The 1153433-nt window shown below is 42.4% G+C and overlaps 8 protein-coding genes and 4 long non-coding RNA genes across 44 annotated transcripts; 8 read left to right on the top strand and 4 right to left on the bottom strand.

Annotated features, from left to right (window-relative positions):
- Nucleotides 1-135332: 135332 nt before the first annotated feature.
- Nucleotides 135333-142656, bottom strand: LOC309342628. 3 transcript variants are annotated; one of them, XR_014156932.1, is made up of 4 exons: nucleotides 142554-142656; nucleotides 140628-140859; nucleotides 136587-136645; nucleotides 135333-135505 (listed from the first exon to the last, which is right to left on the bottom strand). It is a non-coding gene; the product is annotated as an uncharacterized lncRNA (long non-coding RNA). The 3 variants fall into 3 exon arrangements; XR_014156933.1 differs by lacking the exon at nucleotides 135333-135505 and adding an exon at nucleotides 135945-136034; XR_014156934.1 differs by lacking the exon at nucleotides 135333-135505 and having other exon boundaries at nucleotides 136454-136645.
- Nucleotides 142657-226369: 83713 nt separating this feature from the next.
- LOC309342623 lies at nucleotides 226370-234990 on the bottom strand. Its single transcript, XR_014156922.1, has 2 exons — nucleotides 234932-234990; nucleotides 226370-226684 (listed from the first exon to the last, which is right to left on the bottom strand). It is a non-coding gene; the product is annotated as an uncharacterized lncRNA (long non-coding RNA).
- Nucleotides 234991-247295: 12305 nt separating this feature from the next.
- On the top strand, nucleotides 247296-286249 carry PPP2R2D (protein phosphatase 2 regulatory subunit Bdelta). 3 transcript variants are annotated; one of them, XM_081863300.1, is made up of 11 exons: nucleotides 247296-247581; nucleotides 247789-247878; nucleotides 263703-263786; nucleotides 265479-265576; nucleotides 267588-267753; nucleotides 270460-270572; nucleotides 271820-271997; nucleotides 279726-279890; nucleotides 280867-281036; nucleotides 281130-281221; nucleotides 283960-286249. In XM_081863300.1, exons 1-11 carry the CDS (start codon nucleotides 247575-247577, stop codon nucleotides 284237-284239), a joined length of 1443 nt encoding a protein of 480 aa, XP_081719426.1. In that variant the 5' UTR covers nucleotides 247296-247574; the 3' UTR covers nucleotides 284240-286249. The 3 variants fall into 3 exon arrangements, with proteins under 3 accessions (XP_081719426.1, XP_081719427.1, XP_081719428.1); XM_081863301.1 differs by lacking the exon at nucleotides 263703-263786 and having other exon boundaries at nucleotides 247303-247581; XM_081863302.1 differs by lacking the exons at nucleotides 247296-247581; nucleotides 247789-247878 and adding an exon at nucleotides 251020-251030.
- Nucleotides 286250-289240: 2991 nt separating this feature from the next.
- BNIP3 (BCL2 interacting protein 3) lies at nucleotides 289241-299576 on the bottom strand. Its single transcript, XM_081863350.1, has 6 exons — nucleotides 299119-299576; nucleotides 295119-295296; nucleotides 294133-294217; nucleotides 293837-293943; nucleotides 293584-293733; nucleotides 289241-291918 (listed from the first exon to the last, which is right to left on the bottom strand). The coding sequence occupies exons 1-6, from the start codon at nucleotides 299162-299164 to the stop codon at nucleotides 291864-291866; spliced, it is 621 nt and encodes a 206-aa protein (XP_081719476.1). The 5' UTR covers nucleotides 299165-299576; the 3' UTR covers nucleotides 289241-291863.
- A 13471-nt stretch (nucleotides 299577-313047) lies between these two features.
- JAKMIP3 (Janus kinase and microtubule interacting protein 3) lies at nucleotides 313048-428708 on the top strand. Of its 18 annotated transcripts, none has more exons than XM_081863185.1 (25): nucleotides 313048-313694; nucleotides 356511-356789; nucleotides 359435-359667; nucleotides 364520-365017; nucleotides 379020-379235; nucleotides 380920-381030; nucleotides 383443-383589; nucleotides 384160-384291; nucleotides 384722-384757; nucleotides 385531-385590; nucleotides 386502-386630; nucleotides 387555-387683; nucleotides 390376-390459; nucleotides 391485-391547; nucleotides 391788-391886; nucleotides 394620-394718; nucleotides 394822-394875; nucleotides 396615-396680; nucleotides 398198-398266; nucleotides 398359-398436; nucleotides 400714-400917; nucleotides 401455-401520; nucleotides 403804-403876; nucleotides 405436-406633; nucleotides 424764-428708. In XM_081863185.1, exons 3-23 carry the CDS (start codon nucleotides 359533-359535, stop codon nucleotides 403852-403854), a joined length of 2526 nt encoding a protein of 841 aa, XP_081719311.1. In that variant the 5' UTR covers nucleotides 313048-313694; nucleotides 356511-356789; nucleotides 359435-359532; the 3' UTR covers nucleotides 403855-403876; nucleotides 405436-406633; nucleotides 424764-428708. The 18 variants fall into 18 exon arrangements, with proteins under 18 accessions (XP_081719311.1, XP_081719323.1, XP_081719322.1 ...); XM_081863197.1 differs by having other exon boundaries at nucleotides 394822-394881; nucleotides 403835-403876; XM_081863196.1 differs by having other exon boundaries at nucleotides 380917-381030; nucleotides 394822-394881; nucleotides 403835-403876.
- A 3003-nt stretch (nucleotides 428709-431711) lies between these two features.
- DPYSL4 (dihydropyrimidinase like 4) lies at nucleotides 431712-462879 on the top strand. 2 transcript variants are annotated; one of them, XM_081863291.1, is made up of 14 exons: nucleotides 431712-432074; nucleotides 439634-439722; nucleotides 441116-441300; nucleotides 441548-441712; nucleotides 444569-444630; nucleotides 444729-444809; nucleotides 447416-447484; nucleotides 448442-448562; nucleotides 449331-449487; nucleotides 451020-451161; nucleotides 452386-452556; nucleotides 453645-453824; nucleotides 457499-457670; nucleotides 460898-462879. In XM_081863291.1, the coding sequence occupies exons 1-14, from the start codon at nucleotides 431727-431729 to the stop codon at nucleotides 460987-460989; spliced, it is 2034 nt and encodes a 677-aa protein (XP_081719417.1). In that variant the 5' UTR covers nucleotides 431712-431726; the 3' UTR covers nucleotides 460990-462879. The 2 variants fall into 2 exon arrangements, with proteins under 2 accessions (XP_081719417.1, XP_081719416.1); XM_081863290.1 differs by lacking the exon at nucleotides 431712-432074 and adding an exon at nucleotides 435134-435489.
- Nucleotides 462880-478248: 15369 nt separating this feature from the next.
- STK32C (serine/threonine kinase 32C) lies at nucleotides 478249-860416 on the bottom strand. Its single transcript, XM_081863318.1, has 13 exons — nucleotides 860406-860416; nucleotides 642891-643195; nucleotides 549991-550046; nucleotides 500884-501035; nucleotides 499201-499374; nucleotides 497558-497595; nucleotides 494173-494262; nucleotides 492486-492589; nucleotides 492237-492353; nucleotides 486497-486622; nucleotides 486190-486321; nucleotides 481795-481862; nucleotides 478249-480656 (listed from the first exon to the last, which is right to left on the bottom strand). Exons 2-13 carry the CDS (start codon nucleotides 642979-642981, stop codon nucleotides 480518-480520), a joined length of 1287 nt encoding a protein of 428 aa, XP_081719444.1. The 5' UTR covers nucleotides 642982-643195; nucleotides 860406-860416; the 3' UTR covers nucleotides 478249-480517.
- Nucleotides 589081-591564, top strand: LOC309342461. The gene is made up of 2 exons (XR_014156839.1): nucleotides 589081-589336; nucleotides 590932-591564. It is a non-coding gene; the product is annotated as an uncharacterized lncRNA (long non-coding RNA).
- LRRC27 (leucine rich repeat containing 27) lies at nucleotides 657083-697771 on the top strand. 5 transcript variants are annotated; one of them, XM_081863296.1, is made up of 13 exons: nucleotides 657087-657332; nucleotides 657465-657545; nucleotides 658484-658759; nucleotides 659016-659146; nucleotides 662609-662667; nucleotides 670280-670432; nucleotides 672575-672697; nucleotides 678565-678805; nucleotides 681297-681440; nucleotides 682536-682629; nucleotides 693225-693358; nucleotides 695789-695915; nucleotides 697582-697771. In XM_081863296.1, the coding sequence occupies exons 3-13, from the start codon at nucleotides 658550-658552 to the stop codon at nucleotides 697729-697731; spliced, it is 1566 nt and encodes a 521-aa protein (XP_081719422.1). In that variant the 5' UTR covers nucleotides 657087-657332; nucleotides 657465-657545; nucleotides 658484-658549; the 3' UTR covers nucleotides 697732-697771. The 5 variants fall into 5 exon arrangements, with proteins under 5 accessions (XP_081719424.1, XP_081719422.1, XP_081719421.1 ...); XM_081863298.1 differs by lacking the exon at nucleotides 657465-657545 and having other exon boundaries at nucleotides 657083-657332; nucleotides 695794-695915; XM_081863295.1 differs by lacking the exon at nucleotides 657465-657545 and having other exon boundaries at nucleotides 657088-657332.
- On the top strand, nucleotides 709645-748542 carry PWWP2B (PWWP domain containing 2B). Of its 4 annotated transcripts, none has more exons than XM_081863289.1 (4): nucleotides 709645-709874; nucleotides 714120-714521; nucleotides 733242-734883; nucleotides 747954-748542. In XM_081863289.1, exons 2-3 carry the CDS (start codon nucleotides 714379-714381, stop codon nucleotides 734863-734865), a joined length of 1767 nt encoding a protein of 588 aa, XP_081719415.1. In that variant the 5' UTR covers nucleotides 709645-709874; nucleotides 714120-714378; the 3' UTR covers nucleotides 734866-734883; nucleotides 747954-748542. The 4 variants fall into 4 exon arrangements, with proteins under 4 accessions (XP_081719415.1, XP_081719412.1, XP_081719414.1 ...); XM_081863286.1 differs by lacking the exon at nucleotides 709645-709874 and adding an exon at nucleotides 710562-710645; XM_081863288.1 differs by lacking the exon at nucleotides 709645-709874 and adding an exon at nucleotides 710974-711110.
- Nucleotides 754691-761475, top strand: LOC309342629. Its single transcript, XR_014156935.1, has 2 exons — nucleotides 754691-757795; nucleotides 760077-761475. It is a non-coding gene; the product is annotated as an uncharacterized lncRNA (long non-coding RNA).
- A 52302-nt stretch (nucleotides 860417-912718) lies between the features above and the next one.
- Nucleotides 912719-1149474, top strand: INPP5A (inositol polyphosphate-5-phosphatase A). Of its 4 annotated transcripts, none has more exons than XM_081863314.1 (17): nucleotides 912719-913706; nucleotides 965106-965147; nucleotides 984579-984679; nucleotides 988017-988104; nucleotides 1041751-1041814; nucleotides 1044589-1044692; nucleotides 1053076-1053128; nucleotides 1053943-1054062; nucleotides 1072265-1072349; nucleotides 1103171-1103270; nucleotides 1104450-1104505; nucleotides 1105803-1105877; nucleotides 1124216-1124289; nucleotides 1139002-1139113; nucleotides 1145481-1145549; nucleotides 1147203-1147239; nucleotides 1147506-1149474. In XM_081863314.1, the coding sequence occupies exons 1-17, from the start codon at nucleotides 913632-913634 to the stop codon at nucleotides 1147553-1147555; spliced, it is 1305 nt and encodes a 434-aa protein (XP_081719440.1). In that variant the 5' UTR covers nucleotides 912719-913631; the 3' UTR covers nucleotides 1147556-1149474. The 4 variants fall into 4 exon arrangements, with proteins under 4 accessions (XP_081719440.1, XP_081719442.1, XP_081719441.1 ...); XM_081863315.1 differs by having other exon boundaries at nucleotides 912726-913706; nucleotides 1147203-1147293; nucleotides 1147506-1147642; XM_081863316.1 differs by lacking the exon at nucleotides 1104450-1104505 and having other exon boundaries at nucleotides 912724-913706; nucleotides 1103171-1103266.
- The last annotated feature ends 3959 nt before the right edge of the window (nucleotides 1149475-1153433 follow it).

The following is a 1153433-nucleotide window of genomic DNA, read 5'->3' as shown; positions in this document are numbered from 1 at the left end:
GTTCCTCCATGACACCAACAGGTTAGGCACATCTAGAGTCGTCAACAGGAGAAAGAGAAGCTTTTTTATTAGGCATGCCTTGATGCTTCTAGAAGACATCAAATCTGATAGAAGTAACAGCAGTCACAACTGGAGGAGATGGTATTGATGGAGCAGAACCAGAAGGCAATTATTTTTAGGTACCATATTAAAGATTGTAGATCTATGACATGTCATAGCCCATGCCTTGTTAGCTATGGATGTGCTGGCAGCCAGTCATTTGGAATGACCCAGTCTCTGAAAACCTATAGTAAACATGTTATGTGGCTAGACAGACGAAGTTGTTTTGCATCTGTTCTGAAAGTGACTCCTCCCTCCCTTTGCTTCCATATGTTACAGTGCAGAAAACATCAAAGCATGATTCCTTTAAAACTGTAAATGTGTTCTGGGAAGAGCAGTAGCTCAGTGGCAGTACACATGATTTGCATGCAGAAGAGTCCAAGTTCTGGGAAAGGCCACAAATCCTGACTTCTGCTATGAGTCAGAATAGACAAGATGCACCAGATGGATGAATGTTCAACTGACAGCTTCATGTGATTTGGTGGGATAGCATACAGAGATTCCAGTACTCTGGGTGCCTACAATTTGTTTCCCTATTACTTTTAGATCTCGCTTGATGTTTTACAAAAGCTCTTGGTGACCTCCAGTTCTGTCAGATGGAGAATCATATGTATTTGCTCCTCTGCTGCTCAGATCTCTCCCACAGCAATGCAATGTCTGTCAAATGTTTTATTCCACATATATCTTCAGCATTTTTATGAGGATTAGTACCAGAGGTTTAGGAGGCTTCAGCTAATGCACTGACTTGCTTTTGAGATCTCTGACCATACTTGGGGAAAGAAGGCAGGCAAATAATAAGTACCGCGTATGATTGAAATCTAATCGCTATGTTCTCCCTAGCAAGATGTCAGGGGATGAAAAGGTGATGGAAAACTAGCATGCTGGAATACATGAATAAGATCAGGGTGGGCAGATGGCAATCACCAGGATGGTGCAACTGATTGCTACAGCAGGTCACTGCTATGGCAAACTTGCTTAATCAAAGGAATGCCACCGTCTTTATACTATATGTGGATTTAAAAAATAACAGAAAAAATCCACATCAGTATCCATTATACTTCCACATTTTCTCTTTTGTCATAGCACTCTGGGAAAAGTGAACATTTTTAAAGCTCATGTGATTAGTGCTTTATAAATATGATTTCTTGTACTCAGTCACAAGCCTTGAGAAGTCTACACCACTATGAAAATAATTTATTGGCTATGGGACTGAGCACTGCAGTTTATCCTTTAGTGGCAAGGGAAGGGAGAGAGAAGGAACACAGACCACATAAATGCCAAACAAGCTTTGTTTTATTATTCCTTTGTTTAAATGCAGTACCTCCCAGTATACATTTTAACTAGCATCTTCTAATGTGCAGCTTGGAAGTATCTAATTAAGCAATAGCTCATGGGGTGGGGGTGGGAATGGTGCTCATTCATGGCCTTGAAAACTTACTAAAATGCCATTGCAAAGAGCTAAAGAAAGAGACAGATTAATGCTAGATTGGTCCACATGTGTACTCTTCTTCTTGTTTGCGGAGGTGTGGTGAGGTCAATGTGTTAGGTCTGCAAAGTGCTGCCCTGGGGGCCTACATTATGTCTGAGTATTCCTTGCTCTGCCCCAAACAAATCTATAGCAAGTGCTCCTGGCCAAACTACCTTCAGTAGACATCTTTCACCAAGTTTAAAGTACCTACCCTCCAACATCCCAGTGATGCAAATCGGGACACAGGATGACCCTCAACACACTTAAAATCACACATACTCACATCACAAACACCTTCCCACTCCCTCCACAGATATATCCACCTCCCTCAGTGACCTCCATTTCCCACTGGACACCTCCACAGAGGCCCCCATCCCTTCTCAGTTGGGCCCCCTGTCACTCAGCTCCCTCATCCTTCACTCCCTTGGGCCTCACCACTCCCATCCCTGCACTATCCCACTAAGGGGATCTTGCACCCCTTCGCCTGCAACCACCACTTTGGTTTTTTGCTCCAACAGTCGCTCACTGGCCTTCTCCCCCACACCACCCATAAACACAAATGAGGGCTGTAGTGACTCCTGCCTCCACAATTTGTTTTGCTTCCAGCTGAAGTTCTGAGAGTGGGGACTTCTGGAAACCAGCTCCACATGAGAAGGAGGAGGAAGAAGAAGAAGAGAAGAGAAGTGGGCAGTGGGAAGGCCCAAGAATGTGGCATCAAGAAGCATGTGTCTTTTGGTCCTGTGCATAGCTCATCCAGGCTTGTTTCCCCACTTCCTGCCTATTCTTGAACAACTGCATCAAAGGATACAAATTAGTACAAGGGAAGATACATTGGTAGGCCTGATGGAGCCTGGGGATCTTCTGTTGCCTAGCTCTGGGTTACTTTAAAATATTTGCTAGCAAAATCAGAGGGAAAGATTATCTTAGCTTGGTCTCACTAGCATCAGGTTCTGGAGTATCCCCCAAGGAAGCTGCCATATACCAAGATCATTGATCCATCTAGCTCAGTATTTTCCACACAGACTGGCAACAGCACTCCAGAGTTCCAGACAGGGGACAATCTCAGTCCTACCTGGAGGTGTCAGGGATTGAACCTGAGATTTTCTACATGTAAAGTATAAGCTCTTATCAATGAGCTATGGCTGTTTCACACACTAGAAGTGATTGCTTGCAAATAGGCAATCTTGTGTGAGGAGTCACAATTTCTCTCCAACTTGTACATCACTTATATGACCAATATAGTTATGCATCAAGTTAAGACCTTCTTGGTAGTTCGGGGATTTTAATTTTCCTTTTATCAGCTGCATTTTAATTTCTGAACTTTTATAAGTGTTTATATTTTGATTTTATGACACTTAACATTTTTTGCATTCACTGCATTTATGATTTTTGTTATCATTGCACACCAACCTTGGATGTGCTTGAATGAAGGGAATTTTAGTTTAGTTTTTTAAAAAAAACAAACCCCACAAACAATTAACTTAAAATAGTAATAATAAATCAGAATAGGGGTATGAGTTTTGCTCATGGAATAGAAGCTCTCAGGTCTTGATCTCCCTTCTAGTGTAGCCATCAATGACTAGTAAAAATATTAGGGATGTACATAAGTTTCATATGGGGGTTGAATAATGAAATAAATTGGGGTGATAAAGGAGGTATCCCCCCCCAAGTTGAAATGCTATATTGATACAGTGTCAGATCAGGGCCCCCTATCAAGCTTTGGGAGGGGTGCTTGTGTCTGTAAATTTCATCCACTTTGTCAAAAGTGGAAAAAGCTATAGCTGATTTTAGCTTACCCATTATAGTTAATGGGGGAACACGGAACTTCATTTTATATAGAGTGGCTCAGAACCTGAAACAATGAAAGTGGAGACGACACAAAGCAACTCAGTAGCAAATTAGGATTTTACCAAATCACTCCAATTCTCCTCATAAATCAGGGCACATGCAGTACTTCTACTATGTAGCAAAATTAAATATACCTAGATACCCAACAGCATCTTCAATGGCCAGTTTCAACGCTTTGCCAGCAGTCATTATGGAAGGTCAATTTACTGGGCTCCCCTGGTGCTTGTGAATTTCTTCTTGCAACAGCAACTCAGTCAAAATATTCTCTTCCCTTGTCATTTTTATAGGGATAAAAGATCCCATTTTGTCTTCAAGATGAGCCACCAATATCCATGTTTTTGCCTGAAGTAACACAAGGGGATACATCTTAAGTGAATACAGCTTGGGGCAAAACCAATGAAATATGAAGATGGTGATTTACATTCTCTCCTTAAACTCTGAATGCCAAGTTAAAAATAAATCAATCAACTGCATACTATTTTCCAACTCATTTGGTAAATGTGAGCAAGACATGCAGTAAGTGGAATGTGATATTCTACTTTCTTTTATTTTTGTGTACTTGCTGCTTTCAGAGACAAGGCATGCGGTTAGACAAACAACACTGAACACAGGAACCAAATTGCATTTCAACTCTTGCAAAGATGTGTTTCTACATATGCTGTAAGGAGGCAGCCAGGGATTCTGGCAGAAGGACTCGCATGCTTTCATTTCTCTTTAGCATCACAACAGCTTGCCAGGAAAAAGAACTGGTTAATGATCAGTGTACTGCTGCCTTTATTTATTAAAGTATTTGTAGACTGCACTTTCATAAAAAAAATACAGCAAGGCAGTATACAGTGTACAAAATTCCAATAAGGTCAAGGAAAGCATCAGTAGAAACGTCTAGAAATCCTGCTGATTAAAAGAAATTCACATTGCAAAGACCTATCTGAACTACACAGTTTTTAGGAAATATCTAAAAGAAGGCAAGAATGATTCCCGCTGAACCTCTACTGGCAGGGAGTTCCATAGGGCTAGAGGCTCAGTCCCTTGTAAAGGTCGACTGAACCTTCAGAGCTAATTCGCTCCCAACTCAAGCCTGAACTCACACTGGCATGGAGCCAGATAATCAATCTCATTCAGAAATGTCTGCATTTGTTCCACCACAATCCTCTGAGTCAGATTCCCCAGAAAGGAGGCATTTGAGACTGGGTAGCAGCTATTTCAGTGCATTGGGTCCAAGGCTGGCTTTTCCAGTAGTGGCTGCACCACCATTTACACTCTGACAACTGGAGATCGTATGAAGGAGGGTGGTCTGCAGGGATCAGTTGGGCTGAGAGGTCAATGGAGGTTCTAATTCTAGGCATCATTCTCAGTCTGAGGAGCTTGTCTTTTGGGTGAAGACTAAGACCAAGCTGTATTCGAACTGCTCCTACCTGCCAAGGTACCTGCTTCATGCCTTGCTCACCAACTTCAACATTTGTCAACTTAGATCTGTGAAGACCAGTTGTTGCACAGTATGGTCTGAGGACATCTGAGGCTGCCCCCTTGCTACAGCTAAGCAGGTTGGGGTCTGGTCAGTACCTGGATGGGAAACTTCATGGAAACTCCATTAACACTTCCTTGAATTGCTCTGGAAAGAACATGCAATTGATTAAATACATATCTATCCCCATTCAGATCTTCAGCTTGCAGAAAGGTGTGGATATCTTTCTAAGAAAACTGGAACAATTTTGGGCTGCTATAATTGGTAAAGAGATCTGCAGCACATTTGCATGAAGTGATAATATGATTATAAAAAGGTAGAGATGTGGAAAGCTCATAGAAAAGAAACAAACCCTTATTTTGCTTTGCACTTTTGTCCTCCTTTCAGCTATGCTGGGAAATCACAATTACATTATGAGATGTTTTTCTCATATCTTTTCCACATCGGAAACCTAGAAACGGTGTGCAATTTAACGTGCATCTATCCCCTGCCCCCACTGCAAGTACTGATTTCCTCATTATAGCAATACACATTTTAAAAGTTGGATAATTCCTCGAACCAACAATGCACCCTCAGGAGGAATCACTCTGAACCTTTCTTTATTCAGACCTACCACATTGTATTAAAAGGGAGGAATTGTGGTTTTGTTTTTTTGTGGAGAGGGGAAGAAACAACTGTTCTGTTAGCTTGGCAGCAAAATGTCATTATTTTCACAATGTGGGGTTAAGGAGCCTCAGGCACAGTGGGGCAGGGGTAAATGCAGCCATCCAGCCTCTCTACCTTGCCGTCAGGCTCAAGGCCAGCCCAAGACACTTTACCACCTCAGGTGAACTGCAAACTGATACCCTACCACCCCACCAGGGAAGAAGAGTAGGGAGTGAAGATCAACAACAGGAACAAGGGGGAGGAATAAAAATCTACATTGGGCTTTGCTGCCCCTGTGGATACTGCCACCTGAGGCAGTTTTCTCACCTTGTCTCAAGGGTGAACCAGGCCTGCTTAGGCTAAACCCATTTCCCCCAACCTACATCACTTACCAGCCCTGCTCTGACCCCAACTTGAGTGTTTTTTGCCTGACTGGAATGAATGCTGATAATGCTTCTTCCTTGCCTGATTGGGGGAAAGAGGGACGTTTGAGTAACTAGCATACTGCAACAAAGGTAAAATCCATTCTCATTGTCTTGTTCACTTTTGCCTCTCGGCCTTGGAAGGTCACCTGGAAGGGAATGTGGCCCTTGGGTTGCAAAAAGTTGCCCATCCCTGGCATAGGTCAGAAAAGAGAAATTAACACAACATATAGAGTTATTAATGGCTACAATCTGACGACAGAATTAATTTGCTCTGAAAAATTCTATTTTGAATTCTCCTCTATGAAATCTAATTTTGGATATTTATAGGAAATTCTCCAAAGTCTTGGAAAATGTGTGCAGACAATACAACTCCCAGGTAAAGGACACAAAATAAGTTTTAGACAACAGAGGAAAAGCAAAATCCATGCAGTTAATGTATCACAGGAGATCAGCATAGAAATTAAAAACTGTGGGTTGCATCTAATATTTGTCATACTCAGAGTAGACCCACTGAAATTAATGGGTATGATTAACTTGGGTCCATTAATTTCCATTGGTCTGCTCTGGGTAGAACAAAATTAGATACAAAACCCGTGAATCAAATTTGGAAGCTAAGTCATAATACGTAATAAGGTAAAATAAATTGGATGATAAATTTTTACAAGTCTTGTCATCATTAATCCTTGTGATTGTGTTTCTTACTTGTTACTTAAGGTATCCATTGTGCTATATATCTTTAAAATAATAAGGAAATGAAAGAATACCTACCTGGCTAAAACCATGCAACCTAATAATATGTATGAATACTTCATATCTGAAATCAATTTTTGTTGATTAATCATTTGACTTTTAACCATTTATGTTCTGTTCACTCTTAACTGGGAATAGGTCCTACTGAAGCAACTGCTGTTGCTCACTTCTGAGTAGATAGGTATAGGATTGCAGTGTAAATTGATTAAATTTAAATACTACAAACACTTCACTGACTGTGCAATCCTACACATGTCGTCTAAGAAACCCAACTGAGTTCAGGTTACTATGACCAGCACATCAAAAATATGTCTTTTAAGAATAATTCATTTATTATTACACTTATTTAATCACCTTTCATGTATATGTCTCAAAGTGATGTACAAAGTATAATAGGAACAGGTTGAAATATAATAAACCAGGCTGAAATTATAATCAAAGCAGGCTAAAGAGAGTTGTCAGTGAGTAGGAAGGCGAAGAGAAGAATGGCACCTCCCGCTCCGCATTCTAGGTACAAAAACTGACTAGACCGGCAGTTGACTCTTTGACACCAACCAAGGAGCAGCATCTTCCATTACACCTGAAGGAAGGGGTCTAGCTTAGGGGTATAGGCCATATGGCACACATAGCTCTGTCTACACCCCTCAGCATCTGCCACCTGAGGTGGTTTCCTCATTTGATCAAGTGGCAAGGCTCAGCCCCATCAGTGAAGACTAGTGGATAAAGTGCTGGGCTTTGAGTGGAAAGACCTGGGTGACTTTGGACCAATCACCGTCCCTTAGCTTAACATTAGCAAGTGTGTTTTGATGGCAGAATCTTCCCATGTACAGTGGCCTCAGCTGCTCGGAGAGGAGAAGAGTACGGTATAAAGAGCTAGATAAAAAAGGATAACTAAAGTTAACAGGTGAGCAAGCATTCTTGAACTACTCTTCTATTTTTTTTATATATAAATATTTATTAGAGTTTTTGAATACAAATGCACAAATAATAAACAATCTTACTTATATCACAACGTGGTTTCATCACTTCTTTGGACTCCCTCACGTCTCCCGCTCCCATTTACATCGTTAAAAGGTTTTTCCAAGCAAATTATCAACTTGTTTACGATCTTATATCCATTCATTTAAATATAATCTAGCAATTCTCCAAAAAATTTATGTTTTCTTTAATCTCACTTATCATCAAATTCAAATCTAATTTAGTGGTGGCCAATTTTTTATAATCTAGCATCCTTCTTAACATTCAACCAAATTACAATGTTTTTGTAAATACGTCTTAAATTTCTTCCAGTCTTCCTCAATCCTCTCTTCTCCCAGGTCTCGGATTCTGCCAGTCATCTCGGCCAGTTGCATATAGTCCATCAGCTGCATCTGCCACTCTTCCAGTGTGGGTAGATCTTGAGTTTTCCAGTTTTTAGCGATGAGTATCCTTGCTGCCATTGTTGCATACATAAAAAATGTTCGGTCCTTCTTTAGCACCTTCTGGCCGACAATACCCAGAAGGAAGGCCTCTGGTTTCTTAGTGAAGGTATACTTAAATACCTTTTTCAGTTCATTATATATCATTTCCCAGAAGGCCTTCACCTTAGGGCATGTCCACCAGAGGTGAAAGAATGTTCCTTCATTTTCTTTACATTTCCAACATTTATTATCAGACGAATGGTATATTTTGGCAAGTTTAACTGGGGTCATGTACCATCTATATATCATTTTCATTACATTTTCCTTCAGAGCATTACATGCGGTGAAGTTCAGCCCAGTGGTCCATAACCTTTCCCAGTCCTCAAACATAATGTTATGCCCAATGTCCTGTGCCCACTTTATCATAGCCGATTTAACCATTTCGTCTTGTGTATTCCATTTTAACAGCAAGTTATACATTCTAGATAGTACCTTAGTCTTTGGTTCTAACAATTCTGTTTCTAACTTCGATTTCTCCACCTGGAACCCTAACTTTTTGTCATTTTTAAAGACTTCTTTAATCTGAGCGTAATGTAACCAGTCTCGCACTTTATCCTTCATTTTCTCCAAACTCTGCAATTTCCAATTGTCTCAATCTTTTTCTAATATTTCCCAATATTTTGGCCATTTGGCCTCCATATTGGGTCTTTTTCGGGCCTTAGCTTCCAGAGGCGAAAGCCACCTCGGAGTCTTGTTTTCCAATAAGTCTTTGTATGAACTACTCTTCTAAATGCCTCAAAAACGTTAATAGAAATACAAGGAAATGTGAAAGAAACGTGAAACATTCAAGTGTGTAGCATGACACACAGCAAGAGTCAACCTGGCTTTGCATATTGGCTCCCCCAATGACAGCTGCAGTGTGTGTGCTTCACTGAGACATATCAGGAAGTTGACATGGCTGGACAGCTTCCATGGCCTGTTGTTTGCCTTCCTTTATTTTCTTTGTGGATTCTTTTCTACACCCTTTCACCTTCGGACAACTAGGGAAAATAAGGGGAACATGTGGGTGAACAGCAGACAAAGTCAGAATGTGGAGGGTGTAATTTAAAATGTATTGTACTGGAAAAAAATAATTTATTTCCATGCAGTGCAAAATTAGATTACAGAAATTTGCAATTAGGATGCTCTGTATTCAAAACAGAACAGTAACTCGTTTATGAAATGAAGGATGCTTTCTTTTAATGTTTGTTAAACTCATACATTGTAGGTTAGGTATATTTGTATTAAAAAAAAAAAAAAGTTTGCAAAGTTCATGATTTAATCCCCTCCCCCTTCTATCTTATTTTCTCATAAAAGGCTAGTATAAGGAAAAAGAAAGCCAGCTACATGCTTTCTTTTCATTTCAATCACATCCCACCTTCTTTGCCTAGTGATAGGAGAATCTTCTGACTTCTGAACAGGCAAAGCCATTGTGCCCTCACAGGACATAGAGTTCTGCTCCAAGGAATGTGCTGGAGGTGGTATATGTGTAATAAAGGAAGACAGCTGATCAATGGCACAGCCCAATGGGTGTCCCAATTGATTGATAACCAATCTCTATACCGCTTACCTGTGCTTTTTTTTCTAATAAAATGTTTAGGGATACTCTCATTTTCCTACTCATATTAAAATACTGCCCCTCAATGAGGCCAAACTTAGATTCACAAAATATTTAGGGGTATGCGTACCCCTGTGTCCCCCCCTCAGAAAAAAGCACTGCTCCTTACTATATTAAAAATATCTCTAAGCAGTGTACAAATAACTGAAGCAACTACAAACAACTTTTAATTTTTTTTTACAAAAGTATGCCATTACATATAAAAATGTTACATTATTGCCAAGTTACTGATATATATGAATCAAGATCAATTCATTTTCCTTCTGACACACCCTCCCTCTCAACCTCTGGGTTCTCACCTCTAGGTCCAAACTCTCTTGTTCACCCTCAAAAGTCTCACAAGGAGAAGAGTTTCTGGAAACAGCAGGCATCATCAAAATAAATAGTGCCTGCTTGCAAGATGAATAGATATATAGATACAGATACGGAAAAATACAACAGGAATAGTGTGTAGTTAATTTATCCTGTGCTTATAACAAATGTTTCACAAGAGGAAACAAAATATGTACTTGTTTGGAAGAAGCAGGAGGGGAGAACAGCGAGAAAAGTGTCTATCCCAAACACCATCCAACCACACAAGAATTATAATTTTAGCGCCCAGCTGCCAAGATAAAGCTGGAAATATTATATCAGCAGCAACCAATTCTTTGGCAGAAGAGGCTGTGTGTCTGGCAGGTTAGATTTATCTCTGAGTTTTTCATGTGGTTAGACTGTTGATAGGCTTTCTGGGCTTCTTTGTCCACCCGAATTCCAATTCCCTTGACTTATCTTCCCTTCTAAAGAATTTATACACATTCACTCCCAGCAAGCTATGAAAAGAATATGCCTGGCTGTGCAGGAGGAATCTGAAAAAGCTGTAATTAGTTGCAGCACACAGAGATTTTATTCAGCGGATTCCATCTGAAAGAACAAGGGGAAATAACAAAGACATCCGGCGTTACAGTTGTACAATAACTAGGCAGATTAGTTAACAATGAAATCTACTTAACTACTTTTCCGAGATAAGTTTTATTGAATTCCCCTCCTCGCTCCAAATTAGGTTAAGCTCCTTTCCCCCCTGTCATAGTACAGACAAAGTCTGGCACAGTCTCACCTTCTCTCACTGGGGACGCACTCCTTAAATAGTAATTTAACAAGATTAAATGCTGTAGGCCACGTATGAAACAGTGACAACCCAGATAGATAAAATGTAATCCAGGCACCCGCAAGTGACCAAACTTGTACCTCACGGTGTGGAATGAGACTTGGGAGGTGAGACTGCAAGTGAGGGAGAGAACCAAGTGTGATGCCTGTGCAACGTTTTTGTAGCGTAGGTAGCAGTTATTCCCAAACTCTGTAGTGAGGCAAATTCTTCTTCTTCTTCTTCTTGCATTTATATACTGGATATAAAACCACAGTGTGGCATGAGAAAGAAAGGAACTATGTCATTCAGTGCTTCTGTGAGCCATTGGGTTAAACATCCACTAAGAATGTTCCCCTCTGTGTCTCTGCATGAGTTACTGTTCTGGCTTTGACTCTTTGCAATCGTCTTCTGCCATGAGGTTGTCTCAGTCACTTGTCGGTAATGAAGATATTAAGGGCAGGGGAAACATCCCAGAGGAGACTGCCTGTTGTATCTCTGCATGAACCAATGAGTGTTCCGAATGTGGCTTTTTCAAATCAGAAATTACCAAGGTCTGCAGGGGGCTCAACGCATCTCAGTATCTGTTTTCAGTTCTAGGGTAGAGTTTTAGAATATGTGATATATAATAAAAATAAAAATCTCATCCTAATCCATGTACATAGCCTCTTGCACTGTAGCTCACTGGTAGAGCACATGGTCTGCATGCAAAATGTCCCATATTCAATCCCTGGTATGTCCACCTAGGGCTGGGTAGGACTGCCAACATGAATAAAATATTGGGGGGGGGGGTAAGCTTCGCCTTGTATAATCAATCACAAGATGTGACACACATGCACCCATCCACCACTTGAATGGCAATGCCTATCAACTTGGGTGTTTCAAATATTTTATTGGGGGGCCCAAAGGGACGTCGGCCCATAGGAGTTGGCTCCTATGAGGCTGGGGAAGACGCATGTCAGTCAATATAGTTGACCAGACCAAGGTGGATGCTTGGTACGGTATAAGACAGATTCCTAGCTTCTGGATGAGAGACTGCTTGCTATATGCCTAGGGTTAAGGAACAAGACTCTAGGAGTCCAGATCTCGCTTTATTAGAAATTGAACAAATCACTTTAAAAGTGTTGCTGCCTCTCTCTATTTTGGAACCATGGTTCAGGAACAGAGATGCCATGGAAGGACCAGGGAGATCAGCAGTTAGACCTAAATTCAACCAACGGTACTGAAGTCAACTGAAACACCCACAGATGGATGTTTGGCAAGGACTCTCACGTTTTATGGACTGCGGTGGCACAATTTACTGTACATTTGAATGCAAGCATATGAGACTGTTTACATAGCAGCCACAACTGCACACCATAAGGCACATTCTGCAGCTAAGCGCAAAGGAAGCTGTGCATACAAATCCCCTCATTGACGTCTGCCCAATTTATCTCAATGTGCTAGAAAGTGAAAAACGCCTTTATTGCAGATGTTAGAGATGATTATAGGATTCACCAATCCAACTGTCCAGAATGAATGGCCAGTAATTCTTAATGGAGGAAGATAGATGAGTATAAACATACACACGCCGTGTGGGAATAGATAGCAAAGCCGATTTTGTGGGGAGGAGCGCTTGCTCATTATCTTATACCTACATTCGACACCCCACGCCATCTGTAAATTGGTTCCAAGAAGGACATTTACATGAGCATTTTTAGAAGGAAAGTTACAGCAGTAAGATTTCTGGAGCGTGGGCCCACATTAATGATAATATTGAATGATCAAACTCATTAAAAAGGGATCAATCAAAAGAAGAAAAAACAAAACTAGCTGTTTTCTCCCCATTCCCGTGCCCACTTTTTAAAATTTTGGATCTACATTCTGTTCAGTGCTATTTTTCTAGAAAAAGTGTTGCCGAAACTCACCATAAATGCAGACCCTCCAAGTGTCCCTATTCTCCAAGGACTTTCCCAGATTTACAGAAATTGTCCCCGGTTTCTAATTTGATCCTGGAATGTCTCGCTTTTTCTTAGGACATCCCTAATTTCATCGGATGAATGTTTATGTGTATGTGAATGCTCCCCTTTTCTCTTAGAATTGCAATGGAGCCCACCAGAGAGTTGCCAGAACTGAATTTTTCTGAGTTCCTGCTGAAAAAAAGCCACGATTCTGTGAATGTCTAAGAAGAAGAAGAAGAGTTTGGATTTGATATCCCGCTTTATCACTACCTGAAGGCGTCTCAAAGCGGCTAACAATCTTCTTTCCCTTCCTCCCCCACAACAAACACTTTGTGAGGTGAGTGGGGCTGAGAGACTTCAAAGAAGTGTGATGAGCCCAAGATCACCCAGCAGCTGCATGTGGAGGAACCCGGTTCACCAGATTACGAGTCTACCGCTCTTAACCACTACACCACACTGGCTCTCTAAGGCAGCTCAGTGTTAGCAAACACACTTCTCCATCACTGGCCCCTCCAGGTGTGGTATGAGAGGCCCTTGGCTGAAAATCCTATAGACAATACTGGGTGGCTAAATGAGTGTAGGATGTAATGTGATGCCTTATAAAGCTGTCAGCTTTACTTAGCAAATTAAGGTAATTGATTTCTGAACTTTCTTTTTTCAACTGATTTGAGCCTCCCATTCATTGATCCTCCCATTGTGTACTGAGCTAAGGAAAACAAAGCAAAGCACACTGGTGTCCATGCATGACTTTTTAAGATTGTTGATGGAAGGAAACCAGCACAGATTTGTCATTAGAGGAAGGAACATGTGGATGGGGAGCACTTTGTAACAAAAACAACACCTTATTTGTTGTTTGTAGTCTTGGCAGTGTTCTCTCTATGTTTAGCAACAGACGTTTTATCTGAGTGAAGTGGGGAATCCGACAGTGTAAAATATTATGGGCACCATTCTTGGATACTCCACAAGCAGAACAGCTTGTTGTCATTCTTCTTTGAGGGTATAATAATCTAGCAGGGTTGACTAACTGATTGGCAGACCAGGCAAAGTTAAGTTATCTTGCTGGGCAAAATAATTCTACAGAGCATTCTTAGTGGCTTCAATGAGACGGCCATGCTGGAAGCAGGCACAAGACGGATTAGAATCTCCTAAATGCCAAAGCGTATTATCAGTGGATTTTGTTTTTGTTTTGGTCTTACTCTGCTCCTGACAAAGTTCTTATTCCAAATGTGTTGGCCCCAATAAACCATATTTTTAATGCACCTTGGAGATTTCTCCTCCTCTTGTTTCCCCAGTTGGTGTCTTTCATTCATTAATCCATTAATTCCCCCACCCCAGAAGCTCCTCCTCCCCATGTTATCCTCACAGCAACCCTGTGAGGTGGGTTAGGCTGAGAGGCTGTGACTGTACCAAGGTCATCCAGTGATCTTCATGACTGAACCCTAGTCTCCCAGGTCCTTGCCTGATACCCTAACCATGACACTTACTGCCTTAATTTTTCTTCTCCATACAGAAGGGCAGAACAACCAAAATTTGCATGTTGCTTCTGGCATGATCTTCCTACATCAAGGATAGGAGCCTATGGTCCACCTGATATGGTTGGACTCCAACTCTCATCAGCCCTAGGCATCATGGGCAAGGTCAGTGAGTTGGAGTCCAGTGACAGCTAGAATGCTACAGCAGTGGTGGACCTGGGGCCTTGCCTTCCATTTTACATCACAGTTGTGGCGACTTCTGAGGTGACCCAGAGGCTCCTTACCCAGCGCGACCGAGCTAGTCGCACTCCCCTAAATCCACCTCTGGCCAAATGTTCACCACCACTGCTCTGCATGGTTTGAACTGTTTATGTCCATTAATGAATTATGTTACCTAAGTTCTACTGAAATGAAAAGATAATTAGATAATGGTGCATACAATGTAACATTGCACATCAAATCACAGAGGCCATGTCCTCTCCTTATTTCCAGCTGGCCAGCTGCATATCCCAGATAATAGCAAGTGCATACCTGTGCTCAAAAAAGCATTTCATTTTCTCCTGTTCAACATGAAATCTCAAAAGATAACTACTTCTTCAGAAGACGGGGACGTGTTGAGAAAGTGAAATGAGAATTTTCCATTATTTAAAAAGCTGACATTGAGAAGTGGAAGAGGCATTGGCCTCCACTGTCTTACGTCATAGGGAGAAAAATGTTCGTGGCTTTAACAGTAAGAAAGCAGACTCAGGTTAGATGACACCAGCACTTGATTTCTGCTTTTAATATTTATCGAATAAATCTAAAAGCAAAACAATTTAATTCTGAATGTCATTACAGTCAGACAGAGCTTGACAACAATACAAAACATCACATGATATCAAGAAAACTCTTCTTGTGGCTCTTTCAGAATATAAATCCCACAGAGCTCAGTAGGACCTAACTATTTACCTGATCTGGTCTGGCCTGCGAATGCAGTGGGGACCTGCGGAGGGCTTTGTGACTGACTGACTAACTGGCTGACAATGGGTGCATTATGTTTTATTTGCTCTTTACTGTGTTGCCATTGAAGCCTGCCCTTGGATCATATGATAAAGAGTAAAATCATTAAAATAGTTCTAAAGAAATGTAATTGTATTTAAGCTTTGCTTGTTTACGTTTCAGCCAGTAACATTTTCATTTTATCATTGTACAGCGTGTTCTCCTTCATGGAGAGCACGTGTTGCGGTGGGGTCTGCTGAGCCACCCCTCTGTTACCAGGCAGGGTCTCTAAAGATGGCCTGGGGCAGTGATTGGTTCACTGGGTTGCTGGGGTAAAAGTTATGTTGCAATTTTGGTGGGAGGGGTAAAATGTCTAAATACTCTGCACGCAGCCTGGAGCTTTCTCTTTGCTGCGTGCAACGGATCACCCGCCCACCCGCCCTTGAGTAAGGGGTTGTTGCATTGACCTTGCTATGCCTGTCATGGGGTCGTCTGCCATTGGGGCAGGGGCCTGGTAGGAATTTTGTCCATCTGGCTGATTGGCTGGGCCATTTGGTTTTTGCCTACTGCATAGCAAATCGTCACAACTTGTAAGGTTGCGGTTAAGCATTGGTTATAAATTGGTGGAGGAGGGATTAGGATAGGCTGGGCCTGCCCCTCCATGGTTGCTGCGGAAAGGGAATTCCGTTAAAGGAATCCTGGGGCTTGCCATCTTTTCGTCCAATCCCTGGAATGGGACTAGGGCCGGCAAGCCTTCGGGGAGCATGCGGGTGAGAATTGAGGGTCTGTGACTCAGCTCCATTTCTCCCCGACTTGCTTTCCCCTGCACTGTCTTTCGGTGGTGCCTGGAAGTCAGTTCTGTCCCCAGGCGGGGGGACAGATAGTCTTAACCAATGCCTAAACAACCACTCACAGTTTTGTATTTAAATAAAGTTGTGGCCAAAATTATGCCAAAAACCTTAAACAAAAATTAAGTGTGCGTTGTGAGTTATTTGGGGGGTGGTTTGGGGACCTTGACACGCAATGCAGAATGCCATTGTGAAAAACCTTCTTCAGACAAGACGAGTAAAAGAAAAGGGAAATTAGCAAAGCAGCAGTCATTTTTACTAGCATCACACCTAAATATGATAATTAGGAAAGCAATTCTCACAGAACAAAAATAGTTCAACAGAAAATAAACCACTATCTTCTTCTTTTTTAATTACACGAATATGTGTTTATAAAGTAGCCTAAGCAGGTTTGTAATGTGAGAGTACTTTTAGAGTCAAAATACTGCTGTGCACCTTAGGGCCTGTATATAGCCTTCTTAAATATGTGGTGATTATTTTAAGTGCAGTAGTGAGAGTCAGTACATCAACACATTACAGTTTTCATGACTGTAAGTTCAAGACCCACAGTGTCTCTTTGGTAAGGGAGCAATCTGCCAAATAAGTTCTCTGAGGTAATTATCATTAGTGATGGGTGTATGCAACCCCTAGTCTGACTGGTTTAGAAATAAACTGAGCTATTCCCTCTATATAAACACACCCCAAAATCAACTAGTCATTAACTTAGCAAGTCTTACATAATAAGTAAGAGTTGATGACACCATCCTATACTACCTAAGGGGGAAAGGACTTGCTAATACCCTTTTCAGCATAGCCATGTTCCCTTGTTATATTAGATTGCTAAGAAAATTAAAAGAGACTTTGCAATTAGCACGCAGAAAGGGATCAGGGTGCATATGTATAGGAATTTAATCAACATCAATTAAAGAGATGCAATCCAAGTTTCTTTTCTTCTTTATTATGGTTCAAATGACAAATTTAAAGACTACAGAAAAAATATCTAGGCAACTGAATAACAGACCCAGAGAATCATACTCTAGATGTTGGAATGACAGAATAGCATGCTTCAATACACAGTGCTGTATTACATTACATTTAGGTCACCTAATCTAGCCCTGCACATTAATCAATATCTGTTAAACTTATATGCAGAGTCAATCTGAACAAACAAGGAAACCATCCAACCAACGTTTGGTGATATGATGTTGTTTAGTCGTTTAGTCGTGTCCGACTCTTCGTGACCCCATGGACCAGAGCACGCCAGGCACTCCTGTCTTCCACTGCCTCCCGCAGTTTGGTCAGACTCATGCTGGTAGCTTCAAGAACACTATCCAACCATCTCATTCTCTGTCGTCCCCTTCTCCTTGTGCCCTCCATCTTCCCCAATATCAGGGTCTTTTCCAGGGAGTCTTCTCTTCTCATGAGATGGCCAAAGTATTGGAGCCTCAGCTTCAGGATCTGTCCTTCCAGTGAGCGGTGATATGATAGCAATGTGCAAAGAATTTGAAGCAGCCATGTGTCCCTGTCAGAGCAGGGGTGCTCTCCAGCAATGAAGAGAAGAAGGAAGGGTGATGTCCACCAGGAGTCTAGAAGTGTTTTAAGGAGTGTTTAAACATTACTTTAAAAATGCAGTTCCAAAGGGATCCCAACTTCACTAAAAAGAAATGGGCTCAGCTTATTTGCTCCCAACCTCAACAAACACTCTTTCTCCACCCATCCCTTTTCTTCATCGGTTGGTGAGGGTGTACAGAGATACGGATAGTATTGCATATGTGGTGGACCTGCGATAACATTTTGGGCAGAAACATTCAACACAGTAAGTCTTGTTTCAACCAGACAAGCCATGCTTCACCACAGTTAGCTTTATTGGCTGTTATCCGCAGAGAGCTAAAGGAGTTACCTTCTAAGGAGTTAATAACATTTCTACTTCTGGCTGTCCAACAACTGGTGGCATAACCCTGGGGAAAATAAATAGCGAACTTGCAACTTTACTTATGGAGACAGAAGGTATGGACAGTGTGTTAATGGAGAACCTTAGAAAATATATGAAAGCCCTAATTGGAACTCAAGTCTCCAACAATTCTGTGGAAATATGGTATCCTTTTATTACTTTCCTGTCTGCCAATCCATCAAACTGGCAACCTCCATCGACACATGGACAATTATGGTGCAAAGTACTCTCTTAAATACCTGGGTTCTCCCTCAGTGGTGCAGGGAAACTGTATTGTTTATTGATGTATTAACATAATTTTGATGCTAACTTTTGAGAAATTGAATGAAAACATAAAAAAGAGAAGAATGCCTCTGGCTCAGCACTGGATAGAACACATTATGTTTTGGAGATAGAGGTTCACTCAGTACACTAAACAGTACATTTTAGTTCAGTACATAATTCAGTATCTTTCTGAATTAGCCACCTCTACAAAGAAGCAGCTCACAGCTGTTTCTTGCAGTAGCGGGAATCACAGCAAAAAAAGGAGGAAAGAGGTCAATTAAAGAAGAAGAAAAAACCTGAAGTGGTAAATGCTGCTATATTTATTGTTGCATCATCAGCACTGTGTATATATATATATATATATATATATATATATATATATATATCCCTTTAAAACTCTGTTCTAGCAATTTGCAAGTGGCAAAGAGGTTTCCTTACACTTTTGTGACCTAGATAAAGTCAGGGCCAAACAAAATGAAGAGTACAACTTTCAGGAAAGGTTATTTCTCCTGTAACGGGTAAGCCCCCATAAGGCTTATAGGAAAGGATAATTATATAGAAGAAGATTTAAGAAGAAAATTGTAACACTATAAGATGGATGTTACTCTTGGGGTGGTGTGATCGTATGATTCCAAAATGGATATATATATATATATATATATATATATATATATATATATATATGAAAGCCAAGGAATAAAATTCCACATGATCCCCCCTTAATTCCTGCAGAACTCACTGTTGCTGCCAGAATAAAAAAGTAAGCCTTATATTTCCAGATAAGTGAGATGCAAGGCACTTAGCAGTAATTAAATACAAATATAGATTTATTACAAGACTATTGTATTTTATTATTTTGTTGGAAGCTGCCCAGAGTGGCTGGGGAAACCCAGCCAGATGGGCAGGGTATTATTATTTTTATTATTATTATTATTATTATTATTATTATTATTATCATTATCATTATTATTATCATCATCATCATCATCATCATCATCATCTCAAACTCCAACACATTTTGAGCCGTATGTAGCTTTTTGTGAAGTATAAAAGTAAGAAGAAAATTTGGCCACGAAACAGCTCATCTAACAGCAGCATCAATGTAAGTGACTGAGGCTGCAATCCTATACATACACTGACCTGGGAGTAAGTCCAACCCTCTCAGGTTTGCTTCTGAGCAGACATATATAGGCTTGAACAGCAAATGGCCCATTTCAGTGTATATGGAATAATGATTTTGAGGAAAAGCCAGCAAGGCATCAAACAAAGAATTTTTAAAATTTTAAGACAGCATACTCAATGAGCACACAGTGAATAGGATAATCTCCCCTTGAGCAAAATATGCTCTTGAGTTGAATGATCTCTGCAGCATTAGAAAGTATGCCAGGTTAGAGGGAGAAAAACGTGAGTGTTCATAAAATATAATTAAATAGCATTCTGTGAATCATTCTGTAAAATACTAATAAAACTAAGCCATCAGACACACTGACAAGTCAGTAAAACAGAGAAATATTTGGAGTGAAGGAAAGAAAGATTTGAAATGCTAGCAGTGAAATTTAATGCTAAGGAAAGAACTCTATTTGCTTACTTGCCTTGATGTAGAGACTCCAAGTTAACTATAAAAGTGTCTGTTGTTGATGGAGCACCTTGGAATCTGAATAAAGGTAGAGCAGCAAACAAAATCAGTGTTGTAATGACTGCACCAGCACAATATCTATCCCCCCCCCCCAGAATAATATTGCCAGAATCTCTGGATTCCTGCCCCTGCCCCCAAGCATTATTACAAAAATGTTGTGAAAGCTAATGGCACTTACAGACCTAGAACACTGACAAACAATTAAAAAAATTACTTCAACTCTCCCAAAGAATGTAGGGTTATATATATTGCAAGTCCTTGAATGGAGAGTACACAGCAGCCTTGACACAGACAAACTAAAGGGATATTGGACTGCTCCTTTTTAATAGTTTAGGCGAAGAGCACCCAAAAAAAAAAAAAAAAAAAGGATTCTGCCATTATATGCCTAAATATTCTATATCTTCTAAAAACGACAACACACCTACTGACTTAAAAACTTGATTTACCCATTCAGATGTGCCAAAGTTCCAAACAATCAGATGAAAATTGCCGCAAGTTTTAAAACTGCAGAAAATCAACACAGATGTCTTCTTTTGTTTCTTTGTGTGCCTTCACATGTAGAATGCTTTGTAGAAAAGGGGCCTATGGTGCCAGAAGAGTGAGGAACTGGTCATAAGGAGTTATTGTTCTTCTCCACATTACATGTTGTGTTGGAGAACCATTGGCTCTGCCAATATTTCATGTTTGCTTTAAAAGCTCCAGATTTGAGTGGGCAAACAATATTGAGAGGGTGCTGGATTTTAGCTCTTTCTATGGAATCAATAAGGGACACGGTTGGCGCTGTGGGTTAAACCACAGAGCCTAGGACTTGCCGATCAGAAGGTTGGCGGTTCGAATGCCTGCAACAGGGTGAGCTCCCGTTGCTCGGTCCCAGCTCCTGCCAACCTAACAGTTCGAAAGCACGTCAAAGGGCAAGTAGATAAATAGGTACCGCTCTGGCGGGAAGGTAAACGGCGTTTCCGTGCGCTGCTCTGGTTTGCCAGAAGCGGCTTAGTCATGCTGGCCACATGACCTGGAAGCTGTACGCCGGCTCCCTCGGCCAATAAAGCGAGATGAGCGCCACAACCCGAGTCGGCCACAACTGGACCTAATGGTCAGGGGTCCCTTTACCTTTACCTTATGGAATCAATGGACGTTTCCACCCTTCATTTTGCAGGTGGGGTTATTTTTTTAATCAAGTTCATGGCTGGGCAGTTTCATCTTGCATGCTGCAGTGCCGATCACAACTGTCCCCTGTGTTTGGTACTCAGTGAAGACAAAACACAATATGATTGCTAAGCACATCAACAAAGCAACAGCTAGTTAAGCCCTTGCCGCCCACAATCACATTAACTTTGCTGCTGCAGCAATAAAGCAGGCTGCTGTAGTTCACCTGCTATTGAGGGATGGGTTGATCTGTCAACTTCAGTTTCTTTCTGTTTCTCATCTTTCCGATCTTAAATTGAGTTCTACACATTTCCAGTCCATCACATTTTTTTAAATTTAAAATGTCCTCAATAATTTAAATACTGACCATCATCAACACTAAAAACAACAACTCCAAACTAATAATCACCATCTGTGAAGTGGGTGGTGAACATGTAAAGTTATATTCATTGCAGTGCACACACATTCAACCCAGAAAAAATATTTTTTTTAAAAAAATAAATGCATGATTCTTCATCATTCAGTTAAGTCGCAGCATCTAAAATGGAGCACTTCAATAGGTGTTAGACTGATGGTGCAATGTGTTTAATTAGACCACTGCTTGATATTTAAGATGCCATATGCAAACAAGTCTTCTTGCAAAGCTTCAAGATTCCATAATGATGGGTGTCAGGATTCCTGCTGTTTGCATAAAAGGAAGCCAATCTCTCTTTACCTTAGGCATCATTTTTGTTATTACACCACATGATGAAAAACATCATTGTTCTTCTTTTCCCATAAGCGATTGTAAACAAAAGCGAAAATATGTCTTTATTTCCAGTGAATATGTAAAATAGTGCTAATATTCAACTGTTGCGTTACTAGGCTTAGAAGCAATTTAACACAAAGAAAATTGCATTTAAATGCAGCATTAAGGCTCTATCAAAAACGCTAAGGAAGGTAAGATTAATAAACTTGTTTTCTTGTGTTCTCATTCAATAGCTCAAGGAAATGGGAGATTATGCACATATACACATCAGGTCCTGAATATGCACAATAATCACTGTGATGAGACAATAACTGTAAACAAGAGCATTACTAGGGCTCTAATGTGAGAAGAAAGTTACCGTATGCATGAGCTTCACATTCATCTAAATGGAGCTGTTGTTATTGGATGTCAGCAACTTTGGCGCTCTCCTCTGAGGGATACACTGCTGCTGAGTCTGCAGGTTGTTTGTTCCATGGGAGAAAAAGGGAGAGTACTATAGAAAATATTATGAGAAAGATTTTGGTGTCCCAGCAGTCTAGGACTTGAGATTTGGGAGGGAGGGGAATTCAGTGTACAGTGGTACTTCGGGTTAAGTACTTAATTCATTCTGGAGGTCCGTTCTTAACCTGAAACTGTTCTTAACCTGGAGCACCACTTTAGCTAATGAGGCCTCCTGCTGCCGCCGCCACGCCGAAGCATGATTTCTGTTCTCATCCTGAAGAAAAGTTCTTAACCCGAGGTACTATTTCTGGGTTAGCGGAGTCTGTAACCTGAAGCGTATGTAATCTGAAGCATATGTAACCCGAGGTACCACTGTACAGTGGTACCTTGGTTCTCAAATACCTTGTTTCTCAAATGGTTTGGTTCTCAAACTCCGAAAACCCGGAAATAAGTGTTCCGATTTTCAAATGCTTTTTGGAACCCGAACATTCGGTGCAGCTATCAGCTATTGTTTCCGGGGCACCTGCACAAATCAGAAGCTGTGCCTTGGTTTTTGAACATTTTGGAAGTCAAATGGACTTCTGGAACTGATTAACTTTGGCGCTTCTGTTGCTGCTATTTATTTTGCGCTTTTGTTTTTGAGGCTTTTTCGATGAATTTTTGTGTGTGACTGTGTTCAGCCACTGAATGATTGATGGTGTGACTGTGGAAATGGATAAACGTTACAAATGACTATCATCAGTGCACATAAGAATTTTTTTAAAAATATATATATCTAAAATACTGTATTATTTATTTTATAATACAGTACATTGACTATTGCTTTCATTTTATGGATCAGTGGTCTCATTAGATAGTAAAATTCATGTTAAATTGCTGTTTTAGTGCTTGTTTTTAAAAGTCTGGAATGGATTAATTCATTTTGCATTACTTTCAATGGGAAAGCGCGCCTTGGTTTTGGAATGCTTTGGTTTCTTCCAGAATGGATTAAGTTTGAGAACCAAGGTACCATTGTAGTGTTAAGTAGATTACTCCATCAGCACAACCAACCTGTCACTAGAAATATATTTGCTGTGATTCTTAACTACACTCCCAAGGAGGGTTGCCATATTTTGAAGAGCAAAAAAGAGGACACAGTTTCCAACTTCAACTTTTAACTATGGATTGCTATGACGACTCTCATTTTACATACCCATGAAAAAGAGGGTGTGTCCTGGAAAAAGAGGACATATAGTAGGAAGATTTCATCATTCCCTAATTTGCAGGCCCAAATGAATGTTTTGTTTTTAATTACTTTCGAAGTGCAGAATGTATTACCACCAGCCAGGCATTATTTAGCTGTGATACATTTAGTTACTGTGTGCAATGGCTTTTTGGAGCTCACAGAGGTTTTGTAATTAGGTTGTGTAACCAAGCAGACCTTCAGCTGGTGTTGGCTGCTTTTAAAACAGTTTTGTTCCATCTTTAGAAATGGGGACACACTACAATATACCATGGAAGCTACGGAGAATTCTTTCATCTAAATGCATAACATGGAAAAGGGCTGCTTGAGAAATGATTGTTCTATTTTCAACTTCTGGTTAAGTTCACAGCTGAAATGCCAAAATGGGTGTTAGTATCACTGTCGAAGGTGCCAGCCACTTCCTTGAGTGCTCTCAGGGTACTGTTGACTGCATTGCAGATTCTTAATCTCAGTTAGGAAGCAAAACCTTGTTCCATTTTATGCAACCATTCAAATCCAGGGTCCCACTCTATGCATGATGCTGTGCCTAAATTTTCCCTCCACATTTATTTTTTAATTGATATTCTAATGAATGTTTTATTTATTTATTTATTTAATGTTTAATTGATGTATCTCTGTATATTTGCAGTTATAGTATTTTAATATAGGGTTTTTATTTTTAAAAAATCTTATTTTGTTTCATGTAAAGCATCTGGAGATCTCACCTTTTACTGTGTTCAATGGGTTTTCAGTGTCTGCTAAAAAGATTTTTGTTTAGGCATACCTATCTGGACATGCAAAATGTTGACGTGTCTTAATCCTTTTTACCTTGCTGTTGATTTTAATTATGCTACTGCCATTTTATGCAAAGTTTTAACTTGAACTATTCAAGACAGTTCAGGCAGTGGTGAGCAGATGTCAAACTTGCCACCCCAGCAAATGCATACCTATCAAACTATTTCATGAAGGTTCTAACTTTGAAGATTACCCAGGTATGAGATGCTAAAATATCATTTGCCAAGGCTTCATTCCCTAGCTGTGACTGGTCCCTGTTGGGAAGCTGAGATGGGATACCCATGCAGTTGAAGTTGTCCCCTGTTCAAGTCACCTCACAGAGACAGCTTAATGGGCAGCTTAAGGTCCAAATAGTTTACTGTTGCAGAAGATAAAGACTTCAGTAATACAGTTCCAAACTTTGATATATAAACTTTGCAGATACAGATATAGAACAAAGTATTCTTGTTGCTCCAGCAGTTCAAGACATAATACAGACTCTGATTCAGGGACTGACTGACTAATGAATTGGCATGTATTAACCACTTCTATAGATGGCACTGGGCCATTGCCATATCAACTGGCTTGACTGACCTTGCACCCTGTTGGCCTATCTCATACACAGGGTGCCCATGAAGGAAATTAACTCCTTCCCCATGTCCAATTCTTCCAATATTGAAAATACCCCCTACCACAGTTAGGGATGGGGTTTTGGGGGGTGCCTATTGTGTATATACATTTGTCTGGGAGCGTAAGAGCTAGAGACTGAATAGGAGTGTGTGAGCAAATGAAGAAGTGTGAAAGTATGTACATGTGTGATGTGTATATGCATGTTGCATGTGTACCTTTCAGAAGTTTGCATGGGCCACCTTTTATCTGTGAATTTATTTATTTATTTAAAAAAAGAGAGATGTGTTTCTGCGCTGTCACTTCTTCAATCTGTGATCCTGGTTTCAAGCTGCTCTGCATTCTGAAGAATTTAAATATGGCTGTATTTTTCCCCTTCTGGTCAAAATGAATTTTGCAATCTACAGTTTGCCCCCAGATACACATTACTCAGCTGAAGAACAACATTGCAAAATTCAGGAAAGTGTTAATTTCAGTTGACGGCTATAGTCAGGTCTTGTATTGTTTCAGAAGCTGCAATAGGTTCACCTTTCAATGCAAGCTGAATCCCAGTTCTCTCTCATCCCTAACACCCAGTCAGATTTATCAACTGATAAAGACTTCTTACCAGCTGGCAGTTATTTTGGAGCAAGTGGTACCTTGAATATTGCAACCACTTCCACCTCTTGAACTGAAAGGAGGGGGAATCAATAAGCTTGGATCCTTCAAGTGTAACTATTTTAAAATACTGATTCCTTAATAATGTCCCATGTGCTTTCTCTGTAATGCTGCCTTTCACTCACTCTGAAATATTCATCAAAATTAGCATGCTGCCTTAAACCTTAAATAGCCACCGGAAAGCTGCAGAAAAGCCAAAAATGAACTATGCCTGAACAAATGCCTTATATAAAATTAAATGAATAGTGCACTTGTCATACAAATACGCTGCTTTGTGCCAGATGGGTTATTTAAATTAGATGTTTGCTCTACTGCTGGAAATAATTTAAAAGGCTGTCGTATGTTCACATAGCCATGAAATCCTGTTGCATTTCATCCTTCCCCTTCTCTCTCTCTCTCTTTTTCGCAAAGCAGTTTGAATCTGTAGGTTACGTACTGAATTCAGGCGAAACTTATGAGCTCTGTATAGGATGCATCTGTATACATGTGCATATGCAGCCGACTGTTTAGCTATTACTTTGTGATTCCTATTCTTTGAACTGCGGGAAAGTAGAGAGCAATATTTTGGAGAAGAGAGTACCAGTATGTTTATTGTGGTCAGCTTATGCAGAGTAGGTTTTATGGATGTGAATAGATGTGCAAACTGAGCAAGCATAAGTGGGCATGCAGAGGCTAGGAGGAGGCAATAGCTTATGGGTGGAAGCAAACATTCCATCAGTTCAAGGATTTTTCATTGGCAATGGAATCTGTTCCAAGGATTCCCCCAACCTTCTGGAGCAAATTGGAGGGTGGCATGGGGTGAGAATTATAGAATGCAATGCAAGAATCTCAGCTAGATCATACATTACAGATAACCATCCAACCTCTGCTTAAAAACGTCCAAGGAAGGAGAATCCACAACCTCTTGAGGGAGACTGTTCCACTGTTGGAACAGCTCCTATGGTTAGAAAATTTTTCCTAAAGGGCAGGAAAGTCCTGTTGAAAAAGTGGAAGTTTTGGTGGACCACATAATGATTTTTCTGCCTGTCGTACCAACTGTAGTGTGCCACGCTAGATGCTGCATGTTTTATTAATTCATATTCTTATTGCTTCTTTTGTTTCTCTTATCGTACTTTGAATTCCGTAGAGTTCAAATCGCAACATGGAATAATAAAAGAAGCGATAAAAATACAATTACCAATCAGTGTGGATATTTAGTGCAGACACAACATGGACCACCTAAAATGAAGCTCACAGTCCACAGACCTCTCCATTCAGAAGTGCTGCTAATGTGGTAGTGCTGATCTTCAAGCTGATTAAATTTAGAATTACATTTAAAAGGGGCCCCACTGTACTGAAAGAAGCAGTTCGGCAACATTACTGAATAGAAGTAGAAGCTCACTGTTTAAAGCTCAAACTCTTCACATTCAACCTCTTTCCTCACACTTCAGCTCTCAGTTCCTCTCTAGCAAAGCTCGCTTCTCAAGGCACAGCGAGCACAAGGCAGTGATGGGTCCATGAAAATAGTTTACATTTGCCCTCTTCTTTATCAATTAGGCTTGAATGAGACAAGTAATTCTTCACAAAGCATATAGTTATACCCAGTGCTTTTTTATATATATAAAAAAGAAGTTTAGGGATACTCTCATTTTGACACTGGAAACAGAATGTTCACATAGCTGGGTCTTGGTCTGATCTAGCAAGGTCATTCATATGCTCCTGTAGAAAACAGATGGGAGATCCTATGGGACACTTCATTTTGCTGGACCACAACTCCCTATCATTCATGGCCATCACCATGCTTGGTGGGGCTGATGGGAACTGGGGTCCAGCAATGCCTGGAGAGCCAGTGGTCCCTCATCTCTAAATATCTGGCTGGGTCAGAAGCAAAATCTGTGTCCACAGTGCAGCCTGAGCATCTCTTAAAAGACCTTTCACATAACAGGCATTGTTTGCATTGGTCTGAATAGATTTCTGTCTCCTTTGATTCATCTGTCTTTATTCTATGCTGGTTGCGCAGACACTCTCAAAATCAGGAATGGTGCTTCAACAGTGTGCCAATTTCCCCAGGACCTCGACATCTTTCTGTGCGGGGTTCTTCATATTTGTAATGCAAATTTTCCATCAGTTTCCCCAGAGGGGCTCACATTTAACCACTCCTTCACTTCACACAATGCAGGAAATGGTGCTTTTCACAGTCGATGCTGTATCTCATCAGGAAATCTAATATCAGTTCTTGAAAGGATCACCTAGTAGGGACAATAATTACAGGAATGACACCAAATATAGATTGCTATCTATTACCAGTGCATCATGCAAGCACAGGTTGTTGTTTTTAAAAGCCCTGCATTTTGCATACATAAACACAGACGTGTAATCTATATCAGCCCAGCAGCTGCCCATGAATACAGACAGGAATTTTTGAAAGTTTTCTGTTTTCTGCAGCATGGTAGGAAAGGAATTGTGATTTAGCAAAGGCTTCCTACTACAGCCTAGAAACCAAGTAGCTGTGAGAAAGACTTCAGTTATGATTGTTCCTTCCTCCCCCCCAAAAGTGAAGCAGAAAAGAAAAAGAAACAACAGTTGAAGATGATAATGCAGCACTTAAATTTTACTTTGGTGCCACTCTTCTAAGTGAGTGGCAAATACACAAAAGTCTGTTACAACAAGGGATGTGGAAGAATCCAGTTTGCATTTAAAGGCAAACTTAATTTCCACTTTCCGGAACAATGCACAAACCGAAACACAGCCATCCCTTGAAATTCACACTTCTCTGAATTTTTCAATGCAGTTCTCCAGCCGAGTAATGTGTTCACAAATGCTTATAGTAGAGTCAAACATGCTTGCAAATGAATGTATTAATGAAAGAAAAGCATTATATTAGGGAACACTGCTTTAAAAACATGGGTCTATTAGGCAAAACTGCATACAAAATTGTTTGGAGAACTGCGCACAATGTGAAATTTGGCTTTCCTAATGGTCTAAGTAGTCTACTGACCTGATTTAAGTCTCTTCTAGATATACTGCGCTGCTTTCTTTTGGTATTTGTATTTCTGTTATTTTTATTTCATTTCTTTGTTCTACTTACTTCAATAAAAAAAATAGAATGCTGATGAATTTTTGTGAGGACTGTTGTTGTTTTTTGATAGCAAACTGATTTGGAAATTTTAAAATGAAAAATTAAGATTAAGATTGGAAAAATGAGAAACCAAAATATATTTTGCCACCCCCTTGTCACAACAATGGTGAATCTAGAATAACAGGTTTGAAAATTGTGACAATGCCAAGGAAACAAGAAAAAAAATATGCTGGCCCAGACCTCCATGGTCCTGGCAATTTCAGCACAGGCTTCCAAGGGCACAGGCAGACAAGTTCAGTGCTGTGGTAACAAGGGAGACATTCAGAGGAAAAGATGAAAGGGTCATTATGGCAGGGAAGATGGGTCCTGTGTTGAAATACAGATCATGAACTAGGCATGCAATCCTAACTCCACTTACCTGGGACATATTGGATTCAATAGGACTTGTGTCTGAGTAGAGAAGCAGTCAGGTACTTGAGGAACTGGATCTTCTGTGAATCTGATCTATACCTAATGCAAAGGCAGGAACATAGCTGTTCACCCACTTTCCCATTTCTCAAATGTTACAACACAGTTCCAAGCTCAGATTGCTGTGGTCTAAACCACTGAGCCTCTTGGGCTTGCCGACTGGAAGGTCGGCGGTTTGAATCCCTGCGACAGGGTGAGCTCCCGTTGCTCTCTCTCAGCTCCTGCCAACCTAGCATTTTGAAAGCATGCCAGTGCAAGTAGATAAATAGGTACCGCTGTGGTGGAAAGGTAAATGGTATTTCCGTGCACTCTGGCTTCCATCATGGTGTTCCGTTGTGCCAGAAGCGGTTTAGTTATGCTGGCCACATGACCAGGGGAGCCGTCTGTGGTCAAATGCCAGCTCCCTAGGCCCGAAAACAAGATGAGCGCCGCAACCACATAGTCGCCTTTGACTGGACTTAACCGTCCAGGGGTCCTTTACCTTGCATCATTTTTAAAAACGGTATTTTGAGAAAATAGAATGTAGAAGTACATGTTTCGAGAGAACATATGTACAGAAATTTGAATTTAAGAATGTATTTTGAGATGTAAAATTTCATGTGAATATGTTTTAAAGTTTGCTGATGACCATGGAAATGAGATGGAACAGAGTACTAGATGGACACACATGATAGCAACACAGACAGGGAGGAGGCTGGTTCATCCATCTCACAGCAGAGTGCTTTTTGTAAAATGGCTTAAGCACCAGCATATTATTATCACAAGGGTATATGGCTTATAAAGTAGAACTAAGATCATGCTTAAGGGTATTTCTGAGACCAAAGTCAGATGTTGGAGCATGACAGAATGTCACTTGTGTGGGGAAGAGGAGAGTTTCCCCCCAGTAGGAAGAGAAGCAGATTGGAGAATCTGATTATCAGTGGAGAATATGAAGAGAGGGGAAAGTGTTAAGAAGCCTCATGCCACCTGCAGCCTCAGAACCCCCCCAAAAGCCACAAAGCTACTTGAAATGTATAGTTCTACTCCACACATCCAAGCTTCTGGATTTGTATGAATGCAAAACCCTCCACAGAATTCATTAATTCACTTCACTTAGATTTCAGACATTCATTCAAAGTTATCTGTTGTATCACTCAAAATTATTAAAGACTTGCACATAAGCTCTGGAAATTATTGCACAACAAAGTCAGTTCACCACAAAGCATGAGATTTACGGTGTTTGGGAAGTTTTGGTGTGCATACAATCTTTAAAAATATATAGCTGTCATAAAGGGATATACATATTCTCAGTTCCATTTATGAGGGACATTCCAGCCTGTTGTTGTTGTTGTTGTTTACCCACTCTTCACTCTAAGGTGGCAGGGTGGGTTACAACCATTTAAAGTTAGAAACCTACAGTCTAATTACAGTGACAATACTACCGGGGGGGGGGAGCATGTGCTGCCAGAATAGATTCAATCCAATGGATAAAAACGCTCTTTCAATTTCCTGGTACCTCTTCCTTCCCCCTCCCTTTTTCAGAGAAAAAGAAACTATGCCAGCCCTGGAGCTGGTATAGTGAATTTCTCTCCCATAAGGACTCTTGGAAGGAAAAATAAAAGGGAAAAACCAAACAGCTAATGGGAAGGGGGGAGATGCGGGTGGCGCTGTGGGGGTTAAACCACAAAGCCTAGGGCTGGCATAGTTTCTTTTCTCGGTTCCTGCTCCTGCCTACCTAGCAGTTTGAAAGCACAAAGTGCAAGTAGATAAATAGGTACTGATCCAGCAGGAAGGTAAACAGCATTTCTGTATGCTGTTATGGTTTGCCAGAAGTGGCTTAGTCATGCTGGCCACATGACCCGGAAGCTGTGCGCCGGCTCCCTCGGCCAATAAAGCGAGATGAGCGCCGCAACCCCAGAGTCAGCCACGATTGGACCTAATGGTGATCTGGTTTCACCACTAACTAGCAGTAGACGGGGCCCATCAAAAGTGGGAAGAGTTGGCTCCAAAGGATGGTGGAGCCAACGTTCCCACTTTGCCACCCACAAGAAATTAGGACAGAGGCTACATAAAATTGGGCTGAAGGCTGCAAGTGGTTTGTGGGTAAAAAAAATGAGCTGCCAGTATTCATATCTTGATATGGGTCATGGGTGCAGCATAAAATGGCTGCTAGGGGCAGCAACTAAAGTGGGGATGGTACAAAGTGGTATGAGTACCACCATACACAGAAAAAAGCAAAAAACTATTTTCAGATCTTCATGCTTCTACAAGGGGATTGGTGTAAGCAAGTGATGCTCATTTTGGCAACATTTGCAGCATTCCAATATCACCAGATTGTGGCTGCACTCTGCACAAGAGAAAATTAACTAATGAAGACTCCAGACATTGATTTTCACATACTTATGAGCTGGATACAAACATGAGGAACCACCATGACAGATTGTGTGGTAATAGTCATGTTTAATCCATGTAAATATTTTCAAGATGTTGGTTAAACAGTTCAGTAAAATAGTAAAAAGGAAGAACAAAGTGCCATTTTAAAATAGAAAACTTAGGGAGGGATAGTGCCAGGACCATGATGAAAAGGCACTTTGTGGAAAGTGTTCTACATAGCAGTACACCGATATGTTTTCAGTGCCTGGAACAGCAGGAAACATTTGTAGCTGAACAAAATGCAACATAGTAATGGGAAAGCAATCTGAGTATATTCCTTTCCCCCTCTCTATTTTTTTTTGTATTCATATTTCACTGCTGCGGTTTATGGAAACATATCACTTGGTACTTTCTGTAGTCTGGGGAATTCTAGGTCCCTATCAAGCTGAAGTTGATTTGTTTGCTTTAGATGCACATTAAATTAGGAAAAATGGTGCAGCAAAATGCCATTGAATGAAATCAAACTAAACAATATGTCCTACTGGTATATGCTTTACCAGGATCCTGCTGTGCCATCCATTTTTAAGACATTCCACTCAGTCAGGCCTTACTCCTGCAAATCCTATGGCACGAAGAGTTACAGGTTTTAAAATATGTGTGCATCTGATATGCCACTGAGACTTAGCAGTAAGTGACCATGTTAAATGGAAGGAAATAACTAACTCAGCTTTGCTTCAGGGAGTTTAACCGAAGGCATGAAAATTCCTCATCAAAGTGGCTTGTTTCTTTTGGAATACAGAAGCTAAGGGTTGCAACCAGCTAAATTAGAAAAGTACTGAAATCAATGGGCCTATGTTAGTACTGCCCATTAATGTTGATGTGTTTACAACCCTAAAATCCCTTCTACCTTTCCATCTCACATCTTGTAAATTCTACATGCTTCCCATTATTGCTCATTTCCCTATATTATTTCCTGCCCAAAGTTATCAAAAATAATTATTTATTTGCATATATGAATTGTTTTAATTGTTTTTAATATTATTCTAACCTACCCTGGAACTATAGGCTGAAGGGCAGATATGAAGTCATCATCATTATCATCATCCTAGGAGGAAGAGTTATAATGAGTGCTGGAGGTGAGTCACAAAAACAAAAGGAAGTAGGATAGTTGGTTTCCATTTAGGTCAAACTCAAATGACATCTGTTAAAAATAAGTAGGAAGGCATTAGAGGTCACACCCACATCCATGTAAAAGCACCTGGATCCCTCTCCACAGAGTCCTGTTTGGTATCCCTCACAGGATTACAAAGTCCCAGTACATTTAACAAACTACATTTCCCAGGATTCTTTGGGGAATGTGGGGTTTGCAGCCAAATCACAAATGCATGCTTTGCTAGGCAAGCACATGGCTAGTACACAGAGAGTTCCTGAACTTCCTAGCAAGAACCCTCTCTGTATGGTCAATTCATTTGCCTCCTCTGGGCAAGAACTCTATAACAAAGGAGATAATATTTTATATTTCCTTCTGCCTATGAGGAGACTATCTCTTTCCACCATGTTTCCAAGCGAACCAAACATGCATGGCTAAAGCACCTGCTTTCAGCCATGTTAGCTAGACTACTAACTTTTATTTTACTGTAACTTGGAAGTATTTTTTCTGCACACTACTTTGTGGTATTTGCTTCCTGCATTGAAATGTAAGTAAACCCTTTCTTCTGTTTATCTTACTAAAAATGTGTGGTTCATTCTCTGCAATGGGGGTGAAAAGGGCAAGATCTGCAGACCACAAATGAAAGGGATAACTGCCTAATTCCTAAGCTTTAATAAGCTGAAAAATGTGTAAGTGTTTTACTCTGCTAAAAAGGCTTCACAGCCAGTTTTTCCATTTGTATTTCTCCCACACACATGAGGTTTAGATCTAAATCTACAGAATTACTCGTCATCCATTTAAATGCATGGTGAGGATGTGACCCTAGTCTTCCTAAAAAAATAAAATAAGGATGACATCCTACCCCAATTGTAACACATGAACTTTGTATTCTTTTCAAACTCTGTGTGCACGGTTAAGCTGAGGAATTACTTTCCTCCTCAAGGTAGCCAGAAGTTTGATTTCTACAGGAGATGGCTGATAAGAGCTTCTTCTAGAAGAAGAAAAACACTTCCCCATCACTGGTACTCTTCTCTTCCTCAGAGGTGAGCTTCTCTTCACATGTCCAAATGGCCACAGGGCTGAGGTTAAGGCAGGTTGAGTCAGCCAGGCTCTTTTTGATAGGAAGGGAAGCATGTAGGCAAGTACATGAGGAATATCTATGTGAGAAACACATACTGAATACCCCAGGACAGAAGACCAGAAAGAAACACTTTTGAGAAGTATTTATCAACAGTCAGTTTCCTTTTATTATTATGGACTAGTTTGAGAGTTAAGGACTAAATTGCTTTGCCTTTCCAAAAGGTACAAACAAGAGGGGAACATCACAGCATTATGTGTGTGTTTTGAAGACAGGTATCTAAGCGGTCTTTGTGCCTTTAAAACCTTCACCTTTAAGGCATGGTGCTGCTTTGTAAAGTCTCTGTGGCTATAAAGTCACTTTGAAGTGAACCAATGTCACATGGATCTAGATTTGTCTCATTCTTAGTTTGCATTCTCTCCTCGTCTGTTTTTTCCTCCTGCACTGCCAGATCTGAAAACTCAAACTGGGTTCTAAAAAGCAAACTTATTTTCTTCCCACACTCCCCACATGTCACAAAAAATCCTCCCTGAAGCCAAACCATGCCCTAAATCAAGCAGCGTAACAAACCCATCGCCACCTTTGCATATAAATAATGGACATTCTTTGTGCAGCTTTTATTTTAAGGGAATCAATTTGCCTTCTACCTTTATCACTCAGTCAGTTGGAGAAGAAGAAAAACTATACATTCCTGATTGGGCATTTTACTAAGTTTCTGGCTCAAAAATAAATTGCTAACAAGTAAGTATTGCATGGCTATTTCACACACCCCGAATTTAAATTCAGCAATCCACATTCACCCATCCCCACCTCAGTGAACCCAGTCATTTGGGGCTAGAATAAGACTAGAATAATGCTCCCTTTCATACCTGCTTTTTATCAACCTCTAACAAAAGCAGGATGCTGTGTACCTGCACTAACTATACTGGGGTTTGTGGATAGCACCCTTTCTTGCCAAGACCTTTGGGAGCACCCCCTGTAAAGGATGGAAGAAAAAAGGCTGCTTCACAAAAACGAAACCTTCTGTGCCACATGAGCTGTTCGCATGAAAGAAACTGAATCCAAAAAAGAACTCAAAACAGCTCAGTTCATGTTGACAGCATCCCTAAGTTTTGCTACAAATGGTGTCTGATTATTATAACTAGAGCCGTAGAATCTGCCCTCCTTTTACCTTCTTAGCTAGCAGGGGGCTTTTTTTAGGAGACACAGAGAGAGAATAAAGGACGGTTTGAAACCGGATAAAATTAAATGAATCATTAAGAGAATAAATGGGGTGTTTAAGAACTGGAATAATTGCAGGATAGTGGATGAGCCTGGATAAGTGAAAAATGGACTACCACTAGCACTTGAACCCCAAATGTCTTCGTAATCCATTAACAGCTGCATTGGCCAAGGATGAGCAGACCAGGTGGTAGAACACAGATGCTGACAAATCAACCTATCCTCCTAAATAGCCCAAGAGGGAAAGGTTAGAGTAAAAATGTTTTTGATATTAATGGAAGGAAAAGAATATGTGAACCACCCAGGGGCATCACTACTGGGAGGTAAGGAATATGTTTCCCGCTGCAAGAAGCTGGAGTGCGTCTGAAATTAAATCAATAACTCTTATTTATACTGGGCTTCACTATAGTGAACAAATATAAGCAGTGCAACATGCAGCCTTCATTCAAAGCATTACTATAACTCGCCATGGGAGGCTCCCATTTTAAGCGAACCACAAAGGGCCCAACTGTGTGACTTCCTTCCAGTGCATCAAACTATATGAAGCCATCGTCTGAGTTCACGAACAAATAAGGCAGATCTAACCACTGAGCCTAGGGCTTGCTGATCAGCAGGTCGGTGGTTTGAATCCCCATGACGAGGTGAGCACCTGTTGCTCGGTCCCAGCTCCTGCCAACCTAGCAGTTCAAATGCACGTCAAAGTGCAAGTAGGTACCACTCTGGCGGGAAGGTAAATGGCGTTTCCGTGTGCTGCTCTGGTTCGCCAGAAGTGGCTTAGTCATGCTGGCCACATGACCCGGAAGCTGTACGCTGGCTCCCTCAGGCAGTAAAGCAAGATGAGCGCCACAACCCCAGAGTCATTCATGACTGGACCTAACGGTCAGGGCTCCCCTTATCTTTATCTCACTACCTCAGTGCATATTTTCATCACTTAAGCTAGCAATACTGATGCCATCGATTCTCTCCTGTCTTCATTTATTTGCCATTGTCCAACAGATGCATAATAAGTGCAGAAAGAACAGTCTGGAACTCTTGATAATTAGCTGGAAAAAAGTAACTTGGGAGAGTGAAAGTAAGTATACCAATACTGTAGTCAAAAAAGAATGATTTTGCAGGCATCTAGGGGAACTTGGTTGTGCAGTCGATTCAGCAGGCCTGAACTCATCAGTTCAGCCCTGCTTTCTGCAGGAATCGGCTGTACAATCAAGTTAGCCATGTTTCTATCTGGCATGTCTCACATATGATAAGTGTGGGGGGCAAGTGCATGTGGTTAGGGTTTCCTACCCTTGACATAAACAATCATTGGCTCATGCAGGCTTGTCTTCCTGGTGCTACATCAGTCTACCTGCAAACATGGTGGTGGTTGTGCTGGAGCAGGCATAGGCAAACTCGGCCCTCCAGCTGTTTGGGACTGCAACGTCCATCATCCCTGACCACTGGTCCTGTTAGCTAGGGATGATGGGAGCTGTAGTCCCAAAACAGCTGGAGGGCTGAGTTTGCCTATACCTGTGCTGGAGAGAGAGAGAGGCAAGAAAGGTCTTGTAACTGGTTCCAGGAGAAATGTAAAACAAAACAAAACCCTGCCATCCTGCATACAGAATACTGCAGCCAAATTAAATATATTAAGCGTGTGGAAATAAGAGGAAAGTACTTGTGAAATTTTTATTCTTTTTTTGGTGGGGTGGGAGTGGTGAGTACAGTAACAACATTTTGAATCAAGTTTGAATTTAGTGAAATACTTAAATTAAATCTGCCAAATTTCAAGTATGTAAGGCGCCTTGAAATGTTCTGTAACTCAAAACAGGAGGGAAAGTTAATTACTCAGAGGCAAAATTTAAAAGTGCCAGAAGGAGAGTTTCAAGAGGTCAATCTGCAGCAGTGGCGTAGCGTGGGGGGTGCAGGGGGGGCCGGCCGCACCGGGCGCAACATCTGGGGGTTAGGGTTAGGGGGCGCAAATCCACGGGTTAGGGGGCGCAAATCCACGGGTTAGGGGGTGCAAATTACTTGCCTTGCCCCGGGTGCTGACAACCCACGCTACGCCACTGATCTGCAGCCACACTGGATTTGTTTGATTTGTTCCCTTAGAGCAAGTATTTGCAATTACTCACCCTGTATCCCTTCCTTTTCTCAAAATTTAATGTGCCAATACACAGAGAAGAACAAATGGCAGTAAAGCTGTTCAGATATACTTCTTTGACTGCAGAGAACAAAGGTATTAAAAGAATTATTAAGTAAAAGAAGGGAGCTGTAACTTAGTGGCAGCCTATGCCCACTGCATGCAGAAGGTCCAGGTTCAATTTCCAGCATCTCCAAGCAGGGTTCAGAAACACTCCTAGCTGAAACTCTGGACAGCTGCTAAGAGTCAGACAATACAGATGGACCATTAGGGCAACTTCCTATGATCTTATAACAGGCACCAGTGAATATGGAGAAATGGGAATGCAGATAAATAAGGGAAACAGACTGCAAATACAGCAACAGAGTCAAAGCTGAAAAACTGCTAAACATCTACTTTTACATTAGCAGAGCAATATTCAGACATTTGACAAAGCATATAAAAGATAATGGACATAATTCTCACCCATCTCCCATTCATTCAAATGAAATATCCATGGCATAGCCTCCTGGAGAATGGTGGGCCATATCTTTTCATTGCTTCTCAGCAGCGCTGGGGTGACTTCCAAAGAATCCAGGTGACAAGTATGGCCTAACTGCCAGTAGGAGGCATCCTTGGAGCTAGGACAGCCTGTTTGTGCTGCTCATTCATAAGAGCTCTCCTGCTTCTGTTGGAACACGTGGCAACAGAATCCTTCCAAAGCACTAAACTCAGGGTATCCAGTATTTGACAGCAAAGCACCAAAATCCATTCAGCTGGCAGCATTCCAGAAGATAAAAGCAAGCAATCAATGTTCCCACAGCTAGGATTCAATCAAAATGAACTGACCTGAGAAAGCAGCAGCTTTGAGGGAACTCATAATCAGCAAAATGCAGTGCAGGTGCTGGCATTTAAGCAATAGCAGAACTCCAATGAAACAGAATAGATGAACAAATAAGAGAGTCTACACTGAGCAGAGTGACCTTCCTGTGGAAAATAAATATAGCAATTGTGTAGGAACTTGAGCTACCTTCTAAAATGCCAATTCACTTGTGCAGACCAAGCCCTGTAGGAACAATGGTGATGGAAAAAGGTTTTTTAAAAAAATGAACTGATGATGAGGCAACTTGGAGACTGAATTGTGGAACGTGCTGTTTTCTGCTGCTGCGTCTTGGCTGAATACATACGGAAGAAGTACTAAAGAATGCCAATAAGCCTTTAAAACCATTTGGTCCTACCACCAATGTAAAGGATTGTTCACCCACTCAACACATTGGCATTTGTGTACAGACTCTCAAGACCTGCCATTTGAGTTGAATGTGGTCTTCACCTTTTCTGAGTAGATTTTCTGGATACCCTGGTTTTTAATTATATAGGTAGCTGAGTGGCAATGAACAGTGTGCCTTCCCTCAACATCTTATGCAAGACAAGTGGGACAATCCTATTTTGTTGACCATTACGGAAGGAAATAGATGCCTCTCATTAGAGATGGCCAGCTTTTGTATCGACTCTAAAGCAGAGGTGGAAAACCTAATACCTATGGGCGAAATGTGGTCCTTATGCTCTCTAAAGCTCATGCCTACTCCCTAAGCTGCATCCCTCAATAGCCTATCACCAATCCATCCTCAGGTGCTTTTGCTGAGGTGGGATGTGTCCTTGAACTGTGATGATTGCCTTTCACTTGCTTGGAAGAAGATTTGTGCATTTGTCAGAAACTCCAACTCTTGTAGCTGACATGTAGAAATGTAGACAACTGTAAAAATGTGATGGAACCAACAGTTCCAGGGATGGCTCATCCCTTCTCCATCACCAAAGTGGTTCATTTCCTGGCTTTCCTCTAACTGCCACCTGCAGGGGGTTCCATCTGTTCACATTTCCCCAATCTCAGTATCCCTCAAATCCAAAGCAAAGAGAGTTTGGCTCATGCCCTAAAATGAGATCTGACTTCCTGCCCCATTCCCAGTATTCTGCACACCATCTGCTACTACAAGGAACAATAGAAAGAAGGGTAAGTAAGTAAGTGGGCCATCTCTTAAGGTATGCAGATCTCAACTACTCTAAATATTCACACCAGGACACAACACACATGAAATGGAAGAAAGAATGTGAGAGTTTTATTACATTATGCATTTTCTTAAGAAGTTCAGTTAATGATTTATTGTACTGTGAGAACCTCATATTTAAATAGTTCAACATATACATTTCTGATAGCAGCCTCCCGGACTATCTTGTGGTGGGGGGACTTGTCTTAAGGTGGTCAGTTGAACATGCATTAAAAATAGAGGACTTGGTTTGGAGTTCACAGATCACATTTTAAAATATAGATGAAGTGCTAGAGGCATCATGATTCACACACTTCGCAATTTTCGGGGGAAACAAAACCTTAATGCTGAAAAGTTCAGATTCAACTTCATTGCAAACCTGATATTTGACAAATTATTTAAGCCAGATATGCCAAGCCTGTCAACAAGGTCTATCATTTTATTTGCAGGAAGAAGTAAAGTCTGTTTAAATTTCTTTTCTAGCAACCTTTCAGGGAAAAGAACTGCTTCTTTTTCCTGCCTTCAAAATAGGAGGGGGGGATGATTTATTATATTGACATTTTATGGCTGAAATGCTCCAATCGCTTGCCTTTGAGTAGTCCCATTATTTTTAGTACTGCTATTTCAAGGGAAATGGTTTGGGAGCTTCTTAACCTATTTCTTCCTAAGCAAGGACATTCCATACGCAGAAGCAGGTTGAAAAAGCCCACAGAATGCCTATTGTGGGGGCTGGAGGATGCTGTTAAGCAAATCAGCAGCAACATCCAGGTCTCAAGGTGGTATCTCAACTTGAGTGTACTCACACACTGTAGAACATGTAGTCTGTCTTGTCTTCTCTGACAGCATTGATCAACCCTTACAGGAAGGAACTGACTCCAAGGACCACCCCTCTCCAAGTGATCAGAGCTAACAGTGCTGATCATCTGCTAATACAGGCCATATCCTTGCATGCAGTTGTAGGATACACACACACACACACAGAGAGAGAGAGAGAGAGAGAGAGAGAGAGAGAAATGCCCTCTAAGCAATGCCAAGCCAGCACTAAAACCACCAGACCTATATTGATAGTTATTGGATCTATAAAAGTTAGTTCCTCCTTCCTGTGGCAGATGGTTGAGGACCTACTGACCACTGTGTATTTAGCTATTTAAGAGAGAACTGAAGTCTCCAAAGAGAACCAGAGAAAAGCCATTTGATGCCCATTTGTGAACATGTATGGATCTCCTTGGAATGTTTCTGGAGACTTATCAGTTTTAGGAGCTTGTTGTAACCTTGCTAGAATGCTTGAATTCCTGACTGTGATAATAACCCAGAGGTTCTGGACCCAAAGGAGGGGATAGAATGGCTGAAATATGAGACTGGAAGGGGATGATGACACAAGTGCACCTGGGCTCTGCCTGTCTGCAAATTAGATGTTGGGATATTAAGCAGATAAGGAAAATGAATTAATGTACTATATTTGCTGTGTTCCTACATTCCATCCTGATTTATTATAGATCTGAAGAAATTGTTTTATTATTTTTAGAATTTGTGAAGAAGGGGAGGAATTCAACATTGTGTTCTTCCAGTCGTACTGTCAGCAAAAGTATTTCAGATTGTTCAACAGAACATCATTCCTTCTCTTTCCTCCATGTATGTTCATGGGGTTCTCCAGACCCTCGCTTCAGGCCAAAGGGGCCGTCGTTTGTCCACAGACAGTTTTCCAGGTGATGTGGCCAGCATGACTAAACCGCTTCTGGCACAACAGGACACCATGACAAGTGCCAAAGTGCACAGAAATGCCATTTACCTTCCCGCCACAGCGGTACCTATTTATTTAATTGCACTGGTATCCTTCCAAACAGCTAAGTTGGCAGAAGCTGGGAGAGAGCAACAGGAGCTTACCCTGTTGTGCGGATTCAAATCACCGACCTTCTAATCAGCAAGCCCAAGTGCATGGGTAGGCAAACTAAGGCCCGGGGCCTAGATCCAGCCCAATTAACTTCTAAATCCAGCCCATGGACTGTCCGGGAACCAGTGTGTTTTTACATGAGTAGAATGTGTGCTTTTATTTAAAATGCATCTCTGGGTTATTTTGGGGGCATAGGAATTCGTTCATTTATTTTTTCTAAATATAGTCTGCCCCCCCACAAGGTCTGAGGGACAGTGGACCAGCCCCCTGTTGAAAACGTTTGCTGACCCCTGTGCCAAGCGGCTCAGTGGTTTAGACCCCAGGGCCACCCTCTGCCTCAAGTATGTATAAGAGGAACAGGGGTCTCCTATATACTCTCCGAACAGTTCCCATGAGTCTTTGAGGTGAGCCATCTGTTTTAAAGTGGTATGATGCTGCTTTCCATGTATAGTGCAGATGGGGCCTCAGTGGCGTCATTTTAGCATCTTAAAGAACTGATCCTTGTGGTACCACTGGTGCAGCAATTCATACTGGTACAGTTCAGACAGGTACTCAGGAATGCCTCTCCAGGTGGCTATGATAGTTTCCTTGCAGGTGGGTCACTATCGCTTACAGGGAAGAAGGAGGCACAGTGGGATTGGTGGCCCCACACATGTCTCCACTTGGTTCCGCTGGTGTGTTTGACCTACGCTGACCCACCAGCCGCTTCATCTCCCTCCCTCCCCATAAGCAACAGAGGCCCACCTGTTGGGAAGCTGGTGTGATGGTTCCAAACCATCTGCTTTCACATGAACTTACATGGCCAGCACCTCAGGAAGATGTTCAACCAAGAGGGGAGACAAGTACAAATAGGAAGCTGTATCTTTTAAGTTATATTCCAGCACAGGGAGCTTTCTATCTTCAGAATCCAGATGTACGTCAAGGTTTTACAAATTGCTTTGGATCCACACATGTGAAATTTGAAAGACTGTGGTCGGCACTATCCTTACCTTTACCTCCTGCAGAGGAGAGAAGTGCACTTGCCTGATTACATGCTTCTCTATGGAGAAGATGGGTCAAAGGGAAGAAAAGCTTTGCAGCAAGAACAGAAGGGCACTTGGGCTGGTTGTTCTTTTGTCAGAAACTACTTCTAATGGACAAAGCCATTTCCCCCAGGGAGAACATATATGAAAATGTGCCCAGTTTCAGCTCATTAAAGTAGAACAAACTCATAGGAATTAAATAGTGTGACCATATTCACAATCTATACATTTCCACTTTATAAAACACATTAAGGTACATGAGGGTAAATATGCTTTGGACTGTAGCTTTTCTTGAAAAATAAATCCCATTCGAATCTAAAAGGACTTCCTTTTGAGAAAACATAAATGTGACTATGTACCTTTAAGTATGAAGTTTGTAGTTGCAAAATGGGTGTAAAGGAAAGCTGTTAAGGAGTGCATTTGACATATTGCCGCTTCCAAAATTTCATATTTGTAATCTACAGCTTGCACTGCTTTTGCTTCTTTTACTATGCACTGAGTTAAATCCTTTAAGAAGGAATCACGAAAGGATATTTGATATTTGTCACAATCGTTTCTGACAACAAGAAACCGATTTTATATTATCAGCCAACTTGTCGTACCTGAAAAGGGGAAGCTCAGCTACCTGCAAAACATTTAGCTCCACTTCACTCAAGACGTGTTTTATAGCTTTAAGTACTAAAGCTCACAAGCAGGAAATAAGCTGAATTCCCAGATCAGTTAAATACCCAGTAAAGCTCAGGAACATTTAGAGGCTGCAGCCCAGGATACATCCCAATAAAACTTAATGGAGGAGTCCTCAAGTGTGCATTCAAGCTCTTGGTCAAAGAGTGCTTAGGGATTTGGGAGGGTGGGGGTATGGGGAGCCTGCCCTTTCTGTTTATTTTACTGACTGTGCTTGATTATGAAATGCTGAATGAGCAGCAGGAAAATGAAGGTCTTCCACTGGGAATAACCCTTTGCATTCTCCAACCAATGTTTTTCATGCATGACCTACAGAAGGTCATTTCTTGGAGTAAAAGACAAATCAGTTTTTATAGCTCAGTTGTTCCACAGCCTTCCTATCCAAAGTGCCTATTGCTAACTTGGGCAAAACAAAGGCAACTGTGAGTCCACCAAATTCTTGGGAGGTGCAAGCTCGAGTTTCACTCCAAGAATGAAGATGCTGTATCCACTTATCACTTTTCTCCTCTATGATCAGCCAGATCACTGAATACCTGCAGTCGCTTTCCAGCAATAACAGCTAATTATACAAATTTCTTCGTAATTGTCAGTTCTTCTAACAACTAGTATAATACCCTAAAGCCTTGAGGCTCTTCAAATATATTAGATTTAATCTTCTGGATATTGAGCTCTTTTGAGTTAATCAGCAGTTTGGAAACAATGGATGAAAACAGATGTCATTGTCATAGATTTGTTTTAGGGACTGTGCATTTTTGCCTGTAAAGCCATTGGGTGCTTGCAAAAAGCAGTAGAGCAGCCAGCTGATTGCCAGACACTTGGGGAAAACTGCCCAACAATATTCTGCCAGCTCTGTGCTTTGGAAGCACTGTGCAAAGTGCTGCAGTTAGACGCATGTCAGTCTCCAATGTCCTTGTTATGTCAGATAATTGATTGGTATGTGGTCCCACCTATCTGTCAAAATTCACTCATAGGGATGGGAAGAAATAAGGTCTGCCCTGCCCTGCCCTGCCAAAATGGGTTATGGAGACTCTACCCCCAGAAAGCTTGTTAATGACATGATCCAACTCCAAACATAAGAACCTTCCCAGAATGACCCCAATCCACCTCATAATTCAGGGTACACATATAGTTGATGCACACACTTAGTATTTTTACAGGCAATTTTACCTCTGATGACATAAAAGGTACCCCTGACCATTAGGTCCAGTCGCAGATGACTCTGGGGTTGCGGCGCTCATCTCGCTCTATAGGCCAAGGGAGCTGGCATTTGTCCGCAGACAGCTTCCGGGTCATGTGGCCAGCATGACTAAGCCGCTTCTGGCGAAACCAGAGCAGTGCACTGAAACGCCGTTTGCCTTCCCGCCGGAGTGGTACCTATTTATCTAATTGCACTTGACGTGCTTTTGAACTGCTAGGTGGGCAGGCGCTGGGACTGAACAACGGGAGCTCACCCCGTCGCGGGGATTCGAACTGCCAACCTTCTGATCGGCAAGCCCTAGGCTCTGTGGTTTAACCCACAGAACCACCCGCGTCCCTTTGATGGCATAGTTTCATATAAATGTGCTTTGAGTCATAGTAATTGTGAATTTTCCAACCAGCCTTGGGAATTCCTGCAAAATTGTCCTAATAAAATGAGCAGTTCATATTTCAAAGATATAGGTACATTTCCTCTTCTGAATAGCAGCAGATGTCATTATTTGGTGCATATATAAACCATGTAAGGTTTTACCAACATCCATCTTGTTTGAAGTCTCCTTTTCATTTCAGGGAAGGCTTCAGAACAGCAACAGCTGTAGTACGAACTGTTTTAGCAAAGCAGATGGAGATTAGTTTCACTTCTCAACTTTTCTCACTACTTTTGTGGGGAAAACAATAATACCAAACAACACAGACACCATGTTGAGCTTCTGTTTTCTTTAGCATATACTCAGTGGTATAGCAGAAAACTGGGAGGAGGGGGAGGAGGAGAAGAAGAAGAAGAGTTTGGAGTTGATTTCCCGCCTTTCACTCCCCTTAAGGAGTCTCAAAGCTGGTAACAATCTCCTTTCCCTTCCTCCCCCACAACAAACACTCTGTGAGGTGAGTGAGGCTGAGAGACTTAAGAGAAGTGAGACTACCCCAAGATCGCCCAGCAGCTGCATGTGGGGGAGTGGGGGAGTGAACCCAGTTTGCCAGATTATGAGACTACCGGTCTTAGCCAGTACACCACGCTTATCATGACATCTCCTGTCCTTCATTCACAATTTATGGCTCCAAGGAGAGTCCAAAAATGCAAGCAGCTGTGTGGATCTATTATGTCAAACACACACATACCCCAAAAGCAGCAGCACACAGCATAATAACTGATTCATTAGGATCAGCATGAATGCAATCCTATACATGGTTTCCTAGTAGTAAGTGCCATTGAACTCCGTAGTGCCTAACTTGAAAAACACAGGGAATTTTAAGAAAAGACGGCTCACCTTTTGCGGTGGGCGGTGTTGCGACTGGGCATCCAGGCCCTTGCAATGACTCCGCTTGGGGGCATGGGATTGATGCCCCCTTCCACACCTGCCCCGGCTGCATCACCCCCACTCGGCCCCACCTCGATAAGGAGGAGGAATAACTGGGGAACTGCGGGGCACAGGGCCTTGGCATGCAAGAACTTCAGCCAGCTGAAATGCAACTATTAGTTTTTGAATAGAAATGCAAATAATAGCACATAGATGTGCTAGCAGTTAAAATGCTAGCATGAAATAAGAACTCCATCAAGCAAAAGGAAATAGATATCTCGGCTGTCCTTGATTATTTTCCTCATTCCCTGATTTGCTCTGTGCTAATCCATCATCAACTTCAAGGCCTCACCACTTGTCAAATAGCTTTGCACTCTGGCAGAGGATGTACAGAGGACCTTTTCTACTCTGAAAAAGAGCTGTGCTGCACTCTGTTTTCCCCTTCCATCAAGTCACAGTATATTGTCATCTAAAATGAAAACAAAGACTATGCTATCATTCATTCATTCATTCAATTTATTTGTATGTCACTTTTCCACACACACAAAAATGTGTTCTTACAACAAAGTGTCTTACAACAAATGTGTTCTTACAACAAAAGTGTCTTACAACAAAGAAACAGAGTTGTGGCTGAAAAAAAGCCCTGCTTTTATCTTTTAAAAAATCTTTCCATTTTGTTTTTTTAAAAAATAATAATAAATAAAAGTATCTCACTTAATAAGACAACAGCAACAATAAATAGTGGCATTCATAGATAAGCAGTCTCCCTGGCTGCCTCTAAACATCAGCCAAGGCCATCATGGGTTTTTCAAGAATGCAGACCACTGGAGAGAGAGTTTGCAAAATGAAAGCAAGGATGCTTACAAAACCCTTGTCACCTTGAAAAATGTCACACCCCATACGTGAGGCTGTCACCAAAATTGTATCTCCTGTTGGTAATTTTCAAATGCAATTTCTTCTCATTAAGAGGAGAATAGTTGGGGGGAAACAGAGGCAATTTCAGCACAGCATTACTCTTTTTAGCTCACACCGCCTCCCTCTTTTCCATTTCTATATCTTAACCAGGAAAAATATGTTGTCTACAGCTCCTTAGTGGTCTAAGCACCAGAGAGAACAGAACACAAGGCGAAACTTTCTGATTCTGATGTGTTTATCTTTTCATGCTTTTTTCTTGGTTGTACAGTGACTTTCCACGCCAATTCACACTCAGATATTTCTTTCTGCTATATGTGAAAGGAAAGGAGAGCCCCTCACCCAGAAAAATGTAGACTGACTGGACACTTCTTCCTTTTGTGTTTTATTAGAAATAGTGGTACAATGACATATATACTTTCTAAGAAGCTTGCTAAGGAACTGTTCGCTGCTGAAAATTGAGAATCTCTCAATTTTGACTACAGGACTGGGTTTTCACAAGAGATTTTAGAATTTTACATTCTAGAAGATTTCCAAATGGCAATTCAATGGTTATGGTATTTCTAGTAGGATCCCATCTGAGGAATGCAAAAATCAATAGAGGAGGCAGTCTGCTAGGTATCTGCATTCCAAGCTGTTGTTGGACCACAACTCCCATCACCCCTAATCGTTGACCATGCTAGCTGGGTCTCGGGTCTCGTAGGGATGCGGGTGGCACTGTGGTCTAAACCACTGAGCCTCTTGGGCTTGCTGATCAGAAGGCTGGCGGTTCGAATCCCCGCAACAGGGTGAGCTCCCGTTGCTCTGTCCCAGCTTCTGCCAACCTAGCAGTTCAAAAGGATGCCAGTGCAAGTAGATAAATAGGTACTGCTGTGGTGGGAAGGTAAATGGCATTTCTGTGCGCTCTGGTTTCCGTCATGGTGTTCCATTGCAGTTTAGTCATGTTGGCCACATGACCTGGAAAGCTGTCTGTGGACAAACGCTGGGTCCCTCGGCCTGAAAGTGAGATGAACACCACAACCCCATAGTTGCCTTTGACTGGACTTAACCGTCCAGTGGTCCTTTACCTTTTTTTTTTTTTTACCTTAGAGGGTCTCAGATTCCCCATCCCTGCCTTATATTTAATATTCAGTTGGAAGCTGCCCAGAGTGGCTGGGGAAACCCAGCCAGATGGGTGGGGTATAAATAAATTATTATTATTATTATTATTATTATTATTATTATTATTATGGCCTTTAATGCTACTTGTGCAGTGCAAATCCTATGCATTTTCATTCAGAAGCAAGTCACCATTGTGGCCTATGGACTTGCCTCCCAGAATGCACTGCAGCCTTGTGTGTGAAAATAGCTCCAAATGTTTAAGTTGAAAACAATGCCTATCAATAATATAAGGAGCAATTGCTTCTGTACAATGTTTCATAAAGTTGGCATTTGTGTAATGCAGAATGTGAACCTAGAAGGCTTGGGAAGCATATGAACTTTCCCCCCCTCAGGGACCATTTGAAAATTGCTGGGGGTCTTGACAGACCACTTCATGACTTCCCTTCCTGTGGTAGCAATTGCTAAATGCTTTATTATTCTTAATTGTATTTTTATTGCTTCTTTATTTGTTTGCATTTCATTGCTTCCTCTCACTCTGCCTTTCCAGCTCCCAATCCCTTCTATTCCTTTGTGCTATGTTCTTAAAACAACAGGGTAGCCTCAGCTCCTGCCGCTCACAGCTGCTGCTCCCACCATTATTCAAAGACATGCCATGGAGTACCTGAGTGAAGCTTGCGGATCACTTGTGGTCCAAGGACCATAGTTTAGAAACCCCTGCACTACTACATTCATTTCTAAAACCTCCTTCTCATTTGGTACTGGACATTATTTTCTGAGATGGGTAACTTAGCCAATGCTCTGACAGATTGCTGTGTAATTATTTTCTCTCTCTCTATTTCTCTTTTTAAGGAAAAAAAAAATTCCTGGTGACTGTTAAACAAAGAAATACAAAAGACCTTCCACAATGGCAGCACACAGAAGCCTATATTTAACTTTCAGTTCATTGCATTTAATCAACGAAGGTTGTTTCCCCTTAAGAGTGGTAAATAAAATGCTGCTTCTACCTCTCTAGCAATGCCGATTAATACATATCTTCAGGCTACGTGCAAAATATTTGAATAGAAATAAATCCACACTTTTGAAGTTACAAAACAGATGAAGTTACTTTTTTTTTTGCTGCTCATTTGAAACCAAGGAAATGCTAGATCCCAAGCACGGTGTTTTTAGAACAATAAACATGTATTTTGTCGCACAGGGAATTCTGTCTCCCACAGAAGCAAAGGAGGCCTTGGAGCTGAATAATTATCAGTATTTTATTTATACAGTTTCCTAGATGCAGCTGGCTCTCTACAGAATAACATGTTTCAAAACCTGCACTATAATCCAGATGGAATACTGCAAGTGGTTATAACTCGAAATGGAAAGAATGTGTGGGGTATATTGGGAGGTATAGGGTGGAAAAGGTGAGTCACCCAAGCCCTTAAATTTGCAGCTTTCAAAAAAAAGCAGGGTGCCAGTTTAAATGTGAGCCAATTGCCTTTCATAACAATGGCCTCTCGCTTCTTAAACACAAGCATACTTGAAGTATTTGAATAGATTTGATTGTGCTTAAAAGTACTGTTGCACACCATCCTAATCTCTGAGCAGTGCATGATTCCAGGGGTTGCAGGTGCACACCCAGCATTTGTGTTTCTTTATGATGCCATCTGTATGGTATATGGTTTATTTACACATATATACAACCTGAGCCTATGATAGAGGGGTTCACAGAATAATCACCCCAAGAGGGTCTTGCTTCTCCCTTAGGCATAGCCTTGAAACCAAACAGACGTTGAACATCATGCTCTGTCACATAACTCCCAACTCCTGCTACTCTAAGCTCTAGCTATATACTGCTCTTTCCTAGGGATGGTGGGGGGGAACTGACCTGTGACTGAGTCCCAGCAAGACTGAAAAGGGATGCAATCAGCTGCTCAGCCCATCCCTAATCAGCTTTTGTATGAACCAAATCCACAGCCCTCCAACCCAAGTGTATCTTTTCCTGACGTGAAGAAGATGCAATGATAGGAAAAGCTACCCCTATTGATTTTTTCTATTTTTTCATTTTGCTTCTTGCTTTTCACAAAGAGGTAAGAGCACAGCTACTCTAAGCAAAAGATACAGTGGTCGTAACCATAATCATTGTTCAGCCTGTCTAGAAGTCAATAAAGTAAAACCAGTGACTACTGGGTAGGATGAATCCCAGTTTCTTGCATCCTTCACTTTGTTGGCTGGTACTGGGCCTTTCCTGTTCTTACTTGCTGGTGAACCACAGTTGCTGCTTAAGCAATACGGCATCCCTGTACTGCAGCAAGTTTCCCCATTCCAACCAGTTACTCTTTTGCAGCTTTATAGCTATTCGAGTCCTCTCTCATCCTTCCTCCCTGACCTCTATTAAATTTAGTGACAACCTTCTAGCAGAAGTGCAGGGCTGTGCTGTTAAGCCACCCTGTCAGCTGAGACTAGAAGCCCTTAGATTTGCTGAGCTACTGTGACAAACCCAGATCATAAGCTTCACCCTAGTGGGAAGCGAGATGGACTTGCCATCTGGATAAACTGGGCTACAAAACAGTTGCGCTGTTGTTTGCTCAATTTTCAGTAAGGAAATCCTAGGTATAAAAAGGCTTCGCTAGCATTCACCATGCGGTGGCTTAAACTCCAGGAAAACATTGGGGATGCAAAGCAAATGCTTTCCCAGCCTTATCTGCTTTGAAGCTATGATATGCAATGACCATGATAAATGGCAGAACACAAGCACTGCTGTACTGGGTCATGCTAAGGGTTCGTGTAACCCAGATTCCAGTGCTAAATGCTTCAAAAGAAGAGCACAACAGAGAGATTACAAAGTAATCCATCTTCTGTCGGTCACTTGACATGTTTAGGGCACCTTGAAAAATCCATATAAACTTCTCCATTAACAATTGGCTACTCATAGATCTATTTCTTAAGAAACCAAAAAGTGTTATTGCTCTTTCAAAGGTCCTTCAACAATATATTAAGTATTTGCTACCATTAGCTGAGGTTATAGTTTTGCTGTGCAGCACAATGCTCTAAGCATGGTTACTCAAAAGTAAGTCCAGCTGATTTCTCAGGGCTGTTTGGATTGAAGCATGGGAACCTTAAAATCATCTACTGAACTCAGTTCAGGGTCAGCTCCAGATTTGACAGACTGGGAAGTGCCCTTTAGTGGCATCTTATATTGGTGGACTTCCAGTTGTGCAGTTACTTGGTAGTGGCAGCTGCAAACAGCCATTTTGACTTAGGGGCACCACTCCAGAATATTGTATAGGCTAAAATGACTGCTTACTCCTGCCACAGTCAGGTGAATCAATGGCTGGGGGTTGTCAGTTCTCATGGCCCATGCCAGGGAACTGGGACCCTAGCAACTGACTGAGGTTGCTTTGTATTCTTCTTATTCTTATTTATTAAATTTGTATACTGCTTTTCATCTGAAGATCACAGGATGGTTCACAGCATAGAGATTCAATATGAGAACTCAAAACATCTACTAAAACAAAAGCAATGTCATGAACTGGCAGGATGTTGGTGAGGAGGAAGAAGATCCCAGCGAGGGGCGTAGCCAGGCTGGGACACACCAGGGCAAGCAGGGGATGGGGAAGGAAGTACTCACAGGATGAGGGAGGATGGAGAGGGGATGGAGGTCATTGCACAGGAACCAGAGCCGTAGGACCCATCTCCATGAACACAGCAGGCTCTGGGGTGTAGGGAGCAGCAGGAGGGGCACTCTAGGAGGATGAGGCAGGCAAGGGCCCACAGCCCAGCTCCCTAGCTGGCCAGGTGGGGCTTGTTGGCTCTGGGAGGAGGCTTGGAGCAGGTGAGGGTCACATGCCTCATCAAGCCCAGATGCTGCAATCAGCATGCAAAGTACAGAAGGGAAGCAGTGCTGAGGTGCTGTGTCTGCCCATGTTGGTGTTCCTGGACCTCTATGGGACTGGGCTTGATTCTGGACTATATCCTGACTGGGGGAGTTCAGACTTGGCTACTTGGATTAACCCTGGCCTGTGTTTCCTGACCTTTGGGCTTTGAACTTTGGATTTTGGACTTCACTTGTGTGGCTTGACCCCCCCCCCCCGACTTTGAACTTGACATATCAACTTGCTGCCAGGTAAGCCAGGGGTTCAGGACAAACAAACCAATACCCCCCCCCCAAAAAAAACCCTCCACATATTTCAGAAGACTTACAATGTTAATCAGCCAAAGGCCTGGTTATAGAGAACCATTTTCCCTGAGAAGTTTAATCCTAGAAAGGGCTCAGTGGGTGTTTCTGGTTAGGAAATCTGATAGCCGCTCAGGGAGGGGAAAGTCTGCCTAAGACTTGGTTTGATAAGAGCTTCTCTATGCTGCAAAGATTTTGCATTCTAAACTAGGTTTGTTCCTCACTTGTGAAACCATCAAGCTTTAAACCCTCCTAGAGTGTAATTAGATAAATATACTGTTTTGATCCAAGTGCTTCCTCGTACTTTGAACCTCTGGGAGGGGAGAAAATGGATACTGGGCAGTTTTCACAGAAATAAAATACCTTTGCTGGTGTTCAACACTACCACAAACAGTTAAGACTAGACTTATGCTGGCAGCAACAGGGAGAGGTTTATCTAGTAACACATCCCAAATAAAGGCCATGTTACCCAGCACCCATCTTCAGAGAGGATGTCTGTCCCAAAGAGTGCTCAGGTAGCTGGAGCGGAGAGGAGGGGGAAGTTCTGTTGCATGTGCAAAAAAGTACCATGCAACTCTCTGTATTTCCCCTATCTTTGGGCTTTCACTTTTTCCAAAGACCAAAAAAAGTAAAAAAGAAGAGGCAGGAATATTATTTGTACAGTTTTCAGGACATGCATTGTAGAAAACTAATGTATTGCTTAGGAGCAACAAGCTGTAATTGGTTTAATTAGTAGGGGTCAATTTTAACCAGTGAGGATTAAGGCCAGGCTTGTTTGTTTCCTTTTCAGGCTATTTTGGTTCTGGTTGTTATGGTGATGGGGAGTGAAGAGAAAACCTCTCCCTCTAACATTCAGTGGTAGTTTTTTATTTATTAAGTTGTAATTTATCTTATAGTTCTCTGTATAACTCAAAAAGGCTCCTGAATAGGGTTTTGGTAATATGCAAATTAAACTAAAATTGTTTTAGATTTAACTGTATTGGGCTTGAACATTGAGAAGTTATTTCTTTTAGCTGTTACATTTACACTTTAATTGATGCCTTCATGACAGAGATTGCAACTGACTAAAAATGTGTTAATTACTCCATTTCCCAAGTGGCTTTCATTTCCTTTTTCTTGAATACTATTAGCACACACACACACACACACACACACCCCCTCAGATCGCAAACTTGGGTGCTTAGCAGTTTGAAGATGAAATGGGGCCGCCCCAAAATAATAAAGCATAATCAAATGAATTGTTTTAAAAAGCAAAAACAATGAAAACATCCCAACAGTAATCTTCCAGGATCTAAACTGACGAGCATGGGTGCCACAGAATGGCTGAATTCAGACTTCACTTTATTCCATTTTGCTGATTCACTACAACATTTTGTTGTAGGGTTTACTGACCTTTAAGGAGAAAGTTCTCCATTAAGGTTCATAGCTTGCATTATTCTCTCCCACTTAGAGAAAAATCCTTAGTATAGGAAGCCAGTAGGAATGTGGCTACTGCTAGCTGAGCCCACTTACACCCAAACACCTCCCCATGCCTCTTTTTCAGGGCTTACAGTAACTGAAAATTTTCTAGGCTTGGTTCAACCCTCTGGGTCCCAGCTGAGTCAGGAAGGGGAAGATAAGCCAGCGTATCTCTGGCTAAACCAGAGAGAGTTAAGTCAGCATAACCTGGGTGCACTAGAAATGTCCCAGCTCAGCCAGAAATCTGCTGGATCCTAACCCCACCCCTCCTTAGATTGTGCCCTAAGGGACTTAATAGCAGGTTCTTAAAATATCTGGGAGTGGGGAATACCCATCCATTTGCCATGCCTATAAAAATTAAACCATGCTCTAATAGCATAATTAGTATCATTCTGCCTGGACGCAGAGGGCCTTCTGACAGTTCCCTCACTGCGAGAAGCCAAGTTACAGGGAACCAGGCAGAGGGCCTTCTCAATAGTGGCACCCGCCCTGTAGAACGCCCTCCCACCAAATGTCAAGAGATAAACAACTACCAGACTTTTAGAAGACATCTGAAGGCAGCCCTGTTTAGGAAAGCTTTTAATGTTTGATGGACTATTGTATTTTAATATTTTGTTGGAAGCCGCCTAGAGTGGCTGGGGAAACCGAATAATCTTTGCCCTGTGCATCCCTTTCACAATGCTAAGGCAGCTTGCTGTGGGTAGGTGGGGGGTGGCGGGCCAAATTGGGCTGGCCAGTTTTGGGGTGTGTCACATATGTGACATCATGCATGTTCAATGCCCGCCCCTAATGTTGGGTGCAACTTTGTGCCACTGTATGTTATATAAAGAGGAATCAGCCTGCCACTAAGTTCTGGTTTTGGTCCATATTCCTGGCTGGTTTGGGGAGTTCATACATGATCAAAATACCTAATGTCTCAGATCTAAAGAGCACCAGGCATTATTGGAAAACACTTTCTTTCATAGCTTGTCAATTTCCCTTTTGCAGTTGCTACTATTTGTAGCCCCAGATCTCAAGAGCAGCTTTTCAGGAGAACAAGAGGCTGCAGTGGGAAGGGAGTCAGAAACATCCTACATGTGCATAGTTATTCTCACACTGCCTTTTGAAACCTGACCCATGTTTGTTTTTTGGTGAGCAGCTGAAAAGCTTTCTAGCTTGTGACTAAACAGAGTTTTGCTGTTGTATGCATCCATTTCAATAGATTTTCATAGAGAAAAGTTGAGGAGCATGGCTATGGAACTACCACGGGGCCTGAAATGAATGGATTCCTGACAGAATTCAGTAACCGCATGCACTCATGAGACCTTCTGGACTGTTGGGAATTCCTACTAAAGATGAAATCAAGATCCAGTTTGGAAACACATTCTGACATATCCATTCATTATTAGGAAACGAATAGTCAGATGATGATTTTGAGCTCAGATGATGATTTACTGAGAAATTTGGATTAAGCATGGTGTGCTTTATAAAACAGACAGAAGTGTAATCCTCATGTTTGAATTAGCATTATAATGGGTTTTTAATCTAATATTTATGGTTATATTAGACTGCATTTTTGCCATTTCAGGTATTTTTAAATGTGCAATTAAAAATAATAATCAATAACTGAGACAAATCCCTAGAAGAGGCTTCACTGTAGCAAAACCTCTGATACATGTATAATCATGCTCATTATTAAAAGCAATTTGAAGTCAGAGCCATTAGAAAATGTGATTCTACTAACATAGTACCCCTGACACAGACTTTCCAAACCCAGACCCCACATCCTGACCCCTATTTCCATTAACCCCAGTCAGCATGGCCTGTGGCCAGGCATGATGGAACTTGTAGTCTGACATATCTGAGGAGCTCCAGTCTGGGGAAAGCTGATCTCACACATATTTATATTAAAAATGTTTATATTAGATTGCTATCCATTTAGAATTATTCTTAGCAATAATACTAGCATTTGTTTATACTGTGTATTTTTATTCTTCTTATTGTCATTCTTACTAGTAATTGCAACAGTAGGCTGCAATCCTATACTTATTTACCTGGGAGTAAGCCCCAGGCAGCTCAGTGGGACTTACTTCTGAGCAGACAATGTATTGGATGACACTGGTAATGGGTTTTATTCTCTGGGATTGTGATAACACTTTGGATTATTACCTCATCACCGCAATAATTCTTGGGAACATTTTGTCTGTTGATTTTTACTAGCATGGGGCTTCGTATTTCATTACAATCAAATCTTTAGCATTGTTCTTGTGAGGCAGTATTTTTTTTAAAAAAATAATAATCAGAGAGCATCCATTATGCATGAGCTTGGGGAAAAACCGAGAACATCCACCAGTGAAATCAATAAGATGCCCCTGGTCCCCCCCCCCCAGCTGATAAATAGCAGCACCACTTCAACCTTTGCAAGGGAAAAAAAGAGCTTGAAATGGGCTGTGTTGCTTTGCAATTTGCACACCCTTGTTTAATGCAGAGCCATAAACCAACTGGAAGTCACTAATGTAGAACTAAATGATGAAATAACTGCAGGTTCTCTTTTGAAGAGCTATTTGCAGACCCTTTTAGTGATCTTTAGGCTGCAGCATCATGAAAGGCAAATACTATCCACATCCACTTACGTGGCCACATGTGTGCCATGGTTAACAACTCGCTGTTTCTGGCTATAAATACTTCCAACATTGTGGCCGCAAGTGAAGGAGGTGAAAGGGAGAGCTGCTCACGATATCCGTTGCCATAGATTAGCTCACCTTTGCCACCTCACACGTACACACAGCTGCTATTTTAGTGGGCTGCCATCCCATACAACAGGGTAAGGCATTTTAATAATGGGTCTTTCACAAGGAATCAGGAAGGTGCCAGTTCCACAAGAAAGGCCTACTCACATATGTGCATTTTGAAGTATGGGATTGTACCATATTATGGTGAAAGTAGCTTCCTGCTACTGTTGGCTATTCTTGTAAACCCTTCCTTCATGATATCTTCTTTCTTCCATTTCTTATGCATGCCCTTCTTAAATCTCAGTTCATCTGCAAGCTCCTTATGCTGCCACACTAGTTTCCTTAGGTGCCTCCCATTTTTCTTTCTGTTGGAGTTGTCTGCATTTGTGCCTTCCGTATATTACCTTTATAAAACTCCCATCTGTCTTTGACTCCTTTCTCTTTGAATATTTCTGACCATGGGATCTCACTCAGAAGTTCCTTAAGCTTTTTAAAATCAGCCTTCTTAAAGTCCAGAGTATATATCCAGCTAAGTTTAGCTTTCCCTTGTTTCTGTAGCATGAAACCTAAGACAACATTATCACTTCCTCCCAAGGTTCCCAGTACTTCCACTTCATCAATCAGTTCTTCTGTTAAAAACTAAACTCTGACCCAATTCCCTTCACTATAATGGGGAGTAAGTGGATGAAATTTGTAGGCATAATGGTCAAATTGTAAGCAGACACATCCAGGGGTTTCATGCAGGACATCTTTAAAGTTTGGTCTTTTAAACAAAGGAAAAGTTCCTAACTTTTTTTTTTCTGCCAGAATTGGTCACTCCTCCTGAGCAGATGAAACCTGTCAAAGTTCTCCAGTATTCTCCCACAATGGCAGGCTTTACTGTTGTGGGTTGGTGCAAATATGAATTGTAGGGTAGGAGTTGGTGGATAAAATAGCCCTGATCCCCAGGAAAGATTGGGGTGGGGAAATAAAACGTCTCAGCAATTACTCTTACCCTACACAGATTTATTTATTTTTGGAAGCATACAACAGGATTTCTCAACTGATCTGCATAGAGGGAGGTATAGATTAAAAAGGTTTTAATCTCCCAAATCACTATGACTGGAGTGACCTGGGAAAATAACTCACTTGGCCTGCCAACCCCCACCTGCTTATCAAAATGAAAGACCACCCCCACCAGCAGGAAAAAACACACACTCTTAAGCTCTGGGCAGTTTCCCAGTCATGCCAGTTTCATTTCTTGAGGGCGTTTTGGGTATTAAAGACCACAAACCTGCCTAAAAGGTTAGGAAGGCCCTCATCCACCTCAGGGTGCTTGGTTAATGGCACAGTTTAGCTTAGAAATATGAGAACATTCACTGAATCACCCTGATTCCCCACTGTCATTTGAAGTACACACAGAGTCAGTGCACACAGTGTATATGTGTGTTGTTCTGTGCCAATACACACTTATCACCACTTGTCTCAAGCGACCTTAATGCTGACTTTCTTGCACAATTATTTATGCATGATTGTCACGCACACAAAAGGAGAGAGCACCATGCTACATATTTATTACTAGTTATGATCACACTATTATTGAAACAAAAGCTCTTTCCTCAAACCTCTGTGAACCCGCTCTGTATTAGTTGGGAAAGAATTAGCTGTGCATCTGGCTGCTTGCCTGATTGAGATGCATCTTTTTGCTTCAGAGAAAATTTACTCCATACCAGAGATGCAGGTCTCTGCATTTAAAAATAAGCTAATAGCTACACACTATTTACTTGTGGGGGGCGCGAGTGGCGCTGTGGGTATAACCACAGAGCCTAGGACTTTCCGATCAGAAGGTCGGCGGTTCGAATCCCCGCGACGGGGTGAGCTCCCATTGCTCGGTCTCTGCTCCTGCCAACCTAGCAGTTCAAAAGCACGTCAAAGTGTAAGTAGATCAATAGGTACCGCTCCGGCAGGAAGCTAAACGGCATTTCCATGCGCTGCTCTGGTTCCCCAGAAGCGGCTTAGTCATGCTGGCCACATGACCCGGAAGCTGTAAGGTGGCTCCCTTGTCCAATAAAGCGAGATGAGCGCCGCAACCCCAGAGTCGGCCACTACTGGACCTAATGCTCAGGGGTCCCTTTACCTTTATTTACTTGTGGCAATAGAAGATAGTGAGATTTCATGCGTTCGTACATGCACAGTGACCCTGATATCTATCTTGAATATCCCAAACATATTTGATGATAATGACAATTTATTCAACGTGCTTATCTGTCATACTTCAGAGTAGTGTCTCGTGAAGGCCCAGAAACCTGGATGTGGCGAGTGATGACATATATAGGCTGCTAACAAACATGCATTATCAGTCACATACAAGAGTTGTAACTGTAAACTACAAAACAAACCCTTGTGTGTTGTTCTGTATCATTGTCTTGCCCTGTTATTACTCCCATATAATCCTTTGATTGGTTAATGTATTAATGTAGCTTCTCAGTGGTCAAAAGAGTCATCCCAGTTCTGTGCTACAGTTCCTGCATCCTGTTCCAAATCTGATCTTCAATCCTTGAAGGAAACTGTGATAACACAAGCTATAGTTTGCAGCATGTGAAAGAAGGGAGGAAAGCAAACTAGCTAACTCATCTTCTCCCTCTTTGGTCCTCATCATTGCCACCAAGTGGATATCTTTATTCTCTGGCTGCCTCCAGTAAATGGCTCTTTTATCTCAACATAACCATAAGAGCCAACCAAAATAACATAGGAAAACACATCTAGCTAAAACCTACTGTAGAGATTGTTCTCTGCCCAACTCATTACTTGGCAATAGACATTTCAATCCAGATTCTGGGTTGACTGTCGCCCACACTTCAACTCTAACTAATCCTATTGCCAGCTTCAGTTTTATCTTTTATTTTCAGCCCCCTTCCCAACATCTTAGCTAATCATAGGGGCAATAATTATAGGTGTCTTTCCTATAAGTGACAGCTTTTCCGGGTTGAGGTTTTGACAACACCCTCCAAAAGAGCCTTCTGTGTTTATCAGCCACCATCACACCTTATACTGCAACAGAATTAAAGTAAAGAAGAGCACACAATGTAGTAAACCTCTGCAGATTCAATATATTTCTGTGATATCAATCAGGTGCCCTTTAAATACATGTTTTGAGGTGGGGAAAAGATGGAAGATATCTATTTTCTGTTGCCTTCCAAAGTCCCATTGCAAAGCTATGAAGAGAACGAAGCAAAACTAATAAAGGTCAAAATACCTTTGGAAAAGAAACTGCTGTATCAGCCTTTTAGAGGTAACCCATCATCTTGTTATGACAAACAAAAACTTCCAAATAAAGAACATAGTTGCAATAGTTACATTAAATTAATCGTGTGCTTCTAGATTATTTAGTTTTCTATATTCCTTTTTGCTGTTGTGGGCATGTTAAAATATTTTTAAGTACTTCTTCACACAATGCCTAGTAGAAGCCAGTATGCTTCTGAATACCTGCTGCTGGAAACTGCAAGAAGAGAGAATGCTCTCATGCTTGAGTCCCACTTGCAGGCTTCCAACCACACCCTCCAGCGGTTCACCGATGAAAATAGGGACATTCTAAGGAAAAGTGGGACCTTCTGGGATGACATCAGAAACAGGGACAGCTTCTGTAAATCTGGGACTGTCCCTGGAAAATAGGGACACTTGGAGGGTCTGGTTTCCAACTGTGAGAACAAGATGCTGAACTAAATGGCCATTGGGCAGATCCAACAGCTTCTTAAACCTTTAATGTGGTATTTTCTCCCAGAGCACCAACAGGCCCGAACAGCACTCAACCAGAGCCAGGACTTTTTCATCTGTGGCTCCGATCTGGTGGAAAGCTCTGTCACAAGAGACTAGGGCCCTGCGGGACTTGACATCTTTCCGCAGGGCCTGCAAGACAGAGCTGTTCCACCAGGCCTTTGGCCAAGGCACAGTCTGACCCCCTCCTTTGGTAATCCTCACGGAACTCTAGCCCAATGGTTGCCATTAATTTGATTTGAACTGATTTTATAATGAATCGATTTTAGAATGCTGTATTATTTTACTGTTGTTAGACGCTCTGAGCCTGGCTTTGGCTGGGGAGGGTGGGATATAAATTATATTATTATTATTATTATTATTATTATACCAGCCTAATCAAGATTAAATTGATAGTTTAATTTCATCTGCTTTTCACAGGAGACCAACCCAATCTGATAGTCACATATTTGTCTGCAAGTCAGAATGCAACTCTTTGTTGGACTGTGCATGTCTCTGGATTTTGCAGTGCATTTTTGATGTGCAAATAAATACGGTTTTGCATTAAAGATGTGTGCTAAGCACATATTTTACAGTTAAAGATAGTCAAAAGAATGGAAAAGTGTGTATTTTACCCCCAAAGTGTCTTTTACATAAAAAATGGGCACACACAATGTGAGCATTGAGATGCCACAGAATAGAATGGAATGGGTATGTACTGAAGACTTCCTTATCCCAACAGGCCTATTGTTGAGTAACCAGTCATTTCATTTATTGTGCTGCACAATTTTGTACAGTTTTCTAAGTTATTTATATAGCCGTACACTACAGTGGTCTTTTACAAGAGGGCAGTATATAAATATTTTTTATAAATGGGTAAGTACAGCAAGATGGAACCGGTCTATGATTGAGTGCCAGCAGGACTGTAAGGGGACACAATTAGCTGCTCAGCCCAAGCGCATATGCATCCATAGCACCATATAACAATCACCATGAAAAGACTGTGTTATGATGAATTATGATGAATTATGCACAGGCCAAACATCTGAGATGTTTACCCACAAAAATGGAAATGCCACATTAGAATCAACACATGTAGGCCAAATTCCAAAAGTCTAATAAATGTATATGATAGCACAATTCAGAAGGAATTTAAAGCGATTATTGATTTATGGCTCATTCTGGATCACTGCCACTGAGTAAAGATTTTTTGAAAAAATTAGGCATATTTTATTCATAGGGATTTATGTTAAAATGACAAATATGGGCATTTGATCTTCAGAGGTATAAACTCTTATTACTATAATTCAGTTTAAAGCACTTTTCTCTTAAAGTTAATCCCATCATATCACATTAATCATCACTGCAAAGCAATGTATACTCCTTTTGGCCTTGACTATTTGGAACACTTATAATAGAATTAACTTGTAGACAATGTCCTAAATCATGAGATACAAGAAATAAATCTATAATTAAGGAATTATTTTTGGGCAGAAGGTATGCCTAGCATAGCAGCTAATCCATCAAGCCCAAAGGTATATATGACCTATATATTATTAATTATAACCTGGTTTTCCTCCAATGAAGTCAAAAGAGCTTATATCTTCTCCCATACAGGACCTATCCTGTAGCCTTTGGGGCTTGGTATGGTCTAAGAGGCATCTGAACCATGTACAGGTCCAAGAATTCACTATTTACCTCAGTTGGTTGGATGTCTCTGCCCACAAGGGCCATCGAGTCCAACCCCCTGCCAAGCAGGAAACACCATCAGAGCACTCCTGACATATGGTTGTCAAGCCTCTGCTTAAAGACCTCTAAAGAAGGAGACTCCACCACACTCCTTGGCAGCAAATTCCACTGTCGAACAGCTCTGACTGTCAGGAAGTTCTTCCTAATGTTTAGGTGGAATCTTTTTTTCTTGTAGTTTGGATCCATTGCTCCGTGTCCGCTTCTCTGGAGCAGCAGAAAACAACCTTTCTCCTTCCTCTATGTGACATCCTTTTATATATTTGAACATGGCTATCATATCACCCCTTAACCTCCTCTTCTCCAGGCTAAACATGCCCAGCTCCCTTAGCCGTTCCTCATAAGGCATCGTTTCCAGGCCTTTGACCATTTTGGTTGCCCTCCTCTGGACACGTTCCAGTTTGTCAGTGTCCTTCTTGAACTGTGGTGCCCAGAACTGGACACAGTACTCCAGGTGAGGTCTGACCAGAGCAGAATACAGTGGCACTATTACTTCCCTTGATCTAGATGCTATACTCCTATTGATGCAGCCCAGAATTGCATTGGCTTTTTTAGCTGCCGCGTCACACTGTTGGCTCATGTCAAGTTTGTGGTCAACCAAGACTCCTAGATCCTTTTCACATGTACTGCTCTCAAGCCAGGTGTCACCCATCTTGTATTTGTGCCTCTCATTTTTTTTGCCCAAGTGCAATACTTTACATTTCTCCCTGTTAAAATTCATCTTGTTTGTTTTGGCCCAGTTCTCTAATCTGTCAAGGTCGTTTTGAAGTGTGATCCTGTCCTCTGCGGTGTTAGCCACCCCTCCCAGTTTGGTGTCATCTGCAAATTTGATCATGATGCCCTTGAGTCCATCATCCAAGTCGTTGATAAAGATGTTGAATAAGACCGGGCCCAAGACAGAACCCTGTGACACCCCACTAGTCACTCTTCTCCAGGATGAAGAGGAACCATTGATGAGCACCCTTTGGGTTCGGTCACTCAGCCAGTTACAAATCCACTGAGTGGTAGCATAGTCAAGACCGCATTTTACCAGCTTCTTTACAAGAATATCATGGGGCACCTTGTCAAATGCCTTGCTGAAATCAAGGTAGGCTACATCCACTGCGTTCCCTTCATCTACCAGGCTTGTAATTCTGTCAAAAAACGAGATCAGGTTAGTCTGACATGACTTATTTTTCAGAAATCCATGCTGACTATTGGTGATCACAGCATTCCTTTCTAGGTGCTCACAGACCGTTTGCTTAATGATCTGCTCCAGAATCTTCCCTGGTATTGATGTCAGACTGACTGGGCGGTAATTATTTGGGTCCTCTCTTTTCCCCTTTTTGAAAATAGGGACAACATTTGCCCTCCTCCAGTCTGCCGGGACTTCACCTGTTCTCCAGGAATTCTCAAAGATGACTGCCAGTGGTTCTGAGATCACATCTGCCAGTTCTTTTAATAATAATAATAATAATAATAATAAATTTTATTTATATCCCGCCCTCCCCAGCCGAAGCCGGGCTCAGGGCGGCTAACAACAATCAACAATCAAACCATCAGATATTCACACATTCTAAAAATATTACATTATAAAAATCAATTAAAATCAAATTAATGGCAACTAATTAAGCAAGATTCTAAGCAGGTTGCCAGAGGAGGGAGTCAGGCTGCGCCCTGACCAAAGGCCTGGTGGAACAACTCTGTCTTGCAGGCCCTGCGGAAGGATGTCAGGTCCCGCAGGGCCCTAGTCTCTTGTGACAGAGCGTTCCACCAGATTGGAGCCGCAGCCGAGAAGGCCCTGGCTCTAGTTGAGGCCAGCCTAACCTCTCTGAGGCCTGGGACCTTGAGGATGTTATTATTTGCAGACCGTAGGTTTCTCTGTGGGGCATACCAGGAGAGGCGGTCCCGTAGGTACGAGGGTCCTAGGCCGTGTAGGGCTTTAAAGGTTAAAACCAGCACCTTAAACCTGATCCTGTACTCCACCGGGAGCCAGTGCAGCTGGTATAGTACCGGTTGAATGTGATCTCGCAGCGAAGACCCCATAAGGAGTCTCGCCGCGGCATTCTGCACCCGCTGGAGTTTCTGGGTCAGTCTTAAGGGCAGCCCCACGTAGAGCGAGTTACAATAATCCAGTCTGGAGGTGACCGTCGCATGGATCACAGTGGCTAGGTCAGGGCGAGAGAGATAAGGGGCCAACTGCTTAGCTTGGCGGAGATGAAAAAATGCCGCCTTTGTTATAGCTGTAATCTGCGCCTCCATAGAGAGGGAGGTATCGAAGATTACACCCAAACTCTTAACGGACGGTGCTGGCACTAATTGCACCCCCGCAAGAGATGGGAGTTGCCCCCTCAATCCCATATCATCCCGCCCCAGCCAGAGGACCTCTGTCTTCGAAGGATTTAACTTCAACCGGCTCCCACGTAACCATCCAGCCACAGCTTCCAGGCATCTCGCCAGTGTATCGGGGGCCGAGTCCAATACCGATCCAATACTCTTGGATGCAGTTCATCTGGCCCTGGAGACTTGAATACATCTAAACTAGCCAAGTATTCTTGTACTATCTCCTTAGTTATTCTGGGCTGTGTTTCCTCTGCTGAATCATTTGCTCCAAATTCTTCAGGTCGGGCATTGTTTTCTTTATCGGAGAAGACTGAGGCAAAGAAGGCATTGAGGAGTTCAGCCCTTTCTGTGTCCCCTGTTTGCATTTCACCATCTTCTCCTCTGAGTGACCCCACTGTTTCTTTGTTCTTCCTTTTGCTACGAACATACCCATAAAAGCCTTTTTTGTTGCTTTTGAACTCTCTAGCAAGCCTGAGTTCATTCTGTGCTTTAGCTTTTCTGACTTTGTGTCTACACGTGCTGGCTATTTGTTTGAATTCCTCTTTGGTGGTTTCCCCCCTTTTCCATTTTTTGTACGCATCCTTTTTAATCTTAACTCAGTTAAAAGTTCTTTAGATAGCCACCCTGGCTTCTTTAGGCACCTTCCATGTTTCCGTCTCATTGGTATTGCCTGAAGTTGTGCTTTTACTATCTCCCTCTTAACAAACTCCCAGCCATCATGAACTCCCTTTCCTTTTAGCATTACTGTCCATGGGATCTCACCCAGCACTTCCCTAAGTTTTATGAAGTCGGCTTTCTTAAAGTCAAGAAATTGAGTCCTAGTATCCTTGGCTGCTCCTTTCCGCTGTATAGTAAACTTCAGAAGAGCATGATCGCTCGTGCCTAATGATCCTTCCACTTCTACCCCACTAACCAGGTCATCAACATTGGTTAGGACCAGATCTAAAATGGCTGTTCCTCTTGTTGCTTCTCCCACTTTCTGGACAATGAAGTTGTCTGCAAGGCCAGTGAGGCATCTGTTTGACCTTATGCTCTTGGCTGAGTTTGACATCCAACAAATATCCGGGTAATTGAAGTCCCCCATTACTACTATCTCCCTTCCTTTTGCATGCTTGGCCATCTGTTCCAGGAAGGCATCATCTATGTCCTCCGTTTGGCTTGGGGATCTATAGTAAACTCCCACAATGAGGTCCCTGTTATTCTTCTTTCCCTTAATTTTGACCCAAATGCTCTCACTTTGGCTTTGAGGTTCTAAATCTTGGATCTCTTCACAGGTATACACATCCCTGACATATAACGCCACTCCTCCTCCTTTCTTGTCTGGTCTGTTTCTCTGAAATAGATTGTATCCCTCCAATAAGGTAAATGTAAAGTTACCCCTGCCAGTACGGGCCAGTCTTGACAGACTCTAGGGTTGTGCGCCCATCTCACTTAAGAGGCCGGGGGCCAGCGCTGTCCAGAGTCACTTCCGGGTCACGTGGCCAGCGTGACAAAGCTGCATCTGGCAAGCCAGCGCAGCACACGGAAACGCCATTTACCTTCCCGCCAGTAAGCGGTCCCTATTTATCTACTTGCACCCGGGGGTGCTTTCGAACTGCTAGGTTGGCAGGCGCTGGGACCAAGCAATGGGAGCACACCCCGCCGCTGGGATTCGAACCGCCGACCTTTCGATCGGCAAGCCCTAGGCGCTGAGGCTTTTACCCACAGCGCCACCCACGTCCCTTGTATCCCTCCATTATTACATTCCAGTCGTGGGACTTATCCCACCAAGTTTCAGTGATGCCTATTATGTCATATTTAGTTTGCTGTACCAAGAGCTCAGGGACGCAGGTGGCACTGTGGGTTAAAGCCTCAGCGCCTAGGACTTGCCGACTGAAAGGTCGGCGGTTCGAATCCCTGCGGCGGGGTGCGCTCCCGCTGCTCGGTCCCAGCGCCTGCCAACCTAGCAGTTCGAAAGCACCTCCAAGTGAGAGTAGATAAATAGGGACCGCTTACCAGCGGGAAGGTAAACGGCATTTCCGTGTGCAGCTCTGGCTCGCCAGATGCAGCTTTGTCACGCTGGCCACGTGACCCGGAAGTGTCTCCGGACAGCGCTGGCCCCTGGCCTCTTAAGTGAGATGGGCGCACAACCCCAGAGTCTGTCAAGACTGGCCCGTACGGGCAGGGGTACCTTTACCTTTACCTTACCAAGAGCTCAAGCTCATCTTGTTTATTTCCCATGCTTTGCGCATTAGTGTACAGACATTGAAGTCCATTAATCATTCCCCCGTGTCTCTTATTTAAGAATTTTTTCCTCCCACCACTAGGTCTGCGTGCTGTTTGCTCCATTTGGTCTATGACATTTGGATGATCATCTTCATCAATTGATAGACTCCTACCTTCAGGAGCACTGTCTCCCTCCCCCACATTAGTCAGTTTAAAGCCCTCTTGATGAGGTTTCTGAGATTTTTGGCAAAAACATTCCTCCCAACCGTTGTGAGGTGCAGCCCATCGCTTGCCAGAAGTCCATCTTCAAGAAACTGCAGTCCGTGATCTAAGAATCCAAACCGTTCCTGTTTACACCATTTGCGAAGCCAGCTGTTCACTTCCACTATTTTTCCCTCTCTCCCTGGGCCACGTCGTTCAACTGGGAGGACAGATGAGATGACAATTTGTGCATTTAATTGCTTCAATTTCCTGCCCAGAGCCTCGTAGTCTCTTTTGATCTTCTGGAGGCTATTGCTTGCAGTGTCATTGGTTCCCACATGAACCAAGAGGAAGGGGTATTTGTCAGTGGGTTTTATGATTCCTTGCAGTCGTTCAGTTACATCTTGGATCTTAGCCCCGGGGAGACAGCACACTTCCCGAGACATCTTGTCAGGCCCACAGATCACTGCTTCTGTTCCCCTCAGTAGGGAATCCCTTATCACCACTACACGCCTCCTCTTAGGTCTGGTCGGGGTTCTTCCGTGAGCTGTTCATTCCAAGGTCACCTGCACATTCCCTGAGGACTGATTTTGCTGCTTGTCTTCATATACCTGATCGACTGTAATGAGGGAGAGATCCTCAAATGGAGTCTGCTCTTCGTCTTCCTGAATTTCAACATAAGAGGAAATGGTAGTTTACTGTAAAATGAAAGTGATTATTTCCAATCTACTCATCATGGATACAAGAAGAGGGGAGAAGAGTGGGGATGAATGAACTCGACGCTCTCTGTAGTCTACATAATGAGAAACCGTGGTTTCCTGCTATATCTCAACTGGGCTCCTGCATTCTGTCAAACTTGCAAGGCATGGTTTTGTTTTCTCATCAATTGAATGATTTGTCATCCTGCCTCTTGACGTCTCCTCCTACTGCCATGCTGTGGAGATAAATGATCTGATGGTCCATACCTCCACAGCTGAAGTTAAGGAGGGGTGGGCTAGGGTGACCTGTGGGCTAGGTGACGTTGTGTACCTCCACCCCCAGAGGTTTCCTCCATGGAAAACTCTCCAATGGTGCTCTACTAGAGGTAGGAGAGGGAAGTGGTGGGACAGGGGCAGATCATTCAAAGCCCTTGTATTTTCCCAACACCTTCCTCCCCCAGTAAGGAAGGGAAAATAAGCCAGCCCTGAAGCTCATAGTTATTTTCCTTCTAGTTCCCTCCACTTCTCCCTTGTCTGCCATGAGGCTGGTATAGCTTTGTATTTAGTGGTTCCTCTCCCTGGATTCTCTCTTTCTCCCATCTCCTAGGATTGCATGGTTATTTGCTATATGTTTATGCAGTCAGTAGGGAGGGGAAGGAAAAGGGGAGATGGGAATTGTTTGTTTTTAAAATAATAAACATTTCAATAAAAAAATTAATAAAAAGGGATTAATGTAATTCATTAAGGAATTTTGCTCAGCAAATAAAATGCATGTCTGTTTTGCTGTACACTGTTGGCAATGTGAGGGTATTTTTTCTCTCTCCCTTGCTTGAAGATTGTCTCATCACTGCTCTAAAGTTTTCCAGGAGTGATGCTCAGGTACCACAGTGCCTGTGACATTCAGTGACATCTAAGAAAGGTCAGCTTGGTCACCTGCTGTTGGCTTATTACTAATCATCATTTTCAAAGCAATGTGTGCCTCTTTGGTTCATTTTGTGCATGAATTATTGGAACGCTGAGAACGGAGATTGGATGTATGCGAATTTTGGCCACTGACTTATATCAAAAGTGTACAGAGCTCATTTTTCTCTTCATTAGATGTCCTTGTCCTTTTCCTATTTAAGTCTATGAGTCACACATAAGTATACATGCCATTATAAAATCACCAAGGACTCTTCTTTGCTTCATGGGCGAGATTGCACTACAAATCACTGTGTGAGACCTATTGCATAAGTCAGAATCATGATGATCCAAGTATTTTGCATTTTCAAAAGAACACATGTTGAGTCTACAGCATTCTTCCAGAGATTATTATTTTTTTACATTTTAAAGTGCTTTTAGACCAAAGTTGCTTCTGAAAGTATCTTACAACCTTGTACAATTATAAATTCATTCAATCAAAACTTAAAAACAACTTAAAAATTTAAATAGCCCATTCCATACCAGGGACATACAAGCCAGCTTACCAAATCTGAATCAAGGGTATATCCCGAGATAGCAGGACATGCATGCTGCATCTAACTTTGCTCCAACATCCAGAGCAATCATTCTCCACGCACTTCCCCCACCAACACCCATATAACACCTCCTCCTTGCTTGTTGGTCCACATCCAACCCATGCACTGATTCAGAAGTTCAACAGCTTCCCTGGGACAAGCAGATGAAGCACTTGCAGTAGAGATGGGTGCCGTCTGCGTACTAACGGCATGTCAGCTCCAGGTGGCTTATCCTAGCAGTTTCATGCAGATGTTACAAACACAAACCTACCTGCCCCCCAGTCTTCTACTCACAGCCTGCAATCATTGCATACGTTCTGCTTCTCCATTCTGAGGTAATTCACAATTTCGCATGTAAGACACTGCCTGGATTAGCATGGATGGAACTATGTTGAACAAGCTGTTACTAAAAAGTGATGCTAAGAGTTATCGTGCTTTAAAAGACTCCAGACTGATGCCAAATAACAAGGTTGTGCACAGCAATCCTATACATGTTTACTCCATGCTAAGTCTCACTATGTCTAGAAGACCCTGACCCATAAAATCAATGTTTTTAGCCATATAAAATCTCTGAATTCCTGGTTTTATTTGTTTTATACTTTTATACTTCTCTGTTACAGTTTTCTGCTGTATTTTTGTTTTGTGTGGTGGGGCGGCGGCTTGTTTGTTGTGTTTTGTAATTTTTGAACTTTTGTTTACTGTTCTTTATGTTGTACGCCACTTAGAGGGGTTTTTAAAAAAATATTTTGAGTGGTTTCTAAATGTTTCTATTGACAGAGAAGGGGATGGGGCTGCAGGGGATGGGGCAAGGATCCACTGCAGTCAAGGCCACAGCTATACTCGTTCAGATTAGAAGCTATTGCTGGCTATTCTCCTGCCTGAGGTGGTTAAAAGGCTTCGCTCTTGAGCTTCCCTGTGCTATGCACACTTTCCAGGAAATCCATCTGAAAATGCAAAAGGGAATATAAAGGAGGGATATAAATTAACATGAAATAGCAAGGGAAAGTCTGATGAATTGCATGTTAATTTTTACTACAGTTCAATATACCGCAAACTTTGCAATGACTAATGTGTTAGCCAGAACGTTTACCTTCTTAGAATCTCCTATTTTGGATTTTGAAATACTTTAGCATATTGACAACTGGCTTAATTTGTTTCACAAGTTTAAAAATAGTCTGTTTACGAGAACACGTCGCTCACATTTAGATCATCGCACAGAGTTTTGTCCACACATTGCATTGATCTTTCCTTACCAATCCTGGATATTATCATTAAAGGCTTGAGTTTAAGGTGCTTCTTCCTGAATGCCTTTCAATTTGTCCAATAAGATTTAAAGTTCTTATTTTGAAAACAAGATTTGCATTTCAAGTGAGAAAGCGGTTTGGAAAATAAGACATCACTTGAAAGGGCATACTGAAAAGCAGATATGGATTTTCAAAGGGAACAGTGCAAGATAAACTTACTGAGTAAATGGAAACTGTTTAAAAATTAATCTTAATGTACCTTTTGATTAAGGAGTAGATTTCAGATTGTGTACCTCAAATTCACTCCTCAGTAGTACTTCTGAAGTTAAATGTAAAATCCACATCCCAGGTCCTGTAAAGACTGAGGTGTATTTAAAGACTTCTGCTATTAGGATAGAGATGTGTTTTCTACCTACACATCCCTGCCACCTTCCTGAATCTCCATGGTAACATGGTAAGTCTGGGGTTGCAGTGCTCATCTCACTTTACTGGCCAAGGGAGGCGGCGTACAGCTTCTGGGTCATTTGGCCAGCATGACTAAGCCGCTTCTGGCGAACCAGAGAAGCACACAGAAATGTCGTTTACCTTCCTGCTGAAGTGGTACCTATTTATCTACTTGCACTTTGATGTGCTTTTGAACTGCTAGGTTGGCAGGAGCAGGGACTGAGCAACAGGAGCTCACCCCATCGCGGGGATTCGAACCACTGACCTTCTGACTGGCAAGCCCTGGGCACTGTGGTTTAGACCACAGCGCTACCCATGTCCCCTTGCAAGGAGTAGGGATACCCTGAATACAATAACAGCAGGTCACGTGTTAGTTTTTTAAAATCAAAGTTACAAAAGGGGTGCCGCCACACTTCTTGCGATCCTTTGACTCTCCATTACCACCCAAATGATCTTCACTGCCACACAAATAAACTTCCCCTTCCTGTTTGCACTTTCTGTCTGCGCAGCAAAGAATTTACTCAATGATTGTGCCCCTTACTATTTCCTGTGTCAGTCCTTGCGCCCATGAACCGTCACATTGCTACCTGCTTTTCTTTTTGCTCCTGTCTGGCCTAGACCACCTCCAGTAAGGAAACGTGTAAGGAGACATATTTTGTTGCAGCTGGGGCAGGTGTGCTGCTGCAGAGGCAGCATGATGTTTCTTTTCTCTGCGCTCCTCCCAGTGGTCATTCCTCTTCTGGTCACTGCTATGGTTTCACGACCTGACTGTCTGCCTCCAGACACTGTCATAAGTAATACATTTGCGTGTGTAGGTCCCCAGGCCACCCCTCAAATAACTTCACACATAACACGTAATTTAGTTTTGGGTTTTTTGGGCACTATTTTGGCCACAACTTTATTAAAATACAAAATCAGTGAGTGGTTGTTTAGACATTGGTTATGACTATCTGTCCCCCCGCCTGGGACAGAACTGACATCCCGAGGTCCGATCGGTAGCCAGTAGAAGAGAAAGTCAAACGGGGGGTCATTTGAGCTAAGCGTCGGACCCACGCCGCTCACCCCAGCAGCTCCCCGAAAGCTTGCCGGCCCTGGTCCTATGACAAGGATTCCCATGACAGGGAATGGGCGGCCCTGGTCCCATGACAGGGATTGGACGAAATCGTGGCAAGCCCCAGGATTCCTTTAACGGAATTCCCTTCAGTGCAATAGGAGGGGCAGGCACAGCCTATCCTGACCCCTCCACCACCAGCATATTATAACCAATGCCTAACCGCAACCTTACAAGTTGTGACGAATTGCTGAGTAGTAGGCAAAAACCAAATGGCACAGCCAATCACCAAATGGCAAAATTCCTACTAGGCCCCTGCGCCAAGGCATACGACCCCATGACAGGCAAAGCAAGGTCAACCGGAAAAGAGGGCGGGCGGGCGGGCGGGTGATCCGATGCACTCTGCAAAGAGAAAGAGAAACCAGAGTGCACCAATATTTAAAGACTATGGACCCACCCACCCAATTTGCAACATACAATTTGCCCCAGCAACCCGGTTATCCAATCACAATGCCAGGCAACAACTATTAACCTGCCTGGCAACAAGAGGCCTGGCCCGGTGGCCCACACCGCAACACGTGCTCTCATTTATTGGAGAACACGCTTTCCCATACAGTGGGGTTAATGCTGCCAGCTTTCATGCCACGTTTGCAGACATCTTTGTACAGTGGTACCTTGAGTTACAAATGCCTCAGGTTACAAACGCTTCAGGTTACAAACTCTTCTAACCTGGAAGAGTTACCTCGAGTTGAGAACTTTGCCCCAGGGTGAGAATGGAAATTGTGTGCTGGTGGTGCAGCGGCAGCAAGAGGCCCCATTAGCGAAAGCACACCTGTAGTTAAGAACAGTTTCGGGTTAAGAACCGACCTCCGGAACGAATTAAGTTCATAACTAGAGGTATCACTGTAATGCAAAGTTAGGCTGCCATTGGGCCTGGTGCTTGAAGCCAGCTGCACATAGAGCACATCCTTGGAGATCCTGCCATCTTCCATTATGTGGACATGACCAAGCCAGTGTAGACATCACTGAGACAATTACCATTGAGCCTCTTGGGCTTGCCGATCAGAAGGTCGGCAGTTTGAATCCCCATAACAGGGTGTGCTCCCGTTGCTCTGTCCCAGCTTCTGCCAACCTAGCAATTCGAAAGCAAGCCAGTGCAAATAGATAAATAGGTACCACTCCAGCGGGAAGGAAAACGGCATTTCTGTGTGCTCTGGCTTCCGTCATGGTGTTTTGTTATGCCAGAAGCGCTTTAGTCATGCTGGCCACATGACCCGGAAAGCTGTCTGTGGACAAACGCCGGCTCCCTTGGCCTGAAAGCAAGATGAGCGCCGCAACCCCAGAGTCACCTTTGACTGGACTTAACTGTCCAGAGGTCCTTTACCTTGCTGAAACAATTAATTACCTTGGCAATTAAGCAGTACATAAATGAATTAATACTTCCAATAATAGCAACAATTCCTTTCTGAATGGATCACATTGTCAGATCCCTTGGCCTTATCCAAAGATATATTCCTTTCCCCAGAGGGGGGACCAACACAAGTGACGCCCCCCATGAATGGCAGTCACTCAATCAACCACAACTTACTTGAATAACTCATGCCACAATGACTACATCCTGGGAATACATTTTTAAGTTGCTCTCTTCCATTAAGTTGTTCCCATAAATATTAGAGAGTAAAAGACTAGTGGAGATTTATCTCATGGTGCTCCCAGAAATTAAATTCTGTGGTACTATACAATTTATTCTTTATTTTCCACTTCTTTGATTTCTATTCGCTTAATGATTCACGAAGACAGAGCAGCACAAAGTTTCTTTCCCATCTTTTCATTCATTTGCCACCAGCACATCTGCATATAAATGATAAATCAGGCTTTAGCATATGCTTCCTGGAGTTGCATTATTACAGTTTACTTCCTAGTCTTGCCTTTGCCTTTCAGTTCACATTCGTGATTGTCTGTTACTTCTGAATCAGACCCAAGAAAGTGACCTGCAGATACACCTTCTGCACAACTACAAAGTGCAGCTGCATGGGGAGGAAAGCCTTTTGCAAAGAAAACTGGATTCCTTTGGTTAATTACCCCATCATCTGTCTTTACTAATAATCTTGTTGACACAACACAGAGCATTGCACAAGCAGTCAAGTGAAGGATTACTGCATCTTTTCAAATTATTAATTATTAGAACAAGTAAGGTGGCTGTCACTTGTTTGCATGGACAAACTGGGGACAACATTGTTTATTACCGATGGTTTTGTTTACTGCACACCAATGTGATTAATAAGGTTTAGAAAATGGGCATCATTAAGCCAGTGTTTTGCACTAATGATAAAGATTAGCACCTGTGTGTCATACTTCACTGTCAATGACTCATTTCAGATCCATCACGTAATGAAGAAATTAGAAAAGGAAACCACTTTCATTTCATTCTGCTTGGGACTTATCGCAGTTCTACAGAGGAGAGATTTGTTTTTGAAGGGGAAAAGAGGAAACAAATTTACAACTTCCTAGCAATACATACTGGCAAATAAACATTTGACTAATAATCCACTGCTTCTCCCTGTCTCTAAAGAGTAAGATAAACTGGAAGGCTCTGTTTATCTAGTATGCAAAATTATTTTTTTCCCAACTCATAGTAATAAACTTTATTGCATTACGAAGCAGGAATAAGTAATGCACCTTTCCGTAAAACTCTACTTAGTCTCAATTCAGTAGCAGGGATAGAGAATGACATTTGATAATGCCACTCCAATTTAATTAAATTAACAATTGTGTAGATGGTGCCATAAAGAACAGGACTTTCAGCTCATAGTGTGCTCCTTGTGGACAACTCTCCCAGGGAGATTTGCCTAACTCTGCTTTTAGGGTAGTATTTAAAACTGATTTATTTGAGGCATGCTGAATGCTTATTATCCTTTTCTGAATGCTTATTATCCTTTTCTGCATCTATGTGCATTTATTGTCTATAACCCCTACACAATGGGTTATGTATATTTCAATACATATATAAGTATATGTTTCTATATATACAAACACACATACATGTATATACACAAAAATACATTTAAATCAATGTTGCATGTTTAGTGCATTGCGATGTGATTTGTAATTTCAGATGAAAATTCTCAGAGCGGTTTAACAATCAATCCCTCTTCCCAGGGAACTCTGAAAATTGTAGCTCTGGAAGAGGAATAGTGTCTCCTAACAACTCTCAGCATCTTTAACCAACTATGCTTCCCATGATTCTTTGGTGGAAACCATAGATGTTTAAAGTGGTATGATTCTGCTTTAAATGCAAATGGGGCCCAGGACTGGAGAGTCACAAAGCTCACTGGGGGACTCTGAGCCAGCTAGTCAGAGGCACTCTCATTCTCAATCTCACTTCCTCTCGGTTTAGCCTACCATCAGGCTGTCCCAGGGGGCAGCTGTCAGTTGGAAGGACACAAGACAAGGATGAAGTCTAGATCAGCTAATTAAGGCCAACAGCAAATGCACACTCAGGCAGCTGCTCAGGTTTCCAAATGTGGCACTCTTGGGGAAAGTGAAGTGTGGGAATGGATTGCTCATGCTAGAGAGCCAAGCCTGGATCAACAGTTATTTATAGAATGGTAGCCAGGTTCTTAATGGTTCCCCAGATCATCTGGTCCAGCTCTGCTGATGAGCTGCAGCACACCTCTCTGGCCATTAGCTGAGTGATGTTTCACCACAGTGATTCTCAGAACAGTAGCTCTCTGCTTGAGAGATGTTCCAGTGGTGCAAGACATTAAGTCTCTAGGCTGCTGCTAGAATCTGTGGTTCAAACCACCTAGTTTGCCTTCTACCTATCTCAGTAAGTTTTAATATGAACGTTAAAATGGGTGAAATGAGAAAAATATACTTCCCCGAGATCCTGGTATTAAAATGATATAAATAAGTTCCTCCAGACTTGTGGAATAAGGAATCACAAAGTGCATGTTTCAGATTGCAGAATCCCAACTTTTTAACTCCATTTTTAGGGAGAGCACGGGCATTTGGAGGACTGGACCAAATTCTTCTTTGCTCAGCCCCATCATACCATCACTATCTGGCCTGCTGATCCCACTGACTCCACTGCCCCCTCTTGTATTGATGTGTAAGTGAAATCAGTGGATAAGTTAATGTCTGCTAAGTGTTTTTCTTTGAAGTGTGCAAAAGATCAGAATTGATTTTTGTCCATTTTGCAGCTCAGATAGTTACATAAAATAATGGCTCCAGGACACAGATCTTTGTATGACCCATTTTATAGCAAAGTGGAAAACGGTGGAAAACAGAACAACTTAGTGTGCATGCCAGTTTTCTATCTGGCCCCAAATTCTCCCGCTCTATATTCTAAATGAAGTTAGATTGGTGACATGATCTGTCAGGCTGTTTTCAAAGAACCAAGCAGCTATCTGCCCTTATAAGATCTGCTCCCTAATTATTTTTGAGTGGTGAATTATATCAGGAATCATAGCTCATACCAGATGTGCCAGGATTGTGACAGATTTCGAAAGAAGGGTACTGAACTGTTTATCCTCATCTACCTTTCTCGCTTTCACATGGACACCTAGCTGCTAATTCCAGAGGATACAATTCTGACTTAGCCATTGATCCTGAATTCCAAAGGCATTTTCTTGTGTAAAGAATGCCTTCCCCATCATTGACAAATCAGTAGGCTACTTAAGAGTCCTCCATTTCCCCACAGATTTCATAAATGTGTCTGAGAGAAATAGCCATGTATTCTGCAGACCTAGAGATTTGACTGAAGAGGGGGAGTACAAATTCCTATACTTGGGGTTATAGCCACTGTTACTCCTGGTAGACCCATTGATGTTAATAGATATGGGTAATTCAGGTTTATTTATTTTGATGGGTCTACTCTGACTGGAACTTATTGGATACAACCTTAAATTAAATTGAGGCCAAGGGAAGGCTTTACCAAAGATATTTTGCTGTCTGAGCAAAAGGATCAAATGGTGTCCACCTCCCTATTTCATATGCAAAAGCCAACTAGCCTAATAGCTGTATCTTATTTCAGCACTAGCAATGGGACAGTGTCTCTCACTGCACCTGAGGTCAGCAGGCTAGCTGAGGGGTATGGAGCAGACAGTGCTGCTCACACGTTTCTGTCCACACTCTGCCTTTCTGCTGCCTAAGGAAGTCACCTCATGTTGTCTTATGGTAGAGCTGGCCCTACCAAGGGAATAGGAGCAGGGTGAGATTGCATTCAAAAACAGGGTTTATTGCATTAGTTTTACTGGTTAAAATGCAAGCACTGACTTCCAACATTTCTTTTACACTTCAGTTGCATTATGGAACTATGACTTTGGACTGCCACGTCATGCTAAATTTTAAACCACAGGAAAGCACTGTATGCCCGGATGCCACCCCAAATTTTATGGTGTGGAATTGCAGCATGAAACTCCCACAATATTCTAGCTTAACAGGGCTGTAAACATATTTCTTCTGGAAACAATATGGAAATGAGCGTTGTTGTTGTTGTTTACTGAAATTTGTACACTTCCCTTCATCTGAAGATCCCAGGTTCACAACTGAAAAATACAAAAGAAGAATATACAATAAATATTCCCTGTTCCTAGGGGCATTCCCAGAAGTGGCTTTTATACCATGTGAAAGATAGCATAAAATGCAGGAATTATCCAAATAAGGAAACATTAGGAAAAGGGAACAAAGTGTTGTCTGGATGCCACATGGGCAGGCTTCCTCAAACTTGACCCTCCAGATGTTTTTGGCCTCCAACTCCCATGATCCCTAGCTAGCAGGACCAGTGGTCAGGGATGATGGGAATTCTAGTCTCAAAACATCTGGAGGGCCGAGGTTGAGGAAGCCTGCATTACGGAATCCATGCTTCCCCATTCTTGTTGTTGACACTGCTGGGCTTATATTTTTGGCAGCTGTTCATGCTGATTCTTTGTTCACAGAGGTTGCTCTTCCTGTTCCCAAAACTGCTCTGGGTCACACGGTACAACTAAGATCAAAACCGGGATTGGCTTTTTCACAGCTGCATTGGTTCCTACCACTCCTTCATCCACACAAAGTCCAACCCTCCCCACTCCTTGACTCTTGACTCCTTTTATGGGACTAGAGTAGATTGCAAAAGCTGTAACCACCTGCCACCGACTCTGCCACCTCCAACCTGGAAACTCCAAATGGCAGGTTTGCTTCCAGGTCAGTAGGAAGGCAGTTCCCAAGGCTGCAGTGCCTCATCGCAATGTGCTTATGGGCATTTGTAGTCAGGACTGATGGTAGCTCTCAAATACATTCTCCTGCTGACCTCAGTTTGCTAAAGCATATTCTTTTGTGGGCTTTGACATCAAAAAGATAGTTGTGTGCTCTGCCATTATAAATTTTGGAAATGTGTTGTGAGGACCCTGGGAGACCCTGAAGAGTGTCATCTTCAATAGCCACATTACATAAATTCTGTTCATTGCTCATGTGACCTTTTTGATAACTACCCAGATAAAATGCTTCCCTGTCTCTCTAATCAAGATATATTCTAATTCACCTCCCAAAAGTCTGGAAGGGTTTTGTCTAGGGATTTGGTATTGTCAGTTTTCTCTGTAGTGTATTATACTCATGTATGGAATGTCAGAAAGCTCTTGGTACGGTTCTTCAATTAACAACGGGTAAACTCATTGTTCCAGAGATAATTGAGTCAGAATCTCATTCTTCTCATGGATTAGAAACCATAAACTTCCAGCTGCAAGAAAGATTTTTATCTCTCTTTTCACAGAGGTTCACCCTTTCAATAATTAATCTCTTCCATTTTAGGTAGGTCAAGGTTACCATTTGAATGTAAAACTCTGCAATTATTTAGTTAATGAGTGCACAAATTAAAAGACTCGGGCCTCTACATTAGGGTTTGGCCAGCCTTAATTGAAGACTTTTCTCATGGCCAATAGTCTCTTCATTAACCTCAGCCAGCATCTGCACATAGGGAACCAAAAAATATCATCAAGGTCTTTGTGGAATCTGAAACTTGCATTTAATTAATATACTTTTTCTGAAAATACTTGCAAAAGCCAAAGTAGACATGATGGTGACAGAACAAGGTTGCTTTCAATTCTTGATCAAATGGGCTATGGATATTTGTATTTCCCTCTTGGGTGGCAGGAAGGGAGAGCTGGACCCTTCTCCTACCCATGCTTTTTGTCAAGGAAATAAGGAAAACCCTGCTGGACCAGGCCAAAGGCCCATCTATTCCAGCACAGTAGCCAACTAGGTACCTATTGGAAACTGTTGAGCAGGGCCGGTTTCTCAGCAACTGGTATTAAGAGGCATACTGCCTCCAACAGTGGAAATAGAACATAGCTGTTGTGAATTTGCCACTTGATTTGGGAAGGGGAGAAAACCCCTTTAACATGCATTTAAAAAAATAAAATAAACATAAGCCAGACCTGAAGAGAAAACCCACAGTTTAAATATGTGGATTCAAAGGTCTTTAAAAATACCCAAAGACAATATGCAATTCTTACAGTTGGAATATAATGATGGGATAACATACTGCCTTAAAAGCAAACAAACATCTGACTGGGTCATCTAGAGCGCCAAATCATGGGGACCAGTGCACCCAGTGGAGTGTTGTCAGATCTTAACTGCTAAGCATCTAGGCACCTGCATGTGGGGTTAGTTTCATGGTTCACTGGCCTTTAGTTATATTGCTGTCATGTTCTGATTTGTGGGCACTGAGCATCCTGCACATATCATCTCTTCCCATTGCTGGCTGTGCTCTTGAATCACAAAGCAAAACTAAAATGACAAGAACAGAGAGAAAGACGAAGTGGTATACCCTCACTGGATTTTCTTGGATAACCTTCAGGTCATAAGAACATAAAGAGCTGCCATGCTTGGTTAGACCCGATGGTCCATCTACTTCAGCATACACTCTCCTGAAATGACCGACCAGATGCCACAATAGACCACAAGAAATACCAGAGCCATAATGTTTTTGGCATCACAACGGTCAATAAGTTACAAAAGGAGCTGCCTTAGACCATTTGGCCATCTGCTCCAACATTGTCTACCCAGTATCATCTAGGAGAGCCAGTGTGGTGTAGTGCTTAGAGTGTTGGACTAGGACCTGTGAGACCAGGGTCTAAATCCCCACTCAGCCATGAATCTCACAAGGTGACCTTGGGCCAGCCACTGCCTCGTCCTAAACTACTTCAAAGGTTTGTTGTAAGAATTAAATGAGATGAGAGAGAACCATGTGACCACCTTGAGCTCTTTAGAAGAAAAGGTGGGATGTAAATATGATCAATCAATCAATCTGTATGACTGGCACCGGGAATTCAGCCTGAAGTCCTTCCTAACATGGGCTACTTGATCCTTTTAACAGGACATGCCAGGAATTGCACGTAGGACCTTCTGCATGCTAAACTATGACCCCTCTTTGACACAAGTTGTGTGTCATATAACCAGCTATGCTGCACTGCTCTTAAATCTCCCTTTGATCCACACCCATGGAATGCAAAAGTGATTTGTGTTTATAAAGGAAATAGTTCTCCATCAGTCATATTCTCTGCCCATATGTTAATGCATAACCAATGGTAAAAATGCATCAGAACTGGGTAAACTAAATGAAAGGGTGGCCAGTTTCAGGGTTTCAATTTGCCTCAAAGCAGGGATGTTTCCATCTGATGAAAGGAACTGTGCAAGGACCAAACATAGGCAAGCTGTTGGGGAATATATATGTTATTTCAAAAGAGAGACATCTTTCAAAGTGTTCACATATACGACTACTTCCAAACTTTAAAAGCATCCTATGGAGTGTTCCTTTCAATCAATCAATCTGATGAGCAATGGTAGATTGTGTTTGAAAATCCTCGCCTCACTTAAGGCTGTTTATCATTCTCAGGATTCACTAGGTGTGATTGCCATCTGGAAGGTGTAATTTTCCATTCAAAATTACTTCTCACTCTTAACAGTGTTTTCCAAGTGAGTTTCACTTCTAATGACTTTCTCTTTCTTTAGAGCTTGTTTTAGCAGGCGCTAAAAAAGGCAAATTATGCTGCATACTTAATTCTTTTTCCTGAATACTATTCATTCATCATGGTTGCCAGACCACTTTTCGAAGAGCAACATGTTCACAGCTTCTGAAAAAAATATATACACCGATTATAAATAAGTATTGCCTACCTGATTTGGATGCATATGGGATTAGAGCAAGTTCACCATGCCAACGCTGAAGATGCAATAATCATTTCTGAAACACAGAGGCAAATTGGAAGGGCTCCTGGGGTCTCTGCAATGCAAAGACCATGAATTCAAATTAATACTTTCTATTTTAATAATTTTTATTGCGCTTTTTAAAACGTGGCTTTTGATTGATTTTATCTGTCTGTGTTTTCTTTCGTTAAGTCACTTTCAGGCACTTGTTTTGTATAAAGCGACTAGCAAAGGTAAATACAAATAATTGATTGCAAACAGTATGGTGGGCTGGAAGCACTTACCAGACCTCCCAGCAGGGAGTCACTGCTGTTTATCAGGAGGGAGAGATGTAGGGTGAGGCAATGGCAAGGATAGTACAATGCAAATGCACCCACAAGAGCATCTGATTAGCTCTGCAATGTGTTTGCACCATGCTGCCCTCAACACTGCTTCACCCCAACCAGAGAGGAGCAATGACTTGCCTGCCAGGTCAGGTGAGTGCCTCTGCCCCACCACACCACCTGCTGCTGATAAGAGTAGTGTACAGTGAGCACATTTAAACAAACCAACTATCCCGAAGGATATCACTGATTTTTTTTCTCTTCCCTTTGATAATTTTTGAATCCGATTTCATTCCTCATTAACTGATGAAGAATAGTTTAAAAAATGCAGGAGAAATCTTCATCTCAGCACCATTACATAATGCAGAGGAGAAGGGTAGACACAGTTGGAAGTATCTGGGTACAACTCCTCTTACACAGTAGGCTGATACAAGATTTCTTATTTTTCCAAACTCAGAGACTCAGTGTGATTAGATCCAGCATAAAGTGTGCTCCACCAACAGTGATTCAGTTAAGCTTCCAAGTTGTGTGCTAATGCCAAACACCAACGGGCACAAATGAGCTGAAGGTAGTGAAACCAGCGGCAAACTCTGTTTGCAGAGCTCCCTGTATCAAATTTTGGAAATAACAGCAAGCAATGGAGGATTTCTACTGCATTGGTTCCTCTTTGGAAATTACATCAGGCATAGGTGTCTTTAAGGGGTGGCCTAGAGGGGTGGATGCTAGTTCTTTTATTCTAGGCCCTCAATCTCCACTTTCCTTCCTTTTAAAAAAACCCAACAAAACTTATTTTTAATTTTTTTAAAAGTTTTTGTTACAGGCTGGATGAGCTCACTACAGTGCTGATGAAAACCAGCTACCACCATCTTAATTTGCAAACTTGTGGCATAGCCCCATACCCCGTGTCCTTTAAGTAGTGAGCAACACCCTCAAGACCAGTAATTTAGAATTCAAAATCCAGGGAAAATGTGGATGAAGGTAATTTGGTAGTATCCACAGTAAACCAACATAATAATGGCATATTTACAGCACTGCCATATTCTGATTGCTTAGTAGTCAGTCCTACTGCAAGGATGTGGAACTTCTTTCAGACTAAGGGCTGTGTTGTCATCTGAGAAACCTTCCAGGGAACAAACGCCAGTGGGTGGGCAGGGCCAAAGGTCAAAGTGCAGAAAGCAACTAATGCAATTTTTTCCATTGTGCAGTAGGCGACTTTCTATATATACTCATGCACCCCTCTCCAGCATCCATCCAGGCAGCCAGGTGGCATTATCATTGTAGCCATGCAAACACACACACACATAGTCAGGGGTGGTAACAGGTGTGGCCTTGGGCCAAAAAGAGGAAGGGCCATAGCTGGGCCCCTGGCCTGAGGTATTCAATTGGCCTACTCCTGGGTAAGTGTTTAGGGTTATAACCTTAACTACAGTACTCAACCTTATACAAGTCATTAGATTAGCACCTAGCAAGGTGCTTTGCCAGGAAGGAATAATAATATTCAGAAGCACCTTCCGTAACTACAGAAGCTCAGATGAAAAGCTATTTCTATAGCTTGTACGTCTGAGTGTCTCTTTGATTATAGGGATGCAGATGACGGTTACAAATTTTAATAAAGAACCTGACACCTCAGGTAATTGCCATTGTTGAGGCATGCTAACAGACTTCTAATGCGTTGTTTTGACCAACTGACAGGGAAATGGGTATTTCATCTTCACGGTGATTAAGAGAGAACCTGGAACTAAGCATATGCTACTCTCAGAACTACATCTTCAAAGAAGCAGAAGAACAGCGTTGGCTTTGAATTTCAAAGGCATTCTTTGTTAATTGAGATTGGCAACGGACCAGTTTGAATTTACTCCTTGCTGAAGACGCTTGCTCTCATGGGTGGACATTGCTCTTGCCAGAGTGATTAAAGCTCAGGGGGTGGGAGGAATGACTGCGTAAGAGTGGGAACAGATGTTAACACCCACCACTGGGTGCCACCAAAATAACATTCCCCGCAGAGAATTCTCGCCTTCCCTGCTGTAAGTTTTAGGAATGGTCACCATGCTGCATTATCACACTGTGATTTCCTTTCCTCCTCCTCCTCCTCCTCCTCCTCCTCCAAGCCACATGCTGAGGATTCCTAAACATTCTGGGGTAGGAGGGAATGGAGAATTCACAACAGAGTTGCTGTTTCAGCACCATTCTCATTATCCGCAGCATCTCGATGGAGCTGATGCCATCTGCTTCCACTCATGCATGATTTGCTGAACATATGGAGACCCCTGCTGGATTAGATTAGGGGTCCACCTTGCTGAGCATCCTGTTCCCAAGAGAGACCAGCCAGATGCCTCAGGTAAGCCCATATGCAGAGCATGAAAGCAACATACCTACACCATTGTTTGCCTATGAGCATATCAGAAACACTCTGAAAGTCTTGGAATAGATAGCTGTATATATCCTCCATAAACTAGATCCACCATAAATTTGTCTAAAGTCATATAACTTAATTGCCATCTCCACATTATGTGGCAGTGACTTTCATGAATTAAATAAACACACAGTGGGAAAATAGTCTAAACCAAGGATGAGTTCAGGGTTGTTGGACTCAAGTTCCCATCAGCCCCAGCCATCCTGGCCAATGGTTGGGGATGATGGGACTTGTAATTCAGCAACATCTGGAGGACCACAGTTACCCACCCTACTATTCTTCCTTTTCCTGTTCTCAAAACCCTGTCAATGAATTTTGTTGGCCAATCCCCACTTATATTATAACAAATGAAGAAAAATCTTTCCTATTCACTTTCTCAGTACAACTCATGGCCCCCTTGTCTTTCTTCTAATCCAAAGGAGTTCCAAATGTTTTAGCATTTCCTTATAGGGAAGGTGCTCCTGAATATTTATCAGGTGAAATGGTATGATTTTAATGTGTCTGGTAAAATTGAATTTCAATGAGATAAATAATATAACCTTGGATTGGACTGTCCATTGACTCCAATAGGCTTTGCTCTCTTGGCACATTGATGGGTCTCCCTGCTTTCAGCTAATACTGAGCATTATGCAATTTTGGACAGATATCCTGTTTTACCACAAGGCCAACTCTGAGTTTTCCTGACCGTTCCGTATTTTGGCCCTCTCTTCCTTCATGCTTATGCTTTGATTTTTGGTAGGTATCCATCTGAAAATAACACTAACTTCACTTTGGAAACAGCAGCCAGCAAGTTATCACTTGCATTAAAAAGAAATGATAACAGTGAAATGTTGCCTGGGACTGTAATCAAAAGCAGTGTTTTGTTTTGTTTTTATTACAGGCATAGAGCATGATAGTAATAAATAATATTCCCTTTCAATGCAGGTTGGTGCAAGTAATCAGAAGCCTGTTCAATATAGTTTTATTGGAAATACCATATAATTTGAAGAAACAGTGAATAAACTGTACCAGTCCTGTCATTTAAGCCCAAAGTGACCTCTTCTGAAATTGGCTGAAGCAACATAGCAGAATAGCAACAAAACCTACATTGTCCAGGTGGTGTCACAAGTCTACCTTCTTATACGAAATGCCATTTCTGCTCTGCCCATCCAGGTTTTCAGCATCAGCTCCAAGCTCATTTCTGAATTAATAGGTATATCCATAAATCTATCAGAGAAGCATAGCCCTTGGACAAGCTAAGTGAGATATTAAAAGCCAACCTTGATGGGTCTTTGAACACATTTGCTTTTCTGGAACATCCATTTTAAACCAAATCTTGGTGTAAGAACATGTAGTTCAACATTTTCCAAGGGTACTTTGTGGCAGATTTATGCCTCTTTTTATTTTTAAAAGGCTTAGAGCATTTAAGTATGAATTAAAGAATAGATCTTGATTCATCAGATTATTATATTGAAAGTTAACTGGGGTTGCGTCCTATATTACGCTTTTAATGGTATCTAGTTGTGTGCATTTGTGTACCCCTAAAATGTGATGGGTGAGTGCAAGAAATGTGCTTGGAAATTCATGCACCCTAAAGTTATATTCATCAGAGGCTTCCTGGGCCAAGGTTTGTTGTCATTTTCAGTACTGTGAATGATGTGGGATGGTGCTGTTGCATCCAATTGGCCCAGATTTTCCTGAAGGATGTGCATGGGTGATTGTGCATGTGCATGCATGTTTTACTTCCACATATGGTAAGTTTGTTGTCAAAAACAGTTGTGTGACACCCATATTTCATATCATTGCCCAGTGCGAGCAATTGTCAGAGCCGGGTCAAAATGGGCAGCTGCTAGAGTAGAACCAGGAATTCTGTCAGGGATTCAGAGCTGGGAGCCAAACACCAAGCAAGAAGTCTTTTGTAGCCTAAGTCTGTCTAAGAACCCCTGGTAAGCAGCCAGGGGGCAGGGGGCGGCAATCCAGAACCTGAGAATACTTTACTGCCCAGAAGATGCTCCAACATCTCATTCTGGTGGCCCACAATGTGGCATAGCTATGCAGTGAGCTGAAGGTTGCTGCCCTCTGGCAGGAATGTTTAATCTTCATTTTCTTGCTACAAGTCTACTTTTCATTATGCACTTTACAAATATGTAGACCTCCACAACAGTCCTAATAAATTGCCAGCTGTACAACGTTTCCAAATTCCATCCAGTTACCACTTACTATTTCCCTCCTGATAACATAAAGGCACCTTCAGCAGAAAATATCCCACAGATGCATTGGATTTTGCCATCTGAGTGTGTTTAGTACCCAGCCAATGTTTGCAGACTGGGGTAGTAAAACACCCCATCATTATTTCTCCCATAGACAAATAATCAGAGAAACGTTGGCACAAACTGTGTATGTTACTTGGGGACATTTCTCTAACCAAAGGCAGCTTTCTTGCAGATTTCTCAATGGGATTAGAAAAACACCCCTAAAACTGTTAGCATCAGTTTTCAGTTGGAATAGTGTGTTTTTTCTAGACAGTTTACAATATCTTCATGACATTTTTATTTTAAAAGATGAAAATGTTTGCAATTGAAAATAAAAATAATAATTTATGAAAAGAACAGAAATCATGTTTATTTGCTCAATATGCAGGGAACAACGTTTACCTCACAATTTTTACCTTCCAGCTTTCTGGCTCTGGGTGTTGGGGTATTGTGAAGCGCACCTCATTTGACACCACATGCACAAATGTTATCTGTAATCTAACCCCCACCTTGATTCATTGGAAATCTCATTGAGGTATTAAAACACCCCCAAAACCATGGGTGTGGCATTTTGGCAGGGGGGTCTCTTCGTAATTTGATAAAGGTTAATAGCAATAGAAGCCTATGGTTTTCACTTATTGATTAGAGCAACTGTTTTTAATACTTAAAAAACAACATCTGAAAGCTTTCTGGTCAGTTTGTAGTTGAGGTGAGAATGGAAACAGGGATAGCTACTATCTATTATAGCAACAGGAGAATCATAAATAAAAAGCATCATGACAATGAGTATCATAGTCTTGGTTACTAAATATAGAGAAGGTAAGGAAGAGGAGTCTAGGTCAAGGAAAACTTTGCAGTGAAGGTTCAGCAAACACTTTCTACCTCTCTCCCACCTCCTTTTTTTCCACCTCCAGCAACCAGATACAGTAAATAATGCTGCATAAGAAGATCATACCATTATATTGTGCTTTAATTAATCTTGGGAGGGGGGAGAGAACTCTCTGTGGTTCACAGTCAAGATTAATGCAGGATAGAGTTTCCACTTTGCTCATAACTATGCATCTGAAAGATAGGGAAGAGAAAATCTACCCACTCGCTGCCCTCATTGTATTGTTCATCAGGGTGGCAAAGGGTGTTTAGAGGTAATTAATCTTCATTAAGTGCTTTACAGTATGTGCCCTTAGGGTCATCCATCCACCATTTGGGGAACTTGGATTCTCTAGTGCACCCGGCCTGCTGAAATAAATGGGGCATTTGAATAAGCATCTTTGGGACTGCAGCCGAGATCCATTTTGAATGAAAAATACCCAGCATTTTAGGGACTGTTAATCAAACAGGCAGTTTGCCTCCTTTCACTCTTGCTTACATCTTTTGGCTCACACCTAAGCAAGGGCTGCATCTTGCTATTATTATAACACTGTGATCCTCACATCCCTTTTTTAAACATTCTCTTTCTATTCCTGTTTCCATACCTAAATACACATGGACAATGTTTGCTGCCAAAACAATCACCACTTTTCTGCATCACCCAAGTTTAATTTACAGTATACACTCTAAGCTGTTCAAGGAAGTTGAAATAGATAGAATCAGAAGAGACAGCAAAAGCTATTTTCTGCTCCACGAGATACAAGCCGTGTGCGTTATTTTTAGCCTTCCGAGTTGGATCCTGTGTTTATCTTTGAGAGTCCCATAATTCTGTAATCTTTGATTTTCAGTGTTCTTTAACATTCCCCCCGCTAATCCTCTTAATGCTGGCTGTAAGTATCTTCATTCAAATGCCATTGCCACCATAACGATGGGCCGCATCGTCTGTATTGAGCATCCCTGTCTTTGTAGTAGCAGACGACATTCCCCCAAGGCCCTCTGGAGAATATAACTGTTTGTTCATGCCTCTGCTTGTTTCATTCAAATAGGCCTGCATATTTCAGGTGGTGCAACCCTGTAGCAAAGCTGCAGAGGTAAGCAAAGCTATCAAGCGGCTTAAACAGAGCCTCCGGCTTTTCAGAACCATTTATCTAATTCCACCAACCAGGAGATGTTAAGACATGTTGACAGCAGCCAATTTTCACATTATTAGTTCTATGACATACCGAGAGTAGGTTGTGCAGTGTGCTGAACCTAATATTTGCTCTGGCATTCTTAAAACACTGAGCACCAAATGCACAATCCAGAATGTGTGTGTGTGTGTGTGTGTAGAATTCAGCTCATGGGACACTCTCACTAAAGGAAGGAGGGGCAGTTTTTGTCAATTCCCCCTCCCCCTCCCCAGCATCCCACTTTACCTTTTGGAAATCCGAGCAGGTAGGTTGGGAGATGTTCTAAAGCAGTGTGGGTGGTAGTAAGGGATGGATAGAAGTTCAATTCAGTTTGCTTTTAAAGGCAAAGTTACCCATTTTGCACCATCCACAATGATACAGAAACCCAAACATATCCATGCTTAAAATTGTTCACACTTATACTCAGCAAAGTGTGCATATAAATGTGTGCTCATGTAAGTGAAAATAACGTACAAAAATACATCAGGGAGGACTGCTTTGCAAAAATGTCTATTATCAGGCAAAAAATCATATGAAAGTGTACTAGAAGTCCACACTAAAATGCTGGTGAATTTTCATGAAGTCTTTTTGTGGGGGGGAGGTTCAATCACAAATGGAACCCGAGACTTAGACCATACACCCTTTCATAAGCTGGATACATTATCTTCCTAGTAAAATCCTAAAGTTTGAGCTACCTAGAGTCCTTTCATGCAAGAGGAGTGAAGCTATCGGCTTCAGGCAGCACTGTGGGGAGGAACTGGAGGGGAATATATGAAGCCAGGAATTGGTGCCACGAATACAGCAGCAAGACATATTTATGAGTGTTGGCCCTAGCAGTGAAGGGGAGGCATTGGGGCTCTGCTCCAGACAGATGGTAATTTCAGCAGGCACTGAGGTCAGAATGGCAAATAATATTGGATTCAAATAGCAATAGTGTGACTCTTAGCTGGCCTCTGGGTTGGCCAGTTCAGAAGCAGAATTGCATTGGTTCCACGGAATAACAGGGACCCTTTACTTCCAGGGCTTTGAGTCACTGTTTCTGAGCTGCTTCTTTTAATTATGATTTTCTCCTCTTCCCGGCTTTGACTGGTGGATCAAAAGGGATGTACAGACTGGTCACAGATGGGCCTAAGGTGGGTCACAACAGTGGCATTTTCTTTGCTTTCTTTTGTTCCTTTGAGATATTTTAAAGCAGAGATCATCGAAAGAGCAACAAGAGTTATTTCATTTGTTTTGGACATTTCACTAACCTTATTTCCAAACAGTGGTGCACAAATTATAATAGATCATAAAATATAAAGGGCAGACAAACTTATAGCAAAAAATCCCCAAATATATTTATTAAATTTCCATGTGCTAATTTATGAGAGTGGGGTTATATTCATTGTAGTGTTAAGCAGATTGTTCTGTCAGCACAAGGAGTTCTCTTTGCACAACAGAATAATCTTCCAACCCACCACCCTCTAAATATTTTGGGGGTTTTTTCCCCCCAACCCTCCAGAGCACTCAGGGGTAAAGGGTGGGGGGAAATCCCATTGCATTAGCTGTCTTTGCATTAGTGGAAATATTTAGTCAAATAGTGTCCACAGATACAAAATCAGAAATAATTACTATAATTTAAGTAGAAATACATCTCACCATCGCAGGGACCATGATGAGGTACTGTGTGTACCCCTGTTCAGTCTGTTGTTTGGTTGATAACTGTCAGTGGGCAAGTTCAAGGCACTTGCTCTCCCTTCCTATGATTCTTTTATCTTTAAATTGGACTTTGACTAGCCAGCCATCAAATAGATGGCTCCTTCAAATAGATGATGGACCTCTGAGAGCCCTTCAAATAGTGCTGGGTGGAGACTATTGTCTGGACTGAGAGCCGGATTCTAGGTTATCTTTCTGGGGGCCATGGACAAAAGTGGACAAAGCAATGAATGTAAATATTACCTTTCTGCAGTAGGCTAGTATCTACACACACACTCACCCTCTTGCTATCCTTCATTCAGGCAAGCAAGAAGCATTATCGGAGTTCACAGAAACAATCCAGCTAGGCAAAAACACTCAAGGAGAGTGCAAAGCAATGACGATGAGGAGCATGGCCTGAGTATAGGGGTGAGTGGGTGGAGAGTGGGTGTGGCCTTGGGATATTTCTGAGGGCCAGATGGTCCATTTCTAGAGGGCCTTTGAGAAGAATGAGCATTGTATGATGTTGCTGCTTTAGGATTTCTGCTGGGTGGTGGTAGTTAAATAAACTTAATCCAACATAAATCAATATGTTGTGTTTATACTATTGTGGGAACAATCCCGTTCCCATCTGCGTTCACATTCAGATGAATGCATGGAAAAGTAAAAAATAAAATAAAATAATATTGTGTATCTATTCGCATTGCTAGTCTCCAAGAAGAAAAACTCACTATTAGATGCCAAAACTCTTCCAAAGGGATAGTATACTGGAAGCAATAACCCTTAAAACCTTAAAAAAGCAAAACAACAAACAAAACAAAAAAACATGCAGCTGTACATCCAACCCCACCCCACCCGCTGCCCTGAACTTAGGAAAATAGCAAATAAATAAAGCATTTCCTGCTGTATGCTAGCTATGGAGTTGTGACAGTTTATATGCCTCTGTTGTAGCCTGAGATATGATTTCACTGGTTGCTTTTGTAAATAAGGTTTATGCAATCCATCCATTAGCTATGCAGTTTTGGTATACTCCAACAGTTCCCGTAGATTACTATTATATATGCTGACTTGAAAACAGCAGAGTGTCAAGGGGAATCCCAGATCATCCATTTCCATATTACTCAAACACGTTTGCTTTCTACTCGTCTTCAGGGTGAGAAACGTCTACTGTTTATGGTATGATTATGGTTTTAAATGAAGTATGATAGTGTGGAGGACCATCATTTAATGACTTTTTAAGCACAATGTGAGTCATTCTAGTTTAACTACAGTGTATAGAATGCAGTTTTGCTCCATTTTCTCATTACCACACAGCTAAATAATATTCTCGTTCAGATTCATTATAATCTGCAAGGTTGCTTTGGAAACTAAGAGATGCCTGTCCATAATGCATTGTAGAAACAATTGCTGCTTCTTTCTAACATAATTGGATAAAAGGGAAGAAAACAGGTTGGTTGTGAGTACCAACATTTGATTGCCTAGGATTTCTTTGTCCCAATCTTTTGACTTAATTAAAAACGTAGTATACTTTAATGTCTTGTTTGAAGTCTAGGAGTGATTGCAAGTCTAGTCTTCACTTTCAGTTCTGAATATGAATTTACAACATAGGTCTAATTTGGTCTTTCTGTCATGTGATTCTACTTTCCTCCAGCTACCTCTCCCTGTTAATCTATTAGAATGTATTATGCTAAACAAAACATAGGGACTCCTCGATTTAGTACATACTTCTGAAATCCCACATTGAGAATAAGAGGATACACAACCACTACTAGCACACCAGCTATTGCAGGCAGTCCACTAATATGACTTGTTTGGACATCATTGATAAAACCAACTTTGTGGAACCAGCCGAAACCACAAATGCACTGTTAATGTACAGTGGTACCTTGGGTTACATATGCTTCAGGTTACAGACTCCGCTAACCCAGAAATAGTACCTCGGGTTAAGAACTTTACTTCAGGATGAGAACAGAAATTGCGCAGCAGCAGCGGGAGGCCCCATTAGCTAAAGTGGTCTTCAGGTTAAGAACGGACCTCCGGAATGAATTAAGTACTTAACCCGAGGTACCACTGTATTGGGTTGAACCCAACAAAGTCATTGTGCGAACAATGCTTGCCCCACACTCCTCCACATACACTCACATCTACTCCAGAGCGTTGAGGAAAAACCCCAGAACATTTTTGGGAGATGCAGAGTGTGTGTAAAGGATGGGGATATTGAGGGGAAGTTGTGTTGCACAAGTTGTTCCACTCATGCAGTGACTTTGTCAGATACAACCCAAGGATAACAAAGGCACACAAGCAGTTCTAAATTCTACGCTGAGCTAACATGCATTTTGCATGTTAGCGGGAGGCTTCAAAACAGGAAGTGTGAGTTTATGTTCCCTCTTTTGCACTTTCAGGGCAATACGTGAAGAACCTGTGGGGAGATGCACAACTCTAAATTTCCCCTTAGGATGCTGACCCAGAAGCCCAAATGATTTGTTGCAATTTACTTGCACTTTCCCTTTCAGTGTATAATTAGTAACATGTAAAGTCACCCCCACCATTTACTGCCACCATTTAGCAGTTCCACTTAAATGAAATATGACATTTTTGAAGCTGAGAAGAATATGCCATCCCTTTGTAATTGCACAGAAATTGAAGGCAGGTAGAATCTACACTCTTCTTGACACTCTGGCAAATTGAGATCATAGAGTGGGATATTTAGCAACCAAGGATGCCTATCCCTTGATAAATTCACTGAATGTACTTGTCATAAAAAGCCAACAAATTTTATTTTGGGAAGCATTCAGAAAGGTCTAGAAAATCATTTGTATGCAGATTTCTACGAATTAAACCTCATCATTGTTCTAAATGAAAGTTCAGCGTTACTTCCCCTCCCTGCCATTATGTGGCTTCCCAGGGGGGAAAAAACACACCTTCAATTAATTAACTTTCCTAAGAAGAATATTATTCATAAAAATAAGACTAATTAATAGTTTGACCTCTGAGAGCATACTCATAGCATCTTAAAAAGAAACCTGGGGCTTCATCAGAAGGAGCAAAGTGTAGACAATGTATTCCTGACACAAAGGTAGAGTTAAGGTAACTTTGTGTTTAATGGCCAGCTGGGAATTGTCCCCATTCTCTGCCATGTAAGTTAAAATTGGAAGAAAACATTGTAGAGTCACATGTTAGTTTATAATAGAAGAAACATCAGCATTGTCCCTTAGTTAGTTATGCAAATGCAAATGCCTGGGCATTCTTTCTTTCTTTTTTTGCCTCATCCAATTCAAATTGTGTGAGGGAGAGCAGGAGCACATTAAAAAAACGCTATTTGCCTTGGTACATCACTTTCCCCTTGTTTACAGCCCTCCAAGGTCACAGTCACACAATACATTTAAAGCACTCTTGCAGTCAAGGCTCGGCCCCCCCCCCGGAGAATTCTGGGGACTGTAGCTCTCAGCACCCGTAACAAACTGCAACCCCCAGGATCCTCCTGTACTCTTGGAGCTTCCACATGTGATTTAAAACCAGGGTTCTAAATTCCACGGAGAACTTCCATGAAAAAAATTGAAAATGGGATGCAGTGGAATAGTTGGAGCTTGCCAATGCACCACCACTCTCCTTCATATGATCTTAAATTATGCGAGGGGAGAAAACACCTTGTGCCTGAGAATGCTTTGGAAGACTAAGTAAGCTGGCTTTAACAATTGAGCTCTGAAGTTCTTCCTGTGCCTGTTTTCTTTAAAACATTGCTAGGGGGCTGCTGCCCTTGATTGTGTTGCATGAAAACCTTGCCTACTGCAGGACAATGACTCTTTTCCTAACAAAAATATTATATAGTAAGAAGAAAAGCAAACCCACTTGATGATACTTTCCTTTTTTTATGAGGTAGACTGAATTCACCATGTGCTTATTTTCTATCTCCATATGAAACACAGAGCTGGTAAACACACCAATCTTTCCAGGAGCTAGCTAGCTAACTTTCTTTCTTTCTTTCTTTCTTTCTTTCTTTCTTTCTTTCTTTCTTTCTTTCTTTCTCCCTCCCTCCCTCCCTCCCTCCCTCCCTCCCTCCCTCCCTCCCTCCCTCCTGCCATACCTTACTTTCTTTGTAGGAAAGCTGTGAAAAGGTGTTGTTTACTCGTCAAGGTGCAGGTTCCCTGTCAGGAGGGAAAGAAAAGAAAAATATCTGACAACCTGTCCCAGGTTTACTAACAACCTAAGTGCATTAATGCTAACACTTGCAACAGCCCAAGTAGAAGATCTGGACATTATTCCAACCCTGCCTGGTACAAAGGTGTAGGTTCTAAAAGGAAGGCTACTTTGATGAGTAGGAGAATAAAATCAGCTCATCTCTGCCTCTCATCCATGTAGCTTCACTTACAACCTAGAGCAGTTGAATTCTTGTCTCTCAGGCTGTTGTTAAAAGCACAGGAGCTTCGCCAAAGAACTTGTTCCTGATTCTGCCACCTACTTTATCGACATTAGGCCTTCCTTCAGTACCTCTACCTTTGAACCAAGCAGGGCTGGCTCTACCATGCAGAAAAGTGGAACAACTTACTTCAGGGAGCAATATGACATCAGGAATTAAGAACATAATAAAGAGCCCTGGTGGATTCGGCTGAAGGCCCAATCTAGTTCAGGATCCTCTTAGTGGTCAATCAGATGCCCATGGGAAGCCCGCAAGCAGGGTGTGAGTACAACAGCACTCTTCCCACTAGTAATTCTCAGCAACTGATGATTCAGAGGCACACAACAGTGGAACATATCCATCGTAGCAAGTAGCCTTTGATAGCTTTATCCTTCATGAATTTGTCTTATCATCTTTTACAGCCATCAAAGTTTTTGGCCATCACTACATCCTGTGGGAGCATGTTCCACAGTTCAACCATGCATCACTTGGAAAATTATTTCCTTTTGTCTTCCCAAATTTGGTGTTGTGGAGTGACCCTAAGTCACTCTTAGTCTTGAGCTGCGATTTCCCAAAGAAACAATTTTCATGAGAACCAATAATGAAAGCTGGAAGAGTTGAGAGGAAAGGAACCTCTCATCCTATGGGTTAAGGTGCACATGAAAGCCTCTGAGATGAGATGAATGCAAAAACCAAGTACCCAAATAATCCCATCCATATGGTACAAGTGTAGTATCAGAGCAGCTCCAGTGTGTTGCAATTCAGTGCCACATAGACCAGTGTTTCCCAACCTTGGGCCTCCAGCTGTTTTTGAACTACAATTCCCATCATCCCTGACCACTGGTCTTGCTAGCTAGAGATGATGGGAGTTGTAGTCCAAAAACAGCTGTAGGCCCAAGGTTGGGAAACACTGACATAGACAACATATGGTCAAAGGGTTCTACCCAACACTGCCATTACATTCACACAACACTTGGGTATGTGTGATTGAACTTCTCCCTCCTCTCCACTACAGACCTCTGTGCACTCTCAACATCTGCTTCATAGGGTTGGGTGATCTCTGGAGCGGATGGGGGCCAAAAAAGAAGAGAAAGGAGAAGTCCCATTGTGCAAGTGGAATGCTGCTGCAGCAGCACTGAATACAACACAAAGAAACCATTTAGATCAAGGGAAGGGCATGATCCCACCTGTACCAGCATCGCATATTCCTAGGAGCCATTGATAATTTCCTTCACTGCCCTTCTGCCATAGGTGCAATATTATTTTTATTTTTAAAAGGAGGGAAATCTACTATGAAACCATAACAACTATGTTTGTAAAGGTGGTTAAAAGTAGAGGTGACCTCATTTTGGGTGGGGGTTCCCCTTTGTCTTTAAGAACTGCATGGCAGAAAAACATTCACCGGATGTAGCATTTCCGAGCATGAAGATGTAGCAGTTATACCTGTTGAAATTCTGTCTGCCATGTCGCTGTTAAAAGACCAGGAAAAAAGTGGAGAACCCCTGTGCTAAAGATAACTAATCCCATATAGACTTGAGGGGAGAAGGAAAATGCCGCTTATCTAGTATTAGTCATCTGAAAGTTCTAGACATTTTTCATGTGTACAGAGTGATCAGTATTTAAGTCAAAGTTGCAAGCTGCACTTCCCTTGTTTCATTAAATTAGTGAAGGGTTTATTACCCCAAGGTTGTGTGAACTCATCCTCAACATTTTACAAGACATTTAAGTACATGCTTAAATAATGAGATTCCAGCCTTTGTTTAAAGCTAATCATATTCTTGTGTTATTTGCTGAATCATTAATTAAGTACTAAAGTAATACCCGAAGTGCTGGACACCTTTATTAATGCAAGCGCCAGTATTATGCTATAACTATTGATAATTGTGTTTAATTGGTGCTAGCTGATGACTGCTAGGGGCAATAATCCAAGTCTTGTCTTGTCTTTTTTACATTTATCAGTCTAGGGAAGAGGTTTGGCAGAGAGGTTTGCAGCTCTTTTGCCAGCGCGCAAGTTCTTCAATTTTCCCTACTTTTAGTGGCTGCCCTAACCAGTTCTTTATGACTAGAAATATTTTTTTCCCCATCTCCACAAATCAATTCGGTCAATGCAATAAAAAGAAAATAACTATTTTTATGGTTAGCATGCTTTGTTCTCCAGAACAAATAACGTTAAATTATTTGTGTGTGTATCTATTTCTACCATAATAACCTCCATAAAACAGCATCCCATTTTCAGAACATGCAAGTGGAGATGGCTTTTGATTCTGGGGATGAACAAAGCTGTCATTTCAGGTTTTCTCGGTTTCTCATTTTTCCAATCTTAAGTTCAGTTCAGTGCAGTGCATTTCCACATCAGTTTGCATTTTTTTCTTTTTAAAGCAGTCTCATGAAATTACATCATGAGCAAAATTCTCCTAATGTACACATTTTAATGTTTCTCCTAATGTACACATTTTTGTATACAATTTTGCTCAATATTTATATTTTTGCTGGGGGTTTTGCCCCAGAATATAATGCATCTTGCATGCCATTTTTACGAATATGTTCATTTTTATGCACACTTTCCACCATTATATGCATTTTTCATACATTTTTGGCATGGGAACTGCATCACAAAATTCAGATGAGTGTGAATAGTTGTGCTTTGCTTCATACATTGTTTCAGAAAGAATGATATAGGTGGGTTCATATGTGTACTGAATCTCTCCCTCAACTTTATTTGGTACATTAAGCCTTTGCTGTAATCCAGAGTCTCATGGACACCATCATGCATGCATATGCAGTATATATGCAGCTTTCAGATTGTCAGCATCTCATTGTCAGTCTGGCAGTTTCCAGAAAGGTATGATTTGATGTGCTCAGTTGTCCTCTCATCTGATGTGAATCATGAAGACCTTCCACCTGAACATGGAGCGCCTGAGCTTGAAAGAGGAAAGCTAGCAAGATCTGCTTAATCTAGTTGTCATAGTTTATATTAATTAATTTCTTTGTCCCTTGGTTTGAAAGGCAACAAGCATACCAAGATGAACTTCATCTTACGAAAACAGAGCACCACTTCTTGTCAACTATAAGACATAGTTATGCCCCACGATGACCAACAGGAAAATATGCCAAGAGTATGTCATTTATTGCTAGACAGGAAGTGGGGTGGGTCTTGTATTCCTCAGAACTCTCTGTTGCCTGCCAGCCCCTTCTCTTGGATTGGGGACAGGAAGGCAAACAGGAAGTGAGTGTGAGGTGTAAGCCCAATGTGAGGCAGGGCTTGCTTAAACTGGAACCAAAGCAAATACGTTTGCATGAGTGAGTGTATCTACTTTGAATTATCATCTGCAATTCTGGTCTGACCTTAAATGGACCTTCTTTCTTCCATACAGGAAAACCTTCCTATAGCCCCTGGATAGGGAGGGGCAACATTTGAGTCACAACTCTGATGGTAAACAGGACTTCCCTCCCTCCTCACTATTAACCTCAAAAACATCTCAGCTATAAAGCTGACCTGAACTGGGCTTGGTATGAACCACAGCTTCCTGATTGGCACTTTAAAATAAGTGGATATACTGAACATGATTTTCAAGATGCATTCTTTTCTTTCCTAGTTGCTAAGTCTAAAATATGGATTCAACAGTTCTTGCATGACCTCAGAAAGATGCTCACAATGTAATGTAGAGGGCTCCTTTTTATTATACTTGGCAAAAGAATTTGTCTTAGATTTTCCACTCACCAGCAAACAATTGATAGGAGAAGGGTATCCATGCACAGATGATGTGAGAGAACGAGAGGGCACACAGGTCTCTTTACGTGCTCTGTGCAAATGCTGCTTGGCATTGGGTGCCATAAATAGCAGTAACTGCATCCTTCTTTGGAAAGGAAGAAGATGAAGATCACTGATACACACAGCAGCATCAAAGCTGCTTTCTTGTGATGTGATCCCATGCTGCTAAGGAATGTTGTGGCGCTATTGCAACCATGTAGACAGGGCATGTGAGTCTTTCCCATGTGAGGAGCAGCCAGTAGGGAGCACTCTGTAAGGATCAGGTGGAAAAATACATGTCATTGGCCTTGCTCAAGTGCATTGCAACATTTCCACATGTACAACAATATAAGACAGTATGAAATAGCATCACACAAGGCCCAGAAGAGTTGCTTCTTCTTCAAATGTACTCCATGTACACAGTGAAAACATGGAGAAAATGGTGCAGGATTGCACCTGTTAGCCACATTGCTGCTCTATATAATAATAATAATAATAATAATAATAATAATAATAATAATAATAATAATTTATTATTTGTACCCCGCCCATCTGGCTGGGTTTCCCCAGCCACTCTGGGCGGCTTCCAACAGAGATAAAAAATACACTAAAATGTCACATATTAAAAACTTCCCTGAACAGGGCTGCCTTCAGATGTCTTCTGAATGTCAGGTAGTTGTCCATCGCCTTGACATCCGATGGGAGGGCATTCCACAGGGCGGGCGCCCCCACTGAGAAGGCCCTCTGCCTGGTTCCCTGCAACTTGGCCTCTCGCAGTGAGGGAACCGCCAGAAGGCCCTCGGAGCTGGACCTCAGTGTCCGGGCAGAACGATGGGGGAGGAGATGCTCCTTCAGATATACTGGACCGAGGCCATTTAGGGCTTTAAAGGTCAGCACCAACACTTTGAATTGTGCTCGGAAACGTACTGGGAGCCAATGTAGGTCTTTCAAGACCGGTGTTATATGGTCTCGGCGGCCGCTCCCAGTCACCAGTCTAGCTGCCGCATTCTGGATTAGTTGTAGTTTCTGGGTCACCTTCAAAGGTAGCCCCACGTAGAGCACATTGCAGTAGTCCAAGCGGGAGATAACCAGAGCATGTACCACTCTGGCGAGACAGACCGCAGGCAGATAGGGTCTCAGCCTACGTACCAGATGGAGCTGGTAAACAGCTGCCCTGGATACAGATTTGACCTGTGCCTCCATGGACAGCTGTGAGTCCAAAATGACTCCCAGGCTGTGCACCTGGTCCTTCAGGGGCACAGTTACCCCATTCAGGACCAGGGAATCCTCCACACCTGCCCGCCTCTTGTCCCCCAAAAACAGTACTTCTGTCTTGTCAGGATTCAGCCTCAATCTGTTAGCCGCCATCCATCCTCCAACCGCTTCCAGACACTCACACAGGACCTTTACCGCCTTCACTGGTTCTGATTTAAAAGAGAGGTAGAGCTGGGTATCATCTGCATACTGATGAACACCCAGCCCAAACCTCCTGATGATCCCTCCCAGCGGCTGCATGTAGATGTTGAAAAGCATGGGGGAGAGGACAGAACCCTGAGGCACCCCACAAGTGAGCGGCCAGGGGTCTGAACACTCATCCCCCACCACCACTTTCTGAACACGGCCCAGGAGGAAGGAGCGGAACCACTGTATGACAGTGCCCCCAGCTCCCAACCCCTCAAGACGGTCCAGAAGGATGTCATGGTCGATGGTATCAAACGCCGCTGAGAGATCCAGCAGAACTAGGAAACAGCTCTCACCTTTGTCCCTAGCCCGCCGGAGATCATCAACCAGTGCGACCAAGGCAGTTTCAGTCCCATGATGAGGCCTGAATCCCGACTGGAAGGGATCCAAATGGTCCGCTTCTTCCAGGCGTGCCTGGAGTTGTTCAGCAACCACTCGCTCAATCACCTTGCCCAAGAATGGAAGGTTTGAGACTGGGCGATAATTGGCCATCGTGGCCGCATCTAAAGATGGTTTTTTAAGAAGCGGTTTAATAACCGCCTCTTTCAGCGGGTCTGGGAAGGCTCCCTCACGGAGGGAAGCATTCACCACCCCACGAAGCCCATCGCTCAGTCCTTCCCGGCTAGCTTTTATAAGCCAGGATGGGCAAGGATCCAGGAGACAGGTGGTTGGCTTCACTCGTCCAAGCAGCCTGTCCACATCCTCGGAGGTAACAGATTGAAATTGATCCCACACAACTTGACCAGACAGGACTCTAGCACTCTCCCGCCCCGGCCCTGCTCCCACGGTGGAGTCTACTTCTTCCCGAATCTGAGCGATTTTATCTGCAAAAAAATTTGCAAAATCATTGCAGGAGAACATGTGGCCCGTACTGGGCCCCGATGTTACAGGTGGTTCCGCTAAATTGCGAACCACCTGAAAGAGTCTCCTGCTGCTGTTTTCTGCAGATGCAATAGAGGCGGTGAAGAAAGTCTTCTTCGCCGTCGCTATCGCCACTTGGTAGGCTCGACGTTGAGCTCTAACCCGTGTCCGGTCAGATTCAGAATGAGTTATCCGCCACCGGCGGAACCAAATATTTGAAAAGAGATGTCTACACACGGGCAGCTAGGTGTAGGTGCTCCACAGAATTCAGAATCCTGTTTGTACAGGTTCCCAGTTACATGCAATTCCTCTATACATATAGCAGTATGTCCCAGTTCCACATGCAAAGGTCAAGGCATCTGGGCACATGACATCAAGGGTGAGATCACTGATGTGATCCCTTCACGGAACACACAGAGATGGCATGAAGAGAAGTATATGTGTTTATGTAACATGGGGATGGAGAATCTGTGGCCTTCCAGATGTTGTTGGGTTCCAGTTGCCATCAACCCCAGTTGGCATGGTAACTGATCAGGGATGATGGGGGTTGTAGTACAACAACTTCTGGCAAGTCACAAGCTCCCCATCTCTAATGTAACACAAAGAAGTGCTCTGTTTGCTATTGCTGCTGAGAATCTATTGCTGCTTAGAAGTAAGAGGTACTGAGCCCTTTGAAGATCACTATGAAGAGCAACATAGCAAGCTGCCTTATACCAAATCAAGCCATTGGTCCATTTAGCTCAGAACTGCCTATACTGCCTGGCAGCTGCTCCAGGGTTTCCGTCAGGCGTGTTTCCAGCCCTTTCTTTTTCTACTTTTAAATCTTTAACCCTACAGGGATCTGTGGTGCTCTTTGATTTATTCCAAAAAATAAAAATAAAAATGTTTGATTGACTAATTGAGTGACTGGGTTTCTTGGAGGCTTGTCACAGAATGAGGATCTTTCAGAGGGGAAACCATTTTTTTTGTATATAAAAAAAAGTTGTCTGGCTTTTAGTGACTGAGACAGAAGAGATGTGGGGTTTCTAATGTGTTATATATTTCTCCCGAAGGATTTTAGTAGACTTTTGTTCTGAAGTGTTATCCTCCACCTGATTTTGTTACAGTAGCGTGGGCTAAATGTTCAAATATATAAATTAAAATTACAGTGGTACCTCGGGTTACAAACGCTTCAGGTTACAGACTCCGCTAATCCAGAAATAGTACCTCGGGTTAAGAACTTTGCTTCAGGATGAGAACAGAAATCATGTGGCGGCAGCAGGAGGCCCCATTAACTAAAGTGGTACTTCAGGTTAAGAACAGTTTCAGGTTAAGAACGGACCTCCAGAATGAATTAAGTTCTTAACCCGAGGTACCACTGTACTCCTGCAACTGATGAAGAAGTGGCAAAACTTTCTTACCCATCAAACGTACCCAACACGTACCCATCAAAAGTGTAACACACACAACAACAACAACAACAACAACAACAACCCTTTCATTTTTGTTTCCCTTCTGTCTCTACTGACAGTGTGATTTGCTGCTGACACTCTGTCTCACTGACAGCCTCTGTTTTGTTGCTGTCTCACCACTGTAACTGGTGTGCCAGGCAACCTCCCTGTGGTGTGTCATGATTCTATGTCCGAGACTATGGGATCTGTGCCACTTCTTATGGAATGTGCACATTTCTATGTATGGGTGACCAAAGACTACATTAACAATGTTTTAATATATGTTTTTCTATAGAAAGGTCACCAACAGGTGATTTTTCCCAAGCAGAGTCTTTTGACTCAGTCCCATGTGGTAAGAAGATTGCCATTAGCTACTCGGGGGGGGGGAGTATTAATTTCTAAAGGTTTTCTGAATCTATGGTAGACAACAATTTCACCATGTGGGGGCAGATTCATGTGACCTCTTCACTGCATAAAAATAATAAATTTCATCAAGCCTGAAGGAATCCTATATGCATTTTTGTAGAGATGCCCTCATTCTTTCAGTATCCACTTCAGAATTCTTTTTGTAAACTTTAAATGCACTTTAAAAGGATGGATGACTTATCTGAGAGCATATCAAATACTAAACTCACTTTTTATCCCACAACAAATGCACTGAAATAATAGTAAAAGTAGAAAAGAAAAAGCTGTGTGTGAGATATGGAACATGTGGGTATGAGACATGTATATTCATGCCTTATGAGAAACATCCATCTTTACTTGAAATGAATTATCGGTTATATGCTCAGCCTTTCCACAGTTCAGACTTGCTTGTAGCCACAACAGAAAGTTCTGTAATGCGCACATTTTTAAAAGTTGCAAAAGAACTTGTGAAAGCGTGGCATCTTTGAAGAGTTAGCTGCCAAGTTCGCATTGTAGAATTCCCTTGAGAAATATCACTCTTTCCAATAAACATGTAAAATAAAATAAAAAAATCATAAATGGAGCTATGCTAGCTCTGCATGTTATCCACATTTGCCATTTTTTAAAGCTTTCCTTCTAAATTATGATACTCATATTTCTGAAGAAATCATTTCATTTGTACAATATTATCCTCCTCTTATGTAGTACAGAATGATAAAATAGTTCAATAGACTACCGCAGGGCACGGCTGCACGTATCTTATTGGTGTACATTTTATCAATGTTTGAACATTTTTCCTATGAGAAAATTAGATCAGCTTCTCCAGACATAGCAATTTTCAACAAGTATTTTTTCTCTCTCTATCCTTTTCTTTCCTTACCATTACAGTATTTTAAGAAATGGGTTGTAGTGTTAGCTAATCTCGCATGGAAACATATGTCAGAACTTGCTCTCGCAGTCAGCAGTCATCAAATGATGGCTATTCATCCATGCGTGAGCCATCACAGAACTAAATCCATAAGTGAAACTTCTGTACCACCCCAAACACAATAAAGCCAATAATATCAAATGCTCCAAAATCAGGGTATGTTAGTAGTAACACAAAGTATGCACGTGTGAATCAGCTGGAATATGAAATCTGCTACTACTGTGACTTCTTTCTTAATCTGCTTTAATGACCAGAAAATAATATTTTAGAAGTTAGCAGTAATTTAATGACATGACACTTCCAGATCTTAGGTGTAATTATCTAGAATGGTGACCTCTCCCAGACTACAGAGTTCATTGTACTGAGTCCCCACCTATTGATATGACTGAGTAGGGCCAAGAGTGATATTTTGCCACAGTGGAAGTCTAGGGGTCACATACATTCTCCGCTGCATTTCACTTTTTGGTTTCTTCCAAAATATTCAGTTTCATTAGGCTGTTGGGGTATGGTCAACTGAAAAATCACAAAACAAATGGCTACATTTTGGTCATATTAAGCGTTTCATGACTGAGCCTTCCAATTAAAACTCACCATTATAATTTCTTGCTAATTTGGATTCACACGGAAGAGAGCTTCAGTTTGAATATTTTCTGTTTATTTATTTTAAGTAGAAGTTTGAAAGGTTATTTCTCAACAGTGCACTGGAAATGACTGCATTTCTTAAAGAACTTCCAAGACGTTAATATTCAGTTCAGGTCCAAGGGGAAAACAGATGGCTTAAGGGATCAGTAGAAAGAATCTCGCAACTCACAGATATCTGAATGACCCAAGATATGAAGGCATTCTGACAGATTGTCTACGTGATATGACTTGAACTCTCCCCCCCACACACACACTTTCTTTCTTCTAACCCAATAGCCATTTCAGAAGGACCATTACAACACCTGGCACTCAACAGCATCACAATAGAATCAAAGAGATGTCTTGGAATGGATGACATATACTTTCAGATATGGAGAGGTAGGCCTTTTTTCATGAGTGCCATTTTTCATGGTGTAACGTGCCCTGGCAGAACATCATGGGGGGGGTGTACAATATTATTGTATTTCATCTGTTCTGTGACTGAATGCCCTCGGAGCTGATATTCTGGTCATGCCAAGGAGCCCAGTCTTTGAATGATATTCCTAAATTCTTGACAGCATTTCCTGAGTAATAATTGTGGGGGGGGGGTAAATTTCTGTCTCTTTAAACATTATTCAGTATACAGTCGTACACAGTCAAGAGCTGAAACATTTGGCAACTAAGCTGTTCGAGATCCAAGGTATGAATGTATTGATTTCCTGGCTTAAATTTCATTGCTTTTTGGGTAACATTGTGAAGGGTTACAGTTAAAGATCTGTACAAAGTGCAACTACTACTACAAAAGTCCTCCCAGCCGAAAAAATATATTAATAATGGTCTGCTTCTGAACCTTACCTCTTCTAAACAGTGGCTGTTAGCCATGATGATATTTTTCCAGAGGTTAAAAAAAATGATTTGGATAGATAAAGTTGAAACAAAAAAGTTTTGTGGTCATTATGCAAAATAAGCAAATATGGGCTAATTAGACATGAATTACATAGAAAAGAGAACAGTACTCTGTGGAATTGCATAGTTATTTCTCTGCGTTGTAGATTACAAATTTCTTGATAATTATTTTTTGCTTAACTTCAGTAGCTAGAAGCCTTTGACATGAGTTCAAGAGTTTTGTTGAGGTAAAGAGAAGCAAATTGGGAGCGTGTTTATGTAAGCTGGCATTTATTGTGCGGTTGAATCCAAACGTGACCCTGTAGATCAGTGGTAGCCAAACTTGGCCCTCCAGCTGTTTTGGGACTACATTTCCCATCATCCCTGACCACTGGTCCTGTTAGCTAGGGATGATGGGAGTTGTAGTCCCAAAACAGCTGGAGGGCCAAGTTTGGCCACCACTGCTGTAGATGAAGGTTTTGTGATGCTTCTGTGATTGGAAGTGAATAGGTTTTCTCATCTTGACCTGGCCACCACCCCCACCATCCTAGCAAGCAGCAGTGACACCATTTTTAGGAGGGTGGCACACAGCACTTTGTCACCTGGACCCATAACTTTGTTCTGTTTCTGCATTAAGTTTATGTTAACTTTCCTCAAGATACAGATTTTCCCTCCAGTCAGAGAATGAGGATTTTGGTATGCTTAAACTGCTGCAAACTGTGGCACAACATTCAGAAATATGTTCCGATCCACACATTAGTCCAGGAGGTACAGGCCAGGTCATTTTGTATAGGAATTAATAAAGATCAAATTACTCAGATATCTCTGTATGCACTGTGCTAACTAACATTTTTGCTCAGCTATCTCAGCAATATACACCTAGAGATGTTATTGTTCACAACCTCAGCACTTTTGCCTTCTCAAAGAAGTAGCTAAGAGTCCCACAAGCTGGGACTTCCTAGTAGTCTAACTAGCAATACACAAGTCATTCTTTATTTAAGGAACCAAATGAAGTCCGCAATCCTGAGAAACAGCACATATATCTAGGAAACATAAAAACAGCTGTCTGGAATCATTGTTGGAAAGACATTAAACATATATAAAATTGTACCGGAGGGATTCTGGTACAGGCATTTTATAGAGGAACCCTAATTAATAAAAGTTACTGGTGAAAGTGTTTCACTAATGAATTACTGTGCCTAGAGACATGGCAGATCTTACATTACTTGTCGGATTAATTCAGTAAATACAGTCATGAAGCTGTGAGGTCAGTGCTGAAATTTCAAAGGGAGTTCTTCAGATGGCTTTTAAGCATTGCTGCCTAAAAGGTATTAGGCGGAATCAGATGTTTGGCTTTGCGAGCGACTGTCTATGGTATGTTTTATGAGGTAGGTCAAGATAGATTATTTAAAAGTTCCCTGGTGGCTGAAAAGGCTTTTGAATATATTAATGTTAATAAATATGTACTAGAGCCCCAAGCAGGCCTATATGAGAAATGAAGAGGATTCTATAGAGGAGAAAATCTGATGTGCAATAAAACTTGAGAAGCTTCCTCCACAGCCATGAAAAATTGGCAAATTGTTTAGGATTTACCAGTCAGCAGTATTATTTTTAGTGGATACAGGCACTGCCGAGAAGAACAAGTACAGTATAGTTCAGGGATAGCCAACATGGTGCCTCCAGATGTTCTTGAACCTCAGTTTCCTATGACCCTTGACTCAAGGCTAAACTGACTGGGGCCAATAGGTGTTGTGTTCCAGCATCTAAAAGTCACCACATATGGTACTCATGGTGTATCCAAAAGGTCAGAAATGAATGGGATGTCTAGAATTGTCATCCTTTGCTTACTCGATTGAGAGGAAGGGAGGGAGGGAGGGAGGGAGATGGAATAAGAAATTTAACTTTTTTCACCCCTGCATTTATAGTTTGTTTTTTGTTTTTCCTACAAAAGAAAGTAGGGGAAACAAAACCAACAATGCCTCACTCTGAGTGATGAAAAGCTCACTATATAACTGGCAATTACTCACTGATCCACCAGCTGCACTGAACAGGAAGCCAAAAAGAAGCAAACATGCAAGGAAGAAGCTGGTAATTAACATTGCAGGGGACCTTTCCTGAATGAGTCTTACTTGTGAATAAACATTATAAAAGAATCATGGGCAAGGCATTTTGTTCCGTGTGAAATCAATGTTTATTTCAACTGATCGGAGACTAGCAATGTCTTAACAGCACTGATGCCCATAGTATGGAAGCAACTTTACGCTCTCTAGACTCTTAGCAAACCCAGCTCGCATGGATATCTTAAGAGATAAAATTGAAATTGTGTAAGAAACAAATATAAAACAGATTTCTGCTCTTTGCTTTTTGTCAGGGGATGGTTCAAAATCTGAGATGAGTCCTGGGACCAGCCAATATTCAGGGGGTGAGGAGAGAGTCAGTACTAAACAAAGGCAGGATTGAGAAACAAGTTAATATTAGCACCAAAGAGCAAGCAAGGAGGTTGAGGAACAAGCCAAAAGACCCAAACTGGAACTTTGGAGGCAGAAACATGCTGAAAGTTTGCAACAAAAAATAAACAAAAATACAGGACTACTCTAGTGGTCAGGGAAACCCTATGTCCACTTCTACTTCATGCTGTCTAGAAAGATTGAATGGTCCTAAATGTAATAGGCTGCCAACTGGAATCCAAATGTTCATCCCCCCCTGGGGATCTGCACATGGATCAAATAGTTCTAACAGCATCCTCCCACTCAGGCTTCCTGGGCCTGGTGTGTTGGACTTGTAGATTCAGGTGAAGACTTTTTGAAGAGATCATCTGAGGAATAAGTTGGGAAATTGACATCCTTCAGAACTCAGATAAGTTTCAGGACTTTGAAGCAACTGAATTTAGGATTTGGCTGTGGACTTTAACACAACAAGGACTTGGAAGTACAGAACCCTCTCTGGGACCAGAGAGAGAAAAACCTTTTTGTATGTATCTGTAACCTGTATATAGTGCACAAATATAGAGTGTGTGTTTCCTGTGTGCCAACTCCACTAAACCAACTGTTTAGTGTTGATGAGCTTAACCACTTTATGGAAGCTTCTGCGGTGTGCACATAAAGACCAAGATGTATAGGTTGAAGATAAACACACACCCCAACATGGTGCACTCCAGAAGTTCTGGACCACTCCCATCATTCACAGCCATTGTTGCCAAAGGTCAGGGATGATGGGAGTTGCAGTCAAAAACAGTTGGAGGAAACCAGGTTGGGGACATCTGATTCAGAGCTTACATATCCATAGTATACCAAAGAGATTTCCCAGTTCCTGTGTCAAAGTCTGTCAGAAATCTGAAAACACATAGCTTGGGCTGTCCATTAGGTGATTTTTTAAATATTCTAAACAATGGGCCACTTCCAAATTATCTCTGTATTGTAGGGCACTGTTGACAGAGAAACTTTTAGCTATATTTCTTGAGATCATTTAGAGGCTGAGGCCGATTCTGACTATGATAGCATTTTGCTATTAGTTCCATAGGCGAGTCCAAGCTCATTGTTAATGTCTGAATCATTTGACTTTGAAGTAGTTCCAGGCACAGTCAGGTAATCAATTCTTTCCCCCTTGACAGTGGATGTGTACAGGTTCTATAAACAGTTCATTCATAATTTCAAATATAATTGTAACCATTTCATTTTAAAAGCAAATCAATGTTAACGCAACTTTGAGAATATAAATTTCACATTAGGAATTCCCCTGTCTGTCTCTGTGTGGCGTTTGCTGGATTCATAGACCATGGGCATGTTTCAGTCTGTGCTTGCTTATTTAGATATTTTTAAGTAATCCTTCTGCAAGTTTGTGAGTGCCAAAGAGATTAATGGTAAACAAGGTTTAACACACAAAAGTGTCTAATTATCAACTTCAAATAAATCCTTTTTGTTGAACAGAAATGGCTTCACATTAAATGTTGCTGACATCCCTGAGAATGTTCTAAAGACATAACAACATTACCATAATTTTCTGACTTGGGTTCTCTCCGGACGGGATCACTTTCTTTCATTTTAATTACATTCTCAGGGCCAAATTTGACCTTCAGATGCTTTCATGCTGTCAGTTGGATTTCTTTCTGTCTCCTGGGAGAGAATTTGCCCCTTAATTTATAAACATTATTGCAACAGGGTTTTTTAAAATTCTGTGTTGGGAATGCACTTAATTATGGCTTTAAAATAAATGAAAGTAAGCTTCTCCGAAGAGTTTGTACCAGCCTAGGCTTTCTCTATAGACATTTTTTTTACGACTACTCACAACTGATATTTCACACAAATCAGCATGCAACTTCTTTTACTTGTATCAAAATTTGGAATAACTATGCCAATTAGATGGATGGTTTTGAATCAATTAAAGAGTCTAATCAAGGAATAAGGGATTCCTTGATTAGGCTCTTTAATTGCCAACCAAAATCTCATCCACGGTAATGTTTAAACACATGACGAAATGCTATTGCACTTGGCATTTTCTTATCCCCACTCTATGTTTCTGGCAGTTTTTTGCATTGTGGGGAAAATTCAGGATGAGATATCTCATTGCAAGTCTTCTTTAATTGAGCATTACATAATTATGGTAGGCCACCTCATTTTTTCACTAGCCCCCATGGGCAGGTATGACAGGTGGGTGGAGTCACTTGACATCAAAGTGCACCTCATGCACCTTGGAACTCCAACAGTCAGCTGATCATTGAGATTTCAAAGCACTCCTCTCCACATGCACCAACGATCAGCTGATCATCAGTGCTCGTAAACAGCCATACACAGGGCTTTTCAGGGCACATGATCAGCCTGCAACCCCCTGTTTGCCTCGGCCATGTCTTTACCGGCCCACACCCAACATCATATATAATGCAAGGTATATGGCAGGCCGGCTTGGCTTTTGCCAAAATGGCGTCATGAGACAAATGAGTAGGTCTGGTTCGACCCCTCGCCGCAGGTCCCCCATCACTGATATAGTATGCTGTATGGGCCTTTGTTTGAGTAGGAGAAGAGGACTAAATAAAGCTGATAGTGGATGGGAAATAGTAGCTGCAAGACAGTTATCTACTCAAAAACAAGAGACATTGTAGCAAAGGAAGTGAGGCCATGCTAGCACTCATGCCATGTGACCTTGAAAATGCAGCCAACCAGTTCAGGAGATAAAGTGCAAAATACATTACAGTGGTACCTCGGGTTAAGTACTTAATTCGTTCCGGAGGTCCATACTTAACCTGAAACTGTTCTTAACCTGAAGCACCACTTTAGCTAATGGGGCCTCCTGCTGCCACCGTGCCACCGGAGCATGATATCTCTTCTCATCCTGAAGCAAAGTTCTTTACCTGAAGCAATATTTCAGGGTTAGCAGAGTCTGTAACCTGAAGCGTATGTAACCCAAGGTACCACTGTACTGTCTTTGAAGCTCCAAACCATTTTCTTGCTCCTACGCCTAACTATACATCTATGCCTAAGTGCATCTGTCTGTCTTGCTGACTGGCTGATCCTCTTTATATTAAAATAATTATAAGATGTCTGGTTGCTTCTGCGTAGTGTAGGACTACATAATATTACTGTCAATGTTTAACCACAAAGTTGGGGGTGGGGAGCAACTTCCTCCAGAATTTACATCTCCTGCTGGTGACGGTACTTTATCTTGCAGCCTGCAAGTTTAATTAGTTTTTCTTGAAATATCCAATGCTTGGAGCTCCCTGAAAGCTGGAAGCGTAACTGTAACTGCTCAACAAAGGTACAGATTTTGCAGTAATGAAAAATGTCAACAATCTATCCAGCATTGCATGAGTGCCAGAAATTAAAAGGGACAAAATGGCATCTAAAGGAAATGTTATCTGCTATGGAAATTCAAAGGAAACTGAGGTTCCAAGTAATGCTAATGCTAATAATAATAATAATAATAATAATAATAATAATAATAAAAATAATAAAAATAATAAAAATAAAAAATTACAGGTTTTTGTTTTTAATAAACAGACATAAGATGGATACTTCTATATTTCTCCTTTCACATTTCTCACATTTGGTCCTCCAGATGTTTCTGAAATATGACTCCCATCATCCCTAGCCATTGAAAATGGCGCTCGACTGAATGGGCCCTTAGTCTGATCCAGCAGAGCTCTTGTTTATGGCTTCCCCTATGTGCATATATGATAGCTTGCTAGGGAACTAAGTCTAGACATTCTAGAACTACATAACTCCATTACTGCTTCTGCGCAATCCAAGTATCTGAGAAGGAAAGCAGAGATCGTGAACACAAAGGTAAACTGAAAAAGAGAGGTAGATATGGAGATTTTCTAAGCCACAATAGGGTTTGACAAGATAGAGTCCACTTGTAGAAAAAGGGCATCCTATGCCTAGTCAACATGCAGGTTACAAAACAGGCAAAGGCTAAAATTGTTGGCAGGTTTCTTAATTTCTTCAAGTTTGCTTAATTTCTTAAAGCTTTGTTGTGTCTGGGTTGAAGCAGTGCAGGGTTTCAAATTAATATGCAACTTTGTTAATGTACAATTTATGAAGTATAATTTAAAAGACTGATTCCTTTTCTACCCCCCACAAAACTATGCTCTGCATCATTTTTGCTTTGCTTTGATTTTAAAACCGTGGAGGGAGAACTCTGACTGTGTTACATCTGTTGCAAGATGATGATGTTGAGATTTAGAAATTAGGACATAGCAAAATACCAAAGAAATAAGTGGTTTTTGTATGTACATATGGCTTCTTTTTACCCACAGAACTGTAAATTTTGAAGTCATGATGAAATATTAAATGATGCCTATAAGTAGAATGATGCTGATTCTTTTTAGGATTAGAGCAGGAATTAATTATCTGGTTCATTTGAATGGTATCTGGTACTTTTGAGTTTGTAATATTTTCACGGTATTAGACATTCTTGGCACCTCACAATAAAAATGGTAATCGGCTCAGGCACGGCTAATTTATTTATTTATTTTATATCCCACTGCCTCCCAAATCAGCCCAGAGCAGCAAACAAAACATAAAACAATAAGAACTTCCTGTAAATAATTCTAGCACAGGATTTCCATCTTATCTGCCTTTTTTTTTTTAAGTAATAAATGTGCACATAATCTGTTCTTCATTACAATCCTGCCCTTGCACAGAGTTTCCCTGGACGTTCCCTTCATACACTGGCTTATTTAGTTGAATTGCTGGCTGCTCTGCTTTTCATGTACCTTGCGGACTGCCTGGTCCCAGATGAAGCTTACAAACACCTGAGATAATCTGCAGAGTGCCATTTTTGGGGCCTCTTCATCTTCAGATGTTAGGGAGGTGGCTTTCAAAGGCAGGACATATTCTGTGGTTTCATTCTGATTATGGAATCCCCTTCTCACGTATGTTCACCTAACCATCTCTTCTATTCTGCAGTTACTTGGCAAAATCAGTGATTCAAATGTCCAGTGGTGGCTAATATTGTTTTATTGGCAGTGCAGGTTGCTATTGCTCCCAGTGCTTGTTTATTAGTTAATATGCATAGGGGCTGCGTGTTTGCATTTTGAGCCCTCTTAGATTTTAGTATTGGCTTTAAATTTATAGTACCTGCTGTTTTTAATAGATATAGCTCTGTTTTATTACTGTTTTGTAGCTGTTGCTTTTTAATATTTGCATAAGTCACATTGAATGTCATTTTTTAGTAGAAAAGGAGTACACTTTAAAATTAAAAGAAATGTTTGCGTGTCTCAGGCGCATAAGGAGCACTGTGTTCCGATGGGGATTGCCAGAGATGAATAAGAAACAGTAGACAACTAACAGGATAAATTAGGCCACAATTTTATTGATTACAGGTGTAAACCTGTTTGGCAAAAGCATTGGGTAAGTATCCGCCCTCAACCAGCCCATCTGCTGGCTGAACTTGGTGATGGGTCAGTGGTGGCATGAAGGCCACCTATTGATACTGATCAAGTGTGATGATCCTGCCAGTTCTGCCTCTCAGAAGGGGTGATATGGCTTATCAGGCTCCATGTGGGCTCCTGAACAGCAGTACCCCTTCCAGACCTTTTAAACAGGATATCCTAATGTTAAAGGACACCAACCAATGCCGAAGAATTGATGCTTTTGAATTATGGTGCTGGAGGAGACTCTTGAGAGTCCCATGGACTGCAAAAATATCAAACCTATCCATTCTTAAGGAAATCAGCCCTGAGTGCTCACTGGAAGGACAGATCCTGAAGCTGAGACTCCAATACACTGGCCACCTCATGAGAGGAGAAGACTCCCTGGAAAAGACCCTGATGTTGGGAAAGATGGAGGGCACAAGGAGAAGGGGACGACAGAGGACGAGATGGTTGGACAGTGTTCTCGAAGCTACCAACATGAGTTTGACCGAACTGCAGGAGGCAGTGGAAGACAGAAGTGCCTGGTATGCTCTGGTCCATGGGGTCACGAAGAGTTGGACATGACTAAACGACTAAACAACAACAAACCAATGCCAACTGAATTGGCTGGTTGCAGCCAGCTTGCCACCAAACCATCAACATCTACAATCAATCTCTGAGTCCTGCTGCCATATTATGGAGCCTTACTTCATTCCCCACGGTAGACAAATGCACACCATCGGGCTAATGTTATTTTATTGGCAGTATGGGTCGCTATTGCTCCCAGTGCTTGTTTATCAGTTTATATGCATGGGGATTCATGTTTACATTTTGATCCCTCTTAGATTTTAGTATTGGTTTTAAATTTATAGTACCTGCTGTTTTAAATATATATTGCTCTATTTTATTATTGTTTCATAGCTGTTGCTTTTTAATATTGGCATAAGTCACACTGAATGTCATTTTTTTAGCAGAAAGGAAGGGCATACGTTAAAAGAAAAAGGAAAAAAATGTTTATAGATTTGCATTTTAGGTTGAAGCAAGTTAATTATGATAGATATCCTACACTTCTGGTGCTTGGGTGGCGTGTGACAAATCACCCTGTCCAAATTTTTTTTTTTGGGGGGGGGGGGATATTGTTTTTCCAAGTCAGGCTCAAGCCAGTGAGTGGAGAAAAAACTCTTCACAATTGTGAACCTGGCCCATGGGTTACAGAAGAGCCTTAAAATCTGAAAAAAATAATCATTTAGGCATCCAGGACTAGGGATGTACAAAGGTAGCAATTTTCAGTCTGGCCTGTCTTTGCCACATTCTTTCTGTTCTGCTGCATTTCAATTTCTGCCAAATGCTACATTATATGTCTCACTGTCCGCTATGTAACATAAATTGAGCAAGTGGAAAAGAAATTCACAGCCATGTTTCAAAAAATCATGAATTTTGTATCATTTGCATACTTAGAAAAATAACAACAGTTTCAATGAATAACAGCCATATTTTTCTTGATTGATTTGAATTCCTACCACAGATGGAACACACGAAATGCGCGAATTTCTGCTGCCTTTGCTGTGCTTTTTACTGGAGCTCAGAATCCCTGAGCTCACACAACTATGCAGGCAAAGGGAAATGCAGAGTAAACAGAGCAAGCCCTTCCCCTGAGTAGCTATGCCTTGTCCCTCGTTGCTCCTTGTTGCTTGATCTTCGAAAAAGAACTTGCTTCTTCTGTTCTTTAGCCAAGTGTGGTCCCAAACTCAGGTGCAGCCAGCCTACAGTATATAGTTGGGCTCTCTGGCCACTTGATTAGCTGATTCAAAAACTGGGCGATGGCAAGCTATCCCGCCCTCCTTTGTGGCCGGCTGGGGGAATTACTACAATGGAGAGCCCTTTTGTTCTGTTGGGCCAAGGGGCCTACCACAACAGGCTGCAACTGCCACTTACCCGGAGACTGGCTAAGCGGTCATTTCTTTTCTTTTCTTTCTGTTTTCATCAGAATTATCCCACATGGCAGTCATCAGTCATGCTGATCAGTCATAGTAATGGTGCCTGATGGTACAGAGGAAGAATGGTTTTCCCTAACAACAAGCTGCCTATAATGCAGCCTTTGGCAACCTGGTGCCCTCCAGATGTTTTGGACCACAACTCCCATGTAGCAGGAGTTGTAGTCCAAAACATCTGGAGGGCACCAGGTTGCCAAAGGCTGCTATAGTGACAGAGGAAAGTGGACCTGGTATCTTAATGTCAGGGCAGTGTCATCTGTATACAGTATTGCACTCCAGCTAAAGCATTTTAATTCTCAGTGGAGATTAATATGGTTGTAGTATGTTGATGGAAATTGTATCCACCGCCTCATGTTCATTCAATCAGGACTGATATGACAATTCAGTTACTGCCACAACCCCAGCAAATTACCTGCTAATAGCAATTAGGCTAATATATTTTCTTAATCTAATTATGTTGTCATTCCAAATCCTGTGATAATAATGTAACAATTCCTGTCTCCCTCCCTTTATATGTGACCCCCCCTTCATGTTAATACTTCTTCCCAAGCAGTGGGAAATAGTTTCAGTCATTAGCAAGATAATATTGCCAGCGAAGCACATCCTGCTCTGCACTTATATTTTTACACTGCAGACTGCAAGAGCTATTTCAGACCATGGTGATGATAATGGTGGTGATTTAGTCAGGGAGTAACCAGTTGGGCAATCAGGGCAGCATTGCTACATGCACCCCAAATTCTGAGCAGGGAGAGACTTCAGGGGTGTCACTGCTTCCTTTGGGTTTGGTTTCCTCATTTATTTGTTTAGAGCATCTGGTACCCCACTCTTCAACCACAAACAAAACTCTCCCAGAGTGGCTTACATTCAACCAGTTAAAATAATCCAGTCTCTGCTCACAAGCTCACAATTTGAAAAAAAAAAAAAAACGCAGTTCACAAGGGGAAAGGGACAAAAGAGGCAAAAAGGGGGGAAAACCAAACTCAAGCACTCATTCTTTAGTAGTTGCTCCGATAACAACCAGCTGGCATTATTATCTGTCAGGAGGTACTTAATACAGCAGGTATTTTGGAAAAGCTGATGGTTATTGCTAGAGTTATTATTAGCAGTAATAATTACAGTATTAGGTACCCATCAATAAAATTCTCTTGTTGGTTTGCAAAAACAAAAAACAAACCAGAAATCACACATGACTTAAAACAAAAAATATACAATAATTACGGGGGGGGGGGATATAACAACCACCTAAACTTCCACTAACCCTAACCCCAACCCTAAACTTCCACTAGTGGAGACAGAATAAAACAATTGCCATCCCTCAAGCTTCAGCTGCTATGCACCAAGTTTTCCAGAAGCTACATGTAGGGTAAGCATGACTCCATCTTGCCTCTAGTGCAAGTGCAGCTGTAAGGAAGGGGAAGCTAAACTGTAGGCATGTTGAACTCCTCAATGCAGCAATGCCTGGTCTACTTATCTAAGTCTTATTTACTTACTCACTCACTTACTCATTGCCTGAAAAGAGAAGGAAGCCAATTCTTTCTATGGGATAAAATAATCTGTTCTCAAGGTTGAGAGGGAAAGTCTGCCCAAAGCTCAAAATGCTTCAGAGCTTGGCAACTGAAAGACCATCTTCTCCTCCATGAGCATCCTAGAACCCTGCATTCTTCACTTGAGGCCCTCCCACAGGTCACCCAGCTGTCTGAATTTAGATGGCCAGTGAACAGAGACAAGCCTGCTCAGGTATGGCTCCTTGACTACTACAGCTGCTGCTGCTACTATTATCAACTGCCTCTTTCCCTGACAAGGGACTCAGGGCGTCTTACAGATAAAATAAGAACAACTAAAAACATAGAGGAGAGCATGAAAAAAATTAAACATAAATAGAATCAAAACTGTATAAGATCTATTTAAAACATACAGATAATCACAATACAAACAACACAGTGCCAGCTCCCTCATTAAAAGCAGTCTGTTCCCAAAGGCCTGTTGGAATAAGAAGGTCTACCAGCAAAAGAGAGCAAGGAAGGAGCCACTCTGGCTTCTCCAGGGAGGGAGTTCCAGAGTCTGGAAACAGCTACCAAGAAGGCTCTCTCCCACATCCCTACCCAGCTTGCCTGTGAGGGTGGCAGGACCAAGAGAAGGCCCTCCCCCTATAGTATGCCATCCCATGAAAGCTCAGTTGTTGCCAGATGAGGACTATTTGCCATATTTTCTAGTCTTGCTAGATTTTAGTGGCTTTCACTTCACTGATTTTATTATTTTTGAGGGTGGGTTGGGGGTTGTTTTTATATCACAAACCAGTCTAAGTGTCCTTTCTACTGAATAGATCTTACAGAATAAAAGGTTAATCAAGGATGATAAGAAACCTACTAAATTTTTGCCTAAATGCTTGAAGGTTTCAGGAAACACAGAAAGCACCTTGCCAACTTTTTCTCTTTATGCTACTAAAGCCTCTCCGTGATTCAGGGTGGGAATCTCAAGATAGTTGTTCCTTCCAAGGCCCATTTGTGTTTATAAAGTAGCTTTTAAATGTCAATAGGAATTACTGACTCTTAACAGACCGCATTCAAAGCATTGCAAGCCGTACTGTCAGTCTGCCTGTCTGTGATTAGTATCTCCTTGTATAAGTTCCACTGACAAATGATGCTTTATGAGCAACATCTGTGCTGGGATAGATTTGTGCTGTGCTTTATCAGGAAACGGAAAGCCGGTGTTTGGCAAAAGCAAAATAGCACATTTGCATGCCTGTCAATCAGGTGGCAGTTGTTTGTTAAATTCACATAAATGGACAAATGTTCCTTAGAGTTTTGCCTATTGTATATTTGCTGGGGGGGGGGGGACTTTTACTATAGACTATTCATCTCAACAATCAGGCAGCCATTCATTATTTGCTGTCTTTTGCTTCTTGGTAATCAGCTTAAATGTGAAGGTGGGTTCCCCCACCCCTTAAAAAAAACACATGTTTCCATCTGTTAACTCATGTTCAGTCATACAAGGGTATTCTACTGTTTGCTAGAGCGGAAGGTGCAATGCTATTAAATGTTTGGAAATGTTAGCAAAAAGCCTTTATGCTCCATTTTAGCAACCTATATATTTTTATTTCTTCCTTATGTTACCCATTTACAAAGCGATTTTCTCTATACAGTTGGGGAGGAGGAAGAGTGGTGTTTTGGATAACTCATACTGTTTTGAAGATTCACACTGACAGATAAATCTTTAAGGTAACTTACACATTAGCAATAAAGACTGGGAAAATTTTAAAAAATTACTATGCAGATTTGATACTGGGGAGAATCGGAAACTTGTCAACAGTCAACAGTGCAGTCCTTTAGATGTCTGCTCAAAAGACATATTGAAGTAAATGGGGCTTAGTCTCTAGTAACAGTAACAATCCCTAACCAAGTCAGAAGCAAGCCATTCAGTGCAATTCAGCAAGACATAGGAAATAATAACAAGGTGCTATGTTCCCTTACCATTCAGCATCATGTCTCTAGTCTTGGTAATCCATGACGTTCAACTCAAGTTCATGTGAGGTGTGTCAATATTCAGTGCTCTGCATAATTTCTCTCTCTCCTCATCCTCTCTCTCTTACACCCCCCCCCACACTATTTGAATCAAGTTAGAAAGATCCATGAAATCATTCCCAACCACAGACAATTGTAACATTCATATACATACCATAACCTTTGTGTGTATTGTGACAATTCAAGAGAAGATCAGTGCTGCTGAAATAAGCACAACACAATTATTTTCTTCAGAAGAGATTAATCTTTTGTAAAGATCAGAATTTACTTGAATCATAGAATCATAGAATCATAGAATCATAGAGTTGGAAGAGACCACAAGGGCCATCGAGTCCAACCCCCTGCCAAGCAGGAAACACCATCAGAGCACTCCTGACATATGGTTGTCAAGCCTCTGCTTAAAGACCTCCAAAGAAGGAGACTCCACCACACTCCTTGGCAGCAAATTCCACTGTCGAACAGCTCTTACTGTCAGGAAGTTCTTCCTAATGTTTAGGTGGAATCTTTTTTCTTGTAGTTTGGAACCATTGCTCCGTGTCCGCTTCTCTGGAGCAGCAGAAAACAAGAGCAGGTAGCCAGTAGAATTAGGGAACCACAAACAGATATTTTCCTGATGATGTGATGCAGTATTTCCAGCACACAGAGACGCACCCTAGTTCCAGATGTGCAGGACTTTTTCAGCTCTGAGCCACGTGGTTGGCAGAAACTGGTTTGAAGACAGGTTGTGCCATCATTACAGTAGGAATGAGCACATCACAGAGGAAGAAGTCCCTCAATGACCTGTGTCAATGCAGTGCCCAGGTTAGGGGCATCACCCTCTCAGAAGCCAGAAGAAATCAATCCTTCTGTGTACAAACTGCAGTGAGTCCAAGAGCCCTTAAAGCATCACATTATTCTTACAACTTCATTTACAAAACCACATTTAGTAAATCATTTATTTCATGTCAGCTGCTCTGAATGCTGGAGCCATGTCTCATAAATAAAATAACCTAATCCATTCCCAAGCATTTTTTTTTAATTATTTAAAAAAAATGCTATAATTGGCTACATTCAGATACATTTACATTTTTAATATACTGTGGCTTGGAAACTGAGTTAGACAGTTAACCCGCCTGAGCCACCTCCCTCATGCCTACGAGCTGATATTACATGCTGATTCCGCTAAGCATTTGATGTTGCTAAGAGAATCATCACTGTTATTTCAAACAATGTTTTTTGGGAAGTCAATGATAACAGTGATTGCCTGAGACATTTCCATCCCTCTTGCAAGATGCCTGCCATAGTGTGGTGAAATAGGCAGAAATATAGCTCTAAACATGGGCTATGGCTGGGAGTGTAGGTAGCTGCCAACCTCCCCAGTTCCCCTTGTCCTATCAGCCTTTTTTTCTTGGCTGCTGATTTCCCCACCCCTCTGCTCTCAGTTTAGGAGCTGGTATGGGGCTAAGGGGCAGAGAGGCGATGTAGCTGGCCAACGTGATTATGCCATTGTCCAGTCATTTTAATGATTATTTTACAGCTTTGGTTAGTGGTTTAGGGCATACCACTCTGCCCTGATATTTTATGATATGGCAATATAATAAAGACTTTTATAAATTAATAAGTCAGACCTCCACCATGAATTCACTAAGTTGGCCTTAAGCAAGCCATTGTCTCACAGCTTCCCCCTCCCTCAGCAACATAGAATCACAGAATTATAGAGTTCTGTGTCACGTCCCAAATGACTGGTCTCCAACTGGTACACAGGAGCCTCCAGTTGCATATCAGAGCCAAGTAACTTTTCAGTGGCTCCTAAACCGTTTCAGCACCACCAAGTATACCTGCTTGTGAGGGTGGGGCTGAGGCTAAGAATACTGCCAGGAGATTCAAGCAAGGAGGGCAGGGCAGGCAGTTATAAATTCTAAGTCCCTCCTCCCCCTCAACTTGTTTTGGGGCACCAGAAAATCTATTTCACATCAGGGGTTAAGCAATTGTTTTTCTACAGTATTCATGTATGCCCTTGCAGAAATAGAAATTTATGGTTATAACCTATTTAAGGTAGCTGTGAAATTAGCTCTTAAAGATATGTATTCCATAATCAGCTTCAAGCAAGAAACATAAAGTGGATCATTTGTTCTTGCAAATAAAAATGTTGAATATGTAGCAATTCACAAATTAATATTTTTTTTCCATGATGGGGTGACAAATTAATTTGGAGTGCATATCCCTTATGGACAAGGATACACCACGACATTCTGCTGCTGGCCAAATTTGTTAATCAAGGTCACGGTCACGCCATACATTAAAAGTGCTATGATACCATTTTAGACAGCCATGGACTCCCACAAAGAATATGAGGAGCTGTAGTTTGTTAAGGGAGCTAAGAGATGTTAGGAGACCCCAATTCCCTCCACAGAGCCACAAGTCCCAGAGTGGTTCAAAAGTGAATCCCACTTCCCACACAACTTCCCAGGGAAGTTAGTAGCAACAGTTACTGTTGTAGCTGCATCCGGAGAGAGTAGATAGACTGAGGCTGGATCTACACTGACCTGTTTCATGTTATTAGAACGGTATTGGATATGTCATTCTAAAACATCACAAGGCATACTTGTAAATTAAAACTTTTTTTTTTACCTTTTCCCCATCAAAACTCTATCTCCCTGCTGCTGGTTGCTCTGCAGCACCCTCTAATGTCACATTTTAATAACCCGTTATGAGTGTCAAAAGTAGGACGTCATGTGTCCATCTACGTTATCAAAACCATTCCTGAACCCCTTTTTAACATTAAAATCCAAGAGTGGAGATTCACCCCGACTCTGACAAGGAAAATACAAAGAAAATGTTCGACTGGTTCCACATTTTCCAAGTTTACTCTGACTTCCTCTTTATCCAAATTGTATAGTGTTGACTATGATCTCCTTCTTCTAATTTCTCTTCCAACCATTCTAATACACCCATATTTTCAAGATCTCTAAAAATAAAAGATAAAACTTCCTAGATAAAGCAAATATTATTGTGCCACGTATCACTTAAATTATAAGCAGAGGGTAATATAATGGAATAAAGCAAGAACTCATCTCTGGTGATGTAGAATAAGCCCCATGGGTTCAGCCAACTTGAAAAATATGGAAGTGTGAAGCAATTCACCGTGAGACTGAGGCTACATGCTAAATAAAGAAATGATGGGTTGTGCACAGCTATCTCTGCCTCATTGTTGCTCTGATTACAGCACCACTTTCCAGCAACAAACCACTGAATGTTAATGTCCTCTTAAATTTAGATGAAATTGTCTTGCCAAGAATCTCCTCTCTGTGCAGCATTTTATATTGCCATCTGCAAGAAATAAAAAGTTTTTTTTTCTAGAATTCTTGTTATTATTTTTAAGGTGGCTTTTCTTTTCATGAAACGAGTTCAGGTCAGGGTTGCTGAAAAGCAGAAAAGGGGCAATCAAGCTGGCAGTGGCTGTGCAATAAATAAAGCCCAGATCTATGTCCACTATTTCTGGCTTGCTTTTATACGGACAGGCAGGTTCTCTAGGTTGAAGGAATCTCTGCTACACAGACTTCCAGCATATTTCTTTCCACTACAGTTGTGTCCTATAGGCAGGGTGGGTGTTCCTTTTCAATATGTGCAAAAATAAATGAACTGTGCCTAATTTAGTATTTAAGGCTACAAATTCAAAACTCATTTACTCTACTGAACACAGTGAGACTTACTTCTGAGTAGAAATGCAGAGAATTGCACTGCAAAGTGAAAGGATAAATAATCCTGATATTTCAAAAACCTAAAACATTATTTTGAGAAGCACAGTGCTTTCCCAGATACCTGGTATCTTTTACCAAACATCATTTCTTGTGCATTTCCTTGAAGATGATTCTTTGGTGTGTATGTTTTCTTTTCTTTCTTTCAGACAAGAAGATGCTGTAGCTAAGCTTTTTAACCATGAGATGTAACTTTTCCTACATTGGCCAGATTTTTATATCATACTTAGCAACAGCACAGTAGCCAAGTGCTTGACCTTCTGAACTGCCATTACTCATAAATGACATTCTGCAAAAGTCTTTTAGACCTTAAAAAGGTAAAATAAAAAAGCAATAAAACTATTGTGGTAAATGGAAGCAATAGCAGAACTTCTCGTTGCTGCAAAAGAAAAGAAAAAACTATTCCCTAAATAGAGGAGTGTTTTCTCAGGGGATCAGTGTCACAGAGGATCAATGAATGGATAACACAGCTGGCAGACTAAAGGAGCAGTCAAGGTGTAGTCTAGGAAGCAAGGAGAGAATCATAGCTGAGTGCATTGTCCATGAGAGTGTAGAATGCTGTTGTGCTCATGTCTGAATTGTACGCTTCTCATGGAAGAGAACAAGGTGGACTAGGTGAGTGTTCTGATTTAGTAGGGTTCTTCTTATGTTCATCAGGCAAGGCAATACTTAGTGAGTATAGATGCACAAGAAACTCACTTAAGTTCAGATTGAAAGGTTAACCCACCTAATCTGCACTTTCTGAAAGAATATAAGATTCAAAACAGCCACTTTTCAAAATTCACAGTTCCCCAAATTTTGCAATGCAGTTCTCCAACCAAGGAACATTTACAAAAATGCATCTATTGGGATGAAGTATGCATAGAATTTTAATATTAATGGAAATAGCTTGAAAACTGCATTCTTTTAGGCAAGTTGCTTTGATAAAAGTGTGTATTAAGGGTGAAAATGTACATTTGGAGGAATTTAAATTAAAATGCTGGTGAATTTTCTTGAGAATACACACACACACACACACACACACACATGCAAAATGTTGTTTAAGATTGAAAAAAAAAGAGAAACTGAAAGAAACCCAGATAGTCAAATTTCCACATCCCTACTTGAAATTCATTTCCCTCACATTAGGATACATAAGAGTTAAAGTTTTTAGAGTGACGAATGACAAAGGGGCAAGTAGAAAAGAGACAAGCACAAGAACAAGAAATTGTAAGCAAGGAAGCAGGCATATAATGGTGCTAAACAAGAAGCTTGGCACCTACTTAATTGTATTTCTCAGACTGAAGACCTAGACCAGATTCTGATGATATATATAGCAAGGTGAAGCACAATTGGATCTTGGTAACAGCATAAGCATGCAAGATAGCACAGTGCAACTTGGGGAGGGGGGTAAGTCCCTTCTCCCTTTTCTAGCTCCATACTGGAGATGAAGGCTGCAGAGAGAACTTTTGGCTCTAGGATTCCAACGTGCTCAGTACCAAAACTGAGTCCCATCTCACCTTTCAAGTTTGGAGCTGCCAGGAGGCCAGGCTGCTGAGGTCCTCCAAAAGCCTCTGAAGCCCTGTGTTAACTGCAGGTAGCATCTCAGACCCCTCCTTGAGCAAAAAAAGGTGGAGCTGGGAAGAAAAACAGTGGGGTATCCCTCACCTCCTATGGAAGCACAGGACAAGGTCAGGGGCAGGCCTCAAATCTTGATGACCATAAGCCAATCCAAAATGTGGGTCTCTGAACAAAACCCTAGGTGCAGATAACAGGCTCCTGGCCAACTGCAGTGGGGGCACAGAAAGTAATGACTGCCAGATCGCCCACAACTTAAACATCAGGATGTTTTAGCAGGCTCAGGACTTTTGTCCAAGCAATTCAGCTTCTTAACCTGTTGATTAAGTTTTACAGATCAGAGGCTGTATTCTTCCTTGGCTGACCCTCCAGGGGCCCACACTCTCACATGCACACACACTGCACAGACAAGTGCAGGACACACGCAGATCAACTGCCAAAAGGGCTTGTTATTCCCCACTCCATTGAATTATCCATCTAGTGACTGGTGAGGGAGCATTTCACAACCTAATGGGGATGCTGGACTGGACAAAGAGGTTTAAACCTCTCCATTCACCCCAGAGCCATGTCTGCTTTCATTCCACCACCACCCGCCACCCTGCCAAATCAGTTAGGTCTTGGACTGCCAGATCATCAATACTTACTGTACACCATCTCTGATCAAATGCTAAGTAGTATGTAGTTTGCTGGATAAAGCATAGTTCATGCATCTGATATTGGGAGGCTGCATTTTAGCACTTTTTTTGTTCATTTCATTAACCGTCAGGTAAGTAGTATATCAAAATCGACTAGTAAGGCCACCCACATTTAAGTGTGTGTGTGTGTGTGTGTGTGTGTGTGTGTGTGTGTGTGAATACATTTGTTGTAATTAGAGAGGCGAGTCTCTAGAGAGGCTATGTCTCTAGTAATGGAAATCTTAATAGAGTCCCACACTTACTAATTTGTCTCACACTTTGAAAGTGAAGAAAGCTTAATGTGTTCATCCAGATGAACCTCTCAGCTTTCTTTCTGCGGAAGGATTCGTCAGCTCTTTCTCCTCAAGCGCAAACACAGAAGCTCTCAAGAAAAGGGGGAGAAGAGCACAATTACAGTAACTATTACTTCAATCTACAAGTTAGTCATATATGTCTGCATATACCATTCTTATATAAAGTATCTCTGAAGAAGCTTGAAGAAGGTGACTATGCTTCGTGCCCTGGGCAGTTTAAGGAGGTGCCCACGTTACAGCCACCTCTCTGACATCATATGTTAAAAGATAAAAGTGAATTCTGAAAATGCATATGTATCAGAGAATATATGTAAATGCAGTGCTTTTCCCCCTTTCAAAACCACACATTTATTTCCAATATTAAGGGTCAGTTTACATGTTGAAGACCAGTTTCCATTGAACTTTCTGCAGAAGCAGGGCTACCCCAGATGGTGCTCAGTGTTGTACATATCTACCCAGTGCCGGTGCCAGGCTCTTTTGCATTGTAGGCAAGGCTACCTATTTGTACCCCCACTACACCCCCCAAAAAACAATTGCTAACTTCAGTTTTCAAAAACAGACATCTTGTAGAAAAAAATATGTAAAGAACAAAACTTGAAACTGCTAAATTTCTTCTGAAATGCAAAAAATAAGTAATACAACCATCTTGGATTATCTTTATCAATTACAAAATAAAGTATTTTACCACACAAAAGGTTTTGAATAATCTTGTGAACTGTGATGCTAAAATTTAAGTATCTTAAAAGTTTCAATTTCAGGCAAATCAAACTGTCACTCTGCATGCCTTTATTTTTGGTTACCAGTTCCTTCAGGTCAAATTTGGTTACCAGTTCCTTCAGGTCAAATGTCTGATGCTTGGGTGTGTTCAAGTTGATATAGTTGCCAAGACAACTAATTCCTTTTGCAACATTGTTTTGAGTGTATGTAAGTTTTTATAAGTCTGAGCTTTGAGAAACTGCATTCACCACTTGCCATTGACACTGGAAATATGCAAAGGACCCTTAGGGCAACTGAAACATTAGGCACATTACCCAGGAGTTTTGGTTGCAGTATGGAGAGGCTGCACAACTATACAACTTTTCAGTTGTACCATGGAATGCCAAGTTTTGCATGCCAAGAATTCTGAACAAAGCAATCAAGCATTCCAAGATTTGTAGCCAATATTGTTCTTCTTGCCTAATTTTCTGCTAGTTAATGTCACCAATTGGGGTTTTATCCTCTTTAGATAAGAACAATTCAAGTTGCATTCTGTGGAAGCACACATTTTCTGAAACTTGCCTGATTTCTGATTTACCTCACCATCTTGCTGGTAGTTGACATAGATGGGGAAGTTGTTTGTTTGTTTGCTATGCATTTAGACACCACTTAAAATACTGAAATCAAATTTTGCATAAAAGTTCCTGAAATCAAGGAACAGGTTTTGTCTGTTTGGATACAATTGGACACCATTTTATATCATGATGGCAGACTGGACCTTTCAAAACTGCACTGTTTTGTTGCTGTTGTTGGTTTCTTGGAATTCCTGAACAATGCTTTGTATGAGTGTCAGCATCAGACCTGGGTATATGACAGTGAGTGCACCTGACCCAGGAATCCAGGTATGAACTTCAGTGGCCCTACAGATGTTGTAAATCTAGAGATTTTTATGATATACAGGAACTCAGATACAGTGGTACCTCGGGTTAAGAACAAAAACATTGTAACTTGGTTGAAAGTTAAGAAGGATGCTAGATTATAAAAAATTGGCCACCACTAAATTAGATTCAAATTTGATGATAAGTGAGACTAAAGAAAATATAAAATTTTTTGGAAGAAGTGCTAGATTATATTTGAATGAGTGGACATGAGATTGTAAACAAGTTGATAATTTGTCTGGAAAAAACTTTTAACGATGTAAATGGGAGCGGGAGACGTGAGGGAGTCCAAAGAAGTGATGAAATTATGTTTGTGACAGAAGTAAGACTGTTTATTATTTGTGCATTGATATTTAAAAACTTTAATAAATATTTATAAAAAAAAAAGAACTTACCGGTAATTTGTTCTGGAGGTTCTTAACCGGAAACTGTTCTTAACCTTAGGTACCACTTTAGCTAATGGGGCCTCCCACTGCTGCAGCCGCTGCTCCACCGCCACGTGATTTCTGTTCTCATTCTGAAGCAAAGTTCTTAACCCGAGGTACTATTTCTAGGTTAGTGGAGTCTGTAACCTGAAGCATCTGTAACCTGAGGTACCACTGTACAGTTTTAGCAAGATATGATTTGCCAACATGTTTTGCCAATATGACTTTCTCTTCTTTTGATTTATTCCAACAGTGACAGAGCTACTGATCAATAGGAATACAAGAAGATGCCCACAGGTTAGTCATGTGCATTAACTTCAATCGGTCTACTTTGAGTAGACTAGTGCCAAATAGCACCTGGTGCTCCATAAGAAAGTACTTTGTCTCAATGTTTTTCAGGAGTCTGAGTGACAAATGTTACCTCTTTAAACCTTGCATCTAGAAACAAAATTCTTCACATCTTAGACTGAACTTCAGATAAAACCTGGAGTGTGTCACAAGGCACAATTTCTCCTCTGATAAGGCTCGCCACCTTTCCCACTGCTTTTGATATCTCATCTGCACAGTTAAAAGTTAATCCTTTGCCTTACCCACACCAGAAGACTCATTTTGTTGCAGCTAATAAATATATGTTTGATTCTTTTCCTTACCTCTGGAGGTCTTTGAAGAAGGGCAAATCTTCCTCATTGAGCTCCCCTCTTGTAAAATCTTCTTCAAAAGTTTGCAAGGAATAGCCCGAAGGCTTAGATTAATGTAATTACTAAGGTTTTGCCATCAAGTTGCAGTCAAATTTTGTGTAAAGAAACATTTCAGGTGTACAACCTAAGACAAGTTCCAGTTAAAAGAGCCACTTCCTAGACTTTATGAATAATATTTCATGTTCTTTAGTATTCTTTGCTGTGAATATTTTAGCTCCTGCACATATAATCCTGCTTCCTTTGAGATGGTGCATTGGTGTTTTATGCATTCGAAAGTCTGCTGATTTAAGCTGTGATCCTGAGCATGCTCTTGTATAAGTCCCTTTAAAATCTAATAGAATATTCTGATGAACAGAAATTGCCTTTAAAAAAGTGGGTGAGGAGAAGATAGTTACTGCAGTGCAGATTTTATTGTCTTTGTCCTATGCAGAAATACTCATCTTTCCAATGATCAAATTGTGTGATTGTCTTAATATGGAATGATAGCTTTCTTTTTGTACTTATTTGTGCAGTGATTTAAGTGCCAAAGGGCATGTTGTTTTGGGAGACATTGCTTATTCTTTGTAGCTTCTTTACAGCTAGCCTTCCACCATTAACACTGGCATAATTCCATGGGGGCAGCACTCCCCCTTCCACCTACAGAATGTGTGGGAAGGTAAGGGTGCTGTTGGTGGAGGGTCCATTGGTGGTGTCCAGTAGAAGGCTGCAGAAAGGCAGGGCTGTGGAGAAGTCTATTGCTCTCCTGCTGTATATAGCCTCACTTATGCTGAGAGAGAAGCTTAGAACGTGCTCTGTCTCTTGCATAGGCACTGATTCCTAGGGACTGAGGCAGTTTTGCCCCCCTTAAACTGGCAGCCCCCTCAATATTCAGAGGGCATCATGTGCAGTCCCATCGGGCCCCCACAATTGTTTGGGAAGCTGGCACCTCTGGTCAGGATCAAGGGAATGAATCTGAATTTTCAAAAAGTGGTTTGTACTCAACAGCTCTCCCTAAACTGAGAAATATGGAAATAAATATATCATAAATAGGATCAGAGCACACCCTATTCCTGTGATTGTAATCTGTTTTAACTGTGTTTAATTTTTAAACACAGAATGTGGGTTATAAATATAAGTAATGGTACTACTACTAATAATAATAATAAGAGGGAAAGAGTGAAGAAATGATTTCTGTTTCTATTTTTGCATATCATGTTCAGAATGACTATTCTGTGTAAACAGGCAACTTGTGATGTGTGAAGGCTCATCCATGTTCAGTGACGGCTGTGAGTGTATTTTTAGCTTCTTCTCAGTTATGGAAAGGTGAAATGGATATTTAAGGGGTGAATGATTCAACAGTCTGACAGATTTTATGTATCTCTTGTACTGATATGTAGGAAAATTCTGTGTGTCATGACATTGCATACATTTTCTCATAATGCACACCTTCAGGTGGTTTGTTTTTTTCTGTGTTGTTCCTTAACTGGTAGTCAGAGTAGCTGTGTTATACATGTGAATGGAGGCTGCACCGCTGCCCCTGCTTGTGAGATCACACAGCTTCCTCATCTGCCCCTGTGATAGTCCACACATTTCAGGGGGAGTCTGGACACAGACTTCCATGGGAGCTGAAAACTACAACTTTGCACAAAGATGTCTATGCAGGTGAGCTTTCCCCCATAACAATCTGTTCTCAATGCATGGGCTGGGATCAACAGAATTAGCCTACTCCCCCTTTTCCACTCATGGACTCTTTCACACATATATACACTCCAGTGACATGTGGTGAATTTTTTTGTAGGGGAACAGTTAGGGTCAGAGGTGCCAGCTTGTGAAAGTGATGGGGCATCGTCGTTGTGAGTATGAGCACCGTGCCGCCTTCCCTAATCCTAGTCCTCCTAGTCTGCATGCCACTGATACACTCCTAGCGTAGATAGCTTAGTCTATGAGTTGGGTGTGTGTATGTCGGATTACAATGGCCCTACATTGTTTGTTGTTTGTCTTTTCTTGTGGCTTTTTGGTTGTAGAGTTGTTCTAAGAAGTAGGCATTCAGGGTTCTAGTCCTGAGCTTCCTAAAAACCTGATGACATCCTTGGCCGGGCTTTACTTTAAACATGAGAAGGTGGAAAGATTGCTTTTCTAGCTAAAATGGTACTGCCCACGCACAGGAGTCAGGTATTAGAAAACATGGGGGGATGACAACCCTGAAGCTTGCAGAAATCCAAAAATATTTTCGTAGAGAAAAACAGTCCCCATGAGAATTTCTTGTGCACATTGTCCAAAGAATGCTTGATGCTTGCAAGAGGGGAATGAAAAGTAAGTGGGAGGGAGAATGGACTGGACTAGGAAAGAACCTGGCTAGTTGAACTGAAACAGGGAACACCAAACACTCCACATGACAACATTGTGCTGAAGCTCTCACTTCTTATGTTTTATTTACCTTTTCCCCTTCGGGTAATAACATGTAAGGAAAGGGGAAAGTCCTTGAATGGCTGAATACTTAACCTCAAAGAGAGTGGGTTCTTTTCAGAATTATTTGCGAACATATTTCCGGATAGTTTTTGCATGTTGGCTCCTAGTGCATTTTGGTATTTATAGACTTACAGAGAAATAAAATATGTCTATGTGTTTTAGGATTTAAATATTGTCCCTGATACATTGCCTGATTTATATATCCCTGCAATGGAGTTTTCAGTTGCTCCTGATGAAGAGATATACTGTGCTGGACGTGCATTAGTTATCAGTACGATTCCAGAGTGTTACAACAAATTGAGGTGTTGTGTTTTTTTTACTGTCTTTGTGATCTTTGCTTTGCTTTAAAAAAATACAGGGTGTGAATAATATGACAATGTATGAGGTGACACAAATACAAGTCATCTTGTGAGAAATGTTACCTTTCCGTGTAAAGATTTCAGATCAGTACACCATTATAATGGATGAGAGAGAGAGAGAGAGAGACACAGATGTGAAGATGAGCCTGTATATTCACTCTGAGAAGACTGCACTGTATCATAAAATATCATTAAAACAGTCAAACCAAAACAGTCTAAAACCAACACAACAGCAGTATAAAAACACATGAAACAGAGATTCAAAGTTACAGATAGGTAGCCGTGTTGGTCTGCCATAGTCAAAACAAAATAAAAAAATTCCTTCCAGTAGCACCTTAAAGACCAACTAAGTTAGTTCTTGGTATGAGCTTTCGTGTGCATGCACACTTGGTATCTGAAGAAGTGTGCATGCACACGAAAGCTCATACCAAGAACTAACTTAGTTGGTCTTTAAGGTGCTACTGGAAGGAATTTTTTTATTTTGTAGAGATTCAAAGGTGTCAGATAATTCAAAGGACTGCAGTAAGTCACTTATATTTAAATCATTTGTAGTTTATTTATCCATAAGGGGCAGGATTCAACTAAATTTTTGCACAAGGGGACTTCCCCACACTCCTCCCCATGAATGCCACCCCCAAAAACAATATGTTCCAGAGGGTCTGGGGAAAACACAAAACAGATGTAGGGAGTGTGCAAGAAGAGGATGGGAAAATACTTCATTGCTCTAGGAGAAATCCTTGCACTGACAAAAGTTCACCTTAGCGCTACATGGAATACAACTCAAGATTTCTTACTCTTCGCCTGAAGGCCCCAAGGCAGGTTAAAACAAAAGACAACACAACTATAAAAATGGATAAAATCCTAACAATTATAAAATACATAAAACTATCCTAAATGAAACAGAGCAATATAGTTTGCTAACCAGAAGGATAAATTCCTGCAAATATCAATCTGTCCCCACCAAAAGTCTCTCAATAAAATAGACTACTCTTCCAGAATATAAATTAAGAAATCCAAGTCAAAGCTGTCATTTTATTACCATTTAGGAAACACAGCGGTTCCTACCCTGAGCATAAATGTGCATACAGGTATATATAAATTTGCAATATCAAATCACTTATTTATTTAAATAAAACAAAGTTGCAGTTAAAAAAGAGAAAGAATACTGGTCCTTAACTGGATGAAGGAGGGAGTGGAATCAAACATTTTACTGACATGGTTTTTTTAAAAAATATTTTGATAAAGCACTTTGCAGGGGGACAACAAAGCGCAGATAACTGTGGTAATAAAATTGACAGATTAGGAGAAAGATACAGAGCTATGGAGAAGCTAGCTATGTGCTTTTCACAGTGGAAGATGGAATTCTGCCAAGTTAGTAAATCAGTTCTCAGAATGACATTGCAGCCAAGAAATGCAGCTCATACAGCCGATAGAAGTAGTAAATATCTTTATTTTAAAAAGAAGAAGAAGAAGAAAAATTGCTGGACAGACTTGATGCAGATAAATAATAATTTATGGCTAACAAATCTAATAAAGTTAATCAAAATGACCCTAAAAATGGAAGGCACAGTTTGTTTTTATTTCAGAAGTGTTTCCCAATAACTTGAAGTGTAAATGGAAACTATGACTCTTGTATTTTTCCAGATGAGCAAAGATAAACATCTTGGCAAATGAAAAGCCAGCAGGTATAGCATCAAACATGCTGCCCAGCCTGAAACATCGCCAAGATGCAAAAACCGCTAGGGTAGCATCTTTCATTTAAAATGATCACCTAGGCGTTTGTATCTCATCTATTAGCATCCTTTAAATTGGTGTTGCTACTCTTATCATGCTATAGTGTGAAAGATTTCAAATCGTAATAGATGCTTGTGGCTGCTTACATTTTCACATACCTCTTGAAATCAAATCAACTGAACTTTCAAGGCACTTATATCTGTAACAACACATCTTCAAGTGCAGTATATGGCATAAAGGAGTGTAAGAAGCTGCTTCATACCTTACCAGATCTAAAACAAGGTCTCAGCCTAAAAGCATTGGGGCCCATGCGCAACAACTCTTAACACTGACTTTCTTGTGAATTTAGAGTTGCAACGTCTCCACCAAGTTTCTTTCTGATGCGTAAGATTGCTTTTGTAAATTTTTGGAGTTTCGGTAGTGTTTGTGCATACCAGGGGGTGTCAGGGTACGTGGTTGCTGAGATGTGTCTGGGGTTGCAGGATGCTTAAGTGTCAAGATGTGTGGGGTTGCAGGCTTTTTGTATGTGTTAGGGACCATGGAGTGGGAAGGGTATGTTTTTTTTGGGGGGGGCAGTTGCAGTGGGAGTGGAGTGTGTGTGAAGTTGCCGCTGTAGTCATGTGGAGGCATTTGAAGTTGTCAGGGTGGATGGTGATTTCTCAGGCTTCCAAATGTTAAACCATTCACTGTATCATAGAAGCCGACTCCCAAGGCAAGGATGTTTCGCCCCTCCATGTATTTTTTGAGGGGTCTGGGTCCCCTCATTTTTCAGAGGGTGTTTGGCTTTGCCCCCTGGCTCCGCATGATGTCACACTTGTGACGTCCGGACATCATGCATGTGATGTCAGGACGTTGCGTGACATCACATTGGGCCCCTCAATCCTCTGGAAAAGCGGGCACCTCTCCACCCTACCCAGGTATTGAGCCTAATAATAATAATAATAATAATAATAATAATATGTTTATTTATTTATACCCTGCCCATCTGGCTGGGTTTCCCCAGCCACTCTGGGTGGCTTCCAACAAAATATTAAAATACAATCAAATATAATCAAATATAATCAAATATTAAAAGCTTCCCTAAACAGGGCTGCCTTCAGATGTCTTCTAAAAGTCTGGTAGTTGTTGTTCTCTTTGACATCTGGTGGGACGGTGTTCCACAGGGTGGGTGCCACTACCAAGAAGGCCCTCTGCCTGGTTCCCTGTAACTTTGCTTCTTGCACTGAGGGAACCGCCAGAAGGCCCTCGGTTCTGGACCTCAGTGTCAGGACAGAACGAAAGGGGTAGAGACGCTCCTTCAGGTATACTGGACTGAGGGAGGCTAAATATGTGTAGGAGGCCAAGGCAGTGTGGTTGCCCTGCCCCAATATTCTTTGTGTAACAGGTCCTCCCCTACAACAACCTTCATGCATTTCCCCCCTTCCCATGCACACCCACTTTCATTTGCAATGGCCTGGGGGGGAGGTTCTAACCAATTCCAGCCAAATATAGCTGGAAGCCTTTACATGATCAGAACATTGACTTACCAGGATTGCCAATCTCGAGAAGACTTCAAACCTCATTCAGAAGCCCCTCCAGACCTTTGTACTAAAGGTTGGGTGTACCTAGGCCATTGGGAGTGGGGCCATCAGATACAGAGCCTCTTACACCCATTGAGCCCTCCTGTGATAAGGCTCAACAACTGAATAGGGCTACCAACATACCAAGGCCCACTATGAGGGCTACTTCAGAAAATGGATGAGATTATATGGAAGTGAGTTTTAAATGTCTTTAAAATAAAATTTAAAAACCCATTCTCTTTCATCAGGATCATAGAGTAATAATATGAACTGAGTTCTGTGAATGTCTTGGAAAACACTGCACTTTGCGAAAAGTACTTTATTAATGAAATGAAAGAACGTGCATTGGAATTAAGTTGTACATGTTCCATTTGCTTTGATTTATTTTGCAATCAGAACCGCAATTTTGAGCAATGTGACAGGCTACATGGCACAGCTTTAATAAAAAATGAACTGCTGGAATTGCTGAAATATTGAAGCATTTAAGTCGGATAATCAAAATGTTTCATTTCACTTTACTCATAAAATTATTTATTTTTAGTGTCAGGAGAAGCGCTGAGAATGGACAGAGTTGTGAAGTCATTAGGAATCTGCATTTCCTCCTATGACACTTTCTGAAGCCTCCTACACACACACTTGTGTACATGCACACACGTATACCGGGATTATATATAGATTATATAGAGGCTGCTGATTAGATAGAAAAGATCTCTGTGATTAGCTCTTCCCATTCAGTTTTATCAGTGAATGGAGTGAATCTCAGTGAATCTCTCACCACAGTGGAGTGGTTCCCATATTGAATGCAGTTTTCTTTGTGAAAGGCCTTTAATCAAACTGCTGTAAACAAGGTACTAGAAGCCAAACAGTTTTGCCCACTAGAAAACCAGTCCTCATAACCTCTGGTGTTCATTAATCTTTGGAACCAGACAACCTCCCAGTTTTGCCAGGCCCCCAAAAGGTCCCTGTCTCCTCAAAACTTTCAAGGGAGAGCCTGCTGAAGTCCTTAGGACAGGATAGCAGCTCCTTAGCTGGATTAAGAGAAAGGAGTAATAATGGATGAGAGAGTAAAGTTGGATACTCGGCTGAGCTTCCAGCAATGAAAAGTTCAGCAAACCTTCTTCACTGTCCCACTGTACCAATCCTTTAAAGGGCTTCTTTAAAAGGGAGGAGTGGGGGGATACATAAGCTATCCAAATTCTGGAGCAATATTACCCAATTAAGCCCAGTTCAACGTTCAATAGGAGATGACTTGTATTCTATAGATTAAAAGACCCAGACAGGCAGAGAGGGGGCCAGGAGATAAGTATCTATCAATAATGAAACACGTCTGTAGATATTTATAAAGGAATCACTCTTCATAATCAAATTTATGTGTCACATTCTGCCTCTTCTGACTTTTCTAAAAATTAGAAAGTTGTGAAAGGATGAAAGCAAGGGCCAGACCCTTAATAAAATGTGTCAAAAATATTAAAATATATTTCCATAAATAAATAATAGAGAAGGAGATGCTATTAACCCAGGGCTTCAGCTTAGTCATGCCCTGTGAACTGCTGGTCATTGATATGCAAATATTTTAAATACCTTACAGAATTTCAGAGCAGGTGTTGAAATCCTTGGTACGTGTATCTCCCCCCCCCCCACACCCCTATTCCTTCTCTCCTTGAATTAACTGAATTGACTTGGCCCCGTAGAAGACTGAGGGGGGAGAAAATCAGTTAATTTTCCTTTTGAAGGAGAACTTACCTAATTAGCACTTTCTGAAACATTATACGAACTGAGACACAGCCACCTTTTAAACTTCTCCAAATTTTGCAGCACAGTCCTCCAACCAAGTAATATGTACAACAAAATGCATCTCCCAAGATACAGTATGAATAAAATGCATGTGTGGGTGAAAATAATATACAAAAAATGTATTGTATTAAGGAAAGTGTTCTGCAAAAACTAGGCAAAGCTGCATCAAAAAAAGGGTCTATATTAGGGAAAAGTCACACTAAAGTTCTGTAGAATTTTCGTAAGAAACTCTGATCAAATTACTCTAAGGAAACCCTTGAGGAATGGCAAAATGGTGTGTAAATTAGGGTACCTGAATTTAAGATGTGAAAAATGAGAAATCACAATTGACATATTTACCCATCCCAATCATAGATTAAGCCTAATGCATATTTTCCAAGTCCTTTGGAGTATGAGGAGGAGCTATTGTTCTTGCCAGGTGGACGATCTGTATCCAGAAGCCAGAAATTCATTCTGAATTGCAGCACACTCATGGATCGCCAGGTTTTGTAATAAAGCTGAATCGTCCAGCTGCCTAGCTTTACAAGTGCAAGACCAAGACATTTTGTTGCCTGAAGTAAATGACAAGATGGCATCCTCACTCATTCCACATACCAAATCCAACCCCATGGGCAGCTGAATCTTGCTTGGTGATGGAGTAATCTCCTCCTCTGCACCTTAAGGCTAGAGCATGCAGTTCAAGTCACATGGCACACACAGCTCTAATCTCAGTACCTTGCCAGTGCTTCCCAACATCTGCTGCTGAAGGCAACCACTCCACTCTACCTAATGGTAGGACCAGGCCTGACAGATATGAAATCACATGCAGGTGGGTCATGGAAAGAGATAATCTTTTTTTAAAAATAATAATATTTATTAAAGTTTCAACAATTACAGAAAGAAAAAATAAACATACCACATTAAACAAAAACAAAACAACACACCACAATATAAAAAAGAGGAAGAAAAAAACCCCAGAGAAATAAAACCCATTAAACAAAAACAAAAATTCAAAAAAGAAAATGCATCAGATCTCCTCATTACCATTCTTTCATTAGCTTATTTCCTTGACCTCCTCACACCTCCTTTTTTTGTATTCTAGGTCTATTATCTATTTCAGCAAATCCTTTCCCTCTTTTGAAATTTTTGTCCTGTGAATTGTCTTAATATAATGTAGCTTTACTTTTCCTCCTTTCACCAATTAACAGTCAGTTATTCCCAAATCCTTTATATCCTTCCTGCTAAAATCATATAATATTGTTCCAACATCCTTCTAACAGTTATTAATTTTACAATGTTTCTGTAAATAGTCTTTAAATTTCTTCCAGTCTTCTTCCACCGACTCTTCTCCCTGGTCTCGGATTCTGCCATGGAAAGAGATAATCAGTTTGGTGTGGGGAATGAGGAATTAACCCACTATTACTGATGGGAAATTCATGGCCCTCCAGATGTTGTTGGACTCCAACTCCCATCATCCTTGACCACTAGCCATGCCGGCTGGGGCTGATTGAGTCCAACTAAGTCTGGGAGACTGCAGGTTCCCCATTCCTGCTTTAGATTATCAATGGTGCTCATCTAATACATACATAAGGGGTGACAAACACTTGGGACTGCTTTCAACATTGGGTCTCTCTCATCTTTCTGGAATCCTGCTCAGCCTACCTTCCACTTTTTCCTTCCCCAAATTGCTAATCTTCATCTAAAGAATCCAGCAAATATATAGTATTGGCACAAAGGATGTTTCTATTCAGATAAGCTTTGAATTTTTACATGTCAGAGACTTGTTCCTCAGAACGTATTTCAAGAATAAAGCAGAGATGTAGAGTGGAAAAATGTGAAGGGAGAGAAATCAAAACAAAGGGGGAGGGCACCCTATGATGATGTAAAGCATCTAGGTTAACAGATTTTATCTGTTTTGGCAGCTTTCTGTATTGCATTGCTTTATCAGTCCACCATATATTTCCAAAGGCTTGGAGGAAAAGACCAAACTCCTTACACACTAATATTGTTGTCTCTTAGCCTGGCATCTAGAGATAAATGTCTGGAGGGAAAGCAGTGAAAATGGAATACATTTTCTCCAGAGTACAGGCAGACCATACTTCTCCAGAAGTATCACTGGACAATTTTCTCTATGCCATTATAGCAAAACTGAAATATTTAGTAATGTGGTACACCGAGTGCTTATTTCCAGACATGTCTTTATCAAAAGAACTGTGCATCATATCGCTTAATGGGAGTTCAGAATGACTAAATTGTAGTGTTTGATGAAAGCTAGGAATGGAATCTAGACTAGAGAATCTGGGGAATCTATGAAAGCATTTGCAGCTGGGGTTTACTAGAGATACAAGATGCTGTGCCTTGAACTCTGTGACCGCAGTTCTTCATGGGAGGGTTCTCCCCCCCCCCACCTCTCTCACACACACCAGAATGTATCATTTCTATACTAATGGAAGTACAAAGACCTCCACCAAATGAAAAATGGGGAGCAGATGAAAGTGCCAGCTTGAAGAAGAGGAGGAAAAAAAGGTTCTGGGAGTATTATTTCCTCTCATCAAAAGGCCTCTTCATGCCTGGAAATAACGCTCAGATCATCTTTTCCCACCAGGATGGTGAAGCATATATTCAGATCCGCCCACCCCCAGTGAGACAAGATACTAAAAGTGCCATTCCTGCCACCATCTCTAGCATCCTCCTCTGTTTACTACACACTGCCTTTCCCACAGTAACTTGAGTTAGGGTAGAAGGCAGAGGAAGGCAGGATTGGGTATGAGCAAAATTGAGGCAGGGGACTTGCTAGAGGTGGGCTGGGCCTGCCTTGATTTTGCTCACTGTAATACAAGCAGGGATGCTATGCATAGTTAAGAAGCCCTAATTGAACGCCTACTTCCTCCCTAGTGGAATCAGCCACTGAGTTGGGTCTCTTCCCTTGATGATTAAAAACAAACAGTTCCTTAACCCATCAACCCAAGGTACCTGCTGTATATGCTGCTGTAAGAAATAAGAGCTACTTGCGTACAATCCAGTTCTAACTAGAAGGAAGCACAGGTGTTCCCCATGCAAGTTGCCCCCCTGGCTCTTGTAAACTTTCAGAGCAATGAATCCTCTTTAAATGCCAATGTCACCTTTGTTCCACTTTGTGCAATTCCAACTGTGTGCTTGCTTCACGATATTTCAAGGAGGCCTGCAAATAGACACAGATGCAAATGTATTCATCCAGCATTATTATTAATCTGCATCACATTAAAGGGTTTTTTAAAAAATAGAAAAGACACTTGCTGTGTGAGTCCGTTAATTTCTTGCTGAATCTCATTCCTGATCTGACACAAGGCAAAATACCTGTTTTGAAAAGGGACCCCAAAAAATCTTCTTTTAGTCCTCCATCAGCAAGCGGGGTCAAACACATTTAGGCAGTAAGGTAAAAAAGGTAGAGGACCCCTGGGCGGTTAAGTCTAGTCAAAGGCAACTATGGGGTGCAGCGCTCATCTCGCTTTTCAGGCGAATGGAGCTGGCATTTGTCCACAGACAGCTTTCCAGGTCGTGGCCAGCATGACTAAACCACTACTGGTGCAATGGAACACCATGATGAGTGCCAGAGTGCACGGAAATGCTGTTTACTTTCCCGCTGCAGCAGTACTTATTTATCTACTTGCACTGGCATGCTTTTGAACTGCTAGGTTGGCAGAAGCTGGGACAGAGCAATGGGAGCTCACCCCATTGCATGGATTCAAACCACCAACCTTCCGATCAGCAAGCCCAAGAGGCTCAGTGGTTTAGATCACAGCAGCAGGAGAATCATAAAATGTTTGGGTGGTATCCTATTAAACAGTTCCACTAATGCAAAGGGTTTTAGCTGTGGAATTGAACTTCCCTGCCCTCTTCTATCTCCACAAACCCCATAAATCTGTTCCAGGGTTTCTTCCAACCCTCCAGAGAAGATTTATGGGGCATGCAAGGAGATGAGAGGCTGGAGAGGGTCTATTGTGCAGCTAAAACTCCTTGCTTTAGCTGAATTCTTTAGTTGGATGCTGCCCTTTATGTCAGACTCCATGCTCCAGGAAGTCCTCAGTTGTTGAGGTCCCTGAGACCCCAATTGCATCTGCAAATGTTTGCAAGCAAACTGCACCCTGACTTCAGCTGGTGGCCATATTTAATGGCAACTGACAAACAAGGACCTTTAGATGACCTTTCTCTGTTTATGGAAAGGTCTTTGCAAAATGAGGGTTGCCTTCCACACTTCCGGTGCATAGTGTCACAGGTCTTCTTCAAAAGACTCAATACAGTCCTCAGATTTGATTATCAGCTTCAACTCTGAGCTATCAATGAGAGCTACAAGCTTGCCTTCTGTGCAGGAACTGTGGCACAGAGCTTGGTGCCATATGGAAATGTCACAACTTATGGACAATTAGTGCTGTTCACATAGGAAGAAGTCCAGTGCCATCAAAACCCACAAATTTTTATGTCATAAAATCATGGCTGTGTTGTGATTCCAGAGTGCCATACATCTATGATGCAGGCATATATGTGCAGAAGAAAGATGGTACCCCAGTAATTAAGAAATTTGATCAAACAGTGGCTGGGAGACTAAATGCACATTTTAGTCTGGGAGGAATATAACAACTGTTTCTTCAGCAGTGTACAACTGTGCCATGGTATTAGAAAATTAGTCAGAATATCAGTTTTCTCCCAGTTGGCACTCTGAAAATCAAATGAATCCGAAATCTCCCCAGAGTCCCTTGTCCACAGACAAGCATGGGACAAGCATCCAACTGCTTTATCTGTCCTGTTCATGCAGTTGTGAAATGTGGTTGTTGTGCATAAGTGGCTCAGGTAGTAAGTGTTATGGTTGCAAAGTTTGGGGGAAGTCCTACACAGATTAGAGCATCCTAGGACATATCAGAAGAATGCTGGGGCAATGTAGGAGCAATTCTCCAATTTACCATCATAATAAATGTTGAGACTTTCTCTCGGTTTCTCTTCTTTTCATGTTGACGCTATTCATATTGATGAGTAACTTGACTAGACATTTATTGTCTACCATCTCCAGCTTATACAAAATGTGATATTCTTTCTAAAGTAGACATTATTTTTTTCTGAAGTCATCTCTATAATTTCATTTTGCATGGTGGCAGTATGACGGTCTGTTCTGATATTCAATCATTTTTAGTTGGCCTACGCTAAGATAAATTAACAAAGTCTGAATGTTTTACTATGCTGGTTTTATTTAATGATTTCCAGATTCTGGAATCTGCTAAGCAATTCTTTATATATACATGTTGGTGGGTGTTTTTACATTTATAATGTGTTATTTACTGATTAATCTATTCTGATGATAGCATAAACTGAAATGGTTTCTCTGAAGCACTAGTGAGTCAAAAATTTGCTGTGTTCAAGGCCTAATCCATTGATATAGTGTATATGTAAGATCAATTATCTTACTGTGTATGTTTGATCTTTTTTGGCATCAATTTTCTTCCACACACTCATTCTGGAAATGATACAGAGGCAACTTCCCAGCAGCTGACACAATCACCTTAGTAGTTTTTGGGGGTGGTGAAATAGCAGAAATAATAGCAAATTTATAAGTGACAAAACCTGATAGAATAAGATTTTGGATCTTTCATTGACTTTCTAAATGTGTCAAATTTAACACAGGCAACAGTGTTATTATACCATGAAGTAAATCATGCTGAACTCAATGGGTCTTACTTCTAAATAGCACTGTTCTTTACTGAGCAGGAATTCAATATGAATGGCTTCCTTGTAAGTGCACTTAGGATCATGGGCATCATCACCTACAAAAAAAAAAAATGTGAATGCAATTTTACATCTCTTTATGAAAGAATAAATTCCACTAGCAGTAGTGAGACTTCTGAATCAAGGCTTTCAGATCTGCAGTAAGAATATGAGTAAGAATGTTGACGAAATGCCTTTTGTACTGATAGGCTAGTAGACTGCTGTGCTGGTAAATGAAATATTTTCTTCACTTTGACAAATGGCTCAGCCTGCAATCAAGATAAAACCTGCCGTTGCTAATATAAATCATTAAGTGTAAAACACTATGAGGAGGGCAGGAGGAGGAAGACCTTTGAATATCTATCTATCTATCTATCTATCTATATCTATCTATCTATCTATCTATCTATCTATCTATCTATCTATCTATGTATCTAGAGACTGGGCTCATTTCTTCCTGTGAAGTTTCATCAAGTCTAACACACAATACAGCCCCCACTGGATGCATAGAGATTCTGAAATGCCCCCTAGCAAAACAGTGTATCTTATGGGAAACAGAATAGTTAACTCTGTGCTTAGAGTCATAGCATGGCATCAAGGAAACATCATATGTCACATGTGTATTGATAGCACAACTCCCTCTTGGCAATAAAAAACAGGGAGACAACCTTAGCAGAATAAATCCATGAATAGGGGAACTAAAGCTCTAAACTGCTTGCATTCTGGATGGAGGCCAAGAAACTCGGACATAGATCAGTGGTACTCATCTGGCAGTACTGAAGACTTTTTTCTTTGAATCTCAGACTGGGACTGAATCCTTTAACCACAGAAAGACCTTCTGCGTAGTCCCAACATCCTGAGACTGATCATCAGGCCCCCTGTTGTATTGGACAATGTTGGCAGGAAAAGAAAGTAACGAAATGACGGGGAATGCTCCGATTGCTGGGTCCAGTATTGATATACATGGAAGAACTACAGACTGGAGGCCACTGACTTGATGATAATCTTGGTGGTTTGTAAGAAATCAACAAAATCAATTGCTAATTTGGAAATAAAGAGTTATAATTATCTTGATCTTTCCACTAATAATTTTTATTAATTGTAATAGTCCAAAGGATTTAGCTTTGTACCTTGTTTTATAATGTGAACATTTTGTAATACCTTGCCAGGGGTAGGTAAGGGAGACAAAGTGGACAGGTAACAATTCTTGTTACTATAGAGGTGGAATGTTGTGGTATATAGTTCAGGACACAACAGCTGTGCATCATTTTCCTGCCCAACAGTTTCCTTATTGACACAATACTCTTACACGGTGCTGGATTAATCTCTGGCAACCTGTATTCATTTATTTAGTTAGAATCCAAGCCAACCTCAGTGGATTTTAAAGATTCTTGCTAAACTAAGGGGTTCTTTGTCCTGAGTTCCAATACCTTGGCCTTGCAGAGTTTTCTGCGAGAACTTGCTGTTAGAGGGGTAGATTCAGAAGGCAGAGGCGGCACACTTCTTTGATTTATTATATTCAGCATAAATGCATTAGCCAACACACTACATTGCTGCAGGAAAAAACATGAAAGCAAACTGAAGCATTGCGGAATGAATGATGAAAGTTGTTCAATAGAGGAAACATCACTCACAGCTTCTTGGGGTGACAGTATGGGAGGCCTTTTGGAGAAAAAGATAGGAGGGAAATAGGGAAGTGGGGAAAAGAAATCCAGTGTCAGCAGTTGATCTGGCTGTGGTAAAAGACATCACAGTTCCCAAGTCATTGGCAACTGAAGCATTTTACTATCACAATGCCATTGAGTTTTTCTTCTTTATACTGTGAATTACTTTTGAGTTTCTGGAAACCAAGTGATAATTTTACGCTCACAAAAACTTTTCTTTTCAACTCTGTCTGAGTTACATCAACATTCTTCATTCTTCAACACGTAATACCATTGACTTAAACTTAATCCTACATTTGCTGACTTCCAGTTACCAGGTTAAAATAGTTATAATCAGCTGGACTGTGTATAAAGTGACCAAGCTCTCATTAACAGTTTTATTTCCGGTTGTCAGAGCTGAAGCAATAAAGATAAAACTTTCAAAGTTTGATGGGCTTTTATAATACCTGAATACTTAGCACTAAGGAAATCCAAGTGCAGTCCAATCCCCAACAGTAGGCCAGGATGGTGGCACTCACCTGACCTCCCATCGTCCACGTTGCAGCTGCTTACTGGAAGGTAAACGAGGAGGCAAAATCTGTGGTGAGGTCACTATGGTGCAAACACACCAGTAGAAGAACCAGATGGATTCTGCTGGTGCATTTGCACCAAGCCAACCTCCTCACTCCCCCCCTTCTACCTCACAGTAAGTGGCAGTGATGTGGTTGGCAGGAGGTCAGGTGAGCACCACCAGCTTGCTCACCTCTACTGCCAATCTCATACAGTGGTACCTTGGTTCTGGAACTCAATCCATTCTGGGAGTCTGTTCAACTCCTGGAACCATTTGAAAACCAAGGTGTGGCTTCCGATTGGCTGCAGGAGCTTCCTGCACTCAAGCAGAAGCCACATCGGATGTTCGGCTTCCGAAAAATGTTTGCAAACCAGAACACTTATTTCTGGGTTTGCAGCGTTCAGAAGCCGATTAGTTCGGCTACTAAGCCATTTGAGATCCAAGGTACAACTGTATTTCTCTTGGGTTGCCACTGAGGGATTGTGTGTGTGTGTGTGTGTGTGTGTGTGTGAATTTGACCCAGAAGCCTTTCATTGCAGATTCCCAAACTAGCAGATTGAGTGTTAAACCCAGCAATCGTGAATCAAATATCCATTCAGTCATGGAATCACAAGAAACAAAGTATTCTCTTTCTGCTCACTTTATCATCAGTGGAATGTGAAAATTTACAGCAACATGACAGACATGTTAAGCTGCTTCTGAAGACAAGTAGTGGGTGGTGGTGGTGAGTGGGATTCTATTAACTTTAAACTCCTCGAGAACTGCTCTTTGTAGTGTATCTATCAAGTTAGAGAAGTATGGTTTTATTTGTCCGGCAACCAAGCCATTTGAGAACCAAGGTACAACTGTACATGTTTATTTGGAAATGATTGCTCCTATATTCAATGGCTCTTACAGTTAAATATTTGGAAGAGCACAACCTTAGCAAGACTTTCCAGTTAGATCATTGAGGTTGTTTCCCTAAAACATAATCTAGAGGAGTTCCTTGCCAAATGTCAAAGCATTGTTTATACATCACTGTAATCAATAGCAATGACTTCCAGGAATTGAACATAATTAAATTAGCAATGTATAGACTTCGGTCTTCAGTTGTTTGTGAGGGAAAACGTAGCACTCAAGATGTCAATGTTATAATAACTCACCCTGGGGGGGAAATTGACTTGTTTTTCTCCTTTGGGAAGTTTTCAACATTACATTATTATGGCAGACATTGTGTCTAAGAATGAGTGCTGGGTTGGATTCCTTCCCTGCACGTTAATTGCTGAGGTCACAAAAGATGACATCAGAGTCAGTCAGAAGTGACCAGTCAGGGAAGGGCCATGGATGAGAGGTAGAGCACAGGGTTTGCATGCAAAATTTCATTGGTTCAGTATCTGGTATCTTCATACATATTTGGGGACTGTTTGTGTCTGAAACTCTGGCTCGCTATGGTTGAGTCACAGTGTGCTCTACCGCGAGGGTGTGTGACACCATTACATTACATTTTTAACAAACCAGCTTCAGTCCACTGTGTACCATACATGCTCAGGGCATGTCTCTGAAAAAGTCTGCAGACTACCTCTCATTGTTCAGAGAATAAGCTGTTGTGGAACGCCTGTGGCTGAGAAAAATTCTCAGAAATGTGGTGCCAAGTCATGGTTTGCCAACCTTTGTGAGGCTGTGGGCAAATTTGCAAACTAGGGTAGCTTGTGAGCACCATAGACACTCACACACTGAAGCCAAGAAACCTATTTCTATTGACTTTAGTAGAACACTTCTTTCGAATCTATTTTCAGCAGGGGGCGGGGAACACTGTGAACACCTGGGAAGGCCTCTGTGGACACCCTGCTTCCCAGTGTGACCCTGACTATATTCTAGAGACTATCTCCTGTCTGTCTGATAAAGCTGGATCAGTCTAGCACATTTTAGCCAGTACAAGGAGTCAAGTGTGTGATTTTGTACTGTTTAGTCAAGACCAAGAATAGCCAACCCAGGCTATTCAGGAGAGCAAAAAAGATTAGATCAGAACAATTCAAGAAAAAGACTAGTGAAAGTAGGGATTGAGAATGGATGATGGTGCTACAGTGCAGTGGAACTTCAGCTTCTAAGGAAGAGGAGGAGGAACAGGGGGATCTGCAGTAAAACTGAGGAAGGCAGGCAAAGAGAAGGGGGCAGCTTGCCATTTCACTGTAAAATGGATGAATCAAAGCAAAGTAAAGGGGTTGAAACCATTGTTACATGTGTCTCTAGGAACATGAGGGTGCATGTATTTCACCCACAACCCTTAAACTCTTAATCCCTCTGCACCAGGGATAGGGAAACCTATGGCCATCCAGATGCTGTTGGAGTACAACTTCCATCATTCCTGAACATTAACCATGCAGACTGGGACTAATGGGAGCTGGAGGCCAACAACATCCAGAGAGCCGGTTTCTCATCCCTGAGTTACAATGTAAGTCTCACTATGCTGCATCAATAGATGGCGCAAGGAATAGATGGCAATGCTCATATGTGAGCATCTAAGCTTGGGTAAGCATGTTTAATCAAGTACAGCGGTACCTTGGGTTAAGTACTTAATTCGTTCCGGGGGTCCGTTCTTAACCTGAAACTGTTCTTAACCTGAAGCACCACTTTAGCTAATGGGGCCTCCTGCTGCTGCCGCGCCGCCAGAGCACAATTTCTGTTCTCATCCTGAAGCAAAGTTATTAACCTGAAACACTATTTCTGGGTTAGCGGAGTCTGTAACCTGAAAAGTATGTAACCTGAAGCGTATGTAACCCAAGGTACCACTGTATAAGAGAAGGTGGAATACAGAACCTAAAGTTAATGGTGGACTCTTTCCTGTACGGGTTTATTTTTAAAAAGAGACTAGAGAAACATCAGCCAGGTGCAGTTTCAGACCAGGGAAACCTGTTTTTACTACTGCTTAGCTGAGGTGGCCCATGAAATCTATTCTTATTCTATGAATACTTCCTTCTGTTCCATAACACATAGCAAAATCCTTCCTCCCTGATCCCCGGTAGGGTATCTTTGCTGCCCCTTCTCGCTTCCCTCTGAATTATTCTAGCATTGCCCTGGAGACATCATTATGAATTCAATTTGCTCCACAGTTCTGGGTCAAAGGATACCCAGAAGGATTATGCTGCCTCAAAGGTTTAGGAATCCTTGTTTTCTTTCTGCCCTCCATTCCACATGGTATCCTTCTGGATTAAAAGAAATGGTTAAAAATTAAAAAGCAGCGCTTGTAGCTGAAAAACACCTTCTTTGGAGGTGCTGTATGAATTCCAACAATGCAGCTGATGTATTTTGCATTTGAAAACAATGTACTGCGTTTCTCAGCTTGCATATAGGGGTGTGTGTGTGTGTGATAGGTAGCAAAAGATGTTTTTGTTATACAGTTACTGCTAAACCTGTTGAAATAATAACAGCAATGGATCATGATTCACAATATTGTCAGGCAGGAATTGCAAGGCATCTACATCTAAATTCTAAAGTGATGCTGCCGCTGAAAACCTCTAACTAGCAAAAAAAAGTGGGGGGGAGGGAATGTGGTTTGCATGACAAATCCAAGTTTGCAGAATATATTTCATGGGGATTTCAGCAGTGCTGTGGCAGCAGAAGAAGCCCTCTATCGTTTCTTTTAAGTCTGTGTTTCAACTCTTCACTTAGATCATTCTTGCATCAGTTCTCCATTTCATAAATCTTCAACACAAATCCATACACTTGAAAATACATGTTCATTTAGGTTGCTTTGAAATTTACCTCTGACTTTAAATCGAATTTTTATTATAAGGCCTGAATGTAAGGCCAACCTTCCTGTAACTGCAACCACCTAAAAATCAGGGTCAGTTCATTACATGGCACTATACAGATAAAAAAATTGCTCAGGCTTCTGAGTCACTGTTGGAAAAGTAATGTCTGAAGCATGCCCTAAAATGAACCCTTAGATATGACCATGGATGAAATCCTCAAGGGGATGTTTCAGATGTCATGTGTTGAGCAGAGGCAGGGCATCACACTCTTATGCCAGGCCACATCTTCCCCTTATTAAACATTTTCTCTCCTGGCTGCTATTAAAGGAAACCTCTTGTGCCCTTCACTCTATCTCAGGCTCAGCTACTATCAAGTAACTTGCTACCTCAGTCCACATTTAAAGGCAAACCTACCTAATTTGCACTTTCGAAAACAACATGTGAACTGGAAAACAGCCATCCATTGAAAGCCACACTGAATTTTGCAATGCAGTTATCCATCTACCTAAAAATGAATGTATTATGGGATTGTTTCATAAAATGCAGATGTAAGTGAATACAGCATGCAAAAATGCACTGTAATATGCTTTGCCAAAATACATATATGATAAAATGCTTTGCAAAATGGGTGTATTAGGCTAAAGTGCATACAAAAATATGTCTTATTTGGAGAAATTCACACTAAAATGCTGACAAATTTTCATGAGGACTTTAAAAAAAATGTAAACTGAAGTGGAAATACAAAGATCTGAATGTTCATATTTGAAAAAAGAGAAATGGAGAGAAATAGAAATGGTTCATCCATCTCTAATGCTTGCAGAGTGGGATAGGACCTTTGGAGAAAGAAAACAACATGGCAGAGGGCTGCACTGTTGGGTTTAGGCCTGGATCTCACACGGTGTCTGCCAAGGACACCCAGACCTCCTCTGGTTCAACTGAACAGGAGGTGAGACTGTTGCTAGGGAACAGAGCCTCTTCACTTCTTATTCTCAGGCATTTGGAGGCTGAGTAAATGCCCCTCTCCACCACTTTCAAGTTTCTTCCTGGGTTACTCATACAAGCCTTGAGGAAAGCAACTAGGAGCAGGAAAAAAAGGCTGCTTTGAAGGTCTCAGAGATCACTGTGGGTTCTTTTCCACCCCACCCTCCAAAGTGCTATAGCAATTGTGGTAATTCAGAGATGTTTCCTTGCAAGAAACATTGAGGTGGGAGTACTGGAGACACTTTCTGGAGAATGATGTGAGGGAGTGAGCCTGGCTGGCTGAGAGGGTTCCAGAAGAAAACTAGTGTCTGTGGTAACTGATACTTAAAAAGACCACCATGTTAACTCTCATATCAAGATACCAACTCCAGATTTATTACAAGTGCCAAGGGGCCAAGCCACTGCTTATATAGTAATAGTTTATCATTTGTGCCCCACCCATCTGGCTGGGTTTTCCCAGCCACTCCAGGTGGCTCCCAACAGAATATTAAAAGCACAATAAAACATCAAACATTAAAAACTTCCCTAAACAGGGCTGCCTTCAGGTGTCTTCTAAAAGTCAGATAGTTGTTCATTTCCTTGACATCTGATGGGAGGGCGTTCCATAGGGCAGGTGCCACTACTGAGAAGGCCCTCTGCCTGGTTCCCTGTAGCTTTGCTTCTTGCAGTGACGGAACTGCCAGAAGGCCCTCAGAGCTGGACTTCAGTGTCCAGGCTGAACGATGGGGGTGGAGACGCTCCTTCAGGTATACTGGGCCGAGGCTGTTCATTTTACCAGCCACTTATGATGATATATTTTACAGATATATTATTATATATATTATTATTTATTGTTATATTGGTGGTGGTGGTGGTTGCAAACTGTTTCACTGCTTTCCAGAGAGTAAGGCAGTCTAGAAATGGTTTTCTAATTAAAGAAATAAACTGAGCAAGCAAAAATAATAATATTAGCAGCCACCAAAAAGTCCTGAAGTCACAGACTTAATTGAACTGCATTGCATTTAGCTTCAGCATGCTCAAGAATGGTGTTTGCCTCATAGCAGGCTTTTTGAGAAGCTCTCTGATCTTAACAGGCACCACACAGGCATATTTCATTGTGCCCTTGCTCCGAACACTTTGGGCCAAAATGGACAATGCACATTGAAAGAATCACCGTTTGGCAATAATAGCACTTGGACACATATCACTGTTATGCATTCCCCGTTTCTTAGCCAGTGGGCCCAATGTGACAGCACTCTCGTTTATTACAAGTATATCCTCCTTTTCTCCAAAGAGTTTAGGAGGAGGAGGTATATACTGTTGGGGGCATTGGGCAGGATTAATCTAACTGGTGCACTAGCAGAAGACTGCACAAGGATTCTTGTAGTGCAGTGAGGCTTCTCCCCATACTCAACTCCTGGCAAACTACCTTAAAGCCACTCTGGAGTGTCATAGGCACATGGAGGGGAGCGGTCATTCCATCTGGTAAGCAGAAAAACTTTTGCTGGTGGAACAGCTATATTAACATGACCTTGAAATCCACCCTGTATAGCTCTGAATGGCAGTTGCTGAAAATCACAAGGTGGGGAGAATGTTGTGCTCAACTTCTCCTTGCTGGCTTCCCATGGGCATCTAGCTGGCCACCATGATAATGGAGAACTGGACCATACAGGTCTTTGGCCTGATCCAGCAGGACTCTTATGTTCTTAGATGATTTCTCCCTTCCATTTTTTACCCCCCACCCAAACAACCCTATGAGGTTTGAGCTCATGCACCAGTACAGAGAAATCTTTGCATGGGTGTAATTTTGGGTGCATAAGCAATGTGAACCAAGCCTTTCTCCTTTTTCTTCTTCAGGTACCTAGGAGTGGCAACCAGTACCACACTTTGAATGCCTTCATATTCTAGGCATGAATTACAGAGAAAATGCCAGAGCAACTCCTTTCCCTTCCCCCCATGCGCCTGCTCCTTTATTACATATCAGCAGAGAACCTGGGCAACCTGTTACAGAATGTCAGTCACGGATGTGCAAGCAAAATCTTTCTCCACCTGCGCTAGAGGTGAAGGAAGAGTCACTGGAGGAAAATGTGAGAGGTAGACTAAATTCATAATTAAAAGGGAATTTCATGTCACCGAATACAAAGTGACAGAGTATTTCTGACAGTAACAAGATCTGAAGACCATGAAGCTGGTACTAATAAGACAGCAGTAGCTGGAGTCTTTAAGCAGGCTGCATCTCTCAGAAAACTGTTGAAACCAGCATCCTCAGAAAGTCAGCAACCAGTGACAAAGCTGTAGTGGTAAAGTGCATTTAATGAGCCTGGCTGCTGTTTCTCTGATGTCTCAGCATATTGCTTTAATTCTGGAAGATTATTTTTTTTGTTTGGGGGGGCAGGGTAGGAGGGAAGAACACAACATAGTTCAAATGCAGATCACTGTCGCGTGTAATCATTTTTTACTTCTGCAAAGCTGTGGTGAAAGTTGAAAAGTTCAGTGCACTTCTTAACAGAGTCGTACCTAGGGTTTCTTGTGCCCTTAGCAAAAAGCTGTATTTCACCTCCCTCCCGCTAAAAAAAAAAAACAACTTTACCACAATAATCACATTGGAAACTACTACATGTTAGGTGACCCAAGTACTTGAAGCATCCGGAGTAAGGGTGAGACAAAGAGTAGGGGGTGAGCATGCCTTTGTGCCATGGTATGCTCACCATGCTTTCAAAACAAATAATTAGGATAAGGTTCTTCCCCAGTAGAGGATATCTAACCAATGTGACTCTGAAATTAGTTTGCTCCCAAAAAACTCTCTTCAGAATTGTATTTTTACAATCAAGTGCTAGCTAAATGTTTGATATTAGTATTTTACAACATTTGGGGTGCTAGTCAGCTAAGTTTAATCAGAGTACATCCACTGAAATTAAGGAACATGACTAAGGCTGCACTCCTCTACCCACTTAGCAAGGAGTAAGCCCTATTAAGCTCAACTGAACTATCTGAATAGACACGTCTAGGATGTCATTGCAAATTAGTGTTGGAGTTCATAGTCTACGTGCAGCTTGGCAAGTGAGCACTTGGTGTTTTGACTACAGGCTAGGGAGACAGAGCATGGGAGAAATTTGCCTGGAGATAAGGAGACCTAGTAACAGCTCGGTGATTGGTTGAGGTCTCTCATATAGGCAGCATGACCTATGACATTGTTTCGCTAGTTAGGAGTAATCTGGAGTGCTTGGAGAGTGATGAAGTTCATGTATATAGCTTGCGAGTTTACTGCTGTATATAATAAACTACAAAATCAAGTTACTAGTTGTCAGCTTTGTTCCTGATCGTTGTCCTGACTGAGCGGTCTCGATCGTTGCCTAGGAAAAGCTGCACTACTCTGCTAAGTTGTGCATCATTGAAGAAGTTCAGAGGTGAAGAGACTGGTCCTGGTAGCCTGCGAAAGGCCTTCAAAAAGTGCTCACAAGCTTCGAAGTTTTAACAGTTAGGTCCATTGATTTCAATAGAACTATTCTGACTACTACCTGAAGATATTCGACAGAATTTGATATCTGATATTTAGAACTTTGACAGTATTTTATAGCTGATGTAAAAGGTGTTTATTATTTTATTATCCCGCTTGGACTACTGCAATGCTCTCTGTGTGGGGCTACCTTTGAAGGTGACTTGGAAACTACAACTAATCCAGAATGCAGCAGCTAGACTGGTGACTGGGAGCAGCTGCCAAGACCATATAACACAAGTCCTGAAAGACCTATATTGGCTCCCAGTACATTTTTGAGCACAATTCAAAGTGTTGGTGCTGACCTCTAAAGCCCTAAACGGCCTCGGCCCAGTATACGGGAAGGAGCGTCTCCACGCCCATTGTTCAGCCCAGACACTGAGGTCCAGCTCCAAGGGCCTTCTGGCAATTCACACACTGCGAGAAATGAAACTACAGAGAACCGGGCAGAGGACCTTCTCAGTAGTGGCACCCACCCTGTGGAATGCCCTTCCATCAGATGTTAAGGAGATGAGTAATTATATAACATTTAGGAAATGTCTGAAGGCAGCCCTGTATAGGTTTTTTAAGGTTTCATGTTTTGCTGTGTTTTTATATATGCTGGGAGCCACCTAGAGTGGCTGGGGCAACCCAGCCAGATGGGTGGGGTACAAATAAGTTGTTGTTGTTGTTGTTAGACAATATCTGAAAGGTGACGGTGACTATGTTTAGTTATTTGACAGCCTGTGATAGATATCAGACACTGGGATTCAATGACACTTGACCTCCTGAAATTTCATACTTAAGGGCTTCCAAAATCAAAACAGTCAATAGATGCCAAAATGGCTAATTGCACAAACCTACTCAGATGTAGGTTGCATTGCATATAATGGAGCTGGCTTCCAGGTTGAAGATTTCAGCCCAAAGTAGTCAAATTGAATTTTGAAGTTAAATTTCACATTAAAAATTAGGAAGAGTCTGATGAGTCTTGATTTTGCCACAACAGACTTCACACACCCACCTCTCTAGAAATTGGTGGATTAAAAATTATACTTCTGAACACCAAAGGAAGTAACACCATCCTTATGGGGTGGCCACCTAGATGAACCCATGATTGGGATGGGTTTGCATCTGTACTTCTGGAGGGTGGATAAGGGCAGGAGTCATCTCCACCCTCAAGGACAATCTGCACCTTCCTCTAAGATGGAGATACCCAAGGTGGGCTACATCTCCCATCCACCCCATCCAGCATGGCCAATGGGAAGGGATTAATGGTCCTAAGTTAGTCATAGGTCTGCTCTGAGTAAAACCTTTGTTCGTACCCACCTCTCAGAATTTGCTTCCTGCATTCCTATTTAGTTTCCCCTGTGTTGACATGATTTAGATCTGAAAAGTTCTTGATGCTAGTTAGAACCAAAAGTACCACAGCTTGGTCTTGCAGGAATCCATGCACTTGGTAAATCCCACCAATTACAGCACAACTTATCACTGTCTGAATGCCTAGTCAGGCTCCTGACAACAAGTAATTACATCAGCTAGTATACTAATGATGTTACAAACACTGCTTTAAAAAGGTGCATATATGAGACTTGTGTCGGGTTGTCTCATTTTAATTCCTCTATTCCCTTAGGTTACTTCCCATCAATCAGTATTGGTCATCAAGTACAGGTAAATTCAGTTTCTGGAGTGAAGCCCAGAACATTCAACTCCAATCCTTCCTAACGAAAGAGTGTTAAAATACTTTACTGCACTATTTATTTCTCAGGACTTTGAAGTAATTACTTGAGAAGACAAGATGATCTCATTATTCAGCTGACTCTATCTCTCACTTTATTTGCCCAGCTAACAATTTCTCTGCTTTATTTTCTCATTCATAATAATTGACCCGGCAAAGAATATGGCTATCTCAACTGACCTGGCACTTATCAGTGCCTTCTGAGAGAACTCTGGGGTAAAAAATGAGGAGTGTGGGTCCTGTAAAAGTATCTATTATGATGTGCTGAGATAATCTACACTTATTGGTGACTTCCTTTTAATCTCTCAGTTATGTTCTTTGAATACAGGCGTCTATCTTTCATGCATCTCATAGGCATCCCAAAAGAGGGAAAGTAGCTTTGACTACACTATGACTGGAAAATAAAACTTTTGATATACTGCTTAATAGTCAGTTTTTACTACAATTTAAGGAAGGGCTATAGCTCAGTGGTAGAGCATCTGCCTTACATGGATAACAGTTTACATTCAATTCATGGCATCAGATACAACCCATGGCATCTTCAAGTACAGCTGGGGAAACTTCCTTACCTGAACCCCTGACAGCTGCTGCCAGTGAGTGTGGATATCTCTGTATCTGCACAGTCATATGAACCATTTAGGTTAAAATGCAGAGCATGAATAACAAAGAAGAAAAACAGGCACTGCAGAATTTATCCAGTTCACCTGGGCATTTTACACAGAAGAATGGCTCATCTCCATTCCTACTGCAATGCCATATAATAACTGGGCCAACGGCTTTTTAATTTAATACCCTCATAGGTAGGGAAAGCTACAACTGCCTTGGGTATAATAGAAATGAACAACTGCACAAGGGTGCTACAATTTTCAAATTTAGGTGCATATTTAGATTATATACTCCATTTAGAATCACATTGTAAGTGGATACTTAAATTATTTAATATGTTCCAATGTATTCCCCTTTAATGTCCAAATAAATTTTCTCCATATTTTTTTTTGGGGGGGGCGTGGATTTCAAGTTTGACCATGCTTATGGTCAGTTAGCTTTTTTCACAATCACCTTAAAATGTTCCTAGCAGTTACTTTATACCAAGTTGGGTTTAAGGTAATATCACAGTAGCATCTGCATATAACAGCAGTTGTTATAATTTTTTGGGAGGGATCCCCCTTAAAGTCCTGGGTACCAGATTTTCCCACTCCACCCCCTAATTTCTAGAGTTAGTAAATGCAAGCGATTGCTGGGTGCTTTAATTATTCGCCTGGGTGCAAGACAGCTTAGCAATGTAGAAATGCAAACTGAATCAGCTTCCTGGCCAGGACAAGAAGGTAATGGGTCATTGACACAAACAGTTACCCTGTGCTTGGCAGCAGAGGAGTGCGAGCCCCTCCTCCCATGAGGGGATGGTGAGCTGAGACAAAGGCCAGGTTTAGGATTTCAGTGTTTGATTATGAAAGCTGGAAGAAGGGAGGCTGCCAGGGTGACAGGGGACATGATGTCACATGGGGGGGAGGTGTCCATTTAAAACAGGGTTGAAGGAAGGGGGGATAACTCCATGCATGCTGTCTGGGAGAGGCTGCACTAAGAACCCAGGGAGCATGGCTGGCTTCTGCTCTGAACCCAAGCTTGCTGAAGCCATGAGGGAAGCAACAAGAGACACTCTTGGGATGTAATGTTCTGCACTCCTTCCACTTCAACTTGGTTGTAAATATGTGTAAATAAACCATGTTTCTTAAAGACACTACAGTCTCTGCCATGCCCCACTCCAAAGGGACAGAAACCCTGGTTAAGTGCCAAGACCTTGCTTGGCAGAGATTGGAATCAATGTTGAAATTAAATGATGAACATAAAATTATTGGTGTGTCTTGGAGCTGAAGTCTTGTCTTAAACTATGTTTGCAAGGAAGGTTTATGGCACATACCATAACACAGCCAAGTTGTTTGTCTGTTCAATATGCATTTGAACACCTCTTCATATGCCATAACTGAATCCTGTGTGACGGTTCCAGAGATCAAGGTGTTCATCTATGTCTGGATACAAATGGGCACCATTTTGATTCAAGGCAGTGGATGAAACCGTTTGAAATTGTGCCAAATTTAACCATTGCTTTCAAAACTGCATTTATTTGTTTGGTTTCTTGGAATTCCCAAGCAAAGACAGATACAAGGACTGCTACTTTCAAATAAGTAACCATTCTCAAGCAAAGATTAACCTTTGTGTCACCACAAGTCAATAGTCCCTGTTACTGTGGCAGAGACTATGCTATTCCAGTAGCAGCTACAGTGGCATCAATGGCAAAGAACTGCCTTGTATCATGGGAAGATCTGAGATAGAATAGAACCAGTGTGGTATGAAAATCGGGAGCTTTAAAGCAAGGCTCCAATAATGTATGAGGAAGTTAATCTTTCACTTCCCGCTTCTGACAGGCTAGGTTATCATGTCTGTAAAACACATTATGGACCATTTTACCAACGCACCAAACCACTGATGGCCTCTAAAAAGACACACTAGTAATAACAGAGATAGTGAATCTTTCCTGGCTTTCCCCCCAGCATTCCGTGTAATTCTTCTTTCTTGCTAGAGCATTACCTAGAAAGTACTTATTACTTTTCTATACACTCATCTTCATCTTCTCTATCAGGCTCAGTTAGTGTATTTCTTCCAAGACGATCTCCGCTCAGACTTCAGATGAGGTTGCCTTATTACTCCGGCAAAGGGGGAGACAGCTTTGTTCTGCAAAGCACATTAAGGACTATTTAGGTAGGGAAAGGGGACTGTTTCTGGGTGGGAGGCAAAGGAACAGGAAAAGCTGGACTCATTGAGATTATTTCTGCTATTAGGGAGTGCTGATAACCTCTTATTCAATTTTCTCATCTGCAAAGTGAGAAAGATAATGCATCTCCAACCCATCATAGCTGAAATCATTGTGTTCAAAAAAAGCACAAATAAAAGTACTGCTTGAAGAACAAGCACTGTTGTTCTGATTTTTTTTTATAAAAGCAAATGCATTCTGAAGCTGTTAGTGCAAGGATTTATTATCTGAAACGATAGGCCTAAAATTCAAAGGTGGATCTGAATTTACTAAAGGACCTGGCATCATAACACTGGAATTCATTATATTGGGCTAGTGCTGAAAGGTGGTTCTGTTCCAGATCTGACATCTTCATCAAGACTGATCCTACTGGCTATGTGACATAGCACCAGGGACTCAGCTAGACTGGTGAAGAAAAAGAAATTTATATGTGTTGTATGTGCCATATAACATGGTGCTACCAGATCATGATGTGGAGTCCCATTTTTCTCTACCTGTTTTCCCTTTTTAAATTTACAATACTTTAAACTGAAATGCGTTTTTGATGTGTCTAGATCCAGCCCAGGATGCCAATGGTAGTAACATGTGTGCTGTTGTGGATGTTAGAGTCGTCCAGCAGAATCCCTGATCGGGACCTTGTGTAGAAATAAATGAGCTTTCCACCCCAAGGATGAGTTTCAAAGCTTTACTTCAGAACAGTCTTAAAACTAGCTACATAAAGATAAACATTTTGAGAACAAAATACAAAGTGACACATTGCACTCAAGTAGCAGGCAATGTGGTTCAGTCCCTTGTTCTGTTCTAAGGTGTTCTGGGGATGAAGCAGAAGAACAGAAGCCTCTTTCACAGGGGAAGAAAACTTTTGAGACACTAGAGAACAGGTTTCAGCACAACTGCAGATTACAACATATTTTAAAGGATTAAAAGCTCTAATCGAAGTAGAGGGGGAAAGAGTTGAATCAGATAAAAGAAACACTGAGATGCTGTCTACAAGAATTGCAAAGCTAGCATTGAGAGCCACAACAGTAAAGTTCTTTCTTTTCTAAAATATTAATTTTAGCGTTTGTAAATGCTAGCAAATAATTTGGAGCAGAGTTTAATGTTAGGTCTGGAGGGCACAAATAAGTGTAGCAGTAGCAGGCATCTTCATACGTTGCACTGAACAGAAATACAAGCTGTTTTTTACACATATACAAGTCTTTGTGTGAAGGAGTATATGTTCATTGATTTGTACAGCTCAGCATGAAAGGTAGGGTATAAATATATATATAATATAAATAATAATGATTATTTCTGTGCACAGGTACACAAATTGTACACTTATTGAATATAGCATGTGATAATATATACATGTAGGAATTAAAAGTTGCCAGAGCAAGCCTTTTTATATCCAAATAGAAAAATGTTTCCTATAGTTCTTTCCTATATTTACTAAATATATGAAATATACAGAGATATTTTTTCTTAACCTCAAACCAGGCATTCACAAACCCATATATCTGAATAGACATCGCTGAAGTGAAGCCTCCAATTCCATTTATGTTCTGAGATTAAAGCGATCCATTTTTCTCCAATTGTGATGAAATGTGAGAACACACTTTAAATTTAATTCATAATGTAAATCTTCCAGGGCTTCGGTTCATCTGTCAAATTAATTTCGCTAGTCCCTGGTTTAAACCTGCAATTTTCTCCATAATGAATTGGTTAATACATCTGATTATACCATTCATTGATGATGCTTGATGTAGAAGTGTCATTTTATGCCTAACTTAAACTTTTTCCCTGGGTCCAAATCAGCTGCGTAACATTCATGCATCCACCATCCTATGCACTGACATTAAGAACAATTTCATCAGTTGCTCCTTATGTGCAAATAACACTCTTTCCCCTTATATCTAGACTGATGATTTCTAATTAACCCTATAGCAAGATAATGTAACAGCAATTTGGCATGAATTGGATCGGCAGACAGAAAAAAGTGAAGTTAGGGGTGGGGAGAGAAAGCCTTACAAGCATCCACAGTAGAGAAACTCATGTTGTCTTTCCCTAAGGGGCAAGATGCATGTGACAGACACTGCAGTCACATGAACAAAGCTCCAATAACTTCTTCTCCTTTGCAATGTGCTCAGGAAGGGTGGGTACAATTTCCATCAGAGAAAGGAACGGAAGGAAGGAAGGGAATGTTTAACCCATCCCCAGCCAGCTTCCGTTCACTTGCTCTGAGAGTCCAGCTAGGGTCACAGCCACAGCATCCATATACAGTGGTACCTCAGGTTACAGACGCTTCAGGTTACAGACTCCACTAACCCAGAAATAGTACCTCAGGTTAAGAACTTTGCTTCAGGATAAGAACAGAAATTGCTCGGCAGCGGCGGGCAGTGGGAGCCCCCATTAGATAAAGTGGTACCTCAGGTTAAGAATAGTTTCAGGTTAAGAACGGACCTCCGGAACGAATTAAGTTCTTAACCCAAGGTACCACTGTACTGTAATGTACTGTACCCTGTAATTTTCTGATGAAGGGTAGTACATAAATTTAATAAATAAAAGAAAGCACTTTTGTACCTTTTAAACAGCCATGGTTTTCCCGCCAAATAATCTTGGGAACGGGTGTGTTAAGGTGCTGGGATTTGTAGCTCTGTGAGGGGGTAAGCTACAGTTCCCAGGATTATTGGAGGGAAGCCATGAATGTCAAAGTGGTGTAAAATAGATGGTACAGATGTGACCTACATGTTACTTTAACTATATGGCACACATCAGGTACGTTTTTCTTCACTGCCAAGCACTGCCCAATATTTTGCAGCAATCTATGGGCCCAAGCGCCACTGGGCAAAGGCATCTGTGGCGTTTGCCCTCCTAGGTGTGTGACATCATACTGTCTTCATAAGGAAAGGGTTAACTAATTGTAAAATGACTAACCAATGGGAACCCAAGGGGCAGAGTTAACTGTGTATAAGGTTTTAAGCACAGAGTTTTTGCGGGAGGAGCGAGAGTTAGGGTTTTTGAGAAGACAGTCTGGAGTTAGGAGAGACAGGGAAGATAAGTCTGTGGGTTGGGCTAGTCTGGTGTGAGAGAGTGAGAGAATTTGTTAAGAGGAGTCAGTCAAACAGTTGAGATAATCAGTCAGAAGGTATTAGGAAGGTATAGGCCGGTAAAGAAACTAAAGTTAAGATACTGACAGGAATATTATCTGAGATAATGTTTGTAAAATAAACTTGTTTTTTGGTTCACTTTTAACAACTGACTGGACTCAGTGTTTTACCAGAGAGTAAGTGGTTGGTGGCAGTGGGGAAGCAAGTACAGTGGTGACACAGGGATCAATAGACCGCTAAATGTCTGGGGACCCTATGTGATCGCCACAGCGTCCCACACTTATTGGGCACAGAATGAGGCTTCCAGGAATGGCTATACTTGCTTCGTCTTACAGCAATGTTGACTCATGACTGCAATCCTTGGAAGCAAGAGCGACCGTTCCAACTTGCCTTCCTTGCAAGTAATGGGGTTTACAGTCTTACAGCCTGGGTCCTACACACATTTCTCAGATGCAGGTCCCACTAAATTCAGTGGCAAAGGGCTCTCGGGTTTTCAGCCCAAAGTCGCAACACTAAGGCACAGTCCAATTCCATGCACACTTGGGATGCACTAACACGATTGTGTTAGTTTTTCTTATTATCATGCTAGCACTGCTGAAACATTTTCTAATGTTCCTTTCACACTGTTGTGTCTGCTGTGTTATAGAACTGTGGACTTTTGACCAATAAACCACCATGTCGTGCTAAATTTCATTCAGATTGGTAGGCGTGGTGTGACACAGTAATGAATGTCATTGAACAATTTTGCTACTCCCCCACTCTTTCCATGCATGTGTGCTTCTGTTCCCCCATGAAAAGCAGCAGGAAAGAATTCTATGCCAGTATAGAGCCCCAAATTTTGTCACTTTCTTCCTGCAATTTTCCAGGCTAAGGGGGTGGAAGCAGATTTGTTTTCCTGGAATCAAATAATATGGAAATGATCACTAGACATGCACTATGTCCCATTGGTTTTCCAGAAGTGGTTTTTAATGTTGTGTGAAAGCTCAGACATAATGCAGAAATTAACAGTTAGGGAAACAGAATAAACTGCTGTGTGAACACAGCCTTAGAAAAAGGTGCCATGGAATTCACATCTGAGCAAAATATGCTTAGGCTCATGCTGCATGAGTATTAACTGTATCAAAATCTTCAAATAATATTCTTCTTGGGACTAGTGTAACATTAGGCTCTGAAAATCAGGGTGTCCAAATACCATGTTGTGAATGTGGTTTATTGCTTGTAAAAAGCAAAATATGAGTTTACTGCAGAAGAGCCTTGCTTTTAAATAGAGCCTTTTCATTTTTTAATGATGACTCAATTTTAAGCCGCATGGAGGAATTAATGTCAAGACGTACATTTTCCTAATAGCAACCAACATTAAACTGCATTGCAAAAAGTTGCCATATTGAGCTCTGCTAGGAGCAGCAATAATTAAAGAGAAGAAAGCACATCATGTCTCTGTGAGTTACAGCAGAATACTGCAGGAACTCATTATATCAATAATGAAGCAGCAGCTTCTTAACTAACTAAGTAATGGTAATCTACACGTGCAAGAAGACAGCAGAATATTCAAGGTTAGTAGGAAGCACAGCACCCCAGCCCACAAAAAAATGTCAATACCATCTCTTTTAAACCTTTATTTACATTCTGGGAACCTGCCTCCCCTGTAAATGCTGGTAATGAACAGAAGCTGATTAAACTGTACATTATGAATATTCATGAAATCACCTGGACTTTCATGTTAATTTTATTCCTTGGAATGTGACTGTCTGTGCATAACAAAGCATTTGTCTCTTGCCAAGAATGCTAAATGAGTTCACAATAGATGGGGGGAGAGTTGCCTAAATCATGCTGCTCAGCCAAAAGGCAGAAAGAGAGGGGGTGGGAATCAAAATCTAAGCAGTCTAGAAGAACCCCACTTTTATTGTTTATTTGTTTCCTTGTTTTTTGTTTTTTGTTTTTAAAGTAGGCACCACAGCCATTTCTAAATTTATTTTTACATATATCTGTGGCTGAATGTGATAAATATTTTCTGTCCTGTTGTTCAATTATTTTTTAATTGATTGATTCACAAGCATGATAGTTAATCAGCTAATAACATTAACAGCAACTCAAATGAAGTGACGGTTTGGCAATATCTGATGGTGATAGTTTTTTATTTATTAAATAAAATTTACATTATTCTTAATTGTAAACAAACAAACAAACAAAAAACCCTAAAAGTTTTTTACAAAAGTGTGGGGGGAGGGGTAAACAAAACCCTGTTTATTTTCATGTACATATGAAAGCTTGTTTGACAAGAGAGACCACAGTTTCCATCTTCGAAGCCCTCTTCAAGTTATTTCCATAGAAAGGCTTTTAATCCAACTGAATGAAGCTAATCTCCTTGGCGTAGTTTGCTTGATAAAATAGCACTGTTGAATGACATCATGGGGAGGGAATATCTCAGATTCATTGGTTGAATCTAGAGAGGCAGAGCAGCTAGGGTGCTACTAGCCCAAAGATGGAAAGGTGACAAGATACCAACGAAAGAAGAATGCCAAGAAAAACTGATGGAGTACATGGAAATGGCAAAGCCAACTGGAAAATTAAGAGAAAAAGACAATAGAGACTTTTTAAAAGATTGGGAACCGTTTATGTTGTACTTACATAAACATTGTAAAGAAGCTGACTCACCACCAGGGTTTGACTAAACACTTACAATTAAGAAAACAAGTATAAAAATTAAGAATAATGGGGAAGTAATAAAGGGTAAGATGCTGTCAGAGCTGCCCCAACGTCCCAGCTCACAGAGGACCAACGCCAGGTCGTCGTTATATACAAAAGTCTTTATTGAAGTTCAGTTTCCATTTCAAAGCCATAGCGCGCAGCTCTACGTCTTAAACCCTAGACCGCCGAAGTTCCGTCTGAATCTCCTCCCCCCTGACACCAGTTTAAGATTCTAGCCCTGCTCCACCTCTTCCTCTGCTCTCTCCTCCTCTGGGTCCTCCTGTCCGCTGAGGCATTCCCCTTTCTGGACTCTTCTGACGCTGAGTCCCCTGACTCCTCCCCCTGCCTCCGGCGGGCTTTAGGACCTGGTTCCCAATCCTCGTTCTCTGCTGTCCCGCGCGCCTGTACATTTGAACTTGGCTCTCGCGCCAACCCAGTGACCTTCCTCCTGACCGTTACACTGCTTCTATCACTGCTTCCCTCTTCCGGGATGCTGGCTGGACCTGACCTCCCCTCCGTTGCCTGACTCTCCGATGGAGGCGTGGTCAGCCCTGACTCATCTTCTCTCCCTGCTGGGGGAGACGCTGGCCCCGATACCTGGGACTCTTCCCCCCCACTATGCTCTGGTGGGGAAGCTGGTCCTGATCTCCAACTGCTGCTCTGGGAGTCCCCGCTGGCCCCTTGCTTCTGGAGTGTCCCCCTTGGGACCCCCCTTGCCCTGGCCACCGGCGCCCCCTTCTGTGAATCTTCCAATTCACTGGAGAGGCTCATGGAATCTCTCGGACCACTGTCATCTTCTCCTACGCTGCCCTCAGATTCTTCCCCTTCGCTCTCCATTTCCTCCCTTCCCTGTGCTTCTGCTCCTGAGCCCCTGACAGATGCATTTTGAACAAATTGTACAAAAAGAATGAGAATATAATAATATTTAAGTTAAAGATTACGAAATTAAGGTAGAATAAGACAGGCAGGAGAAGCAAGTATTTAAAGAACCAGAGGAGGAAGTTGAGGAAGTCATGGGAGGGTGAGATTGGGATCCATGTATTTTCTTTGTGATAATAATGATGGTGTTGAATATAAAATTGTAAAACTCAATAAAACTATTTTTTAAAAAAATAATCTAGAGAGGCAGAGATTATGTCTATGAGGGAAGAAAATCCCTGGGGTCAGATATCAAGACAAAGAATGAAGTCCTATGCCCTTTGGGAGATTATATGGCTCCATCTTTCAATGGGTGAAGAGGGAAGATCCATCCTTGGAAGCCATCATACAAGGAACACTGCTGTTCCCCTTTCAGAGTCAGAGAGCTGACAGCAGAGAGGCCATTTCAGGGGGAACTTTGAGTGGTATTTAACTAAGTCTTAATGAGAGTAACCCCATTGAAATTAATGGCCCTAACCTAGTCATGGTCATTAAATTCAGTGGGTCTACTCTGAGCAAAAGTTAATTGACTACCGCCCTTTGGATCAGCTGCATCCAAAGCCCTTCCATCCCCCTGACACACATCCATGATGGAGGGACAGGGGAGTCTTTTCTTTCCATCTTCTTCCCAACTTTCGCCCTGGCCACCATTAGACCAGCAGGGCTCAGGATTTCCTTCACCATGTATTCTACCTCCCCTGAGTTAGAGAGTGCTCTGATGGTGTTTCCTGCTTGGCAGGGGGTTGGACTCGATGGCCCTTGTGGTCTCTTCCAACTCTATGATTCTATGATTCTATGATTGGATTGCTCTGTAAATAAAATGTGTTTTAAATACTGTTTTCATCTATGAGTAATGAATTAAGTGATTGATTGGTGCCTGTAGCGCTAGAAATCTATTTTCTAAGTGCAATGGAGGTGAGCAAGTAAAATGAGCATTATTTGTAAAAGGGATTTTCCAGAGCAGTTCAAAAATCCATAAACATCTCTACAGCAGAAACAAGCCTGTGCAGCAATATTAGTATAACCTGGAGGCTCAGAGTAGCTCACATCAGAGGAAAAATAAAATAAAATAAGAATTTTAAATGGATTCTTATAGTTTCATTGTCTATCATTGCAAAAGTCCAAATTTAGTTCGTCTATGCTGGCATATCCATCGCCTTGCTAGAGCTACATATTTGTTATATATGTATCTTTCTCCTCCTCCATGATAAGCAGAAGGCTTCAAGGTGGCATCAGATATATGTGCTAGTCAGACTCTAGCATTTATGAATAAAGTAAATTTGGACAAGAAGCTCCTGACGCAGCCTAGAGAACTCAGTGGGCCCAGACCCCTGTCTAGGAAGGCAGCAGTGAGGCCCTCACGGCAGTGCACCCACAGCTGAAGGAGAGGCAAAGTTGCATGAGGGAACAGGAATGTACCAAACCTGTCGCCCCTTCCAGTTCTCCCCAAAGAGCCACCTGAGGCAACTGCCTCAGCAAAGCTAATGGTAGGGCTGGCCCGGCCTGGTGCCCGAGATGTCCTCCATACCCTTCATTTTGGAATAGATAATATATTCGATCTGATTTCTTTTCCTTCTTCATTTTGCTTATTTTCCTGCTTGTCTACCTATTCAAAGAAGTTACCCATGTTGACGCCAGCTGGCGTGTTGTTTACATTCTGTTCTCCACCTCTTTCTAACCAATTTGTCTCTCCCTGGGTACACACTCCCATCTACTCTGCATCCAGTGCACTCCCACTTCCGGTTTGGGAAGCTGAGAACATATGACATTAATAACAATAAGCATCTATCCTGTATATATCTTTCCAGTTTTAAAAAATGAAGTACCGGTACTATGTTTTGATGCATTCCCCCCAAACCAGCTCTGATCCTCGTTGGGGGAAAATATAGCTACATTTTAAGCAGATAACATGTGGACACCCTTAGGCCAGAGTCATTCCATACATTTGAAGCACTATGATACCACTTTAAACAGACACAGATTCCAGCAAATAATTCTAAGAGCTGTAGTTTTGTTGAGGGTACTGAGAGCTCGTGTGAGGCTGCTTTTCCCCTCCTAGAGCTACAATTCCCAGAGTTCCTTCTTCACATGGAACTCTGGGAATTGTGGCCCTGGCAGGTTTTTTCTACAACCACTTTGTCCGTCCCCCCACCCCAATCAAGCAGTGTATAAATGTTATGAAATAAAATAAACAGTGCTTTAAATGAGGGTATGAATGTTCCTTGAGTCCCCTCAGCTCCTATTGGCCCTCCCTCCTCCTTATTTGGCACTCGGTTTGTCAGTCCTCAGCTCTCCTTCATGTCTTCTCCTCTTTCAACCCTCCTTCAACAGTTTAAAATAAATGCCTATCAGTCTAAACTGAATGTTCCCTCTTTAATCATTCCATTTTGGTAATAGACTGCAGATTTGATTGCTCTAAAATCTGGCTTCTTGTTAATGCTCTCATTAGAAAACTGAGTGTTTGCCACTGTGCACCACAGCTCATGGCCAAAGAGCCATGTGTATGCTGTTCAGGTGCACTGCAAGACATGCAAGGTCCTAGCAGATGCTATGACCTTCTGTCTCCATTCTTCTTCGCTACCACTACCTGTGTCCATGTTTATGGCAGTTCCATTTACCACAGAAGATTTCTCTTTTCAGTTTGTCTTTTCGACAGACTGTAGTAGTTCAGTTCCAAAGTGAAAAGGGTGAGTTACCTCAACGAGTGCTTTTCTTCTTTGTTCTTCTTTTCTTACTTTTGTCCCTGTGATGATCTGCTGTTTTCCAATTATTCAGAAGGAATTGGGAAAGGGATGATAAATCACTGGAAATGACTACCCTCTCATGCACCTGTGTATAATTAGGAGGACGACAAATCAAGGGAGATGCCTGGAAGCAAAGTAGGCGGCTGTTTTGATCTTTGTCTGGGTAGGTGGCTGTTTTGAAGATCTGTCACTCTAGAAACCTTTCTACTGCTTTAGTAGGTTTAAGTCTACTAATGAAAGAGAAAAGCAACTGCTTAGTGATTCCTATCCCCCACCCACCTCCACTCCTTCTCCTGGTCTAAAATGATCTATACATTTTCTTTTGAGGGAGATTGACCTAATGCCTTCTATGCAATACATGATTTGTCTTATTTATTGTGCTGCATTCCTAGGACACACTTACCTAGGACCAAGTTCCATTGAATCCTATAGGGCTTCCTTCTGAGTAGACATGCTGAAGATTGCACTGTTGCTAAGCAATGAGTTTCATACCAGCGCACCTGGTGGGACTTACTTCTAAGTAAACAGGATTAAAACCCAACTGGGCTTCCAAAAGCAATATTCTTGATTTCTCTTAACATTTGCTTTTAGGTGGTTGGTGGAAGCAGTTTTCTTTAAGTGGGTTTTCTTTATTCTGGTCACATCCACACCACGCATTTATCATGCCACTTTAAACAGCCATGTCTTCCTCACCGGAATCAGAGAAACTGTAGTTTTTTAGGGTTCAAAGACAGATAATGGAGTACCACACACCTGAGTTGGTATTGTTACACATGAAGGGTGTGTTGGGTGAGAACTAAATAAGAAATAAATCACTGCTGAGGTGCCCCCACAATTGTCAGGTCTGGGGAGGTTGTGCTGATTCTTCACCAGTTGTTGCCATTGGCTGTAGACTGCTGCTTAATTCTGAGAGTTTTTCATTCACTCTGATGGGAGCTCTTTCCCACTGAAAAGTGTGCAAAGCCCCAGTTTTTGAATGTAGGGACACAGCCAATTCCTTTGTTAATTGCCCACACATGAGTCAGATCTATTTTCTACCTCCACACAAAGTCCTATCAAGTTCCTTGCCAAGTTCTCTATCTGCCTCGCACACACCCTGAGCAGAATTCAAAGTCTAAGCTTGAGGGAGCTGTCCCAGTCTCTCCTTGCTCATTGTCTATGTCTGCTGAGGCCTTTGGGCTGACCACAGGAGAAAATCCATCAGAGTTATCAATGAACACCAGCTTTGGGCACCAAGGAGAGGAAGCGATGGAGGGGGGTGGGAGCTAGGATCTGTAGTTTATTAAGGGTGCTTAGGGTTGTTAAGAGATTCTTGTTACCTGCACAGAACTACAATTTCGAGTTTCCTGTGAAGAAGGGTTGACTGTTAAACCACTCTGTGAATTGTAGCTCTGTTAGAGGAATAGGGGTCTCCTAACAACTCTTAGCACCAAATAATATGCATATTTGTTCATTAGTTGTGATTCTGAGTTCAATGTAACTAGGCATGATTGCAGCGTCTCTATTCAGTATTAAAAAGACATCCTAATCCACTCAGGCAACACTGTCCAGGTCTAGGGGTATGAAATGCGCCATTCATATTTGCCAGATTGAGCATTTAGTCCCTGGCAGGACCAGCCCACCCATGAGGCAAAGCTAGGCGACTGCCTCAGGTGGCAGGATCCACACGGGCAGCAATGTCAATATGTCTTTTCCCCTCCCTTATTTCTGATGTATATCTTGCCTGACCCCTTCTTCCCTGGTACGGAAGGAGGTGCCATTTTGGGTTCTGCCTCAGGTGCCAAAATGTCTTGGGTCAGCCCTAGTTCCTGATTGTTTCAGACTCAAACATTTGCTTCATCCAGAGGAGCAAAGGTGGATGTGATTTGTGCATCCAAATCAGTAACAGATGTTGCATTGCTCTAATACAGCACCATGAATAAGGGGAAAGACAAGGGTGTGCGTGTTCTTGTCTCAGAATGAAATCAGAGAAGTTAAGCTCTTCATCCCACAGAGTCTGTGTGAGCACAGCCTAACTTCAGTTTACAAAGGAAGGTACGACCGCAGCAACAGCAGAGAAGATACAGGCATTTCAGAAGAAATCCACCCACTTTATAACTCTCCTCAATGATTAGGAAAACTTCATTGAGGTCATCCTGAAGTCTACTGCTTCTTGCCAATACAAATGTATGATTATTCTGTCTGTCATATCCTTTTAGTTGCCTTATGCTGCACCCTGTTGGGTATTATCAGCACTGCAGGCTACTTGTCAGACGTGATTGAAGAGGACATTATCAGCATATCAGAAAAACACTTGAGTGCAGAGTTAAGGCACATGAGCAGGACGCTGAAAAAGCAAAAAGAAGAAACCAGCAAAATGGAGTAAAACTCACCTGCAGTAGCTAACAAACAACAATAATTCCATGTTGCAATATGGAAAACAAAAAAACAGTATTTTTCTGTAGCCACACTGTTCTCAGACAGGAGATTGTTGTTAAGGCCTATTGGCTATAATGAGAAAGAAGTATACAGTCTCTTAGATCTATAGTTCCATGTTTACTAGAATGGGGTGCTCTCAAGTCTTGGCTTTCTCCTTCCCCACTAGTCCCTTGCACCATCTCCACCACCCAATGTGTGCGCTAAAGGGCAGATGGAGCCTCCTGAACAGTAAAGGAGGAAGGCCAATAGGCTGAGTGGGGAATCCACAAAATCCACTTTCCTTTTTTTTAATAAATAATATTTATTAAAATTTTAAAGGTTACAAAAAGGAAGAGTAAAAACACCATATCAAACAAGAACAAAACAACGCATCACAATAAGGAAGAAGAAGAAGAAGAAGAAGAAGAAGAAGAAGAAGAAGAAGAAGAAGAAGAACCACAGCTAATCTTCCCATAACTTGTCTTTCATTTGCTTGTTTCCTTGACCTCCTCACACCTCCCTTTTTTGTATTCTAGTTCAGTTAACTATTTCAGCAAATCCTTTCCATCTTTTCCACTTTTTGTTCTGTAATTTATCTTAATATAATGTAACTTTACTTTCCTTCCTTTCACCAATTAACAGTCTATTTTTTCCTAAACCCTTATAACATTTCTGCTAAAACCACATAACTTCATTCCAACATCCTTCTAACATTCATTAATTTTACAATGTTTCTGTAAATAGTCTTTAAATTTCTTCCAATCTTCTTCCACCGACTCTTCTCCCTGGTCTCGGATTCTGCCAGTCATTTCCATCAGTTCCATGTAGTCCATCACCTTCATCTGCCATTCTTCCCGGGTGGGTAGATCTTGTGTCTTCCAGTACTTTGCAATAAGTATTCTTGCTGCTGTTGTAGCATACATAAAGAAAGTTCTATCCTTCTTTGACACCAATTGGCCGACCATGCCCAGGAGAAAGGCCTCTGGTTTCTTCAGAAAGGTATATTTAAATACCTTTTTCATTTCATTATAGATCATCTCCCAGAAAGTCTTAATCTTTGGGCATGTCCACCAAAGGTGAAAGAATGTACCTTCCGTCTCTTTACATTTCCAACACAAAATCCACTTTCCATTCACAAAAGATCCAAGCCCCTTCAGTGAGTGGAAAGACACTGTTTCCATTGTCTCCTGTCAAGTACTAATTGCAAGGATTTTAAGTGAAGAATACTTGATTTGCAAATTGCTCTTGTTACTGTGAAATGTCATTTTCACGTTTTCTACTTGTCACAGTTTTGAGATGGATATCCCTTTCCATTTTTTGAATAAGTTCTACTCCCAGGTTGCACATAACAATATGTGTCCTGCATTTTGGTCTGCACGTTGTCAAGTGGTTTGTGAACAGAGACAGGATTTCATTGTAAACATAATAACAGCAGCAGCAACAACAACAACAACACCTAGTCAACCCAGGGCTAGTTGAAATGTAAAAAGGCCATCGTTCAGTGATAGATCACATGACTTGCATTCAAAAGTCCTAGGGTCAAGTCTGGGTTGTTTCCATTTAAAGTTGGAAAAGATCCCTCCCTGGTACCCTGGAGAACTGCTGCTGGTCAGTATTGAAAACACTGAGAGTAATGGTCCAGCAATCTGACTTGATATAAGGCAACCTCCTATGTTCTTCATATGATAGAGGGTCTACCCCAGAGGTTCTCTCCCCTGTGTTGTTGGACTACAACTCATTGTCCCCAGCAACCAGACATGTGTGTGGAAGTTGAAGTCCAACAGCATCTGGGGGGACCTTGTTGGGTATCCTTTGTCAACACCAAATAAAATGCTCAGGCACCTCAAATCTCTTTCCTCTACAAACTATCAGGATCATAGAGTGACAACTTCCAAAGACTCATCATGGACGTGAACCTCTTGCTCCTCTGAATCTCATATATTTTATTGAAGAGCTCATATGCTTGGTTCTGCTCAGTGGTCAGATTCCCGTAGGTTTTTTAACTCGTTCACGCAACTCTTCAAAAGTCTTGATTCTTTCTGCTGGCCAAGCATAGCACTTACTTCTCTTTCTAAAACCTGTCCCATATGAATGGAGGGGGAGGGTTCTCTGCAAGTTTTGAGACTCACAGTTAGAGATGGATGCATCTGTAAGTTTTGACTCTTCTCCATTTTTCGTTTTGCCAATCCTGTTGTGAATATGGGGACCTGAAACCTCTTTTTATACAGAGAGGATCAGAACTCAGGACATGGATCCAAGTAGAGAGTACACATAGATACTGAGAAACAGATTAGAATTTTTGAAAACACAGAGATACAGGACACCCCTAGTAGGGATGTATTTCAACTTTATCTCTTGGTATGTTTCTTCGAGATTCTCCTGACAGATTACTGAAAGAGAGAAAGATGTTGCACATCAAACACCATAGCAACAAGTATAAATTCTTTGTAGGTGGCACACAAAAAAGATTAAGAGAAAATGAAATATTCATATTTCTAACACTATGGTAAGAATGCTTTCTCTAACCCATCACAATTGTGCCCCATTGCATTTCTATGGCTCAGCCATTGTTTTGCTTGCATTTGTTTATTTTTAAATAATTGCATACTTTCTTTCTCTCATAGCTGGTATTCAAGGCAACTTAACAAAATCTAATGAAAATGCAACAAAAAACCTAAAGGTTGTATTTAACTAAGTCATATTCAGTGTACATCCATTGAGCTCAATGTACTTAGGTTGGTCATGAAGACTAACAGCTAAAACAGCTATGAAACCATTAAAAATGCCATTCTACATAGTGGCAATGGCAACAATAAAAGCAACTGCTAAAAATTCGCTCCCACAAGAGTCAGTGGTGGCTACCAATTTAGATGGTTTTATAAGTCAGTTGGACAATGTCCTTGGCTGGTGTGACCATAGGTGACAGCTATCCAAAGCTTCTCCCATCTCTAGGCCTGGAGTCCAGCATCCCAAGGTCCATAGAGAAGCACAGCATCAAAGCAAGCCAAGTAGCATATATCAAAGCAAGGAAATATAAACATATATGAGTTCATTCTTGCAACAACTACCAATTATTTCTGAAGTTACATTGACTACTAAGATGGCATTTGCAGGCCTTCCAGAACATTTCACTTTGGTTCAATGCAAGCTTGCGCCATCTTCCATATGACAGCCCTTTAGATATTTGGAGGTGGCTATCCTAGTCCCTCTGTGCATTCTTCCCCTGAGTTCTCAATTCATCTTTAGGAAGCACATGGAAGAAAAGCATGTACAATTGTCATTTGGGCATGTGCAACCTTTTTTTATATGCAACTATATAAATACAGTCAAATGTAGCATGAGCAACCAAGCAATTATAGCTGCAATCAAGGTTATGCATGCATATGAATATCTGTCATTACTGGTTGTGATTTGATGCTTTTTTTAGGCTTCATCATTTATTTATATTTTAAAATGCAAATATTTATATGCATGCAAATTGCATAACCTTTCCTGAAATAAGAAACAGCGTTTTTTTTAAAAAAAAAAAAAAACCACACTGAGTGATCAGCTCTATTTTGAGTTTAGAGAAAAACTTCCAAACAAGGGACAAAATGTTTTTAAGCAAGCTGTCCTTGAAAACAATCTTTAAATAAATAATAGTATTTACTTAGTGCTTTTCCAAGGTGTCAAACATACCTAGGAAACCTGGGGCTTCTTTTTCTCTTAGAAGCACACAATCTGAGCCAGAGACACGATCGCTAACAATATCTGACATTTCCTCTCTTACATAAACCACATGGCCAGGAATCAGAGCTCCTCTCCTATTACTAGCAAGTTTTCCTGCTACTATAGCATTCACTATAGTATGCCCTCTCTTCAAAACATCCCCCAAAAAGGCCATTCCACAACTTCCATGGTTCATGGCACAACCATTAGTACAGTTTTTAAAACATTCTTACGTTTACTTCTAATACCCAATTGGCTGCACTTCAGTTTGAAGCCATTACCTCTCTCCAATTCCCAAGTGGGTTTCTTGTTATTTCTAACCTAAGTTCCTTTAAGGCTCATTTTATGTTTTTAACCTTTCCAGTTTCAACCCAATGCAGTACTTACGTGCAGTGCTTTTACATTGCTTCCATATAGCCACAGTGAAAGAAATTCAGTGGCTCATCCTGTAGCCTTCTTAGGCTTTACCGATAGGTAGGGTGAGTGTTGCTCCCAGAGAGGGAGGGAGGAGTCAAAAGACACCAAGGCAGATTAAGAGAAAGGGTTCTTTATTTCTGCTCTCCGGAGTAGCAGAAAGGCACTTGCAGTAAGTCCGAAGAAAGAGAAATTTCACACAGTATAGATATCCTCCAGGCACCCTCTCCCCCCTTCCCCAGGAATCCAGCCTCGTACGTTCACGTAAGTTGACATCCATGAACATAAACAGATGTTCCTGTACGTAAGTTGACATCCATGACCATAAACAGATATTCCCATTCCTGTACTCTTATCTTGGGGTTAAGAGGGTCACTCAGCTATAGGAGTTTCCCTTGACGCCATCTCTATCTCCAGCCATGGGGGCTGACAGACCCTGTCTTGCAGAGTCTGTGCGTCAGTGTGTCAGGATATTTACAACCTACAAGATAAGATAAGTCCCAGCTCTGCCGTCCTGTCTCTACTTTGGAACTGACAAGGCCATCCATTAAGCGTCACGAACTGATAAAGGAGAGGACTTTGTTTATACAGCTGTGTTCTTGTTATACATTGGCTCAAGTGCTCAAGTTAATGCTTTTTAGCTAATGGACCCTTGGAGAAGGAAAAATGGGGATTTGGGGGCCCATTTCAGACTGACTGCACAGTCAGGCTTTAGATTTGGGAAACCCATTCCTTCAATCCACACCCTGGGAAATGCCAATCCAAGATTTTGTGGTTGTTTATTCATTTCTTAAAATTGCTTGCACCCTTCCTCCCAAATGAGCCCAGGGTGCAAGAGACAAGAGATCAAACTATTTAAAAAATCTTTAAAGCAATGTCAGTACCAAGACCTTAGGTTAAAAGGCTTGTGGAAATAGGAAGGTCTATGGCAGGCACCAAAAAGACCACAAAGCCAGCGCCTGTTGAATACTCAAGGCGAGGGAGTGTAAAGGATATAGGTTTAATGTGCATAAAATGTTATGTAGAGGTTTGCATGTCTGGAGAACTGTAGCACATACAGAAGGTGCTTGTGCAGCTAATGTTTGAAGAAGTTGGAGTCCTTGTTTCAACGTTATGTTTGGATCTCTCTGCCAGTATATTGAAGAAGTAACTTGCTTATCTGAATTTGTCTCTGGGACCAGAGAGAGGTTAGTTTTGTGGCTATACTAACAAGTAAGAAATTAAGGAAAACTGGACTGCATTGCTAGTTGTTTAAGAGCAATGTGTTGATTTGTACTTACAAAGTTTTGTAACAAGTTTAGAGACAATTTGCACTCTTTCTTGTGGTGGAAAGCTCTGCACAAGGCCCAGATTAAGGAATTCCACTAATACGGAGTTTCAAAGGGAAGGTGCCACAACACTAAAGGCCTAATTTATGCTTTGTGGATGTCTCACAGTTTGGATTAGGGAGGGATAAAATCCCCCAGATCACCCCAATTCATCTCATTATTCAGCCCCATCACAGAGCAGTTGCACATCCGTCTTACGTTCGTGCAAGAGAATGGGTGAATGTATGTGATTCCCTTGATACCTGGAAATACTGGCTTCTGTACCTACGACTGTCTGTATCTCAGCATGTGCTTGAACTTTGGCCGTCCCCCAAAGTTTCCCTCCCACTCCTGAGTTTTGCCATTTTGATTTTCAGAAGCAGTGTACATGAAACTAATTGTCAATAACATACAGATAACATCTGTGGAATCTTTGAAAGCAGATATACATAACCTTCATAGCTTTCCTGTCTGTCAGAAGAGTCAGCTATTCAAGATTTCTGTGCATGTACCTTGCCTAACTTTACAATCTGATGTTCCCTCCTCAGGTGAAGGGAGTCTAACAACCCTGTAAGAAAGATTTCAGTGTCAATTTGCCTTTTTTGTTGAGTCAAATCACAACATGATCAGTTCATCGGTTCTGCAGAGAGATACACTAAGACATTTTGCATAGTGATGGGAGTATGGAGTTTCTCTATAATCAAATCTCAGTTCTAGCAAACCAATCAGGACGAAAATCAAGCTGCAGAGAGCAGCAAATGAGAGACTGTTATTGAGGCCAGAGATTATTTGGGGAATGTAAATGGGTTGTTCCTTATCTGTGCTATTTGTTCGTAGGTAAGCGAAAAGATAGCAGGAGAAAAGTTCATCAAATAAAAAAGGTAATTCACTCAGTAGCTGAACTAAGGGTAAGAGCAGCAAGCAAACATATTCTACCGGAGGATAGCATGTATGGAAATTACATTGTAAATGTACATCTTTGACAAATAATACTATCAAAGCCTTCTTGTAATAATACAGTCTTAGAGGGCTAAAAAGAGAATTGCAACAATTGGGGGGGGGGCTACTTCTGATAACAACAATGATGAGAACCACTATTCTGCTTTAGGGCTCTATCAGAATGTTAAAAAACATATTTTTATCTTTAGCGTTAATATTAATCCAGTTGCAATAATACAATATCCCATTCCAACATACCAGATCAAAATAGCCATGGTTCAGATAGATTAGGCTTTGGTATTTTGGAAAAAGAGCCACAAAGATGTCTTATTCCTCCACAGATTATTGGGTTCTGCCATCTTGCGTAGCATCTGAAATGAAACTTGCTGCGTGTGTTTGATAGTTAGCTGCAAGGAAGTTGCAGGAAAATCCAAGGCTCTGGACGCTTTCACATATGTGTGATACATCCATCCAAGAACTGGTGTGAAATATTTATGGGCTGTCTTTTGTGTTCCTACCCTACTCCACATTCTTGGAGACCAGTGGGGTACATGGAGACTGATGGAGTGTTCAAACAGTCCTCTGGCACAGGGGTGGTGAACTTGTGGCCTTGCAGGACTACTGCAACTTCCATCATCCATGACCATTGGATATGCTGGCTGAGGTTGATGGGAAACAACATCTGGAGGGCCACAGGTGCCACACCTCTGCTATATGGCAAGTTCTAAATACACTGGTTGAGGTTGTGATCCACCTGGGAACCGTGACAAGATACTAGTAGTACCTTGTTTCACAAGGGGTTGTAGTTAGGAAAAACACCAAGAATAGAAGCCACTTTCTGAGTTGTCCAGTTGGAGTCCAGTTCTTTTGTTGTCTCCTTTTATCATTAATAAAGGTTGCATCAACAAATATAACAGACCTCCATCTGCCCGAAATCGATAGGGCTTAAGTGCATGTTTAATTGCATCTGTAAAGTGTCTGGATTGTGCCCAAGTGGTCCATATTTTTAGATGCAAAGTAAATGGTATTCCTTTGATGATTTTTCTGGATGGACTCCATTGTCTGAAAAAGTCATATAAGCATCGCTTCTGTGGTAGAAAGACAGAGACTGATGATGGTGATAAATATGATGAATTGATCTGTAATTAGAAGTCTGTGAAAGCTTATAAGGAGGCAACAAATGTGTCACTGTTGATTCACAGCTGAAAATGTACATTGCCTCGGCACCATTTACTACAGTACAAAGAAGTAATTAAACATAGGTTTTGGCCTACCGATAAAACCTTGCCCCAAAGCAGATGTTTTAGCAACTGATGAGTTTGACTTTTTGTATATATCACACTGGATATAGCTCTATTTCATACTGCAAATGAGTTTTGAAGAATCCAAACATTCTTTTTCAGCACAAGTTCTTCTCAGGTAAAGTAGCACAACTTTCATTTACCAATCACCTTTCATATAAATTTCTAGGAGATATACAATCATGCCATAAAAAGAGTTCAAAATACAAATGAATACACAAGGAAGACACACACACACACACACATAGTGGTATGCAAGGAGTAAACCAGTTTAGAGCTCTCTAAACATCTCAACAGCCAAGTAGCAAAGTGGGATACTTGCCGACAGAAGCTCTATTCAGGCATTTGACCTGATCATATTTTTAAATTCCTTCACTTAACAGGGCTCCTGGGCACATGCAAACATGCATCAAAAGAGATGTTGTAGTTTCCTCTCCCACAGTGTGATCCAACCTCCCTCCCTCTTTCAGTTTCCCAGAACATGATACTGGAGAAACAAGTTTTCTGACCAGAAGTGATCAATGTGCTTCCAGAGACTGCTGTTTTCCTATGGGTTTGCCTGCATCCCATTCATATTACACATTAGTGAACAAATTTGGTGCCACCAACTTTAGCATAGTATGACATGAGGTTAGCCATTAACAGGAGTGTCTGGTGGGGAAGGGTGCCTGCAGGTACCTGGCATCCCAGCTGTGGCATCATTGCCTCTTCCTAGAAGGGGCAAGGTGGTGAGGAGGTTATGCTGTGTTGGTGCAGCAGCAGAAGAACCAGAATGGCTCCCTGTCACCTCACCCCTCTCCCTCCCAGTAAGCAGCATTGATGTCACTCCCAGGAGGTCTTGTGTGCAACGGCATCCCTCCCCGCTGGCCACACCTGGCATTAATTTATCTGGTATGAGGACTACCCACCCATCTGAAGGGCAATTGGCATGAACACCTAGAAATCAACAAGAATGGATGGTGAGAACTCAGGAGAGGTCCTTCTCCACTGTAGCCCCCAAATGTCACTTGTTCCCTCCATATTGCCCCTTCTTTATAAGTCTCATGTCCTATGGAGAGCTTGGTCTTATTTGCTTGCCTTCTGTTTAATTTTCTTTTTGTCCCTGGCTGTGAGTTTTTAAACACCTTACTTTTTAAAATGTGGATAAAATTACACTCTGCTCTATTTTATGTTCCTTCGGTTTCTCATACAGATGTTGAAAGTTGGTATTCACAGTCAAAGAACATTTTTCTTAAGATTCATTTCCTAAAAGAAAAGTTCCTAAAAGCAAAACTTACATTATCAATCACTTTATAAATAATTGTGCATAAATTGAAAGAACAAGCATTCCATTTATTTCCTTTTTAAATAATATATAATGCTTTAAACCAACCAGCAGATATAGATATATATATATACCAGCAAATAAAATCATTTAAAGAGGACTGTTAAATGAATGTAGTAAAGGCACAATATATGGCAGTCTTTATTTCTGCCTTTATTGGCGTCAGTTTAGATGATCCACTGCTATAGTGAGCCGTTTAACTACCAAAGTTTTTGAGAGTCTTTGTTTCCCATTATTTTTTATACCACGGCAAATAACTAGCTGCTGTCTATTTCCAGAGGAATAGAAACCGAATAATACAGCCTTGACAACCATATGCTATTTCTTGACAAATGATGAAGACAAGCATAATATTAATAGAACAGTGGGCTGGCTTGGAAACATCCTCACTATACTCAATGCCAAGGCTATGGACAGCATTGATTGGCTAGCGCCTGTAATATCACTAATCCACCTCCTCTTCACCCAAACAAGAATAGTCATCTTTTGGGTAGGAACTGATATAGATAAATATGGATAGACAGATATATAGATATATATAGATGATGATAGATAAATGATAGATAGATGATAGATTGATATAGATAGATGATAGATGATAGATAGATAGATGATAGATAGATAGATAGATAGATAGATAGATAGATGTAGGTAGATAGAGAGATAGAGAGATAGAGAGATAGAGAGATAGAGAGAGAGAGAGAGAGAGAGAGAGAGAGAGAGAGAGAGAGATAGATAGATAGATAGATAGATAGATAGATAGAGATAGGTAGGTAGATAGATAGATAGATAGATAGATAGATAGATGATAGATAGATGATAGATAGATAGATAGATAGATAGATAGATAGATAGATAGATGATAGATAGATATAGATGATAGATAGATAGATAGATAGATAGATAGATAGATAGATGATAGATAGATAGATAGATAGATAGATAGATAGATAGATAGATAGATTAGATAGATAGATGATGATGATAGATGATAGATAGATAGATAGATAGATAGATAGATAGATAGATAGATAGATGATAGATATAGATGATAGATAGAGATAGATAGATAGATAGATAGATAGATAGATAGATAGATAGATGATAGATAGATGATATAGATAGATAGATAGATGAGAGAGAGAGATGAGAGAGAGAGAGAGAGAGAGAGAGAGAGAGAGAGATCTCCAAACCATTCCTATTTCTCTATTCCCCCACAGTGCATTTCAAAACTTCCTCATTTATATTCAGTAGATGTTATCTATCTATTGACACACACACCCCATATCTGTCAGGGACTAGGCAGAGGAGGAATGGTGGAGGCTGCCTCCCCAGCCTGACCCCTCCAGGGAGGAGGAAGGGGAAGACAGTATAGATTTACAATAGGGGGTTGAGGAGGCAGGTGAGGGGGAAAGTTGGGAAATAATGTGAGAGGAGGAGGCAAAACCGGAACGGCAGCTGACTGGTGTGGTGTCTTTAGAAAGCATTCCAGACCCACCCCCCTCCCAGAACCTGGAGAGCCTTAGAAGTAGGAGAGCTAAGAGCTCAAAGACAGAGGGCATGTAGCAGCACCCGCAGAAGTGACGAATGAGGAAGTGGGAGATTCACTCGGGACAATGCCATTATCTAAGAGGCTGGGTTCTATAGCCTCTCTCTGTAATATTGAAATAAAAAAGGACGGTAAGAAACTTTCCCTTGTCTTTCTACTTTCCTGGACAACCAGCCAGGATCCCCTGACAGCATCCTGACAAGATCTGTCTCTCTCACACACTACATATTGTGAAAGCATCTCTAGGTGGTTTATAACAAAATACAATAACAAAAATAAAATCCAGCAACATTAACAGCCAGTGGAAAAGTTAACCTACAAATGTATGGCAAATGGCTGTCATTAGTGCAAAGGCCTCTGTAAGTTTTCAGCATATGACAAAACCGAAGCGCCATCAACACAGACCCTACTTCTCAGGGGAGTCTTTTCCAAAGAGCTTCACCAGGTCTATGCAGGGTGGGGGCAGCTGGGTACACTTGTCCTGGGCCTCAGAGGGCAAAAGCCAGTGAGAGATGGAGCAAGAGTAACAAGCAGGGCGACACTCCCCATCTTCCTAACTGCTTTAATATAACCATGTCCACCCTTCATCCCAAAGCACACCCTCCTTACCTGACACCCCAACCCCCACTTGCCATGCCCTAACCAGGACAGAATCAGGAGGAAGAAGCTTCTATTTTCAGTAAAGTTTTTTTTTTAAGGTGTGATAGCTAAATACGTATGTAGCGCTTAAAAATATAAAGTAGGCAGGCAGCCCACACTAGACACCTGGTAGGAAATGCAAGACAGATGGTTCACCCAGTGTTCTGCTTGACAGAATGTATGTCTGACAGGCAAATTGTAAAGCCAGGAGGAAGCCTGTAGGGGAGAGACCCATTGTGACTTCTCTTTAAATATTATGATTGCCTTCAGCCTAAGCTTCAGTTTGTTATAGAATGTTACTGGAGTAGAAATAACATGAACCCGGTGTACAACTGTCAGTGTCTGTAATCGTAACTAATATCTCAAATACTTACTATTTATTTATGGCTGGATTTCTGCCCCACCCTTCCTCCCTGCCCAGGGCAACTAACAAAAAATATTATGAAACTGTATCCAATCGTCAATAGTGAAAATGGCAATTATAAAAATTACAGTGCCTAAATATATCTAGTAGTGGACTGTGGTGGGGCACCATCACCACTCACCTGACCTCCACTCAGTCATGCCACTGCTGCTTATTGGGATGTGGAGGGTGAGTGAAGTCAGAGTGGTACAAACACACTGGTGGAGCCAGTACGGTTTTCCTGCCTCTATGTTTTGTGTATTGCTCAGCAAGCAGACCAAACTACTGTACCAACCAATAAAGAAAAGAAACAAATCCTCTTGCACCTAGCAAGCTGGAACATCAGGACCATGTGTCCTGGCTTGTCCACTGACATGCTGCAGGTCAACAACTCACAGAAGACAGCTATTATTGACTATGAGTTGAAAACACTCAACATTCATATTGCTGCTCTATAGGAGACCAGACTCGCTTTGAATAGCATCCTCTGAGAAAAGAACGACTGGCAACGAGGGCATTCAGGAGAACCATGTATTCACGATGTTGGCTCCACAGTGAGGAGCTCTCTTCTGTCTGTGACAGAACTGTTAACCAATGGCTCAGAACACTTGCTTTCCCTCTGCCTCCCAACCACCTCAGTTCTGGTTAATATCGTGAGCATCTACACTCCCACTATGTGTTCTGACATGCAGGCCAAGGATCAGTTCTACAAGGAACTAGACTAGGCTGTCAGGAGGGTCCCAGCCTGCAAACATCTATTCCTGCTGAGAGAGTTCAGTGCCAAAGTTGAGGACGATCATCACACATGGGACAACTGCATTGGCAGAATGAACAAGAATGGACAAAGGATGCTTGAGCTGGGCTTGTATCACTGTTCTTCTCTACCAAGGCAAAACAGAGTGTGTCCTGGAGACATCCAAGATCAGGCCACCAGCACCAGATGGACTTGACTGTCACCAGGCGATCAGCACTGAACTGTGTTCATGTCACACAGAGATACCACAGTGCCAGCTGTGACATGGATCACTCCCTGGTGGCGAGTCAAAGAGGACTCATAGCACAAAGAAGAAAGTGCAGCCTTGAATCAACGCTGGCAGAACAGCCATACCTGAAATTTGTGAACACTTCTCTGATTCCGTCGAACAAGCTCTACTGAATTGCCCCAGAGGCATTGTCGAAGCAAGGTGGAACTAGATCAAACAGGCAGCCTCCAATGCAACAATGCCCTCCTTCAATATTTAGGTGTGATACAATAAAAGCCACCATATTTCTCTAGCTCACATTTTCAACCTCTTTGTTGAATGCCCACCCTTAATACACAAACACCAGGATCCTTGACTGGCTCAGCTCAGGTAAAAATCTGTTAATAAAGTACATCAAAAAATTTCCTCATCTGATCACATTCCATAGGGATAAATTAATCCCCATAAAATTTCACATTAAGAGATACATTTTAGCAATGAAAGTAATTTGAACTAAATGGTGCAGTGATATGAAATCAAATAGAATTTGATAGCAATAGGATTAGGAACGTGTATAGCATGAAGGAAACCTTTTCCTGGGGGGTTCAAGGCATAGTAGTGGTGGTGCTTCTTTTGTGTTGTGTTCATTTCCCAACATTTTTATAGAGCTTCCTTTTATAAAAGTCTGGAGTGAGATGAATGGCTGTCATGGGTTATTGCTCAACTCAAATTTTATCAGAGAAGACCCAGTGAAATAGATGGACTTAAGTAACTTAAGCCCATTGACTTCAAAAGAACTAATATGAGTTTAGGAGTGGACAAATCTATTTTCGTGAGTGAGAAAGATGATTTCAATCTTTAATTCAGTTCACATCTCTGTAGCAGGCTGCAATTTTATTTTTATTTAAAAGTGATCATGAAAATTGGTAAGCAGTTTAGTGTGATTTATACACATTTTTGCAGACCATTTTCTGTATTATGTGGGACATACTGCTGAGCAGACAAGAGTAGGGTTTCACTGTTAGCTACTCTTCACATACCCTCCAATATTCTTCAAATGAAAATGGGGACATTTCTCACTCCTCCTCCCCACCAACTGACCCTCTTGGGGCCCCCATTTTTGCACCCCACAAATATTTACTATCAGAAAAGGGGGGAGTGCCACTGTCACTCCAACCAACGGGAAGCAGCACAACATCCTCCACTGACTTGAGAAAACCTCTTAATACCGATTTTATTTCATTTTATTCTTTGGTAGATTTACAAAAAGAAAAACACACACAAATAAACTTTAGAAAAGTGGCAAGATCACAAGCGAATGCGCAAAGCATTTTTTAAATAAAAAGCATGACTTCTCACGTTATTCTCTGGTCCCCCTTTCTTCCTGCCCAGGGTGGCCCTACCCTCTGCCTGCCCTTCAGAGCTGGTGCATCACGCAGGCAGCTATAGCTTCTCCTCCTTGTCCGCTTTCCAGCAGCCGCTATGAGCTCCCCAAGGGAGGAGGTCAGCGGTGGGGGCCATGTAGAGGCAATGGGATGCTCCCTCACCACTACCACCACTCAGGATAAGAGCTGGCACATCCTCCTCAGCAACAGCACTGGTGGTGGGGAATTGTTGTTGTTTAGTCGTTTAGTCATTTCAGACTCTTCATGACCCCATGGACCAGAGCACGCCAGGCACTCCTGTCTTCCACTGTCTCCCGCAGTTTGGTCAAACTCATGCTGGTAGCTTCGAGAACACTGTCCAACCATCTCGTCCTCTGTCATCCCCTTCTCCTTGTGCCCTCCATCTTTCCCAACATCAGGGTCTTTTCCAGGGAGTCTTGTCTTCTCATGAGGTGGCCAAAGTATTGGAGCCTCAGCTTCAGGATCTGTCCTTCCAGTGAGCACTGATTTCCTTAAGAATGGAGAGGTTTGATCTTCTTGCAGTCCATGGGACTCTCAAGAGTCTCCTCCAGCACCATAATAGGGGAATAGGGGCATTCAAAGCAGAAGCCAGGATGGCTTTTGTCATTTTGGGACTGTTCCCCCCAAAATCTGGACACTTGGAGGGTAGGTCTTGAGCCAATTGTGGAGTTTAACTGGGACCCAAAAAAATGTAAAAGATCTTTTCAAACTACAAGATTGACGACCTGAAATCTGCCAGGTCAAAAATGCTATTAAGCTAATCTTTTTCAAAAAATTGTTTTATTAGACAAGTTCAGAAGATGTGAATTAAACAAGACAGGACTCTTCACAGCACACAATTATCAGCTTGTTAACTTGTTACTCCTTGTACAAAGCTCATGGCTCATGTGCCATGCTTTGTGGTTGCCTCAACTGAATGCAAATCCATATCCATACAGCAGCTTCCACCAACCTGGTGCCCTCCAGATGTTTTGGACTACAACTCCCATCAGCCCCAGCCAGCCATTGGCACCAGATTGGCGAATACTACAGTACCATAATGTATATTTACTTTTAACTCTAGCCTAATGGAAAGAAGACTGTAAGAGTAAAATAAAACATTAACAATCCAACTGAATAATCAAAGTGCACTGCCTTCTTCAGGTATAAGTATGAAGAGGGTTGGGGCCCTGCTCACTATTAAATTTTGGGCCTGCTTTGGGATGTGCAGGTGCTGGATATTGTTAAGTAACCTATTGCTATGTTCCATTTTTGATATATTTTACATGAATTGTTAGCTGTTGCATTGGTAGTTGTTGTTTTGTTATGTTTTGCGCTATTGTGATTATATTAATTATTGTGGAAAGTGCAGTACAGTGGTACCTCGGGTTAAGTACTTAATTCGTTCCGGAGGTCCGTTCTTAACCTGAAACTGTATTTAACCTGAAGCACCACTTTAGCTAATGGGGCCTCCCGCTGCCACCAGAGCACGATTTCTGTTCTCAACCTGAAGCAAAGTTCTTAACCTGAAGCACTATTTCTGGGTTAGCAGAGTCTGTAAACTGAAATGTATGTAACCTGAAGCGTATGTAACCCGAGGTACCACTGTATGTAAATAAACCAGCCATAATGATGACTAGCATTGGCAAGTTGCTCTTTTTTAACCTCAGTCCCTAATATTTAAAATGGGAATAATTGTCCCCAGTGACTAATCAATACTGTGGCTGAAATAAAGACTGCAAAACACTGTGGGAATAGAACAACGAAATAGACCATAGGTCTTCTGTACTATATCACTACACTTTGGAAAATTATGCAGTCAGGGAGCATAAAGTTTATTCTGCATTTACTGCTCCACTAATATAGTGAATAGCAGGTAATTGCATTTATTCCAATCCTTGCAACTGTTTCTAGTTCTATTAATCATATAATAGGCTGAGCTAGAACTCTCTTGTGCTAGAATTTATATCTGTTTAAAAGCCCCTCTTTGTCATGAAGGGTAAACTAAATCATTTCCATTCTTTTAAACAAAAGCGGGCAAATATCACATTCCAGTAAATTGTTTCAGGTAGTTACTTTCCCCCAGTGTTTTTCCAATTAAAGAACAATGCACTTCTGGATGAGACAGTGCCTTCAAAACAGTATCATCTTCTGACTTGCTTTGATGCAATTTATTAAGTCAGAGCTATTTGATGCTACAGTAGTAAGCACAAGCAAGTACCCTGTAGATGATGAAGAAAAACAAGTTTAGCAGTAAAGCAAATAGAAAATATTGATCTCTCTTTAGATGCTGTAACTGAAAATCTTCTGTAAGATATATCTTCCCTTATTCTCTCCTGATCAGTGCCCTTCACTATTTGCCATCAAGAGACACAGAGAGATGAGTGTAACCTTGAACGATACGAAACTTTCATGTAAGCACTGAGAAAAAGAAAGAACGAAAGACTGGTCCTTTCCAACATCAGAAAGGTTCGATAGTTGCATATAGACTGAGGAAAACTAAAAGGGTGGTTAATTCTCCTAAGTCTTTCTCCAGCATTGCTGAAATGAGTGCAGACAGCCATTCTATGCAGAATATGAAATGTATCTGATTATGTCTATAGCATAGCTTAATACAGACAGGAAGGATCTGGACATTAATAAACCATTAACTGATATTTTAATGTGTGAATACAAGTGGGAAGGCAAGGGTTGTGTGCCTTTGGAAAAAGTGCAAGCACGTTCCCCATGTGACAACTTCTGAACTCTTCTGAGTTCAAAAATGTGTGTGTGTTTACTTCACCAGTAACACTGCAGGAGGCCTAAGATGCTGAGAAACAGATGTTTAAGATATTTTCTGTACCACTGAACACTGTTCTTTTTCTGTGCTCTCTAGCATTGCTGTGCATTGGGAAATTATGACTTGAAATTCATATGTTGTTAGCTGCTGCGAAAAAAAATAGATATGCAATCTTGAGCTTATTATATAACTATAGCGCTGAAAGACTAACTGGGCAAGATGCCAGGGGATGTTAGCCTTTTTAAAGGAACTGAGCTCTGTCAACAATACCTTCGCCATTTCCTTACTGCCAACACATCATGGAAAAAGACTCAAGAGATGGAGTCATGGTGGAAAGGTCCCATGTATTCGCATATAACAACAGATCGCCTGCTGAAACAATAACCAAATGATGTAAGTAGGGGCAGGTGGGTTTGAAGTGACATATATGAGGGAAGCAGCCCTCCATCCCACTAAGTATGGCAATAGCCAAATTCCATGGCTCTCCAGTGAAAGGTTGGGAGAAAATTCTATCTACCTGCTAAGTGAGCCTTGGGTATGTAATTCCACCATATGCACACAGACCTTGCTGTCCAGTATTCACCAAGGTGCACATATCAGGTCTAAAGTGCAGCCCCAAAAACCTCCTAAGCCAGCCTTTCTCAACCTGTGGGTCCTCAGATGTTGTTGAACTACAATTCCCATCACCCCTAGCTAGCAAGGCCAAAGCTCAGGGGTGATAGGAGTTGTAGTCCAACAACATCTGCGGACCCACAGGTTGAGAACCGCTGTGGGACCTAAGCAAAGGCTGTGGAAGGTGATTCCAGGGTGCCATTGAATCCCATAATGCATTGGGGCATCTTGAGTTCTTAAATTCCCTTCCTTTCTCCCGCTAAATGCCAAACAGACCAAATAAGTACATACATCAAGAATAACCATACAGTGCAGAGTAGGCAAAAAAAAAAAAAAAAGACATGCCAATGGTCAATCAGGAACTCCACCCCAGAAAATTCCTACTCAGCCCCTGCAAGGAGTGATTAGCAAAAAAACAGAAATCCAAAGTATAGATGGCTGAAGGGAGAGTGCTGCAAAAGAGAAGGAGGAGGTGGAGAGTGGAGAGCAGACTTAAAGAGCAACCTGGTGGCTTCCCTCCTATTGGGCACTCCTGCCCATGTGATCCCACAGAAGACAATTCGTGGAATACTTATGTCTTCTCCCAAGAAAGGGTGTGTGGCAAATTCAACCCTGCTAAAAAGCAGAAGTGGCATTCTCAGGATTCTGTTTGTTGCAGTAGTTGACATGAAGTCTGCAGGCTCTTATCTGTTCTTCTAATGATTCTTTTAATTGACCAAGAAGCTTTCTTGAAATTGATGGGCCCAGTTATGAATTACCACATAATGACAGTGTGTTTAATGGAGAAGGCAAGGCATGTGGTGCTGTTACATATATGAATCTGGGTTACACCTATTTGTCATGCATTCACATGGGTGTGAAATAACCTAGTAAGAGCTGGTAAACTAGTGGAAAGCTTTCTACAACCAGTTTCTGTGCGATTATCATTTACGATTGTCTCCTAATAGGTTTTGGCAAAAATTTAACCATATCCAGATGGGTGCCAGAATGGGCTCCTGAGATCTCTGACACTGACATTAAACAAAACCAAAAATAACAACTGATATTTTCTGTAACAGCTTTCTCAAGCCTGGTGACTTCCAGATATTTAGACTATAATTCCCATCATCCCTGACCTTTGATCATGATCTCTAGGGCTCATGGGGGTTGGGCTTGTTGTTCATTTGGAAGGCCACAGTTTACCCATCAAGGAAAGCTTCTTCTAGGATTTTAACAGCTATTTAAGTTGAAATGGGACTTCCACAAGATTCATTTGGGGAGAGTGCTGTTGTGCTTATATCCTGCCTGGAGGCTTCCCATAGGCATCTGTTTGGCTACTGCAAGAACAAAACGTTGGACTAGATGTCCCTTTGGTCTGATTCCGCGGGACTCTTCATATGTTCTTACATTTGTATATAGATACAGGAACACTGGAAAATTGCCCCACTGAGTGTTTTGTTTATCCCCAAAGCAAAATAGCAGCAAAAAGCGAGCCGCATTCCAGGCACATTGTACATTTGTTTGTGACAACTGTTTAAAACAGCAGCCTTTATATGGTGGTAATATTGTGGTTCCTTGCCACCAAGGGCTCTTCTGCCTTTATATATATATATATATATATACATACACATGTATCTATATCTATATCTGGAAGGACATTTCCAGAATGTGCTATACCAGAAACCACACTGGTACCTTATAAACAATAGTACTTTTATCAACTTCCATTGAAAGAACTACAAATATTGCTTTGAGAAAGTCTCCCTGTTTTTCATTCCAATGCCCGGAAATGTTAAGTGTGTTCCAAAACCATATGTTGCAATGTATATGGCACCAGTGTTAATAGCAAAGTTGTAAGCTGTATTTTCAGTGGAGTAGAGCTTGTTCTTAAGTGTTCGCATAATAACGTACAGGGGTTGCTGTTGTTATTTTTTCTGGATGGGTATATTCAGCAGCTCTGATTCCAACCTCGATTAGGAGAAACCATCCAGATCTGGAGGACTAGCAGAGAAGGCCATGCAACAATTGACCCTGGAAAGGCTCAAAGCCAGAACCAAGAGAGTGCAACCCCTAAGCCTGAAGTTTTTAGAGGAACCACTCCTTATTGTTGCATCACTAGCACAGGCAAAGAGCCAGGGACTGAAATAATGGAGAGGTGATGGGCCACCAGTTCAGGAGATGCACTGGGAAAGAGGGGGCAGTCTGATCTGAGTAATATAAGGGGTCTTGCTTGGGCTTCAATCAGAGCCTGTTTATTTATAGAATTTATATACTGCTTGGCAGTTTTAAAAAGTCTCTTCCATAAGCTATAATAAAAAAGAATCAGTTCATATAAAAAATACAACAATAGCATTCAGATGAGTCTTTCTAACAATTCAGTAAAACTGAGTAGTGCATGAAAGAGAGGAATTTGTGGAGCTTCCGTTGCCTAAGCTATGTGGGAACTCATAGATAGACCTGATCATCATAGTATACAGTCGCTGGACAGCTACAGCCTTCAACTGCTATGACCAGGTAATGGCAGCATCACCTTAATGGAACAGGGTTGCTAACCTGAGCCCTCTGAGGTTTTGCAACTCTGGTCTCCATTGCCCCTTCGTGCCCTGTGGGATTCTGCTTGAGATCAGGAGGGCAGACGGGTAGCATCACAAGCAACACTTATCATTCAGGAAGTGGTTCAGGGGTTGTTTTCTTTCTTGCTATTCTATGCTGTATGTTTAGATGGGGGAATCTGTCAATTTCAGTTTGTCTCTTCATTTTTCAGTAAGAGCTGTTCGACAGTGGAATTTGCTGCCAAGGAGTGTGGTGGAGTCTCCTTCTTTGGAGGTCTTTAAGCAGAGGCTTGACAACCATATGTCAGGAGTGCTCTGATGGTGTTTCCTGCTTGGCAGGGGGTTGGACTCGATGGCCCTTGTGGTCTCTTCCAACTCTATGATTCTATGATTTTCCAACCTTAAGCTCAATTCTCCACACTGAGGTGCATCAAAGTCTGCTTCAAAATTAATCAGCATTTTAGTGCCCATTTCTCCTAATACACACACATCGGTATGCAATTTTGCCTAATATACACATTTTTTCAAATGCAATGGTCCAAAATGTAATGCATGTTGTATGTTATTTTCATCAACACTTTTTATGTGCACTGTACCCATGTATATTAATATTTGTCCACGTTGTTTGGCTGGAGAGCAGCATTGCAAACATCAGAGATGGGCAAATTTTGAAGGCAAGCAGTCCTTTGTTTTGAGGGTTGTTTTGGAAAGTTCAAATTGTGTAGCCTCACCTTAAAATGCAAAATGAATTGAATTTTTTTCCTACCCCATCCCTACCAAACGCTCATGGTTTTCTTCTGCTCACCGTAGAAATGGATATGCTCTCCAGGATTGTATTCATTCGTCAAAAGCCACACAACACTGGCAGATCTTTCTCCCCACTAATTCTTTTCTCATTCCCTTGTTATGACCCATGAAACAGACAAATCCGCAGGCATGAAGCTTTTATTACAGTCGACAACAGTTGTGTGTGTGTGGATCAAGGGAGAAATAGACCTTGAAAGGCTTTGCATCTCATCTGCCAATAATTTTCTCTTCTTTTGTCTGTGACACATCAGTTTGGTGTGCTGGCATGAGCAGGAACCTTCCTTACAACTTCATCTGGGCTTCACTGGCTTGAGGCACATCATGTTTAATTATTTAAACATTCAGATGTAACAAGAAAGACAATGGCACTTTTAAAGGCATGGCTTAATTTTATCAGTCCAATTTGGTGTTGCTGCAGGCCACTCCAATCTCTGCCAAGCAGTGGCAAGAGGTTCCACAGGGCTTGGCACTTACCCAGCTCCTTTGGAATGAGGCACAGCAGACACCAGTGTCTTTAAGACACTATGGTTTATTTTATGCATATTTACAACCTGGGTTTTGATAGAGAGAGACAGCATTTACATCTCAAGATGAATGCGCAATCCCTGTGTCTTATCAGGCTGCTCCAGCCAGCCAGCATCGCTTCTGCTGTTCTTCAGTCCCTGCATGAAGTTATACCCACTTCCTGCTCCTTCTTCCCAGAAAATCCCTGCAGTGACATCATGCCCCCTGTTGCCCTGGCAACCTTCCTCTCTCAATTCTCCTATTTCTGTCCACTTCTTCACAGGGGAAGGACAACATCTGCATGGTCAATTGTTCTCAGTACTTTGTTCTTAATGGCAATTGCTATCAGCAATCTCCTGAACAGAAGAACTGGTTCAGTCTGTACTTTTCACTGGCCTGGCATCTTCTCTTCAGACTCCAAAACCAGCTAAATTCTACCCCGCCCCCATACACACACACACACACATTCATAACGGTATTGTAACCCTAAGTTTGGAATGCTGTGTTACTTTAACATTGCCATTTTCAATAATACAAAAACTGTTTGCAAAGCAATACAACATCCCTCCACATCTAGTTGACTTAATCAACTGTTGCTTTGTTGGAGACTGAATAATTTATTTCTGAAATAAGAGCTCTCAGGAGCTTAAGAATTTTGAGGTAAAGGCATTGTGTCCTAATGCAAAGGAAGTCTTCTTGTATATTTTGGCTTGGGATGGTGTATGACCTGAGAGAATTCCAAGGGCCAAAGAAAGGGGGCCTAAGATACCCCAAACCTACCTTAGAATATTTCCACAACAGATGGAAACTGATGTTCAGTATGCATTTTCCAGGATACCTGATGATTAGGAAAGTGTGAATGTCTGATATCTGTATGTCTCTCCATCAGAATTCAGGGAATAATAACAAGTAGCACTACAGCAGAGAGAAAGCCAAACCACAGATATGACCATGCAGAGAGGTGAGAGCTCCCTAGCTTTGGACCGAGGGAGGGATGATTTAGAATGACAGCCAGAAAGATATCTGTGCTTGCAGAGCTCAAGCTGTATTTACTAGCATGGATAAAAGCAGCCAAATCGAGCCTAACACCATTACCATCCATTTTCACAAATTGATTTTAGAAAGAATGAGTGGTGCTTCAGATATTACATTTCCCAATTTCTATTTTTAAAAATGTGTGCAGAAACAGAGCCAGACTATGGACAATGCCACACATCTTTGTAATACTGGAAAGGTCAGGGATGAGTGTGTCCATTATCTTCAAGGCCAGCTCTGTCGTTAGGCAGAATGAGGCAGCCGCCTCAGGCGACAGATGCTGGGAGGCAGTGGCAGCATCTCCCTGGCTGTTCTTCCTGAACCCCAGCCACTCCTTTCTGTTGGAGGATGGAGCTATGTATGCCACATGGACTGCGTTGGGCCTGCTTAAACTAGTCCGGTGAAAGACACTATCCCATATTGCTAGTGTTGAGGTGAAATTCAGCTGCCACTAATCTGCTTGCACAGGTGGAATGGGGACAGACACCATTTTATTATTCACCACATTTCTTGGACTGGTCCTGTTTATCTTTCTGAGTTCCTGGGTGTTTGATCCGACTTCATCTCTTTGGCCTTTTCAAGCACTGCCTGGAAGATCTTGATACTTTCAACCATTTTGTGGCAACTTGTCTTTTCAAAACTCAAGTGGAGAAGCGCTAACATCAGAAGCTGCTCTAAATAACTTTCCAATCCATCTCAGTACAATGAGGTATAATTTATTAGTTGACATTGGAGACATTAATTTAACAGTGCATTGCAGGCCAAGTTAAGCTTCATATAAGTCACAAGAGGCCTTATCCAATCAGCCCAGATTATAGATTTTAATTTCTCAGCTTTCATTTATGGTAACGACATCGGGCAGGGTTGCTTTTTTACTGGAAACTGCCAAACCTCTGGTGAAAACATTTAACAAAGGTGATTATTACAATCAAACTTGTCAGCTTCCATTTATTATTTTGCCATGTGTGGCCTTTTCTCCCATCAGCGAGAAATTGTGCGCACAGTGAAGAAACGAATCAAATTATTTTCAGAACCAGTATGTTTACTATGATGAGCACAGTGTATTAAAACTTACCTGTTGATGAACACAAACTGAAAGGCAAACACAGAATTTATCAGAGTGGCTTAGAGTGCGAACGCACCTTGTCAGCTAGCCTTCTTCCTTGTTTTGCATTATTGCTTCAATGTTTGACTCTTGGTTTCAGTAAATGTGATGCAGAAGGTGTAGGTGTGGAATCATATTCCACAGTACAGCTGGAAACTTAGGTAGAAAAAGTTGGGTTCCTTTGTCCCTATGCTTCCCTTTGCTTAACAGTGTGTTTTAGTTTGTTTGAATCTGACTTCAATTGCCACCTCTCTCTTTTGTACTGCTGAGTCTCTAAACACCATTAAATTTTACACACCCATGTGACAGGTGGCAGAGGAACCAAGCCCCACAGCAGGTTGCCAGGAACAGATAAGACAAGAAAAAGCCCTTACCATCTGCTTTTTATTCTATATTTACAGAGAGAGGCTTGAGAATGTAGCCTCTTGGAATAATGGCGTTGTCCCGAGTAAATCTCCACACCCCCCCTTTTCTTCCTCATTCATCAACAGCTCCCTCTCTCCCTTTACTCTCCTACTTTTAAGGCTCACCAGGTTCTGGGAGATGGTGGGTCTGGAACGCTTTCTAGTGATAATGTGTCAGCTAGCTGCTCCAGCTCTGCCTCCTCTCCCATTATTTCCCAACTTTCCCCCTCATCTGCCTCTGAGCTGTGACCTCCCTCAAACCCCTGTTGTAATTCTGAACTGCCTTCTTCTTCTCTGAAAGGGTCAGGCTGGGGAGGCAGTCTCCACCATTCCTCCTCAGCCTAGTCCTTGACACCATGTCACTCAGCACTAATCAGCTATTTTTCTCATTAAAAAAAAAATAGACAAAAGCACTACACACCATTCAGGCTGCATGCTTATGTTCACTTCACAGGCATGTTCTTATTTCCCTTTCCGTGGAATAAAAACTATTCGGGGAGAGGGCAATGAAGTGGTTTTCATAAAGCAACGGGCCATTACTCTTTCCAGTTCTACTTTTTAACTCCAGAGGATTACAAATTCTCACAAAAGCTTTCTGTTTTCAGAGAACCAGATGGATGAAAGAAACTCCCTGGTGACAGGCCACATGCACATGCACGTAGACCACAAATTCAGTGCAAGTACTAGAAACTCTGGCTTCTTCCTTGGGAGGGGGGAGAAATTGGCGTCGGTTTCTATTTTAGTACAAACCTACCTAATTCCCACTCCCCAAACAGTACATGGTCTGAAACACAGGTATCCCTCAAAATTCACGTTTCTCTGAATTTTTCAATGCAGTTCTCCAACTGAAGAAAAAGCATACAAAAAGGTATGTGTTAGTAGAGAGTGTGCATTAAGATGCACATGTTAGGCAAAATAAAATACATATTGGGGAAAATTTTGTTTCACTTGCAAATATTAGTGGGGGGAAATGCAGAAATGTATTGTATTAGGGGGAAATGCTTGCAAAAATGTCAATGACTGTCTAAACAGCATACAAAAATGTGTTATGAGAAATTCGCACAGAAATGCTGATTAATTTTCATGATGGTTTTAAAAAAAGAAAGAAATTGAAGGTTGCTGCAGAGATGTGGAGAACTGAATTTAACACTGGGAAAATGGCTAACTGGAGATAAAACAAAACCGACAGGTTCACCCATCCCTATGCTCCATCCTCATACTACCGCCTCTCTCCTTGATGCACTGTGATAAGCCAGGAAGTCTTCAGTTAATCATAGTTTCCCTTTCTATCTGAGCCAGCGTTCATAGAGCCATCGTTTTGCATCCATACTGCGAGTGGGTAAAACATCGCAACTAGCTCTAAGTGCCAGCTAATACTGTCACAACTCTGTTATGAGGCTTGAAGCTAGTAGGAGAGCTGGGATCACCACAACCATCTAGGTTTTGTTTTTCCTGGGAATTGAGAAACTGCAGGTAGGCTTTCTCTAGTCACCACTGGGTGTAGGAGTCAGCCTGTGTCATTCTGCCCCCCCCCCCAAGCTTCTGTTTGCAGAAACCTGGGAGTGTGTTGCTAAACAGTCTGGTTCATGGCAAATAACATCGCAGAGGTCTAAAACAACCAGCCACCAGCCAGTATTCCAAACGATGAAAGAGTTTATTTTAAATAAGTAATGATTATTTAAGAAGGGGGAGAAAGATGATCAGAGTACAATATAACATAAAATGTAAATTCAGCCTATAGCTGAATCACTCTGGATTCCAATTATCACTCCTGGATTCGTGCCAGACAGATTTAGCTAAAGAGAAAATGGTATCATGTATTGGTGGGGGTGATGCTTGAGACATGCATCTTTGAGCAATGGAGTCTTTATTTGGTTTAAGGAAAATTGTGAATGGACAGGCAGGGGCTTGGGCAGGTCATCATGATACCAGGAAACCGTGCTTACTAGGTTCTGTATTAGAAAACTATGTAATCCATAATATGAAGCCAACTTAAGATCTTGACTTGTTCTAAAGCTGGTAACCACAGTTTCACCAGTCTAGATGAAAGAAGAAACTATGGAAAGTCTTCCTTTCAGGTTTGACTGTGCCTTTCTTAGAAGGGAAGAAGAAAGGGGTGTGTGCATGGATACTTGGCTTATTCACATCTCAGCTTATTTAAGTGTGTGTGTGTGTGTGTGTGTGTGTGTGTGTGTGTGTGTGTACCTGTCTGTTTGCCTGCCTGTGGCCCACACTTTGACTTCTACAGCAATGACCCATTCAGTTTGGCTGAGTCTCACATTCCTTCTTTTAAAGAAACAAAAACAACTTCCAGCAGGCTTGTATCCATCATTCACCTGGAGAAACAAGTTAAATTGGTAGTTGGTTGCAAAGCCGCAGGTTTCTCAAAGCAGGCAAGGCTACGTGCTTGTGCTGTGTGAGAAACCACTCAGCTGAGAACGTGAGCAGAATTCTCTTCAGAAACAATAGCAAAAGAGGCTTACGTTGATTCAGAGATATTGGTCAAGGCAATGTTTACATTTGCAATCGTAATGTTCAAAGGACCTAATCAGCTGTGATCCGAGCCCTTGAATGTTTCTTGGTTCATGCCTACACTGTCTTGTAGGATGACATCCCAAAGCAAATGTGAACATTACCATAGGTCATTTGCATATCCACATCTACCTTGCAGTTGTTCCAGGGTACAGGTTTCAAGGGAAGATCCTCAAGTCTAGGGAACCAGACACAAAAGGTTGTATCCAAAGTAGTGCTAAATAAGGGCTCAGCAAGACTGGCTTTTGTGCCGTATTTCTAGGCACAGGCACGAGTGTGTGTATTTTGTTTTTGTCCAAGCACTTTCCCTGGGAAAACTCATGTTTTACCAATGAATCAGAACAAATGGCAACAGCGCATAGCTGTCAACCTTCCCTTTTTTTGTGGGAAATTCCCTTATTCCAGCGCCGTTTCCCTCTGTTTCCCACTGCTATCCTGGATTGTTAGATATCCCGTAGACTGTCCCCAGACAGGTGAGGCTGTTGATCCCTTATTTTCGAGGCTGCTGATCCCTTATTTTCAAATCTGAAAGTTGACAGCTATGCAACAGCGTTTTCTGCTGTTTCCTGTTTGCACCAATCCAGCAGTAGAAGGAAGGTTTTCCTGAGGAAAGCTCTGGGACAAAAAACAACAACCACTTGGACACAGAACTGCTTGGACACAGAACTTCCCAGGACTTGTGCCTAGGAAGTGTGGCACAAAAGGAAGTCTGGCTGAGCCCTAAATTGTTCTGTTAGCACGAGGATTTAGACTTGCACAATGGAATTTTTTTCCATCTCCCCCTTTGCACCCACTATATCTGTTCTGGGGGTTGTCCCACCTCTCTGGGGCAGATTTGGGAAGGCTGCAGAAAATACACAGGAGGAGATGGTGAAAAGTTTTGTTGTGCAAGCATACCTGAAGGAGCATCTCCACCCCTATTGTTCAGCCTGGACACTGAGATCCAATGCCGAGGGCCTTCTGGCAGTTCCCTCCCTGCGAGGAGTGAGGTTGCATGGAACCATGCAGAGGGCCTTCTTGGTAGTGGTGCCTGCCCATCAGATGTCAAGGAAATAAACTACTATCTGACTTTTAGACAACATCTGAAGGCAGCCCTGTTTAGGGAAGTTTTTAACGTTTGAAGTTTTATCGTGTTTTTAATTTTATCATGTTTTTAATATTCTATTGAGAGCTGCCCCGAGTGGCAGGGGAAACACAGTCAGGTGGGTGGGGTATTATTATTATTATTATTATTATTATTATTATTATTATTATTATTATTATTAACAATAACCATGCATTACTCCCGTCATCCTTCACTACAGGCCAAGCTCAGAAAAACTCTGGGCACCCGCAGGTTTCCCGCCATTGGTGTAATGGAGCTTCAGTTTATCATTGTGTGAATTGCCAGCAATGCATTTCTTGAATTTTTATCTGTTTCTTTACATGTATATCCCATCTTTCCACAAAAGAGTTCAAGACAGTGTGCATAATTCTCCTTTCTCCATTTTACCCTCATTGCAACACTGTGAAATTAGGTTAGGCTGAGAGATAGTGACAGCCCAAGGTCTCCAAGTGATCTTCATAGCTGAGTGGGGGTCTGAAGCCATGTCTTCCCGGTTCTAGCTTGACATTGCACTGGCTTTCAGAGCCGAAGGAGCATCTTGTGGTTGAGCTGCCGAAATCTCTGTGTTGGTTTGGTAATGTTTGCAAGTGGAAAATTGCAGTTCTTGTGGTACACAGTTCATCAAGCCTGATATGAAAATCACCATAATCACTGCAAATTCTCAAAGCTTCCAAGGGAAAGTGAGGGGGGGATGGATTTCCGCCATGCTTTTAGCTTCCAAAGAATAGTATCAGAGAGTTTTGAGTAGCTACTGTTCTTTTTCTAGCAAGCTGTGGTGGGGAAAGGCAATTACAGAAACAAGGGGCCTTAATGCCAGTATCCAGTAGCAGCTACATGCTGTTCTTGGAGATGTTACAAATGAGCCGATAGTGCATTTCTTAAAAAAGAAAAGCCACAAGATTCTGCTTCATAGGAAGTGCAAAAGGAGACAAGTCATTTACGGCCCATTTTGTGGAGTGGCAGTGGTTGAAGAAGCATACAAACCTTGTACCGTGTTTCCTGATGGACAAATCCTAATTTTTACAGCATGAAGGTATCTGCTACAGCCCAGTCACAAGCCCTGCACAATAGTGGTCAAGACTTTTTTCTTTTACTTTTTCTGAAGTTCTCTGCCACAACCACACTCCATCCACTGCCCCACAGCCTGACCTACTAGTGCTTGTTTCATAGCCTATCATTCAGTTTAGCACTGCCTTTCGTATCTGAAGGAGTGTCTCCACCCCCACTGTGAGCAGTGAGGTTACAGGGAACCAGGCAGAGGGACTTCTTGGTGGTGGCGCCCGCCCTGTGGAACGCCCTCCCAGATGTCAAGGAAATAAACAACTATCTGAATTTTAGAAGACATCTGAAGGCAGCCCTGTTTAGGGAAGTTTTTAATGTTTTATGTTTTATCGTATTTTTAATACTCTGTTGTGAGCTGCCCAGAGTTGGGAGGGGTATGTATGTATGTATGTATGTATGTATGTATGTATGTATAAATAAAAAAATTTTTATTTAGGAAGCTTTAAGCTCTCCCATTTCACAATATTAAGACATTTTTCCTTTCAGCACCTAGGATCACTAAACGCCTCCGTCTCTTACTTCTCACTTTTCCATGTAGGAAATTGAGGGCACCTCACACATGAAACATCATGTTCCCACTTCACTGCAGGAAAATGCAGTGGGGAATTTTGATTAGCAATAGATGTGGCTCATATAAGAAACTGCTTGTTTGTGTGGCTAGTACATATTAAGGACCCTGACTCTCTGCAGCCAAAGAGGAATAGTAGTCACAGGGTTCGGTTCCATTTTTCTCCATTGCAAATAAGTAGGGCTGCACTGAATACCATTCTCACTAATTCTGGTTTTCAATTTCTTTTGGCACTATAGACATTTCTCCAGAATCCTGTTCAGTGACAGTGTTGCATTATCTACTTTTCACTGGCTGCTGCTTCCTCAATGAAGCACTTGGGGAATCCAGGTTGGGAATGTAATCACAATACCCTGAAGCCAATAAGATTTGGCTTGGTGCAAACACCACCAAGGGCAACTGAGAAGGAGGGCAACGCCAGCAACTTAAGGCTGCAGTGTAAGACAAATTTGCACCAGGCCTGGGGATGGTGTGTGCACTCACTTAATCTGTTCTTGGGGTTTTTTCCCAACTCTCTGGATCAGATCCACCCAGCTCTGCTGGCCTCCAACTTCAGACTGATGCCAGCATAATTCTTCTGGTGTGGAGCACCCCATTCCAGTGAAATAGGAATGCCCCCAAATGGGGAGGAGGAGAGGGAATGAACCAGCCTGGTATCCACCATCATTTGAGGCTGCTGCCCCAGCTCCTGGCTGGTGCAACAACTTGCCAGTCACACACCTGCAGCCAGGCAGATGCAGCAATGGCTTCACTTCATCATACTCTGTTATTGCCCAGCAGAGGTTGGGATTGTCACGTTCACAAACACTTTTACCCAAAGAAAAAGGAAAATGCCAAAAAGGGCATGATATTTTTTGCAAAGCCTAGTAAATGTTTACCGAGAGAGAGGAAAAACCCCCAATACCCAGTGAATAGTTTTGGCTGATCTTTACTCATAAGCCGTTTTGCAAATGATGTTTTAATGAATATTATCACACATGATCTCCTGTAATCTAGTAGACAGTAGGAAATGAGACACCTGAACATTTAGGCAAAGCAAGTAGGATGCTATTGGCGTGAGGAGAATAATGAGGCACTCAGGCACGGTGTCGTGAGTAGCCAGGGTGACTTGCAGGCTGCATTATTGAATATTCTCAAAAGACCCAAAAGGTTCAATTGAGCACAATAAGTGAAGTGCTTACACTTGAACCTGGGAACCCAAGATGAACCAAACAGCCTGCTTTATTAGATTTCTCCACTTTTATCTACACAGCATGAACCAGGAAACACTGCAGTGCATGACAATAAATATAAAATGTAGAAGGCAGGGTAGATTTTTAAAAGGGAAAAGAAAAAACAGAGCTAAACATTGCTCTCGGGAGAAAAGATGGGTAAGCCTTGAATACTTCATGTTGTTTAAAAGGTGAACAAATTCATCGTAGCAAAACAAGATAATTGAAAGACACCAGGCATGGCTGGGATTTAAACATTTATTTTCACCAATTTTTATGTACAAGGTATTCCTCTACCCTATAGCAATTAGTGATGTTCTGCAGCAGGTTGCACTTGAACATTGTTAAGAATTAGTGCAATAATGATTTGCAGGCCTTTACAGCACACTTACCCTCCAGCTATTTCCCATCAGAACATAAATTCGAAGGATATGATTACTGAGACAAAGCAGCTGGTAACTCCAGGATACAGTGTCGACAACATGTATGGTATCTCTTAGGTCTCAACACTGTTAGCAGACAGTCTCATTAAAACCAGAACTGCCATGTTTCATTACTGATGCCAATGAAATGTATCTGCATAGGAGAAAGTTTTCACTGGGGAGTGACGAGTGTCATTCAGTTAGTATTGTAAGACGTGAAAAGGGTGAATAGGAATGCTAAGAGAGTTGAGCAGTGAAGCTCTCTCTTTATGCTGTTCCTTTTTTCATGTAGGTTTCCAAAGCCAGTTGCCATCACATTCATGAGAGCTTTCTTTGTACATATCAGCAGAGAGGCTTGCTTGGTCCTACTGATAAGTTGATCAGGCCCTCTGACTTTGTAGACCCAGGCCATGTCCAAAGACCCTGAGCTAGGGACTATGAGAATGGTCCCAGGGACTTCTATGGCTAATTTCAGGCCTGATCACTGCTTCTCTCTAACACCACCACTGCAGGCGGCCAACGATGGTATTGCAATTATCACCAGCCTTGCTGATAGATTTTAGGTCTTAAATAGTTATGATGCTAGAGTGTTGTTGTTTTTCAATATATCATTTCCCTCCCAATATCATTAGTTTTTATTGTTGGTGGGTTTTCAAAAGTCTGGGGGGATGGCTGTTGATTTTCATATTTTAAGTTGCCTTTGCATGTGCTGACAAAGGCTCTTTGCCATTGTTTGCACATTCCTTATTTAAATCCTTGGACATGTAACTATAAGAAGAAATGTGCATTGTTGATTCCCAGACCATCGGATTCAAATTGTGCAGAGTTTGTGGATTTAGTGGGGTGGGGTTGGGTAATCAACTGATTAAAAAAAACAACTGGATTGAATTGCTAGAGTGACCATTTCTGCAAAAAGGAGTGTGTGGCTAGACTGTAAGGCATTAAGAGGACACTGGTTAACACTCTCCATTGTTTTAAGCCCCATCTAGACGAATCCCAGGCCATAACACTTGAGTGTTTTTATAAGGGGCAAAAAGACTAGCTTAAAAGCATGATATCAATTTGCTGACCCTTTAACAGCTCCCAATCTTCCCCAGCCTGCCTTTCCACAGTCTCATAAGTGCAGTGCCTCTGTAGCAGTTCCATACAGCCTATCCACAGGGATGGAGGCCATGAAATAAGGGCTTATAGAGAGTGTTCTGCTCAAAACAAATTAGCAGAGAGGAAAGCTGCAAATCTTTAGTTTGTATTTGATCAGGCTGTCTGGGCTCTGGGCTCTTGATTGATTCAGACCATAAATCTGGTAGACCAAAGAAGCTGGTTTGTTTATTTTCTTGTTTGTTGAGCAAAGCACTCTGCATGCAGTATTGCTCCTGGAAGGCTCAGTTGGTTAGAGGGTGGTGCAGATTGATAACACCATCGCTGCAGGTTCAATCCTGAGGGACAGCAGCATGTTCCTGAATTGTAGGGCGTTAGACTAGATGATCCTCAGGGTCCCTTCCAACTCTACAATTCTATGATTATATGTATGCCCTCACACACATATCTGGAAATTGTCCTCTGCAGTTAGGCTGTGCATTGGATAAATAACTGCTGTACAAACTCAAAATGATATGGCAGCAGCATTGCCAAGGGATAGGCAACATCCCTTGGAGGAGCGGAGATGCGAACCCGGTTCCCCAGATTACGAGTCTACCACTCTTAACCACTACACCACACTGGCATAGTGCTGGTGAGACGCCAGCAACCCACTTCTTAATCTATATATCTAAATTAGCATATGTAAATGGGTCTGTCTTCAGTGTCCTTTAAGTACTAGCAGCACCCTGGAATAATGATGGCTGGATATCTGTCTTGAACAGGCATGTGACTTTAACTGGAAATAGTATTAACTTAGGAGTGATCTACTTAATTGCCAGCTGGAAATCCTGTATATGTGATGGCACATTGACCTCCACAGGCTTTCCCTCTCGCCATGCTTATAACATGGGATGTAAAATACTGTATATGTATACATACCGAACATGTGTACACTGGATTGGGGTGATGGGAAAATTTGATTTGGTTCCTATTTAAAGGTAAATTTACCTAAGCTGTATTTTCTGAAACAATAGTCAGTAGAACATGAGACTCTTGACCTCAGGGTTGTGGGTCGAGCCTCATGTTGGGCAAAAGATTCCTGCATTGTGGGGGGTTGGACTAGATGACCCTCGTGGTCCCCTCCAACTCTACAATTCTCTGATTCTACGGTTCTATGAGAATGAAAACAGGACTGCATTCCAAACTCATATTTCTCCATATTTTGCAATGCAGTTCTCCAGCTATGTACATACTAGGGTATGGTGTGCATATAAATGCATATGTTGATGAAATTAACGTGGGAAAATGCTTTGTTTTAGAAGAAATCACTTTGCAAATATGTGTATATTAGGCAAATATGCATGCAAGCACATACATTCTGAGGATTTTTTTTTAAGTTTACAAATTGATGTGGAAATGTGGAGAACTGAAAAAGGAGAAGTCATCATATTCACCCATCCCTCTACTGGATTCACATGATCTTTCTCACCATGCCCTGCCCCTCTGCTTCATATGTTGGGCTATATGTTCCATGGGGGATGGGATAAGCAGGCCTGCTGCTCAACCACACCCACAAGTCTTCCAGCAACAATGCTTGTAACAAATTGAAACAATGCATGATGCAATGCATATATTTAGACTTTCCTGACACTTTTTCTTTGCTTCAGGGTTGTGTGTGTGTGTGTGAATTTTTATCTTCTCCCATAAAAGCATATGAGGGAATGCAAATCTAGCACAAATGTTTCTATATAGAAACTGCAGAACCTGAACATCTGGGTGAAAGAGTCAGTGCTAAAAGTGTAGCTATTTTAGGGGTTGTGCGAGTGACATTTTCATGTGCATGGGAAATTAAGAAGAATGTTTGCATGCCAAATGATAGCTAATTTAGGGCTACAAGACTGTCAGTCCCCTAAACTTTTCTATACATACTTACACAAAGTGGCAAGCACCACCATTAAGGTCATAACAATTCCCCCATAAATATGTCAGGGTAGATGCTTTTTAATGTGGTCCATTGGAAGTGAAGGACTCCAAGAACAAATGCTGGTGGGATAAGTAATCGGGATCTCTCCTCTAGGCTATTGTAATCTGAATCTTATTCAACCCATTAGCCTGATCTAAAAAGGCTCTTCTAATGTTCTTCTGCCAGATATGCTGTTTGAACACCTAAAAGATATCTTGGAATGGTTTGTTCTGCCAGAAGCTACTCGGGGTTCTTGCCTTCCCCATCCTTGTTACACTACCCATCCCATCTTAAACCATTTCTGAAACTGAAGGAAGAGTTGGCCACTTACCAACTTTTACCTCTTGCACCGTTCATCAGACTTCCTATCCAACTGGTAGACCAGTCTTGGAAACTCAGCACTGGTTTGTCCTTTTCTTCCTTTTAATATTTCATAATGGTTGCTGTCTCTGTGCCTTCCTTAAGAATAGAACATGCTCAGATTTATGCTCTGCCCACCTTCTAGCTTGAATTTCCATTGCTCACAGTTTCTTCTTTTTTTAATCTCTTTTTCAGTACCCTTTTCACCTGTGAAGAAGCCATGAATCATGACAGTTGATCACTACACGTTGATCTATACACACAGCCAACTTTGCCAGAGATAATATGGAAGGAAAGATTTATATCAAGTTGAAGAACTATTGTATCTAAAAAGAAGCTGACACACTAAAACCTTCTCATTAAAAAACGGTTGAGACTGGGAGGGAAATGCTCTGCCTGACTCTGGATTAATGGGCCCACTATGCAATAGGAAGTTTAAGGTTGCATCCCCCCCCCTTTTTTTAAGAGTCTCTGGGTTCCTTGGAGCAGAAAGTCTAGCTGAAAATAGAACTGCAGCAATCTATGATAGGCAAGAACCTACATTCATGTGACATCTATATCTAGCAGTGGGCACAGATGATGGAGTTTTTCCTAGCAGAACAGCAGTAAGGAATTAATGCAGACCTATTTAGGACAGACAGAGGTCCTAATTTGTCCCTGAGGCCATTTCCCCCAAACCATGGCTACCCAAACTGGACTAGTGTTGTGTAGTGGATAGAGTGTCAGACTAAGATCTGGAAGACCAGGGTATAAATCCCTACTTGGTCATGAAGCTTGCTGGGCAACCTTGGGCCAGGTTAGACCGAGTCAAAGGTCTAACTTCATATAAGGCAATTTCTGTGGCCTGCCCAGGCATACAAAGTTCAGTTATTGCAAAAGTTTTTTGTTGTTAATTTTATGCATTTTTAAAAATCGCCATGGTATTTAACAGTAATATCTTATGTCCTTTAGAGGAGAAATTGTGAACTGCAGAATTTTAAATACCCATCATCATCCTTGGCTTCACTCCATTTTGTTTACAACACTCTTCCATTTTCTTATAGTTGTGAGGATGGGGGATGGGGAGAGGCCCCACAACTGGAGTAGCCTAGGGCCTCTCTTCATCTAAATCCGGCCCTGGCCCTGGGATTTTAGGAAGAAGGGCAGGCAATAAATAATCATACTGGATTCAGGAGCTAACTTGACATGATGGCAACAACACAGTGCATTAGAAACATACACACAGTTGCATACCATCCCAAAATTTCTCTGACGAAAATTGGAGTGTCTTAAGGAAAAGTGGGACATTCCAGGGTCAAACCAGGAACTGGGATGGCTTCTATAAATCCAGAACTGTCCCTGGGAAATAGGGATACTTGGGGGGGTAAGCAGTTGCAGAGCAGAAGAATGAAAGCAAAAAAAAACAAAACAGAATGCTTCGCCCCCTCCTCCCAGTTGTGTTTCTCCCAGTCTGGCACTGGTCCCAGAAAAAAGCCTAGCTGATGGTTAGTGTTAAGAAAAAAGATCTCTGTGTGGCACATCCTGTGCTCTGAGTCACAGGTCATGTCACTGCCACATGTAGTTAGTACCTCAAATCAGCTCCAAATAGCAGCTTCCACTGAGACCTTTGGGCCTACACTGACAGGCAGCGAATCTCCGGGGTTTCACTCAGCAGTCTTTCCCAGCCTTACCTAGAGGTGGTAGGAACTGAACCTGGAATCTTCTCCATGCAAATAATGTACTCTACCACTGAGGTGTTATTGGTGGTTTTAAAATAGAGGTTGGATGGCCATCTGTCAGGGATTCTTCATCTGTGATTCTTGCACTGCAAGGAGTTGGACTACAGGACCCTTTGGTTTCTTTCCAACCCTACAATCCTGTGACTTTATGCCCTTTCCCCCAAATGTTCGTGAAGCAAAGGCTTTTGCAAAATTGACTTTGGATAAAATCTTACAAAGTGTGATTAGAAAAACTACCATTTAATAATCAGCAATGCATAGGCTCTACCTTTCTGGGAAAAGATGTTATTGTACAAACTAGTCGTATTAATTGTTCCAGCAGTCTTCCCATGATGGGGAAGGAGGAGGGGAAAAAGAGACATTCCTCAGTAGCAGCAAAGGCTTTGATCTTCAAAGGGCATTTTCCAACTGGGCTAATAAAACCATACTTCTCTAACTTGGTAGATACACTACAAAGAGCAGTTCTTGAGGAGTTTAAAGTTAATAGAATCCCACTCACCACCACCACCCACTACTTGTCTTCAGAAGCAGCTTAATCCCTGCATGTCTGTCACGTTGCTGTAAATTTTCACATTCCACAGATGATAAAGTGAGCAGAAAGAGAATACTTTGTTTCTCATGATTTAATGGCTGAACAGATACTTGATTCACGATCACTGGGTTTAACACTCAGTCTGCTAGTTTGGAGATCTGTAATGAAAGGCTTCTGGGCCAAATTGACACACACACACACACACACACACAATTGATCTCTCAGTTCCAACCCAAGAGAAATACAATTGTACCTTGGATCTCAAATGGCTTAGCAGCTGAACAAATCGCCGCAAACCCAGAAGTAGGTGTTCCAGTTTGCAAACATTTTTTGGAAGCTGAACTTCTGACGCGACTTCCATGACTTCCGATTGAGCGCAGAAAGCTTCAGCAGGAAACCAGAAGTTGTGCCTTGGTTTTCAAATGGTTCTGCGAGTTGAACAGACTCCCAGAGTGGATTACGTTCGAGAAACAAGGTACCACTGTATGAAGTGTCAAAGAGAATTGCATCAGTGGCAGGAAAGTTGGGTAGGTGATCGCTTGAACCCTGCCACCATCAACAAAATCTTAATTGTTGACTAGGGAACCAGGACAAACTTCATTTGAGAACCAGCTGTTAAGTATTCTGCAACATTCTTCAAACATTGCATTTTTCCTACATAGGCTGCATACTCACCATAAGCACATTCCCCCATCCCAAAAAAAGAATCTTAGAAACTTTAGTTTGTTAAGGGTGTTGAGAACTGCAACTTTGTGAGGAGTAAATTACAGTTCCCGGGTTTCTTTGCGGGAAGTGGTTCAAATGTGCGTTGTGTATACGTAGAGTACAGAGGTGACAGATGCATGTGGTGCATGAAAATTGCCTGGGTTTTACCCTGATTTATTTATTTATTTACCCTGATTTATGCTTGCTTGGGAGGTATTGTTGCACTTTTGCAAACTTCAGTGGCTGTGCTTGGTGGCAAACAGGGTCTCTGCTGTTAGCTCAGGTGCTTTGCTTTCACGCCTTTATGTTCTTTCAGGAAATTAGAAGTTTCATGTCGTTTGACTTCCTCCTACAGTGCCGCGAATAATATTCATCAAGCACCACTATTTTACCGTCTGCTCTCCGTCACTGACAATAACTCACAGTGAATGGATTTGGTTTACAATGGCCATTAAAGGATTGTTATGAATTTTGATTAGGGTAAGGGCTACTTTAAGCGATAAAGACTTTCCCGCAGGCATTATGTGAATGATGTTCGCTGTTCCCTTCCTGATGTAGCAAGCCTACAGCTGTTTTGTACTGATATCACTAATCTGACTCTTCGTTTTAGCAGTGGCAGGAGGGGGGAGGCGGGCAGAACAAATATCTGAGAAGCAAAGCAACTTGGTTCAGCTGGCATATTTCTTTTCAAAACACACCAAACACAAATGTCACCCTTGCCCATTTCATGAAGTGGGGCGTGAAGGGTCATTTTTCCTAAGGAAAGGAACCATATATCCTTTAAAAATATGCTTCCGTTTCTTATAACAAAGAATACTGTTGAAACTTTAATGGTGCTGTTAGGTAATTATGGATCCTGGGCCCAGGCACCAATCCTAACCCCACTTTCCTGGGAGTAAGTTTCATTAAATTCAATTGGACATAATTCTATGTAGACATGGTTAGGATTGCAGCCTTTAAGATATTACCAGGGGACACTTTAGATCAGAGATGGGCAGAAGAGAGATCATGATCTACTGTTAAGTGGTTTGCAGTTAGGGATTAGAGAATCCCTATTAGAGTTTCTCATTTTCCAATCTACAGCCAGTCGGAAGCGCGGCTTGGTTTTTGAACGGTTCCGGGAGTTGAATAGACTCCTGGAATGCATTCTTTTTGAGAACCAAGGTATGACTGTACAGTTCTTCATATTTCCACATCAGTTTGTGATTTTCAAAAAAAAATCCTCAAGAAGATTCATCAGCAAGTTCCTCTTAACAGAGTGAAAATTTCTTCTAAAATACACATATTTGTATGCAGTTCTCCCTTTTAAACATGGGAGACTTGCCTCTTTTCCCTGGCTTTTGTCGCTTGAGGTACATTGTTGGGACCCATCTTATTTTTATGTTTTTAACTGTTTTTAACATTGCGTTTAAATGTTGCAGCCCACCCTGGGACCTTAGGGTGAAGGGTGGGTAATAAATTAATTGTAATTATAATTGTTTTCAAAGCTGTTTTCCCTAATATAATGCATTTTTGCATGTACTTTTTGATAACACATACCTTTTCGTACACACGATTTGGTGAGAGAACTGCGTTGCAAAATTCAGAGAGTTGACTTTGGCTCCATCTGCCGGCATGGGTATCCAGCTCTGAGCCTGCCTTGCAGAATTGCTAATTGTGGGCAGGGTTGGGGGGTAGGAACCACCCAGGGGGCAGGCCTGACAGAGCAGATAGGCTTCCCTCAGGTCTGCTCCCAGGGCATTTTGAAGGATGGCTTTCAGAAAGTGAGAATTAGGTATGTTCACCTTTTGATGTGAGCTGAATCCGATTTCTCCACGTCCCTGTTTTCAGCACGTCACAGGGATTTCTGACTACCCTTTGCTATACAAGAGCAACAACAAAATGTATTTTCCGTCCCATCCTGCCCCCACCTCAAAATTAGACTGTAGGAATTAAGAAAAGCCTCCAGGTATCAGGAATGGATTTTGATCTGTAAGAACTATGAGCTCAGCTCAGTTTTGCTGTTCAAAACTCAGCCGCTGCTCTCTGCTGGTATTCTGTGCTCTGTGCTCAGCTGCTGCTCACAGGCAGCATATTCCTTAATTATAAATTTATGTCTTATACACCTGGCTCCAGGTGGTGGATCTTGGGCTGGTCCTGTCTGCAGCCTACATGCTGAAAACTGTTCCCTCCACCCAGCCTTCCCAAAAGTTTGAGAAACAGGTTGGTGGGGTTGGAGATGTACAGGGGAAGACAGTGTCATGGCTGGCTTTTGATGAAGCAGACAGCATCTCTGGCCAACACCTGGCAATCCTAGAAAATGCCCAGTGCTGACTTTCTGTTTAACAGATGAATGGATGGATGGATGTAACTCATTTCCTCTCCAGTAACACAGTAGAAGAATAGAAGAATAATGCCTTCTGACCCTGCACGAAAAGTAACAATTTCAACTCAAGCAGTGATTGTGCAAATGCTTCAATGACGACTGAAGCTATGATAACCCCTTATTTTATTTTATTTTAAAAAGCAGAAGTAAAATTGATTCTATCCCATGTTAAATTTATAGTGATATAAGCGAAGTCCACATCTTGTCACACTGAACATGTGACGGAAGGGTGACTGCTAAATGCAGTAAATCTGTTTCCTTAGCTTTTGAGAATTGCACATGGAATTAAAGGTTCATAGGAACTTGCTAGATAAGAACCTGCCTGAAGGTTTACTAGCAAAACTGAGAAGGTGCGCTGGATTCTGTACACTGTGTGATCCTGCCACTTAAAATATTAGCTCTCAACATTCCTTAAAACCATCTTGCTCCCTTTTAAAATAAATTATTGTCTAGGGAAACTGCAGTATGGAAAAAGCAGCTTCAGCAGGCAAAGGGTACCCTGATTTTCAACCCGCCCCGCCCCACTGAAAATGAGATTCTACATTTCAAGATGGAGCAAAACATAAGGGAGAAAGTGGATGCAAGACCGCGCTTGATCTCTTTCTGCCTTGCGAAATGTAAGGGAGAAAGAGGTCAAACACAGTCTTCAGGTTGCTTTGGGCAAGCTTACATGCTGTCATGTTCCACATGTTTCCACTCTGTTGCGCAAACGAATAAGGATGCATGCTGTATATTTAAAGAACACAAGCTTAGAAAGAAATGAGAGGTTGAGCAGAGGGGAAAAGGTGGCACACAAGCTGTAACTCGCAAAGAGTTTATGTCAGGGACTTTACTCTGGGGATGTCCAGCGAAAACAGAAATGGGAGCAGAAATTGCTGGTGTTCACTTACTCATCCAGGACAGAAATTAATCCAGAATATATCATCAATATTTACTTTCAGTCCACAAACTCTACATACGCACGCATACAATTTTCTTTGCTTTGAAATGAATGGGGTGGAATCATTGCTGGGCCGGGAGATTTTGGTGCCTGAGGCGAAACATATTGTGCCACCTCTTGATGCTATGGCCACTGCCATGCAGGAGCACCAGCACTACAGTGGTTGGCCCAGAGTGTCACCAGTGGCAGGATGTCTGCGTCACAATAAAGTGGGTTATGGGGAGAGGGGACAGGGTGGCTGCTGTCTGCAATGTCTCCAACCTGCTGCTGCAGCACAGTCTCAAAGAGCAAAGTCTCTTCCTTCTTTGTCTTTTCATTCAACGCCTTTGCTCACTCCTCCACCAGCATCAGCCTTCTACCGATGTGGTGAATCCATTCCTTGGAGGCCAAACCTTCTGCCCCTGTGGATCCTGCCCCCTGAGGCGGCCACTTCACCTTGCCCCATGGGTGGGCTGGGTGGAATAACATAATGTTAAAATGGGTGGGCTCTGGGTGGAATAACATAATGTTGATGTAACTTACACAATGTATGCAATTAGCTATGTAAGTTGCATGGTTCCATCACGGCAGATAGCAGGATAAGTAAGGCAGGTTTTGGTGGAAGGCAAAACAGTGCTGCATGCAACAAATACAGAGTGGAAGGGGAAAAGGTTTCTTCTTACATCCTGCTTCACTCCCATCTCGTTAGCCTTCCACCTTTATTTTCTATGAAAGCTTCCACTCCACTTCAGATCAATCATTTATCCAGTCGCATTGTGTCATTTTGTCCTCGGCACGATTTTAAACTGTATCTTTCAGGGGAGCACTTCAATTGCTTTGCCATAATTAGGTTATATTGGAGACCAGAAATCATGCTGAGAAGACCTCAGCCAGCTATTAAAACTTCCCTCCGGCATGCAAAGAATTCCCCTCTGCACAGCTGCTTTGTGACTCTTGAGTTGCAAAGTCCCTAATTTTTGTTTGTTTTCTTTAAAGGGAAAGCATATCATTATCAAAAAACTCCTGAAAGCTCAAAAAGAAAACTAATTTCTGATCTGTTTCGTTTCAGTTGTGTTTTTGGCAAATTTTGATTTGTTATTACTTCACTATCTGAAAATAAGAGTAAACCAAAAAAAATTCCCCCAAATGTACATATTGGAATGTTTTATTTGTTCATTTTCACAAGGCCTGTGTAAATCACATACTGGGTGATGCCACAATCACATAAGAATGGGATCGTGCATTTAGCTCCATCTACTGACAATACTTCCAGCAACAACTGAATATTGTGTGCAGTTGTCTGCAAAATTACTCCAGCACATAAGGTCCTGCTTGCTCCATGTTTAGGGGCTCAATGTGATGGGATCAGCAGGCTTCTCAGTCCCATTGAGCCCTTATCGTTGAGCTGGAAGTCACACTTTAGAGTTGCTTTAACTGGATAACTGCATTCAACACATGGTGCTAAAAGAAGCAGATGCAATGTCAGAGCAGGACTAAAAGTGCAGTCTTGCTCCTGTGGGAACACACCATTGCTCTACACGTGAGTAATAAGCATAAGGCTACTATGTCTAGACCCAGCTTTTTCATGTTTATTCAAAAGCAGGGCCTAATCTGTTCATTTGGGATTTTGCCTAGGTTAAACGTACCTATGACTGCAGCCTAACAAGTGTGATCTTGTGCTTGTTTACTTAAGAATTAATTCCCAGTGATGGAGCTTGGTCCAAAAATAAGTGTGCCCAGAATTGCAGAAGCAATATTGTAGCAGGTATCGTTTAGGCTTTTGAGGGCAGCAGTCTAAATAGCTCTTCTGCTTACCCACATAACTAACACCTGAGACTTCCTGGTTGGCTCTTTGATTGCTATGCAGGAAACTCATAAGATTGCAGTCAACTTCATGATAGGGGCACTATAACCAATTGTGCTGGTGACAAAGCCCAGCTGTACTCCACATGAGTGGGAAAGATTATAATTGCTTGATGGACGCTTATGGACATAATATGCTGCTTCCTGTCTGCACCTGTGCCTGTTGCTAGCTCTATAGCCACTGCAATCACAGGAGGGAAATCGTATGGGAAGGATTTAAGCATAGCATGTTCCAGTGAAGCCCGCACATTTCCTAACAAATGCAAAGACTGAGATTGGAAAAGGGTCTTACTCCTGACAGGATGTATTTAGGTGGCTGGAATATGAGAAAGATAGATTAGATAGATAGATAGATAGATAGATAGATAGATAGATGATATAGATAGATATACAACTGATGGTCCCTATAATATCAGTTATGGTGTAGTCAGATATACACTACTAGACAGAGGAAATAATACCATCCTTGACACAAGGATAGAAATTGGTGGCATGGGTATTGATCCTGCTACACACCACTCTGCTGAGTGATAGCAAGATTCTAGGGAGTTCCAGGTGCAAACCCAGGGTTGTGTTTCCGCTGGGGAATCAAGGCTGCAGTGTCTTTATGAAGTATGGTTTATTTGCACATATTTACACCTGAGCCTTGATGGAGGGAGTACAGAATATTGCACCCCAAGAGTGTCTCTTGTTGCTTCTCCCATAGCTCCAGCAAGCCTGGATCCAAAATGGAAGGTGGGCATGCTGCCCAGACGCTGGGTGCAGCTTCTCCCTGCCAGCCCACACAGAGTTCTTCCCACTTCGTGCTGCTGCTTCCCAGAACCCTTTGCCAACCACAACTTCCCCCTTCCGTTTACATCATTGCCCACTGTCACCTTGGCAACCTCTGTTTCAAAAACCGTCTGCAAAAGGACACTTTTTTCCCCCTGTGGTGACATCATGCCCCCTGTAACTCTGGCAACCTCCCCCTCCCAATGCTCTATCCACTACTCAGAGCTTGTGGACAGATGGTATTTGCATTGTCAATCACTCTTTATGGCTCAGTGCTTTGCTCTTTGTTTCTTAATGGCACCTCTATCTCCTGAACAGGAAAACCAGTATATAGCTTGTGTTTCTACACTGCACCTGGCATCTTCCCTTAGGTAAAGGGACCCCTAACCATTAGGTCCAGTCATGGCTGACTCTGGGGTTGCGGCACTCATCTCACTTTACTGGCTGAGGGAGCCGGCGTACAGCTTTCAGGTCATGTGGCCAGCATGACTAAGCCACTTCTGGCGAACCAGAGCAGCGCACAGAAATGCTGTTTACCTTCCTGCTGGAGCAGTACCTATTTATCTACTTGCACTTTGACGTGCTTTCGAACTGCTAGGTTGGCAGGAGCAGGGACCGAGCAACGGGAGCTCAACCCATCGCGGGGATTCGAACCGCCAACCTTCTGATCGGCAAGTCCTAGGCTCTGTAGTTTAACCCACAGAGCCACCCGCATCCCTAATACTAGCTTCCCTTAATCTTCCCTTAACATTAGCTAAATTATAACATTTACTAAATTTAAGAATTATGGAGACTTGCTCCCTCAAAACAATACTTATGGCATGGTGGCATCGTGGGTGACATGATACTTACAGTATCCTCATCAGTATGTTAAGGGTGCTGAGAATTGTAGCTCTGTGAGGGTCAGCTGTGGTTCTCAGAATTCTTTGGAAGAGGGAGCCTTGTGCTTCCTGTGCATGCCTTGGATGCAAACAGACTATATTTATTTTGTTGCTGAGACAATCAGTAATAAGGCAGCCCCTGCTCTTGGGCTCCTCCTTGCTGAGGACAGCCATAAAGGGACAGCCCTCTGGCTTGGAGTGCTCTTGATCTCCAGGAGCTCTTGCTGGGCACATTGCCTGCAAGGAGGTGAGCTGGACTGGTACAGTGGTGGATTTCAGCAGAGTGCCCTGTGCAATGCCAAAATTTGGAACCCCCCTCTTCTCTCGCTCCATTCTAAATCATAGCTGTGGTGTCCCCAGCTGTGCCCCTGAGACTCCAAGCCCAGTTTGACCAAATCAGTCATGCACCTCTAAATCTGCCTCTGGTTGGTGGAGTCCATCAACCCTTGGGGCTGAGTAGGGCTACCATGCAGTGGAGCGAGGCTCATAGAGGAAGGTTCAGATGCCTCAGGATTGGTGCTGCATCATTACTCTTTGGGTTCAGACTCAGTGATGGGGTCTTGGTGGGGTTCCCACGATCTCCTCATGAGCAACAATGCTACCTCACACTTTGCATCTGGGTTGTTATTGAACATAAAAGCCAAAACCATTAATTTATTGTCCTGTCCATTAATAAGTTTTGAAGTAGACAGTGATCAAAGCAATTGTTGAAAACCCATCCCACCTCCAAAAAACCCCTAAACCCCAGTCTAAAAGCTCCCATTGACCTCTGTGGGAACCCATCTCAATTCAAAGATATTAAAAATTAATCTAATCAAACATTTCCTATCAAGTACTTATGATAAGATAATTACTCTTTGATTTTCCAGGCAATATAATGCTGGCATTTTTCTGAAAGTTTGTATTTAATAATCCGAATCTTTCTAAATTAGTAATTAGGAAGAGGGGGGAGTAATTTCTGGCAATTCTTTTCTCTCAACTGAGTTGCTTCCCAAATTGCCTTGTACTGCAAGAAGAACAAATATTAAAACACTTTCGGTTCTTGCAAGCAGGAACGGGTGCCATGATTTTTAAATCCAATCTAGGCCTGCTCATTGAGCGCTTAACAAATTGAAAATGTTGTTTGTTCTTTTATTAAAAATCTTACAGATATGTATTTGATAATCAATTCCCAAAGAAAGAGTGCTGTAGGATGTTTCGATTCGTGCCTGAACACTGCCCTCTGCTGTTAAAGAACAGAAAACTACCATAGGAAATATAAGTAGATGTTTTATTTATTCATGCATTTAGAACAGAGGCCTCAAAACAGACTCTGGGCTTCCAGTGTGTTGTGTTGCTTTGTTTTTGTACAAAAGTAAGTCTCTAGGCTTCCTAGAAAGAAAGCTATAGGACAAAATGTGCAGATACTTTCTAACTGTTTTCTGTGAAATAAGAGTGGTATAGCTACCTTGTGTACTTTTCCCAGTACTAAGGAATGCTCACTGTTGTTATTAGATAGCCATAACATCAGTGTGTGTGTGTGATCTCCATAATCAGGACCAACAGAACATCCCTTGGCAAACATAAGGTTGTTATGCGACAGGTGTCCCTCTAATTTTAATACATGCTACACTGCCCATGATAGGAAATTTGTGTTACACCGCACCTTACAGCAGCCATTTTGTGCTCTCCCATGCCCTCTCCACGGCAGCCATTTTATGACTGGCACCCCCAGAATTCTCTCAAAATTCAAAATGTACCCAAATAGTCCAAAAAGGTTGCTACCCTAACCAATGGGGAACAGCCTGCCCTTTCTCCTGGGCAACCCTTTGCTATTGCCCTCCATTAGAGATAACAGCTGTGTATGCCACACAGCTTGTCTTGCATCCTCTAAACTCGTGGGACATCCTGAGCCAGGTACAGTGGAAGATGCCATCCCATTCACAGTGTCGAAGCAAAATCCTCTGAATACCATTATTGTCTGAAGCGAGGTAGATGGTGAGGCGTGAAAGCGCCTTTTGGCAATGGCACCACGATGATGGGATGATCTCCCCAGCTAGACTCAAGTGGTGCCTACTCTGATGAAGGCTGGGCCAAATCAGGGGTCAGCAAACCTTTTCAGCAGGGGGCTGGTCCTCTGTCCCTCAGACCTTGTGGGGGGCTGGATTATATTGGGGGGGTGATGCAAGAGCACCGCAAGCCCCTGTGGCTGCTTACCTGTGTCTTGTGAGCAACAGGGGCTGGCAGTAGCGGGACGATGAGCGGCAAACGAAAGGGATCCAGAGAGGGGCTGCTTAAAATGGTGGCCGCTTGAGCACTGTTGCTGCTGCTAGCACCAACAAAGCCCAGCCCCCTTCCTCCTCTAGGCAGGGCAGAGAGAAGCCAGGAGGAGGGAGGGAGGAGGAAGTGCTGCCATGAGGGAGAGGGAAAGAACATGTGTGCTGGCGATCCACGCAGCGATTCCCAGACTGTCTGTGGGCAGGATCCAGAAGGCAATTGGGCCTGATCCGGCCTTAGTTTGCTTACGCATGGGCCAAATCATATAATAATAACATGGGGGAAAACATATGTCCCTTGAGTCATGAAAGGAATATCTTTTGCCTCCTTATGCTCCCACCATCAACCCCAGCCAGCATGGGCAATGGTGAGGAATGATTGGTGTTGCGGTTCAGAAGCAACTGTATGGCACATCTCCTATGTTAACTAGATTTTGGAGTTTTATTCCTGAAGTGTGCTGGCACCTTATTTAAATCCAAACTGGTTCTGCAGTTGAGAACCTGAAATGCTTTCTAGGCCAGGTGGCTAAGTTGAGCACAAAATGAGTTTTAAAATGTGTTCCAGCCTTAGAGAGATCTCAGGTGCTCATTAATAGTCGGAAAGTGTGCGTTGAACTCAACAAGTACCTGTTGTGTTTTAATGACACCTGCGTTTTGTCCTATGGAGGAAAATGTATTGGAGGCAGATGGTGAGTGTGTGTGTCTGCCTTTGCTTTGCGGCGAAAGCAGCAATGTGCAGAGAGGGAAAATATCAAGGTGAATCTCGTTGCATGAAAAATACAGTGATGCAAGGTGCTCTTCCAGAGGCTCCTTGAGGCAACGGCTAGTATTTTCATTTGTTGTGATATCAGATGCCACATGCATTAACGGCACTTGTCTTGCCATGCATGTTCAACACATGTGTCTCTAGCACATACAGTGGCACCTCTGGTTAAGAACTTAATTCGTTCTGAAGGTCCGTTCTTAACCTGAATCTGTTCTTAACCTGAGGTACCACTTTAGCCACTGCCACACGATTTCTGTTCTCATCCTGAAGCAAAGTTCTTAACCCGAGGCACTATCTCTGGGTTAGCGGAGTCTGTAACCTGAAGCATCTGTAACCCAAGGTACCACTGTATCTGCATCTAACTATGAAGTTTGGAGGCATCTGGGGCTAGCCTGACCCCTAAACACACTGACCAGAAAGTAAGCCCCACTGAGGCTGGCTTAATAATTTCAAAATGTATTGACCACTCTATAGTCATCAGAGAAAACCCAGTTGGTGTACAGAAATAGAATATAGAGCATTTACTATCACAAAACAGTTTTAAAGCATAAAAAGCCACAAGAATTTAAAACTGCAGAAATAAATATTGTTGGACTCCAACTCTCAGCTAGCCTGGCCAATGATCAGAGATGATGGGAGTTGTAGCCCAATACACATGGAGAGCCACAGGTTCGCCATCCCTGGTTTAAACTGCTGGAAGGTGTGCCACAAGGTTCTTAGACGTGTAAATAGTTCCAATAGGTGCATTAGTCCAAGAAGTACAGTGGTATCTTGGTTCTCGAACTTAGTCCGTTCCAGGAGTCCATTCAACTCCCAAAACCATTCGAAGGCACGGCTTCTGATAGGCTGCAGGAGCTTCCTGCACTCAAGCAGAAGCTGTGCTGGATGTTTGCCTTCCAAAAAACGTTTGCAAACTGGAACACTTACTTCCGGGTTTTGTTCAACAACTAAGCCGTTTGGGAACCAAGGTACCACTGTACAGATCAGGTCATTTCACACTGGTATTTGCAAAGAGAGGGATTCCTCAGGCATCCCTAATTTCAGGAAATATTACAATTCCCTACCTGGTGCATCTTTTTCATGGCCAAGTAGACAAATTATCTCCTCCTGCTAACACACAAACACCCTCACCAAAAACATAAATGCATAGAGCCATTCTGCTCTATACATATGCCCCATTCTGCTGCTTAAACAGCATCGTGTCATCAACCCTTAATAAACTGTCGTCTGGAAAACATTTTTTTAAAATGATCGTGAACATGAAACAGTTAGATCAACTTGTCACTGAGGGACAGGAAAGTGATATCAATAGCCAATGCCTCAGACTATGCCTACCTCTCAGGGAAAATAAAATGTGAATATCTGGATGGCCCCTTGCCTGGATTTTCCCTCAAATAGCAATTGGCTTTTAAGAGTTGACAGGAGGAAAGTAAAAGGCTATGAAAAAAGAAAAAGAAAAACTTTTACCTTCCTAAAATAGCAAGCAAACAAACATTTCGGAGACACACTTCTTCTTTCAGAGACAGCCAGATGTGGGTTGTTGCTGTTGCACAACAGAGCAGAACACTTTGTAATTTTCGCCTTTTATACCAGCAGGCCCCCTAATGCATTTCTTTCATGAGGCAGTGTTCGGGCATTGATTGCAGCTATCATTTGTGTTCAGAATTGCCTTCTTTCAAGTGAGAACACTTCTGGCAATTCTGAATGCACCGTGTTCTTGACTAGCGTTAACCGTGGTACTTAGGCAGGCCGACAAATCAAACCGCAGTGGCAGTCTGTTTTAGGTCTGTAGGTGCTAGTAGTGCCCAATGCTTATTTCATTTCATTGACTTATTGCAATAGGCAGAGTAAGGCACAGACTGAAACGAAACACTGAATGGCATCCGCAAAAACATTTTTAACACCACATTTATGAAATCTTTGGAGAAAACAAATGCAATGAAACAAACGCAGTCAGCAAGCACCTTTAATGAAGTTGTATGGTGGCACTGTGGGTTAAACCACAGAGCCTAAGACTTGCTGATCAGAAGGTCGGTGGTTCGAATCCCCGTGACGGGGTGAACTCCCATTGTTCGGTCCCTGCTCCTGCCAACCTAGCAGTTCGAAAGCACGCACCAAAGTGCAAGTGCGGGAAGGGAAATGTCGTTTCCGTGTGCTGCTCTGGTTCGCCAGAAGCGGCTTAGTCATGCTGGCCACATGACCCGAAAGCTGTCTGCAGACAAACGCTGGCTTCCTCGGCCTATAGAGCGAGATGAGCGCCGCAACCCCTGAGTCATCTGTGACTGGACTTAATGATCAGGGGTCCCTTTATATTTACCTTTTAACACAATACATTAGATTATGGATCGAAAAAAAGGGCCATAGATTGTGTATTGTTGCAGGAACATTCCACTTTGTATAATTGATTTTACTCTTATATTGATTTTTTTTTCCTTATGCTGTAGTTAAACATAATGGATCTCTTATTGTATTTTTAGAGATATCAGAGAATATCCCTTCCTTTCTGAATTATATTCCTCATCAACTGGTTTGAAGTCAGTATGGAAACAGGAACTGGGGGAGGAAATTGATATGATGAAATGGAATAAACTCTGCTTCATGAAACCATTCTATTCAGTCTTAGCATCCATTAGAGAAAGTTCCATGAAAAGGGTGAATGCCACATATTCAAAACTCAGGGAATAAGTCCTGCTGGTGGCACTACGGAGCCATAGGGACTTATTGACACCTTTGGTGGATCTATCCAGTATTTGGGTAGCTGTCCATTATTTGGGTAGCATCTGTCTAGTATTTGGGTAGCTTGAATGAAAAATGGAGGATATTGACCCATTACACAATTCTATTAGACCTCAGTACCACACAAAATACAGTCTGATGCAATATTTTGCCTGTCTAGAGAGGAATTATCCGGTTATCTTATATAATTAACTAGGAAATTATAGATAGGAATAGCAGGATTCCTTAAAGTTTCCCTATGTCCATACAATATTTTTCTCCCTGACCTTTTCAATTAGCATACTTTTTTTGTTCCTAATTAAGTTATGCTTTCCTGAGATTTTTATTAGATGCCCTGCTTCTAACCTTCATGAATGCAAATTGGGATTGTTTTGTTAAAACCACGCTGAAGGTAGTTTTTATTTCAACAGCTGCCCTGTTTTCATGGTTCAGTATATATATACTTCCCACTCCCGAGCATTTTGTGCTCCAAATAGCTAAATTGCCTATAATAAATCACACTCTTTGCAAAGTGCATTGACTTTTCTATGTTCTGACTTATTAAAAGTTAGCAATTCACTGAAATCCCCACTATTTATACATAATTGGGCTGGGATTTAATCTTCCCTGATGTAAAAGGAAATGGGTGTTTCTCATTTATTGTTGTTGTTAGTTTTAATTAACTGCTTCACAAAATTAAGCAGTGGTGGTCGATATATAAACATATCTCTGCGAGCTAATTGTAATACATCTTTAAAGGAAATAAAGATCATGGGATTCCATTCTTCAGCTAGATTCATTGGGTTATATCCACTGTCCTGCTCACAGCAGGCTGTTTGACCCATTGGGGGCTTCTGTGAATAAAATGGGAAGGTGAGACAATTTCTCCCTTTTTCCTATAGCCCCACCCATGCCACTTCCTATGCCTTTCTAGAGATTCCCCATCCTCTGAAACAATTTTTTGATTGGGTACAGGGGGTGCAGAGAGAAGGGGGAATCCACAAAACTTCCCTTTACCTGACTTCATGGGAGCATCCACTGGACCAAAGAACATTCTGGACCAAAGAACATCACTCAAATGATGGAATTGATTAAAACCCACTGTTGTTTCATTTTCCTCCGGTTGCTTGCATTTTGACCAGTTAATTGCAAAAAGGCCACTGAACAACTGCATAAACTATCACCATATCAATACTATGTGGGGGGAATTCTCCTTGGGGGTTCAAGTATAGAGGCTCACAGCAAATACCCAACCAGACAGACTTAATAATAATATTATATTATATTTATTTTTATTACAAATTATTAGATTTTACAGTTTAATATTCAACACATTTATTATATATATATATATATTAAAAAATTAACACGAAACTCCCCTCATTTTGTGACTTCCCTCAGCTTCCCCTTCTGTTTTTTTAACAATTTGCTGCTTCTGCTTAATTTTTTATCTAATTTTTCATCTTTTAGCTGAATGTTCTTATATTCTTTTCATTTTTATATCAGATTTTCTTCAAATTACATCTTACATTTCATTAATTTCCATATTGTTATCTCTTAACCTTTACTCTGTTGTTCTTGTCGTTGTCGTTGTTGTTGTTTTTACTCAAGCCCTGCCAGTGAGTCCATTTCTTTACAACATTTCTGTAAATACAACATGAATGGTTCCCAGTCTTTTTAAAAGTCTTTATTGTCCTTGTCTCTGAGTCTTCCCGTGAGTTTCACCATTTCTACGTATTCCATGAGTTTAACTTTTTTTAATGAATATTTATTGGCATTTCCAAATTTATACAAAATACAAAAAGAAAAAGAAAAAAAATACAAAAATACAAAACTTAAAAACACATAAAATTTCAATTGCTTACTTTTCTTTTATCTTATTTCTCAGACCTCCTCGCCCCTCCCCTCTCTGCATTCCAGTTCAAGTTGTTAACTCAGCAAGTCCTCACCTAATTTAATTCACTTTAAAAACCAATTTTACTTTGTCTCATCTTAGCTCTCACCAAGCTTATACATCAATACTTATTCTTTAAACATTTTCTAAGATCGACCACAATTCCCTTCCATGAATTTCCCAATTTTCATACAAATAATAAAAAATAAAAATAAAACAAATTGTAATTATATACCCTTTAAATTCCCAATTTCTATTCCACCCATAACCCCTTCCCGGTTTCCGTCCCCAACAAATGTCTATCAGTCTCAACATGCAATCAGCCTGGAGAGCTAACATCTGAGGCTCTTAATTCTCTCTCACTTCCTCTCTGCCGGTCTTTTTGATAGTCCTTAATGTTGAACAGCAAGTCTCGGAGAAGCTCCGGCCCAACAAGGTCCATATTTCTTCCGGTCAGACCTCCATACTTAAAGGTGGAGCCTATGGGGTAGTCCAAATCTTGTTTCATACTCCTTTCAAGTCCAATTATCCCCACAGCTCCAACCTCCACCTTAATCAAATTTATAATCTTTAGGTCTTCAGATCTCCACCTAAGGAGATCTCTCCATTTTTCACTCTCCAATTCAGGCCAGACTTTCCACATCACATTTTTATTTTCCTTTGTTGCCATCATGTCATGCCTCAAATTGCAGCTCTCTTTTGACATCTGCAAAATTACGGCTCCTCCTTCCTTTTCTTTAGGGACAACATATATCTCCTTCTCCAAATTCTCAAAGCTCTCAAGTTTCTCTGTTTGTCCAGTTGAATAGGCTTCCTGTTCCAGATCCTTATCAAATTCAATGATGGTGTTTACTGTTGAGTCCAGAGTTGTAACACTTGTAGCCAAAACATCAATTTGGCCTTGTAACTTTCCCAAGAGAACAAATGCTCTGTTCAGCTCAGCCTGAATTTTCCCTCCTCCAGCCATTCTTGTAATGTCCCAAAACCCCCTCTAGGGGGATTTTAACTCCTTAATGTTCCTTTCAGCTCAAGTCCAAAAATCCAATTAGTTTGTATCAGCCCTTCCTTGTTTTCAACAAGTTGTAACAAAATATAACCAGCAAGAGCAACAGAAACAAATTTCTCTTTTTCCGTCTTGACAGCTAACTTGACAGCTGTCAAACTCTTCCGTAGCTCAACAGGCTCTCTCGCGGAACACTCCCGGGTCCGGGGGGGGGGGTGGCACTTCAGCTCCCAAGATTAATTCTTTGTCTGCAGGCTCCCCTGCTTCCAATAAAGTTTCATATAATGCCAAACCGTGAAATTTAAGTCTTTTGCAAAAAGAAGAAAGATTCTCTCGACCTTAGTTAGCAGGTGCTTTGCTTTAGATTGTTTACAGAGAGGGAAGGCTGACTTCCTGTTTGGACCTTCCCCGATCGTGCCTAATTCATAAAAAGGAATTTTTCTTTAAAGTTCCAATTTCCGTACTACTCACGGGTTGTTACTTTAGAGTCCAATTGCTCACAAGAAGAAGTCAGCGCTCTCCGACCACAGCTGTGCGACTTCACTCCGCGGGAGAAGCAGTCGACTCTCAGCACCACGCCGCTCACCCCGTACCATTCCGGAGCCTTTAAAAAGGCTCCTTTGCAGCTTGGGGGGGGCGCAAAAGGTGCCCGCCGAGTCCCCACGCTAACAGGCTTCCGCGCCTGTGATTTTTAAGGGTCCCCGCTTTGCCGCAGCGGCAAGACCCGATCCCGCGGAGCCGATCCCTCCGGAGCTCGGAGGGAGTCCGCCATTAGTCTGTGGCACCAACCCGGAAGTCTAACTTGCCAGTCTTCTTTCGTTGTTATCTTATCATCTTTCCATTTGGGGGCTAGTAAAATTCTAGCCGCTGTTGTAGCATACATGAATAGCTTCTGTTCTTTTGGCAATTATAGGGCAGGAATAATAATTTATTATTTATACCCTGCCCATATGGCTGGGTTTCCCCAGCCACTCTGGGCGGCTCCCAACAGAATATTAAAAACACGATAAAACATCAGACATTAAAAACTTCCCTAAACAACCAAAGAGAAAAATGGCAAGTTTTTTATCACATTTGCATGATTGTATCTCGGCTTAATAACCTGAGATACAAATGAGACTTGCACCTTACACATGCAGCCAGTGACTTTATTCAGTAATGCATTCATGGGCAAGAGTTCAAAGAGTCTGGAGGAGCTTTTCTATTGGGATACATGTCTATTAGGAGTCACGCTATATAGGGGAAATGCACCTCATCTTAGCTGTTCATCCTCTACCCAACCACCTGCTGCCACCCCAGCACCTCACCATCTCTCATCCAGCCACATTCCTTGAAAACTCATTGTGAGATGGTGAATAGGTGAGGCCCCATTCACTTCAAAGTCATAGTCAGGAGCAATGTGGATTAAGAGCTCAGTCTTAGGAGTGATGTGACTTGGAAACCAAGGCAAGCTGCAGGGCAACTGAGCAACAATGCTGCTGCATGTACGAGAGGGATGCCATTGCTCTGAACTCCTCCTTTGGAGGCTCAGGTTGTATATAAGTGTAAATAAACCATATATCATAAAGGCACCACAGTCTCTGCCGTGCCTCATTTCCCAAAAGGAAACACAGACCCTGGTAAGCACCTGGAACTCCCTAGAATCTCGAACTGCTGTGGAGATTGTGGGTGGCGTATAACAGTATGTTTGTAAGCACAGAATGGAAAATCAAGTTGCACTGCATACATAGCTTCAAACAACTAGATTACACCCAGGGCATCAGAAGGGGAGGCAGAGACAGTTTGAATACAGGTCAAAAACATTCCACACTTTTAATTCTCTACTGACATTGTGCTCTGAAAAGAGATTACAAAATACCTATGTATGAAATTATGAGAAAATATTAGTACTGTGTGTGACATTTGCCAGGAACGCTCATGTCCCAGAAGGAAAAACCCTTAGTTGCTCTTCATCAAGTACATTTCATGTCTGATCTGTTAATTTGTCTGTCTTTGCTCTGAACTGACACAATTCCCCTTCATGTGCTACAGAGCTACCTGAAATATAAATTAAATCATGGCCCCTGCAGAATGCTTCATACATATTGCACAGTTACCAGACGGCGTGTGAGGTGAGATCACGGGGATGGTTTCATCATCCTGCTCTTTAAAATGTCATATTTAAGCCTCTTGTTGTGACTGACATTGGGACCCCAATGGAAATTCAGCGAATGAACGGCGTTGCTTATTTCAGTGTTTCCCAACCTTGGGCCTCCAGATGTTTTTGGCCTACAACTCCCATCATCCCTAGCTAGCAAGACCAGTGGTCAGGGATGATGGGAATTGTAGTTCAAAAACAGCTGGAGGCCCAAGGTTGGGAAACACTGGCTTATTTCTTCCAAACAGATTCTAAGTAGGCAGGGAAATGGATTCTCTGGGCACGCAAAAGGAGAATCCCTCAGTTTTTTCTTACTGGGTGGCTTCTCAAGTGTCTAACACTGCTCCATCTCTTATAGAACAATCTAAAAGCACATTTGTGCTGGGTTAGGAAGTGGGGGTTGGACTGGGCGCCAGTCTCTGCCTGTGGGCTCACACCAGCATCACTTTGCTGAAGTCACTTTGCCCTTCCACCTGCCAAGTGGGCAGAAACCTGAGAGAGAGGACATTCCTGAGATAGAGGAAGCTGTCCCAAGATCCATTGGGTCCCAAGCCAGTCACATGGCCATCACATGACAGCATCAGGCCCAATCACCGTTCCAGACCCAGGGTGGCAGAGCAATCTGCCTGCCCCCAACTTTCTGCCCTAGGCAGCATGCTCAGCAGGGCTGTGGAGCCACTGGTGGATGCTACACTTCATAACATCAAACTACATCAAACTACACTTCATAACGCATGCCGTTTCATCTAAAAATGTGCCAACTCTGATACACAAAATCTGACTTTAAAACAAACAAACAAACACCAATATAGATATTTATTGGGCCTCCCCAAATCAGTTGCCCCCAAAGTGCCCACATCTCAGCTTACATCATAAACTTCAAGGCTGAAACCAAGGTTACTTCTTGTGTAAACATGTGACTTTGCACATGAAATACGGGCAAATACGCAGTGCAATTCTACAAATGCCTATTCACTGAGTTCTGGCTGCAGCTCTTGGAGCCTGTTGACGTTTCTGAGCACTTTTCAAAGGCAGCCCCACATGGAGCCTCTTGGGGGAAGGGAGAGGGGAATCTGAGTTGTTCTTAAGGCACAGGTGAGCCCTCCACTATCGCTGGCCATTGACCATGCTGGCTGAGCTGCTGGGACTTGGAATCCAACAACATCCAGAGATTCCCCATTCCAGTCTTAAGGGAACAGCGTACAACAAATTCCCTGTGCCTGAACACACACCTGTTTCTCCATTGCCAGACAGGTTGCAGAAAGATGCATTTTATTGGGCGCCCTGTGGATTGCATTCAGTCTGGAAGGTCATAAGTTGTTGGGGCCTAAATTACATGCATTGGGACTGAGAAGTGGCATCAGGTAAAGGCTTCAAGGTCAAGTACTGGGGAACCAAGGCTCAAATTAAGACCCGCTGCTGACTGACAATCCTTCAGTTGAGCTGTTCTCAGCATGATGGGGGGAGTCAGGTAGAAAAGGAATACTAATAGAGGCCTTCTTCAAAGCAGTGGGTTGTTCTTTTCCATTTTCTTTTTCTTTTGCCGAATACACTTTATACATTTGTTACCCCTGCACCTCATGGACTTGTAGTTACTAATCCATCACCGAGTTTTCTGAATTAGCAAGCAGCAATTATGCATGCTTTATTCGCTGAGTGCAAAAATGAATTCTTAACCTTTCAACTTGTGAGTAGAGGCTTTCCATTCAAAGCAGAGATTTGCCATATTACTAGCATTCTAGAGCGGGCGGCTGCTTGAGAACGGATGTGAAGACATTTCCTCTGTTTTACACATTTCTCCACATTTGAGAAACTAGCAGGGATGGGGAGCCAACAAAGGGAATCTAAGCTGTAATGATAAATCTCCCCAATATTTTAAGCATTTAAGTTACTTCATGTCTCCATTTTGATTCATGTCCAGAGGCTGATTCTAAAAGGCCTTGGAAGTTCAAATAGTTCTTATCTATTTGTTTTAAATGTCAAATGATTCTCAGCTACAGTAAAATTCGTGAAGGAGCAATAGCGCCACCCAGTGACTGTTTACGTAGACAATTATATCAGAGTAAATCCTGCGAGTTACGTTTACAATGGCTGTTGGATTTTGTTGCAAACATATATGAGGAGTCGTCATAACAACGCCATGCATTGAAAATATGCATGAGGTGTGTTGCAGAAATGGGTGGGGGCAAAATGGAAGCTGGTTTGAGGAAAAGTGCATCAAACAGGAGTATTTCTCAAGAAGCTATGGGATACCTACAGATTGCAGCTAACTCAGCTTCAAACACCAGCAGTGGGAGCACTCTGAAGCCAGAGTAAGTGGTAATGTGCACAGGGGGTTTTTTCAGCTGAAACTCACAGGTGGGGTCCATTCCCATTACCTTTACAGTGGTACCTCAGGTTAAGAACTTAATTCGTTCTGGAGGTCTGTTCTTAACCTGAAACTGTTCTTAACCTGAGGTACCACTTTAGTTAATGGGGCCTCCTGCTGCTACCAGGCTGCCATCGTGTGATTTCTGTTCTCATCCTGAAGTAAAGTTCTTAACCTGAGGTACTATTTCTGGGTTAGCGGAGTCTGTAACCTGAAGCGTCTGTAACCCGAGGTACTACTGTATAAGAGAACAAAGGAGGCGTTCAGGGTGAGTTCTGGTACCTCTTTTTCTAGAAAAATAGCAGTGCACACAGCCAAAGAGTCAAGACTCTAGCACAGAGCTTTCCAAACTTTTCATGTTGGTGACACACTTTTTAGACATGCATCATTTTGCGACACAATAATTCAGTTTTACTAGCAAACCAGGAGTAGTGAGGGAAGTGTTTGTGTGACACACCTACACAGTGCAGCCGACACACTAAACTGTCGCAACACACAGTTTGGAAAACTCTGCTGCTCTAGCACATACAACATAACAGTGCACATAAAGACACAGCAAATAACCAGCACAGAAGACCATATTTAGGGTTGCCGTGAGTTTTGTTGTCCTTGCATGTCTGTTAGATATTTTTTTTAAGGGTTTGATGTCAGATTTTGTTTTTGAAATGATTTAAATGTATTTGGTACATGCTGCCCAGAAAACTGTATATTATGGGGTGGCATACGAATGCCATTATTAATCATCATCATGAATTTCAGGCAGACCACAGTAGAAGGCAGATTACTGGATTGGTTCAGAATTGTTTGAGGTGAGGCAAGAAATAAAGATTCTGTTACCTGCAAGACTAGATATTGGTGCATCACAAATGACAAACCTGTGTGTTTTTGGAGGCAGGAAAGTCTTAAAGGAGAAAAGATAAAGCCTGGTTCTATGACAGATCATTGGCCAATTGGTCTGTACCAACCCATACCTATGGACTGCTGGAATGTTTGCAGAGAATGCTGGATTAGCTAAACCTTAATCTGATCCACCAAAGCCACTATTATTATTATTATTATTATTATTATTATTATTATTATTATTATTATTCTTTTAAGCAAGATTGCATACTCAATATAACTTTACAGTTGCCAGAAGTGACACCTCAATGCCTTCCCTATGTAATGCATCAGGGCATCACATGGCAGGAGAGATGCTCAAACAAAGATGTGTTCTCCCAAGATCATATCCTGTTTGCACTTCTGTCTCAGCAATGGATGCTGGCTTGGTCATGGAAGATGGCAGAATCCCCAAGGATGGGCTCTGTGAGCAGCTGGCAAATGTAACACAAAGGCTGGCGACTTTAACCCCAACCATATGGAAATCCCTTGCAAACGATCACAGTGGTTGGAGGTAGACAGTCAAGTAATTGTATCCACAGCAGTGACCACAGGAGGAACAACTGCTGCAGGTAATTAAGCGTAGGTAATTAAAAAGGAGGATTTATTGCAAAAACAAAAAGATAGCTCCGGACGGCTGTGACAAAGCCTCTGGCATCATTACTCAAGATGACCCTTCTGAAGACTCCTTCCGGCATCGCCAGAAGACATTGAACTTACAATCCTTACGTCTCTTGTTTTGCTTCATATCTAGCAGCCCTCCCATTAGCCAACTCTTTGGACTTAGTGGCTCAGCTCTAACCTCTTCCTTTTATGAGAGGCTGTCTCTGAATCTATTCGTTCCTATTTGTGCTTCCGGCGAGCTTTGGCTGTGTTCTAGCCTGCTTTCAGCCTGCCCGTCAAGGTCAGGAAGAGCCAAAGTCTGCAGCTGCCGGCTCTCCTCTGCCTGACTCACATCAAAGCCTCTCTGTTCCTGGCTGCTTTCCGCACTTGGCTGCAAACTTTGGCTTGGAGCTGGCTCATTCCTGACAGCCATGGTGCAGCTGTATCGGAAAAAGCGGATGTCTTCACCTGCCCCACCTGCAACAAACCATGTCTCTCCCACATTGGTCTCTACAGCCACTGCCATAGCTGCAACCTTCTAACAGTTTGACTTCGCCGGCAAAGGAGCACTCTTCCATTTCCTCCTGAGAAAAGATGGGTGTCACCCCTAGCCAAGGGGTGAGAAGCCTATGACCCTCTGGGTGTTGATGGACTATAACACCTATTTAGCCTGATCATTGGTCAGGCTGGCTAGGACTGATGAGATCTGGACTCCAGTAACTTATGAAAGCCCACAAGTTTCCCACTCCTGAGTTAAAGAGACCCTGAGGATGCATCTTGCATCATACAAAGTAAGCATGCTTGCTGTCAGGGAGTGGACTGAACAGCAGGGCTGGGAAGTTTCCCCTCGGTCTGTTTGGCTCCTCTCGGAAGAGGAGGGAGAGGGAGAAGGTTCACACACACACACACACACACACACACACACACACACACACCCCTTGTCTCCAGCAGTTTCAGGGGGAGAAGGAGACAGGGCTGATTTACAGCCGAGTGAAGAAATGCCTAGTTATGAGATAGTGGAGAAAGAGGGGGAAGTGAGAGAGCAGCCAGCAGAGACCTCCCTGGAGAGTCTGGGAGATCCTCCTTCTCCAAGAGCTCTGCATTCAAAAACAGAGTCCTGGGACTTCCTGTAGGTACTCAGAATATTGTTGGGGACAGAAGAGGAGGGACTCAGGGTAGCCAATGTCTCCTTTGGATTCTTTGTCTTGCAACCAGATGACTGAATAATAATAAAAAAAACAACCCAGAAAATATGAACTGCTTCTTCTTGCCTCTGATGCTACAGGGGGAGGAGAGGGTCCTCCACGCCTGACACCTGCAGACTATGAAGATTCTGGTTTCGTTTTGTTTTTGTTTTAAAAGGTAGGCAACTCAAAAGTGAAGTCTGCTTACCCCAGCATAAACATGATCAGTGGCAGAGTGCTGCCCTGATGGAGCTCAGCTGGTCCAGTTTTTACAGCACGACTCATCTTCCCCGCTCTAAATGCTAGCAGTGTGAAGAAGTGTAAAAGCCTCCTGCGTTTTTACCATTGATTGAAACCATTGATTAAAAGAGATGGCACAGGCTGTAAAGAACCCTTCTGAAAATATGTTTGCGTGACCATGAGAAGAGGCATTCCATAAGCCAAACATAGTCTTATATGCTAAGACATTTGGTCCATTTATCCCAGTACTGCCTGTGCATTGATCAAACTCAGATCTTTCCCAGCCATGCTACTTTCAACCGATGAGGTTAGAGAGTGAATGTAGGTCAAACTGCATAGGAAGCATGTGTTCTGGCATTAAGGTCACATCTATACCATACCAAGGGACTCTTATAACACTTTAACAGTCATTACTTCTCCCCAAAATCCTGGGAAGCATAGTTTGTGGAAGGTTCTGACCTCAGAGACCTACAGTTGTCAAGCCCCCTTAACAAATTGCAGTTCCCAGAATCCTTCGTGGCTGCTAAAGTGGGATAAGAGCTCTTCAAATGTATAATGGAGGTGTGACTTAAACAATGGGCTGTTTCTGAAAGATCAGACGAGTTCGCTTCCAGGTGATCTGTTTATTGTGCATTCCTCCTATTTTTTGTGGGGAGATTAGATTATTATACCAATTCTTTACTGAGGAGTTATTTGCTTGTGGGGAGGTTAGCTGATGCTGCAGCAAGCAAATGTTACCCCACAATTTCTATGGCATTTCCCCCATCACTTTCATTCTTGCAAAATGTCCAATCTTTCAGCGAAGAAGGTTTGTACAGAAGAGCTCTGAATCGACTTCAATTGTGCATCCTGAATTTGCTGGTACCTGAAAATAGAGACAGTCCGGAAGCACAGTTCAGGCGCCCACAGCTGTAATACCTGGAAGATAAATGAACCAATCAAGCTGGATTAATTCATTTCAAGGAAAGGTTATTGGAAAGGCAGCAACTGCTTAATGGTTATTCATGCAGGTTAATCTAACCATTCACTACAGCAAAGGAGCTTCGTGTGCTAATGAGAGGTTTGGTGTCAATGTGAAATGGGGTTCATCTGAAGGCAATGTTACAGCACTGCTTGCAATTTTCCATTCAGAAATTAGGTTTATCAACATGGTTAATAGCCTTAGTCCTCTGCTACAGATTCTATCATAGCTGACCATTGTCCATGCTTGCTGGGGTAGATCAGAGCTGAAGTCCCGTTATGTCTGGAAGGTACCACATTGGCAATCCCGACCAAATCTGATGAAGCGTTCTAGAGAACTCAAAAGCATTATTTGGTTTGACATGGTTGGCATAATAAAATGTATTGCCCTCATATGAATGTTGAGATATATCTTATGGGCCCTGACATCTACCTTCTGTTTTTGAGATAGGAGAGGTATTACCAGGGCCAAGAGGATGACAGCATGATTAACATGGAGGGTCAAAGATGCTATTAGAGACAAGGTGGCTTGCTTTAGAAAATGGAAGCCTTGTGCATATGAAGACAATGAAAAAGAACACAAACTGTTGAAGAAGAAGCATGGCTTCTGCAATAGCAAATTCTGTCTCGTTAACCTAGAGGTGTTTTTTTAGTGTCAACAAGTATATAGAAAGAGTTGATCGCATCAACATTGTGTGCTTGGACTTTCAAAATGTACCACATCAAATACTCTTGAGTAAGTTTAGCAGCCAGGGAATATGATGAGTACAGGCAATGACTAATTTAGGTGCATCCAAATGACACGTAATTGTGCACACGTGCATGGCGCCAAACCCAGAAGTAGCCCCAAAATGTCATAAAAGCATCACAAAAAGGGGCAGAACAGGGTTGAATGGGCTTACGCACGCTCCACCGATGCATACAAGGGTCCAGAATGTAACACCCATGCAAAACGAGGATTGCTTGTAGTTCACTTGTGGAGCATTAAATGATTAAGAAAGAAGAAGCAAAGAGCAGGAATATATGGCCAGTTTTCCCAGTGGAGGGATGAAGATGTCTTTCAAGAATCAGTATGGGGACTTGTTCATAAATGATCTAGAGGCAGGGGTAAACAGATAAGTAGCCAATGATACTAATTGTTCAGGGTGATTGCAAGCAGATTATAAAGATCTCCAAACATATCACTCCAAACTGGATGGTAACATGGAAAGTGCTGTTCAGGGTAAGCAAGCATGAGGTGATGAAAACTGTGGCAAAAACAACCACCTGGCAGTGACTGACTAGGAATGAGCCCTTAGATAGCTTGATGAAGATGCTGAACCAGTGTTTTGCCGCTGTGAAGGAGGCAAATAATTTGTTGCATGTATTTGCATGCAATGTCCACTTTGGTCCTAATATCCATCGTAGTCATGTGCCCTACTTTACAGATGACAGTCTTCTGTTTGAAGATGCCTATTTGAGGACTGTCCCGTCCATATCTGGTTAAAAAGCAGGAGAGCAGAAAGTGGGAGAGAAGAATCCTTGAAGTTGTTCATCAACAGTTAGCAGTACCTGGGTAGCAGATTGGGCAGACCTGGACACAGTATTCCACCCTATGTTGAGATGCATTACATTTCTACTTTTAAATTTGTGTCTGTACCTATAAATTACCATCTACAATTTTTATGCAAAGTGGTCTCCTCTTTTTTGGTGAGGCATAACTGGTTGTCTTAATAGCAGCTGCCAAATAGTGATTTCTTTCAGTTTCACAGCATCCCTTCTTCATACTGGATTGGTAACCACAAAACAGTAGAACAGAGAAATACTATAGAGGATGCGATGTTTAAAAGGAAGTTTTCCAGGGTTCTTTGTTACACAGTTATTGACTGCAGTGGTTGCATTGTCTGTGTCTCATTTTCTGAGCTACGTCTCTTGAAAATGAACCTGTAAGGCCTGTTTGTCTTAATGAGAGCATGTTTGCACATCGCCTGTGCCAACTGCAGAAGTATCATTACTGAATTGAAGTGCAAGGGAGTCTATTGTGCTTCATGTCATTGTTTCAAACATTACAGATTGTGGATAAAACGGAGTGCTTCCGGAAGTGGCAGAAAGATATATCTAAATTTGTCTGGCAGGGCAAAAAGCCCAGAATTAAGTTTAAGATATTAACAGATGCGAAAGAAAGAGGGGGCTTTGCCCTGCCAGACTTAAAGTTGTACTATGAAGCCGCAGCTTTCTGCTGGCTAAAAGATTGGCTACTTCTCGAAGACACTGACGTACTGGACCTGGAAGGTTTTAACAATGCTTTTGGTTGGCATGCATACTTATGGTATGACAAAGTTAAGATCAATAAGGCCTTTAAGAATCATATTGTCAGGAAAGCAGTGTTTAATGTCTGGACAAAATATAAAGACTTATTGGAAAATAAAACTCCAAGGTGGCTTTCACCTCTGGAGGCTAAGGCCCGAAAAAGACCCAATATGGAGGCCAAATGGCCAAAATATTGGGAAATATTAGAAAAAGATGGAGACAATTGGAAATTGCAGAGTTTGGAGAAAATGAAGGATAAGGTGCGAGACTGGTTACATTATGCTCAGATTAAAGAAGTTTTTAAAAACGACAAAAAGTTAGGGTTCCAGGTGGAGAAATCGAAGTTAGAAACAGAATTGTTAGAACCAAAGACCAAGGTACTATCTAGAATGTATAACTTGCTGCTAAAATGGCATACACAAGACGAAATGGTTAAATCGGCTATGATAAAATGGGCACAGGACATTGGGCATAACATTATGTTTGAGGACTGGGAAAGGTTGTGGACCACTGGGCTGAACTTCACCACATGTAATGCTCTGAAGGAAAATGTAATGAAAATGATATATAGATGGTACATGACCCCAGTTAAACTTGCCAAAATATACCATTCGTCTGATAATAAATGTTGGAAATGCAGAGAAAATGAAGGAACATTCTTTCACCTCTGGTGGACATGCCCTAAGGTGAAGGCCTTCTGGGAAATGATATATAATGAGCTGAAAAAGGTATTTAAGTATACCTTCACAAAGAAACCAGAGGCCTTCCTTCTGGGTATTGTCGGCCAGAAGGTGTTAAAGAAGGATCGAACATTTTTTATGTATGCAACAACGGCAGCAAGGATTCTCATTGCAAAAAACTGGAAAACTCAAGATCTACCCACACTGGAAGAGTGGCAGATGCAGCTGATGGACTATATGCAACTGGCCGAGATGACCGGCAGAATCCGTGATCTGGGAGAAGAGAAGATGGAGGAAGACTGGGAGAAATTTAAGATGTATCTACAAAAACATTGTAATTTGGTTGAATGTTAAGAAGGATGCTAGATTATAAAAAATTGGCCACCACTAAACTAGATTTAAATTTGATGATAAGTGAGACTAAAGAAAATATAAAAATTTTTTGGAATAAGTGCTAGATTATATTTGAATGAGTGGACATGAGATTGTAAACAAGTTGATAATTTGTTTGGAAAAAATTTTTAACGATGTAAATGGGAGCGGGAGACGTGAGGGAGTCCAAAGAAGTGTTGAAATTGTTGTAAAAGAAGTAAGATTGTTTATTATGTGTGCATTTATATTTAAAAACCTTAATAAATATTTATAAAAAAAAAAAATATTGTGCTTCATGTCAGCTTCACAATGATAAGTGCCATTAATGGCATGGTGAGTGTGCACACAAATATCTGCCTAGAATACCTCAGCAGTATTCCAATCGCAGGCCTATAGGTTAACAGTAGAAGAGAAGAATCATAAACAAGGGAGGAAAAATCACCTATAATGCATACATATGCCAGCCAGCAGGTGGCAGCATTATACCTTTCATATAACTACTGTGTTGCTAATATGGCTCTCTCAACATTCAGAAAAATATAAGAGACTTTCTTCCGTTGATGCTGATGAGAGAATGAGTTGATGGTGCATAAAATGCCTGCTTATATTGACTGTTCATCTCTCGGCTATCTTCCTTTATTTATTCATTAAAACAAAAACAAAACGGATTCTTCAGATCATATCAGATTTTTCTTTCGCTGCTAGGCATAAGACTAACCTATTTTTGTGTCCATTTGCAAGAAAACAGCTGCACGCTCTTTTCACTGATGCCACTTTCCCTTGGATTTTAATGCTCCTGTCAAAAGGTATGCAATAAACATTGAAATGATGCTCTGTTGCTTTTCTGCCGTCACAAGGTATTCGTGTACATGAGGAATTTCTGTGATAAACACATTTATGGTGGAAAGTTGCATTTATCACAGTCATATTGGTGTCTGTCCTCTGTCAAGCTGGGAGGTCAGTTCACCTCTTCATTCAAAATGGAACAATTGCCTCTGGAGCAAAGAGGCATGAGAACGTAAAAAAAACCTCTATTGGATCATCTACATAGCTGTCAACTTACAGATTTGAAAATAAGGGACCAGCAGCCAAAATAAGGGACCTGCAGCCTCGCCTGTTCCAGGCACTCCAGTCTTCCTGTCCTCCTGCAGTCTGGTCAAACTCAGGCTGGGTAGCTTCGAGAACACTGTCCAACCAACTTTGTAACCAGAGGTTCAGCTGAATAGAATCTGAATCACATGCACCACAAGGCCTATGCAGCCTCAACTTAAGATGGCTCCCCGGCCTGGCTTTGAACTGCAAAGTTTGCAGCAGCACGTGCAACAAAATGGCGTCCAGCATTCAAAAAACCCCTCAGCTTGCATTAACTAGCCACACACAAGGCATGCAAGCTCCACCCCCCAGTCGTTCTTAGACTTCTTATTGGGTGAGCAACACAGCCAAGCAACACAGTTGGAGCCTCCGTCCTCCCTGGCCGTCAGGGAGGGAGGGAGAGGAGCTGCTTCCTTTGAAATTTAAGGGACAACATTTAAGGGACATTTAAGGAACATCCATCAATAAGGGACAGCAGCGGGACTTGGCGCTGGAATAAGGGACTGTTCCTTCAAATAAGGGACACTTGACAGCTATGATCATCTAGCTCAGTACCCTATTCTCACAGTGGGACACCAGATCCCCATGGGAATCCTGCAAGCAGGACTTGAGCTCAATAGCCCTCTCCCACTCATGCTTCCCTGCATCGTATCTCTGATCCTGGAAGTAAGGTAAAAGTAAAAGGTAAAGGACCCCTGGATGGTTAAGTCCAGTCAAATACGACTATGGGGTTGTGGCGCTCATCTCGCTTCAGGACGAGGGAGCCGGCGTTTGTCCACAGACAGCTTCCCGGGTCATGCTGCCAGCATGACTAAACCACTTCTGGAACACCATGATGGAAACCAGAGCACACAGAAACACCTTTACTTTCCCGCCACAGCGGTACCTATTTATCTACTTGCACTGGTGTCCTTTGGCAGGAACTGGGATGGAGCAATGGGAGCGCATGCCAACATGAGGATTTGAACCACCAACCTTCTGATCGGCAAGCCCAAGAGGCTCGGTGGTTTAGACCACAGCGCCACCAGCCAGAATGACTAGTAGTCACTGGAAAAGGGGTCCTTTGGACTGATGGAAACAAATAGGAAATGGGAGAATGTGGTGATAGATAGCATCCAGTGAAAGGTTATCTGAGCTTCAGTGCATCCACCGTTATTTATCCTACCACATAACTAAGGCATAGGAATTGAAATGAATGTCTGCAGCAGAAAAAACCAAAACAATAGAGTGACAGCATAATCCTGACCATATTTACTTGCAATCAAGGCTCGCTGTATTCAGTGTAGATGTGCTTAGGGTTACAGCCTCAGGCAATTTTTTTTTATTAAGTTTCTCTCTTCCTTCCCCTGCCCCAACTCTGATAACCCTTTTCAGTATCCCGAATCACCATGTCATTTGATCACACATTTGATCTCAAAATAAGCTTTAAGGATTTGCTGTGGCTCAGGCTTTGGTGCATAAAAATCCCAGTGCAGAATACTACGGCATTCTCCAAGGAGCCAAAGCAAATAATCAAATGCTACATTAACATATAGTAGCAAAATGAGGATATAGCTCTCCCTATGTAAATCCTTTGGCCCGTTATCTCACCGAGACGGCTACGCAGTAAATCTATCATGAATATTATTTTTAAAAGAAATATACATTGTTAGTGAGGCTGAGTCATCTGAAAACACTATTGATATATACTAGAAGCACAGACAAATGCTGTGTGTCAAAGATCCCACAAACTAAACCCAGCAAACTCAGACTTCCTGGCTCTTATCCTAAACAGATACAGCACAGCACAGAGGGACTAAAAGCACAGTCCAGCAAGGGATTCTCATGAGCAAACACAACGGAAACAAATGAGAGTTGCATGAGAGGCACTATCGCTTTTTTACATCACTTCTGAGAAATGCCAAGGAGGATTCCATTCACATCATAAAGGATGCTGCAAGACTGGCAAAATAGGGTTAATACAGGGAAACAGCTGAAGCTCAGTGGCAGGGTAGAAAGTCCCCCGTTCAATCTCCAGGGAAAGCTGGGAGATTTCTGATCTCTGTGTGAAATCCTGAAGAGCTGCTACCAGTCATCATAGACTGAGGATTGGGAACCTGTGGCCCTCTAGACTACAGCTCCCATCACCCTGATGATTGGCCATACTGACTGGGGCTGATAGGAGTTTGAGTCCGACAGCATTTGGGAGGTGTCACTCCTGGTGTGGACAATACTGAGCTAGGTAGTGGTCTGACTCAGTATAAGGAAATAAGAAGTGCCTGCTGGATCAGGCCTATGGCTCATTTAGTCCAGCATCTTATTCTCACAAGAGACGAGATGGCTCTGGGAAGATTGCAAGAAGGACCTGAGTACAATAGCACTCTCCCCTTCAGCAATGGACTCAAACAAGCTGGACTCCACGGCCTGCTTCAGTTGCATTTCTCAGGGACATTGATGCCCACATGGACCACAACAATGGACATCTTCCCCAGCACCTTGGTATTTAACTGAGATGACTCGTGGCATCTGCAGTGTTCATATAGACCCAGTGTCACTGAAGACCTCGCTTAGGCAGCTCTTTCAGATTCTCTAGGCCATCCACTTTAGTCTTGATGGAAGTTATTCTGCGGGTGCCGAGAGCCCAAGCACACAACCAGAAGCAGGGCCGGTCCACCGATGAGGCAAGGTGAAGGAATTGCCTCAGGTGGCAGAATGCACAGGGGCAGCAGATCCCAATGTAGATCTTTATTTGCCCCCCTTGTTTCTGACGCAGGTCTTCACTCACCCCTTCTTCCATGGTGGGGAAGCACCATTTTTTGGTTGGCCTCAGGTGCCACAATGTCTTGGGCCAGCCCTGCCCAGTAGGAACATGGCCAAAAGAAATTATGTACTGTGAAAAACACTGGATTGCCCCTCACCCAGATGCTGTCTATTCTTCCTTTTGCAAATTACCGGTATTTCTCTCCCATTTGCATTGTGAGCAAAAGAGTTTATACTCCTCAAGCTTCTTCTTGCCATAGTTAGACTGCAAGAGTTTACGAGGCTCTGCTGCTGTGGCTGTGACACTCCATCACCAGAGTGCTGTTGTGCCTTCAAGATCCTACTTCTACAGCTTCTTCCTTGCCTGTTGAGATCGCTGTTATTCCATTTCCCGATCACAGTTCAAAATCAGGAGGCAGCAACCAAAACAACAGTGGAAGGATGGAGTGGGGAAGCAAGCTATAAACATATAAAGGGCCATGGAAAATGCCCAAAACAGCGACTATTGCTTTACTTGAACTAGTTTTCAACATAGCAGCAGCTACTTAGCCTTTCTCCGGAAGTATTGGGGATTCCCCAAGAGTGATGGACTTCCTGGCATTGAAAGAAGAAACGGCACCACATGCAGCTCATGGGATTCCCCAAATAATCTTGGGAACTTAAGTTTATTAAGGGGGCTGAGAACTGTAGTTCTGCAAGGGGTGAACTACAGATCCTGGGATTCTTTGGAAGAAACCTGGAATTGGCAAAGGAATGCTAGCTTTGTTTCATGATCTTTGTAAGAAGCATTCCAAGATTGCTTTTGCAAAATCTTAAAGCAGCTTCCTTTACAGGGAAAGCATTGGGCGTCTGCGAGCGCTAAACACACACACACGCACACACGCACACACACACACACACACACACACACCAGTGACATTTGTTTTGATTAACACTAAAGGAGAAATTATAAGCTCCTGTTAACAGCTACCAAAATAGAAACCCACAAGCAATTTTATTTTTTAAGAATTGTAGCTGTTTCTGACTTACTTACATTGTGATGGCTCTTCCCTTCCCCAGGGGCCTTCTGCTGATTCCCCTCTCCTCCCCAACTCCTGTTTGTTTATTTATAGCTGTCTCCAGAAGGAAAGACATAAGAATTTGTACTATCTTTAGAACATAATTCTGTCACACATTTCAGGAAGCAGCCACACTTCATATTCATTGGCTCCTTTTCAAACCCCACCTTAGAAAGGTTATTAATCCTTTCGTTCTCTGAGAGCAAACGGACTTGTTGGTTCACGTGAGAGATATGTGGAGTGACGAAAGGCCTTGAAAGGTAGAAATGCTGTCTCAAGCAGTGGCGTAGCGTGGGTTGTCAGCACCCGGGGCAAGGCAAGTAATTTTTGCCCCCTAACCCGTGGATTTGCGCCCCCTAACCCTACCCCTAACCCTAACCCTCAGATGTTGCGCCCGGTGCGGCCGGCCCCCCCTGCACCCCCCACGCTACGCCACTGGTCTCAAGTCAATTCTGTCCTCCATTAAAAAAAAGACCTATGTTTTAGAGTGAAAGGATAGACAGAGCATCTGAAACCACACCTAGCCTTCAAATCAAATGCAACCGTGACTCACGGTTCTTTTAATTTTGCTTCTGGAAAATACACACAGAGACATGCATGCGTGCGTTTCCACTGCAAGGTTAGGGTGACACTGCAAAGTTAGGTTGTCTCTGCCCTCAAGAGCTTATTGGTTTCCTCAAAGTGTGGGCAACATTGCCTGCAAAGTCCCTAACTGGTGGGCTTTGAAACTGTTTCTATGGATACTTGGGGGGGCGGGGTAGGCCACCATTGTAATGCCATTTGTGTGGCATTACAAACAGGATTTTCCAAACAGGTTTTACCCAGGGCAAAAAAGCTGGCTAGATCCCCTGTGGCTATGGCACTAGGTTACGGACATTTATTTCCTCATCCATGTCCGCAAACTAGTGCCATAGCTACAGGGAAGCTAGCCAGCTTTTTGTCCTGGGTAAAACCTGTGGAGGGGTGCCATTGAGGCTCCCAGTCTGTGCGTGTATGTACACAAATGTGTGTGAGGTTTGTGTGTGCCAAACTGGGTCTTTGACCCAGGTGAAATAAAGCCTAGTTTTGCCCCTGCGGTACAACTTTCATAACAGAATTTAAAGTTCAAGGAAGTTAGATTCTAATGATTTGTCTACGTTACAAATTGTGCTGATGGATGCCTTGTGGTGAGTGACCACAGATGGGCCTAGTTCATTCCCAGCAGCAAACTATGAGTATGAACAAGGCAAAGGCCGACGTGAAGCAGCTGTAAGTGTCACAATGATGTTGAAGGGAATTTTAATGTCAAGGTAACTGGATCTGTGCCTGGGTTGTTTGCTGGAAGTAGGGCATCAGCAAGAGGACAAGACAAGGCAAGTTTCTTGCCAACCTCAAAGGTGTGGTTTGCTAAAATAAACCAACTGGATAGGTCAATATCCTTGCCAAGAGTTACCAAGTACCAAATAATTTTGTAGATGACACATTTACACCCTCATAAAAATGTCATTTCTTCCATTTCTTGGTTTATCAGTTATTTTTCTACTCCACCCATGGCATCACACTAATTATAGTGGTCAAGGAGCTTATGAAGACAATTCCAGAAGCCAAATCATCTCCCCAGACTTCCTCCAGGTTCAACACACATGTGAACACCCTCTCAGAAGTTAGAAAGTAAGAGCTGTTCTTTCATCTGCATGCTGGTGAGACTCAGCTTTATGTTTCTTTTCCTTTTTTATAATGTGATACAGGCTGGCACTTCATGAAGTGCCTGACATAATAGAGTTTGGATGAAAGCCAGATGACTGCAAATCAGAAAGGAGTGGGGTGTTTTGCTGCAGCTAAAAAACAAAGCAAAACACCAGCAAACTTCATATATTGATAGCCACTGTGTTTTGTCATCCCAAACATTTCATATATAGGCAATATGCCCTCTTCCTATTGCATATTTTTAGACCGGGGTGGCTATCCCGAACTGGACTCCTAAGCATATTCTCTTGACCCACCGCAACCTCACTAAGTTTGTCATAAGCAGCAAAAGGTGGGAGACATGGCACTGTCCAGTGGTTTGATGGCAACACAAACTTCTTCCTCGCCAGTCATCACATTTGCCATTTGATAAGTTTGGAGGGGCTGATGATCCCCCCTCCTTTCAGCTGATCTACATGGATCAACGGAGGAGGAAGTGGCTGTGTGTCCTGCACAAGTGTGTGTGTAAGAGAGAGTTATTGGTGGCTGGCTACACCCGATTTCGTTCATACCGGCATGGAGCTGCAGGAAAGTTGGTCAGGTGTGAAGGCAGTCAATGGGCCCAAAACAAGTTACTGTAGTCACTCCAGTCTAGGCTCTTATTAGATTGCTGATTTGAGTAACAAAATGTTTTAGCCAGGCTGAGAAAAGAAACACACACACACACACACACACACACACACACACACACACACACAGACACAGACACAGACACACACACACACACACACACACACAAAGTACTTCAAGCAAAGCTGCAATTGAAGTTCTGGAAATCACATATTTCTCCAATTTCTTTCCCAGTAAAGATGAAACAATGGAAAACAGGCAAACAAACTGGCAAGCATCAATGAATAAGGGATCCCCCCCCAAAAAAGCTTGGTTTGTTTACTGACCAGATGGCTTTTTAAAGGCAGATTTTGTCCCTATGCTAACGTCCACTGTCCTCATGGGGGGTGGGGAATGAAATATTTATTGTCATTTTACCTAACTCAAATATGAAACTGAGTTGAAGCCCTAAAATATATGATACTCTTTTATTACAACCATTGGTGCTGGAAACTTAGTAATTCCTGTTTGTCTATAGTTAATGCAATTCCTGTTCTCCCTCCCTTCACTGTTCCGATATCCTATCAAGATATCGGAGGAGCAGTACACATAATTTCACCTGCAGCTGTTAATGGAATTAAGCCCTTTCTTTAATCTCGATCAGAACATTTTTCTCACCATTTTAGAAATATTAAAGCATCAAATTAATAGGTGAATTGTGAACTTGACAGGTTAGGTTTTTAGTTTTTTATTAAAAAAATCAAACTGTTAGTAAGTTTGATTTATATTGTTAAACGTTTGAGGAATGACTAGACAGACGAACCTTTCTCTTGAAGGCTCCACCTCCATGAGCAGCAAAGGGTGTTCCTCTCTTACATCTGAGCTCATGGAGGCTTTGCGTAATACTCTGTGCCGAGACTTGGAAATAACTTGTTGAACAGTTGAAAGACCAGCCTTACAAAAAAAAATCAGCAAATAAGAGAAAGATTCCAGAAAATGTTTGTTTCCTATAGATAAAAAGTGTCATATATGTAGAAAGAAAACTAGTTATTACTCCTTTGCAAGGTTTCCCCTTGGGCTACAAGTCACCACATTTTACTTGCTGCTAAATCACAACCAAGAATAGGTCCTGACAAAGCAATACTTCCAAGCACTCATTTACTCAAAGCTGGATCTGCAAAAGCTGACTCACCAAGTTTGTAATATCCTGTAGAAGTATGCAAGGAGTGTCAAATAACTGGCTCAAGAATTGTCATTAGTCAAAGGACTGACTAGGTTCTTTGCATACCAACCTACAAAAGCCACATCACTATTACTGTCAAGGTGGTGAAGCCTTTCGCCTTGCTTCTCAAGACTTCGGGGCAGATCCTCTGGGAGCTGATGACAATGTTTCAGGGATCCTAAGGGAGATAGAGCCTTACTCCCTATATACAGCCATACCCATTAGCAAAAGGTGGCTGGATTTAATAACTCCTGGCATCACACTACATTGGATTAAGTGGAGCAAAGAGTGACTCTCCCCACACTGTCCCATCATTCCAAACCAACTGGAGAAAAAGTTACATAAAGAAAAACTGCTGCTTTAAAAAACGCCAACACTAACCTTTATTTTCATGTTACATAAAATCACGTTATTAAGATAGTCAGAAGAAATCAACAACAGACATTAACTAAACAGTGTGGCTATTTTGTTGGCAATGATATGCTAGCAAAATGGAAATAATAATAATAATAATAATAATAATAATAATAATAATAATAATAATAATAATAATATACCCCACCCATCTGGCTGGGTTTCCCCAGTCACTCTGGGCAGCTTCCAACAAAATATTAAAAATACAATAAAACATTAAACATTAAAAACTTCCCTAAACAGGGCTGCCTTCAGATGTCTTCTAAAAGTCATATAGTTGTTCGTTTCCTTGACATCTGATGGGAGGACATTCCACAGGGCGGGCACCGCTGAGAAGGCCCTCTGCAGGGTTCCCTGTAGCTTTGCTTCTCGGAGGGAGGGAACCGCCAGAAGGCCATCAGAGCTGGACTTCAGTGTCTGGGCAGAACGATGGGGGTGGAGATGCTCCTTCAGGTATACTTGGCCGAGGCTGTTTATAGACAGTGATGTGGGTGGGACAGGGAGGAATGTACACTCTTTCCTAAACCTCTCCAAATCACAGCCCCACACCCCACTGTTGATGCAACTTTACACCAACCCCAGAACTTTTGCAAATAATTTCTTTCCTACTGACTTCAACTAAAGGGATTTAAAGCAAACCAACAGCCCTGCCCTGGAGTTTATGACATCACCACAACACAGCATAGGCTATGGTGTAACTCAATACCCAATTGCTACACATTACCAGTTTCTGTTGTGTGCCAGAAGCTCCTAAATAGGCACCTCACAGCTGATGCGGCAGAGGGCGAGTCCTGGAGTTGCTTCGCAGATAAATATCCACAGTAAATTATTTACTTCAAAAATCTCAGCGATGAAAAATAGGAATGAAGGGTCTGGGCAAGTTACTGCACTAGTTGAAGCAATTTATTTTTTTTAATTAAATTAAAAAGCATCTGAGTTGATTGACCACAGCTGTTCTTCATGCTATACAACAGTTCCCTCAACAAACGTCTCTTGACCAGAAGGCCCCCAAGCTGGGATTCACCATGGTGGAAGTCATGAGCAAAACATTGTTTAGCGTGAATTTACCCTAATATACATATTTTGGTATGCATTTTGCCTAATATACAACTTTTGGAAAGCAAATCCCCCTAATAGAAGACATTTCTGTATGTTTTCTCTAAAGTGTGTGTTGCTATGCACGTTTTACACAAAGCATGAGCAGCTTAAGAAATGAATTGCCAATGGCACAGCTATTACAGGTGCCACCAGATTCAAATTAACCTCAAATTCTGAGCATAACTGGGCCGATTCAGAAAGATTGGGACTAGTCAGAGGTGAAGCGCTTCCCTCGGAATCACTCCAGATTGAATCTAGGATCGCCAAAAGCCTCATGAGTGATTTAAGGATAAAGAAGCTGTTGCAACATTTATCCCCAAGCTTTCCCAATAAATAAAACAGCAGAGCAATGCTTCCTAAACCATTTTCACCCACGTACCACAAGAAATTTGGCGAACCACCTAATGATTTCCCCCCCACCCCCCGGCTGTTGTAGTAGTTATAAAGTACTGTGCTACATGCTGCATTTTTATTTTTTGCTTCTCTCATTTCTTATATTATATTTACAATCTGAATTCCATAAAATTCCATACAATTCAAACAGAAGGGGAAGACAGGTGATAGTATAGTTTTGTGACTGGTGGGCCTAGCTTCTAATAAGCAATATTCTAAATAACCGTACTGGCCCAAATATAAGCCACACCAGCAAATAAGCCACACCTTTAAAATTGAAGGGGGGAAGGAAGAAAAAAAGACAATACTTGGGCTGCTTTCTGGGCGGGAGCCGTGCTGCTTTGCTGGTGGCCTTCCCCCCTTCCCCCTTCTTTCCAGCGGCTCGGGGGAGGCTTGGGAGCGAGCGCGTTCCCGGGCTGCTTCCTGGTGGGGGGAGATGCGTCGGTTTGCCAGCGGCGTAAGGTCAGGGGGGAAAAGCCACACTTTAACTTTTCACAGTCAGAATGGGGGGGGGGGGAGTACGGCTTATATTCAGGCCAATACAGTATAGGTATACAACAACATTTGAAAACATCAGAAATCTTAAAAGAAACGTGATATTGTATTAAATGAATGTTGCCAGAACTTTTTCTATCATCTTTGATAATGTAGATTCGCCATTTAAGCTCATCGATTAATTATAGCCACAATAGGTAGGAACAGAACCTTCATGACCAGCAGTGGTTTATCATTGGTTTAAAACCTGGCAATAAACTGGGGATTACTGCCTCCACGATACCCTGCTTGTGAGCTTAGAGATATTTGGCAGGAGAAAGAGTGCTAGGCTACACGCTCTTTTGATCTTATCCAGAAGGACTGAATTCTTAAGGGTTTTAAGCTGGGACATGTAAATATAAGGGCCATTGCTTTTTGCAACTCAGCTTTGTTCTTTCTGAACACTTTTTACCATACCAAAAAATCAAACCACCCCACACAACAATTAGCAACATAGCAGTTAACAGAACGAGGCATGAGTTTATATACGAAAAGGTGTGTGCATGCATTAAATGTATGTAATGCTGAAATGCGTTTGCGTAATTTGACATCTACAAAGATACATGCCAAGGGGAAAGACACATAGCTATGATATGATTTTCTATTAAAAGACAGGCCTAGCAGAAGCCTAATCCTATTTTAAACAGGTGTGCAGTTAGAATTGCCAGAGGTTCTATTTTTAAAGCAATATCCCTTGTTTACGAACACCTTGCTCTGTCACACTCACAAAATAAACAAATTGGGTTGTAGCCAACATTAGCTCTGCTCAGAGTAAACCTGTTTAAATTAACCCATTTAAATTTAGGCCCATTATTTTCAAGGGATCTACTCAGAGTGGAACTAACATTGGATATAACTCAATAGCTCTACTTCTTCCTACTGGGAGTGAGGGTTGCTCTCCTTGTCTTGGTAGACGTCATCTCACAGGGTAGCCAAGTCAGTTTCCATTCCAAAATCAGGTCTATAACCTGCCTGAAACTAATATAGAAAGTCAGTGTCATCCAAGAGAGTCTAGAGCAAGCTGGCAATTGTCTGCTTGAATACCTTACCCAGTGTGGAGGCCACTCCTGTTGTATTTCTGCCTAGAGTTCTGAAAGAAAGGATATGGAATCCTATATACTTCCCTGAAGCTTCATGTTCCTTCTCATACTTAGAAACCATTAACAGATACACATCCCACTCCTTTTATAAAATGCCCTTCTCATTTGTATCCAAAGAAACCAGGGTGACGTAAATGAGATTTCTCATACTATCTTGACAAGAGCCCTGTGAGGTGGGCCAACTGCTACCTCTTTGCCTAATCTAAGACCACAGAGTATTACTGGTAGATACTCAGATCTAACAAGTACGGCTAGAAAAACCTTCCTGCAACAAACTACAGTGGTGCCTTAATTCGTTCTGGAGGTCCGTTCTTAACCTGAAACTGTTCTTAACTTGAGGTACCGCTTTAGCCAACGAGGCCTCCCACTGCCGCCGCACGATTTCTGTTCTCATCCTGAAGCAAAGTTCTTAACCCGAGGTACTATTTATGGGTTAGCGGAGTCCGTAACCTGAAGCGTCTGTAACCCGAGGTACCACTGTACTCAGGCTTAAGGGGATTCACACATGGAAAACAAAGTATAAAATCATAGAGTTGGAAGGGGCCATGAGTGTGGCAGATCTTAAAGTTTTATAGTAGGTAAAAGTAAAGGTACCCCTGACCTAAAGGTCCAGTCGTGGACTCTGGGGTTGCACACTCATCTCGCTTTACTGGCCAAGGGAACCGGCGTACAGCTTCTGGGTCATGTGGCCAGCATGACTTCTAGTGAACCAGAGCAGCGCACGGAAATGCCGTTTACCTTCCCGCTGGAGCAGTACCTATTTATCTACTTGTACTCTGACATGCTTTTGAACTGCTAGGTTGGCAGGAGCAGGGACCAAGCAACAGGAGCTCACCTGTTTATCCTGGCTCAGCTAACAGCAGTCATTCCCTGCCCTCCACCCAAATCGCAGCCTGTTTGAGTGTTGTCCCTGACGTCCAGTAAACTTCATTGCTACGGGATTTGAAGCCATTTCCACAGTCCAACATGCTATGCACTGAAGCTTATAGGGATTTTCTGAGGGCGATCACCAATGGGAGACCACTTTTCTTGAAAGGCGGCTTGCTCGTTCCTGCCAAGCATCTTCTACAATCAGCAGCTACAGAGAAAGTTGAACGTGTTCCAGGTCCCACTCTCAATTCCCATCAGCTGACAGCAATGCCCAGTAAGCACAGCCAATGTCCCATGTGATGATCATGTGATTGAACTGTGTGCATCCCAGAACATTCTGCAGTATGTAGAGGGCTTGTGTGTATAACAATAACATAAATTATTGGCAAGCTGAAGGAATTATCTTGGAATCTATTCACATAAAGACATTTTGAATGTCTTATGCTTGAGTTTCCTGCCTGGATTCAATTCTAGTAGGACTCTTATGCAGACTTGATACAGATTAGTCTGCCACAGTTCTGTATGCTGGATTTAAAGCACGTCTAGAATCATAGAATTGTACAGTGGTACCTCAGGTTGCATACGCTTCAGGTTACATACGCTACAGGTTACAGACTCCGCTAAGCCAGAAATAGTGCTTCAGGTTAAGAACTTTGCTTCAGGATGAGAACAGAAATTGTGCTCCGGCGGCGCAGCGGCAGCAGGAGGCCCCATTAGCTAAAGTGGTGCTTCAGGTTAAGAACAGTTTCAGGTTAAGAACGGACCTCCGGAACGAATTAAGTACTTAACCTGAGGTACCACTGTAGTTGGAATCTTGAGGGTCATCTATCTCAACCCCCTGCAATGCATTACTTTCCTTGATCAAACCATTTCACTTCTGTTGATGCAGCCTAGAAACGCATTAGCTATTTTTGCTGCTGCATCACAATGTGGACTCCTGTTAAGCTTGTGGTCTGCTACTAGATCATTTTTACATTACTGACAAGCCAGGTGCACCCCATCTTATATTTGTGTAAGATGGGGAGAACATTGGAACAAATAATGCTCAAACCAGCTTCTGAGAGCTTCTGCATCTTTTAAAACACTCTAAGTATACCTTACGGTGTCACTGCAAAACTATTATAAGAAGAGCCCTACTAATGATATCTTTCTGCATATAGCTAACTTATCAAAGCACAGCCAGGACAACCCTATGCTGAATTAAATGTATTGCTTTCTATTTTCATTGTTACACATGGGGGTTTCCCCTTTCCTTTTTCAGTTGCTTGCCCATAACAAAGCTAAATTTTCAAGGTAAAAGGGGGGGTGGGCTTTGCAACCTGCATAACAGGCCAACTTAAATTTGGCCCCCAACAAGTCAGGTTGCATGAATAGAGCAGGACCGTGTGTATAACCAACCAAGGAACAATCTGTTCTTTCTGAAGGAGTGGGTGAGGATTCAAATATTCACACTAAGGAGAAAAACAAATGCTTAACTTATATAATATTTAAAGCATTCCCTGCACATCTCAGGTGGCAGATATAACCAGCAACACTTTGCTTGCCCTTTAACCCCTGCCCCAAACCTAAGCTTCTCTCTCGTGCTCTCTCACAAACACCTACGCTTTTATGTTTATTTAGCAGTGTAATTTTTAGGCCACTTGGCATTTGAAATATCAAACCGGGCTACAGAGATAGCAGTTTCCGTCCTGCCTCCATTAGGGGCACAACCTTACAGTAGCCACGTGCCAGTGCTGGGCAGGGCCAGGCCAAAGACAAAGTGGGTTGGGCAACCAATACAGTGGTGCCTCGCAAGACGAAATTAATTCGTTCCGCAAGTTTTTTCTTCTTGCGAGTTTTTCGTCTTGCGAAGCACGGTTTCCCATAGGAATGTATTGAAAATCAATCAATGCGTTCCTATGGAGACCGTCCGGGGACAGAGGGGAAGCGCCGCGCGCCTTCCCCTCTGTCCCCAGACCTGTTTTAAAGCAAGGGGCAGCGGGGAGAAGATTGCTTCTCCCCGTTGCCTGCCCCGCAATCTCCGGGGACAGAGGGGAAGGCGTGCACGCCTTCCCCTCTGTCCCTGGGCCTGTTTAAAGCAAGGGGCGGCAGGGAGAAGATTGCTTCTCCCCGTTGCCTGCCCCGCAATCTCCGGGGACAGAGGGGAAGGTATGCGTGCCTTCCCCTCTGTCCCCGGACCTGTTTTAAAGGAAGGGAAGGGGCAGCGGGGAGAATCGCTTCTCCCCGTTGCCGCCCCTTGGTTCAAAAGGGGTCCGGGGAGAGAGGGGAAGGCGCGCTGCGCTTCCCCGCTATCCCTGGAGCTTGCGGGGCAGGGGCAAGCTTCGTTTTGCAAAGCAAGCCCATAGGGAAATGCGTCTTGCGAATCGGCTAAGAAAACGAAAAACTCCTTCGTCTAGCGAGTTTTTCGTCTTCCGAGGCGTTCGTCTTGCGGGGTACCACTGTATAAATGTTACCTTTGTACAGTAGGCTAGTTTTACATACACTCATATATCGCTCTCTATCCTTCATCCAGGCAAGCAAAGGGCATTAATATCAGGCTTCAAGCACACATTCCAGCCAGGCAGAAACACTTGAGGCAGATGCAAAACAGGGCAGGTGAGGGGTGCAGCCTAGGGAGAGGTGTGGCTTGACGTACAGCCTAGAGCAGAGGTCAGGAAACTTTTTCAGCAGGGGGCTGGTCCACTGTCCCTCAGACCTTGTGGGGGGCCGGACTATATTTTTTTGGGGGGGCGGGAAAATGAATGAATTCCTATGCCCCACAAATAACCCAGAAATGCATTTTAAACAAAAGGACACATTCTACTCATGTAAAAACACACTGATTCCTGGACCGTCCGCAGACCAGATTTAGAAGGCGATTGGGCCGGATACGGCCCCTGAGCCTTAGTTTGCCTACCCATGCCCTAGAGAGCCAGAGAAGTCTAGACAGCTGCACTTGGCCACCATTCCTGAGTTTCCACACCCGTGTTCTACTGACGTCAGCAGCATTAGCAACGGTGTATCTTGAGCTTTGGTATAACAAGCACTTGCTACTCAGCTGTCATACTATAAAAGAAATGCAGAGAAGGCTTTGGGTAAATTCGCACCAAGTATTCAGAATACCAATGTGGGAGCAAGAACAGGATGGCCAGGCTTGACATTGTGCTTGTGCATCTCTATTAAAGAATGGAAACAACTTTCCCTCCCCTGGGATGCAACTATCCATCAGCATGGACAATACTAAGCTAAATGGAGCTATGTTTCCTGGAACTTAGGCATCTTGGCAAATGACACATCGGGCTTCAGGAGTTGCACTGCGTTCTGTTAAGAAAATATGTGTGGATTATACAAAAGTATTATACAAATATTTTTGTTATTAAATTATGTAAGACTTGCAGCTGTGCCACAGATTGCAAGGTAAACATAGGCATAGACTATGGTAGGGGGAAAAGGTAGCTGGAAAGGAGAACATTTCATGTTAAAATCAGCAGGCGGAAGCAGGGTCAAGCATTTCTCCTTGCAGCCTCTGCAAAGCGCCTCCTGTGAAAATCACTCTGCGAAGAATGGGCAGATGAACAAATATGAGGATGTATTATACCCATAGAGAAGACGCAGAACTCACATCTGCACAAGGACCAAACGATCTGAGCCTCTCTGTAATCCCAAATACCTCTAGGCAGGCCCAGTAAATCACTGGTGATCAAAATGCATTCTGTGCATGCTCTGGAACCCTGTTTCTTGTTTCACAGGCAATAACCATGAATAAGATATTCAGTCCAATTATTTTCCAGATGTGTATCATGTTGAGTTTTAAACCCTGTTGCTTTAAAGGCCTTGATTTCCAAGTAAAGGCAACATGTTTAGCCTAACCTGCCTCCCTTCCTAGCTAGGCTCCTAAGATAGCTGAGGAAACAGGGTGACCGCACCAAAATCCTCCGCAGCCCCTTACCTGTACTTCCAAGTTTCCCATGAAACAGGACTGAGTTTCAAATGAAATGTGAAAAGCCCCATAAACAGAAGCCTTAGCCTGAAGCAGAATTCTGCTAAAGCCGAAAGCTCGCCTCACTATACCTGGTGTGACTGTTCACCTGGCCCTCGTTAAATGGGTTTTATTGGTATAGTTTGAAGGACTCTTCTAACTGCTGGCGTGTTCATCACCGAAGGGCACGAATCCCTGCTGGATTTTCAACCCCTATTTTTTTTTGGGGGGGGGAGAAGCAGCCCCATTCCCCCCCCCCTCCCTTTCGAGCAAACCGTCTCCCTCCAAGCCCTGCGAGAACCTGAAGCCTCCTCCGGCCTGGCGGGAACCGGCCTCCTCCAACCCACGCGAGAGCAGAGAGCCGCTTCCACCACCCGAGGACTCCCCTCTTCCTCCTCCCGCCTAGTCCTGCCTGCCTCTCCCTTCCCACACACACACACACACCCCATTCATTCAGGCCCATCCGGCTTCTCCCTCCCTCCCTCCGCCCGGCGGAGGCTGGCAGGGGGATGACGTCACCGGATCAGGCTGACCGGCAATGGGCGCCATTTTGAAACCCCCAAACCTCCGGCGGCGTCGGCGCTGGCGGTGGCGGCCGCCACAGCAGCAGCAGCAGCAGCAGCAGGGGCAGCGGCGGCAGCAGCTCGGGCACCGGCGTCGCTGGTAGCGGCTCCCTTTCCGGTCGCGGTCGGCTTACGTCTGCCACGCGGGCTTCGCTAGGCCCCGGTCTCCGCCCGCCACACACACGGCGCGACATGGCAGGTGAGGAGAGGGGCGCCCCAGAGGCAGCGGCTATGGGGCTGGTTTGGGTGGCCCTGGTCTTGGCGGGCGGAGGCAGGCCTGAGGCCTCGGGGAGCCGGGCTGAGGGAGCTGGAAGGCTTTGGCCTATTTCTCTTGGGTTGAGAGAGATACTGAGAGGCGAGGGTCGGGCTTCTCACTGCATTTCTTCCCTTTCCCGTCCCCTCGCAGGGGTGGCCGGCGGCGGCGGAGGCGGCAGCAACGATTTCCAGTGGTGCTTCTCCCAGGTCAAGGGGGCGATCGACGAAGACGTGGCGGAAGGTAAAGGGGGTGGTTGTTGTTGTGGTTTTAATTATCATTTTGGGGTGGGTGGGTTTAGGGGACGGAATGACCCTGGGCTCCTAAGGCAGGGCCTCCGAAAGGCCTCACTTCCTCTCGACCCGGCTTTAAAAACCTCCCGCAATGGGGGTGGGGGGGGGAAGGAATAATGGTGGAGGAGGCTCCTGCTAGTCCCGGAGCTCCCTCCCAAGGTTGCTGCAGGCCCTTCTCCTCTGCAACAACCTTTCCCCCCCCCCTCCACCCTTCCTGCAGGGTTGATGGGCCTTCACTTGCAAGGCATCCCGCAGGTCCCCAAGCGCAGGATGGGAAGAAGGAAGGGGCTGAGGATGAACCCTGGTTCACACCGCAAGGGTGCCCCCTCCACCCACCCCGGGCCCTTCTTCGGTCGCGAAGCAACATTGGTCTTGAGAAAGTGTTACCTTTTGCTTGCCTTTTTGTGGTTCGTCCCTTCTCTCCCCCCCCCCAAAAAAAAACAAACCACCACCATCTTCCTCCCCCCTTTTTTGAATATGTGTAGGGGGGATTGCAGAGTCTGACTAAGCTGCTGCTTGCTCTGCCCTCTCCACACTGTACAGAAAACTGCTGTCTTTTTTCCCCTTTTCTTTTTTTAATGTTCCGGGAGAAATGACAGACAGTGGAACAAGAGGAGAGAAAAGAAAAAAGAGGATTGGGAGTGGGGAGCAGTCTGTCAAGGTTGTCAAGCTACATTCTAGCCATACAAGGGAGGGGAGGAGGCAGCCTCCTCTGAAATTTAGTTTTTAGCAGCAGAAATGTGAAGTCTTCTTTCTGGCAATGCGCAGCTTTAGGTGTACTTTTAAAAATGATATATCAACCAAGGTTAGGTTGAACAAGTTTGTAGCAGAAACCAGCCCAGCCTGTAAAAGTGCCTTAAAAGTTCATTTTTAAGTATGTTAATTCCAAAGTAAATCTTACAAAGTTCTGTTTGATTTATTATCTAGTAATTAAAATTGCAGCCTAACTTGCTGCTTCATTAAAGTAGCTGGCTGGTACCCATGGTATCCTAGAGTTTTATCAAGAGTCTGCATTGTTTTTTGAAAGTGTACAGGTTGTATTCGTAAACTTATTAAATACACTCTTATTAAAAGTTTGGTTATTTTGGATTTTTTAACATTTATACTACTGTCCTTAAAAGCATTTTAATTTGAGTTTGTGTTGTATTCTTGTTGTAGTTTAAAAATAATTCAAAAGACAAAAGTTGTGGGTTTTCTCTTTACAAGAGTGGAGAGGCCAACTTAGGGTGTGGTTTGGAGGAAGATACTGAAACTTCTGTGATTACTAATACTCAGACTGATAATAGGTGACCCTTTAAACATAATATACTTAGAGAATTAAAAATGGTTTGCAGATAAGCGGTTTCCACACTTTCTTGAACCACTATTTGTTTTCCTGAAAGTGGCATGTTTTCCAAGAAGCAATCCAGTTTCATTAATGCTTACTTGGGTTCATTTGCCATTCTTTGTTTTATTAAGATGTTTATGCATAGTCAAGCCTTCTGAATCATCAGTGGGTTTTATTGCTGTTTGCATGTAGCATTATGAATAAGTGTAGTAGAAACATTAAATAATTATTGGTGAGATGTGAAAGAGTTCTGTGCTAGAATGGATAGTAGTAAAATAAATTCCAGTATGTGTACTAAATCTAGTATTGTTTTTCAACCTTGATAGTGATATTTGATAGTCTTCACACAGTTCTGTATCTGGGTGGCAGCCAGCTGCAAAACATTGGTAACAAGATGTCTACATGCTTTCATATTGAGCACAGTTAATATTTATGTAGAGAGTTGCATTTAGAGTTCTATTTATAGTGAAACAATTAGCCACACCCACAGTATGTGTGTCTGTCTCTAGCTACTTTGTGTAAGGGGAAGGGGTTACATGAATAAAATACCTGGTCTTGCACCAGGTGGGAATTTATAGTATTAATTAACGGCACTAAAATTTTCCGTAAATACCTTGATCATATGTTCAGTCTTGCAACTTTCTTGCTCATGGTAATAAATGACTGCAGTGCATATCAATTTATCCTGTTTTGAAACAGTTGTTGCAGTATACTTATTTTTGTTGTGAGAAAATAAATTTCTAACTACTTGCTAATGAGAATTATTTTTTATAAGATTGGCAATTGGTTTTAAAAAGTGGGTAATTTGCCATCTACTGTCCACATTAATTTTTCAGAACAGTCTCAAGGAAGAAAGAATATTGTGCTTATGATCAAAATTACTCTTCTCTGGAGGGCTCCAGAGTCCAGTCCCTCTCAAACTTTATAGACACCCTTCCAGATCATGTGGGAGCATCATTGTTTCCATAACAGTTTACAGTATTTCCTACTCCTGGGCATTGTGACCCATCACACGGCTATAAAAGCTAGTGTGGCTTAATTTAGAGAAGAGAAGTTAGAATCACACTGGAGTGCAGAATAGGACAAACTTGCTATTAAATGTGGGTTGTGTGCATGTTATATTAGTATATCGGAATATACTATACTACATGTACAAGGGCATGTTTTATTTTATGGAATATTTGAAAATATTTGACCATAGCCAGATAACAAATTCACTTAACCAGCATCTCAGCTCTAATTTTTGTCCTTGTTTATTTGGGCGTACTTTCACATCTTGCTTCCATTTCCCTTACCGCTATTTTTGAAACAACTTGTTCAAGAAGCTTTGTAAAAGAAATTGCATTTAGGTTGTTGGGCCTCAAAGAAGGGCACTATAATTGATGATAGTATGTTTTTGCTGTTTTGTTAGTAACATTTTATAATCTTTAGAGATAAGGCAATATAGAGAGTTATGCAACTAATCTTAAAAATAACAATTTTCTGCACTGTGCATAAGCAAAACTATCAACAAAAGTATATGCTAAAAAGAAGACTGACATTCAGGCAGCACATTTGAGAACTTAACCAGTTTTTCAGGATTAAAGTTAAAATGTCATAGATCATCAGAGTACTCCAAACACATGCAAGTAGTTGCTTGCATTTCGCAGTATCACAGTTAATAGAATCAAGCCTGATATATTTGTCAGTAACATGTTTTCCTTTCTGTTCTTATACCCTATCCAAAAAATTTTTTTTACTTAAATACCATGGATTTTAAAGGAACTTGCTTCCAGGTAAGTGTGGATAGGACTGTACCTATAATAGTTTTAGATAATGAGGCCTGCAATTTTTTATTCATATATTTGTGTAATGCCATCTCAATAGTGATACCCCCATGGTGAAAATTACATTGCCAACTTCCTTCTAGCTTTTGCACTAATCACACAATGTATGGAGGTGTGTATTTTATGTATATGTGTGCAAAATAGGCTTCTAAGTTGTGCAACAATCTTCTCCCTCTGAACAACACATAAATTCATCCTATAAGACCTATATTAATTCAGATTTTAGGAATACATTTTTGCATCAGAACCTGATATATATAGTATTTTCAGCAGTGGCATTCATGTGTAATATACATTCCACCATAACTCCATATAGGTAGGCAATGCTGGGTGAGAAAATTTGACAAGAATGTGACATCTCCCTGTTCATAACATTTTTATTTTCCTGTCAGTTTCTTGTAGCGTAATGCGAGCCTTGATTTCTCTCCTGACTGTTGACTTGCTGCTACTTGAAGAAATAATACAGAATTCTTTTCTCCGGGCCAAAGTCTTGTCTTTACTCTGTAAAGAACCCATCAAATTGAGGGTACTATATTTTTATAATAATACAGGCATCCCCCAACTTGTGTGCGATCAACTTTGCGCATGACCACGTATATGTGTGGTGCCAACAAATAACTAACTAACTAACTAACTAACCTAAAACGGTGAGAGAGAGCTGGAAAGTCCTTGTGGCTCACAAGGAAACCCTCCCCAGAGCCTGAAGAGGACATCAGTGAGCCAAAAGTAAAGAAACCCAAAAACTCCAGGGGCTCTGAAATGGTATGCAGGAGCTCTCACTGCTGCCGTGCTACCCCATTCAACAGCTGTTGGGCTGGAAGCTGTATGTACTGCAGTAGGCTCCCCACTTATGCATGTGGGGGCCTGAAACGTAACTCTTCATAAGTGGGGAGGTCAGCTGTACTGTACTATGGAACTGGGAATTATGGATTATAGTTCCCTGTTGTCTGTACATACTGTTGTAAACACATATTGGACAATTATGGATGCTTGTACCTGCTTAATTAATCAAGATGTGTAATAGACTGGTGGGTGTGCATCAGCCTCTTTGTTCCTTTCCTTGCACAAGTGAGCAAATAAACCAGGAAATCTGAGATTAACTATCATTTCTGGCTTTGTTTGAACTGACAAAGTGTTGTTAATGGCTCTGAAACAAGCCACAGTATGAAGTTCACAAATCTTAATGATTTATTAAGCTGACATGTGCACATCCAAACACAGCCATTATATATTGTGTGAAGCTGCCCTTAAGGCAGGGGTCGGAAACCTAAGATCCATGGGCCACTTAACTGGACCATGCACCCCTGCCGGTCAGTCGGCTCCCATGCACTGTGCTAAACCAGCGCAGAACACAGGAGGGACCGCCTTCCGCAACACTGGCTGGCTTCCCATTGGCTGCAGGAAACTCCTGCAGCCAATGGGAAGCTGCACACACTTCCTCCGTGCTGGAAGGAGCGCCAAAAATAGCGTTTGCGCATGCACGCACTCCGGTCCACCGCAGCGTCTGCGTGACCGTGAACCAGCCCAAGCCACAAAAACTTTGCCGACTCCTGCCTTGAGGTTATCGGCTACAAGTTGATAGACCACACCATATCTTGCTATGGCTTAATAATATCCTTTAAACTTGAATTTTAGATAAGCTATAAAGAACTTTATACTTTTATGTTATGATACTGTTTTTGTGCTGAAACATCACAACTAGTAACGAATCGGTGTTTGGGAGTGTTTCAATGCATTCTTATGAATTACCGTATTTTTCACTCTGTAAGATGCACCCGACCATAATACGCACCTAGTTTTTAGAGGAGGAAAACAAAAAAAGCCAGCAAGAGCCACAGACATGCTCACTTGGCGTGGCTCTTTAAAGATAAAGTGGCTCTTGCTGACTTTTCCAGGAGGTGGAAGAAGGGTCTGATGGGCTGCCCTCTGCCTCTTCTCTCACCGCCCTGAAAAGCCAGAGCAAGCTGTGCAGCTATTGCTGAAGCCAGGAAGCCAGCAACCCAGAAGCGCTGCGCAGCTCTCGCTCTTGCTGTGCTGGCTTCAGCGAAAGCTGTGCAGCCTGCATCTGCTCCATAAGACGCACACACATTTCCCCTTACTTTTTAGGAGGAAAAAAGTGCATCTTTTGGAGTGAAAAATACAGTATGTGTAGCCTTAAATAAGTGAAAATTTCAAAGCATTTATTGAAATGATCTCACATGCCACTTATTTTGTATTGATCTGGTACAGAAAGATGTGGAGCTATTAGAATAGTAATGGGCTCGAAAGTGCTGATTTGAGTATAGCAAGATATTTTGGTAAATGAGGCTGCAATCATATATACACCTTAGAATAGCCCATTGAACTTGGTGGGGCATAGTTCTCCGTAGGCATGTTAAGGATTGTATGGTTAAATACCACTTTTGCTTATATTTTAACTAAAAAACATTTTTTTTGGGGGGGGGGGAGTTTGATCAATGTTACTTCCTTATCCCAATGTTGTGCATAACAACTTTAAAAATGCTTTTGATTTTGAAGCTTTGTATCAACCAGATATGTAAACTGACTTGATCCTCAACATAGTAACTGAGCTTTGCAGAATCTTCCTTTCTTGCCCCATCACTTACCCACTCCCACTCTCCCTACGTACATTGTCAGCACTTTGTACATGCTGCACACCATTAATTTTGCCTTTGCTGTGTTCTTTGACACACAGTATGGTAGGACTGGTGCATTTGGACCTGTCCACTCTTTAAATGTTGCTAATGTAGATGGTAAAGCCCTGTTGTGCTTTCTCCCATCTTGAGGAATAGCACTGTAGCAATTCTATTTATTTATTTTAAAGCATTTCCAAACTGCTCCTTATCTTTAAAATCCCAAAGTGGTGTACAGTATACACCACTGTGTACAGTATAAAAGCATTTGTTGAAACAAAACTATAGCCTAAAATCAATAAAACGGTTTAGAAACAGAAAGGTATGTAAAAAGAAATAAAACAGATTCAGGGGATTCAAAAACATAAATATTGTGGCTGTGCATGCAGGCTCCTATACACCCTGGTGATGAAAAGTGGATGGAGGGGAGGAGCCATCTGTTGATGCATGTCTGTTCAGCCAGGGGAAACCACTACTTCAGGCAAGCAAGAAATTGAATCCCTAAGCTATATAAGAATGTACCATATCACATAAGATATGTCCAAGAGGCATAATATTTTGAGAAATGTACTCATTTCAAACCATCTTTCTTATTGGCAATACTAGATTCTCTGGTTTTACTTTTGAAGGATGTGACTAATTCCATATAGAAGCAACTTTGATTTTTCAGCAAACTCATTTTCAGCTGGGCAGATGTCTTGTCACTCATGCCTGTAATCCTGCACTGCAGAGTTTCTTCCTAACTGCATGGTTCAAAGTGCTTTAAGAGCATTGCTATAAGCAAGTGGTCTAACTTGCTTAAAAAGCAAGCTATTATTTGTTGTCACCATCAGGCCCTCCCTCAAGTCCTCTGGCATATGCAGAGAGGTTGGGGTCTTCCTGTCTGTGCATGGGTGGTGTAATGTAGAGAAAAGAAGATTGAAGGGACTCCTGCTATACCTTACCTTCTGAAAAATTGTACTGCAATTGGAAGACTCAAGGAACTATGTGTACTGCTGGTCATTCTGCTTATTTTCTTTGGCAAAATTGCAGTTCTTATGCCAAACCATCCCATGGCATGATTTTTCGAAACTTATGCATTTAAAGAGTTGTTTAGGACCAATTAATAAAAATCAAAGAGTTAGAAATAACCTCAAGTTCATCTAGTCCAACTGATCAAAAAAATCCAGTATGTTTTTAACTGGTTACCATTCAGAATTTACATAAAGCTGTGTGACAGGAATTGATAGGGATACTTATCAGTAATTTACTGGGGTTCATGTGCTTCCCAGGATCATGCCCTATATGTTAGGTCCACAGTGCCTCCTTTCAAAAGATGATTTTAAAAAAACAGATAATTTATATGTAGTAAGAAAAGCTTCCTAATGATTATCATACTATAATAAGAAAAGAAAAAAATAGTACACTCAGGTTGTACTCCTGCCTTCATGTTTCTGTGCAGTAAAGGGTTGACCAAGTCATCAGTTCATTGTATTTTTTTGTGGATAGTTGAAGGCACAGAAACCCTATCTAGTACACCAATGCACAGCTCCAGAATTATGAGCTTAGTTTGAAGCAAAATCAAATATGAAAGTTCATTTCATGCAGGCAACTTATTCCTACCACCAAACCTCCCTCATGTGTCTAAATACAGGCACAGGGCATTTAAGGTCAAAGCAATGTTGCTGACTGACTTTCTGCTTAGAGACAGAAGAACAGCAGTGCTGATCTGACGGATCCTCACCTTTCTTCTATCGCTGATTTGGCAAGCTATTGATTAATTCCTTCAATGCTGTAATGTGGCCTAGAAACAAAATATAGTACTACCATGCTGTCTTGTCATGACTGATTCTTATAACCTTTTGCTGCCTATTGAGAAGATATATGCCTAATCTTTGAAAATCTTAAAAGTATAAATGATTGTTATACTTTGTCATATTGTTAAAAATGGATTAGACCTGAGTATTGCAAATAAGTAACTGAAGAAACTAAAGGTCTAAATCTAAAAATGTTAGCAAAATCAGTATATTGCTTATAGAATTTAGCAGGTATCGGTATTTTAACTTTCTGAAACATCACAGGCATTCAAACCTACTTAGGCCACCAAGTGAACAGGAAATATGTTGAGTAGCTGTTGTATGTGTTGTCACTTGGGAACTACTTTTACCTTAACTGATCTAAATAGCTAGGAAATTCAATGGACTTTAGCTTAGAATTGTCCTCATTTTTGAGAGACAAACAGATGTAACACTTAACCATCCCAATAAGATGTTTGCATTCTAATTTAGGGATTTGGGGCGCTAGCTATTAAACTTTTTGCCAAAGTTGGAATCAGGATGATAGTCTCAAAAAGACTGGTAAGGATCCACATGTAGAAAAAGCATCCTGTAGAAAAAGTGAGCATACAGTACAAAAGTTATGAAGTGTATATAAATAGTTTTTCATGCATTACTTGTGGATAACATTGCTTATACAGTCATCAGGTAATCTTCCGTATTGGGAACATTTCCAGAGCAAAACATGTGCCCCTCCATTGCCTCAGCATTAGTGTTCACCATACCTCGCAGATATTCCATGCTTCCCTTCAAGTGTCTTGAGAGCAAATGTGTTAGTATTTGCTATTTATTTTAATATAAAGAGGGTTGTCTCTTCATGGGAACACTAATGCCGGAACATTAGAAAAAATAGCATATACAACAGGCTTACAGGTCATGTTTTAATGTCCCATGGGAATTTTAATTTGCAGCAAAACAGGAACAGGCAGAAACAGTGTCCAACCAGTGATTATTAGGGATTTGGGGGATTAGATTGTGGAATTGCCTCCTAGATATTGGTTTGTGGAATTTCAAAGGGTTCAGTGCCAGTTTTGCTAACATCTTAATGAAACTTCTGAGAAAGAACACCAACCTTTTTGGAGTGAGGTGCCATCAGTATGCAGATGACACCCAACCCCTTGCTTTAATTACTAAACATTGAGGTGCTGCTATTTAGGGTTGCCATATTTTGAAGAGCAAAAAAGAGGATGCTATGATGCAATTTGCCTCAGATTTTACCCCTGAAAAAGAGGACATGTCATGGAAAAAGAGGACATAGGGCAACCCTATCTGTTCTGAATATGTGGAAAGATGTAGCCATGTGGAGAAGGGGTAACAGATTGATACTGAATCCAAACAAAAAAGGTTTGATACTAGCATCCTGCAAAAAAGGTACATTTTCCTATAATTGATTGGCGTTTCAGTCTTCCTATCAGAACTGGAACCAAGAGTAGGACTGGGTTATCAACATATTGTCCCAAACTAGTCTGAAGTCTATATCACAATGTGGGGGAAACAATGAAGCATGACAATTACTCTACATCGCTTCATCCTTATTTCAGACATTGTGATATATCGGCATATTGCGATGTTTAGCTGATGCTATATCACAACGTTGAAAACCTTGTGATATATTCATTGTATGTTGATCACCCAGCTCTATTCAAGTGTTGTCCTGAACCTTCTCTTTGATGAGCACTTATCTGCAGGACCAAAAATAGTTCTATGCCAGGTCCATCTGTTGTGGAGATGCCACCTAATTATGACCTTGTGGTAGACTTCTGTTGAAAAATAATTAAAGCAAGTTACACTTTGATGACATAAAGGACATGGTTTGGAATAAGAAGAAAATGGGTAGTCATCATGCACATATTAACATAAGTTTGTGGAAGCAATTTTCCAAAATAGCTTCTAGACTTAGTCCTGCAACAGAATTCCATGAACTATGGCACCTATGTTTGTAAAATGTATGCTAAATGATACATTTTGTGGTGTTTATAATAGTTAACATAATGTTGATAATTCAAATAATTGTTAAAATATGTGGAAAAGAATGTCTTCCTGGTTGCATGTTATTGCCCACAACATATATTTGGGACAAAGAGGGATTTTAGTGTATCAGTGATTGGCCAATAGTGTTGCCTCCACATCAAAATACAATAGCAAAGGCTTTTTCTAACTCTGGTTCAAAGATATAAGTTAAGCCTTTTCTAGCATAGAAATGCAGCTATGGGAAAACTTCATCTGATGACATTGTCAGACGTCTTATTGCTTGTTTGTGGCCCCTGACACATGTTTGTGCCCTCTGTCCTACCCACAAAATAGGGCATATATTTGCATATATGATACAAAACAAATGCAGACCTTTTGTGGGTGGGATCGGAGACCCAATATGCATACAGTGTACTGTGCCTAGACAATCCTGTTGGCACTTCTGAAGGAACATAATCTAGTTCATCAATAAAAATGTGCTTCAAAGGGTTTTCTGAACAAGGCAACTTTTAGTTCCATACATAAGAAAGTCAGGTGGCCTGATTAATGTTATGTGTCTTATGACATTATCATGGTAGTATGAAACTGCTCCCAGATAATAGGACAAGATTGCTTACTGAGTTCTTCTGTGTTCTCTTAGAATCTCTGGCAAAATTATAAGTGTGTATTTTGTCTTGGTTGCTGAATTCATGCTGTTGGAAAAAAGGGGATTTTTTATAGCGGAAAACAATTGCTTCAAGAGGTCCATCTGTGCAGCTTAACCTTTCCATTCAGCTGATAGTAAACCATTTATAGCTATATGCAGGCAAACACAAGGCTTTAAGCATCCTGGGTATAAAAATATTTCCCATATGCTTGAATGAAGCACCACAATAAGAGGTCTTGTCTGATTGTTATAATTCAGTGACTGTGTTTTGAGTTTATTTTTTAAATTACAAGATCTGGATTATTTTGTTTTGAAGGGACTTTTTTGTCTTATGCTTAATCTTTAGTTTTTGTTCGTGCATAGATGCTGTTAATGTAGGAGCCTTAATTTGCTATTTGTAGTTTTATGCTAACATAGCTTCCCATAGCACTCTAGTTAGAGGCTGTCTAAGAATAGAAGTGATTATAACTTGCTCACAAAAATTCACATATAAAATCTTTCTAAATGGTGCATTTGCATTCAAGAACCTACCGTATTTTTCGCTCTATAACACGCACCTGACCATAACACGCACATCGTTTTTAGAGGAGGAAAACAAGGGAAAAAACATTCTGAATGAAACAGTGGATGTATCATTTTTGTGCTTCATGCTGTGGCCACAGACATGTGATCTGATGGTGAATTTGGGGTGACCCAATGCAAAAATCCTGAGAATCCCTGTGCATCCATGGTTTGTAACCACGTTTTTGCACCATTGCAGCCCCAGGCAACAGTGGGTGCGTGATTTTTGGGGGGCAGGCTGTAGCCATGGACATGCTATGTGATCTTATGGTGAATTTGGGGTGACCCAATGCAAAGATCCTGAGGATCCATGTGGATCCATGCTTTTTAACCACATTTTAAGTGGGGAGGGAAGGAAAAACACAGAACGGACAAGGAGCACGAGAGGGGTGTGCAGAGAAGCAGCTGGCTAAGAATGCAGGAGAGGGGTATAACTGGGAGGGAGGAAAGGAAGGCAAAAGTTTTCCCTCACCTACCCACCCAAGCCAGCCAGTTTGCACGCTCTCTCTCTCTCTCTCTCTCTCTCTCTCCCTCCTGCATGTTTTCCCCTCTGCTTGCCTGGAGGGGAGGGGCTTTCCCTGCTCTTTGTTCCGTTTGAGCAAACACAGCAAGGAAAAAGAGGTGGGTGGGCAGTAAGACCCTGAGGCAGAATGCAGGAAAGCAGCCACTTCCTCTTTTCAGCTTTCCCTTCTAGGAGAAGCGCGATTTTTGCCTGCTTTTTTTTTGCCTCCCCTCGCACCATTTGGCTCCAGGGACCACACATTCGCTCAATAACACGCACAGACATTTCCCCTTCCTTTTTAGAAGAAAAAATCTGCGTGTTATAGAAGGAAAAATACGGTAAGTTTTCCCTGTAGAGGGAAAGCATTTTTTGTCAAAATGCTTAGTGGTTAGAATCTCTTGGGTCATTATTTTCGGTATCTTATGGGAAGGTATAGCAGTTGCAGAAAATTAATGTTTTGTCTAAAATAAGTTGTACATGTCTAGTACCATCTGGAAAAGAAGATTGCAAAATAGTGTATCAGGTCTTGAACCTGAGTTGGTGGATGTGTGGCTAGCTCATGTGTTACGGGCTTGTGCCAAAGCTGAGTAGTTACAATATTGGTACAACATTCTATATCACTATTGAATTTCCTTTCACCATAGTTCTAGTAGAACTATGCTGAAGAGCAAGTGGTCTGTTCAATCTAATCTTCTTTGCTTGGTGCTCAGAGCCGTGAGGAACACTAGTTTATTGCACATTCGCCTCATCATTACGTATATTCTCCCTACTCTCTATGGGTGAGGTTCAACTATTGTTTCACTTTGATGTAGAAGATGTGCATTGGGGATGCTGGGAATTTGCTCCAAGGTGGATCTGGGCTCATTGACAAAACTTGCCAAATGCCTTCTTAGAATGCAGGTGTTCAAAAACCTCAAAACTGGTTGTCAAATCTTAGCTTGAGAAACCAGCTAGTAGCACTTGAGGCTAAATTGCATTTTTCACTTCAGCCTGGAATTCTCTGATCTATTGCTCTTTAAAAAAATCCTCTTGAAGAGGCCATCTACAGTATGGATAAGAGACTTAACCCCGTGTCTCTTAGTCCCAACCATGTTTTAAGTTTTCCGACCATGTTACTTACAAGTGCAGTTTTGGATCCCTAGCATGAACGAGAAGAAAGTGAGTGGCAAAGGAAGCACTCTCTTCTCTGTGCCCTTCTCTGATGCAAAATATCCTTTACCAAACTGAAGCTGTGTTTGACAACTTAGTGGTTGCAAATCCTTGTTTCCTAGCCTCTACCAGCACAGGATCTCACAAATGTGGAACTGTCCAGTTATCATACATAGCTACAATGCTGGTTCCCCAGCAATATCTATGCCTGTTTTGGTGGATGGGGGGCAGTAAAGTCATATATCGGCTTGTCCCTTTGGTTTGAGGGACACTTAATGACATACATTTAGATTCATGCAAGCCTCCCTGCCCCACAGCATATATATGATAACTACAGTGGTACCTCGGGTTACATACGCTTCAGGTTACAGACTCCACTAACCCATAAATAGTGCTTCAGGTTAAGAACTTTGCTTCAGGATGAGAACGGAAATTGTGCTCCGGCGTCGCGGCAGCAGCAGGAGGCCTCATTAGCTAAAGTGGTCTTCAGGTTAAGAACAGTTTCAGGTTAAGTACGGACCTCCGGAACGAATTAAGTACTTAACCCGAGGTACCACTATAGACAGAAATCTACAGAAAGGGAGATGGTAATTCTGGCTGCCGTTAGTCATTTCTGTGTCTTCTTCTAGTATGCCATTCTTAAGATAACCAACTATTACCTTTGGATCTGCTGGCATATTTTTTACTAGAATTTCTGATAAAATTCTAAAATGTCTGAATCTTCATACATGCCTAATAAGGTGGAATATATTTGTTCCAGGCATTTCACATTTCCATCAACAATCTGTAATTTCTGGGTATATTATTTAATCAGCATATATTGTTCCCACTTAGGCTGATATTTGTGTTCTAGAGACTCTAAATTGGTTAAGAACTTGCATATTCTACTCCCTTTGTTATCAAACATAATTCATATTTTACACTTTCTTGGGTCACTTAATGAACCACAAATCCATAAAAGTTTTAAGTATATCTCTAATTTCAATGTATAGTGCAACAAGGGTAAAGGTATAGGTACCCCTGACCATTAGGTCCAGTCGCGGACAACTCTGGGGTTGCGGCGCTCATCTAGCTCTATAGGCCGAGGGAGCTGGCGTTTAACCGCAGACAGCTTCTGGGTCATGTCGCCCCATAACTAGCAATTTCTGAAGTCTGCCTGTGACTAGGAATTCAATTTGAGCTAGCAGACTGAATCACTGCCAAAAAAAGGTTATAAAAAGTGGTAGCTCTTACTAGAGGTAATGAATATATCTTTCTAGAGAACTATGGATGACGCTATTTTTTAGTATGGAAGTCATTCAAAGAATATTCTAACCTAGTTCTCTAGGGTTTTCATTTGCGTAAAAAAATCACTTGTGTGGTAGAAGATACAAACCATTTCAGACAGCACAAGCTTATGCTCATTGGCTTACACTTCCTGTTTCTCGTTATTGCATCTAAAATTGTTAATATGGAGCTTTGGATATCCATGCATAACTTTGAAACAAGAATGATTTCCTCTCTAACACCATCCATTATTACATTTATATGGGCCAGATAAATTATCTCACTAACTGCCCAAAGGTTATGGAAATCTGTTTGCAGGTGGTTCGTTTTATTAATCTAAAATACTAATTTTAGCATCCCAAACCTGTTTTTCTCCAAAGCATGTTGCTATGTCTTCAGTAGAGACTGCTTCAGATTGCAGCCTAAGAAACATAAGAGTGAGGCCAGGGTCCACAGTGCTACACAACTGTGTAGTACTGTCTCCTCAAGTTGTGAGGTTCAGTTGTGTGTAGCAGCCCAAACACAAGCACATCCTATGCCACATAATTAGTTAATTTTGAAACTGAAGCAGTTCATAGTATCATAGAATTGTAGAGTTGGAAGGGACTGCAAACGTCATCTAGCCAGCCCCAGGAATCACAGCCAAATAATCCATGACACCCAACTTCTGTTTTAAAACCTCCAGTGAAGGAAAGTTCACTTCCTTCCAAGGTAGGTTTTTTTTCACTGTTGAACAGCTCTTACCATCAGAAAGTTCTTCCTAATGTTGAGTACACATCTCACTGATTCAACATACAGTGGTGCCCCGCAAGACGAACGCCTCGCAAGACGGAAAACCCGCTAGACGAAAGGGTTTTCTGTTTTGGAGGCGCTTCGCAAAACGAATTTCCCTATGGGCTTGCTTCGCAAGACGAAATGTCTTGCGAGTTCCTGCGGGTTTTTTCCCCTTTCCTCCCCTTTTCCTAAGCCGCTAAGCCGCTTATCAGCTGATTCGCTGATAAGCCGCTTATCAGCTGATCTGCTAAAAGCCGCTAAACCCCTAATAGCGCTAATCCGCTAAGCTGTCAATGGGCTTGCTTCGCAAGACGAAAAAACCGCTATACGAAGAGCCTCACGGAACGGATTAATTTCGTCTTGCGAGGCACCACTGTAGGTGTGTTTGAGTGTGCATCTGTGTAGCTACTTGGATTCTGCCCTATAGGTTGAGCATGATAGTGTGTACCTTAACTTTAGAAATCACTATTACCCTGCTTATACTGCTCACTAGAGGGAAGAGGAATTAAGTAAACTCTAGGAATACTGACATCAGAGTGTTACCTTATGGTAAGGGAAATGGGTGTGGGGGCATAAAAAGCACTGCAGACTTCATTCTCATTTTATTGAGATTTGCTCAAGTCTGCCAATATCTTAGCATGTTTCCTTAAGAAAAAGGAATATCTCCATTCTCTCCTCAGCTCTGTTATTGTAGTGTTTCAAATTTATTCACTGAATAATTCAAAATTTAGAATCTTAATGCTAGTAAGTACATCCAGTGTAGCAGTAATCTTTCTCGCACAATAGAATATAATAACCAAGCAGGCTGGGGAACAGATTACGTCTAGTTATTAGATAATGTTCAAGGAGCTCTTTCATCCATTGAAGGGCAAGACTGGATCCAACCCAATATGTTTTATCCCTTCCAAGCTGATAAATTAATGCCATGGTCATAGTGTTTGTAGCTTTCTATAACTTTGAGGGCTTTTAAAATGGAAAGCCACATTTTCAAATGTTGTTGTGTTAGAGTATTATTACAATCAGTCGTATATACATTTTGTCAAACAAATAAATAAAACACTGAGTGGCTTTCCATGTGTCCTTTAGATAGAGTTTAGGCTTAGACAACATTCATTACTAGGATTATTTATTTATTTGCATTTATATACCACTGCTCTGCCAAGGCATCCAAGGCAGTTTACCATTTTAAAATACTAAAGCAAATAAAGTATATCAAATGTACAGTAGTGAAGTCTTCTCGGGCCAACTGGGAGCTGATGGCACAAGCTTCCTGGCCTGGGCTCCCTCGCTTCTCCCTTCCCTCAGGTCACACAGAGCTCCAGGGAGTGTGGGAAAGGAGCTACCCCAACAGTTCTCTCAGACCGTTGATGTTTCTGTCAGGAGCCGATGGTATGTGTGCCCAATTTTATCCTAAATTGTCATTTGTCATATTGTTACAGTAGAGCTAGGTTGCATGCTTTTAAATGCAGGCAGTAGCTGTTGGTGCAGCAGAGCAGGGAGGGGAAATGACATTGTGGAGGCTCAGCGGCCTCTCAGGAACCAGCAGTGGCGCCAGGTGTTCAGAAGACCAGTGACCAACCCTGCCTACACTGCCCCACTGACCACCACTGCACATAGGCGGCCTTCTTTTTGTACTTTGAGCATCCATGACTGCCTAAGCTGCTTGTGAATTTCAAAAGGCATCTTGACATCCATAGCTGGTGCCCATTGTAACTGGTAGGGAGGAAGTTTAAACAGGAGATAGCGTCGGAGACAATGACTGCCGGAGCCACAGCCAATGGCAGGCAAAACTGACTCCTAGTTTTGTCCACATCCTTCTCCCTGCTGAGTTCTACAGTGGAAGCACAATAAATGACTTGGACGAAGGAATTGAAGGGGTGCTAATCAAATTTGCAGGTGACACCAAACTGGGAGGGGTAGCCAATGTTGCAGAAGACAGAACTGGGATTCTAGACTGTCTTAACAGATTGGAGAACTGGGACCAAACTGACAGAATGAATTTCAATAGGGACAAATGTAAGGTTCTACGTGGAGGCAGGAAGAACCAGCTGCACAAATATGAGAGGGGGGACACCTGGCTTGCTGGTAGTATGTGTGAAAAGGATCTGCAGATCTTAGTAGACCACAAGCTTAACATGAGTAAACAGTGTTATGAAGCAGTGAAAAAAGCTAATGCTATTCTAGGCTGCATCAACAGAACTATAGTGTCCAGATCAAGGGAAGTCATAGTACTGTTCTGTTCTGTGTGCATAGGAGGTTGGCCAAGATGACAGAGAGTCTGGAAACAAAGGCTTATGAGGAAAGGTTGAGGGAGCTGGGTATGTTTAGCCTGGAAAAGAAGCGACTGTGAGGAGGTATGATAGCCTTCTTCAAATATCTAAATGGCTGTCACATGGAAGATGGAGCAAGCTTTTTTCTTCTGCTCAGAGGGTAGGACCCAAACCATTGGATTCAAGTTACAAGAAAGGAGATTACAACTAAACATCTGGAAGAACTTTCTGACAGTAAGATCTGTTCGACAGTGGAATGGACTCTCTCGGGAGGTTGTGGACTCCCCTTCCTTGGAGGCTTTTCAGCAGAGGCTGGATGGCCACCTGTCCTGGATGTTTTACTTGAGATTCCTGCATTGTAGGGGGTTGGACTAGAAGTCCCTTCCAACCCTACAGTTCTGTGATTCTTTGATTTTAGAGTCATAAGAAGGAGGAACCTGACAGTCAGTGCTACTCCATGAAATGGTTGTAGGTAAGGCAGGCGGGTGGGGATTGGATGACAGCAGATTGGATTTGGTGGGGCAATGCTCCATTCACTGAAATGAGCCAACCTCCCCTGCATCTTGTTATCTTTAACATTTCCACACTCAGTGTTGAGTGCACAAATTTGAGATTGTTCTTCATGATGTTTGGACTACTTAAAAGGTGATGAAAGCTTGTAGAGAGAACCCATCACTTTTAATAGTACAGTTGAAAATCAGCCTGCAAATTTCATGTGGACCTGTTGTCCATTCAATTGTATACCCTGTTCTTAAGGTACTTGGCTCACTTTACACATTATAATACTTTTGTCTCTGTTTTCTGTTTACAGCTGACATTATCTCAACAGTTGAATTTAATTACTCTGGAGATCTTCTTGCAACAGGAGACAAGGGTGGCAGAGTGGTTATATTTCAAAGGGAACCAGAGGTCAGTGCCATTCAAAACAATAAAAAAGTGGTTCTTCTCCCTTGCTGTTTATGTTTAAAGTGAATGGTATCACAACATCACATCATCAATTTTAATTTATGATCAAGCTACTTTCTTTTAAAAATTGATCTTTATACTTTACCTGCCAACTATTTCAAGTACATTGATGTTTTCCCCCAGAATTCATTAAGTCACAGTCATTCTTCAGATTACTCATTTTCAGATGATGCTACCTACATTAGTTGTATGTACATTCGTAAGTAGGAATAGAATGGCTTGAGGAACATCTGTTCTTTATTGCTTGTTCAACCATTCTGAGAAAGAATGCAATAGGATGACTAAGAAAGGTTAAGCAATACATATATATCCTTAGCCACTGATGAGAAAGATTTTTGGGTTGGCTACTAGTTTTTATTTTACGTGTTTATTACATAGGTATTGTGTCAGTTGAAGGGGAAAGTGTGCACTAAGTCATACCATTGTGTTAAGGAATGCACATTTGTCTTTGGCAATCTTTAGAGAGAGGACTTAACAAAAAAATAGAGAAAACTTGCTGATACTTTTAGGAACTGCAAATAGAAAGTTACTAGAAAAAGCTGTCTGATTTATTCACACCATCTCAGGAACCTGTAAGTCTTCATTCCAACTAGGGCTGCAGTCCACTTTGTGCACTGAGAGGAGTTTAAGGTTCAGAAAATAATGAGGGCTTGCAGCACTGCAAGGCAAGAATAGCCTTGCTTTATTTCAGATTTTGTAAAAGGGGAAAAGCCAGTTGCCATACTGCTTACCTTACTATAGATGAGGAAGAAATTTTGATTTAAAACTTTGTGGAAGACACACATGCAAAGCTAATCAAGAAGAGCCTCGTTTTCAGAATAGTTAAAAATTAGTAGCTGCAAGAACAAGTGAATTGATTCCATACATTTGCTTTTTCAAAGCAACAACAAAGGAATGATACTTTTATTTTTAAAAAATGGTGCTTCCAGATATGTGTAATGGCACTAGGGTTCTCTGACTAAAGGTAATTTGTGACATTGCTCCAAGTTTATGAACAGTGAAACAGTCATACACTGACTTAAACCATTGGGCCAGTATTATATTCTCTGATTTGGCAACAGCCAGTGATTGGGGGGGGCGAGTTGGGGGGGGGATGTTGAGTTAGAAAAATTTTCCATGCAACTTAGGTCCATTTTACTTGTATTTGGTAAATAAATCTAAAAACTGCCCGGCTTGTCTAATATTTGATTGCTGTTGGCACCCATTCGTTGTTACTTATGAAACTTATGAAACAGATTTTTTTCCATTAAAAAATAAAGTATTGGAAAACTTTATGCCCCATATCACTGGCAACAGCTCTCTAATGTCCCAGGCAGTCGTCTCTCCCAGCCCATATTGTATCTGGAGATTTGCTACATGCATAGCATGTGCTTTATCTCAAAGCTACTTCCCCTTCTTGATCATAAAATGAACACTGCTATTTATTACACTTTTTGAATTAAATGAACAGTGGTATATGCCAACCTGTCATTCAGTAGGCCAGTTCTTCTGAATCTTTTTTTTCTCCCTTGTGTAAATTAATTCCTTTTGCAACTTGTATGACAGATAAAGTTGTAAAGGTCTACCTTTCAATAGACGTGGCTGTGATTCAAGACAGCTGTTTGCCAACATACAGGCAGGAGCTCTCAAGTTTTTGCTTCAAAACCGTTAGTCAAAGAGGCAGATTGAAAACAGTTTGCTTCTGTGACTGTTATATGTTGCAGCACAAACTTTGGTTCTCTCTTTGTTCACACACATGTGAACACAGCTTTGCACCCTTTCCGTTGCCTCTTTATAATGCAAGAAGCTCTTCCTGTTGTACTTTGCAAGCGTGAGGGCAGGTAGATGCTTTAATAAATTCGGTATATTTGTTTATTGAATAACTTCTGATATTGTTGGAATCTTTGTTAATTCTTCTGCTTAGTATGTGCATGCTACAAAAATTACTTTTTCACACATGTGTGTTCCCTTGCAGAACAAAAGCCGTCCTCATTCAAGGGGAGAATATAATGTTTACAGTACCTTTCAGAGTCATGAACCTGAGTTTGACTACTTGAAAAGTCTAGAAATTGAGGAAAAAATTAATAAAATTAGGTGGTTACCACAACAGAATGCTGCTCACTTCTTATTATCTACAAATGGTAAGTTTACACAACACATTTTTCTGCATATGTTCTAGTTGTATCTGATTACTTCTAGATCATTCATGTCTACTTACATATAGTATCATTTCTAATGTAACTACAGTGGTACCTTGGATCTCGAATTTAATCCATTCTAGGAGTCCATTTGACTCCCAAAACAGTCAATTGGCTCCAAGAGCTTCCTGCACTCACATTGGACAGTCAGCTTCTGAAAAACATTTGCAAACTGGAACACTCACTTCCGGATTTGTGGCATTCAGGAGCCGATTTGTTGAGGAGCCAAGCCATTTGACTACCAAGGTACCACTGTATAATTGAATTGTTCATGTGCAACACCAAATAACTGCTTGGTGCTACAAAAGCAAGATAATAATAATAATAATAATAATAATAATAATAATAATAATAATAATTGTTGTTGTTGTTGTTGTTGTTGTTGTTGTTGCTGCTGCTGCTGTCATAATCAAGCCTGCCATCTGGTGTTTCAATTTCTGCAGTCCCAAATCCCCACACTGGCCCATAAGCTAATAGCAAAGTGTAAATTTGCCATGACATTTAAACTGGTGAACCATGGGTTCTCTTGCTTTGTAAGCCATAGTTCACTAAGCTAGTTCAGTTGTTCTTTATGAAACAATTATCGTGCTGTGGACTTCATAATCAATTTTGAATGATATATTGAAAAATCGCCCAGGTCTAGACATAAGAGCATTGAGGCTATCAGCATCATGATGTAACCCTCCTTGTAAAGGAAACCAATACGCTTTCTCACTGTCAGTGTTCCCAACTGTTCTTTCCCAGGCACTGAAGAGAAATTATTTGTAAAGTGTTTACTTGTCCTGAGTAAGATTTTCACAAATGCCCAAATTATTTTGATAGCTTTCTGCAAACCCTTTGCATCATAAGATTTCTGATACATTAAGAGGTATCACTTGCTTGAGAGGGCAAACAAGAATATATCTTTAGATTAAGTGATTTAAGATGCCAAAAACCTTAATATTTAATAATTTAGTAAAAGATAAATCCTTGAAGACTCCACTCTGCTTCTTAACTATTATACAAGCTAGTATTAATAATTCATGGCTTAATAATGTACTTCACTGAACTGATACTTTTCACCCAAAGAGGACAACATTATAGTGGAAGGGAACTTGCAAGTGTGCTGTGTTTCTGAACAGAGTCTGCCCCCCACTGTATTGTTGAGGATCTCTGAATCATATTTTTCTGTTCAGTTTAAAATATCTCCAGAAACCTATTTGACACAATGGACCAAGAGATTTACAGCCTAGTTCATTTAAATTGTGCTGGTTTATTTTATTTTATTTTTGCACTGGTTTTCTTAGGTAAATTAACAGGGGTATTTTTTAAAATACTGTTTTTAGAAAACACAAACCGTACTTTTGTAATAACATGACTACATGTTATAATCAATACCTTGCATAATGAAAATATCTGAAGAAATGTTTTCTCAGTATAAAAGTATCTATTTCTCTTCAAATAATCTACAGCGTTTATCAGGCAAATATATCCATTTTATCAGAGTGTACTCTAGGCTGTTCATCATTATGATAGTGCTTTTTATATTTTAAAAAACTTGTGTAAGACTTTCTACTTATAGTTGAAAGAAGGTTCTTAGTTGCTTACTGAAATTGTAAATTCTTCAGTTGTGCAGACTGTTGTGGCAGGCACAGCTGAAACAAATGCTTATTGTTCAGGCTCTTAGAGGCACTCCTGACGTAATTATATAAATGCTAGTGGCCTAATGCATTTGTGTGCTTGGTTATACAGAAACTATGCATAAGTTCTTCATAAAAGTTGCAGCTTTGTAATAGAGAACGGTGACACTTCACATTGTTTGTTGCTAACAAATTGCTATATACAATGGTTGCCTAAATTATATTAATTTTACCACCACTAGAAAAACCAATGCAACACAGGGTTGTGTATGTGCCATCATTCTTCAGGAATGCATAAAAAGTGCAGCTTGTGTATCAAACAGAATTCAGTTTCATGAGAAATAAAACCCCACTCTAGCCCGTATGGTTACAAAGATATGCTTTGTAATGTCAGTACTTCTGAAATTTCAGGGAAGGGAAGGGACTGAATAAGAGTGGAAGCAATGCTTTGTGGCTCCTTACTCCTTCACAGTATTACCCAAAATAAAATTGATTATGGTATGGGCTTCAAAACTCACCAGTTGTAAGTGCCTCCCAATTCTCCGTAAAGTGCAAGGGTAGGGAGAGTTCAGGTCCCTTTTTCTCAACAATGCCATAGCAAACACAAGTATCACACTGGAAATGCAACAAGACCTAGCCCTTCCCACAAGCTTTGGAGAAGAGGCTGCTTTTACTGCATCTTCCCTTCTTTAAAACCCTGCTCACAGTGAAATCCAGCCCGCCTGCTCCCCCAAGTCCTCTACATGTGACAGAAACTGTGTACCTGGGTATCTCTGGGATGTGTGTGTAGCACATTATTTCTATACAACCGTTGCATAATATGCTCCACTTGCAAAGATTATGCATTTAGAATTGATTTGTCTGGGCAGAGTTCAGTTTATAAACAAACCATTCATTCAGTCTTCTCCACGTCCAAATTCTTAGTCCAGCTTGTATACCATACTGGGTTATTTGTAAGCAAAAATTAATGACAAAGTAGCTTTCGGTGTTGTTTGATTTCAACCATTTGAATATTTTCTCCTTTTTTCAGATAAAACTATTAAATTATGGAAAATCAGTGAACGAGATAAAAGAGCTGAAGGTTATAACTTGAAAGATGAAGATGGAAGACTTCGGGATCCATTTAGAATCACAGCACTACGGGTATTTTGTTACCTTTATTTAGAATTAACAAAATCTAAGCAATGTTACTAACTGTTGGGTCACAGTTGTATCATGCAAAGTAGAAACTTAATTATATACTTGATTTTTTTGAAAGCTTCTAAACATCTACTTAGAAAACTATGAGGTTGGAAAAGCGCTATAACTCATTGCACCATTTTCTCTGTATAAAGAGAATCTTAACTATAAAATCTTTTCTAAACACATAATTTTGCATGAAAAAGGTTGCAGCTGCAGTCCCTGTCATCTCCAGGTACACCTGGATAAGCTCTGTCTTTAAAGCCACTGCCAGTCAGTACTGAATAGAGAATACTGACCTAGATGTAGCCATAGTCTGACTTGGTAAAATGAAGCTTCCTCTGTTCCTTTAATTCAAGACGTTTAACTCCCTTGAAACGTCTACAGTTAACCTAGTCATTTCAAAGACAATTTTATATGTGTATTTAATGCTGTTCTTTCCTGGATGTTCTGGAACATTGTTAAGCTATTTGAAAACAGAAAAAGGTGATTCTACTTATGGTTGCATATCGGTTAAATTTGCACTTTTGGAAACTTGCACAATGTTATACCACTCTTGATTGTTTTTGAACCCTGAAGACAGGCTGCTAGAGAGCCTTTTCAGCTTAATCTTTCACAGGCACAGAACAGTTTGACAGTTGCCATTTAAAATATCAAGCTACTTTTGAAACAGTGATGTACAAATTAGCATGCCAAAAGTTAGAAAGCAAGATGTCAGAGGAATGTGAAAGGACTTGATACACATGTGGTTCTATAGGTCTGAGTCATGCAGTTTTACTTGGCATGCTAGTGTGTTTATGCCTTGTGTGTTGACACTTGAATTCTAATTTTTAGAATGGATTTGTGATCCCTGACTAGAGAAGTTTGTCAACTTCTTTTTACTTAAAGGGTGTTGAGTTGACTGAGATCTGAAATAGTACACCATTAGAAATATCAAAATCTTCAAAAGTAGGGGGTCTATGGCTTGGCTTTTGAAAAAAGGGGTCCACAGTACTTAGCTAATTGGGAATCACTGATTTAGGGTATATTCAGAAGTAGTTCTGCTTGAGCAAAGGGCTACTTAGTAGTATCTTGAATGCAATCCAATGCCAGATCATTCCAGCAACTTTTGTAGCTTTAAAGATTTTGTAACTTTAAGATATTGTAGTGATTAGCCCTTTAAATAAATATTTTATGTAGTAGTGAACTTCTCTCCCTTTCTCTATTTTTAGGTGCCAATATTGAAACCCATGGACCTAATGGTAGAAGCAAGTCCCCGAAGGATATTTGCAAATGCACACACATATCACATAAACTCTATTTCAGTAAATAGTGATCATGAAACGTACCTTTCTGCAGATGACCTAAGAATCAACCTGTGGCATTTAGAAATCACAGACAGAAGTTTTAGTATCCTTTTTTATATTAGATACATAGTAATACTTAATGCTTAGTAGCTTCTTACAATAAGTATTACTGGCCTCAATCAATTGTTCTGAATATGATAAATCTTTTTGTAATAAATTTTTATTGAAGTTTTTCCATAAAAAAAAAAATAATAAACCAATCCATTTATATATCACATATTTCACCTTGTTTGGACCTCCCTCAACTTCTCTGACAATCTTTCGTAGTTCAAATCCTCTCCTCACATTCCTTCTTTAGATATTGCCATTAAATATTATATTTCTATCCTTGCTTGCCTTTTGGCAATACTCCTTCTATTTTCACAAAGCTTCTTTGAAACACGCTAGCGTTGTGCTATCCTCACATATGTTTTTCAAATACTCTGTAAATTTCCCCCAGTCCTCAATGAATTTCTGGTCTTTTTGGTATCTAATTTTCCCTGTTAATTTGTCTAACTCTGCGTAGTCTGTTAGTTTTGACCTCCATTCCTCCAGAGTCGGAACCTCTTCTTGTTTCCACCTCTGGGCCAACAATATCCTTGCTGCGACGGTAGCATATTGAAACAGTTTACAGTCTCTCCTACTTATATCCGTTCTTGTTATTCCCAGCAGGAAGAGTTCTGGTTTCTTAACAAAGCTATATTTTAGCATTTTCTTTAGTTCATTGTGTATCATCTCCCAGAACCCCCTTACTTTTTTACAATCCCACCACATGTGCATAAATGTACCTTCCTTCTCCTTACACCTCCAACATTTATTACAGGTTTTGTACATCTTTGCTAATTTTGCAGGTGTCATATACCACCTGTAAACCATCTTCATTACGTTTTCTTTTAATGTAACACATGCCGTAAATTTCAAGTTTTCATTCCATATTTTCTGCCAATCACCAAGGTCTATGTTGTATCCTAAATCTTTGGCCCATTGAATCATAACTACTTTCACCTCCTCATCTATTGTGTGCCATTCTAACAAAATTTTATACATTTTAGAAATTGTTTTGGAGTCGTTATTCACTATCTCTATTTGGTATCTCGAATCTTTTTCTTTATACCCCTTTTCTTTCACATCTTTTTTAAACATTTCATTTATTTGATGGTAATGCAGCCAATCAAAGACGTATTCTTTAACTTGTTCGTATGGTTTTAGTCTCCACTTTCCTCCTTCTTTCTCCACCAAATCTCCATAGGTAATCCAATCACTTCTCATATTTTCTTTTTTGACCCCCATGACCTCTAACGGGGATAGCCAATGTGGCACCCCCCCTTCCAATATATTTTTATATCTGTCCCAAACTTCCCATAGCGATTTCCGGAAGATGTGGTTTTCAAAGGTTTTATATCCCTTCTTCTTTTCTTTCCAAAGATACGCGTGCCACCCGAGTCTGTTGTCGAATCCTTCCAGGTCTAGGAGTTTTGTATTTTTAAGTTTAATCCATTCTTTTAGCCAGCAAAGACACGATGCTTCGTAGTATAGCTTCAGATCTGGCAGGGCAAAGCCTCCCCTTTCTTTTGCATCTGTTAGTAATTTATATTTAATTCTCGGCTTTTTGCCCTGCCATATGTATCTAGAGATCGTCCTTTGCCATTCCTTAAAAATCGCCACTCCTTTTAATATTGGTAACATCTGGAATAAAAACAGCATCTTTGGTAGCACTAGCATCTTAATCATTGAGATTCTACCCCAGAAGGATAGTTTTAATCTATTCCATACTTCCAGATCCTTCTTAATTCCATTCCACACCGGGATATAGTTGTTTTGGAACAGATCAATATTTTTTGGGGTTAGCCATATTCCCAGATATTTGACCTTTTTGACAATTTCAATACCAATTTGTTGCTGCAGTGCCTCCATTGTTGCTTTTTCCATGTTTTTAACTATAATTTTAGTTTTTTTCCTGTTTATTATGAAACCTGCCACCTCTCCAAATGTTTCAATTTCCTTCAGTATCTCAGCTGCTGTCTCCAGCGGATCTTCTATCATCAAGACTAAGTCGTCAGCAAAGGCTTTGACTTTATATTGATTTTGGCCTACTGACACCCCCTTTATACTTTCTTTTTTCCTTATTGAGTCTAATAACACCTCCAGGACCAGAATGAATAGTAGTGGTGACAATGGGCATCCCTGTCTGGTACCCTTAGAAATCTTTATTTCTTCTGTTATTACATTATTCACTATCAGCTTCGCTTTTTGCTCCGTATATATTGCTTTAATTCCATTGAAGAAGTGACTTCCCATTTCTCTTTGTTCAATATTTTTCAACATGAAATCCCATGCGACATTGTCGAATGCTTTTTCAGCGTCCACGAACATCAGCATTGCTTGTTTCTCGTTTCTTGCAGACAGGTATTCTAAAATATTTATTACATTTCTCACATTATCTCTCATCTGTCTGCTTGGGAGGAAACCCGCTTGGTCGTCGTGGATAATTCCTTGTAAAACCTTTTTTAATCTTTCTGCTATAATTCCTGTGAAAATTTTGTAGTCCGTATTTAATAATGAGATTGGTCTATAATTCTTTACTTGGGTTAAGTCCGCATCTTCTTTTGGAATGAAGGTTATAAGTGCTTCCTTCCATGTCTCTGGAATTTCTTTCTCCTTTAATATGTTGTTCATTACTTCTTTCAGTGGTATCAACAGGGATATTCCCAATTCTTTGTAATATCTTGCTGTAAAGCCGTCTGGTCCTGGGGCCTTTCCATTTTTCAGTTTTTTTATCGTCACTCTTATTTCCTCTATGTCTATCGGGGTGTTCAGCCTTTCTTGTGCTTCTGTCGGGATCTTTCGCACCTCTTTCTCTTTTAAATATCTTTCTATTTTCCTCATATTATTCTTTTCTTTCTTTTTATATAATTGTCTGTAATATTCCAAGAATCCTTTCCTGATATCTTTGGGGTTATTTATCTCCGTTCCTCCCACTTCAATTTTATTTATTGTATTTTGCTCCTTCCTTTTCTTAGTCTGCCAGGCAAGCCATTTTCCTGACTTGTTTGCGAATTCGAAATTCTTTTGTCTCAGTTTTTTTATATTCCATTCCACCTCCTTGTTTATCATCATTGCAAATTGAGTTTGTAAAACCTTGATACTTTGCTTAATTCTTTCATTGTTTGGTTTCCTGATTAGTTTTTGTTCGTTTTCCATAATTTGTTTTAAAATTTCTTTCTTTTCTTTCTCTCGATTTTTCTTCTTGATCGAATTCTGCTGTATAAAAAAGCCTCTCATCACCGCCTTGCTTGCGTCCCACACGGTGTTCATCCTCGTTCCTTTATTGCAATTGTCTTCAAAATATTCTTTCAATTTCTTCTGTGCGTCTTGCACAATTTTCCGATCATCCAATAAATAATCATTCAGTTTCCATCTGAAAGTTCTTTCTTCAAATCCTTTGATTTCTAGTTTGATGGGACTATGATCTGAGATAACTCTCGGTTGAATTTCTACTTGGAGGATTCTTGGCGTTAATTCATTTGATATCCAAATTTGATCGATTCTAGACATTGACTGGTTTGGTTCCGAATAAAAAGTAAACTGTTTCTCCATTGGGTGTCGTAGCCTCCATATATCTATTAAATTGCAGTTTTTGACCATTTCAAAAAAAGTTTTAGGTAATTTTCCTTCTTTTGATCCATTATTTCTCAATCTATCCATCTCTGCTGATATCACTCCGTTCATATCTCCCATCACAATTATCTTCTGGTCTGCGTATTCCAACAGTTTTTCTTCCAAATTCTTGTAAAAATCAGTCTTATTTCCATTAGGTGCGTAGATCCCGACAATCACTATTTTCTCGCCTTGCCAATTAATTTGAATTGCAATAACTCTTCCTTCCTCATCTTTAAAAATTTGTTGGGCTTCAATTTTACTCCTTACATACAATATCACTCCCCTCTTCTTCTCCTTGTCTGATGATATAAATTCGTTTCCAAGTCTCTTGTTGATCAGAATTTTCCTGTGTCTCTTTGCTACATGCGTCTCCTGCAAACAGATTATGTCTAAATTTTTCTTCTTTAAAAGTTGTTCCACCTTGTTGCGTTTCTTTTTTTCGTTCAGTCCATTCACATTCCAATTCCATATGTTTAAAGCCATATTTTTCAGATTAAATTAATTTGAATAATATATTTTCCTAAATTTTATAATCTTTCCTCCTCTTCTTCCTCCTCTTCCTCTTCCTGCCCTTCCTCATCCCTTTGTTCTCCATTCTTCACCTTTGCAGCGGTACCTCCAGTTGCTCCTTTCATTTCTTCTTCTTCTTCTGCCGTCAGTTCTCTGTACTTTCTTTGGAACTTGCCTATCTCCGCTGGACTGTTCAGCCGGTGTCTTTTATTCTTGTAAGTAAAGGAGATCCCTTCCGGGAACTCCCATCTGAATTCTATGTTGTTCTTTTTGAGAATTTGTACTAGTGGTTTGTAAGGGTCTCTCCGCTTCAGCAGTTTGATTGGGATGTCTTTAAAGATAATTATGTAAAAACCGTCTATAGACAATCTTTTTTCCCTATTTTTTTGAAGAACCAAATTTCTCATATCTCTATCCTTAAATGTTATCAAGCAGTCTCCAGGATATTTCTTCGCTTTGGTCGTTCTTACCTTCATCCTGAAGGCATTTTGAATTGAGTTTGCCACCTCCACCTCCTGAAGCTCCAGCCATTGTGCCATTTCTCTTGTTAATCTTTGTTTAATATTCTCATTATGGGTTTCTGGTATCCCTCTCATCCTCAGATTAACTTCTCGTTGCCGAAGTTCATTCATGGAGATGGCATCCCACATTTCTTCTTGTGTTTTGTTAGATTCCATGAGACTCGCCCTGATTTTGTCCTCTTCCCGTTTCAGTTCCCTCATTTCCAATTTTGTCTTTTTCATTCCCTCCTCTAACATGTGAGTTCTTTTAGATACTTCTTTAATTTGTCCTTTCAGTTCATTTACTGTCTCGTCTATTTTCTTATCCATTTTCCCAATCTTTGCATCTAATTGTTCAATTTTTGTTTCTAAATTCTTTTCACTCTGCCTAATTTCACCAAACATTTTCAATATTTCCGCTCTGAAATCTGTTTCTTGTTTGGATCCCTTTCTATCTCCCGGAGTCCCCCCTTCACCACTTTTTTTCTGTATGTGTGACATTTTATCTATATATCAATAATCCTCTTCTATATACCAATAACCCTCTTCTATATATACCAATTATTTATCCCCCTTTCAACCCAAGAATCAAATTAATCTCCCCAGAAACAATCCCCAGTGCCCCTAAAGTTCTTTAGTCAGTTATACTTTTAAATCTATTTTTGCCCAATATAGTTATGTCCTTTAACCAGTCTCCCTAGTCAATGTTCCTTCTTCTTGCCCCCACTTGGGCTAATCCACTGGTTAAGATTGTTAATGATCGAGTTCCAAATCCAAATCCAAAATCCAGAGTACCAGTCCGATCAATACTCGGTCTAGAATCTTCCTGCCACCATTTAGGCTAATCCATATCGTATTGCATATATCCACCTTCTTAAAATTTTAATCCTTTTTGGTCTTCCTGCCCTCAATTGGGCTAATTCCCTTAAGAGTTCGGGCTAATGGGGTGTTCCGGAGGTTAAACACCGATAGGTTAAATCCCAATTAAATTTCTTCCCGGCAGTCAGAGATCCCACCTCGATGACAAGTTCGCTCAAAGAGACCAGCCAAAATCAAACAGAAAAAGAAAAAAAAGAGAAATCAAGCTGTAATTTTCCTTCCATCCACCAGGGGGTTGCAGTCGGTGGGGAGAGTCCAGAGGACACACACACACACGCAAAAAGAAAAAAGAAAAAGGGAAGAAAAAAAAACTGCAAAAAGAAGTAGGGAAGATACTAAGCAAAATAAAAGCTTCCCCGCTTCACAGAGTGAGATCTTCTTTAAACCGGTGACCAGGTTGTTTTAAAGTTTAAAGTTTAAAGTTATTTGGGTTGGTTAAGATAGTAGTGCCGTACCAAACAGAAAGTCCCTTTCTCCTCCTTCTTCCTCCTTCTTCCTCCTGGCACGTAGCAACCAAAGAGAGTAATGGAGTCTCTGACCCGATAAATTCTTTCGTTGCGCAGAGCTTTTAAAAGTGAAACTATCGCCCTTTTTTTGCCTCCCGTTGTATGGGGGCTGGGGAAATCAGGGACATATATACAGGCTAATCGCAATATAGTAACTTATTGCTCCCCTCTACTTTCCTCTTTTATCAGTTACTTTGTTTCGAGCATTCTGGAAAGTTTCCAAGGGGAGAAGAGTTCGACCGCTAGCGACACTCACGTTTTCCACTGCTTTGCCTAGATCTCTGCGTCCGCCATGATTTCAGATAAAAGTTGAGCTCTCTTTTTAGCCTCCTTCTTCTTCGAAATCTCTTAGTATCCACTCCGAAATTATAATCTCCTTATTTAGACTCGAATTTGCTTTTTCTGAGAATCCGGCGCTTCCCCCTCAGGCTCGGGGCTTCGCTTTCTCGAAGGGAGCTATGGCTTCCCTCAGCCCGCTTCTCCCCCCGTCGTACTCTTCGCTCCGATAAAACGGAGTTACCTGACGTCCGAGGGGTCCACGATTTCGGCTCCACGGGAACCAGTGTATCTGCACACCCTCCAGATACTTTTCAGGGGACCGCTGCGCCCTGCGGAACCCCTTTTTCCTCCGAGAAGCTCGGGATTCTCCGCAGTGAAGAAATCCCCGCCTGAGTCGGTGTCGCGCTGGACCGGAAGTCGTTCTGAATATGATAAATCATCTGTTTTATTTTGTTTAGTCTTTTAAGACAAGGGTAGGGAATCTCTAGCCCTTCCAGGTACTGCTGGACTATAGTTGCCATCATCATTAGCCATGCTGGCTAAGGGTAATGGAAGTTAAATAAAGTTTGGAGAGCCTACATGTTCTCCACACCTTTAGAATTTCAGGAGTTTTGAGTTTGGAAGAGCAAAAAACTGCAAGGCATGTAAAAATGGTGGACTCTCCTTCCTTGGAGGTATTTAAACAGGTTGGATGGCCATCTGTCATGGATGCTTTAGCTGAGATTCCTGCATTGCAGGGGGTTGGACTAGATGACCCTTGGGACCCTTCCAATTCTATGATTCTATGAAATGTTGGGGAGGAGGAGCATTCTTCGCAGCTGTCTTGTGCTGTCAAAATAATGAGCGGTAACAGTGCCTTGTAACTTCTTTCTGCCTTGAATTCTTCTGACTCCCAGTAAACAATTCTTCTCTGGGTTTTGCATTTTTTAAAATAATATTTAACTCTCATATGCTAGAGTTCTGTTTGGCAACTATATTAAAGGGAGCCCAGAGCAGTGACCAACATAGTGTCTGATAAGACCATAGCCAAATGATAGCTTTAAAATGTACAGGGCATTAATGTGTTTCTATCCCCTCCCAAAGGCCTGGACAAATTAAATTCAGTCTGAACATGGTCGGGGAAGCGGGTGCTTGATTCCCCCCCCCCTTCCACCTTGAGTCCCAAATATGAGGTGCTGCTATGAGAAAACTGTCTCTCATGTTCACATGCCCCAACTGTTGGTGGTGGTATTCTGAGAAGACCCCTCCCCTCCACCCCTGTTGTAAACTGCAGGTTGTAGAGAATGGTGATCCTTCAATTGTATATTAGATGATAAACTGAATGCTAGAAATGTCAATTCCAAATAATACAGAATTTGGGTACAGTTTTTAGATTGTTTATCACCCTGTATTGCATACTTTTAAAGTTATATTTTGAGGAAAACAAATCTATATGAACCTATACAAACAAACTTTCAGACATTGTAGATATAAAGCCTGCTAACATGGAGGAACTTACAGAGGTGATAACGGCAGCAGAATTTCATCCTCATCATTGTAATGTGTTTGTCTACAGCAGTAGCAAAGGAACTATACGGCTCTGTGATATGCGTTCATCAGCTCTTTGTGATAGACATTCAAAATGTAAGTATTTTCTCAGTTTTCTTTACCACTTCTCAGAAAAAAACAGGTATGTTTTCTGTAAAGGATGCGGGTGGCTCTGTGGTTTAGACCACAGGGCTTGCCAATCAGAAGGTCAGCGGTTCGAATCCCCGTGACGGGGTGAGCTCCCATTGTTCGGTCCCAGCTCCTGCCAACCTAGCAGTTCGGAAGCACTTCAAAGTGCAAGTAGATAAATAGGTACTGCTCCGGCGGGAAGGTAAACGACATTTCCGTGCACTGCTCTGGTTCGCCATAAGCGGCTTAGTCATGCTGGCCACATGACCCAGAAGCTGTCTGCGGACAAACACCAGTTTCTCAGCCTATAGAGCGAGATGAGCGCCGCAACCCCAGAGTCGTCCGCAACTGGACCTAATGGTCAGGGGTACCTTTACCTTTACCTTTATATTTTCTGTAAACTAATACAGTGGTGCCTCGCAAGACGAAATTAATCCGTTCCGCGAGTCTCTTCGTCTAGCGGTTTTTTCGTCTTGCGAAGCAAGCCCATTGACGACTTAGCGGATTAGCGCTTTTAGCGGCTTAGCAGATAAGCAGATAAGCGGCTTAGAAAAAGGGGGGGGAGGGGAAAAAAAACGCAGGAACTCGCAAGACATTTTCGCATTGCGAAGCAAGCCCATAGGAAATTCGTTTTGCGAAGCACCTCCAAAACGGAAAACCCTTTCGTCTAGCAGGTTTTCCGTCTTGGGAGGCATTCATCTTGCGGGGCACCACTGTATTAAGTTCTGTTTATTGGTAGAGAACATCCCAGTGTCTATCTGGGATCTCACCATTCCAATGGGCATAGAATACATGGTGTCTTGATTTTGTTGGGCACATTTCAGCAACTCTTGTGGGGCAGAGGTTGGAAACCACTGATATGGCTAAGCCTTGGTTAACTAAAAATGTTAAAGTATTAACCATAATAGTAAGCAGCTTTTCTGTCCACTTTCACAACTTTCAGTCTTTGAAGAACCTGAAGATCCCAGCAGCAGATCATTCTTTTCAGAAATAATTTCCTCAATATCGGATGTAAAATTCAGTCATAGTGGTCGATACATGATGACCAGAGACTACCTTTCAGTTAAAGTATGGGATCTCAATATGGAAAACAGGCCTGTAGAGACCTATCAGGTACAGTGTTTGTGTGTTATATTTTATAATAATAAAGATTTCTTCCCAAAATTCAACATGTTCTCATGCTCTTCAACACTTATATATTTTAAGGTTCATGAATATCTGCGAAGCAAACTTTGTTCACTGTATGAGAATGACTGCATCTTTGACAAGTTTGAGTGCTGCTGGAATGGTTCTGATAGGTAAGGCTGACTTGTGTAAGGAGACTCGCTTAAATGCTTGCCTGAACTGAAAATTGGTGGTGGTTTTAATTCAAGCAGAAGGAAAAGTGAGATCTATGATCCGCACTGGGGCTGGTGAGCAGGGCGGGGGACAGCCTAAACTTCTACTTTAGCTTCCACAGTAGTTCTTGGTGCATCTATATTAGTTATGTCATTGTGTACTTAATAACTTGCTGTAGGTCATCCTCAAAGTATATGATGGGTAGCATGATAAAAACAAATGTGCTGCCTTAGGAGGAAATATAAATTCAGTGATGGTACATTTGCTTTGTGTGGAAAAGAGAGGGGGAATTCCTGGGATCAGTCCTCGGTATCTCAGACTTCAAGCATGTGGCCTGGTTGCTCTGAGAAGAAAATTTTGTGTGTGAATTGAATGGTAACTTAGAGATGGTTGGCTGCTTGAAATATCCTTTAGTGTGGAAGTGGAAAACCTTTGTTCTGTTAAGAAGCATATTCCTTTGGGGGTAAACTGTTGGGATCCGCATGCCAACTGTGGGCCAAACCCCAAAGTGAGTGGGGCCCTCCTTTTTTCTGTCTTCCCACCCAGTGGGCTGCTAGTATAGAGACAGATTGCTCTTGCCAGTGGTCTGAACTGATCATTTGCTGCAGAAGGTGTTGAAATGAGGTAAAGCACCACACAAATTAAACCCCAAGGACTTTAGGTGGCCCATTGCTCAGTGTGTAGCACGATATAGCATAGATGCCACAACACACAAAGATTCAGCAATGCCTTCCTCCTGGTTAAGTGCATCTCCGCTGGGATAAACCCCACCCTAATAACGAGAGCTGTTGCCAATCAGTTGGTCTGGATCAGCTGCTGGTAAGAGACAGCTTATTATTTACATGAAAAACATGATATACCGTATTTTTCGCTCTATAGGACGCACTTTTTTCCCCTCCAAAAATGAAGGGGAAATGTGTGTGCATCCTATGGTGCAAATGCAGGGGGGAGGCAGGCAGGAAAAGCTTCCAAGTCACCTGAAGGTGACTGAACAGCACCTTGTTTTAGAGGGGGAGAACAAGGGGGGGAATTCTCCCCTTCTCTGCGCAGCACCTCCTGCCACTGGGGGCTGGGCAGAGAGGGGGATATTTTTTTTTCTTGTTCTCCCCCTCTAAAATAAGGTGCGTCCTATGGTCTGGTGCGTTCTATAGAGCAAAAAATACGGTACATAGGAAAATACTAATAAAATAGGAATGCCTCTCAAGCCATTGTAACTATCCATTAAGGTCTGCAGGAGAGGCCCATCTTTTGTGCGTCTACCGTATTTTTCGCTCGATAACACGCACCTGACCATAACACGCACATAGTTTTTAGAGGAGGAAAACAAGAAAAAAAAATCTGAATGAAACAGTGGATGTATCATTTTTGTGCTTCATGCTGTGGCCACAGACATGTGATTTGATGGTGAATTTGGGGTGACCCAATGCAAAAATCCTGAGAATCCCTGTGCATCCATGGTTTGTAACCACGTTTTTGCACCATTGCAGCCCCAGGCAACAGTGGGTGCGTGATTTTGGGGGGGCAGGCTGTAGCCATGGACATGCTATGTGATCTGATGGTGAATCTGGGGTGACCCAATGCAAAGATCCTGAGGATCCATGTGGATCCGTGCTTTGTAACCACGTTTTTGCACCATTGCAGCCCTGTTTTTGCATCAGATCATTGCTATATGATCTGATGGTGAATCTGGGGTGACCCAATGCAAAGATCCTGAGGATCCATGTGGATCCCTGCTTTGTAACCACGTTTTAAGTGGGGAGGGAAGGAAAAACATAGAAGGGACAAGGAGCAGGAGAGGGATGTGCGGAGAAGCAGCTGGCTAAGAATGCAGGAGAGGAGTTTAAAGGGGGGGGAGGAAGGCAAAAGTCCCCCCCCACCCAAGCCAGCCCCCCCCCTCTCTCCTGCATGTTTTCCGCTGCCTGCGAGTCCCTAGACGCAGCAGCAGCAGCACCGGAGCACGGAGAGGGAAGGACGCTCTGCTTTCCCCTCTGCTTGCCTGGAGGGGAGGGGATTTGCCTGCTCTTTGTTCCGTTTGAGCAAACACAGTAACGAAACAGAAGTGGGTGGGCAGTAAGACCCTGAGGCAGAATGCAGGAAAGCAGCAGCCTCCTCTCCTCCGTGACGGCGCAATATGATTTTTGCCTGATTTTTGCCCTGTACTTGGGACAGTCAGCTCCAGGGACCACACATTCGCTCAATAACACGCACAGACATTTCCCCTTGCTTTTTAGGAGAAAAAATCTGTGTGTTATAGAGGGGAAAATACGGTACCTCTAACTGAAGTTCAGGGAGCAGGAGCCTTTTCTGCAGCAGCACCTCATCTCTGGAGTGACTACCTGTCAGAGGCAGGTCTGGTACTGACACTGGTTCCTTTTCATTGGTTAGAAAAGATGCACCCCTCCCCCCACTCTTAGGAGAAGTGAAAACTGTAAGGAGCCACAGCAGTTTATTGCCTTCTGATGATCTTGCATATTTTAAGGAAATTTTAGACTGTTTCACTTACGTGTCTGTGGTTATTTTATTGATGTGTTGTTGTTACTTTTCCCTGAGACCCATTGTTGAACAAACTAGTAATAACAAATAAATAAATAGTAAGGGAAAGGAAATTGCGACCCTCCTACAATTGCAAGTAACTTGACATTACCTATCAGAAGTAACCAATGAATAAAAAGTTGTTATCTTCTCTTTTCCAATGCAGTGCTATTATGACTGGCTCATACAACAACTTCTTTAGGATGTTTGATCGAAACACACGGCGAGATATTACATTAGAGGCTTCAAGAGAAAGTAGCAAACCTCGTGCTATCTTAAAGCCCCGGAAAGTGTGCACAGGTGGCAAGAGAAAGAAGGATGAAATAAGTGTTGACAGTCTGGACTTCAATAAGAAGATCCTTCATACAGCATGGCACCCTGCAGAGAACATCATTGCTGTAGCTGCCACCAATAACTTGTATATATTCCAGGACAAAATTAATTAAAGACGGCTTATCTGAGGACAAAGTTGTCGTTTTGCATAGTTAAGCTCAGTTGTTTATCTGTCAGAGAGATGGCCTTGTTGTCCTCCCAGTAAAGAACATTGATGCACTTATTTCCCTTTATAGGTAAAGGAGAGAAGCTGGCCTGGACTTGAGTTCATGGTGTATTTCTGCCTTCAGTGAGGGAGAACGTGGAATTGAATTTTTGTAAACGAAAAAAAGCCCACTAGAAGCAGAATTGATGGACAATACTCAATAAAGGCCAATATTCAAAACAAATGTATTTATTTAAGTCTGAGCCTTCCTTTCCAGTTGATAGACCAAAAATCTAACACCCAAGAAACAAATTGTCATAAAAATGTAATTTCTATCTCACGTGCTCTTTATCTGCTGTAATATTTGGGCCTTTCAAAACATATATTTGTGCTTTATGCCTGTAAACATTCTTTCTCTGGCCTTCATCTAAGCTTTAGGTGTTTCTACCTTTGAGCATATAGGTAAGTCTAGAGTTGGGTGTGTAGACAGGTTTTTCATGTATATTTACTCACCAACTGTATCTATAACCACACCTTCCGGTGTAAACCACTTAATAAAAATAACAAACTATAAAAAGTGTTTTTAAATCTGAAAGTATGTATTCAGTCTTTTTTATTGCATGTATTGAGATTGTGCAAAATAACTCTGACGGAAAGATTTGAAAATAGTTTGTCCCAAAAATATTAGGTTGTATCCAATGCTAGTCCTGCTCTGAACAGGCCCATTGAAATTAAGACACATGACAAACAGGCTCATTAATCTCAATGGCTCTACTCTGAGTAGAACTTAATTGAATACTATCCATTTTTTGACAGTATAAGCAGTTTAAAGCAGTATATACTGCTTCGAACACTAAACTGATTTTTTTTCTCCAGTTGTCATCACCTTAGCTTGTATTAGTTTTTTGTGTAAGAAAGGGGGGGGGCATCATATGGTGCGCAGAAAAGACAAAGTGTAAAGTACTTGTTTAAAGTTATATACAGCCTTAAAGGAGCAAGATGGTCTTTTACATCAAAACCTTCAACAAATCACTGCTCTGGTTTAACAGTAAACATGCCTCAACATGTGAGAAGCATACCTTAATGTGCATTACTACTACTTCTTTTTTTAACCTTTAGTCCTTTTTGTTCCATAGAGTATACTTTTAAAAAATATTACAACTGGGCATAAGCATATGCATACAAAACTTTCCATTGCAGTTCAAATGTGTATGTTTTTAAACTTGATTATGCCAAACAGGAGCACAACTTAAACATGTTTTAACTCTTACTCCAGGTCTGTAAAACCAGGAGATCAAGCTGTCTTGAGGCTGAATACTGATGTGAAAATATATTTGTAGAATACTGAGTTTCCACTAGCAATAGGGGGCTGCAGAAAAGTTATGGGGTCTCTCTCGCTTCTAGAAGATATGTGATTAACTCCCAGTATTTCACTGTAAGCTTCTGTGGGAGAAAACTTGTACACACAAAAAGAGTGGGCACACTTTTAATAGCATCAAGTATCTTAAATACTAGTGCAAGTACTATCACTTGCTCCAGACTTCCTACTAAATGTGCCTATGAAATCCTCCTTAAAATTCAGGCCCTTTAAGCTTCCAGGGTGAAATACTTGTGTGTGGTTTACACTCGAATTTTAAAGAAATGAAGGTTTAATATGATTGCTAGAGTCCGATATGAATATGCAAGAGCAGCATGTCTCTGTTCCTACCCTATCAATTAACGTCCATAGAGTGCCACTCTTGTTCGCGATACAATAATAAATACTAATTTGGGGTTTCTAAAGATAAAGATTAAAAATCGTATACTGTATATCAGTTGTGACACTATTTGCAAATCTTGAAATGTGGAACGGTTAGGTCATTTAACCATTAGATTGACTTTGTTCCTTAAAATACATGAGGTAAATACAATGGGATTGTACATAATTGTTCAATTATTTTGACCAAAAAGTTTAATAAATTTTAAATGTTTACCTGCACTTGCTCTGCGTACTTTGAAACTTTTTCAATGTACTCTTCCCCCCTAAAATTGCATCTGAATTGTCTTTCGGTATGTTATTTTCACTGTACAAAGTAATCACCAGTAGCTGCTACATGAGAGTAGCTTACACCCAGAGATAGATGCCAGCCACACTTCTTTGCATAGATGTGACATGTCTATTGCTTTCTATAGCATTCTTTGGGGTTTGGGCCCATTTAGGTGTATGCTGGAAGATGCTATGATTCTGTATTTCAGATTTTTAAAAATGTTTTCAATGCTTTTAATGCTAGACTGTTTGCATGTCCTCTTCTTACTCCCCTACTAAATCGTAGCAGTTAATTGTTTTACAAAGCTGTTAGTTGAAATAGCTGAGAAACATGAAATGCTTCAAGAAGCTTGCTGTGACTAAGTCAGAGGTCTCTTGGTGTAAGGGATAGCTTTGAATTGTGCGTTTAATGTAAATGGGTTGGATCCTAAGTTTTTTCCTCAGTAAATGAAAGGGATTCTTTCATTCACAGAACAGAAACTTGAGAATCCAAGTCACTGTTATCCAGCCTGAGCAAGGTATTTAATACTCAATATTGAACATCTTGAAATTGGAGTTAGTATGATTGGAACCAGGAAAATGGAGTCTATCAGTCTTGCATGTATTTGGATTGCTTCGTATTATTAAAATGTGTGCTTAGGTTTTTACAGCACCTTGAAAAGTACAGTTGATTCACAGTGAAGATAGTTGTGTTCAGCTTTTTCATCTTTTCTGTAACATCCACCCATTTGAATGATAAAGCAATTGTGATGAAATGTAGGAACATTTAGCTTTCCCAGTAGAATCAACTTAGTAATACTGCATTCAACTTTTTGAATCTTAATTTTTAGGTCTGAGAGAGCTTTAATGCATAGGCAGTGCTGTACTATTTGACTTTGAGTTATGGTATAATTTCAGAGAATATAAACTCAGGCATATTGTGAGGGCTTCCCCTCCTTTTGAAGCATCTGGATAATCACATTCAGATCTTACCATGAATATGCAGATGCTGTCTGGCTGGCTTATGAAGAGTCATTTAGGATGCAGGCAGCTGTGGATCCCAATTTGAACTGGGCCAGGAAGGAGCCTGAACTTTGGCTCCCAATGTATGACCACAGCTGGCTGCATTCAGGGTGAGAGGCCTGCTGACAGTCTGGCACACATTACTTTCAAATCGGCTCTGTTTCAGCATCTACCAGTTTGGGTTTTGGAACTGATGATGGGTCACTGGAAAATGGGGGCATTTGTATCCTTACGATGGGCCGCTCAAGGGCCCTGGCTAATACTGTTTTGCAGAAGTGTGCTTGTTCACTTCCTTGCTTTTGTTTTGATAGGTGCTTGGAGTGTACTGGTGCTCATTTGTGGCCGCAGTTTGGTGTTTCTGGGTCAATCACAGGGTGTGGAAAGATGCTCATAGAATCCAGTTTGGGCTTGGCGAAAGTGCCTGTGTGCAGTGGGTTGGGTAGGCATGGTATACAATGAAAGTGCATTTTGCCAGCATTGTTCAACCCTGTGCTGGGGCAGCGCACTCATATTTTGGTCATTTACCTAGGTGGAAACTATTTTGCAGTTGCTGAAGATCACTGTTCAAGCCCATTTGGAATTCTGGGTCCTATAACAGTGGTGGCCCAGGGGGCTGAAGCTCCCCCAAGGTGGGTTTGGGCATGTCATAAGATAAAAAGGGAAGATACTATTCACCAGTATGTTAAGATGGGACTTCGTGGCTGAATGGGCTCACTTCTCCAATATGAGTAACAATATATATATAATAAAATATTTTAAAAAATATTAAAAAATTGTCCAGTAGCACCTTAGAGACCAACCAAGTTTGTTCTGGGTATAAGCTTTTGTGTGCATGCACACTTTTTCAGATACACTGAAACAGATGTCACCAGACCCTTATATACAGTGGGAGGGTGGGGTGGGGTTTTTCTCAGGAGGGTAGTAGGAGATGGGTGATTGACTCAAATCTGTTGACGACTGTTAACAACTGCAATTATTCCTACAGGAAAAAGCAAGGGATAGTATGCAGATGATTAGCATATGTAATGAGACAGGAATCCAATATCTCTATTGACCAGGTCTCCATAGTTTTCAGTTTAGTGATAAGTTGTAATTCAGCAACTTCCTAAGTGATCTGCAGTGTGCTCTGGGCAACGTAATTTGCTGCAGGTGGGAGAAGAGGGACCAAGTAGAGGCTTGTCCTTTTTTGTGGCGGGTATGTGTAGGACTTCTACAGATTAGGGTTTGGAGAGTGCTCTTGGTGAAAAGCAATTTGCTTTCTGTGGCCTGTAAACTCAGTATGGTTCCATTTGGGGTGGGTCTGGAAGACTTTTCTTACCACTTAAGGATGGAACTGACGGAAGGGTGGGCTTAAAACACCCCCCCCCCTTTCATGTGGCACGGTTGGCCTCACCTGATCGGTTAGCAGTTTGGTTCCTCCACAGCTAAAGCTGCAGAAAAGTGGCATAAAATCATGGCCCCATATTTCACCCCAACTTTACACATGTCAAACTTCTTTATTCACACAAAAGAATAGGGTTCTTGGTCTCCCTAGACTTCCGACATGTTGACACACAGGGCTTGTAAAAGATGAATATAATTCAATATCCGGCTTGCTCGTTTTTAAATGCTAGAGTTCTGAGAACTTGTTTCTATATAAAGGCATTTGGTTCCCAAATTCTATTCTACAAAGATTATTCTGCCTTTAGATAGCTATGTTCCATGCTAGTGACGACTGCACAGAAGTGCCTAACTTCCACAGCAGGGATGGGGAGTTTTTCTCTAGGCCACATGCCAATGGTAAGGGATGAAGCCCATGGCAATATTGCACTCTTCTCTGCTAGCAAGTCTGCCTTGCCTTTGGATTTTATTTTTGAAACGTTTGACAACTGAACATCCTTAGCAGCACCTCTTCCTCATTTCACACATCTTGACTACTGATAACACATAATTCAAAAGCAGTGAAATATTTACTCGCTTTATTGTTTTTGTATAGTAGCAATAAACTTGTAATATACATTCAGTGGAGTATTTCACAGCTTTTCGACTTTGTGAGTTGCCAGAAGATGAAGTTCTAGATGTTTTCCATTCATGTTGTGAAAGCCAAGACAGTACTATTCTAGCACGATAGTTGCACAAACTCCCACTAAATAAATGAGATTCGTATGCAGTACATACACAATGGCAACAGGCAGCTTCAATCAAGAATCCTTTTTTTTACTGCCTATCTCCTTTTGCTAAATCAAAACAAAGCTACCACTTCATTTTATGTACAATGTCCAGTTTAAAAAGATGGGCTTCTTTAAATGTGCTTTATCTACTCAAATTTGCAAAACAGTAAAGTAATGGTCTTTAATGATTTTACTAAAGCCCAGAAATACACAGCATTGTCCCCATACTTTGTATTAATTCCACCCCTGATTTTTTATTTGCAAATTGGGGGGAGGGGGATAAATAATTCAATAATTAAACCACTGCCAGCTGACATTAAGAATATTCCATTCATCCTGATTCAAATGTATAAATTAATATAAGAAGTCCAAATGGGTAACTGAACAAAATTGATGGATTTACTGTAAGCTATGCGTTCAGACACAGCAAGGAAATTTATGGAGTTTCTAGGAAAGCAGTTCTGCATATTCACTCTAGCAGGAGAGAGCTTCACATGTCTATATGCTTTTGTACTTGTGTGGCTGCTTTTTCCACTGATGGGCGTAGGTAAGTCCTTGCAAGCAGGAAAGTTTCCATCAGTTAGAATACCCACCTATTAATAGTAAAATGGCTTAGAGTCATCTTTCCGTATGAAGCAATTTGGTGACTGGCGAAACAAAGGCACACCAGTGGCTCACCACATTCATTTAATCAAGATATTTTTAGACTACTTACACAAGAGAATAACACCAAACTGGGAGAAGTTGTCAATGCTGCAGAAGACAGAATTGGGATTCAAGATGACCTTAACAGATTGGAGAAATGGGCCCAAACAAACAAAATTAATTTCAATAAGGACAAATGTAAGAATCGCCAGCCGCACAAATAGAAGATGGGGAATATCTGGCTTGCCATTGGTGCGTGTGAAAAAGATCTAGGGATATTAGTAAACCCTAAGCTTAACAGTGGTGCAGTAATAAAATAGGCTAATGCTATTATCAATAGAGTATTGGAAAATAAACTTGTCTTTGGAAGTGCTTGACTACCAAAATGCCTTGGTTGATCGTTGTAAATATTGTAGTACCATACGCAAGCATCTATTTAACTCATAAGAAGTTTCTGCAAAAACAACATTCCTTGCTGCTTTTCAGTAAGGCTGTGATGATATTCAAAACTTACTTAACTGGTAAAATCACAAACAACTGGAGTTTTGTATTTAAAACCATTGTTGAACTTGCAAAGATTCAAGATGGGCAAAAGAAGTGTAAGTTGCAAATGTTTAGCACATGTTCATCCTTGTGTAAAACTTGATTTCAAATGGGCCAATTGCTAAAACCTGCACAGAAGCCTAGTGATAAGCGTGCACTAAGGCACATGTGCCTGTAAAAAGTTCATTAATGGGTAATTCTCAAGAAAATTATTAAGACCAGATACCTCTGAGTATCAGACATGAGGGAAAACAAGGCTTTGGGCTCAGCGGGTCTGCCATTCTTAAATTGTGACTGGCTAGATAGCTTACCTCAGCAAGGGTAATCATTGGATATACAGTGGTACCTCGGGTTACATACGCTTCAGGTTACAGACTAGGCTAACCCAGAAATAGTAACTCGGGTTAAGAACTTTGCTTCAGGATGAGAACAGAAATTGTGCTCCAGCGGCGCAGCGGCAGGCCCCATTAGCTAAAGTGGTCTTCAGGTTAAGTACGGACCTCCGGAACGAATTAAGTACTTAACCTGAGGTACCACTGTATGAAATTAATCATCACCATCATTCCAGAGGAACCTTCAGAATGGCTGTTGGACTCAAAGGAGCATTGCATCACATGAAGCTTTTCCCAGAGGTACCACAGGCTTATTTACCCCACTACTTTTACTTCTGTTGCATATACATTTCCCTTTTTAAAACATAATGGAAAGATCCCATACTAAAACACACAAACCTGTATTTAGGATTTAGAGAAGTATCTTAAAGAAAATCACTAAACTGCTTCAGAGACTCCAGCCTTTAGAAATGTAAGGCCATAATACTCTTGACCAAATACTCTTGCTATGCAATCAAGTTGTACCAACAACAACCCAAACCAATTTCTTTTTTACAAAAGTGAAACAAGACGAACCGTTTAATCCCTTGCTACATAATTTTCAATATAGACATTTTGTTCACAAACACACAGTTCATTTAAAGACCTCTGTCAAAAATTTGCTTTGATGACTTGAGCGACAAGAGGTTAGTTTACAAAGGAGTTGTTTGGTGTTGGTTTTCAATCTTTCCCTCTACAATTAGAAAAAGCCCCAAGAGCACACAACATTTAGGGACCAAAACATACATAGCTGTGTCACTTCTGCACACACAGGAGTTCCTTTTCGTTCACCATTTTGCATGTCTGGATGAATGTAGTCATGGTTTTTGTAGGAGATGAAGATTTGTTCCCATCTTACAACGAACTGGTGCTGTAAGCTGTAGTTGTCAACCGTCTTCCAATATAAATCCTGAGACCAACATAAAGACAGCCAGTAACTGCTCTGCTTAATTTTGAAAGGTAGTTAAGATGGTAGGGAACCCCCCTTTTCCTCTTACTTTGACTACTCACTATGCTATAAAATTGGGGGGAATCTGGCAGGTAAATACACCTGATACCACAAAGGATCCAGCCTTCTAAGCAGCTGGTTACCTACACCGAGGAAGAATTTGCTGGGATAGTTTAAGCCAGGGGTAGTCAACCTTTTTATACCTACCACCCACTAATGCATCTTTCTTGATGGTAAACTTTTCTTATCGTCCACTAGTGCTCGATGGAAGGAGGATTCAGCTTGTGCCATAGAACCCCCTACCGCCCACCCAGAATCCTGAAACATCCACTAGTGGGCAATAGGGACCAGGCTGACAACCCCTGGGTTAACCGAAGGAAGGAAAGCTTCCCATCCTAACACACCTGGAGGGTTAGAGGGGCCTGCTGAACACTGTGGGATAGGGGGCTGGAAGCACATTTTCCTCACACACTTCCTGATGGTAGGAGCCTTATCATTTTTCTAGACAGTTTCAAGGAAGCCTTTTGTAAGCTTGGAAAACTTGGCTCCATCTGGGTCACGTCCATGTGAACAAGTAATAGTTGTGAGCTTACTTGCACGGCTGAAATAGCCTCCATTGGATGTCTGTTTCCAATGGATTGCATCCAGTGCTGCTGTGCCTACTGTGTATAGCAGATTTCTGCTTATATATCTGCTGCTGTGTATAGCAGATTTCTGCTTATAGAACAGATGCATGAGTGGTTTTGATGCATGAGTGGAACTCCAGATGCACAGCGCTGGACATCACTCAATACCTTGCACACATCCCTATGCCACTCGCATTAGATGACAAAATGCGAAATATCGAGGCACTGAAAAAACAAACTTGGGGGTGGGGGTAAAATCTGGTCCACTTCAAGGATCAAAAGCAAAGCTACTACAAAGTCAGATTTCATGTTTTATAGCTGTGATAAAATGTCACAGCTGCCACCAATCTGGGATGAAGGAAATGCCATTCCATTGCTGCCATTCACTCAGCAGCAATTATATTTCTGCACATTCCAATATCTGAAGACTGATCATCACCCTATATCTTTATAGCACAGATCTGTCTTCTTTTTGCTATCATCACTTTAAAAAAAGGAAGAGATTTTACCCCATTTTGTTTTATAATACCAGTGTCTACCATAAACCTCAGATATTACCCCAAAGGCTTATTGAATTATTCCCTGAATGCAGATCCTGTCCATGTAACCATATTTGATCGTGATGGGTAAATTACATTTTGATGGAGTTTTCACTGCAAGTTATCTTGTAGATCAGGAATGGGGAGCCTGTCTTCCAGATGCTGCACTACAAAAGACCCATCCAGCATGGTCAGTGGTGGGATTTGTAGTCCAGCAAAATCAGGTTCCCCATCCCTGCCGTGGATCAAAACATTTGGAAGTGGGCCAAAGCGTAGTAAGCCTAGTTTTTCAACTATAAAGCCATCTCTATGCCTTAAAAAAAAAAGAGCACTGTATTTCTGTGTTACTCTCTCTTCGTGTAAATTAGTCAACACATAAGTTGCTTATGTTTCTGGGTGAAGCACACTAGACTTCTGGACCCCTGCAATCCCCACACTGAATTGACTGAAGGACTCCTTACCCTAATCCAATGGCAAGCAGATGGGAAAGCAACAGAGATGGCAGAAAAACCTTCAAAAATTCTGCAGAGAAGATGCCCCCTTTCTTCATCACGCTCGTGTTTCTCATGCTGAGGGTAGCAGTGCGCTTGGGGTGTTTAAACAGAAATTCCCTAGTTTGTGACGAGGAAAGAAAGAAAGAATCCAATCTGTAAATGTCTGTCACCATATTCTGTACATACCAGTGGGAATCAAGGCAGCTTCTGTCACACTTACTTGGGTGGAATGTTTTCAGGCCTGCTGGACCAGTCCCACATCCAGTCAGAATTTTTCTTCAAAAGCTGTTCAACTTCTTTCCTTCTTTCCTGAAAATCCTCCTCAGACTAAAAGAATGAGAGATATAATCAGTTGGTTTGGATGCTATTTCTAAAGTGGGGGGGGGGGGGGTTTGAATACACCTATTCAGCTTCTTTGGTAATTTCTGCAGGTTCCCCATCCCCGCACCAGACCATTTGATGGCTTGTAAAAGGCTCTCGGCCATTTGGCAATCTTCAGAAAAGGCTCGGCTTTACCTGAGAGCTATTCTTTTCTCCGCTGCCACGGCTCTCGACTTCAGAAGCTCTGTGAATGTCCTGAGGCGTCTGGGATCGAGGAGGACTTGGTAAAGAGAAGTTACAGGGCATTAACCCACATGGAACAAGGTTTCAAGATTTCGTTGCTTTAGCTGCAGGATCAAGGCAGTTCAGATTCAGATGCCACAACTCAGCCACTAAGCTCACTGGGTGACTTGGAGCCAGCCACCATCTCTCAGCCTAACCAACTTCACAGGGTTGTTGTGAGGACAAAACATGCGGGTGGGTGTGCCTTTGTGAAGAACCTTGCCTTCAGAAGAAGATTTGGAAGATTAAAATGGAGGAAATAAATACTCTCAAGATAAGCATAGAAGAAGAATGCTGAAGTTCTGGGAGTGCATACCCTCCAACATTCCTCATTTCTCACTCCCCGCCAACTGACCCTCCTTGAGCCCCCATTTTGTGCGTCCCCACCCCCGCAAAGCATTTCCTATCAGACAATGGGCAAGTGTCACCATCACTACATCAACAGTACCCTAATCGCTTGTTTTCCATTTTGGGGTTAACAAAACACGGGCCACAGTAGCAGCATACATAAATAACCATTTTTGACACCTGGGAATTTCAGTCTGAATTATCCACAACATAAAGGACACTGGGGTTTTTAGGAAAGTACTTTTAAACATTTTTTTCCCAATTCATTATGGATCATTTCCCAATTGTCTTTTACTCTTATACAAGTCCGTAAATAGAGACATTCTAGGACCAAATCAGAAGCTGGGACAGCTTTCATAATTCCGAGACTATCCCTGGAAAATTGGGACACTTGGAAGGTATGGGAGTGGCCTCAGCTCTTATCCAGAGACCCTGATTGGATCAGGGCCACTTACATCATCTCACAGATCTGCCAGCCTCTTAAGACTACATGCAAATAAATAGGACAGCGCATCCTTTGAAAAGAGCAAGTGCTATCCCCTTTGTTGTACCTGTCACAATGGGAGCTCTCTCGTGAGCTGCTTCTTCCAGACTCATGCTGGGCATCTAGAAGGATTTTCTCCATGTCGCCATTGTGAATAGAAATCGAGGCTGGGCCTTGCTCCTGGCTTGTTGGCTGGGCACCGTTACCATTCCCGTTGCTGGAAAAGTGCAGCTCCACCCAGGAACCTGCTCAGCATATGTTCAGAAACAAAACAAAAGCCACACAAATGCATATTAGGAAGCCTTCAAGCAGTTTCATTTGCCGGCATTCTGTTCCAAGCCTGGCTTAATGGCCTCCTTCTTGCATTCCAGGAAATGAGCAGAGTACTGCCTGTTAATAATAAATTTCTGCTCTAATAGGATCCTGCAATGATAAAGCCTTTTCAATCACCATCAGAGCACAGGAGTTAGGTCTTCACCCTATGCTGTCTCAACACCAGCACCACACTTGATGGTCCTTTCATAGATCACCTAGTTCCCACAGCAGAAGACCCTACTGTGTAGGGACGTCAGACGAACCAGTCAGAAATGGGCTATCAAATACACTGACCTATCTTGATTTACTTTGTTTACAGGAGGGGTAGAAGAGGACCTCCAAGGGGGGAAATGATCCACAGGTGCAAAGTGTGAGTAGGATGCTTAGTAGCAGAAAATGCATTCAGTATTCCAAACATGGTAGTGATACTTGGCTTGGAATTTGGATTAACAAACTCTGTTTTTCTTTTTCCTTTTTAAGCACTGCAAGTCCCGGGCTGCTTTATACATTAATGGGTTGTCTTTCCATCAGCCACAGTGCCAGGAAAAGCACAATTTTAATTCAGCTAGATATTGACAAATATAAGGCTCTATGCACACAACATTATAGTCTCCATTCAATGCACACAAGGATATTGGGGGAGGGGGTTCCCTCTACCTAGCTGGCACACAATATAGACCTATTACATATTTCATGCCCCTGAAAAGCACTTTCCCACAAACTGACTTCATTCCAAAAATAAAAGCTGAATTGATTCTGCATTACCCACCACAGCGTCCATTTGAAAAAGGATGAAGGCAGCTGCCCAAGGACATTGTGGGCAGGCATATACCAATACCACAATCGCCACTTCCTTCTTCACCTGAGGCATATGCAGGGCAGAAAAGGCATAGCTAATCTAACCAAGGGGAGGGTTTTCAAGTCCATAGGACGTAACCACACCCACTCTTGTGGAGGGCAAGATGCAGAAACAATTAAATAGAAAGCAGCCTGTTCAAAACAAGTATTCATGGTTCTTTATTGAGCAAAACTACTTCTTTGCACCACAAATGAAATACGGGTGTCTATAGCTTAAGAACAGTATGTGAGAAATTACCACTTTTTCCCTGTGGGAGAAACAGCATCCGAATACTGCATGTCTCCAATGCCTACCATAAATGCTGGTTTTTAAAATTAAATGTGGATATGGGGGCTGAGACTAATTATACAGCATATTGAATCTTTCTGTTCAGATTCAGTAAGTCTTTATTATGCACTATCAAAGGCATCTTACAAATCAGTTCATTGTCCTTGTCTGTGGCCTGCTTCTGGGGACTAAAATCCCCAGGATGCTTAGTAGCAGAAGAAGGAAGGAAGTAAAAAAAGGGGAGGGGGGAACCAGCACAAACAACATGTCAAACAACCACAGCCATCCCTGTTGCCAGATTGAAGCTATAAATAGCCTACAGATTATATATTATACCACCTACTACATAATATCTCCTGAGCAAACAAGTCCCACTGGGTCACTTTGAAAAATAAACAGTCCCTGGGAATTGTGAAATACCCTCTTTCAAAACAAAAGTTATAAAAGGAACCAACAGTTTTCAGTCACATGGCATAAACAGCTGCCAGCCTGTGCTTCTGCCTGCTAGGTCTTGAAGCTTTCCCAAGCAACAGAATCCCATTCTGGGGGGAAGCTGCACCAGTTGAATTTCTGCCGCAGAAAGAGGGGAAGAGAAGCCAGCTAACAGAACTCTAAGAGAAGCACAAGGTGGCAGTCAGATTTGATATCGTCGTCATTAATGTATTAATTGCCTTCTACACAACAGTCCCAAGGTGATGTACAATAAAAACAATTTTAAAAAGTTAAACACACACACACAAACGAACAGTAAACACATTTAAAACAAAACGGACACCATACAAAACACACACAGCAAAGACTCAGTTATCCAGCTTCGGAAGTGCAGATATTTGGTGCCTGCCGTAGAGCAACAGGAATGCTATTTCACAGAAGAGGGCAGACACACTAAAAGTCTCCTATGAGTAACTATGGAGCAGGCTTCTGAAAAATCTGGAACTTGCAGGAGAAGTTCTTCCACAGATCATGGGAAATAAGCTGAAGTAGAGTTTAGAAAAGACTACAGACTACAACTTATTTTCTCCTTGTTTTGTATTTCAGAAAAAAAACTACAACCCAGCAAGAATTCTGCCAGTGTACCCTATACATTCAAAATACCAGCAAGCAAATAAAATTGAAAAAGAAATCTAAAAGTATGGCTGATGGTGCAATGGGATGTTTCACATACTGTGCAAGTTTTACATTTACAGCTGCTAGTTTGATTTCACTTCCCTTAAGTTTTTGGTGTGTTTTTTAAGGCGGATGGGGCTCTAGTCACTACAGTGTAGGTGGGGCAGACCTATATGAATGCATTAAGATCACAACGGTACAGGCTGGAATATTTTTGCTTCCTACATAATTATTTTTGCAGCGCTACATCTAGGGAGCTCGTATGCATTTTGTATATCACAGTCCTCAGCACATTTAACTCTGCATGTTAACTGCACATACATGAAATCACATGCTTCGCAAGAATCAGGTGATGTGTAGCTAAAATCATTTCAGGCTTGGTAGAAAGTTGACTATATAAAAATAATAATAATAATAATAATAATAATAATAAAATAATAATAATAATAATAATAATAATAATAATAATAATAATAATAATAAATTTATTATTTATACCCCACCCATCTGGCTGGGTTTCCCCAGCCACTCTGGGCGGCTTCCAACAAAAGATTAAAATACAATAATTCATCAAATATTAAAAGCTTCCCTAAACAGTGCAACAATAAGAATAATATAAATCATTACCAGCACATCTGCTTTGCAACGGACTTCATATTTAGCAATACACCCTGGTACTGTTATTATTACTTAATGATCCAATTACTGGTACGATCCACATCCCACTGAAGTCAACAGGGAAATTCCCTTTCATGTTACAATCTACCTTCAGGTTTCTCATTGTATGTTGGTAATAAAACCCAGAACTGCAGCTCCTTGAACAAGCACCGTATGTCAATAATTTCCGAAGGCCAATTATTTACAGCCACAAACGTTGCACAAAGTTCTGAGTAAAGGGCCTATGAGTCATGCAGGCAAAGGTGTCATGAGCACAGAGGGGAGAGAGCAGGGATGACTCTCGCAACAATAAAAACAAAGTGCCCTGGATCTGCCCGTTCTGCACTTCGAAGGCCTTGAGCTACACAGCCCTGAGTCAGAACAATACTTGCCCTCCTGGTTGGCAGTTCAGCTTGCCAGGAGCATTACACGGTCGGTGCGAGGCGAAGGAGGAGAAGCAGCAGAAGCAGCACGTTTCCAAATCTTACAGAGAAGTCAAGTTATCGACAACCCCACCAAACCGAAAGGGCCTTGGCCAGGAAACGGGGGCAAGCTTTCAGCCTGGCATTTCGCCATCCCATCCGTCTTATTCTCCTACCAGTGCCATTCCCCACGAATTTCAGAATCGCAACCACCGTTAGGGGGAAGGGGAGGAAAGAAAAACAAAGAAAGAGTGACTTGGGGAAATCTCTGGGGTTCAGAAACCAGGCGATCAGGAATGCCCAATATCTCTGCCTCTGATCAGCCAAGAAGAAGAGCTCCCCCCCCCCCCCCCAGCAAGACTTCTCCCAGTAGAGGCCCAATGGTAAAGGGGGACCTTAAGGATCATACTGATTTCATGACAAGGAGGCCGATCCCTTACCCTGCAAGTTCTCCTCTTGCACCCCCAGCCCCTCGCTCGACGACATGGCTCCTGGGAAAGAAGCGCGTCTATTTTGGAGTCTCTCTCTCTCGGCTGCTCTCTTCCCGCTGACGCCGCTGACAGTAGCAGCTGTTGCCTGTTTCGGGAGCCAGCCGCGCACGCCCAGCTGATCGACCCCAGGGAGAGATCCCGTCTGTTATTGTTATTGTTGCTGCTGCAGGTTCGAGGGAAGGTGACGTCGAGGGAGAACGAGCGGCCCGGATTGGCTGGCAGGCCAGATCTTCGCCACGCCTCCTCCTCCTCCTCCTCCTCCGGCTGGCGATGCTTGCAGTCAGCTAGCTGCAAAAAGCGAGCAGGGGTAGAAGCGCAAAGAGAGCAAGCGTGGAATCGGGAGGTATGTAAATAGCAACCCTTGCAGTGATCGCAGTATTTTGAGAGGTTCCCCAGCAAGGCGGCTCAGCTGTTCCCCGCCCCCCCCCCCCCCAGCAGGCCTGCTATGCTCGCGCAATGGAATTGTTATTCTTATTATCCGGAGCACTTTAACGCAGGATTTAAACCCTCGAAGAGACCCTGCCCACCAGACCATCAACTTGCATTGCACGCTCCGGATTGGCTGGAGTAGGTGGCAGAAGATAACCGATCCCGTATTGGTCGCTGAGCGTGGCTAGGCTTCTCTTTGATTGGGTGAGGAGCGGGGTGGGGTGGGGACCTCCAGGAGGATCCCGTCGCCACGCAGCCTCCTAGTTAATCTTTAGATGAACGATTGTGACCTCCTGTTCCAGCATCGTCTCGTCCAGCCCTTAAACTCGTGCGCTTGCTAGGCAACTTGTTGACCTGTCCAGCTTGGTCGTCTGGGAACATTAACCCCTTGCTAGCAGCAAAGGCTCTTTCGCTTCCTGCGCTGTTATCTATCACTTTCCTGGTGCGCAAAAAAAATGTGCTATTAAGCTTTCGCAAGCAAATGTCTCCTGAAAGCTCCTTTACCCCACTAAACTTACCTATTGCCTAAACTACGCCACTTCTGTTTCCTAAGCCTAGGGTAGCTGTGTAGAGCAGTAAAACTCCACAGGCTATTCTGAAATCTGCGAAGAACCTAGGAAGCTGTCTCATACCTTGTCAGAGCAGAAATCCATCCAGTGCAGTATTATCTACGCTTCTCTCCAGAGTTTGAGACTGGGGACTTTAGGGATTGAATCAGGGCTTTTGCACATAAGTGAGATGTTCTACCACAGAGCTTGGGCCCTTCCCCAGAGGTCAGTCAGCATATCAGCTGATACATGGCACATAGTGGCATTCCACCCACCTCTTGGAAATGCTTCTTCTCTGAAACCTTGTGTTGATTTTGCCTGCTTAAGAAAATGCTTTCTGAGAAATATGCCCAAGAGCCAGAATGTTCCCAAGCATGGCATCTTCAAGGTTACAGCTTCTGCTTCTCTGGCCTCTCCCATCTGAGAGCAAGAGCATCAGGGAATGGGTATAGCCATGTGGAAGTTCCGCCAGATGGACAAAGTGCAGTTTACCATGTTGCAGGAATTTATGTATAGGTGGGGGGGGGTTGTCCCTCCAGCAGATATGCACATGCAGCACACTACCAAAATTAGCACAATCACTTTTGTGACTTTTGTGATTTCTCCCCACAAAACACTTCATCACAGTTTCTTCCTATCTATTCAAAGGGCCTTTACTGCATGATACCAAATGTAAGAATTCACTGAAAAATGTATCTATGTACTGGCTCACTGGAAAAACTTCAGAAATTCATATAGACATGTGAGCTCAGCTACTCAGCAGCCCCTCTGCCTGAGTGATAATTCCTGGCATCCTGATACCTGAGTGCCAGACAGGTAGCCATTCCAGAAATAACAAACCCAGATGAAGACAAAAAGGTGTGATTAACTTGGCTGGGAAACAGGGAAATGTAAATATCTCTTTTATTACACTTGATGGGTGTTTGACGGAAGGCAAGGAGAACCATGGGGCAGGGTCCAGGATGCTCAGATTACTGCCACCAGACCTCCCCTTTCATGATGTAACCATGATGTATTAATGATGTAGTTGGGGGGGAGTAACATGGGGATTAGCAGCAAATAAAAGTTTGGGTGCTCTTTTGTTCAGGGCTTCCATCTTGTTTCACCTTGTGGCAGGTGGAAGTCCTGTCACGACAGTCTTCAATAAAGAGCAAGCCTACTCGCTGCTGTTTTGCTCTGGTATTCCTTGCTGGTGTCCTTGTTTTTTTGTCCAAGGGGGCACTCAGATTTCTCCATTAACAACCATTTCCAAAAATAGGCTGAGTCAGCATGCAGATATGTTTTCACCACAACACAGATCAAAACATCCATAATTGGGTCCACATAACTCCATACCCTCCAAGGTGTCTCTGATGAACACAGATACATCCTAAGGAAAAGTGGGACATTCCAAGATCAAATCAAAAACTGGGACGGCTTCTGTAAATCTGGGACTGTCCCTGGAAAATAGGGACACTGATGCTTTGCCCCCCAACCACTTTGACCTCACCCACTACTGCTGGTATGTGTTTCTCAACCACTTTCTCCTGAAGGAATGCAGTCCCCCCAACTGCCCAAAAGATTGCCCGCCTCTGCTATGAGGTGAGACAGAGAGTCCAAGAACTTTGTGCAGGGATCAATGTGAGCATGGGATTGTACCCGGCCTTCCCACTTCCAGATCCAGGAGTCTGTCAGCTGGACTCCTTTGGCACCCACCAGTGTATCTCAACTAGCAGTGTATAACTTGAGAACAAAAAAAGACACTGAGATGCCTTAACTCAGGTGGTTCCCTGTGGTAAACTCTGCTCTGTTGGTGTAATCCCTTCATCTTTATGCTAGTCAGTAGATACTGATAACTTTTCCCCAAAGAGATTCCTCTGAAAGTTCAGCGGCCTGATCAGGGAGCTCAATATAGAAATCCTGTCAAGCTGCGGTGTTGATGGTTTTCAGTTGGTCCTTAGCACAGATGAGTGAGTCATAGACTGTACTCAGTAACCTTGAAGGTTTTCACAATAGGCTTCGTAGCCAACCACAGAAGCAATAGGGAGGGAAGTTGGCCCATCTCTTCAGGAACTGAAAATAACTGGAGAGTAAAATAATTCATGCTTGTTCTGGGAAAAACCTTCATGTGGTGCAATGCTCCTTTGAGTCCAACAGCCATTCTGAAGGTTCCTCTGGAATGATGATGATGATTAATTTCATACTGCTTTATATTTTTAAGAGGAAAGAATCACAACACATTAAAAAATAGAAAAAACAATCCAGAATAAAACATGACTGAAGAAAGTCAAATATAAAGTATACTTTCAAAGCAACATAATTAACAGGAAACTAAAATATTATGTTAAAGGTTTCAAAATAATGCATTACAAAGGAGGTCAATTACAGAATGCACATTAACACAGCAAAGTTAACAAAAAGAAATCTTAAAACATTTCAGAATAAAACACTTCTAAATGAAGTCAAATATAAACTGCACATTTAAAACAATATAATTAATAATAAAAATTAATAAAACTGCATAATTAATAGCCAAGTCAGTGTCAAAAGTGGGTAGAACAGCCCTGACGAAATATTCCATGGACCCATCTTATTTTGATGCTTGCAAGTTGTTTTAAATTGTTTCTATTTTTTTAATGCTGTAACCTGCCACCGGATCTTAGGGTGAAGTGTGGGTTGTAAATAAATTATAAGTTATTAATTATATTAATAATAATGCTGAGATCAGGAACGGGCACCCTGTGGCTCTCTAGATGGTGTTAAAACTTCAACTCTGATCACCCCATATAGCAATATATATTTAAAATTTACTATTTTATTTTTATGAATGTATTTTTAACAGCAGCAACAACAATAGGAAGCCCATCAACATTTAGAAAGCCCCACAGGCTTCCCATCACTGGCTTTGAATAACCCCTAGTAACCCAAACAACCACAACTGCCTGACTCAGTGTAAGGCAAGCTTCCTTTGTTCCTACTTCTTGGGGAAAACAGCATCAGCATGAAATGAAATGCACTTCCCTAACGGGTGGTAATAAAGTGTCTTCTAGGCTGACTCCATTGAGCGTGCCTCATTTGTGCGTGTGCTCTCTGGTTCAGGCCAATGGGGAGCACATGATTTCTCCCAAAGCATCCTGGGAATTGTAGTTCCTCCCTCACGGAGCCACAATTCTAAGCACCCTTAATATACCACAGTTCCCAAGATTCTTTGGGAGAAGTTATACATGCTTTGACTATGTGGTACAGATTTGGGCCTTAGTTTACATGCTGCTGTGGTTCGCCAGAAGCAGCTTAGTCATGCTAGCCACATGCCCCGGAAGCTGTATGCTGGCTCCCTTGGCCAATAAAGCGAGATGAGCGCCGTAACCCCAGAGTCGGTCACAACTGGACCTAATGGTCAGGGGTCCCTTTACCTTAACCTTTATCTGCACTTTAAAATCCTTCTAAGTGACCCAGCAAGTAGACTGCGTTCCAGACATACTAATCCTTATATCTGATTATCCACATTTCCCCCATCCAAAGCAGCTGGTCTCAGTGACTGGAAGACCTGGGTGTTGCAATACGATTGTCTGAAAAGGAGAAACTTGCATTCTGGAGAATTTTGTTGATTGCTGTTATGAATGACTCAACCAACACAGTGAGATAGATGCACACACACACACACACACACACACACACACACACAGAGAGAGAGAGAGGGGGGGGGAGAGAAGATTTGCTTGGATTATCAACGATCTTGCCTATATCAACCAAGAAGCAAACTGTAGCCTTGAGATCAATCCCCACAATCTCTGTGATGACCCACAAACCCCAGGCTCCAACAAATGCAAACCGTGTTATCTTCCTTAAATATTGACTGAGACTGTAATAATCTCTGGAAAATAAGCACATTCTAAAAATAGGTGATTGCTAATTTAACAACACTACTTGGTGCATAGGAGCCAGAGAAAAGGCTGCTTTTGAGAACCGGGAAGCACATTTTAATGATAAAAAGGTGATTTCTGTGGCTGAAGATAGCTAGTTACAGATAGGTAGCCGTGTTGGTCTGCCATGGTCAAAACAAAATAAAAAAAATCCTTCCAGTAGCACCTTAAAGACCAACTGAGTTAGTTCTAGGTATGAGCTTTCGTGTGCATGCACACTTCTTCAGATACACTGAAGAAGTGTGTATCTGAAGAAGTGTGCATGCACACGAAAGCTCATACCTAGAACTAACTCAGTTGGTCTTTAAGGTGCTACTGGAAGGATTTTTTTTATTTTGTTTTGAAGATAGCTAGTCATTGGAGCTAAACCCAAGATTTTATAGACTCTTTATCTAGTTAAATGCAATCAAGTAGGAACGGACAGTTATCTGCCTCAACTCTCCTTTCAGTCCTATGAGATCCTGTTGCAAGTGAGACCATCTTGGCTGTGAGTCCTGCAAGACCTGTTTCCTGGCTTGCTAAGCCTTTTTTTCAACCTGGTTGGGAGGAGCAGGACCCTCACTGACTGCAGTTGCAAAAGCTGAGGCTGCAGAAGAGACTCTTCGGCTGGGGTATTGTTTGGGATTTTTTGTTGCTGTTGCTGATACTAATTTTCTTACACCTTCCTTTTTAGATCTGTTTGCAATTTATGTGGAAATTGTTCAGATATGGTTGTGTAGTTGCTGATGGTTGTCAAACCATAAATAAATGGTTTATGACTACTTTTGTTATGTTTGTAATTACCGTATATAAACTCTTTTGTGCTGTAAGGCGCCTTGAGCATGCTTTTTAACTATGGAAGTCAAATGACGATGGTGATGATGCAAAAACAAAAACAAAAAAACCACAGGGAAGGGGAACTCTGGAGGGAGAGGGGTTTATGGGAGGAAAGGAAAATCTATGCATATGCACACCCAAACTCTATCTGTTTCCAATAGTACTTAGATATTTCCATGCTACTAGGCTTCAACAAACATGATATTGTATTTACGCGAATCTAATGCACCATCGAATCTAATGCACACCTCAATTTTCAAAACCTTGAAACCAAAGAAGTATTTGCTAGTGAATGTAAATGTGCCATCAAGTCTAATGCGAACCCTACTTTTCATGACATAATTTGGCCAAAAATGGTGCACATTACAGTGGTGCCTCGCAAGACGAAAAGAATCTGTTCCGCGAGTCTCTTCGTCTAGCGGTTTTTTCGTCTTGCGAAGCAAGCCCATTGACGGCTTAGCGGATTAGCGCTATTAGCTGTTTAGCGGCTTTTAGCGGCTTATCGGCTTAGCGGATAAGTGGCTTAGCAGCTTAGAAAAAGGGGGGGGGACCCGCAGGAACTCGCAAGACATTTTCATCTTGCGAAGCAAGCCCATAGGAAATTCGTTTTGCGAAGCACCTCCAAAACGGAAAACTCTTTCGTCTAGCGAGTTTTCCGTCTTGCGAGGCATTCGTCTTGCGGGGCACCACTGTACATTCAAGTAAATATGGTAGGTTCTGGGATCCCTTTCTGGAAATGTGAACATGTACTAGCTGCTTATTGTATCAAGTCTTGTCCATGTCTGCCCAGGACTTAATAAACACCCTTCTGAATCTGTGCTCACACATACAAATGCAAAACTGCTCAAGTTGACCCATGTCTGATCATTCATTTTATAGCAGATTACACACTGGCATTCTTCCATAATAGCTCTCTGTTGCCCTCTGCCGTCCAGCAACACCATTGGCACCTGGGTGAGAAAATAAGGAAATCACTGTCCATTCTCCGTCTTCCTTCCCTCCTGCTGTGTTTACTATCTAGCCTCAATTCTAGACAACTCAAAAGCTTGCACAATGTGATATTTTTTTTGGCCTAGTAAAAGTATTGCCCTACAAAGGATATTGGAAGTTTCCAATGGGTCAAACCAACTACGTACTTTACCTTGTTGTGTGAACTCTGAAAGAGTAGCACTGCTGAGCTGGCTTTCCAGAGTCACTTTTCCATGGGAGGTGCAACATTTCTGTGCAACTTTCCAAGGAACAAGATGCTAGTGGTGAGCAGGGTCAGGGCAGGGGGGCGGAATGGGTGGAGCAAAACATGTACTTATTTCTGTACAGTGTGCTGGTTGCTATGCACACCCCTACCCACCAGCCAGAGAAAGGAAAATGGCAGGTGAAAACACTCAAGGAGGATGCAAAGCAGGGCTGGTGAGGGCATGACCTATGGAGAGGGGGTGTGGCTAGAGAGAATCGCAGTGACTGGAGAGAGTAGCTTAGAAGGCTGCATCTTGCTTCAAGTCTTCTGAGCAAAGAAACAAGAAGGCATGCTGCCCTTCATCCCATTCGTAATGTTTGGCACAAACATTCTGCACGTGCAGAGGGCTGGATCATGTGATCTTTTCCTTTTGAGGGGATAGGATTGTATGATTCGGCCTTCAGGCATGCAGGTATCAGGCTAGTGTACCTGTGTGACATTGGAAAACCTAATGGGAGCTGGAGGTCCAGTCCCCCCCCCCAACCCCGTGTTAGGAACACCTTTCATGGAAGATGAACTATGTCCCAAGTAAGCATCCTAGCCGGCCCAAAACAAAACATCATCTCAGAGTGTGACAGAGAGTGTGTTAGGTGCAAATATAGGACACGTTCAAATCATTTACCAGAACATCAAACCCTTCTGACAGCCAGGTACAGTTTGCGGTGGGGGGAGTTCTTATAATATTTATTTTGACTGAGAAATGATGCCTGGTTTCCTTGCTTGTGGATTCCTATTTAGCATTCCATTGTTTGTTGCATAGGGACTATGTGAGCAAAACAGTTAATCAGGGATGGCAAACTGGTGTGTTGCTGATCTCGACACCATACCCTCCAGCATTTCTCTGATGACAGTAAGGATGTCCTATTCAATTAATAATAATAATAATAATAATAATAATAATAATACCCCACCCATCTGACTGAGTTGCCCCACTCTGGGCAGCTTCCAGCATATGTAAAAACATTAAACATTAAAAAAAACCTTCCCTATACAGGGCTGCCTTAAGATGTCTTCTAAAGGTTGTATAGTTACTTATCTCCTTGGCTCCAGGGTCACATAACTTCATATCCTCCAACATTTCTCCATTGAAAATAGGGATGTCCTAAGGAAAAGTGGGACATACAAGGATCAAATCACAAACTGGGACAGCTTCTGTAAATCTGGGACTGTCCCTGGAAAATAGGGACACTTGGAGGCTTTGCAACACCTATCAGCTGCAGCCCAAGTATAGTCAGTGGTCAGGATGATGGGAGTTGTAGTCCAACATCTGGGCAGCCACGTTTCCCACCCCCACTATATATGAAGAAATTATATGGATTGGCATATTTGGTATTAGGCTCTAAGGCTATCAGGTGATTCCTGAAGAAAGAATTTTTTTTCTTTATTTTACTGACGTGCCTTAGGAACGTGAAATTTGAAAAAACACTGGTTTAAATGTCCAGATAGCATCGATATTGCTCACTGGATTGTACTACTTGGCTTGAAGCGTTCTGTCAAATATATGTCAAAGGCTAATTGGGCTGTGAGCCTTCCTTCCACAGTGGCCTACATCAAAGCTATGCCCCGGATCTGGCAACTGTAGATGGAACAGATATAAATAATGTAAAGGTCTATCGATCTGGGAGCCTGCAATGTTGCTTCCAAATGCATCTCTATGGGAACCAACTTGGTCTACATTTTCTTCATTCTGCATCCCGTGTGATACTGACCCACCTTTGTACAAGTGCAGCAGTAATAAGAAAAGAAAATCACCAGCTGAAATCAACACAATGACTTCCAATGGTGTTAAGACAAAAGTAATTACTTAATGGTTATTTTGATTGATCATTGAATGGCCACAGTGCCGGCCCTGCTAGGAGGCACATTGAGCATCATGCCTCAGGCAGCAAATTGGAAGGGGTGACAGAAGTATGTACACTGCCACTTGCCATTTAAAGCAAATGACTTCCTCTAAAGAACCATCAGAACTGTAGCTTCCCCATCACAGAGCTACAATTCTCATTACCTTTAACAAACTACAATTCCCAGGATTCCTTAGGGGGTGTCATGTGCTCTGTATGCTGGAGGTGCTTTAAGCATATGGTGTGGATCTGCCCTACGCGGTAAGAGGAAAAACTCACCAGAGACAAGAAACAAAGAAAGACAGCAAACAAAAAACGTAGGACTCCAGCACATGTCAGCATCTATGAACAAGTGCACAAATTGCAGCTTTGCTTGTAGTCAACCGCATTGATTAAGCACTGCTCAGACTTTCAGAAGCTTGGGCCCACGGGAGTATCTTTGTATTGGGCAGCTCAAGGCTTTTGCAGCTGCATACAAATAATCTTTGGATGCATCTGATGTCTGTAGGATGTCATTCTTGATGCTGCTGCTGCTGCTGCTTTCCCCCTCCATTCCTAACATTCCTAGTCAGCCCTGCCATTCTTCTCCTCCACTTTGAAGATGCATAAATCACACTGATACAATTAACTGCATCTAAGCCTGTTCTACCTGCAATAGCTACTTTTTCACTTATTAGAAGTCACAGTGTTCTATTGAGCTCCCCACTATCGTTATCTGGCCAGTCTCTTGTGTGTTACGCTGATCAGAGCCACATATTTTACTGCTTAGGCATCATCTGTCCTGTCGTATGCCTTACTGAGATTTTGAAATTAAAAACAACAAGAAGTCACAGTTCTGCCTCAGTGTAGTCAGATATAATGCTAATGTCACAGAAGCCAGGAAACCTGTGGGGTAGTTTATTAAGATAACCATTCAGCTTCCACCCTATTTACTTAGCCAAGCTGACAACAACTTCCTATCCATTGTTTCGATGGCCCAGATAGTTGTAAATGGGATGTAAATTATATCCACTGAGAGTGGATTCAACCACAACTTATGTTACATTGATTAGTTTGTATAATGCATATGAAGTGAGGCGCACGACCCCCTTCTCACATGAACCCAGGAACATGGAAGTCGCTTCCATGTGATGCAAAGCAGCCTTATGCTTTGGATTGTGTGTGTGTGTACATGTATGTGAATGGAGCAAACGAGTAAGCGGGACAGAGCCAGGGTTTGTGGGTCTTTCCCACCCAGTCAGAGTCCTTTCATTCAATGGGGTGTCAGTTGGGTGGGAACGACCTGCACAAGCCATGTGGTTGCTTCATTCACACACACACACACACACACACACACACACACACATGTCTCACCAGTGGAAGACCTCATTAAAAGGAAGTGACTCCCACACATAGGCACCTAATATTAAACATGATGCAGAAAAAGAGGAGAGAGAGGTGGTTTCCCCTCCTCTCTCATAACACGAGAGTGATCCAAGGAAATCGAATGTTGGAAGATTCAGGACAAGCAAAAGAAAATGTTTCTGCACACCACTTTAAAAGGTGGTTAGATAAATTTTTTGGAGGTGAAAGCTATCAGTGGCTACTAGCCACAATATGTAAAAGGTAAAGGTAAAAGACCCCTGGATGGTTAAGTCCAGTAAAGGCGACTATGGGGTCGCTGCGCTCATCTCTCTTTCAGGCCGAGGGAGCCGGCGTTTGTCCGTAGACTGCTTTCCAGGTCATGTGGCCAGCAGGACTAAACCACTTCTGGTACAACGGGACACAGTGATGGAAACCAGAGTGCACAGAAATGCTGTTTACCTTCCCACTGCAGCGATGCCTATTTATCTACTTGCACTGGCATGCTTTCGAACTGCTAGATTGGCAGGAGCTGGGACAGAGCAATGGGAGCTCTCCCCATCACGGGGATTCAACCACCAACCTTGATCGGCAAGCCCATGAGGCTCAGTGGTTTAGACCACAGCACCACCCACGTCCCATAAACACGTTTATGTACCAGTTGTTGGGAATCGCAAGCGGGGAGGGTGCTGTTGCACTCATGCCCTGCTTGTGGGCTTCTCGTAGGTATAGCTCCTGTGAGAAGAGGATGCTGAAAGAAAAGGGCATTTCTCCTGATCCATTAGAGAGAGAGAGAGAAGGGGTGTGTGCCCTAATTCATACGACTTTCTCCATGCGGTCAGATGTTGACCAAATGGAAGTTGATGCTATCTGGCCTCAAAATACTCAGATTTAGCGCAGATGCTCAGATTCACCACATGGCTGAAAGATTCACAAAACGTACCCTTATTGTTTAAGGCAGTGTTTCCCAACCTTTGGTCTCCAGCTGTTTTTGGACTACAATTCCCATCATCCCTGACCACTGGTCTTGCTAGCTAGGGATGATGGGAGTTGTAGTCCAAAAACAGCTGGAGACCAAAGGTTGGGAAACACTGGTTTAAGGCACCATTCCACTCTGTGGCTCATGCTGTGTAATGCTTCTCTCCTTCTTTTCTTCTGGGCTGAAAGGGATGACGTGTTGTTCCTTGATGTGTTTCTAAAAGTAATTTAATCAAATGCTTCCTGCTTTAATTTTACACTGTTAAAAAATCCCCAAGGCCATTTATAATACACATTCAAATGATAAAACAACCTAAAACAAATACCTCCCCCCCCCCAAAAAAAAGATAAAAGAGCAGTAGAAGTATATAAACCAGCAGAACTGCATGTAAAATTCTTAGGAGCACAAAATTTCAGAGAGAGAGAAGAAAGTAGTAATAATAACTTTTAAAAAATAGCATTCCCCTCCCCCCAAATCTCCCAATGTTCATGTGGGCAGACTGAGAAGCAGATTTGGGTGACAGCCAGTTGCTAGGGTGCCCTCTGCATGGGCTTTAGAAAGATGGCCGCTCCTGACCAATCCCCCATCCTGCTTTCTGACATGCTTGACACTCATTGGGCACCACAGCTGCCACTCGGGTAGGTCACTGAGCTTTCCCCCATTCTTTCCAGTCTATCAGCGGTTGGTTTAGAGGACACTTGCCTTGTACTGGGTGCTGGCAACCCACACGATGTCACTGCTTCTAAGTGTCACACAGGTTAGAGGTTGCACCAAGTTTTACTGGTAATGAGAAACACATCATGATTGATTTCCTACCTCTGGAAAATAGGAATTAGGTAGTTTTCATATTAGCAAAGTTGGAGGTCATCTTTAGGTGGTAGATAGATTTAAAAAATGTCTACCCAGACATGCAATTTTATTATGTATATTTGCTTTCAAAACTGTTTTTTTTAAAAAAATAAATGTTGATTTTATCAGTATTTTCTTATGATTAGTTAATATTTTATTAAACTTACATTGGGGTTTTTTCTTTTTTTGTTTGTTAAAAAAGAAACCTAACTAACATATAAATTTCATTAAATATAAATGCAATAGAAGCCAGATTGGGTAGCTTTATGTTGCTGCTGTCCCACACTCTCTATAGTGATTAAAAAGTAGACCCCACAGCCTAAATGGCACACATGTCTGATTTGGCTCTTAGGAAGCCTTGCAACAAATATATAAAACAATCCTGTATTATTAATCCCATAAAACAAATCATCATTGCAAGATAGTGTCATACCAAAGGCCACCCATATGAGCCTAGCTGAGATTTTGGTATTTTGCAGTTCATACCTACTTCACTAAATTACATCAACTCTCAAAAAGCACCTCCTCTGTTCTAAACCACATGGATGTAAAATCATTTTGCAGGAGATCTATGGCAAATTGCTAACAATTTTTATTTTATTTTATTTTTTTTATAAAGTAGATGCTTCTACTAAGCCTGTGCATCATAAATTAATGGCATTGCATCAAATACCCCATCTCATTGTAAACAGAAAGGGATAGCTGCCAACCACCTGTTACCCCATCTGTGGACCTTTAGAGTTTTGCCAGGCAACAGTGAATTAAACAAACACCATCAGAATAAGTGTCCAATGAGGCTTGCACAGCTGTGGTTATATATTAAAGATATTTATCAGATACACAGGGGCATATATGCATCTTTCCTCTTCAGAGCACTTCACAATCGAACAGTTTGGACAATGCACAAAGGTGCCTTTTGTTAATGGATGCAATGAGCTAAACAATTCAGGGAGCGACTATAAATGTCAAAGCCTACTAAAAGTAGAATTACAGAATATTTGAGATCAATTACAGAATATTTTAAATCAATTAGCTGTGGTACCCCTGTATTTGACAGAAATACCACTGTATTTGTATCATTGTGATATTACTTAGTAGGTTCAAAAATCCTAAGAATTCTTTCAACGTGGCATGTGGCATTTAGGTTTCCTGTTGTATGCTGGCTGGTTAACTTAAGGGGGGACTCCCTATAACAAAACTGAGTGTGCTCAGTGGCCAAGTGAGGGACAGAAAGGGAGGGAGGAAAATAGGGGTGGGGAAGAGAAAGGCGATGGAATGGTGAATCCTTGAAAAGGGCTTGGTTGGAATCTGGAACGGGAGCTCTCCATGATGCAACATTTTGTTGCAAGTTCCCTTGCTTAGTACTGTATCTGTTTTTTAGTAGCACAAGTCACAGCCCATTGCAGACATTATTTAGCTTTGGGCTGTGTTCTTCAGCCTAGGTTCCCCAATGTGGGTGGACTACAATTCCAATCATCCACACCAGTTTAGCCAAGGATGATGGGAGTTGTAGTCTACCCACATCTGGAGACTCAAGGATGAAGAACATGGGTTTGGGGGGTGTCTGTGTGTTCTTTTTCCACAGTGAGCTGTGCCCCAAAAGTCTTACAAAAAACACCTGTCTTATCAATATACAAACCAGCAGGGGTGTCATTGTTGAACCCAGTTTACAAAAGGTACCAGAATGTTCAAATAGGCCAAAGTCCAACCATTCAGTGTTGCAAATAAATAATTTAGACCTAACATGTAAGCACAGACCAAAAGGAAAGTTAACAAGCAAGCAGTACATAAATACAACTCAAAGGAACTGGGACCGTCTCTCTAGCTCTGGGCTTCCTACAAGGGGTTAAGGATGAGTTCTGTTATCTGCCATGCCCGGATACTTTAAAGACATTTGCAAAGACCCCAGCGCAATTTCCCCTTCTGCATTCTTTCAGAGCAGAGAAACAAGACTTTCAAAATGAAGATGAAGAGGTGATCGATTAATACCTGGCCCCGGACGGACCGCGTCTGCGGATGACCCCTGCAGGAGGAACTCGGACCATCTCTCTGGCTGCTTGCAAATGCCAGAGAGAGGAGCCACGGGGATTTTAAATGTCAGTCTCGGCTGGGTCCTGCTACATCCCTTACTTGGCAGCGGAGAGGAAGGGGAGGTGGAGAGGGAGGCAAGCCTCTGTAACCTTGGCAACGCAGAGAGTGGAAGCAACAATCCCCACCCTGCTTAGGATGCTGGAGAGGAATTTGTTTTCCGCTTTGAGAAAAGCCAGCCGCGAATTAGGTGGCTGCAGCTGAGGGCTGGCCTTGCTGCTGGATCGAGCGCCTTTGCCTTTCCCTTCCTGAATGGGAGGGCCTCCGTTTCTCCAAGTGAGCTCCTCCGATGACGTGCCTGGAGTCGGCTGCTAGCTGCAGTGTCACTGCAATGGCTGAGGGGCGGCTGTTGGATGCTCGCAGTGAGCTCATTTTTCCCAGGAGGAAGGCGAGCATCCAGAGCATCGCCCGGCAACTGCAACCTGCTGGTGAAACCCCTCTCTAGCTCTTTGCCTCAGTTAGGCTGGCTTGAGTCTCCACTTTCAGGGTGTGTACCTGGTGAGCAGCTTTTTTAAAAAACAAAACCTGTATGGTCGATTCCACCCCTCCTCCTCCTCCTCCTCTTCCCTCCCTCCCTCCCTCCCTCCCTCCCTCCCTTGCTTTCACCCCCCCCCCCAATAATAATGCTGGACTAGACTTGACGAATCATGCTTTCATCACATCTGGTCCTAAGCCGTTTGGAGAACAGCGTATATAACCTGCAGGGAGAGAACGGACTTTTGGATTGCTTGATTTTTGCAGTTAGAAAATGCTAAACCTCTTGCAAAATGCAAGGTGAATGGCAACCCCTCCCACTCCCCTCCCCGCGCAACCCCCCCCCCCCATGCTGCTTTAAACCTGCCTGCTAGGAACAGCCTACAGGTTTTAGGCTGAAGTGCACTGCAATACACGGAATGTTGTTTCCTTCAGGTAAAGCAGACCAGCAATGTGCCCATCATGATGGAACTTGCCTGTAAGGTCAGTCTCTCTGCATATTTTTGCCTCTTTCTGCACCCGAGTGGTATCGGTGTCTTTGCACACACAGTTATATAACTGTCTGCTTGTGCATTCTGGAATTAATTCATTGCCAGGTTCACGGGTGTTTTTTTTGCATGCTATGCTATGCTAAGCTATGCCATGATTTGTGTGATGTATCAGTTGGCTGTAGTCTGGGTAATAAATATAGGTTGGTGGTGTTATTTCTTTTATGGGAAAAAAAAATATTTTTAATGGGAAAGAAAAGGCTTTGCCAGATCCACAGCGTTATATTCTATTGCATAATGTAGGGAGCTGCACCCATTTTGATTTGGTTGCTTCAGATACAAATTCTGAGTAGAGCTGTTAGTTACAAGGTCCCACCTGCACTTTCACATATTGAGCATCAGCATTATTATTTGGGGTGGGGGGGGTGAAGAGAGAGAGTCTAGCAAATTGCACTGAGCTCCTGTGTGCTGTGGACACCTCTTCAATTCTCTTCTATAACAATAGAGCCCTCTGGGGTTTAATCTGCAGTTAAAAGGGAATTTCCCATTTTATCACCCCTGTTTCCCTGGTCGGTGATAAATGTCAGTTTGGCCCATTAAGTGGCTGGACCTTCCAGTTCATAAAAGCTCACTAGCTGCAGTCAGCATACAACAATGCAGGTGGAGTTTGGAGTACAAAGATAGCAGGTGCAATTTTTTTCCCCTTCTTTTTTGGGATTGTTACTTTCCCCCCTCTGAGCAATCCTGGTAAGATGGGACTTGGTACAATGGGATTCACCTCCATCAATGGTTCCCTTGGGAGAATTGAACAGTTTCTTTCTGCCTTCCATTCTGATTTGCTGCTGTTGGCCTTTACCTTACTGAAGTACTGTGTTGTCAGCAATGTCATCCTTTGCTTTAAATACAGGTTTGTAGGGAGTTCTCTCTGTGTATGTGAAGGACCGGGGTGGAGGGAGGCAAGGTTTGGAAGAGGGAGCTGTCGCTTCAAAGTTTAGTTTCCACTACTTATATGAAATTAACTGCCAGGCATCTCATAAGAAACCAAGGACAACACATATGACAGTAGGAACTGCTCAAGACAAAATGTTAGAAGAGCACTTGAGAAACAGAGCCACTGCAATGTTTAGGGCTGCAATCTGATAACTGCCTACCTGGGACAAAGCCCCACTGAAGTCCATGGGACTTACATCCAAGTAAACATGGATAGGTTAAAACTTCCCCCATCCCCAAAAGAATATTGACCCAGAAGTACAGATATAAATGGCAAGTGAATAACATTTTAGATGATTTTCTTGGTGGCCTCAATCTGCCGGACGAATTGAAGAAAGCTTTCATTGTGGATTTCTGTATGAAGATAATAATTTTAAATAACAACCTAGGCTTGCATTTTTTTCAAGCATTTTATCCCTTCTGTGTATCTAATCACCGGTATACATTTCAGCATTTTATTTCAGGAGATTAACTATACTGTATAAGCAACCTCATAAATATTTGCTACCATCCAGGGGAATTCTCAAGCTCTGTCTTGTTGGGTATACTAATACATAATATTTCATTTCAGCATTGGGTGGGGGGGGGGGCAAATAGATGAGTCTCCAGAATGATCTTTAGATGACACCTGAAAAGACACAACAGTCTTTTAGCAGTAACAGCATTAATTGAGCACAGCAAACTTCCCATGGGTTCTTAAACCACCCATATTCCAAAAACAGATTGAATTTTATATTGTGGGGTGGAGCCCACCAACATTTTAACAGCTGATTAGCTTGGTATTTATAATCCACAAGGGTTGTTTTCTCTTGCAAGAAACCTTGCAACATATATGGTCCATTACAATAACAGGATATGTAGATTGGTGAATGATTAACTGTTGCAGCTTAGATTGTGTGTTAACATAAAAGGTACTGGAGCATATTCCAAAAGGAACTGGAGCACAAAACAGACTCCCATTGATTATATAAAATAGCACCATTTACTGAATCTCTGTTGTCCAGTACCCCAGATTACCCAAATGAACAGTGTGTGAATATCCCAAAGGGGACAACCCTCCCATTTATTTGAATTTCTAAATATCCAAAATATTTTTCTTTTCTTTTCAACTTTCTGAGTACCGGTATGTTTGGTCAACACTCATTAAAAACTCACCAGCACATTAGACATTCTTTGCAAAAAAATAAAATCGAAAGTAAATCACCAATTCTGCCATTCTTACAAAAACCATTGCCAAAAGTTCAGATTCTGCATTTGCATCTATAGCTGAGACTTAGGTTATCCATATATCTTATGTCTACATATGTATAAGATATATACATAAGATTAGATAAGTAGATAAATAGGTATCGCTGTGGTGGGAAGGTAAATGGCATTTCTGTGCACTCTGGCTTCTGTCACAGTGTTCTGTTGCATCAGAAGTGGTTTAGTCATGCTAGCCACATGACCTGGAAAGCTGTCTGTGGACAAACGCCAGCTCCCTTGGCCTGAAGCAAGATGAGCACCGCACCCCATAGTCATCTCTGACTGGACTTAATCATCCATGGGCCCTTTACTTTTTTTTAATGTCTACATCCTTGAGGCTCCTCCTGATATCGCTGACAAAATACACATATTTTGTCAATGTTCATCTTTAAATTGTGAGAAATGACATTTTAAGAAGCTTTGTATACTGATCAGACTTTATGTGACTCATCCCATTGTGTATTTCTGTGTAAATTCCACTCGATGTTCCATTACCTCTTTTGTCTCCTTTGCTTCCTTTTAAATTTCACTAGGACTTGTTTAAGTTGTATTCAATGTTTTGTTTTTTTCAGGAAGAGCTAAATGAATGGTTCCAAATGAAATTTAAGTATCCTATGCATATTTACTAGGGAATAAGTTCCATTGAACTCAGTAGGATTTATGTTTGAGTAAATATGCTTAGGATCAGGCTATTACAGTGAAATTCTTTAGTATTTACTCAGGCCTAAACCACACTGAGTTAAGCTCAGTGGGGCTTACTTCCCAAGTAAGTGTGCGTATGATTACAGTAGAGCTGCCATACATCTGGAATTTCCCAGACATAGCCAGGCTTTGTCTGTCAAAAATGGCATCCGGGTGGAATTTTCAGGAAACGGCTATAATGTCCGGGGAAACCCAGCGTATGACAGCCCATATCACGAGTGTTCTTTTTTGCGGTGATTTCCCTTTTAAAAAAAGTTTAAAACTTCAATTTTCATGCCCAGATTTTCACTTTTTGAAATATGACAACCATAAATTACAGAATTAGGTGTGTGTGTGTTTTCTTGCTGTAATAATATAATGTGTGGATGAGGCCATACATGCCTTCTTCCTCCCATCTAAGCCTACTTTGGCCAATAACACAGCCAGCTCAAAAAAGCAGGGAACTGTGCTCTCAGCAGATCAGCTGAGATAGATGGAAGTTTTCCAGCTAATACTTGGCCATAGCTCAGAGGAAGATTACCTGTTTTGCATAGGAAAGCTCCTAGCTTCCATCACTGGCCTCTTCATGTAGAGCTGGGGATGACCCCCACCTAAAAACTTGGGAAGCCATTGCAAGCCCTGTGGACAATACTGAGTAGATGGACCAGTGTTCTGACTGAAGGAGCTCAATGGTCTGACTTTGTATAAAGCAGCTTTCTAGGTTCCCCTGTGCTTAGCCCATTCTGTTGCAGCACAGGTCTGCTTGATCCAGGCTGAGTTGTGTTGATGATCTGACTGGTATACTTGGAAGTCAGACCAATAGATCCAAAAGGAATTATTTCCAATTAGTGGGTTTGGCATTTGGTTAGGTACTAAATCTGAACAAATAACGACTACGACCTTTGGTGGAGATAGGAAAGCTTAAGATACTAGACTTAATGGGCTTCCAGGCATACCTTCTTTAGATGGGAAGAGCTGTAGCTCAGTGGCAGAGCAATTTGCATGGTATGCAGAAGGTCCCAGGCTCAATCCATAGGTCGTGTCTGAAACCCTGGAGAGCTGTTGCCAGCCAGTGTAGACAATACTGAACTACATGGACCAGCGGTCTGATTCAATATAAGGCAGATTTCCATGTTCCTATGTGATGTGTATTAGTTTACTTACTTAAAAAGTATGCTAAGCCAGATCTATTACATTTAGGGACCTTTTGCTGATTCTGCCCTGCGTCTTCTGCTCCAAGGTCCTACTCTGATGACACCACTGACTAGTGCTGTTGCAGCTGAGCTAAACTGGAACTATTTGTGCATGGAGCCTGCCCATTCTCTCCAAGAGAAATCTATTTTTCCTCCTCCCTTATTTTCATTTTAGATAGGGCCTGCAGAGCTTTGTTCAGGCTACAGTGGCTTCCAAGGACAACGAAGGCCATCAGAGCAAAGTGGTTCATATGTCTGGGCCATTAATGGCAGTCCTCTTCTGTGTAACGCTGCTACAAAAATAAAAGATCAATATTAAGAGGCTAAATATGGTTATATGCAAAACCCTATATAATTTGGTACTTGTAAAACCAGACAGTTTACTACTCTGTTCATGTATTTATTTTTATCACTTATAAAATAGTCTCAACCTTTTCTTTTAAAAAATGAACTCATTAAATGAGCAATTCACTAGCCTACAACTTTTATTAATATGCAAAGTATGTCATGCTTTTTCATTAGCACAGAACTTTATGAGACGCTGAGAGCACATTAAAAGAATCTCATTTCTTGTTTTATTACGATTATCTAGGGTTTATTGAACTTGTAGTTGTAGAGAGTTATAGCCAACAGTGGTGTGCAGCATCACTTTGAAGAACATTTATTTCCCAATATGTATAGGATTGTGTTGTTAGTTGTACCTACATCCTATTGAAATTAATGGCCACCTATGTCATAGAAAATTTGTCCCATTGACAATGGCACCTATTGTAAGTCCAGTTAACTTCACCCAACCCATGGTCCACAATAGTCCTTTCAGAAGTGGGTTGAAATGGGCAGCACTGAGGTCACAACTGTAGCCTGCTGAAAGTAAGGAAGAGGCAGATCACATTGCCACATTCAAATCTTCCTCAGCACCATTCTGTTTAGCTCTGGGTAAAAGCAACAGCAATAAGCTCAAGGCCTATTGGCTGTCTTTCTAATTTGTTAAATGCAGGTTTCAGCTAACTTTGACACAATTTTTCAGATTATTAATTACTGGTTACAGTGGACTGCTTGGGCAGCAAGCCTATCCTCACTTACCTGGAACTAAGCCCCACTTAATTCAATAGGACCTACTTCTGAATAGTTCCTACTGCCAGTCTTGACTTCACTTGAGTCCCACTGATTTCACTCGGTTCAGCTTATTTAGTCTGGATCCAGCCCAATGCCATAATTAACCAATTTTTGAATTACAAATAAAGCTCTGCTTCTGCAGTGCAATCTATGAAAATTAAAGTGCAGTGCACCAATTTCTTTTCCGTGGACTTAGTTCATGTCTACAGAATCCACACTGGTTTGAACCCAGTCCATTGGCTGGGGCTTACACAGCACGACTGCTGATGGATTGCACTCAGTAGACCATAACCCAGTACCGTTTTGCATGTTTAAACTTAATTGATTTTACATAGGGTTTAGGTGGATAGCACTGCACTGATTTGCAGCCCTGATGCTCTTTTAGTCTTTTAGATAGATGATAGATAGATAGATAGATAGATAGATAGATAGATAGATAGATAGATAAATTTATTGTCATTGTCCGTATATACACAGTATACACAACAACGAAAATCAAACACCCAAGACCGGATTCACATACACATTTGCACGTATCTCCAACACTCTCATCCTATTCAGACATAATCTATTAAAACATACATAATCCAGAATATAACACAACCTATTAGAAGCATAGCATAACCTAAAACCTATCTCATTCCTTACTACTCACTGCTTGCTATTTCTTACAACTGGCCCTGAGATCATTATTTAGTGCAATCAGAGCTCTTGGATAGAAACTATTCAGAAGGCGTGTGGTTCGTGTTTTCATTGTCCTGTATCTTCTGCCCGAAGGCAACAGTTCAAAGAGGTTGTGAGCAGGATGGGTGGGATCTCTCAGGATATTGTGTGACTTCTTCAAGCTGCGAGACGTGAAGATCTCATCCAGGGTTGGTAGTTGGAGCCCAATAACATTCTGGGCAATTTTAATTATTCTCTGTAAAGCTTTTTTATCCATTCCAGAGCTGCTCCCATACCATGATAATATACTATAGGTTAAGACACTCTCAATGGTACTATGATAATAGGACAGAAGTAGGTGCTGAGATAGATTCAATCCTCTGAGCATTCTCAGGAAATACAACCTCCCCTGCACCTTCCTCACAACCATATTAATATTTGCAGTCCATGAGAGGTCCTCAGAGATGTAAGTGCCCAGGTATTTAAAACTACCAACCCTCTCCACCTCCTCGCCATTTATGTGCAATGGTAAAAATACACTTTTCTTTCTCCTAAAATCAATTATGAGTTCTTTGGTTTTTTTGGTGTTAAGCATAAGATTATTTTCTTTACACCATTGAATTAACCCCTGTACTTCTTTCCTATAAGCAGCCTCATCATTCTCACTAATGAGCCCCACCACTGTTGTATCATCCGCAAATTTGATGATTGTGTTGGACTTATACAGTGGGGTGCAGTCAAATGTGTACAGGGAATAGAGAAAGGGGCTTAACACACACCCCTGAGGGGCTCCTGTGCTTAATACTAGAGTAGAAGAATAGTAAGGTCCCATTCTCACTGTCTGCGGCCTATCGGTCAGGAAATTCCTTACCCACAAACAGATCTTCTGATGTATACCTAAATTGGTCATTTTAAGGAATAACCTGTCTGGTAGAATTGTATTAAAGGCAGAACTGTAGTCCACAAACAACAGCCTTGCGTAGGTTCCCTGTCGTTCTAGATGACTCAGTACAGTATGGACAGCGATGGAAATAGCATCATCAGTAGATCTATTTCTTCTGTATGCAAACTGGAACGGGTCTAGAGTGGATGGAAGACCAGCCTTAATATAATCTAGCACCAATCTCTCAAAGCATTTCATAACGACAGATGTTAGGGCTATTGGTCTGTAGTCATTGAGAGATACCACCACTGACTGTTTAGGGACTGGCACTATAATCGATGTTGTCAGGGTTTTAGGGAGAGAGGAGACAGAGAGCGAGGGCGAGGAGGAAGAGGACGACAACGAGCCGAGGTTGTCCCAAAGTCCGTCTAGCGAATCAGAGGATTCCCAGAAGGGAGCCCCCCTGGTCAGGCCAAGGGGCAATAGACAGGGAATCAGTCAGAGAGAGGGGAACGAAGAGGGAATCCCCAGTGGGAGTGGCAAAGCGGGACCAGCTCCCCCGTCGGAACGGAGTAGAGGGGGGGGAGATGCCAGTGTGTCAGAAAGAGCAGGACAGGAAGGAGGAAGGGGGAGGAGTTCGGAGCAAGACGTCCTGCCTGAAAGGGAGGAGTGTAGTACCGAGAGCAGCGTAACTGTAGAAAGGAAGGTCAGAGGCAACGTACGCGCGCCAAGTTCAAATATAGAGGCGCGCGGAAATGAGGAGAGCTCTGAGGAGGAGCCTGGTGCCAAAGCACGAAGGAGGGGGGAGCAGGCGGGAGAAGACTCAGCCTCTGGGGAGTCCTGGAAAGAGGGAAGACAGGGGGGCAGGAAGACCCTGCGGAAAAGGAAAGAGAGGAAAAGGTGGAGCAGTACAAGCCTCTTAAATTGGTGCAGGGGAGGGACGGACTCAGAGGGGACTTCTAACATCTAAGGGTAACAGATGCGGAGCCACGGAGTTTGGATGTAATGACGACAATGATCTTCAATAAAACCTTTTGTATATAGCTTGGACTGGACTTTGGTCTCTTGTGAGCTGGGACCCAGGGTGGCTCTGACAGAAAGTCCCCTCCAAAGAACGCAAAATTTTTTTTTTTTGCAAAGCTCACGAACGGTGACAGCCATGACTGCGGAGGAGCAGTTGACAGCGCTGCGAACTACAGTTTCCGAACTCACTGCTGCAGTCCTTGCGTCTCAGAAGAAGCATGACGAAATGGAGAAGCGCTGCCAGGACCTGCAAACAAGGTGGGAACGTGCAAGCAGGGAAGGGTTCCCAGGGTCCAGATCAGAGGGGATTGGACTTGGACGGAGGGGGGGCAGCCTAGTCACCCACTTCGATGGGAACCTGAAGCACTACCCCAGTTTCAGAGCAGACGTTTTGTATGCATTGCACTTGCTTCGTCATGACTTTAAAGATGAGGAGGAGAAAGTGGGGTTTATTGTTTCTCACTTGCATGGGCCGGCCAGAGACTGGTTGCGCAATTTGTGGCGTGAAGATGGCCCTGCCCGCCGCGATGCAGATGAATTCATTAAGGCGATGGATGCCTGCTTCCAGTCTACTGTAGATGTGGATCTTGCACGCAGGGAAATTTTTGGATTGCGGTAAGGCAAAGCCACTGTGCGTCAGTACCATTCTAGATTTTTTGCTTTACTGACTGCGCTAAGCTGGGAGAAGGATTGTGCACCTGTGAGGGATTTGTTCTGGGAGGGGCTCAGCGGTCCCATTAAGGATGAACTTGCCAGGGGAGACAGACCCCAGACCCTGGAGGAGCTTGTGCAGAGGGCTTTGGCGATTGGGATACGGCACGAGGGACGTCCTTGGCACACTGAGGAAGAACGTCAGGTGCGTCCACCAGCGAGGACGTCTTCTTTCATCCCCAGGGAGTTCAGTCAGTCACATCCTTCGCCACTGGGAAGGCAGGGGGAGGAGCCCATGGAACTTGGTGGTGCTAAGGCTCAAGCAACAGCCAGAGCCCCAGCTTCCGGTGCAGTGAAGGCAAAGCCTCCTAGAGGGACCAGGAAGTGTTACATTTGCGACAGTGCACAGCACATGGCGAAAGAGTGTCCCCAGAGGCTGCAGAAACACACTGCAGCTTTAGCAACTGTTGCAGCAGAAATGATGCAAGCAGAGCAACCTCAGGGAAACGACAGTGCCTGGCTGGAAGCAGAGCTGCTGGGGCTCAGCCAGGCGAATCTGTAGAGCAGTCCCCAGCGCTTTTGCAACGCACAGACCCTTTTCCCTCATAGACCCATGCCAGCCGAGTACTTTGATGACTGGCTCTTTACGCCCACATGTTCAGGCAGCACTTTCCACGGCTTTTCTTCAGCTGAAGAAAGGTCGCCGGACTCCAACTCGCCCAGGGGATCGTGTTCGGGGGTGGACACAGAACCCTCTTATTGGTGGGACGAGCAACCAGAGGAGGACTGGCGCAGGAAATGGCTGACGGGACCTTGGCAGGCAGCACCGGACCAGGTACCAATGGAGGAGGGAGAAGAGAACACCTTGGGTCAAGAACCCGAATTCGAACACTCGTACAACGAACTGCAAACAGAGGAGATGGAGGTGCAGAATCTGTATCCTGCGTCCGCCTCCGAAGAGCGGCAGCTTCCACAACCTGCACCCGATGAGCGGAAGGGGGGAAGGGGGGGCTTCGAGGGGGGGATGGATGTCAGGGTTTTAGGGAGAGAGGAGACAGAGAGCGAGGGCGAGGAGGAAGAGGACGACAACGAGCCGAGGTTGTCCCAAAGTCCGTCTAGCGAATCAGAGGATTCCCAGAAGGGAGCCCCCCTGGTCAGGCCAAGGGGCAATAGAGAGGGAATCAGTCAGAGAGAGGGGAACGAAGAGGGAATCCCCAGTGGGAGTGGCAAAGCGGGACCAGCTCCCCCGTCGGAACGGAGTAGAGGGGGGGGAGTTGCCAGTGTGTCAGAAAGAGCAGGACAGGAAGGAGGAAGGGGGAGGAGTTCGGAGCAAGACGTCCTGCCTGAAAGGGAGGAGTGTAGTACCGAGAGCAGCGTAACTGTAGAAAGGAAGGTCAGAGGCAACGTACGCGCGCCAAGTTCAAATATAGAGGCGCGCGGAAATGAGGAGAGCTCTGAGGAGGAGCCTGGTGCCAAAGCACGAAGGAGGGGGGAGCAGGCGGGAGAAGACTCAGCCTCTGGGGAGTCCCGGAAAGAGGGAAGACAGGGGGGCAGGAAGACCCTGCGGAAAAGGAAAGAGAGGAAAAGGTGGAGCAGTACAAGCCTCTTAAATTGGTGCAGGGGAGGGACGGACTCAGAGGGGACTTCTAACATCTAAGGGTAACAGATGCGGAGCCACGGAGTTTGGATGTAATGACGACAATGATCTTCAATAAAACCTTTTGTATATAGCTTGGACTGGACTTTGGTCTCTTGTGAGCTGGGACCCAGGGTGGCTCTGACAGATGTCTTCAGGCAGGTAGGGACAGAACCCTGCAACAGGGATAGATTAAAAATGTCCGTAAATACACCAGCTAATTCTGCAGCACAGTCCCTAATAACTCGTCCCATAATTCCATCCGGTCCAGCTGCCTTCCTAATATTAATGCTCCGAAAAGCACGTTGTACGTCGGAGGTCTGTAATAAAAGTGGTTGTTTATCAGTAATAGTTTCTGATGATGTGCTGGTAGCCAATGCTGTAGTGACGGTGGTTCCAGTTCCCACCTCAAAACGACTGAAGAATTGATTCAGCTGATCAGCCAGGTGCGCACTGCTGTTAGCCAGTTCGTTTTTAATATTTTGCCCTGTAATTTGTCGCAGGCCTTGCCATACACGACGAGGGTCGGAGCTCTCAAAATGCTTTTCGATCCTCCGGCAGTACATAGCTTTGGCATCCCTAATGCCCTTTTTCAGTTTGGCTCTAGCTTCTCTATACTGTTGCGCATCGCCAGAGTGAAAAGCAGCATTCCTTGCCTTTAACAGAAGATACACATCCCTGTTTAGCCAGGGCTTGTTGTTAGGAAACACCCGTATTTGTTTGGTGGTAGTAACGACATCAATGCAGCTTTTGACATAGAACAGTACTATTGAAGCGTATGTGTCCACATTATTCTCCACAAAAAGTGACCATTCAGTGTTCCGAAAGCAATCTTGAAGTTGCTCGGGTGCACCTGCTGGCCACACTCGTATCTCTCTAGTTGATGGTCTAATTCTGCGTACGAGAGGTCTATATGATGGTATCATAAGTAAGGATATGTGGTCTGACTGTCCCAAATTGGGCAAGGGCTTGGTCTTGTATCCATGCATGATGTTGCTATATACTCGGTCTAGGGTATTTCCCCCCCTAGTGGGACAATCATGTGCATTTAGGATTTCTATGGCTGCCTAATTTAATTCTGAGCATTCCTTTAAAAAAATAAAGATATTATCAAATCCAGCCCTCAAATTTCCAAAGACTCCCTTGAAATGGAAACATAGTTTGGACCAATTTCTGAACATCTCATCACATTCAAACATCCACGTTTCTTCCAACCTGAAATGCAAAGCACTCTTCAGGGAGAACTAAAAGTGTTGGAAACAACTGAGAAATGGACATAAATCCCAAGTGAGTCCAGCCACTGAGTACTCTGAATGAGTTTTTGCCTGACAAGCTGAGTGCAAATGGCTCCCCCAGGGATCAAATGTAACATTGAGCATGGAGGCCTTTGTTTTTTATCCATTTGCAGCTGCCATCGCGAAATCTCCTTACACTGCATGTACACAGCCTCCGTGCAACACTGACTCAGAGCATTTCCGCTTTGATTACTGTTTCAATAAGGTTCAGTTCATATATTATCCTGGCACGTGGCTGCCTCCTGGAAATCAAATTGCATAGGCACCCAAGATGAAATGTTGAGCAGGCTTGGTGAGCTTTCCACAGGTAACTAATTGGCCACTGTAGTAAAGAGGATTCTGGACTAGACAGTCCTCTAGTCTCATCCAGCAGGGTTGTTCTGAAACAGTTAGCATAATGGGGCAGCCCCTTGGATCAGACGTCCTGGCATTGTGTCACTGCTGATTACATGGACAGGATGGGCCAGGGAACCAGCAAAGTCAGGGCTGTGTGGACTTACACACCACTGAAGAAGAAGAAGAAGAATACCCCACCCATCTGGCTGGGTTGCCCCAGCCACTCTGGGCGGCTTGCAACACACATAAAAAACATCATAAAACATCAAACATTAATAATAACCATCTGATCTGATACAAAAAAGTTACAATAACTTTAAAATAGACAACCTATATCAAACAAAGCAACACTGAACAATCCACAAAAATTCAATTGTAAACTAGGGTTGCCATATTTCAAAAAGTTCAACAACGGCAGCAAGAATACTTATTGCAAAGACACAAGATCTACCCACCCTGGAAGAGTGGCAGATGAAGGTGATGGACTATATGGAATTAGCGGAAATGACTGGCAGAATCCGAGACCTGGGAGAAGAGTTGGTGGAAGAAGATTGGAAGAAATTTAAAGATTATTTGCAGAAACACTGTAAAATTAGTGAATGTTAAAATGATGTTGGACTGAAAATAAGTGGCATTAGCGATAAAAGTTAAAAAGAGTACGCAAAAATGAATTAGAAATTTGGTGAAACTATAGGGTTACAATATGTGAAGATTTAGAGTTAAGATAAATGAAAGAGGGTAAGGATTTGCTGATTTGAATATTTTAATGGGAATACAAAAAGGGGAGGTGTGAGGAAGTCAAAGAAATAAGTTAATGAGTTCAAAGTTATAAAAAATGGATTTGTTTTAACTTTCTATTTTCTTTTTCTCTATTTTTCTTGTTTTTTGTATCTTGTATTTTTGTTTGAGAGTTTTCTTCTGTTTCTTGTTTTGCTATGCATTTTTGTATTTTTGATTTTGTAAAATTTTAATAAATATTACTTAAAAAAAAAAATATTTCAAAAAGTTGTTAAGTTGTTGAGCTTTTTGACTTGCCTAAGTTCCAGGACAGGGTGCCACCCCCCGGACGTCACTTCTGCCTTTGAAATCCTGGTAATGTCAGGACGTATGTCAGCCCTATAGTAAACAACAAAATTAAACATCAGCAAATAATAATCAAACAGTCCACACCCATTAATTAAAATAAAGAATTACCAAACTATAATCAGTAAAAAAACTGGCATATTAAACTATAATCAGAAAATATAGCAAGTCACAATGCATAAAATACCACAAAGAATACAAAGCCATTGTAAAAGGATCAAATTGAGAACCCAGGGCATACAACCATATATATATATATATATATATATATATATATATATATATATATATATCACTGGACTCCTCTTCTTTCTTTTCAGCTGCTTCTGCCCACGCAGCACTGATCTTGCCCACACAGCATCAGGGTGTGGGGCAGTGACACCACTATTGGGAGTGCAGAGCTGTGGCACCAGCCCCTTCTTCTTATGTACTTATGTCTGTGCAAAGGGCTGCCCAAGTGATTTGTTCTGATAGTAACCGTGCCAGGGAAACCATGCCAGTAATGTGTAGTTTCCTGGCATAGTGATTAGCGACCCGAATCAAAATGGTAGCCTTCAGTGCTAATATTCATTCAGCTTTTCGGCCACAACTGCACAACCTGATAATATAGAAAGTGGCCCTATGAACTGTGACCCATGTGATTATCTGCACTAGGCAAAAAAAACTCAAAACTTTCAGAGAGCGATTGAGTTCTGGTGCACTGTATCTGATACTGCAAACCTTAAGAGTTTCAGCGGCATTATCATTTCCATTCAGATATTCTGAGAGTGGTGATTCAAACTCCCTGGAGAGTGATCAGTGGAATTCTTAAATCAACACTATTTTGCCAGGGTACCGGTGAATTATACATAGTTCTATAAACCTGTCTCAGGATTCTTGTTTGATGTACAGCTGAACCTGCTGTGCAAAAGGGGCTAGGATTAGTCTTTGAAACACCCCATCACCCCATATATGAAGACTTCCAGCAAAGAGCTCCAATTCCCAGAGTGGTTTAAACAACCAATCCCTCTTCCCAGGGAGCTCTGGGAATTGTAGCTCTAAGTCCTGGTACCCTTAACAAACTACAGCTTCCGAAATTCTTTGGGGAAAACCATGACTGTTTGACGTGGCATCCTAGTGCTTTAAATATATGGTGTGAATGGTTATTGCTGTCTGGAGGAGCTGTGGTGCAACAAAAGCAGGACAAAAAGAAACCAGAAGATTTGTGGTACAAAACTTTATTGGATTTCAGCAAAACGTTACAGGACTTGCATTGATTAGAAATGAAGCAGTGTGACCACTTCAAAACGTTTGCAGGTGCAATGAACTACTGAAAGCAAGATTGCATATGACTGCTCCAATAGCTTCATGTGCACAAATCATCATGCATGCTCAATTAAAAAAAGGATGTCTGGAGGAGCCCAGTGGTAGTTAACCCACATAAATACAGTTTTTACTGCTTAGTAAATTAAGCTAATTTAGTGAAAGAGTTTTACAAAGGTATCAGCTAGTGAGCCTTTCAGGGTTTCCCCCCGCTGGTCAAGGGAAGAAGGGTTCTTAGGGATGGGGGAAGTATTTTTGACTCATGTGTCTAAGTGTCTTTCGCATACATTGTTATCCATTGTTATATTTGTAGCTAGCAGCACTATACCTTAAACCAATCATTTCAAAGTTCCTACCTGCAGGCCCAATTGATGCAGCTGAAAACTACTGAGGCCCAGCACTCACAAAATGGTGGTGGGTGGAGATCAAGTTTGACACAATCAGCTGACAATTACATACATCATTTTCAACTAAAATCTACGGTAATCCATCTTTTGAAGTTGTTCCATTTTTTGACCACAGCATTTTCCTCATGGCAAGAAGTTCCACTGCTCAGGTTTCCCTGAGCTAAATAAAAAGGTGTTTTGACAGCCTCCCCATTTTCAGCAGAATTTTCTGATCCAGAAGCTTTAAATGGAGAAGACTTTTTCTTCTCTAGTCTTCCTTCCTGCTGCCATGTACCCCTCAAAAGCATTTTTAGTCCTCCCCTGTACATTCATTTCCCATTCTCCTTTCACACTCAACTTGAACCTTATCCTTGAGCCTTACCTCATTTCCCCCTCCTAGTCCTTTTACATTCACTTTCCCCTCGTATAACACCTTTCTTTTCTTAGCCCCTTCTTTTCTATTCCCACCTTGTTAGTTATAAACATTAACATTTTCTCTCACTTTTTCATCTCCTTCAACACCTCCTCTGGTCCTTTTCCCCCAGTGGAGGAAGACTTTCCTTCCTCTCCCTTTCCCCTTGAACATCTGTCACCTGGCCACTTTCATTCAGCATGCAAAGAGTTGCTGGTGCTAGCATTGGTCTGACCAAAAGGTTATGGGCATATGCCGGCAGCAGGGCAGAGAGGTGAAGAGGCACCACAGCCCACCTGAAAGTGCCCAGGTGAGCCCTGGCCCACTGCTTCAAAAATACTGCCTTACACCCTTCCTCGTCCCCAGCAGGAGCAACCAACCAATTACTGTATTTTTCGCTCTATAAGATGCACCAGACCACAAGAAGCACCTAGTTTTTGGAGGAGGAAAACAAGAAAAAAAATATTCTGAATCTCAGAAGCCAGAACAGCAAGAGGAATCGCTATGCAGTGAAAGCAGCAATCCCTCTTACTGTTCTGGCTTCTGGGATAGCTGTGCAGCCTGCATTCACTCCATAAGACGCACACACATTTCTCCTTACTTTTTAGGAGGAAAAAAGTGAGTCTTATAGAGCAAAAAATACGGTATACCTAGAAGAAAAGGGCTCATCGCTTTTTGGATAAGTTTGCTCTCAGGAAACTTTCCACAGGTCCATGGGCTTTTTCAGGTCTTCTTTGTTATAATGACCTTGGATGTTATCAGCTAATTGGAGCCATTCTGCGATAAGTTACTGTTCCCAGACAGAATCTTGTTATTTTTTTGGCAATTAACTACACCTGGGGGGGAAAGCAGCCCTATCTCTGGGAATGAATTTCAGTCGCGAAATAACTCTTTTTAATCATCTACTGCCAGTGGCTCAGGTTTCTACAAGACAGCTGACAATGGATGGCTATGGGGATGCCATACATAGCAGCACTCATTCTGCGCTCCTAATGTGGGATGCAAAAACGTATGAGGTCCGGACACTGCCTGCATCCTTTATGGGACACCTTGGATGTTTGCTCATATACTACTGTATGCTCAGGAACATGTGCTAGGGATGTTTGCTGGGTTTGGGCTACCTACAAAAAAACATTTGAAAAGACTGAAACTGCCCTTTGTGCTTTTTTGTGTTCATGATGTTAGACACCACCCACCGACTTGAAGTTATAATAAGAGGGAGTTAAAAAGGTAAAGGTAAAGGACCCCTGACAGTTAAGTCCAGTCGCAGATGATCCTGGGGTTGCGGCGCTCATCTCGCTTTACAGGCCAAGGGAGTCGGTGTTTGTACGCAGACAGCTCTTCCAGGTCATGTGGCCAGCATGACTAAGCCTCTTCTGGTGCAATGGAACACCGAAACCAGAGCAGAGCACAGAAACACCCTTTAACTTCCTGCCAGAATGGTACCTATTTATCTACTTGCACTGGTGTGCTTTCGAACTGCTAGGTTTGCAGGAGCTAGGACTGAGCAACGGAAGCTCACCCCATCACAGGGATTCGAATGGCCGACCTTCTGATTGGCAAGCCCAAGAGGCTCAGTGGTTTAGACCACAGCGCCACCCGCGTCCCTCTAAGAGGGGGTTACTGGGAGCTTAAAAGGGTCAGAGCTGTGTTGTACTGAATAGTGTGGCTTGAGCTAGTGCTGGATTTACATATAAGCTAAACAAGCTATAGCTTAGGGCCCCACTCTCTTGGGGGCCCTCCAAATAAAAATTTAAAGGAAAAAAACCTGGATGTACATTTCCAAAATATAAGCTAAAAAACAAATAAAATAAAACCTACATACAGCAACTGTTTTTTTGTGTTGTGTAGGCTCCTATGTGTGATGTGCACATGGATTTAGATACCTATTAGGTCCATAAATTACCATATAGCATATATTCAACACAAAAAACGGTGACAATTTGTTGTTGACAGCTGGACATATAGCTTAGGGCCTCATCAAACCTAAATCCGGCCCTGGCTTGAGCTCAAGTTTGTTTTTTCCTGGCTGGAATGTGTCTTTGAACTCTGATTGTGACTCTTTTGGTTGCCTGGATGGAGGATAGAAAGGGTGTGTGCATGCAGAAAGAAGTGTACAAAGATAGCATTTGTATTTCTTGTTCTGCCCACTCTTGTCTCTGGCCCTGCACATCGCTGGTACGTGGTCCCTGCAGTCTTGCCCAGGTGGAAATATGGACCTCAGTCGGAAAAACATTCCCCACTTTACACTTTGGGCATCCCAGGGAATGAGCTGATATTCTCTGGGTAAAGGTATTGTTTGTGCTTGGACAAGCGGTTGGGGACTTGCCATATCCTTGCACAGGTGAGTATAAAACTGCAGCCTTAATCGCTACTTTTTATATAAAATAAAATATGTCATGTTATTAGCGGCCAAAGTTCTAGGTATGGTGCAGACTAATGTTTGAAAAAGAAAAAAGTCACAATGTTTATTGCTGTTATTAGATAGTTATAGGACAGTACCCGAGGGACTCTTTTGCCAAGCACAGTGTTCCTTATCTCAGGCTTTCCTGGTGCAATCTTGTGTGTTGTGCAATTTAAACTCCTGCATGTACACAGCCAAACAGTTGCCATCCAGCCCATTCTATAAAATATATGCAAAGGCATCCTCATTGAAAAGCACAATGCCACATGCAGGAGCAGGATACTTCCGCATACATGGTTATGTTTCTTAGCAACTGCAGCCATTCAGATGGAGAAGGCTTTAAATATTCAGTGATGTTATTTTTCCTGCCACTGCAAAGGCAAAATGGTCTCTATTTGTTTTGTCAGCATTTGTTCCCAGTCTCAGATTTAAAGAAAAGAATGCAATTCTTAAATTCTTAAATGGTACTAGGTGGGGTGGGGAAGGGTGGGAAGAATGAATAAATTGAATATAGCCATGAAATGGATTGAAAACAGAAGTGCCAATATTGCAGGGTTGCCATATTCTGAAGAGCAAAAACCCCTTCCTCGCCTGCCTGCTTGCCCCCTCCTTCCCTCTCCTCTCTTACCTTTGCTGTCTTCTGCTCAGGAGATGCTGCCCAGCCATGGGAATGTCATGCCAGGTCTGGCGACCGCCAGAAAAGGCAGGAGGCCGCACCCAGCCTGCCAGCCACCAGGAGCAGTGCAGGGCCTAGCGCAGCCCCCGGAAGGCCACCTGATGCAGTGTTTTGTGTTCTGGGGCACAGCGCCTTCTGAGCATGTGCGTGCCCCACAAAGAAAAAGAAAAATAAAATTTCAAAACCCAGTCAATCTATGAAAAATGCAAAAAATCCGCCCGGATGGGTGTGCTACCCCCCCCCCCCAAAAGAGGATATGTCCAGGAAATCCTGGACTTTGGCAACCATACCATTTTGTTATAGAATCATAGAATTGGAGAGTTGGATGGGGGTACTGGTGGTATTCTAGTCCACTTCTGCAATGCAGGAATATGCCCCTATGGGGATCAACCTGCAACCTAGTTCAGATTGCTGTATCTCAAGAAGAATATATGGGGGCTGAAGAGCAAAAAAGGTTAACCGCAATGATCATGGAGTAATTCCCCTATGAGGAAAGGTTATGATTCCGGGGGCTTTTCGAACTTAGAGAAAATGCAAGTAAGGGAGATCTAATAGATCTGTGTAAAATTAGGCGGAGTGTGAAGAAAGTTGATAGGGCAACATTTTTCTCCCTGTCTCATAATATTGGAACCTAGGGCCATCTAATGAAACTGAATGCTGGAAGATTAAGGATGGGCAAAAGGAAGCCCTTCTTCACCCTGTGCGTAGCTAAAACTATGCAGTTTGCTTGGATAGGCCTTTGGTCTGATCCAGTAAGGCTCTTATTAAGTGTTGCTCTTCTTTGAATCTATTCACAAATATGAGGTGTAGCCATCTAAACACTTCTGAATGCATCTCATGTATGCAGCTATGACAAATGATATTGCTTCAACTATACATATGTTCTCTTACAACCGATTCATTCCATGACGGAGTGTTCAGAGTGCTTAAGCCCACTGATTAAAGAAAACTTAAAGCTGAAATCATACTCACATTTACTTGAGAGTAAGTGCCACTGAACTCATATAATAAGCATGCATTGGATTGCAATGCACAGCAGTGCTGGATTGTGGCGTTAACTGAAAGGTTTAACTGATGAGAGACGATACTGCTGCAGAAATATTACATATGAGATCATCCCACCCCAAAAATATACACACGAGCTTGTTAGGAGCATATTAAAAGATAAATTAGGGCTGCGTATCAGAATTCAGAGAGAGAGAGAAAGGGAGAGATTGAAGCTGTGCTACCTAAAATAAGGGAATCCTTTTGCAGTTTAGTGAGCTGAGACAATAGTAACACTTACACTTGGCTTTGTATGCGAACACTGAAAGTGTTACACATCCGTTATCCCCCAAATATACAACAATCCTGTAAGAGAACTGAGTCTTATTTTCCCTTAACCCCGTTGCAAGCACTTCTAATTAACAGGATGAAGGATGTTATTAAAAGACAAGAAGGATCAGGGAAGGACCATTGCTCATTTGTAGAGCACATACTTTGCATGAAAGGTCCCAGGTTCAGTCTCTGGTGTCTCCAGGTAGGGCTGGAAAATGCTGTTGCCTGAAACCCTGGAGAGGTTCCACCAGTAACTGTCCTTGGTACTGAGCTAAATGGACCAATTTGCCTAACTTGGTATAAGGAAGTTTCCTGTGCTCCTCTAAAAACACTAGTCCTACCTGCTCAGATAACAGTAATGCATCAGAATAATGATAATAATGATAATAAATTTATTATTTATACCCCACCCATCTGACTGGGTTTCCCCAGCCACTCTGGGCAGCTCCCAACAGAATATTAGAAACACGCTAAAACATCCATCATTAAATACTTCCCTAAACCTTCAGACGTCTTCTAAAAGTCAGATAGTTGTTTATTTCCTTGACATCTGATGGGAGGGCGTTCCACAGGGCAGGTACCACTACCAAGAAGGCCCTCTGCCTGGTTCCCTGTAACCTCACTTCTCACAACAAAAAAATCCTTCCAGTAGCACCTTAAAAGACCAACTAAGTTAGTTCTAGGTATGAGCTTTCGTGTGCATGCACACTTCTTCAGATACTGTATCTGAAGATACTGTGTATCTGAAGAAGTGTGCATGCACACGAAAGCTCATACCTAGAACTAACTTAGTTGGTCTTTTAAGGTGCTACTGGAAGGAATTTTTTTGTTTTGACTATGGCAGACCAACACGGCTACCTATCTGTAACTCACTTCTCACAGTGAGGGAACCGCCAGAAGGCCCTCAGCGCTGGACCTCAGTGTCCAGGAAGAATGACGGGTGTAGAGACGCTCTTCAGGTATACTGAAGGAGAAAAGCACACACATACATGCCATTCTCATGCAACCAGAAGCAACAGAAAACTGCATCTGTCCTCCACAACAGGATGTAGATGGCTGTGCTCCAGCGTCACTGAAGTCTATCATGTTCAGAAGCCTCTGGCTAGTAGCTGTTCTGTTTGTACTGTTCCATATATAGTCAAAGGACTTTCTTCCCTGCCCTGGGCCTGCCTTTCATGCCCTGCAGCATACACCTTTCATCTCTGCTCGTCCTCGCTGACATGGGTCATTGTAAAGACGAACTGCTGATTTTGAGAAATGCTAATGCTTTGCAGTGGGAGAGACAGGCAGCCTCGGGGAAAGAGGAGATGTGAAGAAATCCTTAAATCAGATTGCACATGCAAGAGAGCTGCAGGTGTCTTATTCCCCCTGCCTCTGAGTTTTATTGAAGTTTACATTTGTGGTGGTGTTCCTACCTCACTATTAAAGACATTCAAAATGGCAGTTACCCACAGAGGGATAGCCATGTGTATGTGTTGTACATCAAGAATGGCCAAGAATCTTGTGGCATATTAAGACAACCACCAATTTAATTATGGCTTCTGCTGTAACAAACCAGCAAGATTTTCAAATGTTGCCAAAATTAGACTTCTACAGAGCCACATTTGACAACGTTTATGCGATCATAAAATGAGGGCTATGGCTTGATGAGCTGACGGTATAACAATGGCTTGCTTTTGTATTAGGAAGGGTCATAGTTCAGTGGTAGAAGACATGTTTTACCTGCAAAAGGTCTCAAGTTCAATTCCTAACATCTCTGGGTAGACCTGGGAATATGCCCTGTCTGAAATTCCAGAGTACCTCCGCCCATCAGTGTAGACAGTACAGTACTGAGCTACATGAAAAAGTCATATGCCTCAGTATTAGAGCAACTTCCTGTTTGTAGAATTCAGAAAGAAAGAAAGAAAGAAAGAAAGAAAGAAAGAAAGAGGGAATGCACCTGAATGTTCAACCAAGAAATAATTAACTTTGGTAGTGTGACACTGGAATGTAGCATTTTATATGCAGTACTACACAGAATGCAAAAGGGTCACATGAGTTTCTCAAGTGGAAGGAAGGCATCATAACAGGTGTCATAACAGGACTATAAGCAGTTATGGTTTTGGCCAAGTTCATATATTGCCATAGTAATGTAGGAGCTTCTCCCTGCAGTCTCTACTCATACTACTTCAATTATGTCTGGGTCACTGTTCTTCAGCTGGTGATCAAAGGTAGAGCACTACCACCATGCAAATATATGGCAAAGGGTTACGAAATGGGTCCCCAAATGCATGTTTGGATTAAAAGTTGGTCCTGGATCTGAAAAGGTTGAAGATACCTGGTTTAGGTGGAAAGTATCCAGTGGGGAAGTGGCAAGGGATGGATGATGTTGTTCATTTCAAGTGTTGTCCTGCTTGGGGACTGTGTGATGTTTGTGTGTTAAAGTGACAAAGGAGCACTTTAAATGTCTGGTGTGGGTGTGACCTCAGTTTCATTTTTGGGGCCTGATGGGCTTGCTTTTAACACCATTTCTGTTGAATTGTGTTGAAACAGGTTGTGTTTTGGGCTGAATTTTTAGTTACATGTATGTAGTCCAGAATAAACAAGAAGAGAAACCCTTTGCCTCATTCATGAGTTTTCATCCTTGTCAAGAAGTTACACAGTAACTGGAAATAGTTTCAGGGCAGCTAGGATTTGAAGGACATGCTAGACACAAGTCTGCTTTTCCACCTACAGGGAAAGAATGTTCCTTCTGTCACTTCTCTTTCCATTTTAATAGTGCTACAGAGGATGACAGCATCATGCTGCTCTTATCAAAAGTTTTCATCCTTCTGTTCTTTTACTTGCAAAGGGCCATGACCAGTGCTGCCGTTTTGCTTGCACAACAGACTTCCTCCTCATCTCATTTTCATTGCAGCCCCCTGGGCACCCTTGAAATCTGCTGCAGATGAGAGGACCTTCTGGAGCAGAATTTGAGGAGATGCTGGCAGAGGAGAGGAAGTCCCCTTGTGTGAAAATTTGCCTCCTACTTGATTTCACACTTCTCCAAAATTTGCTGCTCTCTGCTCAAAAACACATCCACATGTGTTAGATTATGTATGTTTTAAAAAAATAAAAAATAAAAATAAATCAAGATGAACACTGAGATGAAATGCATATTTAAATTCATATCTTGTGGTAATAAGTGGTAAAATAGCATATTATGATGACCTTTTTTATTCTCTGTGCAGTTTATTTTTATGTACACTGCTTGGAAATGCTAATGATTCAGTGGTATGCAAATGTCTTAAATAAGTAAGAATTTTTGTGCAGACCCCCCTCAATTTCAGATTAATGTGGCAGCAGGACAAAACTGACTTACAAAGGAACAAATGTGAAATAGAGTGATTTGTCCATCCGTAGTTAAAATTAACTCCAGTTTTTGAGTTTCAGACAATGTAAGAACGTAAGCTATGGTTAAGCTAAAACACAAGTGAAAGCTTCAAAACATCTCCTTGTGACTTCACCATAGGAGGAGCAGGGATCATATAAGTCCTGTGGCACCTCATCTTTGTGATGATAACTGATGATTTAGCATTACATACAGACCTGATTTTAGGGTGGAATGGACCACCATCTCTCTCTGGTTGATTTTGGCCAGTTAGCAAATTAGCACAGATTCTTTAAATCCCCCCTTCCCCCTGAATTGGCTCTTCGTTTCCTTTATCTCCAAATCCACAGTAGGTTATGCTGATATATTATTCCCTCAATTGGTCTTTATTTTGAGCTGTTTTTACCTGATATTTGCTGAATAAATACCATCTTCCCCAGTTTTCATACAGTAACATAGATGGGGGAAGAGACTAGCAAGGCTGTCTCAGACAGACAGTTTAGCAATGGATAGTGGCAGCAAAGCTTGCCTGTACTGTGCTAACATGTTGGTAAATTCCATCTGAAATAATAAATGCAGACCTCTTTGCTGAGTCATAGACTCTTCAGAGCTGAACGGCTGTAGCTGGAGTTTAGGAAGCCAAGAAATGGTTGTTTTTCTTAAGTAGAAGCAAAGGCGAGGAAGATACATTCTGAATTTATTGTGATGGATTTTGGATTTGATATCCTGCTTTATCACTACCCTAAGGAGTCTCAAAGTGGCTCACAATCTCCTTTTCCTTCCTCCCCCACAACAAACACTCTGTGAGGTGAGTGAGGCTGAGAGACTTCAGAGAAGTGTGACTGGCCCAAGGTCACCCAGCAGCTGCATGTGGAGGAGCGGAGACGCGAACCCGGTTAACCAGATTACGAGTCCATCGCTCTTAACCACTACACCACACTGGCTCTGAGTGTTTTCAGAATTAGTCTGTCTTTAAAACTGGTGTCATATATTAATCCAGTCTGTCTAATCTCACATTACTGTTGGCACTTGATAGACATTGAAATGCATGCTTTTAATTTTAAAGGAAAGCTTTATTTTCCTGGTGTCTTGAACCCTAATATTTCCCGCTTGGAAGAAGGCAGATAATAGACCTGAAAGAGGAATGTTTCAGGTGTTTTGCTGCTACTATGCTTGCAGTGCAGTCCTCTGCATGATTGCTTGAAAGCAAGTCCCACTGTGTTCAATGAAGCTTACTCTCATGTTATTGTGTATAAGATTGCAGCATTACTTAATGTGCACTAAATGCTCTTGTCATCTCAGAATGAACATGTCCATCTCTGGGTGTTTTAGGCTGCAATCCTCACCAAGTTTACCTGAGAGTAATCCCCACTGAATCCAATAGATTTTACTTCTGAGCAGACATACCGGGTACATAGGATTACACCGTGAGCCTATACACACTTATCTGGGAGTATTCATTGAGGCTTATTTGTGAATATATATTCATAGAATTCTGCCATTGGTGCATTTACCATCCAAATGAATGGCTGTGCTCAGAATTGTTGGGGTGTCTATTAAGAGGTACAACTGCCTAGAAAGCAAATGTACAGGATGTGTAATTTACGAGAGAAGATGCATTGCTAATCTTGCTTAAATAATTCTCCTGAGATGAGGGGCAAGCTCCCAACCCCCAGCCTCAGTTCTAATCCACCTGTCAGTTGAGAAGGTGTGGCTAAAGTTAGTTTGAGAATATGAGAATTCAGAATGATCAAATTTCTCAAGCACTCCTGGGGCAGGTCTTTCCTATGGCCACCCCACAGCTGGTTGGCTATTCATTGATTTCAAATATTTCTATACCGCCTCCTTTTTATGAATTACAAAGGTGGCATACAAAGAATGAAATGTGTTAACAATGTAGTAAAATCGCAGCCAAAAAGTCAAGGCAGGAATAAAATCAATGGATACAATGAGCTAATATTAGTAATCAGCAAAGTCCTGTGATAATATATTCATTTTTAGCAAGTATCAAAATAATAACTGGTGTCAGTGCCTTGCAGTGCCCCAATCTTACTATTATTTTATTCACCTTAATGCTGGCCTTCCAAAATAATCCTCCTGAACCCTAGGGCATTCATGGGTTGTCATGCCTTGCTTTGCCTAGTTCCCCCTGCAACCTCGCCAAAAGCTGATATTGCAATACAGGACTGCAGTCGTGGACTTGGCTTGCTTGTTCAGTGTGCTTCTTCACACATTTGCTCCCATTTACTTCCAAGTGTTTGGGGAAAACTAATGAGAGGATCAGTTATCTTCACTCCCTTATTGAACAACTTCTGGTTGTTCACCTTATTAGAAAGATTCATAATCTTGGCTACAAGCAGAGAGATGGAAACAAATTAGATCTCCTGCTACAGTCCAAGCAGTTACAGTTGCAAGCTGGTTTTGGTAATAAAATAACGAGATCAGGACCGGATTTAGGTTTGATGAGGCCCTAAGCTACTGAAGGTACTGGGGCCCTTTATATGTCCAGCTGTCCTTTGTCAACAACAAATTGTCGCTGTTTTTTGTGTTGAATATCTGCTATATGGTATTTATGAACCTAAAGGTAAAGGGACCCCTGACCATTAGGTCCAGTCGCAAACAACTCTGGGGTTGCGGTGCTCATCTTGCTTTACTGGCCGAGGGAGCCAGTGTTTGTCCGCAGACAGTTTTTCCAGGTCATGTGGCCAGCATGACTAAGACGCTTCTGGCGAACCAGAGCAGCACACAGAAACGCTGTTTACCTTCCCGCCGGAGCAGTACCTATTTATCTACTTGCACTTGGCGTGCTTTTGAACTGCTAGGTTGGCAGGAGCTGGGACAGACCCATGGGAACTCACCCCGTTGCGGGGATTTGAACCACCAACCCTCTGATCGGCAAGTCCCTATTTATGAACCTAACAAGTATCTAAAGCTATTTGCACATAACAAATAGAAGCCTACACAACACAAAACACTGTTGCTGTATGTAGGTTTGATTTTATTTCTTTTTTATCTTATATTTTGGAAATGTACACCCAGTTTTTTCCCCTTTAAATTTTTTGGGGGCCCCCAAGAGAGTGGGCCCCTAAGCTATAGCTTGTTTAGCTTATACATAAATCTGGCACTGAACAAGATAAAGGAACTTTTTTGTGATTGGTAGACCTGATCACAACATGAAAATAACTTCTGCAAGAGGATATTTTTCAATTAGATTATGCAGGGAGCTGGATTTCATCTCTTTAGAGGCATTTAGACCACAGGGAAACAGAAATAGAAATGGGTTCTGAGGCACTGTAATTTTCTATTTCATAAGAGACTGAATTCTGGGAAGTAATGCACTTTTGCTTCTTCTAATTATTTAGGAACAATTTTGCTGCAGTGCAACTTTGCACTGGTTGTAGTGGACAAATGCTACAGTGGTGTGCATGTACAGAATATGCCTTTCAGTGCACTGGCTGGGATTAAGTCAGGGCAGGCAAATTAATCGGACAAATTCATGGAGGATAAAGCTATCAACAGCTCAGAGTCATGAAGACTGTGTCACCCACTTTCAGGCAGTATGCTTCTTAATATATATATATATATTTATGATTTTCAGTTATATACATTTCAGTAGTTTTACAATCATTTTAACATTTCAAAACTCGACTTCCTCCCTCCTTTTCTGCTGTTCCTTAAATTTATTTTTATCATTTCCTGCATATTCTAAAGTAACTTATTCTTTTATTCATCTACTTTAATTATATACTCTACAGGTTATTACAATAATCCTGCCAATGTCCTTATCTGTTTACAATTTGTTTATAAATATTCAATAAATCGTTTCCATTCTTTTATTAAAAGTTTGTTATCTTGATTTCTTATTTTTTCATTACGTTTCACCATTTCTGTCCATACGTTTTTGTATCCATTCTTCTTTCGTTAGGACTACTTCTTCCATTTTTTTTTAGCAAATAACATTTTTGCTGTTGTAGTCGCATACATGAATAAATTTCTATACTGTTTAGGTTGTTCTACCCTTATAATTCCCAGAAGAAAAGCTTCTGTTCTTTTTAAAAAAATAATATTTTAAACACCTTTTTCAATACATTATAGATCATTTCCCAGTAAACTTTAACCTTACTGCAAGACCACCACATATGACAGAAAGTACCTTCTTTCTCTTTGCATTTCCAACACTTATTTGATTATGATTTATATATTTTCCCCAGTTTACTCAATGCTAGATACCATCTATATAACATTTTCATATAGTTTTCTCTTAAACTACCGCATGCTGTAAATTTTATATCTGCATTCCACAATAGTTAGGCAACATGCTTCTGAACACCAGTTGCTGGGGGCACAAGTAGAGAGAGTGCTCTTGCGCTCATTATCACAAACCTGGAGATTTGGAAAGGATCCCAAGAGTCATCTAGGCCAGACATAGTCAAACTCGGCCCTCCAGATGTTTTGGGGACTACAACTCCCCTGATCCCTAGCTAACAGGACCAGTGGTCAGGGATGATGGGAGTTGTAGTCCCAAAACATCTGGAGGGCCGAGTTTGACTATGCCTCATCTAGGCCAACCCCATGCAATACAGGAACCACAGCTAAAGAATCCCTGGCAGATGGCTACCCCATCTCTGTTTGAAAACCTCCAATGAAGGAGAGTCCACCACCTTCTGAGGTAGTCCATTCCACAACCAGTTCTTGTGTTCAGAAGGTTATTCCTAATGTTTAGTTGGAATCTCTTTTTTTGTAATTTAAATCCATTCATTTCGGTCCTACCCTCTGGATCTCAGTCCTATCCCTGGACAGGAGGTGTTCTTCCTTTTGTAGAAGTCTAGGGTGGAATCCAAAACAATGCTAAGTGCAGCAAGGATTTCTGCATCTGCAATAGACTGTTCTTTCGCTCTCTTCCTCCATCTCCCTTAAATCTGTTCTGGGGAGATTTGGGGAGGGCATGGGATAGGGAGAGGAGAGGAAAGGAAATTCAGATTGCACAAGTGGAAATACTTGTGCTGGTGGGATGGGTTACTTGAATACTTCCCCTATTCAGGATCCAGGCAGTGTGAAAAACCTAATTGCCCACAAACTGTATTCATGATTGTCCATGTAGGGTCCAGTTCTGTTGCATTCTTAAACAAACTTATCAGGAAACAAGTTTAATTAAAACAGCAAAAGGTCTTGTGGTACCCTTTTTGGCAATTTCTCATACACGGATGCCTGCCTTTATCTCTTAATATCTTTCCAGTATCGTCATGGAAATGCAGATGGGACAAAGATGACACACACAGGGATATTAATGCAATTATCCCTATGATAAAGCATTTATGTCATTGACTGTGCTATTTTGTACCCTTGCATAATTTTTTTAACATAAACTCTTAAATTGAAGGGATTTCTTGGAGACAGTAACATGTTTTTATTAGGGGACATGGTGGTGGGTAATTTGATCTCTGCTACAATGGAGATTCCAGGGGGGTCCTTTCTTAGTAACCTCTATAGTGCTATGCACATTAGGAGCTTGGGGTGAGATAATGAGATAGTTTGGCCTGGGCTGCTATTGACATTGTTGACAGCCATATCTGGTTTTTGTTAAAACAAAACAAATTCCTTCCAGTAGCACCTTAAAGACCAACTAAGTCAGTTCTAAGATTTAAGATTTAAGATTTAAAGGGTACCACAAGATTTAAGATTTAAGATTTAAGATTTAAGATTTAAGATTTAAGATTTAAGATTTAAGATTTAAGATTTAAGATTTAAGATTTAAGATTTAAGATTTAAGATTTAAGGTTTAAGGTTTAAGGTTTAAGGTTTAAGGTTTAAGGTTTAAGGTTTAAGGTTTAAGGTTTAAGGTTTAAGGTTTAAGGTTTAAGGTTTAAGGTTTAAGGTTTAAGGTTTAAGATTTAAAGGGTACCACAAGACCTTTTGCTGTTTTAATTAAACTTGTTTCCTGATAAGTTTGTTTAAGAATGCAACAGAACTGGACCCTACATGGACAATCATGAATACAGTTTGTGGGCAATTAGGTTTTTCACACTGCCTGGATCCTGAATAGGGGAAGTATTCAAGTAACCCATCCCACCAGCACAAGTATTTCCACTTGTGCAATCTGAATTTCCTTTCCTCTCCTCTCCCTATCCCATGCCCTCCCCAGATCTCCCCAGAACAGATTTAAGGGAGATGGAGGAAGAGAGCGAAAGAACAGTCTATTGCAGATGCAGAAATCCTTGCTGCACTTAGCATTGTTTTGGATTCCACCCTAGACTTCTACAAAAGGAAGAACACCTCCAAATCTCCCCAGAACAGATTTAAGGGAGATGGAGGAAGAGAGCGGAAGAACAGTCTATTGCAGATGCAGAAATCCTTGCTGCACTTAGCATTGTTTTAAGACCAACTAAGTTCAGAACTGACTTAGTTGGTCTTTAAGGTGCTACTGGAAGGAATTTGTTTTGTTTTGACTATGGCAGACCAACACGGCTACCTATCTGTAACTGGTTTTTGTTAGACCTGGAGCATGTTGCTTCCTGATTTCCTAATGCATTACTTCCCACTTAGTTAGGAACCCATGTACAATCAGTCATCTGGCTAATGGAAGAGAGAGATAAGAGATAAGATGGAAGCAGTGTTGGTTGTTCGATTAATATTGCAGCACTGATCAGTGAGATCTTGGAACTGCAAAGATCAGGCATTTTTTCTTCCTAGCCTATTCTGTGCTTGTTGAATGCTCGGCTCTTTGATGTGAATTTTGATGCAATTGCTCATGCATTTTTGGTCTCAAGTATAGATAGCCTCGGCAACTTTTGTAAGCAACAAGGAAGGGTTTGTTTACCCTTTGAATGAAGGACAATAAATCAGCAAATTGCAAATTGCTCTGGGATTCGTTTGATCTCAAGTGCATTTTTACAGTTAAATGGATGGCTTGCATGTGCATTCACAGTTGATCCTTTGAATAAGGAACTTAAATACGTTAAGGCCTCTGGTATAAAGACACACTGTGTGACCAACATGCTCTTTTATAGAGTGGAAGAGGGATTTGTAAGCTTTCAGATCTTAAACAGGCGGAGTCCAAATTTTTCATTGTTTTGAACACCATGCTATTGGATTGCTGAATTGTTTTATTGATTGTTTTGTAAACTGCTTGGCGACCTTCTATGGTGTAAAGTACTCTATAAATACTGAAAATAAATAAAATAATAATATAATTTTTTGACAATCATTACTTGCTGTGGTTAGATAGAACCTGTAGATTCATGTACACTTGGTCATAGAGTGTCAGTTGCTGAGGACTCACCAGGAGCCTGCTATAGCTGGTGTCTTCATACCTTGCTTGTGGGCTTCCTGAAGGCATTCAATTAGTTACTGTGAGAAGCAGGATGCTTGACTCACACTACACTGACAAACTGGAACGTGTCCAGAGGAGGGCAACCAAAATGGTCAAAGGCCTGGAAACGATGCCTTATGAGGAACGGCTAAGGGAGCTGGGCATGTTTAGCCTGGAGAAGAGGAGGTTAAGGGGTGATATGATAGCCATGTTCAAATATATAAAAGGATGTCACATAGAGGAGGGAGAAAGGTTGTTTTCTGCTGCTCCAGAGAAGCGGACACGGAGCAATGGTTCCAAACTACAAGAAAGAAGATTCCACCTAAACATTAGGAAGAACTTCCTGACAGTGAGAGCTGTTCGACAGTGGAATTTGCTGCCAAGGAGTGTGGTGGAGTCTCCTTCTTTGGAGGTCTTTAAGCAGAGGCTTGACAACCATATGTCAGGAGTGCTCTGATGGTGTTTCCTGCTTGGCAGGGGGTTGGACTCGATGGCCCTTGTGGTCTCTTCCAACTCTATGATTCTATGATTCTATGATTCTATGACTCTTTTGTCCCATTTCTTTTAAATGGGCATTATAACATGTGGCACATTTTACTGAGAGCTTGTCATACTTGCTTACATTGTAAATAAATAATGCATGGAATTGCGCCAGGGCAACCAGCAAATGCTTTGTTGACCTGGGCTAAAACGTATGAGTCATCTAAAATCAGATCAGAGATACAGTGGTACCTCTAGTTACGGACTTAATTCGTTCATAAGGTCCGTTCTTAACCTGAAACTGTTCTTAACTAGAGGCGTGCTTTCGCTAATGGGGCCTCTTGCTGCCACTGCACCGCTGACACATGATTTCCGTTCTCATCCTGGGGCAAAGTTCTCAACTCAAGGTAACTCTTCCAGGTTAGCGGGGTTTGTAACCTAAAGCGTTTGTAGCCTGAGGTGTTTGTAACTCAAGGTACCACTGTATTTTGTTTCTTAATATCATGCAATGGCTTTAAAATGATGGACCTTATAACTCTCCGTGCTTTTATTCAGCTAGTATTCAAATTACCTTGACAAGGTCATTGGTGACAGTGCAACCAAGCTATATATTTCTGTTCAACAACATGTGACTTATATGCTGTAGACAGAGGAAGTCTTTGTACCAGATGACACAAAGCATTTCTTCTGTTTTCAGATTTCCTACCTAGTAACTGATCCACAGTTTGCTTCAAGCATTTTCTTTTTCTGCTGTCTTTTATTAGCAAGATCACAACTATGAGAGTTGTCATTCTTTTATTAAAAGTACACAGAACAGAAGAAAATGTAAGAATTAAAAACAAAAAAGCACATTATTATTATTACTAAAATTTATTTACGTACCTATACTTGCAGGGCAAGGGGAGAACCGCTCAGATTCATGCTCTCTAGGCATGGGACAAGTGGGACGAGCCCAGAGACAGCCCTCCTCAGTTCCCCAGCCACATCTGTAGCTGCTGAGTTAGCAAGAATTTAGTTGTCTTGGTTACTGCAACCTTGTTCTCTCCAATCTCCCATTCTCCCATTCGCTGGAGGCTGCTCCATCAGGGCAAACAGCTGCGCTGCCCCACCAGCCTCAGTTTTAAGTTCTCCAAGCCCACCTGCCTTCTTGTTTACACCCATTCCAGCCATGCTTGTCTGCTTTCTCCTCATTCTAGTTTTGCCTTTGTAGATTTCAGCAGGGAGCAGGAATGGGGGCAAATATATAATTGGTTGGTTCTGGCTTTACCTATTGTTGGCTCCCCTACCTTTGGCCCTGCCACACTGAATGGGCACCAGTCACCACTGCTCTCACCTCAGTCCAGAATTCTAGTGCCAAAAAATATTCCCCTCCCTCATGGCCCTGATCAAATTACATCTCTCCTTAACTGTCTTTGCTGACTTCTTGGCTGCACTCAGATCAGCCAGCAAATGCCTTGTTCTTGCCTATGAAGTCTAGGAGCTTTGCAGCTGCATCCTTATCTCTCTCCTCTTGTATCCCAAAACATCCCTGCCTATGACCATCACTCCTGCAGATGCATCACCCTCAGCCTTTTGAAGATATCCTGCTCTGGCAAATGACTGCCCTTTTTCTTTCACCGGTGCTCACCTGGAACTGCCTCCTAGCAAACCTGTGTCGTATATTCTCCCCCCCCCCTCAAATCCCCAGTCAAAAATAATAATAATTATGAAACATAGCTAAATAAATGCATGTTTTCCCCTCCTCCATTTCCCTTCCCTTTCTTTATTGTCTCTCTTTGTCACATTTTATGCTAAGTCAGCCCTCACCAACAAGATGTTTTGGAATGCAACTCCCAATCAAGATAGTCATATAAAGCTGGGTGTGATTGGAGTTGTAGTCCCAAACAACTAGAAGGTAAAAGGTTAAGGTTAAGGTTAAGGAGCCCTGGACGGTTAAATCCAGTCAAAGGCATTGGTTTGACATTCCTGGATCATTGGGGAAACGCCAGCTTCCTATTTTCTTTTCTCTATTGTGAGCTTTCAAAGGCTATAGGACACTGTTTGGACCAGAATTTGTCTCTTGCTCCCCATTTAGTATTATAAAACCATTCATTTAAGAAAAGACAAAATTCTTTCAAATTATTGAAAGCTTGTCAATGTTGGTTTGGCTAGATGTTGACTTGTTTTTCTTTCTGACACCCAGCTGTGTTTTGTTTCTCAACAGGAAAGAAATTATGGAGTTGGAAAGTTAAGTACGGTAGTAATTTAGGCTTATTCTTGAGTTGTTTAAAATACATTTATGAACATCATTAGTGTCTTAGAATGTCATCTTTGTTTATATTGATTACGTTTAATTACTGAGTCATTGATTTCAAATGAAAGGGCTGAATCTTAATTTGATGTATTCAGATAAAAGGGAGGGAGAGCTATGGATATTTTCAGGGGCCGATTGTAAAATGCAGGCTGCCCTAAGGGGACAAGTGGTATCATTTCTTTTATCAAGAAACGGGGGGGGGGGGTAAGGAATTGTAATTGCTTTGTTTGTTTTCTACCTTGATTGATTTGCTGTGTGAAAGAAGCCTGCTGTTTTATATGTTGTTGATTTTTTCATTGCTCAAAAAGCAGACTAAGCCATTAGCAGATAATATTTTTAGTGAATGTAGGAGCCACTTCAGATTTTCAGATTTCAGACTAAGCCATTAGCAGATAATATTTTTAGTGAATGTAGGAGCCACTCCAGATTTTCAGATTTTTTCAGTTGCCTCCAGGTTGGCATGGATTTTGTTATATATTTTCCAGAGGCTCCAACAGGTAGGCACATCTAGTCCAATCCCCTGTAATGCAGTTTATTTCTCCCACCTTTCCTCAAGAATAGGCCCAAGTGCTCATTTGAACCTTACCCTCTAGAGCCTTACCCTCTAGAGCAGCCTTTCTCGAATTTGGATCCCCAGATGCTGTCTGACTACAACTCCCATCATCCCTAGCAAACAGGACCAGCACTCAGGGATGATGAGAGTCATCCTTCAACAACATTCGAGGATCAAAGATTGAGAAAGACTGCTCTGGAGTAACAGAAATCAAATCTTGCTCCATCCTCTACATGGCAGCCCTTGAAATATCTGAAGGTGGCAATCGTTCACCTTTTAATCATCTCTTCTCTAAGGTAAGCATACCTGGTGCCTTCAACCTTTCCTCATAGGACCAAGTCCCTGATTTTCTTGTCATCTTTGGTGCCCTTCTCTGACTGCATTTCCGGTTTGTCAACATTTATCTTTAACTGCAGGGTCCAGGACTGGATGCAATGATAATTATGATGGCAATGGACCATTAGTTTAGAGAATGCTCTTCCCAAGGATGTCTACCTGGCGTCACCCTTGTTAGCATTCTGGCACCAGGGAAGGATGCTTTTGTTTTCACAGTGCAAAGATATGTTCTACAAGAACATTCTGCATGACAATAGTAACTTAGCATGGTGCCAAGATTGCTCCTATTTCCAACTTGTAGATTGTTCTAATTGTCCTTTTTATTAAATCCAATAAGGGAGTTTTAACACAAAGGGGTAGGACTCTGTTGCTCTCAAGTCCTGTTTCCAGGCTTTCCGTTGGCATCTGGTTGGCCACAGGAGGCTGGAGGAGGTAGGTCTTTGGCATGATCCAGCAAGGCTTTTCTTATGAGTGAGATAACTATGATGAAAGGCACCATGATTTCTTGGATATGAAGAGAGGCAGAGACAAACAGGAGTGAGAGATGAGGGGGAGGGAAGAATCTGGGGCAATGTGGAGTGGAGAGGCTGATTGGCATAGAGAAGCACCATTTGGCAAGTTCTTTGGCTCTATTCCAGGTCATATGGTCATAGGGGATCCTTGCATGTGGCTCTTAGGGTTTTGGTACCTTGGCTATCCCTGATGCACAGCCACTCATCTGGAGCTCACACCTTTGAAGTGCTCACACCCTACTGTGGGTTGTGCAGTAGCTATGCCTGGCAGCACAGGAGCCCCACAGCCTGCTGTCTTCCACATTAATTCCACAGCTAGCTTTTTAGCTTCAATGGGTTTGCCCTAATGCAAACACACAAACGCACACACATCTACAGAAACAAATGATTCTCAGCTAATTTACAAAGCTGTACATATTTCGTATTTATTATATGCTTAATGAAAACTGCTGGTGAGCAATGCATTACTGTAAAAATGTACATATATTCGCTAAATGGATATATTCATTTTCCTGTCTGAAAAGTCTGAGCCTTGGGCTGAGACTTCTTGTTGTTTTACAAGAAAAGAAACAGCCTAATTAAAGATATCTCACTCAGGAAATTGCATGTTTACAATTTATTTAATAAGGGGGGGGGAGAGACACTAAAACAATATTGGCCTTTCTGTGTAATTCACGCTACCTACTCTCTCTCTAAATTGCCAGTAGGATTAATAATATGCACTGTGTAAATGTGCATAATGTACTGGGCAAACATGGAAAATGTACCATTCCCTGGTAATTATACATTGCTGGAAGGGACAATAATTACCTATCATGAGTGACAAAGTGCTGCAACCTAACAAAACTGCAACCTATGCAAATGTGAAACTAAGTGCTAAGTCAGATGAGCCAGAGTATTCCTCTTATTCTTAGATGCTAACCATTTGTTTTAATAAGCCAAAGAAATACAGAGACCTGGAGTTTTGCAGCTTGTTCAGAATACAGGGAAAGGACAGCTCCCCACCCCCCGAATTCTTAGCTACAGAGGGGAACAAATTTGATAAAATTGTGCATTGTGAATGTTTCGATGGGCCCTCCTAACTTTCCCCAAGAATTTGACTACTAGTGTACCAGCTCTGCATATGCTTCCACACTCGTATGGGACTGTTCAGTCTGCTCCTTCATTCACTTCAATAGGGGGATCAAATCCATACATGGAAACTGTGGCATGCCAGAACGGGAAGGCCCTAACAGGGTGCCTCATATGTAAAACATTCCTGGAACATACTAGTGAGCAAAAATGAAATGAATCTCTTCTATTATTATGCATATCCTTTATCTGCCACTACTCAGAGATTAAAAATATCAGTTATAAAATAATCACTTTTTCTTGCAACATTGAAAACCACTCTGGGCCAAAAAGTAACTAGAAATTTGCAGCTCTTGTATTTCATGGCCCTACATTTTTTGAAACTGCTCATGTGTTTAATATCTGCCAGCTGTGGGCTGTAGCCCACAAAAGCTTATGTCTCAATACATCTGCCTGTATTTGAGGTGCTACAAGACTGTCATTGTCTCTGTTAATCATACATGTAAGATGCCATTCCAGTTTTCATCATTTGGCTATCTTTGGCTTCTTATGAGCTATACCCTGAACTTTTCTGCACATGTGTGTGTATGCCAGAAGACCTATTCTGACTGAGCAATGGGGGGGGGGAGGATCTGTATCTCTAGAAACAAACTTAGTACACACTTATTGCCTCAGGGTGCCTGTCAACAGGTACTGCTGCTGCTGCAGAGCTACTAAAGTGGGAAGGATAAGTCCCTGGAGACTGGTGCCATCAAAGACCAAGGCAAGCCACAATAAGTGTCCCCTACCCTGATTTCTGCTCACAGGAACTTGCAAGGCTATAAGTTCTTTTGTTTTGTTTCAAATTATTTTGCATTTAGGTGTTTTGCAGAAGGGTCAGGAATCTATTTGCAGTTCTGCAAATTTGAGTAGATTTTGAAAAGAACAGCTGGGGATTTATTTATTTTTTTGGTAGAAAATTCAGGTCATTCAGGATCAAGCATGTGTCTTCCCAATGTGTTGCTGGGCATGTGCTAATCCCAAATAATAACTTTGACTAGACTTTCACCAGGACAGATTGATTGTTAATTACGTTATCTTAAGAAAGCCCTAGATAAGGGAGGCAGCACAGTCAGTGAGTTTTTCTGCACTCCCAAAGCAGAATTCCCAATTGTTTTGTTAAGCATTTCTAGCAGCTAGTTAGACCATGATACTTTCGATTCTTGTTTGGTTATTTATTTCAAGTATTTGCAGACCATTTTCAGAACCCTTTTACACAAAGTTATTGGATGTACAGTACGCATTAAAATAGAAGAAGCACAATATTAATGTATAACTGAAAACCAAGTGCCAAAAATAGAAAATGGATCCCCTCTGGCTGCAGTGTGCGGAGTGGCCATCCATTCACTGTAATGTGGTCATTCATAAATGTTTAGCTATACTAGAGGCAAGATGGATTGATTTGACTATGCATTGGGGAGAGAGAGAAATCCTGAAAAGGGATGATACATCTAGCAGCTTGCACTAATAGAAATTCATGAAGACATTCTGTCCCTCAAAGCAGTGATTTATCAGGGACAGGGGCAGAGAAATTAGGGATAGTAGGTACATGTGTCTTTTCTTTTAGTAAGCATTACAGCTTGTTAAGATTCACTTGAACTCGGGACATCTAATGGCAGCTCCAGAAATAAAGCAATTGGTATATTTAGTCAAATATATATTCCTGATTTCTTTCTCAAACATATCCCCTGCTTGCTACTCCTCATATACCCAGATGGGAAATGCCACTTTAGGAAGCCTGCTATAGTTATCAGATATTAAAGAGTACACAGATTTGCCTTTTAAAAAAATGCTTTTTTGGTTATTTTGAAGAAAAGAAAAGGGGGAGGGGCAATCCATGAAGTAAAATACATGTTAGCTATTAATTAATCTGTTGGTAAAGTCCTTCTTTTTTATTGGCTGAGTTGCTATGTTCTTGTGGAACGCGCGCAAACATGATATTTCATAAATTGTAAAAAGCACACACACTTATCTAACTTTTAAGGAGTTGTTTTGTTCACCGCTTGATAACTTGCAATATCAAGTGATGCCTTTTGTATGTGTGAGCAAGCACAGGTTGGTTGTGGTTGTTATGGTATAGCTACAAACGGAGGCATCTCATTAACTCAGACCTTCTACCCAACAATGCTGCTTTCTCCCATTTGTGTTCTGCACAAATCCCCACCAGGTATCAGCTCTGCTGTTTCAGGGGATCTTCTTGATGGTGAAATCCATTAATCAAATGGGTATTTTTCACTCAGTTGGAGCCAGATAAATCTAATTTACAATTCAAATGCTGACAGAGTTGAAGAGCAATTTTTAAATGGGTAGCATGCAGTGGACTATATTCCATGCAGTGAACATGACAATATTCCAGTCTTGGCAGAATGCCTTATGTAAGGAAAAATCATTTTCTTAGAATATTATACAAATTCCTGGCAAAGGAGATCCTAGGTAAAAGACAACTGCAGAGCGAGGAGAGATATTTATTTATTCATCATGCTTGTTTTCCAACTTTTACGGAGCTGACATATGTTGGGTTATGCAATTTTATATAGATGAAGTCAAGAGATGGTGAACTGGCTCAAAGCCATCCAATGAGCTTTTCAGCTGAATGGGAGATTTGCAGCCACTTCTCCCTGGTGTGACTCAAACACTCTGCAAGCAACATCACAATGGCTCTGCACAGCATTCACAAGCATAGCAGCATGTCTGAAATGGCAATTTGCCCTTCTACCATAATGTTCTTTTCTTCCTGCCATGAAAGAAACTCTTCAAGTAGACATAGTTCTATGATCATTTGCTGTTGCTCCCCATTAAAAGCTCCTGCAAAATATCCCACTCCTGCAAAATGTCCCTTTCCTGATCTCACTTACTGTTTACAGTCATACAACTTCTCCCTTAACTGTCCGCAATGAGTCTCTTAGGGTTGTATTCTGTCCCTAAGCCAAGCTATTCAACCTTTATATGAAGCTGCTGGGAGAGGTAGTTGGGGTTTTTGAAGTTAGATGCCACCAAATTACCCTGGGTATTTAGATACCCATTCAAGAGATGGGTTTTTTGTTTTTTAAGATGCTGCAGAATCTTGCCTGATATATTGCGTCCTTGAGTGACTTTTCAGGATTTAGTTGTACTGATATTCTTTTATTGCAACTTGTTGGTACCTGCCCCAAAGTCTTTGAATTAGGGGTAGGATATAAATAGTCAAATAAATATTTGAGTGTAGATTTGTGCATCTGGCACTCAGGCCTTTCACTTGAATGTTGATTTCCTTTTCCCGCCTCCTGCAAGTAGCCTCTGTACTTTGCTCCAACTTACATAATTTTTATTTCATTCATGGAAGTTGAGGAATTCCCTTTCTTGATGCAGAACACACACCTAGCCTTGTTTTACAATGCCATCCTATGTGCATGTTTACTCAGAAGTAAGCCTCCTTTGTGTTTGTTTGTTTGTTTGTTTGTTTGTATCTTTGTTTGTTTGTTTGATTGATTTAAAACATTTCCACCCTGCTCTTTAGTCAAAAAAGGCTTCCAGTGTAGCTTACAAGATGAGCAAAAAGACACTCCTTGTCTGCAGGCTTATGATCTACAGTAGAAGACACACAGCAGGGAAAATAGGAGGGAAGGGAGAAAGCAAACTCAGGCACCAGATTGTAAAGTTTTAGTTCAGTGGAAACTGAGAACCAAGTAAATATATATAGGATCAATGCCTTTAAACGAAGAGCAAATATAATAGCTATGTCTGCCTCCTATTAAGGCTGTTCCTCCCCCTTCCTTTTTTCCATTTATTACCTGCAGACAGGATATAACACCTTTGTCATTTGGTGAGGCTATTGCACAAAGTGGGCTTGGGAAATGTCTTGATGGATTTGCAGGAAAGGATTGATCTCCACTTAAAGGCAGGTGGCAAAAAGAGTGAATCTGACTCAAGGCAGTGCTGGGTGATGCATTATTCATGCCGCCATCTTTGACACAATGTGAGAGGCATTATCATATACATAATGTATTTTCCCTATTGCTGAGAAACGTACTGTTTTGTTTGAATGTCCTAAGGGGTAATACTGACGGCTGGCTAGGCTCCCTCCCTTGCATGACTCATTCTTATTTCTGTAAAATGAATTATAAGTGGAAATTGAGATAGCAGAGAAATGAAATTGGACTACTAATAGTTTGCTTGTGGTGGTCTCTTCATTGTCCAGATCTATGTATGCTAGGTTTGTCAATGAAAAACTTCTCAAGAGAAGTCTTGCTATACATTTCAGGAGTTTAGTCATGGCAAGTCTCTGGCATGTGGCATCTCGGAGCAATATTTTTTTATTACTGGCATGTGTCCACCAGTGTCCAGATGGCTTTGATTAATCATCTATGAGCGCAGACATGCACAAACAAACAAACAAATGGCACTTTCATTCTTCATATATAACAAAGCTGAGGCTTGAAGGAGAGAAAACAAAGTTATGCAGGGCGGGGGGGGGGGGGGACAAGAAAACACCAACTCTTTGATAGCTTCCAACAATGCTTTCCCCTGTATGCATAAAACTACATGTCCCCTATCAGAAAGATGCCTGCAGAATGCTTTCCCATTTTCCTCCAATTCTTTCTCCATATCTTCTATGGCTGACAATGCTGAATATTCCCATGCCAAAATCTGGGAACATGTTTTGGTGCGGTTTTTCTTGTGTCAACACCCAGAGCTGCGCTTCTTGGAAGAACGATGGGATGTGGATGTAATAAATAAGTAAATGAATATTGTATCCATATCTTGATTCTTGAGAACCAAGAGAATGCAGCTTTATGGGTTTACTTCTCATTAACCAAGGGGGTGTTTTATGAAAAAGAAAAATTGTGGAAGCCCAATGCATGCAGTCTTAGATCACTTATATTATATTATATTATATTATATTATATTATATTATATTATATTAATTATTATACATCAGCAGGTATTGTACATGGTGATATCCATGTATTCTCTCATTATATTCCATTCCTTTGCAAAAGGCTTAATTAAAGAGTTCCATATTAATCTTTTTGTAGGATTCCACCCCTCCACCCACTCACCAGCCAGGCATGCTGCTTAGCGAATGATAGGAGAAGCCAATTTCCTTAGTGGAAAATCTCATTATACAGTTAACATGTTTCTCAGCTTCATAATACCCTCTTAACATTGACTTTCTTGTCATTGTAATTGTGTGTGCCGGTATGAACAGGCAGGAAAAGAAATCCATTTTACGTTCGTCTTTATTGAGTATAACAAATTCGCATTCACATGTTCTCCAGGCCAGAAGCTTTCAAGCATTAAACAATGGCGGATTATTAGGTATTGGGTTTCCTGCATTCTGTGCTCATCAGGATGCACCTGAAATGCACGTCATTGTATATCTTATGGTCAGTTTTTTTCTTGACAGTGGTTAAGCCTTCTTCCATAGGTTGAAAATTCAGGGCCTGGCTTTTTGAGGAAAGCATCTGTAATGTTTGTAAGGCATCCATTCATTGATCCAAGCCAGTGTTTCAGAAAGCCATGGTTTAATAGCAGGTCAGTCTATCCCAGGACTTAACACTAGACTGAAAGGACAAGGAGAATCCTAGCAGCACAAACAAGACCCTGCTCATGGTTGTAGAGAAGACAAGAACCTGAACATTAAACTCTACCCCTGCAAAGCTTATTTTACATCCATTGTCTTATTCCAAGGAGCCCCAGGCCTTCTCATTACAATATCATCCATTCTAATCCAAGTCTAAAATTCATATTCCCAGGAACCTGGAAAAGCACATTTCTCATTGTGGTTCTGGGGAGAAACCCAGTTTTTCATATAGAATCATAGACTCATAGAATCTTGAAGTTGGAAGGGACCCAACCCCCTGCAATGCAGGAATTTCAACTTGATCATACATGACAAATGGCCATCCAACCTCTGCTTAAAAATCTTCAAGGAAGGAGAGCTCACCACCTCTCGTAAGAGTCCATTTCACTGCCGAACAGCTCTTACTGTCAGAAAGTTTCCCCCAAATGATATAAGGAGATGTAGCAAACTAAGAATATGAAATAGGATGTCAATGGGAGATAAGTCGGGAAGTCTGTGTAAGGTATGGCTTGTATAGATGTAATATGTAAAATGGAAAACGAATAAAGGAAAAAAAGAAAGTTTTTTTCTGAATGTTTAGTCAGAATCTCCTTTGTTTTGGTTTAATTGCATCATCTCTTTGGAGGAAACAGGATACAGTAGTACCTCGGGTTACCGATGCTTCAGGCTACAGACTCCGCTAACCCAGAAATAGTACCTCGTGTTAAGAACTTTGCTTCAGGATGAGAACAGAAATTGTGCTCCAGCGGTGCGGCGGCAGCAGGAGGCCCCATTAGTTAAAGTGGTACCTTAGGTTAAGAATAGTTTCAGGTTAAGAACGGACCTCCGGAACGAATTAAGTTCTTAACCAGAGGTACCGCTGTAACAGGAAGCATATGTATAAAAATGTAAGCATGCTTAGCAAGTCAAGGGGCAGCTTGTCCTTTAAATACCACTGAGAGTCATGCTTTCTCTCTAAAGTTTGTCATGGCCTGGTATTTCCCAGTGATGGGCACTGAATATCAGTTGATGGGCAGCAGATGACCTCATCCTATTCGAATTGTCAAGCACTTGGGATGCATTTTGAGGGCAGATGAGGCTGTCAGCAATTTCTCCAGCCTGAGTGACAGTGTGTGGGTGAAGTGTTGTAACCGTGTGGATTTGGCTACTGAAGAGCTAGTTTTGCATTTCAGGAGGTTAGACTGATGCTGCTTTTTAACAAGCAATGCCTGCCTGCCTGCTTGTTTCTGTGCCCCTATCACCCCTGCATTACATGAGCAGTGGTACATTAAGAGATCATAAAACTCCACCGCTTGCCCCTCTTTTTCCTCCACAAAGGAGGGAAGCAAAGGTGCTTGATCAGACTATCTAATCCTGCATCCTGATTCCAAGAGTAGCCAGCCAGATGCCTTTGGGAAGCCCATAATCAGGGCCAAACATTGTTTAGGAAAAGGGGAATGTTCCAGCCAATACCATTTTGAATGTGTACAAGGAAAGCAGACACTGAGTGCAATTGAGTTATTCTGTGCGAATTTTGTAACATGTGCTTTGTTTTCTTTTGCTTTGCTTTTTCAAGGAAGAACACAGGAGCCTAGAGATTTCAGCTGGGGCATGCACAGAAGGAAGCCACATCTCTCTGACCTATTAATGGATCATCATGGCTGGATATAATCTGACATTCTGAATGGCCTTTCCCAGCATCCTTTATGTTGCTATGAATTGAAGAGTGTTCCCTCTATTAAAAAAAACAACCCTGAAGTGTAATTAGTGGCCATGAGAAAGGAATCCGGTCACATGCTGGTGTTTTGCTGACAGCTTGTGCAGCAGAGGGATTTTCTTCCCATCAGAAGGCAAGGTAAATAGCAGCTTGCTTAGAAAGAAGAAAGCCTTTCAGTGTGGTCCATGTGGAATTGCAACTCATAAAGTAAAAACTCTATTTTCATTCCTGAAATTCTCATAAACTTGAAGACCGCTGGAGGTCATCCCACCATTTTCCAGTTCTTTGTGTCTTTCTTACCGTGTTTCTGCAAGAATGGTCTTGATGAAACTTTATTGGAGAGAGCTAGCAGTTGCAAACATGGGTGTGATGGATGTTTTGATGTTCCTGAGAAATGAAAATGGCATGATGATTGTCTTTCAAAAAGTGAAGGAGACATTCACCTTGGCAGAATTCCCTGGGAAGAGGGAAAGACTGTTAAACCACCCAGGAATTGTAGCCCTGTGAGGAGCATAAAGGTCATTTTAACAATTCACAGCCCCCTTAACAAACTACAGTTCCCAGGATTCTTGGGGAGATGTCATGACTGTTTAAAGTGATATGATACTGCTTTAATTGTATAGTGCAGATGCGTCCTAACTAACAGTCCTTGCTTCTGGAAAAGTATTTTGTCTTAAATACTTAAATACTGTCCCACATATGTATCACAGAGAGAGCCAAACAAATATGCTTAGTTTCACAAATGCTCCTTTGTCTTTGGGTATGCCTGTTATAGTGAAAGTGGCTTATGGGCTGTATCATCAGAGACAGTATGGTAAAGGCACAATTTCGCCTATAAACAACTCAGTTTGAATTGTTATCACAATTGATTAGCCTGCACATTTGTTCAATAAATATAGGCTTCAATGGAAGCTTGATTTGAGTTGGTTATTTTAAACAGCTTTTCCCCACTGGTGAATTAAATACTTTTAATCAATGATTTAAATTGCCTTGATTTAAATCAATGGTTTAAATCTAGCCTGTCATAAGCTGATGAGAAATCAATAATGTGCATGTATTTGTGGAAAAAAAAAATCACAGCTAATGCACCAACCAATATTGCAGTAATTCACATAACTCATACATTATCATACGGCTTGATATGTGGTTTGGGAGAATGTGGGTGTGCAGAGAAGCAAGCCTGTGATTCCTACTCTTTATGACCAGGTGATCAGATATTTTATGGAGTCACTCCCAGAGGCTTTGAATGGCTGGCCAGTGGTGAGGTGATGAGATGTCATCTTGTTGGGGTGGGAAAGGGGATAATGATTTGGGTTTGTCATGAAGTATTTGCACAGACATTCTGCTGCATCCCCAAACTCATTCCGCGGTTCATTTTTCTATTCATTTTCCATACGAGTTAATGTTGGACAAGGACCTGAGACAACAGGATTCAAATTCCCACTCAGCCATGAAGCCCAGTGGATGACCTTGGGCCAGTCACTATCTCTCAGAGTAAATCACCTCACAGGATTGTTGTGAGAATCAAATGGAGAGGCAGATAAGTGTGTTGAGCTCTTTGGAGGGAAGGTTGATGATGAGGATATATTTTAAAAGGAATAATAATAATAATAATAATAATAATAATAATAATAATAATAATTTTATTTATTTATACATACATACATACATACATACATACCCCACCCATCTGGCTGGGTTTCCCCAGCCACTCTGGGTGGCTCCCAACAGAATGAATAATAACAAAAAGCAATAAAACATCAAACATTAAAAACTTCCCTAAACAGGGCTGCCTTCAGAGGTCTTCTAAAAGTCAGATAGTTGTTTATTTGCTTGACATCTGATGTGAGGGCGTTCTACAGGGAGGGCGCCACTATGGAAAAGGCCCTCTGCCTGGTTCCCTGTAGCTTCACTTCTTGCAATGAGGGAACTGCCAGAAGGCCCTTGGAGCTGGACCTCAGTGTCCAGGCTGAATGATGGGGGTGGAGTTGCTCCTTCAGGTATACTGGGCTTTTAGGGCTTTAATGGTCAGCACCAACATTTCGAATTGTGCTCGGAAATGGGCAGATAAGCTTTCCCACTCCATCAATTAAGAAACATACCAGAATAGGGATGAAAAGGGCAGCTTGCACTTCACCAAATAACTGCAATGGCTCTTTAGAGTATCTCGTATGGTACTTCAAAAAGTCTAATGTATGGTTGGACCTTCTATGTGGTGCCACCATGTTTTCTAAAGCACACAAAAGCTGAAATTGCTGACCTTTCATTGGCAGCTGAAGCTACTCCTCCCCGTCTTTAGGGAAGGGGCTGAGATTTTGAACCAGCATGTATTTTATCACCCACTTGATATGTAATTGATGCTGTGTTTTTATTGAACTAGTCTTTGAATTTTGTCAGGTTTTATGTGATGTAGCTCCACCCTAGGATGAAATGATGATGAGTGGCTAAGGAAGAATCTGCAAAGTTGCTCTAGGACAGCAGTTCTCAACCTGTGGGTCCCCAGATGTTGTTGGACTACAACTCCCATCATCCCTGAGCTCTGGCCTAGCTAGCTAGGGGTGATGGGAGTTGTAGTCCAACAACATCTGGGGACCCACAGGTTGAGAAAGGCTGCTCTAGGAGAAGATGTATTGTTACCAATAAGGAAGTAAATGGAAGATGCACAATTCCTTAAAAGGGGCTTCTTTCTTATGTGCTTTGGTCCCTCTCCAGCTGAAACACCTTGTATTTTCTGCAGATTAATGATGGGACTCCCAACTGTTGATCTTTCTCTTATTTTGCAGATGAATAAGAAAATGTCGTGGAGCAGAATAAAGGACTAGGCGAGAGCAGGAGGTCCTCTCTGCTTGGGATTCTGCCCCTCTTGCCACGCCGTCTCACGATGTCAAAGAAGGGTGCCAGCTTTCGAGCTAAAGGAGAAAGACCGGATGCCTTAGCTGCTTTGCAAGCTGCTAATGAAGAGCTCAGGGCAAAACTAACAGATATTCAAATAGAACTCCAGCAAGAAAAGAGTAAGGTGTGCATCTTTTTTTCCCCCACCACTGCTAAACAAAACAAAAGCCATCCTGTTTCCTAAATGCACCCACTTACAATGTGATGGCAAATTAGGAGGCAAACCCATCCCATAGCTCTTTTCCTGTGCCAGGAAAAAACACACCACACCATGCAATTTGGTACACTTCATCACAGTACAGATGTGTGTTTTAATAAGTAAATGCACTTTTGAAAGATACCATGTGTATTAATAGATTAGGTCCTTCTTTGCAATGGAACATAAGCCTTGGGTCTGTAAATTGAAGAGTTGATCATGAAAAAAGAAGATGCTGCAAACATTAAACAAGGGTCCTCCTCTTAATATACTCTTGTGGAATGAAGCCTGAAGGTTGTTTTAGATCTTGTCTTCATACGAATGCGGGTTTTGATGCATTATTTAGAGACTTCTCTAATTGGTCCCCTATGGAGGCAAAAGCAGCTGTATTGTCAGCATGTACCATACACTAAGAAGCAAAACTGCCAAGAAGGGGTGGGGGACGATGGCATAAATCCATATGCAGTACACATTAAACAAGCTGATCTGGCAATTTCTTTTGAGCACAATCTAGCTTTTTAATGCGAAAATTAAATTAATCTTTGGTTACTGTGTGGGTGACAGCTGGAGCCTGCATTGGCTTTTAGGGTAATCTACCAAATCTGAAGACAAATTATATTTTGTCTACACTTCGCTTTGCTTGGAAACAGGGTTGCAGCCAATTAAGTACTACTCAGGGTGAACCTACTGAATTTTATGTTGACACTACTGGAGAACTGTACTGATGATGAACAGATGTCACAGGCAATCTTACATAAATGGCTCTTAATGTACTTAAATTCAGATACGTTGATTATTTAAATGTTAAACTATAAATTGAATTACATAAATATAGGATAGACAGAAATATATGGCTGTGAAAGTTTATGCTTACTAGTAGCTGTAAGTAAATATCCCAAGTTATTCTAACGTAATCCAAATAAAACAATATAAAAATAGATAGGTTTGGACATGGAGTTCTGTTCGTGGAATGGTCCACCCCTGTCCTCTCCTTGTGGACCATCAAATTCTTCTCTGCACACCCTAAAAATCTTCTCTGAAGGGCCCCTCAATCCTCTGGAGCAGATTTTGATGATGAGGGGGTCTTCATGGAAGAGGTGTGGAGGGGAAAGATGCATGGTGCAACTGGTTGCGCTAGCAGAACAAAGGTATTGAATAAGACTCATTTTATATAAGGTAATATAAAAATAAATACTTTTCTATATGGGTCTCCCACTGATATGAATGAACCCAAGCTAGTCATGTTCATTAATTTCAAAGGATCTACTCAGAGTAGGGCTAATGATGGCTACAACCCTTGGGTTTCTTTAAATTTATGTATTTAATTTTGGCTGGAATAAGTGAGGCCATATTTAGCCATGGCAAATTTGCAGTAGCACAAATGGATGCCTTCATCTGTGCCAGCTGCAACAAAACATGTCTCTCCTGTATTGGTCTCTACAGCCACAACAGTCGCTGTAACACTTTGACTTCAACTCCAAAGAGACACTCCTCCATTGTCTCCAGAGACAGATGGATGCCAGCTATTGAGCCAATATTGAGCCAACTGCACTGGCTAACAGGCCTTAAGGACCACATATTTCCACATTATCCTATCTAGGCACTCAGGTCATTCATAGAATCATAGATGTGTGTATACTGTACACACACACACACATACACACATTTCTGCTGTTTCTTCTATATAAGTCCATACGATTTTTAAAAGCTTCATTCCAGGTATGATGGTTATAACCCACAAATGCAAGCCAGTCCAGACTTTAGTATTGATTTTATTTGATGTTACCAATCCATCCCAGGCAACGTAAGCAGCTTGCACTGCAAACTAAGCAGTCGGTAATGAAATATAAGCAGTATGCTAATGTTAGACGTGGCCAGCATGTTGCTAATATCAGCTGCAGACAAGCAATTGCAGCCGAGGGTTCTGAATGGATGGCATCTCTTTGTAATTCATTTCTAATTAGGAGATTTAGTGTTACTCCAAAATTCTTGTGTAAATCACACATCGGAAAACAAGCCTGGAAGTATTGCATTATTGAATCGCTTGTACAGCAGCAGCTTCATTACTGGGAAGGCATCATTAAAAGAAGGCCATTTGTAAATTGTTCAAAAGTGTATGTTTGCGTACTGTCCAGGCAGGACATTTTTATTTATTCTTTACTTCCAACGCTGCTTAATTAACATCTTAAAAACCACTGAGCAAGCACAAAGCTGTTTTAGAATCATAGAGGGAATACCTAGGGCAGTCTGGTCCAACCCTGTGCAATGCAGGAATCTCAAAACACAGTCTCTCATCCAGTTTGAAACCATACCGGACCCTGCTTAGCTTTGCAAAGGGGTTGGAAGATTTTATTGCTGCACCACTACTCTGAAAATTGTTTGGGGATTTTTAAATTTAATTTGGTAGCTAAGAAAATTTATAACATGTTAATTTTAAGGGGCTTCCTGATGGGTATCATTTACAGATGGTGAATCTTGAGAAGCAGTTGCGGGGGGGGGGGGGCACGGCTGAAGCCATGGCACTAGCTTCCTAGCAGGTTGGTCCCTGTTGCTTAGCAGAAAGGAGAAGATAAAGGCTCAAAGGGGCGGGGAGGTCAATGTGGTGCAAACGTACTAGATTGGCTCTGTGAGTGTGTTTCCACCATGCCAGGCTTCCCGCCATCTTGCCCTCCCAGTGAGCCACTGTCTGGAAAGCTAGTTTAGCTGCTGCACCCCACCCAGCAAGCTGCTGTTGTGTTTCCTGTGGGTGGGTGCTCCTCATACATGCAACTTTTTTTGTATCATCCACACAACATTATTGGCATCAATATTGCCAGGCCATACCCCCCTACACACACTTAATCCAGATTTAACAGGGAGGATGGGGGATTCAGTCAGTAAACAAACTGCTATCAATTGTGATACCTGAATGACCCTTTACAATATTAAGTCCCCATTTAGTAAAACCCCTTTAGTAACTGGGGGTGCCTTCAGACTCCCCCTATTTTGTGGGAGGAATTTAAGCACACACTGGAAATTTAGGCTTGTGCAATTAAAGTGGAATAAAACACTTTGCTGCCCTAGTTCAATCAATCCACTCTTTTGTTTAATAACAACCCCCCCCAACCTTTTGAAGTTAGGAAAGTGGTGGAGAAACATGCCAGAAAATATAGGATGAATGAATAATGTGGGATTATTGAATGATGACCAGGAAGACATGTAAGAACCCTGTAAGCAAATCAGGATGAATGCTCAGTGAAACTGGACAGAGTCTAACCACCGAGTAAGCTTTGTGCAACCCAGTTAGGATGACTGCTGAATGAAGGAGCCCTGGAAGTAACTGGAACAATGTCTGTTGGATCAGTTGTGTAATAATAGCAGAGTATCTAAGAGCCAAGTAACATGGCCACTGTTAAGTAATGGGGCACTGAGGTGGAAAATGGGGAGAGCTCATTGACAGTCTTTGCTTTTCAAAACTCTGCTAAACTCACAAGCTTCTTACATTTGCCAGCGGGCGATGCTTTTAGCTGGAATTGTTGCCTTGAAGAACTCAAAAAAAGCATTCAGTGCAAAAGTTAAAAGACCAGTGCAAAACTTGTGCTTACGTGAAACCTGAAATGAGCCGAGTCTCTGACTTTTGCGTTAGAAATTGGCAGGAGGTTGGTTCAGACAGACTCTAGTTGTTTTGCTTTCACTATAAAGGGTAGGCAGGCATGCAAGAAGATCTATGAATTATTTTAAAACTTTTGAGAAGGAGCGCTAATCCGGCCATACCAAAACTGCTTTTGTCAGCTAATTTAAATGTGTGTGAGAGTTGGTTGGTTTGAATTATTGTCAGGCCTATCTGTGTTGACACTCCTGTGTATGAATTAGCACATTACCAAAAAGTGCAACAATACAGTGCATGCAACCAACTTTTAGACATGGTAATTGTGTATCATCAAGGAGAAGCATGCAGACGGCTGTTGAGAAACTTTGGTATTGTGAATATTCCCGTCCTTATTAAAGTTTATTAGTACAATAAAGGGCCCCCTTTAGTTCCCCATCCTCCATGCAGTGTTCTCTTCCAGCTACTGTTGTCCTACACTGTCTGCTCACTAAATCCAGGGATTCTCTATGCCTTGAAAATCTGAAAAGGCGAGCAACATTAATTGCATATTGGGATCTCAAGATTTTTGGAAGGGGGGCAGTAGTTGGAGGTAAATGCCACATGGACAAGAGGAAATTAAAGAAGGCACAAAGAATCCATATTAAGGCAAGGTATGGACGGGCCCCAATTTTAATGTGTAAGTCACTGTAGAAGAGAAAGGGAGGTATTTTCATTCCCTTCCTTTGTCTACATCTTCCCAGTACACCCAGTGTGCCCGGTGTCTGATGGGAAATGAGCCCAGGATTCAGTAGGAGATGGAATTTTTCAGAGGGATGGAGAAACTTGTAATGGGAGGACTCCATCTTCCCTTATCCACCCCTGACATGCTGCATTGTCAGGACTATGAGCAACTCTAACTTTCGGTGGGATTCTAACATGGGGGACAGGGTTAACCCCTCCTTCCCATTCACCATGGTTCTGATCTAGCTTGTGCCCCCCCACTCTGCATAGCTGATGTTGCTAATAGGGAGGAAAAACCCCAAGACAAACTCACTCATTTAATCTTACATCTCTTTTTAACCCTTAATTGGTGATAATGAAAAAACACTTGCTGATTTCCCAACAGCTGTCTTAAATATGTCCTCCAACATTTATTGCTAGGTTATAAAATCCATCTTAAACATACCGTGTGATACTTTCTTTTTCTTCTAGGTCAGCAAATTGGAGAGGGAGAAAAATCAGGAAGTGAAGCTGATCAAAGAACACGAACAGCACAAAAACACAGTGACTGTAACGGAGCTCAAGGCTAAACTTCATGAAGAAAAAATGAAGGAGCTCCAAGCTGTTCGCGAGGGACTTTTAAGACAGCATGAAGCTGAGCTTCTTAGAGTCATAAAAATCAAAGATAATGAAATTCAGAGACTTCAGGCCTTACTCAATGTTGTCCGGGATGGGACGCCTGATAAGGTTAAGACGATGCTCTTCTGCGAAGCAAAGGAGGAGGCCAAGAAGGGATTTGAGGGTGAGAAAACCAAAATGCAACAGGAAATTTTGGAGCTTAAGGGGGCTAAAAAACAAGTGGAAGAAGCTTTATCTGTGGTCGTGCAAGCTGACAAAATCAAAGCAGCAGAGATACGGAGTGTGTATCACCTTCACCAAGAAGAGATTACCAGGATAAAGAGAGAGTGTGAGAGGGAAATTCGCAGATTGGTATGTGCAAATTTCAATCATTCTGGCGGTTTTCAGCAACAAGGGGAAGGGAACGAATGTTCTTTCTGTGTTTTCGCTAATAAACAGTTCAAATTCACTGTGACGAAGCATCCTGCATTGGGGCTACTAATCCATAAAGACTTTGTGATCCTTCTGAGATTTATCCAGCACTAATGAAAATGTCTAGGAGGAGGTTGTCTCTCAAAGATATGCTGTGCTGTAAGTTAACAGGGTGCAAGGTTTTGATCCAGGCTGTCTCTTGGTCTCTTGCCATGCCATCTGTTTAAATGATCATTTTAGTTCCCCCAGGAATCAACTTCACATCAGTACTGGTTAGTGGGCAGTAGGTTGTTCTTTTTTTAAAAAAAAAAAAAAGTTTTAAAGCTTGAAAAATAGTTATGTGCTAGAATCCAAATACCGCCTTGTCTTTCTACTGGTAAAGGGTAAATTAGGAGGAAGGAGATGACCTTTTTTTCCAGGTCACAACCAGCTTTGCAAATTGCTGTGCATCTCTACTTACTTACCTTTTCACAATGCTGTATTGTTACTGAGACATAAAAGACTTATGATTGCAGAAGTATATGGTGATCTAATTGTTACTAGCAACCTTTTTCTAGGCAAAGGGGTATAGGCAAAACTTCAAATATGACAAAGTGATCACAGGCCAATGATTTAAACCCTTGCTTTACAGTACAATTCTAGGCATGCCTGCTTGGAAGTAACTTGCACTGAATCTAATGGAAGTTAGATAAGTGTGCATAGGATTACAGCCTCTTCGACTTAGACCACTGAATATACATTTATGCCATTTCAGCAGGTTTTTGGGGCTTTTTTAAACGTATAAAGCAATTATCTTTAGCCTGCATCCAATCATGGTTTCTTAGCCTGTTTTCATATGTAAATGTCTCCATTTGGCCTCATCATATACAATTTCCCAGACACAGTATTTCCCAGACAGAAGTGCTTTCCATGCAGGAAAATACAGAACATATAAGTTGGCCCGTACACAGTTTCATTTCCAGGATAACATATTTGTATTATATATGGTTGTATTTTGCATATAAAGCCACTCAAGAGATGGTTTAAATTCTCATTGGATAGCTCCGACTTTGCATGATAGCTTTCAATTTTCTATTTCTATTTCGACAGTTGTTTGATTCCCGCCCCCCCCCCCCCAGTTGTTAGGCGGTTACCAGGCAGTCAGAGAGCAAGGCCTTTGTGTAGTCTTATGTTTTTGCTGCTCCAGCACCACATCTACATGTTACTATGTGTGAATTTATGTTTAACACTCCCGTGATCACAATGAAAGCTACACTTAATGCTTTCTAACACCATTAGTGGAAGACTAGTTGCAGCAGCTAATTATTCATAGTAGATCAATTCTTGATGTATAACTTCAGCTGATTTATTATGCTCAGGGAGCTTTTTGCTGTTTTCCATGATAAGGATGACAATGACAAATGCACCTTCAGTTTCATATTAAATGATCTGCTATATCCAGAATGGATACTTTCTTTTCCAAAGTAAAATACATAACTTTACTTGTAATAGAATGTAAGCTTGATAAGTTAAGTCTAGTCACGTTAAATCCAATTTTGTCCAATTTGTGGGGTTCAGGAACATTGGGATCCTATACCAGAGGGAGAACTGTGACCAGCATCATATTGTTCCTTCATAGCCAAATACGTTGAATGCTCTTTTTCTGTTTGGAGATATTATGCAACTTGTGTGCACACTGTTCATTGAAAGCACATGTAAGCTTAATCTTTCCCTCAAAGAATCCTGGGCACAGTAGTTTGTTAAAGGTTTCAGGGGGTTGTAATTCTGTGAGAAGTAAACTACAGTGCCCATAATTCCTTGAGGGAAATAATGTGCTTTGAATGTGCTTTAAAAGTATAACACGGACAAAGTGGAAATAGCATCTATAGCATTCAAGGATGCAAAGAAACAGCCTAATTGTTCAATACCAAAATATAGTTTTATTTTACTGCAGTGTATAGTTAGTAACATTGTACCTAGGGAGACAGAGTAGTATAATGGTTAAATGTACCTGGATATGGACCTGTCTTTAGCCTTCATGGCTTGGTGACCTTGGGCAAGTCCCATTCTCCCATCCTAAGTCATCCTCACAAGGTTGCTGGGAAGGTAAAACAAGGTAACTCCCACAAATGCCACGAGAGAGAGAGAGAGAGAGAGAAGGATGAAATTTGAATAATACCTTTTGAAATGAATGGAAATATCCATGTGAATGGATGGTCCAATATGTGAGCTGATAGTTCACAGAGCTCAGTCACAACAAGTGTGATTGCTGATGCTCCAACCTACAACATATTAAGGAATTCAGCAGTTGCTAGAAGATGTGAGTTACTTCTGGATATATTAGACTGATCACACAAATGGGTGTCTTAGTGAAGTGTCCCAATATATTTGGGGAGACACAATTAAATGTTACATGCAAACACATATAAGTGTAGCCTGTCAGTATCTCTGACCTTCACAAACATGTACTTAAATTCAAAACCAGTTTAGAGGGAGAAAGGTGTGATTTGGAGAGGGGGGTAGCAAGTGGGGAAATGATTCTTCCCCAGGCACCAATCCAGGCTCAATCACCTTTTCCCAAAGTAATTTTTCAAGCTTAAATGAACATGGGAAGAGCCTGCTGAATTGTGCCAAAGAGTCATCCAGTCTAGCGCTCTGTTCTCGCAGTGGCCAACCAGATGTCCACAGGAAGCCTGCAAGCAGAACCTGAGTGAAGCAGCCCTCTCCCCACTTGCAACTTCAGGCAACTGGTATTCAGAGTCGTATTGTCTCCGACAGTGGAGGCAGAACATAGCCATCATGGCTAGTAGCCATGGATAGCCTTATCTTCCATTAAAAAGCCATCAGGCAACACTTTTACATGTTTGCATGCAATGTGCATTTTAGCCTTGAAATGGCTCTTTCAGTCTAATTAGAATGGAGCCAAATTAAGATATTGGAGGATTCCTGCAAAACCCCACTAGCCTTTTTCATTTTTACAGTAACTATCTGACTCAAGTGAGCATTTTAGCTCTTGCCATCTGTAGGACTCATGTTTGGGTCTTTTGTAGGGAACAGCAATTGGTGGAACACAAAATTCTGTTTATAGTAAGGGACTCAGTGGCTAACTTCTGCTAAATCCAAATATAGCTTTTCCTCTCATATCTTACTGCCTTTCTCTGTATGTGCAGCTTTTCCCAGATAGCCATCCCTACCCTTCTCCTCCCAACCTCGTATAGTGTGAATATTTCCAAGCAAAACATAACATAACTTGATTTTGGATGTTTGATGCAGCTCCATACTGGCTCATATCTGGATTTCAACCCTAGCACTTTCCTACCAGGCTGTGGGTTTAAATCTTGCTTACCCAGAGAAATGATAAAAACTAAGAGTTCTCATGAGAAAAGCACCACAGCTAATGTTCACCAAGGGAAATATTAACCTATTAGACAGAACAGCTGGTTGTTAATCAAGCAACAAGGTGACATTTTCATGAGACCCACATTTTGAACATTGCTTTGATCAGTATGTGAGAGTTATAGGAAAGAAAATAATGTTTTGACTGAGTAAAATGTGTTCTAATATATTTCAGCAACATCACAGGTTAAACTCTGCCCAAAGATCTATTTGGCTTGCTGTAGTCATGTGACTGTAATGTTTTCTCTTCCTCATGTCAGCCAGAGACTACCACAAATTAAAAGCAGAGCTCTGCTCAACAGGAGGCAAATTAATCCCCAACAGCAAACACTTTAATGCTAGAGTATTTACTATGCTTCGAGATCATGAAGCCATATGTCTTTATACTTATAATATAACATGCTATTTTGCAGATAGATACAAAATAACAGGAGCCAGAAATCTGTTAGTTTTATTAACTGGGCATGTTTCCCATCAACCACATGATAAGATGCAGGAACTTGATATCAATACTAAAGTGGACTAAGTACTGATTCCAGAAAAAATAGCTGTGTTGATCTGCAGTAGCGGAAACAGCCATCTGATCCATGGTACCTTAATGTCTAACAGATTTGACTGTGGCATGTGGTTACATGGGCAAGAACCTACTGTATTGGCCCAAATATAAGCCACACTTGTTTTCCAAATTCCGACCATGAAAAGTTAAAGTGCGACATATTCACAACCTTACGATATCGCTGCTAAAACAGCTGCCCATGAGGGCTGTCGGGAACACAGGGCGACAGCGCCCACCCCAACCGCTGCTCCCATGCCTCCCCTGAACCGCCGAGAAGGGGGCGAGGCTGCCGGCAAAGGGGCATGGCTCCCCCTCCCCAGAGAGCAGACCAGGAGCGTGGGGCAATGGCGCCGTCCCATCCGCGGCTCCCAAGTCTTCCCCAAGCCGGCAAATTTTAAATGTGCGGCTTATATTTGGGTGTGGGTTCAGGCCAATACGGTACTTCCATTTCATGCAGATGACAAAGGTAATCAATACTTATGAAAATTCATGCTACAATACATTTGTTTGTTTATAAGATATATCACTTAGATCTTGTGTAAAACCCAGCAAAAAAAAAAAAAAGATTGGAAAAACAAAATTGTGAGCATCGTTTTTTTAAATCTAAGTTTTCAACAAGCCCCTGTACCACCCCCCAAGTATTTGTAGAATAATTACATTTTTAAATTATTGGGAATAATTAGTCCAACTTTGTTGCATCACCAGCATCTTACTCTTAAAAGTTGTTATTTACTTTGAAAATATTAGAAAATGTGATTCGACAAGATATTTGCATTTTGGATTTCTAATAATTTATATATTGTATTGTCAAAAAATCATTAGTAGACCCTTCTCTATTTTGCTGGGTATAGCAGAACTCAAAACAGCTGCATTAAACCCCTACTTTGCATTGAATATGTAACCTTTGATCACACTTATGGTTCTGCAGTTGTCAAATGTGTGCTAATGCATTCATCAGAGCTCTTCAAGCCTTTCTAGTATCTATCCTTTGGAGAAAAGTTGCAAGCATGAATACCACATTTGAGGAGGAGAAACACAGCAAAAGAATTCATGACTTTGAAGGCTTCTCCTCCCAACTTAATAAGCATACCCTACATTCACAATCTCTCTGCTTCTCTCTCACACACAGGTGTGGAGCATATCAAAGAGGGGGAAAAGATCCTTCTAAGCCAAGGCCAGCCCAAGACTTTTTGCTGCCTGAGGCAAAGGCCAAGATGCTATTCCCTCCTGCCCTATCCCATATATAAAAATCAACCAGACTGAAGGCTTTGGGACATTACTTTCACCTCAAATACAATGCTTTTTAATGATGTCAGCTCACTCTAAGTCAGGAATCATCAAGTGTTTACGTAGAGTGGACTCGGGTGTGTGTCTGTGTGTCTGTGTCTGTCTGAACAAACTCACAAACTGCCCCACTCTGCTTCCAGCCAAAGGGTTGGAAAGAACGGTTTGCTGTTGGAGGGACTTGGAAGTTTCGTGCCAAATACTCCCAACATCTGGAGAGGAAACACAATTGTGATGGGCTTCAGAAGCCCTCCTGAAACAAGCACACAAGTGGGAATGGTACCTGCCCTTTCCTTTGGTGCAAGCTTGGATTTGGCAAAGAGAAGCTGGATATCGTCCCCTTCAGAGGTGCAGAGAAAGAGAAAGTTCTAATTCAGGCATAGTCAAACTTGGCCCTCCAGATGTTTTGAGACTACAACTCCCATCATCCCTAGCTAACAGGACCAGTGGTCAGGGATGGTGGGAGTTGTAGTCTCAAAACATCTGGAGGGCCAAGTTTGCCTATGCTTGTTCTAATTCATTACAACAGGAGCAGTGTCATGGTGGCTACAGATGTTGGGCGACTACTAAGGGTTCCCCAAATGTTTGGACTTCTGCTTATAATTAGAAGTCTATCAGTGAGGCAGGTTGAGTGGGTGCAAGGTTCTAGATGTCAGGATTTTCAATTCCATTCACGCCTAATTCATAATTCCTGAAACAATAAACAGTGGTACTTCAAGTTACAAACGCCTCAGGTTACAAGTGCTTCAGGTTACAAACTCTGCTAACTTGGAAGAATTACCTCGAATTGAGAACTTTGCCCCAGGATGAGATCATAAATTGTGTGCCAGCAGCAGCAAGAGGCCCCATTAGCGAAAGCATGCCTCTACTTAAGAACAGTTTCAGGTTAAGAACGGACCTCCGGAATGAATTCAGTTCATAACTAGAGGTACCACTGTACAAACCGAAACACTCACTTTGCTTTGAATTTTGCAGTTCAGTTCTCTTCCCCCCCACCCCCACCAGCAATGTATTAAAAAAAGTATATTCTAGGGTGAAGTGTGCATGTAAATGTTACTGTTGGTGAAAGTAACATACAAAAATGCACTGTATTAGGGGGAATTGCTTGCAAAAATGTGTATATTAGGCAAAATTGCATACAAAGACTTGAATATTAAGACAAATTTTCATGAGGACTCCACTCAGTGTTTTGTGCTGCAGTGCTCCTATTCTTCTTGGCAAAAGACAATGGCTAGTTTGGAAAATATACAGTGAAAGAGGTACATATAGTTTTATTTTTGTAAAATTACGATATACGATACAATATGATATACGATATACAATATCTTTATTGTCATTGTCCCATACAGAACAATGAAATTGAAAATCTACATAAAACATTTTGTTGTTGTTGTTTTAAAAAGTGACTGAAATGTTTGACAAATAAATAATGAAATAAATGCCCCTAAATAAGATAAAAACAAAATAAAAAACCACATAGAGAAGAGAACTGAAGTAGATGCATACATTAGTTGATATGATTACATGCATGTTTTATTAAGGAAAAGAGCTATAGCTCAGAGGTTTTGCACATCAAAGGTCTTCGGCTGCATTCACACCCTGTCTGCTAATCCCCACATTATATTTGAGCTTTCACACAACATAAAAGACACTTCTGGAAATATGGTGGGATATTGTGCCATATAGTGCAAGTTCAGCACTCATTGCCATATTATCTGCAAATAGATGTTTTCTGGAAGCAAATAACACAGAAATATAGGAGCCAACTCCTAGGAGCCGAGCTCCATTTGCCCCCACAATAAAATATTTGAAGAGGTCACGGCCCCCAAATTGATGGGCATTGCCATTCAAATGGTGTGCACCACATCTTGCGATCGATTCTGCAGAGTGGGACTTACGTGCCTCCCCAATACTTTATTCAAGCTGGCCCCCCTGCACGGAAATGAGCACCCAAGTTGTGCTACGTTCCACAATAGTTCCAGAAGTGGAATTTTATGTCATGTGAAAGCTCAAATATAACGTGAAAATGAACAGTTAGGGAAATGTCAGGAAAACAGAATGAACTGAGGTGTGAATACAGCCCCAGCTTCTGTCCTCAGGATTTCCACTTTTAAAAGATCTCACGTATCAGTCTCTGGAAAATCTGAATTCTCAGAGAACTGCATCCAATCAGAATAGACCGTCCCAGACTAGGTGAGCCAATGGCCTGCCTTAGCACTATTATCGGCCCTCTAGTCTCCTCTTCTGTATGCCCGAGTTTCCCCTTAATGGCATAATATTGACTGCAGATATCTCCCTGCTCCCTTTGATCTTTAGTTACCTCTTCACTAATAAATGACTGACAACTTATTTACCTGTGCTGGTTGGTCCTGCAAGAGACATATTTCTTGTGGTACATTCTAATTGCTTCCTTTGACAGCTTGCCTGCAGGGAGATGGGTAAGCTATGGAGCAACCAATGATTGGCATGGATTTTCTCATTTGCAATTAAAACCTCTGTCTGGGAATGGTATGTGGGTTTTTCCCCCTTTCCCCTTTTCTTTTCAGCCCCAGATGCTGCAAGTTAGAAATGTTGCCTTGCCCTTCCACACCTTCTGCTACAGTGCTCTATTAAAAACGCTTATGGAAGCTCCCAAGCTTATAAGCAGCTTACGCAGCATTGCAAATGACATGTTTGTGGTTTTTTTCCATAGAGTCTGAGAAATAACAGCCATGACAACCGGTTTGATACAAACGATATTAGAAATTATTCAGTGTTTTGATTTTTAATAGCAGATGCTGGCGAGGGATGGCTGGGAGGAAGAGAAATCCCCAATCTTTCCTGGCTTTCCATAATTGGCAGCAGCGATGCTCGCAAGCTGTTTATTAATTAAAATGCATTATTGGTGGAGACAACCTGCTAAATATAAAGTGGAAACATCCATGCTGTTAAGCAAGCCATTTTCTTAAAGACCATTGGTTGCCTTCCTCATGTATATTCATAGGCTCTGTTTCACAAGTAGGCCTTCTGTTAGAGAAAGTAACTGGGGTGAAATTATCAGGAAGGCGAGACTGTTGGGAGCGTCGCTTCCTACTGTCAGGAAACAAACGCATGAGCTAGTCTTTTAGAGATATACACCTGGATACCAACCCAATACTCTCAGTGAGTCAACTCCTTTTTCTGCACCAACCTCTCCTTTGTGTTGATAGTATGGAGCTAAAAAGGCTGTAAATGTGGGTGGGTGAATGAGTGTCTCTATGTCCATGAGTGTGTCTCTTTTTATTAATTTCTCTACTGTTCTCCATATTGCTTAATGTTTCACTCTCTTTAAAATCATGTTATTATTGTTATACTTCAGTGGCTTTAATATATAAAATAGTATTTTCCCTTTTCCTTTTTGTTGTTATTGCTTCCTTATTGTACAAATTTTTCACAGTTGTTTCTTTTTGAGGACTGAATATATGAGCAAGAGTCAATGCTTGATATTATTTGAATTACCCTTTATTCTCTCTCTCTCTCTCTTTCTCTCTCTCTCTCTCTCTCTCTCTGTGTGTGTGTGTGTGTAGGTGTGTGGTTTTTTTCTAATTTAAAATGTTGCCTGTTGACAGATCTGTGTTCAGATCAATAGATATTAGCTATGCAGATATTTTTAAAAAAGAAACCTTTATAACTATTTCTATCCTACAGCTTGTTTATACCATCCATGGAGAGATGCATAGTAAGCAGTCCTTTGTTTTATGAGAATCTTTGGTAGACTACAGTACATTTAAAATAGATTATATATTTCTTCATGGTTTTTTGTTTTTTTTAATGATGGCGTGAGAAGTGCAGCACACAAATGAATTTTATTGCCTCTGTCAAAGAGGATTTCATCCCTTCCATTCTTGTGTGTTAGTTCTGGAATGCATGGCTCTAAAGATGTTTGATGTTTTCTCTTGAGTATGTTCAAACAAATCCACTTGTCCTCTGCAAAAAGAAAAAAGGGGGGAAAGGCAGTATAGTCCAGGGGGTTTCTATGATGTATTCAAGGTGCTTAATAATAAAGAAGGCTCTTCTATGGGGAGAAAATATTTCTCAGAACTACTTGGTCTCCAGGTCAACTATAAAGGATGTGAGGCAGCAATGGGAAAGGGATGGTAGAAAACTTTATCCATCTGTGGCAAGATACAGTGTACTATTGGCTGAAAGGTAACATCACAGTCACGATGTATTTATTAAATTTTCCAACAGAAACATTTGATACAAGAGTTATCAAACTCTGTTCCAGAAGAGTATGTGTGTTTATTGGAGGTTTATCAGAGGCTTCTCACTAAGATCAGTAGTGTTTTAAGGTTCCTGGATTTATTGGGTAGTCTTCCTGTAAGTTTTGTTATACAGTACAGTACACTCCTCAATTGTGGCTAGAGGTTCTGGAGTAAGTGCTACTTGGGCTCCCCCTCCCCTTAAGTGAAGAGTGCTGGAGATTATGTAATTTTTTGTAACATTTGGTTTACTTGCAACAAAGGCTTGGAGTGCCCTCCTACCCAGCCCTGTCTCCTCAGAGTATTTCTACCCCCTAGCTAGAACAGGTTCTTGAAGAGTGAGAATGCCTCGTTCTTGCCAAGGTGGAGAATGTCGGATAGTGGCCACATTCTGCACCAGCTGTAGCTTCCAAACTGTCTTCAAGGGGGCAGCCCCTCATGGAGAGCATTGCCATAGCCCAGGTGGAAGGTCGCTAGAGCATGGACTGAAACCATGGTAGAGAGCTGCAGGACAGGCCATAACTGGTGAAGCAGCCTAGGCAAGGCATATGCACTTCTAGCTACAGACTCTACTTGTGGTGCCAGTGACAGATTGGAATCCAGAAATATCCCTGAACTATGAACCCTTTTCTTCAGAGGGACTACAACTCCTCCAGGAACATGTGGGGTGAAATATGTTGCCCACCAGTTGCTGATAGAAACCAAGCAGCCGCTTGGGTCTTGGCCCATTACAGTGCTGCTTCTGCTACTGTTCATGACCACAAAGGAGTAGTAGGTGTGTTGTCCCAAGACCCAATAAAGGGGTAGAAGAATCCTGAAAACTGCAGGCTGGTCATTTTGACTTTGATATCAAGAAAGATAGTAGAACAGATTACAACACAATCAATCCGGAAGTATCTTCTTAACAATACAGTGATTAGTAGAAGCCACCACGACTTTGCCAAGAATTAATGCCAGACTAATCTTATATCTTTTTTTATTACTGGATTGCTAGCTTAGTGCAGGGCTGGCACACCAACGAGGCAAGATGAGACAGTTGCCTCAGGGTGGCAGGCTCTGGACAGCCAGGGGAGTGGCTGTGCTTTTTGCCACCTCCTCCTCCTCCCCCACTGTGCCCTTGCCCACTACTCTGCACCCACTGCCAGCCACTACTACCTGGTCTCCTTTTACCCCCCCTCCCCCAGTGGGCAAGTAGCAGGCATGCAGCAGAGGAGGGGGGTGGGCTGCAGAGGAGGAAGTGGGGCATTTTCTGTTTTGCCTATAGTGACAAACATCCTGGGCTGGCCCTGGATCAGTGGATTGCGGGAATGCTGTGGACATGATTTATCTTGATTTCAGCAAAGGATTTACGGATGATATTTTTCGTTAGCAAACTGATTAAATGCAGGCTGGGTGATCACACGGTCAGCTGCTTGGAGGTCTGCACTCAGAGTGTGTTCACCCATGGTTCCACTTCAAACTGGAGGGAGGTTTTGAGTGGGGTGCTGCACGGCCCTATCTTGGCCCCTGTATTTGTCAACATGTTAATCAATGGCTTAGGTTAGAGATGGGGAGCCTATTTCAACCAGAGGGCCAGATTTCAACTTGGCCACTTACTGGGGTCTGCTTTCCAATGGTGGATGAAGTGGGCAGGGCAAAAGAACAACAGAATGGAAAAGCCTGCATGCCTCTATCCACCCTTTGTCGCAAACAAACATGCATCAGATATGCAGCCACACAGCGCCACCCCTTCTCTCTTTGTCATGCACACCGCACGCTCCAGATATGCAGGAACACACACACAGTATTTCCAGCCCTTTCCACTCCAACACTAAGGTGGGTGTGGCTGGAAACATCTTGGGGCCTAAAAGCATTCCAATATCACAATCAGTGGCAGAGCAAGCCGAGGAGGGCCAGCTGCCCACAGGGATGGGGCCAGCCAGGACAGGACACTCCTCAGGACCTCCAAGGAGTCTGCCCGCCTCCTCCCTCTCAGTCATCCTACAGCGGAGGGGAAGGCAGCAGGCAGACGTTTGGGGCAGCGTGGAGCTTGCGGGCACCCAAGCCACCGTGTCACTCCCAGGAGAGACGCATGGCTCAAGCGTACTGCAGGCCCCACGGTGAGTGCCGCCCACCATTTTGTCACCCCCCCCAGTGGTGACACCCGGGGTGGCTCACCCCCATCGCACCCCCCTTCCTCAGGCCCTGATCACAATGTTCCAGAATCATGACAGGTAGTAAAAAGCGACACCTCCCATCCCGGCATGCTACCTCCCTACTAAGAATCAGGCTCCCCTACTTTTTTTGGGGGGGGGAAGCAAAGTATATATTTGCTACAATTTAACTGCAAGTCTAGTTTGAGCCCCACTTTCTCTGCACAGTGTTCTGCAACCTGGTGCCATTTATATGTTTTGGACTGCGACTCTCAGTGTTGGCTGGGGCTGATGGGAGTTATACTCCAAAAACATCAAAAATTGCCACTTTGGGGAAGGCTGTGCCGCACCATTAGTGCTCAACTCTGCCTGTCCCATCGCAACAAAACTCTGCTCCCAGCACACAGCAAGCAAGACAGCACAGGCATCTCATGGCTCCTAGAAAATGAACAGCATTTTTTCTGTATTGGTTAGCCTTGACTACAGAAGCAGCTTTTTTTGCTTGGTCATCCTGAGCAGGGGGGATAATGCACTCAGCTCATCCTGGTTAGTCTTTTGGGGTCTATGGTACATTCATCCCAGCTGTCCCTGCTTATTCAGAGTAGACTTAGTTTTCTCGTGTTTGGTAAATCACAATTCTTGCTTTGCCCCTATTTTGCGTTTTTAAAAGATACCTTATTTAAATATTGTTCATAGACTTGTCATTTTTCAGGGTTCAGCTCTAGAACACAAACCTTTGAAAGGGAACTGGGCACATCTCATCTCTGTCTGATGCATGCATAAATTCATGTGCATCGATATTTCAGACTGCAATCCTATGCACACTTATGTGAAAGTAAACGGCACTGAATACAGTGACACTTAACTCTGGGTAAGCATGTGCATGATTATATTGCGTAGTACCACACAGTGCACACAGCCCATTGGTAACATACTGTACAAAGTGATTAGGCTTTTCCAATGTAATTTAAAGGAAAATGACAAAGCGGCGTTTGATCTCAAATTAGCACAAGGCAGGTTATGGCACAGTAAATGGATACAAGTTACAGGAAACAGCTGAGAGCAGCCTCTAGCAATGTGTTCCCCAGAACTGTTTCCTTCCATGAGCCTACTCCCAGGGTACTTTGGTTCCTACTATAATTACAGAATGCAGCAATCTAGATAAACAAATAGTGCTTGAATATTTTTACCACTTGTATCAGTACAATACATTTCAATGAGATTATGTTTGCTATGTCTTTGTATATACTTGGAAATTTGAGGATTTCCCCTCAAATATAATTCAGTTACATTTTTAGAAACTCTCCATGTGGCCATTCTCACTAAGACTTCAAATTTAAATAAGGATACATCCCCAAACCCAAATACATTGAAATTAACCTATCCCCCCCCAAATTTAACTCTACATTTCTGAGCTGCATGTTCAGCTTTTAAACAAGGTGTTTTCTTTTTGAGATGCCACAGCAATGTTGCTTGCTACTCCAAAATATTCCCTTTATATATGTAATTCTTCCATTTCTGCTACCCTTTGGGGAAATATTTAGGTTATTCTGTTTTTCTCTTAATAAAGCTGTTTCAAAACTATTTATATTATAGTTGGTTTTAATGTGTGTCATTGGGGTTCTGACATTGCTTTTGAGTAAGCATGCATAGGATTGGCCACCAAGGGATTATCATTTAAATGCTGACATGAACAGCAAAAAATGTCATAACATTTCTGTGGAGTTATATTATTCATTCCAAACCTAAGTTCAAAAAAGTATTCTGTGTTGTTATTCTTTTGTACTCTCAGAGTAACAATCATTGTGGGTCAGGAATGGAGCCTGCTTCTTTACTAATCAAATGAGAAACATTTCATGCCTGAACTCCAAAATCCAGGCCCTTGAACTTTAATGCATGCACGAGGCACACTTTCAGTGCTGCACAGTTAATAATAATCCTGAATTCTGAATCTGATTCAAAGGCTACTAAAACTTACTTGTTTGTAGGAAACCTGGTGTGAGGATTTCAGTGCAATGTGTAGACATGAAGAAATAGTCAAACCAGTTCTCTCTTCTTCTTTTTTGAAATTGTCTTTATTTCTTTTGCTGAAAGAATTCCAAAGAGGTTTCCTATAAGGGGTAATAAGTGAGATGATTATTATCTTTGCTGCCAAAATACTCTATTTTTCGGGGTGCTTCCCCCCTCCCCTTTTCAAAACCAGTGCTTCTTTTCAACGTTAAAGGGCGTGAAATCTGCAGGATTGAATTTTATGCGTTTTTACCTCTGGGTATCATCTAAAATGCTCCGCTAGCGGGGATGCTGCCAGTTACTATGGCAACGCCAGAATTGTACCGTGCATGCCCGTATGTGATTGTATTTTGTTCTCCTTGTAGATGGAGGAGATCAAATTTAAAGACAGAGCAGTCTACGTGCTGGAAAGAGAGTTAGGGGTTCAAGCCGGGCATGCTCAGAGACTTCAGCTCCAAAAGGAGGCTTTAGATGAACAACTTTCCCAGCTCAGAGAGGCTGACCGGCATCTGAGCAGCCCCAAGCGGGAACTTCCTCATGCAAGTGGTGCAGGAGAGACTTCAGATCATTCAGGAAGTCCTGTAAGCACTTTCTAGTGGTTTTGCCTGAAACAAACAAATATGCCAAAATCTTGATGAGTGAGTGCACATTCTGGCAACAAATTCTTTTCCCCTCTGGGGTGGTGGCGAGGAATCTGCAGCCCTCCAGGTGTTGTTGGATTCCAACTCCTAGCCGCCCCGGCCAGCATGCCCAATGGTCGGGGATGCTGGGTGCTGTGAGTTCAGCAGCCTCGGGAAGGACACCGGTTCCCCACTCCTGCTCTAGGGAGAGAGCGCCAGCAGGATTTCAAACCTTATTTTGACATGTGACAGCATGGTTTTTTGTTTGTTTTAATTTGCCAGCAGGTAAAAAGAATTAAAACAACAACAACAACACACAGCTTACCTTGACATTTTGCCTTAGTTTGACAGCATGAAATGGTTTGTCCGAGACTTACAATGCAAATGCATAACTAAACTGATTAATGGGTGTGCGCTAATTTTGAGGGCTACTTACCAGCATTGTCGCAAGCAACCACAAAACTGAATTGACTAGCGGGGGGGAAACAGAAGTAACCTGCCCATTTGTAGAGAACATTCTTAGGCTTCATTACTGATATCACTGAGGTTGCTCATAATCACAAAGCTCTTAACCTTTAGCCAATGCTCTTTGCTGTTTCTTCCATGCTGTTTGCAGTCTCTCCTTCCATTAAATCTAAACCCATTAAATTTTTATGCTGGCTTCTTATGTACCTTTGCCACTTCTCCAGCTTTTGTATTAATTTGCTAATAACAGAGATTCCCCCCCCCCCGTGACATTTGTTGAACTTCTTTTCATTGTTGATCCTCATCAAGATTTCTTTTGTAGTGCTTCTTAATTTGAAATGTAGATATATATATATATACACATGAGCACAAAATCTTTTCTGTCCTTTGTTCCAAGCCTCTCCTGCACCTGTTGAATGAAGAATCCTAGCACGATTGAGTGTCATTCAAGCCAAATATAACCATTGGTTTGCTTGAATCAAAGCTCTTAACATACGTGGTTCCAAATGAATCAAAATAGATCAAGAACAAATGAAGAAATGTTAATATAATGAGATAATTATTTCACTCTTTTTTAAAAAAAGCAATGATGCCTACTCTTATATCTGTATTCATTCTCTATTTGGGTTAAACATTTTCACGTGTGGATTGATTTTAAAACACAATCCTCTGATTTTTAAAGTGACCCATTTAGATGCTCTGTTAGATTCACCGCTCCATGGGAAAGGAATTATGCAATGCTAGAATTGCACGTACCAGTTACATTTTATATTTCAGCATCTATATACCTCACATTACCATAAATAAGTTCTAGGCGGCTCAGCTGTTTTAAGGCACTCAATTCAACAGTGGCAAATACAGGAAACATTGCCATAATTCCCAATGTTTTCTTTCACAATTCCCAGTATGATGTGTGTGACTTATTATCTACATATGCATCCCTTTTTCATTTTCTTTTTCTTTTGCATTTGCTTCCTCTCTTACATACATCCTTTCTTTGATATCTGTTGGTCTCATCTTTCAGTATTAAGGCATAGATTACACTATTGATTATATATAATTAGTCAGGAATGGATGGATTCAACAAGGGAAGAAGATGGGGTCTGTAAAGAGCTCTAAAATATATACATTTCCTCTATGAACAGTTATTTGCAGTTGTTTTTTGTTTTAGGAACAGCAGTTGGATGAGAGGGACGCCCGGCGCTTCCAACTTAAAATAGCTGAATTAAGTGCAATCATCAGGAAACTGGAAGATCGGAATGCATTACTGTCAGAGGAACGAAATGAGCTTGTAAGAAATCACTTTTATTTTTCATAAAATAAATTATGACTGGATTATGTAGGGCAGATCCACTCCATCTATATGCCTCTTGTACTCAGCACTACAAGATTCTGGGTCTGAGTTTGGTTTTTGGGGGGGGGGCAGAGGGGTGGCACTCTTTTTAATAAAACAAGGCTGGTCAGGTTTTATGCTGGATTCAACCCTGTTCCTACCATCCAACCTCTTTATACCTAGGTCGGTTAAGTTTCTGTTTCACTCAAGAGACTTGACTATTTTTTGTGAGAGCACTGATAGCAAGAGGTTGAAGCAACTTAAGAAATAGGATATACGCTCAGATATAGAGAATATAATATATGGACATAACTTGGAAAATAAATGTTGATGACTTTATAGTCATCAATGAGTTCATCAATTTACTCAACTCATTTCAGAAAGCAACCATTCAGTCCCCTTCAGCTATAGAAAGAGGCAAGAATCTGACACACATCTTAGCAAAAATTGCCTTTCTCCAAAGAAGATGTTTTTCTAACGTGAAACGTCATAATTGCATGTGGGATTAGGAACCTATCTACAGTATACCATCAGCTGAAGTTTGAATGAATAAGATACATTGAGGCTAACCCAAAGAAAGCTCAGAACACTTTTGATAGATGGCTAGAACAAGCCCGTTTTCTAAGGCAGTTTCAAATTCGCTGAAGGCCCATTGGTAACCTCTCTCTTTTTGCCACAGGAAGGAATTTTCGCTCTTTCTTGAAGTGGCCACAAAGAAGCATTCTTTTCTTTCCTCTCAGTTTCTTTAGCTTTTATAAGCATTTAGAGCACTGACCTTTTCAATAAAAAAAATTAGGCACCAGTCAAAGATAAAGCACTTAGATTACAATGTGTGGAACTTGGGGCCTACCAGATGTTGTCAGGCTTCAAGCTCCCATCATTCCCAGACAGCACAGCCAATGGGCTAGGGTGACGGAAGTTGTAGTCCAACAAGATCTGGAGAGTCCGCCATCCCTGCCATACATTTCAGTGTAATTGGAAGTGAAAAGTGGAACATAGGAAGTTCCCATGCATCAGGTCAGACTGTTTGTCCATCTAGTCCAGGCACCCCTAAACTTGGCCCTCCAGATGTTTTGGGACTACAATTCCCATCATCCCTGACCACTGGTCCTGTTAGCTAGGGGTGATGGGAGTTGTAGTCCCAAAGCATCTGGAGGGCTAAGGTTGGGGATGCATGAATTCTAATCTATTATTGTCTACTCTTGCTGACAGTGCTTCTTCATGGACTCAGACCAAGACCCATCCCATCACCTGCTCCTTGACCCTTGCCAATGACTGAATGTGGAATTTTTGAATGCAAAAAGAGTGCTCTACCATTGAGCTATGGCCCTCACTTTGCTGTAGGCTCAAGTTCTCAGTATAATTCTGATGAAGTCCGCCGAGTTAAACTTCTGGAATTTTCCCCTCCTGCTTTTAGTTCTTCAGAGTGCTACCCCATCTCTATGCAATCCTATTTAAAGGCTAGTTAATGACATTTACTGTGGCAAACCCTATATTTCACTGAGCTGCTGCAATAAAGCATGATGGCATGTTGGAAAAATCCATATAGATGAAATTTATAGAGGACATTAGAGCAGCAGTTCTACAATATAATCTGGGGCTTGCATATTTGATGAGGCAGTTGTGAGCACTGGAAGTACAGCCACTTGGCTTCTTTTCCATTCCCTTAATAGTATCCCAGGCTTGCAGGTATATAATCTCCATCATATGTTTCATTCATAAAACAATGCAAGCATATCTTCAAATGGGATGGTATTGGTTGCCATTCCACATGGCTTTCCCTTAAGAGCAAAAGTTGAGGACATGTGTCATTCTTTCTCCAAGTATACTGCGAAAGAGCCCTGCTCCCTGCTCTTCAAGCCAGGAGACATAAGAAATATCTATATTATTTTTAAACATATTGGTATTTGTGCAAAATGTCTTTGTTTTAAATTTTGCCAGTGCCCTTTTGGCACTTTGACTTTCCACACAATATTAAACTTTGCTTCCATCAATAGACAGTACCACAAACCATTACCTGAATCTGAGCCAATTCCTTCCATATATGGAATTCTAATAGGATCAAATTGGACTTCTACACCTAAGACTTTTCAGGTTCACATGTGAGGCCACTGCCTAACTGAAGCCAAACAGGTGTGAATGTGGTCGGTGCCTGGATTGATGACCACCTTGGTGCCATGCAAGATACCTTAGGTTCTATGATAGAAGAAATTAAATGTAAGAAAACCAATATTTGTTCCAATCTTTCCGATTAGAATTTTTGAATAAGTGGAGCATTCCACCCAACGTGTACCATATTTCTTTTATATTTATACCATCAACATTGTGCAGATTTCTGACACCTGTGTAATCCTCCCCCCCACTTTTCAGCTGAAGCGTCTGAGAGAAGCTGAGAGCCAGTATAAACCACTGCTAGACAAAAATAAACGCCTAAGTAGGAAAAATGAGGATTTGTCTCATGCCTTACGTCGTATGGAAAATAAGCTAAAATTTGTCACACAAGAAAATTTAGAAATGGTGAGATATTTACATCATGTATTCTCCCAGGAATCCCATGTTTTACAGTATTTAATTTTATTATATTAGCATTTTCTTGTACTTATTGTATTCTATTTTACACATTTCATTGAACCCACCTTGGGATTGCAATATGATGGACAGCTTATAAATGAGGTATATAAAATGGAAAAAAATGCACACAACTTCATGCATATATGCAAAATGTCAAAGACTCACATCATTTTGCATATTCACCCACTGTTATATTGAAAAATATAATAAATGCTGGGAAAGGATGTGATTATATCTTTTGACTTTCTCTATATTTAGATAATAATTTTATTATGTTTACTGTTTCAAAATTATGTTTTTAATGTGATTTTAAAAAGAATATGTTGTGCCATTTTATGAAAACACCGAAACAAATTGTTGTTGATCCAGTGGTATATATTACTATTTAAAAATAGGGGGGGGGGGGTTTCTTGGAAAACTTTGAGTGACAGTGTCTTGCATAATGAGGAAGGGTTCTATGATGTTTGTTGAAAAGCCATTCTCATCAGTTGCTCAACATTTGTTCTGTTTCTTTAGAGACAAAGGGTGAGAACAATAAGGAGACCAAGCTCTTTAAACGACCTTGATCAGAGTCAAGATGAAAGAGAAGTCGAATTTCTGAGGTTGCAAATCATAGAGCAGCAAAATATCATAGATGAACTTTCAAAGGTAAAGGAAGACTTCACTGCAATCCTTCTGTAATTGCCATGTGGCCTGGCACTGCGTAGACCTAGCTTCACTCTATGGGGACAACCCCTGGGACTTGTGTGGGGAACCGAGAAGTCATCACTTAGAAATATGAAAGGGGTGAGGGGTGAAACCTGTGGCCTCTTAGATGTCTCTGGGCAGAGACAGGCCCAAGGTCACCCAGTGAGTTTCATGGCCAGGTGAGGAATTTAGCCTTGGTCTCCCAGGGGTTGACCCTCTAGTCTAACCAGTACCTCATAATGACTCTTGAATAAGAAGCATACACTTATTATTATGTAATATATAGAGCTGATTGGACAAGTTTAAAACAAAAAGTATTGCGATATTTTGCTAGAGAAAATGAGACAAGTGTCCTTTCATATAACAAGTTTTCCTAATTCTTTTAAACTAGACACTAGAAACTGCTGGCTATGTGAAGAGCGTAATAGTAAGTAGCATATGGATTTCATTTTGCTTTTCATGTGTGCTTATGTGAACTCTCCATTGAATTGTACAGTGAGATTGTCATGTTTAATGGCTTCATACGTTAATATAAAAGAGATTCTGGTTAGTCTCTCTCTCTCTCTCTCTCTCTCTCTCTCTCTCTCTCTCTGTGTGTGTGTGTGTGTGTGTGTGTGTGTGTACACACAGGCAGTGACCATTTCGCATGAGGGTTTTGTTCCTGGCCCCCATGCATATTCGCTGGGTGCATATAAGCAGACCCCACCCCATCCTGCCCCATTCCACCTGCCCTTCCCTGCCCTCTTTTCTCCCTGCCCCTATTCCTCCCCCATTCTGGAGATTAAGCATCAATTGGATGCACCTAAAATGGTCGGCACTTAAATATATATATATATATATTATATCTTTCCAAATTATGTTTTTATATATATATATATATATATATTTCAGGGACTAGTTTTAGTGCAAGGTTATTTCATCACAGATACCAGCCAAAGAATTTTGTCGTCAGATCAGATGCTTGAAAGTGAAGCTATGCTTCTTAAAGTTCACAAATCATATTTTTATTATTATCACTGTCCTTTGATTTGTATTCTGATTTGCCTCACAGATTATCTGTGCAATTTAAATGCCCTGTTCTATTCCAATTTCACACTTTCCATAAATATAACGGTATAAGAGACTGACAATTTCTTAGATGAATTGTATTCAATCCCAGTTTGTGGATCTCTAACACATGCATTTTGCTTCTGCTTGCAGGAGCGGGATAAGCTTCTAAGGTATAGGAAACAAAGGAAGAAATTTGCAAAATTTCCCAAGGTAAGAGACTAAGTGGGAAACCATGTATTATTTCAATACATATATAATGATATTTAAAGAGCCTTTATGGAGTAAGCCAACTGTGACCATCGGCTATTATAATCCCTTTTAGCTCACTGCCTATTCAGACCTCTTCTTTTAGCTGTTCTGCCTATTGGGCTCCCTTTCTTGTCATCCCTCTGCTTCCTTGCCTCTGCCTTTTTCAAATAGGCTCATTTCCCTCACAGCCACTGACTTTGTCAACAGGACAAAGGACTGACCTGTCCCCTCTCTGCAGTTAGAATGCCCATAGCTGATAGGACATTGCCAGTCCCCCCGCCCCCTTATACAGATCAAAGATGAAGATTATTCCAATGAGTTATGGTGGTGTATTTAATTTATGCAAGGTTTTTACAGCCTTTGTTGATGATCAAAAAATGTATCCAGTGAAATTTTCCTGTTAGTGCAAGGACTTTCAGCTGCACTACAATACTTCCTCTCCCTCTTCTCTTCCTGCTTGTGCCTCAGGGCCCCCCTAAATCTGTTATGGGAGTTTCCCCAACTCTTCAGAGCAGATGGAGGGGTGCAGGGAGAGGAGAAGAGAGGGAGGGGACTTCCCATCATGCAGGAGGACATCCTTGCACTAATGAGATGCCTTCATTGGATACAGCCCATAGATGCTACTTGATGGGTAATAAGTGTTTACTGTGATGCACCATTCTCCTGGAGGAGCTTCTCATAAATTACTATATATCAAGAAAATGAAAAAGAGATGATATTTGCTCATATTATTCTAACAGTAATTCTTCACGTCAGAATTCATATAGGAAGGAAGTTTAGTTATCTTGTATTGTAAGATTTGCTTGATTTAATATGGAAAGATATGTTTGTATTGTTCAGTGGCCTGCACTTACACATTGTCATTTGGTCAGAAGCCAGTGGTGGAGACATTTTTCGGGTATGATGAAGAAGCTTCCCTTGAGTCTGATGGCTCTTCTATCTCATATCAAACTGACCGAACAGATCAAACACCCTGCACACCGGATGATGACTTGGAAGAGGTAATTGTCACACATCGTCCAGTGGTTTGGGTACTGCTACTACTAGCTTGGAGGGACGCGGGTGGTGCTGTGGGTTAAACCACAGAGCCTAGGGCTTGCCGATCAGAAGGTCGACGGTTCTAATCCCCGCAATGGGGTGAGCTCCCATTGCTCTGTCCCTGCTCCTGCCAATCTAGCAGTTCGAGAGCACGTCAAAGTGCAAGTAGATAAATAGGTACCACTCTGGCGGGAAGGTAAACAGTGTTTCTGTGTGCTGCTCTGGTTCGCCAGAAACTGCTTAGTCATGATGGCCACATGACCCAGAAGCTGTACGCCGACTCCCTTGGCCAATAAAGCGAGATGAGCGCTGCAACCCCAGAGTCGGCCACGACTGGACCTAATGGTCAGGGGTCCCTTTACCTTTACTACTAGCTTGTATCCAACTACATTATACTCAGAGAATAGACCAAGTGATGTTGCTGGACCTAAGTTAATCACTAATAATACTGTAGCTTTTTACTACTAATAGAGGTCCTCTTTATCCTGGGGAAAAATCTGGAATGAGAACATGGAATCTTTTATTCCCTTATATTTGGTGAAAGGGTTGATTTGCATCACATGTACTGGACGCTAGCTCAAAAATGGTTATGCCATAATCAGTTCATTAGTCTTTTAAGATGCTACAGGACACTTTCTTATGGTTATGTTTCCTTGGTTTGTTCACATGGATTTGATAGCAGCATAGATATTGCACAAACTCAAATGGTTAAGCCCATAAGAAATGTAGAATAGTTTTGTGTAAATCTTGTCAAAATGTTCTATCCTAGAGGAGAGTTTACCGTCCGTAAAGGCCGTTTATGAATTCCATTGGTTTTCTTTCTCAGGAGAATTATATTCATAGTTCAATCTGACATTTCCTTTTTTATTATTGTTGCTGTGCTTTAGGGCATGGCAAAAGAAGAAACAGAACTGAGATTCCGGCAGCTGACAATGGAATACCAGGCCTTACAGAGGGCATATGCTCTGCTGCAAGAGCAGGTTGGAGGAACGTTGGATGCAGAACGAGAAGTTAAGGTCTAAATGGCTTATATTACATGAAAATAAAGGCTTATAACTATATAATATTTTCTGCTAGTCTAACCCTTATAACAGAGGTACTAGATCCTTTCTGGGTGAGAAATAATGGATATCCTATAGGTCAGAGGTGGAGAAATGCATCCCTCCAGACACTTGTTGGACTTGAACTGCCATCAGCCCCACAGGTTTCCCATTCCTGCTTTAGGTTAAGACAATTTATGATTGCTTACCTGAGCAAAGACTCTGAAACAGAGTATAGATGACACGTATATTTTAATGTTACCTTATCACGGTGGGGACCACTGCAGAGCAGTTCCTTTCACTCAAGTAATGTCCAAAGTCATATGGGAGGTGTCCATGGTGCTGTTCCTCTCTGCATATCAGCATTTCATCCATTTCTGAAGAATAATAATGATAATTTATGGGAAGGCGATGCTGTTATGGGAAGGAATTCAGTTGTCAACTCGCCCTACAAGACTTCAGACTATTACTGGAACAGCACAGGGAGGGAAATACCCTACAGCAGCAACCATATCACTAATGTAGCAACGGAAAGGAGCCTTAGCTTCATAAAGTATTATTTGTGGTAGGTTATTATTATTCACTAGGTATCCATAAACTGTCCAAAACAGGGAAGGGGAACCTGTGGTGGACCCCAACTCCCATGAGTCCCAGTTAGTATAGCCAGTGCTCAAAGATGATGGGAGTTGCAGTCCAACCACCCTGATCTAGAATTACAATCCATCAAGACCAGCCATGACTATAGTCATGTTCAGATGCTCTTTTTCTGGATTAAATCAACATGTGAGCAGAGAGAGAAGGGATGAATGTGCTTGTGTTGCCCCTATGCATATCTGCATAGAAATAAGCCCCACTGAATGCAATGATCCACTACTTTCAGTGGGACTTAAACCTTATAAAGGTGTTCCTCTTCTGAGTTGAGCCTATATGTGAGAAGGGAGAGCAGGGCTGAGTGCAATAGGTCCACCCTCTTGCACCCTCCATGAACAGGATGGTGACAATCTACAGTGTGGACCCTGCTGCAGTTGGGTAGGTTCCCCTCATGATGTAGAACACCAAATGCAGTGGGACTTGCCTAATTCATTGTGCTGTTAAGTTGCATTTCTTTCAATGAGAGTGAGTCCTGATTAACTTGAGATAAATTGGCACCTTAAAAAACTTAAGGCAGACCCTGTTTTCAGGTTAGTGGTCTTAACTAGCATAGTAGGAACATTTGGGAACTACAAGGGAGAAGTACCCATATTAAGGGGGACAACCATCCAAACTAAAGGTAGAAGCCATATAGTGACAGGGTGAAATGATGTCTAGGTAGAAAGCTGAAGTGCAGAAAGTTGAGAAACAGCTTAAAATGAGTTTAAATGTGCTCCTCATTTTCATTCTTCAACTTTACCCCACTCCCTTCTTTTAGTTATCAGTGATAAATTATTTTGGGGGAGGTTTTTCTAGGCAGAAAGTTGTTTAATGTGACTCCGATCTGCTGTGAATTCATAATGTGCCTACAAAACCATCTCAAATACAAAACTCAACTTTATGGTCTCTCAGATCAGTCACATTGTCCACTCTTGTGCTGAAGGAATAGATTGCTGAGAAACCACATCTAGCGCATTTTTATTTTCATGCTTCTCGTCAGCTTAAAAAAATGATATATGAAAAAAACATTGAATGCCATTACTATGGAAATCTGTTAGCAATATCCTTGAATATAAAATGCTCACAAGCATTTACTAAGATTACGTATTCACAGGTTTACACTTGTAAAAGAGATGCATTTCCTTACAAGAATCTGAATATTTAAATTGTGTTTTGCCTTCTTTGAGCTCACCTTGCAAGTAATGATACCTTATACCACAGATGGGAAACTTGTGATCCTCCAGATGTTGGTAGACTCCAGCTGCTATCATCCCAGACCATTGGGAGTTGGGAGTTGGAGTCCAACAGCACCCGGAAAGTCAAAGGGTTTTGCATCTCTGTCTTATACATATGTCTACAACAGTATACATTCTCACCTATTAATATAAAATTAGGGGGTGGGGTTGCTCCCTCCTACCCTAGCCCAGACTTCTTTTTATTGAGAATGAATGGCATCCCAGGAGGCATAGAACACAACATAGACAGGTGATTGAAATACACTGTTTGAAAATCAGCTTGAAAGTTGTAATATGATTTAGTCTGGGGGGAAATTGACCATGGATATCCAATACTTCATGCCCAACACAAGACCACTTCTTAAATCAGTATCCCCGCCTCAAAAGTATGTTTTTATTTAAAGTCCACTGTTGGGCAAAACCTTTAGGACAAACCAAAAAGTTGAAAAAATGTGGCAAGTTTTCCAGTTCACCAGAACTTTTTCAGGCAAGATGGTACACATAGCACGAGATGCTGAGACAAGGGAAATTAGAAAGAAATACACCCCTAAAGTACCCAAATTAGGCTGGCTATTGCAGCCCCTGAGGTCAGCTTGTAGACTCAGTTCCAAGATGGAAATTACTGGCTTTCATAATGTGTGAACCAGCTATCTGTAAATTGCAGTTCAAATTGTCCAAATTCATAAATCAGCATTTGGGTGTTTATAGTGTCACACTGGGCTATTCAGATGGGTAGAACTGCATTGTCCTTGGCATGATAGCTATCAGAGAAAGTTTGACGTTTCTTCAATCCCATCCTACAGACTCGTGAGCAGCTTCAAGCAGAAATCCACAGATCCCAGGCTCAGATAGATGACCTAGAAAAGGCTCTTGCAGAGCAAGGACAGGTAATAGATGCATCATATCAAATGCATCACATGTTTAGCTATGTGCAAATACATCCACCCTCATGTATTCCTTGGCCTGCAGCCTTCTTCATTCAACATTTTCCTTTTAAGAGTTTGAGAAAATTGTTCTTGTAATCAGTCCTGACAGATTTTCTCAAGGCCTCCAAGCCACAGTCCAGGCACCTTCTAGGTCCTTTCTTGGGCTGATTTATTGGAATAAGCTTAACTCCAAGATTTACTTCTACAAGTCTGGCTTCGATTGGGTTATATATTTTGAGGGCAGCTCAATATTTAATCTCTTGCACCTAGGTTTGAGGTCCCAATCTACCAGACTGTCCACAATTCTCTGGTTTTGGCAGGTTTATTACTTAACTGTGGTAGTATACATTGCAGGGGCTTTCCCTATCCTTCATTCTGGCTTTTTGGCACATCTGATCCTCTCCCTATGTTTTGAGCATATAATTAATCTAAGGGAAGGCTCCAAAAACAAGGATGATAAATCCCTCCAGAAATAGTTCGTTTCACCACTGCACTTCTCAAGAGAGGCAGCCTACGTGCTATTTAAAAAGTGTCTTGACTCAACACAGTCAGGAAGCCAATGTCCTGCTCACAATTCTCTCCTGGGAAATCATATGCCTTCTATTGATTTCTGCCCATGGCTGTGTTCACATGTAAGCATGTATACATGAATGTGCTGGCTCCTGGGGAGAGCACTGAAGCCACTTTGCTCTTCTTCAATCCTTTCAGCTTAGCGCAGCAGCTAAGCCAAGGTTCTCAGCTCCAAGATTTGTTTTTGGCTTCAGCTTCTGGTTAAGGAGGAAAGAATTTAGTCGTGTTAAGATGACATGGTAAACAAAACTTTGGTTGCTGCACCATGCTGAGCTAAGAGGCCCAGGGACAAGCAAAGCAGCTGTGAGTTCCTCCTCTCCTATCTTGGTAACCATTGGATGAACCAAGCCAGTGTTAGGAATTGAATGTTGCCAGTGTTTTTTTCAGTAATATTAATGCGTGTCCCCCCCCCCAAGGATATGAAGTGGATTGAAGAAAAACAAGCATTATACCGAAGAAATCAAGAGCTTGTAGAAAAGGTACATTTTTGGACACTTCTATTCAGAGAATTAAAAATCCAATACTTACATGCAAAAGTGTAATCAAAGATTAATAATAAAGAACATTCGCATCATATGTGAACTAAAAGGGAGTTTAATGGACTAGGTGTGTATTAGTTTTCATTACAACAAGAAAAGATGGTATTTTCTCATGAAGTACGTAATAGATCTGTCGTTATGAATGTAGTATCATAAAGAGTAATCCCTTTGTTTTTCCAGATAAAACAGATGGAGGTAGAAGAGGCTCGGTTAAAGCATGATGTTCAGGATGCTAAAGATCAAAACGAACTCTTGGAATTTAGGATATTAGAACTGGAAGTGAGTATGGGCCACAGAGGCTTTCCAGTTTGCTTTGTCGTGATGAGAGGTGGGTATGCATAGCTGTAAACTGAGCGATCGGCAACCAACACCAGTGTATCTACAGTGAGTTCTTTCATGAAGCAAGAGTGACAGATCTGTGCTGCAAGTCAGTGGCAATCACACTTTTAACAACTTGGTGGCAAATATTACAGATAGCATGGCAGTGTCAGAAGAGCTTTGGAGATAATGTACAAGGAACTAACGCATGCCAAGCATCACTTCCATCATGCTCTCCCTTGGTTGGTCCTGCACCACCCTTTGCTACATCTGCAGATGTAATAGTAGTGACTTGCTGTAATGCAGCGCCATGAATGATATTGTGAGTCTGCTCAACATGCAAGCTGAACACCCCCTGGTTGTGACACGATGCTACTGCAGTGATCCTTTTAATCAAAACCCAGGCTGTGTGCACAATATACATTGACATGACATTTCCCACCCACCCCAAATAATTATAGGAACTGCAGTTTTCTAAGAGTGATGAGAACTGTAGCTTTGTGAGGGGTGAACTACAGTTTCCAGGTTTCTTGGGGTGAAGGCATGTGCTTTAAATGTGTGGTGTGCCTGCAGCCAAAGCTGACCATTCTCTAGCCCTACATGCTGAAATCTTAGCCTGTTTAATAATGCCTTATGATGTGGAAACGTACCATTCAAACCTTCAGAACTGTGGGTAAAAATAGTGATAGTTCAGTTATAAAGAGCGCATAAGCAGACAAAGGGAAATGGAGGTTAGATGGACAAGGAAACAAAGCCACGTTAACTGTTGGTCCTGGATGATACAGTTATTATTTGTAGTATTTTATAGTCTGGGTTTTGGGGGGGGTTCTATTTAAAATTGTTTTTATTTGCTAGTTTTTAAATATCATCTGCACTGTATATTGAGTTGGTGTACATTGACAACAGCCCTTGACTCTTTGTTGTTTTAGAGTCTGGCTCCTTACTATAATCTACTTTGAGAAATATTATATATAGGAATCTGTATGTTTACTAAATAAATTAACCCAATGCAGATGCTTTGTTGACTCCGCACATCAACAGGATGCAATAATCACCTGCATTATCTTAATTAGAAAGTGTAGGAAGATATTAAAAACATCATACTTCTTCTTTTATAATAGGAGAAAAAAATATAACATTAAAAAGTTTGAAGGAGAACTGAATGGTAGAAGACTGCATGTTTTGCATACAAAAGTTCCAAGGTTTAATTATGGGCATCTCCCGTTCAAAAGAGCAAGTAACAGCTTTTGGAAAATACTTTTGTCTAGGTCCCTTGAGGGGAGATGGAAGGATCTGCCAATTTTGATTCTTTCCATTTCTCATTTTCCCAATCTTAAATTCAGTTTTCCATGTTTTGCAGCCATTTCTGGTTTGTTTGTTTTAAAACTTTATGAAAATTCAGCAGCATTTTAGTGAAAATTTCTCTGAATAAAATTTCACCTAATGTTTACATTTTTTTGCTAGCAATTTCCCCTAACATCATCATTTTTATGCTTACCGTTCCTTTACCCCCTAGTATATGCATTTTTGTGAATATTTTGTTTGGTTGAGGAATTTTTGCATCGCAAAATTCAGATAGGGGCAACTTTTGAAGGATAGCTGTGTTTCATTTCACATATTTAAAAAAAGGGTGAATTTGATAGATTCAGCTTTAAATACATAGTGAATCAAATTTCTCTGCCATCCATACTGGAGAGGCACTGCTAGTCAGAGTAGGTAATACTGGGCTTGACAAACAAATCATATCATCAGGTATAGTGCCACTTCCAAAGGTCTTTTCTCTCCCTAGCAGCCCAGAATTGAATTTATGTCACATATTTCTCTAGTATGCTTCCCATCACAGCTGTGCATGCACAGTACTGAATGACTGGTAAGGAACAGTCCATTTGTTTGTGCGCTTCCGACAGAGCAGAGTGACCAAGACACTCCTTAAGCCCATATTAGCTAAGGTGCTTCTCTACATATGTTAGCTGAGGACCAGGCAACTTCCAGAATATTTTTGCAAAATAATGACTGGAGACAAAAAGTCAAGAGTTTTGGAATTTCCATTAATATATATATAGAAACTCAAATTTGTGGTTTTTTATTCCTGAAAATGCAACGGATAAGATGCTTGGATTTTCCCATTTGTCATTGCATATTCTCACTATCCAACTTTTGCTGTATGCCCGAGTTTCAGAAACTCAGAGGAGTTTCTTAGATTAAAGGTTCTGCAAAGAGCAATCGTTTTTTGCCCATACCATTTATACACCACATTTGTACTATTACATCACAGCATCACACCCCTTAGATCATGGGTAGGCAAACTAAGGCCCAGGGGCCGCATCCAGCCCAAATCGCCTTCTAAATCCAACCCACAGACGGTCCAGGAATGAGCATGAGTAGAATGTGTCCTTTTATTTAAAATGCATCTCTGGGTTATTTGTGGGGCATAGGAATTTGTTCATTTTTTTTTCTTTCAAAATATAGTCCAGCCCCCCTACAAGGTCTAAGTGGTTTCTTGCTGAAAAGGTTTGCTGACCCCGCCTTAGATATATCTCAAAGCAGCCAATGCTTCTCCTTCTGTGCAGATTCGAAATGATTGACAGTCACTCTCTTACACATTTGGCTTACATATGGTTTATATTTAAGTTCATGAAAGCTCATTCTTAATTAAGCTGATGAGAAAGCAACACAGTTTTGGTTTGATTACAGGAGCGAGAGAGAAGATCTCCAGCTATCAATTTTCATCACATTCCTTTTACTGAAGGGAAAAGCCCCCTCCAGGTCTACTGTGAGGCAGAAGGAGTAACAGTAAGTCATTCTTATTTTCTTTTTTCTTTGTTACTGCTTCATCTCAACAAAGCATTGTGAATTTTTCTGATATTCTGTGCCTTGTGTACCTCTCTCTTGTTAGGACATACTAGTAGCAGAGTTGATGAAAAAATTGGACATTTTAGGGGATAACGCCGTAAGTGTATGTTCATTTAATAAATTGTGCATGTTCCTACTAGTATGTTTTGTCCTTTTGTCCAGATAGCATTAAATAACCTCAAGCATCTTTTAATTAGCATCCATTTTTTAAAAAATGCTTTTCTTACATTTTGTTTGGGACAAGTCAATACAGGCCAATATTTGCATGCCCTTTGCTATTATATGCCAATAAGGTCCTTTGTGGTTTTTTCCACACCACCTTAATGTTGGCTATTTAATTTTACGCTACTTTTCTTTAAAAAAGCAAAATCAATTCATGAGTGGGCACGCTCTTTCTATTTCCCTCTAACGCTTTCCTGGTCTTTGTTTTTTGCTTCTTTTGACAAGTATTTTAATAATTTTGAGAATTTAGCTCTGTCAAATAGAATAGATTCAAGATAGAGCCTAAGGTGAACTAAATTTAAATTATTTCTTTAAAAAATGGTACAAAATTGTGCTACATAAATTCTTATTTCCTGGGTCAAACTCTTTAGTTTACTACTGACCCCGTGTAAGTTACAAGTGAATTCTGCCGAACTGCTTGTTGGTTTATTTGATGATCCGCACAAAGATGGAGCCTGGCTGATTTCACCACTCCCATTGAAATCAGTGGGATTTAAAAGTGCTGGCATTTGCATCTTTGTCATTTTGCTGACTATTTCAGGAGATGCTGGTGCCATGGGGAAGGGCCACTCCACCTACAGCAGCATTGCTGCTACTTACTGGGGGCGGGGGCAAGGCAGTGGTAAGCTTGGGGCTGTGTGGGCACACCAGTGCGAAAATGCTGGACTGGCTCCACCAGCACAACTGCATGCTGCCAGCCCTTCTCCTACTCTGCCCTGCCCTCGTGCCATTCCTGAAAGTGGGAGCAGCTGCACAACACCACCCACTACTGCTGGCTTCTTCTGTACATCACGCTTGTAGATCTGAGTTGCAATTCTTTTCTGTATAGTATACTTACTATTTCTCTAAAGGAGCTGTGTAGAAGACTTTGGCTATATGTAGAACCTAAAGGGTAAAGGTAAGGGGACCCCTGACCATTAGGTCCAGTGGTGACTGACTCTGGGGTTGCATTGCTCATCTCGCTTTATTGGCCAAGGGAGCCGGCGTACAGCTTCTGGGTCATATGGCCAGCCTGACTAAGCTGCTTCTGGCGAACCAGAGCAGCGCATGGAAACACCGTTTACCTTCCCGCCAGAGCAGTACCTATTTATCTACTTGCAATTTGACGTGCTTTCAAACTGCTAGGTTGGCAGGAGCAGGGACCAAGCAACGGGAGCTCACCCCGTCGCGGGGATTCGAACTGCCGACCTTCTGATCAGCAAGTCCTAGGCTCTGTGGTTTAACCCACAGCGCCACCCGTGTCCCATATGTAGAACCTACCTGTGTGCAAAAAAGGAGGTGCTCTTTGGGAAGCAGGGCTAGGTCATGTGAGGCATGGAGCTGCTGTATCTCCAGAAGTCTTTTTCCTTTTGCTCCATAATATCTATGTCAGAGAAGGAGGACCTGTGGCCCTCCAGGTGTCATGGGACTCAACTCCCATCTCATCCCTGTTCCTTGTCCTTCCTGGCTGGGGCTAGTAGGAATTGAGTCTGACAACAGGTTCTCCCTTCTTGATCTAGGAAAACACAGCGTGCAATGTGATGCCACTATGCCGAGAGCTGCTCTGCTCTCCTGACATAATTTGGCTATGGCAACAAGATGAATGATGACAATTCTGTTTTGTTCTTGCTGCAGAACCTAACGAATGACGAGCAAGTAGTTGTTATACAAGCGCGGACAGTTTTGACACTGGCCGAAAAGGTAATGAACATGGTTCCCCCATCCCATTCTGAGAGGTATTCAGTGAGCGCTTTCTCTGGTATAGCACAGTCATGACCAGTGGCAGTATAGTGGTAGGGCTGGTATTTTTCCACTCATTGTCCACCCTGCATTCAAAGCTGTTTCTAAGATGAGGAATGCTTCCATACAGGTGTTTATTGTTTATTTTCATGCAGGTTTTTTGCAGCACCCACAATGTTATTGGCCTAAAAATGCTAGCTTTGTTCATGCCCCCACCCCTTTAATTCAGATTTACCCTTTCTGGGGAAGATCAAATAAGTAAAAAAACAAAAACAAACAACAACAACCCTGGTACCAATGCCCAATATGCAGTATGTCAACAATTCATTTGAAAATTAAGGAAGCACTCCTGGACTACACATTACTTAGTAGATGCTGATTGAAATGGCCCCCATGCATTTCTCTTCCCCATGCCACCACCAGAACATGTAGAATAGTGCATCCGAAGGCCATTTCTTGCCTCAAGGCAAGGCATTTTTATACTAGCACTACAATGTGTAGCACATATATTGGGACACTCTTGTTCTCAAGGAAGAGCTACAGAGAATCATCAAATTGTAGAGTTGGAAGGGATCTTGCGGGTCCTCTAGCCCTACCCCTGGCAAGCCAGGAATCCTGCCCACAGCTGTCCCTGGGTGGGCCCGAATTACCTTCTGGTTAACAGTCAGACGCAGATGGTGCTGAGACGATGCCTTCAGTGCGGCCATTGCAACTGGCACCTGCATGCTTAAGGCAACAGTAAGCCAAAGAATACCTTGTGAATTGGTTAACATGGTAGGTGATGTCATAAAGGGCCATTTCCATTTGAATGCTATTCCTTAGAAATGTCTATGACGGTTGAATTGATACAAGTGGGATCTGTAACAAACGGGCACAGTGTGAAGTACTCCTGTTCATTGCGCCAGCTTTCAGAGCACTCCATTGCATTCACACACACCCCTCCAAATTCTGTTCCCCTACCTTACAGATATTCAGCATTCTTTGGCCATGAGCATGCTCAGTTCTTGTGAGTTGATTTCATGTTCTCCAAAGCATGCTGATAGCTCTCTTTTGTCCTTGGTAGCCCCATTTTGACTACATAGCTGTCATAACTCAGCACTTCAATTTTGCTGTTCATAATACCCTATGGGCAGCAGTCTTAAGCACGGTCAAAACAGGGGGTAGGGATCTTTTTTCAGAACAATGGCCACATGCTCACCCGGACAATCTGAGGTTCCACACTTCTGTTCAACAGCAAATGCAATACTCAGAATATCCTCATTGCATTCTTGGTAATCATTGCCATGCTCAAGGAACTAGTTGATCATTTTGTTGTTTTTTGTTTGTGGTTTATAAGCTAGCAATATACTGGAACATCTTTGTTTTGTGTCTAATTGATCAGTAATATGAGAGCAATAATAAAAGAGAACTTCTGACAACTACTCATTTGTCAAATCTGCATATCTGACTTGGATTTTTTTCTCATCATGTCTGTGTAGTGGCTGCAGCAGATAGAAGTAACAGAATCAGCTCTACAGCAGAAGATGATAGATCTAGAAAATGAAAAGGTAATACAAGAACTTATACAAAAAATTTAAAACTAACCCCACACAGCACATAGAAAAATGCCAGTATAACTGGAATCTCTTTCCATCTTTAGGAACTATTTAGTAAACAAAAAGGATATTTGGATGATGAACTTGATTACAGGAAGCAGTCCTTAGACCAAGCACATAAGGTAAGTTGAATTCTTGGAAGATTCAAACAACCTGAATGAGAGTGACCATTCCATATTCCATCGGCTGATAGAAGCCTTTTGGTTAAAATTGAGAGTTGAAGAACAGATGTTACAGACTTGGTTTCATGACTTAATGGAGTATTTCATCCAAAATAAGTCCCAGTTACCCTCTGATTGTGTCATGAGTCTTCAAAGAATGATTATGATCAACTCAGTAAGTGCTAGGGAATAGGGGATACTGCTTTAACAAAATACTCTTTGTTTTAGGAACTGCATTGCTGCTACAATTTCTCTTAAGAAAAATGCCAGAGTTTTAACTAAGGCAGTTTGCAAATGCCCTTTTACGTTAGGAGGAGACAGTGATTCTGAGTACATGGCGAAAGAGATCATGAGAGGTGGTTCGGTACAAAAATCAGGGTGGGTTTTCCCCCCTGGCATTAAGACAAAATGAAAGGGAAAGTTTTCCACACTTAATTTCTGTATTCCACTCTGCTTTCAAAGGTTCAAAAGCTGGATCAGTAAGAATGTTGACAACGAGAAGTTTAGCGCTGCAAGCCTGAGAAGTGTCCATTGATAGACATATCTGAGGGACATAACATAGCCGATTAACCCTCTGTGCTTCCTCTTTCTAGCACAGAGACTCAGGTTATCAAGCTTCCACATTATTATGCGCACATAACAATATATCAGGGATTATGAACTGATGTGTGAAATGAAAGCTCCCTGCAGACTTGGCCTAATACACAGAAGGGATTTCTGCATTATCTTAGGCAGGGCAACACCACAGAGCATTCTCTGTATTATTGTCGGAGATGTGGCAGAAATATGGAAATCATTTCATTTCAAACACATTCCACCCACACCTTTAAAAGTGAGAGGAAGAGGCTTATCCAGAATACACCGAGGACTTTTATTCCTCACGAATAAAAGGCTCTCCCTGCTGTCTATGCGTATTCCAGTGAAACTATCTAGTGGGTGGTGGCTGATGACAAGCAGTCATGGAGGCGTTTGCTGTTTTCTAGGACCTAGTGCTGCTTGTTCAACAATGCATGTCCATTTAAATAAAAATAGAACGATTAGGAGTTTAACTGGAAGTACTCAATTTAGGCAGACATGGCATGACCCAACAACCCACCGCTCTTGCACAGCTATATCAGCAGCAAAGTAAGACTTTGACGTGCAAAATGGGTCTCCTTCTTGCACTCAGACACTGTTTTCTCCAGAGCTCCCCCCCATTTCCATTGAATTTATTGCTGTTGTTGTCATTTTATTTATGAATCTCCTTTTTCATAATATGTCTCAAGGTGATCTGCAGTCAAAATAAAATAAAATAAAATAAAATAAAATAAAATAAAATAAAATAAAATAAAATAAAATAAAATAAAATAAAATAAAATAAAATAAAATAAAATATCAGTGGAAGTAGTTTTTAAACAGTACAGAACTGCCCCCCAAAATAGAAAGTGAACATTTAAGGCAGAGACCTTTTCACCCTGCTGGAAAAGCTTGTTGAAACAAAAATGGCCTATGTTGTTTCCACAAAGCACAAACAGTGCGTGCCTGGGTATGCTGTTCCACAGAACAGGGGCAGCCACACTGAAAACTCTGCTCCAGGTTTCTGTGGAGTGGACTTCTGATCTATTTGGAGCCTTGAGAAGAAGCTTTCTGACAAACCACAGTAACCTACTGGGTATAAAGGGGTAAGGGGGTTTCTCAATTAACTTGGACCTGAGCTGCATATGTTTGTGCCTTCCATGTCAGTACCAACACCTTGAACTTGACCTGGTATCAGACTGGCGGCCAGTGCAATTCCTTCAAGCAAGGCGTGATATGCTGGTGGTGGTTTGCCCTCACAAGCAATCTGTCCACCATGTTTTGCACTAGCTATTGAAATCTCCCTCTTCACCACACCTTACACAATGGATATTTCAGACGCACTCTCATTCTAGACTCAGGGTACTTCCAAACGGGGGCTTAATACTGCACAAAGGACTTTCAGTTATTAGAAAAAAAGGGTTTTGGCAGCTGGTTTTCTTTAAAAAAAACCTTAGCAGATTTTCCACAGAAAGGGCAAAACCAGATTAAATTAGTTATGAACAGGTTCTGATATTTGGGTGGCGATGATATTATATGAGGTGAATAAAAACTGGCTTTTGTAACACAATAAGCATCCACAGCAAAGGAATAAAAGGTAAAAAGCCACACAGCAAGTATCGCAAGAGTGTAAAGCAAATAACAAGCCTCACAGTGAACAAATCATTTCCCCTTTTCATTTAGCACATTTTAGAATTGGAAGCCATGCTTTACGATGCCCTGCAGCAGGAAGCAGGAGCCAAAATGTCCGAAATCCTCTCGGAAGACGAAAGAGAGAAGCTGAAGAACGCTGTGGAACAATGGAAGCGTCAGGTGATGAGTGAGCTCCGTGAAAGGGATGCCCAGATCCTCCGTGAACGAATGGAGCACATTCAGCATGCGCAACAGGTATGCTTTGGGCAGGAGGAAATGCTCCAGTGCTTCTGAATTCCCCTTGCTGGAAACCATAGGAGAGGAGAGTGCCATTGCGCTTGTGTCCAGCTTGCAGGTTTCCCACAGGCATCTGGGTCGCCACAGGTTGCTGGACTAGATGGGCCCATTGGCCAGATCCAACAGGACTTTTCTTATGTTCCTATGTTGAAGAAGCTCCCTCAAGCAGAGGAAAACCTGTGAAAGAGGTGCACTGGCTTTTCATTGCACCCGAGTTTCTTCCGCACTGTTATTCTAAACCATGATATAGCAACAAGTCAGGATCAAGTTACCTGAAAGACTCTCTGCAGCCACAGACCTGTAAGTTCATTCATGTGAACCAAGGCTCTGGAGGTATTGTGAAATTTATCAGAATTTTGTACATATCCAAGGAATCAGAGATGTCTGCATCACAACCCCTAGCTAAGCCTCTTCCCGAAGTGTTTGAAAAGTTGTTCAGGTTAAAATGTTACTCCCCAGAATGGTAGTATTCACGCAGAATTTTACTTTTCACAGAGAATTAAAGAGCTAGAAGAAAGAATTGAAGCTCAAAAAAGACAAATAAAGGAATTAGAAGAAAAGGTATGTATAGTAATGACAACCCTGAAATACGTGAATGATAAGGTGTGCCTATTGCAGTAGGATTTGTATATAACTATTTGCAACAGCCTCATTTAATGCTAGTCATTTTCCAAATGATCTGGTTGGACGGAGGAATTGCCTTGATCATTACCTGCTCAGTCACAAGTGTTATTAAAAACATTCATATGGGGTTGTAGAAAAGCGATAGTTTCTTACTCAATTGGCATTTTGGCTTCTGGAAGTCAAATCATGATTCTTCAAGCATAAATATGTTTCCATATAATATATTTCATTTTAGTTTATGTATGTTACAGCCAGCATGGGGTAGTAGTTATGGTATTGGCCAAGGACTTGGGATTGTTCTTGTTGTTGTTTAGTCATTTAGTCGTGTCCGACTCTTCGTGACCCCATGGACCAGAGCACTCCAGGCACTCCTGTCTTCCACTGCCTCCCGCAGTTTGGTCAAACTCATGCTGGTAGCTTCGAGAACACTGTCCCACCATCTCATCCTCTGTCATCCCCTACTCCTTGTGTCCTATGGTTTAAATCCCCACTCAGGCATGGAGCTCCCTAGGTGACCTTGGGGCAATCAATCTCTGTCAGCCTAATCAACCTCTGTTGATTAGGACTGTTGTCAAGCTAAAATGGGGTGGTGCTAGTTGTGGTGGGAAGAACTCTGTATGCTACACTGAGTTCCTTGGAGGAAAGGATATTCATATAATGAAATTCCCAGAATTCCTTTAAATATGTAGGGTGGATGTGGCCTCAGGGAAAGAACAGGTAGGAAGGCAACAGCCTGGAGACAATGGGCTATATCCAATGTAGCACTACGTTGAAGCCATTTAGTGGTATGCTTGTTCCACTGGCAAAGTGTTTGGTGCCAGAGGAACATGGCTGCGCAAGAGGACATAAGAGCAGCCCTTACCCATCCCACCTGCCAAATCTGGCCCACAGGGAGTAAAAGAGATAAGGTTCTGGCCTGCCAGGCATTTCCCCTGCTGTGTAGGATTAACAAAAGTTAAAGGAGTTCTGTATTCGACTTGCAGTAGCACCAAGGGACTCACGTTCTGGTCATGATGCAACATTCACGAGTTAGTGAATTTTATTTTGAGAAAAAATAAGAAGCTGCTGAAGGGATTAACATCACAGAGCATGAAATTTTAACTTGACATTGAATTGAGGAAGACGGCAGAGGGAAACCCAGCCAGATGGGCGGGGTATAAATAAATTATTATTATTATTATTATTACTACTACTAGTAGTAATAGTAGTAGTAGTAGTATACTTTGATGAAAAGATGAAATGCAGCCATAAATTTCCCTTTTCACGTTATAGTATCAAACAATCTTTATTATGGTCAGAAACCAGACAACAAAAATAACAATAGTAACATGTATAACTATTTTTTTTTTAATAATATTTATTAAGAGTTTCCAATTATAACAATATAAAAAAACAAAACATCCAAATTTAAAATCTTATTTTCCATAACATCTTTCCAGGACTTCCCCTTCCCTCCCCCTCTTATATTCCAATTCTTACAAATAAAATCAGCAATTTATTATCCCAAATTTTAACCTTATTATCATTAACCCAATTTAAAAATATTTTCCCATCTCCTAAGATCGACCTATTCCCTTCCGCGCGTTCCCCCCTTTAATATACATAATAAATTAAAATATAATAAAATAAAATATGATTTTACACCCTTTGGATTCCAAATACAATAGCACCAAGGGGCAGAAGCAATACACAAAATCCATAATTTCACATATAACTCATTTACATTAAAAGTTACACACCAGCAGCTAAAGGCAGTAATCCAGAGACATTGCAGTAACAATTATGGGAAATTATGTGGAAGGAGAACTAAAGATTCATTTAACTTGTTTTCCCATCATTTTCTGAACCGCTTGGGTTCCAGTTTCAAGCCTTTTTCTCTCAGCCTTTCCCAGCCTGACGCCCTCCAGATGTTTTGGTATCCAATCCCATTAGCCCCAGTCTTTGTGGCCAATGGTCAGGCAGGGATGATCAGAATTGTGGTCAAAAACTTCTGGAAGGCACCAAGTTGAGGATGTCTGTTCTATACTGTTCATGGGCATGAAATGTATGGAAATGCTGATCAATTTGGAACTATGCCCTATTGTTGCTTATTTCACCTCTTTTCCACAGACTGTTGTGCTTTACTCTTATCTCGAGTTGTTGCTCGTTTCTCACTAGGCTTACTGTAATTTCTTTTTCTTTTTCTCTCTTTCCTTTCCCTTGTTTCCCCCCCATTTTTAGTTTTTATTTTTGTTTTTATTTTTCTCTTTAGCTTTCATTCTTTGGTCATAGTACGCCCACACAACGGCAAGAGGTAAGTCTCTTGTTTTCCAGTTCTCTCTTTCTCCTCTGCTTCCTGCTACGCTCTGGTTGTCGTCTCACAAAGCCAGTGTCAGAGACTGGGCAGAGGAGTTTGAGGGAGATCACAGGGGTTTGAGGGAGATCACAGCTCAGAGGCAGATGAGGGGGAAAGCTGGGAAATAATGGGAGAGGAAGAAGACGCACCAGAGGGGAGACAGCTGACAGACATAATATCTTTAGAAAGCATTCCAGACCCCCCTCTCTCGGAACCCAGCAGGCATTGAAAGTAGGAGAGCAGAAAGCTCAGAGGCAGAAGGCACATTTTCAGGACCCATAGTGATGTTGCATAATAAGAAAGTGGGAGGGGGTGGCGACTCACTCGGAGCAACGCCATTACCCCCAAGTGTCTGCATTTCTAAGCCTCTCTCTTTGTATATTGAATAAACAGCATTGGTAAGAACTTTCCTTGTCTTATCCATTCCTGGCAACCTCCCGTGGGGGACTGGATCCTGTGACGCCTGACAGCCAGCTATGTAAAGCTGTATGTGATCTTGTACAGCCTGGACTCACCCAGGTTGGATTGCCAAAGAATCTGAAAGGCATGGTGATGTTGTGCTTTCTAGATGACCTAGTGGACTTTGCTTTCAGACTAGAAATTCCAGAGCAGAAAAATTGTACTTAAATACTGAATTCAAGACTTGCCTAGAAAAAGTGAAGAAGACGAAATACCTTATCTGCTCAAAGAATGACTGTGTGCTCATTTATGCTGTAGTCCAAGGAATAATAATCTGGGAGCAATTTCCATTGAACAAAGGGATGGATTCAGCTAAATAACTGTATCGCAATGGGGCTTCCATCCCTCCCTGCCCACCCACCACCATATGTCCATGCACCTCCCCTAAATCAACTCTGGGATATAAGGAGAACACAAAAATAGTATCTGGGAAAGGAGATGGGGAATGGTTTCATCAGAAATGCTTACACTGGTGGAAAACTTCTAATAGTGCTGTGCTGAATTCCTCCCATAGCCCTATGAACCTGGGAGTAAGCCCTACTGCACGCCATTAGATTTTCTTCTAAGTATATATGCACGGGATTGTGCCATCAGTGTCTTAAATAACTTTAACAAAAATAGGCATTCATACTCAGAAATCAAATGACCAGTGCATGTATGATCCAATATGCTCCAGCTTGCTTTTCACTGAGTGCTTTGTTCAAATATTATTTTTTTAAAGCCCAATTCATCAGTGGTTAGCCCACCCCTGTGGTATAGCCTGTGCCCAGTTGGCAGCAGTGGGGCATCAGAGCTGAGCCTGGGACAGCAGCAGTTGGCTCCTCATCCTGTTCCTATAGGGTCCTCCTCAGCTGTGAAACTGCTGCCTTCTCCCTTCATCTTCCCCATCACTTGGGCACATTGGGTCCTCGCCCCAGGAAGTTTATCTGAGACAGAGGAAGGTAAACTGAAATGTTACCTAAAGGAGTGGGGTATGTGTTTGAGACACACAGAGGTCTTGTTTTCATACTACCTTTATAAGTAACTTAGCTTCTATTGTGTATATTTTTTTCTTTCAGCCCAGAGAGAAATCTAGGAAATCTGTCTCATATGGAACAATATAACAATGGTAGCCAGTGCTGGAAAGGAAAGAGACATTGCCCTTTCAAGAAACTAGGCTGTGTACTGTATTCGGACATTAAAGACTGGAGATCTGCTCTTTTTGACCATTTTTATAAAGAACAACTTGTCTGGATTTTATTTTGAAGTGAAGTCTGATCTTCTGATAAGTGTAACTGTATAACTTTTTACAAACTAGTATTAGAATTGTCAAAGAAGAAAGCCAAAAAACAAACAAACCCCCAAGTGATGAACAACTACTGGCTTCTCTCTAAGGGAAGCCTTGACTTTGCTGCTCAAAAACAACTTCAGCTTTACATGAAAAGCAGTAAACTCATTCAGATGAAGTGGATATATTTTGGTTCCCTGCTAAGCAGGCAGTAAACTGCTTCTGTAAAGAAGTGAACATGTCCTGTTTTGTACTTCAGTCCTTTGTACTGTTATTCATAGTTGCTTAAATACACATCTTGAAGGAAGATTCTCAAAGAACTCCAGGCTGGCGAAAATATGAATGGCTGAATGGCTGAATGACAACAAAAACGGTACTGTATTTCAAAGTGTTTTTTAACCAATAGAAATGGGGAACTACACGCAATTGTATTTGGTGGTGATCATTTAAGAAATACATGTTTCATTTCCATTACACATGAAATCATTTATATGAAATTATTCCCAGGCATTAAAATGGGGGGAGGGAGAGAGATTTGTTCTAAAATTTCATTGAAGTTTGTCTACAGCGCTAGTAGAAAAATAGCACCATGATTAAGGTGTAATGCACTTGAATTCCTGGATGAAATGAAGCCAGCAACATCAGCGTACAGGGAAACTGAAGTGGGATTGAAATAAGAAATTAAAAGTTGCTTGGATCTGTAAGGTCTGTCATGGAAAAATCTCTGAGAAGGTTAACTTACTATCATGAGAAAGCACAAGATCTCTTGGCTTGAATGTTGGTGGAAGTGTCACTTGAGAAGCGAAGAAACCGAAAGGATGTAAAACAATGCACATAAAATTGCCAGGAGAAAAAGCAACCAATACTGGATATACAAAAGGCCTATACAAATATAATCCAAGATGAAGAAAAGAAGAGGAGAGAAGATGACAGAGTCAAAACACCAAATTTCCTGGAAATAAATTTGAAGCTCAAGGAGTTGCCCAAAGGTGAGAAGCTGATATTTTATGTACTCATTCACCACCTTACAAGCAAGCATTCTAATGTCCTATTCCTTATGCAAACCAATGTTGATAAATGCTCAGTGGTTATCTAAAACCCATAACTATTTGTGTTTGGTTGGTTTATTTCATGTATTAACTGTCTTCCAGTAAATGTGGAGGCTATTTTTTCTCCAGTTGAATTCTGAATCTGTAGGAAATTAGATAGATATATGTAAATATTAAGTCCTAGGCACCGTGGCCCTGCTTGTGTCACTTGCCCATGCTGCCTGCCACCCATGCATCACCAAACTCCACCCCACCCCACCCCAAGGCTATTCTTTGGAGATGTGAAGTCTTGGATTCCAGTCAAAAAAACTGTTTTCAAACAAATGAGATAGCCCAAACTGCAATGAGTCAAAGCGGATTAAGAAGATAGAGCACTTAAGCACAATCTTTCCTAATGATATTGACATAAAGTAACTTCCGCTCATTACTTCCTTTCTTCAGGAAGTAAGCACTGCGGCATTGCAGCCCAATTCTAGTCATGTTTATTCAGATGTAAGTCCCACTGATTTCAGTGGGACTTACTCCCACATAAGATTGCATAGGACCACAGCCTAAATGCAGCTTGACTTGTGTGGCAGATCCCACTAAATTTCCATTGGGCTAAACTAGCTCACAGGCAAATATGTTGGTTTAAGTTGTTCCCACCAAAAATTACAAATCCAGTAGCATTTCTTGAAGTTGCTTGAATGCCAGCAGAGCAGCTGTTTTCTTCACTTAGGAGATGATCCCAAGCATATTTGATTACTGTATAAGAAAGTAATGCCAAAAGCAACAGATTCATTTTAGAGTTACATGTATTTAGAATACACGATGAACTTCATTCTTCTTTTATTTCCCATTCTACAGTCATCCACTTGAGGGAGCTCCAACCAATAATATGTGTTGTGTAGTGTTAAATATCATTATCTCGTATTTAAAGGGTTTGGTAGATACTACACACCAAGTTGCAGCAATATTCCCAGGACTGCATCTGTTCAGGGTTCTAGCCAGTCAGTATTCCCTCCTCCATAACAGTCCTTTTCTATTTCCTTCCCCCATTTCTTTTTATTTTTCATTTGCATTTAATATTATGTAGCTACTGAGCATGCTCAGTCCTTATCGGACTGCACTATTACATGCGATAAGCTATTGGTTATACTTTGGTAGATGAGACACTGGAGTTTAGGTCAAGCACTCATCAAATTTAATTTACAACACAATGCCATACAAATACTACTCAGCAGTAAGACCCACTAAGTTCCATGATACTTCCAAGTAAGTGTGTGCAATATTTCAGCCTCAGTTTAAATAAATGTACATGCTATTCATCTAGAATATAGATACATTTTGACTTTTTTTTTTCAAGTTTCATGTTATAAAATGTGGCAAGGTTTACAGTTTAGCAGACGAAAGCCACTTCTTGAAAGTAAAGATTATCTTTTGTAATACTATATGATTAATAACTGGGGAACATGAACTATAGAGTATTCTCTGTTGCTTTACCAAACTTAATTCAGCTTGAAATCCCAATGTGAAAAACCTATACAGTGGTACCTCAGGTTAAGTACTTAATTCGTTCCGGAGGTCCGTTCTTAACCTGAAACTGTTCTTAACCTGAAGCACCACTTTAGCTAATGGGGCCTCCTCCTCCTGCTGCGCCACCAGAGCCCGATTTCTGTTATTATCCTGAAGCATAGTTCTTAACCTGAAGCACTATTTCTGGGTTAGCGGTGTCTGTAACCTGAAGCATATGTAACCTGAGGTACCACTGTATTTAAAAGATACATTGACCATCACATGGGCTCTATTTGTTTGTCACAGTAAACCTAGCTAACCATCAGGTGTGAGTGAGGGGGACCTTTGGCCCTTCAGATATTATTGAACTGCAGATATTATTGAACTGCAATTCCCATCATCCATGATTGTGTTTGTTGGGGCTGATGGGAACTGTAGTTCAGCAACATCTGGAGATCCAAATGCTCCCCACACCTGGTTTACTGTGAAAATGCCTTTCTGGGCTGCCTTGCTCCTTACTGCTAGTATGTGAACAAAACAAAATCCCTGCCTTAGCATTACATCCAAACCAGGGGTTGTGATTTGTTTCATTCCAGATAAACCGTGATTGTTAAACCAAGAACAAATGCTGACTTACCACCATTGTTCATTTGGAGTGACACAATGCTATCTCATGTTTCATGGTTTGCTTCTTCCCAATATAAGAAGGGAGGAGTTAAGGGGCTGCAATCTCCTCATGTCCAGTAAACGATGGTTTGCGGCTTACTGTGATGTGCAAAGGTGGTCGTTGTGATTAACTGAGCACTTTGAGCTTCTCTTAGCTGTGTTGCTAATTGCTGAGAGGAAAGTGGATATGTTTTCAGACTGAAATGCAAGATTCTTGTTGTTGTTTAGTCGTTTAGTCATGCCCGACTCTTCGTGACCCCATGGACCACAGCATACCAGACACTCCTGTCTTACACTGCCTCCTGCAGTTTGGTTAAACTCATGCTGGTAGCTTCGAGAACACTATCCAACCATCTCGTCCTCTGTCGTCCCCTTCTCCTCGTGCCCTCCATCTTTCCCAACATCAGGGTCTTTTCCAGGGAGTATTCTCTTCTCATGAGGTGGCCAAAGTATTGGAGCCTCAGCTTCACAGTCTCTCTTTCCAGTGAGCACTCAGGACAGATTGTGAAGCTGATATATTCTAACCTTTTTCAAATGACTTCTTCATTTAAAAAATGTGTTTGAAGATTTATGCATAAATGAATATGGCAGTGGAGATTAACCCTGAGCAAACAACAACAACAACAAAAAGCCTGAACGTTTATAAGCAAGGTATGTCTGGTACTTCTGCTTCAGTGTTCCAGCCATTTTACAGAAGCTGAAATGCTTGGAGTTGACACTGCCAAACTGAATTTACAACCTTCTATGATGAGATTAGACGAAGTTCCTGAGGCAGGAATAATGACATCACGATTGGCGCTTGAGCCAATGTAGCTTTTGTAGCATAGTTGGGGAAATGGGTTGGTTATAGTGAAGCTTCAGTTTCTCATTATTTATTCCCACTGGGAAACAATTTGATAAATTTCCCTGCTGGGCTTTACTAAGCAATTTTTTAAAAAATAAAAACAAAAACCTCTGCTTTATTAAAATGGTCAGTTAAGATGTCAATAGCAAGCAGACCTTCATCAGAGGGCTCCTCATCCAGTTGTGTTAAGGAAAAATAAATGGCCTTAGGCAGATAAATCTGAAAACCAAATTTTACAGAAAGTTGAAATGTTTCACTCATTACGAAACTGTTACTTAGTATTAAAACTATAACGCTGTTTCAGAGCCAGTACACATTCCAGATTTTCTCTATATGGAAATAATATTTATATATTTAGAAAGAAAATTATACTGCTTAGCATTAACAAAAAAAGAAATCCAGGTGTTGTCTGATATACAATAAAACAATGGAATAAAATGGTATAATAGGTAAGCGTGCGTATTAAAATATATCAAAGTTTCTTCACCCCACAATATGCCTGTATGGATTGTATACATGCAGGCACCAGTAGCTTGATACAGTGAAAGTCTTAAATGTTGACATTCACATGTGAATGAGGAAAATCCCAGGTATTTTTAAAATAAAGCTTTAAAACTCACAGATGTGAACGTTGACAATCACTTAAATGAGACAGTTAGCATTCACTGGTATATCTCCAAAAAGTCAAGAAATACCTATGCAACAAACATACTTAAAGGATCATTCAGTGGTTCACAAAATTTGCCTGGGACAAACATGTACCCTTATTTTTGGTACTCAGTTGGTTAGCACATCAAGGTTGCAGGTTTGATCCCCGAGTGGGACAGCTGCATATTCCTGCATTCCAGGAGGTTAGACTAGATGATCCTTGTGGTCCCTTCTAACTCTACAGTTCTATGATTCTATGAAATGCATCTCTTTTCAGCAGTGACTATTCCTGAGCTTTTTGAGTCCATAAAGTTCTTCTGAGACCCCTTTGCTTCTAGTCAGTGGCATCTTCCTAGACTATAAGGGTTAACCACTTTAATTACCATTTTAAAAAGCCCTTACATCTGTTAAGCTTCTTCACAGCTGTTGCGTTTGAGGCAGTGATAGCGTTTATTGGTAAAGAATTGATTGCTCCCATCTGCCAGCGATTCACTGGGAGGGGCCAGCAGACAAGAGGCCATTGTTTTATAGCGGTTGGTCACATTTGTGTTTGTAGGCTGGGAAAGCTTTGGGAAATGTCTTCAGGCAAGAGAGCCTATCATTTCAAGAAGTACCAAAAGACCAGCCTGTGAATGCTACATAAACCTGCCCAACTCTTGACAAGGTTCATTGATTAGACAAACCCTGCTTTGATGGAAGTTCCGTTTTTCAAACAGAAGCACATGGCAGGGGCTAAGAGAATGATGGAACACGGTTGCTTCTGGGAACAATAAAAGGAAAAAGGGTGCTGAGCAGCATTGTAGTGACTCAAGCTTCTCCATGAATAATGTTTTTAATGGGCGATGTGTAATTAAGATCAGGTGGATGTATTTTTCAGATAGGAGCATGTGGCATCCATTCTCTTTCATTTAGAGCCCACATAGTCCTACTGAATTGTTACTCAACTTTACTCTCTTTGGGGAATTAATACTACAAGCAGCGTTTGCATTATTTATCTTATACAGGCTGTTTTAGCACACTAGGTGATTTGTAATTCACATATTCACTATTTATCAGTCAAATAACTTTGTAGTCATTGGGTGGAACCCAGGAAGTGCAGTTACACTAACAGGAGAGCTTTTGATTCAATGGAAGCATCTGCTAACAGGAGAGAAGGGCAGGCAAACTTTGCTTATTAGTCGTGTCGTTCCCCACAGACACCCCAAAAGAAAAATGCCTCTGGGGAGTTGAGGGACTCTCCAGTACAGGGTGGCAGGTAGCTGAGGTAAGAGGAGTACAGGGTGGAAGATAACTGGGAAAGAGCAGTCAGCAAAAAATGCCTCTTTCACCTCTTACATTAGCAGATGCCTCTACAGAGGTACCTCAGGTTAAGTACTTAATTCGTTCTGGATGTCCGTTCTTAACCTGAAACTGTTCTTAACCTGAAGCACCACTTTAGTTAATGGGGCCTCATGCTGCCGCTGCACTGCCAGAGCATGATTTCTGTTCTCATCCTGAAGCAAAGTTCTTAACCCAATGTACTATTTCTGGGTTAGCGGAGTCTTTAAACTGAAGCGTATGTAACCTGAAGCGTATGTAACCCGAGGTAACACTGTACTGGGTAAACAAATTCTTCCAGGAGTGCAAAAGCACCAACTGGATTCTGTCCATCTTTCATAACAGTGTAAGAATGCACTCCTGTATGAGGAAAGGTTGTTGTCTGTGACAAGATCTACAACAGGAATAAGAATAAACTGTTCTCAATAATATGCATGAAAAAGCAAATCTACTTCAACCCCACCCCACTAAAAATAGGCAGAGAATTAACCGCCTAAAAGCAAACAGTAAAGGTGCCAGGGATGCTTCCCTGAGGAGAGCATTCCACAACTGGGCAGCGAGCCCTGAGAGGACTAGTAATTGGGTCACCATTCTCTGCACCTCTGGAATAAGAGAAGGGCCTTGAACACACTTACCGTATTTTTCGTCCCATGGGACACTCCGTCCCATAGGACGCACCTACTTTTTGGGGGGGGGGGAAATAAAGGGGAAAAAATTCCTTTATTTCCCCCCCCAAACCAGGTCGGGGAACAGTGGGGTGGTGGTGCTGCGCCTCCCCACTGTCCCCCGAGCTTGTGGGGCTGGCCGATGTCTGCCTGGCGCGAGGGGCGCTCTGCTTCAGGGCGCCCCACGCGCCCCCAGGTGCGCAAGGCTTGCCGACACCTGTGCGAAGCACGGGGCGTCCTCGGGAGGATGCCCCGTGCTTCATGCAGGTGTCGGCAAGCCTTGCGTACCGGGGGGATCTCCCCCGGGCATGCAAGGCTTGCGGATAGCTTCCTGGAGCCTGGAGAGCGAGAGGGGTCGGTGCGCACCGACTCCTCTCGCTCTCCAGGCTTCAGCGAAAGCCTGCATTCGCCCCATAGGACACACACACATTTCCCCTTCATTTTTGGAGGGGAAAAAGTGCGTCCTATAGGGCAAAAAATACGGTATTTCATGAGTGGAGAGGCAATATAACAAAGAAAGCTCAGGAGAAGCCTGAGGTCCAGATTTAATTGGCTGGTAAAACTGTGGATTTCAACATCACACGTTTGCATTTGGGTATTGAAAGTGGCAAATTAGTGAATAGTTACTTCATTCGTCCCAAAGTTTTGCATCAATTCTTGCTGGATATAAAACTTTCTTTGGAGGACTCTTGGCAAACACAGCTTTATGAATAATAATTGAGACTATTAATAGCAAATTTCATTATTAATGAGAGATTACTTATTTCCATCCTGCCAACCTAGCAGTTCGAAAGCATGTCAAAGTGCAAGTAGGTAAATAGGTACTGCTCCGCGCGGGCCTTTCCGTGCACTGCTCTGGTTCGCTAGAAGCAGCTTAGTCATGCTGGCCACATGACCTGGAAGCTGTACGCCGGCTCCCTCGGCCAATAAAGCAAGATGAGCGCCGCAACCCCAGAGTCGGTCATGACTGGACCTAACGGTCAGGGGTCCCTTTACCCTTTACCTTTATTTATTTCCAAGAAGCCCTTGTGTGATCCTCATTGTCTCCCTCGCCTTCCATACTCTCCCCCTCACATTCACAATGCCCGTAGTATCCAAAAGACAAGCTGTGCTCGTCTGCAGCACTAAGCAAGTTGTACAGCAGGGATGGAGAACTAATTCCCTTCAAGATATTATTAGGCTTCAACTCCCGTCGGCTCCAGCCAGCAGAGCCAATGATTAGGATGTTTAGTCCAGCAATATGTGGTGGCCACAGGTTCCCCATCCCTGTTCTATAGGCTAGCATGGCTATTCTTGTGGAATTTGCTGGCTCTAGTGACAAAGATGTATCAAGGTGGACCCACAAGCTTCTCTCCTGCTCTTTCAGGGGAGTGCGACCACATCCAGAACAGGTAATTTACCTATTTCTCAGACATGAGAACGAGCCACCCCAAAAGCCTCTGTCTCCTTGGGATTCAGATGCAGTTTATTGCCCCTCATTCAGTCCACCACTGCATCCCAGCAGTGACCTAAAGCTTTCACAGCGTTCCCTGAAAGTAGAGCTGTGTGTCATCAGCATACTGGTGACACCTTGCTCCAAAGTTCCTAATGACCACTCCCAATGACTTCATAAAGATTTTACATAACACTGGGGAGAAGATAGTGTTGGTAGCAAGGAAAAAATAGGTATAAAAGGATAATTCCCTGGATGACAAGATCCAGGATTAGGGCAAGTTCTCTTTGCTGAGACAACCCCAGCAAAGTTAAAAAAATCACAAAATATGCAGCAAAGTAAAGTGTGTTAGACCTTTAAAACACGTGCCCTTCTGTGCTCCAAAAAGTTCCCCTATTCCCCCAGCATAGGGAAAAGGCCACACATATGGCAAGTTTAAAATAGTTTACTTACAAACTCTTCAAAGGTCAGGTTCATGTGCTTTCCCCCCACATCAATCAGAAAAGTTTCACAGGCAGTAAAAATTAGCTTAGTTCCAAAGTAGCTGAAGTTCCTAAATTATTAGTATATGAATTCAAGAGTGGCTTGTTAGAACCACGCAATCTGAGGTTGGAGCAACCAGCTCAGACGTCCTCACACGTTGAACTTCTCAGATAGAAGGGAACAAAGGCTTGATTGCCTAGTCCTTCCCAAGGTGAGCTATGTCTGGCAGGACAGCTTTCTCTATGGTTTTAATCCCTTCATGCATTATTTACATTTAAGCCTGTTCGTGATATGAGGCTAGTTATCCTACAGATATCCCTATGACATTCCATAGCACAAGCACCTGGAAGCCAAGGAGCACTCACCCAGTGCTACTCTCAGAACATGGCCTTGAAAATATGAACCACCATAATACAGTGCCTGTGATACCCATCCCACTGAATTGCTAGGCTGATTCAGTTCTGAAGCGAGGTTTGAACTCAGACTGAATGTATAACATTGCATTCCGCCTCCTCCCCCCAAGACTTGCTGAGGAATCCTAAGGTACAAGGGCTAATTCCTTTGATGGAGGAACTACTGCTTCCTATATCCTGGTAGCTCACTCCAGCCAGGGCAGAAGGTTCTTGAGGAATGTTTGTATTTATTTTTGGTCTCTGTTTTGTTTCTCCTCCTCTCCTGTTTTCCCTTTGATTGACATCAGTGGCATGGAAAATCACTGTGCTTCAAGGCTGGCATGGCTTTGCCATTTTCAAGGGCAAGTTGTTTTTATATCCAAGGCCTCCCACAATCATCCTGAGCACACCCTCCTTTCGAGAGCTGTTGCCAGCAACACATCACCAGTTCCCCTTAAGGCACAAGTGCCACCCTGTCTGTAGAGCTCCTCTCCACCAATGGAGGAGCACATACTCTGTATCCTTTAGGATAGTAGACTGATTTACCCTACCTTTATATCCTTTTGGTTTTCAGGTTTCATGTCATTATAAACACAGCTAGGTGAATGCTAGTGTAGTTTTGTCCTTTACAAATATAGACCCTAGTAAGGTGGTGGTGGTGGTGGAGTGTGTGAGTGTGTGTGTGTGTGTGTGTGTGTGTGTGTGTGTTTACAAATAAAAAACCCTGATCTGCAAATGACAATGGGGATTTGAATCTCTCTACGGCAGAAAATCATTTCAAGAATGTTAATTCGTGGCCTATAAGTGCAAACATTTCATATACATACAAACTATTTGCATTTAGTTGTTAGACCCATTTTGGGTCAGGCAAGGGGTGGGGAGATGAATGATTAGTCAAAATGTTCATTTCCACTGATAAACATTGAAGTTTAAACATGAAAGAAATATAGAAAGCCATTTAAAATCCAATCAGTTCTGTCTCTTTTGTGTGTGCGTGTTCTAGTCAGGGAGAAATATAACTTATCAGCAAGCCTCTTTAATTCTATTTATTATTAATGAATATTTAATCAGTGTGCATAGCAAATGAGGTTATTTTTAAAAACCAGACTAAATTTCCAAGGGGCACATTCACTTTAAATACATAACTATTTTTTATGGAATCAAAAAAATGTTAGCGATTAGTTCTGGTATGCAAACAGTGTGATTTAGGTTTTTTTATTTTTTATTTTAAAAAAATCCATCTGATATACATTTGCGAGCCCTGATTATAAACAATAAAGACCAGGCAGTGTGTGAATTGTCCTAGATGAAGTTCAAACAACAGTGTTATTTAATGAGGCGCCCGTCAGAAATTCTCCTCAGGCCATCTTAAGTCATAATTGTCTAAATTGTGTTTGTGCTGCTTGTACATTCAAATCCAGATTATAATGATCTAATCCAATTACTTAGCCACAAACCTAGGAGAATAAGTGATGAAAATGATACCCACATTTTCTGAGGTCATGGTTTGCTCCCTGCGTAGCCATCTGTTTGCTGGGCTATCCCAGTTTCCTTTCATTTTGAATGCTTTGTTTCTTTTATGTCCACGTTGTAGAAATGTGTATTTGAAAGGTACAGCTGATATGCAATGGCCAGCAGTGCTCTGAAACTTTGCTTAGCTTAAACGCAGTGTATGATAAAGTAGCTTTTGAACTGCTGCAGTGACCTACTTCCCCGATTCATATGTGTGCAATGTTGTGGATGGAACTCTTGATACGTCTGCAGAAGATTTATCTGCTCTGCCATGAAAGTTCACTGGATGGAATTTAATTGGCCACTTACACATCACCAAAAAGAGAGCAGGGGAAAACCACCACCGAAAAGAACAAGGAAAGACACATATTTGTTTAAAATTTGCATATATAGCGGCAAGGCTAGCAATAATTACCCTAGTTGAATAGAAATGCAATATATTTCCCCATAGCGGGGAAAACAGTGGTCCTGTGCTTTTTCAGTCTGCTGTTGAGATGTTTACTGTTGATGGACACCTTCAAACATAGGATTAGTCTCTGACAGCCCTCCAAAGAGATGTCAGAGTAGGGCATATGGCCATCCTAGGAAGCATTCACAGGGGTGGGAAGTGGAATGGTAGTAATCACTTGCCATAATTTCAAATTTATGCCCTCTTTTTGATAGCCCTCAATACCAGCAGTGGGGAATCTCCATCTAGTGGGTCTCATTTCACCTGGGAGGGATCTTAATTTGGCTTACGAGGTCCATGTCCCCTAAACAATACCCAACTGCCCCACACTTGACATCACATTCTGCTAGGCCTGCCATATGTCAAGAATTTTCCTGACATGTCCAAGTTTAAAAATGACGCCAGGGGGGATTTTTGCCAAATTGGCAAAATGTCAGGGAGAAACCAGATGTATGATGGGATGGAAAAAGCAGGTGAAAACAGCTCAAAAAGCTTAAAATCTCTATTTTGGGGGTATGTTTCCACCAAAAACCTCAACAATTTGGGTTTGTTCCTATCTATCAAAGTTGTGGGATGTGCTGATAAAAGGGGCTGATTGCTCTGAGAAGCAGAGTCCTCTATCTTGTGTCAGCTGTTCAAAAATGAGCCTTAGACAGCACGATATATTTAGACTATGGTGAATTTATAACTCTGTTTTCTGAATCCACATAAAGGGGGAATTGAAAAAGCTGAACAGTTTTCAGTTGAAAGTTGCTATCAAAGGGTGCTCACAAAGAGAATAGGGTTTCAATCACATTAAACGTATTTATTCACCCAAGAGGAGGAAAGGGATTAGAACAGAAAATCTGAGTTGACATCCTGCCCTTAACTCATGCCACTGGGGTATTCCTCCCCCCACCCCATATTCAAAAGTGTGAATTGTAGGAAGAGTGTCTGTCGACCTGAATTTCCTGCTATAACCTTGAAGTGTGTAGCTTGAATAGCTTGAAGTCAGACCCTTAATTTTCCTACCTGGTATCTATCCACTTCTCCAGTTCCATGTTCATCTATGGAACTTTCCCTCTAATAGCTGTTTGTCCTTTCATCTTACAAGCATTTATAGTTAAGAGGATGCCCAAAGGCTGTGTGGACCACCCGTTCTCTTATCATGCAAACTGACTGCCCTGTGCAGTAATTAGTACTTTGTTATGCATTAACTCCAGGGGGCAATCATGCGATAACCACTTCAGTGACTGTTCTGGGATAGGGATCCAATTTGTTTCCAGCAGTCTGAGCTGCATTGTTTCATACCATAAGCTTGTAAAAATGCAGTTATCCTTGGACATGTTTAGACAGATGGATATGGGGAAAGTGCATTAAATATTTCGTTAAGTGCAGTGATGGTCTCATTTGATTTTCAAAGCCTAAAACAACCCTCTGCAGAAAAAAGTAGGTGTTTATTATATATCCTGAATGTGCATCACATATTATATATCTGGCATATACTTCATATCCATTTCATTATCTGGACCAGTTCCAGTTTGTGTTCTGGAATGGAATTGGTCAATAAAGCAAGACCCCCAATTTCATAGGGGATTCTACTTGCATTCAAGCAAATCTTCCCCTGGTTACCTAGTGTAGCATCTTATGCTATATAGACCTGCCAGTGGTTAGGAATGGTGAATTCAGATTGGAACTGATTAAGGACAATAAGATATTAAATATGTAATTCAGATTTACTCGTGGAATTGATCTTCCAGGAAGCAGATACTTCCATATCCCATGTGGGTCAACATATCCTTCCCAAATACATTCACCGTTAGAATTTCAGGGAAAGAGAAGAGATTACGTTCAAAGCCTTAATCAGCAGCCTTATTCACTACTTCCTGACATCAGTGCATCAGCTCTTTTATGAGCCATACTTTTATAGCTTGTCTGCATCTGATTTTCTTAAGGCTTAATAATGCTGCAGACCCTCACGTCATTTTGCATCTGAACTTTTACTAGTCTGTTGTTCATTTAGATATCTCAAAGGAGTTGTATTTCAAAACGTTCATTGCCTTTATCTATCTCTGGCTTAATTTCCTGTGCAAGCCCATAAAGATGACAGTAGCAATAGCAAAAAATGTGGTCTGCCCTTTGTCACTCACTTCAGTCATCTCTTTCAAAGAGCACCGCAATTGAATACATGCACATCCTGAAGTGGTGCTGATTGGAAGCATCTACACTAAGTGAGCTCTCAAACACCCCTATCCACTTGGATGGGACATCTATTTGACTTCAGATAGCTAAGAGCCCTTATCTGAAGTAAAAAGCCCACTGCCCTACAACATCATGGCCTCATAAAAGATAGCAAGAACTCCTTATTCAAGAACATCCACTTCACATTGGTTCTAGTGCTTCCTACTTTTGAAAAGCTGATGTGATAAATCTTAATATCCCCTGCATAGTAAACATTGACTGGCTGAGCTGCTCCAGCACAAGTAGAGAGTTTATCAGTATATGTTTGTTTTATTTGAGAGATGTATGCCCTGCCCTTCTCATGCTTTTGCACTATTTTAAAAACATGGTATTCCCAAGCGGCATGATCATGGTTCAAGGACACATTCCAGCCATGCAAAAGCACTAGCATTAGAAGGCTTAGGATGGGGAGTCCTGAGAGCTGGCAGAGAGGCATGGAGAGCTCTATGTGGCTTCCTGATCTGAGTATCCTTGCTGCTCCTAAAATGGATGCTCCATTCTGGACTCACACCAAGCCCAGGAGCAATGTCTACCCTCCTGTGAGAGCTGATTGGCTGGCCTCCACGTTGGGCTGGAGGACATAGGTGACTATTGAGTATATAATAAACTATTGTGGATCTCTAAGAAACAGTAGCCGATATTGTCATATTCGTATTCAGCACCTCAATATCTCATAGGCATTACTTTTGTCAAAATTTGTGGTGCAGTGGGTTTATTATTATTATTACTTAATTTCTATACCACTTAATATGTTATAAGTTTCTCTAAGTGGTGTACTGAAAACTGAAGGAACCACAGACAACTTTATGTCTGTCTGTCTGTCTGTCTGTCTGTCTGTCTGTCTGTCTGTCTATCTATCTAAAAAGTGTGCCTTGAAAGATGAAATACTGAGGAAAGTCTCCAGGGCACCTGAAAGGCAGACTCTTGGGACCCTACAACTATTACAGGCATCAACATAATCTGCCCTAGCAACTGGGATAGGGTGCTGATATGCATGTACTCTCAGAAATAGTGGCCCTCACCCTGTCCATTACAAAAGAAATGGCCATGGATACAATTGTAGGGATAATAATAATAATAATAATAATAATAATAATAATAATAATAATTTATTTATGCCTCACCCATCTGGCTGGGTTTCCCCAGCCACTCTGGGCAGCTCCCAACAGAATATTAAAAACACAATAAAACATCTAACATTAAAAACTTCCCTAAACAGGGTTGCCTTCAGATGTCTTCTAAAAGTCAGATAGTTGTTTATTTCCTTGACATCTGATGGGAGGGGGTTCCACAGGGAGGGTGCCACGACCGAGAAGGCCCACTGCCTAGTTCCCTGTAGCTTCACTTCTTGCAGTAAGGGAACTGCCAGAAGACCCTCGGAGGAGGACCTCAGTGTCCAGGCTGAGTGATGGAAGTGGAGACGCTCCTTCAGGCATACTGGGCCAATGCCATTTAGGGCTTTAAATGTCAGCACCAACACTTTGAGTTGTGCTCAGAAACTTACTGGGAGCCAATGTAGGTCTTTCAGGACCGGTGTTATATGGTTTCGGCGGCCACTCCCAGTCACCAGTCTAGCTGCCGATTCTGGATTAAGGGAGGCATCTATCCTCAACAGGATCACCATCCTGAGGATTAGTCCTGCACACTCAATCTAGAAATGTGTGGAGCTTCAGTTTGGTGAGGCTGAAATGAAACAGGATGAGGCTTAAAAGCCAGCTGTGTCACTCACACTAGGAGCAGCCTCTGGGGGGAAAGTATTAAGCATTTCCATCCACACAGAAGTCCTGGCAAGGATCTTGAAACTCTGGTAGCATTTGAGTCTTGCAAGAATGTCCCCTGCATAGTTTGTGGTCTGTGCCTATGTCTGCTGTCTTTGCTACTTTTTGTTCATAGCAGATCCCACTTCTGTCATTGAATGATGGGTTGTCATTTCCACATCATTTGACAAGCCTGTAATGGTGTTTCCTCTTTTTTTGTCATCTAAATAATAGTTAATGATTATATTAATTCAAGTTTAAAATCTCACAATCTTTTCTGAACCAAACATACTTTAAAATAGTAGGTTTTCCCCAGAACTGAGAACTGGTCTCCAGGCATTATGCTCAGCTCACCTTTTTGTCTTATACAGATTTGAGGACAGATTATTCCTATACAGTATACTGCTTATTTTGATGTTTCAAATAATAATTCTAATGTAATTTTGATTTCCTTCAGTATTTTTTTCACTCTGTGGGAATTGTAGCACTGTATCCCACATCTTCCTATAGCTTTCATTTAGAAAAATATAAGGGATTGTGTGTGTGTGTGTGTGTGTGTGTGTTCTGGCAATAGGCTGCTATTTTTGCTCAGTTCCAATGTTTGCATAACTAATTGTTTTTTATGGGGAAATCCCAATAATGCTTATTGTCTAGGTTTAGAAAAAAATCCTTACAAAATAAATATGGTGAAGGGGAAATGCATTTCTTCCTATCACTGGAGGGAAATGATTTAAATTTTAAAACTTTTTTAAAAAAAGATTGCACATATATTGTGATGTCCGCTACTTAGGACAATCATTACATTGTAAGCTATTACAAATCGTAAATTATTCCACATTTACAGGTAAATTTTATTCTCTTCCTTTGTCCCCTCCAAAACATATTTATAAAAGTAACCCATTTCTGATGCTCATAGTGTTTGTGTTTCCTAGCCATATGGTGGCTAATGCCCAGTTGAGAATTGACTGCAAGGACAGATGGACCATCTGCTGAGTGTCAAATGGGAAATCGTTTTATCCATTCATGATTATCCTCATACCCTCCTACTAAAGGCGAGATCATGGGACCTGTGATTTTCAGATCAGAGTGATGAGCTTAAACAAACTGTCATCATATCTATCTATGTATCTTTCTATCTATCATCTATCTATACCTATCATCTATCTATCATCTATCTATCTGTCATCTATCTGTCATCTATCTATCTATCTATCTATCTATCTATCTATCTATCTATCATCTATCTATCTATCTATATCTATCTTTCTATCATCTATCTATCTATCTATCTATCTATCTATCTATCTATCTATCATCTCTTTCTATCATCTATCTATCTATCTTAGATTGATTTGACTGCTTATTTTAGCATTCATCTTTATAATATTAACTTGTCTGTCAATAACCACACCGACTCTTTAAAACATTACCGGTACTTACCAGCTTACATTTTCCATACCCATTTGAGTTTTAACTTCAGTGCTTACTTAAACAAAAATCAGCTCTTAGTTTAAACTTTCCTGCTTGTTTGACTCTGAAAAAGAGTGTTTTTATTTTAAACTATGGAAGGCTGAGGGCAAAAAATGTCGGGTATTTTAAAAGACAATGATGTACACACAAAAAAGTCTCTGCTGATTGATAGAACTAAAATATTTATTTATGTCCTGATGCAAGCTGAGGCATATATGTGTGAGCCTGGATTTTCCATTCATTTCATGTAAATGAAAGGAAAAGATTATATAGGAACTTCATGTCCTCAGTGATACTCACTGCTTCAAACCAGCATCTCTGAGAACCTTGGAAGTGAGCCCCAATAGCTCAAGTTTGCAACTTGAAATGTGACTTCTATATTATCATCAGTAGTGCCGCCTGGCTGTAGTCAGATGACGGGTTTCCTCCATACTTACAGCCACGCTGATTGTCACTGACAGAAGCTTTGATGTAGCCAGAAATCCACATATACAATAGAAGCCTACATGTATAAATTCTGGTTACATCATTTGCCAAGTGATTTCTGCACCTTGTACTGGGTGTTGTTGTTCCTAAGATAAGAAAAGGAATGTGTTCTGTTGTAATCTGTTTCTAAATTATGTGTGCAAGAGAGGGTTGATTCCTTTTCTTTATGCTTTTCCATGTGCTCCGTGCTATTTCCATCTCAAGGATAGCATGGAAGGAGGCAGTTGGTTCATCATTGTCCCTAGAGAGAAAGAGGAATGTCTGTAGTTGCATGCATTAGGGATCCCCAAGCCAGCTGCAGAATATTCATCAATTTCTCTCTCCATGGGGTAAGGCAAAAATGGGAGAAATGTCAGGGTACAGTATATCACCACTAGTTCAATGGTTTTATATCAGTTTTACTATTCCCCAAAGGATCCTAGTTATTGTAAAATGTTGAGAATCCTGAGGTCTTTTATAGAGCTCTTTTCCAAGGTTCCAAGGCTCCCTGGAACACAGTTAAAGGCAGTCAGTGAGACTCATGCACAAAGGTGTAGTGGTCTGGGATCATAGGAGGTCAAAGAACTTATTATTTCTGCAGAAGGCTCCCCATCTCTTAGTAGATTTTTAGCTACTTTTTTTTTTAGCTTTTTAGCTACTGAGAAGTCTTCTCACCCTTTGCACTGGTTGGAGACAAGAGATGAGTCAGTCACTGAGAATTGGCTCATAGTATCACTCTGGAAAAGGTGCATAAGAAGATGATTGAGGAGGCATTGTTCTGTATGCTCCAAAGCTAAGCATTTAGGAACACTGAAAACACATGGTGCTTCTGTTTCAAGAGGGTGGTGGGCAAGTTCTTCTACATACAATGGACCATCAAAGAAGTCTGATGGACCATTAAATCACTTCAGAAGAAGGTATCGGAGCACTCCAAATCATTGGCCCATGTATGCGCACAGAAAATAGTAGTTTTAGCTGAAAGGCAACGCTTGCAACAATTGATTGTTGCAATGCATCCCTAGTTATTATTGTTGTATAATTATAGGATTATTGTAGAACCTTAGAAGGCGGTGTGTCTGTGAGGAGGCAGGTTGTGAAGTGTGTGTGGCAGAGATGGGGCATGGCTATGACTATCATGAAGGGACCCTGCACTTCTGAATTCACCATTGCTCTACTGTTCATGCAGGATGACCTCTGGGTTGATAACTAAACTGAAGGTGGGCATTGGGCCCATCTGATTTTCTTTTACTGGTTGATTTCTTTTATTTTTCTCATGTTTTTATATGTTTGTTGGGTGCTGCTCATAAAAAGTGAGATGAACCCTAAGGACCTCAAGTGGATTTTCCCATCCCCCATCCCCTCTTTTCCCCCATCCCCTCTTTTCCATTGCACTCAACTGTGCTTTTCAAAAGCAGCTCCTGATGGTTGGGGACCCTTAGGAACAGAATGGGATGTGGTGGAGGTGTTGCAGCTGGAGGGGAAAATATGTGGAAACTGGGTACCATATGTGCAAACCAAAATGTCTTAGGCTTGCTTAAACATCCCTTTGGTTCCATCACTTCTGAACCTAACACTATTTTGATGTTGCCTTACATCTTTCCTTCCCCATTTGATTGAAACATACTGTGGTTTCCTCTCGGATTTATAAATCTTTTGATTAATGGATACAAAAAAGATTGGCTTCTCAGTTGTGCTGCAGCCTTATTAATATAAAACTGCATCATTCCCTGCACTCTCCTTGTCCATAAACTCAGTTACATCATAACATAGATACCTGAGGGGAAGGCTTATGATTTGTGTTTAATCAGGCCATATGGACAATCAGCAATTATGGTTTCTCACATTTCACTAGTACAATGAAGGATAGTGGCTCATCCTTTGACTTGTGCATCCTTAGAACTTATTTTATGATGTAGTAAGATTAGAGATGTTAGCCAGTGGTTGCATTTCCTCTTTGTTTCCATCCTTTTCTTTGCTAATTTCATAACAAAACATCAGTGTCCACTAAGTCCAACATAGTTCACCAGATACATATTATGACTACCAAGCCTCCTCTTTTTTGAGTCCCAAAAGATAGCAAAAAGCAGGCATTTATCAAGCACTTGATAGGCTTCCATAAATGGCATACTGACTGTGTTTGGATGGGTGCGTCACAATTCATGCAGGACAATATTATACTATGAGCATTTTGTAGTTACTGTCTTCTTCTTTTTCCCTTTTCCTTTCTGGTGTGTGTGCGTGTGTGCACTTATTTCAGATTCAGACCAGGATGTGATGCTGCAAAACATGGTCCCAAATGAGATTCATCAAATATAGTATGCAAAATCCCCCCAAACACCAGTTAAAAATCCACCCCCCTTTTAAAGTAAATTCTGGCCAGTTTTGCTGGCCCCTGAACACTTCCAAAATGTGTGCTACTGTTAACAAATTTAGCTTCAGTTTTTGTTCAAAACAACTGCTCCAGAAATTGACATTTATCCAGTATGTGATCCACTACTGATCTCGGAGACTACACTGAAAATTATTCCATTAATGGGAGAAGAAAAACAGAAGAAACATTTGGGGGAAAATATATAGCCTATTGAATGGACATATTGGTACCACCATCTGGTCATTAGAAGATACTCTAGATCTTTATGAAAAAAGCGGTGCCCAAACAGGAAATTTTGCTGAAAACAAATATAAAGGAAGTTAGTGTTTTCATACTCATAATACCTTTTTGCTCCTGAACACCACGTGATCCTTCTGAAGTTAAGCACCTATGCAGCATGAGCCTAAGCATGTTTACTCAGAGATGACACTTAAGGCTACATTCCTCCTAAGCACACCTAGGAGAGTGTGAAGTCCCATTGAGTTAAATACTTCTGCCTAGTGATGTAAGTGCTTAACTTAGTAGGACGTATGCTCTAGTAGGAAGTGTGCGTAGGCCTGCAGCCTTAACCACCATTTCTTTTCATTGAGTGAGATATTTACCGTATTGGCCCGAATATAAGCCATACCCAAATACAAGCCACCTCTTTAAAATTCGGGGAGGGGAGGAGAGAGAAAAAGACAATACCCGAATATAAGCTGCTCCCTTAAAATTCTGCAGGCACTCATGCCTGTTCCATTTTACCGTATGTCTGCTTCAGCAGCCATATCGTAAAAGCCAATTTTTGCAAGGTCGCGAATTTAAGCCGCGCTTTAACTTTTAATGGTCAGAATTTGGGGGGAAAGTGAGGCTTATATTCAGGCCAATATGGTAAGCACATGCCTAACTCTCCCATCAAAATACATTGGCATGGGTTATGCCCATGGTTGACTGATGATTTACTCATTTGCTGCTATCCCTGAGCTACACTCAGTTTTTTCTCCATAACAAGTAACTACTTTTCTGCTATTTCCAGCAGGGCCCACACTTCTACCTTCAGATAAGGTGCTTAAAAAAATATAATAATGTGGATTTAAACCAATCCATGGGCACTGACTGCTTTGTGCATGCAGTATTCATTCTACTGGATTACAAACATTTGCCCTGATCCAGCTACTCTTGCAACAAGGAAAAGCTTCAAATGCATGCACACAGCTCCATGTGCACATTTGGGTTTTTGTTTTCTTCAAAGGCAAAGGAACTTCATGTGTGTTACCTTAACTGAGTGTTCTCCTTATCTTTAAATGAATGGGAGATCCCTGCTTCTGGGGCAGCCCCATATGCATCTTCTTTACCATCTCGGTTAGAGGCAAGAGTTGGCATTGATCAAATCATATGGAAGTGTGACAGAATGTACAATGCAGGCATCTTTCAAAATGCCTTAAATTAAATGCCTGGCTGTACTTAGGGATTAAGATGCTGCTAGTGGCCTGGATATACAGGATGCACTTGATAAGATTTGAGAATGTAAAGACAAGTGTATTTGGAAACTGGCTGGAATACATTTCTTTTTTAGCCGTGTTTCTGCATTATATGTATATGTTTATATATCCATTTCATGGCCCTAGAATTGCCAATTTCCACTTTCATTCTCTCTCTCTTCTTCCTTATGAACACAAGTTTATCTGTACAGGACAGAGAAGCATGTAAATAAGTGATGGTGTATAAATATGCTATAGTTTATATGGAAACAGATATTTTGTACAAACAATGTATGTGATTTAGATTTCTGTTACTCAGATGTATTGCATTGCATTCACACACAGAGAGAGAAGAGGTTTCCTTTCACTGACTCTAAACATAATAATTTAGTCTTGATGATGAGTAGCAGTTTACTCACATTGCTGATGGTGATAACATAAAATTCTGGAAAACTCCAGTGTCTGTATGATGATGCATGCTAATGTTGAGCTGAACTTCCTTAATAAGGGAAGCAAAATGAAGCTTAGACATTGTTTGCCATGCCATTTAGATTGAAATTCTCTGCAATTTAACTAGGAATAAGCCCTGCTAAATCTTCAGAACCTACTTCTGAGTAAATATGCATCTTATCAAGCTAGTTACTCCATCCTGAGGCATGCTGTATGAGCAGCAGAGTGCTTCGAATGGGTTATAGTGACATAGCATTAGCTTCCAGAAGGATGATGCCCATTAAAAAATGTCACCATCTCTTCCTTTGAACTTGACTTGTGACATACATGCCAAAAATGAGTCATTACCACAGTAAGCTGTATAGAACATTAAACTGCACCCCATCCACTTGAGTTGTTCATTGCTAAGATTTCTACCCCACATTTCTGAGGCTTTCATCCCACTCAAGACGGCTTATATGAATTAAAATCACAATGAAACATATCAAAGAAATACAACACAAATACGCAAAAAAGGCCATGCTTTTTTGAAGCAACAACTGTACTCAGCACAGACCCTTATCTAAGCCAGTGTAGCAAAAGGCTGCCTGCACAGAAGAATCTTCCCTGATGCTCAGAAAATGTAGCTGTGGCCATAGAAAAGATCCTGTCTCTAGTCTCCATTAGCTATATGTAGGATACAGGAAATGGCCTCTCCAATAAATCTAAGACATCTCAAATACAGGTAAAGCTAAATTCTGCAACCTCTGTAGCCACTTTATTCCTCAGAGAGTGACCCAGGGCTGGGAGTATATTTTGCTGCACTACCCTGCCACCTCCTTCAGTAACGCTCATCATTGGAGGAACTGAAGGAACAAGCAAGTTTCCCCAAAGAGACTCACACAAGGCAGTCATAGTGCTCATTTGCCTCTTTCAAAATTGCTTCCCTGGTCATCTCTGCTGCATGTTTTATCTCCAGTCCTGCAGATCAACATGGAATTTGGGATAAGACTAAATGGCCAGAATCCAAGAAGCTGAGTAGAGTACCCTGAAAGTACTTCCATAAACTACCTGGTGTATTACACATTTCATTTTCTAACCCCAGCTTCCCATTCTGCTCTGGAAGCTGCTCTTGTGTTCATGTTTTTGTATCTGTCCATAAGGTGGAAGGAGATCCCATGGATTTCGTTGGAACAAACTTCTAAGGAGCTGTACCTAGGATTATGTCTTAAATTCACTGTTCCTTTGGTAATGCATTAACAAGGAATAATATGCTCCATTTATCCAATGTAATTCTCTAGCATTTATATGGGTCTGCTATGTTTATTGTGAGATTAAAAGTAGTAAAAACAGATTTGTATATAATTTTGCTAGAGTTGTCTCCAATAAGATGGGGTGCCTGCCTTGAATTTACATTTGCCCAATCTAGAGTACTAAGTGTGCTCTCGATGTGCACACTGGTCTCTTGCATGCACAAAAAGATATGCTCCCTTTAAATTAATAGTGAAGCCATCACTTGGGAGGAGCTGTATGCACAGCAAATCTTCTAGAACATACTCTATATGAAGGCAATTTAGGCTGCAATCGTACAGACTTACTAGGGAGTAAACACGTCGAGCACACTGCAACTTACTTCCAAATAAGCATGCATAGAATTACACTGTTTAATAGGAAGCCAGTTCTAAAGAGTAGAGCTAATACTTGCCTGTCATGCTAGAATAGTATTCTGCACCACTGTCATCATATCTTGTTTTGTGATGTTTCACCAATGCAGAGATTCATCCAACCCATCAGCTGCATGTTTTAAGCACTGCCATTATTTCACATGCCATATACAGCTAATTCTTGGGAAGCTAGCAAAGGAAACCATGGACTCCACTGAGCGGACAATACCAATTTTCCTGTTTGAATAGTACGTGGCCCTAATGGAAGTTTGCTGACATTCAAGTAAATAGGGAAGGCATCCCATGCACTGAACGTATCTGGAGAGGAAAATATCCATGTAAGTGCTGTTTGACAGTAAAGGTTCTTGTGCCAAAGGATGCACAAACCCAAGGATGCTCACTCCCCCATCTCACCCCATGTAGTAATAGCTGGGACCATATATGCACCAGCATGCATTTACATTTTTAGTTTAATTACTGATATATGACAATAGCCGATATGGAAAGAAGATATGTGTAACTACATTGAATTGTAACACCAGAGTTCCAAGAAAGCCTTAATAATATAATCATATACCATGTTCACAACTACTTTGGCATATGACTTGCGCTCATCAGTTACGAGAACATGTATATTCTTGGTAATTGTTTTGCCATCACGTCTAAACTACAATCCATTTGAATTGCTGCTTAATTTGTCAGTGACTGTGTGTTATGTATACCAGACTTATGCCTGTGGTTCAAGCTGTTGAAGGACTGTGGCTGTTATTTGAAAGTATTCAGCTCGCTTAATATCTGTAGTCTTCAGTATATCCCAGAGTGCCTTACACAGCTTGTTAACATAAATACCTGTCATCGTGGAGAAAACCAATGCACCTGAAAGTTATTTGTGGTGGACAGGTGCCAAATTAACCTGTATCTTTAATGACACCATTAAACCCTTACAGTGCAGAGTGTGTTTCTGAACAGTAATGGATTTAGTTTAGACTCAGGAAATCGTATTGTGAATATGTACAGTACACCCGCATATTTAGTGTACAGTTTATTTAAGCAGCTGCTGTAAATGTCTGTAAAAACTAAAAGCATATAAAATAGTTTTCTTCCATGATAAAATATGCCATGGTTTACTTGTGTTTTCTAATGTAATCTCATAATAATCATATCCTAAATACTTAATGTTTGGTTCTGTGCTAAAGAGATAATTGATGAGCCTAAAATAGGCTTATATGTACAAAGTTTTACACATATTTTTGTATTGTGATTCATATGCTATATATATCAGAGACTTTCTATTCATTTGTAAAGTACATAAATTATTGTAAACTTTTAATTAAAAAAGTCTTTTAAACGTATGAATGACTAGACATGGATTTTCTCCATGCAGCACAAAAAGAAAAGTGTTGAAGCCACCATGTAAACAGCAGTAGTTGCTTTTGAACTATACCAATGGAGTAATCTGAGTAAGTTTACACATTGATCAGCACACATCAAAAAACTATGCTCCAGATTGTTGTAGAGAATATTTCCATTTATTATACCAACAATTACAGCCAATCATAGACAACCCAGCTCCCAACACATCTCTTTAAATGTCTTATGACTTGATTAAATAGCTGTATCCTGCCAAGAAACATTCAATTTCCATATCTTTATCCTATTTTACCACATGCATGCCTAGTGTACAAAAAGGTCTATATAAGTCTATATGCTGAGGAGGTGTGAAGACAACAGCAATGTGCTGACAGTTTGGAAATACCAAGGTTATGTAGGTTATGCTGAGAAGAAAGAAGTAATTGACTGGTCTGTGACCTGCAGACCACTTCCTCCTTTCTAAAGTTTTCTATTATGGTGTCCCATTGGAAGGGAATATAGCACAATTTCTGTAAATGGTGGTTCTGGTTTCCTGCTCATGGAAGTAGCCTCCAAAATCTTCCAAGAGAATTTGGGGAGTGTCACACTGGCCATAGGAGACCACTTTGTGTGAGCAGTTGCACATAGCAACTGGATTAATAATTCTGGAACTAGTTCTTACATTAGGTACATTAGATATGTATGTTCATTAGATTTTACAGGTCTTGACTGTAAGAAATGACTTTGTGTTCATGGATAAATAGGGGTCTCTCATTTCTGCTTGCTTTAAAAACAAGAACTTTGAGCCAAGCTTTCTGCTAGCATTGCAGTGCAATGACCTAATTCTGTTTAGTAACTCGTTTCTAGAGCTATAATCCTGTATCAGCTAAAACAACAAGGGAATAAAGTATGTGAAACAGAACAGTCTGTTGCCCAAAGGCTGACATCAGTTGCAAGCAGAAATCGTATACTGGAGTACGGTTATCTCATTCATAATGAAACTCAAAATTTAAATAATCTGTGGAGGAACCTACTTTTTATATGAATTCTGACCTAAATTACCATCAGCAAAATGAAACGATTAGTAATAAATAAATAAATCCCACAAGGTAGCATTGAAATATTTCCACAAATAGTATAATCAAATTGTTTGTCAGACACACACTGCAGTTGTGATGAAAATGTAACAATTTTTATTCTACTTTTTTGCACATATCTGGATCAAAATTAAAGGAATGCAGAAGAGAAAATGCAAGGTATGCCCGTGTATCATGTGCTTCATAATACATGCATTCCATTCAAATTTCATCTACAGAATTGTAGTTGGCAAGGGTTTACAGACTTAAGTGTAAGCACTGGGCTACAAATGTTCTATAGCCCTACATACAAAAGTGTGTCGCTTTTGTTCAAAACGCCTTTGGCTATCCCTTAATAAACTGTTAATGGAGCAAAAGCAAGCACGTTATCTCTTGTGTCTGTCTCCGTTGGTAAGGGAATAATTGATTCAATAAAGGCTGTCAGTAAACTTCCATTGTGTTTATTCTTCTTCTGGGACCACCTCGACTCATGCATGGTGAGTTGAGCCAACCCCCCGCGAGAGGCAAAGCGGCGTTTAAGTGACAGCGATGGAAATTCTCCTGTAGGTGGGCTCTCGCTGGGATGTCCTCCTAATGAACTCCTCCGGCGCGGCTGCTTCAGCACCACAGAGCGTGGACAGCTCCCAGCCAGCCAGCCAGGCTCGTGGCGAAGACCAATGGCGTTACCTGCCTAACGCAGCGCGGAGCTGGCTAGGAGTTTACATCTGACAAGTGAAATCGGATTGAGCCCCCTGCGTTGCCGTGACACCCTCATCCCCACACGGCGCTAGTTCCCCAGCCCTCCCCGAGGGCAACACTTCGCTCCACTCTCCAGCAGTCCCAGGCAGGCGGCCTCCCTCCCTAGCAGCCATGGCAGAGCCGATGGAGCAGCTCCAGCCGCCGGAGAAGAAAGAGGAAGTGCCCGATTACTTCGCGGCCCTCGGCACCTGCAGCCCCAAGCCCCGGCAGAAGTACGGAGGGATGTTTTGCAACGTGGAGGGCGCCTTCGAAAACAAGACGCTGGACTTCGAATCGCTCGGCGGAGGGAGGAGAGGGGGCAGCAACCAGAAGCTCAGTCGAGGGGACCTCAGCCAGCTCTCCAGCGGGTCGGAGGGGCAGAGCGAAGCCACCAGCGGCAGCCAAACTACCCCGGTCCTCACACCCGCGGGGCCGCCGTCCGTTGGAGTAGCGGAGGAATTACCCAATGGCTGCCATCAGGTAACGGAGGAGGGAAGGCGCTGGGAACGGTCATTGGAGGAGATGCGCTATGGGGCTAAACTTTTGAGGGTGCGGGATAAAGCTGAACCAGCGCTCTGTCTGTCTGTCCACCATAGAAATGTTTCAGGGATGTATTTAACGACCTGAGGAAAGTAATGAGCAAACCCGGTGCAGAAAGGCCGGTCCCTTAGCGGAATCAGCCAAACGGCCCGGGAACAGGCAGAAAGCGTCTAGCGTCTGGGTCTCTTCCAGCCAAGTAGGCGGCGCTCGAAGTGACTTGGCTCATGCGCGCAGGTTCAGCTCGTGAGACGAGGACCTGGCAAACCCGTGAGCGGCTCGGCGTCCGCCCTCGCTTTCAGAGGCGCGAGAGCTGCTCCGAGCAAGCGACAGAGGCAGCCGCATTTCCTGAACTGGAATGTGGTTTGGAATTCACAGTGGAGCCGCCGCTTCTTAATCGCATCCGAGGTCACGAAACCTGTCACAATCGCCCCCCTCCCGCCCTCCGAAGAGGACTGATCGGGGCGCCAGGTGGCGATTGATTTCCCAATCGGCTGCAGCCCGTTTAGACGGCTGGCTGGCTTTCTCCAGCGTCCTCTTTAAATGTGGCGAGGCAGCCATGTATACCCCACAGATAGAGCAGGAGCACTGTGTCCTCTGTTATTTTGCAACGCAAATGAGCGTCACCGGGGACCTGGCTTTTGTCTCTTCAGTCTCTTTCCAAGGCAGAGTGCACAACGGAGTCAGCGTGCATGGTCCGTAGAAATCTCCTCTGCTGCTGTGAGATTCAAGGGACCCGATCTTATGTTACAGCCAATGGGAGTCATTTTCTTGATTTTAATATGAACAGAAGAATTGGATGGGAAGGCTGGAATGCTTTGCACATTTACTGTAGGGTAGGTCCGGGTTAACTCAAAGGTACTTCTGAGTAGATAGGCATAGGAATTTCAATAAGGCATACTTTGGGGGAAATTGGCATAGAATAGCAACCCAGAATGCTTTTAATAAAGGTAGGACCGGGTGTTTCTTCCCAGTAGCAGGAGCCATGCGGCGTTTGTGGCTAGGGCTGGAGATTATATTAACCCAGAATGCTAGCCTTGGTGGCTATGTTATTACCTCCACTGTGGAGGCAGTAGACTTCTGAATGCTAGTTGCTGGAAGCAGCAGGAGGAGAGAGTGGCTGCAGCGCTCAGATCCTGCCTGGGGGCTTGCTATAGACATCTGGTTGGCCACCAGCACGGTGGAATAGATAGGCCATTGGCCTGATCCAGCAGGCTCTCTTTACAACCACACACAACCACACCTACATCTGAGTGGGAATTGCAGCAAGGCAGAATGCCCCTCTTCTCTTCCACTTTAATGCTGATAAATGGTTTTTAATAAACTACTTTCCACGTGGTGCAGAGGAGAGGGGGGGAGGGAGTCCCTTGTGACAATCTCTTTTTCCTGGTAATTTGAGCACAAAGCTTTAAGAACTGAGGTTTCGTTCGCCAGTCTAAATGCCACTTGGCTGCCCTGCAAGCTATTGATTAAGGCTGAAATTCTAAATAAAAATAAAGAATACTTACCTTGGTGTAAGTTCCCTTGAACTCTGCTTCTGAACAGGCATGCATATTTTCTCTTTGTTCTCTGAAATGAGTGACACATTTTACTTATTACTGCAAAACACTTCTACCCCATTACCTAGCCCAACGAAACGCCCATTTAAAGTCTTAAAAAGATAGGACACAAAAGGAAAGGGTGTGTGGAGGGAAGAGGTAAACAAACAAAATTCAGGCAACACATCTTTAATGTTACAACATCAGCCTCGTACACCAGAGCCCTCCAGGATCACATCCAGACTCCAGCTAACCTGGAACTTGCGTTTCCATAGGAGTGGCCAGAGTGATGCTTTCAGGAAGCCTACAGGCAGAACACAAACGCAGGAGCCCGCTCCTTTTGTTTGCCTCCAAGGCATTATTCATTATTTCCTCGGAATATGGACGACCCATCGCTCGTGGCCAGGACCCCTTAGAGCAGAGCAGACATATCCTCTGCATGAATTTATCCCATCCTTAAAAACAAAACCAGCATACTAAGCTACTGGTCACCAATTAAATCGTGAGGCAGAGAATTCCTTAGTGAATTACCCGTCGTTTGAAACAGCACCTCGCCAAGTGCATCTGATTCCGCAGAGGATCCCCTTATTGTTGGATCCTAACCAGATCCCTGTCATCAACACCCGTTGGTGCTTATGAAGGAAAATTCTGACCAGGGCTGAGCTGGTTGTCCCAAGGATCTGATGCTATATTAAAACAGAGGGTCACTTAAACCTGAAATACACTTGGAAAAGTTAAACAAAACAGGGCTTCCTTTTGAATGGACGTGCAGATGACAGCGCTGTAGGGAAGCAACCGGGGCTACATAACAACACTGCTCTACATAGGAAGGAGTCCTATGGACTTCGCCCTCCTCCCCATAAAATATTTGAGGGGGCCAGTGACCCCCAAAGCTGATGCGCATTCAAATGGTGTGTATGTGCCGCGTCTTGTAATCGATTATGCGGGCGGGAGAGGGCTTACTTGGGCCCCCCAAAATTTTATTCAAGTTGGCATCCCTGCTGCTCTGCGCTTGTGGTCCTAGTCACTCGGAAGCCGGTTCCACCGACATCAAGGCTTTCAAGTTAAACTCGGGGTGAGTAAGTCCCAATCCAACGCAAGGTTTGAAATATGGATCTGAAGCGGGGTGGATGGGGGGCAAGTGATCTAACGTCCCGCTCCCAAATCAGCCCCGGGGAGCCGGCTGCGTCTATACCAGCTTCCAGTAGGATGCACACCCAAGCGCCAACAGGGAAACACAAAAGCCCCCTGGGCTGCGTCTCCAGCCAGCCGCCCCCCTGCTGACGAGGGCCTGGCCCCTGGAGAGAGAGGGCTCGGCCACGTGGCCTTTGTTGGCCGGCGTGGGGAGGCGCAGGCTTTTGTTGGACAGGGCCGTGGCTGCTGCGGCGGGCCGGGCTCGCTTGGGAGGCCCCGGCGGAGCTGTCTGCCTGCGCGTCTGGGGCCCTGTCTGCCGCTGCCTGGCGCACGGGCGTGGAATGCTAATCAGGCAGCTGCTCACTCGGCAAGGCTGCCGGGCAGCCGGCGCAGGGGGAGCCACCGAGCTGCTCTCGCTCGCTCGCTCTCGCTTGCCCGCCCTCCCTCCCTCCTTGCCAGAACAATCCGCCGGGCGGAGAGGCGCGCACGCACACGCGGCGCCACTCAGCACAGAGCCATCCGCCGGCGCCAGCCGCTGCTCCCTCGGCCGGCCGCGCTCGGGACCCACAAAGGCCCCTCGTTGCCGCCGCCGCCCGTGACCCTTTCCCACCTCCCCGTCCCGCGCTCGGCAAGGCCTGCGGGGGAAGATGTCGTACCAAGGCAAGAAGAACATCCCGCGGATCACGGTGAGCCGCAGGGCCCTGGGCTGGGGTGGCGATGATTCTCGGGCTGGCATTGGCCTCCAAGGGTCCGATCTGCGCTTCCCGGTCTTGTGCGGAGCCCCAGCCCCCCCCCCCGCCTTTCCCGAGGCTTCTGGTGAGGATCCCACCCGGGTGGGCCGCCGAGCTGAAGCCCCTGGTTAGGGTATTCGTAACGGGAAGGCGAGGGGAGGTTTGGGTTGCAACGGGGAGGGGTAGGTGGAGCTGCGCGGTCCCGGTGGCCTTCAGGGGGAGGGGGCGGGAGGCGCAGGCGAGATCCGAGCGAGGGCATTCGGCGTTTGTGCCTCCGCCGGCCATGGCTGGTGGTGACCGTCCGCCTGGGGACTCCTCGAACAACCTCTCCTTGTCCACAGCGCGCTCTTTCTCCCCATGCAACGTTCAGCCCCTTCTTCGCGCAGAAGCGAGCCAATGGGGCCCCCCACCCACCGGCTTTCCAAGGAGAAAAACAAAACAGAGCGCTGTGTTATTCTGGAAATCTCCCAGGGTTATAAAGCGCAGCGAAAGACCTTGAGGAATCCGCACCCCGAATCAACTTATAAGGGAATGCAAAACAACATTCTTCGTGGCGCGCCTTTCTTCTTCTTGGCTAAGTGGCTGGTGTCGCCTTCTTCTGTTGTTTATCCGCTTGCAGCCCACCCCCGCCCTCGATCTGATTGCTCATTCGAGGATTTCTAACTCCCTTTGAGTGGGTGACCTCCTACGACACCATCCTCCATTCGACCCTCTTCAGAATGTTAAAATATGCATTTCCAGAAGCAGGTGTGCAGTCCAAGCCTCTTTCTCGAGGGGCAGGGGAGCCCCATTTGCCTCCCATGGACAAATCTATATCCGTATTTTCCACCTCTAACAGAGGGGATTAATATCTTTTTGGCTGAATTTGTTTTTAAGCGCAAAGAGCTTAATTTAGCTTGGTGTCTAGAGTATTTCTTAGTATCAGGCATGTGAAAGGCAATCAATGCAGGTTCTTCAGATACAAGTTGAACAGATAAACACTGAAATGTGGACATTTCCTATAAGGATTTCTCCATTGACTGTGGGATGTTGTAATTTCTAATACACAATCTGTTCCTGGGAATATGGGTGGGGGGGGGAATAGGGGGATGGAAGTCTTCTGACTGAGGGCTGCTATTTAAGACATTTGCCACTGAAAGCTCCCTGTGCAGAGAATTAGTGTCCTCTTTTGTTAAATGTAACCCAACTTGAACCCCAAGGATTTAAACAGTGTTTTATCCTCACCCGAATGTGCTTCATAATAACAATGCAACAAGCTTCTATTTACCTGTTAAATGCTTTTCAAATACAGTGCACATTCATATTCTCTGTAAACTAAGCTCTGCTGTTTGAAATAAGTCCATGTATCAGACCCATCTTTATGCAAAGGTAGTTATTTCAAATGCCTTCTGGATCTCCATTACATCAACCCATACACACCTGAGACTGAAATCCTATATATATTTCTTTGTCGTAAGTCTTGCAGAATTTAATGGGATCTACTTCCGAGAAGACATTCAGGGGATTGCACTATAAGAGTAGCAATATTTTCCTCTCTCTCCCCTGCTTCCCCATCCCTGGAAGAAATAACACACAGCAAATTGTCAGGCATTTACCACAACTAAAGGTGTTAGGATCAGTTACATATAGCCCACATCAATGTGAATCTCTGCATGTTTCTACTTTTCAAAGGCAATCACAGTTTGTGACTATCTTAACATTAGCATTCTCCAAAACACAAATTATTCTTTCCTTGACCTACTTTTGATCCCTTCCCAGGTTTGGTCCACTAAATCATTATTATTATTTTGTCATGCTACCCATTTGCATTCCCTCCTAATCCTGCCCTTTATCAGAGGGGGGCGGGTGTACATTGCACATATAGACACATGCACTGTTAGGGTTACATCTAATACAGTAGATTGTGCTTCTGAATTCAACTGTGGAAATTTCTGACCAACTCCCCACTGAAATAAACTGTGGAATAAAGCACACCACATTCATTAGGATCTAAAGAATTGTGAAATTATGTTCAGGCAGCAGTTCCCAAGGCTGTGTGATAAGCTGAAATTGAAGAGGATTGAAAAAACAGCTTGTGGAACTGCATGAAGAGTCAAGAGGGAGAGAGCCTGTGAATATTCCGCTGAGCTAGTTCAAGTCCCTTGTGTGAACCTAAGTGTCTCCTTGGATCCTGGCCATGATGACTGAGGAAGCTCTGATGCCTGCTAAGCCCTTTAGGCTTGACTTTTAAAGTAAGCAACGTCAGAACTCATTATCTGCCAAGTAATTCTTGGTTGTGAGCCTCTTGACCTGATGGCCTAGCCTGTGAACTCTCAAATGCATTAGTAGGAGAGGTAGGTGACTCCTTCCCATTCCTTGCATCCTGTCATGTTAGATGGTTTGAAGAGCCTGCTGCATCAGGCCAATGGACCATCTATCTTGGTTTAGACAGCCTCACAGCTCCCTTCCTTTCTCTGCGTACTCTATTTCTCTCTTACCAAAATGAGCAGCTGTGATGTCACTTCTGTAGAAGGGGTTTTCTTTCGAGGTGGGCTTTGAGCGGAATGGCTCCCCTCAATGCCTGACATGTGAGGGCTCTATTCTTCATTGTTTGGCCATGAGTGAGCCAGAGCAGGCCAGCCCTTGAAGCAGCGACTGAAAGGAAGCTGTTTGAATAAAGGCTGGCTTACCGCATCTGGCCCGTGCTCTGGTTGTTATGGAGAAGGGCTGCAGCCTAGGAATAGTTACAGCATTGCTCATCCAATACTTTCCCCACTTCATGGGGAGGAAGAGCTGCAGTGGGTTAGTGAAGCTGTTCATTGAGGTATCCTGATAAACAAACCTCTTATGCTTTCTATACATTATTCACTTTGATTGGTAGCACAACATGTCTTACCCACATTATCATTAAAGGTAAAGGGACCCCTGAACATTAGGTCCAGTGGTGACCGACTCTGGGGTTGCAGCACTCATCTCGCTTTATTGGCCAAGGGAGTCGGCGTACAGCTTCCAGGTCATGTGGCCAGCATGACTAAGCCGCTTCTGGCGAACCACAGCAGCGGCGTGGCACGGGGACTTACTTATGCGGCACTGGAAATCGCATCTGTGCATGCGCAGAAAATAACGGGTGGGCACGTGATCTGGTCCACAGAGGGATCTCCGCAGGACCGATCCAGCCCAGGCAAGAAAAATCTTGCTGACCCCTGGTCTATGAAATGAAACTGGTATGGGCTAACTTGAACTTGAAAGAAGGCCACCTGGGTACTGTAAATCCTGTTATAAGAGGTCCTTGAAAGGGTGTTGTAAGCCAAAGTAGCCAACTCCTTGATACTTTCCTTGTTAGTACTGTTGCATTCATAAAGGCCTACAGTTAAGAGTATAAGCCCCAGGCTATGTAACAAGGAAGCCAATTCCACATGCCTTCAGAAATTACTTTTCTTTGTTAAAAATTCTGTTTCAGTTGCAAACCATTAAATTTTTGTTGTCGTTAGGATTGGATACTGTCCTTCTCTGTACTCTTACTTTCCTTGGATAATGTGTTTCTGAGTCCTTAGCATTCTCCAGCAGCTGGCAGATTCCCTGGAATTGCTAACAGAGGTCAACTGAAAATGAGTCACCTTTCAGCAAATTATAGGCCTGATTCCTTGTAATATCCTTGGAGACAGTGCCGAGAGGGGAAATCAACAAAGGCTTTGCACCAGAAACCCATGGCTCCTTGTTTTGAGAGCTGAAAAATGTGGGATTCTAGCCATCTTAATTAAGATCAGCCTAGCTGGCACTGTGTTTTACAATAACATTTGACAAAAAAATAAGTCAGGCAAGGCTGATGAGTGTATTTTCTAAATTCTATAACACATAATTCCTACCAGTTGGTCAGATAGCCTAGAGATGCCAACAATTTTTCCTGCCTTTGTTGTTGTTCTTTTGCATTTCTAGACAAAATAACATCAGCTGCTTTGCATGTCTTAGACAAAGTCCGAATCTCAGGTGTGATTTGAGACCAACACTCAGCTTGCACCAGGCATTTCTCCATAGTCTGCTTCTGAACGTATACCTAAAGTCACCTTTAATAAAATATCTGGTCAGCTTGGAAATCATTGTTTGTTTGCTTTTAAATCAGAGTGACCGGTTGCTCATCAAAGGAGGAAAGATTGTCAACGATGATCAGTCATTTTATGCAGATATCTATGTGGAAGATGGCTTGATTAAGTAAGTTGCTGAAAAATATTTTGGAGTACAGTTTTATTTATTACAGATATTTCTGTACAATTTGATCTACTTTCATTGCTCTCCGATACATTAATTACAACATAAGCAAAGCACAGAGGAGACAGAGTATAATTGTTGTTACACAACTACATGAAAGTAACACATTCAGTACTATGGTACACAGCACCTTTTGCTCCCAGGGGCCTATGGATCAAGATTATTATTATTTATTTATTTTCTATATTGCTCTTCATCTGAGGATCACAGGGAATTATCCCAAAGAAGTATGATTAGCATCCATCTGTCTTGGGAGACAATTGAGAAGTGTACCTTTGGGGGGGCTAAGTCAAACTGTTAGAAGGTTGCAAAAGAAATACAGTGGTACCTCGGGTTACATACACTTCAGGTTACAGACTCCGCTAACCCAGAAATAGTACCTCAGGTTAAGAACACCTAAAGTGGTACTTCAGGTTAAGAACAGTTTCAGGTTAAGAACAGACCTCCAGAACGAATTAAGTACTTAATCCAAGGTACCATTGTATAAAAGGTAAAGGTAAAGGGACGCCTGACGTTTAGGTCCAGTCGTCACCGACTCTGGTGTTGCAGCACTCATCTTGCTTTATTGGCTGAGGGAGCCGGCGTACAGCTTCCGGGTCATGTGGCCAGCATGACTAAGAGCAGTGCATGGAAACGCCTTTTACCTTCCCACCAGAGCGGTACCTATTTATCTACTTGCACTTGACATGCTTTCGAACTGCTAGATTGGCAGGAGCAGGGACCGAGCAACGGGAGCTCACCGTATCATGGGGATTCGAACCACTGACCTTCTGATCGGCAAGTCCTAGGCTCTGTGGTTTAACCCACAGCACCACCCGGTCCCTCTGGAATGAATTAAGTACTTAACCCAAGGTACCACTGTATACCTATAGCTTAATCCTAAGGGTGTGCCCAAGTGGCACTTTCCTTTGCTCCCCGTTGAGTGCTAGAGCATTTAACTGTGAATGCAGAAAGCATTTCAGCAAGGAGAGACTGGTAAGAAAACACATTTCCAAAAGCAGTGTTATGAGCATCAGGAACACAGTGAGTTGATCTAGTTCAGTGGTAGTCAATGTGGTCCCCTCCTGTAATTTTGGACCATAACTCTCTTTATCCTGATCATTGGCCATGTTGGCTGGTGCTGGTGGGAGTGTTGTCCACAGCATCTTCATTACCCCAGATCTCGTTACCAGTACTCTATTGCCATTTAAATCAATGGGATTTAAGTCATAATTTAATTGCTGGGATCTTAGTTCAATGAAATTAGTCTGGATCTGACCCAATATGTTGGATATCTGTATGCTGTTGTCCTCCTTGAATGAAACATGCAAGCAATCTCTTTTAATGTCATTTTCAGGCAAATTGGGGAAAACCTGGTTGTTCCTGGAGGTGTGAAAATGGTTGACGCTTACGGCCAGCTAGTTATGCCAGGTGGGATAGATGTCCACACTAGATTGCAGATGCCAGTGTTGGGAATGACCTCTGCTGATGACTTCTATCAAGGAACAAAAGCAGCTCTGGCAGGAGGGACCACCATGATTCGTACGTAATGCCCTTACTGTGGACTGCATTCCTTTTGTTGTTAGAGCAGGAAAATCGGTCACTGAAAACCAACATGACCAGATGCCAGGGATGATGGAAACTAGAGTCCAACAACACCTGGCATCTGGTCATGCTGGTTGAGGCTGATGGGAGTTGGAGTTGAACAGCATCTTGAAGGGCTGCAGATACCCGACCCATATTAGGCAATTGAACCCTCATCATCCAATGAATGCATTTGTTTCTCCAGTTGACCATGTGTTCCCTGAATCTGGGTCAAACCTTCTGACTGCCTATGACCAGTGGAGGGAGTGTGCTGACAGTAAAGCATGTTGTGATTATTCTCTGCATATTGACATCACACGCTGGCATGAGAGCATCAAAGAAGAGCTGGAGGCTCTCGTCAAAGACAAAGGTAAGTGCAAAGATACACTTCATAGAAAGTAACAAGTGGATGGAGATTTACGACTGTCATAGCTTCCTAGTTGCAAAAAGACATGAATATTGCAACACTGGAAGGCAAAGATCCTGCCACATATAAACTGCTAGATTATGCAAAAGAGTGTTTTAGCTTGGGAGCAAATGATGTTTAATAGATGAGGGAAGCTTATTCTTTTTGACAAGATGTGTTTATCATTTTATGAATATGATGTCCTAACATGCAGTGTTTTTCCACCATTGGAAAACTCAGTTTTTGTGTTCTTTGATTATTGGAGATAATTTGTCCTCTAATGCAATATTTGGGAAGTATAAGTATTTTAAATGTTCTTTTTATTGTGCATATGTGTACACACATGCATATACACACATATATGCACACACATAAAGGTAAAGGGTCCAGTCGTGACCATTAGGTCCAGTCGTGACCGACTCTGGAGTTTAGGTGCTCATCTCTCTTTATTGGCCAAGGGAGCTGGCATACAGCTTCCAGGTCGTGTGGCCAGCATGGCTAAGCCGCTTCTGGCGAACCAGAGCAGCACACGGAAATGCCGTTTACCTTTGACATGCTTTCGAACTGCTAGGTTGGCAGGAGCAGGGACCGAGCAATGGGAGCTCACCCCATCATGGGGATTCGAACTGCTGACCTTCTGATTGGCAAGTCCTAGGCTCTGTGGTTTAACCCACAGCGCCACCTGCGCCCCATACACACACATAGGACAATGAAAATTAGTTAACCATCAGTAAAAAAACAAGCTTTCTTTTTTAAGCACAACAATATCCAGTGTTGTAGAGTAACATTCAATAGCATCCCACCTTAATATCATTTGACCCTTAGGTAGATATTGTTATAACTAGAATCCCCCACTCCCAATTCCAATATTTGATTAAGGTGCCGGCTATGACTTGGATGTGGAATACTTGAGAGGGCTTCTAGTATCCCATGCTATTGGGCTGCCCAAGTGGACCAAAACAAAACAAATAAAAATACCCATTCTGGGTGTTGCATTCAGGTTGCTTCTGAGAAGGTCCACCAGGTGAATATCTAGGCAGCTACTTGAATGCTTCTGTCTTTCCTGCCGCTTTTGAATTACTATTGAATCAAATCTGCATAAAATCATTCCACTGTGGCAATGATAGTGGGAGAAAGAAGGATCCTGCAGGCATCTCACCCCCTTTGAATTCCAACCTTCATCTTGGTTTTTCCCTACACAGAGGGCCTTCTGGGAAGCCAGCTGAATCCTTCCAGATTAAATACGTTGTGAAGCTAGGATAAGGCTATGCTATGGCTCTGATGTGGTTTCCCACTCAGGGAGTCAGAAATTTCACCCAAGAGCTACTTGGTCAGAACCTGCCCAGGCATCCCAGTGGGAAATTCCACACAGTCCTCATTGCAACAGGCTCCTTGTGATGTGGAAGCCACTTCTATGTGGTTTGGTTCTAAACTGTAAGTGTGTGTGTGTGTGTGTGTGTGTGTGAGAGAGAGAGAGAGAGAGAGAGAGAGAGAGAGAGAGAGAGAGAACTGGGTGACAGTGTGAATGGGGTGACACTCTTGTGTTTCCCAAGGAATTGGCACTAGACCCATACGACCAGGAGCGTCTGCACAGCCACACTATTTCCTGCTATTCAGAATTGTTCTCTAATGTTGGTTTACTATTAGTAAAGAGAACTAACAATTATTCCCATTCACGATTGCGTTGTGCCTGTAGAATGGGCACAGCTGGCCACATGGTCCATCACTGGCCACATGGTTGTTTCCATTAGTACGACTATACTCACTATTATTCAGTGTTCACAAAATCATGTGCCACGAGACCCACATAGTCCCACTCATCACACACACACGCCCTGCATCATGGGATTGCACCCTGGTGAAGGGGCCACTTGCTATAGGCCATGCCGCTGAAGGAGTTCACACTGAGTAGCCCCAGAAGAAAGTGGAAGGAAAATACCAAGCATAATCAGGAAGAGACTGGGAAACCTTGCAGGAAAATCATTTCCGGGGACACAGCGCACCATCTTTCAAAGAAACTGATGGTGAAACACAAGAGCCATAGCTCAGTGGTAGAACATATGTTTGCATGAAAAGGGTTGGGTTCACTGCCTGACATTCTCAGGTGAGGATAAGAAAGACTTCTGCTTGAAACCATGGCAAACCACTGCTACTCAGTGTAGAGGATACTGATGGTCTCACTCTGTTTAAGGCAGCTTTGTATGTTCCTACAAAACTCAAAGTTAAAATTTTAAGTTAACCAATACATGGAATTGGGTTATCCAATCCAATGTCAGATTTCTCATGTTTATTTAAACGTTGCAATAAATTCTAACAATATAATTGGAAACTGTCAGGGATTTTGGTTCAATTCTACAACCCAAGAAGTCATACAGAGAAATTAACATAGCTCAGCTTAATGCATGAACACAGCCTATTGCTCCAGATTGTCTCAAAAATAATTTGATAGGTTCAGAGCCTTGTGGTATATACCTGAGTGGTATGTATCTGCACACTGTGGTTCCTAACTAATTGCACTTTTGACATTGGAAAGAAAATGCATTAATGACAACTGTTCACTTAGCATAGATGAGTAATTCAGAGTCATATCAGTGTATTTGACTTGACTGCTAAGAATGTTAAATCAGACACTTAGGATTCGATAGCATTTTCTTCTGAATAAGCAAACTCATGGCTCACAGCATAGATTTTATTCAACATTTTTCAATTCAGATTCTAAGCCTTGATTAGTTTTGTATCTAAGCTGGCCACGCTATGCAGCCTGGTAACTGATGATCATCTTTCAGTAGCAATCATTAATTCTCTTCTGCTTTCATTAAGGTGTGAACTCCTTTCTTGTTTTCATGGCTTATAAAGACAAACTCCAGTGCACTGATGCTCAGGTAATATACATACAAGACGCAAACTATTGTTCAACTATGCTTTGGCATAAAAACATAAGCATTATCAGACTCCACCATTTTTCTTTCTTTCCTGGCAGATGTATGAGATATTCAGTATTATTCGAGATCTGGGTGCTATTGCGCAAGTACATGCTGAAAACGGAGACATCATTGATGAGGTAGAGTGTTGATTTATTTCATTTCATTTATGAATCACTGGCCATGAAGCATCCCAAAGCATTTAGCAATTTAAAAATCAGCAATAAAAATAATTTCAAATCCAATGCAGTTAGAAGGGTGGTTGGAAAAGAAATGTCTTCAGTAGGTGCCGAAAAGACTGTAAAGACAGTGCCTGTCTGATCTATAATGGGCAAAAGTTCCAAGGGGCAGGTGCCACCACACTAAAGGCCCTGCTCCTACATCATGTGGCATGAACTTCCTGATGAGATGGTATCCACAGGAGACCCTCATCTGCAGAAAGTAGCATATGGCAGTGCATAGGAGTAGCCATATGGATTCAGAACAATGTACCCTCCAATCTTTGGGCACTTTTTCATGGCACTGCGGAAAATGATAGCATCTATATGCCAGCTAGACATTTGATAACATCTGTTTGTCACTAACTACACATGTCTCAAAGTTACAATTGTAAAAAAACCTATACAAATACAAAAGTTTAAAACAGCAACAAAAGAGTAATGCAACTTTATTTGCTACAAGTGTCCATACTACAAGATGATAAAGAGGATGAACCCAACCCTATCCAACTAAAAGATGAGCACCACAGCAGGCTAGAGTATCCTCATACCATGGGAACATGTCTGTGTTGTCCTTTCCATGTGTTTACTGTGAGAAACATTGAACATAGTTCACCATGGGAAAGTGGCATATAAGTACATGAAATCTATTAAGGATCTTCTATGGTAAACAAGTTTAAAGTAGTTTGTGTGTGGTTGCTGATGCTTGTGTCTCAACTTTGTGTATTTAAATGTCAGGATCCTGAAACCGCAGAGAGAGGGAGAGATGTGTGCGTGTGCGTGTGTCCCACACCTATATATACATACACACATACAGCCAGGGAGGGGTTGGGTTTGTTTATCTTCCTTGTTCTGTTTTACAGAGATCCTTAATATTCACCCCCAGGGCATTCTTAAATTATCATCAGTTGAAAAGTTGAAAGCCTTTCTGAAGATATTGATCTGCTTGGGATTAGAGAATTTTTGTTCACATCCGACAATCATACTTTGATCCAAGGTAGATAGGTATCACCAGAGCAGGTGGTTGTTTTTAGGGTTTTTAACATAGTTATTAAAAAAACGGAGGGTGACCTTCAAATGTATTTGCAGGCAAAGAACAAAAGCATGGAAATAAATGTCTCCAGAGCACTTCAAGGACAGAAAACATTTACCCTGGATTGCAAAAGATTAAATGCTCTTGAAATTAAATGTAGAGATTTACTGCCTGTCAGAATATAACTAGTTATTCAGAAGGCTTACTTACCGCTTTGCACAACAGTCTTCTGAGAAAGTGATTTGTAATCACTAAAATACCTCAATAACAATAAATTAAATCCAAGTCTAACCTTGACTTGGCCATTGTACTGCAGGCTCTGGTAGCTGCCAGATCAGATTATTACGATGTTCACTACAAGGAGCAGCTCTAGAAGTTACTTGGAAACTTCAGCTGGTCTAAAATGCAGTGGCCAGATTACTGGATAGGGTCCCACTTAGATCAAATATAACACCTATTTTCAAACAGCTGCATTTGTTTGCACCCCCAATTTAAGGTGCTCATGTTAGTCTGAAAAGCCAACTCAGGTCCCAAATACCTGAAATACCACCTTCTTTCTCACAGACCTCCGTGGGTATTAAGGTCAGCAGAGGGGGTCCTCTTAGTTTTTCTGTATAAACAAACTTCATAATACAGCTTTCAGAAAACACTGAAGATGCTTATCTTTACCCTGGCCGTTGATTCCTGAGATGTGTATTTTTTTTCAGGACCCTATTTTAATATTTTTTTTAAAAAAAATATACATAGCATAAAAGCTATAGACATAATGCATGGGTTCAACTTGTTTGTTGTACTAGCAGAAGCCAGCATGTGTCTCAAAAGCACAACAGGACTTCTCTCCTCTCCTCTTTCATTGCCACCGTGCATTTCCCAAACCTCCCCAAATCTGGTCAGGAGAACTCCTAGAACAGTGCATGGAGGGAGGTGCGGAGAGATAATTCCTCCTGGCAATGCTTTTTGGGCTTGGTTGGTCAAATAGAAACATAAATTTGCTTTCCATGAGCCCAAATCCTTGGAGAATTTTTTTTGGACTGCATCAACACACTTCGTTTTGTTGTTGTTTTTAATGTGGATCATTGAGATGGAACAAGGATGTTAGAAAGATGGGTACTTATTATACATATTTAATCAGCTAGAATTATGTATCAGTATTCTATTTTAAAAAATTCTTCCTCTTTTGGCAACCTTCATATATTTCACTTGCCTTTTTAAAAGAATGGTTTCAGGAACACCCCTCTCCCTGCCATCACCCTAAGACAGGATAACAGTAGGATCTATGTTTAGGCTTGCCTTGTAAACTACCAAACAAAGAATTGCAGAAGGCAAATGGTTATGCTGTTGAGTTGCACATATAAATGAGGAAGTTAACCGCTCTAATTGTCACGGATAATAAATGGTTGTGGTGGTGTTTTTAAAAAGATAGCATTCTAAAGTTTCAAATTAGATTTTTGCACCTTTCATTTATTGCTTCTCCCATATTTCTTCATTTATTTAGGAACAAAAAAGACTTTTGGAGCTGGGGATTACTGGTCCAGAGGGTCACGTTCTCAGTCATCCAGAAGAGGTAATATTAAGTGGGTCCCCATAGAATTACTGTCAACTCTACTCAGTGAAATAAAATTGGGAAATACCATTGAGGGTTAAATTCACACGTGAAATCTCTTTTGCCGAGCCACGTTCAGACTTCACAAAGCCTTCCAAAGTCTCCTTTCGATAAGAGAGGGATGCCCACGCTTAAGCACTGAATGTCACATGCAAGACATGATTGTAGAGCTAGCTACACCATTTTTGAATAAAATCCAGTAAGTGTTTTGCTGCAGTGAAATTAGCATCAACATAGATAAGATTAATGAAACTGTATCTTTCAGGGGTGGATTATAGGTTCTGCTCCAGATGTTGTTGGACTACAATTCCTATCAGTCTCAGCTAGCACGACTTAATGGTCGCAGACTTAGTTATAAGGGATGATACTCCACAACATCTGGAGGACACCATGACGACGATCCTGGTGTAGCTTATAGATTTTGACACTTGGTGCTTTAGCAATCTGTAATGAGACTAAAAGGATGGTCTGTGTGTCATTATATAAACAACACCACTTCTGCTGAGTTTTATTGTTCTGGATGGCACTCTTAGGTTGCTTGTTAGGCAGTAAACCCCCTTCAACCCACCAGGGGTTGCTTCTGAATAAACATGCATACTCTTTCATTTATGTATTTATTTATTTTAAAAACCACATTTGAGTCTCTTCCAGTAATAATTATTGTCTGACTGAATTATTCATGTATTTGAAATCAGTCAATATCAGAGGAGACATAATGCTAACTTCCCCACATTTCCCTGTAACTGCAGTTTCCCTGTAAGTGCAGTTGTGAGTGGGGTAGACTTATGAAGAACAAGTAGAACAATCCATCATAACAGAATCCTAGCAGCCCTAGCTGTTGTTTAAGCTCTAGGCAAGCTACTTCAGATGAAGCAGACATTGTGAAGTAAGTATCTGATTGTGTTCATGCTTCCAAAGGTTGAAACGGAGGCCGTGTTCCGTGCCATTACAATAGCAAAACAAGCCAATTGCCCCTTATATGTCACAAAAGTCATGAGCAAGGGGGCTGCAGATGTCATCGCTCAAGCCAAGAGAAAAGGTAAGTCCTGTTTCACGCTTCCATACTGATGAGGACTTCCTGTCAAGTCAGCAGTGTTTGAACAGGGAAATTTAAATGCCCAGACATTTAAAATGATGGTACATAGCAGACATTTTTCTCCAGGAGATCAAGCAAGGACCGCTTCAGAATATCTTTCAGGCATAAACTTGACATTCTTTCATGTCGTTTGAGCATCCTTGGAGGTGACAAACCTCTGAAAGTGTTGCAGACAACGTCCTGTCCTGCTGTCAGAAAATCTTTGGTTGCATTCAGAAGCCTTAAGGTTAAGAAATGTCATCTTCTGTGAAAGGTCTTTTGCACGGTCTTGTCTTGAAAATCGCTCTTGAGACAGGTTTGTCCCCAGTACTCTGTTCTCTTTCACAGTATCTAAACTGCATACCTGACATTCAACCACAGACACTGAAATTTACTAGCACAAGATTTTTTTCAACATTTTGCCCCCCTATTTTTGATTGGGAGCTGTGTATACACACACACACACACACACATGCACATATCTAAACACCAGTCTCATCTCAAGGGATTCTCAAGTTAAGACCAGGGAAGCCAAATTTCTAACATTTGAATATATATGCAGATACAGCATGCTTGTTTGTTTCATATACATTTTTCTGCTTCCAAAGGGGTGTGCATATCACACATTTTTGTACCATAGCATGTTCCTGCTGGGGGGAGATGTGGGGCAGCTGCTTTTGATGGCAGCAATATGCATACTGCAGCGGTGTTGACTGTTGATTGTTTGTTCAGGCACAGTTGTGTATGGAGAGCCAATTACAGCCAGTCTTGCTACAGATGGCTCTCATTATTGGAGCAAGAACTGGGCCAAGGCTGCTGCCTTTGTGACATCTCCTCCCATTAGCCCAGATCCTACAACGCCTGATCATCTCACTTCCCTCTTAGCATGGTAAGTCCTCAAGGACAGAATGACCTTTCTCTGGAAACACCAAATAACCGACTGCAGCTCAAATGTGATGGTTAGCATGAGAAGAGCTAGCGGCTCTCCTGGGAGAAGAGTCCGGAAACCTCCTTATTTGGACCTGGTTTCCCACTATGCCAATATTCCTTTCTCCATCTGGATTGCAACCATGGTGGAGAATGTCAGAGCTGCAGGCGTCTCTCCTCACCGCAGATGCCAGGAGCCTCTTGAAGTTTTTATAGTCTTTATTTACAGTATTTAAAATGGGTCATTAGCACATCATTCACCCATCAGAGTCACTCAGTTCAGATCTCTGCTGAGGCCTGCTTTTGCCCCTCCAACAGCTCATAAAATGGTGAAGTCTCCCGCCCCATAGTTCCGCCCTTCTCTTTACCACAGGCCTTCTCGAGGGGCAGTCATAAATTTCCCCCCTTATTCTGAGCCTGAGCTTAACCCCTGCATTCCCGGTGAACTTTCCATCTCCCCAGCCCTTTCTGGGCTTATTCCAACTGCCCTCTCCTCATTGCCTCCCTCCCCCTCGGGCACCTCGTCCACATCTTCCGCTCCCAGGCCCCTCTCCCTCTGGGGAACTTGAGCCCTCTGGTTCATCCCTGACAGAGAATGTGTTCCTCTCATTTCCATATCATTTGCAGATGGATTTTTTTCTGGAAGCAAATAACCTGGGAATGAGCACTAAACTGGCGCAATATCCCACTATGGTTCCAGAAGTGGCTTTTGTGTCATATATAACTCAAGTGGAAATTAACAGTTGGGGAAAGTCGTGAAAATGGAATAAACTAGAGCCTTTGAGTGGGACCTGGGAGGCCAGGGTTCGTGCCCCCAATCACCCATGAAGCTCCCTGGATAACACTGGGCCAGTCACTGCCCTTGAAGCTACCCTACCTTACAGGGTTGTTGTGAGGATTAAATGGAGAAGGGGGAGCCACTTGAGCTCTTGATAAGAAAAGTGAAATATAAATGTACTACTCATACTGTTTATTTAAAAAAAGCAGTATGTTTCTTTCCCCCCATACCGTGGCTGCTAGTCCTGCATTCCTGGGAACTTTTTCTACCTTTTGCAACGTGGCTGAGGTTAGGAGTCACTGAATAGATTGGTATCTCCCCTCTTCGCATAGAGGCCAAAACACAGCTTCTCCCCCCCCTCCATTTTTTGTTTATAATTTAAGTCACTGTGACATTCATCTTGTCACTTTATACTGTTGAAGTCAGCACAGTAAAAAATATGGCAGAGTCAAGGTTGATTATGAATATAAAGTTGACAGTCTTATTTCCTCTACTGCCTCTATTCACCTCTATTGTAACCTCTAAGGAATGATTTTGAAAATCCACCAGTTCTTTAAAGTTTTGTTAGCTGTTTGTTTCTTTTCAACTTACAACAAATCAAAATCACCTCAGATTTTCAGACTCGGTAGGAAAATATTGGATAAATTGGCTTATGCAACCAGCAAAGAGCCCCCCCCCCTCCATTTCATTCTTTGCTTGCCATTTGTTTTAATTAGTGGGGATCTTCAAGTGGTCGGCAGTGCTCACTGCACCTTCACCACAGCGCAGAAGGCCGTCGGAAAGGATAACTTCACCCTCATCCCAGAAGGAACAAATGGCATTGAAGAACGAATGTCGGTCATTTGGGAAAAGTGTGTGGTGAGTCAGTTCAGCAGAATCCAGTGTGCTCTGAAAAGCAAAGGATGCTGACATGGCTTGAAAGTTTTAGATATCTCACTGCATTGTATTGGATAAACCAGCGGTTTGCAGTGTACCTAATTTGCACTACAGAAACACAAACAAAAACCCAGCTGCCCTTCAAAATTCACACTTCTCTGAACTTTGCAATGCAGTTCTTCAGCTGAGTAATGTGTACAAACATGCATACTTTAAAGTGTGTATAGAAATGCACATCTTAGTGAAAATAACCAAGAAATTGCACTATATTAGGGAGCATTGCTTTGCAAAAATGTGCCCGTTGGGCAAAAATGCATATAAATTGCTTTGAGTGTTTGTTCTTTACAATCAAACAATATATAAAAGTTATAAAATGAAATAAATATACAATGAGAAATTCACACTTCAATGCTGATAAATCTTCACGAGGACTTTAACAAACAAGCAAACAGATGCAGAATTGTGGAGAACTGAATTTAAGATTGAAAACAATGAGAAACGTGAGAGAAATGAAATGGAAGGATTTGCCGATCACTAAATGAGCAGCCATCACTTTGCTCTCATAGCATAAGAATCAGATAATATCTATAATTTTAAGTGATATGGACTAGAGGGACCTGTGGCCTTCCAGATATTGTTGGACCTCAACACTCTTCATCCCTGACCATTGACTATGCCAAGTAGGGCTGATGGAAAACAGCTTCTGGAGGTCTGTAGCTTCTCCACCTCTGGGAAAGAGTTCAGTGCTGAGTTTTATGAGCAGTCACCTCCTAATGCCATCAATGTACCATCCCTACTGTCCATGTCACAGTAAGAAGAGCTGTGTTGGATTGAACCACCTTGATCCACCTGGTTTAGCATCCTTTTCCCACCATTGGCCAGTTGGATTTTTCTGGGATGCTTACAAGCAGGGCATGATAGTAGGCAGCCTCCTTTTTCACTTGTTCCCACTATCTTCAGTACTTCAAAGATAAGTAGTTTCTTCCCCTTCTCATACAAGCTGCAGTATGAATTACAAAGGAGCTCAGCAAAGGGGATAGATCTGGGATGAGATGACAGATTAAGGCCAGAGACTGTAATCTGTTTGCCTGAATTCAGTACTTGTCAAATGAGCATGCTTTCCACACCCCAGAGGTCTATGGTTTTCAGATCTCTATTTCTGAAATCCCCCTCTCCCTTCTTTCCCTCTTTCCCCCCCATTTCCAGGCAACGGGGAAGATGGACGAAAATGAATTTGTAGCAGTGACCAGTACAAATTCAGCAAAGATTTTCAACTTCTACCCCAGGAAGGGACGGGTTGCTGTGGGTTCCGATGCTGACTTGGTGATTTGGAACCCGAAAGCTACAAAGATAATCTCTGCAAAAACTCACAACTTGGTAAAAGAAGAACTCGCTGCTTTTACTTTTCTTCAGCACATTAGAAGTTTCATCATTTATAATGTTGATCTAATACCGTATTTTTCGCCCTATAGGACACACTTTTTCCCCTCCAAAAATGAAGGGGAAATGTGTATGCATCCTATGGGGTGAATGCAGGCTTTCGCTGAAGCGTGGAGAGCGAGGGGGTTGGTGCGCACTGACCCCTCTTGCTCTCCAGGATTCGCGCAGTTCTCCACAAGCGGTGGGAGCCTGCACTGGGCTCCCACAGCTTGTGGAGAGTTGCCTGCATGCTGAAGTCTGGGTGCGCTGAGCTCAGCGTGCCCAGACTTTGCGCAGCTCTCCGCAAGGCGCGGGAGCCCGACGCTGGGCTCCGGCAGCTTGCGGAGAGTTGCCTGTTCTGGGGGCTGGGGTCGGGGGAAGCTCGGGCTTCCCCCGCCCCAGCCCCGCACCTGGGGGGAAAATAAAATTCTTTTCCTTTATTTCCCCCCAAAAAAACTAGGTGCGCCTTATGGGACAGTGCGTCCTATAGGGTGAAAAATACGGTAATTAGCTGTGGTAAAATGTAATCCAGCTAAGGTTGCCAGCTTGTTTTCCAGCTTTGCCTTTAACTGTGGTTTGATCTGCAGGCATTAGCAGGTGCTCATGCTTATCTCCCAAGTGATGAAAAGTGTCACCTACAAAATGCTGCAGTTCAAGCTATTATTAATGCCTGCAAGCAGGTGAGTTAGAGCATTTTTTCCCTAGTCAACTGACAACCTTAGATCCGTCAAAGATTGAACATTAAATTTCACCAATTTCAGTAGAGTTAGTAATGTGCTCTGCAGCCAGATTCTATTTATGTTTACTTACATGTAAGTTTCAGTAAGTGCCCTGTGTATACCTTGGAAGCTGTGCGTGATCATTCAAAGCCACCTGGAGATTATGCACATTGACCAGGCCGTGGGACCACTTCCTGTTTGTGTGCACATTTTTAGTTGGTATTTATGAACATTCCGCATCCAACCCACCATGTTGACCTTCTGACACTTACCTTTTGGTTTAATTTATCTTGAAGCTAATCAAGAATCTCTTGTTGGTTTTGCCAGAATGTAGAGTACAACATATTCGAAGGAACAGAATGTCACGGTGTCCCTACAGTGGTGATAAGCCAAGGGAAGGTTGTGCTGGAAGATGGGAACCTCTTTGTCACCCAGGGCATCGGCCGTTTCATCCCTCGAAAGACATTCCCTGATTTTGTTTACAAAAGGATAAAAGCAAGAAACAGGGTGAGAACATTTCTGTACATGAAACTCCTTCCTTCCCACTGCTGATGAAATGCTTCCTTGTCTCTTGGATGCAGTTGCAAAAACTGCTGATCACAGGATCTGGAAAGAGCTGTTCAGTATGATCAGATCTACTGTGCAATATTTAAGCAGGCCTTTCTGGAATGTAGCTGTTAGGGCTTGAGAATGAAAAATTGGCATATTTAGTAGCAGATTTTGATGGTTTCATATTGGGTGTTAAGCTTAGCTGATGGCTGAAGGTGAAAACTAGGTATGAGAGTTGGATTTCCTAAATGTTTCCCTTTCACCTTATTGCTGCTTTCACCCTCATGCTATGACTTGCATGGCCATAAGTGGTTTGCAGCTGAGACCTGGAATCTCATATATAAGAGGGTTTTGAATAGTTAAGACAACTGATATATCTCAGAGACAGAATTGGCACAGCTAGGCAGACATTTGGCCGGAGGCTGGGCATGTCAAAAAAAGTTCAGTCAGTGTTCAGCCAATGGGTCATAAACTGCCCTAGATATGTACAGACTGATCTAGGATAATCTGCATCCTCAAGTAGGAACTTCATGACAGTCAATGAATCCTCAGTTCCATGAGAAATACTTATACTTAATATATATATAGATATAGATATAGATATATATCACTATAGAATGATTGTATCTTGTAGCAAGTTCTCATCCTCTTCCACTTCCTTTCAGGAGTCTAATCCTTCAAAATTATCCGTTGAAGTAGCATAGATAAGAACTAGGTAAACATTGTGGTACCCTCCACAAATGTTTCCTACCTGTTGATCCTCACCAAGCCGTGTTCTCGCACACTTCCTCCTCTCCCTTTGCACCCAGCATGGGACAGGAGCCAGGAGTCCTTTCTCCTCTCTTGCCCTCAGACGCTCAGTTGCTTACTTTCTCTTTTGTAGAAACCATAGCTCGTGGTTGTGTTTGGGTCATTTTGTCCTCTAAACCAGTTTTGCAAACTACCTTCAAACTATGGTTTGCAATCCTGGTTGGAAAGGAAAGTGCAAACCATAGTTTGCCCTTTAGAAGTAATGGCAGGATTCAGTAACTGAAGTGAAATGCATCAGTAGATGAGGGAGTTTGCAGGCACAAGGCTCATTCCTGCGGTGACCAATCATGGTTTTTCAAATGGTATTTCTTATGGCCAGAACGTACTCCTGCAGAATGGGACTGTGGCCCAGGAATGCCTTTAAGGGCAACTAACCAAGTTGCCTGCTACCACTCTTTGTAGGACTCTTTCACTCTGTCCCCAGCATGAGGGCCATGTGGTCAGGCATTGTATTGAGCATTCAATGTCAGTAGTTGCATTACTACTGAAATTTCAAGCATCATAATAAGCATGAACAAGTGTGGCCTCCAACAGAATGTTGCAGGGTATCCTCCCTCCTAAAAAACAGTGCTGTAGTGCAGGATTAGTCCTGGCAACCATTCCCCCCTCAAGCAGAACATTCTGCTCCTCCAGCCTCTGCTCTTTTTATCTATTTTTTCCCCTCCATTTTCACTCTATAAGCTGTGGCTACTGAGCAGGATTAGTCCTCATTGTGCTATTTTGTGGGGGAATTTTGCCCCCCAGGAGAACTTGTTCTGTGGCAAATCTGGGGTTCCCTGAGCATATTGATACCTCCCTCCTGTTTTTCAATGACCTCATTTTGGCTGCAGCCTCATGGGCACCCAAACCCCTGAATTCACTGTTAGGAGTTGCAGTGTTATGAATGGAGCAGACAGGCCCAGTTTGGATATTGCAACTCCCCCCCCCCAATCCAATATTGATCAAGACTTCTGCATGGACTACTTGACCCTTGTGGTCCCTTTGAACTCTACAATTCTATTATTCATTTAAACGTTACTTATTGTCAGGGTTGCTGCAGTTGACGTTATAGCAAACAGTTGCATGTACATGGCATATGGTAAGGAGATAAATAGGTACTGCTCCGGCAGGAAGGTAAATGGCGTTTCTGTGCACTGCTCTGGTTTCGGTGTTCTGTTGCACCAGAAGCAGCTTAGTCATGCTGGCCACATGACCCAGAAAAACTGTCTGCGGACAAACGCCAGCTCCCTCAGCCTGTAAAGTGAGATGAGCGCTGCAACCCCAGAGTTGTCTGCGACTGGACTTAACTGTCACAAGGGTCCTTTACCTTTAAGGAGCATTTGAACACAACTTCTTCTATGTGCAATGGTGCCTTGGAGAAGACCTTTTGGTGGCCTGCATGAGTGAGTAGCAATGCCCCACCTGGTCCTTAGCTCCCTTTACATGCACAGTTGGGTCTCACAATCTTCCAGCACACACCTACCTCTGTGTCTGTGGGAAGGTTGCCTGCAAGAGAGCAGGTTGGTTGGTGGTAGGAACCTTCAGTGTATGGAGTGCACACATGGAAAGAAGTTGCTTCAGGGCCCTGGATGATACCCTTAACCTTCAGTAAATAAATGCTAATATTTATGCACATTACCTACTTACTTGCTGGGTTGCCTGGAATGTAGCTACCATTTTTTAATCCATAGGGAGCAATATATTGAGTCCTAGCTTTACCTGCCTCATCGACCCTTTTCTTACTTTTTACACGCATTTGGAAGGAGTGAAATGGGGTGGGGGGAGGAAGAACCACTCATAACTCTGTCAGATTCTAGCCGAAAACACTTACAAGTCCTGTAGGCTACCAATCAAACTGTGTTTGCGTTTTACGCGAAAGATGCAGCGCCCTCTGTCATTTTTAATTATCCCAGGAATGAAGTTCTCAACAAAACATACACTTCCATTTAGGCTGAGCTGGAGGTTTGCAAACTCACCCGTAATTGGGCTCCAAATAGGGCAGTCAGTGATTGCTCATGATGGTAATTCATTTGGGCAGTTGCCTTTGATACTCAAGGCGCTTATTCCGATTGTCTACATTCCCCTCCTTGCCCTCCTGTCTAACAATAACTTCCTGGAAAGCAAGCATTAACACAGAATGGAAGAGCATCAGAAGAGCCCTGCTGGATAATCTAGTCCGGCGTCCTGTTGTCCAAGATGCCTGTGGGAAGCCCAAAACTGGGACACAAGTACAATGACCCCTTCGTAGTTGTTCCCCAGCAACTGGCAGCATATTGCCATCATGACTAGTAGCTATGGAGAGCCTCCATGAATGTGTCTAATCTCATTTTAAAGCGAAGTCTGCGGCCCTTGCCACTTCTTGTGACGAATTTCATAGTTTAACTGTGTGTTATCATCAGCAGCACTAAAAAATATGTCTGTGTTTGTGTCAGTCTGGGTATATAACCATCTGAAAAGTGAACAACAGAGCAGAAATACTTGTTCAAAATGCAAAACGCTTCCTCTTTAAAAGGTCTCTTGTGACAGCATTTCTGTGCCTATGCCCAAGGCCAAACCATTACTTACTTCTAGCTAACTTCTAGCATGTGTGAATGATACTCCTCAGAGGAAGAGTAGCTCTAGCTAACTTCTTGTAATAATGTTTTGTCTTGCTCCATTGAGTTCTGTCCCATTACAAGGAGAAAAGGGGAGACAGCTGTACTGAGAACACTTGGTCAGGAGAAAATAATAATACCACTAACATTGTTTTAGTGACAACCATCAAACATTTGGTCATGAATATACCCCAAGGAAAACCAGCAAACATTCAGTCAACTGTGATTCTCCCTCTTACTTTTTTATAGCTTGCAGAAATTCATGGTGTTCCTCGTGGGCTTTATGACGGACCAGTTCACGATGTCATAGTAACTGCTAAAGCTGTGGCCCCAACTCCTACCTCAAGAATAGCTACCTGTTCAGGCAAAATACAGGTTCCTCCCATCCGTAACCTACATCAATCAGGCTTCAGCCTGTCTGGTAAGTTGATTTTTTTTTTAAGGGGGTGGTACAAAATAAACAGCAAATTCACCTGGATAAAGAGAATGCTGACTTAAAGGGAAATTTTGTTGACACATTAACCAAGATCTGTGTCACAACCTGAAGCCCATGCCAGATTTATAGTAGTGGTATCTGTACTAGAATTTAGGGGTTGTGTTTTCTGCTGTTGCTACATGCTAGGCATGAAATAAGATTTGAATTAGTGACTGAACTGATGTGACTGCATCTTAAATGCTTCATTTGGCATGGCTATGTGGCCTTTTAAGGTGGCTTGTTGCTGTTTTTATTAATCTCACACTTTGGTACCCAAAACTAAGGGCACCTGCAATGGTGCACAAGCACTTTATCTGCTGCAAGCTTATCTGCATTCTTTGTACTACGGTGGGGGCCTAGCAGTGCCTTTTGGTGGGCATGCGTCAAGGTCCAGTCACATCAGTGGGTTGCATGGTCAGTCTGTGGCCTAGTACTGTCACTTGGGTATGGACTTGCATCCTGTGACTCCTGCCAGGTTGTTGGGCCCTAGTAACATGACACTCCAGTTTGTGGACCGTTACTCACTTTGCAAAATTCAATTTTTGAAGGCAAGTGCCTTGTTCAACGGGACGCGGTTGGCACTGTGGGTTAAACCACAGAGCCTAGGACTTGCCAATCAGAAGGTCGGCGGTTCGAATCCCCACAACAGGGTGAGCTCCCGCTGCTCGGTCCCAGCTCCTGCCAATCTAGCAGTTCGAAAGAACGTCAAAGTGCAAGTAAAGTAGATAAATAGGTACCGCTCCAGTGGGAAGGTAAACGGTGTTTCCATGTGCTGCTCTGGATCGCCAGAAGTGGCTTAGTCCTGCTGGCCACATGACCTGGAAGCTGTACGCCAACTCCCTTGTCCAATAAAGGAAGATGAGCACCGCAACCCCAGAGTCGGCCACGACTGGACCTAATGGTCAGGGGTCCCTTTACTTTTACCTTTACCTTGTTCAACAGTTTTCCTTTGCACCTCATTGAGTCAGGTGCTGTGCTGCTGCTGCCAAAAATAGCATTCATGGAATGGGAGCTTCATGCCTGCTTGGAGAATGTTTAAGACAGGGGTCAGCAAAGTTTTTGTGGCTTGGGCCGATTCATGGTCCAGCAGACGCCGCGGTGAGCCGGAGTGTGTGCGCATGCACAAATGCTATTTCCAGTGCAGAGGAGGCATGCACAGTTTCCCACTGGCTGCAGGAGCTTCCTGCAGCCAATGGGAAGCCGGCCAGCGTCGCTGAAGGTGGTCCTCGCTCTGCTCCGTGCCAGTTTAATCCGGAGCATGGGAGCCGACTGAGTAGGCAGCGGGGGTCCCTGAATGGGCGGTGGGGGGTCCATGGGCCGGTTAAACGAGCCCTGGTTTAAGCCCCCTTTCCAATTGGGCTTGCTTACTAACTTGCTTACTAGCGTGCAAGGGGTGGTACAAATGGAGCACTGGATGCAGCAGTCCGTCGCCATGGTTGTATGACAACCATGAGAGGGTAGGAGAAGTCAGTGCCTCCTCCAGAAGGGCATCACTTAGCACTAAGAGAGGCAGGAAGCAGGGTGGGGCTGCCCATAGCATGTTCCACACTGGGAGATCACCTAGCACTCTTGGGCTTGGGACAAGGAAGGGGTCCATGAATGTAATAATAATAATAATAATTTATTATTTGTACCCCGCCCATCTGGCTGGGCTTCCCCAGCCACTCTGGGCGGCTTCCATAAAAACCAGAAATACACTAAAATATCACAGATTAAAAACTTCCCTGAACAGGGCTGCCTTAAGATGTCTTCTGAATGTCAGGTAGTTATTTATCGCTTTGACATCTGATGGGAGGGCGTTCCACAAGGCGGGTGCCACTACCGAGAAGGCCCTCTGCCTGGTTCCCTGTAGCTTTGCTTCTCGTAATGAGGGAACCGCCAGAAGGCCCTCGGCGCTGGACCTCAGCGTCCGGGCAGAACGATGGGGGTGGAGACGCTCCTTCAGGTATACTGGGCCGAGGCCAGTGATATGGAAGCAGCTGGATATGTGGGGTGAGGGAAGTTTTTTTTAGCCCAGGCCCACATCCTCTGGGGTCCACACACCAGAGTTCGATGGGGCAGGGCTGGAGGCAGAAGTGGGTGGAGTAATGAATGTAAATTTAAATTTTGTACAATAGCTTAGTTTCTCCACACACTTACACATCCCTCTATATCCTCTGGGAAAATGAGAGGCATTGTCAGGGATACGTTATTGGCAGGCAAAAGTACTCAAGGAGGGAGCAAAGCAGGGTTAGTAGAGAATGTGGTCTGGGGAGATTCCTAAGGGCCAAGTGGGGAGGATGGGGGCTGCATTTGGCCCCTAGACTTGAGGTTCCCTGCCCTCTGGCTTAAGTAGCACTTGTTCATCCTGAAGATTAAAAGCCTGCGATTTGGACAAAAGAGGACCTTCAGTGGCAACCACTATCACTCCCTAGATTTTAGAAAGTGTCTTACCTTTTAACCTCTGTGTGCTGCTTAGAGCATTTTGGGTGCTTCATAAGTCATAAACAGTAATAATATATTTCCTTTGATCAGTGATGTCATTATTCATTCCAGCATGCTGTAATTATTTTGGATCACATTTTATTTTAACTCGATCCAAGTGTGAAACTCTAGAAGTGTTTAATCTTCTTTTAATCCTAAATGCTTAGCTATTAAGAGCTGTTCGAAAATACCTTTGGACATGGTCCAGACAGTTAAGTACTTTCAGACCTTATTAATTTCAATGGGGGAACTGAAGCGCAAACATAAATCTCATCTGCTGAAATTAACGTGCCTTTAGAAGTGCTTAGCGTCTGCCCCCTTCATTTCCTTATGTTCTTATAAAGGAGTATAAGATTTCCTATCTTTAGGAATTAGCATATTATGGTTCAGTTTTCAAAGGGCATGATTCCAATGATACATGGCAAAATTCTCCATGATAAAATTTTCATGATAAATGATTGTGCAGTAATAAATGTAAAAGAAAATAAAACAAAAGAAGATAAAACATAATATAATATAATATAAACATAATATAATATACTTGATTTACATGTACACATTCCATTTCCTGTGTCAGCATGAACGAATCTCCATAGACATACTCTCTTAACAATCATGTGATGCTCATAATAAGGCGGTGTTGTATTAATGAACTCATTTCTTGATTTACTTATTTGTAAGTATTCCATTGTGTGCCATTTTTCTTTTAGGATCTCAAGCCGATGACCATGTTGCAAGACGTACTGCACAGAAAATTATTGCTCCCCCGGGTGGACGCTCCAATATTACATCTCTGTCATAATGATTCAATATTTGATCCATATGCAGACATAACTGTGATTAGATCTGACTGGGCACATTCAGGCTGCAATCCTACACCCATTTACTTGAGTGTAAGCCCCATTGAACTTGATGAGAGTTACTTTGGAGTCGATGTGTGTAGGAGTGCACTGTCAGAAACACTTTTAAGTCCCATTGCTTGAATCATAGCCTACTGAAATCAGTGGCACTTGCCCTCTTTCCCCCCCGCTGGGGCAGATAGTTTGTAGAAGTGCGTTTAACATTCCTTTAAAATTACTGTATCGTTAAAAGACTCTGCCTTGCCTACACTCCCCAAGCACCTCTTGCATTACAAACGGTAATCACTGTCCGTGATCCTTAAGAAGAACCTTTTAAAAAGTGACCATGTGGATATTTAACACTGCCAAATTAAAGGGCTTGGATGGGAGTGCACATCCCAGGAATATGAAAACGATTTGCCTTCTTACTCAGGATAAAATTCCCCACCGTTTCTTCTTTCAGTGGAAAATGAGTGCACCCCTCCCCAGTGTATAGATTTTGTCAACTGTTTTAAATATATCCTCCAATTTTCAGCAAATCTCCAGAGACATGCATGTGACCTTCTAGTGAAGTACTTTTAAATTCTGTTCAGCTGAACTGCTAGTTGTGCACTAAGTTACAACCAAGGCATACCTGAATACTTATTTCAATTTTGAGGCTTTCCATCAATAATCTCTGCTCTTTCTACAAAAATAGTTTTTACTGGGAAGGAATCCTTGTGCTATTTTAACACAAGCAGCTTATTCCTATATTTCCTTTCCTTTTTCTTTTATACTGACAACATGGAATGCTCCCCTACCTTGCTCCTGTGCAGACATATTGCTTAACCTGGATTTGTTTTGACCATGCTTAAGTGTTAAGCCATAGGTTAAGGACTGGCCACAAACTAGGAAGTAAAAGCAAAATTTGACATGGGTTTTTTAAACCTTGGTTTGAATCAATCACAGTTGTGTGATCATTCCCATGTCAAACAAACCATGGTTGAGAGCATCTTCCCATCTTTACAACACCTCTGCTTGCAAGGTAGACAAGCAGGTTTCACTGATCTCTCTCTATACTTCCCCTTAGCTCACTGAGTCACAGGTTCACTGTGGGATCTTAACCAGAATTAAGGCAACAAACCATAGTTAGGTGTTATGTCTACATGGGCCCTTGTGAGCCTCAAACTCACTGCCAACATCTTCCTGAACCATAGGACTCCTTCATCTGGTAGATTGCCATATGGAAACCACTGCTCTAAATTTTATAGCTGCAATTTCACCAGTAACCATAGATCGAGCCACAAATGGCTTATGACTGAAATCGATTGAAAATGTCTATAAGATCTCATTGGTAGATCCTTGAACATAATTTTAGGAACCATTGTCACTCAGTATCGTTGTGGCAGCATGGATATAAGAAATACAAGTGTGGTCTGATTGTTCATGAAATTAGGTGTCATAGTGTCACTTTAGAACTGGTATAAAACATGCATCTAGACTTTGAAATAATAATAATAATAAGATAGCTGAATTTCTGGAACCTGGACACAATTGTGTAAGTGCCAGTGTGTTTTTAGTCTTTTGTTAGTCTTGGATTTTTTAAAAACAAATTATTTATACAGGTTTTTTTCCCCAAGTACCAAGTGTAGACCTTCTAAACCAGAAAATAGGTGTATCTGGAGGTCAGCAGCACACCGTGAACTTTTTATAAAACATATAACAGGTTTATTATATTTAAAGCTATGTACAGCGAAAGTGATCTTCTATATTCCATATCATTCCATAAAACTATGCTTGTGACTCGTTTACACAAATTGACTTGTTTTTGTTCAGTTTTGTTATTTACATTCAATAAAGTTTCTTCAAAATCAGCTAAATGATAAGCCAGATGAATGATTCTGACCTCTCTTCATCTTCATATTGATTGGAGTTAAGGTAACCTCTGCATAATTGGTATGACTCAACACCCGTTGAAATTAGGGGTGGACCAATTTGATGGGTCCTCGATTACTGGTCTCTTTTATTTATATTTTGTACTGCTTTTGGGTTTTCCTCTGAAATGTTTTAATTTGTGACAATGAGGTAAAGAAAAATCAGGTTTCCCCATTACTGTCTTGACATGATAGAAAGAAGAGTGGTATAGAGTCTGACCGCACAAATCAGCTGTGCAAAAAGGGGGGAGGGGATGGTTTTCCGCAGAAGATTCTGCAAGCTATAAAAAGTGTCCCTAGAAGCACCAGGAAACACGTGCAAAAGTATTCATCCCTTCAGAATGAGAACAACTATTATCCTCCCCATTTTGAATTGGCTTCATGATGTCATTACATAGCCAAGTACTTTTGGGGGCAGTGCAACAATACAAAAATAAATAAATACCACTACTATCATGTTGACCATATGATTCCTGATTGGCTGGGCTCCTCATCAAGAAGGAAAAAGCACTTTAAAAATGCACTAAATCAGCTACTGACCAAGGCTGCAAATAGCAGAGAGCAAGAGAAGTAAGGCGAAAGGGCAGCATTCATTTTGCAGCAGGAAAAGCACTTGTGAAAAATTGGTGCCACGCTGTGTGTTCCGGAAAGGCGTGACATCCAGACTGAGAAAAGGAAACACCATTTTGCCATGTCAGTCATGTGCAGATAGGAATGTATCCTGCAATGGTAGGTGAAGGTCCACATGCAGTTCCTCAGTCCTGTCCATTAGCCAGGATCGCAGACATGTAGCCATTTAAAAAGACAAACCCTGGATGTTCAGGAGGCAAAGCTGGAAGACTTATTTCAGTCTCCCTGGCATTTTCTTTTCTGCCAAATAGCTGATCAGAGAGGTTCCAGATTCATTCTTCTTCTTTTTTGTAAATAATTTTTATTAATTTTCAATTAAAAACATCCCAATTAATGATAAATTCAATCAAATCAAATCACAATACAAACATAAAGCCAAATTACATTCCAAATTAAAATTTCAGGGAAGAACTTCCCATGTTCTGGATGTCGGGAGCAATCATCTCACACATTTTTTTTCCTGCTTCTCTATTGTTACGCCAGTTTCCAAATTCTAATGTTAACCTCTCAAAATCTTTTCAGTCGCTGGTACAGAACTCCTATCATTTTAAACAAATCCATATGTCCATTCACCTGCCGGAACACAGTTTAATTAAACTGTGAGGTTCCAGATTCATTCGTTCGTTTTTTAAGAAAAATGCACCATTGGTGGCTGGTGCCTATTTGCAAAACGGCAGGGAAGTCAACAGTAGATGGAGCCAGAACCAGCCAACTATACTTCTGTCCTCATTCTCCTTCCTGCTGAGTTCTGCAAAGGCAACATTCAGATGAGGAGAAAGCAAACAGCCTGGACCATCCCCCTGGAGTGGTAAGTAAAGAGGAGAGCAGGCCTGGAGAAATCAGTTTTGAGCTGATCCCAGTAGAAATCTCAGGATGATAAAGTACAAAATGGTTCTAATTTATCTAGCGAGTGCCAACTAGCATCACTTTCCAGAGTGGTGTGGGGCCCGTTCAAATCCTGCTGTTAGTGAAAACATTCTAGCTGAAATAGGTCTTCGATATATATATATATATATATATATATATATATATATATGCGCGCAGCTGGAACATTTTGGATAGTAAACAATATTATATGCCCTCATGGTATACCACTAAAAAATAACAGGCATGACTGGGTCCATTAATTTAAATGGATCTACTCCAAGTATGTGGGACGTGTGTGGCGCTGTGGGTTAAACCACAGAGCCTATCAGAAGTTCGAATCCCCGCGATGGGGTGAGCTCCCTTTGCTCAGTCCCTGCTCCTGCCAACCTAGCAGTTTGAAAGCACGTCAAAGTGCAAGTAGATAAATAGCTACCACTCCGGTGGGAAAGTAAACGACGTTTCCGTGCGCTGCTCTGGTTCGCCAGAAGCAGCTTAGTCATGCTGGCCACATGACCCGGAAGCTGAATGCCGGCTCCCTTGGCCAATAAAGTGAGATGAGCGCCGCAACCCCAGAGTTGGTCACGACTGGACCTAATGGTCAGGGGTCCCTTTACCTTTAGTCCAAATATAATTTGGTCGGAGACAACCGTTTCTCTTTAAATGGTGTTCTATCCCTCAGATCTCTGCAATTCCAAATAAACCCAAATGACGCACAGTGTTCTTTGACATGCTGAACATGTTTGCTGTTATGCGTTATGTACCAGCATGTCCTGCAATTGGGATTCAAGTGCTGTGCCTAAATGGTCGAAGGCTTTGTGAAAATTAAACGAAGCAGAAGATGTACTCATTCATATGGAAAGCATTTTGAGACCACCAGAACTAAATCTGCAGCAGGATGCTGTGCTAAAATCTCAAGCATGAAATACCAAAAAAGGGACAATCTTAAGTTATTTAACCATTCTGCTTCCAGTGGTGGCATCTCTCCCCTTGATATACCTATTTCATAATATCAGACATTTCAGCTTGTACATTTATGAGAAGAGATGCGAAGTTCTTCATCAGATGCTTACATGAGCTGGATGCAAACAACTAACTTCCATAAAGTAAGGTAATGGAAGCATCTATAAGTTTAGGAGAGATGTATATATAGATACACACACAAACACACCCTCACACACACACACCTTCATGTATCCCTGTAAGGTAGGTTAGGCTGAGAGACAGTGGCTGGCCATGGTCACCCCACGAGCTTCATGGAAGAGCGTGGATTTGAACCCTGGTCTCCCAAGGTGCTAGTCCAACACACTAACCACTGTACCAAACAGGCTTGTCAGTGCTTTTGGGCTGGGAGAAATGCCACTTCTACTCACAAGAGAGCTTGTAGGAAAGGCTTGTTTGGCTCACTTGTTTGGCTCATCCCACCATTTTCGATTGTCCTATTTTTGTATTAAATCCAATAACAGCTGAACATTAATTAATTAATTAATTAATAGTGAAAGATAGAGGAGGCATTTCCCCCACATTCGCACTATTTCAGATCACTTGCAACTACAGGAACGCCTTTATTTCTGATCAACTCGCTTTGCAAGCCCCAAGAATGATGATAAATATTTTAAATGGGTGTATATACTAAGTGCATAAGTCAAAGGCACTGACCTATAAGCTTTTTAAAATGGCTGACTCTGACTTTTTCACTTGCATTGATGCATTGCTTATTGACGAAAACAAAGTAAACCACAAGGTATGTTCTTAATTGCACTGGGTTTTGGGGTTTTTTGCATTTTAGGCTGCAATCCCATATACACTTGCCTGGGAGTTAAGCCTCATTGAGATCAATGGGACATACTTTTGAGAAGGCATGCATTGATTTGTGCTGTTAATCTTGGAATTTTCCAAGAACAGGCCTCCAAAGCTTAAGGAAAACATCATCCTCGTAATATTCCGCATTTTTCGTATCTGCTGGTGCCTAGTGCTCAAAAGGAAAAAAGGGGGAATGGCTTTTCAGTGCTATCTATTGGCAATTATTATAAGCACTTGCATTAGCCATTAAAAAATAAAATAAAAATAAAAAAATGCCTGATTAATTGAAGGCACAATTAATTAATTAATTGTCACCGTTGGAAAGTTCAGCCGATTTAATCAAACTGCACATTGCACCCCTACATCTGACGACAAGTCTGAATGCTAGCAAGAGAAAAGTCTGGGCAAAATTAAACTTCTGAGAAACGAGGTCATCGTTGCTGTCTGAGAGAGCAAGCAGATAGACTGTCACACCAAGCTAGACTTCCACGCGGGACTCAACACTAAGAGAGAGTGGCAGGTTGTCTTGTCTGAACGTCCCCCCCCCCCAAAAAAAACCCACCTCAGCAACTTTAGATAAAAACCTTCACTGGAGGGAATGCAGCTGCTGCTAAAATTAATTTCAGGCTTTACCTGCCGTCCATTTCAGGTGCCTTCAAGTTGCAGATGCCTTTCCCATTTGATACTCTACACCAGGAGTGGGGGAACTTTTCCTAAGCAATGGAATTTCCTCTCACAAACTTTCAGGTACCACATGCCAGTGGTGAGGGAGAAAGTAGGGGAAGCAACAAATGGAATTTTTTACCTTCGCACAGTTTCTGCTCACAGTCACAGGCCTCTCTCTATCCTCCAAACAGGGAAGAAGGAAGAAATATCAGGGTTCAAAGTTACATTCCAGGAAGGTAACAACACCAAAGGATGAAGTAGTGTGGCTTGGGGAGAGGGAGATGTAGCTTTACAAAATGGACACGAGCAGTTAGCATTCTTTTTGAATTGTATCTGCTCCTCTAACCAGATCCTCTGACGGACAAGTGGCCTTAGCACTAAGCAAACCTTGAATACGTGAGGCTGCAATCCTACACAGTGGTACCTCTAGTTAAGTACTTAATTCGTTCTGGAGGTCTGTTCTTAACCTGAAACTGTTCTTAACCTGAAGCACCACTTTAGCTAATGAGGCCTCCTGCTGCCGCTGCGTGATTTCTGTTCTCATCCTGAAGCAAAGTTCTTAACCCGAGGTATTATTTCTGGGTTAGTGATGTCTGTAACCTGAAGCGTCTGTAACCTGAAGTGTATTTAACCCAAGGTACCACTGTACTCACTTTTCTGGGAGTAGGGATGGGGAGGACATTTGATTCACTTCACATTTTGAAACCAACTTAATTCGCACTTCTCAAAATACGCAACGAGAACGCAGTCATCATTCAAAATAGGTGCTTTTATAAATTTTGAGGGAAGCTCTCCAGCCAAGTATCATGTACAGAAATGCATGCATAAAAATATTATGAAAAATTGCTTTGCAGACATTAGCATATTGGGCAAAATGGCATAGAAACCTGTGCAAATTAGGAAAAGTTCACTATCCATGCTGATAAATGCTCATGAGGACTTTTTTTAAAAAAATGAATTTGCAGACCAATGTGGAGATGTGGAGAACTGAATTTAAGACTGGGAAAAGTGAGAAACTCAGAGAACCCAAATTGACAGATTCACCCAGACAGATTATCTGGGATTAAGCCCCCTACCTGAACTCAATGAGTGGCATTCAACTAAGTTTTATTCAGAGTAGACCCACTGGAATTAATGACATAAGTGGGATTTATTTCTGAGTTAACACATGTAAGTTTGCACTATAAGGTAATCCCGTTTTCATTCAGAGGAATGGGGTGGTGTCATGCAAACTAGTCAATGCAGATTGATGCCAGTTAATACATAGTGGGGCATATGGCAGTTTCTTTTGTGCTACCCAACGATACCATGTTTATAAGCTTTCCTACAGGCCTCCTGGTCTAATAATGAAATATTAACAGGAAATCTGTCTCATCATACTGGCCTGTTTGTAAAGGCACTCGCTGCCTCCAGGATAAAAGGCTACCTGCAGTGTGCCTGCATGCAATGGAGGAAAAAAAGGAGCAAATACTGCTTTGCCCCTAATTTGTTTTGACAGATCCCTCCTCCACCCGCTACACACACACACACACACACAGACACTTTGCAGGCTCCTGGCAAGATAGATCAAAAGATAAGATGCCTTAAACGGACTCTTCACACTGCTGAAGAATTAATCAGCAGAGATGAAAGTTTTGCCTTCTTGTATTTGCATATTCCCTGTGAACTAAAGCAAGTCACTGTGCTGACTTCTAAGCAGGCCCAGCTTAAGGTATTTTATCACCTTACACCAGCCTTTGTCAACCTGGTGCCCTCCAGTTGTTTCGCTCTTATGGGGCTGATGGGAGTTGTAGTCCAAAACAGCTAGAGAACATGAGGTTGGCAAAGGCTGCCCTTCTGACAGATGCTGAACAGTATAACGTCGGTGCAGGGAAGTATACGGCCTTGGTCCTGTATACCTGAAGGAGCGTCTCCATCCCCATTATCCAGCCCGGACACTGAGGTCCAGCACCAAGGGCCTTCTGCGGTTCCCTCGCTGCGAGAAGTGAGGTTACAGGGAACCAGGCAGAGGGCCTTCTTGGTAGTGGCACCTGCCCTGTGGAACGCCCTTGCATCAGATGTCAAGGCAATAAACAACTTTTAAAAGACAACTGATGCTATATTGTTTTAATATTTGGTTGGAAGCCACCCAGAGTGGCAGGGGAAATCCAGCCAGATGGGCGGGGTATAAATAAATTATTATTATTATTATTATTATTATTATTATTATTATTATTATGCCATCTGCCTTTCTCAAGAGACAATGGAGTGTCAAACTGCTGCATTAGCAGCACTGAAGTGACTTCCCCAGGGCGCAAGCCTGGGCAGTGTGCATGGAGGTCCTGGGCTGCCCAGACAACAAGACCCTCCTCTTGGCCTCACTGATGTGGTCCAAAGGAATGCAATATGTTTGGCACCAGCTTGCAATATGTTTGGCACCAGCTTGGCTGCAGGCATTGCTAAAGGAGGTGTACAAGGCAACATTCAGGGACTCCATTCCAGATTTGTGTAAGGTTAACCCCTTAGCCTTTTCTTCTCCTGAAGATATCTCACAAGACAGCAGAGGTTTAGGATCAGAGTTTTCCTTCTGGGTGGGCTACCTCCCCAGATTGACAAGCCCCACCTGCCCCTCACTTCCCTCTACCTCACATGCAGACACCGCCTTCTTGACCATTGGATCCACTATTGGTCTTCTCTCATCAATCCACTGTAGCCTATCTTGGCATGCAGGAGAAAACCATCACCTGCCCTCACCTGGTTTTGCTGGCCAGTCAAAGCTGTTCCTGGGATGTGGCTGTTGTCACATGCTGACAGCTTCTAGGAGCCACAGGTGAGAGATGAGGACAGGGTGAGGACCAAAGGTGGACAAGCCATCATAGAAGAAGTAGAATGTGTCCTGCATTAGAGGTACTCCTCTCCTAACACCCCATACATCCCAGGGAAATAAAATAGTTTTACAACGTACTGTTTTCTTAGCTTCATGCTTAATCCTTTTGTGCTCTTTCTGACTAGATTAACCAGCTAATCATCAGGGCTTGCGATGCCCCGGATACACTGCTATGCCAAAATGGGTCAGCTAGCATCACTGTGATGTCAGATGAGTGACAGGTGGGGGGCCTCTCCCACATGTCAAACCTATTCACAGTCTCAAGGGTGGGGAGAAGGCATGGTAAAGCTTGGTGAGAGAGGCCCTAAAAATATGGAATGGCCTGTGAGTTCTTCTCTAGCTCAGATTCTTCTCCAAGCCAGGGGAAAATTGCTTCTTCCCTCTCTGCTGCTTTCTCTTTTAGTGTCCTACTTAATGTTGCCTATTTACCTCCCTTGCACCATCCCACTGACCTAAAAAAGTATTAAACGTATATAATAGTTAATAATAATAATAATTTTATTATTTGTACCCTGCCCATCTCACTGGGTTGTCCCAGCCACTCTGGACAGCTTCCAAGATATATAAAAACATAAAACATTTCACATTAAAAAGTTTCCCTATACAGGGCTGCCTTCATAACTGCTTGAAAAGCCACCAACGTTGGCCCAAAATGCCATTGACCAGTGTTGTGTTAGATCTCACTGTGGGCAATAACACTGGGGAAGCATCACAGAAAAAAGTATTTGTTCAAGTAAGTAGGTAATAGGTACGTATTTTTATGTCAATGGAGGATTTCATTTCCTGCATCTGGTGAAGTATACTTTAGTCCATGAAAGTTTATGCCATAATAAAATTATTTGTTAAGGCACTCCATGTTTCTTTCTTATTATTGAAATTAATTCTTATTTCTTTATTTTTTTTAATTCCAGAGGCTGAGCAGTTACCCCAGTGTATTCCCTTCTTGGAGGTTTTTAAGCAGGGGCTGGATGGCCATCTGTCATGGATGCTTTAGCTGAGATTCCTGCATTGCAGGGGGTTGGACTAGATGACCCTTGGAATCCCTTCCAACTCTATACTCTTCCAAAAATAATAACAGTAAGCCGTGAGCCCCAGAAAAGCTACTGCCTTCTCCACTTCTCTTACTTGCAGTCTGTGTTCCCCATTAAAACACTAGGTCTCCAAGCATACAGTATATCCCACTGCATTGAAACCCACAGCCCACCTATCTTGTTGAAAACGGTAATGAGAAATGATAGCTTCCCCTGCCTAGAAGCCATGAGGTGGTTATATTTTATGCTTGTCATAAAGGTCAAGTGGAAAGAGCAACGATCCATGAAAATCCCAGCAGAAGAGGACCAAGGAACTGAGAGGGGCCCATCCTTGAATTAACTCCAGAATAATTCCATGAATTGATGGTGTGGTTAGGGGTGGGCGGGGCCTGCACTTTTCTTTCTCTGTTTGTTTCTCCCTCTTTTCGCTAAATTCCTAAACGCCACCCAGAATGAGAGAGTCATACTGCAATCTTATGCATGTACACCTGGAAGCAAGTCCCACTGAACTCAGTGGGGTTTACTTCTGAGTAGACATATACAGGGTTGCACTGTCAAAGTACTGTTTGTTGCACTTGGTTTGATTTTTTAGAAATTCAACTAGCTGTCAGGGTATCTGCCAAGACAATTATAGAAATGAGGAACATTTTCTCATTCTAAAAAGCTTATTCAGGGGATAAGAAATCCCAGACTTTTCCCTTAGGGCTACTGCCAGGTACCCTTTTGATTTTCCCCAAGCTCACAGAAAAGGCGTGGGCAGACTTGAAAGAGTGTAGGATCCACTTTGGTTGTAACTAAAACCTTGAGATCTATCTCCCAGAGCTGAGTACAAATCACAGACATTTAGAATTAAAGATTTCCAAGCCTGAGAATTACTTTAGAGCATCAGAACCAAACAGAGTCCACAGTCCTTCTGCACAAAAATCTATTGTTGGTTACCCCAGGGTTTCTTCATTTCAGCCATATAATTTTGAGGGAGAGTCTCTTTGTTGCTGCTATTTTTTAGTAATCACTCAAGAGATCTACTGGTAGATCGCAATTTACCTTCTTCCCACCTCTTGCTGTTTACTGAACAGTGCCCGCATAGCTGGGGAAACCGCTTAATTGTGTTAGAATTCCTGATCTGTGATTGCAGTCATGGGATTTTTGTCTTTCACATGATGTGGTATGTTTTGACTCCACAGAGTGGGAAGTGACGGAGACAGGATGTTTGTGCTACTGTGTTTCGTGATGTGGGACTATTGTCCTTTCTTCTTTTTCTCTTTGCTGTCTGATGCTAGAGAGAGAGGGAGCCATGTTGCAGTGCTCCATGTGTGTTTATATGTAAATAAAATAGATTAGCCCAAATGCTGAGTTGCTGAGGTCTGTCACACGCATGATGAACAAACTCTGCAAATCGCTAAGTGTGCCGGTGTCAGTTGGCATCGGTCGCTGTGATATTCAGGCAGAAGAAAGCTTATGAAGCTCCCAAACATCGACCAAGAGGGAGAGAACATGTCTGTCGGGCATGTGTCTCTGCCAGGGTCCTACTCAAGTGTAGGCTGAACTCCTGACAAATTGACCTCAGAGTGTCATAAAGCAATACAAAGCAAAAACATATATGAAACATTTAGATAACATCTTAAAACGTAAAACCTACAGCCTACAGCAAATAGATTCAAAGTCACCAGAGACAGTAACTTTCAGCCATCAAACACGTGTGTAAACAGGGATGTTTGTAAATTCCTCCTGAATGTTAATAATGAGGGGGAAAGGTGCGCCTCAGCAGGGAATGTATTTCACAAAGGAAAACTACCACCAAGAAGGCCCTGTCATGGGTTAACACAAAATGGGCAACCCCCAGTGATGGCACCACCAAGGGCTCCTCCACTGCCAATTGATATACCGTATATGCTGCTCTCTGTCTTATATGCACCATTTTGCATCCTCTTTTCCAGTTTGCACTATTTTGAATTGCTTCATTCATGTACTGTTTTTGGTTCAGCTTAGCATTACATGTGAGTTCAGGCTCATGGTTTATCTCCCACAAACTGTAAGCCAGGAGCAAACCTTGGTTTGTGCACATGGTTAATTTGGAATGAAACAGACCACAAGACCAGGTTTGCACTGTGGCTAAGCTCCCAGTGCCATGTCAACATCAGGAGAAGAGCACAGCAGTAGCAGTTTTCTCACTATTTGCCAGCTTGTTTGCCTCTTCGCCATGGTTTGGCTTAGCATATTGCATGCAAAACAGGCCTCTGTATTACACAGAGACACCTAAAGATGAATCTAAGCTTGCTCCACCACCCATCAGCTCAAGAGTGCCAAATTAGTATGGGCAGTCTGAACTGCAAGAGAAAATGCCGTCAGGTTTCATAAAGCTTTCAGAAAAGGAAAGGCTTCATCAACAGACACTGTGATACTCCTAGGAATCACCGTGCGACTGATTCCGAAACTCAAGGTCTTTGTGAGAGAGGTCATTAAATGTCAATTAAAAAACAGAAACACTTCTAGAAGACTTTCCTATATGCATTTACTGTTGGTTTACTTGTTTTAATCTTTGTAAACTATCTGGAAATCATTGACAAATAGAGATATATACTAGAACGTATCTGCTGTTGTTGCTGTCTCGCCAATGGTGGTTCATGGTGGGCAGCGGCTGTGGAAACTCAGGCTCAATGACCCGAGTCTGGACTAAGAGACAGGCAAGATGATCTCTGGCCTCTTCAGCAGCCTCAGCTTTTGCAACTGGAATCGTTCAGGGCCCCACCCTCCCAGGCCAGGTGGGAAAAGGCCTGCAAGGCAGGGAGCAGGTCTTCCAAGACTTACAGTCAAGGTGGTCTCTTTTTATTTTGATGTCCCCATATTTTCGTCATTTATCTTTCTGGAAGTCCAGTTCTCTGCAAAAAGGGAAATTGGCTCTACATAACTGGTGCAGCATTTAGTTTGGACATTTCTTTTTTAAATAAGGGGTGGGGCACTCATCCTAAATGTGGCCTCTAAACACCCTCTAGTGGGGAGAGAGACCAATGTATCCCTTGCGAATGAACCAAACTTTTGCCATTCATTCTGCAGCAACTTGCCCACTATTTGAATTTAAATAGAGTCAGAATACAACACTTTTATTAAAAAGTGGACATGCCACAGGAATGAACTTGTTATGACTGGCCCAAAGAGCATCCATAGGGAAATGCAAAAGTGCAACTTCCTTATTTACATTGCTCCAGTATAACATGTGAATGGGCAAGTGTAGCTTCTTCATCCCAGCAATACCTTGCTGAAGCTAAGCAGGTCTCGCTCTGGCCAATGCCTGGATGGGAGACCACCCGGTGCTCCATGATGGAAGAAAGGTGGCATATAAATGTAAGGAAATCTCATGCAATAATGGTCATCTAAAGAGAGGGACATGTACTGAAGCTGAACGTTGGTAGATTCAGGACAGATTAAAAAGGGCACTTCTTCACCCAGTTAAACTATGGAAAAATTCACTCCCATGAGAGACAGTGATGGCCACCAACCTGGATTACCTTAAATGAGGATTGGACATATTTGTGGAGGATAAGGCTATCAAAGGCTACTACCCATGATGCTCTGCCTTTATGGTTGGAAGCAGTTATGCTTCTGAGTACAGTGGTACCTCGGGTTAAGTACTTAATTCGTTCCGGAGGGCCGTTCTTAACCTGAAACTGTTCTTAACCTGAAGCACCACTTTAGCTAATGGGGCCTCCTGCTGCCACCGCGCCACCAGAGCACGATTTCTGTTCTTATCCTGAAGCAAAGTTCTTAACCTGAAGCACTATTTCTGGGTTAGTCTGTAACCTGAAGCGTATGTAACCTGAAGCGTATGTAACCTGAAGTGTATGTAACCGGAGGTACCACTGTACCAGTTGCTGGAAGCCACAGGAGGGGAGAGGGCTCTTGCGCTTGGGTCCTGCTTGCAGGTTTCCCCCAGGCATCTGGTTGGCCACTGTGAGAACAGGATGCTGGGCTAGATGGGCCATTGGCCTGATCCAGCAGGCTCTTCTTATGTTCAAAGAGATAAATTTGTACAGGTCTTGTGGTGTGGTTCCCCCACCTACCCCAATAATTCAGTATACTGTGATGCACCAAGAAGCAATTTGGGAGATTGTGTTGGAGTTGGAGTAGAGGGGGAAAAAACTCATTTGTTTACTCCTCTCTAACATATCATATTTCTGCTTGGCCTATAAAAGGTAAAAGCTAAATGACCCCTAGATGGTTAAGTATAGTCAAAAGGCCATTTTGGGGTTGTGGCCCTCATCTCGCTTTCAGGCCGAGGGAGCCGACATTTGTCCACAGACAGCTTTCTGGGTTATGTGGCCACCATGACTACACCACTTCTGACACAACAGGACACCGTGACAGAAGCCAGAGTGCACGGGAACGGCGTTTACCTTCCCACTGCAGCTGTACCTATTTATCTACTTGCACTGGCGTGCTTTCGAACTGCTAGTTTGGCAGGAGCTGGGACAGAGCAACGGGAGCTCACCCTGTCGTGCAGATTTGAACTGCCGACCTTCCAATTGACAAGCCCAAGAGGCTCAGTGGTTTAGACCACAGCGCCACCCGCTCCCCATGCTTGGCCTATAACACCATTTGCACACACTTGGCTTTTAACACACCGTGCACACAAAGCAGATGGGCTGTATAGCCATAGCCCTGTCACATAATCAATGATGGGCAGATCAGATGTTTGGTGCGGAGAAAAAGTACGGCTCCCTCTCCTCCCCCAAACAGCTGATTGGTGCTATTGTAAATTATTTGATGGATCTACATGTATACTGCCCTGGTTGTTGGATTGGGCTGATGAGTCCTGCTCACAGCATCTGTTCTCATGCATCATTGTCTATCTGGCTAGGAATTTGGTCGCAGAAGTCTGCACCTGTGCGCAAAGTACCTCTGGTGGGATCAGAGAAGAAATCTCTATGAATAATCTAACAAAAGCTCATTACCATGTAATGAACAGCTGTGGAAGCTCACAGCAAAACACTGTTCTAGAGGAGAGAAGCTCCATACCATTACTGGTGGGCAATGCAGGCAGAGAACATGTATTGAATGGTGGTTCAATCCCCAGCGTCTCCAGGAAGGACCGGGAGGGACCTGTCTGAGCTAGATGGTCTTACTCAGGATACAGCAGATTCATGTGTCCTTAGGATCAGAGGCAGAGGAGCATTTTGGTCAGCAGCATGGAGCTGCATGATTTCTGACTTGTCAGGCACACTCAGCATGGGTGGAGGCTACTGATATTGGTCTGACTTGTCCAGTAGGATTACCGTTCAGTAGGCATGCATCTAATCCAGATGTCGCTCTGCTTCTGCCCTGCAACCTTTGCCAAAAAGGACTCTTCAGTGACCACTTTCTACTTGCCACACCATTGCAGGTTGCTGCTGTGTTGTTGTTTTTTTTAAAATCCTATAAATAAATGTTAACGTTCAGTTCTGTTTTTTTAAAAAAACCAAAACACATTTATTACTCCACAAATGCAATGACTTTTCTGCAGATACCTGCCAAAATAAAAACAATCCCACAAACATATTGCTGTAACTGAAACGTCCTCGTAGAACAGACTGTTCCTTTTCATGCAGTAAAACTTACAGAAATGAACGAACCTTGTTTACAAAGATATTTTACAAAGTAAAATTGTACTGTAATAAACCGACAAAAGAATAGTCACTCTCGATCCTTCAAGATCCCATCGGCATCTTAGCTTTCTATTGCCAACACAGGTGTTTTGCATTTGTTTTTAAATAGTACTTCTCTGAGGTTTATCCCCATGAATAGTTTGCATGTACAATGATGGCTCCTGCTGATAAACTCAAGAAGCGGCTGACTGTAGCTCAGGTTGCACCAAGTGAGCTCCTAATTCAGAGATCTGCAAGCCCCATCTACTGCGTTCATTAAACACCATATGATATATGGTTATCTCTCTCTCTCTCTCTCTCTGCCTCTCTCTCTCTCCCTCTCTCTCTCTCTCTCTCTCTCTCTGTGTGTGTGTGTGTGTGTGTGTGTTTATATCTTACCATAACGGTGAAATGTTCAGATGTGAGGGCCAAAATCACATCAAGATAACCTGAATGTGAAGTTGCCAGCTCACCTACAACACTAGAAGCTCTGCTACTATTTTACCTCCCAGGCTTCTTTTGCTAACTCTCCGCCATATTATTATTATTATTTTAAAAAACTGTGGTTGGCTTGCAGCCTTCCACCAAAGAAACTGAGGGCGGCATACATGCGACTGGTCCCATTTTATTCTCACAGAAAGCCTGTGAGGTCAGTTGGGCTGAGACACAGGGACTGGCTGATTAGCCCCACAGCCAAGTTGGCATTGGACCCTACCAGTCAACACTAGGTCCACTGTACCAGAGCAGCCAGTCTGGTGCCTTCAAGATATTGTGGGATTTCATCTCCCATTAGCCAGTCTGGCTGGAACTGATGGGAAGTTGTAATCAAATGACATCTAGATTGTACTATGTGGGCTTTCTTTGCAATAGGCCTTTCCATGTGGTTGACCAAGTGGTATACATTTGACCAAGGTTCTGATTGTGGGCTTCTCACAGGCACCTGGCCACTTTGGGAAGAGGATGCTGGACTAGATGGAACTTCAGCCTGATCCAGCAGGGTTTGTCTCATGTTTTTATTGTATGGCACCATTCCTGCTTCCATCAACAAGAATGCTTCTGTCCAAGTCTTGGTCCCTTTCAGCATTTACAGTGATTCACCATCAACAAGAGTGAGAGGCATTAACTCACATATTTACTGGTATGCAAAATTTACAGACAAATGATCAGGGCACGGGCTGCTTTTTGGACCTTAGCGCCCATCCCCATTGGAATGTTTTACAATAGCCACGGTCCACACCAAAGCGGATTCGATTACCTGCTTGTAACACAACAAATTCTAACTGCTGAAACAAGCCAGTTCTTCACTTGCTGACTGACGATTGATACCAATAACCATTGTGCTCAATATAAGCATTTATTTTAGAGTTATTTCTTAGAAACCACAGGTCCCTGTGATTGCACCCCATACGTATCAGGTATTATAGTGAAAAGTACATCGCTTTAGTAAAGTACATAGGAACAGGCTTTAAAAATACATAAATTCCTCGTCTAAAAGATTGTGCCTCAATCAAACCCTCGATTCCTCAAAGTCAGTGTGCTATATTGTGTATCAGGAATGCAGTACAGTATTGGCAGAATAAATGACTCAAGGACAGGGAGGAAGTGTAGCTTTCCTGGGAAGAAGGAAATCACCCTGCTAAATCACCCTGGAGATTGCAACTCCACAAGGGGGATCTCCTAACAACTCTCAGCACCCTTAACAAACTACAACTCCCAGGATTCTTTGCTTAAAGCGGCACGGCACCAATTTAAAAGGACAGAGCAGATGCCGCTTTTCCATGAATCAAGTAGCCAATAAGAAGAAGAACATCTATTAGCTCATTTTGAATGAAGATGGTATCAGGGTTGTTGCTGTTGTTTTAAGAAAATCATGGCAGAATCTTCGACACAATGGTAGGTGCACAGCACACACTCCTTCCAAGAGTCCACTTGGAGGAAAGGATGAATAATTCAGCATGTTAAATCTGCGATTGATGAATTCATCACAGCAGAGTAACAGAGCAAGCAATTGCCAACCCACACTTAAGTGTGGGATTCAAGCTGGAGTATGTGTGCCGCGAAGTCTCTTGTGCTAATACAGCCGAATCAGTTGACTAACCGAGTTGGCGCTTTGACTCTAAACACTTCTGCTGGCATAGATGGCAACACCTGCAACGTGATATTCCTGCAGTACCAGCGTAGCACCAGGTATTGTGAGACGGTGCTACCCCTTCCAAAAGTGAATAGAGTTTCATGGGGGGGGGGGGCCTGCCATTCCCTTGGTTTGGGCTAGGGAGAGGAACTGATAGGAAAAACTTTGGCTTCTTTGAATACCCCTACACTGTGCTCCACCAGCAAACTTGAATTTTGTTCTTCGTGAAATTTTGGTTGTGCACAATGCTCATTTCCTAACCAAATTCCACATAAAACTGTGGAAAAGGCAACTATGTTTTGGTTGTTGTCTGTACAAAATTGCTCCGCACCGGTTATGCCGTGCTCTGCGTTTGTGGAAATTAAAATGGAAAGCAAACCATCGAGACCAAAAATATTCGTGGAAATCCCACGCTAAGGGAGTCGGTGTGAATTCCATGCAAACCCCTGTTCCTTAGCAGTGATGGAATATAAAGGAACTTGTTACAGCACTGCTACAGAGGTAGTTGTAGCTTTGTAAGTAAGGCTGTAAATTGGTTCCTGTGTTCGTAGGACCTTGGTTCCAACCCTGGCATATTGGCCTGTAGCAGGCACCTCAATAAAACAGCAGGGCGAGGGAGAAATTTCTTGAAAGTAAAAGCATGCTAAGTTCACTTTCCTACAGGAAAACACAACTGGAATGCAAACATGGCAATCTCATAGACAGCTGGTAACAAACAGCTTTGAATTAAAACACTTACGATATTTATGTACAACACATATATTTACTGTCCTAGAACCAGGGGTTCTAAGCACTTTTATCAGAGTAACCTAAAGCCCACCGGCAGTGCAATCCTATGTAAGTCTACTCAGAACTATGTCCCACTGAGTTCAATGAAGCTGATTCCCAGGTAAGTGTGAACAGGATTGCAGGATAGGGAAGAAAAGGGCTTCTGAAACATTGAAAAAGGCAATATCCACAGCTGGAGAAAACATCGGACCTCTCCTGTCCTCGCAAGAAGTTGAGACAGACATCCTATGCAATACATTAAAATACACTTAGAATGACGCAGACAAAATAAAAGCGCATCAACGCATCATTTCCTGCATAAATAGGGCATTGCTTTATAGCTATCTCACCTACATCCAGCCAAACTAGTGCCCTGCTCCTTCATTATGAGTGAAGAAAACACTAACCTCTATTAATATGCTTGTAGCTTAAACAGCTCCTTGTTAAGTAAGGATAGCTTTGTGAAACAATTCGGCATGTTTAGGAAAACACTCTACCTTGCAGCAAAACCATTTTAAAATTCTATGCTGCGAAAACCCAGCATATCTGGCCCTGGACAGGACCATTGGAAAGGATCCATTAATGCTGAGACTGGGCTCTCTGAAAATCATGTATGGCCAAGTTGTCACTGTATTGTCCCAGTTGAACATACAAGTATTTTGCAACTGCTACGGTCCGTAAGAACTCTCTAACACTCTGAAAATACCAAGAGACAATCTTGCATGCATGAGCCTTAGCTGGCATATTAAGGACGGTCCCATAAAAGTGAGCTTCCAGTGGCTTTTGCCTCCTTTCCTAGTCCTCTGGGACCACTATGCATGCTTTCAATCTGCATTCTCTTGGACCTACGCTGGAACTGGGTCTGGAACCCTTATCGCCTTGCCAATATCCTTCAGACCCCACTGTCTGTCCCTGCGAAAAGAAAAGAGCAAAGGAAGAAATGGAACGGTTTTCACCAAAGTGTTGCATAGCAAAGTATTGGGTAAAAGAGGCGATCCCTTTCTGAAGGGGAAAAAAATCCATGAGTTCTGTAAGAACTATCTGCCTCTGCTGTGGCTCTACAGTGTTGTTTTGTGTGACTCCTCTTCTTTTCTTCAACCAAGGTACTCAGTGTCCTGTCATCTGCTTGTCAGTGCAACCTGAGAATGATTTATTCAAGAGGTGCGCAAGCTCCCGGCCCCTTTGCCTCCTCTCCGTAGTCCTAGCTGCTGCCTGTGGATGAACATACTGAGCTACACATATTCAGGTTGGAATGTTCAGATTCTGTTTCAGTCTCAGCTTCGTCGGTGGTTTCAGGAGGAGAAATGGACTCGTTCATTTGATCTTGGCTCCTCTTCAACCTGTACAAGAGAGACCAAGAGAGAAGGAAGGCTATCATGTCCGTGTGAAAACAAGGTTACGAAAGTGGTGCTTTGAGATGAAGCATGTGGTTTTTAAAATGGGGGTTTAAAATGTGTATATATAGGGAGATTTGGTATGAGTTTCAAGCCCTCCCTTTTAGCTGATTGTGGCCTCTGGGGCCAGGACTTGTAAAAAGGGCATTCCTGAGGACATTTTGAGGGTTTACTCAGAGAATGCTGATCACTTTTAATTATTTTAATCAATTTAGAAACTCATTTCACATCATGTTGCTTCTTGAAATGCAACCATGGAGCGGACAGAGAATCCACACAGCGGGTTATTTCTGTGAAATGAACTCCCTACCCTGTTTGAATGATTTAAATCATGCCAGCACAACTTGGGTCTAACACACTTTTTTTTTCTAAAAAAAGGAACTTCATCTCAGGCCAAGCTGTCTGGTATTCTTCCTGCATTTCTGTCATTTTGCACAAATCTCTTTTTTTGAATTATGTATGATACATTTTTTGTTTAAGTTTCTGACATTTTGATTGCCTCAAAGTTGTAGGGAATTGTAAACTAGCTGACCTCAGGCTGTTTATGCCGTATGCCACCCCCTGCTAATTAGAACATCCTTGTGGAATACTTTAAAAAATAAAACACCACAATTCACATTGCATTGTCACTTAGGTGAAAAATGATATTTGCACGATGAACAGTCATTAGTGCCATGATAGCTAACTAATTCAAAATATGGAGTAGGTCTGCTAGTAATAACAGTATCCTCTTCTCCCTCCTCACCACTAGGGGGCATCTATAGCATAAAGCAGCCTTCCCTAGCCAGATTCTCACTACAGTACATGTTTTAGACTACAATTCCCATCAACTTGAGCCAGCATGGCCAATGGTCAGGGATGATGGGAGTTGTAGTCCAAAACATCTGGAGGACATCAGTTGGCTGGCATAAGGAGTTTAACTCTGCACCCAATTCAAATCCTGCTCAGTGGCTTGGGTGCTATGGTAAGCTAGCCTAAGGAAATTCATTGAAGGAAAGTCTTCTCCCCTTTGCGCCCTCTCAATACTTCCCAGTGTCTCAAGAAAAGCCTCCCGGGGGGGAGGCCAGCATCTTCCTAAACTTACTTCTCTCTGTTAAAAATGACAAAATCTTGCTGAATTGCTTCCAGGCAATCCTGGAGGTAGTCGTTTTCCTGATAAAAGAAAAGAAAACAGTTAACATGCACTTTCTGTCAAAATTTCCGAATGACATTTACTCAGGAGGGGCTGGTGGGGCGAGGCAAGTGTGGCTCCGTGGTTCTCCCAGCCTCCCAATGCTGTTGGCCATCGCCACTACAGAGAGGGGGAGTGGCAAGGTGCAGGGAGCCAATCGGACGCACTTGCCACCATGTGCCACACTGCACTGAGCTCCCCGCTCCACCCCACTCTCCTCCACAGTAAGCAGCGGCAGCCCACAGTGCTGGGAAGCTGGGGGAACAGTGACCTCATACTGGCTGCTCCCGAGTTGACTTATATAAGACCAACTTGGAAGCCTCTCTTTGGTTCCTTCATTCAGTTCTGCAATAATAATAATAATAATAATAATAATAATAATAATAATAATAATAATAATATTTATACCCCACCCATCTGGCCAGGCCTCCCCAGCCACTCTGGGCGGCTTGCAACAGAACATCAAAGCACGGCAAAACATCGAACATTAAAAACTTCCCTAAACGGGGCTGCTTTCAGATGTCTTCTAAAAGTCAGATAGTTGTTTATTTCCTTGGCATCTGATGGGAGGGTGGGTGCCACCACCAAGAAGGCCCTCTGCCTGGAGGTTCCCTGTAACCTCGCTTCTTGCAGCGAGGGAACCACCAGAAGGCCCTCAGAGCTGGACCTCAGTGTCCGGGCTGAACGATGAGGGTGGAGACGCTCCTTCAGATATACTGGACCAAGGCCGTTTAGGGCTTTAAAGGTCAGCACCAACACTTTGAATTGTGCTCAGAAATGTACTGGGAGCCAATGTAGGTCTTTCAAGACCAGTGTTATGTGGACTTGGCAGCCACTCCCAGTCACCAGTCTACATAGCTGTCAATGTTTCCCCTTTTTTAAGGGAAATTCCCTTATTCCAAAAAGGATTCCTTGCAAGAAAAGGGAAAAGTTGACAGCTATGCCAGTCTAGCTGCTGCATTCTGGATTCTGGATTTGTTGTAGTTTCTGGGTCACCTTCAAAGGTAGCCCCACATAGAGCGCATTGCAGTAGTCCAGTAGCAAAGCAACTGGTGCTGCATATCGCCTAATGGAAGGTGAGTTCTCTGCCATTGCATTCATGTTGTTGTTGTTTAGTTGTTTAGTCGTTTAGTCGTGTCCGACTCTTCATGACCCCATGGACCAGGCACTTCTGTCCTCCACTGCCTCCCGCAGTTTGATCAAACTCATGCTGGTAGCTTCAAGAACACCATCCAACCATCTCATCCTCTGTCGTCCCCTTCTCCTTGTGCCCTCCATCTTTCCCAACATCAGGGTCTTTTCCAGGGAGTCTTCTCTTCTCATGAGGTGGCCAAAGTATTGGAGCCTCAGCTTCACGATCTGTCCTTCCAGTGAGCACTCAGGGCTGATTTCCTTAAGAATGGATACGTTTGATCTTCTTGCAGTCCATGGGACTCTCAAGAGTCTCCTCCAGCACCATAATTCAAAAGCATCAATTCTTCGGCGATCAGCCTTCTTTATGGTCCAGCTCTCATTTCCATACATCACTATTTGGAAAACCATAGCTTTTACTATACGGACCTTTGTTGGCAAGGTGATGTCTCTACTTTTTAAGATGCTGTCTAGGTTTGTCATTGCTTTTCTCCCAAGAAGCAGGCGTCTTTTAATTTCATGACTGCTGTCACCATCTGCAGTGATCATGGAGCCCAAGAAGGTAAAATCTCTTACTGCCCCCATTTCTTCCCCTTCTATTTGCCAGGAGGTGATGGGACCAGTGGCCATGATCTTCGGTTTTTTGATGTTGAGCTTCAGACCATATTTTGCGCTCTCCTCTTTCACCCTCAATAAAAAGGTTCTTTAATTCCTCCTCACTTTCTGCCATCAAGGTTGTGTCATCTGCATATCTGAGGTTGTTGATATTGCTTCCGGCGATCTTAATTCCGGCTTCAGATTCATCCAGCCCAGCCTTTCGCATGATGAATTCTGCATATAAGTTAAATAAGCAGGGAGACAATATACAGCCTTGTCGTACTCCATTCCCAATTTTGAACCAATCAGTTGTTCTATATCCAGTTCTAACTGTAGCTTCTTGTCCACATAGAGATTTCTCAGGAGACAGATGAGGTGATCAGGCACTCCCATTTCTTTAAGAACTTGCCATAGTTTGCTGTGGTTGACACAGTCAAAGGCTTTTGCATAGTCAATGAAGCAGAAGTAGATGTCTTTCTGGAACTCTCCAGCTTTCTCCAGCGCATGTTTGCAATTTGGTCTCTGGTTCCTCTGCCTCTTCTAAATCCAGCTTGCCCTTCTGGGAGTTCTCGGTCCACATACTGCTTGAGCCTTCCTTGTAGAATTTTAAGCATAACCTTGCTAGCGTGTGAAATGAGTGCAATTGTGTGGTAGTTGGAGCATTCTTTGGCACTGCCCTTCTTTGGGATTGGGATGTAGACTGATCTTCTCCAATCCTCTGGCCACTGCTGAGTTTTCCAAACTTGCTGGCATATTGAGTGTAGCACCTTAACAGCATCATCTTTTAAAATTTTAAATAGTTCAGCTGGAATACCATCACTTCCACTGGCCTTGTTATTTGCAGTGCTTTCTAAGGCCCATTTGACTTCACTCTCTAGGATGTCTGGCTCAAGGTCAGCATAAACTTGGATTACTGTGATGTTAAAAGGTCTGCCTTGGATTTGTATTGAGATCATTCTATCATTTTTGAGATTGCATCCCAGTACAGCTTTCGCCACTCTTTTGTTGACTATGAGGGCCACTCCATTTCTTTTACGGGTTTCTTGCCCACAGTAGTAGATATGATAGTCATCCAAACTTAATTCTCCCATTCCCATCCATTTTAGTTCACTGATGCCCAGGATGTCAATATTTATTTTTGCCATCTCATTTTTGACCACATCCAACTTACCCAGGTTCATGGTTCTTACATTCCAGGTTCCTATGCAATATTTTTCTTTACAGCATTGGACTTTCTTTTCGCTTCCATGCATATCCGCAACTGAGCATCCTTTCGGCTTTGGCCCAGCTGCTTCATCAGCTCTGGATCTACTTGTACTTGTCCTCCGCTCTTCCCCAGTAGCATGTTGGACACCTTCCGACCTGAGGGGCTGATCTTCCAGCGTCATAACTTTTATATGCCTGTTGTCTTTGTCCATGGAGTTTTCTTGGCAGGGATACTGGAGTGGCTTGCCGGTTCCTCCTCCAGGTGGATCATGTTTGGTCAAAACTCTCCACTATGACCTGTTCATCTTGGGTACCCTGCTCGGCATAGTTCATAGCTTCTCTGAGTTATTCAAGCCCCTTCGCCACGGCAAGGCAGTGATCCATGAAGGGGATTGCATTCATAGCACAATTCAAAGTGCTGGTGTTGACCTTTAAAGCCCTAAACAGCATCGGCCCAGTATACCTGAAGGAGCGTCTCCACCCCCATCATTCTGCCCGGACGCTGAGGTCCAGCGCCGAGGGCCTTCTGGCGGTTCCCTCATTTCGAGAAGCAAAGCTACAGGGAACCAGACAGAGGGCCTTCTCGGTAGTGGCGCCCGCCCTGTGGAACGCCCTCCCATCAGATGTCAAAGCAATAAATAACTTCCTGACATTCAGAAGACATCTTAAGGCAGCCCTGTTCAGGGAAGTTTTTAATCTGTGATATTTTAGTGTATTTTTGGTTTTTATGGAAGCTGCCCAGAGTGGCTGGGGAAACCCAGCCAGATGGGCGGGGTACAAATAATAAATTATTATTATTATTATTATTATTATTATTATTATTGCCTAATATGGTGAAGCGGAAGTGAGAAGCCTCCGGTCCTCCAGGTCTCCTTATTCAGCCCTTGGGACTTGCCCTAGCTCTCCCCACCCCCAAGCCAAACTTCCCTGCCTGGATCTCCTCAACACCCTCATCCAAGTGGTAATACATAGCTCTGGCTTTTGAACTGTGATCGTAATCCTTGCTTGCCTAGATGCAGAGGAGCGTATGTAGAATCCTCTGACTTTTGCATGGCTGGAATGTAGCCTACTGTACACACCCATTGAATCACACCCATTGCTCCGCCTACTTTTTGCCTCTGGCCCCACCTACTACCATGGGTCTGTGGGATGTTGCCCTGGGACAGCCCCTCAGGCTGGTAAAGGTTCCCCCTAGAGGAATTAAATAAGAGAATGGTAGAATGCAAATGCCCTTTATTCTCACATAACTGAAAGGAAAAACAGCACTGCCACCCTCTAGCAGAGACCAGTCTCTCATTCTTTGCAAAGTAACAGCCCCCACAGTAACTCAGCACTCCATCAGTTTTTGGGGGGGAATTGCAAGGGGACACGTACCGATTGTGAGCTATCCTTGCTATTATCCCTGGATTTATTCTTTGCAAGCCTCTTTTTCTTCTTGTGCAGCGGCCTCGACTCCAGAATCATCTCTTCCAGCTCAAAAGTGGGGTCACAATGCAGACGGCCTTTCTGTTAAAACCAGACCAGGATATTGCCTCAAAGCCATGCGATTGACAAGCAAGGTAATTTGAGCGGCATGCCAAATTTGTTTGCAGAACAGAAAATCCCTGGCTTTCTCTTTTCCCCGCTTTGCAATACATAGGGATCTGGGACAGAAACAAACGTACTCATCTCTTTGACTTACGTTAGGCACAAATCCTGCCTCCACTTTCTTTTCGCAGATTTCGTCCCAGTCCACGTTAGATAAGTAGGAAGAAGTCTGGATGCTAGCTAAACTTGAAAAGCGGTGCTCAGGGTTCACTGTCAAAAGCTGAAATAGCAAATGTTGAGTGATGAGGCAAAGCTTGATTTTGATAGAACATTACAAACCTGCCTTGATCTGGGCCAATTCCTAATACTACCTCTCTTACATGGCTATTGCATCTGCCTGAGTCTCACTAGAGCTGTGGGGGTGGGGACACAAAATCTAGTTTCCTGTTCATATTCATTCTAAAAATTTCATTCATTTTGTCTCCCATTTATTTGAATTGTGCCTTTTCCTTTGTTCATTCATTCCCCCATTTATTTCAGTGGACGATCCACCTAGTCTTTTGCTTCCTATAACCCTGGTGGTTTCCATGTTTCCATTGGCCAATATTCTACTAATCCTGCACTGGTGGGATAAGCCACAGATCAGAGAGGACAAATGGCCCTTTATGCTAATCATCTTTATGCTAATCATCTCTTTATGAACCTGTTCAATGTTCAGCAGTGCATACCCTATTCATTTATTTTCAAAATGTAGACCCAGAACCCCTAGCAAAAAAACCCCATACAATATTAATAATGGCTGGCAAACATAAAGAAGAATGTTACACAAAACACAAGTAACATTTGAAACCAATTAACAAAATGTGCACCACGGAAACATTATAATCACAGACAGCTGAGGACAATCCCCCACAAAAGCTAAGAAATTAAGTAGATCCAGTCGCCATCTTTTTTTAAGTCAACAAAATCAGTGCTAAACTTGTGATATGGCAAATACCTTTCTTAATAAAAAGGACCTGACCACACTGCAGACGAGGCTGGCCCTGCCATTAGGTGCCATCCTTCTAATCACAGTGGTCTGGTTCACACATTAAGCTAAACCATTTGGATCCCTTCCAGTCGGGATTCAGGCCTCATCATGGGACTGAAACTGCCTTGGTCGCACTGGTTGATGATCTCCGGCGGGCTAGGGACAAAGGTGAGAGCTGTTTCCTAGTTCTGCTGGATCTCTCAGCGGCATTTGATACCATCGACCATGACATCCTTCTGGACCGTCTTGAGGGGCTGGGAGCTGGGGGCACTGTCATACAGTGGTTCCGCTCCTTCCTCCTGGGCTGTGTTCAGAAAGTGGTGGTGGGGGATGAGTGTTCAGACCCCTGGCCGCTCACTTGTGGGGTGCCTCAGGGTTCTGTCCTCTCCCCCATGCTTTTCAACATCTACATGCAGCCGCTGGGAGGGATCATCAGGAGGTTTGGGCTGGGTGTTCATCAGTATGCAGATGATACCCAGCTCTACCTCTCTTTTAAATCAGAACCAGTGAAGGCGGTAAAGGTCCTGTGTGAGTGTCTGGAAGCGGTTGGAGGATGGATGGCGGCTAACAGATTGAGGTTGAATCCTGACAAGACAGAAGTACTGTTTTGGGGGGACAGGAGGCGGGCAGGTGTGGAGGATTCCCTGGTCCTGAATGGGGTAACTGTGCCCCTGAAGGACCAGGTGCGCAGCCTGGGAGTCATTTTGGACTCACAGCTGTCCATGGAGGCACAGGTCAAATCTGTATCCAGGGCAGCTGTTTACCAGCTCCATCTGGTACGTAGGCTGAGACCCTATCTGCCTGCGGACTGTCTCGCCAGAGTGGTACATGCTCTGGTTATCTCCCGCTTGGACTACTGCAATGCGCTCTATGTGGGGCTACCTTTGAAGGTGACCCGGAAACTACAACTAATACAGAATGCGGCAGCTAGACTGGTGACTGGGAGCGGCCGCCGAGACCATATAACACCGGTCTTGAAAGACCTACATTGGCTCCCAGTACGTTTCCGAGCACAATTCAAAGTGTTGGTGCTGACCTTTAAAGCCCTAAATGGCCTCGGTCCAGTATATCTGAAGGAGCGTCTCCTCCCCCATCGTTCTGCCCGGACACTGAGGTCCAGCTCCGAGGGCCTTCTGGCGGTTCCCTCACTGCGAGAGGCCAAGTTGCAGGGAACCAGGCAGAGGGCCTTCTCGGTGGTGGCGCCCGCCCTGTGGAATGCCCTCCCATCGGATGTCAAGGCGATGGACAACTACCTGACATTCAGAAGACATCTGAAGGCAGCCCTGTTCAGGGAAGTTTTTAATATGTGACATTTTAGTGTATTTTTTATCTCTGTTGGAAGCCGCCCAGAGTGGCTGGGGAAACCCAGCCAGATGGGCGGGGTACAAATAATAAATTATTATTATTATTATTATTATTATTATTATTATTATTATTAAACTGTGACTTAGTGTCATGTGTGAACCCAGTGCAGCAGCTTAACCATGGTTAACTGTGGTTGAACATAGATCATTAAGGTAGTTGGTTTCTCAGCCTTGGTTAGCACTAATGATAGCTTAGTGTTTTGTGCAAACCCTGACCTTCCCCTTAACGATGGTTAAAGAGCCATCACTGCCCCAAAACTACAGAGCTATGAGCAAACTGTGGCTCTTCCTGGCTTGTTTCCTTTAATGGAGGAAGGAGGGCATAATAAACCATAAACGATAGTTAACATTAACTATGGGTTGCACGTGGGACCCCTGTATGTGGAGCAAGTGCTCTACTTTTAAGGGGAAAAACTACACATTAGTGCTAAATGCACCTATGGGAATTTTTTTCTAAGCTGGGGATGGGCAATTGTTTTTCTGCATTGAAGCTGAGGAGAGAAGGGCTAAACCTCCTGTCCCCATGTGCCACAGTCATGATGAAAATTGGGACCTCCTGTTCCTATGATTAGTTGAGCATGCCTCCCCCACCCCACTTCTTCATCCTACACATGTAGTGTAAGATGTAGTTTGGTTCCACCCATTTTTGTGACTTCTGATAAAGCACTGAAGCCAAACTTGAGGCTCACTGTATGGAACAAGCCAGTTTGGCAGAATTTGTATCTTCCAGCCATTTAACCCAACTCAGAAGTGTGGCACATGCCCCTCTTGGGTGGAGCCAGAGTGACTTCGGCAAGCAGGAAAGCAGCTGTCTGATTGCTTGATTGCTGCCAGTTAGCAACTCAACCAACAATTTCCATGCCACCATTCTAAGGCCCGGGGGCTGGATGCAGCACAATCACCTTCTCAATCCGGCCAACGGACAGTCCAAGAATCAGTGTGTTTTTACATGAGTAGAATGTGTCCTTTTATTTAAAATGCATCTCTGGGTTATTTGTGGGACAGAGGAATTCGTTCATTATTATTTTTTCCAAAATATAGTCCAGCTCCCCACAAGGTCTGAGGGACAGTGGACTGGCCCACGGCTGAAAAAAGTTGCTGACCCCTGTTCTACAGCTTCACCGCAAAGGGAATCTTAATATGCCCTTTAAAGTTAAAGGAATGATAGTTAACACTAATTATGTTTATACACTGGCCAGATCCTTTGCAAAAGCATGTAGAAAACTGCTTTATATTGTGTGCTTACATAATTTGTTCAATGTTATTTTCTGCTATGGATATATTCGTTTTTTTCTAGATGATGTTTGTTTTTAAGACTGAGCTGTGTTCCTACAGATATCCAGCAGAGGGCATCTGTGCTCTTGTTGAGCAAGTTTCAATGGAATTGTTTCATAATGGAACTCCACTTAAAAATCAAACTTTAATTATGTATATTGTCCACCTTCCATTGGCTTACACTGGAGACGCTCAATTGCTAATATTTTTGGGGTTATGCATTTTTATATATATTTTTAACAGGATGCTGAAATCTAGCTTTTTAAAACTATCCAACATTTATAAACACAGAATGACAAGTTTCCTCTCTCACGGAAATAGGAAAACGTTATTTAATGAGGCACATATTACTTGGTAACTGTTACTGAAAAATGAACATGAGTTTCTTTATCTGAGTGCAAGGGGCTATACTGAAAAGCCACTGGAAGCCTGCATTGCCTCTAGGATATTACAGGTAGAGCCAGCAACAGAATGCTGTGACATATCCTTATCTCCTAACAACAGGACTCAAGGTTCCAGCCAGCCAGCCAGCCAGTCAGCCAGACAGCCAGCCAGCCAGCCAGCTGTACTACAGGACATTCCATTCCATCCTAACCCCAGGTTTTTTCATTCTTCTTTTCCAAATGACACTTGACAGCCCATGGCTACTGAGCATGCCCGGTTCTCCTTTGAGGGGTTTTGTTTTTGAAGTTTGTCTAGACTTGTGAAAGTCTTGGGGTTTCCCCGAGCACATTCCCTCTTCTTTCCCATCACTGCCCCCATTTTGTAGCTCCAATGCTGTCAGCACTCGGCACCTGAATTCACTATTAGAGAGAGTGATAATTCTGACAAACTACTAGGCTTCCAAACACCCACACTCTGCCCCAAACTTACAAGAAGTTGCAATAATTGGCTACTGTTTTCCATGCAGGAATAATTATCATGTTAATGCTGAATTCTGTACACACCCAGATATTCATATCAGTTATCTCCTTCATTTCAGTTGGTGAACCTGATCTATAACCTGGGAGCAGTTCCTCCAGGGAAAGGATGGGGACAGGCCTTGCAGGTAAGGGCAATCTGGATGTACATCAGAACTTGTTCACATGTAAACAATTGCTCTGTTAAGTAATAATAATAATCACAGCTTCTTACTAACACTTATTAGGGCTGTGCAACGGATTCACTCAAGGCCCAAAGCCAAGTCAAACAAGTCAAGCCGTCGGGGGGCAGGGTATCAAGAAGGAAGGAGAGCCAGGCATGGAAGAGAAGCTTTAAAAAATAAGGGACCAACTGGGCGGTTGCATTATTCCTTCCCCCGAAGCAGCACCATGCAGGATTGGATCCGCTTGCTGTTAAGTGGGAGGATCCAATCCTGTGCAGTACTGGTGTACCCTCTTCTAACTGTATTTTTAAACCCTATTTTAACCGTATGTTGAAGTAGCATTTTTAAAAAACGCAAAACCCTGTAAAATCCCTAAGCTCTGCCCCCCCCAATTGCTTTGGGGTGGATTTGGGGGAGGGTGGGTGGCGTACGGGGCAAACCAGTCTGATCCAGGGTCCACAGAATGGGGCTGCAGTGTAGATCTTGTGTGGGGGATGTCCGTGCACAGTCCTAATGTTTCTGAGTGAAAAAATATAACCTGATAATTGCTGGCTGGTAATATTTAAGCCTTGCAAAGAGAACAGCTGTAAATGAATTCGAGTCACACCAGAAAGCAGATCTGGAGGATCACCTCACTTGTCTATATCATAGTCGTTTCCTTAGCATGCTAATTCCACAAATCTCAGTGATGGCACCTAGACTAGAGCAGACTTTGCCAACCTGGTGCTCTCCAGATGGTGCCCCTGAGACTGATGGGAGTTGTAGTCAAAAACATCTAAAGGGCACTAGGTTGGTGAAAGTTTACAGCATCCACTAGGTTGGACGTTGCTATGGTCCTTCTCTAGAGGGAGTGGCACATAATCTGGATTGAGAAGCCTCTGAGCAAAAGGGCACTGCAAATATTGTTCCAAGCAGAGTAGCTCTGCATTCAAGTCCCAGAGATGCGTAGCTTGCTTCCTGGCATTGCACTGGAAACAATGCACAGGGCGCCATCTGTTTGGAGGCCAAGCAATCACAGATACATGCGTGCAGCAACATGCAGGCAAGTCAGCATGAGCACGTCTCTTTGGATCAAGGCCCTTATTATTTACATTGTGCTAATAAATAATTGCAACCCTTCCCGGATAGGTAAGTTATTTACCTTTCTTAATAAGGCGACCGTGTCCTTTGACCATCCTGTTACGTACTGGACACTCACGGTGCTGAACAACTGAACTAAGGATTCCACGGGGCTGTTAGAGTGGATGTCATAAGGCCTCTGAGAAAAAGAAGGAAAAAAGATATTGAAAAATCGGGGATGGGTGGGTGGAATCCCAGGCTTACTTCTGAGGAACACGAAGCACTGAAATAATGCCAAACAATCTTTTTTAAACACTAAAGAACAGGGTACCCATCCACGGAGGAGCTCATATGCCATCACTCCCAGGGACCACCAGTCAACTTCGAAGGAGTAACCAGTTCCACCATTCAGAAAGGAATGAAAGATCTCTGGAGCTGAAAAGATAAAGAAGGGGGGGGGGGAAACTACTGAATGCCTCCATCCGTTTTGGCTTTGGTCAGTAGCAGGCAGTGGAGCAGAGCAGAATGGGGTGGCATTGCTCATCTGGCTTCCCAATGCAGTGATCACTGATGGTAACCAAAAGGGAGAGGGGAGAGGCAGGAGAGAGGTTGGGGCAGGAGCAGCAGTTGGGGTACTTGATTGTCTCTGCTGCTGCACCCACAATGAGCCAACCTCCCTGCGGCCTGGCCTCTTCCCTTATCGGTTACCGGCTATGACCTTCATGCTGGGAAGCCAGATGAGAAATACCACCCCACTGGTTGCTACTGGTTTCTATGAAACTGGCTGTAAACTAACAGCTCATTCCTGTAAATGTCTATTCAAAAGTACATCTCGCTCATTTCAGTGGAATTCACTGCCAGGTTTAGTGGGTACAGGACTGCAGCCCTATTTAAACAAGAATAAGATACATAGCTCTGAAAATGTTTTTCCTCAAAGGCTTGGGGAGGGGAGAGGTTGTTATCAAGCTGCTCATTTTGACCTTTAAAGTTTGGCTTAGGACCTAGGGACGTCAAGGACTTTTCTTCCATATGTACTTGCCCACATGCTCCAGTCATCAATGGAAGCCATACTCAAGATCCGTCGTTACCAGAAGCAGGACATTCTCTGCAGTCACACCCACTGGACTAATTTGTGCCAATGTGTGAGCTCCCAGAGAGGAGCTTGCAGCTGCTTTTCTCCTTAACTTACGTGCCATGCTGAGCTAAGCCAAGCTTTGGTTTAGTGTGTCTTCTGAACCATGAGTTGCAACCAAGAATAAACCTTAACCGCAAGCCCGGGTTTGGCTGTCACACTTAAACCAAACCTTGGCTTAGATGCTGCTCTGAGCTAAAAGGACAGGAAGGAACAAAGTGGCTGGGAGTCCATGTCCCATAGACTGGAATACTGTGACGTACAAACCAGATCACTCCATGAGACGCTCTGCCAAATGAGCATTTCTGTTTACAGAGGCAGCTAAAACTTTGCTATTTACTCAAGTGTTTTCCTGAGTCCTCTTCTTTTTTTTCAGTCCTGTTATTTAAAGTGCTGTTTTTAATTGTGTCTGAAGGGATTTTTTGCTCGATGTTTTTGGGTTTTGTATATTTGCTGGTTGTTCAGGGGGAAAGTGTTTTGCCTGAAGAAGAAGAAGAAGAGTTTGGATTTGATATCCCGCCTTTCACTCCCTTTAAGGAGTCTCAAAGCGGCTAACATTCTCCTTTCCCTTCCTCCCCCACAACAAACACTCTGTGAGGTGAGTGGGGCTGAGAGACTTCAGAGAAGTGTGACTGGCCCAAGGTCACCCAGCAGCTGCATGTGGAGGAGCGGAGACGCGAACCCGGTTCCCCAGATTAGGAGACTACCGCTCTTAACCACTACACCACACTGGCTTCCTGAGTTTCTGCACCATTAATAAAAGATCTTGTGGTGGTCAGTTCTAACTGGCACAGGGGGAAAGCTACACAGGGAATCCTAAACAGTTTTATGCGGGAAGAATATGATAAAATATGTTATTATTTAAAACTGGCAAGGTTTGGCTTACCCATATACGGCTTAGTCCCAGCTAACGCGGTTGCTCTTTCACCATCACGGATGATTGTTGCAATATTAAAATCTGTTAGGTGTGCATGGCCTTAAAAGGAAGAAAAGCAGCACAGATTTTTAGAATGAAAACCCAAAGTGTCCAAGTTGTCCAGAAAGAAACTACTTCAGAGGACAACATTAATGCATGTAGTCACACCATCCCCAAATATTTTTTGTAGCTGGCTGGCAAGCAATATTAGCTCTTATTAAGATAAATAAAGCTGCTCTATAAGAATTATGTCTGGCTATTAGGCATTATGCACAGAATCTGGTGTTTGCTGTAGAATTCAGCATGCTAAAAAAACGCTCAGTTTTCATTTTAAAACACAAATTTCTAGTCCTCGTGAATTCAGAAAAAAGTGTGGGCACATATTGATGACATCTGGCAAATCCACCATTGAAGGAAGATTGCACAGGCTTTCTAGTGGTTTGGAATGAGGCTTCTTTACACCAATAAGCCACTCTTCCACAATTTCCCCAGTGTTCTCTGTTTTCCATTTGCCTCATCCTGGTAAAAAAAATTTCTAGAATCATCAAAAATCTGGATCTTAGAAGCAGAATAGAACTTAATCCAAAACATGGTTGCTTAGGCATATTGATTTCAGTCGGTTTAAGTAACCTTACTCTGTGTTCCCATGTGGTTTATGTTATGCAAATAAAACACCCTACATCTTTATTATGCATACATATCAAATATTTGAATTTTCTTAGCGGAAGCTTGCAGATGATGACAGCAAATTAGGACTTGGGAATAAGGATCCACAAAAATTGCCTAGATTTGGAATTATTTTTCATTATCTTATGAATTCAACCTGTACATCAATACATTTTAAAAAGGGAGGGATGCTCCATCAAGACTTTCTAGAATTTGTTTTAAAAATTCCAGATTAACATATATCAGAGGAAGAATAATACAATCTTAAGTAAATCTAGAATTGTGAAGCACCTCTGCATATTGCACTGTGAACTAATTGTGGTAATTTTAGTATAGAAGTTCTTATTCTGATCCATTGAGATTTTTTTTACAATGGGTCAAGATGACAACTTGGTATTTTGGCCAACTTATGGTATATAATTTAGAAAACTGTACTCCTGCGTCAATATGCTCTGCAACAGGCATCACTTTCATTTAACTCTTTTCCTTGGCATCACTAGCAAAAGGACATGCTGTTCCCAGGATTCTCCTTAGAACAAGAGTAGGAAAAAAGCAGCTTGCTTGAACCTCTTCTCTGTTGATAAACTAACGCATAAACTACAGGACTTTAAATGCATGTAGGCTTATGCATGTATACATGTAGGACAAAAGCTTTTAAGAAGACTGGGGTCACAGTAGGCCAGACCTTTGCCACTTCTCTTTCTTGGCTTATGCAAAGCTACTTGATATGGGAATGTGTTGTTGCCTGAGTGAAAAAGAGCTGAAGACACCACCAGGGGGACACATGAACAAATCATCCAGCCGTCGATTGCAAACCATTAGAATCACACATTGCATGAATTCATTCAAGTACCATCAAATCAAAGCTCACGCTGAAAAGGATGAAATGTGCCACCCTCTCTATTTGGTTCTTGAAGGAGTTTCATTACAGAGAAAAGATGACTCAGACTAAATATAACAGAGCTGGTGTTTTTAAATGTGGTTCTACCAAAGTCATGTAAAGCTGGGTCTGGGATTGGCATTTAAAGCTCCCAAAGGCAGGAGGAGTTGGACTCTCCTCCCCACTGTCTTCGCACCCATTTAGCACATTAGATTTCACAGAGGGACACAAACACTGCAGTACTCCTGGCTGGGAAAGTACAGCTTTGAACGGTAGAGGTCTGCCATCATCCCTTGTAGTTGGAGCCCAAGATACGTCCTGTAGTCTGCATAGTTCTGTGGCAGATAGGGATGGGTGAACCTTGCAGTTTCAGTTCTCATTTTTCCCATCTTAAATTTGGTTCTCTGCATTTAGGCAGCAATTTGCATTTTAAAAAATAATAATAATGAAAAATCATCAACGTTTTACTCTGGATTTTTCCTAGTAAACACATCTTTCTATGTAGTTTTGGCTAACATACTCACTTTTGCAAGCAATTTCCCCTAATACAAAACCTTGCTGTATTTTATTTTCTGTTTTTCCACCTAAGTCTCCTTCTCTGAGCCCTTAGAGACAAGGGGAAGGGAAGCTGAATACAGTAAGACTGGCAGGCTCCTGTGAATCTGTTGCAGCTTCTGTCCCTACCTCTTCCTCAGCTGACTGTCCTACATCTTCAGTGTTTTCTGTCTCTTCTTCCTCTCACCCACTGAAGCCTGTTGCTTGCTTCAGCATCCAACCATTCTGCCCCCAGCTTCATCCTCTGATCTGTTTTCCGTGACCCACCACCACTCCCCTGGCTCAAAGCCTTCCTCTTCTCAAGGTTCCCTAGTGGGTTCTCCTGCTGAAGCCTCTCATAATCTCATCGTCCAACCAGTTCCTGACAGGTCAACATCCCAAACCTTACATATGGATGGCAGAACTCCAGGAAAGCAACCTGCATGTGGTGATATGTTTACGCTCTGAATAACTCCTGCTCCAAAGCTGTGTTGCATTCATAGGATCGTTGATAAAGACACAGAGCCCCACATGAGGATAAGCACCAATACTCATTAATGCTACAGTGGAAGTGGAAGCCTCTGCTCCGATGAAGCTCCATGTGGATGTCATAGGAAGATGCCTTCCTATCATCTACACAGTTCAGTAAAGAGTATTCCGTAACCACACTGACTGGATGTGGCTCTTGAAAGTTTCAGGTGAGGGTCTTTCCCCAGCCCGGGGATCAAACCTGGAACCTTTGGTCTGCAAAGCATGTGATCTACCACTGAGCCACAACCCTTATCCTCTCAAAACCAAGCAGAATTGTGGACTCTTCCTTTATTCCTGGCTTGCCAACCAGAAATTTAATCACAGCAGAACACTTTATTCTTGCCTCTGCCTACCCAAGCAGGCACATAGATGTCAAAACTTCTTTTTTTCAAAAAATAAATGTATAAATATGTACCTTTGTGCAAGGTTTCTATATCAGCAGAGGAATTACATATCAGCTGCACTTATGAAAAAGCTTTCCGGAATGAGTAATAGTAGCTACCAGTCAATGTCAATTACCGCTAATTCTTCACTGAAACAAGTCTTGACGGCAGATGAACGGAATCGATTTGCTTTCGATCCCATAACCTTCTATTTATCATTCACAACCACAGAAATGCAGTATAAATCGGAAAATGTAAATGAATGCAAAAGACAAAAAAAAAAAAAAAAAAAAACCACACCAGGGGGTTAAGACTATTCAAAGGCAGAAGCAATAGACATAATTAGCAATTTTCCCCATACCTTGTTCATCAAGGAGAATATTGTCTGGTTTCACGTCTCTGGAAAGCAAAAACAAGCATTTATGCACAACTTGGAAAAGACAAATGTAAAATGCCTCATGAGCCTACCAAACAGTGGGTTGTTGTTGTTGTTTTGAGATTTCAAAAATATTGCTCAATGCAATTAAACAAGACGGTGGGGTGAAACTCACAGAGGAAACTTGATTTGGAAAATACACACCTTAAAACAGGCTCAATAAACAAAAGAATGCTATGTTCTGAACACAGCCTGAGATCAGATCCAGTTTTCTCAGGACCTAAGAAGAGGCAACAGAGATTTGTGAATGGATCTCCCAGTTCCTTAAATGTTATAATATAGCAGAGGAGTGGTGGGAGGCACAGCAGGGGAACCCCCAAAGGATCCTGCATGGGAAGAAGATTCAGAGCCAGGATATTGGTGGTGGGATGACAATGAGTGGGAAGAGGAAGAAGAGGGGACAGACTGGGAGGAGGAGGTGTCAGAAACTGAAGAGGCAACAGGGTTTACTGAGCAGGAAGATGCTGGGGCAGAGAGCAATTCAGACTTGGAGGAAGGAAGCAGAGATGAGTCAGGCTGCTGAAGAATCCAGGGATTCTCCCTTTCCTGCAGTGACCAGCTCTCCTCCCCTCCCCCTCTCCCCAATCTCCCAGAACACCAAGAGGAATGAAGTGGGTGGAGCAACAAGAGACAAGGCTATAGAGTCTTAGGCTTTGGGGGAAGGAACCAGGGGAGGAGTGTTGGAGAGTGGTAGGAAAGTGGGGACCTTCAGTTCTCACAACTATCTCATTGGGGCAAGACCTACTGGGAAGAGTTCCTGTGATCACTAGACCCGTTCTGTTTTTATTTCTTTGAATAAAGAGTTGACTTTGCTTACACCGGTGTTTTTTATTGCTGACCTACTCCTTACCCCAGCTCCTGACATTTACTCAGGGGTGTAGCAAGGGGGGTGCGGTAGGTGCGGTCCGCCCTGGGTTTCCTTACTCAGGGGGGTGACAAAATGGTGGGCGGCATTCACTGTGGGGCCTGCAGCGTGCCCGAGCCATGCGTCTCTCCTGGGAGTGACACAGTGGCTTGAGTGCCCGCAGGCTCTGCACTGCCCCAAACAGTCTGCCTGCTGCCTCCCCCTCAGCTGTAGGGTGGCTGAGTGGGAGGAGGCAGGCAGACTCTTTGGAGGCACCCAATCGACTTGCTCCATCACTGCATTTACTGCCAATATTTATTGGTCAGTTTTCTTGCCGAGATTCCACCTAGCTGAATCCAGGACTGTGCATCTGCTCTGGACAAATCCCACATCTCAAACCAAATTGGGCCAATTAAAACTCCAATTAAATATGTGGTCAGGTGATGAGAGGGGGGAAGAAAGAGATAGTGCAGGTGAAAGTCTCTACCTAGATCTCCTCCTTTCCCTCACATGTTTTTAATAGCCTAGTGCTTTGCCAGGCCCCTGATTCAGCTCAGGGCCTGGATCAGACCCAGATCAGGGCAGGCATGGAGCCATCTGGCCGAATGTGGGGGTGGGGACTTGCACTAGCTGCAACCAGCTCAAAAGCTCTCTCAAAAGAGCTTGATTTGTTTGATAGCTGTGCCAGTTCCCAACAGCTGGGAATAACAGATTGTGCTGTTACCTGTGTATAATATGCTGACTGCGCAAATAGTCTAAAGCTGATGCCATCTCACAGATATAGAGTTTCACTGTTTCCTCGGTGAACTGCACGTTTTGCTGGAGATGATAACGTAGGTCACCACCCAGGAGTAAATCCACTACCATGAACATGTCCTCTTCATCCTGAAACGAGTACCTGTGGAAAATTAGCAAAGGTGAGTTGGGCAAACTGTGGACTTACCCATTCAGATTTCACAGATGGTGCTAACAAATGAGAGGCCTGTTTTCCCACTTCACTTACCCATGCACCTGCAAAGCAGGAACAATAAGTAGGCATCTTCAATATTTATATGTCTAAATATAACCCGTGAATTTCTCCGAGTCTCTTTTTGTCCATTGCCATCCTATATTTGCTCTAGATAAATCAATTTTGTTATTTTGTTTTGCTGATTATATGAACAGGTCCCTGTTTCATATCTTGCAAGGAGCAGCTGTCCCAGTTAATTTTACCTTGCTCATATAATCCCCGCTTCTATATCTGGCACAGTCACATGGCTTCTGTAATATGATCATTCCACACTCATTTTTTTCCAGGCATAATCAATAATGTACCAGAATATCAAGCAGGCTGTCTCTTTTCATTATTAAACAAAAACCAGTGCCATCAGTGCGAATGATTCATTGGCAAGCTGGAGTTGCTGCTATCTAGCCTCTTGATGATCTAGGAGTTGAAGGGCATCCCGGGCCTGCAGATATTCTTTATACAGTCGTACCTTTGTTTTTTAACAGAATGCGTTCTGGAAGTCCGTCCAACTTCCGAAACATTCAGAAACCAAGGTGCGGCTTCCGATTGGCTTCCAATTGTGCAGGCATGCCAGAAACAATAGCAGAAGCTGCATCAGACATTCAGCTTCCAAAAACATGTTCAAAAACCGGAACACTGACTTCCGGGTTTCGATCATTCGGGAGCCGAAACGTATGAGTTCCAAGGCATTCTACAATCAAGGTACAACTGTACTGGACAATGTAGAGCTGAGCAATGGTTAAAAGTGGAAGCCAGTGGGCAACAGAGACTCACCATGGAAGGTTAGAGCATCTTGATGATGATGTAAATGGCTAGGAAACAGGGGTTAAAAAATGGAAGTGGCTCCCTGGGTGAGACAGAGTCGCTATGCAACCTTCCCAGCAGATGGGTCATTGCTGCTCATTGGGAGGGTGAGGGTGAAGGTGGGAGGGGCGTTGGCCAATCCAGTGCCCTTCCCTTGTCCCTGCCAGTAAGCAACAGAGACCGGCTTGCTGGGAAGGTAGCAGAGTGGCTCTGCCCCACCTGTCAAGCTGCTTCTGTGAAAAACTAGGGCTAGGCAAAGCCACTCAGGGGACACCCAACTTGGATCAATCCGCAAATCTTTTTTTTTTTTTTTTAGAGGGTGTTCTAACATTTAATTAGGGTTTTTAAAACAGTTATCCCTCTGAACCTACTAGTAGTGGTAGTATGGACTTCTATAATGCTACTTTTTCTTTGCTGCTGTCTAAGGACTCTGCTGTCTCCTGTTATGTATTATGGCATTTTGAAAACCAGACCTTGCATACTGCTGTGTCCCCAAACCCGCTTCTTCTAAGACTAACATGGTCCTAGGCACAACTGGTGGAACAGAATCACCTCCCACCCAACCCTAAAATAAATAAAAGAAAATAAGAGATTCACCAGAGATTCACCAAGAAGGCATGCTCAATTTCCTGCAGGATCTCCAGTTCTCTGAACACATTTCGAACCTCATCCCTTTCAACGCACTGCTGTTTATTCATGTACTTCATGGCATACATCTTCTCTGTATCTCTCTTTTGTACAATGCACACCTTGATGTCACCAAAAAAAAAGAGAAAGTGGCATTTAGATTCCTATGTTTCAATTTCCTTGGTTTCCCAGCTGTTGCAGCATTGTGCAAGTGATTTTCATGGTCACAGAGGACATAGAATCATAGAATCATAGAGTTGGTTGCTCCTGATCATGTGGCCTGTCTCAGCAAGCCAGGCAAGTGCAGTTGATCCCTGCCACAGAATTAGACTTTTAGCATGCACTCTGTAACAACATAGGTTTCCAGTAGTTGGCAAAATGTCCAGTAGTATTTGCTCACAACCAGTTTGCTATGGGCAAGGAGCTGATATGCAGCACTACCAAATAGCCATCACACTTGCAGAAGCTATGAGAATTATCCTTAAGTGCTCATAGGAAATACTTTGCAATCCAATCAAAATCCTGGGGAAATTGGCAGTAGCAGAAAATTGCAGAGTCAAGCACATCATCACTCAGGAAACATTATGTATAAGTGCACAAAATTCTGAGGGAAAATGAATTCAAAGTCTGTTCCCTGTCAAAAGATTGAATACTCTAAAAAAGAAAAAAAAGTCAACATCTGGTAATGTCGCTTTATCAAGTGGCAAAAGGCACTAGATCTATAAGCATGGCATAGATATGTGTGGCAGATTCCAAGCTGCACTGGACTCCAGTATCATTAAAAGCCTTTGTTGGGAAGATGTCCACAAGATGGACACAAGAAAATGTACACTAGGTTTAGGATTAGACTTTTCCTTCTCCTAGATGGGCTACCTTCCCAGGTTGATGAGCCCTGTCTGCCTCTTAAAGGTAAAGGGACCCCTGACCATTAGGTCCAGTCGTGGCCGACTCTGGGGTTGTGGCGCTCATCTTGCTTTACTGGCCGAGGGAGCCGGCGTACAGCTTCTGGGTCATGTGGCCAGCATGACTAAGCCACTTCTGGCGAACCAGAGCAGCACACGGAAACACCGTTTACCTTTCCGCCGGAGTGGTACCTATTGATCTACTTGCACTTTGACATGCTTTCGAACTGCTAGGTTGCCAGGAGCAGGGACCGAGCAACGGGAGCTTACCCCATCGAGGGGATTCAAACCGCCAACCTTCTGATCGGCAAGTCCTAGGCTCTGTGGTTTAACCCACAGCGCCATCCGAGTCCCGGAAGCAGACAAGCAGAAACCACCCTCTTGACTGTTGGACCCACTGTTGGTCTCATCCACCAGAGCCTATTTTCACATGCACATTAATGGACTGCTTTAATGCTGCTCTTTTAATATTCCGGGGTTTTAATGTTCTTGTTTAGATATTTTTGTTTTAATTTGTTTTTGCAAGCTGCACTGGGGACCTGTTGGAAGGGGGGGGTGGAATGGAGGCAGGGAGGGGATGCCACCAGAAAGATGGGCAGATAAATCTTAATAATAATAATAATAATAATAATAATAATAATAATAATTTATTATTTATACCCCGCCCATCTGGCTGGGCCTCCCCAGCCACTCTGGGTGGCTTCCATAGAAACCTGGGGCCTTCTAAATTCCAAGCAGGTTTTCTACTACTGATCTATAGCCCCTCCCTTAAAAAACTAAAAAACAGAACAAACCTAAAGGGTTGCATTTCACTTACTTGAAATGTAGGACTGCACATAGAATCAATCCAGCAGATTTTTAAATGGCTGCATCTGGCTAAACTCCACCTGTACTTCATTCTTCATACTACTACATAAACTCTGCAGTTCGTCAGGCAGAAACATCTACTCGTATTAGCCAATTAATTCCATTAAAGTCCAGGCAACCAAGTCGATATGTGCTGCCCTTGAGATGCTTTTCCGGGAATCAAAACTAATGCTAGCAGTTGCGGGTATCAGGAAGTTCATCTGGCTTTATAAATAAATAAGTAAATCTTGTGTAGAGAGCTGCAAAACCGGTGAGCTCCAATTATTATATTCCCTAGCAAACGTTTTACTTTGGACTGCATTTTATGTCTTCCTAGGCCCCTTTTAAGCACTAATGAAACACTTAATTACAAGGTAACTATTTGGAAATGAGTCGATGACAATTCTATATCAGGCACAATTACATCAGTCTTCTTTTAATTAGCAGATGTGCTTATGCTTATGAGGCAGTGCGTGCCTCTGAAAAATTAATCTGACAGTTCATTCATGCATGTTGCTCATCAAGAAGAAGCAAGCTGAACGTGACCTGAAGGTAACATTGGATGAACAGTTGGAAAATATTCATTTGCCTGCTGAAGTCAACAGTGAGAATGAGACACAAATGTGCAGAGCAAGACAAGGAGCACAACCTTTCCTCATTATTAACAAACTGTAAATTGCTAACAGCATATAACGTGAAATTTACTATGGATGCATTAGAAGTAGAAAGAGCAAATATAATAGAAAGTGGAGGGGGGAAAAACCAATTAGAGTGGCACACACGGACATCATGAGAATTATTAAATCTTGTTTGCAAAATAATTAGATGTGTGGGCGTGCAAGGCTCTTTGTTAATTCCTTTAGTTTGTCTACACACTGCTTCATATTTCAACAGAAAATCTCTAAGCAATTTACGAATCCCATACAGGAAACGCAATACACATTCCAGACCAAGCAACGTTAAGTTTACTACTAACAATTCTACATTTTAAGTAACATGATTAAATATCTTTAAACAATTGACTTAGACACAAATGATATATAAAATATGAAAATATATTGATGCATCAAAATGCAACATCATTACAATATATCATCAACATTTCATAAAGGTTACCAAAAGTGCATTGCAATCACACACAAAAATTGCATGCACATTCAGACTCCACAAAACTGAGACATCCCCACACAATCATTCAACGATCTCCTTAAATCCACCACATTACTCCATCCACACAATCCTCCCTCCAGTAAAACACCCCTGTGTTGAACTAACAAATAACTAATTAATAGTCATGTACACTAAACAAAGGTCCGTATAGTTAAAACTATGGTTTTCCCAGTAGTGATGTACGGAAGTGAGAGCTGGACCATAAAGAAGGATGATCGCCGAAGAAGTGATGCTTTTGAATTATGGTGCTGGAGGAGACTCTTGAGAGTCCCATGGACTGCGAGAAGATCAAACCTAACCATTCTTAAGGAAATCAGCCCTGAGTGCTCACTGGAAGGACAGATCCTGAAGCTGAGACTCCAATACTTTGGCCACCTCATGAGAAGAAAAGACTCCCTGGAGAAGACCCTGATGTTGGGAAAGATTGAGGGCACAAGGAGAAGGGGATGACAGAGGATGAGATGGTGGGACAGTGTTCTCGAAGCTACCAGCATGAGTTTGACTAAACTGCAGGAGGCAGTGGAAGACAGAAGTGCCTGGTGTGCTCTGGTCCATGGGGTCACGAAGAGGTGGACACGACTAAACAACAACAACACTAAACAAAACAAAAAATCAAATAATATATATAGGGTTAGCTTGTAGAAGAGACTCCAGTTCAGTGGCAGAGTTCATGCATCACATATATAAGAGTTTGATATCTGGTCGGAAAGCCAGCAGTCTAAGAACGATCCCACTCAGGACTCTGGAGAATCAGTGCCTAGAGGTACACATGGCTCTGGGCCGAATGTTCAATTAATCTGACAGTAGTAATGTCAGCACCATTATAGCACACACATCACTAGTATAAACTAGATCCCTGCAGACAACATTCTGCTGGTAAATAGCTACAAGCACAGCTCTCCAATGGATGGATCACAGGAGAATCTGTCTCATATATTGCTTCTTTTTCTCTGTCTACTCCATCCCAACCCAACTCTGTTCCAGTGATGTTGCATTTGGTTATAGTTTGTTTATATGCAGCTTTCTGGACCAAAGGCCCCCAAAGTACAATCAACATAATCAAAACAATATAAAATAGCAAAAACACAAAATGTCCACCAACCACTCTAGATAGGGGTTTGTGGGCTGCATTTATGCCCTCACCATATATGCTTTCTCCAGCATCCCACCTGTCACCCAAAGTCAAGTTAAGTCACATTGCCACAGCCACACCTGCTCCAGTCTCTATCTCTCTCCAGCAAGCTCATCCACAACCAGTTACCCTGGGGTCCTTGCTCTCATCACATGAAGGAGTGACCCAAAGGCCCCCTGAAGTCTCCCCATTTGGTCCATGTGGCCATTTTAGGCAAGCCACACCCACCTGTCTCCCAACTACAGATGTGGGGTAGGCAAAGACTTGACTCATGCAAATTTGATTCCCAGGCACCATCAATCTATTATTGTCTCCTTGGTGCCTTTTGAAAACCTGGAACAAAAATCTCCATTCATAAAATTTGTTGGAAAGGGTTTTTAAGTGGAAGTTCTTTTATTACAGTGTGTATCCATATGAGATTTGAAATTGATATTTGAAATGGTTGTAATTGCTTTATAGGTGAAGTTGTTGTAATTGTTTTTATTGCTAATGTTGTCTCTTGTTAAAAGGGTGATGAGAAATTTTGCTGGAAGCGATTAATAAATGGAAATAAACTAATAAACTAATATCTGACTGGCCACTTCTGGAGTTAAATAGCCTTTTGGTTTGACTCAGCATGGCAGTTCTTATATGGGATATATCCTTAGAAAGCTATTGGAACTGATTTTTATATGCATACTGTTCAGATAATGTGAATGCTCTGCAATGTGATTGTCTTACATTTATTTATACAGTGGTACCTCGGATTACATACACGTCAGGTTACATACTCTTCAGGTTACAGACTCCGCTAACCAAGAAATAGTACCTTGGGTTAAGAACTTTGCTTCAGGATGAGAACAGAAATCATGCTCTGGCGGTGCGGCAGCAGCAGGAGGCCCCATTAGCTAAAGTGGTGCTTCAGGTTAAGAACAGTTTCAGGTTAAGAACGGACCTCCGGAACGAATTAAGTACATAACCAGAGGTACCACCAGTGGGATGCCTTTTATATTTCCCTCTTCACATCACAGCCTATTCTTATAAACGGAAGCATCCTTTTCAACAAAAGGTCGACGATTTCAGTGTTGACACAATAGAGAGAATGCTGACATTTTCAAAGATACAGCCAGTCAGTTCTGGATTAGGAATTGTGTTTTATATCTTCCATTGTAGAGAGAAGCCACTGCTGAGGTCTTAACAAATAATGGTTACAGTCTTTACACAATATCATTTCTATTCCACGAATGACTTGGGCGAAGTACTCCCATGAGTGTAAAAAAAACATTGCAATTTGAGAAGTGACACTTGGGTAACTGCTGACAATCTGAATGAGTGAAGGTGTTATAATCCTCCTAGTAAGGTTTCAGTTTTTGAGAAGAATGGACCTGGGGGCAGTCATGTTACTTTTTAGCTTCTCACCATAATTCAACATGATGATTTTTCAATGTCTAACCTGGGGCGTTGACAATACTCTGACAGGGCTGTTCCCATCTTCATGCTAGATTACTCTCTGGAATTACCTTCCAGGCTTTGTTTTGGAAATGTAAAATGATTAGGGGAATCTACTGGGGCAGATGCACATTGATCAAATGCTAATGTACAACCTGCTGCCACAAACAATCTCTCCAGTATAAAAACACCCTTGGATTCTGAATACAGTACAAATCTGTCTGATGTAAGGATGGGATGTCAAAGTGATCAGAGATCTAGTTTTGAGGAATGCCATGCTGTATAGGAAGCATAGGTGCTGTGAATATTTCATATGGTATAATATCTGTGGCCACCTTTCGGAAATCCCCACCCGGACGTCAATTCCACCTTTGAAATCCGGATGTATGGCAGCCCTACCTTAGGTTTACATATCTGAGAATAACACTATGCTCTGTTGGAAGCAGCACATCCCTGAATACCAGAGTGTGTTGAGGGTGCTGCTGCACACAGGTCCCGCTTGCAGGCTTCCCACTGGCATCTGGTTCGCTGCTGTGAGAACAGGATGCTCGACCCGATGAGCTCTTGTCCTGATCCATTAGGGCTTTTCTTATGTTCTTACATTCCATTGCTGAAGAGTGAAAATGATGGTTAAGAGAGGCCTTCTGGTTCATCTAGCCCAGCATCTTGTTCACGTAGTAGATGCTCCTGGCAAGCACACACAGGCAGGGAACAAAAGCAACAGCCCGCTCATGGTGCTGTTCATCAGCAATTGGTATTTTTGTGTCTCTGAACCTACAGGTTGCATTTTGCTGCCGTGCGAGTCATTGTTTGTATGCTGAAAACTGCAAATGGATGTTTCTTTCTCCTTCTATCTCAACCCAGTGTAAAGACTAAGTAGGCTGAAGCCTAAGCCCCTAAATCTAGGGGGCCTCACCAGCCCACCCGCTCCCCAGCAGGCAGTCTCCCCTCTCCCAAAATTGCAAACCCAATACTGCATGCGAGGGCAGGGCAACTTAGCCCCAGCAACTATGAGACTCACGGCTAGCCAGTGGGGCCCAATTTGAAGCAGTGGGGCACAACTTGAATTATTTTTTGTAGGGCCCCAGTTCACAGCCAAAGTCTGCAAAATCTTATACATATAAATAAAATCCATCTAGATTGCCCTGGTGCGGGGGCTCATTAGGAGCGGCACGCGGGGCCCAATTTGGCCCAATTGTTCCAATTGCCTTAAGGTCAGCCCTGATGAGACTGTGCAGGGGTTGCACCTGCTAGATCCCTGGTGTCAATATTCAGAGTACAGACTCAAGGACTTGTTATGGAAATAAAGGGGGGCACTTACAGGAAATTAGTTTTGTCACCTCTCTCCCCCCAAAACCCCGAGACAATGAGCCCAGCCACCTTTTATTCACAGTCGCATAAGCACTACACTACAGCATGGCCATAAACCTGTACGTTCAACCGCTGAAATATACAGCCAATATGTAGCAATGGAGATTTATTTTACTGCTTTATGAATGAACACTGTGTTTTATGAATGTACTCTGTATTTTGTGAATTACCTAAAATCAACCAATAGGGAGCTCTAGAATCTGACAGCTAACCAACTGGGTGCTACCAAACAGCGACCCCTATTGCTGAAAGCAAGTAACCAGCAGGGAATGCACCAGAAACCCAGAATAGCAGCAAATAAAATCTGCTCATACACCAGTGACTCATAAGACTTGTCAACTAGTTCTTCCAAAGACTTCCTAAATTATAAAGCTCTAAAATACAGGCCAAAAGAGAGCAGGTCTGGGAAGAGCGAGCCATACAATGGGCACCACCAGTGAAAAGGCCCTGCTCTGAGTAGCTCCTGCCCTGTCATTTGATAGGGTGTCCACTTGCCCTCCTCCTTGACATGGAATGCTCTCTATTGGAGTCTCCAGATCCTGTACAAAGACCATAAGAAGGGAGAGCAGGGACCTTGAAGTTCCCAACAGCTGTTAATCAAGCAAGCAAGCACACAGGTCACCTTTGTCACAGTCAGGACGCCTATGTCCTGGCCAGGCCTGCACCCAATCTTGTTTTTGTACAATCTTGTTTGTCCCAATAACCAAAATATATTATCAACATATACAAGCAGAAAAGTTGTTTTCCTTCATTTGCAAGGAATCGTACAAAACAAAGTGGCAGTAATAAAGAAAAGTTCCAGGGTGGCAACAGAAAGCAAACTAAAAATGCTTTTGCAGTTCATCAAAACTATCCAGCATTATCAAGTTACAGGAAAATTGGTGCTATTAACAGTAATCCTTCTAGTTGGTTAATTGGTTCGGCAACTTACTGGCACATGACGTGTGATGCTAATTATTTCCCCCAAGAGATAAATGATAACTAATCAGAGGCAGCTACAGTTGCAAATGCCAACAAAATATCTGTGAAAGGAAGAGGAGCAGGTTTGCTCAAGTGTGTTGCAGGTAGAAATACTGTTTGTAATGAAGTGAGAGCAGTAGTTTACTTGCTCGAAGTAACAAATCAGAAAGTTTTGAGAATTTAAATTCTAGATTAAAATTGATTACTTAATTGAGAAGGGGATTGTAACAAAAATACTGGGGCCTAATTTGAATAATAGAGTGCCTGGTATCTGGTGGGCAATCTCATCCTTTATTTCCACACTGTGGCTGCAGACCAAATCACCTGTCAGGAGAGCTATGAGATTCAGGTGAGGGTCAGATGCCTAGCAAATCCCAGCAGGTATATAACAGGAAGACCCGGCCTGCGGCCTGTCCACACTTTCTGTCTCTTAGTGAGGAGGGAAATCTGGGCAAAAGACTTAATCTCAGCCTTGAAATGTCCATAGAAATGAAGGAGGAAGTGTGTACTTTCTGTGATAGAAAAGGTAGCCAACCTCACCGACTCACTGTTCCAAAGGAGCAGTGAATGTGTGTGTGTGGCCAAGAGGCTTGCTGAGTATCAAGAGAAGGCCGCAAAAGATTTACAAAGTTCAGGTGTTGCTAAAGTTTTTCAGTGTTAATTTTATGCATTTTCTTAAATCACCATGGTATTTAACAATATCTTATGTCCATTAGAGGAGAAATTGTGAATTGCAGAATTTTAAATACCTGTCATCATCCTTGGCTTCACTCAATTTTGTTTATAACACTTCCATTTTCTTCTAGTTGTGAGGGTGGGGGAGGGGCCTCACAAGTGGAGTAGCCTAGGGCTCCTCTCCAACTAAATCCGGCCCTGATCTCACCAGAGTCTAGCCTCTTTATTTCATACAGAAAATCCCTTTAAGCAATAAAGATCATTATTATAAATAATTATTGTATAGTATTGGCAGAATTAAGCCTGGGCAGGCAGGGATAAACATGCACACCTGTTCACAATCCTGTGTATAGTAATTCCAGAGAACACTGAGTGTCCCGTTAGATTTAACTGCTTTGGGCACATCTGACTTTGCTTTTATTAACTTAGAGGAATAAAAAGGTTGAAAATTACTTTATTCAGGACAGAAGTTATCCTCCAACTGTAGTCACTTTAATGGGACTAAGGATAGTATTGTGCTACACCTTTGTTTTCACCATAAGCTGGGCACGACACTCTTCCTTTCACTTGAGTCTTACTCCCAGGTAAGTTTGCATAGGACTGCAGCAGCCTTACCTGGATGAAATCCGATGAATCACCATGTCAGAAAATGGGTGCTTGAGATGGAGCACAAGCCACCATGGACAAGAGAGTTGCTGTAATTATCATTGCTAGCACTGCAAGCTGAGCTGCAATGTCACACAGGTATGGCAAGGCAGGCTTGCGGTCAGGCTAAAAGCTTTAATCGGTTTAAATGGTGGATTAATCAACTCAGGCGTGAATTGATTAACTGTTATGAACAAGTTATAACAGCTGGCACCAAGAGCAAAAGGCATACACATATACATTTCAAGCAAGGGAGGCTCCTCTTATGGGCAAATTGTGGCATAGCCCTGCCAAGATTCCGAACCCTCTGAAACCTCCTATGCCATAGTCCCATCTTTGTCCTGCCACCCACAATAATGTCAGTACACATTCAGAGACAGAGAGGCTTCTGTCCATCTTCTTGGCTTAGCCAGTCATAGAAATCACTAGCAGTAAATCCTTCCTCTGTTTCCAAGGAGATGAAACAGAAGGGGGGGGGGGACCAAGCATAGAAAGACAAGGGCTCAAAACCTCACTCAGCCATGAGGCTCACTATATGATGCTGGGGTGACTGCTACAATTTAATTTTGGTGAACAATGTGTGCAATCCTCTGCTCTTCCTTCACTGAAGAGAGAAACAAGCCACAGAGTGGTTGACTTAGTATCACAACAAAAAGGGAGGTGGATAGGGACCCAGGCACTGCCCATGTGACCTCCTAGGCACCCCAGCAGGTCTAGGTTCCACTGGTTTCAATAGTAATTTGCTCCTCATGTGTAAGTGACATAGGATCTTTAACAAGGATTATTAAAGCACAAGCCATCCCTCTAAAAATGAATGGTAGGTTGACTTAATTATGCCTTAGTCCCATCCTTCCTGCACAGGACACAGTACGGCATACATGGCTGCCCTGAAATTTGGTCCACTTTGCAGCCTAACAGTGGAATCCTATGCCTTTCTCCCCAGAAGGAAGTCCCATTGAGTTCAATTGGGGATTAATCCCAGGTAAGTGGGTATGGGAGCCTCACAATAGGGCTTGCCTTGGAGTAGAAATGCATAGGATTATGCTGAAAATCTGCTGTCCAGACATATCCCTTGAGCAAGGTGTTTCCTCTTGTCTCCCTAGAGATCAAATCTGAGGAGAGGGTGAAAGTCGTGGCCTGACAGTTTGCCAAACTGATACATCAGCAAGAACTGATGTCAGAGCCATAACTCCCTCCATGCACTTTTCTTTTTTCTTTTTTGCTTTTGAATTGGCAACTGGAGTATTCGTGCGTCAGACTGTACCCTTCAGAGGTCCAGATTTGGCTCTGTAGCCTCCAATTGCTGGTCCCTTCCCTACCCAATATCATTAATGCCATCTGGGTTCACATTTGCGCAAAGTGTAACTACTCGCATTTTGCAGATTTCTATTCCTTATGAATGAAGATTGTTCGGTAAAGCTATTTCTGAGCAAATTGTTTGCAGATTGCAGTGGAAATAGACTGAATATGCATCATTTCAAGAATCACAGTGGTTCCTATAACGCTTCTCACATCCAGACAACCCAAAAATTACCTTTGACTGGAATTGCAAATTGCAACCGTTCATTGCATTTCAAGTAATATTCAACTAAAAAACATTTAAAAAGGGACAAAAGGAGGCATATTTAGAGGGGAGGGAAAAGCCCATAAGATAAGAGCAGCTGGCATAATAATGCAGCTATTGTTAATAAAATGATCTCAGTATTATTTGGGATTCGTTGCCAGCACTAGGGAAAACATGCAGAATTTAAAACTTCAGTTCCTAAATGGGTTGTTGGAAGAAACATGTTAAAAATTTCCAATACCAGGAAAGAATGAACAGAAAGTCTTTTTCAATTACACTTGAAAGTGAGCAATAAAAAAATATACAATGTCTCTACGTGATGGAGTTTCTGCAGTTCATAATATTGTCAATTCCTAAATCAGCAGAGCTCAATTCACGAAAATATATTTCTTCTCATGTTATATGTATTTCATTACCTGGAATCCCTCACATCAAGGTTAGGGAATCTGTTAGACCCCATTCCACCTCTCCTCCCCTGAATACACTAACTGATATAATGCCCAGGTCAGCACTACATTCATCTGCAGGCTAATTATGAAATAGTCATTAAGACCCTTGGGTGAATAACAGAGCACATTATTCGCATTCAGATGTCCCTAAATTCAATCCTCATGTATTTCTAGGAGCTCAGCTATGAAGACTGAAAAAGAGCTCTGCTTGAGATCTTGGAGAGCTGCTGCATGTCAGGGTAGGTGATGGACAGATGTGTTAGATGGACCAATGGTATTGACTCCACACGAGGCAGCTAAACACATTCAATAATTACCATATTTTTCCATGTATAAGATGCCCCCATGTATAAGACGACCCCTATTTTTTTGAATCCAAAATTTAAAAAATGAAACCCTAAAATAGAAGTGAAAATCTGGATGATTGGTGGTGTCAAATTGTTGATCTTTTAGGGGTGCATGACAGTGATCACCCTCAAGTGCATGACAGTGGTGGAATACAATTACAGTGGAAGGTTGCAGCAGATAACTGGGAAGTTTAGGTGGAAATGGTCAGAAGAGATCCAGAAATGTGGGACAAAGGGAGTGAAAAGAGGGTAGGGTTAGTTTGCATTGAGAAAGCAGCTGATGGTCTTCCTCAGCCAGGATTCAGCCTAGGGCTGCTGATTGTTAATTCCCACTATAAGTCAATGCCCCTAACAATAAATCGTCAGTGTACATAACAGATTATACTATGATTCCCCTGGTGCTCCACACGTATCGTTTTGCTATATCTTTCATTAATGGGCAATGTTTGTTGAAGCAGTTTCTTTAGGACACGGATTGTACAGGATTCTTGCAATGCCTTCTCACAGGTTGAGAAGGAATAATAGGGATACAGAAAGCATTGCAGGTAGGTAGAATCAAGCCAGAATCGGGAGAAACCAAGAATCCAGCCAGGTCTAGAGCATCCTTCAAGCTTTTACCAACAAACTAACTTTCCAGCAATCAAAACAGCCAGACCTCATCCAGAACCTGCTTTTTCCAGAGAAAGGCCACATCTTCAGCCCCTGAGTTGGTTCCTTGAGAAATAATTTAACAATGGCTTTAAAGAAAAATTGTGCTGAACAACAAACTGAATTTTGTCACCTGCGTTGATTATTTGCATTCAGAATATGTGCATACATTTGCTTACTTTGATTATTCCAGCCAGCTTTATTCACTCATGAGATCCTGTAAAGCACCATGATAGGTAATGTAGTTCCATTACCTGACTGTTTGGAATCCTGCTTCTGAGATTTCACCAGGCACTGCTCATGTATTTCCAAGCCTATCTCTGCAACCTTAGGGACGGGAAACATAACTTCCTCAAAGTAAAGCTGAGGTTCACAGAACACCGAATTACATGGCCAGTACCAAATTCTGAGCATAAACAAGTGGAACTACAGGATCACTGAATGCAGGGATCCCTCACTAGCCTTTATGTTTGATATGTCTTAGTCATGGAAATAATGCTGGGAATCTTTTGTTGCAGAGAAGCCGGTGATTAATTTTCTTGAAACAAAAAGTTGCAAGAGGCAAAACCACTGCCTTTTGTTTCTATTAACTTCTGTTTCCATCCCACCTTTTCCCATCATGGTACCCATGTGGTTCCCAGACAATCACTGACCAGACCCAAGCCTGCTTTGCTTAAGCAAAGTAGTGTCATTGTGAGCCCAACAAACAGTTTTACAGATTAGACTAGTCAAAACAATATAATATAAAAACACTGAAATCTATCCTTAGGCAGGAAGAACCAGAAGTACAAATATAGGATGGGGAACACCTGGCTTACTAGCGGTACATGTGAAAAGGATCTGCTAGCTTAACATGAATGAGCCAACAGTGTGATGCAGCAGCTAAAGCTATTCTAGGCTGCATCAACAGAAGTATATTGTCCAGATCAAGGGATGTAATAGTACCACTCCATTCTGGCTTGGTCAGACCACACCTGGAATGCTGTGAATTCTGGGCACCACAATTTAAGAAGGGTGTTGACAAGATGATCAAGGGTCTGGAAACTAAGCCTTACACAGAGTGCTTGAAGGAGCTGGGTATGTTTAGCCTGGAAAAGAGGAGACTGAGGAGATACGATAGCCATCTTCAAATATTTCAAGGGCTGTCACATGGAAGAGTGAATATGCTTGTTTTCTCCTGCTTTAGAGGGTAGGACTTGAAGCAGTGGCTTCAAATTACAAGAAATAAGTTTCCAACTAAACATTGGGGAGGGGGACTTTCTGACAGTAAGAGCTGCTCAGCAGTGGAACAGACTCCCACGAGAGGTAGTGAACTCTCCTTCCTTGGAGGTCTTTAAGCAGAGATTGGATTGTCATGTCATGGATGCTTTAGCTGAGATTCCTGCATTGCAGGGGGTTGGACCTGATGACCCTTGGGTCCCTTCCAACTCTATGATTCAATGGCAGATTATATTTCACCCATCAGACAATAGGGTTCAAGTCCAGTGCATGGTCCATTCCTCTAACTTACTTAGATCTCCTCTTTTTCTCTATATTCTGCTGTTGGATTTATAGGTTCACTCTGAAGGCAACAAAACAATGATAGAGCTACACATTCATCCCTACTGTCCTCCCCCATATGTTTAATTGTACCACATACAAAAGGCTCTAATTTTGTCCCCCTCACCTCCTCTTCTGCCCCTAATCCCCACAGATGACCTTGTGTTCTTGAACAGTGTCCTATTTACCGACCTTCATTTCTTACAAGTCACGTTTCATTTCCATATATTTAATAACTCTATTCTTGAGTGTCTGGATTAAAGCAACAAGCCAAGAGCCTTGCTGAGATTAAAGGTCCTCTAATAATTGGAAAACATGTCCTGAGCTATCGCATTCCAAGTCTACAAGCATAGTGCAGAAATGAAAACTACCATTTTGTATTCTGAGCAATATCCGCTAGCGATATCAAAAAACTGGAAAATAATTGCCTGGGCTATGCTAAACCAAGATATCTTTCCTGTTCCTTTGACAAAGATATCAGTCATTCCAACTCGAAACACTTATAACCCTGCCATCTGCATGACTATAACTGTTGCATTTGGAAGCGATAGTACTCAATCAACATGCAAGGAATTTGCTTGCTACCAAAATGGGGGGTTTTCTCAGCAGTGCGGCAGAGTGAGAGGAGGAACTGTACCTAGCAATGCCTTGCTTATGTCTAACTCTTGCAGCCAATCCAAACTATGTCAGTACATCTGACTGAGTTCAGTGGGGCATACTTCCCAGTACGATTGTAGCCTCTCAAGCACAGAAGACTTTTATCAAGCCTCGTTACAACAAGACAGAGATTTCACATACCAGCAAAAGGGGGGGGGGCTCTGAAACTCTCAACATTTATTTGTCGGGGGGGGGGATGACAATATCAACAATGAAAAGATCAGACAGCTTGAAACTAGACAGCCAAAAAGAGAAGGCTGAATGGAAAAGAAAGGAACAAAGAAAGCGCAAAGGTCAAAAGAGAGGAGCAGAAAAACAAGGGAACTGTGATCTCCCTTCCTTTTGTTCCCTGTGGTGGAGATGAACCTTAAAAAGCTCCAGCAGCAGACAATTAAACAGCCTGGTGCCTCTCCGCATTGTACGAAGCATGAAGAAAAATGCAGGTCTTATTGGTGACCTGAACCAAGATTTGAAGTGAGAGCTTGATTCTTAGCATTTACAAATTTCACAGCAGCCATGAAACTGCTGCATAAAAGGTTTTGTTCCGAAGGATTTGGGTAAAATGAGTAATTATCCAATCATCATTATTCTCCTCCTCCAGACTCTCATGCAGTCTGAAATACAAGTACATAGAACTGAAGGAGGAAGTTCAAAAAATTTGTTCTCTCCTGCCCAAAGGACAGAAAAAGTTCCAGTGGAGGCTGTTTCATTGGGGTGAATGGGGCACTTCCTCACCACCTCAGTCTGCCCTCAGCCAACACTCACCTGCTTGTCTTCTTACTTATGACCAGCCCAGAGAATGGCACTGGCTGTCAAGATTCCTTCTCCTCCTTAGTCTCAGGGTTGCCATTGTAGAACTCAACACGGAGGACGGGGACAAAACTAGAATTAATTCTGTCTGTCATTGGCTCTGGCTCCATTGACTGTTGGACATCCTTACCAGATCCAACGGGCACCAGCCACCATTGACTAGTTCTAATGGGCTAAAATTACAAAATGGTAAATTTCAGATGAACGGTAGGATGAACTTACTGATAATGAGCAGTCTGACAATGGATCCAGTAGGCCAGAAGATTGATTTGCTCTCCCTCATCAGAGGCCTTCAGTCAGAGCTTGGACAGCTATCTGTGGGGAATTCTTTAGCTCTGCATTTCCTCCACTGCGGAGAGCATTGAACTAGATGGCTAAACAGAGGTCTCATAATTCTATGTAAGCTCTCTTTTGGTTTGACTGAAGTAAGACTGGAAATGGAGGGCCAATGGATACACGAAGTTCTTCAGAAAGGCAAACAGAAGCTATGGGAGCAGGCTGATCAGGCTCAAAACTCACACAAAAAATGTTGCTGTCCCGCTCAGTCCAAAGCTGCACTTGCACTAGGAGGGAATTCCACCCAGAGAAAATTATAATCTTGTGGCCCCACATGCATCCCACTGGCCCATGGTCCACTGGCCCTAGAATCAAGAGGAAGAAAAAGAACGCGTCTTTGAAGACGTTAGCTATCATGAGCTTACCCAACTCAAATGAAACAACAAATTCTGTGAAAGAATGGCAGTCTTGTTGGTATTGTTTAGCTCTACTTATCCTTTTCAAAGGCAAGAAACATCCTGTATTGTTTTGATAGGACATAGGCTTATCATTCTGAACAGTTAAAAGGGGTCTGGGTTGCTCCGATTGTGCATCTCATCCAATCAGGGCTTTGTTTTGACAACAGTGTCACCAACAATGTTATCTTCCAACATTATCTTCAGCACCTAGAAAGGCTTTAAAATGAATTGGACATCTGTGGCATTGAATTCAGTGGTGATCTGCATAACAATAGCCACACTCTGACAATAATATAGTAGTGGAATAATTCTCATTCCTTGTGCATCATCGATAAGGAAATAGCTTCACTAACTACTGCTTTAAGTTTGCAAAGAACCTTCGGCTGCCGACTGCATTTCAACAGCGTTGAAGAGAAAGAGCCACACTGTGACACTTCATTGAATCTTCATTTAATTAGTTCTGAAAGAAGAGGTTGCAATTACACATGGATTTGAAAATTCCTGTTGAAAATTATGAAAAAGAAGATTGAAATCTACTTTGAAGATAGGAAGAGAGCCTCAGGCACTTCAAGTCCACGCGGGGGGGGGGGGAGAGAAGTTACTGTACACATACATACACACAAAAACACACACACACAGTTTTTTGTTGCTGTACCTGTCTAAAACATAAGATGGCATCACTCTATTTAGGGAAACTATGATAATGCTAGGGTGATTCAGACATAATGCCATATTATAGTTTGGATTTACATCGGGGTGAGGGAACTACGGACACTGCTGGACACCACTTCCCATCATTCCCAGTCAGCATGCCCAATGGTCAGAGATTATGGAAATTGTAGTTCAATAACACCTGGAGGGCCACAGGTTAGCTACCTGTGCCCTACACAAATGAATCTTGAGTGCCTTGGGTTCACACATCCCCTCCTCTCCCTTCACATGACAAAAACCTCCTTCCGTTTCATGTTTGTGGCAAGCATTCTGTCCCCTTCCATCCAAAATGGGAAACTATGTCTTGTTCCTTCCTGAAAACCAAGCTAACAAACTACACAAGTGCGGACTGTTATTTGCCCTTTCAGACCAAATGACAAACTATGGTTTTCTAGAAACAAACGTCTGAACTGTTGTGCATGAGGGAGAGAACCTGCAACCCCAAGCCTCCTCAACCAAACAAAATCAATCATCAGTCTCAGGCTCCCAGGAGCCAGCCTCTGCCCAGGTGCAGCAAATGGATAGTCCCATAAGGCTTTCAGACTGTGCATTCAGTGCTTACGCATAGATGGATGGAGGCAGCAGTGATAGGATCTGCCTTTCTTCTATGGCTTCAGTCAACATGCATGGTCAACCTTAGCTATGTTTTATTTTTCTTGTTTTGAATTTCATAATTAAAAATAAATAAATCTAGAGTTTTGTAAGTCACCCTGGGGTGTGTGGGTGTAATTGAAGGACAGGATGAAAATTAATTATTAATATTTGGAAGTATGTCCCATTGATTTCAATGGACTTTTTTCCAAATTAAATAACTAGATCTTTAGAATCCCATGGCAAAAGAGAGCCCAGCATTCTAGATGGACTCCTAGCATGTAGCCTCCCTGCATTACTAAATACAGGAAGACAATGAACATCTTTTCCTTCCTGCCTAATATGGGTCACTGCAACATAATTTCACTAGCATTTATGAGAAACTCATAAATAAATCAATGAGCATCTGAGATGACAAATGTATTTGTAAATTGTTTCTGCTACAGGAAACGTTCCTGTATCAGATGAATGGGTGTGTTAATATTTTGTTTCTGAGGTTACTTTTTGGATGAACACATTTAGTATATTTATATTGTTCTGATGGATACTTTACTACAGACAGACAGTCCCTGCTCCCTGCCTTGCAGGCCTTCCCCTATCTGGCCTGGGAGGACAAGACTCTGACTGAGTCCAGCTACAAAAACCAGGGCTGCTGAACAGACTCCTGGGCTGCAGTTATTGTTTGGTGATGGGAGGCTGTTGCTGCTGTTGGGTTTTTTTGTATCTTTATTTTCAGTTCATATTATGATTTAATGGGGGAATTGTCGATTCTGTTGTGCACTGCTTGATGTGTTTTATTTATTAGATTAGAACCATAGAATTTCAGGGTTCATGTTGTGAGCCACCTCCATGGTATTTTATTGTACACCACTTCCAAGACTCATTTTGGCTATGTGAAGTGATGAATAAATACAATAAACTAAAGTAACAAAACCTACGGCATCACTACCTACTTCGCATTTGTAAATTTAACGTAAAAGGGTTACTTTAATTTGGGGGGGGTGTTCTGTGGGTCTAAACCACTGAGCCTAGGACTTGCCGATCAGAAGGTCGGCAATTCGAATCCCTGCGATGGGGTGAGCTCCCGTTTCTTGGTCCCTGCTCCTGCCCACCTAGCAGTTCAAAAGCACATCAAGTGCAAGAAGATAAATAGGTACCGCTCTGGCGGGAAAGTAAACAGTGTTTTTGTGCACTGCTCTGGTTCGCCAGAAACGGCTTAGTCATGCTGGCCACATGACCCGGAAGCTGTCTATGGACAAACGGCAGCTCCCTCGGCCTATAGAGCAAGATGAGCACGCAACCCCAGAGTCGTCCACGACTGGACCTAACAGTCAGGGATATCTTTACCTTTTACCTTGTTGTTTACTAACTTGAGAAGACTTTTGTCCACTGAAAGCAGAGTATAAATATTAAAAATAAATAAAAATTCATTGGGGCTTATCTCCAAGAAAGTTGCACCACAACCGCTGCACTACTCACTGTGGACACAGCTAAAGGTTATTCCAGGTTTCCACTGCTTCTCACAATAAACTTACCTCAGGTTCCATAATTAGCATTCTTCTTGTCATAGAACGAGATGGTGAAAAAATAGCCAAGCTGTTCCTTTCTTTCATGGGGGGGGGGAGCCCCTATAATTCATGGAATCTTTTGATTTCCTAGCAGGCACATAGGTCATTCTTGCTTATCTTTGAACGAAAATGGTTATTGAAGTTTCCCCCCCAAAACCTGCAAGGCAGTCCCTATTGCTTTGCTGCTCAAAGAGACTTCACTGCTCATCAAAGGATGTTTCTAGGCAACCATCTATAGACTTGTGAACCCCAGAGTCCAGTTTGTTTGTTTTTTTTAACATGCACCGAATGTGTCTTTTAGAAACAGAACAAGGAAAAACAAAGGTGGGCAGCAGTGGAAGGGAGCTTTAATGTAAACCATAATAAGATTTCAAAGCAGTTTCCAAGTTCCCATTAAACATTTCAGTCAAGTCATTTCTTTGACACTCCGTTACCTGAACTATCTGCAGCCTCAGTGCTTACATTTACCCAAACACACATGCATATGTTTTAAATGTTCCCCATGCCTTTCAGATACTCGCATATCCTCCAAGTGCTCCAATTTTCCAGTGACAATCCTGGAATTACAGATGCTGTCCCAGTTTCTGATTTGATCCCATAATGTCCCAGTTTTCCTTTTTCTTCCCCTCCATGTCTCGGAGAACAATTAAAAGCGCTCTCTCTCTCTCTCTCTCTCTCTCTCTCTCTCTCTGTGTGTGTGTGTGTGTGTAGGTGCAAAAGGAGAGTCATGTTTATATTGAAAATATAATACCTGCACCAAATGAAGTAAATTGTGAAGCTGGCATACAAAGCCTTTCCTATAATTTTGAAGGAAAATGTCACCAATCCACTTTAAATTCTTTAATTGCGTTTCTTTAATTGCAATTCTCTAACTGCAAATCTTTAATAAACTGCCAGCATTTTTTTAAGGAAATGCATGGCGTTTTTATTCCTTTATTGTAAATTGAGACTTATAATGTCTACTCAGAACTAAGTCCCACTGTATTCAATGAAGTTAACTCCCAGGTAACTGAGTAAAGACTGGGCAGCCTTGCACTGCAATCCTAAGCATTTTTACTCAGAACTAAGTCCCACTGAGTTCAATAGGATTCAGAGCCATCTTTCCCATTAGTCTTAGTGGTTCGTTGTGCTAGGGAGCCGACTTCTCAGGGGCACCCTAGCTAGTGGGGGAGCTGCGTGGCTTTGCCAGCAGCCTCCCCTTTCCCTGCACGCCCGCCAGCTGCGCCCCACCAACTATATGGCTAGCGGGTGCGCAGCTTCCCTCCCAAGCCTCTGCATCTGCTAAAGACGGGGTCGTTGTCCTCCTCCTGCTTCCTGGTGAAAGGCGGCGCACAGCCTTCTTGGGTACCCCGACACCAGAGAGCATGCCCGCTAGCACGTTTTCCTGCTTGATCACCACCACCACGCTGTGGCAGTGGGGGAGGCAGAGGACATTTTCCACCACCCCCTCCCTTGTTTTGGAGTTGCTGGGCAGGTGTCAGAGGGATCTTTGCATCATGGCGCCAGATATGCTTAAGACAGCCCTGATAGGATTTGTTCTCTGGTATGCTCCTGATCATTCTCTCAGTTGTTGTTGTTGTTGTTGTTGTTGTTGTTGTTGTTGTTACATCACACTTTTTCCATGACAGGGACTCAAGGCAGTCTACAGCTAAAAATGATTTCATTTCATTTATTTGTGGAAGGTGTTGCACACAATCCCTTGCCTCACACATTCCCATGAGGTAAGTGAGGTGGAGAGGTTGTAATTGGCTCAATGTGACCAACCTAGATGTGTATATGGCATCCATGTGTGCAGCTAAATCAAACATGGGAGAAGCTTCCTGATGTAGAATAGGATGTCCCCATTTTCATCTGGAAAAGGTTGGAGGGTATCTAATTGGGCTGCACTCAGCTGAACTGAGCATTGTTTTCACGAGATTGTCTTTAATGTGCCTCGTATTTAAGGTGCTCTCTTGCATCAACAACAGTTATTAACTGCTAAAAGAGAGTAAGCTTGTGATGCCGGGATATATTGCAGAAAACAATGACTAGGTGAGACAAGTTTAGCACAGGATACTAACACAGCAATTACAGCTATATCACCTGCTCCTGCAGTCATTATTCTGTCTTGATTGTAAATTGTTGTTTCTATATCCCAGTGGCGGGTAATTAGAGACTGTATAGCCAACTATTATTGGAATTCTATTTTTGGTGGTTGTAATAATTGCTGAGTACAATCTGAAGTTTTACTGGAACTGAGCTTTCAGCAGCCCCATCTAATTTCCAAAATCTGTGTCTCTGCCAGGTGAGATAAAAGGGAACGGGACAAAGATATTAAGTCTATAATTCTACTTGTCCAAAGATGCTCAATGTAAATAATGTATAAACAATGGTATTAATGCAATGTAAGTAGTCATCTCCTTCCTGCCTAATAGCAATATATTGTAGGCTTGGAGCTAATACAGATTTATTTGCAAGGACAATTGCCATCTCAAGCTTAAGGGTTAGTAAAACTAAGCACATAGAGATGAGATGAGAAATATTTACATGTCTCATTGGACATTTCCTGAGAATCCATTTATTGAGCATTCATCCTCCTAATTAGTTTGCTGGGGGATGAGAAAATGCTGGTTATGTAATAAGCACTTGTTCAGATTTGTGTGCAGGGAGGTTACAACAAAGCAAACGTTATTCCACACTTTCCAGTGCATTTCCCTTTCACTTTCCTTACTGCAAAAATGCTTGGTCCTTTGGGGATGCAGGTTTGTAGTGCAAGACCTCCCAACATACTATAATTGTGCAACCTGAATTTTGCTGGTATGTGATGCAATCCCATCTGAGAACAGTGACAGTATTGAAGTGCCTGTTGTTCATTTCTACGGCACCAGCAATGTGTATGGCAATTTAAAGAATATCATAAGCAAACATTAAAAAGTCAGCTCTCTGCCCCAAGTAGATTAAAATCTAAATTTCGACAACAGGGAAAAAGCAGAGGGTTGTATCTGACGATGTTCTACTCAGAGTAGGTTAGTCATGTTTATTAACTTCAATGGATAGGCTCTGAGTAAGACTAGTATTGGCTGCAACCTGGAGGAAACGGAGAGCCTGGGGGATCAGGTAATACATATCTGCAAATGAAGCTACATGGGCTGAACTGTAATGTTACAACAGGCATCACTTAACCTGATGCTGCACCATCCCTAGAAGAGCCCTGTTACCTAGTGGATATGACACCATGGTGCTGTCTGTGTCCTTGTAATATGTGAGCATGACAGAGCACACAAGAAACCGCCAGAGACAGCCAAACCTAATCCTCTTCTTTAACAAGCAAAGCACCACAATAGATTAAGGTATCTAGAAAAATAACCATGACAACTTAAGCAAACCCCACTTTTAAGCAGCATTTAAAGGTTAGAACTGTGCCCTAAGATCTTGGTTAATTGCTTTATTTAAAACGGCACAAAAATATAATTGCACTTATTAACACAAGGGTTGAGTGCTACAGTTAGATGTACACGATTTGTGACTTGTGACATTTTGTGACATTAGAAGTAAACATTTTATGACTTACAGCATTTTGTGAAATTATCATGCATTTTTTTAAAAAGAGGGGGAAAACCTTTCAAAGCACCATCTTGACCTATCTCTTGATATTTTTTTTGTTTTGGAGCTGCTGAAGACTTGATTGCAAGATAACTTAATTTATTTTATTACCATTTTGCTTTTGCCCTGGCCACATGATGGCCGCATACTTCTTTGGCATGTGATCAGCTTTTCAATTTATATGTATACTCCAGTTGATAGAACGTTTGAACATGGCACATAGATTTCAGTTTCCCAAAGGCAGAAGTCATACTGTGGCCTACACAGTTATTTAGCTCTTATCAGAAGTTTCCAGATAGCTCCTTAACAGCAGAGCTTCATTCTGTGTCATCCTTTCCAGAGGGTTACTCTGCATTGTGGATCAGTACAGTCAAATAATTTGCCCATGGCAGATTTTCATAAAGGTTTCCGGGATCCTGAAACCTTAACTACAGCAGTATTTAAGACGTTACAGCTATGGAGAAGAAATGATACAGCATTAAATAAACAGTGCCACTAGTTGGACAGCTTCAAACAAATTGGTGCTCAGATAAGCTAAAGTTATAAATAAAAGCCGTCTTACACTGCCTGGCAACAGAAAGTCCTCCTACAAGGGTCGCAATCTGCCAGTGCCATTTGCGCAATCATGCCTCTCTCTTTTTGAAGCGAGTGCACAGAGGTAGATGACAAATTATACATTAAAGACATACATACTTCAGGGAATGCTACTGAGTCAGTGTCTGCTGCGAAGTGGCAGCTGAGTAAGATGTTACCAGGATATTTCTCAGTCAGAGCGACTGACAGTGTCATATTGTCCAGAAAATCCCACCGTGGGTGATATGTCAAATGCACAGAGAAGTGGAACAACAGCTTTTGTTATTACACACGAGGTTAACAAAGTCAGAGAAAGAGTGCTTGAAACCACACTCTGCCCTTGGGATCTGGGAAGGTATCTTGCACTACGAATGAAACATAAAGGTTTAAGATTCATGCTTAGTAATATTTATACAGTGCTCAAGAGCCACTGGCTGAGAAGCCATAGGAACTGGTGGAAGTCTCGCGATGCTGGCAGATCACCAGATATGCATCCACCATGAAAGAGATGTCAAGGAAACATCCCAGAAACACTCATTCTGCTGACAGAATGCCTGAAGCAGGATAGAGTCTGGGGAGGGACAGGGGTGACACAGAGAAGGAGAAAAAGGGCTTAGCACCCTAGCCCCTTCAGTCCACAGCCACCCAAACTTCGGTGGTGTAAGGCCCAGGTGCAAATAATTTCTGTTCCATTGAATTCAATTACAGTGGTTTTAAAATAAAGAAATAATCATTGCTATGCCAACCACCACCTTGCTGGTATTGCCCCAAAAGAGCACAGGATCTGGTATATCTCAGTGCTCAGTCAAAGCACACCATCCCCAGTATTTAATGCTAGACATGGAAACCAAACTCAGAAGACTGGGCATGTGGCAAGAGGCAGTATCTCTCTAGCCTCATGCTTTGCAGACATAGAGCTCTTAAATATCATAAAACCCACTGACAAATACCCCTTCCTCTTGGTTCATGTGGGAACCAATGACACTGCAAGCAATAGCCTCCAGAAGATCAAAAGAGACTATGAGGCTCTGGGCAGGAAATTGAAGCAATTAAATGCACAAATTGCCATCTCATCTGTCCTCCCAGTTGAACGGCGTGGCCCAGGGAGAGAGGGAAAAATAGTGGAAGTGAACAGCTGGCTTCGCAAATGGTGTAAACAGGAACGGTTTGGATTCTTAGATCACGGACTGCAGTTTCTTGAAGATGGACTTCTGGCAAGTGATGGGCTGCACCTCACAACGGTTGGGCGGAATGTTTTTGCCAAAAATCTCAGAAACCTCATCAGGAGGGCTTTAAACTGACTAATGTGGGGGAGGGAGACAGTGCTCCTGAAGGTAGGAGTCTATCAATTGATGAAGATGATCATCCAAATGTCATAGACCAAATGGAGCAAACAGCACGCAGACCTAGTGATGGGAGGAAAAAATCCTTAAATAAGAGACACGGGGGAATGATTAATGGACTTCAATGTCTGTACACTAATGCGCAAAGCATGGGTAATAAACAAGATGAGCTTGAGCTCTTGGTACAGCAAACTAAATATGACATAATAGGCATCACTGAAACCTGGTGGGATAAGTCCCACGACTGGAATGTAATAATGGAGGGATACAATCTATTTCAGAGAAACAGACCAGACAAGAAAGGAGGAGGAGTGGCGTTATATGTCAGGGATGTGTATACCTGTGAAGAGATCCAAGATTTAGAACCTCAAAGCCAAAGTGAGAGCAATTGGGTCAAAATTAAGGGAGAGAAGAATAACAGGGACCTCATTGTGGGAGTTTACTATAGATCCCCAAGCCAAACGGAGGACATAGATGATGCCTTCCTGGAACAGATGGCCAAGCATGCAAAAGGAAGGGAGATAGTAGTAATGGGGGACTTCAATTACCCGGATATTTGCTGGATGTCAAACTCAGCCAAGAGCATAAGGTCAAACAGATTCCTCACTGGCCTTGCAGACAACTTCGTTGTCCAGAAAGTGGGAGAAGCAACAAGAGGAACAGCCATTTTAGATCTGGTCCTAACCAATGTTGATGACCTGGTTAGTGGGGTAGAAGTGGAAGGATCATTAGGCGCAAGTGATCATGCTCTTCTGAAGTTTACTATACAGTGGAAAGGAGCAGCCAAGCATACTAGGACTCAATTTCTTGACTTTAAGAAAGCCGACTTCATAAAACTTAGGGAAGTGCTGGGTGAGATCCCATGGACAGTAATACTAAAAGGAAAGGGAGTTCATGATGGCTGGGAGTTTGTTAAGAGGGAGATAGTAAAAGCACAACTTCAGGCAATACCAATGAGACGGAAACATGGAAGGTGCCTAAAGAAACCAGGGTGGCTATCTAAAGAACTTTTAACTGAGTTAAGATTAAAAAAGGATGTGTACAAAAAATGGAAAAGGGGGGAAACCACCAAAGAGGAATTCAAACAAATAGCCAGCACGTGTAGACACAAAGTCAGAAAAGCTAAAGCACAGAATGAACTCCAGCTTGCTAGAGAGGTTAAAAGCAACAAAAAAGGCTTTTATGGGTATGTTCGTAGCAAAAGGAAGAACAAAGAAACAGTGGGGTCACTCAGAGGAGAAGATGGTGAAATGCAAACAGGGGATCCAGAAAGGGCTGAACTCCTCAATGCCTTCTTTGCCTCAGTCTTCTCCGATAAAGAAAACAATGCCCGACCTGAAGAATTTGGAGCAAATGATTCAGCAGAGGAAACACAGCCCAGAATAACTAAGGAGATAGTACAAGAATACTTGGCTAATTTAGATGTATTCAAGTCTCCAGGGCCAGATGAACTGCATCCAAGAGTATTAAAAGAACTGGCAGATGTGATCTCAGAACCACTGGCAGTCATCTTTGAGAATTCCTGGAGAACAGGCGAAGTCCCGGCAGACTGGAGGAGGGCAAATGTTGTCCCTATTTTCAAAAAGGGGAAAAGAGAGGACCCAAATAATTACCGCCCAGTCAGTCTGACATCAATACCAGGGAAGATTCTGGAGCAGATCATTAAGCAAACAGTCTGTGAGCACCTAGAAAGGAATACTGTGATCACCAATAGTCAGCATGGATTTCTGAAAAATAAGTCATGTCAGACTAACCTGATCTCGTTTTTTGACAGAATTACAAGCCTGGTAGATGAAGGGAACGCAGTGGATGTAGTCTACCTTGATTTCAGCAAGGCATTTGACAAGGTGCCCCATGATATTCTTGTAAAGAAGCTGGTAAAATGCGGACTTGACTATGCTACCACTCAGTGGATTTGTAACTGGCTGGCTGACCGAACCCAAAGGGTGCTCATCAATGGTTCCTCTTCATCCTGGAGAAGAGTGACTAGTGGGGTGCCACAGGGTTCTGTCTTGGGCCCGGTCTTATTCAACATCTTTATCAACGACTTGGATGATGGACTCAAGGGCACCCTGATCAAATTTGCAGATGACATCAAACTGGGAGGGGTGGCTAACACCCCAGAGGACAGGATCACACTTCAAAACGACCTTGACAGATTAGAGAACTGGGCCAAAACAAACAAGATGAATTTTAACAGGGAGAAATGTAAAGTATTGCACTTGGGCAAAAAAAATGAGAGGCACAAATACAAGATGGGTGACACCTGGCTTGAGAGCAGTACATGTGAAAAGGATCTAGGAGTCTTGGTTGACCACAAACTTGACATGAGCCAACAGTGTGACGCGGCAGCTAAAAAAGCCAATGCAATTCTGGGCTGCATCAATAGGAGTATAGCATCTAGATCAAGGGAAGTAATAGTGCCACTATATTCTGCTCTGGTCAGACCTCACCTGGAGTACTGTGTCCAGTTCTGGGCACCACAGTTCAAGAAGGACACTGACAAACTGGAACGTGTCCAGAGGAGGGCAACCAAAATGGTCAAAGGCCTGGAAACGATGCCTTATGAGGAACGGCTAAGGGAGCTGGGCATGTTTAGCCTGGAGAAGAGGAGGTTAAGGGGTGATATGATACCATGTTCAAATATATAAAAGGATGTCACATAGAGGAGGGAGAAAGGTTGTTTTCTGCTGCTCCAGAGAAGCGGACACGGAGCAATGGTTCCAAACTACAAGAAAAAAGTTTCCACCTAAACATTAGGAGGAACTTCCTGACAGTGAGAGCTGTTTGACAGTGGAATTTGCTGCCAAGGAGTGTGGTGGAGTCTCCTTCTTTGGAGGTCTTTAAGCAGAGGCTTGACAACCATATGTCAGGAGTGCTCTGATGGTGTTTCCTGCTTGGCAGGGGGTTGGAGTCGATGGCCCTTGTGGTCTCTTCCAACTCTATGATTCTATGATTCTATGATTCTATGAAATAAGGGGAAACAGAGACTCTGGGTGCTCTGCACACAAAGGAAGCACTTTCTAGAAAACAGCCTGGCCTCGGAAGACACACGGGATGGGAACTTGAATGCTCATTTGCCTAGATCCCTCAAAGGCACCTTGCCTTGGAACCTCAGATGCAAACGCCCAGCCCCAATTCATTTGAGCAACTGTCTGTGGCCTCTATGATGGTTTTTCATCCTCTCAGTTGCATGTAGCCCTCAAGGGTAAGGATATTCCTAACTCAACCAACCCCTGAGGCTGAAGCTTGAGCACTCAAGTAGCACCACTCCCTACTTTGAGACCTGGGATCTTCTGCATTTGAGGCATGTGGTCTACCACCCATCTATACCATATGGAGAGGGAGAATCACTGGTGTCGTTTTCTGCGACAGTTCAGTCTTGGCATCCTAAGGCATCCCAAGCAGCTCTTGACTAGCCTCCCCTACTCCAGGCCAGACATTTCCCATTTCCCTACAGCTTTTCCGCTGCTGGGTGTGCAAAGAACACAGCCATGTGGATTTCAGGCTATAAACTGTAAACAGCTCAAACATCAAGCTCACAGAGGGATGTGTAACCTATCCCTGTGGTGGGTTACATAAACTGATATGTTTTAAATTATACATGTGTATACAGCAGGCTGAGTTGGCTTATTTGATAACAAAACCTCAGCTGCTGAGAACCACACTGTAAATCTAAAATCCAAAGATTTGCTCTGTCCTCTGAACACCTCTGTTGTGTAGAATAGTGGGATCTGGCATTTCTGTTAACAATATGTTGGTTAAGAAGAGAGTAGCTAAAGGTTCTTTCCCATTCCATCCATCCATCCCCAGAGCTACTGCTGACAATTCACAATATTTTTAAAATCATAGCACTCTCATATCCTTCTTAACATCTCTCTCATGTGAAGCCCTATCCACTGCACTTTGCTGTGTCTCTGGTTTACTGTCAGTGTGCAACTGCTCCATCTGCTAGCTGGCAAAGACAGAGTTTGGTTGCAGGTGGGTGGCTCTGAGAGCTGCACCTCTGCTGCATCCAAATGGCTTGTTGGCGACTTTTATGTAAAGCTGGTTTGCAGAGACAAGTTGTGGATGTGAAATGGAACAACGTCCTCAAAGATTAAGGGAAACAGGCAACATCAAATGTTACGGCTCTGTCTCCTGACAACCAGATAGCCATAAGAGAAATTGGTGAACACTTACCATTGTTCACATACGTCTTGTTTAGCTGTTATACTCAGGAGTAAGACCAACACATGACTGAGGCTTCCTTGAAGAGCCCTGCCCTGACGTCAGGCATATTTATGGAGAGCACTAGGTTGGCAAAGGTTGAAGTAAGGTATATTTAATCAGTTTTTATGTACATCTTTTTTAAAACATGTGCATTCTATTTGGCTTTTATAGTTCCATGTTTGTTTCAATGGTTATCACTTGCCCTGTGTTTCAGAAATGAGGCAAGACAGAAATGGAAATAAATAAATCTGACCCCGCCACCCACATGAGATATTTTAACTCAGGGGTCCCAAACTGCGAGTTTCTTTCAGGTAGCCTGAGGCATAGCTGTGAAAAATACTTATTTGAATATGAATTTGACATAATTTGAGGGAATGCAGTTTCCAAGACAATGAAATACAATACAAGAAATAAAAGAAGCATTAAAAATATAATTTAAAATTAAGTATCATGGATTACACATGGATTTCAGCTTCCAAAAGGCAGAAGTGATACTGTGGCCTATAAAGTTCATTAGCACAGAAATTTCTAGAAAGAAAAAATTAAGCGGTCTCTCATCAAAAGCCCATGGGAGATGGGAGGCAGTTTGGGAACCACTGTTTTAGCTAAAATTCTCCTTTTCACCTTACATAGGAACTGGAGAAGCAAAAAGAGGGAAATGCTACCACTGGATAACTGTTTAATTCATAGCATGCAAAAATCCAAGCCGACTACAAAGATGAGAGACAATGGAATAGTGTTAGTGAAGGTAGCCCATGTAGGATTTGTTTACCTATCTCATCCTGAGCCTTCCAGTCCTTTGAAAAAGAAAATTAAAAGCTTACAATCAGATGAAAATGTACGTGCCGTAAGAAAAGCAACTAAAAAGTAAATCTAAGCACCACTTATTCTCACTTCACATCTTGTACAAAGCATTCACTGTTCAGGTCAATGAAGAGCACCACAAAACAGATTTTAAATGGCTGGCTTTGAAAAGCATCTATCTATATTTGGGAAACAACATTTCAGACAAGAAGCCCTGAGAGAGTTGAAAATGCCAAATATTCATGCGCCATAGGAGACAAATATTACCGTGGGTTTTGATGTGACCTGAAGGGCTGCTTCAAATAAGAAGGTAAACTCTTGATTTCCCTACACTTGATGACTCACAAATTGAATGTTTATCATCTGGGCTGTGTCATAGATAGTGGTCAGAACTGAGGCAGGATCCAGACGTTATAGCAGAGTCAAAGGTCAAGAAAGCTGTTGTCTGAAGTCCCAGACCAAACAGGAAGCCTTTAAAACATTAATCATACAAAACATCTCGGGGAAGGAAAGGCAAGTGCAAGCTCAGCTATTCAGTTCCCCCAAAGGATGACCACTTTACCCACTTCCTAGGCCTGAATCCCAAGGATGCAAACACACACTCACAATACCATCTGCCTCAGCACTTGCCCCAAAACCGCAAGAAGCTGAAATGTGGGGAAATGGCTCTTTGACGTCCCCATCCTGCAGGGCCCCTTAGTGGCTCACTGCCCTCCACAACCAAAGAAAGCTACAGAGAGGTAGGAATGAGGTGCTGAGCACTGAGGTGAGTCGGGACAGGACTCTGGGGACCCCACTCAGCATCTTAGCCTTTGCCATCTGGATAAAGATGGATGTTTTCACAAGGCAGCTAAATGTGGCAAAATGATATTTTACCAAGTGAGATAAAGACATCCCTTTCCAGTCCAATTGCAACAGAGCAGCCATCACTCCCCTCTCTTCCAGCAGCTGAAACACTGTCCCTCCCTGGCTTCTGGGATAGTAAAAGCACAAGTCAGGACAAGGAAAGAGACTGGATGTGCCCTACTCTGTATTGACTAAACCTCTTGTGATGAAACAGCGAGCGAAATGTGTGTAGTCTCAGGTGGCAAGTGGGAGTTTTCTTTACTTTTATGCAACTGAGCTGCAGACATGGAGGCTCTCCTTTGCAACACCACTAATGTACCGCAAATGCTCTGGAGGGAGACGTTCGCGGGCTGAGGGAGCAATTAAATTTCCATGTCAGTTAATCTGCGGCATTCTGCTGAGATTGCTGAGAAAGATTCATGTCCATGCCAACTTTGTGATGAAACTATGACGTTTCAGCTTCAGAACAGAGTGTAGTCATTTCACTCAGGCCACTGAAAAGTCTGTGTTTTTCACTTTCCCATTCCTTGGGGAAGGGCTGGAGCTCAACAGGAGAGTGCATACTTCCTCTGAATGCAAAGAGCCCTGAGTTCAATCCCTGACATCTCTAGGTAAGGATGGGAAATACTCCTGTCTGAAACCCCGGAGACCTGCTGCCAGGTAGCATAGCTAATACCGAGTTACATGGACTAAGTCTTGAAAACAGCCCTCCATGGAAGGCTGTTTTCAAGCCTCATCCTGTATGGGGTGATTTGCAGCCAGAGTCAGGGTACAAAAGGAAGCAGAAGATTACCCTTCCTTCACCAGGTACAACTGCTTCCTGAAAGTGCACAGCAATTCGGTTTGAAAATAGCCTCTCACTGACTCCCATGGGAGGCTGCTTTCCAGCTTAATTTCTCTGGGGAGGAGGGTCCAGGACTTGGGCCAGATTTGGAGACTGCATGAGCTGCATTTGGCTCATGGGCCAGCAGTTTCCCATCCCTGGAACATAAGCACATAGGAAACTGCCCTATATTGAATTAAACCATTGGCCCATCTACCTCTACCTATTGTCTACATCAGTGTTTCCCAAACTGTTTTTGGACTACAACTCCCATCATCCCTAGACAGTGGTCAGAGATGATGGGAATCATAGTCCAAAAACAACTGAAGACCAAGTTGGGGAAACACTGATCTACATTGATTGGCAGTTGCTCTCCAGGATTTCAGGCAAGGGGGATTCCCGACCCTACCTGGAGATGCCAGAAGAGGACCTTCTGTGTCTAAGGCAGATGCTCTACCATGGAGTTACTGCTCTTCCCCTGGTCTAAGGCATGTACCTAGGATGCCACTGCCCTAGACCAAATTTGAACTGGAGAACCTGTGATAGAAGGCTTCTGCTCACTCTTTATCCTAAGTATCTAGCTAAAACTAAGGGGGTGCCATGTACAAGCTGGTTTCAAATTGCAACCAAGGTCTGAAGATATTCACTTCTCTCTCTCTCTCTCTCTCTCTCTCTCTCTCTCCTCCCTCTCCCTCTCTCTTTTAACCAGAAACCTTTTAAAAATGAAAACCACTTTACTTCCTGCAGCGTTTCATAAAAAATCTGCTTCAAAATAGCTCCCAGTAGAAATACTTATGATGGGTCCAGGGAGGGGTATGTGTGTTTCACTTTTTTACTGGCAAACATAAGCAATGAGACAGAAAGACAGTGTTCCTCTCATTGCTGTCTAGGGAGAAATCTCAAGCTGTTAAGTGTCTGAGCCATGTACACTCTCTCTCCTACACTCCTCCTACACATAGGGAAGCAATGAATAAACTGGACCAAACTACATTGGAAAATGGGACCTCCCTGACCTAGCAATCCATCACCCATTTCAATCGGAGCCAATGGCCAAAGAAATGAAATCTATCCGAGTTTACTAGTCAGTTTCACAAAGCACTGAGGAGGAGGAGAGGGGGAGGAAGCAGAACAGGACACAGCAGGAGGTGAGATGCACTGTCAGAGCTCAAGTCTTTTACCATGTTGAAATGCCCTCATAGAAACTAATGGGAAAACAGAGATGTTGTCCAGGATTCTGTTTTTACCCAAGTCTGTGTCCCACTTCACTACTGGATACACCTCAGCAGCCATCTAGATCCTTAGATTTGCTCCTGCTTTTTCAGCGACTTGCCATAAGAGCAACAAGCACCACACAGCAGTAAAGATACATGCATGCCTTAAGTTCATTGATGCTGGCTTGGTTTGCAGTTAATGGTAAGCCAGAGCATGGCTTACAATTACTGTGTGAATGTGCCATCTCCTCCAGACTTTTTAATTTAGCAGAATGACAGTAAAGTCAAGTGTTGGCTTAGCATGTCTTCTGACCATGGGGTCATGGTGAAGGTCTCTTCTCCTTAACCAGACTATGTAGCAAGAACAGACCTTGGCTACAGATTGTGGTTGAGGAAGAGAGACCTGAACCACAGTCCTGGGTTCAGATGGCACACTAATACAGTCCTTGCATTAGTTATAGTGCTGAGCTACAGGAGCAAAGCAAGTATGAGTTCTTCTCTGGGAGTAGACACACTTAGCCATGGTTTGGCTTAGTGTGATGTGCAACTGTGGTTGTCATCTTTGCAGAGAGAGATGTTTTGAGAACCAGGAGTATACGAGGGCCTTTCCATGGTGGTAAAATGTTGCCTCATTTATTTGCACTAAGGCTGCAAGGCTATCAACAACTGCTAGGGAGCAAGTCCGCTTGGACACAGTGGGATTTGCTTTTGATTAAATATGCTGCGGATTGTGCTGTTAAGCAAATAAGCGAAGGGTGAACTTTTTTTTGTTTAATCCCAAATCGCTCTCTTCTAAAGACTCAGAAGCCCTGAAGCACTCCTGATGCAGAAGCTGTTTTGCTGACAGTTGTACAGTATATCATGTGTTGTAGCAGAAGCTTCCCTTTACTTTTCCACTTTAAATTATTTAACAACATTTTATGCTCTATAATTTTATGCTTGCTCTTATTACCACAGAGCTAGACAGCAAGTCAATAAGAGCCAAGTCCCACTTTTTCTTTCTTTGCGGTTTTCAGTCTGCTCCGCTGTACAGCCCCTCCATTTGCTGGCATGAACTCGCATTCCTCCTCCCGAGAGAGGCATCGCATTCTGACCCCCTTTCTTTTCCTTTAGTGCTTTCTCAAACAGCCAAATCAGCACGAAATTGCTGGAGGAAGCTACAACGCAGCAAGCAGAGCTGGGGGTGGGGATCTTGCCTGCGGCCCAGCCGTCAGGGACCAGAGTGGCACTAGAAATGTGAGAAGACACTGAAGTATACTTCATCGAAGCAGGGGAAGGGCATGAAGACTCGCTGTGGTAAATACTGCAGTCTGGTGAATCTGGGGTGCTGAGGTAATCAATGCTGATCCCATCATTCCTTCACATACAGTTGCTATGGTAACAGCCCCACAGGTGTGAAAAAGGAAGCAGCAGCATCTTCTTTCCCCTTGGTTCCCTCACCATCCTCCTCTCTGAGGCAGCCCAACAGAACACTTGTAAGACCTGAGGAGAGGAAGGTGAGAGTCTGAGCGATGGGCTGGGCCCAGGGATGGAGCAAGCTGGAAGATGCAGCTGGATGAGCATTCACAGCCGCAAGACTGTTTTTCAAAAAGGGGGTGGGAAGGAGGATGGTCCTGCAGAAAGCGGTCTAGCAACCCCACCTTCAAATGGCAAGAAAGTGTGCAGAGCAGGCTTCCTCAAACTTGGCCCTCCAGATGTTTTTGGCCTACAATTCCCATGATCCCTAGCTAGCACGACCAGTGGTCAGGGATGATGGGAATTGTAGTCTCAAAACATCTGGAGGGCCGAGTTTGAGGAAGCCTGGTGTGGAGGATGTCTAAATTGAATGCGTCGCAAAAGAAGGGACAGATTTCATCCTCCCCACCATTTTCTCTCCCCATCCCTCTGATCTTTGCCACTTTGAAAACAAAGGAAGAGTCATTGAGATAAATTGGACCCATGGGACCGATATCTATTTTGACATGTGTCTGCAGGCACACATGTGTCCACAGAGGCAGATGTTTCGCCAGGGTCCCATCTGCCCAGTGAAATTAGCCTGGAAAGAAGCCTTCTTTAGCCAACTGCATTGCAGAGGCAGTTACAGGGGTGCTACAGCTGGGGAAGGGAGTTGTGCCATGTATGTGGTGCCCACAACAACTTCTCCGATTTGCAAATGTGCCCACGGTTGGCAAGCCCCTTTTTAGGTCTTTGGGTTTAGAATATTTTTCTTTGCTACTCACTGTGAAAGAATAGGCCACTAAATTTATTTGAATTTTGCACTATTTCAGGTCAAGTAAGAAAGTAAGAAGACCTCCTGGATCAGGACAATGGTCCTTCTAGCATAGCATGCTGTTCTCACAGTGGCCAACCAGATGCCTATGGAAAGTCCGCCTATGGAAAGGAAGTGAGGGCAAGAGTAGTCTCCCCTCCTGCAGTTCCCAGCAACTGGCATTCAGAAGAATGCTGCCTCTGATGGTGGAGTGGCCATCATGGCTAGTGGCCACTGAGAGCCTTTACCTGATTGTCTTTCAAAACCATCCAAGTTGGTGGCCATCACTGCCACCTGTAGGAGAGTGTTCCATGGTTTAACTATGACTGGCAAGATTTTTTTCTGTCAGCCTACAATGGATTGGACTATGCTGACCAGAAGGGGCTCTCCAACGTTTCCAGCCCTATCTTAATTGAATTGAGACTGTTTTGCAAGCAAAATATGTACAATACCCCTAAGCCATGGTCACTCTTGTAGGCAGATGCAGTAAGGGCTTCTGAGATGATTCACATTTTGGCCATTTCAACCGTTGTGCCACACTCAAATTCTACATTCCCAATGTATTCTTCTGTTGGCCACAGTACTGATGTACAAAATGAAATCACAGATCTGGTGATCCCCCTGAAGTGGCCTTGTAATTCCTGCTCAGCAGTGCATGGACACTGAAGAGGACTATGGCTGCCATATATATATATACAGAGAGAGAGAGAGAGAGAGAGAGGGAGGGAGGGAGGGAGTACACTAACATAAAGCATGCTGAACCAAAATAAGCAGGACATTGGATTGGGAGCTTGGAACTTTTGAAAGGCCAACTTTAAAACCAGCTTTCCTGCATGAATGACTGGGGCTGTCATAAATTCCAACAGCTACCATGTCACACAACTCAACCCTGAAATGCTAACATTTTTCAGAATTTCAAAGTTCAGTGCGCAAAGATCCCATTTCAAAGTAAAACAGACCAGACTGTGTCAATCAAACAGGCAGAGAGATGACAGGTAACTTCCAGTAATGAGTACAAGATGAATATTGTCCCTTCCAACTCTACAGTTCTATGATTCCATTCAGAATTCAGAAACCAGCTTGTACAGCTGGGTGCGGGGAGGTTCAGGCCCATGAAGGAGGTGGGCAAAAGGCACCCAAGCACCAGATGTTGACTCACTGGCCTGGAGCCTGCTATCATGTCAGGTACCCTGTTCCATTGGAGCTTCAGGAGCTCTCACATGTCTTATTCTCAATGCCAGCTATATAAAGAAGCTATGCCAGGACTTCCCGGTTTAATTTTGTATTCACTCATTCATCCTCTCACATTTATAGCCCACCTTTCTTCCATCCCCAAGGTGGCATCCATGTGGTTCCCAGGTAGTCATCTCCCCACCCACTGACAAGATCCAGACCTGCTTAGCTTCTGCAAGGTGATGGCCTCATGAGCCTTCAGACCATACCTTGGGGCCAGACTCTCTTTACTTTGCCTTCTTGAGTAGGGAAAAGCTTGGAAAAGTGGTTTCAGAAAAGAGAAAATGATGTCCCATGCAATGTGAGAGATAGGGGAGAGAATTTAGGATGGGTGGTGATGAGATCAACAAATGGGCACCAACGTATCAGGATGTGAGATGTTTAGAGGCCAACTGAGATCACCATTCCATATCTCCAGCATCTCCAGGGAGGGCTGAACAAGACTCATGTCTGAACCGCTGAAATACCACTGTCAGTCATTGTAGGGATTATTGAACTAGATGGACCAATGGTATATGGCAGCTTCCTTTGCTCCTTCCCATGTGAAAATAGCCTCCTCCAACACCTCATCCATGGTACCAAGGGCTTCTAAAATCCTGCCTTTCTAACTTCTAATGAAAGAGAGAGTAGTTTAGAGAATATGAGAATGCTCCCAACAGAGATTGTCTAGCCTAGCCTATTTTGGATCCACCCGTCTGCACCTATTAAAAAATGAATATGGAACTCGGGCTGCAAGCTGAATTCCAGCTAAAAGCTTAAATCAAATATTTACCCTCTATAGCCTGCACTTAGATTGAAACAACTACACATTGATGAGGAAATTATTCCTGTTCTACAGACAAAAGAGAAAACATTGGGAATATTAAGCCTTACGTTCATGTTACAAATCACAATTGCCTACTGCTTGCCTGTACTCTTGCTAATTTGACCCAATCCTGCCTGCAATTATTAAATGTCATTTGATCAGCAGGTTTAGGAACAAAACCAGGTGAAAAATGGATTTGAGATATTAATACTTGATTGCCTTATAATTTGTTGACGAAGCTACAATCCATTTCAGTGTTGATCCCTGCAATCAAGTGTTAAAATGTGGTAAATATTATAGCCGTGCAGATAAATTCATGCTGAGAATTCTAGGGATCTCCAAATGGAGTAAGTGGGCAACAACACCGCAGAAGGGGGTTAAATGTACATAAGTGGAAAGTGGTGCTCATAGGGCCAAAAAGCCTAGTTTTGCGCACGGGCAGTGATGACAAACCAAGTTAACAGATGTTGGGGTCATAGTGCATAGCTCTCTGATAGCCCTGCTCCCTGATGATGATGATGATGATGATGATGATGATGATAATGTATATGCCAGCCCTGGTTTCAGTGTCTCCTGTCCCCTGACCTCAAGTGTTGAGTGACAGGGTCTGTAGAAGGCATCTTCAGGTGTTTGGCTGAACTCAGTTAGAGTCCTCCATGCAGTAGGGAAAACAGGGCAGGATTCTATAGAGGATTCTTAGTATGTTTCACTGAATGCATGAAGATTCACCCTTTGGTTTTTCCTGCTCAGTGTTTAACCGGGTTAGAGTCAGCAGGCACATCAGAGCCCCTGCAACACCCTGCACATGTTCTTTGAACATGTGGAGGGGGAAAAGTCTGAAGGTGCCTTATAGTGGTTTATGAAATCATACATAGACAAAATGCATAGAGATAACAATCTTTCTCCTCTACATCTCTTATACCTATGGAATTACTAATGGATTCAAGATAGACAGGAGTTCTTAACCTGGTGTACATATTTGTGGCCACAACAAATGGTGGTGGTCACTAGCTTAAAGGTAAAGGACCCCTGACAGTTACATCCAGTCGCAAACGACTCTGGGGTTGCGGCGCTCCGCTCACTTTACTGGCCGAGGGAGCAGGTGTTTGTCCACAGTTTTCCTGGGTCATGTGGCCAGCATGACTAAACCGCTTCTGGTGAACCAGAGCAGCACACGGAAATGCCATTTACCTTCCCCCCAGAGCGGTACCTATTTATCTACATGCACTTTGATGTGCTTTTGAACTGCTAGGTTGGCAGGAGCAGGGACCGAGCAACGGGAGCTCACCCCGTCGCGGGGATTCGAACCGCCAACCTTCTGATTGGCAAGCCCTAGGCTCAGTGGTTTAGACCACAGCGCCACCCGCGTCCCTTTGGTCACTAGCTTAGGTGGGTTTATAAGGGGCATCACAGAGCACAGCTCTATCCACAGCTACTAATCTTGACAGTTTTAAATGCAGCCTCCTTGTTCAAAGGGCAACACGATGCTGAATACCATTTCCTGGAGAGAAACAACAGGAGAGGACTATTGCCTTCATGTCCTATTTGCAGGCTCCCTAGAGGCACCTGGTTTGTCACTCTGGGAAACAGGATTCTGGACGAGATGGGCTGTTGATCTGAGCCAACAGGACTCTTCTTGTCTTCTTTGATGTAGATTCCATTTTCAACAGAAGTATATTTTTCATAGAATCAGAATATATTTTCAATGCTGTAGAATTACACTGGCTTGGATCCAGAGATTTCCCCAGCATGAATGGAAGGCAATTCCATTTGTTCAATGGAATCTTTGGATCCAAGCCAACATTTCATATACATTGGAAAGAGACGTCTCAAACTATTAGTGCAATCTCTGTGCAAGGGCAGAGATCACTCCCATACTTTTTAGGAAATGATGCCAGTCTAGTTTTAATTGCCCAAGGTATTAAGGCTCTGGCATGGGCAGCTTTAGTTCCAAATTTTAGTTTCTATTCTGAGTATTTAATTCTGCTGCTGCCACCAATTCCCCCATCCTAGAAATAGAGAGAAGTGGTGCGTGGCCTTTGTTTATTTCTGCCACATATCTGCTTAGGAATACATTGGGGAGAAGTGAGGGCCCAGGTACACACACACACAAAAGGCAGCCACTCTTATGAGGAAAGGAGAGGTCAGACAGGTCAAGATTTTCATTGTTAAATCTTCATCCTCTTTAACTGCCTCTGACAAAGGTCTGGCTCCACAAAGCAATTCAAAAACAGAATATTTCCACACTGCACTTAAGCTAAGGCTGCTGAAAGAAACTGCAGCAACAGAAACTTAATGAGGGCAAAGCTGATTTCTGCTCCAGTGAAGAAATGAAACATTTTCTGTTTGGATTTGCCTGAATAGATGGGACTGTATTTACTGGCCTTGACCTATGCCCAAGGATGAGAGAGAAATCTGATTCAGTTTGCATTTAAAGGCAAACCTACCTAACTGGTACCAGCCAAAACTAGGCTAAAGCGTCACACAAAAATTCATATATTAGTGAAACCAACATAAAATACATCATATGAGGGGAAACTACTTTGTAAAAATGTGTATATTAGGTAGAATTGCATACAAAGATGTGTATGTTAGGAGAAACTCAGTCTAAAATACTGAAGAATTTTCATGAGGTCTTTTTCCCCTAAAAGGAATTGCAGATAGATGTGGAAATATGGAGAATGGAAATTAATACTGGAAAAATGAGAATGTGGGAGAAACCAAATTTGAGATAGTCATTCATCCCTCCCTGTGCCTCAAGTCCACACTGACCTGGGTACCCTCAGCAGAAGTCGATTCATATGAGCATTTAACTCATGCAAGTAGACCTACTTGGAGGCATCTGAGCTGATAGAGGCATGAAGATTGAGGCAGCGGCAGCAAGTACAGACCCAGTTTCTTCCTCATGCAATTCTATTCACATGAGTACTTAACACTCAACTATGTATGGAATACAGATGGTATCTATAACTAACCTATGCCACGATGCCTCCTGTAATTGAAATCCTTAATATATCTGATTTTCAGTGGTGCGAAATTTATTTCCCCAAAGAATGTTGTAAAACATGTGGTCTAAATGTATGGCATTATATCCTGGCAATTTCTAATCTGAGGGAAACAGCTTTGTCATAATGTTAATTATTTTTTATCAGTTTCATTATATGCTTAATGGGAAATAAAGGTGCAAATGTTCAAAGATAATTATACATATTGCCTAGTATATACCAACACTGTTGGTGACCTGGATTCCTGCTAGTACCTGCTTGGGAAACAGGTATCCATGGGAGGCAGTTAATGAAAACTGTTCCTTGTTATTTGTGTAAGATGCCAGAAGCCTTGATTCAGAGACTTGGCAACACAGCACAGAAACTTTTGCTCCCTGCGCCACCATGGAAGAAGGAGCTATTGGTCTGCTCTTGGCTGCACTGTGTGATATGTCCAGATTTAGTACTACTGCCCTTCAGCAGACTTGAGGAACCAATAGGGACCCAGCTGAGATATTGATCCTGGTTTGGTTCCTCAGTCTGAGTTGTCCCTGAGAGAAGATAATTTGGCCTGCCTGCTTCCTTACTTGCTCACTCCAGAACCTGACCACCAGCCTGTTTTCAACCACATCATATGCCTCTTACCAGTTTGGTTCTTATCCGCCTGCATTAAAACCAGGTCATTATTGAGCAATAGATATTATTTATGTAAACGATTTTAATATGCCTGCATAGTGGCAAACATAGTATGTAATCTAAGCAACATACAATGACATTATAAAAGAATACAGTTGAAGACATCCAATGACCTTTGAAAACAATAAGGCCAGTACACTCATAAAACAAAAATATGACAAAATGAAAGTAGCATTATCTCCACAGCCCAATCAAAATAATCTCATAAAAGCAGCAGAGAACAAGTTTGAAGGTTAATGTGCATAGTAGACACACGACCACAGCTCAGAGCAGCATCACTTCATTCCCACTTCATTCTGCTGTGTTTGTCTAGACCAAACGGTTGTAAAGGGAAGGAAGCAATGAAACTGAAGGAAATTGTGCTTGTCAACTCCAGATGTTTTTGTGTGATTGTATTATTACTCCACATGTGATCAGACTAAGGGTGGGGGAGGAATGTTAAAGCTGCAAACTTTCATCAGACAGCAAGTCTCATTTAAGTCAAAGGGACTTATATCTGAATAGGCACACTTGATATTTTGCTGCTAGTTGCCTTGGGCCCTTGATCTGGCCTAGCCTATGTCTATATATCAGGTTTTCTCTTGCCATCATGTTATCAGGCTCAGTGCGACAAGATTTTTATTACAAATGATTATAAGAAAAGCAACCAGAACAAAGAACGTTGTTGCAGAATTTGAATTTCTGATTTGCAGGATAGGATATTTTAGAATATAAATCCATGATCCGTGGTTCGAGACTGAAGTTAAAATCTTGTTTTTATTATGTATCCTACTTCAAGAAACCTAGTCTGAGTCCAAAAGCTAATAATCAATCAGCTGATCTATAGATCAAAGCACATTCCACAGGGTCTGTTTCTGTTCGGAAAACAGCTTGCTTCAAGAACATGTGTGCCTGGGTAAAGCCTTTTGTGGATTGCGATGTTCCTCATTGTAATCTAGGCTTAAAATGAAAGATGACTGGGCCAAGAGAAGCCCTGAAGGCTGTGGGAAGGATTAGCTATGTAATTTATATTCTACTCTTCCAACAAAAAGCTCAGAGCAGCTTACGTGGGCCAGCAAGGAGTTTTTTATTCAGGTCCACGGGTGCTCATAGACCTTTTTTGGATTTCTCTGCACAGGAGTAGAAGACTGAATGGAAAGTATAGAACTTCTTCACTGCATAAACCGATGGCTCTAGGCCAGGGGTAGAGAACAATGTGGCCCTACAAATCTTGCTGGGCTAGGTGAAGAAACTGTATCTTTATGAGGAGAAATATATAAGTAATGATGTTTCTATGCTATAAAAACTGTTAGGTTTGTAAATAGTTAACTGTGTAAAAGGGGGGAAGTGGTCTTTTACTTCTCTCTGAAGCCAGAGAGATATATTGTACTGCCAGGAAGCTGTGGAACTGATACTGTTGCTAATGAGGTGTCATTGTAACTTATGAAGTTTCAGCTGTGACAGTGGTAGAACTCATCTTTTATCTCAATCAGTAGAATCTAAAAGTTCAGGTTCTGATAAGTCCCTTTGTGGGCATTTCATTCAAACCTACTGGCCCATAGTTATAGGTCAATGATATTTTGGGAATCCAGTGAGACCATAGCAATTGGTGAGAAAAGTAGGAGCTCACCAGATGCCAGTGAAGGCCTATATTGGTGACCCCAAGCTCTGAGCTTTCATGTTAATTTTCTGGGTCCCTCTAATGGGATCTTACACCTTGAAGCAGATATACAAATTGGGCTGGAATCAACTATTTCAACTCATGAGTCCTGCTAGCAGAAGCTAGTGCAAAGTCTTCTACTAATGCCATGGGGCTTTTTGTCGTCCCCCCTTTTCTCCCTGCATACCCCCATCACCCCTCCTGAAAATTGGCTCAGGGGGGTTGAGGGGAAACCCAGAACAGTGCATGGGGGGAGGAGGAGAAGGGAGATTGCTGCAGCTGGTAAGCTGATATGCTGATGGAAAGATCTCCTTAGAACTATGCTGAATTCTACCCATTGAAAAGAAAAGGGTCAGCTTGGTGGTCCAGCAGTGAGACATCACACCTCATGGTGATCCAGAGGTGGAATCCTCTACAATCTGATGGGTGGAGTAAGTAAAATATAGCAGGTGCTCCTTGCTCTTGTATTACATCAGGAATGGCTTCATTGTGTGGATTGGTTTCTTTATGTATGGCGATATTGTGTGTGTGTGTGTGTGTGTGTGTGTGTGCGCGCGCGCTTACTTTGCAAAGCAAGAGCTTATTCTAAAGTAGTGCAAAAAGGAGAAAGCATACGTACATTTTGCTGTCAAGCAAAAAAATTAAAAAAAATCTAATTGGAACTGATACTGAGACATTTTCGAAACTGATTGTACTTGCAGTATTTCTACAGTGTAGGCCTCGGTGACCTTTATATAAGTAGATTAAAGCTTTGTCATTCTCATCTGCAAGCTCTGTGAATTATTAAAGCCATGCAATCATAAGGTTAAACTACTTCTGAACAGCAAACTACATTAGACGTGAGCCTTTCTTAGGAAGGTCATGCAAAAGCCATCTTCCTCGGAGAGGATGCAAACGAGGAAATTGGTAGAATTTGAGGCTGATTCACCCATCAGTTGATTCAGTTCATCAGCTGCCACTTAAGAGGTGCAGTCCTATCAACACTTAACTTGTTGTAAACCCAATTGACCTCAGTGAAGGGTTGCTTCTGAGTAGACATAGGACTGCACTGTAAGTGACTCACACGGCTGCATGTGTCAACCACAGATTGAAGAGATGGTTAAAAAAAACCCAAAAAACAGTTCTCTGTGGTGTTTGCTGGGTAGCAGCCACTTCACACTTGTATGTCATCAGTTTATGCTGCAGCTATCAAATGATAAACATGGATGTGTGACTCTGTCCTTGCTCCCAGGTAAGTGTGATTGGCTTTGCTGCATATATGCCCAGCATCAGTTAAAAACACAGGCAGTTCTTTTACTTGAACAGCAAATGCTACTGCTAAAAAAAAAATGTTAAAGAAAAGAAAATGAGAGTTCCTCTCCAGTGCATGATTGCTTAAATACAGTGGTACCTCAGGTTACATACGCTTCAGGTTACAGACTCCGCTAACCCAGAAATATTACCTTGGGTTAAGAACTTTGCTTCAGGATGAGAACAGAAATCGTGCTCTGGCGGCACAGCAGCAGAAGGCCCCATTAGCTAAAGTGGTGCTTCAGGTTAAGAACAGTTTCAGGTTAAGTACGGACCTCCGGAACGGATTAAGTACTTAACCTGAGGTACCACTGTACAAGGAAGGTATGCCTGTATCAGTTTCAGTTTCTCACTTTTTTCTATCTTGTGTGTAGATCACAATCTTTCCATATCAGGTTGTGATATACATATACCCACCCACACACACACACACACACACACACACACACACCCCTTATCATTTTTGTTTGTACGCATTTCTCCTAATATACATTTTTTTTGCAATTTTGTCTAATAAACATCTTTCTGAAGCATTGTTGCCTAATATATTGTACGTTTGTATTTTCACGAATATATGCTCTTTATGCACACTTTTGCATAATATACATATTTCTGCACAAAGTTTGGGTTGGGACACTGCATCTCATAATTCAGAAAAGTGTGAGTTTTGGAGGACAGCTGCATTTTGGTTCACATATTGTTTTGAGGAGCGTGGATTAGAGAGATTAATATTGAAGCGCAGGCAAAACTAAATCTTACAATTGGCTTCTGTTTAACGCATATTATTTTATCAACAACTATGTCTATATTTAATTTAATTTAGCTGTTCCATGTTCACATCCAGCAGCTGCTAATTTATAATTCTACCTACTGAGTTGCACCCTTAGCAATAGTAGTTTTATAAACGAACAAAATGCTCCAATTATTTATGCACTAAATCCAGGGCCAGCTCCAAGTTAAAGTGAACGGTTCACTCTGTTGGATCTTCTCCTCTACTGATATGTCCTGGTGGGCTTACCTGAGAGTGGTAGTCAGCCACTGTGGCAGCACCAATGCTCCAAGAAGCATTGGATGGCTGGGTCTAGCTGTCATTTACATTGTCTACAATGTCCCAGAGTGACAGTACCTAGGAGGAATTGCTGAAAATGTAAATGGTGGCTATACCCATCTACCTCTTGTCCCAGGGCAGGTGTCAGCAGTTTGCCCCACCTCAGCACTGGTGCCCCAACAGCTGACCAAGGATAACAGATATAGAAGCCCATCTCAATGAAATCTCAGTGGCAGGGGTCTACTGATTTCTCCTGTCATTACTCTGCTTTTCTATACAGCCATGCCTTATAGTAGGAATGGGGGACCTGTGACTCTCTAGATCAGCCTTTCTCAACCCGTGGGTCCTCAGATGTTGTTGAACTACAACTCCCATCACCCCTAGCTAGCAAGGCCAGAGCTCAGGGATGATGGGAGTTGTAGTTAACAACATCTGGGGACCCACAGGTTGAGAACCGCTGCTCTAGATGGCAGAGAAAAAGGCCATGCTGTCACTAAGTATTAATGTACCATTTAGGTGCACTTGGAGTGGGTTATACTATTTCATTCACAGGTTTCTTACTAAAAGATGTGTAGATCTCTTAGGTAAATAGAAATTTTAATTTGATGGAAATATACTCCATTAGAGTTGCATATATTTCCATTTTAACAAAATAAAATAAATAAACACATAAATAAAATTCCTTTCAGTAGCACCTTAGAGGCCAACTAAGTTAGTTCTTGGTATGAGCTTTCATGTGCATGCACACTTCTTCAGATGCCATTTTCATTTTAAGATAGTGCTCACAAAACCATAGCTACAAACTTTTTACACACACACACACACACACACACACACACAAACACACACACACATGTATTCCCAGTCCCTTTTTTCCATGCAATCACTCTCCATGAAGTCCCCAAACATACCACCATATGAACAAACAAACAAAAGCACACAAACCTGCACTGCCCTCAGCATGCAGTTTCCATTATAGTGGCAGCATTGCTTGGAGTCCCCAGAATTACAGGAAACCCTTGCTGAACGTATCCATACCTCTGTTTGCAAACTGGGGCATGCAAGGAGTGATCATGTGGGACAAGAGCAGAGCAGTTGAGAAAATGCTGAATCCTGTGTGAACTGGTCAATTAATCTTTTTTATCATTGTTCAGAATTTATATATTCTTTAGTAGAAAGTCCAAAATTAGAACGACAATTTTTTGTTTCTCCTTCTCAGAGAGGAGATAAATATACTGGGTGGGAAGAGACATGTGTTCACTCTAACTGGGTTAGTGAATTTGTAAAAAGAGGGGAAAAATCCTGTATCTTGCATTTCTAAAACTATTTGGAAAAAGCCCATTCAGCTAAAACATAATTAGGTTACAGATGCAAGACCGAACACAGGCAATGTGGGAACCACTTCTCCCTTCCATGTATATGAATACCAGGCAGAGGCACACCCAGTTGCTGGCAATACTGACCCCCACTGGGAGTGCAAAAGTCACCTATCAGACGATGGAGTGTTTGGGATATGTGTGTAGTGACATGCCACTGCTGTTGCGGGGAGATCAAGCATGGAAGTAGCTTCTTGTCTGTCTTGCACTGTGGCACAAAGGAATGCAAATAGTTTCACCCTTCCTCCACACTTTGCTCTCACTCAGGATGCTTCAAGTACTTGGGTCACATAAAATGTACTAATTTCTAATGTGGTTATTATGGTAAAGTTATGGGGTGGTGGTTTTTTTTTTGGGGGGGGGGTGCTGATACTGCTCCTTGCCAGGGGCCCAAGGGGACCTAGGTACATCTCTGATACCAGGACTACATCGGCAGGGCCCATACGCAAGCATTTCTCACCCTACCATAACCAGGCCAGCAATGTACAGTGGTACCTTGGGTTAACCTTTAAAGCCCTAAACGGCCTCTGTCCAGTATACATGAAGGAGCGTCTCCACCTCCACTGTTCTGCCCAGACACTGAGGTCCAGCGCCGAGGGCCTTCTGGCGGTTCCCTCGCTGCGAGAAGCCAAGTTACAGGGAACCAGGCAGAGGGCCTTCTCGGTAGTGGCGCCAGCCCTGTGGAATGCCCTCCCACCAGATGTCAAAGAGAAAAATAACTACCAAACTTTTAGAAGACATCTAAAAGCAGCACTGTTTAGGGAAGCTTTTAATGTTTAATAGGTTATTGTATTTTAGTGTTTTGTTGGAAGCCGCCCAGAGTGGCTGGGGGAGACCCAGCCAGATGGGTGGGGTCTAAATAATATATTATTATTATTATTATTATTATTATTATTATTATTATTATTATTTAATTCATTCTGGAGGTCCGTTCTTAACCTGAAACTGTTCTTAACCTGAGGTACCATTTTAGCTAATGGGGCCTCCCGCTGTCGCCGCAGTGCAATTTCTGTTCTCATCCTGAAGCAAAGTTCTTAATCCAAGGTACTATTTCTGGGTTAGCGGAATCTATAACCTGAAGCATCTGTAACCTGAAGCATCTGTAACCTGAGGTACCACTGTATTTCCAATATAGTCTCCTCTCCAAGCCCCGCACCCCAAACCACAACAGCTTAGTTTTTTTTTTTTTACTGTAGGGAAGAATTCCCCCTTCCTCTGCAGCTATGTGTGAAAGGGGGTTTCACAAACTGGTGCGTGCACATTTATTACAGGGTTAGCCAACATGGCTTTGCATTACAACTCTGACCATATCTGATCATTGACTATGCGGGCTGGGAGTGATGGGGGTTTTGATCCAACAATATCTGGAAGGAACCACGTTGGCGACCCCTCAATCGGCAACACTTTGACGATGACAATTCTGAAAAAAGGTGGTAAGCCCCCCTCCACTCTTGCAAAACATGCCCCTGTGCTAAGTGACATGTGCCACTTCAGTAGAGTGGAAAGCAGAGTTGAGTATTCCTTCCCTTTCTCAGTTCAAACCCACCACACTAAGTACTCCTTCTGAATTCCTCTGGGCCCAGGATGGCGTGTCCTGGTGCCAGCCATGTTTATATTGTGGTGAATTAGTACTTTTGAACTGAACTACACATAATGAAAACTGCTTGAGATAGCATGGTCCCTATATGAGTACACTGTGTCCACGAGGTATAAGATTCAGACTAACAGTAATGTGCACTCAGAAGTAAGTCCTAGAGAATTCTATGAGACTTACTCACAGGTAAGGCTGCAGTCACCAAAACCCCAATGCAAGGCTGGGAGAGTTGCACTGAGTGACAGAATCCCTCTACTCAATTCTGCTGACTCAACCAGCCTTCCATTCTGTTGGCCCAGACCTCCCTCTCCCACCCACCAAACATGGTGGTTTCGTTGCCAGAACGGTCTAACAGAAGGCTCTTAAATGGGGCACTTTGAGGGTAGGACTGAGCCATCTTATCAAAGGAGCAAGACAAGAATGTGGGGGGGGGGAGCGGCAATCTGTGTGGATAAACTTGATATTAAGATTTCCAGAATAATTGCCGCTTAGTAATTTATTTCCAGCACAGATGTGTCTTGTGGTTATTTTTTAAAAAAAAATGAGTCTCCAAATGATGGCTCTTATCTGACTTTGTCGTACTAAATAGATATCCTCCAGGATTGTTTAGGGTGCTGATATACATATACAAAGCAGAATGATGCACAGGGTTTAAGTAGATGACTGCTTTAAAAACCTGAAAGATACATTCAAAGCACACACTTCAGTCCAGAATATTTCACACCTCCAGTCACAGGTAAGAATCTGTTACATTGCATTTTCTGGGTTTGAACAACTCTGCTTAAAGTGGAAAGTCTAGCTGTTAAAACATTTATGCCTGGATGGATTTTCTTTCTAGATTTTGAAATTTTGTATTTTCAACCTCTGTCGGGTCATTATTTCTCTCTCGGTATACTCCTGTTAAATTAATGTGCACCTTCAATGTGTGCCTTTTTATATACCTGCTCAACGGATAAGGCACAGCTTTTTATTTCAGTAGCATACTATTACAGGAATATTCAGTAAAAGTAAGAGTTTTGCACATTCTGACACCTGCCTGAACCCACAGACTGCATTTCATTAGCTCCTTTTATTGGGCAATGAATTAAAAGGTTACACAGATCGTAATGGAAATAACAACTCATACACATGAGCCATAACCCATTCTATGAGTCACTGAATAAATTGCACATTGCAAATCAGCTGATTCCAAGACACTTAGCACTTTTACCTTAAGCTCCCTGATTATTTTTGGATTAGTAGAGGAATAATGTCTTTTGGTTTCAAAGACATTCATCAGGGCCTGAGAAGAGAGATGAGCTTGTCAAAATTAAAATTAAAACAATCAGACATGGGCCAAGTCGCTTTTCTAAATAAAGCCTTTTAAAAAGAGATTTGAAATATGACCCAAATCTTGATTCAAAGGTTCGGAAGTAGCAGGCAGTTGATAATACAGCCAAGCCCATGAAATCAACCCTCTTTTCAGCTGCTATATGCACTTCTAGAACTCAAAGGGACTTTGGGATGGACATGTATCAGATTGCACTGTGTGTGTTGTGACGTTTTACCTTGTGATTTTATTGCTATACAGTTCAATATGTATTGTGGTTTCTATATAAGCCACATCAGTTGTGTTTATACACAACACTAAGCCAACCCATGACTTAGCATGAGTGTGCAAATATGTTTGCTCCTGGGGTGGAAATCACAGACACTTTGATCCTTCCTGGACCTTTCAGTTCAGTTGGGCAGTGAAGCCAAGACTTGGCTTGCTATGATGGGCAAACCAAGCCATGGGGATAGATCATTCCCCCCCCTACTCCATGCCCCCCCAATCTTTTCTGGAGGGTCCTCCCATCCTCCAGAACAGATTTGCAGACAGTGAGGGGCATGGACAGGAGAGGAAGGGGAAGGAATATCTCCTTGCTCTAGGGGTAATCCTTGTGCAAGTGCAAACAGTTAACTGAACACCTCCTTTTATCTTTACTACAATGCACTTAATTGCTCCCCCTCCCCACACTCAAATTACAAACTATTCTCTTACCTTGCCAAAGCTTCCTTTCCCAATTGCTCGAAGTATCTGGAAGTGATCAAAATTCACTGCAAAAAAGACAAAAAAGTTTTGTCATTTTTCATTAGTTTCCCACCAATGTATTTCATAGAGGTATGCCATTTATAATCATAAATGAGGTGTAAGAGTGTTGGGCTTGGATTTTGGAGACCGGGGTTCAAATCTCTAATTCAATCCTGACTTTCCTAGAGTGAGATATAAATGTGAAAAACAAAATATACGAACACCAAGGATCCACATATGCAGCCATAAGCTGTAGTGCTCAAAATGTTGCCCGATAAACACCGAAGAGTTGTGAATTTCTTTTTGCTAAAGCACAGTAGTGGAGGATTTTCTAAACCTTTTAAGGTTAAAATATTCATTTAAAACATTCATACACTGGTCTCCTTTACCAACAACAAACCCAGAGCTTTTCAGAACTCCACTGGCAGCATTCTAGACAGTCTTAGACATACACAGTCACTCTCAACTACCACACTCTCCTTACACCCACCACAATATTTGACCTATGCAATTCTTACTTCAATAAAAAAGTGGAATATTTTATCAATAATCAACCAATAATCATCTAAAGGTAAAGGTACCCCTGACCATTAGGTCCAGTCGTGGATGACTCTGGGGTTGTGCACTCATCTTGCTCTATAGGCCAAGGGAGCTGGCGTTTTGTCTGCAGACAGTTTTTCCAGGTCATGTGGCCAGCATGACCAAGCCGCTTCTAGTGAACCAGAGCAGCACATGGAAATGCCGTTTACTTTCCCGCCAAAGCGGTACCTATTTATCTACTTGTACTTTGACGTGGTTTTGAACTACTAGGTGGGCAGGAGCTGGGACCGAGCAACGGGAGCTCACCCCGTTGTGGGAATTCGAACTGCCGGCATTCTGATCGGCAAGCCCAAGAGGCTCAGTGGTTTAGACCATATAAAAAAAACCCACTCATTTCCTCCAGTTTTCTCATCTGAGGTGATACAGGCAACCTCTCCCCCATCTCTCACCTAGGGACATTAAGCCCCTCTCCACCAATGGGTTTTCACCCTGTGGGGATTCAGGCATAGCCAACAGTACACATGGAGCATCTCAGTCAATCAGACAAAAATAAATAAAAGTAATCACCCTTAAAGAAAAATAATGTGCCCCCGCCCCAAATAAAAAGTGTGGATCAGGTGCTCAAAAGAACTGAAGAGGAAACAAGTGATTCCACTACCGCCCACTCAATTTTCAAAAAATCTTAAATGTGTATAATCTAGAAACTATATACAGTACTCTAAGCTTCTTGGAGAAAAGGTGGAATAATAATAATATAATAAATAATTGCAATACTATTCAGCCTTTAAAAGGCTGTGGCTTTTGTTTGTGAGTGATGCGACAGAGTCATGGTGAATATGCAGCAGCCCACATACTTGTCACTTCTGTTAGGAGGAAACTAACATTTAAAGAAGAGGCTGCTGGCATCTGCTTAGTTGATTTATGGCTCCATTTGAGTTTTAGCTCCTAGCTAATTCCAGAACCATAATGGGATATAATGGCAGCTAGGAAGTGTGTTTATACACCACTTTAATTATGTTTAATGTTGCCTGGATCTGCAGACAAAGCAGCTAGAAAATTATTACTACATTCATAATGACCATGATCTTTAAAAAGTACTCATAGTGTAAGATGCTATGTTACGTTTACCTAGCAAAATAAAAATCTATGGCTCCTAAATATAAACATTTTTGCTTTTACGAATCCTGATTTAAGTCTATGTGAAGTCAAAAACAGAATCCCACTTCAGTTACACCTTGATTGGCTTAATTTGGTTGTGCTTTGCTGCACATGTTTTATAAGATCTCTGGCATTTTCTCGCAGGTTCTCCACCCAACACAATCCAGAAGTAGGAGCTATAACAAAATGTGGCAATGTGTAGTCCTCCTCTTCAAGATATCAGCCAGCCAGTCAAACCTCTTATAGGAGTATTCATTTATTTATACAAAGGTGTAACAACAACAACAACAACAACAACAACAACAACAACAACAACAACATTGTGTTAAAGCATTTCTAGCCTGTCCTTCTTCACGAAGAGCTCAGCGTATGGGGGCAAAAGACGTAAAAACTAAAATATGTAATGAGCGGATGTTGCTGTTTTGATTATTAGTAAATAGAATATGAATCCATTATTCTGGGCCAGACTCTGTGATGAGGTATATAGACATACCCTTCTCTTCTGCTCACTTGAATGGAAAGCACAAGGTGGTTGTGCAAAAGGACATATACACAGAACTATTCATTCGCTTGAAGTAAATAAGGAAAGCTATGTACATCAAGGCTTGTGTGTGCATCAAGGAAGAAGAGGGATTTGGGGTTGAGGACAATAGTACTAATGCAAATGGCCAGCTAACATGAAAATCAGCATTTGGAGATTGCTCATGGGGTCTTAGCATTTTTAAGAGGAGCTGTGGGGAAAAGGACGATCTGTTATGGGCGAAATGTTGTTCCACACAGGATAGAAAGCAAAAGTGTGCTATTTGAAAAATCCTATTCCTAGTTCCCACTGATTTGATCAAATTTAGCAGCAGGCCAGAGTTGCATACCAATGTAGGTAGTCCTTCAAATGCTCAACCTACTTAGATAATGTCTTGTGAGTTTTTACGTGGTTAGGTGAATCCTGGCTCAGGCTGACTGAGTTGTTCTGACGAAAGGCTAGCAAAGGAGAATAGGCAAGATGGAGAGATGGATTCCATATTTGAATTCAAAATAACTTGCCGAACTATTGATTGCAGGCTTCTCCTTCTCCTTAATGGAGTTGGAGAACCAAGATTACAGGAAACCAACAACCTGAAGCCCCCTCTCTCTGCCACCCCTACCACCCCCTACATCAATTTATATTCACCATGGCTCACTGTGCCTTTTTCATGCTGGATGCGCAGCGTTTCTAAAAATGACAACACGTCTCCACAAAAGATGTGATTATTCCAAAAATAGAAGATTCTAAAGTTGCAGGGAACAATACATAGTTTTACTTTCTTTTTCAGAGAGAAAACTGCCTTTCACTAATGACTCAAATAGCTTATCATTGGGAACGATTTGTAATCACCAATATAAATGGGTAGAGGAGACTTTCATGACATGCAGCCGTCACAAGTAAAGAGATGACAGCTGTTGCCTATTCAGAGAGGACCATTCTCACCCACTAACGTGTCTTCAGGGTGACACAGTTTTGACATCGGCAATCCATTATATACCACAAAGCTTTTGGCTCGAGGTTTCCATAGGGAACCTGGAGGGGTCACGAGTGCTGGGAAACACTCTGCAAATTACAAAGGAAGCGGAATGCAGCAAAGTTACATAACTACATAAACCTGGTTATGAAACTTGAACTGCAAATTACATAGAATATTCTATGGGCTGTTTCTTGTGAAAACAATACTGTTCATTATTTCTCTCAATTACTCTGACAATTCGTGTTCAGACTCTCTTACAAGAGAGGAGGTGCTGGTCAAGTGACTGAACATTTGACAATGGAAGCCCTTAGTGGAAAGCAGATAATAGAGGAATTCCTATTTTTACCTAATGCTCAGCAAAATTGTATAAACTTGCTATATCGTTGTATTTAAAAAACAACAGTACATTGGGTAAGCTGGCCCTTCCCTGCCAACATTCACTGGATTAAGCACTGTATGGCAATCTGGCTTTGAACTTGGTGGTCAATAACCAGAACCTTAAGAGCTGCATTCATATAGCACCACGGTCAGTTCCAAATAACTGCTCATTACAGGCATTTCTGTTTATGATTCAGTCTGATAGACAGGAAGATAAACGCCAATCCTTCTTCTATCCATTGCTATAATCACAGAGTCAACAGTAATATTGCTCTGCTTTCCTTTGAACCATACCAGCAAGGTCAAGGGAGGGGTCTTGTCAACTGGGCAGCCAAGGACTTCCATACACACTGCCCAGGCTTGGACCCTGGAAAGGTCACTTTGGTGCTGCTAATGCAATGGTTTAACTTCACCCCCTGAGGAGTATGCCATTGTCTCACTCCATTGTCTCTTGAGGCACACAGATGGCAACAACAACAACAACAACAACAACAGTAGTAGTGGTTGGTGGGGGCAGTGCTGCTTACCTGACTTCCCATCACTGCCATCACAGTGGTGTACTAGGCGGGGTGAGGTGGCAGTGAGGTTGGTGCAGTGCAAACATGCCAATGGAGCCAATCTGACCCCCCCCCCCAAGTTGGTGTGTTTGCACCATGCCAGCCTCGCTGCTGCCTTGCCCCTTATCCTCCTGGTGCACCACAGTGATGGTGGTGACTGAAGGTCAAGAAAGCAGCACTGTCCTGCACCACAACCCACTACTGAGAGTCTAATTCGAATGCAGATCTGTGAGTCAGAATACCATGAGCCACACTGAGGCAGATTGGGAGGGAAAGTAGATCACCCTCTTTACCATGAGACTTGAGGCGACTTCTCTGTAGTGCTGGAAAGAAAGTAGCAGGTACCAGCAGAATGCAGGTAGTGGTAGCAGATCCTGCTCTGCCCAAGGCTTCAGAATGGCTTGGACAGGTCCTACTGGTGTCTAACTGCAGGGATAGTCAACAGGGTGGACTAAAACTCCTGTGATCCCTGATCATTGGCCATCCTAGCCAAGGCTGACGAGAGTTTGAGTCCAATGACTTCTGGACAGTATCATGTTGGCTACCCCTGAATGATAGAATAAATGTAAGTCATTTTGGTTTGCATACATATGGTGTGGGAAATGGTTTATGTAAAGGTTATTTCATTAGAAAATGAACTATGTTGGCCATACTTCGCTACACATAGGCACTCCAGAGAGAAAGCAGCAAGTGTTGGTGGGGATTCAAAATGTAAAAACTGGCAGCAAATTATATTTGCATCTTAAATATCATTTCACCATCTTGTAGACCTTGGGTGGCAAAGAGAAAAAAACAAAACAAAAACAAACTGAACCTGAATTACATGATTTGTGTTTCAACAAAGTGTTCAAATGTGTATAAGCTGGAGCATGGTTTCATATTTTGAGGCACATTATATATCATTTTTAAAAACTGCCTTTCACAAAATCTCCTTAGGCCACAGGCTGCAGGGCATTTGCACAGTAGAAGTTGCACTGAGGTCAATGGCATAATTCTAAGGCCCTGATCTGATGAAAAGCCAGTTGTGCTTAAGTTCCACTGAAACCAATGTGACAAACTTCACTGATTTCAATGGAATTTCAATACTACTAACTTTAGTTGGATCAGAGCCTAGGAATCATGCCACTGATTTCAATGAGACTTCTTAACTGAGTTCTCTAAATACAGTATAATAAAGAAAGGAACAGAAGACTACTTTCAAGGCAATTGTTGCATAAAACATCTTTAACAGGGTTTTTCTGTTGTTGTTATTATTCCATTTAGATGAAAGTAGGATTTGGAAGTTTATAAGTCAAGGGAAGGGAGGCAGTGGAAGACAGGCGTGCCTGGCATGCTCTGGTCCATGGGGTCATGACTAAACGAGTAAACAACAACAAAGTCAAGGGAAGTGAATTCAGAATGTGTAAAAGCCATTGGGGAAAGGGTGAGTGTTAGACCTTTACTGGAAAAGAACATGTGTTCCCTACATATTTGCAAATCACCCCCTACCTTTCACAAGCAGAGTGAAATATTCACGTGGCTAGAGGCAAGGATTCAGAAACTGAAAATTGTGTCAGAAAACCTCTAAGGCACTTCTAACATCTTTCTCCATGAAACCGCATCTTGGCTGCACAGCTTCCAACATCCTCATGAGTCATGCAACCACTGGTGCCTAGTATACCTTTTAATTGAGGAAGCAAAAAACGGTGAAAAGAGGCAGGTATTCCAATCCGAATTACTTTTGTGGCTGTCCTGTTATAATGCATGGCAGCACCATTTGTCTATGCCCCTTTGCCCCCACCCCTTTTGGTACCCATGATTAACTCCTCGGCTGATGTGATGCTGAGGACACACAGCATGTCGTGGTTCCATGGCTGGTCTGCATTTTCACAGTTCCTTATACGAACTTCAGAAGCCACAACTGAAATGATTAAAAAATGGGCGATATGCAACTCAATCTTACTCAAGAGTAGACTCACTGAAATTAACTTCTTCATGTCCATTGCCTTCAATGAGTCTACTCTGAGTAAGTCTTAGTGAAATACCACCAAGGGTGTAGAAGAACAGTTCTGGCAGCATGAACATAAAGTAGCTGCTTTGTTTCACGCTAAAGGTGCAGAACTATTCACTGAAAACTAAGTAGCTTCTGCATATGTGCAAATTATGAAACATGTAGGATTTCATTAATAAAGTGCATTAATTAAACTGTGCAATGCTTTTGTTTTGTAACTGAAACAGTGTGAGTTCTTTCCCCCAAACATGTACAGCAGGCTCTGTTTTAGCAACTCCGTTAAATTAATAGCCTTTTCAAATAAGCACTGTTTTTATTACTGCCTTCCTGCTAGGGACTAAACTGTAAATAAGTTGCACTTAGGGATATAAAACTTTAATACATAACCACATTAACCACGGATGATGATTCTGGCTTGCTTTACCTTTCCTTAAACCAGTGCTGAATTTAAACACTTCTGCTGCTTATTGCAATGATCATTGCTGATCATTGCTCTTTGGCTTATGTCACAGTGTTGCGTTGTGCCAGAAGCAGTTTAGTCATGCTGGCCACATGACCTGGAAAGCTGTCTGTGGACAAACGCCAGCACCCTCAGCCTGAAAGCGAGATGAGCGCCACAACCCCATAGTCGCCTTTGACTGGACTTAACCATCCAGGGGTCCTTTACCTTTTAAAAAATTCCTCAATAACCAAGAACAATCTTTAAAAAGGCATCACTACACTTTCCATTCACTTCATTGCTAGGAATAGGGCTGTAAGACTGGCAAGCTGATAAAGTATAAATCCTAAGGCTTGCTCTACCAGCACCAAAGTGCATTGCATGAATTCAATCGAACTCTCAAACCATTACACTGAATAAGTAAGATAAAACTGCTGCAGTATCGCAATGTGTCAAATGCGCCATTATGTTGGAATTGCTGTGACTTTGTGATGCTTTTGCAGACAGTTACTGTATGCCAGCACAAATGATTAGAGCAACACACACTACACAAGAGCTGATGATTATTTTAATACAATTGGTATTGGTGCTGAGACGGTAGCTTCCTTAAACACTACCAAATAAAAAAGTGAAAGGAGTTTCAATCCACCTCAGTCCTCTGCATGCATGGGGGGGGGGAGTTGGGAGAAGGGGAGCAGGCACAGCTAACCAGATGGGGACCCTGTCTTCAAAGGGTGAGAAGGCATGCACACTGATCCACTCGACTGGAGTAACAGCAAGAGCTTTTATAGAATGTCAAACTGCCTGTACAAGTGGGTGGTTTGGCATCTAAGATGCACCTCAGCTCCTGATTAGCTGCCAAGTCTAATTCTGGTTGGGCCACAGTTGCAGCTGAAGAATTTTCATGTAAAGAACACAACGCCTTCATCCAGCTTACTGTTTTGAGACTAAGATCTCAGCATGTAACATTTGTATTTGCTTTCTGTGTAATTATTATTATTATCATTAATAACCATCCCTTTGCCCAGCTATATATTTAACTGTGTTTCTAATAAAGTTAAATACATATATTCAATGGTGTGCAGTAATGTAAATAGCGCCATGGATGGGAACTATAGAAATATACCCAGCTAATACTTAATCCATCACAACTTCCTCTAAATGGTATGTCAATCTATGGGGAGTTCAAAACATGTGTCTAAACTAATTCCAAGTTTTACCTTGCAAAATAATAGCCTTATAACACTAAAGTACCTACATCTGACTTTGTAACACAGATAATGTCAACAAGGTAAAAAGAACTGGAAACAAATTATTTTTGTCTAGGGTAAAGATGGCCTCCGCAGAGCTGCTCTGTAAAGAAGAAAGTTGAATTCTCAAACAATACAGCTGTATGGTCCAAGTTCCAAAAACAAAGCCCTGATTTAAAACAGTTCTTATAAAAACAAATTGTAATTTAACACATGGCCACAACACTTGCCAAATTGTTACATGCACTGGTAACAAAGACTAGACAACTACAGTATTAGGTTATCACCGGCACAGTGCAATTTGGACTTTAAAAATGTGCCACATAATTCCTGGCTGAATTGACCCTTGAGATAAAATTTTAGGACTGCTGCCTTCTGTTGACATCTCCTATAAACTTGGACTGACACCACTCTGTTAATGGCACCCAGCAAGGATAATTTCATGCTTCTTTATCATCCAAATGGCACCCTCTGATGTGGCCAGGTGATAAGCAATCAAATCATTGGTCTCATCCGTTGAGTTTCTGGATCAAAGAATACTGGAATTGAGTGAGAAGAAGCCACATTTCCCACCAGGCTCTTTTCTGGTGGGTTGGGAGGGATCTCATAAGATATCTCTCAGGGAGAGCATAATGCAGAGGTAATCAGTGTGCCAACTGCCAGATGTTATTGGACTCCAACACTTATCACCCCTGACTACCGACCATGCTAGGGTTCTGATGGGAGTTGTGGTCCAACAACATTGGCTATCCCTGGTCTAATGAGACAATATTTCCATGAATATTCCACACTCTGAAAACCCTCAACTGCAAACCTGTGAAAATTTTGTACGTTCTGGGAATCTTGATGAAGTTGGCCTAATCTTCTCTGGTTTTACCAGAGTTTAGCAGATATACTTTCTTCCCCAGCTTCTACTTCCAGGGATGAGGAGATACAAATTCTGAACTTGTGGTGGCTCTAACAGAGATGCTGAAAGCTAAGGTCTCACCACATTGCCCTGTAGTTTAGAATAGGAAAGGTGTGGGACACATATAGCATAGGCCAATCCACCTGTCTGTCCCTGATTTTACCATGTTATTTCTTTTTTGTGGTGAGCTGGTGTGCGCTAGTGTGAGTGTGTTTACCAAGAAGCTTGGATCAAATAAAACTCTGCACACGCCCTGAGACTTTGTGTATTTTGTGGCTTTGAGCAATGAGCATGGTGCTTCACCACACAAAAGCAACATGGGAATAAAATAAAATGACTTTGTTAAGACTTTGCCACATCACAAAATAATGTAAGCATTGGCTGTGAGGAGCCTTTCAAAAGAGATGGAGGCAGTAAAACATTAAGAGGAAGAGGTAACGGTGCCATATCCTTTATTATATGGGCTTGTTCTACTAAAAATACCTACTGCATACTGAAGCACTCTATATTAGAGTCTCTGGAGTTGCAATTTTGATTCTTATCCACATGCACAGAGCATTAAAAGAATCTAAAACATTTAGATATATGAAGTTTGCCTGCATTAAAATCTTTTGCACTTTCATCCCCGGCTTGTAGTAATCTTGGCAGGGGTTCGAGCAGACAGCAGGTGAGCATTAAGATGCAAGCTTCATGCACACCCTACAGTCAGCAGAAAGCTTAACTGAAGCATTTCAACCATAAAATGCTAACCCTAGCATTCATTTTCACAATTCTGTAGGGAAAGAATTGCTTTTTGCCAGGGACTTGCACTTCAAAAACAAATGCTTACTCCATTCCTAAATTGCAGAACAACCCCCATAGACTCTGAGTACAGCCAGAATCAAAATGAAAGGGAATATTCTTAGCTACCAATCCTATTCACTAAACTGTGGGTTCTTCAGTCCTTGAACAAGTGCAATTCTGAAGTAGAGATAGCTGTGCCCAGTGAAGCCAATAGGAAGGTGGCATGATCATGGGGGAAGGACCAGTAGGAGATTGCAATGAAGGCAGAGGCACCTCAGAGACCCTAGTGTGGGAGTGTGGCTAGCCAGTCAATGTGTGACTGCATGCATACCCCTCAATAGTCCCAATTTGAGCAGGACACCCCAGAATCACAGAAGTGAATCCTGGCTTTTGATTAGATCCCAGATTGTCCTGGGGGGTTTTGTTGTCTGCCATGTGCCAGTGTGTGGGACCAAAAGATGCTTGAATTTTGGTCCAGCGCTTTCGTGTGAGAGCTCAGGAGCAAAACAACTACAACAAGCATCCCAGTTTTGATCAGTGGGATGTTAAGAGGGCATGTGACCATAGCGTCCTCAATCTCTAGCTCCTGAGTGGGGAAGGCACTCTCTTCCACATCCATATCCATCCCAGCTAATGAACTCTTTCACTTGCCATTACTTTATACTAAGAAGGAAGAACACCATTACTGGTCTTGGCACTGCATATTTACAGATCCGTTGGCAAGGGTCTTCTTCTTCTTTGGCAATCACTCGTAGCCGAGTAAGATTGTCTTCCATAAACATGGTTTGAAAAGTGTGTCCGCAAAACTGACAGGAAAAATCAGATACCAAAAGGATCACAAGTTCATACAGGACTGGAGAAAGTTTACGATTTATCTGGAAAATATATGTGATGAACAGACAACGCTAGTCGGTTTTAAAGAGGCTTTGTGAGGAGAAAGGGTGTTGTAAGAGGGGAAAGAGCTGTAAAGATTCACTAACTAGCAATACAATTATAAAGGAAATGTGAATTAAATTTTAAAATCATGAGGATTGTGGAGGGAGCTGGGGGAAGTCTAAAAGAATTTATGTATTATATTGGAAAGTATGTGTTATTTAAATTTGTAAAAGAAAAACTTTTCTAAAAAATTAATAAAATAAAAAAAAGAAAGAAAAGTGAGTCCGCAAATGATTGGAGGCCAGTTCTGGATCCACACCTCCTTCCACAGTGGGGACATAGGTTTCTGGGTGGGAGTTGATCATGGTGAGGGTTTGCCAAGTGTGCCTTCCTCTTAGCGCATTTCTCCCTTTCATCCTGAGTTCGAGTGTCTTCAAAATCCATGACACCTTTGGTAAAAGCTGTTCTCCAATTGGAGTGCTGTAGTACTCTGGTACTCTACCTCCTCCTTCCACAGGAGACTGCTTTATACCACTTCAAACTATTTGTCCATCTAGTGTTTTCTACGTTGATTGGCAGTGGCTCTCCAGGGTTCCAGACAGAAATATTTCCCATGCTCTGCGTGCAGAACAGTTGCTCTACCCCACTGAGCAACAGCCCTTCCAGTGCTTTGAATGATGCCCCATGAACCCACCTTGGAGAAGGAAGGCTCCTTGTCATGACTGCCAACCCCAAATCTGATATTCCTTCATCAAGAGATGATGTTTGAGATGAAGGAGCGTCTCCACCCCCATCGCTCAGCCCAGACACTGAGATCCAGCGCCGAGGGCCTTCCGGCGGTTCCCTCATTGTGAGAAGTAAGGTTATAGGGAACCAGACAGAGGGCCTTCTCGGTAGTGGCGCCCACCCTGTGGAACACCCTCCCTTCAGATGTGAAGGAAATAAGCAGCTATCCTATCTTTAAAAGAAATCTGAAGGCAGCCCTGTTCAGGGAAGTTTTTAATATTTAATGCTGTACTGTTTTTAATACTTGACTGGGAACTGCCCAGAGTGGCTGGGGAAACTCAGCCAGATGGGCGGAGTATAAATAATAAATGATGATGATGATGATGATGATGACTCTTGGCCTTCCCAAGCTACACCTTCCCAATGAAACAGCCACATATCCTTCCTCTGAACATTTGTGCACTGACAATTCACTTATACAGGGGAAATATCCTAGGCAGAATGACCCCTGTCCTGAACCTATAAAAGCCTCTCGGCCTTTTTGTTGATTGTCATGTGAGGATGGGCAATCTTTCTTCGGCTGAGGAATTATTTTTGCTCCGATTTTATGCTCCGTTTCTCAGGATATGCTCTGAGATCTTTCATGCTGACTTTAACCTCATTCATTTCCTCCCTGCCAAAGGCTTTTGTGTGTGTTGTTCGGGATTCCCTGCCTATCCAGGGCCTGCCAGCTCCACTTTCCTGCCAGACATTCTTTGCCCTCCTGAGCAGCCATAATGGCTTTTCTAAATCACCTGCTGCATTGCGAGCAAGAGAGTGCCTTCTCTTTTGATTGTTCAAGAATATTTTCTGGCTGAATGCAACAATAAGCATCTCAGAGAAACAGCCCTGGTGGCATGCTGAAAGGGGTAAGAAAATGAAAGAATGGACATTTGGGCAGCTCGGCTCCTGAAGCATCCACTTCCAAGGAAGCCAGCTTTCAACATTTTCATTAGCCCAGCGGAAAGAGCAATCTTGAATAATACAGTGGTTATTTGGCAGAAGTAAAGCAATTCAATGGGCATCTTCCCTTAATGCCATTGACAAGCAGTGGAATATAAGAGTCTTGTATATCTTTTTATTGATAATTGTAGCTAATGGGACCCCACTGTAAGAAGAACGTTTGGTCCTTGCAAGCTACGGGATAAGCGAGCTGAACTTAAATCTCATTGATTTTAAAGAAGGCTAAGTTACATCTTGACTTTCTCTGCTGAACCTGTTCAAGGGTTCATTTTATTTTAACAAGATTTATACACTGCCTGGTCATCAAAAACTTCTAAGAGGTTCACATAAAACAATGTAAATATTCATTTAACTTTTAAAAAGAGCAAGTCGATAAAAATAGAAATAAAACCAGCTCTATTAAAATAAATATGAATCCAACCTGCAGCGTACAGAGAAAGATGCCGTGACTGTTCTGATACTCTATGGTGTTGATCACAAATGTACTACCCAGCAGGTCAGAAATGGGGCTCTCTTGTGCATGAAGGGTTATGGGCAGAGCCTGGCATCTCAAGACCTTGCCCAGGCTAGCAGTGGCAGGGTCAACACGATTCGGACACCAACGTGCTGGGAGCAGAAAGCCGGAACTGAAAGTCCATGCAAGCAGATGGCTCCAGCTGACAAAATCAGTGAAGCAAATGAGCTGAGTGTCTATTTAGACATGTTTTCCAACAGATACAAGGAGATATATATATATACACACAAACCTCGGGGTTCTTATAAAACCTGTACTTAGCATGGGAGCGGAAGAGAGGAGAAAGGGGCCTGAAAGAACTTCTCTTAGCTTGAAGGCTAAGAGAACCTACACTGAACACACAGGGGAGACAGCGCGTCATGTCACTTGGCCTTGTTTCCTACATCCATAGACTGAGCTGTGAGGTTGGCTCATTAGGGTGAATGGGGATCTGCCCCACTGACCTCAGTTGTCCTCACCTGCTCGCCTTCTAACTTCTTTTTATTACTACTTCTGTTACATTACTATCCCACCTTTTCTCCAAAGAGTTCAAGGTGGGGTGCACATTGCTACCCCTCTCCATTTTATCGTCACAACAACCCTGTGAGGTAGGTTAGGCTGAGACACAGTGACTGGCCCAGGGACACCCAGGGGGCTTCATAGCTGAGCAGAACCCTGATCTCTCAGGTCCTAGTCCAGCAGTCTAACCACTAGTTCACACTGGCTCTCTTACAGCCAGTCTAGGGCTATATGCACCAGGAAAGGGGATGGAGACAAAACCAGAATTAGTTGGCTCTGCCTGTCATTGGCTCTGGCTCTGCCCACCCTTGGCCACTCTACCCTTGCCCCCCACCCCAGTTCCAATGGGAATAACTTTGAAAGGGCCTACCCATGTACAGCGGTATGATCATAGCCACTTACATGTGATCAGGACCATGGGGGAAGCCTACATCTGTAAAACTGTAAGCATCTACTTTTACACTCACTCTGTACATGTTGACATTAGGGGGTGGGGAGATCTACTGGATGTGGCTCCACTTCTAAGTCCATGAATTTAGTGAATGTGTTGCAGGTGCGGGGAGATGTTGAGATGCCACCAGTTTTCCACTTCTTAGTGGATATTGCATGCTTCTGAAATTTGTGCAAATGGTTAATATTTGCTTTATGTAACCTTTGAATGGCAAGCATAAGTTGTTTGCTTTAGAACGCAAAGTTATTTTATTTTAATGGAAAAAGAACCACAACATTATGAACATCCGACTTGACCACTTTCAAGAAGTGTAAGTTTCTGACGACAACAATAGGAGCCCTCTTAGCATGAAGTGTGTCTGTTGCATACGTACCCCCCCTGCCCCATTGTTCCCTGACTTCTGCATGCAAAGCTGAAGGCAGCTTGTAAGTGGGTTCAGTCAAACACACAAGCCTCTTCGTGATCAGGAAACCTGCCTTACCCCCCAAGCATGTGGGGGAGACTGCCCCTGCCTGCTGTGCCCTATACCACCCCCGAATTTGAGGGGGTGGGGGCACTAGGCAGAAAGCCCTTGTGCGGATTTCGGCACTCCTGGACGCTGTCTCTGATTTGCGCCTCTAGCTGCAGCAACTTCAAAAGAAACAATTAGGAGGAAGCGAATGCACATATTTCAAGGAAGAATGGGGAATAAAGACTGCTAATTGAAGAGATCTCTGAGAAACAAGACGAGTCGGAGGAACAGGAATAAATCATGAGAAGACACACCAAGGCTTGGTATGTTCGGCAATGGGACTGGATGGGGGGGACTTTCCTTTCTTTTTTCTATGTGATTAACCAAGAATCCCCCCCCCCACAAGTCACAAGTCAGAAATGCCGTTTAAATGACTTAAGCTGAGGATTTAAGACTGTGTGGAGATAATTTTCTAAACAAAGCATGTTTTAAGGAGACCGTGGAAAGTATAAGAGCTTTGGAATGACGCAGCAAAAAATAGCGTCGCCATTTTGGCAAGTTCTGTCAAAAGACTTATGTCTGGGAGGAGGAATAGATCTGTTTTCATATTGTGGGTGAGCCTCCTCAGAGGGACTAAAGAAGGCGACAGATTTGCGAGACTGATGATGGAAAGAGTGCTTTTATTTATGAAAGTGATGATATATGGAAACCATCTTGACATGATGATTGGACGAACGGAAAATTCACACAGGATTATAAATGGTGTTTACCTGCTTAAAGAGATTATCAGAAGAGATCATAAAGAAAAAAAGAAAAATATTTGAACAAGATGAGATGTGAGAACAGCAAGATAGGACTGGATAGAATTATGAACATTATTTGGACAGATTTGTGGATATTAACGCAGCAGCAAGAAGATGATTGGAATCCCCTTCGGAACTTGAAATATGGGTCCCCACAACAACAAAAATTAAAATTCGGCTTTGTAATTCGGAATTTATGTGATGTGATTTGATTTGATTTGATTTGATTTGATTTGATTTGATTTGATTTGATTGGTCGGTTAATAAAAATTATTTTTTTTAAAAAAAGGAAACCTGCCTTATTCCTGAATGTGAGTAAGCACATTCAGCAAAATGTCCCCTGTCCAAAACCCTAGACCGCCAGACTTCGCAGACAATACTGAGCTGGTCTGACTTGGTATCAGACAGCTTCCAATGTTTTTATTTGAAAGCAAAGATGCTTCTTAAAGTCTTTAATAGCTATCTCTTTAAAGCCAAGGAATTCACAGTTTGCATAGACCCATGTAAACTATTCCATTAAACCAAACCATAAAATTGTTTTTATATGCATCAGTATTCCCTCTGAACGATAATGGATAGCATCCACATTTGCTATCAGCCTTTGCAAACTCTTCTGTGTTTAATTGACTCTCTTTTGTCTACCTGACATTAGCAAGAACAAATCCTGCTGATGGATTTTATGCTTCTTCATGCATATAATTAAAACCTGCAGCAATGCTGTTAGTTTCCCCTTTCTCCAACATATAGATCTCTTTCCCCACCTTTCTGGCTGCAAACCACATGAATATATATATATATATATATATATATATATATATATATGCCAAAGTAGTACATAGCATGCAGTCCCACATTCCTGAGTGTCTCTTACTCATCATGTAGGCTAGAATGCTCTCAGGTGGTAAGAAGCAAGACACTTATTGACTGGCAACAATAATTTAAGACCTCTACCTGTGGTCTGAAAGCATTCTGATGTACACAATATATTTGAACAGCTGTAGATAATCTCCCAACCCCAAATCACTGTAATCATCTGGATTACATTAAATATTCCATGTGTGAATAGTAAAAAAAAAAGTGTGGGCAACTGTTGTCTTGTATAGGGATATTTAAATATCATAAGATACCCAGCAAAGAAATGCTCCTTTCCCAACACCCTGGAGCAGATTTTGAGGGTGTGCAGGGGACTGCAGGAGAAAAGAAAGGAAGCAGAAGTCCGTTCCACTAGAAGAACAGGAGTGTAGGAAATATGACCTCAGTGGTTGCATCTTCAAAACATTTCGAAAATAAAACTGTCACCTGTCATACCTGTGATAGCAATTCTTTGGAACTATTAGCTGCCCCACAAAATGGCACAGTGAAAGACAACTGGCCAAAGATCATGAAAGGGAACAAACACAGGGAAAATGGAAAAAACCTAACATCAATTTCAGTGCATTGCTCTTCTAAATTGCAATGGCAGCTTTACTTTTGACTCTGGCTGAACCATGGCTTTGCACCCACTCACATTGAGCCTTCCATTGGACTTATTAGTTGTGGTGCCTGCTGTGGCACCCTAGAAGCTCTGCACCCAGTGCAACTGAACCGGTCATGCTCCCCTAGATATGTCTTTGCTTTGCACAGAAGATCTGTGGACATGTGAAGGGCTCCTCCATGCAAGAAGTAATCAAGCTGATTCCTCTCTTGGAATTTGCACTTCCATGCTTCCATAAGGGTTTTGAATTTGAGACATGCAAGGAAGAATGTGGTTGGGTTCTGGAGGAGCGGTTGATGAGGCAGACATAATTTTTTGCCTGCAAAAGGCTGAAGGCAATCTTGAACATAAAGTATAAATTGGACTTTTCACAGATCCCAGCGAGTGCTGCTTCAGGGAGAATTTAAAATATCCTGCATGCAAATGGAACAGATCTCTCCCCACCCCCATCCTATATAGATCCAGTCTGTAATGAGTTAAATAATTCCAAGGGACAGTTTACGGCACAATATTTATCAGCTGATGACTGCCACTATTGTGCAATAGTGTGGACTTCAGACTGTCATAGAATACCTATCACACACAGAGGCTTTGCATCACATGAATAAATCAGTGCAGGGAAGCTTATGAATCAACAGATTGCCATACCGACAGATTGCAGATTTGATGCAAGTCAGAGCACTGAAGGAGCCAAGGCAAAGGCTGCCTCACCAAGAAGACAGAAGAGTGAGTGAGTCTGGTCAAGCGGAGCCCACCAATAAAACCAAGGGACCTGTCAGAGGGATTATGAAGAAAAGATCAAGCTGTCAGGATGAGAAGAGCGGGAGCATCAGAGTGGTCAGCAGGAACCCAGAGGTCAGGCACAGCACTTGAAAAGGATCAGAGCTAACATGCTCAGTCCTGGGGTGTGCTAAGACAGCATCAGTGCAAGTGTGAGAGCTCAAGCAGGGCATCTTAAGTGGGAAGAGAAAACAGGAAAAATGTCATCAAATGCATGCAGCCTATTCCCCATTTTTAAAAACAAACAAACCCCAAAGTTATTAAATGTAGGCAGGCTCCTGTGTGCCATCTGTGCCAAATACTTCAGTTGCAATCAAGTATACAAATCTGCATAGTTGACTTTGTTTCCTTTTATTTGATTTTTGCTGGTAATTTCACATCATTTATTCTCCTACCAAGATCCAGTTGTGTAATTTAATTTTTTTGTTGTTCTTGCAAAGGCCGGGGTAACAGGGCAGAGGTCCCATAGAAGGCCCTTTGCCCAATGACCCCCTATTATTTGGAGCTGACACCAATTATGATATTCATTAAAGCTAGCAGCAGTGTTACATTTGCTTCCCAGTCTTCTCCTTGAGACTCGAGGTGTTTTGCAATATTGCAAAGACAAAAGAGTAAACCTGGAATAATAATAAAAATGTCAGCCACGATCATCCATGGTAAAAGGGATGGTAAATCTGTCTATTAGAAACACTGTGTGTTGTTTGGCTCACATTGCTTGCAGTGCATTTGTCATCTGTCGTCTCCTCTCTTCTGTGATCCCACCCCCAGTATTAGTACCGAATGATTTGGTCTTTAGGATGCAAGGCCAGCATTTCAGAAAAGCCATGCTAGAATACAACCTCTTCCCCCAATGTCTATCTCACCTCTGCTGTGGATTGATGTGTCTATGGCAGTGTTTCCCAAAACTAGGTCTCCAGCTGTTTATGGACTACAACTCCCACCATCCCTAGCTAGCAGGACCAGTGGTCAGGGATGATGGGAATTGTAGTCCAAAAACAGCTGGAGACCCAAGTTTGGGAAACCCTGGTCTATGGTCCAAAATCAGAGTAGGTGCCCTGCAGACATGGCAACACCCACCCCAAAAGGACTGGAATTTAATTCCTGTGGGGATATAATACTATTCACCCTACTGTTTGGGCAGCATTAACTAACTAGATTTTAACTGGGGATACAGTACAATAGTCAGAAGAAGTATAATAATTGACTTCCTGTTCACAGAATCAAAATCTTCACAGGAACATTTTTCCAACATTTTGTACTTGTTCTGCAGTTATTTATTATGCCAATGATGAAGTGGCTGTGGGATAACAAAGCAAGAATGCACCATCTAAAGATAAAATATGTATTACACGTTCCATGCTCTCCAGCCAGAAAAATCCATTTATTCTGTTTTCAAGATTTGTTTGTGTGAGAGCACTTTCAAGGAGATTTTTCTCATACGTTTGACTATAACATCAAGAAAATGATAAATTAATCTACGTTCCTTAATAATAGTTTGGGGGAAAGAATCGTGTTTTTAAATAACAGTAAAGAACACTACAGAAGTCTTGGCTGAAAACAGGGAACAATGGGTCGGAACTGACTGTGTGAAGCTCTATCGATGAAATACCCCAGTCTAGAATGTCATATGCAAACAGCAGATCTCTTGTAGATGGGATGGTGGGGTATCCCGTTCAATTTTAGATGGAAGAACTGAGCAAAACATAGAAGGGAAGTACTTTCATCATGTTATCCACACAGCAATAATACCTTTCAAAGTAGTCTCCCTCCACAGCCATGGAGGCTGATACTGATCAGAATGTAAACTTGGCTGAGAGAGGATGTGATGTTTGAAAGAGACGTTCACAATGATGTTTTGTTTCAAACAATGTCTTTGCTGAGAGGAGCTGTCCAGCCTATGCTGCAAAGGCTCTTGGGAAAGATACATGGAGTGTTTAACGTTTGGTAAGTAGGTTTTTCACTGTTGAGGTACTTCAGATTTAATCATGAGGAGCCCTATAACCACAGTGGAGAGTACTTGATCCATATGGACCATGCCAGACTATCTCCTGGGCTATTTTCATACTCAACTATCAACTGCAATAAGTAGCTAGTAGTCAGAAGTGTTTTTTGTCTGCCCCTAGGACTAAAGTCCTATACTACCTAAAGACCAATAAGGCTAACCATATGCTTTAAATGAGAGAGAATGCAAAACAAACAAAATCTATCTCAGCCTCCATCCAGAAGAGTATGTTTACAAAATGTCACACATGTTTCCCCTGTGGCAAATATAAAATAACATTGCTGCAAAATGCTACATTGCTGGCATATCACTCTGTATGAGGTTGTTAAAAATATATACACATGGAAGATGCTGGAACATACGACAACTATCTCTGGTGAAGATGCTGCTAGTCAAATGCACATTTGTGGATATGTTCTAAGACTTCATATGCTTTATATATATTATTATTTCTTAAATTTGTATACTACTCTTCATCTGTACAGCTCCAGGCAGTTCACAACATAAATATATAGTGGTTTATATCACTGTTCTGTATAATCCTGAGTTGGTGCTACTTGGATATTTGGAACATGCCGGCTGTGACAAGAATTTTGATGGCAGTGTGTTGCAAGACCATAAGCCCCCTGCTCTGAAGCAGTGGGTTACAAAAGCCTGGAACACTTCTAAAATGGCAAAGATGACAGAATTATAAAATAGGGAAACCACAACCAACATTTCCCAGAGGGGCTTTTCCACCACATAAAACTGCTGAGGTAAAATGTGGGAAGTGGGCTTAACTTTACGCAGAAATCTTTACTGCAAGGAAACATTTAGGGTTGGATCCAGACTTAGCCACCCTTAGAGTAGTCCCACTGATCTACTCTACAAGTCTGCCAAAGAATTTGAGTGCGAAACCTTCAACACTAACTTATGTATCTATCATCTATCTATCTATCTATCATCTATCTATCATCATCTATCTATCTTTATTTATTTATTTATTTATTTATAAAATAAAGTAAATAAGATATTTTACCAAGAATAAAAGAGTGTAGCAGCAAAAGTTGAGTTACCTCAGGCAGAGAGTGTTTTGCAGTATATCCTTACTCTTCCCTTTTGAGAATGCACTATTTCATTGCTATAGTTATTTGTTATTTTTCTTAAAAGGTCATAACGTTAAGGGGAAGGAATTAAGGCCTTGTTACTGTTTCCAAAGAGAGATGTGGAAATTGACTTTATTTCAACTCCAGTTGACGTCATGAGAAGAGAGGTTACTGCAGATTGTTTTATTTTGTGCTGTGACTTATACCTCAGAAATCTGACCCTTTTCAGATCCACATACTGATTGGTTGCCTAATCCATCTCTCCCCCCACAAGGCCAGTAAAGCAATAATATGATTTCTAAGGCTTCCCAGTTAATAGTGTCATGTTGCAATCTGTCAAGGAGGACATAATGCCCTCTGATGCAAAAGGGTGGTTTTCGTTGTTCTTTTTGCTGCCGTGTGCTTCTGTGTTACGATTTTTAAAATTTGAAATTAAGAGGTCTCCGGTGTTTTCCTACAATTACAAATTCCAGTGACTTCTATCTGAAATCTTCCCTTGTCCTACTAATTCTCTTCATAGTAGATAGACATCTGCCATCTCAGCTTAATTTGACTACAAAACCACAAGGGCAGTATTCCTTAAATACAATCAGGGAGCTTAAATCTGAAGAAACTCATCATGTGCCTCAGCACCCAAGTTTAACTGGGTTTGATTGAAATCAACCAAGAAGCAGAAAATGCTAACCATTGTGTTTCAGCTTCCATTTGAATCCAGAAACAGAATTGGAAACTCCCTAACTGCAATGCTTGCTAATACTGATCTATAAATTTCTCATATGAACTTATGTTTGAAGGAGTAGGATCATGAGCAGCTATCTGCATTGTGATGATTAAAATATGTGCTTAGTGGAGAAGCAATCGTAGACCTTAGATATGAAAAATATCCTACAAAGACTTTAGTGCAGTAACAGCACTGCCCTGTACTTCCTCTGTTGCTCCCCTTTGAGTAAAATACTCTGAATTAAGCTTAGTTAACTGCCTGTGGTCTAAACCACTGAGCCTAGGGCTTGCTGATTGGAAGGTCAGCGGTTCGAATCCCTGCGACAGGGTGAGCTCCCACTGCTCGGTCCCTGCTCCTGCCAACCTAGCAGTTCGAAAGCACGTCAAAGTGCAAGTAGATAAATAGGTACCGCTCCAGCAGGAAGGTAAACGGCATTTCCGTGCACTGCTCTGGTTTGCCAGAAGCGGCTTAGTCATGCTGGCCACATGTCCCCGAAAAACTGTCTTGGCCAGTAAAGCAAGATGAGTTCCGCAACCCCATAGTCGTTCACGACTGGACTTAACTGTCAGGGGTCCTTTACCTTTACCTTCTTAACTGCCACCCAATAAAATTAAATGTATCAAAGTACATTGGTAGGAGAGGGAGAATTTGAGGCATGATAAAACAACCTTGCAGAAGCTATGCAGGTCTGGGACTACCTTTGCATGCCACTTGAATTCTCTTGCTGAAAAAAGGTGAGACACAAACCTAATAAATATTGCCAAAAAATTGCTGTTAACACATTATAGGCCACTTGGAGTTATATCCAATACTCTACAAAGGTGGTTCCACTGGCATAACAGGACTTCCTTCCTTTTCCTCTCCTCCCCCAACTCTCCCGAGCTGATTTTGAGGATGCAAAGAGGGGTTAAAGAGGAAGTTCCGTGGTGAGCACAGAAGTCCATTATGCCAGCAGAGCTGCAGTGTTGGATATGGCCCAAGATATTGTGGGTTATAATAAGTAAACAAAACCTACTGAAATGAAACAAACCAAAAGGATGGCAAGAAGCAGATCCAAATTATGAGTCACAATATTGTTTTAAGCATTACGAATTGCATATATGTCAAATACTAAAACCCTTTGCCTTTATCCCAAAATCTTACACAACCCCAGTAGAGTGGTTGCCCACATCCCATCCCTTGTGACGTTCGTGTTTCCCTTTCCTTCTTTCCATTCATGGTCTCTTCTTCTGTTTAATTTGAGACTCTGAACTCCTAGAAACAGGGACTCATCTTTTGGCTTATGTTAGCCTATAAAGCACCAGGGACATTGATTGTAAAGAAAATAATAACTAGGATGATAGCATTCTCGTGTCACTGCCTAACAGCAGGTTCAGGCAGCATGCAATTTGATAGCCAGCAAGCACTTCCAGTAATATCCAAAAAAAAAAGCCACAGCTGAAAATCCACCAAATTGATGCTCCCCATGAAGAATATTTCCCTAGATGTTAAGTGGCAATTTCTAAACCACACCTCTCTTCACAGATAAACAGTTTGCTTATGAAATGAATTATTCCTTGTTAGGAAGAGCGACTATCGCTTCGCAAAGCCAGCAGCACACACACAAATGTATTCCCTCCAAGAATAAGTAGGTCATTGGTTATCCCGTAAATTGAACAAGGAAAAGATGAGGGATGGGTTGAGTGGATCTTTTTTTCTTTTTTTGCCCACAGATGTTATTTTTAGCTCAGTTCTCACTTGATGAAGGACAAAAATAAAACCTTATGCATTTTTCATGGTGTGCCGGCGTGCCAAATTGAGGCCTTCACAATGTGCCCTTGGCTCGATACATTTTTAATAAGCTGTACCCAGCAACAAAATGAATAGTCCATTTTGGGTCTCACATTCAGAGTCCAAGCCTGTGGGCATAGCTACAATTAGGCATAGCAACCCTACAAACACTTACGCAGGAGTAAGCCCCCTGGAACCCAATTTTGGAGTAGATGTGTCTAGAATTGTGCATTACAGCTCCTGCGGCATGAGCTGAAATGAGCAGGCCAGCCATAAATGTTCATTCTGCAAGTTATTCAACTAAGTAGTTGCACTAGTGCAAGGATTAGCACTAGCACAGTGGGATTCTGCACACACCCCTGTGCTCATGCTCTTCACTTTTGCACTTTCTTCCCTTCATATCTCCTCGTCTCCACTTGATAGTACCATTGGGGGAGGGAATATGAAACTGCAGGAAAGGAAGGCAGCACTGCTGACTTTTGCCCCCACTGGAAAAATGTGTAGATCCAGCACAGTCTTCATTCCTGACCACTGGCAATGCTGGCTTGGGAAGATGGTATCTTTAGTCCAGCAACATCTATAAACCATAATTAAACTAAACTAGTTAAACCAGGTTTCCTCAAACTCGGCCCTCCAGATGTTTTTGGCCTACAACTCCCATGAACCCTAGCTAGTAGGACCAGTGGTCAGGGATGATGGCAATTGTAGTCTCAAAACATCTGCAAGGCCAAGTTTGAGGAAGCCTGAGTTAAACCATTGGCCATCTAACTCAGGATTGTTCAGATTGGCTGGCAGTGGGTACCAAGGATTTCTGGTAGGGATCTTTTCTGGCCCTACCTGGGTTGAATCTGAGATCTCCTGGTTACAAAGCAGATGCTCTACCACTGAGCCACAGCCATGAGATGCTACAGTGTGACTATGCAGTGTGTTAGTGTACACAGCTGAAACTGCAGATTCTCTACAGTGAAATTGGTCTACTGGGTTTCATCCAATGGTGTCCATGCATGGCTGAAATGAACTTCTGCTCATGCAGTGGGGTGCCCACTCTTCCTCCTCTATGCAGCCCCCTAAAATCTGCTCTGGAGGATTGGGGGACTCTCCAGAGCAGAATTGGAGAAGGAAGGAGGAAGTTTGCTTGTATATTGTTTAATTACACCCACTGTGTATCATTCCTCCAGGTTTCCATGAGGGATTTTTCTTGAAAGCATCAGGAAATAGAATGGCATTCTTCTGGTGTTGTCAAGGTCCAGAAGAGTACACTAAACAGGATATACCAAGAGCTCTGGCCAAAAGTTTCAATACAAGGAATAATTCCTACTCGAGAGTAGAGGAGAAAAACGTGTATATTCTGCTAAGAATACCAGTGTTAAACTGATAGTAAATTTAAACACGACGTATAAGTGCGATAGTTTTAAAATAAACACAACGAACTGCCTTACAAGAGAAGTCTACAACTTCAGAAGATACTATCATTAACTGTAAAGGCTGGTGTTGAGACAACTTCTTAAAAAAAGAAGTACAAATCAGCCAGCATAAATACAGCTACAGAATCCCCATGGGTGTCTGGCTGTTTCCACAATACTAAGGCAAACAGAAGCTGGCCAAAATTGTTCCTGGGAGTTGTGATGGATTGAGAAAATCAATGGTTGACCTTAGAGCAAACATGCTTAACTATGGACAGAAGAAATGTAGGAGTGCATTCAACACAGAAGGGTCTTCTATAGGAGTGAAAAGCATTGTTATTTGGGCTGCAAGTACCATTTATGTTATCTGGTTTCCCAAAATAGTTAGCTGATTTCTGATTTTATCATTTTGCATGGTTTTTATCATAAGTTTTTGCTTTGCTGTTTTGTGAACGGTGGTATATAAATATTTAAAAAATATAAATATTTATAAATATTTTATAATTAAATACATTTACAAAGTACTATTAGGTTATACAATCTATTCTCCACCCACCCACCCACCCAGATTTGGCCACCTTGTATTTCATCTTACATTGGAATATCAGACACATTTAAGTGGGCTCCTAGCCTACTTTAAATATTAGGAGATGAAAGAACCGCACTCAATTTTTTATCAACTGAAAAGGTAATTACACTAAGCTTATTGCCTATAAAGTTCTGTATCTTTAGAAACCACATGTCTCAGAATGTGTCAAATTATCCACTCCCTTTCATGTGAAGCACAACCTGGGTGTGATTTTGCCACATACCAGAAATGGGGGAAATAGCAGCAAATTTCAACTACTTTACTACCTTCAATTGCCAGTTATTTAAACACAAACTACTGAAACCCTTAGAATCACAAGAGATTTGTCAACAGTTTCCTGTGTTGTCCACTGAGAGAAAGAGCGCAACTGTTTTAAGAAAAAAGAAAGAATGCAGCTAAAGGACCTGTCTCAATTGTGGTACAGACGTATCACACATTTGACAAGAAGCATGCAAGGGGCAGAGAGGTAGATATTTCAGTTTTGTGTTATTTGAGACAGAAAACAAGTCACTTTTCACTTAGCAGGAAGCGCTAATAAGAGCACTGCTGGCTGTCTTGGTTTAAGCGCTAAGCTTCTGTCCAGTTGCAGAGCTACAATAGCCAACAGCTTACATTAATTCCTGGTTGGGTTTAAAGAATTCATATTGAAAGGCACAAATTCTTAACATTGAAGGGATCATTGAAGGGATTAGTCTCCTTTCTTATTTGCAACATTACAACATGGATTCTGCACAGCAATTGAGAGAAGCTTTTGCTTAGCTAAAAGTTAAGAATGCACTCTTAATGATTCCGGCGTACATATGCTCATGGAAAGCTAATTAGGGCCCCTGTAGTGCAGACTTTGGCTTTTTGTTCAATCTTCTCCAAACTGAAAACACAGTGTTCAGGAAGCCCTGCTGAGTGGTCTAGATTCAGAAGAGCCAGCTTGTTTCTTTGTATCGCCAGCAACTCTGTGTTGTTTCTTAGATGCAAAGCAGGCAAACATTATAATATACATGGAAAATATGTGTGTCTCCAAGTAGTGAGAGACTCCAGGGGTCCCTGTGCTTACCCGCGTTTGTTTCCTCCTATGTAGCAGCCATGTGAGCTTGGTGGGGGAAAGGCCACTGAGCAACTTCTTGGGATATGCTTAATTTTGGTACTTAATTAGTCAGCCAAAGCCATTGCCTTGACAAAGAAACTGGTCTGGCAAGCTTCCTCTTATGCATTCTCTCCTCACAGATACATGTGGTGGTCCCAGAGGAACAACCCCACCCAAGTTCATTCATTCCTGCATGTATTTTTTGCCCTAATATTCAGGATGTTTGTTTTGGCCATTGATTTGGTCTAATGCTAACTTCATCCCTACCCATTCCCATCCGCATCTGATCATATCCCCATTCCTACGTCAGTTGCTTTCCTCCTCAATGACGTGCATTAGGTCATGAGTAAAATGCCTTTGCCCTGCCCCAGTTACCTGCTTCTCCTGTTTCTCCAGCTATTGTACAAAATGCTCCTGTAGAAGACCTTATTTGAAGTAGTGGTGATTGACACCATATAAATCGTCATATAAACATACGTAGCACTAAGTAGCAACAGAACTTTCTCGTGCAGCAGATTAACCAGCGATACCAAAGTAGAAACACATTCAGGTTTCTGTCTCTTTGTTCCACAGCAGATTGGCAACATTTGAAAAGTGGCAAGCTCCACAGAGCTGCTGCTTGGGAAATTTGGCTCACAGCCAGACCAAAGGTAATCAATTAAGCCAGAATTAAAATGCCATTTTCCAAGTTTTGCAAAATGACAAAGAGCTTGATGCAAGCTGACATCGGAAAGGTTATGCTCCTCAGAGCTTAACATTTAACAAAGGAATGGCTATAAAATTACAGCAAATGCCACTGTGTGTCACGATCTTTCTCGTACCACGAGACTCTCTGGTGCTTGTTTCCAGCAAACAAGGAGCTAGGGCTTCAGTCTTACCTGGGAATAGCTTCCACTTAATTGTCTTAACCCATAAAAGCTTACTTCTAAGTAGACTTGCTACTCCACCATCAGAGGCAGCATTTTTCTGAATGCCAGTTGCTGGGAACTGCAGGAGGGGAGACTGCTCGCACTCGCTTCCTGCTTGTCTGCTCCCATATGCAGACTTTCCATAGGCATCTGGTTGGCCACTGTGAGAACAGGATACTGGACTAGATGGGCCAGTGGCCTGATCCAGCAGCCTCTTCTTATGCTCTTAATTCCCAGTGGGAAATCTCCACAAAGTTGCTTTCAAAAATCTGTTACTAATGTAAAAGATATCCCGTACAAATGAATTTTCCAAAGTATTGTGAGCGAGTGATAAGTTGATTTAAAAATATTTATGTTTTGCTAGCACCATAATGATTACCTTTTATCTGGAATGAAACATAAGGACTGTAGAATAACATTTCCTAGAAAATAGATCTGTACAAATAAACTGAGTCATTTTAAAACAGAGTCCTCCCACCAATAATAAGTTCTTTTAAAAAGACAATGGAACACTAGATTACAGTTAACAACATATTGATCCCTGTCTGTACTTCCTGCATTTCAGGACCTCACTGTTTATAATTTTCCCCAGCATATGTGTTTGTATTCCAGTGCTTATGTCTTATTAGTCTTCAGTTCAAAACCCCTGGTACCTTATAAAAGTTGAAGGGTTTTTAAAAAACTATAATTTCTCATACTTATCTGATTCCCTTGTCCCCCGAAACTGGCTACCATATCTGCAGGCAGCAAAAATAAGGGGAGGGGGGATTTCAGTGATTTTTCACAAAAGAGTAAAAAAATCTGGTGCTTACTAAGCAGCAGCACTCCTCTGGGAGGCTGATAGTGGCACCCATTTACCCTAAATGCCAACTTGGAAGAATGCTATGTAATGGCCTAGTGTCATTACCACAGGCCTTCTGAGAAATAAAATGGCGGCTGCCAGTCCCCCAAGAGGGTGCAGTCACAAGTAAGTAGTCATTGCTGTTGCAAGACAAGCCACAGAGAGTTATAGGAGTAAGTTTCAAGGCAACTTTCACATGCATGCACACACCAAACTGAAGCCAGAAGTTCTTACTAGAAAACATTTGGCTTAGGCTTAATAGTTCCTTGGCTTTTCAAGGAGGCTTAATGCCTCTGAATTCCTTGAACAACTATAAAATAAGAGGTCTTCATCTAAAAATCGGCTCCTCTAGCTTGGGGAAGCAAATTCTGCTGCCAGTTTCCTGAGCTAACTTTGAACTAAATGAAAAATGCAGAATCTAATTTTCCAAAGGCAGCCTGCCAGTGTATAGATGTTGTGCATGGTTTTATTATTATTATTATTATCATACGATCATAACAGTTTCCAAAACCATTACCCTTCAGATGGCACCAATTTATAATCATGATCCCTATGTCATTTTGATGGTGCTGACTGAAAAGTTACAAGGTTAATTTCATTAGAAATTGCTCAGTGTGTAATACAGAACTGCAAACAAGAAGAATATTCACACAGTTCCAAACAATGGTATCACACAATGCCTTTCAATGAAGAAAAATGAGTGAGAATGTGCACATAATAAAATTAGGAAGTCAGCAGAGAAGTGGAGGTCGGGACGGGGCAGGGGGAGAATGGTGGCATACGATTTACTTCTTCCTGGTAACATCTAGCATAATGCAATTCCTAGCATGATATTGTTGTACTGTCCATTGCCAGTGGCACCATCACAGTAGGGCAGGAGGGGCATCCAAATGCATTAGGACTGGCCTGCCACATTTTGAAATAGGTGAACAAATCTGCAGTGAATGGTGTGGTGGGCTACGCTGTTCACCTGACCTCCCTCTGGCTGAGTCATTGCTACATACCAAGACAGAAGGGTGAAGGGACAAGGTGGTGGAGAAGTGGGTGTGGCACAAATGTGCCAGCAAGAGCACCAGATTTGACCAATCCCTGACCTTGCCACCACCTCACCCTTCTCCACAATGACATTTGCTACTGGAAGTCGTGCACATTTACCATCTTGAGAGCGTGGCCCATGTAAGACGTAATCCAAAGTGTAAAATTATCTAAATGCACCACTGTCCATTTCCATGCTCCCATTGCATAACATTGGTTGCTGGCAGTGGGGAATTAATGAGGAAATCGTAAAGGTAAAGGTAAAGGTACCCCTGACCGTTAGGTCCATCCGCAGATGACTCTGGGATTGCCGGTGTTTGTCTGCAGACAGCTTCCAGGTCATGTGGCCAGCATGACTAAGCCGCTTCTGGCAAACCAAAGCAGTGCATGGAAACGCTGTTTACCTTCCTGCCAGAGCAGTACCTATTTATCTACTTGCATTTGACATGCTTTTGAACTGATAGGTTGACAGGAGCAGGGACCGAGCAACGGGAGCTCACCCCATTGCGGGGATTCAAACCGCCAACCTTCTGATCAGCAAGCCCTAGGAAATCATACTCTGTATTATTTGAAAAGGGAAGGGAAAGAGGCAAGGAGTGGTGATAGCGCCATTTCCCCTTGAAGCATCTATCTGTCTAGCCCAGCCATTCAGTCTAGTCCAGCATCTTGTTTTCTATGGTGGCCAATCAGATTTATCCAGGAAGCCCACAAGCAGAGCATGAAGGCAACTAGTACCCAGATGCATAACAGACTCAAAGTCATAAGGGACACGAGCACCTGCACTTAAATTAAAAACAAAAAATGGAAGCCAAACAGAGATCAGGTCATAGGTTGCTTTGTAATAGGTTCACCAGTGTGTGCACTGATCACATTAGGTCCAGCTAAGGCTTGCTGCTACCAGCAACCCACATGATGATATCCAATGTTAGTCATGCTCAGAGTAGACCCTTTGAAACTGGGTATGACTAACAATGGGGATAACCTACCGTATTTTTCGCCCTATAGGACACACTTTTCCCCCTCCAAAAATGAAGGGGAAATGTGTGTGCATCCTATGGGGCGAATGCAGGCTTTCGCTGAGGCTTCAGGAAGCTATCCCCCCAGCCCGGCAAGCTCCGGGAGCGATGGTGAAGCTGTGCGCAATTTCGCCATCACTCTGGGACCCGTTCTGGGGTCAGGGGTCGGGGGAAGCTCGGGCTTCCCCCTCCCCAGCCCCGCAAGCTCACCTTTCCTCCTGGACCCCCAGCCCCGAGGCTAAAAACGAGCCAGGACAGCAAGCGGGATCCATCCCGCTCGCTGTCATGGCTTCTTTGCTCTTTGGGGATGGGGGGGAATAAATTATTTTTCCTTTATTCCCCCCCAAAAAAAAATAAGTGCGTCCTATGGGCCGGTGCGCCCTATAGGGTGAAAAATACGGTATATATTTTTCTCTTAACAGGAATAAAACCAGGTCTTAGTGATCCACCCATTTTTTATTCCACCATTTTTTTATTCCACCTTTTAAAATATTTTCTAGACAGCTGCTAGAGATTGATCACAGTTCTTGAAAATCAATAGTGGCTCCAACAGTAACATTTGTTAGTTGCTTCTGTAGCTGCATCTTCCAGAACAAGTATTGTTGAACACACATTGAGTTTAAGACGTACTACTGAGTATCTGATTGTTCACAAATTGTTCCTTGTTCTGGCAGTTCTTTTACAGGTCCCAAGATCAGTTCTCTGAGTAACAGCCATTCCCTGGGTTTTAGAAATCACAAGGCTCATGCAGTTGTGATTCAGAGTGAGTGATTAGATATCAAAAGGATACAGTGTTCTTTCTGACCCATATTACTAAAATTAATCATTTTTGGCGTAAAGATTTTCACAACAACATGCAATGTGAAGTTTACATTTGTATATTTTATCGTTTCGCTTTTCAAAGATATCTGATTTTGAAGAAATTAAATGATGAATTTATAGTACGAAGCTTGGAAAAATCTCCCATTTTTGGTGATGCGCTCCAAATGTTTAGAATCCACATCTTGGGAAGAGATTAATACATTGTATTTCAAAGTAGGAACAGGCAAATCTATCACATTTTCCCTACCATTAGTATGCATCATGTCATCTTGCAAACTGTATCTCATCAAATTCTTTATTTTATTTTGAACATTTTGGTAGCATATTAGAATGTTGAACATAACAAGAAGCATGTTCATTAAAGCAACTGAAGAAAAAGCAATACAGGTTGCTGTTGACATTCCTTTCTGTTTTTCACATCTTCCCCTTTCCTTTTCCAATTAGAGCTCCCGAGTAAAGCCAGTCTCTGCTGAAAGAAGCAGGGCTTGCATTGGGCACCAAATTTAAACAGCAAACCCTGCTAGAAAGCAGCAATTGGGAGAATATGTCCAAGGGTGCCCAAAGGATTTTCTGGACCCAGTACACCCGTATGCAAATTGAGCTTTCCATTCCATTCACAAAACTGGAAGTCAGAAATACTCATTGATCTAATTCATCTCACTCCATGATTTACCAGTATATTCCAATCTATCTTCTGTCCATCCCTCTTCTAATCTACCCTAGGTTTTTTCAGTGATAAAATACTATCAATCTTTCATAGAAAGGCAATAAAACAAACCCATCAAAGAGCTAAGAGCAAGAAGGGAAAAGCACCACCTTTTAAGAGTGAAAGGCATTCATGAAACATAGGTCACAGGTTATGTCCAGACTGTTGTATTGATGTAATCATGAGACAAATTGTTTTCTGGAATTTAAGCAGTTTGGAGCTCGGGGTCACAGTAATTCTGATTTCCACAAATCAGCTGGATCAATGTAGCTCTGAGATGTGAAACACTCCAGTCATGAGCAAATGCCTACTCTATTTGATTTGGCCCATCTGTGATCTCAGTCCAATCATGTGTGAAATTAGATAGTGATCGCTGTTAAGCTCTTAGAGAGCAAAGGTCGTATCCATGATATTGAGCTAGTGAAGTTATCATCAAAGTATTATATTAATTGTCATTCTCTTTAGCAAAAGAGACCAAAGAGTAAAAGTGAATGACTGTCAGAGGAAGACAGTCTGTGGCTTTTCCTCACCCCAATAGCGTGAGGTTCAACAGAAGGACAAAAAATGCCTTAACCTCACTTCTTGGTGGCCTTGATTTGATGCAGCTTACCAGGGAGTGGGAGAGGGGTGAGAGATCAACTATTCCATAGACACTACAAAGATAATATCGATCGCAGTTTTTGTAAAGAGGAGATATATAGATTTAAGTCACACATGTGCACCAAAACATTCAGTGTAGTAAGCTATCATGGCTGTGGTTATATTGCTGTCAATTATTGGGGGGGGGGAGTGCAGGAAACCATGGCAAAGTGCTTCTGGGTGCTCATGTCATTGTGGTGGTACAGTTTTCCTTTCCTCCTGGTGGATTTGCTGCACCTTATGAGGTGTTGCTTCTGAGGTCTCCTGATCCTCAAGAGGAATCCAAAGTATTATTCCATAAACTGGCAGAAATGTTGATGAATGTTCAGGGCAATTTTATATAATGAATGTTGTAATATATATATATATATATATATATATATATATATATATATATATATAATCTGATAGTGCAAGGAGGATTCAAAGTGTCTTTGCCTGAATGCCACAACAACAACAACCCTTCAGACCTTCCCATTCAATGTGGGAACATTGAGGGTCTCGCTCGAAGGGCAGGGATATTAGGGGCAGGGCTGGGATGCACAGTCCTTTCCACAATTCATGCCCCAACCCCAGTCTATGAGTACATGAAGAGAGCTCTAGTAATGGGCAGATCCCCTCTTCTTCCCTGTTTCAGATCATAGCTGGGCTCTACAACAATTTTCTTCCAAAATTGGAATATGGAGCTGCTTGTCCTGAGTCCAATTATGAACAAAAGGTGGAGCCCACTGTACTTTCAATTACATAATCAGAAGTGCAATGAATTTTGGATCCTTCAGCCCAGCCTTTATAAGCCCTCCTCACTTAGCAGCAACTGTTCCAGTAAGGATAGGACAGAGGGAAGCCTATCTTCATCCTCTCCTAGGTACCTGGAACACTGCAGCAGCAGCCTCTCGGGTGCCTGGGAGGGCAGAGGAAGAAAGGGGAGAAAGACTCTCCTCAACCACTGCTGGAGCAACAGCAGCTACTGTAGTTGCAAATTGGTACGGGCATTGCTGGGTGGGTGGGTGGCTGGGAGACATCTCAAATAATAAATTAGGGCTCATAATGCTTCCCTCATATTTAAGATGAGCATTAAGAGTAACCAAGGTGCATATTCCAGACAAATGAGTTACAAACCTTAGGAACATTGTTATTTATTTGAGCAGAGGCTATTCCAGGCATCGGCAAGGTTTAACTTGCCTGGGCTGGTTCACTCCAGCAGAGATCCCTCTGTGGGCCAGATTGCACTCATTTTATGGCGTCTGTGTCTGAGCAGACGCAACTTCTGGCACCGCGGAAGCAAGTCCCTGTGCCGCACTGCACTAGTTTAGCACAGCACATGGGGACTCGCTGAGTGGGCAGCTCGGTTCAGGGGCAGCTTGTGGGCCGGTTGAACGACCCCTGTAGGCTGCTTGTGGCCCATGGGCCTTAGGTTGCCTACCCCTGGGCAAAGGTGTCATGGGCTTTGAAGACACTCGAACTCAGCATGCAAGGGAGAAATGTGCTAGGAGGAAGGCACACTTGACAAATCCACACCGGGATCAACTCCCACCCAGAAACCAATGTCCCCACTGTGGAAGGACGTGTGGATCCAGAATTGGCCTCCACAGTCACTTACGGACTCATTGTTAAAACCATGTTTATGGAAAACAATCTTACTCACCTACAAGTGTTCACCAAAGAAGAACAACCCCTGGGCTATTCTATGTTCTCTCTTTTCCACCCAGGGCTTTAGCCATGTGATAGCAAGTGTGAGCGGAAGGGACTACTGTCATTTTGGGAACAAGGCTAGAGGCAGCTCTCTCCATGACACGCTGACCTTTTCTCAGTTCTTAAGAACCTTTTGTGTGGCAGCTGAGGGAGAGAAGGCCCACCACCTCAGCTATAATGAGTAAATGGCGGGGGGACACATTTGAGATCAAGACCAGTATGCCTACTGTATTTTAACAAGCTTCATTACTGGTACATTGGCTATGAAAGAGAGTGTTCAAGTCTAACAATCGTTAAACTTCCTGGGACATTAAGTTCTAAAAATAAGAGAGGCTGCTAATGAAGAAATTGTGCAATCTAAACTGGTCTAAATTGACTGGCTGTGTATCAACTTGCTGCATGTTAACTATTAATTCCAAATGCACTATTACAGACGAAGAGATTTGGATAACTAGCTTTCTTACATTTAAAAATACCTAGCTTGAAAAATCGAAGCAAGTAATTAGTAAGTGCCACATCTATGATGCAATGCCCCCTAGCACTCTCCTGCTTCCTAACACAGTTTGTGGTACTTTTAGCAGAATAACACAGGTACTAGGGAATAGGGAGGGGAGAAGGAAAGGTAAGAGTTATACATTTTGTAGGACTACATTCATACATTGAAGACACGTGTGAACAATAATGGGTGTGTTGCTGTGTTCGTTTTCTTGGTTATAATGCTAGCGATTCTCAAATGAAGATGATGGACTTTTCAGAACTAGCCGACCTGACTGGAAGAGTCTGCAACCAGAAGGAAGAGGAGTACCAGGACGATTGGATGAAATTCAAAGACTATTTAGTTAAATATGCTAAGATAACTTAATTGGAAAAACTTGCAAATACCAGATAGGCTTAGGATTTAAATATGTGATGTTAGAGAATAATATGTTTAAAGTTAAAATGAAAAGAAGAAAGATGTTAAGTGACTAACTTAATTTTATGAGAAAATTGGTTTTGGAAAACTGTTACAATGATATACAGTAGTACCTCTGGTTATGTACTTAATTCGTTCCGGAGGTCCGTTCTTAACCTGAAACTGTTCTTAACCTGAAGTACCACTTTAGCTAATGGGGCCTCCTACTGCCACCGCACGATTTCTGTTCTCATCCTGAAGCAAAGTTATTAACCTGAGGTACTATTTCTGGGTTAGCGGAGTAACCTGTAACCTGAAGCATATGTAACCTGAAGCGTATGTAACCCGAGGTACCACTGTACAATGAAATTCAGCCAGGGGAATTTGATTAAGTCATTTAACAATGTTACCAAGATATGATTAAGTACAGTTAAGATGTATGTTTGTTTGTTTAAAATTCTGGAGAATCAATAATATATATATATATATATATATAATGCTAGCGATTCTGCTCACGTTTCTTACATTCCTTTTACAATGCTGTCAGTGCTGCCTCTAGGTCCCAGCTCACAGAGGACCAACGCTAGGCTGTGGTAATGTATAAAAGTCTTTATTGAAGTTCAGTTTCCATTTCAAAGCCACAGCGTGCAGCCCTACGTCTTAACCCCTAGATCGGCGAAGTCCCGTCTGAGTCTCCTCCCCTCTGACACCAGTTTAAGATCCTAGCCCTGCTCCACCTTTTCCGCTGCTCTCTCCTCCTCTGGGTCCTCCTGCCCGCTGGGGTATTGCCCTTTCTGGACTCTTCCGACGCTGAGTCGCTTAGCTCCTCCCCCTGCCCCCGGCGGGCTTTAGGACCCGGTTCCCAATCCTCATTCTCTGCTGTCCCGCGCTCCTGTACATTTGAACTTGCCTCTCGCGCCAACCCAGTGACCTTTCTCCTAACCGTTACACTACTTCTGTCACTGCTTCCCTCTTCCGGGACACTGGCCGGATCTGACCTCCCCTCCGTTGCCCGACTCTCTGATGGAGGCGTGGTCAGCCCTGCCTCGTCTTCTCTTCCTGTTGGGGAATGCACTGACCCCGATACTTGGGACCCTTCCCCCCCACTCTGCTCTGGTGGGGAAGCTGGTCCTGATTTCCAACTACTGCTCTGAGAATCCCTGCTGCCCCCTTGCTCCTGGGGCGTTCCCCCTGGGAACCCCCTGCCCCTGGCCACTGGCGCCCCCTTCTGTGAATCTTCCGATTCGCTGGAGAGGCTCATGGAATCCCTCGGACCACTGTCCTCTTCTCCTACGCTCCCCTCGGATTCTTCCCCTTCACTCTCCATTTCCCCTCTTCCCTGTGCCTCTGCTCCTGAGCCCCTGACAAATGCTTTTTGATTGATATCATGCCAAGTACCCTTCACAACCATGGTTATCATGTGACATAACAACAGGTGTCAGACATGTCATTACCACTACCCATCCCACCTCCTTGATGTCTGTGATGCACCTATGAAAATGATGGGAAAGAAATTTATGCCAAAATACTGCCCCCAAATTTTCTCCCATAATTTTCTGAGTTAATGGGCTCACAAGTATATTTTCTCTGGAAGCAATTAACACTGAAATTGGCACTAAACTTCCACTTGGTTTCCAGAAGTGACTTCTGCATCCTGTGAAAGAGCGGCAGCTGTGGTAGCGGGATGTGGAGGCTGGGCACCCACAGCAAAAATGGTGACAGTGAGCCTTTACACATATTATCTCAACCCTCAAATACACAGTACTACTGTTGGAAAGATTTTCCAGCAACTGGAATCAGATCCTGCTTAGCCATGATAGACCCTTCCTTCCTAAGAATAGTCTGTTAGATAGAAGGAATGGATGAATAGCTTTGTCTATGAAAATGTGAGGTTCTGTTCATTTACATCTATCTGATTTAGACTATGACAGAGACCATAGATCTCTCTACAATTTTTAATTAATGACATTTTAGCAACTGCTGCTTTGAAAAGTGGCAGGGACTGGGTTGAGCTAGCAATGTCAGAGTATACAGAAAAGAATATTTTTTCCATCATAAAGGTATCTGAATCACACAAACAGACATTTTATTCTTGGAAAGAACAAAGAGACATTTTCAGTGTCATCTGAAGCTTGCCAGATAACGTTCAGGGTTCCTGTAATGCAGCAGACATAAATTATCGGCCTGCTTTCAGGTCAGAGCACAGAAAAATTAAGGATACATTATTAAGGATTTCGTAGGTCAGAGGCAGATGATTATAATCAATTATTATTGAGCTTGGAAACAAAACTAAAAGGATGTTATTATAGAACTATTCCTCACTAGGCAAGAAAGAATCGAGGAAAAGCTAAATGTGGAACAAATGGGCAAGAGGCTTGGCTGGATGGCCTATAAACTCTCATATGGTTTTAATTAGTAATTTTATAGAAGTTGTATAACCGGTAGCTATTATTCATAAGCTGTTTGTTACAAAAGGCTGATATTTCTTCAGATAAAGTAGATTATCTAATGCTTAGAACTTTTCTCATTCAATTACCCTCCTCCTTTGCTTTGTGGCACACAACTGGCCTACCCTAAGCTATAGAAAAGGTCTTAGGTTTCTGGATGCCAGTTGCTGGAGATCATAGGAGGGGAGAGGAAAATGCTCTTATGCTCATGCTCTGCTCCCTGGTTTCCCACAGGCATCTGGTTGGCCACTGCGTCAACAGGATGCTGAATAAGATGGGCCATTGGCCTGATCCAGCAGCCCATTCTTACGTTCTGATGTTCTTAAAAGGATTACAGTGAGCATGTGGTTTCCTTCAGAAATATCCGTTTGCTATTCTCACATATCCATGTGGCTATCACCATACCCATATTATGAGTAAAAGGGACCATAGGTAATCACAAGGTATATGACGTAGCTGACCCAAGATCATATAAAAATAATTTGGTTGGCTCACACTGAACAAAACTAAATCACTATTGCACTCTTCTGCTTATTGGCTAAAAACATTTTACCAAAGTTCCTAATTTGAGAACTTGTTAGGTGCAAACCCCTAACCCAAAGTGAAACAAGCCCACCTGCTGCTGCAAAATCTGGTGAAGGAGAGAGTCACAACTCAGCGGTAAGAGTGTATTATTTACATCTAGAAAAACTTAGTTTTAATCTCTGGCATTTGTAGTTAAAGGAGCCCAGACAACAGAGCTATAGTCTAACCATATGAGACAGCTCCTTTTATTTAGGGCTATGTATATGTTGTGGTGCAAAAAAAGCACAGAATGCAGTATTGCATACAGAATTAAGCTTCATAAGAATCTCATATTTCTTTTTATGTATATATATATAAAGTTTATAGCCCTCACAGTTAGAGAGCCAGTGTAGTGGTTAGAGTACAAGACAAGAGTACTGGATGAGGACTTAGGAGACCAAAGTTCAAATCCACACTCAGCCATGAAGACATTCGTCAGTCACAGGATTTCACCCTAACCTATCTTACAGGATTGTTGCGTGGATGAACTGGAGAGGAGAAAAACTATGTAGGCCACCTTGAGCTCCTTCAGAGTGCATGAACACAATGCCTTCTATAATCTTAGAAACCCAAAGCAAACTGAATAAAACTATTCCAGTCTTTTTCCACCTTCTGTTTAATATATATGTATTCCATTACTTTTTTCATCTCTGCAATTTTCCATGTCTAAATAACCAATATTTTCACTCAGCAGTATTACAGCTTCACCATCTGCTGGCTATAAGTATCTTTGCCACAGCCAGTGGGTTCTAAATCATTTTGTGATGCCTTAAAATATACAAATCCATCCATACATGCCAGTAAGACAAGCAAGGTATCTGGGAGACTACAAATCCCGCCACCATCTGCTCAATAGCATAAAGAACCTTTTCTCCCAGAAGAACATTATTCTTTGACATGCCCATGATTCTTTCCTAAATTTAGGTGAGTACAAATGACTAAACCAAGACTCACGATGAAATCAGGCCCTTTCAGTTTAGAGCAAGTTGTTGCTTTGCCACTGAAAGCACTGCCTTCCACTGTTCCCCATTCCCGCCCTTACACCTACACGAGAGCATCTGTTGACAAGCTAACTGAAAAGCAAAACAACATGGACACAGATACCATCCCTACAATTTTCCTGATGACAAGGGGCAATTATCTAAATGGGTACAAGTCAAGATTTTCTCTTTAAAGAACTCACACACACGATGTGCACCTTGACTCTTGTATAAAAGATGCAGGACCAGAATTAACATAATTCTGAAATCTTCTATTTAGGGAATTGGACCTTCATCTCTGTTTCATTCGCAGCTCACTGAAAGCCTGTGATTACCATCTGAAAAAGCCAGGCCTACTTTTAAAAAACTTAAGAGAAACAAGTAATGGAGCAAGTAATCACTTCTTCACATTCAATCACTTCTTCACATTTTGCTCTAAGTAATGTGCATGTTTTGTGCAGATTGTTTTGCTATTGTTTGACTAAAACAGACAGGCAACGTTTCACGCACCTATTGGATAGTCAATAACCAATTCCCAACATTCTCTTTGTTGTATTCTACAATCACTAGAAAGAAAGAAAGAAAGAAAGAAAGAAAGAAAGAAAGAAAGAAAGAAAGAAACTGAACCCAGAGTGAGAGTGTATCCAGATGATGAACTATTCACATAGGAGCACTATATATTATATTCCCTCTGTTAATAACAGTAGGCATTTTGTCATCCTTTGCAATTCCCTCCATTGGCTTCCTCAGACTGACAACAGTGGTATATGTTGCCGTGGAAACCGTCAGCAACTGAAAAATACCTAAAAGCCAATAGCCCTCAAAATGTGTTCCGATTGTGGGCACATCAGTGTCACTAATAATAAAAAAGACCATCTCAACAACATCATATATCTATGTGCTTCCTAGATAAGAACTGTTAAAGGTGAAAGAATTTCATAGAAATGTCAGCTACTTCTCAGAGAAAACAAATAGCATCACCCGAGGCTTAGGCCTACACACACTGTAGGGAACAGAAAGCTGTCACACACTCCCCCAACATTCAGAGTAAGTAGGACTTATTAGTGACTAACTTTGGTAGCAGTGGCATCTTCACTTGGATTGGCATATGTCTATCACATTACAAATAAAAATAAAAAGCTTCATTTCTAAATATACTGTTGATCATTTTTTAACCCTTATTCATATCCACAAGTGTCCAGAACGGTTATCACCTGTTCAGATGTACAAAGTCAAGCATTCTTTTAATAAAAGTTTATTAATTACAAGTAAGACAAAACAGTGTTATACTAGCAAAATATGTATAGATATGAGATAAGCTCGAGCAATAGGTGCAATCTAGTTCTGATCAGGAAACTGATGTGATGTTATAGCCCAGTAATGTTATTATGCTGCCTTGAGTTCTTTTTATGAAGGTAGAGTATTACCGTATTTTTCGCCCTATAGGATGCACTTTTCCCCCTCCAAAAATGAAGGGGAAATGTGTGTGCATCCTATGGGGTGAATGCAGGCTTCAGGAAGCTATCCGCTAGCTGTGGGAGACGCAGCTCTCCCACAGCTAGCGGAGAGCTTACCAGCACCCAGACGCTTGGGGCGCACTGAGCTCAGCACGCCCCAAGCTTCTGGGTGCCAGCAAGGTCTCCGCTAGCTGTGGGAGAGCCGCGCGAAGTGGCGCGGCTCTCCCACAGCTAGCGGATAGCAGCCTGTTCTGGGGGCTGGGGTCGGAGGAAGCTCGGGCTTCCCCCGCCCCAGCCCCGCACCTGGGGGGGAAATTTTTTTTTTTTTTTTATTTCCCCCCAATAAACTAGGTGCGTCCTATGGGGCAAAAAATACGGTAATTTTAATAATAAATGTTTAAAGTGGTGCCTCTCTTCTTTTTTAAAAAAAATTACATAGTACCTCCCATCCCAATTTCTTCATATGGATCCTTATTCTCAAAGGGCTCAGAAACTAATATAGCATCCACATGAATGCTGGCTAACACTGAGGTATTAAAAGAATTAAAAACTGAATGAAATCAGAGGTAGCCAGGAAGCTGAAGACCTATGAACCTAAAACACTTAAGAAGTAGAAGTTGAGATTCCAGCTGCTGCAAATTAAGGAGAATTCCCTTTATGATACTAACCACCATTAAAAGGGTCTACAAACCATCTCCTCCATATAAGATGCTCTTGTAGCTACTATGCTAAGATTGTATCCACTTAAAGCAAATATATAACTTGAAGACTCAATACACCAAGGCTTTAACATGATGGCTATATTTGTGAATATTGTGCTTGCTGCTTGTATATCAGTGTTTCACCTGTTAGACCTGCAGCATGCCCACAGCAGGTGTTTCAAGTGTGAACAGGCCCATGTACACGGGTGCTTAAAGACTCAGATAATTAATGCTTTACAAATTTGTTGTAGAAACACCAGAGTCAATACAGCAAACATCACAGTATACCCTGTGAAGCTATTTTGGCTTTAACTGAAATCAATAGGACTTCGATGCAGACAAGCTGTCTGCCTACAAAAACTTATATTCCTTCCACTGCTTTGGAAAGACAGGCGAGCTGGGTTTTTTCCTCATCAGGTGTGAAATTCCCCTCTTGATGATATGGACAAGGGACAAATGGTGTCCTTTCATCTCTTTCTGCTAGCAACCTCTCCATCAACGACTTTGCATTCCCTGCTGTACAAAAATCAAACACCCCTTCTTGATCTGCTCGGAATACATCTTGTACTCGAATCTAATCAAGTGGCAAGCCGACAACTGCTATTCATCATCCTGATGCCTAGACCACTGGCAGCAAATGCAATACAAGGACAATAAGATGCTATAAGGAAGCAGCACTAATAATAGTGAGTTTCCAGTTTTCCCTGGTTAGCTCTTCTGATTCATATGAGACTGCAATTTTAATACCTGCCCTTTATATGAGGGTTAATATGTGGTGCAGAATTCATGACTGAGCATTAGAATTCACATTTGTTCTCATCTGGGGATTTGCACGTCCGTGCCAATTATGGATCCACCATGAGGAAGTATTTCTCCCCTGCCTTTAAGTCTGGAAGGCAAGATTTTTACACCATCTCAAGAAGGATATGCTAATAGCGGAGAAAGGTACAGGAAACAGCAGCTAAAATTATCAAGGAGTGGGAGGCTAGGGAGGTCGGAGAATTCAGATGAAAATGGAAATGTCCAAAATGAAAATCAATCCTGCAAATACAATCAGTTGTTTTCAGGCTGCAAATGGTATATAGTGGAAGGTAATAGATTACTTTTTTCCAATTTGCATGGCGTTTTCTTTGCATTGAAATGAATGAAATGGAATAAAGTAAGGATTACATAGTTAATTTTTACCATGGTGGGCCGTGAGACAAATAACAGTGTTGTTGTCAGCAGCCAAACTGCAGCAGAACAGAACAAGTGCTGTGTTTGATGAATGCGGGTTGGAACAGAAATGGATGTCTTCTTACTTCCTCAGTTGAAATACTTCTTGTGGTAAAGAATCTCTTACCCCCACCATTTCTTGTATGCCAGGCAGTCGTGTATTTCCATCCAGTTCTATTCAAAGGCGGAAAAGGGTGCCTGAAATATGTGACCTACCTGACAAACTGACTCTGGTTCTCATTGGTCAGAAACAGTCAGAGGCTACTTCCTCCAAAGAGGCCTGGAGAATGTAAATGAAAAGCATTTTTCTCCCCACCATTCTCAGAGCACTGGAACTCGTGGTCACCCAGTGAAACTGGTTGGCAGTAGATTCAAAACAGGGAACATAAAAGTGTTTCTCCCGAGGAAGCACAATTCATCAATGGCCATTCATTGCCACAAGATGGACTGGTGGCCGCTGGGTCAGATTGCTTGAAAAGGGGGTTGGACAGATCCATGGAGAATTGACCTATTCATAGCTAATAGCCATGATAGCTAAGTAGAAACTCTTTGCCACTGAATACCAAGTGGTACTGGGAACAGGGAAATGAAGGGAAAGGTATTCCCTTCAAGATCTGCTTAGGAGCCTCCCAAAAGCACCTGGTTGGTGGCTGGATGCTAGACTAGGTGGTGCTTCAGGCTGATCCAGCAGAACTGTCCTTAAATTCACAGGACTACCAAGTCTCAACCTAAGACCTTAATTCACAGGACTCCATAAGAATCATCCTTTCTCTTCCATAATGCCTTGCTTCACTGAAACGCTGCTGTTGGTTCATGCATACTTGAAGACATTCACTAATGCATAAGGAAGTGCTAGCATAAACTGTATGCCAGTTGTCAAAACAAAGGAACTATGTATAGATTCTGGCACATTTCTCTTGGCTTTTCTATTAGGTTCCCCTCGTTATCTTCAGCAAGTTGGTTGGAAGAAGTGTGTGTATGTGTTGGGGGAGGGGGGCTATAAGAGGGGTGATGCAGAGCCGGTGGAATCGTGGCTGCAGAGAGGCAAGGACATCGTGTAGTTTTGAGATTCATAGAATCGTATACAGTTGGAAGGGACCCCGAGGGTCATCTAGTCCACACCCCCTGCAATGCAGGAATCTCAGCTAAAGCATTTGTGACAGATTGCCAAGGATAAGCAGAGGTTGGATGGCCAAGTGTTCAAATCTCAAAATGCAGATCTGAAAAAAACAAGGCAAGCATCATGACCCAGAGATCCCTGCCGGCTTGGATTTTTGGTGCCCTTGGAAAAATTGCAATAATCCGGGAGCAAGGGAGAAGCAGGGACAGAAAGTGAAAAATGAGAAAAGGGGGGCAAGAGATAGAGTCAAAGCAGCAGCAGCAGCAACAGGTAAAGAGGGGAGTGGCAAAAACAACCACCAAAATTAGATTGTTACTTTTTCATGCATCATCTGAGCTTGCTCACAATTGTTGGTCCTAATGTGAAGTGAGCAAGGGAAAGGTCACCCATCTCTAATGGCATCCCTTCTACCTCCTACCCTTGCTTGCAGTGAAGGCAATTTCAATATGCAAGTAACCCTATTTAACAATACAGAGCTATTGCTTGGTGAAAGATACCTTGCAAATGTGAATTTCATATGTTTGCAGGAGTCCAATCCAAGTCCTAGCACATTTCTGAGAGAAATAACTGAAGAGTTTCTTATGTTCCTTGGATATTTTTCATTTGTCTAGTGAAGCAATGTTTATTAAGCCACTGTTACCAGCTTTAGTGCTACCAGATTCTTCAGACACAGTAATTCTTTCCTGTTCACGGGCAATTCTCTGCATTCCCTTTGAACTTTCATGTAATCTAGAATATGCCGCATACATTCAATAAACATGGCAAAATGACAGTAGAGATCTGGTCACAAATGGAGTTTATTGTGGGATGCTGTAGAGCAAACAACAGCACATCGTAGGCATTATCTTACTGATTTTTAAACAAAAACAGTACAGTGGTACCTCTGGTTATGTACTTAATTCGTTCCGGAGGTCCGTTCTTAACCTGGAACTGTTCTTAACCTGAAGCAGCACTTTAGCTAATGGGGCCTCCTCCTGCTGCTGCGCCACCAGAGCACGATTTCTGTTCTCATCCTGAAGCAAAGTTCTTAACCCAATGTACTACTTCTGGGTTAGTGGAGTCTGTAACCTGAAGCGTCTGTAACCCGAGGTACCACTGTATGTGAAATAGGCTACAGAGTGAAATTGGCTACAGAGTGACTTAGCATACTAAGCTGCTGTTACATGCACTATGGTGGGGTCATGAATAGTTTAGAGGAAGAACACAAAAGAGTTGCACTACAAAAAAAATTTCTAGTGATGTCCATCATACTATCCATTTGGGCCCATGACACCTGCAGAAACAGAAACCAGCCAAATGAATAATCATTAGCTTGTGGGGGAATTAAATCACACTCTCCCTAGGAACTGGATGTCGCGGCTTATCTGGCCAAAAACATTGCTTTAGGGGAAAACACTTATATCACACCTGTAAAAACAGTTCTAGCAGTCCCATATTTCTACATTAAAAACAGCCAAGTGGGTTAGAAGTTCACCACCACAGAGATTAAAGGATCTTGGGCTAAAAAGCTAGGAAAAGACCTCAATCAGAACAGACTGGTGTTGGGTTAAAAGGATCAGTGGCCTAACTTGATTCAAAGCAGCTGCAAATTTTAAGTAGCTATGCAGTTGGAGAATTTCAGAAGGTGCAGCTTTCTCTCAGCATGACAAGCTGCACATCATTAATATATATGTGTGTGTGTTAAAGCTCCTACATACACAGAGAGAGAGAGAGTTGTATTGGATCCACTTGCTCACAACCACATGAGCAGAGTGGATGTTGAGTCTCTTCTCCTATGCAGTCAACATCCTCCCTCATTCCTGGAGAGATCCTGACTGGGTGAGAAAGAACCATGTTTGACCCCACCCACAAGGCAGTGGTACTTGCACATACGTCACAGCTGTGTGGGTCAGCACTGTTGGGGAGCATTTTTCACATGTAGATCCCTGGGGCATACTGTTGGCAGTCATGAATCTGATTGCTTTTAATCTGTTGTAAAAAGAAAGTAAAATACTGGCCATCTGAGTTACAGCTATGGTTGCCACCAGACAATTCATCTCTGCAGTGTCTATAATGCAAAACAGCTCAATAGGACTGGAGTCAGTACTATTTTTGAAGCAATCACTGCCTACCTTTCTGTTTATACTGTGCTTTAAAGGCAGGGGGTGGGAAGCATGATGATATGTGTTTATTTTCATACTCGGAGCCACAGAAAGGACTGCATGCAAGCTAATCAGACAATTAAAGGCAGTGAATTACCTCCCCTGTCAATAGACCTAGTTTAACCAACTCAACTTTATACTCAGGAAAGAGGCTGGAGCCATTAATACTGCTAAGGAGCCTCAATTAATTAACACAGCAAAATCTCCTGGGTCGCTCTAAATGATCAGACAATATCCAGTGAGATGGGAGGCCACGACAAAAAAAAAAAGGACAGCTCTAACTTCGCCAAAAATACACACAGAGAAAAAACAGCCGAGGCAATTTCTGTCTTGAGTTGGGAGTGGTGATAGTTGAAAGTTCTCTAGTTCTCAGAACCTAAAGGGAGTTTGCAAACCCAGCCAGAGGATTTCCCTATGTCTCTTCCTCTGCTTTTCATCGGGGACTTCCCAGCTGTGCCCATTTCCTGCCTCCCTTTCTCTGAGTAGCTAATTCCATTTCTCTTTTGCTGCCTGCAAATAGCCATTGGTACCCAGGAAAGTGTTCAAGTAGCTCTGTCACCTCTGCAGCAAAGCCATCTCCCACTCTCTCTCTCAGCTTGTGCAGGCTGGTGACACAGATGTCTTGCCCCTATGAGCTTGCTGCCCTCTGCCCCTCTCCCAAGTTCCTCACCAGGATAGGTCCACCAACACTACCACAAGTGACCAAGAAACCAGCCTGCTGTACATATATAACATTTACCTTGGTTGTTCCATCTCCTTTCGCCTCTGGCCCTGCCTACCACTGGTTTGTGGCCCCAAGAAGGCAGCCCAGAAAAGACTGTAATCCCCTGGTTGGAAAAAGTTCCACACTTCTGGCCTAGACCTCCACCCAACTCCTGTGTTCCCATAAACAAGCTCGGCAACAGCAAAGGTGGCTGTTTATCTCTCATCTCCCCTGACTTACCAATTTTTCTGGCATCTCAATCTATCTTCAGCCACAAATAATAGGTAGTTGTGCGACACGAGTACAAAATATTGTGATCCAAGGAAATGACAAGCACATCAATCCAGTGGACTACCAAAGAACAGATAATAACATAAAAATATGCCACAGCTCAACATTCATTTTGTCAAGTGGTTATTAATCACGGGCTCTTTCTGGGTGAACTTCAAGAGCCAGTGCTGGGAAATCGGGGGGGGGGGGGGAATCAGAAAAGCACACGGAACAAAATGTAGCCTGCTTCTCGGAAGCAAAAACACACTGCGCTTGACAGGGCTGGCTCCCAGGGTATACACTTTCACAGGACTGCAACCCCAATCACCTGAACGCTGTGCTTTACTGCTCCGGGGAGCTTCATTCATTTTCCTCTTCGCATGAAGACATGCGTTACTATAAATAGTTTCAGTGCTACAGACAAGGGAGGAATTCTTAATAAGATCCACATAGGCTAGTTTTTAAATAGAAATGTGCACCCCCTCCACCACCTAGTGCAAGGACAAGCCTGACTATCCACAGAAAGTGAGACTTAATGATTATCACTTTTTTAAGTTTTTCACCCATTGCATGCACAGCTGTCTCTGTAGTGTGGTAAGACTCTCCTGGGTTGGATTAATTATGCCTCCTCAGTAACGAGACCTGCATTTCCCCACTGAAATATCTTGACATAAGAGGAAGCACGATCTCCCCATACGAGAACATTGTGCTGGTTCCTCTCTCATCCGTCTTCCATTCCCACCCACACTCCTTCTCCTTTGAACTCCCCTCCCACTTTCTCACTTTCCCAGCATCCCTTTTTCATGCCCTGGCTCTCAGGAAAGTTCAGAACAATTACCAGGCATTACTGATCGTTTGCTTCAAGTGCATTAGGCATACACATCTCTTCGGCTTCAGACCAGGCACAGCGTACGCACTGACTCCTGAGAACTGTAAACTGCTAAGAGCTTTCCGGATCTGGCTTAAAGCAGGGGCTGGAATTCCAGTTCTGATTTGGCCTGCAAGATCCATTCCCACCCCCCAAGTTCTGTGCCTTACCCTCAGCATCATTTATGGGGCAGGTAAAGACACAGCTCCCTGCTGAAAGCAGGGTTTGCAGGCAGTGTCAGTCAGCTGATCAGTGGCACGCATTTGCAAAGCCTTTTCTTTGCCCATGTGGTTTGTTTGAACTCAGGAGCAGCACAGAGAAAGACACAGCTCCTGACTGTAATGCTGAGAGGGCAACACTTGCAAAGCCTTCTTCCTTTATAAGCACTACCAGTAAGCTGATCACTGGCACTCACAAAGCCCCGTTCCTTTGCCTGGCTGCTTTGATTTCAAACCACATGGCAAGGGAAAATGTTCCACCTGACGTCAAGTGGGCATCAGGTGACTGGTAGGTAGGCAGCCATGGCCACTTGTCAAAATGGCCCACAGGCATTGGGGGAGGCCAGGATCCAGCCAACCAGCCAGTCAGATGGACCCAATTCCCCAACCTCAGTACTAAAGCCTAAGAGGGAGGTGGTTGAAAGCTATGACATTTATGGTCAATTTTCTTATACCGGTTTTGGAGGTATGCGTCACAAGTTTTCAACTGAACCTATTTTTCACTATAACAAGAGTTTGCAATGCACTTTTTGGGGAGGCAGGTCTCCTTCAAGAAACGAACATTCTGCTTCTGGATGTGAACTTGGCAATAAACTTTTCAACTAGGAGAGCTGTGAGTAATGTAATATAAAAGGAGTGTTCTGAGGTGCTGGGGTTCCTGATCCATACAGCACCCTGACATGGACCATGTGTGTTCCAGGGTGCTGAGAACACATTTTATGCCTGTAGTTTTATTTACATACCTATTTTCGAGTGTTACAGACTGCCCTTCCACCCACATGGTGATCCCAGGATGGTTTCCAAAGTATCATAAAATAAAGAAGAATTGTACAAAGAAATATGCATCTGTGAAAAACTAATCAGACTAGAGTAGAAGAATGGCCTTGCTAGTTTCCCCCAAATGCCAGAAGGAATGTTTTTGCTTGCAGATGGAAACCCATCTGCATCCCCACTGTCTGGACTTCCAGGGGAGCTACAACAGAGAGCGATCTCACACACATCACCTCCCAGCAGGACAACAGAAAGAGCTTGACTGTAAGGACCTCAGATGCAGGATATGGGAGAAGGCATTTCCATAATCCTGCAACTGGGAATCCCAATTACGATCATTCCATGCAGCTGATAGTGGGGCTAAGCAGAAAGACCCACAGCAACAAATAGCTGGGGAAAAAGAGGAATGTACTCATGAACCCAAGCAAGGAGTTTCGTTGCTTTTCCTCTTCCTGCACCTCATGGCAGCCATGTAGAAACACACTTCTCAGCTTGCTGTTCTGTGGTTGAACAAGTCGAGAATGAGGGAGTTCACATGTTTAATGGGCAATCTGCATGCTTGCACTCACAAATGTTTGAGCTGTATATTCAATGCAGTTATTCACCTCTTACATTCAACAAGCATGCATTCTGCACACCGCAGTTGAGCTATACAAATCTCCCAAACAGGTGTACATGTGTAGAGACAGCTTGTACCTGTGTTCAGTGTTAACATGTGAACAAGCCTAGTGCCACATCCAAAAAGGGCCAGCATTGTGTCAAATAAAATAACTGATCGGAAGTTAAGGCCCATCACTCAGTGCTTGAGGTTTTAGCATAATTGTACCAGCTTCAATCCCTGGCACCTTCTGGTAGTTGAACTCAGAAAAACCCTTGTTTGGGATCCTGAAGAGGCCATGCAATTCAAAGCAGATAGAGAGGCCAGGAGTCTGGCAATGTTCATACACATTATACTGAAATAGCTTCCTATCAGGAGAGTTGGCATCATATTTTTTTGGTGTAGCTCTTGCACCTTTAATAGCTGACTGGAATGTAGAACTGCAGCAAGTAAAGCATCTCCCATCATTTCATCTCCATACTAGAAAAAAGCTTCACCTGCTTGATTTCTACGTGTCCTGATGCTCTTAAAAGGCACAGGAGTCCTGCCAGCAAACAGCTAGCGGTCCTTTGACCAGTACAACTGAACGCGGAGAGTTAAACTGTTTCCCCAGCTGCATCTGGCTATTCCAAAAACATTTCTGCCAGACATAGCTAGTTTCCAATGCAGGCACATTCTGATCTTTTTTAATTTGGCTGCAGCAGAAGCTGTCACCAGTTGTATTCTCTCCCTGAACAAACAGCGATGGATACAATTAATGCCTCAACTAGCATCTGTCATGTGATTGCCGCTTGGGTCCCCAGGTGAGCACATAGCAGCCAGCTCAGCTCTGAAAGCCTGCCCTTCACTACTTGGAAAGAAGAAGCGGGTTTTGCTCAGGAAGCTTCGTAATAATCCCAGCATTGTTAACAATTCTGTCACATGACCAGCTGCAACCTAATGTATTCTTCAGACTGGAACAGCAAAGTGAGAATATTCCTACCCACCTGCTTGTGGGCAGAGCAGCACAGACATAATGAAATATCTCAGCTAGCTGACAAGGAATGTGGACATGGTGATGTGAAGGTGGTAGCTTGGCACATCATCTGGGCATGATTGGCAGATGGTGCCTTGTAACAATTACATTTTTAAAAATATATGTCTTCCTTGAGGCTGTGGGAAACCATAAGATTGGAGCAAGCAATCACAATGTTTAAGAGGTCATTCCCTTTTCCTTCCAAATTAATTGAGTGGGAATAACCTCGTGTTTTATCCAATATGATATTCCACCCCTCCAACAGCCTTTACTTCAAAAAAATACTTTGTTGCTCAAAACCTCATGTACTAGGAAGAAGACAGCTTTGGGCTATTCATCATACTGAGAATATGAAAAATGAAGTGTTACATTACAAGAAGAGAAGACAGTCTGAAAACCACTGCTCAGTATATTGGGAAGCGTGTAACACTGAATATGGAAGACCTATGTTTAATAATTATGGCTGCAATTCTATATTCACTTACTTAGGAGTAAGTCCTGTTGGGCTCAATAGGGCTTACTTTTGAGTGGGCATATAAAGGCTTGTACTGTAAGTGCCTCTTGTTAATAATATACTGTCAGACAAAAAGAACTGGAGATCCAACTAGATTTAATGAATTTTGAATTTACTTGTAGGTGAGCCTCTTATCTTACTCATTTCATAGTAATTAGGCTCACCTGGTTCATATCTATTTGTTGATCTCCCAGGAGGGTTTTTATTATCTTCTTCCTGTCATCCTGTAGCATCTAAGACCCATTAAGTGTCCTCTACGAAAATTTCCCCACCCTTATCTGTCAAGTCTACAATCCTCAGTGGATGAATAAAACAACCACACACAAAAAGAGGCTTGACTTTGTCACTGATATTCTACAGCCTGCTGCTTTTCCCAATTCCCCTTGTCTAGACCTTTCTATTCTCTACGTTGAAACACAATGAAAATTAGAATCCTGCTACCACTGCAACTAGGACGGTCTCCTTCAATTGCCCTCCTGGATAGCTGCTGCCAGTTTGCAGGAGCAGATCAAAGAGTACAGCTGCAACTGGATGCTAAAGCACAGTATCTCGTTGCAAGAGAGGGCAATATGGGCCTTGAAAATTCAGCTGCCATTTGGAATGCCTCAGAGCAAGGCACTTCTGTAAGCCTTTGATCCTGCCCCACCCAGCAAGAACACCATCCTCAGGGAGGTGTGAGGATACACCATGATTTCCTGACTGTCCTGTCTGCCACAAGAGAGCCAATGAGTCACGTTGAGTCCAATGAAAGCTCCAAGTGAGCATCTTGTACCCAAAAAGTCTAAAAGGGGACTGAAGGGATTTATGCTTCTGGGACCAGATAAACCTCTCACAGAAGAAGAAGGCCTTAGGATGTTAGAAGAGTCTGTTGGATCAGTACAATAGTCCATTTAGTTCAGCATCCTGTTCTCACAGTGGCCAACCAGACGTCTGTGGGAAACCCACAAGAAGAATCTGAGCACTAGAGCATTCTCTCCTCCTGTTTCCAGCAACTGGTATTTAGAAGCATTGCTGCCTCCAACTGGGGAGGCAGAGTACAGCCATCATGACTAGGAGCCACAAAACAGGTTGGACTCTGGCTTGGAACCTAGCACCTCTTCTCCTCCTGTCTAACAATTTCCCTCCAGGTTCATTGCTGGGTCAACAGTGGGATGCAAATTCCTGCTGAGGAAGTGGTCGTTTTCTTGTTGGCAGGCACAGTTTCCAAGCTTACAGACTCAGAAGATCCTGACTCAAGAGTCTTTGAGTCAATGGGCCCTGATCCAATGAGCTCAAGCTATGGTTCAGGTCTGGTCATAAAGCCAGGACTGATGTTGATTTCTAGTACCTCTGCCTCTGGTTCTGCTCATCTGATGAATTCAGCTGGCCCCTTCCAATTATCAGAGTCAGAGCCCAGGATGCTGTTCGGAAACTAACATGGCCACAGCTGATAGATGTGTCTGTAAGAAATGGGGGGTGACTGAAGAAGTATTCCCATTTCCCAGAAAGCAGAACCAATTCTTCACCACCTTGGAAGGAATGAGGAGAGGGTCCCTGGAGATGTTATCTAGGCTACAATAGGAATGTGCTGCCCCGCCCTTTCTTCTAGAAGTTGATAAAAGGTTTTAGTTTAGTTTAGTTTTTTACAAGGAGACTGAAGTGTTCCTCCATTGTGTGAAGGAAAAAAATGTGCCACAATTATCAGACGTTTCATAATAAGCAGTTCTGACTACATTTCTTCCTTGATTAGTGTCTCAAAATAGAAATCGACTGAAGAGGAGTCCTTATATTTTGATAGTCAAAACACTCTGATATCCAAGAGGACCACAAGGTATATTTCAATACCACTTTCATCAACTGCTGTGTGCATGATGGATGGAGACAGGAAAACAGAAAGGTGGTATTGATTGTATCTAGGACTATTTTCCTTGAATTTAACACGATGTTTTCAAAATGCTAATGGCAAGATAATACTAGGGCTTGCATTGACAACTCAGCTGATTTGCACAGGGTGTCTTCAATGCATTTAAAAAATGGTGGTGAAAATTGGTCCTTTTGCTTTTTTTCACAAGATATAAGACACAATATTCAGCTCCCTATTGATGGAAAGTGGTGGGTCATAGAATTGACTTGAGTGTGACAATTCATAACTAAAATTATTAATATACGGTATACTTCACCATTTCACAGGTAAATTCTACAGCCTGTTTTCATTTCAGTAGATGTCCTATGACTCCTGTGTGATGCAAAAGGACAAAAAGCAACTCTGTGTTTACTTTCTATCCAAACCATCATGATTTTTAAATACCTAATACTCTGCATCATCTCTGCTTTTCTAGAAACTGAAGCAAATCCATAGCCCAAATTACTCCCATGAATTGGTCAACTGTTACTAGCCAAGTCTGCATGCCAGAGCAAACCATAACTAATGCAAAGCAAACCATAACTAATGCTTTCTCCTCTCCAAGTATGAGTGGCAGGAACAATCTGCAATCCCTGATTTAGCATTACATCCAAAACCTGGGATTGTGGTTTGTTACCTTCAAACAAACCATGATTGGTAAGCCAAAACTGGCTTCAAATCATGTTTTGTTTGGAGTGAAATAAACCTCAGGCCTCAATTTAGACTTATCCATCATGAGACCAAAACTTTATTTGCTACTCAAGGGGGAAATGTCCCACTGATTTGTGAAGCACCATTAAATTTGTTTAACAATTATCATGTCGAGTTCATTTTCCTCCAAATGAAAGAGAAAAGTGAGTAATATGATCGGAAACACTCTCGGTGTATTGAAAAAAAAAATCTTTTTACCTTCCAATTCACGTGATTTATATTCCCTAGAAGGAAAAATAAAATTCAGTCTCATTTGCTAGTCACAAGCACATTAGAAAGGCACTTTGAAAAGGTCTGATTTGTTCTCGCATAAGAGCTATGGTTTAATTTATCTAATTTTGAAGTCAAAGCCAACAATTCCAATTATTCCTAAGAGAGCAGAAAAACATATATCTCAAAGTAAAAACCAATTTGACTTAATGCAACGAAAGCTTAAAGGCAATCTTCAGAAAGAATACATTAATTTTGAAGGCTAACATTTAATTAGGTTGCAATTCAGAATCTATCTTTTATCAACTGAAATTTCATTTCAGTCAATGCTAATGATTTAGATATTTACCATTAAAAACTCCGTATTAAGGGTGCAGTATGCTGACCGAGGGGCTGTAAAAGAGAAAGAAGCCCTGCAACTTTCATGGAGGATAAGACTAGCATTGGCTAACTAGCCATGATGGTTATATTCTACCTCCCCATTGGAAACAGGGTGCCTTTCAACACCAGTTGCTGTGGAACACAGGAGGGGACAAGTCCTGTTGCATTTGGGTCTTGCTTGCACTCTTTCTGTAGGCACCTGGTTGGTCACTGTGAGAACTGGATGCTAGGCCTTGGGCCTTACCCAGCAGAGCTCTTCTTCTGTTCTTATGTAACTGTGATGGCATGCCTATTCTTCTTCTTCTTTGGCAATCACTCATAGCCGAGTAGGATTGTCTTCCATAAACACGGTTTTAACCATGAGCCCATAAGTGACTGATGAGGCCAATTCTGGATCTACACATCCTTCCACAGTGGGGACATTTGTTTCCGGGCAGGAGTTGATCACGTTGTGGATTTACCAAGCATGCCTTCCTCTTAGCATGTTTCTCCCTTGCGTCCTGAGTTTTTGAGTGTCTTCAAAGCCCTTGACACCTTTGGTAAAGGCTGTTCTCCAATTGGAGCGCCACAGGCAAGTGTTTCCCAATTGTTGGTGTTTATACTACTTTTTAAAAATTTGCCTTGAGACAGTCTTTAAACCTCTTTTGTTGACCACCAGCATTACGCTTTCCATTTTTAAGTTCAGAAGAGAGTAGTTGCTTTGGAAGACGATAATCAGGCATCCGCACAACATGACGAGTCCAACAAAGTTGATGTTGAAGAATCATTGCTTCAACACAGGTGACCTTTGCTTCTTCCAGTACACTGGTATTAGTTCGCCTGTCTTCCCAAGTGATGTGTAAAAATTTTCAGAGACACCGTGGATGGAATCTTTCGAGGAGTTGGAGATGGCGTTTATAAGTGCTCCATGTCTCACAAGCATACAGTAAGATTGCTAGTACAATAGCTTGGTAAACAAGCGTTTTGGTTTCCCTGCAAATGTCCCGGTCCTCAAACACTTTGCACTTCAATCGGGAGAAAGCCGCACTCGCAGAGCTTAGGCGATGCTGGATTTCGGCATCAATGTTGGCCCTTGTGGAAAGATAACTGCCCAGGTAGGAGACTATGCATCCCTATGCTGGCGCATCAGTTATGCTGCTGCAATTCCACTACTGTAAGGCTGAAAATGGAATGGAGATGTGGTTGGGCACAGCCAAGACAGGAAAGAAACAGACTTGTGCCAGATCCTATTCTCCCTCAGACCCCATTTCTACCCCTGATGATGGTGCAACTTGACATTAACCACAGAGCTGGTGTTTGAAAAATCTCACCCATTGGATTCAGGGGGAAAGAAGCAAATGCAGAAAACCTTCACCAACTCAAGTCATTTTGCAAGGACACATACAAACTGGTGCAACTCCGCACCCATTCACAGCACACCAACATCCACAAATGGGGGTTTTGTGCATTTTTCTCCCTATCTGAAAGATTGGACCCTGATTTTGTTTGAATTTCCTTTTTTAAAATATGACTGTTTTAAGTTACTTTTTTGTTTCAATGATATTGTTTATTCTTTTGATATTGTACAGGGATTACGAGATTTTGAAATTTCAAAGTGGTTTATAAATGCTTTTAAGTACATTAATATAACAGCACACCCCTCAGCACACCCCAACCCGATGCTCCTGTTCATGCACACCTAGAGCACATCAAGGATAACTCTGGAGGGTGGAAACAATGAAGAAAGGACACTTGAGGGGGGCCTTTGCCTATGCAGTCTGTCTCCAGAATGGAAAACAGAAGCATCAGCATGTCACTAACCCTTTTCTTCTCTTTTCTTTTCTAAATAAATTTGTATTGGTTTTTTCACAATTAATTTCCACAATTAACTATTTTAAAAAAATCCCCCATCCCTGTCCCCATTCACAAAAACATTTCAAAACCTTATATTTGACGTTCTTCAGACCTCATGACTTCCCTCCATTCCCTCTTCTGGTTCCTTATATTAACAAAATTCTTCTGCATTTCCTTACACATCCTTCATCAATTCTTATTCTTCTAATTTTATCCAAATGTTGCTGATTGCAAGTGTGTAGTCTGAGCCTACCAATGTATCAATTTATTTACATTATTTTGCACATAACAATAGGTGTTTCCCATTCTTTTTTCCTAACTTTGGCATACAGTATTTAAATTTCAATGGAAGGCGACTATCAGTTAAATCTGATTTTAAATCCTGCTCACTTTCCTCACAGTCTCCTCTTAGTCTCAGAGGCTGTAATTGATGCCTCATTTCAGCCATCAAGACATTCCCAAATATTCCCTGCCTATCACCCATGTAATCCATATCTGCCCTGACTGTCTCCTGGTATTTCTTCATATCAATCACAATTTCCATTTTTCAAAAAAATTCCTCCAGCCCTTACATCAATACCTCCACCGTTTCTGTTTTCTTTGTCACTGGTTCTATCTTAATAATCAGTTCTGTCACCATTTCAGTATTTTTGTGCATTCAGGCTATAAATTTATCTGTTGTCTTATCCAAATTTTCCTCCTTAATCAACGCATTTCTCAATTCACAAAAGGATTCCACCCATTCACCATAAGGCTTATCCCCAGTGTCATGTGCAGAAGTCCTTCTGTCCGAACTTGGGGTTGGTTGCTTTTTAATTGTCATGTTCAATAAGCTAACCCTTTTCTTTCTAGAAGCCTTATAGGTACTCTGCCTCAGACATGCATCAGGCTATTCATCCACGTGAGCTGGCTGGAAGCATCTTTTCATGCCAATGTGGATGCACATTCCCATTCAGGGCTTCTGGCTGCTGCTCATGACTAGAGCCTTTATGTTTAAATAAGGGCCCTATGCATTGTGTGCTTTCATGACAATGGGCCATTGAGGGGGTCTTAATGGCACTTGCACCCCCATTGCTATACTTCCCAATGATGTCATGTGGTTTTAATATAAACAAGAGCCGGACCAGTTGTATTTTTAGAACAGACAAGGAAGCACCCAACAAGGCTATACACAGATTGCCATGTGTATGTAGATATAGTGTGAACAAACAAAGCTGCCATAGCAATATAACACAATGTAAAAATAAAGATGATTGGCACATCATGGTTTTCATGGATGGAGGTGGGGTGGGTGAAGAAACCCAATTTCTTTGCAACTTTCTACAGCTGGCACTTTTACTGGAAAGCTGCTAAACTGCCAATTTTGATCTGTCTTAAGGTATCAGATGATTTGGTTTCCTGGCAGGTTTTGCAACAGCAAATACCTTGGCACCGTCAGCTCCTTCATCACCATTTTCAGAAACCATGAGTGTCTGACTTGAAAGTTAATACTCAGCCTGCCGTGACAACAAAAACAAAAGGCTGAGTTTTCAAACCGTATTCATCATCAGTTAAGGGTGCAGTGATGTATGAAAGTAAACAGGTCAAGGGCAAATCCTCAGGTACTTTATTGTGCTACTGAAGATTACGTAATATGCTTGGCGGGGGTGTGGAATGCATTCTGAAGGAACCAATGAGGAAATAAATATATGCAAAACTGATGTCATAGTCTATATACCAAAGTTCTATTTTCTGATATGTTGGATAGACTAGTCATTGTTATTAAAATTTGTATACTGCCCTTCATCCGAAGACCGCAGGGCAGTTCACAACAGAAAAATACAAAATGAGAGTACAAAATACATACCGTATTTTTCCCTCTATAACACGCAGATTTTTTCTCCTAAAAAGGAAGGGGAAATGTCTGTGCGTGTTATAGAGCGAATGTGTGGTCCCTGGAGCCGAAAAATCAGGCAAAAATCAAATCGCGGGGAAAACTGAAAAGAGGAAGCGGCTGCTTTCCTGCATTCTGCCTCAGGGTCTTACTGCCCACCCTCCTCTGTTTCGTTGCTGTGTTTGCTGAAACGGAACAAAGAGCAGGGAAAGCCCCTCCCCTCCAGGCAAGCAGAGGGGACAGAGAGGGGGGAAGGGAGAGAGAGAGGGGGAGGGGGAGAGAGAGGGGGGGAGGGGAGAGGGGGGAAGGGAGAGAGGGAGGGAGAGAGAGAGGGGGAGGGAGGGAGGGAGGGAGGGAGGGAGGGAGGGAGGGAGGGAGGGAGAGAGAGAGAGAGAGAGAGAGAGAGAGAGATAGCTGGCTTGGGTGGGGGGAAACTTTTGCCTTTCTTTCCTCCCTCCCGTTAAATCCCTCTCCTGCATTCTTAGCCAGCTGCTTCTTTGCACACCCCTCTTATGTCCCTTATTTGTTTTTCCTTCGCTCCCCACTTAAAATGTGGTTACAAAGCATAGATCCACATGGATCCTCAGGATCTTTGCATTGGGTCACCCCAAATTCACCATCAGATCACATAGCATGTCCATGGCTACAGCCTGCACCAAAAAAATCACGCACCCACTGTTGCCTGGGGCTGCAATGGTGCAAAAACGTGGTTACAAAGCATGGATCCACAGGAATTATCAGGATTTTGGCATTGGGTCACCCCAAATTCACCATCAGATCACATGTCTGTGGCCACAGCATGAAGCCCAAAAATGATACATCCACTGTTTCATTCAGAATGTTTTTTCCCTTGTTTTCCTCCTCTAAAAACGATGTGCGTGTTATGGTCAGGTGCGTGTTATCGAGCGAAAAATACGGTAATAACACAAAAACAAACTAATAGTCCCCTCTCACAAACACATTTCAAAAGCCTTACAATGTTAATCAGCTGGTTGTCTGGTTGAAGAGGAAAGTTTTTGGCTGGCCCCTAAAGATAAGCAATGAAGGTACAAGGCGAGTAAAAACTGAGGGAAATGTGAGGGCAGTGTGTACTAAATTTGGCAAGGCATGGGCTGGAAGCTAAGAGGCGAGGCAGACCACCATGAGTATGCTTCCTTTGGTCCAAAATTTCTCATTAGGACCCTGTGCTCACCTTGATATATATTATAACCAATGTATGAATAATATAAAGGCCTATTGATTTCAGTGGCGGAAGCAAACTGCATGCCGCATTCAGTCCCCTTCCAATTAGTGGAATGTAAAAGTGCTTAACTTTGATTGGATTGTCCCAGCGATTATATTCTTTACTACTTCTTATTTTCCTAAACCATAATCTAAAGCAGAAATAGCCAACCTGTGACAACTCCCATCACCTCTGACCATTGGCCATGCTGGCTGGGGGTGATGAGACTTGGAGTCCAACAAAATCTGGGAGACTATAGTCAAAACAAAACAAATTCCTTCCAGTAGCACCTTAAAGACCAATAGGTCTTACAGGAAAAAGCAAGGGGTGAAAAGGTGAAAAATGTCCAATATAGAGAGCTGAAGGACACTGTTGGCATTTTATGACAAACAGGCCAGACCTTACGCCAAAGAATAAACGGACATAAATCGGACATCAGGAATCACAAGACAGAGAAACTAGTAGGAGAACACTTCAATCTCCCAGGACATTCTATACAAGATCTCAAAGTAGCTGTTTTACTACAAAGGAATTTCAGAAATAGACTGGAAAGAGAAGCTGCTGAATTACAACTTATCAGCAAACTTAAAACCATGGAGAAACCTGGTCTGAACAAAGACCTTGGATTCTTATCTCATTATACATGACAAAGCCATTTTTCACCTTTTCACCCCTTGCTTTTTCCTGTAAGACCTATTGCAGTCGTTAAGAGTCGTCAACAGGCTCATCACAGCTATCTGCCAATCACCCATTCCCACCACCCTTCTGAGTAATACCCCTCCCCACCTTCTCACTATATAGAAGGGTCTGGAAACTTCTGTTTCAGTGTATCTGAAGAAGTGTGCATGCACACGAAAGCTCATACCAAGAACTGACTTAGTTGGTCTTTAAGGTGCTACTGGAAGGAATTTGTTTTGTTTTGACTATGGCAGACCAACACGGCTACCTATCTGTAATGGGAGACTATAGGTTAGTCACCTGCATCCTACAGTATGGTGCCAACTAACATAAAAACCAAAGCACTGATGGAACATGTTTTTGCAAATCAGAATTCCTGGTGTGAATCCTGAGATACTCAATTTGTTTATTTTTTTAGTCTATTTCTAGACTCATGGTAGCAGACATAGAGTTGAAAAACTGATGTCAAAGAGGGCTAAAAACCGAGAAACAAACATGAAGGTACAAAGAACCCTCCGTTTGTGATGGTGTACAACTAACATGATTTCTAAGCCTGTCTCAAATAATTTTCATGGAGGTTGAACCAAGGTTTCTCACATTTGGGGTATGCAGTTTCACTGCAAACGACACAAGGAGGAGAAAAAGCAATCTGTCCACCATCTGTAGCTTGGCAGTCAAGAAAATGATAAACAAATTATGTTAATTGCATGCATCTAAAACAAGCAGATTAGCTGCATCACTCGCTTCCCAGTGTGCCCTTCCCAGTATACAGATCTCAGTGCTAAACAAGCATCTTCCTTCAAGTTATAGTTTCCAGTGGATTATGTCACATACATTCCAAGGTAATTTAGCCCATTGTTATACAATGGGATTTAATAAACACTCTTTCACAAGAAACATTAACAGTTGCCCTCTGCGGAGAAAATGGGAAAGGATGAGTCAGTAAATTAATGTTACATACATAATGCACATTTCATGGCAGCCCTCCAATTCACAGCTGAGCTCTGCTCGGCTAATTGAGTCTGAAGCGACAACAGTATCTACCGAAAGCAGCCAAAAGGTCGAACCAATTCAGACAACCTGGTGAACTTTATCATGACGGAACGCTCCGGCGGAGGTTTCAGTGTTGTTCAGTTGTCATGGTACTGCTTTGTGGGTGTTTGCAATATGCGCCGATGCAGAGTGTGAAACTTTTGTAACACATTTGCTACACAGTGCTTCGAAAGTGTTCATGCTAAAGAGTGAAGAAACAGTGCTGGCGGGGGAAGGAAGGGGGGGGAGCTAACTTGAAAAGAAAAGTTTTCACAGATCCTACAGAATTCGCCATGCAGCACTGATGCTGCTTTTTCTATCTTTTTTTTTTTATAGTTGTCATAGGGCTCCAGCACTCACAAATCTTTACCACTTGGTTGTTGTACCAATTGGTAACTGGAGTACATAGGAAGCTGCCTGTCACAGATAAAATGGGTTAAACTGTAGAAAATGCATAAAATACGCGAGTTGAGCTTTGGTTGCACTCCAAGACCTTAGTGGTCCTTCCTGTGTCCCGCATTCCTTCCTTCCTAAATGAGCAACCAAGGTTGACCTTTGTGATCCTTTTTCCACCCCTGCCAACCTATTGATCCCTCATGGTTTTTCCCTTTGCTCTCCTCTGTGTGCATATGTAGCACACACAGTACAGTGGTACCTCGGGTTAAGTACTTAATTCATTCCGGAGGTCCGTTATTAACCTGAAACTGTTCTTAACCTGAAGCACCACTTTAGCTAATGGGGGGCCCCGCTGCTGCCGCACCGCCGGAGCACGATTTCTGTTCTCATCCTGAAACAAAGTTCTTAACCCGAGGTACTATTTCTGGGTTAGTGGAGTCTGTAACCTGAAGCGTATGTAACCTGAAGCGTGTGTAACCTGAGGTACCACTGAATTGGACTCCTTTCCTTCAAGGAGTCCCCACCTAAACCTTGTCCAACCTTATCTTCTCAACAATCCTGTGTGGAAGGACACCCAATGATCTCCAGAGCTAAGTGAGGTTTGGAACCCAGGTCTCCCCAGTCCTAGTTGGAAATCCTATATGCTACCTAGGGGCATGTCTGTAAGCACTAAAATATTCCCATAGGACTGGTTGCCTGAGGTAGGAGCACACATTGGCAGATTTTTATTGAAAAGGGCATCATGATATTAAATAGTCCAAGAAGTAAAAGGGTAATAAAAAATTATAGTGACAAATATTCTGCTGAGAAAACCTGGCTAGAGCAAGAACAGTGAGAGCTGTTGCACTTCCACGCTTGCCTAAGGATGGAGTTGTTAACAAATATATCATGACACACCTGATCTTGGGTCAGTATTTCCACCATGTCTCTTGCTTGAAATCAGGAACTGTTGTGTTTTTTGTTTGTTTGTTTTTTGTCTGTTTTGGGCTTAAACAGGGATCAGCAAACATTTTCAGCAGGGGGCCAGTCCACTGTCCCTCAGACCTTGTGGGGGGGCAGACTATATTTGGGGGGGAATGAACGAATTCCTATGCCCCACAAATAACCCAGAGATGCATTTTAAATAAAAGGACACATTCTACTCATGTAAAAACACGCTGCTTCCCAGACCATCCACGGGCCAGATTTAGAAGGTGATTGGGCCAGATCCAGCCCCCGGGCCTTAGTTTGCCTACCCATGGCTTAAACCAACCTGCAAAAAAAAAATCTAATAGGTCAGACTAATTCCCTAGAATGAAAGATCAACTTATGTCAGAGTGCATTTTTGTTTTCTGCTTGCCCTCCTTCTCTTGACTGACATGCTCTCAAGCCATATTACAGCCTTCCCCTGACTTTTCATAGTAGCCAACCACATGCGTGTGGGAAGCATGCCAGTGGGACCCAAGCACAAGAACACTCTCCCCATCTGTCGTTCCCAGCAGTTGGGAGGTAAAGCATAGCCTTATCTTCCATAAATTTCTTTAATTCCCTTTTAAAGCCATCCAAGTTGTATCCATCACTGTCTCCTGTGGGAGTGAGTTCCATAGTTCAACTAAGTGCTGTGTGGAGAAGTGTGTTATTTTATCTGTCCTTCATTCTTCCAACATTCAGCTTCAGTGGGTGTTAAGGAGTTCCAACCCACTAGCCATGCATAATTCTATAAGCTACTATAATGTCACCTCTAACTTGCCTTGACTCTAAATAGTCTTCAGGTAGCGAAAATAAGATGCGCCTATCCTCCAAACAGCATTATTTTCCTTGAGATTGACCAATATTTAAAAAATAATAATAATTCACAATTTATTGCAATTTACATAAAGTGGTTTGATCCAGACCAACACTTACAATCAGTCTACTGTAAGCACTCTGAAATACTTCCCCCCAAATAGTCCCCCTCATTTTGCCCTCTGATGGGTGTCCTTATTCGAATCAGAATTTGTTCAGGGTGCATTCAGGCAAATTCACTGTAGTTTTGTTCTGAAAGAGAGAAGCTGAGCCAACGTAGAGCTTCAGAGTCTGGACAGAAAGCAACAGAAGGAGCAAGCAGGTTGTGTTGCTTTGGTTGGAAACAGGGTCAGGGAACTATGACAAGATTTTTGGTTTCTCTGCTGTGCTTGAAGAAAACAACTTCCATCCTTGAAGCACAGCACAAAAAGTCCCCACCCCATTTAGTCTTTCTATTTCTGTTCCCTCCTAGTCCCTTCCCTTCCCTTGCCCTGACCTCACTAGCTCTACTCCTTCCCAGCCCCTTGTCTTGTTCATTCTCCTCCACCATTAATCTCATTTTCATAGTAAGATTTATATACCACATATATAAATCATATATATATATATAAAACATAAAACATTCTAATTAATGCTCTAAATTATTCATTCAAAAACATACAGTAACAATAAAACCTGACTTGGGGCTTCCTTCTCAACACACACTTTTGCTGCTGTCTTCTGACTTGGGTGTCTGAGGACTGAATCTTGGATCCAAGCAATTGGAAACAGGTGCATCATAGAAATGGAAGGGATCCAGAGGATCATCTGTCCTACCCCCTGCAATGGATCTTGAGCAGGTGGGGGCTTTGTACACTATTTTTCATTTCCGTGTTAGGCATTATTCTCTCTCCTGTTCAGTTTTTAGCTGTTAAATTCGATTCGCTATGCTTGTATTGTTTTAAACGAACTTGATTATGTATGTGTGTGTGTATTTATCTGTTGATAATATTTCTAATTGTTTCTAACATAAACTTTTTGAATTTTTATGTGAGCCACTTTGAGCACAATTTTGTGGGAAAGTGGTGGAGAAATAAGCGGATGGTGATGGTGACTTTTTCTCCCACCTAGCCCCTAGCCTCTCTATTTCTCCTCCCTCCATCTCTTAGCCTCCCCATTTCCTCCCCCTCGTTGTTCATTATACACCCCCAGTCCCTAGTCTTCCTCTGTCTACCACCACCTCGTATAGAGTGTGCTTCTGGGTCAACTGTGCTCTGCCTATCATCACTTCTAGCTCCGCCTACTCATAGCTCCACCTTCTGTTAGCTGCCCCACCCTTCACTCCACCTGCCCCAGTTGTCAGCACCCACCACTGCCATCCCCCACAGGAAAGACAATGGCAAAGATTAATCCCTGGGCTAGCTTTTGTGCTGCCATGGAAACAGAAGGGCAATTTCCTGCTTCTGGCTCCTTTGCACCTGAGAACCTAGGGCAGGGTTCCCCAACTGGGGCAGGGTTCCGGACCACTGCTCCTGCTAGCTAGAGATGATGGGAGTTGTAGTCTAAAAAAAACAACAACAACGGCTAGAGACCCAAACTTTAGGAGACCCTGGGACTCAGCTACATTGGTAAAGAAAAAGTGCCTTAAATGTGTTATAACACTGTGACACCAGATGACGCTGTGGAGTCCCATCTTTCGCCAACATGATTCCCCTTTATGAAGTTTCAAATGTGTTTTCCTGAAATGATTTTTTGATGTGTCTGGATCCAGCCTTAGTCTAGGGGAAGCGTGTTTTCCAAGCCCACCCTATCCCTGTGGATTTCATCTGTTTAAACTGTTTGTAATTTTGAATTTTAAATGGACTTGCTCATGAAGGGTTAGATATAAATGTAATAATGATGACAATGATACTACTAGTACTACTAATAATAATCCTGTAGCCCAAAGGCAAAGGGAAAGCAATCCCCCCCCCAAAAAAACCAACAACCTGAGTATGAATCACCCTGAAATAGAGCTGTGCCTAAATGGTTTCTCCAAATTTGCTCCTCTATTTTTAGGCAGAGAAACTGGGGGCGAGGACCATATGACTGAATTTCTTCAAGGGGATTAGAGGAGAGAAGCCTCTTGAGGATATGGCTCACTGTTAGCGATGGCAAAAACACAGCTTTTATTCCTGGATACCATTCTGTAGCCTTTACAGTGCCCTCAAGCCTACTGTCTTTCTGGGGCACTTTAGGCAGAAGAGAGGAGCTGGTAGCCATCAGCAAAACATGGCAGAGAAAATTGGGAGGAGGTTCTGCAAAGAGAAGTGAGGAAAAGAAAAATCTCAGATGTTCTGTGTGAGAGAGAAATGTCTACTGAGAAATTTTTATTTTTATTATTTATTGAATTTATATACCGCCCTATACCTGGCTCAGTTCTGCATCAAAGCCAATCAGCAAGTGAAAAATATTGGCTTGGCTTCTCCATCTGCCTTGCTGCCACCACCGTAAACTAGAAAATGGTGGCAAAGACCTACATATGTCTTGTACTTTGCCACTCGAGTGCACACCTGGTGGGAACTTACAATGCTGCACCAACGCAGCATGGAAGGAACTTGGCAATACTTCAGGCGCAGGATATCGAATATACCCACAATTTGCATCCCTTTTGGAAAACAACTTCATAGGGGATTAAAATAACGCACACAAAGATGGTTACGTGGATGCTTTCTGAAATGTGCAATTTCCCGATTTCATATGCACAGATAACAACTTGAGAAAAGAACAAAATAATAGCTAATTTGGGTTTTTATCTCCAGCAGCATCAACGGGGTAGAACAGCTCATGAACTGGCTAAGCTTTTCTGAACAAAAGTAGACAAACATCGGTGTGTTTTTCCATCTCTCCCATTGTCCCCCCACCTACGTTTAAAGTGCTTGAGCTGCTGCTGACAGTATAGAAATGAATGTTTATAGTTTGTGGTAACAGCTGCTTGAGAATAGGGCTTAAGGAGTAAAATATGACAGGGGGTGACTTTTAATGTGCTAATTGACTTCTAGTGCACGCTGTTCAGAGACCCTTCTAAGATGCAGGGATGAAATAGTACATTTAGCTTAGGCTCCATAGTTATTTTTAGAGCCTATTTCATTTTGGCTGTTCAGCTACATTAAACATTAGTTCATCAGTTTATTCTGGGATTTAAAGAAGCACATGATTGACAGGCCTGGAGCCTGACATTCCTTATTTACCCATAAAACACAAACAACAAAAACACCCAGAGCTTGCTTGATTTGACATCAAAGCAAATTATCCACATATTAGAGGCAAGCTTGAATGCAGTTGGAGGCAATGATCTACGGCAGCCTTTGATAACTAGGCTGAGTGGAGGGGAAGCTGCAGTCCAAGCATCTGGAAGGCAGCAGGTTAGCAAAGAAGTAGTAGTACCACTCCATTCTGCCTTAATCAGACCACACCTGGAATACTGTGTCAAATTCTGGGCACCACAAATGAAGGAGGATGTTGACAAGCTAGAACGTGTGCAGAGCAGGCGACCAAAATGATCAAGGGTCTGGAAACCCAGGTTTATGAGGAGCAGTTGAGGGAGCTGGGCATGTTAAACCTGGCAAAGAGGAGACTGAAAGGATATGTGATAGCCATCTTCAAATATCTCAAGGGCTGTCACATGGAAGAGGGAACAAGCTAGGACCTGAACCAATGGATTCAAGTCACAAAAAAGATATTCCAATTAAATATCACAAATAACATTCTGACAGTAAGAGCTGTCCGACAGTAGAACAGGCTCCCTCAGAAGGTCCCTCCCTCTCCCTCTCCCTCTGCTTCATTGAAGGTTTTTAAGCAGAGGTCTACAATGGATGCTTAAGCTGAGATTCCTGCATTGCAGGACTTTGGACTAGACGGCTCTCTGGGTCCTTTCCCAATCTACAGTTCTATGATTCTATGATGCCTGGTGCCTGCATTCTCAACGTGTGAATGAACTCCTATGAACTGCGCTGTCATTTTTTACTCCCATGCAAGGAAATTGACGAGTAGGCCAAGACTAATCAGATGATGCCATTAAAGACCATTGTCGCAAATCAGGACCCCTGCTAGCCGAACTCTGGGTCTTTATTCCCTGTTTCACCAAGGCACAATAGGAGCATCAAGTAAGTGAACTATATCTCAGTGCATCATGTGGCACTATAGCACATAAACACCCAAAACCTGCTCCTAGTTCACCCTTTATGTTTTGAACTTGGGTAAAACTTTCCATCCCCCTAGAGTGACTGAAACAGCACGTGGCAGTTTCTGTGACTTTGCTGAAAGTAGTGGGGTGGATAGTAATAATACCTTTATTGTCCTTGTACAACCTATGTACAATGAAATCAAACGAGCCTCCCTCCCCAAATAACGAGGCGCATTGGAGTGGTTCATGTCATGATCTCACTTGACTGGGTCAGAATACATCCCGAGGTGGACCAGGGGCCCCTTACGCTTCCAAGTTGCTCTGTGGTCTCAGATTTTCCACACACGAAAACTTAAATGCACAGCCTCTCTCCTCTGCCTTTTCCCCCCAGAGATACAAATCCAAGTTGATCCAGAGCTTGAGAGGGAAGGGGGTGGTATGGAAAAGGGTAGATTCCCGCCCCCCATTTTGCTAGCTTTTAATCACAGTGAATTATTTTCCAAGGCCACTCCAATCACGGTGATTTAGGGGAGGGATACTGAAGGAAATAAACAGAGCTGTTCTTCACAAGGATAATCCTCCTTCAAGTTTTGGCTGTGAGAGAAGGGCATAAGCAACTGAGTCAATAGTCTAACTTGGTCAGCTGCTTCATTTCCAGTCATTCTTTTTCCTAGCAAGCATTAAAAATAATAGTGTTCTCACTTTTTTTCATCACAGAAAGCGTTTTTAATTTTTATTCCAGGAAGGGGCAAGAGTGAGAGAGAAAATGGTGACTATGTCGTTTTTTTATAGATAAGGTAAAAATCATTATCACAATAGTCACTGGAATTATTTGTCTGAATTATTTTGGGAAGTTTCTTACCAAGGGGCATCCCTGTCATACCGCTTGTTTTCAGACTGATTGCCAACAAAAACTAATGTGATTTCTACTTTCCCACCCCAAAATGGTAAATGACCATGCCTGCCATTTGAATCCAGTTCTGACAGAAAAGAAGAATTACACTATTTCTTTTTTAATAATAATAATAATAATAATAACAACAACAATAACAACTACTACTACTACTACTTAAGGATTCCCTGCACGAAAACTTGTGGGTGGGTCTGTGTAAAATCTGGCAGGATTAATCCATTCCAAAGGATTTTATCTTCCTGCAAACTTCACCCACCAAGGGAGGGGGGTTGCGTGCGTGTGTTATTGACATTTTTAGATTCCCCATTATAGTCAATGGGGATGAAACAGAGCTTTTGATTCAACAAATCTGTTTATTTCTCTGAGCAATGAATCAAATGGAACAGTGCAGAGTGGATATTCCACACATTGGGCAGCTTCTACAGATACAAGGCAAATCTTGTGGTCACTGAACACTGCTAACAAAAGTGGGGGGGGGGTGTAATTGTACACTATTAAAGTATACTGAAGTTAGTCCTTTCCTTCAACTATCAGCAGGTTAGGCTATTGTCTGACATAAGTCTGCTTATGTAAATTCTGGCAAAAGATTGAACATCAGTGGTAGACCTTAAAAGACAGGAAATGTGGGAGCCTTAACATGGACTGGGGGGGGGGGGACTGTTAATGCACTGAAACAGGAAAGTTTGAGAAATTAATCAACTCTAAGGCCCACAATCCTCAGTCAGCAGCTCTTGCTTTGTGTTTTGTGTCTTCCACATGTCACTGGGTCTTTACAAGGAATTATAATAATCCCGTTATTGTTGAGATACCTGAATAAGCATTATGCTTACAGAAATAGAAGACTTTCCATATCAGCTGAGGACAAAGCACACACACAAATGTCTATTCAGAAGATCATACGAACCCACCAACATAACAGCAGTTTGTGAGCTACTTTAGTGAGCTGGCCAAATTTTTAAAACTGAAGGTCTTACAGTTTCTCACTTAGCAACATATGGTGTTTTATCTGTGCACTGCAGGGAATAATTTGATTAAATATGGGGGATATATTTCTTAATGGTGGTAGGTGGCAAAACCCATTAGTTCAAACTGCTCGTAAGCCAAGTTTGCACTCAACTACACTTTTTCCCCCTTTTCTGGAGCGCTGAGACTCATTAGAGGGTGTAACTATCACCTTGCAGAAACTCCAAGCCATGCCTTTCACAGAGCAATTAGCATGGAAGAGAACGATCTTGTGCTACTTTCATTTGGATGAACATTTGTGAACTAAAATATAATGAAACAGAACACTGTAACATTCGTTATTTGAATCTTCATTATCTTAGTCATCTGCAGCCCTAACAATTCTTTAAAAGAAAAATGCATGTGGGCATAAAGCAGGCAGGCAGGCACCCACTCCACCCTGAAAGTCCCTACCCACTCTATACCCAACCTACCCATGTTGAACAGAAGGTCTGCACTCAGCTCAATGCAATTTGTGGTCCCTCTGTGATAGGGAATCTTGCAGGGGCCATGAAGCCAGCCCTTCTCCCAACACACCTTACATCCAAACATGCTCTTTTGAAGAGGGCCTGTACTACAATTCATTAGAAATTAAAGCTCATGAATAACAACCACTGATCTCTCTTTTTCCTGTAGAGGATCCATAGGTACCTATTTTGATGGCAGGGGTTATTCCATTTTATCATCAAAACAACAGGCAACATTGAGAAAACACATATGACCAGAGGCACAGTCCTCTTCTCTTTCTTATTATATCACGCATGCCAAAGCTGAACCCAAGCTCTGTGCGCAGGTTTTCACTCTAAAGCCTGGATGAGCATTATCTTGAATTGAGCCCCAGAGTCCTCCTTTCCTTACTTCCCTGGGAGTAAGATCCACTGAAAGCAGTAGAGCTTACTTCTGAGTCAATAGCCACTGGGTTGCACTGTAAATCAAACCTGTGAACCAGCGTCTTTCGTACAAACAGAATCAGTCCTGAAAAGCCTTGCAGAGATGGGCCCCGTGCATCCTTGGTTCAGATGCAATTGCATTAAGATCCTGATTCCTAGTCCCTGGATACATGCAAAGCCATCACTGTATATCTAGGGCACTGATAATGGGGGAAGAAGGTGGGGGAGGGGAGATTTCACATTGATCCAGCATTCCACATTTGGCAGCTTTCCAGGCAATAAATCTTGTCAATGCAGTTCTGTAAAAAAGACTTTCCCGGACAAGAGAAACAGTACTGCTACTTTAAAGAGCTTCCATCTGAAAGACTTCCAGGCAATCAAAGAGGTTGGGAAAGAACATAAGGCTCGCGGCTTGGTTGGGGTTTCTGTTGTCGTTGTTGAAGTTGTTGTTGGTTTGCAGGATGTGGCAATCTTCAGAGTTCAATATTATCTGGCCATTTGAAATCCACAGGCAGCACATAAGAAGGATCGCAAAATGGGCAGAGATGGTGCATTGATATCACACTGATCCATCAAGCAGCCCCCATTGCTTCAAGAGCTAGCACACTCTGTAAATATAGCTGCCATATGTGGGCACGTCACACCCTCCCTCTTGCTCTCCCTGCTCCATCCCTTCTCTGTAGGCAGGGAGAAGATTGGAAATGACATGTTTTCTGCTCTCCACATGCCTTCACAAGGACACAGTAGGGAGGCAGAACGAGCGGAGACATGGCACCAATGTCACAGAGGGAAGCAATATATTTGCATCCTGTCTTGTTATCAGCACTCTAGTGGCCAGGACACTCGTCTCTACACACACACACACACACACACACACACACACACACCAATCCTATTTGACTCTCAGATCATAAACATTGATGAGTATGGCGAGAACACAGATGTCTGTGATTAATGCCAGCCTCATTTCTGGCTAACTCTCCTTGACAAAGTGAAATGCTCATAATTACACCAGGCAATAGGGAGGAAAGCTGCCTCAACCCAGAGTTGAACCACTGGTCTAACTACTTAGCTGAGTGTAGTCTACACAGTCCAACAGCACTGTGGGGTTTCAGGCAGGAGATGCTCCCAGCCCTAGCTGGAGATGCCAGGATTGAACCTGGGACCTTGTGCGTGCAAAGCAAACGGCCACTGAGCTGTGGCCCTTCCCCATACTGAAAGGGCCCAAGTGTATCTTGGTGTCCCCATTGGGTTGTTCTTCCTCTAGGCTGGAGTGCCCATTGACGGTGGTGGTGGGTGGATTCTGCCTTACGACATTGGTGTCCTGAAGTTCAACCATTTACTTTTTCCTACACAAATGGCAGTCATATGGGGGGAAATAAAGGGAGATGCTCCAGAAACCAACCAAGGGTATGGGCCAAGAATGACATCGCAGCACTTCTCACGCTTGGTTTCCTTTCATGAGTAGCACTGAGGGCACACTGCCAAGAGAGAACGGCACTCAAGTCCCACTGATATGCTCCTTAAGTGTTAAGAAACTCGCTGGCTCTAAAGGTTTCCTTGCTTTCTCTGGATGGCACAGATAGGGCAGCTTCCAGCATTGTTACTCTGTGAAAGGGCTTCTCTTCACAGGAGCAGAGTTGCACTCATGACCATTAACTATCCTTCCATAGGCAGAAACTCCTACCATTCATGGAGCGATGGTGCTGGATGCCCCCCATGGTTTTCTCAAACTTCAATTGTGCCTATTTATTTTACAGGGATAAACAATCAAAAGAGGAGCTTCCAAAAGGAAGCTCTCCTTTGTGGAAAGGCAGCAGGAGGTAGCAGTAGTAATTCTGATGAAGTACAACAGATGTGATCTAACCAAAATAAAAAGGATTATAACTTGATTTCAAACTGAGCGTGCAATTGAGGTATATCTGCTCAGCTGCATGGGGTTCTAGTGAGGACAGCAAGTCAGATAACAAGGATTTATTTCATTACTTACCAGTATGTATTCACAGGCCTCCTCAACTATGTCAATGGCATCTCTTGCTTCTCCCTGAAGTGGCCAGGCCCTTGTCATCCTTTGAACACAGCCTATCCACCCTGAGCCTTCCTGATGAGGAGTCTCTGAGAAAGTCCCTGCTAGCTATGCCACCAGCTTCTTCCTTGCCCAATGCATATCCTCCTCATCCTCTTGAGGTCCGTTGTGTCTTATGCATAGCCATGGGTTGTCTCAAGGCACGGGTCACAGAATCATAGAAGTCACACACCTATGCCAGAGATGGAGAACCTGCTACCCTCCAGGTATGGCTGGACTACAACTCCCATCAGCCCTGACCAGAATGGCCCATGATCAGTGATGGTGAGAGCTGCAGACATCTGAAGGGTGTCTTATGCCTTGCCCTGCTCCCAGTGGTTCCAGCCACTTTCTATCCCTCATTCTCGCCAGTCTATAGGCCAAGAGAGTCCTACAGTCATGTCCGTCCCAGGCAATTTAGGTAGGCTGCAACTGAGCCAAGAGGGTCCCATGCCGTAGCGGGTCACAGGGGATAAACCACACATAGAGCTTGAAACTTGCCACTGAAATCCTTGCAATATAGAAGTGCTGAGTTTTGGCTCCATTACGTTCTGTGTTTTACTTGCTAACCAGCATGAGAAAGGAGACTTACAGAGAAACAGTGAGGCACCCTAGGACACTGCAATCAATCTCAACAAGGGGACAAAATTTAGAAAGAAGACCAGCTGGGTAATCTTCAAGACAGAGGTTTTAGGGCCACCCGGGGATTCTTTCCCTTTCATCACAATCCAAGAGAAGGATTAGTGCTTGCTGGGCTGGCAGAGGCACACTGAAAGCAGAGCTTTGAAGAAATCGGAGGCAGAAGGAGAGTGCACAGCACAAACGCTGTGTGGAAGACATGCTGATGCTGGCGAGTTTAAATAGCTTTCCTCGGTTCAAGAACTCAGCAAAACTCTCCCTGTAGAGTAACGTTACCCAAATAAATAAGAAGACTGTGAGGCAGGCCAGCCCATCTCACTCCAGCCTGCTGTCTTAGAAACTATGATGCTTTGCAGCCAAAGGAAGGACAGATGATGCAGGATCCAGATAGAAGCAGCTTGAGAAGTATAGGAAGCCTAATGTGGTCTGGAAGACCAAGAGAGTGGCGGAAGCCTAGATAGGGCTGCCTCTGAATACTGTTTGAAAGCTGAAACCAGTACAACGTAGCAGCTGTCTCTTATCAGAAATGGCAGAAACATACAAAAGTACAGAGTCCTGCTCAGAGGTGCTGCAAGAGGTACAAGATGTCAATCTTAGGTGCAAGAAAAGTGAGTGGGACCAAACATGCTAAATTCCACCATCTCCACTCCAAACCGTGTTGCTGTCCCCATCAACCCCCACAAATTGGAGGGTAAAGTATTGGCCCCAGCTTTGAAGGGTTCTAAATCATGAGGGGCACCTCCACACATTTATTTTATTTATTATTTATTTCATACGATTTATATGCCACTTGACTGAAAAACAAACCTCAAAGCATTATACAAAAACCGACCTCAGAGGTCATCCTCCAGTTCATGGACGGTGTCAGAGATAATAATAATAATAATTTATTTATACCCCACCCACTCTGGGCAGCTTCAAACAAAATCTTAAAATACAATAGACTGTCAAACATTAAAAGCTTCCCTAAACAGGGCTGTCTTCAGATGTCTTCTAAAAGTCTGGTAGTTGGTTTTCTCTTTGACATCTGGTGGGAGGGCGTTCCACAGGGCGGGTGCCACTACTGAGAAGGCCCTCTGCCTGGTTCCCTGTAACTTGGCTTCTTGCAGCGAGGGAACCGCCAGAAGGCCCTCGGAGCTGGATCTCAGTGTACAGGTAAAACGATGGGGTGGAGATGCTCCTTCAGGTATACTGGACAGAGGCAATGCAGGGAATGGAGCTTAGTAACTCATCCCAGTTCACCTTGCTCCCAAATAGACCTTTGCTGTTGATCTTTCTGAGCATGCTACAAGGTACTTGTGAGATACATATAAAGCCCCACTTTGGTTCATGTGGTCATGAGTCATATCGGTTTTTACTCTACACTGGGGTGAGGAACAGGATTTAGACAGCTGGCCAGATTATTATCTCCCTCTCCCTTCCTGGATCAAGCATGAGAGGTAGATGGAGCTGCCCACCTGCCAGTCACCTGATGTTCCACTTATGTCAGGTGACCCTTTCCCCCCACATGGGTCTTGCAGAGCACTTTGCAAAGTGCTGCACAAGGTGGCACTTTGTAAGGAGCTTCTCAAGGCAGGTCAGATCTTGAAAAGCTCTTTGCAAAGTGCTCTTTTGCAAAACATTTTGCACGGGCCTTTGCGAACCACCTTTTGGCTGAGCAAGGTTTTTACCTGCCTCTCACCTAACATATGTGGTGTCAGGTGTCAGTAAGGTGGGCCTGGCTTGGCAGGAATGGCCTTGGGGGCAAAATACACCTAGTTGACCAAATTAAGCCTGCAGTCTGGAGGTTCCCCATCCTTGTTCTATACCTCCTGCTTCTGTCACAGATTAAAACCAATGACTGTAATAGACTTCAGTGAAATAGACTTCATTGTAATAGATACTGAGTAGATTGCCTATCTTCTTTTAAGCAAAAGCAGCAAGCTGAATATCAAAACACTCTTTTTTTATATAAAAAAGATATTAGCCTGTCACGTATCTGACTTTTTTTCTGAACATTTCAAGTAGATCTTTTAAAAAGAAATCTTTAGATCTAGCAAAATTTTACAGGAAAGGATTGCAGCCAAACAAGGGAAAAAAACCCTTTTTCTTTCTCTCAGCTTGTGTTTATTTGACAGGCCCAACATTTAACAAAGGGACAAGCAAAATATATTGACAGAAATGCATGATGACCCCTGATGTAACAACACCAATTTTGACACTTACCTGGAACAGAAAAATGAGGCTATAAACACAGCAGAATTCTAAACATGCCCACTCAGAAGAAAGTCCCAACTGAGTTCAATTGGATTTCCTCTCAATTAACTGCCTATAGGATCGTGGTCTCAGACTACAATCCTGAGCACCCTTACTAGACAGAATTTCTCATTGAACTCATTGAGACTTCTGTGCAACTGTCATCACTTTTACTCAGAAATAAGTCTCAATAAGTTCTAAAGAAGTTCTTTCCTAATAAGTGTGCTTTGCATTGTGCCCTGAGGCTACAATCCACCAGGAAGGTTTCGTGAAAAAGTCTCATGTGTGAAATTTGAGCAGCTTCCATTCATTTCAGTGGGCTTGCCGCAGGAGAACATTCCAGTGAATTTCTCCCTTTGACAATATTTTTCCTGGCCCAAATCCAGAGGAAGGAACTTATGCTCAGCCATGACCTGTTAATTTCAATGTGACTTTAGCAACCCTAACTTGCTTTTGAATTGTGAATGAAATGCTTTACCATTCTTATCCCGGTATCCTTGCATTCCTCGGGATGATAAATGTTGGCCTGCTCAAGAAAGGCCATCAGTTGAGCAAATAATGGGTGGGTGAGGAATTGAATCAGGATATCCTGCATCTGAACCCAATACTGTGTTGACTATGCCATGGTGGCCATATTGGGTTGCATCCAATCAAGTCATGCTCAGAGTAGACTCATTGATATTACTGGCCGTGACTAACCTAGGCCTTTTCATTTCAGGGTGCGTGCTCTAACTTAACTGGATAAAACCCGCTAACCTATTGGCTCAAGGGAGACATTTCATGTATCTATGCATAGACACACTTGAGAGAGAAAAAACCTAAATATCAACATATTTAATTGAATTTTAGCATCTAGAGTATAGATCTAATTATTTCAGCAGTTTTTAAAGATATGTCTGTAAATTGCCTTGGGGTATATATGTGGAAGGCAATTACAATATTATTATTATTAATAATAATACTACCCCCTGAGAAGGAAGAATTCTATCACAGATATTTCTAGTTAAATAAGTGAGTGATAAACAGAGTTGAGGCTTCCATAGTCATCAATAACACAAAGCTGTTACAGTTGTTGTTTTTTAAAGGCCTTTTATTTTGAAATTAAGAATTTCTTGTTATAGATGAAGGCATACACTCAAACTTCTTTTGACAACATAATTTTATCCTGGTGTCTGTTTTATCAGTCATATGTATATATGTATATCCTGCCTTTTCTAGCTAAAATTAGAACCACCTGAGGCAGCTAATATCAACATAAGCACAAGACAGAATGGAAACAAACAAGCAGCAAAACTACAGAAAATCAAGAGCTGTAAGGGAAAGAGCCGAGAAAGGAATGCCAGCCAAGAGGGCAGCCTTTAGAATTGCAGCTGTAATCACTTTCAATCCTGCCTGGAAACATATATGTTGCTGTGCGTGTTCACATGAGCCTGTGCTAATGGCAATGTGGACAGTTAACTTGCAACCTTTGCTGAAACAAATTGCTCACCAGGAACTCTCCATGGTGCTGTGTCCAGTGAGCTGTCTTGCTCCTTACAGAATTAGAACAGGGTGTTAAGGGAAAAAATACTATGAAAGTATTCCCATAACTGAATAATCTATCTGCCTCTGCTCGATCCCCAGCTTGGCTACTACCAATTGCACCTTCCCAGGAGTCCTGGACTTGAGGGTCTTCACCCATATGAATCTTCACACACTGTCTCATTTTATCCTCTCATACAGGGCAAGGCTGCCCATCATGCAGCCACGATTTTCCCATGCCTTTACTGGAATACATCAGGCATGAAACTGAATCAGGAACAGGCTCTACTGAAGCTGTGGCTTTCAAACTATGGGAAAGTTTTGAAAGATGTTGCTCTTTTAAGGTCTAGTCCTCTGTACAAGTAAGCATCACCAACAGCAGTCTTTTTCAATGTTCTCTTTTCAGCAGCTCTCTAAAGTGCTTATCATTTTGTCTGGTGCAAAGGAAAGAAACAGGAAGGGGAGTAAATATGCAAGGATAAATAATGCAGCTATACAGATTACACAGGAAAGCAATCTTCACAAATATAAATAAATTGGTGAGAGTCAAGCAAAAGTTAGTTGCAATTAGTCAGTGAACTAGGACTTAGGCATAGTTAATCTGAAGTGCTTTCCCACTGGTTCTGATGAACCTTAGCCACGTATAATTTTTGCCTGATGGAACTTTTGCTGATCTGCAGTCACTGGTGTGCACAACTCAGCAAGGCTTCCCTGTACACAGCTGTGTCCCAGTGTGCTCTCACATTTTTCTTACCCGTGGGGAACAGTAGCAACTTTATGCGCCTATGGGGTTCTGGATCAAAGGCGAGGTGTCCATCAGGACTCTCAACTCCATGAATCACTTATGTTTTCACCCTCAACTATATAAAACAACACTTGTCAGTGATGCGCATCTAATCTTCAAGCCCAGTATTACTTTATTCAAAATTGAGATTATCTTAAGCACCTTGCCCTATTTTCCCCAAGTTTCTCACAGGTTTCCATGGGAATGAGAACAGCGTTGAGGCAACCTAAAGCAGAGCCACTAACCTCCAGAAAATTTCAACTGCAGCTGCGGGTGAGACATTGCAAGTGCCATAACTCAAATGCTACTTACAGATTTTAAGAGCCTTTGGGGTCCAATACAACTCCTGAAGCCTAGAGTGCTCTAAATGTGTCAAAGGAATGAAAGCTGAAAATGTATTCTAAGTGTCCACACATACTTCTGTTCAGACAGGCAACTGTATTGAAAGAATTCCTTCTTTCAGTGAAACCAGACATCTTGGCCTTTTCAGAGAAGTCCTTCCTCACACTTCTCTGCAACACATAGAGAGTTCATGGTCCCTTACTTTCTACTGGATATCTAGAGGCAAGGCAAGCAGTCATAGGAACACAGGAAGCTGTCTTATACAGAGCCGTATCATTCATCCATCAATATTGTCTACAATGACTGGCAGTTGCTCTTCAGGGTTGCAAGCAGAAGACAGCCTGACCTGGAGCTTGAACCTGGGACCTGTTGCAAACAAATCAGACACTCCACCACTGAGCTGTGACCCTTCCCCAGTCTAATGTTAATAATAATAATAATAATAATAATAATAATAATAATAATAATAATTATAATAGTTTATTATTTATACCCCATCCATCTGGCTGGGTTTTTCCAGCCCCTCTGGGCAGCTTCCAACAAAATATTAAAAATACAATCAAACATTATAAACTTCCCTAAACAGAAAAACTGCATTCGTAGACCTCTATTGCCATTATAACAGATATGGAGAGGAGAAGCCAACAACTACAAAAAATATATATTTGAGGTTCAATTTTTAAAAAATTTATTTATTTATTAACTTTGTATACTGCCTTTCATCCAAAGATCCCAGTTTAGATTATTTACATGAAAGTAAGCAGTTAAGAAAGTTTGAGGACTATCATATTTTAACTTTTCTCTGTTGGAATCTGCTATGTCTCACCATCTTCACAACAGGTTCAGCCCTGAACTGCACTAGACCTCAGAGGAAGAAGAAGACTGAATTGCTAGCCCTAGTGCGAACTGGGTTCCTGGAGAGGCAAAAGATCAATGACCCTTGCACCTGGGGAGAGACCCAGTTCAAGGAGGCCACAAGTCTGAGAAACTGCAACACCTTCACTAGTCTTATCTCCTCACCAACTTACCCACCAACTCACCCGAGGAGCAGAGGGGACAACAGAAGGAGCCGGCCCCACCCATGCCAGTTGCTGCTGAAGATGGTGCAGCAGACCTGGAGGCTGCTTTGCTGGAAGATAGAGAGCAAAGAAAGCAAAGAGAGCTCTGCATGTTGAAAGCAAGTGTAGACGCTTTGCTGTTGCCCCACCTGGAGGGCGTTGAGTCGGCTCAGGCCGCCTGGCAGGTGCTGAGGAGTCTGTGTGAAAGCTCAGCAGGAGCCCAGGGCCGGGAGGAAGCTGAGAGCAGGGAGGAAGCCGAGAGCCCAGTGGGGGCTGCTGGCCATGTTCCTGAAGTTACAGTTAGGAGTAGCTGCTTTGTCTCCGAGGGGCCATGTGATGTTGAGGCCCGCAACCAGAGTGCTGGGGAGCGTGCAGGCCCAGGCTGTGCACCCAAAGGTGGGGGTGCTGGGAACAAAGGAATGGCTGAAGAGAGAGCTGTGAGAGCTGTTGCTACACGTCACCGCTGTTATTGCTGTGGCTCCCCCTCCCATCTTGTGAGAGAATGTCCAGTGGAGGCACAGTGGAGCGTCCCATCACCTAGTGCCATCTAGTGGATTCCTGGAGAACTGCACCTCTGTAACTTCTGGGAAGACTGTCTGTTTAGCAGATGGGACTCAACACCTACTCACGCAGACTGGCTCACTGTTTTGTTCTTTCTTACAGGATTCAATCCAAGCTTTTGTTGCTCCAGGACTGTCCTGCGCGTTGCTGTCTGTCAGTGCACTTCTTGCTGAGAACTACAGAGTGTGTTTTGAGGACAATAAGTGTTATATTTCTAAGAATGGACAGCACCTAGTTAGTGTTGAATGTAAAGACAGGTTGTTTGTACTAGATGCTTCTTTTGCAGGTACAGGTGACACAGAGGAGGCTCAAGCACAGTGTGCCAATGTTCCAGTCCATGATTCGTGTGCTCACCTCTGGCATCGACAAATGGCTCACGTGTCCTGGGGGTCAGTGAAGAAGATCCCAGAGTGTACACAAGGATGCAAAATGAAATCTGAGAGGGTGACCATTAGGGCTTTTCATTAATTCATGCAGATTTGTGTGGTCCGATGTCTGTGACCAGTATGGGCGGAGCCAAATATGTGCTGGTTCTGATTGATGACCATACGCGCAACTCCTGGCTCTTCATGCTCCAACACAAAAATGAAGCTGCGCCGCTAATCAAAGACTGGATTGCGGCTGTGGAACTGCAGTTCTCCACAGGGGTGCAAAACTTTCAGAGCAATCACGGTGGGGAGTTCACCGGGTCTGCACTGCAAAGTTTCTTCCGCAAGAAGGGGATTCAACACAGATTGACCTCTCCACACAGTCCCCAACAGAACGGGATTGTGGAAAGACAGAACAGGACGCTAGGGGAGATGTCCTCAGCGCTTTTGTTTGATGCCGGGCTCCCACAGTGCTTTTGGGGGGAGGCTTGGCGAACGGCCAACTTTATTCTGAACAGGTCGTTCAATTCAGTGGTAGGAGACACACCCTACTTCCTGCTGCACGGAAAGAAGCCGAAAGTGCACTACTTCCGTGGTTTTGGCTGTGAGGCTTGGGTCCTCATACCAAAGGCCAAACGCAAGAAAGGTGAACCCAAGTCCCAAAAGATGATTTTCTGTGGGTATGAGCCAGGGACCAAGGGGTGAAGGTTTGCTTATCCGTCAGGGAATCAGTCCAGGATTCTGCTCAGCAACAGTGCTGAATTCTGTGAGCAGAGTGGCTGGGCAAGGATACATGGGAACCCTGACATCCTGTCAGAGAGTCTGCTTGACTCTGCTGATGAAGAAGAGGGAGAGGTTGAACCTGCTACTGAGGCCCAGAGTCCAGACCCAGTGCAGGCAGAGGGGAGAACTCCCAAGGCTGTGAAGATTGAGCAATGCAGTGCTCCATCTTTTCCCACAGGTTCGGCTGAGAAGTCCAGAAGGCGCAGTAAGTCAGAGGGGGAGCTCTCTGATGCCAAGGATGTTCTGGCTGGCCCTAGTGGGTCAGAGGGGGTTCCTGAAGTAGTGCTGCACCGTTCAGCTCGGATGACCAAGAGGAAACCTCCTGAAAGGTTTGCCGTCACTAGCGTGTGGGTCGGAATGGCACAGTGTGAACCCGAGAGTTTTGAGGATGTTCAGAAACTGCCTCAGGAAGAAGCCAGAAAATGGCATGAGGCGATGCAGAAGGAAATGAACTCAATGGAGTCTCTAGGTGTGTTCTCCCTCACAAAGTTGCCGGTGGGCACACAGGCCATGGGTAGCCACTGGGTTTACCATCTTAAGCCCACAGCGACAGGAGAACCACAGTATAAGGCCAGATTAGTGGCGAGAGGATTCACACAGCGCAGGGGGTTGCATTATACGGAAGTTTATGCTCCCACCTCTAGGAGTGAATCTCTACGCTTGGTCTTTGCCGTTGCTGCACAAAGAGGTTTGCTGGTGCATCACTTTGATGTGGATGTTGCTTACTTGAACTCAGACCTCCAGGAGGATCTGTACATGCTTCCTCCTCCAGGGTTTGAGAGCCATGAGCAAGGTATACTGTGTGGAAACTTCACAAGTCAATTTATGGTCTGAAGCAATCGGCCAGAAATTGGAACTTGTGCCTGAATGAAGCTTTGGAGAAGCTAGGTTTCAGGAAGAGTCTTGCTGACAGTTGCCTGTTCCTTAGAGGATCAGGAGACTCACAGGAACTGGTGTTATTTTACGTTGATGACATCATCCATATTGGAAAGGCAGACAAACAGGTGCAGAAGTTTGCCAAAGAGCTTGGGAAACAGTTTCAGCTCAAGAACCTGGGTGCAGTAAAGATCTACCTAGGCGTGCAGATAGCGAGAACTGAGGATGGTAGCTTCTTGCTCAGTCAGAAAGGCAAGATTGAGCAGTTGCTTGAGAAGTTCAGAATGCCCAATTGTGCAGGAGTTCGGACACCCATGGAGACAAACTTCGTGAAAGATAGCCAGCAAGCAGAAGGTGCTGAGTTTGAGAATGCTGAGCTCTTTCAGTCAGCTCTGGGTAGTCTGTTGTATCTGTCCCAGTGGAGCAGACTAGACATTGCCTTTGCCACCAACCTGCTAAGTAGGGAAGTATCAAAGCCCAGTGTGAGTGCTTGGCACGGTATCAAGCGGGTACTGCACTACCTGCAACATACCAAAGACTTCTGTCTTAAGCTGCCAGCTGAAGGTGAGCGAAGCTCACATGCTATGCAGACAGTGACTGGACGAATTCGCAGGACTGCAAGTCTGTGTCTGGGTTGGTGGTAAAGTTTGGGAAGTCACTAGTTGGGTGGAAGTCCCGGAAGCAAAGTCTCATTGCGCTGTCTTCTACTGAGGCTGAATTCAGCGCACTGTCAGATTTGTGCCAGGAGCTAGAGTTCTATAGATGCTTGGTGCAAGAGATCTATGGGGATTGTAGCATGCCCATCACAGTTTGGGAGGACAATCAACCTTGTTTGAAATTGGCTGAATCTGCGCAATTTAAGGCCAGAACCAAGCATCTGGACATACGTTTCCAAAATGTGTGTCAGAGTGTTCAGTCAGGTTTGATATGACTGAAGTACTGTGCCAGTCACAGTAACTTGGCCGATGGATTTACCAAACCTTTAAGCTTCCAGCATCATGGGGAGTTTTGTGGTGGTTTGGAGTTGGGGGTAAGTTCTGTACTTACTTTCCCCACAGTAGCGCAGGGTAAGAGGGGGTGTGAGGAGAACCTGAGCTTACAGGGTTAAACAGCTCAGAGTGTATGCCCTGCCTACTATTGGGAGGGGGGAGATTCTGCGTCATATCCGAGAGTCTAAACCCTTTGTTCTCTCTACTTTTGCTTTTGAGGAGAGTGGACGTGTTTTCACAATGCTGTTCGACAATGGATAGTCTGCTGTAAATAAAAACTGCTTTTAGCTGCTAAGATCCTGTCTGGACTTTATTTAAGCACACTGAAGGAAAGCACTTGAGTTTTGCAGCTTTCTCTTACCGCTGCTGATCTCTGCGTTTGCTCAGAGCATCGGAATGTGGCCCTTTGAAGTGCGGAGGCCTGGCCGGTAGCTGCGCAGCCGAAGCGGGCTGGACGCCAGGATTTATCTGAGCAATAAATCAATCACTTTAAGAAATACAACTTTTTGAGAATGAGAATCACCCTTTAAAAATTGTACAACAGGATCTCTATGAGCCAACATATATATCATTCTTAAAGAAAACCACAGACATATTTCAAGCTAAGATGAATTCCTTTGCAAATGAAATACCTTGGTTTCCCAGAATACACACCAGACACATTCAGGCTTTGGATACTGTACAGTAAATAAACAAAGAGTGCAGAGCATCGCTCGAGTATTTCACCGTCATACTGTGAAAAGGTGAAAGTGGGGAAGCAAGATCTTTTTTAAAGTGTGCTCCATAATAAAGGACAGCAGTAAGAAGTGGGTTTGTCAAGGATCAGGTGCCTCATCCTATGAAATCAATTTTGAATAGATACAATGGCATTTGGACTCTACACAAAGATATAATACAAAATAATACAGTATCTGAAGAAGTGTGCATGCACACGAAAAGCTCATACCTAGAACTAACTCAGTTGGTCTTTAAGGTGCTACTGGAAGGAATTTTTTTATTTTGTTTTGACCATGGCAGACCAACACGGCTACCTATCTGTAACTACAAAATAAAAGCAAGAGCACCTCTTGACCTCACTAATGTAGGGGGGTTGTGAAGGCTGATTTAAGCACTTTCAACCTCTGCATTGCAAATGGTGAAGAACATCATTCCATGCTGGTATGTGGCCAACATTGCTGGGGACCAAGTCTACACGAGAGACAGAGTTCTTCACAGCCAGCTTCTTGCCTAGGCTCTGTTTTCTGTTATGATCTACCCTAGCAAATACGGAACTCCTAATGTAGCACAATTAAAGAGCCATGTCAGGAAAAGACTGTGTTTGGGGGGAGAGTCTCACACAGTTTCAGCATGGCTGGGCCAGATTTGCCCACTGCTCCAGATATGAGAAGTGCTCCCCTCACACAGACAGCAGCTGCCCAGCCTGTATAATTCAATCACGCTTGTTCCTCAAGAAGGAGACACCATGCATAGAAAGAGCAGTGGGGCTCCACCTCTGGCCTGGCCACTGACATTGCACAGCTCCACAGCCTGGCCTAACATGTATGCTTCTCAATTTCTGCACAATTTGAAACTCAAATTGCTCGTAAGCTTTCCCTGTTCAGCACAATATGTGGATATCAGAGGTAGGGTGTTGTGCAATATCAAGGCCAGCTGTGGGGCCCCACTATTTGTTTGACATGTAACCTACCCTCCTCCAGAGTCCTCTAGGGATTTTGAAGGCAGGGTGTGACCACCACAGCTGCGAATCCAGTGCCCATTTCGTCCCATGGAAGGGGCAGGTTGAAGAACTGTTGAGATGACAACTAGGCCACATTGCCCCTGCCCAGACACCATTTCTGGCTCCTCTCCTTATGGCAAGTAGACCAGCACCGGGACATCCCCTCAGCTTCTATTGACCTTTGATAAGGAAGGGCTGTTGCTCAGTGGTAGAACATCCATTTTGTGTTCATTAGGTCTCAGGTCCAATCCCTAGCATCTCCAAGAATGGCTGGGAATGCCATGTCTGAAACCCTGAAGCGTCACTACAGGTCATTATAAACAATACTGAGTTAGATGAACCTGTGTTCTGACTCGATAGAAGGCAGCTTCCTGCATTCCTGTGTCTTTTGTCTGTACACTAACGAGAGAGAGAGAGAGAGAGAGAGAGAGAGATTCTCATGCCTTCTAGTTAGCACTGCTATTTTATTTTTAACCCAATATGACATGGTCATAATGAGAGCACAGATTTCATAATATTGTCTCTCTCCCACAAAAATATAAGGCATTAATTGACATTTTATTTAGGGATGTCCCCAAAATTTCTTAAGGGGTCTCCATAGCAACCATGCTGTGCCAGTAAACAGGAGCACACCAGAACAATGTGGTAATTGCTTCTGGATATATTAACAAGCAATGTCTTCATATATATATTTATATATATATATATGGAGGAGCAGGCAATGCTTAAAATACATCTCTATGAAATGGTAATATATTTAGAAGAGCATTGCATAACAATCCCACCCACCCACGAGGGGGGTAACACATCATTGTTATCCATATTCTTGGCACTACGTCCTCATTTTAAAAGGTACATAAGAGCAGCTCTGCTGGATCAGGCCAGGGGATTTAATCCAGTCTCCTATTATCACACAACCAGATGCCTGTAAGAAGGCCACAAGCAGCCTTTATTCAGAGGCATACTGCTTCCGCTATCCGAGGTAGTTTTCTCTTTTTAAGTGCATATAATTTTCAAGAGAATGCATAGTACAATTGACGCTTGACTGAATTACTTTAAAACCTCACAGCTCTGGTATAGACATATACCTATATAATCACAATGGATTAGAGAATGAATTGAGGCTGAGATGGGAATTGAGAAAGTTCTGCACTTTCAAAAAAGATGGAAATTTTTGCTGTGCTAACAGCTCCAACGAAAACTTTCCCTTCTGCTTTTGGGAAAATGGCATTTTAAACGCCGTGCAAGCATGCAGAAGGACACGGCGAAGTTGCCTTGTTAACAGTGTTTGAAACTCAGATTTATAAGCTAGGCGCCAAATGGCTCCTTAGACTAAGGTTACAGTCGCCAAAACGGAATGTCTGGTTGCCATTTTGGGGGCCAGACAGCTTGAAAACCGTATTTTTAATGTGACTTTTTGGTTCCTGAAATTTGTTCTGATTGTGTAGATAAAATATCACGGACAGAATTCTAGAGAATGTGCTGTCAATTTGTGGAAATAGGAAAGATCCAAAGATCCCCAGGCATGGACCTCCAGGTGGTGGAGATGTCTGCTGCCATCCTGGGACCTGGGCATCTTAACCTGGTCACAAGTGGCTGATAAAGGGTAAAGGTAAAGGGACCCCTGACCATTAGGTCCAGTCATGAACGACTCTGGGGTTGTGGCGCTCATCTTGTTTTATTGGCCGAAGGAGCCAGCGTACAGCTTCCAGGTCATGTGGCCAGCAAGACTAAGCCGCTTCTGGCAAACCAGAGCAGCACAAGGAAACGCCATTTACCTTTCCACCAGAGCGGTACCTATTTATCTACTTGCACTTTGACGTGCTTTCAAACTGCTAGGTTGGCAGGAGCAGGGACCGAGCAACGGGAGCTCACCCCGTCGCGGGGATTCAAACCGCCGACCTTCTGATTGGCAAGTCCTAGGCTCTGTGGTTTAACCCACAGCGCCACCCACATCCTTCCAAGTGGCTGATAGCCAGGTGCAAAATGCACCCGGCAAATTTCAAACACTGCACTTTGAAATTTCAAACGCTGCACCACAAAAACTGGTTGTCAGGGAGGATTCGGAGGAGCAATAGACAGAAGAGGCAGAACAGGAGCTCAGGGATGCTGAAGAGCCCTGCAACCACCCAGAGGCTCAGGGAAGGAAGTTCGGACTCAGGAAGGCAGGGGGCTTTCAAATCAGCACAGACAAGGAGGGAAATGAAATGTAAGGATCAAAGACGTTTGGCGTGGGAATCGTAGGAAGCCACTCCCCGAATCTGACTCAACAGGTTCGGATGCGTAATTCTAGACTGTAGTTGTTTGTTGTATATATGTAATAAAGACTGTCAATACCACGCTGACTGTGCTCTATTGCGAAGGGGAAACACCACCTTTACATTGGTGGTGTACACAACTCGGGTGCTATTGGAATGCAGTGGTTTGTCATCTGGAGTCTCCAGACTGAGTGAATGAAGGACTGCTATTCCAAAGATAACACAACAGAAACTGAGATTCTCTGTGGCTGAATAAAGCTTTAAGCCACTAGCGGGGGACTTCGGGACCAGTGGCCAAATGTAGCCCTTCAGACCCCATTGGGACTCTCTCCAGGCTACACATCCCCATTGAGTGCTTTTGCCTGTCTGGAATGTACTGTGATCAGGGTGGATTCGATTTAAATCAAATAAATTGAAATTAAATCAATATAAATCATGATTTAAATCACTAGTCAGTAAGACTTGATTTAAATCATTTTTTTTTACAGAAAGACTCATTCTTGCTGGTACCATCTTAATATTTACAACCCAAGGAAGGTTTCATTTTTGGAAAAATAAATTTTCAGAGTAGTTTTCACAGTGATATCAAAAATTACTGATTTAGTTCTACTATTAGATGTACAAAAACAGATAATTATGAAATTATTGTGAGGTTTAATAAGTTAACTGTTTATATTTGGACAACGTTTCTGCTGTACTTTATTGGAAGGAGAAAAATAATCATTTCCTTAATAACAATTTAAATAATTTATTTAACTAAAACAATAACATTATAGCATATGTATCCATGTTGGTTAACTGATGTGGTTAAACAATTTTTTTTTAAAAAAAAAAGCACCTTAGACTGAGTTTTAGCACACATGAAAAACTTAAAACAAATCTTTATTTCCTGATGAATAGCCTTTGGACTATAATGTAACTTAAGTAGAAAAATATCTTTAGAAAGATTTCTCCTCCAAAAGCATATTATTTTAAAAATCCAATTTAAATCAAAAAAATCATATTTAAAATTACAAAATCTGATTTTTTTAAAAAAACAATACATTAATTTTTATCCACCCTAACTGTGATTATGTTTTTTGCTTGCCTGGATCAAAGATAGAGTGGGTGTGTAGGAACCTCTTTGGTGCGGGTGAAATGTAGTCTTCCCACACATACACACCTTTTTTGCCTATGGTTACACCCATCATTGGTAAATGGCCCCTGGAAGATGGTTCATAAAGGAATGTGGCTCTCAAGATGAAAAAAATATTTAAGAGAGAGAAAAATATAGAGAGCCTCTGGTTCTCTATTAGGGTGTTATTGGCTTCAGTTATTTTACTCGCTCCGCTATCTGTTGTTATGTCTTAAAAGCACGTGGCGTCGTCAGGTAACAGTTGCACTTTCACTAATATTAGTCGCTGCTGAATTGTTGCTGTGATCTATCTATCTGTATGCTTGTCTATTTAGAGCTTGTTAGCTGCCCTGAAATAGAAGACATTTTAATAAGCACATTATAAAGGAAAACACTTACCTGTGTATGGCAAAAAGCAAGGCTAGAGAAAACAAAAATAGAAAATGTATTCCTGCCCATGGAGCCCGCTTTTACAACATGGTTATGGCTTGGTTAACTTGAGGCAGGAAGAGTAAAAATGTGTGGTTTAAGTAAAAGATGTGGTTTAATGGGTGCTTCGCTTAAGCTGCTTTAAGCCTTTTGTCTTAGCTAGAGTTACATAAGTTGTGGGAGACAGTTCTAAGCCTTGTGGATTCTATTTCAAAATATTTCATATTTTGATGCAGATTTCCTTGTCCTCCTGTTACAGGTGTCATGACTCCAGTAGTGATCAAGAGTCCGAATCAGAGGCTAGAGAGCCTCCAGCTATGGAGCCAGACCTAGTTCAGGGCTCCGATCTTCCTCTTAGAGATGAGATGATCACAGAGCCTGGGAGATCCAGTGCCTCACCAGCCCAGTGGCACCTGGCACGCACCAGGCCAGAGGCTATGGAACAGATGGGAGTGCCTGCCTACCTTCAGCCAGAGGATTGACCCTTGAAAACTCAAAAGCAGAGTGGTCCAGCTCTTCATACTAAGTGGGTCACAAGAGTATTTCAACAGAGAACCCATGGGCCGCACTCCAAATTAAATTTCCCTATCCTAAATTAAACTGTTTGCCATATATTTAATATTATTTGACACACACAATCTGTTTCATTAAATATATATAATTAAATGCACAATTAATTAATTAATTAAGCACATTCAATACGCAAACAGGCGTATGCACTTTCATTAACAACGTAGAATAAGAAAGGATTTACTTACACGGTTTCAAAATTCCAAAAGGATATTATAGACGATAATTCCAAACTATTAAAGAAGGCATATAATATACTGATGGAATGGGAAACCAAAAATGAGGAAGTCAAATGAGTAATGATTAAGTGGGCACAGGATGTAGGTCACAACATACAATTTGAGGACTGGATAAGACTTTGGAAAGTGGATTTGAAATTTACCGATTGTATATTGTTGAAGGAAAATTACATGAAAATGATATACAGATGGTATATCACACCAGTAAAATTGACAAAAATGTATAAAACAGAACTGTTGGAGGTATAAAGAAGGGGAAGGTACATTTTATCATATGTGGTGGGATTGCAAGATTATTTTAAAAAAAAAACCTTTGTGGGAGTGAACTGTTTGCTTGGAGCTGTCTGTGGTCCTGAAACATCTGCTCTGCCTTGCCCCTAGGGAACTGGCATCTGACCAGAGCATAGCACTAAGCATCACTATGCTAGCCTAGTGATATCCAGCATGGTGCCTCCAGATGTTTTGAACCATAACCTCCCCTACTCCTGACCATTAGCCGGCTGGGGCCAATGAGGGTCAGAGTCTGCCACATCTGCAGGGCACCACAGTCAGTGACTAAACCTGAGCTAATCTCTCCTTTCTAACCAACCGAACTGGGGAGTTTCTCCAGTGTATATCGTGAACCAATTCAAAAACATGCTGCATGACTCACATAACATGAAGGGTTATGTCCTTAAAACTTGTCCTTAAATTTTGCCTGATTGCTCAGCCAAAGTGAATGCAGGTTTCTTAAGAAGACCTGGGAATTATATCACTCCTCACTATTTTTTCTTGACTTCCTTCATATAGTGACAAGCTCACATCGCACAAGAATTTGATGCTTCAAGTGTAGGTGTAATATAAGAAACTATCAATAACAGTGAGAAAAATGTTTGATCCGCTTGCGGAGGTGCTCTGGTAAGCCGTGTGCCAAGGGCACAGACCCTCTCTCCAAAGCTTTCAAATGTCCTGCCATTTTGAGAAAGTTAAAAAGAAAAAAAAAAGCAGTTGTCTCTTCAGCACAGCAAGGGACATTTACACTTTCAGACATATTCCGCATACACCAGTGCAAATAAAACAGGACCCTACCCAAGGTTTTTTCACATACAAAAGGAGGGAACAGATTGTGGGGTCCACAAATGTTGGCTTGGCTTATTAGTCAGCTGTTGTTTGTGGCCTCTGAGTTGAAACAATTTAACTTGAGATTGTGAAGGGTGGGGTGTGTGTTTGATGCTATTCTATTCTGTTCTAATTCTATAGCTTCCAGATGACCTGTCTATTGATCACTCCTTCTGATTTGTTTGCAGGGAGGCTAGATGCTAAGCAGCTATGATCTCATACTTCCCAGTGCATTTTCCAGTCACTTTCCTTATCATAAGAAGTCTGGTTTTGGGGGGAGGAGTGGGTTTGTTGCACAAGACCTCCCCATCAACTACAATTCCACAATGTGAATTTCCTGGTATGTGATGCAAGTGCCTATACAGCACACCATCTTGAATAACAACTGGACTGACCATCAGAACTGTCTCTGATAAGACTCCAGACTCGCCGCTTTACAAGAGGGAGTCAATCACACACCACAAATTTAGGTTTGTGCAATTAAAGAGGATTTATGCACTCTGGCACAACAAACTTGATTTTTTAAAAAACAACACAGATTTCTGGCAGTAAGGAAAATGATGGGCAAACAAATGCAGTCAGGAGGAATAGCAATGGACAGGAAGTCATGTCACCTCCACACAAACAAGTCCGAATTAATGCTCAGTTAACAGTGGACAGCATATAATCTCCGCACAAGCTTTCCGCAAAGAAACTGGGATAAAGAAACAGGACATCTGGAAGCAACGCAGGCCAACTAAGCTACAATGCTGGTGCTCGCACAATTCAGTTAGGCCTAACAGCATGAGCACAGCAATGTGGTAGTCACAAATGCATGCAGGAGCACAGCTCCTATTCCCTAAGAGCAAAAACAAAATAGATTTCTGCTTTCACCATCAGGAGCCATCATCTGACAATGTAGGCACCACATTGCAGAGCTCGTAAAAGCAAAAGCAAACTAGGTTGTTGTTTGGTGCATTTCTGTCCTGGTCTGTCAACAGTACTGTCTCTCAGAACTATTGTGATGATAAAGGAATCTTCCTTTTCAGTCCTGAAATTGGGCAAGGGTGGGGGGGGGACCTATGCCATCCCCACCACCAGCATCTCCTTGTTGTATGCCTTTCCCGAATGTCATGTGTTAAGCATGATGATTGGCACAGAGATTCTAACTGCACTCGGCTAAACAAGGCTAGAATCCTCCTTTCAGTCAGGAACCCTCATTGTGCAGGATTCTAGCCACATTCAGCTGAACATGGTGCATGAGCAGACAAAGGAAGCAGGTCTTGCATGCACACCCCTCCACACTTTAAACCCACATGCATTGTTTTGAACACCTGAAGAGGGCTGTAAGTTATGCCATGTTATATATCTAGCCCAGCCATCCCTAACCTGGTCTCTCCACAAGACGTTTTGGGCATCTGCTCCAGCCAGCACAGCCACATACTGAGGGAAGTTGAAGTCCAAAATATCTGTAGTGCACCAGGTTGAGTAAGGCTGTTATTGCCAAAGAAGGCTTGCAATAGTTGCCTTGCTCCATCCCCAAAAGAATCTGGGGACTTGTTCAGGTGCTAATTCTCTCCCCCAGGATTGTTCCTCTAGCAAGAGCAGAAGTAAGTCACAGACCAACAAGGTGCATTTTACCTCGCCAGGTCAAGAAGAGCCCAACTTCAAATTAGCATGGGATCTCTCAGTTCACGAGTTACACTCAGTCTACCCATTAAGAGTAGCAGAAGAAGGAAGTTCTCAGTTCCATGGCTCGCTCAGGATATGGGATAAACATGGGAGCCAATTAACATCTGAATTTATAGGTGTTCTGCTTTTTTTCTTCTTCTTACAAAATAACGGAAATTATCTTAGCATGCATTTTCAATATCACTGTATACAGGGTTCTTCTCACTTATTAAACTTATGAAGAATTAATGGGTTTTTTTTATATTTATTTTTGAAAATCAGGAAAATGAGTTAAAACATTCCACACAAACACACACACACACACACACACACACACACACACACAGGTTTTGCAACTATTTTAGGGGTGGGGAATACAGCTCAGTGTTTGCATGCAGAAGATCCCAGAGTTGATTTTCAGCATTTCCAAGTCATCTGTCTGTGAGTGACTGGAGATCACCATAAACATTGGGCTAGATGTACCAATGGTGAGAATAAGCAGGCTCTAATATGAAAAATGGTAATTTGAATCCAGCTCAGTGACAGAACAAGAAAATGAAAGGGCATAAAAGTTTTGTTTAGAGATTCCTAGGTATTAAAGTTGTTCAAAGATAATTTATAAATGAATTTACCAAACTAAAATAAAAGTGCAAATTGTGTAGCTTATTCCTAACACATTTATGACATGATGTTTTATTCAGGCACAGAATTTTACTGAGTATTCTATAAAGAAGGGTCTTGTAAATGAAGTGACCAGCAGATGTGAGACACTGGGCTGTTTTTGGAACAGTTCTCCGATCAAACACAGTAAACACATCTAACTCCAAAAGCTATCTTGAAGGAAAAATTGCTACCACTCTAATACAGTGGTACAGTGGTACCTCAGTTTAAGAACAACCCTATTTACGAACTATTCAGTTTACAAACTCCGCAAAACCGGAAATAGTGTCCCGGTTTGCAAACTTTACTTTGGTCTAAGAACGGAAGCCGAACAGTGGAAGGGCACCGGCGGCGGGAGGCCTCGTTAGGGAAAGTGCTCCTTGGTTTAAGAACAGACTTCCAGAACAGATTAAATTTGTAAACCGAGGTACTTCTGTATTAAAAATGATACAGGTGGTAGCCGTGTTAGTCTGGTGCAGTCAATTTTATATATGTTTATAGTCCAGTAGCACCTTAGAGACCAACTAAGTTTGTTCTTGGTATAAGCTTTCATGTGCATGATATCTGAAGAACTGTGCATGCACACAAAAGCGTATACCAAGAACAAACTTAGATGGTCTATAAGGTGCTACTGGACATTTATATATATATATATATAAAATTATAGATGGCTAGGTCTTAGTACTTATTCAGAGCGTTCAGAAACTAATGGGTTGTGTAGAGGTTCATTTTCTTTAGAACTTTATATTTCCTTTTGCACTCTAAACCTTCAGTGAGTTGGGTCCTGTAGGGCAGTGTTTCCCAACCTTGGGCCTCCAGATGTTTTTGGCCTACAACTCCCATCATCCCTAGCTAGCAAGACCAGTGGTCAGGGATGATGGGAATTGTAGTTCAAAAACAGCTAGAGGCCCAAGGTTGGGAAACACTGCTGTAGGGCACCTCTGATTCATGACAGTTTCTTTCTCAGCACTCTTTATCACAGAAGCCAATGAACACTGCTAAAATATTAATAATGCATAGAAGGAATAATACCATTTACCAGTGCATCCTGCTAATTCTGTATGGTAGTACCAGTTTAATGTAAGCAAATCCTGAGAGGACCTGTAGCATGCACAAGCCACTTCAGAAGGAATTCAGAAGGGTTTACTCCTGAGTTAATGTACACAGGCTTGCTGCAGCCTCCTTTTCCATTACTCAGCCCACCCTGCAAAGCCATACACAGCAAACAATAAACTATCACCACTTTTCACAACCTCTGAGTTGTGGCAGGATCTAGGTTTTACGCCTCCTTCAGAGGTGGTGGGGCAGGAAAGGAGAGCATGCAGTCTATATAGCGTAATCTCCATTATCAAAAGTGATCTATAGAGCCTAATCCCCATTACCAAATTTTCACAGCTCTCCTTGTTCCATAATCCCCTGCCATTAACACGTGCAAATGTCTAATCCTATTAGCCCCCCCCCTCCATGGTTTTATCAAATTAAAAGAAAAGGACATAGAATTATAATATATAGATATAGGAGGCTTTATAATATAATATAAAGCCTCCTATATCTATACAATGGTGATATTTGCATACTACCAGCTCCAGATTCTGCATCTGATACGGATGTGCGACTTATTATTATTTTTTAAAAAAAGTTATGAATTGTATACGTTTGCGCTTAGAAGTAAACTTACAGAATGGCAAAGGCATAAACCACAGACACAGAACCGTGCGGACAGCATGTGCCCCTTTCAGAGGCAGAAAACAAACCCCAATCTTCATTCACTCTTCTCTTTCTTACAGAAACTGCCTCTTTGCCCGACCATGCAATTGGCTACATCATTTCCGGGCAGTCTTGTCGGAGGCATCTCAAGCCCATCGATCCCCCCCCCCCGCCCCGCCGTCCACAAAGCACTTCTGAGTTTCCTGCCATTTCACTTTTCCCCCCTAAGTGCCGCCTTAGAGGGTCCCACGACGACCCTTTCCGGAGCGGAGTTCCGGAGCCGGACTCTTCCCTCGACATGCATACACAGTCCACATACACCCTGCGCGCGTAAAGGAAAGATGGGCAGTGTTTGAAAAGCAGAAAGGGAGAAGAAAAGACTCCCTTCGCGCTGGATCGCGGCTGCTCTTACTCACCATCCTCCTTCTCGTCGAAGACGGGTCTCTTGGAAGATGAAGAGGAAATGCTGGCTCCCATCCTCTTCTTCCACTTGCTCCATTGAAACATTGTCGAAGGAGGCGCCAGGGCATTCCCTACCAAAGTCCCGGGAAGCTGGGCGAGCCGGGCGCGGCGGCGGCGAGACGGCACGGGAGAGCACCTTCAAGATGGATCTGGGGTGTGTGAGAGGAGAGAGGGCGCGCGTGTGTTTGTGCGCCTGTGTGCAACGTGTCTGAGGGGCTCTTCTTCCCTGCCAGCCGCTTGCCTCTCTCTCTCTCTCTCTCTCTCTCTTTCTCTCTTTCTCTCCGTCTCCAGTCTCTCGCTTTTGTCTGCGCGGCGCGCACCCCCAGGGCCCTGGGGAAGGGAGAAGAGGAGCCAAGCTTGGCTCCCTTTGGGCGCCTTCTTCCCGATTTGGAGAGAAGGGGGTCCCTCCTACTCCCCGTCAGCCTCTGGGGAACGGAGAGAGACCGGAGCGCCTCTTCAGCTTCAGTCTCTCTCTCTCTCTCTGAACACACGATCGAAATCGCCCTGGTTTTGTTCAAGCAACACGCCTCTCTCCCCCTCCCCCTGCCTCACCAGAGCTCTGGGCTTTCCCCGCGCAAAGACGCTGCTGGAGACAAGGCGCGCCCCCGGAGCGGTCGGGGTTTTGTGTTCCGCGGCGCGGGTGCGCGTTTACAACGGCGAGACTCGGGAGCCGCTTGCCCTCAACTCCAGGGAACGCGAGACTCGCCACTTCCCGGCTAGGTGGCGCTCGAGTCGTGCCAACGTGGGGATTACCTTTCACCTTCTGAGATCATCCGAACGCAGCTCGCTGGAGGAGGTGGCAGTTTGGAGGTGGTGGAGGGTGAGGGGGGGCATTAGGCTACGCTAGTTGCCCATGCCCGCCTCCAGATTGCCCTGCCTTGTTCGCCTCAAAGCAAAAATAAATGCCAGCAGAGTAAAAATTGTATCCAAACAGGATGAGGAGGGGAAGTTTATTATTATGCAAAGGGGAGGGGACATTTCTGTTGTGTTCCCGCCCCCTTTTTGTTGTTTAAAGGCTTTGGCTGTTGTTGTTAAACTAAGATCTCTTTGAGAGTGTTTTCTTTTCTTGGTCTGCAATAACCTGGAGGGAAAGGGTTTGATTATGGGGTGTTCACAGAGAAAGAATGCCATCAAATGACCACCAGAATATGCCCAAGTTTCCTCAAGGGCCATTGGAGTGGCTTAAATGGAGGGTGACTGGTCACTTCCCGGTTGAAATTGCACTTCCAAGTGGCCTGTGCAAAATGGACTGGGATGGAGAGGAATGGCGCCAGAACCTGACATCCTTGGGCAGTTGTTGGGGCCACAGTGTCTAGGCAGGGCCCATTGTTGACCTTTTAAAAACATTTCCCATACTTTGAGCACCACTTGGTGATTGGAGTCAACTGCCAATTTAATTTAACACCAGGTGCCGGACATGATCAGTGTGGTGTAGTGGTTAAGAGTGGTAGATTTGTAATTTGGGGAACCGGGTTCGTGTGTCCACTCCTTCACATTTAGCTGCTGGGTGACCTTGGGCCACTCACAGTTCTCTGAAGTCTCTCAGCCCCTCACCTCACAGAGTGTTTGTTGTGGGGGAGGAAGGGAAAGGAGAATGTTAGCTGCTTTGAGACTCCTTTGAGTAGTGATAAAGCGGATATCAAATCCAAACTCTTCTTCTCTTCTCAACATGAGGCATGGTGGGAAATTAAAATGTCAGGCAACCTCAGTCATCTGAAACGGCTCAGAGAACTGCTGCTATATTGCTGGTTGTTGAATATTGTTTTATTTAATTTGCATGTGCTGTAGAATGAAGTGAGTGGCAGATGGGTCTTGTCAACCTGGGAAGGTAAGTCGAAGTCCACCTAGGTGAAGAAAAACTCTGATCCTAAACCTCCACTGCCAGATATCTTTGGGAGAAGAAAGGTCTACGGAGTAAACCCTACACAAATCCAGAGTGGAGTCCCTAAGACAGTTGAATGGCACCCAGTATGCCTCCTTCTGGCAACACGTGCAGCCAAACTGGTGCAAAACATATTGCTCTGCTTTCCTTTGGACCACATCAGCGAGGCTGAGAGGAGGTCTTATCGTCTGGACAGCCCAGGTCTTCTATACACATAGCCCAGGCTTCTGTGGGGGGCGGGTAACTGCAGTGCTGCTAATGCAATGGTTTAACCTCCCCCCCGGAGGTGCACTCGATTGACTCTCGAGACAGATGCCAACAACAATACCACTTAATATATTACTTTGGTTCATAACTTATTTTCAATACATGTAAACCCATAGACAGCTTTTCAGCATGTGCAGAGTGTCATTATTACTAGTGATTGATCCACAACTCACACACTTCTGGGATTTGGAGAAAGGGCCTGCAGGAGAGTTTGAGCTGAACAACATCTCTTAAACATGCCACTCCTCTCCACAACCATCCACCATTCCACCCAGTAATATCAGAACACCCAGGACTACAGTCAGATTCTATATTTGTTCCTGCCATTTTTAAAAAAACGAATTTCAAAGAACTGAATCCATCACTGTGTTTTAAAGCCGAAAATGGCAAAAACAACATCATCAACAACAACCACCCTAAAATAATCATTTTGGATAATTGCATATTGTAGACAATTTAGTGTTCTATAAACTTTAAACAATTCTTTCAGTAGGCTGGATAAGCACTTTATAAAAAAAACACACACCCAAATGTGCATTGCTTTCAATTAGAACTGCTAATTAATTCACAGCGGTTTTCTCCTCTTATTTAATTGTTCATTTAAACTGTGTGCTGTGCACTGAAAAAGACAAAGGGCGGGGCTTTAGGAAAGAGGGTTTGAGTTTAATGCATATTCTGGACTTCTTCATTGGTATGGTATTGCATATAATGCATTTAGTTCTTTGGAAACTCATACATAAATAACACAACAAAGATGAAAGTTGCATAATGGATACATAATTTCCCAAGCAGCAAGAATCAGGAGGTCCTAAATTACATGATGCTTTCATTGCGCAAAAGAAAAGATGTGCAGACTTCCTTTCAAATTACCAGTGCTGTGATTATCTGGAGCTTCAGAGACACCAACAGACAGTGCAGGTAATGAACATTTAAAGTCTTGTGGCTCCCTCAAAGAAGTTGTGTGCATCTTTGTAGGTGCGGTCAGACGTAATCCACATGGACTTACTCCCATGTAAGTGTGCCTAGGCTTGCAGCTTTCCTTATTTTCTACATTAGGTTTATTGGCATTATAGCCAAGTTTCAAAAATTACATCAGAGCTCTCAGAATTCCTGGTGTGCCATTAGCACTTCAAGAGAAATGTGATCCGTACAACTTTCAGAACAAATTCCAGAGGGGTAGTGTTGTGCTAATGCATGGCAGCAAAATCACCCAAAAGTCATGCAGCAGTTTCAAGAGTAGTGACTTTATTGTAGGTTAAGCTTTTGTGGAAGGGAATTCTCTTCATCAGATGCATGAAGCATTATCCTGAATTAGCAGATTGTTTACATTACTCATAAAAGCAGAACGACCCACAGCACCACCCACGCCCCTTGTAAATGAGTATAACCATAGAATTGTAGAGTTGGAAGGGGTCCCAAGGGTCATCTAGGCCAACTCCCTGAAATGCAGGAATCACAATGTTGGAATCCTTGACAGATATTCACAGACCCTCCAAGATGTTCCAGGGACATCCCTGATTTAGATAAACCGTCCTGGTTTTTTATTTGATCCTGGAGTGTCCCACTTTTCCTTAGGATGTCCCTATTTTCATTGGAGAAATGTTGGAGGGTATGGAGTTATCCAACCACCAAGCTGTCTGAAGGCTGTATAGGGAAGTTTTTTAAATGTTTAATGTTGTATCATGTTTTTATGTATGTTGGAAGCTGCCCAGAGTGGCTGGGGCGACCCAGTAAGATGTATGGGGTGTAAATAGTAAAATTATCATTATGGAATGGAACATCTGTATTTTCACTGGAGAAATTTTGGAGGGTATCCAACTTCTGTTTAAATACCTTCAGTGTACAAGAATCCACTGCCTTCCAATGGAGTCTGTTTCACTGTTGAACAGTTCTTGCTGTCCTGAAGATTGCAGCCTTAATCCAGGAAAAGCTTTTGTAAAGATAAGGGGAGGGCCATGAGCAATCTCATCTGCTTATTCAATTACCTTAGATGCATTTTTAATGTAATTGGGTGTATAATAGTTGCTGCAGAGACACTGCAGTGAAAATAGGAAGAGAGGAGAACAAAAATAAAGGCTACAGTCCCATGGGCAGTTTATTGGAATCTCCACTGAACTCTATGGGATTTACATCCAAGTACACATACATAGGCTTGGATTTGGGAAAATCCTGGGGTTTGTTGCGTTCTGGTAACTATACATCTGTGTAAGATGTTTGTCCTGGACAGGACCCAGTAGATGAGGAGACAGAGGAATGAGGCAGGAAAAAAATGTCTCATTTCTCATGGATAAAACAGTAGATGACCCTCAAGGTCTCTAAAATTCAACCCTAAAATTCTATGAAACTATTACTCTAAAATTATCTTTTTTGGAGGTGTCCCTCTACCAACCTCTCTATTTCTCTGTTCTTTATTTGGTTTGGGTAGTCCATCAATCTATTCTGGATGCTTTTAAAAAAAGGGGGGGGACATACCAAAACATGCTATTTTTAGAGTGATTGATACCTTATTTCTTGCCAGAAGTGAATAACTGCAGTACAGACCTTCAGAGGGTGCTGCAGCTTTTCCTGCAATGGAACTGTAGTGATGAAGGAAAAACTTTTTCCCAGGCTCCATCAGATGAGCTTATTCTGTTTGTCACTACAGCTGATAGAGGTCCAGAGCCTCTGTCAGGATGAAACTGAAGCAATCCTCTTTTTCCCTTTCTTTTTTAAGGCACTTTGTTCACTATTCCATTTTAGTTATCCTTCAGCAGCTCTCAGAACTATGCCTGGCTTGGAACAGTGACGGGATGATGACATTTTAAAAGCGAGCTCATAATTTAAAGCAAGCTCGTAATTATAACTGAAATATAGAAGAAAACACTTTCTTGGTGATACTGATGCTGTAAGTTTTCAATAAAGGACTTCAGCTAACAATTAATTGTATGCCAAATGAGTGTTTTCAAAGCTGAATGCTTGAGAACTCCTAGCTCTTGGAAACCCAGAAGAACAATAAACTCTAATTAAAATAATATCACAGGCTGCCTTCTATACATGTGCCTGATCTTCACATTTCTCAATTCCCTTTTGCTAACACCAGAAAGATCCCCAATAAATGCTACTGACTTGTTTTCTTTCCTCCAGCATTGTCAACAGACCAAATAATTTTAACCGACATGGAGTGCTTTTGAATAATGATGCAACTAGGGCTGGAACTCAGGGCTGATGTCCACAGCCCTGTAAACTAGGGGACACCCAAATGACCATCACAAATGCTCTTTGAAGCACACCACCCAAAAATTAATCCCTGGTTTTGTTAACATAAAGACTACCATGTTTCTCTTTACTTCTGCTTTCTGCCTGCCCCATAACCTGTGTGTTTTGTTTAAGGGTTACAAGGCTGGACCAGATGACACTCAAGGTGCCTTTGAACTCTACAGTTCTATGATTCTAAGACAATGGGAGCAGACATTGGTTCTCTGTAATAGAATCCTAGATGTATTACCTGGTACCTCTAGCATCTGAGAGGGGCTTATGTAGCTTGCAATCTCCACCTTGGATCTGAGTCTACAAGCTAACCTCATAATTACAGTGTCCAGACTAATTATTGCATTCCCGAGCCCCCTCCGCACCCCTCCATTCCCTGCTTTTTGAAACAACCAGTTGGATGAAAAGTTCTTCAGAGCTCAAAAGCTTGCTACGATTTTATGGCATCTTGGTTGGTCGAAATAAATATATTGCCCACCTGTGGATTTTGGGTTTGTTCTTATGGGCCAACCTTTTGCAGCAGATGCTTGGTAAATACAAATTTCTTTCTCCCTTTCCCATCAGGTGATGAGAGAACAGCCCTGGCACATGTCAAGGCAGAGTTAGCCCACCAGGTGAGTTGTCCTGCTCACCTGACAAAGTCAGCCCATAGGATTGGGCTAGGTAAAAATATGGCTCTCATAGCCGAAAAGGTTCTCCATCCTGGATGGAGTATGTTGCATGATTAGGCAGTTTGAGGCCAGCACCTCAGGTAGCTGACATTGCATTCAATGATAGGGTAATGATTTCTGATTGTCATGGAAGCAAAAATATTCCTGACAGCTCTTGCATTGTAATTATTTACTTGGGGGAGGGGGAGTGTTGTTTGTTTGGTACAAATTTCTGTTCCTATAATTGGAAGCAGCGTTATATTCTCTTTTGCTGCGAATGAAAATTGCCTTTGCAACACGAACACTCTTCCTTATAAAACGGCAAATGTTGTAAAACATGTTTATTGCGGCGATAAAAACATTGTGTGAGTAGTACAATTGTGACATTCTGGCTCTTAAGAAAGCAATATTTACTAAACGTAAAATGTCAACATATTTAGGCAGCATTTAAAAATAGACAGTGTTTGCAATCTGTACAACTAATATACCTTTTAGATGAACATGGAAGCTACTTCCCATGCAGGGCAAAGTGGGTGTGTATGTGTATGTGTGTGTGTCTGTGTGTTTAAGTGGGGTTCAGTGGTGCCTTCGACACCTGCAAGCCGGGGCACCTGGTTTTTGCTGATGCTCCTTACTTAATTTAGCCTTCCACCCCACCCCACCCCAGAAGAAAGTTGCACACAAGGTATCAGAATAGGTATCAGGGATTGGCAAAGATCAGTTGCCCCAACTTGCACAAGTGGAAGCACGTTTTGCTAAAGCAAAGTCATCATTTAATATAACCAACCTATTAGAAATACATGCACAAGATATTGATGTGCACAACCCCAGTCTCCAAGCAATGTAGAGGTTCCTGCACTTATTCAGGTTTTGTTTCCACAGTCAGCAGAGACTGTGGGTGTTTTTAGAAAATATAGTTTTATTTACACACACACACACACACACACACACACACAACACCTGAGAACAGGATGGAGAGCAGGCATAGGCAAACTCGGCCCTCCAGATGTTTTGGGACTACAACTCCCATCATCCCTGACCACTGGTCCTGTTAGCTAGGGATGATGGGAGTTGTAGTCCCAAAACATCTGGAGGGCTGAGTTTGCCAATGCCTGATGGAGAGTATCACAGCATTACCGCCCCAACAGATCTTGCTTCCCCGGTGGTTTCCAGAGAAGCTGCTGAAGGCTGAGCACAGAGCGAGGCAAGTCTTTGTGTCTCTGTGTCATCCAACTTCAAGCCCCGCACCAACCCTATTGTTCTCCAAGTACTAGCCAGGTGAGTGGCATGGTGGAAAGGCCCACCCATTTGTTCTATGGCACAGAGCAACTTATTTTGATGTGCAAAATTGTGCTACTTAAACAAAAGGAAAATAGTTTGGCAAGCTTCCCGTTATGCATTCTACCCCCAGAGATGCAACATACAAATTCCTGCTTGCCACCTTATGAGACTCAAATATAAAATGCACATTAAAAAAAAAATCAACAAGAAAATAAAATATTATCACAAGCATGTAACATACCTGCTGCTGCTTTGCCAATCCTGCCAATGATAGTTCATGGCAGGCAGCCACTATCAAAGCTCAGGATTAACAACCTACAGCTACACTAAGAGACACCCAATATGGCTTCAGCAGCAACCTCAGCTTTTGTAGCTAGAGGGAATCAGGGCCCCACCCACCCAGGCCAAGAGCAAAAAAGTCATAGGAACCTTGCATGCATGGATTCAGGGGAAGCGCTTATGGGGAAGAGGGAATGGCTAGCGGGTAGTTTTGAACCCCTATTTCTTCTTAGAAATTAGCCGCTGGGCAAAAAATAACATATTAAGGGACAAGAAAGTGTACAAAGCATGCACCTGGAAGGGTCCTAGTGAATGTTTGGCTTTCATGGGTTTTCTAAGAATGCATTTAAAACACACCGGTGTGACTTTGGAAGGTTTATCCATTTCTTTTCATAGTAAACTGAGGTGGGAAATGGCCTTCAGATCAGCTTACATTTTCACATCTGAGCAAGCAAGCAATTCCTTTGGAAAATAGCACACATCGCACTTCACGTTTCCTGCCACTGGTGTTTCTGAAAATAGTGCCAGTTCTATCTTAGAAGGTGATAATAGTGACAGCTCTTTGCCTGCTCTTTAATTAATACTATTATATCCATCTGCAGAGGTCACAGCCAAAAATGAGAACTCTATCCACAATATATTGTTACATACCATCCCCAAGCAGCGAAAGACTCCAGGGGTCTATAGTTTGCTTACAGTTCTTATGCATTATTTCTTAAGACTATTTGAAAAGCAGAGGCGGCATATATGTGAAAACTGTTGTGAAGACAAGCAAGGTGTTGCTTACTCACAGCAGTTCTGTCCTTTTATTTACTGTAGGTAACCAATTTCTTTAAGTAATCTGGTTTCAGGTTGTTCAGGGCTTTCTTTATAGGTTAACAACAGCACCTTGAAGATGGCTCAATAGCTAATAGGCAGCCAATGCAGGTTCTTCAGGACAGGTGTAATATATGCACAACCAGGAATTCATTTCAGCACCCTGGACACCTGATGGCAATCCCACATAGCATGCATGACAGTAATCCAATTGTGACTCATGTTGTTACCAGGCACCAGGGTTTTTTTTCCAGCCGGAACTCAGTTCTGGCACCTCTCAGGTGGGTGCCATTGCATTCTTAGAGAATGTGGGAGGTGTGCATGTTAAGTTTTGGCACCTCTTTTTCTAGAAAAAATAGCACTGCCAGGCACAAACCAGTGTCTAAGCCAGGCTTCTTCAACCACGGCCCTCCAGATGTTTTGAGACTACAGTTCCCATCATCCCTGACCACTGGTCCTGCTAGCTAGGGATCATGGGAGTTGTAGGCCAAAAACATCTGGAGGGCCGAGGTTGAGGAAGCCTGGTCTAAGCTATCCCTAGCATAGCACACAGCTGAAGAGATAAGGACTACTTACTATACTGAGTGCTACTGTTTTTAATAAATACTTTAATAAAGTATCCACAATTACTTACTGGTGACTGCAGCACCCACAAAACAATCGTGTTGCAGAGTAGCTTAAATGTCTCCAAATTGCTACTTGGTTTGCAGCGCAAGTTGCTCTTGTTACATTTTCATCCATGTTTCACTTGAAACCATGTTTCACTGACTAAACAAATGAGTGACAGGAATGAATTTATACACGAGAAATTGCTACAGTATATAACAGCCTGTTCTTACGTCACATAAAAGACCCTAGCATATTGTGTGGCTGATATTTATTTCCAAAATGTAAAAATTAAGGACAGGATTCAACTAGCTAGCCGAACTAGCAGAAATTTGTGTAATAACTTACGTTTGAGATAAAAGGGCCTAGCTTTAAAGATGGTGTGTGTTGCACAGTGTGAAGTTCCATGGCAACTCATCAGCTTTTATGTAAAGTACACCTCATCAGATCTGAGCAAGACAACAAAAAGTGAATTAAAGGTCACACTGGGTATACAGAAATTTGACCCACTTTAAACTTGGTTAAATCTACGCTTTGGGGCTCCTTTTTGTTTTTACTGTTTTTGCCATCTACTCTCATATTGGATTCTGTTGTATTATTTCATTTTAAATCATTGTGGAGAGGCAAGGGCCTACATTTTAGAATAAATAAATAATAATTTATCACCTTTCAGTGCTTTACCCACCTCCCAGATCAAATGGGCTCTACTGCTTAAATAAGGCCAAAATGAGAAATGATTGTGTGAGTGCAATTAGCACTCAAGCAGGATTACGACCACAGTGCATGATGAGCGTGTGCTTAACCCAGGCTTCCTCAACCTCGGCCCTCCAGATGTTTTTGGCCTACAACTCCCATGATCCCTAGATAGCAGGACTAGTGGTCAGGGATGATGGGAATTGTAGTCCCAAAACATCTGGAGGGCCGAGGTTGAGGAAGCCTGGCTTAACCCTTTCCTCCATGCCATTACTTACTTTTTTAAAAAAAGTGCACATTGATTGCTTTCAGACAGTTGACATTACATTTAGTCTGGTGCTCACTCTGCACATTAAAATATAAGAGTTACCTAATCAAATGCCTAAACAGTTTAAACCTAAACTGCTACACACTCCACGCCACAGGTATATTGAGAAGAATAGGTAAAGGGACCCCTGACCATTAGGTCCAGTCACAAACGACTCTGGGGTTGCCGCACTCGCTTTATTGGCCGAGGGAGCGGGCGTACAGCTTCTGGGTCATGTAGCCAGCATGATTAAGCCGCTTCTGGTGAACCAGAGAAGCACACAGAAATGCCATTTACCTTCCCGCCAGAGTGGTACCTATTTATCTACTTGCACTTTGACGTGCTTTCGAACTGCTAGGTTGGCAGGAGCAGGGACTGAGCAACAGGAGCTCACCCCATTGCGGGATTCAAAATGCTGACCTTCTGATTGGCATGCATGAGGCAAAGTGAGGCGACCACCTCAGGCAACAGGATCTACAGTGCACTCCTTGGAGGCTGGATCTCCTTGGCAGCCCCTCCCCAAATGCCATCTCTACAGCGACCTCTTAGTGCTGCTGGTCTTGTCCCATCCCCGGGAGGAAATGGTGGAGGGTGCCCCCTGGGATCCCCAGGGCTATGCACCCAACTAGTGTGATTCAAAGCAGGACTCTTTCCACCCTGGGACAACCATTGATTCCCACTTCAACCACTGAGTAAGGTTGATTTGATTCCCTGCTTTGTTCCCAATGTAGATATTCACTCACCCCTTCTTCCCTAGTGGAAGGATGCCAATCTGTGCTTCACCTCAAGTGCCAAAATGTATTGGCCCAGCCCTGCTCACAGTATGTGAATTGTTCTTTGTTTGACACTTTTATGAGAACTTTCATCCTTTCAACAACTTGTCAGCCTTGGGTGCATTTGCATTACTCATCCTCCAAGTGCGTATCTATTTCCACAGCTTGTATGTTCTCCTCTCGTGCAAGAAGCAATCCAGATGTCTCATTAGAAGATTTTGGACATATGCTACTTGCTTTTAGTCATTCATTCATTGGTATTTACTCACCAGCTGGAGGAAAAGGAACTATTCTTAATTGCCTTAATTTAAGAATCTGTACTTAGAAAACACAAAAACTCTCCTCCCTCACTTTTCCAAAATGAATCCCAATATGATTATTTTTATTTTCTTAAATGTAAAAGTAAAACCTGAGAGCAGTTGAATTACAGGGACAATAAGCTTGCAGTGATGATGAGGAAAGCAAACATTATTTTAGTAACTAGTATCCTCTATTGGTTAAACTACTGTGTATGGAATCTGTTTAAACAATATATGTGAAGAATGAAAATCCTCAATGTCTGGGCTTTGGTCAACACAGTGCAACACAGAGTATTTAGCTTCAATATTGAAACGGGAAAGAGAGAAAAGAGGTGGTGTTAATTTCTAGTGAGTTCAATTGTTTTATAGATTGATGCTATGCTCCTCCCTGCAGGGGCATAGAAAACAAAAAATTCCTTCCTCTCGTATTCCTAGTCATTAATGCCTCCAGCAACCATGCCACTATCTTCTGACCCTACCTGCATTTTCATTTCCACTGTCCATGTATGAAATATTTCTCTCAGGCACACTGACTTTATTCCCAGATATTGCACCATTTGACAGCATTCTATAACTTCCCACACAACATTTAGAACCCTATCCACATCTACTCAGATGGAAGCCACACTGCGTTCAATGAGTCTTAATCCCAGCAAGTACAGGATTGAAGCCTAAAGAACATTATATGATATCTCAGGAAGCCAGCCAATGGCTGTAGAGAGTTTGCCGAATGAGAGATTACAGACATACAGGAGGCCAGCCAGTGGCTAAGGAGAATTTGTTGAGTGAAAGGTAACAGCCAGTTTTTCATTTACTGTATTCCACATTGAGGAATATTTTAGTATTTAGTACAATATTTTTAGGAATTAATTAATTTGTGCCCCAAAGGTACATCTGAAAGTTTAGCATGTTCTTAGTTTTGCATTTAACACTAATCTGGATATCCAGAAAGAAATCCCCACAAAGATAAGGTGCAAACGGTGGCATTAGCCATCATCAATTTCTCACCTGTGTGCACTTTGCTTCCTCCTCTCACAAAGCAATTACTGTCTGCATCAGAATTATTTTTATAATAGCTTCTTTCTGGCAATGCCATATTGGCAATTTGATTTTCCATCTTGCGAGAATTAGGGGCGGTATGAATCAAATTATTCATAGATTACTTAACAGTTATCTAAGATTAATGTAAGTTGGTTATGTCTTATATGTTCTTTGTCTGCATTTAGCCATGTAATGGATTTTTACCAATCCCTACAAATCCTCTTGGGCGGGGAGGGAAATAGATCCTATTTCAGACTGATGCAATTCCTCACTAATCTTTGCTAGAGTTATACGCTGCAGTTTTGTATTGTATGCTAATAGATGAGGAGCTATTACATAACAATATGTGGATGGTATGGGTTGTGTTAGAAACGAACGGAAACGTAGGAGTTTTTTGAGTGATCACGGTGGCAGCATCACTTGACCACAGTAGTTCACAATACGTTATTTTGTACCATTTTGACAGCCTCGTAAATTAATCTGTTAAAGCGGGCCTCTAGAACCTGTGTCCCAAAAGGTACGCCTAAAGAAAATGCCCTAGCTTTGCTGCCAACTTGCAAATGGAAAAAAATAAAACCACATTAAGCACCAGGATGGTCAAAATACACTTGTTTGGCTTGCTAGAATCAAATCATACAAGCCTGAGTCAAAGTCATCTAGTCCAACAACCTCCTGAGATACAGGAATCTTTCACCCATGGTGGATCTTGAACCCACAACCCTGAGGGTTAAGAGCCTCATGCTCTACCCACTGAGCTATCCTGCTTGTTATATGCATTCTTGGAGACCGAAAAAACAAAGTTAATAATAATAATAATAAAGAATATACCCACAGTGCATGAGAGGACCGCCTTCCCCTCACATAATTTAAGTGTTGGTATTAAGAGACTGAAGGCCTGTGATGGGTTAGTTGAAGCTGCGTGAAATGAATGGGGGGAAATATCTGGAGTTCATAATAATGGGGTGGAAACAGCAAGCAAGGATCCAGAGCAGGACCAGATTTCGGTTTGATGAGACCCTAAGCTACTGAAGGTAATGGGGCCCTTTATACCTCCAGCTGTCCTTTGTCAACAACAAATTGTTGCTGTTTTTGGTGTTGAATATATGCTATATGGTAATTTATGGACGTAACAGATATATAAAGCCATTTGCACATAACAAAATATGTATTTTATCAAAGTAATTGTTGAGCTGAAATACAATTAAGAAGTATATTAATAGTGAAATAATTATTAAGCTCTAACTTAAAATGATTTTTTATTCGTAACAAACTTAATAATGCAAACACATTGGCATTTGGCAATAACAAAAGTTCCTTTAGAAACACAATTTACAAAGACTCATAATCAGAATGTAGACACCCTATATATAGAAATGAGCAAACCAGTGATATTTTAGGGAGCAGGCTAGCATCTTACATCATAGGGGCCTACACAACACAAAGCACTGTTGCTGTATGTAGGTTTTATTTTATTTGTTTTTTATCTTGTATTTCATAGGAGCCAACACAACACAAAACACTGTTGCGGTATGTAGGTTTTATTTTGTTTTTTATCTTGTATTTCATAGGAGCCAACACAACACAAAACACTGTTGCGGTATGTAGGTTTTATTTTATTTGTTTTTTATCTTGTATTTTGGAAATGTACATCCAGGCTTTTTTCCCCTTTAATTTTTTGGGAAGCTTGTTTAGCTTATACGTAAATCCACCACTGCCTGTGATGGGTTAGTTGAAGCTGCATGAAATGAATAAGGGGGGGAATATTTGGAGTTCATAAGAACGGGGTGGAAACAGCTAGCAAGCATCCAGAGGGGGAGCGAAGAGCCGAAAAGGGAGGAGACGTTTTCCCCCCTTCCCCGCCCTCCCCGCACCCTGCCTGGATGTTTTGTGCGTTTTCTGTGTACCATCCTTCAGACACCCTCGTCCCACCTAAGGTGCAGGAGGCGGCGGGAGGGGGAAAAGGGACGCAAAGCAGGCTGGGATGTGGAGGGAGCCAGGGGTCGGCCTGGGCTGCATTGCGCGGGCCTCCCTCTCCCTTCTTCTCCCTGGCGGCGCCGAGGGAGGCCTCCGCCTCCGCCTCCTCCTCCCGGCGCTCCCCGGCAGCTTGAGAGTTGCCATGGCGACCGCGGCCTAGCGGCCTGCTTGTTACCCTTCGGCCACGGCATAAAGGAAGCTCGCGGCGAGAGGGGCAGGAGGAGGAGGGAGGTCGCCCCGCTCTGGCACTGGGGGGCCTTCACAGTCCCCGGGAAGAAGTCGGTGAGGAAGTGGGGGGCTGCCTGGCTGCTGGGGGCCTTTTTAAGCGGGAAAAGAGGAAGGTTTGGGGAGACAGACATGGGGAAAGGCGAGTTTCATGTTCTGTGGGGAGAAAACTGCTTTTTAACTCCACAGAACTCAGGAGCCGCCTTCGTTCTGGGCGCGCAGCCGCATTAGAAACGACGACGGGAGAGAAAAGCTCCTAGAACCGGAACCGTAAGAGGGACCGACGAGGGTCATCTAGTCCAACCCCCTGCCAGGCAGGAATATTTTGCCCAGCGTGGGGCTCGAACCCACGATCCTGGGATGCAAAAGTCTCAGAAATAGGAAAAGGGCGCGCGGGGGGGGGGGATTGCCGTCTTCCCGGCTCCTTCTTTGTCACCATGTGGACCCTTAATGCAACTGCTAGTTTTTGTTGTTGGTTGGCTCTTCCCGTTATTATCTATGCCCCAGCGCGGGGGGGGGGCGTTTCACACGTTGCACGTGACCATCCAGGGATGGGGAAATCGCAGGTGTATTGTCACATGATGGCACGAGTGTGTGTGCATTTTGACACGTGTATGTAGGGGATGCACAGGCTGCTGGGCAGTTTTCTTTTGGGGGCCAGGGTACTTGGAGCATTAGAACCAATTTCTCTCCTTGATTTCTTCAAAGGGAAGAGATGTTATGTTAGTGTTCAGAATCCCACTGCTCCAAGTATTGCCACTCTCATCAGTCCCCTTTCCCCATCCTCTTGTACACTTAATTTTTTTTATTATTCTTAAGATAATACTTTGCCATCCTGTTACTTATGCTGATTTAAATGTGGATTTTACTGTCTTTTATTTTCATTTGTAATGCTTCTGTTTGGTGTAGCTTTCTCTTTGATGTTCTAAGATAGGAGGTTAACCACTGAGAGATTCTTTTTATTTTATTTTTATTGCTATCTTTGGAAATACAAAGAACAATGCTCTAATGGGGCTACTGTACAAGTTATGTAAAGAAAGAAGTTACTCCTGTTGGTCTGGAAAGCTGATTGTCTGAACAGACAGTATAAAGTATTTAGGTGGTTGATTCACCTGCATTATATACTTCTGTTACAGCACATTTGGGGGGGGGAGTTGCTGGTACATTCCAGTTTTTCTATATATATAAAAAAATCTGTTATTTTTCAGCTTATTGCTTACCTTTGGATGATGAGTGTGTAGGTTTCTGGTTTAGGCCAAGTGGTTTCTCGTCAAATGGAGGAAAAGTGGACTTCCTCAGAAACTGATGGTGCTGGTGGTGATAATGCAGAAAACAAAAGGAGAGGTGATTCTGATTCCGGTTCATCAAGTCGTATCTGCCAGGCTCTTGACAAGCTTGAATCTAATTCTACAATCTCTCTGGATCTGAGTAGAAAAGATCTACAGCATCTAACGGATGACATATACAAGTTACTTAACCTTAGAGTAAGTTTCTCATACATAATAACAGTTGTTAAAATATCCAATCAGTAAAGAGTAGCTCAGTTATAAAGTATAAAAACTTAACAGCGTTCTTGTGCACAAATTAAAAGTACAATTTAATTATTCGAATATACTTTCTTGAATAATTCTAAAGTTTTACATATTTTTGAGTATTTCTAAGGAATTAATAACACATGAATTATACACCAAGCAATCGTTGCATATTTGTGTGTGTGCATAATATATATATTTGTCTTAGCATTTGCATCTGGAAGGAAATGTCCTGTCCGTAGTTCCTGAGGATTTCTTTCAGAATGTGCCAAACCTTGTTTGGCTCGATCTGCGTTACAACAAAATTCAAGAGCTTCCCCCTGGAATTGGATGCCACAAGTATGTCTTCTGCCCTTTTACCTGTTTATCATTCTTTAAATTATTCTGTCTGTTGAACAATACATACCCATTATGAAATTAAGTACTATTCCATTTCTCCCCAATTGACACCAGAAATTATAGTATAAGAAATAGATTTAACACAGTTGGTTGTAGGCCAAACTACATGTTACATTTGTCACTTTTTAAAAAGTATGCTTAAATTGGTCACTTTTTTGTTTTGAACAGTGGTGTGGAAACTCTGGCCCAGAGGCCTAGCTGGTGCAGCATAGGTCTCATTTTGCTTGCAACAACACTCACCTGCCTCACACCTGGCATAAGTGATGTCAGATGTAGGGCAGCTATGGATGTGGCCACAATTGCAAGGTTAATCCACCACAGTAGAGATTTTCCCATCCAAATGGAACACATTTTTCTTTGCAGACATATGTAGGAAGCGGTTTGAATCCAAACTGCTTCCTCAAAATGAATTTCAAAGAAGCACCCTGTGATCGCTAAGTAACAGCAAGCCTCTTTGAAGGTACATTATCAGTGTCAAGATGTACTGAGGCAATAACTGGATATATATTGCCAATGGATCCCTTAACCATGTTGTTTGGTTATATAAATGTACTAGCAGAAGATAAGGAATTGTTCCTGCATCTGTTAACTGTTTGTGACATAACTATTTGTTATAATAGTTATAATTTTAAAAAGACACCAACTTTGGAACAATGGATTACACTGGGCAACAATTTTTTACTTTTTGAATGTTGTCTAGATTTCTACAACTGATTTAGGGTATTTTTGCGCTGCTGAATCAGGAAATGGCATCCGTTTCTCCATCAGGTCAGGTTTACTGTAAACTGAATGGTGGGGATTGCTAAAGGTAAGTACATGTAAATTGCATGTTGCTTCACCATTTTTCAATCTTCAGGGCTTGAACTTCCGTTTCTTGGAACTCCTGGAATACTCAGCGGCAGGGAGGTCTCTCTTCAGAGTCCAACAGTAGTCAGCCATCATGACTGTGTCCCAGCGACCCTGATACCTGGTCTCCATCTCTTTCATGTCCTGATGGAATCTCTCCCCCTGCTCGTCACTCATTGAACCCAGGTTCTCAGGAAACCGGTCCATATGTGAAAATAGGTAGTGCATCTTGACGCTCATGTTGCAGCCCAGGTTTCTGAAAGCAGTCAGCATGTTGTTGACAAGTTCTGCGTAGTTTCTGGCCTTATTGTTGCCAAGAAAGTTCTTCACTACCAGAACAAATGCCTTCCACGCTTCCAGTTCCACTTCGTTCATTGAGTTTCCGAATTCTGGATCTCTGATGAGCTGATGGATCTGAGGACCGTCAAAGATGCCAGCTTTCAACTTTTCCATGGTCAATCCTGGAAAAGCCTGGCACAAGTAAGTGAAGCAGTCTCCATCCTTGTCCAGAGCCTTGGTGAACTGCTTGATTAAGCCGAGCTTGATGTGCAGCGGTGGGAAGAGTATTCTGTCTCTGTCTACCAGAGGGTCGTTGATGACGTTCCTTTCTTTGCAAGGCACCAATCCCCCCCCACACAGGCCAGTCCTTCGTGTAATGCTGAGCATGGTCCCAACTATCCCACATGCACAGAAAACATGGGTACTTGGTGAAGCCAGACTGTTGTCCCAACAAAAAGTTCACCATCTTCAGGTCAACACAAATAAACCACTTATGCTGATCATAACCAATTTTCTCCAGCACATACTTCACCGCTTTATAGTTCTCCTTCAGTGTACTCGAGTGAGCCAGGGGTATAGAGGCAAACTGGTTGCCGTTGTGTAGCAGAACACATTTCAGTGATTGCTTGCTGCTGTCAATGAACAGTCTCCAATCTTTGGGTTCGTACTGTGGCACTCCAAGCTTGAGCAGAAGCTGCACAATATCTGCACAGTACACCAAGTCCTTCTCTTCCGAGAAAAAACAGAGGTACTCTTGATGCCTGTTGCGGAAGAAGCTGATGCGAGCACTGTCAAGGGGGTGGGTTTTTTCCTTCAATCTGGATGCCAACAGTTCGGCAGAGTCCTTTGACAAGCTGAGGTCACGAACTAGATCATTCAACTCCTTTTGGGAAAATGGATGTGGAGCATCATCTTCAAGAACCACTTCTTCTTCATGTCCTTCAACACTGGAGGCATCTTCGTCACTAATGTCAGGAAGTTCTCCGAAGATAGGCACTGGAATTTCATCACAATGAGCTACAGGACGACGTGCTGATTGAAGATCCGGATACTTCGTGGGGCAGCTGCCCCATTAACTTAGTTTTGATCCCCAACTTTATGCTTTGCCGCACCAATTTATGGAAGATTTCGAGGTTTTATGACTTCAAACTGATCCCTTTTCGACATAATCACCCAGAACTATCGGACCTGAATACTTCTTGTCATTAAAATAATCATTTCCAATCAAAACAATTATTCAACATGGCATTTTACCCCCACCAACTTCTTCTAAAATGCTCCACACAAGTGTACATGTGAACAAAAACGTAAAAAAAGACATGTGGCCATAACTCAAAAACTTGACCTGATTGAGCAAAACCAATGTGATTTTTGGATTCAGCGCATCAGATTCATCCTAAATCAACTGAAAAAACGCAGACAACAAATTTGTTGTTGACCAGTGTTATTAAAGTTTGGGATATTGTATGTATGCATAAGTTTACAAACATAATAAAAGTCAAATGGGAAAATGAAGTGCATTTATTGGTGTAACAAGCTTCAAGATAATGTAGACCCATTTGTTTCGCTTGGAACTTAATGCATTTGCATGCTTCGCCAGTTTATGGAATTGAACTCTGTAGTTTGCTTTTATATACCCATTTTTTTGTCCTTCCCTCCATCCTTTATATATTATACTGACTATAAATAAACTGAAAAGTCACTAAATGAATTGACTGAGGCCCCAAAACCTTAAAAAATATATTGCTTATTTGGAAGTATCTGTCCTAAAATGACATGGCTAAAAGTATTTTGAAACTGGTCATCTAATCAAGTTTAAACATTGTCTGATATAGAAATGCTGCTCCATTGCAGCACCTGCATCCATTATCTGATGAACCCAAGTGAAGTGACCTAACTTCTGAAGGACGTGACATTTTTCTATTTTTTGACACTAACCATAAGATCCCTTTTGGAATCCACCTGTATAATTCACTTTCTTTGAAATAGTTTTACCTCCACTGTCAGAGGCAGTATGCCTCTGGTAATACCATTTGCTGTGAACTGCAGGTGTGCAGAGGACCGTTGTGCTCATGTTCAGCTTGCAGACTTCCCATAGGCATCTGGCTGGTCACTGCAAGAACTGGATGCTGGACTAGATAGGCCATTGGCCTGATCCAGCAGCCTTGTCTTGTTATTTCTGTGAAAGGCTCATAAAATAAATTAGAGAATTAACAGTTTTTGACATTTTCATTTAGATTTATTTTATATTTACATTTTGTTTTCTTTATTGCAAAGGCAGTTGAAAACGCTGCTGTTAGAAAGAAATCCTATTAAAAGATTGCCTGTTGAGCTTGGTAAGTACTCCTCTCTCCCCAGTAAACGCTTAAGGGAACCTAGAAATTTTTAGTAATTTACATTTATTGTAAATGCTCTCTTGAATAGTAAGGAACTTTGGACAGATTTCACCACGGCACAATGCACCTATGTAGAGGCACAGTGTGACATGACCACAATTTAATTAATATATAATAGCAACAGATCTGACATAAATGATTGTTAGGACCAAGGCTAATCTGATTCAGAATTCTGTAATAGTTCCTCAGAGGTTGACTGGGAAACTCTTATTTCCTTTACTGGTTGGGATCATCAGAAGGAGGTTGGATCTAAGCTCCTTTTTTTACCCGCACTAGTACAGTGGTACCTTGGTTCTCAAACGCCTTGGTACTCAAACAACTTGGATCCCAAACACTGCAAACCTGGCAGTAAGTGTTCCGGTTTGCGAACTTTTTTCGGAAGCTGAACATGCTCCGTTTTGAGTGTTACGCTGAGGTCTGTCTGTTTTTGCTATTTATTTTGCGTTTTTGTTTTTGTGGCTCTTTTTTGTTTTGTTTTTGTGACTGTGTGGAGCCCAGTTCAGCTACTGATTGATTGATTGATTGTGTGACTGCAGTACATTGTTTATTGCTTTGATTTTATGGATCAATGGTCTTGTTAGATAGTAAAATTCATGTTAAATTGCTGTTTTAGGGGTTGTTTTTAAAGTTTGGCATGGATTAATTCGTTTTGCATTACTTTCTATGGGAAAGTGTGCCTTGGTTTTGGAATGCTTTGGTTTTGGAACGGATTTCTGGAACAGATTAAGTTTGAGAACCAAGGTACCACTGTAATGGCAAATCCCAGAATAGAGAAGGCTGAAGCATCAGTCTTTCAACACTTATAGTGTTGGTTACAACAGCCCTTTAAAGTAGCCCCAGCCTTGCAATAGTAATCATGGGGGGGGGGGACTGAGGAAGAGTAGAGTATGATAACCCAGTACTGTTGACCAGCCTCTTTGTGTATTGGGTTGTGTATTGTTTTTTGTTTTAGAATATTGCAGTTGCAGGAACTTTTATGTTAATGGTAGTAGCAAGACAGTGGGGAGAGGTGATTCATATGTTTCCCACTTAAGGGACAGATATAGGGTGATTCATGGAGATGGGCTGTTGCCACTAGCAAAACACTTAAATGAGTATATTAAAGTTAAAGGTTCAGATCCTTTAATGAGCAGCTTTTTGACCTGTTTTATGACCATTGCTACCGTCATTATGAGGTATACACAATTAACCACAACAAATGCTGTTAGAATACACTGCTTGCTTTTTAACAATTTCATCTTGAAATTACAGTGGTGCCCCGCAAGACGAATGCCTCACAAGACGGAAAACTCGCTAGATGAAAGAGTTTTCCGTTTTGGAGGTGCTTCGCAAAACGAATTTCCTATGGGCTTGCTTCGCAAGACATTTTTGTTCCTGCGGGGTTTTTTCCCTCCCCCCCCCTTTTTCCAAGCCACTTATCCGCTAAGCCGATAAGCCGCTAAAAGCCTAAACCGCTAATAGCGCTAATCCGCTAAGCCATCAATGGGCTTGCTTCGCAAGACGAAAAAACCGCTAGACGAAGAGACTCGCGGAACGGATTCTTTTCGTCTTGCGAGGCACCACTGTATCCAAGCACGGGCATCCAAGCATTGGTTAATGAAAATATTAAATTTCTTTTAACCCACCTGCCCTGCCATCTGAAACAAAGCCTGATCTTGCTCAGAATGTATGCTAGGATTTTTAGTGAGACACTCGGCATTGCTCATATTTCTCCACCCTAATAGTACCACTTCCATTATGGATTTACTGCTGATGCATTTGCATTTGTATAGTACCGTAATTTTTCTAATAGTCACATATTTGGAATTTATTTTAATTTTCTTTTTAAAATAGCATGAAATTAAATATGTGTTAGAAAGAGCATGAACTCCTCTCTTTGCTGGTACTTCTTGTTTTTTAATAGACGAGCTACTGCCCAGGCACAGGTGCGCTAACACTCTGAATTTCTCAGTTATTTTCTCTGAACAACTACTTCTCTCACAGGGAAGATGAAAAACTGCTTCAAGAGGAGCCAGTAAGTCTCTTCAGCAGTGAACCAGGCAGTCCCTTCTACATTGTCTCTCTTTAGAGTCACACACATACAAAGGAAGACCAAAGTGTAGCTTCGAAACAAACCAGGAAGTACCTTCTAAATTGTCTGCAGAGTGGACTTCTTGGGTGATTCTGAAGCTGTTTTAGGGTTTTCTCAATTTGTGTGTGTCTCTGAATTTCTCCATAACACTTGTCAATCACAGCTCTGACCTGATTTGTTGGCTGAAACAAGGGAGCACTTCTAATGGTGTCTGCATGTTTTGCTTTGTAACTTTAATTCTATTATGAAAGTATAAAGGTAAAGGTAAAGGTACCCCTGCCCGTACGGGCCAGTCTTGCCAGACTCTAGGGTTGTGCGCTCATCTCACTCTATAGGCCGGGGGCCAGCGCTGTCCGGAGACACTTCCGGGTCACGTGGCCAGCATGACAAGCTGCATCTGGCGAGCCAGCGCAGCACACGGAACGCCGTTTACCTTCCCGCTGGTAAGCGGTCCCTATTTATCTACTTGCACCCGAGGGTGCTTTTGAACTGCTAGGTTGGCAGGTGCTGGGACCGAGCGATGGGAGCGCACCCCGCCGCAGGGATTCGAACCGCCGACCATGCGATCGGCAAGTCCTGTTGGGGGCTTAATCCAAACTCTCCTACCCCACCAGCAGCAGAAGCAGGGACAGAATGATTTGACCTGATCCGAACACAGTGATGTCACTCCACAGCTTTGACGGGCTCAGGATCCAATGGAACGCAGGAAAGCTTAGCCCCTCCCCAATTCTGAATGCCCTGTTTTAGGGCCTTCTACCAGCTGTTGGTGGTGGGTATCATGCCAGCAGCACACCCACACATTCAGCAGGTGGAGGGGGGCAGTTCTGTATCAGTGAAGTGCCACTTGAAACCAGTTTAGCTGTCGGAACTGGACCAACAACACCCTTGATCAGTGTTTTTTTTCTTAAAAAATGTTTAGGGGTACGGTACTCTCATTTTCCTACTCGTATTAAAATACTGGCCCTCAATGAGGCCAAACTTAGATTCACAAAATGTTTAGGGGTATTCATACTCCCATGTACCCCCAGAAAAAAAGCACTGCCCTTGCTCAATCCAACCTGACAAAGGGTTGCTCTGCAACTGTTTTTTTTTTTTTTTTTTTTTAAATGAAGGCTCAATCGAGGCCTCCTACTAGTTCTGGGTCCAGTATAGTGGGACCCCCTATATCACCTTTTTAGTGGTGTAGAACCACACCAGTTAAACATGAACTGCATCCTGGAGCAACGTAAGCCACCCATGTGTTACGTAGCATCCATATTCCTGAAAGCCAATTATATGTTGGGCTCTGTGAGAACATAATGGACATATCCCTGGTGGGTCAACTGTCAAAAGATGCTTGAAAGTTTGATGCCCTCCCTCTGCTTTTTACAATTTGCCAAATATGGACCCTCCTCATCCAAAGTATGTCATATTCCAGCACACAATAATGTTTCTAATGTATAAACCTCACTGTATATTTCTTTAAGGAATATCTTACATTATTGCTGTATAGTAGTCATGGATATTACGTGGAAAGAAATCTATACATTGTTCATCCTCCTACAATGGGGATTTTGTGCACTTTGAGAGTCATGATAAAATCACAGCCTTGTATCCTCTTAAGAAAGCATTCCTTACCATATGACAAAGGAGGGCTGTAGATGTGTGTGTGCAGGCAAGCAGAGATTTTTTACATTACACAGAATTTCCCATATAAGTGGGTGAGGAGAGCTTAGGAAAAGAAGAAGACAAAGAGGAACAGAAAATCCACACTGGGAACAGCAAGACTACCATTCTTATTACAGCTAAAATTTCTAGAGGACCATCCTCTAGAGGAAGTTTGTTTTACAGCGTTCATAATGGCTTTTAATTGCTGGCAATTTAGAATAAGGCAAACAATCTATAACAATATTTGTCTTCCAGAACTGGTTTCATGGAAAGAATTTATGTGCAAATATGCTGCATAATGCAGTCATGAATAAAGTATAGACTCATACAGAATACTAAGTATTGCACTCTCAGAAAGTAAGGCTGAAAAAGAAAGAATGATGTTCATTCAAGCTGTGAATGGACTTTTAAAAATATCATTTTCGAGGCAGTGAGAAAAATCTGTTATTGACTGCTATCAGGATCTTGACACTTTTCATATTGTTCTCCCCAAACTGATGTTAGCTCTGTTTACCTGAAAATAGGCAGTTGTTTTGTGTAAAAAATATTTCTTACAGTTGTTTTGTGTAAAAAATATTTCTTACAGTGAATACAGTGTATTCATATGAATAGAATTTCCATTTTCCAAAAAGTATTATTATAGGTTTTTACCCTGCAGCAGTGCAAACATATCTATTTCTATGATCTGACTATGGAGATTTTTATGCATTATGTTTATTCATCTATCCTTGTAAATAAGCACACACAAAAATACTAGCTACAAAAAAGTTTACTGTTTTGCTGGGGGCTGGAAGAGGGCTTATTTAGTTGCATGTGTCCTCCAGCTGCCTGCCGATTTCTGTGCTGGGTGAGATTGAGGGGCTGAATTTCTGCTGTAGATGTAGTATTGTTTTTAGTGTTTGAAGATTTTGTGATATTTTAAATTGATAAAACTACATTTTTATTTGGTTGTTAGCAGCCTTGAGCTTTTAATAAGGAAGAGTGATTTGTAAAGGTTTTAAGTAAAATGCATAATTAAAGCTGGGTATAAGTAAGACATCCCACATTTCTGCTAGTGCCCTCCAGTAGAAGCACTTGAGGATAGGGGGAAGGTTGATGGGTGGTCTGGACCATACCTGCCAAAACACTATATTGGGTGTGGATGCCCTATCCCCAGCTTTGTTACTTTTGTCCTTTTGTTACCTAAGCACTTAGTGCATACCAATTGCACACACAGGTGAATGACTTTGGGGCAGCATGACTGCATTATGTTCCTTGTTGTCTACAACCTCCCTATCTTCCTTATCAGCTTCTGTGCAGAATAGTATTCTTTTAGTGATTAGGCTGCCAGTGATGTCTCTGCCTATCTTATGTCAAAATAAAGTTGTGGCCTTCTTTGGAATTATATGCTGGCATTTTAGATTATCTTAGACATCTTAAGGCAGCCCTGTTCAGGGAAGTTTTTAATCTGTGATATTTTAGTGTATTTCTGGTTTTTATGGAAGCCGCCCAGAGTGGCTGGGGAAACCCAGACAGATGGGTGGGGTACAAATAATAAATAATTATTATTATTATTATTATTATTATTATTATTATTATTATTATTATTATTATGAACCTTTAAGACAGGAAGCTTTTTACCATTTGTTTTACAGTACTTTTTATTTGCTCCTAGTATGGAGGATATGGTGCTATAAATCTAAGTAAATAGGTTATCATCCCAATGTGCAAAGGTGTGTGCATGCAAAAGACCCATGTGCACCACTGGAATTTGCTCTAGAGAAGGAGGAAAGAGTTTAAGATATTCTGCAGCCTTTGCAGAATCTCTCACATTGTGGTTTGTTGGCTTAAAAAGCAAGTTATTTTAGGACTTCGGGGGGGGGGGGTTTCGTACTTTCTCTCCCCCGCCCATTCAATGCTTTATTGAGTTTCATAAATAACAAAAACAAACTTATATAAACAAAAAACGATCTTATGTAAATAATCTTATATAAATCTACAGATAAAAATTGATTCAATCTTATACAATCTCTTTTGTTCAACATTCTTACTAAAGTGTAATAGACTTCCCATCAACTCCCAATGTTTTTACCATTTTTAATATTGAGTGTACTTATAATTATTACCTTCATCTATTCATATTTTCTAATACATTCTTGCCACATATCGTTCAATTTTTCCTTATTTCTTTGTTATTATTTTACATGGGGGTCACTCAAATGTAGCCATAGATGTCACACCACTGTTATGTTTTTGTAAATATATCTTAAACATGTCCCATTTTTGAATAAATGATACTTTCTCAATAAGACAACTGAAGACTTCAGAATTGTGGCCTGGGTCTCTTGTTTTCTAAGGAATCTACCCTGTCTGATTAAAAGCAAAGTTTTAGCTGTAGCTTTGCTATACTGTATTCAGTTTTGGCTTAAAGCTTTTAAAAACATGTTTAGATCACACATTATCACACTTTGCTCAGTGTGATAGAAGTTGGTATTTACAATATTTCCAATTCTGTGAAGGAACAAGAGACTACATTCTGTCTTTGAGACTGTCATGGTATTTCACTTGTTCTTTGTGTTTGTATATGAGAATTGACTCCACACTTTCAGGCAATACAAAATTAGGTCATACCATCTGCCCTCATGACAAACATACTGCTGATCTGGAATCCTTCCATAGTGCCTAAAAGCATCTTAAAATAATATGTAAGGGTAGCATTACAAACATTTTAACCTCATTTCTGGGAAATCACAGAGTAATTTGATTGCAATTGGTATGAAATAAGAGGCATGTATTTTCCAAAAGCCCAAGAATTGCCCCATGTCATTTTTTTTTTTTTGGCCTCAAACAGTTGAGTCGTCTTTTTTGTGCTCTCTGAAAGTACTGTTAAGATCTATTAAACTGTGTATTTGGAAGCTATATGTAGCTCTTGAGTTTTTCAAATGTCTAGCTCGCGGGTAATCAAGAAAGCAGCCACCTGAGATTTCCATTTGTCAGCCACATCTTTATATCTCCTTCCCAGGCCCATGCTCACAGATCTAGAGGTTTGACAGGAAAAGCTGATACAGCCTGCCTGGGCAGAAAATAGACCCGAGCCCGACAGTAGCAATAGAACTATCTGTGGGACCTATCAGTAGGAAGTCTCCACTGATTATGTATTAGATTGAGGGGGGAAAGAAAAGGCAGCTACTTAACAGGGGGCTGAGAAAAGTGAGAGCAGGGCGGGAATAAGATCTGGAGAATGCTTTGGGGCAGAAAAGAGAAAGGGCAGCAGAGGCTGTGTTGGTACAAGGTGGTGAACCTGCAGCCCACAGACCACATACACTTACTGGTAGCATACTGGTAGCAAAGAGTGGGAAAACAGTGTGAAAGGGAAAAGCTCAGAGGGAGAAAAGGGTGTGCAAGTGAGAGAGAATGAGTGCCTTGTCCTGGCCCTGTCACTTTTGGCTTTGGCTCCACCTACCCCTAACATGCAGCTTCTCTCCCTCAATGTGTAAATTACTTGAGAGGGGAAAGTGTTCCTCGACAGCAAGATGATTCTGAACCCCTGGTACAGTAGTGTTGTAGAAGGAGAAGCTGCTGCTGAAGAATTACATTATTGAGTGCATAAATACGTTTGTGTTTGTCTTTAACTCCCTAGGAATGTTGACCACCTCTGAATAAAATGTGTCACAAAAACTTTACGTGGCAGTGCATGGAGTTCAACTATTGGAATTAATAGACGTAACTTATTCATGTTCATTGATTTCAGTGGGTCTGCTCTAGGTAGACCTAGTGTTGAATTCCACCCACTGCATTGAATTTTCCCAAATGACTGATGGTGGTCAACTTAAACCATTTTTTCTTTTTTGGCAGGTAACATAAGTTCACTTACAGCTTTGAATCTCAGGCATTGTCCCCTAGAATTTCCTCCTCTTGAGGTGATACAGAAGGGCCTGCCAGCCATTCTATCCTTCCTTCAAAGGATGAGTGGTGAGAACCTTGACTATAGAGAACCTGTTACTCCAGGTATAGTAACTTTAATATGCTTTTTTTTAAAGAAAAGATGTGTCCACCTAGAGAAAAATAAATAGATAAGAACTGTTCTTTCTACATATATAGTTCAGGGGTCAGGTTGTGAAGTCATAGATGTGAAGTTAATTATTGCATTTTATGGCATAAGGTTAAAAGTTTATTTTTAGTCTATTTTTATGTTGAAAGGCTCTGCTGTCATCCTAATAAGAACAGGAAGGGTCAATTAAATTCAATTAGTTAACTTTGTGGAGTCTGATTAGGCTGGGATAGTATGGCCATGTATGTTTCCTCATTACATCTCATTGTGGTGTGTACATTGGAAGCAGAATGAGGATTCATTCATTTGGCCTCTTGGTCTCTCTTGTTTTACAGAAACCCCAAATTACCCCTGTGGGTCATAGTGCCGGACCATCAGCCTTCTCTGTGCCAGCTCAGGTTTTAAGAGTGCCAGATAGTCTTAACACCCCCTACTATTGTGAATGGGCACTATAGCCATTGAAGACAATTTGTCTTCTGACAGAGCCTCAGTGTACATGGTTTATGTGACTTCTCAAGCTGTGAAATAGGCTTCAGCTGCACTTATTAATGGTCATAAGTGGTTCTCATGTGGATTATATTTCATATGAAGCTTCTGCTTGTATTTTATCTCCTGCCTTTCTATTAGTTCCATAGTTCAGAACCGATGAGGAGTCTTACATTTGGCAAGACATGAGGAAAGAATTGTTCTGAATTCTTAGTACCAATATTTGTGGCATCCTGAAAAAGCATTCAAAAAGCAAACTTTCTAAATTGTCATCTGGTTTAGCTTTAGTTGCATATAATTACCATTATTTGGATAGAAATGTTCATCTGCATAAGCATCCCATTGAGAGCAATGCATTGTGGATTTAAAACATCCACATTCAGACTGCGTAGTCAGAAGTGTTTAAAATGTATACCTGCCCAGGAAGAAATCTTTCACTGTATTTATGGCATACAGTCAAAAGCTAATGTTTAAGTGTTCATGTTATATCAAACCCCACTTCATAAGATTGATTGATAATGGATGCTGATTTGAATAATACTGTTCTGGTTTTATTTTATTTTTTAATGTATGGGGGAAACCCAAAAACTCATTTTCCTGTAACAAAATAAGTCTTGAGTCTGTAATTATGATGCTATTCTGATTCCCATTTTTATGAAATAATTACTTACCATGGGGAGGTTTAAACATTGAGTATCAAGACTTGGAGAGGAAAGCTGATTCCATGAGAGACATTTTAATTGTTTTGTTAATTTCCTGTATCTTCATGATGTAATACCTATTAACATTTTTGAAGATATTGTATCAGTCATGCTTCAGTTTCCATATCAAGGCAGTCATTAGAATTCCTGGCAATGGCTATGTAGAAACATCAGTTTAGATAAGTGCAGATTTCCACATCTCTACTTAAAGGCATTCCAATCACTAAACTTCTCCTTTCTGCATACCCATAATATATGCAGGACCTTTATATGTGAACCTTGCTACACCACCAGTTTCTAGTGCAGGAGAAGCTATGCCCAGATTTTCTGTGGTGCAGATTTATGGAAAATGAATATCTACATGACCATTACATTAAATAAGCACATTTCCTGGGACTAGAATTCAAACTTAAAGTGCTGCATTCTTATTTTTCACAATTAAAAAATGGTGTGATGTGACTTGTGAAAGTGGCATAAATCTTCCTTAACAACTGGTAATGTTTGATGTGTTGGCCTTTAGGGAAACAGAATGTTTATTAAATCAGTGCAGAAATTTGTTAAAAGAGTTGGAAAAGGAGCATCAGCTTAGTGCCTGCTTAAACAACACACTTTTAATCCTTGTCTTAGACTGTCAATGTTTCATTTTTCCACAAAATCATATTGCTCCAATATAACTGGATTGTAACTGGAAAAGGACATACTGTATAAGCATGTGATTTCTCGCTGCAAACATACTACGCCTGAAGGAAAAGCATGCTTTTTGCACAACTATACTCGTATTTTATCTGTCGCCGAAAGAACAGACTATTCCCAGGTCAAGATATTCTTCATAGAGTATTTGTAAAGAGTCATTCCATGCCAGTTTAGCCACTTATAAAGTGCACACATACCTTGAAATTCTGTATTTCGCAGATTTGCCTTCTCCACTAGAAGAAGAAGCAAAGGCCATTGTTAGAGAATATAAAAGAAAATGCGACAGACCACCAGATCGCAGGAAAGCTTTCAACGATTTGTGGAGACAGATGAGCTGCCTTAGTGAGTTTAGCAGAAAGTATCAAGTTAGAGGGCAACAACATTTTGATGTTCATTCTTTTATACATATTTTCATTTCCATTTCTGTAATCTGTTTAGTTCAGATGTTGCAGCCAAATCATGGTTTGGACATTAGGATTGTGCCTCAGGCTCATGCACTGCCTTCTCTCCTTCATGTGCCTGAGTTTCCTCCTGCACCTCTTGATCCATAGTAACCATAGTTTGCTATGATGACCAAATAGAGCAATATGTGTTGACAGCAAGCCATAGTTTGCCCGGAAACCAAATTCTGGGATTCACATTCTGGTATATGGATATCCATAGTTGTCAAAAACTAGGAAATTTGTATGTGCAAGGAGATGAAGTTGGAAGAAGCATATGATTCCAAATGATGGCCTCAAGAGCCAAAAAAATGGTTTGGCTGTGATGCCTGAACCAATTCATTGTAAATATGTATACAAATTGTTCCATCCTTTGTAATCAAATAAGGTCCTATCCAGACTGCATTTTTTACAAGATTTTTACCCATTTGTTGGGCATGGTCTACTAAAGTCTGCCCCCACCCCCACATCCCACCCCAAGTCAAGCAGCTCCATTCCTGGGAAATTGCATTTTCCTTGTAGTCAAACCACAGTATTAAGCTTCTGAGAAAATACAGTTCTATTAGAATAACATTATTTTGTGTACTGTGCATCAATTGGATGGTGCCTGTAATAGCATTGCTCTTGCATTTTGCACTCTATAACAAGTGCATCCTCTATTTTTACTGCCCCACGAGTTGATCTACTTCTTTCTCTGTTTTGTTGCATGTTTTTTTCCCCTCCCACTTTGGATGCTATGTATCCTTCTGTATTTTTCTTTTTTAAAACAAAGTACCTATACCCCAAACCCAACCCATTTCCATCCCTGTCCATTAGGTGGAAATAGCAATATAATGCCATTGGTGCTGGATCAGAACTAGTGATTCTTTAACCCTTACGTTATAAATACTTTTTTTGAACCCCTGAACTTCTGAGGGTCATACATGAAATAATACATTTTTCTTTAATTTTGTGATTTATAGATGTAATTCGATTTAAATCCAGAAGTGCTCGGGAATATCCTGGGATACACAGACTGAATGCTTATATTGCTGCCAATAGTCTGAACCGTAGAAGTGGATCATATGCATAGATGTTTAAATAGATGTTATTATTTATTGCTTTATATATATTTATCTATAATGTCTTACAATTTTTCTGGACTGAACCATGTAAGAACAGCCTATTTAAAGTAGAGGTGAAATTCCTCTGTATTATATATGTGTACAATGTTTATTGTAAAATATGGTGCACTCCTTTTATGCTTAGCTCAAACTGTTGCCTGTTCGAGATAAAAAAGTATCATTTTGCATAAAGTATAATGACCCTAATGGCCTGATTCTGAGACCATGTCCCACCAAATAAATGTTTAGGTTGGGAAGTATCAGAAAACTACCTTGTTACAGCATCTGAAAATATGATTTGGAATCAACATTGCAGCAGTATTATGAAAGCAGAGATCTTGGATCTGTGTGATCATTCCCCACTGTTTCATTGCCTCTTAGGCTTACAGTGCATTTATATGAATGTGTCTGTCATAAGAAGAGTGTACTGTAGACACTGCTCAAACTGTATATGCAAATTAATGATCAAAATAATATTAAAAAGCAATAGTGAGGTAATTTGTGTTTGAAATGCACCAAAGGCATGAGATTCCTCATAGCACTTAAATGTAAACCCGATTGCATGATCAGTTATGGAAGCATAAGAATGTAGAGTCAGATGGTATTTATATTTATCCTAACTGAAATCTATTTGTACACATGCAATGTTTGTTTTCAAAATCACTGTAAATATTTCTGAAAAATATTGTATATTTTATCAGTGCTTGTTATGGCCATGTGTCTAGAAAATAAATTATATATTAAAATATGCATTAGAGCTTGTCTAATTGCCTTCCTTGATGCATATATGATTTGTGCTGTTCTTGTATTGTGATACCTACATGTTACCCCAGACCCCATCGCAAAGCTAAAAGCGGCATCTGTAGGGATTAAGATCAGGGAAACAGCATAGAGGACAGACTTAAGGCATGGCCCTCCAGATACTATTCGACTCCCATCAGACCCAGCCATCATGGCCAATGGTCAGGGATTATGGGAGCTGTAGTTCACCTCTGGAGGGCCACAGGTTAAAAACCTAGGAACCTTCTTAGTACTGAGTCACATTATTGGTCCATCTAGCTCAGTATTATCTACACTGAATGGCTATGGCTCTGCTATCGAACCATGGCTCTTCTCCTAATCTATACTCAAAGTATTTAAGAACTGATGCCACAAGTTCGTGTTTGGATCAGATTCTTCTCCTCTTAACCTTTTATATTTAAAAAGCTCTGTGTAGTCTATTAATGCTTGTGAGTAAATTGCCATAAATGAATAGAAATTATCTGGTATTCTACCCAGGAGGCCAATTAAATTAAAAACCAAGCCTCAAGGGGTTCTCTGTTCCATGCACAAATATTTCTAGGCTTGGTGACATTTATAAGCAGGGAGATTTCAAGTGCAGGTTGAATGTGTCTGGAGACTTTCCCAGGCCTGTAAGCATTTAATATGCCAGTCACTTTGGGATTTGTGTGTGTTGCCCTTTTACCTGATACATATTTTCTCTGGCATTTACATTGTATTAATTGTGCAGGGTAATCTAGTCTGTGTTACATGTACAGCTAAGCACACTCCATCGGTGTTGCTCATGTTAAGCATGTAAATGAAGGATATGGCAACTTTATTATTTACACGTGCATTTTTAATTTGCATCTTAATAAAACAATAGGCTTTACAGTCTTGCTCATCTAAATCCATGCCATAAAGGGCAGCTGCTTTGCTACATCCTAGTGCCATTTGCATGCTGGGAAAACCGTGGGTGGTCAGCATTCAAAAACAAGGCACAAAGTTTTCGCCAGGAATTGGGAAGGAATTGTAGAAAGAGCCAGCAACATCAGGAGCCCCAAGGCAACCTGCACATGACTGCAGGAGTCTACAGGCCTCTATATATCTGAGGGCTTCTTTCAACTTTCTACTCCTTCCCAACCCATGAAGCTCTCCCTGGTGAGAGCTGTTGCACTTCTGTCCATCCTATACCTTCCAGAATAGCTCCCATTTTTCCTGCTGGGCCCCTTAGCCATTTTACTGGATATTCATTGTTGAGGTTCAAGGGCTTCTGGTTGCTTGGTTATATGTTCTTGCCTGATCATAGTTCAGCTGTGGCATTATGATGTTCTTCATATTTATACAACCGACAGTACAATTCTAACCAAGCCTACTAAGAAGTAAGTTCTAAATTAAGTAGGGCTTGCTCCCAGGTAAATGGGGCTAGAATTGCTGCATCAGAAGTGTTCCTCTGGGTTGATTTGCATTCATTTGCTGTAGATTCCTGAACTAAGTGACTGAAAGAAGCCTTAGATTCTCCCACCTGATGCTGGGTTCACCATCTCGTATAGCATTTATTTTAAAGAATTATACCTCATATTTCAATCAAAATGTTGCTCAAATTTTTGTTCTGCTAGAACAGAAACATTCTATAAATTCATTAATTATTTACTAGTGTGAAAACTCAGCCTATCCTGAATCTTGCATCTTAAACCAAAGATAAAATATTGAATGGTGATTTAAAAGTGGAAGGATCTGTCAAGATATACTATGCTTATGAACTGTTGTCTATTCAGAACAAAAAATAATGTTAATATGCATCCCTAAACCCTGAACAGTGAGGATTCAGGTGTGCACCATGTGCTTAAATTTGGCTTCTTTTGAATGAGGTCAGTGGAGGCTTAATAACATTTTGTAATAATTGCATCTATTTATAAACATACTGGCTGAGCATAAGTGGAGACACAGCATTAAACCATTCTTTACAGTTAATCAAAAATTTCCTGCTCTTCCATAAAACCTTATGAGGATCAGCAATAATATTATCAAATCTTCAGAGCCCAACTCAGCAGTGTCTTCTCAGCTTTTCAACCTAACCCTGTAACTTCTTCCCAAACAGCATGATGACATGATCTTCCACAGAGATGGGGGAAGTGGGGAAAGAAAGCCCTACTTCCTAACAACTAGCCCCTATGGAAACATTTCACCTTAGTTTACTTAGCAATAGAACATACTTAGCTGGAACCAGCTTGGCAGGTTTCAGGCTCATCAACTGCTTCTCTCAAAATTTCAAACTCTTTGAATTTGGAAGGGAATGCAAGAGGCATCCCTCAATCCCAAACCAGTATGGTATGGCATTGGTTTTTGTTGCTTTTCCTGTACTGTTTGGCGCCATTCCAGGAGCAATGGTTCATAACCTGGGCTGTGAACCTAAACATAATTATAGGTGGAGAGACCATTGAACATAATGGGACTGCCTTCTAAATAAACATGCCTAGAATTGAACTGCATGCTATTTCCCAGCTCGAGTTATATACAGCAGTCACACATTAAGGACTTAAAGGACTTTTCCTCCCAGAGCTCTGTAGGAAATACACGCCATACCCAACATACATGCCATAACTGTTTTTCCTAGTCAAACATTGTGGAAAACCTAAGAGAAAATCTACATATTCTGCCTACTTTAACAGTGCAGTTCTAACCATGGCTACTCAGAAGTAAGTCGTATTGAATTTTATGGCTCTTGGATAAAACAGATTAGATTTGCAACCTAAAACAATGACGGAGCATCAGATGATAGGAAGGGTCCTCTAATCAGACATTACCTTGGAATGCTCAGAGAAAGTATGAGGACAAAGTCTAAAACTAGTGTTCACCCCCTTGTAGCAAATTTGTTGCCATGACTATATCACATACAAGAAGAACGTGCTAGAATTGGTCTCATCATACGTTAAAATGGTGAAATCCCAAGCTATTATTTCAGGTCCATTATTCTTCATCCAGGTATTTTGTTTCCCAGGTATGACATTTGCCTATTCAAGATACAGAGAGAGAGAAAACATGGAGGTTGTATAGAACCGAAAGGCCAGAGGTATTGGGAGGTCAGAGGAAGTAGGAAAGATGTGTAGCGCCTATGTCTTCTAGGTTCCTAGCAGTGTTTTGGGATTCAGCACTTCTGGTGGTGAGGCAGATTTAGGGGAATATGACCGGTTCAGTCGCACTGGACCCAGAGCCTCGGGGTGCTGCTGAGGATATCGCAACTGTGATGTAGAATGCAGCATGAGAGGCAGAGGGGCACCAAATTTTGGCATTGCACAGGGTGCCACTGAAATTAGAGACCCCAAGACCTGCTGCTGACTGCCTGCCTACCTGCCAGAATGGAGCTCAGGATAACAAACCAGCAAACGAGAATCAATGAAACCTTATCCTCTCACCATGCAAATAAAATGGGAACAGGGACTAATGGATATGTAAAATAAAGTAATAGTATTCCCTTTTTAGGAGATGAGGAAGATGTTTCTAAAAGAATCTTTTAATGACCCTACTAAGATCATAAAGCATGGATTGAAGGAAAAGGGGCAGGGTCAACAAATCCATCAGGCTCTAACGGAAACAAGTGGCAGAGTAAAGAGAACTGCAAAATGTATTATTTTTCTTTTCATCAAGCTCTGTTCTCTCTGCCAGCATAGAAAACTTTTCCATGTACAGTACTATAGTGTCATTTCTGATGATTGCACTGTAATAGTGAGCAGAACAGTGGCTGAGAAAAGCAAGCCAAGCTTTCAAGAGTAGAATCACATTGCTTTTTATGCTTAATTCTGGAGTGAGAAAAAGAGAAAATAACCAGGTCTTGTTTTGCCATTTCCCTTTCATGACTGCTTGCACCAATGAGTTTACTACACTCGCCTCTTTTTGATTCCAATAGAAATTCCTCCTGTTGAAAAGTTAAACTTGACAGACTTCACGAAATCCAGTTTGGATTTGTCAGACGGATGGCCTAATGAAGAGGAAATGGTACGGTTTCAAAAGCTAAGAAACGAACTTATACAAGATGAAAGAGAGGAGTATCTGGATAACAAAATGGTACCCAATGAATCCATGCCTTCGTTAAGACGACCAAAGACTAAAGAGAAGCTCTCTCGTAAATCATCCATGTTTTCATGCAGGTAACAAAATGCATTGTGCAACTTGCTCTGCTTTTAAGTTTCTTATGGTGAAAAATATATTTAGTATATTAAAATGCATGTAAATAGTAAGTTGCATTTACGTATTTAATATCCCACAAGAGGCCTCTGAAATCGGAGCCTTTCATAAAACCCCTCATAAGGTGGGTGAGGGAATCAGAATTTTGGAAGGGATAGAAAGAGTCCGCAGGTAATTATATTTTATTACTTTATGTGAGCCACCTTTGGGATTCTTCTTAATTGAAAAACAGGCTAAAAATCAAATTATGATTTATATTTGCTGGTTGTCTCATCTTATAAATTCCCTAAGCAGCGTACAAAAACTAATATAAAACTCATATTTATCTATCTGTCTATCTATCTATCTGCACTAGAATCCAAAACTAGCACAAATAACCAATAATTTTTTTTTTACTGATTTTAATATTGCATTTCTTTTATAACCCACCCTGTTGCAATCTGCACTGGGATCTTATAGTGAAGGGTGCCTAAGAAATCCAATAAATAAGTATCACTATTATAATTTAACACATGGTAAATGTCATTAATTAATCAGCCAGCTGTACAAATGTCCTGGGTGAATGAATGAAGGTTTGACAGTTGTGAAATGAAACCTTGTTAATATTATCCTAGACAGTGCACATCACTTAGCATCTTTCTTCTTACATTTCTACTCTTGTCTGCTTCACCAGCCCGGTGCCCTCCCAGCTGATGAAATCCAAATCATCTGGGGGGCACCAGGATGGCAAAGACTGGTCTACCGCGTGATGTGAATTAGAATATGTTGAATTTTTAAACATGAAACCATTGTAGAGATCCTTGAATCGTAATTAAAACTGTTGAATGTTTCCCTTCACCTATGCTATTGTGACAGCTGTGCTAGCTGTTTGCTTTCTGTATTTTCAAACTTCAAGCATGCCACATTTCAAATGCAAATAAATAAGGCTCAGAGGTTCCAGGAGAAGATGCTGCCAATGTTTCAGACCATTCTTGCATAATTCTTCAAAAGCCAACCCTGTGTTTCAGAGTATAATTTTACATTGTAGGTTCTTGAGGACATATAACCAATATACAAGCTAGCTACCCTTCAGCTTGCACAGAGCTATAAATTGCTTGATGGGCTAAACAGCTGCCTACCTTTCCCTTAGGTGAGAAATAAATTTTGGCACATTTGACAGAGGAGACAGCAAAAGTACATGTTGAACAATCCAGAGTTATGGTTGACAGATTATACTGCAGGAAAGGCACTTAACCCACAAGCTATATCAGAGGAACACTGGAGAATGAATAACATTCTTAGCACAGTGTGTTGTGTGGCACAAACACAGTTCCTGTATTTTTCCCCCTTTCCTGAAGAAAACCAGAAGGTGGCAGACTGTGTACACTCTCTTTGAAATTCGCAGCGCTTCTTTAGGTTTCAATTAGTTCCCAGGAATCTCAAAAATAGACCAGGATAGTACCATACAAATTGCAAGTTTCCATTCATGCTTTTCAAACAGCAACCCACTTTGGAAGCATAGGGCAGTTTTAAAAGAAAAAATGCTGTGTCAGGATCAGAGCATCATTTGGCAAAGGGAGCAGGGGTATGTGCTTCCACCACATACATGCATACATTGCAGTAAGTGTGCAACCGATCATTCAGCAGGAGCAGCTGTATCTTAATATAGTGTAAAAAAAATAACATATGGTCTCTAAATGCAGTTCGTTTTGTTGCTGTTATGTGTGTTTACTGTAACTATCTCCTCAATCGCCCACGGGCCAAATTTGACAGATGGGTGGAGTTTCACAAGTTCTGTTGATCAGGTGATCCTAGCACAGCACAGCAATCTGCAAGGTTTAACAATCACCTGATCATTGGAATTGCAAAGCCAGGTACGTAGCACACCACACAGAGCTCTGCAACCCCCTCTCCCCTTTTTGGCCCAACCACATCTTTACCTGCCCCACATCTGACATTATATATGGCATCAAGTCACCAGGCCTCATGAGCCAAATGGGGACACACAAATGGTGTGCTTAATTTGGCCCACAGCCTGGCGATTCCTCATTGCTCTCCTGAATTATACAAAAAGTCACGCTCAAATCACTTTGATTGCTTTTATGCCTATGCTGCATGTATAGCTAACTCAGATGTGACCAAAATCATAACAACAACTGGGCACGTTGCATTTTTTTCAGGAAAAATCAAAGGAACAAAACTAGATTTCTTGGCATCTCAACCAAACATTAACAGCCCTAGCTATGTATGATGCTGAGACTTACACTTCTATAATGTGAGGGATACTATTCAGTTGTGTTATTGTGTTGAAGGTTCTGCCTGGAGAACCAGGCATTCTGAACTAAAGGGACTATCTTTTATGAAGCTAAAATAGTCTGGGAAATAGAATAGATATTTTCTATATACAGTGCCCTTTCTTTTCAGCTATTGATGTTAAACAATTGTTTTGTTTGACCTTTAATGTAAAATCTAAAGGACTTTGGCAAGAGGCAAGAAGACCCTGTTCCCTGCAGTTTCATCATACGATGTGCTCATTCAGAGTAAGAAGGTAGAGCAGTGCCGATTGGCAGCGCTAAAGGACATGAAGGAGAAACAAGCTTTAATCGAACAGCGGAGAAAGCAAGTATTATTATTGGAATTATTAGCGAGTTATTTGGAAATTGCTGTGCTGTTCTGAACACACACACACACACACACACACACACACCCCGCTGTTTCCTACTTGACAGAATGCACAGCCATTGCAGATTGTTTGCCTGTAGAGAGAAATCTGTAGGCACTTTGCCCTGCTTTTTGATGCTTTGTGTTCCTTTGCAATGATCCTGACTCACATTTACTCTGGGCAGAGCTTCTTGTGGTGGCGGCAGCCCTACAAGCAATGGGAAAGGGCAAGACTTCCTCCAGAACAGAAACAGCAGGTGGGAAGAAGGTGCCAAACTCTTCCACACCCACCAATTTTCACTCCCTCACCAGCCAAGTTTCTCCCAGCAGGCTGGGAAATGAGTCAAGCTTGGGTTGATAGTCCAGAGAGAGGGCAGACTTGGAGGGATGGGGAAAACCGCAGCTGGAAAGAGATGCTCCACACCCACACAGTGCTTCTCTTCAGGCAGTTGTGCAGCTTCTATTTTATTGCTTTTTTACTGGCAAGGTGCTGTCAAAGACATAGGCCGTCTCCTGTCACTGTTCAGTGCCACCTTCACATGCATGCTACAAGGCCCCATTCCTCTTGAAAAAGTTCCCAGTTCAATTATCAGCTAAAACGATCTCAGGTAGGAGGACTGGTAAATACCTTTGCTGGAGGTTTTAGACTCCAGAATTGCCAGACTGAGGACCTGATGCAGCCGATGCTCCTAGCTCCCCACTCTTCCCCAACATCACATTTCACCTTTTAGAAACACAATGAGAGGTTTTTTGTGTGTGTGTTTTTTTTCTAAACCTGAGTATGGCATGGAGGGTCTGTTTGGGAGTGCTCCTGGTCTGAATGACATGATCATTTTAAATTTGCTGTGATCCAATATCTACCTAGATCACACCTATGGAATGTAAAGTAGGTTATCTATAGCTTAATACATACAAATCAAATGCAGTTCTTTCTCTCTGAATATATCTCCAAGTGCAACTTTTCAGCACCTCTGTAGCACATACATGTTGCTTTCAACATCTGCAGAGAGACAGAGAGAGCTTGATAGAATTTTATTTCATTTCTTTTGGTAGAGATAAAGAAGTGCTTCAGAAATGGAGGAGACGGAGCAGGATGATGAAAGAGAAGAATAGCGTATCGTACTCATTTGATAAAGAAGACACTGAGGTATGTAACAGCAGCTACACTGTAGAAACCTGCAGTTGATTCTCATCTCTGACACTGGTATGTTAACTAACCTTGGTCTAGCTGCTACATTTTTCTGTGCAGTTGTCACCCCATCCTTGACAGCTTACTGTTTATTACTCCATCAGTCGTCTTGAAATCCCATCCTAAGGGGCTGCTTTATCTGCTAGGGAACACATAGATGTTTTACAGTTGAAACATCCTCTTACTTTAGAGCCAGTGTGGTGTAGTGGTTAAGAGCGGTAGTCTCGTAATCTGGGGAACCAGGTTCGCGTCTCTGCTCCTCCACATGCAGCTGCTGGGTGACCTTGGGCTAGTCACACTTCTCTGAAGTCTCTCAGCCCCCTCACCTCACAGAGTGTTTGTTGTGGGGGAGGAAGGGAAAGGAGAATGTTAGCCGCTTTGAGACTCCTTAAAGGGAGTGAAAGGCGGGATATCAAATCCAAACTCCTACTCCTCCTCCTCTTCTTCTTCTTCTTCTTCTTCTTCTTCTTCTTCTTCTTCTAGGCAAGTGTAGAATAGAACCATCCAGTCGTGCCCTACTCATCACCAAATTCTTTTCGTCCCCTGCCTCATGTTAAAAAGTTTTTTGCTACCCAAAATCAGAGATACTGTGCAGGATTACTTGAGGTTGATTCTGGTCCCACCAGAAGGCAGCTATCTAGGTCACAGGCAAAGCGCCAAGGATTATTGGTAAACCAATTCAAACTCTGGCTGGTTCCTGACATTAGCACCAGGGTGCCATTTCTGTTCTTAAACTACAGCTGCACCTGTTCTATCTAATCTGATAAGCAGTGATACCAGCAGGAGAGAAGTTTATCAGCAGAATGAGGAGGAGGAGGACTTCCAAACACAATTGGGCTGCTTCTTACATTACACCATGCATTTCAAGCACATAGATTCCCCTCACAGGATCCTGGGAACCATAGCATGTTAAAGGGTGCTGGGAATTGTAGCTCTGTGAGGGGTAAATGCACAATCAGTGAGTTTCAATGAAACAGCAAACATGTGGATCCCGTTATTTATATGCAGGCATGCTATTTAGGAAGCCATGCTTTGACTACTGAAGGTGCAGAACATTTGGTGTGAGTAGGGTACAGTGTACATTATCAGATCCTTGACTCTGCAGCATTTCCTACATAGACCAATCACTTCGCTGGCATTCAGAGAGCAGTGCAAGACCATCTTTGCAATAATAGGATTCCAGGGATATGGATTGCCACTTGATTATCCGGTTCAGCCTTTGGTACCAAGGCAGGGTCCTACAAAGATCAGCCCCCTACATATTGAACCCCCACCGTCAAACTTCTCTCCAGTAGAGATTTTGTCTAGAACGATTGCTGCTCAGCCTTTTGGAGGAAGCAGATGCAAATTTAAGTAAACACTTAGGCAATGGCACCATGGCTCAGTCGGGGGGAGGGGGGCACGTGTGTTGTAGGTGTCGAAACATTCGGCACATAGCTTTTCAAAAACTGCGGCTGCCCAAGCTGTTTGGAGGCGTTGAAGCAGAAGAGCTTTCGTTTAAAATAGGATTGTTAAAATTGATGGATGCCTCCTGAGGTTTTTGCCTCTGCCAAGTCAAAGCCAATGTAGGCTGGATATGACAATTAATCCAGGAGAGAAAAATCTGCCATCCTGATCCCAAGAGAGAGCTGCATTGTTTTTAAAGAAACCGCTTTAGAGCAGCTCGTTGACTACTGCTCTTTTACACTGGTTTTCTTTTCTTTTCTTTTTTAAAAGAAAATCCTATAAAAGGGCACCGAAAGGTCCAAAGAGAAAAGATCTATGAGTATACCCAGGAAGGATGGCTTGAGAGAAGTGGCAAAGATGCTGGGGAGGAGAGCCATGTTACACCAGAGGACATAGGGGATCCAGAGTGTATTAGAACGCAGTATGTGGCAATAGCACATCCTCCCTGCGCTGTCTCTGGTCCCTCACCATCTTGCTTTTGTAACAGCAACAGCTCCTGCTGCTATTATTCAGCGTTCCTGGCCTTCCTTACCAGTAGTGTGGCATGGACTCCAATGTCCTCTCTGGTTGTATGAGGGAAGACGTTCCTGGCTAAAGGTTAAAAAATCAACTCACAGAAGCAGCTCTTCTGCTGTTCTCAAGTCAGAATCTTTAGGTCCCTGGCAGTCGGTGATTAGAGTCCATGTTCCAGGCTCTCCCTTTTCCTTGATCTTTCAGAGAGTTGCAATCCCCAGCATCTCCAGCAGGACTGTGAATGTCCCTTGCCCAAAACTCTGGAGAGCTACTGCCAGTCATTGTAGGATATATAGATGTAGATATATATAAGTTTTATTAAGGCTTTTCACAATACAATAAAAAGCAAACTATTCTAAACGGAAAACAATAATAAAAAAAGAGAAGGGAAAAGAGCTAGAAGAATACAAAGTGAAAGGAAATAATAAAAGAATAGAGAAAGATAAAAAAGAAGTGGTTAAAAGCAAGGGAATAAGCATAATAACGGAGTAAGGAAAAAGAGAAGAGAAGAATAAAAGTGGCTTCCAACTACCTGTCAGTTGTAACTGCAAGCGTCCTTATAATAATCCATTGTTCAGTCCTGAATGGCGTCCCGTTCTTCCTTCCTTTGCTAGTTGATTTTTTTCCAATGTTCAGTTTAGGCATCTCACGTTCATTTCTTATCCTTTTCATCCAAGAGGTCCAAGAGAGGTTTTCCAATTATTATTAAATATAAAAATCAGCCTTGAACTTCCTTCAGTCCAGCCTCACAACTTCCTCACGAATTTCTTTGCTGTGTTTATAAAATAAGACAATATCCATTATTAGTTATGAGTTATGTAGACATTTGCTCACACCCCTTGCTTCCAATTCTATTTCCTGTTACCACGGCCTTCCATCCTTATCACTTAGAAAGCTTAATCTTCCACCTTCTGTATTTCCATTCTTTTTCCAAAAGCAGCTCGCAGCACCAGAGCAAGCAATACAGCAACAAAAATGAGTAGCAGTGCTGTACAGTGTTTCCATAAATGGTCTTACTACCAATTCATTTCGAAACATCACAATCCAAATAAGCAATTCACGTTGAGAATATTAACATGGTAACATTTTAATTTCATTTAAAAAAATAGGCAATACCAATCAATAAACTATATTGCAACTGATATTGTTTATGTTATTTTAGAATATGTAAGTCAAAAGTTTTTAAAAAATATTGATTGGAGTCAGGTCTTAATCAGCAGTCATTAGAGCATGAAATCTCAGAGTTGTGGGTTCAAGCCCCACTTTGGGCAAAAGACCCCTGCATTGCAGGGGCTTGGAGTAGATGACTCTTGTGGTCCCTTCCAACTCTACAATTCTATTATTCTAAATGCAGGAAATGGTAACCAAGTTTCTTAAAGCCTATAGCACATGGTCTCTTCCATTCACCATACTCTCTCCATCATATTCTGGTGCATCTCTTAAAGGCTTCAGCAGCAACAGAGACAGGGCGAGGGCAGGTTAACCTGATCTTTCCACGCTGACTAAAAAGCTTGTAATACAAGCATCCCTCCCATTCAAGCCTGCTATTCTTTATTTGAAGAACCTTCTTTTGCATCAGATTAATATCTACTGACTCATACCCTCATAAATCCTTTCTCTTTTATTCTGATCACCTGTGCCTGAATGAAAGCTCCGGGTAGCTCAAATGCTTATTCTGCCAGCATTTGGAATCTTTGTTCTTACTTGCCTCGTTTGCTTAGTGTATGCACACATGTACACACACACACACACACACACACAAACACATACACAGAAATGCATTGTGGCATGGATGAATACATATCTGAAACACAAGAGGGCACTTGAGTGCCACATATCCAGCCTGCAGGCTGACAATGCAAATCACCATGCAAGTAGCAGAGGAACAAATAGGATCGTTTTTCCTTTATTCCACTTCTGTCATCTTGTCCACTGGGTAGTCTTTCAAGGGATCACACAATGAGAGAGTTAGAGTTTCTGACCTAGCATTGGAGAAAGTGCTGCTCAGCATATCACCATTGCTTCTTGTGGGTGGAGAAAGTGGCAGGGTGGTTAACGTGCTGCTTCCTTTATTAGTAGCGTTCAGGTTTCATTTATATGAATTGCTGTAAAGAGCAGGAGGAAACACCCAAAACAGTCATGCAGTAATAGTTACATGCAGCAATACTTACTCTACAGCTGAGTTTTTTCAATGCTTTTAGACTGTGCGAAGCATTTTGTGTATTATCTTAGTGATCCTGACAATATCCCTGCAAGATAGGTCAATGTTATTATCCCCATTTAGCAGAGGAGCAGGAAGGACTAAGGCTGGGAGACAGAAGTCCCCTCACACATTAATTATGTGAACAATCATAGATTTGCAGAGCTGGAGAGGACCAACCTCCCGCAATGCAGGAACCTTTTGCCCAACATGGGGTTCCAACCCAAGACCCTGAGATTAAGAATCTCATGCTCTACCCACTGAGCTAAATATGAAGAGGCTCTACACAATCAAAGGGACAGCAGGAGCACACTATTGACTCTAACCCAAGGTCACACAGCTTCTTGATCCTGCCCTCCAGCATCCATGTATTGAGATGGAGAAGGCTATATTCACAGACCTCTAGGTTTCAGTTATGTGTGCCGGCGTGGTTGCTCGAGAGCAAACAGGCAAGACTCCCCGTTGGTCTTTTCAAGGCTTTACTGTCTGTCCAAAATGTTCACAATGCAGATAGACTCAATTCCATGTCTGCTCACTCGCTAGCAGAATCTGGGAGTGGACGGTCCTTAAACTTTCCCCAGCAGAGTAGTCTTTGGACTCCCACCCTACGCCTCCGCTCTCTGCGCGTAAACCAACTGCGCAAAGAGGGCGTGGGCAGAGGGGGACCTGCCTCACCCCCGCTTTATTCATGCTGGGTGCTGTGTCTCTCCCTTGCATACTCCAAGCCTTGCACCCCTTCCCCACTGGAGCCGTGGCTTTCCTCCTCCGCGGAGGAAGTGCTGCTTCTCACGATCTTTGGAGGCTCCCTGTAACCCAACTGCCCTTCCACCTCTCGCCTCTGAGCTGATGGCAGTTCCCTGACAGTTTCCATGAGAGCTGGAATTCTGAGGCTTGATACATAGAGATGGGGGGTAAGAAGTCATGTGACCTCAGAAGCTAGGCTTGTGGTGTGACTCCACTTATTTATCTGAGTATGGAGGGACGTGGGTGGCACTGTGGTCTAAACCACTGAGCCTCTTGGGCTTGCTGACTGGAAAGTTGGCAGTTCGAATCCCCGCAACGAGGTGAGCTCCCGTTGCTCTGTCCCAGCTCCTGCCAACCTAGCAGTTCGAAAGCATGCCAATGCAAGTAGATAAATAGATACCACTCTGTCAGGAAGGTAAACGGCATTTCCATGCGCTCTGGCACTCGTCGCGGTCCTCCATGCGCCAGTAGCGGTTTAGTCATGCTTGCCACATGACCTGGAAAACTGTCTGTGGACAAACGCCAGCTCCCTTGGCCTGAAACCGAGATGAGCGCTGCAACCTCAGATTCGCCTTTGACTGGACTTAACCGTCCAGGGGTCCTTTACCTTTACCTATCTGAGTTGTCAGGAGACTAAGAACGTGCCAGTGGTCACCAAGCGATTCTTACAGCTAATGTGGGATTTGATTTCCAGATTACTTCCCAGGCTTGCAGTGAAACGGGCCAACATGGGAAACCCAGAGGGTTTAGCTAATTGCATAATCTAGTTTGCACAATAGAGTTTCTACAGCAGCTTGGCAGCTTCTTTCATAAGTGGACCCAAGTTTCGCCCAGCAGAGGGCTGTGTAACATTGCTAATGCTGTGTACTTACTGAATAAGCTTGCAGCAATATGCTGATCAGGGAGCATTGGGTAACAAAGTTCATTCTGCTAAACACTGGAGCTCAAACAAACAAACAAACAAACAAACAAACAGAATGCTAAACTGTCTAATGTCTACCAACAATTGCCCCAGTTTATCCTGGCACGTGGCTCAGACTAATGTTGGTTTCAAAGAATATATCTGAGGGGAAAGTTGTTAATTGTGCAGCAGTTTCATACAAAATACTTTCATAATATTGGCAGAATAACTCCAAGCTGGTATTGCTTAGATTTAGAAGAATCTTGGAGCCCAGAATTACTGGGACTTCTTGTTGCTCTCAGTGGAGACCACTGGCTGAAGTATGCGTCATGGGTTGGGAATATAGGAGCAGAGTTTCCATTAGAGGCAGCATCTACACTGTACATTTAAAGCACTATGATACCATTTTAACAGTCATGGCTCCCCCCCCAAAGAATCCTGGGATTGGTAATATATTAAGAGTGCTGAGAGTTATTAGGAGACCTCTTACTCCCCTGAGAGCTACAATTCCCAGAGTAGTTTAACAATCACATTTTTTGACTGGAATAGCTTTGTTTTCTAATCCCATGTAAGACAAATGCTTTAATTTAGAGTTCAAAAACGGATGTGTTTATTCTCTAGGTTCTCATTGTTTACTAACAGCTGTTTGCATTTTTAACAAAAAAAGATGGTTTAACATTTTCCACTTTATTAAGTCATTAAGACCTTGCCAAGATGCCAGTATTATAAAGCACAAAAAATACAGTCTTTTTTAAAAAAAGACAGTATGTTTTTAAAGCTTTCACTTACTGAAATGTGCTCATTCTAGCTCTTTCACACAGCACATTTCTCTGTAAATAAACAAACTTGGATTCTTTCAGAAGTCTTCAAGAACTGATAAGGTCTTGAGATAGCTTGGGTTTCATCAAAAGCTTTCACATTGAAGGTCACTGGCACATTCTTTTAGGCTGTTTTTCAAAGGCAATGTGATTTATTTTATGGCAAATGGGAAGGATCAAGGACTTCTTTTTGGAAATGGTTTTGTGAGTCAAGGTCAAATCTGAAAGTTCTGCTTCTATTACAGTGGTACCTCGGGTTACAGACGCTTCAGGTTACAGACTCCGCTAACCCAGAAATAGTACCTCGGGTTAAGAACTTTGCTTCAGGATGAGAACAGAAATTGTGCTCCTGCGGCGGGAGGCCCCATTAGCTAAAGTGGTGCTTCAGGTTAAGAACAGTTTCAGGTTAAGAATGGACCTCCAGAACGAATTAAGTACTTAACCCGAGGTACCACTGTATTGGAGGCCTGACAAAATGAGCAAATATAAACAAAGTGCCTTTCGTTAGCCACGTGGCCCTATGTGTATTCCAGACTTCTTTGCTTCCCCTAGGGACTGATCCCAAAAATCTGCATTACATATTGCAGCTACAGTGGGGCTGTTGCCATAAGGGACATTTTACCAGGGGGACAGAGTGAGATAAATCTCCCCCATATAGGGAAACCTCCACTTTGGGCTGCTTACTATTTAACAAGCCTGTTTCAAGATGGCTTTCATCTTTCATCTCTGGTGTTGGCTAATTTCAAAAGCCAAGATGTAGTCCACTGAGTAGACAACTGGGTTTTCTTCTGGGAGATTTAGGTTTGTCCTCTTCCTGTTGGCATCACTGTCCCTTAGCCTCTGGTGTTTCCTTGTCTATAAAATGGGAAATCCTCAGGGAGCTGTTGTGAAGGAATGCACAATGAGGGCTGTAAAGCACTTGTCAGATTAAAGTCCTAGGTGAGTGATGAGGAGTAGTAGAGAGGCATCTTTTCCTCTAATATTGGGGATGTCTGCATATGCAGCATTTTTCTTGTCGCAAGGAGAGCAGCCTGCTCTCTAATTGATCGCAGGTCGAAGAGGTACCGTATTTTTCCGTTTATAAGACTAGGGGTTTTTTCCCTAAAAAATAATGTCAATAATTAGGGGGAACCTTATACATGGATAGTCCCGAGGGTGGACTGGCGACAATCTGAGTCCCCCAAAATAGGGGGCGTCTTATAGATGGAAAAATACGGTAATTCTGACAGTGGTTTCTTTCTTCCTTTAGTAATTTGGTTGATGTGTACAGAGAGCTGTTTTCCTCTTCCTTTTTTGCTATTTTTGGGAGCGAAGGATCCCTTTGGGGGTTTAGGTTTTTGGTTCAGTGGCTTCCTTAAATACTTGCAGCAGCCTGCTGTGTAAGAGAAGAGGCAGTCAGTTTCCCGTGGCTCCTCGCATTGCTTTGGGGTGGTGTTCAGCTCCATGGTGTTCCAGTCACCGTTAAGATCAGAAGAGGCAGAGATTGCACAGTTCAGGTATGCCCCCTGGACGTATGGGAAGAAATAAAGATTCACTCACAGATGAAAACCTGCCCTTGGACAGAATAACTAACTAGGCAAGTTCAATTGCAATAGAGTATGTGACTCACTGCAGGTAAAGGTACACCACATGATAGGATTGGACTTTGTAAGCCTTGAGCATCCTAAGATGTGTCTTATGAAGTCCCCTGATTCATGAGAGCTGGTGGAAATTCAGATCCCGTGGCTCTTCACCTGCCACCCACCATTAAAGAAGAATATTCTATCTGAGGCCCTGCTTCCCCTGTCTCAGTTAATGGCAATTAAAGTATGGAACACAGAGTGTTCTTCACCAAAGCCTCTTGATTGTGACACCAACCCTAGGGCGAATTCCAGTGGGAAACACCATCTTTTTGCAGCTGCGTATCCTGGATGTCAGCCAAGTCACCTTTGTATTGCCTCCCACATAAGGGTGCCATGTCCTACAGTTGCCAAAGAAACTGTGCAGTACCAAGAATTTGGAAGCTGGAGCCAAGGCTGGGTGTCACAGGGCCCAGTGTTGAGATCGCAGGCTGTTCACAAATGTCCACTCATTACCACTGGCCCTTTGGTTCAGAAACAGGCTTCTCTAAAAGGAATGAGGTATGGCTGGAGGTGCAAAAGTTCTGACTTGGACTGGAGGGAAATGCAAAGGGAAATGGCACCTTTGACCACCAGTGACATATCCAGCAACTATGAAACTGACATGCCCTTTCTGAGCATGCAAATCCACAACCTTCCCACCTACCCAAGAACACTTGTTGTATCAGTCCAGTTGCAATAAAAGACTAAGTAGTTTTTAGTCACTTCCATTATTAAAAAACTGCGGTTTCAGAAATGTTTTAATACGGAGTTGATTTCCAGGGACAATAAATCATGCTGTGGGTTTGGCTCAATGGTAGGAGTATGCTCATTACATATACTATATTATTTACTATAGTGCTATATTGTTTTAATTAAGGTAAGAAATAAATCTTCATATGAAGCAGGCAGTGGTAGTGGGGTGTGTGTGTGTGTGTGTGTGTGTGTGTGTGTGTGTGTGTAAGCACCATATTTGTTCTTCCTCTAAGGAGATAAGCCTCCTTTTATCCTCACAACAACCCTGTGAGGTAGGTTTGGTAGACAGAGGGAGGCCCAAAGTCATCCACTGAGCTTCATGTCTGAGACGGTATTTGAACCCAGGCCTCCCAGGGGTAAATCGTGCATTGTACCACACAGGCTGGAGTGGGGATAGGTACCAGCGATTCACTCCTTCTTTACCTGAAGTGCTGGCTAATTTTGCCCAGTTACCGGCCACGACAGTTGCTGTCTATCTGCTACCTATAAGGTCTGGGTCCCAGCTTTAGGCGCTGTGTGGACAAAGTGGAGGTTTTTTTCTTCTTCTCCCTCTTGCATAATACTAGAACCGGGGGCAATCCAACGAAGCAGAATGTCGGAGGATTCAGGGCAGACAAATAAAGTGCTTCACACAGCACATAGCTGAACTCTGGAATTTGCTCCATAGTTTAAAGCCAACTTAGATGGCTTTAAAAGAGGATTAAACCATGGGTAAGCAAACTAAGGCCCGGGGCCCGGATGCGGTCCAATCGCCTTCTAAATCCAGCCCATGGACGGTCCAGGAATCAGTGTGTTTTTCCATGAGCAGAATGTGTCCTTTTATTTAAAATGCATCTCTGGGTTATTTGTGGGGCATAGAAATTCGTTCATCCCCCCCCCAAAAAAAATATATAGTTTGGCCCCCCACAAGGTCTGAGGGACAGTGGACTGGCCCCCTGCTGAAAAAGTTTGCTGATCCCTGGCTTAGACAGATGCATGTGGGGATAAAGCTATCAGTGGCTACTAGCGACAGTGGCTATGCTCCACCTCCACCGCTGGAGGCAGTAGGCCTCTGAATACCAGTCGCTGGGATCTGCAAATGCAGAAAGTTGTTCTAGCATTCAGGTCCTGCTGCGGGCATCTGGTTGGCTATGGTGAGAACAGAATGCTGCACTAGATGGGCATTTGGCTTGATCCTGCAGGGCTCTTGTTATGTTCTTATGGAAGGCTGCAGTAGGAGGAGATCAGAGGCAGAAGTAATGGCCACAGACAGTCAAACAAAAGGTTGCGATGAGGGAATAGATTCAGTAGTACTTGAAGTTGCTGGATTCAGTACGGACCTGGGCCCTTGCTCTTTCTCTTGTGGTGAACAAGGAATTCAGTAGGTGAAACTTTTCTTTTTTTAAAAAAATATCCTAATCATGTAACTTCAATAGTAATGGGATAGGCTGCATCTGGTGAAATTCTCCCTGCTCTGACATAGTTTAAAGCACAGGAGCCCAGGCACGTCCAATGTTGAATCTTTTGGCAGCCCTAGCTACTGCCTCTCCTCCCGCCCCCTGACATTTTAATGCCATAATATGTTGCCTTTCCTCTAGGTTTCTCGAAACGCACCTTACGCAACAGACAATATGAAGAATCATGACAAGCCGGAAGACTGGAAAGAAACAAGCAAGCAAGATGAACAAATGGAGATGACCCTAAACTTAATGAAAACGACGGACGAGCTAAGGTGAGAACAAAGATGTTCTCTGCATGTTGCTAAACCGTAGTTCCCATCAAATCCAGCCATTGGCCATGCTTGTTGTGGCTTGTTGGAGTTGTATTCTGCAACACCTAGAGGGCCCAAGCTTCCCTGCATCTGGTGTATGGGGTCTGGACAACTTGGAATGCATCTGAAGCATCACTCTCCTCTTACACCTCCTTCCTCTCTTTCTGCTCCTGTGTTAGGTCCAAAGTTACTGCAAGATGGAATGCAGATGAGTAATGTTTTAGTTACAGAGGCGATCTTCAAAAGAAAGTGTATTTCCCCACCAGCACACACCCTCCCTAGGCCAATGTTGTAGCCCCAGGCCTGTTTTAAACCATTAGGTACTCATTCAACCCCCACGGTGCATTTACTTTTTGTACTAATGGATGCACTGCAAATATTTTCTCATTAGGGGACCGGGATAGCAGTTCTGTCACATTCCAGCCCCACCTGCTTTCAGACTTCTCAGCAACAATTATCAGCCAGCTCTATTTTTACCCTTTTTTTAAAAAAAAAAAAAGGTCCCGAGGCCTTCTTACTCTTCTTTTGTTTTCAGTTTTGATTCCTCGTTCACATCTTTATTTCATAATGCACTAAAACATCATCCAGATAGGGAACCCAAATATCATACTAAATTAGAAACACCTGTCATATTCTGAAAGAAAGAAATGTGTTGATCCTGTGTAAGATATTCTGAAATATCTGAAAGTTCTGAAAGATCTAAAGTTGTTAAGCCTGAAGAGGGTGGATGGGCAGGGAGGTGATATTCATTACATTGCCAACATTTTATGGCTTCCATAATAGGGCAGCACAACTGATTGCAATGTTTTGTTTTTATGAGGACAAAGGAAAAGCTGCGGATTCAGTCAAAGGCTCAGCATTTTCAAGTTAGCGGGGGGGGGCGGAGAGAGGAACCTAAAAACCGTAATGCCAGTTACTTTTAAGCCTGCATTATGTAGAAATGTTACAGACTCTAGCCCTCAGGTTTTGCGGCCACTTTCCTCCATCCTTTACAGAAAAGCCCACAACTTTATACTCTGCGTTTGTGAGTGGGTGGAGGTGGAGTCCACAAAAGTTTATGCCACAGATACCATGATACTTGTTTTTGCTGTAACATACTAACATCAGTCACCGCAGATATTTTCCTGGTGTTCTGAGGCTTCTCACAGTTGGGTGTTTTCTGGGAGTAGAAAAACTTTTTAATATTGCTTTTAGAGCTTGAAGATAGCAGGCAGACACTTTTTCTTTAATCAGCTTAAGCTATTCTCCTTCAACAGCAGCTGATAACAAAGCAATTGATACCAGCAATGAGAAGACCGCTCCCCTTCCCAGGGGGGCGGAATTGCAGGCGGGCCACGAGCATTCCCCGTGTTTGGTGGGGGGCATGGTGGTGCCTCCCATGTCATTGGGAGTCCCAGCTGTGTCATGCCCCACAGCTGACCAATCAGGTCGACTGGGGGGGCGTGGCTTACCCTATTTAAACCTCCGCACGCCCAGGGTTCAGTCTCCTTTTCTCCTCCTGCGTCGGAAGTATGTGACAATATTTCTGTGGCTTGCTCTCTAAAACAATGGCACCATCTCTCTCTCTCTCTCTCTCTCTCTCACTCACTCTCTCACTCTCTCACTCTCTCTCTCTCACACACACACACACACACACCGGTTGCTCCACTGTTTACAGATTGAAATAATCTCTGGGTTTTCAGTCAGTTTAATAATAATAAAAATAATAAAATTTTATTTATACCCCAGCCTTCCCTGTTCAGGAAACTGGGTTCAGGGCAGCAAACAACAAATTTAAAACACTTAATTGATGCTACAAATAAAACAGCATAAAATACGGTATAAAGTGTAAATAACAATAAAATCAAGAATCAAAAATCAATTAAGGAGGGAAATCCATCCAATAAACATTAGATAATCACCAGGGCTAGCTGGCTAAATTAGTCCCACTTGGGACAGCGAGGAAACCAAGGGAGAACCAGCTGTGGGTTCCTAGAGCGGGCAATCTTCACAAAAAGGGGAGGGGGAGGGAAGGAAGGGGAACAAAAGATCAGGCCAGGTTCAAATTGAAAGCCAGTTTAGGGTTTTTGATGTTTTGTTATTTGTAGAAAAATGCTATTACAGTAATGGGCTGATGAAATGTTTTAAGTAGATCCATAAATGGAGGTGAGGACATATTGAAAAATTCATAGGATTGCAGAGTTGGAGGGAACCACGAGGGTCATCTAGTCCAACCCCTTGCAATGCAGGAATCTCAACTAGATCATCCATGACAAAGGGCCATCCAACCTCTGCTTAAAAACCTCCAAGGGAGGAGGAGAGTCCACAACCTTCCGAGAGAGACCGCTCCACTTCAAACAGCTCTTACTGTCAGAAAGTTATTCCTGATGTACTCTTCTCTGTTTGTTTCAGAGCAGCCAAACGCAAGGAAGTGGAGAATCGCATCAGACAGCACACACAAATGATGAAAGAAAGAAGGAAAAGGTTAACAGGGGTCCCTCAAGAAGATATGGAGAGAGCAAAACAAGACTATGAGATTGTAGGTTGCATTATTACATTTTGTTGCTCCATTTGTTTTTGTTTTTTTTCTGCAAACAGTGGCTATCCTCATTTTATATTCTTTATTGAAAAATAAAAAGGACAAAATTACAAGTCCACAGAGTAAGATAAAACAAAAAAAAGTAGAAACAAGAAATAGTACCCAAGCAGAAACAAAACCGTAGCTCTCCTATTGTTACCAGATCTGCTCATGAATACTTAAGACTATCTGACTTTTAGAAAACATCTGAAGGCAGCCCTGTTTAGGGAAGTTTTTAATGTTTGATGTTTTATCACTTTATCATCATCATCATCATTATTAATATTCTGTTGGGAGCCACGCAGAGTGGCTGGGGAAACCCATCCAGATGGATGAGGTATAAATTATGATGATTATGATTATGATTATGATTATGATTATGATTATGATTATTATATTTCTGCATTACAGGGAGTTAGACTAGATGACCCTCAGTGGTCCCTTCCAATTCTACCATTTTATGATTCTAACTCATACAACTTATATACACATTCAGCGAAGTATCACTGTAGGGATTTTTACTGGAGACAGTTGTGTGCCACAGAAGTTTTTGCAAAAGACATGATTAGAAATACCAATATTGTCAAGGTAACATTACAAATCAAAATTGCAAACCACATTCAAATTTTGCTCTGCAGTTCTAGTCATAAATAAAATACAGTTTCTGCAAAACATGCTTTCCCTAGTTCAGATACAATGCAAAACTATGGTTTGCTAGTCATCTGTCACCAACCCTCATTCATCTGCAGCAAATCAGATTTGGGCTTACATCATGATAATACAGTTTTTTTGTTCCGGTAAGTTTATGCTCAAGTGCTGCCAAAAACTTAGGGCATCTTACATTTTTTTATGTTGGTTAATAAAGCTGCAGTCATGTGCACATTTCTGTGGGAATGAATCCAACTGAACTAAGTGGGACTTACTTCTAGGTAAACATCCGTAAGTTTTATCTGCATAAGAAACAAGAGGAGCTTTGCAAGATTCACTTAGATTAAGTCAGACCTCTTTGCAGCTCTCTGCCAAATGAGCCCTGGCACAAGAAAGATAATTCCTGATAAATTTATTTGTCTTTATGGTGCCACCAGACACCCCATGCTGTTTTGGCTACAAGAGACTGATACAGCTACCCCTCTCAAATTGGTATTGGGAGCAAAGTTTTGAGTTGTGCAGAAGGTTTCTTTGAAGTTTTGTTTCCGAAAGGTCGCTGTGGATTCAGTTCTTTGCTTTGGGGACCAGTGTAGGAACCATTTAGCTTTGGAATCCAGTTTCACAAATACAGTGGACCCTCAGGTTATGTTAACTTTGGGTAACTTAACTTTCGGGTTGCGAACGCTGCAAACCCAGAAGTGTATACTTCCGGGTTTCGCCACATGCGCAGAAGCGCTCTGCGTGCTTCGCGCATGGGCAGAAGCACTCTATGCTTCTGTGCACGTGCGCAAAAGCGGTGCTTCTAGATGTGGACTTTTTGGGGTATGTACGGACCCCCAGAACGATTAAGTTTATATCCAGAGGGTCCACTGTACAGCAATAGATAGCTCTACCTGAGACACAAATGAATAGTTGGGCACTAGCCTTGTTAATGTGATAACAACTCTGGTGTTCATGCTTTTTATGTTTCCTGCCACAGGCTGAAAACCTAGAACAGCAGCTAGCAAATCTGAAAAGAGACCTGAACCAGGAATATCGTTTCACTGCCTTTACAGGAGAAGCGCAACCACCAGAGAATCCACTGCCTATCAACAAGCCTCCAAATATCTTTTCTAACACGACATTTTAAATTATATTAAAGAGAATTTGTCATGCAGCAGCCACCTACACCAGCTTGCTTTGCAGTTGATCTGCTTTTAACCAGGCTTTCAAATTTGTCCTTTTCTCCTTTGTTCTTGTTTGTTTTGCTTTGGAACGTAAAAATTGGAATCTTTCACACTCAACACCCTCCCCGTTTCAATATGTGCCTACAAGGTTTTGAAGTGCCTTCCGTTACTGCATGGTTTTAATGCCGATTATTGTTAATATTACCTTCCTGGAAGCCTGCTTCCGAGATGAGCCTCGTAGATATTTGTCGTAATTCTCAATCTCTTTTAAGATCCAGTGGAGCAGAATTGCAGGATGTCCTACAATTCTAATGTAGTGGGCCTCTCTAATTAAAAAGTTCACACCTTCTAAATGAAGAGTTTTTAAAAAAACCCAGTGATTGGTAATATCCTTAATAAACATATTTCCAGCTGTAGAGAGTGGAAGGTTATCAGATTGGCATTCAACCTCCTGGAGGTTTTAAAGAGCAGCAAGTGACTCACCTGGCCGCTCTTCTGTGCCTCCTTAGGCAGATCAGTTTTGTAACTCATCATTAAAGCCATCATGTTTTATTTCAAGAGTTTTTTCACTACCGATCAACATGCAATTTTGGTTTCTATGTCCTTGGGAAGAGTCAGATCCTTTCCCCCTGAGTTTTGGTGTCAGCAATATTTTTTCAAGGTCTTTGTGGTTGTGGACGATTAGAAACTACAGGAGGAACTTGAGGAGCTAAGGCTCGAAAATAAATCATCTTGCTTACGCAAGTATTAACCTGATGCAATGTTTCACACTTAGAGTGAGATGAAGATCAAATATCACTTTAGCAGGGAACCTTCGCCAGCCTTCCTAGATATACCCTATTTGAAATACCTTTTGAAATAAGGGCATTTTTCATGAAGATTCGAGGAACAAGACATCCTTTTTGTTGCACATTCATGACCCGATGTGCTCTTGATGCTATCAGGGCAGTCACACACAATCCTGCATTTAATGCCATTGGCACCTGCAAAGGTGTGTGTGGTTGGTTGTTGTTTTTAGCTTGTTTGCTTCTTTTTCAATCAATGTATATCTTATAGCTTCTTGCTCAAATCCCATGACTTTTTATACCAAAATGTTCTGGTTTATTTCCACCACCACTAGCAAACACACACTTTCCTTTCTCTGTAGCCCTCCTAGGCAGCAATAGTGTGGTAGCATTGGGGAGGCATCGCAGCACAACTGATAAAGAAGAATAAATCCACTGCTGTGTCAAGAACATGCAGCCAAATATACCTGTAGAGAGGCCCCAGTAGTAAAGACTTGGGTAGAAGGAAGGATCTGAGATTTAAACAGATCAGATAAATGCTTCATCTCAGGGTGTGGCTGTACCAGCTGTTATTCCCCCTCCGGATTCCACAAATAGCTGGTGTTCCATCCCTATTTCTAAATCCATCTGTAGCTGTAGTTTTATAGCCACAAAACGAACAGGAGGGATGGTGCTGGCCTTGTAGCTGGAGAGAAATTTTTAGCTTTTCAAAACAGTTGGGAGATATGCATTTTCATGCAGCAAAGGGGGAGCATTAGCTTGCTAGAAAATGAGGGATGGGGTGAACAGGGAATGGAAATGCCAAGTGATAAATCTTTGGAAGGAAGAACAGGAATCACAAAATGTTTACTGCAACAACAGAGCCTGGTGATAAAACTTGGGGGTGGGTGGGTAATGTCTTTTAGTTTTTCGGGTTCCTTGCCCTCTGGACATAGATTCTATCTGCTGACTCTTTGGGAAAGATACAGTTAAAACAACCAGAGTTGTGCTGTCCTCCTAATGTCATGGAAAAAAGACCTGTTTAATTGTAGATGGCCATCCCACTTCTGACACCACGCAGGTGGCGCTGTGGGTTAAACCACGGAGCCTAGGACTTTCCGATCAGAAGGCTGGCATTTCGAATCCCCGTGACGGGGTGAGCTCCTGTTGCTCGGTCCCTGCTCCTGCCAACCTAGCAGTTCGAAAGCACGTCAAAGTGCAAGTAGATAAATAGGTACTGCTCTGGCGGGAAGGTAAACGGCGTTTCCGTGCGCTGCTCTGGTTTGCCAGAAGTGGCTTAGTCATGCTGGCCACATGACCCGGAAGCTGTACACCGGCTCCCTTGGCCAATAAAGCGAGATGAGCACTGCAACCCCAGAGTCGGCCACGACTCGACGTAATGGTCAGGGGTCCCTTTACCTTTATGTCACTTTATGCCACATTCCCAGTGCTAAAGAATGAGCAAGAGTTACCTCTGAGATGACAAGGGTCACTTTGGATCCACAACTCCAGCTAAATATATTGCTGTTGAGCAGGGAATCCCAGCTACAGAAACGTTTTGGTGGCGCAGCATAATTTGGCTTGTTGACCCAGCACTGACAGAATAGACCAATGTACCTGAACAGCAAAGGTGCTTGGAAAAGTTGGGTTGAGCGGGGGGGGGGGGAGCAAATTTGTTGAGAAAAATCACAAAGAAATTGGACTTTTTTGAGCTATTTCTATGGAAAATCAGATTTCCCTGGACATTTAGCCAATTTTCGCCCAGACACCGCTTGCCGTTGCAGTATTCTGGACATTTTCTGGACATGTGGCAACGCTAGGCCAAGCCCCTCTCCCTGTCTCCTCCCCTCTCACCTGTCTCCAGCCCTGCTCCTCACCTTGTGCTATTGCCTAGCTGGAATGCATCTTTGAACTTTGTAACAGTGCCTCTCGGTTGCCTGTATTAAGAGATGTATGTGTAGAAACCTCTACCTTTTGGCATGACTGAAATGTACTAAGGCAGGAGTCGCCGCTTTTGCCTTTGGCCAACTCTCTCTTAGTCTCTGGCTCTGCTCGCCACTGGCATGTAGCCCCAGAATGCTGCTTCTGAGGCAATGCAGTCCTCAGGCTAAAAAGCTCCCATGTGTTCGTCCCCCCAGTGTTGAATTGTTCCTAATCTCCCATCTATTGGGATTGGGAAACTGCATAACATCATCTTGGCTTCCTAGATGGGTTTGTGTATTGCAGGTCGAAGCCTGCCCAGTTCAGCATTTTGGATGTGGTTGGAGGTGAGCACCTAAAACAAGTCGGCAGAGAGGGCAGCTTTGATAATTACATCCAGAAGAAGGCGTGTGGCTGGTTCTGGAAACTTCACAAGGCGTATCCAAGTCTGAATTATTATTACTATTACTATTATTAATTTATTTAATTTCTATACCGCCCTATACCTGAAGGTCCCAGGGCGGTTCACATAAAATAGCAAATACATAAAATCAAAACAAAAACAAAAAACACAACCCAATAAAACAAAAAACAAAAAGAGCCAGCATTTAAAAAAGGGTATAGGATGTAGATCAAGTCAGCAAAGTCCTGGTTAAAAAGGAACGTTTTTGCCTGGCGCCTAAAGTTGTATAGTGAAGGTGCCATGGTAACTTCCCTGGGGAGAGCCACTGCCGAGAAGGCCCGTTTTTGTGTTGCCACCCTCCTGACCGCTCAAGGAGGCACACGAAGCAGGGCTTCAGAAGATGATCACAGAGTCCAGGTAGGTTCATATAGGAAGAGGAGGTCCTTGAGGTATTGTGGTCCTGAGACATTCAATGTGCTTTAAATCATACTGGAAGGTTGATCATGGGTCAGTTCTGGTTTTCTGCCTGCAGAACACATTAGCAGTAACTCATTGGTCAGCACAGAGCAGCCTTCTCTCCAAACCTTCCTAGACTCCCAATTCCAGTGCAACATGGCCAATAGTCAGGGATGGTGAGAGTTGTAGTTCCAAACCTTTGGAGGTCACCAATTTGCAGGGGGTTTGGATTAGATGACCCATTGGATCCCTTCCAATTCTACAATTCTATGATGCAATGTTGGGGAAGGCTGACAGAGAGGGTCTCATCGTAGGGTTCCAGCTAGAACAATCGCCCAGGGCAAAGTGTCCCAGCTATGAATGCCCCTTCTCTTTTTTCTGTCCATCATAGGCCACCTACCATCAACTGCTGCATAGGCCATTGAGTCTTAACTCCTTGCTTCCTAAGCTACAATTCCTAGAATTGTTTAGGGAACTCTGGGAATTGTAGCTCTGTGAAGGGAACAGTGATCTCCTAGCAACGCTCAGCACCCTTAACAAGCTACAGCCCCCAGGATTCTTTGGGGGAAGCCATGACCCTTAAGATGGTATAATAGTGCTTTAATAGTGCAGATGTGGCTTAAGATACCTTCCACATACTGAGGGCTACTTTTCACTAAGGTGTCAGAGCTACAGAACTTCAGGCAGCCAGCAGGGGTGACTTAATTGAGCGGTTCTCCGTACAAAAAGCCCTTGCGCACAGAAAACAGTTCTAACCCTGACCTGGTATGTTTCTGTGTAGAGAAATGTTTTCTCCTAGGGAACATTTCTCAGATATTGTACAGCCCAGGAACAGGGTCATTGCCTCAGTAAAATATGAGGGCAGAGGGGTACAAGAGGCCTACAGCACTACTGACCTCGTCAAGGAACTGCAACATATGAATAACAAAGTTACAAAGAGGTCAACTGCTCAGCTCACAATTTATCAGGAGAGCACCAAAGTATCCACAAGTGCCTTTTCTTGCAACTGTACAAATCTGGTGGTGGTTTTAGAGAGCCATTGACTGTACTGTTTGTTGCGGCTCATTCACTGCAAATTAATTGATGTAGTTGATTCTAATTGCAATCATCAATTAACTGCAACGTGCTCAAACAGCTGTTGGTTTTAGTGAGCGGCCTAAGTTTAGATACATTTCCCAAACGTGCATGTGTATAAAACCACATCTTAAAAATAAAATGCAGGTACATTTGCTGGTGTCAGCTATGGGCAACTTAAATTTGCCACATGATTAACTCTGCATGTCTCAGTGTTTCCTTTGGTTTCTCTGTTCTGGGATCAATTTCTAATCATTTGCTTATTTTCCTTTGTCCTTAAAAAGAATTGATTTCTACAGCATTGGACTGAACAGTGATGTAATGCAGAAATGGTTAGACATTGCAGCTGCATTCCAACATTCCCTTGCCTTCGGGAGTGACAAAGGCAGTTTTCTGGAGGCTAAATATTAACCAACCCTCCTACTCAGCTACTAAAACCTTCAACTATACTTTGGCTTTTTTCCCCTGTGGGAGCATCCATTTTGATTTGAGTCAGTACCCGCCCATGTTTTATCATGATGTATCATATAAATACATTGCTTAGCTCATAGCTTGCCTTGAATATCTGTGTGCACATGATTAGAGAATATTGTGCTGGATCCAAAGGTCAGCCTGGCGGCGAGGGCAGACTTTTCTTTTCCCTGCACATCCAAAACATCTCCAGAGGGTCGGGGGATCTTCCTGAACAATAGGATGAGCCGTGACAAGGAAGTGACTGTTTGGGGACAGATTGCCAAAAATTGGCCAGAGACACTTTGCAGAAGTGGCACTCCCAACATTATACTCTTTTAAGAAGATGGTGAAAACTTACCTCTTTTACCAAGCTTCGGGAGGTGAAGAGGTGCAATCTGTCTGGGCTTAGTTTAGTATTGTACCTTTTGCTGTTTTGTGTTAATTTCATTTGTTATGTTAGTTTATGCAGTCTTTAACTTCGCATTGCCCTTCAAATTGGTTTTAGGAATATGCACTGGTGTGTTTTAAGAAGTTGTATGCAGCCCTGTGACCACAGTTCCATGTGTTATGGAAATACCTAAATAAATACATTCATTTAAAGTGATTCCTCTGCCCCTCCCACTTCAATCCCCTTGACGGAGCCCAGGCTGGTTGGGGTATCCTTGATCTTCTGGAGATACTTTGTGGAAGATGGGGCGAGGGGAGGATGAGAAAGATTCACTATCGGAACAGCCCTTTTGGAACCAACCTACTGGGCGTTTCCCAGAAAATAAAAACATCTCCAGGGTTGGGCTCACTAAGAGGAGGGAGGGATGCTGCCAGGTGACTATGCAAATCTAGAGGCTGTAATATAGACATGTTTTGATATATTTAAATATCTCTATCAGTCATCAAGGTAGAATGGCAGCAAGCATACTGCTAACACCTTAATCCTAAAACATGAAATGAATGGGGAACCTGTACATCAAAGGCCTCCTGTGCATCACAGAGCACATGGGAGTCTGGATCAGTGAGCATTTAGACACCAGATGCACCTAATGTCTAAATGCTCACTGATACAGACTCCCATGTGCTCTGTGGTGCCCAGGAGGCCTTTAATGTGCAGGTTCTCCATTCATTTCAGTCTAGGCCATAGGGCTCTCTGTGTGTGGCTTACACTTCTGCTGCTTCTGCTGAAACGGGGTCAGGCAAGCCTCCTGCATTTGCCAGATGTGCAAGAGCTAGCTATAACAGATTGAAGTTTTGCCAATGGAAAAAAACCTGTTTTCATATCATTGTAGGATGTTATTAACCTTGGGTTTTAAATGCCACCTTTATTTGTTTGTAAAACAGTCAACAGGGGGCCACAGCAAGCTATATTAAACTTCAGTTTTGGAGAAGGAGTAAAATAATAATAATAATTATAGTATAATTATTGCAAATAATTATAGTTTCGCATCATATAGATCAAGCTAGTGGGAGAGAGTCAGCCCAGATTATGAAAAAATAGGCTTAGCCTTTAGAAACAAGCTCAGTGTAGAATTCAGTTTTCCTTGGTAGGTGAAAAAAAGGACTCTTCTGAAAGTATGAGCTTTCAGATCAGTTTAAAACCAGCTGAAAGCTAGTCTAGTTTATCAAAATATACAGCAGGCACATTGTTTTCATTAAAGTAACAACACTAGGCATGGAGATGGGCGTAGGAACTGTATTACTCATTCTTGCCAGCATTCAGTAGATACATGAGACAGTCATGCACAAATGTACACACATCTCTTGCAGGTAGGTGGACGCCTTTAAGCACAGCTCACAAACAGTTTAGTATTTCTGTACATGAGTGTATGACAGGGAAGCTCACATGGAGGGAGCAACATCATGGGAGGGGTGTTTCCAGCTGTCTCACCTTTTGCCCTTGGAAGCCTGATAAGGACCTATGGCTGGAGAGGGACGGAGAGAAACACCATGGGGGGGTGTTTCTAGGAGTGTGGTGAAACTGAAGCTCCCTTGTTATTTTTACTATTGGATGCTGTGGATTGTCTAAGTAATCTTGTCATATTTATAGTATGTGGGTTTTGGGGTATGTTATTATAGTGGTTATTGCTTTGCTATATTATGAAATAGTTGCTACAATCAAACCTCGGCTGTCAAACGTAATCCGCTCCAGAAGCCCTTTTGGCTTCCAAAATGTTCGACAGCCGAGGCACAGCTTCTGATTCCTGCACACAAGTGGAAGCCATGTTGGACGTTCAGCTTCCGAAAAACGTTTGAAAACCAGAGTATTTACTTCCGCGTTTTCAGCGTTCGGGAGCTAAAACGTTCCAAAACAAAGCTGTTTGGGAACTGTGATTTGACTGTACATTATTATGAAATTGCTTTGGTAGTAGTTGTTTGAAATGCACCCTGTTTCTCTGTGTAAGCCGTTTCATGCATGATTTCTTTGTGCGTGGGAAAGTGTCGTACAAGTGAAATGAATGAACGAAGGAATCTTTTTTTTTAGAGGTCTCTCGTAGCTTGGAATGTTGATGCACTTGTCCCTATGGTGCTAGTTGCATTGTATTGGCCATCTTATTGGGAATTCTAATGCCCCATACCTGTTCAGGAAGCTGCCTTATACTAGACCAGGCTATCTGTACAGTTCAGTTTAGTACTATCTGTCCCAAGTGTGGGCAACTTCCCCCCCCCAAAGGCTGCATTTCCTTGCGTGTAATCTGTCGGTGGGCGGAGGCACATGCTGGCCGTGGTCAGAGCTGAAGCCAGCCATGGGCAGGACTACAGACAAAAGTGAATGGGGCCCCTGCCTCTTTCACAAACACAACCGCTCCCCTAGTAAGCTGCCAGGGGAGACCTAGATCATGCTGGCCAGAGGTCTGAACTGACCACACCTGAGGTCAATAAGCTAGCTTTGGGGGGCACAGCACTATCTCTGTACTCAATCACCTGATCACTACACCTGGTGCTTGAAATGACTTTCCTCTGTCTGAGGGTTGGACTGGTCCTGCTAAGGACATGAACTAAGGAGCAGGCCCCATAGAGGTCTGTGGGGCTTCCTTCTATGTAAACATGCTTGGGATCATGCTGGAAGTCACTTTACACAGGGATGGGGAACATGTTGTTGAACTCCAGATGTTGTTGAACTCCATCTTCCATCAGCTCCTGCCAGCATGCCCAGGAATGGTTTGTTTTATTATTATTATTTATGAATTAAATTTATATACTGCCCTTCATCTGAGGATCACAGGGCAGTTCACATAAAAATACACGGTGGAATCACTGGAACTCAGTTCCGGCACCTCTTGACTGAGTGTCATTGCCATTATAAGAGAACAAGGGAGGCATTCATGGTGAGGTCTGACACCTCTTTTTCTAGAAAAATAGCAAGTGTAGGTGGGTTCCCATGAGGCAAGGCACGGCAATAACAGCAAGAACCTTTATTGAACAACATAACTGGGAAACGGGGGCAAAGCAACTGCTTATATACACTCCTGAAAGTCTGGGCCACTCCCACTCCCAACGTGATTGGCTGTCTAAACTTCCAAGCTGCGAATCATGACTCAGAGTTCAAGGGCCAATGGCAGAGGCCCAAATTCTGAAATGTTCTATGATTGGGCATCATGTATAAAATCAGAACACAGGAGCTCAGAATCCTTAGTCCAGACTCAAGCTCAGGCAAACACAGAGCACTGAATGCATAACGGGTGAGATATGTAGTCCATTGGCATCTGGTGTGGCCACAAGTTTCCCCATCCTAACCTCCTCAATTGCCTGTGATATAAATCATCCATAAAACGAGAATCTGCAGTGGGGATCTTGTTCTTAAGTGTTCTCTGGGTTGAATCCAAGGAGGGAAGCCAAGCGTGAGAATAGATTTCAGAGGAACACAAGCTCATTCGCAAAGTCCCCTTTGTGGTAGCTTAGGAACAGTGTTTAGACATTGTTGGAGTTTTGAGCTAGTCCATGTGAAATGTGCTGCCCTCCAAGCAAGTTGCCTTGTTTTCTGCTGCTAAGGAGCAACGTTGATGGCTGTGGCTGCACAGCAACCGCAGGGAAGGTTATTACCGTGTGCTGTGCAGCACCTGCCAAATATCTATGCAGCAACATGGACAGACTCGCAAGGAATGTGATTCCACTGCAGCAACAGAAGAGAAAGTGCGAGGGAGCAGCCCAGCCAGAGCGAGCGATGGAGCTTCTCCTCAAAGGAAGATTGCAGGGGGCACAATCCACCAGGAACTTTCTGTATCCAAACCCTATTGCATTTACATGAAATGCAGTCATTGAGCAAGAACACAGCAGCAATCTTGCTCAATTCCCATTCAGATAAATCCACTGGGGAGGAGGGTGTGGAAGAAGATTCCGGAAGATCGGGTATTTCAAATTTCCCAGGTATTGCCACTCCTTTGGTTGGTGTCCGTTAGCAAAGCCACATCAATGGCGCAGATGGAATCCAGAGAGAGAAAAGTCCTGATAAAACCACACTGAGCAAGCTTTAAACAAAGCAGTGTATAACTGGAGGAGAAAGGAACAGAGAGATTACGGTATGTCTTTCCTACTTCAGGCCTTATATATAGAAGGGAGACATTAAAGCAAACATACAGAGGAAAACTCCCTCAGAACGCCACAGCCAAACTACCCCAGCACACATCATGCCACTCTGCTTGGTTGCTAAACAGCACCTCCACCACTCTTGGTTAGTTGACTTCAACCCTAATAGAATTAACCCTTAATTTGCACATGGAAAGATCTCTGCTGCTTCACTTACAACAGTGTCAAGGATCAGTTTGCTTTGTCACTTCAGATGCTGTGACTATGTCTGTTTGACATAAGACTATTAAGCCAGGAGGCATTTGGAGATGCAGCTGCCCCTCTCAAAAAGGGATAAAAATCAGTTGCAACCAGGAAGTGGAGCGGAGATGGAAACAGCGTTTAAGAGAGCACCTTCCTACACAAATGTAATATGTATTTTGTGTACACACAACATGCCCTTTGTGGGTGTTACCAGATTCAGCTGGAACAGGATATTAACTGCTGTTTCCTTCTTTACCCAGCTTCCTAGGCACAATGACATTCTGTTGGCTTTGAGACAGGGAACTACATCTCAAAACACATAGTGGACCACAATGACCAAATAGCCACCAATGACCATCACTCCTTGTGGTCCTTTGCCTTTATCCACTATGTGACCCAGAGTTTTGGGAAATCTGTACCTGTCCCTTTCCACTTTCCACGTGAAGTAACTGCAATGTGACAGGGGTGCGGAAATGTACCCCCACCCCAGCTTCTTTGCCTGGCCCTTGGGGACCCTCCCCAGGCCCTGCTTACCTACTCAGCATCCTCCTTACATTTGCCTTGCTGGGACATGAGCTGTGATCACGCCTGCCAGATTGGAGGATGGAGAGATGCATGCATGTAGAAACATCTGGCTTTTGTGTGCCTACTGTACAGTCACATCTGTTGATCCACCCGCTTTTGTCTCTGGCCCCATCCACACAAAAAAATAATCTGGTATGTGGCTCCCAGAAGCTTGGAATCCTTGGAATGAGAAAGCTTCGTCACTCCCACAAGGCTACATGATAGCATAGTGGCTACATGCATACTGGGCAATTAGGGGAAAGGCTAACACATTTTCCCTAAACAAGACAGCATTTCCACTTTGAGAAAGCATGTAAACTGTAGATTGCCTTGTTTTTGTGATGATTGTGTGCATTTATTTTCCTTCGCTGCGTGTGTGTCTCCTGGTACATGCAGTGGTTATTTAAAAAAAAATAGCATGGAAACAATCAAACAGTATAATAAAAACTCTGAAACAGCATTATAAAAACCAAAATAAGGAAGGTGAGGACACAAATTCAGCAGTAGCAAGGTTTGATCTTACTGGGAGGGGGTGGGGAGAATCTAGCTCAGCCAGTAGATGTCAGGGCTGTGAGTTCGAGCTCCACATTGCAGGGGCTCAGACTAGATGACTCTGGTGGGCCCTTCCGACTCTACAATTCCCTGATTCTCAGAAACAAGACAACTACGGTAATAGAAGATGCTTTGTGTATGGCAAAGGGATGTCAACACATTTTACAAGCTCAGGAAAAAAGCCCTGCAGTACTGTGTTCAATGGAGCAGACTCCCCAGGAAACTGTGCATAGGGTAAAGGTAAAGGGACCCCTGACCATTAGGTCTAGTCGTTGCAGCGCTCATCTCACTTTACTGGCCATGGGAGCCAGCGTACAGCTTCCGGGTCATGTGGCCAGCATGACTAAGCCGCTTCTGGTGAACCAGAGCAGTGCACGGAAACGCCTTTTACCTTTCCACCAGAGCAGTACCTATTTATCTACTTGCACTTTGACATGCTTTCGAACTGCTAGGTTGGCAGGAGCAAGGACCGAGCAACTGGAGCTCACCCCATTGCGGGGATTCGAACCACCGACCTTCTGATCGGCAAGCCCTAGGCTCAGTGGTTTAACCCACAGCGCCACCCGCATCCCTGTGAATAGGAGAGCTGACCCTAATAAACTGGGTATTATGCTACAGGCTGCCTTTTGGTGTGTTTTGTTTGTGTGTGTGAGTGACATTCCTTGCGTGGCGAGTGCTGTCAGGATGTGCCCCTGCATTTCAAAGTTTATCACTAAGCCACTATTTACTAGTTTAGCTGTTCACTAGTTTCTGCAGCGGGTCGTCCCCCCCCCCCCCCCCATGTAACAAGCATTTATCATTTGCTATTCAATAGCTAGAGGTGGGCAGAAGATCTCTGGGTGATTTGCAAATGGATTAAGCAATCGGCTTCCAATTGTCTAAAAAGCTTTCCCTACCCTTAAACTAAAAGAAGAAGAAGACTGGGGTGGGGGTGGAGAGAGAAACCAGGAGTGAGTTTCTGCATTAATTTAAAGGATTTGTGATCTTGGTTGCTGGTATTGATCAGAAAGTCCTGCTCTGAGCATGTGCACGTCTTAGTTCCAAGCGTTTGTCCGCTGCCTGAGCATTTTGCACCTGGCTCCCGTGGGTGGATTTCCAGAGTTTCAGTGGTAACAGGAAAAAAAGAAGATCCCGCAAGCCTAAAGTCTGCCCACCCCCTGCAGTAAGTAGCCTGGCCGTTTTCTTTTACTTCTATTGTTGGAGGGTTTTGGAGCGGGCGGGCGGTGCTTTTGCAAATCCTCTGCTAGGAATGTGTTCAGGAGCAGGCAGAAGAGGAGGGGGTGTGCCTGAGATTTAAGGTGGCGTCCTGCCCTGCCTGCCTAAGGCAGCCTTCGCCAACGTGGCGCCCTCCAGATGTTTCCGACTACAACACTCATCAGCCCTAGATCTGGAGGGCACCGCGCTGGCGAAGGCAGAGTTAAGGTTTAGCTGTGTTTTAATATGCCCCATTCAGAGGTTATCCAGATTGTGAAGAGCCTTGCACCCGGAGAGGGATACGGAGCACCAGCGCAGTGAGCTTTTTTCCCCCCACAGAAGAGGGGCCCACATTAAGAACAGCCCAGTGCACATAGGATAATAGAATTTTTAGAGCTGGGATCCATCCAGGGGTCATCTAGTCCAACCCCCTGCAACGCAGGAACATAAACCATACCGGAAGAAGCATTGGCTCCTGATTTAGAGGTCTAAGAATTGCACAGGTGAATTTTTAACATGTATGAGCACAATCTCGGGTCAGAAAATCCTCTTCCTCAGAAGCCGCCTGTCAGGCGAGGAGGGGGCGGTGCCTCCTCTCTACAAGCGGCCACCGAGGCAATGCCAGTAAGCAGCCGCTAGGGGGAGCGTGGTGGAAACGAAACGCCGCGCACAGTAACTTCGCTGAATTGTCAAACATTGTCACGGTTAAAGGGGCTGAAGAGAGACAGTGATCGCTCAGGTAATGTGAGAGCCGCAGACTTTCTCCTCCTCGTTATTTCCGGGCATTCCGATTAGTCTCGTTTGAAAAGGTTTAATTCAGACTTGCTTGGGAGCCTCTTCCCCCCACCCCTGCTCCCATCTTGCCTTTTTAACGTTTTTGTAGCCGTTTTTAATAATAATAATAATAACAACGACAACAAATAAAATCCGATCCAGGCTGCAGAAGACGGTGGGATAACTTCGAATAAAGCAAAATCATTTTCCCACCGAAAAAGAAAATGATTAAAGCGTGGCCATAAATATCCTCGATGCTCCTGCTTGCAGTCTGGGCTAAGATCATTTGAAGCAGCGGCGGGGGGGGGGGGCGGTTGCGAGAAGCCCAGGAGCATAATTTTGCAGAGAGAAAGTCCATTGAGACTGCAGTGCTGCTATACATGTCTGCTCAGCAACTGAGGCCTTTGAGTTCAATGGAACTTGCTCTCAGGTAAGTGTGGCTCTAGGATCTCACCCTGAATAGATCTGCTGTCAAGTTAATTACGAGGCTTGAAATGTGTCAAGGCGGATGTAAGGTTTCTCCTGACTTGTGCAGAATTTGCCTGGCCCTGCTTCAGAAACAGTTTCTGGACAAGAGGGGCTTTGGGGGAGGGCGGGGAGGAGAAGCCTCTAGCGAATGTTTCAAATAACCACCACACTGTATTTCTAAATCACATTTGTTTTCAGTACGCTTGAATACCTGGAGCCAAAAGCAAAATTATGCAACTCAAATACAATTTAAAAAATAAATAAATTAAGAGGGTTGACTAAGAAATCCACCCATTTTTATTTTATCAAAATGGTGGTGTTTGCCGTACATTCTCTTTACTCTGTCTCCAAATTATGCCAAGCACTTTGTACTTTGAAGTGGGGGAGAAGCATGCTTAAGAGTTGCAATCCACTTAATCCTGAGAGTATGTCCCATTGAGCTCAATAGGGCTTACTTCTGAGTAGGCATGTAGAGGCTTGCACTGCCAAGGAAGTGAAATTTGCTTTAAAGGCTTTGAAGGCTGTTGTTGTTGTTGTCATCGTCCTTGTCCTCTTGGCCTCATTGCTTGCTTTTAATTACAGTACTTCCTTTGAATGGGCTTAAACCCCCCCCCCTTTGTTTCCAAAGGATAGAACACTATATGTTGAGGTAGAAAGGCTGCCTTTCAATACAGCTTGCAGCCCATCTAGGTGTGTTATTCATGTGATAAACTGTGTTAAAGGTTGTGCTAGTAAACAGATTTTGTTTGACAGCATTGGAGATTTCTGTCTAAAAAGAGCCATGGCAAGAGTGGCAGGAGCAGGAGGAGCTGGTGGCCTTGCACCCCTCTCAAAGGCAGCTGCCCTCTTTTTGTTTCCCTTTGGGTACAGGCCTCAGAAAGCAATTCTACACAACACCAGGCAGAGGCCTTCAACTCCAAGAAATCTTTGGATCTCTTCCCCAACCCTTCCCCCAATCCCACAAGTACAGTACAGACACCCAGTAGTAGCTTTAACCCTTTTTGTTCAAATCGCTGTGTTTACTTATCAACCTTCCTTTTTTTCTTCTCTTTTTTAACTTCCTTGTTGTTTTTGCCAAAGCAGGCCCTGAGAGCGGCCTGGTCTTTTGCCCATTCTATTTTTATTCCACTGATTGTGACCAAAAGCAAGACTGCTGCTGAATCATGATCCTGGTTTTCTTACGGAGCATGTTTTTTAAAAGCATTTTATTTGACAATGTGATGGGAGGCGGGTGGATACTTAAGTTCCCTGGTCTTGAACATGTTATACTTGGAAGTCTAATCCCCCTCCCCGCCCACATAAATTTGTGTTGCTTACTTACCTATGTGGATCAAGGTCCCAGGCAGATTAAACAGATGCATTAGAATACTAAACTATCCTCCCTTTTAAATTAGCAATTCAAAGCCTATATGCACAATACTGGCTGCATGTAGCAACCTTGCAAGTTAGGATTTTGTAGCTACACTGCCCATTCAGAGTGCCATCTGTTGAGCCTAGACAAAGTAGTGTGTGGACTGTAACCTGGTTTTGGGCCGCTGTCCTTAACACCAAAGAGGGAGTAAGTCTGTTGAACACCCTGAAACTTGCTTCTGAGTAAGCATGCATAGGATTGCACCACTGGGGGAAAAAATATTCTTGTAAATGTAACCCTGTGCATGTTTACTCAGAAGTCAACCCCACTGTATTCAGTTGTGTTTATTCACAGGTGAGTACATATAAGGTTAAGGATGCTTGGCTGAAAGCAAGCAGCACCTTACTTCTGAGTAAATGTACACTGCTAATAAGACAGAGAGCTATGTGGAATCTGTGTCGCAAAGAAGAAAGCAGGTCATAAATCTGTATTTCCAAACGCAGGCGGGTTGAGCTAAAGTCATGCATCCTGTTTTGGGATGACTTTATGCCTTTTGGGAACAGCTCATACTTCATATGAAATATCTTGCATTGCAGCTGGCATTGGAAATTTCCCATGTAAGTTGGAGAAGATGACCTCTTGTCATCACACTCCGTCCACCCTCAAACTCTCTAAAAAGGAAAAAAAGGAGCTCAGAGGCTGGCCTGCCCACCAAATGCAAACTCACAGCTTTTTCTACCGTCTGTTTTAAGCCAACAAATCCGAGGACTTTGAATTGTGCTAGTGGGAAATGTTTCTGTCCATGTAGGCAGAAAGGTTGTGGATTTGGTTACACAAGTCCTTTGTCCCAGGACATTTTGCCCAAAGCACCATTGAAATGTACAGCTTCACCTGAAGTACGGTAAATGGTAAGGGCTGTATTCTCGACCTCACTTACCTGGGAATCAGCCCCTTGCAATTCAATAGGACATACCTCTGAGTAGACAGGGTTAGGATTCGGCCCCACTGAACTCAATGTGACTCATTCCTGAGCATGCCTGGCTACTTCCCAGCTTTGAAAGGGCAAAAGTGGTGTTAATGTATTTATCAACTTTAAAGGCAACTCGAACACACGGCCCCCAGGTGTTGAAGTAGTCAGAACCTTTGTCTCCTCTGCAAACCAAAAAAAAAAAGAGGTTGCCCTTGCCTAACCCAGGTATCTAAAGGGAAATAAGAAATAATTCACTTTAACTGTGAGCTTGTTCGGAAACCTACTGGACACAGAGAGGCGTGTGTTGCAGTGTCACCCACTCCAGGTAAATATCTAGCTAGTGTTTTCAGCCACTGTTATCTGTTGGGGTGGGGGTGGGGAACACATGGAGGTTAATCTGCTTTTCCTGCTCGCTCGTTTGAAAACGTTGCAGTATAGAGACGGGAGCTGTTTTAGCTCTGGACGGTCACTTGACCCTCCACGTTACCGGTCTTGCGCGTGGTGCTTCTGAGCACAAGTGTGGGGGCAGAGGGCAGCCCTGATTTCAAGGGGTCACCCCGTTTAAAGTGGGGCGGGGAGGCAGAGGGGGCGGGACACAAAAGCACCCCCTTGTTCTATAATCAGCACCTTAATGTAGCCAATTGTTTCAGGATTCCGTCGTGGAACGTTCCCGGGAGGGAAGCATTGTGACGTCAGCGCACCTACTAATCCTTCCTGCTGAGGGGGAGCCTGGAGCCATGAGGTCATCGCAGCGGCCACTGTAACAGCGCCAGCAGCAGCTTCAGAGGCCGGCGGGGTTGGGGGGGGGGGAGGGGAGCTGGCCCGAGCAAGGCCGCCTGGGATCCCGCAGCCGCACTCCAGTTGCAACCCGAGGCTGCCGCCGCCGCCGCCGAGTTCCTCCGCAAAAGCATGGAGGAGGCCGACGCGAAGGAGCTGCAGGTCGGCTCCTGGCTACCCGTGCTGGTGGAGCAAATGGTCAACGACACCCTGGTGGTCACCTTGAGCTGCGGGGAGAGGCGCTTCACGGGGATCCTCCTGGATTGCACTAAAAAGTAGGCACGCGAATTGCTTTATTCTCCCATTTCCTCCCCCCTCGCCCCCTCCCCGCCACCGCCACTGCACGCGCAAAACTTCCATAAACGCGGGGGAGGGGAGCGGGGATTGCAACGGAGAACTTTGCCTTCCCCGCCGGGGCCTGCTGCAGGGCGAGGGCAGAGCAGCTGGGCAGGAGGAGGGATTAGGCCATAATCTGATTAAAGAGTTAAAGTTGCATGGCACGTTGCAGTGGGGGAGGGGAGGAAAGTGCAGAGAGGGGGTGGGGTGGGGTGGAGAGGCTGGCTTTTCTTGCCCCTTCTGTGCAGCAGGTTCTGGTTTCATTTTCTGTTCGAAATTCCTCGTGGAAGAAATATTTTCTCCTCTCTGAAAGCCAGCTTTCAGATTGGTGCAAAAGGCTTTCGGGTCCTCTGAGAAGGTTTCTGCAGTGAGCCATAATTTCTGTGGGTGCATGTTCTTTTTGAAAATGTGCATCATGTAGAGGAGAAGCATTGCTTTCACCTTTCAAACCAGCAAACATCTGTGTTTCCTATGTTGGAGGGAGGGGGGGGGTTGCCTCCAAATGTTGCAACTTTGCTAAAAGTTTTTTCCTCCTTTCCCCCTGATAAAGCCCCACTTTGTGCTGCCTATGGGTGGCTGCTGGTGCAGCAACATGATAACCTCATGATGTCACATGTTGCCATAATTATAGACTTCTTTGTTCAAAAATATTGCACACTTCAGAAAGCCTTTATCTTGAGTTGAAACAGCCTCAGCTTGTCATTTTTCTTTCTTTCTGAATTTAGCAAAAGTACCGACATTGGAGAGTGTGTGTGTCTAGGAAGGAAACCTCACAGGTACATAATATAAAGGGGAGCAGCAAAGCCCTCCCCCCACTTCCCAATCTAGGGTTTATTATGTTTGGTGAAATCCCTGCAAATGAACAAAGGTTGGTGCTTTGTGTTTGTAGTAGAGAATAATGTTATCCACATGTAGTATGTATAAAATTGCCTGCTTTGCAGGATTATCAAAATGAAAGAATTTCATGTGCATAATAAATAAAGCTCCTAATGGTTTGTTAAAGTGCACATATAAGGTCCTCTAATAAAGGAGCCTTGTCTCGACCAAACCAAAGCTGGAAAAGCAACCGATGATAGAAAAATAAGCTTAACCATGTTATTGAAACACTCCTTTCTAAATAACCTGAAATGGCACTGATTCTCTCTCTCCCTTGTGCACACATTCTTTTGTCCTAAAATAGCCAGAACTTCTTTGGAATACACCCACTACCCCAAACTGCAAATCAAGAGTCTCTACAGCAGTGATCACAAGGCACTCCTCAAATATGGGCCATTCTGTTTTCTGATGAGAAATTGTAAACAAACACCTGCCACTTCTGGAGGCCCCAAATTCATTTTCTGTAATAAGGACTTGATCTTGGTGACAGCTTCGCTGTTCCCCCACCCACAGGCAGTGTGCAGCCATTAGCCTTTGACAATTATCCTGCAGGCGTTATCTCATAATTAGATATGCCAGCAGCCATTAATAGAAATGGCATGTGATTTTAACATACGGCTTCATGTGCATTCCACCTCACCCCCGCAGTGAATATTTTTCATTATTTTCAGCATGTAAACATGCACTCCATGACCAAACAATGTAAAATTTGCTTCATCGGGAGACATTATATTTAGTCTAATGGTGGGTTTATGTGGCTATTCTCCCCCCTCCCCCACCTTTCTCATTGTCCAGGTAGCTAAGTTACTGCTTCTGATATTGTCAAACTAGCCACAGAAATGCTTGCATTATGTGTCCAGCCATTGCTGCAGCTGTATTGATTTCTTCCTGGCACCTGAGACTCTGAAGCAAATTAACATGGGCCACAGTGCACTGGGATTTTTTTTGCGTGCAATCCCTGTTGGAACACATTGGAAGGCAGGGGCTCTCTCACCAAAGCCCCTTGAGTTTCCACCAGACAACCAAATGAGCAGTTTTCATGTTTGTTTGTACATTGTGTTGCTTCTCTGCCATTCTGCCGCCTCCTCTATATAGGCAGTTCCAGCCCCTTGAATGTTGGCTTCTGAGATTCACTCTTTTTCTCTCCTGGCTGTTGTATTATTTCAAGTTACACCACCTCCCTTTTTCAAAAACATTTTTTTTATAGCACAAAGCACACAACTGTGACCCACTCAGTTTAAGCTTGCTATTTAACTTGGTGCAGAATTAAGTCTGAATAGTTTGATAGCATTGCATCCCCTGTACCCGGGGCCTGTGGGCTCTTGATTGCCCTCCAGCCCTTCTTCTGGCTCATGGGACTTTACCCAGGCCACACCCCTTAACTCCTTCTGCTTTGCACGCTCCCTGAGTGTTCTTGCCTAACTGGGATGTATCCTCGTGCTGTGATCATGTGACTTGCTTTGCTGGGTGGAGGACAGAGACGGATGTCCGAGTGTTTGTAGAAACCAGCTTAATGTACAAAGTTAATACAGTGGTACCTCGAGTTACAAACGCCTCGGGTTGCAAACGCTTCAGGTTACAAACTCCGCTAACCTGGAAGAGTTACCTCAAGTTGAGAACTTTGCCCCAGGATGAGAACAGAAATCGTGTGCAGGTGGCGCAGCGGCAGCGAGAGGCCCCATCAGTGAAAGCACGCCTCTAGTGAAGAACAGCTTCAGGTTAAAAAACGACCTCCGGAACTAATTAAGTTTGTAACTAGAGGTGCCACTGTATTCATGTTCACTGCCCTGCCTTTGGCCCTGCACACCAGTGGCATGTGCCCCTCCTGCACAGAATTTGGCCCTCAGATTGAATAACATTCCCTAAAAAGGTAAAGGGACCCCTGACTGTTAGGGCCAGTCATGGACGACTCTGGGGTTGCGATGCTCATCTCACTTTATTGGCTGAGGGAGTCGGCGTACAGCTTCCTGGTCATGTGGCCAGCATGACTAAGCCACTTCTGGCAAACCAGAGCAGCGCACGGAAATGCCGTTTACCTTCCTGCCGGAGGGGTACCTATTTATCTACCTGTACTGCATGCTTTTGAACTGCTAGGTTGGCAGGAGCAGGGACCGAGCAACGGGAGCTCACCCCATCGCGGGGATTCGAACCGCCAACCTTCCAATCGGCAAGCCCTAGGCTCTGTGGTTTAACCCACAGCGTTACCCGCATTCCAACATTCCCTACCCTTGTGCTAAAGGCTACATTCAACCCATATTTTATGGGCTTCATATACTTATAGGTATATGAAATGGCAATAAATCAAAGCCTGGCTATTGGTGTATGTACCTGGTGCAGTGTACTGTTGTCTGACTTGCCACACTTCTCAAGCCAGGTGCCTTTGTTATAATCTTTTCAGTCTTTTTAACTCCTCCGTGTTGCATCTGCTTGCTCGCTTGGGCTTATTTGAGATAAATAAATGTTTTCTCCCAAATAACAGGGCAGGATCGAGGGGTCTCTGTAATTTTCTTGCCTTGGCTGGATGAGAGTTTTCCCCTAGCAGACTTTCCTGGGTAAAGGCAATGTAAAGCAGCCCTTTTGGGTTGCTTTTTAATGCAAGGCTTAAATAGCTTATCTATTGTTTTCTTTTCCAAACCTCCCAGGCAGTTCAAAAGCTTGGTGCCTATCCATTTGGAGCACAGTTCCTGGCCCCATCCCCCACCCTCTTCCTCCTCCTCGTCCTCCTTCTCCTCCTCCTGGTTTGTTTAACCTCTTTCTACTCTTTCTTTTCAATAGGACTAAGATACTTCACATTCAGTTTGATATACTTCTTTCCAGCTATCTAAAATGCTTCCAGAATTGCCTTGCCATCTGTTGCAGGTTGATTTATTTGACCGGTTTAACATAATTGCCCTTTTCATACACTCCCTGGTCAAACCAAGAGCTTTAAAGTTGTTACCTGAAAGATTTCTTTGAAGGGGCATCCTGGAGAAGAGCTTAAGATATTGACAGTGCAGCCCTCCTACCCATGTCCACTCAGAAGTAAGCCCCATGGAGTTCAGTAGGCATTACTCCCAAGTAAATGTGCATAGGATTGCAGAATGGCTGAGGAAGGGAAAGAACCCAAAATAAATAAAAGCTGCAGTATCTTGCTAGGTTAGAGAGCAAAAAGTATAGGTGGGAGACGAAGGAAAAGAACTGCATGTGGAAATCAATGCGATTGGAAACGGTAAGAATAGCCAAAGCTGTGTAAAAGATGTAACAAGATACTAGAAGAACTAAAAGCCCAAGGAAGGATGCACAAATATGACTATAAAGAACAGCTCTGGGAGAGGGAAGGAAGCCCTCGTCTCTGCACAGAGAAGTTATGGCCTGAATGCTGCATCATGAGGGTTGGGAAAGAGAAGAGCGGCTTCTCTTTTCAAATGCCTGATGTGCGCTGGAGTTTCTAATTTGCACTTATCAAGAGGTTGACATCGAAAGGGGGAGGGGAGTGGACCTCAGAAAGCAGCTGGACTTCCAGCTCAACCATTTGACTTCCTGATTTATTGTGCCAGACAAATCTGCATGTCCTTTTGCTGTTTTCCTACGTTTTTAGATTCAGTATCTGAACGCCTGTATGTTTTACAGTGATTTTTTTAAAGAAATGAAACTGTGTTTATATTGCAGCTAAGTATCCACAAATGATGGGGTTGGCTTACCACTTTGTTATTGTTTTGAGGTCCCCCATCCCTCTCTTGGCACATAGAGACAACGGGGGGGGGGGTGTCTCTCATTTGTGCTGCTGAGGAAGGTAAGGAAGGAGAGGTTTCTCCTGTGTGGAAGAGACTCCTGGCGTTTCTTATCTTCTCCAAGCAGCACAGCAAATGGAATCTCTGTGGAGGATATCTGTGTGCTGCTCGCTGTCCTGCTCACCCGAAGGCTGGGGACGCATCCCCTGGTAAGCTGTAGAATGGATTTGCAGTCGCTTGAACATTGGTTGTCCACACAGTGGCATGTTGAGCCCATTTTACAATGCACCCAGCTGCTTTGCCCTTCACCCACCTGCAACAGCAAATAGTCTGCCTTTGGGGTTAAATTTTGGATAAAAGTAGGTGTGCTGCCCATCCCTTTCTTTAGCCTTGTTTTGACAAGTATTTGCTTTGGGCAGGAATAATATGATAACAGGGAGGGCTTTTTTCTGGTTCTCAATTGTTTATTTATTTATTTATTTATTTTAAAAAAGGTTCTGCAATTTTTTTGACCAACTATTAAGTTACATTTTTTTGTTGCTCTCCATCTCTATGAAACCACAGATTGTAAATACTTCTGCCTCCCCTCCCCTCCCCTCCTCTCCCTTCCTGCCATCTACAGTGGTACCTTGGAAGTGTGAACAGAATCTGTTCCGGAAGTCAGTTTGACTTCCAAAACATTCAGAAACCAAGGCTTCCAAAGAACGTTCGCAAACCGAACACTCACTTCTGGGTTTGTGGCGTTCAAGAACCAAAATGGATGAGTACCAAGGCGTTTGACCACCAAGGTACGACTGTATCTATCTATTGATTGATTGATCGATCCATCCATCCATCTGTCCAGTTTGTTTACTTCATTTTGCATCTCAGCAAATAAGTATTGCGAATAAACTTGCAGACTGATCCTGTGTGCCTTTTCTTGGAAGGAAGTATTACTGGGTTCTGTAGGACATACTGCCCAAGTCAGTTTGCATAAGACTGTAGCTTTATTGGGGTGCTATCAGTGTTTTGTGAAATGTAGCAACTTAGGTTGCAGAGAACCAAGTGAGGTGGAGTGAGAATGGGGAGGGGGGCAGCAACAGGACAGATGAGACATGGATAACATACTATAATAGGAGAAAAAGCCCTGAGGGTTTGGAATGGCAGAACAAACTGGCTGAAAACTTCTGCCACTTGAAAGGGATTCTTGGGAGCAGGTACTCAAGAGTTGAATGGAGCTGTTTAAAAGCTGATGAAGCTACATCTTCCTAACTCACTCACCTCTGCTCCAATGAAGTTGTCGCAAAGATGAAATAAATCTCATTGCTCCTTCCAGGCTGTATTTAAGGATGCAAATGTGGTAAATAGGTTTATACGGCACACAAGTATAGATGCTGTGCATATGAATCTACCAGTTGCTAGAAGGCTCCATCCTAGAGCCTTGTAGGCCTCCTGCTCCGTCTCCCCATGTTCAGTGCAAGAAATTCAGGATCCAGCCCTCCGTCCGTTCAGCCTCTGGTTGAAGGCCTTGCGTGATGGGGAAAACTCACCAGTCCTCAAAGTAACTGGTTCCACTGGCAAGCTGCTCTTCTCTTAGATGCCAAAAATCTACCCCCCGTTTAACATAAGCCCAGTATAACATCTCTGTAATGCAAGCATTGCAAGTGTACATATTAACATAGGGACTGATGTGCCCCAAACCCAACATGTTCTGCTCGCTTTGGTGATCTCCAGGGTGTGAGCATATTGGCCCAGAAAGGCAACTGGGTATTTCCAATATGTAGAGACCCTGATGTTGGGAAAGATGGAGGGCACAAGGAGAAAGGGACGACAGAGAACAAGATGGTTGGATAGTGTTCTCAAAGCTACTGGAGTTTGACTAAACTGCGGGAGGCAGTGGAAGACAGGAGTGCCTGGCGTGCTCTGGTCCATGGGGTCACGAAGAGTCGGACATGACTAAACGACTAAACAACAACAACAACAGCCTTCTGTGCTGTTTCAGCAGATACTTCCATCATTGAAGAACTGTGTTGGGAGAAGATTGGCAGGTGGTATTAAGGGCTTTCAAGGTTTCATCCCTCTCTGTTAGTCCTAAGAATGGATGGTTGAGAGAAAGAAAGAAAGAGAGGAGAGCCAAGGCCCAACTGTTTTGAATTTCAAGGGGCCAGTCTGAAGCACTTGCTACAATGAGGAGAATGAATCTGAGTATGGGATTCTTTCCCAGTTAAAGGGTGTCTTGTTCCAAGCCAGCTTGGTCTCTGGAACATCTTTATTTTGACATTAAGCGCACTGAACAAAATGCAAAATGGAGGCCAGGCCAAGAAGAAGGGAGCAGGTGTTAGGAAAGTGAAAGCCTGCTATTTTAAAGAGGTAGTTAACAGCTGCTTATTGAATTGTCATGCTTAGCAGTGCCCATGCTTGTGTTAGTCATTCATGGAGCAGAGGGAAGTGCCCTTTGGAAAGTCTGGGCTTAGTTATTCAGCAGGCTTAGTCATCTGGCAGGTAGGAGTTCAGATGTGCCCTTGTTCAAGTCTTTCCTGTAGCTATTTAGCTTTGCAGGGATTTGCCTCTGCCCTTTGCCACCCCTTGGCAGCGAACGTTTGGAAGAATAATATTGACTCCATCACAAGATAAAGTCTCTGCGGTCTCTCAGATATAGGGGGGTGGCATTTGTAGAGGAGAATTTATGAGAAAGATACTTAACTTTGCTCACCAGTTCTTTTGTGAGATACATCTGTGTTTGGTGGTGCTTGTCGCCCCCCCCCCACCGGATTTACCACCTGTTACATAGTCCAACTTAAGGACTGAACAAATTAAAACCGCCTTTGCGAGGGAGAATCGGCAGTTGATGTAAAGGCTAAGGCTTCTTCTTCCACCAGACATCTCTCCCCTGCAAATGTATAGGATAACACATAATGGGAAACCCTATATACTCTGTGCCCCTAGACTTCAATATATGGCATATATACAGTGGTATCTCAGGTTAAGTACTTAATTCATTCCGGAGGTCCATTCTTAACCTGAAACTGTTCTTAACCTGAAGCACCACTTTAGCTAATGGGGCCTCCTGCTGCTGCCGCGCCACCGGAGCACAATTTCTGTTCTTATCCTGAAGCAAAGTTCTTAACCTGAAGCACTATTTCTGGGTTAGCGGAATCTTTAACCTGAAGCGTATGTAACCCGAGGTACCACTGTACTCTGATGAGAAAAATGAGGCTATTAATTCAAGGCTCTGTAAAATGTGCTAAATAAAGGACTCTGAAACAGAGCTAGAAAAGTATCTCAAATTCATAGTGCCAATGTGGCAAATTTTGTAGGTTCCAGCCTTGAGGAGGGCTGTGGAGTAACTTGGGGTCGCATTCGCACTGAAATGAATGTTTCACCACAGATCTTTTTGTATCGTTGTCTCCCAGGCTGACACTCCTTTTGTGGCGTTTGCCTGATAAAAGGCAACTAAGTTTCACTCTATATCTAATGATGGCATCTGAGGTTACATTATTTATATGTATTAAAAAAATTAAAAATTGTCCAGTAGCACCTTAGAGACCAACTGAGTTTGTTCTTGGTATAAGCTTTCGTGTGCATGCACACTTCTTCAGATACCATGTAAATTATTTATATGGTCTCTCTCTCTCTCTTTCTTGTGTGTAAATTAATTGGCTTTGTTTCCCAATATCACTATCTTGTAGGTAAACACGATACAGAATTTGAAAAATAGTGTCCTCGTTGTGATGGCAAACTGCTTTTCATGTTTGTTTGTTTTTATAACAAAAAAGCTAGGTTCGAGTGGAAACTTAAAATCGCAATGAGCTAAATGTCTCATTTTACATGTCTATTTTAACCTGTATTCTCCCACCCTTATTCTGCTCCTTAAACACATCTACCCACCCACACTTGCCCAGCCACCGTCACAGATGATGCTCTCTGACTTATTCCAGACACTGATTCCACTGTCAGTGGAAGAGGACTAAGCATTGCTTGTCCTGGGATTCTGATGCTCAGCCCAGCACAGCTTTGCCTCATCATTAGGATCAGGCAGCTGGAGGCGTATTAAATACCAGGGCGTATTTGTTCAGCTCTAAGGGCCTAATGGAAAATGTTGTTTTGATGCTGGGCCTCAGCTGACTAAGGTATTTCTTGGCTGCATAGAATGGGCACACCTTCATTAATTTTGCATAAACTAAACTGCATGCATTTTGTGCATATGTACCAAGCCACAACTGATAACGCATGGTTGTGGCTTTGATGAAAATTGGCCTCTATCCATAGCATCCAGTATTTTGTATAATGTATCGGTATGCCCTGGTGTTCTCCTTCTTGATTTGTGTTCTTCTAATAGAATTGTGGAGTTGGAAAGGGACCCCAATGATCAACCCCTTACAATGCAGGAATCCTAGATAAAGAATCCCTGATAGATGCCCACCCAACATCTGTTTAAAAACCTCCAGTGAAGGAGAACCCATCGCCTTGCGATGAAGTGCACTCCGCTGTTGAAACAGTTCTTAACATCAGAAATGATGATGATAATAGTAGTATAATAATAATTTTATTATTTATACCCGGCCCATCTGGCTGGGTTTCCCCAGCCACTCTGGGTGGCTCCCAACAGAATAAAAAAGCAATAAAATATCAAACATTTAAAACTTCCCTAAACAGGGCTGCCTTCAGATGTCTTCTGGAAAGTTCTTCCTCATGTTTATTCAGAATCTCCTTTTTTGTAATTTTAGTCACTGGAGCAGCAGAAAGCAAGCTTGCTCCATCTTCCATGTGACAGCCCTTAAGATATTTTAGTCTCAACTTTCCTTTAAAATAAAATAAAATATTTCCCTGCTGAAAGGTTCATTAGAACAATCTGTCTAATGAAGTGAAATATCGAGCCAGTGAGCATGCTACTTATTAATTTCTTTTTTGATGTAGGAGGTTCTAATTATAATTATTATAATAAAAATTTATACCGTATTTTTCGCCCTATAGGACGCACCGTCCCATAAGGCGCACCTAGTTTTTTTGGGGGGAAATAAAGGGGAAAAAATTATTTCCCACCCAGGCACGGGGCTGGGGCAGGGGAGGCCCGCCCGAGCTTCCCCCGACCCCAGCCCCCAAACAGGCAGCTCTCTGCAAGCCGTGGGAGCCCAGGGCTGGCTCCCGCCGCTTGCGGAGAGGTCCGCGAAGCCTGGACGCGCTGATCTCAGCGGGCGCAGGCTTCGGCATGCAGGCACCTCTCCGCAAGCGGCGGGAGTGCTCCCCCCGCTTGCGGAGAGGTCCGCGAAGCCTGGACGCGCTGAGCTCAGTGCGCGCAGGCTTCGGCATGCAGGCACCTCTCCGCAAGCGGCGGGAGCGCTCCCCCCGCTTGCGGAGAGGTCCGCGAAGCCTGGACGCGCTGAGCTCAGCGCGCGCAGGCTTCGGCATGCAGGCACCTCTCCGCAAGCAGTGGGAGCGCTCCGCTGCTTGCGGAGAGGTCCGCGAAGCCTGGAGAGCGAGAGGGTCTGTGCGCACCGACCCCTCTCGCTCTCCAGGCTTCAGCGAAAGCCTGCATTCGCCCCATAGGACGCACACACATTTCCCCTTCATTTTTTGAGGGGGGAAAGTGCGTCCTATAGGGCGAAAAATACGGTAATTTACACCCCACCCATCTGGCTGGGTTTTCCCAGCCACTCTGGGCGGCTCCCAACAGAATATTTAAAACACGATCAAACATTAAAAACTTCCCTAAACAGGGTTGCCTTCAGATGTCTTCTAAAAGTCAGATAGTTGATTATTTCCTTGACATCTGATGGGAGGGCATTCCACAGGGCGGGTGCCACTACCAAGAAGGCCCTCTGCCTGTTTCCCTGTAACCCCACTTCTTGCAGTGAGGGAACCGCCAGAAGGTCCTTGGAGCTGGATCTCAGTGTCTGGGCTGAACGATGGGGGTGGAGATGCTACTTCAGGTATACTGGGCTGAGACCGTTTAGGGCTTTAAAGGTCAGCACCAACACTTTGAATTGTGCTCAGAAATGTACTGGGAGCCAATGTAGGTCTTTCAGGACTGGTGTTATATGGTCTCAGCAGCCACTCCCAGTCACCAGTCTAGCTGCCGCTGATTGAGTGTGTTTGTCTCCATGCTCGGAATGTGTGTGAGGTGAGTGCCCTATCCCTTTACCCCATATAACCCAGGCTCTCCCCATGTTGTTGACCTACAACTCCCATGATCCCTGACCTCTGTCCACGCTGCTAGGGGCTGATGGTAACTGTGGCCTAAAACAGCTGGAGGACATCAGGTGCTCTGGAAGACTGTCTCATCCTACTTCCAATTTGGATTGTGTGAATTGGTCTTTGTAAAGCTTGAGTGCTTGGGGTTTTGTCAGTCAGTACTCAGGCACACACAAATAAGATTTTACGGATGTGTGTGGCCTGTCCTGGCTTTAATATAGCATGCCCATTCTTGTAACTGGCACCTCTGAGCATAGAGAAGGAATAGCAGATGTTGAACATCTTTATATTTGATGGGAAAGGAGGCTTGGCTTTGGAGATAGCAGGTCTGTGTTTACCCAGAAGTTTTTAGGAGATGCCTTCTCAACAGCAAGGAGATATCGTTTTGGCTACGTGTGTTAATGGCAACTTTCTTGAAGGCAGCAGCGAAAGCCTCCTCTCTCTGCAAAGCACCACTTTAATTCAAAAATCTCTCTTAAGATCGGGGCAATAATATCCTCTTGGGATTAAAATAGTTCTGGCTGAAGTATTCTTCTCTCCCCCTCCCAGGGCATACTGAGGAACAATTGAGGGTATTGTTCTCTTTTATACCACTGACACTTTCAGAAGTAGACCAGTGCTGTTAAGAGTACAATTGCTGTCTCTGAACATTTTCTTGCTGTCCCAAATCCAATAGCCAGAGATGGCAACACTGGGGGAGAATAATAAATGGGATTCTCAACCAAGAAAACACACATTCTCTACTGTAGAAATCAGATTTGCTCAGTTCTGGCTTCAGTTTTTATTTTGCCAAATGAAAGCTTTGCAAAGGAAATATTTCCCCCCTCAATAAGGGACCAGTGAAAGATTTGACAGGGAACACGCTTAATATATGGGAAAGAAGAGACTGAAGTTATGTTTCAGTTTGTGCTTTGTGCTGCAGTGAAGATTCAAAAAGTGATCATTTTTTTAAAAATATTTTGGAAAATGAAAGTTAAGATCTTCATGAAGTGGAATTATTCCATAGGTTCAGTGAACCTTTTGGGCGAAGTTGGTATACTTGTTCCTTGTCCAAGGGCACTAATATGATCCTATCTGGAAAACCTTTTCATTCAGTGGATGGAAGCAGCTTATAAATGCCAAGGAACAGATGCACAGATCCTGCCCTTCCATTGAAATGAATGGAGCTGCTTGCTTGCATCTCTGTAAGCATTTGAGCTCATGAATTGAATGGCACCCTGCTAATCAGAAGTAAAAAATTACCTGAAATAGCTAAGGCAATAGATTGCAGTTTTGGATGGCAAATAAGGTTTGATAACTTTCAAAAAGACAGTTCTGCATTGCTTGCATACTTTTCTTTGCGCCCATCAAGGTTGACTAGAAAGTTTGCAAAAGCAGCTTTGCATCCCTGGGGAGTTTGTGGAAGCCAGGTATCATTGATTCAAAAAGAACCCAAGTACCAACATTAGGGCTTTTAGTGGGTTGTGTTGTTTTTTTTTTAAATGACCTTGCACTTGAGGCCATATAATGTATCTTAGTAGACTAATTTCCAGGTGGCACTTTTATGGAGACCTGTGACCCATGTTGCATGCAAATCTTTTCCCCAGGCACAGAAATGGCACTCTGGAGTGCTATTGCTGCCTGGATTTGACCCCTAAATTGCAGACCTGAGTACAAAGTGGTTGGTGCAGTCTCCCACGCAAGAGAGCTGAGTCTTCAAAAGCTGGCTGCCAATATTACTTCAGTCTCCCCTGCGCTAGACTTCAGTCAGCCAAATGTCGTGCTGGCCTCTTTTCTGGTGTCCTGCTGCTATTGCAACAGCTCGGGAGTTCTTTGCTGTAACATATATATGCTTTCTGTATACAGTGGAACCTCGGGTTAAGTACTTAATTCATTTGGGAGGTCCGTTCTTAACCTGAAACTGTTCTTAACCTGAAGCACCACTTTAGCTAATGGGGCCTCCTGCTGCTGCCGCGCCACCGCCGCGCGATTTTTGTTCTCATCCTGAAAAAAAGTTATTAACCCGAGTCTGTAACCTGAAGCGTATGTAACCTGAGGTACCACTGTATATGGATTGATTATAGAAATATACCGTATTTTTCGCTCTATAAGACGCACCAGACCACCAGACACACCTAGTTTGGGGAGGAGGAAAACAAGAAAAGAAATATTCTGAATCTCAGAAGCCAGAACAGCAAGAGGGATCGCTGTGCAGTGAAAGCAGCGATCCCTCTTGCTGTTCTGGCTCCTGGGATAGCTGCGCAGCGAGCATTCGCTCCATAAGACGCACACACATTTTCCCTTACTTTTTAGGAGGGAAAAAGTGAGTCTTATAGAGCAAAAAATACGGTAAATGAGAATGGTAAATACTTGATATAGGCCTGCAACTGGACCAAAGACATTTTGATAGCTCTCTGAAATACAGATTCATCAAAAAATGAGTAGAAACAAGATTTCTGAAACAAGAGGAATGCTTTTTTTTTTTTTAATGATGTACACATGCTGAGTGTCTGGCTAGGACTGGGCAGACCTGGGTTCAAATCCTTATTATGTTGTCTAGCCACCTGGATGATCTTGGCTAGTTCATCACCGCTCATACTGACCTACTTCACAGAGTTGACATGGGGATAAAATGGGTGGAGAGCAATGTATGCTTCCCTGAAATTCTGGGGGAAAGGTGGTGTGTAAGTGTAAGGAAAAGAATAAATCTTTGAGTCCCTCCTTTGTGAGTGAGAGTGCAACCATGTACCTTTTTCATGGATTAAGACCTCCCCCCCCCCAATTAATTGACTGATCAATTAAGCAGAAGCAAGTGAAAACAGCATGCTCTTTAATTCTGGGATTTAAGCTTAGAGCTTTTCCAGTTAAACTGGAATTTGGGAGGAGTGGCAGAGTGAATTAAAAGAACAATAAAGGATTGGATCAGGAAATGCCATCTCAACCTTGTTCCACGAATTCATTTGATTATGTGTACATAACCTAAGCATCTGCAACATGTACAGATTTCCATGTGATCAGTAATCTGTAATTTCTTAGGGTTCTAGGTCATTTGGAGAGATCCATGCCTGTACAAGTGCTGTACACATGCATGCACACACACACACACCCCACACAGGTTAGTGTAGACCATTGGGAGAACGAACTGAAGCCAGGAACAGGGACAGCCATTGCAATCCTGATTCTCTTCACCTCCCTATTTGTTTTGAGATTGCTGTGTATTAAATTGAACAATGTTTTGCATTGTTTGGGAGTTGGGGGCTTGTCTCTCTGTGTTTGTTGGCTTTGGCTATAAGAGACTTGCTGCCAATAGGTTTGAACCCTTGGGCAGTTCCACCAGACATAGTGTAGTGAAATTAATTTCAAACAGGCCACCTCCTGACTTGAGCATTTTGGATCCTGGTCAGATAATTTCCTGTAGAAATTTAGGCACATGATGGCCTCTCCCCTCTGCAAGGACAAAGGACCTGTGAAGGCGATCTGCCCTTGGAGGCTAATGGCTTCTGATGGGATTCCTGAATGTTCTTGTGGATTTACTGGCAATTCTGTCTAAGCTCTGTTTACTCTCTGGAATAGAGGTAGATTGCGTGGTTGACACGATCCTGTCCTCTTCCACTATGCAGAGCACCTGAGAACTTTGTATATACAACTGAACTGCAGTTGCATTATAAAAGCATGACTTTAGTTTTCTGTTTGTTCTGCGCTGCTTTTTAGAATAGTGTTTTTGTATTTTGTCCTTCTGTTGCACTGTGCATGCTCAGAGATTGTTAGTTATTGGGTGGCTGAAGAAATTGCAGTAAGTCAACGATTCCTTTAACTTATTACAACCATTTTGGAAGCCACTTGAGACAAAGGTGGAACATGAAGGAAGATGGTACATGGTGTTCAGTTGAGGAGCTTCTGAGTAAAAGGTTAGATGGTGACTCACCATCTCTAAAAGAAAGTCAGTTGGTCACATTTAGGCCACATCCCAAACTAAAGAACATTGTACTTTGGCCATATTTACAACATCCCACCTGCCCTCCTACCTTTGCACCTAAACCTTTGACATTTAACGTGAAACAGGAAGGCCTTCAAAGAGGGAACTTTTAGAGCAAGATGAGTTGCCAAATGAGAAAATTAATGGGTTTAGAGCAATTGGAAATGCCACACATTCTGGCTGCTTAAATCTCATTTGTAGACCTATGTATATTAATAATTTGGTGGTTAATGGGCATAATAATTATATATATATTTGTTTCGTTTTTTAACTTCAGGGCAAAAGTAGAAGTTATATTCAGATCCATGCCATGCACAGCTTATAGAGTACAGTGGTACCTCGGAAGTCGAATCTGTTCCGGAAGTCTATTCGACTTCTAAAACGTGCAGAAACCAAGGCACGGCTTCCGACTGGCCATAGGAAGCTCCTGCAGCCAATCGGAAGCCGTGTAAGCTGCATCAGATGTTCGGGTTCCAAAGAACGTTTGCAAACCGGAACACTCACTTCTAGGTTTGCGGTGTTTGGGAGCCAAGGCGTTTGACTTGCAAGGCGTTTGACTTCCAAGGTACGATTGTATATGGGTTTGCACCAGGCTGTTGAAAATCCTAACTTTCAGTACTGTGGTACCTCAGGTTAAGTACTTAATTCATTCCGGAGGTCCGTACTTAACCTGAAACTGTTCTTAACCTGAAGCACCACTTTAGCTAATGGGGCCTCCTGCTGCTGCGGAAGCACAATTTCTGTTCTCATCCTGAAGCAAAGTTCTTAACCTGAAGCACTATTTCTGGGTTAGCGGAGTCTGCAACCTGAAGCGTATGTAACCTGAAGCATATGTAACCTGAGGTACCACTGTATATCATTTCTTTAACTCCTTTAACTTATCATTGTAGTGGCTGTTAACATCCATGCCATTTCACTTTGGGGATGGCAAGAGGTTCCTTTTGGGCAATTTGACACACATACCCCGAAGCCCCCTGCTCCCTGCCATGGCACCGTGCTGTTCAGGAGGGACTCTTGACCATTCAGAGAGGCTTTGGGTGGGTTGTAGGGGGACAGGAGAGAGGTGAAAGAGGAGTTTATTTGGTCTTCAGATCCAAGTTGCAGGCAACAGTTGCCACCAACCTTCTGAACATTAAACACTTTTACCCTAATCCTCCTTGATGCCTTTCAAACCTGCCTTCTCCTCAGGCAGATGAGATAACTGACCGGCTGCTTTAAAATAAATTTTTCGTCTCTAAGCATTTTTCTGACCTTCATCAAAAGCCTGCTTCTAAACAAATATTCAGCAGTCTCGGTTGCTTCAAGCTCTTGCTTGCTATTAAGGGCTTTACTTGAAAGAAGATTATACCAAAAAAAGGTTTATTTCATAAGCCTTATTTTCAACAGTCTGGGTTTATTTCCTGTGGGCTAATCTAGTCTAAATGTGGGGGAGGTGAGCGACATCAAATAGACAAAGGTATGTTTTTCATTCTAATGAAACGGACCCATGTTTGTCCATCCTCAGTTTACTCATTAATGATATGATATAAACAGGAATTGCATTTTAAAAGGCTGGGTATCGGGAATGTAGAGCATGAACTGAAATGACTGTTGCTCTTACTTCTTCCCCATTGTCTTCATAAATTGCAAAGAGAGAACACCCATTCCTCTTAGGATGGTACTTATGACTCCCTTGCTGCTCCCATGATGCTGAAATAATGTGGAGAGAACACCGCTGTCACTCAGATTTGGCTTTGTGATGGTGCCACATAGCCAATGAGGTTGGCCTATATAATGCTTTGCTCTGATTTGGCTTCAGAAGTCAGAGCTTACTGCCCTCGAGACTGGTGAGGGCAGCAAATCACACCAGGTCTGTGGTCCTAGCAGCAGCAGCAACAAACAGGCCACAGAAAAGAGAAGTAAGGTTCAATTTCCGTGTCTTCTCCCCAATCCTCCTCTAACATCCCAATCTACCTGTCACCTTTTGAGCCAGAGAGTTCACTAGAAAACTTTCTGCTCCACCCTTACGTGGCCTGAGAACAGCTAGTTCATTTCTTTCAGGTGCAATATAATTTACAAACTTCAGGATTCCTCATGGGAGCTGAGTAACAGGAAAAGAGCCAGTATGTTCCTTGGGAACCGGTTACTCAGAAATGCTGGGGCACCTAGAAGAACAACTGGTTAATTGCTTGCATAATGAGTAATGAGTTTTGTGTCTGGTGCAGAAGCCCATCATCAAATGAATGCCCCAATAAATAAGATGTCACAGTCCTTGCTGTCTTCAGTTTATAAGCCTTTGTCTTAATGGGTCTGTTTTTTTGTACCTATATATGTAACCCCAACAATCTTCACTCTTCACTCTTGCTTCTTTCTCCACATTGTTTTGTATGTGTGAGCATGATTCACCACAGGTTGGAATTCTTCATATGCAGTTTGTCCCTACACTTGAATAGGTCCCTGGCAGAGACACATGCCCGACTGGCATGTTCTCTCCCTCCTGGTCGATCGTTCGGGAGCTTCAAAAGCTTTCTTCAGCCCGAACATCACAGCGACTGATGCCAACAGACACCGGCACACTTAGGGATCCGCAGAGTTTGCGCACCTTGCGTGACAGACCTCAGCAACTCAGCATTTTGGCTAATCTACTTTATTTACATATAAACACACACGGAGCACTGCAACATGGCTCCCTCTCTCTCTAGCATCAGAGAGGAAAGAGAAAAAGAACAAAGGACGATAGTCCCACTTCACGGAACACAGTAACACAAACGTCCTGTCTCCGTCACTTCCCACTCTGTGAAGTCAAAACATATACCGTCATGTGATAGACAAAAATCCCATGACTGCAATCATGGAGCAGGAATTCTAACAAGTAGTAGCTTTGTCACCTGGCACCATAATGACTGCTGTTTGAAGAGGACCGCTTTTCCTTGAGAGTTCCCAAGCAACGCTAAGGTGTTTTTTTTGGGGGGGGGGGGGAAGGCCCACAGCATAAGTGTCTATCTTGAGAACTTGATGGCTATGCACAATTCACCCTTCCTGCATTGTGCTTGCTTTTCATTGGAACTTTTTAGTGTGCGACACATGGTGTTCAAAATTAGCCAGGCACATTTTGCACCTAACTATTGTCCACGTGCAACCAAGTGAAGATGCCTAGGTGCTAGGATGTTCCCTGACATTTCCACCATCTGGAGGTGCATTCCTGGGGATAATTGGATCTTGACTGTTTTCACACGCTAATACCCCATCCTGTAGAATTCTATCAGTTATATTTTATCTGCACAATCAAGAGTGAATTTCAGGAACCAAAATGCTTTTTCTGTTCAGGCTGAGCAGGAGCAGTGAAAAATATTATAGTTAACTATTATAGCTTGTCTTCACTTACCCCACCCCACTGCCCTGCTCACAGTTGTGAAGAATATTCTTAATGTTATGTATGGTCCGTGTCACCATTAAGAAAAAAGAGGTAGGAACTGGCTAACGTATATGTAGACTGTCCTTGGATAAAGTGACTTTTCTTTAAGTTCTCAAAGCTCTTAACCTAGCTCAAGCTTGTCATCTGAACTAGACAGATGTCACAGTTGGCCCATCATTTGAAAAATAAGACTTTAGAGCTGCCGGGCTCCAAAATGGCAACTAGGCATTCCACTTTGGCAACTATAACCTAGGAACCATTTGGCCCCTAGCTTATATACCTGAGTTTCTAACACTGGTCACACAAGAGGAATCTTTAGCACATAGTTTTGCTTGGGCACTCCATACAAAGAGCAAAACTACCTTTCTAAAGCGGTAGGTGATATTCTTCAGAGTTGTGAGATAAGAAGGATGCTTTCAAATTCTGCTGTGTAGAAATATTTTCAAACTGTTCTCTCTGTAATTTTTAGGGATGGTTAAATTGATTCTGATCTTATGTTTCTCTCTCCCCCCTCCCCCACCTTTTATTTTGTTCCCTACCCACGTTGCTCTAGGTCTGGGTTGTTTTGTGTTCCACCAGCTTCGTTACCAAAGACAGATGGGCCTCTAGATAAAACTTGCACTAACGGGACGTCTGAAGACAGGCAGCCCATACAGCTGGAGACTGGGCAGTGGCCTTTGGACGAAAAGCCTACCAAAGTCAACGGCGAGGAACAAGTTCCCCCCCTCTTGCCTCCACCACCATCAGGCAATGTTCTTCCTTACCCTCCCTATTTTGAGGGAGCCCCCTTCCCCCCTCCGTTGTGGCTAAGGTGCTCATATAATCAGTGGGTGCCTCAGCCCCCTCCAAGGACTATAAAAAGGACAAAGCGACGCTTGTCCCGCAATAGAGACCCTGGCCGGCTCATCATGAGCACCATTAGGCTGAGACCTAGGCGAGTGCTCTGTGAGAAGTGCAAGAACACCCTGAGCCCAGAGGAGGGGAACAAGGCCAGGCAGAACACAAAAACCAGGAGGAAGCTGAGCATCGAGGACAAGGAGCAAAAGAGGCACAGCGAGTCCGACTACGGAGAGAAAAGGGGCAAAAGAGAAAAGAGGGAGGAGGAGAAGTTCCCCAGGGAGTTGATGCACAGGACTCCGGTTATAAAAATATCTTACAGCACCCCACAAGGTAAAGGGGAGGTGGTGAAAATCCCCTCCCGGGTTCATGGCTCAGGGAAGCTGTTTTGTCCTCAGAGCAGAGGGGAGGACCAAGAGGAGACCAGAGACTCGGAAGAGGATCAGGAAACCAAATGTTTTGTGGATAAGTCTGCAGGCGGTCAGCTTGCTTCCATTCCAAAGTTAAAGTTAACCAGGCCTGTGCATTCCAGTGCAGATGTTCCACCTCCCAAGATCAGGCTGAAACCCCATCGGATCAATGAAGGGGACGTTTCAATTTACAAAGCGGAACTTATCGACCAGATGAATGTCCTTCCCAGTCACAGAGAGTCTCGTGCTGCTTCTTTTTATACCGATGAGTCTGCGGATAGAAGTTTAGCCGAGATGTCTTCAGGGAGCTCCTGTGAAGACGACGACTTCAAAAGGTTTCCCCAAGGTAAAGATGGACACGATAACTTGGCTTTCCTTATGAATTACCGTAAGAGGAAAGCGGATTCTTCTAGCTTATCGGTGTGTAGCAATGACAGCCTAGACGAATCCAAATCTTCTAGCTCGGAAGTAACATCGCCAGACATGTGTGACTTTTTACCTGGCGACGATGCGTCCGTCTCTTCGTCCTCGAAAGATGAGCGAAAGATTGTGCCCCCATTAACAGTAAGACTGCACACGCAAAGTGTCGCAAAGTGTATCACTGAAGATGGAAGGACTATTTCAGTCGGGGATATCGTTTGGGGCAAAATCCATGGCTTCCCCTGGTGGCCGGCCCGTGTGCTCGACATAAACGTCAGCCAGAAGGAGAATGGAGACCCTTCCTGGCAAGAAGCAAAAGTTTCATGGTTTGGTTCTCCAACGACATCTTTCTTGTCTCTCTCAAAACTCTCCCCTTTCTCTGAATATTTCAAACTGCGATTTAATCGTAAGAAGAAAGGGATGTATCGGAAAGCTATAACAGAAGCTGCCAAGGCAGTGGAACACCTGACCCCAGAAATAAGAGACCTCTTAACACAGTTTGAAACATAATTTTGGCTTCAGTTGCAGGTAAGTGCATTTGGGAGACGGCACGTGCATTACACAAGCTGATTTAAGCACCTGTGTGATTGGAGTTTGTTTTTCAGAGTTTTTAAAAGTGAGAGGGATGGACTGCTTCAGTGGGAATTAATCAAAGGGGCTGCATAGTACACTATTAAAAGTGTGCATTTTGTTGTTTTTTTCCGTATATTGTTTTTATTGCTTTGCTTCATGAAAAAAAAGAAATATATATATACATACATACAAACAGAAAAGAATAGAAGTACAATACAGTATAAAGAAACAAAGTGAAAGTAAAATAAATAAAAAAGAAAAAGATATATATATACATGGACTTAGTTTTTACATCCACCACATTACCTGATCTTTGCTTTCTAGGCTTCCTTTAGCTTCTCCGAGAATCATTCGAAGTAATACTTTAAGTTACACATTTCTTAGTCTATATTGTCGTTGTATCTCTTCATATGCATTTCTTAGTTTATATTATCCTCATAAATTGTTTAGTCTCCTATTATCTTTCAACAATAACTCTTATTTTTTCACAGTACGTCTCTGAATCCCTTTAGCGTTATTTTCCCTTGGTTAATGAATTCCAGATAATCTACATATTTTCCCCAATCCTTGGTGAACTTTTGGTCTTTTGTATATCTTACTTTACCTGTGAGTCTATCCAGTTCCATGTAATCTAACAGCTTTGATCTCCACTCCTCCACCGTTGGAGTTTCCTGCTTTTTCCACATCTGGGCCAGCATTACTCTTGCCGCTGTAACTGCATAATATACTAATCTACAGTCTTCTTTTTTTATCTCATGACCTAATATACCTAATAAAAAGATTTCTGCTTTCTTTGAAAACGTATATTTTAAGATCTTCTTTAATTCAGTGTAAATCTTTTCCCAGAACTGTTTCACTCTTCCACACTCCCACCACATATGGTAGAAGGAGCCCACACTGACCTTACATTTCCAACACTTGTTATCCACCTTATACATTTTCGATAGTTTCATAGGTGTTAAATACCACCTATAAAACATCTTCATTACGTTTTCTTTTATCGTTATACACGCCGTGAAACTAAGTCCTTCCTTCCAAAGTTTAAATAGTATATTATGTCCTACATCCTTTGCCCAGCGGATCATCACGCACTTCACTTCCTCATCTCCTAGATTCCAATCCAACAATATCCTATACATTTTCGATATAATTTTCTCTTCTTTATTTATAATCTCTATCTGAAACTTGGATTCCTTCTCTCCATAACCTCTTTCTTTAAGATCCTTTCTAAACATTTGATTCACCTGGAGGTGATGTAGCCAGTCATAAACATATTCTTTAACCTGGTCATATGGTCGTATCTTCCAATTCCCCTCCTCTTTGATTATTAACTGATTATATGTTGCCCAGTTACTTCTCATATTGGTAGTCTTCACACACATGACTTCCAGAGGCGAAAGCCAATGTGGTGTTTTCGGTTCCAGCAGATTTTTATATTTTTCCCATGTCTCAATTAATGGCCCTCTAAAAGTATGGTTCCTAAAACCCTTGTATATTTTCCATTTATCCCGCCATAAATAGGCGTGCCAGCCGAAGTTGTTGTCATGGCCCTCCAAGTCAAGTAGTTCCCTGTTCTCTAACTTTACCCAATCTTTGACCCAACATAGGCAAACTGCCTCATAATATAACTTTATATCCGGCAAGGCGAAACCCCCTCTTTCCTTTATATCTGTTAATAATTTGAACTGAATCCTAGGTTTCTTTCCCTGCCAGATGTATCTCGAGAGCACTCGTTGCCATTCTTTGAAGATTCGGCTACCTTTAATTATAGGGATAGATTGAAACAAAAACATCAGCCTTGGAAGCACATTCATCTTGATCGTATTAATCCTTCCCCAGAATGACAGATTCAGCCTTCTCCAAATTTCCAGATCTTTTTTTATTAGCCTCCACGCCGGTTCATAATTGTTTTTAAATAAGTCTATATTCTTAGGTGTTATCCAAATACCTAGATATTTCACTTTTTTAACCACCTCTATTTGCGTTTGCTGTTGGATTATTTCTGTTGTTTTCTGATCCAAGTTTTTACCTATTATTTTTGTTTTACACTTATTTATTTTGAACCCTGCTACCTCTCCAAACTGGTCTAATTCTTTTAATATTTCTCCTGTCGCAATTGTTGGTTCTTCTGTCATTATTACTACGTCATCTGCGAAGGCTTTGGTCTTATATTCATTCTTTCCAATTTGCACTCCTTTTATTCTTTGGTTCTGTCTTATAGAGTTTAATAAAACTTCTAGAGTCATTATAAACAGAAGCGGGGAGAGTGGACAACCCTGTCTTGTTCCTCTTTGTATCTTTATCTCTTCTGTTACTATATTATTGATAATCAACTTCGCTTTCTGGTCTGTATATATGGCTTTCACTCCATTAAAGAAGTCATTTCCCACCTCCATATGTTCTATATTTTTCAACATGAAGTCCCAAATGACATTGTCAAATGCCTTCTCGGCATCTACAAACATCATTGTAACCTGTTTGTCAATCCTGGCAGATAGGTACTCTAACATGTCAATTATAATTCTTGTGTTGTCTCTCATCTGCCGACCTGGCAGGAATCCCGCTTGGTCCCTATGGATAATTTCTGATAACAACCTTTTCAACCTTTTTGCCAGGATCCCTGCAAATATTTTATAATCTGTATTCAACAGTGAGATCGGTCTATAATTTTTGACCTGGGTTAAATCTGCATCTTGCTTGGGGATAAATGTAATAAATGCCTCCTTCCAGGTCTCTGGGAGTTCTCCTTTCCTTAAAATATTATCTATAGTTTCTTTTAAAGGTCCCACCAAAATGGGTTTCATCTCTTTGTAATAACCTGCAGTGAATCCATCGGGACCAGGGGCTTTTCCCCTCTTTAGCTCTTTAATTACATCTTCTATTTCATCACTTCCAATTGGAGTATTTAATCGTTGTCTTTCCTCCATTGAGATTTTCTGCACTCCTTTGTCCTTCAGAAATCTCTCTATTTTCCTTAAGCTAACTCTCTCTTTTTTAGAATATAAACTTCTGTAATAGTTAAGAAACTCTCTCCTGATCTCTCTAGGAACGGTTTTCTCTTCGTCTCCCACTTTTATTTTGTTTATTGTAGTCTGTTCCTTTCTCTTTTTGATTTGCCATGCAAGCCACTTGCCGGATTTATTTGAAAACTCAAAATTTTTTTGTCTTAATTTTTTAATGTTCCACTCCACTTCTCTATTAATTATTGTGGCAAATTGTGCTTGCAGAATTTTAATTCTTTCTTTTGCTTTTTGACAGTTGGGTTTCTGAGACAATTTTTGTTCATTTATCATTATCTGCTTCAGAATTTCCTCTCTTCCTTTCTCTCTATTCTTATTTTTAATTATGTTCTGCTCGATAAAGTAGCCTCTTATTACTGCCTTACTTGCATCCCACACTACATTGATCTTTGTTCCTTTACCACAATTTTCAGTGAAATATTGCTTTAACTTTTCCTGCGCTGTTTCAACAATTTTTTGGTCTTCCAGAAGATAGTCCTTTAATCTCCATCTGAAAGTTCTTGGCTCCAGGCTTTTTAATTCTAACTCTATCGGGTTATGGTCTGAGATTACACTTGGTCTTATTTCTATTAGTTTAGTTCTTGGGCATAGTTCGCTTGAGATCCATATCTGATCGATACGTGACATCGACTTATTTGGTTCAGAGTGGAAGGTGAATTGTTTATCTAGTGGGTGTTTCAAACGCCATATATCTATCAAATTACCGTTTTCAACCATTGAGAAAAAAGATTTTGGTAGTTTCCCATTCTTACTTCCTCCTTCCCTACACCTATCCGCTTCTAGTGAAACCACCCCGTTTAGATCGCCCATTAGAACAATTTTTTGATCAGCATATTCACATATTTTCTCTTCCAACTTTTTAAAAAATTCCGACTTACTGTCATTTGGGGCATATACCCCAATAACAACCAAATTTTCTCCTTGCCAGTTAATATGGACCCCTATTATCCTGCCTTCTTCATCTTTAAATATTATTTTAGCTTCAATCTTATTTTTGATATATAATATCACCCCTCTTTTCTTCTCCTTATCCAAGGACTCAAATTCATTCCCCAGCCTCCTATTAATTAACACTTTCCTATGCCTTCTGGCTATATGCGTTTCTTGGAGACAGATGATATCCAGATTTTTCCTTTTCAGATATTGCTCAATTTTATTCCTCTTTTCCTTCCCATTCATCCCATTAACATTCCAGCTCCAAATTTTTAACCCCATAATTTCTGATCCTTACTTTACAAATTCCCTGGGTCTTCCTCTTCTACCTCTTCCTCTATCTCTTCATCCGGTCCACTCCCCCCTCCTCCTCTTCCTCTTTTGCTTCTGATTCTCCTAAAACTCTTCCTTCCGCTCCCCCCCTTCCATTCGTCTCCACCCTTAGCTCTTTATATTTCCTCAGGAATTTCCCGGTTTCCTCCTGGTTTGATAACCTATGCTTCTTACCTCTGTATGTAAAAGATAACCCCTCCGGGAATTCCCATCTAAATTCGAAGAAAAGTGTGCATTTTGGGGGTATCTTGCACTGTGATATAAAAGTTTGGGTATATTAAGGGCTTAGTCCTGGTCACTACCAAGTCACCCCAGAGTATCTTTTCCATCTTTTGAAATTGGAAAGTTTGGAGTTAGAGCTTTTTCAGTGGCAGGGGGGATTAAGTCAGCGTTTATTAGAGAGCTTGCCAAATACCCTTATTGAAAGACAACTGTAAATTGGTCTTGTATGGGTCTTGTTGTTCCTCATGACAAATAAGAACTTGAGAAAAACTTCCCGGATCAGCCAGAGGCCTCTGTAGTGCAGTGTCTTGTTTTCACACTGGCCAATGAGATACTGACAGGAAGCCTGCAAGCAGAACCTGAACACACAACAGCACTCCCTACAAATTGCTTTGTATTGATGTGATGCGTATAATAGAAAATATAATTTAGGGAATTCCTCTGTGTGGCCTGGAGTGTTTTGTTTGGGGTCTTTTTTAAACAATGACAACTGGGAATGAAATTACGGAAAGTACCATCTAGATACGCTGTATTTCTGTGGCATCATCACCATCATCAGTAAACTATTTTTTTGTTGGGTAGCTTTTTCCTCAAAACTTGATGAAATTGTGCTCACACACTTGGGGGGGCACACTAATGGTGCTCCCCCACCCAGCTCATGCCTCCATGTAGACACTTGCCTGCCTGTCTCATTCCTGCCCTCTGTTATATTCTTTGCTGTAGTAAGGATTGCTAATCCCTTAGCTTGTCAGAGCTTGTTACTTGCTTCCTTTTTTGAAATTTTGTACACCGCTTATATGGACTGTTGCAATCCGTTTAAAGCAAATGTAAAACCAGCAACTTCTTAAAATGGATATTGGTAATTAAATTATACGTCTGGGTCGGCACATTCACTGTGAGCATTAAGTGAGTGCACTTGAGGATTCCCCTGCCACCAGCCTATCTAACCTAACATGCAAAATGGCTGGAGCTTTGCTACAGTAATTGGGGATTGTGCCTATATATGGTTCCCCCCCTACCTGTGGCATCTGGAAACTGATTTCTAAGCCATAGTCGTTGCTAGTTGCTCTTGAGCCATGTGGGTCTCTGCACTTCTCTCTTGCTTCCCCTTCCACCTAATGCACAGACCCTCTTTTACAGCTTCTTGGAGCATTAGCTGCCAGGCAACAGGCAGATATCAGCTGGTTCATCCTGTCGGCTAATTTTCTTCATAGCTTCCTCAGCATAAAGAATATGGCTCTGTAGTCCAGCAAGGATTTCTCTGCCCAAAGCAATCCAATTTATTTGAGGTACATGCTAAAGTTCCCCCTTCCCCTTCTGTGTCTAGCCAAATTAAACCAAGTTTCTCAAGGTAGGAATAGTAACAACTGGGAACTGTTACGTTTGGGCAGAATGACAAACTCCAGGTTGGGGAAAATAAATATAAGGTAGGAGAAGGAATACTTAACCCCACCTCCTGGCTTCGCACCCAGCGTTCGAAATTCCCATTGTTCTAGGTGCGTTTTGTGACAGGGAATTTCATTAATGCGAGCAGTTTCTGAGCTCTGGGCACAATACTGCGTCTAAGATTTCAGATTAAAACTGCCACTGCTGGAAGGAAAAGAGGAGCCTTTTCTGCCTCCCTACTTCCAGCCACTCTCTGAAGACTAGAGAAGGGACCCTCATAAGAATATTAGGAGGGGTAAGGCAGAGGGGGGGGGTGCATGTCTTTGTTTTTTACAGTCTTCAGATGAGGACTAGACCATGTGAAAAATGAACATAGGATGTTAGCTGCAGTTCATTCATTTTCAGCTTTGTATTCTTGTTATAAAAAAGTGTGCCTAGGCACTTGGTTGGGGTGCCCATAACCTAGGTTTAAGGTGCCATTTCGTTCCTAGCTTTCATATCTCAGTTTCTAACATGATTCTCACCCCCACCCTATGGAGAGAAATATTGTGGGGGTGATGCAAATATGTGGGCAGGGTGCAATTGTCCCATCCGCATGGTGTTTGCTTCATTCTCACACATCCCTGCTGAAGTCATCCTGTAAGCAGCCTGATTCTGCGCAGGTGGATTCTGATGTAACTCCCACTTTGCTCAGTGAGCTTTCTTCCACTAGCTTCCAGGTGAAAGTCACCATTGATTTTTTTTTTCTTTAAAAAGAAAATCAAATCTATCCACAACCACAGCAGCTCCTGAAGGAAGTGGAGAAGGAAAAGCATTGCTGTGGAACCTGCTTTAGATGGGATGGCTTCATTTTGGAGGAGCTTCAGCATCTGAACAGCAGTTAATCTGTTATGCTTTGGTATTTGGGCTTTGTCTGAAGAAGATAACCACCTTTCTAGCAGCTTTCTCTCTTTCAGTCATTGAACGCAACCAAAGACCCCAACTTCATCATCTGCTGTGCCTCCCCCTAACCTCCATCCCACCCAGAAAAATCACCTCCTCCTTTTGTTCTCTAGTTTCAGTTATCTCAGATCTGTAAAACTTTGCTGGTCAACTCTTTTGTTCAGCCAAAACCAGTCAATTCAGCAAAGACCATTCCCTCGGAAATTGTTTCCAGGGCTACCGAAGATGACCGAGAGTTGGATGCAGAAAATAAGTGTCTGTGTGAAAGGGGCAAATGAACAACTCTGCTGGATGAATGCAAGGAAATTGAGGAAGTTCCAGAAGAGATCACTTCATGTAAATTGAAGGGCTTCTCTTCTTATTGAAGGCTGGGCCTCTGACCGCATATCTTAATTCTAAGGGATTTTCTCTAACTGCAGGCAGTAATAGTGCTGAAATAAAAGTGCTAATGTAATTTGGTTTTTTTATCATTTCCCCCCCTGTAGAGGGCTATTGTTGTGGGGGATCAGATGCAGTCTTTTCAAACTGGTTTTCACGCGATAAGACTGGAAAGAAAATGCTTAGTGGGAAGTCGGGGTAATAACTGCAGTTATCTGACCTAGAAATAGATAATCTATGATGACCAGCTGCAGTCTGGTAGTGTGGAGCCCTGCTGTTAAGCAGCCACGAAATGTAATGTGTAGCTGTCAGAGGCTAATAAGAATGCAGCGGCTAATAAGAATGCAGGGCTGCATAACGAAGAAAGGCCAATTAGTGTTTTAGCAGGTGGCCAAACAAAATTTATGGTCGACTGATTCAGAGTTTGGTTTTTGTTTTTGTAGTCTTGGTCACAGATCTGCAGTCACTGAATAAAATGCTTGCGAGAAGTGCAAGATTTATTTTATTATAGCCCTATGATTTCCCCCCTCCTTCCCTTTTGGTGCTCTGTAGCACCGCCAATATGACACCAACATACGACGGCCTCTGTGCTGGTGGAGCTTTTGTCCTGTTCCCATATTTCTGAGGATAGAACCCTGTACTAGCTTACATGGGGGCAAGTCCAATTGAACTCAGTGGGGCCTACTTCTAAGTAGGTATTATAGGATTGTACTCTCAGAAATGTTCTTAGTTTGGGTTGTCTTTTTTTTTTTAAAGCAGTGCTACTCCTGTCTAGCTTTTGGGATCATGAGAAGTATAATACAAGTGAGATGAGTGAAATCGAAGTTGTCAAGACAAAAAGCCTGGTTTCCTTGAGGAGATAAATCAGTGATCTTGGCTTTATTGGGTGGGTAGCTGGGGGGTTACAAATGCCCATGCTGAAGTTCATTAAGAAACAAAAATAATGGGAATTGTTGAAGAGAGATACTGTCATTGTCCCTTGACAATGGGTCATCTAGTAAAGGTAAAGGACCCCTGGACGGTTAAGTCCAGTCAAAGGCGACTATGGGGTTGCGGCGCTCATCTCGTTTTCAGGCCAAGGGAGCCGGCGTTTGTCCACAGGCCGCTTTCTGGGTCATGTGGCCAGCATGACTAAACCACTTCTGGCACAATGTAACACCATGATGGAAACCAGAACACACAGAAATGCAGTTTACCTTCCCACCACAGTGGTACCTATCTTTCTACTTGCACTGGCGTGCTCTTGAACTGCTAGGTTGGCAGGAGCTGGGACAGAGCAACAGGAGCTCACCCCATTGCGGGGATTCGAACTCCCGACCTTCTGATTGGCAAGTCTAAGAGGTTCAGTGGTTTATACCACAGCACCACCACTCTCTCCTCATCTAGTCCAACCCCTGTAGTGCAGGAATCTCAGCTACAGCATCCATAAGAGATGGCCATCCAGCCTCTGCTTAAAAACATCCAAGGAACCCATCAGTGAGCAAGGTGTTCCTTGTTGTGCCCTTGTGGTTTGAACTGGAGCATGCAGGGCAGCTTGGAGAGTATGAAGAGAGCATGGAGAGTATGAACTAGAGTGCATCTAGCAGTCTAGCTCTGCTGTAGCGCATTGCAGGAAAAGATTGGTAAAAGTAAGCAAGCTGTCAGCCAAAGACGTTTCTCTGCTATCGCTGGTCCTTCTCACTGAGGAACCTGATAAGTTTCCAAGAAGCCACTGGGTTCTCTGGGAAACAGTTTAGAAAACCAAGCTCTGAAGCGTAGGTACATATTGCTAAACACAGCTAGCCTTGGAGAGTCTCATGTGACTTGTATGTTCTCTGTGGCCACAGTTTTTCTTTATGTATTTGGTCCAGAACTCAATAAGTACCGGTATTTTGTGTGATTTACGGTGCAAGTGCAGTTGATGTGCTCCAAGCTTGTTGGATCTTCTTCGTTCTTGGTGGTGGTTGTTTCACTACAAACCCAAGGTCCACTAACCAGAGCAGCTCAGCATTTGGAATCAAGGAATAGGATTCCTCTGAGTTCAGCCCAGGAAACTTGTTTTTGGCACCAGAATGGAACTTGCAGTCCTTTGACACAGAAAACCCACTCCTGTTTTTCTCCTAAGATTTCGTTGTTTCAGCAGTCTAATTTAGAGGGTGGGATCCCTTTTGTTGTTGCTTTAACAACTGGGAGTTAGCTCACCTACTGCAAATCTACCTTCTGCCAGTCCCTGATTTAGTAATGTAATTATTCTTTTCTTGGTTTTTTATTATAAACTGAAATGAATCATGAACTCTGAAGCTAGATTTCTTTTTCTTTTTAGAAGTGGTGTTATCTGGTGTATCTTGCAGCCGCAGGGCTTGTCTCCAAGAATATGGTCACCCAAAATTGTTCTTTTGTTGTCAAAAACAATGGTCTTTAGCTTTTGATTGTAATATTTGGACTCGATCCATCTCTGTGGATTTATGAAAGAGGCACTTGTTTCAGGAAGAGACCTCTTTACTTAAGGCATCAAAAAATGTAGAGCTATTTATTAAACTTCTGTAGATGTTGAAAAGCTGAGGAAAGTTACATAATCACAAGTATATTTATCATCATTTATTCATCATTCAGTCTCAGGGTGGGTTAAAATCATTTAAGACAAAATGTTCAAACAGATCCAAACATCCCTAAAATCAACTCTTAAGAGATACAGATGTTTTGTGGTTGGACACTGGACAACCTCAGCAACAACGAAAGGCAAAATGAAAATTCAGTGGCCACTGGTTCTAAAAGGAGTACATTGTTGTGATTATTTAAATTTTTTAATTTCTATCCCCCCCCCGACTTCCTCCCAAAAGAGCTCAGAGTGGCAAACACAGCAGTGATTAAACAATACAATAAAAAATAAAATAAGAACATCTAAAAACAATTAAAATCATGTAAAACAATCACATGCTCTTACAGCTAATGATTTCAAGGTTGCCAGGAACAGTATCTCTCAACCATCAAATGCTTGAAATGTTTCCAATTTTTTTAACATTTTGACAAATTTAATTCCATTTCTAAAGCAGCAGGTGTGTCTGGCAAGAATTGTTCCACTATTAAGGTAACTTCATCCTAAGTGTTTTGAAAGCTTCTTTTCAGTTGTCAGCACAAGCTGATATTGCATGTGAAGATTACCGTAACTTACTTCAATGCGCGTGCTGCTACTGCTTCCTTTTTGTGAAATTCTCGAGAAATAAGAAATCTCTATTACTCTATAATGTAAATTCTTTCCAGAAATGGATCTTGTCAGCTCTGCCTCCCTGCTTCTCAAGCTGGTTGTGCTTTAAAATTCCAAAGTATTTAATATATTATAAAGTATGTTATGTGCATTTTGTTTTGTTTTTTTAAATAATTTTTATTAACCGGCCAATCAAATCAAATTAAATCACATCACATAAATTCCGAATTACAAAGCCGAATTTTAAATTTTGTTGGGGGGACCCATATTTCAAGATCCGAAGGGGGATTCTGATCATCTTCTTGCTACTGCGTTAATGTCCAAATCAGTCCAAACAAAGTTCATAATTCCATCCAGTCTTATCTTGCTGTTTCCACATCACCTCTTGTTGATATATTTTCTCTTTTTTCTTTATGATCTCTTCTGATAGTCTCCTTAAGCCGATAAACACCAATAATAATCCTGTGTGAATTTTCCGTTCTTCCAATCCTCAAATCGAGATGGTTTCCATATATCATCACCTTCATAGATAACAGCGCTCTTTCCATCATTAATTACAGAACTGTCATTCTTAAGTCCCACTGAGGAGTTTCACCCACAATATAAAAACATCTCTATTTCTCTATTTCTCCTCTCAGACTTAAGTCCTCCGATAGAACTTCCCAATATGGCGATGGCATTTTTAACTGCATCATTCCAAAGCTCTTATACATTCCACGCTCTTCTTAAAACATGCTTTGGTTCGAAAGTTTATCTCCACACAGCCTTAAATCCACAGTTTAAGTCCTTAAAATGACAATTCTGACTCGTGAGGGGAGGGGATTCTTGTTTAATCACATAAGGAAAGAAAGGGAAGTTTTTTCCCCTACCCCATCAGTCATTTGCCATACCGTATCTTGGCGTATCTTCTCATGTTTTATTCTTGTCATGTTTTATCAGAGATCTCTTCTGTTAGCAGTCTTTACTCCCCCTCCTTCCTTGAGATATGTGCATTCCTTCATCCAAATTGTTTCTTTTGAAGTTCTAGCAGCTAGTGGCGCTGATCAGGGACGGCGTCCAGGAGTGCCAGAATCCACAGGAGGGCTTTGTGCCTAGTGCCCCCATCCCCATAAATTCGGGGGTGGTATAGGGCACAGCAGGCAAGGGCAGTCCCCCCCACCATCCTGGGGGGGGGTAGGGAGGCTAATTACTCCCATCATAGCCTCCAAATTACCTCGTGTGGGTCGGAGAGATGTTATTGTCAGCCATCTTCCGATGCGCCCCCTAGTGGCCCCCCTGTTATGTGCATTTTCTTCCGTTCCTAATAAGCAGCACAATTCTATATCGGTCTACTCAAAAATAAGTCTCACTGAATTCAATAGGGGTTTCTCCTAGGTAAGTAGGTATGTGATTGCAGCCTTATTTGTGATGTGGTGTGCTGCAAAACATGCTCAGCATTGCTCAGTAAAACAAATCTTCAAATGGGGATAGACAATCCGGCCTCCTCCGGATATTGTTGGGTCTGCAGTTCCCTTCCACCTCAGACCGCTTGGCCATCGGGACTGATGGAAATTGTAGTCCAGTAACATTTGAATGGCACCAGATTGCCTACCCCAATATAAAAATGAATGACTGGAAGAAATATGTGTCAGCTTACCAGTGTAAGCAGAGAGGGAGGGGAGAGTTTTTGAGGGACTGCATCATGGGACAGGGAATGCTAAGGGCCAAAGTCGTGTCTGTCATAGGGCTGGATTGACAGACGGATCTTCAAGCATGTTTGCAGATGTATAACAAAATCTGAAGTAATGCATGCAAAGGGCAGAAGGCCTGTGTTCATGTGTCACACTAAACCAGGGAAGAGGCACCTGTGGCTCTTCAGAGATTGCTGGACTACAAATCCCATCATCACTGACTATTCTAGCTGGAGCTGATGGGAGCTGGGAGTCCCAGCAGTATCTGAAGAGCTGCAGGCTCCCCAACACTACAACATGGTTTAGCAAGATGTGCGTGAGCAGATTTGATTAGTCAGATTGGTTTTATTCTTTTTTAAAATAAAATAAAAATCTGTAAAGGTAAAGGGACCCCTGACCATTAGGTCCAGTCGTGACCGACTGGGGTTGTGGCACTCATCTCACTTTATTGGCCGAGGGAGCCGGCGTACAGCTTCCAGGTCATGTGGCCAGCATGACTAAGCCCCTTCTGGCGAACCAGAGCAGCGCACGGAAACGCTATTTACCTTCCCGCTGGAGTGGTACCTATTTATCTACTTGCACTTTGACGTGCTTTCGAACTGCTAGGTTGGCAGGAGCAGGGACCGAGCAATGGGAGCTCACCCCATCGTGGGAATTTGAACCGCTGACCTTCTGATCGGCAAGTCCTAGGCTCTGTGGTTTAACCCACAGTGCCACCCACGTCCCACCCACCACCCACTGCAGTGTGTGGTTTTTTCGTTTAGCTATGGTTCTTCCTTTAGACTGAGCAGCTTCTAGAGTCCCTGTGCCTTCTCTCAAGTTTGCTGCGACCAATTTAGACTGTGAAGTCCCGCGCTATATTTGGACCGGTGGCTGTGTGTACATTTCTGGTGACAATTCTGGTTTGAGTGCGCAGTGCCACTTTCAGTAACCTCTCCCTTTTTCACTTTCTTCAAGGTAACAGAAGATAAGACCACAGCTGTCCTAGAGTTTCACAAAGTCTGTAAACATCCTGACACACACTTCCCTGGGAGAATCTTAAGGTTTCTGTGCTCGTGGCAGCAGGATGAGTTTTCGGACTGGCCCGCAGCTCATAATCTGTGAAAGTTTTAACAAGCACCTGGACTGCTTAGTAAAAAGCCCTCCATGGGCTAGTCTGACCAAAAGTCACAAAGCTACTTAACGCGAGAGAAGCAAACTTGGCGAGTGCTTTTTCAGTGGACTTGGGGGGAAATGAAATGCAACACCTTGGAATGTATTTATTACCTATGAAATGTTAGCTACTCTTGATAATTCCCCTGTTCCTCTCCCCCTTCCCCTACACGCGCACAAACACACACAGAAAAACACACACACACTGCTGCTTCTGCTGCTTCTATGTAACAAGATCTCTCTCACACTCTTGTTTTTGATTTTAACACCACAAAACTGTTTACTCCTATTATGTACACTTCTGCAAGGGAAATGCAATAGAATGGAACCGGTGTAGTCTTAAATTAAAAATGCACTCACTTTTGCGTCTATTAAACTTCGGAAAAATAAGCAACACATCATCCCTGGGTGGCTTTTATTCAAAACAACAGGCCATGGTCTCCTTTGCCAGCTTTTGCATGTGGAATCTTGCCAAGCTTCCCTTCTCATCATAGCTTTGGCCGTCCCAAGTAAAGAGCTAGACCAGGGTGGTGGGGAACCTGAAGCCTTCCATAAGAGGGCCTGGATAGCTCAGTTGGTTAGAGCGTGGTGCTGAAAACACAAGGGTTGCAGGTTCAATTCCCATATGGGACAGCTGCGTATTCCTGCATTGCAGGGGGTTGGACTAATAATAATAATAATAATAATTTTATTTGTATCCCGCAGCTAACATCATAAAAACAACACAATAAGCATAAAAACAGACATCAATTAATTAAAAAACATCTTAAAATTAATTCAGACAAGTTAGTTAAAATCCAGGCAGGTGGCAGTTATCAGGGTGGAATTGAGAGTGGTTAATAATTGACTAGATGATCCTTGCCAACAAAGGTCCATATAGTTAAAGCCATGGTTTTCCCAGTAGTGATGTATGGAAGTGAGAGCTGGACCATAAAGAAGGCTGATCGCCGAAGAATTGATGCTTTTGAATTATGGTGCTGGAGGAGACTCTTGAGAGTCCCATGGACTGCAAGAAGATCAAACCTATCCATTCTTAAGGAAATCAGCCCTGAGTGCTCACTGGAAGGACAGATCCTGAAGCTGAGACTCCAATACCTTGGCCACCTCATGAGAAGACCCTGGAAAAGACCCTGATGTTGGGAAAGATGGAGGGCACAAGGAGAAGGGGACGACAGAGGATGAGATGGTTGGACAGTGTTCTCAAACCTACCAGCATGAGTTTGACCAAACTACGGGAGGCAGTGGAAGACAGGAGTGCCTGGCGTGCTCTGGTCCATGGGGTCACAAAGAGTCGGACATAACTAAACAACAACAACAGATGATCCTCAGGGTCCCTTCCAACTCTATGATTCTATGTAGTCATACTGTACCTTTCATGAGCCAAGTGATCAGGGCTGTGAGGGGAGTTGTGGTCCACCAGCACCTGCAGGTTCCCCATCCCTGAGCTAGGACATCTGGTCCCTTTAAATTTTTATGTGCCTGAGGCTCCTCTCTGGATTGTGGTTTCCCTACATGTAATTTTATCTGTAGAGATGTCTTGTTGTAGTTTGACATCTGTGTCTTCCACATGATATAGGCATCCATCCATCCATCTATGCAGTCTATATTTAGTCATTGCTGTTTTTTGGCTTCACCCAGGGACAGTGCTCTGTGCAAACACTGGAAATGCACAGAAAATGGTGCATTGCTGCAGAGGCAGGCATGGTAAGCACATCATACATTCGGCTTTCAGAAACTTCTGATAACCAATGCACACTTCTATTTCCTCCTGTGTAATGCGTTCCTCATCACTTCATTCTTGCACCTAAAAGGTCTGCTTTACAGATGGTTCTGCACCAAGTCCCCGTTCTGAGAGTCTCCTTGACTGGAAGGAGGCAAGCCCACAACCTGTGGCTGCTGCATCTCTGTGAAAGGCAATCCTCCTTTGACTGTGAGTAATTCTTCTGTCTCTTTCAGGAGCAATTGAATGATCTGGTCATTTGCAAACAATGGAATTGCTTGCCCTTGGAGTAGGTGACGCATTGGGGATAGCTGCTTGCAGCCTTACCAGGAAGTAAGTAAACCCCACTTACTTACTCGGAAGGCTTACTTCTGAATAGATATGTGTAGCATTGCAATGTGTCAGTAACTTAATGTCCTTGCCCACACAGGGCTGTAGCTGGGGGGGGGGGTGAGGAAGGCCCCTGCCATGGGCACAGGCAAGGGGGCCCGCCCCGCAAAATCGGCTAAAAATATGTCTATAAATAAAAATATTGATTATTGCCTCATAATGAAAGGTTTTTAATAGAGGGTCTTTATTTGATATGTGTGAGGTAAAGTGCATGAGGAATTGAATGGGTGGGTGGGTTGGAGGAGAGGTGGAAAGAAGAGCTAATTTGTCCGTGGCTAGGGGGCACAATCCGGACAGTTCTGCCAGGGGCACAAGATGACCTAGTTACGACTCTGTGCCCACGTGGTGCATAGTTTTGGGGAAATACTGGTTTGAAGGCTGCCAAACATATTTAAAATCTCAGAAGGAAGAATCCATGGGTTCTGGAACCACTTGTGGCTCACGTGCAAAGTTGCATTTGGATATGAAAGAGGTATCTCTTTCATTGATGCATATTAACTGACGTCTGCGTTTTTGGAATCCAGCTCTGGTGTGTACAGTATAAAGTTTTCAGAACCGCCTGTTCTTTTGCTGGCAGGGAATGCTTCTTGAGCAAGCAGCCTGGTCTCTGCAAATAGCGTTCCAGGGGTGGGGGGTGGGGAGTCAATTTTTAAGACTCTGAAGGGAATGGCAAAAAAGACTCAAATCTATTGCGGCTTATAAAAGCTATAGACACTGTGTTCCATTTTGGCAAATGGTGCAAAATGTACTTCTTCTTCCCCATCCAGCTGACTGTGGTGCCATGTAGGTGTTGCACACCCCCTCAGTCTCCAAGCTGTGTAAGATCCGAAGGGTCCAGGGTTTGTGTTTCCTTTGAGAATGAGGGAAATGACTGTGGGGTCTTTATGATATATGGTTTGTTTATACATATATACAACCTGGGCCTAGGATAGAGGAGCTCAAAACATTAACACCCCAAAAAGGTCTGACTTCTCCCATAGCCACAGCCTTGGATCCCAGCAGAAATTAGCCCCCCCCCCCTCTCTCTCTGCCTTTCCAGCCCGATACTTTTGCATCCAACTTCTACCTTGCATCACTCAGGCCTACAGCCTACCACACCCCAAACTCATAGTGTAAGATCAGCCTGAATATGAAGATGTCCTGGTCAAAATTAAGTTAAATGCCATCTTGCAGAAGCTTGAAAGTCGAGAGGTGCACAAACAGGCTGCAGAAATATTTGCTCAGCTGAGTAAACTTTCCCAGCTGCTCAAGTTCTGACAAACTGAAGTTAATTTTCTTTTAAAGAAGAAGGTTGGAAACAGGTTGGTTTCTGAAGTCTTCAAGTGCTTTAAGACTTCCAGAGAAACTTTACATTACTGGGTTGTTAATAATTCCAGAAAGGTTTATGAAACTTGACATGGTGTTCATGTAAATAGACCTTAGGTTGCTTGGAGGTGAACTAAAATGTGTAGCCACTTCTCTCAGTACTTTTTATATTCCCCTTCCCCATGGGAGTGACCTTGGAGCACACAAAAATCTAATATGTGAACTGCCAACAATTCCTGTGGCCTCTGAATCTGGAAAAATGGATTGGCTTCACTGCAGGAAATATTACTGATGACATCTGTTGTCTGTGCTTGGCACATTACATTTCCCCCATGTCCTCATGAATGGCCAAGATTGCTCTTTAAGACGTTCTGTATTGTGCAAACCTGTCCCCTTAATATTTTTTTTTAATCATGTGATTTTTATTGTAAATGTTTTGCTTTATGCTTCTCAAGGCAGAGTCTGTACTGTTTATGATGGTGATTAGTACAACCATTGATTCTATACTTGAATTGTGCATTTCATGGGTTCCACAGATCAAAACGAAATAGGGGTTTTCAGTCTGCTTGTGAGAATCATCAGAGATCGCAAAGAAAGGAATATATGATAACAACAAGATGAGAAAGAAAGTAATAAAGGACTATCCGGAATGAACTGGATAGAACTGTCTAATTAAAGCAGTAAAATAAGTGATGCCTGGAGTTATCCAGAATTTTGGACTCGTGCAGAGCTTGATGTATGGGTACCCTCAACAAAATTTAAAATTTGGCTGTATAATTTGGAATTAATGTGATTTGAATAATGTGATGTGATTGGCCTGTTAATAAAAAATATTTTTTTAAAAACAAACAAACAAACGAAACGAAATAGGGGTAGGAATGGTACAAGGCTTCCATACTGTCTCTTTTCCATCTTTCTGTGTCCCTATCTGATCCCTCTGTGGCTTGACTGTAAAAATCACACAATTTCTTGAAGGTACAGGTAGGTGAAGTGACTATCGAAGCAGAGAGAGGGTCTCATTTCTCTTCCAACATAATGATAATTTAAGGGACGTTGTTCGGCTCGGCCTGTGGAAATGAGAAATTATCCTTCCCTTACAGCTCACAGAAAGGGTTTGGCTATGCGATCACTGTTTTGGCACAATAAGTGCTTATTTGTGTCTCCTTTGGGTTTCTTTAAAAAAGGAAAACTGGATTGTTAGACCACAGTGTATGGAAGCCATGTTGGAAAGAACAGCCAGCAGGACCCCTACAAATTTCCCAGTATCCTGCTGCGAAAGAACAAAAACAAGTGGTGTGAAGTATGTGTTAGTGTAACATATGTTCAGGTAAAACAGAAATTCATATAAGAAAAGAGGCATTTTATTTTCTAAATATGTTTCAGACAGAGGAAGGAGGCCCACCTTTCAGTCTTTCTCTTGAAACACTGGATCGGTAATTTGAGAGCTAGGATTGGACAACACACAATAAAATCCTCCCCATGTGCTTTAATGGTTATTGGCAGCGTGTTTCACCAAGGAACTGATATAGTAGCTAGATGATAAGATTTTGGGGCTAATAATTAACATATATTCAAAGAGCATGCCCGAGGAAGAAAATCTTTGGCAGAATTATTCCTATACCACTCATCAAGTTTATGTGCATTTCTTGATATATCTTTATATTTATATTATTTGAGCCAGTTTCACATATTAAAAAATGCAAAATGGGGGGGGGGTGTATACACACACTAGTGCAAATGTAAATGAGAAGGACCTGTCACACCACCAGGGGAGTATATTGTACATTGTGAGTAATTCTGATCACTTTAAAGAGAGAGACTGGGCTGAACTTGTTTTCTACACTTCCCGTCAAGGGCATCTGCACCCACCCCTTCCCAATGAACCATAATCCCCAGATTCTCAACTTTCACATAGAAGAAAGAACAAGTTTCTAACATGTAGAGCCTGAAATATGAGACAAAATGAACAGGTACTGTTCTCCCTAATCTCCCTGTCCCCCTTCAATGTTCTACTTTGTCCCTGCTCCCCTGAAAAAATACTCCCCACCTTTAGGCTAGCACCAGTTGTATCCATTCCCCCAGGCTTCATGCGTTTTTGCCCAACAACGGTTTCGTATTGTTTTATTTTACAATGTTTTGTATCCTGCCATTCCTCCAAGGAGTGTCCATAGTTATCTCCCTCTCTTGGCACTGCAGCAGTCCGTGAGGAAGGCTGGCTGAGAGACCAGGCGCAACTGGAGATTTGAACCTATGTCTCCCTTGTCCTATTAACCAAAGTGTGGAGGGACTTGGGAGCTTCCAGAAGTTGCTGGACTCCCCCCCCTTCCATCAGCCCTAAGCAGCATGGCCAGTGATGAGGGATCCTGGGAGTTGTATTCCAGCAATGGGCAGCACCTGCTCTAACCACTACGTTGGCTCCAAAGAAAACTCGCCTGCTTGCTCAACCAGTTTTTGTGATTCAGGGAAGCCAAGACCCAGCAAAGCTCTTCCTTTAAGAGCAGCAAGCCTTGCTTGTAGCAGCTGCATTTTGCTGAAGCAAAAGGAGGACGTGTCCATTGACCCTTAACTACCTACAGCTGTCGTTCAATTTGCACAACTTAGTTCTAAAAGGGGAGAAGCCACCTTTTGTTTTCATAGGGAAATCCTGGCTTGACGTGGCAAAACCGCCCGGGTAATAAAAATTCATGATTTCAGCATGCCTGCTTCAGGTGTATCATTTGTAATGATGCCGCTGCTGCATTTCGGCCAGGTTCTCATATGTTTCGGAGGGATCGGTAGCTTGTGTTGATTGAACTTGAGAAATGGGTCAGTTCACACATCATGGAGATTTAGATGTGTAGTTTTGACTCAATGGCTTGCTTAAGAATGAAAGAAGTGCCTTGCTGGATCAAATCAAAGGCCTATCTAGTCCAGCATTTGCTTCTCACAGTGGCCAACCGGATGCCTGAGGAAAGTCCTTAGGCAGCACCATTAGTGCTGCTGCTACAGTTGTTGTTGTTGTTGTTAATATCCCACCTATCTGCTTGGGTTTCCCCAGCCACTCTGGGCAGCTTCCAGCAATATCTATCTATCTATCTATCTATCTATCTATCTATCTATCTATCCATCCATCCATCCATCTATCTAACATCTATCTATCTAATGTCATTGAAAACTTCCCTGATGTCTTCTAAAAGTCAGATAGTTGTTTATTTCCTTGACATCTGATGGGAGGGCGTTCCGTACGGTGGGCGCTACTGCCGAGAAGGCCCTCTGCCTGTTTCACTGTAACTTTACTTCTCACAGTGAGGGAACCACCAGAAGACCCTCGGAGGGGGACCTCAGTGTCTGGGCTGAACGATGGAGGTGGAGACGCTTCTTCAGGTATACTGGGCCGAGGCCGTTTAGGGCTTTAAAGGTCAGTGCCAACACTTTGAATTGTGCTCGGAAACATACTGGGAGCCAGTGAAGATCCTTTAGAACCGGTGTTATATGGTTTTGATGACCACTGCCAGTCTAGCTGCCACATTTTGGGTTAGTTGTAGTTTCCGAGTTGCCTTCAAAAGTAGTCCCACGTAGAGTGCATTGCAGTAATCCAAGCGGGAGATAACCAGAGCATGCACCACTCTGGTGAGACAGTCTCTGGGCAGGGCAGGTAGGGTCTCTCCACCTGTGATTCCCAGCAACTGGTATTCAGAGGTATACTAAAATAGCTCAGTCAGCAGAGCATGACTCTTAATTCCAGAGTTGTGGGTTTGAGCCCCACATTGGGAGAAATATTTCTGCATTCCAGGGGGCTGGACTAGATGACCCCTGTCGCCCCTTCCAACTCTACAATTCGATGATTCAAGTGCTTGGCCTTTGTTTGGAAGCCACACATGCTGCAGACTGCTGCCATTTTCCTCGTAAGGAAAGATGTGGCCACATGCAGCCAACTTTGCAGCTGCTGCTGCTCTGGTTAACCTCTGGCCCACTGAAAGTACTGATTCTGATTTTTTAACACCCTTTGCAGCCTGGAGGGTAGCAAACTTTAAAGCATGTTTCTTTGCGTAAATTCTGGCATTGAGATAATCTGTTAGGGGTGCCGGTATGCCTTCCATCTTTATGAGAGATTAAAACAGCAGCAGCAGCAAGGAGTCAGTCTTTTACAACTCCAGCCCTAGGGCTCTGGGATGACTGCTACGTGTATAAATGCACATCTCTCTTGCCCTTGAGGTGGTGGTGGGAAAGGTGTTTATTTGTAAAGGCATCTAGATAGGCTACAAGAGGGTTGGCATGCTTGCTAGATGGGATGTTAAAAGGGCTAAAGTCCACCCCCCCCCCCATTACGTTAACTGAAACTGACAATATACTGTACATGGGGAAAAAATCTAATGTGAAACCAGTGGAACAAGTTAATTGTGAAGTCAAACAGCCTGTTGCTTTCAGTGGGACAAGTCCCAGCCAATTTTAAGTGAATTAGGGTTCAAAATGGTATTATGTTAAAAAAAAAAAAATGGTATTGTGTGTTTTGTTTTGTTTTTTAAAAAATGTTTTTATTGGTTGCTGCTGTGAGTAGAGAAGTTTGTTTTAAATAAAATGCTGTTGGGTTTACAGAAGCTATCTTCTATCTAAGACCCAAACAAAGAGGATGAGAAAAGTATCTAGTCACGAATATTCTTTAGAAATTCTGTGGAGGTGGGTGGGGATTAATTTTTAAATAGTACAGTGGTACCTCGGGTTACGTACTTAATTTGTTCCGGAGGTCCGTTCTTAACTTGAAACTGTTTTTAACCTGAAGCACCACTTTAGCTAATGGGGCCTCCTGCTGCTGCCGCGCTGCCGGAGCCCGATTTCTGTTCTCATCTTGAAGCAAAGTTCTTAACCTGAAGCACTATTTCTGGGTTAGCGGAGTCTGTAACCTGAAGTGTATGTAACCTGAGGTACCACTGTATAATGAACAGAAGCAACCCTCGTTATGAACCAATAATTTTTAATGGTAAGGAATGTGATATGAAAATGCACTGGGAAGTGTGGGATAAGAATGTCATATAATTTCCCTGCAAACCAATTGGAATAAATGCCCAACAAGTAGCAGGCACTGTATAACCTCTCTACAAATTTTGTGCAAAGCAAGTCAGGATGAATGCTCAGTTAAGAGGTTTTCTGGAAGTGACCTCCCTCTCCTGAAATAATAAGAATTGCTTATTTGGTTTTTACACTGTGTGTATTTTCAGCCGCAGTTGATTCTTTCAGAGCTGCTAGGGATTGGATCACAAGCCAGGTGTGCCTGAGCAGCACTGCACAATGAATGCACTGCCAACTTGCACAAAATGGTGGTAATTATATTTTAAAACACCCACTTACAATCACAGTGGGCAACTCTAGACCCATGTATCAATTGCTAATTAACCCTGTGTCTTGCGTACAATTGAAGCAATTGGTTTTGCTTCCTGCTTCACTGCACACCTCATGCATATGTTAATTGCCCTCGCCCTGTTACTCGTCATCTGCTTAATTTGCCCTATCTCAGAAACTTATTTACCTTGAAAATGTATATTAGAACTATGTTTCTCACTCTCTCTGCCTTCAGAGATACTGGATTCAGAGAAGGAAAGGAAAATAAGAGAGGACATAAATAGGAAAAGGGAAAGGCTGGCTTATTGAAGAGCAGCAAAGCACACAAGACCCAGTGTGCAAGGAGAAAAGAAGACCAGGAAGACCAGAATGAGCTACTGCCTTATTATACAGAAGTTTAGGTATGAGGATGCTCTGCTTTTGATGGGTCAATGCAGCTAAAGAAGCAAGGAGATCAGTTTCTTCCTTGGTACACTGTTAGGATTATATGACTCAGCCGCACACTCTCCAAATTTCTCCCAAATATGGATGCCCAACAGCAGCCCTCTATTATGAGCTGCAGTAGGAAGAAACACTTACCTTCCTAGGTAATCCGAGAGAAACATGAAACTTGGTATAGCAGAACTCTTACTTCCAGAAGGAGAACTAGCATGTTCTTCAAAACTTTTCAAAGAATATAAGGAATGATTCATATTCTGTAATACGCCTAAGCAATCTTATTGCCATGTGTTTATATATGTAAATGATGAGGCAGGAAGACAACACATATGCAGCTTCAAAATATCATGGATACTTGTTTTTTTATGTGTAGCTGAGTACTCTGAAGCAGCCCTGAAACCCTTGGGATTATGTGGTTATGTTCCAGCCGGAAAACACCCTCGGAATCTGGAATGTGTCATAGATGTGCATATGGCTGGTAGGAAACATCTCATTTCCCAGAAGAACTTCTGTGACCTAAAACAATTTTGGCAACATCCTGATGAAAGTATGCCATCTTGTTTCTGGGGATCTCAGCACCTCAATTCTTTCTAGAGTTTCAGCGGGGCATTTACTTAAAAATGTCATGGGAAGTTAAAAAGCAGGGTCCTTGAGTGCAGCACCAAAAAGCCAGGGCTAAAACTGAATTAAATATTGTTCACAATAGTCACTTGATGTTTCTTAACTCTGTCTCCACCCAAGACTCCACATTCAGGAAAGGATTTGATATGATTTACGTGGTAGCTTGGTGCTTGATAAGAACAACTATGGCTGTACATCTGATTCACCCTTGTTTAAATATTTATCCATTTCCTCCAGTGCAGAAAATTATTATATACTTCAGTTAATTAGGTCTGCGGATTAGTACTGAACAGTGGATTATGATTGTCTGCTCATACAATGGGCACACACTGCATTTCAATTTATTTTTCCATGTCTACACTTCATGGGGATATCATTAGCATTTTTCTTATTATATCCAAGAAATGGGTCCTGTGGTTTCTTATTCCAGCTACTGTATGTTGTCACAGTCCAGAGAAATATAGACCAAAGAGACTAATGTGAGATGTGTTGGCAAATGTGAAATGCATTCTTGGCCAATAGGTCATTTCCTGCTCAAGGAATGTACTCCTAACTCATATCTCTTTTGTTGAACTTTTATGGTAGGCTGAGTTTCTCTCTGTAGTGACTCTTAACTGTCCACAGACAGGAATGCTTAACATTCCAAGAAAGGTGTTGAGAAAGAATGGCCAGCTACAATATCTTTAATCTACCTGATGCAAAATTGCAGTCTGCTAAAAAAAAACACCCCCCTAAATAAACAAAGAACATGCAAAAATTATGAAGGACTGATGTTTGCTTTCAGATTCCCAGGAAGCTGGAAACTTTTGTGATTCTGGTTCTTTTGAGTTAGCCTTTATGATTTTAACAGATAAATCTATGTCATATGCTTGAAGCAGTCCTGCATAGGCAGAGAAATAGAGACTTAGCCCTGCTATTAGGATTCATCTCAGGAAAAGGTGGAGGCATGCTACATAAACATTATATTTCTAATTTAGTAGCATGAACCTAGTGCTGGGTAGAGGGCTGGCCCAAGACATTTTGGCACCTGAAGCAAACCACAAAATGCTACACACACACACACACACCAGGAAAGAAGGGGGGAATGAAAATCTACATCAGGTACAAGAGGGGGAATAAAGATTTACACTGGGAACAAAGATGGGAGGAAACCAGCAACTTCTCCTCTTCTCCAAGGGGACACTGTAGAGGTGGCTTTGGGGGGGGGGGCTGCCTCCAAGGAGGATCAGTCCCAGTGAGCCTCCCCTGGTGGACTTTCCAGTTCACAAAGGAAAAGCATGCCACTTGCTAACTCCTGCAAGAGTCACCTGTGCAATCCCAAGAGCTGATAAACAAAGAGAGTGAGAGTTCAGCTTCATGCCTGGTGCAGAGCTTGGCTCAATGTAGCTCAGGGGCAGAGCACATGCTCGGCATACAGAAGGTCCCAGGTTCAATCCCTGACTTTCCAAGGTTGGATTTGGTTTTTGGAGCATATGCTAACAGAATCTGAACTGATGGAATAAGGGGGGAAAGAGATCTCAACTGTATTCAAATAAATGGGTGCGGAAGACGAAAGAAGGCTTTGGTCTAGGGCACTCTGGTCAGAGCTAAGCATTACATAAACAAAATTCCCCCTCTTTCTTTCTTTCCTTCCTTCTTTCCTTGCTGTCTTGACAAGACAGCAGCCTCATTACTTTGCAAGTGGATCTGTGCAATGGACAGGGCTTCTGGGGAAACTGGAATTCCAAATGCAGTCTCTAATTAAATATTGTATTTGTGTTTATCACTTTTTAAAAAAGCATTAAAAACTTCATGCATAGGATTAGGCGCACTGTTAAACTTTTGCAATAGGAATCCAGGATTAGACCTTTCTGAGCGCTCTTTTTCCGAAAAGGAACCATAGAAAAGACATGCCTAAAATACAATTTTTTTGCTGTCCTTTTAAAAAAGAAAAAGAAATGTGTTTCAGTTTGGAGTCTCTGAAAAATAGAATGTGATCAAAAGCAGAGAGATGGGTTCTCTTTCTCTGCTCCCCCCCTTCTTTGTTTTTCAACTCTCCTGCTTCCCTTGCCCATAATTCACTTATTTGGTTCTTATGATCTGATGCTTTCTAATAATGGCCAGATAATCCCTCTTTTTCTGTTTCCTTATTTCCCTAGATAATGCTTCATCATGCTTCACAGCAAAGTAGGAATTTTAAGCACGGCTTTCCATTTTTACTCAGCACTTCCACTGTCCTGTGATGTGCCGGCAACAGCCAGCACGAACTACCAGAGGTCGCAAGGATGGCTCGGCAGCTGCTGTTGACGCTTTTATTTGCTTAACCAGGCATTTCTGAAGTTTCTCAGATGATGCATTTCCAAGATGACCTGAGAGATGAGATGGGGCACTAGCCAGTCTCGGTTTCAATGCTTTCGGTCCCTTGAAAACTAGGGTGTTAGCTGTTGCAGAGAACAATAAGCCTATTTCTGCCAAAGATTTGCACTGTTATGCGGCCAACTTTTCAGCAGACTGAGAAATGAGGCCGCATTTAAGATTTCCCACCAGTGGGAGGTATATGCCACCAATCTGTATTGGATGTAGTGCAAGACAAAGGGTTGCTGCAAAGTTAGCTGGATCTGTGCTAATGTGGTCTCTTGAAAGGAAGAGAGAGGGGAAAAACTTGGCTCGAATTACTTTGCAAAACACTTTCGCCCCAGCGCTCAGAATTGAAAAGGATCTGATTAAAATGTATCAGATTGACTATATTTTCATGACAGCAATGAGGCGGGCAATTTGTTTCCTTCCCCCATCTTTAATGAGCGCCGTTTAGACAGCTTTGTACTCGCTTTTTGGCACAGCTTTTGGATCCATAGGATGGACTCGGAAGCAGCCTTGTTTCTATTAGTTATAAGAATTTTCATTTTGTGGATAGTTATTTCACCATAGCTGTGACCATACCTCATTTATTCTCCTGACTGCAGGCTCAACTTCCTCAATACGATTCTCTTATACTGCATGACGTAAAGAGGAAGGTTCTGCTAATGTGTGTCGTGTGGCAATTGTCTCCTGCCCGAAACTTTACCCTCCAACATTGCCCTGAAACACTCAAGACCCCTGAGGTTCTCTATCTCTGCTTCCCCTCCTCTTGCCTCAACAGTATTATCTCTCCTTCTCTGGCTCACTTTACGACACATATTATGCTTTAACTGGTAGTGGCCCGGGGGCAATGGCAGCCGTGGCACAGCTAAATCCTAGGCAGCCTTATGGCTGGTGGAGGAAGGGGGCAGCAGAAAGCACCATCTGGCAATGATAACTGAGGCCTACATCAATGTCTGAAACCTTGCCCAGTGCGCAGCCTTAGTGTATAATCCATACCGTTTGTGCCCTGAGGCCCCTTTGAGGTATTGACTTTAGAACTAGTTCCACAGAGAGTTACCCTGAAAAGACAATAGACCGTTGGGGAAGAACGTGATTATCCATAAACTCGTCTTTATTTTCAGCTTGCTTTATGGCTCAATCTCCAGTAGTCGTCCCTCATGGCGTAGTGTTGTTGTTTTTTTCTAAAGGAGAAGAAAAGGATGGCGAAGCAAATTGAAGGGTTGTTATTATAGGATACGTGACTTATTTTAAAACACCCTCCTCCTTCTGTTCTCTTGCATGCAGCACAGCTTACAGAGAAACAGTGGGAGATGGCCAAATAAATCGATAGCTTGCCTCGTCTTCTACCTTTCATTGCTGTGTGTCAGCAACAAAGGCACCATTCAGGCGCAAACATCTGCCTTGGTCTGCTCCCCCCTGAGTAATTCCAAAAACAATGGCCAAGCACCCTTCATTGATCATTATTGACAAGCCCTTATTACAGAACTGTGGAAGGCTTGCATTACTTCACTTCAAACTGCATATGTCTTCTTGGGGGGTTTCAGTGGGTGCAGAAAAGGTACATTTCAGAACTTGTCTGTGTGTATGTGTACATATACATGCACACGTCCAGTTTTGTACATACTTTTAGGCATACATTTATTTGTTTTTTTAACAATTATTTTCTTGGCTTTTAAACAACTACAATAGCCATTAAACACTTATCCAACAGCACATCTAATGGTGTTTGTTTTATCCATCGTCTCTAAACATACACTTACACATTCCACATTCAAACATATTATTTAACGTAACCCCTCCACTAAGAATGTTGACCGGTTGGTATAAGAAGGCCTTGATTTTGTTCATTAACAGAAATAAAAGGAGTCCATGTTTCTTGGAAGGTGTCGTTATTCATTATACCTTTATCTGTGTTTCAATTCTAACCCATGAAGACGCATGCCATAATACATTGGTTAGTCCTTAAGGTGTTACATTTTTTGACCTGGTCAAGAATGCCTTGCAGTTACTATCCCCCCCCCCCAAAGCCACAATTCCCAGAGTCCCCTGTGAAGAGGGGTTGACTGTAAAACTGCTCCGGGAATTACAGCTCAGGAAGGGGAATAAAGGCCTCTTAACAACGCATGAGGCCCAAAAATTAACTACAGCTCCCATAATTCTTTATGGGAGGCCATGGCTGTTCAGAGTGGCATTACAGTGCTGTAAATGTATAGTGTGAACATGGCCCTCATTATGTTTTAGTTCCCTCCAGAATAGTTTGCCAAAAGCGCTCTGTGAGGCGGTCGCCGTTGCTGCACTATGTCCCTGTGGTGACGAATTCCATACGATACCAGTGGGTTTTTTTCCTGGGGGGACGCAGGGGGATGCATACCCCTAAACATTTTGTGAATCTTTGTACTTTTGTCCTTTTACTGTATTTTTCCCAATTTGAACTATAAAATGGTGGTTTTCTTGAGTCAAAATGAGAGTACCCCTAAACATTTTTTTTTTTAAAGAAACAAAGCACTGGGTATAACTATATGCTTTGTGAAGTACTTGTCTCAGTCAAGCCTAATTGATAAAGAAGAGGCCAGATGTAAACTATTTTCATGGACCCATCGCTGCCTTGTGCTTGCTGTGCCTTGAGAAGCGAGCTTAGCTGTGAAGGGAGGAACTGAGAGCTCAAGTGTGAGGAAAGCAGAGGCTGAATGTAAGGAGATTGAGCTTTGAACAGTGAGCTTCTACTTCTATTCAGTAATGTTGCCGAACTGCTTCTTTCAGTACAGTGGGGCCCCTTTTAAATGTAACTTTAAATTTAATCAGCTTGAAGATCAGCACCACCACATTAACAGCACTTCTGAACGGAGAGGTCTGTGGACTGTGAGCTTCATTTTAGGCGGTTCATGTTGTGTCTGCACTAAATATCCACACTGATTGGCAATTGTATTTTTATCGCTTCTTTTATTATTCCATATTGTAATTTGAACTCTACGGAATTCAAGTTATGATAAGACAAACGAAAGAAGCAATAAGCATATGAATTAATAAATCATGGAGCATCTAGCGTGGTGCACTACAATTGATACGACAGGCAGAAAAATCATTATGTGGTCCACCAAGACCCTCAGCAGTTTTCAAGTGGTCTGAGGGGGAGGAGTTTGGTTAGCACTGTGTTGAAATGCAGAGGGTGTGGTGTTTTAACTCTCCAATGTGGAGACTATGTTCAGCATTAAAAAAGAGAAGAAAAAACCTGGTGTCTCCAAACCTCCCTGTTTACTAAAATAAGCATTTGTATTCCCATTTCATGCAGCTGGTTGTACCGTTCTGTGTTGCTTTCCAATTTATCTTAGCAGAGCTGGCCTGTCAAAGATAAAGCACTGGTAGATTGGTCTTCTCCACCTCGGAAAGGGACATCTTATCATCCTATTTTTTTAATTGCGTTTCCTCTTAATAGCATTTCTGACACGCTCCTTCCCTGCACCAGGAAAAGAATCTGTTGGTCCTGGTAGTTCAAAAACGAGCTCCCCTCCCCTCGGCCCCCTGTGCCATTTCTACTGCAATGTCTTGCTTTTCCTTTACATGAAATGCATTAGGTAGGAATGCAACATCCAGCTTTTCCTGGTTGGTAAAACAATTAAGAGGCCAGGCAGGGAGAATAAAGCAGTGGCTGTAGATAGTGTTGACCAGGAGAAGGCAACCTAAGGCCCATGGGCCAGATGCAGCCCAATTGCCTTCTCAATTCGGCCCACAGACAGTCCAGGAATCAGCGTGTTTTTACATGAGTAGAATGTGTCCTTTTATTTGAAATGCATCTTGGGTTATTTGTGGGGCCTGCCTGGTGTTTTTACATGAGTAGAATATGTGCTTTAATTTAAAATGCATCTCTGGGTTATTTGTGGGGCATAGGAATTCGTTCATTCCCCCCCCCAAAAAAATATATAGTCCAGCCCCCCCACAAGGTCTGAGGGACGGTGGACCGGCCCACAGCTGAAAAAGTTTGCTGACCCCTGGTGTTGACTGTGTTCTCCTTGCTGATAAAAGACTTAGCCCCCCCCCCAAAAAAATTGAACTTCTGGTTCTTAAAAAAAAAAAAAAAGCATTATAGAAGGAGGGGATTTTTATGGGGCTGGGTGGGGAAGAAATCCATAGTAGAGAGGATGCACATTGTTGCTGACTTGGTTTTTGTGTGTGTGTGTGTGTGAGAGAGAGAGAGAGAGAGAGAGAGAGCGTGCTATTTATTTCTAGGCTGTATAAAATGTACAACTAAAAAACAATAGACAAACCACAAGTTAGGACAAAAATGTGCATAGAATGAAGATACCGCCCCCCCAAAAAAAGCATTTGCCACAAAACCAATAGAATCCTCCACAGCTATGCTGTAAAGCTAAAGTCTATTATGAAACACACAGAAAATTGGGGCATAATAAAGTTGTTGGGGCCTAAAGAGCAGCAGAGTTGGTGCCAGGAGATCTTTTCTGCAGAGGGCATTCCACAGATGTGGTGCTACAACCAAAAATATCCTCTCTTTGGTCAACATCGCTCTTGCCTCAGGTGGCGGAGCTCATTGCCCTTCAGGTGAAGAAGCAAGAGCCGAGGTCTGTTCATGCGAGAGGCCCAAGTTGTGGGACTCCCTCCCTAGAAGAGGTTCAGTTGACTCCATCTCTCCCTTAAGCTTCAGGTGAGCTGCTGAGACCTTTTCACTAAACCAAGTTTCTCGTGTGGGTTTAGGTTCTGTGTCCGTCCTTATCACAAAAATAGTCTGGCCTTACTGTTAGGAAGGGACGCGGGTGGTGCTGTGGGTTGACCACAGAGCCTAGGACTTGCCGATCAGAAGGTCAGCGGTTCGAATCTCCATGACGGGGTGAGCTCCCATTGCTCGGTCCCTGCTCCTGCCAACCTAGCAGTTCAAACATAGCACGTCAAAATGCAACCTAGCACGTCAAAATGCAAGTAGATAAATAGGTACCGCTCCGGTGGGAAGGTAAATGGCTTTTCCATGCGCTGCTCTGGTTCGCCAGAAGCGGCTTAGTCATGCTGGCCACATGACCCAGAAGCTGTACGCCAGCTCCCTTGGCCAGTAAAGCGAGATGAGCACCGCAACCCCAGAGTCAGCCACAACTGGTCCTAATGGTCGGGGTCCCTTTACCTTACTGTTGGGAAAGCAATCATCAGAACCATTCATTAACCAATAATAAAAAATAAACAAAACCTCAACCTCCCCCTAGTCCAAAAATCTTTCACAACAAGCCAACAATTTCTCTCCTTCTGAAGTTCTCCGGAACAAGTTTCTTTCTGCAAAAACAAGCACAGTGTTCTCTGCTTCCCACTCAGGCTATATCCTGTGTATTCCAAAGATATCTTGCCATTCCAGTAATATGGGGAAAACAACCTCCAGGAACAATGTCCTCTTCCCTGTCTGCCTACTGCTCCCCGCATCTCTCCCTTTTCAGACACTTCCTGAAAACATCCCCTGCTCTAAACAATATTCTTCCTTGAAAATTTCAGTTCCCTGTAAAACCCCTATTTGATTGCCAACAGCTCTTTTAAAAAAAAAGAAAAGACCCAAGATATATCATGCCTAAATAGCCACACAAATGAGTAAGAAACTATCCATGAAATATACATGCTACAACACTGCACACGATTAGACTGCTTACAGTTTTAAGCCATAAAGCTGACTGAAGTCAATGGAATTGAAGCATCACAAGGTGACGCCATTCCAAGGGTACATTTAGTTATGGAAATCATTTGCTACTTCAATATCACAGACAATGGCTTGGCACGGAGCAGCAGCAATCGCTCAGAGCAACAAATGACAAAGGAAAACCAAGAGTGAGCAAACTTTGCTTTGCCAAAGCAGTGATCATACAGTGGTACCTTGGGTTAAGAACTTAATTCGTTCTGGAGGTCTGTTCTTAACCTGAAACTGTTCTTAACCTGAGGTACCATTTTAGCTAATGGGGCCTCCTGCCGCCGCCGTGTGATTTCTGTTCTCATCCTGAAGCAAAGTTCTTAACCCGAGGTACTATTTCTGGGTTAGTGGAGTCTGTAACCTTAAGTGTCTGTAACCTGAGGTACCACTGTATTGGGAAAGGGAGCAGATAATAGTGACTTTTTTATTTAATTAAGTGCCGTGTTCTTTATATACTCAGTCTAGAAATTATGTAGAGAGGCTGTGTCCCCTTAGTACACTACAAGCATATTTATATAAGTGCATCCTCTCAGTTTCTTAGCCAGATTGAACTTCCCCAACAGGGGTAAAAGCACATTGTGTGGGTGAGGGTAGATAAACCTGAAGAGGAGAAAGGAGCATCCGTCTGGGGTGCTGCAGTAACTTTCTGTCCATGCCTGTCAGCTTTGTATATGTCATGCTACTGGGCAAGGGAGCATGTTCAAGTAGCAATGAGAAAAGCCTTGTGTGTAAGAACAGGGGATAGTGTCTTGGACACTGTTCTCTGTCCAAGTCTTACCATTTATAGTGGTCTCCGTTTGAAAAACCCTTCCTCCAAGAAGCTGATGGCAACATGCAAGGGACTCCTCCTCTCCATTTCATCCTTGTAACAGCCCTGTGAGATAGGTTAGGCTGAGAATCATAGGATCTTAGAACTATAGAGCTGGAAGGGACCATGAGGGTCATTGAGTCCAATCCCCTGTAATGCAGGAATCTTTTACCCATTGTGGGGCTTGAACCCACAATGAGATTAAGAGTTTCGTACGCTACTGACTGAGCTGTTGTTAGTTATTGGCTGGTGCAAGGCCACCCCAGTGGCCAAGTGGGGATTCAAAGCCTGGTCTCCCAGGGCCTCGCCCAGTGCTCTAACCATGCCACCACACTGATTCTCCAGGAGAGGATAAGTGACAAGGGGCCAGCAAGTATGTACAGTAGCTGTGCACCCAAATGAACAGGATAATTTTTGTAGCCTGCCAGGCCTGCTTCTGGTGACTGCCTACAGGTATCACCCAGCTGCCCTAATGTATTATATTACAAGGAGCTTATGTTATTCCTCCGGGCAGTAGCTAAAATGGAAATCACTGATTGTTGGAAGCACAGCTCCCCTCACACTCTGGGAGGCTGGTGGAGTAAAATATGGAACTCAGCACTATTGAACCAACAAAGAAGATTCAGTAGAAATATGATAAAATCAAGTAGATTTGCTCGTACTTGGTGGCCTTGGTTTTCTTTTCTTACCCAGCCTGGTTGTACCTCCCTTTGGTCTATCTCCCTAGAATTTAATTTTTTTTACTACCCAGAATACCTCTATGGCTTTATGCAATCAAACTGTTGTATCCAGGTATCCTCTAATTGTTGCCTACCGCTCCTTACCAGATGCGGAACTTTTGTTTATAGTTTATTAGTTCTTGATTTCTATGCATATTTGTGTTTTCTTTCTTGGACTCAAGTATACAGTATATATGTGTGTATATATCTATATCTACACACACACACACACACACACACCCTTACCTAACCAGTTGACTCTGACAGAATCTATTCACGGAATGTGGAACCTGGCATGCCTTAGTGTTCTTGTTTTTTTCCCTCACCTCAAAAGAGGCTACCTGTCAGAGCATTGTTTTATTTCTCAGTCCAGTAAAATACTGACTGGTTAAGAAAGGCTGGGCAAATATGTAGATCCCAAAAATTGATTTCAGCAGGTCAACTGGAAAAAGCATTTGACCGAGCCCTCATTATGCTATCAAATTCCAGCACCCCCCGTTGATGAGAATAACTCATTTTAATGAATAAAACAATATGTAATCAGAACACACCGAAATTCAAATTAGTAACTGGATAGTCTCCCCAAATTTCTTTCCTCAGCACAAAATATATAATTATTCTAATTCACTGTCATATGTTCGTTCAGTAATCCAAATGTGTTTTGTAATGTCTAAATATTCCTATGACATCAGCTCACATCTGCAGCTCTATGTAGGGAAAATGCAGTAAAACTAAAGGCAGATTTCTGGTCCCTATTTTTGTTTTTCTTTCAGTTTATCTGGAATGGACACAAGGGCAAGGACAAGCTTGAACTGAAACTTCTAACAGTAAACAAAAGCTAAACCTTTTCGATTCTGTGGTGGATGGGTGAACATATAGGCCGTGTCCTGTTTTCTGAGAAAATCTATAGGGCTGCAACCCTATGCATGCTTAGCTGTGAGTAATCTGTACTGTACACTATGGGACATCCTTCTGAGGAAACATGCACAGGATTGCATATTGAGTGTATCCCAGGACTCTTGGATTGTTTCATTTCTCCTTTCAAAAGCTTGTCCCAGCTCAGAAAGTTTAAAAACTGCAAATCTGTACTCCCCCCCCCCCCAAATCTAGAGGGTTGTTTGTTTCTAAAAAAATAGTTGTGGAAGCCAATCAGATCTTCAATATTATTCTTTTTCGGTGGTTAGGGTGTCAGACTGTGACCTGGGAGACCACTTGGCCACAAAGCTCAAAGGGTGACCTTGGGTCACACAATCACTGCCTCTCAGTCCAACCTACCTTGTTGTGGGGATTATATGAGGAAGCAAAGGACCGTATACATCAGGCATTCCCAAACTCAGTCCTCCAACTGTTTTGGGACTACAACTCCCATCATCCCTAGCTAACAGGACCAGTGGTCAGGGATGATGGGAACTGTAGTCCCAAAACAGCTGGAGGGCTGAGTTTGGGGATGTCTGGTGTACACCTTGAGCTCCTTGGAGAAAAAGGTGGGATATAATGCAATAAATGAAAGTTATTATTATCATCATTAATGTGATTTAGCTCCTGGCAATTTGCTGCTATTGTGAACAATTAAATAGTCCACTAACTGAATTTCACCAAGTACCTGCTTTTGGAGGGGGCATTTAAAGATAGTTATAACTTTTAATGAGGCATTAATGCAGCAAACAAGCCTATTATGGCTCAAAAGTCCCAGTTAACTGCAAAGTCAACAGTCAGCTGTGACAGTTGGCTATAGCAGCTGAATCACCAACACCAAGCTGGTCGTCTCCATGGCTGCCGAGTGAAACAAACTCTGTCAAGCAGAGGAATTACAGGCCGCCTGGCCCAACCTGCTGCTCAGACTTGTCTGAGGCTTGTGTACCGATGCAAGGCATTCTGGGTAGCTGAGAGTGTGTTCATGCTGAAATCTGAAGAGTTACTGGGCAGAAGGGGCAATGACTCCCCCCCACTCTCCTCCACTGGCCGTGTGTGTGTGTGTGTGTGTGTGTGTGTGTGTGTGTGTGCTTGCTTGCTTGCTTGCTTCCTGCCTCAGCTGGCTTCCAGTTCTGGCAAGGAAAAAGCTGGAAACATGACTCGTCTCCAAACCTCATCTGAAATATCAGCACTGCAATATTGCTGATGGTTCAGGGGTTACTGCGCTGAGTTTTGCTGCTGTTCATCAAACACCTAGAAAGGACCTATGTTGTGCAAATAGCACTGTGGGAGCAGGTGCCTGCCTGGGCTGTGTGCTTTCTCCCTCTAGCTCACAATGAGGGCAGAATTTGACACAGTGCTGCCCTGTTTTGAGGTAGAATGGGCAGGCACCTAGTCTGCATGTGGGTGCTCTCTTTTTCTCTCCCGCCACTCCAGTGATGACGTGACAAGGACTCTGGTGTTTGAGCCAGCAACCTTATGGTACAAGTTTGGAAATTAGCATTGTTCACTACCTGGAGCCATGTGTGTTCCGGTCCCAGAATCCTCCTCCAATGCAAAAGGAGAAAAAGGGGTGTGCCGCATTGGGCCCTGCAATTGGTGGGCAGTATGAGGTCTCTGCAAGCTGCCAGGCTATTTGCTTGTGGTATAGCAGGCTACTTCTAGTTACCAATACCAAGACGAGTAAGAGTCGGGTATTTCATTTAAGGAACAGTGTTTCCACAAAAGCCATGTGTGTTTATATACCTATTGGAGAAGGAGTGCAAAGTTATTGTCAGGGTGCTGCGGTGTATGGTTTGGTAAAGAAACAAGCCTTTTGTTTAACCCACTCATATTATGGGATGGATGTCACTTGCAGGACTCACAATCCAGGGTACACTGGCAGATGCAAAGTGCAAAATAGCCCTAAGGGGGCTGCTCGCTGGGCTGTCTTTTGCTCCTTGTGATTTGTTTGTTTTTTCTCTCTCTCCCTCCCTACCTAGAGAGTAAGAGACAACTGCATTCCACAGGTCTAAAAATAAAGTTAATAAATCAGAGCACTAGCAACACTAACGTTTGTTCAAGGAGTCCGTCCAGCAGCTTATTGTTTGCTTTTCAAAAGGAAGATTTATTATTATTATTATTATTCAGCAAAGCCACAGCGTGCATAGTTTCAGCCTGCTTCTCAGACACCAAAAATGAAGCCCATTGTTCCTTTGGAAAGTGTGGTCAGACTCGGCCATCTTCTTTGTGTGCCTGTCTCATGGGTTTCCTGTCTCCCTGTGGTTCTGCTCCCTCCTTTCATGTAATATTAAAGCTCCCTTCTATGAGATATTATCAATTTATAATAACGAGTCTTTTAAAAAAAACCAAAAATAGACCCCAAAGCCTGATCTTACTAGATTTTTTTATTTTATGTGTTTGAAAGACTGTATTCAGAGCTACAGTTTGTTCTATTGCCTGATTCATTGTCACATATAAGAAGATGAAAGGATTAAAGGGCATGTTGACAAAGTAGGAGATGGAAACCTGGGGCTGGCAGAGATTACTACTTGGGCTTTAGAACAGACTGATTTCTGGGGTGGAGGGGAGGTCACCTGCAATTGGCTCCAGACACACTTGCTTTGCTTTGCGCTCCATGACGACAACATTCCCATGGAACTGAAAAGATTGAATGAATGAATTGAAAAAAATGTTTAAAAGTACCTTTAAAAAAAAACCCCCAAAAACAGAGTCCTTTTTGTTGGGGATAATTCAGAGGGAAATTCCCAGGTGTCAAAAAAAGACTATGTATGCTACTACAGCAGCCCGTGTTTTGTTAGCCCAAAAATGCAAAACGAGTAAGGTCCCAACCAAAGAAGAATGACAACTTAAACTGATGGAATACGCACAGGTTGCAGATTTAACATATAGAATAAGAGAACAAGAAGAATGTACGTTTAAAGAAGACTGGAAAATGTTTACTGAAAATTGTGGGTGAAGGTGAAAATTGTGTTCATTTAAAAATGCTGGTAGCATTAAGATTAATTCAACAGTGTAAATAAGCTTTGATGGATGTAACAATGGATTACTGAATGGTTTAGTTCATGTAAAATATGCAGGGATGTATGGTATGCAAAATGAAGCACGGAAAGAGAAGAACGGAAGTCCTTGATTTAAGGTTGTTTAAATGAATATTAAATATAATATGAATATAATGTAAATTAGAAAATTTAATAAACATTAAAAAAAGAACATAAGAAGTGCCTTGCTGGATCAAACCAAGGGATGTCTAGTCCAGATGCCCATGGAAAACCCGAAAGCAGAACCAGAACATGACAGTGCTCTCTCCACCTGAGCTTTCCCCAGTAATCCAGGAAATAGATTTTTCTGTCAGCATTGATTTTCAGCTGGTTGGCTCCACCTTCACTTTAGAGAAAGGGCCAAGCTAGAAATTGCATGGCAATTGTGTTTGTTTAGTCGTGTCCGACTTGTGCCCTCCATCTTTCCCAACATCAGGGTCTTTTCCAGGGAGTCTTCTCTTCTCATGAGGTGGCCAAAGTATTGGAGCCTCAGCTTCAGGATCTGTCCTTCCAGTGAGCACTCAGGGCTGATTTCCTTCAGAATGGATAGATTTGATCTTCTTGCAGTCCATGGGACTCTCAAGAGTCTCCTCCAACACCATAGGCAATTAATCTAGTATTAATCTCCTAGTATTATTTGTAGTATTATTTTAAAGTAAAAAAGCAGTCACAAGATGCTACCCTGTTGAGTTAAGAGACACAGGTATCATGAGCTGTCAAAGTCAGGATTATGAAGTTGGGTGGCTTGCCAAGGACATTGAGAAACCTGATACTAAGGATCTTAGGGAAGGACCATGTGGTGGTGGTGAGTTGTCACAACCAGCTTTCTCAACCAATCACCGCGGGGATAGTCACAAGCCCCACCTCCCTCTCCAGAGCTGTTGGAGCCCATTTCTGCCACACACATAGTGACTGCCCACCTGTCAGGTAGTGGGCCTAGCCCTACCTCTCCAGAGGGGGATGTTGCACCTGCCCTGTCCACCTCTCAGGAGACAGATACATCTCCTTTGTTACTAGGGCCCAGAGATGCCACTGGAGGTGTGACCAGATGAAGCAGGTTTCGCCTTCTGTACCTTCTGTACTAGCATTTTGCATATGTCTCACACTGATTTAAGCATTAAAAGCTTTAGAGCCTGGATAGCTCAGTCGATAGAGCTGTGGCCTCTTAATTTTAGGGTTAGGGGTTTGAGCCCTGTGTTGGGGAAAAGATTCCTGCAATGAAGGGGGTTGGACTAGATGACCCTCATGGTCCCTTCCAACTCTGAGTTCGAATCCTTCAGCAACTGGAAGCCAGGGCAACTGGGGTGAGGGGACTGCTTCACTCCTTTCATTCCAGCCACTTCTCTACTTAAAATTGCCCTCCTTACTCATATTTCCATCCCTGGGATGGAAACGCAGCCAGGAAGAGTGAAGGCACAGTCTTCCCAACCTGCTGTCCCTCCACTTAAGTTGACAGTGTCCTGAGGCTGCTTTCCATTTAAAAAAAATAGCCAGGAAACTCTTACCTGCATCTGCCATGTAATGTCTGGCTTGGCCCTAACAAAGTGAAGTGTGAACCTGTCATGGATACTAGGTGATCTTAAAATAGATCCCAACATAAGAGAAAATATGTGCCGCCAGCCAATGAGATTTACAGCGACAGCTGGAAACTTGGAGGGGCTTCCGATTGAAGCAGAATGCTGGTTTTGCCTCCAGTTGGAGGCACTGGCAAGAAGAGCGGGGCAGAGGCCCAAATGCAAACCATTGCCCCCTCCACATCCTCAGGTTTGCAGGTTCCTCTTCACACTTTGGCATGTGTAGCCCAAGGTCTGTAGATGATTTATAAGCATGTTCCATAGAATGTGCTTGGAAACCCTTTTTGGTCCTACACATGATACATGCATTTCTGGGGGTGTTTGGGGCAGGTCTTGCATCTGCCTGCTCCCCCACTCTGTGTTTTATGGCCAAAGCCTCAAGAGGGTTTTTGAGAGCAGGCAACTGTGACCTTCTCTGAGGCCAGGTCATTATGACACATTTCTTTCCTTTATTTGCTTTTAAAGCTCATCTGCCCCCTTCCTGCAAATTGCGCCCAAGGTGGCTTGGTATCGTCAAAACACCCTGTAAACATGTTAATCACAAAACAAATAATAGCAGCCAAACTAAAGCATGCTGAATAAAAGAGCAGAGCCATAAAAGCACCTCTTTGTATCAAGTGTGGTGGAATCATTCCATCCTTTGCAGCGCAGAGGCATGGCAAAATCTGCTGCCTTTTTAAGAGACTAACTGGAAGGAGTTGTGATCAGGGTCTCAGAGGAACGTTGATCTTACTTCTTATGGTACAGCAGCAGCAGCTCATTCACAACTCAGATTCTTTTTTTCTCCAGTACACAGCTTGGGAATGACTGGGCTGGCTACTCTGAGCCCAAAGTGGGGAACCTTTGGTCTTCCGCATGTTGTTGGACTCCAAATCCCATCAGCCCCAGTCAGCATGGGCACTGGGCAGGGCAGGGATGATGGGAGCCAGGCATGCCAACTCCCAGGGGCAAAGGTGTCTTTGGCCCCCTCAGTATCTGCTGGCAGGGGGCCAGACCCCCTCGATGTTGAGGAAACGGAGAAGGCTGAGCACAGGCTGAGTTCAGTGGCTGGCTTCTCCTGAGTGTGAGAGAGGAATCTGCTCCATGCTGGGCCTCCCCTGATAACTCAATGTCATGTTTACATGACATCACACACACGTGACAAGCACTGGGTGCATGACATCACACACATGCTCCGTGCGCCGCCCCTCCCCTCAATCTTGGGCACAAGATGGCGCCTCTGATGGGAACTGAAACCCGACAGTATCTGGAGGGTCGCAGGTTCTCCACTCTTGGTTGAAGACTTCATGAAGGCTGCAGTGGTCACAGAGCACTTTCTGGGGAGCTTGCACCCTTTGAAGTGGTCACCTGATATCAGGTGATTGGCAGGTAGGTGACCCCGCCCACTTGGCCTGAGGAGGATGAAGAAGATCAGGGCTTAGACCACTAGCCAGATCCACTTCCACCCCTCTGTTCTAGGCCTTATTCAGAGGCAGTCAGTCAGCTTCTGAATGCCAGCTGCTGATGAAGAGGAGTGGGGGGAAACACTGCTACACTCGGCTCCTGCTTGTGGGCTTCTCACAGGTATCCAGTTGGCCACTGTGAGCACTGGATGCCTGACTAGATGGTCCTGATCCAGCAGGACTCTTCTCATGTTGTTATTACTGGCAGTTAGGTTTGTTTCCTGGCTCCTGATTTTAAGGAAGATGCAAGACCGCAGCCTTCCAGGGCTCATTGGGGGGTGGCTGAGACAGGATGGCACCAGCATTGTGAAGCACAGCCTATCAATTTTAATAAGTGCTAATCCCCTTTTGTCTTGATATCAAGTAATTAGAGTGGATCAAGGGAGCTCTCAGCTCCATCCTATCTAATATTAGAATGGAAGTTTCATGTCACAGTTGTTGTTTTTTAAAAAAGCAGCTGTTGCCATGAGATTACTAAGACAGCTTTGTATTGCCATAGGAAGTGCCTCTGTCTTTGGCACCGTTTAACTCCTGCATGGCTCATTTACACTTCAGAGTTATGTGGAAATTGGCTAAGAATGGCATCAGCAATGCTAACTTGGCTGCAGTTGCAAACCTAAAATGTTTCTTCCACCGCAGTTCCTCCAAATAACACCAGCGAAGCTCACAGAGAGTCGGGTGTGCTCACGTCCCATTATTTTAGTGGTACTGAGGCACATCTGGCCTGTTCTAGTGCTGCAGACTTTGCAGTTCCATACTGTGCAAAAAGCCTCCACAAAGAGCATTTCGTTTTCATGTCCTGGGCATAGTTTGCAGCGAAGTACTCATCTCAAGGCTGTGTGCAAAACTTTGGATGAGATCACGCCTTGGTTTCGGGGAGTTGAACGGACTCCTGGAATGGATTAAGTTCGATATTATTATTATTATATTATATTATATTATATTATATTATATTATATTAATCTCCAGCGCTATTTTTCTAGAAAAAGAGGTGCTGAAACCCAACATGAACACCTCCCTTGTTCTCTTACAATGGCAATGGTGCCCACCTGAGAGGTGCTGGAACTGAGTTCTGGCCAGTTCCCTCTGGAAAAAATAAGTGCTGTATATTTCTATCTCACCTTTTTCTTCCAGGAGCCCAAGGTGGTGTACATTGTTCTCCCCATCTTCATTTAATCCTAACAACAATCCTGTGAGGTAGGTTAGGCTGAGAGGCACTGACTGGCCCAGTGTCATTAATCGTATCTTTAATTCCGTATGTTTGGGAATGACCCCTGCTTGATTGCTTTTAAAATATAGGATTGGAGGGGGGGGGAGAAACAGATTATCTACACTATCCCATATCCACTCAAAGTTGAATCCCATTGGGACAGGGGCACCCCAGAAAAGGCACCATTCTGCTGAATCGGTTTCGACAGTGGGCATCCCAACAGAACCAGCATCTAATTTCTCAAGCCATTTCATTGATCAGTAGCCAAATTACTGCATCAAAATGCCAAGCAGCTCCAGCTCCCCGCCCCCTTATTCATACCCTTTTGTGTGTATATGCTTATCACTTGTAGCCAGGGCAGTCCTGACTCTCATTTCATTCTGAAGACATTTTTGTAAATAGAAAATGGGCTTGTGAAGTTCAATACACACTTCTGGATAGCCAGGGTCCAGTTCAGCCTGCCTTGAGCTGTGAAGCTAAAATAAACACAACTAAACTTACATAGCCATGTTTGATTTTCCGTGACTCAAATATCCATTTAAAAACGCAGCACACAGCAATATCACTGTGGCAGCATGTACCAAATAGCATAAAAGCTGTCAACGTTATAAGGCTCAAATCATAAAATGAGCTTAGTGTTTTTGGGTTAGGAAATCGCACAATAGTTTGGGGTATGATCTGGCATTTTGGGCCCAGAGATTAAAACATATCTTAAAGTTTGGTTTGCATATGCTGTTCTGTGAAGAGACAACCCAAATTTGGTTGTCACATTCCCTTTGCCCAGGATCCAGATAATACGTGCAGAGGAGGAAGAATCACTCATGCCTTAATTTGTATATTGGCAGTGCTGATATACAAATCTCACTGCCAACAGAGAGAAACTGGCATACAGTATAAATAGCAATTTGTATTTTCCAAGGTAGAAACCTGCTGCTCTAGCAACAATAAAGAAAACGCCAGCTTCTGGTTCTGTTCCCTCCCACATTCACATATAGATTTTTTAAAAATAAAATAAAAATGGATCTAGTGTTGACAGATTGAAATGGAATAAATGAAGGAGCTGGAAGAGCTAATGAAGAACCCTTGGGAAAAAATGAGATGCTTGAGACACGCTTGGTAGTCTGTCACTCAAGGGCACTATGGTCATTTAACAGGAATAAAGAAGGCTGCCTTATACCAAGTCAGATCATAGGTCCACCTAGCTTAGTACTGTCTGCACTGACTGGCAGCCTCTCTTCCAGGATTTCCAACAGGGGTGTCTCCCAGCCTTGCCTGGAGATCCCAGGGATTGAAGCTTCTGCATTTAAGCAGCTGTGTCTCTATCATCAATCCCTTCCTGACAGGATGCAAAAAAATAAAGCGATGTGGTCAGAAAGTGACCACATATGCACGTGCCTCTTTGTAACCAGAGGTGTTATTATGAAACGTGTGTTTTGCAAAGCACCTCGGACATCCTCTGTCTGCTGTGCACCTGATATTCACATGTGGCCATTCTGACATTTTGATCCATTTCCCAGCTGTTCCCTCCAGATGCCTTGAGGCAGTTTGGGGATGGATGAGGTCAAAGAAGCTGGATCTTAATCCAGACAAGGTGAAGGCACTGGGGGTAGGGAAATTGGCTTATCTGGCTGGAAACCTTTGGATGAGGTTCTAGCCCCCCAATGGGAGTTGTAATTCAACACCACCTGGTGGTGGCAAACGGTGCTTCTCATCGAACTGTACCAAGAATAACAACAACAACAACAATAATAATATAATAATAATATTTTATTATTTGTACCCCACCCATCTAACTGGGTTGCCCCAGCTACTCTGGGTTGCCTCCAACGCTTATATAAACATAATAAAACATTTTTTTTCCAAAAAAACTTCCCCATACAGGGCTGCCTTCCAACGTCTTCTGAAGGTTGTATTGTTACTTAACTCCTTGGCATATGACAGGAGGGCATTCCACAGGAAGGGTGCCACCACTAAGAAGTCTCTGTGCCTGGTTCCCTGTAACTTCCCTTCTTGCAGCAAGGGAACAGCCAGAAGGCCCTCAGCCCTGGACCTCAGTGTCTGGGCTGAACGATGGGGTTGGAGATGCTCCTTCAGGTATGCAGGGCCAAAAGCCAGCTAGGGCTTTAAAGGTCAGACCAACACTTTGAATTGTGCTTGGAAACTAGACGAAAGGGTTTTCCGCTAGACGAAAGGGTTTTCCGTTTTTCGAGGTGCTTCGCAAGACAAATTTCCCTATGGGCTTGCTTTGCAAGACGAAAACGTCTTGCGAGTTCTTGCGAGTTTTCCCCCTTTCCCCCCCTTTTTTCCCCTTTTTCTAAGCCGCTAAGCTGCTAAGCCGCTAATAGCGCTAAGCCGCTAAGCCGCTAATAGCCGTGCTTCGCAAGACAAAAAAACCGCAAGACGAAGAGACTCGCAGAACGAATTAATTTCGTCTTGCGATGCACCACTGTACTTGTTTGACTGCCATGTGTGGGGAATTCCTGATACTATTAGACTACAGTTCTCATCAGACCTGGTCATTGGCCATACTGGCTGATTCTAACAGGAGATAGAATCCAAAATATCTGTAGCCACCCACCCAACTGCCCTCACAGAGCTATAGCTTCCAAGATTTCTTGGGGAGAGGGAATTCCTGTGAAACCAGTTTAAATCTATAGAGATTTACTTTCTTAGCCACCATTCCATCTTCATCGTATTATTGTCACCTAGCCAAGAACACTCTCCCAGCGATGCCGCCAGCAATTGCAACAGCATCAAGCATGTCACAATTTCCAAACACCACACACTTATGCACTCTGTCCTAGAAAAGTCTTCTTCATTTATGGACATCACCTCATGAGATGCCATAAATATTTCCATTTATGGCTCAGATATTACCTTGTCCCTGTTCACAAACTGCTGGCTTCCAAAACAGCCAGCAATGTTTGCTTTATTCTGCAGTGTGGAAAGGTACATAACCAGTACGTAGGAATATGTACCTTCAGTATTTAAAACAAAACCAACATAGCATCTGTGCTGAAATCTCCCCCTGTTCCTCCCCACACATCACCCTCTTTTGTAACAGAGAGCAAAAATATCCTTTGCTTACCTAGTAAGAGGCTAGCAACAGGGCTTGAGGCACTAAGTGTGATAGGAAACCTGTGATCTTTCAGGTGTTGCTGGAGATGATGGAGCCATAATCCCTGACCATTGTCTATATTTGCTGGGGCTGATGGGAGTTGGAGGCCAACAACAGCTGGAGGACCACAGGTACCCCACTGCTGCACTAAATGCTCAAGAGGAATGTGTTTATTCCAGCCCCACATCCATTGCCCAATTAATGCAACGGCTGCATAATAATTTCAGCTACCTCTCTCCTGAAGCCTGGAACATTTTAAGTTACACATGTCTGTGTTTTGCTAATTTTCCTCTGCTGACCTCACGGCTAGAAAGAAAAGGTGCTGTTGTTGTTTTAAAAAAGGATGCTTACATCACCATATGGCAAATAAAGACCAGCATTTGGATGATACACAGGCAGCATTCTGCACTGATTAATAGAGTACTCGTAAAATATACAACACACCATTGCTTACATTTCTGAAAATGAGTAGTGGAAGTTTGAAATCTGCCTGAAAAGTTTTACAGTCCATCGTTAGAATCTCAGATCTTAAGTATGCTTGTACTTAGCAGCTCAGTGGTCATAGAGATACATGCTGGGTTTTTAAAATACCGTAAATAAACAAATCATGTATTTTACAAAGAGACACCAACCTTTTTTTATGACCTTTGTCCTGTGCCTGTAACAGCACTGCCAAAAAAAAAAGCATCACCAAAAAAGGAAGTCACCAATTTGCATAACTTTTTGGATGTGCTAATTTCTATGTATCCGTGCAAATTTAGAAATAATGTTGGTAATTTAAATAGAAATGCAATACCTCTCCCAGTAGTGGTGAAGACCATGACCAAAGAAGCTGACAGGAAGTATGAGCCAACAGGGAGCCTAGACTCTGAGCTTTCGTATTTTTAAAAAGCAGGTCAGCTGGACAATCAGACATCAAACGAACAAAGCGAAACATGGAGGCAGCATTCTAAGGCAGATACAGAGAAGCGACTCTTGATAAGGATGCTTAATCACTGTTGCTAAGCAATCAGAGGGAGGAATGCTGATCACCCTGCCTGGCATTCAGGGATGTGGGGTGGCCTCCCAGAGCAGCAGAAGAAACAGGAGACGCTCCTTGTTGCTGCTGATAGCCTGACACTGGATGGAGGAGGAGTCTGCCTGTGCACTGGAGTGTGTTAGTTTAAGCAGCTCCCTCCATGTCCACACTACATATTTCGTTCACTCCACAAGTGTGCAGTATAAAACACAATTGGCCGGCTTTGGTATGTCCTACTCAGAAGCCAGGCAATTTCATAACCTGCTAACCAGTTATGCCTTAACAAATATAATCTAATCACAAGGGTGGAGTTTATACATGGATTGCAGGAGGCAAAGGAGGAAGTGTCTGGGTTTCCATTGGTCACCAGATGATTAGGCAATTGGCCAGCCCAAAGAAATCCACCGCCCCAGTCAAGGCACATAGTATAGCACCCAAAGTTAGGTGAAGTAATTCTGGTGCCTGAGGCAGAAAATCCCGTAAGCATCAGCAATACTATAGTAATATAATGAACCAACAATATTTTTGCTGCCCTTTTATGACACTCCAGATCAGCAGCCTGAGGTGGGTGGTTCACACTGCCAAATGGCCAAAAGACCTATCCCAGAAGCACTCCCTCTTTCCTGATCAGTAATGAATGCCTTCTCTGGCATGGTTCCTGCCAGCTCACACCCAATGGGTGATCTTTCGCACTAGCAGCTGACAGTGGGGCTGGACACCTGCACTGGGCTTCTGCTGCTGGGATAATGCATGGCTCGTCTTGTGTTTGTATAACCATCAAGTGTACCTCAACATTTCACATGTGGTGGACGTGAGAACATATAAAGCCCTTCTGGCAGAAGGTGTTTATAGAAATAAGCTATATTATGGGTCAGCATGTGGAATGTACCCCAAGTTTGGGATTGTTAACTATTTTTAAAGAAGGGACACCTGACCTTTGTTATAAAGAACTAAATGTTTTTCTTCTAGTAGTGACACAAAATTGGAACATCTGTGGATTTCTCACTGGAAACAATGTATGGTCTATTGCTGTATCAGAAAAATTAAGGAAGAGATTACATGCATAGAATAATACAAGTGATGTAGACAATTTTGTTGAAACATGCCATCCTTCTATAAAATACTTTACTGATAACTCTGAAGAACGGCAAATAACGAAAGGTTGTTTTCTGCTGCTCCAGAGAAGCAGACACGGAGCAATGGTTCCAAACTACAAGAAAAAAGATTCCACCTAAACATTAGGAGGAACTTCCTGACAGTGAGAGCTGTTTGACAGTGGAATTTGCTGCCAAAGTGTGTCGTGGAGTCTCCTTCTTTGGAGGTCTTTAAGCAGAGGCTTGACGACCATATGTCAGGAGTACTCTGATGGTGTTTCCTGCTTGGCAGGGGGTTGGACTCGATGGCCCTTGTGGTCTCTTCCAACTCTATGATTCTATGATTCTATGAAATCACAGATTGGACTTTGGCAGACTTAACTAGATTGATCTGTCCTGGAAAGGGGAGTGGGCGAATTGGGATTTTACTTTGTATCTTTTTCTCTTTTTTGTAATTGTTATACAGTATATAGGAAATCAATAAAACTATATTTTAAAAAACCCAATCAAGTGTACCTTATGTGGTTTTTTTTAAAAAAACAATAAGTTTAAAAAAAGACGTAACATCAATTTTACAATACAAATGTAAGTGGAGAACAATCTTACTTTCATTTCTTGAGTAAAAAAACATTTCCTGAGAAGAAAAAACTGAGGAGTAAACCCCACACAAATCCAGAGTAGAGTCCCTAAAACGGTTTGATGGTGCCTTGTACAGAGGGGTACAAGGGGGGTGCAGGGGCGCAGTCTGCCCTGGGTGTCACCCTGACGGGGGGGTGACAAAATGGTGGGCGGCACTCATCACTGTGGGGCCTGCAGCATGCACAAGCAACACGTCTTGGCGCCCACAGGCTCCACACTGTCCGCTCGTGCCTCCCCCCAACTGTAGGGTGGCTGAGGCCCTGGTGTTTGCCCGTCCCCTATGTGCACCACGTGCCACACCCCTATGGGACCACATCCCACCCCTATGGGCAGTTCGCCCCACCCCTGGGCACGCCTCCCCAGGTGCCTGAGAGGCCTGCTCCGCTCCTGGCCTTGTATGTCTTCTTCCGGCAACTCCTGCAGCCAAGCTGGTGCCAAACATTGCTCTGCTTTCCTTTGGAGCATTTCAGTGAGGCCAAGATGGGAGTCTTGTTGTCTGGGCAGCCCAGGCTCTCCGTCCACACTGCCCCAGCTTGTGCCCCAGAAAGGTCACTTTGGTGCTACTAATCCAGTTGTTTGACTTCACCCCTGGAGGCGCACTCCATTCGCTCTCAAGACAGGCAGATACCAACAACAACATACTATATTACACTGAAATGATTAAACGTTTCTTTGATTGTCCTTGAATCTTTCCGTCACACTTGCCATCCTCTCTTGCCACACGAGTGTGGCATGCCTTAGCCTTTGAGAACCACTGGTTTAACATGAGATGACATTGCTTTGAAAGTGAAAATGGGGCTTGAGTGCTTCCATTTCCTTTTCTTGCACGCACGCACACACACATGGTTCTCTTCAAGTTGTCTTGCTCACTTTTAGCAGCAGATAGAAATCATGTACGAAAAGTATTTTTACCCTGGGAAAAAAAAGATTTAAGCAAGATGAGCTTATTGCTAGCAAGTTCTTTTATTTCCCTTGAAGATAACAAGACTCTGTGTATTTCCTGCTGAAAGCTTAGCACAGTTCAAACATTGTGTTTGATGAATAATTCTAGTATCCAGCCAAGTTAGGTTCCCTCCCCCCCCTTCTGTGAGTTCCAAGGAGATTGCTCATGCCTTGCGTTTTTCACAAATTATATTTCCAGGTCACTCCTAGCATGTGGCATATTTTATGTTTATCAAGATCTGCCTCTTTCCAAATTTAAGCATGCAGAAGAAGGAAAGAATGTGAAAAATCCTGCCTCGCACAGTTTGTTTTTTTAAAAAAATTGCCTCACCCAAGTCTTTGAGCAGTAGTATCTGCTCTGAGAACTGTCTGTGGAAGAGCAGAGAGGAAGTGAGTAAGCACTTTTTTTGTCAGAGTGCAGTTTGCTGAGCTGAACAACAACAACAAAAAGTTAGCCAAGCTCCATTGCTGAATATGGAGCAAAGGTTTATGCACAATACACTCCTATACCTGGGAATTAGCCCCACACTGCACTGACTCAGAAGGAAGACTGGAAAAGATAAGGAAGGTCTATTTCATTGACTTAGCAGAGGAACCAAATTATATGTATTTCCTACCATTATCTCCACCCTGTACAATATCTTTTCTAAAAAAGAGAAGCAGAGGTGACAGAAAGTGAAGGAGAGAAAGCAAATCAGGTGGTTGGATCTGTCAACTTTGGTTTCTCTCAGTAACACATTTTTTCCCTAGTCTTAAATTCTATGTGCCCCATTTCTGCAGAAGCCTGCAAACGTTAATAATCATAATCATAAAGCCTGCCTGAGAATTTGTACACATTTTGTGTACATTTTCCCCCCCCTAATCTGCATATTTGGGTATGGAATTTTGCCTGCTATATTACTATGTGTAAGCGATACAGTTATACCTTGGTTCTCAAACAGAATGCATTCCAGGAGTCCGTTTGACTCCTGGAACCATTTGAAAACCAAGGCACGGCTTCTGATTGGCTGCAGGAGCATCCTGCAGCCAATCAGAAGCCATGGAAGCTGCACTGGACATTCGGCTTCCAAAAATTGTTTGAAAACTGAAACACTCACTTCTGGGTTTCAATCATTCAGGAGCCAATTTGTTCAGAAGCCAAGCCGGTGAGCTTCATGGCCAAGCAAGGATTTGAACCCTGGTCTCCCAGCTCCCCGTCTAGTACTCTAACCACTACACAGTGTTGGATTAGGACCAAAGAGATCTGAGCTCATTCTCTGCTTAACTCGTTTTCTTTAATTTACTTCACAGGGCTGTTGCAATAATGGAATGAGATAACTTTTGGATACAACATCCTAAGATTCCAGAAGGAAAGACTGTGGAACTGAAACGTGTGATAATTCACCCCCAATCAGGTTTGAGCGTGTGGATTTGGTTCGTTCAGATAGAACTCACCTGTCAGAAAGTGGCAATGCCATTTGCCTGGAAGATCTCTGTTCCGACCTTCTGGACTGGCTACAGAAGTAGGTTGCGTTGGCAGGAGTCAAACTGTGGTAGTTCTTCCCTTGTGGCAGACATTGCCTTGGGCAGGATCAATATAGTAAAAGGTGGGGGGGCTGAGGGGCGCATTGGACATCCTGGGCTGCAGCTCCCTCCTTGCATTGTTTATTCTGTTATCACCAGGTTGGGCACTGCTTTTCTTTTGGGTGAAGACAGAGGCAAAGTAGGTGTCGTTCGGCGAGACAATAGGACTTCAAAGAGTGATAACAAACTTAAGTCACACTGATTTCATGAATGTAAACCATGTCTACTCAGAAGTATGTCGCATTGAATTCAATGGGACTCTTAGAAAATTTGGTTTAGGATTGTCGCCTAAATCTTATCTATTATCCTTTCCCAATGTACATGGATTTTAGGACAGGAACACCAGGTATGTAGAACATCTGCTTTTATGATGGAAGATGCATTACCTCTATAGATCAGAAAGTCAGCTTTAATGACAGGCATTCATTGGTCTGCTGTACTTACTGAGCAGGGCTCAACTGTAGTCATGGCAAATGTTGAAGCTGTCACATTGGCATGCAAACCAGTTCAACAAGGCACAGTTATATGCCGTCTTCTGCAGGTAAATACTTCAGGAGCGTCAATTATATGTAACCAGCATATAATAGGATTACTGAGTTTCAGAAAGGCCTGCTTGTTTGGAACAATTGCTGGCTGATAACGGAATTATCCACACATATACCCACCCATTCTGCAAACATTAGCATTTTGCACTGACCTTACAATGAGGATGAGAAAACGGGATATGCATTTGTTAAGCACATTCATTGCCCAAGTATTTTAACTGTTTAATAAAGACATTTGTCTCTGCGCTGGAAATGTAGTGCGGATCAGGGCGTGTTTCCCATCTGGGTAAGGGTCTGCAATATCTTCCAGACTAAAGGAACAATTCTACACAAAAAAAAAACAGGTATAAGGCAAGCCTAGTGTAAGTTAAGTCAGTGTAAAATATACCACATCCCAACACCCAAATGTTCAGGAGCAGGGCTACTGCTGGCTCACTCGGCCAGAGTCTGACAGAGGGAAAGCAAGCCTTTAAAATAAGAGTTTGAGTTACAGTACATTACCCTGTTTGCCAGGTGCCAGGTCACAAGAGCGAGCTGAACGGGGTTAGGATACAGTCTAAGTCTGCCTCTCCCCCCCCAAATGTCTCATTTTCAGGGTTTGTGCCATTTTACGAGCTACTGGGCTTAGCTCAACCAGCTGGGACTCTGCTGAACCAGGATGTGGGAGATAGAACAGCATATCTCCAGTTGAGCAGAGGATGAGGGAGTTCAGCCAGCATAGCTGTGCTGTGAACCTCTAAGCTCAGCAGGAGATCCATTGGATCCTAACCCCACTCATCCTGGCAGATCTTGCTATAGGGTTGCTCCCTAATACTGTTCCCAGCCACCTTGAGATCATTGGATGGATGGATGTTTTTCATTGCAATTGCTTTTGGAATGTTTTCAGCTGTAACTGCTTTTAGATGTTTTTAATTGTCATTGAACTTTGATCTTTGTTTTAGACTGTTTTTGTTTGTAAATTGTAAATTGTTTGTCTGTTTGCCGCCCTGGGTTTCTTGGGGAGGGTGGGCAGTGTGTAATTTAATAAGTAAATAATAAATTAGTGTTTTCTCTCCCTTTTTTCCATATATGTTCTATTTCTGGGTAGCCACCCAGGTTTCCTGGAATTAGGAGGTCATCTTGAATTTGCAGAGCAGTGTTAGTCACCAAATGATTAGTAAAACTGGAAATCCTTGTAATGGCTTTCCATTGACTCAGGCCTGGAAGATCTTTTCACCGTGGTTGTTTCCAGAATCCATTACAATTGTTTGAGAATTCAGGGCTGTATTTTACTAACTGTTTGGAATTCACACGTTGGGTTGTAAAAATGTAAAATGAATTGGGATGCTTTAGTTGCTGAATCTTTAATGCTATCTAGAAATGTTCCCACCTGCTAATTATAGTGCAGTGGAACCTTGGCTCTTGAACGTAATCCGTTCAACTTCCAAACATTCAAAAACCAAGACACAGCTTCTGATTGGTGCAGGTGCCCCAGAAACAATAGCTGACAGCCACATCGGACATTCAGCTTCCAAAAAACGTTCAAAAAGCGGAACACTTACTTCCAGGTTTTTGGCATTCGGGAGCCAATTTGTTCGTCAACTAAGCCGTTTGAGAACCAAGGTTCCACTGTATCTTCCTCCCCCTCATCTACCTTTTTACTCTGCGGCTGAGAGCAACATAAACAGGCCGTCCAACTCACAAATGTTTTCTCTTCATCCTGTAGGTTAGGCTAAGACATTGCAATTTGGCCAGGGTCAGCTTTATGGTCCAATTGGCAGTTCTAGTCTAATGCAACAGTGGGGGGTCTTTGGCACCTGGGCTTAAATAGGCCAGCCAGACCTCCCCATTAGACCACAACAAGTCAGGTACTCTTGGAGGAGACAGGTTTTCTAGATTCATTTCAATCAGGCCTGGCTTGGGTAGATAAACTGCTTTGGACACCCTGTATGATGACCTGTGTCGGGATAGATGGGAGCGTGGGACTCTGTTGGTCCTTCTTCATCTCTCAGCCGTTTTCTTTTCTTTCTTTTTTTAGAATAATTTTTATTAGTTTTCCAGTAGACATTTAAACACAATTTAACATCCAAATCTCACCAACAACTTCTTTTGGACTTCCACCAGCATGTCTGACAATTCTCCGTATTATCACATCTTCTCACATTTCTCAATTTAATATTGCACTTTATCATTATTAGCTTTATCATAGTTTTAAAGCAATATTTCTACCAATATTTCTCACAGAGCTTCTTGGAAACTTACAAACGTTAACTGTTCATCACATAGATTTTAAATATATGCTGTAAATTTATTCCAGTCCTCGGTGAATCTCTGGTCTCGTCGGTTTCGAATCCTCCCTGTTAATTTGTCCAATTCTGCGTATTCCATCAATTTCATTCTCCAATCTTCCTTCGTAGGCATTTCTTCTTGTTTCCACTTCTGGGCCAACAAAATTCTTGCTGCTGTTACTGCATATAAAAATAACTTCGCATCTTTCTTTTTAATTTCATCACTTAGGATTCCTAATAGAAATGTTTCTGGTTTCTTAACAAATGTATATCTCAACATTTTCTTTAATTCATTATAAATCATTTCCCAAAAACATTTCACTTTTTTACATTCCCACCACATATGATAAAATGTTCCTTCCAACATTTATTACTAACCTTATACATCTTACCAAGCTTTACAGGTGTTACATACCATCTGTGTATCATTTTCATTACATTCTCCTTTATTGTAGTACATGCAGTAAACTTCATTCCTTCCTTCCACAATTTTATCCAATCATCAAATTGAATATTATAACCAAAATCTTTGGCCCAGTGAATCATAACAGATTTAACCTCTTCATCCTTTGTATACCACTCTAGTAACAATTTATATGTTTTGGATAAAGTTTTCGTCTCATTTTTAAAATCTCTCAGCAGTTTTCAGTCCTCATGACCCCATGGTATTGCTCTAGAGCGGCTGTCTGAGTTGACTATTGTGGTCACCGCTTTGCAGCCGTCCTGCTCCTACTTGGCTGGCTCCAGAAAGTGGTTCTTGGGGAGCATTGCTCCTTCCTTTAGTTTGGGGCCCTGCAGGTGTCACTTCTGTCCTCCATGTTGTTTAACATCTACATGAAACTGCAGAATGTGGTACTGTTTTGGAGTTTTGATTTAAAACCTAACCAGAAAAAAACCTCCAGACAATGGGTGTGTCACTCTAACCTTCACTGTCCAATTTTCTGAATTTCTACTTTTCTAAATGTCTGTTGGCTAAAAACGCTGATATTATGATAAAAACGCTACATTTCTCACAAAATAAATGAGAGTGCCTGCAGATTTTGCCTTGTATCTCAGGTTTTACAAGGTCTAGAGACTTCTCTGGTTTTGTTTTCATTTTTAAATTGAAACTAGGAATTGTGGCTCCTCTAGGCGCCACCCACAGAAACCCAAGACCTGACATCTACATAATAGCCCTTACAGTGCCAGGTGAATATGTTTTAACTTACCCAGGCATTTCAATTGGCAAAATTCTGCCACCTTCCTTGAAATTTGTATCTGCTTGTTTGCTAAAGTAGTTGTTAATGTTATTGTTTTATTGAAGGGTGGGGCAGTTGTATTGGAATTTTAAATCTATATGTGTTGTACACCTCCCTGACATTTAACCCAGTGAGGAATGGTTCAAAAAATGCTTTAAATCAACATTTAAATAAAAAGAAATAAAATATGTTGCAGTTTTGTAACTAAGAGCACCCATAACTATTCACTTACTTAATTTCATGTTACACGACTGACCTAAAGCTTGCATCTAAAGGTTGGGAAACCCATTCTGCAATTATTTGTATTATACCATGCAAGCCATGGTGAGCAGCTTGTACCTCTTTAATTGTTCTTAGCACAGTCATTAGGAGATGCTGTTGCTGGACGGCCTTTCACAGCCTGAGCGAGGGCTGCTTAATGTAACAGCTACTCCCCGGAGCCTTCTTTATGTATTTCCATTTTCTACAGCTGTTGGGAAATTACTGGCCTCTCTGGAAAACAATTTGCCCTGCCCATTGTTCGCAGGGCTTCCCTCGGAAGTAAGACCATTGCCTCGGGAATTCATCCTTTTAGAGTGCTGTAATGTAAACCTCGTGTTCCTGAGGCTAATTCGTTAATTTAGTTCCAGCGGGCTAGAAAAGAAAATGCCAACGCTGTACTCATTTCGGGACGCTGCTTAACTTATGGAGCTTAAAAACCCATGAGCCACCAAAGGGCAATTACAGAAATCTCCCTTCTGTTAGAAACCCAGGGAGGGGGTGGTGCAAAAATCTTGAGCAGCATAATATTACGCAGGTCTACTTATAAGTCACTCCCATTGAGTTCAGTTAGGCTCACTCCCAAGTAAGTGTTTTTAGGATTGTAGCTTTGTAAGGGGGGTGGGGCAGCAGATGTTTCTGTATACATGCCAAATTATTACAGTGGTACCTCGGGTTAAGAACTTAATTCGTTCTGGAGGTCCATTCTTAACCTGAAACTGTTCTTAACCTGGAGCACCACTTTAGCTAATGGGGCTTCCTGCTGCCACTGCGCCGCCGCTGCACGATTTCTGTTCTCATCCTGAAGCAAAGTTCTTAACCTGAGGTACTATTTCTGGGTTAGCCGAATCTGTAACCTGAAGTGCCTGTAACCCAAGGTACCACTGTACTGAAATATTCTGAACTGAGAAAGCTTCTCAGCCTGAAGGGACACCTTGGGAAAATATGATGACCTGGCGGGCCAAAGTTAATTAGCATCTCTTCTTCACATATTATTCTCATAACCTGCACATGCATAATGGATGCCGAACTACGGCTGATATTGGTTTTGTTCTGTGCCTTTTTAATCCAGAATATTAGCATATTTTTGTACCCCCGTTCTCAGAGCAGTAAAAACCAAGCGGGTGCTCAGAGATTCAGTTGTTGCAAGTCTCTGCTTCGACAGCGTTGAGAAACAAGACGAGGAAAATAGACAGTTACAATATGATTGCATATTACATGGAGGTTTGGTTCCGAGGGCTCCGTGTATATGCAAAAATGCTTATATTTAAACCACAGCGCCCAAGCAGCCCTCACCTTCCAGAGCTGACTCACTAAGTGAGCCTTTCCACCTAGCAAGGCAGAGAGCTTAAAAGCTCTTTTCATCCTGGGAAACTGAAGCAGTGCTGGCACAAAAAGAGCTTTTAAGCTCTGTGCCTTGCTTGAGGGGCAAGGCCCTCTCAGTCCACCAGTTCTGGGATGCCCTCGCAAATTCTCACAGGACTCAGGGTCCATAAGATCTTGCAGAAGCATGCTTGGCCTTCAAGAACTGGCACTCTGAGTGAGTCTTGCCTGGCAAGCAAGGTAAGAGCTTAAAAGTTCTTTTTGTGCTGAGTTTCCCCTTGTTTGCATTTAACTTGTGGGTTTTCAACCAGCCAGCCAGCCTACAACCATCTATGGTTGAAATCATATGAATTAAATGTATGTAAATTTTGATTGCACTGTAATTAAGAGCTTATTCATACTTAGCTTTTGCCTCACTCTTTCCAGGTGGAGGTCCATGTGCCCCTTGTCTGAACATGGTTGTTTTTTGGCCCAGAGTTTCCCCTGCAAAAACCCGCTTTTTAAAGCTGAATCAGAGCAAACATTGATTTGTTTTTTTAACAGTTTATTTATTAATTAAAATGTTTATTTTATATTTATATACATTTAGGTTACATTATGCAGGCGATGTGCAACAATATTTTGTTTTGTAAAACACAAAACAAATACATTTAAAATGTTAAAATACAGAAGAAAAAGGCACAAAACAAAAAATACGCCACTGTATAATGGCTGGCATTGGTTACCAATAAAGGTCACAGCAAACAGGCATTTTCAGCGTTTGCTAGAATTGCACGGCTTTGTTTCTACGGCGAGACTATCCCAGAGAGTGGGGGGCCATGACACAGAAGGCCCTCTTCCTGTTTCATGTGTGTTTCAACTGCTGCAAACTGTGACACAACTAGGAGGACCTCTTGCAGATGATCTTAGTGATCTGGCCATAGCTGTCAACGTTTTCCTTTTTTAAAGGGAAATTCCCTTATTCCGAGTAGGTTTCCTCGCAAGAAAAGGGAAAAGTTGACAGCTATGGATCTGGCAAGCCTGTATGGGGAAAAAGCATGTTCTCCAAGTGTTTAGGGCCTTAGAGGTTAATACTGCAACCTTAAACTTTGCACAGTATCAAATCTTGTCTGTGGCCAGGCACACTACCCAATAAACCTAGCTGCTGCATTCTTTAAAGTATGGGTCACGCTCACTGAAAGATCAATGAAAGCAGCAGTGTAGATGGAACACAATGGGATGCATGCAAACAACAAGTGCTGTATGGAGTGTGGAAAGTCCATGGCAACCCTTTTTGTAGAGAAGATTGAGCAATAATTCTGTAGTGTTGGGAGCTGCCTGTTTTAAGCAGCTTTAAGACAGCCACATTCTGCACACTGGCTTGCGATCAAGTCCCTTAGAACTCAATAGGACTCGCTTCCAAGTGCACATGCGTCGGTCTCTAAGCCCCGTAACCTTGCAAATGAATGATCAATGATTCAGAATGCTGCTGCCTCAACAGGTTCAGGCTGAAGGGTGGTTCAGCACACCTACAAGCTCACATCATCAGGTGTGCCATGGCGGTGGCAAGACACACCTCAGCAGCTGTTGCAGCTGGGCAAAGGGTAAGGCCTCCATGCTCTCTCGACACACACCCTGTGGATGAGTCACACTGTGACTCTGCATTTCACGCAGAAGATGGTTGTGTGCTCCCCAGTTCCCCCCACAGGCCAGAAGGAGTTGCAAGGGCAGCACTACTTCCAATGGGAAAGCGCTGGAGATGCAAGACATCATTGCTCTGTATCCTTTGCAAAGTACAAGCTGGCAGAAGCAATGGGCCTTCTTGCCAAGCAGCTGATCTTCAGCCCCTCTCCACCTCAAGGTGCTTTCCTTCTGCCAGCTCTGAGCTGTCTTTGTCCCTTCCTCTCTATCTCCAAACGGAAATCTGCCAACTGTTGTTGAGGAGTGGACACTGTATCATGCATGCGGAAGGTAGGAATGTAGGAAGCTGCTGCTACCTAGGCCATCTAGCTCAGTATTGTTGGCACTATCTGGGAGTGGCACTCCAGAGTTTCAGAACTCCATGTCTGGAGGTGGTGGGGATTGAACCTGCCACTTCCTGCATGCAAAGCAGATACTCTGGCCCTGAGCTATGGTGCATGTGTACAGACTAGCTTGCGACATCAAGGTGACATTTGCATCCATTGTTTTGTCCACTTTTGCCTTTGCCCCTGTCCACTTCTGGTATGTGGCCCCCAGAAGGTGTCCCAGATGTGAATGTGGCCCTCGGGTTTAGAAACATTCCTTCCCTCTGCTTTCCGCACCATTGTATCAGAAAATATATTCACAGCAATCAGACAGCTGACTCATAGCTACGTCCTGTTTCCCAAGGGAGGGAAAAGAGCCATAGTTTCATGTGACGTACCTAGAACAGAGTTTGTATTGCACCATTGTTCTATAGAGAACTTTCCAAACGAATGGTTTGGTTATTTAATGTGTTGATTACAGTGTTATTAAGCTGAGTGAGGTCCACCGTTCTCTTCCTTTGTTGACTAGATGAAATCACGTCCGAGTGATTGTTTTTGTAAGAGCTTTGTCATTTTATTTATTTCTTTTAAAATTTGCATTTCCATCCCACATTTCCTCCAAGGAGATTTTTTTACCTCACAGCAAACCTGTGAGGTAGGTTAGCCCAAGATTAGCCGGTGAGCTTGATGGCTGAGTAGGGATTTGAACGCTGGTCTCCTGGGTTCTAATCCAGAATTCTGACTGCTACACTATGATGGCTCTTATGCCAATTTAGTACAATTACAGGGTCACCCATAAAGCATGCCACATATTTTAAGACCTCTTCTACCCCCACTTCCCGTAATTTGTGCCGCTTGAACTCAAGCATTATTATTTATCATTCTTTTTCATTTATATAGTGCAGTCTGTGTACGTGGCATTTTAGTGGCGATCTAAAAGTAGGCAAAGGGAGAAACTGAAGAAGAGCGTGGAAATAAAGACAGAGGTAAAGGGGGAAGAATGTGTAATTATTTCACCTACACCTACTTAGATTTCTGTGACCTTATCCATTGCCACAACCTTTCCTTCATCCTTCCCCCCACCCAATCTCCTGGCGCATGACATTCTTTATGAACAGTTACCAGGCCTGATATCATATCCACTCCATACATTTAAAGCAGTCTTCCTCAACCTCGGCCCACCAGATGTTTTTGGCCTATAACTCCCATGATCCCTAGCTAGCAGGACCAGTGGTCAGGAATGATGGGAATTGTGATATCACAACATCTGGAGGGCCGAGTTGGAGGAAGCCTGATTTAAAGGATCTGGCTTCCCCAAAGAATTCTGGGAAGTGTAGCTTATCAAGGGTACTGGGAAATTTAACTTTCTGAGGGGTAAACTACAGTTCCCAATTTTTTTGGGGGGGGAGCTATGTGCTTAAAAATATTATTATTATTAGTTAAATTTCTATACCACCCTTTGTTCAAGGATCACAGGGCAGCTTACAATATAATGTGTGGAGTGGTTCAAATGGCAGATCAATCAAAGGAGTCAAGGGATAGTGAGGTATCCATGCAGGGCACAGTACATGGAAACTGCTGCAAAGCGTGACATTTTCTGGTTCTGACAGTTTCAGATTAGATTAAAGCCCCACTCTGGAAACAGGTATTAAAAGTCTGGGCACGTCCTATGTGTGATGTATGTGCCTGCATCTTTAACAGGAAGCCGCTGTAGCCGACTTCCTGCCAGGACCACTCTTTCTAGGGGCACTGTGAGCCTTGAGCCTATGCCCAGAGTCCTTCCTGCTTCTCTCTCTCTCTGCCTTCTCAGGCAAGATCTGCCAGCTCATCAGCACAAATGATTTCCCCCAGGTGGATAATATTCAAAGGCAGCAGGCAAGAGGATCAATTAGTAGCGGAGTGCCAAAAGGGAGAGAAATTGGCAGGTCTACCTTGATCATTTTTTGCTTCACGTTTCTGTACTTATCCGTGTACAGCCTGTACTCTGCTGAATGTCCTTTCCTTAGGTCACTGGCAAGGCAGCCCATCTTCTACGCCAATTACCTTTTCCCATTGTGATCCAGCGAGTCATTAGCCAGCGCAGAGCTATTGTATTAATTCCTTATCCTTTGGATACGGATGTGGTTTCTTTTAAGGCTTCCCTCTTCAGCTACTGTCTATTGTCTTTATGGATTCTAGTGTAGAATGGTGCCCATCCCCCGCAATCTTATTCAGCAACTCGGTCATATTAACTTTTCCATAAAAGATAAGGATCCAGATAGGAAAGTATAAGCTATTAAAGATCATATATTGGGGAGGGGGGGAGAACCCCCTGCAGCTCATCTAGATTTTACAGCTGTGGCTGACAGTGGTGGTTGTTTTTTTAATATAAAAAAATCAATGTCATTTTTCCTCCTCTGAAAAGATTATTCTTGTCAGCACTTTTCTCGGCTATGACATATTTTATAAATGATTTCTAGAATATGTGTTTCTGAGATATGAATGTCCTCTAGAGGTAAACTTCAGAATTATGAAGCCTTGGACGCCGAGGTTGTTTTGACCTCTGAAAGTTCTTCCATATAAAGTCACACCCAAACATTTGTTCTTTGTGGCGGGGGGGGGGGGAGGACATAAATGAATGTGTGGAACAAGCTACCTAGATCAGGGATGGCAAATCTCAGGCCTAGAGGGGAAATGTGGCCCTCCAAACCTATCTGTCTGGCCCTTAGGATTTATTCTGGGTCACACCCCCTGTCTCCAGGCCATGCTTATAACAGACCTTGCTCTGTGCCAGGCATAGGCAAACTCAGCCCTCCAGATGTTTTCGGACTACAGTGGTGCCCCGCAAGACGAATGCCTCGCAAGACGGAAAACTCGCTAGACGAAAGAGTTTTCCGTTTTGGAGGTGCTTCACAAAACGAATTTCCTATGGGCTTGCTTCGCAAGACGAAAATGTATTGCGAGTTCCTGCAGGTTTTTTCCCCTTTCCCCCCCTTTTTCTAAGCCGATAAGCCGCTAAAAGCCGCTAAACCGCTAATAACGCTAATCCGCTAAGCCCTCAATGGGCTTGCTTCACAAGACGAAAAAACCGCTAGACGAAGAGACTCGCGGAACAGATTCTTTTCGTCTTGCGAGGCACCACTGTACAACTGCCATCATCCCTAGCTAACAGGACCAGTGGTCAGGGATGATGGGAGTTGTAGTCCCAAAACATCTGGAGGGCCAAGTTCGCCTGCTCTGTGCCCTTTCCCAAGTGCCATTCCCTGGTTTGAAAGGTCTCCTTGAAAATAATGCCTTTTGCTTGGGTGTGTGATATTCCCATGGCTGGAATGTTGTTGTTTTTTAAAGACATCTTTATTGAAATACATAATTATATGTGCACTAAACGTGGTGAGACGTAAATAAAAGAGAGAATGAGAAAAAGAGAAACAGCACCAGCGCAGAAGGCAAAGTAAAGGGGGGAAGGGAAGAAAACCAAAACTGCATACTTTACAGAGTTGTTATTGTAATTCACCAGATCTTAACCTTTTACAGTATTTGTTAGAATGGATTCCAAATATCATTGAATTTGTCCATGGCAAGTCTATATTTATATGCAAGTTGCTCATATCTTGCGAGTTTATCGTAGAATCCAATCGTAGAAGGGATTTTATTTTTCCAATTCATCAATATCAGTCTTTTTGCTGTGGTAGGGGCATGGATTGTCCTTTTGTAAGGTTCCATGTGCTGGGTATATAAGTCAAAAGGATATTTTGCACTGTAAGATTATTCCGTACAGTTCTGTTGATAGTTTCAGTTACCTTCTACCTAAAATCTTTCAATACTGGACAATGAAAAAACATATGTTTTAGAGAAGCATTGTCCCTATTGCATCTCCAACAGTTAGATATGATGGCCAGGTTTTTTGTTACGTAAGAATTAATCAACTGCTTCAATATCTCTGGGATCTCTGAGGCTGTAAAAGCTGCTGGTACGTAGATGGTGGTTAGCAAGTGTTTTAACTGGAGATATCACCATTGAGCATTTGTAGGTAATCTGTATTTGTCTCTTAAGACGAAATATGTATACAATTCATCCTCTTCGTTTATCAGCTGGCCTAACATTAATATACCCAAATTCACCCAGCTCTTCCATACGACCATTCATTTCCCGATTTTTTAAGGCGGGCTTCCCCACAAAATCATTTTGTCATTTTGCCGCCCATCTTTCTACAGGTACTACATAGGGATATTCCAAAGTAGCCCAATTTGAACAGTTGTTTTCAGTTGTGGGTCTCCAGAATCAGTGGTTGCTGGTATCCATTGGGACTTGTAGGGCAGGGCAGGGAGGCCAATGACAGGCAGAGGCAACTAATTCTGGTTTTGTCCCCATCTACCTCCCTGCTGAATTCTACAAGGGTGGCACAGAAACTGAGACAGAAGCTGACAGCCAGGGCCACTCCCCTAGGCTGGTTGTAAGTTTGAAGACAGACATGGGGAGTGGCTAAGGGCAGAGTTATATTGGTGTGACAGTGCCCCCTCTGCCCTAGTGGGTCAGCCTCCATGCATGTGAATGCAATTAGTGTGCATATTTTTGTTACAATTTCCAGAGGGGGAATGTGTCTGCATAGTCTTGATGAAATAAAAAAGGGTTTAGTAGACTTCTAAAACAGCATCGTGAGAGGTCAGTGGGCTGACAGTTGCAAAACATATATGCTACCAAGCTGACAGCTGCTGAACGAACATTATGTGCAACTCCTGTAATTATCACTGTCTGTACTTCCTGCATTTCATTTCCTACTGACCTGATGGTTTGCAACCACCTCCCAGCAATGAACATTTATACCCTTCTCTATGAATTTTCATGCTTGGGAGATGGTTGTAAACCACCAGGTCAGGAGGAAATGAAATGCAGAAAGTACAGACAGTGGCAATTGCTTTGTTAAAAGTGACCTCTCACGCAGAATGCACAGGTGATAATACCCACAAACCCCTGCAGGCACAGACACTTACCTTGCAATACAAACAGGAATGGACAAATGCATTAACTGCAGTTTCTCCTTTCTCTGGTCTTAAGTTCCATTTGGCACATTTCTGCGCCAGTTTGTGAATTACGTCTTTTAAAGGCCTCGTGAAAATTCATTACCGTTTTAGTCTGTGTTTCTCTGAATAGACACATTTGGACAAGTGATTTTTGCCTAATATATTTCTAACATTTTTGCACATGTTTTCAGGTTGGAAAACTGCATATACAAAATTCACAGATGTGCGAATGCCAAAGGACGGCTGTGCTTTGGCTTGCATGTCATTTGGGGAAGTGCAAATTAGGTAGATTTGCATGGGAACAGAACCGAATCTGCTCCACACCCCTAGTGCATTAAGAGAGAAGATTCTTCTCCTGATGAGAGAGAATGAAACTACCCTTCCTGATTCCATCCCCCCACTATTACTGCTGTTTTGCATCACAAAACCCATGAACATCAACAGGGAACCACACAATTAAAGTCACTTCTAGCAGTTTGGCCTTCAACACCTATCCCTTTCCTCACAGAACCAGGGACCAGGGTTTCCCGTGGAGCCTTACACACCTGGGCTTATGTACCCTTGTCTAACAGAGTGCAGACACGCAACCTGAAATTTCTTCTGCACAGAGGACACTGCTGCAATTCCGACTTCAAGTCCCTCCTGGTTCTAGGAGACAGTGGGGATGTGACTGGCCCTTCCCCCACCTGAACAGCCTCTTCCTCTGCTTCCGACATGTCCTGTGCCTCCTCCTCCATCTCAGACTCCTCAGACCCTTCCCCTCCCTGCTGCCCTGGCTCCTGCCTCGCAGGTGGCTCAAAACCACATAAATCACTGGCCCCTTCTCCTGGGTCAGCCTCTGTCCCCCCTGCCTCTGTCACACATGTCCTTTGCATGCAGAAGGTCCTAGATTCAAGGTCCGACATCTCCAGGCAGGTCTCCTGTCTGAAAACCTGGCGAGGTGCTTCAGTCAGAGTAGACAGTACAGTATTGATCTAGTTAAACTGATGGTCTCACTCATTATAAGGCAGCTTTCTATATTCCTATGACTCTGGCTACTATGGGCATCTCTCTGTCTCTGTGCCCTCTTGCCTCTTCTCCACCCAAGGGATAATGCAGCATTTCTTCCCTTCCCCAGGTTTGCTGTCCGTGTCAACACCAGCTGCAGTGCAGTACTAGCAGCGCTGGCTGGAGCCACCTATATATAGCTGTCCTCTGTTAAAACCAAAATCCATTTAACACCTTCTTTTCTTTGGACGACAAAGGCCCTGGTGTGACTTCATAAGCCAGCTTCAATTTCTTGTAAAAGAACAGCGACCAATTTTCAAAAATAAACACCCATTTCAAGAGGCCTTGGCAATGAAGGATTTACAATGAAGCGAGTCAGAGGATCTGGTTAGGACAGCAGTGCAAACTGTAGCTCTGATTGTTCTTTTGCCCAGCAAACAGACCGACAAGGTCTTTTCCCCAGCTAACATTTAAGGACGTGCCTAGCCTTTTACAGGCAGCTAGCTAGGTTTATGTTGTGCGCTGCAAACATTGAACCACGTTGCCCTTTCTTCTTCTCTTTAAAAAGCAAACCCTTAACTCAAGATCATTTTCAGCATAACATGGCAACCTCCGTGAGGGGACCAGGAAATACTTAGTCTTAAAATTAATAAATGCAACTTGCCTTACTCAAGCATTCTGGTCAATAGTGCAAACCCCTCATTGGCAATCTATCACTTGTTAAAGACTGTGAAGGAGGCTCCACGTATGTGTTTTCAAGTTTATGTTGCCAGTTATCATTGTAACATACAACAGCCCAAAGGGAGTCATTGTCGTGTAGCACTTAAAATGATAGGCTGGGGAGACTGGCGTTCATTTCTTAAGCTCAGTCATGAAGCTCCTTGAGTGATCTTTGCTCAGCCTAACTTATCTCACAGGGTTGTTGTGAGGGTTGAAGCACTGGGTCTGTGTTGCTCTGAGCTCTTTGGAGAAAACACGGGATAAAAATGCAGCGGGATAATCTTTCATATATTTTTTCTAGTAATTGGATGACATTGCGGTATATGAGTACCGAGTGCCATTTTTCTAGAAAAAGAGCTGCCGGAACTCTCCATGAACACCTCTCTGGTTCTCTTATAATGGTAACAGCGCAGCTCTGAGAGGTGTCAAAACTCGGTTCCAGTGAGTTCTGGCTGGGAAAAAAGCCCTGTGTGTACCAAAGAACTGCTTACTGTATGCTGTGGAAATACTTCGACAAATTTGATACTCCAGTGAGTGAGTGAATCTGAAACACCCCTCAATGCAAAGGTGCTCATATTTACAAAATGTTTTTATTTTTCCTTTTAGGCCCCCATCTGCACCATACATTTAAAGCAGTGTCATACCACTTCAAAAAGCCACGGCTCCCCACAAAGAATCCTGGGAACTGTAGTTTGTTGAGGGGGTTAAGAGTTGTTCAGAGGCCCCTATTCTCCTCACAGACCTACAATTCCCAGGATTCCCTGGGAAGAGGGATTGACTGTTAAACCACTCTGAGAACTTTGACTCTGTGAGGAGAATTGGGGTGCGTGTGTCTCCGAACAATAGCCTGGGGCTAGATGCCAAAAGAGATGTGCCAGGGGTGGGAAACGTTCTCCAGACTGAGGGCCACATTTGCTCTGGGCAAGGGCCATGTTTCGGTGGGTGGGGCCAGAGGCAAAAGGCTGGTGGAGTAAAAGAAAATTACTTTAACTTTTATGCAGTAGGCTGGTTTCTACACACACACTCACCCCTCTTTCCTCCACCCAGGCAAGCAAGAAGCATTATCAGAATTCAAGGACACATTCCAGCTAGGCAAAAATTCTTAAGGAGGCTGCACAGCAGAACCAGTCAGGGGTGGGGCCTGGAAAGAAGAGGTGTTGCCTGGGAAAAGCTCGAGGGCCAGATTCAGGTGCTCTGAGGGCCACATCTGATCCCTGAAACCAAACTTCCCTACCCCAGGCCAGTAGCCTAAAGAATGCAATGGCCTTAATTTGCAAAACATTGGCTAGGAAACTCAGCTATTTAGTCAGCAGTGACAAAGCTGTCTGTAAATAGAAGGCCTGTCTGTAGCCAGGTCCCCCCCTGGAATGAGCTGCCCGACCATGGCATTTTAAAGTGCAGCAGAGAAAATGGTTTATGGCTGTGTGTTTACGAGGTGGGGGTGGGGTGGGAATGAGCCACTCAGCAAAAAGATTAAGGCTGTTGTGCCAGAGCTGTGACAGGGAGCCTTATCGCGGGTCGGTTTTTTTATTAGCCATGCCTTGTGATTTATAGAGATCTTGTTTCTAAGAATAATAGCTAATAATTTCTTTGGAACCAGTGATCATTGTTTGTATCCCTAGTTGAGCAAACACACTCCTCCACAATGGTAGGAAAGAGTCAGAAATTCTCAAGAGAGAGGCAGGGAGGGGGGAAAACAGGGGAGAAATAGAGGCTATTAACTGAACATCTGTAAGCTTATCCTCAGAGGGACAGAGCTGAGGAAAATGTAGGCCCCACTATCTGTGTGTGCATGTGTGTGAGATGCACACACACACACAGTGGTACCTCAGGTTAGATGCTTCAGGTTACAGACTCTGCTAACCCAGAAATAGTACCTTGGGTTAAGAACTTTGCTTCAGGTTAAGAACAGTTTCAGGTTAAGAACGGACCTCCAGAATGAATTAAGTTCTTAACTCGAGGTACCACTGTATAAGGTGAGGGACAGCGATGTGCTCAACATTGTAATTATGTGACAGTTTAATATGTAGAATTCATTACGCTGCTGATGTATTAAGGCACCAGAAGCCTGCAGCCAAGGAACTGTCTGCTTAGTTCAAATCAATATTCAGCCCCTTCCCATACTACATTGCTTGGCCCTTGCTGCCCCCTTAGGGTTGCTGGTTCATAAAGCTGCAGTGATGAAGGGAGATGCAGCCACTGAAGTTCCCTCTTTTGCAGCTCCTTGTGAATTTCATATTCACATGCCTCCCTGACCCATAGCCCCAACCCTCCAGTTTCTCTTCTCTTTCAGATTTCTCTTCCTATGCTTGATGGGAAGTTTCAGGCCCAGCTCTGCTATGTCCTTGGGTCATCCGTTGTTTGACCTGGTCCCTTTTCAACCCACTGTCTCCTTTTCGTCCCTCTTCCCAGAGTCAAGCTGCCTCTTGACCAGCCTACTATTCCTGGTCCCATCCCCTGCGACATATAACCCCACCCTCATTGTGCATCTGTGCAGTGCCTTAGAAGTTTCTTACCTCCTTAGCTCTTTCCTGTTTCAGTTTCCTTTCGGCTCTGCCCAAACTCAAATTTCCTTCTCTCCTAGCTGCCCAACAATCCTCAGGATTGCAAAAGGCTGCCTAATACTGAGCTAGACCGTGAGCACATGTAGCTCAGTGTTGTCTGCACTGACAGTGCAGTGGCTCTCCACTGGGTATCACACCTAGATGCGAACCTCTAGATGCGAACGGGATCCATTCCGGAGCCCCGTTCGCATCTAGAAGCAAACGTAACCCGTGTCTGCGCCTGTGCGCTTCAGGTTTCGGCACTTCTGCGCATGACGTCATTTTGAACGTCTGCGCATGCGCAAGTAGCGAAACCCGGAAGTAACGCGCTTTGTTATTTCTGGGTTGTCGCGGAGTGCAATTCGAACGCGCTCATCCCGAAGCACATTCAACCCGAGGTATGACTGTACTTTATTGTCACTGTACCACTTGTTTACAGTGAGATTAAATGAGCCCCCATTCCCCACCCACAATCTCTCAGTTCTCAGTTCTTGTTATACTCTGTGTGCTGTTGTACGACCACCAACCCTGAACGTCAGCTGCAATGTTGCTGTTTTCCATTCAGATGGCAAAGATTGAACCTGGGATCCTCTGCATGCAAGGCAGATGCTGTCTCACTGAGCCATAACCCTTGCCTTCTGCTGCCGGCGTTGCCACTCCCCACCCACCAAGAACCCTGCAATCCCCAAGCTGGTCTTGATAATGGTACCCAGCACCTCACTGCGTCCACCCCTTTTGCATCAGACCTATTTCCTATATTACAAAGAGGGCTTCTCACTGAAGCAGTGGTGTAGCGTCGGTTGATACAGGGGCGGTTGCCCCGGGTACAAAATTGTTTGGGGTGCAAAATTTCAACACCCGGTGCTGTCTCAATACAGCTGCGCACTTCCGTCACTAGACTCCATTCAAAATGGCTTCTCCATGCAAACCAGGACGTGGCCTCTCCAGACAACAGAATGACTCTTATTTTCTTACCTCTGCAGCTGCGATCTCCTGAGTGATGTGGTCGGCAGCTGAATGTGCATGCTTACTCTGTCCATTACCCACCTTCCCACCTACCCTGCTCCATGTGGCCCCGGGCACTGGTAACCCATGCTACGTCACTGCATTGGAGTGCCAGCATAATAAGCATCGTGATGGCAATTACTAGGTATTTGTTGATGGTGTAATATTTTGATGGGCTTTCTGCTTTTAAAAAATAGAGTTGCCTCTTAATATAGCTTTGAAATCCTTAAAAACAAAAAGAGTATGAAGTCCATAACTGGTGGGCATATAGTTTCAGGATATCAAAAAGAACATGGTGTGCCTTGCAGCAAGAACTAGCTGTCAGCTAGCTCTAAACCTTTGTGTGAGTGCCATTGCCCTCAGCTCAGGAAATTGTGCTGCTTGAAGCAACTCTTGGCTAGTTTTTGTAAGTGGCTCTTACAGCACAGTCCTAAACCTGCTTGATTAGACTAGTAAGTATTTTTTAGGACTGCAGCTTTACTGGTTCTTGATAACTAGTGCTGCTTTTAGCTAGGTCTAGATCTGGTGAGAGATAGCGAGAGACAGGCTTGTAAAACTGAGGGCACCATCTTATGCAAATTCTGGCTGAATTCTATGTAAGAGGGAGTGGTAGGTGGAGAATCTATTCACTTTCTTGATTTATTACTGCACATATCAACCGTGTGAATTGTTGGGTAACTTTTGATCAATCATAAGTCACTGCCATGCTAAGCTTTCTCACAGATTTGCTATGAGGACAAAGGTCATAAGAACAGCAATGTTTTCTACATGCTGAAAAACGAGGCAGAAACCATAAGTGATTTCCAGAGGGGTAGCTCTGTTAGGTGGGCAGTGAGGGGTGTGTGTGAAAGATGAGCAATTGCAAATCCCTTTTCAGGTCTCTGTCGGACTACTGCAATTCTCTCTGGGAGGAAGGGAAAAAAAATAATACCCCTTGAGCAATTTAAAACTTTCCAGACAATGCTTGTTACACAATGGCCTATTAAACACATCACAGCTGAGCTTCTGTTAGTGACTCATCCTGGCAATAGATAGACAGTCTGGCAGAGCCACTGAGCAGATGGAAGCTTAAGAGGAGGAGGAACTTCATCAGAGATAAGGAACCTTTGGCCTTCCAGATGTTCATAGAATTGTATAGTTGGAAAGGGACCCTGAGGATCATCTAGCCCAGTGTTTCCCAAACATGGGTCTCCAGCTGTTCTTGGACTACAGTTCCCATCATCCCTGACCACTGGTCTTGCTAGCAAGGGATGATGGGAGTTGCAATCCAAAAGCAGCTGGAGAACCAAGTTTGGGAAGCACTGATCTAGTCCAACCCCTTGCCTTGCAGGAATATGCAGCTGTCCCATGTGGGGATCAAACATGTGACCTTACTGTTATCAGCACCCCGCTCTAACCGACTGAGCTATGCTATTGGACAACAACTTCCATCGCCTCAACTACTAGCTTTGCTGGCTGAGGCTTATAAAAGTTGGAGTTCAGCAACATCTGCAGAGCCACAGGTTCCCCTTCCCTGAACTAACACCCCCTTCACATCTGCTTCTTTTCATTTTGTATATTTTTAATGGCAAAGTGGGCCAACTCACGGCAAAACCAGGTCCCAAATGCCCCTCCCTTTCTCTTTATGTTGCAGCCAGCCCAACATGCTTTCCTTGCCAGGGTAAACCTTTCATGATTATGATCACCAGGCACCCGCAACGCAGACACAGCGGTGGCCTTAACACATCTTGTTTGCCTGCTGAGACGTGGAGCTCGGCCGAGATTCATTTAGGAATTATAGGCACAATGACAACAATCCTTAGCGCCGAATATTTGGAGTGGGTGCTGTGTCCCACTGTGGGAGGCCGGGGTGGTAGCACTCCTGCTTCTGGAGAATTGCCAAAGCGACACAGATTAAAACAAAACATGGTGTTCTGCTACTCTTTAGAAACACAAAGGTGGTGTGTTCAGGCTCCTGCTTTGTGATGTAGTGACAAGATGGCACAGCAGCATAAAAAAGAAAGAAAGAAACCAGCTTTTAAAATATGAGGAGCTTGCATATTTGATGGTGGGGTGGGTGGGTGAAGAGTGGAAGTTTCACTTTGGAGAAGCACAGAAACAGGAAGCACAAGGCATTCACACTTCCTGTTGTCCTCAGCAGGTAGAGCAGCTGGATGCAGGGATGGACGAAGGGGGGTGCGGTGGGGGTGGGTTGTTCTGGGTATCACCACTGGGGGGGTGACAAAATGCCGAGCGGCAGTCACATCTCTCTTGGGAGTGACGTGGTGGCTTGGGTGCCTGCAGGCTCCACGCTGCCCCAAATGGTCTGCCCACCACCTCCCCCTCAGCATCCTGCCCCAGCTCGCCCACCCCCATGGGCAGCTGGCCCCACCCCCAGGCGCAGTGCTCACACGCCGCCCCAGCCCCTGATTGGCTTGCTCCACCACTGGCTGGATGAAGGGCTCCTGCACCATTACTAGTTGTGTAGAAGAAGGCATGTCGGCAGAACTATTAAACAATGCAGGGGCCTTGTCCTCTCTTTCACCTGTCTTCCTTAGGCTGGTGCCAGGTCTGAGAGACCACTCCCCCACCCCATGCCCTTCTGGGATCCTCTTTACACTAAGGCGATCCCCTTCACAGTAGGGCTGGGCAATATATCAATATATCATCCAAAACCGTTTCGAAGTCCATATCATGGTATCAGTTTCATAGTTTTTGACCTGGCAATAGATCACGAATCATGATGTGTGTTTGTGTGTATGTGTGCTATGCAAAAATCACGATGTGGGGAAAACCGTGAAGCCAACCAATGCCTCTACATAGTTCCATCCTTATTTCAGACATTGTGGTATATCAGTATATTGCGATGTTTAAAAGGTAAAGGACCCCTGACAGTTAAGTCCATTCGTGGGCAACTCTGGGGTTGCGGTGCTCATCTTGCTTTACTGGCTGAGGGAGCCGGCATTTGTCCGCAGACAGTTTTTCCGGGTCATGTGGCCAGCATGACTAAGCCGCTTCTGGCGAAACCAGAGCAGTGCTCAGAAACGCCGTTTACCTTCCCACCGGAGCGGTACCTATTTATCTACTTGCACTTTGACATGCTTTCGAACTGCTAGGTTGGCAGAAGCAGGGACCGAGCAATGGGAGCTCACCCCGTTGCGGGGATTCGAACCGCCCACCTTCCGACCGGCAAGCCCTAGGCTCAGTGGTTTAGACCACAGCGCCACCCAAAAACCAGATATCGCCCAGCCCTACCAGGCAAGGTTTATTGCAGTGACAGTTTGTGGCAGCGGTGCTGGAATCCAATGAATTGTGGGAACTTTAAAGAAGTGATTTGATAGCTGCCCACTGCTGCCACTCATCCCGTCCTGATGGTGGAAAGGATGGCCAACTGAATGCAGGCAGCAGCACCTGAGATGTTTCCACTTGGGCTGCTGCAGCTGTGTCTACTTTCCCCACTACATCCAAAGCGTGCTCTCAGCAGATTGTTTTCTCACTTTCCCTAGCAATAGGTGTGTTATGTTTGCTACCTGGGAAGGGACTTGTTCTTCACACACACATTGCACATCCATTGTTGTCACTGTTACTGTTAATCATAGAAAAGTGGGTTGCCCTGGCATACTGTGCCGATCAAATGTTCTGAAATGAACTGCAGCATGGGAAAAGCTGGGCATGATCAGCCAGCCTTTCAGACTAATTAAGACCAAAATGTCCTTCGCTTTGGCTGGATCATACTCAAAAAAGAAACTGGAGCCACAGCAGTCGCCAGCGTCCAGTTCTCCACTCTGCCGACCCTCCCAAATCTTTAAGCGTGCTAGAAGTTAGAATTATGGTTGCAGAAATAAAAATAGCACGACATGCCCACAGCAAAGCTGTGAATAAATGATGACACTGTACAAAGAAAAGGTCCTTTTCAAGTCCATATTATATGAGAGATGCCTGGGACACAATCTTCCTACTCAGAAATTGCAAATAAACCCTGTCCTCATACCCACAGCTCCTGGGAGCCCGAGCAACTAAGGTCACATAAACAAGACCCACTCTTTCTTTCCTACAGTGTAGCTTCATTATGGAATACAGATGGGCCACATAAAGATGAATTGTCACTTGGCTTTTTCTTTCTGGCTCTTGCATTTACATCTTGTAGAATGTACAACTATATGCCTGTCTCCACTGACTGATTGGGCAAGGGGGCGGGGATGGCGTTATGAACATTTTTTAAAAGATGGAAATTGAGGCTGAAATGGCATGTTATAACATAACCCTTGGTTTCTGCTTGAAACAGCAACCCTATCTCCCCATGCCCCTCTGCAACCTCTAGCATAATGATCACCTTATGTTCTAACATCATTATTTCCCTGCTGGTGGGAGGTGGGGGTGGGGAGGAGGCAGCTCAATGCACTAAAGCCAGAATATGGTTATTTAGCTATTCAATTCCTGGCAGTTTAAAAAGGGATCATGTACCATATATTGGGAACAACCTGCCCCTGAGACACTAAAGACTTGCTGCCAGTCAGTGTAAACCAGGGGTTGGCATCCTAAGGCCCATGGGCCACAAGCGACCCATGGGGGTCGTTTAAGCGGCCCATGGACCCCCGCCACCTGCTCAGGGACCCTCGCTGCCTGCTTGGTCGGCTCCAGTGCGCTGCACTAAAGCAGTGCGGGGACCACCTTCTGCGACACTGGCCAGCTTCCCATTGGCTGCAGGAAGCTCCTGCAGCCAATGGGAAGTTGCGCACGCCTCCTCTGCACTGGAAGGAAGCACCAGAAATAGCATCTGTGCATGTGTGCGTGTGTGTGCGTGCGCACTCCAGCCCACCATGGTTTCTGTGGGACCGTGAACCAGCCCAAGCCACAAAAACTTTGCTGACCCCTGGCCTAGACAATACTGGGGTAGATGGAGAAATAAATGGACATGGTTAAAAATAAATTGAAAGAGCTTACTTCTCTTCATTCCCATTCAAGTTCATTTCTCTTCCCTTTTTGTGCACACGCTGACCTCCCTCTTTAGCACTCATTTGCCTCTTCTGGTTCCCCAGCTCATCTTTCTACCCATGGGCATTCACCTAGCCTCATACACCACACATTTTGCCCAGGGAAATGCTTCTTTCAACTAACACAGCACTCGACACATCATTTGAAAGCGGCCTTCCGCCCACCATGCTGGCTGGGGATGATGGCGATTGGTAGTGCAGCAACATATGGGGACGCAAGGTTGCAGGTGGCTCCTGTAGACGAAGGGATGCTCCTCAAGGGGAGCCTGGGGTGCAGGTGAGGAGCAGCCCTGATGGTCCTGGCAGCTTATACATCAGTGCTCCTGGTGCTTAACAACCTGATTCTCACAGCTGCTCCATACAAGAGGAATTCCCTGGACAAAAATGTACAACATTCCATGTACAAAATGAGACTGGCAGTAGCAGCTGCAAAGGTGTGGCACTTGCTATAAAGCCCATTAAGAGGCACTAGAATGCTTATATTATGTAGTGGATTTTCATTAAACGTTCTCCGAGTCCCTTCTTTCTGCATGGCTCATAAGGTGAAGAAGAGGGCCTTCCCCCCCCCCATTGTAGCTCCCTATTTGTGGAAGGCTCTCCCCATCAACATCTGCCCGGTACCTTCACTGAGATCTTTCTAGCCCCGAGCAAAAGTGTGCCTCCCCAGCTTTTACATGTTATTTTTTTTTTTTTACATTCATATCCCACCTTGAGACCTTTGTGTAAGAAGCGGCTAACAAGACATATAGCAACCATAACAAACTAGGGTGGCAACTTGCATGCTCAAAGTGAGCTCTCTAACTTCACACCTGTAAAAGTTGGAATTTGCAGCATGAGATCCTATCATGCTTTCTCTGATCATCACAGTTCAAAGCAGCAATTCGGCCCCTCTATGGGAATCACCCCTCTCAGTGATCTTTTTGTTTGTTTGAGGCTGACAGATTTAGACATACATTAATTGGGTTAATTTTTATTCCATTGTGTTCCCCCACCCACCCTTAATTCTTAATACATGACTCCTATTCAAATCGTATGACTTAGTGCAAAGTTCACCTGAAAAGAACAGCTTATCAACGTGTTATGATAAGCATGTATGGCATTAGACACAAATTTAGGATACAGTTGGCCTATAAGAGAAGATATCCTTCTTCAGGCACACCCGTCTATCAGTGTGTGGTTTGGCTTTCATTTATGCCTAGCTGAATTCTTACATCACCAGGGCGTTTGAACACTCAGGAAACGCGGAAAGAATTGTTCACCATGAGCAATTTCTCCTCTTGGAGAACAAATTGTTCTCCCCATATACTTCATCATCCAGTCTTTTATGCCACTTAAACATCCATCTAAAGGAATTTAGGTCCAGCTCCAAGGGCCTTCTTGCGGTTCCCTCATTGCAAGAAGTGAGGTTACAGGGAACCAGGCAGAGGGCCTTCTCGGTAGTGGCACCCACCCTGTGGAACGCCCTCCTGCCAGATGTCAAGGAAATAAACAACTATCTGACCTTTAGAAGACATCTGAAGGCAGCCCTGTTTAGGGAAGTTTTTGAAGTTTGATCTTTTATTGTGTTTTTTAAAATCCTGTTGGAAGCCGCCCAGAGTGGCTGGGGAGGCCTGGCCAGATGGGTGGGGTATAAGTAATTATTATTATTATTATTATTATTATTATTATTATTATTATTTACAGCCACGATCCAGTTGTGTTTATGGCTAAGAAGGATATACGAATACAGAAAGCTCCAAGCTTTCATTGAAACCTTGGTGTTTCATGGAGTTCAGCCCTGCTGTGAAAATTTGATGATCCAGTCCACCAAAGTTTGCTGAAAGCTGGCAATTCCCTTAGAAAGCTTTCAGTGGCTCCCTAGGACAGCTGTTTGTAAGGGAGCAGCACATCTGCTTTTGCTGCAGCCAAAGATGGAAGAGAATCTTCCTTGGTCTGCCCTGGAAGAGATGTTCTGGCAGCTCAAGAACATCAAGAAGGATGGAGGATGAATCTTCTGTTACACGGAGGCTATTGACAGTCAGGTAACAGGCATGGAAGATGAGTGACAAAGAGCAGAGATGGGGAGTGGTTGCCAAACCCAATGGGCTGAGTACTGGGTGTGGTGCCAATCTGGAGAGTAGGGCTTGCTAAGAGGCAGAAGGAACATGGAGTGATTCAAGGGTAACACTCTGTCAGGAGGTAGTGGAGCTTGTGGAGCTGTAAGATTTGGGAGGGTCATAGATATTCAGTTGGGACTTCAGAAGTCCATCCCAGGAGTAAGCAGCTATGGGGGGGGGGGGGGCAAAAAAAAACAAAAGTGAAGGGATTCACAGAGGATATGATTAACAGTGGGTAATAGTCATTATGGCTATTATTGGTCATTAATATCAGTGGTTAACAGGCATTTTTGTTCTACTGTAGGGCTAACAGCAACCTCAAGGGCACTTATTTAATGTTTTTATACCTGCAATTGTTTTATATGCATTTTCACTGTATTGTGAAAACTCTTCAAGAGGCTTCCTTGGAAGCAATTCACAAATAGAATTACAGTAATATCATTACAACAACAAATCTACTCGGTCACCAAGCAGCGCAGGGAAACAGTAGCCCTTTCTGTTTGCTAAGAAATCTTCAGCACGGGCCTTGAAAAGCAAATGCTTTGCTGGAGGAAAACAGCGAGAGAGAAATCTCAGTGCGATGATCTTCATCAGTGGCGTTGTTAGCACTAAATTATTATTTTAGATCTGAACATCTTTTCTCTGGCACACATAGTTGATTGCAGCACTTGGGGCTTGGATGTTTTATGGCTGAGCTAGGAGTGAGCAAGCAGTTCTTAGGAGCGATAAATTTCTCTGCTCTAGAAAAAGCTTCAGGACGCTAACATAATTTCTTCTTCACAGTTGGCATCTGATGTGATTTCTCAGTAGGAGAAGACAGTTTGTTTCCAGCTACTATGAGGTACAGCAGGAGTTTGGATCCCAAAGGAAAGGGCTTCGTTCTCATCCTTTCTTCCTCTTACAGCAACTGGTTTGAACTGCTCAGTTAGTGTAAATAAACATTATTTCAAAAGCACCGTTTTAAAATTAGGATTTCCTTGCTATACAGAAACTGGCTTCTGCACAAAAGCATGTAGACATCAATAAAGAAGGAAGCAAACTATTTCTCTGAGGCAATCATTATAGCTTATAAAGCCGCAGGAAACATCTTGGGGCCAGAATGTAATACCAACTCAGGATTCTGCATATGCAGAAACAGAACATCAAAACTTTTATATGAGCATCAGAATGCAGGAACCAGTCTTTAGAATTAGCTGATAAATTCACAAAATTAAGAATTTTCTGAATTGCACCTGAAAATAGTTCCAATAATTTCCAGGTGAACTCAACGTGAATCAAGTTTCTTTTGCAGTGAGACTTAGTTAGATTTTAAATTGAATTCAATTTTAATTTAGTCATACAGTATATAAACACACATATAGTAACTGTGTTTGATCGTAGCCACTGCATTTACCATTTTTAACTATCTGAAAAGAAATACTGCTGTTTAAGCTTAATTCTTAGGGGAAATTACACTGTGTGCATCTTTTGATGCTTCCTTAGTCTTCTTAAGTATATTTTATATTTTGGCAGAGCAGCTGGTAAAATTCTGAAGGCTGGGGAAAAGTGTTGACCACATGAATGAATTGTGCATTGAGCTGTAATGGAATTAGTTCCTTTTTAAAAGGGGTGAACTTGAATTAGAGCTAATTCCTTTTTAAAGGAGGTAAACTGGAACTAACACATTTTCCAAGCACTGGGAGGGACACAAACATGGATTCCTCTTTTTAAGGTTTACATCAGTGCAGCAAATGTCGATTTGAAACAAACACGTGGGATAACTGCAAAAGCATGTTGACTGACTGACTGATTGATTGATTGATACTGGTGTTCAGGTCTATTATAAATTGTATCCACAGCTCAGTCCCATAGGATGATATCCAGCAAATGTAGAGTTAATTGTAATGAGCCGAATGACACTGTCAAATAGAGAGTTAATCCGGTTCCTCACTGAAGCTCTGCTTAAACAGAATGAAGGCTACAATCTTATGCAAATTTACCTGGAAGTTAGTGTCACTGAACACAGAGGAATGTACTTCTGAGTAAACCTGTATAATAGGGTTATTCTGCCACTATGAATGAAGCCAGAGAGGGACACCCTTCTGAACTGAATGACCTTCTAAGCAACCCAACTGCTATGTCTTGCCCATATTACTGGCTGCTGAGAAGCCCATGGGCGGGGCAGGACACAGCAGGATAGAACAGGATGCGAGGGTGAAAATTGCAGGGATGAGCATCAGCACAAAGGAAAATAAAGGTGTGGATCATTTGCCCCCGTAAAATCAGTTTATGAGATGCAGAACACAATATATTCACTGTGAAAAATGTGCCCTGCTAGCTTATGCATTAACCCTTTGCTCCCCAGTCTCTGAGAAGGTGAGAATTAAACAAGCAAGCAGGTTTTGATCTTCACGGCAATGGCAAAACAAATGTAGCAGGTATGGCCAGACACATTAGGGGCAGAGATAATTAAAACTGCATTGCTGGATGCTGCTGGTGGCGATGAATTTATTATACACCACCCTTGTCCTTACAAGAGTGCAAACAATAAAAAGCAGCATTAAAGCAAAATTGAAACACAGCACAAAATACCTGAAAAGCATCCCAAGTGACATAATATGGGGAACAACCAATCAGCAATATGTATTGCAAATGTATGAAGCTGATTGGCACAATATAGGTTAAGAATAAAACAGTGCAGTATTATTGGCTTGCAACTGCACAAGGGGGTGGGAGATGGAAGTCATTCACTAAGGAGAAACTTGGTGAGAAAGTAAACTAGCCTGAGCTTGAGGTAAATAATAATGGATTGTTATAGCTCAGAAGCAGAACGTCTGCCTTGCATGCAGAAGGTCCCATGTTCAGGCCCTGGTATCTCCAGGTAGGACTGGGAGAAAGTCCTTGAAAGTCACTGTGGCTGGATCTAGACACATCAAAGAAGCATTTCATTTTAAAGCGTTGTAAATTCAAACAGGGAAAACAGGTAGAGAAAAGCAGGATCCCACAGTGCCATCTGGTGGCACAATGTTATATCGCACATACAACACATATAAATCACTTTTTCTTTACTAGTCTAGCTGAGTCCTGTGAGTCAGTGTGGACAACACTGAGCTAGATGGAGCAATGGTCTGGCTAAATTTAAGGGACCAGGGGTTATTTATTGTATTAAAAAGTGTACTAATTTTTTGTCAGTTTAGTGTGGGGAGACTGAGTGTAGAACAAGAATACTGTGGTGATTGTAAGATGTACAGTGGTACCTCGGGTTACATATGCTTCATGTTACATACGCTTCAGGTTACAGACTCCGCTAACCCAGAAATAGTACCTCAGGTTAAGAACTTTGCTTCAGGATGAGAACAGAAATCGTGCTCTGGTGGCACGGCGGCAGCAGGAGGCCCCATTAGCTAAAGTGGTGCTTCAGGTTAAGAACAGTTTCAGGTTAAGAATGGACGTCCAGAATGAATTAAGTCCTTAACCCGAGGTACCACTGTACTCTTCATACAAAAGATGACATACCCTCCAACATTTTTCTGATGAAAATAGGGACGTCCTATTTGATGATAATGATAATGATAATGATAATGATAATGATAATGATAATGATAATGATAATGATAATGATAATCAAAACAAAATAAAAAAATTCCTTCCAGTAGCACCTTAAAGACCAACTAAGTTAGTTCTAGGTATGAGCTTTCGTGTGCATGCACACTTCTTCAGATACACACGAAAGCTCATACCTAGAACTAACTTAGTTGGTCTTTAAGGTGCTACTGGAAGGAATTTTTTTATTTTGTTTTGACTATGGCAGACCAACACGGCTACCTATCTGTAACTGGATAATGATAATGATAATGATAATGATAATGATAATGATAATGATATTTATACCTGGCCCATTTGACTGGGTTGCCCCTGCCACTCTGGGAAGCTTCCAACATATATAAAAACACAATAAAACATTGAACAATTTTCAAAAAACCTCCTTATGCATGACTTGGGGGTCAGATAACTCCATACCCTCCAACATTTTTCTGATGAAAATAGGGACGTCCTAAGGAAAAGTGGGACATTCTGGGATCAAATCAGAAACTGAGACTACTTCTGTAAATCCGGGGCTGTCCTTAGAAAGTAGGGACAATTGGAGGGTCTGAGATGGTGACCGAACCATTTCATTTCGTGGAACACACATCAGGCCCATGAGAAATCTCCCTCTTCAACTGTCTCAGTGCCTAGGTGTGAATTTACTGCCTGCCTTTCATTGATATGCTACTGTAGCAGTTGTGAAAGAGTTCTAGGACTGTGGGATCCTGTTTTAAGCCTCCATTAAACTGCAGGAATAGTTCTGCAAGCAAATAAGTTAATTTGGTTGTCTGCTCCTTGCCTGCAGGGTAACATCTGCTTCTGATTTTTTGGAAAAACCTGGCCTGGAATTGCTCTACTGTCAGCTCTCTGGCTGGATTCCCTTAAGACTGCAGTGATTGCCATATCTTGATTCTGGAGCCGGTAGCTTCTTTGTTTCCCCCCCTCTTGATACCTTGGTTAAAAACAACAACAGTGATTCCGTGTATCATGTGACTGACTGGCCATGAAGAATTTGCATTTCAGGCTGAAGCTACTGTTGAGGAATCACCTTATTAATATCCTTATTAATATAGTGATTCTGCACTGCGGAGCAAGATGCCAACTAGCCATGGGTAAGGGCAGCCAACTTTAGCTGTGACAGAAATGAAATAGTCCGAAAACACTTTAAAGGCTAGCGAATATATTATTGCATAAACTGTCATGGATTACTAAGCAAGAATGATGCATCTGCTGAATAAGATGCCCAAGACATCTTATTATGTCATAGGATCATAGGATCTTAGAGTTGGAAGGGATCCTGGGGGTCATCTAGTCCAACTCCCTGCAATGCAGGAATCTCAGCTAAAATATCCATGACATATGGCCATCCAACCTCTTTAAAAACCTCCAAGGAAGAAGAGTCCACCACCTCTTGTGGGAGTCTGTTCCACGGCTGAACAGCCCTTACTGTCAGAAAGTTTCCCCCCAAATGTTTAGTCAGAATCTCCTTTCTTGAAACTTGAAGCCATTGGTTCAAGTCTTACCCTCCAGAGCAGGAGAAAACAAGCAGGTTCCCTCCTCCATGTGACAGCCCTTAAGATATTTGAAGATGGCTATCATATCTCCTCTCAGTCTCCTTTCCCCCCCAGGCCAAACATACCCAGCTCCTTCAATACAGTTTTAGTCTTGAAAGTGCTGATACTGCTATTTTTGCTGTTCCACAAACTGTGATCTACTTTACAGGGTTGTTGTGAAGGTGAATGACTATGAAACACCTGGCCAAACCTAAAAGGCTATTACAAAAAGTAGAATGGCGCAGAGGGTGGTTCAGATGAGTGCAGAAGCAATACATCACACGGGACCATGCATTACGCTCTGTGTGCATATCCCACTCAGGCAAGCTTGTCCCAGCAGACAGCTGCTGGATTTGCTGAGGACCTACATGTAAAGTCCATTGTTTGCAGGCCTGATTATTTTGGTTGTGCCCAGAGCTTTTTTTTCCAGCCGGAAATCACTGGAGCTGTGTTCAGGCACCACTCGGATGGGTGTCATTATTATAAGAGAGCAAGTGAGACATTCATGGTGAGTTCTGGCACCTCTTTTTCTAGAAAAATACCACTGGTTGTGTCATAGATTCTTTTATTCTTTGATTTTTAGGTTGGGCTTCTTCACAATTCCAAAAATCAGGAGTGGGCAGACTGTTTATTTTTATTGTTTATTTATCAGTATGACATTTGGATCCATTCCACCTTTCATGGAAGGAGCTCAACAACCCTGTGAGGTAGGCTAGACTGAGAGACAATGACTGGCCCAAGGTCATACAATGTAGTGTCCCCAGATTTCAAGAAGTAAAAATCCGGACACAAACTCGTTGAGCTTTTTTTGGGGGGGGGGGAATTGCCCCAAATTTGTTGAGGGTGATACTCTGTTGGTTAAAACCCAGACATTTTGCTGATTTTTCAGAATTCCCCCCTGGATGCTAATTTTGCCATAGAAATCCCAGATAAGTTTCATGACTGATTTTAATTTTGGTCTTCCAAGTTCTAGGCTAATTATTACCCCTCTACCTTATTCCACATTCGGGTGGGGGCGATGTAACAGTGAATAAGTTGGGGAACGGGAATAATCTTTCTCCATAGGTCTGGATATTTACAGGGTCCCTTTTTTACAGTCCTGTGTGGTACCTTGAAGACTAATTCAGCATGCAATCCTGTACATGCTTCTCTGGGAGCTATCACTTTGGAATTCAGTGGGGCTTACTTCTAATTAATGTACTGTTGTTGTGGCATGGACTCACATTAGAAATTGTTGCAGCAGGGCCCCCTTCTGGTCCAAGTTAAGACACTTAGGTGCTACGTAGTGATAAAACTGTTAAGTTTCCACTTTTTCTTTTTTCTTTTGCAAAGGAAGAGGGACAGGGAGAGAACGAGAACAGGTGGGTGCCGCAGTTGCAGAGAAGCTGGTTGCCAGCAGTGTGTCAAACTGCACTATTTTCCCAAGGGAGGAGGATGAAGAGAAAGCCAGAACAACTTCTCCACACCCCGGAGATCTCCTAGAAGCGCCACTAGGTCCAGCAGGCGCAACCTGCCATTAGCTACCCTGCGCATATAGCACTTTACGCCACAATGGAGAGGCACCATGTTTGTATTCTTCCTCATGTAAAGACCAAACGAAACCTCTCTGAACATGGAAAAGAGTACTGGAAAGAAAAAAAGTGCTCCAGCCTCATCTTCTCTCTGACATGCTACATTTCTACATGCAGAAGTATACATATATTTTTCTACATGAGGAGCATTCAACATGGGAGCCCTCCCGCAACAGCCGTCTGAAGTGGTGCAGTCCCATGAAAACAGCCTCATGTGGTTCTTCTTTGTTTGAAGATCAGCTTTTACCATCAGTTAGATAATATAATAATGCACCATATTATCTGGATTCAGCCTGTGGGCTGCTGGTTCCTCACCCCTAATCTACAGTATGTATATATGTCTGTGTGATGCATGGCCCTGTGGAATATCCAGGAATTTGGAAAGGATATTCTGTGTAAACTCTCTTTCAAAGACTTAATGATGGTGCAACATTTTAATTGTTCAGTAACGCATTAAGAAACTCAATGCTTCTTGAGATAGATTTCAGAAAGGCCAATGGAGAAATGCTCTTTGATTTGAGTTTGACTTACTAAATGTAACAGGGCCCTCTAGTGGTCTTCTTGGATTACTTTACAGAACTAATGAAAGTACCGTATTAATGTGATCAAGTATCACTTGGGATGTCAGCTTTTGGAGATGTCAGCTGATAATACATGTGATGGACAATTCTAATAATAATGATGATGATTTTATTATTTATACTCCGTCCATCTGACTGGGTTTCCCCAGCCACTCTGGGCAGCTTCCAACAGGATTTTAAAAAACACAATAAAAGATCAAACTTCAAAAAGTTCCCTAAACAGAGCTGTCTTCAGATGTCTTCTAAAAGTCAGATGGTTGTTTATTTCCTTGACATCTGATGGGAGGGTGTTCCACAGGGCAGGTGCCACTACCAAGAAGGCCCTCTGCCTGGTTCCCCGTAACCTCACTTATTGCAGGGAGGGAACTGCCAGAAGGCCCTTGGAGGTGGACCTCAGTGTCCAGGCTGAATGATAGGGGTGGAGACGCTCCTTCAGGTACACTGGGCCAAGGTCATTTAGGGCTTTAAAGGTCAGCACCAACACTTTGAATTGTGCTCGGAAACGTTCTGTGGTTCTTCTTACCAAGGCTTTTCTCTTTAATGAAAAGCAGTTGTGGAAGACTGAAATCAGGAATGGTGGGTTAACAGGAAGAAGACTGCTTAACCCCTTTCCTTCATGCCATTTGCATCTGCACACCCCCACTGCAGCTGTTGTTGGTTTTTTTTAATTGTCTTGGCTGTGTGTGGGTGTTCTTATGCCTTGCCAGACAGGGGTGGTGGCAGGGGGAGAGTTTCAAAGCAAGCACGCACCATAAGTTTCTTAGCTGGAAATAAAGTGGTACCTCAGGTTAAGAACTTAATTCATTCTGGAGGTCCGTTCTTAACCTGAAACTGTTCTTAACCTGAGGTACCACTTTAGCTAATGGGGCCTCCCTCTGCCGCCGTGCTGCTGGAGCACGATTTCTGTTCTCATCCTGAAGCAAAGTTCTTAACCTGAGGTACTATTTCTGGGTTAGCAGAGTCTGTAACCTGAAGCGTCTGTAACCTGAAGCGCCTGTAACTCGAGGTACCACTGTAAATCTATAACAGCAGCTCCTGACAGAGGCAGTGTCCTGGCCCCGTTACCAGATGAAGGAGACACTGAATCTAATCCTTCACCTGTTCTCTGTAGGGCCGCTGCTGCAGATGATTAATCCAATTTCCAGTTTATTGCTATGACCAGCTACCTTGAACACAGCAAGAAGAAAAGCTTTTAACCAAATATATTTTCCTAGTTGCAAAGCGCCATCATTTCCCCCTTTCCTTCGACGCTTTATCAAGTTTTCTTTATTGCAATGGAGAAATATTTTTTAACATAGTAAGAACTGCCAGAATCATCAGGTATTTTCACAACACTTTACAGGGTGCAGAACACTCTGGGGGTATAGCCAGCCCATTAATAAAATCTGACAAACATCACTTAATAGCAAACCCGAGAGAGAGAGAGAGAGAGAGAGAGAGAGAGAGAGAGAGAGAGAGGAGAGGCAATGTGATAGAAATGCGCCATCGTGTGGCTTTTTCTATTGTTGGTTTTCTTACTCTATTGCCTGGGCTGGTATAATAATGCTCTAATATACGGTATATAGTTCTGGCTTTTCCACATGTCAGTCTGAGCTATTGCCAAACATATATCTGATCACATCAGGCAGGTTAGCACAGCTTGTGACCTACAAAGCTGAATGTAGACGAAAGAACATGTATGATGACTCAACTAGGGCTGAAGAACTTCTTTTTTCCCTTTTTTGGCTGGCTGGCCAACCTTGTAAAAACAGGGGCACCCGTCAGGCCTCAGTATGTGACGAGTGAACTGCTTTGTCTCGGTGAGTCACAGCTTGCGCCAGTATTGCCTACTGCAGAAACAGCCTTTGCACAAAGGCTTCTTCATTGCTATAATCATGTGTAGCTTGGCCCACCTTCCCTTTTCCCCTAGCCCAGTGTGGACATCCTCCGTCCTTGCTAGTCCTGCACACACCTTGAACCGCTCAACAGAAATGTCTAAAATCATTTGGAGACACAACACAGCGAGAACGAGCAACCAGCAAAGCAACTGAGCCACAAGACACACACAAGACGTCTTGCCTGCGATATGACTGATCTTGCCCTGCAAGATAAACCGCCTAAGATCTGTTCCTTCAGACTTTTTGGAGTCTGGAGTTTGGAGTTTTATTTATTCAGGGACAAACTCCTATAAATGTTCAGTAATTCCAGTAAAGAATACATGCAGTTTCTCATTGGATCAGGATGACTGGGTTCATCCATAGTTCCTCTAAGGAATGACCCCATGTGTTTGTTGGGGCAACTGTAAGTCTGCCTTGAGCCTCCTTTACTGCATCCTCTTCTAGGCAGGATGCTTCAAGGCTGTGTCTCATTTCCTACCAGGGAAGCAAGGAGTTTCTCGCCCAGCCCATGATTCCCCAATGATAAAAAAGACATTAATGTGCATCGTTTGCTGCCCACTGGGTAGCCTGATGGCTGCTTTCAAGCTTCAGGGAACCCTCCACTGTTTTTTACTCTTCTATAGAGCAAGTATTGTTATCCCTTGGTAGCAGGGAACGGGGGCAGACTCCCTGTTTTAACTGGTGAATGAATGGGGATTGAAGGCTCATAAACCCGTCAGGAGTTATTCCACCAGACTGTCCACTACTGGCAAAACCCCTTGAGGCTTTGTGGGCTCTTGATGGGCGTGCTTACACAACCCGAATGGGTTTGTGAACCAAGCAGAATGCTATTGAGTTATGCCTAACTGAACACACACACATGAGTTTGTCAGTGTCTGAAATAATTAAGTATTTTCTTTCCAAGGCAGTGACAGTGGTCAGTGTAAATATACTGTAAATTCCGGCGTATAAGGTGACTTTTTAACCCTGAAAAAGAGGTTAAAAAGTCAGGGGTCGCCTTATACGCTGGATATCTGCCTCCCGCTGCTGTGGCAGCGGCTCCGAAGCAGCCGCAGCAGCAGCGGGCTCCGCTCCGCACCGCACCGGGAGAGAGCGGCCTGGTGCGGAGCCCGCCCACTTCTGCTTTGGAAGCAGCAACAGGGGCGGCGGGCTGTGCTCCGCTCCGGACTGCTTTCTCCCGGCGCGGAGCCTGCCCCTCGCGCTGCTTCAGAAGCAGCAGCAGGGTCGGTGGGCTCCGCTCCATGCCGGGCAGCCTTCTCCCAGCGCGGAGCGGCCCAGTGTATTAGGCAACTGGGCTTATAAAACGAAACCCCAAATTGCAGCTGCCATTGGGGGGGGGGGTCGTCTAATATGCCCAGTTGCCTAACACGCCGGAATCTATGGTAGTTCCAGGACTAGGAGTAATTTCAGGATTTGGGGTGTATCCCACACTGGTCCATTAACGTTAGCAGAGGTACAGTACATGCTAATGGTTTGGGCTGCAACATTAATTAACCTGCAGCTCATTTACTTATTCATTCCTTTACTCCCACAGGGTTTCAGGAAGACCTGGCCGGAGGGCAGGGCACTGGAACCAGTCAATAGCTGTTAGCAATATTTACACACTAAACAATGGAAAAGGAAGTCCCCAAACAAATTCCACTATTGTTTGATAAAGCCTTTTTTTTTGCCACTGATTAACTAATTTAAACAGAATAGGGCCAGTCCTACCATCAGGCAGAGTGAGGTGACTGCTTCAGGCTACAAATTTTGGGTATTCATAAAACAGCAGCATACTGTTAGTTCCTTAACTTATCATTGTTGTATTTTTACTTCCAGGAAAGGCCCTTGTGGGATTTTTCTGCTCCAGGAGTTAAAATAACTTGCCTGTCCTTCAGTATTACATACTGTGATTTGAAGCAGCAAAATGTCTTGGGCAGGCCCTGCCTTAGAAACATAAATTGTAGTTGGTGGCTGGGGCACCATCAATTAGAGGTCATGTTTTGGAAATGGAATCAGCTACGGCCACACCCTCACGTCAGATTTTACAATTTTTCCAACTGGGGGCAGGGTTGCCATTGATACAGGGAGCAGTGAGAAAGAAAATGAGCTCTTAAATGAATATTCAGTCTCTCCACACCTCCCAGAGGTTTCAGGAGCACTCTAGTCTCTCAGAAGCTTAAGAAGCAGATCACATGTCTCAGATCTCTACAGAGCAGGGTCCTCACAGAGCTACCTTCCACTGGCAATTAAGGGCAGAGAAATGAAAAAGAGGGAGCATTGGCCAGGGTTACATTTTGGAGCTCCTTTAACCCCATGTTTCAAAACAGTTGCAGTGGTTGCCAGTTTATTTCCTGACCAATTCAAGGTGAACACAGGTGACACAACTTGGACCTTCAAATATCTGAAGGACCACCTCCACTCCCAACAGAGACGTTCTCATGTGTTGAGCTCTTTAGATGGAAGTTCTACCAACTTGGAAGTTCTACCAACTTCAGAAGTGCAGGAATGGTGGCCCCAGAGACAGCTTTCTCTGGCAGTGTCTGAATTGTGGAACGCCACAAAGGTGTATTCAGCATCTTTGTGAAACAACTTCAACTGTATGGTGAGCATGCACCTCTTCACACTAGTCTTGTACAGTTATGGTAATTTATTTTGTGGAATTAACCATTTTTCTTGAATCTGTGCTATTCTGCCTTTGTTGGAAAAGTTTTATTTGCTTTTAATAACTGGAACTTGTTCCAGAACTTTATGACTGTATTATTGTAATCCATCTTGGGATCTTATGATAAAGGGCGAATAAGTTTGTAGTATAGAAACTGAAAGACTAAACTCTGTCCTGCTCACTTGAAATATGTCTGTATCCTATGCCAATATAAATAGGGAATAAGTACATAAACCTTTTGCATTTTAAAAGACTCGATTGTAAAAGGCATATAGATATTAGGGGTGTACGCTGAGCATAATATTCTGTTTAAACTCCAGTACAGCTCTTTGAAAAAATCCTAACTTGGGACTCAGCTACACTGGCAAAGAAAAGGTACTTTATATGCATTGTTTATGCATTCTAACACTGTGACACCAGATGGCGCTGTGGAGTTCCCTTTTTGCCAACCTGATTTTTCATACAGTCAAACCTCTGTTGTTGAATGTAATCCGTTCCGGAAGCCTGTTCAGCTTCTGATATGTTTGACAACTGAGGCGTGGCTTCCAACTGGTTGCAAGACCTTCCTGCACTCAAGTGGAACCCACGTCGGACCCTTGGCTTCTGAAAAACGTTTGAAAACTGGAGCATTTACTTCCAGGTTTTTGGCGTTCAGGAACCGAAACATTCCAAAACGGAGCCATGCAGGAACCAAGGTTTGATTGTACAATGTTTACAACGTGTTTAACTGAAACGCTTCTTTGATGTGTCTGGATCCAGCCTTGGTCCCATGTGTCACAGTCTGCCCAGTTCAGCTGTGGGTCTTTCCAAGTCTGCTTCCTTCCCCTTCTTTCACTACCAAGAAATCAATAAATGACTATTATTTTCCTTTAGACAGAAGTGAATGAAATTGCATGCCTAGAAGCACCCTCCACCCACCCATGGATAAAACCTGCCGAATGACAGGTAAATAATTTCAGAGGTTTTAGTTAGTGCTGGGCTCCCATAACATCAGAGGGGTTTTTTAAGAATGAAATGTCTATAATTATTTTTATTTTGGGGTAGAGTTGGACGAAATTTTCAGTCCAGTACGGCGCTTATGAGGGTATGAAACCTGACAAATTTCAATACTTGTCTGCAGCCATTTTGTTTGTTTTGAAAATTCTTGAGGGAGTCCTGTTTTGACTTGTGCTTCCATGAACAGATCCAGCTCCACCACTCACGGCTTGTCTGAATTCAGTGCACACACCCAATCAATATTGTATTTCTATAAAGACTGCAGTTGAAGAACTTTAGCAACCAGCTAAATATCAAGTAGGACGCGGGTGGCGCTGTGGGTAAAACCTCAGCACCTAGGACTTGCCGATCACATGGTTGGCGGTTCGAATCCCCGCGGCGGGGTGCGCTCCCGTCGTTCGGTCCCAGTGCCTGCCAACCTAGCAGTTCAAAAGCACCCCTGGGTGCAAGTAGATAAATAGGGACCGCTTACCAGCGGGAAGGTAAACGGCGTTCCGTGTGCTGTGCTGGCTCGCCAGATGCAGCTTGTCACGCTGGCCCGGAAGTGTCTGCGGACAGCGCTGGCTCCTGTCCTATAGAGTGAGATGAGCGCACAACCCTAGAGTCTGTCAAGACTGGCCCGTACGGGCAGGGGTACCTTTACCTTTACCTTAAATATCAAGTATGCGTAAAGCCAGCCAAGACGAAGGTTAAACATTAACATCCTATTTTCTTTAGGACTTTTTGCCCTGCCTTTCTTAACTGCTGCAGCCCTGAGTGACCATGGCAATTATTCATTTTGCAGTTCCCTGGAACTGACAGTTGTTCTTCAGGAAGGGGAAACTCTTCCCCTTCATATTTTGGCTATTAACAGCACCATGAGGCTTCTTCTACGTTACAGATACTAGAAGTGTTTGAAGACATGCCTAGGGATGTAGCCCTTGGCTGGAAAGGAGGGGAATGCTTGCAATTGCCTGACTTAAGAGATGAGCCCAAGAGCTGCTATTTGGAATTCAAAATGTAAAATGAAGGACACATATGTCTAAACCTGCAAATAGACAAGCTCTCTTTTTAATGTGATAATGACAGGCTGCTTTTCCCCGAGTTGGTGCAAGACTGTGTGCTCATTAAGCTAAATTCCTTCTCGCCACATTAAAGAAGAATGGCTTCTTGTTCTCCAAGGGTAACATCCACTCTAGCTATTCCTGGATCTTGGATGTCACCGGCGGAAGAGATTAGAATGATCAGGCAGGCGGAATGCCTAATTACAGGACTCCAAAGCTCTCTGCAATTTAGCCTCTTGGCTTTTCAGCCAGCAGTGAATTCTTGCCTTGACGTCTCACATTGTCCAGCAGGGGGCTTACTGCTGGGATGGTTTGTGTCTGAACAAATCTGATTAAATTATTCTCCCAGCCACCAGGCACAAATACGGAAACTGAGCAGAAACAAAATCCAAATCGAGCTTGTATGTGGTTCTTGCAGCATTTTAATAAAGTGTATGGTTTTTGTTTAAAAATGGCTCTATTTGTTTACAATTTGTTTTATTATTATTATTATTATTTTTATTATTATTATTATTATTAAATGTCAACAAAGGTCTGTATAGTTAAAGCTATGGTTTTCCCAGTAGTGATGTATGGAAGTGGACCATAAAGAAAGCTGGACCATAAAGAAGGCTAATCACCAAAGAATTGATGCTTTTGAATTATGGTGCTGGAGGAGACTCTTGAGAGTCCCATGGACTGCAAGAAGATCAAACCTCTCCATTCTTAAGGAAATCAGCCCTGAGTGCTCACTGGAAGGACAGATCATGAAGCTGAGACTCTAATACTTTGGCCACCTTATGAGAAGAGAAGACTCCCTGGAAAAGACCCTGATGATGGGAAAGATTGAGGACACAAGGAGAAGGGGACCACAGAGGACGAGATGGTTGGATAGTGTTCTCGAAGCTACCAGCATGAGTTTGACCAAACTGCAGGAGGCAGTGGAAGACAGAAGTGCCTGGCGTGCTCTGGTCCATGGGGTCACGAAGAGTCGGACACGACTAAACAGCTAAACAACAACAATAACATGCTGTCTAAGACCTCTCAGGCTGCAGTTCTGCAATCACGCACCTGGGAGAAAAGTCCCGCTGAGTGCACTGAAGAGAAATGCATAGGATTGAGCTGGATTCTTGTTTCCTGTGGTCTAATCTGTTAAAGCAATCAGTTGAATCATCAAGAGGCTAGTCCCTCTTGCAATGATTTGGGCAGTCTGTCATTTTTCAGCTCTATAAATCTGTTTGATAAAGAAACTATACTCATGCCCATTTTGTGTTTCCTTTGTCCAAATAACCCTGCCTGTACCAACTTGTGAGGCTGAAGGAACTGATTGCAAGAGGATCGAGCATATTCTATCATGCCACAAAGACTGCTGACTGGCACAAAAATCAAGTTTAGTGTTACATATACAGCAGAAGCATTTGTTCAGAGAAACAGCTCTACCTCCCTGGAGACGGAAGAAAGGCTAATGATTAATGCCCAAGACTGAAGAATTCTGAGGCTTCCTGCTGAGGAAGATGCTGAGGTACCTTATTACCTGTATGCCCAAGACAAATGAAAACTCTCCCCATAGATCATCTCGCATAACATCATTGATGAATGTTGTAGAATTGGTGGGATTTGTATCAAGCTGTGCTAGACTGTGAAGAATAAGAAACTCTTCGCATCTGAATTTACCAAAATCTACTTCGTATCCATTAAACACAAAGGAAAGCATTGCCTTAGAGAATGCAGCATACCTGAGCCAAAATCCTGCACATCTTTCTGATATAACTCTTAAGTACAGTAGGTGGCATTGTTGCTGAGTAAAGCATTCTCCTCGAACAGATGTTTCTGTTTTCCTTTACAGTTTTGGCCATGGATCAGTTCTCCTGAAATGTGTCCAAGATTTCCTAGACCAAAGGAGGAAGATAAATATGTACTATTTTTAATTCTGTTCCATAGGAGGTTTCTATACCATAACAGGCATTCTTTTCTCCAGAGGCTGCCACCAGTATTTCTGGATTCTATTTTTAACAAAGATTGTTTATTGAGCATCGATCAAACTGAGATATACATTTGGGTTTTACGGTGCATTTTCCAATAATGTTTACGGTTCATAAGACTATTTTATCCTAGAGGGGTATTAAAATTCTCTAGATATAAACACAGGGCAAAGGAAAGATTGCTGTTCAAAACTCAGAAGGGTGACAAGAAATATAATTTTACCTAAATATAGAAGGGACCCAATCCAAGCAGTCATGCACAACAACGCACATGTATAGCTGAAGGCATTCCCATTCCTTGTGTGGATCCATATTTCCATCTGATGTGGATGGAAATGTGTGCTGTTCCTGATATTAAATGTAACTGGGAGCAGCCTCATTTGATGTTTTGTGTTGGAATTCCCATGGCAATGAATTGTGTGTTCAGATTTGTGTAGGGTTCCTGATCCAGCACCCTCTCTCACTGCTAGATGCAGACATGCACAATCCCCCAGGTCCCAAGCAGCTAGGTCTGTTTTCCACAGTAAAGATGATCCTGTTCATATATATTTTTGAATAATTTTTATTAGATTTTATAAAGAGATGTTTGTTTGTTTGTTTGTTTGTTTAGTTGTTTAGTCGTGTCCAACTCTTTGTGACCCCATGGACCAAAGCACGCCAGGCACTCCTGTCTTCCACTGCCTCCCGCAGTTGGGTCAGACTCATGTTTGTAGCTTCGAGAACACTGTCCAACCATCTCGTCTTCTGTCGTCCCCTTCTCCTTGTGCCCTCCATCTTTCCCAACCTCAGGGTCTTTTCCAGGGAGCCGGGTTGGACTCGATGGCCCTTGTGGTCTCTTCCAACTCTATGATTCTATGATTCTATGATTCTCTTCTCATGAGGTGGCCAAAGTATTGGAGCTATAAAAAGATACAAAGATTATTATCAAATATATTTTCTGGTCTATATAAATCTAGATAAAAGAAAAACATAGGTTCAGAGGAAAAGAAGGGGGAAAGAAGGGAAAAAGAGAGAGATTAAAAGAGAGGGGGAAATTAAGTTAAGAAACTAAAGGACTTCTGATTCTTCATCTGTCAGCTATATATAAACATTCAACTCAAATGATGACCTTGTTCAGACATAATGCTCAACTATAGTTGACTCATGTCTTGGGCTAATGCAGTCCCTCAACCCCTTCTGCTCCTTCATGCTGATGACTGAATATTTCTACTCATTAATCTCTTTCATATGTTTATCATGTCAACCGGGAATCTATGCAATTAAAGGAGCAATGGGGGGGGGGAGCCATGCTTCAAGCTCCCCAGGAGTGTCCCCCATCCAGCCCTGTGCCTGCGTTCCAGCCAATTGTCAAGTTCTGTCTTTCTTCTTCTCCATCCCTGTGTGGTTGCATTCAGTTCTGTGATATGCCTTTACCCACATCCTGGGATCTGAAGCTCTAGGAGTTTAATCTGGGTGACATGATGGGGAATTAATTGCTTCCCCCCACCCCCACAGGACCCCTTCCAATTATTAAGCTTCAGAACCAAGGAAATGATTGCTAACATTTCAAGTTGCTTCAGCACCTGAGGGTGGAAAGGTGGAGCCCAAGGGGGTTCAGAGCTAAAACGAGACAAGAACAATCTCTTTCACTAGTCTCTGGGGCATCCGAAGGTGGACTCAAAATGGCAACCGACCTAATTAGTTCCCTGGAAAACCACACAGGTATTCAGTCCTAAGTGACCAGACTTCAGGTGCTGAGGGGCTCCAATTTTAGTTTCCCCCCACGCCGCTGGGGTGGAAAAAAACTGCAGAAAAATTAGCACTACTTCCTGCAGTAACTTTTTGCAAGACAGTTACAGCTGAACAAGTTACTGGAGAATACATATGCACCTTTGTGCCATCTTCAGATTTTCTATTTGGGTTGCATTTGTCCTAATGGTGGGATCCCAAATTTTGAGTCACTCTACCAGAGAATGGGCAACCTGAAATCAGTGGCACAGCTAAGACATGACCTCAGGGGCCAAGTCTATCAGCCCACAGTCCAGCCCTCACATATATTCCATAGGAGCCTGAGCTCTGGAGCTGCTTTTATGTGACTGGCTTCCAGTACAAACTTTGCAGTACACCATGCAATTTCCTGCAAGAGCACAAATGATTAAATAAAGGGTGTCAGCAAAAAACAAACAAACCGTCCCTGCACACCTAAAATAGCACAACTGATAGAAGGTCAGGTTAGAGCTCTTTCCCCCACACAATCTACCTTTCTATATACTGGGAACATTCAACAAGTAAATTTAAAGTATGATAGGTTTGTTCTCTCTCTGCTAGTGATACAGCGTAATGATATAATCTTTCTGTGTGTGGATGCCAGCTTCCACAGGAGCACAAAAAGAGTGTAGTACTTGAAGGTGAGCACAAAATTCACCATCCTGAGAACCGCCCCTTTTTAAAAAAGAAACAAAACACATTTCTAGGTCTTATGGGTGCAAAGATATGCTCGAAAGTGTTTGCACTATGCCGTGTCAAATCTCAGAAGCCCAAGCAGCGGCTGATTCAGGTTGCCTGTGGTTAAGGGGCAGGGCTCCCAGCATCCCGGCACATTGCTGTCTCCTCCCCAGGAGAAATATTTGCCCAATTTGCGTAATTTATGCAGCACATACAATCCAGCATATCTTGGCACAGAACTTTGGGCTGCCCGGGTAGAACTTCTATTTATTTACATTAGTGGGGTGTGCGCACAGATCGGGATATAATTTATCACAGAATGACAGGCGGGTGTGGTTTCTTCCATTCAGATGCTATGATCCATTCAGAATTGCTATGACCACCTGAATATTGTATACCTTTACCATTGAGACGTTTCAGTTAAATCTAACCTTGAGACAAGGTGGCAGGAAACATCCCTCTGCGTATTCGGAAGAAAAACAACAGCAATTACAATACTACCTACATGTTAGCTCATTAACGAGATCATAAAGGAAACGAGTCTGTATAAGATTAAGGGTACGTTTGAGGAGAGACAGAGCTTTGAGTTTTGCTCTTCAGCACCACCTACTTGGACAGATTTAAATGAGGATTAGACAAATTCACTGAGGATCAAGCTGTCAATGGCCCCTAGCCAGATGCTCCATGTCTCTGAATATCAGTGTCTGGAAGAGACCTATTGCCTCCATCTCTTGATTGTGGGCTTCCCAGAGGTGTCAGGTTGACCACTGTTTGGAACTGGCTGTTGGGCGAGATAAACCTTTGGCCTGATCTAGCAAATGCTCTTTTATTCAGAGAAGCATTCTGGAAACCCAAAAGCTCACTTTGTGCATGTATGTCACCAACCGATGTTTGGCAGCACCTACTGTATGCCTTTCGCATTCTTCTGACCTGAGCAGCGATAACGCCTTTCTGAAAGAAAAGCTTTGGCAGCTTGGATTAATGGACCAGCTGAAGAATGGCATTTCCTCCATCATGGCAGTGCATGTGGGAATCTGCTTTGCCTGCATGTCAAAACCTGCCATGAAACTTTGCACTTGAGACAATAGGTTCCAAAACATCCTGGACACAACATAAATATATAGAATTACAGTTCCGAGCACCTTGGCTTTTTGAAACCAGAATCCAGCTTCCACATTGGCAGCTATATGTGGCCTAGCATAATTGAGGCCTGCTTCTGACCTTCACTCTATTAGTATGGGTCTTAAAATTTCAGTCAAAAATATTTGGTTTTATGTTGGTTGATTGTCATCCTCAGTGCTCAAATTATGGGTAGAGGTAGAACAGCCCTTAATGAGATCTAGAAGCACCACACACACCCGACTTTGTTCAATTTATCCAAACCAAGGAGTTGGCAAGGGTGCTTTTGTCTGTGTTTTCCTGGAATTCCTATGAGATTTCTGCATTGCTATATTGGGAGTACTGGAGCATAGGGTGAAGCCTTGGGGCTGCAGCAGCTATGCCACTTATAATATTCTTTAATTATAAGAAGTAGGCTTCTGACTCCTGACCAGAAATATTGGGAAGCCTATGGGCCAAAGGACTGAAGCATAAAATTAGCCTGAACATTAAAACTAATCAAAAGAGACGTTGATATGAATCAGAAGGCGGCTGCAATCCTCCACATAGTTAGGCTGCTAAAATCCCATGAAAGTCAATGAAATCCAAGTCGCCTAACAGTGTACCAGATTGCAGCCCAAGAGTGAAGTTCTTGACTCAGCAAGGATGCCTTTGGTCTTACTAGTGCTGGAACTGTATCTATCTAGGACAAAATCTGTGATAGCACCTTAAGTAGGCTACAACATTACATCATCAGGTCTGCAGGTTTTGCAGTTACATTTTGATTTACATTGAGCAAGAACAAATAAGCGTCTAGAAAATATTTTCACAAGTAGGTAGAAGAGAGACAATTGAGAAAACAGATTTAAAAAATGATGATAACATTATTTCTCATATGTAATAGATGCTAATGATTAATTCACCACATAGCAATGCAGGCTTGAGTAGCATAAATCTAGTGTAGTTTAATAAATATAATAGAGTCATATATCCATACCTAATTATCTCTCTAATTCTGTGTCACTTTGACATTAGGTTTTATTGCAATCTCCTAATGCTCAATTAGAATTCTGCGAGGCAGCAATATTGCTTAATGATCTTGGCCCCTGGTGGTTCTGCTAAAGCTGTTTCCATTTCTTTGCAGCTGTGCAGCTTAATGTTTGTTTTGTGCCACACACAAAAAATACTTGCATCTCATTCAGCAAATGATTCGTCTTTCTTAATGCGACTCAGGGACCAATTTCTGGCTTGCAACTCTCAGGCAGCAGTGGAGCATATGCCCACGCTGCCCAGGGTGGTGTGCTCCCGAGGGGGGCGGGGCATGCAGAGTGCCCTCCCAGGTACGGGATAGCTGCTTGGATGCATGGAGTGGCGCGCGTGCCCTGCAGCCGGTGGTGGACATTCGGCGTACCGCCCACCCGTCGACAACTCCCAAGCCTCCCCCAGCTGTCAAAACGAAGGGGGAAGAGGGGAATGCCGCCGGCAAAGCAGCGCAGCTCCCCCCTTCCCCTGACGGCTTGGGGTAGGCTTGGGAGTCGTGGGCAGGCGCCGTCACCCCCCCCCCCAGCGAAGACACCCAGGGCAGTCCACCCCCACCACACACCCCTTCCTCTGCCCCTGCTCTCAGGTCCTCTAGCATATGTTTGACCTATGGGCTAGGACTCAGTGGGTCACAGGTGGACTTCAGAAGGGTTGCAGCAGTAGTACTATCACCATACCAGAAAGAAAGAAGGAAAGAAGGAAAGAAGGAAAGAAGGAAAGAAGGAAAGAAGGAAAGAAAGAAAGAAAGAAAGAAAGAAAGAAAGAAAGAAAGAAGTCTCCAAATGCACAGTTGGACTTAATTGGACAATTGTCAGTTCTGAAAAGGTTGAAAAGTTGAAAGTTGAAGATTTTTGCTCTAGTCTAAGGCTTCATCTGCATTATACATTTAAAGCAGTATCATACCACTTTAAAGAGTCATGGCTGCTCACAAAGCATCTTGGGAGCTGTGGTTTCTTAAGTGGGTTGAGCATTGTTAGGAGACCCTTATTCCCCTCACAGGACTGCAATTCCCAGAGTTCCCTTAGTGCTGTTCCTCCCCCCATATCTTTGTTTGGAAATGTCACCTGATGGTCAGAATTTAGCCCTCTATGAGCAGCCTTTCCATATACATGTGTGGACCCCTTGATCAACCCCAACATATGAAAACGATCCTCTATTAAAATATTTTTTATTGGATTCCTCCAGCAACTTCTTCCTGGTAACAATGTGTGTCCATCTACGCCATTGTGCAACCATGGAAGAAATGCATGCAGGATCCTTTTTAATAGCGAAAAGGAAAAGAAGCTCAGCCAACTCAAGGTAATGGTTATTTCAGTCAGTTGCTCTCTCCTCACAGCATTGAGTTGGTTCAGTCTTGCACATAATGAATCTAATGTGAATAAAAGCCTGCCATGAAAAGAGAAAGCAGGAACAGGAAGAGAATATTTGATTCATCACTTTTTGGAGTGTACTTTTGTTCCAGTCTTTGAACACGTGGAATGGGCTTCTAAGTACATTTCAGATAATGGCCAGTATTAAAATGTACAATTTTAAAATGCCATCTCTTCTGTCAATGCACTACATGTAGAGAACCTGAAGATCTCTAGCTGCTGTTGGAACAAAAGGACCCCTTCTGCTCCCAGGAAGAACCACTATAACATACAGGTATATTGGGATTGGATTGGGATTATGTTTGCGTGCGTCTTCTTTTTAATATTGGTTTTTTTTAAAAAAAAAATATTAAAGATTTGAAAGTTACAGAAAGAAAAAAGAAAAAGAATCAAACATAACAAAACCATACAATACAATATAAAAACAAAAATATCACATATACATAACAAAAATAAAACAAAAGTAATTAAAAAAAGAAAAAAGAAACACAACCTATACCTTCAATGTTATTAACTTTCTTTTACTTGTTTCAGCGACCTCCTCCCACCTCCCTTTTTTTGTATTCCACTTCAATTAATTGTTTCAGCAAATCCTTTCCATCTTCCTCAAACTTCTATCCTATCATTTAACTTAACAAATTCTAACATTATTTTTTCCTTTAATCCAATTACAATCTATTATACTTAATTCTTTATAACATTTCTGCTAAAGCCATGTAACTTCATTCCAACATCTTTCTAACATTCCTTAATTTTACAATATTTCTGTAGATAATCTTTAAATTTCTTCCAATCTTCTTCCACCGACTCTTCTCCCTGGTCTCGGATTCTGCCAGTCATTTCCACCAGTTCCATGTAGTCCATCACCTTCATCTGCCATTCTTTCCGGGTGGGTAGATCTTTCTTTTTAATATTCTTAGCCACCTTGAGTCTCTTTGGAAAAAACAGGTGGAATAAATTCATCACCCCCTACATAAATAAATTTCACCTCTAGGGGAAATCTACTGCAGAACTATTATTATTTCAAGGAGCTAGGTATATACAAATAATGATTACATAGGAAACACAGTAGAATATGAATATGCAACTTAACTTTTAAACTTAACACTACTCAGAATATGCAATATTAAAATTAATGATAGCTCCACCATTGCTGAATCCTACATTGTCCCACCTAAATTCCTCTGGTTAAACCTTATCACATTATACGAGCTATCCTAACTGCAGGGCCTTTACTTTAAGAGAACACAACTACCAATTCAGAGTCAAATTTCCATGAAACAAGCTCCTATGGTCTTAGATGCATGTTACTAGAGATCAATCTGGTGTCTAGGGTATAGGATCCATGAAAATCCAAACAGAAAATCAATCCAGGGGGGCAAATACTGCAAGCAGAAAGACTGTAGGGATGCCATAGTTGAGCTTTTTAAAAAATTTTTGCCAAAGTTGCTACACTCTGAAATTCTGTACATTTCCTCTATTTTTGAAGTATGCATGTGCATGTGTGAAGACACACAAAGTGGTGGCTGGAAGTCCAAGAGATCTAGAGAGGCAGAGACAATGACAGATGGAGCCAGTTAATTCCAGTGTTGTCTCCATCCTACTCCCTGCTAAATTCTACAAGGGCACTACTGTGGACAGGCTGTGCCAACCACTGGATGATGGTAAGACTGGGTTGCTTGGACCTTGCTTCACCATCCACACATGCACAAGCATACACTTGCACTCACACAAATTGCAAAGCCGTATCAGCTCATTTAAACCCTTGCAACAGGTGATCCACACATCTAAATGTATTTATATTGACCCTTTATACATATTATGAGATTTTGCAACCAGGACACAAACACACAAGCACTAATACTTGCTACTGGAAAAGGAAGTAAAAATATAAAAGATTTTACAATATACCCAGTATAATTCTTATGAGAATGTCTGGTTCAACAAGTGCATAAGAGAAAAGCCTAATAAAGTCAATGACTGTGAAAATAAAACAGGATATAATACATAAAGTATTGGACTCAGTAACAGGAAATCAAATATAGTCTTTCTTTCTTTTTTCCAAGCTGGGGCAGGTAGATGCCTGTCTATGTGTGTTTGTTCCTAGACTGGCAACACAGAGAATCCTGTTTTATCTCACCTTGTTTGCAAATGAAATGGGGCACTGTGATTCTTGTTTGAATATTTGTTTGAATATATATATAGAAAAGCATCAATCCTGAGCACACGGCTTTATGTTGCATGCTAGAGTTAGCAATGGATTGCCATAAATAGGTGCTGTTAAACTTCCCTCACAACCTTAATTTCTCCTCAAGTCACAAAACTGTCACTGGGAACAGCTGTGCCCATCAGTTCATTTAGGGGCTGTTGAGCACAGCACTTGTGCCACACCATTAACTCCAAGAAAAATGGCAGGCTACGGAAACAGCCCCATTTGTCACTCCTTCGTTCCGGGCTGGCCCTCATGGAGGTGCCTGACAGCTTAATTATTATCAGTCAATTGCAGCCTTGTACAGCAGGCAAAAGGAAAGCAGAGTAAATAGAAATGGATGCGATGGGAATCCTTGTGGACACAACTGGAGCAGATGATGTTCGAGCCGCAAATAGGCACTTGCATGTGAGAGGCAGGTGGAAAAGTGAGGCCACAAGCGGTAAACCAACAGCAAGAAAGAACACAATGTGTTTTGCAGCACATAAAAGGTGACCTTTTGGTCAAAGCATCTTCAGGTTCTGCAAGAAAGTAGAGTTCTCAAACTAGAAATGGCAGGGGAGCCTCAGGCCCAGACCAAGTGCCCCTATTTTCCAGGAACACTTCCAGATTTACAAAAGCTATCCCAGTTTCTGATTTTATCCTGAAATGTCTCGCTTTTCCTTAGGATGTCCCTATTTTCATTGCAGAAGTGTTGGTGGGTATGCCGGCTGGAGACCAAATGCCTCAACAAGCCTCTTTATTCATGTTAAGTTGTGGGTGAACATATCAGACGACACAGCGATTCTTCAAACAGCTCTTGTTTATTCACAGGCCAGAACAGAACTGAACTGAAGGGTTCAGCCAGCCTGCTTATGTAGAGCTCCACTAGAAAGCAACAGTAACCATTTTCTGTAACTATCCAATCACTGAACGTCGCTTTCAATCCCTTATTTGCATATGTGGACCTGAGTGAAAACTATCTACAGTATCCTCCTGCTGGCCCAGGGTGAGAACTTCAGTACATAACAATTCAGCCCTCAGACTCTCCCTGGAACAGAGTTCCTCCTCAGCCACACCCCTCACCAACCCTGCTTTGTGTGGGTAGCCATGTCATGATACCTAATGGTAGAGCTGGTCCTCCTGAGGAGCTGGACCAGAGTTAGCAGCTTTTCAAGCTGAGCGGATGCCCATCTGAATACCTATATTTTTTTACTCACGGAGTACTCTTATTTCTTTCTGTGGATTGGTTCAGATATTTCCCGCTTCATTTATGCAGGTTGGCCAGTGATTAAGTATGTCTGTTTAAGGCACTGATACCCATAACCAAAAGGGCTCCCAGAGCAGCTTACAAGAGAAACATGAGAGAAAGTGTTGTCTGATCTGCTGCGTCCCCAGTTACAGCTGGTACATGTTCAATTGCTGCGCTCATACAAATTGCTGCCAGGAAACTGCAGCTGTAACCAGAATAGTGATGGGCCAGATGTTACTTCTATGACACAGCTGCTTCCCTGAATTCATCCTATGTGTCCAACTGAAACATTTGAAGCGGACTTCTGGGTGGAGAGTGGGTTGACATGGGAAACAAATGCTGAAGTTCAAACACTAGTTCAAACACTAGTTCAGCTAAAATACTTCCTCTATTCAAAGATGTTAAACAGGACAAAGCAAAAAAATTATTTTGCAGTGGCATCCATCTGAAATAACGACACACTGTGTTTCTCTCCAGTGTTAAAGCACTAAACTGTAGTTGTGAATTAACTATAAACCAAAATCTGTCATTAGACAAAGCTACAGATTTACGTATTCTTATCTGACACCACCAATGATTCATGATGAAGCTGATGTAAATAGATTGGTGGGTGCATTGCAATCTAGGAAATTAAGGGTGCAATTCTGTTGTGTACGCTTCTGAATAGACGTTTATTTATTTAACAGAAATTGTGTACCGCCTAATCATAAACATTCAAAAGGTTTTGTATAAGACATTATATAAAACAATAATTTAAAAATACCCATAAAGCCAAATGTTAAAACCTAATTCCTCAAGGAACACCTCTGTCCATATGAACCTACCCAGACCCTGAGATCATCATCTGAGGCCCTTCTTCGTGTGCCTCCATGAGAAGTCCAGGCCTTCTCCATGAGAAGAATGGGCCCTTTCTGCAGTGGCTCCCTGTTTGTAGACCTTTCTTCCCCCAGGGAGGTTCATTAGGCACCAGGCAAAAACATTCCAGGGATTATTGGTTTGTTTTTGCTTTTATTTTTATTATGTATTTTGTGTTTTTTATCTTGTATTTCTGTTTCAATAAATAAATAATAGTTCACTTACCCACCCCCCCTCAAAATATAATTAAAACCAGCAGTTTAGGGGGGGTTATATACATAATAAAATAAAGAGACATGTCAAAAGACATACATAGAATTTTGTTGTAAAAGCATGAAACAGCAGATGAGATGCAAAGCATGGTCCTCTGAAGCAAAAGTATTTTTTCTGCCCCTCTGCTACCAGGTCTTCTCTTGAAAAGGGGAGTTTATTATGGACCACCCAGGTCATTATGTTCCTTGACATTTTTGCTGTGTTTGGAAGAAGACCAGGGGATACTTTAGCCTGAGACGAGAAGCAGAAAAGAAACCAACACAAATGTAACAATGGACTGTAGTGAAACACAAGTTATCCTTATCGGGCAAGAAAGATATGCACTTGAAAAAAGTTGCTTCTCTGCAGATGCCCTTCCTCCATCAAAACCATGCACAGGAACTGGAAACTGATAGGCAGCTGCACTGCAGTATTTATTAGGAAGTGATACAGCTTCTGTTTACACAACATGTATGGGGGTACATCATGCTAAGGTACATCCCCAAACTGCAAGCTATGCCTGGAGTTAATTTTCAGCAAGAGACAGAGTGACTAAATATGCACATTATTTAAATACTCTTTATTAATTTTCTGCGTATTAGATACGTGCATGTTAAACTAGCTTCCATCCTCCACCCCAAGATTAATTTAAAGCAGAATCTATTTTGTGTTTATTCAGAGCAATAAGTCTCCCTCATTCTGTTCAATGGGGCCAACTCCCAGGCAACTTTGTATTGGATTGCAGCCCTAAACAGCCGTCTTTCCTCCCTGGTTGGAAAATAAAAATAAAAATGGACAACTCTTGCTTGACCTCCAACTAAAATGCTGTCCGTGTTCCTCACAGTCTTCCTTGCCTAAAATCAAACAACACAACAAGGCAAAAAGATGGAAGCTGGGAGGTCCAACTAAGGCACAGTACTAGTTTGTGCAAAACAGAAGAACAGATGTGTGTTTGCTGTTAACTTTACTTATACGACACCCCTTTTGTGCCTGGAAGAGGTTTTCTAATGCAGAGCTCCAGCTAACCAACGGATGGAACAGAATTAACAAGGTCCCAGACGGAAAAGAAAAAATGGAAGTTCCGTCAATGAAGCTCCAGTGACGGTGGAATTAGATATGGTTTAGACTTGAAAGAGGATTTCTGCAACTGTTACCTCTCATTGCCAGTAAAAGTTGGCAGGTTTCCCCACCAGTCTCTTCCTAGAGAATTGGCCTGCTTTACATTTTAATTCCCAGAGCTGCATTTTTCACATTACAGCTTCTTCTTTACAATATGTGATTCACTAAAAGCTTAATAGCTTCTCAAAGTCAAAAGAAGTTTCCTGTTACACTATTTATTTTTTAAAATTCCCTGCAAGGGAATTTGCCCTAAGGTCTGGTGTCACAATGCAGCTGAGATGTGAACATTTTACTCACACCCCTGTTTTAATGGATTTTCTGAGTCCATCTTTTTCACCAGGTGTTCAGTGGTGGTTCACCAAGGGCAACTGAAGAGGTCCAGCAAGAGGTAAAAAACCCCCACAACTATTGACATTGACATGAAGGTAAGTTGAAATTTACCATGACCTAACATAGATATGGGATGCGGGTGGCGCTGTGGGTTAAACCACAGAGCCTAGGACTTGCCAATCAGAAGGTCGGGGTTCGAATCCCCATGACGGGTTGAGCTCCCGTTGCTCGGTCCCTGCTCCTGCCAACCTAGCAGTTCGAAAGCACATCAAAGTGCAAGTAGATAAATAGGTACCGCTCTGGAGGGATGGTAAACGGTGTTTCCGTGCGCTGCTCTGGTTTGCCAGAAGCGGCTTAGTCATGCTGGCCACATGACCCAGAAGCTGTACGCCGGCTCCCTTGGCCAATAAAGCGAGATGAGAGCCGCAACCCCAGAGTCGGCCACAGCTGGACCTAATGGTCAGGGGTCCCTTTACCCTTTACCTTTAACTCATAGATGCAAACCAGTTTCAAAATGTCTGCCCTTTTGTGGGTATTGATTTCTAGGGCAAGGGGGAAGGGATTTCAGCTGCTTCCTTCTTGCTTGCAGGGCAAGAGAAATGAAGTAGGCCAGGATTATTTTTGTAGATTGGAAGCCAAGCTTGCAAGAATTTTGCAGTTAAGGTGAGATTTGTAATAGGGCTATTAACTATCATCATTATTGGTGGTAGTAGTTACATTTAGAGCTAATGCCACTACAGATATTGTACATGGTAACCCAGAGAGTCAATGTGGCATAGTGGTTAGAGTGATGGACTACCAACTTCAGAGACCAGAGTTCAAATGCCTACCTGGCCTTGAAACTTGCTGGGCGACATTGGGCCAAGTCACTGTCTCTCAGTCTTACCTTCCTCACAGGGTTGGTGTGAGAATAAAATAGGGAGAAGGACAACCATGTATGCCACACTGAGCTCCTTGGAGGAATTGTGGGATATAAACCTGAGAATGGATGAATGAATTAGCCTACTTTATCCTCACAACAGCCCTTTGAGGTCGGTTAGGCTGTGAACTGGGTTCCGAAACTCTTGCCCCACCCTTGATAACTTTAACTACCCCACTGTATCAGCAGAGAAATTCACCAAAGTGCAGCTAAAAAAGCAAACCAGCCAGTAACTAAAACACTTTGGTTTCTGTAGTGATGGTTAGAAACTGAACTGTGAAAACAACATTTTCACAAGTTCTATGTGTAAAAGAGGTCATTGATTTTCTTCTGTATAAGATAGGAATAACTGAGTAGCTTTATCTGGGGGGGGGGGTACCATATGTGTTCCACAGCTGAATGGAAACTAAGCATTATGGACTCAGTGAAGAGGACCCTGTGCTTGAAGGACATGTACCAGACAGAAAAGGTCACTGCTTAGCATCCACGGAGGGTCTCGTAGTGATAACTGGCAGCTGTCAGAGTTCATGCATTGGGTTATGTGCTCTAGGATACCCTGGGGGTGGTCATCTCAAGTCATCACTTCCTTTTGGCCCTGGCCTTGTCCAGATGGTATTGGACTCCATTTCCCATCATGCCCAGCCAGCATGGCCAATAGTCAAGACTAGTGGTAGTTGTGCTCTTCAGTCCCTGAGCCCTGTGGTCTTCAGGACACCCTTTAGGAAGAATGAGTACAGGTGTGTGGAAGGGCACATTGTCCCTGCCCACCTTGGAATCCAAGCTGACCTGAGTCCACTTGAACTTTATTTAGGTCCAGCTTCTCAACAACCTCTCAGAGACCCCTATGAAAAGAAACAGGAAGAAGACACCTTGGTGAAACAAATGAATCTGCCTTAATCAATGATTCATCTGTCACAATAGTGCCTACACTGACTGGCAGCAGCAATTCAAGTTTCACATAGGGGTTGTTCCTAGGCCTACCTGGAGATGCTTGCCATTGAACCTAGGACCATCTGCAGGCATGCAAAGCTTGTGACCTTTTGTTGACCTATCATAAATGGCCTCGGCCCAGTGTACTTGAAGGAGCGTCTCCACCCCCATCGTTCTACCAGGACACTGAGGTCCAGCGCCGAGGGCCTTCTGGCAGTTCCCTCACTGTGAGAAGGAAAGTAACAGGGAACCAGGCAGAGGGCCTTCTCAGTAGTGGCACCCGTCATGTGAAACGCCCTCCCACCAGATGTCAAAGAGAAAAACAACTACCTGACATTTAGAAGACATCTAAAGGCAGCCCTATTTAGGGAGTTTTTAATGTGTAACATTTTAATATATTTTTAATCTTTGTTGAAAGCCGCCCAGAGTGGCTGGGGAAACCTAGCCAGATGGGCGGGGTACAAATAAATTATTATTATTATTATTATTATTATTATTATTATTATTATTACTGCCTTTCCTTAAAATCAGAGAATCATAGACTCATCTAATGCAATCCCTTGCAATGCATGAATCTTTTGCCCAACTTGGGGCTCAAACCCACAACCCTGAGATTTAGAGTCTCATGCTCTATCAACTGAGCTAAATGCGGAGTGACAACTACTAGCTCCCTAACCACTGATCATGCTGACTGAGGCTGATGAGAGTTGAAGTCCAACAACTTATGGAGAGCCATAGGTTTCCCACTCTTGTCTTGAGTCAAAACCATGTGTGAATCCAGCTATCACAAAGTGAAGTGTCTGATCTCCACAGGATACAAGCTAGCCACTTAAGTCTGAGATATGGTGAGGCTAATTTCAATTGCCTGACCACCCCCGTAGTTCAGTGGCGTAGTGTGGGTTGTCAGCACTCGGGGCAAGGCAAGTAATTTGCACCCCCTAACCCATGGATTTTTGCCCCCTAACCCTAACCCCCAGATGTTGCGCCCGGTGCGGCCGGCCCCCCTGCACCCCCCACGCTACGCCACTGCCGTAGTTGACTGAGTTTTCACCCCATACTACTGGCAACTCTGGTTAGAGTTTTCTTGGTATGATTTTGTGCAAAGAGTTCTGCTTATTTTGCTTTTGCAAAAATCATCCAGGATTTATATTGATGGATTTACGCTGAGATTTTGTGTGTTTGATATTTAAGCTGTGCTTAGCTTCTGAAGCAACTGACTCAATTTATTATTTTTAACTGGTGTTTTCAGCCACCATTAGAAGTTCTGGATGAAGCACAGTTCTACAAACACAGATCCCCTTTTGCCAGTACAGCTTGTCCCTTCAATTTTGTGTGAGTTTAAGGTCACCTTAGAGATTTCAGAAATGCAAAGAAACACTAAGCAGGCCCCTGATTCCTAGTCATCTGTTTACAGGAACAGATTTAACTCAAAGAAAGATATTCATCTGGGTGGAACCTCATCCATATGAAGCGGTTGCTGCTATGGTCATTGCTCAATAGTTCTAACTCTAGCCATTTCAGAAATACTTGAGTATAAAGGAAATTGTGCGTCATGGGTACGAACTGCTCGATTATGATTACATGCCTTCCAGTCTTAAGACTTCTAGGACTCCATTAAGGCAGGACATGATCCACCAGCACATTTTTCTGCATAAGCCTCTTACTATGCAAGAGCATCACTGTATGTTTTTCTGTGTGGAGTAGAAAGACCCTATGTACACTTACTTGGGAGTTCACATTTAAACATGAACCTCCCTAATCTACACTTTTCAAAGGGATACATGAACCACAACAAAGCCAAAATGTGCACTTTTCTGAATTTTTGCAGTTTAATTACGCCTCTCAGTATGGACTGGGGACATAGAGTACTTTCAGCCTGAACATTCAACATCCATCCAAGTTTGAAAAAACAACAACACCCAAGGCCTATGTCTTTTAAAGACTCCGAAAGCCAAATTATACATTGCATGAAGCTGCATAGCTGTGTTTTACATGCAGGCGTTTTGTTTTTAAACAGATTGGCAGTGTGGGTCCCCCAAACTATACTGGGAGCCTAGTAAGGAACTCAGTTCTTTACTCTTCACTGTGCTTCTCATGTATGTCAGTTCCCACATTGCTACATTTTGCGGGGTAGGTACCTCGCATTTGTTTCAATGGGAGCTTCCCCATCACTCGTGCAAATGGCACGTGTGGACAATAATAATAGTTAGGGATGCATTGTAACAATTCATGTGTTGCTTTTCAGGTGGAACTACTATTTTCTGTGTACGTATATGGGCAAATGACTTGGTGTTCGCCAATATCCTTTTCCAGAGTGACTTAAGCTGCATTTTCCATGAAGCTCCATTGTACGTAACAGAACTTGTACACCGTTCTCTTGAAACTGAAGCACCTTATGTTTTCAGTGCTCCTAAATGCTTAGCTTTGGAGAATACAGTGGCTGAAAAGCTCCCTGCCTTCATGCTGTTGGTTATCACAAGGATGCTGGAGAAAGGGACCCTGCGGCAGAAATAAACTTCACACAAACACAAACCACTACACACCAGGTATGGAACCCCCAGCCCAGATCAGAAGCACAGCAGGAAGCAAAAGGTTAGTTAATAATCTGTACCTCCACATGCTACAATATCAGCCCTGATAAACCCCCACTCCGTAAATGCAGTGTGTGTGTGTGTGTGTGTGTGTGTGTGTGAAACCAACTCTGCTCTTAAAGGCAGACAATGCATAGTTTGGCCCACATTCTTATTTCAGCTAGTGACATGTGAAAATCAAAACAAATTATTATAGCATAGCCTCTGGCGGTGCCCAGTGTTGCCCAGTGTTATGGTCCAAACAGAAGCCCAATAACAAATTGTCCATATAAGTTATTTTCCAAGTGCACCTGCATTTAGTATAAATAAGAAAACAAAAAAAATTGAAAAGAAGAGAAAAGAAATCAAGAAGAGCGTACAATAAAGAACTACATGTTGTCATTGAAATCACATTAAATCAGTTATGTGGATTAGGGTGGTGTGTCTGTGCACACGCACGTGTGTGTGTGTTTGTGTGTGTTTTATAAAAAGTTTTGTTATTTTAATCAGAAGACCTGGTTTCTCTTCTGGGTTTGATAAAGACATCCCATTTGCTTTTATATAAACTCCCCAACTTAAATATAAGTAGCATTTCAGAAGTTAACAATGTCCATTGACATCATCAGCATTCCTAGTTAATCTTGGCACCTCCGAAATGCTAGGTTCCATTTGCTCCGTGAACCATAAAAAAGAAAAACCACCCATATAGAGCAGATAAAGAGAAAAGACAGGATCATAAAGATTAATGTATTAAGAAAGTGTAAACAATCCATCTGCTAAATTAACTTAAGTTCCTAAATAAACTGCAATCAATAGATGGAGGAATTTCCTCCTTTTAATTTTCTTCGTTCAGTCGGACAGCATCCAAGACTTCTCTACACAATGCTAGTGCATATTGACTGATATTCTGACTAGGCCAAGTGAGGATCTTGCAGGTTAGCTAACCACATGATTTCAGAAGAGGCATACATACCGTATTTTTCGCCCTATAGGGCCACTGGCCCATAGGACGCACCTCATTTTTGGGGGGTGGAATGAATAAAAAAAAATTGTTCCCCCCCCCGCCACGGGGCTGGGGCGGGGGAAGCCCGAGCTTCCCCCGACCCCAGAACAGGCTGCTATCCGCAAGCCTTGCGCGCCCGGGGGGAGTTCCCCTGGGCGCGCAAGGCTTGCGGACACCTGCCCAAAGCACAGGGCGTCCTCTGGAGGGCGCCCCGTGCTCCGGGCTGCCGCCTGCAAGCCTTGCAAGCCTGTGGGAACTCCCCCTGGGCGCGCAAGGCTTGTGGACACCTGCACGAAGCATGGGGCATCCTCTAGAGGGCGCCCCGTGCTTCGGGCTGCAGGCTGCTGCCCGCAAGCCTTGCGTGCCCGCAGGAACTCCCGCCGGGCGTGCAAGGCTTGAGGATAGCTTCCTGAAGCCTGGAGAGTGATAGGGGTCGGTGCGCACCGACCCCTCTCACTCTCCAGGCTTCAGCAAAAGCCTGCATTCGCCCCATAGGACGCACACACATTTCCCCTTCATTTTTGGAGGGGGAAAAGTGCGTCCTATAGGGTGAAAAATACGGTACCACATTAGTCTCAACTGGAATGCATCTAGTATAAATGGAATGCTGTTTACTATGTTTTATATCAATGCCTAACTTTTAACCTAACACTAATAATGATTTATTAGTTCACTAAGATAACTAAAGGATGAAAAAGTGTCAGTAACATATATACTGTCATCTGATTGGTGCTATGCAATCACAGAAGGGATTTTGATCCAGGGTGTCATGGGCTGGGAGTTAGCTTCACCTGCTGAACGGCAACCTGAAGGGGGAGGAGGGAGAGTGGCTCCACCTGCAGCTGATCAGCCTTCACAGATAAGAAAGCCACTGATGAGAGCCAATTGGCACTGATGAGAACCAGCTGGCTCTGGCCTTCTTAAACAGAACTCTCAGCAGCAGCCAGATGCTGGAAACAATGCCTGTGGTTCCTGGCCTTATCTTCCTGCTTGCCTTCTCAACCTTGGCTCTGTGCTCATCTGGATTCTGTGACCTCTGGACTTCAGATGTGGATTCTGCTTTCAGGCAAGTGTTCCTCAGAGACACAGGGAATGCCTCTGTTGACAGAAGAGATAGGGAGGGGATTTTGCTTCACCACTCAGCTCCTCTGGAGGCAGTTTTGGGAGGAGGGCAAAGCAGCAAAAATCCCATCTTACCATTGCCCATTAGCATAGGGATGGGGAACTTCAGGCCTGGCTAAAAAATAGCCCTCCATGCTTCTCTATGTGTTCCTTATGTCTCTCAGTAGGCCGCACCCCTTCTCAACAAGTCATACTCCCTTCCCTGGCCTTGCTCTGCACTCTCCTCAAGGACTTTTGCCTGGTTGGAATGTGTCCTTGAACTGTGAGGATGCCTCTTGTTTGCCTGGATGGGGAGAGAGATGTGTGTAGGATTATTTGACTTCTGCGTGGCTGGAATATAGACAGACCATTGTAAGAGTCACAGCTGGAGTGCCACCCACTTTTTGCATAATCACTTTTTGCCTTCATCCCTGCCCACCACAGCCATGTGGCCCTCAAAACATTGCCCCAAAGGGAATATAGTACTGAAAAAGATTCCCTCGCCCCACCCTGTCCTGTACCAGCAAAAGTATGTTGGGTCCAAAGTCTGTCTGAGCTCAAGGGCATCAACTGGATTTCACCCAAAGTGTTGAAAAGTGTGTGTATACTACAAGTTTTGATCTGTACGCTATGCAAGTGCAACTAAGTAACGGGCAACCACCAATGTAACCCAGGTTATCTTTTTCTCCATCTTTGATAAACCAGTACGTGAGTGCTGTGCATTGTGGTGAGAGAAGGAACTTAGGAACCCATTATTCCTTTTTATACATCTGAGTCACTCATGGTAGCCGCATTCAAAAAAGTGACAGCGCATGTTGGCTGACGAACTGATTATTTTGTACACACCGTGAATATTTATAGTTTACTCAGAAGCGATACTGGGTGTCAAGAGTAAATCTCTTCAGCACAGCTTGGAGCCAGTGCCTTTCCTTAAATACAAATTGATACATTTTCCAAAAGCAAAAAGAAACTGCATTTCTTCTTTAAGTATCGTTAGGAGTTAGTGGAGGAACAGGGCTCCCCCAGATACCCTGGGTGTCATGTTTTGTCCTCTAGATCTTTGGGTTCAATGAGAACTGACAGAACGAGTTTGTTTTTCTGCCAGACAGATGGGCAGAGGGAAATGATGGCCCTGCCATTGATCCATCTGCAAGACAACCATACAGGTAACCGAGGGGGAGGTTGCCAGGGTAATGGGGGCGTGCTGTCACACAGGAAAATTGTCATCTTTTAAAATGAGTCTTGGAATAGTTGGAGGAAGGGGAGGAATTGCTTGGCAAGGAGTTTTCTGGGAAGGAGAAGCAGAAAATAGGCAGAACATTGTGCGGGAGCTGAAGGTCAGAACCATCTTGGTTGGCAGCCTGAAGGCAGGCGGAGACAGAGACATGGAGATGTTTTGGAATCTGGTGCTGCACTGCTGTGGGGAATGAGCCCCTTTGGAGATATGAAGGCAGTAAACTCTGCACTCCCTCCATTGAAAGCTTCCAGTGTGATTATGTGTAGAATAAACCATATTTTAGACACAACAGTCTATGCCACGTCTTGATTCCCAATGGAAACACAATCCCTGGTGGGTGCTTGGAACCCCCTGGAATCTTGGCAGAGATTGGGGGTAGCGCACACCTTTCAAACACTATATATCCTAACAGTTGGTTGGGCAGTAAATGGCATGTGGTGCAGAAGGAACATCCATGTGGCTTGCAAGCTGTTTTTTGACTGCAAGAACCTACCATTTTATTTTACTTTTTAAATAATGTTTCTAGCCCTGTGGAAGATGTAAAGATTCAATGGGAGCAAGTAACTCAAAGTTGCATGTGTTTTGTATTTTGAGCCAAGGTTGTTACACTTTTTAGAATCAGATTCTTTAAAGAAAAAAATGCGTAAGTCACCATCCTCTATATTCATGAAAACCATATGCAAATGATGATGGGTACGCAGTTTTGTACATGCCAAGTATTTCAATGATGTTCACATAAAGCAGGAGTGTCCCTCCAGGTGTCGATGTACTACAATTCCCATCATCTCTGACTGTAGGCCACAACATCTAGAGTGCCATAGGTTCTCAATTCCTGGCCCAATAGTTAATATTGATGGTTTGTGCCCAGAGCCTATAGTAATTCAACTCCATTTTCACACATGTTAAATTGACCACAATTCCACATGACAATATTTGCATACTTAAGCCACTCTCATTGATGATCTCATGGAGATCTAGAGCCAAATGAGATAGCAGCTGGTTCTGCTATCTTCAAATAGGTATTCCCAAGAAAAGCAGCTGTGTGCATTTATCAGTTATGTGCGGTAAGAGTTCATTGCTTGGCTGTCCAGAGCATATCTGAGGCTGTGTAAACACTATACCATGATAGCACATCTGAAGCACCATTTTCCCCTCCCAAGAATTCTGGGCATTGTAGTTTACCCCTCACAGAGTTACAATTCCCAGCAACCCTTAACAAACTACAGTGCCCAGAATACTTTGAGGAGTGTGTGTGTGTGTGTGTGTGTGTGTGTGTGTGTGTGTGCGTGCTTTAAACCTCTAGTATGTATGCAGCCTGAATCTGAATTCTAAGCACATGGCCTCAATTCAACACAATACCTTAATTGTGCAAATAGCTATTAAGTTAAAATGTGACAGCGGTTATGAAGAAATAGTACATCCACATATAGTCCATTAAAAGTATGAGGAGTTTTCACAGAAAGGGATACAGAATGGGGGGGAAATTGATGCTGTTTAACCTAGTGTCTATCTCACAGTGTACACAATGTATACTCACAGCTATAAGTGTGTGCCCTGTAACGTGACAGGCAATGGATTTCCAATGTGTCCCTTAATCTTTTTTGTTAGCACTTTCTGGCAGAGGTCGCATTTAAGACGGCAGTCTTTAGCTCACTGTTTCATAGTTTCAAACAAAACACATGGCCCAACTCGGAAACACTCCTTTAGGATAAACCTCTCAAATAATAGAATTGTTGTCTATGTGCATATCTCTCTCCATTGAGTCACTTATGTAACGGCTCCAGTTTTGCAAGCAGCTCACTAAAGGGAAAAATGCATTTTCTCCAGAAGATTCAATCAGGTAACATTACCACAGAGTGCTATCTTCAGTCTGATCAGTTCTAAGGAGAGATTCACTAAAGTCAAGTTTATCTCTAGATAGAGCATTTGACATCCTTGAATTTTAAATGTGATGTTCCCAACCCAGAAGAAGTCCTAATGCTGCAAAGAATGCAGACAATGCTACTGATGTCTTGATCACCACAATGATTTGCACAAGCACACACAAGCATGCGTGCACATGTACAAAAAGGGATTTCCATGGGTGTATGACTCGCAAAAATCAGAAGTTAGCTTGCACAAGGGGAAAGTGTGACCCTTTAATTTCCCCCAGTTAAAAAAAATCAGCAAAAAAGAATGTTTGTTTTCTGTCATAAGTTATCACTATAATTGTTCTTGTCCGAATGGTTCCCATAGTTACAGATGCTGGTTCTGATGTCATAATACTTGCACAATTGACATTTGCTGCACATTGAGAACCTTTAATTGATTCTCCACATCAATAAGATGAAACAACTGCTCTATCTTTTGGGGCTGTACGTAATAGTGAAGCTTTTGTGGGAAAGTATGATGCAAACCGGCACTGAGCTTTAGCAGTGATTATCTTAACCATAAATAAACAGCCCTGATAAATAACTGGGCAAATTAGATGTCAATCTTATCAGCTGACAGGAATATTTCCAAAACATCATTTTTTTAATGTGTTGGACATACATTTGCAATTGTTAACTGACATTCTTCACAACGCATGTTGCAATCACCAACAGGCTTTTAGCGGGGCCTTTGCTCAATGGAACACCACTTAGAAAGCAGTTGAGAGGGAAGCAACAGGAATTAGTCTGTGGTTTGGCATTATGGAAAATGTCAGTTCCTTCAGAGCAACAAATTTAGAAGTCAATCTATAAAGATGCTCTCAACACTTGAAAACCTTGTGGACTCATGTCTCAATCCGGGTGGGTTGGGAAGGTGAGCTGGTAACATTTCTTGAAATACCACACGTGGTAATGTGTCACACATTTACAGCTTAAGAGCCATCAGACAAAATGCAACAAATCAGTTTAACACATCTTCCTTCTATGCAAGTTGTGTGAATTATCATAGCTGTGGCCATTCAGCTCACAATATGTATTTCTGACATGTCTTTTGTCATCAAGAAAAATAATGCCAATCTTTGCCTTAATGTGTGGTGACTGGACTGCCATATTCTTGCAATTAGAACAGTTGTCCATACCCATTTTATATATGAAGAGCAAGTAAATAATCACCATGGTCTATTAAATGCATAGCCAACCATTATTAAGAGCAGTTTGCAATTATTTACTGCTTGTATCTATATAGGCAATAAGTATCAAAGAACATTAATCACCCAAAGATGAGCATGCATCTAATTATATTGTTACCGAGTTTTTGATATCTATTTACATTGTTATGTAGTGATAGAAATTGTGATATTTCTATCTGCTGCAGGACATTTTAGTCACACTCCTTAGCTGATTGTCTTGGAAGATTTATCCAAAGTGTTTTTGGATTCGTGTACTTGAAAGAATAACCCAGATTATCCAGATGATTAAAAATATACGGTGGTTCTTTGAACTGATATCCTTGTTTTGAAAGTGAACGTGTCTCAGAATGACACTTGGGTCGCATAAACCAAAGAATTGCATGAGCTGTTATCTTGAAATAAGGGTCCAACAGTGTCACATGACAGCCCTGTGATGGGTAAAATGAAGTTCCCAGGATTCTTTGTATGAGATTAAAATGTATCGTGGGTACACAGCCCGACTTTAGCGTGGCCTTCTCTGGCAGCCTGGCAGTAGATTAGCAGAGAAGCAAATCAAAGAGATCATTTTGTATCACAGAAAGCAAGACTGTAACATGGAGAGCTCAAGCCATCTATGGAAGGACTGAATCATCACGGCCACAGGGCCGGTGAATTTATAGCTCAGTCCTTTGTACGCTAATGGATTGTTCTTGAAGGAAAAATGATGTTCCATTACAAAAAGAATCCCCAGAGGGCCTAGAAGTTTCCATTTTTAAAAGATTTTTTTTTATATATATATAAAAAGGTAAAGCAGTGCTTTTATTTACTTTTTTTTAAAAAAAAAAAAGATGCTGATAGTTCTTATAAGCCCTTAGCCATCCTTTTCCAAGTATGAAATACAGAGATAACTTTATGCTTCCTCATTATGGTGTAAGACACAGATTACTGACAGTTTGTAGGCAATCTGTGTATTGTATAACATATAGCTGCCTTTCCTCCCATTCTCAATAGCCTCGTTCTACAATGAATTTTGTAAGAAATATACGATTAATACTTAAATAGATGATTGGCTGTCCCTGTACTCATGTTTTGCACCTATCATAGTGAATATCCCCTTTGGGGACAAGGTGCTTGAGTGGGTGGCTGTAGTCTAGCTCAGACATGTGGGGGGGGGGTGATGATCTGCACCTTTCCCACCTGGTTGTTGACATTTGTCAAGGGACATGTGGGGGAGTGCAAGCTGGCTCATTTTCCTTGATTTCTTGGTGACTTTTGATAATGTTGACCAGTAGTGTAGTGGCAAATTCAGAAGTGCAAGATCCCTCCATGATCATCACAGCCATGCCCCTTCTAAGGTTATTCAACCTTCTAAGATCGTGCAATAATTTTACTATTATACAACAATAATACAGAATAATAATAATGGATGCATTGCAATGATCAATGCAGATCTCCATGTGTTGCCTTTCTGGTAGACCTACTAATTTCTATGCACATACATGGGCAAATGATTTGGTGTGCTTCCATATCTTCTTTCGGAGGGACTTACAGTAGATTGTTTGCCATAAAGTTCCATGGCATTCAACCATACCTGAACCATTCTCCTGAAAATGAAATACTGTGTGTTTGCAGTGTTCCTAAATGCTTCACTTTGAAGCATACAATGACTAAAAAGGTCTCCTTCATGGTGACTGGGTTAGCTCTAGGATGCTGGAGACAGGGCTACTGCTCCAGAAATAGTAACTGGCATTCACCACTCTTCTAAGTCTGGACCCACTGCACTACGGTTGTTGACCCTGGTATACTTCTGGGGTAGCTCCAGGAGGTAGTGTTGGGAATATCAGTCTTTCCACTCCTGCTTCAAAGCCAATTTCCAGAAAGTAGTTATGACAGCATCTTGACAGTATGGCAGTTGTCCTGTGGCATCCTGCAATGTTCTACCTTGTCCCCCATGCTATTTAACATCCATTTGAAGCCACTGGGAACTGTCATCAGGAGATACGAACCAGGTCACCATCCATGTGCAGATGCTCAGCTCTATCTGTCCATTTCATCTGAATCAGGAGAGGTGGTTTAGGCGCTAGCGGCACTTGAAAGAAGTTATGGGCTGGATGAAGGCCAATAAGTTGAAGCTGAGAGTTACATGTTCCAAGTTCTTGGATCTGAGAGGTGAGGAAATGTTGGATTGTTTTAGATAGGTTGCACTGCCTTGGAAGAAGTAAACCCATCAATTGTGGGTACTCCTGGATCCAACATTGTCACTGGAGGCTTAAGTGGCTGAATTAAGTTTGAGAAAAGGGTGAGTAGCAGGAAAGGCTGATGTCAGTATGGGTTGCTGGCAAGGATATGACAAGACTCAGTTTGGACTTGGCCCAAACAAACATGAATTAATTTCCTTCCATGTTTTAATCAGGCAAAAATTAATTAATTGGAGATGAACCCATTCCAAGTTGGGTGCTGAGGGAGAACATTTTGCAATCATCCAGAGCCAGGAAGAAACCACGCACTGTTCTGCGGTGGAGATGGTCCATTAGCATCTAATACTCTCCCTTCACTCAGTGGCAATGCAAGCCGCAATTTGTCTTCTATGATTTGCCTAAGATGTTAAGAACATAGGCTGAGGTCAGTGTGGTGTTGTGGTTAGTCGTGTCAGACTAGGAGATCAAGTTTCAAATCCCCACATGGCCACAAAGCTCGTTGGGTGACTTCGGACCAGTCAATGTCTCTTAGCCTAACCAACCACGCAGGGTGGTTGTGGGAATTAAAGGAGAAGGAGAAGAATCATGTCTTGAGCTCCTTGGAGAGCAAGGGGGTCATTTCCTGTCAATAACATGCAAGGTCTTAAGACAGTAGATGGAACACCTGGTGACAATTCAGCTACAGGTTTGTGTCATCCATATTGGCTAAATTAAAGAGCATGAAGAACTTGATTGTAAAGGTTCTCATTATCACTCATCTATCTCTACTCACAAGATTCCTTGCAGACGTATCCAAACAAATGGCAGGTTCCTTAGTGATGTTTGTCTTAATCTGTTTTTGTTGGTTTCCTTTCTGTTTTCACTGGATGTTTAGGGTTGTGACTCAGAATAAAGATTACTCTTGGGCTTCTTGTGTTTTGTTTGCTTGGATTGCTGGTGGGTTTTTTAGCAGGGGAAGACAGGGTTGCGCATCGATGCCTTGAGGAAGCAGCTACTATCTGTCACACTCCGACCTTTAATTCTGAGTTTTATGTGTGAGGACAGCCTAGTTGGCCGGGGGGGGGGGGGGGAATGGGGCACAAAATGTTCCTTTGGAGAACAGCTAATTCCCTGATCAAAGAAGAGAACAAATAAACTGCAATACGTAACAGAGCAATTCTTCCCATTCATCAATTTATAGTTAATTTATAAACATTTGCTGCAAAGCAAAACTCTGGGCATGATGCTCGTATGATCAAATGAAACTATGAACACAAAATAGGGCCATGGAGTGGGGTGGAAACATAGGTGTAGGGCTGTAAATTAGTTATAGCCGTCATCTCGCCTTTTGCCACACACACACACACACACACACACACATTTATATATATATATATATATATAATCAGTGTCTGAAAAAAGACTAAGTACTTACAAATGATACAATATTACCGGCTAAAGAAATGGCAAGAGAGCAGCTGTCTGGAAGCTCATATTATAAAAGATGGAAGGAATCCATTACCAGAGGAAACAACACAACTATTTGTGTTCTACATCAAAGGGGGCGGGGGATTTGCAGAGCTGCAGGATGCTGTTATGAATTCTCGCACCCAAAAACTCCAATGAAGAGACCTGCCTCTTTGCTGCTTGCAGCCTTTAAAACCCTCATCAGCAAAGCACCGCGAACGTTGAGCCGTAGGACCTCAGTCATCAAAGGCTACTAAGCAATGACAGCTTGCCTTGGAAAACTAAAAAACAAAGCCTCATACATTTCAGTGGTGCAAAAACTAGAAAGGAAATTGAGTTTGAAATTGAGTTGTGTAGTCCGCAGCTGAAAATGGATCTGTCCTGTGGGCAGGAAGACTTCAAAGGACATGTGTAGTGCCCCTAATACCCATCACTCATTTGACTACTGCAGTCTTTCCCAACCTGGTGCCCTCTAGATGCTTTGAAATACAATTTCCATCAGCCCAAGTATTTCACCTATACCCTACAAGTCCCTGGGTATTAGGACTATGGAAATATGAGCTCACTCATCTCTTTGGGACCAGTGGCTAATCCCTTAAACTGAGGCACGCTTTCCCTAATGAGGCCTTCCACCGTTTGGCTTCCGTTCGTAGACTGAGGTAAAGTTCGCAAACTGGGACACTACCGGTTTTGTGGAGTTCGTAAACCGATTAGCTCGTAAACAGGACTGTTCGTAAACCGAGGTACCACTGTATTCATTTAATATGTTGCTTCCATGTGATAACATTATTCATAAATTCACCACTATGATCAAGTGTGGAACGCTTACAGCCAGGGCTTTTTCCCCAGCCAGAACTCAGTTCCGGCACCTCTCAGGTGGGCACCATTGCCATTACAAGAGAACAAGGAAGGCATTCATGGTGAGTTCCGGCACCTATTTTCTAGAAAAATAGCACTGCTTTTGGCACACACATACACACACCCTGGGCTCCTTGAGATATACAGTTCAAACGCTTCACTGCAAATGTGTTCACTGCTCTCCCAATGAGCTCTCCCTTCTTCCGGTAATATTGACTAGTAGCAGAAAGGGCAGTCTGCTTCCCAGATGTAATGGGCTGGGTCCAGACTGAGACTGCACACACCTTACACCTTTAAAGCAAATTTGAAACTGTAGCTTAAGGTTGCTGGAAATCTAAACTCTGTGAGGGGTAAATAACAGTGTTCTTGGAGCGGGGAAATGTGCTCTGAATGTGCTTTGAATGTACAGTGTGTACACATTCTCAGTTGCAATTATTTCCTATTTAAATCAATGGGACTTAATGCACAATTGATTTGTCCCGTTGGTTTCAATGGAGCCTTTAAGTTCAACAAACTTTTACTAGGTAATTGACAGTCTTGCTCACCTGTCAATTACCTGGTACAGTATAATGTCAGGCAGCACCAGTCCTGCCTGAAAGCAGTGGAGCTCACTTTTGGCACCAATTTAAACACAAGCAAAAGCAAACTGGGGCTCCACGGGAACAATAAGGAGTGCACTCTATAAGGTTGTGTACACATGATTCATTTAAAGTACATTTAAAGCTCATGACTCCCCCCCCCCCCCAATCTGGGGACTGTAGTTTGCTAAAGATTCAGGGAGCTGTAGTTTTGTTAGAGGTAAACTATAGATCCCAGAATTTTGCTTAGGAAGTCGTGTATGGTGTCTATGCAGCCTCAGGCTCAAGTCACAGCTTTCCCTGTCCCCTGTTTGACACCAGGTGAGTGACAGGTAGAAAAATGGCCTCACAGGCCAAAGGTGGGATTAATCAGGTCTGTGGGCTAAAGATTCCCCACTGCTGCCATAGTACGACTTTAAACTCTGGGTCTGACTGTCATGCCTGTGACATTTGAACAAATTCCATTAGTAGAGAAGGCCAATAAATTAAAACCTCACACACAGCCCCACAATCCCAGCCAAACAAGCTAGCTGTTTAAAATTAGCAAGGCATGTGGAATAGCTTTGCTTTGCCTTGCATTTACGAGTTGGGAATGTAACTCTATGTAGTGTGCAACGCCACAGAAGAGAGGCAAGTACTTCCAAAAATGGATATAAGCAGCTCTTCAGGCAGCTGAGGGATTTCCCTGTCCTCCCTCAGGCAACCAAACAGAAATCCTTTTGACAGAGATGAGTAAGGTGTAGCATTTAAAATAAAAAAGCAACAGTCTGCTCTTCTAGCAAGTTCTTGCTTATTTTTTATTTTATTTTTGTGTAACACAAAACACAGACTGCCCTTATGGCCTAGCCAGTTTTTTTGCTTTTCAAAACATTTTTGCTTATGCTTACATTTGTATCCCACATCTCTTACACGGAGCTCAAGGCGGCATACATGGTTCTGCCACTCCTCATTTTATCCCAGAAAAGGCAGGTTAAGCTTAAGTAAACTAGGCTGAGAGAAAATGTAGGAGGAGACACTTGAACCCTGGTCTCCCATGTCCATCCAACACTCTAAGAAATATACCACACTGACTCTCAAAAACCACTTTGCTTTGACCATAATATTCAAGATGACTTGAAGTGAAGCTATATTGGTCTTTAAAGGAACTTTCCTAGAATTTTCCTCATCCTCCCTGCAGTTGTCAATAAACATGCTTGACCCCCAAATGCATTTATTTGGAAGCTGTTCTCCTGAAACCAGCTGGGCCTCACACACAAGCAAGTGCTCTTAGTTTTAGAGTAAAAACATCCAAGGCTGGTTGCAAACTATCTGGAAATGCTTTTTAAATTTAATATTGGGAGACATGGTCATTGCTTGGTGTTAGAGCTCTGCATAAATACAGTCCTAGGAGCAGTTCATATGGTCTTCAATCCTAGGTTCACTCCCAACTAAACCCTGCAGGGAACGGACTGCCAATGCAGCACCCAGAAGGATTGTACCCTCTGTTCACCAGCTGATGAGCAGAAGGCTCAATCCTGCAGATCCAGGGGTCTGTTTCACCAATGCGTTTCCCACAAGCAACACACTGATGAAAGGGACTTCAACAGGACTGAACTCTGCCCTCTCACCCATCAGGTGATGACATCCAGTGGCATCAGCTGATGGGCAGCTGGGCATGGTGTGAGGGAAATGGCCTCGTGAGCCGACCTGAACCTTCTAGTCATCCAATACTGACTCATGGGCTGGAGATTCACTACCACTGAGAGAGAAGAATCTGAGACAGGAGACTCAGTTGGTATAGGTGTGGATACCTTTGCCTATTCCCCTCACAGAGATACAATTCCCAGAGTGATTCAACAACTCTGGGAATTGCACATTTGTGAGGGAAATCGTGGTCTCCCAACAACTCTGACACCCTTAACAAATTACAGTTCCCATAATTGTTTTGGGGGGAAAGCATGACTGTTGAAAGTGGTATCCTAGTGCCTTAAATGTATGGTGTGAAAATGACCCAGAGTGTGACAGTATGAGTAATCTAACGCTTTCTATTCTGTGGGGAGTTTGTTGCAGTGTGTGTATTTGTGGGACATTGTGGCCTAGATTTCATGTAGATCTATTGGGAAGGCTTTTGTGTTGTGGCAGAGACTGGAGATGGTGTCGTTTTATAAAGACTACTGTGTTTTCCTCCCCCTTTTGTTTTTATTTATTTATTTATTTATAAACTTTTAAAATCTATTCTGCTCACTTCAGAGCAAAAGTGGTTTCTTTCTCTGCTTCCATAGGGGTCCTTAACTCTCTTCTGATTTATTTGCATTGTGACACAGATGGTTATTAATCATAATAGCAGCCACTTAAGTAAAATGCCGAGGAACAAATATTTATGTATCCACGTATATTTTGGGCTACGGTCTGCATTTCTTCCACTTGGAGATTATAAACCATGACGCTACTAATAGCCTCTTTCCCTTGGGGAAAGATGGTGAGTGATCACTACAGAAATCCCCGCCCCCCAACCCTTTCCCCTTTGAACTATTGCCCGTCTATTTTAAGACCAGGTAACACTATTGTTAATTTGACGAGGGTGGGGGGGTTGCTGACAGAGGCCGTTCGCTTAACTGACTGGAGGTTTATTTACTGTGGAAGGGAATAAAGAAAAGCTATGCTAGACAGGATCTGGCAAACAAAGCAAATATTAATCTTCTCCCTGGCAGGTCCCATTGTCTAAACTGGAGTTTTGGAATTTGTTCAGCTCCTTCAAGAATGCCACCAGGCTGGGTCTAAAACAACACCACAATCTGCACGTCCCCAGTTTCGCAGAGTGGAATTTGGACACCCTACGACTGAACACATTAGGGAGAGCCTCTGAGTTTGTTCAGATTCAGGTCACTTGCAGTGTGTTAGTTCATCATGCCATGCCACGCCATGTCACTCAAGACTGATTCACGGTGTTTTTTCTTCATTCAAGCCAACATGTGAACCGCTTTCATGGAAATGTGTTTGAGGAGATACAATGCAAAGCTGTGTTGGTAGTGGTTGACCTGTGGTCAGGGGCAGAGGAAGGGGGTGTAGTGGGGGCGGTTTGCCCCGGATGTCACCACTGAGGGGGTGACAAAATGCTGGGCGGCACTCACCGCAGGGACTGCAGCGCGCCCGAGCCACGCATCTCTCCTGGGAGTGACGCGATGGCTTGGGCACCTGCAGGCTCCGCGCTGCCCCAAGTGGTCTGCCCGCTGCTTTCCCCTCAGCTGTAGGGTGGCTGAGTAGGAGGAGGCAGGCAGACTCCTTGGAGGCCCCATGGAGCATCCTGCCCTGCCTCGCCCCGCAGGCGGCTGGTCCCACCCCTAGGTGGAGGGCATGTGCGCTGTCTGCAGTGGCTCTTCCACTCGTGCCAGCCATTGCTTCTCATTGTGGCCACCATGGTCCTTTTGCCTGATGATGAAACTGAGTGTGTGATGATTGATAACATGGTCATTTATCAGTTTTAGACCCTTAAGTAGTAGCACCGGTATGAAATTCACGGCATGTAGTGCCTTAAGAGAGAATATTATGAAAATGATCTATAGGTGGTACATGACCCCAGTCAAACTTGCAAAAATTTACCACTTGCCCGATAATAAATGTTGGAAATGCAAAGAAACTGAAGGGACATTCTTTCACCTTTGGTGGACGTGCCCAAGGATTAAGGCTTTCTGGGAAATGATATATAATGAACTGAAAAAGGTATTTAAGTATACCTTCTTGAAGAAACCAGAGGCCTTTCTCCTGGGTATGGTCGGCCAATTGGTGCCAAAGAAGGACAGAACTTTTTTTATGTATGCTACAGCAGCAGCAAGAGTACTCATTGCAAAGCACTGGAAGATGCAAGATCTACCCACCTTGGAAGAATGGCAGATGCAAGTAATAGATTATATGGAACTGGCTGAAATGACCAGCAGAATTCGAGATCAAGGAGAAGAGCAGGTGGAGGAGAACTGGAAGAAGTTTAAACTTTATTTACAAAAACACTGTAAAATTTTTGAATGTTGAGGACATTGAAAAGGAAAAGAAGGGGTTCTAGTGTTTAAGTTAAATAAGAGTACAAAGGGAGGGACGAAGGACGAAAATTAATAAGAATGATCTTGCTGAACTAATTATTACATAGAATACAAGATCGGGAGGTGGGTGGAAGGAAGGAAAATAAGGTTTTGAATGTTATAATTGGAATGTGAGTTCTTTTTTATATGCTAAAATTTTCTTTTTCTTTTTTTATCTGTGTATCTTTTTTCTTTTATTCTTTTATGTTTGTTTTTTACATGTTTTTTATTTGTGTAAAACTTAATAAAATATTATATATATATATATATAAATTAAGTAGTAGCAGTTGCCAGGACATTATCCTGTTTGCCTCTGTACAGTTCCATCCTTATTTCAGACATGGTGGTAGATTTCAGTGTTTAGCTGGAGATATTGTGAGGTTTAGCTGGGTAACTGCCATGTTATTTTGATGTTTAGCTGGTGAGTTATCGCGATGTTGAAACCTAGGTATCACCTAGCTCTTACACACATTGTGAGTCACATTATATTGCCAGCTCAAATATTATGAAGCAATTATCATGATGTGAACTTCAATCCGATTTTGGGTGATATACAATATATTGCCCAGCCCTACAGTTCTGTTGCCGCCACGGAGCTGGAACACAAAAGCTAAGGCAGCAGCTGTGGCGTGCGGCGTGCGGCCATGCAGGCAGTGGGTAGTGGCAGTGCGCGGAGGCAGTGCGCAGAGGTGGCAGGTGGCTGTGGTGCACGGCGGAGACTGCAGTGGTGGCTGCAGAGGCCACAGGTGGTGGCAGTAGCTGGGGGCGGAGGCCAGGCACCCACAACAACAAAAATGTGAGAGCTTGGGTATCCAGGGGCCTGGAGGAAATAGCCCTTATGATCCTCATGTTCTTATGTCTGCTTTGCTTAGTGACTGGTAGTGGCTCTCCAGAATTTCAGTCAGGAATCTGTTCCAACCTTATCTGAAGACAGTCCTATCATGGGTCTTTTGCATAGCTACCGTCCATCCCCAAATCTACTATAACTGCTCACTGAACAGCAACAAAAGATCTTTAAAAAAGAAAATCCATCCTGTTATGAACTCTGCACCCTTGAACATATATACAAACACATTAATTTCTGCACCCAAACTATTTTATGTTTTGGTTCTTTTCCTATAGCTCTTTCTCCACAGTCCCTGCTCCTCTGCTGCCTTTCAAGCCACCATTGAGCTGTCCTTCTAAATTATAATGTCCTGAACTGGGCTGCATGTTTTTCTGCCATGTTGTTCCAAGTTACTTTTTTGCCTTAATCTGATGCCTTCCGTTCAGCTGTTGCTGTTTTTGAATTCAAGCGCAGCTGATAAGCCTAGGCAGCGGGAGAGGTTTGGCTGCAACATGAATATAAGCAGAACTGGAATTTCATAACATCCAGTCAAAAGGATTTAAGAGATAATGGACACACAGCACTAAATCTCTCGGCTTGGAAAAGTGTCAATGCAGTGAGAGCCTAATCGGGGGGAAGCTGCTCTGTGTTTTCCCCACCATATTTGTTCATTTGTTTTGCGGCCGTCGCCCTTTGCAAAAACCCTGGTTTACATAGCTCTGACTCTGGAGAGTCACTGAAAATTCAAACATAAAGCCCTGCAGAAAGTCATTTCATTAATTGTGTTGAGCAAGCTCGATGAGCTGCTCTGTGTTTAGAAAGCAAAAATAAAATGTCGTCTGTGTTATTATACATAAGGGAATGTTCCTGCAATTGTCTCATAAATTCACCGAAATACATCAGGGGGAAAAAATATTTCTGTAGGAAGTTAGATAATGTTAAGCCCCTTTCCGTCCACTTGCTAATAGATTTTGGGATATTGTTGCTTTTTTGTGTGATGCAAGTAGTTTTCCTCTAGAAAGAGATGCAACCCCTGTTGATTGAGTCCCCCAAAACCTTTTGGAGTCAGGCTACCTGCTTCTGAAAGCAGGTCACACCTCTGTGATCCTCATCTGAGGCCCTTCTTTGTGCAACTCCTCCACGTGGGGTCCAGAGGGTGGCAACACAAGAAAGGGCCTTTTCTGTAGTGGCTCCTCATTTGTGGAATGCTCTCCCCATGGAGGTTCCTCTCATGCCTTCATAAGACATCCTTAGGCACCAGGTGAAAACATTCCTCTTCAACCAGGCCTTTGGCTGATTAATATTCTACAGCCTTTTTAAATGTGTTTGTGGGAGGGGGGAACTCAGCTACATTTGTAAAGATAAAGCACTTTATATGCGTTATAACCCTATGGCAGCAGATGGCGGTGTGGAGTCCTGTTTTTCGCCAACAGAACTTACCTGTTTACAACGCGTTTAACTGAATTGCTTCTTTGATGTGTCTAGATCCAGCTGGGGGTTATTCTTTTGTTTTTGTTCTACCTATTTATTTTGTGCTTTTATCCTATATTTTATCTTGTGAACCACCCTGAGATCTTCGGATGAAGGGTATATAAACTTAATAAATAAACAGGCATAAATCGAGCTCAAGGTTAAGTCCCACTGACATCTACAACAGCAGACAGATATCTAGATAATCAAGTTTATTTTAAATCAAGCAGGTATATTGAATGTACTTTGAAGGGCCCTGTAATTTGGGATGGGAAATATTCAGTTCAGTTCACATTTAAGGCCAGCCTACCAAATCTGCACTTGCATGAACTGAAACATGGTCATTCTTCAAAATGTTTACATCTCCGAATTTTGAAATGCAGTTCTCAAGCCAAGCGATGTTGCATATGAAAAGGCATGAGCATAAAATGCATATGCTAGAGAAAATAACATATTACATTAGGGGGAATTGTTTTGGAAAAATTAGGTGAAATTGCATACAAAAATGTGTGTATTCAGAGAAGTTTGCAGTAAGATGCTGATTAATTTTTATGAGGATTTCCCCACCAATGTGGAGAACTGACATAAAGATTGGAAAATTAAGAGACCCCAAACTGCACCCATGCATTCAACCTTAACTGTAATGGAATAGTCCAGTTTTCCTCAATACTTTCCTAATGGAGTTTAGTCCTACTGGGTGGGGCTGTTGTGTATTCCTTGTCTCTCTGTGTGTATGGGAGTGAACTGAAACCTGTGTGAGCTGTTTTGTCTTGGCATGAGACGGCCATGTTTTCATGCATTGTTCTGCTGAAAAGGAAGATGTTTGTATACTTGCCTGTCTGCTGAGGGCTGACTTGAGGGAAAGTGCAGCAAGTGCTCCACCCGAAGACAGTATGTTCTGTGAGCAAGGTTTCCAGCGAAGTGGATCGTAGCGTCTTCTTCTTTGTCATCGTCGTCGTCTTCTTCATCTTCCCAGGGATCACCATTCTTTGGGTGCCCATAGGCATGTTTGCAAACCAGAGAAACCATCATGAGCACGACTTGCACACTGCAACAGCATAAGCACCACATCATTGTACACCTATGTGTGAAGGCACATGCCATATATAATTCATCTAGAAGCAGAAGAATCAGGAGGAATAACCAAAATCAGATAAGCTATAAAAGAAGAATACAGATTAATTTAGAAGAGAGAAACATGGAATGTTTTTTAAGGAATAAATTCAGTTCTAATGACCTGTTCAGTCTCTCAGGGAGTGGGGTAGGCCTCCTGGAAAAGGCCAGGTAAACTCTCTTTGTACCATTTCTCCACCTGAAGCATTTTTCAGCCACTGCTCTACATTCATGAGAACTAGATGCGCAAAAGAAGACTTGCCATGTGAAATGGCAAACTGGGGTGCTCACCAGCTGGAAAAGCTGGCTGGGACCCCCCCCCCCCCCGCCAATTGACCTCCAGTCTCTTTATTTCATTGTCAAGAGCATTTGACAATCCAGTCAGCTGGTCAAGAATGCTCTGTTCCAAGCAATTGTAGCCTGGAGCACTCGGTGCAAGGTAGGAGGAGGCTGAGGTAGGGACTCGATAGCAGACCCACCACGGGGAACAGAAGTCTCCAACCTTGCACTTGAAACAACCAACTCAATAATCAACTGATCTGCAAATTGGCTTCCTGGAGAATATTCTGTTTCAGTTCTCCCAGCCTGAAATGCAGGAATGAATCGGCACCCTGAAGTGCTTAGTCATGTGTACATGTTTACAGTATTTGTTTCTCCCAGGAGCTCATTGTAGCATATGGGATTCTCCTCTACCACCTCTGATCCCCACAAGAACCCTGTGAGGTAGGTTAGGCAGAGAGGCAGAGACTGGCCCAAGGTCACCCAGTGAGTTTCATGGCTGAGTGGGGGATTTGAACCCTGGTCTCCCATTCCAACCATTGCACCACATTAGCTCACGTAAATCCACTAGTTGGGAATGGTTCCCAGCCAGGATGCTTAAATTTCACTTGATGCCTGTTAATACAGTACTTTTTTTATGAAGAATTAACTTTTCCACCAGCAAATCTAGAAGCAGAGCACCCCTGTGAAACTGCACCACTTATTTCTGGATGTACATCAATGGTGGGGGCATAGCCTTTTGGGGGACATTTCTTCATTTCTTCAAAAGGGGGGGGGTTAGATTAACACATGTTGCTGCTAAAGATAACTTTGCTACTTGCAGGACAGAGACATTGACAGCAGGAAGTAGATAACAAACGGAAACAACACTGCAGAAACCTGGCTAAGCAATATGAGGGGAATATCGGCCAAAGTTTGTCCTTTTTGCAGAGCAATGATTTATTTATTTATTTTTTAAAAAAATATTTATTAAGATTTTGGAAATTACAAAAAGAAAAAAAAAGTTAAACATAGAAAAACAGAAACAAAAACACTACATAAAACCTTAACAAAACAAAACAAAAACAATTAAAAACACTTCCAATATTTTCGATTTTAACTTTCATACACTTGTTTCATTGACTTCCTCAACGCCTCCCTTTTTGTATTCCACTTCAATTAACTATTTCAGCAAGTCCTTGCAGAGCAATGATTTAAGCTGCTGCTACAGCTTTCCTCGGCCAGCTACGATTGGGGTCAATATAGAGGTTCTCAAACTTCACAACATAGAATCATAGAGTTGGATCTGGAGGGTCATCTAGGGCAAGGCCTCTGCAATGCAGGAATCTCAACTAAAGCATCCAAGACAGATGTCCGTCCAACCTCTGCTTAAAAATCTCTGAGGAAGGGGAGTTGCACAACATTGGGCTCCAGGGGTGGTGTGTCCTGTTCCGCCACTGAGGTGAAATGGGAAGGTGCCGCCCCGCACTGCCACTGCCATTGCACCACCCCATGGCTGTCACAGCCTCCCTGGTTGCCCAGCAGCACCCTCAAAGCCATGGCAACATCTGTGACTTCTGGCTAGATCTTGCTTAGATCTTGTGTGCTCCATGAGATCTTGCTAGAAGATGGCGCCACTGAGCCACTGCCCATGCCACTTCTCCAGCAGAGGTAGTGGAGCAGGGGTGGGGAGGAGCAAGCAGGACCCCTGTGGGGGCACCAGCTGTCTCCTCAATTTGTATTAGATCTTATTCTCTCCACTTAGAAAACTGACTGTGTGCCCCTTTATCCACTCAGCAGGCTCCTACACCTTTCTAAACACTACCTATCTCCCTTTGAACGCCCATATTAAGGCTTTACAACATACGTAAGGAGTTGCCTTAGCCCATGTTAGACTACTTTCCCATCTAAACTACAACCAAGCAAAGGCCTTCCAAATGTTAAGGGAACAAAGTAAGTGGTTCTGTGCCAGAAGCCAAATGGATGGGACCCCCCCCTTCAACTGTCTGTTAGAAGAAGAAAACTGAGTTGAGGTGTGTGTGCTAGAAGCAAAGAAGCTTCTAGCTTTGGGTGTTAATCCTGTGAGCCCCTCCATCATAACCTCAGGTTGTATATATGTGTAAAGAAAAGTTCTCTGCCATCCCTCATTCTAAGGAAACTGAACCCTGGGTAAGCCGCTGGAACTCCTGGAATCTCTCACCTCTTGGAGACTGAGGTGGTGTGCAACAGTATGTTTGGGTTGAAGCTGAATCCCAGGTCTGAAAAGATACTTATTTGTCTTCCCTTGAACCAAGGGTACCCAATTTAACAGTCCTAGATGATTTAGAAGTTAATGGAGGGCATGGAGAAAATAGCAAATAATGGAAGATGAACAATTAGAGTCTGTATTTGCTGCCATGGAACACACCTGTGTTTTTATCTGAAATCCACTAAATTGTATGAGGAAATTAATCACCTTTACAAAACTGGACTTTCAGCAGCTTTCAAATGCAACCAATCCAGAAAGGGTGGGTTATATTTTCTAAGAGATTTAGGATATATCAAAGCACCATTTGCAAATACTGTTCAATGGACACTCTTAATTATTAGCATTGGATCAAATCTGAGCAAACTCTAACTTCCAGCATCCTTTCACTTCAGTAGTGACCGGCAGGGCAGAATGGGGCATTGCTTAGCTGGTTTCCCAATACAGAGGTTGCATTGAGAGGCAGGGTGGTACAGGAAAAGCATCATATTGGCTGCACCTGCAAAATGCAAGCCTCTGACTGCCTCACCTCTCTTCCTCTTGGTTACATAAGAACATAGGAAGAGTTCGGCCAATGGCCTATCGTCTCCAGCATCCTGTTCTCACAGTGCCCAACCAGATGCCTGTGGGAAACCAGTAAGCAGGATTCACTCACAAGAACACTTTGCCCTCCTGTGGCTTTCAGCAACTGGTATTCAGAAGCACTGGAGGCAGAGCCCAGCCATCATGGCTAGTAGTCACTGACAGCCCTCACCCTCTGTGACAGGAGAGACATGTTGGCAAGCCATGGAAGCAGTGCCACCTCCCCCTGCTCTATCTCTCAAATGGAAATTACAAGAGGAGGTTTTGTGTGTAAGTCAAACAACGCAACTTGGGGAATCCTGGGAACTGTAGTTTGTTAACGGTGCTGGGAATTGTAGCTCCATGAGGGGGCCTCCAAACAATTCTCAGCCCTCTTCACAAACTACAGAGGATACCGAAGGCCACCTGCCCTTTGTCAAAAAAATTAATCAATTATGGTTTGCAGCCATCTTTTTATTTTTCTCCCCAGCTCCCCCAAAGCCCTAGTTAATCAAGATTAGATTGAAAAACAAGACAGTCTTATAGAACAGGGGGGAGGGGGGAGAGACTGTTCCAAATGAACAGCTGCAGTTGGCAAATTGCCAGTGCTTGAAGGAGAAGAGAATACCGTGCTAGCATATGCTCACAGGAACAAGGAGTCTTATGGAGCTGTTTTCAAGTGCCATGCTGAACAAGTGAGCTAGGAATAACAGGAGATTAGATAAGCGAATGGTCCTGTTGAAAAACAGTGGTGCTCCTCATGCTAAAAAGGAAGAGATCCCTGATGCAAGCCTATTGTAAGGACCCTCAGATGTTTCACTCTGGGAGAGCTCCCCTGTGTACTGAGGAGACTCGGGGAGGAAAGGAAAAGTTTAAAGCTGTGTACATATGACATTTAATTCCAGAATCATTGGAGACTGAGTATCCACGCATAATCTAAATCTGTTGCATTCCCCCCCCCCAGGTGCTTCTTGAGAAACTGGTTTCATTCCAAAATAACTGCTTGTTGCATGCCTTCCCTCAGAGTGTGTCCATGTCAAAACAAATGAAAACAGATGTAGGCAGTCCTGGAAAAGGGGCAGGTGGGTATATCCACACTGAGCCAATGGTGTTGTGGATGGGCATATACCAAGATCACAAGTTCCTTCTTCATTCAGCTGTGGCATGTGTGGGGAGGAAAAGGCATAGATAACCTAACCAAGAGGCAGGTTTTCAATTGCTTTTCAAGTAGACACCCACCTTGTCTACAGCAGCATCTAAAATCAACCTAGACTGGAAGCGGCATGCTGAGGATGAACACAAACTATTCTGGATTGAGAAACACAGCATTTTTTGTGCTACAAACAGGTTAGCGTACAACCTCCTAAGTCCACGAAGCCTATCCTCCGTCTCAAAGCAGGTTATTAAAGAATAAAACAAATATCTTACTTAACATTACCCAAAGTTTGCAAAAGAGTAGTGTAAAGCAAATTGGAAGTAGAAAATAAGCAGGGCTTTGGAATCAGATGGTGTTGAGAGGAAGAGTTTAGATTTATTAAGAGCTGGATAACTTTTTAGAAAGAGCTGAGCTGCACAAAAATAAATGTGGGGAGAGTTTCTCCTCTTGAACCTCAGTGGACCCAGATTGGTGACATTTGACAAAAAAAAAGTTTCAGAGCTGTTTTCCATCTGACTTACGTATGAGCGCCAACATGGACTGAGACACATCTGTGGTTCAGAATAATTCATCCAGTATGACCAAAACTATATGTTATATTTAAAAACATATGTATTTTCCCCGGATGATTTTTTTACTTTAATGAAAAGTGGGTACTGAAGGCTGGAATCTTCAGCAAAGAAATTTCAGGAAGAGAGGGTATTATTAACCTTTCCCCTGAAAATTCCCCCCCTCAAATACTGCTCCCCCAGTAAGTCCTGTATCTTCCACAGACAGAAAAGCAAGGGGGATGAGGAATTGCAGCAAGGGAAAGATTTAAGCAGTTGCGCCACTTCTTGGTCCACCAATCAAGATTCTAGCCTCCTCCTCCGGTTTTTCATTTAAAAAAAAAAAAGTTAGAAGAAAGTTATGCAGGACTGTGTGTAATGTGTAGTTTAGCCCTTGTGGGCAAATTGTTCTAAGCCAGATGCTTCAGTGCCTGCTGACAGTGTCAAGGGAGCCAGAAAAGGTGGAAACACTTCCTTTTAAAAAGTAAAGTATTTCCTTTACCTGTGTAACTAAACAATCCTTGACATTATGTATTTGGAATATGGGGACATGGGTGACGCTGTGGTCTAAACCACTGAGCTCTTGGGCTTGCTGATGGGAAGATCAGTGGTTCAAATCCCTGCAACAAAGTGAGCTCCCTTTACTCTGTCCCAGCTTCTGCCAACCTAGCAGTCTGAAAGCACGCCAGTGCAAGTAGATAAATAGGTACCGCTGTGGCAGAAAGGTAAATAGTGTTTCCTTGTGCTCTGGAACTCTTCATGGTGTCCCGTTGCGCCAGAAGTGGTTTAGTCATGCTGGCCACATGACCCGGAAAGCTGTCTGTGGACAAATGCCAGCTCCCTCGGCCTGAAAAGCAAGATGAGTGCCACACCCCATAGTCGCCTTTGACTGGACTTAACCATTCAGGCGTCCTTTACTTTAACCTTATTTGGAACATCACCCACAAAATCTGCACCATGATAAGTCACACAAGCCTCAACAGTCATGTTTCCCTTCTCTGTTTAGTTCATTTTGAGTCCAGTCCTTCCTTTCTCTTCAAATCTCTACAGATTCTGCTTTTGATCATGTTTTTGTGAGATCACACTTTCTGATTTCAGCTGTGTGTAGTCATGGTAATTTTCACTCTATTTAGGTCAAGAGAAGATGAAGTAACATACAGGAGTTGAAACCACAATTAACCTATTTATTCCAATATTTCCAGGATCCAATATTTTTGGCATTTTCAAAGACTCCTGCCCTATGCAAGTACAAAGGGGCTTGCTTCTTAGTAGGGCTGGTGCCCCATGGCACCCTCTCTTCTCAACTTACCTTGACAGGTAGCAAGTAGGCACACACAGCAACAGTTAAAGAATAACGCCAGTCTAGCTGGCAAACACTCCTGCTGCTGCCCGCCATTTAAATTCCCCCACAATATATCTGGAGTCATTACATAGGAGCAATGCTTTGTAGAGGCCCCAGAAACATTGTGGGGTAATTAAAATGCAAATTAAAATTGCAGGCACTAGCTGCAGTCACCAATGCCTGGGTGGCTGTAGCTGGCATTTTGGATCAGTTGCTGGTTAGATGGTGTGCCCTCTTCAGAACCTGGGCCATTGACATCTGCCTCCTGCCACCAATCCTGCAAGTTTCAATTTGGGAGCATGATACTGATTTGCTACCATGACCTTTACATAGGATGGGCCCTCCTCCCCACAAAAAAATACTTACCTTGCTTTATAAAATAAAATGCTGAAAGTAATTACGGTATTTTGGAATTGCTTTTAAAATGTAAACAAAGAATGTGCTTTATGCATTTCATTAGGAATTATTTTAAGTGTCCAACATTTCAAACAAATGTTTACAAATATTTGTATTTATGTTCTACCTGGCTGCAAGGCACAAGCTCTTTGGGTACTGTTCTTTCCTGGAACTTGCTCAAATAACTTGGCTGATCAGAGTAAAAGTCTCAGTGGAGGCCTATACAGGCCTCCCATTCCTATTACGCAGGAGTGGGAATCTTCAGAAGTGGGGACTAAATGTAGCCCTCCAAGCCTTCATACTCTTCCCAGGCCACACCCCTCTTTCTAGGCCACACCTCTCACTGGCCCTGCATTCCACCACAGGTGTTTCTGCCTGGCTGGAATATGTCCTTGAATTCTGATCATGCTTTTTGCTTGCTTGGATGCTGTGTGTTTGTGTGTGTGTGTGTGTGTGTGTGTGTGTGTGTGTAGAAACTAGTCTACAGCAAAAAGGTAACATTTGCATATGTTGCTCCACACACACTCAGGCCCCACCCACTCCAGGCATTTGGCCCTTTGGAAAGCTGCCCAGAAGGGAATGCAGCCCTTGGGTTTAGAAGGTTCTCCACCCCTGCTATAACTAGCAAGGATTAGCAACTCACCATAACTAAAAATATGACTAGGGTGCTTTTTAAGCTAAAGTTTCTTTTTCCCAACCCACTGGGACAGAAATAGAATCCCATCACCACCACCACTGCCATGTACAGTGGCTAAAATTGTACAAACTGGATAGAGAGGCAAGACAAAACATCTGGAAAGGTTTTTTTTCCCTTAAAGGCAGAAATTTCAGTCAAAGTTTCCTGACAAGTAGTGGAGAGTTACAGGATGCCACTTAAAAACTGTTTTCAGCTTGCGGCAAGTGGAAATTGCCAGGTAGCCATCCATCTTGGCCTCCTCTAATGCCTCATTTTCTGTCATGCACAAAACGCAGCTTTTTAAATGAAGTGTATAAAGAGAAGTGGAGATTGGACAATTGCCTACTATCTCGGCTAAGAATGTAAAACTCATTTGTTAGTGTTTATGACATTGGTATGTATGGTGTGTTAGAGGAGGGATAGTACCTCTGGTGGGGGACACACATCATGCTCTGCTTGGGGTAGTTTGTCCACCTTTGGTCCCCACCCTGCACTCAGCTCTCACCTGTGGCTCCTAGAAGCTGTCAGCATGTGACAACAGCCACACCCTGGGAACAGCTTTGACTGGCTGGCTAAACCAGGTGAGGGTAGCTAATGTTCTCTATGAATACAGGCTCCGGTGGACTGAGTGGACAAGACCAATAGTGGGTCCAGCAGTCAAGAAGGCAGTTTCTGCTTGTGCTGTAGAGGGAAATGATGGGCAGATGGGGTTCATCAGTCTGGGAAGATAGCTCATCTAAGAGAAGGAAAATGCTGATCCTAAACCTCCACTGTCTTGTGAGATATCTTTGGGAGAAGAGAAGGCCAAGGAGCGAACCCTACACAAATCCAGAGTGGAGTCCCTAAGACGGCTGGATGGTGCCTTGGAAGCCTCCTTTGGGCAACTCCTGCAGCCAAGCTGGTGCCCAGCATATTGCTCTGCATTCCTTTGAAGCACATCAGTGAAGCCAAGAGGGGAGGGTCTTGACATTTGGGCAGCCCAGGACCTCCAGAGAGGTATCTGACACAGTGGTTTGACTTCACTCCCCAAGGCTGAGAGTGGATTGAACCCTGGTCCCCCATGTTTTAGTCCATCATTCTGGCCACTCTTCCACACTGGCTCTCTGTTAGGTTAATATGTTTCACATACAAAAAAAGAACTGCTAAATGTCAAAGAACTGCATGATTCATATCTGAACTCTATATGTATGAAAATAGTCATTGGACTATCAACTATTGCCATGTTGCCCTTTTGAAATGCCAAAATCTATTGTGCAGTTTATTTTATCATTCTTTTTTTGTTCTGACTCTTCCTCTAGTTACCGTATTTTTTGCACCATAACACCCACTTTTTTCCTCCTAGAAAGTAAGGGGAAATGTCTATGCGTGTTATGGAGGGAATGCCTACGGGTGGCATGCCTACAGATTTTCCTCCTCTAAAAACTACGTGCGTGTTATGGTCTGGTGCGTGTTATAGACCGAAAAATACAGTAATCAATACTAGCAGGGATATCAAATGAAGTGAGGAATGAGGAGCAGGAAGGGTTTGGATGAATTTGCAACGAAGAGAGTGCTCCTAGAACTTTTTCACCACACTTTATCTGGTGGGTAGGAAACATCAGCCTCAACAGAAAATAAGCAACAGACTGTATGCCTAAGGGGTTGTGAGAATTGGCCTTTAGTGCAATGAGTAATAGATCTCTGGCCACTGTAGAATCCTATCAAGCATACATAATGGTCTATAAGTGGATTTCCTGTCTGGGAGTGCTATTGTTTATCCTTCTGTCTTACCCAACCTCTGTGAATTGTTCTTATTCCATCTTTGAAGATTCTTGTCTGGAATTTAAGAGCCTCAGTGCTTCAAAATATATACATCACCATTCTGTTATAGGGCGCTTTGGGAAGGGCACAAGCAGAGCAAGCCTAACCCTTGCCAATGACCAGTTGAGGGTGGTTAGGACTGGGCAGAAGTGCAGCTCTGTTGGTGGAAAGGAGCTTTTTCCATTAGACCATTGCACGCCACTTAGAATTGCTTTGCTTGTTTTCAAATTGCATCTGATATGGTTTTGTCCTTTTACAAGCCACATTGAAAGTCAAAGATTGGATCTAGAATTCATTTGATTGGATTTGGTATTCATTCACTCTCTACTTAGTAATGTGATGACATCATTACCACATGCTTCGAGCCCACCCAGAGACTGCTGTGGGCAGGTTTTCTGCATTGCAGGGGTTTGGACTAGGTGACCCTCTGGGTCCCTTCCAACTCTATGATTCAGTTGCTTCTTCATAGATTTGCCTTTCTTTCTCTCTTGTTTGGTTTTTTTAAACCTTTCTTCGACCTGTTCTCAAAATGCAATTGCACTGAATACAGTGGTACCTTGGGTTACAGATGCTTCAGGTTACAGACTCCACTAACCCAGAAATAGTACCTCGGGTTAAGAACTTTGCTTCAGGATGAGAACAGAAATTGCGCAGCGGCAGTGCGGTGGCAGCGGGAGGCCCCATTAGCTAAAGTGGTACCTCAGGTTAAGAACAGTTTCAGGTTAAGAACAGACCTCTGGAACGAATTAAGTTCTTAACCTGAGGTACCACTGTAGTCTAAGTAGATCTCAAAAGATCCCTCTGCTGTTCCAAAATATATATTAAAAAATCACAACATCTGGAAATGAGCAAAGTTTGAACCTTCCTATTGAAAGAAGGCAGAACTCCTGATGCTTTTTGCATGTCTCTGCTTTCAGGGTCAACAGCTTGCAAGTTGCTCTAAGCCTGTCCTTGAGATACCCCTCTCCAAGTTTAAAATGATATTGTAACCACTCAGTAATACTCCATTCTGACAAAAGGCCTCAATCGAGGCTTATTATAGCTGGATATGGCGAAGGTGGGAAAGGATCAGAAAGGGGTGACCACAATGATCAAGGAGGTTAAGCAATTCCACTGTGGTGAAAGTGTTGCATACTCGGGGCTTTTCAGTTTAGAGAAAAGTTGAGTGAGGAGGGACTTGATGGAGGTGTCTAAAACTAACACCGCATGCTATGGAGAAAGTGGACAGGAAGAAGTTTTTCTCCCTCTCTATCAAAATACTGGGGTCCAGGGTCCTCCAATGATAAAAGAAAGTACTTCTTTACAGTGCATAATTCACTATAGAATTTGCTCCCATGAGATGTAGTGATGGCCACAAACTTGGATGGTTTAAAAGAGGATTGGACAATTTCATGGCTACTAGCCACAACGGCTGTGTCCCACCTCTGCTGTTGTGCTTGTGTCCTTCTTCCAGGCTTCCCACAGGCATCTGGTTGTCCACTGAGAGAAGAGGATGCGGGACTAGATGTTCCAGCAGGGCTCTGCCTACCATCTTGTGTTCTAACTTCCATATACTTCAGTCCTAAGAATGCTTTCTTGTTAACACTCACTCGTCAGAAGGCAAATGCCAGGGTGCCAAAACATGCAAATTGACTTTTACGAAATCTTGCCGTCCTTCCTGGCCAAGACATACTGTTGGAAGGAGAAGAAGGCAAACAGGAAAAGATTTGAGAGGGTAACAGCTGAGTGAGCGCAAGATGACATTAACATGCTGTAGATATGGAAGATGGATTAGATTCCTTTCTCCCCCTCAACCATCTGGCAATGCTTTTGCTGGGAAATGCCAACATCCTCTTGACTTCACCGTGAGTGGCATTTGACATGCACATAATTTTCTGCATTCATTCTGACAGAAATATAAATATCTTTGCATCGTATAATAAGGTTGTGGAAGATGCAGCCTGCTCAGGGGCAAAGGTTGGGAGTGCCCAGCTCTACTCTCCTCCTCCAGTAATCCCTCATTAACTTTTCACCCTATCCAAAAATGCATGGTGGATGGGCTGTTCCCTTTCATTTTCATGGAGGGAACTGGGGGATTGTGGATTATATGTGGAATGCTCTCCCCAGGGAGGCTTGGCTGGAGTCTTCATTAAACACCTTTAGGCACCAGGTGAATATGTTCCTCTTTAACCAGGCCTTTGGTTGATTGACATCTAATGCCCTTGTGTTGTGGAAGAGGGGGATTATTGGGTTGTCTTTGTTTTTGTTTCCATTGTGTATTTTGTGTTTTTTGTATTTTAATTTTATGCCGTGAGATCTATGGGTATAGGGCGGTATGCAAATTTAATAAATAATAATAATATATGTGCAGACCATTTCCCTCCATTGAAATGATTAGAGAAGGCACTTTGGGTGGCAGAACCCTTCCATCTGGGTCTGACCATCATAAATTCGAAGTGAATTAAGAGCAAACCAGAAGTGTACAGGTGTGCCTAAATGCTATTGAAGTCAGTAGGGCTTTCGTGCACAGCCGTGGAGTTTAAATCCAATCAATCTGAATAGAATTTAGGGAAGGGATGTGGCTCAGTTGTAGTAGAGAACATACCTTGCATACTAAAGGCCTCAGGTTCAGGCTCTGGGGTCTCCAGGTAGATCTGGGAGAGAACCCTGCCAGAAACCCTGAAGAGCCACTGATACAGTAGGTGTGGAGAACCTTTGCCCCTCCAGATGTTGTTGAACTACAACCCATCAGCCCCAGCAAACATAGCCGATGGCCAAGGATTTTAGGAGCTGTAGTTCAGCAACCATGTATGGAAGTGAGAGCTGGACCATAAAGAAGGCTGATCGCTGAAGAATTGATGCTTTTGAATTATGATGCTGGAGGAGACTCTTGAGAGTCCCATGGACTGCAATAATAATAATAATAATAATAATAATAATAATAATAATAATTTATTATTTGTACCCTGCCCATCTGGCTGGGTTTCCCCAGCCACTCTGGGCGGCTTCCAACAAAGATGAAAAATACACTAAAATGTCACATATTAAAAACTTCCCTGAACAGGGCTGCCTTCAGATGTCTTCTGAATGTCAGGTAGTTGTTTATCGCTTTGACATCTGATGGGAGAGCGTTCCACAGGGCGGGCGCCACTACCGAGAAGGCCCTCTGCCTGGTTCCCTGTAACTTGGCCTCTCGCAGTGAGGGAACCGCCAGAAGGCCCTCGGAGCTGGACCTCAGTGTCCGGGCAGAACGATGGGGGAGGAGACGCTCCTTCAGATATACTAGACCGAGGCAAGAAGATCAAACCTTTCCATTCTTAAGGAAATAAGCCCTGAGTGCTCACTGGAAGGACAGGTCGTGAAGCTGAGACTCCAATACTTTGGCCACCTCATGAGAAGAGAAGACTCCCTGGAAAAGACCCTGATGTTGGGAAAGATTGAGGACACAAGGAGAAAGGGACCACAGAGGACGAGATGTTTGGATAGTGTTCTCAAAGCTAGCAGCATGAGTTTGACCAAACTGCGGGAGGCAGTGGAAGACAGGAGTGCCTGGAGTGCTCTGGTCCATGGGGTCACAAAGAGTCGGACATGACTAAACGACTAAACAACAACAACAACAGTTCAGCAACACCTGGAGAGTCAAGGTTTCCCCATACTTGTCAATTCTCAGGACTAGTCCTGAGCTAGCTGGACCAGCTATCTGATTTGGTACAGGGCAGCTTCCTTTGCCCCTAAACTTGTTTGGCTTTTACCCAGCCCTTCTAAAGTAATTTCCCCACTCAAATCCTTCTTTGTAAGAATCTCAAACATTTGGAAAACACTTGACACAGGGACAAAGTAGAACTTCAGCAGGACCTTAATACGTGGAAATCAATTTTCATCAAGAATAGGCTGTTCTAATTATAATCGTATAATTCATATTTCAATTTGCTCAGGCTATTAAAAGCATTCCTTGGAGAGAAGAAAGCAATGAATTGGCCTTAAATGAACCGGCCTTATCATTTGGAAGCAGTAGTGAAGCTAGGTAATTAGAAACCCTGGACTTAATGGTCTTAGGGTGGTGGTGGGCAGCTTTAGAAATCCATGTGTATTACTTTAATTGTGAACCATATTTTTCTTTTCCCCACTCACCCATATCATCCCATTTTACAACTGCTCCTAGATTTCTGAGTACAGGTTGGAAACCTTTCACCTGTGGCCCAGATTTGGCCTACCAGGTCTCCTCATCAGGCAGGTTCAGCTACACGAGTGAGTCCCTCTTGGGGGACTCAAGTGTGCAACTGATTCCTGCAGAAAGCAGGCTTGAACTCAGCACCTATCAGATGATAGGCAGGAAGTTCAAGCCTGCCAATTAGCGACACTGGAAATTCTTGTGTGGTGCTTTGAAGGCACTATCTTGCCCTGCTTCCATGGACCATCTTTGACTGGCAGTCACCTGATGCCAGAGGACTGACAGGTGAATGATTCAGCACACCTGTTGTAGTTGAGGGTGGGGTGGGGAGAAAGATCTGGCCCACTGGGCCAAAAGGCTTCTCTACCCAGTGTTTGAGCCACAAACAAACCCAACCCTGATTAAAAAGGGGAAAGCTCTGAGCATGTGCAGTTTTCCATTTTAAGCTTATTTAAATCATAGGAACAGCATGACAACTTACAAAAATAAGGTGGGGTTTGTTTCTGCTGCCCTGCTGCTAAATGCATTTATTTGGGGATAAGCAATATTTCATTGGAGAAATGAAAAATGTGTTCTAAAAGTAAAAATAATGAAATGGGCATTTGTAACCATGTACATACATAGCTATCTTGGTTATTTGGTGGTTGTCATGAGGTTTTCTGGGTTCTGTAGGCCCAGACAATGGTCTCTAGGTCCAGCCCTAGCTGTACTTCTGTGTGGAAGAAGCAATTGCTTTAGATGTCTTTAAAAAAATGAATTAGTCTAAATTCCCATCTGAAATTTAAGTTTTGCCACTGCTGTTATCGGCGAGTATAAGCAGTGCATAATATTAGATTACAGATGCAAGGCTAAAGTCTGTCAGAAAATCAGGTCATCTGTCACCAAAAAAAACCTCTCTCCCTATGCAGGGCTGGGTGTGTCTCCACAGTGATGTGAAAAGGGCATTTTACATAACCTCAGAAGAATATAATCACATCACAGGCCCAGGTATAAAAAACGCAAAACAAACAAACAGGCTACAGTTCCAATCTGTGTGGTGAACTTGAGCTGCAGTTCAAGTTAAGCCCTGGTTTTATATTTCGGGAATATGGTTCACAAAGCATTCAAATCTGTATACGGAGAACAAAAATACAGGACAGGGATGGGGAAGATACTGGTGGACATCCACCATCCCTGGTACATATGAAGAGAGGAAGCTGCTTTGTACTGAGTCAGACCATCCATTGGTCCATCTAGCCCAATAGTTTATGCCAACCTGCAGTGCCTCTCCAGGGTTTTGGATAGATGTTTCTGTTCCAACCCAGATATGCTGGGCAATGAATCTGGGACCTTCTGCTTGAAAAGTGGATGCTATGAGCTATGAGCCAAAGTCATGGGCTATGCTGGTTGGAGTCAATGGGAGAGTTCAATGAAAACTGGAGGGCCACAAGTTTCCAATCCTTGATACAGAACCTATCTACTTAAAAAGGATTCATATAAGATGAATGCCCATCCTCATCTAACTGCCTAAGGAAGTTGATGGGTTTTTCTTTCTTCACAGGCCAGAACATGCATCATTATTGTAGCTGTGACTCTGATATAGCCAAGGCTGGGTATTTGTAGGTCTTACTCATCATTCTCCTTGAGAATTAAAAGCAGTGCCCCCTAATTGTTCAAACGAAAGTGAAATAATTCGTCAGCCAACATAACTTAAGTAGGCAGTTATTCAATAGTCTCTCAGAAACTTTGAAGGAAAAGTGTGACTATGAAGGCCAAACAGGAAAACTGTCAAAAAGAATGCATTATTCATCTACTGGGACTGTGCTAATACTCTTTCCAGTCTGTTAGTTTCTGATGGATTCCAAGTAAGTCTCTGAGCAAAGCGGTTGGGGGGGGGCAGTGAATGACTTGTTTGAGTTAATGGCTTGAAATGATTTAACGGCGGATTATATGCCTTTGGGTTCAATCCTCTACCCTTCGCAGGCTCCATGCATTTCAGTGGAATTTGCACAGAGCTGTAGCACAAGCTCTTTGACTTTGAGACCTGGCATTTTTATCTTGCAGTTCAACTTTCATATTCTGATCAGATTTATAAAGAAAGCTGTTTAGCCAGCAATGTGGCTGACATCCAAAACAAACTCCGCTGAAGTTCATTCCTAGATAAGGAAGTGCTACAGCTATCTTTTTCACCAAGTATCTTTCCATTCATAAGTGAAAAAAAGAAGAAAAAAAGATTAACCGTGAGCCGTTGCCCGAAGAATGGGAGTTACCGTGTGATGGAAAGATTGTACCTTTGACTGAGTAAATACTAAAATGAGGAAAGTCTATTAAATTTCTATCTACAAACCCAACCAGCCTTTCTGCTTTCTCATGCACTGACTCAGTTCCCACCCACAGACCTTAGAATACCTCTTTTGTTTAAAGGTATCAAATTGTAAAATAGATTTGGTTTTGTTTGTTTGACTCATGGTGATGTACTGGAATTTTGCACAAACCAAACATTAAGACAGCTGGTAAATATTTACTGATTAGTGTCAAAGTTAGCATTCGTGTGCTTCGTTTTGGAAATATATTGTTATGAGTTGGGTGAGGAGAGGAAGTAGGCTGCATGTGAGATCCCTCTTACCCCTGGATCCAGTGAGTGTTAACATAAGAGGCAGGCCGGCTTCCTCATGAGGTGATCGCCTGGGTGATCCAGCGATTGGTATTCAGAATGTGTACTGTGTGTGGCATTTTACTGTGCTGGTTTAGTATTTGTTTCCAGCCCCCCCCCCCCCGGTTGCCTCTTAAATTTGCAGTGGTTTTATCTTTAGTATACTTGTTTTTATTCTCTTTTTATTTGCATCGTACCAAGAGGAATTATTTCACATGGCAGCTCATAAAAGTAGTACAATAAATAATGCCTGAGCATGTGACAAGAGCCAGCCTTTCTGAGTTTGGGAGGCCCTCCTGTTCCCTGTGCTCAGTGGAACCCTTGATTTTGCCACAAATGTCCTGCCCTGATGATACCACTGACCTTTATCAACCACAAGAGAGGACCTCAGAGTTTTGTAAATCCACGTTGAGTCTTTCAATTATGCTTGGTTCCCTTCCATTACAGGGTGCGCCAATCCGTTACGGAGTCCCTTCAAACGCATTCATTTGCAACGTAAAAGGGAGCTTGACCCTAAAGACTTGCATTATTAAAAAGCAGTGACATTTCTGATAGGAATAAACTACAGCAGGAAAAAAAATGTGATTCGACACAGAGGCCAGAAACTGTTGTTCCTTTGACTGTGGGAGATAATGTCAGGAGTTATTTTTAGCCCAGCCAAAGTTCGTTTTGCATAGGGCTCCTTTTGACACAAGTAAAATATATTGTGTAATAGCAAAAGTATGGGGCAGGGGACCAACGCCGAAACAAAACGCTCATATTTTCCCATCTCAAAGAAAGGCTGACCCAGAGGAACAGGGCTATCGAAAAGAACGAAAGTGGACCAGGCAGGCAACAAATGTTGGGAGGTTACACAGTTCAAGATGGTGGCAAGATTCCTTTTCTGGAGAGAAAAAATCCACATCCCAGATCGGGCAAGCATAGTGTTAAATGTGATTTGTCCCTGGTTTGTGTTTATTTCGTGTAGAGGGCTATAGCTTAGAGGTAGAGTATCTGCCTTGCATGCAGAAGGTCCCAAGTTGAATCTCCGGCATCTCCAGGTAGAGCTGGGAAAGACTCCTGCCTGAAGAGGAGAGATGCCACTAATAAGTGTAGACCAGGCATGGCCAAACTTGGCCCTCCAGATGTTTGGGGACTACAATTCCCATCATCCCTGACCACTGGTCCTGTTAGCTAGGGATGATGGGAGTTGTAGTCCCCAAAACATCTGAAGGGCCAAGTTTGGCCATGCCTGATGTAGACAATACTGAGATGGACCAATGGCCTGACTCAGAACAAGGTAGCTTGCAATGTTCTTTCTAGGTTCTTTCTAGATTCTGTAAGTGCCTCTTTGCACTCACTCCTTATTTCAGAGTATCTCCTTTCCTTGGGCAGTAAAAGGTAAAGAGACCCCTGACCGTTAGGTCCAGTTGCGGACGACTCTGGGGTTGCGGTGGTCATCTCGCTTTATTGGCCGAGGGAGCGTACAGCTTCCAGGTCATGTGGCCAGCATGACTAAGCCGCTTCTGGCGAACCAGAGCAGCGCACAGAAACACCGTTTACCTTCCCGTCGGAGAAGTACCTATTTATCTACTTGCACTTTGACATGCTTTCGAACTGCTAGGTTGGCAGGAGCAGGGGCTGATCAATGGGAGCTCACCCTTGTGGGGATTCAAACTGCTGACCTTCTGATCAGCAAGCCCTAGGCTCTGTGGTTTAACCCACAGCACCACCCACTCTTTGCACTCACTCCTTATTTCGGAGAATCTCCTTTTCTTGGGCAGTACCTACTACCTACTTTGGCGGCAATCATCCCCCCACTTACCTTGGGGTAAACCCCATGAATTCAAAATGATTTACTTGTTAGTAGACATGGTTAAGGGATGCGGGTGGTGCTGTGGGTTAAACCACAGAGCCTAGGGTTTGCTGATCAGAAGGTCAGCAGTTCGAATCCCCGTGACAGGGTGAGCTCCCATTGCTTGGTCCCTGCTCCTGCCAACCTAGCAGTTCAAAAGCACATCAAAGTGCAAGTAGATAAATAGGTACCGCTCCTGTGGGAAGGTAAATGGCATTTCCGTGTGCTGCTCTGGTTCGCCAGAAGCGGATTGGTCATGCTGGCCTCATGACCTGGAAGCTGTATGCCGGCTCCCTAGGCCAATAAAGTGAGATGAGCGCCGCAACCCCAGAGTCGTCCGTGACTGGACCTAACGGTCAGGGGTCCCTAGACATGGTTAGGGTTGCAGCCGTAGACTGCTCTTATATACTAGAGGCCTTTTCAGCCCATTTGGTGGATCGGTGTGTTTTTGTGGGGCAGTTCCTCCTCTCCACACACCCCAGTTGTGGTAACTCGGTGTCTGTAAAAACCAAAAGAACAACTTTGTGGAGGAGACCTGCATTTCAATTATATGGCAATGTGACTATTTTCAGAAAGAGAGGCATCAAACCCCATTCTGTATTCATACACCTGCAAAAAAGATCATTTGCATATGAATGCTTTATGCTGTCTGCAAACACACATTTCTCTAAGGAGGAAAAGGGCAAATGAAATGCCCCTTGTGGAAAAGCGGAACATTTGTCAGAGCTTACTAATGAGATACCAAATGGTGAGAATGTGCATAGAAATATGACTTAGGAATGAGTCCTATCATTGCAAGGCTTGACATTTACAGGAAGATCTACCGGTGCTTGAAATGAACTAGTTCCATTGAACTGCACCTGAAAGAAGTTACCATAATTGTTGGGTGAACTAAAGGTGAATTAAGTCCATTCAATAATTTCTAGTTCAGCTTCATGTTCATTCCTTCTCTCTTCCCACATCACACTCTTAGCTTTCCATTTTTGAAAATAAATAAATAAATAAATAAATAAATAAATAAGACATGTTTAAATTAAATTAGATAGCCAAATGTTCTAAGGCTTATTAGGCAGATACAGAGTCATTGCTGTTGCTAAGGTCATTTAGTCACTGTGGGTAAGCAGTCAGAAGGAAGGAATGTGAGGCGATTCCTGCATCTTCCCTGCTGAAGAGTCTCCCATTTTCAACAGGCACAGGAAGAAAGTGAATTATGCCTTGTGTCTTTAACAGCTGTGTCACAGGCAAAAATTAAACACAGTAGGTTTTCCTTGTATGGAAATACAATTATCAAGAAAGCTTTAAGTGATAACAGTCTGTCAGACAAACAGCTTGCTACCTGTGTGTGGCCTCTGGTTTACTTTTGGACCCTATTCTTCAGCACAGCAACTTGTAACATTATGAAAAAAATTGCAGAGGATGAACTTTTTCTGAACTAAAAAGTTTGTTTTGATGAACTTGGACTGAACTAGTTCATTTTATAAAATGAACTTTTTGGACAGGATGAACTATAACTTTGAAAGAGCTGGAACCTACTTTGTTTTTTCCTAGCACTCTTGAGTTCCACCAGTTGGAGACAAGTGCAAAACAGTGGCTATGCTAAATTCTGCTATTCTCTTCATACTAGTGCCCTTCATGCTACATTTTAACAAGGTAGATAGAAAATAAACTTGCACTTTGTTCCCCTGAGCAGAAAAAGTTACTATAGAAAGGGCATTGATGAACTTTAATTGTCCCTCTCAAAGGTTTCCATTAACGGCTAAAAGAAACTATAAAGGTAAGATTGAAAAGTTTTATTACCTATGGGGAAAGAAATGAAAAATAGGCCACTTAATTGTCACTGCATGTTCTTTTTCCAAGGAGACTTCTGAATACATCTCAGTTTTCAGTTTTCAAACTTATTTTTTTAAAAGTTTCTCCAACATTTCCCTCACTCTGAACAGATGATACCACTTAGTCAATGTGATTTGACTATCTCATAACATCATAAAGCCAAATCACTATACACTGACAGCAATTTTGTACCACTTTGAAGCAGGCATAGGCAAACTCGGCCCTCCAGATGTTTTGGGACTACAACTCCCATCATCCCTGACCACTGGTCCTGTTAGCTAGGGGTGATGGGAGCTGTGGTCCCAAAATATCTGGAGGACCGAGTTTGCCTATGCCTGACTTTAAACAGTTGTGGCTTCACCCAAAGATTTCTGGGAAGTATAGTTTGTTAAGGGTGCTGAGAGTTGTTAGGAGACATCTCTTCCCCTCACAGAGCTACAATTCCCAGAGTTCCCTGGGAAGAGAGTTGGATTGTAAAGACCACTCTGGTAACTGTCATTGTCTGAGGGAAATAGGTACCACTCTGGCAGGAAGGTGAACGGCGTTTCCGTGCACTGCTCTGGTTCGCCAGAAGCGGCTTAGTCATGCTGGCCACATGACCTGGAAGCTGTATGCTGGCTCCCTCAGCCAATAAAGCCAGATGAGCGCTGCAACCCCAGAGTCGGCCACGACTGGACCTAATGGTCAGGGGTCCCTTTACCATTTTTTTAATAACTCTCGGCACCTGCAACAAACTGCAAACTATTCCAGCAGGCATTTTAACTGAATTCTGATTTCATAAACTTATTTTTATTGAGTTATTGTACATGTGAGGGTTTAAAACCCTGAGTAAACATGCGACCAGGAAGCCCTAGGGAGGAGGAGGAGGCCTGCCTGCATCTCCTCCCAATCTCCTTGTTGCTGCAGCCATAGCTGTCAACTTTCAGATTTGAAAATAAGGGATCAACAGCCTCACCTGTCCCGGGGACAGTCTACGGGATATCTAACAATCTGGGATAGCAGCAGGAAGCAGTGGGAAACGGCACTGGAATAAGGGAATTTCCCGCCAAAAAAGGGAAGGTTGACAGCTATGGCTGCAGCCCACCCACCCCCCATCCCTGGCTCACTCTGTTCCTGCTTGGAGCAATCTGAGGCTGGCTCAACTCATTTCAGCCGAATCCAGGGTTGACCCAAATCAGTCTGGTTTGGTTTGGCATCCAGGATTTGGCTGAAGGTGGTGTACGGATCTAATATATCTCTATTCAGCTCCCTGGCCCTAGTACTCATCTGGATAAATGCTCATTTCCTAAATCAACTATCCAATCCCCTGATATTAACAGGATTTAGCTAATTAGCTACTAAGTGCAGTTATCCTTCAGCAATGTAAAGGTTTTACTATTTTTGTCTGACTCTGAGTGGTAGATATTCCCCCCCCCCCAAGGGATTAAGGTCGTAGGGCACATATTTGTTCACTAGAATTCCTACATCATTTTTTCCATTACCTCGTTCAAGAGGAGGAGCCGTAGCTTTAATGTTTTGTGCTGGGTAGATCTGAGTGAGAACAAATAAGCCACATCGCCTCTGGTTTGAAATACAGATGTTTAAAAGCAGCTTGGACAGTGAGTCAACACACTCCCACCCTTGATATAACACATGCAGGGGGGGGGACTAAAAACACACACTATTTTCACAAGCTTTAATTCTGGTGTCTTTCGTAAATTTTAAATTCAGAGAAGAAATCAAATGTAGCGCCCATTTACACAAACACCATCAAACCTGGCATTTGCCAGTGCTTTATAAAAATGCCATAAATGCAAAAGCATTTTTCCCAGTTCTTGCTGAACTGAGGAGTTTAGAATAAGAGGGGACACTGAGTTTTGAATAGAAGGGAATGACAAAAAGAGCGTCTATGTGAAAATCTCAGACTGACCTGCAACATACATTTTAAAGTGCTTTCAACACACATTTAAAGAACATAACTCCCTCCCCCTCAAAAAAGGAACTGTAATTTCCCCCTCACAGATTTACCATTCCCAGTATGAGGCACCTAACCATAAGCCTGCATTTTTATCAAAGCTTCTATATATTTCAATCAAGGCTTGTATTTAAAAATGAGCTTAAAAAGGATTTTCAAATGTTTCATGCCAGGCAGAGAAAACCTTGGCCATTCTCCTAAGACAAGAGGGCCCCATTGATTTATAGTAGAAAAACAATTCTCAAAGTCATAAAAAGGGAGAATTACATATGCTGCCCCAAGGCTGAAAAAACACCATTAGGAATGGGGTAAGATAATACTAATGTGCCTCCCAGTAAAATGAGCCAGATCTTCTTTCTAAGGTTCAAAGGCCAGGAGCAAATGGGGAAAAACATTTAGCTAGAAAAAAAGAGAACATTTTTGAAAAGTCTCTTCTAAAGCTGTTTCTTAAACTGAGAGAGTTAAAAAGGTTAAAATGTGTTAAATGTTGGAAAGGCAACTGGCTTGGCAGAAGAAGCAGCTTCTTCCTATTTTATTTTGAGGCTGGAAAGGGGGAGGTGTACACTGAAGAGGCTTCTTTTAAAAGCTGTGTTTTACTGAGTTTCTTCCTTTTTACTTTGAAAAGCTTTATTCTTTTAAGAGGCTACCTATGATAAATGTATGAAATATATTAGCTTAAATATATTGGCTTAAATGTAATTATGCAAAGGATTTAAGGAATGCTAGATTCTTATTTCATATGGTTGTAAGAGTTGTATTTATCCTGAAATTAAGTCAGCCACCAGCCCCCCCCCCCCCCTGCCAGACAGAAGACGCCATCCAAGCAGTCTTGATATATAGTTGTCAGGCATTTTGTTTAGAAACATTAAATGAAGGAAATCTTTCAATGTTGATGTGAAACTCAAGATCCTTGACATCTGTTGAACATAAAAATGTAAGATTAAACATTTGTTTTAGAAGGCAATAGGGCAAGGAGGGCAAGAGGTGAGCTGGTAATTAAGATTCCATGTAAGATATATTATTACTTATATGTCATATATATAGCTCTTTGTCTCCCTTATAAGGGCAAGGAAGTGGGTGTATCTTTTGTGGGTGTATCTTTTGTGATTGGTTCTACCAAACAGCCAATAGGAATTTCAACCAGGCTGATTGGACAGAGGCAGCCACAGGAGGAGCAAAGGGGGCTGGATTAAGGGAATATAAGTGCTGGCCAGAATGGCAGGAGGGCAGGCCAGAGCTTGGTAACCATGTACCACTGTGCCTCTTATTTATTTGTCTGACAAATAAATTACTATTTTAATTTCTCTATTGCTGCGTTGAATATTTCATTCCAGCTAAGCGTTAACCACAAGCAGGGTGCTACATGTACTCTTAACAAACTCCAGTTACCCTGATTCTTTGAGGAAAGGCCTGCGCTTTTAATGAGTGTTGGATGTACTTTAAATGTCTAGTGTGGATCTGCCCAGAGATCAAAATTCAGAAAATGTCCCCAGCTTAATTCATGATTCCTGCAAAGCTACAGGCCCCGTTAAGGTCTTCCTTCAGGGCAGGCTACCAGCAATGTGCGTAACACTATTTTTTCTCTCCATAGTTATGGGGAAACATGGATTTGGTGATCTTTCACTGGGAGGAATTTGAAACACTGCGTCAGACAGGAGCAAACAGAAACAGACACAATTGTGGTGGTCTTTATTGGGGCTCTTGCTGCCATTGTTAATCCAGACGTGAGAATGTCATACTGTCTTCAAAAGCTAGGAAAAAGCAGGTTTCCTCCAGGTTTGCTAATCATACCACTTTTACTGCTACGATAATGGGGAAGAACTTTGGCCACATTAGTGTAATCCTGTGCCTAATAAACTTCCAGGGATCAAAATTAGGACAACATAGAAGCCCTAGGAATATTGTCTCCCATCATCAATATTATTTTAATGTCAAGATACAGTTCATAAATCCAGAGTAAACTATAAACGTTTCTGTCTAGATTGTGAGATTTACTTCTTATTTTCCCGATTATAAAGCCCCATTATAAATTATAAAGTGTTTCACAAATGTCAGAGCTAGTAAGAAAAGCTCACAGTTGCCAGCTCTATATTTTTCCAGGCTCAGAATGGGAATATTGGCTTTCATAGTTGCTATTTCCAACTTGCTGCAGCCTAGCTCCAACTTCATGCTGGACTAATTGTTTTTTTTTTTTTAATAATTTTTATTGGGTTTTTACATTTTATAACAACAAACACACACACAAAGACAAAAACACACAAACACACAAATACAATTACATACCCTAATTTTCTTTACCCACTTTCATTGACTTCCCCCCACCCCCTCCTCTTACATCCCAGTTCCAAAATTGATTCAGCAAGTTCTTACCTAACCTCTTAAACATATTCATATTGTTTTTTAAAAATTAAATTCTTTTTGTTTATCTATATTCAACTTATCCAATTCTCTTATAATCATTAATTTCTTTTTTTTTAAGGTCGATCTAACTTCCCTTCCACAAATTTTCCCTTTATTATATTAATTATAGGTCACATTGACCAAGTAAAACAAATCATAACATTTTATAGTTCTATTCTCTCTCCCCCCCCCCCCGCCCCGGTTTCTGTCCCTTCCCAGACAAATGTCCAAAAAACAAACAAAAAATAGTTCTTAGTCCGGATTCCTCACGTCCGAGGCGTCTGATTCTCTGTCAGTCCCTCTCTGCCAACTATATTGGTAATCCTCTTTGTTGGTCCTAAGACCCCGAAGGAGTTCAGTCAGAGTCACATCATATTTTCTTTCATCCAGAATGTTAAAGAGTGTTTGCTGCGAAGGACCATCTAGTTTTCCATCCTCAAGAGGAAAGTCCCAATCATGTTGCTTTATTCTTTTTAGTTTTAATATTCCAAGTACTCCAGGGACTTCTCTCTTCTTCTTTCTCATCTTTCGCAGGTTTGTAATCCAAAGGTCTTCTTGCTCATACTCTAACAATGCAGATTCCTGGTTGATATTTTCCACTTGTAGTGTCTGAACTCCTTCTTTCTTCTCTGTCAATTCCAAAGGCATCTCTTCCTGCTCAGCTGCAGAGTTTTTATCATACGTCTCCTTTGTGCATTCAGCAGAGTTGTTTGTTTCAGAATTCAAGGTCATAAAAACTTTACTCAAAGCCATACTCTGCTCCTGCAGGATTCCCACGAGAAAGAACATTTTTTCTATCTCCGCCAGTAATTTTCCCTCTGCAGCCATTGTAATGTCACTAATTCCCCCTAGGGGGCTTTCAGTTATTTAATAGTCCTTTTCCAATAATCTGTTACTTTGTTATTATCAATACTTTGTTTCCAATCGCCTCAGTTCAAATGTATCACCTTTAATTCCAAGAGTTGTTAAATAACAAAATTCTTTACTTTGTCCGCCCGTTTGACAGCTTCTTTGACAGCTGTCAAACTCCTTTCATTTCTTCCTCCGGCACCCAAATAGGACACTCCCGGGTTTTGGGGGGGGATTACACACAAAGTTCCAAAGTTCCCTTTCTCTCCAGCACAAAATCTTCTTCTATCAAATTTGTGAAAAACTTTTAAATCATCAAAACAGTATTCATTCCGCCTTAATTCTCCGTTCCTTGCTTTAAATCGTCTATAAGTAGAGGGGGTGCGGACTTCCCTTTAACACATCCCCCGATCGTGCCGAATTCACAGGATAAAATTTTAAAGTCCAAATTCCACTACTCACGGGTCCTTTGTTATCCAGTCCAAATTTTGGGAAGAAAGTCAGCGCTCTCCGGCCATGGCTTGCGGCTTCGCTCCACTGAAGTAGCGGTCTACTCTCAGCACCACGCCACTCTCCGTACCCTCTCCGTAGCCTTTAAAAAGGCTCTTCGTGGGTCGGGGAGGGCGCTTAAGGTGCCCACCGAGTCACCAAGTCCGCAGGCTTCCGCGCCTGCGGTTTCTGAGGGTCCCCGTGTCGCCGGCACGGCAAGACCCGTCCTCAGTAGAGCCGATTCCCTCCGGAGCTCGGAGGGAATCCGCCATTAGCCGTTCGCGCTAACCCGGAAGTCCTCATGCTGGACTAATTGGCCACTGGGAAAGGTAATGGCAAGAAGATGTACTTTGAATATGTAGATACCTATGTACAATCCCAGGGTGCATTTATTTTTTATTTTTTCAAAATTAAGGTAAAGTCTAGAGATTTGATATAAAATTGGGAAAATGAGAAACTGGGAGAAACTTAAACCAACACATAGACTCCTCTGTAGCTAAGACGTGTAGGTTGCAGCTGCAGCCACGGACAACACTTTAAGATGTGTGAGGATCTGAACTTTCAGCACAATGAAATGCTGTGTATGAAAGACTTTAAAAGCACACCGGAAAATATTTTTATAGTCGTGTCTGTCTTGTGTTGGGAAATGTCAAGACAAACAATTCAAACAACTTTAATTCTGATTAACTATACTTTTTGAGTATTAAAAGAACCTACAAACACAGAGGAGCTACATCTGTGTATTCAAACCTAGGTCAGATAAATTAACCATGGCAATTAGAAGACAAGATCAAAGGTTACTTTCCAGTGTATTGGATCAAGTGCCCTATTATCGGGAAAAACCTATTAAGCAAGCAAGGGTAGGTATGGCAACAAGCGTCTCACACATGTTACAGAGATCAGTAATGGCTGTTTACTCAGATTTTTTCAAATGTTTGCTTCTCACAGTGTGCCTATTGACAATTTTTGTATGACCTAGTCATCCTTCAAATTTGGTAGGAAGACCTGCCCTATTCACAATGCAGAGACTAGTAGGACACATAAATTGTGCAAGGACTTTTGTTGGCCTTTGTTTATTGCATATACAGGTCAGAATTCCTCCTAATTAAGGACAACTTATTCTAAGACTAGAAAAACACAACTTTCAGCATCCAGAGCTATGTCAATATAGCTGGCGTTTTCTTACTTTTTCTTTTTTGGTGTACTGCCCCCTTCTTGTAAAGGTAAAGGTAAAGGGACCCCTGACCATTAGGTCCAGTCGTGACCGACTCTGGGGTTGCGGCACTCATCTCACTTTATTGGCTGAGGGAGCCGGCGTACAGCTTCCGGGTCATGTGACCAGCATGACTAAGTTGCTTCTGGCGAACCAGAGCAGCACACAGAAACGCCGTTTACCTTCCCGCCAGAGTGGTACCTGTTTATCTACTTGCACTTTTAATGTGCTTCTGAACTGCTAAGGGGCAGGAGCAGGGACCGAGCAACAGGAGCTCACCCTATCGCGGGGATTCAAACCACCGACCTTCTGATCGGCAAGTCCTAGGCTCTGTGGTTTAACCCACAGGCCACCCGCTTCCCCATGCGACCCGTGCCCCCTTCTTGTACTTGCCCTCAACTCTCAGCATCATTCCCTTCCTTCATAATCTTCACTTTCAAGCAACTGTCTGGTTTTCATTGCCAATGTCATTTCAGAATGTACCTCAGGAGTGGGAATCTCCTTCCATTTCATGGCCACTTTAGTTTGTGGACAATCTTCCAGTGGCAACATGCCAGATCTGGGCTGAGCCAGAAGCAAAAATGGGTGGATTCTTACCTCAGTACACCAGGCTAGTTTGTACACACACTGACACACAGGGGCTACAGGGGTTGTGGCTGGAAGTGGGGGGTGGGCTAGAGAGATTTCTGAGGGCCAGATAGGCACTCTGAGGGCTGCATTTAGCACTTGGGCCATCCCTCCCACATTTAGAGGATTTTCCAAGTTGTTCTCAATATACATTCACCAATTCAGAGCAAAAATAGGTATTCATTACTCCTCCCAAATTGTATCTAGATCAAGTAATCTGAAATTAATTAATTAAATCCCCCAAATTGACATCACACTCAGTAACATATACCCACCAACATTTCTCTGATGAAAACATGGACGTCTCATTCCATAATGATAATTTTACTATCAATACCCCACACATCTTATAGGGTTGCCCCAGCACTCTGGCCAGCTTCCAACATATGGAAAAACATAATTAAATATTAAACATTAAAAACAAAAAGCCTTCCCTTTACAGGATTGCCTTTAGATGACTTGGGGGTCAGATAACTCCATAGCCTCCAACGTTTCTCCAATGAAAATAAGGACATCCTAAGGAAAAGTGGATCAAATCAGAAACTGGGGTGGCTTCTCTAAATCAGTGATGTCCCTGGAAAATAGGGAGACTTCCGGTCGGCGCCATCGTTTAATGGCGGTTCTAGCCTCGAGCTCCGAGGCAGGACTGCTCCGCAAGTTCAGGTCCGACCCGCTATGGCGAGCGGGGGAACCCTAAAATTACAGGCGCGGAAGCCTGTAAACAAGGAGACTCGGCGGGCACCTTTTGCGCCCCTCGATACTGTAAAGGAGCGGCATCGGGGAGAGCGCGGTGCTGAGAGTCGCTACCCAGCTTGTGGAATGAAGCCGCGTCGCCATGAACGGAGAGCGCCGATTCCTTCCTGAAATAAAGATTTGACTGCAACACCCGTGAGTAAGATTGAGGGATTGAACGGGACACAAAATTTGAAAATTGGCTGAAAACGGGGAAGGCATTAAACAAGGAAGTCTGCCTCCCCGAACTGCATGACTAGCAAAGCAACGAAAATAGCAAGCTGTATTTGAAGGAAAAACCTTTCGCAAACTGTCAAACCTGACATTGGACTTAATATTCCCCCCAATTGGCAGGAGAAGGGGGGAAGATAAAATTGGATATTGTTCCTGCGCGGAAATAATCGTAAAAAAAGACTTTTCACTGCCAAACTCCCCCAGATCGAGCTGCCTGAGCAAGGCACCGGGAAAGGAGAACTGTCAGTCTAAATTGGATACAAAGTAAGGTTTTTTTGGAAACTTAGCTGTTGGACTTTTGGACTTTAATAAAGCTGTTGAACTTATGGTTAAACTGAAACATTTGTGGATTTACAGTATCGACTTTTGAACTTTTGGCTCATTGCTCTATGTTTCCCTTGCTTCTTTGTTACTCATTTCCCTTTGGACACAATTGAAAGCTCCCTCTAGAGGGTTTAAAGAGAAACTTTGTACATTGAAAAAAGAAACAGTGGGATTTTCCACTTGCAAGCCTACTCTGTGAGAACGACCTTGAGGCCATGAGTGGCCCTGTGGATGAGATAGTAACTAGACATAAATCAAAACAAGCGCAAGCACAAGCACAGAAGAAAAGGAGCTCAATACCAGATATAACACCAGCTGCACAGGAAAAGACAGTAACAGCTTCTATGGAATCTATGACTCAGGCACTGGTCAAAATAAATCAATCTTTGGAAGCTCTGACCAAGCAATCTATAGAACTGACAAAGCAGTCCACAGAAAATTCTAAAAAAATGACAGAATTGACAGCAAGATTGGACTTGAACACGGCAAGCGTATCATCTAACACAGATTCTATAAATAAATTAATTCAAGAAAGTTCTGAAACAAGAAGGATTGCTGAAAGTGCAAAAAAAACTGCAGAGGAAACAAGGGGAAGATTTGAGCCGATCGAAAAAAAAGTAAATGAACATGATGCAACCCTCTCTTTATGGGAACTACAGAGAAAGGAGAAGAATTTAAAACTTAGATTGGTTCCTGAGAGTGAGGGCGACAACCTTGTGGGATTCCTTAAAAACAACTTTGCAGAATTTTGGCATGAGGAATGGGGAGAAGGAGAAGGAGTTGAGATCGAAATAACAACAGCCTTTCGGCTAGGTAGGAGGCAGACAAAGAAACCAAGGGACTGTTTAATCACATTGGGATCCAAGGAACAGAGAGATAAAATATTGAATCTACATTACCAAAAAGCCTTGGTGATCCAAAATTCTCAGGTACAGATTTTTAAAGATATCCCTAAATACATTTTGGAGGTGAGAACCCTCTTTAAAGAATTGGTTGATCTGCTCAAGAAAAACGCCATTCCTTTTAGATGGGAATTTCCACAGGGTTTGTCCTTTAACTTCAAATAAGAACAATCCAAGATAAAGAACAGTTTTTGGAGAGACACCGGGAAGACTTGCAGAAAGGAACTGTAGACGAGGAAGAACCAACTGATATTGCTAACCTGTCATTTGGACTTTTGTTACCACCATCAGAAGAAGAACAGAAACTTGGAGCAGTTGGAGGAACAGGTACTTAGTAACAAAATGTCTCTGCAACTTCTTAGCTGGAACTGTAACGGTTTGAACCTTCCCCGAAAAAGACGCCAAGTCTTTCATATTTTGAAGAGAGAGCAGTTAGACTTAATATGCTTGCAAGAAACCCATATTGTCAGGACACACAGGAAATTATTGATAAATAAGAGACTGGGACAGGAATTTATCTCATCAGACAAAGTGAAGAAAAGAGGAGTGGTGATCTATGCAAAAGAAAAATTGGCTCCAAAAATGATATTTAAAGATGAACAAGGAAGATACCTGGCAATTGAAATACAAATTCAAGGAGAAAAAATTTTGATAGTCGGAGTTTATGCACCAAATGAAGGGAAGGCTGAATTTTTTAAGAAGTTGCATGAGACCTTAATGGACTTTCTGGATTATAAAATCGTATTGATGGGAGATATGAATGGAGTCGTCTCCACAAATATGGATAAAGCACAGAGACAAGTGATTTCAAAGGAGGGGAGACTACCAAAGACTTTTTTTTAAATGACTGAAACTATGGACTTGATTGATATCTGGAGAACAAGGAACCCTCTTGAAAGAGAGGGAACCTTCTTTTCTGAAGCAAAAATGACATGGACAAGAATTGACCAAATTTGGATTACTAGCAGCCTGGCGCCAAGAACCAAAAAGATAGAAATCTGCCCAAAAACCTGCTCCGACCATAACGCTGTAAAGATGGAGATGAAATTAACAACAACTGGATCCTTCAGATGGAGAATGAATGACACCCTATTTAAAGATGAAGAGATTTATAAAAAGGCCCAAAAAACATTGAAAGATTATTTTGAGATAAACTTGAGAACAGACGTGGAGAAAAGAACAATTTGGGACGCTAGCAAAGCTGTCATGCGAGGTTTCCTAATTCAACAGAACTCTATAAAAAGGAAAAGACAAAATGAGAGGAAAGAAAATTTTTTAGGAAAAATGAGAGAAGGAGAAAAGAAATTGAGGTCCAAACCAAAGTCCCAAGAGATCTTGAGAGAGATAAAGTATTATCAGACGCAATACATGGAATTGATGAATCAAGAAATAGAATGGAAAATAAAGCAAATGAGACAAAAAACATTTGAATCTGCAGATAAATGTGGGAAACTTTTGTCATGGCAATTAAAAAAGAGGCAGAAACTGAATACAGTGACCAGCTTAGAGATGGAGGGAAAGACCATCTACAAACCCAATGAGATAAGTAATTGTTTTCAAAGCTTTTTTAGGAAATTATATGCACAAGGGCCAGTAAACGAACAGGAAATTGAAGAATTCCTTAGAAACTACGGATTACCAAAAATTTCAGAACAGAATAAAAGGATCTTGAATGAGAAAATAACAGAACAAGAGATAGAGGGTGCCATCCAGAATATGCAACTGGGAAAATCACCAGGACCAGACGGCTTGACCGCCAGTTACTACAAGAAGCTGAAGGATTGGTTAATACAACCTCTAAAGGAAGTTTGCAATGAAATTATGGAGGGGAAAAAGGCACCTGAATCGTGGAAAGAAGCTTTCATCTCACTTATACCGAAATCAGAGACTGAAAAAAACCAGGTTAAAAACTACCGCCCTATATCTTTACTCAATGTGGATTATAAAATTTTTGCAGACATTTTGGCAAAAAGATTGAAGCGAGTGTTACTAGGGGAGATTCATAAGGACCAAACTGGCTTTCTCCCAGGGAGACATATGTCAGACAATGTGAGGAACATTATCGATATTTTGGAGCTGTTAGAAGTTGACATTAATAGAAAGGCTGTTTTGATTTTTGTGGATGCGGAGAAAGCCTTTGACAACATTTGTTGGAGCTTTATGAAAAAGAATCTCCAAGGGATGGGGGTAGGCCAAGGTTTTGAAAACGGTATAGGTGCAATATATTCGGAACAAAAAGCAAAGTTAATTGTAAATAATGTGGTAACGGAAGAAATACCTATAGAAAAAGGTACACGACAGGGTTGCCCAATATCTCCTCTACTTTTTATATCAGTCCTGGAGGTTTTGTTAAATATGATTAGAAAGGACCAGTTGGTTAAAGGAGTTCAGGTCGGAGCCAGACATTATAAACTAAGAGCATTTGCAGATGACCTAGTTTTGACTTTACAACAGCCAGACATTAGTACCAAAAGAGTGTTGGAATTAATTGAAATATTTGGTCAAGTAGCAGGATTTAAATTGAATAAACAGAAAACAAAGGTTTTGGAGAAAAATTTAACAATGGAAGAAAGAGAGAGGTTTCAGAGTGAAACAGGTTTGGAAATAACGAAAAAAGTGAAATACCTGGGGGTAAATTTAACATCTAAGAATCTGAATTTATTTAAAGACAATTATGAAAAATGTTGGTCAGAAGTAAAGAAAGATTTAGAAACATGGTCAAGGTTGAAATTGTCCTTGTTAGGTCGAATTGCTACTATTAAGATGAATGTACTGCCTAGAATGCTTTTTCTGTTTCAGAACTTACAAATTTTGGACAAGATGGATTGTTTCAAGAGGTGGCAGAAAGATATATCAAAATTTGTCTGGCAGGGCAAAAAGCCCAGAATTAAGTTTAAGATTTTAACTGATGCAAAGGATAGAGGGGGATTTGCCCTGCCGGACTTAAGATTATACTACGAAGCAGCAGCTTTCTGCTGGCTGAAAGACTGGCTACTTCTTGAGAACACAGACATCTTAGATCTGGAAGGATATGATAATTGTTTTGGTTGGCATGCATACTTATGGTATAACAAGGCAATGGTGTACAAAGGTTTTAAAAATCATACTGTTAGAAAAGCATTATATAATGTTTGGAGCAGATACAAAGATCTACTGGAAACTAAAACTCCCAGGTGGTTGTCACCAATGGAAGCCAAGGGGGTGAAAAAACTTAATATGGATTCTAAATGGCCAAAATATTGTGAAATCTTAGAATATGAAGGTGAAAGGGTAAAGCTTCAGAGTTACGAAAAACTAAAGTCCAAAGTTCGAGATTGGCTGCATTACTATCAGATAAATGAGACATTTAAAGAGGACAGGAAAATAGGATTTCAGAAGGAGAGGTCAAAGTTAGAAACGGAACTGTTAGAACCCAATACTAAGAATCTGTCAAGAATGTATAATTTGCTGCTTAAATGGAATACACAGGAGGAAACGGTGAAATCAGCTATGATTAAATGGGCACAGGATATCGGTCATGACATTATGTTTGCTGACTGGGAACAGTTGTGGACCACTGGTGTTAAGTTTACGGCATGTAATGCCTTAAAAGAAAATATAATGAAAATGATCTACAGGTGGTACATGACCCCAGTCAAGCTTGCAAAAATTTACCATTTGCCCAATAATAAATGTTGGAAATGTAATGAGAATGAAGGTACCTTTTATCACCTATGGTGGACCTGCCCGAGGGTGAAAGCATTCTGGGAAATGATCTATAATGAAATTAAGAAAGTCCTTAAATGGACATTTACTAAGAAACCAGAGGCTTTTCTCCTGGGCATGGTTGGCCAATTGGTGCCAAAGAAGGATAGGACTTTCTTTATGTATGCTACTACTGCAGCAAGAATTCTTCTGGCAAAGTATTGGAAGATGCAAGAACTACCTACTCTTGAAGAATGGCAGACAAAGGTGATTGACTTCATGGGAGTGGCAGAGATGACCGGCAGAATTCGTGACCAGGGGAAAGAGGCAGTGGAAGAAGACTGGAAGAAATTTAAAATATATCTTAAAAACTGTTGTAAAATTGAGGAGTGTTAAGATGTCAAGGGGTAAGAAGCAGAGAACTACAGCTGTAATTAACAAATTTATGGGAATTTAATGAAGGGAACTAAATGGACAAATTGACTAAAGGGTTGCTAAAAATTTTTTTAAAATAAGGATGCAGCGAAAGGGAGGTAAGGGGAAGTCGATTGAAAGAAGTTACAAGAAAATAAGATTATGAATTTATTTATGTTTGATTTGTTTATGTTTGTTTGTATTTTGTGATGTGTTTGTTTTTTTAATTATGTGTTTTAAAAACTGAATAAAAATTATTATAAAAAAAAGAAAAGAAAAGAAAATAGGGAGACTTGGAGGCTCGGTAACCCCGAAAACCACCCTTCCACCCACACCAATTGAATTTCCCCTGGATTCATTATCACTCAGAAACACACACTTAGAGTGCTTAGAAAAAGTTTTTGGACTCGGCCTCCATAGGCCCACCCCCAGCAGGGTCTGTGGTTCAATGAGAATACAAACTAAGGGTGGAATCCTATACACACTTAACCCCTGCTCAAACCCCACTGAATACAATGGGACTTACTTACAAGTAAACATAGGATTAAGAGGCACATGAACCACTTCATCTCAGTACAGTATGTGTGAAAGATAGAACTATTTTATTGTGAAACACTGTTCAGCTGCCACACAAGCTGTATACAGTGGATAAACAGCCTGTTCTACCTTTGCTATTGTGTACGCTGACCGGAATGAAATCCCAGACATCGTCACGTATTTTTAAGAAATTGTGGAGGATGTAAAGAGCTTTAGCAGTGTGCCAGAACGTGCAATTTAGTTCTTAAACTCCTCTTTCAACCATGCACCAAGCTGAGAAGCAATACCTTTCAAAACTGTGTTCAGTGCACCAACAAAGCGTTCTCTGAGTGTGCTCAATCAGGTTGTGTCAAAAGGGAAGTGAGGAGCCATAGAAGGAGTGATTGATTTAAAGAACTGGAAAGTCCAATTCTTATAGGACGATATCGGTTAATGAGAAATGTTTTCAAGAAACTGCGTAATAGTCAACCAATTACACCTCAGGCCACCATCTCATTACCTTTTATGAGCTTGAGCAGGTTCAAACCTAGCCAACATTTGGAAAAACCTGGAAAAGTTGAAGCAAAAAGAAGACCTTCATTTTCCATCCCTCCTTCCTTCAGATTCCTCTCTCTCAATCCATAACCTAATTTACACCCTTTTAGCTCCTTGACCCAGGCTCCTTCTCCTTTAGAATTCTTCTTCTCCAAAGCCTTTGGCTAATTAAACAATCCATGGCCTTTTTAAAATGTGAGGGGTGTTGTTTTTGTTCGTTACTATGTTATGTATTTTTGTGTTTTTATATTGGAAACTGCCTCGTGAGCCTCAGATGAAAGGCAGTATAGAAATTTTAATAATAATCTTCAGGGCTTTTTTCAGCAGGAACTTAGTTCTGGCACCTCTCAGGTGGGTGCCATTGTCATTGTGAGTTCCAGCACCTCTTTTTCTAGAACAACAACAACAACAACAACAACAACAACAACAACAACAACAGACCATTTTCAGTTTCCTCACTGAAGCTGGACTGGAAACTTCTTGGTTTCCTGAGGAAATGAGTACTCTAAGCCATCCCAGGAGCTCTGACAACCAGTATTAAGAGACTTAGCTGCCAATATTTAGACAGCTTTTAATATTAGGTAAACAGATCTGTCTCAGAGTCAAATCCTGGAAAAAGAGAGAACCTCTGGGAAAGAAAAAGCTCTTTCTGGCTTACACACAAAGGAGGAAAAAAGGAGGAACAAATAGAAAGAGTTTTATTGCTGGTGTTTGACACAGGGAGTGTCAAATGTCAGGTTGTCTTTAATTTGCATGTTAGACAACTTTAACCACAGAGATATTTAACAGTGCAATCCTATGCACATTTAGGTAGAAGTAAATCCATCTGTGTTCCCTGGAGCTTACACACATGTCAGCGTGTTTAGCATTGCAGCCTTAGCCTGATTCATCGGACGATGAAGTTTTTTAAAAAATCAAACTATTCCACATGATTAGGATAGGTTTAGTGGGCAGAAAGTAGTTCAGTAAACTATTGTGCATATGATGTATGGCACAAATGCTGGGAACCACAAATATAACTGAAACAGAAGCACTGTGCAGACTGAAGTATGAGGAGTTTTATTTTGACATTTCCTTAAAAGAAGGATAAAATAGTTGGCTGTGCAGAATACAAATAGTTAACTCTTGCAGACAATGAAGCATATCATCATACTGTATGTTGAAGCAGCAGACACAGTGAATAATCATAACATAAAAACAGCAGCCTCTCTAAGCATAGAGGTCATCATAGGCAGAGTCAGCACCAGGTTTGAGGGGACCCTAAGTGGGGTGCCCTCTGGGTTCCCCATCATCATCTTGGTGTCCCCCACCCCATTAGCTTAAGAGGCAGTAGCGGACAGTGGTAGGGATGGGCTTTCCTTTTCCTTCTCTTGGTTTCAGATCAGCGAGATCTGGTTGCTATTCCTTTTCGGAGGAAGAAAATAAACCAAGGCTGTGCTGAACTTGTTTTTCATTTTGAAATGCCCACTTTGATGAAACGGACTTCATAGGGAGATGCCTGGAACTGAGCCAGGCCATTGGTCCATCTAAGCACAAGTATTAGAAGCAGCTGTCCAGGGTTTCAGACAGGGCTCTCTCCCATCCCCTACCTGCAGATGGAACCTGGGGTCTTCTCCATGCAAAGAAGGTGTCCTTTCATAGCTTTCCCCAAATCCCACTCCACCTCAAACTCCCAGACCCCTTAGATTTCATCACAGCATAATAGCATTCTGTTTGCTTTGTGATATCTGTCTGCCCAGAATCACGAGACTGACTTGATGGCAGTCATTGTCAACTATTGAAACATCCGTGGCACACAGCTCCAAAGCATGAGCCTGGGGAGGGTGAATAGCAGCAAACATTTTCTGGGTACACTTTAGTTTATTTAGGAACTTAGCTATTGTTGCAACAACCACAAGGATCTAGCTCTCGAAACTGGATGCTTGGTGATGGCCACTAAAATGCCTTCAGATTGGAGAAAATGTATCCTTCGTTGCAAGATGCACTGGCGCTTCCTTTACTGCTATTTCAAGCGTTAGATAAAAATGATAAGCGCTGCCATTTGAGCCTCCTTCCATCGTCTCCAATGGCAGGATTTATCCTATTTTCCCCAGCACCATTGTGCTTCAAGCACTTAAACCAGCAAGAGCCACGGGTGTATTGTCAAGCTTGATTGCTTTTCTGACACACCAGGAAATGAAATCTTCCATAACATGAAAGGGTGACAGTTGGGTTTTGTTTTGTTTTTTTGGTTTTGTTTTGCTTTTTGCTTTTTTACTTTTACTGGACCGTGCTTCATTCAGATAACTAAATATGATGGCGTATCCCATTGACAGCCTCTGCAAGGTTGGATTGCCGAAAGAAATGTGGAAACCAAACGTAGCGCATTAAAAAAAAATAAAAATCAGCAGAAGAATTTGAGGGCCAGATGACATTTTAGAAATGCCTACATAATTAGAAAGACAGGGTAAACTATTTTTGTTGTTCAGCTCAATGTTGTTTGTGAAGGGTGCTGAGAGCTATTAGTGGAGCCTTTTTTGCCTCCTGGAGCTACAATTTACAGAGTGGTTTAACAATTGATCCCTCTTCACAGGGAACTCTGTGAATTGTAGCTCTGTAAAGGGAACAGGCTCCTGCCAACCTAGCAGTTCGAAAGCACATCAAGGTGCAAGTAAATAAATAGGTACTGCTCCGGCGGGAAGGTAAAAGGCGTTTCCGTGCGCTGCTCTGGTTCGCCAGAAGCAGGTTTGTCATGCTGGCCACATGACCCGGAAGCTGTACGCCAGCTCCCTCGGCCAATAAAGCGAGATAAGCGCTGCAACCCCAGAGTCGGCCACGACTGGACCTAATGGTCAGGGGTCCTTTTACCTTTACCTAAAGGGAACAGGGGTCTCCTAACAACTCTCAGCACCCTTCCAAAGCTACAGCTCCCAGAATTCTGTGAGTCATGGTTGTTTAAAGTGGCATTACAGTGCTTTAAATGTATGGCGTGGATGGGGTATTCGTCCAACATGCAAGCAGTTTGTATGCACACATGGATGGGAGAGAAAGGTTTTCTTTCTATTGCTAGCAGGGACACTGGCCTTGATCCAAAACCATGCTCTGAGAAGTTATGACATCGCTGTTCATGCATGAGAGGCCTACAGTTCTGCAACAAAGAAAGCATGTTATGATAAGATTTCAAAGAAAACAGAGACCTGTGAGGTCCCGAGTGTGGAAAAATACTTGTGTGGCTTTTATATTTGTCTGCTCTGCTTTTGCACCGTTATGAATTAAAAGCAATTGAGAGCTGTTTCATTTAAATTTTAAACAGGTGGCTAGAGCACACAGAGCTTCGATGGGCACTCTTGGCAGCATACTTAAAAATCTAAATAAATAAGCTAAATGGCCTTTAAGGAAGCAGTCTGTGCATTCTGCAAGCCCTTGCAAGCATTAGGTTCTAAGCAACTGAAGTAAGCACAGTACAGTGGTACCTCGGGTTAAGTACTTAATTCGTTCTGGAGGTCCGTTCTTAACCTGAAACTGTTCTTAACCTGAAGCACCACTTTAGCCAATGGGGCCTCCTGCTGCCGCTGCGCTGCCGCTGCACAATTTCTGTTCTCACCCTGAAGCAAAGTTCTTAACCCAAGGTACTATTTCTGGGTTAGCGGAGTCTGTAACCTGAAGCGTATGTAACCCGAGGTACACTGCAGCAAAATGCTTTCTTCCCTTTTGGGGCGAATTGCAAACTTCCTTGCTGCTAGCTATAGTGGCTAGGCGTTTGCAGCAAAAAGACAGTCAGTTAAGAGGCCTCCAACTCACATGCAGCCTGATCTTGACTGATGAGTCCTGGAAGACCTGCTCCCTGCCTTGCAGGCCTTTTTTTCTAACTGGCTTGGTTGGGAAGGACTGACTGACTTGATTCCAGCTGCAACAGCCGAGGTTGCTGAAAAGACTCTTGGCTTGGGGCATTGTTAGAGGGTTTTCTTGGGAGGTGGTCGTTGCCGTTTTTTATTTATTTATTTATTTATTTATTTAATTTGGAATCTTTATTTTAGATCTTACTACGATTTATGTGGAAATAGTTTGATTTGGTTGTGTACTTTTTAAATGTTTTGTTGCATATGATTATTTTTGTTACATTTGTAATTATGTAATTGTTTTCATGTTGCGAGCTGTCTTGACTATGGAAAGGCAGCCTACAAATATGCACTGATGCTGCTACAATCTAAGGAGAAACTGTGTACTGTTATTTCTTCACCTTTGATGAGAACCATAGTGAAAAAAATATTCTTACAGTACTCATGGCTGGAATTTACTGCTTGCCTGAGGATTAAGTTTATAGGGAGGAGGAGGAGGAGAAAAAAAATCTTCTCATTTAGGTCAAGGATTAAGAGCTTAATGTTGGCATGAAAGAGGCTATATAAATCCAAGGGAGCCATTTTCCAAAGCTTTGTGCAATACGGAATTGATGCTTGTTGTACCTGGAACCAGGTACGCTTTGCTCTTTGAGAGATGAAATATGAAACAAGTAGAAAACTTAGAGCGGTCCAGTGCAGGCATCCCACTTCACCATACTTAACCATGGCTATATCGGCGAGAAGTATCATGCATACTTTTTTACTACTCCCTGCTCCTTCCCCTGCCCTGCCCTGCCCTGCCCCATCTCACATAGTAATTTACCCTCATTTTCAACTTTGAAGCAAACTATGGTTAGTGTTCTGTCTGTACCGATGTTAACGCTGTTTGGAATCCTATAGTTAACCATAGTCACAAAATATGGTTTGGTTTCCACTGTGATTAGTATTAACATTGATACATATGCGATTTGAATCATAGTTATCTCCAAGCGCCTATGTAAATGGGAATAAGTTAGGGAGAAGAGTGGGATATTCTTGATAGCCTGGTTATGATTAGGAAATACTGCATTTACACTCAACCAATGTTGGAAAGCAGATAAACTTATTCAGGTGAACTTCCTTGCCAATTTCACCCCCCTCCCCCAAAGTATTTAAATCACGGGATGTATCATCAGTGTTTTCAAAGCCTTTTATTATTATTGTGCTTCAAGAATGTATAATAACTGTCAAGAACTAGAAGACAGATGTGTGTAAGTGCAAACTGGAGTAGCATAAGAAAACTACACAAATTATCCCCTGATTTTAAAGCACAAGAAATATATGCCAAATCATCAGAGCAATATAGGTCAACTGCAGAGTATTCCAATGAGTCCCCCCCCCCCAAATCCTGAAATAGGACTATAGCAATGTCTCGTTGATGGTGTCTCCAGCAAACAAGGATCTTTGGGGTGATGTTTTTGCTTCTTCCAATAAAAGAGTTTTGTTGGGAAAGAACAGGATCAAGGGCTTAATTTTTCACTATGACACAACATTCCTCAGCACTGCTCTTCTGGGATAGCAACTCAAATCTGTTTTATTTCCAGTGGGAGACAGCAGCAAGGAATATATTGTTTGAAAACAATTCCCCCCCCCTTTTAAAAATGCTTATTTCTGCTGTTCTAATCCCATATAACAAAGGTGAGGAACTGGATGTAGCTGGTAGGCTGGATCCTTAACTCTCTCAACACCTGGTGAGGAACTCTTTAGTAGGACTTGCTGTCCATAGGGCTTGACATCAGTGCTGATCATGCGTGCCAGTGAACCCCACTTACAAAGGAACAACAAGGAGCTCCCTTTGTTTCTTTCCAGCCATGTTTTCTACATGTGACATGAGCTGTGAGGTAAGTGGGTGCAGTTTGAAGGAAAACAGTCCCTAGTGGCAACTCCTGGTGCTTAAGATTCTCATTTACTTCCAGGAAGAGAACAACTGTGAGCCTGCAAATAAATGAATGCATGGAACTGCTCATTCCATTAGAATGAACAGATTGTTTGTTTTAATTTTTTTTAAAAGATTTCTATTTTGCTTTCTTTTTCAAAAAGGAAACCAGGTGCTCATGGGAGCATTGCAATTGATTATTGGATCGGGTGGCAGGTCAGGCATAGCCAACATGGTGCCCCTCCCTGACTATTTTCCATGCTGGCTGGAGCCGACTAAAGATAAGACTCCAACAACACCGGTAGGGCCGCAAATGATCTGATGCATCTCCACCAGGTAACCACAGGGCAAACAAGACAGGTGGTTGCAGCACCATGGATAGCTCCAAGTGAGCCACTTGCTCCAACAAAGGCCATTGGTGACTCTCTTCCTGCAACAGATAGGTAGCCGTGTTGGTCTGCCATAGTCAAAACAAAACAAATTCCTTCCAGTAGCACCTTAAAGACCAACTAAGTCAGTTCTTGGTATGAGCTTTCGTGTGCATGCACACTTCTTCAGATACGAAGTGTCTGAAGTGTCTGAAGTGTCTTCAGATACGAAGTGTCTCTTCCTGCAGTCCTCCATTCCCAAGTTCCACCTCCTTGGGCTAAAGACTGTGGCTCTCAATGGGCCAACTCCCTGACCTGCATACAAGCACCTGTTCACCGTTCTGTGGCCTCCCACCTGGCAACTTCCCTGCGCTGTTGAGCAGATGTGATAGCACAGGGAGCACTTGGTGAGATGTGTTCAGGAGACAGGATCTGTGAAGCTCCTGGCTGAAGTTTAGCAAACTCCAAAGCACCAGCTACAGGTTCAGTGAGCTTTGAACCACCAACCTTCAGATGTGTTGGCTCTGAATCAGCAGAAGCAGTAGTCTGGTCCAATTCTGTGTTTGGTGAAACAGTATCTCTAGGCTTAAACTGGTTCCCCAACCCTATTCTATGCAGACTCATAGCAGTTCTCCATACGTCTTGCTGTGGTCTACCTGGAGAAGCTCAGGACTGAATGTTGGACCTTTTGTGTGCAAAATATGTGCTCCACCATTAAACTACTTACACAAAAAGCTGATAGATACTTGCCAAGGGCTGCAACCATGATGAAAGTTACAACTTTCCCAGTCTTCAATTAGGAGCCTGTGATTTACTGTATTTTTTTACTGTTTCCACATGCAGACACACAGTCTGCTTTCTTTGTGTGGTGAGCAGCTCATTTTCTCCGGCAGAAATTATTAAGCGAAATCATTCTGAAATTGATTTTTCATCACTAACCTGGACCTCTTGGTGGGGAATCTGAAACTGATTATTTAGGGCAAAGTTTTACCCCTGTACAACATCACAATTGCATCACTGCAGAACCACATGGAAAAACCAAGTAAAGAGTTCTTGCCTAGCATATAATTGACTCTGTGCCATCCTTGTGAAGTTTATAGGCCCAGGGGCAAGAGAATGGATGCCTTTAGATCCCCTGTCAGGGAGGGAGGGAGGCAGGGAGAGAGAGAGATGGTCTATCAATTTTACAAATGTACAAAGTAGTCCTGAGGCTGTTTTAAATTATGCAGACATCCAACTTGCCTCTAGAGATTGAAAAGACTGTGTGAAAAGACTGTAGGTAGCCAAGCTTGTTCCTGCCTCCTTGGCACAGTAGAGTCTTTAGTCTGTAATGGATGGAGACATCAGTTTGAATATCTAAATGTTTTATGTGTGGCTAGTAAATAGATAAATAAATAATATATTGGGCTCATTTGGCACTTGCCTCATCGGCTACCAAGGGCAATGTAATCTGATACAATCCAAGTCACTCGGAAGAAAGAATATCAGAGATTTGGTTTTGCGCTATCTGTTTATTTGAAATATATACAGAGTGAGCCTGGGAGAGCATGCATATCAATGGTTGGGGCATTTATTGTCTTTCCATCTTCTTCTGCCACTTAGAAGGTGGCTGAGAGCTGATGGACTCTGCTGTCTGGGAGGAAAGGAGCACAGTGGCAATTTTTTCCATTTCAGGTTTGGTTTCTTGGTTCATCTTGCTTTGAGATGAACATAACTAGTAGAACAAAGAAGGATATCTAATACAGTTGATAGAGAAGAATTTTGAAAATGGTGGAGACAGAAATGAGTCCCTACCCTCCAGTCTGTAACCCCCTTAGCCATTGCAAACTGAGCCCGGTTCTCTTCTGAATTTCAGCTTGGCTCATAAAAGCTGAGGCCAAAGGTCAAATGTTCTCTGTCTGGCCCTTCAGCATCCACTCCCCAGCCACACACCCCTCTTCCCATGCCACCCCGCCACCACCCTTACTTGGTACCCTCCTTGAGCGGGTGGCGCTGTGGGTAAAACCTCAGCACCTAGGACTTGCCGATCACATGGTCTGTGGTTCAAATCCCTGCGGCGGGGTGCGCTTCCGTCGTTCAGTCCCAGCGCCTGCCAACCTAGCAGTTCGAAAGCACCTTCGGGTGCAAGTAGATAAATAGGGACCGCTTACCAGCGGGAAGGTAAACGGCATTCCGTGTGCTGCGCTGGCTCGCCAGATGCAGCTTGTCACGCTGGCCACGTGACCCAGAAGTGTCTGCGGACAGCGCTGGCTCCCGGCCTATAGAGTGAGATGAGCGCACAACCCTAGAGTCTGGCAAGACTGGCCCATACGGGCAGGGGTACCTTTACCTTTACCATGAGTATTTTGGCCTGGCTTTAAATGTGTCCTTGAAAGATAATGCCTGGAAAAAGAATAGAGAGGGGTGTAAGAGTGTGTGTAGATTCTGGTAAATTGTGGTATAAATGTATGTGACTTTTCTGTGCAAAACGGGGACTTGGTATGTCCCCTCTTGCTTCAAACAGTTCTGCTTTAAGAGTGCTGTTTGGGAGAAGCAGCACAAAATGAATCAGTATTAAAACAATTAAAAAGTGATCATGGTAGCCATGAAATCCACATGACACTTCACTTCACAGACTATCGCACGTGGGCTAGAGTGTTGATTGGTGCTATTGCAGATCCATGGGCAAAAAGTCTAATTTAGAACCGTCGTGCAAATTTGACCCCCACCAGGAGATTTGATATTTTTCAAGGGCTGTTAATGATGCAACTATAACCGGGCATGATTTGTAGAACTGGAGATTTAAAATTGCATTACATTTTTCATAATCAATATAGCAGGATAGTACAAGCAGGACAATAAATAATAATGAATTAAATGATAATAATTAATAACAAGTTTTAAAAGCAAAATAAATGGGTCTTGCCTGCTTTGATTTATGCTAGCTAATTCAGGAAAACAATGGAAAATTATAGCAAAGTCCATTGCTACAGAACCTAGAAATAAATCAAGGTGATCTTTCTGTAACCCTGGGATAGGGGCCATTTTTTTTTAATTGGAAAACATTTTATTTGGTTTTTACAATACAAATCTATATTTAAAAAATCAATTACATATCAATATAAAGAGAATCCTTGGAATCTCAGGACTTTCCCCCACCCCTTTCCCAGAGTTCCATTTTAATCATTTAAAAACTGCATCTTCTTCAAACTCTAATTATTATATCAATCCAAATTTTCCATAACAATAGTTACACTACAAGTGATACAAAATCCTGCCAATGTTTCTATCTGCTTACAGTAGTCTCTTAGATAACTTATAAATTTCTCCCATTCTTTTTATAAAGTTTTTGTTCTCTTGATTCCTGAGTTTTCCAGTCAAGTCTGCCATTTCAGCATAGTCCACCGGCTTGGTTTCCCATTCTTCTCTGGTCGGAACTGTATCTTCCTTCCATCTCTGGGCTAGTAGCATCTGGGTGGCTGTTGTTCCACACATGAAAAGTCTTTTCTGGTTGGCTAGGGGACATTTTTTTCACCCAGAGGACAGCATTGCCTCATGGGCAACATTCCTGAACAGTAGGTTATGTCACACGCACACCCCTCCATCCCTCATCCAAGCAAGCAAGAAGCATTGTCATAATTCAATGTCACATTCCAACCGGGCAAAAACAAGAAGGGCACAGAGCAAGGCCATAGAGAGAAGAAGACTAGGGAGAGTCAAGGATTGGACAGAGAGGCCAGGAGGCCACAGGACTGTGACTCCTGCCCTTAAGTATATGCAATTCACTTCTGACAGTCCAATCCTGACTTGTCTCACAAGGGGCCTCTCCAGACTGTTTTTGTTGTCATTGATGCAACAATAGTGCACTAGTGGTGGGTTTATACCTGTTAAAATGCTCTGGACAAAGGCATACCATTTAAGTTAGGCTCGTGCTTGTGGTGGGCAGGGATGAAGGCAAAAGTGGGTGGAGCAACAGAGGTGACCCTTACCTTACTTTCACAGTAAGATACCTTCTAGCCACCAATCAGAGGTTTGTACATACATAAGCCATGTGAGTCTCTTGATCTGTGCATGCAACAAGACATTATGCCAGTTCAGAGACATTGAGGGAGGGGATGGAGCAGGACCTGTGAGCATGTGACCTGGGGACAGTCCCTAGAGGGGGTTAGAGAGGGCCAGCCTTGCTGTAGGGAATTGCAGAGTTGCAAAGTTCTGTCCCAAGTAATTCTGCACTGGCCATGCCCAGTGGAGATACTCTGAGCAGGCCTTCCCAGCAAGTCTGGGTAGATACATAGACATAGGCGCCGACTCCATGGGGCCTGAGGGGGCCCGAGCCCCCTCAAAAATTCGTTTGGGGGGGCTCCGCCCCCCCAATAATTTAAGAAAATTATTAGTTATATTATGCTTTGTAAAATCACAAAAATATGTTGGTATTTTTTATTTTCCTTGTTTGACGATAGTTACCTTTTAAAATACATTCAGTAATGAGTTAAAACAAAGCCACTCCCGATCTAGAGAGGGGGTGGGGTTGCGGGCTCTCGACCCATTAACAATCTCGCGGGGCTTGCGTCAGCCCCGCGAGAAGCGGGGATTCCCCCTAGCTCATTAATATTCACCGCCCACGGTGGCAGCCAATCGGCTGCCGCAAAGGGCGGGCCCTCACAGGTTCACTTAAGGTCGGGGCAGCCCGGGTCTCACCCCTTTCGTTCCCCCAGCAGCAGCGGTTTGGAGGTCTTGGCCCCCCCCCAATATTTTTTATAAGTCGGTATGGGCCCCCGCCCCCCCCCCATATTTTTTATAAGTCGGCGCCCCTGTACATAGAGGAGAAGACAGATTCTGGGCCAACCACTTACAGCTACGAAGGTCATCGACAGCATTTTGAAGTGGGGCTAGAAACTTAACTGGAAGCTACTGTAGTTGTGTTACATACATACATAATTTTATTTGAATGCTGCCTTCCCACAATTCAAACCATGCTCAAGGCGGCTCACAACATGAAAACAATACGTAACTGCAACATAGCAAAAGTAGTCATAAACAAAACATTAAAAATACACAACCAAGCTGAACAATTTCCACACAAGTCACAACAAGATCTGAACTAAAGATACAAAAAACCCCAGTAGCAGCAACGCCCTCCCAACAAACCTCCACAAACCATATCACAGCCCAAGATTTTATTCAGCAGCCTCGGCTTTCGTAGCTGGAGTCAGTCCAGGGCCCACCTTCCCAGGCCTGGTGGAAGAAGGCCTGCAAGGCAGGGAGCAAGTCTTCCAGCCAAGGTGTGAACTGCATGCTCATCCTCATCAGCATTCTGAACCTGATGTAGTTTCTGAGAACTCGTCAAAGGCAGCCCTGTGTACAGTGTGTTAAATAATCCATCCTGAAGGTGACTATGGCATGAATCACTTGTGGCTATCTAAGAAAACGTAGCCGGCATACCAGCCATAGCTGATGAAAGGCACTACTGGCATTGCCATCACCAGATCTAGAATTGAAAGGCACCCCTAAATTCTGATGAAGAATGCAACTGCATCCAAAACAGGCTGCAAGCCTACTCCGGAAATTCTATACATCCTGGCTTAGGCCAGGCACCTACATTGCCCTGGTGCTCATTGGTAAATCAAGAGAATGAAGGATGCTAGCCACACACACACACACACACACACACACACACACACACAGGTCCAGGAGCCCCATGAATGGTTAAACTTAGTGGGGTACAGTCCAAAAGGAACAATATGTTTTAGCTACAAGGTATCAGCCTTTAGTTAGAAAAGGGAATGTACTAAGGGAATGTACTCCCACTTGCAATTGTTCAATGAGGACTGAGCTACAAAATGCTAAATTCCTGTTGAGGAAGGACAGACAATGGGGAGAATGGAATGGAGTAGCTGGAATCCTGAATGGAGAACATTCCATGCTGCCACATTTTGTTTCAGATCCCACTTGTGCCTTTCTATGAGGATTTCAGTTGTCTTACTGAACAGCTCCTTAAGTATATACATTGCTCCCAAATTGCTGATAGTAAAAGTTGATCAGATAATGTAGAATTAGTTTCCTGAACCTTCGAGTCAAGATGGGACTCTGGGTGGTTTAATAAGTGTATATGAATGTATGTTGTTTTGCCTGAGAAGGGGTATGTGAGATATTTACTATGCAGTTTGAATTACATCATAACACCCTCTATAGTAGTATAGCTGGTAACATTACAAGGCCATTTGTGAAATCCCAACAGTTAAGACATAGCTGAAAACACTCCTATCAGACTTGTAGAAAGGCAAGAAGCTTTTGGTTACAGGTTTAGCTTTCCCACCCTTCTAAATGAACACCAACTTCATCCAAGAGCATTTTAACACATTGGTTTGCATCTGGCGCTGCGTGACCAGAGATCTGCTCACACTACGGGGTTTCCCCTTCCCTTTATCCACCCCTAGGTAAAGGTAAAGGGACCCCTGACCATTAGGTCTAGTCGTGACCGACTCTGGGGTTGCAGTGCTCATCTCACTTTATTGGCTGAGGGAGCCAGTGTACAGCTTCCAGGTCATGTGGCCAGCATGACTAAGCCGCTTCTGGCGAACCAGAGCAGTGCATGGAAACGCCGTTTACCTTCCCGCCAGAGCGGTACCTATTTATCTACTTGCACTTTGACGTGCTTTCGAACTGCTAGGTTGGCAGGAACTGGGACTGAGCGACGGGAGTTCACCCCGTCGCAGGGATTCAAACCGCCGACCTTCTGATCGGCAAGTCCTAGGCCCTGTGGTTTAGACCACAGCGCCACCTGCGTCCCTTATCCACCCCCAGCACCCCCTAAAATATGCTCTGGAGGGTTTCCCAACTCTCTGGAACAGAATTTGAGGGTGCACGAGGGAGCTTCATGGGAGAGGAGGAGGAGGAGAAATTCCACTGCACAAGCAGAAGTATGTTGCTCAAGTGGAACAGCGGCATTGAGTGAAGCTCATTTAATACATTTCAGTCAAAAGGAAAGTGGATTAGAATGCATAAGAGATGATCTACTAAAATGGCAATTTGATACTTACATGAACTCGCATAGTGGATATGAATACAATGGCACTGTCAGAGATTGGCAGGTGCGGAGGAGGATATTGGTAGTAATATATGTTAGCCTGTGGTCTTATTGTACAGGGTGTTTATAGGAAAACTGCACTCTTGCAGTCCAGATGCTGTCCTCACAATTGCAGGAAACAGAATCCCCAAAGCACCAATAAACACATGCCAAATAAATGGGATGCATCCATCTTTCCACCATCTGAATAGTGTGCAGTTAGTTACAGAGTGATGCTGCAGATGTTGCACTCGGAAGGAAGTTTTGCACTCGGAAGGAAGTCCAATAGGCATATGCCTTAGTAACTGGGTTTCGTGCTTTGGCCTTAAGCGTGTGAAAAGTGAGAATTAGTATATTATAGCTGCTCTTAGGAACATCCTGTGGGGCAAAGTCTTGCAAGTGCAGCCACAGTGATAGTTCAGTACCATTGCCTGGAGGACAGGGCTTGCGACTGCCGTGTGTGTGTGGGGGGGGTGTGTGTTCCCTTTTATTAGTCACTAAGCTAAGCAACCTATACAGCATTTTTGATAAGAAAATGAAAAGAAGGGGAAATGAAAAGGAAGTCAAAGCAGAAAATCCTCATGTAATATCCCTTGATCTTTGAAACTGCTTCATCGATTTATCAAAGTACATAATATGTCTGTTTAATCGGCTGCTGAGTTGGAATCAGATGAACTTATTCTTAAGACCCATTGAATGCAATACAATAACCAATAACCTGCTGTCCTCCGGATGTAATGCAATACAACTACCACCAGTCACATCGGGCATGGCCCACGCTTTACAGCAAGCCAGACCACCTGTCCATCTAGCTCAGCATTGTCTACACAGATTGGCAGTGGTTCTCCCCTAAGTGGTAGTCCAGTGGCAGCTAGAGGGCACCAGGTTGGGGAAATATACAATAAATCATCACACAGGAGCAGTGAGGTTACAGGGAACCAGGCGAGGGCCTTCTCGGTAGTGGCGCCCTCCCTGTGGAATGGCCTCCCAGCAGATGTCAAGAAAATAAACAACTATCTGACTTTTAGAAGACACCTGAAGGCAGTCCTGCATAAAAAAGTTTTTAATGTTTGATGTTTTACTGTACTTGGTGGTTTAATTTGTTGAAAGCCACCCAGAGTGGCTGATGCAGCCCTGTCAGATGAGTGGCAAGCAAGCAAGCAAGCAAGCAAGCAAATAAATAAATAAATAAATGCTACAACACGAGAGAGAGAGAGAGAGAGAGAGAGAGAGAGAGAGACTTGCACTTGTTAGTCAACTCTGTAAAAATAATTCTGATAAAAGCGTTAAATCATCAACTTGACAAAAAGAGAAATGACAATAAAGTCAAATATGATGGTGCTTGGACAGCATAATATGTAGAGGAGTGTTTCCTTTATCAGACCTTCAAATGGCATAGGAAATCCCCCCCCCAAAAAAAACCCCCCCACACATAAGACAGTTGCTGTTTCTCAAAAGTTTCCCTTGTTTGAATTGAAGATCCACTGCACGACAACATTGTTATAACATTAACAACTCAGCCCTTTGCTTTTAAAATATGCAACAGCCTATCCCCATGGTTTGCTTACGTGTGAAGCTAGCGATCAGTGCCATGGCTTGTTTCATATTTCTGACTCTGAAAATATTCTGAAAAGGAATAAAAGATCTAAGAGCCTCTGGAACCCAACAGCACCAAGAACCTTGCACTAGATCTCTCTCTCGGTCTCTCCCACTCTTTCTGTAATTTTTAATATATGAAAAGGATTTATATATAAAGAATTCAAACTAATTCCGGACCTACATGCCCATGATTCAAATTATTGATTACAAGGCAAGGAATACTGCAAGACACAGAGTTCTGTGTGGAGATGATGAAAGGAATTCCTTTAGAATGTGGGTCTTCTTCCCTTTCCTTTCTTAAGGGCTCACACACCGTCTCTTTGATGGACTGAATAGTATTGATATGCTGTGAGGGTATCTAATCAGAGTGGTTTAGCATCTGCCTTGCATGCGAAAGATCCCAAGTTGAGTCGCTGGCATCTTTAGGAAAACTCCTTCCTGAAAACTTGGAGAGTGGCTGCCAGTCCGTGTAGGGCAGCCTAACAAGGGGAACCGGTTCCACTTAGGGCAGCCCCAGCACCAAGGTGAGTTAGGCAGATGTGTGAGTTTGGCAGCAGGGTGAGGAGGCCTAGGGTACAGGCCTCGGCTTCACCTTTCCTTCCATTAACCCCCCCTCTACCATACTCTCAATTAAAAAAAAACCCTTAAAAGTGCAAACACCTTTATGCCACGAGGGGCACTGGGATATTCTTCTGTTTTGCAAGAGCATCTCTCCTTGCTGGACAGAGGTCATGGGTGCGTCTAAGGAGCAAGAAGCTCCTGACTTTCTGACAACACATTTGTTTCCTTGAGGTCAAGGTGCCAAACCCGAGAAAGCTAAGAGAGGCAGAGAGGGTGGTGGATGAGGCCTTCAGAGATGTTATAGCTGTGTCCCACCCCCGTGACATTTCCCCTACTGTCAGGGAAGAAATTAGGGTTTCTTGGAAGGAAAATGTCACTCAGAGGAAGGAAGAAACATTCCCTTACAAGGGACTGATTCCCTGAGGAATGAACAGCTACCCCCTCATTCCAAGGATACTCCAATGGGACAGGGGAGCGATCCTGGTAATGTGTGATTTTATCATGAAGGACACATGTACTTGGGTGTCTGATGAACATAAAGGCCACAGGGCAGATTGCCTGCCTGGTAGAAAGGTTGTTGCCTAGATGGCCTGGTATGCAATGCTAGGGAGAAGTCAGTGGTTGTGGTGCATGTTGGCACCAATGGCATCAGGAAATGTAGCCATGAGTTCTTTGAAGCCCAATTTGGGTTGGTAGTAGGATCCTGAAGACAGGACCTCCAAGGTAGTTTTCTTGGAAATGCTACCACTTCTACACCCAAGGCCAGCCAGATGGTGTCGGGAGGTGGTGTTTGCATTTGTTACAGTGGGGTAGGAGATATGAAAATAATGCCAATATATTTCACATCTGGCAACCAATACGCACCTTTGCTTTCAGATAGTACATGGGTAGACGAGTCTAAAAAATCTGGAACCCAAATTTTAACAGCCCTCTAGTGGCTATGATGCCTTATTTACCAGAAGTAATGTATTTAGTGTGAACTCTAGATGTGTATACTGACTACTAGGACGATAAATGTGAAAAGACAGCTAAACCTCTCTGTGCAACTATTAAGAGCCCTGGGTTCTACTCTTGACTGGCTTTTCCAAGCACTTGTGCTGATGTCAATGGAATGTAGACTTGTGCTTGATTCAATGGCTGAATAGGGCACAACTGCCAAATATATAATGGAAGACAGAAAACTATCAGCCTGTATAAATTGGGTTTAAACGCCTCTCTGTGGTCAGCAGATCAAGACTCCCATGTGTTTCTTTAGTCTTTTAATAGGTAGTTTTAATTGTTTCATTCTGTACCCAATTCCAAAAAGTTACGGCAAAACAGAGCCAAATTTACCTTGAATTTGTGCACAAGGCATGATGTTCTGCAGTCCATAAAAATGTCAGGTTCCAGATGAATCACAGGGTAACATAGCCATGTATTCAGTATGAATGTCTGCAAAGGAGTGCCAAAAGTAGGTGGTCCTATAGGTGCTTTCTGTGATCAGGTTCTGCCTCCTATTGTTCATATAGATTCCTAAACACACATAATGTATGAGCAGTGCAATCCTATGCACATCTACTCAGAAGTGAGCTCCATTGAGCTTAATGGGACTATTTCTGAGATGAGTAAAGGACTGCAACCTTACTTATCAGTGGTGTAGCGGAGCAGGAACATGGGAGTACAGGAACACTGAGAGCAGGAGCAATTACTTCATCTGCCAGAGGTGATAATGAGGCTTTCAAGTTTTACTGTGACAGTAAAACAGATTATAACAGGAAAAATCAAGCTGAGTATGTGTGGTAGGCGGAAGAATAGTTTGTTAGTTCTTTCCTTTCCTTTGATGGGGTTCCTACTTGTTTGCAAGATCGGCTGCATTTCTAACTAAAGCAATCACCATGAATTCAGTGGAACTTTCTCCTAGTCAGTGATGCTTGGTACTGTAATCATAGGGCATGGCTGATCAGCAATTCAAGCACACAAAAGCATTGCGATACCACCCTTTGCTGGACCTCTATTCGATGGCTGCCAGCTGATCCTTGTATATCAGGGGATTGTGTTGTTGTGAGGGGGGGGGGGGTGTGCATATATATGAAGATATTGTGTACAGCTGTGGGGGCTCTCAGGATGAGCTCCCGCACTTCAGAATCTACTACGGCTAGTTAAGTCCATCAAAGGCAGTTGCATAGAACTGGGCTGCAAATATTTTAGGACAGGGCTGGTGGAGCATTGTCTCTATGTCATGCCTTTTCTTGGGAGTCAGGAAGCCCTTCTTTTTCCATAGGTACATGAAACAAAAGGAATTGTAGCTCAGTAGCAGAGCAGCTGCTTCACATGCAGAAGTACCAGGCAAAATCCCCAGGAGTTTTAGGTAGGGCTGGCAGAGAGACCAGTGCCTGAGATCTGAAGAGTGGATCCCTGTCAGACTATAATGACCAGTGATTTGACTCAGTCTCAAGCAGTTTCCCCTGCTTCTATATATCGAAAGTGTATTATACGACCCTTAATTAATTTCCTGAATATTCAGAACATCACTGCAATGATGTCATCTGTTTATGCAGAGGCAACAGGAAACCAGATGTCCTATCCTGGAGATCTCTTTTTTAACTGAGTGCTATACTAACGTCGAAACAGCACGGTTTCCCCCCTCGACTTTTAGTATAGGACGCAGAAGCCCAAGTTAATACAGTATTATGTAGATTCACACGGAGGGAAAAAATGCGTTGAAACGCTAGTTAGTAGAACGGCTGGCAGATTAGTTTCACCTGGCATTCAAAAGCACACGAGCGTATGGAAAGGTTCAACAATTGTGCGGCGTGCTCCTGCGTTAAACACATCCGACCCGGCGTTGCAGACGCCAGTTCCACAACCGTGCGAGTTGCGTAATTCGCTGCCTCTTCCGAAGGCGCGAAGCTGAAGAAACCCTCCGCCGATTACACACACAGACACAAACACACACGCCCCACTTCAGTGCAGCAAAAGCAACCGCAGGCCAACCTCTCCCTCCCCTCGCAACCCCCTGCACTCGAAGCACGTTACTGTCGCCCGTCGCCCTCCCCAATGTCGAAGCAGCAGCAGCAGCAGCCTGTGGCTGGGGACTGCTCGGTCGAGCCGCTCTAGCGGAGCGGCGTTGCCCTTTTAAGACGAGCCGTGTCAGGCCCGTGACGTCAGAGGAGTGCAGAGATCTAGTCGTCGCGGCTGCTGCTCCTCTTTCTGTTATTGCAGGCAAAGGCTGGGAAGAGGAGGAGGAGGAGGAGGACGAGGAAGAGGAGGGGTGGCTTCTCCGGCTGCATCGAGTGGTTCCTCTGCCTGGGCTGCTGCCCCCCTGGAAGCGAGGACGCCGCCGCCGCCGGGCACTGCCCCCTTGCCTGCCTTCCTCCCTCCCTCCCTCCCTCCGCCGAAGAGTTTCCTTTGTATTTCTGGAGGGCTTTGCCATGCACCAGGATCCGGCGGCAGCAGCAACGGCCAGCGGCAGGAGGAACTTTCCCAGCCGGAGCCGAATGGCTGAGAAGGGGGCGATTTAAGAGCGAAGTCCGCTTTCCCCTCCTGCCCGACGAGGCGGCGGCGGCGGCTGCAGCAGCAGCAGCAGCGAGGAGGGAGGCAGCCAGCCAGCCAGCCAGCGCGGGCGGGGTGGGGGATCACCCGGCCCCCCTTGAGACGGGGCGCTCAGTCCGGATGCCGGCGCCCCTGCTGCCCCCGGCGGGAGAAGTGCGAGGGTCTCCTCCCTCCGCTGGGGCGCCGCCAGCCGGCGCGTAAAGCTCCTCTGCAGAAGCCCATCCGAGGCGAGCACTTGGGCGAACTTCCCTCGGACTCTCCCCTCTCCCGCCGTCGGAGTGCACGGCCCCCTGGCCTCCCTGCCCGTGATTATTTCCGTGCAATTCGGAGGTGGGGTGCTGCTTCGTCGTCTATTTAAATACATACACGCGCGCGCGCACAGAGAAACTATTTGGGGCCAGGATCATGGCGATGAAAGGGACTGCCGCCAACACCGGGATCTTGCTCGTGACGGCCAACGTGGGATCCTTGTTCGACGATGTGAGTAGCTGGGCTGGCCAGGCGGCCGGGTCGGGGTTGGGGGGCTCCTCGCAAACGCCGCGCGCGCAGGTGGGGCCCGGTCACCTGCTGCAGATGGAGGCTCCGGGCGCGTTCGTGCGCCCTGGCTGCTTTGGGCAATGGTGGTTCTGTGTCCCCATTTCTCCCTGCTGGGGCATCGCTGGCGGAGTGGCTGCTGGCGACCATGACCGCGCCAGCCTGCCTACTTCCTTGGTGGCTCGGAAGCGGGGTGGGGGGTGGGGAAGGGGAGGAGGTCGGGGTTGAGCCCGGCGTGGCTTTTCTCCAGGTCCTAGCGCCCTTCCAGTGTCGGCTTCTCAGCGAGGAGAAAGTCCCACGGGCGGTTGGAAGGCAGCCCTGCCAAGCCGGAGCCCGTGCCTGCGCGGCGCCACTTCTGGGGATTGACGCCTTGCGCGTCAGACTGGGGATTCCCTTTGGGCCGCCCCGCTCAGGAAGCGGAGAAGGACGGAGGCGAGTCGCGCCGCCTCCCCGAGAGCGCACCTAGCCTGGCTGATCCGGCGCGGCCGCTCCGCTCCGCCCCGCCCGGCCCCTTAGGCGCTCTTCAGGAAGCGGCGCTTGGGGACGGCGAGAGGGCCGGGCCCGCTGTCCTCGACAAAGTTTTCCCTCTCTGTTCCTTAGCTGGGGCAGCCGCCCGCCGTTTGGGGGAGGGTGGATTGGCGGAGGGGGGGATGGGGGGGTCGCAGGACCTTCCCTCCCACGCACTTAACCCCCCGGCGTTACCCTTTTAATTGGTGCATCCTTTCTGCGGCCGCGTTGCCCATAGGTACTTGTGCAGCGTCTTGGTTCCAACAGCTTCTTCTTGTGGTTTCCCTGCAATACTTGCCTAGAGGCGGTTCACACACTTGTTTTGCATTACACGTGAGCAGGGCCGGTGGTCCTCAGCTGTATGATCTGGCGGAAGAATCAGATGTGTGGAACTAGGCACGGAGGAAAGCCCTGAAGTAATGACCACCGTAGAAGTATAGTATCGGAAGGGAGCACCTTGTCCAAACCTCCTGCCATGCGGGGTTCTTTTGCCCAACGTGGGACTTGAACCCACGACCTTAAGATCACCCAGTGTGAACAAGTGCTATATAAATGAAGTTGTGGGAACTGCCTTTTCTTTGGGAACTGCGTCTTGCTGTCTTGACAGACTTGGCCAGGTTTTGAAACCTTGGAGCATTTGGGAAACGAGAGATGGTTTGACCACAACAGTGTAAATGTGTGCGCTATCTACAACCAGATTTGCACTCTCAATTGTAGGAACATGTGCTTTTTTGTTGTTAAAAGTTTTTCTGAGAATGAAAAAAGTTAAGCTATGTCTTTGTTTTAGTTGAAAGAAGGTTATGCTTTTTTAAAAAAGTTGGTTGGAATTGTTAAAAAAAAGTCACTTTCCCTAGATAAATCTTTCAAATACAAATGCCCAGTGCCAAAAATAAAAGCTGGGGAAGGGAGAGCAGGGAAGAAGGGAGAGGTTAATTTGCAGGGAGGTGGCTTCATAAAAAGGTTTGTGCGCCAATGAGAGAAGTGGCTGCTAATTGCAAACTTCAGTATACAAAGGAATATGTACTAATGTTTGTTTTTCTTCCCTGTTCTATCTTTGTTTTGTTTTTGCAAGGAACAGCAGGTGCAAAAATAATGTTAATTGTGATGGGGATGTGTGTGTATCAATTCCTCCAGGGTGCTAGCCCTATTTATAATCATTTTTCCACTGTACCCAGGAAAGAAAGAAATCTTGTATTTCTGTTGGTCAAAAACATCTCCTCCATATCTGGGCATTCTGAGTTGTTATCTTGATATAATTTGAAGTAACTTACAAACCAAGAATGATTGGGGTTTCTAGATTTTGTAAATTGCATCCTATGAGGATTTGGGGTAAAATAAATTCAGGTGTAAAGTCTTTTTTTTAAATTAAAAAATAATTAATTATTAAGTTGTATCCTGGTCCTGGATGTGAACCCGGTGCACATGTTGTAGTAACCTTGCTTAATATCTTGTTCCAGATATTTGGGTAAAGGATGGCAGTTTTAGTTTTTAATGCCACTTCTCCAGTTTAGTTTAAAGTGTTGCATTACTAAAGTGTAAATGGAATGGTTGCATTGAATTTAGGTGGCTGTTCACATTTTAGGGGTCTTTGTTGCCTCCTTTATTACACTGACCTACTGCAGCACTTACAATACTTGGGGGTTAGAGGTTCTCCATAGGAGCTTTGCATGTTTTCTAGGCCTGAGACTGTAGTAGAATCACATAATGCTTTGTAATAACACATGCACTACTCACTTAGGACAAGTCCACACCATACACTTAAAGCACATGACCTCTCCCAAAGAATCCTGGGAGCTGTACTTTTCCTACTCATAGAGGTACAATTCATAGAACCATTAAAAACTAGTTCCTGGGATTCTCAGTGGGGTGGAAAGCCATGTGCTTTTAATGTGGGGGGTTAGATGCGGTTTAAATATATGGTGTGGTGTGGATCTGCCAGTAATCTAAACTGTTATGCATCTTAGTGCCCTTTCAGTCCGGTGCTCCAAATGCTTTGAAGCCTGAGAACTGGGAGGAAAATGAGCTTCCATTGGCTTCATTCATTCTCCCATGAAAGAACAAAAGATTACTGCAGAACATCCCACTAAGTGATCTTAGAAATATAAAGGGGGAAAAGGCTTGTTTCCAAGCCTCTGGGAAGTCTCCATGTGGGACATGAATACAACAGCTCTCCCCCATCATGTGTCTGATATTCAGTGATATATTGCTTCGCAGTCATGGCTAATGGGACTGTTAATGATTATTTCAGTTGAGTCTGGATAACTCGATGTCTTTCAAGGGCTCTAAGGCAGTAGCCCTCAGGAGATCCTGTGGCAGTGAATACCCTAAGTCAGGGGTAGGCAACCTAAGGGCCGTGGGCCGGATGTGACCAAATCGCCTTCTCAATCCGGCCTGCGGACAGTCTGGGAATCAGCATGTTTTTACATGAGTAGAATGTGTCCTTTTATTTAAAACACATCTCTGGCTTATTTGGGGGCCTGCCTGGTGTTTTCACATGATTAGAATGTGTGCTTTTATTTAAAATTCATCTTTGGGTTATTTGTGGGGCATAGGAATTCGTTCATTTTTTTCCCCCTTCAAAATATAGTCCGCCCCCGCCAATGGTCTGAGGGATGGTGGACTGGCCCACGGCTGAAAAAGGTTGCTGACCCCTGCCCTAGGTTAACTATGCATTGTGTAAAAACAGTGCTTCCTTTGGTTTGTTTTGAAATATGCTGCAACTCAGCTGTATACAATGTGCTATTTATTTATAAAATTCTCAAGATACTTTCTCACATGTTGATGTGAAAATGCTGGATTAAGCTTTGTTAGGTCAAAATCTATTTACCTAAAAGTTACTAAGATTTAGTTAAAAAAAAGTAGGCAGCAATGTTTGATTTTCACATGGCAATGGCGTTTCCATTTTAATGGCGTTCCTCTAACTGTTAATTTCCATGTTGCCTTTCAGCTGTCACACAATAGAAAATCCAGTTCTAGAACTATAGTGGAATATAGTTCATTACTTCAGCGTTATTTGCAAACAGATTTTTTTATGAAAGCAACTAGCACAGAGAAAACCTATAGTGCTAAACTTGGATTATAGTCTACTATATTCCCCCCCCCCAAAAAAATATACTTGTGCCAAATCCAGAGTAGAAAAGGATTATGGATCAGCGCAGCATTTGAAGTGGGGTAGTAATCCACCCCAATTACTTTTATCAGATGTAAATGAATCTGGCAAACTATTGAAGTGAAACCAGTCCATTTCCTCTCCCCACCCTGCAATTTAGCACTAAATGAGCAGCTTTTCTAGCAATAGGTCTTCATATCTGGTCCCAAATTCAGCGCAGGACTTGCCAGGTGTCAATCCTTACAGAAATGCCTCTGAAATCAGAGTCAAGATTAATTTATATTCTTCTGAGAAAGAAGAAGAATTCTCAATGAGTGTACATGACTGAGAATGAAAGAGTCCAGACAACTGAGGGAAATACGACTGGTCTGAGGAGTGTTTAGCTTCTTTAGTGGGGCCTGTAGATTGACTAGAAAGTTTTCATTGCCCAAGAACGTGCTGTTCCCATTGTTATCTAGAGGCCTGGTAACTCCTGGCTTGCTGAACCCAGTCTGAATGCCTCTAGGTATACAATCCCTGCTGACTGTTCTTAAGAGCTGCTCCTTGGTGTGTCTCCAGTAATTTATAATGCCACACAGAGACCGAGAACCAGGTTCCACTTTTCCTTGCATGTGTAATTTGCTAGCTGTGTTAGAATTAGAGAAAACATGCTGGGATTTCTTCTGCAGCATCCTTGCTGCATGGCCCATCTGGAGCTGGTTCCTGTGGGTTGGAGGTGGTACCTCTCAGGGGTGGCTGACACTTTTCAACAGAAAGCTAACATTGACCTGTAGCCCAACCCTCTGGGGTTTTTGGTCAAATGTGGGTGTACCCACCTCATGTGTCACTTAAGTAATGAGTGTTTGGAGATGTACAAATTCATTAAGAAGTAAGTCTTGGTGGTCGAAGGGGCATACTCCTCGGGAAATGTATACTGTACTGCATAGGATTCAAGCTATATTCTAAAACGGGTATCTTGTTCATATCTGAGTAAACATGTATGCATTTACCAGGCTCCCCAGACAGCCTGTTAGATTCTGTCTGGTCTTTATTGAGCGTTCATTCTGATTTGTTGGGTGGGGAGTGCACACAACGATTCTGATTTGCTTACAGGGCGTTTATAAGTCTTTATGTTGGTCATTTGTCAATCCCTTGCTTCTCGGTGCATTTCCTCATCACTTTCCTAACTGAAAAAGGTCTGCAGGGCGGTGGTCTTTTTAAAAATGGATTTGTTATGCTGGCTCAACAGAGTTTCTTAATCCACTTGAACTGTGTAAGCCTAAATTTTCCGGTGCACGTGTGAATCCCTCCCACAAAATACTGTCAGCCCAGAGGCACCCTTTGCTACACATGCCTGTTCAGTGATGCTCATATGTACCTAAAACAGGACATTGCCTATGCATGTGTAGAATATGGAGAGTAAGTTCATATGTACCTAAAACAGGACATTGCCTATGCATGTGTAGAATATGGAGAGTAAGTTCAGCCTAAAGCAGCTGCATGAAGTTCAGTGTTGGGTAGGGATATCAAGTAGTCCAAACATTTCTGGATCCCACCCCCCACCCCCGGTTCTTCCTTAGAGCTTGTTGCTGTTGGAATAAAGGCTTGGAAATTGAATGGTCAAAAATCTGGAATTGTGACAATAATTAAGAAATGTTATGAAGTGACTGGTTTCAAGGTCTTAAGCTCTGAGGTTTGACATTTATAAACTAGCAGATGACTACTTTGCAGGTTTCCTATTACTTGGAGCGGGAAAAAGAATCTATTGTGTATTTGACCCCGAGATTATGATAAGTGGTTGCACTTACAAATGAGGAACCACTACTCGTGGATGTGAACAATTCATTACATTTAAGAGATCTGACTGAAAATACATTTCCCCCCTCTTCCTGATTTTGTTTACAATATGGTTTTGATTAGCCGTAATAATCATTTGAGTATGGTTTTGTTATCTAATCTGTCTCGTATTAGAATATTGCTGAACTGAGGGTGTACTTGTTTGCCTTGCTTTTTTGTTTATTCCCATGGTTGATGCAAACAAGCACCAAAATGGTGACACACACGATGGTTTCTGTGCCCATTTATATACATCCTGAGCTGTAAAACTGCCAACTGTTTTCTCTTGTCTTAACTAAACTGTCAGATTACCATGGCTTCAGGTTTGTAGGAGAGAGACTGGGGAAAGATGCTAGCCGGTCATTTGCATCTACCTGTTTTGCTTGATGCACTCTCAAAGGAGAGAGGATTCTGCATCTACACTCTTCTGACTCCAGTATGTTTTTCAAATGATACCAAATGCCTATGGCTGCTGTTTCCGCTTCTTGAGAGGTGTATTTTTCCTCCCTGTGCATCTCTCTGAAGGGAAAGAATGATTGCACAGCTTCCCCACAGACTAAATGAATTTCACCCTTGGTTAACGGCTGTCTCTAATTTACAGCTATATAGCAGCATACACTTAAAATTTGGTTCTGCAGTACTTCTGACGGCTTGGTCAAAGTGCACTTGGTATTGGCCGACGTCTCGGCCTTAGAAAAGAACGAGAGAGAGTCTGGGGCAACTCAAAGGCTAACACATTTTAGTATTTTATAAGTTTTTGGTGGGTTAGGGTAGGCTGTAGTCTACAAGACCCTAGTCTGTGAAAGCTAACGCTGTAACATTATTATTTTTATTTATTGGTCTCATTCTTACACTTAAGTGCCTCACAGTAAAAATAAAATCAAATAACAGAGACATTACAATTAGGTTTTGTTTATTGCTGTTTTTATTTAAAATGCTACCCACTCCAAGTAAATTATAAGCCCAGTAAAGGCCACAGATTGCTTTTAAGGTTCCACAACACCTTTCATTTTTGTTACAGGCTCCTTGTCTGGAAATTCTTAGAGAGACTGTGATTGTTGTATGTGTCATTCATCAAATTGAAACTGACTTATCATGCTTCTGTTTGGTTAAATTTTATTTCCCACCTTCCACACAGACAAGGTTCTCTTTCATCCAGGCACTGATTGGACCTAAACTATCTTAGCTTCAGTGAAGTTCCTTCAAAGACCCAGACCCTGGGACTAATTCTCCACTGGAAAAGGGGGAGGGGAAAAAAAGGATTTACAGAACAATCCGGTATTCCAGTGGATGGGGAACCAGCAGAATGGCCGGAGCCACAGCCTAAGCATGCTCAGCCTGGTAGAGGATAAAATAACAACTCCATAAGGGGAAATTTGCAGGCATCCCTGGAAATCCCAGCACTACCCACCAACCAGGGTCCATACTGGCAGTGGCACCCACACGCTGTCCACATGCACAAATAAAGACAATGAACTCAAGACAATGGGGTACGTCCTTAGCACACATAGTGATATTGCATCCTCCGCAGTCCACAAACACATCCAGTAGTGATCCCACTGCTGGCACCCCTACAGTCAAGGGTTTAAACCTTTTTGTGCTCCTCACAAGCCCTGTGATAGTGTATGACATTGTGACAGGGTTGGAGAACCACATAGCACACAGCTCTTTTGACAGAGTTCTGAAATAATACACACAGCCCTCCTTGAGAAGGTTTCATGATCCACCCTGGGATCAAAAGGTTTAAGATCAGGTTTAGAAGGAAGCTAGTCTGCGGCTTTTAAATCGCTGTGGTATCTCTGGACTCTTAAGAGCCGACTGAGTGTAGTCCCATCTTTCTGTGTTAGCTCTGATCAGTACAGTTTGCAACAGCACCTGTGTAGTTTGCAAAATCTGGATCTTGTTCAGTGTTACGTTGTCTGTGCTTTGAGCAGGTGCGGATCCACTATGAAACTAATGAAGCTTAAGCTTCGGGGGCTCTAATCCTAGGGGGGGCCTCAGAAGCGACTTGCTTAAAAATGTAGGCCCAATTTGAGTTGTGCAACTCAAATTAATTTTTTGTTGTCTATATTTCAATAATTCCAAAGTTTGAGAGTCAGTAACACAGTAAAGGTAGCGTGTCAAAATCTGAGATTTAAAGCAAAATCTGAGATTTAGTAGGGGTGTGTGTGTGTATGGCGTTCTGTCATGGAACAACCCCATTGGAGAATATAACAGTGGTTACCCAGACCTCATTGCTGGTTGTGAAGGGCCTGCCATAACAGTTCAAGCTTCAGGGCCCCACAAATGTAGGTCCCCCATTGGCTTTGAGTCACGAGTTTACACGTCTTCATTCAGAGGCTTCTTTGATTTTGGAGAGTCTGATTTAGTGGTGCAAACTTCCATGCTTGGAGGAGGAATCTATGGGCTGGTCCCAGCCTGGGGCAACAGTTTGGCAAACCCTTCAAGGCCTTACTCCCTGGGAGGAAAATACTCTTGCTAAGCAACAGAGGGGAAGGGTCAGGTGACAAAAAGCAACAAAGCAAAAACCAGTGACATGGAGCTTCTATATGACACAAACACATAGCATGACAGTTCTCTAACCGCTCAGCTGCAGCAGAAGACAGTCTGCCAATGTAGCGGTTCTTCGGCCAAATCCCAAAGGCTGTCAGCTAACAGAACTCAAATACAGTGGTACCTTGGGTTACATACGCTTCAGGTTACATATGCTTTAGGTTACAGATTCCGCCAACCCAGAAATAGTACCTCAGGTTAAGAACTTTGCTTCAGGATGAGAACAGAAATTGTGCGGCGGCGCAGCAGCAGGAGGCCCCATTAGCTAAAGTGGTGCTTCAGGTTAAGAACAGTTTCAGATTAAGAATGGACCTCCAGAACGAATTAAGTACGTAACCAGAGGTACCACTGTATAGGATTAGGCCCTTCTTTTTTAAGTTGTTGCTTAACTGATTATTATTTTTTTAGTCTGCTGCTGTAAAATGATTGTTTCCACACATACCCTAGCATTGTGTAGAGAGGTGCCTTTCCTTGTGTCATATCATACTGGTTAGGAATTTGTTTATGGAGAAACGCTGTCTGATACACTATATCTTCTTTATTCTGACTTTGCTATGCATTTTCTTCACCCTGTTTTCTGAAGTTTCAAAATGAACAAACAAGCAAGCGAGCAAACTGAAGGGACATCAAAACAATTGTTTTCCTATCTGGGATGGGTGGGAAAATAAATTGTAGCAAATGGAAAATAGAACAGGAAGATTGAAATCCTTTCGCTTATTCTGTTTGCATATAGGGGTGATTGAGGTCCAAAACTAGGTATCAATTGCTTTAGCGTGCTTTTAATGCTGCTGGATGAGAAGATCTCAGGGTGGGGCTGGAGAAAGAGAGGATCAAGTTTTTGTTTTTCAGTGTAGGGAATTTCTAAAGGAAGGACCATGGTCCTTCAGTCTGCTGATCCTAGCACTTGATCTTTTGAGTACTGGGTTGGTGGCTTCTTCTGCCCTATGCTCCACTAAACCTGCTGTGTTTGTGTACCTGGTCATGGATCACAAGCCTTGGCATTTTATTATATGCATAGATCTTGCCAGCTGCATGATTGAGCCTATCCATGTGTGCGCAGCTATGTTTTGTCACCTCGTGCATGGAAGGCATATGCAGTCAAGAATGCTTGGGTATTTAAATTGTCTTCTGCATGACTCCTGTATTGTTGCTGATATTCTAAGGAAATTGCTGTGTGCTTCCCATTTCTATGACCAGTCAGAATTTTTGGAGGCATGGCTAGTTTATCTGGGATTGGCTTCCTTTGGATGGAGGCCTGGCTAGAAGACTGCCTCGAGTTTATTTACAAATATACAGTGCAGTGGCTTCACCACTTCTATAAGCAGAAGACCCACTGCCTCACATGAGTGAGACACCTGTGCCCCATCAGCATTCCCCAAGCTGGTGCCCTCAGTTGACTGCATTGCCCATCAGTCCCAGCCAGCATTGTCCAATGGTCAAGGGATGGTGGGAGTTGTAATCCAAAACAGCTGGAATACGCCAGTTTAGAGAAGGCCATTCTAAGCCTTCCGTTCACTCACCATGAGTCTGTCTCTTTGTCATTCTGAGTCTTTCTCTGTATTCCCTGCTCGCACAGATCTAGCTTACATCAGTCTGTGTGTGTCTGTGTACGAGTCCCATTCATGGGGAGTCTCCCAACTGTTTCCTAGCCTTTACCTGCAAGTTCCCCAACAAAAATGTAGCTGGTACAGCTTGGGCACTGATCCTTGTGTAACGTACTAGATCATTACCTGGAAGCTTTGCCTGACAAAAAGGGTGTCTGGCAGGGTTTGAGCAGCATTCATAACACTGTTATTAGCCGCCAACCAGGTGACATTTGCATAAGGAAAAACAGTTCAAAATTTGTCCAAAAATCAATTTTCCAAACTGAACTGTGTGTTCGTTTTTTAAGGCAAGGGGGAATTTTTGAAAAAAGAGAATATGCCAATCATCAGTGTGATGCTTACACACCCACCCACCCACCAGATTTTATAACTACGGACTGCTCCATAACTATCCATATTGAAATATGAATGCTTTATGTTCTTATCTCTTGTGGCCCAGTGAGTTGTTAGGTGTTCAACAGTCTTGTAAATAGCTGCTTCCCTGGTTGCTTGTTGTGATGGTTAAGAATTGCATCTGGGTGACCAGAAAGGAAAACACAAGTACACACACTTGTTTTAAAGGATCCGTACTAGTGACAAGTAAAAACATGTCGCTTTGCTGTTTGCTCTGAGTTTTGACTTCCCCTTGAAACCTTCTGTGGGTGGCCTTGTGGTCTTTGGGGCCTGAACTCAGCGGTTCTTGCAGTAGCTGAGTAACTTTCCCCCCATTGGCCTGTGTGTGGTATTCGTGGTGTGTTGTGTGGCAGTAACAGGGGTGCATTGGAGCAGCTATAAGGAGTGTGGTTGCTTCTGCATTTATATGACAGTGCTGCTTGCCATGTGGGGAGGGCATTTGTACAGCCTATAAATGCAACATTCCTCCAGCACGTGAGAGAGGGAGAGAAATGGCTGCCCTGCAGCCTTCATTCATGCAATGAAGAAAGCTACTGATGACTTTAACATGGGCTGTTGACTAGAGTTGTCAGCTGGTTGAAGAGTTATTTTGTGCTTTCAACAGCAGCATGATGTACAGACACGGGCATGTGATAATAGTCTGCTTCTGACACCTGAAAAGTGCAGTCTGGCCAATCTGTGTGACCGGCATGCCAGCCTCAACCCCAGTATCTCCTGGCAGCAGGAATGGCTATCCAAGTGATTACGTTCATAAATCAAAATTATGCAATCAATCCACATACAAAATTATTGGTAGTGATTTATAACTGGTCCTGCTTGACCCATTTTTCTTTTCTCTTCTCTTCTCTTCTCTTTTCTCTTCTCCCTTCTTTTGCCAGATCAGCATTACCCTCTGAACCCAAGCTGCTTGGTTCTTGCTTAGTTCCCATATCTTGAGAGTGTGAGGCCCTGTACATTTAGGGATAGAAAGGTGGTTTGGGGAGCTTCCTTCCAATTCCAAAGTGCATTGCATAAGCCTTCTCATACATATACATGTATCCGGCTGCTGTCCGGGGAGTCCCTGAGTAATACCTTTGACTGTCCCTGAGTAATACCTTTGACTGAAATAATCTGAGTTTAAGATCCAGAGAAGAAACCTTCATGGCTGACACTGCAGCTTTTTGCTGCAGCAGGTGTAGAGGGGAAGAGAGATTCCTGTTCCGCTGTTTTGTTTTTCGTAAGTTTGCCCAACGTAATAACGCAGAGTGAATTCATAGGCAAACCTGTGCACCTTTCCCAAACGTCTCAAACATTGTGGAGAAACCATAGGACATCAGGAATAGCTGCCTCCCTCAAATAAAAATAAGTGCAGTAATTCTACCTAGAGGTTACAACAGAAGTTAGGCTCTCCGTGTCTAGACAGGGGTGCAGCTGGGCTACTAGTTGAAGCTGATAGAAAAGGCACTCCATCCCACCTAGGCCCCTTGAGATTCAGGCATCAGTAATTCCACCTAAACATTAGGAGGAACTTCCTGGCAGTAAGAGCTGTTCGACAGTGGAATTTGCTGCCAAGGAGTGTGGTGGAGTCTCCTTCTTTGGAGGTCTTTAAGCAGAGGCTTGACAACCATATGTCAGGAGTACTCTGATGGCGTTTCCTGCTTGGCAGGGGGTTGGACTCGATGGCCCTTGTGGTCTCTTCCAACTCTATGATTCTATAATTCTATGATTCTATGATTCTATGAATTCTGCTAAATTACACTCCTGCACCTTCAGTGTCATCCCATCCCGAGCAGGCCTCAGTCTTGCCTGGATTAAGCATTAAGTGTGTGTTACGGGGGGAGTGCATGTTTGCTTAATGCTCGCATGTCAGAGTATCCCATATAGAAATCTCAAGTGGATACTGGATTGGTGCGGTCTCTCTGCATCCCTTCCAAAGGCTTGAGCTAGCCTCATACAGTTAATTCGTAGAGCTTGGGTTTATTTGTTTTTTAAGATCAAGAATCTTGGTGGACGTTAGTTATTTTTCTTTTATAAAATGAGCCGTCGCCACCTCATTTTCAGCCATGTTTGCGAACTGTAAGTCCTTTGGGATGCCAAAATGCAGGTCCCCCTTACAGACCTCTTCTTCTACTTCATTGCAGCAAGCTGCCTAATTTTAGAGATCTAGCAATCCCCATGGGAACCGCAAAACTAATTTTCCCATAGGAACATCTGGCAAAGTAAACTTTACTTCGTATTAGACGTATGTTTTGGGGTTTTTTAAAAGCCTGTTATCTGTGCTGGCTTTTGGCTTGCTTCCCTCTTATGCCCCTGCCCCCACCCCCATTACTATAATTTTATTTAACAGCTGAAACACCCGAGGATTAGTCTCTGCGCTGCTTGCACACAACTTTATTTGCTGACGTGTCTTTGTCTGTTTATCCCACCTTCATTTCATTTTTTATTTTTTGCGTTTGTTGCTTCTTTCTGGTGAAATTCAACAGTGAATAATTTTTGGGGTGTTGCCTTAATTGAGAAGTTGGCAAAAACAGCAGGCGCTAAAAGGAAACTCTAACATGGCTTGGAGCAAGTACTAACAACAGTGCTCTGATGTGACTTGCTAATGAAGATGTTGCACTTCTAAAAAAAAATTATACAGTTGGTACAGATGAAAAAAAGGAAGGGCCTTGTTCTGAATGTTAAATAGAAGACTTTCAACATCTCTGAGGTAAAATTCTTTGTCAGGGGTAGCCAATGTGGTATCCTTCAGATGAGAAGGACAAAATGCTCAAAGGGACAAATGTACAAACAGTATTCCATATTAATATGCGTTTGTAGCCTTGATTTTGTTTTATGGAATATTTATTATCTATTTGTATATTTGCAACTCTCCTTTGAACATTTTATCCTTGTTTTCTCTATGGTCCATTTTTAAGGAGAGCACACTCTTTCCCCCTTGTGAAGGACTAAAATTCTTTTCATTCTTGACCATTGGCTATGCTGACTGAGACTGATGAGAGTTGTACCTAACAACATATAAACGATATGATTTTGACTTCCCCAGTTCTTACTACTGATTGGGGGGGGGGGAATTCCTGGTGCCAAGCTTGGAGCTGTTGTGAAGCTGCACTGTTAATGTGGACTGTCAGTTGATTTTTTTGGCAGTAGGCTATTAGCATGTTGCAGATTTCCATGGACGTGTGTGTGTGTGTGTGTGTGTGTGTGTGTGTGTGTGTGTGTACAGGGGGCATATCTTGCATTCTGCTCCCCTCAGCCTCTGTAACTTCAGTGTAGGATTTTGCCTTTAATTCCTGTGAAGAGCAAATGTGATTTTGAGGAGGCTTCCTCTTAATCTCAAAATCTCTGAGTTGAAGGGGGGGGAAACTCCCTCCGCAGAAAGCAAAGATATCATCACCATCATGATTTTCCCCCCACTACTTAAATTTACTAATTGGCTGTAACCTATCTTGGAGTGTGTGTTTGTTTGTTTAATTTTTGCCTTCCCTCCTGTTTTACTCACATTTTATTTTTCACCTTGCTCTTGGATATGCAGGCAGGAAGCAATTCTGTGTTCTGTCCAAAGTGCCAAAGAAGTGCTAAAAGCTTTTGTGGTTGTTAATATTTTTTTGCACTGTGTCTCTCATGTCCTTTGGGAGATATGCAATCTGAACAGTGGAAAATGCTATCAGTCCATCTCTAGTGTACGGAAACAGAAAAAGCAAGCAACTACAGAGTTTCTTCTCTCCTAGCGCTGCCCTTGTCAGGGGATAAACCCATGTCCAGAAATGCAGCCCAGAAACAGCTGCTTTAATGAATGTCTCTCTTTTTACACACACTCCCTCTCCCAAAACTGAATGTGTTTCTGTAGGATTCTACAATGATTTTACATAAGCTCATAACTGAGATTGCGCCTCTTCGCTGCGCATTTTCCAAAAGCACTCTTTCTCTTATTGTGGGAGGATTCTGATATTTCTCCTCCCGAAAGTGAACTGATGTGTTGAGTTCTAGCAGGACTGTAACTAAAATTGGGCTACTGGGAAATGAGAGGAAGGCGTTAGCATGCACGGGGGACCATGGAGTTATGCAGAAATAATACTAGTACAACAACAACAACAACAACAGGAGCATCCAAGCAGCCCAAAGAGAACTAAACATGCTCAGTAGCCCGGGGAGATTGATGATGAGTTGGAAAAACAGAACAGAAAAACGAGGGAGGGGGATAAATATATTGCTGGAGGTGCTACTGATAGGAGGGCTGTATGTACTGAAACATTTTGTTGCAGGCCTTGTTGGAGACATAATGTGCAAATATTTTTATTACGGCCAAGATAACTGGAAGATTCTCCTACTTATAAAAATAGATGATTGTATATGCTCTGCAGATTCTGTGATCTAAACAATAAACCTGATGTGCAGTATTTCCTTTCCTTGCACTTGTTTACTCTCCCTGCCTTCTAACACAATCTAGGGCACACAGTCTAGTGTGTTTATAGGGCACTTCAGGTTCTGCATTCTCTATTTCATCTGGTGACTTCCCTTTTCAAATAAGTTCCTCACCCCAGTGTGTTGTATACTAGTTTTGGATTAGTCTCATGGAACTACAGTTCCCAAGATTCCCTGAGGAAAGGAACAACTATTTAAGCCAGTTATTAAGTCTGTGGTGTAGATATGGCTCAAGACTCCATGACACCGTTATGTGGTATGATTTTAGTGTGACAATCAGAAATCTTCTTGCAACTTCTGCCAACTGGAAAAGGAGCTAATAATTGAGTTACTAGTAAGCTTTGCCCCTCACAGATGTGAAAAACTTCCCATAAAAGAAAATTGTTCTGCTATAGGAGAACATTCCTCTCTTCCAAAGCCCCTCCAATTCTGTTCTGCAACTTAGCCTGCTATTGAGCAAGGAGAGCAGAACTATTTATTTGTCGATCTTGTATACGCTTGATAGCAGTTGGCTTCCCCACCCCCAAGAGGAACAGGAAACCGTTGCTGAAAGCTGACCTGACAAACTGTCCTGCAGATAAGTAGCTTTTCTTGCATCCTTGAATGGTAAAAGGCTTTCTGATCCATGCAATTGTGTTTATGAGAAGATGAGTAAGAGGAAGTATCAACATTCATTTAAGATTCTAGGGCGAACATTCTGTATTGAACAACATTCTGTATTTTTTGTGGGGGGGGGGGATGATTCCTAAGGAGGAAAAAACTCACAAGGAAAATAGTTGGAAATGGTCATCCATGTGGAATTTCATGGTGGGGGGAAAATCGAAGACAGGTGAATCATTAAATAATAAGCAGCAGCCCTTTAAAAATAAATAATATAAATAAAAGTTTGTTTATTTTGGCCGGATTATGAGACAAATGTGTCATTTCCAGTTTCACACTGATGTGCAGCGATCCAATTGCTCTGCTGGTTATTGCTTCCCTCTTCAGTGTTCACTTCCAGGCCTGTTATCCATGGCAGTCTTGGCCTTCTGGACCAAGCTGAAGCAAAATGCTATTTCCTTAATATAAGGGAGATTTGGTTGCTAGGAAACATCTTGGTTTCCTTGTGTAGGATTCCCAGAACCTGCTTGCCAGTTGGAGATAGGAGTTTCATTTTAATAGGTACAGTTAGAGGTTGGAGATTAATTTGTTGGCTTCTGATGAAACAAAGGATCAGTCTCCTTGATGAAAAAAAAGTAAAGTCCTCCCCCCCCATCTTAGAGGTAAGGGTCATTTGGTGAGAAACTCTAGGTTTTTCAAGCTCAGTCTAGGTTCCCTAAGCTTTAGGTTTATCAAGGATTCCCCTTCCTTCCTAGTTCCTGGAAGTTTCCTAGCTCAGGAGAAGCTTTATTTTATATATATATATATATATATATATATATATATATATATAGCTTTATTGATTTCTAATATATAACAATTACAAAAGAGAGAGAGAGAAAAGATGCAAAAGTAAAATCCACAACTCGCGCCCCCCCCCCCGACAGATCAGTCTACAGTAGTTAAGTTTGCCAAAGCCCAATCTGTGATTTCGGTAGAATTATCAGTAAAGTATTTTATAAAATAAAATCATCTACATCATTTGTATTATTCAATGCATGTAAACTGTTATTTTTTCCTGATAGAAATAGATCACCCAATCTGTTTCCAATGAGAGATACACAGATATTCCAATCCTCTCCAATTCTGTGCTGCTAGCAGGCGTGTCACTACTAAAAGAAAAGTAATTAGGTCTTTATATCAAAGGTCAGATTGCCCTTCTTTAAAAATACTTAACTTGGGGTACATTCCACATATTGACCCGTAATGTAGCTTATTTCTGTAAACATCCTCTGCCAGAAGGGCTTTATATTTTCACATGTCCACCACACGTGAAGTGTTGTACCTAATACTATTACAGCCTCTCCAGCACAATGGTGAGCTAGTTTTATTAATATAACTACATCATAATGGTGTCCAAGACAGTCAGATTAGTAATTTAAATGTATTTGCTCATATCTTAAGTTGGTGTTTTCAGCCCACAAATTATTCCAGTCCACCTCTGCAGTCTCTATCCTTAGATCAGATTCCTATTGCTGTTTTAAAGAGTTGCAACCAGCAATTATTAATCATTATTATAATATATATAATTTTACATATTCATATTCATTTGTATGTAAAATGCAATTTTCAAAGGATGTCAAAGGTCTTGTGGCATAAGTTCAGGAGAAGATTGCGTGGAGAGATCAGGTTGAAACACAAATCTTCTGCTGATTGCTTTCGTTGGCCGTTCTGTTTCAAGGTAAACATTGGCAATATGAGTGCAGCTAAACCACACGTGGAGATGTGCGAGATCTCTTTAGATATGAAAGTGGAACAATTGTTCATGCTTAATGTTGGATTACCCAGTTTGTGAAATTTGCTGGGTGACTCACAATTCCGTAACAATTTTAAAATAGCCAGCCGCTGGATCAGACCAAACGTTCATTCATTCCAGCTGGAAGGGCAATGAAAATAGCACAGTTCATTGCTGTAGATAGGTAACACAGAGTTGCTTTGTGGAGGCTGTGCATGTAGCCTTGCCCTTATTGCCATTTCCAGTTCAGACCAGCCAATGAAACATGTGGCAGTATCAGGGCAGAGATAGGAGCGTAACTGGCAGGAAAAGAAGAGCAAGAAGTGAAACCAATCACTTGGGAGCAGGCCTGCACTCCTCTAGACATTTGGCAATCTCTATGAACTTTGGGATTGAGTTCAAGGTTTGCCCATATACCTTAAAGTAGATTGTCTAGTTGCCAAAACACTCGTCAGTTTTCAAAAATACTGTACGAACAAACAAGCTTAACCTAGGACTTGGCAAGTTTGTAATAGGAACAGTTTTGCCTCGGAGCACTCAAGGGTTAATGATTTTAGTAAAGACCAGTTAATATTTTGAAGGATTAATTGCATAAAGACAGAATCTGTTCCAATGGTTAGCTTCCAAAAAAATGTATAAAGTTTAATGTTAGGTGACAGTGTTTATGTGGATAACACATGGAGATTACTTACAGACGGGACAAAGAAACCTCTGACAAAAAACATGTGTCAGGCTAAAACAAATTGCAGTGGCGTGGTTTTTATTTTATTTTTGTAGAGCTGGCACATTTCAGCTGCAAAATGTTCAAGTGGATGTGCCTTTTTATAAAACGCATTTTAAAACTGTGACAGTGCTTGCAGTGTTGGGCATTTTTAAAAGGGTAGTTTTCCAGCTATCAGTATAATGTATACTCTCTAGGGTGTTTTTCTAATATTTTATTCAGAACTAACAATACAATACAAAATACATGATCAAAATATATTTCTATTTTACCAGCTGTGTTGCTGTATTTCTTTCCTTCCAAAGTGCTTGCAATTTGTTGTTGGCAAGCTTCCGTCTGTTTTGAGTGGCAATGGAGTGTACCTCTAGGGGTGAAGTCAAATTCCTACGTTTGCCCAATTGCCTTCTAAATCCGGCCTGTGGACGGCCCGGGAATCAGCGTGTTTTTACATGAGTAGAATGTGTCCTTTTATTTAAAATGCATCTCTGGGTTATTTGTGGGGCATAGGAATTCGTTCATTTTTTTTTTTTTTCAAAATATAGTCCAGCCCCCCCACAAGGTCTGAGGGACAGTGGACCGGCCCCCTGCTGAAAAAGTTTGCTGACCCCTGTCCTAGGTGTTTGGTCTGCTGGAAACCAACTGCTTGCACTAGCAAGGATTGCGCCCCTCCCCCATCAAGTGGCTTGTTTTTTAATCCTCTTGAATACTTGCAGGTGTTTAAATCCGGAGTTTGGATTATGGCATTATATTATGTGCAGATGCGAAAGAATGTATAAACCACAATTTCTGACTTCTTCAACATTTTCTTCACATTGAAAATCTGCCCCTTTGCTTTATAGTGTGGCAGCTGCAATCTTTTGGAACAAATAATCTACCAGAACAGTTTCAGGCTTTTGGAATTTTTTTAATAATGTGAAAACATGCTTAAAAGAGCAGTTTTGTTGGGTGAAACAGATACAGTGGTACCTCGGGTTACAGACGCTTCAGGTTACAGACTCCTCTAACCCAGAAATAGTACCTCAGGTTAAGAACTTTGCTTCAGGATGAGAACAGAAATGGCGCCGTGGCGGAAGCAGGAGGCCCCATTAGCTAAAGTGGTACCTCAGGTTAAGAACAGTTTCAGGTTAAGAACGGACCTCCAGAATGAATTAAGTTCTTAACCCAAGGTACCACTGTATTTATCACTTTATTTTTTATTTTGGAGTATCAGTCCTTTTGCTGTCCTCCAAATGTACCGTATGTCATGGTTCTGGAAAAACCTAGACTCTGGGTGAGACGCAATAATTTTTTTTTTACTTCTGATCAAGCCATTGTCCCCAAAGAGCCACAAGTGTCTATTCTGAAGATCAGCTCTAATTGTGCACATAATTTACATCATACTGGGATCAGTTATGGTAGGAATATAATCTCTAGTGTGTATTTTTTGAGACCACAGAAATTTCTTTGAGATGTTTTAATATAGTCCCTTGGAACATTAATCTAATAAATATATCATGGCTTTTGGAATATCTTGTATGCTTTTTTTAAAAAAATGTTAACTGAAAATTAAGGGTCAGAAGTTAGGGAGATCGACTAGTGAGTTGATTGTAAATTATGCAAATAGTTGGTTAATTGATTTGGCATGGAAAATGGACATCTAATCTCACTGGCACCCTGAAAGTTTGTGGGCAGTGATCTATAACTTATAAACAGGAACAGCCTAAAATGACTATACCAGAGATAGCCAATGTGGTACCCTCAAGTTGGACTATAATTCCCATTATCCTGACAGGTGGGGATGCTGGCTGGGGATGATGGGAGTTCAACAACATCCAGAGGTTACCGTGTTGGCTGCTCCTGGACTAAAGGTTGATTGGATCCCAAAAGACAGCTGATAGGAAAACTTTGATACAGTTAATGTGATGTACCATGTAAAAAAATGACCACAGCTGAATGGTTTGTCTCTAAAGCTTGATATGTATCTCCAGCTAGAAAGTGTAGACAGTGCTGAGCTAAATGAACCAATGGTTTGATTTTGAGACAGCAGAGCCTTTTATAGAGCAACTCCTTATACTTTCCCCCCTTTTAGTGCTGATTCAAACCATGCTCTTCCAAAGAACAATGGTGTATAACTTAAGCTTTGAGTTCGCAATGCATATTACAAACTAAATGTAAAGTTATTTAACTAGTAAATAAATGCAAATATAAAGCTGCTATGGGCATGGCTAAATCCATAGCTATGTACCTGGATGCACCCAGTTATTGTGCTGCTGCCCCCAAAAATATTGTTTGGAGATCAGTAATGGGCAAACTCCATGGCGGTCTTTTTGTAAGCAGTTGTAAAAATTATACAGCCAGGTTCAGTTGCATGGTTATTTTTCTCATGCACAAGTTAACTCTTTCCCAGTAATCGACTTAACACACTTTTTAGATCTTGTCTGTGGGTGTTTAAAGGCTTCACGCACTTTGTTTTTCAAGACATCAATCTTGAATGACTTGGGCTGCTTATTTTTAATCACAGTGAAGTAGTTTTGTTAAGTGTTACAGCTGAACACCTCGACTGAATTGTTCCTGGTGTCTTAATCTTTGCAAGCCTTTAAGTGGGCTTTAGAAACTCATCTGTTCTGTGTTGCTTTTTTCTTAAAGAGTTTTAATTGCTGTGGTTTTCAAAATTGCCGATCTGTTTGAAGGCTTTATACCAACTTACATGCATAACCAGGAGAATTTCAGTAAGCTGCTGTTTTCTTGTACTCTCTGCTGAGATTAGTTTGGTGACTTTCTTCTTTTTTAAAAAAATGTATGTTGTATTGTGTTAAGTAAACCACCTTGGGAAGGCTAGGCCCTAAGAAATTACCTAAAAGTTACATTTATAAATAAAATAAATAAAAACAGTCTAGCTGCCAGCAAAGAGGAAAACGACTGCAGTGTCCTCCATGCATCTGCTTTTGCAAGCTCTTCATTTCAGTGGGATTTGTGCAAGAGATTTGTGCAACTCCGTTCAGACTGGTTTAAGCCAGGAATAGGGAACATGTGATCCCTGGACTGCAGCTCCCAGGAGCTCTGACCATTGGCCACAGTGACTAGGGCTGATTGGAGTTGAAGTCCAACAGCTGGAGGACCATGAGTTCCCCACACCTGGTTTAAGGCCAGAGTAGCTATTAAGAGGGCAGTCCCTTTGTATGTTTCCTCAGCAGTATGTGTCTTTTGTTTCTAATGGAGCCTACTCTCAGGTAGACTCCTAGAATCCTAGAATTGTAGAGTTGGAAAGGGACCACAGGGGTCATCTAGTCCAACCCCCTGCAATACAGGAATCTTTTTGCTCAATTGATTGAACCCACAACCCTGGGATTAAGAGTCTCATGCAGTTTAACAACAGGCATATAGTGAAATGCACATCCGGCAGCTTCCAGGTATATGCTTCATGCTGGTCTGTACACAAGTGTGCACAATGCATGTCTGCAAAATAAACTGAAACCTCTCTTAGAGCCAGGCTTACAGACAGGCCATGTACATCAAAAATTGGCCACTGAGCAATCCTTTTCACATCCTCCTGGGCCATCTTTCTACTTACTAAACGCAGCACATTTCCCCCAGCCACTATTCTGTAACAACGGATCATCTTGTTGGAAACTTCAGCACTGTTTCAGAAATCATAATTTGGCCACTGATGACCAAATAATAAGGGTTTATGTTGGGGAAGAGGCTACATTCTTCCATGAGTTACCATTCAATCCCATATATCTTTCCACAGAAGTAAATCCCATGGAGTTCAGTGAGGCTTACTGCCTTGCTGAAGTAGGTATAGGACTGCAGCTCTAGTCTCTTCACTAGTGAAGAACAAACCCTGTTTTGCCAAGAGGATTATGAGCAGCCAGATTCGTCTTCCGTGTTTATATGCCTTTGCAGTGGTACAGGAGGACTGCCCACTGTCTCACAAACTTCAGAATACTGCATATGAAAGAGTCTTGTCAGATGCACTTCAAACAATTGCAGTGGAGCTGGCTGCTTGAAAACGGGGCTGACCAATGTAAACATTGTCATCAAATTTTTCCAAGAGTGTGGATTATATCTGTAAGACGTTTGCTTTCTTGGATCTGGAAGTAGAAAAGTCAAATCACATTACACAATGGTGAATAGACTTTGAATAATATTTGATTTGAAGTGCAACCCAAAACATGCTTGGACTTACTTCTAGGCACAGGGATTATATGGTTGGTCTGCTGAATCCACCTAAACAGCAGCTTCTTGAATAAAAGGAGGATGCTGATTTCATGGGGATCTTAGTTCCTGTTGGCTAAGAATTCATTCCCTTGTCTTTACTCAAAGGCGCATTACCTAGATTGCCACTGCAAGTGTTGTTGTCATCAAACACAGTTGCTATGTGACACCGGGTTCACATTGCAATGGCAATGGAGGCAATAGTAAATAGTGTGGTAACTTTTGCTGTCAACAGTGTGTCTCTCATTAGAGAGTCTGGATGAGCCTCGTGGTTCTTTGCATAAGTTAACCACTGCAACGTGGCTCCCTGGATGCGTCAAATCTGATTTTTTGTTTGTTTCCTGTGGCAGCCACGCTATGCTAGCGGTGTATCAGCGGCATTGGACCTGATTCATACGTTGAGCAGGTTGTTGTGTAATGCAGTCCTCTAGGGCTTCAAAATCTCAGCTATGCCTATGTGGGAAACATTTGTCGTGAAAGGACTCCTTTTAATAGCCCTCCTGCCTGTGCAAAGTGGGACTCTCTTACCCTTCTCTCTGTCATGCTAGCAGTGCATGTCTGGTGGGAATTGCTTGTTTGAGAGCACCCTGTCCATATTTCAGGCCCTCTGCTTGAATTGGCTCCTTGAGAATTGATATCTATGCCGATCACTCACTTTCCAAGATGAGTAGTCTATAAATGTGGTACTTTTCCTGGTCTGCCTTGATTCTGTGGTTTGATGTTTGTTATATTTGGTATTTTGGCTTTGTTTCTTGTATGTAGTGACAAAGTCAGTGATGAATAGATTTGTGCCTGCTTTTTCACCCTTAACCAATAACAATCACAAAAACCCAATTTAAGAATCCTTCAAATGGTGGGCGTACAGCCATCCGCTCAGCATGGAGGCAGCACATAGCACCATTCAGCAGCACCCGAAAGCAGAAAAGTGTAATGCGTGCTCTGTGTGGGGCTACCCTTAAAGGCAGTTGAGAGGCTGCAGCGGCTCCTAAAATCCCGAGTGCTTCTAAGGCAGGCATAGGCAAACTCAGCCCTCCAGATGTTTTGGAACTACAACTCCCATCATCCCTAGCTAACAGGACCAGTGGTCAGGGATGATGGGAATTGTAGTCCCAAAATAATCTGGAGGGCCGAGTTTGCCTATGCCTGGTCTAAGGCATTCATGTAACACCAGTTCTGATAGATATGCAGTGCACTGAATCCAATTCAAGGTGTTAATGTTAGTCATAATCAACTTGGAGCTCAAATGCTTGAGGAAGGGCCTCCCACTATAACAACCTGACAGAGCATTAAGAGATAAAGGACAGGCTCTTCTTGTCGTCTCACTGCTGGGAGAAGCGCATTGTGGACCATATATATCCTTCTCTGTGGTGGCACCTCGGTTGTGGAATTCCTTCCCCCTCGAGGTACAAATGGTGCCGTCGTCATTTATTTTGTTAGTGCCAGATAGGAGCATATATATTTACACAGGTCTTTGAGGGGAGGAGAGACTGATTTTCCAGTTATAAAATAGCTGTTTTCTGTTGTTATAGTTATGGCATCATGTTTTAATTGATGATTTAATTGTTGTGGATTTTTTATATATATAGTGTTGCCTTTATAACTGCTATTTTGAGTGTGTGTTTGTGGTTTGTTTTGTTTTTTTATCATGTGACACCGGGACCAGGAACTGATTTGTTTAATGTAAATAAAAAAGGTAGATAGAAGGACAACCTGTTAAAAACAAAAACAAAAAGTGACCATAATTGCTCTATAGTTGTCAAAAATCAACCCATGGGAAGAAAGGAGTTTATGTAAGATGACCTATAAATTCATGGATTTAGCTGCACCCTCTACAGTGAATTGAGATTTATCAGAGTTTGTAAATGTGCAATTAATTATTGCACAATCGAAATAGAACTTCCTTCCTTCCTTCCTTCCTTCCTTCCTTCCTTCCTTCCTTCCTTTCTTCCTTCCTTTTTAAGAATGACATAGAAAGCTCCAGTGATTCAGATAGGGTGGTCTAAATGTCCAGCTTCATTGAAATGAATGGATGACAACTTCCCTTTAGTCTCCCAAGGAGAAACTGAGTCTGTATCTGTGGTACAGGGTTGGGGAACTTGTGGATCTCCAGATGTTGTTGGACTTTACTTCCCATCGTCCTTGCCCATTGGCCATGGCTGGCTGGGGCTGATGAGAGGTTAGCCCTGTCTCTGATGTAGAGGGTTCACTTATGGAAATGCAGCCTTACTGATGTATGGGATAATGCAGCTCACTTCTGGCTGCTTGTGGCTCTTAGCGAGCTATGCATCGTTATCATCATTAGCTTATAAAGCCTTCCTTAAAAGTTGACTATCTGAAGGAGTTGTTCATGGTTGCACTAAGTATATTGCCTTCTCTTGTGGATTTTAGCTATAAAGTGGTACTTAAGCTTTCTGAGATAGGGTGTAGCGTGCAACTGTAAGCATTGGTCCAAAATGTTATGGTGGCTGAAGGTCGTGTTGTTGAATTAGCTTTCTAGTCTGTGTAGGTCCTTTCTTTTGAAATACAAAGTTGTTCCCAAGTTCTGGAACAATTGGCAGCCTAACAGTTCTCACATTGAGCCTCTGTAAGTTATTTTTGCTGTGGGTGTATTTATGAAATGTCACATGTTGGGCCTCTTTCAGAATTATTTGGTTTGGTCTGAGATCAAGTTTAATTCTGAACTAATGGCGAAAAAGGCTTCAACAAATGTAGTTTCTTTTTTTTAAAAAAAAAGATCCTCTTTTGTGCAGATAAAAAACCCACTAAGGTATGTGTTGATTTTCTTTTCAATAACAAAACGTTGGCTTCTAACAACAATACATAAATGTATTTAATTTAATCCTACAGATATCTGTAATAGCAGATGGAAAGGTCAAATGGAACTAAGTAAATATTGGTGTATTGAATTAACAAAATAACCAGCATTTCTCATTTTCTTTAGTTATATCTTCTTATGGATTTGGGAATAAGATTTAGAAGTTGAATCTTCCTAAGAGTGATGCATGCCTACTCAGCAGTACGTTCAAGTGACTTTATAGTAATAATAATTTATTATTTGTACCCCGCCCATCTGGCTGGGTTTCCCCAGCCACTCTGGGCTGCTTCCAACAAGATTAAAAATGCATTAATGGGCCTTACTGCCATGTAAATGGGTATAAGGCTGCAATAGAAGCAAATAATCTAGGAGTTAATTTAGGAGCAGTGTTCAAAACTTCCATTATTCTAGGCCAGGGATCAGCAAACCTTTTCAGCAGGGGGCCGGTCCACTGTCCCTCAGACCTTGTGAGGGGCCGGACTAGATTTTTTTTTGGGGGGGAGGGGGAATGAACGAATTCCTATGCCCCACAAGTAACCCAGAGATGCATTTTAAATAAAAGCACACATTCTACTCATATAAAAACACGCTGATTCCTGGACCGTCCGCAGGCCGGATTTAGAAGGCAATTGGGCCAGATCCGGCCCCCGGGCCTTAGTTTGCCTACCCATGTTCTCGGCGCATTTTGTGACAGGGAATTTCATTAGCGTGAGCAGTTTCTGAGTTCTGGATGCAGTGCTGTGCCTAAAATGTCAGATTAAAACTGCAGAGTGGAAAGAAAAGAGGACCTTTTCCTGCCTCCCCACTTCAAGCTCAAATCTGAAGACTGGAGAAGAGACCCTCTTAAAAATATTAGGGGGGTGGGCAGGGGAAGGACTAGAGCATGTGAAAAATGAACATAATATTTTAGCTGCAGTTCATTCATTTTCAGCTTAATATTCTTGTTATCGAAATAAAGTGGGCCTAGACATTCTGTTGTTGTGCCCATGACCTAGGTTTAAGGCACCATTTAGCTCCTTGCTTTCATATCTCGGTTTCTAGCACTGTTTAGGAGGGAGGGGATTTGGTGCTATCAGAAGAGTAGATTTAAATTTACCGTAGTTTGGAAATTTCCTTAATGGGAAAAGTGTAGTTCCAGTACAGTTTTAAAATGTTACTTTATGAAATGCACTTCCTTGTCAAAAAGAAGAATATAGAGTGCCTTATTAAAAACAGGATATCTCTTAATAGCCAGGTTTAAATATATTTTCCTCCCTTCCTCCTGCTTCCGCTTCCTTGTGCAAGTAAATGCAGATGAAACACGTTTAGGCTCAATTGAAGCCAATCAAGGATTTGGAGCTGATCAAGCTGAATTAAGCACTTAAATCCTATAGATTTCAGTGCTAACAGGGGTGGGGAGATAGTGAAAAACATTGTGTATGGACAGGACTTCAACGTTGACTGAAATATGTGTACAGCTATAACTTTCACCAGGGACGCGGGTGGCGCTGTGGGTAAAAGCCTCAGGACCTAGGGCTTGCCGATCGAAAGGTCGGCGGTTCGAATCCCCGCGGCGGGGTGCGCTCCCGCTGCTCGGTCCCAGCGCCTGCCAACCTAGCTGTTTGAAAGCACCCCCGGGTGCAAGTAGATAATAGGGACCGCTTACTGGCAGGAAGGTAAACGGCGTTTCCGTGTGCTGCGCTGGCTCGCCAGATGCAGCTTGTCACGCTGGCCACGTGACCCGGAAGTGTCTCCGGACAGCGCTGGCCCCCGGCCTCTTGAGTGAGATGGGTGCACCAACCCCAGAGTCTGTCAAGACTGGCCCGTATGGGCAGGGGTACCTTTACCTTTACCTATAACTTTCACCACAGTCAAGGACAGATGTGCACCTTGTTTGCGGCGCATGAGATGTGCACAATGCGCCATGTATCCATGTGTGTGGAAGTCACTGATGCCCAAGTATCTGTCCCACATGAGACCTGTGCCACACGGAAAGGTGACTGAGGCATGTGTCGCTGTGGCAAAGACACTCCAACCACAGCTGCCAGCTGAGCATCTAGAAGCAATGCCAAAACTCTGAACTCCATCCCATAGAGACTGTGATGTGGGGATTAGCTGGACCAACTGTCTGGGTTAAGCAATTCATAAGGCAGCTTTCTGTGTGCTCCATACATACAGCTTCACCCCTATTAAAATGTAAGGCAAGCCCGACACAGCCTTGGCACCTTCATCTTGGGATTACTGCTGAGGGAATAAGCTCAGTGGACATGAGCTCTAAGGAGAGAAGCAAGTGTTTGCTTTCCTTTGCTTTGGTGACCAGCAGGAGTCTGGAGTAGAAAGCCCAGGTACGGCCATGGTTGCTGCAGTGTTTCAAACTGACATCCGAAACTCCTGGGACAGGAGACTGTCTCTGCAGATCCCCAAGCCTGAATAGCAGTAGCAGCTCTTTTTTGCTTGATCGCGGGCATGAGCTCCCACAAGTACTGCTTGAGTGATGGGTGTGGGCTGAAGTCCGAGCTAAGGAGTATGGCTGCCCATAACTAAGCAGTTGCACTGGCCATACACAAATGCCTTCAGATTCAAGGAACCTAGGAAGCCTTATACCTTATAGCATTGGTCCAGTTTGCTCAGTATTGTCTACACAGTCCGAGAGCAGTTTTTCCATGTTTTATTGGAATTCTGAAATGGTTATTCAGGCCTACTATCCATGCAATAGCAGCGGGTGGAGCAGTAGCACGTCCCTGGCCCCCGGCCCAGCATAACTTTGGGTTACTGGGAGGAGTGAGATTTGTGCAGTGCAAACATACTGATTAGATGGGCACAGGATTGGCAAACCATGCTGAACTCGCCGTAGCCTCACAGCTCCCCCTTTTTCTCTCGGAAAGTGGTGCCAAGGAAGGGAGCTCAGGTAAGCGCCACTACGCAGCCAACTACTTCTGCATGGATTGCAGGAGTGAAAAGTCATTTCAGTTTTCAAGGAGCCCAGGTCAAACTTCTAGGTGGCTTGCGTTATGTAGGGCTGGAAATAGCTTTCCTAGATTCCAACATTTAGTCTTACCTTTGGGTAAGTGTCATTGAACATAGTGGAACTTATTTCTGAGTAAGAATGCATAGGATTTCCCCTGTTGGGTTTCCAGGTGATCAAATGCTTGGAATTTTAGTGGTCCTAGCATTAAAGGGAAGATCTCAGTTGCTCTTCTGTGCTGTGATTTATTTTGAATATTTACAACCGTTTTTTTTATTATTATTATTATTATTATTATTATTATTACTATTATTATTACCCCGCACATCTGGCTGGGTTTCCGCAGCCACTCTGGGCGGCTCCCAACAGAATTAAAAGCACAATAAACCATCAAACATTAAAAACTTCCCTAAACAGGGCTGCCTTCTAAAAGTCAGTTAGTTGTTTATTTCCTTGACATCTGATGGGAGGGCGTTCCACAGGGCGGGCACCACCACCGAGAAGGCCCTCTGCGTGGTTAAAGGTAGCTAACCTCACAAGGTGACTTCCATACAGTATTAAAATTCGAAAAATATCCCCTAATGCATGGGTAGGCAAACTAGTGGCTGGATCCGGCCCAATCGCCTTCTAAATCCGGTCCCCGGACAGTCCAGGAATCAGCGTGTTTTTACATGAGTAGAATGTGTCCTTTTATTTAAAATGCATCTCTGGGTTATTTGTGGGGCATAGGAATTCATTCATCCCCCCCCCCAAAAAAAATCTAGTCTGGCCCCCCACAAGGTATGAGGGACAGTGGACTGGCCCCCGGCTGATAAAGTTTGCTGACCCCTGGGGATGACCAAATATAGAGACAAAAACTTATTGAATGTTTGTCTCATTCCTGTTTCACTTTGACGAGTTCTTCCTTTGCCAGTGTTTAGTTCATTTTAATTTCAGCCGCGAGTCTCTGGAAGTGTAATTCATTGAAGATCATCAGCTGAGTGATGCATAGGAGCGATTGGGACTGGTGGCTGTGCCATGGATATACTTTTGTGCAGTGTGGGAGTTCAGGACTCAGAAGTGAACAGTCACAAGTGGATCACACAAAAACTGTTTTTTAAGAGCCTGCAGTAGGTGGCTATTCACTGTGCCTCCAGTGATTGGGCTGTTAATTTTATGTTTGGTTGTAAGAAAAGTGTACTTCTCAGGGTAAGTGAATGAACAGGCTCAGTTTGTAATAAGTGGGAGTGCGGTAAAATAATTCTGTAATGTGTAGTTTGAGATCAACATATTGGGAGCAAACCCTATTAGGCTGCTAGATGAAAACTTCTAAACCGAAGGTTATTTGGAACTCTCTTCTCTGGTTTGTGAGACAGGAGAGTTGAATGGAAGCATTTTAAAATAAGAAGTGCTTCTTTAAAATAAAGAGTACATTATACTAATTTGTGGTCATTACAATAGCTTTAGGACTGGAGGGAATGGGGAGCTATTCTTACTTTAGAAAATTAAGCCAACTCCACAGCTAGCACATTTCAGTATCCAAGACTGAAAAACAAACAAATGTCAGAGCAAGTACACATGCTCCCTGTAAAATACTGTGATATCAAAAAAATACTGAGTCTCCACTGGAATGTACAAATCTTTCACTTTGGCATTATTCCAGCAAGAGCCTTTGGGGTTTCATATTCACTGCCGTTTTCCAGCAAAGCTTACACCATCTGACATGGTACATAATTGTTTTTTTAGCTTTTGTTGACTAATATTTCCTTCCTTGCCAATCTATATTTAGCGTTTAAATACACTCGCTGTTGCATGCAAGTAAACAGTGCTGTCTTTTTCCATTGGAAGGAAACATCTTTCCATATGGATAAGAGCAAATGCCTGAGCAGGGTTTCCTGGGGAAACTGATATTCCCTCTAACCAGACAGTTGCTTTGAACTTCAGAGCAATATTAAGAAAAGATGCCCCCCGCCCTTGTGTAAGCTGAGAAGTCTAACCGTAGTTTCTTTATTCTCCTCTGTACTACTGCTACAATTTTTTTGTTAGGGTTGTGCGTGTCGTATTTTAAGCTGTAGTAAAGTTCTGGAAAAGATGTGAAAGGATTTCACTTTTGTATCATGCCCATATCTACCAAAATGTGAAATCGGGCCACATGTCCCTGGATCTGAATGCCCTGCTTTCTAGGACGATTGATTGATTAATTGATTGATTGATTGGATTTCTTGGCCACCTTTCACCATAAGCTCCCAGTTTGGGTTGCAAAAATATAATCCTATAATTCTAAGAGCAAAGCAAGCAAGTGAAACAGATCCAAGCAAAAAGAGAATAGCAAAGGTAGAGAAAAGAGTGGTCGATCCCACAAAAATCAACTCGCCATAGTTGCCGAAGGTGTCTCTTCAGCATGGAGAAGCTGTGCAATAATTATGCAATAATTATGTAGCGAGGGGTAGCTACACAAGATAGGGGCTGCCACAGAGAAAGCCCTGTCATGGGCTGCAGTCCCCTTGGTGGAACTTCTAAGAAGGCCCACCGCTGGTCCTGCAGCTATTTTCTGACCCCTGTCAGCTCTTTAGGTTTGGATGCCATATTATGCAAAATGACTTGAAGGAGGAAATCAGGCTCTGTGTTTCAAAATGGCTGCAAGCATGACAGCCCCTGTAGGAAATACTGAATAACATGTGTGCTTAACGCAGCTCATGCCCGCATGCATCTCCTGTCCTGTTGGTTGGTGTTTATTGTGGTAACATGTGCAGAAGGATAATAATGATTTACCAGCCTGCTGGCCTTTGCTGTTCTACTGAACCATAGAAATACATTTTACAAACATTGACTATGGTTAACTTGCTTGATCTCTTTCTGCAGCCATTCCATCACACAATGACTGTTCCCAATTATGTTTTGAGAAGAGATCAGTGTGAAGGAGAGATGAGTTTAGTGAATACATTTAGCGTGGGTATATCACATGAGGGCAATAAAACTTCATGCTGAATGATCCTTTCTAGAGCAGTTTGCTGCTTAGGGGAGGGAATCCCTTTTTTAAAAAAAAGTCAGACGGCTCAAAGGAGTCCATTAACAAGCCATCTATTATTTGATATAAAGTACATTGCAAATTTGATTACAGCGCTTAAGTTTAAATTAACAATTCATAGTTGTACCATAATAAAGTGGCTCCGATTCAAACATAGCAATGGCGGTTTTGAGGGAGGGAAGCCTCAGGGTTTCATACTTGCTCCTCTGTGCTGGCAGTTCTTCCCCAGCCTATCACCATCTTAATGATGCTTAAGGGCAGGCGTCCTCAAACTTGGCCCTCCAGATGTTTTTGGCCTACAACTCCCATGATCCCTAGCTAGCAGGACCAGTGGTCAGGGATCATGGGAACTGTAGTCTCAAAACATCTGGAGGGCCGAGTTTGCCTATGCCTGGTTTAAGGGCCACTCCAGATATCCCTGCCCCAGTCGCTGAGGTTTTGCAGGGAGTTGCTGTTCATGGTCCCTCATGGCTCATACTCTGGCTCACATCCACCAGGAGCTGTGCATTCAGTATTGTGGGACCAAGCTGGCTATGAGATCAGGCAGGCCCCCTTCTTGCTGAAGACTTTTAAAACAAAAAATCACTAGACGTGTTATGTAAGCTTTTCTGATTTTATGGCTAATCTCAGTTGATTTTATTCTTCATTGTACACCACTTACAACCTACACTGTTAAATAAATTGTTGAAAGAAATAAAAATATTACAGAGGTATAACACAGAAATCAGGAGGAAAAAGGTGGAGGTTAACTGGCACTCTTCAACCACTACAGCTTGCCATGCTTGGACAATTTGTGGGGGAAGTCCTCCCAAGTCTGTTTCATCTCTGATCTTAAATGTGCATGTAGTCTACATCCCTTTCCCCTGTCAAAGGTTTCTCTGGACTTGGAAGTGCAGCCCCTGTTTTCACGGCAACCAGGCAATTCCTCCCTTTCTCTTCTGGACCAGCGACACAGTGGATTTGTAGCTGTCATCCAGACAACAAGACCATTGCTACCCGTATCTCTCATTTAATGGGATTTTCTAGTGCGCCTTCTTGTAGGTGATGGCCTGCCAAGTGATGGCTGTGGAGCACCACTGTTCCTTACATTTGGGGGTGACTTCTGGACCGCTGTCATAAACTGATGTTCATGCTAGCTGTTGCTTCCTCTTAACCATGGATTGTCAATCAGCTTCAAACCTTGGTTATGATAGAAACATGGCTTAGTAGTAATAAAGTTTAAGGTTGGGGCAGACGTAGGCTTGGATGGCAAGTTACCATCGCCATCTTGCTGCAGGTACATGGGTCTTGCTGTGGTCCCAACAATGGACACAAATGCCTGAGTCAGGGCAGAAGAGCCCCTGCCATTGCTTACAAAATGGATTCCACATAAAGCTACTCTGGTGTAGCCAAGGAGCCACAATAATGCCATCACCTTCACCATGCAGTGGCCATTTGCATGTAGCAAGGGAATCTGGACCATCTATTTGCTTTCTATGGGTTCCTCTGCTGATGTTGAGGACTCCTCCTCTTTGCCTGCCCACCAAGTTGGAGGAGAAGGAGATCATGCTTCAACACTGCTATCCGTAAGCATGCTTCACTTGGAAGTGAATTAGTTTTGAATGTGGCTTCCATCCAAGCAAATGTGTGTTTGGCTGGAGTATTAAAATGGCTTGAGTTCAAATGCTTTGGCTTTTAACTGGCTTGTGGATTGAGGGCCATGTCTGTTATACGCCTTGTTAAATTGGGACATGACCTTTAAAAAATGTAATAAGCTGACTTTGTTTTCGGCCCAGTCCTCCAAGTTAACTTGCATACCCGCTGGTCATTGCAGCATTCCGTTTTATAGATGCAGTTTATACTTGCGCCGTTTCCCAAGAAAAGTCTTCTGTTGATGTTAGTGCTCCAAGGATCCTGCCCTTTAGTTGTTTCAAGGTGTGTGCCCTACCTTTTCTTCCTGGGCTTATCTCCCTTATCTCTGCCATTTAGCTGTTTGTGCCTTAGGTGTGACTGTGGTGGTTTCTTCGCCATCTTTGAACTTGGCCCTTGGCTTTTCTTGTTCCCTTTAATTTTCTTTCTGCGTTGGCATTCCTTCAGCTTTACTCTCTCTTAGGCAGTGCTATTTTTTTGCTAGGAAAAGAGGTGCCAGAACTCGGCATGAACACCTTTCTTGTCGTCTTAGAATGGCAATGGCACCCACCTAAGAGGTTCCCGCAATTACAGCTGAAGAAAGCCCTGCTCTTAGGGTCACATTAACCAGCAAGGCCCCGTCTTCTTATTTCAAATCCATGAAGACACTGTCTGTGTGGGTGGGATCGTTTGGATAGCCACAACAACCCTATTGGGTCCCTCGGTTGCTGGGGTAATTCTGGCCAATGGGGTTGAGAGAATTAGCAGCTGGGGGACCTATTTATACCGCTGCACGTTGCATCGAGCTTCCTTTTAGCGCCTCATGCATCGCATCACCCACCCACCCACCCTATATTTAGGGTTCATTATGACCTTGCTATGCCGTTGTGGGTCGTACGCTTTTGGGACAGGGGCCCGGTAGGAATTTTCCCATTTGGCTGATTGGCTGGTGCCACTTGGGTTTCGCCTGCCTCGTAGCAAATCATCACAACTTTGTAAGGTTTGGCAGTTAGGCATTGGTTCAAGGTGTGGTGAGGGGAGGTTGTCACACCTGCCCTTCCCAATGTGCGATAGGGTACAGTGGTGCCTCGCAAGATGAAAAGAATCCGTTCCGCGAGTCTCTTCGTCTAGCGGTTTTTTCGTCTCGCGAAGCAAGCCCATTAGCCGCTTAGCGGATTAGCGCTATTAGCGGCTTAGCAGATAAGCGGCTTAGCGGCTTAGAAAAAGGGGGGGGGAGTCGGAAAAAATCACAAGACATTTTCGTCTTGCGAAGCAAGCCCATAGGGAAATTCGTTTTGCGAAGCACCTCCATAACGGAAAACCCTTTCGTCTAGCAGGTTTTTCGTCTTGCGAGGCATTCATCTTGCGGGGCACCACTGTGTTCCGTTAAAGGAATTCAGGTGCTCGCCATGCTTTTGTCCAATCCCCTTCCAGGGGTTAGGGCCACGCCAGAGCACCTGGGAGCATTTTGGGGTGAGGTTGCATCTGTGGTAGGACCAATGCTCCTGCAGTATGTTTACCCTTACTGACTTCTGCCGGTGTCCAGTTGTCAGTTCTGCCCTGCTGGAGGTGTAGGTGCAGCTAGTTGAACCAATGCCTAAGCAAACCACTCACATTCTGTAATCAATAAAGTTGTGGCCAAAATTATGCCAATAACCTTAAGCTAATATTGGTGTCAACTGTGTCTTTCTTTGGGAGGTCTTGGGGGTCTTCATGCGCAACCAGTCCAAGTTTCAATGTTTCCCTCATAGTTCATAGCTGAGTCTGAACCCAGGACCCATGGTTAAGGTCTTTCATTCTTAGCCACAACCTGTAACCATCAGTCCAACTTTGAGTCATGGATGAGGTTGTTTTGGCTACATAAGGATCTACTTTTGTAGAATGAGTTTGTGGTTAGTAAATAGGATCCTGATAGAGAACTCTGCTGTGACTGTGGTGTCCAGCCTCCTGGGAAAGATCTGTCTTGGCCTGTTCGTGCCTCTGTTGTTTCAGCACACCATATTGGTTTCTGTAATGTTTTCCTCTGTAAGAATTTAATCCATTGTTCTTGGGGGTGTGATGGTATTTTATCGCCATTTGTGTGTACTGCCTTGAGTGCATTAAGTAAAGGATCGATATAAATTATAGAGGGGAAGGTGGGGTGTTTTTTGTTTGGTTTGGTTTGGTTTGTTTTTTAAAAGCCCTGCAATATTTAATCTTTCTATTTGTCTTTCTGCTGTGAAACTTTGTTCCATAAATCAGGGCCAAACCTAGGAACTTGAATGCTCTATTTCTTCTATTTTGACAATTTAATTGTGCATACTGGAGGTGTATTTAACATTTCTAAATGCTAGGATCAAACTCTGAACCATTAGCCTCTTATAAGCATAATTTTAAAGATATCCAGATGGTAGTGCTATATCTCTAGGTGTTAAAATTTTCAGATTTCTTCATCCGGTATTAAATGTGCACAATCTTTTTTTAAGACAGCAAAGCATAGTAGCAACAGATTGCTAAGGACTTACATTTTAAAGATGGCAGAAATAGCAGATGTACTGGACCCGCCAGTTTTACCACATTGAAAGGCTAATAACTTACAGACCTTCAAAACTGAGAAACAGAACAATCAAGTAATATACTGCACCATCCTACACCTGTCTACTCAGAAGTCCCATTGAATTCAATGGGGTTTAACCTCAGACAAATGGGTATAGGAATGTTGCCTAATTCTCTTTTTTTTTTTTTTTTTTTTAAAATAATTTTTATTGATTTTACAACATAAACAAAAAACAAATAAACATAACACGACTTCCCCAAACCTCCCCTTCCCTGCATCCAAATTTTAAAAATTTTTAGCAATTCTTCATCCCATTTTTATATTTAATTCTCTTTAAAAAAAATTCTATTTTATAAATTTCAATTTATAGCTGTAATTCTTTGTATCCAATCCCTTGACATCTTAACATTCCGAAATTTTACAACAATTTTTAAGATAGATTTTAAATTTTTTCCAGTCCTCCTCCACTGTCTCTTTCTTCTGGTCACGAATTCTGCCGGTCATCTCTGCCAATCCCATAAATTCAGTCACCTTGGTCTGCCATTCTTCCAGAGTAGGTAATTCTTTAGTCTTCCAATACTTCGCCAAAAGGATTCTTGCTGCTGTTGTTGCATACATAAAAAAGGTCCTATCTTTCTTTGGTACCAATTGGCCGACCATGCCCAAGAGAAAAGCCTCCGGTTTCTTTACAAATGTCCACTTAAGGATTTTCTTAATTTCATTATAGATCATTTCCCAGTAGGCCTTAATCTTTGGGCAGGTCCACCAAAGGTGATAAAAAGTTCCTTCACATTCATTGCACTTCCAACAATTGTTATTGGGCAAATGATATATCTTTGCAAGCTTGACTGGAGTCATGTACCACCTATAGATCATTTTCATTATGTTCTCTTTCAGGGCACTGCATGCCGTAAATTTAATACCTGTGGTCCATAACTGCTCCCAGTCAGCAAACATAATATCGTGACCAATATCCTGTGCCCACTTAATCATAGCTGATTTAACCGTTTCATCCTGTGTATTCCATTTTAGCAGCAGATTATACATTCTAGACAAATTCTTGGTATTGGGTTCTAGCAATTCTGTTTCTAACTTTGACCTCTCCTTCTGAAATCCTAGTTTTCTGTCCTGCTTAAAAGTTTCATTGATCTGGAAATAATGTAACCAATCTCGAACTTTAGGTTTCAATTTCTCAAAACTCTGTAGTTTCAACTTTTCACCATCATATTCTATAATTTCACAATATTTTGGCCACTCTGTATCCATGTTCAATCTTTTTACCGCCTTGGCTTCCATTGGTGACAACCACCTGGGGGTTTTACTTTCAAGCAAATCTTTATATCGATTCCATACATTATACAATGCTTTCCTAACAATATGGTTTTTAAAATTTCTATGTACCTTTACCTTGTCATACCATAAATATGCATGCCAACCAAAACTATTATCATAACCTTCCAGGTCCAGAATGTCTGTATTCTCAAGAAGTAGCCATGGTTTCAGCCAGCAAAAAGCCGCTGCTTCATAATAAAGTTTTAAGTCCGGCAGGGCAAAGCCCCCTCTATCCTTTGCATCAGTCAAAATCTTAAATTTTATTCTGGGTTTTTTGCCCTGCCAGACAAATTTAGATATATCTTTCTGCCACTTCTTGAAACAGTCCATCTTATCTAAAATTTGCAATGTCTGGAACAGAAATAACAATCTCGGCAATACATTCATCTTGATAACAGCAATTCGGCCTAACAAGGAAAGTCTCAATCTTGACCATATATCGAAATCTTTCTTCACTTCGGCCCAGCATTTCTCATAATTGTCTTTAAATAGGTTCACATTCTTAGATGTTAAATTCACCCCCAGATATTTTACCTTTTTAGTAATTTCCAAACCAGTTTCTCTTTGAAAACTATCTTTTTCCCCCACCGTGAGATTTTTTTCCAACACCTTTGTCTTATGTTTATTTAATTTAAAACCTGCTACCTGACCAAATATTTCAATAAGTTCCAAAACTCTTTTTGTACTGGTTTCTGGCTGTTGTAATGTCAAGACTAGATCATCTGCAAATGCTCTTAACTTATAATGTTTAGTTCCGACCTGTATACCTTTAACCAGCTGGTCTCTTCTAATCATATTTAGGAAAACCTCCAGTACCGATATAAACAATAGAGGGGAAATTGGGCATCCCTGTCGTGTCCCTTTCTCTATTGGAATTTCGTCCATAACCATACCATTTACAATTAGTTTGGCCTTTTGCTCAGAGTAAATTGCACTTATACCATTTTCAAAGTTTTTGCCTACCCCCATCCCTTGGAGATTCCTCTTCATAAAGCTCCAACAAATGTTGTCAAAGGCTTTCTCTGCATCCACAAAAATCAAAACAGCTTTTCTATTTATGTCAGTTTCCAGAAGTTCTAAAATGTCTATAATATTCCTCACATTGTCTGACAATTGCCTGCCTGGTAGAAAGCCAGTTTGGTCCCTGTGAATCTCCTCTAACAAAACTTTTTTGAATCTTTTTGCTAAAATGTCTGCAAAAATTTTATAATCCACATTCAAGAGTGATATAGGGCGGTAATTCTTAACTTGATGTTTCTCAGTTTCTGTCTTCGGTATAAGTGAGATGAATGCTTCCTTCCACGATTCGGGAGCCTTTTTCCCTTCCAAAATTTGATTGCAAACTTCTTTCAATGGTTGTATTAACCAATCCTTCAGTGCTTTATAGTATCTCGCAGTTAGTCCATCTGGTCCTGGTGATTTTCCCAGCTGCATGTCCTGAATGGCGCTCTCTATTTCTTGATCTGTAATTTTCTCATTTAAACTCCTTCTATTATTTTCAGAGATTTTTGGTAAGCCGTATTTTCCAATAAATTCTTCTATCTCCTGTTCGTTTTTTGGCCCTTGTCTGTATAATTTCTTGAAGAAACTTTGAAAACAATTACTTATCTCATTTGGTTTATTAATAGACTTCCCATCTACTTCGAGTGATGTCACTGTATTCAATTTTTGCCTCTTTTTCAATTGCCAAGACAGTAGCTTCCCACATTTATCTGCGGACTCAAAAGTCTTTTGTCTCATTTGTTTAATTTTCCATTCTATTTCCTGATTCATCAATTCCATGTATTGTGTTTGATAGAATTTTATTTCTCTTAGTATCTCTTGAGATTTAGGCTTAGATCTCAATTTCTTCTCCCCTTCTTTTATTAGATTCCAAATTTTCTCTTTCTTCTCATTCTGTTTTTTCCTCTTTATTGAATTCTGTTGTATTAGGAAGCCACGCATCACGGCTTTACTTGCATCCCAAATAACTCTTTTTTCAGTGTCTGATCTCAGGTTAATCTCGAAGTAGTCTTTAAGTGTCTTTTGAGCCTTTTTACAAATTTATTCATCTCCAAAGAGAGTGTCATTCATTCTCCATCTAAAGGTTCCAGCTGTTGTCAGTTTCATTTCCATCTTGACAGCATTGTGGTCAGAACAGGTCTTTGGGCAGATTTCTACTTTTTTAACTTTTGATGCCAGATTACTAGAAGTCCATATTTGATCAATTCTAGTCCATGTCATTTTTGCTTCAGAGAAGAAGGTCCCCTCCCTTTCCAGAGGGTTCCTAGTTCTCCAAATGTCAATCAGGTCCATAGTGTCAGTCAGTTCAAAGAATGTCTTTGGTAGTCTTCCATCATTAGATATTATTTGTCTTTGGGCCTTGTCCATGTTTGTGGAGACAACTCCATTCATATCACCCATCATTATAATTTTAAAGTCCAAAAAGTCCATTAAAGTCTCATGCAACTTCTTGAAGAATTCAGCCTTCCCCTCATTTGGTGCATATACTCCAACAATCAAAATCTTTTCTCCATGAATTTGAATTTCCACTGCCAGGTATCTTCCTTGGTCATCCTTAAAGATCAGTTTTGGTTCAAATTTTTCCTTGACATAGATCACAACTCCTCTTTTCTTAACTCTATCTGATGAAATAAATTCTTGTCCTAATCTCTTATTTGTTAAAAGTTTTCTATGTGTCCTGGCAATGTGAGTTTCTTGTAGACAGATTACATCTAGATGTTCCTTCTTTAATAGATGGAATACTTGACCCCTTTTTCGAGGGTGGTTCAAACCATTACAATTCCAGCTGAAGAGTTGCAGAGACATTTTTGTTACTGGGTAGCTCTTCCACCGACTGCACCAAGTTGTTGTTCCTCCTCGGTCGGTGCTCGGTTCAGTCCAAATGATAGATTTGAAATGTCCGGTACTTCCCCCTCACTAACAGTTCCTTTCTGAAGATCCTCTTGATTTCTTTCCAAAAAGAGTTCTTTATCCTGGTTTGTTTTTATTTTAATTTTCTTCCCTTTAAAGTTAAAGGACAACCCTTGTGGAAATTCCCACCTGAATGGGATATTATTCTGTTTAAGTAGATCAACTAATTCTTTAAATTGAGATCTAACCTCCAAAAAGTATTTAGGAATATCCTTGAAAATCTGGATCTGAGAATTTTTAATGACCAAGGCCTTCTGGAAATGTAGGTTCAGTATTTTGTCTCTTTGTTCCTTTGATCCCAAGGTAATTAAACAGTCTCTTGGCTTCTTCCCTTGCTTCCTGCCAATCCGAAAGGCTGAGGTTATCACAAATTCATCTTCTTCTCCATCTAACTCATCATTCCAAAAATCTTGAAATTTATCTGTGAGGAATTCCCCAAGCTTGTCCTCTTCCTCTTCTGGAACCAGTCTTAATTTCAGGTTCTTGCTTTTCCTTTCCAGTTCTAGTAGGGCTAATGCTGTATCATGTTCATGTACTTTTTTTGCAATAGGCGCAAACTTTCCTTTGGTTTCTTCGGCAGTAGACCTAGCACTCTCAGCTATTCTCCTTGTTTCCGTAGACTCTTGAACCAAACGGTTTATAGAATCTGTATTAGATGAGATTGTTGTTGTGTTCAGGTCTAGTCTTGTTGTCAGCTCCGTCAGTTTCTTAGAGTTCTCTGTAGACTGTTTAGTAAGTTCTGCAGATTGCTTGGTGAGTACTTCTAATGACTGATTTATTTTGAGCAGAGCCTGTGTCATTGACTCCATTGATGCTGCTGTTATTTTTTCTTGTGCAGCTGCTGCTCCTGATAAAGAACCTCTTTTTTGAGCTTGTTTTTGAGCCTGCTTTGTTTTACTTCTTGTTGAAATTTCTTCTGGCGGGTTGCTCATAACTCAAGGTCATTCACACAGGAAAGTTGCAAGTGGAAAATCCCGCTGGATACACCGTAATACAACTGAAGCCCTCTAGAGGAGGCAATTGTAACCATCCAAAGGCACCCACAACAAAGAAACAGAAAGTCCAAAGGCAAAAGTCCCACTAAGAGTCTTTAATTTGTAGCACTTTACTGTTAAAATTGTAATCCACCAAAGTCCCGTTAATATGTTTCAAATAAGTCTTATTTTGTAACCACTGTCTTTTGACAGCTCACTTGACAGTTCCTTTTTCAGGCGATCGCTGCTCCGGCAGCCTGACCAGAAGTGTCAGCAGCAGAGGTTTTTTATTCCTTATCCCTTTCTTTTGCAGGTTAAATTAATTCTGTTTCCTCCCCCCCTTCTCCTGCACTACAGGGGGGAGATCCTTTCGATGTCTGGTTTAATAAGAGTTAAAAGGAAAGTCCGTTTAATCACAGCTCAGTCTTTCATTGCTCCGTTAATCATGCAGATCCGGGAGGCTGACTTCCTTAATTTTTGCCTTCCCGTTTTCAGCCAAATCTTCTAGATTTTTAAGTCCCGTTTTTAATTTTGCGTTCTTACTCACGGGTATTGTTGTTGCCAATCTTTAGTTTCAGAAAGGAATCGGCGCTCTCCGTTAATGGCGACGCGGCTTCACTCCGTAAGCTGGGTAGCGATCCTCAGCACCGCGCTCACCCCGATGCCGCTCCGGAGCCTTTAAAAAGGCTCTTTCACGATGCCGGGGGGGCGCAAAGGTGCCCACCGAATCTCCTTGCTCACAGGCTTCAGCGCCTGTGATTTTAGGGGTCCCCCGCTTGCCGTAGCGGGTAAGACCCGAACTTACGGAGCAGTCCTGCCTCGGAGCTCGAGGCTAGGACCGCCATCAAACGCTGGCGCCGACCGGAAGTCGGAATGTTGCCTAATTCTCTCAGTGTTGAAACTTGAGCAGAATGAAAGGGAATCACTGGTTGGGGAAGATGTTTTGGAACTAGATTTGGTAACTTTTCATTAAGATGTTTTGAGTGGGAGCTATGGAAGATATATTTTGGCATGTATTGTTCTTCAGTGAACTTTGGTTGGAGTTTTGTTAAATTTGTTCTCCGGATAAGTTTTCTGTAAAAGAAATTTTCAAAAGGAATTTGTATCCTTTCTGCATCTGTCTATCCTTAAATAGGAGGAAATATATTGTACTTGGTCTTGTCTGCGGGCAGGCAATTGAATACTCCTTTGGGTTCTTCCCAACGCTATTATATTACATGTGAGCAAGAATGTGAAATACTAAGCGGGCGGTATTGCCATTTAAACCTTGCAATTTTAATGATTCGCTTTGTCAGGTTATCAATCCTTTTAAGGTTTCTGGCATGAAATAGCCAGCCAAAGCACTCTCAAGTCTTGATCTTTCTAGTGCTTATGTATTGCATGATTTCCCAACCAGTTCTATTTCACAGCCCATTTACTTTAAATCAGAAAGAAAAATTCTGATATCAAAGCCTCTAATTACTATATATTAGCTTTCCTTTTTTAATATAAAAGGTGCTCCTGGAGAGAGTATGAGGGTTCCTGTCAATATGCAAGACAACTCCCAGGTACAGCCTATTTTGTTCACTCCATTGTCAGGGAAAGTCCTGTCTGATCTAACACTGACTCATTTAAAATTCAGTAAAACGCAGCCCTTTGTAAAAGCTAATGGCGACTTAGGATACTTAAAGGTGGGGACTTTCAGTCTCCGCAACTGAGCCACAGGACTGAGCTGCTGTGCTCATTAGGCCTGACACTCTGGCAAGTCCATACCAATCTTGTTATTAGTAATAAAGAGTTAACTCCAATTTGCACAGTATGATTTACTGCTTGCTCACTCCTGACAGTCAGGGATGATTGGAGTTGTAGTCAAACATCTGGAGCCACACAATTCACATCCCTGTCTCAAGAAAATGTTATTTTAACCACGAACAGGAGTGTTTACATACAGAGCCTCAAGTGTGCATTGTTCAAAGGGTTACCGTTCGTTTTGTTAATATTACAAACATGCCTTGTATTTGTATGCAACTTTCCTCATAAAGCAATTTTAGGGAAACTTCAAAAGGGATCAGTAAACTTTACCCCCTCTTCGCTTCTGTATTCTAGTTGCTGGTATTATTTCAGCTTTGTCTAAAAATATATAGTTTTGCCAGGCATGTGAGTGTTGAGAAGTTAAGAAATTAGCTGTGTGTTGTGAAGCATTCTTTGTTTCAGTACTTGGCAGCTCATGTGGTATCCATGTGCTTGCAGGCCTATTGCTTTATGTTCCTGACCAATATTATAAGCACTCCAAATTTAAACACACACACACACTCTCTTGCATAAAATGAGCTAGCATTGGTAGGACTCAGAATTTCAGGAAAAGGTTGAAATAGTGTTTAGTTGAAATGAGAGGTGGTGAACTGTGCACATATCCTGTTATTTTAAGAGAGATTCTACATACTTTTGCAGTTCTAAAAAAGAAGCTAGCAGGGACAATGGAGTGGGGGGAGCAACTGGCTGTTCAAGATATGTGTAGTACTGTGTAGAAAAAAGCAAATAAAAGAACCAAAATATTTCTGTTGACTGTGTAAGACAGAAGTAGCTTGGGTGTGTGCGCAACAAATGTGGCCTACCAGGCCCTCCCTGTCAGGCCCTCAGGATCATCACTTGGCAACGTTTCTTCTCAGGCCGTACCCCTCACTAGTCCTTCTCTGTGCCCTCTTTTATTTGGCTGGAATGTGTCCTTGAACTGCAATACAGTACAGGCTGCGGCCATTTTGTGCGAGGGTTCCTTTCCTGGCCACCGCACAAGTCAGCGAAACACACATAAAACTGTTATGTCCCCACCCCTGTTCCGCCCTCTTCTGGGTCCAAAAGGACCTTTGTAATGCCATACCTCCCCGCAATGGTGGAGGGTGTGCTGTACTTCGCAGTAGCAGAGGACTTTGCTGCACCTCCCTGTGGTGGCAGAGGGTCCCGCCATACCTCCCCGCAGTGGTGGAGGGTGTGCCGTGCTTTCCCACAGCAGCCGAGGGCCTTGACGAGGCTCCCTGCGGCGGTCAACGGCCTTAAAATGTAAAGAAGTAGGAGATTTAATAAAAAATATTAAATAAACTTCCATATAATATATTTAATACATTTTCAACTCATTTAAGAGTAGTTTAATTGATTTGCTAGTCATATTGCATCTGCTTCCCCACTCAGAGGTCTAAGTGGAATCTATGCATGCATAAGCCCCACTGAGTTCACCTAAACTTGCATCTCCTTTCCTGGGAGTAAGCCTCATTGAATTCAGTAGGGCATGCTCATGAGTAGACATGCATTTGCTTGCACTGCTTACTGAAAAACACCCTCCCCATCATTCTCACATAGTACCCAACATCCCATTTCAGCATAAGGCAGTCAGCTATATCTTCTCCCCTCTACCCCTCCCCACAGAACGCCCCCCCCAAGCCCTCATCCCACCAATCTCTCCCTTTTTATCAAAGGGAGGGAGGGCAAGCAAGCAAAACAACCCTTCCTTTTTAAGATGGAGGAAAGCTATTTAAGGGCAACCAACAACATAAACACCACCAGAAAATAAAAATGGTTCTCCCTATTTTTTTCACCAGCAGTTGTTTACTGATATATTGCCCTGTTGAAACACTTATCACAATGTTATTTCAATACCTCTATTCAATGGTATGGCGATTTATTGCACAGCCCTAGCACACACCTGACCTCCTGGGAAGGGGAGGAGTGAGGCATTGGGGAGTTGGCACAGTATAAATGCACCAACAGAAGCAGTTATTGGCCCTGCTGATGCATTTGTGCTGCCCCAACCTCACTTTTCCTCCTCTCCTTGCTAGTATTAGTCAGTGACTGCTGTCTTGGAGGTCTGATGAGTACTGCTGACCCATCGTACCATTTTCCACTAATTTCACTTTTAGGAGATGCTAAAAGCAGGTGTTTTTGGCAGGTGCTGCCTGCAGCATTTTTTTAAGCATCTGGGTCACTTAGACACTATGAAGTTGTGGAGTAAATACCAGCTTCATATCAGCAATGTGCTTAGTTCTAGTTAACTCATAGAGGACCATAGAGTAAGCAGTCCTGCCAAAAGCCTTTGTTCTTTTTGTTTTCCACGATGTAACAGACCAAGAAGGATATTTAGGTTGGTTGCTACAACCATCTTTGTGCTTTTATACAAATAATTTAGGAACTTTGAAATTAAGTTGCACAGCCTCTCCTTTCTTGCCGCTGTATGGAAAAGCACATGAATCTCACCTTTGAAGAGTTTGTAAGTAAATCATTTTTAACTTCCCAAATGCATGGTTTCTTTTTCTTGCTAAGGGAAGTAAGGGGAACTTGGGGGTGGGGGACTTAAAAGGTATAACAGCCTTTGGAAGAAATTTTAAAAAGTCTAACAGCCTATATTTCCATGCATTACTTTGCTGGATTTTTTGTGATTTCAAATTTTTGCTGGGGCTTTTTCTCACCAAAAAATACATGCCTCATACCTTGATCTAGGCATCCAGGGAATTCTCATTTTATTCTTTTAAACTATTTACAACCAAACACTAAAAATACCAACAGAAGAACTTTGGGCTCCCCACATTGAGTTGATCTGGCTTTACTTTTTTCATCCAAAGTTCCCCCTGAGGCACCTCAAGATTCAGAATTCTTCCAGATCCAATACATTCAAACCACGAGAAAAAGACAGAAAGCTCTCTCCCATTGGCTCAGAAGGGTGCGTATATGTAAGAAGTCAAATAAGGATCTGAAATAGGAGAGGGTGACTTTTATTCCTGGTGAAATTCCTCATGTGTGCTTGTCTCAGCTGCCTTACTTGGCAGTTGGGAGGAACTAGCATCCATTGCAGGGTGTTATTTTCACCATGCCCACAGAGAAATACTCCTATACGTTTGCATTAAGTGAAATTTGATTATTTATTTTTATTCAATATTCCTCCATTGGTCATTAAAAATTACCAGAGGGTTGGCTACATATATAAAATTGGCAATGAAATGTTTATAAAATCTGCTGTACATAGTGTAAAATTCATATCCAGTACACAGTACTCAAGAAAGCAGGCCCACTCTTAATTCCGAAGCGCCTGGCAGAAAATATATATATATTTAATCTGGTGGTGTAAACTGGAAACAGTGTTGGTACCAGCCTGGCCTTGGGTGGGGACGAGGAATTGTTCCATAACATGGGCTCTGCTGTCAAGAAGGCCCCATTATATGTTCTGTAAACTAAGTTTTCGTTTGTTGACGGAATAACTAAATGGTTTTCCTTGAGTATGACGGATTTCTAAAGCATACAGACAACTACCTCTCTGATGTCAGGGACTGGCTGACCAATGGAAATACCACCTTGGTTTTCCAGGAAGTTCAACCAGGATCTCTTTGCAGAGATGAAGTGACCTTTGACTCAGTGTGTTGTTTCAAAAACTATCGGGAAGCCTTTTAGAACAGAACCCAGCAAGTTCATTTTCTATGTAGATCTGACATTGAAGCCGTTGTTTGTTCCACAATATCGTCTTCCTGCTGCCATCTGGTGAACAAATTCAGTGAAGGCAGCTAGTGATTTATTTATTCACTTTTATTATATTTTATATCGACAGCAAATAACTGATAGTTTATATGTGGGAAGAAGTTTCTAAATATTTTAAAATGGGAACTAAACTCTTATTTTATTCAAATACCACTAGCTGTGATCTGTTCAAATCTCATCACTTGTCAGAATGTCCCAGTGACATTCAGGACAGAGATTTTGGAGGGTTTTTGGATTTGCCCACTTCAACCACTTTATCTTCCATCATGGAGTTGGATTCTGCTAGGACAGTTAACTACTTAATGGCCTCCATTTCCATCTTCAAAATTGAATGCACTATTCTGTTTCACGTAGTGGCTCTGAAGACGAACAAGTTCAAATATATTCTACTCAGAATTGCTATATAAATGCTATATAAAAGTCTCTAAAGGGTGGCATGCATTTATTTGATTGAAGACAGGATTGAGAGGAAAAATTGTAATGTCGTTTTGTATATTCTTTTAAGCACCAGAGGAATGTGTGTTGCCTAATAGCCAAAACTTTGATTCACTCATATGTGCCCAAATACAGTAAGCCTTGCAGAATGTTTCACAATATCTGTCACATTTAGTGATTAGTTTTGTATCCAGCATTCAGAGGTTGTTCCTGTTTCCACTCACGGCTTCCTTTGTGTTTTGACATAATCTCTGCTGCCTTCTAATACAAATTAGTTTATAGAAGACCCATGGAGTGACGTCCAAGACTGTGCTTTGCAGTTGCCCTGTTTGTGCCTTACTTAAAAGGGCAAGGCCTCGTAGCAGAGCTCATGAGCTCCAACTCCATACAGTGGTATCTTGGTTCTCAATCAGTTCCGGAAGTCAGTTCCAAAACCAAAGCATTCCAAAACCAAGGCATGCTTTCCCATAGAAAGTAATGCAAAATGGATTAATCCGTTCCAGACTTTTAAAAAGTACCCCTAAAACAGCAATTTAACATGAATTTTACTATCTAGTGAGACCATTGATCCATAAAACGAAAGCAATATTCAATGTACTGTACTATAAAATAAATAAGACAGTATTATAGTTGATAATTTTTTTAAAAAAAAATCTTACCTGCACTGATAATAGTCGTTGTTTGGATGGGGGGCTTTTATCCATTTCTGCAGCCACACAATCAATCAATCAGTAGCTGAACTGGGTTCCACACAGTCACAAAAACAAATTAACTGATAAAGTCTAAAAAACAAAAACGCAAAATACCGGTAAATAGCAAAAACAAAAGCGCCAAACTTAATCCATTCCAGAAGTCCGTTTGATTTCCGAAATGTTCAAAAACCAAGGCGCAGCTTCTGATTGGTGCAGGTGCCCTGGAAACAATAGCCAGCAACCGCATCGGACATTCAGCTTCCGAAAAACGTTCAAAAACCAAAACACTTCCGTGTTTTTGGCATTTGAGAACCAAGGCATTTGAGAACCAAGATACCACTATATTCTGTTTCACAACCACATAACTTAATGGCAGCAGTAAAGCTGATAGGATGGTGAAGTGCCCTTTTGCTCTGGAATTCTTAGGCTCGGTCTACCTGGAAAGGGGAACCTTTTCAGACTGATGGCTGCATTCCATTCTGGGCAACATTCTGGAGGCCACGTTAATAATGAAGGCTGGACTGCAAGCGAAAGTGTTAATTTTCCCTCTGCACAGTAAACTAGCTGTAACCCACCCCCAGCATTCTCCACCCAGGAAAGCAAGAAGCACAATCAAAGTTCAAGGGTATATTCCAGCTGGGCAAAAACCCTCTCATTTTCAACTAACCACAGTTCTCATTATGTTTGAACCCAGACAAGCTGCAGTTAGTAATAACTATGGTTTGCCGAAAGGTCGAACCTTGGTTCAAGATCCTGGCTTGTTTTCAGTGAACCGGTTAATGTTAATAATCATAGTTTCAAGTTCAGAAGCAACACTAAAATGTGGTTAAGTTGAAAACAGAAGTGAAAGCTTCTGATCTCCTCTTTGTGGTCATCCTGGAGGCAGAGAGGGGAGGAAGGAATGCCTCAGGCTTGTACACACAATCAATTAAGCTACAGTTTGGTGTTACAAGCAAACTTAGCCTTCGTGTATTCACTTGGGCATTCACAAGGACATGTAGGTAGGTCCATAAAGGTATGGCAAATATTAATTTTATTATGTTTCTATACTGCCCTTCATCTGAGGATCACACAACGGCTTCCAATATAAAAGCACAAAAATACACATTGCAGGGTGGATAAAAATCAATGATTTTTTTAAAAAATTGGATTTTTAAAAAAATTATATCGGTTTTTTAAAATAAAATGCTTTTGGAAGAAAAGTATTTCTAAAGATAGTTTTCTATTTAAATTATACTCCAAAGGCTACTCATCAGGAAATAAGGATTTGTTTTCAGTTTCTCATGTGTGCTAAAACTCAGTCTAAGTATTTATTTTTTAATCATTTAACCACATCAGTTAACGAACATGAATACATATGCTATAATGTTACTATATTAGTTAAATAATTATTAAACCTCACAATAATTTCATAATTATCTGTCTATGTATTTCTAACAGTATGACCAAATCAGTAAAAACTACTCTGAACATTTATTATTCCAAAATGAAACCTTTATCTGGTTGTAAATACAGTATTAAGATGATACCAGCAAGAATGAATCTTTCTGTACAAAGAAAGAAGAAGATTTAAATCAAGTCTTACTGACTAGTGATTTAAATTGTGATTTAAATTGTTTGATTTAAATCAAATCCACCCTGACACAATGCAGTAACAAACTAAAGCAATACCCTCCCAACACACACAGTTTGAAAGGCCATAGATAATTTAATATGCCTTCTCCTGCTTTGTGGTTCCTTGGTATGACCCAGAACTTAGAGCTAGGAAACGAGCTGAGAGACGGTTCGAATGCGAGTGGAGGGAAACTGCAGTCGAATGCAATTGAACACTGGTGAGGGTTCATCATGGAGCTTACCTAAGTGGCAGTCATGGCAGCAAAGAAGTGCGCATCAAGGCCACTCGCTTATCTGCCTGTGACTGTGCCTGGTGCAGAGAAAAATGGCTGTGTCTAAACTCTCTTGGCTACGTTGACTGGTTGGGTAGGCAGTTCCTTTCTGCCGAAACCCAAATGCAGAGAGCATGGCCGTGGCAACTGGAACTTTGCCGCCGCTGTATAAAAGAGGGCTAGGAAGATGGAGTAGCCATGGCTGATTTCGCACACCAGTCAGCGACACTGCTTTGAACAATACAATTTTGCAAATGGTAACTTGTGACTTGGTAATCACAATGGAAATGGAAGAGTATAAACCAGAAGCATCACACCATTGAAAACATGCATGAAAAAGCACTAAAAGATAAATATACAGTGCCTAGGAAAATAAGGCTTTCACCTAGCACCACAAAGATAATGACGGGAAAGGAGGGCATTCCACAACTGGGGCGTCACCACTGGAAAGGCCCTCACATTTGCCAGAATACCCAAATGGCTTTGGAAATAGATTTGTTACTTTCTCGATGGCCTTCCGTGAGCTGTTCCAGCAGAGCTCTCTTTATGCTCTTATGAGTAAGAACAGTCTTAACTGCCTTTATATATATATAAAATGCTATACTGACAGGCTTTAAAAGCATGTCAAATGATAGTTGGCATTTGTGATTATAGGTCCATGAATTTTCTCTGTAATTTTCCAGAACGCCGTGCAGCCGCTGAGCAGAAATAAAAATAAGTTACCAGCTCTATGGCTGGGTTGCCTTTCCCATACCTCTGTCCTCTCCTTGTGTAATGCTGGAATTATTTGGCATCTATAAAACAGCTGCCATAAAGTATTTTATAGTGCAGCGATCCCTTTTCATAACACCGTTGACTGACTGCCTTGGACATAAATTTATTTTGTGGCTTTTTTTCTGGTGTTGGTTTTGCAGTTTTTGCAAGGATTGAGTTGGCTAGGAGCTGTTCCCCGTTTGGAGGTGGTTGTACAACAGAGGCTTGTGAATCTGCATTCCAGCCACTGAGAGCCAACTTCCCGTTTGTGTAACAAACTCAGTCTGCCATATTAATTGTTTAAAAGGCTTGCAGTGAATATAACATGGTGGCGTGGAAGGCTTGTGACGTTTGAAAATGCCCTGAACTGATGTGACTCTCTTCTCGTATTTGTTTTCCAAACTGAAAGTGGCGCCAAAACATTTTCTTCATTTTGCTTTTCGGAATTGCAGCTCTTGACAGTTTAAAACCGATAATTAGTCACACAGAAAACATAAAGCTTTGACGTCATTACCCGAGAACCGTAAAAATATTTTCCTTTCTCTTTTTGTGACAAGCTATAAATCACTGTTTTCGGTAAAATATGTCTATTAGAAGTTAACAAGTGGGACCTGCAACGAAGTGTTGCAGTGTGGAGTGTTTCTAGTTTAGGTGCCAGCCATTTAGCCCTGATATCTTCCTGTGTATTTCATTCCATTCCCCTTCTCCCATAATTTTTATTAGATCGTCACGTTCCTGCCTCCCCTGCTCCCAGCAAGCAGCTCACAATGCTTTTAGATAGTCTAATTTGTCCTGGAAGACCTGCTCCCTGGAGTGCCCAGAGCAGTTACCAGTGGTGAGCCTGCTGGGGTGCTATGACTCCAGCAACTTACCAACAGCTCTGCCTGCTATTTCCAGGTCTGGCAGGGTGGGTGCAGTTAAAAACACACACATTCGTTTCATTATTCCCCCGCATTTCAAGAGTGGCAAGTGTCTCCAGCAGCAGCCCCATGTTCATTTTTTTGTAATATCTGCTTCCAGTTCAACTTTCTATGTACAGTAGTACCTCAGTATTCAAACATCTCTGTTGACGAACATTTCGGTTTTCGAATGCCGTAAACCTATGCTTTGGTTTTTGAAGCCTTGGAAGTTGAACATGCCACGTGACTTCCGCTGAATGCAAGGTCCTGTGGCCTAGCTGTCAGCTACTGAGTTTTCGAACGTTTCAGAACTTGGAACAGTCTTCCGGAAAGGATTATGTTCGAAAACTGGGGTACCGTTGTATCTGAGTTTTGGTTCCAGAAAAAACGTTTGCTGTATAGCCTGGCGAGTGGTGCTATGAGAATATCAATTCTCAGTTATTATGAACGAATCATAATAAATATACAAAATAAAGATACCAAAAAATTGATATCAATAACAGCAACCACCGCCACCCCACCCCAAACAAACCTCACCAAAGAGTATCAGACTTTGTAGCTGGATTCAACCAGGGGCCCACCCACCCCAGCCAGGTGGAAGAAGGCCTTCAAGGCAGGGAGCAGGTCTTCCAAGACTCACAACCATAATGGTCCATTGACTCTGCTGGGACAGGCCAGCTCCATCAGGCCGCCTCCTTCCTTAAATGTCACCTGCGGGCTGCCATTCCATCAAACTGCATCAACAGGAGAGAGGAAAGCAGAGCTCACTCCATCGCCTTTGTTGGAGTCTCAGCTCCATCAGCTACCTTCCTGCCTCAGAATTGTGTCAGCTGGTCAATACAGGAGCAGTGGTCTAGAAATTGGTGCCTGAGTTTTGATTTTCCTTTTTCCCCTTGTATTTTTTATTTTTTTTATAAAACAAAGCTTGTAAGCCTGCAGATAGGGAATGTCTTGTTTTGAATTTATGTGAGCCGCTGTGAGAGCCTTTTTTGGCTGAGGAGCAGGACACAAATGCTGTAAATTAATTAAATATAGTGAGTTGTATCCAGTGTTACTAAAATTACTAATTACTTACTAAAATTAATGGTCCTAGATTAGTCATGCTTGTTCATTTCAATGGGTCTGCTCTGAAGAGAACATTGAATGAAACCCACTATGTCAAAGTTCCTTTGGTGAAAAGTTTTATTGGTTGTGTGCCTGAGAGAAGCAATATCAACTTCCAACAACACAAAAATCAAAAGTCTTATTTGTGTGTAATTGAAATACTCCTTTTAAGTGTGCACATGCTAAAATCAGTGCTTGTATTTTTCGCTTAGTCATTTTGCCTTGTCTGTATTACAGAAGTCATATATTAATTTTGTTTTATCTGTTTATTTTCCAGCCAGAAAATTTACAGAAGAATTGGCTTCGGGAATTTTATCAGGTACAGTGAGAACTATTTTCTTTTATGGCATAAAGTCAAACAGACTGTCAGCGTCTTTATCAGTGGGCTAATCTAAACATCAAAAACCTGAAACCTAAAGAATCTGTGAAAATTAAAAACAAAAGAACAGCAGGACTGGAATAACTTTTATTTTTTTTTAAGTGTACAAGGGACAGTAGGCTAATACTCAACTGTAGGTTTTGACTCTTGTATACACAGCCTTAGAAGAGGAAGATAAAACATTTCTCTGCAAACTGCCATTATAAACAAACGTCCTGAAGAAAACAACAATTTTCAACTGTCACTAATTAAAGCCATATAAATATTTCCTTTCTTGGACCCCAAAACATAAACATTTTTCAAATTTACACTGAAATGCATTGTATAGCATTGTTCAAGACACCATATAAAATATTTGAGAGACTGTCCATTTTGTGACAAAGTTTTTTTTCTCTCCCAAAAAATAAATAAATTCTAACATGTATTTGGCTCTGTTTAAACTTTTACCGGAAATCATGAGTAAGGCTGCTATCATAAACATGCTTGCCTGGAACGTAGTATTAATAAAAATCAATAGATAGGGCAGTCACTTGCAAGTTGTGAGTAAAGGTCAGCCAGTGTTTAAAAGAAAAATGAAGGATTTGTTTCAGTGGTACTGTATAGCCATGGCCCAACTTAAAGAGAGTGATTTTGTTTCTTTTATGTGTTACTAGATAAGACTTCAATATATAAATGTTTAGAAGAGGGATGGGAATGCTGTAGTCATCCACATGTTGTTGGTCTCGGACTCCCATTAGTCTGAGACAGCATGGCCAATGATAAGGGATGATGGGAGTTGTAGTCCAACCAACATCTGGAGGTTCCCCATCCTTGACTTGGGGGAAATGTCCCAAACTCTAAGGATCACAGAAGCTGATTTTTTTTCAGGTAATAGATACACTGGCCTGAAATTTTAGGATCAAGTTTTATATTATTCTGGAATAATATAAGATTCCGTTCAAGCTAAGGTCCTGTGAAAATCAACTATTTATAGACTTTATTTTTGTGCATGGAGGAGAACTTGGATATCAGTTTATATTGTTTAGCACCCACGTAGATAACCTCATGTTTCCTTGAATGGTTGAACTCTTCTAAAGGAGTTCCCTTACTCTGTGGAAGAAAAGACTTTTAAGTGAGGAGTAGAAGTGGATGTGCTGAGGGGGGCAGCGGGCAGTCAAAGCAGTAAATGTCAAATGTGAAGTCTAATGGGAAACCCAAGCTTGAAGTGTTCTTATTGTCTCAAATGTGTATTCACTGGGGCAGATGATTTAGGGCAGGGATGTGACCCTCTGGACTCCAACTCCCATCTGCCCCAACCAACATGGTTGGTGGTCAGAGACAATGGGAGATGTTGTCTAACAACATCAGGAGGGCCACAAGTTCTCCATCCCTGGCTTTAAGGCCTACCATCGGAGCATCTCTAAAATCTTTGTAGAGTGGTTCAGGCCCCACTGAAATGTCAGAGCTTGCACTGGTTCAGCAGTTTGGTGAGTAAACCGATAATGACAGCAATCAGGAGTGACTCCAGGGCTGGGTGTGCCCTCAGCAAAGTGTCTTCTTGTGACCCCCAGCTACAGTAGTGACACCCCCCACCATTTGTTCCTTGATTCTGACAACAATTCCAAGCAGAAGCAATTTCCCCAGAATTTCCAGGGCATTGTGGTTGGGAGGGAGGTAGCCATCTGGATGAAAGTTTTTTGTTTTTGTTTAAGAAGGCCCTATAGCAGGCATCAGGGATCTGCTGTTAAGGATGCTCTCCGGTGGTCCACTGACCTGCCCAGCTGTCTTTCTCCTTAGTTGAACTATGATACCGGAGGCTCAGCTGAGAGACAAGTGCAGGGGGTTGCATAACAATATGGGGAGGTAAGCAGGGAGAGGTTCTGCCTACCTCACTTGTCTGGTGTTACCTCTATATCCCATTTAAATGTATGGAGGAGGCACCTGGTTCTGAAGGATGTCATCAGCTCACAATGCATGCAAGTGGGGTTGCTTGTTGGAAAGTGTCTCTACGTAAAAAAAATCCTGATATATTGGAAGCTGAAGCCCTGGGCATAAGCAGGCTAGGCATACATTAGGCAAGGAGGATGTGTGGCTGAAGGGGACCTTGCCCTAAATCAGTGCCTGAGGAACACAGGCTCAGTTCAAACCCTGAAGGGCTTTCCAGACTCTGTGCACTGTGTGGAATAGGGAAGTAAAAATGACTCTAGATTTTTTGCATACAATCCAAATGACGTTCATGCGGCAGGTGCTTTTTGTTGTAAATTCCCTCCCTTCTTGTCCCTCCCTGTCTTGTTCTACTTTAATGTCCCTGGCAGTTCTTACAGGCAGTAGCGGCGGCAGCAGCAGTTGTAGCTTCCCCATTTCTTGGGAATACTTTACTCAATCTGTAGGTCAATCCACACGTCACAGGAAACCAGAGTGAGTGGTTTACCATTATTCCACTAATCTGGGCCACTGTGCTCCTCCCCATCAATGCATGGGGAAAACAAACCACAATCCTTGACTAAGTGTTATGTACAAATTGGGGGTTGTGGTTGTTTGGGTTGTGTGTGTGTGTGTGTGTTCTTGTTTTTTGCTCAAACCATGATCAGTAAGCCAGAACAGATAGTGGCTACAGATCATGGTTTGTTTAGACTGAAACAAACCATAACTCCACAACAGTTCTTACTCCAGATGTTGAGAACGTGTGGCCCTCTAGAAGTCATTGGACTTCAGCTCCCATCATCCTTGACATGTTGGCTGGGGCTGATGTGAGTTGGAGTTCAACATCTGTGGGGCTATAGAATCCCCCACACTGGGTCTGTTCCTTTTGCTATATGGGGTATAGGATACATACAGCAAAATTTCCACTTCATGGAGTTACAACAGTAAAAATAACGTAAATAACAAAAACTTTCTTTAAAAGTCCCTGCTTTTGATAAATGTGTTCTCTTCATTAAGGTAGGGGAAATCAGTGTCCATTGTTTTTTAAATGGTTGTTGTTGGAGACATATCACAATGTCAACAGAGAAGAGTTGGAAAATGACTGTAGATGGTTTGTTTTGTGAAGTTGAAACAAGATAAACCACAAACCACATTTCCCCCGTCCTTTCTGCGGAATGTAATTTGCATGTATAGTCGTGTCAACATAATGTTCATAACCTCTGTTAAACTGAAAGTTGAACAGAACTTCTCTAAGTGGTGCATACACCCTTTGAAAAAAAAGGAAGAATACTTAGTGGTACTCACACGTATTTCTAGAAAGTGTAATCTGCTACGGCTTTAACTAAGATTTCTCTTCTTCCTTATTCTTAACCGTTTTGATCTACAGTTGCAATGTTGCTTCCCCACCACCACCCACCCAATTGACTACAGTTCAAGCGAAGCTTGAAGCTACAGTTCATATTTCAAGCGAAGCTGCAAATAAAGCTGGTGCTCTCACTTCTGTATTTTGTTGTTTGAACAGATTGGCAAATCTAGGGAGGAACTGCAGAAATTCTCTTTCTTATAATTTGCTAATTTATATACCGCCAAGGTGGCTTCTAAGTGCTTCATAAGCATAAAAGCAATTACAGAAAATAAAAACACAATACAGTGGTACCTCTGGTTACGTACTTAATTCGTTCCGGAGGTCCGTTCTTAACCTGAAACTGTTCTTAACCTGAAGCACCACTTTAGCTAATGGGGCCTCCTGCTGCTGCCACTGCACCACTGGAGCACGATTTCTGTTCTCATCCTGAAGCAAAGTTCTTAACCTGAGGTACTATTTCTGGGTTAGCGGAGTCTGTAAACTGAAGTGTGTGTAACCCGAGGTACTACTGTAGTTAAAATACACAAGAAAGCAATTTCATCAAAACATGAAAATAAGTACTTGCAATGAAGTTCTCCAATGAAATAAACCTATTAAAGCAGCATGGCTTTTAGGAGTTAAAAGAGCAATTAAAACAGGAGGTTCAAGTCAGGAGATCATGTAGGGGAATAGGTGTTTCTTCAAGAGCAGCAGAATGCCAATACTGATGGGATGTCTTGTATTTCCACAGTTATTAAAATGCGTTGCAGTTTTCCACCCAGTATCAGTCAGTATCACTTTCCTTTCTACCAAGATTGTCTCCCAGCCACTTACCTTTCTGTTTCATGCCTCGCTGAACTGACTAGTAGAGTTGCCAGGATTTCAGGCCCCAAACCTGAGATGTAGGAGTGACCTGTGGTGATGTCACACTGGGCAGAACCTGGTAACGTCACGAAGCATGGCACATTGCTCCTGCAGCCTCTCATCTTGCAATCAGGCATGCATGTGCTCTCATAACCCACTCCTCTTGAGCCCAGCTGTCACGGACTGGTTGGACGCAGAGGAATGGTGGGAAGAACCAGCCGGGGAACCACCAAGGGAAAAGGCGGCTCAGAGCCCAGGGGATTGGTGGTGGGACAGTGATGAGTGGTCAGAGGGAGAAGACTGGGAAGAGAAGGTGTTGGGAACGGAGGAGGTAACAAGGTTTAGTGAGGTGGGAGAATCTGTGGCAGAGAGAAGTCTAGAAGCAGAAGCGGGGGAGAAGGGGGGCCAAGAAGCAGAGACGAGTCTGACTGGTGAAGGGGCAAGGGTGTCTCCCCTGCTTACTACCTGCTGTAGTAATCTTCCCTTTCCCCTCGTCTCCCAGAACCAGGAGAGGCGTGAAGAGGGTGGAGGAGAGGTTGGCTTCATTCAACCACAGTCTCCAGTTATTTGGGGAAAGCCTTGGAGTGGAGGGGACTTAGACAGCTGTGGGGAGGCAGTATAACAGGTGCATGGGAGGCCAAGGGACAGAGATGAGTTCGGCTGGTGTAGAGTGATGGGTGTCTCCCCCTCCTGCTGCAACAAGCTCCCTTCCCTGCTCTGCCTCCCAGAACCAGAAGAGGGCTGAAATAGGCGGAGCAGTGATGGGTCAGCCCTGGAGGTCTGGCAGAAAAGGTGGATTGGTATTTACTGTTACATCTTTGGGGTATTTGTAGTATATTGGCTAGGATTTCAAACACTAATAATTGCAACAGCAGCATGTAAAATAGGAAGGGGAGGGGGATCTGCTGTGGCTGGTTTTTTACGAATCAGTTAGCAACCATAGTGTTCCTCTCTTGTAAAATATGAATATTAATTGACTTCCTTTGTGTGTGGACGATGCACATGTTTTCTCTCTTACTTTCAGTCTGGGAAGCTGGAGGTGGAGGGGAAGCAAACAGAGAAGGTGGTCCCCACAGCATTCCCTCAAAATTTCAAATTTGCCACAGGCCCAAGAAGGTTGGTGGCCCCTCCTTTTCGGCAAATAGAATGATGCAAGATGGTGGCCAGATCCCCCACCCCATGTGAAAATTGTTTTTGACACTTATAAGAAGAAAGGAACTCAGAGAGCCATACAGAACAATTTGAGCAAGGATGGGAGTGACAGTTGATTAACAGCCAAGTAAATTCATTGTATTACACGGGAGGAAGTTTGTGAGGGAGCGGTGTTTTTCTAACTACCCTATATCCATGGCTGAAGTGATGACGGCATCATCAAGTGTCCAGCATGAGCCTACTGAAGTGGAACATGCTGAGGGGATCATCAAGCAGCTGATTCATGATGAGTCATGTGCCCAGAGAATTGCTACTGTATTTGTAGAGATATTGGATAATCATAGAATTGTAGAGTTGGAAGGGACCACAAGGGTCATCTAGTCCAACTCCTTGCAATGCAGGAATCTTTTGCCCAACGTGGGGCTCAAACCCATGACCCTGAGATTAAGAGTCTCGTGCTCTACCAACTGAGCTATAGAGGTCTCTGTCCACTGGAGATTTATTTATTTTTTAATATCATGATTGACACATGTAGCTGTGTGGTGGCAGGTAGTCTGTTATAAACTTATAATGGACTTTTGTAACTTCTGCAGACTTGATGCATATGCCTCCTGAGAAGTAAGCCCATCAAGTTCAGTTGAGTTTACTCCCATGTAGGTGGATATAGGATTGCAGTTTTGTCTGCCAGGCTGTTCCCCTGAGTGGAAAAAAAGGTCAGCAGGGGACACTTGTAGGCTGGCTTTAAAATGAAGCGGTTTGAAGATTTCAACCAAGCGAGTTGGCTTTCAACCAAGAAGTTGCAGATTAACATTTATGTAGATGGAAACATACTGATAACTTAAATCTGATTATGAACGCCATGATACTGTTCCCCGCACCTCACTTGTTATCATTTCCCCTTTTCCATTGTGGAAAATGCTGCTGGCTTGGTTTGGTTAATATTTATAAAATTTGTGGAGGGGGGGGGGAGAATTCCATGTTTGCTACCGAAATAAATATCCAGGGCAGCTCATACACCCACAACACCCACACCCATTAAAAATAAGACTTAAACTACAAGTCAACATTCACTTAACTTGAGAGTAAAAGTAACTGAATTCAGTGGGACTTACTTCTGAGTAGCAAGCATTGCTCTGTACTGATCAATAAAATGTTGATGTTATTGCAATCACAAACCAAAAAGCAAAAATTTGCAACGGGTATAAGTAAATAAAAACTATCTCTCATTATCCCACTGCTAAATCTCCTTTTCTCATAGAACAGCAATCAGTGCTCTTGATGCTGTTGGATTCCAGTTCCCATCATTCCTGACCACTAACCTTGCTGGTTAGGGCTGGTGGGGTCCAACCATTTGAAAGATGACAAGTTCCCTAATCGTATCCCTGAAACCAGACTGAAATAGACTTAGAGCATCTGGGTCATCCTGCTACCACCCATTTGGGCAGTTTGTCCAAGCAGGATATATTTGCAACTAGCTGGTAGTTGGGAAACTCGAGTTAAAAGCACAGTTTCCCCTTCAGGACCGATCTCACAGCTGCCATGTTCATAGTGTCCAGGAGCATCTCAGATTAGCAATGAAACAAGGAAGATGAGACACAAAATTCAGGTAAGTGGAGGGCACAGTCGAAGAACACTTTCTGTATGTAACAACTTAGGGTTGAGGGCAGTTGCTGGAATGCAACTTGCTGTGCTGGCAAAGGCTCATGGGAGGAGACATATCAACGTCCAGAAGGCCACAGGCTCCTCATTCTTAGGTCAAGAGGCTGCTGCCACTCACTGCTACGAAGGCTGGGGGGGGGGGACATGTAGTGAGGAAGCTGCTCTTGGGTGGCCAGAAGGTTGATCAAGATCTCTTGAAGGATTTTGGGTGGTCAAGAAGGTCAGTCAAGATCTCTTGAAGGATCTCTGCACGATTAGAAGTAGATGAGCAAGGGTTTCTGACTCTCGATTGTTCAACAATAGCAAGTCCCAACATACTACTGGTGCTTAAAAGCACACAACTCCAGTGCTTAAAATCTTGCACTGGTTGCCCATATATTGCCAGGCCTAGTTCAGGGTTTTTGTATTAATTTACAAGGCCCCTAATAACTTGGGTCCAGAATGCCTTATCCCTTCTATTCCAGTTCAGTCTTTGAGATCTTTGAGGGAGTCTCCAGGTGAGACAGATTCATGGGGTCAGATGCCTAGCTCCTACTCAACTGGAGTTGTTTGGTTCCGTAATGTGGACCTGATTCTCTGGAACCCCCTAGACAGGCCTCTCCTCCTGCTGAACTTCAGGCACTTTTTATATCAATAGTCACGTTAAGGAAGTCATTTTATGGTTAATTTTAAATTGATTTTACCCTTTGTTTGCTCTTTAGGTTTTGTGTTCACCTCATTCAGTAATTAAATGGTGTATAAATAGCCTGAAATAAACAAGGCAACATGGCATTTTTTTCACTTACACAAGGCTGCTGAAAGTCTGGAAGCAAACAGGACTGGACTTTTGTATGAAGGCTATGAGCTCAGTCCAGTTCTAGACACAAAAATGAACTCCTAGACTCAGAATGTGCTCAGTGGCTTTTCTTTAATTCTAATCTCACTTCTTTTGCACTTGGTTCTGGTTTGCAGATCTTGGGGCTCCAGTAAAACAAACAACAAACAAACAAGCCACAAAGTAGATCTTGCAAGCCTGAAATCTGCTCACATTGAAAAGCCATATAAGCCCACCTAAGGGAAAATTACTCACAGTACAAAATCCTGCAGGGATCAGGTTTGTTTTAAGATGCAGTAACAACATACCTTTAGATAAAATTCAACAAAAAATTGCCTAACCAGGAATTTGGCCTTCCTTGATTTATTTAGCATGGTAGAATGTGGACCACACTCAGGGCAGAGCTTTGAAAGAGAAATGTCTGGTTTAGAAAAAGAGAAAAGGTTTGCATTTTGTGGTTTTAGGGTAAAGCCAGATGTGTCAGTGCAGCAGAAGAAGCTGCAGGTTCTTCACCTCGCCATGGGTGTCCGATTTCATAATATAAATATCAGGTGTACATGCTAGCACATAAAACACCAACTCAACCAGAACTTCGCAGAAAGTGAAGCTTTCCTGTTGTTTTTGGTCCCTCATTGAACCATATGCAAGATTGGCCAGCCTTCATAGTTCTCCTGCCCCACAAGTTGCTGTAGCTTCGTTGAGTCTCTGAGCTAGGCCTAGATTGAGGTGGGGAGGTGCAGAGAGGGAGCACATTCCCTGGGTGGAAGGTTGAGGTGGGGGGGGGGTCAGTAAAGTGTTCTCCTTTATGGGAGAAACAGGACACACAGTTGGTGACTATGAGTTCCTGTTGAGATCCACTTAATAGGGTATATCTTGTTAGCAGTATGGGCTGGAGCTTACGTTCCAGTCAGGCTAGTACTTTGATTTGGAATGCTTTTAATTTGGGGGGGGGGGGCGGGGACGATGACTGGTGGCCTATGAGCTAGATCCCCATCCAGCTGTCAGCACCATCTCCTTACCCTGCCTCCCCCAAATAATTAGGGGCTTGAAAACAGCATCCCCCACAAAAAGTCTGAATGTGGTGCAGGGACTATTTTCAGGGGGAGATGCAGCTGGGGAAGGATCTTCGGTGTGGTACCATTAATGATGCCAACAGGTGGCTTTTTTTCAAGTCTAATTGTGGCTCAGGGACATTTGGAGGGCAGAAGGGCTTGCATCTGGGGTCAGGATAAACCCCTCTCTACATAGTCTGACCCTCCTGTTAAATCTGCCTCTCCCTGTGCCACAATTTGGCTTCAGAACAGCAACATTTTTGTGTGCCAAGGAAGGTTATTTTTCAAGATGAAGTGCTGTTCACAGAGAGTTCTTCGTGGAAAGCACAGCTGGGGAGGAAAGCCTTAACCCCTTCCTCCCCCGCTGCAATTTCCACGAAGAGTCCTCTCATCCCCTGCTTCACAAATAGGTTTGGGGATGGGAGCCAAAGGCTCAAGGGAGATGCATGCACGTGCTATATGATTTTATTCATGTGCTGCATTGGTGTGCAAGTGTCCCTGCCGACTTGTGGCCCCTGAAGGGTTAGGCAAGAGAAAATGCAGCTCTGGGACTGAAAAAGCTTTCCGTCCCTGAAGGCTGAAGTCCACAGTTAGCTGAGCAGGAAACATCTCATCTATTCTCGGTGCAGGGTGTGTGTGTGTGTGTGTGTGAGAGAGAGACCCAGTTATTTCTTTTTCTGATGGGATTCACGGGCCCTCAGTTCATCCAACCTGTAAAACAGCCTGTAGCAAAAGAGCTTCACAAAATGTGTTAAGTTAGTGTTTTAAATCTGAAAGTTCTTTTGCCCCACCTAAACTGAGAGCTGTTTACAGTGTTTTAATGTACACTCTTTCTGTGCTGTTGGAGTGTGTGACCTTGTGTGCTTCTGGGTTGGTTAGTAAGTTTTGTTTTAGTTTTAGTCTTTGACAGTCACTCCCTCAGAGATCCCTCTTCAGTTCAGGTGGAAAGGCTCGAGCAGTGTATGACTGTTGAATGGCAGGCAGGGTGTGGAGGGGAAGGACAGATGAACTCAAGTTTTATCATACTTGGGAAGGCAGCCAAGCCCTGTGTGTGACATCATGGAAACTTGTGGTATCCTGTGTGTGTAGAGCGGCAAGAAAATAAGTACATGGCCCACAGAGCCTTCTTTTCTCAGAAGAATGTAAGCTTCTGCAGAAGCAAATGGCATGACACAGCAGGCTGGATTTAAGAACAGAGTGGTTGGTTGGTGGGCTAATAAAATATTTCTCAGGAGATAGCGCGCGCGCTCTCTCTCTCTCTCTCTATATATATATATGGGTTTTTTTTAAAAAAATGTGCCCTTGCCTGCGCTTTCTGTTGAAAGAGAAACTCAGAAAACAGGAATCTCTGAAAATTAATTTCCACTGTTTCCCTTTCGCTAGGGGGAATCGTGAGGAGTCAGATGAACTATGCTGAGTAATTTTGCTTCCCAAACAGGGGGAGTCTATCTGCGTACAGGGTCACTAGAGCTGGCTCATAGGCCAGACCTGGGTTTTCCTGCCCTCGGTTGGCCATTTTGACAGGGCCTGCCCACTAGGCAATGACCTGGCATTTCTATGGTCCCAGAAGACCCACTTTTCCTTTGTAGTACAAGAAGCCCAGTCAAGCCGAATCAGCTGATCGGTGCTGGCATTGGTCTCTTTCCAAAGCTGATAGGCACTGACTTCAAGCTCCACTTTCTGCTCCACTATCCTCCATGGAGAACTCGGCTGACTGGTGACGACAGCAATCCTCCTGGCTACACACTGTTGTTCAGGTTTTCTGTGTGTGGATGTCCATTCCCCGCCAAAGCACACAAAAGGAAGGATTTCCCCCCTTTTTGAAGTCCACGGTGCGTCCTGGTCTTGTGAGGCCCCTACTCTCTGCCCAGCCATACACACAGTCAAAGAAAACTATGCAGAGGACATTAATGCAGAAGAAATGGCCTAGTGGAGCATGATCATCTGTGCTTCCCTGGGAGGACAGTGCTCTAAAGCCCCTTTACCTGTTAAGCACATGAAGGGGTCTCCTCGAGGACAAGGGACAGCAGGGACCTGCTATGGGCCCCCCATGGCTTCTGAGGATTTCCTCCTGAGAGCCATACATTCCAAGTGGATGCCTGCAGAGGGGAAACCTAATCGTAGTCGTTTTTATGAAACCAAAGATAGGGGATTTACTTATTCATTTTAAGGGGGCTGATCATTTAGAAGGGTTTGGAATGTGCCCACCCCATCTCTGGAGAAGAATGGCTCCGTACCAACAACTGTGGAGACTCTCTTTTATGCTTTTTGTGTAAATGAGCAGTTAAGGGAGAGCAGATTATGATGTTGAAGAGATAAAATACTGTGATGTACACATCGTAGCACAAGCCACATTTAGTTTGTGATTTAATTCACCCTTGATCCAGATTCCTCTACTGTTAGCAGGCTGGGTTACATGATGTTCTGTGTGGAGCCTTCATCCTTGTCTCTTTTGCGCACACACCCTTCTCTTGTGGGGAGAGATAATCCTTAATTCAAATTCCCCTCCCTCCCTTCAGTTGATCAACTTTTTCTAGGTGAAAGAGGGAACTTCCACATATCGAATATGTGTTCTTATCCCCTTTTCTCCTTCTCTCTTTCCTGTTGAAAGCAGAAGAGAGTCCAGCCCCACCCCAGCCCCCAACACCCCCTCATAGAAAGTAGTCATAGAGTACAGTAAGTTGTTGCTTAGATATTAATACTGGAAAACAAACAGGAACTGTAAGTCTCTGCCCATGTTTGTGTACACACAAATATATCCCTCTTCTTTCAGTAAGTATTACAACAATGCAAGTCTGCCCTGTATGGGTGCCAAGGTCTGCCACTTGGAATATAGGCTATTGTTTGTTTGACCTGACCTTCTGGCCCTTTGTTGACATTGAGCCTTGCTGAAGAGATACAGGGTTTCTGCCGTCCATTTAGTGTTCATATTGCCAGTGGACTGATCCAATTGGCTAGCAATATGCTTCTTTCTGCTCTCATACCTGCTGATTCTTGATGCAGTACCATTTTTGTGGCCTTGCGTTGTCACGTACAAAGCTGTCAGTTGCCTTCAGTTTATAAGACTGTGTGTAGATTTCATTTTGGAGGGCAGGGCAGGTGGATTGGTACACCTGGCTTGATTTGGATGTGGGTGGAAAGGTCAGATTTTCCCAGTAGTGGCTGCTGCATTTGAGAACTGTGTTGACCTACCAGCCCCCACAAGCTCAATCATTGTGGAGCAGGAGGAGGATTTTGTCCAGGAGAGGGCAGTGCTCAACGCTGTGGACAATGTCACCCCCTTCTCTTCATCAAACAATTGGTGGTTTCAGGAGTTGTTGTTGTTGTTGTTTAGTCGTTTAGTCATGTCCGACTCTTCGTGACCCCATGGACCAGAGCACTCCAGGCACTCCTGTCTTTCACTGCCTCCCACAGTTTGGTCAAACATGCTGGTAGCTTCAATAACACTATCCAACCATCTCATCCTCTGTCATCCCCTTCTCCTTGTGCCCTCAATCTTTCCCAACATCAGGGTCTTTTCCAGGGAGTCTTCTCTTCTCATGAGGTGGCCAAAGTATTGGAGTCTCAGCTTCAGGATCTGTCCTTCCAGTGAGCACTCAGGGCTGATTTCCTTAAGAATGGATAGGTTTGATCTTCTTGCAGTCCATGGGACTCTCAAGAGTCTCCTCCAGCACCATAATTCAAAAGCATAAATTCTTCGGCGATCAGCCTTCTTGATGGTCCAGCTCTCACTTCCATACATCACTACTGGGAAAACCATAGCTATGGTTTCAGGAGTTCCGCATGGTCTGATTTGCAAATGGTATTCCCTACCTCTGCCAGAGCTACTGTTCTCTTTCTTCTGACTCTTATATCTAATTGTATTTTTTCCCCCTTTGGGGTACTGTTGTGTGCTTTTAACCTTTTTCTCATGTGCACATTTGTCTGTGTACTTACATCAGTATTTTTAAAAGAAAGGATTCCCATTTTTCCATTTTGCTTATTTAGATGCAAATGCATGAAAAAGGTGGTTTTGTGAAGCTTACTGAAGCTACAGCTCCTCTGAAGATGACAGATGCAAAGAGCAGTTTATGCATTCTGCCTGGTATTAGTTCTCCTCCCAGCATTCCCCTCCTTGCCCTCTTCTTGGTTTGCAGCCATTGTCAGCATGTAAAAGGATGCTGGCCTCCTGCCAACTAATAGCTGGAATAACAATTGTGCTGTAAAGAATTATTACCTCTAGTTTCTGCAGGTGTAAAGCATGCTTTATCTGATCGTTACTATTTTTTCCAACATTGGAAAAAGAATTGTTTGCACTTTATTGGTAGCACTTTGCTGATTGTATTATGACTTGGGGCATATGAGGCAGAGGAATAGGGATCTCCTTTGTGACTTCAAGGGATCGGTAATCAAGAACACGTGGAGAAAGTAGAATGAGGTTATGTGAAGAGGAAGAGCAAACAGAGAATTGTCTGAACAAGTCGGTGGCATTTACTGTTGGTGGCGTGGCAGCAGCAGATTACCGAGAATCACCTAATTCAAATATGAGTAGACTCATGTGCTCTTGTTTGTACTCCTTACATCCTGAAAGCTGAGAGGGCTGTTCTGGAGAAGAATGTCATTTTATTCCCACATATGATTAGTACTGTTGCCTTCCACTGTATGTTTCAAATCCTCTTCTAAGGTTTGGAGAGCAATGAGCATGCAATTCACTGAATGCAGCCTCCCAGACCTTTCTGTCTGGAGCTTCCTCTAGGCCACAACCATCATTGTCCCTCCTTTGCACCCCAAATGTTTTTGCCTGGTTGGAGTACATCCTTCAAGTCCAGTAATGCCTCTCACTTGCCTGGAAGCAAGGCTAGGAGAGCTTGTGACAGACGTCCCGAACCAGAGGCAGAAGCTGAAGCAGGGGAGGAAAGGGACTAAGAGGCGGAGATGAGTCTGGCTGATGAAGGGGCAAAGGAGTTTCCCCTTCCTGCTGCAACAAGAACCAGTAGGGATATGAAGAGGGTGTAAGAGAAGCTGGCTGCACACAGCTGCAGTCTCAGATTGCTGGCTCGCTCCTGTTTACAGTAAAATTTACATTGCTACTTGGTCCACTTTTTCTTCTGGCTTTGCCCACAGGGGCATGTTGCCTCCGGAAGGCTGCCCAGCAGCAAAGTAGCCTCTGGAAAGTTGCACCCCGGATGCATTGTCTTTTTAACTCTATATAGTCCAATGTGCACTTCCTTTCCTTAACTCAGATCCCTCATTGTTGTGCTGAGTTTCGCTGGCAGTTGTGATGCATTACGTATGGCCGTGTGCCATACATGTGCCATAGAACCTTTTAACTATTACTCCTTCCAGTGTAAAGTCACAGTAATGGACTTGCTAGCCTTTTAAGCCTTAAGGGGGTTAATATTCCTTACCAAAACCCCCCACAAACAACAGCTTTGGTTTTCCCACTTAAACATAAGTGGGGCGGTCCTGTCGCTCAATGGCAGAGTACTTGTGTTGTATTAAAGAGGCACCTGGATCTGTTCTGGGAATCTGCAGTTTAAAAGATCAGATGGGATGAGATGCAAATTGCCTCTTCCTCAGGCTCTGAATAGTCACTGCTGTCAGAGGAGGCTGTGTTTGAGTCAGTAAGGGCAGATAAGCTTACCAGGTAGAGAGCAGCTTTGTATATTCCTCCGTCCACAAACCTGACCTTTAGAGTAATTCATTAATACAAACGGTAGCCAGTTTCACTGAACTCACTTTAAATGCCAGGTAACTAAAATATAATAAGCAAGTGTAGGAAAATGTTTGCTGTGGAAACGAATTGTGGTTTGTTTGAAATCCAGCAGGATTTTATGAAATAAATAGCAAATATTGGCTGTTTACCAACTACTCTATAAAACTTTTTTTTTTTTACATCTCTCAAATGATACACATTATTAAAATACAAGAGTGTTTGCTAAAACAAACTTTTGTCACCACCTAATGTTTCGGTTTAAGTTTCATTTTTCTTGCCTTAAAAAAAGCTTTCCTCTAGAAGTATATCCAAGTTTGCTTTTGTGTTTTAGACAAAGTGTACAGAACTCCTGGTAATCATTTTAAGTAGCTCCATGAAATATCTAATGAAAGCACCAAAACATGGTGGTTCAAATTGAGCAAAGCACGGCCACTATACAGTGGTACCTCTGATTACGTACTTAATTCATTCTGAAGGTCCGTTTTTAACCTGAGGTACCACTTTAGCTAATGGTGCCTCCCGCTGCTGCCGCACCGCCACCACACGATTTCTGTTCTTATCCTGAAGCAAAGTTCTTAACCCAAGGTACTATTTCTGGGTTAGCGGCGTATGTAACCTGAAGCGTATGTAACCCGAGGTACCACTGTATATGGTGGAAGGAACCTAAATGAGTTTTCCAATTATCCCCGTGATCCCCCCCCCCCCATCACAAATTGTCTTCGCTGCTCCTCAGAATTCCCCAAGCATGTGTGGGTGGGCGTTAGTTGAATAAACTATTGCTACCTTTCTCTTCTTTTTGAATTCCAATGGCCTTGGTTTGTTGTTGTTTTTCCCCAAGGCAGAAAGGCTGCGCCTGAATATTGAATAACATTATTTGCCTAGAGACTTTCAAGCTCAATTCAAAGCACCTTCGGTTGGTTTAAAAAGAAAAAGAGGTTGACTTGGCTGCAATAAACAGTAAAAATTCTTTGCATTTCTGTGTTTGTCTCTGGCTTAATTGTGTCCTGCTCTTGCCATTGACCTGATGTGATTGATATTGGTTGTTCATTTTAATGTGCTGCCAGCCCCTCACCACACAGGTAAACAGTAAGTAGATGGCTCTTGACCTGCTGCTGACTGTTTGGGGTCAGATTCAAATACTTCATCAATGATATTCCTGCCAAGTGGCATACTTTCTGTTACACACACACCTTTATTGATTAACTTATTAGTGGCTGGCAGGCACTTTGCTTTAATGAGTATTTCAAAGTGATGGATAGGGCTACCTCTTCTACTTTTTGAGTGTGACCAACTTGCTAAGCTGCTAAGGACATGTTTACGGTGTGTTTTGCATGGGAATGTTGTTCATATGACTTGGTTTCGGGGGTGGCGTGGAAAGCATGTTCTTCCTTGAAACTCCTGAGCAGCAGCTTTCAATTTGGATGAAGGTTTTATTTCCATCTTGCATCTCCCCCCCACCCCCACTTCTCACGTACAGATAGTATGCGCTGAAACATTAATGTTTATACTATATAGTGCAAAGCTATTGGACTTCAGATTTTAATTTTGCAGAGGGGGTTTGCTCTTTCTTCCATTGTGGCATTTCCCCCCCTTTTCTTTATTCCACTTATTATCCATTCTTATCGCAACCTTTCCCCACGTATCTCAGGGTACGGTACTCTGTTCTTTCCTCCTGGCGCCCCTGTCACATAAGTGGGTTTAAGAAAGATTAAGTTAAAGCATAGCTTGGCGTAAACATGTAATCAGACTACGGAAGACAAAACGGTTGCCACTTCGCTCCTCCCTCGTCCTTTTGCTGCTGTTAACCTATAGTTTGCTTAGCATTTTGTCCAAAAACAAGGCTTGTGGTTTAGCTCTTTCGAACAAGCCACCCACCACTTGTTAACAAGGTTTGTCCTGTGATTTATGCAGGGCCCTTGCGGAGCTGGTCTGGGGCCCGGGGTGAGAGTCTTGTTAGAATAAAGTTATAAACTCAAACAAAAAAGCAACTAGTCCCTGGCGGGGCCCCTGGCCAACATAACCCTCTGAGGTCTGGAGCTTCTCCAGAGGATTGGGGGGTGAGGGACCATGCAACGTCGTGCAACGTTCTCTGAATATTGAGGGGGCCCAGTCCCCTAACATAATATATTTCCTGGGACCAAAACTGTCTCAGCCCCTGTGAGTCAGCACCTATTGCTTTGGGCAAGTGTACCCTGATGTTCCCCAACCTCTGCATGAGCCTGGATTCAAGACTCATGGTTAGTTTGAGAGAGCTAAGCCTTGAGTCCAGGGTCGAGCTACATGCGGCGGCAAACTATGGCTTAGCTCAGCACGACGCTGCAGCTGAACAACTGGGGAAGACTTACGTGGCTGCAAATTCCTCTCTTGAAAGGCAACAGTAGGTTGAAAGTTGGTACACACGTCTAAAGCCATTGTGACTATTAAGAAAGGCTGCTGCTGTGACATTTTTATGTCTCTCATTTAAAGCTTTGGAACGTGAAATCCACCTCGCAATAGCAGTGGATAGCTCCAGACATACATGGAGTAACATGGCCTTAGAGCACTCAGTTCCTACCCTTGAATTAGAGGAAACAGGACTTGTTCTTGCTGCCAGGGACAGATCCCTTGCTTGTTGAAGAGTGGAAAATGCAAAACCGCTTAATTCTATCTTTAAACAGCCGTCCCTTAATATAACCACTGAGCTCGTGTTGTAAGTCTTTTTAAAGAACTTAACATTTTAACTTTCTGCAAAATGTGAACTTAATTATAGTTTATAGTGTGATTCCCGCCCCCTTAGCAAAGGTCCTGTAAGGGAGCATCCCACATAATTGCCGCTGGGCATTTACGCTCAGGGCTTCGGTTTCTTTGCTTGCCCTGTGCCCTGTCATTTTATTTCTTAAAATGCAGCATTGCAGCGTTTAAAAAAGCACGTATCGAAATTCATAGTGGGTGTGCTGCTTTCTTGTGGGCCCAGAGTAGACTCGAGCCAAAATATTACATCCACGGTAGAGTAAATACCCTCTGACATGATTAGGCAGGGAAAGGGTCCAAGGGAGGATTCTTTTTGCATTTGTCTGAAAGATTGTGCTGGGTTTGTAGATCGGGGGGGGGGGGGGAGGTGTTCTTAGCACATTCAGCTAAGCTGAAACATGTGGCGAATCCCCTGTCAGGTTGTTGCCTCATTGTGTGACAGTCAGGGGCAGAATTTGGCAAGAACAGGATGGCAGGGCTAGTGCTGTTGCTAACCTTTAAAGCCCTAAACAGCATCGGCCCAGTATACCTGAAGGAACGTCTCCACCCCCATCGCTCAGCCCAGACACTGAGGTCCAGCGCAGAGGGCCTTCTCGGTAGTGGCGCCTGCCCTTCAGATGTCAAGGAAATAAACAACTGTCTGACTTTTGGAAGACATCTGAAGGCAGCCCTGTTTAGGGAAGTTTTTAATGTCTGATGTTTTATTGTGCTTTTAATTCTTTTGGGAAGTTTTTAATGTTTTATTGTGTTTTTAATATTCTGTTGGGAGCCACCCAGAGTGGCTGGGGAAACCCAGCCAGATGGGTGGAGTATAAATAAAAAAACTATTATTATTATTATTATTATTATTATCATCATCATCATCATCATCATCATCATCATCAGTGCAGCCCAGACCCCCTTGTTCACTGTTCTCACATCTCCGCTCAGAACCTCTGAATCAGCAAATTCTACTAAAAATGGGAAACCCGAGCTATGATACCTCCAATCTCTTGAAAAAGGAAAACTATGGAACTCCCTGCCACAAGGAAACTACTGTGGCTAAGAACCTGGCGATTTCTAATGGGGGATTTGATAGCCACCAAGCAGAAGTAATTGTCAAACTATGTCACAATTTTCTGGGCGAATCATGACAAGACTCCATTTCTGTACAATCATTTAGTGACTGTTCGGCCTCAGCATATTTTGGCCCTAAGGACAGAAATCCCTGCTCTAGGCTGCTGAACGGGGAAATGACAGGAGTGCAGCCCTGACTCTTTGTCATTGCCAGGTTATAAAATAATTCTGCCATGGATGCCCACAGTTTGTGTCACATGGAATTTGCCCTTCAGGTGGGCCATCCATGCTTCCGGTATATTCACTACATTGTTGTGGTACCGTCAGTCTTGTAACAAATCTCTCCTAGGTTATCCCACAGGAAACAACTTTATTATCCTTTTCCCTCTCCATCATAAAACACCACTCTCTGAGGACCTGTTACCAACATCCTCCACAATCTATATTAAGAATAAAAGCCATTTAATCTCGTCCCACTATCTTTTCTTCCAAGGCTGATCCTATCATGTTCAACTTACAGTATTATGGTTTTTAAAAAAAATAAATAAATGCGTCATGTGTTTTAAGTGGTATTTCACGGAGAGAAAGGTGTAGTGCTTTTCTAGTCACTCGGGAAAAGGGAACATTTTGTTCAGTTATCTGCCAGTGTAACACAGAGTCAGTCCATCCCGTTTGTTTTCTAGTTATGGCTTAAGTTCCATGCATGATTAATGGTGACAAATGTGCTAGAGGCATTATTACTTCTTTATCCATAAATCTGTGTGTACAGTGTAGGGATGGCTGCTTCATAGGTCTCATTTTGCCATGCAGTTCCTGTCTGTGTAGCAAAAGTGCAACGTATGTAAGCGGCTCAGCCACAGAACCTAGAAACCTTGAAGCACTATGCCGCAGGAAAGCGTTTTGTCAGGGGTTTGACCAATGCTTCCAGTACATTTTGCAGATAAGAACTCTTACCAAAAATGCTATTGTGACCAGAAAAGTTGTCGTGCAAGCCATTACCCTGAAAAAAATTCATTTCTACTAATCTTGCTCAGTTTGTGTAATTTTTAGAATTGTGACAGTGCTCATGCTTTTTTCCCCCCCTTCTCCTTTCATTTTACAGGTTGTACATACACACAAACCACACTTCATGGCGTTGCACTGTCAAGAGTTTGGTGGGAAAAACTATGAAGCATCCATGTCTCATGTGGACAAGTTTGTTAAGTAAGTAACGAGAAACGATGGGGTTCCAACCTAGACAATGGCTTGTGCTTCAAAGTCAAAATTACCCCCACACCTTTTTAAAAAGTAAGGTATTTCATGTCTCCTTCAAATTACCACTTCATTCACTACATGTATCAAGGGGAGTGGGTGGCGCTGTGGTCTCAACCATTGAGCCTCTTGGGCTTGCTGTCCAGAAGTTTGGTGGTTCGAATCCCTGCGACGGAGTGAGCTCCCCTTGCTCTGTCCCAGCTTCTTCCAACCTAGCAGTTCGAAAGCACACCAGTTCAAGTAGATAAATAGGTACCGCTCTGGCGGGAAGGTAAGCGGCGTTTCCATGTGCTCTGGCTTCCATCATGGTGTCCTGTTGCGCCAGAAGCGGTTTAGTCATGCTGGCCACATGCCCCGGAAAGCTGTCTGCAGACAAACCTCAGCTCCCTTGGCCTGAAAGCAAGATGAGCACCACAACCCCATAGTCACCTTTGACTGCACTTAACTGTCCAGGTGTCCTTTACCTTTACCTTATTAAGCATGTGAGCCTCTAAAAAGCTTTAAAAGAAGAAGTAGTAGTTTGTAGTACCAGTTTCGCTTTCAATTATAAGTTATTTCAGTGATTTGGGCAAACGGATATGCCTCATGCCAGGTAAGGCTATTTGTCAATCTAGCCAGAAGTGGCTTGCTTTGGCCAGTACCAGCAGGACTCTTCTTATGTGGGAAACCTGGTGTGTTTGATTTCATCAAGTTCTGATTTTGTTTTTAGTGACGTGTAACAGAGAGAGAGAAAGAAGGAAGGAAGGAACGGGGGAAAGTTTTGTTTTTAATTTTCCGTTAAAAGAAAAATGGGAGTGACTCTTTTTTTTTTTTTTTGCCTAGGTGGATGGATATTTCTCAGGGCTTTCTGCACCTCATACTATATGACATGGGACACTAGTTCTGGCAGAAATGCATTTTAAAAGATTTTATGAGCAAAAGTAGCATGCTGTTTAAAATTCTGTAATAATTGTAAAGGTGTTTGATATCTGGGAGAGAGGCCTCCCAGTTTTTAGACTTGCTTGTGTTGTGTGCATCCTGGTGCAAAGGCAATCACTGACAAGAGTGGATGAAGTGTCAAGTAGGGAGAATTGGTTTTTATTTTTAAAACACACAAAAAAAGCTCATGCAGAGTGTGAAAAGTTTCAGTTTGAAGAATTACCCGACAGAAGGTATCATTTTCTTCTGTCACTGAATCTTCAGCCCAGCTGATGAGCAAGGAAGAAAGGTCAGAGGCAGACAGCATAGCAACCTCTATTGTACGTGCTCAGAATGAGGTAAAATTTCAAAATACACAGCTGAAGAAACAATAGTGACTTGCTAATGTTAAGGTTTTGCTAGTTTCTCACCTTTTGTAAGCTTTTTTTTTAAAAAAAAGAAATGCAATCAGTTTCTGCAAAATGATACTGACATTTCTAAATGTGTAGCTAGAAATCAAGGCTGGAGCTAGACACATCAAAGAAGCGTTTCATTTTAACGTGTTGTAAATTTAAACAGAGAAATCTGATAGGGAAAAACATGGCCCCACATCACCACCTGGTGGCACAGTGTTGTATCGCGTATACAACACATATAAATTGCTTTTTCTTTACCAGTCTAGCTGAGTCCCAGCTCAGTGTCTTTTCATACGATTACATAACAATTAACAAAATTTATTAAAAAATTTTGTGGAAAGCCTACGTATATGTGTGACTGCATATATGTTTTGACTTATATAGACAAGAGTTTTTATTCAAACACTTGCCCGTTTTATTTTTACAATTTTTTCTCATATTAATTTTTATGACTTAAAAAATATACAGTATTACAAACATTGATTATAGAACACATTATTGCTCCACAATTAAGATGTGAGGTAAAGTACTTACAGTTTTTATTTGTGCTCTAAAACCCATGGAAAAGGGTCAGGCAATCGCCTTGTAAGCATTAAAGAATGCAAAAGGGCAAACAAAAAGTTGGAGTACTACTACTACTACTACTAATTTATTACAGTGGTACCTCTGGTTATGTACTTAATTTGTTCTGGAGGTCTGTTCTTAACCTGAAACTGTTCTTAACCTGAAGCACCACTTTAGCTAATGGGGCCTCCTGCTGCCACTGCGCTGCCGGAGCACAATTTCTGTTCTCATCCTGAAGCAAAGTTCTTAACCCAAGGTACTATTTCTGGGTTAGCGGAGTCTGTAACCTGAAGCGTATGTAACCTGAAGCGTATGTAACCCAAGGTACCACTGTATTTATACCCCGTCCATTTGGCTGGGTTTCCCCAGCCACTCTGGGCAGCTCCCAAAAGAATTAAAAGCACAATAAAACATCAGACACTAAAAACTTCCCTAAACAGGGTTGCCTTCAGCTATCTGCCTTCTAAAAGTCAGATAGTTGTTTATTTCCTTGGGAGGGCGTTCCACAGGGAGGGCGCCACTACCAAGAAGGCCCTCTGCCTGGTTAGCAAATGTGAGTGTAGGAGCGAAGGCTTTGCCTAGCCTTGCATATTATACTGGTTTACAAATGAGGTCCCGTACAGTAATCCTTTGCTTTGGCAGCTGAACATTAGGCTGTCCAGGCAGAAATTCAGCAAGTTCGGCTTTCCCTCGCATTTGCTGTGTGCAGGTTGAAGATATTCTGCTCCTTTATATTCTGATACCAAATGTCTTGAGCATGCTGTGGGGTTTTCTCCCCCCCCCCCCATTCAGTGTGAATGAATCCCAACCATTTTTTCTTGATGAGTTCACTGCTAGTGAGAGCAATAATGAAGTATATTTCACTAGGACCTGCAGAACTTTTGCCTGGTGTTCATGCTGCTAATAAGACACTGTTGAAAATCAATAATGTAACTTTCAGGTTTCATTCAGGCTGTGGGATTATTTTTTTTCAGTTGCAGTTCTACCAATAATATAGTATGGAATAGACCGTAGCTCTTGAAAGTAGTGAAATAGTGCCCTCTACTGTCTTGGATCATTGTTGAGTTGCATGGCGGTTTTTCTGTTGTGTGTTATGTTTTGGAAGGCTGTAGGGACAAGTCTTTTGTATGGTTTGAAAACAGAGCCCGTTTGTTGGAATGCGTTTGCATTTGGCGAAGGAGTGCTTTTCGTAGGGTTGACTTGGTGGAGGTATGCAGAACTAAAATAGACCAGAATGTGGCAGAATAGCATTACTTGAAATGTGGCAATTTATTTTCAAAGCTCACTGGTTTTGCAAGCTTCAGTTTTTGGCCTTTTGTTTTTGAATTATTGTTGTTGCTTTAAGGAATTAGGTATGTAATCTCTCTAGGAGAATATTTACTCATTTGTGGCTCGCTTTTTGCAACTTTCAGAGAGCTGTTATCGAGCGATGCAATGAAAGACTACAACAGAGCCCGGGTTTACCTAGATGAGAACTTCAAGTCGCAGGAACAGTTTACGGTAAGGTTCCTTGTGCAGTTATGTATTTGGTTCAAGGTGGCGTGACATTACTTGCTCGTCCTAAAACGGAGGCTCTTGGGGAGTCGTCGCCAGTGGTGAAGGTTGTGCATTTAGACCGCAATTGTAAATGCATTTAACAGTAGTAGGCTCCTCTGGATATAATGGGTCTTAAATTCCAGGTAAACACAAGGTTTGCACTTTTCATATCAATGCAGTTGGTCACCTCTGTCTCGCACATCTAATTAGCCAAGCAGGGGACTTGATTAAGCGCCCCCTCCAGGCAGTTTCCCCCAAGTCCCACACCAGATAATAGCAAGGTTGCCTTAAAATGTGCTCCTGGTTGTTCCTTGGCGAGTTGGGCTTGTATTTGAAGACTTCTTGGCACTGGGATTGGTTCCACTAGGGATCTCGCCAACCAGAGCTCCGGAGTCCATCTGATTGGAGCTGTCTTCAAGACCCACTTTCAGCAGTAATCAGCTGGGACAGACTGTGCTGAGCTGATTTGCAGGGACTTCAGACATGGCTTGGATCAGCTGTGCTCTTCCTTTGCACTCAAGCTGCGCTACGGGGGGGGGGATGGGCTACCTGATAGCATGGTGACGTCTGGTAATTTGTAGGTGGGCAGCTTCCTGCTAAACCTGGGGTGGAGGAACTTGGAATCCGCCCCGGTGACGAGATCCTGTCCCCTGTCCCTGGCATACTGCAAGCGCTGATTCCAGCATTCATTTAGGGTGGAAACAAAACTACACTTCATTTATGTGTAGACTTGGAATGAAGTTACACTTAATTTCATTTCATTAAGTTAATGTAATACACTTGAAATTAAGTTACACAATCGCTGCACAATGAGGGAATCTCATTTGCGCTATTAGATATTATAGCAGTGCTTCATCCATTTACTCTCTTGCTTTCTCTCTTGCCTTAAAGCGGAAATGGGGAACCTGAGGCTCTCCACATGTTGTGGAACCACAGCTCTGATTATCCTTAAACCATTGACTCCGCTGGCTGGAGCTGATGGGAACTGGAGACAATAGCAGCTGAAGGGCCACAGGTTCCCCATCCCTTCCTTAAAAGGTACAGGCCTATCCTTGATCCCAGTTCTGTTTCTAAAGGACCGTAACAGTCACTGGTCCAACACTGGTCTAGAGGCAGCTTGCTCCATCCTTTAGGAAAGTGAACAGTCCTGCATGGTTGTAGCTGTTTCAGGTGGCAAGGATCCCGTAAAGGAGGCCTAAGAGAGACTTGCATTGCCCAGGTAGAAAAGGGAAAGGCTGCAGCTTGGTGGTAGAGCATCTGTTTTGCCTACAGAAGAGCCCAGGTTCAGTCCTTGTCTTCTCTTGGTAGGCCGGGGGAAGACTCCTGCTGGAAACCTTGGAGAGCTGCTGTCTGTCTTTGTAGATAATACTGACCTAGACCAATAATCTGACTCAGTATAAAGTTTCTATCAAATGAGTAGAAGGCCCACTATTTCCAATTTGTCTGCCATTTTCTTTACAGATCAACTTCTCTGTTTGTTGCCATAATTCTTCTTTCTAATCCCCTGACAGTAGAAAAAAGAAATTAGAAGAAAAAAAAATTAAGTATCAAATATACTCCAATAACGCCGTGCAAATAAAATACCTGGTAGAATGGTAGAAGTTTCAGAGTATAAAAATAAATAAAACCTGCTTTTATTGAGACTTTCCCTTACCCACTGAAACATAATTCAGTAGGATTTCAGGAAGGGGAAAGCATGTAACATTGGTTATTACCTATTGTCATAATCTCCTTTAGGAACACTAAATGGAAACCAAGACCTAGGGCCCACAGTTTTCATGATACAGTTATGGCGCAGTCAACCAACGTTTCCCTGAAAACATATCAGTTAAAAGGGCTTTCCCCCGCAGCTTGGCTTTCACACCATTGTTTAAGCTGCATTTTGCCACAATATTCTCCATGGTTTTCATAATACACTGCTGGTTTTGACAGCGATGCCAGTGCTGAAGGAAACAAATGTTTATGCACTTTGATTTGATGGACAACAACTAAAATAATTCAGTGGCCCACTGAGACCACCTTCAGTTTTCTGGTGTATCTCCTCATTTTATCAACTTCGATGTAGTTCTGACTCTCTCCAAAGTCACTCTCGCTGTGAAACCTGAAACGGTCTGATCTCTCCTTATTTTGCCACAGTGTTCTCCACCTTAGAAACCTCCACTGAGAGATGTTTCTTTATCTCCCAACTTTCTGGAAGATCAAATAAATAAGCCTAATCTTTCACCTTGTTTGCCCTTCCGCTGCAATTTGACTCTCCATTCTTCATTTGATATTCCCTGACTATTTCTGCTTTTGTTGGGAGTTCTGGTCCTCTGAAATGTGCTCTCTTGAGCAAATCAATAACTGATTGTGCATTGATTTCTCCACCAAATGAGAGAAGTGGAAGAATCATATATTCTAGCAGCAGCAGCAGAGAAAGAGAAAGGGAAAGGGAAAGAGAGAGGAAGGGAAATTTGACTTCCTTTCACTGGCTTAAAAGAAAGTCTCCCCGTGTTATAGCTGTCTTGCTTGAGATGAGAAGACTGGGATAGTGGTCTTTCTGATCTAGGGGAAATGGTACTGCTGTAGGGAGGGAGCTATGAGCCAACTGTAGTGACTGGGTGTAATGGCAAGGAGGGGTAGGCAGAAGAATACCGTACTTCAGAACTGATAACCAAAGGCACACTACTTCAGTTTGATACAATTGTCACCTTACTTCACTATTTGCTGCAAGTATGAAACCTCACTGGAGAGGCCAAGCCAAAACCTAAGATGAGCTCCTATAGATCAAAGCTGGCAAGACTTCCCTTGAGCATGTACAGTACTCTCAATACTGACCTTGTGCATATTTTAATTGAAAACTCCTGAATGATGTTTTCCAAAATTGTAGTTCAAAACTCAACTTTTGTAGATAGTTCTGTAATTACTTTTAATATCTATTTAAAAAAACCACTTTGTTTTGAGATGCTGAGGCTGTTAAACATATTGTATGCTACCTTGAATGTTTATCTCAAAGCAGAGTGAATACTATTTTATTTTAAATGCCCTTGAAAATAAGAGCCAAGGCGGTTAGAATATTCAAGGGAGTATAAAAGTAACACTGATTTTTGCATTTCCTTTCCTTTCTTCCAGGCTGTGTTGTCATTGTCATTGTTGCTTTTTCAGACATAAAATTGGAAATTTATTGCATTGACTTGCTAAGTCAGCAACTCATAGAAAATGGTGGCCAGTCACTCAATTAGGAGTGAAATCCTATATTTACCTGGGAGTAAGCCCCACTGAACTTAATGGGACTTACTTCTAAGTAGACATGTTCAAGATTGCACTGTTAGTTGATAGTTGTAGTTCAGCAACCTTTAGAGGTTCACTACACCTGATTTAAAGGATGGGAATGATATGCTAATAACTAGATGTGTACTGTATATTCTCCGACTTTAATATCCCCTGTATAAATAGCACATTCAATCCATCCACACAAATTATGGAAATTCCCCATTGAATGTTACTACTGGTTGTTGTTACGGCCCAGCACCCTTTGTTTTCCTCCTCCTTGTGCATCTTCTCAGTGCCATATTACTTTCTTCTTTGCCCTCTCAATCTTCCGACGTTTAATTCTGATTGGTTCAGGCAACCCATATTTTCTTTGCGAACATTTGACATCACAATAGCTAGTGATGTGTGACATCACATGGCTTCATGATGTCATTAACCAAATCACTCAGATTTCTGAGCAGCATTAAGCAGTGCCTAATTAGTAGAGAAAGAGGTTGAGGATTTTGAGAGCCAGAAAGGGGAATAGCAACATCCATGAACGCATGTGAATATGTTTGCAGCAGACGCTAAAAATCTTTAAGCTTAAATATAAATGCTCACACTGTGATCAATGCCAGTACCTTGAGCTAATGTGACCTTTTAACAAGGGAATAGTAACTGTGCTTTAATATTGGATAACATTATTAAATAAAGAGCATTATTTTACCTTAAAATTATGTTCTCCTTATTACAAAAATGGTAAAGTTAATTTTTGTTAGATTAATGGTATTTGAGCAATATTTTCCGTCAAGCTTGGCTCAAATAATTGGTCATTAATTGAAAAAGGAAATTGAATTGGATTTATCATGTACATAAATCCTGTGCAAGTTATTAATGGGTCTCAGAAAATATCATTGTGTTCCCAGAAACGAATGGAACAGGCTGCGTGTCTTGTGAGCATATTAAATGTGGCAGTTAAGGAGTTTCGCTAAATATCATGAAATGATTTAGGAAGACTGACATAATTGAATTTAGCACGGAGAGAATTCAAAGACTTGATTAGCTCTGAGGGACCATTTTATCTCTTATTTTATCTCTTAAAAGTTCCTTTCCTTTCCTCTCCCACCCCCACCATTGCACCAGGCAAAATTGCACACAATCACCAGGAGGTGGAGCTGAGGTATTATTTTTACACAAAATTAGCTCCCTAATATACTGGACATAGGAAGATGCAAGGACTAGTTGTTGAATGTGCCTTTTCCATGGAATGTTTGGAGACTGTGCTTAACGTGTGCTGTATATTACAAGAGGAGTGATCACTTATAAGACCTGAGTGACTCATTATAAATCGCTTGGTATCAGGTCATTGTTTTATGTAATTAGGTGACTTGTGACATGAAGCAACCCTGGGTCCGTTATAGAGGTGCTTCCAGGCCATTGCTAATTTCTGGTGGGATTCAGGACAAATGGTGGTATGTGCAACTATAGTTGATTTGCAGCTTTTGCACAACAAGCCTACTTCCTCCAAATATCATTGTAATGAAATGCACTGGGAATGCACTCAATTTGGCTTTGCAGTAGCATCTAAGCTCCCTGCAAAGAGAACAGATTGAACCGAATGCTCATAAAATAGTCACCGTCATCTAATCTCCCTGCAAACAAATAAACCTGAATGTTCTAAAATAGATAATCTGGAAGCATCCTCCAGGTCACTTTCAAAAATGCAGTTGCCCATCAAATACAGTGGTACCTCGGGTTACAGACACTTCAGGTTACAGACTCCGCTAACCCAGAAATAGTACCTCGGGTTAAGAACTTTGCTTCAGGATGAGAACAGAAATTGTGTGGCAACGGTGTGGCAGCAGCGGGAAGCCCCATTAGCTAAAGTGGTACCTCAGGTTAAGAACGGACCTCCAGAACGAATTAAGTTCTTTACCCGAGGTACTGAATTAAAGCTTATAGACTACTCACCCATGGCAGGTAAGACTGTCCACCAAATGATCACATCATATGCCCTGTTTTGGGCTTATTTGTATGCTGCAAATGGCCAAACATAGGTATGTGTGGGCAGGTGGACTTGAGAACCTTTGAGCTAAGACATTTAGAAACTTTAGTAGACTTATTTGCAAAGCTGAGGTAGAGTTAGTCTATCACATGAAAAAATTACCAAGAACAGGCTACAAGGCCAAGAAACATGAGTTTACCTGTTGCATCCTAACAGGACTTTGAAGTAAAACATCACAAACACAACGACACTTTAGCATTATTGTAATGAAGTTTCTAATTTGAATATTGCTAGCGCTCCCAGGAAAGGATCGCGTTGGTGTTGTTGCGGAAATTATGATGGTGACTATGATATATTTAAATACCAGTTTTCAGCCCAGAATTGGTTGCTCTGTATCGCAATTGCTGCAGTATCTGAAGTACCTATCTACCAAAACACATTTTCGCCATCCTCCTCCTCCTTCATCATTCCTTTCCCCAATCTGTTATTCATTACCCTTGCTTTGTTGAATGATTCATTAACTTATTTCTGCCGTCTGAATATAGTTTTTAAAGCTCTTGATACCAGTATACATAGTGGGGGCGGGGTAAGGTTTGCTTCCTTACTTTATACCGTACCTGGAATCCAAAGAGCTACTTTAGACAAGCCCAGGAACTTTGGCAAACCCAGTGAGATGATTAATTTGTTTGTCTTTGACCGACAGAGTCATCTTGCAAATTGTTGGAAGTGCTGTCACTTTCCTAATATATTTGGTATGTGCAAAATTATACTTCCATGTGAGCGTCCCGTGATGTTGGACGTGAGGCAACAATTCCAAGAATCATGAGCTTTATTTCTTTAGGGTGCAGAGCAAGATATGCAGTTCTTTCATTCCAACTCTCTATGTACATTGAGCATCGCCAATAATATAAGAAATGCACCAGCAAAGTACATAGTGCTTTATAGGTTAACTTAATGAATAAGCTTTTACTTTTGCTGCTGTTTGCCCTCTTCATTACCATTTTGATTACATGTTTTATGCTACTTTTAGGTTGTTTTGCTATGTCCCTCTGTCCTGGGACCCTGCGGTTGAAGGAGCTATCATTATCTAAAACTCTAAATTTTGATAGTGGATGGGGGACCTTTATTATTATTTGCCAATATCTTTGCAGCTTTAGTTAATTGCACTAAAAGGAATTTTTAAAGTAATAAAACAAAAACATGTGTATAAAAAATGATAAGAATGACAGCAAAGACTTTTCTAAATTTTTGCTGATTCTAGAGGCAAACTGTCTCTTGTATCTGTGTGTGTGTGTGTGTTTTCAATTACAACAATCCACTAAAAGCCTCATTATAACAATGCCAAATTATAATACCTTTAATAATGCCAATCATTCAAAAGTCAAATTATACAATTTAGGTGGCCCCCTGCATGCTAGAATTGATGGTTAGATGATTTACTTTATTCCTGCATTCCAAAATCGTATCTTTTTACTTCCCTGAGATTTGTGCTGTTGCAGAACTTAAAGGATGTAGTTTTGTTTTTCAGATTTGAAACTGTCAGATTTTATATAAATTCATTATTATTATTATTAACCAAGCAACATAGTTAACAGATTCTTTAATGTCTCTGCAACTCTCCCCCCCCCAAAAAAGTTTCTGAATGTGACTTGAGTGAGCCTCACTTTTTCTCTTTCTACAGTGACAACTACAACTTCAGCGTAAGATACTGGAATAGATGTGTTTAGCTAATGTAGAAAATAAAAAACAAATCATTTCTGTGAATTAAAAGGAAAAGACCAAGAACTGCTTTGTCTTGGCTTGCATCAAGTGTAGAAAGCAGGTATATTGAATTAGCATATTGAACTGATCCCCGAAACAGGTTTTATAATGTATTAAACTGACAAAGTGTTAATAAAGAATAAATGGGAATACAGATTTAGATGACTCAATTAAAATGTATCAATTGATTTAAAGTCACTTTTCTTTCTTCCCCCATTCTACTTGTACTACCCTGCCTCATTATATTATGAAGCTAGCCTTGCTGGGCTAGAAGGAGGATGTAAAACTTAGTGGTGGTTCACGGGTCTTTCCAATTTTATTCAAGTCCATCCGTTTTGATGAATTAATTCAACAAAATAATTTTAACTGGATTTTGGGGGGAAATGCAATTAATTGTGACTGTTGTGAGTTTTGTTGCATTGTTATCTTCCTTAGGGGTGGGTCGTGTAAAAGCGCTGTTTTGAAGAATGACTTTAAAGGGTTGCGCCCCGCCCCCCACGAGAGTGTTTTGATGGAAGCAACTAAACCCTGTTACCTCTTCCGCTTCCTCTTCCTCTCAGTCTTCCTCTTCTCCCTCGGACCACTTGTTGTCGTCCCACCACCATTCCCCTGGCTCTGAGTCTTCTTTCCTTGGGGGTTCCCTTGGGGGTTCCCCAGTTGGTGCCTCCCAACGCTCCTCTGCACCCAGCCAATCCGTGACCACCCCACCAGCTAATCCCGCCTCATTTTGATCTCCCAAGCCAAGTGCTCATTGTCCGAAAAGGCCAATTTGGTTTGCCCCATTCAGCAAACAAAAGTGGGTCTCTTCAGGGACACCTGGAGTGGAGGTGCTGGAGAGAAGACAAGGCTTACAGGAGGGGCTCATTGTAACCCCCCCCCCATTTTAAATGACAATGAATAACTATCTCACCCTCCTCCTTGAAGATTAGGGAGAGCCTCTCTGCTGTGTCCAGGCCAGGGGGGACAATCACAGAGGGTGGCAGCCTCCCTCCTGGCTCCTTGAAGACCCAGAGGGCACTCGCTGGAGGAGGAAAGAGCTAGGAAAGAAAGCCAGTTCAGCCAAGGATCCATTGAATCAAAATCCAGCAGAAACAGAGTCAATCACTGCAGCCTTCTCCAAGCCTCTTATGTCATTACTTCCCTCCATGCTCTTCCTGAGGTTAGCACAGAGAAATGCAGCGTTCACCTGGCTTAGCGAAATGTATTTTAAAAGTAACAGAAAATCCCATTGCACTTTGGGAGGAAAATTTTGTAACCAGATTAGGCAGTGTGGGTTCAGCCTGGGCACCGTTCGCTACGGTCTCCGACTCTGTTGACTTACACAATGTCCATTGATGTAAGTGAGGCTGGCGCACAACAACTTAATGGCGTTTTTAAAGTTTGTGAATGTGGCTTGGCAGTGATTAAAGTAGGAGCCAGAGCCTTTTGAAAGCCATATATTATGCTGGATGAAGTACTTTGCTTGGAACGGAGCTGTCTCTCAAAACTCTTGTCAGATGGTAAAATCTGAAAATAATTGCTTGCAAAATAATGAAATGCTGTGTGAAGAAACTTGCTAATGCATTTGCTCGTAGACATTCAGCTAATTCATAAATAAGAACATTGTGACTTGCTGGAGTAATAGCATGAATACTATTTAGTAATATGAACTAATGGGCATATTGGAGCTTGTGAATATTACATTTGCTATAATGAAGTATTGATGGCAGAAAAGAAAGCAATACTTCATTCTGAAAACTCCTTTTTATATTGGTATCATGAGATGTTCTGACGCTGCAGTGTCTTCTCCTGCATGGTTTTTTAATAGAAACCTCAACGCTTTTGCGTGCTTTCAAAACGCCTGATTTTTAAATTAACTTGATTGATGAATAAGTATCCTAAATACTGGGCAAGCTTCCTATTATATTGTAGATTGCTTAATTAGAATTTGACATGGCAGACATTAATTAATGAAGTATATTTATAGGTTTATTTGCATAGATTAAAAGCCTACTGCAGTTCTGAAACCCGAGACAAAAATACCACAATGTTGTTCAGAAATAACATTTGGAAAACACATTCCAGAGAGATAGTGGCTGCTAATCTATAGGAAAATTAACTGCCAGTACAATCCTATGCAAGCTTACTTGGAAGTAAGCTTCATTCATTTTTATGGGATTTACTCGCAGGCATGTATTATAGGATTATATTATGGCACCTAAAACATAAGAAATGTATGATGGCACAAGCTTTTGGGAGGCCAAACCCACTTCTTCAGCCACCAGTAAAACAGCATTCATAAAAATATATATGAAACAAACTATAATATTGGACTGCAGACACTGAATGCTTGTCCAAGAGAGGAGTTGAAAAACAACCATATGCATTCTCTTCCTACGGTGAATTTCCCCTTAACTTTAGTTATGAGGTCAACACTGTCTTTAACCGTAGTTAATGCCAACTAGGTCTTCTGCTTATCTAGCATTTGAAAATAAGGCTTGAAATAGATTAATAAGTTCTGGTTATCAATGACTTTCACCAGAGCTGTTAACTATGTTTCTTCATAGCTATATGGTCATTAGGCTTCTTCAGAGTTTGTTTTCGGATCCTTATTACCTTATTTTCAAGCAAGCATCCCGATCATCTAGCGCAAATGCATTTTTTCCTGGCAGCAAAGAACATTCAAAATACAGTAATATAAAAGAGAAAGGGCCAGCAGCTAAAACCGGAAATAAAACGCTGTTTGACTTATGAAACAAAAGCCTGCTAGAATATGAAGAATTAGTGAAGAACAATGGGGAAGAGGACCAGTTGTACAAGGTGTGTCATATTTTAGGAGCAGCCATTAAGAAGTCCATATCACTTGTCCCTTTCAGCTGTATATCTGTAATAGGTGGGACACAAACGAGGGCTTCTCCATCAGATCATAACAAATAGGCATAATGATATGGGAGAAAGAGCACTAAGCCATTTAGGGGTTTAAAGAGGATCTCCATTACTTCAATTAGACATTAGACATTACAACCGTGGTTTGAGAGCTTCTGGGTTTATTGCACAGCCCTACATAAAAACCTACCAGCATGTCAAACCTTTTTCACTAGTGCCATCCTTGATATTTAGTATGGTGGCATAATATTAATTCTGGGCTGCATGTCATACATTAAACCAGGAGTATTTGGATTATATTTAACATAGGAGCAGTTCATACATAGGTACCCCAACATCCAGGATCAGAAGAAACAATTGTGTGGTAGTCTGTGTTTGACTTGGTTGATCATACAGTTTAAAGGCTTTCACTATTTATGCTGTACACCAGTGCCTAAATCACCCAAAAAGCAGAAGCTGTTTCCAGAGATACTTTAAACAATTGTATGCACAAGGGCCACAAAAAGACTCTGATATAGAACAATTTTTGGAGAAAAATGGATTGAAGGAAATTTCGAGTGAGGGTAAAGTACTTTTGAATCAGAAAATAACAGAACAAGAAATAGAGAGTGCCATTCAAAGTATGCAACTGGGCAAATCTCTGGGGCCTGATGGACTGACTTCCAAATATTACAAAGTTTTAAAGGAATGGATACTACAACCTTTAAAGGAAGTCTGTAACGAGATTCTTGAGGGGGAAAAGGCACCTGATACGTGGAAAGAGGCCTACATCACGCTTATACCAAAGACAGAGACTGAGAAGACCCAACTTAAGAACTACCGCCCAATTTCATTATTAAATGTGGATTACAAAATCTTTGCTGACATTTTAGCTAGAAGATTGAAAAAGGTATTGATGGGGGAGATTCATAGTGACCAAGGAGGCTTTCTCCCAAGAAGACATTTATCAGATAATGTAAGGAATATAATAGACATTTTGGAGATGCTAGAAGTTAATATAAACACAAAAGCTGTTTTGATATTTGTGGACGCGGAGAAAGCCTTTGACAATATTTCTTGGACCTTTATGAAGAAGAATCTCCATGGTATGGGGGTAGGCCAAGGGTTTGAAAACGCTATAGGCGCAATATATTCTGAACAAAAGGCTAAGCTTATAGTGAACAATGTGATTACGGAAGAACTTAAAATTGAGAAAGGGACACGTCAGGGATGCCCAATCTCCCCGTTACTCTTTATTTTGGTCCTGGAGGTTTTGTTAAATATGATAAGAAAGGACCAGTTGGTTAAAGGGGTTCAGGTCGGAGCGAAACAATATAAATTGAGGGCTTTTGCAGATGATTTGGTACTTACATTACAAGAGCCAGAATCTAGTGCTAAAAGAGTTTTGGAACTGATGCAAGAATTTGGTCAAATGGCAGGGTTTAAATTAAATAAGTTAAAAACTAAGGTATTAGAGAAAATTTTAACAGAGATTGAGAAAGAGAAGTTTCAGAATGAGACAGGTTTAACTGTGGTTAAGAGTGTAAAATATTTGGGGATCAATATGACAGCTAAAAATATGAACTTATTTAAAGATAACTATGAGAAATGTTGGAAACAAGTGAAAAAAGATTTAGAAATCTGGTCAAACCTAAAGCTTTTCTTGTCTGGTCGAATAGCAGTTATAAAGATGAATGTATTGCCTAGAATGTTGTTTTTGTTTCAAACTTTGCAAATTGTGGACAAGATGGGCTGTTTTAAGGGTTGGCAGCAAGACATTTCTAAATTTATCTGGCAGGGCAAAAAACCCAGGATAAAATTTAAGATTTTAACTGACACAAAGGAAAGAGGGGGATTTGCCCTGCCGGACTTGAAACTTTATTATGAATCAGCAGCTTTCTGCTGGTTAAAAGACTGGTTGCTTCTCGAGAATACAGACATTTTGGATTTGGAAGGATTTAACAATTTTTTTGGGTGGCATGCATATTTGTGGTATGACAAGGTTAAGGTGCACAAAGGTTTTAAAAACCATATTGTCAGGAAAGCATTATACAATGTCTGGATTAAATACAAAGATTTGCTGGAGAACAAAACTCCAAGGTGGCTGTCACCAATGGAGGCAAAAGCTTTGAAAAAACTTAATATGGAGACCAAATGGCCAAAATATTGTGAAATTCTAGAACAGGAGGGTGATAAGTGGAAGTTGCAGAGTTTCGAGAATCTAAAAGATAAAGTGCGAGATTGGCTTCATTATTATCAAATATTGGAGGTCTATAAGTTGGATAGGAAAATGGGCTTTCAGGTGGAAAAATCAAAACTGGAAACAGAGTTGCTAGAATCCAACACTAAGAATTTGTCAAAAATGTATAACTTGCTGTTGAAATGGAATACACAGGATGAAACAGTTAAATCAGCTATGATTAAGTGGGCTCAAGATATCGGTCATAACATTATGTTTGCTGACTGGGAAAGGTTGTGGACCACCGGCATGAAATTCACGGCATGTAATGCCTTGAAACAGAATATTATGAAAATGATCTATAGGTGGTACATGACCCCAGTCAAGCTTGCAAAAATTTACCACTTACCAGATAACAAATGTTGGAAATGTAAAGAAAATGAAGGTACATTCTTTCACCTCTGGTGGACATGCCCAAGGATTAAGGCTTTCTGGGAAACGATATATAATGAAATGAAAAAGGTAATTTAAATATACCTTCCTGAAGAAACCAGAGGCCTTTCTCCTGGGTATGGTAAGCCATGTGGTGTTAAAGAAGGACAGAACTATTTTTATGTATGCTACTTACAGCAGCAAGGATTCTCATCGCAAAGTACTGGAAGACACCAGATCTACCCACTCTGGAAGAATGGCAGATGAAGATGACAGAATACATGGGACTGGCAGAGATGACTGGCAGAATCCGAGATCAGGACAAAGAGACAGTGGAAGAAGATTGGAAGAAGTTTAAAGACTATCTTAATAAACATTACAAAATTAATGAAGGCTAAAAAGATATGGGTTTAAAAATTAGTGGTTTGCAGGGGAATTGATTTAAGGAAAAAGAATAGAATTAATAAAAACTATGGGAAATGTGGGAATGGATTTGCTGATAAGATAAATGAGATTAGAATACAGAAGGGGGAGGTGTGAGGAGGTCGGTGAAATTAGGATTAGAAATTATGGTTTGAACTTATACTTGTTTCTGATTTGTTTGTTTGTTTGTTTATGTTTTTATTGTCTTTTGTGTTTATATGTGTTATTTAAAACTTTAATAAATATCATTTAAAAAAAAAATCACCCAAAAAGCCAAGGAAGGATTTTCAAGGCAGGATCCTGCTGCTGTACATAAGAATCAGGGGTGGTTATCCTGTGGTTCTCTAGACATTGATGGACTGCATATCATATCATCCCTGACCTTTAGCCATGCTGGCTGGGTTTGATCGGAGTTTGATGCTAGAAAATCTGGAGGCCCATAAAGTTAGCCACCCCTGCTGTATATAACTATGTCTTTATGAGTATTTAAATGCAATTTGTTTTAAACTGTTTTAAATATTATATTTTAAATTCTTGTGACATTCTCTGGCACTTTAGAGAGAAGGATGGGTAATAAATCCTTATCATCATCATCATCATCATCATCATAGTGATGCAATTTGAGTGTGATTTGTGGATGGAAGAATTATCATATTCCTTAAAAAAAAAACCCAAAACTGTTCACATCAATATCTTCTTCAGTTTACAAGACAGTAAAAAGTTCTGTTTACCATTATCAACTAATGCCTGGCATGATATTCCATGCCAGACCAAAAAACTTTGTGAAAGAGGGGAAAGAGAAAGGAAAGTACCTTCTGTCTAATTTTATTTAATGGACAAGATAATTTCTTGGCCTCTAATGGTAGTATTAAAATGTCAGAAATACTTATTTGTTCTGTTGTTCGGTTTAACAATGGTTGCAATGTACAAACTCGAACCAGACTTCTTTTGACACTGGGGAAATGTTTCTACTTAGTTGTAGAGGGCTTTCCAAGTGTCTATTGATCAGTGATCTCCAACAGCACAGAAATAATGTGTCTAATTTAACTGGCCACATGGAGGAGTATAGGAAAAGCATTACTTATCCCCTGAAAGGCTTAGAACATCAATAGGAGGACATAACATTAATGACTTTCCTATACTCCAGCCTCAAAAATGGCTAAATGAGGAAGAAATTACGCATTTATTTTCCTATAATTTCACCAGTTGTCTTGTTTTACTGCAACACTAAGGCATTAAGAGTGAAATGTCACACCAGAACTTCTTTCCTGACAATCTGTCTGATGTGCAAACTGTGCAGCTTTCCTCTGTCCCCACCCAAACAGAAGCCTTAAAAAGGTAGAAAGGTTCCAAAGAGCTGTCCTACTTGAACCCAAATGAGGAGTCATCCTAGCTTAGTACTGATCGGCCTTGACTGGCAGTGGCCTTAAACTCATCTTTGCAGATGGCTTTTCCCAGATTAGCTCCTAGATATCTTTATCACACAAATGCCAGCTATGATCTGCGCCCTGTGCATACTAAGCATGGACTGTGTCACAGAGGGTCGAATGGACCTGATGCGAATTACATGGGGTTACTGTTGAAATCCTTCTCTCCCAGTCTGGTCTCCTCTTGTACCCAAAGGATGCTTTTGGAGGCAGAATGTCACGTGAGGAAAGTCGGGCAATCCAGCTTGGGAGTCATGGCTTAACCGGGCTGTGGGAGAAGTTAGTTATTAATTCTGTACTATGAAAATAAATAAAAACAGTATTAAAAAAGGATTTGGCCCTTCCACTGGGTTGTTAAACACTGAAAGCAAAAGGGACAGCAAAAGTTTGTGTCATAGAATGTTATTTAAATATCATCAGTCTGGAGCGAGTTATATTATGCCTGACCAACTATATGTTTGTCTTTAAAGCATGCCCTGGTACATGTTAGATCTAATGTTGTTGGACTTCCCCAGTTGTCTGTGTGAAATTCTATAGCATCGGATATTCTGATGGATATGATTTTTGGGAATCATTACTATTTACCTTTTCATTGCACAAAAGCCTGCCATCTTATGCTGCTGTCACAGCGTTGGGCTACGTAGAATGGTTGTCTTCATATCTGAAAACTTATATATCAAAAGCTCTTCTCTGACCAAATTGCATTCTTCCATCTATTTTTATAAATTTATTATATAAATATTTTTTTAAAAAAATCACACATAAAATTAAAATCACACCACAGCATTAAACATGCAAAAACTATGAAAACAGAAATGGGACTGGGCTCTTTAAACAGCAGACTCAGTCATAAGCTGTTTTCCAGAATAAAAGTGCTATCTGAACATAGGGAAAGGCAACTTGGACATTCTGGAGAGAGAAATCCACAAAGCCTCTCCTCTTCCATGAGGGGAGCGGAGGGGTTGCAAGCAGGACTCGCTTTGCAGGGGGGCGTGGTTGCCCACCCCCACCCCCCGTGTCACTAGGAGATCCGGGCCCGCATCACGCCCTCAGCTGGCCAATCCGGCTAGCTGGGGGGCTTGCTTTTGCTGCATTTAAAGCAGCCCCAGGCTCAGCCTGTTTGTTCCTGCACGCACACGGTGTGCCACCACCAATAATGCCCTGTGGTGTTAAGGCTCAGGCAAGTTACATATGAGTGTAGAGAGAGACTGTCCTTGAGGTAGCCTGGTCCCTGCATCTTGTTCCAGCAGAATATTATAATGCTTTTTATAATTGCCCATATGTTAATTTTCAAATTAAACTAGTGACTTTGTAAAGGAAAAGAAACTGGGCATTTTTTTTTTACTGTCTAAAAGTGTCAACTTTGTGTCTCCTTATTCCAGGGGAAGACAAAATTCTTAGTTCATGCTAACCTTGTGTTTCTCCATGATATCCCCTGATGCTTTGTTAATTTTTGTCTTGGCAGTTCTGTGCACCTAAATCCCACACTGAGATACAAATGCACGGATGCTGTGGCTGTAAGGTTATACGAATGTCTTCTTTTGACACTTCACTTTTCAAAGTGAGCTACAGTCTAATCCCTTAGTTAATATGGTGCATGGAAACAGATGATACACTGATGGGTTTTATATATGTATGGGGATTTTAAAACTGTGATAGAAACAAAATCCAGAGATAATAAGAATTATAAAGTTTCGCGACCCTACGAACACAATTTTATGTTGAGTATCTCACAAAAGCAATTTTTAAAAATCCTACTTTATATGAAAATAGGAATCGTGAAAGAAATTATATATTTTACTAAAAAGACCCACTGAGAGTAGTGGTTTTGGGTGTTTCAGTTTCTGGATTAGCAGTTTAAATAACCCCAAAGAGACTTGAGAAAGCTTTCCAAAAATAAAGTCCCTTCAACATACCTTTTATCACTGAACAACTGAGATATCTGTGGTCACCTTTGAAAAATCCAAGGGAAAAGTTGTGCATCATGAAATTATTGTGCGCATGTGGAATTTTGTAAGGAATATACACACATATTAACATATGGAATATAGACACACACACACACATATAAAAAGCTTTGTAACAGCTGCATTTGAACATTTCCGGATCAATTTGCAAAACAACAAAGTGGTTAACACATGAACACTTGTATTCTTTCCTGTTACAGTCTATCTCTAGTTTTCTTTCCTCCAGATAACGCATTATACTTTGTAACAAAAGCTGTACTACAAATGTGAGATGAGCAACTCAACCACTGAAACAATAACACAGCATATTATGAATCTAAATTGTCAAAAAGTTCACTTGACTAATTTAAACATTGAAGATGTCAAGTTGGTTTTTCTTTTGCTCTGTTTTGTAAATGTGTGTTCTTTTTGTATTTTTATGATGTGATATGCTTAACAAACAATAACTTGAGGTCAGCATATTAACAAACTGGTTTTGTTTAGTACAGAATTAGGAGACGCATATACCCCAGAGGGTATTGATATTCAAAGGCCGTGAGTTATAATTGTATGGATAGTGTAACTTGGGACAAAAACTCTTCAGACTAGAATTCATGTTTTTCACTGATGCAGGAATATTTATCTGTGTTCTGCCAGTATATAATACTGCACTGAGGGCCAAGGACGGTATTCCTGTCTGCATTCACTAACTTGGAAAATGGAAATGTTTTCATATTATTGCTCCTGTCTGCTCTAAGTATTAGTCTGCCTGAAGAAGAAGGAAAAGTTAAAGGTAGAAACTCAGAGGCTTGAGAGAAACTCAGATCATTGAAAGTGAGCAGGGCACCGTTCCATATTTGCATGCAATTACTGTGCTGAACTGATAGCTCAAAGGAAACCTTGTGAAGGTCCCATAATGGTTATTTATCTGCAGTGATGCTCAGATGTAGTTATAATTTTGAGTGTTTGTTGATTGTGTATGCTAAGTTTTGCAACATTCAGAACAAGTCTGAGGAAAGTGTTAAACTTACTTCGGCAGAAGTTTGGTTGGAATCAGTGGGACTTGCTTTTGTGCTTAGCAAAGAGACAGCTAGGGGGCTCCCTGAATCTGCAGGCAAGACAAATGACAATGAATAGTTTAAACTTGGTGTAGTAGCTCTCTGGCTAGCATTTCTCAAGCAAAAATATAAACACAGTTTTGTATTGTTGGGGTTGTGTTCTGTTTAGTATTTGCCTAATTGCCGCCATAGATCCTGGGATATAAAACCATTCAGGGAAATTATTCAGAACGTACCTCAGCATAATGTTTTGCAGTTTTAAACCCCCCCCCCCTTTTAAGGCCAAAATGGGTACATCTTTGGATTTAAGGTGCACGTTTTCTAAAATGCAGATTGCAACTAAAAGTTCTGAAAATTATTACGGGAGGTGTTTAACCCTTGTCCTCCTAAAGAAAATCACTTCTTCGAAGCTGCTATTTGCATTGAGGGAAAATTGACATTGACAGAGAAGGCCTACTGAAATTAATAACCCTAAGTTAGCCATTCCCATTAACTTTAAGGGGTTTACTCTGAGTAGGAACAGCATTGAACACAATCCACCCGTTATCACCCAGCCCCAGTGGATGCTATTTGCAACTTCAAATGTAGAAGTTAAATGCAATGATGCTTTTAATGTATAGTTTGGCCCCTAAACACCAAGGATGAAGTGGATATCTTGTAGTGTGACGGGGTGAGCTCCCGTTATTCAGTCCCAGCTCCTGCCCACCTAGCAGTTCCAAAGCACGTCAAAGTGCAAGTAGATAAATAGGTACCGCTCTGGCGGGAAGGTAAATGGCGTTTCCGTGCACTGCACTGGTTCACTAGAAGTGGCTTAGTCATGCTGGCCACATAACCCGGAAGCTGTCTGCGGACAAACACCGGCTCCCTTAGCCTACAGAGTGAGATGAGCGCCGCAATCCCAGAGTTGTCCGCGACTGGACCTAACAGTCAGGGGCACCTTTACCTTTATCGTACCATATGCACTTATTTGGCGGTAAGCACCATTGGAAAAATAATAAGACTTCCTTCCAAGTACACTTATATACCAAGCTTTATGCAAACTTCCATTTTAAAGCAAACTATTCTCCTTTGAGCACCATACCTTAGAGTTGGGGATTGTGAGTGAGATCAGGGATGGGGAGTGATATCAGGGATTCAGAGACATAGGAAAAGAATGGGAAAGGCTAGGAATGTGGATCAATGCTGGTTGGGGGCATTTTGTTTATGTGCTGTGACATTTGCTGGAGTTAAGCATGAGAAGGTAGACATTTTGAAGACCTCCTTGTTCACCATAAATAGTTGGTCTTGTTATACATTCACACTCAGAAGTTCTGCTACAGCTGACCATTACTGCTATGGTCAATCCAGTTTTGCTCAACCACTGTCTCTCTCTGAAAGCTGATCACCCACCCTATTCCCTTCTGGTATTCTTTGTCAGCGTTGGCTGGCATGGATTGCATGAAACACCATCATTGTGACTAGAACTGCCCTTGACTATACATTTTGTATCCTTCGTGGCAAAGGTGAGGGTCCTTACCTCCCCTGCCAGCCGTGGGGTGACTTTGACAGTGGGGCATGACAGCCCACAGGTCTTATTACCTGATATCACATCATCATCTACCCATTTTCCCCCATGTATGCTTTGCAAGCTCCAGTGAAGCACTTGATTGTTGGGGGCTGACAAGTGGTGTGCATGGAGCTTTTAGCAGGGCTTTGTGGGTGCCGATGATCAGCTGATTGGCAATGCCTGCAGAACCCACCTTGGGCCTAGTCACACTTGCCATACACCTGGCTTGGCCAAACAGCCTGGTGGGCCAAATTAGGCCTGTGGTCCTCAAGATTCTCCACCACTGGTGGTGGGGGAAATCTATAGAGAGAGTCAATTAAAGGGTTGAGTTTGTTTGTTTGTTCTCTGAGGGAGAGAACACACAGACATTTGCATTCCAACTCTGTCTCATATGCCAGAGAAGAGAGTCCAGGTTTGTTCCTTGAGTGTCTAGACTAACTTTTTTTTTCTGACATGCTAGTTGTGTGTGAGAGAGCAGCCGTTTTTATGTGGAGGGAGCATTCAGACGCTTGATATCCCACCTTTATCAACACCCAGCAAACGGCTTCTGCCCATTTGTCTTCAGGCTTTGTAAACTGGCACACTGTAAGGGCCCGGCGTTGTCCTGAATTCTGCTTAAGAGTTAAGTAAGCTGCCAAGGAACGCGTGGCTATTTTCAGACCCAGGAGGGAAGCAGTCCATGCAGCAGCGGCAGCAGAGGAGACGTCAGGGCAAGTGATCCACTGACTGAGTTCATAACTCTCCCAGCTGCCTCCTCAACCCCAGTGAGTGGCGATCGATCAATCCACTGGACCTCATGAATGATGTTTCCTTGCTGCAGAAGATCCCATCCTCCACTCCCCACGCCCTTGCTTGCTGAATAACATTTGGAGAAACAGATGAAGAATTAATTGCGGCTTTACAGATGTCGCCTAGTAAGAGAAGAGGTTGAAAACGGGGTGCAGAGGGAGAAAAAAGAATGGATGCATTCAAAATGCAGGGCAGCTTTATGATACAGATTCTCATTCTCTCTCTCTCTCTCTCTCTCCCCCCCCCCCTGTTTTCCCTCTTTCTCCCCCCCCCCACCCCAAAAACTACTCGTATGCTGGGCAAAAGACAGGCCTGATAAAGTGAGAGGAAACAAGATTGGTTTTCTAAGGGCACCAGGCCCTTCATGATCAGCTAAATCATAGGCTGTCTCACTCCCTGGCTGGGTAATGACCTGCTCCCTGCGCCGTGGCACCTGCACCCCCCTGTGGGACATTATGATGTGCACCTAGGCAACTGCAGGGGGCTGCGCTGAAGGTGAAGCTGTCATATCGATCTTTTTAGCTCTAAAATATGAGCCACTTTACTCCGCTCCCTGATGCTGTGATGTGAAAAATAATAACTCGGATCCAAATTAAAAATATTGATCTCTGGAAGGTGTTGAAAGTAAATAAACACCTTCCGAAGTTTTCGGGTCAGCCGAGAAATGGTATTCAGCAATAAATGTGTCGGCGTGTCAGAATCCAGGGTTCTTGATCTGTTTTTCCTTTTGAATTGATTTTTCATTATTTACTTCCTAAAAGTGTTGGAATTTGGTCCTCCACCGTTAAATCCCAGTGTTCGGGCAAATTATTTCTTTGGGGCTTCTGAGGTGCTCCTAATCCACTCGCTCATTGATTGATTGATTTTTGACTCAATAAACTTGCATTACCCTTGCTTTATTTAAGACTTCCATCATAATTTTTTGTACATTTAGGCTTGACTTTTTTATTTCCATCTAACAGATGAGCTGACATTGGTCTATCAAACATGTGGGAAAACAATTGCCACAAGGTTAATTTTATTGCTAGCTCCATGCATTTTAAGTAGGTGCCAGGTATTTTCCACTCCCGGCTGATAAATTGCGGTTGAAACCACTAAAGCTTAAGAATGAATGGGAGCACAGTAACTACTACAACAAAAATTCACTTATATAAATGCATCAGCGAGCAAAAAAGCGGGGAAAGGGACATTTTATTTTGGTGGTCTATTTTTTTTTAAGCGTCCAAGTTGTTTTTTTTAAAAAAGGCCTTTTGTAATAAACCACTTAACTATAATGTTATTGATGCCGTAATGTCTCGGTGTGATGGATATGGTTGTGTATTATTAATCGTTGTGAAAGAATTCTGCAATTTGTTTTAATAGGTATTTTCCTCTGGCTCTAACAAGTCAACTCCCCCCCCCACACACACACATACTGAGAATTCTTTTCCTTGTTATCAAAGCACTGAGACTGCCCTGTTTCTTGACAAACTCACACATGGTGGTTTGGGTGACTTAAAAATTCCTTGTGGGTTCTTCTTGCATGGTGCTTGGAGCTGCAGGAGTGCTTTTTTGGAATGAATTTTGTGAGATTTTGAACAAGAAGTGACTTGGTTTGGAGTTAATTGTTTGTGGTTCTTGTCTTGCTCGTTCTTTTGGAATTCAGATTCATCAGGATGCTGGAATCTTACTAGAATACTATTCATGGAAAGTTTTAAGGAAGCAAATATTTCTGTTTTTCATATTGAATAATATTAATGCTTATATATAATGGATCCTTTTAAATTTGCTCTTCAAGCTGTGTGAGAAGAGTTCCTTGGTTTCTGGCCACCTATTATGGGTAATGGAGAAATAAATAGCAGGTGCTCTCATCAGAATAAAGCAGGGATGTCCCAACAGGTTGATCACAGGGTATCCCTGGCCAATCGCAGGACACGCCCCCCCCCCCCCCGGAAAAGGAAAAGGGGGAAGAAGAAAAAAGCTGAACAACTGTGGCTCCCTAAAAAAAATCTCAACGACTCTGGTCAATGCAATGGGTAGATCACTGCCAGTGTTTTTTTAGTGGGAGTAGCTCGCAGTCTCTCGGAAGTTGGACATCCCTGGAATAGAGGAATCTGCAGTGTTCAACAATATATAAATATTTTAAATGAGTACATAATTCGGAGTTGGTTTGTTTGTAACATGAATCCTAACTCTGTGGGTTTTTAAAAAATCTAACTTTCCAAAGCCATAGAGTCTTGTGTTCCATTTTAAACCATTCCCCGTCTGGAAAGTAGGGAATGAGAAACCAGAAGGGCAAATGGGAAGCATTTATACCCCAGGTTAGGGAGCTTGTAGTTGGGCTGAAACTCCCATGATTCCATTGGCTGGGGCTGATGAAAGTTGGAATACAGCAACACCAGGAGGGCCACACCCTTGGTATATACAACAGAATTTCACCCCAAATAATGTGTGGATTGCGCTGTGGGTTAAACCACAGAGCCTAGGGCTTGCGGATCAGAAGGTTGGCGGTTCGAATCCCCACGATGGGGTGAGCTCCCGTTGCCCGGTCCCTGCTCCTGCCAACCTAGCAGTTGGCATATCAAAGTGCAAGTAGATAAATAGGCACCGCTCCGGCGAGAAGGTAAACGGTGTTTCCATACGCTGCTCTGGTTCACCAGATGCGGCTTAGTCATGCTGGCCATATGACCCAGAAGCTGTGCCCCAGCTCCCTCGGCCAGTAAAGCAAGATGAGCGCCACAACCTCAGAGTCGTCCACGACTGGACCTAATGGTCAGGGGTCCCTTTACCTTTACCTTTATGTTGTTTTCACTAATACATACATTTTTATTGCACTTTCTCCCATTATATGGATTTTTGTACACATTGCTTTGCTGTAGTAGTGTTACAAAATTTGGAGCAGTCCGATTTTGGAAGGATGGGTGTGTTTCAGTTTTTGTATTGCTTTAAAATCTGCCTACCTTGCAGCATTTGTGGAAGTGTCTTGGATACTTAGATCTAGCTATGTGATTTTTTGAATTCCGGTGCACATTTGTTCCTATTGTAATTTTTGCGTTCCTTGAATCTATTGGAACGATATGTTCTATTGGAACGATATGTAGCATTTTAAGAGGCGGCTGTCCATTCTACAAAGACAACAAATGCAAATGCCAGTAGACTTAATCCTTCCGAAACCTGAAGAACTACTAAATATTTGCTCTGGCAGATAAATGGACAGTGAAGGGAGAAAATCATGTTCTTAGGAATAATTATTAGGCAATTCCCATTGCTTTCACATGTTTTTAGAAATATAAATATGCAATTTACAGGTGGTTCAACAAATTAATGTGCAGAAGATAAAAGCCCTTATTATATTGAGCAGATTTTCAGGCTTCTGAATTACTGCGGTCTGGTTTATGACTCGAGAGAGAGAGCTGAAATAATGCGTATAATATATAATCAGGAAGCTGGTAATCATAAATAAGGGGTCACTGAGGAGGCATGTTAGGTGGTATTGGAGCCTACTGAACATAGTCTGGTATAGGAGGCAAGCATACACTGGCAGGAAGGAGCAGGACTGCTTTGCAAGACCCATGCAATGAACAATTAATTGAAAGTTATGGACATTAGTGATATTTTGCAAGCCAACTTCACAGCAGTTACGCCATGGAATTGCTGGACTTCAATTCATTATAATGCTGGAAGTCTCTTGCATTCCCAGGTGGCACAAGAAAGAGCTTTGTTTCCAAAGAACTCAAATAAGTGTATTTGTGTACGAGGCTTTGTTTCTGTTTTCCTTTCCTTTCCAAGCAACAATGGCCAAATAGTCGTGCCCCATGGCCTCTGCGTGGCCTTTGAGTGACAGCTTCCATGTGATCTGGAGCCCCAAAAGTGCAAGGAGACTTTATGTACAGCTCAGTTCCTGCACATGTTCACACTGTACATGCAGATGCCTGCTCCAGAGCTAGTCAGTGCATGCAACATTGGGACACAGTCGCTTTGGCACAGCCGCGAGTGTTCGCACATTGGGAGGGCATGTGAGTAGAACTTCTGGGCAGGGTTCGAAATTAGCAGGGCACCCGGCGCATTTTGCGTCTATAAAGATTCTCCATTTGCGAGCACCTCAAAAGGTCTGGGTGCCATTTTTTTTGCACCTGGCTGAAACTCAAGGATTACTGAAATGTATGTGCTTTGAAACCTTGAAGTGTATGTAGGCAATATGTTAAGGAGTTTAACAATAAAGAGTAGAGCGTTTTGAAAAAAACTGAAGTACAGTGGTACCTCGCAAGACGAAATTAATCCGTTCCGCGATTCTCTTCGTCTAGCGGTTTTTTCGTCTTGCGAAGCAAGCCCATTGACGGATTAGCGGATTAGCGCTATTAGCGGCTTTTAGCGGCTTTTAGTGGCTTATCGGCTTAGCGGATAAGCAGATAAGCGGCTTAGAAAAAGGGGGGGAAGGGAAAAAACCCGCAGGAACTCGCAAGACATTTTCATCTTGCGAAGCAAGCCCATAGGGAAATTCGTCTTGCGAAGCGCCTCGAAAAACGGAAAACCCTTTCGTCTAGCGGGTTTTCCGTCTTGCGAGGCATTCGTCTTGCGGGGCACCACTGTAATGGTACCAATATTTTTATTGTAAGCACCAAATTAAACATGTATTGAAAATTTCTGTTAAAAGTGTGGTATTAACAATGTGTAAGTTATTTGAATTGGGTATTAGTTCATGATTATCAAAATAATAAATAAAAGGGGTTGCTGACCCACCCCCCAAATGGCGACTAGACATTCCGTTTTGGCACCCACAACCCAGGTCCAATGAGCCATTTGGCTCCTAGCTTTTCTATCCCAGTTCCTAACACTGCTTCTGAGTAAGACCTTAGGATTGTTGGTTTTGTTCCACCAGTCCCTTGTCACCAGTCATTTCACAAATAGCAAAAAAATATGTAGCTGACAGATTGGTAAAGGGAGTCTGTGTTGTGGACGCACCATATATCAGGGAATAGACAGGAATGAGTGAATGATATGTCAGAACACTGGAAGTAGATATTCTGTGGGAAATTCTTTGGCGGGAAATGTGTAATATCTTTTGTTCCTGGTTTGTTAGCACTTCTGACAGAAAGTCGTGGCAGCACTGTATCCAAACAGGGGTTTGTTTTTGAATCTAGCTAACCTTGCTTCAGCAACCAGTCAGCTTTCTGGTAGGAGCTGCTCAGAAAAAAACAATAAAATTTGTATGTGTCTCAGACAGCACTAGGAGACAGTGGCGAATTTAGGGCAGTGCATAAGATCACATTGGGCACCCAGCCGAGATGGGGGCACCTTCTCAAAGAGTCCTAGAGTCCTCTTCCCTCCTTCCCAAAGCCAGGCAAATGCTTACCAGGCAAGTGCTTGCTTTGGGAAGGAGGCGTGAGGGCTCTAGGACCCTACCAGAGCCTCACACCTCCTTCCCAAAGACCACCAGTGCTGTGAGGGCATCCAGTGACCTTGCACAAAGCAGCATATTACCCAGGTCCTTGCCTGTAGGAGGACTAGACTGGAGTGAGCAGGAGGGCCAGCATCAGAGTGTTAACGGTTCAGGGAAATAAGCTGGCCTTAAGTGGCTTTGTTAAGTGTATGGTTTAAACATTCTTATGTGCAGTAGAGGCTGCTGCATGAGGGTGAATGGGGCACACCATTGATTTCAGTCTGTCCTGATCTAGCTGCCCCCATCCTCGATCCTGCTTTCCTACTTACAAGTCCAGGAGGTAGTGTTGCCTATCGGCTCCCTCTTCCTTGGTCTCAGTATTGCTTTTGCAGAACTCAGCAAAGAAGCAGATGGGGACAAAACTGGAATTAGTTGTCTACGCTTGTCACTGGCTCTGGCTCCACTGACTGTGGTTCTCGCTGCCTTCCTGCCTACCAGTACCAGTTTCAAAGTACTCCTGTGTGAAATTTGTACCCCACTCTAAAAGTTACTCTAGATGAGAGGGAGGGGGAGATCCAGGATTGGATCCCCTACCTTTTGGAACTGCAGTGGCCCTCAAATCAGTTGAGGGTGCAGCACTTAGCATTCTCCCCTGTGCCATAAACCCTGATTTTTTGGCCTTTGCCTCTCAGCTGCTTTTAAGCTTAAAGCAGGGGTGCCCAAACTTTTTTCAAAGAGGGCCAGATTTGATGACGGGAACACGCGTGAGGGCCAACCAAAAGGATTTTACCCCAGGACATGAACTGCCACGGGGCACGGATTGAATCGACCAGCAGGCTGGATTAGGCCCCCAAAACCGACTTTGGACATGCCTGGCTTAAAGCAAAATGGCAAGAGATCATTGCTGTCTTGCCTTCTTGCCTCCTTCCCTGCTTCTCCCTTCCCCTTCCTCGCCCTCTCCACACACACCCACACCTACACACACCCCTCTCCTCCGTCTAGTTTGGCTCTTGGAGAAAAGGCGGAAAGGGACAGATTAAATGTGTGAAGTGCAATTGTTTTGTGAGTGCCAGCATGTGAAAATCATGCCCCATGAAAATGAGTCGTCTTTGAGTGGAGAGACTAAAGTGGGTAAGTTTTAAGGTGGGTTGCAATTTTGGGAGTGGTGTCATTCTCAAGCCAGCCGTTGCCCCCTGCATTATGCCCTGCAATGAAATCTATCTACCATATTCTAAGTCTCTATGATGCTTAAAGAGTGAGTATGTAGGATGATGAGTCGCTGACTGATCTAAAAGAGTAATTTAGATCCTGTGAAAATAGCTTTGAGATATTTTATAGGAAGGCAGTCATAAGTGGGAACTTATAAATTGATTGCAGGTGTACAAGGGGCTTTCTTTGGTTAATCCATTCATCGCTAAAAAATAAAATAAAATGCATATACTAGGTCAATAAAGCATGCACAAGGCTAATATAATCCATGTATTTGCAGTAAAGTTTGTCAACATATATTCATTTTGACAATTTCCATTCTCTTGAAAGTGGTATCAAAATAAATAGCTGTCTAGCATTTGCATGGGGGACTTCACCAAATTCCAGTAGTAAAGATTTACATTTTGAAATCCCCAGCGGATAATCTGTCAGGGTAATTTTTGTAATGATCTGCTTCTTCTTGAGGCAGTGAAACTCGGTGGTAATTAATAAGCAAATGCAGTCTAAACATGCACTTGATGAATAGGGCTATTGTACATTGAGAAGCTATTAGCTTACTGGTCCATATGGTCTGGTGCCCATTAACATGACCTATTAACAATGCAAAGCAGAAAGAGATATAATTAATTTTAGAAAGCTTTTAGACAACACTGACCAGAAAGAAAAAAGAATGGGGATACCATTGGTTCTTGCATCATGGAAATGAAATTTTATATAATGTTTAAAAAAGAATTTTAGTCAACTAAATTTTTTCCTGTTCAAATTAATGGACCAACTTGGTCATGTTCATTAATTTCATTAATTTCAAGGGGTCTACTCTGAATAAAGCTTAATTGAATACCACCCAGTGTTAAGATCAAGTTTTGATAGTCCATCAAAATTTGATATATATTTTTAAAGCATATCAGGATGTAAGAGCGTATGGCAGCAACAAACCACTTTCTCTCTCTGCAAGTAAGCAAGCACCTATGCCTGTTAGTAGAATTATTCCCTTGCTTTTTTAAGCACCTCTTGTCAAAATGCTTCAGAAATCATGTAGTCTCTGCAGATTACTAAATTGAGACAACTGAGACGATATCAGCGGCTTGCACAACAACTGCTGGGTCTTGATAGACATTCAATTAGCAGCAATGCATTTATCTGTGATTTGTTGCCCTCGAAGATCCCTGCCACGTCACTAGAACTTGCGAGGCATTTTGAATGGATTCATTTACAGAAGCATCACTTAATTCATGTGCCGCTATTTCATTTGTGCCTTTTTTCCTTCAATTTTCCTAGCAAGTATTCCTGCTCTAGTTGCAAGTGAACTAGAAAGAACAACACCTAGTTACATAATATTTTCTTAGCCAGTGGCCAGTGTTTTGTAAATATAAATCGTAAGATACTTTTATTTTCTTTTAGGATAATTATGTGCTAAAGTAGTTTTGTTTATTTTAAATATTTCTAGACAGCCGTTTTGAACCAAATCCTCTCGAGTTGCAGAATGGCAGGTGTGTATTAGGTAGCATCAGGTTTTGTTGTTGCTTTAGTGTTAAAAGCAAGATAGAGGGAGAGAGAGATTTGATTAGAAAAAAATAGGTCACAGTTGGTCAAATGGTTCTATACAGGTCCCATTGAAACAAACAGTGACTAAGTGGAAGCAGTGTTCTGTGCTCATAGATTTTGATGCATTTGCCATGGAATGGGCCCTAAAACTTTCAATAACTGCCAGCACATCCACTGCTTCTACAGATGGATGCAATTAGATGAAAATATTTATTAAAGAAAAAATGAATTAAAGGCAAGTCTACAGAAAGCCCAGGAATAGCTCAATCTCTGCATTTCATTATTCAAATCAACCTTGATTTCTGGAAAACAGTGAAATTGACCCTAAGTGAGGGTAAAACCACAACTCTGTGCATGCATTCTCAGAAGTACTTGGGGGAAAGTAAGTCTGAATCCATTTGGACTCAACTTCTGCACAGGACGAGTGGAACAGAAGAGACTGTGGAGTCAGTTGGCAGGATCCAAAATTAAAGGTAAATAAAAACAGCAAACAAATAACACAGTGAGGCCTTGTTTCAGATATTGCGTTATGTAAGTTTTAATGCTGTACATTTCCTTGTTATTACTTCATGCTATGCTTTAAATCAGGAAGGGTAAGAAAATGATTGCCATAATGAAAGTTAAGACACTATGTACTACACTAGATATGGAGAACCTGTAGCCCTCCAAATGTGGCTGGACTACAACTCCCATCACCCTTAGCTGGCACGGCCAGTGGTCAGGGATGATGGGAGTTGCAGTCCAATAGCATCTTGAGGACTACAGGTTCCCCACCCACGTACTACACATTGAAGAGAGGATAGCTCAACATGAGAATGGACCGTGGCCCTGCTCCAAAAGTGCTGGCCACCAACTTGTCTTTCCTTTGGTATCTAATGGAAACAAGGCCATTGCATAGCAATAGTCCCAGGGATCAACATTTCTTTCTACTCACAGGATGGAGGAGAGGAAAAGATAGATGCTGGGAGTAATTGGGCAACACTGGAGGAAAGAATGTACCGTAAGAACCTGGGTGCTGAGTCCCTTTTTCTTTTCTTAACTGTGTTTCTGCTTTTCCCTCCCTCCTGTCCTGAGCTTTAAGCTTCACTCAATGGCTTCCTTCTGCTTTATAAAACAGAAGGCATGTGGAAGAACAGAGGCATCAATTTGTCCTGCCACTGGTTTGATATCCTGGAACATAGGAAGATAGGATATTGCCTTATGTTGCATCAGACAATTGGTCCATCTAGCTCAGTATTGTCTACAACAGTAGTTAGGAAGCTGTTGCCTAACAGATGTTGTTCGGCTCCAACTTCCATCAGCCCCAACCATTATATATATGGGCTAGACATGATGAGAGATGGAGTCCCAACAACATCTGGAGGACTACTGGTTTGTACTGACTAGCAGCGTGGGTTTTCATGGTTCTGGGCAGGGGTCTTTACCAGCCCTAGCTGGAGATGCTAGGGATCTTATCATGATCTTATCAACTGAGGTAGCGCCCTTCCCCTTGGACCCAGGCAGGCACTCTTTGAAGAATTTGAATGAAGCATGTTCCTAGTCTATGCTGTGTAAATATTTCAGTCAAAAAACATTTGCATTGTTAACCTTTTCTGCAAGGTTGGGTAATTAGGAGCTACAAAGGTCCGTATAGTTAAAGCTATGGTTTTCCCAGTAGTGATGTATGGAAGTGAGAGTTGGACCATAAAGAAGGCTGATCGCCGTAGAATTGACGCTTTTGAATTATAGTGCTGGAGGAGACTCTTGAGAGTCCCATGGACTGCAAGAAGATCAAACCTATCCATTCTTAAGGAAATCAGCCCTGAGTGCTCACTGGAAGGACAGATCCTGAAGCTAAGGCTCCAATATTTTGGCCACCTCATGAGAAGGGAAGACTCCCTGGAAAAGACCCTGATGTTGGGAAAGATTGAGGGCACAAGGAGAAGGGGATGACAGAGGACGAGATGGTTGGACAGTGTTGTCGAAGCTACCAACATGAGTTTGATCAAACTGCGGGAGTCAGTGGAAGACAGGAGTGCCTGGAGTGCTCTGGTCCATGGGGTCACGAAGAGTTGGACACGACTAAATGACTAAACAACAACCTGTTTGTGAGTTGGAACTGTAGTACCAAATCCATACTACAAGTATTCTTCTCCCCCCCCCCCAAAGGGTTCAGGACCAGTAGAAGTGCATTTATAGGTGTATCTATGGCTTTCAGGAAATTAGATTGCTCGTGCATACCATATCATCCCCATGCAGTTGTGTGTATAGTTTGACATATACCTTTCTAGTATTCCTTGCCGGTTTAAATTAGATGTTTTGCCTCCCTTTCTTTTTTCATTCTTAAAAATACCAAGTGATACCTGGTTCTTAAAAGCTGGGTTTCACATGGAAACGCCTGTGGGAAGTAATTGCTTTTGTGGCTTTGACACTGCTATTCCTTCTATATAGGTTCAGAAGTGACATTGCTGTTCCTTCTATATAGACACACTAACTGTGAGCACATAAAGTTTAAGGCATTTTTTATTATCGCCCTCGCCCCTTAAAATAAAAAGGTCTATAGCCAGCTTGTGGCTGGGTCTACAAAGACCAGCTTGTAGAAGAGGCTGGGATTTCATCTGAACTTAGTTGAGTTTTATAGATCTATTTATGAGATCCAATAATGTAATGATGTAATTTTACTTGTCTAATAAATGTTGCTGTACAAGCAAAGGACAGCAAACATTTTCATTGTTACCGAAATCTTTTAAATGGTAGGCTGTTTTGAGTCCAGAGTGGATGCTATTTAATAAATGTTGGCTATTCAGCCAACAATCACAATTATTTAAAGGGTTTTCAAAAGGAAAAGAACAAATCAAATAAAACAATTACTGTTGTATCTCATTCTGAAGTTAAGTGTATTTTTATGTGGGTCTTGTTTGGTGTCTCCTCCCAGTTTTCATCCATTATCACAATAATTGAGTTTGTAGCTGGAATTAAATTTATCAAATTGTGTTATCCTCTTTTGAAATTGGATAGGTATCCTGGCAGTGGGAGCTAGAAGTTAATCTGCTTTGCTAAAGCCTCCAGTGGCACAGTGGCAACAGGATTGAGAAGGCTCAAACATTCTCCTGTCACCCTGGACACGATGTAATTTCTCCTCAATCCCTTGTGCAAATAATGACATTTGAATCGAGCATTAACAGGCTTAATTACTTTAAAATTGTCATTTTAATTTACACTGATATAGTATTGATCATACAAGCAGAGATTAAGCTGTTCACTGGAGCAGATGATGGGGAATTAAACATTAAAGGGTCCTCGTGGGGCTGAGAGGGCCATCTAGAGTGTGCCAGAAGAGGAATGATATTTTTCCGTAATGAACTGGCAGTATGCGGGGACATGAATCTTTGGCCTACTGGAAGAAGGGAAATAATGGGGTTTGGGAAGCATTTGCAGGCTATTCATTCGCTGCCATGCACCAATTCTCCAGTGATTCATCCACCTCACCAACATTTATTTATCTAGCAGATTCAAGAGTTATGACCCTTTGCTAAGTACATCTAATACAAGGCCGAGTGGAATCTTTCAGGGGTAACCTGTTAAAATAAATATTATTGTTCTTATTTCTGCATAATGTTAAACATTGTTTAATCCTCCAAATATACCTATGCCAACTCGGTACACCTATATTGATAGTTAAGACTTTATGAAAATCAGAGCAGCCATGGCGGGATTGTGAACTCGCCCAGGCCCGTGGTGCTTTTTTTATTTGTTTTATAAACTGTGCATGTCTATTAAGAGACATTAGTATTTGTTTCCTCCAGAAATTTGCCTAAATAGCTCAAAGCTACAGGGATACTGGTTGACCTCAGTCTTAATCCCTTGCAGGACTGCAATCCCCACAGTACATTTTTCTACAAGCATGTCCATGTTCATCTATGCTTTTTTGCCTGGGTGTATGTAAGTGTTGATAGGGCGGTCTGTGCAGCCATTTCCCAGTATTGTTTTCTTGAGAATAAAGGGCACACTGTTTCTCCAAATACGCATGCTATTATGTGCAAATGTGGACTGCATGTACATATATGTAACATGGGATTTGGCGCCTGGTTCACCACCCGCAAATCATTTTTTATTTATACATTTGTTACATTTAGAGCATGCTGTTTCTTCAAGGAGAGTATGGTGGTGTGTATGGTTTTTCCTCTTATTCTCCCTCTCCCCTTTCTGCGCCCAATTTTATCTTCACTCCAGCCCTTTGGAATAGGCCAAGCTGAGAGATGGTAATTGGACAAGGTTACCCAGGGAGCTTCAAGCCAAGTGGAAAGGAAGTTCCAGAACTTTTCAGAACTTCCTTCCCCTCTGACCAAGCCAAAGTATACTCAACGGCCATTCACCCCCATCCCCTGCATGCGTAGGGGCGCTCTGTTCTGCCCTTTTAGTGGTGTGTTTGGGTCACTTCCGGGTTCGGTGCTGAGTGCACATGCGCGATTGTGCATCATTCGGACACTCGTTAATCAGTCATTGCCTGTATTGGAATTCAAGTCCAAGGCTACTCTGACCATGTTCCTTTGCCTTAGCAATCAAATCCTCTTGAACTGATAACCCATCAGTTGGTGACAGGGAACTCCCGTTTCTTATTGTCCGGCTAGAGCAGGTGCAGCTAACACTTTTGGGCCCAGGGCCACATCCCCTCTTGTCCAGTTGCCTGGGACCAGGATGCCAACAGTGGACATAGGGAAGACCAAAGTAGGTGTGGTCAAAGACAGCATGTCCTGTCCCCCCCAACACTACCACATGCTGTCACAAACCACACACACATACACATGCAATATATACCACACATGTGTGTTGATACAAAACCAACAGTAGGCCTTTTCAAGCCAAATTACAATGGGGGACCTGTGGAAGGGGGAAAAGACACTGCGGCCCAGTAGGAAGGTGCCATTTGGTTCACAGAGCAATCTCCTTAGTGCTATGAGGAATTCTTCTCATTGTTTCAAATTCCAGTGCCTTGCTTAAAATACTAGATTCTGCTGCCTGCATCAGGGTATGCACATGGTGCACAAATACCCTGGGCGTTTTGTAATGAAGGGCAGCAGAGAAATCAAAATAAATAACATGTATGAAATAAATAATAAATATTCCTCATCGCTGCCTTCTCTCCTCCTTTCTAACAAGTGCCTCTCTGTCAGACAGCTTGGGGCACCATTTTCCCCACTTGTTGATCCACTAATTGACATTGGTGCTGAAGGTATGGCCGTGAGGAGCTGCTGGCCATTTTTAAAGCAGTTGCCCTGTAAGAAGAAGAATATCTGAATTCTATGAGCAGCAATAATACTACCAGGCGTTGAGGGAGGCGGGGAGCAGAACGGGCCTTATGTGGAAGCATCTGCGGTTTTCTCAAACAGAAGGAAGATGTAAAAACTGATTGGGGCAGCATTTCAAAGTCATATATTCAGCCTGAGCCATCTGTCTGGGGTATCATAAAAATGTCATTGTGTGGGGAAAGAAATGAAAATATATGGAATATATTAATATATGAATCATATTTATAGTTTATGCTTCATAGAATTTACAGAGAGGCGACCCAATGTGATCAATATCCATTTTATATAGTTTCTTGTACCATTTTAATGTATTGGGTAGACACTAGGTAGACTGTTTAATGTAACAGTAGACGCACATTATATTATTTCTACCAGCAGTTTTTTTCCTCTCTTGTGTGTGTCATTCTTTGCACCTTATTTGGATGCTGTCTGAGAACTTCCCCCTAGTCTTCTGGTACAATTCTGGGTCTTGTTTCCGTTGAGCTCAAGCAGGAGACACTTCCTGTGGCCTAAACCCCTTGAAAGCAGGTATTTGAGAATAAGTTCCTACTTTGCTTAGGCTGCTGTCGTCTTTCCTCTTAGGCTGCTTACGTTCCACAGACTGAGATTCAATATGTTACTTGAGTCACGGCCAACAAGCTCTTGACAGTCCGCTCAGTGGAAATTTTGCTTTGTACCGCAGATTCCTATTGAGTATCACTAGCTGCTTTGGAAAGTCTCCTCCGTTTCAGAAGCGATTTACTCTATAGTATGGGAACTACATTTCAAGAAACAGGAGTCCAAAACCTTCTTGAAGTTGTGGAGCTCTTTGCCATCATCTCCAGTGAAGTTTAGCTGTCTCCCTCTGCATAGGATTGCAGCCATGGAAAAGGCCATGTTCCATTTCGCTATTCATATAATTTGTACTGACTTGACTATGATTGATCTCTCCGAGGTATTTGGGGTGTTGTATTAGACCTTGAGAGTCCCATGGACTCTCAAACCTATCCATTCTTAAGGAAATCAGCTCTGAGTGCTCACTGGAAGGACAGATCCTGAAGCTGAGGTGCCAATACTTTGGCCACCTCATGAGAAGAGAAGACTCCCTGGAAAAGACCCTGATGTTGGGAAAGATGGAGGGCACAAGGAGAAGGGGACGGCAGAGGACGAGATGGTTGGATAGTGCTCTCGAAGCTACCAACATGAGTTTGACCAAACTGCGGGAGGCAGTGGAAGACAGAAGTGCCTGGTGTGCTCTGGTCCATGGGGTCACGAAGAGTTGGACACGACTAAATGACTAAACAACAACAAATTAGACATTGAGTGGAGTTTTTAGAATTCCGGAACAATGTGGTCATTTGATTTGGCCATCTGCGAACAAATATTGTGAAAGATTGCAAGCATGCTGCAGTTCTTATGAACCAAATTCTGGGTGTACATAAAATAATCAGCATAGCCAAAGGGCCAAATCTCAGCCCCAGAGAAAGGCAGGCTCTCTGACCTCAGTGTACCCTATTTGCATATGGCAAAAGTTTAATTTTAACACAATTTCTTAATGTGTTTATGGGTTCAGCACTTAAGAATGATCAATAAATATTTGCAACAATATGAAAAGGAAAAAATAGTTTAGAGCCAAGATATTGTTTATAATCATTTCCTATAGTTTATATATTCTGTCAAATATTAATTACTCTTAGCTAGATAGCTGGTATGGCAAAGAAGCAGTATATCTTCTGTTCTTCAGTGCTCCATTATATCTACGTGGACACAAAAATAGATACATAAAATATAATTAAATGATGAAAATGTTTTAGTTGTCATAGGGAAGACAAAGCACCCAATCCGGTCATTTGACTTGAAACATATAATTAGCAAAACCCTTGTGGATTGCTCTTTTTATCGTTTGCAATATAGCAAAAGATTTATAACAGTGACGTACCTTTTGAATTTGATTAATAGAATTGTTTTCTCCATTTGATTAATATGTTATCTCAGCCCTAGAATAATAAAATTAAACTGGATTGCCTTGCCTCCTTTTGATTTGTTGCATGCTTATTTCCATGCCCTGACTTATCAAAGGCTTTGACTATTTTGTTGGGTCCATTTTGTCATGTATTTTAACTTACAATCTGTCTTAATGTTACAAGATGCCTGCTTCATAAGGTGCATATGTGTGTAGGGTTTTTGAACAAATTTTCCAGCCATCTATAATGGGTCATTTCCTCTTCATCAATATTTTATCTTGAAAATTTGCATAAATTGAATCTGCAAGCAAATGTGCATTGAATTCCCTACTTAAAATGTAGCAGAGGAGCATAGTATCATGTTCCCCTAATATTCAAAATTAAGTTCAATTGTAAGAAGCTAAACCAAGAGATGGCTTTTGTGTGATTATGTTCTTTGATATGGTTTAATGCAATTTGCTTCATCAGATGAATGGAGCATAGTCGTTTAATCAAGTTGATCAAAGATAAAACTAAATAGCATTTTGTAGTCAGATGCTTACTATCTGTCAGCTGCCACTTTTGAAGTTTTATAACCTTTATTTTTCTTCATTTTAATTTTAACTCTTCGGTTTCCTGCCTGAAAAGAAATACATCTCAACACACATGGTTATAGGTTCGTTTTTGCCTATTTTTAACCTAGCAGTCAGAACCAACAGAAAAAACTAAAATGCTACTTTTTCACTGATAAGCCCCTTTGCCAGGCCTTGGTCATCATAACATAACACAAACAGGGGTCACAACTTCTGGCTGGCCGTGGTAACAGTCAGAATGTGTGATTGCTACAATACCTTTCTGCTTCTAGAAAGGGACAGGATCCTGTATCTCTTGTTGTTCAGAAACTGAGATGCGGTTAGAAATACTGAGTAGTCTTGTTGGGTGTGAAAGTAGCTCAGCATAAGGGGTATGCCCCAAGCGTTCTCCTGAGTTTGAGGGATGACCCATTTTTCCTCAGCGGTACATCCTAAATGCTGCAAAGGAATGTTTTTCCCAGTGAGACCTGGGGGTCACAGCTGACCAGTGCTGCCTTTGGACAGGGATCAGCTATATTCTGGAGTTTCCACTCAGACACTCTGATCCCAGTGGGTCTTGGCGTCACAGCCGATCAAGCTCAATCACTGGTGTGTCTCCAGGTACGCCTGGCTGTGTCTGGGGTCTGAAACCTGGGGGTCTGTTGCCAGTCAAAGCAGACATTACTGAGGTGTATGGTCTGACTCTGCAGACAGCAGCTTCATAAGTTCCCATGGCAAACAGTGGCTATGAGCATATTTGGCTTTACTGAGAACATTTCAGAGGCTTGAACGTCTTTGTGAAACATTGGTGCTAAATTCACAAAAAGGCAGAAAATAATGGCCTGAATTAAAGTTTTGTTTGGGGATGTTTGTGTGTGTCTGTGTGTCCATTTTAGCAAAGAGGCAAAAAAGAAGTTACGTATAAATCAGGCAAGGTGTCTATTTATGTCACTTTTATGACAGCCATTAATTTCCGTTTCTGGACAGACTCCTGTCTGATAGAACCAACCCTTATTGACTTAATGGGAAGAAATTTATATCAGTACAGAAGCTGTGATGAATGCAGTCTTAAAGTTCAATGATTCAGATACTTTAGTAGCCTCAAACTTTGACCCAGATGGACAGAGAGCTAAATCACAAGGTTTAAATTCTGGTTGCGCAATTCATTCATGCACTTTCCCCTGGAAATTATCAATGCCCTCTTTCAGCACATCCATGTGCAGTGTTCTCTTTGGACAACCCTTGCTCTTCCATTGCTGCATATAAAATAAATATTTTGTCCCTGAAGAGGGGCTGGGAGTTTTGCTTTGTTTTTATTGTTTCCATGCTATTATTATCTTGGGGGGGGAGCACTTGCTTGTTTATATCCTGCTTTGTAGTAAAGGATTTTTCAATGCAGCTCAGCAAAAACAATAAAGGCAGCAAGAGGAGGAAGAAATTAAATGATAAAAGCTCACAGATCAAAGGCAAAATGACTAGCTGCTAAGTGATTTGAAAACATTTTGAGTAGGCGAGCTGCGGCTAGACAATCACGGAGTAATTTATTTTAAGACAGCATTTTATTTATGCACATCTATGTGCTTTCTTGATTGTTTTGTGGATGTGATTTGGTTCAGCTTGCATCATCCAGCATTATTGATGGAAAATGCTTGCAGCTTGCTGCAGATTTTACCTTGAGGGTTTGGAACATCAGAAGCTGCCTTATACCAATCCAGACTATTCGTCTAGCATAAACCGCTGTTGCCTATTCTGAGTGGCACCAGGGTCTTTCTATCTGTTACCTGAACCTTTTGTAAACTGGAGATCAAACCTGAATTCCCCTGTGTGCAAGTTGTAGCCCCTCCTGGCCAGAGAAAACTTTTGTAGAACCTTGATTCTTAAGTAGTAAGAGTACTTGTAGGTAAACACCCCCTGATCTGTACAGTGGTACCTTGGTTCTCAAATTCACAAAATTCCATTCCGGAAGTCTGTTCCAAAACCAAAGCGTTCCAAAACCAAGGTGCACTTTCCCATAGAAAGTAATGCAGAATGGATTAATCCATTCCAGACCTCTAAAAACACCCCCTAAAATAGCAATTTAACATGAATTTTACTATCTAACGAAAGCAATAGACAATGTACTGCAGTCACACAATCAATCAGTCAGTAGCTGAACTGGGTTCCCCACACTCACAAAAGCATCAAAAGAGAGCTGCAAAAACAAAAGTGCAAAATAAATAGACAGACCTCAGTGTAACACTCAAAACAGAAGTGTAGCACTCAAAACAGAGCACATTTGGCTTCCGAAAAAAGTTCGCAAACCGGAACACTTACTTCCAGGTTTGCAGTGTTTGGGTTCCACGTTTTTTGAGTACCAAGGCGTTTGAGAACCTAGATGCCAACTTGTAGCAAATTGCTGTACGCATCATGAGCAGTTTTAGAGTATATCTGCACTGCAACAGTGTTTCCAGATTTTTTGAGGGGCAAGGCAAAAGTGTTTTCATTGCAACAGTGTTTTTTCATTTGTGGTAACCGCTTGGGAAAGGCCCATGAACAAAATTTCACATCCCAGATTGCTGTGAGCTCAGGAACGGACTGCATATTATGATGAATGTGTTGTGTGAAGTCATGTCTTCAGTTTTAATCACGGGGCAATTGTTACTGGGACCACAGGACATGAGGAGACGAGGCTCATCCCCCCCCCCCCCCCAGATGTGAGCAGAAACAAAATCCTCTCCCACATCTCTGAGGCTTGGAAACTTAGTTCTCTTGAGAAGATTTTATCCCAGATCACATCTGGGAAGGGATAACCCCCCCCTCCCCATGGTCCTAATAGCAATCTCCCCACCACCAATACCACCAATAACTACGGAAGATACAGGTGCATGCAAGTGATTTAACATATGTGAATAGCTTGTCCCTTGCTCATTCTGGAGTTGAAGTGGCTTGGGGAATGGGATGTGATTAGGAGACGAGAAAGCGAGGAAGAAACAGAGAAAGGAGTAAGGTTATTGGACAAATACAGGAACAGGAGAAGCCAGTGCGCTGGGGGTGGTACCACAGTGACACTCTTCTGGCAGTGTTGCTGCTAACCTAAATGGAGAGGGGGCAGACTAGGATGGTGGCAAATTTGGGGCTGTGTGGGCGCACTGGTGGGAATAACAGGTTGGCCCCACCAGTGCAGTCTTGGCCTTGCCACCTCCCTGCTGCCTCTAACCACCACCTGAGTAAGCAGTAGGGATGCTGCTGTCAGGAGTCTGCCTCTACTGGACCACCCCACCATGCCAGCTGCTCTTGGTAAGCAGCATACGAATGCTTAGAGATAGAGATAGGGAAGAGCACACTTTTGGGAAGTTTGAGAAATGCTGGCTTACATCTGCCGCTTGCTTTTTTTTGGCCCAGCAGTCGTTTTATCCTGAGAACTGAAGGATATGTGTGTCACAGGAATATGGGAGTCAAAAAGAGAATGCAAATGAGATGAGGTCTAGATGAGGGTGCGTTTTAGCAGATCCTTGTCACTGAGGAGTAATTTATGGCATAGGCATTAACAAGGAGGACTCAGTGTGATTCTGGCTTCCTGTAAGGAGTCAGAAGATGAAGATCAAGTACAAAATGTGTTTTATGCTTGTGTCTGTAATATCTATTAAATAGACCCAGAGTACTTTTAGGGGGAAATAAAAGAAGTATTTTCTTTTATTTGTGAATTTTAAATGACTGGGGTGGGGGCAATTCCCTGACTCCTCAGCTTGTCCCTCATTTATTATCTTTTTTATTATTTAACAAAATTTATATACTGCTTAATATTTTTATTTTTAAAAACCTCTTAAGTGGTTTACAACAAGAAGTTTACAATTTATCTTTCTATTGCAAGGATAGCAGATGCCTCATATTTGCTTTTTAAATGTATTTACTGTATTTTAGCTCTCCTTTTCAGAGCAAGTGCTCAAAAAAGGCTTGTTGGGATTTTAGAAAAGTCTTTTGGGACTGCTTTAAAGGGTCTCTAGCTGAGTTTTCAGAAGAGGGAATTCTAAAAGTTTAGGGCCAGCACTGAAAAAGCATTGTCCCTGGTGCCTGCCAATCTGATCAGCCTTGATGGCAGGCCAGAGAGTATAGCAGGGTTAGAAAACATGGCTCTCTTCAGATGTTGTCAGACTTCAGCTCCCATCAGCCCTGGCAAGCACAGCTAGTGGTCAGGGGATAATGGGAGGGCACCACATCAACCATTTCAGGAGTAGAGCACCTCATTTGGTGGCTCATTTGGTAATAATTCACAACATAGCAATAATTAAGCAGACCTCAGTGTAATGCTGATTTCATGTAAAGAATCAGAACATAAAGACAAATACTTGCTGCACCAACAAGCACAAAACAACCCCTCTGCAGCACCACAAATTCAGCTCAAACATTGGAAAGTGTTGATCACTTCTCCTACCTGGGCAGTTATCTTTCCACAAGGGCCAACACTCATACCAAAATCCAGCATCGCCTGAGCTTTGCGAGTGCAGCTTTCTCCTGATTGAAGTGCAGAGTGTCTGAGGACCAGGACATTCGCAGGGAAACCAAAATGCTTGTTTACAAAGCCATTGTACTACCAACCTTACTGTATGCTTGTGAAACATGGACCACTTATAAATGCCATCTCCAACTCCTTGAAAGATTCCATCAACCGTGTCTCCAAAAAATTTTTCACATCACTTGGGAAGACAGGCGAGCTAATGCCAGTGTACTGGAAGAAGCAAAGATCACCAGTGTTGAAACAATGATTCTTCATCCTCAATTTCGTTGGACTGGTCATGTTGTGCAGGTGCCTGATTATCGTCTTCCAAAGCGACTACTCTATTCCAAACTTAAAAATGGAAAGCGTAATGCTGGTGGTCAACAAAAGAGGTTTATAGACTGTCTCAAGGCAATTTTTTAAAAACGTAGTATAAACACTTGACAATTGGGAAACCGTAGCCTGCAAATGCTCCAGTTGGAGGACAGCCTTTACCAAAGGTGTCATGAACTTTGAAGATGCTTGAACTTAGGACGAAAGGCAGAAACATGCTAAGAGGAAGGCATGTTTGGCAAACCATCACCATGATCAACTCCTGCCCTGAAACTTATGTCCCCACTGTGGAAGGACATGTGAATCCAGAATTGGCCTCCACAGTCACTTACAGTCTCTCTGTTAAGACCATGTTCATGGAAGACAATCTTACTTGGCTATGAGTGGTCGCCAAAGAAGATGACAACACACAGCTTATGTTTTCGAAATAAAAATACTAGCACTATAGAGTGTAATATAACTTATTTCTTTGAATAAAGACACCAGTGGGTTTATTATTATTATTATTATTATTATTATTATTACTGACCTATTCTTGACTCCAGTTCCTGACAGGAATCTAATTTGATGCCAGGAAAGAAAGGTATAATGTGCTTAGAGTTCTGATAGTCTTGTCAAACTCCTCCTTAGTCCTGTTTGCCACCCATGTGTTGGGGGTGTGGAGGAATTTGTTCTAGACAAGGGTTCAGAAAAACCTGAGACTTTTCCTTGGGAAAATAGTTTCCAGTGGAATGCAGAGACTTGGTTCATTTGACCCCAGTGGTTGGCCCTGAATAGACTCATTCGCCAATGCAAGTCGATTTACTGCATTGGATTACATTGAGTTACTGAATCGGAAATTGCTGCTTATAAATTTATAGCCAGGTTGTTAAATATAACAATCAGACAAATTTACCCACCCACCCCAATGTATAGTTTAGATAGCGATGTATCGGGCTTATTTTTCTTCTGGTCGAAGAATTGCTGTTATGGCTTTTTAATGCCATTTGCTCTTCCAGCATTTAATCATTGCCTTGAAAAGTGCTCTGATAATAGAATAAGGGCTTTGGAGTTTGGATGGCTTAGTGGATTAATCTTCACCTTTTGTTAGCTTGGTTTGAATCCAGAAACTCTGATCAGAAAGAAAATATTCTGATTAAATAGCTTGGAAGAATAACTTTAAAATATGAAGGGCTGTCATCTGACATTGTTAGAACTTTGTACCACACCTGAAATTAGAAAACTGTTCATATTTTTTTTTAATTTTTTTTAAGAGATTCACAAATATGGTCTGAATACCATTTTCCTGCATTAAGAAAAATGAGTGAGCGTATTTATTACATATGTTGTGTGTTAAGGACTGGATGCTAGTTTTTTGTTTCATATTTTAGGGGATCTTCCCCATGATATCTATGTATTTGAGTAGTTATTGCGCATAGGAAAGAGAGAAATGCTAAGTAAAAATGATGAGGTATTTTTACAAAGGTTTTCCGGCAGCAGATTGATATTTTTTAAATTTCTGAGCAGTTTTTATGGGTTGGAACTGTTATTCAATGTGATTATTTTTTTATGCTTCTTTGGCCACCTTAGACTGAATTTCTAGTGACCCCACAGTGCATTAGCTTTTCTTTCTTTCGGGTTTGTTGAAAAAACAGTAGTGTTCTTTTCCAGAAAATTTAAAAGATAAGAAATTCCCAAAGTAAGCAGCGCTAAACTTCTATTCCCAAAATGGGACACAAACTGGTTATATGTCTCGTTTTTTCCATATATATCATTCTAATTGAAGGAGAGAAAACTTACTTTACTTTTAATATACTAGAAGCCCTCCATCTAAAAGCTAAACTCTGAAGAGCTTTGTTAGTTTCACACATGCAGTGATTGAGTTGATCGTCTGTATCATAGCCTTTTTCAGTTAACAGCAAAGCTTGATTGCGTATAACTCATGTAGTACCATTATAAAGATACACATGCAAATGTTTAGTTTCTCTATTGCACCATAATAATTGGTACTAGAACAGTTTAAATACATCATAATCCCTACCCTCTCTGTTTTTCTTAGTAGCTATATGGCTGATTTTGCATATTGATGTTGACCATTTAAATGTATTGGATTCTTATAACTGAAATAAAGGCTTTCTCCTCTGTTTAGATGTATCATATTAACTGCATTGGTTAGAGTGCATGGGCTGTTTGATGTGTTTTGGAGTAAAGGAGATAATAGCAAAAATTGTGAGTTAAACACTCCCAAGAGATTTAAAGAAAATATAAATGCACTTTTAATTATGATGCAAATTTACTACATGATCTAATCAACATGAAATATTATTGATTGGGCTTTTATGCACAGTGGTATAGCAGAGCACCTTCATTTTTCATTATTAAAAGGCAAATTGAGAGCACTTTACTAAATTATTTTTTTATTAGCTGCATGTTTATCCAAATTATAATTTCAAAATTTATCCTTGAGTGAAAATGTACTTTTAATTGCGTACATATTGCTTTTAATCAAGATACAAACAGAGACAAATCAGAACTTGTATGGATTTACATCTTTTCAACTTCATGGTATGTTAGCTTTTATGATTAAACTTTTTAAAAATAATTAACAGGAGTTGTATCCAATATAACTCATAGTATATTGGTTTCTTCAGTACATTGAAATTATACCTTGTTATTGGTTGTAGTATATAATGTAAAAAAAACCCACCAAAATCAAATCATGAGAATGTTGCATTATTTCGGATTCATAAATCCCTATTGCCACATCAGTTGCAGCTGGGGAGAGGACATATTTCTGATTGTCCCCCCCTTCTCCGGGGGAAAAAAACACCTTTCTGCTTTTAGTAAACTAACACTTTAGGGAGAGAACTGCCGCCTCCCCCCCCCCCCATTGTCCTATGCTTTCATGCATGTAGAGAGACTTTTATATAGGGGAGTGTTCAAAAGTACCTGGAAGCTATCAAAAGGTAAGAATTAGATTCCAGTCCATCCTACCCCAATCTTCGGTCCACAAATGTTACAGGACTACAACATAATCCTTGACAATTGGTCATGTTGTCTGGGAATGATGAGTTGTTTCCCTGAGATGAAAGGTTAGGGAATAGACTAAGCGATCAGGGTTCAAATCCTCCCTCAACTATGAAGTTAACTGGATTACCTTGGGCCAGTCATTCTCTCTCACTCTAACCTACCTCACAGCGGTGCTTGTTGAGAGGATAAAATGGGTGGAGGAAGAATCACGCATGCTGCCCTAAAAAATGGAGGATTTAAAATGAAGTAATGTAATAATAAATGTGCCTGTGGTACGTTGTAAACGTGAGAATCTGTTCCTATCATCAGAACATCACCTTTAGATTTTCACTTTCTTGACAAAACTTTCAAATTGTGTACTAAGTCTGCGACATTTCATTAGCAAGTTTGATCCGATCACGAAATCAAAGAACATTATTTTATTTTTTACAAAAAATACTACCTCTTTGTATGCTAACAACATTGGATAACTGACAATAAATGAAGGATTACTTTTCCTGCCCATTGCCTAGACCCCCAAATACAGTATTAAGTCAAGTGTAAATCAGTGGGGATTTTCTTGCTGAAATACCTGGATTATTTGTTGATGGAGTTGGTCAATAAATAATTATAGAGATATTAAAAGCAAGGAAAAAAGAGCTCAGTTGCCAATTTGCATTCTCTACAGCTTTGTGAAGAAGTCCTCCTTAGCCTGAGCATTAAACTGAAACACTAATGAACATTTAAACAGTATATTATAATTACAGTATTTGATTTCTTGTAGTTTTTTTTAGAGTATAACCACAACTGTTTTCAGGCTTTCATTCTTTATTCGTGCTATATAGAAGTGCTGTAGCCAGACGATGATAAGTCTTTTGTCTTCAACTTGAAACGTATGCTGTGGAACTCTCACAGAGCCCCAAATAATATTGTAGCCTTGTGGTAAGTGAAATTAAGATGCAGCTCACATTGTGAGACCTATTGCAAAGGGCATGTCATTATTGTGTGGGCAAACCTACACTCACACATCGGAAGTTCAACTAGGTTCTTTAGGTGAATCCAAGGGCTTAGTTATGCCCAGCAATACGTTCTCCAGGCCCCTGCCCTTTGTTTGAATAGCAGGCCACTGCGCCGGTGCTTGAAATTTTCAAATCAAACTCCTCCATTTTGAAACTAACCTTTGCCATGTCTTCTTGGGGCAGAGCTGCTGCTCAAGACACAATTCAATGTTTCTTTGGTTCTAGGTCACCCATTCTAAACACTTTCAGTTTTCCATGCTACTGCAATTTAGAATCAAAGAGTTAGAAAGACCCTCCAAGGCCCACCTCCCAGGGGGTGCAGAGAATGCCATTGTTTCAATATCCAGCCTCTACTTACTGGAAACATCCCATTGCCTGGATTCACCATGTAGCCACCTTCCTGCTCACTTCCTTTTGCAGCTCTAATAACCAATTTCTATCTCCAGTGTTTATTGTGCTGCTCCTCCCCTGTAACAATGCACACTGCCTTTTCCCAAACCGCTTCATTTGACTCATTCATTGGCTCATTCACTGGCTCATTCACTGACCATAGCCTCACTTTTTAAACCTGCCCTTTCTTGGCAATGCAGAGTCACTTTGGTTAGCCCAGTGTTGCTTTCTTGTAGTTCTGTTATAAGTAAGATGTTAACGATGGTGCGTACATCTTCCATTGGGAAGTGAGTGTCCTGTGCTCTCCTCCTTTCCTTTGTGGGGCTCCCATATCCTGGTTTAATAAACCTTGCCCTAACTGTTCTGTTGAAAATGTCAATAAAATGTTGGTTCTGGGCAGCACTATTTTTCTAGAAAAAGAGGTTCCGGAACCCACCTGAGAGGTGCTGGAACTGAGTTCCGGAGAGTTCCCGTCCTGGTTCTGAGACTGAGAGAAAGATGGCTGTGTGTATGGAATTTTGAAATTCCATTGTAGCTATCTTTGACTGAGAGCATTCTGATAATTTGTAAAATCTTCAGGGCTTACATCCTTTTAAGGAACTGTTCTTTTCCCACAAACCTTTGTCCTTTCTTTAAAGGCTGTCTTGTTACACAGTAGTTCATCTTCGTTATGGTGATTTTTTAAAAAAAAAAATTAACAGGTTTATTAATCTTGAAGAATTTATTATCGTCAAACATGAGATATTATTAAGTTGCTATTGTACAAAGCGTTTTGCCTCACTTTTGGAATGACTTGTCCTCTGCATTGGCAGACACAGAAACATTCATTTTGTTTCCTAATTAGAAGAACTGCAAGCAGAAGCTATGACAGAGTTCAGCTTCTCAATGTACAGCCTGCCAGGTTCCATAGCACTGGCTTTATAAAATTCTCCTTAATTCAGGAACAGAATATCATTAACTTTGTAAGTGGATGAATACAATGGACAAGCAATTTAATTAACTTCTAACATTGAACGTTGGATGGGAGACAAAATGAAATTATGCACATATTTCTCAGGCAGGCAGTCAACCTTGAAAGGGGGCTTGATTGTGCTGGGTCAGACAAGGGGACAGCTCTGTCCAATTATTTCATATTTAGCCTTAGAATATGAAATTTGAAATTTGGTACTTTGTAAATCAATCGTCCCTTATTTTGAGGCAGCTTACAAAGATTCCCGGAGATACAGAACAGCACCCGGTGACTGTGACATGCTAAATACAGCCTTTTACCACATGATACCCTTCCCATTGAGAGATGACCTGGATAATACTAAATGAAATGGGCAATAATGTCTTCTCAACAAATTGAATTTGCCATCACCGAGTCTATTATAGAAGAAGAGATCCATGAAATACTAAATTGATTTGAAGCCAGGCGGTGTTCTAATTACAATTGCTTAAAGTCAAGTGATCATGGTAAATGTGGCTCAACTTTAGACTTAAATTTTCGACAAAGTAACAATATCTTTTCTCTGAAACACAAAAGATCACAGTCGTTTGGTGCTCATAAACCACTGGAGGTGTGGGGTGCCATTTTCATATCTATTTTGTGGCAGAAGAATGTGCAGCATGTTGTAGATTCTGTACTTGGAACCACAGGCAATTTCATTAAAAGACCAGAATATATATTTTTCCACCTTCTCTTAAATATTTCCTGAAATCTTTTCCACGTAGGTCTTCTCAGTTTTTGGTATATAGAAAATGAGAACAGTAAGAAATTGTCTGGACTAGAACCTTTCTGCAGTAGTGCTATGTTGTTGTGAATTTGGGAGTTTTTTTCCAGGGAGTTCTTACGCAGAAGAGCATTCAGAAATGCCACACGTACCCCTGCCATCTGAAATAATTCAGTTCAATCTAGCACCACAGACTTCTGCCATTTAATTATGCTGTGTGTTTAGATCAGGCAGGATGATCTGTAAAATTTTGTGAAGTGGGGAGACGTTAGGCTCTTTGTTTTAATAGCAGTTGACCATCTCACACATCTGCACAGCCAATCATCAGGGATGATGGGTCTGACATCATCCAAAACATCTGGGGAGACCCAGGTTGGTGAAGAGTGTGGTAAACCATAGTTTACTGTTACATGAACGTGGCTGCTCAAACCTCGGGGTTGCACCCTCCTCCCTCCCCTTTCATCTTCCCAGCACAGCTGCCAGGAGGCAGTATTAAGCTTTTGATTTCTGTTTTAAAATCACCAGTTTTCTGTGTCGCGGGAGTGACTTCTTGTTAGATTAAACTATTGTTTATTGAGGCAAGGCAGGAACCAGCCCATGGTTAACCAACATTATTTAAACTAACCAGAGTTCTCTCCCCCACACCCCATCGCCCACATTCACAGATAACAGACTTTGGTCAGTCGTTTTTAGCAATGAATAACACGGCATTCTCTGTTAAATCAGTGGCAATTTAAAAGACAGAAATTAAGGTGCTCTAGCACATGATCCTAGCCACCAAGGACACCTTAACGGGCCTGCATCATGAAAGCAACTTCAAAAATGGCAGAATTATTTTGCAGGGACTGCTGGTCTTTAGGATAAAGCAGTGGGATTGTTAAAGAGTTAGTGCAAGTAATTTGATCCCCTTTTAAAGTTCCAAACGGCCGTGTATTGGATAGACAAGGCGTGATGTGAAAACAAAGCACAATAACAGTTTAACGCTGTGTACTTTGGCTGATAAGACAAATGCCGGAAATGATAAATTGCTGGACACCTAATTTGTTTGCAGATAAAAAGTGATAGATTATTTTTTAATGAGATGATTTGTGTACACAGTTTTCCCCCCACTTAGAATAGACATTCACCCCAATCCAGAGAACAAAAAAACCCCACCAAAAAAAAACTTTTAACTGAAGGCATAAGATTACTAAAGAACTCCATGCCTTCCTCTGTACTGGGATATCTTTTTCTTTCTGTTCCTGATCTCCAGATCCTGGATCTGCTTTGGCACCGTGCTGATTGACAGACGAAATGGCCCGCCTTACCCACCCATAGTTCAGGAGGGTGGTGGGAACAGGAGGATATGGAGCAGCATCTTCCTGTGCTTTTAATTATAAGTGAAAACTAAATGTATTCCATTTGCATCTAAATGAAGCTCTTAAGGAACACAAGCAACCCACCCAGCCTTCAAATTAGCTTTGAAAATGGGTTATGTCTAATAACGGTGGCCCATTTATATCCTTCCCAATGCATTGCAACACAAAAGGATGCAATGAAAGATCCTTTAAAAAGAAGAAAAGAAAAGAAACCACTAACCAGTAAATGAATGCTTTTATGTAAAAATGTTGTCATGATATCAGGAGTTATTGTGGCTCCTCATTTGCCGTTGCTCTTCAAACTGAAATATGGCAGCTAATAGACTACATTTTTCTAATGGAAAAATAAGTGCTCTCGACAGTCAGGTTTATAAATATGTAAAAAAACAAAAACAAAACAAAAAAACTCCTCTTTTAATTGTTTTTGGCCAAAAAGGCAGGTAATCAATAATATCAGACGTGACAAACATACTGGTGACACACGCTATAGTCAAAAGGACTGGCAAGAGATAAGGACTTCCTGTCAGCAGTGACCTATGCTAATTAATATTCAGATGCTGTCATTTTCCATGACAAATGGATTCCTTGAGCTATATTGATATAGTAGGTTAAACATTGAAAAAGTTAAGTTGCACTTTGACTTTAAATATTCATTACAGCTAATTATGGATTTTATGACTACATGAATTACACTTTCTGAGTCGCCATTGGCAATTTATTTTACATTTATTTAAGGCACTCTTCATAATTGCAATATTAGCTTTAGCACGTTCAATGAGGGTTGTGTGCGGTGAATGTTTACTCTCCGTGGTGATTATTTAAACGTTTTACTTTAAGTACTTCCGTGTAGTTGTTAAATTTGCACAAGTGAAATGACCCATAGATCAGCATCTAATTAACAATTAAGTAGACACGGTTGCCTTTAGACTTCATAAATATTTTCATATTTTATCAGAATAACATTTCCATATCGTGAAAGTCATTATTGGTATGGCAGTTATTAGCTATGGATTCCCCACCCCCGCAAAATAGTATCAAAATATGCTTGCCGTGCTGAAAATTTCCTTTGAGCTTAATTGGACGACCGAATGAACTCCAGCATATTACTGTTGGAATGCTCTGTGTAAATACTGATTGCTGCTCAGATATGTGTATTGTTGTTGTTATTGTTGTTATTATTATTAAATTTATACCAACTTTCATCTGAGGATCATGGGGTGGTTTATAATATAAAAACACAAACATACATAATATAAAAACAAACAAAACAACACACACTGTTTGAAAGGCCATAGTTTGTTCAATTAGCTAAGGTTCTGGGAGAAGAGGAATGTTTTTGCCTGCAGCCTAAAGATATATAGACACATATAATTTTGTTTATATGCCGCCTTCTCACAGTTCAAACCATGCTCAAGGCAGCTTTGAAAAAATAGGTATCAAACTACAACATGAGAAAAAGTAGTCATAAATAAATAAAACATTGAAAAATGCAAACAATTTCTACATAAATCACAACAAAATCTAAATAGAGATAGAAAAATCCAGCAGAAACAACCCCATCCCCCAACAACACCTCAGCCCAGATATGTAATGCACCCACAAATGGGGAGCTACTGCAGATAAGGCCCTTTCTTGTGTTGCCACCATCCAGATCTCTCATGGAGGATGCATATGAAGAAGGGCCTCAGATGGTGATCCAGGGTCCAGGTCAGTTCCCATGGGGTTCATGTCTGTGTGGATATATGTACTACTTTACCATATATATATGGTAGAGTCCATATTCCATAGCACCCTGCCAACACTTACATATGGATCAGCAGCTGCGGTGCGTATGGGCTGCTCTGTTTCATTGGATAGAGAGCAAATCCATGCATACCAAGTAAATCTGCTTCCTCAATTGATAAAACTCTGCAATTGATGGGGCTCTTCCAGCTCCTCTCTGGTAAGAAATTGTGGCAACTGTATATTTTGAGAAATGTGATTAAGGAGCTTAGAAACGATAATGCCAATTCAGCAGAATGGAATTGTCTTATAAAAACTGAAATTCAATATCTGTCAACCATACTTGAAAGTTCATGAGAGTTATATCGAAATAAATGTGTTTCACTCAGAGGTTGAAAAACAAAATAAGAAGAATCCAGACCTTAAACTGGCACTAGAAAATAATAGTAATTAAAATGGGGGGGGGGGGTATTGTTTGTAAATAAGCCCAAGGATTTTGTTTTTTGCAACAGAACTTAGAAAGTTCTATTTCAGTTTTTCTGTGTGGAGTTGGGTGAATCTGTCAACTTTGGTTTCTGTCCATTTCTTCTTCTTCTTCTTCTTCTTCTTCTTCTTTGAGTTTCCGCATTTCCACATCAGTTTGTGTTTATTAAGTCCTCATGGAATTCTATTGTATTTTACTGTGAACTCCTCCTAATACACATACAGTTTTTAAGCAGTTTTTTGAGCTAAACTTCTAGGTCCTACCCAACTGGGAAATTTTTAGTAGCTTCTAAACTTGTGTGAAGCTGCTTTATACAGAATCAGGCCACTGGTCCATCAAACCCTGTACAGTGGTACCTCCAGTTGCGGATGGGATCCATTCTGGAGGTCCGGCCGGATCCCGAGGTTTTCGCAACCAGAGAGACCGCTTCTGTGCACGCACAGCAGTAGAGCGCTTCTGCGCATGTGCGCGCGGCAAAAACCCAGAAATATACTTCCGCTTACGTATCCCGAAGTTGCCGCTTACGTACAGTGGTGCCTCGCAAGACGAAATTAATCCGTTCCGTGAGGCTCTTCGTATAGCGGTTTTTTCGTCTTGCGAAGCAAGCCCATTGACAGCTTAGCGGATTAGCGCTATTAGCGGTTTAGCGGCTTTTAGCAGATCAGCTGATAAGCGGCTTATCGGCGGATCAGCTGATAAGCGGCTTAGGGCTTAGGGAAAGGGGGGAAAGGGGGGAAAAACCCCGCAGGAACTCGCAAGACATTTTCGTCTTGCGAAGCAAGCCCATAGGGAAATTCGTTTTGCGAAGCGCCTCCAAAACGGAAAACCCTTTCGTCTAGCGGGTTTTCCGTCTTGCGAGGCGTTTGTCTTGTGGGGCACCACTGTATCCCGAAGTTTATGTAAGCAGAGGGATACGTAAGCGGAGGTACGACTGTTTTCTGACTGGCAGAAACAGGATTTAATCCTGCCCTCCAACAAGGTGAAGTGTCTTGCACCAGACCCCACTATGAAGAGGGTAAGGTAATAGAGGAAGTCAGGAATTGGTGATGATGAGAGGAGATTTCTGTTGGTCCTAGTGTGGAGAGGGGCAAACACTTTTTGGGTTCCGCTTCAAGGCGACAAAGGTTGTATCCAATGCTAATCCCATTCAGAGTAGACCAATTGAAGTGAATATGCTTGACTAAACATAGGTTCACTCATTTCAGTGGGATTACTCTGAGTAGAACTTATTTACAGATAAAAGAAATGTTTTGGGTTGGAGTTAGGCAGAAAGCCTCCAAGATCCCAGCTGTGAGCTTTTCCCGCTACCTGAGATGGACAGGGAGTGGGGACCACAGAGCATGTGCTTCTCCACTAACCTCTCTCACGGATTTATGGACACAGTGCTAATGGGATATGTGCAGGGAAGAGAGTGGTGCTTTCAACCCAGAGGACGATTGTGGTTTTTATTTTAGACTTAAGGGGGGGGGATGAGCAAAGGGAAGAAATCTTGGGGGTGGGAAGACAGGGACACCCTTCTGGAAGAGGCAGAGTTTTGGCTCACTGATTGCTGCATTATTTATGAGAAGCTGCACATCTAGAGATTAAACATTTGCTGATTTGTCAAAAGCACAAACATGAGAGTTCTGCCCATCTCCTTGACATATTAGTTCATCCAACGGAAAACACTGTCACACTTTTAATTGATGAGTGCACTTTCTGGTGACCCAGGCAGCCTGCGCCAGGTTTTTATTATTATTATTCGTCCTATTTTTTATTATTATGCATTTATACACGGAGGAGGCAAATAAGTAGCAGGCGTTCTTAAGGAGGACTCTTCCAAGGTTAACCATTCTGAAGAAGGGCAGATTGACGGAATGGTAACAAAAGAAGAATGTAGTACAAGATAAAAAGGCTGACACCGAATATTTAATATCTTAATAGAATTTCATTAGCAATTAATAAAAGGCAGCTGCTGCTTACTGGTTATACACTAATGATACTCTGGCCTTTAACGTCCCAGGAATCACAGTGATAATTTTTTAAATAGCAATGTTCTTGAAGGGCTCCTCCTTGCAGAGATTTATTTGATATTAGCACTCATTCACATAGTGAGAATTCCTATGCTCAGGCTTTGTCTATTCTGCAATTGCATAACTCTGGTGGTGGTGGTGGTGGTGTTTTTCCTGCAAAATTTAAGATGCTACCAAAGCGAATAGGGAAGTAATAACCTGATCATGAATAGATCCTGTTCTGTCAAAGCTGTTGCACTGCTAATTTTCACCCAAAAGAGAGTTGGCTGACTTGGGGTGGGGAGAGAATGAACTGTCGTGTGAGGAATCCGCCTGAGGATTTTGGATGCATTTGCCAAACTGTTGTGTGTTCCATCCTGTTTTGTGCCAGAGTTCACTGTGATGTGGCACAGAAATTGCATGCACAATGGTCTGGAGCCAAAGGAGGAATCATTATAGCAGAGCTTTCCAAACTTTTCATGTTGGGGGACACACTTTTTAGACATGAATCATTTTGCAACGTACTAATTTAGTTTTACTAGCAAACTGGATGGAGGTCAAACTAACCCCTTTCCAGCCCTGGGAGACGGGCGGCGAGCATTTGCGCGACACACGCACTGCAGCTGTCGCACTACAGTGTCACGACACGCAGTTTGGAAGGCTCTGCATTACAGTCTTAATGGAAGCTCACTAGTACTCTGAGGGGCGTGTACAGGTACATGTTCTTGAAAGGATCTATCCTCCCAAATACCTGCCCTTGAAATCAGCAAGGAAATGCCCTGTTTGTTGTCACATGGGCAGTGGTGGCCAATAGGGAAAGGACATGAGGCAGGGCCTTCTCTGTGGTGACATCACATTTGTGGAACTTCCTCCCTGACTCGCGCCAGAGCACCGGACCAAAAAAGGACAGGGGGGTAGAAAGAGAAGAAACATAATGCAAAAATGGTGATATATAAATGTTCTTATCTATGCTAATAATGATTAATAATAACCTCCTATATTCTGTATAAACTCATTCCAAATATCAGTATATTTACCAAAACAAAGCCTGTGTTTATAAGCAATCCATTCATACGTCGTGTCTTCAACCCATTGGTTAAAGGAAACCATAGTTTTCTTCTTCCAATTCATCAATACCAGTTTTTTCGGCCATAGTTAGGGCACATTTTCATTGTCCAGTTGTCAACTTCCATATGATAGTTATAGAATTCAAAAGAATATTTTTTTTCCTGAAAATTTTAAGTTTCTCCTTACAGTCAGGTTTATACACTTCAACACTTTCTCCAGATATCCAGGACTATAATACAGCTACCTGGGCGCTGCTTCTTCTCAAGAATGAGCTCCTAGAAATCCTTAAGGGTTTTTTGGTGCATATTTAAGTATGTTGTATAATCGTGTTTTTGTTGCCAGTGTCATTTGCCAATTAGTAGTAAATGAATTCTGAAGGATCATACTGCCTTTAAACACCAAAAGGATTTTATTTATTTATTTATTTTTAGTTTATTGATTTTATGTCTTTCTGTACACTTATAATATTTCAGGTTTCAAGCTTTTGGGAGTGGTTTCTTTATGTTTTGCTGACTTGGTTTCTCTTTTCTTACAGGCACTGGGAAGCTTTTACTTTCTACATGAATCCTTGAAAAACATTTATCAATTTGACTTTAAAGGTAAGTGGAAGCTACAATATTCACTTATCTGGAATTAAGTCTGTGAGGCTTACCTCTGAATAGAAATGTTCAGAATTGCAGTGTTCTGTTCTGCTCATATTAGAAGGAGCAGCCTACATTACTTTTCCAGGACTATTTTCACACTTTACATGGGGCAAACCCAAGTTTACCTCTCAGTGCACACTTGACAAGAAACTGTGGCCAATTCTGGTCCTCTCACCAATGTATTCCTGTGATTCCCAACATTTTGATAGTTGCCTGCTCTCTCACTTTAATATATATTAAAATATATATATCAAAAGCTTCATTTAGCTTATTGAGACAGGTCACATTCATTCTATGTTTTTGCACCACATTTATTTGAAACATCATTGAAATTGTAAGTGAACTAATTGTCTCAATTGTCTCAATTTCATTATTCTTGTTGTAACCCAAGATAGATTGCCCGCTTTCTTGTAATTGAGGGTAGGGAAGGCAGAGGCCTGTCTTCAGTGAAGGATTGGAAACAGCCGTTCTGTGAGTGTTGCGTTTCAAGGTTTAGTGGTCATAAATCCTCATCATCCTTTTGATGTGAAAGTAAAACTCGAGACATAACACAAAGGATTCATCATAGCATATTTTTATCCCTGAAAAAAGGGGCAATGTAAATTGCAGCATTGATATGAGAACTTGTTAATGACAGATTAACTTGCCTCTCTGCTCAGTCTCTCCACCTGTAACAGTTTAATGGCTGCTGAACAATAATACGGGTCACTCTTAATCAAGTCAATTGTGAAAATGCCCGATACATGCACTTACGTTTTAATGCTAAGTCTGGATTTTGTACCTGATTGCTTCCATCACCAAATTCAACCTTCACCTTACTGCCATTTATTTATTATTTAATTACATTTATGTCTTACCTTTCCTCCATGGATCTCAAGGCGCTCTATAGAGGGTGACCAGTAACAAGCACCATCCCAGCATCTTCATCAGTGCTGGTCTTTGGTCTCTCAAATTTTGGCCGTGCCCTGTGTGCAGCACTAAAATTCTGCCCCTCTGCCTAGTGCGCTCCATTCTAAAACATTGCTTTTGTGCCCCCTGCAGCACAGCACCGATCACGCTACCCTAAAACCACCTCTGTCATTAGCGTTATCAAAATGTTATTGGTCAAACGTATACGGTTTATAGCCAAAAAATGAATGACTCAAACAAATTTTAGCAAGCAAGCAAAGATTTTAAAAAACAGCATAGTAAAACTCATAAAACATACAGGCACTTTATGGCACATCTCTCAGAAGGCTTGTCTCATGGTTTTTCCTGTGCTGGGAAGCTTTTAGCTGTGTTGAACTTAGCAGTCATAGCCATGCTAGACAACAGATGTTTAATTTTCCCCCCGTGATCCTATGAGTGACAATCGGCTGGAAGAATTTCTTTAAATTTTTTGCCCTTGGAATTTCATATACCGTATTTTTCGCCCTATAGGACGCACTTTTCCCCTCCAAAAATGAAGGGGAAATGTGTGTGCGTCCTATGGGGTGAATGCAGGCTTTTGCTGAAGCCTGGTGCGCACCGACCCCTCTCGCCCTCCAGGCTTCGCACAGCTCTCCACAAGCCATGGGAGCCAGCGCTGGGCTCCCACAGCTTCTGGAGAGTTGCCTGCATGATGAAGCCTGGGCGCGCTGAGCTCAGCACGCCCAGGCTTCGCGTAGCTCTCCGCAAGGCGCAGGAGCCCGGCGCAGGGCTCCCACGGCTTGCAGAGAGTTGCCTGTTCTGGGGGCTGGGGTCGGGGGAAGCTGGGGCTTCCCCCGCCCCAGCCCCGCGCCTGGGGGAAAATAATTCCCCCCCCCCCAAAAAAAACCTAGGTGCGCCTTATGGGACGGTGCGTCCTATAGGGCAAAAAATACGGTAACTTACAATGTAACATGTAGCGTATAATGACCTCTGCTATCTGGCATTCCCAGATGCAGAAGCACTGTTATCTCGGAATTTTCTTTTTACTCCCCTCTAAACAGTTAGTTTTCTTTTTTTTGAAATCTCGGAGCTAGCAACGAACAAGTTGTAGCACACTGCAGGCATAAATGCATGGCATCTTTCAGATCATGGTATGAAAGAGTGAGTAGCTTAGCTATATACCCCTCTACATCAGTATGAAATGGAGAACATGAATGTCCTCACCATGGGCAGTTCTTACAACATGAGTGTCAGCTGTACATCAGTTGAGCAAAAACTTCTGAGACCTTCACTTGGTATTATTTGTCAGCAACATCAAAATCTAGTATTTATGTCTGTGTTTTTTCTTCTGTTGTGTGTGTTAAAACCTCTTTGCAGAGGTAGTAACAATAATAATAATTTATTATTTGTACCCCGCCCATCTGGCTGGGTTGCCCCAGCCACCCTGGGTGGCTTCCAACAGAATGTTAAAATACAATAATCTATTAAATATTTAAAACTTCCCAAAACAGGGCTGTCTTCAAATGTCTTCTAAAAGTCTGGTAGTTGTTGTTCTCTTTGACATCTGGTGGGAGGGCATTCCACAGGGCGGGTGCCACTACCAAGAAGGCCCTCTGCCTGGTTCCCTGTAACTTGGCTTCTCGCAGTGAGGGAACCACCAGAAGGCCCTCAGCGCTGGACCTCAGTGTCCGGGCAGAACGATGGGGGTGGAGATGCTCCTTCAGGTATACTGGACTGAGGCCGTTTAGGACTTTAAAGGTCAGCACCAATACTTTGAATTGTGCTGGGAAACGTACTGGAAAGAGGTAGAGGTATTCTAAATGCTCCTTGTTTCTTCCTAGCTAAGAAGTACAAAAAAGTTACGGGGAAGGAAATCTACTCAGATACATTAGAAAGTACACCTATGCTGGAAAAAGAAAAGTTCCCACAGGACTATTTCCCTGAGGTAAGTATAGAATCATAGAATATTAGCATTGGAAGGGAGCCGAGGGTCATCTAGTCCAACCCCCAGCAATGCAGGAATCTCAGCTAAAGTACCCATTACAGGTGGCCATCCAACCTCTGCTTAAAAATCTCCAAGGAAAGAGAGTCCACCACCTGTTGTGGGAGTCTGTTCTACTGCCGAACAGCTCTTACTGTCAGAAAGTTTTATAGGCAAGAATGAAGTGCTTGGTTGTGATCTCGTTTGTGCTAGTGACCTGGTTTGAGCCATTCCAGAATTATGGACTTGTAATTCTGCCCGTGGGTTCACTCGGAAGCAAAATATTCTTGCATGGTCACCAGCGTCCACTGGTAGACAATTGACCCATATTCTTTTAGATAAACTTACTATGTCTGCTGTAGTGAGGAGACTGACATAATTAGGTAAGGTCAAGCATGAGGTCAAGAAAGGATAGCCAGCTGATTCACCAATGGGCAAGAACCATTCAGGTGAGTCTTTTCAGAACCAGTCCAGGTGATAAAGAGATGGAGAATCACAGGAGTGTAAAGAATGAAGAGGCACAGAGAAGTTAAGTTGAAGCCACAGGTAATGTTCTTGTAGAACATGCTGACCAGGAATGAAAATTTGTATAGGGCCAAGGGAACAAGGTCACAAATGATGGTGGTGGAGCAAGGTAACAATCTACTGAGCCTAGTTGGCCCTGCATCATATTGATTCATCATTTGCATTTCCAGGGGGGAAAACCCCAATCATGGCAAAAGACTCGAATCCACCCTGGAAACTTTTTCAGAGTAGCCCAGCCACAGCAGTAGATCACAGTCAGAACATCAGTGGGCAACCCCCAAACTCAACAGCCAGTCACATACCAGGCACAAAGGCTTACGGGGGGGGGGGGGAACATCAGCTGGATAGAAGAGCTCATGCTGGAGGCCATAGTTTGAATCCAGATTGCAATCCATATTAGGAAAGATGGGGAAGAGCCCCCACACTCAGGCAAAGCTGAGCCAAAGCTGAGTACAGTGGTACCTCAGGTTACATACGCTTCAGGTTACAGGCTCTACTAACCCAGAAATAGTACCTCGGGTTAAGAACTTTGCTTCAGGATGAGAACAAAAATCGTGCTCTGGTGGCACGGCGGCAGTGGGAGGCCCCATTAGCTAAAGTGGTGCTTCAGGTTAAGAACAGACCTCCAGAACAAATTAAGTTCTTAACCCGAGGTACCACTGTACCACCTCAGTGGGATAATAGCCTGGCTCCTGCATGGACCAACCAGCCCTTTTGGTATACCACGCTCCACCAGCAACCTGCATAACCCATTCAGCTCCTCCATTTTTCCTGATGGGTGGCATTTCAGGAGGCCTACTCACCCCCCCCCACCATCATCCCTCCATCCCTCTCTCCCCCCGCAGTCCCACAACTGACTTTCTCGTATACTCTTTGCAACTGGACCCACCCCTTGGGCATATTTGTGTGTGAAGCCCCAAGGCAAGGGTGGCTACTTTGCATGCTGAATTTTTCAGGGAAAATTTGCATCGACTTTACATTGCTGTGTGTTTACCCCCAGGCTTCTAATGTAACATTTATGTTCCCTTTTTTTTTTTTTTGCGGGTGGGGTTTGCCCTTGGTTTAAGACTGATTTCTTTTCTTTTTATTACTGCCGCTTAAGGATGATCTAAAAGTAATTACAATGATTGAGGCATAATGCAATTCAAAATAATTACAGCCCACTGCATATAAAAGTAACAAAACTTTCTCTGGTGATTTATGGCTTCTCTTGGCTGTGCATGAATCTCAAACGATGCCTTTGGGAGCAACACTCCAGATAATGTTAGGTCATTTTTAAAAAGCAGATTTGTGTAGTCTATCAGGGCTGAGTAATTTCCCCCCCTCCATAGTGAGAAATTGGTTGTTATCATAGATCACCGATACTGCTCAAAGCTCTTGTGAAAGATGAATTAATTTCACTAATGCTTTAATGCAAACCTTTCATGGAGAAGGCTGTATGGTGATAACCTTACCACAGTCTCTCCTTTCTCAATGATGATTTATGTTGTCTTTTAGTAGATGAAACTGCCTGTATTCACAATCCGTCGGCTGGCTAAAGGAATCTTATTAACAGGAAAACTAGGGAGAGACTTAATATTGTGTAAGGTGAAAGATGCCAAACTCATTTCTTGGGGTGTGGAGTTGCTATATTCTAAAATCCAGATAACACATCGCTGAAGAACACAGATAATCCTGAACAGTTTTGATATTTGGTGCTTCAGGCGTCCTGTTTTCTGAGACGGATCACTACATGAGTATCTCAGTGGGTTGGAATGGCAAATTTGAGCGTTGTTCCCCTGTTCGATCCCATGATCAGCTAAGCTCAAGCCCCCACCCCCAAAAGCCTTGGCTTCCAATGGTTCAGTGCCAGACATACACCCCATCTCAAACTTTTGCTTGCAATATGAATCTTGAAACAAATTTAAAACTACAGATTTGCCAGGATTTCTTAAAGCAACAGATGTTTCTAAGCCTGTTTTAGAGCTTCTATCTACTGCTCCTAGGGAGTCTAGAAATGCAAGGATAAACATCTCTGCCATTTTTAGCATTCTTTGCCACTACTGTCTTCTTCAGTCACCCCACAACTTCTGGCTTAACTCAATTGAGGGGTGGTGGAAGGGCTGACCTCCACCCCACAACGACAAAAAGAACATAAATGATACATTAGAAGACTGGTGTGAAAACAAAGTGATGTGAAATTGATGCAAGCTCTTAGTGGTCATCATAATTTGCAGTGTTAGGGTCTTTTGAGTCTTGAAAGAAGAATGGTTTTCTAATTAGGAACTGAAATATACTTTCCATTCACCAATATGAAGCACCTTGCCTTCAGGAAAGCAAGACCTTAATTTTTAACATATGGAGTTCTGCTCAATGGCGGAATTCACATGCACTAGTAGGAAAGCCTGCTTTCGTGGTGGCCTTCTTGGAGGAAGAGCGTTCTTCTTCAAGGAGGAGCAGAGGCCAGCTGATCAGTCTTTGTACTGATCCACACCATCTGTCCGTCTTCTTGGAGTTGTAGCAAGGTGACGCATAAGGAGAGACGAGGCTTCCCAGGAAGCTTTCGCTTTGCTTTTGGACTACAGTTCCCAGTGTCCCTGACAGTTGGCCATGCAGACTGGAACAGGTGGCAGCTGGAGTCTAGCAATATGTAAAGAGTCGCAAGTTACCCTTTCCTGCTTTAAAGGAGTAATGCTGGGACTGAGTTGCATCTAGCAGGGGTCGCCAACGTAGTGCCTTTCAGATGTGGTGACCTGCATTGTCCATGACCATTGGTTTTGCAGGCTGGGAATGATGATGGTTGTAGACCAGAACATCTAGAAGGCACTACATTTGCCACCCATGGGCTGTGGGATGGACGCACATGTGATAATGCACTGCCATGACCATGGAGGGCTTGTTAGCACTACTAAATTCATCACAGTGAATGAGCATAAATTTGCAACACTGTGAATTGTTCCCCAGTCCCACTGCTCAGAATACAGCCTTCGATGGGCCTAATCTTAAGGTGTCTACTGTTCCAATTACACTTCTTCAGAAGCAGGAATCGGATTACTGCCACTGTCACTTCAAAACATCTTTCTTTTATCTCTCCTGCTTGGTATGGTTGAGTGAACCCCTGCTGGGTCACTGCTGTAAATTGATTTGGCTCCTTTCAGTAAAATGATGGTGAAAAGATGAATTAGGACGCTGTGCTACTCATTATCTAGCATGGCTTGTGTGCATTACTTATTGGTCCTGGTGATGCTTGTCACGTTAATGTTTCCTGGACATCCCTTTTTACTTTTTAACAACTTGGGGTTATTTATGTTGCTGGCCTTTCTTTCCAGAAGTATCCATCTGATACCAACGCATGCTATTAAAGGTGTTTAATATGTAGAATTGTTAAGTACATCTCAACTTCCATAATAGACAGGGTTGCACAGGTTTTCCCCATTCTGTATTGCAATTCTTTCACAGATTGGCTCTGCTGCATTCTCCTCCATGTACCCCTCCCATGTTTAACCATTATGCAAGAGGGCGAGCAGGCCCTCACTCATTTGGTCCCACCACCACTGAACCCTTACAGCTCCATCACCCTGCCCCCAGGGGGCGGTTATGAGTGAAGCTTGCTGTACATGCAAAGGTACCCTTGTGATTTAGGGCCCTGTGCATCCTGGGTTGTAAATCATTGGCGGGTGCGGGCTACACATGGAAGGTCGGTTTCCCCCCTCCAGAAGTCTTTGCCCCAACATGGCTGTGTTCTTAATCACATCAAGGAGAATTCCCAAAATATGGCTTCCCTTTTGCTTTTTTCTGATTATTCATGAGGGATGGCTATTGCTGCACTTTCCTGCTGCTTTTATAGGCAGTCTTTTTTTTTCTGTGTCAAAAAAAATGTACATAAGAGAACACGCACATTAAAACACTCTGCATTTTTAGTCCCCTCCTCGCAGAACTGCAATGGTTTATATAATCACCTTATCATTTCTTTTATTTAATGGAGAGGTGCTTCCTTCTTTCTTTCTTTTTTTGTATGTTAGTGAGTCTCCTGATGTGCACTCTTTCCTATTCATTGAGCCACTGAGACCTATGTACATCTTTCCCCTTCTAGGAGATGGGAAAGAGGTTGCTTTATGCTTCTGTGAAGCCAGACTGCCTTGGTAGTGCTAATTTCATTCTCTGTTATAAGCTTCCTTCTCCAGTGTCTTAGTGCTGATGTAATACAGAAAGCTCCTTCCAGCCAGCCAGCCAGCCAGCCAGCCAGAACATTAGGGAACTGGATAAGAAGTGTTAGAATGCACTGCCTAATGTCTTCCCACTCCTCTTGTAGACCACTAAGGCCCATCAATTAGGGTTCTTGTTCATGAATGGAACCTACATATGAAGAGCTGTCTTTTCTCTTCTGGTCTCCCCCCCCCCACCAAAGCATGGATGCTGGGAGTGAGGCCAATGGACACAGCAGACTCTCCAGGTCTACACAGCTACACCCATGTGAAGCTAGTGCCCAAATAGCTCTAGTCCTATTACAATCAGGTTTCATAAATGGTCCACAACATAAATGCTGATCTCACCAGTTGTCTGTGATGCATCAAAGCAATGAAACAGTCAGCTCACCGTTACATAGCCACAACAGAGCTACAATAAAAAAAATTGCTTGCCAAAAATATTACCCTTTTCCTCAGTGTATTGCTCTGAGTAGGAGCAACACTTGCTTGTTGGCTGTTTTTTGTGCAAAGCTAGGAATAATTTTATGTGTAAAGAACCCCAAATCTCTTGAAATACCACTTCATGGCAATAGTTTACTTTTAGGGGGGGTTTAGGTCAAGGGCAAGATACTAATTGCTTCTCAGTATTTCACATTAGAAATTTATTCTGCTGAGTTCCTGCCTTAATTTCTATCAGTCAGACATGCAGAGTTAGATTTAATATATGACCCAGATCAACATAACCAGCATTGTATTGGTTATTTTATTGTATTATTTCATTGTTGTTGTAGACCACTTTGGGCCCTACGCACAGAAAAGTGGTTTATAAGTGCAATAGATAAAAAATAGCATGTTCTTGATCAAAATACCACGTCCCGTTGTGGAGGAAGGCATCTGAGCCAAATCTTACGTAGACATGATTCAATCTATGAATAAAAGATGATGGAAAATAAATCATTGTGCAATTTGCTTTTGCTGAACAACAACAAAAACAGAAACATGTATTCGTGTGTTTTTTTTATCTTGTTTTTCAATTCTGTCAGCAGCAGTGTTATGAAAGCAAAATTACAAGAAGTAACAACTGTTAGTCATAGAGGTTTTGAGAAGAGTAAAGAAATCTACAGGAATACTATGCCAAAGTGCTTTAAAAGCTCACTGGCGTTTGATGAAAAAGGAACTTGTTCAAAATACACATCACGTTTCTCTGTCTCTCTCTACCTCTCACACCCTTCATGTTGGCTGACTAAATCTGTTTAAATGCCCACTTCCTGATTGTGACTTTGCTTGGATAGCCCTTTGCTTAGGATTGCCCCTAACATCCACGGGGCAAGTGTACACTGGTCCTTTTCTCTTTCTCAGAGATATCCCAGGAAAGAATGGACACAACCTTTGTCAGAGTAAAAGGTTCTATAACCCAGTCTTGCCCTGAAGAGACTGTGCTGACAAAACATGGTCATCTCTGATACATCTAACAGTTGCAATGCATGGTTTGTATGTTGATTTGTTCATTCACAAGCAGGCTCAGCTGCAGTTTGGTATATTAACAGAACCCACTAGGGCATTTTCACTAGCCACTAAAGCAGCATTTTTATTTTTATTCTTAAAGCTGATTAGAAGGTGGACAGATTGAACCAATGGCTCTTCATCAAAAAGAAGAAGAAATCCGGAGTGATTTCTCACAATTGTTTGTCAGCTGATCTGCTTTTGTCCCACACAAGGTGACTGTAGCTAAAGATCATAAAATGGCCATGACAAATAACAGTGAGAGACTTTTCAGGCATATCCTCAACACCCATGTCACGTCACGATGCAGCAGGTCTTATATCACCACGAATGTTTGTTCAGGACAGTTTCCTGCTATTAATACTCAAGAAGAAGCCTTCCTTCTTCAACAGGCTTGTGAAGTGTGTTAACTGAGTTGTTTTGCTATATGGACAACGTATTTTTATTAGGTGAGATCTAGAGGGTCCCAACCCTTAGTTTAAGGTGCTCCTGAGCACACAATGTGGGGTATTCCAATTTCCCCCTCCCAGTCTCACACTATTTTCTGGAGGTCTCCTGACTCTAAAGAGTAGCTTTTCAGGGGGGTCACAAGAGAGTTGAGCCGAAATAAGGAACCAGGAAACCCACATTGTGAAAGCAGAATTTAGCTTGCACTTCTTGGAGTCCAAACCACAGTCTTCTTCTCCTTCTCCTCCTTCTCCTTCTCCTTCTCCTTCTATATTTCATTGCTTGGAACCCACTTTGAGCCTATAGAGCTGAGCAGGAAGCGGCTTTTCTAAACTAACTAACTAACTAACTAACTAACTAACTAACTAACCAACCAACCCTGTCCTCAGTTTGCATCCTAATTCTGTTTCTCTACCAGTGGAGTAAATTTGTGATCACCTTTCACAGACATGGAAAACAATTCTTTTTCTATGCCAACCCTACCACGTCTTGTCACAAATTGATTTGTTGGTGGAATGGAGCATAGCTTGCTTTGATGAATGGAATGTCACACCATAGATGCCTTGGGTTGTGGAGCCCTATGGAAAAAGAATGGCCTGGCGCGTTTCTATTTTCCCAGTATAGTTGCCACTTCATATTTAAGGAAAATTTACAAGGGATGACATTTCTCCATGATTGACAGCCGTTCAGGAAAGATGTCACTGTGAGTGGCAGTGTCATGATATATGTAAAGATGATTGCAGTTTCTTTTAGAAGGTTCGGTACCGTTATAATTTCCATGTGGGTGTTAAAATACGTGTTTTATTTCTGTTTAACAATAAGAACAGAAATTTAGATGGCTGTTAAGAAAATAACAACTTGCTGTTAGGCCCACAGAAATATTTAGCTGCACTTTTTGTTGTTGTTCATACATTGAAAGCACAGTCCAAAATATGTTACTGTCCTACTAATGTGAGGAGGATAAACATATGGTCCTCCAGATATCATTAGACTACAACATGCACTCCAGCCAACATGGCATGGCCAATGACCAAGGGTGATGGGAGTTGTAGTTTTCTTTCTGTGGCTGATATGGCCATCATGGCCAGAACAACTACATTGTAAAGCCCCCTGTGATCCTCAGATGAAGGGTGATATAGATATTTAATATTAAAATAATAATAATCTGGTCCTGGGATCCTTCAGAAGGGCTGGTTTAAAAACTGAATAATCAACAAAAACAACAAAAACAATAATAGCAATAGTTGTGTGAAGGGGCAACATGACAGAAAGAGGCTGCAGCCACCCTCTGTCAACGTGTGGCTCTGTTCTCTGCCTCACCTCTGCAGTCCATCCAGCAGAGAAGAAATCTGAGGTGGGGAAGACTACACCCTAGACTTCCCCTGCTCTGCCGTGTGGATGGCAGAATGGGGGGAGCTGGAAGCACTGCCCCATAACCCCTTTCTGCCCACATTGCCATTTCACAGAACAGCATGTGAAAAGAGCTTTAGTTTCCAAAGTAATGTTTAGATATGCTCTAAACTGTTACTGACATTGCTGTGCTGCAGCATGTGTGTTTCTTTGTTTTTTAAATTATTTTCAATGCTCTCAGCACAAGTATAAAAATGAAATTTTTATTTAGCCGACCAAAAGATTGACTCTGTTTTTCCTCCTTTTGTTTTCTGTATTTTAAATGTGTTTCTATTGCATTTTGTTTTGCTTTTCAGTGTAAGTGGTCCAGAAAAGGCTTCATACGAACTAGATGGTGTATTACTGACTGGTATGTAAAATGGAAGGTGTTTTTTTTTTTAAAAAAAAGCAATGCATTTTGTATAGTTCTCAGTAGAATCAGGAAAGTTTCATTTCCCACCAACTGGCAGGCACATAAGTTGTTGCACATTTTTAAAACATGATTTTGTATATGGGCCATAAATGCTTTAGATTTAGATTCCAACGTATAATAAAATCAATGGATCCCACTATGCGGTGATAGATATTGGAATGAACATTTATAGGTTTACCATTTCATTTCCTGCTTTATAATTTCACATTGAACACTAATGTTTAATCCAAATTTAGATGTAATGGCAAACTACAGTTAGCAGAACCTGACCCTCACAAACCAGGTTCAGACCACTGTTTCGGATGCTAGTGTAATACTTGGTGGTGTTTGATATTTGTGAAAATGTAATATAATGGGCAAGATCTGTCATGCCAGTAGATATGACCAGATTCCCCTTTGTCCCGAACTCCAGTGGGGTGGGGGGTGGGGGCTCCAGAAGAGGCTGGAGGAAGGTTAATTCCCATTGCCACAATTGGAAATCAGTTGCACAAGTGAGATGCCACAATCTGATATCGCCCTAGATATTTACGAGTTTTAAATGCACATCCAAATGGAAACGCTGGTGGAGTTCTGCATATAGATCAGGTATATCATGGTAGACTCATTTCAATTCATTTCATTGCTTGTGTTTCAAAATAGAGCTCGTGATCTGCAGTCACTCAAGATCGTAGTGCAGTAAAATCAAATGCTTTCCCTCTTGCCTATGTCCTTACTTTTATTCTGAGTAAGTCTTCTCCTCTTTTTGTCACAGTGCCTTTGACTTGGTAAACATCCATCTTTTCCACGATGCTTCCAATTTAGTTGCTTGGGAAACAAGTCCGTCGGTTTACTCAGGAATAAGGCATAAGGCCCTCAGTTATGTACTTGACAGGTAGGTTGTCAACACTCTTTTTTTAGCTTCTTTTATTGCCCTGCATTTTGCATTGTGTTCCAAATACGAAGTAATTATCGTTGCTGTGGCTTTGTCTTGAAATGTGGCCAACCTCCAGGGGGTTAGAAAAACAAGCAATGAATAAGCACCAGAGGATTTATTTATTTTTAATTGCAAACTGTGGAAATGCCAAATATCTAGGGTTGTTACTGAGTTTTACTCAAGAGTAGACCCATTGAAAGCAGTGGACCTAAGTTAGCCATGTTTATTAATTCCAGTGGGTCTACTCACTGAGTAGGTTGTCCTAAGGAGGGCAATAGTATTCCTGAGTAGGACTACCATTGGCTAGAACCTCCAGTCCCAGGAGCAGCTCATCTGAAGGGGCGGAGCCACAGCAATAGCTTCCTGGCAGCAACATCGCTACTGCTGGGAGGCTTTTGATGCAGCTTTGCCCTACCAGGGCAGATGTGCCAGTCCAGTCCTATGCATTAACAAACTTACCAGATACCTATTTCATTTTCTTTCCCCCCAAAAGCCAATGAACTGAGGAACATGTGAGTTACTCTGTTGCTGGAAAATTAGGTATAAAGAGAGCATTTGTACTGCTTCTGCAGCTGACTTACTGATATAGTTTCCTTGGAAATCCCATTAATTTGTAGGAAACACTCTAAAGTTGGTGGTTGTGGATTTTTGTCAGCATCCTGTAATTTCTTAAATATTTTCAATATATTTTAATCTGTTTTCCATACACCAAGCATCTTTCTGTATGGTCAAGTGTTGGTTGCCCAGAGAACTCAAGCTGAAGGGTAGTCTGCAAATATCATTACTAATAATAGATAAGAAACTGAGAATTGATTGCTAATTTGCTGAAGGCCACCTAGGGCATCTGTGGTTGATCTCTGGCTGCTAATTGTGTCACCTTTGCGTAACTCAAAGTGCAGTGTTAGTGCATATTTGGTTACAACTCAGCTTTGCACATTGGTTCATACTGTATCTGATCATCAACCTAGGAAAATGCAATAATTTTTAGAATAGTCTTAAAAACCCTGATTGCTTTCCCCCTCCCAAAACTTAGAAACCTTCTAAAAAGCTTAGTATTAAATGTAAACTAAATGTTTTGCACTGACCAGTTCTTCCTGCCTTTTCACATCTGCAAAGTGGAGCACGTTGCTAGCTAGAACAAACAAACGTGGATGTGTGTGTGTGTGTGTGTGTGTGTGAGAGAGAGAGAGAGAGAGAGAGAGAGAGAGAGAGAGAGAATATTTGGCATGGGGCTTGGATAACTTACACGAGTTGTCTGGTAGAAGACTGATGTACTTCCTTGGCTGGCATGCCCCAACCTCTGTGGTTAAGGAGTCTGCAAACGGTTCTTCCCCTCACTCAATCCCAGAACTAGAAATTCGACGAGTGTAGTTGTCATTTTTAATTCTAATATGGGGTGGTCTGGCTTCAATCTTTTCACCCGTGCCTACTAAATTAACAAAGGAAGAATACTTGGGTTCTCGCACCAGTTCAGGCATAGCCAGATCTGTGTTAAGTGATCCTGTGAGTGCAACTCTTCCTTAAGAATTTAAGAAGTGCTTTGCGGGAGGAGATTTACATCCACCTGGTCCAGCATTCTTTGCAAAGATCCTAGCAACCAGCAAGCACTAGGTGGTCCACCGGAAATTGACCTGTAGCCCACATCTGGACCACGATTGGCCGTCTGTCCACCCTCCCCCCCTCATAATGTATGTTATATTATTAAGCTATTGCCCTGACTAGCTAGGCTTCCTTCAGGCTAATATTATTCGAGGTGAAATAATTATTCATACTTTTTTTTCCCATCTGGTATTTATTCCTCCATCTCTTCTTGTGGTCTAAAGGACCTGACAGAGCTGTAAAGTGCTTTTGCGTTGTTGTTTTTAACTTGCACTGTGTGTTTCCTTTTAGCTCTTTTGGAGACATTTAGACCCCCCTCCACAAATGCCTTGGCAAGCAAGAATGAGGGCTAAACAGTGTTAACCGCGGGTCAAGGGTGTCATGGCGGTAGATCATTAGAATGTGACAGTGCCAAAACCAGACCCAGCTCTCCTGCCTTTTCAGGAAAAGAAGAAGAAGAAGAAAACCCTCCATTTTTTTTTAGGTGGCACTACCACTGTGAGGGCTTACATTCACATAGATTGCTCATTTTGAGAAAGCAGCCAGCCGCAGATCCGGACCTCCGTAGTGAAATGATGGGCTGCCGGGCACAAAAGGGGAGTTCTGTAAGAGCAGTGAATAATGGGAAACCCCTTTCATCAGCACTGCTAACCTTTTGGCAGCCACCAGCAAACTCTATTCTAATCTGCTGATTGGGGAGGACAATACACTGGAGCTCACTTTGAATGAATGCTACCACCAACAGTGCCCCCATTCAGAAGGTTTTGGGAACCATCTTGGACCATTGTCTGCCATCACTCCTTCAGACAGTAGGAAAGGGGAAAGTGAGAGTATCTATAGGAAAGAAACTACTTCTTTTCTTGGCTTTTAATCTCCCTTTAAAGCTTCATAGATCTACATTTCCAGCTGAGCTACAGGAGCAATGGCATTGCCAGATAAACACAGAAGAGAGAAGGTTTCAAGGCAGGCCTTTAAATCCCCTTATCTGCATGCCCTAATAATGCAGATTTAGTGCTGTTAAAACCAGAGGCTGATAAGTCTTTTCCTCTAAAGCCTTTAAACTGCTAAAGAGCATTTAACAGCCACTGCAGTTCAAGCTTTCGGGAACAATGCTGAGAAGGAAAAGAGTTTAATGAGCTAAACCCCTCACTGAATGAAACTGAAACATCTTTTCACAGTTGATTTAAGTCACTGTGGGAGTAAGTGAAGCAGTCCTGTCTGCTGGGCGCATCTTGGCCAGTGTGAACAGCCAGTTAAATAGCAGCAATTTATGCAAGACTCAAGTGACCATCATAGGCTGCATTCCCGTCTTAATTATTTGCAAAAAGGAAACAAATGCAAATGAACTTTTAAGGGGGGGAGGGGAATAGGGTGGATAAAAAGAGTTGAACCTACCAAAAACAAGAAGAAAAAGGCACATGTTGTATAAAGTAGTTATAATGTAGTTTAACATTTAGGGGTTTAAAACTGCTGAAAATCATGACCACAGAGAAAAGGCTGGTACATTGATAAATAGAATCTAATTTTCCAAAAGGAAAACAGAGCAGGTGAATAGTGCACTTTTAATTATTTTTTAAAGCTGCTGTAGAATGGTTTTGTTAGCTGTTCAGTGCTAAATGTGGACACATAGCATTTTTTTATATAAATATATATATATTTAGCTTTACCAGTTGGAAAGCAATTTCAAAGCTTTATGGTAAGAACGGCACCAAACCTCAGAAACTTCTCATGGAAATGCTTTCCATCACGTTCTGTTCTTACGTTTTTCTGACCTAACAAAAAAACAATTACTCGTTAAATTTTTGAAAGATGCTTTAGAAACAGAATTTGCTCTTCACTAAGTTGCATAGCTACTATTTACGATTCTTAGCATTTCCCCCTGAATCGTAGAGAGCTTTTGCTATTTTGAATCAGATCTGTATTCTAGTGGAGAGAGAAGGAACTCAACCAAGACACTTTTCACCCAAGCAAGAACTGGAGGATTTCGGTACATTCAGCAAAAATTATAGTTGCAACCAGGATGCTGAGACACCAGCCAGAGACTGTTCTTGTTGTTCCAATCTCTGAAACATCCTGAAGTTACTTAGAGGGGGGGGGATGGTGTCTTCCCCCACCCCCACCCCTCTTTCGAACATGACAGTGCCCTTCTGTTTTAAAGAAAAAAACGTAGCTTGGTCTAGTTGAACAGAAACATTTTTTTTATTTTTTTATTTTACATTACAACTGTGAAATCTTGGCATAAAGCCCCGCTTTGTGACCTTCATTATTTTCTCACAAATATAGTCCATTGTAACATTGCTGAAGTTAATTTGATCAACATTGGGACATTTAACTTTTATGTCCAGTCAAAGGAGCTGTTTCATGCTCATTTTGAGTATTCAAAAGAAATGATTGCCAGAAAAATAATGTTACTATTAACAATTCAAAGCAATTAGTTTCCCAGGGTGAGGAGATGTGAGGCATAGGCTCCACACAGCAATTCTTTGTCATTTTATGGATGCTCATCAGTCAACTGTCACATCTTCTCAAAGGCCCCTCCGATCTAAATGTTTCTCTTTGGGCTTTTCCCAGAACTTGCAGCTGAATGAGAGGAAGAAAAGCCACTTCGTTTCTAGGCAGAGGCAAACCTTGTGTTAAAGATCTGGGTCATTTGAGCAATTGGAGGGCCTGGAGTGTTTGTAAATACTCCTTTATTCTTGTTATTTATATTACTGTTGTTGTTATTATTATTATTATTATTATTTAAAGCAGGGAAACTGTAATGCGAGCAGTCTCTCTTGGCAGAGATTTAAATAAGTAGCCAGATATATATTTTAGCTTCTAGCCAAAGACACCAACAGTGCATGTTTACTCAGGTGCAAGTCCCACAGTGTTCAGTGTTACTTGCTACTTAGCAAATGTGGTTGCATCCTGGATCTTCAGATATCACTACAATTTTAAAGGGTTTTTCCCCCAGCACATCAAATAGGATGACAACTTTTAATCAAACTCATTGGGCCATCTCAACTTTTATCTTCTTTGCTTTCCTCCTGCTCCTTTATTTTTATAAGGGTCTAAAATAGGTATCTTTGTACCTTATCCCTCAAATAAGGGATTGCTGCCTAGGTATCTTCTTACATTGTGTTTTGTCAGCCATGTCTGATGATGTTTGTCTTCTCTCTCTCTCTGTTTTCTGTCTTTTACTAGTTCATCTTTATAGGGGCCTGGCACCACTGGGCAGAAAGTCATGAATGTTTGTTATTCAGATAGCACAGACAAACAGAACACAATCCACACACTGGTTTTGTACACTCTGCAAATAGTTCCGTGCATAGAGAAAGGCAACCCTAGGCCACGGTTTGAAGAATCATACGGTTAGCTCCCTGTACCCAGCATAGCCAGTTTGTAATGTTGCGGGGGGGGGAGGGGAGAGAGAAATAGCACTGGCCATTAGTAGCTGCAACTCCCTGGGCATTCGTTCTTCTTGTATTTAGGTTAGAAACTGGGGTAGAGGAAGGGGGTGCGGTGGGTGTGGGTTGCCCTGGGTGTTACCACTGAGGGGGTGTCAAAATGCTGGGCAGCACTCACCGCGGGGCCTGCAGCACACCCGAGCCACACATCTCTCCTGGAAGAGACGCAGTGTCTTGGGCGTGCGCAGGCTCCGCGCTGCCCAAACTGTACGTCCGCTGCCTCCCCTCCTGTTGTAAGGTTGTTGAGTGGGAGGAGGCCCCAAAAACCCCACCCCATAGTTTTACCCTGCTTATCCAGTTACTCCCACCAGAGCTGTTACAGTGGTACCTCGGGTTACATGCGCTTCAGGTTACATACGCTTCAGGTTACACACTCCACTAAGCCAGAAATAGTGCTTCGGGTTAAGAACTTTGCTTCAGGATAAGAACAGAAATCGTGCTCTGGCGGCGCAGCGGCAGCAGGAGGCCCCATTAGCTAAAGTGGTGCTTCAGGTTAAGAACAGTTTCAGGTTAGGTACGGACCTCTGGAACGAACTAAGTACCGTATTTTTCGCTCTATAACACGCACCCGACCATAACACGCACGTAGTTTTTAGAGGAGGAAAACAAGAAAAAAAAATTCTAAACGAAACAGTGGATGTATGATTTTTGTGGTTCATGCTGTGGCCACAGACATGTGATCTGACAGTGAGTTTGGAGTAGCCCAATGCAAAAATCCTGAGGATCCATGTGGATCCATGCTTTGTAACCACGTTTTTGCACCACTGCGGCCCCAGGCAACAGTGGGTGCGTGATTTTTTTGATGCAAGATGTAGCCATGGACATGCTATGTGATCTGATGGTGAATTTGGGGTGACCCAGTGCAAAAATCCTGAGAATCCATGTGGATCCGTGCTTTGTAACCACGTTTTAAGTGGGGAGGGAAGGAAAAGCACTCAAGAGACAAGGAGCATGCGTGGGGTGTGTGGAGAAGGATGCTGCTAATAATGCAGAAGAGGGGTTTAAGGGGAGAAGAAGCACGCGTGGGGTTTGTGGAGAAGGATGCTGCTAATAATGAAGAAGAGGGGTATAAGGGGAGAAGGCTCCTCTCCTCTCCCACTTTGCTCCTTTAAAGCAAGCAGGCTCTGCTTTTCTCCCTCCTCCCCGCTCATCCCCGTCTTAGCGAGCTGAAAAACTTTGCTGCTATTTAGCGAGCTGAGTGGGGAGGAGAGAGGGACAGAGAGCCTGCTTGCTTTAAAGGAACCAATTGGACAGGAGCTCCTTTAAAGAAGCAGGCTCTCTCTCCCTCTCTCCTCCCCACTCAGCGGCTCTTCTCCTGCTTTGCTGTTTCAAAGCAACCACGGAGGAGGGAAGGAAGGGGAACCATGGATCCTCTGCTCACGACTGCAGCGGATCCCCCCGTCACCCATAGGCATTCCCTCCATAACACGCACAGACATTTCCCCTTACTTTCTAGGAGGATAAAAGTGAGTGTTATGGTGCAAAAAATACGGTACCACTGTAGTTTGGATCCACAGGACAGTCTTAGCACAAAGATTTAGACTTATGAGTCATAGGATCATTCTTATGAATGAACCGCTTCCCTACAAATCTGTGAACTGCACATGTTAGATCCATGCTAATATGTGGATCGGGGCATAATTATCTTCAGATTCCACACGAATACAATACCAAAATATGTATTTTAGGATAAGTTTAGAAGTACAACCCTTGATGTAAAATTTGTATTGAATTACAAATCTTTGTACGGTTTCTTTAAATAAAAAAATCGCAGATGAATGCAAAAATGGGACAGAGTGGACATATTATCCATGCTAACTAAAAGCATTCTTTCTCGAAGGAAAACAGTTCTCACTTACAGCAGCCTTGCCCATTTCAGTAGGAGTAGAGCTGTGTTTTATTGTAGCAGAATTGACAAGTGCTTATATCATTATACATATCTAACATTGCATTAGGTGAATGTCAGTGTCAGATAAGATCATGGTTTTGTCAATAGAAGGGAAATATCATTCCAACTAAAGTGAGCCAGTTTTCGAGCTCTAAAAATTGATTTTTATAGCTCTTCTTGTAATCCTTTCCCTGAATTACATATATATTATTGATGTGGTCTTTCTTGCCATCTTAATATCTGCTGACATGGTAATTAATTAAAAAAAATAGCTTTTTTGTTGTTGTTCCTGTGGCACTATATTGAAATTAAAAGTGAACTCGCATATTAGTTAAACAGTGCTGGCAAATGCCCTGAGTATTAAGATGATTACCTAAGCCTCTTGACAACACCTTTCATCTTGTTGTTTGCTATTTGACCTTTTGAAATGTTTTTTTGTATTATTAATAGGTTTTGGTTATTATATTTTTTTTCTAAAAAAGCAAGAGGTTCAAGAATATGATAAAGTTGAGCTTTTTAATGTCAGTGTTACAACATTTCAGACGTGTCAGTGAAAGCACTTTCATTAGACCTTTTTCATTTGCTCTTAGATTGTCATCAATTATGTTTCCCCTTTAAGGAAGGGTTGTTTCTAGACAGTCCTTTCTAGATGTGTTCTGCAGGCCATGCTCAAGGTTCATCTAAGGGCAAGGTTCATCTAAGAAATTCCAAGAACTATGGAACATGAGAAGAGCCCTGGTAGGACAGGCCAAAAACTTACCTAATCCAGAACCCTGTTTTTTCTCACAGTGACAAACCAGATTTTTACTGCTGTTACCAACAAGTGGTCTTCCAGGGTAAGGCACGCCATGGTGACTAGTAACCAATGAAAGCGTTACCCTCCATGAACTTGTCTAATACCCTTTTAAAGCCATGCCTGCTGTGCAAAGAAGTACCATATTTTTTGCTCCAAAGGACGCACCAGACGATAGGACGCACCTAGTTTTGGGGAGAGGAAAACAAGAAAAAAAATATTCTGAATCCCAGAAACCAGAACAGCAAGAGGGATCTGGCTTCTGGGATAGCGTCTTGCTGTTCTGGCTTCTGGGATAGCCGCTGAAGCCTCTCCCAGGCAGAGGATGAAGGCACCCCACTGCCCTGCGGAGGCTTTGCACAGCTAAGCTAGAACAGCGAGAGGGAGTGCTGCGCAGCGCTCCCTCTCCCTGTACTGGCTTCTGGCTTAGCCGCGCAGCCTGCATTCACTCCATAAGACGCACACACATTTTCTCTTACTTTTTAGGAGGGAAAAAGTGCGTCTTATAGAGCGAAAAATACAACACTTCCTTCCATCTACAGACGTGCTAATCTGCCCTACACCGAGACAGGCCATTGGTCCTTGTAGCTCGGTAATGTCTACTCTGTTCCGTAGAAGCTCTTCGGGGTTTCAAACACACACTCTTAGCACTAGACTAGGGCCGGTACCTGTGGTTCTTTACTTCCAGGCCCTTATTTATTCCTAATTATCTGCCGTTCTCTCTAGAGCAGTGCTATGCCGAAACCTGTCCTCCAACCTTCTGTCACTGTGAAAAGGACACCCATCTTTCTGCCGAGAGAGAGAGAGAGAGAGGGGTGACTTTTGATGGGTGAGAGTTGGGTTTACATTGTCATTGCAAGGTGGCTGAGGTGAATGTGGCCCATGTGTGGTTTTGTTTATTCCATTAAATGTTTCTCGTGCTCTGCAGCCTCCTCAGCTGCCTGCTTTCCTGACCCAAACTTACCTCATGATGTCTTCTTCAGAATCTTCAACAGGAGGCCATGGAGACTAGATACTGAGCTCCTGAGATTGGAGCCCTCAACCATTTTGGGTGGTAGGCTAGTTACATGTCCCATCAGCATAAGGAGTCTGCTTGTCAAACAGACGTTTTCACCCTCTTTTCACACTGTGTTCCCTCCTCAGATCTGCTCCAGAGGGTTGGGGAAACCCCTAGAACGAAATTTAAGGGCGTGCACAAGCAGAGGAGAGAGGGATAACATTGCTTTGCGCAAACAGAAATATTTGTGCTGATGGAACGTTTGTGTAGAACTACGCAGGATACGATGCTTTGTAGCTGAGGGAAGTCCTTTTTTTTACCTTAAAAATATGCAGAGTGATTTCTTTAAAAGTAAAAAATAAAAAAGACAGTTGTCTGGCATATGGTAGGCACCCTCCCCATTTTCCCATGCTTACAGGAAAGCCCAGCAGAGGACGTCATTGGGTTTTTCAAGAAATACAAGCACCCAGGAAGGCTACAAAGTAACTGGATAGATGGTTTGTAGACTGAAAGACAGGACACTCACAAGCATTCATTTGATTACCATGAAAGTAAGGCAGTCCTGCATCCCACCCATGAGAATTTCACTTAAATGTTATCTCATTATTTTTGGATAATATTTCCTTATGGAGAACAGGTACTTTAGACCAGGCACATTACAGATCTATCAGTAAAACCATCAGTATGGAGCACTGTTTTGAAACATTTGCCATTCCACCTGCCTTCACTGCGTCTTGGCGAAGGGGCCAAGGACTGAGCCAAACACTCCCCCTGGGGGAAGAGAGCTCCATAGTTGTCCCATCACAACAGAGGAAACTCGGCCCTTGTGGTGGGCACTTAGAAGAGGGTTTCTCAAGAGTGTGAGTTCATGCATAGTGATAAATTCCTGTAAGCATTTAATCATCTTATTTGTCCCTATATTCAGCAATATAAGTCTGGTGTCTCTTAATCCAAACATTCTCTTTCCTTTGGAGCTGAAAAACGTTTCCTAACTATACTTTCTATAAAGAGCAAATAAAAAATCCAACATCCTCTATCCGATAACCTTTCTGTGACCTTCATTCTGGAACCACATTGAGATCCCTTTCTTGTCATTTCGAAAAGGGGGGGGGGGAGTTAGCATCCTTCATGTATGCAAACACTCCTATTGTCTCTACTTATCTCAACTGCTTTCTAAACCTTTCAGGGAGGATACATAATGTGAAAAGAATTGTTTAGGCTTGCATGTTGAGACCTACTGCAGCTTTGTTCTTTTACTAGATTCAAATTGAAATAGACTCTGGCTTCAAAGTTTAGATTAACTTGAAAGTAGCACAAGTTGTTTAAGCAACAACAAAAATACCATCAAACACTAACACCAAAGTGATACAATTAGTTGGTTGCGTTGTTTGGCCTCTTGTCAAAGCTACAGTATTTCTTGTCTTAAAAGCATTTATTTATTTCTTTTTTTTAATGTTAAATAATTGCCATGCTCTTCTATAAAGGCAACTTTATAGATGTCATGGTACGTTTTTGTGTCAGCCGCCTTAGTAGATTTAATATGCAGTATGGGACTTTCAGAACATTACAAAGCTCCCTTTAAATACGTTTTGAAAAGAGTTTAAACTCTTCTCTGCGTCGCAATGGCTTTGCTTGTGTGCTTGAATTTCGTACTAAATATTTGCTCATTATTATTATTTCCCTGTGTGTGTGTGTGTGTCCTTTCTCTCTCTCTGTGTGTGTGTGTGTATTCCTCTTTCATTGTTAACATCAAATTACCCTGCAACACTGTTTAATGTCACTGCCTTCATTGGTACACAAAGCACACCCATGGTGGGAATTGCCAGCTCTCGGAAAAATAGACATATAAACATGAGAGTAGATAAAATATTAATCTTTAGCCTCCCAAGTTTTCCATACAATTTCCATGTCTGTGCGAATTAAATAATGTTGACCTCCAAATTGTTTCTTCCCTTAGATATGTGACAATGCTGCTTCTTTCTTTTTTCTCCTTCCATTCATCCTGTTTGGCCTGAGGTTGGGATTTTTGTTTTGTTTTGTTATTCATTTAAAAAAAAAAAAGAGTGAGAGAAGAACCCCCTTTTCATTGGTGTCAAGCTAGGATGAATCGGCCAGGGGAAGCATGTTTATAGACTGTGTGAAGAACTTTGTCTTTGTGTGGGAATGTTGGTGACACTGTTACTGCTTGCCTGAATGAACTGCGATGACGTGGGTAATAAGGTATCCTGCTGAGAGCCACAGCAGGCCCTTCTCAGACCTCCCACTTAATGCCATTCAGCTCCAGCCCAGTGTAGCTAATTTTTCCCATTCCCTCAATTCTTTTGGCCCCCTTACAAACAGAAAAGTCAACTTTTCACACCGAAGGCGAGATAAGTGCTTTAGGAAATAATCTTGTAAACAGAATGTTACCTTCTGACCTGCAGCTGATACCTTGACTCGGGACAAAACCCACTAGCCTATTGCATTAGACATGGCTATTAAAGGAATAATGCAGCTGATCCTCCTTACAAAGTGCGCTGAGAAATGGTTTAGCCAGATCACTGTGCCTCTTGTCACACTGAATCATGTTCAGCAGCTCCCCAACACACACACACACACACACAGAGCTGATACGCAACTGCTTCCTTCTTCCATCACCCCTCCCCAAAATCCTGTCCATCTCGGTTGCAGTATCTGAGGGAATGAGTGGCGAAAGCCAGCTGCATCTCTCCTTGTCTTATTATTCCCTTGGAACGCTGAAATGAACTTGAGGGCATAAAATACATATTGCAGAAGCCAGAAAAAATCCTAAGGACCTTAAACTACCTTGCTGCAAATTTTGAGTGGCATTTATGGAATAAAGTTTAATTACTTTAAAGATTACATTTCACCTTTTTTGCATATGAAGAAATAGGTAGGCATGCCTTTAATGTACTGAAAATTAGTCAGAAAAGTTGTACTAAATTAATACCGTAAGTCAGACCTCAGTCCTAAATGTATTCATTAGGGAGTAATGCACTGAGATTTACTTCTATGCAAACATGCATTGGATTGTGGTATAAGTAGATTCATAAACTGAATCTGTCAATTTAGTTTTCTATCAGTTTTTCAGTGTTAATTTCAGTTTACCACATTTTCTACACTGGCTTGTGATTTATGTTTTCAAAAGTCCTTCAGAAAAATCATTAGCATTTTAGCACACATTTCTCCTAATAGACACTTTTTTGCATACCGTTTTTTCTGATACACAGATTTTTGAAATCATTCTCTCTCCCCCCCCCCCCCATGTAATACTTTTTATGTTGGATGCATACTTTCCATATATGTGCATTTTTTGTACCCATATCTGATACTAAACTTCTGTAAAAATCAAAGAAATGCAAATTCTGAAGGATAGCAGTGCTTTAATTCATGTATTGCTTCTGGAAGTGTGAATAAGAAGGCTTGCATTTTTCTGAATTGAAATGTTTTCCCATCCCCCAGCTTGTCAGTACTGAAGGCAAAATAGTAAAATACTGGCTGTCTAAAGTTGCTGCATCTTCTTTCTTACTTCTTCTTTTAAATAACTAGATTCCTCTGACATTTTTTAATAATAATAACAACAACAACAACAACAACAACAACTTTCTGAAAGGGTTTGAACTCCCAAACATATATTATTTGCTTAGAGAGGTTGTTGTTGTTGTTGTTGTTGTTGTTGTTGTTGTTGTTGTTGTTGTTGTTAAGGAAAGCCCTAAAGTATCAATTATTAATGTAAAACTTTAATCACTTAAAACACCAGGAAAAATATTGGCCACCCTTGTAACAATAGTAGCCATCTCTCTCCCCCCCCCCCCGAAAAAAACTCTACCCCACCTTCTTACCATCCATCCATCCATCCATCCATTGTTGTTCTGCAGAATGTATTCAGACATGTACCAGCTTTAAACAGACAGAAACATACACAAATCCTGATATGAGTCTGTTTTGCCTTTCTTCTCTAGCCTTGATGAATTGTCTCCAGGTAACTTGACAAACCTTAAGGCATATCAGACTTGAGTGAATGTGCGACTGCGATAGTGGGTCTTAATAATATTTTTTTAAAAAAGATAAGACTTTGAAAAGTAAGATTATGAATGCAACCCCAAAGCAGTGATTGATTACCCTGTGTATATTCTTCCCACTTGAACAAAGCAGTTCATCGCAAGTGGGTTCTGAAAACTGGAATTCCATTGGAAACCAGACTCTGCTTTCATTAAGCGCCACAATGAGAGTGCTAAAATGTGGGCCACAGAGGTATAGTTTCAGTAGCCCACTCTGGTATGAAGCTTCTGGATGGCCACTGTCTCCTCACCACAAGGTGTAGTGATGGCTACCAACTTAGACAGCTTTCAGTGAGGATTAGATCCATTCATGGAGGAGATGGCTGCCAATGTCTGGTGTGCATATCAAAGGACATACGCTTCTAAATGCCAGATGTTGGAGAGCATAAGTGGGAAGACTGTCCTTGCAGTTACGTCTTGCTCACAGGCATCTAGTTGGCCACTGTGATTACAGGATGCTGGAGAGCATAAGTGGGAAGACTGTCCTTGCAGTTACGTCTTGCTCGCAGGCTTCTAGTTGGCCACTGTGATAACAGGATGCTGGCCTAAATGATCCTTTGGTCTGGGCGCTCTTTGTATGTTCTTATGTTTCCCCTAATCCTCCTCAACGGGATGCTGAGATTAATTTGAGATAACGCCGACCTAATCACCTTGGAGGAAGCATGGGATTCCAGTGTAATGAATGTAGTGTTCAGTTTTAAGTAGAAATTATGCATATCTGTGTTTAAAGGGCTTATTGATTTGTTCCATTTAGAGTAATGATTTAGAAATTCCTCCATTTCTTTACTGGCAACATCAGCATAATCTCCTTTTCAAGCACGCTTTATGATGTCTCATCCATTGAGATAAATTTGAAAGGTTCCCTCCCCCCTCTTCCTTGTGCCTTGAAAGTACTGTATTCATTATTATCCTTTTTCAGCGCTTACTTTAAAGCGGGAAAGCGAGTATCAAGGGATTGCAGAGCTGCACTTTTCCCCTTGCCCCCTATTGTTGCAGTGCTTGCATTTTCACTTCTGCAGCGGGGAGACTGCTGTATTCATGGAGTTCCCTGAGTGATTTAGAACCCGGGAAGATCAGCATTCTACCTCACACAAGAAGACTCCATGAGCAAATGAAACTCCCCGTTGCAAAAGCGACCACGTGTTAGTTGCCTACACAAGCTTTTAGTGATACTGAAAGCACAGCCCCTTGCTACTCATTTCCCCTCTTTACAGGCAATAACTGAGGAGGCCCTTGTCATGAAATGAACTCCATCAGTGCATTGTGACTCTGAAATTCCATTTATGTCCATGTTAGTATAAATAATGGAATAAACTGGTCAGCTGCCTACAACCTCTTAACATTTGCGTGCCCTCCACTTCAGCTTTCATTCAAATTTTTCTTTTTTAGAAAAGCAAGTTGTGGAGGGAAATTTGTGGATGGGGCATAATATGGGAGACTGTCTCTCAGTTATGCTGAGCTCAGGCAGTACTTGTAATTTACTGAGGGTCAAAGTCAGGAATTCATATTGCAGTTTTATGGTTCATAAGTTAGTCAGTTTTGAGTATGGATTTTTATATTTGCTACAGCCGTTGCTGCAAATATTGAACTGAGTAAGAGTACTTAATGTGGCATGTGAATCATTGTTGAACAAGAAGGGAAGGCACCATCACAGATCTAACAACAGCAAGCGAGTGGATCATAATTGTGATAGATGGTTGCTTTCCGTCCTGCCCCCACTCCCGCCAGAATATTCACCTATGGAAACACTTCACAAAGCATATGTTGGATGTGACAGATACATTTAAAAACATGGAATGTCAAGATTAAACTGCAGAATTACACTTTTTCTGGCTGTGGGCTGATTCAGACATAAGGCCAAACCCTTGAGTTGGTTCTACATCAACAAGGCCAGAAGTACCCTCAGGTTCAACCACTTCTCCATTCTTCTTCCCCTCATGATCCACTGTTTCTGGCTTCCCTTCCTGCTTTAAAGCAAACCACTGTTTCTCATTTCACTTGAACAAGCAAGCTGTGATTTGCATGTCACCTAATCAGCCAGGTTTATAAGCAACATAGTTTTTCCTCAATTCAAGAACAAAGGGAGGAAACTGAGGCAGTATGGAGAGAAGGAGGGGATGGAAGCGTAGCAAGGTACTATGGACATGGGGGTCTTCAAGCTTGTTCACAAACCATGGTTTGGTGTGTTGCAGCTGAAACAGTCCAATGACATTTTCTGATAGTGATTTTTGACTATTCTTCCTGCATGTTCAGTTAAAATGTTAATAGTCATTGTTCCCTGGAGGGCATTAGGTCACTCAGTCTGACTGCTGATATCATAAGTAACTCAAATATAGTAGCATTACATATAAAGGATGTGTACACTTGTGAAGAAATCTATGACCTGGAGCATGAAAAGCAGATGGATAGTATATGGGTAAAAATTGTAGGAGAAAGGAACAACAGTGACCTTACTATGGGTGTCTGCTATAGACCACCAAGCCAGATGGAAGATGTGGATGATTCCTTACTAGAGCAGATTACCAAACATTCAAAACAGAGAGAAATAATAATGCTGGGGGACTTCAACTTCCCTGGTATCTGTTGGGACTCAAACTCTGCCAAGAGTGTAATGTCTGACAAATTCCTCCATTGCCTCGCTAACAATTTCATTTCCCAGAAGATGGAAGAACCAATAAGGGGATCATCTATCTTGGACCTGATCCACACCAATAGGGAGGAACTGATTGATGAAGTGGAAGTGCTTGGAAACTTGGGAGGAAGTGAGCATGTTCTCCTGGGTTTCAGGATACAGAGGCAAAGGAAGCTGCCTTATATTCAGCATGGGTTCAGCAGCATTATCTATTCTGCCTAGCAGTCATACCAGCCCAAAGAGATGGAGCAGCAAATGGTGGCCTTGTTCTAGTGGTGGGCTCCTTTAACTTGATCGGTTGTGGTAGCATCATCGGATTGGGTTGTAAGTCTTGCAGATAAATTACAGTATTTTTGGTAATGGAATGCGGACATCAGATAAGAACTATGTGAAATAGAATCAGATCCTCCCACTGTGAAACATTAAATTAATGCTGGTGACATGACTTGGCTGCTTCCTTTTTTACACCATTGAAATTTATCACTCCATTGGGTGATTAATTGCAACCTTTTATAGGAAATTTTGATTCATGGCATGTTCAAAAGGAAATTGTAATGTAGGATTACAATGAAGCAACTTCTAAAGCTCTCCTGGTCAATTGGGGAGGGGAACACCCTCCTGAATATATTTGATATTTGATGAGCTGTCGAGATTTATAGTTGTTAACTGCTAAAACCTAAAGGAGTACATGCTTTTCATATGCTGCTTCTTCAAACCCATTCATCTCTCTGAGATCACGCGAAGCCAGTGGCGTAGCGTGGGGGGTGCAGGGGGGGCCGGCCGCACCGGGCGCAACATCTGGGGGGGGCGCTCGCCGCCTCCGGAGTCGCCGAAGAGCCTCGGGCGCAGGCTGTAGCAGAGCCCCATGGCAGCAGCCCAGGCAGCAGCAAGAAGAAGCTGGCAGCAGCGGCAGGTTAGGGGTTAGGGGCGCAAATTACTTGCCTTGCCCCGGGTTAGGGGGCGCAAATTACTTGCCTTGCCCCGGGTGCTGACAACCCACGCTACGCCGCTGCTCGAAGCAAGGCTGCAGATCGAGTTAATCTGGCAGCATATTCTGATGCCCCCCACCCACCCTCTAGAAAATTGCTTAACACAAATTATTTTACTAAGCAGTAGGTCAGTTTGATGTATTTATTTCATGCCTTCAGGATTTCCTGTTTTTTGCAACAGGTAGTTTTCCCGGGAGCAAAACTATTCCTATAGTCCATGTTTAACTTCGTCTTAAAGTATCAAAACTGTCATAGAAACAATTACAGATAGGTAGCCGTGTTGGTCTGCCATAGTCAAAACAAAACAAATTCCTTCCAGTAGCACCTTAAAGACCAACTAAGTCAGTTCTTGGTATGAGCTTTCGTGTGCATGCACACTTCTTCAGATACACTGAAACAGAAGTTTCCAGACCCTTCTATATAGTGAAACAATATTCCCTTCTATATAGTGAAACAATATTCCCCATCACAATAGAAACAATATTCCCCATCACTCCAAAGCTATAGCATCATAATATTTTTCACCTCAAAAAATCTCATAAATCTCTTTTCAAATTTGCCTACTTCAATCTGAGGTTCATTCCTAAGGAATATACTGGGGGGGGGGGTAATACTAGTTATACTACTAGTAATATTGCTACTACTAATAGTAGTAGTAGTAGCAGTAGTATAGCATGGATGGAACTCTGAACAGGAGCACTCGACACTGCAACATTTTGTGACAGCCTATACTTCCAAATTTCTTCACAATAATGGATTTCAATTAGCACCTGCAAGAAGCTGGTTTATTTATGATCAGCTGTTTGCCTTGCCTGATACAGTCGGTGCTTCTACAATGATACCTCTGGTTACAAATGCTTCTGGTTATGAACGCTTCAGGTTACAAGCTCCGCTAACCCGGAAGTAGCTGCTCCTGGTTGTGAACTTTGCCCCAGGATGCGAATGGAAATTGTGCACCAGAGGCCCCATTAGCGAAAGCACGCCTCAGGATAAGAACAGTTTCAGCTTAAGAACGGACCTCCGGGATGAATTAAGTTCGTAACCAGAGGTACCATTGTATTTTTGATAGGAGGGCAGAGGCTAAGTGACGAGAGACACTGTCCACATCAGTGGCTAGCCTTTATACTTTTTGTTGCCTAATCTAGCAACGAAAATGGTAAACTCATCTGGTCGCATGCAGACACACATCCAAATATGAGCACCTGCTCATCAATGTTTTCTTTAAGTGGCAGAGAAGCTACTCCAGGTTGGCTCCAGGCATCCTAGATCAAGGGTGTGCAAAAGCTAGATCTGGCAGTATTGGTAGATCACTGGCTGAATTTCAGTAGATCAACAAGGATTTCTGATTCTGGATTGTTTTAACAATATCAACAATTGAATGACATGCACCCCACCACCACCCTAAATTAAATAATGCTAAAATGAAGAAAGCTCGGTGTGGCCAGGAGTGGGTTTTTGGTTGGATCCCACCAAGTGGATCCCACAATCGTCAAGTCTTCCTCTCCCTGTCAGTCTACCTTAGTTCTTCTAAGGAACTTGTGCTCTTGCCCAGCCCCACCTTGCAGACCCTCTTCCCACCAGGACCTTGGCAGGGTTTCAGTGACAGAGCCGTGAGCATGCACATGTGATCTCTTTGCAGTTACAATTCTGGGTATTGTTTTTAAAGTGAAGGTACTTTACAGATTCCTTTCTTTCACATACAGCTGAGCGTACTGCATTTAATTCTTTTCCCCCTCTATTGTGCCTTTTCAGAATTATAGATCAGCGGTTTGAGAGAGTTTCATATTTTGTCTTTGGAGATTTCAACTTTCGACTGGATGCAAAGTCAGTGGTAGAGGTAGGACCTCCTTTTCTTCTTTACATCTGGACCCCATTGAAAATTCTTCAGTTTTTTGAAAAAAAATGCTTAATAAAGTTAACTGGCTTTTAGGCTTGCAGAAAAATGCTCAATAGACCAAGCTGGTCACAGCCATCAAAAATATTCCATCTGTTGCAATGCTACCAGTCCATCCATGAAGTCCAGCATAGATGTTCTGGGTAGTGAATTTGCGGCCACTCAGCCAGGGCTCCAAAGACCACATCATTCTGGTCCAGCTCTGGAGATTGGAGATAACTATAATTGGGTCAGAACTGGACTGTGTGTAGTTTGATATTGATACATTAGTCAGCTAGTGAATTTGTGGCTGAGGTGGGATTTGAAGTAAAGACCTTTCAGGTTCACAGTTCACATTCTCCATAGTATTGACATTCCTGAATTTGCCGTTTCCCACACAGAGTAGTTTCCCCACAGCTTTCCCCCAAATTTCATTCCACAGAAATTTCAGCTCAGATTTTCGGTTTCAAATGGGTGTATTTGTTTTAAAAAGAACAAACCTCTCATCCCTTCCTTTTCCCCCTCCCTGCGATAAATCATAGGCAGCTTGAGAATCACACAACAAATTTCCTATAATGGGAAATCCTCCTAATAACCTACTCTAATCCTGATGTGGCTATTTTCATTTCCAGAGTGCTTTATGAACATTAATTAATGTTATGCTTCAACCATACATCTAAGGTTAGAGACAAAGAGTGCAACTTGTGCATGAATCAAACTTTTACATGTGTCAACAGTACCAAGCTATAAAAGAATAATTGCATGCCCTTTGCAATGTCTTAATAAAAGAACCTGCATTGTGATCATGTAACTTAACTCTGTGAGCAGTGTTAACTTTGTTTACAGAGAGCCTCCAGAAGGAAGGGTCCATAAAGTTTCCTGGGAATCCAAATGGGGAGGATTCAATGAACTCACTTGCCTGCTTGCCAGGAACAAGTATCCCTTCCCAGTCTGGCAGGTGACTGCGCTTCTAGGAAAAGCCATGCCCCCTTTCCTCTCCCCCCCCCTTTTTTTATTTGTGAAAGAAAGGAGTGATGGTATCACTTCTAAGTGCTGCTGGCATATGTTCACACAATCCAAATGGGAAGGGAGAGAAAGAAAGAGAGAGCCTGCCTGTAGAAGCCAAGCCCAGAACTTTCCCCTGTAGCTAGGACTTTATCCATGAATGCATATTGTTAAATGCCATGAGTTACTGTGCTGGGGAAAATACTAATGATTTACCTCCAACTATGAAACATGTGCACAGAGGGGGATTTTCCTATGATGACTTCTTTACCTGCAGAAGTCTTCCCTGGGATGGGGGAGGTGTGCTATGATGCCAGGATGTGCATAAATAGCTTTTCGCCCTCTCTACTTTTAAGCCCACGTGTGTTCCTTTTCGTGCATTAATAGGGCTGCCATGACGATTGTAACATGGCTAAACCAGATTTCATTGGGGCAAAGGTGGTGTCGAAGGACCTGATGGAGCCACTATATTATTCAGCCTACCTGTAGGCTTATTCATACATTGCACTGACTACAGGTACAAGGCATCTCTACACATGTTCAGGTGTTAGTTGGTGTGAAAGAGTGTACACTGGTTGATTTGTACAGCTGTTGTGTACAAAGATGGTTAAAGTAATGTGAGTATCCCTGTATGTTACCGATTTGACACTCAAGCCAACTAGCGAATGCTGCTTTGTCATAGTATCCAAGTATCTGAAGGTAACCTATAAATTAGCTCTTTCTTCTCTCGTGAATGTAAGTAGCTGTAAAAGACTTTCCCCCCCCCCTTCTTCACCTCTTTGTTCCACCCATTTGGAAATATTTCCTTGTGAAATGATTCTGCCAAATGTTTAGGTAATACAAGAAGATGCAAGCGCCAAATTTGATGCATTGAACTATTAGATCTGCCTACCTAAACAGCAACACAAGGCAGTATATTTCCAAAGACATTCTCAGCAGGGCTACTGAAAGAGAAGATATATGGGTTGTTTCAAAAATAGATTTTCTTATGCTCATACAGAGTAACATAAATCAGTTGGCACCTTATTGGCCATATTAAATTGTAATTAAGAAGCAATAAATCATCATTCAGGGTTTTAGGTGCAGGAGGGAAAAGACTTCTCCAAAGCATTAGACAGACTGTTTTTGCTATGATATTCTGTTCCACTATTCACGAGAGAGAGCCACAGGTGGTCAAGGAGAAATGCACTTATAGGTCACAAAACGTGCCTTGTCAAACTGAAAATGAATCAAAAATTATAAAATGTGGAACTGGATCTTTGTCATGATGGTCTAGATAGAGCCTTGCACAATCACTGAGGTACGGTATGTGCAGAGCACAAATACATGTGAATTGCAGTATCTCCATGAAGACAGCAAATGAATGTGTCTGCAGATCTGCCTCTTTGAAATAAATACAGCAACACTTGGGGGTGAGTGTTCTGTATATGAGTCAAATGCGAATTGGGCATCCAAATCCATTCTAGAGGGCTGCAAAGACGAGAAGGCATCCTTAGAAATTCACCAGGAGAACTAAGTGCATTCTTATGTGATATGAGGATTGGGTATCCTCAGGCCTGGAGGACAAATGTGGCTCCCAGACCTCTCTCTCTGGCCCTTGGGACTTTCCCAAAACTCTCTCTCCAGGCCACATCCCTTTGCAGCTGTTTTTGTCTGGCTGGAATGAGCCCTTGAACTCCAACCAGGCTCTTGCTTAATTGGGGGGAGAGTATAGAAAAGATTGTGTGGACATGCGTGGAAACTAACCTGTTGCGCAAAGTTAAACTTCACAATTGCTTCTCTCTCCACATTTTTTTCTGGCTCTGCTCACCACTGGCATGTGGCCCCTGGGAGCTTGTTCAATAGGGAATGTGGCCCTTGGGGTGAAAAAGTTTCCCATTCCTGTGCTAAACAATTGGAAGAATACCTAGTCATCTAAATTATACTTGATTTGTGTATTGTAACTTTAAGCAGCCAGGGAAAGGAAAAATTCAACTGTTTGTCCTATCAAGTCATTTGTAGCTGTAACACTCAAGGCTAGAAGCCCACTCATGGGGTGCTAAGTATGTGATTGTGCCTGCTTGCTCTTTGGAAGAATAGCTTAAGGGGCTAGCTAGCCTATTCATTTGGAGGCTGTGGAGAGGAAGCAGATAGCAGCAATAGGACTACCGCTAGCTCACAGGTGGATCCCACCTTTATCCTTCCCAATGCACCTGAAGAACAACAGCCTGCTAAGGAGCCAGGAGGTTTGGCCAGCTAGCACCATGCACAGAGAGGGAGATCCATGGTGGTAGCTGTTCCCAGGGGGAACCCTACTTATTTGGAGGCTGCTGTGGGTTGTGGATCAACAGCAGAAAACCAGATCCAGTGGATTAGCCCCAAAGCTCATCCTAAGCAATGGTTTGTGGATGGGCTTGTTCCTAGATCTGAGGTTATAGTGAGGGGAGAGGGGACATAACTTGGCTTCCACAAGGAGACTGTTAAAGCCCTTTTCATATGAAGCATTTGATTAAAGAAATGTCTCCTGAACCAGCTGCAGTTCAGGTTTTACAATCTTTCAACTGGGCTTTTTCCCATCTCACCTAACTCCCTGGCTTTCACTCCCACTTCTTGTGCACCGTAGGGAGCCGCTACAACCCAAATACATAATATTGCATGGGGCAGGCATCTTTGTGGGGTGGGGTGTCAAATACCTACCAAGATGCATTTTCTGCACAACACAGCGAAAACTGTATTTATTTTAAACATCTGTAAGCTGCAGCGCAGCACTCAAAGCAACATACAAAGTTTTGTCAAGGGTCAAACAGCAGTTTAAAAAGATATATCCACCTGTTGTTTTCTCACTGATGATTCCTGGCAAGGACTTGATGTAGCTCTAATTGACATGGGAATAATTTCCCTGGCGGAGGGGGGGGGGACACCCTTTGTAATGCAAACATCTGCCAGATTGTTAGCTCTAGTGGCCAGTGTGTTGCTGTAGCAATAAGCCACCAAAGTTTAACTTGGAGCTAAAAGCTTTCTGGTAAATCACCAGTCTTCCCTAACTACATTAACAGACTAAAAGAATAAACATCACTTCATTGCTTTGCTACCCTGCACACCTAATCAATGGCTGGATCCTCTAGCCCACTGTTAATTGGTATCTACTCTGTCACAGTTCAGATAATGTAGATGGAGGTTTTAGCTCATTATTCTTTTAATCGTAGCTGCTCCAGCTGTGTTTGCACTAGTGGGGGCATAGCAGCTTTCCTTGTTTGTACCAGTTCATGGATTAAGGGCAGAACCCTTAAGTATGCACTGCTGTGACGCAACCTCCGTTTGTTTCTGCATCGTTTGAACACAAGTTGTACAGCAGCAGCAACATTTTTGGGCGGCGGCGGAGCAACACGACAGCTTCCCTAATTGGAATGGGTCTTTCAGAAGGCAGATACCCCAGGTCTCTTGTACGTTGCTTTTGCTACAGCCAGACAACTTCTCCACAAAACTTAAATGCTGATCCTATGAGATGCAGGCAACTCTCAACTTACACCAGCGTTACATTGCAGGGATCGCACCTAAAGCCAAATTCATGTGCAGTCAAAACATACTGACTTCAATGGCTGGTAGGATTGCCAATGTCTTTTTTCCACCCAAGCAGCTTCGGCTCTGAATGCACACAAGTTAAATGTGCCTAAGTTTCAAGTTACCTGTATATCACTTCTTACTCCTCAATAGCCCTTTCATTTAAACTTCAGATGAAGATCTGAATCGAAATGCTGTCAGGTGGTGCTCAGTTGATAAGTGCTGTCTTAACAGTGGTTGTCCTAGTTCAGGAGCAGCCAGCACAGTTCCTTCCAGGTGTTTTAGACTACAATTCCCATCAGTCCCAGCCAGTATAGCTAGTGGTTGAGAATAATATGGGAGTTGTAGTCCACAACATGTGGAGGGGAACCATATTGGCTACTGCAGTGCTTGTATTTTGGGGAATCCCTTGAATTCAACTAGAGAACTCCTAGCTCTGCAACTTCTCCCATTTGTTAAAGCCGAACTGCAGGTGCTGATTGGGAAGATCTGCATGTATCATTTATACTGCAGAAAGATTGTCAGCTGTTTCATAGGAAGCCAAATGAAAATAGATTCACCAATGTTGAGCAAATTCAATGTGCAGCGTCTCTGTTTCAGCAGGCAAGGAGTTCTGTTCTGTCAATCACAGAGAGAAAGAGAAAGAGGACACAGCTTATCTCCACCCTCTTTCATGCCTGTTAATAGACCACACAAAGTTTTTTTTAAAAAAAATAAATATTTTGGCTGATTAGAGTTCTGCATTTTATTGCTTCTTGCTGCATTTCGTTAATCAGAACCCAGGGCCCAACCTGCAAACCTTTGCAGCTGTTTTCAAGATAGTTCCCTACAGTAAATTTGGCAGTGGAATTAGTCCCATAAATCATTCCTTTCCCCCTTAATTCACATGAATGTATGGAAGTGTCAGTGGAAGGGTCACAACCCCTGTCTTTAAATTTGTAAGGCTGCCTACACATTGGTGTCCAGTCCTGGCTGTCATTTTGTGCTTTTAACATGCAGAGGTGCCCTTTCCCCTGCGTTTGTTAGAGCAGCTGTCCTTGATTGATTTGCCTGGCATGAGGGTGGGGTTTTGACCTATAGGGGGTTGGCCTTTCTTTCTATAGTGCTTCAGGCAATGAAGCAGGAAACAGCAACTTTTCCATGGAGTGGGCAGGTCTCTTCTCTTAGGAATTGCTAATCAGACTTTCTGCCATGGTCTTCCACTGTGGCCGAGATGATCAGGTTAACTCCTTGTCCTACAGATGGAGACAAGGCATGTTTTTAGCTGACTTCCTGAGTTTTCGTTTCCATTCTGCTGCTTTGGGGTGGGGTGGGGGTGGGGAAACAGAGTATTGCTTCCTCTCTTTAAAACTGTCCCATCCGTTACTCAAACCAAGCAACTTCCTTTGAAACTGCATTTCTGTTTCACCATTAGAAATAAAAAATAGACATTCCTGCACTGAAATGCATAATAAAAATAGCAATTGTCGTCAGATTTTCTTCTAATTATGCAAGGACATAATTGTATCTATGAAATCCCGTGGCATTATGCAAGTGGTACCATTAAGTAGGACAGCAGAACCAAAGCTAGGACCTAGCCATTTTTAATAATCTGATAATTTTTAATAGCCATGCTCTTAAAGGCATCCAACTCAAAGTGGCCACGAACATAAGAAGTTGCCTTATACAAATTCAGACTCTTGGGGCACAGTTCAGCTAATGCGTCACACTAGCAGAAGCCTGAGCAAGGACTTTTGCTAGTGCAGTGGGGCTTTCTTCATTGCACTGCTATGCTGGAACATAGCTGTCTAGACTTCCCATACTAGTTTTCCTCCCTCCCTCAAAGCTGCTGAGACTAAAGTGAAATCTCTCTCGTGATTTGGCTGACCAGCATGATGTAAACAATCCAACATTACTGGCACAGTATGGAAGCTACATTATGACTTCATCTTGAGAGAAGGTAAGAAAGCTGTGGGGTCAGCTGAAATGCTGCTTCAGATGACTAACTATTGGGGAAAGATAGGATGTGGAGCCCCAAGAGCAGAGGGACTTACAGGAGCTCCCTAAGAGAAGATTCTAAACCAGGGATAGAGAGAACCTGTGTTAATTCCCATCAGCCCGAGCCAGCATAGCCAATGGTCAAGAATGATGGGAGTTGTAGTCCAATAATATCTAGAGGGCCAGAGGTTCCTCATCCCTGCTCTAAAGGTTTGTCTTCCTACCACATTTGACTCCTCAGGGGCAACCTGCCAGATCAGGTGACAACCTCTAGGGTACCATATTCTCTTCCCTTCCCATCTTCCACCCATCCTTGAAGAAGTACCTTCACTCTTATTTCTTTCTCCCCATTCTATTTTTTTGGAGCGCCCTACTTTGTCTGTATCAATTTGGGGTGGTCTAACATGAATTGGGTTACAAATGACATTTCAAATAGACTTAATTAGATGTTTATGTTGAATTATCAATTTGCATCAATGTAATTGGTTGGGGAGGGTGGGGGATCACCATCCGTTTAATTACCTATTATTCAAAAAGCATACAGAGGGCAAATGTGACTCCCAAAAGTCGGGAAATCTCATTTATTTCTTGGCAAACGTTTTGTTACATGAAATGCCAATCAACTGATGATGGATTTTCTGACCCGGCTACAAAATAACTAAAAGATTAATTAAAGACCTTCCAAGATTTTATAAAGTGCACCCAATCTAATTGAATGCATTTTTAAAAGGGATGTTCCCTTCCCTCCCCCTCCCCCACCTTGCCCACTGCACACTTCCAAATGAGCACCTGCTGTTTGTCAGGCTACATTGATGAGGGAAAGGAGTCACAGACTTAGCTGTTCAGAAAGCTGATATGCTGGCGCCATTGCTCATCCTCACCTCCTGGCCTCTTGGAGGTGTCAGGTTGGCAAGGAAAAGGGGCTGTTAGCTGAGAGGGAACTATTGATTGAAGACATATGAGTATTTATGCAAATATGACTGATGACTTTGTCAGATAAACCTCATACTGTTTTCAACTTAGATTTCTTTCATTGGGTGAAAGCCTAAACCACATCCCACTTGCAACCTTGGCATTATCATCCCCATGTTCTAACCAACTGAGCTACTGGCTCTTCCTTCACTTTACCTACCTAACTACTTTGGACCATAATGCTTCTATGATCCTAGGCAGATACCATCTGTGTTGCGCATGAGGCAGCACAAATTGTTTCTGAAGGAAATACAGATAGGTAGACATGCTCTGTTTCCCACCGCTTTTGATTAAATCTGGTCAGTATCATGTTTCATACAGTCAACAATTCAAAACTATTTATCCTTCAGCAATTTGATAGATTAATGTCACTGTGGGGTGGTTGTTTTTTCATATGCAGAACCATAATAAACTATTATATCAGTATGCTAATTTATTTCTGCAGTAATTCAATAAAATAAGTTGTTGTTAAGCTTCATAGTTGAAAATGTCATATTAATCTAAAAATGGAAATGTAATCCAGTCTTGCTATGCAGCAAAGATTAAGTGATCTAATGCCTTTCTGAGTATCATTAATGCCTTTGATCCAAGTGTGGCAAATTGAAGAAAAGCCGATGATCTGTGTTAGGACGGCCACAGTCTCTTGTATCATGCCAAGGTGTCAAAGTTTGATATCTGACCTGTCTGCTCAACAGTGGGATGTTTAGGGCAACTTTTCATACCAAGTGGGCCACAAGAGTACTTTGACATGGAACCCGCAATCCGCACACTGCCTTGTCATGTGGGAGGAGGCTAAAATTTGACACACCTCAGCCCTCATGCTGCCTTCCCAAGGCCGGATAAGCAAGGCGCTGGGCTTTGGGAAGGAGATGCAATCTCTGGCAGGGTCCTAGAGCTGTCCTACCTTCTTCCTAAAGCTGGGAAAGCACTAACTAGGCTTTGGGAATGAGGAGGGAGGACTCTAGGACCATGTCTGAGCCCTCACGCCTGCTTCCTGGACTCAGTGTATCCTTTGGCTCTACTTACCATGACTCCCTGGAATGGACACTTAAATGAAGAAGTTGACTTACAGGGTATCAATCCCCACCACTTCATGCTTAAGTGTTTACACATGTGCAGCCCAATCCTGTGCATAGTTATGCAGAAGTAAGCCCCAAAGTTGTGATACGCATTTCAAAATTGGGACTGCATAAGATTGCAGCTTTAATGTGTAACCTGACAGATGCTGTACATGTTTATGGCATGAGTTCTTTAGAGTCGTGGTAAGGGCAACCTTATAACGCAACTACCGCCTGCACTTTTGCTCATACATTCTTCTACACTGGGGCTTTGCAGCAACAAATCATGCAGCGTCAATTTGCAGAAGTTTATTTATTTTTAATTACTTATTTTTTAAAATAGTGTGGATCAGTTTCCATGTGTTTTTTTGAAAGAAAAGTGGCAGCATGGATTTAAAACTTAAACTTTATGGTCCTTTTTAAAAAGGGTTCACATAGGCACCCTATATTGTACAGGATGAAATACTGCATTTCCAGCTCTCTGTTGTCTGGCATCTTGTGCCAGTGTCATTTAAAACAAAAACAAAAAACCCCACCTTTGTTGCATGTTTCTGGAGCAGAAGTATTTTCTGGGATTTGTTTAGCCTCCAGCACAGAACAATTAATTGTGGTAAACAGAGAGAATTGACTACAGTTGACCCCTATTCAAACAGCCTTTCACACTGAACAAAAGGCACAGCCGTGTGGATACTAATGTTGTCACCAAGCTCTCCTGAGGTGGTCTCCCTTCCAGCAGAAATGGTAAATTAATGGAGGCCTGACTGGTACTTGTGGTCAGCCAGGCCAAAATTACTTATATCCTATTATCCATCTGTAAGCAGTTGAAAGAGGGGCCTTCTATTAAAATGGCACATCCAATGGGAAAGTTCCCTATTCATTTATTCTCAGCAGCTACTCCATGACACTTGTTGTTGCTTTCCATTTTCATTTTCTAGCTGCCTTCCCCCACCCTCTAAGGTAGTTTGTGTCCCCTCTTTCCTTCCTCCTCTCATTGATTTGCTCTTTGCACCTCAAATAATGACCAGTGATGTAGAACACAGTGGAGTTTCCTTCCATTTTTGCCAAAGCAAAGCAAAACCCATCCTGGTGGGGGGGATGGACCTCAATGTTATTCTTGAGTTGGTTTGTCACTGAGGAGAAACCACTTAATGACTGTCCTACAGACTTTGTATGTAAGTTTATTCCATAGCAGGCAAAACTTCATAGCAAGAGATCTTGAATTCCCACTAGAACCCCCTGCTCACATATCAACTGCTCCCCAAGCCCTTCTTACCTACCGAGTATAGGCAAGGTGAGTTATTGCACTAAAGAGAAGAACTGTTGCGACAACTCCTTGGATCCTGTGCAAAAGGGCAGCAGAAAACCATTTGCTTGTGTCCGCACCCACCCCATGATATTCCCTAAGAACACCCTTTATGTTGTGCCCATGCTAAAGAATGAGATGAAGTCATTCCAGTGGAAAGGGTAATGAGGAATCTGATAACTCAGCACTAGCGCAAAATGGCTTCTCTGAAGCATAGTTCTCGCCCATAGCAGATGTCTTGGAGCTGAGCTGCTTCAGATTGCCTAGGGGGTGGGAGGTTGGATTGCTTCTGCCTACCCCCACCCCCAAAAGAACAGCACAAGGTGACTGGTATTAGTCCGAACTAAGCCCGTTGCTTTCAGGAATGGACAGAAAACTTGAGCAGTTGACATGATGGTCACCAAATGCTGTCTTCAGAGCGCACAAGTGCTTGTGTGGCTCCTTGCTGTGCATTTGAGCTGGGGGCAATGAAGCAAGCTGGAAGAGGAACACAGGTGGAGGAAAACACATGATGAGTTCACTCAAAGACAAGTTAGAGCCCATTATTGGGCCTACTCTGTGACTGTGGTCAGCACCAGCAAATGAACTGTTACTGGTCATCACAGCTTACTGTAGTTGTTAGCACTACTGGCAGAAAAGGAGTATCACTAAACTCAGAACTAAGTCTGGGAGTGCCACAAAGTCTGTAATTACCCTACGGCCATTAGGCACAGTGTCGCTTCCTTGGGGGTTGAATTAAGTGGGACTTACTGGTAACTTCTGAGTAACATGCAGAGGTTTTCACTGTAATCAGTGTCACAACATCTCTACTTCTTTATGGGGTAATGTTTCCAACCAGCACCTCTGATTATCACTAGTAATATAATTCCAGTGGCACATATGCCACCAATGCCATTTAATGAAGTTGGAATGTTTTCTGATTTAGTCTCCTGGAAGCATACGCTTTGTCAACATAGGGAAGAAAAGCAGCCCTGCTATTACCCCACCTCTGCTGGTACTGGTATGTGCTGGTCATGAGGCATTCGACACAAGAAGGCTTAAGCAACCCTTTCAAACCACAGTAGAGCAGCCTGCCTTCGCCCCGTGGTTGCAACGGTTTGGTGTGGTCTTAACTCAGAGTTCTGTGTTGCAAACACGACCTCAAGTGCAATGATAATGTGATGAAGGTTTGTTAGATTAAAAGGTATAAACATCACCTCTGGTAAGGACAGCTTTATTAATGAAGGCAAATTATATCTGTCCATCTGAGGCACCTGCTAAATGTTCATTATAAATTATGGCTGTGGACGTTGTGATGAGTTTCATATTGTCGCCAAGCTTGATCGCCTTCCCAAGGGATTGTATGTTTACTTAACAGCATTTTTATTGTAATTGTTTGTTTTCTGCCGGTGGCAAATCACTTGTCTATGTTCACAGCACGTATGTAATAAGGGTTTTTATATTTTTCTTGTTCCTTCCTGTACTTTCTGTTGACTATTTAAAATTATTCAATCAAGATCCATAGGAAGTGTGTACAATCCTTATGCAAACCTGTCTCTCCTCTTTGTAAAGTTCATTATTGTTATGTAATTATTACTACTACTACTATTATTAAGGAGAACACATTTTGATAGGTAGAACTGGACTCAGCAATGCTGATTACCCATCTCTTCAGCTGCTTTTTTGACACATCCAGTTCCACTCTGATGCTCTCACACTTACTGGCAAGATTCATTGGAGGTTAATTAAATCCATCTTCAAAACAACGATGGGCCAATGAGCCATATCCTCTTTGCAATACTAAATTAAATGATGCCTTTGTTTCTATCTCTATCAAGGAAGGGAGAGTGGGCTTGAATGGACTCGTTCTTGAGCAGGCTTGCGGCAGGACCCTAGAGGGGCCTAGCCACATGTGGTCACAAACCTGCTTTTAATTTGTGGCTACAGGAAAGGAGGACACAGTTATTAGTAGGCATGTGGGGTTTTGTTCACCATCAAGATGTGAAAGATGACACCATTTAGGAAACAGAGAGAGAGAGAGAGAGAGAGAGAGAGAGACTTTCCTCTCAGCAGGAAATAGCATGCAGTTCCTCCCTTGCTTCAGATGCAAATTTAATACAAACCTGGTTACGGAGCAGAACAGGATAGGAACGATAACTTCTGGCATCGTTTGTGGCCGTAATTAAAAGTGTACACAAATTAAACACAATTACTGTGTGCTTTCTAATAGGGCTGAGCGTCATTAAACTAATTAATAATGCAGCTGATGTGCTCTGTGCCGCTGCAATTGTTCCAAGGGTATGTTTTATGCCTTGCATGGTGGCAACTGGCAGCTGGGGACTCAGCTGGCACTGGGTGACAAAGAGTGAGGGCAGTACCAGTAGCGATCGTCGCGGCACCATCCGGGGTAGAGCTGGGTGCTGCCGCCACACCTGCCATTCATCACCTAGATGACAGCGATTGTGATAGATGGCTTTTCGGAAGCTTTCCCCCCCCCCCTCCTGTGTTACTGCCATTGGGTTTGTTTTATTATCCTCCTCATTGTTATTATTGGTCTCAACTGTATACATATCTATATTCCTCACCAGGCATATTTGAAAGAGAACGTAGGTTTTGTGAAAAGAGGCCTTAAAAGGCATGCCTGACTTCATCAAGAGTGATCTGGGGAAGGAGAAGGTGTAAACCATTGCCTTTCCTCCTTCTTGGGAAAATGCACGAAGCACGTTTTTCAGTGCGGCATGTGTTTTAGAATTTCTCCAAAGAAAAAAGGCACACTTGGCTGTTGGTTATCATATCAGGAATTCTTACACCCTGCCCCACCCCCGGTGGATAAGGTCCACTGAAATTAGGGGAACTGTCTTCCGGGCGCAATGCTTATAGACCAGAGTGCTGTCATGTTTAGAAATGACTGGACAGGGGAGTTGCTGGAAGCAGGCGAGCTGCTTTTTGTTCAGCACACTGACAACAGCTACTCAATTGTCCGATTGTTCGGCGCTGTCATCTCCCCAAGTTTCTCCCTGACAACAGGTGGCAGGCACGGATTGAGAAATCTGTGGCGGCGTATCTATGGTAATGGCTTCACACATTTTAAGTGTATGCTCAATTGACGTTTCACATATCGGGGCTGGTTTCCATGACTTCTGTCACATTGCTGCCAGTTGCCTGTGCCTGGAACCCACACCAAAGAGGTAGCTTCTGAATGTGGATGAAGGCTAGCCATTTGCTACCGTTGTCATGTGATACCTGGCTGAGCTGAGGCAGCGGTGTCTGAGGTGTTTATCTGATTAGGACGTAGCCTCTGTAGTGTGGGATCACTTTAACCCTGGAGGGCTTCCAGACAGCCTTTGTTATTTTTTATACGGGCAAGAGCTGAATATGTGTTTTACTTGATTTAGATGTCCATTGTGACACATTTGACAGTCTTTCCCTGGTATAATTGGACCTGTTGATTCCTTGGTCTGGTTTACAACTTTCCTGTGTGGTGGAGTAAGTTACTGCTACCCAGCATGGTGATTCAAATACACTGAAGGGGCAATAAATACCTGATTGTCTCTGTAGCGAGAGCAGCTACTTCATTATGGGTCTATCTAAAGCATGATGGTTCACCATACTTTTATTAGCGCCAAGTGTGGTGCATTTTTCTTAATTACGAAACAGCTTATTCATCCCATTGTTTTCAAATGTGTATCAATATTTAAGACAGTTTCACTTCCTTCTCACCCCCCTTCCCCCCCCCCCGCCCATCAGTTTTGCTTCCCGGGTTGTTCTATCCCCTACTGCTCCTAATCTACTATACATTTTATATAATTTCTTTCTTTTAATTGCCTGTTTCCACTGTTGCATACCTATCCATCAGCAAGTTATTGAACTGTCCTTTCCAGTAAAGAAAAATTATGGATTTTGTCCACCTTCACCAGTAAAACAGCTTTTTGGAAGGAAACTGTAGAGACGAAAGATCACGCTGACACATAACATCGTAATTCAGACCTTCAGATGAAATTATCTTTCAGTCTTAGCTCTTTAATGGTGTAGGGCTTTTTCTAAAAATAAATAAATCTCAAGCTCATTCAGCATGTTCTGAGCTCAGCGGTATAATGAGACTGCTCTGTTAGCAAACAGGCCTTGTCTCCCGGCAGCTACTTCTCACTAACCTAGAAATTGGAATATAAAACTTTACAGAGCTCAAAACATGAAGACCTGGGTTGTTTTGCTGCCTCTTGAAGAAAAGCCACTGGACAAAACACAGTAAAGCTGCAGTGAGGGGGGAAAGACCATCTATATTTTGCATCTGCTGTGACCTTTGAACTTTCTGCTTATGGACATGACCACCACAGTTCCTCAGAAGCCCACAGTAGGGTTGGCTGTGCATCCTGCTTTACAAAATATAGTTTGTATGTGAAGGGCTGGCAGTCCTCTCTAGGAAAGAAGTGTCTTATCTGAAGAGCTGCCCAGTTTAAAGAGACAGAGCCATAAGAAGGGAGGTAGAAGCCATTTAGCACCTGGGCAGCACACAGGGCACGTGATTAGAGTCTCCTCCTCCAATATGTTGAAATATATTGATTGTCCATTCAAAATCATATTTTGGCTTACATGACAAGGCTGCACCCTCCTCTTGTAACTCATCCACCCCCAACCGACTGGTATGTGCCCACCCCAGTGCCCCATAAGCAAACATCCATGTTTGGAAAGGGAAGCTTTCAGCGTACCTACTGTGGTCCCCCAGGTTGTTTGAATGGCTTAAAACTGTCCGAATCATAATTTTCCACAGCAGGAGACATACCTTGACACAGCCGGTAAAAATAGAAAATATTAATTGAATTGGAAAGAAGATAACGCTACAAACCTAGAGGAAGTGTGCCCTCTTTTTCCAGCCTATTTGTTGCTCCTAGAAATAAACTGTAGTATGGTAGAATAACACATGAAACCCATATGCAACTTCTTAACGGAAGTCATAACATCTAAGCGAGAATGCTTTGATAAATGTAGTACTGGACTCATCAGCATGTTAATGAGTTAAAGAGTGGGTCCTGCAAGCAGGGATTATAGGATCTTTATCACATGTTGTTTATTGGAGCAACACTTAACAGTTTAGGACAGCATTATTCACGGAAAAAGAAGATTTGTTTCAGATACTGACATAAACATCTCCTCATAATAGTGGCTTTTCATTTACTGCATTGCAATGCACCATAAGCTTAGAAGCACAACAGATTCTTTGTTGTGTCTCAATACTGCTTGTACAGAGTGATGTCAGTCAATTTTTGACCTATACAGTCTGGTGTTATTCTCAACAATCAGTAATAGATTTTTCTTGTGCTCCCCTAACAACCCAGGGGGTAGGCCAATACAGTTCTTGAAAACAATAATTTGCTTTTATGGTGTCTTCCTCTAGGAAGTACGAGGTAATGACCCTCATGGAAATCCCAGCTGAATCCATTCATTTCCTTCTATTGACCTCTCCCAGCTTGTCTTTTATTATTTCCTATTAATTTCTACTGGCTTCTATTGACAAGTGGATTTGGAGCTTGAGAAAACTAGTATCCTAGTAGTTCTGGTCATCCTTTTTCCTTATTCTCAAAATTTAGATACATAAAAAAAAACCTAGATCTGTTTTCCATTTCATCTTAGTATGTAGGCCAGGGACAGCCAATGTAGGGCCATTCAGATTATGTTGGACCCAACTCCCACCAGCCCCAGTTGATGGTCATGGGAGTTATAGCCTAACAACATCAGGAGTGCCTGGCGTGCTCTGGTCCATGGGGTCATGAAGAGTCAGACACGACTAAAGTGACTAAACAACAAGTATATAATGAAGAGTGTACCTGCTTGCACCCATATATACAGTCAATCCTCTTTCGTAGTGTACAATTCGTTGTGTACAATTAGATATAGGCACATTGACAGACCCACCCACTACACAACTGTCCTGATATCTCTGAGCTCTTCCCTTATCCCTTTGGAACAGATCTCTTCTTTTGCCCCTCTTGTTCTCTTTTCCCCTTTGATCCCTAGAAAGACATCAGCCAGCCTCGCGACCATTAGAAATTACCTTTCCTGGTTACTTTCGCACTTACCTCTTTTCAGTAAAAAGATGCACAAACACGCAATACAGGTCATCAAAATAGGTTACGTTATAATACTATTGAATTGTGTTGTAGACAATCAATAGATGGAAAATAGGCAGACTCTACTGAAGAGGTATCCACTATCCAAAGCCGGGAGTGGGGAAGCAATGGTGTGATTGAAATGGGGAATAGAAATCAGAGTTGGTTTCTAAACTTCATTGTGGGGGGCTGACTGAAGCATCTTCTCTCTCTCTTCCTCAACCTTTGGGTTTCTTAAATGGGCAAAGCTTCTTTAAAACAAGCTTCAACATTAGATGGGCACAATCATTGTACTCTTTTAGATGCCCACTGAAAACTTTTCTTGTTTCACCAGGCCTTTCCACAGAAAAGATTTGGTTATATCTGTTCTCAAATTTTGTTTTGGGTATTTTATTGTTTTTAGATACCTTTAACAATTTTTAGATATTTTAAATACGTGGGTTTTTTTTAAAAAAAAAAAATTGTGGTTTTTAAATATATCATAGAAGTGTTCCTGGGCTCCTTTGAGAGGAAGGGCAGGATATAGACTTAATTAATTGGCTATTTAAACCCATAATGTATACATATTAATTATGTAGTGGGCAATCTGGTTGGCCACTGTGAGAACAGGAGGCTGGACTAGATGCGCCATTGGCCTGATCCAGCCAGGCTCCTATGTTCTTACCTGTTAATTTTTGTTCTGTATTGTCTACTGTCACAATGACAGTCGCTCTCCAGGGTCTTAGGTAGAGGACTTTTTCATCACTTGATCCTTTTAACTGGCAATGTCAGGGCTCGAGCTACAGGCCTTCTGTGTGCAGTGCAGATTCTCTGCCATTTAACTACAGTCCCACCACAAACTGGCCCACGCACTGACCTTCCGAAGCTACAGGTACATTATATGGAGACATCTGTTTCTTTATATGTGCCTGGCTACTGATAGGTTTTGGCAGGCATTTGTGTACACACACACACACACACACACACACACACACACTCTTCTAGATTATTATTTCTGTATGCACTATAGAAAATTATTTATGGTTAAGGAATCACACTTTCTTAAAACCAAACTTTGTAAAGATGGTAGCCATGTAAATAATACTTTAGGAGAAAATGTTTTCAGAAATCTGGCTCTAGTCCGCCAAACCCAGCCAGCCTCACTAGCATACGAAAGGTGTTGCCTCTTTTCCTTGTTGTGGTGTGGAAGTTTTATCATGCAGGAGCATTTGCTCGCAACTGGACAAAGCTACAGGAAATATGTGTGTTTGCAGACATATTCAATAGATTCAGCATCTTTTGTTAAGGTGAATTTTCACAATGACCCGACCAGTAAGTTTAAGCATGATAAATAGTTCAGAGAAACATGTCCAGGAACAGGCATTCTTAAAAGATATTTCCAGTTTCTAATTTGTTTGTCCCCCAAAGTAATATTTGTGCCTCATATTGCGAGTTGCTGCTTAAATGAAATAGGCATTCTAAGCTGATAATAGTTGACAAAATGCTTATTTTAGTCTCTCCCCCCCCCCCCGGCAATTTATATTGTGTGTCAATAAGAAAACTATGTAAATGTGAAAGGGTTCAAGTGAGGGCTACCCATAGCAGGCTTTAAGTTATGCATCCTCCTTTGTGCTAATTTTTCAAGGATTTCTCCCCCCTGTGATGAATACATGAATTTTGTGCACTGAAGCATAGTGCTGGGCCTTTTGGATAGCAGGCTCTGCAAGAAAGAGGAAGAGAGGTTTAATCACAAAAGCAAAAACTTCACTCCGCACTTTGTTCCATTTGCAAATGGTGCATATCGCCTTTTGTGAAAAAGAACCTATGGCTTGATTCATGATGACGGCGCTTCGTAGATTCTTCACATGGTCCCCTTTTTCCCCCCAGCCCAAAATAATGCACATGAAAAGCAAAAGAAACTGAACATAATTGGGACCAGCAGCTAGTATTAGGTCCTTTTCCAATCAAGATTCTCTGAGCATAACCTTTTCTGTTGGTGCTTTAAGCCTCTTTCCAGAACTTAGGAGCTTTGGCTCCTGTTTCAGGACTGAACAGAGCGGTTTCAATAAATCAAAGTGAATTTGAAACTTGAAGTCACTCTTTGCCAGTAGGGTTAAATTGATTTTTATAGTGTGTCTCTCTACAAAAAAAAAGAGGGACATCAGACTTGTGCAATACATGGAGAGTCTGAAGGAATCCTTGGCTTGAGATTCAGAATGTGTGTTTTGTTTTGTTTTTTAAATGAGGAAGGGAAACTGCAATTGAAATTCATGGTGGCAACTTGCTTTTATTTGAGAGATTTATCTGTTGAAATCCCATCTAGCCTCATCTAGCCTTTTATTCCAGATTCTTCCATCCATTGTCTTTAAGGTCCATTTCTTTTACAAGGCTTTTCCTTTCAGCTTTCTCAGGGATCGGGTCTTATAAACATCTGTTTGTGGCTTTAAGGGGGGGGGGAGCAGGCAGGGCCCAGCCTGTATCTTGCCTCTCCATCCTCTGCTTTTGTTTCCACAGGCCATTGTTTCCAATTTCATGCTATCAGAGGAGCTGCATGTTTTCCTGCGTGAAGTTGTCAAAGAGATAAAAGCCTAGGAGCAGGGTCACATTTAGAGGGATGGGCATGAAAAATTGGTAAAATGTATCTTGGAGCCCACCCACCAGAAGGTTGCTTGGTGCAGTTCAGAAATCGGGGGAGAGTTATGTGGTGTTAAAAGTTGCACACATTTGGGGTTTTTTGCGGTAGGAAATAAGTGTTGAGGGAAAGATTCTAGTGATAGCGAATTCCTGCAGTTCTTGACTGAAGCTCAGGCACTAGTAAGTCATTTTGTAGCTGGACTGCTGGGGTGCAAGCCTGAAGAAACAATATGAAAGGAAGACCTCCAGTAGTATAAATCATGGGACATTATGGCCACAGGTGGACAATCATATATTGATTTAATTAGCTGAGATATGAAAGGGCCCCATTCCCTCACATGCAGCTACTTTGCTCCTTTCATTGAAGTGAGCAAGCAGGCCGGGTTTCTAACTCTAATTTCCCATTACATCCAAACTGGGAAGCTGTTTTGAATGGCTTCCAGACAGGCCAGGATATTAAGTCAAGTTTAAACAATAGCTTCATATCCTAGCTTATTCAGAAGTCATCAGCCATAGTTTCCTGGTTTTGGACATAACAGGAAACTATAATTAACCAAAAACATCTGGCTTTTTTCCAGACTCTTGTGAAATGCATTATGGCTTGTGCCTATAATAACGTATTTTGCTGTGATATGATTGTCCGAATGTGGCCATATTGTTTGTTTGTTTGTTTGTTTATTATTTCGTTTACCCTGTTGTTCCTCCCAAAGGAGCCCAAGGTGGCAAACATCAAAATGCTGAAACAATACACTTTTTAATACAATACATAATGTGAGAGAGGGGCAGCACAACTTGGAGAGTTAGACCAGAAGCTACTGCTGTGTTAATGAAATCCATGGTAAGAAATAAATAATACTTTTTACATGCTCAAAGAATATCACATACATTATTTCAGGAATTGTTGTGGTAGCCTTGTAAGTAGATCTCTGTTATTGACCCCATATGAGAGGACTTAACCTGAAGATCTGTTTTGTTGTCCCATTATGGTGAGAACTTTAAGCCCAGTGGGAGTTTCAGGAAGGCAGCTCCTCCCCACCACACTGGCTACTACTGGTGGACTAGGTAGCAATTTTAGTGTAGTATCAGCCGCCCAGAAATAATGGAATTTGCTGCTCAGGTCATCGGGGGATGCCACAAAGGTACATTGTACTGCCCATTCACTTGTTTTCTCCTTATCATGAAGGCAGAGGGCGTGCAACCCACAATGTCTTATGAGTACTGTATTTTTTGCACCATAACACTCACTTTTTTCCTCCTAAAAAGTAAGGGGAAATGTCTGTGCGTGTTATGGAGGGAATGCCTACGGGTGGCATGCCTACGGATTTTCCTCCTCTAAAAACTACGTGCGCGTTATGGTCGGGTGTGTGTTATAGAGTGAAAAATACGGTACTTCCCAGAATGCAACAGTGGCTTGGCTAAATTCTAATGAATTTGTGACTGCAGATGATCAAAGCTAGATTTTGCTACCCAAGGGCGGACTTGTTATGGGGCTTTGGTTTAATGGAGGAAAATGGCATGGGAGTATGCTGTGTATCTCCAGAAGGGGAGACTTGAGAGGAGAGGGTCCAAGAGGCAGAGATGAGTCAGACCAGGCTGTCTCCCCCTCCTGCTCTCCTCTCTGCAGATCTCCCAGGACCAGAAGAGGTGTGAAGGGGGCGGAGCAGAGACAGACACATTGACTGAGTCTCAGATTGCTTGGGAAGGACCTGGGGAAAGAGGAGGCTTAGGCAGCTGTGGGAAGGCAGGGACCTTCAGTCCTCACAACTGCCTCATAGGGGCAAGATCTACCAGGAAGCGTTGCTATGCTTTCTAGGCCTGGTCTCCTGAGTTGCCTTGTTTCTGTGAATAAAGAGTTAACTTCACTGAAGCTGTGTGAGTTATTGCTGACCTGCTCACGGCACCCACTCCTGACATTCTGCAACAATGTGTGCTACAGATGTGATTGTTTTAAAATGAATAGGTGTTGGAATTTATATAAATTCAGCCAATCCCTAAGTACCTGTAGAGTTGCATGTTGCCTGCATGTTGTTAAAATAAGCCATCTCTCTCTTTTTTTCTGGATGTCAAAGCAGTTCAGATATTATTTGTTTTAAGTAAAAAATATATTTTTCAGTATAGAGAATGAAAAGGAAAAGATACAAAATAACATCTCATTGATTTGCAATCTTTAGTATGGTACAGTTTTCAAAAGTTTTTTTTTAAAAAAAAATATTAATGGACCAAGGGACTATCTAATAAAATATTTTCAAATGAGACTAAATATTTGTAACATAAATGAGGTTTATAATGGAACACTGCAAAGCATTCAGAGATTGATTTTCAAAGTATATAAGTGTAATTGAATTCCCATGGATTATAAGTGGCAGTTCAGGGCCAAAGAGACTCTGAAAATATAACAGCATCATTATTTCTCTATGTCATATGACACTAATATGAAACTATAAATGCTGTTATTGCTGTTTAGGACTATTGCTTCATTTGTATTCTGAAGATGTGTCTACCATGTCTGTGCTCTTACCTTATCTATGTTTTTAAAAGAAGTACTTGTGTCACTCTCCAGCATGACCAAGAGATGAAACCTAGACATGGTTATGCACATAGTGGCAGGTTCTTCTCAAGGGTTTTCCCATCAGAGCAAGATTAGGTGACTGGAATGCCGGGGACAAAATCAGCCCATCATTTCAGCCCCTAGGAGACTGAGTCATGCCAACTGTGTTCTCAAATGGCACTTTTTAACTTTTTACCATATAAGTGAGCTCATTCCTGTGAGGTGGGGCAGGGAGCTAAGGGCTAAACTTGAAGAAACAGTGCTAGGGAGGACAAAATCTGCCCTGATGGAGAGAGCAATATGGATCTAAGAAGGATTGCCAGGACAAACTAGAATATGTCCAGAGGACCATGGCAAAGATGGTCAGACAACACCTGGAATACTGTGTCCAAAGCTGAACACCACCATTTAAGAAGGATGTTGACAAGCTGGAACGTGTGCAGAGAAGGGCGACCAAGATGATAAAAGGTCTGGAAGCCCAGCCTTATGGGGAACAGTTGAAAGAGCTGGATATATTTAGCCTGGAAAAGAGGAGACTGAGATGAGCTATGATAGCCACCTTCAAATATCTCAAGGGCTGTCACATGGAAGAGGGAGCAAGCTGGTTTTCTCCTGCTCTGGAGGGGAACCAAGAGCTTCAAGTTACAAGAAAGGAGATTCGAACTAAACATACGAAAAAACTTTCTGACAGTAAGAGCTGTTTGACAGTGGAATGGTCTCCCTCAGAAGGTTATGGACTCTCCTTCCTTGGAGGTTTATAAGCAGAGGTTGGGTGGCCATTTGTGATGGATGCTTCAGTTGAGATTCCTGCATTAGCTATGGAACTTGCTTCCGCAGGAGACAGTGATGGCCGCTAACACAGATGACTTCAAAATACATGGAGGTTGTGGCTGTCAACAGCTACTAGCCACAATTAAGGCTATGCTCTCCCACCATGGTCAGTGGAAGTATCATTCTGAGTACCAGTTGCTGGAAACCACAGGAGGGGAGAGTGCTCTGGCACTCTGTTCTTGCTTGCGGGTTTCCCACAGGCCGCTGTGAGAACAGGAAGTTAGATTTGATGGGCCCTTGGCCTGATCCGGCCGGTGATTCTTATGTTCTTAAACTACAGGCGGCGGCCATTTTGCATGTGTGCAATTGACATGTGACCGCTGACCCTAGGGTTCTTTTCGACCCAGAAAGGAGCAGGACAGTGGGCTTATGCATTCTCCCGCTGATCACGGGGGCCAGGAATGGAACCCCTGTGCAAAATGGCCGGTGCCTGCACAAGAACAGGGCTTTTAACCAAACTTCAGGATGTTGATAGAAGCTCCCTGGTAGTAACACAAACTGACTCAAAAGCCAATGGGCTGTTCTTTGTTAGGGATTTTTAAGCAGAGGCTGGATAGGTACCTATTAGGGACGCCATAGCAGTAGATTTTCTGCATCAACAAGAGGTTGAACTAGATGGCCTTTGAGGCTTCTCCTAACACTATAATCCTTGGAATCTGAGTTTCCTTGTTTAAATGAGCCCTTCCTGTGCTCCCCAGAGTCTCTGGGTTGTAGTGTACAAAGACGTGTTGCAGGCCCTGTGATCCTTGCCGTCAGCCACCACCATACCCAAGCAGCCAAACTGTAAATCAGACAGCCATCTTTCCCTGCCTTCAGTGTTTTCCCCTTTGCTGCCATCGCTTCCATTCCTCTGTCATTGATACTAATGATGCATCTGCTGTTGCTTTCTAGCTAGGTTTAGAGGGAGGAGCAGAGGAAAGGAGCACAGCAAAGCTCCAAAGGAAGCAAAAGGAGTGTTGCGCCAAAGTTTGCCAGTTTGTTGCTTATCCAGGTAGGGTCTACTGCTGTCCTCTTGAGGTCAAGTGGAATTTGCATGAGTCAATCTTGTAAATACATTCAAATGCACATGCACACCCTCATAGACAGACAGGCAGGCACCTTAAGAAGAAACCCAAAGCTTGATGCTGATGCCAGGGAATTTGATGGGGGGAGAGGTTCTCTAGTGCTTTCACTGTTACGCTATCACTGCAGGATACATAAAGCACAGACCTGCCCTTAATCCGCGAAGAGGAGGTTGTAAGTTGCTCCAGCACTAGTTTCCCCTAATGCTCTTTTGGCATGCAGCCTGCCTCAATTCTGCCTCAATATGCATCATTGATTAACTTCATTTGCCTGCCTTAACTTTGACCATATATATATATTGTTTTTGTCTGCGTGGTTGTTTTTGATGGTCCGGTGCTTTGAAGGAGAAGGAAAAAATTAAAGCCCATCTTAAAGCCCATTACAGCATGCTTTCTTCTTCAGTGAAAGTAAGTGAAATAAAGAAGATGGCATTAGACCCCTTTGCTCCTTGCAGGGTGGGGTGGGGTGGGGTGGGTGGGTGGAAGCTTTCTGTATGTTAAACAGTCTTGTGGACATCTGGCACGATTGGTTTTAATCTGCTAGCTAAAAAGTCAGGATTAAATCTTGCTTTACACCTCTTTGTACTGCAGTCAGTAAAGTGACAGAGCTGCTTCTGAAACAATGACACTACTTATTCCACCCAATATGCCATGTGGCAGAGAACCCCCCCTTCCCCCCCTCCTAGTATCACTTCTCCGCAAAGACAATGAAGCATCTGGTGGGCTTTTCCTGTGTCCAAGATATATTTTTGTCAGTAATTTCACTCAGCCGGCCTGCTTAGTTCTCCCCTGGTGCTACTTTTTGAGACATGGTGTGCCAAGCCCAGTGGTAAGAGGTCAGGAGGCCAAAGTGATGAATTTTTATGTGCCTGTTCCTTGTGTTTCTGCTCAGTCACGATTCTTTGCGCGCTGTGCTGCTTCTGAAAGGGAGCCACTGTGGGCAATTTGTCCTCCTGGCCTGGAGAGAATGAAGGAAGCAGATGAGTTAAAATAGCATGTATGACTTCGAACAGAGGAGCACACAAAATGTGTTCCTGCAGTGGCACAGAGCATTTCTGTCACGACTGAATGTTTGGGGGGGGGGTGCCCTGAGATTTGTGGCTTCTTGGAGTCTGATTAAGTGGCAAACACATTTAGCATCTCTCGAAGATATAGAGGAAAGAATAGCACTTCACTAGCTGTTGTTGTTAAAACATGGTGCAGGGAACACTCTGCAACCTGCTGGGGTCGATTTCTCTAAAGCTGTTTTAGCCTATTCAGTCTCCAGCTAGCAATTGTCAACATTTTGTGTCTACTTCCTCCCCTTTCCTCCTTTCATCAGTGAAAGGTGCATTGTACCTCTCTCAAATGATGAGGGAGAAAGGTACATTGTCACTATCAAACTGTGAAAAGTTGTGTATTTTACTAAACCCTATCCTCCTGCGCACAGAGTTTCTGCCCTGTGCGTTTATCCCTTGCTTTTTGCATCTATCTGGTAGATCCTACAAAACAGGGGCTGCGGGATCTTTCAGAAGATATAAAGGAACCTACTAAATTGTAGTCTGTTTTTTGCATAATGTTGAGGATAGGTGGTAATTGCCCTGGGATAACTGAGGGCAGGAAGGTACATAGTATAATCATCAAAAATGCAAAAAAAATGATAGCTTTAATATTAAAATACAGTGGTACCTCAGGTTAAGAACTTAATTCGTTCTGGAGGTCTGTTCTTAACCTGAAACTGTTCTTAACCTGAGGTACCACTTTAGCTAATGGGGCCTCCCACTGCCACCACGCCACCACCACACCATTTCTGTTCTCATCCTGAAGTAAAGTTCTTAACCCAAGATACTATTTCTGGGTTAGCGGAGTCTGTAACCTGAAGCGTCTGTAACCTGAGGTACCACTGTACTCCTTTCCTAACCACAAAGCATCTTTCTGCCTGAGGCAAAGGACAAGGTCCCCACCCCACTTGGCATTCCACCTACAGGTAGATGTATCTTACTTCAGCACTGGTGATGGGACAGTGTCATCCGCCACACATGAGGACAGAAGGCTGGTTTAGAGGGCATGAGTTAGACCCCATAGCATAGACTGCTCTGTGTCACCACCACATACTCACCAAGTTCCCTGGCTGCTTCCACATAGCAGTGCTAGCACAAGCATGTTGGTTGGTTGGCATCCATCCATCCCGGGAGACAACAGAGGATTGCATCTTTGGGGTTTTTTAACATGTTTTTTAAATTGATTTTGCAGAAACATTTTTTAAAAATAAAAAGAGAGGTATGAATGTGAACATCTCACAGGTCATTGGCTAGAAAGGCAGAAATGCTTTCATTAGCTGTGAGATTTGCCATACATGAACCACCACATGGGCTAAAGAATATGGAGAGAGAGAAGAGCAATCTACCAGGGGAAATGCCAGTTTAATATATCCAGACACAGACATCCTGGTTTTTTGTTTTGTTTGCCAGTCTTGACCAATAGGATTTTTAAACTTCAAGTACCCCCCGTTGTTGCTAACTGTAATAGTTGTAAGTAGTACTGCAGTATTAACACCCAGTAAACTTTCTAATGCTTTAGAACCCATCTTTAATTCAAGGCCCGGGGGCCGGATCTGGCCCAATCGCCTTCTAAATCCAGCCCGCGGACGGTCCAGGAACCAGCATGTTTTTACATGAGTAGAATGTGTCCTTTTATTTAAAATGCATCTCTGGGTTATTTGTGGGGCATAGGATTTTGTTCATATTTTCCCCCAAAATATAGTCCGGCCCCCCACAAGGTTTGAGGGACAGTGGACCAGCCTCCTGCTGAAAAAGTTTGCTGACCCCTGGTTCAGACAATTAAAAAACATTTTCTCTTTTCAACTTTATTTTTTTGTAGATAAATTTAAATATCATGCATGAAAAACGTGGGCAAGCTGGGGTGTATTCCTGGTGGAACAAAATACTGAAGATGGCGATGCTATAAGTATGGAAACTGCAATTGCCGTATATTTAAAATAGAACTGCAGTTATATATCGAGAAATAACATAGTGCAACCAGACATCCGCTCATGCAGTCAGGCTTCTCCTTCCTCCTCCACACTCCCAAAATCTGTTTTGCAGGGGTTGGGGTACCTCCACAGCAGATATGGGGGGCAAGCAGGAGAGGAGAAACCAGAAGCCTTGTCACACAAATTGCCCGTTGGATATTATTTACAGAAGTAATGCACACAGTAGACTGAAATAAATAAAGTTAAGTAACATGTCCGCTGATTTTTATGGGTACATTCTGAGTATGACTTCGTTGAATATCCCCTGATAAAGTAAAAATACTACTATCATCTGTATTTATCATAAGTAAATAAGGCTTATTTAGAGAGACAAAATGAAATATCCTGTTTGAAAACTGTATTTATTTAGTGCCAACAGAAAGAGTCAGTGCAATATTTGATTATTACACTCTTTGGCACAACTCTTGGAATCATATTATAACTACCTAAGTAAAATAAAGCATATTCATAATCCTGTTTAACCTCCACGTCTTTCCCCTTCCTCAGTTGTCTCCCTTTGCTGAATTATATACCAGCCCAGTTCACTCATAATGGTAAACCATAGTTAACCCAAGTCTGGAATTATAGGATGAAAGGCAATCTAAAAGTACTGTTAACAGACAAATAAATAGCTAATGGTTTACCATGAATGCGTCCATCTGCCCCTTGCTAGCGCAGAGAGAGGAAGAAGCACGATCCCTGGCTTAGCATTATGATCAGTAAGTGAAGAACAATTTACAGAGCAAAACAAACTACAGCCTATGTTTGGATGTAACACTAAGCCAGAGATCATGGTTTGTTTCATCTGTGTAGAGAGCTGCCCTTTGGTACTCAGTAAAACACCACAGACATTAATAGGGCTATATAAATAAATAAACATCATTCTCCCTTTGACATCTCAGAGTGGCTTACATGGGCTCCCGGTGGTCTCTCTCTCTCTCTCTCTCTCTCTCTCTTTCTCAGGCACTGATGAAGCCCAAAGCTGGGCTCATGCTTTGTCTTTCTTCAAACAAACCACAAGCTGTGACCAAGGTTTGTTACGTAAGAGCCTTAAGCCAAACCATGACTTCACTTCCAACAGCACAGTAGAAATCAAAGAGATGTGAAGCAATCTTGGTTTTTACTCTGTTCCCCATCATGTTGTGTAGTTGCTTTTTAACTGTGATTTAAAGTGGCATTATTATTATTATTATTATTCATTTCTATACTGCCCAAGTGGAAACAAATAGCAGAGATGTAAATGGAAGACACTGCCAAATAGTGGATGCAATATACAGTGGTACCTCGGGTTAAGTACTTAATTCGTTCCGGAGGTCCGTTCTTAACCTGAAACTGTTCTTAACCTGAAGCACCACTTTAGCTAATGGGGCCTCCTGCTGCTGCTGCGCTGCCGGAGCACAATTTCTGTTCTCATCCTGAAGCAAAGTTCTTAACCTGAAGCAATATTTCTGGGTTAGCGGAGTCTGTAACCTGAAGCATATGTAACCTGAAGCATATGTAACCCGAGGTACCACTGTACAGCAGTCCCAATTCAGACACTACCACACATCACCAACACCATGGGACTTCCATGCATTTTGAAATTTTTAGAAGATCTTGAGCTTGTGCCCCTCTTCAGATGATCTCCCTCTCCCGGCTCATAGCCTAGTCTTCAGGTCCATTGTTAATATATCATCGCAGGATATGATGTCATCATCCAGACCTGCCAGGTTGTTTGGACATGCCCAGACATTAGCAGAAGATTTTTGCTGTTGGCTTCAAATTGGAACCGTACCCATTACGATTAGGACCAAAAAAAAAAAAAAGTAGTTCTAAACTTTTCAGCATCAGAACAATTCAAATTCACATTCCTATCAAAGAAAAGGTGTGCTATCACAGCAAATCTGTTTATTGCTGTGTTCTGTAACAATGCAAACTTTTTCCATGAGGATTGGACTTCTCTGTTCTGTGGCACCTTTCCTTATTTTTCCCATGCCGTATAAAGCTCAGACATGGACTCTTTATCCCCACTGCCGCCCCCCTGGAAGGCAGAAATGGCAATTTTCTATAGGAAAAGGCAATTGTCTGCAATTAAACAAGAAAGCCCTGGTATTTTATTCTGATTTCTTTGTCTCACTTCTTTCCCCCAAAAAAGTACCCTTCAAGAGACTGTAGAAGACTGAAAAGAGCAGTGTATTTTCGTAGCGTTTTACTTTCCCCCCTTCTTTTTAAATACCAACAACAACAAAAAAATCCCTTCATAAGGAAGCAGGCTTGCCTTTAAAAAAAACACACCACGTTTCCGATAGTTTTCTGCTTGGGTGACTACGACTTTGTAGAAAGCGAAAGGAGGGGGGAGGGGGGAGGAATTCTCCAGATTGTATAAGAAATGAACCTTTGCCTAATCACTTGTTTGTGAATAAGGTAACTTTTTGAAAGCAACATGAGCTCTTTCTCACATTGGTCCTCAGGAGTCTCACATTTTTATATCATCATCATCATCATCATCGCTGCTGCCACCACCATTATTCTTTTGGAGCAAGGCTGAAGTTGCTAGATATAAAGCAGATCCTGTGGGCAGGGGGTGGGGAGGGGGGAATGTTCCCAAGCAGATGCCTTTAAGAGACAGAAATCATGAATTTCTTGAATTGCGACCACTCTGGGGGTGGCTACAATGACTTTTCGGCAGTGACAGTAACTCTGCCTTGTCTCTGGGAGCCCTTCTTCGGCCCATTCACTACGGAAAGCTGCTTAAATGCACTTAAGCGCATTAGCATTTGGATGCTCGGGGACCACATTGACCCTCATTTGGAAGGTTTAAATGAGTGAAAGATGGAGCGATTTGTTAGGGCTTTAGAAAACCAGCTTTGGAGAGCAGCGGGTTTTCCGCTTTGGTTTGTTCGGGTGCTTGTTCTAATCTGGTGTGCTGTTTAAAGGCGACCAGACTGATTTGTGACACATGAGTCCAAAGAGCTATTTTTGGGGGGGAGCTTGACCTGATTAGCTAATTTGTGCTTTGAATTTCAATGGTCGGCATCAGAAGTGGGGAGTGGGGGGCGGCGGCTCACTTTTGGGAATGGCTTGGCGGGGGATTACCTCACTGGTAACTGCATACAGACACAGATGGCAAAATGTTAATTACTTGTCAAAAGAGACAAAATGGGGTATGAGGCAAATTGTGAGGATGTGTGGAAAAAGTGATTAGCTGGGGGTTAAAGAGGAGAAAATAAAAAGCAATGGCTGCCTCCATTGGCTTGGTGTTCGCTACCTTACCTTTTCCTTCTCTGCCTGTGCTCCCCATAACACAATCTCATTAACTGAGAAACCTTTGGAGCTTGTTTTCAAATGGCTGACCTACATTAAAACAGGCAGGACATCGTTCTTCCGAGACATGACTCTTTTAAAATCTAGCCTGTGCAGGTTCCTATTGGTTACTCCAGTGTAACAGCACAGTAGTTTCTAGGTGGCAGAACTCAGAATCTGAAAGCAAGTAGAAATTCCCACAGATTGCTTTGTTGTACCTATGTGGAGCCAAAGGAAAAAGAGAGTTAGCTTTCAAATTCATACCGCCAAGAAAAAAAGAAAGTGTATTTCTTTTATACTGCACTTGGAAAGCTGAAATGGTTTTTGTTTTTAAGATCCCAAATTCATGGAGTTTGTTGTGATAAAAGAGTAAAGGAGGCAAATCTGTTGCTGCTTCCTTCCCTGTCTTGGATTCTAAAGACATCAGTAGGGCTAGTCACCATAATAATAATAAAAAACCACAGGGTTTTCTGTATTGGTTTGTTGAGAAATCATGTCTCAGTGGTAGAGCCATATTTTTTCATGAAGGTTCAGTTTCTACCATCTCTGGATAAAATTGTCAGGTGAAAGGAAGGACCTGTGCTTGAGACCCTGGAGAGCCTATCAGAGTAAGCAATGTTATGGACAATTAGTTGGACCTGGTAGAAGGCAAGTTCCCCTGTTCCTCTTAGGATGGTTGTGGGTCAGGGGATACCCAGAGCACTTATTATCAGGACAGTGATTCTCAACCCATGTCACCCTGAGCCTACTCAAGTTTTAAAGACGCTTAAGGAACTCCCAAAGCCAAGTGGCATCTGAGGGCAGCTGCTGATGTTAACATAGAAGCACTGGGCAGAAGATGCTTTCTGCACTCAAAATGAAACATCCTAAACAGGGATTCATGCATTTTCCTGTGTGGGCTTTTGCAGGAATTGTACCCTTCCCTGAAACACATCCATCCTGCTTTAGGAAAGCGGTCCAGCTTCCAGTTTTGGTTCTTTCTATCCTATGAATCTGGTTGTCCTTCCAAACTGCCTTTTCAGAGCAAACTGCCTTCAAAGCAAAGGATTGGTAAAATTTCTCACATAGATGGGGAATAAATATGCTAGTATAAAAGACTATGAAGTTCTCCTAACTGTAAGGGGAACAATTAAAGTATGTGGGGTTGTAAACAGAAACTCTGTTATCCTATCTATAAATTTTGTTCTTGAATTTTACAAATGATCATCCGATTTTTGTGTGGGAGCAAAGGAGCCGTAAAGAAGGTTACTCCTTTTTTCTTCTTCTTTTTTGACTGAGTTGAATTTGGGACTCTGGTGGGAGCCAACAGTAGTCATATTCAGAACAGATACATTGCAATAAATGGACCTACTCAGATTAAAGTTGCCTGTTACTCTGTAGCTTCAACTGACATTTTGCAAAGGAGGTGGAATTCTTCTGTGTCGTGTTGTATTAAAAATGTTTTTAACAAACAAATCTTTGTTTCTTTTCTCTCTCTCTTTGTGAATGCTTCCCTTTAACAGACACTTTGTGCAAAGGCTACAATGCAGACTGTCCGGGCTGCCGACACTAATGAAGTAGTCAAGCTTATATTCCGTGAATCCGATAATGACCGAAAGGTAGGTAACAAAATGCAGTCCTTGACATTGAAGAGAGCACAGATATAACTGAACATCCCCCACCCAGTTTACATTCTAGATTCCAAGGAACAAAAAACACTTGCTGACTTCAGTGGAATAAATAAGCCCGTTTAGTTACAAAAACGTTTGTCTAATTTTGAATTCTGGGCAATAGAAGAGCCACATTATTCAGTGACTGGGCTTCCCTCAATAGTCTGGGTTCTCAGCCTCGAATTATTGATATTTGTTGAATCCCAATAAAACCCAAGAAGTCAAGATTCCTTACTTTAAAACATCACTTGACAATTTTCTGCGACAGAGCACACGACTTCTGTACTTCTAAGGCGAATATGTCAAGAGCAGAACATAGGGGGTTGTATCCAGTGCCGCTATTCTGTTCACACAACTGACCTGCTTGCACAATGGAACTTCTGCCCACTTTGGGAACCACTGGATTAGAGTATTGAATCCTGAGATTCTGGGATTCAAAGGCCCACTCAGCCATGAAGCCCTCTGGGTGTCATTTGGCCAGTTTCTGACTCTTAGCCAAACCTACCTCACAGAGTTGTTGTGAGGGGAAATTGGAAGGCGGAAGAAGAACCATGTACACCACCTTGAGTTCCTGGGAGGAAAATGTGGAAGATAAATGTAATCATAGTAATAGTGGGGCAGTTTTAGATTTATAGTACCGGCATCCCACCCACTTATGGATGTTCTGCTTGTGCATGGCCACTTTTACATGGGACGCCGCAAGATAAACAAATCAATAGAAACAGTGTGCCTTCCCTCACTCAGGGCCACTGCCTGGACGTCACTCTCAGCCTCTTGTTCACTGCAGTGGGAAGGAAGTGGCCCTGAGTGAGGGAAGGCTTGGGACAGGCCGGTCAGCAGCCCTGAGCGGCTGCCAGACAGCAGCCCTGGTGGCACACAAGTCTCTCTTTCTCCTCCTTGCACACACTCCCTATTAAAGTGGGGTGCTGCCCACTTTACGCAGTTTCCGTGATGCGTGCAGGGGCCTGAAACGTAACCCCCACGTAAGCGAGGGACGCCTGTACTGTCTCCACCCCCCACCCCACCCCATTTGCTGGTTTTTACATGGGTTTTAGATTGATTTATGCTTCTTGTGCTGGCGTTTAAGTTGACCTTCTGCTGATTTTTGGTGTTGTTGGTTGATTTTAGGTAGTATCCAATGGTGTCCCTCACCCTGAAGGAAGGCTTTTTGATCCAGTGGAGGCTTCTGTAAGTGGAATGGGGGACCCCACCCCTACCCCGCAGTTCCACCATGTGGGGGGGGCACATGAGAGCAGGCATTGGGTGGGGGCCACAGGGGAGAGGAGGAATCAGCTCACTTAACAAATAACCGTAGCCACCAATAAATCAAAGAGCCTTCCATCAGTATGGGGAAAACCCACTTGTGATCTTTGAAATTACATTTTATTGATATATATAAATTTTAAGCCGCCCAAACTTGGTTGGTGGCTGATATAGAACTTGCAATTAATATCTATCTAACTAACTAACTAACCAACCAACCAACCAACCAACCAACCGGCACCCATCTAAGAACTACTTCTCACAGTCATTTCTCCCAGTGCAAGCATACTGGCATGTATGAAAATATTTGTAATCCTTCTCCTAGGGATGTCCCAAGAATATCAGCTTCCTGCATCATACTTGCAAACAGCTATCCAATTTCTGACTAGCAAGTTTATGGAGGAAAGTTGATATTTGCATAACACCTCATATAGTGTTGGGTTTTCGGTGGGGAGGGGAAGCATAATGTGAGAAGGGCCCTATGTATCCTAAAATTATGTTGACCCTCCCCTTATTAAGAAATAATAGTAATAATTTTATTAATTATACTCCACCCATCTGGCTAGGTTTCCCCAGCCATTCTAGGAGGCTTACAGAACATATAAAAACATAGTAAATTGCCAAACATTAAAAAACTTCCTGATACAGGGCTGCCTTCTGATGTCGTTATCTCCTTGACATCCGAAGGGAAGGTGTTCCACAGGGAGGGCGCCACTACCAAGAAGGCCCTTTGCCTGGTTCCCTGTAACTTCGTGTCTTGCAGTGAGGGAACCACCAGAAGGCCCTTGGTGCTGGACCTAAGTGTTCGGGCTGAGCAATGGGGGTGGAGACGCTCCTTCAGGTATACTGGGCTGAGGCCATTTAAAGGTCAGCACCAATACTTTGAATTGTGCTCAGAAATGTATTGGCAGCCAGTGAAGATCTTTTAGGACCGGTGTTTTATGGTCCCAGTGGCTGCTCCCAGTCACCAGTCTAGTTGCTACATTCTGGATTAGTCCTAGTTTCTGAACTACATTGTTCTTAAGGCTTTGTATGTTTGCTTTGTTGGGGGGGAGGTTGTTGTTTTGTTTGTTTTGCTTCAAAAAGTCAGAAGGAGTCTTGATTTAATGGTGAAGAAAACAGGGATTGAGAAACACAATTTGGGAGAATGCCCTTGTTAATGACCATGTGAAACTATCATTTCTAAAATACTTTACAAGCTCTCTCTCTTCTTCCTTTCCAGGTTATGCTACAATTAGAAAAGAAACTCTTTGACTATTTTAATCAAGATGTTTTTAGAGATAACAATGGCACTGCGGTGAGTTTCCAGATGTACAATTGCATTTTATAAATGTAACGCTCCGCTCTTGAACCCAGGATGCTCCAAGGAATATGACTATGCATAGCATGGAAAACATTAATATCTCTGACATGAGTTTATTTTAATTGTTTTTTTATTTTTACATTTCTAGGAAATAAGCTCACAACCTTTTAAAATTCATTTCAAAGACAAGCAAGCTAAACAGTTTCAAATGAGTAAAATTACATGAGCAAAACCACCACACTTTCCCAAGTTCACATGGGAAACTTGAGTTCTGATTACTTTTTTTTACCGAATTATGGGTTTCCTTAATGTTTTCAACTCGGGTACAAGCAACAAATCACAACTTACCTTGTCATGTTTGTAGAGTTTGTGTTCCTAAGGTTCTAAGCTTTTCTCCCCTAAAATGCTGGATCTTTTTTCAGGTTGCCGCTGAGTATTTCAAAGCAACAGTTGCCAAATTTTAAGCACCTTTTCTCTTTAGATTTGACAAAAGACCCGTGTATTTTGTACATAAGTTACTTGTTCCAGGAACAGCTGATATGGTGATGGGGAGGGGTGCTGCAGAGGCAATCCAAGACTCCTGCTGGTGCACTCGTGCAACCCCCAGCTCACTGCCACCCTTGCCCACCCACTGTCCAAGTAAGCCACTGTTTCTCAAACTTTAAGTCTCCAGCTGGACTACAACTCCCATCATCCCTGACCTCTGGTCCTGCTAGCTGGGGATAATGGGAGTTGTAGTCCAACAACAGCTGGGGACCCAAATTTGAGAAACACTGAGGTAAGCAGTAGCCTTGCCACTGTTAGTAAGGCAGCTCTGTGGCACCACCCTGGCTGCTCTTGCTGTACATTCATTCTCTGAGATAGTTTGAATGTGTTACTGAATCCCAGGCTAGCACCACAAAGGGCAGCCTCAGTATCTCACATGCCTTCCTCTGACATAGCTATGTGGGGGAGCATGGAAGCTTTTGCTTCCCTTTTCAATCAATCATAATCCCAACCCAACAAACTCTGGTTAGTTTTCACTGTGGTTTGTTGAAACGAGACCATCTTCAACCATGGTTTATGAAGCTGTGGCAACAAACCACAGTTGAAAATTAATCACAGTTTAGGGTTTAGGAAATAAGTCCCATTGAGTTCAGTAGGACTTAACTCCCTGTTCAGTGGGTATGGGGCTGCAGATTTAGCTTGATTGTGCTCAAGGTTAAAGCTCTGAATTCCTTTGAGATTACTAGGACTCAAATATATATATTGGCCTTTTTGAAGGAAAATTCATGATGCAACAAATGGTTAAAATATTTAATTCTGTTCTACACACCCACCTCTCTTCTCCTATTCTTCCTAATGTCTCAACAAATGAAACCGATTTGTTAAAAAAAAGAAGTTACATGGGGGGGTGGGAAACGAGAGAGAGACAATGCACATACTTTTGTAAATCAAGAAAATATTTAATAAAAATAGATTTTTTTAAAAAAAAATCTGTTCTACACACAAACACACAGGCTCATCAAACCTCATATATGTTTACTATCTTCATTTCGTCTCTCATTTGACATTGTGTTAAGGGTAGCATGAATGTTTTCATTAGTGTAACAGAATCATAGCCTGTTCCTACTGGGGGGGGGACCTATTATTATCAGAAACCATAGGAGAATCAAAGAACAGTGACACCTTGAAAAGGTTTTTCACATTTGCAGATCTTTCTTGTTGCGTTTGTGGCCTCCAACACCAGCTGGTGTAAATTAACAATGCTTATTGTAAGCCACAAACCTCAATAGTATTGATGTTTGCAGCAGTAAATCTGACTAATAAGGAGATCTACTGCACAAACTAATTTCTTGGAATATCAGGTACTGCTAGGGATGTTCATTTATTTCATTCTTTTACCAATATGAAGACAGGGATACCTTTCACCACATAGGAATGCAATCCTCCTTGTCAGTTCCCATTTCTTTATACAGTGGTACCTTGGTTTTCGAACAGAATGCATTCTGGGAGTCCATTCGACTCCCAGAATTGTTCAAAAATCAAAGCGCGGCTTCTGATTGGTTGCAGGAGCGTCCTGCAGCCAATCGGAAGCTGCGCTGGACATCTGGCTTCTGAAAATGTTTCGAAAACCGGAACACGCACTTCTGGGTTTCGATCTTTTGGGAGCCGAGGCGTTCGGCTTCCAAGGTACGATTGTACAGTAATATCATGCCAAAGGATTTCTGTTTTATCTTTGCATATATTAATACATATGCCATTCCTATCTTGTTCTTACACTGATTGAATCAGGGCTGCTTCACTCTTCAAGCATGAATGACTATTGTACACATCATCACATTTTGGAGCTGTATACGGGGCTTTGTTGGTGCTGTGGTTCAGTCCAGCATTGCTTTTGAAGGTAGTGAAAGTGCAGATTCACTGGGGTAACTACACAGCAATTGGGAGGAGGGGTTCCCAAATCAGAAGGTGATTCTTTGAAGCAGATTGAGCCCCATCAACACTTTATATATCTAGAAATAGTGCAGTAGCTCCTTGCAATGCTCCTCTGAAATTGCTCCAGCTGGAATTGACCTGAGCTTCTTAGAATACCATACAGGATGCATATATGTTGTGCTGTAGATGTGTATTCCATGTGATGGCATACGTCAGCTTTCATCATCGGTTTTGAACTACAGTTCCCATCATCCCTGACCAGCTGGAGCTGATGGGAGCTGTAGACCAAAACTCCTGAAGGGCATCAGGCTGGGGAAGACCGGTGTATGCTGTGGGTACCATATATCTCTGAAGGGAAACTTCTTTGCTAGTCCAGTTTCCTCCTCCAATCCATTTTAGAATAGCCTGGCTACTTAGGCCTTATGAGCTATTTATTATTTTGGGCCGTATTGAATCCCATTCTTCACCGCTGCACACTTGATGGTTTATAGACTTATTCCAGGACAATACAGATGATCCTTGAGATGTTTGACTTCATCTTCCATCACCCCAGCCAGCTTGGCCAATCGACAGGGGTGATAGGAACTGCAGTCAAGCAACATCTGGAGGGCCACAGGCTCATCACCCTTGATGTACAGGAAATATTGATAGGAATAGCAATCCAATGTGTTGCGTCTTTGGCCTTTTACCCTACCCGTTCAGACATGTGCACATCTGTCACTGAAGGATGATAGGCAAGCAGAGAGCTGAAGCAACATACTAGCCTCTGAACTGCCCCCTGCCATGGAGCTCTTAACATTCTACCTATTTAGAAGTCGACAGTCGTATCTGGAGATGAGGAACCTGCTAGCGTGATCTCCCCATTATGGGTGAGGAGATGCAGAAGGGCACAGTCCTAGGACAGTGGACTGTGAGTGCCGAGGGACTCGTAGACCTTGAGTCCCTGCTAAATATATGAGTATATAAAAAGTAATGGGCATTGGCCGTCTGCTTATACAGATAATTCCCTCTACATGGAAGGTATGGGGAATTCATGGCCATTATGTAAAAGCTATACTTCAGCGCATAATTTTCAACATAGTGCTATCTCACTAGAAATACTAGCAGCCATAAATAAACAATGAAAAAACCCCAGCTTTCCTCTTTTGATGTATCATATGTGTGTTTCAGTTTATTTTTTAAAGCAACTCGAAAGATTATAATTATATTTGTGCAGTATTTCAGTACCATTTTTTTAATAAAGAAAAGAGGGTGGATGGTGCTAAAGATGATCATTCCTGTTTATGGCAGTTCTTGGCATTCCAGCAGCATTCTGAGCCTCGGTTGGGTTAATTTCCCATGTATGGCTCTTCTCACGTTTGCTCTCAAAGACACAGGCAGGCAGGCAGGCCACTTTAGAACATTATATTTCAAAATCTGTTGCCGTTTCATTTACGCACCGAGAAGCAGGAAATCTTCCAGATCAAGAATGGAAGAAAAAGATAAATGATATAATGAGCCATTGGAGATAATCTAATCTTCATGGTCTAGTTAAACACGCAGCACCATGATCACTAAAAACAAACTACCTATCTAAAAGGATAAATGTCCCTGGGCCAAATTCAACCCAAAAAATCCATCGCATCCTTCATCACCCACCAGCCTTGTACCAGCCTGACAGAAATTTAATTCAAGCTGGCTCCTGAAAATAATTATTGTATTTTAAGAGTAGTAATCATTGGTCGGGACATGATTGAATGTGTCCATGCCTATTGACTTTTTCTATGATTTATAGCTTTGTTTAGTCGATATTCCCATCGAAATTGTATAATTAATTATAAGTGGGGCTGTCAGGTCTGCAGGATGGAGTGCCCTGATGAGTATTTGGGAAGATTAAATTTTCCTTAGCTATACCGACGCAAGGCTTGGGAATTTTCACAGCAATATGGCTGTTGGATAGAGATGTTTTCTTATGTGTATAGCAACTGCTTGAGCTCAAGATCCATTGATTTTCTTCAGAGCCACCTTTTTTTTATCAGTGTGGTGTCTCTTCAGCAACAGTGGAATTTGTGCAGATGTGACAACACCTGACAAATATTTATTATCAACAGGCTACTTTATCATTGTCCATACACTGTTATCTCTTCTTTTTTTACATCGTAATCCGGAAGAAAAATTATTTTAAAAGGTGTAGAAATGGCTAGCACGCTTGTGAAAAATCTGAAATACATGCAAATAACTAGTTCAACAGAAATACTGTACGATTTCTATTCAGAGCTGCATTTTCCTTAGAGCTGATCCTGTATTTTTCTTTTTCTTTTTTCTTCTCATGACAATAATGTGCTGCTGTTCACCAGCCTTTTAAGCCTATGAGGGCATTTGGATTTTTAATCAGATTCCATTTGGCTAGCACCGTAGCCCTAATGCACTAACTTGGAAATTACTTTCATAGGTTTAGAAACTGGACTTTGTATAGATGAGACAACAACTGACAAATAATTCATTATCAGCAGGCTACCTTATCATTGCCCATACGCTATTATCTCTTCTTTTTTTAACATCACATTCCAGAAGAAAAAATACTTTAAAAGAAATACTCTCTCAGAAACCAGTGGTGGGTGCCACCCTTTTCCAAAGCTTCATTCTTACATGGGAGAAAAAGGTAACCCCCCTTAGCAGCTCTTGAGCAAGGTGGCAGTGAGTGGGGAGGTCTTAGAGCCTTTTTAGGCAGCAGAGGATTACCTCAAAGGCACCATTGTGCTCATGGGCACCACGTTGGGAAGTTCTGCTATATACACTTGCATAAGGATAAGTCTTGTTGAACTGAGTTGAACTTACGTCTGAGTAGACATGCATAGGTTTACAATGTAAGACAAAAAGAAAAATACTTAGGGCCTCAGTAATTTAACAGTGCAATCTTTACTATACTTAGCAAAACTAAGTCCTGCTTAATTCAGTGGGGTTTACTCCAAAGTAAGCAGGGTTAGGATTGCAGCCTCATACAAGTTCCCCATGAAAACAAGCAGTAAATCTGTGTTTGGAGTTAAATCGCTGGCTAACTGGTGAAATTTGTTGCCCCTCCAGAGTAATTCTACATTGTATATAGCTCGTGTAAGCAAAAGAAACTGGGAAGAAATAGACGTAAACTGAGGCAAATTTATCCTTGGATTGTTATAGTATACGAGTTTCTAACACCCCCCTACAAAGAACACAGCTGAGATACATATCGCAGGAAGTAGGTTATGTATCTAGCCTGCACTCCAGAGAGTTTGCTATAACTGGAAAAGAGCAAAGTTTGATACTTGTGGTCTCCAGAAGGATGTAACACCTGCATGCATCCATTTTCCTCCAATGCAGATTGCACCAGCGCCTGATTCCCACAAGCGTATTCACACCTTTGAGATGATACAGAGAAATATTCTGCAGTTGTGGTCTGTGGTAGCCCTTTCACACATACAAGGCATCACCTTAAGTCAGAGTTACTGAGTAGTGATCCAAACATGCGCCGCAGTTTCCTGAGCCCTTAGCTGCTGATAACCTTAAGATTAGGGGTGACTGCAGAATCCAATTCCAGCCCAGTTTTTGAAGTTCTACTGTGTCTGATCATTCTTATCAGCACAGAACTCAAACTATACAAATCTGTTATTGAGATACCGTTCCAGAGCTTTGCAAGCTAGGTGAGAAGAGATTTGTGCTCCTCCTTCTATCAGTTTGTAGTAACCACCAAGTAAATGGTTCTTGCTTTTGTATTTGTTTTTTTAAAAAAGTTGTTTTTTAAATGAACTTTACTGCTGCCACAACACACTCACACACATCAACCAATTTTTCTTTTATGGTTTTTGTCTATGCAACTGCGCATTAGGGCAATTGTGCAGCGTTTTAGTGAAATTGGACATGCCCACATGTGCAAAATGCATTCCAAAGTCCTGCTGAAATTCAACCAGGGTGTAACCAAAGATATGTTACAATCTTGGAACAATTACAAAGCAGAACTGAAAGGATCCAATCATGACTCTTCCAGATTTAAGATTAACCTTCAAAATATGAGTCAAATGGTATTTTACTGGGCATGACATGATTCACATCTTTAGCCCAGGAAAAATAAGCAAATGAAGAAGTACAGTGCATTCTGCAACTGACATTCATTTAGAACACAGGGCATGGATTTACAACAAGGGTGAGGAACCTCCAGCTTGTAAGCGTAATCTGCCTTGTCAGGCTTCCCCATTTAGCATGGTAAGCCAAGTTTTGAGCAAGCCATACCCACCTGTCCTACATTTGGCATCAAGCGTCAGGCAGTTAAAGACAGACCTTTGTCAAAAGGAGCTTTGCAGGCACCGCCACTTGACAGTGCCTGCAAAGCCCCGTTGCTCTGTGGTTCCCTAGCACCTAACAACCAACTGAGAAGCGCTGCACAAGGGACTTTTATTCCTGCTTCCAGTAGTTTCATCACCCTCTCTAGTAGCCTGAGAGAATGCAGCCTTGGCTTATTCCTGATATTAAATTCCCCTTATTTCCTATCTGAAAGTATGTCTGACAGTTTGACTGACTTTCTCATATGGGCCCATAATCCTTTCTAATCTTTGGCTTTAACTGTTGACCATATCTGGAACATGGTGTTTGATCTGCTTGCCGATCATTCAAGAGAAGAGTATGCTTCTAATCGCTGAGCATTATTCTCATCATTCGTTTTCTTAGCATTTGCTGTATCTACGCCTCTGTCTCCTGATTCATGTGGTACACCTATCAGTTCCGATTGCCCTTCTGTTTAGAGTGTGACTCTTTGAAATTTGCTTGGAAAAATATTGCCTGTTGGCACCAAAGAAGATGCAGGAGTCATAAAAATAAAGAGAATTGAACCCCACCCTGGGGTTGCTGTGGTCTCACAGGATGACCTGAGAGAAAAGTTCAGACAGAAAGGATTGGAAAGGTGGAGCTAGAAGGGCTGAATTTCCTATTTTGAAGGCATTTATAATTCTTGCTGGCTCCTTGGTAAAAACTGAGCTGAGTTCATTTTTAGTGAGCCAGTTAGTATACATGTATGTTGCTGGTTGGATGAAATAATACAGTGGTGCCCCGCAAGACGAATGCCTCGCAAGACGAAAAACTCGCTAGACGAAAGAGTTTTCCGTCTTTTGAGGTGCTTCGCAAGACGAATTTTCCTATGGGCTTGCTTCGCAAGACGAAACGTCTTGCGAGTTCTTGCGAGGTTTTCCCCTCCCCCCCTTTTTCTAAGCCGCTAATAGCCACTAAACCGCTAATAGCTACTAAACCGCTAATAGCGCTAAGCTGCTAATAGCTGTGTTTCGCAAGACGAAAAAACCGCAAGACGAAGAGACTCGCGGAACGGATTAATTTCGTCTTGCGAGGCACCACTGTATTATTATATGTGGAGGGCTGAATTTAGAATAAACTTGCATTCTTATATTTACAAGCTTCCCCCTTTGGTTGACTTAATCACAAACAAAAGACTGGATCCATATATATATCATCGTGACATTTTCTAGCAGATCCAAAATATTTTGATACATTTCATAAAAGAGATTTGTCCCTGAAGCATATATTCTAGTTAACAACTGGACTTCATTAAAGGGAACACTTCCAATTGCCCTTTGATTATGGAACTTTAATAAATTCATATAGAGAAGAAAAGTTATCTATAATAAGGTGCAAAGCACTTCTGTTTACAAAGTGTGTATATGTCTTTCCAAAATTCAAAATAATTTGGTATTCAGCTTTTCTTTCTTTTTTAAGAGAATCTAGCAAGAATTTTTAAAGGGGAGGAAAACAGGTGGCAGAAATCTGATATTTTAAAAAAAAAAAAATGCTTCAAAGTAAATCCCAAGAAGAACAGATGAGAGAGGAGATAAGATAGAGGTTTCCAATCAGCAAAGGACCTTTTACGAAGCTTTGATAAGCATGTGTGTGAATGGGTGCACATGAAGGTTAAGGAAATGGCATCACTGAAAATGTATTAATCAATAGACAAGATATAGCACAATGCACTCTTCCCAATGGCCTTGGCTCTGACCCTTTTAAAGATAATGGGAATACTGCCCACTAAGAACTAGATTAGGGCGATCAAATGCATTTCATCAGGGTTTGACTTGAACCCTGATCCCAGAGGTGAAAAGGCAGAGGTTTATCCACTACGCCATCCAGCCCCTGTCCAGATAAAATCTTGAATATGATGTATAAGGGGTAAATTAAGACGAGGGAAAGGAACTGATAGCTCAGCATCACAGTTGCCTAGGATTTAGGGGAAAGGGTGAATGGGTGGTAAAATGCAAAGGAATATTAGAACAATCAGTGTGTTGGTCTCCTTAAAATGAGAACCGTTCTGCGAGGAGATTATAGCAAATAATTTAAAGAGCAATGCAGTGCTTGGAACCAGCATTGCTGTCTGGCACAAAGTGTTGTGGACTATAGCACTGTGGCCACCCTTATTATACAATCTTGAATCCAGGGAAAACATGCATGGATGAGTCCCTAGATTATTTTGGAACTCACATGGGAATGGAGGACTAAGCTACCTTACTCGGCCAATAGCTCAACAGGTTAGAGTGCCATGCTGGTCAAGGTGAGGCTGTGTGTTTGAAATTTTACAAAGAGAGGGCAGATGAAGGAATGTGGGTCCTTCTTCATACAGTTGCTGTAGCTCAGTGCCATGCAACAGAAGCTATGTCTGATCACCAGCATCTCCTGGTAAGATCTAGGAACGGTCCTTGTCTGGAATGCCAAAAAGCTGCTAGCAGTCAGTGTAGGCTAAGGAGGGAGGAATCTCTATTCCTGCAGATGTTGCTGGGCTACAGCTCCCATCATCTCTGACCATTAATCATGGTGGTTGAGGCTGCTGGAAATTGGAGCCCAACAACATCTGGAGAGCTACAGGTTCCTCACCCTAGGTGCAGATAAATACTGAGTGGTACAGACCAATGGTCTGACTTGGTATAAGGCAGCTAGCTTCCTGTGTTCCTGGAAATTCACCCACTTCTGGAGGAGTCTCTGGTAGTTTGGTGTCCCCTGTAGAATGCAAGTCTCCTTCCCCCGACTTCTGTTAATACATCCCAGGTGTATTTTATAGTACTGACTAACTCACTCATAGAAGCTCATATGGAGGCACTTATTTAGCTCTGTGACATTTTGCTTTTGTTTTTATTTGAAAAATAAGTCCAATGACCAAACTAGCACCCGCGTTCAGGGAATAAGCCACAGCGCAGAGCATATCTCAAAGGCCTGAACCTCCACGCAATTCGGTGGAAGCACAGGTAAAAGTAGGTGGTCAATTCTTCTTTATCAAAAAGTGGAAGATTTAACTTGGGATGCTTCTGCATCTTAATTTTTGTCATAAACTCATAGAATTGGAAGGGACCCCAAGGATCATGTAGTCCAGCTGCCTAAAATACAGGAATTTTGAGACTTCTGTTTCCGCAACTTCAGATTTGATTGGTTCCCCCCGCTTCCTGTAGCTTTTGTTTTTAACACTCAATTTATCTTTAGTTTAGGAAGTAAGAACAGGCTTGGCCGGTCAGTCTGTGAGCCCTACCTTAACTAGTTTGCAGTGAGGACACAAAAGCAGAGGGATGAGAGGACATAAAAGAGGATTTGAGAAGAACGTAGATTGAACTTCTGTATCGTATGACATAATTTTCTGTAGTGAGTCCATAGGATCTAAATACAGAATGGACTGCATAGGAAAAAAAATTGAGACAAGGAGATAGGATTTTTTTTCAATGCCCTCTGCAACTCATAATGGATACATTGGAGCTCCTTTCTAAACGCAGCTTACCATGCTCAGGTTTTCCTTTAGTGATCATAGTTGTCATTTGCTTGGGTGGTGTCACAAGGCACCAGTAGGAATAAGATGTATGGGGTGTGATGTAGAGATATAACACTGACTGGACTTAGAATAAACCTCAGGTTGTTCCTCCCTTCCTTCGTGTTGAAGGTAATGTCTGCTATACTGTGGTTATATGAATGCATAGCAAATCCATTAGAGTAGGGGCATTGAAATACTGGCACTAGAATGTACTAGATACGTACTAGAAATACACATTCACTAATATATTTCAATCACACAAGAATGACAAAAAGGGAATTCTTTGATCCACGTTCCAGTGTTTTAAATCTCTATGACTACTTTTTGTCAGATCTTCACTTGTAGTTGTGGTGTTGAGTGTGTTTTTGTTCTTCCTGAAACTTCATTTCCCTTCCGCAGCTGGGAATTCTCTGGTGGTTGCTGCAGATAGATTTGATAAATGCTGCTAATATCACCTCCTGATCTAACAATGCTCTGACTTTGGTCTGTAGGTCTTGATGAGTAATTGCTGTTGTTCTACTCCAATGACTGAATTAAGTTGCCCCCTTATAAAAGGTTCATACTTCTGTGATTTTAGCCAAGGCAGCTTATACTAGCGTCCCTATGGACAGTGATTCCGCCCCCTGCCTCCCACTTTCAGGGTAGCTGTTTTGCTTTGAGCCTAAGCAAGCAATATTTACACATCTTATTTAACTATTCAGACTGTGTTCTTTCTCCAGCTATTTGAAATGTCAGATTGTTAATTTCAAATGCAAATGTAATCATTGTGTACATTTATATTCTAGGCAAATACTCCGGTAGACCCATAGCTTGTCCTTGGTTCATAAGAGTAGAAAGACTTTCAAGCAGCCCACGTTCCATCCCTAAGATAGTTGTAACTTGTTGGCGTGACAGGTGATGAAGGAAAGACTAGCTGGTGTGACTCCATACAACCAAGAACCATTGGGCTCTTGGCCCATGGGTCTTTAACCTTTATTGTGCAAAGAGCTGCTGTTTTGGTACACTTCTTCTTTATGGGCAACCATGTTTTCTTACCATTGCAGATAGATTAAAATTCAACTGCTGTGTTTTTCTTTCATGGCCATGATCCAGTGAAGCTGTGTGCATGTATGACAGAGAAATCTGCAAGCAGCCAAGGGCTGTTGTTTAAGTTTTCTTTGTAGCTGCTAAAGAGACAAGCTGGTTTTTTCCTGTTTAAAACTGAGAAGTGGATTGCTTCTTCAACGTGTTGTCGAAACATCTGTCTGTACATGTTTTCTCCTGTTGTCATCATGGTCTTGGAAGCCACCCGTAAGCAGTGCACCAAGGACCACTGGTAATCATGGAACATAAAAGAACAACTACAAGTCCATTGCTCCAGTGGAACCTTAGGTACTCTTTGTAGAGAAGCTCTGCATCTCCTCCTTTAGGTTTTAAAGACGACTCCCACAAGTCAATCTGTGTTTCCAAATGCACACATGATTTGTCCCATGCAGTACATCCATCCTTCAAAGGCACTGAGGATGCTACACTAACCACTGTTGCTGTCTGTACAGTAGTTGCAAAGTTATGCCTTGGCACTGGGTGCAACAGGATGCACAGGTCCATACACTAATGTGTCATCCCACCACGTCATACAATTAAGACCACTGACCTTGAAACCTACACTTGTAGGGCTGTATCCAATTAATCCAGAGGTTCTCAACCTGTGGGTCCCCAGATGTTGTTGGACTACAACTCCCATCATCCCTGAGCTCTGGCCTTGCTAGCTAGGGGTGATGGGAGTTGTAGTCCAACAACATCTGGGGACCCACAGGTTGAGAAAGGCTGAATTAATCTATACCAAGAGTAGACCCACTAAAACCAATGAACTTCTGTGGATCAACTTTGGATGTGCCTTAGCCTGTCACAGTCCATAGGATTAACATGTATTAGAACAGGGGTCAGCAAGGTTTATCTTGCCTAGGCCGGATTGGTCCCACGGAGATCCCTCTGTGGGCTGGAACGCGTGTGCACCCGTGATTTCCAGCAACTGCGCATGTGCAGACGCGATTTCCGGTGCTGCAGAAGCGAGTCCCCGTGCTGCGCTGCGCTGGTTTAGCACAGCGCATGAGCGGACAGCTCAGTTCAGGGGCTGGTGAAATGACCTCCGCGGGCTGCTTCCAGCCCATGGGCCTTAGGTTGCTGACCCCTGTATTAGAATGTGTGTACCCTGCTTCCTGTTTCCTGCATCACATGGGAGCTACATCACTAAGTTTGCAATGCATTTGCATAAGTTATCCCAGTGCCGCCGCCTCCTTATTACGCTTGAAAGGGCTATTTCTCAAGAATGGTGTTACGAAGAGTAAACTAAACAGAACAATATATTGATTTTCACCTGCAAGCCATTTGCGATTTCTGCGGGGAAAATATTGCACAGTCCAGGGCCAAGTGGTGTGTGATGTATGAACCCATATTCCTGTGCTCAAAATTGCTATTTGTGGTGAGATAAAGCAGCTCCCCACCCCCACCCCCCCTTGCAACATAACACATAGCTGGCTTTTAAAAATGGTTTTACGGTACCTGTACATTAATAATGGCAGCCTAATGCTCAGGTTGCAAGGATTCAAGGGGTGGAACAGGAAGGCACCAGCCCTCCCATATTGCCTCCTTCCCCCAAAAAAATGTTATTCAAAGGGATACTCTTTCAGAATGAGGAGTTACCCTATAGCCATCACAGCTGATAGCCATTGAGAGATTTGTTCTCTGCAAACTTGTCTAATCCCCTTTTGAAATCATCTAAGCCAGTGGTCGTCATCACCAAAACTTGTGGCAGTGAATTCCATAAATGAATTAGGCATTGTGCAAGAAAGACTTTCTTTTCTTTTCTTTTTCTACTGCCAATCAATTCCTCGGGGTGGCTCATTTCTCAAATCTCATGAGTGGGAGGAAAATGTAACTTTCCCCACACTGTGCTTGGGGAAGTTTGTTTTTTTATATATAAACCTCTGTCATGAGTGATAAAGAAAAAGATCAACCAAATTTTTAAACACATAACCTGCTAAATAATTTATACTTCTTAGTGTTTGGAGGGGGGACCTTCCCCCCCAAAAAACCTAAATGCACACTTTCCTTGAACAGAGTTGGTCTTGCTTGTGAGTAGACATGCAAAGGGTTTCCCCCCTGAGTTAAAGCACTCAAAATCATTCAGCCTTCCCTCATAAATAATATGCTTCAACGCTGAATATAAAAAACACAAAAATACATAACACAGCAACAAACCGTAAACACGCATACACACAAACAGTTGAAAAGGTCATGTTGTTGTTGTTTAGTTGTTTAGTCATGTCCGACACTTTGTGACCCCATGGACCAGAGCACGCCAGGCACTCCTGTCTTCCACTGCCTCCCACAGTTTGGTCAAACTCAAGGTAGTAGCTTCGAGAACATAGATTGTTTAATTAGCCAAAGACCTGAGAGAAGAGGAATGTTTTTGCCCGGCACCTAAAGATATGTAATGAAGGCACTAGATGAACCTTCCTGGGAAGAGCATTCTGCAAGTGGGGAGCCACTGCAGAAAAGGCCCGTTCTCATGTTACCACCTCCCAGACGTCTCACAGAGATGACCTACGAAGAAAGGCCTAGGGTGATGGTTGCAGGGTCCAAGCCAGTTCATATGGGGAGAAGCGGTCCTTGAATTCTAAAGTACAGATGTCTCCTGGCTTACTGAGAACAGGCACTGTGTGGCAAGAAGGAGTACACGCAGTACTTCAAATATGGCAGTGGCATAAATTTCATACAGCCTCACGATGCTGTTCATTTTATGTTTGATCCCTTTCCTAACAATCCGAGACATGACATTTTAATTTGTCACCACCGCCGCACGCTCGGCTGGCATCTGGAGAGGGGTGTGTGGCTGAGCAGGAAGAGCAGCTCAATGAGAGTCCTAAGAGCCAGACAGATAGACTTTGGCCTCTGGGCCTGAGCTTTCCTCTCTCTGTACTAGAAGTGCCCAAAATAATAACAGTAAGAATGCCTATCGTGTCCCTCCAGCAGCTGGCGCTTGCTTACAAAGCCCAGCATTGCAGCTGTAAGGATGTCCCCGCTCCTTAAAGAGTTGGGAGAGGCTACAGGAGGCTGCCAGCACAATTGTGTTCCTGTTATCTGTCATCTGTGTCACAACAATATCAATAGCTCCTCTGCAATACACAGCACATAACTAAGCAAGCAACCACCCACAGTACATAAAAATGTCAGAAATGTCTGCGGCTGTTACTGGGGAAAGAGCTGGGAGCTAAGTGTCTGAACCACTGTTAACCCTTATCTAGGCCCTGGCCTTTCTGTCAGATCCTGAATATTGTCATAACAAAGCAAACTGGATGTACACACTGTAGATATTTTGAATTCATCTAGGAAGACAATGCAGCTATTTAGCTCCCCCCCCCCCCCCCGGTCTCTGGAATTCTCAATGAGTATTCTTTACCATTGTGTTCTATGAAGCATTGTTTGCTTATTCTGTCTTTTGCATTTTTATATTTTACAAGCAGCCCTCCTTTCTCAAAATGTTCTTTTGTCTTGGCTTCTTAGATAAAAAAAAATTCTCACAGAAATGGTTCAAAACTGTCAGTTTGTAAACATACACTAAGCCATGTTTGCTCAGGAGTTCCAAAGAATTTAATGGGGTTTACTCGCAGGTAAGTGGGGTTAGGACTGCGGCTTAGTTTTTCTCTCCATCATAATTGTATTGAAAGGCAGTTTTGCACTATACTTCCATGAGGCTGTACTCCTATACCCACTTGTCTCATTGAACCCAGTGAACTTACATCTGAGTAGACACAAACAGGATGTCACTCTTCGTTTCCATTAACAAAAGATGCATTGAATGTAGTAGCAAACAACTGCTAATAGATGCTATTGATTAGTCGTATTATATATGTAAACGCCATGTTGGCACTTCACCAGTTCCATAGATGAACTGAATATTATGGGACAAAATCCAGTGTTCGGTTGAAATGCACCCATTGGGCTTATGCAGTGCTCACAAACTGTTGGACAAAAACAAGGCCGTATCGGCAGGGCTTTGTCTATCAGCTCAAGGCATTTATCTATGTATTAAGTAGCACCTGCTCATCTACTGTACTATGGTTGAATGAATCACAAATCAACACTTGCAGAATGAGTATCATATGCAAAGAAAGGGCTGTGAAATCAGAGGACTTGATGCAGATCTAAGACTTCTGGCTACTGTTGGTTCTGCTGCTCTGATGGGACTGCATGCTCTCTCTCTCTCCAGCGCCTCTCCTCTCCTAAGAGTCTCCCTGCACTGCCAGCCTTAACTACAGTGGTACCTCGGGTTACAAACTTAATTAATTCCAGAGGTCTGTTCTTAACCGGAAACCGTTCTTTCACTAATGGGGCCTCCCGCTGCCAACACACCGCCAGCGTACAATTTCCATTCTCATCCTGGGCAAAGTTCTCAATCCGAGGTACTACTGCCAGGTTAGTGGAGTTTGTAACCCGAAGTGTTGGTAACCCAAAGCGTTTGTAACCCGAGGTACCACTGTACAGCTGCACTAACATTAACCATGGTTAAAGCTAATGAGGGAAACGAGGGAAACTTGTTTCAAACCTTAGTTAAGTGGAAACACTGGTTAAGGTTGTTGGGAGAAATTTGAGCCGGGGTGAGAAGGAAGAGTCCAGTCCCCACAGCTCACCCCAACTTTTATAATGGCCGGGTTTGCACATCACACTGAGTCCAAAGGTGGACATTATTTATTTCACACAATTTATATATTGCCCGATTGTAAGAAAGAAACCCTCAAAGCAGTCTACGAAAGGAATAAAACAAAATGATCAGCTATTTAGAACATTCACATAATCATTAAAATCAGTGATGAGCTGAAAAGAGAGTAAACATTCTACATATCTGAGTAGGCTTGCCTAAACAAAATTGTGCTGGAGAGTTGTAGTGGATTTACCATTTGGGCCACTTTGTGCCTCCACAGTCATTTTGCTGCTGTGCCACCCTAAGGCCTGGAATGGCTGAGCTATTTCCAGAGTAATCAAGAGCTGTAAACTAAGAACAAACCTTGGTATCGGCTTGGGGCTAGTCTGGGGAGAACTAAGCCAGGCTTCCTCAACCTCAGCCCTCCAGATGTTTTCGGCCTACAACTCCCATGATCCCTAGCTAGCAGGACCAGTGGTCAGGGATGCTGGGAATTGTAGTCACAAAACATCTGGAGGGCTGAGGTTGAGGAAGCCTGAACTAAGCCATGAACCCAGGTTCAAACAACACACGAAACTGTGTGTTGGGAGGAGTAAAGCAGTTACAATCTCCTTCTCAGGAGCTTGAGGCTCATGTCTCTGGGCTAATCCATGAGCTGGTGCATGTAAACCAGACCATTGTGTGATCATCTTCTAGAGTGATTTGTGTGTTTTATTCCCAAGTCCCATTATCAAAGTCCACGTGGCCTTTATGGCACCTCAGGGACTAGACAACTCTTACACTGCTTTTGGATGTAGATTGCTTGGCCTTAAAATTCTCATAATTTGCATACATTTGCAATAAGGTGTTTTTTTTTAATATAAAGCATCTTAAACCATTTCTGGTTTTTTATCCTTGGCATGAGCTATGCAAGAAAGGAAGGAGTGGCATTTCATGCTCCTGTGGGCCCATATTCGTACACCGACAAAAATCCGCCTCGATAGGTGGTTGGTGGCGCTGCAGAGATTGTAGACAAAATGGGTGGGCCACAGGGAGGGTAGCTAATCAGTTGTGCAGGTGGTTCAGGTATCTGCTTTTCACACAGATAATTAATGTGTACAAGTAGCTGCTAATTGCACATTTCAGGAATGATTTATGACAGAGCGGAGGGGAAAGAAGAACACAATCTAATTTCATTCGGAACCTCTGCCATTCATACAATGGTATCAGCACAGCTGTGAGTTGGGACATGATTAATGAACAGGGAGTAAACACACAGGCTCTATAAGGAGAGCTATTTTTGATGGCATGCTTGTCAAAACCGAAAGTGGCATTTACAGCAATGGATCGGTAGCACTATAGGTTCATTTGCACGTCGGATTCGATGCTGGTCTTGGTTCTCGGACGAAGATGATTATTTTTTATGCCCATCAGGATAGCTCCTGTTTTGAAATATAGACTACTAGTATTGTTCTTTTATGAGGAGGGTGTTTGTTTTTTGGCTTCGGAGCACAATGTTAAGCTACACACTTCCTTTCTTTGTGGCAATCTGCAGGGGAAAAACTTTGTCCAGGGGGTTCATATGCTTCTTTCAGTACATTAAAGCTGGCTTAATATCTGTCTCTATTATTGTGTTTTCACTGCTGCTGCCTAGGAACACAACTCTAGAAATAATCATGTGTTGTATCAAGTGATACATAAATAATATTGTGACTGCCTCAGAATAGCTGAATAGGAATACTACTTGCTTTTGTGGTCAAATGGGGCTGTTCTGCATAGCCTTGTGGTTTGGTTTTATTTTGCAGGTAAATTTTAAGATGACAGTTTGGGTTCTTGTTTTTATGTTTTTATCATAACTTCTAGGCAGAAGAGTACAGCAGCTAATATTACCACCATATGAGCATATTTTGTTGAGTGGTTAGCATCTTAATTTGCTATATATTAATATTCTGAACAGCTAATTAGTTTTACCTCCAAAAAAGTAAAACTAGTGCTTCTTTAACAATTCTGAGCTAATCTCTGAAAGGAGCAAATTCCCGCATGGTGGGCCCCTAGTATAAAAGCAAAGTTGAATACTTTCTGAGCATTCATAAGAAATTAATATTGTGTGTTTTTAATGCTCATTGCTGTTTCTTTTTCTAATAATAATAATAATAATAATAATAATAATAATAATAATAATAATAATAGACCTGTTCACAATACTTTTAATCCAGCATCATGTTTTCCTTTCTTCATTTATTTTATTTTGAAATTTACATTTTTCATGACAATTCCCCAAATCAGTGTAGAATAAAATAATAAAATCACAAAACAGCATCATAAAGCAAAACATTAACAATAGCTTGAAACCTATCGCGGTGTAAGTATTGCAGCAACAATTACCTTTTTTGAAGAAAACAAGGGTTTATTTGTTTATTTGTTTTAATTCTGGTTTCTTTTTTCCCCCATTAGCTTTTGGAATTTGACAAAGAGCTGTCAGTCTTTAAAGACAAATTATATGAACTGGACATTTCGTTTCCTCCCAGGTAAGATATGTATGTAATTTAATTAACATCCTAACTCTAAGCACACTTTGGAAATCTGGTAAGTGAGAACTAGAATGCCATTCATTGTAAAGTTAGTGTTGTTGGGAATGCAAAAGAAACTGTATCCAGTCCTGTAGTTTCAGTTTTCTCTGGATTAAGGCCAGAATGTTTTATATGGATACTGTTAATCGTCTAAAAGTCTTACAGCTCTCCTTTCTTTAAATTTGCTTACCAGCATGGATTTTCTCAAGTTTATGTTCAACTGTTATAGAACTACAGGCATGTGAATTCCCCATGAAATAAAGGTTTCTGCTATGATACCTGCCTAAAGGGGGCAAAAATATCCTATATTGCACCAATCTTGAAGAGTGAACTCTGGAACTCTTGCAATGAAGTGAAAGTGTTTGGTGTAATTCCTCTTGCCTAATGAGAATTCAGAGCCAATTGCACATTAATAGAGGATTTAATGTTAGGATTATAATTTTACTTCAGTTTTAGTTTAAGTAGTAATAGACTGGTAGTTCTTTAAGATTATAAAAGTAACAATGTACCCTTAAACACCTTGTGTTGAATATATCTCTGCCTAGCAACATCCCCCCTCCTTCCAAATTTTTCCTAACTTCCAAATAGAAGAGATTTTATCTGTAACCTGTTTTTGGAGAACAGCTAACTCAATTTCCATATAATAGATATTTTTGCAAGAGAACTTAGGCAATCCATTATTTGTATGAATGACAGGCTTATATTTTTAAGTGCTTTCTGTTATATGGTTGTTGTTTTTTTAAAAAATGATGTTCATTGTGGAGTAGTCAAAAATATAGGATGCATGTGCTGGTGCACACAAGAAACCATCTCTAAAGGCGTTAAGAGTGGTTATAATCATAAGTCAGCTAAGGGAACCAACAAAAAGAAAGTTATTGAATTATGCTGATGAATTGTCATTAATAGCTCAAAGCATTTCAGCCCAAATGTGTTATTTTGGGGCCTTTGTATAAGAGATAGAAGATGTATGCCAAATAGCATTAGCGCTCATTGTATATTTAGGTGTATACTATCTACATAAAAGAGGACTTTGCTTTTCCTAAAGAACAGGTTTGATATTTCTTAAGTTAGCATGGCCTAACTTCCAGTAGTGAAAATGTGCACCTTAATAAATTTCACAAGGCTGTTTTCCATTTTGATAAGCTCAGTATTCATATACCCTCAGAGAAGTAGATTTAATACACGAGGGACAGCTTTAGGGGTATGAAACCCTTATACTTTTCACACTCAGGATATGATAAAGGCCTCTTCACTGGGCTTCTGCCCTCCACACACTGGACCTCCTGCCAGCCTCTCTCACGCAAAGCATAAACTTGTAGACACACTCTCTGATTCACATATGTCAAGGCTCTGATTCTTCTGCTCCTTCCCAGACCCTGGTCCTTGTGATTTCCCCACCTCCACTTGCCCTGTATAAGTACCAAGCTAGGATTCTTGCGTGCCTTCAACCCTCCATTCTTCCCCTTTGTTAGGGGCCCATTACTCAGTCCATACCATACCAGTTCCCAACATACACACACACCTCTGCCAAGACTGGAGGCAGTAATACTTCTGAATGCAGTTGCTGGAAACCTCGGGGGGGGGGACAGTGGCCTTGTGCTTGAGTCTCACTGGTGGGTTACACACAGGCATCTGGTTGGCCACTGTGAGAGCAGGGTGATGGACTAGATGAGTCATTGGCCTGATCCAGCAGGCTCTTCCTATGTTCTTCCTTAGTTCTCATCATCTGCTTGGGTGAAAAAGCACCCATAGAAATATCATTAAGAATAATGAAGAAATGAAGTTGGAAGAAAGCAGGTACATGTTTTATCTCAAGAGACAAAAACAGATACCTGCTGTTTAGAAATACCAACTGAGGGATTTGCACCTTATTTTGTTTTGTTTAAAGCTTCCCAATAGGAGAAGGTAAAAAAAGGTAAAGGACCCCTGGACAGTGAAGTCCAGTCAGACTTGACTGTGGGGTGCGGCACTCATCTCGCTTCAGGCTGAGGGAGCTGGCATTTGTCCGCAGACAGCTTTCTGGGTCATGTGGCCAGCATGACAAAACTGCTCCTGGTGCAACGGGACATGGTGACAAGTGCCACAGAAACACCATTTACCTTCCCGCCACAGTAGTGCCTATTTATCTACTTGTGCTGGTATGCTTTCGAACTGCTAGGTTGGCAGAAGCTGGGGCAGAGCAACAGGAGCTCACCCCGTTGCACAGGTTCGAACTGCTGACCTTCCGATCGGCAAGCCCAAGAGGCTCAGTGCTTTAGACCACAGCACCACCCACTCCCTTGCAAAAAGGAGAAAACTCGCTCATCAGATGCAAACTCCACTCCAGAGTTTGGGGGAGTTGGGAGGAAAAGTTGTATTAATCCTTTTTCTAAACAACAAGAAATAAAAGCAGGAACATAGAAATGGTAAATAGGTGGGAGGGTATGGGATGGTGTTTGATGAGGACCACATTGAATGGATTGAATGCCAAAAGCTTGGGTGCATGAGTTCAGAATAATCCATCATGTAGAGGCATCTTTGTCACCATAAGCTTTTTTGGAATTGAAGGCAAGAGTGTGCGGAGTTTGTTCACATTATGGGGTGAGAGGGCTCTGTCCAAACTATATAAAAAGGAATAAATCACGAACAGGGGACAGTACATAAAACAGTGATTACGTAACAAAGTGTAGCAAGAGAATCAAGTGTGCCAAGTACATTTTGGGATGCAGAGGAAGGCAAGTGCCCTGTAAGTTCATGGAAGAGCCACCATGTTCTAAGGCAGGGGTCAGCAACCTTTTTCAGCCATGGGCCTGTCCACCATCCCTCAGACCATGTGGTGGGCCGGACTATATTTTTTGGGGGGAAATGAACGAATTCCTATGCCCCACAAATAACCCAGAGATGCATTTTAAATAAAAGCACACCTTCTATTCATGTAAAAACACCCACAAATAACCCAGCGATGCAGTTTAAATAAAAGGACACATTCTACTTGTGTAAAAACACGCTGATTCCCGGACCGTCCTCAGGCCAGATTGAGAAGGCGATTGATCCGACCCCCGAGCCTTAGGTTGCCTACCCCTGTTCTAAGGGCTTTCCTTTACCGGGCAGAATGAAGAAATGTGACTGAAATGCATTTCTTACGTAAGGCAAATGTGCACAATAGATTAAGACTGCAGTTGTCATGAGTCCTGAGACGTCGCCAGGCTCAGGCATAGAGTGCCAGACTGAGATGGACAAGGAGGGAGAACTGGAGGTTGGCATGAGGTGGGTTAAGTCAGGGGAACAGAGGCTGAAATATGTCAGTAATTCCCTCCCCCAAGATACAGCTGCTCTGGATGAGGAGGCTCTCGTCCTTCCTCTCAGATAAGAGCCTCTGTTGTGGTGGCCTGAGCAGGAATCGCGACAGCAATCTTAACCCCACTTACCTGGAAATACGACCCATCGAATTCAGTGGGCTTCAAAGCAATGAGTATTTTGGTTCCTTGTCAGTCTACATCCTTTTGCCAGCTAAGTAAATGAAATACTAAACTGAAAAGAGAATGTGTCAATGACTGAGTTGCTTCTTAACACATTGTAATCGCCTCCGTTGGCTATTAAAGATGGATAAAGTATGGTTTCAGCAGCAAACGGGTTTGCCTTACTAATTATGGAAGGGGCATTATTTATTTGAAACATTTGTAAGGCACTTCTAAATACTGTAAAAGCAGCTTGCAAAATGACCGCAGGTATATAAACCAACAGAGCGAAAGAAATGAATGCTTGGAGAATTCTCAGTCACCCAATCCAGAAATGGTAGCGCTCTTAAATTTCTTTGCGGCAGAAAATGTACCCTGAAGAAAGTTGCATTCTCCCTGACTTGCGTTTTGGTTTCAAGAATGCGATACAAGCTGTAAATTCATATCACTTACCCTCAAGAAGTCATCCGTCAGGGCAGGCGTGACAGCTTTGAACACTGCACACCCTCGTGATGAATTTGGCTTTCCCGTGTTAGTGGTGGTCCTGGAGCCAGAGAGCCATGACACTGCTGTGATGAAGTGCCAGTGGTCTGACAAGAAGAGTCAAGATGACTTGTTTAGGTACAGGAGGCAGTAAATACGCTGGGACCTGAATAAAAAAAGACGATGGGACGTCTAGACTTTTGGCAAGCAATGGGAGAGGGAAAGAGAGTAGTGTTTTGAGAGGGGTTGGGGTGTTTCCCCCTCCCCCAAAACTAATTCATAAAAAACCAACTCGCAATCTTTTGAGGTGATCCATTCATTTTCTTGGTTTGGGAGCTGCCGTTTAGGATTCAAGTTTTATACGTTGTTTAAGGCAATTTAAAGAAGATCTTTTTACTATAATCCTTCAGATGCAATAAGCACAATCGAAGCACTTTTAAAACCTGCTGGTTTTGATAGTAGGCTTTAGCACATGCTTAGCCTTTCCCCAGCAAATTCAACAGGGTTTTGAGGCTACAGTCCTCTAGACACTTCGCTCAGAGTACGGTAAGTCCCATTGAGCACAATAGGGCTTCCTTTTGAGTAGACATGTATACAATTGCAATGAAAATTTGGCTCGATTGCTGCATATGCAGCATTTCAAGGTTTAAAATATGCTGGACTATATATTGTTAGAACTTCCCCAGGGGCACTGTGAAGGCCTAAAGGTGGTGTGCAAATTATTTTGTATAAAATGTGTATATTATTTTCCAAAACTAGCAGAATGACCAACACCACAAAAATCAGGGCAGAGAGGGAGTCTGTGTTTTTCAGGTACTAATATAGGAGCTCATGATACGGGTCTGCACAGAGCAACGGTAGAGTTCATCTGTTTTCCTATTTCTGCTTAGAATCTTCACTATGCTTACAAGAAAAAATTCTGTATTCATGCGCAACAGTCTTGCTCTGATTTTGAAAACAGCTGCCACCCCCTGTAAATCCCCCAAAACAGTGTCCATAACTACAGTATATATGTTGTGCTTCCCTGTAGTAATATTAATTATTACATATTTGTACTGGTTTGTTTTTCCTGTGAATCCTAAAGTGATGTTTTTGTTATACTGTGCTTTCTTTCTTGTTCTGTTGATTGCTGAAATAGTTACTGACATCTTTAACCCTTCTTAGCAATGAAAAAACTTTAGTCGAGACTCGTTATCGAACAGGGAGCAGAAATGAAGTACGTTTCTAGATGTCTGTTCTTATTGAACATGGCATTTGAATACTAGGATTTCTTTGGGGCTGGGGTGGAATTGCAGGTCCCTAGGCCTGCATGTAAGAAATACATTTTTTAAAGTTTTCTTCTGTTTCTAGCTCTCAGGAGGAAAAAGGGGTTGTGTTGTTGTTGTTGTTGTTGTTGTTGTTGTTCCTGGAGAATTTAAAAGTGAAGCACATTATAAACTGTATTGTAATCAATGACCATCAAAAGCTCTTAACTTTGGGCTCTATCCATTCTTACAGCTGTGGTCCAAATTCCGGAGATGTTGTACAAAGTGCTCACTCTTTTTAGGTTTGGGAGACATAATTTGAAAAAAAAGTTATAGCTTCATTGGGGGGGAAAACCACAACAAAAAGTCAGTTCTTGTCTTTTAATTTTTAGTTATAATTGAAACCATGCTTTTTAGGCTAACAACAATATTCATCTTTTTTCGTGTGTTTTTTTACTTTCTAACAGTAATTTGGAAATTATATGTGATTTGTACCTGTCTCATCAACAGTTCTTAAGGCAATACTTCATGGTCATTAATACACAATCAAGTAATTAAATTAACACATGAAGTAAGCCCTGTGCTAGTGGCTGTTAACTTTTGCATCAGGAAAACCATCTGAACTTTCCAGCATGTTGCTGTTTGATCGCAAGAAGATATACTGTTGGTTGGAGACTCTGCAACTGCTTGGTGCTATGTGGATCAAGATTAGCATCTACCTAAGGATTCTTCACATCCAGCCCAGATATTATTCTGCTCCTGGATCATATGAACCTTGGTTTTCACTCCCAAAATTGGAGCATAAGTTGAGAAATGTTTCTCAAATGAAATTGCATCTTTCTTAAAGGTTGCCAATGCACTTAAATAAGATATAGAAGGAAAGAGAAAGCCATCGTTGTTAAGGCATATGTATGTTCTAATCAATTGCGTTATATTTAATTTGATTTATGTACATTCAAAATTGAAGTTCAGGGTCACTTGTGGAAATTGCCCTCATTTGAGGATGCAACAAGAGGATATACAACCCCCAAAGCTCTAGCCTTTCCGCTCATGTCGTACATGAATTTGCCATCTTTCTGGCAAGTCCTTCCACGGTTACACATTATTTTGAGACTTCGCTGGGATCTCTAGACTCTGCTTCTTCATTTTTTGTTCAATTTCTTTAATTCAAACTTTTCAACATACAATAAGAGCCAAACAAATATAAATAAACATATAAAAAGGAGAAAACAAAGCAAACACACAAAAGAAAGACAACAGAGACGAAAAGTGGAAGAAAGCAAAATACAAAGCCTCTATCAGAGGTGTGTCTTAACCCTTGTGCCACACAAAAGTTGGAGGACCCTCCGAGCTCTCACCTGGTAGATTCTACTTCTTCATAAAGAATTGAGAGACTACATAGCAAGGCAAACAGAACTGAACAGACCTCCTAGTGCTGCACCTGCTCTCAAGGACAATGGTTTTAAATGGTTTCTGCAGAGAGGACTCCTGGTCACATTCTCAGACAGAATTGAGTTGAGAAGGACACACAGGAGATGTCTATCGGGCATTTATTGATTAACCCACATGAACTGAGAGTGAAGCTTAGCATGCCCCCAGTATTCTCCCATGGCCATATTTTCACTGTTATCTTAATGGTGAAAAGATGTGATGTTAATTACTGGATGTTGTCTACTGGAGCCATGTGTATGTTTCTGACCTTCAAGAGGTACTTAACCACCTGTGTGGATGATATTTTCTCTTTTTCAGTGGCCTGCTTCACACATAACACTAACTATGCTATGGTTTTCTTAACTCATGATTTTATTAACAAAGCAAATGTTAATCTCAATTGGTCCCACAGACAATCAAACAAGGTTTCTCCAAGGTTTGGCATGTTTTCTAGTTACTCTTGACTTTATAGCTTGGTAAACGTCTTGGTTGGGGTGGGCAACCATGGTTAAGGGTGAGTTCTGGGTTTGCACGTAACACTATAATCCATAGTTAAAGCAAAGCAAGTTTCATGAACCAATGGCAGACCATGGTTTAAGATCATGGTTTGTTGGCAGTAAACAAACCATAGTTAAGCTGCTGGGCAGTTAATAAACCATGGCTTAGCAGTATATGCAAACCAAGCCACTAAGAGTTGGCATTAACTGACAGAAAAGATGAATGTGTTTATTAGCCAAGTCCTGTCTCTGCCCCAATTGAATGCCTGCCGGCACAAGGACCAGCACAGCCCACTTCTGATTTATTGGTGAGCACTGACACCTGAAAAGTCATCCCTCTGGTGGACCTCAGGGTTGGGGGTGGGGGTGGGGAGTCTTTTATATAGCAAATGGTGAGGCCTGTTCATTTTAAACACACTCTTGTTTTCTGCTGTACTAGCGGCGAGAAACAGACTCTAATTCTTTTGAGCACTGTAGGTTCTGTCAGTCACCTGACACCCTGACATTTAACAAACAGCAAGCTCAGGGTAAGCTGAAAATAGGTCTTTGGTAGACTGTAATCACTATGGAAAGGTGGTAGGTGTGAAAAACAAAATAAGGACATTGTGGATTGCCATGATACAGGTGGGCAATTGTTAACTTTATCACCTCTCTCTATTAATTATTATAATTATTCTTGTAGCTGTTGTATGGCAGAGATAGGAGCTGACTTGCCAGGGGTTCACACCCAGCTACAAGGTTTGCTTTCAGATAAGTGTGCATGCACAGTAATCTTGTGTATTAATCATTCTCTTAAAAGTGACCTGTTCTTGTTTGTCATTGCATTAGGCTGTCATGTAATTTACTGGTTGGACATATGTTCGTGTCTTAGATATCTTCTCTTCTCTTTGTGAATTCCACATAAACCCCTTCCTTCAGCAGACACCCCCACCCCCCTCACCCCCACCCAGCGCTGACAATTTCTTTGCTTTGACACATCTAAGCAAGAATGACAGGTCAAATCTCATTCATAGCTGTGGCATTTTTCGTCTGGATTTTTTGCTAGCTTCCTAGCAGAAGTATATTCTGTAGACCTATTTTGTAGAGAGAACTGGCTTATTTTCCTATTGTCCCCTCCTTCCAAAGAATTTGGGCTTTATTCCGTCACATTTCTTCTTTTCTCTGCACTGCACTGAGCAGCATAAAGCAAGGTCATTCTGAAATACGGCAGTGTCCTTTCTTTCCTGATTGGGGGGGGGGAGAGACGGACGGACGGACACATTTGCCTTTCTCAGTAGCATTGTTCAGACATTCATCATGCAGAAGCACTCTTAACTGCACCCCCAAGGAAAATCAGGGTTCCAAAATGCACAGAGGCCACCACAAGTACAGAATGCTTCCTTGCTGTAGAGAAGTCATCCTTGAAGATGCAAAGACCAATGGGGAAGAAAGGGCAGATGTAGAGCACCTTGCCTGTTTATTTAAGGCCCATTATGAGTGTCTGAATAGGGCTATCGTAACCTGGGTGCTGTATTTAGTCTCCGCGTGTTAGCATGAGGTTATTAAACAACTGCTGTTTTATTTTCTTCTCCTTGGTTTCTCTGTGTGGAAACTTCCCCTGTCAGCACTGTCAGAGTCCAGGTTTTGCAAGAACTCTCTCACTGTAGGAGGAAATCTTACAATAACTCCAGATGCAATGGTGGAGAGGTTTTAAAAAAAAATGGCTATGATGAACAGCCAAGGAATGGTTAAGTTGACTTGTAGAGTGGCTCTATCCATTTTTGCCACAATATTAGATTAGTAAAGTGCTTATTTCTAGCATAAAAGGGTTAAGTAAACCTAGTTTTCTGTGTTGGTATGCTTGGAACAGGACTGGAGAATCTGTAGCGCTTTGGATGCTGTGGACTACAACTCCCATCATCCACAGCCAGCATAGCCAGTGGTCAGAGATGATGGGAGTTGTAGGCCAGCAACATTTGTGGACCCAAAGTTGAAGATATTGCCATACTAATTTCTGTTATTCCTGTTTAAGCAGGCTAAATATACTATAGTTGGTATTTATTGTTCCAACCTTTATGGCCATTACAACTAACTAAACATGCCCTCAGAGGATCCAGGAAAGGCATTATTGACATTAACATTCATTGAGGTTGACACCGTCACCCAGGCAATTCATGAGTGTGTGGTGTGGATATGAGCAGATTTTATGTACCAAGAAGAGGGTAAAGACCCGCCATCTCGCAGCAAAAAGGAAGTTCTTAGTCATCTTTTCCCTAAATGGAAACATTCCATTGCGTCCATATTACTAGTAATAACTAATGCAGCAAGAGGCAATTGTGCAGGCTCACTGCAACATAACAAATGGTCTATACAGGCCTATAAAAACTACTACTGTACTTGGAATAATTCTACCTTGTTGTTGTTGTTTTTGTATGTAACCCTATGTGAAACAATGATTCGGGATCTATTTATCCTCCTTACCCTTTGCTGCCATTGCCTGGCTGACACACACATACACACCTCTTTTATTGTGACCTTTGATTCTGATTGTTAGCTTGGTCACCATGGTGGTGTTCTACTATTTGCAAGCGGCAGCTGTTTAACTCATTGTACTTTAACTCTTATGTTTGCAAGCCTTGTTTGCCCTCCTGATTTTGCTCAAATGAAATACACATCGTGGCCAGTTAGCTAACAGGGGATCAGAAATATTAGCATTTTGGCCAATGCAGATTGGTCAATTTAATTCCAACAGAAGTGTATCTTACAGTTTGACCTGATGCAAAGGATGAGCACATGGTGAAGGCTCATTAATTATAGCCATTGCCTAAGAGAGGTGTTTCAAATGAACTAAGCTGATTGCATCAACAGACTGTTTTGCTTTGGGGGTTTTTGTACTGCCAAGGCTCTGCAGCTATAGTAATATTAATTAGTAATTTAATCCGTGGGAAATATTTACTGGGTGTCTAGCTATGAGCAGCTAGCTATGCTTATTCTTAAAGGGCTTTTTTCCACATTTGCCACACAAGCCTATCAAATGAAGTATTAGCAAGCATCGTGGTTACCTTCAGACAAAATCAGGACCTCGCTTATGAAGAATGCATAGCATGTATACCCTGTATCCTGTCCATGGCAATCCATGATCCTAGGAAGATTAGAAGGTGACAGTATTACAGAATCCCTTTAGAATCTGCACACAAAAGTCTTCCCTGAAATCTAAAAATACATCTGTTTGGGGGCAAGGGGGTTGCACTAAACTAAAATAGATTATGACTTGGTTGCAGGCCAAGTTAGAAACCTATCGTTTCCTTCTGAAAGTAAGTTATCCACATGTAACTGGCCACAGGATTGTTGACAATAGGTGAAAGTCACCTTCCACTGAACTCAATAGCAAACCATCCCGTGATTTAAATGGAGGTACATTTCAGTCTTGGCCAAACTCCAAAGGTCTCTGATGTGCACAGAGTTCAAAAAGATTCGGAAAAAATTGCAGAGAATGTGGCATCTCCTTTGAATCAGGGTGAATATCTCATTATTCTTTTTCTCCAGCTCCTCCAATTGTTTTGGAGTTAGCAATTTGGACTTCATTCATTTAATGCAATTCAAGCACAGCAGACATTTTCTTATAGTCACAGAATCCTGGGTGCATGATGTGTGTCCATTATACCAGGCATTACATCAGATGTTGACTCTGCAGAAGTACTTCAAAGTGAAATCAGAATTCTTTTGGTACATCAAGTAAATAAAGTTTAAAATGTATCATCCCGTTTGATATACACCATTGGGATATACTACTGTATCTTCAAATTCCAAGCTATATAAATCTCCAGTAGTTTTTGTGGGATATATCATTCACTGAAGCAGTCAAATACAACATTTCCTGTTTCCTAGAGTGGACACAGGGGAATGTTGCTCCAGACAGGGAAGACTTCCTGTCATACCTGTTCTGGAGCATCATCCCCATGTATGTGACCAGGTAGAGGGGCATGACTCTAGCAGACCCTATAAAAGGGCTAGACATGCAGCCATCTTCCTCTTTTTGCTCTTTTGGGGTTCTTTTGTTGCTCTTTTGCCATCTTCCTCTCTGAAGAGCAATGGAATGCTGAAGTTCAAAATTGTCATTTGACAGCACAATATGGACCTTCAAAGGGTGTGCAATTTTTGCGCAAGACAACAATAAAGCCCGAGTCATTTGACTTTTCTCAGAAACTACCCTTATGGGAGTTGCCAAGTTGTGAAATGAACCTTTTGGTTAGTAAACGGTTTTCTTTAATTGTGTGTCTTGTTTGTTCATGGTACCAAATTAGCATTTGGTACCATGGACAAACAATACACACACATTCAGATATTTGCCTAGATTTGTTACAAATTCTTATTGCTTTGAACCTCTTGGAAGCGGAACCAGGTCATCTCATCACAGTAAACCATGGTTTGCCATGAATGCAGAGATCTCTCCCACTTTGCTCCTCACCTAGCAGAGTATCAAACCACAACTCCTGGCTTAGCATTACTTCTAAACCTGAGGTCATGGTTTGTTTCTCTTCAGATAAACCACAATTGGTAAGCCAATAAAAGACCTTGGTTCGTATCATGATTTGCTTGCAGTGAATCCAACCATAGTCTCCAATTCATATGTAACACTAGGCCAGAGATCATGGGAGCCATCAATGGGAGCCATGGTTTACCATGATGTGCAAAGGCAGCCAAGTGTCTGTTTTATACTGGAAGGCTTTTATGTGTACACATATCTAAGATATATGTAGGAGGACCCTAGGGAGGATATGGGCATGATGGGGAGGGTGGGGAACTGACTTCCTCATCCTGGCTGTCTCACAACCACTAAAATTTACTCTCTTGTAAGAGACCTTGTTCATTACTTCCTCGGCTGTTATCAGCAAAACACAGAAACATAGGAATAAGTTTTATAGCAGATTGGACAATTTGTGAAAATATGCTGTATGTACAACTAACCCAGTTTTAGCAGCTGCTCTCCAGGATCTCAGGCAAACCTCTTTCATATGTTAGAATTCCTGCTCCATGGTTGCACTCATGGGATTTTTGTCTATCACATGACGGGGTGTGTTTTGACTCCTCAGAGTGGGAAGTGATGGAGACAGGATGTTTGTGTTACTGTGTTCCATGAAGTGGGACTATTGTCCTTTGTTCTTTTTCCTCTTTGCTGTCTGATGCTAGTGAGAGAGGGAGCCATGTTGCAGTGATCCATGTGTGTTTATATGTAAATAAAGTAGATTAGCCAAAATGCTGAGTTGCTGAGGTCTGTTACGCATGATGCGAAACTCTGCGGGTCCCTAAGTGTGTTGGTGTCGGTTGGCATCGGTCGCTGTGATGTTCGGGCTGAAGAAAGCTTTTGAAGCTCCCGAACGATTGACCAGGAGGGAGAGAACATGTCAGTCAGGCATGTGTCTCTGCCGGGGTCCTACTCGAGTGTAGGCCGAGCTCCTGACATCATATCCCCTGCTATCTGGTCATTTTAACTGGAGATCTCAGGGGTTGAATCCGAGACCTTCATGCAAAGCAAGCGTTCTACAGTGGTGCCTCACAAGACGAAAATAATCCGTTCCGCGAGTCTCTTCGTCTAGCGTTTTTTTCGTCTTGCGAAGCATCCCTCTTAGCGGATTGGCGCTATTAGCGGCTTAGCGGCTATTAGCGGCTTAGCGGCTTAGAAAAAGGGGGGGAAAGGGAAAAAACTCGCAAGACTCGCAAGACGTTTCCGTCTTGCAAAGCAAGCCCATAGGGAAATTCGTCTTGCGAAGCGCCTCGAAAAATGGAAAACCCTTTCGTCTAGCGGGTTTTTCGTCTTGCAAGGCATTCGTCTTGCGGGGCACCACTGTACCATGGACCCATGATCCCTCTTCCCTACTAGGGAACCACATAAAACTCACCATTTCCCAGTTACGAATTTTGGAGGGCAGCAATATATCCAGAATACCCATGAGAAAACCATGGCTACCCTGGATGTGTCAGGACTGTTGCAAGTGTGCATCTTTGGAGACCAACAAGCCATGGAGCCAATCAGGATGGGTGAAGACAAGCTGCCAAGCCATAGAGGTCCAGGACAGTGCCACAGTAATAGGAAGCCCAAAAATGCCTATGTAAACCTTTGCTCTCAGCTTGTCAAAGTCAAACACAGCTGTGTTTTTATTTATTAAGTCTACTGTTAATAATGGCCATAAGACTTCCGTGTGTGGTCAGAACTGGTTGAAGTGCTGGGAGTCTCCGCTCTAAAAGCAGTGCACATTTAAGGAAACGTGAATAGCACTGGGTATATATACTAGATATATGTACATATAAACTGGTTTAGGCCTTCATGGTAGCTGTATCTGCTCAGCATGAAGTTTTAACGCTTGCAACCTCAGGGAGTTAATACTGTGAAAATTAAGGGGTGAACAATACAGAATATGATTGATTCGCACAACTTCTCTAATATAAAAGTAGTTTTCCGTATGTCAGGTTCATGCACAACTTAAAAGGAGAGCTACATTAATAGGTTGCCTGCAAAAGTCAGCCCTTAAATTGCAGACAAAGCTTCTGCTCGCAAGAATATTACATCATCAACGCCTCCCCTGGACATTCAGAAATAAGCTGTACTTCTGTATGGCAGTGAAGCAGCAAATTGAATTCTCATAATATGTTTTGAAAATGAGTCTTGTTAGGTTTGATGAGGTGGAAAAGGTACTGAGTTCACTGGTTTGTTCCAATACATTCAGTATACTTTAGCTGGCTGTTTGCCACGGCTAATCTTTTTAATGGCAGTGTAGCTTGTAAACCCATTTGGTGGAGAGCTATGCATCTCAGTTTCATAATATCACGCCAAGTAGGATGGTAAATAAGTTTCTCTTCAAGCATGAAAGCATTTTGTTTCAATCCCACAAATCTTATTTTAAAACCTTCATCTTGAAGACCTCTATAATCCCATTTTTCCCCCAGTCTAGCAATAAGCAGAATAGATTTCAAGTCTTAAAAATTACTTATCTATTTATTGTTCTGTTTTGCAAAATGCATCTTTCCAGTGTTTTTACTTTTCACACAAATGTACTAAGCATATGACTTAATAAATAACATCATTCCCTAAACAAACAAAAATAAGCCCAATCTCGTTGTACAGTGGTGCCTCGCAAGACGAAAAGAATCCGTTCCGCGAGTCTTTTCGTCTAGCGGTTTTTTCGTCTTGCGAAGCAACCCTATTAGCGGCTTAGCGCTATTAGCGGCTTAGCGGCTATTAGCGGCTAAGTGGCTATTAGCGGCTTAGCGGCTTAGAAAAAAGGGGGGGGAGCGAAAAAAAATCACAAGACGTTTTCATCTTGCGAAGCAAGCCCATAGGGAAATTCATCTTGCGAAGCACCTTAAAAACGGAAAACCCTTTCGTCTAGCGGGTTTTTCGTCTTGCAAGGCATTCGTCTTGCGGGGCACCACTGTACTGCTTATTTATTTAAAAGCACTTTTATTTGCAAGAAATTATAAGTGAGCATGGAAAGAAAAAGCACCTGTATTTGTTTTTGTTACTTAAATTTGCCTGGTAAAACTTGTGAGTTTTTGCTGACAGATGTTGCATTTGAGTTTGGTGTTTTCCTGTCCCCACAGCTATCCGTACAGTGAAGATTGTAGCCAGGGAATGCAGTATATGAACACTAGATGCCCAGCTTGGTGTGACAGGATCCTAATGTCACATTCTGCCAAAGAGCTGATTCTAAAGGTAAGGGCTGACTTGAAAGTGTAGGACTCGCTTGATCAGGGGTCAGCAAGGTTTGTCTTGCGGGTAGCTCAGTTCGTAGGCGGCTTGTGGGCCAGTCAAATGACCTCCGCAGGCCACTTCTGGCCCATGGGCCTTAGGTTGCTGACCCCTGCTTTTGACTATTGAGAAGTACCTCGAACCTGCTAGAAAATATGGTGGCATATGGTTTCATTTTTGAACAAGTTTCCAGCCCTCATATTTTGGAGATCAGGATCTATTATTGAAAGCTCAGAACAACTGGGCGTTCAGTGAAAATCCCACTGTGCAAGTGGAACAGCAGCATTGGATATACAAACATATGCTCCTTATTCTCAGCTATCTTTAGCAAAATCCAATGATTGTCAGATACTGGTGTACTAATCATTTCACCTACCTTGTATGCTCCATCCCGAACTTTTCAAGATAGCTTACAAAAGTCACTTCCATTGGGCTGTTAGTTGTTTGCTAAGCATTTGGCTCCTTATTCCAAGGTTATTTGCCACAGGATCTGTGGCAAGTCACCATGTTTAGTTAGGGGGTCAAGCTGTGTCTAAGGATGTGGACAGAACCACAGAATGCAAACCCTGAGATTGTGCTCCAAGGGAGGGGGGAATGACCCGAGATTTTAAAAAGATAGAGAGTAGGGTGTGCTCCTCCGCCCTGCCTGCTTTTAAATCTTTTTGTCATTTAGGACGTTCTTAACTTATCTTGGGCTATCCAGGTCTCCTTATCTGAATCCATTCATGGTGTACACTCTATAATTCCACATCAGTGCAATCCAATGTACATAGCACTCCCACATATTATCCAAATGTTTTGAACGTCCCCTAGGCTATTCGAACAAATGAGGTTGCACTGCATTCTAATGAACTGGGACTTCCAGGAAATTTCCTTCATTTCACCGTCCCATTCATGGGCCTGATTTGACAAGACTAGGAACACAGCCCAGATGCCCTCCCATTATTTTTTTCTGAGCGCTTCTCCATCCTTGCAACTGCTGTAAACATATGAAGGCATATCCTGGGGGACCTGGCCAAACTATACACAACAGCCAGCTAACAAGACGGGGAGCAATTGTGCTTACCCGATCTTAGGTTCCCGATTATGGCACTTCCTCCCATTGGTGATATGTTTTCCCCACTTAGTAACAGGGTAAAAGTTTATAAGAATTTATGCATGGCATGAAAGAAAAGGGGATGGGAAAGTTTTTCTCCCTCTCTCATAACACTAATCTCATAGACATCCAATGGGGTGAATGTTGGAAGATTCAGGGCAGGTAAAAGGAAGTACTTATTCACACAGTGCATAGTTAAACTATGGAACTCACTTCCGTTATATAAGAGGATTAGACAAATTCATAGAGAAGGATATCAAACAATGACTAGCCATGATGGCTATGTTTCACCTCCAGTGTCAGACGCGGGAAACAGTCCCTGACAACTGGCCCTCCAACCTGCTTAAAAGCTTCCAGTGATGGAGAATCTACCACTTTCCTATGTAGCCCATCCCATGGTTTAACAGCTCTTAAAATCAGAAAGTTCTTTCAAATGCTTAATCAGAATCTCCTTTAGTCATTTGAATCCATTGGTTCGGGTATGGGACAGCAGGAATCAAGCTTGCTCCATCTTCTGTGTGACATTCCTTCAGATATTTGAAGTTGGCTGTCGTATCACCTCTTAAGTCTTCTCCAAGCTAAAAAATCTCCAGCTCCCTCAACCATTCCTCATAAGGCTTGCTTTCCAGACCCTTTGTCATCTTGGCCGCCCTCCTCTGCACATGTTCCAGCTTGCCAATAACCTTCTTAAACCATAGCGGCCAGAACTGTACACAGTACTCCCAAATGTGGTCTGACCAAGGCAGAATACAGTGGTACTATGTCCTCCCTTATCTTGACAGTATACTTCCATTGATACAACCTAGAATTGCATTAGCTTTTTTTTTTTTTTTTGCTGCTTCTGCTGCATCATATTGTTGACTCTCACAGTTAAAGACGTATGTTTTTCCAGCTGGCCATTGTAGACTTAAAGAGATGATTGGCTGTCACTGTGATTTCTATATTGCTACTATTTCGTAATGGAACGGTGAGTTAGAGAGTTGTATTATGTTTTGTATTCTTTGGATACCCCCCTGAGAACACTGGTTGGACAAAGACCATAAAAATATAATAAATAATAACAAACTTTGGAATCAAACCCCACCCATGTCACTCACTGTGCAGCTTCGGGTGTCATCTCCAGCCTAAATTCTCCCATCTGTAGAGTGAGAACAACGATGGCCTATCTTGTTGGACCACTAAGCAAAATAAATATTGTGAATTAAAACATGTGCTGAAAATAAAATAATACATTTTTCAGTGGAAGCATATGCAGGATTGTTTCTTCCAATCCACTGACCAAGCATTTAGAAGACACTAGTACTCTAAAAGCTACATTTATTTAACACCTGAGAACTCCCAAGATATGCTATGTGATATCTGCAGATTAATGTGGCAGCCATGATTCACAAAGGTGCTGTGGCTCTCCTGTGTAGCTACAGCTGCTAGTTTAAGCCAGCAGCACAAATCTGGGGTTTTTTCGACTGGCAGCTAATTTTGCGATGTCGGATTAAGTACGGTGGAAACCTTACTCTGGTGCTGCTTCAGTGCCTTCAAAGTGCCTGCAGGCAAGGCAGAAATTTTAACACGGAGATTTTCAGGGCATCTGGTGAAAGTTACACCTTGCTAAACTTCTGCAAGGTGGGTAAGATAGCTGTTAATTGCACAGGAGTCCTGCCAGAACAAGCCACTGGGTTGTCACTATCCCCTGGCCTCAGTTCTCTTATCTGTATAATGGGAATAATAGTCACCTACATCCCCAGTCCATTTATGGGGACAAGCAAAATTGTAAGGCGCTCTGCTAGTTTTCAAAGTGCTGTGTGAATGTAGAAGTAATGGGTGGTATTCAACTAAGAGTAGACCCCCCCCCCTAAAATTACCAAACATGATTAAGATAGGTCCATTGCTTTCAATGAGTCTGAGTAAAACTTAGTTGAGCCTCACCCAGTGTTTCTCCCCACCACATCCAAAAAGCAAGTTTAGCTCTTGCAGATTTGGGCTCCTTTGTTTGTACAGGGCAAGAGCTTCTAGCCGTGCCCAAATTAGCAGGGAGCCCAAAACACCAGACTCCATGCAGTAGGCTCCTTACAGATTGTACAGACATGGGGCTGTAAACAGCTTTAGCACAACCTCATTTATCATGCCACGGTCGGTTACCTCCCCAGCATGTTATTTTATGCTTGCTGAGCCCTAACACACCAAAGGTTGCCCGCTGCTCGAGAGTCACAGAACTGCCTGAGAGCATGGCGTAATGAATGCTCAGCTGAGTGGAGCGTGTTTCTGCTTGTGCGCTGCTGTAATTTGTTTATCTGTCTAAAGATTATGCACTCGAAAATCCACAATTTGACGCTGCCTTTGTAAATTATCAAGTCGCTTTTGATGAATGTATCTCCACTTCCGATGGCGGTGGCATTATGAACTTGAAATATTGAAAAGTGTTCATGCATACAATGCAGAAGGTTAGGGAAGGTGTGTGTGTGTGTGTGTGTGTGTGTGTGTGTGTGTGTGGATAGATACAGAGATAGATTCCCAGGCAAGCATGCTAGAAAGCAAATATGACCTTAAGTTTTCTTACTGCATTAAAGATAATTCAGTTTTAACTTTATAGTCCCAAATGCGGCTGTTTATATATAAAGTTCTTGCCCAGTCAAACTTGACTGATTACAGATGAGGGAAAGCTTGACTGTTTTTCATCAGAAATAAATGAGGATGGCAAACTATTTGCAAGCACAGCTGCGGTTGCATGTATGTATGTATGGAAGATCTGGGGAGAAGGGTGTGGGCTCCAGATTTAATTATCTCGCAGTTTAACCAGCCTGAGAAATTGCAAGTCAGAGCCAGTCTCTCTACCTCCCTCTTAAGTGATTGCTTTAGCAGGGTCATTATGCTAGATAAACAAAGAAGATGGTCAGCGTTGGTCGATGTAATAGTCGATGCAGTAGCAAAAGCTGTGTCGATTTCATTATTTGTTTGAAGAGAGGAGGATAAAGGGAATAAAGTGCCAGGGAAGAACAGAGTGGAAATAAATCAAGCGGTGGGGATATTGTTCATTCACCTCTCATTTTGAGAGGCGGTTTTTTATGTAAAAATCCAAAAATCCATTTAAATAAATAGCAAGACTCCCATTGATTCAGATGTTTCCAGCTTTCATTCTTAAGTAGATCTGGTTGAAAGCCAGCTCCACTGAAATCATAGGGAATCCCAAACATACTATGTTTACTATTGATATATATCTGATGGAGGGGAAAATATATTTCATAAAAGACCACATGTAGGGTGGGGGTGGTTTAAAATCCATTTCCTTTTCCCAGTGTTTTCAATTCTGTGCAACAGAAGACCCTAATTAGATCTAAACAGGGTTGATACCAAATCTGGTAATAGGATTAGAGCTGAAAGCATTAATCACTTTATCAGTGCCCCTAATCGATTAAGGCATTTAATTGTGGATTTGAAAAATAGGAGTTTAAGAACTGTGAAGACTGACAAGTACCTTCAACTTGGGAGTAGCCTAAGGATGTCGACTGAAGTGTTGTGTAGAACACCCCCAATTTAAAACCGGCCTAGAAGTTGCATTTAGTTTAGTTGTGATTTCCTGCCCCATAAATGTGGTTAGGAACTGGGGTGTCTATGAGTTATAGCATGAGTCTGCCCGTGCCTGCTCAGAACTAAGTCCCATTAAGTTCAATGGGGTTTATTCCCAGGAAAGCAGGTAAGGATTTCAGCCTTACAACCCAAAGATTACGGTACAGGAATGGAGGAAACTGTTGCCGGACTACAACTTCCATCATCTAATAATCACATTGACTGAAGCTGATAGGAATTGGAGTCCAACAACACCTGGAAGGCCACAGGTTCACCGTTCCTGCTGTAGGGAATCCCACTGGTTGTATGTCAGATTACAGCCTTCGGTAGCTAGCTAAGAGAAACCAGTCTTCATTAATGCAGAAGCAGAGTACCCTGCATCAAAATACAGGAATTTTTTTTAAAAAAAAAATTTAACTGGTTAAGTAATTGGCCGGTGTAAACCAGAAAGTTTGTTTTTATATACACACAAACATACATACTATTCTTTGTTCAAAAAAGACTTCAGGGCAGCAAGCAAACAAACTTTAAAATTATCAAAACAAAATAAAAAACCCATTGTGAAGACAAAGCCACGATAAAAGAAACAAAGCTACAATAAAAAGAACAAACAAGTAAAGATATAATAATCTAAAGTGCCTGGTTTTAACTTGGCACTGAAAAGAGTACAGTGTCGACACTAGGCTTACCTTCCTCTGGGGCGTATTCCACAGTCAGGGTGCTATCACAAAGTAGGCCCTCACTTTTCATCCACTCAATACATGATGTCCCTCTAAAGACTGAACACATATGATGGTTGCCTGGCTCTCTTTGAGCAGGTTGGTACTGAAAGAAGTTCTTAATATTTGGACCCACAGTAGCAATTGAGGAACAGCTTCCAATCCGCTAACACCCCTTCTAGAGCACTATTGGCGGCTGCATCCTTGAAGGTTTGTTTCTGACTACTGACCTGATAAAGCCAAAGCTGAGCATTTTTAAAGCCTGTTTTTTAACGGGAGTTAACTTACGTTCATTGTCCTCACTTGAAATAAGCGGCATTTAAATGTGCTGGGCTTTGGCTATATATTAGTAGCACAACAACAGGGATACGGAATGAGAAAGTAGGAATTGCTTGCAGTGCAATGACCATCTAATAAAAGGAGACCTTTCTGGCTAAAGTCGTCAGAATTACAGTGGCTGCATTTTGAAATTTTTCCAAATGCAGTTTACTCACATTTCAAGATTTAACAGTGCAATCCCATGTGTCTACTGAGAACTAAGTCACAGCCAATTCTGTGAGGTTTACTCGTGAGTAAGTGGGTCTAGGCCTGTTGCCTAAGTAGGGTAAGAGTTATTGTGTTCCTAGACAGGCATGTGTTGTGAGTTAATAATGCCTGGGAGCAGATCTTGCAATTCTTTGCATATATGTGAAGTTGGCATTCACCCAGCTGGCTTTCCCCATCTGTGCCTAAAGAAGTACTGTAACATTTAAGGTGGGGGGCGCAACGGTACAGGGACTCTGAATACATTTCCTTGTCAGTGAGATCTATTGATTTTAACGGCCCTTATTCCCGGATGTCGATGTATGTAGCTGCTCCCTCCCCCCCTGCTGTGTGCATTTACATACCTGCGACTTTGCATTCTCTGTGCAAAGCATCTCCGAACTATGGGCTTCTTTTTATGTTTTTACCCTAGTCAGAAAACGATGAGAAGCAAGTGGTGTACGACCATATTGGACCAAATGTCTGCATGGGGGACCACAAGGTAAGCGCGTCCCATCCTGACAGCTGCATGAACGCGTGTCTGTGGCGGGCCAAGGGGGCGTGGGTGGGGCGGCGGGGGCTTTTTGCAGGAGAGATGCCCTCTTGCTCGGAAGGAGTCCTATGGATCCATATTGGGCTAGTTTTTTCCCAGCAAACGTGCGTAGGATCGGGTTAGAAAACGGGAGCTGGGGAGCCTGGAAGGCGCTACCAAACGATCAGAAGTTAAAACCCACGTGTAGGAAGTAGAGCGCGGCGACAGGCGTCCGTTTTTCAGAGTTTTCTGTGCCTTGGGGCGAGTTGAGATTCAAAGGGGAGGGGCAAGATCAAGAGCGTGAAGTTCAGTGTCCTGGCGTTAAGGGGACCCCGGATCTGAAAGACTTGCGTTTTTATTTTCTGATCCGGGTATGAAAACTATTGAAATAAACTTCCCCGCTTAGACACACTTTTAAAATCCGAAAATGAGGACCTACCGCTACCAGCAGGTTAGCAAGTACCCCGAGCCCTCAACGCCCGATCCCTAGCAGTCAGTCCGCCTGATCGCGTTGCGGCAGAGCGGATAGTTTCCGACTCCAAAGGTGCGTAAAAGCAGCCTGACGCGCCCTTGGAAGCGCGCTCCGAGCAAACGGTGAGGCTTCGCTTCCCTGGTGCCAGAGTCAGGGATCCGAAAGCCACGCCGCTTCGGTTTCGTAGGAGTGGGCTGTGCGTTCAGAAACAGAAAGAGCAGGAGGAGGCTTGAGGCCTGATTTCCCTTTTCCCTGGGTGGATCTCGCTTCTCGACATACACGTCCATTAATGGCTACTTAAGCATGCGGTTTTAAAAGACGCGTTTCCTCGAATCCAGCTAGCGAGACCTGCACTAGCGCAATCCTACGCAGAAGGAGGCGCCAATGCGTTCAGAGGCACTTACTCCGAGGTAACGCACTGAACTCGGGTTCGTGTAGGAGGGCAGCCTAGATATCCCAGAGTGTAAGAATCGCCCCCTTTGGGCAAGGAACTCCATCCCTGTGTTTAAACTGATATTTGTATATATATAGAAGGACCTAAGTTTTTTAGCTACCCAGAAAGAGGATATTTAGTTTGCCATCCAATGTAAAAATGAGGTTCTTGGCGGGAGAGGGGGACCGCTGGCGCCGCCCCAGTTTTACATAGATACCTGAAAGTAAGTCCTATGGAAATCAATGGACCTGAGTAAACCTGGTTAAAAGTCGGGGACTGCAGGTCAGCCCGGTAACGGGGCGCTCGCTCCGAAAGAGCCACCCGATCCTACTCTAAAGTAAGCCTGCGTTCGACGGGACGGGCTGCTTGATTTCGACTGCACCGAGATTCGCTGCGGATGCCTGGAGCCCGCGGCTTCAAACAGGCGTCAACTTTTGCTTTGGCTCGCGTAAGGCACTGCGGTTACTCCCCGGGAAAAGACGCACGAGCTCGGGGCGGGCCCAAGGAAGACGCGCGTGGCTCTTCCAGGAGGCGGAGGATGACCCAGCCGGTGTTCCCCATGAGAAGCAAAGCGGGAGGGAATCGGGGAGGAGGAAGCCGGGGTGCCTGCGACGACGGAGGCCCTATTGCTTGGCTTGGGGCGCGGGGAGGCGGGAGGCGGCGTCGATGACTGCTTGGGCTCCACCTTCTAACCTCTTTTTTCTCTCCCTCCTTCCAGCCCGTGTTCCTGTCCTTCCGAATAGCCGCGGGGGCAGGTAAACCTATTGCCAATGTGCACAAGTGTTGTGTCGTGCAGTGATGTAGTGGTGGTAAATATCACATTAGATTTTTTTCCTTACCTCCTTCCTCTCTCCCCTCTTTGCTTTCGCGGTTTTTTTTTAAAAAAAAAATATTATTATTTATTCCCTTCCGGCCCCCATATTTTTTGGTGGGGCCTTTTTTATTTTATTTGCTTGTTTAATTTTTAGTCTGTTAAAGTAAATAGAAAAAAAAATCAGCTGCCAATCAATTCTGCAAACAGGGAAAAGATGCCTCCGAAATGAGAAGATCTTTCGAGAAAGCTCCTTGTAGTGAGGAGGAAGAGGAAGGACTTGAGATGCATCCCATCGCTTATACCGTGACAGCTCTATTCATCCTCCGGAGTCCAGCGTGCCACGTTATTGTTTTTAATGTTATGGTTATTATTTTATTTTAGGCTGTTGATCATACACTATTTTCTTTGGAGTCTGGGCTTTAGAGCCCCAAGTAAAAAAAGAGAGAGAAACCTCTCTCATACCTCACCCTCTCGTAAATATTCCTGTGATATCAATTGTGGATTTTGTTTTGTTTTTTTATTTTTATATGGAGATGCATATATTATGCCACAATCTGGTTGCCAAAACAAAAACAAAAACCTAGTTTGCCGCGATGTACTGTGTTTTAGACTTCACTCTGCTTCCTTCTTTTTTAAAAGTCTGTCAATGTGAAATTATATATAATATATATAATATTCAACATTTAGAAACAAACAATTTCATCACCCTTCTCTAGCTTCAAGCAAGGTTGGGATTTTGTACATTTGCCTTGTATAGAAGTCCTGGTGTGTTATTATTGTATGTTAACCAAGATTTATGGTCCCTGTGATTTTTTGAAGTGGGGGGGAGGGTTGCAGGGTGGGTTTTTTTGTTCTGTCCTGGTCATTTTTATAGACTTTTTTGTTTTGTTTTCTCATGTTATTTACTATACTGCCATGTTCCATGGTTTTTTGAATCACACAACAGCAGCTGCTTTCTATAAGTGTATATATTTATATATTTGTATGTGAGTGTGTATAGAGATATATATACACAGATATAGAAATAATAATTTATAATTACAAACCGTTTGTCTTTCCTGCTACAAAATAGCCTTTCCTCCTCCTCCTCCCCACCACCAGCCCAGACTAGTCAAGGGGCAGTAAATCCCACTGGGTTTTCCCCAAGTAGGTTTTAACTTCCAAAAACAATGGTGTGTTGTTAGGATCCAGGTGGAGGAAAAAAATGTATCTCTCCCCACTGATACCCAATCCTGAAACACATTTACTTTGATCTGAAAGTAGACTTAATACCCTAATCCTGAGTGTGTTTACTTGGAAGTAAGTGTGAGTAGGCCTTAAAGCAGCCCTACGCCTACTTACTCAGAGTTGCAGACCATGGGATTTGGGGTGGAGCCTGGAGGCTTCCTTTGGGACACCTGCCACCCCCATGGAGCCCATTGCCAGGCTTCCCCCAGTTGCCAGCCCAGCCAAAGGGCTTCTTTCACCAGTGTGTGTGTGTGTATATATACAGTACTTATATATGAAGAGAGCCAGAAACCTCACTCATCATCTGCCAACTGTAGTCACATATTTATGCAGCAAATTCTGGTGCCAAGTATTCTAGCTGAAGATAGGAAGAAGGTTCCAAAAAAGGCAGTTCAGCCCCGAGGCAGGTAGCAATTTTTGAGTATGGCTAAGGGAGGGGGAAAAATTGGGGGGGAGGAGAGAGATGGGGGGGCAAGGAGTCTGTAAATCTTCACTCTAATTGGAGCTCTTCCCAGCACCCCCCCCCCAATTTCTCTCGGCTCACACCTCTCCCCATAAAGCATTAAAAGGCGATTAGCGAGCCTGTTGATGAAACACAAGCGGAGGGCTTTATTGATTTAATTTAGAACACTACCGAGTTCAGGAACCGGGCAATGGCAGGAGCTGCGGGAGGCTGCCTTGGGGACGGGGCTGTGTAAATCAATCCCACGCGTAGCAAGGGAGGAGGAGGAACCCTCCCCGATAAAATCAGAGTAACCTCCCCATCGCTGGGTACTGTCACTGATGCGCACACGCTCTCCCCTCACCCCCCAAATCTGGTATCCGTACAGACCCGTGTAAGGCTGGAGGAGAGAAGCTACGCGGGGATTGGGAGAAAGTTTGTAATGTTTGCCTGTTCACTTTGAAATGAGCATTCTGGTTCTCAAGCAATAAAACTGATCATGGTGAAGACGGCTGCGTGTCTCTTGGGGTTTTGCCTCTCTTCCTATCGGCGTTGCTATTGCAAGAGAAATGGTTCAGGAAAAGCGGGGAGAGCGCAAAGCTGCATTTCCAAACGTCTGGGGTCCAAGCGTGTCTCTCTCTCTCTCTCTCTCTCTCTCTCTCTCTCTCTCTCTCAACCTCCAACGCCAAGGGTGTCGATGGCCGAGGGGAGAGACTGGGCTTCTGTACATGCTCAGACATACCCTGATCACAGGTCATCGCCCCGCGGGCTCCAGGGCCAAGACCGGATTGTCCGGCTAAACTTAAATCTTCCAGAGAGATTAGGTTCAGCGAGGTATTACGGGAGGGACCTTGTTTGGGGCCAAGAGAAAACGGAAGCAGTTATTTCCAATGTTTATCCATAGATTTCTTTTTTGTTGGTGTAAACAAAATCTACCCATCGGATATTTTCGACTAAAACTCCCCAGCCAGCCTGTCCAGTGGTCAGGAGAGCAGCCCAAAACGTCTAGAGGACACCCCATTGGAGGAGGCTGTTCTCACACCCAAACGCACGGAAATAAGGCGCAATACTTATCTAGACGCAAATTCCAGGGAACTCAATGAAGCTTACTCCCGAGTAAACCAGTTTCAACTCTGGCAGCAGGCCCTAGTGATGTTCATCAACGGAGCACGCCTTCGCCAGCTTCGAAGCCGTGGTAAACAAGGTGTCTGGGGTGCCAACTTGAATAAAATATTGTGGGGGCTCAGATAAGCCTCGCACCGCATACTCTATCACATGACACAGTACCACAGCTTTTGAAAGGGAATACCTATCAAGTTTGGGGGGGGCCTCAAATATTTTATTGTGGGGGCTTCGTGGTTGGCTCCTATGAAAGGTGTCGACCTAAGTACGGGTCGGGAGCGCAGCGCAATCCTTTACGCGGAAGTAACTTGGAACAGGATAAGACTTCTCAGTCGAGGCGGTAAGGTCCTCGGGAGAGAGAAGAGCAAAACAAAAACAAACAAACCGCATCCCTAATAAGCATTTAGTTAAGGGGCTTGGGCTATCCCATCAAGATCATGCCCATATTAAATGCCCTGGGAGCAGGGGAGCTATTTAAAGCTGCATCTCTGATTGGGGAGTTATTCCCACCGTCCGTCCTACTGAGAACACATCCCTAGCAGGTGCTGCAAAAAAGTTGCTTGGAGAGCTGGCAGTCCTTTTAAGAGGTTTCAGGAAGAAGCCAATTTTAATCATGGTCCCTCCTCGCTGCTCCCCCGCCCCAGCTTTAGGAACGGGATACAGGACAACGCTTCTTTTAGAAAATGGGTGAGATCTCTACGTGTCATAAGGAGGATCCTGCGGAATTCCTGGGCACCTGCAGAGTCTCCATCTCTAAGATCATCCTCTTCTCGGCAGAAAACCCTTTCCCTTTCCCATTCCCAAGCGGCTCCCACTTAAATTAGGGGCACCGGAGCATCATAAGATCAAGTGCCTGGGTTCTTTCTTGCACGACCACGTGTCTAGAAAGCAGCTGGTTGAGTCATCTGAAGCCTGCGGGAAGCTTGCTTTGATCTTCGTTGGGATGCATATACACACACACACACACACACACACACTAATTCTCAGCCCTTGCATAGTCTGTTGAGAGCCAGTGTGGTGTGATGGTTAGAGTGCTGGACCTAGGAGACCAGGGTTCAAATCTCCACTTGGGGATGATGCTCAGTGGACGACCTTGGGCCAGTCACTATCTTACAGCCTAGCCTACCTCACGGGGTTATTGTGAATATAAAATTGGCAGGGGAGGGGTGAGAACCCTGCGCTACACCACCTTGAGCTCCTTGAAGGAAATGATAGTCTATAAATGGAATAAGCGAACCAAGTCCGCCAACAACCGCAATACGGGGCTGGATCGATAAACCCCGTCGTGCTGCATCTGCAAAACTGATTGCAGGTCCCAATACACGGCCGCCTGGACTTCGGGCCAAGTCAGCTGGGCAGAGGGTAGCGAGTTCTCTGGGAAGATATTGGGGCCAACCCTTCCAACCAATTAAATCGCGGACATTTTCTGACGTTGAGGAAGGTCGAGTCGAATCCCAGGGAAAAGTCTCTCTTTTTTTTAACTCTGGGTCCTGAGAAGGCTCCTGCAAGAGTTCTAGCATTTCTCTGTCTTTATAATTAAGGGAACTGGGTTGAAACTCTCAAAGGGAGGAGCAGATGGAGGAGGAACGTCACCTAAGAGGACCCAATCCTGGCTCTCGGCGAGGAAAAGGCACGATTGTGCTTCTTTTGTGGGATGCCTCCAAACGGTTAAACCAGCGGGTGGGGTGTCAAGAGGTAACTGAGTAATTTACATCAGGGTCAGCCCATTGATTCCCGCCCCTCCCCTCCCCACCGCACAGATCGCATCACTAGGCGCGCCAACAAGTGTGATTTGGCCACTCTTCTGAGCTGAGCCTCGTTCCCATCCAAAACGAACTTCGCTCTGCTCCTGGTCCTAGAAAACTAGCTGCACACGAGCAGACGGAGGCACGCGTTTTTAAAACAAATGCAGATAAACTTAAAAAACAACAACAACAAAAACGGAACATATTCAAGAGCAACCTCTCACTCGTTTTTTCCCCCCTTTTTCCTACGTGATCTGTTCATCTGGAGAACGTAAAACATCCTCATAAATCCACCGCCCTCTTCCCCTTTCCCCTCTGTTATTCCGGAACCGTTTAGGGCGGGAGGGGAGCGGGAGGCTAACTATGGATCTACGTGGGATTTCGCCCGAGTAAGGAGTTCACACTTTTATAAGAGCTGGGGCTAAGCCAACACACACACAAAATTTCGTAAGTCGCTCCATCTTCCCTTCAATCAAGGGGTGGGAGAAGCAAGCGGTATTAATTAATATGCGAAGTCTAAATCCTTGATTTGCTAGGGGCGAAAGACCACTGAAAACATTTGCACCCTAAGTAAACTCGCACATATCGAGGTTGGATCCAAAGTAATCCCGTTGAAATCTGTGGCAGACTAATGTTTCCCAATATATTTCAGTGGGACCCGAGTTCAGCTCAATGCAGGCTGCAAACCTAACCGTGTCTACTCAGAAGTCAGTCCTACTGAATCCAGCTAACTGGGAGTTAAGGCTTCCATTGATTTCAACAGAAGCGGAGTTCAAACTGACTGACTCCGGATCTAGCCCATACTGCGCTCCATGTCAGTTTCCACATTCAGCTGAAAGTAATCACAGGCGGCGGAATCAACGAGAGTCCGTGTACGTGCGAACCATCTGTTAATCAGAGTAAGCCCAGTGTAAACCAGGCATATTTGATTTCCAAGGTCAGTTGTTTTCCAAAAGGTGTGTGGGTAGGAAATTTTTTAATATACCCTCGCGCAAAGTTTTCTATGTCTCTTTCATTAAAACCGCCGCTTATGCAATTCAGGCTAGGAAAGAGCAGCCCTTCTCCTGCGAACTTGCCGGCTAGGAGCTGGTGAAACATAAAGCAGCTGCATTTAGGCTCGTCAGGGGAGGAGAGCGAAAAGGAACTGTTCAATCCGGAGCATCCAAGACTCAAGAAGCAGTTCAAAGAGACCTCGCATTACGTGTGAACGTAAAGATGTCTCTTTCTCTTTCCCAAATGCAATGGGGAAAAAAGGCTGCGATTCTATACACCCTTATTTGGGAGAAAGTTCCACTCAGTTTAGTGGAACACAAGTCCACGTAATGCATAGGCGGAATCCGACCGCGGATCCCGGTTAATAATTAGATCCATGAAACTTACTCACGAGTAAGTACATTTCCGGTCGCCGTTCAAGATCTTAATACCCTGAGCCTTTCCCATTTGGTAGGAACTCAGCCCCATGCCCTTCTAGAACGCGTGCAGTCAAGTGTGTTAAAATAGGATTCCGAATTGTGATCCGGATTTACCGGAGATTTATCAGACAGATATGCAAAAGTCACAAGGGTATCCGTTGATTTGAACTGGAATTAAGACTGCAAC

Source organism: Podarcis erhardii (assembly GCF_964252035.2).
Source record: "Podarcis erhardii genome assembly, chromosome: 5".
NCBI lineage: Eukaryota > Metazoa > Chordata > Lepidosauria > Squamata > Lacertidae > Podarcis > Podarcis erhardii.
The sequence above is the reverse complement of the archived record's forward strand: the minus strand, read 5'-3'. Positions and strand labels throughout refer to the sequence as shown.

Bases quoted from the DNA above. Each gene is read 5' to 3' on its own strand.
- PPP2R2D (XM_081863300.1), top strand. The intron at 263,787-265,478 runs GTATGTGTGCCC...TTCTGTTTACAG, and splicing joins GTTTCTGTCAGGAGCCGATG to CTGACATTATCTCAACAGTT. The intron at 267,754-270,459 runs GTAAGTTTACAC...TCCTTTTTTCAG, and splicing joins CTTCTTATTATCTACAAATG to ATAAAACTATTAAATTATGG.
- BNIP3 (XM_081863350.1), bottom strand. From the start codon at position 299,164: ATGTCGTCGAGCGAGGGGCTGGGGGTGCAAGAGGAGAACTTGCAGG. The intron at 295,297-299,118 runs GTAAGGGATCGG...TATGCTGAGCAG, and splicing joins GCAAGAGGAGAACTTGCAGG to GTTCCTGGGTGGAGCTGCAC. The intron at 291,919-293,583 runs GTAAGGAGTCCT...TGTTGGTCTCAG, and splicing joins CTGCTTGCCATTGGATTAGG to GATTTATATTGGAAGACGGT.
- JAKMIP3 (XM_081863184.1), top strand. From the start codon at position 359,533: ATGTCAAAGAAGGGTGCCAGCTTTCGAGCTAAAGGAGAAAGACCGGAT. The intron at 398,437-400,713 runs GTAAGTTGAATT...CTTTTCATTTAG, and splicing joins CCTTAGACCAAGCACATAAG to CACATTTTAGAATTGGAAGC. The intron at 401,521-403,834 runs GTATGTATAGTA...TTTTCTCTTTAG, and splicing joins TAAAGGAATTAGAAGAAAAG to CTTTCATTCTTTGGTCATAG.
- DPYSL4 (XM_081863291.1), top strand. From the start codon at position 431,727: ATGGCAGAGCCGATGGAGCAGCTCCAGCCGCCGGAGAAGAAAGAGGAA. The intron at 432,075-439,633 runs GTAACGGAGGAG...CTTTTAAATCAG, and splicing joins TACCCAATGGCTGCCATCAG to AGTGACCGGTTGCTCATCAA. The intron at 441,713-444,568 runs GTAAGTGCAAAG...GCTTTCATTAAG, and splicing joins GGCTCTCGTCAAAGACAAAG to GTGTGAACTCCTTTCTTGTT.
- STK32C (XM_081863318.1), bottom strand. From the start codon at position 642,981: ATGTTTCAATGGAGCAAGTGGAAGAAGAGGATGGGAGCCAGCATTTCC. The intron at 550,047-642,890 runs GTGAGTAAGAGC...TCTTTTTTGCAG, and splicing joins CTTCGACGAGAAGGAGGATG to TGAATTTTGATCACTTCCAG. The intron at 486,322-486,496 runs GTAAGTCAAAGA...TGGTTTTAACAG, and splicing joins AGGCAGGATTTGTGCCTAAC to AAAGGCCGTCTGCATTGTGA.
- LRRC27 (XM_081863296.1), top strand. From the start codon at position 658,550: ATGGAGGAAAAGTGGACTTCCTCAGAAACTGATGGTGCTGGTGGTGAT. The intron at 659,147-662,608 runs GTATGTCTTCTG...TTTATTGCAAAG, and splicing joins CCTGGAATTGGATGCCACAA to GCAGTTGAAAACGCTGCTGT. The intron at 672,698-678,564 runs GTGAGTTTAGCA...TGATTCCAATAG, and splicing joins GAGACAGATGAGCTGCCTTA to AAATTCCTCCTGTTGAAAAG.
- PWWP2B (XM_081863289.1), top strand. From the start codon at position 714,379: ATGGAGGAGGCCGACGCGAAGGAGCTGCAGGTCGGCTCCTGGCTACCC. The intron at 714,522-733,241 runs GTAGGCACGCGA...ACGTTGCTCTAG, and splicing joins CTCCTGGATTGCACTAAAAA to GTCTGGGTTGTTTTGTGTTC.
- INPP5A (XM_081863314.1), top strand. From the start codon at position 913,632: ATGGCGATGAAAGGGACTGCCGCCAACACCGGGATCTTGCTCGTGACG. The intron at 1,072,350-1,103,170 runs GTAGGACCTCCT...TCCCTTTAACAG, and splicing joins ATGCAAAGTCAGTGGTAGAG to ACACTTTGTGCAAAGGCTAC. The intron at 1,103,271-1,104,449 runs GTAACAAAATGC...GATTTTAGGTAG, and splicing joins CGATAATGACCGAAAGGTAG to TATCCAATGGTGTCCCTCAC.